Source organism: Triturus cristatus, chromosome 8 (genome assembly GCF_964204655.1).
Source record: "Triturus cristatus chromosome 8, aTriCri1.1, whole genome shotgun sequence".
Taxonomy (NCBI): domain Eukaryota; kingdom Metazoa; phylum Chordata; class Amphibia; order Caudata; family Salamandridae; genus Triturus; species Triturus cristatus.
Genome location: NC_140591.1, coordinates 424,106,286 through 425,259,718, shown reverse-complemented (window position 1 = coordinate 425,259,718; position 1,153,433 = coordinate 424,106,286). Strand labels below are relative to the sequence as shown.

At 45.0% G+C, this 1,153,433-nt stretch overlaps 2 protein-coding genes and 1 long non-coding RNA gene across 3 annotated transcripts; 2 read left to right on the top strand and 1 right to left on the bottom strand.

Annotated features, from left to right (window-relative positions):
* The first annotated feature begins 189,242 nt into the window (after positions 1-189,242).
* LOC146802243 (uncharacterized) lies at positions 189,243-339,328 on the top strand. The gene is made up of 8 exons (XR_014967371.1): positions 189,243-189,334; positions 189,888-189,939; positions 220,481-220,609; positions 221,032-221,094; positions 221,186-221,306; positions 310,965-311,051; positions 336,991-337,073; positions 337,701-339,328. It is a non-coding gene; the product is annotated as an uncharacterized LOC146802243 (long non-coding RNA).
* Positions 339,329-503,266: 163,938 nt separating this feature from the next.
* Positions 503,267-648,937, bottom strand: GPALPP1 (GPALPP motifs containing 1). The gene is made up of 8 exons (XM_085621823.1): positions 648,756-648,937; positions 601,296-601,434; positions 598,968-599,060; positions 573,564-573,663; positions 545,659-545,793; positions 537,471-537,635; positions 514,431-514,529; positions 503,267-503,869 (listed from the first exon to the last, which is right to left on the bottom strand). The coding sequence occupies exons 1-8, from the start codon at positions 648,919-648,921 to the stop codon at positions 503,651-503,653; spliced, it is 1,116 nt and encodes a 371-aa protein (XP_085477949.1). The 5' UTR covers positions 648,922-648,937; the 3' UTR covers positions 503,267-503,650.
* Positions 648,938-649,457: 520 nt separating this feature from the next.
* NUFIP1 (nuclear FMR1 interacting protein 1) lies at positions 649,458-983,429 on the top strand. The gene is made up of 10 exons (XM_085621822.1): positions 649,458-649,885; positions 698,136-698,227; positions 705,686-705,790; positions 808,385-808,447; positions 817,889-817,965; positions 869,210-869,302; positions 904,422-904,666; positions 932,860-932,988; positions 965,491-965,735; positions 979,688-983,429. Exons 1-10 carry the CDS (start codon positions 649,501-649,503, stop codon positions 980,018-980,020), a joined length of 1,767 nt encoding a protein of 588 aa, XP_085477948.1. The 5' UTR covers positions 649,458-649,500; the 3' UTR covers positions 980,021-983,429.
* Positions 983,430-1,153,433: the final 170,004 nt, after the last annotated feature.

Below are 1,153,433 nucleotides of genomic sequence, written 5' to 3'. Positions count from 1 at the left end.
ATGTTTATATATTTTTGAATTTAAAAAAAAAATATTTAGAAGTTTTATATTAAATTTAGAATTTTAAAATTAATTTTAGGAGTGGGATGTTGGGTTATAGGGGATAAGGGTGGGAAGTGTTTTAAAAATGTTTATATATTTTTGAATTTTTAAAATTAATTATTTAGAAATTTTACATTAAATTTAGAATTTTTAAAATAATTTTAGGAGCGGGATGTTGGGTTATAGGGGATAAGGGTGGGAAGTGTTTTAAAAATGTTTATATATTTTAGAATGTTTAAATAAATTAATGTAGAAAATTTAAATTTAATTTAGAAATTTACAATTAATTTTAGGAGCGGGATGTTGGGTTATAGGGGATAAGGGTGTGAAGTGTTTTAAAAATGTTTATATATTTTTGAATATTTTTTAAAAAAATGTATAATTTTAAATGTAATTTAGAATGTTATTTAAAATTTTTGGAGTGGGATGTTGAGTTACAGGGGATAAGGGTGGGAAGTGTTGAAAAAAATTGTTTTAATTTGGAATATTTAATTAATTTAATTTGAACTCTGGAATAAAAATATATTTTTTATATTATCTTTTAGGAGTGGGATGTTGGGTTATAGGGGATGAGGGTGGGGAGTGTTTTAAAAATTTTGATTTATGTAGGAATAATTTGTATACAAAATGTAGAACATTAGAATAAAAATTCGAATGTTATATTTAATTTTAGGAGTGGGATGTTGTGTTATGGGGATAAGGGTGTGGAGTTTGATAAAAATGTGTAAAATGTTGGTAATATTGTATACAAAGTATGTATAAATTTTGATTTTGATTGTACAATTTAAAAATTTTTGGGGTATTGGGATGTTGGCTTATAGGGGATAAGGGTGGGGAGTGTTTTAAAAATTTATTTTAAATTAGTAATATTGAGTAATTTATATTAAAAAAATATATATTATAATATAATATTTTGGGATACATTTTAGATTGGGGAGTTGGATTTGTAGAGGATAAGTGTGGGTATTGTTTTATGTAAATGTTTTAATAATGATTAAAATTTTTTTTTTTTAATATATTTATATTTATATATTTGTATTGCAATTACTGTAATTAAATACATATTGGAGTGGGAATATAAAATTAATTAAGATCAGTATACATGATCTAGTGTAATTAAATATATTTATGAGTGGGAATACTAAATTAATGAAGTTTAGTGTTTTGCACCTACCATAATTAAATATAGATTTGAGTGAGAATAGTAAATTAATTAAGTTCAGTGTCCAGCACTTATCTTAATTAAATATAGACTGGAGTGGGAATAGTAAATTAATTAAGTTCATTGTCCAGCACCTACTGTAATTTAATATAGGTTGGAGTGAGGATAGTAAATTAATTAAGTTCAGTGTCCAGCACTTATCTTAATTAAATATAGACTGGAGTGGGAATAGTAAATTAATTCAGTTCAGTGTCCAGCACATACTATAATTAAATATAGGTTGGAGTGAGAATAGTAAAGTTATTAAGTTCAGTGTCCAGCACTTCTCTTAATTTAATATAGACTGGAGTGGGAATAGTAAATTAATTTAGTTCAGTGTCCAGCACCTACCCTAATTTAATATAGGTTGGAGTGAGAATAGTAAATTAATTAAGTTCAGTGTCCAGCACTTATCTTAATTAAATATAGACTGGAGTGGGAATAGTACATTTATTAAGTTCAGAGTCCAGCACCTACTCTAATTTAATATAGGTTGGAGTGAGAATAGTAAATTAATTATGTTCAGTGTCCAGCACTTATCTTAATTAAATATAGACTGGAGTGGGAATAGTAAATTAATTAAGTTCAGTGTCCAGCACATACTCTAATTAAAGATAGATTGGAGTGAGAATAGTAAATTAATTAAGTTCAGTGTCCAGCACTTATCCTAATTAAATATAGAATGGAGTGGGAATAGTAAATTAATTAAGTTCAGTGTCCAGCACGTACTCTAATTTAATATAGGTTGGAGTGAGAATAGTAAATTAATTAAGTTCAGTGTCCAGCACTTATCATAATTAAATATAGACTGGAGTGGGAATAGTACATTAATTCAGTTCAGTGTCCAGCACATACTCTAATTAAATATAGGTTGGAGTGAGAATAGTAAATTTATTAAGTTCAGTGTCCAGCACTTATATTAATTTAATATAGACTGGAGTGGGACTAGTAAATTAATTAAGTTCAGTGTCCAGCAGCTACTCTAATTTAATATAGGTTGGAGTGGGAATAGTAAATTAATTAAGTTCAGTGTCCAGCACTTATCTTAATTAAATATAGACTGGAGTGGGAATAGTAAATTAATTCAGTTCAGTGTCCAGCACATACTATAAATAAATATAGGTTGGAGTGAGAATAGTAAATTAATTAAGTTCAGTGTCCAGCACTTATCTTAATTAAATATAGACTGGAGTGGGAATAGTAAATTAATTTAGTTCAGTGTCCAGCACCTACCCTAATTAAATATAGATTGGAGTGAGAATAGTAAATTAATTAGGTTCAGTGTCCAGCACTTATCTTAATTAAATATAGACTGGAGTGGGAATAGTAAATTAATTAAGTTCAGTGTCCAGCACATAACCTAATTAAATATAGGTTGGAGTGAGAATAGTAAATTAATTAAGTTCAGTGTCCAGCACTTATCTTAATTAAATATAGAGTGGAGTGGGAATAGTAAATTAATTCAGTTCAGTCTCCAGCACCTACTCTAATTTAATATAGGTTGGAGTGAGAATAGTAAATTAATTAAGTTCTGTGTCCAGCACTTATCTTAATTAAATATAGAGTGGAGTGGGAATAGTAAATTAATTTAGTTCAGTGTCCAGCACCTACCCTAATTAAATATAGATTGGAGTGAGAATAGTAAATTAATTAGGTTCAGTGTCCAGCACTTATCTTAATTAAATATAGACTGGAGTGGGAATAGTAAATTAATTAAGTTCAGTGTCCAGCACATAACCTAATTAAATATAGGTTGGAGTGAGAATAGTAAATTAATTAAGTTCAGTGTCCAGCACTTATCTTAATTAAATATAGAGTGGAGTGGGAATAGTAAATTAATTAAGTTCAGTGTCCAGCACCTACTCTAATTTAATATAGGTTGGAGTGAGAATAGTAAATTATTAAGTTCAGTGTCCAGCACTTATCTTAATTAAATATAGACTGGAGTGGGAATAGTAAATTAATTCAGTTCAGTGTCTAGCACCTATCCAAATTAAATATATTTTGGAGTGAGAATAGTAAATTAATTAAGTTCAGTCTGTAGTGGGAGTAGTATGTTAATTAAGTTTGGTAAATAGCAATTATTATAAATAAATATAGAGTTGAATAGGAACGGTTAAATTAATTTGTTTTAATTTACAATAAATCTGTAAATTTTAGTTTTGGTTGGATAAAAGATAGAAGTTATATCAGAATGCAAATTCTAAATTTTTGTATAAAATAGTAGAAAGGAAAATAAGATATGTTTTATAGTTGTTGGAATGTATATTAATTACAGAGAAAATATTGTTTATTATTACGCATATTATAATAATTAAATCATTGAAATAAACATGTAATAAAATAATTAATATTTAACATTTGTATTATTGTAATAATTTTTTTATAATGGATATATATTTGTTTAATGTATATTTTGGACATTAATATATGAACAGACAAAATATTAAAAAAAAAAAATTCTGATTTTTATAGCTGTTTAATATTTTTTAATTTATATTGTGTACTCCCAATATTTTTAGACTTTATTTGAATTTATAAGAAATTGTATGTTTTGAAATATATGATAAATATATTTTAATTATTAATATTTATATTAGATACTTAATATTGAAAATGTTTACATTTTAGAATAGTTCTTTTTATTTTTAGTTTTGGTATGTTGTAGATACAATATATTAATTATATCATGTTCATATATTTTTTTTGGTAATATATACAGTTTTGTTATTATATTAGTAAATATATTTTTGTATTATATTTATTTTTATAAGTTAAATAATTTTCACATATATAAAAAAAATAGGTATTCTTTTTGAGTATTTTATTGTCATGTTTTACTAATTTTTAAAGTAATGTGTAATGTTAAATAAATAGTTAGGGCATTTATTGGTATTTTTTTAGTTGTTATGTTTGTTTGGGTCTTTTATTTTGTAACCGCTCGCTGTTGTTTTGGGTTATTTTGGTAGAATCCAGGTCGCGGTCGGGAGCTGTTTCGCGTTTGAGAAGGTAAGAGTTATTTTCTTTATTATTAAATAGTTTTAAGTGTTTTGTGGAAGTAGTAATGTTGTAATAAGTGTGTATGGATTGATGTTTTAGAAGTTAGGGTGTTAGTAATAGTTTGTATACGGTTTTATAATTTACGTTGTGTTCCGTGTTTGTGGCTTTGTTAGTGTTTTGTTATTTAGGTGTGTTAAAGTTTTATAGTGTTTGAATAATGTTTGTAGTGATGTTTTTAGGTGCATTATGTGTGTTTGTGTGTGGGTGGGAATGTTTGTTTCTGTTTTGTGGGTTTTACGGAGAAGATATTTTCGTCTCTTTCAAACACCTTTTTTTTTTTTTAAAGGAAGTGTGTATTAGTTGTGTTTACTAATATTTATTTTACACTTCCTTTATTGTTCGGGTTTCCAGGAGCGGTTATTTACCTTTTTTGTATTTTTCGGGATTTTTATGGTTAATGGATTGTCTTTTTTTGGCGTAGACGTTTTTTTTCCAAAAACAGTTGTATTTTTCCATTTTATTTGGATTCATTTTTGATACCTATGGATTTTGAACTACCTAGATTTATTTGGAGGGAATGTTATTATCCCATTGGAGCAACTACACAGGTAAGTTCATTTAAATATTTTAATTGTGGGTGGGCAAATCTTATATATTTAATATTGTTGTTGTGTACTTGGTTTGTTTAATTATGTTGTCTAAATATATGTAGATATAAATTATTTATATATTTTAGACCACATAATTAAATATGTGATATAATAAAGTGGTTTCTTTATGTTGTGATAGTTGTTTTAGTAGAATTGTGGGTTAATATTTTGGAAAGGGTTTAGAAGAGAGTTTGAGCTATTATATTTAAGTACTCAAGTCCTCTTGTGGATGGGTATAGCTGTACCTGTTGTTGTAGGTAATTATACATTTGAGTAGTTTGTCTAGATTGTTTTGGTTTTAATTGTAGGACAGATTGTTGCATTCTTAATTATTGGAAACTTTGTTCCTTTTGTATGGCAATTAGTAGTTTTTGTAGTGTTGGAGTTGTTCTCCCAGTAAAAGTTAGGAATGCATTATGCCAGCCCTCGACGGCGTTGTTAGTTTTGGCTTGTTGGTTGAGTGTACTTACATATACATTCCACCAAGGTATTTGGAACTTGGGCTGACGTCTATGGCCTGATCTGTGTAGTCTCCCCACCCAGGTATCCTCAAAATAATCTAAGAGGGGAGATAACTTTAGTTCATTTTGTTTGTAGAATGGACTTTCTAATAAAAGATTGTAATGTTCTGCAACATCTGTGGTTGGTACATAAGCTAGGGCTGTTAGAAGTTTTATTTGATGTGCAAAAGTTATGTTTGTGGCATATTCTACACTTAGGTGCCAATTACGATCCGGTAAAAAAAATTCCCGTATGACTCGTATCCGGTCTTTTTACCGTACGAATCGTACAAGTGCCGTACAAACTGGCAATCACGATTCGCATGGTAAAAAGTCCATACGAACCGCCTTGGGAATTATTCCCCACACGTCCTCGGGTCGGAAAATGTGTCCGACATGTCCCCGGACGATTTACCGTACAAACGTGAAAAGCGAAGTCCGACTGGGGAATCACGATCCGTCCCGGGCGTCCGAATGTACAACCGTATGGTTAAAAGACCGTCCGCACCGAACTGCAATAGCAACCATGGAGACGTCCAAACAGGTACCCGGTACGCGCCGTACCCCCCCAGCCCCCGCATGTACGTGCTGTACCCCCCCAGCCCCCGCATGTACGTGCCGTACCCCCCCCAGCCCCCGCATGTACGCGCCGTACCCCCCCTGCCCCCGCATGTACGCGCCGTACCCCCCCCAGCCCCGGCATGTACGCGCCGTACCCTCCCAGCCCCCGCATGTACGCGCCGTACCCCCCCAGCCCCCGCATGTACGCGCCGTACCCAGCCCCCGCATGTACGCACCGTACCCCCCTCAGCCCCCGCATGTACGCGCCGTACCCCCCCAGCCCCCGCATGTACACGCCGTACCCCCCCCAGCCCCCGCATGTACGCGCCGTACCCCCCGTGTATGTACACCCGAGTACATGTCGAACCCCCGTGTATGTACACCCGAGTACGTGTTGAACCCCCCCGTGTATGTGCACCCGAGTACGTGTCGAACCCCCCTGTGTATGTACACCCGAGTACGTGTCGAACTGTACGTGTCGAACCCCCCCGTGTATGTACACCCGAGTACGTGTTGAACCCCCCCGTGTATGTACACCCGAGTACGTGTCGAACCCCCCCGTGTATGTACACCCGAGTACGTTCGAGTCGTACCCCCACCCGTGTATGTACGGTGCGTACCCCCAGTGCGTAGCGCTGGGGGTTCGACACGTTCGACACGTACTCGGGTGTACATACACGGGGGGGTACGGCGCGTACATGCGGGGGCTGGGGGGGTACGGCGCGTACATGCGGGGGCTGGGGGGGTATGGCACGTACATGCGGGGGCTGGGGGGGGGTACGGCGCGTACATGCAGGGGCTGGGGGGGTACGGCGCGTACATGTGGGGGCTGGGGGGGTACGACGCGTACATGCGGGGGCTGGGGGGGGGTACGGCGCTTACCGGGCCACCTACTCTGGTCGTTTCGCGCCGTACTTTGCTTTTCCGGCACTTTTTGGGTGCCGTAAAAATATTGCCGTCCGGACTGCTGTCGGTTCGAATCGTAATTCCTGGGTCGTGAAAGGCGGCCTGAGAGCGTCCCGACGTCACGTCGGCGTATTCCCCGGATCCCATTTGTATGTATCTTTTCGTCGGTCGGTGTTTTGTACGACTCGTACGGAAATGGTGTTTCCGTGCGAATCGTACTTGCATGTTTGTAAAGTTTTACGACCGGGTACGAGTCGGATGGAAAAAAGCCTCCGTCCGACGGTTCGTACCCGGTTTTTGCCGGATCGTAATCGGCACCCTAGTGAAGATTTTTGTAAATGTCTCCATATACATTGGTTTAGATGGAAGTAACATCCTTGGATAGCTGTATGGGGGTACAGTTTTAGAATGCTATTTATCATGGCTTGCTCAAAGTCTATGATAATTCTTTGAGGGTAAAAATCATTTGATTCTTGTTTTAGTTTTCCTAGCATTTCATTATATGTTGTGTTTTGTTTGTTAGGTAATAGTGCATAAATTAAAGGTATGGAAGTGTTGTGATATTGACCGTGTATTGTGTAAAGCTGGTAGAATGGTTTTGGGCATATTGTAAAGGTGCCATCCATCATCCACGTTTGGCATTGTTGGAGTTTAGTTATATTGTTTGCAGTAGCAAACATTATGATTCTTTTTTCTGTACTTTTGTTATCAAAAAAAATAAAAGGTTCATTATTGTGGGTGATAGTTAATTCTGGTGGAATGATGATATCTTGAAAAGTTTTTGGGGATGGTATTTTTGTCGTGGTTGATTTTTTGGTCCTAGCAATTGTTCTTTTTATAGAAGCAATTGATGGTAATTGGCCTCTTGCTTCTTTGGGCACTCTAGGTAATAGTTCTTTTAGGATTACACTTGTAGCAGTTTGTGAACCAGTGCTTAATTCTTTTATATTTTCAAGGGTTGATCTGACTTCTATTTCAGAGAGATTGGGTGGATGGTTATGCTCTCTTGTATATAGTACAGTTGTTTCTCTTGTTGTTGCTCGTCCGTAGCATTTGTTAGAATAATATTTAGAACACTTCCAGTTCACTTTTCGGTCCGTCTGCTTTTCTTGGGTGTATGTGTAACCCATGTAACACAATAGGAATTTTCCTTTCTGCGATGTTATAAATTGGGCTTCTTCTGTCATCGTAATGTGTTACAAATCTGGAAAAAATGTATATGAAAATATATGCAATAGTACTTTATATATTTCTATGAAAATAGGAAACAAAAAACGTTTTTATATATACTTACCAAGTGTTTTTGGTTGTATTTGAATGAAGATGTTCTTTGTAGACAAAATGCTGTTTACTTGATGTAGTCTCTGAAAGTTAAAGAACATATAGGTGCCGATCACGATCCGGTAAAAAATTCCCCCGTGCGACTCGTATCGGGTCTTTTTACCGTACGAATCGTACAAGTGCCGTACGAACTGGCAATCACGATTCGCATGGTAAAAAGTCCATACGAACCGCACCGGGAATCATTCCCCACACGTCCTCGGGTCGGAAAATGTGTCCGACACGTCCTCGGACGATTTACCTTACAAACGTAAAAATCCAAGTCCGACCGAGGAATCACGATCCATCCCGTGCGTCCGAGCCTACAACCGTATGGAAAAAACACCGTCCGCACCGAACACCAATAGCAACCATGGAGACATGTGCCCGCATACGCGCCCAACACTCCCCCCAGCCCCCGTACGTCCGACACGTACCCCCGTATATGTATACCCCCACCCGTCTATGTACACCCCAGTACGTTCCAGTCGTACCCCCACCCCAGTACGTGTCGTACCACCGTCAATGTACACCCCCCCACCCCTGTACGTGTCGTACCACCTTCTATGTACACCCCAGTACGTTCCAGTCGCACCCCCACCCCAGTACGTGTCGTACCCCCCGTGTACCTACACCCCAGTACGTTCGAGCCACACCCCCACCCCAGTACGTGTCATAGCCCCGTCTACCTACACCCCAGTACGTTCCAGTCGTACCCCCACCCCAGTACGTGTCGTACCACCGTCAATGTACACCCCCCCACCCCTGTACGTGTCGTACCACCGTCAATGTACACCCCCCCACCCCAGTACGTGTCGTACCACCGTCAATGTACACCCCCCCACCCCTGTACGTGTCGTACCACCGTCTATGTACACCCCAGTACGTTCCAGTCGCACCCCCACCCCAGTACGTGTCGTACCCCCCGTGTACCTACACCCCAGTACGTTCGAGCCACACCCCCACCCCAGTACGTGTCACAGCCCCGTCTACCTACACCCCAGTACGTTCCAGTCGTACCCCCACCCCAGTACGTGTCGTACCCCCCGTGTACCTACACCCCAGTACGTTCGAGCCACACCCCCACCCCAGTACGTGTCATAGCCCCGTCTACCTACACCCCAGTACGTTCCAGTCGTACCCCCACCCCAGTACGTGTCGTACCACCGTCAATGTACACCCCCCCACCCCTGTACGTGTCGTACCACCGTCAATGTACACCCCCCCACCCCTGTACGTGTCGTACCACCGTCAATGTACACCCCCCCACCCCTGTACGTGTCGTACCACCGTCTATGTACACCCCAGTACGTTCCAGTTGCACCCCCACCCCAGTACGTGTCGTACCCCCCGTGTACCTACACCCCAGTACATTCGAGCCACACCCCCACCCCAGTACGTGTCACAGCCCCGTCTACCTACACCCCAGTACGTTCCAGTCGTACCCCCACCCCAGTACGTGTCGTACCCCCCGTGTACCTACACCCCAGTACGTTCGAGCCACACCCCCACCCCAGTACGTGTCATAGCCCCGTCTACCTACACCCCAGTACGTTCCAGTCGTACCCCCACCCCAGTACGTGTCGTACCACTGTCAATGTACACCCCCCCACCCCTGTACGTGTCGTACCACCGTCTATGTACACCCCAGTACGTTCCAGTCGTACCCCCACCCCAGTACGTGTCGTACCACCGTCAATGTACACCCCCCACCCCTGTACGTGTCGTACCACCGTCAATGTACACCCCCCCACCCCTGTACATGTCGTACCACCGTCTATGTACACCCCAGTACGTTCCAGTCGCACCCCCACCCCAGTACGTGTCGTACCCCCCGTGTACCTACACCCCAGTACGTTCGAGCCACACCCCCACCCCAGTACGTGTCACAGCCCCGTCTACCTACACCCCAGTACGTTCCAGTCGTACCCCCACCCCAGTACGTGTCGTACCCCCCGTGTACCTACACCCCAGTACGTTCGAGCCACACCCCCACCCCAGTACGTGTCATAGCCCCGTCTACCTACACCCCAGTACGTTCCAGTCGTACCCCCACCCCAGTACGTGTCGTACCACCGTCAATGTACACCCCCCCACCCCTGTACGTGTCGTACCACCGTCAATGTACACCCCCCCACCCCTGTACGTGTCGTACCACCGTCTATGTACACCCCAGTACGTTCCAGTCGTACCCCCACCCCAGTACGTGTCGTACCACCGTCAATGTACACCCCCCACCCCTGTACGTGTCGTACCACCGTCAATGTACACCCCCCCACCCCTGTACGTGTCGTACCATCGTCAATGTACACCCCCCCACCCCTGTACGTGTCGTACCACCGTCTATGTACACCCCAGTACGTTCCAGTCGTACCCCCACCCCAGTACGTGTCGTACCACCGTCAATGTACACCCCCCCACCCCAGTACGTGTCGTACCACCGTCAATGTACACCCCCCACCCCTGTACGTGTCGTACCACCGTCTATGTACACCCCCCCACCCCTGTACGTGTCGTACCACCGTCTATGTACACCCCAGTACGTTCCAGTCGTACCCCCACCCCAGTACGTGTCGTACCACTGTCAATGTACACCCCCCCACCCCTGTACGTGTCGTACCATCGTCAATGTACACCCCCCCACCCCTGTACGTGTCGTACCACCGTCTATGTACACCCCAGTACGTTCCAGTCGTACCCCCACCCCAGTACGTGTCGTACCACCGTCAATGTACACCCCCCCACCCCAGTACGTGTCGTACCACCGTCAATGTACACCCCCCACCCCTGTACGTGTCGTACCACCGTCTATGTACACCCCCCCACCCCTGTACGTGTCGTACCACCGTCTATGTACACCCCAGTACGTTCCAGTCGTACCCCCACCCCAGTACGTGTCGTACCACCGTCAATGTACACCCCCCCACCCCTGTACGTGTCGTACCACCGTCTATGTACACCCCAGTACGTTCCAGTCATACCCCCACCCCAGTACGTTCCTGGCGCACCCCCAACACAACCTCCTAAGTACGGAGCGCACCCCATGCCCCAACATCACAACCGCATGTACGAGTCGTACAAAGCCACACACAAGGACCAAATCGTACAACCAAATGGCCCATGTACACACCGTACACACGCTCAAAACGCACGTACACAACAAGGACAAAACAAAACAACTCAACAATACACCATTCGAAAGGCACACAGCCACTAAACATGGCCAACAACCACTAAAATAACACAATCACTGACCTGCAACTGTCAAAAACAAACAGAGGCCCAATACACCACCACTCCTTATAACACACCCACCCAAAATTCAAACACTGCCACACCCACCCATGGACCAATAAAAAGGGCCCACACACACAAACCATGAGCCTTTGCAACAGACCCACTGCTGCCAGACACCACAGAACCAGACTACAAGCGACACCACATCTTACACTTGCACACCTTCACACGACCACCCTCACAAACACCCTCTCATCACATTCACACACACACACAACCATCCACACCCCCCCCAACATCCACACACCCCCCACACCCACACCATCCCCACCCACACCCCTCACCATGCCCACTACCAAGAATCCAAAGTTCAGTCACCGAGAGTTGGAGGTCCTTGTTGATCAAATCCTCAGAGTCGAGCCACAGATCTTTGGAACATTGGTCAGAAGCACCAGCCAGGCAGCCAAAACAGCCATGTGGCAGACCATCGTCGATGCTGTGAATGCTGTTGCGGACACCAGGAGGACCAAGCAGGATTGCCAGAACAGGTGGTACGATCTGCGGAGGAGGGTCAGAGCCAAGAGACAGGAGGAACACGACCAGGCCAACGCCACCGGAGGAGGGCCCTCCCGCAGACCCGTACAGTACCATCCCTGGGAGGAGAGGGTGATGGCCATACTGCCGGTGGAGGCAGTTGAAGGAGTAGAAGGACTCCGAGACCCGGGTGAGTACACAAACAACGCACCTCACATGGGGGGAACTGCAACCACAACCAAAATTAATAACAGGCACGCAACCACCACAAGCCATCGCATTACTCAACCACACTCCATGAGCAGGCACATGCCACTGCTGCCACCATGCCCCATGCACCCAGCTGGACAATGTCAAGTCACAGGCCACAGAAGACAACAACACATGACACGGTAACCCGGATGGCGGGAGGCTGGGCACCAAGAATCACATAGTGCGACTCCAAAGCAGACAACAATGCCCTCTGCCCATATGGCCTAGGTCACAGCCAGACAAACACTGTGTCCCAACACAGGAATGACTTGCCAGCAAATGGCGGATGCCTTGCATCAACACATGGGGGTGAAGGCACTGTTTTGCACATGCCAGCAGCTAATGAACAGCCAACAGTGTGAAAGAGTGGCAGCACACACCACCACAGCAGCAGCGCACAGACACACAGCAGACAAAATGGGTGCCTGGAGATCAGAAACAAACTCACATCAACAGGCCAAGGGCCACTCAAAGATCTGCTAACAGTGTGTGCCCAGGAAGCTGGGCCAAGGTGACAGAGGGTGACACACGGAGGGAGGGAGAGGGGGACACAGAGGGAGGGAGAGGGGGACTGAGAGGGAGGGAGACACAGGAAGATGGACAGAGGGAGGAGGCTGACACACAGAGGGAGGGAGAGGGGGACAGAGAGGGAGGGAGAGGGGGACAGAGAGGGAGGGAGACACAGGAAGATGGACAGAGGGAGGAGGCTGACACACAGAGGGAGGGAGAGGGGGACACAGAGGGAGGGAGAGGGGGACACAGAGGGAGGGAGAGGGGGACAGAGAGGGAGGGAGAGGGGGACAGAGAGGGAGGGAGAGGGGGACAGAGAAGGAGGGAGACACAGGGAGAGCAAATCAGTCCTGTGGTGTGTGGGAATGTCTGCTCGTCAGCAGGTGGACTGCGTGCATGTAGACAAGGGTGGCCAGTGCCAGAACCCCCCCTCTTCATCATGGCAAAACGCAGGGCCATGTCACAACCTGTACACGAGCACAAGGACAGCCACCTGCATCATATGAGTGTGTGGATCCACTCCATGTGCACATGTACAGTGCTACAAGGAAGGCGCAAATGCATAGCTCGGCACACATGCACACTCCACTGCTGACTGCAGTCACACTTGACGCAGCAAGTAAGACTGTGCCACACATAGTTAAAGGGGCCAAATTGGTGCCCAAGGGACACACACATGCACAAGTGCACTGTGAGTGGAATGCAAGACAGATCCTAATTCCAAGAGGAAATGTGCCAACTTTGTAACGGATGAAACATGGATGTTGCATGGATCAAAATTAACATTTTCTCTCTCACACACAGGTCAACGTCGTTCTGCACCCCCCAACACTGGGGGGGAACACTCACAGGACCCGGATCTGCAGGAGACCGATCCCACCGGCAGCGACCACTCTCACCACTCTGCGGACGACCCCGACCGACCTGGCCCCTCTGGTGTCCAACCACCTGCAGCACCTGCGTCAGGTACAACCGTGCCAACCACCACCCCCACTCCTGCCACATCCCAGGAGACACCCAGGATCCCTGCCCCAACACCACAATGCAGCCAGGCTCGCCAGGAGGGACACGGTGTCCCGGGCACCCAGGAGGAGGCAGGCGACAACGCCAATGCCACCCCTCAGGGGTCCCGGAGACCCGATGTGCCCACAAGTGCAGGCCAGACGCAAGTGGGCAGGGGTGGTGGGAGTGGAGGACGGCGGAGGCGCGAGCCTGACCAGTTGGCTGGGGATCCGGTATTTTCACATGTCCGTAACATCCTGGACTCATACCGGCAGGACACCACGGGCATGGCCCAGGTTGTGTCCGTCCTCGAGGGGATCAAGGTCCAGCAGGCCCAGCAACATGCGGAGCTAATAGCCTGTCTACAGCTACACCAACGGAGGATGGAGGACAGACAGGCTGAGCAAGTGACGGCGTCCCAGGGGATTCACGCTGAACTCCGTCGGATGGCCGACACCATGGCCGACCCTCCCTGTGCCAGAAGGCGGAGAACATCACCACCCACAGGGAGGGATCATGAGGAGGAGGAGGAAACATCCGACGGAGCATCCCAGACGTCGTCACGGCCTGCTGCTGAGGTTCCCCGCAGGAAGCCGGGTCGTCCACGGAAAGGACCGTGAGGGTGGCTGCTACATCACCATCTCCCAGGACACCTGGCCTGGCACCTGGCCCACTGGAGCAACAGCATCACAGCATCAAGAGACATTCTCTGCCACATGGCCCTGCTGGTCACTGGCTGACCAATGTTGACAAAGACTGTGGCATGGACTCTGAGGATTTCCAATGGCAAGGACACCAACTCCCCTACTGAACTTTGGATTCCCTAATCCCGGAAAGCCCCCCACTTTGTCCCCCCCCCCCCTAATAAATCACACTATTAAGAGTAGATGCCTGCTGGTAGCATTATTACCTAACATGTGTCTTGTACAGTCTAAACATGCCTGAGTCATCTGTTCACTTCAACCATCCACACCCTGGGGCCTGAGTCTGGCACAGGACACATGGGTCACAGTTTATTAGGCAAGACAGACATGGAGCACCATACACACCCGTGATGTGCAGAACCAGCTGAGGGGGTGGCCGAACAACCGTGCTGACAGACACATTGAGTACAGCAACAGTCATGCGCAGAGGTCAGGGAACCTGGCCCGTGTCCTGGGGGGCACCCAGGTACGTGTAGACAGGTGGCAGAACCATGTCCTGCAAGCTTGAGTCCGGTGGATGCAGAGAATGGGGGCCTGGACAACGTTGGATGCATGGGGATGGCACATGTCACACTACCCACACAGTCATGGACATCATGCCCAATACACAGTCTCAGCACACACACACAGCTTGCATCTTGCCACTCGACACATTGACACATAGCCACAATCTGGGAATACCATGCCAGACATGCAGGATGGCATAGGGACACCTTTAATAGTCATGTTTTTGGGATTGCAGAGGCAACTTGAAGTACACATGAACACATCATGTGGAGTAACATGTGGCTCAAACACTGGCACCCCCCTTCTGCAGCACAAATGCGTGATAGCCATGGTACTGGCACACAAGCGTCGGCTAACAGCTAAATACCCACAGCTGCACACGGAGAGCCTGCCATACACCATAGATCCGCTGATGTGGAAGTCCCACGCCATGTCAAGCCAATGTCAACCGTATGTGTCCGAGGGCAGTGTCACACACATTGATGCCATCATCACAATCCACCATCCCATCACTGATGACTGACAACCAGGCAGCCCATCTATTCTGGTGTACCCAGCTGCATGTCGTGTCCCATGGGGATGCAACATGACTGCAGAGGAACCAAACCCCGACCTGGGCAGTGTGCACACATCGTGAACAACTGCCACACACCAATACACCCCAGATGCATCCCTTACCCCATGGAGACTTCCAAACGTGTCCGTGCCTGTAACGCTGAGTCAGCCCACGATGCCATGTCCATGAGGAATAGCAGTGCCACAACAATGCAACCAGCAGATGGCATGCGCAGGTACCTGGGGAAGAGAGACACACAAGAAGTCAGCCACAAAAAGCACAGCCACTTGCATGTGCATTGACTCGACACATGTATGGATGACAACATGCTAGGTCACAATTATGACTGGGGAAATACTACCATCACTGCCACCATCACTCCAGTGACACACCCACACACACCTCTGACTCACGTGCCATACATGCAGGTGGACACACACATCACAACACATGCCACACGGGGACCAAGGCGTGCACACTCAGACACTGGTACTCACCACTAAGCAAAGAAGTCGCGTATGAGCCGAGTCCGGATGTCCTCTTGCGGCTCCACATCCTCCACATCACTAGCCCCATTGCCAAGCCCTTCGTCCTCCACGGGTGGATGGTCCTCGTCATGTTGATTCAGGATGAGTGGCACAGCTCTTTCAACTGCCATGTTGTGCAGCATGCAGCAGACCATGAAGATCTTGCAAACCTTTGCCGGGGCATATGGGAGTGCGCCGCCGGTCTTGTGGAGGCACCGGAATCGGCTCTTCAGCATGCCAAACGTCCTCTCTATCACTCACCTTGTCCGGCCATGGGCGGTGTTGTAGCGGAGCTGGGCCGGCGTGATGGGGTTGCGGAGAGGTGTCAGCAGCCAAGGCATGTTGGGATAGCCAGCGTCCCCTACATGGGAAGCACATGGACATCGTTAGAACTGGCGAAGCGGTAGTGCTGCTCGGCCAAACAGAATACAGGACAGACAGACTGTACCCACCAACAACACATGCTCGTTCGTTGCGCAGCTGCATCATCATATCAGGCATCCCGCTACGCCTCATGATGTAGGCATCGTGTGCTGATCCTGGGAAACGAGCACAGACATGTGAAATCACCATGTTGGACAGACACACCACAAGGGCATTGATGGAGTGGTAGTGCTTCCGATTGCGGTACGCCACCTCCCGTGCGTGTGGTGGTACCAAACCTACATGTGTCCCATCTATGGACCCAATGACATGGGGCATCCCTCCCAGGGCATAGAAACCACGCTTGACCTCAGTCATCTGTTCAGGGGTTGGGAACTTGGTGAAGTCATCCAGGTGAATCAACATGGCCTCCAAGAAATCATGCAGCAAACCGCTGAACATGCTCTGGGACATGCCACCAACATGAGCTATGGTATTTTGGAAGATACCCGTGGCAAGGAAATGTAGGGCAGCCATTACCTTCAGCTGGGGTGTCAGTGCCGTAGGATACCTGTGCTGCGGTTGCAGGTGTGGTGCCAGTCTCGCCGTCAGCTCCAGAATCAACGGTTGGGTGAAGCGGTAGAGCCGGATCCTGTCATTCTCCTGCATGGTGGCCAAGTCTGGAATTCTTCGGGCAACAGGAGGCGCTCTGCAGTAATTTGGAAGTGACAAGGAAGAGTGAGTGCACTACGAGAACAACTCATGTCTACTGAGCACATGTAAATCTGGCAATACACACATGCCACATAGGGAGTCAGGCATGTGCTACATGCCCAGGACACGTATGGATGCAAGGTGACACTCCTTCCAAGACCCAGCTACACACGGTGATTGAGAACCTCCCCATGCCACGCCATGGAAATAGCTGTGTCCCAGTGCAAGTGCACTGCCCGACGCAAGACAGGAGTGACATACACCCACACATCAGCAGAAGTGTGATGCCGATTGCAGAGACTGGCAGCGGAACACTTGAGCCACAGGTCACATGACATTACACTAGTCCAGCCCACACACCTTGCCATGAAGGTGCACATGTCATGACTCACCACACATTCCTTGTGAGTTTGCTGACATGGCCTTGTCACGCTACTCCGTGTCCCTTGCATACATGTGCACCTCACATCCGAGAACACATGTGGCATGGTGTTGGGAACAGTGTGCAATGACAATCTACACACAGCCACATGTTGGTTGCTGCAACGGCTGCAGCTTTTGAGGGTGCTACAACATCAACCTGATGTAAATCCCGGACACATATATGGCATAGTCACATTGTGCACTGTGGGTAGTGATAAGTCATGTGTCATGAACCCTGTACCTGGCATCATGGGACACTTCCGTGTGTTGGTGTCGGTGCCATGCCAGTGACGCTCACCCCAAGTGCGCAGTCCCACATGCACACATGTCAAAGGAGTCAAGGGCATGCCTGGCACACATTGCACCCTCACACAGTACACATGTACACATCTCATCATACATCTGGTGCCTTCTCCACTCAGGAGGCATGTTCCACATCACAGCCTGTGACACCTGTGCCCCACACATGTGGTAATGCACAGACGATGCCTTGATGTCCATTCCTGGACAAGTATGTCCATCCATGGACAAGTATGTCCGCCCTATTCCTACATGTGTGTCGCCTATCACCACAGTGATGTGTAAAATCCGCCGTACTGCTGCTGAGAGGGCCTGTGCATGTTCCCAAATCACTGTGGGAGTGCTGCCGTATGTGTACCCATCGTGATGGCGAGCGTAGATGCGAGTGTACGGTCCGTGTCACTACGGGTACGCATACGCGTGCAGACCCATAGTGATGGAGAGCGTAGATGCGAGTGTACGGCCCTATCACTATGGGTCTGCACGCGTATGCGTACCCGTAGTGGTACGGACCGTACACTCGCATCTACGCTCACTATCACTATGGGTCTGCACGCGTATGCGTACCCGTAGTGGTACGGACCGTACACTCGCATCTACGCTCACTATCACTATGGGTCTGCACGCGTATGCGTACCCGTAGTGGTACGGACCGTACACTCGCATCTACGCTCACTATCACTATGGGTCTGCACGCGTATGCGTACCCGTAGTGGTACGGACCGTACACTCGCATCTACGCTCACTATCACTATGGGTCTGCACGCGTATGCGTACCCGTAGTGGTACGGACCGTACACTCGCATCTACGCTCACTATCACTATGGGTCTGCACGCGTATGCGTACCCGTAGTGGTACGGACCGTACACTCGCATCTACGCTCACTATCACTACGAGTACGCATACGCGTGCAGACCCATAGTGATGGAGAACGTAGATGCGAGTGTACGGTCCGTACCACTACGGGTACGCATACGCGTGCAGACCCATAGTGATAGTGAGCGTAGATGCGAGTGTACGGTCCGTACCACTACGGGTACGCATACGCGTGCAGACCCATAGTGATGGAGAGGGTAGGCATGCATGTACGGGCCGTTGCCATGCATTTGGGGTGCCCTAGGGCCCCCACACGCACCGTACCTGTGTGTGATGCTCCAAATTACATAGGGGACAAGTATTAAGGCCTACATGCATGGTGGTTGTCATGGAGACCAAGTTCAAAATTCGAAATTGTTCTGGAAGGTGCACAGCAGAAGTCAGTTGGAATTTGTCTACTTTGTTGCAATGTGTTTGTGGGGCTGACATCATGCAGGAGAATGAAACCGATAGAGAACACACAGACTGCTAGGTTTGTAGGGATTGGTGGAAACATAGGATGCAAATGTGAGTGACCAATCTCTCTGTACTCCTGTGCATGAGACTGGGCAGAAGGGCACATATAAGGCAGCCAGGTCCCATGAGGGAGCACTTGCCTGCACATCTTTGCATTCGTCGACCCAGCTGCTGCTACTGATTCCCTGGAACCATGTCAAGGGCTGTGGAGAGGACACAGCCATTCACCCTGGAGGAGAACATGGCTCTGCTGGATGTGATCCTCCCACAGTACCCCATGCTGTATGGGCGACCAGGGTATCAGGTGAGTGCATAGGCCACTGCCACAGACTGTCCCTATGTTGTGACTGTGACTTCTGCCATTGCGTCCAGGTGTAACACACATGCCATGTACTGTCGGGGGGGTCCCAGGGGGGGGTGCCTGATGTCTCCCAGCAGTGCCCTGAGACAGGAGGGGTGGGGGCCTATCACTCACAGCAGTGCCCTGAGACAGGAGGGGTGGGTACAGTGTGCTCCCAGCAGTGCCCTGAGACAGGAGGGGTGTGTGCCTATCACTAACAGCAGTGCCCTGAGACAGGAGGGGTGGGTCCAGAGTGCTCCCAGCAGTGCCCTGAGACAGGAGGGGTGGGTACAGTGTGCTCCCAGCAGTGCCCTGAGACAGGAGGGGTGTGTGCCTATCACTAACAGCAGTGCCCTGAGACAGGAGGGGTGGGTCCAGAGTGCTCCCAGCAGTGCCCTGAGACAGGAGGGGTGGGTACAGTGTGCTCCCAGCAGTGCCCTGAGACAGGAGGGGTGTGTGCCTATCACTAACAGCAGTGCCCTGAGACAGGAGGGGTGGGTTCAGAGTGCTCCCAGCAGTGCCCTGAGACAGGAGGGGTGGGTACAGTGTGCTCCCAGCAGTGCCCTGAGACAGGAGGGGTGTGTGCCTATCACTAACAGCAGTGCCCTGAGACAGGAGGGGTGGGTCCAGAGTGCTCCCAGCAGTGCCCTGAGACAGGAGGGGTGGGTACAGTGTGCTCCCAGCAGTGCCCTGAGACAGGAGGGGTGGGTACAGTGTGCTCCCAGCAGTGCCCTGAGACAGGAGGGGTGTGTGCCTATCACTAACAGCAGTGCCCTGAGACAGGAGGGGTGGGTGTGATGCACAGTGTGAGCCTTGATCATTGATTGTGACATTGCCATCATTCCACCTGTGTACCCACTGTGGCACGTAGTGCTTTTTCCCCTCAACAGGGGATGATGTCCCTATGACAAAGGTGCAATGCGTTGGCTGCATGACATGCCTTGTTGTAACCAGCTAATTTGTACCCATATGTCTCTCTGTGACATGTGGCTGGTGTATTGATGTGGTGTCACTTGTTCTACCTCACAGGTAGGCGCCACTGCCAAGGAGCAGATCTGTCTGACCGCCGTCAGTGCCGTGAGGCGTGTGGATGGTCGGAGGCGGAGCCTTCCCCAGGTGAGGAAACGCTGGCAGGATATCCGGTGCTGGACGCGGAGGATTGCACGGCTCCTGCTGGGGGACTCACCTGAGAGCCACAAGAACCGCGGCCGCCGCCGTCTGAGCCACCTCCACAGGCGTGTGCTGCCGGTGGTCTTTCCAGACCTGGAGAGGCGCTTACAGGCGATGCAGCAGCCGGAAGGGGGTAGGTACATGTGTGTTTGTTGTGTGTCACCGGCATTTGTAAGGGCACAGTAGCATGAATTCACTGGCAGGGTTTAAAGGTGCTGTGCAGATCCTGTTTGCCCCAGTATAGCGCTGTGCCCCTGCCACCCTTCCCCTCCTTGCAATGTGTTCCCTGGTCTGTGTGTAGTCACTCCTCCACAGGGTAATGTAGGCTGGCGCTTTGTCCACGGGAACAATGTCTGTAGCATCATGTGTGGGGGTGGTGTGTAACAGGTTGTGGGACATTGCCTGTGCACTGTCAAGTTCACTGCATGTGGGTTCCATATCAGTTGGCACTGATGCTGACTCCAGACATGGGAGTTGGTCTCTCATGTGTCATGCCTTACAGCGCGCATGTCCCATGTAGTGGCCTGTGACATGATGTGCATGAGTGTGCGATACACATAGTGCAGGGATGGTGACGTGTGTTGCAGTCATTACCATTCAGTAGCATGTAGTTGCGTGCCCACTACTGTCCCCTGGGGCACCTTTTCCTCAGTGGTGTATGTGTCATCATAAACGTGGCCACTGTCAGTGTCTACAGCGTAAGTTGTGCTCTCTGCCATTGTCCCCTGTCACCATGTATATAGACGTGCTATTTTGTACAGGTGTCCACTGTGCAGCCTGACCTGATTGTCCTTCTTCATACTCACAGTTGCCAGTGCCTGTGTGTCTTGCTATACTCATCTGAGGATGGGCACTGGTACCACATTATTTGTACAGGCGCACCTTGGCTGTTTGGCGTTCAATCTCGCTTTTTGCCTGCCCCTGTGTGTATCACCCAGACTATGAGATGTTGGTGCCACCTGTGTCTCAACAATTTGCCTCGTGTAGGGTCTTGTTGGGGCGGGCAATGCCTATGTGTTAAATCCTGATTACCACTTGCTGGGTCTGGGCAGTGTGTGATGTGTCTGGACACACACGCAATGTGCAGTGACAGAGTCATGTTGTGCATGTTTTCAGCATTACCTATGCAGCATGTGTCTCAAGTTCATGGATATGGTCCCTGGTCATCGGTATTTTCGCCAACGCTGTGTGGTGCAGATGCAGTGCTGGATTGTCCCCAGGGCCTGGGTGCTATGTCAGACTCCTTTTCCTGTGTTTAGCTATTGTCTCATGCTCTCCATGGTATTTCAGTGGCATGGTGGCTCAACCAACTGTGTGTTTCATGCCCTACATCGGTACCCTGTTCAGTAGATGTTAGGGATCTTCCTTTTCAGGCCATGCAATGTTACCTATGTGGATTGGACTCATGTGACAGATGTGTACAGATGTCTGATTATTTCTGTCTCTCCACCCTGCCCACAGCATCGTCGGGGGACACAGAGGGAGACATGGACACAGACCAGGCGGAAGGACCGAGCACCAGTGCCAGCCGTGACATCGGGTCTGGCACATCGAGTGGTACAGAGGCGGAGGAGAGTGTGGCCGAGGACCTGTCGACTGGCACATCAGACTACGAAGCTGACAGGTCCGGGGACGATGTCTCCGAGTGGGCGGAGGCTGCACCAGCAGCTGACAGCGGAACAACACCTCGCACCGCCCCCTCAGTTTCCACCAGCCGCCTCCCACTTGCTCGTGTCCCTTCCCAGCGTGCCCGGTCACAGCATGTCTCCTTCCTGCCAGGCACCGCACCCCCTGCCCCTGTCTCCACTGCTGCCGTCAATGCAGAGTCTGTGGACATCCAGCGGCAACTGCAGGTTGGTCAGGCTGCGATCCTTAATGTCCTCCATGCCCACGGCAAAACCCTCACCAACATCGAGGCTTTCTTGGAGGGCATTCATTCATCGCAGGCTGACCAACGCAACTTGCTGAGGTCCATCGACTCCACACTGACTGCAGCAGTGGGTCTCCTGCAGCGCGACCTCCCCCCACCTACCCCTGCCCCATCCACACTTCCCGCTCCCATGCCTGTCACACGTACACCCAGACGTCGGCATGCACCCACATCAACGGACACGGGCACCACACCAGCAGGGAAGGTCCACCGCACTCCTCCTGACACGCACACACAGGGTGAGGTAGGCACACCCACTGGGTCGGGGGGCAAACGTGTGACACGCAGCCATAGTGGGAGTCCGCATTCCACCCAGTCCACTCCCTCCAAATCCCCTCCCCTCAGCTCTCCTGGCCACATCTCCCCCAAGGACACCTTCATGGCCGCTCTGTCCCTGAGCCCCACAGTTACACCACCACGCAAGCGGTCAAGGAGGTCCCCGGTCAGGGTGGTTGAGTCTCCCCCCCTGTCTCCACCCTCCCCCGGTGGCGCTGCGACCCATCCCTCTGACCCCCCCCCCTCCTTGGGGCCTGAGGTCCCTTCGGGTGCAGGGGACTCCCTGGAGGACCTTGCAAAGGTGTGTAGTGCCATCCTGGCCTCCGCCTTTGGCACTGACCCACCCCCTGTGGTGGAGTCCTCCATCCCTGCACCCACAACGCCGCCCCTTTGCCCTGATGTCCCTGCGGTGCCTGTTGCTTCCCCCCCCCCTGATGCCCTCACCAGTGTGGAAGACGATGCCATTTGACTGTGCAGGCAATGTAGGGGACACGCATCCCACTGTGTCCCCCATCCAGCTGAGAATCATTGACTGCCCTATGGGCTTTGTGAAGATTGAACTGCCTGCGATCCACGGACATTGTGCTCATGCTGAATAAAGCTTAATTTTGTTTTCATTATCACACTACTGCTATGCTGGTATTGGTGTTGGTGGGGCTGCTACATGGTTTTGGGTGGTGTGTAAGGGTTTGGGTGTGTGGGATGTGTAGTAGTGTACTGCTCATTGGTGGGACCCTGTGATCTGTGTGCCATCACAAGGTGTTGGCTAACTTTCTTTGTTCATGTAAGCAGTTACTGCATGGTGCACTTGTCCCAGGGTGTATTCCTTCCTCTGTGTACCCAGCTTTCTTCCCTGCAGGGTGTTCCCAATGTTTAGCGCAGAGCTGTGTCTACATGAGCTGTGTGTGTGACGGAGCCCTTCTACTTTGGCCATGCATGCAGGGCCATGTCTCCACCTGCGACAATCGTGGCATCCTTGGTGATCACTGTACTTGTGTGTGGAGTCTGTTGACATGAGTTCATGGGGACATGTTCCCTTGTAGCCAGTATGCATGTGGATAATTCTGGCCTCACACACATGTGTTACACCCCTCCTGTATCAGGGCACTGCTGGGAGTGATGGGCACCCACCCCTCCTGTCTCAGGGCACTGCTGGGAGGACTCCACACCCATCCCTCCTGTCTCAGGGCACTGCTGGGAGGACTCTGCACCCACCCCTCCTGTCTCAGGGCACTGCTGGGAGGACTCCACACCCACCCCGCCTGTCTCAGGGCACTGCTGGGAGGACTCCACACCCACCCCTCCTGTCTCAGGGCACTGCTGGGAGGACTCCACACCCACCCCTCCTGTCTCAGGGCACTGCTGGGAGGGCTCTGCACACACACCTCCTGTCTCTGGGCACTGCTGGGAGGACTCTGCACACACCCCTCCTGGGTCTGGACACTGCTGGGGGGACTCTGCACACACCCCTCCTGGGTCTGGACACTGCTGGGAGGACTCTGCACCCACCCCTCCTGTCTCAGGGCACTGCTGGGAGGACTCTGCACACACCCCTCCTGGGTCTGGACACTGCTGGGTGGACTCCACACCCACCCCTCCTGTCTCAGGGCACTGCTGGGAGGACTCTGCACCCACCCCTCCTGTCTCAGGGCACTGCTGGGAGGACTCCACACCCACCCCTCCTGTCTCTGGGCACTGCTGGGAGGACTCTGCACACACCCCTCCTGGGTCTGGACACTGCTGGGGGGACTCTGCACACACCCCTCCTGGGTCTGGACACTGCTGGGAGGACTCTGCACCCACCCCTCCTGTCTCAGGGCACTGCTGGGAGGACTCTGCACACACCCTCCTGTCTCTGGGCACTGCTGGGAGGACTCTGCACACACACCTCCAATTTCTGGATATGTACGCTTGGGACATACACGGTGTGGGTGCGCTCCATGCATTCGAGGTGAGGGTACGGGTCGTACTTACACTGTTGGGGTGGGGGGGTACGCTCCATGCATACGCGGGTGAGGGTTCGTGTCGTACTTACACTGTTGGCATGGGGGGTACGCTCCATGCATACGCGGGTGGGGGTACGGGTCGTACTTACACTGGTGGGGGTGGGGGTACGGTCCGTACGTCCGCGGGTGAGGGTTCGAGTCGTACTTACACTGTTGGGGTGGGGGTACGCTCCTTGCATACGCGGGTGGGGGTACGGGTCGTACTTACACTGGTGGGGGTGGGGGTACGGTCCGTACGTCCGCGGGTGAGGGTTCGAGTCGTACTTACACTGTTGGGGTGGGGGGTACGCTCCTTGCATACGCGGGTGGGGGTACGGCTCGTACTTACACTGGTGGGGGTGGGGGTATGGTCCGTACGTCCGCGGGTGAGGGTTCGAGTCGTACTTACACTGTTGGGGTGGGGGGCACGCTCCATGCATACGCGGGTGGGGGTACGGGTCGTACTTACACTGTTGGCATGGGGGTTACGCTCCATGCATACGCGGGTGAGGGTACGGGTCGTACTTACACTGTTGGCATGGGGGGTACGCTCCATGCATACGCGGGTGGGGGTACGGGTCGTACTTACACTGGTGGGGGTGGGGGTACGGTCCGTACGTCCGCGGGTGAGGGTTCGAGTCGTACTTACACTGTTGGGGTGGGGGGTACGCTCCATGCATACGCGGGTGGGGGTACGGGTCGTACTTACACTGTTGGCATGGGGGGTACGCTCCATGCATACGCGGGTGGGGGTACGGGTCGTACTTACACTGTTGGCATGGGGGGTACGCTCCATGCATACGCGGGTGGGGGTACGGGTCGTACTTCCACTGTTGGCATGGGGGGTACGGTCCGTACGTCCGCGGGTGAGGGTTCGAGTCGTACTTACACTGTTGGGGTGGGGGTACGCTCCATGCATACGCGGGTGGGGGTAGGGTCCGTACATATCCGTCCCCACGCTATGTGATGCTTGTGCGGGCCGTACCCAGGCCTTTGCCACGTGGGTACGATCCGTCCCGCCATTGTTGGGGTGACGTGTGTGTGGGCGTGGTACGACTCGTACCCACGCTCTTGAGGCGTGGGTACGGGACGTACCTGTCTGGTTGTGTTGCCGGTTCGCGTGGTGACGGACTTCCGTTGTGGCGGTCGCTGGCTTATCAGGACACACCCCCACCCCCTCGTGGTGACCAGGGCATGGGAGTCAGGTATGTCCAGGCCATGTGTGACTTATGTGGTTGTTTTGTGGTCTGCCCTGGTCGTGCCACCCCCACCCCACCCCACTTTCCCCCCTCCCTTAGTTATTCTGACCTTCTGCGGCGTCTGCGTCGGTGCCTGTAGAGCAGGTGGACTGCTATGAGGGCAGGGATGACTCGTAGGTTCGGGTCCATGTCTGTCCGTCGCGTACTGGTACTCCAATCGCGTCGTCCTGTCGCGTACGGGTCCTCCTTGGTGGCGTCGTCCTGTGTGTCCGTCACGTACTGGTCCTCCTTGTTCGCGTCGTCGTCTGTCCGTCGCGTACTGGTGGTCCTTGTTCGCGTCGTCCTGATTTCCCGGCAGTTTTTGGCTGCCGCAAAATATTCACCGTGCGGGGTGACGTCGGTGCGAATCGTGATTCCTGGGTCGTGAATGGCTGGCTGCGAGCGTCCCGACGTCAGGTCGGCACTTTCCCGGATCGCATTGGTAGGTGTTTTTTTGTTCGGTCGGACTTTTTTACGAATCGTACGGTCATGGTGTACCCGTGCGATTCGTAATTCCTTGTTTGTAGAAATTGACGACCGGGTACGCTTCGGACGGAGAATATGCTCCGTCCGACGGTTCGTACCCGGTTTTTACCGGATCGTGATCGGCACCATATTGTTTTGGTTGGTTTAGTTTTTTTAAGTGGGGTGGTATTGCTGTTTGGTATAGACTATATTTTTTTTGTTGAAACGTTTTTTATTGTTTTCCAAATCAACAACTCAACAAACATCCCCCCGCCTTCATCCGTACAGGAAGTACCACACATTTATCATCAAGACCAATTATTCAGGAGAAGGAACAACCTTCCCACCCAGTCCTCTCCCCCCCCTCCCCCACCCCATGTCAGTGTACCCCCGTCCCGTACCCATCTTCCGATGTGCCCCTCCTCCCTAATAAATAAGATTCAGGAGCCCAACCTCTCCCTAAGCAAATGGAACCTTCACTCATGCCGAGTGGTATAGACTATAGGTGTTAATCTATACAGGTTTTTAAAAACTTAACAAAGAGAACATGGATTTGTTTAGGGGTTTAGGATGTTTTGGGGTTTGAGTAGGATTTAATTAATATTTTAGAAAGTATTTTGATAGTATACTTACTTTTTTAGTGAGTCCTTTCTGGCAATGTTCAATATTTTCTTTAGCTGTTTTGAGTAATATCTTTAGTGGAAACATAAAGAGATGGAATATATAAGTTAGTTATTTATTGGAGTAAAGATAAATTAGTGTTTTAGTTTAATTTGGCAGTTTAGTTAGAAAAGATAATTTACTTACGTTTTTAGAATAGTAGTAGGATGTAGATTTCTTCTGTTTAGCAGAGTTTCTTCTTCGTTCAATGCTTTGGTTTAAGGCACAGTAGAAGACTTGTTTTAATTGGTTTATATAGTGGTTTTAAATTGTTTCTTGAATGTTATTGGTTGTTTTCTGTATGTGGCCTTTCTATTGGATGTTTTGAATTTTTTTAGTTAATTGGTTTCCTTTTATGGAAAATGCTAAGTAAGAGTATATTTTGTTTTAAAGGAGGAGAGTTTTAAATAATTAGATAGAAAATTATTGTTTATAATGTGTTTTAATTTTTTTAAATGTGTTCGAAATGCCTATGTGATAATTATTTCAGTGTTTTTTTATTATGTTGTTAAATATTTTTATCGTTATAAATGTTATGTTTATGTTTAAGTAGAATATAATTGGAAAATGTATGTTTTCGGAAAATATTGTATTTATGTTGTTTAAAGTATTGGTTTTATTAGTATTAGAATTGTCGATATATTTTAAAAAAACGATATTATTGATGTCTATATTTTGGTTATCGATTTTTGTTACATGTGTTATATTTATTTATTTATGTTGATATTTAGTATTTCGATATTGATGTGTGCGATTTTTGTGTGATCGATATAATTGTATTACGATATTGTAGTGTCGATATTAGTGTAGTTTTTTAATTAAGTATACAATGTCGATAATTTTGATGTCGATATTTTTGAAGCGATATTTGTGTAGTTCGATAATGTGTCTTTCGATAATATGTCAGAGATCCATTTCATCAATAGCTTCGATTTCAACTATTTCTTATTTTTCCAGTTGCAAAAGCTCTTGATTGAATGTAGATCACTCTTGCAGTGTAGGCATTAGGCAAACTATTGACTTCTTTTCTCCAATCTTCGGATACATTACTTCAGCCGCTGTGTTTTCACTTGTAAACAAGTTCCTTAGAAGCCGACTTTCTAAAGCTTGTTTACCATGTTTCGTCAAGACACCAATTCTTTTACCTTTAAGAATATTTCTATAATCTTCATCACTTGCTTTATGCATATTCTTTATAAGTTCTTAATATTCAAAATGTAACCAGATGTTCACATTTCCAATACTTCCCAAAGTTTTTCTAGTGTCATCATGCACAAGTGTTTTGAAAACTGGTTGTCCTTTTACAGGAGTTAGTTGTAGTAGATCTCCAAATACAATTAAGGTGCCGATTAGGATCCTGGAAAAAATTTCCCCAACCGAATGGAATCTGGACTTGTTTCCGTACAAATGGTAAAAGCGCCGTACAAACTGCCAAGTACGATTCGTATGGGAAAAAGTCCATACAAATCGCATTGGGAAAATTCCCCCACACGTCCTCGGGTCGGGAAAAGTCTCTGACACGTCCCCGGACATTTTTACGTACAAATGGGAAAACTGAAGTCCCAATGCGCAATTACGATCCGTCCCATCCGTCCGATTGTACAACTGTATGGAAAAAAGACCGTCCGGAGCGAACTCCCATAGCAACCATGGAGATGTCCAAACAAGTGCCTGGTACGCGCCGTACCCCCCCCGCCCCCCGTATGTTCATGCCGTACCCCCAGCCCACCCGCGGCTGGGCCCGCCGTACCCCCAGCCCCCCGTATGTATGGAGCATACCCCCCAGCCCCCCGTATGTACGGAGCGTACCCCCCAGCCCCCGTATGTACGGAGCGTACCCCTGTACCCCCAGCCCCCGTAGGTACGGAGCGTACCCCCGTACCCCCAGCCCCCCGTATGTACGGAGCGTACCCCCACCCCCATATGTATGGTGCGGACCCCCAGCGTGTACATACGGGGGTGGGGGTACGCTCCGTACATACGGGGGGCTGGGGGTACGGGGGTACGCTCCGTACATACGGGGGGCTGGGGGGTACGGGGGTACGCTCCGTACATACGGGGGCTGGGGGGTACGCTCCGTACATACGGGGGGCGGGGGGGTACGGGGGTACGCTCCGTACATACGGGGGTGGGGGTACGCTCCGTACATACGGGGGGCTGGGGGTACGGGGGTACGCTCCGTACATACGGGGGGCTGGGGGGTACGGGGGTACGCTCCGTACATACGGGGGCTGGGGGGTACGCTCCGTACATACGGGGGCGGGGGGGTACGGGGGTACGCTCCGTACATACAGGGGGCTGGGGGGTACGCTCCGTACATACGGGGCGGGGGGGTACGGGGGTACGCTCCGTACATACGGGGGGCGGGGGGGTACAGGGGTACGCTCCATACATACGGGGGGCAGGGGGGGGTACGGCGCGTACCGGGCCCCCTAATTAGCTCGCAGCGCAGCGTACTTTGGTGCCGATTACGATCCGGTAAAAACGGGTACGAACCGTCGGTCGGAGCGTTTTCCCCGTCCGACTCGTACCCGGTCGTAAAACTGTACCGACCGACGAAAATATACATACGAATGTGATCCGGGAATGCTGCGACGTGACATCGGTACGCTTTCAGGCAGCGTTTCAAGACCCAGGAATTACGATTCGAACCGACAGCAGTCCGGACGGCAATATTTTCACGGCACCCAAAAAGTGCCGGAAAAGCGAAGTACGGCGCGAATCGACCAGAGTAGGTGGCCCGGTACGCACCGTACCCCCCCCAGCCCCCGTACGTACGTGCCGACCCCCCCCAGCCCCCGTACGTACGCGCCGACCCCCCCCAGCCCCCGTACGTACGCGCCGACCCCCCCCAGCCCCCATACGTACGCGCCGATCCCCCCCAGCCCCCGTACGTACGCGCCGAACCCCCCTGTATGTACACCCGTGTACGTGTCGAACCCCCCCGTGTACGTTCGAGTCGTACCCCCACGTGTACGTTCGAGTCGTACCCCCACCCGTGTATGTACGGTGCGTACCCCCAGCGCGTAGCGCTGGGGGTACGCACCGTACATACACGGGTGGGGGTACGACTCGAACGTACACGGGGGTTCGACTCGAACGTACACGGGGGGGTTCGACTCGAACGTACACGGGGGTTCGACTCGAACGTACACGGGGGGTTCGACTCGAACGTACACGGGGGGTACGACTCGAACGTACACGGGGGGGTTCGACTCGAACGTACACGGGGGGTTCGACTCGAACGTACACGGGGGGTTCGACTCGAACGTACACGGGGGTTCGACTCGAACGTACACGGGGGGGTTCGACTCGAACGTACACGGGGGGTACGACTCGAACGTACACGGGGGGGTTCGACACGTACACGGGTGTACATACAGGGGGGTTCGGCGCGTACGTACGGGGGCTGGGGGTGGGTCGGCGCGCACGTATGGGGGCTGGGGGGGTCGGCGCGTACGTACAGGGGCTGGGGGGGGTCGGCGCATACGTACGGGGGCTGGGGGGGGTCGGCGCGTATGCGGGCACGTCTCCATGGTTGCTATGGGAGTTCGGTGCGGACGGTGTTTTTTCCATCCGGTTGTAACCTCGGACGCACGGGATGGATCGTGATTCCTCGGTCGGACTTCACCTTTCACATTTGTACGGTAAATCGTACGAGGACGTGTCGGACACATTTTCCGACCCGAGGACGTGTGGGGAATGATTCCCAATGCGATTCGTATGGAATTTTTACCATGCGAATCGTGATTGCCAGTTCGTACGGCACTTGTACGATTCGTACGGTAAAAAGACCGGATACGAGTCGCACGGGGAAATTTTTTACCGGATCGTAATCGGCACCTTAGCTTTTCCGGCACTTTTTAGGTGCCGTAAAAATGTTCCCATCCGGACTGCAGTCGGTGCGAATCGTAATTGCTGGTACGTAAAAACATGCCTAACTCCGTCTGGACGTCACGTCCGCGGTGTCCCGGATCACATTTGTATGTATTTTTCTGTCGGTTGGTCTTTTTTCCAAATCGTACGGGAATGGTGTTTCCGTACGAATCGTAATTGCATGTTTGTAAAGTTTTACAACCCGGTACGAGTCGGACGGAGAAAAAGCTCCGACCCACGGTTTGTACCGGGTTTTTCCAGGATCGTAATCGGCCCCTAAATGTTTTCCTCCAAACAGCACATCTTATTCAATTTTTAAAATATGTTGCATTCTCAAGTGTACAAAGGCAAGCATTAAGTCTGAGACCATGCTCACCTCATCGATGATTAAATGTTTAATTTTCTTCAGTACTCTTGACACTTCATAACAAGCTTCTCCAGACAGCTTCTGATATTCCGATGTATTATCATGTTCAACTGGTAGCATAAGTAATCTAAGTAAAGTAATCCCTTTAATGTTGTGTGCTGCTAATCCACTTGGAGCTGTTACAACACAAGATAAAAGTGAATCTGAAGTTTTCTGTAGATAACTGGTCAAAACTTTAATTAAAAAACTTTTTCCTGTTCCAGTTTGACCACTGATGTACATAAGAATAGTTTTAAATGATGAACATTGGCATTTTTTGTCATGCAACAAACAATGTTGTATCTGTTGTGTCACTTGTACATATATTGCTTTCTGTTCAATATTTAGTTGTTCTTCTAACTTTTCCAACAGAATAATGTCCTGTTGTGCTTGTTGCATTGCAGTTTTTACCTCATTCATGGCTATTGCTGCTTCATTTTCGATTAGTGGTTGTCTTAGTGGACCTGAACTTTGAATATCTTGAGAACTGTTTTTAGTTATTTCAGCTACAATAGTGTTTTCTTGTTCAATCTCATCATTTAACATTTGTAGGTATGTAGGAAAAATTGTGCATTGAATGCTATCTTTACATACATTAAAAGAATTTTCGTAACAGTCAAAATCTCCAAGTAATTCTGTTTCATTACGGCATGGCTTGAACAGTTGCAGAAGTGCTAAATAGAAAAATTCTCTCCTATCTGGAGTTTCATGACTGAGTTTTCTGTGGTTGATCAGATTTCCTTTGGCATGTTTTACTAAACATCTGTCACATCCAATTACCGCATATTTTCCTTGTTCTATATGTTCTGTAACATTCCTTTGAAAGCTGTAATGTTGAAGTATTTCATACATTTTCCAGATGTGGACTCCTTTTGGGATAGTATGTATCCAACATATTAGTTTTAAGAATTTCTGTACTTTCTGGTTCATTAAGTGCTAAGTATTACATTTCTTCTAATGTTTTCAATAGTCTATGTCTTGTGCAGGCAAGACCTAAACTTACCCAAATGATTCCTCTTGACTTTGAATATAAACTAGGAGAGCACAAGCCATCCGAACATTCATAGGATCCACTCTCTTGGTGGGAAAGCATTTTCAAGCTAAAGCTGTACAATATTTTGCTAAGACTCTTCTCTTGTGAAGTTTCTTGCCACTTTTCTTTCATGTCTGTTTTTTCTGATTTCGTTAGACATGATGTAACATACCGTGCAACGGCAATTGAATTAACAGCAACATATTGAATATCCATGATTGCATTCCACATTTTCAAAATAACTGGATTGTAGTCATTAATATACTTTGACTGTTCTGTTCTTTTTAAGTTGTATGTATTCTTGGGAAATTTCTGAGTTATTGTATGCCTTACTGCTGACAAAAAATAATTTACTCTTCCTTTAGAAATTATTGGACGTGGGAATCCAAAACAACACTTTGTATAAAATGTACCTTAAACTTGTATTTTTGTCGACTGTATTTTCCACAGAGGTGACTTTGAAAAGGTAAAACTTGTTGTCTCAAGCTCTTTTCTCCTCCCTCTTTTGGAATGGAATGTCACAGGTAACATAATCTTCGATGAAAGACAATACAGTTCCATCAGTATCAGTTCTGAATTTTGGAGCATTCTTTATCCACAACAGCATGTGTATATGAAGAGCACCTCTGGCTTGGTATTCTTTTCGCCCAAAAAAATCACTAACTTCTCCAAGAGGACATTTTTTTATATTGTAGATAAATTACATCATAGTTTGAAACCTATGGGTAAAATACCTGCACACATTCACAGGATCCAAAGAACAGATTTCACCAGGTGTCTTCATTTCAATATTTTTTATATTTCAATTTGCTGTTGAAGTACCTAAGTTTCTTAACATACATTTAAGTTCACTATGACGACTAAATCAATATTCATTGGTACCACATTGACATGCCATCAAATTAATTAACTGTGATTCTAAGTTTTCATCTCCTTGTTGGACTTTGTCCATGAATTTTTTTGCAGAAACATGTGATTGATGAACTCCTATTTTTAATATGTGTATCACTGCATGTGAAAGAGAAGACAAATCACTTTCAAACAGAAGATGAAATATATATATATATGGAATGCACTGTTGAAATCTAGGATCTTCAGAGTACAATCTTGTCGAGCGGTATTCTGAAGCTGGAATCCATACAAGTCACTCATCAAATCGTCTACCTTCTCCAGTGGGGAACAGCTGTGGAAAACAGCGAGCTTCTAAGCTTTTTTCCCATACACTCATTGGAGTTCCCTTTGCTTTTTTAATTTGAAATAATTCAATGCTGTTTCCTATCACTTCTTTTAAATGTAGAGGATGTATAATGTAATGTTCATAAATCTCTTCACTCCTGGACTTGTCCACTTTTTCTATTTGGCCACTTGAAGTTTCTGATTCATCTTTTAAACATATTACCTGTTCATCAACATTTACAGTTTTATAATACATATTGTTTTCTACAAGATATAATGTAGCCTTTTGGAGTTTATTAACATCTACAAACTCTTGCCATATTTTTCACCTCTTCGTTGGGACACAATTTACTAGAAGAACTACTGGCTCATTTTCCTCGCTCTCTCCACCAACAGTTTCAATATTTTTCTTAAAATCTAAAAGTAAGTACACAACTCTTCCTTTTAAACCTCTTTGTAAATCTGTTGGTGGCAGCGTACCTGTTTTAGGCTCCATATGAATTATGGCTTGAAATGGGTGTACAGATTGAATAAGAATCGACTCATATGCATTAAAATCTGCCAGTTCCTCTGGAATAGCTCCTAACTCTAGGTTGTGTACTACTCTAGCTGGAATTTTTTTCTCTTCTAATTTGTTGTAACAATATTTACAAATACGTTGATCAGAACCCACCTCAAAGCGACCTTCCACCAACAAGTAACCATCAAATTGCTGCCACTTATTATTGTTTTCTTTTTCACTTTTTAAATGTAAATTACCATTCCTAGTTTGACTTCTATATTGAGTACATCGACAACAAATACAAACATAGTTTGGTTTTTCAGAGGGCACTGTCTTAAACTTTAGAATTTCTTCTACAAACTCATCAATACTAATTTCTTTCCCGTGTTCTTCAACATCTGCACTTATTAAGCTCTCACTTTCTACACACTTTCTACACACTGCTGTTGTGAACCAAAAAAACAAAACTGCATATCATCACAAATGTTTTGTACATCTCATAAACAACTGTGTAAAAGAGCTATGTTCATTTCACTTAAACATAATGCAGGAGTTTTTACATAGTACACTTTCCTTACTAACTTCCACATTCCTGAGTGGTGTATTGCTAACATTTTTAAGTGATGAAAAGTAATTTTACACACTTTTATTAAAAGACAAGCCAGAGAATGCCCGTGAAACTTAGTATATTTTCTCACATTATATGGATCTAGTCCTTGTAACATCCTAATCTTCTGTTTAACACTTGTTTTTGCATACTCTCGTAAAAAAAGCTTTTGTACGCTTCCCTTGCACTTCTTCAGCTACTACTTCTTCCACACTCCTAACAACCATTTCTTCTTTTGGAATGGGACAACCATCTTTCATCTCATAGCAGCGACACTAGTATCAACTGAATACGCTAATGCGTTCTGTTGAAAGTAGCTTTCTTCATTAAAGAAAGGCTCAGTAGTAGAAGTGTGCTTCCATTCACCAATGAAATTTTACAAAAGTTACTTCTCTTAACAAGTCTTTTTCTTTTGCTTTTGTCTTTCATAACCTTCATTATTTTATCCAATGTTTTCATTCTCTTCAATATTAAAATAAATAATTTTTGTTTCAAATCAAAAGCAGTATCTTCTACACTTTCAATGTGTTGCTTCTTCTTATAAGCTGCTGATCTTCTTTTATACTTTTTCAATCTTTTAATTAATTTTGAATTACTCTACTTTGAAAGAGTCGACCGCGTATCTCTTTAAAATGTTTTTCTCTTTTTCTAACATGTCCTGTTTTTCTAAAAACGTATGATTTTCCACCATTTGAAATGTCGTTCTCCTTCTGCTTTGTTGTAAAACTCTTCTTTTTCCTTTCACTGCTATTATCTTTCTTAATTTCTCTGCAACTCTTTTAAGAAAGTGTTTACCAGAACAAATTTTATCCTTAGTAACATTTTCATCTTTTTGTGATGTAGTCTTTTTACTTTTCTTTAAGTAGATCTTTTTTTTTTGTTGTCTTCCCTTTTGTGTTTTCTTGCCCTCTTGAAATTGTGACCAAAACAAAATAATTTTCTGAAAAACAAAGAACAGTTTCAATAGTTTGTAACATAAAATAACTATTTTAAATTAATTACATATAAATACTGATAGTAACTAGTAAGCAATTAATTATAATTACATTGCTATTCTCTTTATTAAAAATAAAAAAACAAAAGTGTGAAACAAGCAAGAGAACTGCAGAAAGAGGAAAAATCATACCGAAAGAGAAAGAAAGGGACAGAAAGAAAAAAATGTTTAGAAACACCTAAAAGAAATACACAAACAACAAAACAGCTACTAAGAAATGTGAGAAATTCATAAAGAGGCAACAGAGCTGCACAAAGAGACAATAGCTGTGAACAAAGAAACAACAGAAGTGCACATACATGCAAGGGAATACATAAAGACGTAAGATTGATGCAGAAACAGGCAAGCCAACTCCAAAACAAAGAACACAGGTACAGAAATACGCAAGAGGGGTGCAAAAATAAGCAACACAGGTGCCGAAACAGGCTAACAAAGATGCTCAAAGAATCAACAAACATACTCAAAGAGAGAAAAGGTGTGTAGAACATACGACATGGGTGAAAAAAGAAGCAAGATGACAGCCAAAAGAACCAACAGAGGTGCAGATAGAGGCAAGACAAGTGCAGAAAAAAGAAACAGACAGGGTTAAAGTGGAAAGACAAGTGCATAAAGAATCAAGAGATCTGCAGAAAGAAAAGTGAGGTGCAGAAAAACGGAACAGAAGTGGAGAAACACGGAAGAGAGGTGTAGAAAGAGGCAAAAGAGCTGCAAAAACGGGAGAGGCTAGCAAAAAGAAGCAAAAAAGGTGCAGAAACAAAGAGAAGTACAAAAACAAGCAGCAGAGCTCCAGAAACAAACAAGAAATATGCAGAAAGAAACAAGACAAGTGGAGAAACAAGGAACTGACATGCAGAAACAGTCCAGACAAGTGTACAAACAAGCAAGAGAACTCCAGAAATTCAAAACAGCAATCTTTGCAATGTTACTATGGTAAATCTCACCATACTCTTCAAAGCATGCATGCATGTGTCTGTGCCTTTTGCTAGTGCCATCATACATCTATTTGTATGTATTTTTTCTGTATGATGCCACTAGCAAGTGGCACAGACATATGCATGCATGCGTTCATTATGGAGAGACTACAACAGTGATATGTGAAGGGTTGTCTTATTAATTCAATCTGTGCCTAGGTAGTACATTCCTGATTGCATGAGTGCATGAGTAGTGCCTGTGTGATTTGATGAATGTATGGGTGCTGCCTACATGGAACGATCCATGCAAGGGTAATGGCTGCGTCATTGGATAAGTGCATGAGTACTGCCTGAGTGAATGGATGAGTGCCTTAGTCGTACCTGAATGAATGCTTGAGTGCAAGAGAAGTGGCTAAGTGACTGCATGACTGTATAAGTAATTCCTCATTAATTCAATGTCTGTATAGATAATGCCTCTCTGATTACATGCCTGTATCGGTACTTCATAAGTGACTGGATGACTGCATAGGCTGAGTGCAAGAGCAGTACCTGACTGATTGCATGAGTCCATAGCTAGTGCCTATGTGATAGCATAAGTGCAGGGGCAGTGCCTGTGTTATTGCATGAATGCATAAGTTGTGCCTCAGTAACTTCATGAGGGCAACAGTATCATCTGAATGCTTAGATCTATGCATGCTTAGTGCCTCACAATCAGTGAGTGTAACAGTAATGGCTGGGTCATTGGATGAGTGCCACAATAGTGCCTGAGGGAATAGATAACTGCATAGGTAGTGCCTGAGTGAACAGTTGAGTGCAAAACTAGTGCCTTACTGATTGCATGAGTACATGCATAGTGCCTGGGTGATTGCATCAGTGCAAAGGTAGTGCCTGGGTGATTGTATGAATACATAGGAAATACCTGTGTGAAAGTATGAGTGCAAGGCTAATGTTTTCATCAGTGGATGAGTGCATCAATAGTGCTTCAGAAAAGGGATGAATGAATGGGTAGTGCCTGAGTGAATGGTTTAGTGCAACGTAGTGCCTGTATCATTTGGTGACTGCTTCAGTATTGCTTAACAGAATAGATGAGTGCATAGGTAGTGGCATACTGAATGGTTGAATACAAGACTACTGCCTCAGTCATTGCATGTTTGCGTAGTTAATATTTGACTGACTGGATGTGTGTATAGGTAGAATCTCTTTCGTTGCATGAGTGCATTGGTACTGCCTGGATGATTGCAAGACTCATACAAAGTAGCCTAATCACTAATCCCTCTGCCAGCATGTCTTAAACCTCAGTTTTCTCTTGTAGCTTCACTTTTCACCGACTACTCAGACTGTTTGACCTAGCCAAATATAATGCATCAACCCTTGACATGTCACAGTTGTAAGTCTCACCATATTACTGAAACCATGCTTGCATGTATCTCTGCCTTTTGCTGGTTCCATCATACTTAAAAGAAACATATAAATACTAGTATACCTGTGTTTCATAGGTATCGGATCTTCTGAGACATAACACGTGTTATAATACATATAGAAGTATAGACATGCCTCAGCAAAGTCGAATTGCTAAGACAGGCACTCGGGCAAAGTACAATGTGCATGTATGTGAGATGCAACTGTGTGCCGCTTTTTTGTGTAGCATGGAAGCCGATTGGGACTTTATCTCTGTTGTTCAGATGCCGCCAGCAGCACAGTGAGGATCTAACTGGTATTTTGTGACACAGATAAACCTCTGTTACCTTTCTTTTTACAAACGTTTGGGGAGGAAGCATTGGGGGGAGGAGCGGGGTGACTCGAGGGACACGTCATTCCCAGTCTGTCGATGTGCTGGCCCTGTAAAGTACGCAGATTCAGCATGTGCAGGGAGCCTGACAATTACCTTCCCTTATATTCAGGTGTGGTTCACCAGTGTGAACACATCTGTGCACTAAGTGTGCAGGCAACATTTGCATTTCTTTTTTATCTCCCTGAAGTTAATAAAACATGTCTCTTTTATACCCTCCCCCCCCCCAGTATTTTCCAACAAGTCACAATCTGCAAATGTGGGCAATTTCTTTTACATTTGCCGGGCCTATTTTGGATCCCAATTCAACCCTGTACCTCAGTCACAAGACTATGCACTCCTTTTAACATGACAGACTGCACTCCTCCTTTCACAAAGACACCTAATTATATACGGTGTACTTCAACTACACCTTCCATAGACTCATACTAAGTAACATAATCACTAATCCCTTTGCCAGCATGTCTTTAATCTCACTTTTGTCTTGCATCTTCACTACTCAGCAACTACTAAGAGTGTTGGGCCTAGCCAAATGTAAAGCAGCAACCCTTCACATATCACAGTTGTAAGTCTCACCATATTACTTAAAGCATGCATGCATCTGTCTGTGCCTTTTGCTAGTGGCATCATACATAAAAGAAACATACAAATAGATATATACCTGTATTTTATAGGTATCGGATCTTCCAATGCATACCACTTGTGAAAATACATGTAGAAGCATACACATACCTCAGCAAAGTCAGACTGCTAAGACAAACACACGGGCAATGTACAATGGGCCGGTATGTAAGTTGCAACTGTGTGCTGCTTTTTTGTTTAACATTGAAGCCGATTGGGACTTTATCTGTGCTGTTCAGATGCAGCCAGCAGCCCAGTTAGGATCTATGGGGTGTTTTTGGACGCAGATAGGCCTCTGTTACCTTCCTTTTACAAACGGGGGAGAGGAAGCTTTGGGGGGAGGAGGGGAGTCAAGGGACGTGTCATTTACAGTCTCTCGATCTGCCGGCCCTGTAATGTATGCAGAATCAGCACAGGCAGGGAGCCTGACAATTACCTTCACTTATATTCAGGTGTGGTTCACCAGTGTGAACAAATATGTGCACAAAGTGTGCAGGCAACATTTACATTTCTTTTTTATCTCCCTGAAGTTAATAAAACATGTATCTTGTAAATCCCCCCCACCCCCCAAGTTTTTCCGAGAAGGCACAATCTGCAAACGTGGGACATTTCTTTTACGTTGGCCGTGCCGATTTTGGATCACAAATCAACCCTGTACCTCAGTCACAAGACTATGTAGTCCTTTTAACATGACAGACTGACCTCAAGTCACGAAGATACCTAAATATATACAGCGTACTTCAACTATAGCTTTCCAGAGACTCATACCAAGTACCATAATCACTAATCCCTCTGCCAGCATGTCTTAAACCTCACTTTTCTCTTGTAGCTTGACTATTCAGCAACTACTCAGAGTCTTTGTAAATTTTGTAACATATGTCAAACAGCACACTTCTGTAATAATGTGTTATTTTTTTTAAAACAAAATTCTTTTCAAACCTAAAACCTAAAAATATCACTCCAAAGACTGACCACTACTACACAATACATAACATATCCAGGGCCGGACTGGGAACCAAAACTGGCCCTGGCAAAGTGTTCGGCCGCCCCTTCCCCCCCGGGGCTTGGGGGTGCCGCCGAGCTCTTTGCCAGGGCCGGTTTTCGGCCGATTTTGTTACAGGGCTGATTTTGCTGCTATGCTGAAAAAACGGCCCTGTAACAAAAACGGCCCCCACCCGTGCAGCGCACCGGGGGATTGCCCGGTGCCCGCTACGGCCAGTCCGGCCCTGAACATATCTTACAAATGTGTAACTCACCTCTGTAATAGTATTGCAGCCTATAAAAAATCACAAACGCACGAACCTTTTTCTTTCTCACACAATAAATATAATGCAGCACTCTCAACAAGGTAAAACCAGTAATGGCAAGCTTTCCCTCTCTTTCTGCACACACATACATGTAAGTAACAATTCAAATTTGTTCCTTCATTATTTCAAATTGTAAAACCCATTTCTATTGGTTACTCATATTACCCCTTTCTAACTCTCTTCTAAAAGTGCCCAAACTAGTTCTTTAATTTTGTGGAGTGGAGACTCCACCATGCAGTCGCTTCGCCATAGAGCCCCGAACCCTTACGAGAGTTCAACAACCTATTTCCAATAATACTACTGCTAATTTTGAACAACACACTTCTTTTAAACATACTACTGATTTAGAAAAACTAACTTTAAAAGCTTATCACTTGTATTGAAGTCTGCATTTCATATTTTGATACCACAGTTGTTTCAACCTTCCCCCTCTCTCCTTAATGCTAGTTTCCATAGAAACAGTTTCTGCAACATTCAACGGCAGGTGTAGGTCACAAGATCACCATATTTCATAGCAACAGTTTCTGCAACATTTAACCATAGGTGCAGGTCACAAGTTCACCATTTTTTTAAGTTCAGAACAGTTGCTTCCAAATCCAAATAGAAGGTGTGGTTGACTTCTGCAACATGTTATCGCATCCTATGTACTGTACCTCTCAAACATTTTTTATTAACCAATCAGAAACATGCTTCTGCACGAAAATAACATGCATCCTATTTTTCAGTGCACAATGTTGATCATCAGCCAATCAGTTATCGGTTTTCTTTTAAAAAGCTTGTTCTCCACCTTTTTACATATCTCTCATTCTACCAACGGACTACATCAGCTACAGACATCTTTTCTATTCCTTCCAGACATCCCTTCAAAATGCTTACAGTATGGATCGTAGTGCACAGCTATGTTTTCTGGTGCAAAAGGTATGTTGAACACAGACGTATTGACAAAGACCTAGGTTTGCAAGATGTAGACATTAAATGGTTTGCACAGAGAGGATTACATTGGAACCAATTTATGCCTTTGGTTAAAACATTTTTGCATCTCCAACCCCCTGACCTCATGATTTTGCCCTAGGCACCTTGACCGGGATTGGGCTTGAAATGCTAATGAAGACTACCTTTGAACAGTTGATGTTGCTTTTGCCTCAAACTCTCTTTGTATACTCTAATATCTGCCAAAGACAGAAATGGAAGTGGTCAAATCAATTCTGTCCTCAGATTGAGAAAGCTAGAAAGAATGTCAATAAAGCTGTTTCTGCTTACCTCAGAGATCATAGAATGGGATCCATCTATAACAACAATCTACTTTTTGATATGGATAACATCTACAGAACTGATGGAGTTAATTTCACAGATGAAGGAAACAGAGTTTTTCTCAACAACCTCAAGCTGTGCATCCGTACTTACATGTAGCCCCAACAAAGTCATATTGAAAACAAGGGCTCTTTTTAGAGCCATGCAATAACCCAGAACTCAGTCGGTTCATTTTAGGCCCCGGGGACCCCATACCCTGGGGCCGGGCCACAATGTTTAGGGACCGCGGGCGGAGTCCCAATGCCCCCAAGGTCCCTGTCGGCTCCCCGCCTCCTGCGGGACCCAGCATTGCTTTTGGGCTAAGTGAGCTGCTGACATGCAGCTCCCTTTTCCGAAAAGCAAATCTGCTTCGCCTAATGGAAGCGAGAGCAAATTTCCTCCTTTCGCTTCCATAAAGTGAAGCAGAAGTTTGCTTTGGCAGGGCGGGAACAGAGCTCCTACCCTGCCATAGCAAACTGCAAAGTCCCGGAGGTACACACCACAGGACATTGTTGAAATCGGGCCTCGGGGTGGCAGTCCCCAGGGCCATGGAAAACTCCTCAAGGGACACCGTGCAATCTTCCTCCATCAAATTTAAACGCCGGAAACATCGTGCTCCCCAGGCCCGGCAGTCCACAACGGCCCCCCACATTTTAATTGATGAATGCCCTGGGGAAGTAGTGGTCCCCGGGACTTGAGCCCCTCAACACTTAAATTTTACTTATAGCTCCGGGGAGGTGGTGCTCTTTGTGGCGGAGGGGTAGGCAGGGGGGCCACGTGCCCCCATATCATTATATTTGCCCCAGGGAGGTGATGGTCCCTGTGACAGAAGTAGCCCCTGCATCATAACTAAACATTGCTCCCGGGAACTGGCCCACCCGGGGGCTTAATTGAATGAAGCACGCAACACCGGGCTTTGTTTTTTTTGTCATCACTTATGACTCACACCGAAAATATTTTTTACAAAATGCTTTTTTTGATCTTAAGGGTCCCTGTGGCACCCCCTGAGAAGCTCTAGGGGGTCAGAGTGATCCTACTCTGCCCCTTTTCTTCTTTTTTACCCATTTTATTCTGACTTGGGTCCACCGAGTCACAAGATGACTGCCAACACTTCCTGGTTTGAAGTGTTGACAGCCAATCAGAAACAAGCTCGAGATCGGGAGGGTTCAGCCAATCAGATCTCACAATTCTCAAATATTGATATCTGTAAATGTTTAAATTTCTGAAAGACTACTCAACAGATTTGCACCATTTAAAGAAAAGAGTGCTTTCTGGCCCAAAAGCTATCTTTTGTCAAATTTGGTGTAATTCCGTTCAGCATTTCAGGCTGTAGCCATGTCTACAGTTTCCTATGGAAATCAGCACAGAGAAAACACATTTTGGGACCCCCTTTTTTCTCCGCCCGCTTGACGAATCACTCCGAAACTTTCAAGACAGGAGCTGACCGGAGCACCTCATTAGTTCTGAAAATTTAGCGGAAATTCGTCAAACAGTGCCAAAGCTATTGGCAAAAGAAAAAACGCTTTTTGAATAGAAACAAGGTCCTAACTATAACTACCTACTGGCGATCGCCAGTAGGTAATGATATATATATATATGTGTGTATATATATATATATGTGTATTGACAAACTTTCACTGCTGCAAGGAAGCCGATCACATCCACCCAGAAGCGTTGCTGCCGTAACAGGGCGCAGCACCCATATTCATATAAAGTCTACTCTTTCCAACAAAGAAGAAATGCAACAGCACTCCAAGTGTGCTGTTATAAAAAATCCACTGAATGGAATTAAATCCATACAAGTGATAACGCATTTCGGCGAAGGAACGCCTTTCTCAAACAGTGTGCCCCACCGCCTCACAAAACTAACTACAACTGATTCATGAAAAGTGAAGCAATACTATATATGGTTCTGTCGCTCACAAATATTTCAAAAGTGATGTGCACTTTAAAAAAAATAAACATATAATACATACAAATATATTGTATATCGATTAAACAAAATGCAAACTCATGGGGTTACAAAACCATAAAACAAATCAACAATCTGGAAAATCATAATAATGTATGTATCTCCAACATGCAAAACTATTTTTATGGCATCAGTGATGTCACTGACCATGTCATAAATGATGTAATATCTGACATCATCAGCAGTGCATTGCGGGGGCGCGAGTTATAGTTAGCTCAACTAAATATAGCGGCTGAATTTCTCTTGTTTTTTACGAGTGAATTTCTAAGGTATTTTAAATGCTAATTTCTAACTATAACGTCCCTGAAACCTATGGATTTTTCAGTGAATTTCTAAGGTTTTTTAAAAGCTCATTTCTAACTATGACGTCCCTGAAACCTATGGTTTTTTAGTGAATTTCTAAGGTTTTTTAAATGCTAATTTCTAACTAGAAAGTTCCTAAAACCTATGGTTTTTTAGTGAATTTCAAAGTTTTTTAAAGTGATATTTTGTAACTGTGATATCCCCAAAATATTATTTCTTAGATTTTTATTTGTTATAAAAATAATGTAATGTTTTTTATTTTCTAAAATATAAATATATATATATATATATTTTAAGTGGAGTCGCGTACCGATCATGTACCTGTCTCGGTGGGTGCGCGGATTCAAGCTGCCATATTGCTAAAGCCGTGTAGGATGCACGTTTGGTATGTGACTGGTGCATGGTGCCCGCCCCGGGTAACGTCACGTATGTATTTCCGGGGGTCGTGCCAGGTGCGCGACTCCCGGAAAATTTGTATGTTTCAAAAGAATATGCATATAACTTTAATATGTATATTAGAGCAAGAGATTATCTAAATTAATTATAAAAATCATATATTTGTAATTGCAACAAAGCTATATTATTCTTAAATATATTTTCATTGGTTTAGAAGGTTTTGATTCTAGAACTTGAAGGACCCCGCCCATTTTTTAAATTTCTTCAAGGCCATCAGAGGAGATACACCTGCTGTGTTTTCTCTGCTTTTTCTTGGTATTTATTTGGTGTTTTTAAAACAACAAAAAAAATAGCTTTTTCAGTTCCAGTTGTGGATTTACCATCTGATGAAGAAGATTTGGAGGAACCAGTGAAGAAACGAAAGGAGTGTGTTGTGTGGGCATTCTTCACCATACCAGATGGGGAAAAAAAGTCAACGCCCGGAAGGTGAGCTGCACACTCTGTCTGAGGGTGCTATCTCATGGCAGTGAAAAAAAATATTCTTGTGGTACTTCAAGTATGATGAAGCACCTCCAAACTATCCACCCACAACATCTGGCCCATGAGCAATATCGTCACGTGCAAGAACTCTCCCAGCAAGATGACCAGGTTGCTGGTCCAAGCACCTCTGCAGCTTCAAGTTCCTCATCTCGTGGACCTGACATTCATCCTGAAGTTGCCCAATTGGAACAGCACTGCCTCTGCATCAAATGTAAAACTGTTGTCTGCTACTGAGAACAGTCTGTCGATGCTGTGGTTTCTGCAGCAAGAAACCACAGCTGTTAATTGTTTTTTGTAGCAAGGCATGTTTTAATTGCAAAGTTTTGTTGTTCGTGCTGTTGTTTTTTCCATTTAAAAAAATAAATACATAAAATAGTTACAAAAACACAAAAATAATTTTTTTAAAAAGAGAAGAAAAAAACGGTTCTTGTTAGAACCATCTCTTTGGTTAAAAAAAGAAAAAAATTGTATGTGTTGCATGAAGAAGCGCATGGATAATATCTAGATGATTACATGGGTGTATGGGTAGTGTCTGGATGATTGGAAGACTACAAGGATACTGCCTGAGTGATTGGAAGAGAGCATGGGTAGTCCTTTAGTGTTTGCATGAGTGCATGGGTAATGCTTGAGTGATGGAAGAGTACATGGCTACCAGCTGGGTAATTGAAGTAGTGAATGAGTAGTGTCTGGGTGATTACAGAAGCTCATGGCTGGTGCTTGGGTGATAGGAAGAGTACAAAGGTAGTGCATGGTGCTTGGGTAGTGGCAGAGTGATTACATGTGTTTATAGGTGCTTGCTGAGTGATTGGAAGAGTACATGAGTAGTGAAGGAGTATTTGGAGGAGTACATGGGTAGTGAGTAGATGAGTGGAGTAGTGCACGGGTAGGCCTGGGTAATGGACGGACTGAATGAGTAGTGTCTAGCTGGTTAGAGGAGTGCATGGGTAGTGCATGGGTGATTGCATGAGTGCATGGGTAATGCCCGGATGATTGCATGAGTACATAGGTAGTGCCTGAGTGAATGGATGAGTGCAAAGGTAGTACATTGTGATTTTCAAAGTCCTTGGGTATTGGCAGAGTGATTGGATAAGTGCATGGCTACTGGCTGGGTGATTGGAAGAGTACATGGGTAGTGCATGGTTGATTTGAGCAGTACATGAGTAGTGCCTGGGTTATTGCATGAATGGATGAGTAGTGCCTGAGCGATCGGAGGAGTGCATGGGTAGTGCTTGGGTGATTTTGTAACTGCTTTGTTAATGCCTCGGTAATTGCACGAGTGTGGTTGTAATGTATGGAAGATTGGAAGTACATGAGTAATGCTTGACTGATTGCATTAGTTTATGGGCAATGTCTACATGATTGCATGAGTGCCTGGGTTGTGCCAAAGTGATTGCAAGAGTGGAAGAGTAGTGTGTGGTGATTTTATAAGTGCTTGGGTATTGGTGGAGTAATTGGATAAGTCTATGGTTAATAGCTGGTTGACTGCAGGAGTGCATGGGTATTGCATGGGGTATTGCAGCAGTGTATAGGTAATGCCTGCATAATTGTATCAGTGGATGAGTAGTGCCTGGGTGATTAGAGAAGTGCTTTTGTAATTCCTGGGTGATTTTGTAAGTGCATGGGTAATGGTTGGGTGATTGCATGGGTTTATAGGTAATACCCAGATAATTGCATTAGTATATGAGTAGTGCCTGTGTGATTGCATGAATACATGGGTAGTGTCTGGGTGATCGGAGGAATGCATGGGTGCCTGGGTGATTGTTGGAGTGCATGCGTAGTGCCTGGGTAATTGAAGGAGTGAGTAAGTAAGTAGTGTCTAGGTGATTAGAGGACTGCATGGGGTTGTGCATGGGTGATTGGAGCAGTGCATGGGTAGTACCTGTGTTATTGCATAAGTGCATGAGTAGTGCCTGGGTGATAGAAGGAGTTCATGTGTAGTGCCTGGATGATTTTGTAAGTGCATGGGTATTGCTTGGTTAAATTTACAAGTGCATGCTTAATGCCTGGGTAATTACATAAGTTTATAGGTAATGTCTGGATGATTGCTTGAATACATGGTTAGTGCCTGGGTCATTGCATGAGTACATGGGTACTGCCTGGGTGATTAGAGGACTGCAAGGATAGTGTGTGGTGATGTTATAAGTGCTTGGGTATTGGCAGGGTGATTGGGTAAGTGCATGGTACTGGCTGGGCGATTGTAGGAGTGCATGGGGTAGTGCACGGGTGATTGGAGCAGTGCATGGGTAGTGCCTGGTTTATTGCATGAGTGGATGAGTAGTGCCTGGGTGTTTGGAGGAGTGCAGAGATACCACATGGTGTTTTCATAAGTTCTTGGGTATTGGCGGAGTGATTGGGTAAGTATATGGTACTGGTTGGGTGATTGGAGGAGTGCATGGGTAGTGGATGGGTGATTAAAGGACTGCAAGGATAGTGCATGGTAATTTTATAAGTGGATGGGTATTGGATAAGTGCATGGGTACTAGCTGGGTGATGGGAGTAGTGCATGAGTAATGCCTGACTTATTGCATGAGTGGATGACTAGTACCTGGGTGATTGCAGGAGTACATGGGTTGTGCCTGGCTAATTTTGTAAGTGCACGGGTATTCCTTGGATGATTTTGTAAGTGCATGGGTAATGCCTGGGTAATTACATGAGTTTATAGTTAATACATGGATCATTGCAAGAGTGCATGGTTAGGGTCTGGATGATTGGAGGAGTGCAGAGATACTGCATGGTAATTTCATAAGTGCGTGGGTATTGGCAGAGTGATTGGGTAAGTACATGGTACTGGCTGGGTGATTGTAGGAGTACATGGGGTAGTGCACAGGTGATTGGAACAGTACATGGGTAGTGCCTGAGTTATTGCATAAGAGGATGAGTAGTGCCTGGATGATTGGAGGAGTACATGGGTAGTGTTAGGGTGATTTTTTAAGTGCACAATTATTGCTTGGATGATTGCGTGAATACATTGTTACTGCTCAGGTGATTGTATTAGTGGAGGAGAAATGTCTGGATGATTGAAGGACTGCATAGGTAATACTTGGGATATGGGAACATTGTAGAAGTAATGTGTGGGTGATTACAGAGCTGTGTAGGTACTGCCACAGTGAATAAAGCTGTATATTGGTAATGCATAGGTGATTTAGTAAGTACAGAGGTTATATTTCAGAGTTTGAAGAAGAGGATGCATTCTGGTAAATTGATTTGATGAGTGAGACAATTCAGTTTAAAAAAATGAATGGCTGCAATAAAAGTGACTGTAAATATTAATTCATAGCATTATGCTTATTACATTGCTTTATCTTACCTTCTTTATTGAAGTAGATATGAAACTCATTGAAACCATTTTGCAGTTGTTTTATTATAATCTAAATTTAAAACATTTTCAAACTTTAGAATTACTTTCTGTAAAAGAGAAGAAAAATCACTGTTATTGCATACAAAATTATAGTTTTAAGAACACAACTTTATTTTAGAATTACATAATATATTCATTTTGTAATTTTTGCTGTTTTCAGATTCTATTGATTTCACCATATACAGTGATTTCAATGTTCATCATCATGTAACAGCGGGCAAAAAAATACGATCAATAAGATTGTTAAAAAAAACAAATCTGTGTTCAAAATATTTACAACAAACTCAACTATCTGTTTACATTTTCTAAAATAAACACACTCATTAACATTGCAAAAAATACTGAGATCAAATATATGAACTGCTTCTTTCAAACACAATTTTCTAAATACAATATCAAAGAACAGAAACGATAATTCAAACAGTAATTGTTGACATCTTCCCAATAGGCCGAATGATGTTTCCGAAATCATCTGCATTGAAAATATCTAAAATAAACTCGTCAATTGATGTTTACATCTTCCCAATAGGCCGAATGATGTTTTCAAAACTTTGGTACCAAAAATATCAGATATGAATTCGGTGATTCATTAGGCAACCGACATTTGAATTCCAAATGGGCATCATTACAATGTGTCCATCCTTTATTGCACTTTAAATACACAGTACAGAGTATAGTGTCCAGATGTTGTAGAAGGTCCATCATGGAAAATAATAGCCACTGTTTATAAAGTTCTTTCTGAAATTGACAGCTGACTCACCACAGAAAAAATTATTTTGGTTTCCAATTTTTTTCCATCTGATCTACAACGTTGTAGCATTAAAATTACATATTGTCCAAATGTTTCTATAAATAATGTTGACAACATTTCAGATTTGCAGTGAGTACATTCCATATTTTTATTAGCTGATTTTACTAATTTGTTAAAAGACACTGTTTTGCAATAAGGTATTGTCAAATATATGAATCATTCAGGGGCCGATTCCGATCCTGGAAAAAATATCTCCGTACGAATCGTATCCGGATTTTTTTCCATCCGAATCGTCCAAGTACCGTACAAACTGGCAAGTACGATTCGCATGGGAAAAAATACATACGAATCGCATTGGGAAAATTCCCCCACACGTCCTCGGGTCGGAAAAAGTGTCCGACACGTCCCCGGACGATTTTACGTACGAATCGGAAAAATGAAGTCCGAGCGCGCAAGTACGATCCATCCCGTCCGTCTGATTGTACAACCGTATGGAAAAAACACCGCACGGAGCGAACCTCAATAGCAACCATGGAGACATGTGCCCGCATACGCGCCGTCCCCCCCAGCCCCCCGTATGTACGCGCCGTCCCCCCCAGAACCCACCCCCGCAGATGGATGCGTCGTACCCCCAGCCCCCCTCTGTGTATGTCCGGTGCAGACCCCCACCCCCGAATGTACGGGGCGGACCCCCACCCCCGTATGTATGGTGCGTACCCCCACCCCACCCCCCGAATGTACGGAGCGTACCCCCACCCCCGTATGTATGGTGCGTACCCCCACCCCACCCCCGAATGTACAGAGCGTACCCCCACCCCCGTATGTACGGTGCGTACCCCCACCCCACCCCCCGTATGTCCGGTGCATACCCCCACTCCCGTATGTACGGCGTGGACCCCCACCCCACCCCCCGAATGTACGGAGCGTACCCCCACCCCCGTATGTATGCTGCATAACCCCACCCCACCCCCCGAATGTACGGAGCATACCCCCACCCCCGTATGTACGGTGTGTACCCCCACCCCACCCCCCAAATGTACAGAGCGTACCCCCACCCCCATATGTACAGTGCGTACCCCCACCCCACCCCCGAATGTACGGAGCGTACCCCCACCCCCGTATGTATGGCGCGGACCCCCACCCCCCGAATGTACAGAGTGTACCCCCACCCCCGTATGTACGGTGCGTACCCCCACCCCACCCCCCAAATGTACGGAGCATACCCCCACCCCCATATGTACAGCTCGTACCCCCACCCCACCCCCAAATGTACGGAGCGTACCCCCACCCCGTATGGACGGCGTGGACCCCCAGCGCTATGCATACAGGGTGGGAGTATGCTCCGTACATTCGGGGGTGGGGGTCCGCGCCGTACATACGGGGGTGGGGGTACGCTCCGTACATTCGGGGGGTGGGGTGGGGGTCCACGCCGTACATTCGGGGGTGGGGGTCTGCACCGGACATACACGGAGGGGGGCTGGGGGTACGGCGCGTCCATCCGCGGGGGGGCTGGGGGGATGGCACGTACATACGGGGGGCTGGGGGGGATGGCGCATACATACGGGGGGCTGGGCGCGTACATACGGGGGGCTGGGGGGGACGGCGCATACATACGGGGCGCTGGGGGGGGTATGGCGCGTACCGGGCTCCCAATTCCGCTCGTATCGCGGTGTACTTCGCGTTTCCGGCTCTTTTTGGGTGCCGTAAAAATATTACCGTCCGGACTGCTGTCGGTTCGAATCGTACTTCCTGGTTCGTGAAACGCAGCCTGAATGCGTCCCGACGTCATCTCGGCGCTTTCCCGGATCACATTTGTATGTATATTTTCGTCGGTCGGTGTTTTTTACGATTCGTACAGAAATGGTGTTTCCGTGCGAATCGTACTTGCATGTTTGTAATGTTTTTTTCCCGGGTACGAGTCGGACGGAGAAAACGCTCCGACCGACGGTTCATACCCGGTTTTTCCAGGATCGGAATCGGCACCTCAGTGTCTATTTCAGTGGTAGAAGAAAATGAACAATCTTCACATTCATGATCCCATCTGTAACGAAGTTCAAACAGATTTTCAATTTGTATTCCTTCACCTACCAATACTGCAAGCATAAACATAAGAAATTCTTGAGAATCTTGTTGTACATTAAGGGGCTGATTCCGATCCTGTTCCCGCCCGACTCGTATCGGTAAATTTTTCCATACAAATCGTACAAGTCCCGTCCGACCCGTGAAGTACGATTCATACGGGAAAAATAAAACTTTTCCCGATCTGATTTGTACGGATCGGCCCGATCCTTACAAATCGGATCGGGAAAAGTTGTACCAGACGGACCCGGACACTTTTCCATACAAATTGTAAAAATGCAGTCCAACTGTACTAGTACGATCCGGACCGGCTTTCCGATTTACGATTTGTACAGAAAACGTCCCGTACACGGGGAATGCCATTACCCGCTACGAAGCAAACTTTGTATGACTCGTATCCTGGGAAAAGTTGTTCCCGGGGTGCGAGTCGTACAGGGGTACGAGTCGTACAGGCATACACCCCCGTGCATTGTGTATGTACGGTGCGTACCCCAATGTCGCGTATGTACAGTGCATACCCCCAACATCGCGTACCCCAACATCACGTACCCCAACATTGCATACCCCAACATCGCATACCCCAACATCGCATACCCCAACATCGCGTACCCCAACATTGCATACCCCAAAATCGTGTACCCCAACATCACATACCCCAACATCGCATACCCCAACATCGCGTACCCCAACATTGTGTATGTACGGTGCATACATATGTGATGTTGGGGTATGCGATGTTGGGGTATGCGATGTTGGGGTACGCGATGTTGGGGTACGCGATGTTGGGGGTATGCACAGTACATACGCGATGTTGGGGTACGCACCGTACATACACAACACACGGGGTGTATGCCTGTACGACTCGTACCCCTGGGGACTCTGCTTTTACAGCTGTTCTTGGCTCCCGTAAGAAAAGAGCTGTACGGAGTGCCGTAGGGACGAATCATACTTGCTGGGCTGGAAACCGCTGCTTAAATAGATACAGACATCGCGTGCAAGCTGTTCCGGATCAGAATCGTCGGTTTATTTTAGCTGTATGGTCTTTTGTACGATTTGTATGGAAAGAGGCTTTCGGTACGAATCGTACTTCCTAGGTTGTAAGAAAAGTTTACCGGGTACGAGTTGTATGGGAAAAACGCTCCATACAACGATTTGTACAGCCTTTTGCCAGGATTGGAATCGGCCCCTAAGTGTAAATTGTGAAGAATCAGAACATATATCTAAAAGATGCCGAATGCCAGAAGCAGTTTGGAGTTTAGTTTTATCAATTGTCAATTTTTCACAAATATAATGCAACAAAGAACAAAATCCTTTTTCTTGATTCTCCATAATTTGATGATGAAGAGTTTCTAGAAAAAATACGACGTTCACAATTACATTAGCAGTTGATACCTGAACTATTTTCTAACTGGTATCCTACAATATCATCAACAGTGTCCATTTTCATTTTCTTTGAAGCCTCAACATTCTCTTGAATTTTTTTCTTCTTTCCAACCTCACTAGAGTTTTTCTCATATGTTCGTTTTGGACATACGACACGCTTTTCATATATGGGAAATTCACATAAGTTGGGAGCATACAGTCTTTTTAACCGGTTACACTCTCTTACACAATTTGCATCTGCACTAATCTTTCTTTCATCACAATCAATCAAATACAATCCAGATAATGTTCTTACTCAAGACAATGCAACATATGCCATGCCCTCTTTAAACACTGTACTTCCAATGTTTACCAAAGCACTGTCTACACTTAAACCTTGAGATTTATGAATGGTCACTGCATATGCTAAAGAATAAGGAAACTTTTTTCTACGTACATACAAGTCTTTAAAAAGCAATAAACGAACAGCACAACGTCCAATCTGTTTTACCTCTTCAATCTGATGAAATTTAATCTTAAAGAATTCAATTCCATCTCTATTTGGATAATCAACAAAATCAACAACTTTTCCCATTGCTCCATTTACTAAACCTTTTTCTACATCCAAATTACGCCGTAACATTACCCGACAGTTTTCACATACATATGAATTATTTTCTAAACCAGCAATCTTAGATGTAGACTTTTCCAAAGAATCCAATTTTGATTTTAATTTTTTCTGACAGAATAATAGTAATTCCTTCATCGTCTATTTTATCAATGGCTTCCATTTTCATTATTTGTTGTTTTTCCAGCTTCAAAAGTTCTTGATTGAATACACCAATAGTTTCAATATTTTTCTTTAAATCTAAAGATAAATACACAACTCTTCCTTTTAATCCTCTTTGTAAATCTGATGGAGGCAATTTACCTGTTTTTGGCTCCATACGAACTATAGCCTGAAACGGGTGTACAGATTGAATTAGAATAGACTCATATGTATTTAAATTAAATCCACCAGTTCTGGAGGAACAGCTACCAACTCTAGGTTATTATGTACAGCTCTAGCTGGCATTTTGTTCTCTTCTAATTTGCTGTAACAATATTTACAAATATGGTGATCAATACCCAAAACACCTTCCACCAACAAATAAGCACCAAATTCCTCCCACTTATCATTGTTTTCCTTTTCACTTTTTAAATACAGATCAACATTCCTAGTTTGATTTCTATAGTGAGTACGTCGACACAATTACCTTAAACTTTGTAATTTCCTCTACATACTTCTCAGTAGTACTATCTTCCACCTCCTCTTCAACACCTACACTTATCAAACTCTCACTTTGTGTACACTCTTCTCCAGTACTAAAGAAACAAAACTCTATATCATCACAAACTTTTTTTTACATCCATTACTGACCCATGCAAAAGAGCAGTGTTTATTTCGCTTAAAAATAAAGCAGAACTTTTTACATATTACAATATTCTTACTAACTAACTTCCGCATTGCAGAGTGATGTACTGCTAACATTCTCAAATGATGAAAAACACTTTGACACACTTTTCTAGAAAGACAAGCAAGAGAATGTCCTTGCAGGACAGTATTTTTCTCACTTTACAAGGATCTAGTCCTGGCAACACCTTAATCTTTTGTTTAATTCTTTGCTTAGTATACTCTCGTAAGAAATTTTGTAAAATATCAATAGACTCATGTTGTATACTACAAATACTACTACAATCCCATGTATACACTGGAGCTTGTGTACATCTCCCTTGAACTTCTTCAGCTATCACTTCTTCCACATTTCATGGAACCATCTTTTCTTTTTCAATTGCACAACCATTCTTAACTTCATAAGCACGACCACTGGTATCAACTGCGTGAACTACTGTATTGTTTTGAAAATAGCTCTCTTCATTAAAAAAAGGTTCTGAACTAGAACTGTGCTTCCATTCACCCAAAGATTTTTTTACAAAAGTTAGTTCTGTTTATTAATCTTTTACTTTTACTTTTGTCCTTCATAGAATGCATTGGTTTATCCAAAGTTTGCATTCTTTTCAGAACTAATATAAACAATCCTCTTTTCAATTCAAAAGCCTTTTCGACTATACTTTCAATCTCTTGTTTCTTTTTATAAAATGCTGATTGTTTTTATATTCCTTGCAATCTTTCAATAAATGTTGTACTACTCTACTTTTATACATACGTTTTCTAGTATTGTGATATTCTTTCATCCTGTTTTCTCATTTCCTGAATTTCCATTAATTTGTCCTTTTTTCATTTCATTCTTCTTTGTTCTAAAAGTATTCTTTCTATTTTCAGCATTTTCAAAATCCTTTCCAGTCCTTAAAAGACTTTTAATAAATTATTTTGTTCTCTTACCGCAAGACTATTTCTTTTTTGCCACATGTTGTAGTTCATCTAATTTCTTTTGTCTCTTCTTTAAATAGTATTGTTTTTTTGTTGTTTTTTTCTTTTGCATTTTCTTTGTCATGGTAAATCTTTCTTAATAATAATGGAGAATATCTGAAAAAAAGAATTACATTTTTTTAAATAATATAAAAATAATTATATACAAATATTCTTATCTATTACCAAAGAAATACCTTCTATTTAAAAGCTACAAACAAATGCATATATGGTTTTCAGAATATGGTCACAATTACACATGAGCTGCAAAATAAGTGAAGAGGGTGCAGAAAAAAGAAATGCAGCAGTACTGTTTGAATGATTACAGCACTAAATATCTAGGGGCAGATTTATGAGCCCCTTGCGCCACTTTTGCGTCGCTTTTAACATGGGAAAAGTGACGCAAAAGTGGCGCAAGGGGCTCATAAATCTGCCCCCTAGTGCCTGCATCATTGGAAGACTGCATGGCGACCACTTTGCTGTTTTTATAACTGCATGAGAGGGGTGCAGAAATTTGCAAGAAAGGTGCAGAAAAAAGCAAGAGCAGTGCAAAAGAAGCAACAGAGGTGCAAAAAGAGGCAAATGAGGTACAGAAGGTGGCAAGAGAACTGCAAAAAGAGGCAATAGAGTTGCAGAAACAGACAATAGAGGTACAGAAAGAGGGAAGAAGGGAGCAGAAAAAGGGAATAGGGATGGATAAATTTAGAACCAAGATGCAGGAAGAAGACAGAACATTGCAGAAAGAAGCAACAGAGGTCGTGAAAGACACACGAAGGGTGCAGAAACAGACAAGACAGGTGAACAAACAAGGAACAGAGAAATAGAAAGAGGCAAAAGTGGTGCAGAAACAGGGAAGAGAGGTGTGGAAAGAGGCAAAAGAGTTCCACAAAGAGAGAACATGTTTGCTGAAAAAGTTAAAAGGGGTGCAGAAAGAAGCAAGTGGGGTGCAGAAAGAGGCAAGAGAGTTACATAAAGAGGCAAGTGAAGTGCAGAAGGAGACAGAAGAACTGCAGAAAGAGGCAATAGAGGTGCAGAAACAGGCAAGTGAGGTACAGAAAGTAGAAGAGGTTTGCAGAATGAGACAAGAGAAGTGCAGAAAAAGAAACAAACGTGCACAAAGAAGTAACAGAAATGCAGAAAGAGGCAACAGAGATGCAGAGGGAAGCATGAGTGGCTTGCACACCATTAGTACCAATTTAACACCCACATTTTGCAACAAGTAATAGATGACCATTCTCGGTTTGCAAAGGGCTATCCACCACACTGTAACACTTGTCACTGCATTTTTCTTAACGTTTGAGCCATTGCAGCTAGAAACAAGGCTTTTTTTGTTCAAATAGTCAGATTAGAATACAGATGATGAATTTTGTGCCTAATGCAGAAAATGTATAATTATGCAAAAGTCGGTGCAGCCAAACACTCGTAGATTTCCAGTGGCCCTGCTCATACCGCTGACTAGGTTCACAAGTGCTCCTCAGTGATTCTACCAATATTGTTAAAAGCACGCATACATATATCTCTATGTTTTCAAATCATCATGATATCTAAAACAAATATATATACAACATTTCTAAAATATAGTAAAACCAAGAAACTAACACGTACTAGATCTGCCTGAGTGATTCCAAAACTCTGTGGGTAGTGCTTGGGTGATTGCATGAGTGCAAGGGTAGTCACTGGATAATTGAAGGAGAAGATGGATTGTGACTAGCTAATTGCATGAGTGCAAACATACACATTGACTGCATGGATAAGTGTATAAATAGCACCTGAAGGGATCAATGAGTCATTGAGTACTGCCTAGGTGAATAGATGAATGCAACAGAAGGGCATGGGTGATGCTACGAATGCAAGAGTAGTGTGTAGGTTATTACATGACTGCATAGGTACAGCCTGCATGATTGCATGACTATAGGAAAAGTACACATCTTTGACCCTCGATGATTACATGCTTGCAAGGGTAATATCTGGTGGATCACTGAAGTATATAGCAAGTGAGTGGATGAATTTATAAGTTTATGAGTACCACCTGGGTGATTACTGAACTATTAAGATGCTGCCTGACTGATTACAGGAGTGCAAAGGTAGTGACTGGCTAATTTTAAAAGTACATGAGTACTGGTTGGGTGATTACATAAGTACAAGCAAAGTGGGTATGTGATTGAAAGAGTACACGGCGATTAAAGGATTACATGCGTAACACCTCAATGATTGCATGACGGCAGGGATATTGTCTGGGGATTTACATGACTACATAGCAAGTGACTGGGTGGTTTTATAAGTGCATGGGTACTTCTTGAGTAATTGCAGGGCTACTTAGGCAGAGCCCAAGTAAATAAAAGACTGTAAAAGTAGTGCCTGGGTGATTTCATAACAGCATGACTACTGGCTGAGTGATTACAAGAGTAGAAAGGTAGTGCCTCCATGATTGAAGGAGTGCAACAGTAGCGGCCTGGGTGATTATATAACTACATGAGTTATACCTTAGTGATTGCATAACTGCATAGATCGTGCCTAAATGATTGCATCAGTGTAACAGTAATGGCTGAGTGATTACAGCACTGCATATGTAGTGCCTGCATTATTGTAAGAGTGCATGACGGGTATTTTTGTGTTTTTATAACTGCATGAGAGTTGGGCCTAGCCAAATATAAAGCAGCAGACTATCACATGACTCATCTATAAGACTGTCCATAATCTGAAAAGCACACATACATATGTCTGTACCTTTTCAAATCATCATGATATCTAAAGGAAATATGTATACAATATTTCTGAAATATAGTAAAACCTAAAAATGAACACATGTACTAGATCTGCCTAAGTGATTCCAAAACTCCGTGGGTAGTGCCTGGGTGATTGAATGAGTGCAAGGGTAGTCACTGGATAATTGCAGGAGAAGATGGATAGTGACTAGCTAATTGCAAGAGTGCAAACATACACTTTGACTGCATGGATACATGTAGAAATAGCACCTGAAGGGAACGATGAGTCATTGAGTACTGCCTAGATGAATAGATGAATGCAACACAAGGGCATGGGGGATTCTATGACTGCTTGGGTAGTGTGTAGGTTATTACATGACTGCATAGGTACATCCTGAATGATTGCATGACTGTAGGGAAAGTACATGACTTGACCCTGGATGATTACATGCCTGCAAGAGTAATATCTGGTGGATTACTGAACTACATAGCAAGTGAGTAGGTGATTTATGAAGTTTATGAGTATCGCCTAGGTGATTACTGAACCAGTAACATACTGCATGAGTGGTTACAGGAGTGCAAAGGTAGTGACTGGATGATTTTAAAAGTACATCAGTACTGACTGAGTGATTACATAAGTACAAGAAAAGTGCATATGTGATTGAAAGAGTGCAAGGGGGCTAAAAGACTACATGGGTAACACCTTGGTGATTGCACGAATGCAGGAATTATGTCTGAGGATTTACATGACTGCATAGCAAGTGACTGGGGGATTTTATAATTGCATGTGTACTTCTTGGGTGATTGCAGGACTACTGAGGTAGAGCCTGAGTAAACTAAAGATTGTAAAAGTAGTGCCTTGGTGATTTCATAACAGCATGAATACTGGCTGAGTGATTACAAGAGTAGAAAGGTAGTGCCTCCACGATTCAAGGAGTGCAACAGTAGTGCCTGTATGATTTTATAACTACATCAGTTATACCTTAGTGATTGCATAACTGCTTAGATAGTGCCTAAATGATTGCATCAGTGCAGCAGTAATGCCTGAGTGAATACAGCACTGCATCTATAGTGCCTGCATCATTGTAAGAGTGCATGACGAGTACTTGGGTATTGGGCCTAGCCAAATATAAAGCAGCAGACTATTACATGACTCATCTATAAGTCTCTCTTTATTGTTAAATGCACGCATACATATGTCTCTATGTTTTGAAATCATCATGATATCTAAAACAAACATGTATACAATATTTCTGCAACATAGTGTAACCTAGAAATCGAGGCATATAATAGATCTGCTTGAGAGATTGCATAACTCCATGGGTAATGTGTGGGTGATTGTATGAGTGCAAAGGTAGTCACTGGATGATTGCAATAGAAGATGAAAAGTGATTGGCTACTTGCATAAGTGCAGACATAGATATTGAGTGCACGGAGAAGTGTATAAAGACCATCTGAAGGCATCAATGATTCAATACGTATTACCTAGGTGAATAGTTAAGTGCAACATGGCTGCAAGCGTAATAGCTGGTGAATTACTTTTGAGGTACATCTTCACCATTCTATCTAAATTTATGCGGCATCATTCAACTATACCTTCCTACAGACTTGAAAAAAGAAGCCTAATTAACAACACCTTGTTAGAAATGGGGGTCTCTAGTTGGCAATGGCTGGCCACTGTCCAAGTAGGGACCCTTCTTCCTAAGTCAGAGTAAGCGGGCTACACCCTTTGATAACCCCTGCTCAACCCTGTGGTAACGTAGCACGAGCAGCTAGGCTTATCTCAGAGGCAGTGTGTGAAGCATTTATGACCATACACAGTAACCCAGTGAGGAACACTACAAAGGGACACCACACAAGTAGTTATAAAAAATAAGTATCTTTATATATAGACTTAACACAAGACCAATAACAGTAAAAAGCCACAATACTAGAAAAATAGGGTTACTCTTGAAATGCTGCAAAAATAGTTCAATGTGTGCAAAGAGGAGTTCAGTTCAAAGCAGTGGTCTCTGCGACCCTTTTACTTACAAAGTACCTGGATTCTGTAGCAAAACAACCAAAATGTCGCTAAGGAGTTGTAGCGATGATTTTCCTCACGCGTGACCAGCGATGCGTTGAATCCTTGCCGCAAGGGAGGATGATGCGCTGATCTGTGTGCAGGACAAATCGACAAACTTCTCCACGCTAAGCCGGCGATGCATTGAAATCCTTGCCGCAAGGGAGGATGATGCGCCGAGCCTGTTGCGTGTGCGATCTTGTTGTGATGAAAAGAAATGGCACTCCGCGAGGGAGCGCCGATCCTGATGCGATGCAATGAAAATGCCGGATGCCCGGCGTCCGCGCTGCGATGTCGTGAAGCGATGAACTCGATGCGATGATCTTTGGTTAGCGAGCACTTGGAGGCCCGCAAACGTGCGATGCGATGATCTTCGGTTTAGCGAGCAGTTGGCAGCCCGCAACCGTGCGAGGCAATAATCTTGAGGTTAGCGTGCATTTGGTAGCCCGCAAACGTGTGAAGCGATGATCTGCGGTAGCGAGCACTCAGCGACAGCAGCGCGATGATTTTTCGTACGTGCTTCAGTTGCGGCAGCTCGCAAATGGGCGTTAGCGATGATTTTCAGCACTCTCTTCTCTGTATTAGAACTAGAGGCCCTGGAACTCACAGGAGCCTCACCTGCAGATAGAAATCCTCGCTGGGAGGAAACAGGAGGCTGGTGGTGAAGTCTGATGTGCCTGAGACTTCAACAGGAGGCTAGCTCTCTTCTAGCACTTGGGTGATTGCTGTAACAAGATAAATCAAAGTTCCTTCAAAGTCCTTTTCCTCTTCTTCCAAGTCCAGTAGTAACCACTGCAGGCCAATCCAAGAAACAGCACACAAGCACAAGGACAGTCACCTCCAGCAGATTCCTTCAATTACATGGACAGAGGTTCCTCTTGTTGTCCAGGAGCAATACAAAATTGTAGGGGTTTCAGCAGATATTTATACCCCAAAAGTCTTTGTTCTCAGAAGCTACAATTCACTGAACCCAGCCAGAACCAGTTCTGCCCAGCCCTGGAGCACTTTGTTTACCAGGCTGCATCCTTCCTTTCAGTAAGAGGGGGCCTGCCATCAGACGCACAGTGGGAGGTGGAGCCAGCATTTACCTTGCCAGGCACAGCCCTATTCAGGTCCAGGAGCTACCCCTCCCCATACTCCAATGCAGATCTCTCTATTCAACCCAGGTCTGACTCAGCCTGCCCTGTCCCTCCAAAACCAGACAGCCAATACACATAACAGCAGAGCACACTGGAAGGCTTAGGCAAGAAAATACCTACTTTCTAAAAGTGGTATTTTCAAACACAGAATATAAAAATAATCTTCACTAAAAGATGTATTTTAATATTCTGAGCTCAGGCATACTTAATTTGTTTTTCTACCATGTTCTGGGGGTCAATTAGGACTATAGAATGTAATAGCCCAACCTCCCGTTCTGGCCTATGGAGAACAGGTAGCCTTCCAGTAGTGAAAAACGAAATTGGGTGTAATTCACTACCAGGACATGCTACACACATCAGAGCATGTCCTAACTTACACATACAATGCACCCTACCATAGGGTTGGCTTACATGATGCCAAGGGAAGGTTCAGGGGCTGGGAAGTGGGTGCACTTCACAGCCAAGATGGCAGTTCTAGACTGCACACAGACACTGCAGTGGCAGGTCTGAGGTACACTTTACAAGCTGCTTCTGTGGGTGGCGCAAACCAGCGCTGCAGGCCCACCAGCAGCATTTGGGTTACCAGCCCTGGGCACACACAGGCCACGTTACTAGGGACTAACAGGTAAACCAAATAAGCCAATCATGGATATACCAATTCACATGTCATATTTTCACAGGGAGAGCATATGCACTTTAGCACTGATCAGCAGTGGTAAAGTGCCCAGAGTCATAAAGCCAACAAAAACAGGTTAGAAAAAATCCAGGAGGAAGGCAAAAAGCTTAGGGATGACCCTGCAAACAGGGCCATTTCCAACACACCTTATATGAGCATCTTTCAAACCTCATTTTTATTCTGCATCTTCACCTTTATATCTAAAATTATGCGGCATTATTCAACTATACCTTTTACAAACTAGAAAAAAGAAGCCTTATTAATAATACCAAATGTGAGCATCTTTCAAAGCACACTTTGTGCTGCATTTTCACCATTCTATCTAAAAATATGCGGCATCATTCAACTATACCTTTGTACAGACTAGTAAAAAGAACCCTAATTAATAACACCTTATATGAACATCTTTGAAACTACACATTTGTGCTGCATCTTCACCAATCTATCTAAAATTGTGCGGCATCATTCAACTATACCTTTGTACAGAGTAGAAAAAAGAAGCCTAATTCATAACACCTTATAGGAGCATCTTTCCAACCACACTTTTTTGCTGCATCTTCACCTTTCTATCTAAAAGTATGCACATCATTTAACTATACCTTTGTACAGACTAGAAAAAAGAACCCTAATTAATAAAACTGTATATAAACATCTTTGAAGTTACACATTTGAGCTGCATCTTCACCAATCTATCTAAAATTATGCGGCATCATTCAACTATAACTTTGAACCGACTAGAAAAAAGAAGATGAATTAATGACACCTTATATGAGCATCTTTGAAACTACACTTTTGTGCTGCATCTTCACCAACCTATCTAAAATTATGCGGCATCATTCAACTATACCTTTCTACAAGGTAGAAAAAAGAAGCCTACTTAATAACACCTTATGTAAGGAACTTTTAAACCACACTTTTGTGCTGCATCTTCACCGTTCTATCTAAAATTATGAGGCATCATTCAACTCTACCTTTCTACAGATTAGAAAAAAGAAGCGTAATTAATAACACCTTATATGAGCATCTTTGAAAACACACATTTGTGCTGCATCTTCACCATTCTATCTGGAAATATGCGACATCATTCAACAATACCTTTCTACAGACTACAAGAAAGAAGCCTAATAAATAATACCTTATGTGAGCATCTTTCAAACCGCACTTTTCTGCTGCATGTTCACCATTCTACTAGTACTTACACTCTTGACCCTACCACATCAAAAGCAACAACAACTCTTTGTTGTACATAATGCACCTTCAAATGTATAACACATATGAAAATACATTTTTCAAGTAGAAACATATTAGAGACAGAAGTCCATACACACCTTAAAACTTTTCACACTCCACCTCCATATTTAAACCAACAACTAAATTGATGCGGTATACTACAAATATACATATCCAGACACTAAAACAAAGTACCATAATCAGTAATCCATCTTGCAAAATACACATATTACTATACAGAACCTTTTATAAACAACATTTAAGTACAATAAAATAAACTACTATACACATCTCTACATTTAATAATATATTTCAAACAACACAGTTTTTGAATGATTTTAAAAGTTTAAAAATAAACCTCACAAATTTATAGCTCACCTTCCAAATAGATTTGTTGAATTTAAAATATCTCAAACTCTTACAGGATTTTCTTTTGCACACAATCAATATAATGCACCAGACTCAGCAAGGTAAAACCAGTAATGGCAAAGTTTCCCTCTCTTTCTCCACTCAAATACATGTAAGTAACAAATCACATTGCTTCCTAGATTATTTCAAATTGTAAAACAACGAGTCTGCAGTATCCACTGCTGCCGTGAGGAGAACGGCCACCTTTGCCCACCTCCACTTACCTGCTGCAGTGAGGGGAACGCCCATCCATTGCTTCAGTTCCATCGTCGTGAGGGGTACGGCTGACCGGGGGTCTACATCCCCCAGAATCCCCTGAGCACCGCGCATCCAGTGATGCCGTAACCACGCAAGGAGGCGTGTTAAGAGCCCAGCTGCACTTCCGTGGCACGGGACGTGCGCGGGCGTGCTCGGGCAAAGCCCGGGCCCAGGGCGGGACCATCCTTGCCCTTCATTGCCCTGAAGAGGCAGGTCAGGACCACCCCTCTTACATTTTTAAGGTCCCCGTGCTCCATTAGTGACGGCTGAGAGGTACTGTGAGTTTTCTTTTATTTTTTTCTCCTCTCTTTTGCCCTCGCATTCGCCACAATTGACTGGACATATTTTCCCCAACTTTCATCTAATACAGCGTGGCTTGAGTGAGCACCCCAGGACTTGTTATACATCTAAACAGGGTCGTTGTATCACGTACTTTAATGACAGTAATTGGCTCACACGCACTTTTTGGCTGTCAAAATAACTCCAAGCAATATACACTGTTGCCTTCTGGGCTAATGTATTTTCAGCCTTAGTAGCCAGCATATTCTGGTCTATGTTTACATGCCTTCCTTGCTGCTAATCATATTAAGCACGTTGCACTTTTGCCCCCTGGGCTAGTGTATTTTTAGCCTCAGTAGCCTGTACATTCTGCTCTATGTTTACATGCCCTCTTTGCTGCTAATCATATTAAGCACTTTGCACCTTTGCCCTTCTGGGTTAAAGCTTTTCAGCTTCACCACCTTGCACTTATTGGCCTATGTTTACATCCCCTTTTGACGTTTAAACCTTAAGCTGGTTACATTACATCTTTTACTAGGGTCAGGTTTTGTCTAGGACTGTGTCTATTCAATCTTCATTTCCTTTAGATATGGGTAAGCATGGCTGTGTACTAAAAAAAAATCCCCCAGTACTAATACCAGCCCCACTCCCCCAAACCTCCATTGACAGGATGCTCCAGAGAGCTATGGGGTAGTCTCGACCAAAATCGAGCTAACAGAAAGGCGGCTTTCTTTAACCCCAGATCTTTTCCCTAAACCCACTGAACCACCATTCTCTGTACAAACCAGTCCGGCATCGACCCCTAGTCCATTAAAATTCTTACCCGGACACAGCGAGTCTTTGATATCACCCCTACAACCTTCCCCAGTAAATCAAAAAACTTGTAAAGGTAGAACAAACACCACTTTAACCAAAGCTGCGAGGCAGAAAACGGGCAAAGGGAAAGGTCCAATCAAAAAGATTAGTTCAGAAATTAGCCCCAGTGAGGGCGAACCAGTTAGACCGGGACGAGTAGCAGAATCCCCCTCCAATCCCTATAAAAATCCTGACTGCCCCTCTTGGGTGAGGAATTTGGTAGTAGAACTAGAGGCACAGATGAGAGCCATTGTTAAAGAAGAATTAGTGCTCCATCTTGGGAATCGAACCACCAGCCCGATGCTTGCCCCGTGTGCATTAACTAATCCTCTGGCTAATACATTGTCGGCCCCAGTCGAGAAGAAAGACTGCAGCACACAGACGGTTAGAACAGAGCAATCCTTATTACCCAGAGGTGCACCCTTTCCCAGCCCATTATGCCCACCTTCTATGAATGTTGATAAGTCCGGGGCTCGCAATTCCAACATCAACTCCAACAACCAGATTGCGAGCTCCCATCCTGCCACAAACTATGGAGGCTCATGCAGAGACGAACCCGCACACTCTGTTCAGACGACAGTCAGGGCAGCGCCCATCCCAGCACAAAGCGAGGGCCCTGGCTCGGTTTCTCCGGCCATGCCAACAATCAATTTACCCCCAGCCTCACTCCCTTATGTTATAGTTTTGACTGGTGTACATGAAATAAAATCTGGACGGGAAGAAACACAGTTGGAATTAAGAAATAAGTGCCTTTTCTGGCTCACCAGGCATGGTCAATTCCCCTATGATAGGGCGGGTGAGATATTACTGGTTCGAAGAGTGAGTTGGGTTAGCAAGAATTCTAAGTCACTTAATGGTAACTGCATAGTGGTCAATTTTAGTAACCCACGGACAGTCCACTTTTTGGCTTACCAGTTTCCCAGCTTTCATGCACCACCCACAGGGATTGAATTACACACTTTGGATTTGTCTATACTTGTAACTACCCACCACCATGGACCCCAGGCACAAGAGCTCCAACACACTGGTTTCAACCCCATCCTACATCTGGCCAATCTTCTCGAATCCAGTATAATGTTGCAGTAGCTAATAGATTTGGGGCCCTTGAAGAGGTGGATTGACTCTCGATCTCATCTGATTACTCTCCTAGATTGGGACCAGGGGGATCCAATAGGGAGCCTAATCCGAACACTATTCGGTTACAGACCATAAATATTGCTGGTGTGACACACGATACATCAATGGCGCCCTAGCACGAATCTCACCTGGGACCACGAGGCCCCATTGATGTTCCCTTAGGAGCATTAAACAATCAAGTCTCCTACTCCTCTGAATTTATAACTACATCTATGGCTATGAATAGTTCTATACCGCAAGTGGGAACATCAGACTTTGAGTTTGAGCAGGAGCCCACGTTAGTCCCGAACACCTCAGGTCCTACTGTGCAAGACGCCATCGCGAGCCCAGACCTCCAGTTGAGGATGCTGTCGTGGAACATTGCCGGCATCAAAAACAAACTTCATAACCCTGACTGGATACAATTTGTACAAAATTATGATGTGTGCATGTTCCAGGAGACTTGGGCTAGAGACGTTACCGCCATGAGGGGCTCTTCACCTTTTGATGTGTTAGCTACCATTGGAGGTAGAGGTAGACCATCGGGAGGGCTAGGCACTTGGGTTGCCACACACTAGGACTGCACTCTTGAACTGCTGGACACTTCGTCGGATGATGTCCAGTGTACCCTCCTTACTTTTAGCGCTTTGATTAAGATTGCTTTCATCAATATCTATTCCCGTCCGGTCACCATTGCACAGGAATCCAAGACCATAGGCATGTTCTCTTCGAGCCACTAGCTTTTCCTACTGACTCTCTGCTCACCGCTGAGGACTCTCTTTGGTTAATTCCTGTCCCACAAATTCCTCCGGTCAGAGCATGGACCCCATTGGTTTTACAGATAAATGCAGTAACACTAACTCATGCACTGAGGCTTGTAATGGGCGCACCAAGTCAGATCAACCAGGAAATCACACCTTTAATAGAACGGCCAATCATCTCTACTTGACTACATTCTAGTAGAAGCAAGCATATGGCATTGGGTGATTGACTTCGCTGTTTTGCCAAGACACGACAGCGATCATAATGCTTTGGTACTTGACCTTAAGCTTCCAGAACTTCATGGTCCTCCCATTATTGGCTCTGTTTCTGATTCCAGCCTATCCTTAGAAAATAACAGAAGGAGAATTAGGTGGGGTACTCTGAGGAAGTCACCGGGCAAGGTTGCTGCCCTCTATTCCCTAATTATTCCCCCTTTGTCGGTAATGGAAATGGCCGCGCAGACTCTCAACACTCCTGAAACCATCACCCAAATTATGGCCGTCCATTCGGACTTGACCACCAGCCTAACTAATATTTTCAATCCTCTGATGCACCCTAAGGGTAAAAGGTTCCCGAAATCCACCTGGTTTAAGAACTGCTGCACGGCAAAGAGTGCCCTCATTGATGCCATAAAAACCAAAGACAGATCTCTAATAAAAACTAGGAGGGTCCTATATAGAAATAGTTTAAAGTCTGCCAAAGATGAGTGGGAGTCTGAAAGATGGGATGCGATTAAACAGGCCCTCACCAACAGAGACATGAGGGAGTTTTGGTCCTTGGGTAGAACAGCTAGTTCCTCAGGGAGTTCGCCTATTGAAATGCAAAAAGAGGGACAGAAGGGGCTATTTCCGCTCACAGGGGAGCGGGAGGTCCAGCAAGAAGAGATGCCCCAAGGATACACATTGCCAAAAAGGATATTCCTGCTGTTCCTCAATATATGAGAGAGAAGGAAGAAGATTCAAGGGAGAGGCTGGATCCAACTATATCCAATGTGTGTTTAAAGTTGGTAATCCATTGGATAATAATGCCCTCACACACCCTTTCAGGTGTCACGCTTCATCATATGGGATGCTCCTCGTCGGGCCGGCGGTGCAATGCCTAACGGGCTCCCTTAATAAGGGGCACTTTATCGGAGATCTTCAATCCAACTGCCGTATGGTGAAGTGCGGGTGTGGGGGCCTGGGTGATGTAGATGTGACTGAGTTATATAAAACAGGGTTGAGAGTGCCAGCTGGGAATTAATTTTATTCTGGGGGCCTCCTTCCCTGATTAAAAACGTGAAGGTGTAGCACTGAACAGAGTATAATGTCTCATGCGTGAGTGACTTATGTTATAATGGTCAACATGTTTCTCGCTTAATTGCGCATTTCTGAACACCGCAGCAGTTTTCGTTGCCACAAGAATAACACCAAAATATGTATGCACTTTCTTGCGAAGGGACATTCACCAGACTCAGTTAAATGGCTAATTTTAGAAGCCGTAAAAGAAACACAAGGGCACCCAAAGCAATAGGACAGGGACCTTGGGAAGTAACGTATTATAGGAGACACTGGTCCCTGAAAGCGAGGAATATTAACAAAAAACAATGAATATAGCCAAAATTGGTGCTATATTATAGCCTATGTCCAGCCGGACAAGGCAACTTTAATAAGAAACAATAGTTAACAGTGATCAAAGGGATGTAAGCAAAAATGTTGGTGGGACACAAGCCTGTATCCTGTGGCTTACATATCAAGAGGACATAATATTTCAGAAAAACATACAGGCAATTGCAGTGATGTTTCTATGTCAGAGAATAATAGGTAGTGAAACATCTTAGTATAAAACTTGCCACCTTCACAACATTTCATACACATAGATTGTTAATGTGTAAGGTGAACCACATAGTCGACGACGTTTCGATCCTTAACGGGGGGTTTTTAGGATCATCATCAGGACTAATTAGTATGAATTGCCAATTTAGAAATGCCTTGGGCAATGAAGGTACAATCGAGTCAACACGATGATGCGGTATCTCGATACAATGAAGGAGATGCGTTCAGTGGGGGTCTGCAGGACAGCGCGGTCGGACAATCCCGGATAGGCTCGACTATGTGGTTCACCTTACACATTAACAATCTATGTGTATGAAACATCACTGCAATTGCCTGTATTGTTTCTTATTAAAGTTGCCTTGTCCGGCTGGACATAGGCTATAATATAGCACCAATTTTGGCTATATTCATTGTTTTTTGTTAATATTCCTCGCTTTCAGGGACCAGTGTCTCCTATAATATATAATTTTAGAAGCCAACCCCCATCTCACTAAACTAAGTCTGTTCGTGAGAGAACAGAGGTGGATGCACCGTCTATCTACTGACGTTGGTGGGCTGAACGATGATATCCCCTGGGGATCAATTCAAACCTGAATTAAAACCTGAACCATTCTATATTTCAATGTTTGCCCCTGTTGCCATACGACATAGTAGACCTACTACTACACCCATATTGGATTGGCATTCTGTCCCACACCCTCTTGTACCATTTTCATTGCCCTCCCCTTGAGGGACTCCTACTATTATGAGAACCTTTTCCATAACGGGTAACGTTAGACTGGGCTTTGATTCACCACATGACTCTTTATGCTCCGTAAACCTAAACAGTCACGTATCAGCCCCTCTCTAAGATGACCGCCATAGTAATAGACACCACTGATCTATCGGTCTACCCCCCTTTCCCAACCCATGATGTCTGCCATTTCCATCTTAAACGCAAGCAGGCGCATGTACCGACCCCATCAGAGGTCACATGACAAACATCTTCAATTTAAGTCCTCCCTCGCTGTCAAACGAGTCACCTTCCGAACTCGGTGGTGAGGGTAGGTCTAATCGGAATACATGAGCTACGGAAAACGTGAGTATTCCCGCGCTCTTCCTGGAGTATTTTCTTGTTAGCTTCGGCCTTACATCCCATCAGCTATGTTCCCTCAGTTGATCTTTACATTTAGGGACACTCCTCACGTCATACCCCATACGGTCTTACTGTCACTGCATTGTGTTCTTTATTCACACGAGGGATCTATTACTAATCCTCCCTCCTTGACAGTTAACCCCTTTTTTCACAACGCCCTTTTGCATCCGCACGGTGCAAATCTTACATGATTATCAACCGATCTTTGCACACACCATCAGTGCCCATTGATGTGTATCTGTATCTAGTGAATAACTCCTTCTAATTCACATTGACTTTTTTGACGAGTTTAACATCGCATTTTCATGTGAGATTTACGTTTACGTTTACAGCAATTTACTCGCTATGAATTCGTGCTAACAGTTTTGATGCTCCTTTTTATTACAATCATGTCTTATCCATGTTTTACCCACTCCATTACTTGGTCCCGTGTACAGTCCTACTTTATGAGGAATTGTCGCTCATGTTGCACCCACCGGGTACTGTTGTGGTCTGGACTGATACTGAATAGGGTGAGTCTTCCGAGATTATTTCTTGCTGCATTTTAATGAATTCTACACAGGTGAATAGTCACTTTAGTTCACCGTGGGGATTCACCACCAATGAACATGTTCTGATGCGTTGCTAAGCAATAGAAGCCACCACCACTTGAGTTTTAGAACGATTGAAGAGTCACGTTTATGGCTGGTTCTTGAATCATCGTGTCTATTGTATTCCTTTTTAACTAGCATCACCTACCTTTTTCTTTTACAGGTAATACCAGACACCAACAGGTATTTTAATTAGTAGTTACTGACTCGCGTTATACCATTCAATTGAGAATATTATTAATATTACATTCTCTCCAGTTGTAGATAGTTTTTTTATAGGTCCTGAAGAATCGCGAGTATAACAACTCCAAGCGAGAAACATGTTGACCATTATAACATAAGTCACTCACGCATGAGACATTATACTCTGTTGAGTGCTACACCTTCACGTTTTTAATCAGGGAAGGAGGCCCCCAGAATAAAATTAATTCCCAGCTGGCACTCTCAACCCTGTTTTATATCACTCAGTCACATCTACATCACCCAGGCCCCCACACCCGCACTTCACCATACGGCAGTTGGATTGAAGATCTCCGATAAAGTGCCCCTTATTAAGGGAGCCCGTTAGGCATTGCACCGCCGGCCCGACGAGGAGCAGCCCATATGATGAAGCATGACACCTGAAAGGGTGTGTGAGGGCATTATTATCCAACAAATGGATTACCAACTTTAAACACACATTGGATATAGTTGGATCCAGCCTCTCCCTTGACTCTTCTTCCTTCTCTCTCATATATTGAGGATCAGCAGGAATATCCTTTTTGGCTGTTCGCCTATTGAGCCAAACATAGCTGCGGAAGCCTGGAAACTTCATTTCCAATCATTGTACTCCACTCAGGACATCATGGAGCCCACAGAGGGAACCCTGCCAATAGTCGTGGAGAACCCCCTTGAAGATAATGTTTGGTTCACTTTGACCAAGGTGTTGTGCGCTATTGGGAAGCTGCCCCTTGGAAAGGCCCCTGGACTGGACAAAATTCCTGGGGACTTATTTCGGGAAGAGTCCAACATCTGGGGCCCATATCTATGTGTAATATTTAATGCCATATTAAGCGGCATGAAAATCCCGGATACCTGGCTAGGGGCCAAAACGTTTCCAGTATACAAAAAGGGATCCCCCCTTCTGCCCACAAATTATAGGCCAATAAGCCTGATTGACGTAACTCAGAAGCTGTTTGCCAGGATTATTTTAGTGCGCCTCCAGTCCTGGATGAACGAGCGTGAGATTCTGAGTGCATACCAGGCAGGCCTCCGTAAAAACATCTCTGCTATTGATCAAATCTTCAGGCTCCAATTATTATATTGGAAGACGGTGACAATAGAGGGTGGGAGCCTCTATTTGATCTTTGTTGATCTTAAATCAGCCTTTTCGATTTGGTACCTCGTCATAAACTTTGGGTAGTTTTGGAGGAACTCGGCATTTCACCCTATTTGCTCTCCCTGATTAAGTGACTGCATACCGGAAATTTTGCCCAGGTTAGATACGGGAAACACGGGGAACTGACTTCTCGTTTCTGAGTGAATAGGGGTGTAAGGCAGGGGTGTGTCCTGGCCCCCACACTGTTCTGTCTCTATATTAATGCTCTGGTGGATCAACTAAACAAAGTCGCCAACATTGATGCCCCAAAGTTTGCCCTTGACAAGGTGCAAGCAATGATGTTTGCAGACGAAACCTTGTTACTCTCCAAATCGCCCATGGGTATCCAAAGGATTCTTGCACCTTTTCTTTATTCTGCAAAGATAGGGGGCTAGAGATTAATACATTAAAAAACAAGTATATGGTATTTAATCCTAGTAAAACATCTCGCCCTAACCCCACCCTAAATGGTACCCAGTTGGAGAGGGTGGTAGTCTTTGACTACCTGGGTTTTACGCTGACGGAAACCTTTGGGTGGGGCTCACATCAAGAAAAGGCAGGTATGAGGCTAGCACAGATGGACGGGGGCCTAGCAAAACTATATAGGAACTTAACATCTAGACAACCGGGCTCGTTGATGGAGATTTATAAAGTTCAAATCAGGAGCGCTGTTATGTATGGGGCAGTACTTTGGGGACACTGCCCCGTAGGTGCGCTGGTCAAATCCGAGAACAAGTTTATGAGACAGCTCCTAGGCCTACCACCAAGTGCTCCTCTCATCCCCCTACATATGGACCTTGGGCTCAGACCCATAAATGAGGAGATTGGGTTGTGACCTTTGATCTTTTGGCACCGATTATGGGCGACTCTCAAACTAGCAGCTTACCAATCAGAAGCGAAGGCGATCCTGGGGCTCCCAGGGGTGGGAAAATTATCCTGGTTCTCACATATAAAAGACCTGTGCTTTAGACTAGGCCGGCCAAACCGATGGACCCACCCTGAAGAAGCGTCCCCGACTATTTCACGCCTCGAGTTAGTTAAATCTTACAGATTTTTTTAGACTGGTTGATCTCCAAGGAGTACAAAATCTGGCTGTTTAACTTCTGATTTTTTCAATTTTAAAGATCAGTATTTATTTGCGGCCTTCCTTGATGACGTCTATCCGCACTTGGCAAGGAAACTCTATGCCCAGTTTAGGTGGGGCTGCCTGCCAGTCCATGCATTTATAAACAAATGGACAAAAGCCTCCCCAGCTGGCTGTCCTGCCTGTGAGAGTCAGGGTGAGACCCTAACACATGTTTTCTTCTTCTGCCCAGGTTGCAATGTACCCAGAAGGTATTGGCTCTTACTAATATGCAGGAACATGGGATTTAGACAGATACGGGAGGCCTTTAGAGTCATGAGAACCGCACGCACCCCCCGATTGTTTTTGCTGTGTCCCGTTTCCTTAACCCCATGTGGCTCAGGCGTCGAAGGTTTTTTAACTCCTCCAGCACATGCTAAATATATCTCTTCCATTTTCCATTGCTTTGATCTTCTTAAATCATGAATATACTGTTTTAAATGCTTTTTAAATTTTAATATTTTTTAATTTATCATGAAATTTGCACAATCAATTGTTAATGGTTATATTCTGTAATGTTTAAAAATCTCGTGATGTATGTATTTTATCTTTTGCTTTCATGGTCTACAATGATCGAAATAAAGCTTGGAAATGGTAAAACACATTTCTATTGGTAACACGTATTAACCCCTAGTAAACTGACTTCTAAAAGTGCCACCACTGTGTCTACATTTTTTTGGGAAGTCGCAACTCCATCGTGCACCACCGCGATGGAGTCGCAAATTCTTACGGGAGTTCAAAAAGATATAACAAACAAATTTAACACTATTTTTTAATAACACACCACTTCTAAAGATAGTACTGACTTGGGAAATCTTACTTTAATAAGATATCACTTATATATAAATTACAATTTCACATTTTAAGTCCACAGTTAGGTTTCAACCCTTCCCCATTCTGCTTAATGCCATTTTCCATAGTAACAGTTATTGGAACACTCAGCTTAACTGACAGGTCACAAGTTTACCATCATTTTAAGTTCACCACACAATGTTGCAAATGCAAACAGCAGGTGTGGTTGACTTAGCAAAATATGACCTTATCCATTTTATTGCACGTTTCAAATATTTTTAACTAACCAATAAGAAACATGCTTTTTTCAAAGTAAAATGCACCCTATTTTTGAATGTACAATGTTCTTAAACAGCCAATTAATTCTCTACTTTTTTTTAAAACAACATCTTGTCCACCATTTTACATACCTCTCATTCTACTAACTGACTACCTCAGCTACAGACAGCTTTTCATTACTTCCAGACATCCCTTCAAGATGCTTACAGTGTGGATTGTTGGACACAGCTATGTTTTCTGGTGCAAAAGGTATGCTGAACGCAGAGGTATTGACAAAGACCTAGCTTTACAAAATGTGTATATTAAATGGATTGCCCAGAGAGTATTAAAGTGGCACCAATTGATGCCTTTGGTTAAAACATTTTTGCATCTCCAACCACCTGACCTAATGATTGTGCACTGTGGTGGCAATGAGCTAGGCACATTGACTGGGGTAGGTCTGGAAATGCTAATGAAGGACACCTTTGCACAATTTATGTTGCTTTTACCTCAAACTGTCTTTGTATACTCTAACATATGCCAAACACAGAAATGGAAGTGATCAAATCAATTATGTCCACAGATTGAGAAAGCTAGAAAGAATGTCAATAAAGCTGTTTCTGCTTACCTCAGAGACCATAGGATGGGCTCCATATATAACAACAATCTACGTTTTGATATGGATGGCATCTACAGGAGTGATGGAGTACACTTCACAGATCAGGGAAACAGAGTCTTTCTCAATAACCTAAAGCTCTGCATCAGCAGTTACATGTAACTACAACACAGTCACAATGAAAACAAGGGCTCTTTTTAGAGCCACCCTATAACATAATACTGATTATAAATTTTTTTTTACACATACACATTTTTTTATTTTTGGGGGGAATTCACGCACAGAGTGTGAATTCACAAAACAAAAGCACAAAGTCAATGTACTACAACACAACACACTTTAAAACTTTAAATATTCATTTTTAGTTTTATATATTTTTAACAACTCTATCAATTGTAATCTTGGCATTAACTTCAAGCACAATACCTCTTTAAAACAACATCACAAACACAACAATGCCTTCTATAATATATACTACTTAATTATTTATTTAAGGTGAATTCGCAAATCCAGCGTGACGTTACACAGGGTGGCCGCGCTGAGCGCCGCGCTGGAGTTGCGACTCCAAACTTGATCGGAAAAAAACGATCCACTTCCATTATTTCGTATTCGCCTTGGAGACCCCATCCCCCGGGGCCTGCAATGATTTAGTTTCTTTTGAAAAAAACCCAAGGTCTTATATAGTCAGTCAAGCACCTAGTAAATCATCCATTCAGACACTTATACACCCACTCATTTTTCAATACATCTTGGCATATATATATATATATAACATATTTAAACTTTCCTTTCCAGATACACACAGTCACTGGATGATGTCATCAGTGATGTCATTTGAGATGTCATCAGTGATGTCACTGACCATGTCATGAATGATGTAATATGTGACGTCATCAGCAGTGCATTGCGGGGGCGTGAGTTATAGTTAGCTCAACTAACTGTAACGGCTGAAGTTCTCTGGTTTTGTATGAGTGAATTGTCCAACTTACTATAACGTCCCTGAAACCTGTGGTTTTTTTCAGTGAATTTCTAAGGTTTTTTAAATGCAAATTTCTAACTATAACGTCTCTGAAACCTATGTTTTTTTCAGTGAACTTCTAAGGTTTTTTAAATGCTAATTTCTAACTATGCCTACAGAGGTAGGACATGTGCAGAAAGAGGAAGAAAGGCACAGAAAGAAGCAAAAAAAATGCAGAAGGAGGCAACAGAAGTCCAGAAAGAGGCAGAAAGAAGCAAGAGATATGCAGAAAGAACCAACAGAGGTGCAGAAAGAGGCCTTGCTGCAAAGTCATCCTGTGCCCCAACTTTTTTGCTGACTGGTACTGGTGGAAACTGACTCTAACCAGTCAGCTAACCAGGCCTGGAGCCAGTGCTATGCTGAAAGACACTTAGAATACAGTGAAAACATCTACATACACTAGGGTACACTATGGGTTGGGATACCCCTGTGATTGGCATGGCCTCCCCTGTAAGGCCCAAGTACATAATAGGGCAGGGGGATTAAAACTACCTCTAAGTCAGAGGTGCAGAAAGAGGCAAGAGAAGTGCAGAAAGAAGCAACAGAGGTGCCGAAAGAGCCAAGGGAGATACAGAAACAGGCAAGAAAGGTGCAGAAAGAGGGAACAGGGGCGCAGAAAGAGGTAAGATGGATACAGAAATTTACAAGAGAGGTACAGAAAGAAGCAAGAGCAGTGCACAAAGAAGCAAGAGAAGTGCACAAAGAAGCAAGAGAGGTGGAGAAATAGGGATGAGGGTGCAGAAAGAGGCAAGAGGGATACAAAAATTTACAAAAGAGGTGCAGAAAGAAGCAAGAGCAGTGCAGAAAGAACTAACAGAGGTGCAAAAAGAGGCAAGAGGGGTGCAGAAAGAAGGAAGAGAAGTGCAGAAAGAAGCAACAGAGGTACAGAAAGAGGCAAGAGTGGTGCAGAAACAGGCAGGGAAAGTGCAAAAAGAGGGAAGAGGTATGCAGAAAGATGCAAAAGAGGTACAGAAAGAGAAATGAGGGATGCAGAAAGTGGCAAGAGGGGTACAGAAAGAAGCAAGTGAGGTACAGAAAGAGGCAACAGAGGTGCAGAAAGACACAAGAGAGGTGCAGAAACAAGCAAGAGCAGTGCACAAAGAGGCAAGAGAATTGCTGAAAGAAGCAAGAGAGGTGCAGAAAGAAACACAAGAAGTGTAAAAAGAAGCAACAGAGCTACAGAAAGAGGCAAGGGGAGTGCAGAATGAGGGAAGAGGGGTGCAGAAAGACGCACAAGGATTGCAGAAAGAAGGGACAGAGGTACAGAAAGTGGGATGAGGGTAGAAAAAGAGGCAAGAGAAGTGCAGAAAGAATCAACAGAAATGCAGAAAGAGGGAAGAGGGGTGGAGAAAGAGGCAAGACGAAAGCAGTGAGAAGCAAGAGAGGTGCAGAAAGAAACAAAAGAAGTGCAGAAACATTGAACAGATGTGCAAGAAGAGGCAAAAGGAGTGCAGAAAGAGAGAAGACGGGTGCAGAAAGAGGCACAAGGGGTGCAAAAAGAGGCACAAGGAATGCAGAAAGAAAGAAAAGAAGTGAAGAAAGAAGGAACAGAGGTGCAGAAAGAGGCAAGAGAGGTGCAGAAAGAAGCAAGTGGGATGCAGAAAGAGGCAAAAGAGGTGCAGAATGATGCAAGAGAAGTGCAGAAAGAAGCAACAGAGGTGCAGAAAGAGGTAAGAGGGGTACAGAAAGAGGCAAGAAAATGTGCTGAAAGAGGCAAGAGGAAAGCAGAAAGAGGCAAGACGGGTGCAGAAACAGGCATGAGGGGTGCAAAAAGAAGCAGGAGAGGCACAGAATGAAGCAACAGAGATGCAGAAAGGGGGAAGTGGGGTGGAGAAAGAGGCATGAGGGATACAGAAAGAAACAAGAGAGGTGCAGAAAGAAGGAACAGAGGTGCAGAAGGAGGCAGCAGGCTACAGAAAGAGGGAACAGGTGTGCAGAAAGAGGCAAGAGGAGTGCAGAATAAGGGAAGAGGGATGCAGAAAGAGGCAACAGAGGTGCAGAAAGAGTGATGAGGGGTTGGGAAAGAAACAAGGGAGGTACAGAAAGGCGCAACAGATGTGCAGAATGAGGGAAGAGAGACGGAGAAAGTGGCAAGGGGTGCAGAAAGCAGCAAGAGAGGTATAGAAAGTAACAAAAGAAGTTCAGAAAGAAGGAACAGAGGTGCAAAAAGAGGCAAGAGGAGTGCAGAAAGAGAAGAGGGGTGCAGAAATAGGCAGAAGGTGTGCAGAAAGAAGCAAGAGAGGTACAGAAAGATGCAAAATAAGTGCAGAAAGAAGCAACATAGATGCAGAAAAAGGGAAGAGGGGTGGAGAAAGAGGCAAGAGAAGTTCAGAAAGAGTCAATGGACATGCAGAAAGGGGGAAGAGGGGTGGAGAAAGAGGCAAGAGGAGTGCAAAAAGTAGAAGAGATTTGCAGAAAGGCAAGAGAAGTGCAGAAAAAGAAAGGGAATTACAGAAAGAAGCAACAGAAATGCAGAAAGAGGCAAGAGAGGCGCAGAAAGAAGCAAAAGTGGCTTGCACACCATTAGTACCAATTTAACACCCACATTTAGCAATAAGTAACAGGTGACCATACTAGGTTTACAAAGGACCTTCCGCCACACTGCAACACTTGTCGCTGCATTTTTGGTAACGTTTGATCCGATGAGCTAGAAACAAGGCTTTCTTTATACAAATCTGCAGATTAGGCAACAGATGATGAATTATGTGGCTAATGCGGTCAATGTATAATTGTTCAAAAGTTGGTGCAGCCAAACAGTCGCATAATTCCAGTGGCCCTGCTCATACCTCTGACTAGGTCCAGAAGTGCTCCTCAGTGATTCCTTCTTTTTTTGTCTCATTGCGTTCATAGTTTAGCTTCTATGGAAACGAGGAAGGCTAAACCTGACAGACTACCATACCACATATTTACTCTCCATAACACATAATCCCACTCTACATAATTCTTATATACTAAATACCACATACTTTCTATCCACATAATTTCACTGCACAACATACCACATAATTCCACTACGCACAACCTACATCCATTCCACTCAAAGAAACTTTAATAAAACACTTTTCGATTTACAAAGCCAATAGCTCTAACTCTCGCAAAAACGAGACCTATTTCATTACAAATGCTTCTTTAACTGGTAGTCGCGTTTGCAGAGTGGTGGAGAAAAGGTGCTGGGCCTCCGACCAGCGCTCAGGAATTGCACTCCGTAGGACTTACAGGAGGTACGAGGAGGGCTTCTTGGCCCCAAAAAGTAACTCAGGAGTAAAGTGGACTTCATCCCCCATCCCGTAGTCTGCCAGGAGGCACGTTTGCAGAGTGGTGGAGAAAGGTGAGCATGGCATCCGAAGACGTCTTAGCAATCCCACTGTGTGGGACTTACTAGAGGTAACAAGAGGGATAGTTGGCCCCCAAGGACATCCTTAGGGGCCAACTACCCCTCCTACTACTTCCAGTAAATCCCACACAGCAGGATTACTAAGTTCTCATGGCAGGAAATTCCCCCTTTTCCCACCACTCTGCAAACACGCTCCCTGGCGCGCTCTTGGATGGGGATTGAAGTCACCTTTGCTGCTGGAGGTCCTTTGGGGCCAACTAGCCTACCTCTAACCTCCAGTAAGCCCCACACAGTGGGATTGCTGAGAGGTGGACGCAGGCCATGCCCCCTTTTTCCACCACTCTGCAAACGCGCCTCCTGGCACGCTCTTTGTTGGGGGATGAAATTACCTTGCCTCCTGAGGGTCCCTGGTGGCCAACTAGCCCACCAGGTACCTCCAGTAAGCCCCACACAGCTGAATTGCTGAGAGTGGCCCGAGGCCATGCCCCTTTTAACACCACTCTGCAAACCTGCCTCCTGGTGCACTGCTGCTCAGGGGATGAAGTCCACTTTTGTCCTGAGGTCCTCAGGAAACAAGAGGAACTCACCACCCCACAAGTAGTGCGCCAAGAGGCACGTTTGCAGAGTGGTGTAAAAAGGGACGTTGCCTCAGACCACCTCTCAGCAATCCCACTCTGTGGGACTTACTGGAGGTGATAACTCACTAAACAGAGAAGTGCTATAATCAACAAACTGCTTAACCCGATAGAAGGAGCGGGAAGTTATATCCTTCACTAACCCTCCAATGGGTAGACTATACAATTAAACAAAAAAGGAGGCAACAAAGGGACGGGAAAAACATTACTTGTCTTAATACTGCCCTCACACACTTTGCAGTGTCATGCTTCATCATAGGGACGCATCAGACGTTCAGGCACAGACCAACACACTGGACGGAGCGCAATTTTTGTATATATGAAGACTAGTGGTGAGGGTAGAGAAACGTGAAGGAACAAAACACACAAGAGAAAACACAAAATATATAGAGGAAAGAATATTCTCTCAAGAAGGGACCAAATAGTGCAGATACATAAACTTAAAATTACCTAAGGGGAAACAACCGTCTCCCTTTATTCATTTAACCGCTTGGTAGGATTAAAACCTGAAAGGTGGGATATTCAGGGGAGGTAAAGGCCCCTATATCCCTACTGCAGATAGCAACATGTTTCTGCTAGTGCTGCGTGCCCAGCCGGGTCACTATGGCATTCGTCAGGGTATGGATCCCTAGTTTCTTGGTCTTCACTCCTACTCGGGTGTTTACCTCACTTAATAACGATGGAAAATTCCAATTTTCTCGCTCTCCGGTAATTTCCGAGAGGAATCCTTTTTAAGAGTTCACAAGTACTGCTCTGAATACCGGGACCTTTGTGGGATCGTGGTCTTGTAGTCACACGTACTCCAAAGCACCACCGATAGCCATTTCCGCACGCAGGTCCACCGCTGCTTACTGGAGGTACCTGGTGGGCGAACCCTAAGGAATGAAGGGGACTTAATCCCCCAATTTAGACCGCGCCACGGGGCGCGTTTGCAGAGTGGTGCAGGGAGGGGGCGGTGCCTCGGTAATATGCCGGCTTTTTAAAAATGTTGGGTTTTGGAAGGTGGTCTGTGCGCCCCCCCTTCTCTTTATTATTTTTGGGCCCTGGGGAACCCATCCCTCAGGGCCTGAGCATTTTTTTCATTTAAAAAACAAAATGGGTAGGGGCCCGCATGACCTACCTTACCTGGGCCACTATTGGCACCGGGGACTCCATCCTGGCCTCAAAATTGATTTTTCCCATGAGGGAGGCCACGTGGCCCCCCTCCCCTGGGCCACTTCTGGCCCTGGGGACTTCATCCCCCTGGGTCTGGCCAGCCTGCCTATCTGAGGAGAGGGGCATATGGCCCCCCCTCCTGAGGCCATTTATGGCCCCAGAAAACCCCCAACTCCCGGGGCCAGCCTTCCGTTTTTTGTTTTTTAAAGTTAAATTAAAGGGGAGGGCGCCAAGTGCCCCCCCCCCCTCCTGGGCCACTTATGGCCCCAGGACCCCATCCCTCGGGGCCTGGAATCTTTTTTTTAAAAAACAAATTAGGGTAGGGGGCAACGCGGCCCCCTCCCCTGGGTCACTATTGGCCCTGGAGACCCCATCCCCGGGGCCAAGCCTCTTTTAAAAAAAAAATAATTAGGACAGGGGGGCTGCGTGGCCTCCCTCCTGGGCCACTTCTGGCACCGGGACCCCATTCCCCGGGGACGACCCTTAACGTTGGGGACCGTGGGGGGAGCCCCAATGCCCTCATGATCCTAGCCGGCTCCCCGCCTCCTGCGGGAGCTGGCATTGCTTTTGGGTAAGGGGAGCTGCTAACATGCAGCTCCCCTTGCCCAAAAGCAATCTGCTTTGCTTCGTTGAAGCGAGAGCAGGTTTCCTGCCCTTGCTTCAATGAAGCAAAACAGTGTTTGCTATGGCAGGGTATGAGCAAACGGCAACATCCCGGGGGTGGGCTCCCCAGGACATTTCAGGAGCCGGCCCTGGGGGGTGGTGGTCCCCAGGGCCATAGAGGGCTCCAGGAGGGGGGGCCCGCGGCCCCCCTCCCAATGTATGCAAAGCCCCGGGGAGGTGGTAGTCCCCGGGGCCCTGGGGTCCACAACGGACCCCGGCATTTGAATAATTAGTGCCCTGGGGAGGTGGTGGTCCCCGGTCCCCGGGGTAGTGTGAGGGGGCAGGATTCCCCCTCACACCTAAGTTTTTTTAATTTAAGCCCCGGGGATGTGGCGGTCCCCGGGGCTTGGTTACTGAGTCACAAGATGGCTGCCAACACATTCTGGTTTAGCCAATCAAAGTGAAGCGCCTGCACAGGAGGGTTCGCAATTCCTCCTCGGTGCTCAGATATCGATATTTTTATTTTTTGAATTTCTCAGCAACTTCTGAATGGATTTACATCATGTTTTTAAAAAAGCACGCTTTCTAGGCCAAGACCTACCTTTTTTGCCAAATTTGGTTTAATTCCGTTCAGCAGTTCAGGCTGTAGCTTTGTCTAAAGTTTCCTACGTAAATTAACATGGAGAAAACACGTTTTGGGACCCCGCTTTTTTCTCGGTCCCCGCTTGACGAATCACCCCAGAACTTTTAAGACAGGAGCTGACTGATGCTGCCCCATCACTTTTGAAAATTGTGCGAAGATTCGTCAAACAGCGCCAAAGATATTGGCAAATCAAAAAACACTTTTCCTATGGAAACTAGGTAACTATAACCACCAACTGGCGATGGCCAACTACCCCTCCTGTTAACTCCAGCACCCCAATTCTGGTCTGGGGACCCCACCCCCCAGGGCCATGCCTTTATGTATGTTATCAAAAAAGGGGGGACCCGCGTGGCCCCCTCACCGGGCCGATTTTGCCCTGGGGACCCCTATTCCCCGGGACATGGCCAACTCGTTGGAGACCATGGGGGAAGCCTGAAGCCCCCGTTGTCCCTGCCTGCTCCCCACCTACTGCAGGAGCTAACATTGCTTTTGGACAGAGGGAGCTACTAACATGCAGCTCCCTCCATCCAAAAGCAATTCTGCTCTGCTTCACTCAAGCAAGAACATTTTAATGCTCTCGCTTCCACGAAGCAGAGCAGTGTATGGTATGGCTGCCAAGCCGTAGCACAATGCAATTTACCGGGGGTGGGAACCCCGGGATATTGCTGGAGCCGGCCCTGGGGGATGGCAGTCCCCAGGGCCATGTAGGGCTCCATGAGGGGGGGACGCTTGCCCCCCCTCCTTTGTTAAGTATGTCTCGGGGCTGCAAGTTCGCAACGGACCCCCTTCATTCTTGCATTTGTGCCCCGGAGAGGTGGCGTTCTCTGGGGCTGCATGGGGTGGCAGAGCTCCCACACAATATTATTTATTTTAGCCCCGGGGAGGTGGCAGTCCATGGGGCTGCTGGGGACGCCATAGGGCCTCCCCTGCATTCTTTATTAATTTATTTATTAATTAATGTATGTGACTCGGGGAGGTGGTGGTCTCCAGGGCAGCAGGGGGCCAAGTGGGCTCGCCTGCATTTGCATGCAACAGTGCCCCGGTGAGGTGGTGGTCCATAGGGCAGCGGGGGAGCCGCAAGGCTCCCCGCACATATTTGAGTTACTGCCCTGGGAAGGTGGCGGTCCACGGGGCTTCGAGAAGGCCATAGGGCCTCCCTTGAATTATTTTGTTATGAAATTCGTGCCCGGGGGCGTTGGCAGTCCCTGGGACAGTGGGGGAGCCAGAAGACTCCCCTGCATATAATTATATAACTGCCACGGGGAGGTGGCAGTCCCCGGGGCTTAGAATAGCCCAAGAAGACGTGTTGGAGCCGCACGTCATTTAGTTTTTTTTATTTTGCCACAGATCAAACCTCAAGTCTGTGGCAAAATAAAAAAAAATAGCTTTTATACCACGGCGGAGTCCCTGTGGAACACCCCATCACCATATCTGGGGCGTCAGAGTATTCCTACTATGCTGCTTTTCTTTATTTTTAAAGTTTTTTCTGGGACTCGGCTTCAAGCCGAGTATCAAGATGGCCGCCATCACTACCAGGTTGAAGTGTTGGCAGCCAATCAAATTTTGGTAGGATCCGCGAGTCCACCGCAAGGACTCGCATCCCCAGATATCTATATTTTTTTAAGTTCAAAATCTCAAAAACGACTGAGCGGATTTACACCAAATCACAAAAAGCACACTTTCGAGACCAACATTTAGCTTTCGGCCTAAATGTTCAGCAGTTTGGGCTGTAGTCGTGCTCAAAAAATGAAAATTCCCCATACACTTAACATGGGGAAAACACGTTTTCTGACCCCCTTTTTTCTTGGCCCCCGTTTGAGGGATCACCCTGAAACTTTCAACACAGCAGCTGAACCAAAAAGGTCAAGTTTTAGGAAACTTTTGTGGAGATTCGTCAAGCGGCGCAAAAGTTATTGGCAAAAGAACAAAATATTTTCTTATGGAAAATTTGGTCCTAACTAGAACTACCTTCTGGCTGTCGCCAGTAGGTAATATATATATTACCGCTACGTCCCTTGTGAGGTGGTATCCAATCACTGACAGGAAACAAAACAGGAAACACTTGCTAACTCCACCCACCCTCCTGTCAGTGACTATAATACAATAGCTGGAACACAGCACTTCCTATTTTGTTTCCTGTCGGTGATAGGACAGGGGACGCTCAGGTGGCTGCCTGTCTTTTACCTCCAATGCGTCATCTCAAGCCTCTTCTTCTGCTGGGCTCTGGGAGTGCCTGAGGACTGTTGAGGCAGCTGCTGGATGTTGGGACGCATTGTGTGGCCTCCTGGACTCTGTGAGTATAGTGTGGTGCTGTGAGACCTGCTTTCTGGGCTTGGTTGGGCTCCAGGTCAGCATTTCTTTGTGTTCACCATGGTGGTGCACTTGTGCACTTTGCATGATGTGGGATTGATCCTCCCCAACATTTCATATGTGCCAGGCAGCATTTGATTGCAGGTTATGTGGCTGACCTGTCAATCGCAAGCGGGGGCTGGTTGGATGTGGTTTTGTCTGCTTTTAGGGGTGATGTATTTATAGATGCACTCCTCTGATAGAGTCCTGTCATTCTGTTGGTGGGTCAGTATGGGGAAGCATACTGGTAAACATGGGCATTGTTCTACGCTTTCTTCGTCCTCCTCGAAGGATAGTTAGAATTCAGCCCCTACCTTGAAGAAAAGTAAAGGGAGTGATGATGGCCAGCTGAGGAGGCTTTTTTTCCGTGGCTAAGTCTTTTCAACAACCATTTTACCAGAAGAACCAGAAGGCCCCAGGAAGTGTTTCCAGGGAAAGTTTTAGAGGAAGCCTCATCCAGATCCTGAATTTTCCGTCTTCAAAGGTCCTGCTGGCATGCTACCAGAGGTTGGATGGAGATGCGCTAATTTCTGGCTGCAAGGAGACTCATGACGACGGACAATTGGGTACTGGGTGCCCTAGAAAAGGGTAAGCAGATCGAGTTCCTGTCCACCCCGCCCCACGTCTGGCATGGTTCGGACTCCGATTTGAAGGATGTTCTCTATTGGAGGGCTCTGTTGAAAGGGGTTCAGCTGTTTGTCATGAAGAAGGTAATTGCCCCTGTTTCACAGTCGGAAGGGTGTCAGGGCACTTATTCAATCATCTTTTTGGTCCATGAGGTTACAGGGAGTTTCCGAATTGTCATCAACCTCAGGCCCCTGAACAGGTTTGTCCAGAAGATCCCCTTCAAGATGGAGACCCTACCGCATTTTATCCCGTTGATTCAGGCCAGCTGTGTGATGACTACCTTGGATCTTCAGGATGCGTATCTCCATGTGCCTGTGGCATTGGGATTCCAGACGTTTCTGAGGTTCTCCCTGCAGGGTCATCATTGGCAGTTTTGTATCCTCCCTTTTGGCCTGCGTTCCTCACCCAAGGTCTTTATCAAGATGGTGGCTCCCCTGGAGGATCCCCTTCACCTCCAGGGGGTCTGCATGTTTTCCCACCTGGGGTTGGCTACTGCAGGTCCCCTCTACTCTGGTGATAAATCAACATCTGGCTTTGGCTATACGTATTCTAGAGAGCCACCGCTTCCTCCTGACGATGCCGAAGTGTAATATTCAGCCTGCCACCAGGAGGTCTTTTATAGGGGCGGAATTCAACTTTGTCCTGGGAAAAGTGTTTCTGCCTCACTCCCAGATCCTGCATCTGCAAACTTTGTCGAGGGCTCTGTTGTCTCAGTCCTCAGCTCTGCTACTTCATTGGATGGAGGTGCAGGAGAACATGACGGCTTCGGTATTCAAGGTACCATGGGCCAGGTTGCATCTTTGACCTTTGCTGTGGCATCTTCACTGGTTTGTTAGTTTGCCTCTTCAGGATTTGTCCTTTGAGATTCCGGTGTCTCTGGAAGTGTTGCGCAGCCTGCAGTGGTGGCTGGACTCTCCCAATCTCTCTCGGGGCATGTGGTTGTATCCCAAGCTTCCGGTGTTTCTGTCAACGGATGTCAGTGCGCTGGGTTGAAGTGTAGCTCTGGGTCAGTGGTCTGTACAGACTCAATGGCAGGGGTCAGAGAGCAGGCGCTCCTCCAACTGGAAGGAACTGTCGGTTGTGGAAAGGGCCCTTTGATACTTCCAGGGTCATCTGTTGAGTTGCTATGTACTGGTGCGGTCTGACAACACTTTAACTGTGGCTGACGTGAATCATCAGGACCATACTCACAGTCATTCTTTGAATTGTGTGGCCTGTGCTGTAGCAGGTTGGACGGGACAACATCTCCAGTCCATTTCGGCTCAACACATCATAGGCACGGACAATGTGGTGGTGGATACCCTGAGTCATAAGTTTCCTTTCTCTCAGGGTGTTCTGTTTGGTTTGCCAGAAGTTCGGAACTCCCAAGATAGACTTGTTTGCCTCAAGGACCAATGCTCTCCTGCCCCTCTTTTGTTGTGTGTGGGGTGTGGTGGCCTTGTCCCTCACTTGGCCTCCATCGTTGCTGTATGCCTTCCCTCCCTTTCCTCTCATTCCTGCATTTCTGTTGAAGATCCATAGGGTGGTGGCTGTGTTGCTGCACTGGCCCTGGAGGTCTTGGTTCCTGCTGTTGTTGAGTCTGGTGGTGGTTCCTCCATGGATCTTGCCGCAGAGTCCATCTCCTCTGAGTTTTCCATTCCTCACCTGCTGGTCTCTCTCACCTTAGCTGTCTGGAGGTTGAACGGAGAACACTAGGTGGGCAGGGTTTGCCGGACCACCTTATATCTGTGGTGCAAGGTTCTCGTACATTGGCCACTTTGTCTTCTTATTCTAAGCATTGGTCTGCTTTCGACAAGTGGATGATCTGTCCTTTACTTCTTGTTCTGTCTTTAACATTCTGCAGTTCCTTTCTACCTTGCACCTTCTTCTCCTAAGGAACACTTGTTGCAGACTCTAGATGTGAAGCATACTTTGTCTGTGTATGTGGACAGGTCTGCTGCATTTCATACTTCTGATAGTCTGTGACTTTTGGTCTGGAGGGCTGTGGGAAGGCTGCCTCTCGGCTGACCCTGGGTCGTTGGATCAAGGCCGCTATTTCTTTGGCGTATCAGGGCTCTGGTTAGCTGCATACTTCATGTGCCCAGGCCTGGCCACTAGAGGGGTCTCAGCATCCTGGGCCACTTTTAATGGGGTGGCTGTGGATGAAATCTGTTGTGCTGTAACTTGGGCTTCTAAGTTTACCTTTATTAGGCATTACAGGTTGAATTGCGCTCTGGGTGGCTGTTTGAATTTTGGGTGTGATGTTTTGCATGCTGTGGAGCTTGATGCTCCTCCTTGAGTTATTTTCATACCATTCAATTCACTGTTGTGTGTTTCTCACCTGTGTGATGTCTGTTGTTTTTCTAATGTTGTTCCAAAGGCCTTGACTTTGGGGAGTCTGCCATGGTGTGCTCACATGTAATGACTGGGTCGAGGACGAGGTATATAGGGGTAATGTCCTGATTACTTAATGGTAAGCCTCATTACTATTAGTCCTACCTGTCCTCAACCCAGTCAAACTTCACACCCACACTCCCTGTGTCAGGCCTTTGTTGTGCTTCAGAAAAGAAAGCAAGAAAGGTCAAGAAAGGGCACGGGGTGAAAATTTTTACTAGGGGGGGGTTGGTTTGGGTCCCAATACCGCCCTGGTGGTTGCACTTGCTGATGCTGAAATGCTCAGTCTCTAGATGTCATCAAAAATAGCGCTTTTTACGGGTGATAGTAACTGCCCATTGGATTGTACCATAACTGAAGATCAGTGGTTCACTCATTTTAAACACATATATGGTGACCAGGTTGATACGGGAACCTCAACTCCCTTGCTTTCAGCTGTGGTAAATTATACTTTAGTTTTTAAAGAAGAAGTAAGTGAGGCAATAACACAAATGAGATATAATAAAGCCCCCGGACCGTACGGTATCCTGGCTGATCTCTATAAGTTAAATGTGACATTATGGTCTAAAATACTGACACTTGTATTTAATCTGGCCTGTTTGCGTGGCTTGCAGAGGTCTTGGTCTCAATCTACTATATACCTGTTTTCAAGAAGGGGCAGAGAGAGGACCCAAGATGTTACAGACCCATATCGCTGATTGACTCAGCAGTGAAAGTAATGGGGAGAGTGACCCTTAAGAAACTAACAGATTGGCAAGATGAGCGTAAGGTATTGTCAAACTTACAATATGGGTTCAGTAAAGGTAGGGGTACAACAGACTGGTATTTAAATTTACAGCTGATAGTGGGGAAATATAATACCGCTAAGAAGGGTACATTACTTTTGGCCTTTATGGATCTATCCTCGGCTTTTGACCGAGTAAACAAAAACAAACTATGGCTATTATTAACTAACATAGGAATGGACCGGAATATTGTTAATTTTCTATCCAAACTCCATAAGGACTTCATTGCAATGGTGAGATATGATCAAAAAGGCAACCACACACAGCATATCCGCATAATAAGAGGAGTTAGACAGGGATGTATTCTAACTCCCCTATTGTTCACATTGTAAATTAATAACTTAGGCCCGTCTCTGTGTACAGCCTGTAAAGATATCCCTCGAGTGTGGGACTCCTATATGCGGATGACGTAGTTTTATTAGAATGAACAGCGGTTGGGCTTCAGTGTCTCCTAGATTCCTTTGCTGACATTATGAGATCACTGGATCTAAGTGTTAATTTCTCGAACTCCCACACAATGATCCTGGGCACAAGATCCAAAAGACTAAAAACTCATCTCTGTGAAGGAATTAAAATATCAAGGGTGACCACTTTTTCTTATTTAATGAAAGGGGAACATGGGCACCACGAAAGATAGAAAAAAGATATGCCATGGAGAGAGCGACAATAGCGGCCCTTGATTTCGCAAATAGGCTTGGGGCCAAACCTAATCAAGCCACGTTATATATACAGAGCCAAGTGTATCGCTATCGCTGATTACGGTTCTGTAATTTGGGGGTACAAGGAGGCTGAAGAACTCCAAATAGTGGAGAATACGTTTATTTTGTATCTGCTTTCTGTTCCACAATCAACACCCTCTTATATCATTCATCAGGAATTGGGTGTTGGTTTTGTATCAGATTAGATTGGGTCGGCTTCACTTTTGGGGTGGATTACGAACTGGACAAACCCAGAATTGGAGCTGAATCATAATTGCCTATCTCTAGATGGAGCAAGTAACATTCCCTGGCTAGGTTATATCAAGAGCTTAACAGAGAAATTAGGGCGGCCTGCCTTATTTGATTCCAACCAACAAGCTGGTGAAAGAGGACATGTTGTGGGTTAAAAAACATTTTGTGTGTGTGATGCAAATAGAAAGAGAGGCTAGAGAGCTCTTGAAACCCAGGGTACAAGCCTATTGAAAACATCCCCAGAGCAGAACAGTACCTAAATGAAATAACAAAGCCTTACCACCGCTTCCTTCTAACAGGATTCAGATTTAACCTGTTGTACTTTGTAGTGGCAGAACCTCAGGGGTGGTGTAAGGTGAAAGACTTGAGCCCTTGCTCTTGTGATAACTTCTCTACCCAAGATTATTTGCACTTGATAATGTCCTGGTACTACTATCCTCACATTCGCCAAAAAAATGTATTACCTATACCGAAAGGTAAATGCTCTATGCAGGTAAGGCCTGCATTAATATACTTACAGATGCTGAATAAACCATGGGAATGTTTTATTATTGCCAGTTTTTTTGTTGCAGCGGTTGGGGAAAGGAAAAAATGTTTTTTGTGATGTGGTACATACTTGACTTTTGCACTAATGATGGTAAATGATTTTATCTTGATGTATTGGCGCATAAGATCATGTTTTAAAAGAAATGTGTACATACTTGACTTTTACATTATAATGATGGTAAATTATTTTATCCTGATATTTTTGGTGTATAAGATCATGTTTTAAAAGAAATATGCATATGTTTTTAATGTTTTTCTCAGATTTTTTGTAGTGCACTTTTATGGTTTTAAAATTAGCTGAATAAAGGGATTTTGACTGACTGGTTCCACATTAAATTGCGGGCTACTGAAATCGGACTACAGCAGAGACATTTATCTAAGAAGAACAAAACCTTTACTGATGATTCAAGGTCATAAAAGCACTCTTTCATATCGGTGAGCGAGAAGTGTAGGCAAGATAAAGTTCAGGTTGGTGGTAACGTACGGGACAGATATTGTGTAATTACTTTTTTATAGCTCAGCTCTGCTAATGCGATGTGGCGAAAAAAGTAAATATACATTTCTTCTTTCTGTTTTCTTAAGTAGGCAAACAAACATCAAAGTAACAAATGATGAACTGCTACAGACCAAGAGAGTGTAGAACATCCATGAATTATGCAAATAAAAGTATCCAATGAAGTAGAGGCATTAAACGATGACTTGATATAAGCACCATGGCAACGCATGCCACCAAAGGAAGAGGCGCAGATGCTTACGGATGCCCTCCACCCACAGGCTAGTTTCTGCTGATAAGGAAAAATTGTTTCTAAAAATAGGTTCTAAAACGCGTTGGATAGGAAAGCCACTCTTTTCAGAGCACGGTCTACATCAAATTCCAAAATACTGAGATGGAACTAGTGCTTTAAATTAGCAGGTACTGTCTGGTACGGAGTGCCTGCACTTCTTTAATTTGAAAGAAAGAGTATCGAACTCAAACAGCCAATTCCATTCAGCAGTATTAAAATAATTAAATTAGTTAGTCAAAGAGAATGGCGCAGAATGAGGTAAAGGGACGCTGGAAATGGAACCAAAATAACATTAAACTTACAAAAAGCAAGATAGTACAAACCTAGAGGGACCATAGAGTCAGATCACATATCAACAATTTGAACTTGTATATGAATATTAATATTACAACACGTGCACGATATTACATTGAAAAATAAAAAAACAGAGAAGGGTTGGGGACATTAAATATAGTGAGTATGAAAAGCAGCCTAATGATTACAAGTAAATAAAATTAAAGAAAAGAAAAACAAAGAAATAAAGCTTCCATCGGTTGATTAAAAAGCAAATAAAATATTATAGCACAATTCTCATGATAGCATAAAGACAGAAAAGGCAACTAATGTCAAACCAGATAAATAAAGCTACATTGATTCGGTCTTCTGGCACTTACCCCTGCGAAACGAGGAAAATTGGTGTCTATCTCTCATACGGTACAGTTCCTTAACGATTTGCTGGATGCTCTTTTCATATACCTGGCAAATGTGGGCGGTTAAAAATGAATTAATTAATAATAGAATCTTTTTTCTCATTTCACCAGTCTTGTACAATGAGTTCTTGTGCCCTTGTTTCTGTTGCGCAGCGTTAAGGTCACTGGTGCGTCTGCAGTGGTTGGCTCACTCCATCCACCAGATTGTGATGGAGTGCCACCCTGCTCTTGATGGTGCCCTCTCAAGGGTTGGCTAGGTCTGCAGCTTACCCTCAATACTCACCCTGGCTTTAGGGACCCCATTATCCCTCAAGTCAGCATTGCCAAAAGTTCTCCTTTTTGAGTTGTGATGGTATCATTTTAGGTTCTGTGAGCCCTGTATCTACCTACACTGTAATTCACAGAGAGGTTACACCAGCCGCGGTCGGTAGTAGGAGTAACTGCAGGGCGGTGACGTGGGGAGGGGGAGGGGCAGGGTGGGGGGTAGTAAACTATGGATTACGGAGGTTTACAGGTAAGATAACATATAAATTAATAAAACGAATTTCGTTGCGTGCACTGCATCCCCAAATGCGATGCAGTGCAAGCAACGAAATTCGTTTTATTAATTTATATGTTATCTTACCTGTAAACCTCCGTAATCCATAGTTTACTACCCCCCCACCCTGACCCTCCCCTTCCCCACATCACCGCCCTGCAGTTACTCCTACCACCGACCGCGGCTGGGTTACACCCTCAGGAGAGTCAGGGGTGGACCTCACATGTTCTCACACATGTGAAATGCGTTGCTAGAGACAGAGCCTTGGGGTACTGCTGTGCTGTCAGTAGAGCACCATATCGCTATTCTGCCCCTTCAGCAATAGATAGTACATTATTGCCAATATACATTATGGGGCAGATTTATGACGTCTGGCGCATCTCTGCTGATTGCGACGCATCTGCCCACCCGTGCGCCACCATTGATGCGCCGCATTTACAATGGAAAGGCGGCGCATTGCTGGAGTTGCGTCGCAAGCGCGACGCAGCTCCAGCAAGGCTCGGGGGTGCCCTATCATTACAATGCTGCGTCAATCCTTACGCCTGCTTCAAGCAGGCGCAGGGTTTTGACGCAGCATGGGCTCAAAAGTGACTGAGTGAAATCTTGTAGATTTCACTCAGCCACTTTTAGGAGGCGTTCCTGCGACGGAACGCCCCCCCTGCACAGGTACGCCTACTGCTGGCGCAGGGCTTTACAACGTGACGCATCTCCCAGATGCGTCTCGTTGTAAATAGCCCGCAGCATGACGCAGGATTTGCGTCGCCGCTGCGTCACAAAAGTGACGCAACAGCGGCGTAAATGAGGCGCAAGGGGCTCATAAATCTGCCCCTATGTGTTTACGCTACCAACAATGTACGCTGACAATGTAATGAAGTTTCACACGTAGTAAAGGATGTGCAGTTACAGTGTGACCCAGCTTCACAGAGATAACCCTGGGAGCATGCAGAAGTTAAAATTCATACAAGCCGACATTCGCAAAAGCCACAGGTAGTTGTACGTTAGCGGATGTGTTTATACAAGACTGTGTTATTAAATCCCTAGGTGTGGTAGGAGTAGGGTACCTGGGGAAATGGCAGCCACAATGGGATGCTCTGTCTTTATTCCTTTCCATAATCTCAGAGCACTTTTTCTACCATCAAGGATGCAATGGGGTATTTTGCCGCCGCAGGTAGGAATAGTGCTTCAGTACAGGCAGCGACTGTAAATCTGTAAAACAGATAACCGTCTTCAATTCATGAATTCTTGGAAAACATGTCATTTCTGTCAGTAGAGATCGGCTTCAGTATTCCTCTTGACGCTTGTTTTGATGGCTCTGAAGATAGTTAGGTTGATAAATATTCAACGCGGCATAAATATCCAGCTATGTCCTCCGGGGACCCATGTGAGTTCGGATCCTGCACATTGTAACAACTCCCCGGATTTAAACAGGGTATGTTTGTGCAGATGTGCTAACATTTGTGAGAATGTGTGAACCAGTTGGAAAGCACACTCTGTAAGAACCTATACCTGTGTCTGTCCATAGGACTAGTTCACAACGGGTTTGTGGACATATGCAGAACACGCCCAAAATATCCCAGTCACAGATTTAGCATCATCACGTTCATTTGCATCCAGCCTTAATCATGGGACGCACATGTAGCACACATAAATCATAATCCTTTATGTAATACATGGGATTCTGTAATCCCTGTATCAATGCATGTCTCTAATTTCTCTATAGTTGACGACTAGTGACGCACTTAGTCGCCAATTATAAAGAAAAGATGTCAGAACTCAAATATTACAAGTTATTACAGTCCAGTTTTGACGTCACAATACTTGCTGCCAGCAGTCCAGGCGAAAGGCCGATCACTTCACAGAGCATAATGAAAGCAGCTGCTTAAAGCAACATACAGAATGGAGCTTTTCTTTTTTCTGCTCTATTTTAATAGCTTACGACAGTCAGAGACAATGGTGCCAATTACGATCCGGTAAAAAAAAGGCCCGTCCGACTCGTATCCGGTCTTTTTACCGTACGAATCGTACAAGTGCCGTACAAACTGCCAATTACGATTCGCATGGGAAAAAGACCATACGAATCGCATTGGGAACAACTCCCCACACGTCCTCGGGTCGGAAAACGTGTCCGACACGGCCACGGACGAATTACCATACAAATGTGAAAAGTGAAGTCCGACCGAGGAATCACGATCCATCCCGTGCGTCCGATGTTACAACCGTATGGTAAAAACACCGTCCGCACCGAACTCCCATAGCAACCATGGAGACATGTGCCCGCATACGCGCCCAACACTCCCCCCAGCCCCCGTACGTTCGAGTCGTACTCCCCGTGTATGTACACCCCCCGTGTATGTACACCCCTGTACGCGTCGTACCCCCTCGTGTATGTACACCCCTGTACGTGTCGAACCCCCACCCGTGTATGTACACCCCTGTACGTGTCGTACCCCCCGTGTATGTACACCCCTGTACGTGTCGTACCCGTGTATGTACACCCCTGTACGTGTCGTACCCCCGTGTATGTACACCCCTGTACGTGTCGTACCCCCCGTGTATCTACACCCCAGAACGTGTCGTACCCCTCGTGTATGTACACCCCTGTACGTGTCAAACCCCCACCCGTGTATGTACACCCCTGTATGTGTCGTACCCCGTGTATGTACACCCCTGTACGTGTTGTACCCCCGTGTATGTACACCCCTGTACGTGTCGTACCCCCGTGTATGTACACCCCTGTACGTGTCGTACCCCCTCGTGTATGTACACCCCTGTACGTGTCGAAGCCCCACCCGTGTATGTACACTCCTGTACGTGTCGAAGCCCCACCCGTGTATGTACACCCCTGTACGTGTCGTACCCCCGTGTATCTACACCCCAGTACGTGTCGTACCCCCTCGTGTATGTACACCCGTGCACGTGTCGAACCCCCACCCGTGTATGTACACCCCTGTACGTGTCGTACCCCCGTGTATGTACACCCCTGTACGTGTCGTACCCCCCGTGTATGTACACCCCAGTACGTGTCATACCCCCTCGTGTATGTACACCCCTGTACGTGTCGAACCCCCACCCGTGTATGTACACCCCTGTATGTGTCGTACCCCCCGTGTATGTACACCCCTGTACGTGTCGTACCCCCGGTGTATGTACACCCCTGTACGTGTCGTACCCCCGTGTATGTACACCCCTGTACGTGTCGTACCCCCTCGTGTATGTACACCCCTGTACGTGTCGAAGCCCCACCCGTGTATGTACACCCCTGTACGTGTCGAAGCCCCACCCGTGTATGTACACCCCTGTACGTGTCGTACCCCCCGTGTATCTACACCCCAGTACGTGTCGTACCCCTTCGTGTATGTACACCCGTGTACGTGTCGAACATCCACCCGTGTATGTACACCCCTGTACGTGTCGTACCCCGTGTATGTACACCCCTGTACATGTCGTACCCCCCGTGTATGTACACCCCAGTACGTGTCGTACCCCCTCGTGTATGTACACCCCTGTACGTGTCGAAGCCCCACCCGTGTATGTACACCCCTGTACGTGTCATACCCCCGTGTATGTACACCCCAGTACATGTCGTACCCCCGTGTATGTACACCCGTGTACGTGTCGTACCCCCCCGTGTATGTACACCCCTGTACGTGTCGTACCCCCGTGTATCTACACCCGTGTACGTCAGAGTCGTACCCCCACCCGCGTATGCATGGAGCGTACCCCCACCACAACATCCTAAGGACGGAGCGCACCCCAGGCCCCAACATCACAACCGCATGTACGAGTCGTACCAAGCCACACACAAGGACAGCACTGTACAACAAAATGGGCCATGTACACACCGTATACACGCTAAAAACACACGTACACAACCAGGACAAACCAAAACGACACAAGAATACACCATTCGAATGGCACAAATCCACAAAACATGTCCAACAACTACCAAAACAACACATTCACTGACCTGCAACTGCCAAAAACAAACAGAGGCCCAAAACACCACCACTCCTTATAACACACCCACCCAAAGTTCAAACACAGCCACACCCACCAATGGACCAATAAAAAGGGACCACACACACAAACCAGGAGCCTTTGCAACAGACTCACTGCTGCCAGACCACACAGACAACCCACAGCACCATACTAGAAGCTTCACCACACCTCACACTTGCACACCTTCACACACACACCTACACAAACACCCCCACATCACATTCACACACACACCCAAACAACCACACCCACACACCCACAACCATCCACACCACCCCCCTCCCACCATCCACACCCCTCACCATGCCCACCAACAAGAATCCAAAGTGCACTAGCCGAGAGTTGGAGGTCCTTGTCGATGAAATCCTCAGAGTTGAGCCACACCTCTTTGGAACATTGGTCAGACAGACCAGCATTTCAGAAAAAACAGCCATGTGGCAGACCATCGTCGATGCTGTGAATGCTGTTGCGGACACCAGAAGGACCAGGCATGAATGCCAAGCCAGGTGGTACGATCTGCGGAGGAGGGTCAGAGCCAAAATGACCGACGACCACAACCAGGCCAACGTCACTGGAGGAGGGCCGGCCCGAAGACCCGTACACTACCATCCCTGGGAGGAGAGGGTGATGGCCATACTGCCGGTGGTGGCAGTCGACGGATTAGAAGGACTCCGAGACCCGGGTGAGTACACAAACAACTCACCTCACATGGGGGGAACGTCATCCACAACCAAACTCACAAACAGGCACGCAACCACCCCAAGCTATCGCATGACTCAACCACACTCCATGAACACGCACATGCCACTGGCGCCACCATGCCCCATGCACCCAGCTGGACAATGTCAAGTCACAGGCCACAGAAAACACCAACACATGACACGGTAAGCCACATGGCGGGAGGGTGGGCCCAAAAAATCACATAGTGCAAATCAGAAGCAGACAACAATGCCCTCTGCCCATATGGCCTAGGTCAAAGCCAGACAAACAGTATGTCCCCACACAGGAAAGACTCGCCAGCAAATGTCGGACGCCTTGCATCAACACATGGGGGTGACGGCACCTTCTTGCACATGACAGCAGCCAATGAACAGCCAACACTGTGAAAGAGTGGCAGGCAGCACACACCACCACAGCAGCAGTGCAGACACACACACTACACCCAATGGGTGCCTGGAGATCACAAACAAACTCACATCAACAATCCAAGGCCCATTCAAAGATCTGCTAACAGTGTGTGCCCAGGAAGCTGGGCTCAGGTGACAGAGGGTGACACACAGAGGGAGGGAGAGGGGGACAGAGAGGGAGGGAGACAGAGGTGGACACAGGGAGACAGACAGAGGGAGGGAGGAGGGTGACAGAGGGAGGGAGAAAGGGAGACAGAGGGAGACGGACAGAGGGAGAAGGTTGACAGAGGGAGACGGACAGAGGGAGGAGGCTGACAGAGGGAGGGAGAAAGGGAGATGGACAGAGGGAGGAGGCTGACACAGGGAGGGAGGGAGAGGGGGACATAGAGGGAGGGAGACACAGGGAGATGGACAGAGGGAGGAGGCTGACACAGGGAGGGAGGGAGGGAGTGGGGGACAGAGAGGGAGGGAGACACAGGGAGACGGACACAGGGAGGAGGCGACACACAGAGGGAGGGAGAGGGGGACAGAGAGGGAGCGAGAAAGGGACACACAGGGAGAGCAAATCAGCCTTGTGGGGTGTGGGAATGTCTGCTAATCAGCAGGTAGACTGCGTGCATGTAGACAAGGGTGGCCAGTGCCGGAACCCCCCCTCCCCTCCATGGCAAAACACAGGGCCATGTCACAACCTGTGCACGAGCACAACGACAGCCACCTGCATTATCTAAGTGTGTGGAACCACTCCATGTGCCCACGTACACTGCAACACGGAAGGCGCCAATGCATGGCTCGCCACACCTGCCCACTCCACTGCTGACTGCAGTCACAATTGACGCAGCAACTAAGACTGTGCCACACATAGGTAAAGTCGCTAAAGCTGTGGCCAAGGGACCTACCCATGTACAAGTGCACTGTGAGTGGAATGCAAGACATATCCAAATTCACAGAGGAAATGTGCCAACTTAGAAACCAATGAAACATGGATGTTGCATGGAACAAAATTAACATTGTCTCTCTCACACACAGGTCAACGTTGTGGATCACCCCCTAACACTGGGGGGGAAGACTCACAGGACCCGGCTCGGCGGGATGACGGAGCCACCGCCAGCGACGACTCTCACCACTCTGTGGACGAACCTGCCCCCGACCAACCTGGCCCCTCTGGTGTCCAACGACCTCCAGCACCTGCGTCAGGTACAACGGGCCAACCACCACCCCCACTCCTGCCACATCCCAGGAGACACCCAGGATCCCTGCCCCACCACCACAAAGCAGCCAGTCTGTCCAGGAGGGACAAGGTTCTCCGGGCACCCAGGAGGAGGCAGGCAACACCGCAAATGCCATCCCTCAGGGGTCTCGGAGACCCGATGTGCCCACAACGGCAGGCCAGGCGCAAGTGGGCAGGGGTGGTGGGAGTGGAGGACGGCAGAGGCGCCAGCCTGACCAGTTGGCTGGGGAACCGGTATATGCCCATGTCCGAAACATCCTGGACACATACCGGCAGGACACCACGGGCATGGCCCAGGTTGTGTCCGTCCTCGAGGGGATCAAGACCTCTACTGCAACACCAACGGAGGATGGCGGACAGACAGGCTGAGCTCGTGACGGTGTTCACGGGAATTCACAGTACACTCCGTCGGATGGCCGACAACATGGGCAACCCTCCCTGTGCCAGAAGGCCTAGAACATCACCACCCACAGGGAGGGATCAGGAGGAGGAGGAGGAAACATCCGACGGAGCATCCCAAACATCGTCACGGCCTGCTTCTGAGGGTCCCCGCAGGAGGGCGGGTCGTCCACGGAAAAGACCGTGAGGGTCGGCGCAACAGCACCATCTCCCAGGACACCTGGCCTGGCACCTGGCCCACTGGAGCAACAGCATCACAGCATCAAAAGACATTCTCGGCCACATGGCCTTGCTGGTCACTGTCTGACCAATGTTGACAAAGACTGTGGCATGGACTCTGAGGATTTACAATGGCAAGGACACCAACTCCCCCAGTGAACTTTGGATTCCACACACCCGTAAAGCCCCTCATGTCAAACCCCCCCCACTAAAATAAAAAGTAACACCATGAAGAGAAGATGCCTGCTGGTTGCAATATTACCTTACATGTGTCTTGTAAAGTCTAACCATGCCTGAGTTCTCTTTTGACTTCAACCATCCACACCCTGGGGCCTGAGTCTGGCACAGGACACACATGGGTCACAGTGTATTAGGCAAGACAGACATGGAGCACCATACACACCCGTGATGGGCCCAACCAGCTGCGGGGGTGGCCGCACAACCGTGCCGACAGACATATTGAGTACAGCAACAGTCATGCGCAGAGGGCAGGGATCATGTAGAGTGTCCTAGGGGGCACCCAGGTATGTGTAGACAGGTGGCAGAACCATGTCCTGCAAGCTTGAGACCGGTGGATGCTGAGAATGGTGGCATGGCCAACGTTGGATGCATGGGGATGGCACATGTCACAATACCCACACACTCATGGACATCATGCACAATACACAGTCTAATCCCACACAAACAGCTTGCATCTTGCTACTCGACACATAGACACATAGCCACTATCACGGAAAACCATGCCAGACATGCCGGATGCACTGTGGCAACACACCAGCATTGACTGAGAAGAGGCACCTTGGAGGCATAGGGACACCTTTATTAGTCATGTATTCGGGATTGCAGAGGCAACTCGGAGCACACATGAACAGTTTATGTGGAGTAACATGTGGGTCCAACACTGGCACCCCCCTTCCGCAGCACAAATGCGTGATAGCCATGGAACTGGCACACAAGTGTCGTTTAACAGCTAAACACCCCCTGCTGCTCACGGAGAGCCTGCCACACACCATTGATCCGCTGATGTGGAAGTCCCACAGCATGTCAAGCCAATGCAAACCGTATGTGTCCGAGGGCAGTGTTACACACATTGATGCCATCATCACATTCCACAATCCCATCACTGATGACTGTCAACAAGTCTGACCATCTATTCAGGTGTACCCAGCTGCATGTAATGTGTCCCATGGTGATGCAACATGTCTGCAGAGGAACCAAACATCGACAGGGGCAGTGTGCATACATCGTGAACAACTGCCACACCCAATACACCCCTGATGCATCCCTTACCCTAAGGAGACTTCCAAACGTGTCCGTGCCTGTAACGCTGAGTCAGCACACGATGACGTGTCCATGAGGAATAGCAGTGCCACAACAATGCAACCAGCAGACGGCATGCGCAAGTACCTGGGGAAGAGAGACACACAAGAAGTCAGCCACAAAAAGCACAGCCACTTGCATGTGCATGTACTCGACACATGTAAGGATGACAACATGCTAGGTCACTATTATGACTGGGGAAATACACCCATCACTGGCACCATCACTCCAGTGACACACCCACACACACCTCTGACTCACATGCCATACATGCAGGTGGAGACACACATCGCAACACATGCCACACGGGGACCAATGCGTGCACACTCAGACACTGGTACTCACCACTAAGCAAAGAAGTCGCGTATGAGCCGAGTCCGGATGTCCTCTTGCGGCTCCACATCCTCCACATCACTAGCCCCATTGCCAAGCCCTTCATCCTCCACGGGTGGATGGTCCTGGTCATCTTGATCCAGGATGAGTGGCACAGCTTTCTCAACTGCCATGTTGTGCAGCATGCAGCAGACCATGAAGATTTTGCAGACCTTCACCGGGGCATATGGGAGGGCGCCGCCGGTTTTGTGGAGGCATCTGAATCGGCTCTTCAGGAGGCCAAACGTCCTCTCTATCACTCGCCTTGTCCGGCCATGGGCGGTGTTGTAGCGGAGCTGGGCCGGCGTGATGGGGTTGCGGAGAGGTGTGATCAGCCATGGCATGTTGGGATAGCCAGCGTCCCCTACATGGAAAGCACATGGACATAAGTAGGACAGGAGTAACGCTCGTGCTGGAAGTCTACGCAAAATACAGGGCAGACAGACTGTACCCACCAACAGCACATGCTCGTTCGTTGCGCAGCTGCGTCATCATTTCAGGCATCCTGCTATGCCTCATGATGTAGGCATCGTATGCTGATCCTGGAAAACGAGCACAGACATGTGAAATTACCATGTTGGACAGACACGCCACAAGGGCATTGATGGAGTGGTAGTGCTTGCGATTCCGGTACGCTACCTCCTGTGCGTGTGGTGGTACCAAAGCCACATGTGTCCCATCTATGGACCCAATGACATGGGGCATCCCTCCCAGGGCATAGAATCCACGCTTGACCCCAGTCAACATTGCAGGGGTAGGAAAATGGATGAAGTCATCAAGGTGAATCAACATGGCCTCTAAGAAATCATGCAGCACACAGCAGAACATGCTCTGGGACATGCCACCAACATGAGCTATGGTATTTTGAAAGGTACCCGTGGCTAGAAAATGTAGGGCTGCCATTACCTTCAGCTTGGGTGTCAGTGCCGTAGGATACCTGTGCTGCGGTTGCAGGTGTGGTGCCAGTCTCGCCGTCAACTCCAGAATCAACCGTTGGGGGAAGCGGTAGCACCGGATACTGTCATTCTGCCGCATGGCAGCCAAGTCCGGAATTGGTCGGGCAAGAGGTGGCGCTCTGCAGTAATTTGGAAGTGACAAGGAAGAGTGAGTGCACCACAACAACAATTGATTTGTACTGTGCACATGTTAATCTGTCAATACACATATGCCACATACAGAGTCAGGTATGTGCTACATGCCCTGGACACATATGGCTGCCAGGTGACACTCCTACCAAGACCCAGCTACACACAGAGATTGTGAACCTTCACATGCCATGGCATGGGAATAGCTGTGTCCCAGTGCTAGTGAACAGCCAGACGCAAGACAGGAGTGACATACATCCACACATCAGCAGAAGTAGGATGTCGATTGCAGAGACTGGTAGCGGAATACTAGAGACACAGGTCACATGACATTACACTAGGACAGCCCACACACCTTGCCATGAAGGTGTACATGTCATGACTCACCACACATTCATAGAGAGGATGCAGACATGTCCTTGTTACGCTACTCTGTGTCCCATGCATACATACGCACCTCACATCCGATACCACATGTGGCATGGTGTGCGGAACAGTGTGCCATGGCCATCTACACACAGACACATGTTGGTTGCTGCAACGGCTGCAGCTTTTGAGGGAGCTCAAACATCTACCTAATGGGAACCCCCCACACATACATGACATAGTCACATCGTGCACCGTGGGTAGTGACATGTCAGGTGTGGTAACCCCTGTACCGGGCCTCAGGGGACACTTCCGTGTGTTGGTGTCCGTGCCATGCCAGTGACACTCATGCCAAGTGTGCAGTACGACATGCACACATGTCAAAGGAGTCAAGGGCATGCCTGGCACACATTGCACCGTCACACATTACATATGTACACATCTCATCATACATCTGGTGCCTTCTCCACTCAGGAGTATTGTGCCACATCACAGCCTTTCACACCTGTGCCCCACACATGTAGTACTGCCCAGACAATGCCTTGATGTCCATCCATGGACAAGTATGTCAGCCCGATTCCTTCCTGTGTGCTGCCTGTCACCACTGTGATGTGTGAAAAACACCGTACTTCTGCTAAGAGGGCCTGTGTACCTTCCCGTATCACTATGGGAGTGCTGCCGTATGTGTACCCATCGTGATGGTGAGCGTACAGGCATGTGTACGGTCCGTACCACTACGAGTACGCATACGCAAGAACCATATCACTATGGGTGTCCTCGTGTATGCGTACACGTAGTGGTACGGCCCGTACACACGCCTGTACGCTCACTATCACTATGGGTGTCCTCGCGTATGCGTACACGTAGTGGTACGGCCCGTACACACGCCTGTACGCTCCCTATCACTATGGGTGTCCTTGCGTATGCGTACATGTAGTGGTACGGCCCGTACACACGCCTGTACGCTCCCTATCACTATGGGTGTCCTCGCGTGTGCGTACACGTAGTGGTACGGCCCGTACACACGCCTGTACGCTCCCTATCACTATGGGTGTCCTCGCGTATGCGTACACGTAGTGATAGTGAGCGTACAGGCGTGTGTACGGGCCGTACCACTACGAGTACGCATACGCGAGGACACCCATAGTGATAGGGAGCGTACAGGCGTGTGTACGGGCCGTACCACTACGAGTACGCATACGCAAGGACACCCATAGTGATAGTGAACGTACGCACGCGTGTACGGGCCGTTGCTATGCATTTGGGGTGCCCTAGGGCCCCGGAACGCACCGTACCTGTGTGTGAAGCGCAAAATTACATAGGGGACACATGAGGGACAAGTATTAAGGCCTACATGCATGCTGGTTGTCATGGAGACCAAGTTTAAAGTTTGAATTTGTTCTGGAAGGTGCACAGCAGAAGTTAGTTGGAATGAATCTACTTTGTTGCAATGTGTTTGTGGGGTTGACATCATGCTGAAGAAAAAAACATAATAAGAACCCACTGACTGCTAGGTTTGAAGGGATTGGAGGAAACATAGGATGCAAATGTGAGTGACCAATCACTCTGCACTCCTGTGCATGAAATGGGCCAGCAAGGCAGATATAAGGCAGCCAGGTCCCATGAGGGAGCACTTGCCTGCACATCTCTGTATTCCACGACCCAGCTGCTGCTACTGATTCCCTGGAACCATGTCAAGGGCTGTGGAGAGGTCACAGCCATTCACCCTGGAGGAGAACATGGCTTTGCTGGATGTGATCCTCCCACAGTACCCCATGCTGTATGGGCGACCAGGTTATCAGGTGAGTGCAGAGTCCTCCCAGCAGTGCCCAGACATGAGAGGGGTGGGTGCAGAGTCCTCCCAGCAGTGCCCAGAGACAGGAGGGGTGGGTGCAGAGTCCTCCCAGCAGTGCCCAGAGACAGGAGGGGTGGGTGCAGAGTCCTCCCAGCAGTGCCCAGACATGAGAGGGGTGGGTGCAGAGTCCTCCCAGCAGTGCCCAGAGACAGGAGGGGTGGGTGCAGAGTCCTCCCAGCAGTGCCCAGAGACAGGAGGGGTGGGTGCAGAGTCCTCCCAGCAGTGCCCAGACACAGGAGGGGTGGGTGCAGATTCCTTCTAGCAGTGCCCAGACACAGGAGGGGTGGGTGCAGAGTCCTCCCAGCAGTGCCCAGACATGAGAGGGGTGGGTGCAGAGTCCCCCCAGCAGTGCCCAGACATGAGAGGGGTGGGTGCAGAGTCCTCCCAGCAGTGCCCAGAGACAGGAGGGGTGGATGCAGAGTCCTCCCAGCAGTGCCCAGAGACAGGAGGGGTGGGTGCAGAGTCCTCCCAGCAGTGCCCAGAGACAGGAGGGGTGGGTGTGATGCACAGTGTGAGCCTGGATCATTGATTGTGTAGTTGCCCTCATTCCACCTGTGTCCTTTCAATGGCACGTACTGCTTTTGCCCTTCCCCAGAGGATCATGTCCCTATGACAAAGGTGCAATGCATTGGATGCATACTATGCCTTGTTGTAAACAGCAAATGTGTTCTAATCTGTGTCTCTGTAACATGTGCCAGGTGTATTGAGGTAGTGTCACTTGTTCATCCTCACAGGTAGACGCCTCTGCCAAGGAGCACATATGGCTGACCGCCGTCAGCGCCGTGAGGAGTGCGGATGGTCGGAGGCGGCGCCTGTCCCAGGTGAGGAAACGCTGGCAGGATATCCGGTGCTGGACGCGGAGGATCGCACGGGTCCTGCTGGGGGACTCACCTGAGAGCCATAAGAACCGCGGGCGCCGCCGACTTATCCACATCCACAAGCGTGTGCTGCCGGTGGTCTTTCCAGACTTGGAGAGGCGCTTACAGGAGATGCAGCAGCAGGAAGGGGGTAGGTACATGTGTGTTTGTTGTGTTTCACCAGCATTTGTAAGTGCACTGTTCCATGGATACACTGCCAGGATTTAATGGTGCTGTGCAGATCCTGTTACCCACAGTATTGCAGTGCTCTCCTGCCTCCCTTCCCCTCCTTGCAATGTGTTCCCTGGTCTGTGTGTAGTCAATCCGTCACAAGGTTATGTAGCCTGGCACCTTCTCCAAGTGTACTATGCCTGCAGCATCATGTGTGGGGGTGGTGTGTAACAGGTTTTGGGACCTTGCCTGTGCCCTGTCCAGTTCTGGACTTGTGGGTTCCATGTCAGTTGGCACTAATGCTGAGTCCAGACATGGGAGTTAATCTCTCAAGTGCGAGGCCTTCCAGCACGCATGTCCTATGTGGTGGCCTGTGACATGATGTGCATGACTGTGCGGTACGCATGGTGCAGGGATGGTAGCGTGTGTTGCAGTCATTCCCATTCAGGAGCATGGAGTTGTGTGGCCACTACTGTCCCCAGGGGCATCTTTTCCTAGGTATCATGTGTGTAATCCGAAAATGTCGACAATCTCTGTGTCTACAGCATAGGTTGTGCTCTGTGCCATTGACCCCTGGCATCATGTATATTGACGTGAAATGTAGTACAAGTGTCCACTGTCCAGCCTGACCTGATTTTCCTTGTTCATACTCACGGTGGCCATTGCCTGTGTGTCTTGTTACGATCATCTGATGATGCCCATTTGTACATGATTATTTGGACAGGCGCACCTTGGGTATTTTGTGTGCAATATTGAATTTTTGCATCCCATGTGTATTTCACCCAGACTAAGAGATGTAAGTGCTTCCTGTGTCTCCAAAGAATTGTCTCATGTAGGGGGTGGGTGGTGCGGGCATGGCCTACATGTCAACACCTGAGATCTCCTTGCTAGGACTGGCCAGTGTGTGATGTTTGTCTGGACATACACTCAAGGTGCAGTGAGCCAGTCAGGGTGGGCATGTTATCAGTATTACCTATGCTGCATGTGCCTCTAGTTCCTGGATATGGTCCCTGCTCATCCCTATTTCCTGCCACGCTGTGTGGTTCAGATGCAGTGCTGGATTGTCCCCAGGGCCTTGCTCCTCAGTCAAAATTCCATGTCATCTCATTTGCTATTGTGTCATGCTCTCCATAGTTTTTCAGTGGCATGGTGGGTCACACAACTGTCTCGCATGCCCTACATATGTACCTTGTTTTGTAGTTGTGACTCTTCTTTTGTTTCAGGCTATGCACTGTAACCTGAGTAGGTTGGATTCATGTGACATATGTATACAGGTGTATGATTAATTTCTGTCTCTTCACCCTGCCCACAGCATCGTCGGGGGACACGGAGGGAGACATGGGTACAGACGGAGCAGAGGGACCGAGCACCAGTGCCAGCGGTGACATCGTGGCTGGCACATCGAGTGGGACTGAGGCGGAGGAGAGTGAAGCCGGGGACCTGTCGACTGGCACAACAGAGTATGAAGCTGACGGGTCCGAGGATGATCTCTCCGAGTGGGCGGTGGCTGCACCACCATCTGACAGCAGCACTACATCTCGCCCCGCCCCCTCCATTGCCATCAGCCGCCTCCCACGTGCTCGTGTCCCTTCCCAGCGTGCCCAGTCACCGCATGTCTCCTTCATGCCAGGCACCGCACCCCCTGCCCCTGTCTCCACTGCTGCCGCCAATGCCGAGTCTGTGGACATCCAGCGGCAGTTGCAGATTGGTCAGGCTGCGATCCTTAATGTCCTCCATAGCCACAGCCAGGTCCTCAACAACATGGAGGCATACTTGGAGGGCATTCATTCATCGCAGGCTGACCAACGCAACTTGCTGAGGTCCATAGACTCTACACTGACTGCAGCAGTGGGTCTCCTGCAGCGCTACGTCCCACCCCCTACCCCTGACCCTTCCACACTTCCCACTCCCATGCCTGTCCCACGTACACCCAGACGTCAGCATGCACCCACCACAACAGACACAGGCACCACACCAGCAGGGACGTTCCGCCGCACACCTCCTGACACGCACACACAGGGTGAAGTAGGCACACCCACTGGGTCGGGGGGCAAACGTGTGACACGCAGCCAGAGTGGGAGTCCGTATTCCACCAAATCCACTCCCTCCAAATCCCCTCCCCTCAGCTCTCCTGGCCACATCTCCCCCAAAGACTCCTTCATGGCCGCTCTGTCCCTGAGCCCCACAGTGACACCACCCCGCAAGCGGTCAAGGAAGTCCCCGGTCAGGGTGGTTGGGTCCCCCCCCTGTCCACACCCTCCCCCAGTGGCGCTGCGACCCATCCCTCTGACCCCCCCCCCCTCCTTGGGGCCTGTGGTTCCTTCGGGTGCAGGGGAGTCCCTGGAGGACCTTGCTAAGGTGTGCAGCGAGCTCCTAGAATCCACCTTTGGCCCTGCCCCACCCCCTGTGGTGGAGTCCTCCATCCCTGCACCCACATCGCCTACCCTTCGCCCTCCTGTCCCTGCGGTGCCTGTTCCTTCCCCCCCACATGATGCCCTCACCCCTGTGGAAGACGACGGAATCTAACTGTGCAGGCAAGCTAGGGGACACGCATCCCACTGTGTCCCCCATCCAGCTGTGACTCATGGACTGCCCGATGGGCTTTGTAAATATTGAACTTTCTACTGACACACTATTTAAGATCGTGCTGATTAAAGCCATTTTTGTTTCCTTTGAACACTACTGCTTTTCTGATGTTGCTGTTGGTGGGGCTGCTACATGATTTTGGGTGGTAATCATGTGTGGGGTGTGTGGGAAATGTAGTAGTGTGCTGGTCATAGGGGGGACCCTGGTATCTGTGTGCCATCACACGGTGTTAGCTAGGTTTCTCTGTTCATGTAAGCAGTTACTGCATGGTGAAATTGTCCCAAGGTGTATTCCTTCCTCTGTGTACCCTGCCATCTTCCCTGCAGGGTGTTCCCAATATGTGGTGCTAAGCTGTGTCTACATCAGCTGGGTGTGTGATGGACTCCTTCAACTTTGCACATGCATGCTGAGCGATGTCTCCACCTGCATCATTCGTGGCATCCTTGGTATTCATTGTACTTGTGTATGTGGACTATTGACATGACTTCATGTGGACATGTTTTCTTTTCGGCGCTATGCATGCGTATACTCCCAGCCTCGCACACATGTGGTACATGTACTGCAGGGTCTTTGTGCACCTGACTGACATTTGTGGGCATGGTATCTGTGGCTACTCCACCCTTTGCGTTCCATGGGCACTGCTGGGAGTGTTAGGCACCCACCCCTCCTGTCTCTGGGCACTGCTGGGAGTGTTAGGCACACACCCCTCCTGTCTCTGGGCACTGCTGGGAGTGTTAGGCACACACCCCTCCTGTCTCTGGGCACTGCTGGGAGGACTCTGCACACACGCCTCTCATGTCTGGGCACTGCTAGGAGTGTTAGGCACACACCCCTCCTGCCTCTGGGCACTGCTGGGAGTGTTAGGCACCCACCCCTTCTGTGTCTGGGCACTGCTGGGAGGACTCTGCACACACCCCTCCTGTGTCTGGGCACTGCTGGGAGGACTCTGCACCCACCCCTCCTGTGTCTGGGCACTGCTGGGAGGACTCTGCACACACCCCTCCTGTCTCTGGGCACTGCTGGGAGTGTTAGGCACCCACCCCTCCTGTCTCTGGGCACTGCTGGGAGTGTTAGGCACCCACCCCTGCTGTGTCTGGGCACTGCTGGGAGTGTTAGGCACCCACCCCTCCTGTGTCTGGGCACTGCTGGGAGGACTCTGCACACACCCCTCCTGTCTCTGGGCACTGCTGGGAGTGTTAGGCACCCACCCCTCCTGTCTCTGGGCACTGCTGGGAGGACTCTGCACACACCCCTCCTATGTCTGGGCACTGCTGGGAGGACTCTGCACACACCCCTCCTGTCTCTGGGCACTGCTGGGAGTGTTAGGCACCCACCCCTCCTGTGTCTGGGCACTGCTGGGAGGACTCTGCACACACCCCTCCTATGTCTGGGCACTGCTGGGAGGACTCTGCACACACCCCTCCTGTCTCTGGGCACTGCTGGGAGTGTTAGGCACCCACCCCTCCTGTGTCTGGGCACTGCTGGGAGGACTCTGCACACACCCCTCTCATGTCTGGGCACTGCTGGGAGTGTTAGGCACCCACCCCTCCTGTCTCTGGGCACTGCTGGGAGGACTCTGCACACACCCCTCCTATGTCTGAGGACTGCTGGGAGGACTCTGCACACACCCCTCCTGTCTCTGGGCACTGCTGGGAGGACTCTGCACACACCCCTCCTGTCTCTGGGCACTGCTGGGCGGACTCTGCACAGACCCCTCTTAATTCACAATATGTACGCTTCGAACATACACGGGTGTGGGTTCGCTCCATGCATACGCGGGTGAGGGTACGGGTCGTACATACACGGTTGGGGTGGGGGTTCGCACCATGCATACGCGGGTGAGGGTACGGGTCGTACTTACACTGTTGGGGTGGGGGTTCGCGCCATGCATACGCGGGTGAGGGTACGGGTCGTACTTACACTGTTGGTGTGGGGGGTTCGCTCCATGCATACGCAGGTGAGGGTACGTGTCGTACTTACACTGTTGGGGTGGGGGGGACGCTCCATGCGTACGCGGGTGGGGTTACGTGTCGTACTTACACTGTTGGGGTGGGGGGTACGCTCCATGCGTACGCAGGTGGGGGTACGTGTCGTACTTACACTGTTGGGGTGGGGGGTACGCTCCATACGTACGCGGGTGGGGGTACGTGTCGTACTTACACTCTTGGGGTGGGGGGTACGCTCCATACGTACGTGGGTGGTGGTACATGTCGTACTTACACTGTTGGGGTGGGGGGTACGCTCCATGCGTACGCGGGTGGGGGTACATGTCGTACTTACACTGTTGGGGTGGGGGGTACGCTCCATGCGTACGTGGGTGGGGGTACGTGTCGCACTTACACTGTTGGGGTGGGGGTACGCTCCATACGTACGCGGGTGGGTTACGTGTCGTACTTACACTGTTGGGGTGGGGAGTACGCTCCATACGTACACGGGTGGGGGTACGTGTCGTACTTACACTGTTGGGGTGGGGGGTACGCTCCCTGCATACGCGGGTGGGGGTACGGTCCGTACATTGCCGTACCCATGCTGTGGAATGCTTGTGCGGGCCGTCCCCAGGCCTTTGCCACGTGGGTACGAGCCGTCCCGCCATTGTTGGGGTGACGTAGGTGTGGGCGTGGTACGACTCGTACCCACGCTCTTAAGGCGTGGGTACGGGACGTACCTGTATGGTTGTGTTGCCGGTTCGCGTCGTCAAGAACTTCCATTGTGGCGGTCGCTGGCTTGGCTGGACACGCCCCCACCCCCTCGTAGTGACCAGGGCCTGAGGGTCAGGTATGTCCAGGGCATGTGTGCTGTGTGACTTTGGTGTGGATTTTGTGGCCTGCCCTGGTCCTGCCACCCCCTCCCCTTTCCCCCCTCCCTTGGTTGTTCTGACCTTCTGCGGCGTCTGCGTCCGAACCTGTAGAGGAGGTCGATTGCTATGAGGGCCGGGATGACACGTAGGTTCGGGTCCATGTCTGTCCGTCGCGCACAGGTACTCCTTGTTCACGTCGTCTTGTCTGTCCGTCGCATACGGGTCCTCCTTGTTCGCGTCGTCCTGATTTCCCGGCAGTTTTTGGCAGCCGGAAAATATTCACCGTGCGGGATGACGTCAGTGCGAATCGTAATTCCTGGTTCGTGAATGGCAGGCTGCGTGCGTCCCGACGTCACGTCGGCGCTTTCCCGGATCGCATTTGTACGTTTATTTTCGTCGGTCGGGGTTTTGTACGATTCGTACGGGAAAGGTGTTTCCGTGCGAATCGTAATTCCATGTTTGTATATTTTGACGACCGGGTACGCGTCGGACGGGGAATATGCTCCGTCCGACGGTTCGTACCCGGTTTTTACAGGATCGTGATCGGCACCAATATGTTTATTTTGTTCACTCATTCTATAGGGAAAAGCTGAAACCTTTCTGCATGTTTCCACACATTCAAAGATACTGCAGCTTTTTTTTTTTTTTAGATCTGACTTATATTTAACTAATGTCTGTTTGCAACAAATATATAACAGGTTTAAGATGCGTTTAATTTTGCACTGGAGGTTTTATTTGTATTCTTCGTGTTTGCAAACACATCTCTTTTTCATAAGAAAAAGCTATGCACCATAGTTTTAAGTAGTTTGTGGGAAAGGATGGTGTGACCATGTATTCCATGGGATAAAGTACCCCATGGCTTACATGATAAGGATATTGCAAGTCGGAGTTCCATAACCTTATAAAGAAACTCGGCTTCAGCTTTGTTCCTCTGTATGTGTATGGATCCTCGGTGACTTGCAATATCCTTATAATGTAGGGCAGGGTGTTCTCTATTCCTTACAAGATACAAACAAAATTACCAACAAATTTAAACAAGGGCTTTATCACATCTTTGAGGTTCACGTGGCTCAATGGCTTCTATGTATGCCAAGTTGCAGAATAAAATACACATCAATTCAATGCAGAAACTGTTAGTACTAGCAGTGTTCATTCACATCATCATATGGGATGAACTAGTTTGCAAGGTTCTACCTTCAAATTCCACTGAATGTTTCCTCCATACTAAATCGGCGCCCCGCTAGGTAAGCTGCCCTTCAAAACCTCTAAAGCCATATCTTAAATCCTACTTGAGTGGTCACTGCCTTTTGCTCTTTTCTACTTTCCTATGCCCAGATCCAGATATGCTGGATTAGTACATACATTGGCTGGCATAAACAATTAAGACTTCATTACAATTTACAATGCAACGCTCTGTAAAAAGTGATAACAGTCTTGCAAGCCATGACTATTTAGTTAAAGGACATAACTACTGAAAATGCATGGTTTTGGCAATGCGATTTCTTTGCCACTCTTGGAATGGCCCATGTAATTTTCTCAGCCTCACCACTTTGCTGTATGAGTATTCAATTTATTCATAATTTAAATTTAGCAGGTAGCACAAGCAATGCATCTGGACAGGCTGATGATATATACAGTCCCAGGCCTTTAAATGAATTATTACTGAAATACCTTTGCAGACGAGACTCTTCATTGGATGACAGTATTCTCAAAGCATATATATCGTATGATGATTCTGTCAGGAAATAATTAGATCACATGAAATTTTACTGGAAAAGAGGCTAAAATTTGTCCTCTTAGTGCCTAATTAATGAGAAAAAATGAAAGAAAGGCACACAATTTTTAAGGTGGAAGCAACTTATTTTCATAAACAGAACATATCATATATCACATAAGATTGTTTCCAAGGGTGAGTTATGGCAGTTCAGTGTTCCTTAAGGTGATGTGCTATACTACAAATGTTAAATAGCAAGAAAAACACAAAAGCTTGTAAATAAATAATGCAAACTAACTGTCCAATGGCAAATAGGTAACTCAATGTGTTGCCCATTTGTGATCACAATAAATCAAACATTTGATCATGTAGACATTGACGTTTTGACACAGTTGGAGATGATTTGTGGTTGGATCAAACAAACAAAGGGGATTCATCCTAGGTAATCAAAAGAAAAGTGTGTTCAGTGATATGCCTATTGGTGCTCCACATAGGCAATTAATGTATGCTTGTTAAAGCTCTTACCTCCAAGTGTTGAGGTAAGTATTGGTGTCCTGTGCATGGTATGTGTTAGAATGGGGAACCCCTAGTTGGCACAGGTAGGTACTTGTGACAAGCAGTGGTCCCTTCTTCTATTCAGGGCGAGAGAGTTACCCCCTCAGAACAACCCCTGCTCACCCTATAGGTAGTGTGGCGCGAGCAGTCAGGGCTAAACTTCAGGGCGCTAGTCAGTTAAGCATTTATGATCACACACAGTAAACCACAATGATCCCCCACAAACGGACACCAGGCGTAAGTTGTATCAAAAATACGGATGCTTTATATAAAAGATTCTTTGTTACGCAGGCATGTACAAGACCATCAATAACGGTTGCGAAATGGAAGCCACAAGATGATAATTAGGCACTGTTATTGTCTTTGGTAACTTATTCGATCACGAGCGCTTCACAGGGCTCGGTTGAGTCGGTCCAGTCACGATGATGCGCAGTGCACCCAGGGTACAGTGATACGGGGAAATCAGAACGTTGCGGACCCCGAGTCCGATAGAGAGTTCACTGTACCTGGGAACGTGCGGTGTGCTTGGACGAGTCTTCAGGAGAGATGCAGGTTCTGCACCTCGTGGGTCTTCCGGATCAAGAATTCAGCGGGCGGCTTTCGGTAGACAGGTGCGGCCCAGGGCCTCCGGCACGGACTGTGCGGGAGGTCACTGCGGAGGGCGGCACGGTCAGACTCAGGCTGGGAGGTGAAGCGGGGCGGCCGGATACGTTACGACGTACGGGCGGCCGTCCGAGGCTGGATTTCACTTCCCCACTAGAAATCCGGCGGGAGGGCGGAAGGGCACCAAGCGCGCTCCAGTAGCAGGCAGGTGACAGGGAAGCGGGACGGCCAGACTCGTGGGTCCAGAGCGACTCAGGTAGAGCGGGGCTCTCGGCGAGTGGAGGCGGCCAGGCTTCTGGGTGTCACGGCCCGAGGAGGGATGCGAAGGTGCGCAGGGCACTCCGGCGGGAGAAAGCACACGGCTCGAATTCTCAGACGAGCGGAGACACGGTGAACCCACTGGTCCTGGGGTTCAGTTCAGGGGGCAAGCTCTTCTTCCAAGCCCTTGGAGATAGTTGAAGAACAAAGTGCAAAAGTCTCTTTCAGTCTTTTTCCTCTCCTTCCTTAGCAAGGCACCTACTGCAGGCCAGTCCCTTAGGTCAGGGAAAGTTACTCCTCCTTCAGCTTCTTCCAGGTCCTTCTAGTCAGGCAGAGTTCCTTCGTGGTTCAATCTGGATCTGATTTCTTAGGAGCCAGGCTCCTACTTTTATACAGGGATTCTTTTGTTCTTTAGCGCCAGGGGGCCTGGGCCTGGCTCAGTCCAGTTTTGGAGCACTCTGTGGTGGTGACTCGGCTTGTTCCTTTCAGCAGCAGGGCAGAGACATCAGCCGCTCCACAGGGGGCGGCGCCGGCTTTGTGGTGGCAGAGCACAGGTCTATTCAAGAGTCAGGGTGCACTCCTCCCACCCATCCTGGTGTAATCTCTCTACCCACCACCTGGCAGCCAACCTGTCTCCTGGAATCCCCCAGCCCTGCTCCTGTACTGTTGCTAGGCAGAACACACACACACAGCAGAGGCGGACTGAGATGGTTAGGCACGCAAAGGCTAACTTTCTAAAAGTAGCATTTGCAAACCCAGGATATTAAAATAACCTTTACTGAAAGATGTACTTTATTATCCCGAGTTCAGGCATACTAAACATGACCTTCTACCATGCTCTCTGAGTCCACTGGGGTCACAGCGTGTAGCGATCCCAGCAGCCCATTCTGGCCTTTGGAGAGCAGGTAGCCTTCAATAGTGAAAAACGAAAATGGCTGTAATTCACTATTAAGACATGCCACACACATCAGGGCATGTCCTACCTTATACCTACAATGCACCCTGCGTTCAGGCCTACCAGAGGGGTGACTAACATGTAGTTAAGGGAAGGTTTAGGGACTGGTAAGTGGGGACACTTGCTCAGTCAGCGCGACGGTACCAGACCGCGCGCAGGTTCTGCAGTGGCAGACCCTAGACACATTTTACCCCGCTGCTTCGGTGGGTGGAACAACCCGTGCTGCAAGCCCACTCGCAGCATTTGGATATACAAGCCCTTGGCACCCCTGGTGCACTCTACTAGGGGCTGATAGTAAACCAAATAAACCAAACGTGGAAGTCAATTCACATAATACATTTTACCATAGGGAGCACTTGCACTGTGGCACTGGATGGCAGTGGCACAGTGCCCTGAGCAGCTAACACCAACACAAAAACACATTGAGGCACAGACAAAAATGGAAGGGTGACCCACGCCAATGGTGCCAGGTCTAACAGTATGTCATCAGGTAAAATGGATCAGGTAAGTACCCTCTATTTCGTCAAGACCCAGTGGAATGAGATTCTACAAAATGTACAGAGACAGAACCAAAAATTTATAGTGCAGCATCCAATCTGTATCATCCATTACCAGTTGTAATTACTCACAAACTGCTATGTAAGTATCCGGGTACAAGGACCTCTATGAAACTCTGTAGGTGTAACAAAAATAGATCAACTTATGATGTCTAAATCGAAAATTAATGCTATATGGCAGCGGCACAGTGGCTGGATGAGTGCCCTAGACTACGTAAGCATGCATGAAGTGGAGTTTCAACATATCAATAAAAACTATTGGGCCCTCACCGTCAAGCACGTAAAACACAGAAATACTCTTGCAGTGCCTAATTCAAGGACTACCTTCAATTGAAAAAGTGCAAGTGTTCGAGGAAGGAAGATGGCGGACTAGTCCCGCCTCGTCTTGCAGCACCGTGAAGCTCCTGGCTGGCTGCCCCAGTACCTGTATTACTGCTAGCCGCTGAATAAGGGTTATGAGGTGTCCACATACCTGGATGGCGATACGCTAGAAGGCTTACTTTTTCTGTCTTCTCCCGCACTGTAGCTGACTCCATAGCGTGGATGCTTGGACCAAGGTGTAAATTTTAGCGGCTTTGGCGAACGGCAAAGCGAGTCTACTGGCTGTCCAGCCCCTGCAGATCGGGGCTCGGTTGGTCGTGCCTTTCTTTTTCCGAGCTGGAGATAAGGACCGACATGGCGCCACCGAAAAACACAGTGAAAGCAGCCCGCGTTACAAGGACTGCAGGCTTACAACTCCCCCCCGCTCAGTGAAGAAGGCTGGATGGCGCTGAACAACAAGAACAGAGCTAAAGCCGCCCCAGCTCCAGTGGACAGACCCGCACTCCGACTCCTAGAAGCAGGTAAAACCTCGGATTTAATTGCGGAGGGAGAGCTTCTCATACAAACTGCTGATGCAATAGCTATAGCATCTATATTGGGTAGCGCTGCGCAGAAAGATATACAGGAGCCAGCAGCTAACAACAGACTGTCTCCTGATGACCCAGTTGGGAGCTTAGAAGTGGAAACCAAATGTGACGATGCGGTGAACCACCCAGATTGTTGGACCATGGGGGGGCACTGAATTGGATGAGACTACGGCCATTCAGGAGGATGCCATTGTAGAAATGCCTAACGTGCCTAACATAGCAATGGTGGGCTCTGAGGATATTGTACTAGACGCTAACGGCGATAGCCCCAGTAGTACTCTCCAGAGCTGTAGTCTGTCTAGTCCCGAGGGGGAGCACTAAACATAAAAATAAGTGCTTAACTGCATCTGATGCTATGCCCGAGGTCATGATTGTAGGGAAGAACCGACGGGATCCACAAAAGACCCTTAACACTACTGGGAATCAAAATAAAAATAATAGCAAAAAGGATCTCAAGGTAGCCAAACCTTGTACAAGATCGATGGACCTGCAAGGGGCTAGCTGGCACAACAGCTCTGGAGGTTGCCGCAGTGGCGGTATGGAGAGCAGTCCATTAAGAAAGTGGGTCCAAGCAAAGGGAGAGGTCAAGGCTTTGATCTCTCGTCTGTCGGGCTCTGGTCCTGGCTGGTCAAGTGGCCAATGTGCGGAGAACTCTGTGAATTGTGAGAATACTGAAATCATTGGAGAACAAGAGATACCCTTAACTAACTCTGTGGACTACTGTAATGGGAACAGCTCTGAAAGCTCGCCCGGACCCAATGAAGAGCTAGGTAATGTGACCAAGCCAACCTCACCAGATTTGGTGCAAGAGACAGATGAGCTGCCTTCTTCTTCTTCTAGAATGTACAGTAGATTTGAAATTCACTAAGAGTGTCAGTAATACACAAATTAGTTTTCTTGATGTCTGGATCTTGGATAATGAAGGGAAATTGGAGGTGAGCCTCTATACAAAGCCAACTGACAGAAACACCTTATTAGATTTTTCATCAGGGCACCCAAGAAGTCTAAAAGAAATCCTGCCCTACGGACAGTTTCTAAGAATACGACGTAACTGTTCTAATAAGGATGATTACTTCGAAAATGCCAACAAATTACAAGGTAAATTGTGTGCTAGAGGATACCCAAAAAAACTAGTACGAGCTGCACTTAAAAGGGCGTGGTATACACCTAGGGAGAACTTATTAACACCAAAAGTGCATGAAAAGACCGAATGTATGACATGTGTATTGACATTAAATCCTAAAGCCAACAAAGTGAAAAATATAATTTTGGAAATTGGAGGTTGATTGATCATTTCAATATACCTAAACCCTTGTTTGCTTTCAAGAAAGGCAAAAATTTGCGACAGCACTTGGTAAGAGCCATGCGGGAACCAATGATGAAAAAGGACACAAGAACTTTACTTGGTTTACCTGCAGTAATAGGACATTACCGGTGTAACAATTGCGTCGCTTGTGCAAGCACGAGTGATACTAAAGTTCTGATGATTAATAATAAGGAACATGTGATGCAAGCATTTTCGAACTGTAACACCAAAAATGTGGTGTATGCCTTGATTTGCCCCTGTGGGAAAATGTATATTGGGCAGATCACGCAGATGGTGAAATTGCGGATTTTACAACACAAATCTCGCATTAGATGTAAAACACAGGGAGCCCCACTTGTACAACACTATGTTGAAGTTGGTCATAATGAGAATGACATGGAGTGGACAGTCCTCGGCGTAATTAAGGCGAATAACAAAGGAGAACTAGAGATGAGACTTAACCGTATAGAAGCTCGACTCATTGAAAGATACCACACAGCGATAGAGGGTTTAAATGAGAGAGATGAGCTATGGGCCTTGATCTAATACGTGTGCACTGAGAGGCCTTGTAAACCACCAGTTATTTCTTTACATATGGTGATGCCAATGTGGTCACTTGAGTGTATACAGAAATAATGATGTTGGATAATTTACCCTCATGCCTACACGGGATGAGCACTGTGTGAACTATATTATTTACACAGTGAGAACTTCGTGTGGTCCATGGTGTTGTTTGTACATTGTTTTTTCATTGTTTTTTCATTTTGTGTTTGCATTATTCCTGTGGCAAGTATGAAGTAGAAAGATGATACTCCAGAATACCGATGCTATTATGTAGGTTCCTTGTAGTTTTTTGTTTTGGTTTTTAGAGTGTAGATGGGACACGAAAGAAAATATGAGATATAGGAAGTGGTTCACCTATATAACTGACTATTGCTAGGGTATCACCCAGCTTTATTCAAAAAGAATTTCATTGACTTTTTGGAATTATATCGACCATGGAGATATACGTAATGAGGTTGTCTGGCGGCGTATAATACGTTTTTCAACGTTTAGCAAGATTGAAACCTAGAATGGTTTATAGAGAGTAGTCCTCTCTCAATAGCCAGAAGGAGAAAGCATGTGATGCAAATCGTCCGTGCGCGGGCGACTCTGGCGTGTATATCTATTTCCTGGAAGTCCAGCACACATATTGTAAGACAGAGAGTAGTCCTCTTTCTATTAACATTACTTGTATTACGTATTTACGCACGCAAGTGTTTATACGTGTTCCGGAAGTGCACGCATTTCATGCGGACTCGAGCGTTAGGAAGAAGCGTCGGAGCAATATACGGCACACCGCAACTTCAATTATGTAAGTGTTGATTATGCGACCCCATTAGATTGCCTTTACGAAGTTTGGGAGACTAGGTGGGGTGCACATACCCATACAGACCAACCTTCTATAGATAGATTTGTGTTTGTTTTATAGTGGAAGACGGTGCTGTGAGTTACAGGAGGAACATCAGGTGCCCCACAATTTAAGTAAGTACACATAGGTACTTGAGAAATATCGTTCTATCTATGATGGAATACTTGTTAGGATTTGGCCAGTAATCACTAATAATACAAATGTGTATTACTGTAGGGTATCGATATGGATGACTTGGACTAGAATTGACTTATAGCTGCTTTTGAAGAGGGACCCGCTTGGATTATCTACAGGTACTGGGTAGGCATATAAATGGGAGATAAATTGTAGCTATTTGGATTGGCTGGATCACAGTTGCAGCACTTCTGGATACGTGCATTTGGTTTGAATATATAGAATACGTCTATATTCGTCCTTGAGGAATCTCACATCCTTGGTGTGGCACCTGTGAAATTGTGTGGATTTCACCCGATAGTTTGTTAAGGTACATCCACTATACCAATCACTTCTTGCCGATTCACTTATATTTTAGATTCCTTCCGAGCACTGCATGGGCAAATAAGGGATAGAGTATAGAATATTAGAATATTTTATTTTTATATGATATTTATCATTATTGTAGATAGATTGTAATCCCCGTCCTGAGGAAGCCAAAAACTTGGAGGCTGAAACACGAATGCGTCGACATACAGATCAATGAGGAGTCCACAGATTGGGTTGACCAAAAATTAGTTATCTGGCGCATGCAATAAATCAAGATAGAGGATTGATACCTCTGACGCCAAGAGGACTACCTCTGAATGTATCACTGTGAATAAGAAGTGTACATATTTGTATTATCAGTTAGGGGAATGTATATGATATATATGTTGTATATATGAGATGTATATATGTTGTATGAATTTGTATATATGGGTTGTTGCTCAATGAATAATTTTGTGATTGTTTTGGACATGTCATGTTTAAATTACCCTGATGTTCACCAATAGCTATCTGCAACTGAAAAATAATTGTTGAATTTTTGATAAAAGAAAAAATAGATTGCTAAGATAATTTACAGTTTCTTGTGCTAAAATAAACAAGAGATTGATCCCTCTATTCCGATTCTTGTTTATATATTATTATTCTTCTAGAGAGCCATCTCTTGCGGTAATACTGCAGGCCTTACAAGAACAACGACGAGAGGCCCAGGATCATCATGCTCAGATTAGAGCGGACTACCTTAGTATAAAGGTATCATTGGATGAGGTGACAGGTACTGTGGCCAGAATTACAAGAGATATGGCTGAGTTACAAAACAGGGTAGCAGAGACAGAGGAGTCAGTTACGGCTATAACGAATACGGTGCAGTCTCACGACCTACAGCTCTTGGCCTGCCAAGCTAAAATTGAAGATTTAGAAAACCGGCAAAGGCGAAATAATTTAAGACTGTTTGGGGTTCCGGAGGGTAAGGAGTGCGCTGACCCCCGAGCAGTCGTGGTCCAACTTTTTCAAAAAGCCTTTCCGGATCTGACTGATTGGTATTGGGACTGCCAGGTGCAAAGAGCACATAGACTCCCTATTACTGCACAGAGGCTCAATGCTCGGTAGCCTCGGCCTATTCTAATTTTTGGGGGGAACTTTTTGTTAAGAAAGGCACTGTCTTTTAAAGCCCGCCCAAATGCGCCAGTAGGGGTTGACTCTTTATCGATTTTTTTTTTATCTGATCTGAGCCGCACTACAATGGAAAAAGATGGAAAATGAGACAACTCATCGATCCATATAAAGCGACCGGGCCTCAGGTCTTTTTGCAAGAACCTGCCAGATTGAAAGTTATCAAGGATCGGCAGTCACAATTTTTTGTTTCGGACATCGAGGCCAAGCAAGTATTAAGCAAATGGCAACGGCATGAATTTTCGGCACGACTGACCGATCCAACAGGAATTGATAAAGTAGACAATGTTTTTTGGGGGTTTTTTTTGTAGAGGAGACCGGGAGGCGTAGACTAAAAAAGTGTAGAGGGTGGGCTTGGGGCCTTTTGTTGCAGCCTCTGGGGTTGCTGGGGGTTTAGCTTGTTATATTTCCTTTTTTTTCTTGCAGCTTTGGGGGGCTAGTCGGGGCAGGCTCTGCGGTGCGCTGAGACGTTAGCTGCCATTTTCAGCAGCAGCTTTTTGGGGAGGGTGATTCCTTCTTTAGGAAACTGGGAGGGGGAGGGAAGGTTGTTTTTGAGGGGGGTGCAGATGGGCACTCCAGGGAGGGTTAAGGGTATAAGAAAGAAAAAGTCAAAAAGAAGGTTTACAGCTCTTTGTTTTGGTGGTGGGAAACTCTGGGATTATTATCTTTTTGCTTTGAGGTTTGGTAATTATATAAATGGCAAGGATTAGGTGCCTATCGTGGAATGTGTCTGGGTTGAATAGAGGATCTAAAAGACAATTAGTATGGGAAGAGCTCAGGGCCTATAAACCCCATATAGTACTTTTAACGGAAACGCACTTAGCGTATAAAGATCGTGGCTTTCTCAATCAATTGGGCTAACAGAATATAATATGCACATCACAAAATGTGTCAATCAGGGGGACTGCTATTTTGGAGTCTAAAACATTTGATTGTCAAATCCGCAAGGTATCAGCGGATCCAAGAGGGAGATGGGCCCTAGCTCAAATTGAGATTAATACTTTGAAATATGTGTTATGTGTTTTATACGGCCCTAATGTTGACGATCCAACATTATTTGACGATATTTGTCTAGATTTAATGGGATGGCAGGGTGTGCTTGTTGTAATCTGAGATTTTAATTGTGTTATTAACTATGGCACAGATTCTACTAGCCGGCCACTTAGTCCTAGAATGACTAAGGTGAGGGCTTCCATTTTAGAATTAGGTCGTTTGCACTCGCGCAAGATGTGTGGCGTTCTCTATTTCCAACTGCACCGGGGTACACGTACTATTCTATGCACATCGTCAGAACTCCAGGATTGATATGGCCTGGGTATCAGATACCATACTGGTGGGGTCAGACATGGAAATTTGTCCTAGGATCACATCTGATCACAACCCTATAATATTTTCCTTTTCGGCTAATTCTATTTCTAAAACGACCCGTTCCTTTTCTTTTCCACGGTATTTGGTTGCGGACTCTGAATATTTGGCTTTTATCTCTCAAAAAATTTCTGAATATCTTACAGATAATATAGGGTCTGCTTCACCATTTGTGGTATGGGATGCTATGAAAGCATTTATTCGATGAGTCATTCAACAGTTTGTTTGGCAACAAAATAGAGAGTGGGAGAAACTAACTAAGGAAGCTTATCAAAGGCTTGTTACTTGCGAGCTTCAACATGCCGAGGCTGTTTGAATGCGAAGAGCAGATCAAGACTCTCTGTATTTATCTCTTCTGGAGCATAGGGCAGCGATTAATAGGGTACTTAAAGAAAAGGTAGGTGCTTGTTATACTAAGCATAAGACACTGCAGTATGAGTATGGGGGTAGGATAGGGAAAGTCTTAGCACATCAGCTCATGGACAGCCGCCTTCAAACTAGGATTAAAGCTATTAAAGGCAAGGGCGGAATTGTATATAGGCGTCCCCAGGAGATTGCCGATCAGTTTTCCGTGTTCTATCAGCAACTATATTCTCCCGATTCAACACAAGATTTGACTGGTATGCAGAGTTAATTGCAAGCGAGTAATTTACCTACTTTGACAGAAGAGGATTCTCTTTTATTAGAGCAGGAGATTAAAGTGGAGGAAATTGTGGAAGCAATCGGTGGGCTCCCTCTAGGGAAGGCGGCTGGTGACGATGCTATTCCGGCAGAGTTTTATAAGTGCTGTAAGAGCGTCCTGGTGGTCCGAGATCTAATTGCCCAAGTGGGGGTTACTGGTTGGGTCCCAAATTCATAGGATATCGCCAACATATTTTTTTTTCTAAAAAAAAAGATGAAGTCCCAGAAGAACGGGCTTCGTATTGCCTAATCTATTTAATAATTGCAGATGCTAAGGTGTTTGCCAAGATATTAGCTACCGGGTTCGATCCAATGATGGCCAGTCTGGTTTCTCCCCAACAGCAAGGGTTTATTCATTGGAGAGACACCACTGCCTATGTCAATACGGCATTGGTAGCTTTTGATGCTGTGGGGAAGTTAAAAATCAACCTGGGCATGGTCTTATTGGATGCAGAAAAAGCATTTGACCGGGTGGCCTAGGAATATCTCTGGGCAACACTCACAGCATTTGGGGTTAGGGAAAAATTCTGGATGCTGGTTGGTTCTATGAATTACAACCCTATGGCCAGACTACATAATTTTAATATTCAGACTAAACTCCTTTTTCTATCCGCTGTGGCACAAGGCAGGGCTGTCCCCTTTCTCCCCTTCTTTCCGCTCTTTATATAGAGCCATTTATTACGACATTGCTGGCCAATAATACGATTTTTCCTTTGAATATTAGACAGCGCCCCCTGAAACTCACGGCATATGCAGACGATATTGCTATCTTCACGGAGGAGCCTAAGGAGGCTATAGAGAGCATTAATAGGGAGGCAATGAGGTTTGGCCTTTTTTCAGGCTATAAACTGAATAGTAATAAAACCCAAGTCCTTCTTAATTTTCAGCCAGAACTTCCGGTGGAAGGAATTTGCCAGACCGCTACCTACTTGGGGGTACGAATCTCACCTAAGATTGATCTTTTCACTCTTTAAATTATGATTTTCTATTAGCTGCTATTATTAAGCAACTGTAACTGTGGCACAAAGTTTCATTAAGTATCTTAGGGAGATGCAACATCATAAAGAAGAAGATACTCCCCAAGTTCTTGTATTTATTTAGGTTGATCCCGCTTAGGATTCCCAATTTGTTTTTTAATAAGTTGGATGGGGCCCTGAGCAGTTTCATCTGGGGTTATAAAAAATCAAGACGTGCCATCGGGTCTATGAAGCTCCCTTATAATCAGGGCGGTTTAGACCTCCCTGGCTGGTTCTTGGTTCTGAGAGCCAGATGTTTCTGTACCGAATCAATGCCCCAATTTTGTTAAACGTCTACGGTTTAAGACTATTCGAGACTGTGTTTATAATTGGCAGGGCATTAAAACCAGATCCTCCTTATCTCTCATACATGACAAACTTTCCCTCTAGGGAAACCCAATGCTACCTGAAGTATTTCATGATGCAGCAGCCCACCAATGGGCTAGGTATGGTGTGCATTGCCTTGGGCAATTACTCGATTGTAATGGCATTAATTCATTTGAGAATCTCCAGCTAATTTTCGATATTCCTCAACTGTTGTTTTTTAAATACATACAGGTTAGGAATTATTTTGGTAAAAACTTAGCTGCTCGGAGTGTTTCTGGTTCTGATATGTGGGAGTGTCTGTATTCCCAGAACCGTCGGGCTATTATTAGTAAGGCATATCAAATCCTTCATCAGCCTAGAGGAGAGGGCTGCGAGAAACTTGCTTCTAGCTGGAGCGAGATCTTGGGGTAAAATATTGCTACAGAAAAGGTGAAGATAGCCCTTGAGACTATTGCTCGCTCTGTACACTCAGTGAACTTACGATTGCAGCAATTCCGGGCACTTTGCTTACTTTATTACACCCCGGAGAGGATTGCCAGATGGTCTCAAGGGGCGGCTGGATTGGGAAGGGTCTATGATGGATTGCGCCTTAATTGTACAAAAATGTGGGCTATATGCGGTCGGTATTACGCATATGTTCGTTATGTGCTCTGCTCTAAGTCCTTTTTAGGATCAAATATCAGCAGTACTTAAAATTAGACTGGGGCGCAAATTTATATATACGACAGCCGCAAAGATGTTAGGACACAAGGAAGACTGTGGTCGGTATAGTTCTATAATGGCAATTATGTTGGTTGCTGCCCGGCAGGCAATAGCTAGAGTTTGGATCTCTCCCAAACCTCCTACAGTGATGGAATGGGGGTTAATTGTTAAAGAAACAGGGGAAAGGGAGAAGGCGCTAGCTAAAGCTAGGGGTATTCAGGCCTATAGGGCTATATGGGGCGGCTTGGAAGAATCACACGGCTAATAAGAGGGGGAATCCTAGCTGTTGATTTTTTGTGATTCCTTTGATATTTGCTTGCTTATATATATATTTTTTTTTCCTCAAATGCTTGTTGGAATTCTCACCTCCTATTCTATTTTGCCTTTTCTCTTTGCTTGTACCTCTTTTTGACAATAAATGTAAAAAAAAATTAAAAAAATGAAAAAGTGCAAGTGTTCACTAATTTAAATAAAGGTGGGTGTTTTAATCACGTCTGCCAACTTGTCTGAACACTCCATACTGACGTTCATGATATGTTATTTTTGATGTGGTGACTCACATATCAGTTGAATTAATTGAATCCTTATCCTCAAGAACATAGAAGCATTGAAATGCTAATTCAGTGTGTATTTTGAAGGTAGTCTTTATTTATTGGTCACTGATTTGTGAGATTCTGAGGGTTACTAGGTTTACCCTGTGTAAGTATAAATATTCTTAAAGCGGACTCGTACATTTTAGAGATGATAAGCATGCCACCAACTTGAGAAATAAACTCCTTCATTAGGGTGGCATGTACATAAGCAAGGTTAAAGCTAGGCTTGTCAACATATGTATGTTGTCTAGTTTTTTTTACCACATCCATTTCAAATTATTTTGGTGCCTTCAAAGGCTTACCTCAATTCAACACAGATGGAAGAGTTGTGCTGATGAGTAAGTATGGTACCTGCATTTCTCTTACAAATCTGCATATTCCTCTGAATGTGGAGATGGGTAATGAACAGCACTACTGGCCCAATGAGGCCAAAGAAGAGATCACATTGGACCAGTAAATATAATTTCTGCATCTGATTATCTTTCTGACACGATTATTATTATCAAAAGACATGTCACACAAAATAACCTCAATGCATCATTAAAATCAGTTGATTAATAGTGTGGTTAGATTCCCTTTTTACCTGTAAAAGGTATCAAGACACCTATTCATATTAAGGACTGTCCTTTATTGTTGGTGTGTTATTAACTATTACTTTTAACCTGGAAGGATGCTTGCAATATGTGTCATAGCCTCTGGACTTAATGTTAGAAATAAACTGTCTAAGTGCCAGGTGTTGTTGATGAGTGTGTTTAGAAATGTCTGGCCTGATATTTACTTCACGATTTTCCATATGTACTGGTCTTTAAGAGTTCTGAAGTTTTTACTACTGACTATAACAAGACGTTTAAAGGATCTTTCTAGGTTTTGAGGGGCCTTATTCAGATTCAGATGTTGGCTCACTATGAATCTATAAACTACAAGAAAGATACTGCAAACAAGGGAATAATTCACCAAACACAATTTTGAAGTATGTTAAGAATATAATTAAGACAACCCAATCGAGTATGGTCTGTAATTATTTTGCTATACAAAATGTATATAGGCCAGAAGAATCTGAGCCGACACACGCACCATATAAAAAGATAAGTAATTGCTTTATTTTTAAATCCAGTTAAACCGGCAGGCAACTGTACGTGGTCCAAAGCTCTTGGATCGGAGTGATTCAAGATACTGTTACAAATGAAAGAAAAGCTAGGTAGTCCAGAGATGCGGTCCAAGATCTTAGCTTTATTTCTCAAGCAGGATCCACAACAAGTTTAAGCTAGGCCTTGATTAATATCCAACAATGCCCCACCAGGAGCAGCCTCCCTGCTGCTCAGCCCATTTCACCAACTGATCTTTTCTTCCACTCAAACACACTCAACATTCCGATGACATCACACAGACTGAGCAGCAAGGCAAAGACAGTAGGAGAGAAGATGCATCATAAACTTCCTAGATCATAACACATCCCCCCTCATCAAATTAGTGAAAATAGGAACATGCAAAAACAATGTACTTTCGTGCAATTTGTGAAGCTAGGAAAATGCAATAACAATGTACTTTCATGCAAAATGTGAAGATAGTAAAATGCAAAAACAACGTACATTATGCAACAAGGCCAAATAAATAAACTATGCGAAGATAGAAAAACACACATCCCAAAAACCAATGAGCTTCAAGTAAAAGCTTGAAAAGGGTAACATTGCATCCCCTGACAGGCAAATCAAGATGATAAAAAGATAATAAGTTTCTACGCGTGCGCTCCCATGACGCACAGACCAACCCTTCTCACCAGGTAACCTAATAAAGTGTACAACCAGACATACGTCTGAGAAGGCTCACATTAGGAGTCTTCTAACGTGCATACTGATAACACGCAGACCAACACCTCACACGAGGTAACCACTAACCCAAAGGTAAAACCAGACAGTTAAGTTTGAGAAGCCTTGACAAAGGTCTTCTAATGTGCGCACCCACCACGCACAGGCCAACACTTCACACAAGTAACCAACACTCATGGGTAAAACCAGACAAGTAAGTCCGAGAAGCCTTAGTAAGGAACTTCTTACGTGCGCACCCATAACACACAGACCGACACCTCACACGAGGCAACCTCCAACTCATGGGTAAAACCAGACAGGTAAGTCTGAGAAGCCTTAAAACAAAGGTCTTCTTACGTGCGCATCCACAACGCACAGACCAACACCTCACTCGAGGTAACCACTAACTAAATGGTAAAACCAGACAGGTAAGTCTGAGAAGGCTCACATTAAGAGTCTTCTAACGTGCGTACTCATACACACAGACCAACACCTCGCACACGGCAAAGTTAATAAAACATACACTAACAAACCAAAGACACTATACTCACTCTCTCCCTCTTATTCAAACATACACAAAACAAGGACAACCCTTATAATCACCAGCTCACAGAACTGGGAAAACATAACACTTCCCCTACTTCACCCATTCATGCACTACAGTGCAGTAACATCTGCAGGACTTGGAAGGCAACACAAACACCCTCCTCTTCTGCAAAAGCCCAGGACTTAGGACATGCGTAATCCCTCACCTACACACACCAACACCATATACCGGTGAACATATATCAGACAACGTTCACTCATCACCTCAAATATTCTAGAAAAAGTATGGAATCAAAACGAAAGACAAGGATGGCCTTAAACATGACAGTACAAGCTGAGACAACACATTAAAGAAATATCCAAACAGTCACGTGACCGGTGAGCGACTTCTCACCCGAGGCTCACAGGTGCCTTTAGACAGCAATACCAAAAGAAATTCCTCACAGAGACATTTGCGCTCTCGCAAAAAAACTTTCCAGTTGGCTGTCTTCTTAGCTCTGGACTTGTAACATTCTTCTTTAAGACTAAGTCAGAAAAACGGCGATCAGAGTTCTACAACAGGAGTTTACCAAAGAAATCTTCCCCGCTGCTCCGTGTCTCGCCGCTCCATTTCATGCGATACTGCGTTACCCCGCTCCACTGCATACGCCACTGCTTTGCCCCTAGTAACCACGGGAAAGTCTCCTCTCCTTCAATTGGACCCTGAATCCAAAATGGTGGCACGTAGGCGACGACGCGTCGGGTGGCTCACGGCACGTCGTCGCATGCAGGCCATGGAACAAGCATCGACAACGCTCATGGAAGAGAAACCATGGCAACCTCACCGCTCACTGCGAACAGGTACTTCTGCGAGCGCTACTCAGGGCTCGAGCGTCGTTTTCAAATTTCAAATTAACTTCCAACAAGTGAATCAAAGCAACGCTCGAAATCAGGATAAAAACACTTTAAAAATGCCTCCTCTGTCCAGCTACAATCCCAGAGCAGTAGTAGATCCAACACTCCTCCGTTCTGACACACGCCGGTTCGTTGAATACATACTTGAGCCGCTCTTCAAAGCACGATGTGACACGAACACCGGGGCTTACATGTACTACACCCGGTATTCAGCTGGAAGCTGCTCATGTCAGCAAGTACAAAAAGCCGAGTAGAGCTCTTTAAATGAAATGTACCACGATAAGAACAGCTTCCAAAGACTTTAGGGAATCAGTCCTTCACAGCAACGTTAGAAAGAGTGTGGTACATCACAGCAGACCAATTTAGAAGAGAGTAGACAGGCAAACAGAAACTGGCACCATCACGTCGTGGGCGACCGTTGACAAGGTCACTGGTGGGGCATTAGGGGTGCCAGGTTTCTTTCAAATCCAGATGATTTCTTCACTTATAAAAGTCCAATCAGCATGCAGGTTCTTATAACTCGTCGCCAGTGTTACAAATGAAAGAAAAGCTAGGTAGTCCAGAGATGTGGTCCAAGATCTTAGCTTTATTTCTCAAGCAGGATCCACAACAAGTTTAAGCTAGGCCTTGATTAATATCCAACAATGCCCCACCAGGAGCAGCCTCCCTGCTGCTCAGCCCATTTCACCAACTGATCTTTTCTTCCACTCAAACACACTCAACATTCTGATGACATCACACAGACTGAGCAGCAAGGCAAAGACAGTAGGAGAGAAGATGCATCATAAACTTCCTAGATCATAACACATACCTACAGAAGATATTCAACGGGGTTGTCTTAATTATCTTCTTAGCATATGCTGATGATGGTCTCACTTATTAATTCATCAAAAGACCAAAACGTCAACGTGATTCGTCTTCTTCCTTCTTTGCAAAATTCAACTGCATTGTTCACGTTTATGTATCACATTACCCACTAATGAATTACAAGAGACTCTTTCTTTGCAAGACTGGGCCAGCATTTACTTGATCCACTTCTTAGAACTGTTTCATAAAACAGATTTCGGGTCATAGAAGTGCTGCATTCTCTTATATATGAACCCTTGATTATTAAAATGTTGGAAATTGACTGTCTACTATAATTTGAAAACAAAATTGCTATGAAAGAAGTTATGTTCTATCTTACATGTACGCTTCTCTTACATTTTTTTAAATATTTCGACTTGTTTTATTCTGAGCCTTTTACTCTTTCTATTCCAAAGTACTGCTGATTAACAAACAGTGTAGACATCATTTGACTATGTGATGAATGTTTAATTCTGTGGTAGAAATCACTGTTCAAAATTCTGTTTGGTGAATGATCCCCTTGTTTGCATTATCTTTATTCTTGTTTACTCAAATCCAAGCTCTCAATTGGTTATAGGGTTGCCTTAATCTCTTTTAGTGTCTTATTGAATCCGCTGCATCGCTGCATTTAGGTCAGTTGTGAAGTATAAACCCTGTGTGGTGTTAGAAAAAAACTGTGCCATGAATGATTTCAATTTTGTGTTAAATTCCACTGCATCAGGTACTCCTGTAATTCAGATTTAATTGTGACAGGAATAATTTTCTAGTCTTTCTATATTGAATTCCAGAACCTCATTCAGTTTCTTCGTTAATTTGAGTGTTCTTACCTTCTTCCTGGGCATCTTCATTTCTGCTATTTACTCTGCTTGCTGTTAAACTTGGTATTGATTTCGGCATGTTGTGAGTTAATTTATTTTTGCTAACTTTTTGCCTTTAAGGCTGCTTGGTCCACAGTATCTTTAATTGGCTGCAATGCTGACATCATCTCTGATAGTGATACTTCTCTTCTTGAAAGGTATCTAAATTACCAAGGAGAATGTCTTGTAGATCGCTAGTGACCTTATCAGGATCCATTGTCTAAATAACTTCCTTCCCTTTGGTTGTTCTTTAAGCTGGAATAGGTATATTGTTATGCTCCGATGGTTATTGTAGTGATGATACAGTTGCTTTAGCAACCACATTCTTATTTGCATTGAAATTGCCCAGGTTAGCAGTGGTTGAATACATTTTTGGCTCTGCGATTAATACTAGTGACCATCTCTTTTTAGACTTTTCATTTGGTTCAGTGTTCAAACCTAGGGTGTGAGTGTGGGTGTGGCTTGATATAGTCCCATAAAAAAATGTTGTCCACAGATTTTTATTTTTGATTTGTGTTTTAGTAGAGAACTAAATTAGCTTGTGTAGACATTGCTAATTCGGCCCAAATTTTTCTGGTCAACATTTTTAAAAATGGCAGATGTGTTGCAGTGATGATGTAATATTTGAGGAACCATGAGACCTATATTCTTCATTTTGGTGTCAAAACATAGGTTTTGGGGGTCAAGTAGTCTTATAGCGACAGAAAACTCTCCTACCATTTTCTAAAATGGCAGCTCTATAATGATGTGCTTTAGCCATCATATTGGTAATTCATTTTAATATTTTTTTGTTTCAGGTTTTCCGTCGATTTAAGTTTGAAAACATGAGCAAAGCAGGTGGTAGCAGAGGATCTTTACTTCCTGACAGAGTGTTGCTAACTACAAAATCTGAGGACTCCTTCAACAAAGAAAAAAGTGCCATATGCCAAAAATGCTAAAGAAAAGCTTACATCAACTGCTGCTGAACAGAAGAGAGTTCAAGATGCTGCAGAAATACGGCAAGACAAATTTCACATAAGATTGAAACTGATGGTTGAAGATGATCAAATATTTTACCATTGTAACAAAAGTGTACAAGTTGTATACAATAGAAAAAAGGCTGGAAAGGAAAGAATTAGTCACAAAATAGCAGAAACTAAAGGATGGCATGTTTCATCATCAGGCAGCTCCTCGTTGAGCCGGCACTGCAATGCCCAACTGGCCCCACGAGGGGGCTCCTGGCCGTAAATCTTTTACCTGTGATCTTGGCCGATGATGAAGACTGGGCTAAAAATAACTATGAGAACCCGCTGAACCAACTTTAATTAGCGGGTTCTATGTTATGATTAAAATAACCTTCAATGTTGCAAGAAAGGGATGTAATAATCTTATCGAGCATATGTTGAGTAAGGATGTGGGTCCGAGGATGAAGCATGACATCCTTCGGGGTGTGTGAGGACTCTTGCGCCTATTAACATCAACACAGGGTACTCTTGTGTAAGTAAAATTAAAAATTCAACCAAGCATCCATAGACTAGGTGTTGCATAACTCCAACAACTCCAAAAATGTGCCACTTGGCACTGAAATGTGACATGCAAGATGTCTATAAAATATTAGTGAGGTCGAACCATAAGAGTGATGTCTGGTAAGTAAATAGAGCGTCTGTCTGTAAGCTGATAAAGTCGACATGAACAACTGTGAGGATAAAACGGTGTCTCAGCACAATCTGCAAGGCATTAACCCTTGTATATAAAGTGTGGTAAAAGCGAAATGTACACATGCTGGTAAAATCATGTCACGGTACGTTCTATGAGTAAAGGACATACTCAAAAGCATTGTGGCGTTAGCCTGTGTATTAAAGGTGTGGGGAAAATAAAACGTATGCCGGCCAGTGAAACGTACAATCATGCTCATGTTGCCTCAATTGTGAGCTTAAAAGAGGAATAAATGCATAAACATTCTTACCGTGAAGCTGAATCACATCTTTCGAAAGTCCCGCAATGTTTGCCTATTCATTGGTTAGAGTTTCTTAAATGCCATACAGTTCACAACACCAACGCGCTTCAAGAACATGTGATCTGTCATTTTCAATGAAAACGGACTCCTTCCTATCAGCGGAGCTCTCCCCATATTGGAAAGTCTACAAGACATGAAATAAAGGTGAACACCAAGTGAGCCAAGGGAATAAAGGAATAGGAACCCATGTCTGACAGTTAAAAATCCTCATTAAGATTAATTAACTAAACACAATTATAAAAGACAACCTTAAAGTCCATCCCAAACAGAGTGTATGACTGAAATAAACATGAAATACAAACAATGTTTGGACTGTGCCTTTGACATGTGAAACTTAAAACTTAAACCGTTTGGTATCAAAGTGTCTAAACGTTTTATTTAACACATCACTCTCCGAAGCAAATTGTTGTTGTTACCAACAACTTCTCTGGTGGAAACCACTTATAATATAGTATGTCTCAGTTGGCTGATGTTGTGCCCTACTGTGTGAAAATGTGATGCCACTGTGGATCATTCATTTTTCATGAAAATGTGGCTTTTGTGTTCAATCAGTCTGGTTTTCATTTTTCTTTCTGTTTTACTGACATAAGTCAGGCCGCATGGGCCTTTCAAGATATATATCACATTCTTAGTGTTGCACGTGGCAATCGCATATATTCTGATCTTGGCGCCTTTTGAAGGAAGAGTATTGGTGGTATTTCTAATAATGTTATTGCAACTTCCGTAATTCAAACACTGTAAAGTCCCATTGTATGTGAGCCTGTTTATTGAGTCTCTTTTGTTTTCCAACAATTTCTTGAGATTTTTAGATCCTTGATAGGTAAACCACGGGGTAGGTCATAGGTTCCCTAAAGTTATTTTCAGTTTGGAAACTGATTGAGCATATTGAGACATCACTGAGATTGATGTTTGAATGTGGCATTTTTAGTCTAGTTCTCCTGGTGGAATATTTTGAAATATACACTAATCTAATGGTTTCTTTTGGGAATTTCTTAGATTTCAAAAGTTGGGACCTGTCTTTTGTGATGGCACGTGTTTCAGCCCCTTGAATTATACTTTCAGTATATCCACGTTGTGCAAATGCCTGAGTCTTGCTCGCACCTCACCTTCCCTTCTTTGTGTCACAGAGCCAGAAAAAATTACATTACACAAATATGAACATGGAAATCATTGTAGCCCCTCAGCAACCAGGTGCAATATCTCATTCTCCTATACTTTTATTAATAAAAGGCAATAGTGTTAGTCAGTGGAAAAGGTGAGTACCTAGAAGGCTAAGCCCCCCAAAAATATGTAGAGCAGAACAAAGTAGTGTGACTCCCAAGGTCCAGACCCAGACAGAATCCAAATCTGTTTATAAAATGATCCAAGAACTTCCTTTCCTCACCTCTCCTTCCTTATGCCAAACCTAAAATGTATTTGAAAAAATGTAAGCAGCCTTCTGCCAATGTCTCAAAAATATTGTAAATGAAAAGAAATTGCCTGCTTTCACAAATATAACGGATGAAGATATAGGAGAATAGAACATGGTTTCCGGTCCCTTCCACTGACATCTAACTCATAAATTGCCAGTCACAAGTTAAAGGAGGAGGTAGCTACAGCCTACTGCGATGTACGGTGTCAGCTGATCCCCATCATCACTATGAACTATTAGAAAAACTGAATTAGATATGCGAGGAATGAACTTTGTAGTCACTGTGTTTTGCCGGAATCATTATTTGGGCCCCTTTGTAGTTAAACATAGAAAGAATACAAATTTCAAAGATGTTGTTAAAAAGTAAGACAAATGCTTACTCTTCTCAGAAATGTATCATGCACTTGAGTATTTATCCCGTGAGATTTATCACAGGCATACTTTTATGACATACCAGACAAATATAGTTTTAAACGTGTGAAATTTGAGAAGTGTTCTGCAGAATTCTCTGGTTTTGTTAGTTTGTGCAGGTGAGAGAGTTGGATGGGATGTGTTCCCACCACCCACCATTCTGGGAGGGTTGCTTTGTTGTCTCATTGATGCATGTTGATGCAGTAGGTCACTGGGGTAATATCACAGCATCCATCCTGGGTCCTACAAGCAGGTATTTAAAGAGTCTATGGCAGTGGCCCTGCCTATTTGTGGCCTCTTTCTGGCATATTGTGAGGAAATGTGATATTAGGTGAGTCACACTGTAGCACAGCTATCTTTTTGCTTTGAAGTCTGGCAATGCATGTAGGTGGCCTCTCTTAACATGCAAGATTGAGAGGCTGCTGGATTTGGATGACCTAGTCAATGAGTAAGGATTTAGTCAGTAGGTCTATACGATCAAGGAGTGAAACCAGGTTCTGATCGGCCTGGGCTAGGTTCCTACTGCAGAAGAGTGTACAGTGGCATATTTTTACTGGTGAATGAGGAGACCAAACTAATTCCGCCAACCAATATCTTTAAATTCAATAATGATCGAAAATAAACCAAAGTATTGGGCAATCAATATTGACAATTGAAGCTTTAGAGATGGTACCCCTCGTCATATTAAAATAAAAAATCTGCAATGGAAGGAAATATAATTACCCATTTTCAGATGGTTTGAACCCTATCTGAATTTATTTTGTTATGGTGTCAAGTTATTTAGTAGTAAAGTGGAAAACGGTGATACCTTTATTAAAGGAGATGCATGGAGAGATGAGGATGCACAGTGCTAGGAAAAATGTACACTCTAGTAACTACTGAAGAATAATAATCCCTTGCAATAAAGAAACTATTTTCAATGCTTTAGAAATCCAGGAATTATTCTGTTTAAATCTCAGCCTTTATGAGAAGCGCGTATTCATTGTTATGTTATGTTATGTTATGTTAGTTAGGTATTTGTAGAGCGCGCGGCTACTCCCAGGAGTGTCCCGGCGCTAAAACGAACAAGAAACCGCATAACCACGAAAAGGTGACAGACACCGAACGGCAGATGCCAATAGAGCGAATTAGAGTTGGAAAAGCCATGTCTTGAGCATTTTCCTAAAAGTAAGTAGATCCTGAGCCTGTCGGAGGGTCAAAGGAAGGTTGTTCCATAGAAGGGAGGAAACCACCTGGAAAGAGCGACCTCCGACCCAAGCAAGTGCAACTTTCGGAACAGCAGTCAGGAGTTGAGTAGAGGACCTCAAAGTACGCTGAGGGATATAACGGGGGAATCTATGTCTGAGGTAAGGATCTCCAATCTGATTAAAAGCTTTAAACACAAGAATCAGAGCTTTAAAATGAATTCTTTTTTGAACAGGCAGCCAATGCAGGGAGGACAGAAGAAGGGATGTATGAGTCCTGGGGGCGACCAGAAAAATGGCCCTAGCCGCCGTATTTTGAATCACCTGCAAACGGGCAATTAAGTAGCTGGGAAGACCCAAGTACAAAGAGTTAGCATGATCCAATCGCGAGGTAACCAAAGCTTGGACAATGGTTCTTCTATGAGGGACAGAAAGCAGGGGCAGAAAGTTCTTCACCATTCTTAAAATCCCGAAACAGGTCCCTGCTGCAGATTGGATCTGGGATTTCGTAGAAAGCGAGGCGTCTAATCTAACTCCAAGATTCTTAACCACGGTCACAGACGACCCAGGGGGGGACATATCCTGCGGACACCAACTATGCCAGGTCTCACAGGGACGAAAATTATCTCGGACTTGTCAGGATTACATTTCATTTGATTATCCTTCAACCACGAAAAGACTTCTGAGAGACAAGTATTTATTACATGGCCATCAAACTCAACACCCTTTACACAAGTGAACAGCAGCTGAGTATCGTCTGCATACGATACAATCTTTGCCCCGTGTGGTTCAGCAAGACGAGCGATAGGGGCCATATATAGATTAAACAAGGTAGGGCTCAAAATAGAGCCCTGCGGAACCTGGACATTCATGGGTGGAATAACAGCTGAAAAAGGGGGGGATCATAAGGTTTGGAGACGGTTACTGAGAAAAGACCTGATCCAACTAAGGGCAGTGCCGCCTACACCACCCTCCACCAATCTTTGCACCAGTCTGTTGTGGGGCACGGTGTCAAAAGCCGCGGAGAGGTCCAATAGTACCAGGATCACGTTGCCTCCCCTGTCAAGTGTGGCTTTTGTAGACACTTCTAATAGGGCTGATTCAGTGCTGAAGTTAGCCCTAAAACCAGACTGACTAGGGTGCAAAAGATGATTAGTCTTGATATATTCAGTGAAAATAGAATTAACATATTTCTCCAAGACCTTTGCGAAAAAAGGAAGCAAAGATATAGGACGGTAGTTGCCAGCTTCCTCAGGATCAGCCGTGGATTTTTTTAACAAAGGAAGAATTCTGGCGTGTTTCCAGCAGAGAGGCATATGTCCTTCCCACATGGCGTTATTTAAGATCCGATTCACTATAGGATTAATTGCCTCAGCAATTACCAACAGCACCCTGGCAGGACAGGGGTCGGCGGGCGAGCCTGATTTCAAGGAATTCATGAGAGTTAGTGATTGGACCATAGAGATAGCAGGGAACTGCAAAAGGGAGAATTCAGAGCTTACAGCTAAACTAGAAAAATCTAGATCTGCTGTTGGATCCAACGGCTGTATTTCAAAGGAGTTCTGTATTTTTTTTATTTTATCATAAAAGAAAGAAGCCATCATATTAGTCTATTCACTGGATGGTACAAACGGGCATCTAATAATTGCGGGAGAAGAAAAGTTTTTAACAATGTTATAAAGTTCTCTACTTTTATTGCCAGCCTGGTCAATTTTTGTCGAGAAAAAAAGTTTCTTTCCCTCGCGAACTTTCCGGTAGTGGTCTCTTAAGGCTGCTTTAAAAATAAGTTTGTCGTGGGCCATGTAGTTTACTCGCCATATCCTTTCTAGATGTTTACATTGTTATCAACTAATAAACAGCACAATAAAAAGGCTCAACTTATGACTTAAGTGCCTATTTCCTTCTTGTTGTGTTTCATTAAACCATCATGTGGCTATCACATTTGTTCTATTCAACACACGAGATCGCCATGAGAGCAGAGTCTGAAATACCTGCTAGCCACCCTGCTTTGGTGTTCAAGGAGACAGATCTTCAGAAGTCCACCTGAGTTTGTCAGATAGCCGATGAATGCCTTTAGCTTGCTCCACTGGAAGGATTTTTTTTTCCACAGGGAAAAATTACCTTCAAGGTGTAGACAAAAGTAAAATGAATTTTTGGTTATCTGTGGTTTTCACATCAGCAAATTTGCTGACGCATATTTGCTTATGCAGAAATATAATCCATAGTAGAATATCTGGTGTACTCCTTGGAAATGCGCTAAAAAAAAAATTGTGATGAGTATTCTTGAAAACCTTTGATAATTCTGAATCTGTTGGAAATTTACTGCAGCCCCTGGAGTAAACCCATGGTTTTAAATGCCCTACTGAATTTTGAGAAGCAACACAGGAATCAAAGGGAAGGTTTTGAAAAGGGGGTAGAGGGTTAATAAGAAGGCAATGGTCCCAATTTAGAGTTTTGCTAAAAGAGGACTCCTTCACAAACATGACATAGTGTCCTGTCATCCAAACTCTTGGTCCCCCCGCCCGATTTAGAGTTGCGTGGACCATTGGCTTTCCATCGGCAGTGCCCCCGTTGGTTCTATCGATAGAAAGCTTACTCAAACGGCATCACAAAGTGCTGACCATCGGCATAAGGGCTTCACACTGCCCACCTTATTGAGGGCTGACGGTTTGATGTTCTTGGTGGTGAGGAACAGAACAATACAATTAATGATCACATCCCCTCACCCTCCCTCACACACAAACCGCAGGAAAACATTCCCTGAGCCAAGGAGTCATTAGTTTCTTGTTTTCCTACATTGGAAGTTTGTTTTTGAAAAATATAGTGAATGATCAGTCGCCAAAACAGACAGTGGCCGTCCACCAAACCTTTGTTACCTTTGGAGGAACCGGCGTAATGGCAGTTCCTCCGAAGATACAGAACTCACCGATGCTAATCTCTAAATATGGTGGGCCTCTGTCCTTAACGGTGGTGGACGTAATGCCCGATGCCACGCTAACAAACAGAGAACACAGTCCAATACTTTAAATCATGCCCTATTTTTTGTAAGTAATAAAGTGGGCCCAACTGAATGTGAAGAGGAAATTACAAGACAACTCACAGTTCCATGACCTCTAAAGGTAATTAGCCTTTAGCTGATCACTTAGCTCCTATAACAAAATGAAAGCAAATGATGAAAACCGCACAGATGGTGCACAGTGGCTAGTCAGTTCAATGTTATAAATCATTGAGCAGGTCTGACCTGGAATGTTTAGCCAGATTGAAAGGTTTATTGTTATCCTTGTCACTGATAAGAAAATATATTCTCATTAAGTTTAACAGAGGTTGCCGCCCAAACTGAATTCACAGATTAATCGACAGTGAAAACTTCATTAATGCTTTATACCTAATGGAATAATGAGGGAGAAAATGCACATTTACCACCCGAGTTGGTTCTGGTGCAATTCCATGTGCCACAAAGTAGAATGCCATAAAATAGTGATATCTGAGATGGGGCTTGGAAAAAACCAATTTCAATTATTAAAAGCTATGTTGATTAAAACTAAATGTAATCAACCAACTGCTAACAGCGAAATATAAAACCATATTGGATTGCCATGGATACCTACATCAAAGGAAACATCTTAAACTGAAAGGTATTTTGATTTATATTATTATTACGAGATCTGCAAGAGAAATTTTGAAAATCAATGCTGAATCGATTGATTTAAAAGTGTAAGGTGTTTTAGTCCCTTTCAAGTTCTGTTCAGCCCAGTTGAAACTTAAATCAAGTGTCCCACCTCAGGCCTTCATGTCCCCTAGCCGGTGACTATACTGGAAGTGGGTAGGTTACAAGCCCCAGGTTAAACTACGCTGCAACTTAACCATACCCGACAATGCAGTTGGTGGCCTGAATATGTGTGTTGGGGCAGGGAAGTACTTTGGATTTCCTTTGATTATGTGTCCTCAGAGTGTTTCCTCTCTGGTCTTGTTTTCTATTGTTTCTATTTCTATCTATTCTACGATGCTGTGCTTATTTATTAAGTTATTTATTCACGTGTTTATTTATGAGGGGTACTGATGTTTGGCTGAGGAGGAATGAGAGGCTCAAGTGGAAAACCATAGTAAATATGACATGTGGGTTTCCTATAACGGAGAGGCACTGGTCCTGGTAGGTGGCCTGATACCTACAAACGGTGAGGGACTGCCCAAAGAGCATTGCACTGGGATTGGGCCTATTCGCGGCGTGACCAGAGTTGCCCCCGCTGTGAACTGGTGCGCCATTATGGGTAAACCCAGAGCTAAGACGACAGGACTATGCCGGATCCTGAAGATAGTGCGAACGAGCAATTGCAGACGAGGCCAGAGGATCCAGTACAGCAGTAATTAAAACAAATACTTGACGCCATCGCTGACACCAAAGCCACCCTTCATCAGGACATCAGCACTGTGGCGGTTGGCTTGGGACTGCTGCATGAGGAGCACAAGAAACACTCTCAGAGATGGTTAAGGACACTGAGGCAAGTCTTGCAGGATTGATGCCGGCACAAAAGGACACGGACCGGCAGTTGGGTGCCCTTGAGGACAGGGTGAGTGTATTGGAGTGCCGAGCGGAGGATGCGGAAGGGCACAATCGGAGGAACAACGTTAGAGTGGTTGGACTGCCGGAGGGAACGGAAGGGAGTGACATGGTGTCCTAGCTAGAGAATTGGTTCAAGACTGTAGTGGCTCCGGAGGGGCTGTCCACCTTCTATACTCTGGAGCAGGCACATAGAGTGCCTGCTAGGCCGCTGGCCCCGGGAAGGCTTCCGAGACCGGTGGTGGCTCACCTGCACCACTTTCGAGACAGAGACTTACTACTGCAGAGAGCAAGGGCTGATGGCCCCTTCACTGTGGACAACAGTAGAGTCACCCTCTTCCCGCATTATACACTGGAGGTTCAGAGGAGGCGGGCCTCCTATGTGGAGGTTAAGAAGGCGCTGAGAGAAGAGGGCCTTCAGTACTCCCTGATGTTCCCGGCCCGACTGCGCATTGCTCTCGAGTGCACCACTCACTACTTTGACTCACCCACGGAAGCATGGGACTGGCTGGAAGTTTACAAGGGTGGGTTGACGAGCAGTGTGAACCGTGAGGGGGCGAGGCCGAAGACCACGATCTCCAGGGCACGTATGCCCCGCAGGTCACGGAGGAGGGTCCAGAGGAAACCTTCCCCATCTCAAGCTATGAAGGAACGAACCGCGGCGCTACAGGCAGTGGCGACACTGTCACAGAACCGGAGTCCACCTCCAACGGACGAAAAAGCTGGGTCTGCCAAAGAGTCGGCCGATAATGACTCGGACACGTCTCACAGTAGCAGGGTGAAGATGCCTGTGGTAACACCTCAGAGTGTAGATGACATTGTATGAACCGTAATGGTAGGCTAGAGTAACTATGGCAATCTGAGAGACACTGGTCTCACAATGTTTATGAGGACCCTGAGCTAGCTTTGTTCAAGTACGGCTGATGCACCGCGACCTGGGCATACACCCCAAGAAAGCTGCGCTCACTTGTACCTCTGAACTAGTCAGAGGTTTATCTGTAGTTTAATATAGTTTGGATGGGAGCTCGTTTGATAGTAACTGTCCTTGGGAGGGGGAGTTGGGGGTTTGGGGATGTTATATTGGAGCCTCGGCTTGTCACTTTAAGAAGTCAACTAAGATGCTGTACACAGCTTTGCTATGGGTTTGCTGCTTGAAATGAAATGCATATCGTGGAATGTAAGGGGCATGCATACTATGGAGCGCCTCCACAAGGTACATGCTTACTTAGTGCGCAGGCGGATCCAAATTGCCTTCCTTCAGGAGATGCATATCACAGGACGCGAGTGCCTCGCCCTGCAGCGTAGGTGGAGGGGCCAGATCTTCGACACAGATTGTACTGCCTTTGCGCGAGGTGTATTGAAATGGGCTAGGGCAGGGATGCCTTTCCAACTTGTGCAGCAGCTCACAGATCCAGAGGGGACGTATGTGATGGTTGTGGGCCAGCTGAATGGTAGGGATGTTGTGCTGGGCAGTATATATGCGCCCAACATGGACCAACCGACTTTTTTCACTCAACTGTCCGGGAAATTGGCGCAATTCCTGACTGGCCAAGTGATTGTGGGCGGGGAGTTTAATTCTATCTGTGATGTGTTCCTGGATAGGTCACACCCGCCTCTCCCCACTGTACCTATTCATAAGATCTCTAAGGCCAGAAGGGATTGGCAGATCCGATGGGGACTGGTCGATATGTGGCGAGCACATCGCCCAAGAGAGCGTGATTATTCCTTCTTCTCAGCGCTGCACGAAATCCATGTTCGACTAGATGCGATACTGTGCTCCCCAGACTTAAACGCTGCAGTCAAACACAGTGAATACCTTACCAGGACACTTTCAGATCATAACCTACTGCTCTTACGCATGCAATGGTCCCAGGCCCGCCCCTCAATCCCAACTTGGCGATTAAATCCAGAACTCTTAGAAGATCAGGTCTTTCGGGAGGCAGTGGGGGCTGGGATAACCCAATATTTTCTTGAAAACACGGGTACGGAGTCCTCCTCCGCTGTGGAGTGGGATGCTTTTAAGGTAGTGGTGAGGGGTCACTGTATTACCAACATGCTGGGGGTGCGTAAGACACTACTGCAGGATATGGAGGCTGCGAATCAGCGCTTACGAAAACGGGAATGCGACCCGCCTGGGCAGCCTCATAGACAGCGGGACCTGCAAGAGGCGAGGGAAGAGGTAGCCATGGGGGTTGAGAGACTGTGCTGCTTTGAGTATAAGAAATATATAGCGCGTGCTCATGCCGAGCGTGATAAATCTGGTGCGTTGTTGGCTTGGTTAGCCAACCCTGCTAAACGGGGGATGGTCATCTTAGAATTGTGTAGCCCAACAAGGGAAATTTGCTATACGCAGCAGGGGATTAATGATCAATTCCACACCTATTACACAGATCTTTATCAGAGCGAGGTGACATTGAATGGGGATGTTCTTGGGGTGTTCATGGCTGCAGCTGATCTTCCAGAGCTTGACGGGACGCAGGCAGAATTACTGATCCAAGATATTACAGTAGAAGTTAGAGGGGCGATTAAACATATGGCGCAGACAAAGACCCCCGGAGTAGATGTCCTGCTATCGAGTTATATCTGGCCTACATTGACCTTTTAGCTCCAAAATTAGTGACTCTTTATAATGAGGCAAAGAGCGCGGGACAACTGCCAGTCACAACTCGCAAAGCTATTATTATTCCATTGCTGAAGCCAGGGAAGTTGCCCTCAGATAGGACTGCTTATCGCCCAAGCTGTCCATGCTTACTACTGATTATAAGATTTTAAATCGGATCCTGGTGACCCGATTGCTCTCGCATATGCTCCACTTGGTACACAGAGATCAGGCGGGGTTCATCCCGACGCGAAACACTGCCATCAATGTGCGGCGTCTGCTTTGCATATTGGAAGCTGATACATATCCGAAGAGATCCGCTGCCATTTTTTCGGTCGATATCAAAAAAGCATTAGACAGCTTAGAATGGCCCTACTTGTTTCAGGTCATGCGCACTTTTGGCTTGGGCGATGCTTTTGTGGCTTGGATGGCATTGTTGTACAGGTATTCCACCGCTCGGGTTAAAATGGGTGGACTGATTTTGGATGCATGTGAGGTGAGCCACGGGACACGGCAGGCATGCCCGCTCTCCCCTCTGTTATTTGCCCTGGCCATGGAACCTCTAGCGGCCCAGGCCCGGAAGGGGCGGCGGTACTCGGGTCTTTGTGTGAGTGACCTCACTCACTACATCGTGCTATATGCCGATTATCTCCTCATGTTCTTAGCAAATACAAATGATGCCCTCGTCGGAACGAAGCGCTTTCTCCGAGATCTCAAGGTTGTTGTGGGACTCAAGGTGAATTGGACAAAGTCATGTCTGTTCCCCACTACCGAATTGGAGGGGGGCCCTTTAATTACTGATGGCGTGCAGTAGGAGTACCATTGCTTGACATACCTGGGGACCCGTATTTATCATACGCAGGCTGACCTGTTAGAGGGTAATGTGGGAAGAGCCATCCGGGGCCTTCTGGGCAGCATGGAGTTTTGGGGACCTTGCCGCTTTCGGTAGCTGGCCGGGTGGCCCTTCTTAAAATGGTAGTCCTCCCTAGGCTCCTGTATTATTTTCGGCCCCTTCCAGTCTGGATCCCTGCGTTGATTTTTAAACGGCTTCAAACGATGTCCATGGGTTTTCTCTGGGCTGCTGGCAGGCGACGGATGGCCCTGAGGACTTTCATGTGCCCGAGAGCTGATGGGGGTCTGACGGTTCCTGACTTTGAGACATACTATTTGGCGGCCCAGTTACAGTGGCTTACCTAGGCCGTGGCGCTGGAAATTCGGGGACCGGATGAGCGGGAGGGTGGGCAGATACCTGGGCAGATATTGTCTTGCATTATATTACAGCTGCCATTGCGGCTCAAGACACTCACTAATGAGCTACGGACGTTTCGGCTTTGTTGGAACAGGAGCCAGCGGAGAGCGCAGATCGCGTGTCCTTACGTGCCTGAGATCCCTCTGGCCATGTGCACAGCTCTACCACACGGGGGCAACTGGGTGGCACTGACTGACTGGGGGAAAGTGGTCTGACTACACTAGGGGACCTATATGAGGATAATGCCCTTTTGCCTTTCGATGCATTGCGGGATAGACATGACCTGCCTTGCAGGGACTATCTGCTCCATTCGGCCCTCGTATCGGGCATCCAAAAGCACTGGAGAGAAGGGCTATCTGAGCCGCAGACCTCCATGGCTTGCCAGTACGTAGTATTAGCGGCAGGAACCTTTAAGGCAGTTACCTGTCAATATCGACGAATGACGCGTGAGACGCTGACTCCATTGCTGGTGCTGAGGCAGAAGTGGGAGGAGGACTTAGGCGTTGAGATCCCTCAGAAGGTGTGGGCCGAGTTTGTTGAACGGGCGTGGAAAAGCACTAGCATTGCCTGTTTTCAGCTGGTGCATTTTTTAATATTGCATAGGGCGTATCTTACCCCGGCGAAGATGAACAAATATTTCAATACCGCCACAGCGCTCTGCCCGCGATGCGACACTGAGGGTGCGGATTTCCGCCACATGATTTGGGACGACCCCCAGTTTGGGACGTATTGGGAGGAGGTGGTGGCGCTGTTGTGCGACATTACCGAGAGAGAGATTGGGCCCGCTATATGCCCTTGCTTGCTGCACTGGTTCCCCCACACCTCCAAGAACAAGATCACTAGCAAGTTTTTGGATTTGGGCCTCCTATTGGCCAAAAGAGACATTACGGCACATTGGAAGTCTAAGCGGGGTCAAAGGGTTCGGAGGTGGAGAACTGTTTTTCTTAAATGGGCGGAATGTGAGAGCACTATTAGGTTGCAGATTGCTAGCCGTGCGCACAGCGAAAAAGCTTTGGAGGCTGCGAGGGCTTGGGAAGCATTGGTGTTATTGAAAGCTGCGGAGGCTGACTCGGAGGTGGAATCTTTGGCTGGCGATCCGGCTGTTTTGCCCTGATGACTGTATGTTCCATACCTGTCTAACTGAACCTATTGTATCCCCGACTGCAATTGCCTTTGTTGCTGCAGAACTTCCTGGTATGCAATGTATGATATGTGTATCGCGGACTGATGTGCTACACCCTTCTGTTGTTATTGCATCCTGCTCTGTGTGACACGCCAGGGTGTAGGGGGTAAGAGGGTGGGGAGTTATTTCTGTTTTATTTTCTCATAGCACGTGGCCCAGGGCCGGCTTTTGCATTGGTGGCGTCCGGTGCGACAGCCTTTGTTGGTACCCTCAGAACCTCCTCCACAGATTCTCTCACTGCCACCAAACAACAGTGACCCTCATTCTTCCTTAGCCTATCTTTTACATTTATTTGATCTTTAGCACCACTCTCATCGTAATGTAGGCTGTCAGTGTGCTTAACATTACACAAACTCTATGCAGAGATAGTGAATCATACAAGTGTGTAAACCAATGTATAGGAAATGTAACATTAGACAAAAAGGGCTACAAGGTGTGCCACCCTGCTGCTAGGTAGTATATTTTAAGAGTGCTTCTGGAGAAACACAAACTCAGGATCTAAAACATAATTCAGTGGCTGGTGCTATCTATACTAATGAGAATGTTTCACTACCCAAAGGAACCCTTATTAGCAACCTTAGAATAAAAAACGTTGGAGGAAAAAAGTTCTAATGCTTTGCCTTGCTGTTTGTCTGCAGTTCTTAAAAGGATTGTAATGCACGAACTGCAAGTAGCAAAAAAATATCCATGTCAAACGCAGTAACCCACTGAGCTTTCTGCATAGAATACACATTTCTGACCTTCGTGTTACACGTTGCGAAGGGTTTCGTTGTGTCTCCCCCAGTGTTCCTAAAATGTGCCTATCTGTCCCCAAAAACTCAAGCATTCCTGCTCATCACTTATTCTCGCTAAATTCTGAGCCTAATGGCTGCATGCTGGAAAATGTAGTTTTAGTTCACTTCCACCGACCAAACTGGATTAATGCACCATAAAATTCTGGTTTGTTGGACCATGGAGCGCGTTCCTGTTAAACACGTTGAGGCTCCGTGGCAGCCAATTGGTGGATGCTACAGTATGTTACAAGCACCCATAACAATGGCACAAATAGACAAAAAAACTATAATTTGCGAGAAAGTTTGGACATAAAAAAACACAAGAGTGTAGGGTAAAATGCTGGTTTGGGGAGGAGGTTACTTTTCTCACACAACAAATTAATTCTCAAGGAACAGTGATAGATGTTAAAAATAAGCTGCAGACCAATTAAGAACAAAACGTTATTCTTTTGCTCAGTGATGTCTAATTAACCCCTCCACCCTCTTTCATCTTCCGCTTTGGTGGCTGACCACTGATACTACTATTCATGCGCTGAGAAATCGGGAATCATGTAAATGCCATCGGTGCCAAGCAGGAGCCCACGCTTACCTGCGAGTTTAGAGGCTCCAGCAGCAGTTCTACTCTTAGGCAACCGGACAGAATTAATTACATTCCATGTACGAAGGTAGCACGGAAACCGACTCACCTGTGACCAGGGGCGGCTGGTGACATTTGAAAGTGGTGGGCGTAAAATGATTGGCATACTGCACCATTGCGAGAGGGGTGTTCGGTGGGGTTTTCCCCCCGAGAAAAGTTTGGAAAAACAGGAAAAATGGTGCATTTTCAAGCAAATTTGAGAAAGTAGGAAGGTTAATAAAGCAATTGTGAAAGTGCAGTTATTACATTAATAAAGAGATGTCATATAACATAGGTAGCTACTTATTCAGTATAACCACAGAGCTTCATAACAGACTTCGAGATACAATGCATTTCTGAGTACCTCACTCACAGATGTTTTTTATTTAACAAACAACTAAACTGGTTGCAAAGTAGCAGCATTCAACATAAAGTAGTACTTTATAAGCCCAAAATGGCTTTATTTTAGGTGTCTCCAGCCTAAAATCCCTAAAATGTCCTCCTCTTTAATGTAAGTCAAAAGCTCCCTCTCACCACGTTCAAAGTGTTGGCGGGCATGTGCCACGCCTTAGTCTCCAGGACACCTCAGAGCTCACGGGGCCTACAGCAGCTCCTCGGTTTTCACACACCCTAGGACACTGCCTACACGACCCCTCTCTTGTCAGCCCCACTAGGCCGCGTGACCCGCGTCTCTCCCTAGAGTCATCCCTGACTTGCTGCTCAGAGACCCTCTGGCGGCGGATGGCCTCCCGGGCCATTTACAGAGTGGAAGGGCCACAGGATATGATGCTGTCACGTGCCAGTGGCCCGTGCCCTTTCAGCATGCAGGCTGGGGCAACAAGAAGAAACCAGACCAGTCTGGGGTTGCGTTTGTGTGCTCAAAGGATGGCCACCATGAGGCCAGGAGTAGCTGTTGTCATGGGGTAGGCATGAGAGGAAGGGCGCATGCCGAGTGCCATTGACTTCGGGCCTGGACAGCAGCAGGTAGAGAATCTCGCGTGGCCGCAGGTGGCTGCTTCATCGCGAAGTACAGGTGCGTGTCAACCCAACTGAAGCTTCACCCACAGGACCCGGGTCAGACTAAAGCTGGAGCAACACCCGGGGCACGGCTACTACTCGGGGCACAGCAGGGGCAATGTGCGCTCGCATTACACAAGGTCAAGGTCCAGGGGCCGCACCCTACTCATCATCATTGTGGTGCCTTGATGCGAGGCAAGGGGGGCAAAAAGACACTGGACGCTTTGCTGACTTTATGGCTGACGCTAACTTCCACCTTGAAGCTTTTATTTCCCTCACCCACGTGATGCGGGCCATACCATGATCTGGCACCACTGTTGAGGTGAGCTCCTCAGAGCCACCTGGGCCAGCGGACTCACAGCATTACAGAATGAATGTACACTTCTACAGCACACTGGCGCATGGGATGCTGCAGTGGGCCTTCGGGAGCATATCGGCGATGGGACTGTCACTGCAGTGCCTGGACGTCAGCCCTTTCGGCGGCGACACACAAAGATGAGTTGTAAAGATGTAGGGGCCGGGCCTTTTGTGAGGTGAGGGCATGCCCTGTGCTCTTCACACCTGAGGGTGTCCGTGTCCGAAATGTGATCTCTGCGCCTGGCATCCTTTACAAAGCCGAGCGCTCCCCTCAGATGACGGTGAGTGATAAAAGCAGCCTTGATGCCAGTCCCACTCAGCAGTCCCCCTGAGGCCTGCTGCTGCAGTCTGCAGATCTCGCAACTGAGTCGCGAGACAAGCGTCGCACTGGGCCTGATTGGAGGGAAGGCCTGAGCTGGTGCCGCCAGTCACAGGTGGCACAACCAGGCAAGTGCCTTGTGGTACGCGTACTGGCACTGTGCCAGGTCTGCGACTACTCCTCCGACCTCCCGGTGTAGGAGCGCTCTCGCTCTCAGGGAAACAGTTCTGCGATGTTTAGGGCAAACTAGGCCTTCTCAGGGTTAATGTACTTATTTTAATTTTTAATAGTACGCAACCTGCCCTGACCCCGTCCCCGACTAGCCCTCAGCAGGAAGACAGCAGGCCTTCACTTTGCCCACGTTGTTTTCATAGTGTATATAGTACCAACCTGACTATGAGAGTGAAGATAAGGGCTGGGGGGGGGTAGGGCAGGCATTGACGGAGCAGGACAGGAGGAAGCCTCTGCAAAGTCTACATAATGAAATAACTCTAACACAACACAAATTAGGAGAAAATGTGGCCCGGGCCACCCGACTCTTACTTTTCTCAGGATCTGGTGAGTTCAGTCCACTAAAAGATGTGTCGGACAGTACTTAGTACCAGTGTACGTCACACGACGACATGAGCTGGCGAGCCACCAGCAGTCCAGAAAAGTTAGCAGACTGTCACGAGGTCTAGTGTGTGCAGTGTGGTGACGCGAGGGAGTCGGACTGCTGCGCTGCGACTGCGAGCCTGCGATGTCACCACGACAGCATCCCGAAATGGCCAATCACTACTGCATGGCTTCACATGAAGCCACAGTGATTGGCCATACAAATTGCGGCTGCTGCAGTGCCACCACCCACGCGCGGCACCCAATAATGAATTGCCTGCCCTTCTGCGCGGTGTCTCAGCCAATCCTGGCGCTGCTTGCAACGCCAGGATTGGCTAAGGGCACAGTTACTCTCCGCCCATTATGAGACCCGGGGGCTGCTGCCTGGCTGCTGTATGAAGCAGCACCCTTCCTTGGGTCCCTCGCCACCGCCAGTCGCTCAGTAAGGGGAAGGTAGTGTGCGCGCATGTTCGGGCTGGTCATAAAAATGACCAGCCCAAAAATGCACATGCACCCTACTGCCTCAGCTGAGTCTGCCACTCAAGCTGCCACAGCCCAGCCCCACCCCCTGGCTTCAGCGCAGTCTGATTGAGTTGGGCGTGTCCCGGTAGCGGCCGCGTATATTGCAAGGCAAGGCATTGGCAATTAAATTTATTTAGCGTGCTGCGTGACGGTCGACTAGTGAATGGGTCCATGTGGCTTAGTGGGGATACGCCCCAATGGACGCACCGCGCCTGCCAGTGACAACTCCGAAAGCCCCTTGGATGATAAAGCTGAGAGCAGCAGGGTCGCTCTGCACGCTGCACCATTTCCCAGCACGCAGTATGCAAGTTAACTTAAGGAACTGGGGAATTTTGGGCGCCAGTGAACGGTGGCCAGGAATTATGGGTAAACTGCGCTTCCCACAATTCCCTTGTTAGCTGCTTGCTACGCATGCCCTTGCACATCCCTGGACTGGCGGTTCACCCTAGCTGCAGTACCAGGCCAGTACTCACTGAATTTATAGTGGGCAGAGACGCCTTCGGGGGAGAGGGCAAGTATCAGCCCAAATTTGACAAACGAGCCAGAGGAGCTTTTTTAATGCACAAATAGGAAAATGCGTCCCATTTGAGTGGGAATAAGCAAAGCCCAATCAGACAACAATGTTCGTACACGCACTCTGAACTCCCAGAGGAGTGTGCTTGTAAAGTGCATGCACAAACGGCGCCCCAAGAATTTGGCGCTCAGTGCGGTGGCACCGCCAGCACCGCCCTAGAGCCGGCCCTGCAGGTACCACTCTTATGGCTCTCATTGCTCACTGCCCGTTATTATTGTGTTCATTTCTCAGCAGTCCGGGGGCCAGTATGGTGCTCTGACTTGTAGACCGGAGCACATAAATTGTAGACCACGGATATATAACTTGTATATGGGAGTGATCAGAACATGCTGTTGACAGATGGGCACCTGTTAAAATTTGTATCCTGAATCTGCCAGAATACTTTTGTTTTTAAACTAATAAAAATCTATTTAAAAAAAAGGGGGTTTCCTAGAATGCACCAGTATCAAAACATGCATATTATACATCGTACTGGCAGCTTCCAGTGAAAACTCTAGCATTGTACATGGTATCAGCAGAGTTCACATCCATACCATTTAACCGCACTCCAGATAAGATGTATTCCGCAAAGCGATACCCAGAAAATTACGGTGTATGAGGGTAGGTGTGAATTTGTTTGCATATACACACAGGCCTAATTAACCTGGGAATATACCTGGTGAAAGATTACTCTGGTGGGGACTTTTACCACCTCTTCTCTCGAAAACCAGGAAAATAAGCATCTTTTTCAATGAAAGAAAACATGCAGACATTTTAAGTCCCATGCCTAACTTGATTTCCCACCTACTTTGAACCTACCTGCACAAAAAAACATCTTATGAATTTAAAATTCCCATCCTGATTCTCTGAATTGGAATTGGTATATTTTATGTTTGTAAAGTGCACTTAAGAACGTGGAAATGTAGCCTGTATGACAACATTGCCAAATTCACAAATTTAGGGATAAGAAGGCATTCTGAACACCTCAAAATCGCTAATGTGTAGATATTTACATAACTCTTGCAAAGTCGCACCCCGGAAACACACACATACCTGCTTCTGTCAGGTACAGGACGTTTCTTGAATTGCAATGGGGAAGGAAGATTGCCATGCACTACATTATGGAGTAGGGGAAGAGTTTTTCTGATAGGTAAAAAAATCTTTCAAGGGAATACACAATTGGAATCTGAGTAAATGTTAACATTGCACTACTGCTGAAAATCTGTGATAGTCATATGTCCCAGAGAACTCCAATGGAATATTTTGTGAACCCATTAAAAGTAACGTACGAGTAATCCAGCCCTTAATGACTCAGACCCAAAACTGTTATGACAACAAGCCATCTACTGCTGAAAGTGTGAACATCAATGCAGATGTTTATAAAAAAGTGGACATCTTCGATTGAAAGAGTATTAGGGGCCTATTAGGATGGCGGGCAGACTTTCGTCCGCCCGCCACCCTAGCAGTGCTGGGACCGCCCGCCAGTGGTGCGGCGGTTCCGCACCGCCAATTAGGATGCCACCGCCACCGTGGCGGTTGCATCCTCTATTCCCACCATTGTGGCGGGCGGTGCTCACAGCACCACCCGCCACAATGCTGGGAATGCACGTTGTGCATTGTCATGCACAAGGTGACAGGCACCGCGCGGTGCCTGCCAACTTGTCTGTGACAATGTAGGGGGGTACCATAGGTACCCCCCATGTGCACCCCCCAAACCCCCAATACCCTGGGGGCCCGCAACGGGCCCCTGTAAGCAAAATCCACATGGCTTTCCATGGGGGGGGTCTCTGCCATGGAAAGCCCTGCACCACTGCCCATGCTAATATGGATGGCGGTGTCTAGCAGACACCGCCACCATATCTAGCCCCTTTTCCGCCCGGTTGACTGGTCGACCGGCGGAAAACCAGCGGACGGTCTTTCCGTCCGCCGGGGTCCCCCACCATACTAATATGGTGGGGGGAAATGGGTGGCAGGCGGGGTATGATGTAGGATGGATCGCCACCGCCATGCGGGCGGTGGCAAACCTCTCTACATCATAATAGACCCCTATGTGTTAGAAATGGGGGTCTCTAGTTAGCAATGGTTTGCACCTTTGTCCAATTAGGGACCCTTCCTCCTAGTCAGGGTAAGGGGGATACACTCCTAATATAACCCCATCTCACCTAGAGGCAGTATGTAAAGCATTTGTGGACTCATACAGTAATACAGTGAAAACACTACAAATGGACCCCACATCAGTTTAGAAAAATAAGAAATCTTTATTTAAAACAAACAAGTCCAAAATGACAAAAATCCAACATACGATAATCAAATATGACTTTTAGAAGATAAAAACAGTTCTGTCCATAACAAACTGTAGATGCGACACTTTCAACACAAAGTACCTTGGATGCGTCAAAATCATAAACAAAAAGAGGCGCAGGGAAGGTAATGCATCGGTTCCTTATGCCCACGGAAGATGATGCGTCGGTTCCTTACTCCAGGGGAGGTGATCCGTCTGTTCCTTACTGCCATGCAGGGGAGATGATGCAACCATTTCTTACTGAAGGGGAGTCGATGCGTCAGTTTCTTACTGTGTGGGAAGGTGATGCGTTGGTTTCTTACTGTGGGCCCGGCATTGATGTAGACTTGGTGCCCCGGTGCGATGCGTAGGGATCGGGATGTGTCAGTTCTCGATGTGGCGGCGGCGGCAGGCAACTGCACTGTATTGGCCTCTCCAGCCGTGGTCCCATGATGCATTGGCTCTTGCAACTGCATAGCAGGGCCTGCGTTGGAATCGGTGAAGTGATCTCGGACTTCGGAGATTGGTACACGGGATTCGGCATGTGCAGATTGCTCCAGCCACGGGCAGGCACAGCGTCTGTTTCTTCGGCGATACAGCAGAAACAGGTGCGGATGCGTCGTGCTTCTCGTAGTTGCATCTCTTTTCCAGCTCCTGACAGCAGTAACAACCTCCAGAGGCCCAATACAGTAACAGACACCTCTTGGCAGGTCCAAAATCCCAACAGGAAAGTTCAGGGGAGCTGGTGGTGAAGTCTTTGTGTCCATGAGACAAACGAACAGGAGGCAAGCTCTACTTCAAGCCCTTGGATATCTTCTTCAAGCAGGATACACAGCACACAGCAAAGTATTTGTCATCTCCTTGGCAGAAACAGCCATTGCAGGCCAACCCCAAACAGCACACAGCAAGGGGCAGTACTTCTCCTACAGCATTTTCCTTTGATCTCTGGTGGCAGAGAAGCTCTGTGCTCAGTCGAAACTAGTTCTGTCCTCTCTGGTCCAGCTTCCCGGCAGGAGGTGGAGACAGCATTGTGTAAGGCAGACCAGACCTTTTCAGGTGCAAGGAAATCTCCTCCTCCTACTCTAAATGCAGCCCAGGTCCATTCAGCCCAGCCCTGACTCATGCAGGAAAGGCAGGACACACCTCGACCCCCACAGTGGTTGTCTACAGTGAATGCACATCCCCAGCCCCTGTCACTCCAAAGCCAGACAGACAATCCACAAATCAGCAGAGGCACACAGGATGGCTAAGTGTTAGACATCAAGCCTCCTGTCTGCTTCACTGTAGTGTGAGATCAGTGTAGGTGTTTGCGCTTTAGAAATGCCGCATAATTCTGAGACGATCCCTGGTCTCTTATCAGGGGGGAGGAGTTTGTTGACGCTCCCTCACCTTCAAAACCACCCCAGCTGGAAAAGCCGTTGCTTGGCTTTTGTTTCCTGTCGAGTTTCCTTGCTCCCCTGCCTCTCTGAAATTATTCTGCTCCCTGTCTCATTTTCCTAGAGATTCCCTTTTCCAGATTCCCCACTTCCTGTATCCTGTTGCTACTGTGCTGGTTCGTGCAGTTGCATGTTAACTGCCCAAGTACGAAAGCATTTGCTTTCTTGTTGTTACGAGTTCGTCCGTTACGCCCTAGGTGCATAGCTCCCGGGCATTGTTGCCTTCCCGAGACCTGGGCTTCCCATTTTCCCTTACCTGTGAGAGTCAGTGAAATCCAGCCCGGGGCACGTTGGAATATTCCACACTCAGCGGTCCCAGAAGTAAGGGTTTCTGGTACTTGAAGTCCCGACGGACGTATGTTCATTTCCATGACCGCTTTTCTGAAAGCGGTGTTTATTGTGCACCGTGTTTGTGTCTTTGGTGAGGAACCGCGCTCTGTTTGTTTAAGACGCGGTCGAGTTTTGTTTTGGTTGAGTTTCATTCCAGAACGGGGTGTACGAGACTCCCTTGAGATACATTGTAGTGTTTATTGGCAATGAGAACGAGCTGGTGAGCTCTTATCTTGACTCCTTTGTTGTTTGGTGTTGCGGGCATTTCGCATATCCCCTAACGCCTCCATTTAGTAATCCAGGGGTTGCTACAGCGTGATATTACTTTCTTAGCTGCCCTTCCTTTCCTTTTATTTTCACGCATTCTGGGCCTGCTGCCCTTCAAGTCTACCGACATTGGAGATACACCCCACCTCGTTTGCATTCTTCAATTGGGTTTACAGAGATGTCCAGCCGGTGAGCATGGTTTTGTTTCTAAAGAGCAAACACTTTATATTGTTGTGAATATCGGTATTGTTAGACCACATCACTGATAGAACGCCTTTTTTAAATGATATGTTCTTCTCTCTATAGGTTGTCGTTTATTCCTGATTCACGAGCCCTACTCATAAACCGGCTGGGGGATTTAGAAGTGATACCACCAGAGTTCTAAATCCCCACATCTCTCAGAATCAAAGTATGTGTGTTGAGGCTGTTTAGTTGTCCACAGACGTGCCTTGGTTTGGGGAGAGTGGGGAATTTATCGTCGCTCCCGTGGATTGAGCCTCGTTGGACTTAAGGTTAGTGGCATCGGCAACAGAAAGCCAAGCCCAGGAATCAAGTCCACCCGGGCGACGATAAATCCCGAAGGGGCTTGCGCCATAATGGAGAACCCTGTCCATAGTCCCACAGTTGAAGAATTAGCCACGACATTACTAGAATTACAGGGGGAAGTGGGACGCCTCAGAGTAGAAAATCAGAGACTACATACTGAACTCGTGCAAGTACGACTGCAGCTGACCCCTAGGGTTAGCGAGAATGATACAAGGCCCAAGAGTAAACGTACCTATATTCAACCTGCACATTTCACCGTGCCTTCATCCACTCCCTCCTCTATAGGACAATTCACCGTGCCTTCATCCACTCCCTCCTCTATAGGACAAATAACACCCCCCAACCCTGACAATCCGCAAGCTGTCCATGTATCAGTACACACACATACTCCTGTTCCATTGGCGGTCCCTGAAAGATTCCATGGGGATAGTGCAAAATATAGCGTCTTCATAAATCAATGTCATTTACATTTTTTATGTAAGGCGTCTTCGTTTCCTGATGATGCCGCCAAATTGGCATTTGTGATTTCCTATCTGGGAGGTAATGCGGCCAGGTGGGCCGTTCCTTTGGTAGAAAATAATGACCCCCTTCTGTATAATTTCCAGTTGTTTAAAGACAAGTTACGAAGCTTATTCGCCAGACACACGTATGTGCAAGCCAGTGATAATGAGCTATTGAATTTAAAACAAGGCACTAAGGATCTTCTCACTTACCTCACTGAATTCAATAGATTAATTGTGGAAACCCAGTGGCCCGAGGACAAGAGAACTTCCTTGTTTTACAGAGGGTTAAATGACGATCTCAAAGATCTCCTTTCTCAAATAGTGGATCCTCCGGAGGACTGTCCAGCCTTTATAGACTTGGTTGTAAAATTAAATCATAGATTGAGTGAGAGAAAGGGAGAGAAATCACGTGGTAACCTGGCACGTTTCCTTGTGGTTAGAGGCGAAAAGAAAGAACTCAAAGAGCCTTGTGAACCTATGCAAATAGGAGGTATGAGATCTCCATTAACGATGGATGAAAAAGAACGGAGGAGAAAGAACAATCTTTGTCTGTATTGTGGGAAAGGAGGTCATTATGCCAGGGCATGTCCTGTCAAGGCCAACTCCGTTTCGAAAACGGCTGCAGCCACACAAGAATGCAATATCCTATCGGAAAACTAGATAACTTGGAGACGATAGAGACCTCTTCTTCAAGTTCTATGATTCCCATGGTCTCACATAAAGTAGCTAGTATTACCGCCCCTGTAGCTCGACATTTCACGTTAGCAGTCACAATAATAGTGTCTGCTCAACTAAGAAAAGCACTGTCCATCCTTCTCGATTCTGGGGCTACAGGTAATTTTCTAGACATTCAGCTGGCTCACTCATTAGGTATTCTCTTCGTGCCCAAAACAAAACCTGAACCAATCAGGGCTGTAGACAGAACTGAATTATCCTCAGGGTTGATAACCCTTCATACTCCAGCATTGACTGTGGTGTGTAGCAATGGACATATGGAATCAATAGTCTTTGATCTAATTGACACACCCAATTTTGGCGCCATATTGGGGATTCCCTGGTTGCAGGTACACAACCCCCATATTGATTGGAATGCCCGTCAGGTCACTTTGAAATCAGCATACTGCTTGTCGCACTGTTATAGAGAAGCCAGGGATTGGGGAACTTCTTTATGCTGTGCCTTGGAGCACAATCAAGAAAATCTTCCGCTCCTGTATAAGGAGTATAAAGAAGTATTTGATGAGGTGAAAGCCACCGTTCTACCACCACATAGGAGTTATGATTGCCGCATAGATCTAGTCCCAGGGGCTGAATTGCCAGTGAGTCGCATCTATGCGTTAACTGAACCTGAAACCGACTACTTACAACAGTATATTACAGACATGTTACAAAAGGGATTTATCAGACATTCCACCTCCCCTGTGTCTTCTCCCATTTTCTTTATTCCTAAGCGTGAAGGAGGGTTGAGGGCTTGTCTGGACTACCGTGCATTGAATAAGGTCACCATTAAGAACAAATACGCTCTTCCGCTTATATCAGTCCTTCTTGACCAAGTGAGAGGAGCAAAAATATTCACAAAATTGGATCTCCGCGGGGCCTATCACCTTATTAGAATCAAGGAGGGTGATGAATGGAAGACAGCCTTTCGGACCAAATTCGGATTATATGAATATTGCGTCATGCCATTCGGTTTGTGCAATGCCCCTGCGGCGTTCCAATTTTTTATCAATGAGGTATTACATGAATATCTTGATGTATTCGTGATTGTTTACATTGACGATATTTTGATTTTCTCTCAAACGGAACAGGAACATGTCGAGCATGTTCGAAAGATTTTGAAAAAATTACAGGATAACCAACTATTTGCCAAATTGGACAAAAGTACTTTTCATACTACTAAAGTGGACTTTTTGGGGTTTGTAATTTCCCCTGATGGTATTCACATGGACCCCAAAAAGATAGATGCCTTAGTAAAATGGCCCAGTCCTCGGAATGTTAAAGAAGTCCAGTCATTTCTTGGATTCGCCAATTTTTATAGGCGTTTTATCGATCATTTTTCTGATCTTATCACACCCATCACCAGATTACTCAGAAAGGGTTCTGTTTTTGTATGGTCAGCTGAAGCTGAACAGGCCTTTTTACAACTAAAAGACAGATTCACCTCTGCCCCCATTATTCGCCATCCTGATAACACTCAACCTTATTTTGTGGAGGCAGACGCCTCTCAATATGCTGTAGGAGGAGTATTGTCACAATGTAACCCTGCTAACGGTTGTCTGCATCCCGTTGCTTATTTTTCTAAAACGTTGCTGCCTTCGGAACAAAACTACACAATTGGGGAAAGAGAGCTTTTGGCCATAAAATTGGCTTTCCAGGAGTGGAGACACTATCTCCTTGGTTCTCCACACACTATTACCATTTATACGGATCATAGGAACTTACAATATATGTACCCTTAGTGGATTTGCAGCAACAAGTCATTAGATGGTGTCACAACACCTCTTTAACCGCTCACCCAGGTGGGAAAAAGACTATACAGACTTGTAAACGTTGTTTTTGGTGGAAATGCATCAATAAGGACATCATGGCCTATGTCGCGGCATGTCCAGTTTGTGCACGGCAGAAATCCTTACATATGGCTCCAGCTGGGTTACTACAACCTACACCCATTCCTTCGGTTCCGTGGCATTCAGTTAGTATGGATTTTATCACGGACCTTCCTAGAACTCAGGGTTACTCAACAATCTTAGTGGTGATAGATATGTTTACCAAAATGGCTCACTTTGTACCTATGAAGAAATTACCTTCTTCTCAAGAATTGGCAAATGTATTCATCACTAATATTGTCCGATTGCATGGCTTGCCCTCGGTAATAATTACAGACAGGGGAACTCAATTCATTTCCCGTTTTTGGCAAGGGCTATGTAATAGCCTAGGTATTGATCACCGATTGTCCACTGCGTATCATCCTCAAACAGATGGGCAAACGGAAAGAACAAATCAAACATTAGAACAATACCTCCGCTGTCTGTTATCAACGATCAATTCCGATTGGGTACAGGCTTTGCCTTTAGCGGAATTCGCTTACAATAACACCTCACATTCCGCCACAGGTATATCCCCTTTTTCTTTGCCAATGCCCATCATCCCAGAATTCTGCCCTTTCCTTTACCTCTCTCATTAGTGAACATCCCTGCTGTCCACACCCATCATGCTACTCTTTTGAAAGTCTGGGAAAATGCTAAGATTGAATTACACAAAGCAAAAGAGTCAATGAAGCAACAAGCTGACAAGCATCGCCTTCCAGCCCCCGAATATAAGATAGGGGATAAAGTATGGTTATCTCCCAAGAATCTACGCTTAGACGGACCCCGCAAGTTACAACCACGTTATCTAGGGCCCTACACAATCAGTAAAGTCATCACACCTGTTACTATGAAATTGGACCTGCCTGAGGAAATGCAGATCCATCCCGTGTTTCATACCGCTCTACTTAAGAAGTACGTCACTCCAACCGACCCCAAAACCCCACCCCCACCTATTCAAGTGAATGGAGAGTTGGAACATGAAGTCAGGAAGATCGTAGATTCTCGCAGATACAAAGGAAAGCTCCAATATCTAATTGACTGGGTGGGATACGGCCCAGAGGACAGGTCATGGAAACCAGTAGAAAACGTTCATGCCCCAGTTTTGATACATAGATTTCATGCCCTCTATCCCACTAAGCCCCGTCCGGTGAGACGACCTTTGGGTGGGAAAACTGTTAGACATCAAGCCTCCTGTCTGCTTCACTGTAGTGTGAGATCAGTGTAGGTGTTTGCTCTTTAGAAATGCCGCATAATTCTGAGACGATCCCTGGTTTCTTATCAGGGGGGAGGAGTTTGTTGACGCTCCCTCACCTTCAAAACCACCCCAGCTGGAAAAGCCGTTGCTTGGCTTTTGTTTCCTGTCGAGTTTCCTTGCTCCCCTGCCTCTCTGAAATTCTTCTGCTCCCTGTCTCATTTTCCTAGAGATTCCCTTTTCCAGATTCCCCGCTTCCCGTATCCTGTTGCTACTGTGCTGGTTCGTGCAGTTGCATGTTAACTGCCCAAGTACGAAAGCATTTGCTTTCTTGTTGTTACGAGTTCGTCCGTTACGCCCTAGGTGCATAGCTCCCGGGCATTGTTGCCTTCCCGAGACCTGGGCTTCCCATTTTCCCTTACCTGTGAGAGTCAGTGAAATCCAGCCCGGGGCACGTTGGAATATTCCACACTCAGCAGTCCCAGAGGTAAGGGTTTCTGGTACTTGAAGTCCCGACGGACGTATGTTCATTTCCGTGACCGCTTTTCTGAAAGCGGTGTTTATTGTGCACCGAGTTTGTGTCTTTGGTGAGGAACCGCGCTCTGTTTGTGTAAGACGCGGTCGAGTTTTGTTTTGGTTGAGTTTCATTCCAGAACGGGGTGTACGAGACTCCCTTGAGATACATTGTAGTGTTTATTGGCAATGAGAACGAGCTGGTGAGCTCTTATCTTGACTCCTTTGTTGTTTGGTGTTGCGGGCATTTCGCATATCCCCTAACGCCTCCATTTAGTAATCCAGGGGTTGCTACAGCGTGATATTACTTTCTTAGCTGCGCTTCCTTTCCTTTTATTTTCACGCATTCTGGGCCTGCTGCCCTTCAAGTCTACCGACATTGGAGATACACCCCACCTCGTTTGCATTCTTCAATTGCATTTACAGAGATGTCCAGCCGGTGAGCATGGTTTTGTTTCTAAAGAGCAAACACTTTATATTGTTGTGAATATCGGTATTGTTAGACCACATCACTGATAGAACGCCTTTGTTAAATGATATGTTCTTCTCTCTATAGGTTGTCGTTTATTCCTGATTCACGAGCCCTACTCATAAACCGGCTGGGGGATTTAGAAGTGATACCACCAGAGTTCTAAATCCCCACATCTCTCAGAATCAAAGTATGTGTGTTGAGGCTGTTTAGTTGTCCACAGACGTTCCTTGGTTTGGGGAGAGTGGGGAATTTATTGTCGCTCCCGTGGATTGAGCCTCGTTGGACTTAAGGTTAGTGGCATCGGCACCACTAAGCAAGAACATACCCACTTTCTAAAAGTGGTATTTTCAAACACACAATATAGAAATCATTTTACTAAAAGATGCATTTTTATATTTTGAGTTCAGGCATACTAAACTCAATATTTCTATCTTGTCCCAATGGGAAGTTCTACTCATGAGATTTTATAAATAAACTCCCATTCTATCCTATGGGACAGATAGCCTTTCAATAGTGAAAAATAATTTACACTGTATTTCACTATCAGGACGTGTCACAAACTTCAGTTCATGTACTATCTTTAACATACAGTACACCCTCCCCACAGGGGTACCTTGGGCCTACCTTAGGGGTGACTCACATGTAATAAAAGAGAAGGTTAGGGCCTGGCAATCAGTGCTGCAGGCCCACTAGCAGCCTTTGACTTACAGGCTCTGGGCACACGCAGTGTACATTACTAAGGACTTAGCAGTAAGTCAAACAAGCCAATCGTGGAAATACCAATCCATATACAATTTACACAGAGAGCATATGCACTTTAGCACTGATCAGCAGTGGTAAAGAGGCCAGAGTCTTAAAACCAACAAAAACAGGGTCAAAAACAGAAGGCCCAAAAGAAAAATGTCTGGGGATAAACCCGCTGGAAAAGCCAGGTCTAACATTTAGCAAATATTTCATACAGACAATCTGGGTGCTAATTTGCCCTGGGTTTGTCTTGAGGATTTGCAGAGATTACTTTCCTCTGTTAAGTCTGAGTATATTGAGTACTTTAAATGAAGGCGTGACGTCATTCCTGAGGTCCTGCAACTTCCTAAACAACTGATAAAGGTGTAGTCTAGGATTTACAAGCCTGCCTTCAATGGGATACAGCCAGAGAATTGTGGCCGCAGCCACACGTGTTCTGACATCACAAGCGTAACTACTCTGGCCTTAACCACGCATAAGCCATACCCACGCATATGTGTGGTTAAGGCAGTGCACGGTCTAGCTGCTGCAAGGACGGAAGCAGGAAGACCTTGCCAGAATGAGAGACAGAGGACACAGTGAGGTAAGGGGTGCAGTGCTGGGGCTAGGGGTAGTTTTTGTAGCTGTGCTGGGGGCGTGGGGTAGTTTTCTGGGATGTGCTGGGGTAGTGTTCAGGGCTAGGGGTAGTTTTCAGTGCTCAGGGAGGGTTGGGGGAGTTTTCAGGGCTAGCGGGGTGTTGGGGTAGTTTTCAGGGCTGGAGGTGGGGTTGGGGTAGTTTTTGGGGCTTAGTGAAGAGCTGAGTAGTTATTAGTGCTCGGGGGGTTGGGTCATTTTTAAAATTTGGGGTTAGGGCATTAGGCCTAAAGGCAGTGGAAGGGGTTGGGGTAGTTTAAGGGACAGTACAAAGTGTGGGTCTGGTAGTCTATGTTAAAGGGCAGGGCTTTAGGGCTCAGGGCTCAGGGCAGGATAATGGGTAGTTGGAGTAGCTTTTAGAGCTTAGGGGAGGGCAAGGTAGTTTTTAGGGCACAGTTGGGGCTCGGGTAGTTTTTTGAATGAGGGGTTAGAGTTTTAGGCCTAAGGGCAGTGGAAGAGGTTATGGTAGTTTTAGGTACAACGTGGGAGTGGGAGGGGTTTGGGTAGTGTATGTTAAGGGTTAGGGACAGCACGGGGGTTGGAGGGAGTCGGGGTAGTGTATGTTAAGGGGCAGGTAGGGTGTTTGTACATTGTACATTAGGGTGAGGAGGCGGTGGGGCTACTGTCAAGCTTAGTCATAAATACTCCTTTACCATTCATGCCTCTACCACGAAATTGCATGGTAATGGCATGTGTGGTAAAGGAATACGTGGTTAAGATGCATTCATGGCTCAGGCTGCGTGGTAGAGGCACGCGTGGTTCAGCCATGCATGCCTCTATGATACAACCCACCAATTTTCGCATACAAGAGCTCAAGAAATCTCAAACAAATACTTACTACTACAAAGGGTTCAACCAACACATACTATAAAGGAACCACCCCATGTCTCAACTGTGGAAACTGCAACTCTATTATAAAGGGGAATACCATCCAACATCCTAACAAAGGTACCAACATCAAACTAAAGGTCACGGCCACCTGCAACAGTCAAAATGTTATTTACATGCTGAAATGCCCCTGTGGATTAGCTTACATTGGCAAGACAGAACGCAAAATTCGCATCAGACTAAATGAACATAAAAGCAACATCCGAACAAAAAACGCGAAATCTCCCATCGCTAATCACTTCCAACTTTTAAATCACAACATTAGTCAACTGCGGTTTTTAGTACTTGAACAAGTACCCATTCTAAAAGGTCGGAACAACACCCAATACATGTTGCAAAGAGAAGTGTATTGGATAGACAAAATGGACTCCATTAGCCCAAAAGGACTTAATGAACGTTGCGATTTAAGTTGTTTCTTGTAAATAATGCCCCCGGCATTCAGTATTAAACTTTTGTATGTACATGTATTAATGTTTTAAGTTTTGTGTAAGGTCCCGCACATCGCTCGAATATTCATCATTCACCCTTTACCGTTTTTTATCTTTGTTCTAGGTCACACACATCACTCACCACTCACCTCCAACATCGTGTAATTCCATCTTGTACACCAAGTTCATGTAGACACACGTCGGATATTACCTACACATACCATTTACACCATAAAAGTCATTACACACTATACTACTGGTTACCCTTCACAGTCACCCGACCACGTCCACTTTTTGCACCGCTTACTACCACCATCTGAAGGCCGAACACCGCCATAGTACATTGGACGATACCAGGAGTATCACACACGAATCTTCCTCAAACCAACGTACCCATCTGTACCAATTCCGATTTATTTCTAACACTGTGGCATTTTTACAGCCACATTTACCTCAAACCATTATCTTCACCATTTTTTGAACGTTTTGCATCTTTCGCAATTCACATCTATTCGTCTAGCTACAGCAACATCACAACACAAGTCTTTCTTCCTCGGGAGAATATAAAGAGTTTTTTACAACCTCTTGTCCATATTTTATGGGCATTCACTCTTTGACTTTTTGACTTTGTTTATCTTCTTTCACATTTTACTTTTGATAAAACGGTTCTATAACACCCGTTAGAACAACTTACGGTAACCAAACTACAAGTCTTTTTACTTTGTAGTTCATTACGCGCTGGCCAGACGCAACGGCTTCACTTCCGGGTTTTACGGACATTTATATTCGGTTCCTGACAGCGTTACTGTCTACACACCATTTGGACCGTATTTATTAGGAGACATTACGCGCACCAAACGAAGGAAGCCGCCGTCATCTAAATATTCTTTGTTACAAACTCGCATCACTTTTGGTTGATACCTGACGAACCATTCTCTTTCACAGATACCGGTATATGTAGCATCTCGTCTTTCCGACGTGTTTTGTAAGTACGACACTATCACTTGTGTCTGTTTTAGTATGTTAGAATTAACCAACACTGGGTACTTTGTGTGGTGATAAAAATTTATAAAAATTGATGACTTTTACACCGTACGCCTCTACACCACGTAACCGAACCCCACGCTCTACGCACAAGAACTAATTCATTACAGTACCTTCACCCTCGGGCAAGTGACGATCACAATAACAACGATTCGAATCGCTATACGATTCAGCATTCTGTTTTCTTTTGAACCACTGTGTGCACCACACGCATCACTGACGCATGGGTTTATCATTAACACTCGCCTATTAATCCTAAAGTTTTGCATTCTGCTGATACCCTGTTCCCTCATTTACAGCATACTTCCCCTGATGAAGGGCTTGTAGGCCCGAAATGCATTGGGCACACAACACTTTGAATGAATACCAATTCAAAGGATCTTTACATGTGTATAAACAAAACTCATTGAAGATGAAAGTTTGAGAACAATAAAAAGATATCTAAACCGAAAAGCATTCTGAAAATTTGTTTACAGCCACAAAAACCTTGTGAAAGCAATTTTGGAGTGCAAAAGGGAGACACTCTTTGATGTTCATAGAGTGCGTTCACTCTATGATACAACCGCCATCAATGAGTGATTCTTAATACATCTATTAAAGTAGGATCTATACTAAAGATTATTTCATTTTAAGTATTGCCTTAAATTCCTTAATCATGTGGAAAAAAGGTTATGCTGAAAGGTTACATGAGAAACATGTCTTTTGATAGCAGGCTGTCATGCAAAGCCCGTTGAAGCACAAACATTTACTTACTAAAGGGAATCATCAGTCTTCAAATAATGAAATCATTATTTTACTGAGGGCTGGAATGAAGAACACGTACACATCTATCTTCTGATAGATTTTGTGGGAGAAAACTTTGAGTCATTACACTGGGGGGGGGGGGGGGTCCAAACTATCTGCAAGGAATACATAGTGTAAAAATGTTCATAAATAAGAGTGGCAACAGGTTTTATAAACAATACCTGATAAATGAAATAGTTGGATCTAGCCAGCTCTCTGAAGGTCATAGACTTGAGAAGCGAGAAAAATAAATCATAATTTGTTATTGTTACCTTACAACACATTAGACATATTCCAAGAAAATCAGACATCTAACTGCATTGTAAATATTGTCAAACCTCTGAGAGAGGGCCAATGTATAATGCATAGGCATTATAGAATCCCAGTGCCTGGATGATAGCTACTCTGGCTTGGGGAGATGATGCCAGCTCAAGCGATAATATCAATACTCATCAGGATGCAGTAAACTTGTGCATCTAATCCAGCGGGAATATTGCACTTTTACATTTCTCAGTGACTACATCCACAGGACTATGTGTGCCAGTGCTTGGAGTGGGGAAAAGAAAAGATCATATCTCTCTGGATTTGGTCCAAAATTGAATTATGTCTGATAGACCAGGGCTACACATTACCAAGCACTAGCAAAGTCAATAGATCTGGCAATGGCAAGCATGTAACCTTTTTTTGCAAATGTATGCAATATGTGAAATTTGCAAACAATTAAAATATATACAAAAAGAAGGCGCGCGTGGATGAGCGTGTCTGTGACGGACGTGCTGTGGTGGAAACCTTCATCTGTTGGCAAACGGTAGCATTTAAGGGTGAAGTCCTTCGTCTGTTTGTATAAACCTGGCCACCAATAGCGTTGCTGCAATAGTGAAATTGTAGCAGACACTCCCAAGTGAGCAGATACTGGACCCTCATGTGGTGCTAGGATTAACCCCAACCTGCAATCTGAATTTGGTATTACTCTATCCCTCACTCTGGGAATCTAAGCAAATGGTATGTTTTGCACACTTACCTGGAAGGAGTGTTTGGTTGGAAAGCCTTTCGGCAAGAGTGTGCCATAGCCTGCAGTGTTGACAGCCTTCATGATGCCTCCATCTATGCTCACACTAGAATGAGTAATTGCAGTGAATGCAGCAGTTTGCACTGTTGTTTTTGCGGCTTCGTCAGTCATGGAAATCCCTAAAACGTGTACTCCTGCATGCTGATGACTCAGTGTATGTAACACATTAGTCAGTGTCAAACATGCTTTTCATTTGGCCTATTGTCCCCAAAACAGCTTCTTATTTATTGTGTACCCTTTGAAATCTCTGAATCCCTTGTGACTTCAGTACAATGAGTGTAAGTACTCATTGTGATACTGGACATAATAATAGGAATCACACAGTATGAGTATGGAGAATCTGGGATCCTGATTCTCAGGTGGCAGAATTAGAGCTTTCAGTTCAGCCAGCTGAGCTGTACAATCACCTAGTGACTGTGTGTAGGTTTTATGAGGGTGGAATTCTCCACCCTGAATTTGACCCTTTACTGCTGCACATGTAGCAGAGAATTGGTGCTTTGTTCCTATGGCAGGCTGAGCAGAACCGTCACAATAGATGATGTAATCACACTGATCTACAGGCATGACTTAATTGGGCATAGGATATTCATGTTCATATTGCAGATATGCTTGTGTTTGTAGTGGAGAGTCAAATACGTAATCTACATCTGTAGCTGTGAGTGAGTTCGCCCATTGTATCCATTGTGGATGTAAAGTTTGCACATTTAGAAGGTTGGCCTTTGTAACAGCCTCTAAGGCCGGAACTGGAGTTACAACAATTATTCGTTTCCCCTGAATCAATGATTTTTCTTTCACTACAGCAGTCTGTACTGCCATCAGATTTTTTTCTGTCAGTGCAAAATCTATTTCTGCATTTATATATAAATGTGATTTATATTCAACAGGTACAGGGTCTACCTCATTGAATATGACAAAGATGTACCCTGATGCAACCGCAATTCATCATCAGGTTTGTGGTGTTAACACATGGGTGTAAATGTTTTGAAGCTAACATGTCAGCTTGTACTGAACATAGGATTTATGTTTGTTCAGATGTCCATCCAATGGGTACTTGAAAAGTCTGGACAAATCAAGTTGTGAAACAGTTTTACCCATTCAGCACAATACGGAATGTAAGTTCTGTCAAAATTTAGGACACCCACTATTGATTGGAGCTTTTTCAATGTGTTTTGTTTTTGTAACAGTGCGCACTTCTCTAAGAAATGTGTTGCAAGGCTTCTGCCTTCACTTGACAGCTCATATCCAAAAAACAAGACACCAAGGGCCCGATTGACAAAAGTAAACTGAGACTAAAGTCTAACTTTACGACTTTCGGTATTCACAAAGGGCATTTACAAGTAGTAAAGTTAGACTTTTGTCTCAGTTAACCTTAAGGTTTGGTCTTAAGTTTAACTGAGGCCAAAACTGAGACAAAAGTCTAACTTTACGACTGTGCCCTTTGTGAATACCGAAAGTCGGAAAGTTAGACTTTTGTCTCAGTTTACCTTTGTGTATCGGCCTCTAAGAAGGCAATTTTTGATTTTTTAAAATTCCATTTGAACAAATCCCTAAATGATGCTCTCTACTCTAGCCAAGTGAGTTGATAGGTCAACATCATTCAGCTATATGTCACTGACATAGGACAATGCCTGTTCATCAGAATCTTGTAAAAGTTCTGTTACTCTGGCTGAAAACAGCCCTGGGCTATTCTAATACCCCTGGGGCAATAGACAGAACTGTTTATGCGAACATAGGGCGTAGAATGCTTGTTGAAGTAAACCTAGGCTGTAGAATGAGTGTTCAAGTGCCTGTAATCTAATACTAAACGATATACTAAACAATATGAATGGTCTGGTTTCATTGCTGGAAACAAAGGATTAATCATAGGGGAGGTGCAACTTTCTATTACACCTTGGTATTCAAGTTCTGTGAGCATTTCTCTAACCTGTTTTTTAACCTCCTGTTTAAAGGGGTATTGTCTTTGTGGTTGTGGGGTGGACCTCACAGGTATGATTTGACAGACCAGTGATTGAAGAGGACTGACATAACCCCCTGTATTTATATAAATATGTATATTATTATTATGATTTTTCCAGAAAACATGAAGCTGGTGAGAAGCTAAATTTTTCACTAGGCCTGGACTAAAAATTTACACTTTTACTAGACTGATCTACGAGATTATGAACATAGTAGTGACTATTTAGCCGACCACCTGTTAAAAAGTGGCTTTTCTCTGCTGTTTACTTGGCAGCTAGCAAAAAGGTTGAAATTATTTATAGAGTAATGTTGCTATGTATCTGGTGCTGGCTAAATAATAGAAATTCTGCACTGTTTGGCTGGATGCTGTGCGAATAGCAGAAATACTTCACTATCAAGCAGGCAGCTCTCTAAATAGTAGATATTCTGCACTGTTTGGCCGGTAGCTATGCAGTTTCTGTGCTACTTGGCCAGCTGTCCAGCAGTCAACCAAAATATTTCACTCATCTCCTGGCTTCTGGCAAAATGGCAGAAATTATTTATAATTTGGCCAGCAGCTATGCAAATAAACCTAATTTTTACTGGCTGTTGGTTAAATAGCGGAAATGATAAACAATTTCACTGGTAGCCTGATAAATAGCAAAAACATTTCATTATTTACCCGGCTGATGACTAAATAGCAGAAATGGTGTAATGTTTGTCTCATGGCCTCGCAAATAGAAAAGAAGCTTCATTATTCACTTGGTGGCAGACAGAATTCACAACTTGGTAAGTAGTTTTGCAAATAGCAGAGAAAAGTTGCTATTTACCCGGCTGCTGTCTAAACAGCTTAAAATCTGGGTTATTATGCCATTTGTCGACTTCAACTGGTACTTACCTCCAGGAAGAACTTCAAACAAGGAGTAAATATAATTTGCTTTCATCGGCTTCTCAAAGTTAGGATCCTGATGTATTGTTATTTCATTTGCAAAATGTGATCACTAATTGCGCACATATTTTTTTGCAACTGAAATCTTATTATACAAACCAACTTATGCACTATTAGGTTGGTTCACAAAATACTGAATCGCAGGTGCTGCAGAATGACCTGCCTAATTAATATTCATTATGCAGGTGCCAATTCGCGACCCTCTGTTATTGGCTATTGGTTATAGCACACCACCATCCCTATAACTGCATTACAAAATGGAAAACGTTCTTTTTAAAGGAGCCCATGTTCCTTAAAGAAACCAGTGCTGCTCTATAAAAAAAGGTTTCTGTGTTGGAAAACTTCTCTCCCCTGAAGCTGCCAACATGATTCCCAAAGGGAAATGGGTCCAAAAGGGTTGTTGTTAGCTCATCAATGTTTGCAACAGCAATTGCAGTAGTAAACTATCAATAATTTCATTTCCAAATTGGAAAGGGGAAATACATTTCATTACCCCTCCTATTTGCAATTCAGAAACAACAACAAAATGTCCTTTTATGAATCTAGTGAAAAAGGTTTTGCACATAATGATAAGCACTTTTGTGGTCAAAAACCCTGTGATTTTGCGACATAAGGCCCTTAGTGCTAAATTTGGCTTAGAGTACTAACTTATACGTAAGCCTGGGCAAAGGTTTAATTGAGCCGGAGTAATCGAACTAATTTTAGTAATTCTGTATTACTCTTCTGATGCAAAATTACAGAAAATTATGCAATTATGCTTGCTTGTGTAATTAAGAATCATTTGGGGCAAACATCCTACTGCAGGAGCACAGAAACAACAAACTTAGCAAGTGCGAGGGGCTGCTGGCTATTGCTCTTTCTGGTCTGATGTATTTAGCACTATTGTCTGAGCGCATAATGCATCCTTGAGTCCATTATGGATTTAAGGATACATGTGCCCTAAGAAAATGTGTTTGAATGCTGGTTTTAGCTCCTTGTATAATCTTGCTGTAACTATGCATAATGTAGCTACTGCAAATTAACCAAGTTACGCAGACCCCGACTTATAGGTCTAAAGGTAAAAAAATTTGAATGTTTCCAAGTTATATCAACAGACATGGCGCAGAATGCCACTCCATTAGACCATGGGCCAAGTCACAACGACTTGGAAGGCACTATATGGAGCTGTCTCGGGCTTCACACATACTCCTACTACTTTAGGTTTACCTGAAGAAGTGGCTAATGAGAAAGATGATTAGAACTTATAGAAGACTGGCTGAAGCGGTTTACTCTTTGACTGCTATGCACTCACTTTTACTCACAAAGCTATGGGAATGTACCAGGATCATATATATGATTACCAAAAGGTTCAAAGTTGATCAGAACACCTCTGCAGCAAATCAGTGCATTCTGTAATTATTAATTCTGCTTCAGTTCAATGAAACAAATCAGATTAATAGTCCTGAAAATAATGATTTGTAAAAGCAAAAGTCAGAACTGGAAATGCTGTATCCCAGTGACATAAAATGTCATCTGATGTTTAGGGTGATCTTATCAAAATAGAAACAAATGCATGAAGTCATCAATGCAGTATAATTGAGAGGCTCCATTCCAGTCCCATGATGGAAGGAAGGAAAACTATGGGCCTGATTTTGAGTTTGGGAGACAGAGTTAACTCCGTTGGGATGGCAGAGGACAGTACCTACACCATCCCGAGGGACCTACGCCTGCAAAATTTAGAGTTGTCAGCCGTCCCAGTGGACAGCTTTCTACATTGACAGGAACTGTTATCATAGCAGTCTATGCAGGAAAGGTTTAATGGACAATATCAGTAAATCTACAGTCCATCAGGCGAACACAAGGGTTTAAACCGCTTGATCCTATCGGATTGTCTGGCATTGGAACATGGTAATAAAATCCCTTGGATATGATACTAAAGGAGTCCTTCCAGGTGATAGGAAGGCCAGGCATTTTCTTTGCACATTTGGGGACTTTAGAATCATTAAAGACCTACCTCATACATTTTTTACAGTGACTCTTGAAAACACTGAGCTTAGTAAACCCTCAGTGAGGGCCTATGTAATGTTAAAATCGGTTCCGGGTATCAAACCATACCTCTTGGCCCTAACTAGTGCTCATGACAGATTCCTAATCACACGTTTCTGATTCAATCAGCTTCTTCATTTTTTAGTATCCCCCGCTGGATTTCTTTCCGTCAGACCACCGAAGTCCCTGTGGCTGCTATCTTCGATCTCCTCAGGACATGTTACATTTTGTACTATTCTGCCAATTTTTTTCATTGCCCAGAAAATGTTTTCTCTGGCCCTTGTTAAAAAGTCTGAAGTTTAGGCAGGCTAAAGTGGCACTCCTGCACTTACAGCTGTTATCTAACCCCTTTACACTCAGTGCAGTGATACATTTTTTGCGGGACGCTTACAGATCTAGGCTCTCTAGAATTGACTGAATTTGTGCCGCCTGCATTGGTAAAGTTCTTCTAGTACGTGGGTGTGTACAGTCCTGTCCCCCAGAGTTTTATCAATTTGCATTGTTTTAAAATGTTATGATGTTTTAGCTGCATGGAATGCTTTCTTACATATTATGTGGTGTATTTTCTTTTTATTGCACAAATGTCTGACTGTATCTTTTATGGATGTGTTTGCACCCGATAAAAGAGAGATATATATATACTGTCCATCACATCATGCAAAACCAATCCCACTGGTCCATCCAATTAGAATCTGACCACAAACGGAGTCTTACTATTACACACTTGCTACATATCCACCGCACAGACACACACATGAAATGTCAACTTAAAGGTCTGGCTGTCACACAGACTACTCTACCGGTCTTGACACTTATTGCATTTTTGCTGACCTTCCGAACACTTCTATAAGATATGTATCTCCACCACTCTTCATCTAGCCATCAGAGTTTCACAGACCACTCATCTGGTGCTGAAGTTACCACCGCTGGCCATGTCTCTAAGTGCTATCACAGCCGGCAATCAGAGCCCTTTGTTACTCAGAAAACCTCTTTGGGCCATCTGATATGATCTATCTAAAGCCTCCCTTTGCCCCTATTCTGTTTGTCCGAGCAGTCTCATGATTCTGAGCTCCCCTTTGATTGGCCACATTTGATAGCCATCAAGCATAATGTCAGCTATCTGAGTTTCAAACCCTTTCTGTAATTCTCACAGACCACACTCCTTTTCACTCATCCACTTACAGACCCCTCTGCCAAGTTTCAGTCCCTCTGTCTTCAGATCTCCCCTTAGAAAAATGTGCCAGCATCAGACTTCATCTACCATCACTCAGAGGTCAGAGTGTAACAGTCCCGGCTTTTTATACACTTTGCATGTTCTGATTGTTCAGTAAACACTACCAGTCTATAAATAGGTTAAAATATGGTGGGGTGCCGTGGGTTGAAAGCATAATGAGTATGAATAAGTACTGTTTACAAAAATGATATCCTAATACATTTGGCGTAGAGTCACATAGATGACCTTCTGCTCCCATTCTTCATGTTTCTATGCCTTCTGGTGTTGGTTTTCCTCCTGGCCCAGTTCCAAGTCCTCCTTTTCCGTGTTGTTTTGGTCTGCCTGATCCTTATCCTGTTCCTGGTCCAACTAATGTTGGTCACCCTGGTACTGGGTTCCCGAATCCAGCGCTCTTGGTTCTAGTCCTTCCTGAATCTCTTCTTCCTGGCCCTGCTCCTTGCCCTGCCTCATCCTCCTGATCCTGGCACTACTGATTTTCATCCTGATCCTGCTGGTCTGATGGGTCCTTATCCACCTGACCTTGTTGTCCTGGTTCCCCTAGATCTGGCACTCATAGTCTTCCTGCTTGGTCACCCCAATTCTCCTTGCCCTGATCCCTGTCCTCGTGGTTCATGGGTCCTGGTTCTCCTTATTAGGTCCTCTTGGACAGAGCCTTTTCATTTTAGTCTTGTCTGATCCCATGGGTCCTTGCAGCTCTGGTTGCCTTGGCCTCCCTGATCCTCGCCAGCCTGGTCCTGATACCCAAGATTCTGGTCCCCCTTCCTTACTTGGTACTTCAGGTCCTGGTTCTTCCTGGTTGTGACCCCTCTGGACCTCCTAGCCCTGTCCACCTAATCCTCCTCAATCTGGTCCCTGCTCTTGATGGCCCTAGTCTATCTACTCCTGCCATGACTAGTATCATAAGCCACCTACCTAGATCCCAGGTGATTCCAATGGGGCGGCATGGCTAGTTCCCGAATCCTCCCGAGACTTGCCCTTGGTTTACAGGAGGAGACACTGCTCCGGTGGGAAATCCCTGGGGGAGGGGGTTGGGATGGAGAGAGCATGCAGGATCAAAGATGCTGTGGCTCGTCTACTCAACAGCAAGACTGCAGCAGGCATTCACACCAGTCTGATGATTGGTACTGGCAGATATGGTACCTATAAACAAACAAAAATAAGGCTTTAGTCTAGTATTAACTCTATCTCTTAAGGTATCACCTCACAAAATATTTTCAAATCTCAACCAGCCTTTAGTTTTGTTGTTGTTTTGTTTTCATTTAGATTGTCCATAGAGGCTCCTTTATCAACATTTTCAAAACTGTAGTGAGTATGATTTCAGCATCAAACCCACTAGCAAATTTGGACCGGGTTAGTTTCACCCAAATCCTCTCTGGCAGAGCCCTGTCAACAGTATGTACAAGCTGAACAAAAACACTGGTAACCTTTGTTTGCAGCACAATGTTGTGACTGAGCTCAGAGCGTATTAAAATCAAGTCTGTTAATGCATCTCTCCTTTTCTTCTTGTTCTTTTTTTCCATTCAGATGGGAGACTAATGAGGGACTTTCTTTGTGGTAAGGTTGAAGCAGGAGGATCAAGGGAGCTGGCAAGACAGAGTCCTAGAACACGGAAACTTGGAAGTGGCAGGCAAAGAGGCTCAGCGGAGTGGAGGAGTGTGGGTGGTCTTTAAATAAGACTGCTTTAGAACGTTCATAAAGGTCGTGCTTTAATTGCTTATACCAAGGAACAGGTGCAGATGATTAATTTGATGAGGGTGTCTTCTAAAAGGTGTTTTAGAATGTTCACAAAGGTTGTGTTCCAATTGCTGATAGCAAGGAACAGGTGTAGGGGATTAATTTCATGAGGGCTGTCTTCCGTAAGGTTAACGTCATCTATGCCGGTTGCTTGATGCTTATTCTGGTGGATTTTCTGGATGTTCTCTGGATGTTTCGGTGGCACCTGAAACCTGACCTTGTATATGCATGGTAAAACATTTGTAAAAGCTATTAAGCCTTTTCAAAGAAACCAGGGAGCACCAGCTGCAGCTAGCTATTACCAACAGTATGTAATATGGTCAAAAGTCAGGGTACAAGACACTTGTTCATTCATAAATGTTGGGAGGAATGATATGAGTCTTGCCTGTATATTGTGATAGTCAAGAGAGGTGGTCTGTGGCAGGAATTCTGACAAATAGTTCTCTTGGTCCCCTGACAACTTGTCTTGATACTCTTGGCCCTGGTCTTCCTTCTCCTTGTCATCCTGTTTCTGCACTAACTTGCTTACTTAACCTGATCCTCCTAGTTCATGTCATCCTGTGTCTAGCCACCTGGCATGGTCATCATGGCTCCTGTCATCATGGCCCTCCTTCTCTTATTCCTCCTTTTCGTCCTCATCCGGGCCCTCCTTGCCCAAGGTCCTGGTACTCAAGGACCTCTGTGAATTGATATTCCTTTTCCCCTTAGTTGTAGTCCCATTGGTCGTCCTTGCCTTGGTCTTCTTACCTCATGTCCTGATGGCTCTGGTTGCCTGGCCATCTTCTGATTCTCTAGGTCCTGTTCTCCTAGACTTACTCACTCTCAGTCTGGTTCACCTTGCACTGGTCTTCCTATTATTGGTCCTTCCAGTCTGCTTTCTATTTCTGGTTTTATGCCACCTATTCTTAGTCCTTTTGTTTCTGAACCTCTTTGTTTGGGTCTTTGTATTCCTAATCCTCTTGGTTATGCTACACTTGGCCATCCTGCTCCTTCCAGTTTCTTTTCTCCTTGCTCTTCATCTTCCTTCCTGATCCCCTAGTCCCTCGCCCCTTGACCTCATCCCCTTGATTATTCTGATCCTTTTCACCCTACTCACTTGATTCCTAGTACACCAGTGACTGGTCCTGATGGTCCCCTCTTACCTCCTATCCTCTCATGTTCTGGTCCTCTTAGGCTTGCCCTCTTAGGCCTTGTCTTCCTAGTTTGGATCATCTTTATCCTCCTGACCCTGTGACTTGTACTCATGATTCTTCTGGCACTGCACCCAATGGTCGGGGCTCTCTTGGTCCTGGTTTTCCTTGTCTGGTTCCTTCTGAGCTTCGTCATTTTGGTACTGGTCCTCCTGGACATTCAGGTACAATTTTACTCAGAATATCAGAATCCCTTAGTCTTCCTGACTTTGGTTGTTCTGGTTCTCCTGTTCTTCTTCACCATGGTCCTGCTCTTTCTGCTCCACATGGTACTCTGGGTCCTGGCCCTATAGTCATGGTCTTCCTGGCACTCCTAGGTCTATTCCTGGTCCTCTGATTGATGATCCTGCTAATCCTCCTTTCTCTGGTCCTGATTTCATTACAAGAACGGAGGCTACATTATGCATTATCCTTTAATGCAGTCTCCAAGCTGCCGCATTACATCACAGTAACAAGTATTCCAAAATAGAATATAACAAATACATAAAGGGCATGATCCGAGACCAATCTGCCTCTTTTAAATGCGGCTCTGAGCAGATAAGTGGTCTACTTTTAATACTTAAACTATTATAAAATATACTTAATTTGATATAATTATATTACTATGGGTTGATTCCCCCCCTCCTCTCTACCTCATGCCTCCACTGATTTCCAATTTATGGAAATTTCTCCCCTTATTTCATCAGCAATTTACTTGTGATTTCTATTTATATTTAAATATTGCTAACCTCTTTTTTCAACAGGCGGTAAGTATTCCTCATTTTAGGATCCTTTGTGAAATGTATACTTGCGTCGCTCGACTATGTTATTTACCCTCATTTCATTGTCAGATTACCTTGTCCTCCCACTTCTCTAGAAGCGAAATACGCAATGAAGTGATCTACTTTCTTTAAGGCATACATACTAATTTAATCGAAAAAGCTTGCCGTTACCGAGGCTCGCTCCGTGGCTCTTCACTCGAGCCGACGAGCGCTTTCAGCCCTTAGAGGAAGGACCCTTGGCAACAGCGACGTCGTGCACTCGCGTTGCCAAGGTACTTTCCTCATTATAGCTTCAGTTCTCCGCACTTGAAGCGCGTGTTGCCGTTCTCATGGCAACGTCTCGAAACAGCTGATCGGGAGTTTATTTTTCCAATGCTAACTGCTCGTTTGACTCCCGATCGGCTGCTTCTTCTTAGGCAAGTCAAAAAAGCATTAAAAAAAAGGGGGGATTTAGATATTACAAGCTTAAAGGCATTTTATAAGACCTTTTATCAAAAAAAAAAAAAGAAAAGAACAAGGGGCTACATTTTGAATCCTCTTTCTTTTATTAATACTACCCCCCTTTTCAATCATGTCTGATTCAGATTCAGACGATGGCTCCGCCCCTACTGGTAATTTTGACCATCAAACCTTCAAAAAGATTTTACATTCAGAAATGAAAATCTGTATGCTTGACACTATTAACTAGGTCATCTCCTCCAAAAGGTCTCTCCCCTACGAGGCACAAGAGATACATGAAATCATTACTGATTATACTAATTCTTTCAGGGGTAGAAGATTGAAGAAGGCAAAAAACATAGACAACTTAACCCCTAAGAGCACAATGGGAGGTCCTAGCACCTCAACTAATTTGGGAGGTCCTAGCACCTCACTTTCTAATGGAGGTCAACGCACCTCAAACTCCCAAGGTGTCCCTCACGGCACAACATATTCAGGTGTCCCAAGCGGCACAAAATATCTGGGTGTCCCTAGCGGCACAAAATATCTGAGTGCTCATGACTTAATGGGAGACAATGAATTTACTGATTTAAATGATGACAATGCCTCCGATACCCCCGATGAATACATTCTTGACTTAGATGAGGAAGATGATCAAGACCTTTTTAATCCCGAAGATGCCACATCATCTTCTAAGGATACTATTATTAATCCACTAGGTGAAGAAATGTTCTCACCTCGAAACCTTAAACACCCTAGAAGTTCTGAATGGTACCCTCAAGAACACGTGGCAAAATGTATTAATAAATGGCTGAGGTACCCACTTGAACCTCATACTCGCAATATCCTTAGAGCAGAGTGCTCTAGGCCATCTATTGAAAACAAAACATGCCAAACTCCAAACCTAGACCCAGAACTCATTAAATTTGTCTTTAAGCTTGGTCGGGATCCTAGAAAAGGAATGGAAAGATCCCTCAAAGGCTGCCAAGACCGGCTTCTTGACGTTCTAGGCCCTCTATCTAGAATCATTGATGCAGCAGAGGACAGCCATGTTAATGGCACCCCCCTCGACCTTGACTTAATCAGAGGCTGGAGCCAAAGGGCTTTAATTCTGCTTGGCAATGCTAATGCCAGCCTCAATGCTGAAAGACGGAGAGTTGTCTTAACCAAGATCAACCCTAAACTTTCCGATATGGCTGACAAAGAGACTTCTGAAAACCCAAATGGACTTCTCTTCGGGGAAGACCTTATTAAATCTTTGGGTAAATATGTCTCTACCTTTGCTGCCTTAGACAAGGCCCAACAAAACATGCGAAGGGTCTTCAATCCTAACCTTTTTGGCAGGGCCGGAGGAAGGGGCCTCTCTTCCGGCTGATTCAACCAAAGGCCCTTCACAAGATCACGTGGTGGCTTCGGAAGAGGCTTCCAACAATCCAACAATCCTCAGTTCTACCCCCAAAGAGGGAGAGGTATGCGCTCCAGAGGCTATAGATCATGTGGAAGCTCTTTCAACAACAACCCAAGTAAGTGGTTTTCACCTTACTACACCCCCTTCTTTCCCCCCAAAGGTAGGAGGGAGACTCAGATTCTTTCTTCAGAATTGGAAACTAATCACTCAAGATCCATGGGTTTTAAGTACTGTCAAGGGATTTACAATAGACTTCTCAGAAATACCCAGACAAAGTTCTCCCCCCTCAGTCATTCCACTTTCTCCAGAGCAACAAAAGATAATAGAAGAAGAAATCTCCTCTATGCTAGAGAAAGGAGCAATAATAGAAGTTCCCCTGGAAGAACTCAGATTCATAAGCACTCTCTTCCTCGTAAAGAAAAACGACAAGGGGTGGAGACCCATTATAAATCTAAGACAACTAAACAAGTTTTTGATTTACAGACACTTCAAGATGGAAGGAATCCATCTGCTCAGAGACCTTCTCTTACAAGGAGACTGGTTGGTAAAATTAGATCTAAAGGATGCCTATTTCACAATTGCTATGGCCAAGATCCATCCACCCTACCTTCAATTCCTCTCTAAAAATCGTCTATATCAATTCCAAGCACTTCCTTTCGGTCTTTCATCTGCCCCATGGTGCTTTACAAAAGTTATGAGGGCAATCACTTCCTATCTAAGAGAAAGAGGCATCCGTATGATCATTTACCTAGACGATATCCTCTTAATGTCTCAAGAGCTTTCTCAATTATATCAGGATCTCAATGGACCTATTAGAAAGGCTAGGTTTCATCATCAACAAAGAAAAATCGGTCCTGACTCCCTCCAGGTCTCTGGAGTTCCTAGGTTTCACAGTAGATACCTCCAAATGTCTTCTCTTACTCCCCTATAAAAAGATTACCAAAATCAGGAAGGAAATTCGTCATGTCTGGAAACAAAAAGACCTTCCTTTAAGAGATCTAGCGAGATTACTCGGTCTCCTCTCTTCTTTGATTCAAGCAATTTTCCCGGTATTTCTAAATTATCGAGCCCTCCAAAGGGTAAAAGCAAAAGCCCTAAGATCTGGCCTATGGTACGAAGATCGAATTTGCTTAGATCAGGAAGCTCAAATGGAACTGAAATGGTGGCTCGAGAACCTAGACGCTTGGAATGGCAAAGCGATCTTTGGTTCAGAACCAGAATTTGTGTTAGATTCGGATACGAGTCTCCATGGCTGGGGAGCTTGCCTTCTCAGTCAGAACACAGGCGGCCTCTGGTCCCAAGAAGAATCTTCTCATCATATAAACTATTTGGAACTGACTGCGGGTCTTTACGCTCTGATGAGTTTCAAATACTCTCTCCAGGGAAGCTCTGTCATTTTAAAGATGGACAACATCTCCGCAGTAGCCTACATAAACCATCTAGGCGGTACCAAATCCTCGGATCTATCCAATTTAACCAAGAAACTCTGGATGTTTTGTCTAGAACATAAAATCTCTTTGAAAGCAGAATACCTCCCCGGGAAGTCAAACATCTCTGCGTATTGGAACTCAAGGTTTCTCTTAGACCGCAGCGATTGGAAACTCAACCCCTTAGTGTTCAACTCGCTGAACAACATTTGGGGACCCTTAGAAATAGATCTTTTTGCGAGCAGACTAACCTTTCAACTCCCCAAGTATTTCAGCTGGATGCCTGATCTCGGTGCTCTAGCAGTAAACGCCTTCCTTCAACCTTGGAAAGGACTCAAAGCCTATGCCTTTCCCCCCTTCGCAATGATCCAAAGGGTTTTACAGAAGGTGAGACAGGATCAATACTCCATCGTCCTATTAACTCCATTTTGGACATCTCAAGCATGGTTCCCCACTGCTCTAGTACTATCCTACAGGATCACCTTCCTAATCCCTTTTCAAGACCATCTCCTAACAGACGTAGATGGCGGAAGTCACCCACTAATTCAGACAGGGAATTTGAACCTTCTTGCTTGGAAAGTGTCAGGAGATCTAACGAAATCTCAGGACTTTCGTCATCAGCTGCAAGTCTCCTTAAAGACTCATGGGCCCCAGGGACTCACTATCGATACAACAACATCTGGAGAGCATGGGTTCGTTGGTGCATGGAAAGGAACCTGGATTCCTTGGAAGCACCTATTGTAGACGTGGTAAACTTCCTCGCCGAACAATTCGATAGAGGCCTCAGCTATAGAACCATCAATTGCTATAGATCAGCTATCTCAGCTGGCCATACTCTAATCAATGGCAAATCAGTTGGTAAAAATGTTATTATCTGCAGGGTAATGAAATGCATCCGTCTTAAAAGACCCCCCAAACCCAAATACGAATCTCTATGGGACGTAAATTTAATACTACATCTTTTTAATAATTGGCCGGAGAATTCTCTCCTAAACAGAAAAAACCTCTCTATCAAACTTGCTACACTCTTATGTCTAATTTCCTGTAGAAGAGTTTCTGATGACAAGGCTTTAGATATTTCTAATAGATCCTATAACATGTTTGGTGTTAATTTTCAGATTTATAGAAGAACTAAAACAATGTCTGATTCTATATTTTCTCCACGCTTCAATTCATGTCCTAAACTTTGTGTAGTTGATTGTATGAGAGAGTATGATTACAGAATGTCTACTCTTCGTGCACCTAACGTTAAGCAACTACTCATTTCGTTTGTTAAACCCCATAAGGCTATAACATCGACCTCCATTGCTAGATGGGTTAAAACCGTCATGAGTATAGCTGGTATCGGTCTTAAAAAATATCAAGCTCATTCACTTAGAGGTGCTATGGCCAGTAAATCCCTGTGGTCTGGTGGTAAGTTAGATGACATCCTCAAAGCAGCAGACTGGTCTAACGCTAGCACTTTTGCTCGACACTACTGCAAGCCTATCGAACATGTGTCTGATGTAGTCTTACAAAGCTACCAACATGCATAATGTAGCCTCCGTTCTTGTAATGAAATTGCGATTCTCATATTAGCATAACTAGAGAATCTGGATTTCATTAAAGACATGGAGGCTGACATTATCCCTCCCATCCTTCCCTGGGATGAGTAATCTGATTTGATATATGTTAAATATTTATTTATCATATAATATTTTAAAGTGCTAATTTTTAATTCACTATGTATGTTGTTTTTTATCTCTTGTATTTCCTTTTTTCTTGGAATAGTCTTTTCACCTTCTCTCTCACTTTTCAGGTAATTCTTCATAACTTCGAAGCATTTGGATTCTTCTTCTTCTTCTTCTCTTCCTCTCTTCTCCAGACGTACACCTGAAGATCACTCTAAAGCTGTTTGGACATTTCATATTTACAGAGTAGTACGTCACTTTGTTTACGTTCCACGCGCGTCCCTCCCTCCTGCGCGTGGCGCCTCCCGGCTGGAATGTTGACAGCTGGAGATTCTGGTGACAGTTGACAGTTGGCATGTATGACAGTTTACTTTAACGTGTGGATGTACCAGTCGCACTCCGCCCCGGTTGAGTGTGTCGTTATTCTAAGTAATAAACTTACTTAAGTTAAATCCTTTGACGCTTCGTCTTTACAATTTGGCGACGAGTGATGGTGGACGACACACAGAAGAACCCACAAGTGAGAGATGGGAAAATAAGGTGAAAGAAGAAGAAAACGGGTCAGAAGTGCAACGGATGTGATGAAAATGAGATAAGTGAATTTTACAACAAGCAAAGAAAAAAAAAACCCCATGAAGGTGACGGAGAACTACTATTAAGTAGTATTATTTACGAAAAGAAAAGGAATTTCTATTGAAAAGACAAGTAAGAGAAGGAAATATTTGCCTACGGAACTACCTTTGAGATTACAGTGGACATTGACATAAAAGCAGTAATCCATTTGATGTTCAGCTGGATTAAAAGAATTTTCGTGACTGAACTATTCACGACGCTCCGAGAGAAAAAAAAAGAAAACGACGAAGGCGTGTGAGTAAAGACTTGTTACTTTGAAATGAAATTTTAGCAAGCTCACCGTAGCATTCTTCAAACGCATTTGGAGGTGCAAAAGGTCGAGTTGTAAGGAGTGAAGATTTTACCACAGACTTTGGGCGTTCAACATAGAACGTCGTGACGCCTTGACTAACGGAAGTGAGTATTCTGTTAGAACGTCGAGACACCGAAGCCAAAGGAAGTTAGCATTCTGCTAGCGGTCTAGTCCTGGGGGCAGTCACGCACAGGAAACCGACGTGCCGCCATTTTAAAAAGGAAGTGCAACGCCGGCAATAGGTTTTGAGGTTGTAATTGACTAAATAAACAATACGAGCAGCTGGAACTTTAGAATAAAAGCGTTTCTTTAAACGGAACTCCAGCAAAAGTGTACAAAACACACAAGTTTAAGTATTTTTGTGAAACAAAAAGGTTTACACGAACTTTGGATTGGTAAAATATTAAAATAAGGAAAAAAAAAGATATAAGGTAGTTACCATGGCATCTAACAATGTATACAATCTGCAGCCACCAGAAGCGTTTTTAAAAGGTACAGGTGTACCAAGTGTTAAATGGGAGAATTGGAAGGAGTATTTTAACAATTATATATCAACATTTGACAAGGAGGATGAACCACTTAAACAGGAAGAAAAGAAAAAAATCTTGTTACATTGTTTGGGTGCAGGTGGATTGACAGTATATAACAATATCACTAAGAAAACAAGAACGGATGGTGATAGAAAAGTGTACGATGAGGCTATGGAGGATTTAGATGGTTATTATAAACCAACAGTATGTGTTGCTGTACACAGGTACAAATTCTACAGAAGGAAACAAGGGAAAGATGAAAGCATCGATGACTATGTGTCTGCACTTAAGAACTTAGCACTTTCATGCAAATTTGAAAATATGCATGATGATTTAATAAGAGACCAGATTGTCATGTGCGCAGCAAATTCTAATATTCAAGATGCTCTGTGGGCTAAAGGTGAAAAACCACTCCTCCAAGTAATTGAAATAGTAAAGAAGGCTGAATTAACCGGAAGATGTGCAAAGGAAGTAATTAACGAAGGGAAGAATAAATTGGATGAAACTAGCGTTGTGGCAAAGATAAGCAGTAAAAAAACATATTCAAAGAATAAAATGAAGGACTTACCTAGATACAAAGGAAATGCAAGTCAGTTTGAACAATTGAGGTGTTACCGTTGTGGTAGCGGAAAACATCTGGCAAATGACTGGAAATGCCCAGCAAGGAACAATAAATGTACACAATGTGGAATCATTGGCCATTTCCAAAAATCATGCAAAAGGAAGGAAAAAGAGAAGGTGAAATTTGTAGAGGACGAAGATGAAGAAGAGTCAGAGCAAGAATCTTCTGACGAGTCTGTGTATAATTTGTGTGTAATGGAAATTTATGAGGAAACTAAAACAGAGGAGGATGAGAAGTACAAGAAAAAAAAACCAACCTGCTTGGTTGAAATTGGAGGCGTGAGTATTAATATTGTAGCGGATTCTGGGTCACCGTGTACAATAATTAACCGTAAAGTATGGAAAGAGAAGTTTAAGAGCAAGGTAGGAAAAGAGTTAAAGGAACCTGATATCAGCCTTAAGACATTCACAGGTGAACCTATAGAACTTATGGGGTTTAAGGAATTAAAATTTGCATTCAAAGAAAGAGAAACCAACAGCAAATTATATGTAGCAATAAATGGACCTTCTGTACTTGGGTGGAGAGATCAGGGTAAACTAGGAATAACTCTCAATCCGAATAGCGATGAACCTGTCTTGATAACGCTACAGGAGGACTGTGACTTAGTAGAAAAGTTTCCTAAGGTATTTAATGGAAAAATAGGGAAACTAAAAGGGTTCCAACATATAATAAGATTGAAAGAAGGAGCAGAACCTTGTCTACATAAAGTACGACAGATACCATTGTCTCTAAGACAAGAAGTTGAAACAGAAATAAATAAGCTATTAGAAGCTGAAATAATTGAGACTACAGAATCATCAGAGTGGGTCGCGCCATTGGTGGTCGCAAGAAGGGCCAACAAAAAATTAAGATTATGCATTGATTTGCGCGACCTAAACAAAAACATTCTGATAGACCAGTACCCTTTACCGAAAATAAACGAGATGTTGTCCCTTACTAAGGGCATGACTGTGTTTTCAACCATAGATTTGGCAGCTGCATACCACCAGGTACCTCTACATCCAGAGAGCAGACACCTCACGACGTTTATTACGCCTTTTGGGTGCTTTAGATTCAAAAGAGTTCCATTTGGTCTAGCATCCGCAGCTGCACTATTCCAAAGACTTATGCACGAATTGTTCAAGGGAATAAAGAACATACTCATTTTCCAGGACGATATACTCATAATGGGAAAAAACAAGAAAGACCATGACAAACTATTGGAACAAGTTCTGAAAATCATCGAGAATGGAGGATTAACGGCGGAATACAGGAAGTGTAAGTTTAGCAAAAACTCTGTGACATACTTAGGTCATGAAATCACCATGGATGGAGTCAAACCAAAGAAAGAATTGATTAAAGCCATCAAGGATGCACCTGTTCCACAGAATAAAGAGGAACTAAGAGCGTTCCTAGGTCTAGTGGAATACTATTCCAAATTTGTTAAAAATTTCTCGATGAAAACACACTGTATCAGAACCCTTCTAAAAAATAAAATGAAATTTGAGTGGTCGCAAGACTGTGAAAACAGTTTCAAAAACCTAAAAAAAGAAATTTGCGATGCTCCACCCCTTCAAGGTTTTGATAATGATTTACAATGTGTAGTCACCACAGATGCAAGCGGAAAGGGCATCGGAGCAGTATTATCCCAAGTGGAATCAGATGGTAAGGAGGTCACAATTGCCTTTGCATCCCGCTCTCTAACACAAACGGAAGAGAAGTATTCCGTAATTGAACGAGAAGCCCTGGCGTGTGCTTGGGGGCTGGACCATTACAGACAATACATATGGGGAAAAAGAATAGTTTTAAGGAGTGACCACAAACCCCTTACGAAGGTGCTCACTGTAAAGGGATTATTTAATGCATCTCCGAGATTAGCAAGATTGTCAATCAAATTGTTGGATTACAATTATGAAGTGCAATACCTGCCAGGATCAAAGAACGTCGTAGCGGATTTCCTAAGTCGTTTGCCTTTGAACAACGTAGGAAAAACAGAAGTGGAAGAAGAACTATGTGTTGCCAGTGTAAGTGAGGAATTCCCAAGTATAACCAGAGAAGCATGGAAAGAAGAATATGGAAAAGATGAAACATTAGAAGAGGTAAAGAAACGCATTGTGGAAGGATGGGCAAAGAAGAGAAACATGACGGAAGAAATGCGAGCCTATTGGGAACTAAGGAATGAGCTATCTATAGAAAACGAATTGGTATTAAGATAAGGCAAAGTGATACCCCCCACAACTTTAAGGAAAAGACTTATTGATTTATGCCATGAAGGACATCTCGGCATAAATAAAACTAAACAGAGAATAAAAAGCTGGTATTGGTGGCCAGGGTGTGACATACAGATTGAAAGAGCTGTGAGGAATTGTGTACCCTGCGAAAATTCGGACAAATCCCAACATGTCTTAAGGCCTACCTTACAACCGTTAGAATGCCCCAACATGGCTTGGGAGAGAGTTGGCGTAGATGTAATGGGTCCAGTAAGATGGCAAGATGAACAAATGTATGTTCTGGCCCTAATAGACCATTTCTCAAAATGGCCTGAAATTAAGGTCTGCAGGAAAGTGGATGCAACTGATATTGTCAAGTTCTTGGATAAAACATTCAGTAGGGAAGGCATACCTAAGGTAATTGTCAGTGACAATGGCAGTCAGTTCATGTCCGACGTTTTCAAAAAATTTGTAAACGGAAAAGGAATAAAGCACAAAACTACAAGCATTTACCATCCAGCAGGAAACGGAGCCATAGAGAGATTTAATAGGGTGATAAAAGGCATCATCCAGTTGGCCAACAATAATGGAAAATGCTGGAGAAAGGAATTGGAAAAAATGGTATGGAGCTACAGAATTACTCCTGGAGAAAAAACCAGGGTAAGCCCATTTGAAATGCTGAGAGGAAGAACCCCCATTTCGAAAGACAATATTGGTTGGTTACAAAACGCAAAGAAATCAGATTGGTCGGTAGAAAGTGTAAGGAAGAAGATGCAAGACTCAAAGGAACAGAGTAAAGGTCAATATGACAAAAAACACAACTGCAAAGAAATCAACCTGAAAGTAGGGGACTGGGTGAGAGTAAGGAAGAGCGGAAACGTGACCAAAGGACAAAATAGGTTCTCTAACCCATTGGAAGTGAAAGAAGTATTTTGCAATTCGGCACGACTTGGTGACGGAAAAGTATGGCATGCCTCTGCTATATCTGTTTGTAAAAGGGTGCATATGTCTACTAATGGAACAATAAGTAAAATGAACAGGGAAAAGGAAGGAAAAAGTGAAGAAATAGATATGTCTAGTCGAGTCGAATTGAATTTTACGGATTCAGAGGAAGAAGATGTTCACATGCAACAGCAACAAAAGGGACAAAACAGTATAGATGGACAGGGTAATGAAGCTGTGGAGACCATTGGGGCGAAATGTGATGCCACCACGAGAGAATCAGGAGCTTCTGTGAGTCACGGTAGTGACATTGAGTTGGAGAGTGGACTGGAAGCTATTGATACAAGTGGTGTAAGGTGCACTCCTGATGCCAGCACCCCTGGAAGTCTAACTGATCTAAATAGTACACTTGAAACCAATCTGGAACCAGGGTTGGAGACGATCAATACGGAAGAAGATGCGACCACAAGCAGATGTGGGCGCGTGGTGACTAAGCCTAGTAAATACAAAGACTTTGTGTGTGAATAGCTGGCTGTTATTCTCCACATCTAAGGTTTCCTTATATTCGTTTGTTTACTTATAACCCCTTTCCATGAGGGGGAGATGTGTTACGATGTTACAGAGTAGTACGTCACTTTGTTTACGTTCCACGCGCGTCCCTCCCTCCTGCGCGTGGTGCCTCCCGGCTGGAATGTTGACAGCTGGAGATTCTGGTGACAGTTGACAGTTGGCATGTATGACAGTTTACTTTAACGTGTGGATGTACCAGTCGCACTCCGCCCCGGTTGAGTGTGTCGTTATTCTAAGTAATAAACTTACTTAAGTTAAATCCTTTGACGCTTCGTCTTTACAGACATTTCATATTAATGTTTATTTCCTGTTCTTTTTATCTTATTTATCCGCATTTACAGAGGCAGATTGGTCTTGGCTCATGCCCTTTATGTATTTGTTATATTCTATTTTGGAATACTTGTTACTGTGATGTAATGCGGCTGCTTGGAGACTGCATTAAAGGATAATGCATAATGTCAGCCTCCGTGTCTTTAATGAAATCCAGATTCTCTAGTCATGCTAATATGAGAATCGCAATTCTCTTGGCATGGATTCTCTAGATATCTTTGCCTCTGGCACCACATCTTCCTTCCTTATTTTGGTCCCCTGATCATATTGGCCATAATCTTCATGCTCCTAACCTTTCTAGTCATCCAGGATCTGGTCCTGCTTCTCCTGCTCCTTCTCCTCGTGCTTCTCCACAACTCATTATGGTCCTCCTTTTTCTAGTTGTCCTGGCTATCCTGTTCATCATCTTCCTGGCCATTTTGTTCCTTGCCCTGGAACTCTAGAGTGTGGCCATTCCCACCCTGATGTCATTGATCCTGATTCTCCTGGTCCGAAGGCGCGCCTCAGGCAAGCCCGTCTGCGCCCGTCCGCGCTCAGGCCGGGCGCAGGGCCCGTCCCCCTGGTTGTTTTTCTACTAATAGACTGCATTATACAAGTAGGGAATTACACATGATTAATCAGGGTGATAAGTTTCCTCAATACCCCAGATTATTTCTGGACAACTGCCACAATAGCATCAAGGGCTCTATGTGTACCGGCTGTCAGCTACCTCTTCCGGTAGTGTTAAATTTACCAATTAACAGCCGGAGAACTACATTGGGCAATAAGATGGGCTACGGAAGCGGAGTTCCTTTGAAATGTATTCTATTTAATGACAGATCCCTGGTGAAACACTCTATGGAATGTGCCCTCTTACTTGAGGATAATAATGTAAAACTGGCATTCATCACGGAGACATGGTCAGATAGCTCCTCTGGTCCGGACTTGGTTAAGGCCACACCACCTGTTTTTCACTGTTATACACTTGACGGGACACAGAAAAAAGGTGGGGGGCTTGCGGTGATTTATCACGAGTCACTCACCCCAAATTTTGTTCCATTATCTAATCAGGTGTGTGAAGCTCTAACTTTTAATATATATTCAGCACTATATATACCTTTTAAAGGCATTTTAATTTATCGCCCACCCGGCTCGAAAAGTGGTTTTTTAGATTCTTTGAGTTTGTTGTTAGAAGAAGGGCTGTGTTTACAGTCCTTCACGATGTTGGGAGATTTCAACTTCCATTTGGAAAAACTCAGTGATCATGACACATCCAGACTAGAACAAATTATGGCTATAGGAGGTCTTAAACAATTGGTGATTCCTCCCACACACATGAAAGGTCATACTCTAGATGGTATATATTCTAATAATATTGATTTAGTTGATATTTCAGTGCTTCCAATTACGTGGTCAGATCACTCTGCGATCAAGTTTGAACTAAACAGTTCCCCTGCTCATTCCTCTGGCTCCAGACAGACCAAAGAGATTATTATTAGAGCCTGGGGCAAATTGGATGCCAAAAGTTTGGAATCTACCCTCACAAACTCAATGTATACGCCTCCGCTGGACATTGAAGAGGCAACAACTCTTTATAACAGATGGCTTGCCAAGGCATGTGATCAATTAGTTCCCCCTAAAAAATGGACCCCTAAATGAACCTCTCCCACTGTTCCTTGGTACTCAGGAGAGCTTAAGGCTAAGAAATTGATTTGTAAACAAGCTGAAAGGAAATGGCGTAAAAACTATGCAGAGTCTGACAAAACAGAGTTCAAAACCGCTATCTCCAACTACAAGCAATCTCTTGAGGCAGCCAAGAAAGAGTATTTTTCCTCACATATAACTAAGGCCGAATCCAACTCTAAAGAACTTTTTAAAACTGTTATTAAATTGTCCAGTCCTAATATGCCTAAAAATTATGATGCTCCTGATTTCTGCAATAAAATTGCTGAATTTTTTAAGTCTAAAATTGAAATGATATTTTCATCTCTGCCGGGATTGATTAAAAAAAAATCAGACCAATTTGAAATAAAAAAATTGGAAAGCCCCTGTCCTTCTGACATGACATTGGATCACTTTATCCCTTTGGAGAGGTTTGAGACTTTGAAATTGCTGAACTGCATCAAATCTGGTGCTCCGAGTGATCCTTGTCCAGCGTGGATTATATAGCAGATTCCTGATATTATCTGTACTGCACTTACTCCCCTGCTTAATGATGTATTCACATCTGGAATTTTTCCAAAATTATGGAAAAGAGCCTCTGTTCTTCCATTATTGAAGAAACAGCCTCTGAATCCCAGGGATCCTAACAACTATCGACCAATCTCTAGACTTCCCTTGCCAGCCAAATTGTTGGAAAAAGCAATGAACAGTCAACTCAGTGATTTTCTTCTTCTTAACAATTCTTTGGATCCTTCGCAATATGGGTTCAGAGCTTTTCATAGCACTGAGTTGGCGTTATTAAAATGGACCGAGGAAATCAGAGCGGCCGTGGATAGGGGAGGGAATGCGATGCTGATCCTATTAGACCTATCTGCGGCCTTTGATACGGTTCACCATAGGGTACTACTTAACCGGTTATCTGAAATAGGGATAAGTGGTTCGGCCTGGAAACTGTTAAAATCATTTTTGACAGATAGGTCACAAACGGTAGACCTAGATGGTAACATCTCTGAACCCTTCTCTTTGCCATGCGGGGTGCCACAGGGCTCAGCTCTTAGCCCCACGCTCTTTAACATCTATGTGGCACCCCTGGCTGGCATTATCAGGTCCTTTGGGTTCCATCTCACCTCCTACGCTGACGACACACAAATTGTGTTGTCGGTGATGGAGGGAGCAGAAAAGGAAGCAGGCGCACGTTTCCATGGTTGTATGGGATCCATCTCAACGTGGATGCCTGCCAACTGTTTAAAGCTTAACTCAGCTAAGACTGAGGTTTTGAGATTTGGCAACAATCCACGGGTGTGGACACCAGAATGGTGGCCTGAGAATCTGGGCCTGTGTCCCATACCATCTAGAAAAGCCAAGAATCTAGGTATTGTGGTAGACGATAAACTCACCATGAGGGACCATGTGAGCATGGTGACATCTGCATGCTTCATGGTTCTCAGAATAATTAAGAAAATTAGGTTCTTCCTGTCTGAAGGGAGTCTGAGGACTGTGGTGACGGCACTTATAATGTTGCATCTCGACTACTGCAACAGTTTATATCTTAATGTTCAAAAACAACATCTGAACAGGTTGCAAGTGGCCCAGAATGCGGCGGCCAGACTTCTGACCGGGACACCTAGGTTCGTCTCAGTTAAGGGAGAACTCAAGAAATTGCATTGGCTTCCAATCCCTCTGAGATCTCGCTTTAAGGCACTTTGTATTGTTTTTAAAGCTGTGAATGGAACAGGTCCTGAGTTCCTTAAATCCAAGTTTTCATGGTATATCCCAAACAGAACTTTAAGGTCTACAGGCTCCAAACAAGTGAAAACACCCTCTTTTAAGAAAACAAACTGGGGAGGCAGAAGCTTTGCGTATTGTGCCTCTAAAGCTTGGAATGAACTGCCTTTCCGACTGAGAAACGCTCCTGATCTCATCTCCTTTCGGAAAGGCTTGAAGACATGGTTCTTTTCCCATTTTTAGGCCTATGCTGCTCAGGTAATCAGTGCTCAGCGCCAGGACACCCTAGGGTAATCGAGCCCTCTATAAGCATAAATAACATAACATCCTCCCCCTGGCCCTTCTGGTCCTGGTACACAAAGTCCTGATTTCCCTGGTGCCCCTAGTCATTTGTATCTGGTCCTCTTAGAACTTTTCCTTCTGGGTCTGGTTGCCTCTATCCCTGATCTCACATCCCTGGCACTCCTGGCCATGGTTGTGCTCAGTGGCAGCTGATATTAAGGAGTTGAGGGGGCTTTGCCCTATCTACCAGCATGGGGGAAAAGGGAGAGAATGAATACCATGGAGCAGTTTTAAAAGAACTGAAAAGAGTGCTCACTGCTTGGCTCTCCCCCATGAAACAATGAAAAATCTATTTCATTTTGTGCTCGAAGTCTTCCTCGCCTTCAAGGCACAGGTGAGGAGGAGGGTGACATTAGCCTTGTGGGAGTGGCCGTATAAAGCGGCAGTGCATGGATTTCAAATGAGGCTCTTAGGAAGCGGCCCAGGGCGCGGTCAGTGGAGCATCATTCACAACAATGGGAAGGGGCAGGGCTGGTGCACAGTACAGGGGGGGGGGGGGTAACAATTGCAGCACTCCTATCGCCATCTGTGAATTAGGCTCCCTAATTGTGTAAGGCGAGCTTAGGGGAGTGGGCTATGCATGAGTTTAAGAGCTCTTATTTACGGGACACAGTTGTTGGAAAAAGAAAGGCGCCTGCAGCCATGGTATCAAACAAGCGTACATCAGGTTTGTTTTTTCAAGTTATCAAGAACTGTATTGGGGCTCGGGGGCTGCCATTAATTGTAACACGTGCAGAGTCTTCCTGCTTGCCTCCAATGGCAGATCCAAGCCTCAGCGTCCTCTGGAGCAGGTGAGGGCTAAAGGGTGACCAGATGGTTGTTATTTCGGACGAATACCCATTGCCTGTGATTATTTTTGATCACGGACAGCGTTTGCCCGTAATATTCAAGTTTGCCAGGCCTTTCTGCCATGGAGGTGCGCCTCTCTGTGCCTGTTTGTTTATTGCTTACATTTGATTTAGTATTCAGGTCAAAGGCCGGCTCTTCAAGAGTTTTCGGTCTGTTGAAGTGCTTTCACTTGCTGTTCAGCTATTCAGCGTGCTTGAGGCTCCCTGGGTACAGTCGCTATGACGCACACAGTACTGGCACATCTGTGGGGGTTGGAAGTACAAGCTTCACCTGTTTTAGTGTGCACTGACTTGCACTTCTGATGTCAGTGTACAAGATTAATTTTTAAGAGTTCTGGTCTCACGTCTGAATATATGGTGCTTACATTCTAGAGCTGAAGAACATGCTATACGGCAAGCAGTGCTGGAAATGCAGAGACTGACTGTGAGTTTACGCATTTTTGTTTTTACAAACTTTGCCCCTACTGACAAATGTACCAATAGAACTCGAAAGGTCGATTTCTAGTCCAATCCGTTTGCATCTGAATCTAGGCACCACCAGAAGATTCATATGCACGGATCTTAGAGTGCGCTGTGCAGAGTATCTCTGAATTCTAGAAAATATTCACTGAGGACAAATACCATGTATAGCTTTAAATAGTACACATCCAGTTTTAAACATGGAACGTTGCTCCACTGGGAGCCAGTTGAGTTCCTTTAGTATTAGCTTGTTGTGCATCGTCTGCCTTGTTGATTGATGATTCTGGCTGCTTGGTTTTGGATCAGCTGCAGACGATGTTTTTGGTTGCAGAGGAGGTCAAGATAAATGGCGTTAGCATAATCGATTTTAGATAAAACCAGGGCGATGATGATTTGGATGCATGCCTCTCTGCTGAAATACCTTCTGACTTTCTGCTATTTCCGAATTTGGAAAAAACAGGCCGAGGTAACTGAACCAATCTGCAGGTTCATGGAGAGGTCCGAGTCAATTTGGATGCCTAGACTCTTAATCAAGTTCTTAGGAATAGGTGCAGTACCAAATTCCAGTGGCCAGTAGGCTGGAGTCCAATGTGATAATTTGTTGTTCGGGATGATTTCAGTTTTTTCGGAGTTTAGTTTTAAATGGTGTTTGTTTATCCAGTATTTGATGAACAACATGGTGTTCCTCAGAAATTCCTTGGAGGTTGTGGAGTCATCAATAGAGAAGGTCAACTGCATGTTGTCAGCATAGCTGTATATCTTCACCCCTATCTGGCGGTGTGTCGATATGAGGGGGGGAATATATACATTAAAAAGATGCGGGGACAGAGAAGAGCCCTGCGGTACTCCGTAGTTCATGCTGACTATGCCGGATTTGTATGGTGCAAGCCACTGATTTTTTCCAGTCCTCTAAATAGGATTTAAACCAATTTAGGGCTGTGCCTCTAAGACCTGCTGCAGCAATACGTTCTATCAAGATGTCATGGTTGACGGTATTGAACGCTGCAGACAGGTCTAGGAGTATCAAGACCTGAGTGCGATCCTCATCCGCCTTACCTTTTAGGTCGTCAATGACTGATAGGATGATAGATTCAGTGGAGTGGGATGAGTGAAAACCTGCCTGGTGGGGGTCTAGAAAATGAGTGCCTTTCTATGAAGGTACTAAATAATTTGGCTACATGTAGCTCTAACAGTTTGGCCGGGAAGGGTAGAAGGGGTATAGGTCTATAATTTTTTCAGCCTCTGAGGGTCCAACCCTTGTTTTTTTTTTACGCGGGATAATCAACGCTTCTTTAAAGGCTGATGGAACCATCCCTTGAGTTAAGGAAAGATTCAGTAGGTTCAGGGAATTTGGAGAAGATAGATTTCTGTATATGGGGGGACAGGCATCTTTAGGGGAGCCTGATTTTACTTTATTTAGTAGTGCTTAGAGATGTTCTTTGTCTGGGCAGGAAAGTTATCTAGAAGAGCAGGGTTGGAATTTCCTGACACTGCCTCCAAATCCTTGTGGCTGGCATCAATGGATTCTTTTATCATGTATCAGGTCTTTTGGTGCTAGTTTCATTGACCTTAGTGTCTCTAGCCCTTTTGGTCCCCTGGTCTCCCTGCCCCAGTTCCACCCTAGTTATACCAGTCTTCCAGGTCTCTTGGTTTGCCTGTTTACTTGTTCTTTTCCATCTGACCTGGGATTCCTTATCATGTTCTGCAAGTAATGGTCCTCCAGAATCTGGTCATCCTCATCCCTCTGGCACTGGTCCTCCTAGTTGCAATGTTGTGGGTTGCCCTAGATCATGTGGTCCTTGTCACTCTGGTTTAAAATATCACTGAGTCTGAGCCTCATGGGCCTTCTGATCCTGGCCCCACTGACCATGGTTTTCCTGGTGTTTTATATCCCTCCTGCTCATTCTCATCAAAGGACTCAAGGTTCTGCTTGCCCTGGTCCTTTCTGGTTGTGGTTTTCAAGGTCCTGCTCCATTCACTTCTGGCCCTTGGGTCCTCCTTGATCTGATCTCTGTGGTTCTTGGTCCTTCTGTCTTTGGTGCTTCTTTACATTGGTCTCTTTGTACTAGTCCTCTTGGGTCTGTCTACCTGGGTCTGCTACACATGACCCTGGTCGTCCTCGCCTCTCTGGTCCTGTTTGGTAATCTCTGGCCCTCCTAGTTGTTATGGTTGAGGGCATTTTGTTCCTTCTGCCCTTGTCCTTTTGTTCCTCCAGGTACGTGTCCTCTTGGTCCAGATCCCCCTGTTCAACATCCTCCTGGTTCTCCTGAGTCTTCTGGTCCCGTACCCCAATACAGTTTTTCCTTGTCCTGTTCTTCATCATCTATTTGTTTCTAGTGCCCTCTGGCATTGGTAACCCTGGAACATATAGATGAGGTCTCCATGGGCCTGATTCTTATTGTCCCGGTCCTCGTGGCTCTGATCTTCCTAACCCCATTGGTGGTCCAACTCCTGGCCCTTATTCTCTACTTTGTTATCATCCTCTTCCTACTGGTCCTACTCCTTCCTTCCCCAGCTTCTACAATGGATCTAGTCAGCTACAGCCTCCACGCTTGGCCCTCAGAATTATTTATTTATTGCTGAGGTAGAACTGCTACGGACAGAAATGAGGCCTTAATAAAGACAGACACTGCTTAGCATGTTAAAAACAAAATTATCATTCCCAAGATACATTGTGCAGGTGACTTAAAATGTCAGTGTGCCTGAAGTGGTCGCAATTGACATAGAACCAATAAGCATCTATGCCTGAAATCCACTAATATTATGAAAAGGTGTGTTTCTTCACAGGCAGCTGAGTGAACTCCTCCTGTGAATTACACAGATGCATCAATTACCTGAGTGTTGCTTTCACTTTCCCATTCAACCGAAGCCCTATTGCTGTGTGGTTCGATCAATTTATATCCTGTAAGTGTCCCAAAGCACTGTGCCCCCAAACACCAATTCAATTGCCTACTGTACGTGTCCCTCCCCCTGGAACCCAGATACCACCTATCTTTCTTCATTCCCTGTTTGCTGATGCTGATATTCGACTGCTTCAGTTTTGTCAGGTCTGAAATACTAAGAAAGCCCAGGCCTCTGTGAAAGGAAGCCTAAAGCTAGCTCAAGCCCAGCCATCAAAAATCATCAAAAGGAGGTTACTGAACATTGAAAAAAACAATGTATTGTCATGAGTTAATAAAAAATATATGTAACATGCTTCAAAACCATGCTCATTATTGTTTGCAGATTAGAAAATACTCCTAAACTGCAGCACAAAATATATGTGTGTCATATCCTGAAGCTCCTCAAACTGGAGTTTGATTACTACAATTGTTTTAATATTAAAATGACATAAATGTTTTTATTCAAAATAGATTTTATTATGTTTTTATCTGTAAACTCTTAGCTTAATTCATGTACTTACCTTTGTACAAACTATTGTACATTTGTATTTGCACTTACTTTCTTTTTTGTGTTGAAATTTTTTATTAACATTTTATAAATATAATACAATACAAGCGTATACAATACAAAAACAGGGAGTACATTACAATAATAGTATGACTAGTTAAATATATTAATTCATAAAGATATATATATCAATAAATCAAATCTATCTTACTAGAAAACGAATAATACAATAATAAAATATAGGGGGAAAATAGAAATCTGATTGTGAGAAAAAACACTAAACATTCTGATGGAGAAACTCCAAATAAGGAATGATGAAGATAAATTTCATATAAAAGAAATGATTAAATTACAATCTATTATAGATTAAGAAAGGCAGTTAAAATGATTAAATAGGAATGCAATAACAATAAAAGAAAAATATCAATATAATATAGTATGAAACAACAGAACCTACAGTACGATACACTCTATGAAAGAAGTAGACAAGTACGAGATACAAGATACAAGATATGAGATGGGGAGGAATTCATCATACCTCTTCAGTGTTATTAATACCCAAGCCAGTAACAATTAAGTTGAGAGAGGGAAGAAAGCATAAAGATAATAGCAAGAAAAGAAGAAAAAAGAGAAATGAGAGAGAGAAGAAGGAGAAGCAAATTATGGTACTGTAATATCCACTATAGGGCGAGCAACATTGTCTATCACAGAATCGGTATTCATTTGTAAAAAGGGGGTCCATACTTAATTGAATAAGTCTGTCTGGCCATGCAAAGTATAAATGACTCTTTCATAGGAGGCAGTTTGAATCATAGTCACCAGCAAAGACTCTTGAGAGGGTGGAGTCAGAGATTTCCATTGTCTTAGAATACATGTTTTAGTTGTTGCTAGGGCAGTATGTAAAAGACGGCATTGTTGTTAGGAAAGGTGTGGTGAAGTTCGTAAATCATGCAAGAGGATGATAGCTGATGTTAACGGTAAAGGATTGAACCATTGGGCAGGCACATATAATGTGGATTATATCGCAGCCGGGAGCATCACATCCCCAACAATTGGTATGAGGGAGGAGTTCAGCTTTATTTAATTTTACTTGAGACCAATGCCAATCGTGTAAAATTTTGAACAAGCAAAACTTCAGTCGTGCTTCTCTAGCCCCTCTAGTTAGATTTTCCAGAAGGTCAATCCATTCATCATCATCATAAGTAACCGATGGATGTGTTTGCCATTTGAGACGAAGAGCACATGATAAGGGTTGGGAGAATAGTTGTAGTGTAAATAGTTTGTATAAACCAGATATAACCCCTTATTATGATATTATTGGTGAAGTTTGGAGTGTCCATGGATGTGATCCTAGAATTTTGTTAAGGCAGAGATGGAGTTGTGTATAATTCGTTGCTTGATGGAAAAGAAGACCAAATTCTTTGGTCAATTGTGCGAAAGATTTGAGTTCACCCTCATGCAAAGTTGATCTAAAGTAAAAATACCCATCTTATTCCATTGAGGCCAGGAGATAGTCTTTCCTTTAACTTGTATGGCTGTATTGATCCATAATGGGGCTTTGGCATGAATGCATGAATTAAAACCCAAAAGGCGGTGAGCTCTCTGCCACGTTTTGCGCATTGCAGCTAATAGGAGATTGTGAGAATCCAGACGGCTGGTACCTGTTCCATAAAAAGCTGAAAGACCAAGTTCAGCAGACAAGAGATGGTGTTCTTTATGTACCCCTTGTGGTGTGTGAGAATCATCTTGTAACATATATGTGATTTGAGATAACTGCAGTGCCAGATTGTAGTGTTCCATAGAGGGAAGACTCAAACCTCCATTGGAGTGATATGCTTTCAATTTATGTACAGCTAAACGAGGTTTGGTAGATCCCCAGATAAAAGATGTAATCTTAGAATCTATAAGGCGCTGCGCCGATAAAGGTATCTGAAGAGGGAGCATTCCAAGTATATAAAGGAAATGCGGAAGCGTGACCATTTTTACAGCTTGAACCCTGCCCCACATGGATAGTTCCAATATCCTCTATTTCTCAAAATCATGTTGCATCTGTGTAATTAAAGGACCAAGATTGTCCGCAACCATTCCAACCGTCCCCTTATTCACTAGAACACCCAGGTATTGTAAACGTGAGTATTGCCAGTGGAAGGGAAAGCCCTGAATAGCTGTTTTGGTGGTGCCATCAGATATGGGTGGCGCTTAACTCTTATCCCAGTTAATTTTGTAACTAGAAAAAGAGGAGAAGTCTTTTATGATTTTAAACAAAGAAGGCAGGGAACGAGGCAATTCAGTAATAGTGAGTAGTATGTCGTCAGCATATAGATACATTTTCGAGTCCCCCACCGGAAGAGGAATTCACACAATATTGCTTGATTGGCGAATTGCTGCTGCTAGAGGTTCTAGAACAAGGAGGAATAAAAGAGGGGAAAGGGAACAGCCTTAACGTGTTCCTCTAGAAATTGAAAAGGAGTCTGAGAGGAAACCTCTACAATTAACTTGAGCAGTTGGGTGTTGATATAGTAACTTTACTTTTCCTATAAATTGGGATCCCAAACCAAATTTCTCCAAGACATGAAAGAGATAACGCCACTCCACTCGGTCAAATGCCTTTTCAGCATCAAGTGATAATGCCAACGCATCATCCTGAAGAGATTTGGCGGAGCGGAGTGTACGCGACAAAGTACGCAGATGATTTCTCGAGGAACGCCCAGGCATGAAGCCCACTTGGGTGTGATGAATTAAAGAGGGCAAGACTTTACGAAGACGAGCGGCTAGGATGCTGGGTAAAATGTTGACATCAAAATTGAGAAGTGATATGGGCGATAGCTGCAACAGATTAATGGATCTTTTCCTGCTTTGGCCAGGACTGCAATTATTGCTTTATTAGATATGCAGCCTAAAAAGGCTTTACTATCTGCTTCCTGAAAAGCAGTATGCAAACTGTCAATTATTTGTTCACCTGACCAACGGTAAAATTCTGCTGGAAAGCCATCTTACCCTGGGCTTTATGATATGGGAGTTTAGCTATAGCTTGTGAGATCTCATCTTTACTAATATTTCCTTCAAGAAGTGCCCTGCCCTCCTCAGAAAGAGACGGTAGATCGACCTCTGAAAGGAAAGAGAGCATTTTGCTGTGATCTATCTGGGTCCCTGGGGTATATAATGATTGGTAGTAAGAAGTGAATTCATTAACAATATCTTGTGGACGTGTTAACATGATCCCCCAAGATGTTTTTATAGCTGGGATAGCCATTGCAACCTCTCGTTGTCATACCTGAGCCGCTAAAAGTCGGCTTGCCTTTTCCCCCTGTTCATAATGGCTCCCTTTCATTTTTTGCAAAGCATATTCAGCTTTAGAGGTAAAAAGGCTGTTCAGCGCCATACATGCTTGCTCTAGTAGTTTGCAATGGTGTAAAAGAGGTTGTTTAGTATAAAGTTGAGTAAATGTCTCAATATCGTGCTCTAATTCTTTTTGCTAAGCAGTATTTTGCCTATTGGACTGTGCAGCATCCTTCATAAGTTGACCCCGAATGGTAACCTTGGCTGCAGCCCACAAGATTCCACCTGAGTTCATGGATCTTTGATTAAGGGAAAGATAATTTTGAAGATGAGTTTTAAGCTGTAATTTACCCATAAGGGTTGTATGACATTGAATATTCATTCGCCAAGGTTTAGGCCCTGGTGCAGTCAGTCCTGTTTAAAGGGATAATAGAACTGGGGAGTGATCAGAAATTGACGCTTCCAAGATATGGGATTTGTGAACTAGCTGAACCACCCTTTGAGAGACTAAAAAGTAATCCAGCCTAGAGAGAGTTCCATGAGTGGGGGATATGAATGAATATTCAGTATCAGTCCGATGGAATAGGCGCCAATGGTCAATCAGGCCATGATCCTCAATGATGTCACCCATAAGAGCTCTATCCGCTACTTTATGCTTGTCAAAATGGCCTGTTTTATCCAGGATTAGGTCTCTAACTAGATTCCAATCTCGACCTATGAGATATTGGGAAGCACCTATCTCTGATAAAATACAATTTAATTGGAGAATAAATTATTTTTTCGCACCCGTCGGAGCACAGACTGATCCTACACAAAAATGTGTGTCTCCGATACGTAGTTTGACAAATACATACCTGCCATCTGGGTCTTCCCTAGTTTTTAATATTGCGACTGGTAAAGATTTACGGATAAGAATTGCCACACCACATTTACAAACGGGAGTAATGTCTGAGGGCTGTTCCGCATGAATACTACTGTGATATACCTTATCCACCCACTCTCTGCATAGTTTTTCAGATTCTGATGCTTCAAGATGAGTTTCCTGGAATAAAGCCACATCTACCTTTTTTGAGTGCAAATAAGAAAGATTTTTTTTCCGCTTGATATAGTGTGTTAAACCGTGATCATTCCATGTTATAACACGCAGAGAATGAGTGTTAGCCATGCCCCAAGTGGATACCGGTACTCTTTTAGAAATTAAGCAAATAAGAAACTGAGATAGAAAAGGGAGTGGATTAGAGAGCCGAAGCAAAATGTATTGATTAATTAAGCCAAAATGTGAGAAAAAGTAGGGGGAAAGAGATAGGAAGAGAATACCATTAAAATAACTTGTAGAGTAATAAGATTTAGTAGGAGGAAATTTCCAAAGACAATTATGTCAGAAATAAGAAACAAACAAAAGTGTAAAAATAAAACAAAAACTTTAACTTTAGCAGCGGGTCTGGGCTCACAAGAGCACCGCAGTGGGTAGGAACCCCGTCAGGAGGGTTGAGATTTAATGAGGACTATGTAGGAAGAAAGTAAGGATCTGAAGAGCCAAGTGTGTGTAAAGAGCATGTAAAGAGCCAAGCATGTATAAGAATGACTGCTGAAAGATGGAGACAAAGGTTTGTAAACACAAATGGGTCTGACCGTAGTTGGGATTCCTACAGGATTTCTAGAGATGCGTATCCAGTGGGGGCATCTCACAAAAAGTGAAGGACTGGCCTCACACACCACCTGGCGTCATGTTTCCTCATAGGCTTTCCTTGCCCTCTAAAAACTCTACTCAAAAACTTGATAGAGGGCGGGCATACACCTGAAGACAGGGATGCACTTCTAAACTAAGTGGTGGCCCGTGTGTTTGTGAAAAGTGATCTGAAAACCATTACAGTTGTCGATAAACTATTCTAATTAGAGGAACGACTGCGTGGTATTAAAAGAAATGGGAGGTGATTTTGGGACCTGATTATCCCATCACAGTGCTAAATATGGTCAACATGTTTCTGCTTTAAGGTCCCCGGAGGGTGCATAGCATTCGTCAGGACCAGGTGTTATTCAAGGGCTTTGCCTTTTTACACAACTAGTATAAAGGGTCAACCACTAAAAAGCCGGGGGTTGTAAGGATCAATCCCCCCGTTAGTGTAGTACTCACACGAAAAATCCTAGGTCACTATCCTACTTACTCGATGGGAGGTCGAGGGTGGAAGCGCAGACTGTGGCATTTGTCATCTTCAGCGCCTCCAGCCGTGTATCCTACAGTTGTCCGCTTCACCTCCCTGCCGGTGGAGACAAAGGTTTACCAGAATACATAAAAATATAAATGAGTCCAATATCATCTAAATATAAGGCAAAATATAAAGCAAATTACCAATTATTGACAACTGTGAATAAGATACATTGAGCAATAAATATGTTTATATTAAGAATAGTAAGATAAAATTAGATAAGAAGATATGTATAAATAGTAGCGAGGAGTGTGAGGGGAAACATCTATAAAAAAGGAAGAGGGCGAGAACTAATAGAATATAGAAATATATATTAAAAGATGTATACGTTCATTATCGCATAAGTATAGGCACACAATTACAGGTGACAGTTGCACGCCAGTGCATGCAGAGGATACACCGTATGTCGCCCGCGAGCCCCCCATATTCTCCCCGTCTTCCGCTGGTCGGATGGCCCCTGCGAGAACACTACTACACACCCAACATACTCTGCATCTGGACGGATTGCGGTGTTACCGAAGCTGAGGGTCTGTTCGAGGACGGCCAGCTCAAGCCCTTCCAACACCTAATGGAGGACCATGACTTTCCTGCCGGCCAATTCTTACTTCATCGTCAACTCCTTGCACACTACAGACAGTGCCATGACCTCTCGACAGGGGAACCGCCAACACATCCGGTCATACACACACTCTTGCACATGGGACCAGGACGCCACTTGGTCACATGGATCTACAGGGCTATCGGGGAACTCAGGCAAAAACCACTAGTGACCCTACGGACCACCTGGGAAGACGAACTAGGCCGCTCACTACATGAGAAGGAATGGGAGAAAGCTCTCGAACACCCCAAGTAGGTGTCTCGAAATGCGCGCTTCAAGAATATACAATTCTACATCCTCCATAGAGCATATTTGACGCCAGCACACCTCCAACGCTTCTACCCCGACACACAATTCTTGTGCCCTAGATGTCGCTCACAAGCGGCAGATTTTCAGCACATGTTATGGAGCTGCCCTACACTACACCCCTACTGGCACCTCATCCACAAGTCCCTCGGGGATCTCACTGGATTCGCGTATTTGAACACTTGGGAAGCCTGTGCATTGGGTATCTACCAGAAAAGAAAGCGGCACAAAGTACCCCTCAGATTTGCCTCGCTGGCCATTTTACTAGCCAAACGCAACATTGCTATGCATTGGCGGTCTCCCACAGGGCCCCCGGTTGCTGCTTGGGAGGGGGCGGTTCAAAAATGGGCATTAGCAGAAGAGGAGACGCTACGGGAAGAAGAGATAAAGGGGACACGCAAACACCCCATATCCCTAGATTGGGCTATCCTGCTGAACCACTTCACACAATCGCTGACCCGTACCGAGCCGGAAGGTGACTCTGACACACCGCATGACGCACAACTGCCGACACAGACGGCGATCACAGACACCAGTCCCTCCCACATGACGCATACAAGCAGCCGGTAGTTTCTCAGCAGTATGCTATACATCCCACTGAACGTTCGGACCTTGATGCCGGGCCAACCACGATCCCATCTGTGCCCTCCCGGCTGCCGGCCCCTAGAAGTACGTGGATCCACAGTCCGCCAGGACATGAATTATCCCGCGACCAACGACGACGCCAGTACCCAAAGACTCCATGGACTCCCCCCCTGTCCCTCCCCAGTTCGAATCCACCCCAGTTCCGTTCGGACATTTTACACAGGATCACATCCACGCAGGCAAAGCATTGGACTAATAACTGCACGACGAACAATGCATTTATTCTGAAGTTCAGGATATGTTTATGGGTACCATGTCGCATGTTGCAAAATGTCACAGTAAATACAAAATGTCAAAAAAAACATGTTAAAAAAAAAAGTATAGGCACACAATGTGTAACAATTGACTCATAGTTTACAACATTAAATAAGATACAGGAAGCAATAAATATGTTTTGGATTTAAAGTAGTAATATAGACTTAGATATGAATATAAATAGAGATATGAGCACAAAGAGTGAAGGAAAAGAACTGCCAAAAAGGAAAGAATGAAAGCTAATAGAATACATGGTTAGACACAAGATATGTGTAAATACAGTAACAGGGAAACATAAGCATAAAGTGAGGAGAAAAAAAAAAATAAACACACCTTGTATTAAAAATAATAGTATAAACTTAGATATGAATATAAATATAAATATAAATATTATTATATAAATAATGTTAAGGACAAAATGCAGCTATAAATAGAAATAATATCTAATATATAATAATAACATATTTAACATTAACTATTAAAAGGTAAGATCAAGGCTAAAACGACATAAAAGGATATAGTAAAATATCTATAATTCTAAAATATAGAGAAGATTAAGTAAATTACATGCTGAGAGTTAAACAATAATCCAGAGCACTTAATATCAAATATGGTAGATGTCATGCAAGGCAAAATCTGAAAGTACATTGCAATAAATGACAGATTATAAATAATTCTACTACCGTTCTAGGTAGAAAAACTATGGTGTGGATAAGTCAGAGTCCTCCCCCCGTATAGGAGGCAGACTCTGATGTGAGAAGCTTGAAAAGAATTGTAAAAAGGATATGAACTATCGATCATATATGTAGTGAAATATAAATAGTATTAAGGTCATTCTTTATCCAAAGCAGATTTTAGGGGAGATCTGGATTTGTCCCTACGCAGATCCTGTGTGAAGGTAGATACTGTCTGAAGGGCAGAGATTTTGTCTTCAAGAGTACGAATTGATCGTTCAATGTCTCTGCCACGATGACGGATTTCACTAGTGGTGCGGCGTCGATTATCTGATATCTGTGGAGGATGCTGAGAACCGTGGGAAGACTGTTCAATAAGGGTATGTTGTATGTCCATGTCCTGAATGTGTAGTGCGTCTATAAAGTGTTGCAGATCTTCAGGATTGTAAAAGTCTTTGGATTCGCCATTTTTGGTGATGCAAAAACGGGCAGGATCAAACAAACCATATTTGATGTCCATTTTCCGCAATTGTGGTCTCATACGGAGGGAAGCCTTCCTCCTTTCATTAGTTTCTCGTGCAAAGTCAGCAGCAATGCAGATTTCATGGCAAGCATAGATATACAAACCTTGTGTGCATGCTGCCATTAATATTTGTCGTTCTTGCTCATGTCTCAAGAAGCAAGCAATGAGGAGCCGCGGTCGAGAATCTGAGGCAGTACTCAGAGGACCGATAAGATGAGCACGCTGAATTTCAAGCGGTGGATTGAAGGTGATGTCAAGCAGCTTTGAAGAACGTTACATAAGAAGATTCTGGCATTCTGACCTTCAATCCTTTCAGAAAAGCCAAAAAAGCAGATACTGTCTCGCCAGCTGCGATCTTCCAGATCAACTAGCTTGCTGCGGTATAAGTGAGAGATCTTGATCTCTGTTTTGTATGGAATCGATCCTGTTTTCCACCACTGTTAATCGTTGGTCTAATCCGTCTGTTTTAGTGTTAAATTGGACACTATCTACTCTGATGGATTTGGCCTCTGTGGTGAGAGAAAAAATATTAATGTCCATGTCTGTCAAACGACAACTGATAGTTGATATTTCTTGTATGATACGATCCATAGTTTCTCCTGACATTGTAGAGGAGGTGGCCAAAGACGTATTAGACATTGACAAGGCTGAGCCTTTCGCAGTCACACTTTGTGATTGTTTGAGAACTTCTGCAAAGAGGGGTTGCTTGGAATTTTTGTTCTCGTCCTTATGATTAGGCATTTGGAGATCGTCTGCTTCACTTTGTACAGAACACTATCATAGTAGTGGCGTAGTTAATGCAAAAATTACATATCAGAATTAGTTTAGAGAAAACAACATGAGGAGACACTGTAATTATGACAAGGCACTAGATACTCAGGATGGAGAATGCGTCACAGATAAGTGTTCTTGTCAGTACATTGTAGAAGTTTTGCAAAATTAATAGGCGCAAATAGCCGGAAAAAATTCGCCTTAGGCCAAGAGCCAAAAGTATCAGAAATTAATAAATCACAACAGGAGGCACCAGGAGTAACGCTGTTAATAAATAATGCAGGAGGAGCTCCGACCACAATAAATTAAGGTTGAGGTGGCCTGAATATATCGTCGAATAATAGTGTTAATATGAGGAGCTGTAAGCGAGTTTGTGATAGCCTCAGAGAATAAAAGTCTCAGATATGCTGAATATAATGTTTTTAAATTCCCGAAAATAATGTATTTAATTAATGCGATCTATTAGGGTGCCAGAAAGGCATGCATGCTGAAGAGAATGCTCCATGTTCAAAAGTTGCTGGCAAGAAGTGATTTATTGAGGCTCCAGAGAGGCATGCAAGAGCTGGCCATAAGCAGCATTGTAATGTTCAAATAAGTCTGTGGAGAGGCCTTACCAGTATGCAAAGAGGAGAGGGAGCCAAAGAGAGTGCTGTTTTCCAGCTCTGCTCACGTTGAGAAGGGCCCCACATAAGGAGAAAGTGGCGCGCACCAGTCACGCAAGAGCCTGGGATTCACATGACAGGGAGAGGCCCGGCGCGCATCTTGTGAGAGAAAGACCACCGCTCTGAATATGGGCACTAGACGAATGCAGAGACTCATAAAAAATCAGCCAAGCCGCTGCTGCCACACTCCGCTGGTCAGAATTGTCGGCTCCGGGGTCCTAAGCACGTTGAGGAGAGCGTCGCCTTCGTCCGGAATTCCACCCGAAGCAGAGCTCGACGCTCAGGCGGCCATCTTCCTGGGTGGCCAGACCATGCCCCCCTATGCATGCTTCACACATGCTGCATCCCCATTTCAAGATGGCCACCACCCTGACATTGCCTGGAGTCTCTTTTTTCTCATGTGGGCTGACTAAAAACCACCTTTACACTATTCAGCTGCCGGCCCAATTATACGTCACCTCTACTATTTCACTGTGGCCAGCTAAACAGCAGAGATTATGTATTATTTTGCCGGCCATTGGGTAAATGTTGGCATACACATGGGGACCCAAGGGTAAATAGGGACCGTGGGTAGCTGTAGTTATATGGAACACAGGCCCCTAAAAAGAACAATATAAATTCAATACTCTGGGAAAAATAATAATGCCCAGGATACTTAATTGAATCAGTCAATTAAAATAATATATTTTTTAATATATTAAAAAACAAATTGTAGGGGTAAGACACCCTACGAGGCACAGAACAGTGTTTGTAGGAAGTGGCACAGGAGTAAATGCGTGGCACAGTTTTACAATATTCTAAAGTTACAATTACAAACACTTAGAAACTTCTGAACCCACAATAAATAATACATCATTCAAACAGGGGCAGGGGTTTTTTGTCAACGACATTTCAATCCACCTAAAATGGTAGGATTATCATCAGGACATTGTGAAGCAAGCCTGAAAGATTACAGAACACTGGCGATGAAGGAGAATCTATGAAAACAGGGAAGGAGAAGAAAAGAAAAAGAGTAAGTAAATAGGCTTGATGATAAGCTAAAAGACGTGAGCCGTGTGTAGATGGTGATAATCACATGCATATAATTGCTCCGTCGAAGGAATATCACATGCTATACCATGTATATGATATCAAAATCTAAGTCTTACGGTAAATAAGGACACTAGCCAATACAAGTGCAGAACCTATAGTGCAAGGAGTTTTCCTATATTCATCATACAGTGCATGTACAATAAAACACCTATCCTGAGAGATAATTACTCCATCTCAGAGTCAACATAAGCGGTCATAAACAGTAAGAGGGCAGACACTTCCCTAGAATTAGCAATAAGGCACACACAAATGTCACTCCAAGACTGAGAGCAAATGGCCAGAATCAGATCATCTGTGGGAATTGAAGCATGCACAAGTTAGGCCGAATACCGAATCCCTCTTTAGAATTCGACAACCTCATAACAAGGGTAATGGCATACCTTGGGTGTCTAAGCATACTATGGTGAAGAGGGCCAATGTCAAATCTACTATGGTGTGTCTGTGTCAAGGAACCGATCTCTGTTAGAAGGGAGACAAGGAAGTAAGCGGCATGAATTAAATAATACCCAGTGCAATCTCTGGGGAAAAGTACAGTGTACTAAGTATTGTCTATGCGCAATGATAACAGCGAAGCCGCCTACACCGTAAGGTGCAGTAAATAAAATTAATGTCCAGCCAAGGGCATAGACAGTGAACAGGGACTCATGCAAGTAGCCAATAGTGAGACAGAATGGCCACCATCCTGGAAGGGCGAAGAGCCATGAATACAGGCAAGATAGAACACGCCAGGCAGTGATGATATAGAAAATGAGGGTGAAAGCAAAAGCTCAGTAATCATATTGTATTGTACAGTTCATTACAAAAAACCTGTCAGGCAATAATCTGAAATCAAAAAGTATGACAAGTGTCCCCGATAGTGGAACAGAATGGCAGCCATATTGAGAAGGGCGAAGTGGCATTCAGGAGGATCGGATTAGTCAGAAATTATCAATATGCCAGAAAATAATATGGAATCAATACATGTTACGAGCATCCCCCTTAGAGGAACAGAATGACAGCCATATAGGAATAGTAAAGTGGCATGCACATATACAGGAGGAATAGAAGTAGTCAGGAATTGTCAATAAAGAGTTTGAGGGTGAACGCGAAGACAATACCTCAGTAATCCATACTATATTATATAATCCATTCACGAAAATATAATAAAATAGTAGTGGCAGACAATAATCTGATAGCAAAATATATTGAGAAGAATGTCTTGAAATGTACATTCTGCAACTTCTGAAGGGCTCATGATGGAATCATGATCTGCATATGATTCATTTGTAAACATATTTTATTCATTTATAACACATCCACCAATATCGTCATTAGGTGGAATCATTGCTCATACATCAATGAGTTACATCGCATCGTTTACATGCACTATTATATATTCCTGGGGGCAACTTCTCTGTTGATGTCTCCGCCTCCCACAGCGTTCCTATGACCATCCACCTGGACAGCAGTTCTAGGGTAGTCATGATCTATATTCCTACCTGGAGGATCAATTCCATAAGCATCTCTGCTAGGCCTCGCTCTGATCTATCTCAGCAGTTAATGGGTTAACAAAACACCCCCTACCCTCCCTCCTCCCTTTCAACTCCACCCACCCCCCTTCCACCGTCAGACATGTCGCTCCATCCGTCATCTCTCAGTGTTGTGAATTAGTCACACTTGTAGGACAACTGGTATCTCAGTGAAAGGGAGCAAAAGGGGGAAGCCACCATGTAGCACCCGCTGCCCATCGACCGACCCACCCGCTCAAGAAGGGCAATGCTGCAGTTCGTATGTGCAAGTCTCCTCACATAGGGGGTCAGTCATTGTTGTCTGTCGGGTGCTTGAGTAAGTCCACCATCGCCACCCATGCCCTAGCTGCGGTCAACATTTTGTCATTATTGGCTCTCTGGGCCATTTGCAGTCTAAAAATCCCCTCACAGTCAGCCCACTTTATGAATTCTCGCAGCCATCGTGTAGCGTTTGGTGCCGTGACGCCTTCCAATGGCCGGTAATTTCTCTCTTAGCAAGGACTAGCCCCAAATCTATGAATTTACTGGTAACTTTATTGCGGGCAGTGTGAGGGAACCAGTGTATTAGACAAAATCCCGGGGTCTGATCGATGTCTCTATCCGTTATTCCACCTAGTTTACTCGTTACCTCCCCCCGAAACCCGTTCAACAATGGACACTCCCAGAACATGTGTAAAAATTTAGCATTTTCTAGTTTACAACGCGGGCAGGCAGTTCAGGCCCCGAAAAATTAGTTAATTTTGTGTGGGGTGAGATACGCTCTGTGGAAGACATAAAACTGTATTAGTTGAAATCTCGCGTTTCTAGAGCATTTCCACGCCCATTCCATCAGCGCCTTCCACGGCTTCTCCTCTATAGGGATCCCAAGGTCCGCTTCCCATTTAATGCGTAGCCTCTCCAAAGGGGATCCTGAGCTCCTGAGTAATTCGCCTATATAGGCAGGTTACCGCTTTGATCGTCCCTGCCGCATATACCACATATTGACAGGGGAGAGAGGTCGGCGGTTCCACCATCCCCTTCTTCCAGTGCTTACGGATGGCTGCCGTCAATGCAGCATGTAAGAGAAAGTCATGGCGGGGCAGTTCATACCTTTCTAAACGGTCATGGAAGGGTAAGAGGACGCCGTCCTCATAGAGGTCTCCAGTAGCGGAGATCCCCACTTCTTCCCAATCTCGCAATCACTGCCAATCCCCCCCATGTGGCAATGCCTTGCAGACCCTCAGCGGGATCTCAGGGGCATACGGGGGTCCCACCTTGGCTCTTCTGTTGGCCTGATTCCAGCATTGCCGCACCACCCACAGCTCCCTCTGGATCTCTCGTTCACTTAAAGGGAGCCGGAGGAGTGCCCGAGAAAGCTGGTGCAGGTCCGGGCCCATGCCCCCTTGGTCTTCCCCCAGACGTAATCCCCTGGCCATCCACTTTGTGAACCATTGAAATTGGGCTGCGTGGTAATAGGCCTCAAAATCAGGGACTGCGAATCCCCCCTCCCGCCTGGGTCGCAGCATGGTACTGAGCGCCACTCTGGGCCTCCCAGAACCTCATAAAAATCCCGTAGTCATGGTGTTGAGTTGCGTGAAGTATTTTTGTGGTATCCATAGAGGAAGCGAGCCAAAGCAGTACAGTAGTCGTGGCAAGGTTACCCTCTTTAGCAATGCCACCCTCCCCGCTACTGAAATTGGAAGGGTCCCCCAGAATTCAAAATTCCTCCTGGTGGTTCGTAACGCTCTTCCAATATTACCTTGTAGCAGGTCAGAGGGTTTGTGATATATCCGGGCTCCTAGATAAGTCAGGCAGCTGCTTTTCCACCTCACGTCTAGCACATCGGGTGGTTCACCTCTACCACCCTGAACAGGGAAAAGGCACGTCTTATTCCAGTTGACTCCCGCCACACACCCCAACCCAGCCAGCAGTTCCTGAGCACCCCGTAACTCCTCAGCAGCATTGGCGAGGAACATTAGGAAATCGTCCGCGTACAGAGCAATGTAGTGGAACCGATCCACCCCGTCCAGACCCCTGTAATATTGCCCTGATCGTGCATGAACAGCCAGTGGCTCTATTGCCAGTGCAAACAGGAGGGGAGACAGCGGGCATCCCTGCCTCGTCCCCCTGCCCACGCTGCAGGCCTCCGAAATCACTCCCCCCGTGCGGACCCTGGCAGTCGAGAGGTTGTACAATATCCCCGTCCAAGCCACAAATCCCTCGCCCAGCCCAAAGGCTCGTAGGACTCTAAACAAATATGGCCACTCCAGGCTATCGAATGCGTTCTCAATGTCAATCGATAAGATGCACGCCTCTTCTCCTACATGCGCTGAATTGTGTAGCAGTTGACACAGTTGGCGTACATTCATAGCCGTATTCCGGGAAGGAATAAACCCGGCCTGATCTACGTGTACAAGTGCTGTCATATGGGTCATCAAACGGCCGGCTAGAATGCTACTCAATGTCTTGTAATCAAGATTAAGCATTGCGAGGGGGCGATAGGCGACGCGATCCCACGCCGGTTTATCCGGCTTGAGGAGTGGTACGATTATTGCTTCTCTAGTCGAGCGATGTAAGCAGCCATCCCGCCGCGACCTGTTGTAGAGGGCTAACAGGTGGAGAGCCAACAGATCCACATATGTGGCATAAAACTCTATTAGAAGCCCATCTGTGCCAGGAGTTTTGTTCCTGGCCATACGTTTTATTGCTCCCCTGATCTCCTCTAGTTCCACATCTTGACCCAAGATCTCTGCATCCTCTGCCTCAACCTGAGGGAGTTCTATATCCAGGAAACCCTCCTCCTCCAATACCCGAAGATCGAGTTGACTTTGATACAAGGTAGTATAATATTCCAGAAACTGTGTATTGATAGCTTGCTACCCGTAATACGTTGTTCCATCTCCGCCTTGCAGTTCTAAGATTGGTGTCCCTCTGCATGCCGGATTGGCCAGCCATGCCAGCAGTTCCCCAGATTTGTCTTTCTCAGCGTGTGCCCGCGCCACATATGCCCTGTAATCAAAACATCTCAGGCGTTCTACCTGGGTCGCCGATTCTTCTCTGGCCATCATAAGACCCTCCTGTCTATCCTCTCGTTCAGGTCTATCTCTTGCCACGTCTCTGAGCTGCTGTTCTGCCCTCTGTACCTCATTCAGCAAGGTTCTTCATACCCCAACCGCTTCCCCAATACAGTGACCCCTTATCACTACTGTGAAAGCATCCCACTCGTTGTGTATGCTAGTGGTCGTGTTAGTGCTGTTCTGGAAGTACTCCTCTATAGCAGTGCCTATTGTGGTTCTAAAGACATGGTCTTCCAATGTATCCGGGCGGAGGCGCCAACTGGGGATATTGGACCTAACTCGTAGCCACTTCATGGACACTAACAGGGGATTATGATCGGATATTGTCCTGGCTGAGTACTCACTCAGTGTGATCCCCCATGCACATCTGGGGAACAAAGAATAGAGTCCAGTCTAACATGTAGCTCATGTAAACCCAAGAAATAAGAGTAGTCCCGTTCCCTCGGATGATGGGCCATCCAAGTGCCCGTCAGTCCCCAGTGCCGTTGCCAGTCGCGTCGGGCTTCTGCTATTCTATGTGTGGGGGCGTCAGGGAGTGGTGGATGAGAACGGTCCAGGGCCACTTCAGTAATGCAATTAAAATCTCCCCCTTCAAAAGCACAGGTCCAGTCAGAACTGGCGCTAGTTTCTGAGATAGCTGTGCAAAGAAAACAGGCTGATCAACATTAGGAGCGTATATACTTCCTATAGTAATATCCCGGCCATCAAGCCGCCCCACCACCACCACGAATCTTCCCTCAGGGTCTATTATCTGTCGTAAACATTGAAAAGTATCCCCCGCTCGCACCCACACCAAGGTCCCTCGTGCAAAGGCCGAGTCCGTAGTGTGAAACACCTGTCCCCTCCATCAGCGCTGTAGCGCAGCCCTTTCTGTCTTTGTCAGGTGGGTTTCTTGAAGTAATGCAATTTGCACCCCTCTTCTCGTCAGGTAAGCATGTATTTTGTGCCACCGGCTCATAGTGTGCATCCCCCTAACGTTCTAGGTCATAATTTTGATGGCTACGGAGGTATCCATCATTCCGACTCTATACTCTGACAACAGAAATCTCCCTTAGGGACATGTCTGACCCCAGCCCGCTTGCCCCAAACTGTATACTCTAACCAACTCCCACACCCCAGGACAGGCACACAAGAACAGGTCCCCATCCAAACTAAGGCATTCATACAAAAAACAATAAAAAGGTGGAGGTGCGTGTTTCGCTTCCGTTGGTCTCAGGACTCCCCCCGACCCCCCCGCTATACCTAGTTCTCCCAGCAGGTCCCCACGATACATCCATGCCCATCCAACGTGCATCAGTTGGGTCTCTAGGGCCAGGAGTCACAGTGGGCATCCCACCGTCCTCTCCCCATACAACCGGCAGACCGATCATCCAAACACCTCATCTGCCGTCTGCGGAGTGATGTCTGGAAGTTCAGTATCGGAGAGCCCCTGGGCACTACTCGATCTCGAGCTCTCAGTTCTGTCCCTCTCGTGATCCGTGTCATTGCTAGTCGGGCTAACATCCCCATGGCTAATGGCTGCCACTGCTAGGACCGCTCTGTCTCATTCCTGTCGGCGACCAGCAGGAGAGATGGGCCTCTGTGGCGGCGAAGCGGGGGACAACCACTGTCGGGGTGGATTTGGATGTGGTGAGCATGATCCAGTGCCGCCTCGGGTTTCCAACCAGTCCCAAGCAGCCTGCGGGGTGAGAAAGAAGTGCGTCTCCGCCCCTGAAGTTACCCTAAGGTGGGCCGGGAACAGCATTGCGTAGGAAAGTCGGAGCTGGCGCAACTTACGCTTAACAGCCAGGAAGGAGGATCTTTGTCGCTGCACTTCCCTAGTATAGTCCGGAAATGTCATCACCTTGCTGTTCCTGATCTGTAGATTCTGTTTCTCACGGGCCCTTTGTAAAATGAAGTCCCGGTCCCGATAATGCAGTAGTCTCACCACTATTGGACGGAGTGGGGCACCAGGTTTAGGTGGGCGAGCCGGAACCCTATGAGCACGTTCCAGTGCATAGAAGGGGGAGAGACCCTCCGGGGCCACCTCCGTTTTGAACCAGGTTTCCAGGTACTGGACCGCATCAGCTCCTTTCTCCCATTCCGGAACGCCTACGATGCGGAGTTTATTCCTTCTCGAGTGCCCCTCGCTGTCCTCAGTTCTCAGCTCTAGCACCTTGACCCTGTTCACCACTTCTTGCAGGGAGTTTTGTAGGGTGGCGACTGCATCCGGTATGTCCTTCATGGTAGCCTCATTGGTCACTACCCTCTCTTTAAGTTTTCGGTGGTCCTCTTTCAAGAGGGTAAGATCTGACCCAATGGCGTCCATCCTCGCCTTCAGCACCTCCCGTGAGGATATAATAGGCTGCATGATGTCACCCAAGGTGGGGTCTCCGGGTTGCCCCACTCCACGCCTCCCAGCTGTGCTTTCATCATCATCTGTGTGCTGTTCCGGTTCGTCCATCCGCAGGACCTCGTATCTCTTGCTCCTGGACTCCCTTCCCATTTTGCGAGCCGTTGGCAGAAGTAATACGCTGCGTGAGTAAGGTCCTTGAGCCCCACCTTCACTGGTCAAGTGGGGTGCCGCCATCCTCCAGTGGGTGAAATGTCGCCAGACCCTCAGCTCTCGTGTGTCTTGCCTGGAAGTATGCGGACCAGGTGATTCCAATCTGTATGAGCCCCGGATAGTTGCCCCAGATGTCTCAGGAATGTGGGGGATGGCCCATCCAGGAACAAAGGTCTCGCCCCCGCAGTGGTTCAGGAAGTAGGAAGGCCTGCAGCGTTACCTCTGTGGCGCTCCGTTTCAGCAGGGTCTGGGCCCAGTATCCCTTAGTGCTGCGGTGGTGTGCGCTATGACCGGCTCAGGTATTGTAATGTTCATGCACTTCTAGGGAGGTTATACCTCACATCCCCCACAGTAAAGAGGCCCGTCTCACCGTACCTCCAAGTTCAGTGCAATCGTGCTTTGGGCAACTCTTTCGACCAAGCTGGTCCCCATGCTCTCCCTCAGCTCCGCTCTCTCGGTATGTCCCTATGACGAGGTGCGACTCAGTGTATGCGTGCAAAGTGCCCGCGAGCACTCATCAGTGGGAATCCGTGTGTGTGAACCGCCAAGCACTGGAACATCTGGCCGTGCTGGGTGCTTCCGAGCGCAGGTCGCTCGCGCCTCTGCCCGTCCTCCTCCCGCCTGGTCTCACCGCATTTCCTCCGTGAGTCCAGGACAGTCTTGGCGATCACTGGAACTTTCGCGCGCTTTGCTCCTCATCAGGCCGCATATCCCCTATGCGCTCAAACCTCGGCAGCTCCAGTTACGGGTACCTCTCAGCCAGCTATGAACCACAGAAAGGACCGTCCCTAGTTGTGTCTAAGAAATGCCCAATTTAGTGGGGGCAAATCACAAAAATTGACGGACTGGCATCACACACCACTAGGTGTCATGCTTCATCATCTGCCAGTCCTCGCCCTCTAAAAACCGCGTTTGATAGAGGGCGGGCATACACCTGAAGACAGGGATGCACTTCTAAACTAAGTGGGGGCCCAAACAAAAAAAGGAGTGAGTGAATTTAAAAACCATCATAGTATACCTGAACAATTTTTATTCTATGGGGTTACAATGTGGGATTAAAATATATAAGTGCGGTGAGTGGGGACCTTATCATCCCATCGCCGCTGTGAATCAGTGATTGTTAATAGGGGGTCAACATGTTTCTGCCTGTATTGTCCACTTGGGTACGTGGCATTCGTCAGGACCTTAAATATTGGGCTCCAATCTTACCACTGGGGGCGTAGGCCTATAGCCAGCTGCCACCTGTTTAGAGAAACCCTATTGGAAAAACCTATTTGCCCCATGGGAGGGGTAGGGGGGAAAACCTTGTGGCCACATTAGTTCAAGGCGTACTCCCCGCTAGAAAACCTAGTGCTGCATGCGTCCAGCCTCCTCCCCGGTGACCTCTCAGCCAGCCCCAGCACCAGTACAGTAGGGTGTCGCCCCAGCTTACAGCTTAGGCAGGGTAGGGCGCCAAACCATCACAGTATCCGTCTTGTGCAGGAGAGGCGGCCCGGAGTCGAACGATCTCACCGCAGCGCAGGCAGGGTCCTGCATTCTGCCATCTTAGGGTCAGGCAACATCGGTCGATGCGAGTCCGCTCTCGCCGCTCCTCAGTCTCACCAGTCAGAGGGTTCCCAGGTGAGTCAGGACCTCCAAGCAGTTTGTAATAGGCGTCCAGCAGGTGCTCCAGGGACACTCGTAGACCTTAACGGCTGGCGTCTCCTCCTGCGGTCACAGCCGCCATTTTGGTTCTTGTTCTGACGGGCTGAAACGGGCAGGGAAATCCCAATTTTCTCCCCTTTCCTGCACAATTACGCTCTGAAAGTCCGTCTAGGAGGGCACCCGGTATTCCGCATTAGTGTGAGGTATTAGGGGCCGCTTTAGCTTGTCAGGATGGTTTACGGCGGAAGGTAGCCACGGAGGAGCTCCGAGGTCCGCTGCTGACTACATCGGCGCCAAGCCACGCCCATCATCTGCATATGATTCATATGGTAATTTTGAAAATAGCCTACAAAAAGTATATGCATGAATAGAAGGCAATTAATATGAAGCATCTCCAATATATCCCTACATTGGAACAAGTATAGAAATTGTCCATAATAGGTTACCGGCAGAAATATAAATCAGTTCGAAGGGTTGTGAAATACATGAAATGTTATGAATTACATTTCCACAAAACACAGTACAAAAGCAACGAGTGAAGAAGAAAAGAAAAATTCAAATAAGTTAACAACAGAATTAAACAGTCTGTCACGTTCCACACTCACTCGCAGAACCAGATTCGGGTTCATATTAATGATGTCCAATCCATCCCCGCAGTCAATAGGAGGGTGGAGGAGGGCAATGGACCAGTGTATGGAGGCAGAAATAGCTGTGTTCCAGGTGCGAGGATGTCTGCAAAAACATAGGAAGATTTGGTCTCGTTGGGCAGTCTATAGGGGCATAGACTTACCTCCCTTAACATCCCCAGACCCTCCATAATCAGGCAGTATCTTCATTGACCGATGTACATTCATATAACGGGCAATCCCGGCAGTACATATGTTTAAATGACCACTTGCCATAATGGAGGTGCAATGTGTAGCCTGTGCCAATGTTGTTTTGTTGGTCTGTATATTCACAGACTTTTGCTGTTGTTCTGATACATACACTGTTAGTATTCTGTAACATATTGCACCCTGACTGTATGTAATCGGCTTCTGCCATAATTTACCAGAAATCCAATAAAATTTGTTTTAAAAAAATAAAAAAGATGTCCAATCCTCTAATTTGTTAAATCCGCTCTGGAAACAGTCAGTTCTCAGAATTAATTTCAGTTCTTCAATGTTGAGTATAGATGAGACATCGCCACCATGCTCAGGGACTTTCACGACGGTGACCACCTGCCATTTCAGGCAATTTTCGGTGTGGTTGAGTGCCTCGAAATGTTCCACCAGAGGTACGCTGGCATATCCTCACTCTGCTCTTTGGTGTCCTCTAACCAATATGAATCAGGTTACCAGGACAGGTGATAGCATAAATCACATTCATCTTGTTACAGTTAGAAAAGTGTTTTAATGCAGTTCTTACATTTTTGCAAAATGAACTCTCTAGACTCAACAGTAAATTCACATATACTGCAACGGCCACATTTATAATGGCCTGTCAAGGGAGTATGGCCCCAAAGATCACTCAATGTATGGTTAGTTTTTGGCAGGAGGGAGACTTGCCCAGACAAGTTGTTCTTTGATGCTTTTGTTCTTACGAAATGCACATTCAAGGGATAATTCACCTGCATTGAGCACATGCCAGTGGTGTAATATTACCACCTTTGTACTGTTTATCCGGCTGCCGGTCAAATTGTACATTGTCTCCACTATTTAGTCTGCGGCCAGCTAAACAGCAGAGGTAATGTATTATTTTGCCAGAGTATGTATTGTTATACTGGCGGCCAGGTAAATAGCCACTTCCTTAGAATTAACCTGCATGGGGGGGTGGCTGAGCCGGCGACCAACATGGCGGTCTGACTCTGTAGCTCCAGATCAATCGCCGATTGTTTTTTCCGCCACGCGATGTGAAGCAGCCGTAATCAAGCGCATTGTACTCAAACCGCAAGTTAGAGAAGTTGGCCACCCAGATGAGCCGTTTGCGATCCTAAACAAGACCTGCATCGCCGAAATCCTGTCAATCGCACTCCTGGGCCTGATGCGGCCCACAGAAGCTCAAAGACGATAGGGGTCTTGAGCGAGCTTGAGGGCGGGGCCCGGTGAGCACGAGGCAGGCCGAAACCAGCTGTCGGCTCTGGAGACCCAGCGCAATGGATGCACCATTCTAATTGAGGTGGGGACAATGTAGATACTTTCTTATGCGATGCTGCCGTTCAGGGAAGGTCTTCCTACTTTAATTGGCGAGGTGGGTGGGGCCATGCATCCAGGGCGGCCCGGCCTCCCCATAAATTTACAATGCTGCTTGAAACTGCAAGACTAGGACATAAATCCCTGGCTTGAATGCTCTCAGCGATCTCTCACTTTAACAGTGCATGGTTAACAATGGCCAATGTCCTGCATATGCAATGCGACCAGATCCACCACGTTCCTCCTTCTGGGGGTCTATGCTGATATGACCTCTACATTTCGCTGCCCGGCTTTACAGCTTTTCCGATGACGCACGCCTTATAAACATTACCTACATTTTTCACGGCGGACATCGGCCCGTAGACTGTTGAGACGTAGACCTTAGTGTTGGGGTGCCATCAGGGAATATTTCCTGTTAATTGAGGGAACGGTGTCCTCGCAATCCGTGCTTTGGGACGCCTTCAAGGCATATATATGTGGGGTCTGTCTTTCGAAACACGCTGGCATGCTGCGATCCATTTGGGGGAATTGGAAGTAGTTGAGAGGAAACTCAAAGATATAGACGCAGCGGCTCAAACTGTCTCGTCGCCTATACCGCTCCATGACCGTCCAACACTATTGTCCAAATTTACCAATTTAGCCGCCCCAGAGGTTAAATATCTCTGCAAGTACGCGATGGCTCAAGTGTATGGAGAGGGCAAGAGGCCAGGTAGGATGCTTGCCCAATTACTCCAGCCTCAATATCAATCTGCATACATTACACACCTCAACACCGACACTGATACTACCTTGACAAGGGGATCTGAAATCACTGCAGCTTTTCTATCTTATTACACTCACTTATATCCAACACGTAACCCCCTGTGGTGCAAGCCCTGGCCAACTACCTTCAAGAAATAGCCATGGTCTGGTTGGAACGGGGACAGCACGATTGTTATCCTCCCTGATAGATGCAGACTAAATTAGACAGGCGATTGGTGACCTGGCCAGTAGCGATGCCCTGGGCGCCGATGGCCTATTGGGAAAATTTTATAAAGCCTATCAACATGAACTAGCTCCCCATCTGTTGGGGGTATATGATGAGGCTCTACAAAGCGGATCTCTCTCCCTTACTATGCGTGACTCTTTAGTTACACTTCTGCTCAAACCTGGTAAATCACCTCACCAGTGTACGTCTTATAGACCGTTATCATTACTAAATCACGACTACAAGATCTTGTCCAAAATGTTGGCTACCCATTTATCACTGCTTGTGAATACCATATTATGCCCTTTCCAGGCGAGCTTTGTCCCGGGCAGGTCCACTGCGCTCAATCTACGTGCTATTTTCTCACCGATGAATCAAATTGACCCCACACTACCAGCTGCAGCTGTTCTCCTCGATGCCGAAAAGGGCTTTGATTCACTAGAATGGCCTTTTCTATACGCAGTACTGCAGAAACTTAGCATTCCAATCAGTTTTTTAAATCTGATACGCCTTTTATATTCCGACCCGGTTGCCCGTCTAAAACTAAATGGTGAAATTACAGCTCAATTTCCCTTGACACGTGACACCTTTATTATTTATTGTTGCCATGGATCCCTTGGCACGTCATATAAAAGAGCGACACCTTCATCGGGGCTTGCAGTTTCACTTGGGCCCTCTTGCCGCCTCGTTTTATGCCGACGATGTCATACTGTTCATATGAGAACCCGCAACAAATTTGTCCCCATTACTGCGTGAAGTGGTCCAATTTGGAGTATACTCCGGATTGGTCATTAATTGGACCAAATCGGAAATTTTTCCCTTGACAACAGCTACCATTCAAGAGGATTTTGAATACCCCCTGAAATGGTGTATTGACACCCCCAAATATCTCGGCATCTTCTTGCATTGCAACATATCTGAAGTGATCCGCCTCAACTACGGCCTGGCAATAGACCATCTCTCAGCTCAGGTCGAACCGTGGATTAAACTTCCCCTTTCCATGGCTGACAGGATCGCCATAATGAAAATGGTGGTCCTCCCGAGATTCTTATACCTATTCCTAAATATCCTCATCGCCCTCACCTCAATATTCTTTGAGACTCTCCGGACCTTACTCATTCGTCTTGTATGAGTGGTCAAACCACCTCGGATAGGCTGGAATACTCTACTTATGCTTTATGAACGGGGGGATTTGGAGCCCCGGATCTCTACTTATATTGTCTTGTTGCCCAGACTCATTTTACATACTACTGGTATCACCCTGATGCCGACTCCAGTATCTTAAGCCCGAACGTTCCCAAATACATCCTAATCTGCTATCTGCAGCATTACCGTAGGGCTTACCTCGCTGCACCTCAGAAATCCAGACGCTACCGACAGCATGCTGGGCATGGACGAAGCTGCGACGGTATTACAAATGGAATTTCCATGCTCGCCAAATATTCCATTGGCTGATAATCCATGGCTACCCCCCACTACTGAAGTCCTTACAAAATGTACATTGATCAAACATGGACTCCAGACGGTGGGCAACCTGTTCAGAGAGTCACACCCCTGCACCAGGACAGAACTCCTTTCACACAGAGATGCTACGTGTATGGACAGATTTCTTTTGCACAGGGTCCGTGGATCCCTGATTGTGGTGATCCCGGATGCTGTGTCGGAACTTGTGGATTTCCTCCCCTCTCGCTCTTTATAACCTCACCAGACAGTACCCACTTGGTTTTGCGCCTGTACCATCTCTCATTATCTCTTCATCCCGTGGTTGGCGTTAAGATGCGGGCTGCCTGGGAACGTGATATGGGCATATCCATAACTGACAATATATGGCACTACCGTTGTGCACAAACGCGTTACATTTCAAATAACCATCGCCATAAATTATTACATTTTAAATATTTACAGCGAGCTTACATAACCCCGAAAATATTGGCCAAGATAGGTCCCAACACCCCATATGAGTGCGCCCGGTGCTCAGCTTCGACTCCTGATTTCTCACATCTGGCATGGTACTGCGCACCAGTTGAGACATATTGGGGAGAGATTTTCTGCCATTTATCTCTTATGGTGGAGGAGCCCGTACAGCCTGCGCCCTTGGCGGCATTGCTTGGGTATGTTCAACCTTTGAAGAAGAGCATTAGAAGGTTCGCGGCTCTTGCATTACTCATCGTGAAGCGACAGATCTCTTTCCACTTGGGCAGAATGCAAACACCTACTGTATCTACGCTACCCTGCTTCCACCGCCTTCCCGCCCGAAGGATATTTGACAACCACTGAAGACTTACTTATTCACACACCCCCTCGACGGAGACTGAAATGCACAAAGTAGTTATGGGGGGCCGGAATGCGATACCTGGAGATAGTAATATGGCGCGGCTTACTGCTTGATAATGTTGAAGGTACAACATAGACAGTCTTTGATTCACTGTAAAATCTACGCAACCAATTGTATTTGATGTAGCCCACTTTTGCATGTTATTATAATCCTTTTTAGGTCTCGCTGAGCCCAGCGCATGCGGTGCCTCGGAGAGACATTTTGTATTTGGGATTTTCCAAGTGCTGCCTGTGGCCTAAAGCTTGCGTGCACGTGAGCGTGCACACGCGCAGCCGCCATGTGTCTTTCCTCCGCAGTGCTTGATCGTGATGCGATCACTTTCTCTTTCGCGGGCCGCGCGGCCGTGTCAGTTTCACGGCCGCGCGGCCAATGCTTGTTTTTATTTCCTTTTTGCGCGCGGACTTGTTTTCCTGTTTGATACACTCCCGTCGCATTTATTTCATACTCTCTTCTGTGTATTTACTCTTACTCTCGTTATTTCTCTTGTATTCCCTCTACCTTCCTTGCCTTTCCGTCTTCTTCATTTCTGTTTATCTGCTCCTTTCTTTGCCTCTTCTATTCATTTCCCTCCCCTTTTTTTCTCTTTTATTTCCTTTCGATTCCTCTATTTGTTCATTTTCTAATTCCTCTTCCATTCTGTGCATTTTCCCTCCTCTTCTTTTATTAGTTTCTCTTTCCTTCTGTTTTAATGACCCCTTTCTTTTCTACTTCCTTCTTCGATTCTGCTTATTTTTCCTTCCATTACAATTTGGCCCTTCTCTTCGTCTCTGTTCGTTTGCTCCCGTCTTTTTATCTCCTTTTTATTTGCATTATTTTCCCCAAGAAGATGCTTCCGTTGTTTAACCTCGGGAGGAGTCTAACTCTTTGTAAATCTCTTGAAATGCTGCTATTAAAGCTGAAGCCCTGTCTGTGCTGCAGTGTGCGCACCTGGCCCTGCTTACCCCCACCTGTGTGCGCTGTGAACAGACAGCACCGCGGACCCCACTTTGACATTCATTGCATATGGTTCAGTAGTAAAATTATCGTATTGGTGCACAAGCGTTCACACTCATTCTACCTGAATTGTGGTTTTTCAGCCGCGCCCCCATACTTTATTTAAACTACTCTAATGTTCAGTTATCGGATGTTACACCAAGTTGTGTTCAGGAATGAATCGTGATAAAGGGTGTTTCAGCAGAAAAACGGTGACCTTTGTGAACCCCCTTCCATGCCATGAGTCAGCATTGATATAAATAAATACTAACTTGCGCTTTACGCTTTCTTTAAAACCTTCAGCAGGTAATTCCAGATTATAATGCCACGATCTACCATCCGATATGTGCCCCGAAAACGCAAATTCGGCAAAGAAACTACTTGTGGGGTAATCTGTCCTTTTATGAAAATTCGGTGGGGTTTGGTTAATAGGACACACGGAGAAAGATTTCCACTGGACTATGTTAAGTGCTATCCAAACAGACCCCAGAGGTGGAAATATTGACACCAGGCTAATGCGTAAAGAAGCGTACTTGATTATGAATTTTAATTCGGTATCAAGAGGTCTGAAGAAGATGTCTGAAACAAACAGATTGTAGCCAACTCATTTCTGTAACCCTGCGTCCATACTCAGTCTTCTGTAGTTGTTTCAACAATGAAAATGTTAAGTTTTTCCATTCTAAAAACAAGGTAGTCAGCGCTTTGGCATGTGATCCATTTCAGGTTTTACGTTATCTTTTATATATCTTTTTTTTCAAAAAATCACTCATCTCATTTTTGCGTCGACTAATCGTAAACAACGTTGGATTGTTTGACAACCATCACCCTGAGGCTTTGTTTTAGTAAAAAGAACCATGAATTGTGCACCATTATCGAAGTTAAGTAACAATACACTACATCTCCCAGAATCCTTGAGCAGGACCGGTTGCTGTGGGACACACCCAATTTACAAAAGAAAGGTCAGACGAACACAACGCCATTATTCATGTGGCAGGAGGACGATGTGATCCAGAGGGAGCCTTAACAAGCTTTTGTGTAAGTGAAGACAAAGATTTGTTGTGTCACGTTTTAAAAGAGTTAAGCATTTTGCACTCCCAGGCAACCCTGGAGTCTTAACAGCTGTGATAATATGCATGTACCAAAAGCACATACTTTAAATACCATATGACTTGGTCTTGCACGCTTGTTTTCTGTGAATATGCACTCTGAAAAAACTGTTTATTCACACAGGGAAGGCAAATGCAACTTAATTACAATAGCAGCAATAGTGACCTTAATATAATGCAGCACAAATGGTTTGGCAGCAAGATGCTTCTCAAGTTTTCATTTAAAAAAAGCCGGAACAGCTAATCCCGATTGCAAGCATTCTCCACAAGGCTTGTCGAGTGTTTATAGTGTTTTTGAAGCACGCAGGCGAAAGCAAAGACTGAAACAGGTCTGTGGTTTTTTTTTTACAGAAAGGAATTACACTGGGCTCCAGAATCCACTTCTAAACAAATAAAAATGACAGAGACTCGCAGGTAATATAAGCTTTGTAAATTACCACGAACTCTGCGCTTCACTACCAATTTTAAAAGACCTTATTTATTTAAGTCCATACCTTCCTTTCAGAACAACATGAGCAATCCAGAAAAGCATGTCCTGCTCCTTTGATTTGGTGCACGAGTTCAAATCACTAATAACCTCGACAACTGATAAGCTCGAATCAAAACCTTTTGTCGTGCCCCCTAAGGTAAATTCATAACCATTGCGCCATATGAAAGTATATTGGAGTTTGCTGATCACTCAACTCAAAAGTATTTTTCCTTCACCCTTGCAGAATTCACCAAACCCTTGTCCTGAAGAGAACCCCCAAAGAAAGTGTGTGTTTAAAAAGCATAGGCCGGGATCGATAGGGGATCCTAGTTCAACCAGTATCAATATGGACGTATAAATTCATTTGTCTAAAGAAACTATTGGAAGCCCATATAAGATAGCTTTGGACCATTTATACGTTCCAGTACTAAGAACGCTTTCTGTGAATGTAATGCTCTGGACTTGTAAAATCTTGAATTGTTGAAGATGCAATTTTTGCCTAGTTCATGTATAAATTTTGCGCTATCACAATGTATATTTGATTTATCTTTCCATATTTCACACGTGTTTCGAATATTTTTCACTGTATATCCATCGAGTTGGATGTAGATTGTCCTTTCTTTTATTGCACCAAATGTGAAAGTTTAGAAAACGTTTGTGTTCAATCATTATTAAGACAAATTTGAGGTCATGATTATTGAGTAAAATGTACCTCATGCATAAGTAAAGATGTGTTTAAATTTCACAACCACCTGGTGCTGTTTTGTGTATACACTTTCTAAAAGTGGCATTTTCAAACTTACAATTCAAAAACGAACTTTACCGAAACATATATATATTTATTCATTTTTAGTCCAGAGACCCCAAAATCCAAATATGTATCTGCTCCCAATGGGAAATTACACTTAAAAGAAATGTCAAAGCAATCCACATGTTACCTTATGTGGCCTTGCAATAGTGAAAAACAACATTAGCTATATTTCAATATCAGGGCATGTAAAACACATCAGTACATGTCATACCTTTTGAATACACTGCACCCTGCCCATGGGGATGCCTTGGCCTACCTTAGGGGTGACTTACATATAGTAAAAGGGAAAGTTTGGGTCTTGCAAGAGGATGTACTTGCCAGGTCGAAATGACAGTTTAAAACTGTCCTTACAGACACTGCAATGGCAGGCCTGAGCCATGGTTAAAGGGCTACTGAGTGGGTGGCGCAAACATTGCTGCAGGCCCACTAGTAGCATTTGATTTACAGGCCCTGGGTACACCTGGTGCATTGTACTAAGCACTTACTGGTACATCAAACATGCCAATCATGGAAAAACTAATTACCAACATCTTTTAAACAGATGGCACTTGCATTTTGCACTTTAGCACTGATCAGCAGTGGTAAAGTACCCTTAGTCCTAACACCAGCAAAAAATGAAATTCAGCACATAATCAGAAACAGGAGGTCAGAAGCAAAAAAGACAGAGGAAAGCATGCCAATAGCTGAAAAGTTTAACATGTGTCCCCCCAGCTGAAAGTAGGGAGAACTACCCATACACATGGGAGTTCTCATCACTAAGGTGGAAGAAGCTCAACAGACCATCAGCAATGGCGTGTTCTGTTTTAGGGCGGTGTTCCACCATAAAGTCCATTTCCTATCAGGGAGATGGACTACCTCAACAGTTTAGGATTCTCACCCCTCATTTGCATTACCCATCTGAGGGGTCTGTGGTCTGTCTAAACCTGGGAGTGAGTCCCAAACAAGTAGGGTCTTAGCTTCTTTAGCACCCAGACCACAGCAAAAGCTTCCCTTTCTATTGTACTCCACCTCTGTTCCTTGGGAAGTAACCTCCTACTAACATAGGCTATAGGTTGATCTAGGCCCTCTTTGTTTAGCTGTGAAAGCACGGCTTCCACACCATGCTCTGAGGCAACAGTCTACACCACGAATTACTTGGAAAGGCGCGTTTGACAGAGAGCAGCACTGAGCACTTTACAGCACGGGACACATTTGCTGTACCGGCGGGACCAATAGGACCACAACACCCAGCAGCCCTAGAGCCGGGAGGCACCCACGCGCAATGGCCGAGCCGAGAGGCACACATTAGCGGCTGCGGGCTCCCACGGGGCGGTAGCGCTTGACATAGAGCAGCACTGAGCACTTTACAGCATGGAACACTTGCTGTACCGGCGGGACCAATGGGACCACAACACCCAGCAGCCTCAGCGCTGGGAGGCGCCCACGCTCATTGGCCGAGCCGAGAAGCACACATAAGCGGTAGCGGGCTCCCGCAGCATGGGACGCGCGCGGGCGTGCCCGGGCGTAGCCCAGCCCAAGGGCGGGCCCGTCTGCGCCCGTCAGAGGCCAAAGGAGGCCTGGCTGGGCCACATTATTGTCATCTTCCGATCTAGTGGACTCTTGTGGACCCTTGTTTGGACTATAACAGTAAGGTATGAGGGAATAACGTTGCCACTATAACAAGTACTAACATTAGTAAATGGCACAGAAAACAATGAGTAAACGTAAATCATTAACAGGCCAGGGTGTTGTGGGGACTTTGGATGCATTTTTATTGAGGGCAGAGTCAGTCCTTATTCATGAAATTGCACTCACTGAGGGCAGATTATCCTTAGAGCTACAACCCCCCCCCCCTAAATCAGCGTGTAACGTCTGGCCCTGTAGAGCTCATTAACTTCCAACTCAATTTCTCCCCGACTAATGAGTTGCATAATCTGGTATCCGATTCAGAGTCTACTGATGCACTTAAGATAAGCAACACCTCAACCAGGCCAAAAGTAACAACTAGGGGTCAAAAAGGCAAAATTAGCCAGGGGAGTAGCTCTGTACCCCAGTCTAAGAAAAGAAAGGGGCAGGGTTCTAATAGGCAATCTCACCCCCTCCCAAAGAGAGGCCGCAAAACCAAAATCGTGGAGGAGGAGAATTGTCCGGAACTTAACCTGGCTCATAAGGATTCTACTTCAATAATCCTAACCCCACCTCAGAATAATGACAACGGGGAGTTTTGGACAAAAATGGGTGCGGTTGTTTCAGCTTTATTGAACCCGTTGATACACAAGCTATCTCTACTGGAAGCAAGCATAGATACATTGGAAAAGCTTGCAGGTAATACCCTCCCTCATCTGACTAATACATGCCAATGTAGAATCAAGTCTGCCCTGTCTAACAGGAATGGGGCCCCACGATTACTCAGTCGAACATTCATGTCCCTGGAATTAGGAAAGCACCTGAAACTGTCTCATTGGACCCTTCACATAACTCCCACAACACGGCCGGTCCTGGAATACCGCATATAGGAGAAGCATCCTCTAGAATCAATCAAGTAGACATAGTACAGGGACCATCCACTATCCAAGAGCGGCTGTCGAATGTTCAAAAAGAATCCCTCCCCGGCAGGCATAATTATGCACGTAGAGAGGGAGCCCAGACACTAAATGCCACAAGACAGCAAAAACAGCCCCCGAGAGACTTGCCCAGCTCAAATACATTACAACTACGGAGTTTAAGATGGCACGGCGGATCGGTTGGATAGGAAGCTCTAAAATGCCTCTAGAGGGTGACTGTGGAGTATTAACATTTGGGTCACCAGACCTGGTTCGAACAATATTAGATAGGGTGGGCGACTGGCCAGTCAGATGTACAGGGATTAACATTCTACCACTTGGTTATTTCTACAAACCACATGGTCTCCCACAGTTCATACCAGGGGTGGATAGAGACTGGGGGTTGAGACAACCTAGGTATGATATTCCAGTTAACAACTATTTTGATGTCCTCAATACCTCAGAGGATAATGACTGACTGACACTATTAGACGGGGGTCTAAATCTTGATGTGGGACTTCCCAGGGGCCATGAGAATGTAGCACCACCTAATGACTGCATTGCAGTACAAGAGGCTGTAGTTCTCAGGTCGCCTTACGCGACAATTGTAAGGGAACCTATTGAAAGAGGTATCACGAGAAGTACTTTAGCCACCCACTTGGATCCATGTGAATTCCCAACCCTGGCCCTAGCTTTACCCTTTAGTGATAGCGCCCCGCTTCTGAGTTTGCCTCCCCCTTGTGGTGATTGTTCTCCATGCAAGGTCATTTCCTGGAACATTGCAGGGTTGCGTAATAAGATAAATAATCAAACATAGTGTAATTTCTTCTCTGACCAGGATATAGTATGTCTCCAGGAAACTTGGGTCAGAGAACCAATTCATATAAATGGATTCAAAACACACCATACACCTGCAGTAAAGGAACGAGGGGGTAGAGCAAAGAGCGTGCTTTGTACGTATATTTCAAATAAGCTTGCACTGGACAAAGTAGATCTAATTATGGGGAATAGCTACTATCAGCTAGCAAAATTACAACAAAATCGGACCCATTGTACTATCTTGGTTAACTATTACAATAACATTCCGCCAGACAACTTTGGCAATGTTGTATGAAAACTTGGTAGCGATGTCAAATCATTTATCAATGCCAGTGGTAAAGAGACTATGATAATCTTTGTGGGTGATTTTAATTGTGCTGTATGTCCAAATGAGGATAGCAGGATTTGTGGTAATATTGATGAAGAGGGCATATGTAGTACCCGTTTTTGTCACAACATGATGGGGGAGATGTTAAATGAGTTGATCGTGAGTACTGAGCTTGGCTTTGTGAATGATCTATTGGTGAGACCTTTTCCTATGCCTTATACATTTAACGGAAGAGGTCTATCCTCAACAATAGATTATATATTGGTCTCACTTAACCACGCACCCAGGCTTTCTTTTATGGTGGGTGATAATCCCATGAGTGACCAATTCCGTTATGCCTAGAGGTCAATCTGCCATCGCATAGGCTTGCCAGAGTTGATAATAATGCAGAGATGGCGGGAAAAGTAATACTTAATAGAACCAACGGGTACACCTTGTGGTGGACAAAGTTCGATCCTCATGCTGTTACAAAACAACTAGTAACAAAATGTAAAACAGCCATCAAAAACTGCCTGAGTGAATCAGCCCCACAAGATGGTATTCTACTGTCTTTCCAGCAAAGAGAGGCTGGGGTTAGGGAGCTATTATTTGTGCAACTCAGCAACAAGGTAAAAAAACAGGGGTGGTTCACCACAAAATGTACACGCGCTCTTACCAACCTAAAACAGGAGTTGCACAGGCAACCTAGAAACCTTATTAAGGTCAGACAGGCAAGACTAGACTATAGATTGGCCCTCAAGGAAAGAAGATGTGCCCAGAGAAGGGAAGTATTGGAATCCCTTCATAGTGCGGCACAATTGAAAGATAGTGCTGCCTTTTGGAGAGTGGTGAAAGCTCCGTTTTTACAAACCACGGGTGGCCCCACAATAGAAATTGCGATATCCAAGGAGCTATGGATTAAACACTTCTCAAAGGTGTATAATGGTCAGGTGAATCCATACCTCCTAGTTAGTGATACGTCAGTGGAGTCCACTGACTACGCAAATCTACAGTTCACCTTGGAGGAAGTAGAAAGAGCCCTATCAGCGAGCCAGAGCGGTAAGGCGCCTGGCCCGATGGAGTACCTGTGGATTTGTTTGTCAAACATCTACCTTTGGGGGCCCATTATTACACAAGTCATTAATGCTAGTTGCATGGCCCCTATGCCAAAAACATAGGCGCAATCCATCATAGTCCACATCTTTAAAAAAGGGGACCGAGACGATCCCAGGTGTTACAGGCCCGTTTCTTTAATGGATTCTGTGGTCAAGGTAGCGGGACGGGTTATCCTGGAACGTCTCCAAGCCTGGGAAGAGGAAAACTCGGTCCTATCGGATATACAATATGTATTTAGAGAACGTTTGGGGACGATTGAGCAGAGCTTAAACCTGGCCTTACTGGTGGGTAAATATACGAGAGTCAAGAATGGCCGTTTTTACCTGGCATTTGTTGACCTTACTGCGGCCTTTGATTCAGTAAGACATGATAGGCTGTGGGAGGTTCTTAGAGCCGTTGCGGTTGATCCTCATATACTCTTTTTAAGGCGTCTGTATAGTACTGCATCGGCAAGCGTGTGCTTTGGTTTGGCTGGCGAGCTCACACCTGCCTTTCCTGTTGAGAGGGGGGTGCGGCGAGGTTGTGTGCTGGCCCCTTTCCTTTTTAACCTGTATACAAATCGACTGTGCCAAGCCCTTCTCAGGAATAATCAAGATTACCCCTCTGTGAATGGACACCCCATACCTGATCTCCTTTACGTGGATGACGCAGTTTTACTGTCAAGAACTAAATTAGGTCTACAGAGGGTTTTAGATAGTTTTACTGTTTTTATGAAGGACCTTGGCCTTAACGTTTACATTTCTAAGACTTTTACAATGAGCTGCGGTCGTGGGTTTCAGAAAATGGAAAGTATGTTTCTGCACAGGCAAAAATTAGTTCAGATAAAGACCTTTTCCTACCTAGGTATTCTATTTAATCAAGGCGACTCGTGGGCACAAGCTATTCTTCCTAAAAAACAGGCATTCATCAAGACAACAGCTGCCTTGACGTCTTTTTCAAGAAGGCTAGGTAGGAAGCAGCCAGGTGAGCTTATTCAAATTTACAAGGCCAAATGCACCGCTAATGCAATGTATGGGGTGGGAATATGGGGTTTTGCCAACACCCTCCCCATACAAATTGTCAAACTCTTTTTTAAGATATATTTTATCGGTGCCAGCAAATTCCCCTTCTTATGCCTGTCATGACGAGCTAGGTCTTCCTTTTATCTCAGACCTTATTAAACTAGAACCAATTCTCCTGTGGCATAGGATCTGGTCAAAGGACCAGCCAAAGCTAAATAGGGACTGCCTAAAACTGCCTAAAACTGGAAGGGGCTTTAAAGGTAAAGTATGTCTGTGATTTCACAAAGGATATTGGGCACCCAGGATACTTTACAGACCCTGGGTCCTTACAGGCAATCTCCAGAAAGGCCCTAAGAAAGGAGTGCCTTGAGCTATTGGTTATAGCGAGAATGACAGGAGAAATTTTAAAACCCAGCGTAAGGCAACATCAGTTAATCATAACCACCTCTTATATGGAACCTTACCTTACATTTGTACCTATTTGGGAAAAAGGGGGTGGTGATGGACAGTTTCTGAATGATGCAGAATACTCTTACCAAGTCAAGAGATCATGGTTTTAATCCATCACCGTTTTTTAGCTCACTGCACCATCCCAGCTCAGAACCTGGCTACATGCAAATTAGTCTGTACCTGTCCCAGTGCATGATGGGAACAGGACAAACCAAACTACCAAGCCAATTCTTATACTGGGAAGGAAACAAGCTTCCGGGGACCGGTTTCTGGCATCACAGCCTTCATCGGCCCGGCTTGCCTGAATCCTGATGGTGCAATGAGCAAGGGACTCACGTCTGAGCATACCCTCCCACACTGAGTGTGGATAAAATCGATTTGGGAAAAAAGGGGGTGGTGATGGACAGAGTTTCTGAATGATGCAGAATACTCTTACCAAGTCAAGAGATCATGGTTTTAATCCATCACCGTTTTTTAGCTCACTGCACCATCCCAGCTCAGAACCTGGCTACATGCAAATTAGTCTGTACCTGTCCCAGTGCATGATGGGAACAGGACAAACCAAACTACCAAGCCAATTCTTATACTGGGAAGGAAACAAGCTTCCGGGGACCGGTTTCTGGCATCACAGCCTTCATCGGCCCGGCTTGCCTGAATCCTGATGGTGCAATGAGCAAGGGACTCACGTCTGAGCATACCCTCCCACACTTAGTGTGGATAAAATCGATTTGGGAAAAAGGGGGTGGTGATGGACAGAGTTTCTGAATGATGCAGAATACTCTTACCAAGTCAAGAGATCATGGTTTTAATCCATCACCGTTTTTGGGAAGGGTATGCTCAGACGTGAGTCCCTTGCTCTCCATGCCACTGGAATCAAGCTATCCTGGCTGACGAGGGCTGAAAGCCCGAAACCGGTCCTAGGATGCTTGTTTCCAGTCCAGGGAGGACCTGGCTTGGCAGTTCGGGCTGGACTGTTCCCATGGGGCACAGGGTCAAGACTGATTTGCATATGGCTGGGTTCAAACTGGAATGGCATGGTGAGCAAAAAAACGATGGATTTAGGCCCAGATCTCTGTACTGGGGTGAATGTATGACATTGTTCTGCATTCTGTCCATCAATTGTTGTTTTTGCATTTGTCACCCCGAGTGGGAAGGGTATGCTCAGACGTGAGTCCCTTGCTCTCCATGCCACTGGAATCAAGCTATCCTGGCTGACGAGGGCTGAAAGCCCGAAACCGGTCCTAGGATGCTTGTTTCCAGTCCAGGGAGGACCTGGCTTGGCAGTTCGGGCTGGACTGTTCCCATGGGGCACAGGGTCAAGACTGATTTGCATATGGCTGGGTTCAAACTGGAATGGCATGGTGAGCAAAAAAACGATGGATTTAGGCCCAGATCTCTGTACTGGGGTGAATGTATGACATTGTTCTGCATTCTGTCCATCAATTGTTTTTTTTACATTTGTACCTGGCAGCTTCGACAGACGGTTATTAACCTGGTTATTAACCTGGTTTAGACTTACTTTTGTGGGTTTTGCTTCCATGGCAGGCACTGGCAGTCACAGGCAGGCGTACGGCGGTGGGCAAAACTTTCAGAACGCATATATATATATATATATATATATATATATATATATATATATATATATATATATCAAAAATAAAAAATATACATATCTATATATAGTAAAAACAAAAAAATATAAAAAATAAGCTGTATTTTGTTTTAAAACATTGCCAATTAAACTTAAAAAGTAAAAAATAAAAAAATACCTTTAACTTAAAGGATCTTAAACAAAAACGTCTTAATATTAAATGCACAAACACATAATAATAAATATATATTTAAACAATATTAACACAAGTATTAGATTTCGGAAATTTTAAATATACTATTCCCACTCCAGGCAGTGCAGCAGTAGGGAAAGCGTTGAACTACGGAGGGGCAAAATTTACTATTTCCTCTCCAGTCTGTTTAAAAGTAGAGAAAGTAATTCACTTTCAAAAACATACCATATTTTAAAACATTTATAAAATGAACAAAAATGAAAACTATTAATATAAAAAGGTAATATTTAGATACATTTTAAAAACAATTAATGTACATAGTTATATTTTTTCATTAATTAATATCAAATATAAAATGCCATTGATTATTTAATTCAATTCCCACACTATACTCCCACATACCTAGCTGCCCAAGTTTAAAATATAATGAAAACACAAAATTATAACACAATTAACATATGAAGTATTAAATAAAAGAATTAGTAATACATGAACAATTAATTGTTAATTAATTATTACTTAAATATCTTCCCACCCTATCCCACTAAAAACACAACACACACCAAATTGATAACATAAAAATATATTTCCTGAATAATTTACATAATTATAAATAAATTACACATTTTAATTAAAATTATTAATTAATTAAAATGTAAAATTTACTTAATTATCTACCAACCCTATAAACAACCCACACATAAAATATAGCTTAAAAAATATACTTACACTATTTACATAATTATCAATTAAATAATTACAAATTAACTAATATTTAATAATTATTACTTAAATAACTTCCCATCCTATACAACTACAAACACAACCCGCACCTATAACATAACTTTAAAAATAATATGTAAACAATTTTCATAAATAGTTATCAATAATTAATTAATAATTAATGAATTATTACTTAATTACCTTTCCACCCTAATACCCTACAAACAACCCGAACCTAAAACATAACTTACATTTCTTTTACATAATTTACATAATTATCAAATATATAATTAATAATAAATCAATTATTACTTGATTAACTTGACACACTATACCCCTACAAACCCAACAACCCAAACCTAAAACTTAACTTTTAAAAAACAATGTTTACACCATTTACATAATTGATTATCAATTAAATAATTGATGTTAAATATATATAATTATGAATTCATTATACTTAATTTACTTCCTACCCTGTACCCCTATAACCTTCAAAATCCACTACAACACTATAAATTACTATAAAATATAAAAAATAAATTAAAATTATAAACAACTTAAAATTACAAACTATATTAAAAAACATTAACAACCATTATACAAACAATATGTAACAATTGCAATATTATTTAAAACACATAAAGATAATAAAAAAGAATATTTTTTACAACAATATTAACAACAATGATATTCCTGGAAACGATATAACTTACCTTAAAAATCGATATTTGTTTCAACGATATTCCTGCATCACAGTAATTCTGTGACACGATAATAAACACTCAGCGGCCTATTACGATGTCGGGCGGACGTCTCGGAAACGGGACTGACTGACCTCCGGTCCTGACCGACTGATTAGGCATTTCCCTATGGGAGCACGTGTTACAGACGTAAACCGGCCATATTACATGCTCCCATGGGGAAATGGGAGGTGGTGTCAATCCATGCACCCCATGGTAGGCACCTTAAGGTGCTTGCCACGGGGTGCAGGGATTAACTGGGAGGCACCATAGGTGCCCCCTCTGCCACCAACTGGAGGCCACCAAGGAAAGGGAGCCCTGCTAGGGGCCCCTCATACTTGCTCTGCGACAGGCTTTCTATGTCAGAAAGCCAGGCATGGAAAGCCTGCTGGAGACTGAGTATTGTAATCCCAAGGGCGCAAAGGCCGCCCTTTGGGATTACAGGCCGGCCTCCGACTGACCGACAAAGCCAGCTGGACTGACCGGTTTGTTTCAATGACGACCGGCTGATTCATAATCAGCCAGTCAGAATTGAAACCGATGATGGCGATCGGAAAGCCTCCAACCTTTGTTCGGAGGCTTTCCGTCCGCCATTGTAATAAGCCCCTCAATATTAGTGTCACTCGATATTTAGGACTCAATATTTTGTCCGAGTACCAACTAGATATTAAAGTCTTCCCATTAGAAAAACCTAGATTTTACATTGTGTGTTGATGATTCTTGTCTGAGGGATCCATATGGAGGATTGAGAGCTGCATATGCATGGTCTGTTTCAGAAACGTTAGATGCATCCTCCTTACCAAATGTAACTTCAGCACAAGTAGCAGAGTTGGTAGCTCTAACAAGAGCTTGCTGCTTGTCAGAGAATTGGGGGAGACTATACAGATAGCCAGTGTGGTTTTGGTGTTATGCATGACTATGGTCAGCTCTGGTCACAAAGAGGGTTCATGAAATCCTCAGGTGCTCCAATATTTGATGTGTTGGATGCAATTCCTAAATCAAAACAAGTGGCAGTCTTAAAGTGCCATGCCCATAAGGCTAGCAAGGATTTGGTCACATTAGGAAACAAGTATGCTGACCAAACGGTGAGGCATTGCGCCTTGCAGGAAGAGAAGGTCATTCAAGAAAATGATGATGAAAATTTTGCAAATTATGATGTTACACAGAGCTCAAATAATGCAAATTGTTATTTTATGTATTCATTGCAGATGTCTCTGACTGATCTGAGGGGCCTGCAGGAAGATACTCCTGATGATGAGAAAGTAAAATTAATAAGATTGGGTTGCAAAAATAATTATCAGGATTTGTATGTAAATAAAGATCAGAAGTATATTCTACCTATCTCGATAATGCAGCCCGTGGAAATATTTGCATAGTCAAGCTTTTGAAGGGAGAGATAGTCTAATCAGGTTTTTTTTAAACGTATTGGGAAAATACAGGTTTTCAACATGTTGCTGAAAAAGTATGTAACAGGAGTCAGGTTTGCCACCTAAACAATCAAGGGAAAAAGACTGTTACTGTAATGAATCACATTGGGAAAATCAAACGGCCCATTTATGAGACTGCAAGCAGACTTTATTGAGATGCCACTTTGGCTTAAAGAATATCTTGGTAGAAGTTTGTTTGTTCTCTAAATGGGTTAAGCTCTTTCCCTCTAGGAGAGTTGATAGCCTTACAGTGGCCAAATTGCTGTTGCAGGAGTTGATACCCAGATTTGTCCTCCCGTCATCTGTTGAGACTGATCGTCCCATACACTTAAAGAATGAAGTGCTACAGAGAATTTGTGCAGCTTTTGAGATCAAGCAAACATTCCACAGCACTTATCAACTTCAATCCTCTAGTGTGGTGGAAAGGACAATTGATACCCTCAAAACAAACTGGCTAATGTATGTGCCTCAACATGACTGAAATTACCTGATGCACTTTCCCTAGTGTTGATTAATATGAGAAGTATTCCAAACAGGAAGACAGGCATATCACCCAATGAATCATCGGGGGTAGAGAAATGAGACTGGCAGAGCAATGGGTAAGCAATGAGACTTGCCTTCAGCTACATTAGTTTCAATGACTGATGGAATCATTCTGAATTATTGCAAAAGTCTGGCTGATGTGGCAAAATCTGTCTTTTGCCAGGCGGATGCAGTCACAGAAGACTACAGATACACTCCCTGCTACAATCTTAAGCAGGGGACTGGATTCTCATTCATAAACATGTCTATTAAGGCTGTTTGAACTATTGGTTGAGTGGCCTTTACCAAGTTATCCTGACCACCAATAGCACAGTCAAGTGTGTGGGAGTGCCTCAATGGATCCACGCTGGTCACAGGAACATGAAAATCATTTGGAACCATGCAAGAGGCAGAAGCCGATAACCAAGATGCACAGAGTGCTGAACAAGGTAACTGTTCAAGTGACAGTTCAAGCCAGGTTTGCAGCATGTATCCAGGCATGGGTGGAGAATATTCTGGCAAAAAAATTTATTTTGTAACTGGTGGATATCACGTTGAAAACCATGCGGGAAATTCAAAGAAAAATCTAATACGACAGTTTCAAGTGATTGGGAGTTCAGATGAATAGATGGTTGTATGTCGGAACAACTAGTTCCTCTACAACGCCTACCTTTACAACGCAGTCTCTACAAGGACCACGTCTTAACCACAAACTGCTTTACCACACATTCCTTTACCACAACATTTCGTTGTAAAAGCATGCATGGTTATCTGTGGCTAATGTTACAACGCCCTCTCTCTCCCCCTGAGCCCTAAATACACCCCCAATCTCCTAAAAACTGTCCTGAAACCCCCTACCCTCTAAAAACGACCCCAATTCCCTCCCACCCCAAAAAAGTACCTTGAACACTAACCCCCTAAAAGCTAGCCCAAAGCCCCACCTCCTAAAAACTACCCCAAACCTATCCCCCTCTAAAATCTCCCCCAAACCCCCACCCCCTAAAAATTACTCCGGACCCCCGACCCCCTAAAAACTACCCTGAACCCCCACCCCCTATAAACGATTCCAAACCCCTCTTACCTGTCCTGTTCTTTTTCCAACGCTTCTATCTCCCCGCTAATCCCTAACACTAGACCGACTTTGCCTTAACCACGCACATGCGTGGTTGAGGCAAAGTCATTGTTTGGGCAAGTCGTTGTTCGGCTCCCCGAATTCGTGGCTCTAACCTCGTTGTTCTGGATGTTTCCCATTGCTTGGAACAACAAAAGTCCAGTAACAAATTGATCAGAGTGAAGGGCTGTTACCATGCAAAAGAGCAAAGCATGGGTGGCAGCAAGATGAAGTAGACTCTGATCAAAATTATAAGCTTCACAAATTGTAATTGAAAATCAGAGTTAAAAAGACCCCCTTTTGAAAGAAGAATATTTGCTGTAGAAAGAACATACAAAGGAGAGCTTGAACAAAGTATAAAACTATGGGGCTTATTACGATGTCAGGCGGACTTGCATCCTCCCAACACCATTAAGAAAACGGGACCAACCGACCTCCTGTCTGCGGTCCCAACTACCTAATTATGATGCGAAAGCACATGGTGCAGTTGCATACTGACATTTCCTAAGGGAGTATGTGCTACAGCCATGAACCGGACTTAGCACAAGCTCCTATAGGGAAATGGTAGGTTGTGTTCATCCCTGCACTGCATGGCAGGCGCCTCAGGGTACCTGCCACATGGTACAGGGATCAACAAGGGAGCACCATGCCCTCTTGGCCCCCAACTGGAGGCCACAAACAGAAGGGGGCCCTGTTAGGGGTCCCCAAACTCACTCTCCAATATGCTTTCCATGTCAGAAAGCCCGGCATGGTAAGCCTGCAGGAAACCGAGCATTGTAATCTGGACAGTGTAAAACACCGTCCACATGGACTATGGGCTGGTCTCCGACTGGTCCACCGGCTAGTTTCACTTCAGACTGCCTAAATTGCAACTAAGCGGTCGGAAGTGAAACCGACGATTTTGGTCAGAAAACCTCTGAGCTAAGGTTGGAGGCTTTCTGACCGAGATCGTAATTGGCCCCTAAGTGAACATCAACGTTTTGAGAGAAATCAAGAACTAAAGACTGTCACTGAATAAGTAGGGCTGAAGAAATTCCCAGGAAGAGAACTCGCAAACAGAAACACTGTAAGCCAGAGCCAAAGATAGAGAAACTATCAGCCCGGGAGACTGATCACAAGTATGCAGCACCAGAATGGATGTATCTAGCTACAGTGTTGGAAGATGATACTGATGAAGATAATATCTCCAACTGAATAAGTTCCATGACATCTTTTTAAAAGGCCAGATTTAGAGACAGATTTAGAAGAAGAACCACCTTGAGGGTGAAAAGAGTCTTTAAATAATGAATTTAGATGAAAATCATAACACTGATTACTTTATTTTACGCAAAGACTGAATAAAAGGAAGAACACATAGAGATTGTAAACTTTTTGATGAACTTGACTTTGACTTTATTATTTTCACGCTAACAAGAACTGAGATTGATCAAATAAAGAAAGAAGGAAGAATTTTTTGTGAATGGAGCTTGATATTTTTCCTGGTTTCTTTATGTTGATTCTATAAGAGAAGAAAATAAAGAACTTGATTTTTGCCACTATTTATTTTTTTTTTGTTCATGGTCTCTATAATGAGGATAGGAATCAACACTTACTGTAAATTTTTAGGGATAACATTATTAACGTTAATATTAATATTAGTTGGCCTATCAGTGTGATTATGAACTCCTATGGGAAATGTTTTGAATTGAATTGCGATTCTCCAAATGAAATGCAAAGTGAATTAAGAATTTATTAGAGACATTGAGGCCAACATTATGCATATCACTTTTAATGCCCCTCCACTGCAGCACCTTTAAAGAACACTCAACATAACAATCTAGACTTAGAACTCCACAGTCCATAAATAATCCTTGCATAGAAGACTCCTCCTCTTTAAATGCAGCCTTAAAATTCCTATGTCTCCCCTTCTTTCTTCTTATCTTCCTCCTTTTGACCTTCTCTCCTCTTTACAAAGACTCTACGGAGAACAATAAGGTGTCACTAACATAAAATATAGGACACTCCTCCATAAATATTTTGCAAAATACTCCAATTGCATTATATAGCCAAAAAAGTTCAACACTTACTAAAATCATATAGTCCTGTTACTTTCCGTAATGCACTGTACAAAAAGACTCCCTCTTACGTCCATTCCCTCATATAAATCACTTTTCTTTTTTTTTAAAGGGTCATGGTGGGAGGGATAATGTTAGCCTCCGTGTCTTTAATCGTTAATGAAATCTTGATTCTCTTTGCATTTCATTTGGAGAATCGCAATTTCATTTCAAGACCGGAGGCTACCATTATGCATGATGAAATCCCTTCAACACCACATTTTACACATGCGTTATTGGTCTGAAATATTGTCTTGCAAAAGTACCTGCATTTGACCAATCCGCCACCTTTGAACTCTTCCAAACATCCACCTGCCATGTACAACTTACTTGCCATCGCACCTCTCAAAGAATGCGCTTTATATCGATTAATATCAATTCCTGCTTCCTTCATAACATCCTGTACCCACCTTGCAATGGTCGCTGAACTCACCGCTTTGTGCGGTTTTAAATATGAAATTAATAACTGTTCTTCTCCATGCGCTCTATATTCCATCATCCTTTTCTCATACTCCATCAAACATTGACCACACACAACTTAGGATTTTCTGTAAACTGAGGATAAAAGACTGACTCAGACATGGTCTTAGTTCTCTTCCATATCTCAAAATGAACTCCCTCTGGACCATACAATCTACTACTTACCTTTAATGCTTTTACATCTGAACATCTCCTGCATGAAACCAAACATAAAAGAGTTTCTCTGTAATCATTTGACTATCTAAAAACCTATTCACCAGCCATTCTACAAATGTCTTCAATATTTTATTCACATCCCACAGCACATCATAACGTGCCCTGGGAGGTCTTCATAATCCCATACTTTTCAAAATCCTACAAACCAACACATTCCAACCTACTAATCTCCCATCTACCTGTGCATGACCTGCCAACACTGTAGAACTATAGCAACTTAAAGTTCTGTAACTTAAACCTTCTTCAAATTTTTCTACTCAAATATTCACTACCTCTACCACAGGAGCCTCCATGGAATCCAAACTCCTTTCCATGCACCAACTTGCCCATTTTCCTTTATATCTACTCCTTGTCCCTGGAGCCCAAGATTCCTCCAGGAGCTCTGAAGCCCCGCTCGAAAGTCCCTGCATACTTCTGTGTCTCCAGATAACTTCCAAACAAGAAGGTTCAGCACCTCACTCTGCACCAAAGGATGTTCTTCTCCATCCCCATTCTTTAAAAGTCCTTCCTCTGCTGGAATCAAAAGGGGTACCACACACACCAGTCCCAGCACTGCTGGATACCAAACTTGAGAAATCCGAAAAGGAGTCACCAACACTATTTGACATTTCTCCTCTCTCACTTTCAACAGTACTCTCTTCAACATGACAAAAGGAGGAAATGCATATGCTCTCCTCCCTTTCCAAACTTGCAGGACTGCATCCACAGCACTTGTTGTAACCAACTGTAGTAAGTTGCTCGTCGATTGGTCAATCTGCTTGCAAACAAATCCACCTCCAATGGACCCCAAATTTTGTTAATTCTCCCAATAATCTTGGGATCTAGCTTCCAATTGCTGTAATCCGTTAAATGCCTTGAATTCCAGTCTGCTGATACATTCATCTCTCCCGCCAAATACTCTGCCCTCACAGTAATCCTGTGCTCTAAATAAAACTCCCAAAAATCTGTTGCCAACTTCACCAATCCAAGAGACCTGCTCCCTCCCAGCCTGTTGATGTATGCCACTGCAGACACATTGTCCATCTTCATCACTTCTGTCTACCTTGCAATTCACTTCTTCAACACATACAACCCTGCTGTTAATTCCAGACAATTTATATACTTCACTCTTTCATCCTGTGTCCACACGCCCCCTGTTTCCGAAGCTCCCAAACGAGCTCCCCAGCCTTTCAAAATCTCATCCGTCTCTAAAACAAAATCGGGGCACAACCAAAAATAGCTCTTCCATTCTAAGCCTTCAATTGTGCAACCAGCATAACAACTCCTCTTTCGCCTCTAAATTCATTATTCTTCTGTCCTCATACCACAGACCTTTCCTCAGAGCCTCTCCTTTCATTCTCTGCAAAGCACGGCAATGCAAAAGACTTAGAAATATTGCCTGAATAGAAGAAGATGACAATCTTATCAAACGAGCCAAATGTCTCAATGTTAAATACTCTTTCTTTAACACTAAATTTATTTCCTTCCTTATCATCTTCACCTTCCTTTCTGGAAGCTGAAGAATTAACTATTCTGTGTTTACTAGAAAACCCAAGAATTCAAGTTCTCTGCTCGGTTCCAAGATTGATTTTTCTCTGTTTGTTATCAATCCTAACAACTCTAACATCCCAATCACATTTGACTCCTCCTTCAAATCAACCACACTCTGAGACATTACCAGAATGTCGTCCGAATATGCGATCATCTGTGCTCCTCTCTCTCAAAAATAAGCCATCAATACCCTCATGACCTTGGTAAAGCACCAAGGTGCTGAGAAGAGCCCAAAAGAAAGGCATTGAAATTGATACAATTGGCCCTTCCAGCGGAATTGTAAATACTTCTGACTCTCTATGTCCATGGGAATAGTAAAGTACGCATCCTTCAAATCTAACTTTACCATCCAATCGTTCTTCATCAACAAATCCCTCAGACAATGGATACCCTCCATTTTGAAATGCATGTACACCAAATATTTGTTCAGATCTCTGAGGTTGATCACTGGTCTCCATCCTTTCTCTTTCATTTTCACCCAAAAATAGTGCTTACAAAACATCTTTCTCTTTCTACTTGATGCCTCACTGCCCCTTTTTGTAACATGGAAACTATCTCTGCGTTCACAATTTTCTTTAATTCCTTGCTCACTGACAACTCTCTTGGTTCCTTCCTTTGAACCAGAGATTTTATGAACTCTATTACATAACCTTCTTTTGTCTGTAACACCCATGGATCCTGAGTTAACTTTCTCCATCCTTCCAGGAATTCTCTTGAATGACCCCATACTCTTCCTTGAGAAACACCAGAAATAGTCTCCATACGCACCTTGACCTCCATAAGTTGTTGAACTCTTGAAGTTGAAGTCCTCTGAATGATCTTACTCTACCAGATCTTCCTGTTCTTCCACGATTCGGATAAAAGGTATTTGACCTCTCAAATCCTCTTCCTCTGTAATGAGAGTAATATTGGGACCTCTGCATGCCCTAGCTAGCAGCGGGTCCTCTTCTACTAGCCCTTCCAAAAAAAACATTTCCAAACATATTCGCATATTTGATTGTGCCTCATCCAAGGCTGTGAATGTTGCCAACTACTTCCCTTCACTCTTTACAAGCCCTTCACCAAAGAGCAAACCCTTTGGATCCTCACTTGGCTCTTTTTGAGACATGTCCCCAAGCTTAGGACTTATCTTCATCAAAATTGCTTTCTTTCTCTTCGATAGCAAACCTGAGTTAGCATTACCTACTCACACTACTGCTCTCTGGTTCCAACCCCTGAGCAGTTCCATATGCAGAGGTGCATCATTTATATGTGCCTCCACCACCATATCCATAATCCTTGCTAAAGGTCCCATTACATCCAATAGTTTATCCTGGCAAATCCTTAGCAATCTTTCTAGCCCTTTTCTAGGATCTCTACCCAGCCTGAATAGAATACGTATTAGTTCTGGATCCAAATTGGGTGTCATGCATACCTTTTCCTCAATCACCGGTCTTGAGCGCTCTGCCTTTAACATCCCCGTCTCGCCTCTCTGTCTAATCGCTTCCCAATCCCCTCTTTAATGAACTTGCCCACATGCCCCAATGGCCACCAATCCCCACTTCAGGGGTGTCCTATTTTAAAAGGTGAGAACATCTCTTCACCTAGTGGATCCCTCAAAACCTCTGCTGAAGCAACTTCATTGAAACTTACAAATTAAATTTGGGCATTTATGTAGTGGTTTTATATATAATGTGTATACAAGAATGATCAGAGAATATGTTGAGCTCATGAAAATTGAAAACTGTTTTGTGTGCATTTTTCTTCCTAAGTCAGGTGGGGAAGAAGCAATGTATGAGCAACTGGACCTTTCTTACTTACTCTCCTGCAATGTTTGTTGCTATCTTTCATTATGACGAGTTTCTTTCTCCATATCTCACTGATTTTAATGTGACACTGGTGAACTTATTCATTAGTAAAAATGACAAAGAGATCAAATTTGGTAAATATTAAAAAGAGATTGTACAAATCAGAGCTGAAACTAATATGAATGCTTCTTATCTGTGTTTATTAAATAAGCAAGAGCGCAATTTTACTACAGAATACAATGAGAGAGGTATAACAGTGGTAAGAACACAAGACTGCTGTGGAAGAGATAATAATAATAATAAGTGATTTCTTAAGTGCCTGGATACACCATACGGTGTGTCTCCGTGCTAGGACCTGATCTACGTAAGCTGCAGAGCAGAAACAATCTAGATCAGATGAACACCATCTCAAGCTAAGGAGAACTAAATAGCCAAGTTTTAAGTTTGTTCTTGAGTGTCATTTCATGAGATTCTGCTTTCAACTGGGTGGGTAAGGAGTCCAGGCCTTGGCTGTTAGACAGGAGAAAGATCGGGCCCCTAATCTGGCCGCCCTAAAGACCCGGAGTAATAACACTAGGTTGGCCTTCAAGGATCTCAAATTGCGTGAGGAAGATAAGGTTGTATCATAGTGCACAGATATTTGAGACCCTTTGGGGAGAGGATTATGTGGCAGAAGCACATGGCTTTAAAATTAATTCTTTTCTCCAGTGCTAGCCAGAGGAGAGTTACGAGGGCCTCTGAGATTACGAGTTTACATCCAAGATTGAGAACGGAGCAAGAAAGGAAAGGTGAAATGTCTTTGATAAGGCTTAGTCCTATGGAAGGTGGTAAGGGATAATTTGTTGGTCAAAGCACATGTGATAAAACCTATGAAGTTAGTGGGGAGTTTCAGTTGGGAGTGAACCTATAACGAGGGGAAATCTAATATGTTTGTAGGGAAGACTGCCTATTTTAACCTGTCAAAGATTTTGGAGGGTGTGTGTTATTTAGCTTTAGTTTTTCCTAGAGTTTATCATGTGAAGGTATTGAATGAGGAATATTATTTAAGGAGAATGAGAAGAGGTTTTGGGCATATTGAGGGCTATTTTTCCTCCTATTCGAATAATAGAAAATGATGTAAATATTACACATTTATCTATAATTATGGATAGACTTGCCATGGATACAATAGAGTCTTTTAAGCTGGTGAATGTGGAGATGTTGGAAATTAAAGCAACGGTAAAGCAGAACCGTTTTGCCTTGGTTATTATTTTGGCAAAATAGGGCTGAGTCTGTAAGGTATTTGGGGCAAAGAAGTGTTGTACTTATGTCCATGATTGTAGTGGAGTGATTGACTCATACCTCTGGTACATAAAATTAGATTTTTAGAAGAGCCGGGTGTCTGGGAAACTGTAGAGTTCAGGATAAAAAAGATAAAGATGGTTTGGGAGAGTAGGTGAGTGGTTACATAGTGTTGGTGCTAAAGATATGCAAGTTGAATAATAATGTTAGTTTGTGCAATTTCTTTGTTGCTCTGAATAAAACAAATAAAGTGTACAGTGAAAATATATGGTAATAAGAGAGGAGAGGAAAAGGGTGATACAAATTATTGGAAAAGGAGGAAATCAGAGGACTATTTTGAGATTGATGAATACAGGGTTTGAGCGTTCCAACAGATGAGATGAATGGAGGATGATGTTCGGAAAAATAAAAAAGCTGAAAACTTCAATGACTAATGCTTAATTAATAAAGTTATTATTTGGGTTTTTAGTGATTAATAAAATTATTTAGAGGGGGAAACTGTTGTGGTGTTTTCAAAATGTGCAAATATTGTGTGAATATTATTTTAGATCATTTGTTATTTTAATGATTCATGGAGTCGTAACCGAAGAACAAATAATGTTGCACCTAAAGCGAGTTAACTAGGTCACTTAGATGTGTAAATAATGCCATGAATAGTTTTGCCACATTTTTGTGTACTACACAACTTATTAAAAAATGAATGCAGTTTCTGGTTTTCTGTTTAACTTGCTCCTGCTCATTCCCCCTCCTAATCGGTGTCCTACTGCAAAGCCATCTCTTCTCTTGTTTCCATGGAGCATCAAGTGAATGACATCAATGTATTTGCTATAAACAACATTGTTTGAAAACATGTATTGTGAATAGAGCTTCCATTGTGTACTCAGTGTATCATTTTCAAGGGCTTCTGCTGGAAGTATCAGGATAGTCGTGCTAAATTCTATGAGCCATTGTTTAAGAAATGTTTCATTTATGCGGTACATTTCCAGAGTGCAGTTGCTGAGCAAGCAAGTGCAAGATTTCTCTTACTTTAGGAATGGGTTAGTGCTATATTCTTGTGTGGTTTTTAATTATTATTTTGTTGTTTCTGATTTTCCATATGTGACTCTACCCATGGTCATACCATGTTGAATTTGCAGAATGGATTAATACCTTATATGATTTGTTATAAAACCTTTCGGTTTCTGTCTTTCGAGTGGATTCCCTTCTAATTTCATTATAGGTGACTTGTTGTTCTGTCAGTGCGCTTAATGAGCTTGACAATTAGAATTTTTAGTTAGATTTTACCTACCTAAGGATTATGTACTTTTATGATTTTACATTTACATGTACTTCTGTAATTGCGCCCTCGTGGCAATTCATACATTTCTCTCTGTACCACTTTTGAACTATTCTGTAATAAATCTACTTTTTGTTCTATTTATGATCTAGAACTCTAACCTTTATGCTTCCAATGTTTTCTTCTGTTAAATTCTGCTAAATTGTGTTTCCTGATGAAGAGTGTATTTTCCAACCACTAGATCAACTGGCGACATCGGGTCAAATTATTTTTACTTAAATGTTGAGGTGATCAGTTATTGGGGTTCAGCCCCCACACACAAATACACACACAGATGCCTGTATGTCTTATTCTAGACTTCATTGTCTTTAACAAGGATGCCCCGTCAAGTAGCAGCACAGTTTATGTCATCTATTAGCTACAGAAAGGTAAGGATGCCAAAACAATATAGCGCTATATATCAATGACAGGCCTAGATTTCTCAGTAGTAAGGGACATAGGTAACTCATATGGAATTCTAACATGTATCTCCACACTTAAAATTCACTCTACTAGCCCTATATCACTCTGAAATTATGCACTTGGTCATTGTTTACTCTGATTCGATTGTCCACTGGGCAATTTCTCACTCTACTCCCTGTGACTCCATCCTTAAAGAAATCTAAAGGACTTCTTCTCTTACCCTAGGAATGTGGAAAAGTCTTGCGGGCCTGATGACTAGCAATCTTCCTGGGTTCCTCATGGGTCTGTTGAAATTTGACTCAACATGAAAATTGGGCCCTAATTCCATGTTGTTTTGCAATTTTTGTAATGCAATTGGAATTACAAGTTGTGCAGGTTTTTCTTAGAGCACTTTTCAGTAGAACAATCTGGTGAAATTTCTATGAGTAAAATGGTTTGAAATAACAGGAAAGCATGCAGGAATTGTGAGTAAACACAGATTCCTGCGTCATTCCAAATTCCCCGCAAAAACTCAGAATGCGGTGCATTCTAGAATTACTGAACAACATGTTATTAGTAACTGCAGGCAAATAATTACTGATGCAGAGGTCTCACATAACTGGCATGGATGACTAATTCTCCAGGAAATGCTATCGATTGTACAGGTAGGGTAAATGTCTTCATCTGTTGCAGCGGAAGTTTATTTTTTCTGGCCCACAATACAAAATGTACTAGTTATGGTCACTTTATCTATCCTCCATAACATCTCATACCCATAGAGGCATCGGTCCTCCGATGGACCTTGCTCATCGAATTTAGGGGTGAGGAACTAGGGTGTCTCCTTCTGGCTACCCAATGAGGACCAGAATTTGAAACCAACTAACAGATTGGAAATCGAATTCAAATATATTACTCTCAAAAATCATACTATAAATGTATAGGATAACAATGGGATGCCCGAAAGAAGTTAAATAAGCCAAAATCATATGAACAAATAATGTTCCCATAGCAGTGCAAAATATTAGTGAAAAAATCTGATGTTCTGAGAATAATCTAGGGCTATCTCCGTTATGCATTAGAGTCAAAATTATTGTAGGCATGATCTCTGTGGAAAGAACATTCCAGAATTACGATTTAAAGAACACTCAGACAATAAAGATTGAATGTAGTTATTATATTAGACAGATTTAGAAGTCAAAGTAATAATCAGCATTTAGGCACTAAGTCATGAGTCTCAACAAGCATTTACAGAATGTAGTTTAAAACCACACATTAGCAGAGTTGAGACAAATAACAAACTTGCAGGACATTTTGGAATCTATTGTTCAGCCACAGAGTCCATAGAAGTTCGCTAAGCAAGGGGATCCCTACCACCAATAAGGCATAGAATTTGGTCAGAGTTTGGATGAGAAAAGGAAACAAAGCCTGGAGAACCAGTAGTGTCAGCGAGCCTCACTGACATGAGTTCCAAGGGTAGCAAGGGAGAGGGAAGTCAGCAGCAACAGCCTCAGCATTAAGAAAATGAGGATTGATATAACCTAAGGGTCTCTTCAGTGATATTTACTTGAAAGAGGTGGAGGTGATATCGATTGTCACCCTATTATGGTCCGTGACCATGTGATTATCATTCACACACAAGATGCAAAAGTAGATATTTAGAGAAATTTCCAAAGCGAGTCAAAGTAATCGATTGCCTGTTCTGGGCACACAGGTTAGTCCAAAAAGAACAATTCAGAATGTTGCTTTCCAAGTACTAGGGTCAACAGTTCAAGTCCCAAATTATAGTCTGTACCAAAGAATTGAAAAAGTATCCTTTAAACATCAGGAATGTCATGTGAAAATACAGAAAAGTTATATGAATGAGCAAACCAAATTATTTTCCATGGAGAAAAATGAAAACCTAAGTGAAATAGGGCCATATGTACCACGCATTTTTCCCGTTTGAAAACGGGCAGAATCTGCCCGTATGCGAATGGGAAAAAGCCTTTTGGGATGTATCGTCCCAGAAGGCCATCGCAAAATAGAGAATTGCAAAATTTGCGATTCTCTATTTTGCTAATGCAATTAAGGAATTGCAAATTGCGATTCCTTAAATGCAGTTCTGGAAGCACCAGAAATTTGCTATTTGGCCTTAAGGAATGGCAAATTAGCACCAACTTCAAGTTGGTGGTAATTTGCGATTTTCTGTAAAAAGCATTTTTTGTGATTTTTTAAAACTGCCATATGTAGCACATACATGCCCTTAAAGCATGTATGTGCACAAAATGTGCACACATGCATATTTCAGGGGTGCAACAGGGTGTCCTTTTGGCACCCTTGCAACCTTGAAATTGCATTCTCAATTTGAGATTCTCTAATTGGTAATCTCAAATTGAGAATGTCTTCTCATTCATTCCTATGGGCCTCCAAGCCCATAGGAATGAATGGAAAGGTATTCCTTATTTGCGAATCTCAATTTGCGATTCACAAATAAGGAATATGTAGGATTCGCAAAATGTTTAGCAAATCCTAAATACATTGCATTTTGCGATTCTTTAATCGCAATTTGTGAATCGCAAAACTCTTTTTGATACATATGGCCCAAAGTCACTTAATGCATATAAAGGCAAAGCAATTTTTAATAGATAAATGAATTTAGAATTAGATCCAATTAGATCCAAGCATAGGGAAATTGTACTCATTTCAAATAATCAAGTATTATATGCTGTCATAAGCGGGGGCATAGAAATGTTCAGTCTTAACTATGGCCTATTGCAATGAACTACAAAGTTCCTTCATGTAAAATATTTTTATAACACCTATAAATGTTATTGTTTTAAGACATCTAAGACTCAAAATAAAGTATCCACACAGCAAGTTTAATTTATGTGCGTAATGCACAAGGAATTTGCACCAGCCTTTCAATATCTATGGTGCAGTACAATGGAAGCAATAAAAAATGGCTTTGCATTCTTTATAAACACTTCACAATTATAATCGAGACTCATGTATGCAGGCATGCATGCATGACTTGTCATTTTAGTTTACATCAGTTCACATATTATCAGTGAATGTTTTATGGATTTTTCATTTTTACATTGTTAAGCAATTAGAAAAGATGATTACGAGACATGTTATACACATAGGGGCCGATTCCGATCCGTGTAAAATATTCCCCGTACGAATCTTATCCGGATTTGTTTACGTACGAATCATACAAGTCCCGTACAAACTGGCAAGTACTATTTGTATGTAAAAAACTCCATACGAATCGCATTGGGAAAATTCCCCTACACGTCCCCGGGTCTGAAAAAGTGTCCGACACATCCCCGGACAGTTTTACCTACGAATCGGGAAACCGAAGTCTGAACGTGCAAGTACGATCAGTCCCGTCCGTCCGATTGCACAACCGTATGGTAAAAACACCGTACGGAGCGAACCTCTATAGCAACCATGTAGACGTCCAAACATGTGCCCGCATACGCGCCGAACACCCCCCAGCCCCCCGGGGATGTACGCGCCGGACCCCCAGCCCCCCCGTGGATGTACGGCACGGACCCCCAGCCCCCCCGCGGACGGACACGCCGGAACCCCACCCCTGTATGTACGGCGCGGACCCCTACCCGCGGGGTCCGCACCGTACATACGGGGGTGGGGGTTCGCACCGTACATACGGGGGTGGGGGTCCGCACTGTACATTCGGGGGGTGGGGGTCCGCACCATACATACGGGGGTGGGGGTCCGCACCGTACATACGGGGGTGGGGGTCCGCACCGTACATACGCGTGGGGGCTGGAGGTCCGCACCGTACGTACACGGGGGGCCTGGGGGTCTGGCACGTACATCCGGGGGGGCTGGGGGTCCGGCGCGTCCGTCCACGGGGGGCTGGGCGACCGCGCCGTACATCCGCGGGGGGGCTGGGGGTCCGGCACGTACATCTGCAGGGGGGCTGGGGGTCTGGCGCGTACATCCGCGGGGGGGGCTGGGGTCCGGCGCGTCCGTCCGCAGGGGGGCTGGGGGTCCGGCGCGTACATACGGGGGTCTGGGGATGGTGTTCGGCCCGTACTGGGCCCCCTTTTCCTCATGCTTCGCAGCGTACTTGGCTTTTCCGGCACTTTTTGGGTGCCATAAAAATATTGCCGTCCGGAGTGCTGTCGGTACGAATCGTACTTGCTTGTACGTAAAAGGCTGCCTAACTCCGTCCGCATGTCGCGTATGCGCTGTCCCGGATCACATTCGGATGGATTTTTGTGTCGGTCGGTGTTTTGTACGATTCGTACGGAAATGGTGTTTCCGTACGAATCGTACTTGCATGTTTGTATGGTGTTTTTACCGGGTACGAGTCGGACGGAGAAAACGCTCCGTCCGACGATTCGTACCCGGTTTCTCCAGGATCGGAATCGGCCCCAAAATATGCGAATTTTTTCTATTTCTACAGCTCAAAGCACACTTTTACAGTGCTTATACTTTGTCTTTAAACAATATCATTATCATTCACTTGGTGTGGGCAAGATGCACATTTGCTTTCATGTGTGGTTTTGTTGTCATATCCAGTGTTTATTGTCATGAAACTAGTTGACAGTGCTTATACTGCAACAACCCTCCCTCTAATGGCGAATAAAGCCATCACAACAATTTACTTCATATGTCACAGATCACAGATTTGTTGTTTTCAACCTCTTATGTCTCAACTCTCCTAGAACTTTCATTTCATCCTAATATTTACATTGTTTGTCTTCTCGTTCAACTTCAGATCTTGATCTTTTCCCTCCCTGCCTATACCGCTTATGCCTACAAAATTTGATAGTCACCAACAACAGCATTATGCACAAAGAAATTCCCACTAAGAGTCTCAAGATTTTTATCACTAACCCACTTCCTAAGTTATCCAACCAGTTGCTAACAGTTGACAACCTCTTTACAATTTAATTCAATTCAATAGAAACTTTATTCGGCCACGTTATGGCCATAAAAGAACATTTCACATAAAAGAGCACATACATTTTGGGTTTAAAACTAGACCGCGGATGTAATTAAAAGCACAGATAACATTCATTTGTATTAAAAAACATATTCAAATAGGCCCAAACCATTGCTGTTATCAACCCATATTTTTTCTCTTACGAATTGCCCCTGATAAGAAGCTTGCAACCCCATAACAAATGAGTGGGGAAGAAAGCATTTGTAAATAAATCAGTGCTGGTCTTACTTGTGCAAAATAGCGATCTCTAAAGTAGTAGGATATGTTTAGCTCGCAACCACAGAAAATCATAAAGTGGTCAGAGAAATTATCGCATGCACATGGTTGCAGGGTTCCTAACTTTGAGAAACCTTTAGGTACAGTAAGGGACCAGTGGATACAATTAAATCTAAATCTGGATAAAAGAAAACGATGATGCAAATTATTAACAAAAGACCAAAAAGGTTGATTTAAAATTCCAGGATTTATAATCATAAAATGTCTGCATGTAGGTTTCTTAAGTTCATTTACTTCCCTATCCAGAGGTCTCCTCGTTAAAAATTGAGTTTTTATAGCTTTCACTTCTTCAGGATGCAGCTTTCTTGGTTCATTAAATAGCTCTGGTTGACATATATTAACCAGGGAATATCTGCAACTCTGTCTAACATCATGCAGGAATATAGTAAATTTTTTCGAATGCGTTTACAATGCATGCCATAACAACTTGTTTGTTACAATGACCGCGTTGTTATTTCGCATACCGTTACAACGCAAGTCAGAACAACGACTTGCTTTTATGGGGCGCTGAATGTTGGAATAGTATAACTTACTATTCCAACTTCAGTCTTTGCGGACACTAGGGAAGGTGTTGGATTTTAAATCCAACACCTTCTGCCCCCTAATGCAAGTCGTTGTTCCGACTTGCGTTGTAGCGGTATGCGAAATAGCAACGCGGTCGTTGTAGCAACCGCGTTGTTATGGCATGCGTTGTTTAGCATGCGAACTAAACACTGTTTACCTCATGCAGTCCTCTAAAATAATTTGGTTTAGGTTTGGCTTATCTCTAGACCAAATTTTTAGCCACCATATGAAGGGTGCTACAGAAATATTGTCTGTAATGTAGGCCTGCCTTAAATCCTCATGTACCATTAAAGCTGGAATGCTAGAAGGAGCAGCTAGGAGTTTACGTAGGTGTTTGATTTCAACTCCTTGAAGTTCATTGCATTCCTGGTAACCCCAAACCACACTACCATACACTGTCATAGCGACACATTTCTCATTATAGATCTTTAGCACTGGTGGTATGGGTTTACTCCCTAATCTTTTAGCGAAATCCAGTGAGGCTCCAGCTGCTCTTGCCAAAATGTTTTTCTTTAAAGCACGCTGCGCCACCTAGGTGCCATTTTCATCAAATAACACACCCAAATATGGGTATGTTGGTACATTGGTTAGCACTTCTCCTTTACATGGAAGGGATTTTTTCCCTCTTTTTAGATTACCATGTGACATTACATGAGATTTGGTAAAATTGACCGCAAGGTCAAGAGCTACCATAAAATCAGTTAAAGTATTAACTAAAGATTTCAAAGCAAACGGAGTCCTGGCAAGTAAAACTGCATCATATGCATATAAAAGTGCTGGAATTGATTTAGAACCTACTCTTGGGATGTCTAAACATGAGTTTGATAGCACTGCCCCCAACTTATTTATATAAAGTGTGAATAAAACCGGTGCAAGAATGCTCCCCTGCCTCACTCCTCTTTTTACCTTCCAGGCTTTAGGGAGCCATTCTCGTTATACCTTACAGAGGCAGTCAAATTAAGATGGGATCAGTGCAAGAAGCATACTAGATTCCTATCCACCCCTATTTCGAGCAGCAACTGCCATAGCTTAGACCTGTTTACCCTATCAAAAGCGGACGTTAAACCCATAAAAGCTAAAGACATACACCCTTTTTAGCTAGGGTACATTTGTTAGTGATCATGAGTAGGTTCACACATTGCTCCACTGTACCCCTGCCCTTGTGGAAACCAAATTGTAGTTCAGGCAATACTTCTTTTTCTTCCAGCCAAATCCTTAGACGATCTAAAATTACTTTGCCCATTATTTTTGCTGCAGAGTCCAACAGGGAAATCGGACGATAACAGGCAGGATCGTCCCTAGCACCTTTTTTATAAATTGGCTAAATCACTGCTGTTGACCATGAGTGGGGTTGACTTACCCTTGTGGCCGCATTGAACACCTCGGTTAAAATTTTCGCCCATGTACCAGAGTCTGATTTATAGAGGTCCACAGGTAGCCCATCAGGACCGGGGGCTTTCTGTGCAGACATAACCTCAATCGCTTTCTGTACCTCTATTACCTCAAACCTTAAAGCGAGTGGTACAGCACTGGGTAGCCAGGAGGAGCCTGTTTGTTTTGTAACCATCTCTGCATATATCTGTTCAAAGTGACAAACCCACCGGTCGGCTGGAATTACACACTCTATTCTTGCTGTGTTATTATCTTTAAATATGGGGCTATTTACTACCTTCCAGAATTTTCAGCTTGTGCACTCGCCTGTATTAGTTCCTCCCATGCCTGCTCCCTTAAAGCAGTCTTCCTTCGTTTTAAAGCCAAATCATATGCTTTCCTTTGACTTTTGATCAGCTCTGGATCTCTAGGTAAACTTTTTAATGTGACCATAAGGGCTTTGTAAGCTTTAGAGCGATCAGCATTCAAGCACGTAGCCTCCTTTGTACCTGTCAAGATCTTTTTATCTGTTAACTTTTTACCAATTAGCTTTGTTAGTTTGTCATAAGCCTCTAGTACTTCTGTGGGCTCGCTATGTACATTAAGGCATTACTCAATATCTTCTTTGCCCTCAGTTTATAACTCTGCTAAAAAGAGCTCAGGGACAATTTTCTCCCATCTTATTTTCCGATCCTGGTCCGTGGGCCAAAAATCCCCATTTGCGAAGGTTTTTAACTCCGCACCCCAGAAGACAATTAGACCATTGTTTTCAGCAATGATGGTATTATGATCACTAAAACCGGTTCGGGCCACCCTGACTTCCCGCATATGTTGGTATAGAGGGGTGATATTACAACATAATCTATAGTTGAACTGCTCCCTCTCCCAAAAAACGAAGGTATTACCTCTGCTTCCTCCCAGACTCTAGGCAATATAAATTATTACTTGCTAATAAGCTTTCTAGCCGGGCGCCTTGGATGGAATGTTCAAAATGGGCCACAGGTGGTAAATCTTCATAAATCTCCCCATCTAACAAACATTTCAATTGGCAACCGTGTACATTAAAGTCCCCCATTATAATTGTTTCGTAGGGAGTGTGTCTCTCATGTGCATGCTCCTCCATAAAACTTTTGTGATCATTTCAATGTTTACTATCATGATCCCTACAAAATGACTTATAACATTTACAATCACCAGAGGTACACTGCTTGGAAAGGTTAATTTTACTGCTAGCAGATGTGGAGAGGAGCTATGCAAACCCTTGACGGTGCATGACAATTTAAGCAAGATTAGGGTAAGTAAGCTACCCTTAGCTCTTCCTACGGCTGATGGGGATGCAGATTTAAAATATTGGGCAAAACTATCCATTACAAAGGAATCAGACGTATCCCAAGTTTCTTGGAGTGCAATAATATGACCTGACTTTATTATCTCTAACCACTGCTCATCGTCTTTTATTGCCTTCAGACCTGCAATGTTCCATGTCATGAAGGTGCATACGAAAGGATCTATCACTTTGTCACAGGGTGGTTGAAACAAACTAATCGGTTGCGCTATTAAAGGAGGGTTTGCACTAGCCACAATATCAAAATGGGTTGGCTGTCAATCCTCACTATCCAGATCCCTTAATGGTGCAAATCTATTAGTGAGAGGAATTATTAAATTCCTAGTAGTGTCCACTTCTTGTGTTTGGGATAACCTCCCTTGGGGCCGAGTATATCTGTTTCCATCACACCTAGGGTATAGTGGCCCTTCTGGATAGAAAAAAGAAAGTGGAAGAGCCTGTATTCCCATGGACGAATCTACTCTCGTCTCGCCTTGTATCATGGCTCTTACGTGTGAAGGATGAGTTACATTAACCACAATACAATCCCCACTCCTGTCTTTCCTTGTGGCTTTCCCCACCCAACCAACTCTTCTGGCCATGATAATATGGGGGGGCAAAAGATCGACCATGTGTTTGTGATTCTCCAGCCAGTGTATTATCTTGTGTATTAAATCCATTGTTGTCTCTTTCGAGTTCTCCTGTAAGGGAGGAACTCCTACTAAGACAGTCACAAGTGGGACTGATTCAGGGGCAGGTGTAAGACTTCAGTTCTCGGTCTCACCAGACTATTTGGTTTAAGGGATTTTGGGCCAGTGGGCTCATTCCCGTGAATCAATCGGGTTTCCTTAGGCACAGCCTCTAGTGATTCGCGCAGGGCTGTGTCTTGGGCAGTTCCTTGGGCCCTACCATTTTCGGGAAGACCGGTCATTCCTTGTGGGTCTGTCCTACCTAGGATCTGTATACTATCTCTCAGTAACTGCTGAGACTCCCGATGTGCCCTTGGGATACTTTTACTAGTTAGCGACCCCCTATTGTGTGAGTGACTCTTGATATCATTCCCCTCGGCCACTGAGGGACGAATCTGCCCCATCAGTTCTGACCCCATGATATCCGAGGTGCTGACAGTGAGACGTTAATTTATATGAAGTAGTAATAGTTCTAGTTTATCCAGCCTAGCAATAATAGGGCTTAGGTGTGATTTTACAATTTTTTCTACTTTTGAAGAGAGCCTGCTTAAAATTTGTACCAATCCCACATTAGTTTGATCTACAATGGGTGGTGCTGCTTGGTTTTTTGGCTGCTGAGCCGTTTTACTGCCTCCACCTCTTTACTTTTTTACTGGTGGCTCAAATAAGGAGGGGCCATCATCTTGGTTGACAGCAGCCTCATCCATTAAATGGGTGACAACCAGTGGCGACGGCACATGCTCGCTTTGCACTGTTTGGGGTAGGGTGTTCGATGGTACCGTGCTCAGGGGCAAACTATTCAATTCCAACGAGAGTCTCCGCATGGTTAAAGCAATTTCATTGAACAAAACATTAGCAGCCCTGGTCAGAAATGAGTCAATGGTTGTTACCGCCCCCCCCCCCCCCCTCTGGACCCTTTCATGGGCTGCTTCCTCTTGGCCATGTCTTCCCAAACAATCGACAAGCTAATTTTTCCAGGCCGTTCAGGATAAATACAACAAGATGCAACAGAATGTAGACAGATAGTACAAAAATACTGGACACTTATGCACAGGCTAAGGTTTTCTGTATATATCAAATCTGCCAGTTAAAGAGAATTCAGTACCCACGGTATTACACTCAGTTGCGTGCTCTATGTATAGTGCGATAGAACGGCATACCAGCGTTCGCTAAGTGAGGGCTACCGATAGAGGGAAATACACGGCTAGTAATCACCTGACTACAGAGGGTTCCAAAGGTGCTGTATTGTTCAGTTAGTTCTCTGGACACTCCGTGTAATTACCCGCACCCCTCAAATGTGTTGTCCTCACAATAAGAGACTCACTTAATTGAGGCTCTGCCAGGTTTCCTCCTGGCGCTTCGGGGGGACCTCTTTACAATTGTTTCCCAGGCACCATCAGTCTTTAATCCTTTCAGGTCTTTCTTTAAGTTAGTTATGTTTTCGATGTTACTTTTCAGGTCATTGGTTTTATCAGGAATGTAGGTGCAACATTGTTGGATCTTTAACAGCTGAAAGACTCCACCCTACTTCCCGAGAAGGATGTCTACGGCATTCTGCATCACCATATATCTTATAGAAATCATTTCTGTATCTACAACTGAAAATCCTCCAGCAGTACTAGTTGCTAGTCTATCCACTACATTAGAAAACTTTTTAATGTTATGAGAGATTAATACTACTCCTATATATGGAATTAAGGCACCAAAAATATCTCCCACTATCTTACTTGCACTTCCATCTCTCTTTTAGTTGACAGTGCTTATGCTGCAACAACCCTCCCTCTTATGGTGAATCAAGCCTTCACAACAATTTACTTTTCAACCTCTTACATCTGGACTCCTCTAGAACTTTAATTTCATCATTATATTTACATTGTTTGACTTCCAGTTCAACTTCAGATCTTGATCTTGTCACTCCTTGTCTATACCGCTTATGCCGTCAAAAAGTGATAGTCCCCACAACAGAATTACGCACAAAGAAATTGTCACTAAGGGTCTCAAGATTTTTTATCACTAACCCACTTCCTAAGTTAACCAACCAGTTGCTAACAGTTGACAATCTCTTTGCAATTGTTTCCCAGGTACCATCAGTCTTTCCCTTTCAGGTCTTTGTTTAAGTCAGCAATGTTGTTGATGTAACTTTTCAACTCATTGCTTTTATCAGGTATGTAGCTGCATCATTGTTGGATCTTTAACAGCTGACAGACTCCGTCCTACTTCATGAGAAGGATCTCTAGGGCAAGGGGTTCCCGCATCATCATAAATCTTATAGAAATCATTTCTGTATCTACAACTGAAAATCCTCCAGCAGTACTAGTCGCTAATCTATCCACTACAGTGGAAATCTTTCAAATTTTATGAGAGTTTAATACTACTCACAGAGAAGGTATTAAGGCACCAAAAATATCTCCCACTATCTCACTTGCACCTCTCTTCATTCTCCAAGGCTGCTCCTTCACCACTTCCTCAATCTGTCCCACATATATTTTTGGAAACACAACTCCCACACTACAAGCTCCATACCATCTTTTAGGCAACCTATAAAAAGCATTTTCTCACAAATATAATACACATCAGGGAATACAGGATCCACTCCTTCTAAATATTGTGCCCAGTTTTCATAAATTTCAAACGTATGTTTACATTCACCGATACATACAAAATTCGTGTTAGTAATAGATTTCTGTCTATATATACAACATTTTCCTTTATGTTGTCAATCTAAAACTAAATAAACCCATTTTTTCCACTACACTATGCTCTTCTTCTTGCAATATCCAATGGTTAAACTTTGATTGAGCAGTAGCTTTAATAGTTGCATGTCTACATTTATCTTCCACTAAATTTATACATTTCTTTTCTGCTTCTTCTAAAATGCAAGTTGAGTTATTTTTATGTGCATAATCCATGTTTAATGATTGAGTTGGTCTAAATAAAAAGCCCATTGTCTCAGCTAGGGAAGTTTTTAGGACGTGGATTTAAAAATGTCATCATAGGAATTTCTGAAAAGACCAGATCAGAGTTTGGATAATAATAATGAAATTGATCAGTACCATGAAACAAGCTAGTTAATAAACTGCACGAAAGACCATATGTTAAAGGAATACTATGGTATGTTATTCCCTCAGCTGCTGATGCAGGCAACTGCATACATGCGTAGCAATTACTAGCATCCATTGTATTGACATGCTCGTATAATAATCTAGTATATTCATTTAGGGAGTAGTCACCTTTGGAAGAATCTAAATGCGAAGTTTTGTCATCTAAAGCAGTAGCACTTGTAGTAGTGGATGAAGTTTTGAAAGGATTTGTTAGCTTAGGATCTTCAGCAGGCATATAATGATACTGTGAGCAGTTGGCCTGGTATATGCTGTCCACTAATTAAAGTGGGCACCCTGTACCAGTCCAAAAAACCCTTATGGGGGTTTAAGAGGTCAAAGATAACCTTAGAAAGCTATCCAAGTAGTAGCTGTGGAGAGCAGCCTTCAGCCTTAGTCTTGAAGGAATGTTAAGCAGATTGTTTTACCAGAATGCAACCTCATTTAATTGGTTAAATGAAAGGAGAACCACACAGTAGTTAAAAAAAGATGTGTTTATTATTATAACACTCTAAATACTTCACAATATCTGCTACACACAGATAAACACAAAGCACACAATACTGTAGCACAGAAACAATCATAAGTAGCACTAAGTAGCACTAATACACAGTGAGCTCCAGGGGGAGACCAAACCAAGTCAATACAGTGTCTAGAGGATGTAGAATCGCTGGGACCTCAGGAACCACCCATGGTGAGTATGTACGGACCACACGGAGGATGGGTGCAGTGTGGGAACACGACCACGGGCGCCATACAATTCTATGAGAGAGTCACGGTTGCAGTTTTACAGTTTAAGGACACTTCCCAGAGGATTACGAGGAAGCCCTTTGGATCATATGAGGTTGAAGAGCCACCCCACGCATGGATACCATAGTACCAGAGTTACCTATGCCAGGGAAGCCGGGTGCATAGGGCTGAAGTGGTGTCGGAAACCTCCGTCGATCTCAAAGGAGCACTTCAAGGAAATGCCACTGCGGGAAAGAAGAAAGGTGTCAGTTCGAATCCAAAGGTGGATTTTTGTTGAAGAGTACCTGCAAGCAGAGGGGACAGAGTCTGGGTCACTCAGGAGTGACCAGGGACTCGGTAGACGAATGCCCACAAATGACGGGTGCTTCAGGTGCGTTGAGGGGGTTCTTGACTCTGCAGCCACCGGGACCAGGAGATGTTGAGGACAACCAGGAGGGCGAATACGAGCTGTCCCACAAAGGATGTTGAGTGCTGAGGGGTCGGTGTCCGGCTGAAGCACCAACAAGCCTTGGCAGCGGCAACCCACGAAGATGGTCAAGAAAGGTTACGGTTTAGACCAGCAAGGTCTAGGAGACTCACCAAGCACAGGAGGGTCAGGCAAGCCTGGAGCAACCAGGGGAGCCCAAAAAAAGCAGTGTTGACCCTCAAGAGGACTCACAGGCCGGAGGCACAGGAGTCGCGAAGGGGCCTCAAGCAGAATTACCAAGCAACAGCCCATGGAGCACTCAGTGCAAAGAGACCAAAGTTCTTTGGTGGAAATGGTGCGATAGGTTGGGGCTACTCGGAGCCCAGTGCACTTGTTTTGGGAAGGCCAACAAGCTTATGCACTTGCAAAAGTACGCAGAACACAGGGGTATGGGTATTGCAGCCCCCACAAGGGATTACGACCTCAAACTTGGTGAGAGGACAGCTCGGACCTCGAGGGATGTAGAACTTACCTCCTGTGTTGCTGGACCCTTCGGAGTCTGCAGGAGCTCAGGATAAGCAGACTCGTCAGTTGCGTTCCGGTGTCTGAGGTTGCAGGGGAGTGACTCCTTCACTCCAACGGAGATATCTTCAGTTATCCTTGATGCTCCACAGGTCCTACATGAAGCCTGTAAGGTGCACGGGTACAGACAAAACTTCAGACTGAGAGGGAGATGAAGTCGAGCCAAACGAAGTCCAGTGAAGTCCAGAGTGTCCAGACGGTCGAAGTTCAGTGGTTTCTGGTTCAGAATCTTGTCCACATCGAATCTAGGGTCCTACAGCCAGGTAAGCCCTGTTGTACCCACGGGAGAGGGTTGGACATATTCTAGGGGACTCTCCCAGGGGAGGGCCTGGACAGTGGGGAGGTTACTCCCATGTCCTTTGTCCAGCTTACACCAGAGCAGGAGCCAACGGTTCCCAGGACTGGTTTGAACTGGACTATGACACGAAATGTGCCCCGTATGCAGACTTTCGGTCGTTGGCAAGCGCACCCACCCAGGCCTAATACACTAAATCCTGTCTGGGAGGTGCTCACACCTCCCTGTGACAGGATGCCTATTGTTCTGCCTTCCCTTGCTCCATTGGCTCAGCAGCAGGAGGGCATAAATGTGTCTCTGGTCGGTAGCAACCCTTCTGGGAGGCAGGGACTAGAAGGCTGGTACCGGAAACACCAGGGACCTCACAAAGCTCGTTTTTGAGGGGTGGAATCAAATCTCCTACACCGATTACCGGGGTGGGGTTATGATTCCACAATGTTTGACACCAAACACGATAGGGTTACTTTCAGCCATATCTGAGTTGGTCATAATGCCACTCTATTTGTCGTAAATAGCTGTAGCACTAAGAACCCGGGAGAATGGACTCCGTAGGCTGCAGGGGCGTCCTGTTCATGCAGTGACACCCTCTGACTTAGAACCAAGCACCCTGCCTTCAGGATTGTCAAGGCCTGCTATAGGGGTGACTTATAGGTTTTAAGTGTAGTGACCCTTCGACATAGTAAACCTATAGCTTAAGTAAGTGGGGCATGCACCAAATTACACAGGCTGCAATGGCAGGCCTGTAGATCCATTTTGCATGGCCTCTCATGGATGGCATAATACATGCTTCAGCCCATGGGAGGCCTCTGGGATACCTATGCCCTGGGTACATGGGTAACAGATACTAGGGACTGATAATGGTGAACCAGTATCCAATCTGGAGTGTACCAAAGTACACAACATTACAGTTGAGGGAGAAAGCAGATAGGCTGGGGTCCTGATTAGCAGGATCCCAGTCAGACTAGTCAAAAACAGTGTAACATGAAGCAAAAAGTGGGGGTAGCCATAAAGAAGCAGATCCTACTTTTTCACAGATACAAATTCAGAATTATAATAAGGCAACTAACATTAAGGTGACAAAAGCAAATACTCTTGCATGTACACATGCTTCTAAGAGAGATTACCATGGCAGGCTCCATACTTCTCGAGATTCAGACCATTTTAAAAGACTAGCAGCAATTGGTTTGAACAATTCAGCACAGTTTGACACAGACACCACATGTTCGATTTCAGGCAGAATGAATGCACAGATCAGATTCGGTGATGAGAATAATTAGAATAAATTGAGTCAGTCCATTCAAAGGCACACCAAGTTCAAACCTTAACTCCACAAAATACTTTGATTCAAGGTTCAAGTGGACTCAAATTGTCATAGCAAAAGGTATAAAATGTTCCTTCCCAGTCATTGGCTGCCTGATAAGTTCATTCAGGAGATGAGTACTTTTGGTTTGGTACTCTTGTTCTTTTTGATCTCCTTACAGTTGGGCGCTCATCATCACTGCCATTCAGGTCAGACTGTTAGGAACTTTCAGGAAGTGTTGGAGGCACTCGCACTTCTGTTAGATAACATCTCAGTATGTTTTGTCTTCTTGGGCAACAGTCTGTCGGCTACTGCTCTCTTTCTTACTGCACCAGGAACTTCATTAAGGTCAGTTTCTCACGCAGTCAACTCTACTGGCAGTGATCTTTCGGGACCTACAATAGTTGACTCTCTCTGACTTCCTTCAGGCTAAACATGTGCAGTCCCAGCTGTTGGCTGATCCCCAACAGCTTCACTAACCTGATCCCTCTGTCTCACTGTAACCACCAGCACATCAGGAACAGGTGTTGTTACATCATGAAGGGAACAAGAGACTCTGCGAGTGTTAGCAGTATGTGTCCAGTTTGAGAGACCTCCACACTTTACAGCAATAGTGGTAACCAAGGATCACCTGGTAAGGCCCATGCGAACGAGGTTCCAAGTGAAACTTCTGCATGTGCTTCTTCACCAGGAATATGGTCATGGCACTGCTCCTCTTGAGTCGCAGTAGCAGCCTCTCTGACCTGGTGAGACACAGAACCCACTACATCAGCCAAACATGTCCAACAATCCAGGATTAGGTAATCTGTGGTGTTCAGGAGAGCATTAGCAGGCACAGCTGGCAGTCTCATCACTCTGCCCATGATGATTCAATGGGATTCTGTTTTCTAGTCTGGAGTGCTTCTCAAACTCATCAACACCAAAGGCAATGCATCGGGCCACTTCAACTATGTTGAATTGCACACCTTCCCCAATCTGTATTCAAATGTGCCATTTATCTGTCCTACGAGTCCAGAAGCCTCTGGACGATAACTGCAATGTAGCTTCTGCTCAACCTGTAATGCTGTACACAACATTTTCATAGCTTTGTTGTTAAAATGGGTTCCATGGTCTGATTCCAGAGATGTTGGGAATGAAAACCTTGTAATCAACTCTCTCAATTTAGCTACTTTAAGACTGTCATTTCTTTTTGTCTGACAGGCCTCTACCCATTTTGAGAAAATGCAGACAATCACCAAAACCTATTTCAAACCGTTGCAAAGGGGCATTTCAATGAAGTCTATTTGCATCCGGTTAAACGGACCTGTAATTTACCATACATGACTCTTCCAGCATTTTGTTGTTGACACACTTTGCATTGGTGACACAAACTTTCAGCAATCATTCTGAATCGGGGAATAAACCACGCTTGTCTGAAGTGGTGCATCATTGCATCTCTCCCTGGATGCACGGGACCATGATAATGTCTAGCCATGGGGGTAACAAACTGTAGGTAAAACAGGTGTGCCATCAGTATATATCCACACATCATCAACCCTTTTCTTGGCACATCCTGCTCTAATCCAACCCTGATGTTCTGCTTCATTTACTTCTTCTTGTTATCTTTTAACTTCCTCCCAAGTATCAACAGCATTTAACAATAGGTTGCAATTTGTGACATCTGAAGTTTCATTTAGAAAATCCCTGTTAAATTTATGTGCATTCAAAGCACAGTATTTGGCAATCTCATCAGTATATTTATTGCCAACTGTCACATAAGCAGTACATTGCCTGTGGGCAATGCACTTAACTACTGTAATTTGGGAAGGCAATTGAAGGAACGGCAATAGGTTTCTCACACTCTCTGTTGCGGATAGGCAAACTAGAGGATGTCATAAACTCACGCTGTAACCACAAATCCAAAGCCGTACTGACTATCGGTGAAGATTGTTACCCCGAGTTGTTCTGATATTCTGGAAGCCCTAGTCAAGGTAATCAACTCTGTAACTTGCGCAGAATAGACTCCTTGCAACCATGAAGCTTCAACCACACCTGCAACAGTACAAACAGCCCAGACAGCTTTCAAATTTCCTTCATGATCTCACAAACAAGAGCAATCAACGAACAACACATTATCTGATATGGGCAATGGATCATCCTGTATATCAGGCCTCGGCTTCTCACATCAGGGCAATCATGCTCAACTTCATCATTCATAGTTCATTTCCCGGAAGAGGTAACAGAGTTGATGGGTACAGGATTGTGCAACTCTTAAGGGTAACATTCTCTGCACCCAAAAGAACCTGCTCATATTTTGTCAGTCCACTATTGGTAAGATACTGTGTTCGAGTACAAGTTAAAAGTACCTCAACAGAATGGGGTACAAACACAGTGAGAGTTTGACAAAAGACTATGCTTTCACAAAGCTTAAAACTCACTTATGTTGAAGCAACCGCCCTCAAACATTCAGGTAAGGCTGTGGGAACAGGGTACAGTGTAGCTGAAAAGTAGGCCACTGGCTAGCGCGCATTTCCATGCATTTGTATCAACACTGAAAGAGCACAGCCTTCTCTTTCACTGCAAAACAACACAAAGCATTTGCTGTTATCAGGCATTCACAGAGCTGGGGAACGTCAGAGACTTTCCCTCAACTCTGTGGAGGCACTCATACAACTGTCATCCTGTGGAAACTGATCAGACACATCTTTGTGTTTCAACCTCTGGGGAGCTTTAGCTGTCAGGGAAAAATTTGGAATCCATTGGCGATAGTAGCCCACCATTCCTAAAAACATGTGGACTTCGTTTTGTGCGATTGGCGGACTCCTGTTTAGAATCGTAGAGATTCTTTCTTGTGACACTTTCCTTCCTCATTTCTCATTGTGCTGTCCTAAGTACAGATTTTCAGATTGGCAAAATTGTATCTTTGTTGGTGACACTTTATGTCCATTTCTGGCTAGATGATTCAGCAATAAAATAGTATCATTTCTGCATGCTTCTCATGTATTCCACGCCACCAGTAGGTCATCGATGTAGTGCACTAAGACTGAATGGTAGGGCATTACCAGAGATTCAAGATTATTTTTAAGTATCTGAGTAAAGATTGAGGGACTTTCTGTATACCGTTGTGGGACTCGGCACCATGCTTAAACAGAATGCATACAGATACTGGCTATCCTCATGCAATAAGATAGAAAAACATGTCTAACAATGGATTCGGTACCACAGGACAACAAGGGACAACAATAGAGTTTATATTCCTCAAATCGTGCACAATACGATAATTGCCATTTGTCACCTGTAAGCCCATATTAGGAGAGTTACATGAACTTCCCGTTATCTCCTTCAAGATTCCTTGCTCAATCATTGAGTAAATCACAGGAGTAATTCCGGGAGCAGTATCTGGGGTCGAAATGTATTGCAGGATTCTCAGAAATTCAGCATTTGGTTTCACGGTAAAGCTAACTAGTTCTATACCCACGATTAGTCTGATGTCTTTACCTGTAAAATCCCAGACTTTAGGCACACAGTGCCTCTCAGTTTAATGGGCAAATCCTCTTTAGTCAAAAGAGCATGCATCCCCAGATCAGATCTTTATCTAGCAAGCTTAAAGACTAGATCCTCATAATTTGTGTGAAACTCAATAACATTTGGAGTACACTATATGGAACAATTTAGCTTTTACAATAAACCATGTCTAAGGAGATTCAATGAACTGTAATCATACACCACAAATTGATGCCGATCCTCAAAGGATCCTATTCTAACAGGTACTGCTTCAGAAATTGGGGTGGACATTTGTTTTTTTGTGACTCCTACATTTTGGCTTCTTTCTCCCAAGAGAGGTAGGTTAGGAACCTCTGCTGTTCTTACAGTGGAGCAGGTAGCACCAGTGTCAACGAGGAATAAGACGTGATTTCCATTTACCTCTCCATACACACAGGGACCGCTCTAGTCTTCCTCTAAAGCTGCGCCAAGCACACAGTCCTCCTCCTCCCCTTTTAGGCACCATCATGCAGACGGGCCTGGGTCAAAATCGTCTGTCTGAATCAAGTACTGTCGTGATGCACCCTGATTTGGGAAAGAATTTCTATTCAGTTGTTGAACCCCCGTGTTTAACATCAGTTTAAAGACCGGGAGCATTCCTGAATCCTGGAGGGGTAGCATTCTCCAACCGATTCACAAATCGGGGGCACGTTCAGACCCGAATATTTACAGGCTAATAGTTCTTATAGACGTTGAGGCCGAGATCTACGCATCCAATCTACTGGTAGATCTGGAGACTTGGGTCAGCAGCTCAACCCTGATTCCAAAAACACAGACTGGTTTCCGGGCCGGTGCTGGCACCTTAACAAATATATCAGTATTAACTCTTCTAGCTAAGAAAGCAATCGATAATTCAAACATCCTCTACGCGTGCTTTCTAGATCTTAAAGCAGCTTTTGATAAAGTGCCAAGAGCCAAGCTATGGGCCAAAATGAAAGCCTGGGGAGCTCCCCCTAACCTATTAAGAGCTATTATCGACCTTTACTCAAATACCTGGGTTCAAATAGAAAAAGGGGATGGCCAGAGCCTAACTAAGACATTTTTTACAACAAACGGGTTAAAGCAAGGATGCGTGCTGGCGCCCAGCCTATTCAACATCTACACCGCCAACCTAGAGAGCAACCTTTGCATCATTCAGGGCGATCCTCCAAAACTGGGAACAACACCAATAGTGAGTCAAACATAAAAAAATTGTTGTTTAGGAAATCCAAAGTATTTCAGTGCAAAGTATCTCCACAGCAAGTTTCATTCATCTACATTAATGCACAAGGAATTTGCACCAGCTTTTCAATAGCTATGGTGCAGTACAATGTAAGCAATAAAAAATGGATTTGCATTCATTATAAACGTTGCACATTTGTAATCGAGGCTCATGTATGCATCTGTATATGACTTCTAATTTTAGATTACATTAGTTCACATATTATCAGTGAATACTTTTGTATTGATTTTTCATGTCGACACTGTTAAGGCATCAGAAAAGGTGATTACTAGACATGTTAAGCACACAATGTGAATTCTTTCTATTTTTACAGCTCAAAGCACACTTTTACAGTACTTGTACTGTATCTTTAAACAATATCATTGTCATTAACTTAACATGTGCAAGATGCACATTCGCTTTCGTGTGTGGTTTTGTTGTCCTATCCAGTGTTTATTGTCATAAAACTAATTGACAGCATTTATGCTGCAACAATCAAACAGAATATTACAAAGTACATTTCTAGACAAAGGACTACACTGATTAGCAATAACTTTACAGGATGAAATACTAGTCTTCTTAGGCAACCGCAACAACATAGGAGTACATCTAAATTATGCAGTATTTGCTAAATAGTGATTACCCAATCAGTCTGATAGTCCAAACTTCTCAAAATCGTTCATGAATGTATGGACTTTCTTGTGTCAAGTGTGATTCTTTTACTAATGTCTCACTGTTAAAGTCTTCAGCAAAAGAAGAACATGCATAATTAGTAGTTCCCAACTGAATATCAAGATCATATTTAAATTTTCTTTAACTTCCTGTAGTGTTTTCTGTAAATAATCAGGATACAATGAAGGTTTCAATGAACTGAATTTATACTCCAAAATTCAATAGGCTCACAAGGAAGTGGAAAAACAGTGAAGTAATGTAATTAACAGCACTGCCATAATTCCCCCAAACATTCTACATCTCACCCTTTAAGTGCAGATTTAACATTCCAATGCCTTATGACATAGACGTTTTTCATTCGATATCTCCAATGACATAACTACATATACTTACCAATGCAAAACCTCCTTTTTACACAGGAAAACAAAACAATAAAAAATAAGAACTAACTACCTTAAGTTATACCCAACAACTAATGAAATAATGAAAAGGAGTATATAATCAAATATAATACATTTATAAATTATAAACAATCTCTTCTCAAGTCCATGCAGTTCACACGAAATTAAAGTGCAGTGCGTCTTTAAATCTTTTTTCTTCCATTAATCTTTATTTTCATTTTCAGTCAAATGCATAAAGCCCAGCCAACGTGTTTTGACCCAAAAATTCACTTCATCAGGGTTGAGGTTTAGGCGATGCAGATCACCGAAGCAATCAAGTAATGTGTAATCCTATATGTCGATGTTCATGTATCGTCGGTTAATTATTTCTATCCGAGTTGGGTATAGCTCATGAAGATCACCAAAGCAATTCAGTGATATATGTTAATGTGCATTGATATTCCAATAACACCAATTTCCTCTTGAATTTCTAAGGATTATTGCATTATATCCATGCCAGCATGATATCCGTTCGTGTCCAAAGTACCGTCTCTCTAGCCGTGGTCTAGATCTGCATCACCTAAATTTTAACCCTGATGAAGTCCATTTTTGGGACGGGCTTTATGCATCTGATTGAAAATGAAAATAAAGATTAATGGAAAAAAAAAGATTTCAAGACTCCCCACACTTTAATTTCGTGTGAACTGCATGGACTTGAGAAGAGATTGTTCATAATGTATAAATCTGATTATATACTCCTTTTCATTATTTCATTATTTGAAGAGAAGTTCCTTCTCACACAGTGTGACTTCTATAGCAGTTACGAAAAGTTGAGCATTACGATTTCAATATTCTTGGGAACTCATACACTGGTGCAGCCATCTAAGCCTGCACTGCTGTTCTTCTAAACTTAAGTATACCCAACAACTAATGATAATACTTCAATAACAAGTTACAAATGAAGCATTGCTTCTGTTCAATACAAACTTTTGTCACTCAATTTGGCAGGAATTACTATTTCCTTATTTCTCTAAAAGTGTTGTTTATAAACCCTTTATGAATCATCACTAACACTCTGCGTTTGATAATTTTTGTGAATGTCAGAATCATGCATCTCACAATTTTCATTTTCACAATCCTCTTCATTTTCAGTGTTTCTGTCTTCCAGCTGAATCTGTACTCTTACAATATCTCGAGCACTATGTTATATCTCGAGCAAAGAAGGGGTCTTTCGATTCCTTTAGTTCTATATATAGCCTCATTTAATAACAGGTTTACGCAGGCTAAAATTCTTACCTGTACATTTTTGGAGAACAAATAGAAAACGTACTGATCCTTTAGGTAAATATCCATCACTTCTTCAAACTCGCATGAAGCAGCAAAAATACGCAAACTCGCAATATACTCCTGAATAGTTTCAAGTTCTTGTTGTTTCCTCATATAAAAACGATGTATTTCTATCATCACAATTGGTGCTTCCTTAAAAGGTCTCTCCAACTTCTTTACTGCTTTTTCATATTCATTTTTTTCATTATTGAAGACCTCTTGGCCTGCATTTCCCAGTAAACCAAACATTAAAGCTTTCTTACTTTCAGGATTATACTTTTTACCTTCAATGCCTATCAAATCCCTTCCAAAAGATCACTGCCAATTCTTCCATTTCCTAACCGGTTTCACAGCGTTTGCAAAAATAATGTTGGCTGGCTAAAAACACTTGCATTGGCCATGTGGAACACTTAAAGTACGTATAAATATTTATGAACTAAATTACTGTTGTGAATGAAGTTACTGTTGAGTTAGCAATATTTATCCTTTAACTGAAAACATTTTCCTTCAATTCTTTTTACGTTACTGCTCTTCAACACACTTAGCTGTTCTTATTAATACTAAAGCCAAGAAAACATGCTCTAGGCGCTTCTGTTTTCATATATTTTTCACAAAATGACCCTTGTGTGACCTTTAAGTGAAAGCGTTCTGGTTACAAGGTCAACTTCCGCTAAAGTCTTACCATGGATAAACAATTGATTGCAGTGCACACTCTAGCTTAGTTCCTCACTTCTGCTGCACACTGAATACAAAGGAAGGACAATGGTTGCACAGGGCGGTGCGATCCAGGCCTCAGTGTTTGTTACTGCATACGTCTCAAAGCATACGTCAATAAGCAGACGGCCTCATGGAGCTGTACAAGCCACACATGTGCTGAGCGTCTCCTTGGATACTACCACCCTCCAATGCACTCTCATGCACGCAAGAGCAACATTAATTTCTTGAAAATGTACTATATTTTGACATTTTAGCCACATTTCACTCCGCATAATATGCTTATGCTGGTTGTTCACTCATCTATCCTGCTCTGAAACGCTTCTTCAAACTTATTCAAAGTACACATGTTTTTTGCTGGCTAACCGTTACTGGAATTTGCCCCTCTGAAATCCCACTCTGGTGTGCCGCATTTTTCCTCAGTGGGCCTATGGTGTAGTCTGTGTTCCTCAGCTCATCGCCAACATTGTAGTGTTGGTGTAAATAATCAGAATACAAAGAAGGTTTCAATTAACTGGAATATACTATAATATTCAGTAGGCCCACAAGGCAGCGATAAAACAGCGAAGTAATGTCATCAACAGCACAGTCATAATTCCCTCAAACATTCTACATCTCACTGTTTAAGTGCAGGTTTAACATTCCAATGCCTTATGACATAGACATATTTCATTCGACATCTCCAATTACATCACTACATATACTTACCAATGCAACACTTCCCAAAGAAACCACCTTTATAAACCAGCACATACTCTGACCTGTCAACAGAACCAGTAGATGCATTTATGATGCCACAGAACAGCTGATTGTGCTGCCTCAAAGCTTATCTTAAAGGCTCAGCACTGAGTTCAGCTTGTCGGATCTTGTTCATACCATTTTTCTGACCACAGATTTTTGGTAAGTTAAGAAATGACTTTCTTTTAAAAATAGGTAAATGAAAAAATATATATTAAATATTGTGTACTAGTGAAAGTCCCTTGACACTGACTGTCTAAGGAGAGGACATTTTGTCTCTCAGGTGGATTTAATTTCATTTCTTGGTACTGCACCAAAGTCTAGACTCTGCATTTTAACCAGCACATAGTCATTTCAGTAAAATCTGCATACATTTTAAATAAGAAAGGACCTTATTTTTGTGAATTGAATAAGGTCATGTTTTGGGTTAAGGTGGAGTTGGGTATGCTAATGAAGCTACTTGTAGGACTCCCTAATTTTTCTCATAATTCTACAGTATTCGAGCTTTTTATCGTAACTTAATAGTACGTATAATTTCAACGAATGAAACATTTGTGTTGTGATCTAATTTGGTTCCTCGAGGGGCTGTTGCCTTGTGAATGCCCCGAATGTTCGAAGGTCTTGTGTGACGCCATCAGTGTGGCGTTCTCTTCGCCGGCAGTTGCTTGCTGCTTGGCAGAGTAAGTACCATGTCAAGAGCTGTTCACCTGGTCAATCAATGAACTCCTTTGCTTGAAGTACATTCTACGTGTGAAGCATATTACTATAATTTTGGCAAAGATTGGACAAAGCAGCATATAAAATCCAGCTCTCATCTGACGTGGTGGCATTTGAACCCTGAATCGCGTTTAGGTTAGACGAAGTTGGGTCCAGCTTCAATGATCGACACAGGTCAGATCTTGTGCCTGAGCACAGGGCTGGTATTGTGGGCGGGTCTGTCCGATTTTCAGCATACTGCTTGGCTTCCTATGTCTTGGGGAAGGCCGTGTCCTCCGCTACAATAACTTTGCCTACCATACCACGCATGTGCAACTGAGTTTCTGTGGTAACAATGAAGTAGCTTCGCGGGGATCATTGCTGGTTACAGTACTACGCATGCATCAGGATTGCTTCCTTGGCAACGGTGACAGTGATTTCAGAGGTGGTTGCTAGGAAACGTCACCAACGCACCAATGCTTTCAAAGCGTTGTGACAACAATCTTCTGCCAGCAGGGAAGATCCTCCCTGATTTATCCAGAGTGTTGCGGGTTACCAGACAACGTCCACACGCGTTTATCTTCCCAGCACTGCCATAGTATTACAGCGTTGTTGTTCGAGTTGTCATTGCCTGCATCCAGTGACATACACACCATGAACTCGTGAATCGCAAGTGCATCCTGTTAAAGCCACAGTACCAAGGAGAATTATTTGTGACGACAACTGGCTAGTTAACCCTCATGAGATGGGTATCATCAACATAATCAACAAATTACAAACAACATAAACAAAGAAAAAAGTTATCTTTTTGGATATTCATCTGCATTATTTCTTTAGATTTTTTTTAACCATTGTAATTGGGTTTTTTCCAGGACACTATTCTCCATTGAGCATCAGGATTTTGTGTTAACTAATTTCTTTTTTCCATCCGTTTGTGGAGGTTACAGTGATAAATCCACCTCCAGTTTTTCTTGCTCAATCTGGAATTCCATTACTTGAGTGCGAAGAATGGATAGCTATTTTTTATAATTACCTGGAAGTATTAGATGAGTTGGAGTTCAATGCTGGTAGAAAAAAAGCGATTTTATTGTATGCATTGGGAAAAGAAGGCCAACATGTGTTCAAGTATTTACCCAAAGCTGCGAACCAGGCAGGGCATCCCATTGATGATGTGTATTCTGAGGCAAGAAAGAGATTGGAAACCAGGTTTAGCAAGAGTGTGAATGTTGTCATGAGAAAACACAAGTTTTACACAACCCCAAAGCATGGGGGAGTCGTGGATGAAGTCATCACACATTTAAGAGATTTATTGGTCAAGTGTAAGTTTGGGACCATGGCTGATGAGATAATCAGGGACTAGCTTATTGTGCAATGTAGGCGCAGGAGAGGTTGTAACAGATAGTTTTCCACGTCCTAATATCAGTGAATTCATTTTATTACTTAAAGGTGGAAAATAATTTTCCAAACTGGATCTTAAACATGTATACCACCAAATACCTCTCCACAAAGGTCCAAATCTCGAACAGCGTTCATCACCATGGAGGGCAGGCTAACTTCGGCCTTCAAGAATATAACTATGTCATTGAGTATATTCCTGCTTTGAAACATTTCCAGGCTTACTGCATTTCACGTTTGTCACTGGATTGGGAGATTGAGGATAGAGAAGTGGTCATGTGTACAGAGAGTGAAGGAGCTGTTGTAAGTTTTGAGGACCTTGTTAGTTGTTGTGGTGTGGTGGTGAGCTTGAATGGATGGAGGCGATGAAAGGTAATGAGGTACTTGTGAAAGTGATGCACATGATAAGAAATGGAAGTAAGAGGGAAAGTACCCTTCCATTGGCTCTGCAGCCCTACAGCAAAGGTCTTGACAAACTTTCTGTTAGTGGCGGTGCCATAGTTATGAGAGGGTACAGGATGGTCCCGCTTTCTGCGGTGCGAAAAAGGTTGCTTGATGGAGCTCATGAGGGGCATTTGGGAAAGACCATAACCAAGAAACATGTCAGGAAGGAGTTTTGGTGGACGGCTATGGATGGAGGCATAGTTGATTGAGTGGAAAGGTGTTGCAAATGTAAAGAGAGTGAAAAAGGGTTGAAGCTGAGTGCAAGTTCTGAAGGGGGTAGTATCACAGATCTGGATGTACTTGGCACAGTGTGCACTTAGACTTCATTGTCCCTATGTGTAGTCTTGGACGCGGCAGAAGATTTGCCATAGTTATGATTGATGTCATTCCAGTTGATTGGTGGTTAAATTCTTAGAAGAGATTACTACACATGCAACCATAGGAGCACTGCATGAAGTATTTAGAGGAGAGGGTTTCCCACTCCAACTCATCACTGACAATGAGACACAACTTACATCGCATGAGGTGATGGATTTTTTGTTGCTGTGTGGTGTGAGAAATTCACGTATAGCCCTTTACAATCCTCATGCCAATGGTATGGTAGAGAGGGTGAACTGTATGATAAAGGGAGCTTCGAAAATGTCAGAGTCAAATCATTTGGATGTAGAGAGTTTGATCTCTGAATTGGTGTGGTCTTACTGCACCACGTAAAATTCTGCCATTGGTGAAGTTCCTTTTTGTGTAATAAGAGGGAGGAATTTAGGTTCTAAGCTTTGTTCCCCCTGGATGCGTCAATTGATTGAGGGAAAAACAGCACAGGCATCAAAGTTTTTTGCACTGGTGGTAGCGGCAGTTCTAATATGGGGTCTGATGGGTCAGCGTCTAACTGTGTTAGTCAGGATGGCAGTGTGACCCCAAGGATTGCTCCTTGAGATTAAGTAAAAATAAAATCTGGAAGATGCAAAAGGGGTTCAACAGTTTCTTGGGGCCTTTTAAGGTCAAAGAGGTACACAGATGTCATGTTGTGCTGTTGAACTGTGAATGATGGAATTTGAGAAGATTAGCCAAGTCTGATGGTCAAAAGTGTCATGAAGAAGGGAAAGATGGTGAAGGATGCAGTGGTTTCATGTTCATGAAGAATGAATAAATACAATGAGTGGACAGTGAAGATTTGAAGCATGATCGTTCTAAGGAAATGAGTGCTGATGGTGATGGGGGTGTGCTTCTCCGCGAAAGTGGAATAACTGATACATGTGATAGGCGTTGGTGTGGAGCCAGTAGATTTCCCAGACCAAGAAGGCAACCAGCCTACCTGCTGGACTATATTCAGTGACTCATTGCACTTTATTTCCTATTGAAGTGTTTCTGTCACCCTATTGTATCTAGAGGTGCAATTTCACTTTAGCAGTGCACATGTTTGTTTTTCTTATTGTCATATGGTGTTTTCTTTCCCCATTTAGTTACATTTTAAGTTTATACAGTATTCTCTCTGCAGATTTACAGAACACTTATATTGTTTGTGCAGTGAAATTCTGTTTTCTTTAATGTTTAACGGAAGGGGATGTGCTGTGATCTACTATGGGGCCTCAAAGAGTTGTTGCCTTGTGAGTGCCCCGAATGTTCTAAGGTTATTGGTGTGGCGTTCTCCGGCCCACAGTTACTTGTTGCTTGGCAGAGGGAGCACCATGTCAAGAGATGTTCTCCTGGTTATTCAATAAACTCCTTTTCTTGAAGTACAGTCAACGTGTGAAGCATATTACTTCAATTACCATGGGACAAAATCCTGCTGCAGAGCCGTGACATTTCATTATTTTTAATGTTGCTATTAGCATAGAAATACAAACAAATTATTTTGTTATTCTATTTAAAAACAATGATTTCCTAGTTCTTAATACACTTAGCTATGTGGTATGGAAACGGTACAAAAGCATAAATGTGGATATGCTTGTCATACAGTCTATTTAAGATTGGGATGCGTGTATTGGTTTTTAAAAGCCACGCCACGGTTTATGAGTTATTGTTATAAAGCTCTCAATTGTTCGGGATGTTATCTCAAATCAATGGCGTGCCAAGGGTGGCATGGTCTCTAATACATACAATAAACGTGTGCCCCTCCCCCCCATTGCCTGGTTTAATAGTGAAAATCTCACACCTCTGGTCTAAGTGCCACTACACCTGCTGAACTACTGACAGCCAGAACTCTGTTTTAAATCACTTTTTAACACAATTTCCACGTAATCTCTGATTTAATTTTCACATTTTGTAGATTCTGGCCCACTCATGAGGCTACTCCAAATTCTTCACAAATGCTACAACATTTTTCGCAAGCACAACATATTGAGAAATTATCAAACAGTAAACTTAAAATAGACTCGCAAGATTGAAATGTAAAAGTGAAATCTGACGCATTAAAATAAGCATGAAAAATACTCAGGGATAGATCAGAAAACACTGGAGTGCATATTAAATAACACCTTGGGAGTTTTTTTAACAGCATCTGGAAGTGTTTTGCTTCATAATGGCAAGTACATATTATGTTGCTTATAAATTATCTGTAGTGTAAGTCTTGTACCCTACTTACCCTATATATAATGGACGGGAAACAGCCTTTACCACGAAGGCTTTTCTACGCGTTACGTTTACAACGGTACACTTACCTCGTAAACGTCTTCACAACAAGTATTGCATCACGGAACGTCTTCTTCCTCATCCGAAAAAATGCGTCAGTCCTTTTTTAGTGTCGGTGAAAACGTGAGAAAATGGCAAAAAAAGAAGAAAGGGGGCTTGGGGGGGTCTTACCCCCAAAAAAGAAAAAGCGGGGTAAAGGAAAAATCGAGGTAAAGGCAATGCGTAGAAAAAACATTCCGTTGTAACGCATGTGTGGTAAAGGCATGCGTTGCAACGGAATGCGTAGTAACGACATATATTCATAATGGACATCAATTCTCACACAGATTGTTCAAATATGAATTTTTGACTGAATGAAAATGAATTTGGATATTGTGTTTAGGAAATAATGCGTGTTAGTTGACTTGTACATAACACACAATGTAACATAAATAGCCTTTTGTTATATAGATTCCTGTCCCCATCGTTGGCCTTTTCCAATTGCCATACAACTGTTAATTCATGTGCTTTATCCTTTGTGTGTGTTTTCAGCCTGGTTTATCTTATTTCCTGGTTTGTAGCTTTGCTTAGTATCAGAATGCTTCCAATAATTAGGATACTGTTCATGAATTGTTCTTGTGCATTGATGCTTGGTTTTTAATCAGTCCTTACCGAGTTACTGACTTTGACAATGAATCTCAATAGAGTTTGTCATCTTCATTACATTCAGAAAGTACCTATGTTCCGTTCTGTTTGTTAAGCATTAGGGAACATTCTGGTTAGTATAATATTGCAATAACACACCTCTCCATCAAAACTTGAGCCATTTCCGGATACGTCATATTCGAATCAGTTGCCCCACTGTAAGTACGGTATTTGGTCAGAATATCGAAAACACAAATATCGTGGGACAAAATATTGTGTCAAGAATATCGAGGACAAAAATACTGTGAATGTAAGTTTCTATAGGTAAGTAAAGTTCTACTATATATAACTCTACAACTCCCCCGATAAGCAAGAACCTAACCTGAACTCGTAGTCTAGTATTCCACTACGCCCCTGGGTTATATTTTCGCAACCAAGGTACACCACAGTTGACTCAGTACTGTGAGGCATCAATCAGATCCAAGCTCAGTCCTTCCACATGCCATTTGGTACTCGCCATTGTCAGTAAAGAAGTTTTTTATGGGCCCAGATTTTATTGAGGACAAAGATGGAGTTGGTGGTTGCTCTTGAGTCTATAAAGCGCGGCAATGAATGGGGTGATCGGAAGTAACATGAACATGACCGGTATGTAAAGTATTCCTGATGGGATGTGAAGCATAGGCAGGTTGATGGATATCGAGGTACATGACTATCTTGGTACTGCAATATCCGAACCAACTAGTTTTCCTGTTCTCCAGAAGCAACTGTAGCTGCCTTAAGCTTACAGCTCAGATACATCTATTATTCAATTAACAAATTGGTTTCCCCTGCCTGTTGAAGCAGAAAAGGACCATAGCATTAAACCGTGAGATTCACTGAAATTATATTTGCTGTTTAAATTCGAAATATTGCTTTTTTTTAAAATATGTATAGAAATGTTTTCTACATGAACAATCGCTTTAAGAAGCACACAGTAAAGTCAAGTGCATTTTCTATAAAATCTTGTTTTATAAAGAAACGCTAATGGTCAACTCCCACAGGCGGAAAGGAGCAAGTGATGCCTCCAGCTCCATGCAGGCCTGGTTTAGCTGACAGCACAGATCAGCTGCAGTGTGAGCCGTTTCTGACAGCAGCTGCCCCTTAAAATGTGTAATGATCAGCCTGTCAGTGAGTGCACGTGATCCTACTCCGAGCGTCATGGCGGACATCAGAGGACATGCACGAAAAGAGGCTTGTTGACGAATACAGTTGTCTCCAAACAGATACACGTGTTTTCAACCTGGTTCGGATTTTTATCTTTTTCCTAAAACCTTAACTGCTGAAGTTATCCCTCTGCTGAGCCCTTTCTTAAATCTGGCGTTAGCAAAGATCCTTTGATTTTAGTAAAATTATTTGAATAATATACCTTTCAGACAGCCTTCTTCATCCATTGCATTGGTATTGTGTTATTCACATTTTTCTTCCACCCACTACAGCATGAGAAAGTGGGTCAACCAGTTGTGTAACACAACTTGAGGACCCCCGCAAAGTACATGGAGTGGGCCACCCCTCTGCGAAGTACATGGAGGGCCCCCCCCCAACTCTCTGGACCCAGTCAGGAGCTTTCAGGTAATTTGCCCGGTGCCGGTGAGGGGCCCCTGCAGCTCGAGCCGCCCCCCGCACCGCGGAGCCTGCAGGGGCTTTTGTTATGCCACTGGCGTCAACCCACTTCAGCCGTTGGTGTACTTCACTGTGAATGATGGCATTAGTCTGCCTTATCATAAGGAGCACACCCACATACAAAGTAGTTACCTTCAGTGACAGGGCACTCCAGGGGATCCGAAAGACTTTGGGGGGGGGGGGGGATTGGGTCTGATGGGTAGGATGCCAACGCCCGATTTTCTTTTTAAAACAAAAAAAAAATCTATGGTGCTTAGTGGGCTTTTTGGCCCACGGGTGGGAGGAAGATGTAAATGTAAATAAATGTGGATGTGCTTATATAGCGCCGAATCACCCCTAGGGGTATCTCAGCGCTGTACTCATACCGCTGAAGGAACCCTTCCTGGCTTTCCGTGTGATGTGTCCAATCCTGGGCACCCCCATGGTGAAGCCTGGCATCCCAGCGCTGTTGTGGAGATTAAGCAAGCTATTGCCCAGAGTTGCAGCGTGGGACCCATGATTAGAATAGGCACTGAGGCAAGAATATCCGGTCCGAGGAATTTATAGCCCGAGACCCTGCCGCGGCGGGAATCGAACCCTGGTCCCGGACCAGTGCTCTGCATCGAGATCTGCCGCTCTAACCATTGAGCCACACTTCTCTTGGAGTAAACCCCAATCTACTCCTTTGCAGGGCAGAAAGACAGTTATGATTGTTGTGATTGTTATGGTTGGGAGTCTGGACCTATGCCTAGGAGGCCGCCTAAGGAAATCATTTTGTTTCCCCTAGTATCCAGGGGGCCCCATTGCCCCCGGGGTGGCAGATTGGGGTAAACCGCCAAACACCCACACCAGACAGCAGAAAGACAGATTTAAACTTTTGGGTGGTGGCTCTTGTACATGCGGGGAGGGTGCTTCACCTCAAACAAAATCCCTGATGACTTGTATCCTTTTTGCCCCCACCAAGGAGAGAATTTTGAGAGAAGTACCCTCTAATCTGCCCCAAGGGCGGTGGGTCAGAAAGACTGTTCAAGAGGTAATGCCCCAATGTTAAAGTGGGCTGCCCAACCCCTTTTAAAAAAAATATTTTCCTTGCTGTCTAGTGGGCTCTCTGAACTAATAATGGGGCAGATTGGTGGTATACCCCCCCTCCTAATCTGCCCCCCTAGCCCTTCTGTTTTTTGAATAATTTTATCTATCGTCCAGAGTGCTTTCTGTCATTCTCAGGAGCAGATTGGGGTAAACACTTAATTGTCCCCCAGGAGAGCAGAAAGACATGCCCATGGGGGCTGGTCAACCCATCAAACATGGTCACCATCCCGTAGAGTCTGGTAGGTTGATCCAAACTTGGGGATCGCCCACCGGTGGTGGTCTCCAGAGGAAGTGAGTGGGGATGAGAGGAACTCTTATGAAACAACCACTCTTGCTTTCATTTTTTACTCAAGCTTGTGTGAGTGATCCCTGTCCTAGGAGGGACAGCCCCAGATGTTAGCACTATGATTAGGAGGACAAGACTTGGGGTAGATATGAGTTGCGTGATAACTATTGCACGCTCACAGTTTTAATCTGGTTCACTCAGCAAATATACAGAAATTTCTCTGGGGAAAAGGTCTGGCAGAAAGGCAAAACATTTGAAATTTGGATTGTTAAATAACTGTGCTGTGTGTTACACCTACTTCCAAGTTGACAAGAGCCACTTACCACATCTGACAAATAACTCACCCTTGGTAATGGCATTTAGTGGTATAATATGAACCTTCACCTATTCCACACACCTTGGAAACATGACCATAGCTTTCTAAGTTCATAAAGTTATCTGAGCAAGTACTAAGCTTCAATGAGGTGCTGTGGTATTCACTGGCATCAAATACTCAGTTTACTTATCTATTTTTTGTAGCGCAAACAAACCCCACTGGGTGTCTGGCCGCTTTACAAAATATTGCTACATAATTCATAAAGTGTTTACATTTGAACAGTTAAAAGAACATACTAAAGTTATAAACACATGAAAAAGGTTTCACGTAACAGTAGAACTTTAGAATAAAAACAGTGAAAATTACATTTTGTAACATTGATCATATATTTTGTCTATGCCTGACCACAAATTTAAATCATTGCATCATATGAACATAAACATTCGTTGACTAGCTGGGTGTTTTTTTCTATTCTATTTTCACATATATTTGTATCTGACTTTTTCAGAAATATCGTCTGTGACCATTTAGGACTTTGTGGACCTGAAGGCACTTTGACATTTTGTAGCTAATGGTGACAGCTGCCTGTGGCTTTGGGACACTGAACCTTGGGGGGTAATTTCCATTTCTATTCATTCCTGTCTGGTTTTATGGCTTGTGGGGGCTCCCCTGAGGTTTGGCATTCACCTATTGCGTCCAGTAAGTCGCTGCTGCTGCCCCGAAATGCAGTACTGTACATGTCCAGTGCCGAGACCGTCAGAAGACAGAGGAATGGAGGGGTGCAGCTCAGTAAACAGAGACTTTGCCTGCGCAAATCTTATAAAAACATTGTGTACATCTTTCAGAGGTTTAGCACACCTCTTATTGTAAGTGATGCAAACATATATATATTCACCGAAAAAACCACAGGTTTCAGGGACGTTATAGTTAGTTGGACTTTTCACTCATACAAAACCATTGAAATTCCCCCGTTATAGTTAGTTCAGCTAACTATAACTCGCACGCCCGCAATGTACTGCTGATGACGTCACATATTACATCACTCATGACATGGTCAGTGACATCACTCATGACATCACTATTGACATCTCAAATGACATCACTGATGACATCATCCAGTGAATGTGTGTTTTTCTGAAAATTACATATGTTTTATATATTTATATCTCAAGGTCGATGGAAGAATACATGGGTATATAAGTGTCTAAATGGATGATTTGTTTTTGAAAAATTGATTGTATAACTGAATGATTAAGTGTATCTTAGTGAATACATGGCTTAGTGAGTAATGTTTAAATATGTAAATATCTGTATCAGTCTCTCATTTTGTGTATAAGTGGTTGCATGGGTTGGTGAGTAGCTACATGAGTGTCTATATAGGTTATTAGTTGTATCAGTATGAGTGTCTGAGTGTCTGTGTGGTTCGGTGGGGGTATTACGTAGTGCATAGGTGCATGAATGAGTGACTCACTGTTTGCATGTGTTGAAGACAGCATGTGTGCAGGACTGTATGGGTGGATGAGTGTGTACATGGTGTGTTAGTGAGTGAATGTCTGTCTCAATAGTGTCTTTAACCCCTTGCATGCCCTTGACGGAACCACTTCGTCATGAGCCACGGGCGCCGTGTGCTCATGACGGAGTGGTTCCATCATGCTGCGGCCGTTGGCGGCCGCTCCTCCCACGCGGCGCTAATTCCCCGCCTGTGCGGGCGATTAGCGCAGTGGGTGGAGTCATGAAGGAACCACGCCGTCATGAGCACAGCTCGCCCGTGACTCATGACGGCGTGGTTCCGTCATGAGCATAGCGGCACCGCAAACCCCCCAAACCCCCCCAGCGCTGTGGCGGAATTCGCGCCGCAGCGAAGGGGTTAAGAGTAACTACATATGTTTTAATATATAAACAAAGTAGGTCGCACACTGCTCGTCATACCAGCAAATAGCCCCATAGAACTCTGGATAATGTAGTAGCAACGGTGAGTACGCCTATGCCACGAGTATGTCACTATAATGCCATCCCTGGACACGTGTTTCGAGGTAATTGCCTCTCGTCAGCAGGGAGCAGGTAGGTATGCGGGGTGCCAAGTAGACTGCCAAAATATTAAAGGTAATATACCTCTCACGGCGCGCAGGTGCGGAACCAAGGCTCATCAGCCCAAAAAGTATATGTGACTATTGGTGTATATAAGTGAGTATATGTGAGAGTGAGAGATTGAAAGAGTTCCTGTATGAATAAGTATGTGTTTCTATAAGTGATTGTTTAAAAGACTAAATATGTGTAAGTTTCTGTAGAAGTAAGTGTGGTAGTGGGTATATAACTGTATATGCAAATAAATGGATGTTTGATTCTTTATTAGCATGAGTGACTATGCGTGTGAGTAACTCTATGGATGAGAGGCATTGTGTAACAGGATGTATAGGTGTATGAGTACATATGATGAGTGAGTACATGTATGAGTGACTGTATAGGACTGTTGGTGAATGAGTGGATGTGTATGTGGATCTTAGAATTACTGAATAGGTTGTTGTAACTGATATTGGTATGTCCATTGTTTTGAAAATTTTAGTTTCTATTTTTGAATGTGTGTATCAAAGGTTATATTAGGGGGAGAGGAGGTCTGCCACTCTATCACAAGGATGATGTCATCAGTGATGTCATTTGAGATGTCATCAGTGATGTCATGAGTGATGTCACTGACCATGTCATGAGTGATGTAATATGTGACGTCATCAGCAGTGCATTGCGGGGGCGCGAGTTATAGTTAGCTGAACTAACTATAACGGGGGAATTTCAAAGGTTTTTTAAATGCTAATTTCTAACTATGCCTACAGAGATAGGACATGTGAAGAAAGAAGAAAAAACGCACAGAAAGAAAAAAAAGAGATGCAGAAAGAAGCAACAGAAGTCATCAAAGACGAAGAAAAGTGCAGGAAGAAGGATAACGTGCAGAAAGAACAAACAGAAGAGCAGAAAGAAGCCTTGTTGCAAAATCATCCTGTACCCTCAACTTTTTCAGATGGATACTGGTGGTAACTGAGTCTGACTAACCAGTCCTAGAGCCAGTGCTATGTTAAAAGACACTCAGAATACAGTGAAAACACCTACATACACTAGGGAACACTATGCGTTGGGGTCCCCCTGTGATCAGCATGACCTCCTCTGTAAGCCCCTAGTATATAATAGGGCAGGGTATTAAAACTACCTCTTAAAACGCGCCACAGGGCGTGTTTGCACACGTCACCTCAGGCCCCGTCCCCTCACTTCCCCGCTGTGTAAACACGCCCTGTGGCTGTTTTACGTTCGGAGATTAAGTCCCCTTGAATCCTGAGGGTCCAACTAGTCCACTAGGTACCTCCAGTAAGTGCCACAGAGCTGCGTTGCAGAGTGATGTAAAAAGGGGCACGGCCTGCACCACCTCTCTGCAACGCAGAGCAGTGGCGCTTACTGGAAGCACCTGGTGGGCTAGTTGGCCCCCAGGGTCCCTCAGGATTGAAAGGGAATTATTTCCCCAACTTAAAACGCGCCACAGGGCGTGTTTGCCCACGTCACCTCAGGCCCCGTCCCCTCACTTCACCACTGTGTAAACGCGCCCTTTGGCCGTTCTAAGTTGAGAGATTAAGTCCCCTTGAATCCTAAGGGTCCCTAGGGTCAAACTAGCCCACTAGGTACCTCCAGTAAGCGCCACAGAGCTTCGTTGCATAGAGGTGTAAAAAGGGGCGTGGCCTCAGAACACCTGTCTGCAACGCAGCTCCCTGACGCATACTGGAGATACCTGTTGGGCTAGTTGACCCTCAGGGACCCTCAATATTGAAGAGGAATTAATTCCCCAACTTACAACTGGCCAGGGGGCGCGTTTGCAGAGTGCTGCAAGGAGGGGGCGTGGCCTCCGGCGCGACGCCGGTCTTTTATTTATTTTATTCTTTTAAGACGGAGGGCTGTGTGGCCCCCCTTCTTTTTCTATTTTACTGGCCCTGGGGACCCCATCCCCCAGGGCCTGCACTGCACCCTAATTTTTTTTTGTTGAAAAAAATTAATTTGGCCCTCCCAAGGCCTTAATCGGCGCCGGGGACCCCAACCCCCGGGTCATGGCCTTTTTTTTTTTTAATTCTTTAGGAGGGGCTGCGTTGCCCCCCCCTCCTCAGGCCACTTATGGCCCCGGGGACACCATCCCCCGGGGCCGGCCTTTGTTTTTTATTATTTTAAAAAAATATATATTTATAGAAACACCTAGGACATGCTGGACAAACCGTATGTACCTATCACCATGACGATTTGCGTGATATTCATTAAAAGGCGACTATGCATAGAATGAATCCACATGGAATGTATTTACACTGCTAGTGAAGCTCTGACGTGTCTGACGCCCTACCGTGCCTAATCCCAGCGCCCCCGCCGGTGGGTACTCTCCAAGTAGACACCCTTGTCGTTTATTTATACAAACATGGGTAGCTATTGACGGGCACATTTCATATACACGCACACCAAGCCATTCAAAGGGGATTCGACAAAAATTCGACCAAACTATGCAAGAAACCCCCCTCACGGTTAATAAAACACACATCCACCGCCGGATGTGTAACACTTTTTATTTTACTCTCTGGAAAGGAGACGAACCTCACTTTAGAGTCACAATGTATTGCATATTATATTTCACGCCCGATTCATCTTATATCACACTTTTTGGTGCATAGTTTATACCATATACTATATCTAGTTTTCATTTTCAATTGTGCTCTCAGGGCTATGTTCTATATAACACTACATCCACCTACCCTTTTCACGGGCATTACATTTTGCGATGGGGGGTGGAGGGTCAGGGGGTGTTTCTGCCAAGTGAGCCCGGAGTCACAGTCACAAACGTCCTCTTCTTCCTGAATAAAAGTGAGATTATGCTGCATACTTGTTCATATTTTAAGTAGTTAGCACATTTTAAAAACAATAAAGTTCCTAATACCCACCTTCTCTGAACAGTTAGCTTGCTGCCCCATCCTCCTCCTCCCTATCCTCTGTTGTCTGAATCCATGGACTAGCCTCCTCCCTCCTGCCATGCATGGTCTGATGTGCTGCCACTGCCCTCCATTTAGCATGATGTACCAGTCCACTCCTCCTGCCCTCCATTGCCCAATTCTATGGCCCATCATTGACCTCCTGCTTAGCCTCTGTGCTTAGCTTGCTGCCCCTATTCTCCTTCCCCCTGCTCCATCCTTTTTGCCCACCATGTTCCATGGACCTGCCACTCCTATCTACTCTGAGTGTTCTGTTGAACTGCCACCCCCCTCCCACCTGCCTAGCATTGTCAGATGACTAACCTGTCCCTGCCACCTCCACCCTGCCTGTCCACATGCCATGCCCCTTTCCCCTTCATCCTGTCCTCCATGGTCCATTTTACTGCCACACCCTTCTGCCCTCCCTGGTCTGTTGAGTTGCAACTGCTCCTCCTGCCTGCCCCGCGCGGTCTGTTGTGAGGCCCCTTCCCCTGAACTCTCTTGTCTGTGCCCAGGTCCTGACCCTCCCTTCTATCCTCCATGGTCCTTTGTGCATGCCCCTGCACCCTCCTTCTTGTTCATCATAGCCATTGTGCTGCCACTAACCCTCCAGCTTGCCATGCATGGTCTTCTGTGCTTCCATGGCCCCTCCCACCTTCCCTGTGTGGTCAGCTAGCTGCCCCTGACCCCCTCCCACCTTCCCTCTATGGTCTGTGTGTATGCCATCATAGTCTCATTGTTGCTCTCCATGGTGTGTCTTGTTTCTAGTGCCCATCCTGCCTGACCTCCATGGTCATCTTGCTGCTCCTGCCCTGCCCCCTTGACCCCAGCCCTCTGTTTCCATGTGCAGACACCTATTCCCTCCCTCCTGGCTTGTCTGTTCCATTGTAATGCCCCTGATCCGTCCCTCCTGCCCTTTATGGTCTGTGATGCTGCAGCTTTCTCTCCTGTCTGTCCATTATGGTCAGCTAGCTACCATTGCCTCTTTCCCCTCTGTTCTCTGTTGTCCATGTGCATGGTCCTGTCCCCTCCCTATTGCTTTCTTTGGATTGTTGTGCTGCACTCCCGTCCCGCATGCGCTGTGTGGTGTATTGTGCTGCTGCAAACCCTGATGCCTGCCCTGTAGGGTCAGTTTGGTGCACCTCTCCATGTCCCTCCTGTCCTCTGTTATCCGAGTCCATGTCCCTACCCCAATTCCTCCTGCCTACCGTGATCCAATGTACCATACTTGCGAACATTTTGAACTTGGGAAGAGGGAGATTTTGAAAAAAACGGTGGTATTGATTTTCCCCTTTGAGTTACATTGAAAAAGAGGAGATTGTAGACAGGGGACAGATCAAATAAAGCCCATTTGAGCTTAAAAACATTGGACGTTTCCTGGCTGAAACGGGTCTGTTGGCATGTATGGTTGTACTACCACTGCCTCTTCCTTCTGCCCACAATGGTCTATTATATTGCCACAGCCTCTCTTGCCAGTCCTGTATTGTTGGTTTGTTGCCCCTGCCCCCCTTTCCACTGCCCTCCATAGTCTGTTGTGCTGCCACTGCCCTTCCTGCCTGCCCAGTGTGGTCAAATTGTTGCCGCTGCACTCTCCTACCTGCCTTCAATTTTCAGAGTCCGTGCCCCTGGCCTCTGCCTCTCAACAGTATCCCAATGAACAACTAGATTGCTAACATTCTATATTTATTACAAAAGTGTGTAACGCCTGACGTCATCTTGATGTAATCAAAACTGTAATACCTAGAATATTTCCTTTAGAAATTACATATATGAGAGGGTCTTATTTGCATCAAAATTATGGTTAGTGCTCTAAAAAACTAAAATGAGGACACATTTTCTGAGTTTTCAAATAGCGACAAAGAACTTTTAAATTATTTGTAATCTTTATGTTTTTTTATCCAGTTGACCACTTGATTAAATGTTGCACCTAGGGGAGAGGATGTGGTGTTACTTCCAGACCTGCAGACTTTGCAACTGAGGAACCAGGTTGGAGTTTCTGCTTCAGCTCAACATTCTGTGATTCTGGTCAAATCACTTAATCTCCCCATGTCTACAACCAAAATGAATTTGATCTTGTGTGATGTAACCAATGCTCATGTAAAGCACTCCAATACCTGACAAGTCTGCACTATATAAAACTGCAAATACACAAAAAATAAGTGTTTTGCACACTTCTGTCATTGGGCTACATGTGGGCTACATCTGGGTGATATTTGTGCTGCATTTGGGCTCTTTTGTCTCTGGTGGCCATCTTGGGAGATTTATTTGTTATGAAGTTTCCTAATTTCCTCATTTACTGCCGTCTCCTCAGTAGGAAATGCTTTCAGTTTTTTACTTTGATTCCATCAAGAAGGTATTCAGATATGTCACACATTTGCCACACATTCTGAATGTTAGCACTCTAGTTGCTCATTAGATCACTGTAGTAAAGCCACTGCTCACCACGGAAGTCTGCTGCTGGTATTCAAAGTGCATGTTTCAGTCTGCATGTCAGAATTTGTTTATGAAATAGAAGAGGATTTGAGAAGTCAAAATGTGCCCTAATTTTTCTTTCTGCAGAACTAATCATAGTTTTTAAGGCAAAATGAACCCCCTCATTTTGTTCCTTTGTAAATTAAATGTTTTAAGTGTTACCACTTTATTCCAATCAAGATGGCTTCAGGTGTGCCATACTTTTGTCATAAGTAAGACTGTTAGCGCTCTAGTTGCTCGTTAGAACACTCTGGGAAGCTGCAGTAGAACACAAAGGAATCAACTGACAGTCTCTGCCCTTGTTGGATGTACATGTTTTACTGAGAATGTCAGACTTCATTCTCACAAGACTGAGAAAGATAATGTGAATTTACAGAAAATATGCCCTCAGTTTAGCTTATAGATCACCTTCCAAACCTCTGTGGGAAAAGCATGAGAAAATAGTTTTCTCTCAAACATGATTCATGATATCACAGCAGAAGGCTTTTTCACATGGTAAAATCCCCTTAGAACACACCACAATTCCTAAAATGAGTATGGTACCATCAACAAATGATTTATAATGTAACAAGATGGCTGCCAACACTTCTTGGATGAAGTGCTGACAGCCAATCAGATCTCACGATGAGATGTGTGGTTAGGCTCCGCCCAGATATATATGTGATTTTTCTTTTGATTTTCTCAGGAACTACTGAACAGATTGACACCATATATGCAAAAGGCACATGCCTGACCTGAGGACTAACTTTTTGCCAAATTTCAAGTAATTCTGTTCAACCGTTCGGGCTGTACCTTCGACTAAAGGTCCTATGGGAAAATGCATGGGGGAAAATGCGTTTTGGGACGCCTCTTTATTCTCAGCCCCCGCTTGACGAATCACCCCGAGACTTTCAGGGTAGGAGCTGAGCGGAGCGCCCCATTAGTTTTGAAAATTTCCCGAAGATAAGTCAACCGGCGCCAAAGTTATTCAAAATAGAATTTTCAGATTTCCTATGGGAACTCGGTCCTAACTATAACTATCTACTGGCGACCGCCAGTAGATAATAAAAAAATATATATATATAATCTACTGGCGGTCGCCAGTAGATAGTTATAGTTAGGACCGTGTTTCCATAGGAAATCTGAAAATTCTAATTTGAATAACTTTGGCGCCGGTTGACGAATCTTCGCGAAATTTTCAAAACTAATGGGGCGCTTCGCTCAGCTCCTACCCTGAAAGTCTCGGGGGGATTCGTCAAGCGGGGGCCGAGAAAAAAGGGGGGTCCCAAAACGCGTTTTCCCCATGCATTTTCCCATAGGACCTTTAGTCGAAGGTACAGCCCAAACGGCTGAACAGAATTACTTGAAATTTGGCAGAGAGGTAGTCCTCAGGTCAGGGATGTGCCTTTTGCATATATGGAGTCAATCTGTTCAGTAGTTCCTGAGAAAATTGCAGTTAAAAGCACATACATATCTATAGCCGCGCACCGTGCGTGCACCGTGCGAGCACCCTAAAGTGCGCGTGCGTAATTCTGATTGGTGGTTACATGTTAGTCAACGTTCGAATCGGTCGAAATCAGGAAGTGTCGGCCGCCATTTTGTTTGTTTTCAGTGCGAGAGTGAAAAAGGAAGGTGGCGAACGTGAAAAGGGGGCAGGGTAGAGAGTTCCTGACCCCCTAGCCTTTGTCAGGGGGTCCCTGAAGGACCCCAAAGGCAGAACATTTTTTTTTTTTTAAAATGTAAAAAAATCGCGGGGGTGCGCACACCGTGCGCGCACGGTGCGCGCACCGTGAAAAACCAAAAAATAAAAAAATAAAACATTTTAATACGTAGTTTATTGTAAAATAAATATATAAAAAAAATAATAATACATACATAACTTAGCATTTAAAAAACCGTACAAATTCACTGAAAAAAACATAGGTTTCACACACGCTATAGTTAGGAATTAGCATTTAAAAAACCTTGCAAATTCACTTAAAAAACCATAGGTTTCACACATGTTATAGTTAGGTGGATATTTCACTCGTAAAAAACCAATGAAATTCCCCTGTTATAGTTAGTTCAGATAACTATAATTCGCGCGACCGCCACTCTATCACAAGGATGATGTCATCAGTGATGTCATGAGTGATGCCACTGACCATGTCATGAGTGATGTAATATGTGACGTCATGAGCAGGATTGCGGGCGCGCAAGTTATAGTTATCTGAACTAACTATAACGGGGGAATTTCATTGGTTTTTTACGAGTGAAATATCCACCTAACTATAACATGTGTGAAACCTATGGTTTTTTAAGTGAATATATATATATATAAATTTTGCTGGTTTTGTTTTATAAAGTGTAAATGTCACGCAGCGTGGCCACAGTACATTATAGCTCCCCACCTTGTCATCATCATCCATCTTTATTTTGCATTTAAATAAATGCATCGAATGTACGTAAAATCATTGAAATGTGATATGCATCATAAAAAACAGCAAACAGCTATGATGATATTAAAAAAAGGACGGTGTCAAATTAATAAAAACAGCTATAAGAATAAGTTTAAGAAATCAATAAAATCATATGCATGAACGCAGAGTGCACCCGCTAATGGGTGATAGTACAAATTTAAAAAATGTGCCCCATGCGGATTAAAATGCATTTTTCTGTTTTTAGGAAGGGCAATGCAAGCATGAAACATAGATACAGAGTTTCCAATGATCGGAAAGTTTCAAAGGCTTGTGAATGCAAGCGGATACAGAATCTTTTCAGCAATGGGATGAGGTATTTTTTCCTCTCTACCTTAGAGAATGGAGAAAAGAATAAAAGGGGTGAGATAGATTGGTGGGAGAGGTTGTCACAGGGGCACAAAGATAGTTGGTTTACCGAATATACTTCTGCCGGATAAGCTGCCATTAATAGTATATAATTCAGGCTGAATCTGGTGAGTACGAAGAGATGCCTGATGTTCGTGACAAATGAAATATAGGATGAATGGCCAGTGCTCGCGGTTGGTGATGCTAGGTATGTGGACACTGTGACTTTATTTTGATTTTTTGCCACCTATCTGAGTTGCATTTAGCGACAAAGAGTTCTTTCAGTCGCGATTTGGAAAAGGAGATGCACTCGGACGGTGAGTTAAATAAAAACTCCAGATCTAGTTCTCTGAGGGGCTGTTTCAAAAAACCTATCCAGCTGAAGGAGGAAGCACGATCCAAGGTTAAGATATCCTTTAATACTGAGTGGTTTAGGGGGACCGATTCCCTTTTCCAGACCGAGAGCCAGTCTAGAAGCTGGGCAATTTTTAGCGTGTCTGATAGGAAAGGAAAATCTAGTTCCTTATGGATTAAAATGCTTGGGCAAGAGGTTGGGATAGCTAATAGTCTCTTTAAGTATTTATCTTCTATTGCTTGTAGGGAATCAATATTTGCAATTCCCCCAAGCGACTGCACCTTATGACACTATAGATCTTGTTTGTGCGTGATAAATTTCTAACATTTCTTTTACTGGTTTGTTCCCTATTTTTGCTGCAATTTTCCAGATACCGGCTATACTTTTAGTCATCAAAAGGGCCCTGTTCCTTACCATGGTACAGCATTTTAGTCTTTTATCGAAGAAGATACCCAGATACATAAAGTTGGTTGCTCTATCCAGTCTTCTGCCGTTAATATGGAAGCCCGTTAGTTTCTGCTTCTTGTCCCTACCTATGGCAATCACATATGATTTTGTTTTGCTAACATGGAGGCCTAGCACCGCCATGTAGTTAGAGTACGTCTCAATCAAGAACTGTAAGGCCATTGGAGTTCTGGCTAATAGGGTGGCGTCATCTGCATAGAGCATAACAGGTAAGGGATGTGTGCCTACCGTTGGAACGTCCTGCCATTTTTTGGTCAAGACTTCAGAGAGTTTGTTTGTGTACAGGGACAAAAGGAAAGTGGCAAGTACGCAACCCTGCCTTACCCCTTTATCAATCCTGAAAGATTTTGTACACTCCCCTTGTTTTCCATTTCGGACTACTGCCTCTGCATTCCCGTAATAGTTCTCTGATAATGAGATTATAGGTGGGTACACTGCCAATGCCTCCATGATAAACCACAATTTATTGTGGCTCACGCAGTGAAAGGCCCCTGACAGGTCTATAAATGGCAAAAATAGCTGCCCCTGTTTCGCGACGGAGTATTTTGCGGCGATTAGGGCAAGGTTGAGACACTGGCCTATTGTGTCCCTCCCCTTCCTATAGCCGTATTGGGCTTTGGAGAGGATTCTGTTCTCAGATGCCCACCCCTTCATCCTATTTAGCAGCAGTCTGCCCATTAACTTTGCTGTGCTGTCCAATAACGAGATCGGGCGATAGTTAGCAGGATCTGCGCCACTCCCCTTCTTATGAATGGAGACTTTGATCGAATGTCTCCAAGACGGCAGAGGGCCTGCTTTGGCTATGGCGTTAAATGCTATTGTGAGGACCATTACCCAGAGAGGTTTATTAGTTGTAAAGACATCCAGTGAAACCCCATCAGGCCCGGGTGCCTTCAGCGCTGGTGATTGATTTAAAGCTAGTTCTACTTCAGCCATTGAGAACTCCAGTGCTGGTGGAGTCCTCGAATATGGCTCGGATAGCTCTAGCATTTTGGCTGTTTGTTCCTGGAATACTTTTTGGAAATTACTTATCCACGTGGCCTCATCTACGTGGAGGTCCAGTGATGGCCCACTCTCCTCCTGGAAAAGAGGACTATCAACTATTTCCCAGAAAGATTTGCTGTCTTTGGAAATGGAAGCTGATCTCAGGTTTTCCCAAGCTTCATTGGCTATGACCCTTTTTCTTCCCTTCCTTGTGGATTTAAAAGCAGACCTAAGGCTTCTGATAAGGTTTTGATCTCTGGGTTGCGATTTGAGTGCCTTATGAAGGTCCGCTAATGCTCGTGAGCAATTTTTCCCAAACCACTTTTTTTGGGAGGATGCTTTTTGGGATATTTGACGGATAAGGAGCTCCTTTATGGAAGTTAGAATACTGCTAAATGCTTACATGGTTTGGTTAACCTTGGAAGGTAAGTTCATGCATGAACAGATCTCCTTATAGGAGGAGAGGACTTTTTTTGGTAACAAATTTGTGGGTTCAATGTTCTCCCATTTAAGAGTGTAGCCGTTTTCCCCGACTAGTGTTGGTTTGGGAAAGCAATTAATGCCCAGCTTTTTAGGTGAGTGCCAGCTAAACGTGAGATGCAGAAAGGAGTGGTCACTGAATTCAGATGGTGTGACCTCAAAGCTCTTAACGTTTCTGCATGAGGACATAGGGAACAAAATGAAATAAATACTTGAGGACCCCCTGCCCGATGAAACGTTGCCGCCATTTGTCCCGTGATGGAACATTTTGGATTGACAATTTCCAAGTCCCATGCCATCAATATGCTATTTAGGGGGTTACCGTAGTTATGGTGCTTAAAATGAGTCAGGCGATGACCCTTTTCATTGATAACCCCACATACATTAGGGTTAATATGATTACAAGTGTGAGAATTAAAATCTGCGACCCATATAATAAATGGCTGCCTAGTATTGGTAGAAAGCAAGCCCCCCATTGTGTGTCCCAGAGGGAGACAGCCTTTACAACGCAGAAATGACACTCCGATACCTCGACAACATGGTGCCATTACAACGCAAGTCGTTACAACGACTTGCTCTAGATGGCGGTCTAGACTAAGGAATAGTATGATTTACTATTACAACACCTTCCCTACTGTTGCACACAATGGAGGTGGAATCATACTATTCCTAAGTCCAGCGTGCCTTCTAGAGCAAGTCATTGTAACAACTTGCATTGTAATGGTACTGCGTTGTAACAACGCAGTCATTGTAACGACCGCGTTGTAAAGGCATGCGATGTAATGACTCGCATAGTAAAGAGTCATATTCATCCCAGTTCTTTTACAACCTGCGCTGGGTTTATAAAGTTGTTATTGTAGAAATGTATTAGTACTAGGTCAGGATTTTTCCATCCCCTGGCTACTATGATGTGAAAATAATTTGAACTGTTAACAAATACTATTTTGTAAAACACAAGAGTGTTAGCAATGAGTGTTATTAGACCCCCTTTGGTTCTACCTGCAATAGAAGGTATGGCTGGCGTAAAAAAAAAGAGATAGTCATTTAGGAAAAAAGGTTTCTGTGCCCATGTCTCCTGCAAACAAAGTATGCTGATGTCACTCAGCTCTGGTTCCCACACCAAGGAGCGTTTTTCCTTTTTAGAACCAGCTATACTCCATGAGGTTAGTGAAATAGCTCCATCATCAGGTTGAAATGAAAGCTCCCCCCTAGGGGCAGTTGATGGTGGAGATAGTAGATCATGTAAGGCCTGTATAGTAGTAGGCAAGCCACCCGTCCTGGTGGATCCTCCTGTCACAAGTTGTATTCCCTCAGCCTCGGGCTCTGAAATGCTGGGTGGGGATATTGGATTAAGGAGGGGGCAGAGTCAATCGCAGCTGTCCAGATCCTCAAGTGCAGTATATCTGTTTCCAAACAGTGGGTTGTGCTCAGATAACTGGGGAGTGCAGGTCGGGTTATTAGCTGACGTTATTAGTCGTGATTTTGAGTTGAGGTAATGGTTTGTAGAAGAAACCCAGCGGGACTGTGACAATCTGGGATTGTGTGGTGGGAGCTGATGGTAATTGGCCTAGTAAGTACCTCACCAGACCGTGATTGTCGAAATTAAGAACAATGCAGTCGTTGTTAATACATTTTGGCCCGTGACCCACCCAAGGTATTCTCCTGGCCACTATCAGGTGGTTTTGAATTAGGTGGCCTATGTTAGCAGCATTAGATAACCAGTGTCTGTCCTTCGCCATCAACTTTGTAGTAGTTTCGATTTGGGAGGTTCTAAGTGGTGGAACATTTAGCATTGTGATCACGAAAGGACAAGCTGCGGGTTGTAGGTTGAGAGGTGGAGGGCCACTGCTGTGCGGTGTGGCAGGGAGGCGTGTGCTGAATATATTAGCATTAGAATTGGCGTTAGAGTTAGAGTTTGGGTCTGCGGGGAGTATGCATGCATTGAGATTAGTGGCCGCGAAATCCGCCCGGGGTGGGCCTCTGTTGGCCCCAGAAGGAGCTACAGCCGGCTGCATTGTAGCTCTGGTAGTCTCTATGTGGATGGTGTTTGCTGTGTTTGCTGTGACAGAGTCTTTTCTTGCTTGGCCCTGATGCGGATTACTGCTTATAGCATCCTGACTGAGAAGAACATGACCCGGTACACTTAATGACCCCACCCCAACATGTGATGCATGTTGTGTCCTCGAATCTCTTGCCGCTAAGTCAGCCAAAGTTCACTCAATGGTGCCTAGGCGGATGACAATCGGGTCTATGAGTTTTTTAAGGTGTACTTCAACCTCCAGCCAGCTGCAGGTTGGTGGAGTTTGTTCTGTGTGGAAACCGGGGTTCTTGTTTTGTCCTGGATGGGGTTACTCTGTCTTGGTTTTTTTAGATGTAAGAGTTTGGACAGCTTTAGATGGGCCTCTTTTCCTTTTGGCGGTAAGGACAGCTACCTCAGGAGCTAACTGGCCCCCATCAATGCAAACAGGAGTGGGTACCGAAGTGGGGAGGGGTTCGCATATAATGATCTCACTAGCTTTGAGAGGTGTGGCAGCTCGGCTAAGAGAGTGCAAAGGTTCAGTTAAGGGCCCCCTGACTCCCAACAACAGCCTTCTTTCCGCATTCACAATTTCTATGTCCAAAGCGCTGGTAGGGTTTGCAAGAACGGTATCAAGTGCAGTTCTAGTTACCTCTACCGCAGCTGTCTGGGTCATTTTCTTCTTCCCCCCTTCTCCTGGTATTCGTGAGGGGAGGACGTTAGAGGGGGGCCTGACGAGCGCGGGATAAACCCGCCCTTGGACAGGGCTTCGCGGGGATGCACAGTTGAATTTATGCGCCTCCGGGCGCCAGTCTGTCATCGCAGGGGACGGGGATGCTGTGAAATGTAGTCGTCCTCGGCCGACTCCCGATTCAGGAAATGCGAGGGCTGCTGCTGGGGCAAACTGCCGGTAGGTGGGGGGGCCACGCTGTTGAATTTATGCAACTCTAGGCGCCAAGCTGTCGTTTTGGTCTTATGACAAAATCCTAACTTAAGACAAATACTAACTTAAGACAAAATACTAATTTAAGATAAAATACTAACTTTACTACTACTAAATGCCTTCTGTGAATACCAAAAGTAGTACGTTTAGAATTTTGTCTCAGAGTAGTTCTGTGAATCGGCCCCTTTGATTTTAGTAAAATTATTTGAATAATATACCTTTCAGACAGCCTTCTTCATCCATTGCAGTGGTATTGCGCTATTCACATTTTTCTTCCACCAACTACAGCATGAGGAATTGGGTCAACCAGTTATGTAACAAAACTTGAGGACCCCCCGCAAAGTACATGGAGTGGGCCGCCCCTCTCTAAAGTACATGGAGGAGGGGCTCCCAACTCTCCGGACCCAGTCAGGAGCTTTCAGGCAAGTGGCCCCTTGCAGCTCGAGCTGCCCCCCTCACCGCGGGGCCTGCAGGGGCTTTTGTTATGCCACTGGCATCAACCCACTTCAGCCGTTGGTGTACTTCACTGTGAGTGATGGCATTAGTCTGCCTTATCACAAGGAGCGCACCCACATACAAAGTAGTTACCTTCAGTGACAGGGCGCTCCAGGGGATCTGAAAGACTTTGGGGGGGATTGGGTCTGATGGGTAGGATGCCAATGCCCGATTTTCTTTTTAAAACAATAAAAATCCATGGTGCTTAGTGGGCTTTTTAGGCCCACGGGTGGGAGGAAGAGATTGGAGTAAACCCCAATCTACTCCTTTGCAGAGCAGAAAAACAGTTATAATTGTTATGGTTGGGAGTCAGGACCTATGCCTAGGAGGCTGCCCAAGGTAATCATTTTGTTTCCCCTAGTATCCAGGGTCACCCTTGCCCCAGGGGTGGCAGATTAGGGTAAACACCCAAATGTGGTAAATTTAATTACCTAGACTTAATTTATGCGGTAAAATTCAATAAGAATAACTCAGTAAAATAAGAGGCAGAATCCGTGGTATTTGAGGTTTAAAATGGGTTTATTCCTTACAAAGGAATTGGTTCGAACCAGGCAATCGGGTTCCGTCACCACTAAGGTTCGGGAAGGGATAGAGGCAATGCTTTATTGACAGGTCGTCATGTATATAGTAAATGCATTACAGTGAAGACATATGCAGAAGGCGTGACAGCTGAGAAGAGAGATAAGAATACACATACGTAATGAAAAGGCGTTACAATAGGCGTGCATAAGGGCATGTACTAGAAACGTCATTATGATGATGACACAAGTGGGTGGATCCATAAGAGAATCCTGCAAAGTCAGCAGAAATACTAGGCAGAGATGCGCGCACAGTAGCATGACGTGTGATTGACGTGTAACTGGAGGGTGAAGGGGAAATGACATTTAGCCCTACATGACGAGACAGAAGTCTGGGATGTCAGAACAACCTAATCCCAAATCGTATCTAATATCTTGTGTTTAAGGAACTGTATTATCTGGAAGGAAAGGTCTCTCAGGCAGAGGCTATCCTATACTAACTACTCGTGCGTGTATAAGCGTCTACGTGTCTACATGGGATGCGAGGGGGGGCACGGGCCTACCATGGCAACAGAAACCATGAATTACTTGCACGGAGACAGTGAGGCCGGGCCCTTTGCTCTGTAGCTGGAAGGATGTTTACCTAAACTACTAGACAGGAATGCATTTCTCGAGGAGCGGAGCAGATAACTTGAAGGCTGAATACAGTCTTGGCAGGCAACAGGCCGGGCCAGGCACCGTTAGCCGCGCAGGAAGTAAGACAAAGGTCATGGATACAGATACAGGTCCAGGCTGGAGCATTCAGGGGCAGAAGGCAGGAAAAGCTCGATGGCAGAATTCAGGGCCTACCTTGCCAGAGCTGAAGAACGTGAAAAGTATACCATATAAAGACGGTGGCAAGGCATACTTAGGAACGGGATATTCGACCCATTCATGGCGGATCTGAAAGAGGACATGTTGACGTTGGACACATATGTATTTGCGTCTTCATAGCTTGAAGTGGAGGGAACATACATGTATTTGTAGCATGTACATGGAGCCGTTGGGGTCTAAGATAGGGGACACAATCGATCATAAAAATTCATATTTCCTCATTCCCTCCTTGTCCCCTACGGACCCTTCATGAGATATCGATCCTCAGGAATCCATCTATCTGTTCATGTAACATCATTTGCTCTTCTTTCTTCTTCCAGGATTTTGAATGAGAACTTGAACGTGGAATACACGATGTGGCACACAGGCCGCAAATCGCTGGTCCACATTGTAGACACAGGCAGCAACTGAATACTATGAGAAGGCCAATACCTAGGAAGGATAGGACTTTCCATCCCCAGGCTGACAACACGCTCCAGAACCAACCGGACCATGTCCAGGTGCCTGGATTCTGATGTATCTGGCTTGCAATCTTGTGAAGACGAGTTATGGCTTTATATACGGATGGCGCGTTTTCTGGAATGAAAACACAACAACTTGATCCGATGACTCTACAGGCTCCGCCCCTATCGGCCAGGATGACGTCAAGGACAAGACGATTTTGGAGAACAACAATCCGCATCGCAGACTGCTCCTCTGTTAAGTTGCCTAGGGCAGAGGTAGTTTCATTCACTACTGCTTCAAGGGTTCTGGTTAATCTGTGTATCAGTTTACTATTAGAGACAACACCTATGTAGGGAAAGAGACCTTTATTGAAGTCTGTGTATTGCTCCCATGCTGTTTCAGTGTAGTCGACAATCGGGAGATCTCTCTGGGGTCTATTGTGTACTAGATGGGTATTTCTATGGTAGTCAAGAGGGGCTAGGAAAACAGGTGGCAGAAGGAATGCAATGTAACAGGTACCATCCCAATCTAGAGGTAAACGTATATATGCGGTATGACCACAAATGAAGTAGGAATGACGGGAAGCTCTAAATGTAGACTTGCCTTTATCACTGAATTCGATCACAGTAGTACATTTACTATGACCCAGGTGTACTGAACCATTCTTTCTTACACATAATTCACCTTTGACTGGTAATACGGACATAGCAGGCAAGACTGATGCAGCTTCGGATTCAACATTCAGAATCATGAGGTTAAGTATAAAGTTACCTAATCCATATACTTCATTTTCTAGATCAGTTCCTGTCCTTTTGGGAAGTCCCTCCTTGTTGGGGTAGCAGGCTTTAAGCAAAACTAAGTTCAGGTTTCCCCATACCCATTTGCTCTGGTAAACTACGGTATTTGAATCTAAAGAATTAATCAAACTAAACCATGCGCCACAGGAACCATTATGTGTGAATGGATACGGAAAGAGAGGCAGAACTCCCTTGTATTTCTGATAGGGAGGGAGTCGGCCACATATCCAACAATTAGTAGCATTGCTGGCCTGATGGGAGTGATGTAACATACTAATGAATGTGTTGTTGCGCAGCGCAAGTCTATAAGGCAACTCATGTGAAGATAATTCGCTAAAAGAATGTTCGGTAGTAATATTGTAAGCAGAATGAGCACGCTTGAAAATAGGATAGTATATGTGCAACAGTATACTTGCAGCAATAATCAGAAGATTTAGAAAAAACATAATCAACAATGTCACGATACAGTGACTATGAAGTGATTTACAATATGCACGTTTCTTGAGCTGTTTCTGTCTATCTCTCTCTCGATTTCGGTCTAATGGATACATGTCAGAGACTAATTTAACCGATTCACCTAGGAGAGGACTTAAACAATCAAATTGTCTGACTTGCTAGACCTTAGTTTCAGTTTATAGTTTTGGGAAGCAGTTTTCTCGACCAAGGGGAGTTTTGAATCAGTCTGTGGAGGAGGGTAGGGCTGAGAGTTCAAATCAGAAGGCAGTCCATGAAATTTCTTGATGTGGCTCGAGTGTAGCCAACCCTTGCGACCCTCGATCTTCACTGCTGTCCTCGTGGTCAGAAGTACTAATTTCGGCGTTTGCCAGCGAGGCTCCAGCGGGCTCCTCCTGTCGAAATTTCTTATGAAAACAAAATCTCCGGGAACCACTTCATGGGGCTTCACCTCGGTGTTGTCGGGAAAGGCTGCAGCTACCTGTGAACGGCAAGATTGTAGTGCAGACATCAAGGAAGCAAGGTAATCTGTCAGCATATTACAATCAACATCAGTGATTTTACGAGGTATAGGCGTCCCCCACATATTTGTTGGCCTACCGAAGACCACCTCGTACGGGGATAGCCCTGTTCGAGAGTGTGCTATCATTCTCATGTAAAATAGTGCAACTGGTAAGGCTACTATCCAGTCGACGCCTTTCTCTCTACAGATTTTAGAAAGTCGAATTTTCAGAGTCTGGTTATGACGTTCCACGAGACCTGCTGCCTCGGGATGCCGGACACAGTGGAATTTCCATTGATAGCCTAACAGGAGTGAAATGTGTTTCATCAGCTCGGATGAGAACGGTTGGCCATTATCTGAGTACACGATACGGGGCAAACCATACCGTGGGAAGAATTCACGAACCAGCTGCTTGGCAGTGGTTGGGGCAGTGTAATCTGAGACTGGATATGCCTCTGTCCAACGGGAAAGAGCGCATACAACTACGAGGACATATTTGAATCCTCGACATCGTTCCATCTGGATATAATCCATCTGGAGGACTTCAAAAGGGTGATCAGGAGGTTGAAATCCACCTTGCTCTACAGGTACGCCTTTACCTGGGTTGAACTGACAACAAATCATGCAAGTACGGACTTTCTGTTTGGCTGCAGCTCGTAAGTGTTTATTAAACCAAATGTTTTGAATACTGTCTAACATAGCTTTCTCTCCTAGATGTGCTGGACTATGTATTGTGTTAATGATAACTTGAACCATTGAGTCGGGGAGAAACCATGTAGATTTTCCCTTTGTCATCCATCCCTGATCTGTTTGGATCCCTCCTAGTTCAGTCCATTTCTTGATTTCCTCTAGTGTAGCATGTGTCTGTATGTCAATTACATCAAGGGCGGGATCCCTAACTGTCATGCAGTGTGTCGGTGTCGGAACTATTGTCTTTGTCAAGTCAGTTACATGAATCCGATTCTGTGCTGTTTGCTTAGCTGTTCGGTCTGCTAGGTCGTTACCCTGGGAAATGATATCGGTGACTTTTGTATGGGCCTTGCACTTCATGATAGATATCGAAGTAGGCAGATGTATTGCATCTAACAGAGCTTGAATGAGGGGACCGTGTTGAATGTTGGCACCGTGAGAAGTCAAATAACCTCTCTCTCGCCAAAGGACTCCGAAGTCGTGTACAACTCCGAATGCATAACGTGAATCTGTGTATATGTTAACTCTCTTATTTTTGGCTTGAATACAGGCTTGTGTCAGAGCGATGAGCTCTGCTGCTTCAGCTGACAATGTGTCAGTACAATTCGTTTCAATAACTTCGGTGTCTGTCGTGACTGCATAAGCGGCCACTAATTCTCCTGTACTTGTTCTCATGCATGAACCATCCACATAAAGTGTCAGGTCTGGTAATGGAACATCTGTCAAGTCTTGTCTGGGTTTCGTCGTAATAGTAATGACTTCAATGCAATCATGTGCCAATGGGTCTGTTCCACTTAATGGCAAAAGTGTGGCAGGATTTAATGTACTACAGCGTCTGATTTCTATGTGTGGCTGAAACAATGTTAATTTGTAACCTGTCAGTCGTGCTATAGTCAAGTGCTGAGTCTGTGTTCGGTTTAAAAGAACTTCCACGGAGTGTGGAACTTGCACTGTCAACTGATGTCCTAATACTATGGAATCGCTTTGTCTGATCGCTAAAGCTGTCGCTGCGACTGATTTCAGACATGTAGGCAGAGCCTGAGCTACTGGATCTAATGTGCTAGAAAAGTAAGCACACGGCTTGTGTGAACCTGCTTGTTCCTGAGTGAGTACTGACAAGGCAGTACCTTCGCGTTCTGTAACGAAAAGTGTAAAAGGCTTACTGTAACATGGTGTCGCTAAAACAGGTGCTTGACATAAGGCTTTCTTTAAGTCTTCAAAAGCTTGTGTATGTGCCTGAGTCCAAGGGAGGACAGTCGAAGTCGCTGCCTCCTGGGTTGTCAACTGAATGAGTGGCTTTACTAAAAATGCATATTGGGGAATCCATTGTCTACAGTACGAAGTGAGACCTATGAAGGCCCGCACCTCCTTTTGTGTCTTGGGTGGTGGCATGTTTACAATTAACTGGATGCGGTCAGGTGTGAGCTGTCTTCTCCCCTTGGACAGCAAGTGCCCAAGGTACACAACTTGCTGAACACAGAATTGCAGCTTCGAAGGGGACACCTTGTGCCCCTTGTCGGCCAGAAAATGTAAAACCGTCAGTGATGCTTTTTCACATTCGGGTTCACTTCGGGCGGTGATCAGCAGATCATCGACATACTGAAGCAGTGCAGTGTTAACAGGCATGTGGATACTGTCAAGTTGTCTTTTCAGTGCTTGGCTGTAGATGCTGGGGCTTTCTGTAAATCCTTGAGGTGCGCGTGCAAATTTGAAGCTTCGTCCATTTAAACTAAATCCGAACAAATATTGGCTTTCCGGATCAATTGGGACGCTAAAGAAGGCGTTCTTGAGGTCAATTACAGTAAAGAACGTTGCTTCTGAATCAATAGCTGTCAATAATGAAGAGATATCTGGAACCACGGGATATTGTGGTATAATGCATTTATTCAATTCGCGCAGATCAATAATCAATCGATAAACTGGGGGTGCTTTTGGATCAGTTCGTTTAAGAACCGGAATTATAGGAGAATTACACACATTGGAGTCGGTTTCCACAACCACTCCTTGTGCAATGAGCTCGTCAATGATTCGCAGCAAAGCCACTACAGCATCTGGAGGTAACTTGTATTGTCGAATTCGTGGTAATACCACTCCTGCTTTGAGTGTGACTCGATATGGTGTAATGTGCATACAACCTACATCAGTAGGGCCTTGTGCCCATAAATGTGCAGGGACATTCTGTAACCTGTGATCCATGTCTCTAAATACATAGTGACCTTTGAAGTCACGCAAAAATAGTCGTACCCCCTCCGGGGAACAACATATTACAGCTCCTAGCGCTTTCAGTGTCTTTATACCTAACAAGTTTTCTGGGCATGATTTTGTAAGCAATAGATCTGTAGTCCGTGTCAATGGACCAACTGCAAGAGGCAGAGGTTGCGATACTTCATTAACAATAGGCTTTCCTGAAAATCCAAGGGAAATATTTTGTGAGCCTGAGAGGGGTGCCCCTGGAACCTCGTCGTGACTTATAGTTGTTCTGCTTGCCCCTGTATCAATTAAGAACTTTCTGTCTTTCCCTAATACTTGACTATGTACATAAGGACCCTCTTGATCTACGGGAACCTCAATAAGGGGTAAGCCAACTTCCCTCTCTAGGCTGTTTCATGTGTATCGCTGATAATCGGGATAGTCATTTTGTGCATACTGGTACATCTGTTGTGTCGTGTTTTGTGTTGCGGCAATAGGCTGTGACTGTGGTACCGCTACGGTCTGTTGTGCAGCTTGCATAGGCTGTACATTCTGAGGTACTTGTTGTTGGATCTGATCCTGTCTAGGCGGACGTGGCCTCTCCTTGGTTTTACCCGTAGAGATATTATGTTTCAGAACTGCACAATCGTTTATATAATGACCTGGCTGTTTACAATAGTTGCATGTCCCTTTAACAGGAACTGCTGAATTATTGGACTGTGTCGCACCCTTTTTATGACTGTCAGCTGGAACTGACTGGGCGACGAGCATTTTCATTTTCGTGTCTTTCATACGTCTTTGTTCGTGTTCTTGTTCTTCTCTAATTCTATTCTGGTGGTACTGTAACATTTGTAACATTTGTGACGGGGTATTAGCTTGCCAAGAGCTCTCTACTTTCAATACTCTGTTCTTAACCTGAGGCAAGGAATTCTCAACTAATTTTGTTACAAAAAGATGTGGATATGAATCGCTACTTGCTTTCAGGCCGCTATTAATACCAAAACATTTTTCAAATCGGGAATAAAAATCACTAGTGTCTTCATCGGGTTTCTGTTTGCAAGCTGAGATTGCTCCCCAGTCTTCCTTTTTCGTAGTTAATAAACGTGGCAATACTTGTACTAATAATCCTGGTAATGCTTTAGTTTTGTCCCCAAGCCCTACGCCTGCAGTTCGGGCATTTTCTTCGTTTTCTAATGCTGTCCAATCAATCTTTTGTTCTCCCACCTCCCACTCTTTTTCTTTGAGTTTCTCGTAAATACCGGCAGGCAATAATACTTTCAATATTTTCATAATGTCAGGATAGGTATAATCACCCATGAGTAACATGTCTTTTATTTCACGGTGGAAACCTGCTGGATCTCTGTCATGGCTGGGCACTAATTTTTTCATTTCCAATAGTTCTATTTTAGTTATAGGCGTGTACACGAACACGCGTCTAAAAGTATTATCATCATTTCTAACTGGGTGTACTTCGCGTAAGGGATTCTGTCTGTCTATGTAATACGTCTTTCTTTCCATGGAGGGAGCTGGATCATGCTCTGGACACAAAAAGGCACTATATCTGTGTCGATATTCTAGAATTACTTTAATTAGATCGGTACCTAGACCTCTCCATTTGTTCATGAGTAGTTCTATCAGTATATCAGGTAGGGGACCAGGATCGGAGTGTTGGCCTTTATATAATATAAGGAGATGTTGTATCATGTATATACCAGCTAAACGCTGTTCGTCTGGTGAAAGATTCAAAAACGTATGTACTAGGGCGTCATCACTATATTTATCAGAGCTGTCAGCCCATTGTACTGCTGACCTGGCTAATTCTTGTTCATCCATAGAATCGAGTACATGGTACCCCATTCGTTCTTGAAGTATTTTGTCAGTAGCCTGAAACAAATGTTCAGGGGTCCTTGGGTTTGCATAGCTACTTGAAAAATTCTCTTACTTTCTGGACGTATCGGACGTATTGGATTATTGAATGATCTTCCTTTTCCTACATAAGCTATCGTTTCTCTAGCTGGTAATTGTAATTGTCCTGTTGTCATTTCTAGTTGTTCCTCATGCCCTGAGGACTCGGTTTTATCTGCATCTGTTTCTCTTTCAGGCTGTTCTTTTTCACATATTTGTTCTACTTTTTTCCTGATCCTTCGGTACATACTTTCTATACTATTCTGTTTATCATGTTTTCCGTCTGCTATATTCTGGCCCCATTTGTTAAGGGCTCTCATTTCTTCCGCGTCTACACCTGGCCTATCTCTGTGTCTTATCAGGCAGTTTATGAAGAAGCGTAACAACAGTTTTTGCGTGTCCACTTTCTGGTATGCCATGGCTTCGCCAATACTTTCAGGACCTTGCCCTGTTTGGACAAAGTGATATATTTTGTCTAGATGTTCAATCATTCCTGGTAATATCATTAAATAGTTCGCAACTCGTCGTAGACGTACTGATGATAGCATCATTCTGTCGTCTTTACCTGGTACTGGATCATATCTACAATCTGTAAGAGGCTCTTTAAGTATGTCATAATTCGCTGTTTGAGGTGTACGTTGGTGTGCTAGATCCCTATAAGTCAATCGACGCACTGATGGCGGCGTATGAAAACTTCCTGTCGCACCTCCGGAGGTGCTAGGTCCAAAAGGATTCGTTGGGTGTAAGGTAGGAAGAATAGATGCAGGGAGAAGTGAAGGAACGGGCGGAAGGTTTGGAACAGGTACAGGAGTATGTTGCTGCAGAAGCGGGGGCGGATTATCTCGGGGTCGAGCACCATTAGCAGGTGGTGTACGTGGCGGCGGAGTATTAACATATTCGGGGGCTACATCATCTAAATAGGAAGAAAGGAAAATGTCCTTTGCGGTCTTGGGGTGCAATTTAGTCGGAAGCAATGGAGGTGGCAGATCTTTCGATACTTCCAGGGTGGCCTTAGGTAAACCCTCGGCCAGAAGAGGATACATACCATTCATAAGAGTGTTTCGTTGTCTGTCTACTTGTTCTGCTTTTACTCGGATACCTATCTCAATTAATACATTTTCTCGGGCTTTGTCTGAATCCTCCCTACTTTTCTCTTCTTTTCTGAGCGCTTTCTCTGTGCGTCTATGCGATTCTTTACGCCATAATTCAATGGCATCTTTCTGTGACTGTCTGGCTTTCTTTTTCCATAATGCTTCTTCTACTCTCATGATGCAATCTGCATCCCATGTCCCAGTAGTGGGCCATCTCTGATTCTCTGCTAAATCCTTGGTGTAGTCCACCCACAATTCGAGATATAATACGGCATCTAGGCCATGCTTATGGTACATAAAGTACCCTGGAGTGTCCCTAGGTGGAATGGGAACAGCTTCCTCGAGTATCCCTTTTCTAGTTTTTATCTGTCTTAATTTCGAGAATAACAGCATCTTGAACCTTGCTACTTGGTTCTTACTCGGACTTGAACATAATTAATACAATAGACACAGTAATGAAGATCGAACAATCACTCATACCACGACATTTAAAACATATTAAAACATTTTAGAACGAACAATAATAATTAGAATAAAACTAGTTAACTGCATAATACTAGATGTACTGCTAAACAGCACAGATACACTGCTGAAACAGTGCAGACCAGGTCTGTGTACCCAAACCCGTCTTGACCGGCACAAACCAATGCGCACGTCTAGATGCGTCCCCAGCAACGGTACTCACCGGGAAGCACGGAACGGAACAGAAGGCCTCGGAAGTCTGGACTGGACTAGACCAAACTGGACTGGACTCGACTCGTGACTTAGATACTTCGGAACTTCGGAATCTGGTGGGCCTCTGTATACCTCGGATCTTGCTCTCTCAGCTAGGCTCTGGTCGGGATTCTCCGCACTCCTCACCACCTCGTCTGGGTGTTGATCGCAGCCTCAGTCACCCCCGTTGGCCTGAGGGAGATACAGGAAATCCTGCGGGTACGCGTAGTTGTCCGTCCGGCTGTGGCAGGAGACCGGGTCTGCAACGCACCTCCGGCGCGTGGGGTGTGAGAGGAGTCCCTGTTCGGGCGCCAATTATGTGGTACATTTAATTACCTAGACTTAATTTATGCGGTAAAATTCAATAAGAATAACTCAGTAAAATAAGAGGCAGAATCCGTGGTATTTGAGGTTTAAAATGGGTTTATTCCTTACAAAGGAATTGGTTCGAACCAGGCAATCGGGTTCCGTCACCACTAAGGTTCGGGAAGGGATAGAGGCAATGCTTTATTGACAGGTCGTCATGTATATAGTAAATGCATTACAGTGAAGACATATGCAGAAGGCGTGACAGCTGAGAAGAGAGATAAGAATACACATACGTAATGAAAAGGCGTTACAATAGGCGTGCATAAGGGCATGTACTAGAAACGTCATTATGATGATGACACAAGTGGGTGGATCCATAAGAGAATCCTGCAAAGTCAGCAGAAATACTAGGCAGAGATGCGCGCACAGTAGCATGACGTGTGATTGACGTGTAACTGGAGGGTGAAGGGGACTTGACATTTAGCCCTACATGAGGAGACAGAAGTCTGGGATGTCAGAACAACCTAATCCCAAATCGTATCTAATATCTTGTGTTTAAGGAACTGTATTATCTGGAAGGAAAGGTCTCTCAGGCAGAGGCTATCCTATACTAACTACTCGTGCGTGTATAAGCGTCTACGTGTCTACATGGGATGCGAGGGGGGGCACGGGCCTACCATGGCAACAGAAACCATGAATTACTTGCACGGAGACAGTGAGGCCGGGCCCTTTGCTCTGTAGCTGGAAGGATGTTTACCTAAACTACTAGACAGGAATGCATTTCTCGAGGAGCGGAGCAGATAACTTGAAGGCTGAATACAGTCTTGGCAGGCAACAGGCCGGGCCAGGCACTGTTAGCCACGCAGGAAGTAAGACAAAGGTCATGGATACAGATACAGGTCCAGGCTGGAGCATTCAGGGGCAGAAGGCAGGAAAAGCTCGATGGCAGAATTCAGGGCCTACCTTGCCAGAGCTGAAGAACGTGAAAAGTATACCATATAAAGACGGTGGCAAGGCATACTTAGGAACGGGATATTCGACCCATTCATGGCGGATCTGAAAGAGGACATGTTGACGTTGGACACATACGTATTTGCGTCTTCAAAGCTTGAGGTGGAGGGAACATACATGTATTTGTAGCATGTACATGGAGCCGTTGGGGTCTAAGATAGGGGACACAATCGATCATAAAAATTCATATTTCCTCACAAACACCCACACCAGACAGCCGAAAGACAGATTTTAATTTTTTGGGGGGCAGCTCTTGTACATACGGGGAGGGTGCTTCACCTCAAACAAAATCCCTGGTGACTTGTCTCCTTTTTGCCCCCACCAAGGAGAGAATTTTGAGAGAAGTACCCTCTAATCTGCCCCAAGGGCGGTGGGTCAGAAAGACTATTCAAGAGGCAATTCCCTAATGTTAAAGTGGGCTGCCCAACCCCTTCTTTTTTTATTATTATTTTCCTTGCTGTCTAGTAGGCTCTCTGACCTAATAATGGGGCAGATTGGTGGTATACTAATCTGCCCCTAGCCCTTCTGTTTTTTTAATAATTGTATCTATCGTCCAGAGTGCTTTCTGTCATTCTCAGGAGCAGATTGGGGTAAACACTTAATTGTCGCCCAGGAGAGCAGAAAGACATGCCCATGGGGGCTGTTCAACCCATCAAATACAGTCACCATCCCATAGAGTCTGGTAGGTTGATCCAAACTTGGGGATCGGCCACCGGTGGTGGTCTCCAGAGGAAGTGAGTGGTGATGAGAGGAACTCTTATGTACCAACCACTCTTGCTTTCATTTTTGACACAAGCTTGTGTGAGTGATGCCTGTCCTAGGAGAGACAGCCCCGGATGTTAGCACTATGATTGGGAGGACAAGACTTGGGGGTAGTTGTGAGTTGCGTGATAACTATTGCACGCTCACAGTTTTAATCTGGTTCACTCAGCAAATATACAGAAATTTCTCTGGGGAAAAGGCCTGGAAGAAAGGCAAAACATTTGAAATTTGTATTTTTAAATAACTATGCTGTGTGTTACACCTACTTCCAAGTTGATAAGAGGCACTTACCACACCTGACAAATACTTCACCCCTTGGTAATGGCATTTAGTGGTATAATATGAACCTTCACCTATTCCACACACCTTGGAAACAGGACCATAGCTTTGTAAGTTCATACAGTGATCTCAGCAAGTACTAAGCTTCAATGAGGTGCTGTGGTATTCACTGGCATCAAATACTCAGTTTACTTTTCTATTTTTGTAGCGCAAACAAACCCCACTGGGTGTCTGGCCGCTTTACAAAATATTGCTACATACTTTATATAGTGTTTACACTTGAACAGTTAAAAGAACATACTAAAGTTTTAAACACATTAAAAATGTTTCAAGTAACAGTAGAACATTAGAATAAAAACAGTGAAAATTACAATTTGTAACATTGATCATATATTTTGTCTGTGCCTGACAACAAATTTAAATCACTGCATCATATGAACATAAAAATTCATGACAGTCGTTGACTAGCTGGGTGTTTTTTTCTATTCTATTTTCACATATATTTGTATCTGACTTTGCAGAAATATGGTCTGTGACCATTCAGGATTCTGTGGACCTGAAGACACTTTGACATTTTGTAGCTAATGGTGACAGCTGCCTGTGGCTTTGGGACACTGAACCTTGGGGTGTAATTTCCATTTCTATTCATTCCTGTCTGGTTTTATGGCTTGTGTGGCCTCCTCTGAGGTTTGGCATTCACCTATTGCGTCCAGTAAGTCGCTGCTGCTGCCCCGAAATGCAGTACTGTACATGTCCAGAGCCCAGACCGTCAGAAGACAGAGAGGAATGGAGGGGTGCAGCTCAGTAAACAGAGACTTTGCCTGCGCAAATCCTAGAGAAACATTATGTACATCTTTCAGAAGTTTAGCACACCTCTTATTGTAAGTGATGCAAACATATATATATATATTGCTGTTTTTTTTTATAAAGTGTCAAATGTCACCCAGTGTGACCCCATTACATTATAACCCCCTTTGTCATATGCGTATGGTAGTGCTCAACTGGTAACGTCCAACTTTACATACATTGGTAATATCTTTTTCATAGCCATTGGTATGGAGTGGAAGTGACTTGGCAAGACTAAATAAAGATTCAGTCCTATTACTAACTCAATTCACTGAAAAGCTTTGTGTAAGGAAAGTCATGGTTACCATTCCTCAGAAAAAATAAGCATTTTTTCAAAAGAACTTCATAACTTTCCGTCAAAAGCAACGGTTATAGCGATGGTATGGTTGTGATGCATATTCTAACGAATAATTTTATGGCCAATTTGTCTGGCCATGGTAAACAAGCAATTATTGTTTTGCAAACCTATGCAATACACAAACAAACTGGCAAACATATAAAATATTACAATAAAAAGGCGGCCCAATAAACCATGCACAACAGCCCTGGTACTGAACTACGCCCCTTTTCAGGTGCATGCACACTTGTGATTAGTCAAAATGGTGTTACCCCCACATGCACTGTAAAATGATTACAGGTTTGAAAAAACTACAGATTGCCCAAACCAGCATATGTAAGTAAACAAGTTGAACCCTTAAGACGACGGTGCACAGAGGAAGCTGACGTTTTGTACGACGGTGTACAGAGGAAGCTGCAGTTTCACTGAAACACAAACCCTTCCTTTACTAACTAATGAAGCTTTGTCCGTCCCTACAATAGAAACAAAATGCAGGCAAACACATTCTACATTTGAGGTTAAATTGGAATGAGATGTTAGGCTTAAAAATGAGATGGTGCTGAAAACTGTTCTCGAGGCCTAAAATCATGTCAATTTAAAAGTGCAAAGGGTTACAAATGCATGCTCATTTCTAAACACATAGCAAATGCAGTTTCTTAATGCATGAATACATTGCAAAAAGATTAGAGAAAATGTATAAACTTTTATTAATCACATTTCTATATATCACATTTGTAATTCTCATTATGGTTTGTGTGGAGTACTTTAAATATGCAATACCCCATCTTCTCTTAGTAACATTAATCACACTTCAAATGCAAAATGGAAAGAATGTATTGAGTCACTCAGTAAGTGAAACAGGGATGCACTGTCATCATATGCACCCCCAGTCCAGATAGTACGACCTAAGGGCTTGTGGCCTGTAAGGCTACTTTACTTTCTAGGATCCTCATGGAGCTGTTAAGCTCTACTATATGAAGTTTTACGTTTCTGTATTAACAATTCTGGAGGTAACATAACAGTGAGCAGAGACATGGTCCACAGTATTAGTATTAGTACATCAATCACCTGAAAACACCCACAGCAAAGACAAGCCATAAGCATAATCACCACCATGTTGTAAATATAAGATTGTTGTAGGCAGCCAGGAAAACAGCCTGTTTAGACAGAATAGTATTCTACGTGAAAGTCATAATGGTTATGTGGAGGGCTCCAGCTTCTTGCAATAATCGGGTCTGGATTGGCCATAAAAACTTGAGATGTATGCAGGTCTTGGTGGCAAACACCAGCACATTTTATTTGTTTGCAGAGATCTTTAAGTGTTTTAGGTTAATTTCCTGAGTTATTTTTTTGTGACAGATGAAGTTTATGTAAATGTTGTTTTACTTTGTTTCTGGGGATGTGCTGTACCACTTTCAATAAATATGGCATTTGGTGACCTAGAGTTTGCAAAGATACCAGCACAGCAAAGCTTCCTTCATCCAGAAAAGAATGTGCACCAGACAGGGCATGATGTTTGTAGTTGAGTTTCATCCACATACATTTGCCATTGAACTTGATGTTGTATGACCTCAGCCAGGGGTTACCTGTACATGCTCTACATCATGGCGAGGGAAGGTATACTTGTAGTGCTCCATGTGTCGTCTTTTTGATCCTGGCAGTCAATGTGTCTAAGCAGACCTGTTGGATCCTCCTTCTTAAGCAAGTATTTAATCTACTTGAGAGTCACACTGAAGTCCCCCATACTTTTGTAATTTATAAACTAGACCACTATTACCAGTAAATGGTCTTATCCAGTTATCTCTTAAGTAATGTTGCTATAATTCTTCCTATCTTATCACTTTCTTGGTGTTGCCAAGATAGCTGTCTATTTTAATAATGTCTTCCAGAAACCCCAGTAGGATTTTCACATTTCCTTATGTAGTCTTTCATCATTTTCATCTTTAATACGGAATGGCACACACCCAGGGGCGTAGCTTCAGAGGGGTGTTTGGGGTGTTACACCCCCTAATAAATGTATTTACTGGTAAATAGTTGGGTACAAGTGCTTTCAGTCGAGTGTGGTGATGTTTCGGTCGGATTTCACCAGGAACTTTGACATACACACAGACAAAAACGCACATACACACTCTCCCTCTATATGTTTGAAAGTCATTAAAAAATGTTGGTTAGTTTACAAAATATTGTGTTTTCCCTCACTTAGTACCCCTACCAACATCCATTCCTCTCCCTTTCCAATGCCCCTTAAGCCCCTCTCATGCACCCTGCTTGTCTTATAATGTATTTTAACATTATATGCCTGCGTATTTGTTGGAAAACCACAAGCTTATTCTCCCCCAATCTATGCCCCTGCACACACCAGGTTTCTTAAGGTGAAAAAAAGAAAAACACATTTCTGTTTTTAGCATCAAGCAAGATTGTGACCACCACAAAACTAATAGTGTGTCTACATTTTTAGAATGTGCATTATATAATAGCATTATAGTTTACTGCCAAGGGATAGTCTGTTAGTTAAAGGTCCTGTACAGAAGTTATACTTATTATCTGCAAATGAGGCCTTTATGGAGGGTAAGGGCCTTTGCAAATGGCATAACCTGAGGCAGAAAAGCAATAATCAGGGCCACTGGACTAATCTGATTTTCTGGCTGCTGCTTTTGTCTTTTTTGCATAATTCTGGAGTTGCCATATTTGCCTCATAATCCATAATCTTTTGCATACTCTGCAGATTTGAACAAAAAACAAATGTTTCTAGCTCAAACAGTTCAAAAGTTACTAAAAACACAGCAACGCATGTTGCAGGGCAGTGAATGGCTCTTTTCAAAGATTGACTGCTCACCTTTCTGTTGGTTATGGCTAAATTTGAGTGTTAAACTGCTACTAATAAGGTGCAACGTATGCTAAAACAACATTAACAACTGTAACAGCGGCAAAACAATAAAGTATCACAAAATGTGCCACATAATTTAGTCAACCCTGTCACATAATTTGGCATGCCCCTGCCTCATAATTCCAGTGGTCCTTCCTATAATGCAATTAGAACATTGCACTCATTCAGGGCAGAATGTACTATATGAAACAGGGAGAAACAAAGGTACAATTCAGGAAGTTTGTGCAAGACGTTTGTAAAAGCCCCTTTACTACTTGATTGTCTTAAGTGGAACCTTCTAGTATTTTAACGTTTTCCAAAACCCTTTCAACAGCATCACCTTCAAACAATTCTTTCAAGGAGTTGTCTGGAAGTGTAAAGGTTTAGCCTTAGTTTAACCAGTCAGCAAAAGAAACCCTGTGGGTCATATCTTTACCTCCTCAGCACCTTATTAATATTATATAAGCATCAAGAATGTATTTTATTAGCTGATACTTTATCAAACTGGATCCAGGGGTTGGTAAATGTTGTTCTACTGCTGCTTGTGGAAATTTGGGTAATACATTTTTTTAAAGCAAAATAAAACTAAAGCAAGCTGAGCTAAAGAGGCTCCTGGACAGTCATGTGTCCTTGCAGCTATCAGGTAACTCAGTACTATGTAACAAAGGAGAGTAAGCACTGATTTTTGCTCATCGTACCCAGCAGGAGCCATGTTCAGAGGAATAATCCGCCAATACCCGACTGTGGTAACCCTGATGAGCGTTTGAACAACCCACCGGGAGGAAGCACAGAGGGGAAAGGGGTGAAGAAAACAAGGTCCACCCCATGGTATGTGTTGCTTCGTGCAACGCTGTGTCATGACCCAGTGTGTTGAACTAGTACCCCTGGAGGTTCTAAGATCCTGGAAGAGAGATTACTATTAAAACTAACAACTCAACTGGCTGTGCTCTTCATGCTATGACTGTTTGCACTGTTTTGTTTTTAGCACCAGGTGTGGTGCGAGCAATGCAGTGTGCAAGATGCTCTATGGATCGTATTGGTTTGTGGTGCGCATTGCAGACGTGTTGTGGATAAGACCAAACTCAACTGGAGGTCAAGGGTAACTTGGAGGGTAGAAAGCTTTTATATTCAGATTGGAGAAAGGCCTATTATGTTTATGTTATGGTATTCTCACCCACGCCTCATTAACACTATTGGCTTTCATACTCACTCTGCTCACGCGTACAGTGGGTGTGTCACTCCACTGCTCATCGTACTGATTACCTGCTCAGTATTGTGTGGCATCTAGACTTACTATCGTTTCCTTCGATATTGAAGCCAACTCATGCAAGCATTCCATGTGGCCCTAATGATTTGCTTCTGTATTGTGGTAACAGGGGAACTCCCCACCAGTTCTAGCTTTGAGGTTTGAAGTCTCTTTATCTGTGCCTTCGATTCAAGAATTTGCTACAGTTTTTAAATAGCCCTGATTCACGCACGTGCTTCCTTAAATTGGTACTTAGCTTTCTCTTCTTTTCCTTATTTAAAGGTGGTTGCTGCAGGCCTTGGAACTGCCATCACTGAAGAATGGAGGCCAATCCTTGGGCTGCGCACGACTTGGAGGATGACGACTTAGGTAAGTGGGAGATGCTGTTTCTTCGGGTGCCAGATTGCCTAGCAAGGTGTGCATTGGGGTGTGGTCATTTCTAGTGTTAGAAATGAGGTCTCTAGTTGGCAATGGTTTGCACCCTGTCCAAGTAGGGATCCTCACTCTAGTCAGGGTAAGGGAGTCACACAGCTATGATAACTCCTGCTCATCCTCTTGGTAGTTTGGCACGAGCAGTCAGGCTTATCTCAGAGATAATGTGTAAAGCATTTGTACATACACATGCATTAACACAGTGAAAACACTACAAAATCGATCCACACCAGTTTAGAAAACTAGCCAATATCTATCTGAATAAAACAAGACCAAAACGACAAAAATCCAACATACACAAGTGAAGATATCACTTTTCAAAAAAGAAAATGTAGTCCATAGAAATCTATGGATTTGTCACTTTTAGTTCAAAGTACCTGGGATGCATCAAAGTTCAAAGGCGAAAACAGGCGCTGGGGTGTTGAGGAGCTGGAAAAACAGTGATGGGTCAGTTCCTTACTGCCAGGGAAACTGATTCGTCGGTCCTTACTGCTACACAGGGGAGGTGATGCGTCGGTTCCTTACTGTCAGGGGAGGTGATGCATTGATCCCTGGACACACAGCCTCGGTTCCTTACTGCTGGGCAACGTCAATGAGGAGACATCATTGAAGTATGATGCATCGGATTCCAGACGTGATGTGGCTGCAGAAAAGAAGGCCCTGTATCTAATTCACAGCCATTAAAAAGGTGATCCGTAGATTTTTCAGCAGCATGGCGGTGCTACTCGATAAAACAGGTGCAGAGTGTCGATGCGTGGATTTTCTCACCAGTTTGCACTTCCAAGGGCCCAGGAACTGGATTTGGCACCACTTGGCAAGTCAGGGCTCCCAGCAGAAGAGCCCAGGCATTAGTAGGTTAAGTCTTTGATGGCCCTGAGACTTCTTAAAAGGAGTAATGCATGCACAAGCCTGTGGAGAATCTTGGAAGCAGGATTCAGAAAGCAAAGTTCAGTCCTTTCACTTCCAGGACAGAGGAGGCAAGCAGCAGGCTGGCCCAACAAAGCAACATGCATAATTGCTGTCCCTCCTACAGCACCCAGCTCTTCTTTCCTGCAGAATGTCCTTAGTCCTTAAGTGTTCTGAAGTTATGGTGTCACAGCTCCAGTACTTATAATAGTTTCTGGCTTTAAAGTAGGAACACTTCAAAGGAAAGTCTTTGAAGTGCACAAGACCCTGCCTTTCCCTGGCTTAGCTCCAGGGAGATGGAGACAGCCCTGTGAAAGGACAGGCACAGCCCTATTCAGATGGCAGTGACAACTCCTCCCACCACTCTAGCTCAGGAAGGCCCATCAGCCTGGTGATGGCCCTTCAGGGTATGCAAGGCATACCTCAGCTCCCTTTGTGTGACTGTCTACAGTGTATGCACAAGAACCCAACTGTCATCCTCTCCCAGACATGGATTCTACAGATAGGCAGAGGCACAGAATGGATAAGCAAAAAAATGCCCACTTTCTAAAAGTTGCATTTTCAAACACACATTTTAAAAACAACAAACAGGTTTGTGGCCCAAGTTTGCCACCAAAACTTCAAAGTCTTGCGCGACCTTGGGACCACCATTTGGGTGGTTCCTCGTCGGGGAATGTGAGTTTCCCAGGCATGTGGCAGCAGTGTGAGTGGACATGACTGTAGTGTGCGTGTGTGTATGTAGTTCAATACATGGAAGTATGTGTGTCATGGCATGTGCTTGGTTCCTCCTTCTGGCTCCCACTGCCCTGGTCCACAAGAGCACATAAAAGGTTGAATGGGCAACAGGGCCAAGTTGGTCTTGACAGTGCCCCCTTGCAAGGTTTGCCATCTCTGTGATAGCTTAGGCTTGGTAGGGAGGTTATTGTGAAATTTAGCAACTAGTCGAGGAGCATGAAAAAGGTGTGAAGCGGGTTCCCATGAACGCTCTTCTGGGGCATACCCTTTCCAGTCTACTAAGAAATAGAGATGCCCTCCGGTAATCTTTGAGTCTAGGATTTGTGTTACTTCAAATTCAATTCACGGTCAATTATGACAGGGCTAGGAGGTGTCTGCACTCTCATATTGGGATAACATTTAAAAAATGAGACATGGAAGACAGGATGGATTTGCATGGTACAAGGTAGGTCTAACCTAACTGTGACTGGATTAAGAATCTTCGTTATTTTAAAAGGACCCACAAACCGTGATTTTACTTTACAGTTTCCCGGCAAAGTGAGGAAAAAAACTCCGCTCCACAAAGGGAAGCAGAGATTTTGGGAACTCCGCGATCTCCCTGTAACGCGGAGAACGGAAAACTCCACAAACTCCGTGAGCGGAGTTCACGCCCAGGGTTTGCTGCAATCCTAGACACCTAGAGATCGTGAGAGACCAAAGAGGTATGGCCAGCCAAACACAATATCAAGATGGTAAAGAGAACTCCCCACAGCTTTCTCCCTTTTATTTTAATTTGATTCATGTTCACAGTACTATGCAACAGCAGGGGAGCCTACTGATCGTGTTGGGGGTAGCTGCACCCCAGTTATTTGCACATTTTTTATTTGCCCACGGGTATTTGAGGATCTGGGAAACGCCCCACTCCCATGTGGCAGAGTAGTTAAAGAGCATTAGAGCGCGTACACGCAGCTTACTGGTTGGGTGTGGAAGCTGTTGAAACTGACCTGATCTCGCTGTCATCTTTCCTTTCCTTGTATGCACATGTGGTGCAACTCGGGAGGTGCAGGCTCCAGCGACAAGGGCGCCGTACTGAACTAACTTCCGTTTTTATTGATTTTATGCATTCAGCTTTCTCCATTTTATTTAAAATATTTATGTTCACAGCACTACGCGACCGCAGGGGAGCCTGCTGATCGCGTAGGGGATAGCTGCACCCCAGTTATTTGCACATTTCTTATTTGCCCACGGGTATTTGAGGATTTGGTACATGTCCCCCTCCCACATGGTAGATTATTTAAGAAGAACTAGAGCGCGTCTGCACCAGCTGTGCACCTAAGGCACGCCAAAGGCAAGCGTGTATGTGCCTGTCCACGCTTGTACCATGCTCTGCACCAGCCCCCCTGCCCGTTTTTCACAATTTCATCAGGAACGTATTCAGTACTCTGGAAGAGAATTATGGGCTCTTAATATTGGAGGTAAGAGAGCTTATATTTGACCGGTTATCGAGTTTGACGGAGGAAAAATGAGTCATTCATGCCCGGTTTGTCAGGCCACCTACCCTATACTGATCAGGCAAGGGTCTAGACATTTAGCCACAATCAAAGATACAGCCATGACCGCTGTAAAGGGGATAAGAGATAAAAATGTACGCTGTGCCTTGCTAAATACTAGATCACCGGTAAAGCACAGTCTAGAGTGGGCTGTGTTAATAGAGAGTCAGCAAAAAGACATAATATTTGTGACTGAGGCCTGGACAGATGCGACATCAGGACCTAGTCTGGTGGTCAGCAGTACTGTTTAAGATCACTCTAGCTGGGTGTATCCCCCTACCAGGAACGAGAATTGTGCATAGGTGGGCTAAAATCAATCAGCAGCAATTCCAAAATCATCTTACTGGTGCTCAACCAGTCTATTCAGAGGACGTAGAAAGGAATGAGGAAAACTTCAATCACTGGTTGGAAGCAACTGCTTCTTTATTAGCCCTATAAGCCATTATTAAATCTAGGCGTGGTCGTCTCTCTGCCCCATGGTACTAGGTCACATTGAAAAAAGGTAAGCTAGCCTGCAAAGACCAAGAACAAGAACGTCTCTGGAGATCAGCTTATGATTCAAAGGGAGAAGGTAAAGTATAAATTCGGTCTTAATAACTATCAAGTCATGGTAGCCAGGGTAAAGATAAAATATTTTACTCAGAAGATTGAAGGTGCCAAAAACTCTTCGAAAGAACTGTTTAATACAGTCCTGTCCCTTACCTCTCCATGCACCCCTGCTTTTGTGCACACACAGTTAATCTGTGATAAGATTGCTAAACACTTTCTGAATAAAGTGGAAACTATCTTTAATAATGTCTATCAATCCAGGGCCTTGGGGGAGGGAGACACTTCTTCCGTTGGCCAGAACCCTCTGATAGAACAAGAAGGTCCGGGCTTCTCCAAATTTGCCAGGCTCAATATCACACAAGTAGGAGACCTTATTGCTAAGGCCAAAACGGGATCACTGCTGGACCCTTGTCCAGTTACAGTTTTAAAATTGGTGCAGGATGCCATTGCCGACAATCTGACTAACATTTTTAACTCAGTTTTTAGTGCCAGCTGCTTTCCTAACTGGTGGAAAGTTGCCTTTATTTTACCGATCTTAATAATTTCCATACCATTTCCCGTCTCCCCTTGCCTGCAAAACTTCTTGAAAAGGCTATGAATACACAACTCTCAGAATATATTACCGAGCATAGTTGGCTAGATGATACACAACACAGCTTTAGTTCTGGTTATAGCACAGAATCTGCCCTGATTAAATCGGTGGAGAAAATCAGAGTAGCTTTGGATAATAGAGTTTTGGCTAGCCTTACACTATTGGATTTGACAGAAGCCTTGGACACTGGCCACCATGCTATCTTGGTGGATTGGTCAGCGGCAATTGGAGTGCAGGGATCTGCACTTATTCTGTTAAAATCTTTTTTGAAAGATAGGTTGGAATTTGTGGCCCTAGACCCGTTCAAGTCAGAACCTTTCTATCTCCCTTGTAGAGTACCACATGTTTATCTATCAGCCCAACCCTTTTTAATGTCTATATAGCAGCCCTGGTACCGATTATCAAACCTTTTGGCTTCGCTTTAACATCATACTCTGAGGACACCAAGATCGTTGTTGCAGTTACCAAGCAACCAAATTCTATTGGTAAGAACTTTCATGACTGCATGACAGCAGTTAGTTCCTGGATGAGCAGTAATTATTTAAAGCTCCACTCGAATAAAACAGAGGTGGTGCTTTTCTGCAACAATCCTTCTTAGTTTGGCCCCCAAGTTGGTGGCCAGAAGATCTGGGCTGCCATCCTAAGCCGGTTGATAAAGCCAAAAATGTGGGTGTCATCGTAGATAATAAGCTATCCTTTGCTAGCCAGATCAATGCACTGACATCGTCAATGTTTTTTATTCTTGTGAAGATTAAAAGGATCTTAGCTTTTATCCGCCCAAACTCTTAAAAATGGTCCTATCGGCCTTGGTGATGGCAAGGTTAGATCATTGTAATGGTCTATACCTGAATCTTCAGCAACAACACCTAAAACAATTGCAGGTTCAGCAAAACACAGCAGTTACAGTTCTCTCGCGTACTCCTAAATTTGCATCAGTGTGAGAGGTTATTCAAAAGCTTCATTGGTTGCCAGTGAAAGACAAGATAAAATTCAAGGTCCTTTGTATCACCTATAAGACGCTGCATAACCAGCGACCTTCCTACATGGCCCAGAAGGTCCGATGGTATACTCCTAATAGATCACTTAGATCGGCTAACTCTCAAACTCTGGGAGTACCAAGGTTCAAGAAAATGAATTGGGGCAGAAGAAGTTTTTTTACAGGAACAGTGAGGATCTGGAATGAAAAATCCCTCAGGGACACACTCAGGCCCTAATTTGCAGACATTTAGAAAGTTGTTGAAAACATGTTTTTTCAGCAATTAAGATCACAGTCAGTGCATAAGTTTCCACCAAGCCGAGATCAGTGAGCTAGCGCCCAGACACCTAGGGGTAACAGTGTGCTCTATAAATCTTATTAACATTAACCTTTAATAAAATGGTTTAAAAAACAAGCTATAAGTGTGCAATGTTAAAGGCAATTAGTTTGTTCCCCTCTCTGACTCACCTCACGTATTCTGTCTGCTCTCACCCCTCCACCCCCTCTAATGACAGAATTTATTGATTGGTTCCTTACATTGTTATATTAATGTTTTATGAGTAATGAGGGCCTGATGACCTAATATATTTTGTGGATGCAAAGCCTGCAATTCGAAAAAAATCACAAGGCTTTCCACTGCAAAATGTACTACACTCATTCTGCAATTTGAAAAGTTTATCTGAATTGCTACATGCAGATTCTGGCGCATACCAAATCGCAATTTGAAAGGGGTGTGTAAGGAGTGTTCCTTCCAGATTGCAAGTCGGTATTGTATTTCCAATGGTTTGCAACGTTAATTCAGTTTGCACACCATTGATCAATTACTTACTCCCAATTTGGGGTGGTAACTGATTAACTAACTACGAACATTGCCTGCTCTCACTGACGTTTTCCAAATCGGAAAACGTTTTTATTTTTAAAGTAGCCTCAGTTACTTCGAGGAACTCGGCTGCCTTTAAAAAAATATATGTTTTCTGTTTTGGAATGCAATCACAGGGATGGTGGTCAACCTTGCAGGCCACTGTCCCTGTAATTTCAGCCCATCACAGGGGGTTCCAATTGCAACCAGCCTAATGGATATAAATTAGGCAAGTCGTAATGTGACCACCTGCAATTTCTTATTTTACTGGTCGCAAAAAGTTGATGCACAATTTGTCAGTGGCGGCCGCGGCCTACCTAAAGTAGTAAAGCGGCCGCGGGTGGAGAGGGAAGCGGGTTGTGTGGGGGGGGAAATAAAATATAAAAAATATAAGTATATAAAAAAAAGACCTGCTTGTCCGCTCCAGTCCTGCTGACGCTTGCCTCGGACGGACGCCCAAACACACATGCGCACTTATGAGTCCTCTGTACTCCTCCCTAACATGACCGGCCCCGCCCCGTACTTTTTTATTGCAGGGCTCAAATAGCATAAATAAAATGATACTAACATTGCGTTATTATCATTTTATTTATCGTCTGCTAGCACGGGCTGTGGCGGGACAATCCTCCACCATTAAGGAGGAGCCGCGCATGCAATTTGTGACTGGTTTTTGGGACCAGTATGCCAGTACATCTGACCCCCAGTTGCCTAACAAACTATTTTATTAACATGGCGAGAAGATGTACACAAATTTGCAGTAGGGGTATTAATTGCGAATTTATGGAATGCAAATGAGGGTAAAAGTACTCTAGGGAAAGGCTTTGCCGATTCTACACATTTTGTGATTTTTTTGTATTTGTAAGTTACTACTTTTTAGTTGTAGAAAAAGATGTGAGACAAAAGCAGGCATCTTATGCATTTTGTAGAAGTGAGTTGATGTATAGGTCATTAGCTTTTTCCAAGAACTCTTTAAGAAACGTATTATAATATAATTAAGATATAAGCAGATGTGAATTTCTTTCATCACTCCAGTGGGGGCTATAAATCATGCAGCACCTCTTCAAGTCAAGACGAAATGCAGTTCAGTTTGCAACTCGTGCATTTGCATTTAGGAACACGTTTAAATTGACCTCATGCCAGTCTACTTGGTAAACTGTTTTAGCATCTAACGGATGCTGTAGCTGCAGTAATATTGTCAAAGTTGAGGAAAGAGAGGTTTATGCACTCTATAAATGTGCTTGTAAAGACAATGTAAGTTGCAATCCTGCCAACCTATTTGATGTGTAGTTTCCACCTTCAGCAAGAAGTGCTGTTATTGCAAGAAATGTCTGATATTTCTTGCCGGGGACATCTCATATTCATTTGTGAAAGGACATTGATTGAACTCACTTGTGAAGGTACTTTCTTTGCCTGCATGCTGACGAAGAAGACGATGACTCTGTCTCACTGAAGGGCAATTAAATTTGGAGAAGAAAGGGCGATTTATGGTTATTCACTTTCTCTGAAAATAAATTGCATTATCATTCTTTGAGGCACTGCAATACTCTTCAAGATGGTTCTCACAATAAAAAAAAAACAAAAAATGATTTTCTAAAGCTCTGACTACTTTTCTGAAATAAGACTAAAACAATGACACAATTTCGCATCTCAGCCGCTCTTTTACGTTTCAATTATTAAGTGTTGAGTTTAATTTTTCTGATTATCTCTCGCTATGATTTCCTGCTCCCGATGCTACATTTTTAAATCAGCTCTGCTGTGTTATGCGGTGAGCAGAGGGGAGATGTTCAATGGGCAGTGGCCTTTTAAAACGTTTTCTCTTTCTTGAGGCGATAAAATATCTTGAGATCTCACTTACAGACTGCTTGCTGTGCTTATGTAGTTTTTGAAGTCCTACCCTTTCCAGATTTCTTTAATTAATAGTGTTAAGAATCTCATCAACACCAAAATATGTACAGGACATAATGCTACACACATATAATGTGCATTTTGTAAAGCACACATTCCCCCAGAGAGGTGTTCTTGGCAGCATATAACATGATTATTGTTACCCAACTTTGGGGTCGATTACGATGGCGGAAGGACCGCAACTGCCAGCTATGCGGTGGCGGTCCTTTCGTATGCCGACCGTGAGATGCCCCCCGCCAAATTAGGATGGCGGGGGGAATCTCACCGCGACCGTGGCTGTCGTAAAGATCATCCGCCACAGGCAATCCTTAGGATTGCCTGGCGGAGCGGTCTTCACTGGTAAAATGGTGGTGGTGCCTAGCAGGCACCGTCTGCCAAATTACGATGATAGCTGGAAACAGCCTTTCCATGGTGGTGGAACGACCATGGAAAGGCAGGTGGGGATTAGGTTTGAGGGCCCGTTGAGGGCCCCCCTTGTGTTGGGGGAGGCGAGGGTGCACTTGGGGATAGCCATGGTACCCCCCTACATTTCACAGCACAACGTGGCAGGCACCATGTAGTGCTGTGAAATGCACAACATGGCATTTTAGCATTGCGGCAGGTGCTGCTGTCAGCAGCTACCGCCGCAATGTTAAGATACAGGATCCGACAGCCATGGAGGCGGTCGCATCTTGAGCCGGTGTGCGGGACCACCGCATGCATGGTGGACGGTCCCGGTTTACACCAGGATGGCGGATGGACTCATGTCCGCCCGCCATCCTAATGAGCCCCTAAGTGGCTGGCACTGAAATATGTGCTCCTGGGACACAGATCTTCGCTTTGGAAGCAGTGAGACGTCAGGCCTTTAACATTGCATTACCAGCGAGTAGTCTGGGCCTGGATTGTGACAACGGATGGTGGAGATTGTGAAAGAACTCGGAATCAGAGGGCGAATGGGACATGGCTGCATGGACGTTTCATGGGTGATGGCTTGGAAGAGTACACACACAGGGCGGGCTGTCCTAATTGGCGACCTTAAATGCAAAATGTTCCTAAAAGATCAGCACTGCAAGATAGTGCTACATCTAGAGTTGTTTGTATATATTTATATTTGACACCAATATTAAAAGGGACTGCTCTACTGACTCTTGGGGGCATTTGCGGACACTCTCCTGCTGTTTTCCCGGTCCTGGTATCGCTGTTGGTCTCCCTCCGCTGCCGCAGCTCCTCACTACCTCAACGCGGCCGCAGCGAGGGGGGACCACAAGTCCCGGGAGCCTTTGCAGCAGGAAGCCGCCACCGCCCATTTCGCGCCAGGAGATGCTTAAATTGGAGGAGAGCCCCGGTGGAGCGGGTGCTCTACTGACTTTTGGGGGCATTTGCGGACACTCTCCTGCTGTTTTCCCGGTCCTGGTATCGCTGTTGGTCTCCCTCCGCCGCCGCAGCTCCTCACTACCGCAGCACGGCCGCAGCGAGGGGGGACCACTAGTCCCGGGAGCCTTTGCGGCAGGAAGCCGCCACCGCCCATTTCGCGCCAGGAGGCGCTTAATTTGGAGGAGAGCCCCGGCGGAGTGGGTGCTCTACTGACTTTTGGGGGCATTTGCGGACACTCTCCTGCTGTTTTCCCGGTCCAGGTATCGCTGTTGGTCTCCCTCCGCCGCCGCAGCTCCTCACTACCGCAGCGCGGCCGCAGCGAGGGGGGGACCACAAGTCCCGGGAGCCTTTGCGGCAGGAAGCCGCCACCGCCTATTTCGCGCCAGGAGGCGCTCAAATTGGAGGAGAGCCCCGGTGGAACGGGTGCTCTACTGACTTTTGGGGGCATTTGCGGACACTCTCATGCTGTTTTCCCGGTCCTGGTATCGCTGTTGGTCTCCCTCCGCCGCCGCAGCTCCTCACTACCGCAGCGCAGCCGCAGCGAGGGGGGGACCACAAGTCCCGGGAGCCTTTGCGGCAGGAAGCTGCCACCGCCCATTTCGCGCCAGGAGGCGCTTAAATTGGAGGTGAGCCCCGGTGGAGCGGGTGCTCTACTGACTTTTGGGGGCATTTGCGGACACTCTCCTGCTGTTTTCCCGGTCCTGGTATCGCTGTTGGTCTCCCTCCCCCGCCGCAGCTCCTCACTACCGCAGTGCGGCCGCAGCGAGGGGGGGACCACAAGTCCCGGGAGCCTTTGCGGCAGGAAGCCGCCACCGCCCATTTCACACCAGGAGGCGCTTTAATTGGAGGAGAGCCCCGGTGGAGCGGGTGCTCTACTGACTTTTGGGGGCATTTGCGGACACTCTCCTGCTGTTTTCCCGGTCCTGGTATCGCTGTTGGTCTCCCACCGCCGCCGCAGCTCCTCACTACCGCAGCGCGGCCGCAGCGAGGGGGGGACCACAAGTCCCGGGAGCCTTTGCGGCAGGAAGCCGCCACTGTCCATTTTGCGCGAGGAGGTGCTTAAATTGGAGGAGAGCCCCCGCGTCGCGGGTACGCGCGTGGGCTGCTCCGGGCTAAGCCCGGGCAAAGGGCGGGCCGTCTGTGGCCGTCAGGGGCCAAAGGAGGCCGGGCTGGGCCACCCCTCTTGGGTAGCTCATCGGAATCACCGAATGGGCGCTACGCTTCAGGAAAGAAAGAGCCCAAGCTGTATCGGATTGAGTCTTGGATGATCGTAGACTGACCTGAAGCTTCTAAAAGGCATTGTTCTTTGCCCAACCGTTCCGACCCTTTTAATATTTGGCACCATACTGCTTGTAATTATAATTACTAAGCTTCTACAACACAGGTGGGGCAAAAGCGGGGCTGCACACGGTTGTGCTGCTCTCAGTACCGTTCACCGAATATGGCTAAGTCTAAAAACACCCCGACCAGGGTGGGGGGTGGAGTAAAGGGTACTCTGGATGCTTTTATCACAAGAGCGGAGTCCCTGTTAATACACAAGATACAGCGGACTGAGAAGAGACTGTCATTAGACACCCTTATAGCACAGAAACGATCATCGATGGGCAAAATAGCAAAGTGCTCCACGCCTCAAGCAGAAACCCCATCTGACCAGGGCAACCCAGCGCATACTATACTCTCCCGCTTCACCAAAGCACAAGTTCATGTTAACACTCTAGCACATGGGGTCACTGGGTTAGCTAATACAAACGGGTTGGTCGGCACCGACCAAAATTCCGACCAGCAATTTTTAAGCAGAGAGGAAGGGCATGCGGTTATTATGCCCGGAATTGTGGAGATGGGTGGATTGGGTGATGGGATCGCCCCTACAATAGAAGAGAGCGAAACACACCCCTCACGGGGGATGACTAGGGAAGTGGTCACACGCTCTAAAAAGTCCCTACTCGTTTCAATCACCCCCCCCCCCCACAGCCGTACCACTAGAAGTTAATAGGGTCATTGGGAATTCAGTTAAAAATGGGTTGCACACAACAAGACCCGCAACTAAACCCAAACGGAGAGGGGCCGATAAAACTAATAAAGTAGTAGGGGAGGGAGTCGAGAGCACAGCATGCCAAAACTGCCTAAGCTGTAGTGGGGCGGATTGGTCCCAGGGAATCGTCAAGGCGCTAGAGGTAAAGCTGGAGCTGCTCCTAACCAAATATTTGGGGCCGGTAATGGAAGAAATTAACAGACTTGAAGGGAAAATAAGCAGGTTATTAGAACAGGATAGGGGGCAGTTATCCGTGACCATACCACGGGTGGTGGAGGAGGGGACAGGGCCCGCACAATGCCCAGAATCAGCATGTGCCAATAAGGGGACAGAGGAAGGAAACTCTAGGGGCACTAAGCCCACAGACACGAAAGTGACAGTTAAAGAGGGACCAAGGGGCGCCATCAGGAGTCCAAGTAGTAAGGGTCCAAGCACTACTTCTGCCCCCGCTATTCTCATGGCACATATTGAAAGAAGAAAGGAGCTCGCTAATGCCCCTATCAGAAATTCTGCTGATCACGTACGTAGCACCCAGGGCCTGCAGACGCTGGATTTACCACCAGCATCTTGTCCCTATACGGTAGTATTAGTAGGGGTCCCAGCACTCAGTCCGGACCGAGAAGAAACAACAAGATCTCTGATTAATAAGGCCACACACTGGATGCATAATAACACGAATGTTAGTAGATTCCATCATAGACACATTCTCATGGCAAGGAGGGTGGCATGGATTGGAGACAGCAAGAAGAAGTTTGCAGGAGATTGCGTAATCGTTAACCTCAGGTACCCAGAGCTGGTAAGAGATTTGCTTGCCTCCCATTACTGGGGCCTAGAAAGCGGGACTTGTATAAAAATGCTGCCCTTGAACTTTTTCTATAGGGACAAAGTGAAAGAGGTAGGCTCTGATGACCACAGGCGGCTGGCGAACACCCAAGGCTGGGAGGATAGGCCCGGATCAGCAACCAACAGATTCGTTCCGCTCTCCAGCGCATCCATATTGAATGAACTGGACTGACTGGGCATGGGAGGGAGATTGGAGAACGCTACAACACATGAGAGCTGCTCCAAGACTGACGACAATGGCACGCCAGGAGTAATAGATTCTAGTAACGCAACCCACACGGTAGCCCAGCGGGAGAAGTGGGGGGAAGGTATGGAAATAGCTGTAAGCAGGTTACAGACGTCATCATCCCCAGGGAAGGACAGCACAGAGAGAAGTGCGGATGACCCAGCAACTAATGAGATTAGGGTGGTCTCTTGGAATATTGCAAGGATCTCAGCCAAAATACAAAACAAGGAATGGCTAGATTTCATCAGACAACACCATATTATCTGTCTCCAAGAAACCTGGGAAACTAACATTAGTGCCCCACATCTAGAGGGTTACAGAATGTTTTTTGCCCCGGCTAGTTAAACAACCATGGGCAGCGCTAAGAGCCCTGACAATTCAAGGGACCTGGGAGGATTTGGGATGGGGCTTGGACCGCATGCAGGCAATTAGGTATTGTCAGAAGGGCCTAAAACTCATTTTTATAAATTTTTATAATGCGGGACAATCCATGCAAAGGTTGTGCGAGCTAGATGATAGATTGGCTAGCATCCAAGATGCAGGGGACACAAGTTCCCAGCTGACATTAATGGGTGATTTTAATTGCAATCAGTGCCCTTACTTGAAATGGGGCAGGAGAAAATGGGCTTCATGTCCATCTACCAAGGATTGGCACCTAGAGCATTCCAGAGAGGGTAGGGAACTAAGTAAGATTCTGGACACATATGACCTAACACACACGATGGACCTGATCGGAAGCGGGAAGCAGAATACAATCAACCCATCTTTTAAGGGTAGGGGAAGAGACACGATCATTGACTTTATTTTTATCACAAACATGCTTAAATGTAGGGTCACAAATTTTTTGCATAGATGTCAGTGCTTTCAGTGACCATAACCCACTGGTATTGTCCTTGAGGGACGCCAACCTACCTACACAGCCTGGCAATAGGATCACCAGTGGCGTACTCAAAGCTACAGATCAGGGCAGGAGAATAAGATGGATTAACATAGACGGGGAAGCGTTTTATAGAACGCTTCTCGCTAACTCTGAAAGCCAGACTTGGAAGTGTTTAAATCCAACAGTGGAGGGGAGAGAACTGATTAGCGCATTGAGGGTACTGCACAACATATTGATAGACTATTGAGGGGCAAAAAGAAGAGGCAGGCTCCCCTATACCCCAGATGGTTTGACCATGATTGCTCGAGGGCACAGAGGGATTTGAAGCTAACACTCAAAATGGTCCCTAAGGATAGGAGTAAGGTTGCTGACTGTAGGGCTCAATATAAAATGGATACAAAACAGCAAAAAACCACCTTACAGAATCAGGCATGGGAGACATTGAGAGAGGCTGCCGAGCGTAGGGACACAAATAGCTTTTGGAGGGTAATTAATGACACTTGTTTTCAGGCACCGAATAATCCGAAGGTGGTTTGTCATATCCTGCCTGAATCCTGGGTGTCTCACTTTAAAAGCCTGTACAATCACGGTGGCTCGGTTGACCCACCAACCCCAGATACAGGAATTCTACTCAGCACGTGGACGTGCTTCTCGGTGGGCGAGATCAAGGCAGGAATAGACGGGCTGACAAGAAACAAGGCCCCAGGCCCCGATAGGATTCCACCAGACCTATTTAAAAGCCAGGTAGACCTATGGGCCCCCATACTCACAAGAATCCTCAACACAGCAGTGGAAGCAGGAATGCCCAGGTCATGATCCACGGCTATCATTGTACCATTGTTTAAAAAGGGAAATAGGAGCGACCCGCAATGTTACCGCCCGATATCATTAATAGACGTGACAGTGAAAGTCCTAGGGAGGGCCATCCTTAACCGTCTGATGGACTGGCCTGATGAACACGAAATTATTACAGATACCCAGTACGGGTTCAGAAATGGCCGCTCCACAACGGATCAGTGCCTTAATCTCTACCATCTGGTGGCCAAGTACACCATGGCAAGTGAGGGGACGGTGTACTTGGCCTTCATGGACCTGACAGCAGCATTCGACCGGGTCAATCGAAGGAAATTGTGGGAAACCTTAGGGCTCCTGGGTGTTGACCCAGGTCTGATAAACATCTTAAGAATGCTACACCAGAACACAACAGCACAGGTTAGATTTAGCGAAGAGGGGAATCTAACTGATCATTTCCCGTGCTCCATGGGGGTGAGGCAAGGATGCATCCTGGTGCCTTTTCTATTCACGCTATACATAAATGGTTTAGACAAGGCGCTCGGAGACTTGGGGGTAGACTGTCCACGCATTGGGAGGAGAAGTATACCCGTCCTCCTATATGCGGACGACGCAGTCCTCTTGTCCCGTACAGCAAGGGGTCTACAGTCTCTCATTGATGGCTTTGTTAGTTTTATGTCGGATTTAGATTTATCACCCAATCTCACCAAATCATATGTTATGGAAACAGGGAAAAGACCAACAAAGAACTTTATCTTTACAATTGGGGCTCACAAACTAGAAAAAGTAAAGGTTTTTAATTATCTAGGGATTTTATTTGACAAGCAGCTTAATTTTAAAACTCTGATCTTTGACCAATGCAGCCAACAAATCAGTTCGGTGGGTTCAATCATGAACTTTGCAAAAAGATTAGGTCGCTGGTCACCAAATGAAATTTTGCACTTGTACAGCTCAATATGTTGCGCTAAGACCCTGTGAGTGAGGTATGGGGCTTCAGAGATACGTCACTGATTCAAACTGAGGAAAATAAGTTCCTCAGAAGGGTCCTGCAAGTACCCCAAAGTACACCTTCCCACACTGTTCATGAGGAGCTAGGCCTCACCTATATCAGCGAAAGGTCAAGTCTTAAACCTATTACATGCTGGATAAAAATATGGACTAACCCGGAGGCAACTCTAAGCAGACAAATACTTGAGGACTGCATTGCCCGGGATAAAGGTCATCGGATACCCTGGCTCAAATATGTAAGGGATACCCTGAAAAGGTTGAGCTATGCCAACTATTTTGATGAGCCCACCACACTTACTACCAGAGACAAGGGCACTATAAAGACTGAATTCCTACGGCGTTTAGCATGCGAAAGGGAGGACAGAGAACTGATGAAAGTCTCAGTGAGAGCCCACCTGCTAACAAAATCAATGCCGGGAATGGAATTTTATCTGTCTAATATATACAACAAACATGACAGATTCTTAATGACCAGATTTAGATTGAATCTTTTGCATCACATTTTATCAGTTCCTGCAGGATTCACAGCAGACATTGAAACAAAGGGCCCTTGCGGCTGCGATCAGAGGTCTCCGCAAGATACTCTCCATTTTGTTTTACTTTGTCCCTTTTATGCATACCCAAGGTCAATGTTTTTAAAAACTATTTTAAGACAAACTAAATTTAGCCAGGCTAAGGTGGCACTTTTGTTCCTGAAACTTTCCTCAGACCCATTTACGCTGTTCAGCACCGTGAATTTTTTAAGACTAGCTGTAAAACTAAGGAACACTAGAAGTGAGGAGTAGCCACCCACGATTTTATGGGGTACAGATGTGTATGTTGCTTCAATATAGCCTAGGTTTCTCTTGTTTATTAGCTAATTTTATGATGAACGTTTTTTACTTCTTAATATGTCCCGGTAGCGGTCTTAATGTACACTTTCTGCTTCCTTTTTAATACTGCACCATCCATGGATCCGTTTAACATTAATAGTCAGACTAATAATAATAGGGAGTCTTACGTTGTTTACATTGGGCCGGGCTATGATAAAATATCCCGCCTCAACTTGACATATCCCTGCACTTTACCATAATATGCTGTTATATCCAGAGCCCCACTTCCTTAGTGGCCCTACCGAATTCACACGGCCATGATGATTTAGTGACGCTGTTTTGCATTATTGTAGAATCCGTGAAGTATTTATTGTTTTTAATTATGTGTATATTGATCTAAACATGCAATGTTTTTTATTCTTTGTCATGCTCTTTTATGGATATTTTTATATCCGAATAAAGATTAATTAAAGAAAAAAAAAAGGGACTTCCATTTTTTATGTTTAATGAGTTTATTAAACTTTTATCTTGAAATGAACATGAATATATGAATAATATTAATAGGCACAGTGATTATGTATATCTCAAAAAAACAAGTATAACACTTATTATATACTAAACAATAATATACGATGGGGGATGGAATGAGTGATAAATTAGACATGTTGGACAGCACATTCACAAAGAGATAAATTACGTAGAACATTAGAGTCAGGAGAAAAGAGAGGAATAAACGAGGGACAAAAAGGGGAGAAAGCAAGGGAAATATTAAATCATATACGCAAGTTTAAGATCATACATAAATAAGTAATTTTAAGTAAATGAATCATAAAGATATGAAATATAAATACATACCTACTAAAATAAAGTCCAACAATATATCCCATCATGTAGTACCAAGTACAGAATTTACAATATCACTAACCTTAAAACAAGACTCAAAGGACTTGAGACTCAAAAATCATACACTAATTTCATCAGTCAACTATTACAATTCACCGATCCCTAGCACATCTCAAACTCCCAATAACAATGAAATTCTTTTTTTCAGTTAGTAGCCCACTCCACTTTTGCGCATTTGGTTACATGAGTGATGTAGCTGAAAAGATTGTATGTAGCGAAGAATGGGAATTTATTCTGCAAGAGGGACTATGGCGTCCAAGGTATTTAAGGTTTGTATGTGCCTAGAAAATATCGTCAACAGATTAATCAGGAAAAGCATTTTGCTTGTTATTCCAAACCTGCCATGCTATTATTCCATTTATGCTACATCATTATGTTATTACATAATTGTGTCAACAGCTAAATGATGGATGGTGCTTCTTAATGTCCTTTACCTGAGATCTATCTGATTGTCTGTTTTTGAATAGGTGACGGTAAGAAGAAAGAGTAGTTGGTGAGGATGATGATATTCTTTTGATGCATAAAGGAGTGGTCACAAACAGTTGTATTGCATTGTATTTAAGGCTTCATTTTTTCTGTTTTTACTGATTTTTACAGATAAATACAGACAGAAAACAATGTTTGTATTTATTTTTAAAAGAAAAATACTGAAAATAGTGCTTCTTGTGAGAGACTCTCCATGCTGTCTTTCATGAATTCCAGACAACAGCTGAGCAGATAGACAGCATGGGAAGTTAAAAAATAGGATGAGATTTCATTAAATACAGGCATATGTTAACATATATTTGTAGTATAATGCTAATATGTACCTGTGAGTACAGTATTTTGTTATATGCGGCTGCGTAATCTGCTAAAATGTGACAGGCATCCATGTATAAGTGCACATCCAAGAGATAAATATACCATTTTACGAATCCAATAATTCTCAAAACACAAAACTAATATCGCTAAATACCAATAAAATGGGCACAAATTAAATATGGATAAATACAGATGTAAATGTGGAAAAAAAAATACCATAAAACTGGAAGCCCTAATTGTATTACAGCTTTTATATAGCACTTATTACCCATATGTGAGGCACTGAAGCACTTACAAGGGCAGCAAGCTGTGCCATGTAGCCTGTGTGGTTAGAAGGGCATTGTCTTATTTTTGTGATCCTATGTGGAAAGTGTCTCCATGTTGTGAGTTAGGACCAATGAGGTGCGGTTATCATGTCATGGGACGCAGTGCGTAGCAGTGGGGTAGATAATGAGTTGTAAGAGACAGACTCACAGTTTTATGGCTTTCAGGGTGCTGGCAGCTTTGAACAGCCCTGCAGGTCCCTTTATTGTATTTTTTATGATTACAGTCTGCTTAGATGGTTACTGCACTGGGTTGTCCAGTCTGAAATGATTTATATAGCTGTGGTCCTAAGCTGGCATGGTTGGAAGGGAGAAGAAGTGGAGGGACCTGCTCATATGTGAGTGTCATTGTGAGATGTGAAGAAGCTGTCACAGTGTATATATATTTCAAACCTACAGTGTTGGACTAGATTTAAGCCTCCTATTGTCCAGCAGTGTGTGACAGATTTTCTCAGTTATTCCATTCCTGTTAGTTTGGTGATGACTGGTGTATTCACTGTACAGTACTGGTGTTGGACAACCTTTGTAGCAGAATGTGAATGTAAACGATATAAGTTACAAGTCTGTACTGACCACTGAGTATTATAATTTTAGGATTATTCTGGACCAGAAATGTTTTATATGAAATTACATAACTGCATAATGCCATTCTTAGCATGCCTGCATATCAAAAATAGTTTGCTAGTTTGGTTGTTTCCAATCTGTGAGTTATAAGCTGAAAATTGAGATTGAGGGTGTGAATGTCTTTCTGAGTTCTGTTGCTGGAATTTGGAGTAGTGTAGTTATCTTAGAGATAGCCATGTTTTCAACTGTCTTCTGGAGTGTATATTCTCCTGGATGCTTTGAAAAGTGGCTGGTAGTGAGTTCCAGAGCTTTGCAACTTGTAGTGAGAAAGCAGTGCCTACTATGGATTTCCTATTGTGGGGTGGTATGGTGATAAGTGGTGCAATTCAATTCAATTTATTTATTATGTTTTGGCACTACAAAGAGGGCCACACAAACAAAATACACAAAATACATATACATATTCCATCATAAAAAGAAAAAATAAACAATTACAACATTCTCCATCAAAAAGGGCATACTATGACACAATCCTCCTCATTTCATCAATAAATATCTAAAAAAACCTTTAAAAAAGTTAAAAATATTGAAGCAAAACATTTCATTGGGAGGGGTATATAAAGCTTTTAAAAAGGAATTCGCATCAAGGATTCCTAATTGTAGACAAATTGATTTTAACCACCTTAAACGAAGTAAACGTAATGCAGGACAAATAAACAATACATGAGTACGATCCTGTGCTGACATATTACAGAGATTACATAGGGGGGAAGACCCATACCATTTAGCCAAGAGGGAATTAAGCGGCAATAAATCTTGTCTCAAAAGAAACCAAAATCTCCGAATACCATGTGTTAAATTCCAAAATACATAAGGTTGAACAAACTTCCTAGAGTAAGTATTACACAGTAGGGCACTTCGCTTCTTAGCTATCATGGATTCTTTATCCCTCCTGAAGCAAAGAGACCAGGAAGCCTGCTTCAAAAGAGATTTTAGTTGGGAAGAAGAAATAATAAAAATAGAACTCTCATCTAATTCAAGAAGTGCCACTGCCTTTCTGAAATTCTTAACAATTTGAGAGTGCTCTTTAAAACTTTCCAATAATTCTCTCTTGAGAAGGGATCTCAAAGTCCCCATTTCTCCTCTGGCAAGGCTGGCGACCCAACGTACTAATGCAGACAGGCCCTGTACCCAACTGCTACGCAGACCAAATTCTAGTCTAAGAGCAGCTGTAGAGAAAGCAGAATTCAGGGTGGTTAAAGACCTTAATAATTTTCCTTCAATCATATGAAGGAAGCCCCAGTGTTTTAAATCCATCAATTCTATTCCGTATAGGAGGGTTGAGGGGATTTTTGCCTTATAAACCTCTAATAAAAGAGCAAAATGTCTTCTCCCTGTAGCGGAATAAAGAGAACTCAAGCTTTTGCCTTGAGACAGGGCTTTACGAGAGTTGTTATCAATTTGTTGCCTCTCGCTCAGGTTTGCTGAAACAATTCTTCCTAAAAAGGTATATGATTTAACCACTTCTAATTTCTGCCCACCTACTGACCAACCATAATTCTCAGATTTGGATTTTTTCCTCCCTGTGATGCACATAATTTTACTTTTTGAGGCATTTATCTTCAAAAAGTGGGACTCAGCAAAATCATGTAAAGCCTGCAGACGATTAGCTAAGCCTTTAGGAGTTAAATCTAAAATTAAAATATCGTCAGCATATAAAAGGCAGGCTATAGTATAACCCCCCACTACCGAGGCTATACCAACACAAGATGCGAGCGAGTTTGGAAGATCAGCAATATACAGGGAGAACAACAGAGGAGCCAGAAGACAACCTTGTTTTAAACCATTAGTGGAGGGAATAGCACACGAGAGTCCCCTTTCTCCACCCTGTAACACTCGACACCAAGTGTCCGAATGTAGAGATCGTACTAGGTCTAATAGAAGAGGGGGCATACCTAATATAGCTAGCTTTCTCCACAGCAGAGGACGATCCACTTTGTCGAATGCTGTAGAGAAATCAATAAAAGCCGCATAGACTCCTCCACCCCGAACTCTTACGTATTTGTCCAGGATGACCTGCAGGGCTGTAAGGTTATCCAAAGTACTATGCCCTTTGCGGAAGCCCGTTTGTTCAAGAGGCAAAATCTGATTCGCCTCGACCCAATCAGTGATTAAAGCTAGAAGGCATTTGGAAAAGACTTTTCCAATAGCATCAAGGAGAGCTATCTGACGATAGTTCATTGGATTATTCCTATCGCCCTTCTTGAACAGGGGCACCAAAATGCTCCCCTTCCAAGAGGATGGCACAGTCTTACTTGAAAAGCAAGCACTAAATAAAGGAAAGAGGATTTTACTCCATAGAACAGGATCTAACTTTAGTATCGAAATGGGAAGTTCATCGGGCCCCATAGCTCCAGAGGAACGCATATCCTTAATAGCCATTTCAATGGTTTTCTCTGAAGGGGCGTCAATAGAAAGCTCAACATCTAAGTGGTGCAAGCCGGGAGCGCAGTGTCCTGTTTTGTTTGCATTGCTTGAATTTAACTTATAGGTATAGTGGTCCTTTTTCTTGGGAGACTCTGTGGACATTGCAGAGTGCCTTGAACATTGCCTTTCCAGCTATAGGTAGGTAGTGGAGTGATTGCAAGACTGGAGCCATGCAATATTTCGATTGAAGGTGTAGAAGTCATGCTGCAACATTTTTAATGAGTTGTAATTTGCATTTGATGAATGCAGGTGCGCCCAGGTATAGGCTGTTGACTTAGTCAAGCTTGAAAATTATTTGCTCTTGATTTGTGATCTTTGGGAACTGTAATGACTTCTTAATATTGACTCCAGAGGATCAAAGAGCAGTTCACCATGGATAAAAGCGGAGTTATTTATTTAAGGAACGTGGAAGATCCCTGATGTTTCTATGGAAGATACACTCTGACATGCAAGCTGTCGTTCATTCGAATCTTCAGTGATTGGATTGTGAATGTTATTTTTGGTGGCACACATTTCTTGTGCTTTCCCTACCTCACACACTTAATCCAAACTTGACAGACTGCCACTCTTCCCTCTGATTCTGAATTGCTGTACATTGCTCAACACTGATTTATGCAACATCAATATTATCCACTTTCCCTATTCACTACACCTGAAAAATGCAGTGCATGATTTAGGAGCTGTGCGGTAATGGACATCTGTCATAAATTGACAGATGTCTCATAGTCTCGTTCCCCCTTCCTCATTCAGAGGAGAGGCAGTGCTGTGTCTCCAGCAGCAAATCTACAGTTGCCTCCGTCACTGAACATATGCTGTTTGATGCACAAGCACCGATTGACATGGCATTAGAAAGTCTGCCCTGCCTAGCATGCACCTTTCAATGTGGCAGGCAGATAAATGGAGTTGGAACGGTCTTCTGTCTGTGCAATGGAAGTCTCCCCAGTTTCTGTACCTACACTTTTTACTTTTATACTCGCAATGAATTATACCTGCATTTCAGATTTATCTGGCCGTAGGGCAGACTGGGTTACTGGGCCTCGATCATGGTGGTTAAGCTTGTTTGTCACTGGTGTCTTGGGGTCCACCCTATAAAACTATAAACTAGGCCAAGTGCAAACTGTCTGCTCTTGACTCTCTGGGCAGCAAAGGCGAGCAGTCACCAGTTCTCAAGTAGGTAATGTGAAAGCATGATTCAGAGTTCAGCAATCGAGTAATACGCACAATAACTTTAATTACCGCCAAGTCCTTGTGTTTTGGAAAAATAAAGCAAAATTTGATGACTCAGCAGTACTCAGTACTACACATTTCAATCCAGCATAGAGGGCGGTATTCCTGATTATGATTGTCTTGTGGATACAACACCCCTCAGACACCTGTCTGTGCTGTCTCTCACCCAGCTGACCCTAGATGGATATGGCCTAATATGGCTCAAATGCAGTTTACATTTCCCCACATGCACTGTTTATTCAGGCTCTTACTCCAGGTATTATAGTGGGTAGGAAATCTGTCTTAAGTCCTTTATGCTCCCCTCGACACAAGCTCAGTGGTTCAGCCCACTGCAGGGAGCCCATGGTGATCACATGCAGCTTCAGCAACAGAAGCTAAAGGAGTCGGGCACAGGTACTGTCTTCTCCAAGCATGGCCACTTGGATAGCCTGACCTCACTCAGCGGGCCCAGGCAACACTGCGCAGGTGCGCTTGGTAGTCATAGGCTATTTCTCGGCTGACGTGAAGCCGTGATAAGCCCACGATATGGACAGTAATCCTCTGTCCACTCTAAGAGTATGGTTGGTGCTCCAGCAGGTCACAGGACAGGTCCTGGACCTCGCATTGTCAGGGTCAGGCCTACATATCTGTGCACACGTTAGATTAGCATGACGCCAGAGCCAAAAAAAAAAGCCATGACACCCGATCCATATGCAGTTGGGTGCTCAATGCAGAGTACATGCTCTTATACCAAACAGGGGACTGTTGTATATTGACGCATGTTGTCATAACAATGATTCAAGCAGTAAAGTGGAATAGAACATGGAATGTAGATGAGCCCAGGGTGACGGTACGCTGTGCCTGGATCCCGGGTTGGTTGTGTTTTATTTTGCTCAATTAAATAGATCTCACCATTTAAAGTTGAAATGTGTGCAGTGGGAACACCTGCAGGCACAGGGACATATTGGGTATTTTCACAAAGAGGCACATTATTCTTTTTTGGCTATGAGCTCATGTTTTAAGTCAGACAGATCTTTTCGTACTAGAAACTGGATGATTCTTCACACTGGCTATTATTACTTCTGATATAGTACTTTAACACTTCTCACTACAGTTGTTCTCTTCAATGAGTTATTGGTAAATGTAGATAGCTGCCCTCAGTGAGGTAGAGACATTTGCCCACCTCTACCATACATTATAGTTTAATTTGTGGCCAAAACCAGTGCTTAATTTGAGCCAGTGGTTTCCGGTGCTCGGCACCCGCACTTGATTGACAACACCGAATGTACCTCAAGATGAGGCTTTGGCAGTTATGAGACACAAGTTAGAACCTAGAGAAAGACCACATCAGGTTCCTACAGATTTTATAATATCATTAGCGACAATATGCCTGAAGAACAATTTCTTTAATTTTAAAGAGACTCTATACCTGCAAGTAATGGGAGTAAAAATACCACAACGATGAGGGTCCTAGACTTCTGCGCACAGAGAGTGACAATATCATCTTAAATTCCCTCTCAAAAAGTTCAACTACTGGTGCTCACTTCAAAATGGTCATCGTCCAACCATTCCTAAAATATAACTTATCCACATATGTAAGGAGCACCCAAGTTCAACACAGTATCTCAATACAAATATTTTGATTTGATCAAAAAGAATATTTATTCTAAGTTGTCATATTCTTTCCAACATGAAAAATGCCAAGTTGATTCAACACAAATGTACTTTTGATTTATTCATCCATGAGTTCCATGTGAATTTCTCTTTCAGCCTTATTTCATATAAATGTCTTTTTTCATTCCACAATTATTTCCTTTATGTCCATCAATCGTTAATTCCATCCATTTATGATCCAATAATTTTATCAGGGATGATAATTCCAATTCCTTATATCCAAATATACTCAACAGCCGACGCGTTTCGTCCCCTTCTGGGACATCATCAGGGCTGTGAAATAAACAAGAACTTACCAATCATAATCAGATCCCTCATGTGTAGTGATTCACATCCTAATATCATTTTAAACATTACCTGCCTATTTTACAAGCTCCATGTTTAGTCTGGATGTGACTATACAAAACATCCTAGTTTTCACTATTACATTCTAATATTAATCCGACCTTTGTTTAAATTCTACATTTTTTATATATGTATATTTCTTAAAACTGGACATCATAGTCAAATTCCATACTTAGTGCGTAGAAAACAATTCATAACTGCATCTATCCCCATGTTTATTTCTTCTTCACAACCTCCTCACTGTACTTAAAAAGGGATTTATTGCCCAGTGACTAATCCAACACACCCACCTCTTCTGTACTCTTCAGAAAGGCCCCTTTAATGTGTTCATATTTCCCTGTTCTTCCCCTTGTCTCAATGACTTCAACTAATGTAGGGGGATAGCGTACTATAGGGAGAACAGTTTATGAGATTGGACCTTTTTGGATAGGGTGACGGGCCATGCAGATGAATATGAACCGTTTCTCACTTGTTATTGCATGGACGAATCGTGTGGGTTAGCAGACCTGAACGGAATGAGGGTAGTGAGGTTGGATAATATTCACTGAGATGGGTGGCGGAGATCTGCTTTATAATTTGAATTGGATAGTAGCAGTGCGAAACACGGGATGGATCAGGCTTTATAAGAGACAGGGATGCCGGTAATCATTTAAATTTTGGGGTATTGAAGGATCATTTGGATACAATGACGACAGAGCGCCACAGATACGGCGGACCGATGAAGGTGAGGAGTGATGGGAGATTGTCAGCGAGACGTAAGAATGGGCCGTTTTTCATGCGTAACAACGTAGGGATCTTGAGCTGAAGAATAGGCGGAGATTTAGTAAAATAGTGGAGTGCGGGCAATATATCCATGTAGAAGACAGGTACTTATTGGTAAACACACGTATGATGTAGGTGGGATAGCGGACCAGGCAGGAACATGAAAGTAAACAAAGTTGACGCTCAGTCGGAGAAGGTTAGAAGAAAATTGGGACTGGGTGACGGGCCAATGTGGAAGACAGGTACCATTTCTCATTGGTCATTAGATTGACGAATCAGATGAAACGGCAGACACGAACACGAAGGCAAATAGAGCCGACGGACTGGTGGGGATTGGGAAAATTATTGTGATTGGATGATGTGACAATGTAGAAGATAGGAAGGAACTGGGGGTACTTGAAACGGCGCATGGTAATTGGAGGTGGTAACCGGGTAATTTGGATTGGGTGACTGTGTCTATGCGGAAGAACAGGACCGCTGCTTATCGGCAAGCCCATGCATCAGGTTAAATAGCAGACTGGAGAGGAAACACGATGGTAAATTAGTGGTTTAGAAATATTGCGTGGTGATTGGTTGCCGTGCCCTTTATAACCGGAGGGGCAGGGTGGGCGATTATGTGAAGCAAGAGTATCGGACAGACCGTGGGGAGATACATATCGGGAATTTGGACCGCTGCAATAATAACAGGTACTTGGTCAGAGATTATTGAAAGGGTGCTGGTGGTAAACGAGGTGATTGAGATCATTGTGATTGTTTGTTACATTGAAAATAAGACTTTTGAACGTTTTTCTCCTTGGTTTTATTTCTGATACAGAAAGAGGAATCTTGAGTTGAATCTGGTAACCTTGATGTGAAGAGATACGTTTGGAATACTCTGACCGAAATAATTGACGAAAGGTGAGATGATTGTGGGGTGTTTTGGCGATGGATATGAATAAGAATAGTAATGGCTCAAGGATGGCTTTAGAACTGTCGTCTGGGTGGTAATGAGTTTGTGGATATAGGGGACAATTGTGATAACTCAATAATAGTGGCTTGGGAAAAAGAATTTGAGATACAATTTTTGGTTTAGAAATACCCAGAGCATCAATCAATTGAGACAAGGGGAAGAACAGGGACATATGAACACATTAAAGGGGCCTTTTTGAAGAGTACAGAAGAGGTGGGTGTGTTGGATTAGTCACGGGGCAATCAATCCCTTTTTAAGTACAGTGAGGAGGTTGTGAAGAAGAAATAAACATGGGGATAGATGCAGTTATGAATTGTTTTCTACGCACTAAGTATGGAATTTGAATATGATGTCCAGTTTTAAGAAATATGCATATATAAAAAATGTAGAATTTAAACAAAGGTTGGATTAATATTAGAATGTAATGGTGAAAACTAGGATGTTTTGTATAGTCACATCCGGACTAAACATGGAGCTTGTAAAATAGGCAGGTAATGTTTAAAATGATATTAGGATGCGAATCACTATACATGAGGGATCTGATTATGATTGGTATGTTCTTGTTTATTTCACAGCCCTGATGATGTCCCAGAAGGGGACGAAACGCGTCGGCTGTTGAGTATATTTGGATATAAGGAATTGGAATTATCATCCCTGAAAAATTATTGGATCATAAATGGATGGAATTAACGATTGATGGACATAATTGTGGAATGAAAAAAGACATTCATATGAAATAAGGATGAAAGAGAAATTCACATGGCACTCAAGGATAAATAAATCAAATGGACATTTGTGTTGAATCAACTTGGCATTTTTCATGTTGGAAAGAATATGACAACTTAGAATAAATATTCGTATTGATCAAATCAAAATATTTGTATTGAGTTACTGTGTTGAACTTGGGTGCTCCTTACATGTGTGGATAAGTGATATTTTAGGAATGGTTGGACGATAACCATTTTGAAGTGAGCACCAGTAGTTGAACTTTTTGAGAGGGAATTTAAGACGATATTGTCACTCTCTGTGCGCACAAGTCTAGGACCCTCATCGTTGTGATATTTTGACTATTAAATAAGGGTCAAGCGGCACAGGAGTATATTAGAGATATTATACACACCAGACAGGATTGTACTCCAACATGGAGGATGATAGAGAAAAGTTAGCAGCTGAATTATTTCAATATAGTAAGACATCAGGCTCCATTGGGAGGAAGGATGTGCCGGATAGAAGCTTAAAGGAGAAGTTTTTGAAATTAGAGAAACTAAGTTGGAATGATCAAAGTGGTGGGATGGGATGACTTTAAAGAACTATCTAGACCAACAAAGGATACCTAGAGGTCTTAGAATATTAATTTTTCCCACTTTTAACGATTTAGATGATGACCATCTCAAAGAATGGGAGGAAAATCTGTACTCTTCTTCATTTACAAAGATGAATATTCTGATTAAGAATGCAGATAGGAAGGTTGAAAAATTGAAGAGTCAAATTGCAGATGTAGAGAAGGAAATAGCTGATAAGAATTTGAAAGAACTAACTGAGAAGAATTACAGTATTTTGAAGGAAGTGATCAACAGACATCAACTACAGATAAAAGATAAAAAGTTAAGTAAAATACGCAGAGATGAGAGAGACTATAATCAGGGAAGAGTTTTACTTTTGCAAAGGGTTTTGATGATATTTCGAAACCAAACCCCAAAGGGGGTCCTATTAATCAAGGGGAATTGAGTTCAGTAATGGACAGTAGTTTGAGTATCTCATCAGTTGATGAACCGACTACATCAGGAATAGGGGGAGGAATACCAGTAAAAAATTCATCTTTTTCTGACTAAATTTCCAGGATCAAAAGAGGCCGGAAGAAAATTTCCTTAGAACAAGAAGGGGTCGGAAACATAGGAAATACCAGGATGGGAACTCAAAGTCAGAACAGAAACAGGAATTAGATCAGGAAGGTGGATTGGTTGGGAAATCAGGATCAGAAGAATTAGAAGTAATCAATTTATCTGATCGAGAGTTAAATGTTCATGAGCTTTCGTTTTGAAAAAAGGATTATCCCTTTGTCCTAAGAATGAATGTAATTATACGGATTTAGAAATTGATCTGTTCAAATTCTCAAGAAAATTGAAATTGAAAAGCTTTTTTTCCATGGTGGAAAAACCTTTGAATGTACCTGCTGTTATTAAAGGATCAGATATGACTATTGCAGAGTTGCATAATGTGCATTTATTAATGTCATTTACAGAAGGAGAGAGGTTTGGAATGGATGATATCGCAGCTATGTTGGATGTCCCTACAGACTATAGTTGTACAAGTGGTTTAAGTGTCAAATCTAAATTTATACCCCAGGGGGCTCAATTTGCAGCTATTGATATTTTTGTGAAGAAAACCTTAGAGGAATTTCATAGATTGGATGACGCAGGGATCCAAGGGAGATGGAGGAATGATAACATCACGAGGGAGGAGAAAAAAGCATTAGAGAGTTTGAAGTCAGACAATAAGATAATCATTCGAGAAGCTGGCAAAGGTGGAAATATCGTCATAATGAATAAATCGAATTACGTTAAGGAAATATACAAGCAGTTGAATGACCCTAATTGTTATGTTAGGGTAAGAGGAAATCCAATGGGTCAAGTGACCAGGTTAATTTCAGGGCGATTATTCACCTGGAAAGAGGAAGGTTTAATTGATGACGCTGAATTTAAATATTTGAATGTGACCAATCCTACCTTCCCTTTCATTTATACTCTACCCAAAATTTATAAATCAAAAACAGACCCACCCGGTAGGCCCATAGTGTCCAGCATTGGGAGTGTCACGGAACATTTATCTAAATTTGTAGACAGTTTTCTAAAACCTTTGGTGGTAATCTTGCCATCATACATTAGGGACACTATGGATGTCTTAAATAAATTACAGGACTTCAAGTGGGAAGAAGGAATGACACTTGTGACTTTAGATGTGATTGGACTGTACACCTGTATTGAAAATGACAAAGGTGAACAAGCTTTAAAGCATTTTTTGAGTAGCCGTAGTGCAAGTTTACGTGCCCATTCGGAGATGTTGGTTCAAATGAGTTCTTTGATTTTGAGGAATAATTTCTTTCTTTTTGAGGACCAATGGTTCCGACAAGTTAAAGGTACAGCGATGGGTTCTAGGTTTGCTCCCTCTGACGCCCACCTTTTCATGGGATGGTTTGAGAGGGAGCATGCCTGGGGCCAAAGGGCAGCTAAATGGTTGGATTTAATTCTATTTTGGGTTCGGTTCATAGATGATGTGCTTATGATATGGAGGGGCAATTTGAGGGAATTATTTGAATACTTTGAGTTTCTAAATCGGAATGATTTTAATGTAAAGTTCACAATGAATCACAGTTCGAAGAGAACAGCATTTTTAGATGTTGAACTATTTGTGGAAAATGATCTGATTAAGAGCAAATTATTTAGAAAAACTACGGCTACTAACTCTATCTTATGTGCGGACAGCTTTTATCCAAAATCAGTTATTAAAGGGATCCCTTTCGGGGAGATGATAAGATTAAGGAGAAACTGTAGCACTGAGCAGGATTTCACATAAGAATTGGATGATTTGCAAAGCAGATTATTGAGTAGAGGTTATAAAATGACTGATTTGCTAGATGCCAAGGAAAGAGTGATGAGAGTACAGAGGAGCACTACTCTTGTGCAAAAGAAGAGAAGACATTTTAAGGAAAGATTAGCATTTGTGACCACGCATTGCACTAAAAAAAAAAATATTTATAAAGCTCTAAAGAAAATTGGAGCTCATTACTAAGTGTACCAGGATTAGTGAGTGTAATAGGCGACAAGCCAGGAGTAATCTACAGGAAATGTTCAACTATAAAACATATAGTGACTAGGAACTATGTCCCATCAGACGTAGTTGAGGGTTTGAATTGGCTACCCAAGCAGCCAAAAGGTTTTTATGTGTGTGGAACCTGTAATATTTGGGAATTGGGAATAAACAAAATCAAAGATTTTATGTACAGTACGAATAAACGATATGTTATAAAAGAATTCCTAAACTGCAACAGCATAGGAGTAGTGTATGTAATTATATGTTCTTGTAAAAGGATCTATATTGGCAGCACGAAAAGGACTTTGAAAATAAGGATTCAGGAACATAGACGTGCAATACTTAATCGGGACGTAAGATCACCTTTGTACGTACATATCAAAGAATGCCATAATTCCCAACAGGATTTTAGATTTCATGGTATACAGAGAATCTTGCCCAGCAATAGAGGTGGGGATTGGGAATTACGAATCAGACAGGAAGAGGCTAGATGGATCAGCAAATGTAGAGCAGTGGCAACAGGTTTAAACAGTGATTCAGAGCTTCATTATTTTTTAGTCTGAGAGATGGATGGTAGAATACATCTTTCCTGGCTTGATACATAGCGAGTAGAGATTGCTGTGGTTGATGATTATGATGAAGCAGGTAATGAGGCTTTATGAAGGTAATCTGACGGGTACTCTGTTTATTGGAGTGGGCGCTGATATTACAAATGGAGCAATGGACTGGAATACAGGATATTAGGATCAATAAGGGATAGGGATTTAGGGCATCATTGAATCGGGAAGGGTATTATATCTATTTCTGAATTAATTGACTGGTGACACCTTGTAAATATTTTGAATGAGGCCTGCTGGGAATGAAGGCGAATAGCAATGGAACATCAGGAGGAGGGCGCAATAGTGAGCCCCTTTTTTTTTTTTTTTTGTTTTTTGCAATGACTTCAACTAATGTAGGGGGATAGCGTACTGGAGGGAGAACAGTTTATGAGATTGGACCTTTTTGGATAGGGTGACGGGGCCATGCAGATGAATATGAACCGTTTCTCACTTGTTATTGCATGGACGAATCGTGTGGGTTAGCAGACCTGAACGGAATGAGGGTAGTGAGGTTGGATAATATTCACTGAGATGGGTGGCGGAGATCTGCTTTATAATTTGAATTGGATAGTAGCAGTGCGAAACACGGGATGGATCAGGCTTTATAAGAGACAGGGATGCCGGTAATCATTTAAATTTTGGGGTATTGAAGGATCATTTGGATACAATGACGACAGAGCGCCACAGATACGGCAGACCGATGAAGGTGAGGAGTGATGGGAGATTGTCAGCGAGACGTAAGAATGGGCCGTTTTTCATGCGTAACAACGTAGGGATCTTGAGCTGAAGAATAGGCGGAGATTTAGTAAAATAATGGAGTGCGGGCGATATATCCATGTAGAAGACAGGTACTTATTGGTAAACACACGTATGATGTAGGTGGGATAGCGGACCAGGCAGGAACATGAAAGTAAACAAAGTTGATGCTCAGTCGGAGAAGGTTAGAAGAAAATTGGGATTGGGTGACGGGCCAATGTGGAAGACAGGAACCATTTCTCATTGGTCATTAGATTGACGAATCAGATGAAACAGCAGACACGAACACGAAGGCAAATAGAGCCGACGGACTGGTGGGGATTGGAAAAACTATTGTGATTGGATGATGTGACAATGTAGAAGATAGGAAGGAACTGGGGGGACTTGAAACGGCGCATGGTAATTGGAGGTGGTAACCGGGTAATTTGGATTGGGTGACAGTGTCTATGCGGAAGAACAGGACCGCTGCTTATCGGCAAGCCCATGCATCAGGTTAAATAGCGGACTGGAGAGGAAACACGATAGTAAATTAGTGGCTTAGAAATATTGCGTGGTGATTGGTTGCCGTGCCCTTTATAACCGGAGGGGCAGGGTGGGCGATTATGTGAAGCGAGAGTATCGGACAGGTCGTGGGGAGATACATATCGGGAATTTGGACCGCTGCAATAATAACAGGTAGTTGGTCAGAGATTATTGAAAGGGTGCTGGTGGTAAACGAGGGGATTGAGTTAATTGTGATTGTTTGTTACATTGAAAATAAGACTTTAGAACGTTTTTCTCCTTGGTTTTATTTCTGATACAGAAAGAGGAATCTTGAGTTGAATCTGGTAACCTTGATGTGAAAAGATACGTTCGGGATACTTTCACCGAAATAATTGACAAAAGGTGAGATGATTGTGGGGTGTTTCGGTGATGGATATGAATAAGAACAGTAATGGCTCAAGGATGGCTTTAGAACTGTCGTCTGGGTGGTAATGAGTTTGTGGATATAGGGGACAATTGTGATAACTCAATAATAGTGGCTTGGGAAAAATAATTTGAGATACAATTTTTGGTTTAGAAATACCCAGAGCATCAATCAATTGAGACAAGGGGAAGAACAGGGGCATATGAACACATTAAAGGGGCCTTTTTGAAGAGTACAGAAGAGGTGGGTGTGTTGGATTAGTCACGGGGCAATAAATCCCTTTTTAAGTACAGTGAGGAGGTTGTGAAGAAGAAATAAACATGGGGATAGATGCAGTTATGAATTGTTTTCTACGCACTAAGTATGGAATTTGACTATGATGTCCAGTTTTAAGAAATATACATATATAAAAAATGTTGAATTTAAACAAAGGTCGGATTAATATTAGAATGTAATGGTGAAAACTAGGATGTTTTGTATAGTCACATCCGGACTAAACATGGAGCTTGTAAAATAGGCAGGTAATGTTTAAAATGATATTAGGATGTGAATCACTATACATGAGGGATCTGATTATGATTGGTAAGTTCTTGTTTATTTCACAGCCCTGATGATGTCCCAGAAGGGGACGAAACGCGTCGGCTGTTGAGTATATTTGGATATAAGGAATTGGAATTATCATCCCTGATAAAATGATTGGACCATAAATGGATGGAATTAACGATTGATGGACATAAAGGAAATAATTGTGGAATGAAAAAAGACATTCATATGAAATAAGGATGAAAGAGAAATTCACATGGAACTCATGGATGAATAAATCAAAAGAACATTTGTGTTGAATCAACTTGGCATTTTTCATGTTGGAAAGAATATGACAACTTAGAATAAATATTTGTATTGAGATACTGTGTTGAACTTGGGTGCTCCTTACATGTGTGGATAAGTAATGGGAGTAGCAATGGGCTGTAGCTTCTCTCCTGAAATAGCCAATTTTGTCATGAACGAATTTGAAAAAAGGTGGCTATATAGCGACACCAACCCATTTAAAACCCAGGTATGTTTTTGGTGTCGCTATATTTATGACATATTTATGATTTGGGAAGGAGTTGAAGCCAAATTATTGGAATTTCACAATGGGCTTAATACAAGAACACTTGAACTAAAATGTAGTTTCTAAACACAGTGAAAAGATTAATTTTTTAGATGTCTTTATCCAGCATCAAAATGGTCACTCGGTAGTCAGTTTATATACTAAACCTACTGACCGTAATACTTTATTACATTTTACCAGCGGTCATCCACGCACGTTGAAAGAAAATCTTCCATATGGGCAATTCCTCCGTATCAGGAGGAATTGTTCCAATAAGGAAGACTATTTCTCTAATGCAGAAATTTTAAAGAACAAATTGATCATGCTTGGACATCCTAACAAACTGATAAAAACGGCATTGAAAAGAGCGTGGTACACGCCGAGAGAGGAACTACTCACTCCTAAACAGCATAAAGACAAGTCACCCTTGACATGTGTTCTTACATATGGGCCGAAAGCAAATGAGATCAAGAAAATCATCCAATCTAATTGGAAACTCATTGACACTTTAGATATTCCAAAACGATTATTTGCGTTTAAAAAAGGCAAAAATATTCGACAGCAATTGGTGAGAGCAGCAAGAACAGACCCCCCTAAAAAAGATCTAAGGAACCTATTGAGTTTACCACCTGTAACAGGCCATTATAGATGTCAAAATTGTGTGGCATGTAAATTGACAGTGGATTCGAAACAAATAGTCATTAATGGGTATATACATGAACAAAGAGTTTTTTCAAATTGCAAATCCAGCACTATCACATACTGTCTAAAATGTCCATGCAATAAGTTTTATATTGGTCAAACTACTCAGATAGTTAAGAAACTGATTTTGCAACATAAATCAAGAATCAAGTGCAGGACACAGGGAGCGCCCTTAGTCCAACACTTTCAGAACAATAACCACACAGAGAATGACTTACACTGGTCTTTATTGATGGTGCTTCAAGATGTTAGGAAAGATGTCCTTCAAATAAAACTAAACAGACTAGAAGTGAGGTTGATTGAAAAATACCACACAGCAACACATGGTCTAAATGACCGGGATGAAGTGGGGTCATTATTACAGTAGCTTGGAATGCTTGGTTAGCTTTATAAATACATCTGAAGCCCACATTGTGTGGTAAATAAATAATATGAAGCAGATGTGACCTGTACTGATTTTGCGACATACTAGTAATATGTACGGAGTGGCAGAGTAACTATGGTACACAAGGTGTAGTGTATTCTTATTTACATTATTATTAATTTTGACTAATCCTTTGTTATTATTTTCATTAGTGCCTTATTGTTTATTTTATTAACCCCTGATCGATTCATATCCTATGATTGCCGGCAGTCTTTCTTCACAGTCCATTGCACGTTTCACGTTGGATGAGTCCTTTTTCCCTTTTATTCATTTCGACACCGCTCCGGTCACGTAATTGCTTTCACAGACCCGGAACTTAGTTGAGAGGCGGATGAGTTAACGTGCACCTCGTATGGAGTATACAGTAAGATTTATCGCTTACCTGATAAGGGACGGTTTAAATTTTAAATACAATATTAGACCGCACTTTACTAGAGAGTATTGGCTGGGTAGTCATTATATATTTTTGTTGGGCGCACATTTTTAGAACGAGCAAGAAGTCAGAAATTAAGCCCTGGTATACGATCCTCGAGGCGCCAATAAGACGTGGCACCCCTACCTCAGTAAATTGGTAAGAACCTTTGTGCATTTAATCTTGGGCCAGGTCTATTTACTTGTTTAACGTTATGTCGTTTTGACCATTAGTATATATGTTACATGGAGATATGTGTTTTGTGCCTTGATGTCCACAGTACTAGTGAGATTCCACTGATTGTCCGGTAGAGATTCATTCCTGGGTGGTCTATGCTGTTCTACAGGGATTACTCGACTAGACTGGTAACCGTTCAGCGTTTGGAAATATGGCCTTTTACTTCAGACACGATATTGTTTGTTTTAGCTTTGTGGCACTTCTTTAGTACTTGACTCTTATTAGTTGAACTCGTTCCCCTAAATAGTTTTTTAGTTTTTTAATTTTAGTTTGGTTTTTGGGTAATTTTCGGCACGGGTGATTTGATCTTCTAGGTGACGAGGTACCTATCTTTTTGCACTTACTGCACCTGATTCAAAACATTTTATTCAGTTTTGGTATGCCACCTCAAGAGAGGAGTTTCTCGTAAATACATAGGTCTACACCTGTGTTCCTGTGCAATTGGCTATTTGTATATATGGTGTATATATATGTAAATAGATGTAAATATGTTATATATTTGTAAGTAAAACCAGATATTTGTATGTTAGGTGTCTTTAGGGAGAGATATCCTTATATACCCTAGTCCCGATGAGGGCATCCATACCCACTAATAAGGGAATAAGGAATATAGGATAAATTCCTTGTTCATCTGTATTCCCTTCCCTTGCGACTTTGACAAAGATAGCGAAACTTAATCCAGCATCCTTTCAAAACAATAATCAATTGCAGGCTCCGTAAATCTTGTCCTTTGTTTATATGTAGGAGTGCACTAGAGCTGCTCCATTATATGTTCTGTTGAATCATTCTTAGTGTCACCAGGAACTTCTGGTATTCTTGTGTGGAAATTCTCCATTGAATTGTCTCTCACAATCCCTTCGTTGGTCACCTTGAATGCATACTCCATACTGCAATTATAGCTCTGTGCATTAGACACGGTAGCTGTGTATTAACTAGGGCTCTTACAAAAGATGTGTCTTTTGCAAGGCTTTTATAGTGTTCCAGCTTAAGCAGTTCAAGGAGATCCTTCCTGCACAACGTCCCCAAGAAAGAAGAGAGGGCAAAAAAGGTATAGTGCGTGGAATGGGGAAGCAGGTGGGAGGTCACCTTTCAATGCCAGGCTGAACGTTGATGTTAAAAGTGAAAATGCAGCAAAAGCCAGAACAGTGGTCGAATTCTCCCTAATTAAGCGGTACTGTTACCTAACTCAGTGATAGTCTTCTTTTTAATTTTTTTTTATTAGCAATGAGCACCAAGCCTGCTCCATTTATATCTAAACTAGTTTTCCAAATCTGTCACCATCTTAAATGTGGGTGCTCACCACACAAAGAGGCATATGTACAAAGAAGTGGTGGAGTGAGGCGTTAGACGTAATGGCTTCACGCCTCACTCCGCCACTTCAGAAATGCAAGGCTGCACCATAGTTACAAGTATATGGTGCAGCCTTGTGTTTCTCCCTGCACTGGCGCTACACTTAGCTGCCTAGCGCCAACGCAGGCACCCTTGCACCATAGTGCAAGGGTGTCTACGTGCAGGGGAAGACTGTTTATGTGTAGGAAGATGTCCCTTCCTGCACATAAACAATCTTTAAATGCTGTTTTGTCACTTCTATGTGTGCTGCACGGAAGTAACAAAATGCCATTTTTTCTAAAAGACTGTTTATGTGCAGGAAAGGACACCTTCCTATACATTAACAATCCAAGGCGTTTTGCTTTTTCCGTGTGTGCTGCACAAGGCAGCACACTTGGAAAAAGCAAAAACGAGGAGATATAAAGCATTTCTCCTCGTTTCACCAAGTTAAGACCAGGTTTTCCCTGGTCTTAATTTTGGGGCTGCCTCCTATTTAAGCCATCCTTGTAAATAGGTGGCAGCGTCAAAATAATGGGTGTTGCAACGCTCACCGCAACACCCACTGCCCACCCCTTTCACGCTAAGCATAGCGTGAAAAGGTGCAATATTTACAAGGCAGCGTTAAGCTACGTTAAGTGGCTTAACGCTGGCTTGTAAATAAGGCAAAGCCCCTATCGCCACAAGAACGTCGAAAATGGAATGTACATATGCCACTAAGGTGTCTTCTAGAGCAAAAAAGAAAGCCGCTGAGCTGGGGCACGTTATAAGTCATTCAGTCAAACAAAAAGCTGCATATAAACAAAAGGAATACAAGGTCTCTGAGAGAAAGAAAGGGAGGGAGGGAAGGAAGGAAGGAAGGAAGGAAGGAAGGAAGGAAGGAAGGAAGGAAGGAAGGAAGGACTGTATTTAATGAACAAACAGAAAACCACTCAGATAGAGGATGACTTGTAGGCATGTCTTCTTGCTGTGCTAAATACTACTTTATAATAAAAAAAATAAAGCCATCTAATGGAGATGAGGCATACTGTAATCATACAGTCGCTGCATTACATTTACAGGAAGAATCATAAAATACCTGCTGTTAGGAAGGGGGTGGGAGGTAATTATATGGTGGCAGGCACAATATTAAGGAAAGAGTTTAAATTACAATGCGTGCCACAAAGTGATTTGATTTTCGTTCAAAAAGATGTTACACTTAGCTAACTATGTGGGCGTTCAACACCCTGCGATATAGTACCGCCGAGAGATGCAAGCATGGCTCTCAAGTGGCTCCATGTCAAGTATAACATGCTTAGAAAGCCCAGGCTGTAACTCTGCATTCATTGTTTGGAATTCCATAAAATGTAACTTCTAGGGGTGGATGCTACATTTCACAACTTCCAATATTTTCCCCTCCACTGAATCCATGGCACACTGAGATAAAAACATACCTGAAGCAGTGGGATGTTCATGCTCTTTTTATGGTTCAAATCGTTGTATTATGCTGCAGCAAAGTCATACAGCATGGATCAACATTAGTATAAGTAGAAAAGCCTGATGGAGGTGCTGCAGATTACATACAAAAAAGAAAACAACCCAATCTCCAAACAGTGGCTCACCCCACTCTTTCCCGGGTACTCACGCCACAAAAAACAGAAAGAGCAAATATTGCATCTGAGCAATCTACGTGTCCCTGTCAGCGGTGCTCTGGTCACTCTCACCTCCCCCGCTGCTGCATCAAGCGCAGTAGTCGAAACTATGGGGGCAGGTCAAGTCATTAAATTCAGTTGAGAGTAGTGGTGGATATGGGTGCCAGAGCTCCTTCTAAGGGTCTTGCTGAAGTGTCAGTGCAAGGGACAATTGTTCCATCCCCACGAGAAGCCACCGCCTATGTAGCCCTGTGGTGTGTGTTGGGAGTTCCTCTGTACCCCAAAAGAATAGAATAGCCTTGAGCGCTTCCCCAGGGCCAGTCCAATATGGTGTGCTTTGCGAGAAGTAAGCGGGAACTTCAATGCATTAGGGAGTCCTAAAATAGCATAATGGGGAAGCTGCACGTCAAAATATCGGTCTATGTCAGTTAGGATGGGTCTCAGTATCGCATGAGCTTAAGACAGTCCCAGAGCAGGTGAAGCCGGGTTGCGGAGGATCCACAGTCTCTCCAAGAGTCCCTACTGCAGATGGGATTCCCTCTGTGAAGTCTCTCCAGTGTATGTGGCAGATTAGTGTCTGGTTCAATGCCAGCAGTGTTGCATGCGGTGTGCAATGCTCTATGATAGATCTCCTCCCATTCCTAAAGGGACAGAGTCTGCCCCGACTCATGTTCCCATCCCCTTTATGCCAGGGTTTTAGCCACTGGCCGGTGCTGCAACAACAGAGCATATAATTCGGAGATACGGCGCCGATTATCCTTTTTGAATAAGAGAACTTTCTCAAAAGGTGTAAGCGGTTGGTGAACCCTTTCCGGATGTCCGGGTTGGTGAACCAGTGGCACACCTAGGGGTTGCACATCTGCTCTTGTTCTGGTAGCCCAAAATCTGCTTTGAACTACTCGAAGGAAAGAGGGCCCATGGCGTCAAACATATGCACAACCAATTGGCATCCAGCTGCCTGCCAAGCCGCAAAGTCAGCGCAATGTAAACCTAGGGTAAACTGTTTTGTTCAAGATAGGGGTTAGTAGGGACGGAAATGTTGTCAAAGATTTTCAGATAGCCACTCAGTCCCACACTCCAAGGACAGCCCTAGTGACAGGGAATGAATACAGACCCTGGGATCTCTGCGATCTCTTCAAGAAGGGAACTCTCCAGAGGTGGTCGCCTACAATAGCCCTAGCCATGAAACAACAATGTTTCTCAAACTCCTTACGTGTCCATTCCACCAAGAAGCAGAGTTGCACCAGTTGGTAATAAAGCAAAAGGTTAGGGACCCCCAAGTCCTCCTCTATGGCCGGTCGGTAAAGCAGGTCTTGGCTCATGTGGAGTCCCCCCCTGCCCAGGGCAAGCGGTTTAGCTGCCCTGTATGGATTGAAGTGCACCTACTGGGTCCTCCAAGGGAAGGTCGTGACACAAGAACAGAGCCTGTGGGAGAATGTTCTTTTTCAGCACCGCTCCAATTCCAAGCCAAGAGAGTCGATAGTGTTTCCAATGAGCAAGATACACCTGACCTTGCCGGAGCAAGGCTTTGTAGTTAAGGTCTGCAGTCTTGACCACCGTAGAGGCGAGCTGGACACCCAAATATGGTACAGCAGAGGTCTTCAACTGCATGGGGTATTGGGCTGCCAACTTCGATAGCATATTGGGGACAACCAAACGGTTGAGAGACTGCAGTGTTTTAATATTGATGTGGCAGCCTGCCACTACCCCGAATCTCTCTAGCTCCTCCAGAAAAGCCGTCAGGGCCTGCAGTAGGTCCTCGAGGGTAAACATGACTTGTCTAAATACAATCTGACAGTATGTTCCTCTTCTCTGAAATACACTCCAGTAATGCGTGGGGCATCCCTCACTCGCTGTGTGATGGGCTCCATGTAAACAGCAAATAAAAGCAGGGACAGTGGGCATTCCTGCCTTGTCCCCCTACTGATGTGAAATGAGGTTGATGCCAGGCCATTCACCCTCACTGTGGCCCGACTCCTGCTCACCCCAGACTAACAGTCACCTTGGGGCCCAGGCTCTGGCCTGAAGCCTGCTCACTCCAGACCGACAGTCATCTTGGGTCCCAGGCTCTAGCCTGAAGCCTGCTCACCCCAGACTGACAGTCACCTTGGGGCCCAGGCTCTGAAGCCTACTCACTCCAGACTGACAGTCACCTCACTCCAGACCGACAGTCACCTTGGGTCCCAGGCTCTGGCCTGAAGCCTGCTCACCCCAGACTGACAGTCACCTCACTGCAGACCGACAGTCACCTTGGGGCCCAGGCTCTGAAGTCTGCTCATCCCAGACTGACAGTCTATTTGGGGCCCAGGCTCTGTTGTTAAGCCTGCTCATGCCAGACTGACAGTCACTTTGGGGCCCAGGCTCTGAAGCCTGCTCATGCCAGACTTACAGTGCCTCAAGCCTGCCCATCCCAGACCTGCAGTAACATTGCTTTAAAAGATGTTATTGACATTTTCATGTAAAACGTGTACAATCCCACATCATAAATAGCACAAGTAAGGGAGATCTAACAGCTGGACACCGCTGCTTCCATAATATACTTTTTCCAATGGATAGCTGTCTGCTTAAACAGACTCCGAAAGGCACTGAAATTTCCAAAATACTAACTAAACTCCTCTTAATAATAATAATAAAAATCCTGCTAATTCAATAAAATACAATACTGTACGCCTTGCTAGCTCTCTATTCCTACTTGTATAGCTATTATTCAAATTTGCATCCGTGTGCTGCACAAATCACGTTACACTTGATATAGTGCAAATATCTAGATAGGATTATGCCTTTTAACTTAGAGTCCCATTTGCACGGTCTACGAGAAAAACAAACCTTACTTATCTACCTGGGCCTCTATTGGCTACCTAATAATTTGATTATAGCTATACACTACTTAAAGTGGAACATCAAATTAAATCAATTGTGTCGACATGGAATTAATTGAGTGGTAGGCATTCATCTTTGCAAGTTGAGAAGACCGAGGTCTGCGTTTACGATGGTTCAAATCACAAAGTATAGACCGATATATGCACCTTCTATGCATTGTGCCCCAAGTAGAGTGAGCCAGACACTCCCTTGTGCTACAGTCTCGCCAGCACCCTGCACTCTCACCTCACATTTCATCATCTCCCACTCTCTCCTTCAGAATTAAGGCCCTGGAATTCTGTAATTAGGTGGCCTTAGCATTTTCTGAATAATTATGCAATGTACCGCATTTGCTACATAATCCCCCATCTGCTACAAAACATGTGCATTTCAATTTAAAAAAACATTCTAGATCAAATGGATCAAAAGTTACTCAAATAAAGCGCCACATTGTTGCTGCAAAGCGGCAGAACCATTGCAAAGGTTAACAGGTAACCATTTAGTTGCTGATTGCTGTACTCACGTTTTACATTGACGCTATTTAGGTGCAACTTTTTCACCAATTGTATTGATGTGTATTCAAGTGACAAAATAGTAAAATAATAATGTCACAGATTGTGCTGCATTGCTCTACCTATATTGTCTCTTCTTGCTGCATAATTGAGTGAACCCTGCCGAATAATTTGGCCCTCCATTGCCACATTATTCCAGTGAGCCATGCTCATGTCCCACGATATGGTGATCAAACACCCTACAATCTGCTTATCAAGCCCACATTATCGATAATACCACTGCCGCTTTGCTGCAACATAGAAAACAATAATGAAAGCCAGATCTTAGAAGGTAGGGCACAGTGTGGGGTAAGGGAGCCTTCTTAAGTTAGTGGCACAGTAACGTTCCCACCTCTGGAGATAAAGCTGCGAAAACCCATGGACTGAGATCGGAAATCCTCGGCTTGAATCTCATCTGGTTTAGTCTTCTGGGTTTGACCACCGCCTGGGAGATCTGTTCTATCATAACATGTATTGGATATTGGCACTATTCCCATTGAATTAAGTGGTGTTTCAATGGTGGATTATAACATGTTTTCTATTTTTACAAATGTGGTGATCCCCTTGGCAATCCCAGTAGGTCTGCCTTATTGATAATGACACCCCCTTATATTGTGATATTGAATTTAGTAGAGGTGGGGGTATTGTAGTCATAGGTTCAGGACCCAGTAGGGGTTTATTGTGCCATGAGGGTGTCACCAAAATAATTCTATCTACCTGATTGTACATTTTTTTAATTTAATGTATAGTATTTAGTAGTGTGTGTTTAATAAAAGTGTCATTACTTTTTATAAGAAAGAGCACTAATTGGACAGTGATTTATTGAATTTTGTTGTTGCGTACCAGCGAGCTGGGTTTATTAGCACACACCAACTCCTCTGAGTAGACTAAAGTGCTCTGGTTCGCTACCCTAGGAGAGTCACGTGCTGCAATGGGATAAAAAAGGCTGCTGACATTACTTTTGAAGGAATGACCTCTCTTGCACTAATAACCCATTTTCTTACAAGTATTAATTTGAAACCAGTAACAAAAAGAAAAAATAAACTTGGTCATTGATATGATTCAGACGGATGCATGTGGTCAACCAGCTGTGTAGCATACCAGAGTATAAAATCCAGTCTGAGTATGGTAAGGACAACTACAAAATACTTCACAGGAACCATCAGGCTGAAAGTACAGTTGTTGGTTAATTTAGTGAAAAAGAAACAGGTAGATCATGAGTGGTTTGAGAGTCAAAATCCCGTCCAGCCAACATTAAAGAATGGTGCAAACGATTGATGGAACTATCCTGGTCTAATTCAGTTACGTTATGTGTCCCCCTTTCTTGGCATAAGGGCAACGCAAATCCTTATTAAATATGAGCTTAAGTATCATATTACAATAATTTTGGGTTCGTGCAATGCCTGGTAGGGATGTCTTCAAAGTGCTGACACTTTTGCTGTACGGCATATAAAAGTACACAAGGATTGCCTAAAAGTAAACATGCAGAGTTTACTAACATCTATATTCAGGTGCTATTTCGCTTGAAAAGGAAAGCGCAGAACAGCACCATAGATGCACTGTTTTCCTCTCTCCCTGCAATGGCACACTTTAGGCTGCCATGCCCAAACAAACATACCATTGCGCCATAGTGCAAGAATGCGTGTGTTCTGTAAGGAATAGGTTTTGTACTAGAAGGGGACCCTTCCAGATCAAAAACTATCCTTTCACACTTTTCCTGCTTTGTATGTGTGCTGTAGGGAAAATGAGGAGAAATGAAAACATCTCTCCTTGTTATCCCTGCCTCAAGGAGGGGTAAAGCTGGGGAGAGGATGTGGTCCGTCGACTTAAACTTCCGACTTTGGTGCAGGAAACCAGGGTTCGAGCCTCGAGGTCGCGTCCACATCCTGTGATTCTGGGCAAATCACTTAATCTCCCCGTGCCTGAATATGTAATGTAAATACGGTGCCCATGTACAGCGCTCCAATACCTTCGGGTCGAGTTCGCGCTATATAAAAGATGCAAAAAAAAAAAAAAGCTTAGGCACCTATCCCTGTGTACAAATGTTTGTAGATAGGGATCTGTGTCAAAAGCCATGGGTGGTTGCATGGGAACTCTCATGTAGCACCCAAGGAATGTCCTCTTAATGCAAAGTAATGCAAACCAGCACATCGCACAACTTTGCGTTACTTTGGGAAACTAACCAACTCAAATCCTGATTTGCATGGGATATTAAATCCCAGCATAACACTTTGGGCCATATGTAGGAAGCCCAATACCGGTCGGTAACGGCCAATTTTCGGTAAAAATCCCGTTACCGACCGGTATTCAGGCTTTTGGTATGTAGGGGGCACATTTCAGGATTCGGTAATTTACCGAATCGGTAATTTTACCGATTCGGTAAATACCGAATCCTGAAATGAGATGTAGGGGGAGTGTGTGGGTGTTGTGTGGATTCGTTATTTACCACCAACTAAAAGTTGGTGGTAAATGACGAATGGCTTTGAAAAAGCATTTTTTTGCACTTAGAAGTGTGCAATGTGGCAGACATACATGCCCTTAGGGCATGTATGTGTGCCACATGTGCACACATGCAGGAATCAGGGGTGCAACAGAGTGTCACTGTGACACCCTGCCACCCTTGATTGTGCTCCCCCCATTACCGAATTGGTATTTACCGATTCGGTAATGGTAACTGGCTTCCCATTGATTCCTATGGTCCTCCTGGCCCATAGGAATCAATGGGAAGCCAGTTACCATTAACGAATCGGTAAATACCGATTCTAAAATACCGACCCATTCCGAATCGGTAAATATTACCGATGGATTACCTACATAGCATTTACCACTTCATAAATACCGAATCGGTAAAATTCGGTATTTATGAAGTGGTAAATGTTAGGCCACCTACATATGGCCCTTTGTGTTGTGTTTGCATTACAAAAGTAACACAAACCTAGTGCAAAGTTTTAGTAAATCTGGTCCTGATTGTGCCATAAGTAGTAGCTCACTTCACTTAAAATAGGGTCCTGGCCTTAAGATATTTAAGAATAGCTTCTGTTCTAGGCAGATTCCCTTATCTCTTGGTTGCCAAAGAAGAACTAACTTAACGATCAAGTAGTGCTCATACTCGAAGATTCCTATCTACCTGAGCAGTGGGTCTCTTCACTGCGGACAAAAGCGATTTGGGCACTTGGGTAAAGGGTGGACACTGGGGCTTTCACCTTCATCTGCAGCTTGATGAATATTGCCCTTACTTATCAGCACACACCCGACGCGGATTCCTTTGAATTCAACAAAGACTGGTTCATATGAAAATAATGGGGCAAATCAACAAAGATTTTGCTGTTATTTACTCATGTAGTACACTTGGATTACTCTTGAATTCCAGGAGTACTCTTGGCTCACTGAATTTAAGGAGGGGGATGGGGTCCTATAAGAGTAGGCCACGCCTACTCATTATACAACAGTTATGAATGGGGCCCTTCCTATTTTTTCAGACCAAAATGATAAAGTGCCCCATTCAAAGCCACATTTCTATTAGCGGTTCTGTCCCAATTTTTAAACCTTTTCCAGAAGAGAATATATTGAAAACAAATTCCCTTTTAATTCATTCAAGTACATCTGTGTGAGAACGAGAATCATTCATTGCTTTCAGTAGTTATTTAAGTATTGGCTGTAGCCCTGAAAAATCTGAACATTTCATTTAAATCATCATCAAGCATAAATTCCCACTACAACCAGTTATGCAGGGAATACATCTCATTACTTGGGAGTGCAATCACTCATCTGCTATGCTAGAGTTGTGTTTTCCGAACACATTGATAAATTGAATTGAACTGTACTGCTCTAGCTGACTGTAGGAGAGGCCACACTGTAACCTGACAACATTGAATCCTCTCTTACATGAATGCAGAGCTTTCCCTCTGGGCATAAACCGTGTTACCTTAGGGCATCAGCATCCTACTGTCTCTGCAACGACTACCGGTCCTCCATTGATTACATGTTACCATAAAGTTACCACTGGACCCACAAAAACCAACCAGGTGAATGTGCCAATCCTTTCCTAGAGTGTGGCCATTTAAGAAAGTAGTATTAGAGCATACACACAAGGGTTTGTTTCTCTGCTCTCTTGCTTTCCAAAAATCCAGACCTTAATTACTTCCCATCCATTAGCAGCCTAACTCAGGAGTAGTCTGCACGAGTGGATTACTTTGGAACATCTTCTGTTTCTGAAAGTGGGAGCCAAATGCCACCCTCAATAGCCATGATGAGAAGAACAGGCAGGACAGAAAGCAGTCTAATCCTCTTTGATGTCCAAGGGCATATTTCTTGCAAGTAGTCCCTGATTCACTTCACCAACACAAGCTAAGAGGAGCTGGGGCCCAGCTGGCAGGACAAGTGCAGTGCGGCCTGGCCCTCCATGCATAGTACAGCCGCAGACATGCTCACATCGGCCAAGTTTTCAGATTTCTTATCTGTGACATTTCTATGTTTTCAGTGCATTCATCAGTGATATTCAACTGTCAAATGTGTGACACTTAGGGGCTGATCACGAGTTTGGTTGTGAGGCGCCAGGACCACCCCGCCGCTGCACTGCCAAACCCGTGTGATAACCGCCCTCCGTATTATGACTTTTTTAGTCAGTGGTGTGTGGTTCTTTGGCATTCCCACAGCGATGCCTGTATGAAATGGTAACGTCAAAAGAAGTTGCAGCACGGCATGGACTGTGAAGTCCATGCCGTGCTGGAACTGTGGGTGCATGCACAAAGGGGGCGCATGTTGTGCCCCCCTTGTGTATTCACATGGAGTGAGGCACACCGCCTTCCACACCGCCACAGTTTAAATGGAGGAAAGACCTCCATGAAATTAGTGGCGGTGAGGAAAGTCATAATATGCTTGGCGGGACAGCGGTGGTCCTGCCAAGCATAATCCTGCCTCAGGACCACCGCGCCACTGCCAGGGAATGGGCGATAGGGGTCCCAGGCCGGCCCGACTTCCAGGGTCGTAATGTGGTGGGCAAAAGACCTCCACTGTCACCTCACCATGAGTCTGGCGATCCAAGGGCCACCAGGCTCATAATTAGGCCCTTAGAGTGACACTTTCTTGCGAGTAAAACCAAGCAATGAAGTTCATTGAAACAGATAAATATCCGATATTGCTACTTTTGAGCAATGAGAAGCTATAAAAGTATCTTGAAACTGCTGAAAAATTCCCAAAATGGAAGGTCACTAACCTACAGTCTCTTTCTAAGCTGATCACACTGTAAAGCAATTGTGGCCCGATCATTTAGCACACTGTCATTTAGTACACTATCATGTTAGAATTACATTTAAAGACACACCATGAGGAAGTGCGCAGGAAATGAAAGGAACATTTACAGAGCGCCTGGCTACCCGAAGGCATCCCAGCGCTAGTAGTGGCAAGCAGCAAAAGGAGCCACCCTGAACCCTAAGGAGCCCTATTGAGGCATATACTCAGCCTGACAAGACATGACTCATGGATCCACGCTGTATAATAGGCACCGAGTAAGTTTTAGAGACCAGTGCATTTGAAAATATAATGAAATTAAATGAATTAAAAACATGCTTTTGGCTGTCAGCACAATATAACTGAGACTAGAAGGGCTACTTAGAAGGTTGATGCACATGTTGCTGATGAGTGAACTTCAGTGCAGAGAAAGTGCATGACTCATCTGATTAGACCGTGCCACCAGAAGAGCATGGGTACAATGCCTGCCAGGCTGAGTGCTTGCCTTCAGCATCTTCCATGTTCTTAAGCTGGATGGGAAAGGGGCCAACTCGGCTGCACCAGCAGGCAGCGCGGATCCACATAGATCCTGTTCTGAGCTGTTAAAGAGCTCACCTGTGTCTGACTTTAACGGCTGACCAGTGTTGGCACTTTTGACAGTGCGCTTGGTCAGATCATGTCAAACAAACCTTAAGGAAGCACTTCCCCCGCACCTACCAGATACACGTACATGCTGGCAAAATCTGAGAGGGTGCTGGGGGCCAGGAGAGAGATTGTGGAGCCATGTGATTTTTGCCCCAGCATTGGCAAACGACCTGTGCCACGCTCTCTGCCCACTCCGACCACCAGTGAGTCCTGTGTCTACACAGGGGTCGCGTAGGCTGCGCGGTGCACTTGTCTGGAAGGCAGGACACAGAAAGAACAAACATTTGCAATGCAATCAGTCTCGCATTTGTGAAAGTTGGCGCTATTGGCGTTGTAAATTATATTGTTTTTACTTATTTTTTTTGTTTGTAGTGGAATTATGTGGTTTGAATTGGAATTGTTAGTTGTTGAACTCTGTGGGGTCCAATAGTGTGGTGTGTAGTGTATTTGTGTAGTGGAATTATTTGGTATGGTGAATAGTTAGGTGTTAGAATAGATAGAAAGTAAGATTGGGAGGGATAGGTAACTTTTGTGTGAAGTGGTGAATGACCTGCAGATAGAGTAGTTTGGCAAGCGCTCCATCCCTGGTGACCAACCTCTCTAGGTCTCCCCTAGAAACGAGTAGGCTCCCTCCATCTGTCCAAAACAATCGTTGACTGCACTTCAGTGCAAAATTTATTGACACAAAATAAACCTTAAAATGAACCGCGACTAATATTGTTAAATCCTAGAAGTATTCCATTCAACTGAATTGTATGTCCGTAATTTGCACGCACCCATGACTACTAGTTTTCAAAAGGAAAACCCATTTTATAGCACTTACGCCTAGCGGTACTGCTTTCCGCCATCTCACAAATCCCACAAGCCACTGTGATTAAGAGTTGGGGAGATGATGTAGCCATGCGGCTAGAGCGGTCGACCTCAGGTCTGCGGAACCAGGTTCGAGCCTTGGCAACCACGCTCAACATTCTGTGATTCTGGGCAAATCACTTAATCTCCCCGTGCCTACCAAAAATGAATGTGTTCATCTGCAACGAAACTGGTGCTCATGTAAAGCACTCGATGTCTCGAGTCTAGTTTGCGCTATATAAAACTCTTTAAAAAAACAAAAACAAGGAACTTGTGCAAGGGTGCGCTGCTGAAAAGTTGAGGTATTGGTACACTTGTTTATGCTAATAAATGATGCCTGAAAATGGATTTGTGTCAGTTCTCTTACTTTTTCCACACATTTTTTCAGTCACAACGTGTAAGGTATGTGCCACATATCTGACATATAATATGATCTGTGAAATGATTGTACTTTCGTCTGTGGCATGCCATGAGTTACTTTCATACAACCTATAGTTCGCATTCATGCCAGCCAATGACCTGATCGGTGAACGTTGAAATATTGAGCTGTGAGACTCACACAGCTTGAGGACATTAACCATGGAAAGGAAATCCATCACCAGAGAATGTTGAAATGTTAAACTCTGAGACTGGTGCCTCATGATGAGCTCGGAATTTTTAACCAAGGAAAAGAAGTCCATCATCAGAGAATGTTGAAATGTTTAGCTCCAAGGCTCACATAGCATGGGCTCATGGAGACTAACATGGAAAATAAGTCCATCATCAGAGAATGTTGAAAGGTTGAGCTGTGACACTCACAAAGCAGTGACTAGCAGGGTCAACCGGGGCTGAGGAAAGGTAGGCCTGCACTAGAGAATATTGAAATGTTGAGCTCTGTTCCTCACAATGTGGGAGAAGTGAGACTTCAATCAGGATTCCAATTTGGAGCAGTGTGTGTTACTGTATAGGCTTGGGACTTCAAACCTATCTGGGTGGAGAAGGGCCTCCTGTGAATATTGAAATGCAAGACCATGAGCCTAGCACACACATAGTCTTCCAAACACCTGGGGGCTTATTTACACGCCTCTTGCGCCGCCGGTGCATCACTTTTGCCCATTTTAAAAGTGACGCACTGGTGACGCAAGGGGCTTGTAAATAAGTCCAGAGCTTTAAGTGGGCCGGAAATCCTTTAAAGAGAATCATTTTTTCTCTGTATTTCCTTTCTCTTTTTGAAACTCAGGAGCAGCAACATTGTCGTGGTGTCACCAGGGCTTTAAGTGGAAGTTTTTTCAATATTATATATAACAAGCCATAGTTGCTGCTTATTCATCTTATGCAACTAACAACCATTGACAAAGCCAATAGTCCTGATTTGTTGAAGGTATGATGTTACTTAATGTTTCATATATCTGGATGCAATGACAGAAACAGCCAAATATAAGTCAGGCGGCACACTATGTTAAGCACAGATTTTTAGCTTACATGTTTTAAGCCACACCCTTAATTATATTGGCCACACCCCTTTTAGAGACCCCCCCCCAGTTTTTTCACCCCAGTTAAAGCCCTGAATAAGTCCCCTAGTTTTCTTCCAAGTACAATTTCAAAGTTAAGCAATGGTGCCAGACTAAACACGGGTTGCCATATTCATGAGACACAATTTACAAAAAAATTAAAAAAAGAAGACAAACTATGGTCTTGTTGTACAGGGTCTACCTAATGCATTTAAATACTGTTAACAAGGCAGGCTTTTCAGTGCTTTATACTGACCTGAAGCATGTGGTAACAAGCAATGCATCTCAGAGAGATGGCATGTGCCCTGCACACCAAAGGCAGTCTGCACCTATGTGAGAGAGCATGTGCCTTTACTAAGAAGAAGGTCTGCGCATCAGAGAAGGAGTTTCCGCCCTGCACCTTAGGGAGGGAGCCGGAGCCCTACACCTCACAGAGGGAGCCTGCAACCAGAACCTCAGCGAGGAGCTTATACCTCAGAAAGTTTGCCCCTTTATGGCACCTCAGAAAGGGAACCTGCATCTTGGGCCTCGAATTAGGGGAGTGCATCCTGCTAGGTATAAACAAAGTGTCTGCCCTGAGGCTCAGAGATATGTCACAATTTAGAGAGAGAACAAGTGCTCTGTACTTCAGAGATCAAGAGACCATGTTCTAGAACGTGGGAGACTGAACCCTGTACCTCAGAAATTAACTCTGCTCCTTAGAGGCAGGAAGACCTTGCCTTAAAAGACAGTAGCGTGTGTTCAGCACCTCAGAGAGAGCCAGCATTCCAGAGAGATAAGAGAGGGAGCCTGTGGCCTGCACCTCAGAGAGGAAGGGAGCATGCGCTCTGCCTTAACTGAATATAACGTGGGGGGGTGTGGTTAGCGCCCAAGGAAGATGGCGGCACTCCCGTGACTCGCCAGAGAAAGCGGGGCAGTCCGAGGGATTTTCCTACTCTACGCACGACATGGAATGCAACAAAATGAATAAACAGAGGTCGGAACCTACATGCTAAAAGGTGAAGCGAATTCCGACGTAACTCTGATGCGCATTCCCTTTTTATCACCCATTGCGCTTCTGACCGGCATAACGGCAACCACCATTTCAGGGCTGCTCGCGCGCTGAGGAAAACTGCTATTATATCTAGAGACTGCCTTGATTAATTGACGTACCTCACAGGAATTTATTCAAGAAGAGGCGGTCCTCTTCCAAAACGCTCATTTTGCAGCCCTCCTTTCGTGCTGCTTACTCCATGCAAAGGCTGCTCATTTCAGTGGCATAACGAGTTCTCCTCTCCCCTCATGTGTCCTCCAGCTGCTTTTTGTCTTTTGTCCAGGCTTTTGGCTGTGTCGTTTGGCCTCAATCTTCTATAATACTCGCTATATTGCTGGAAAATTCATGTTAATGACTGGAGAGAAATAAGACAAATTACTAAAGTGCTTTTGGCTATTTCTTTCTTTTTCTTTTTTTAGCAATAAGGAATTACTTATTTTTCATACATATACTATACTTTTCATTAAAGCCTAAAAATACCAACTGCATATTTCATCCTATGTTTTTATGCTGATTTGAGTCATAACAGCACGACACGTACCTAAATACGCACAATTTCAAATATAGCATATCTTATATACGAATATTAGTGGAATTGCTCATTTAAGTGACATCTTGCAGGTCTATGCAATCTCGTGAGCACAGACTTTGGTTCTTCTATCTTATATGGGCAAACTGAAGAAGGTATTTCCATTGCAAGCGTCCTTAAATTGCACGTTTATTGTCCACTCAAAGTTACGTGCCCATTTCGCCCAAATGGAGGACTCCTTGGTCTCATCACCTAAAACAGCTGCTTCTTCATCTACTGCTAATGTTTCATCTGCAGTCAACAAAGCATCAACTAAACGTCTGGAAAAGGACTTTCCTTCTCAAGCAAAGCAATCTACATCTGTCTCCATGGATTGTCAAAGAGACAAATTCCAAAATACAAATCCTAAACGGACAGCTGGGAAAAATTGGAAGAAAGAGTCACTAAAGTTCTACATAACATTGAAACACTAAGTGCATCTTACATTAAAGTTGAAGCTCTTCATTCCCATATCACATCACTACAAAAACTAGTCGAAAGCCTTGAAAACAGAAACGGAAGAAATAACCTTCGTATATATGGCTTATCGGAGGGCACAGAGGAGCCTGAGCCTATTTCTTTCTTTAAACATTTTTTGCCAACAATACTGAACTTACCTGAGGACACGACTCTCAATATTCAATGTGGTCATAGATTGGGCCCACCACATCCAACATCCTCAGGCATGAAAAGACCGAGAGGAGTCATATTTTATTTTCTGGAGTACACAGATCTTCTCAAAGTATTATAAGCAGTTAGGGTCTTGAAACGTATTTCATTCTCAGGAAACCAATAGTTTTTTTCACAAGACTATGCTAAATCCACGGCGGACAGACGCAAAGAGTTCTTTGCTATGCGACCAGCGCTACGTTCTATTGGAGCACAGTTTGGTTTATTTCACCCCTGCTTGTTCAAGGTCACTCTTAACAACAATACCATGACCTACGAAAATCCAACAAAGCTGAAGAGTTTTCTCAACACACAATGCCCAGAACGGATGGACACTTCCAGTATGCGCTTCAAATAGCTCTTTTGTTTTGTCCACTTATATAAGTTCCAATTATTAAGTGTGTTGCTTTAATTGCAGGAGTATAGTTTAGACTCTGTCGCAGTAAATTGGATTGTATGTTTTCATTCACTTTTCTATTTCAAGTTGTAATTTTATAACGTTTGCTCTCAGAATATGAAATGTCATACTATATCTTGATTGTACTAAAGTATTCTTTTTTTTACACAGGGTCTAACCTCGTATCCTTGACCTGCTCGTCTTGTATGTTGTTTACATCCCGAAGTCTCCCCTGCCTTACCTCCTGGAGTCTGGGCACGTCATCATTCCATGTGTCTCTTCCCCCCAACCCTTCATTGTTTTGACTTTTATATAGGTATGGTCTTTTTTATTCTAATATCCTCTACAATCTTTACTTGCTCTTCTCTACTCCCTCTTCCTTCTTTCTATCATGCATTCTTCTATCATACAATTATTTTTCCATTCTCGTATCTCTATTTTCCTTATCCTTTCTATTTTCTCAAAATGGTTGCAAATTCTTGCCTTCATACTTATTATAAAGTTTACTCAAATGGTTTTTACTGCTCATATCTTAGTGTTCATTACATGGTGTATATTGCATAACATGCAAAGTATTACTGGTTCATTTCATATTTCATTACCTTTACTTCCTTGATGTTTTTGAAAATTGTCACTTGGAATGTTAGAGGCTTAAATTCCCCTATTAAGAGACAGAGAGTTTTGTCCCATCTTTCCAAGCTAGATGCTAGTATCGCCTTATTACAAGAATCACATCTTACAGAGAGTGAATCACTTAAACTTAAAAGGAGTTGGGTTGGTGAAATCTTCTTTTCCCCGGGAGATGGTAAGCGTAATGGTGTTATAACTTTGTGTCATAAAGCATTGAACGCCAAACTCACCTCTCAAGAGTCTGACACAGAGGGTAGATGGCTTTCCACCAACCTATTGTTGGGGAAAACTCTATTATCCCTGCTCAACATATATGCCCCTACCAGTGGAGATGTTTCATTTTGGAATCGTATCTCTCAATTACTCCTAAAATATCCATCAGATAATTCCCGTCTCGCCGGAGACTGTAATCAAGTGATGGATCCTTTTATTGACCGAAATTCTAAGTCTCCCTTTATCCCAAACACAACACACAAAGCTTTTTTCCGTACTATTAAACAAAGGAATTTATTGGATGCCTGGCGACTTTGTAATCCGTTGCTGAGAGAATATTCCTTTTTCTCTCCCCCGCATAAAACACAATCCAGAATAGATCATATTTTCATCTCACACAATTTATCCCAATCCCTACGTTCAGCTGACATAGGCCCTATTCTTATCTCTGATCACGCTCCTGTTTTGATTCAACTGGACACTTTACATCAACCAACACATCCTAAAAGGTGGTGTTTTAATAATTCTCTGCTTCTTGACCCTAAGTTCGCCGCCTCCTTTATTCCCTTCTTCCATGATTATCTAACCAATGATATTCCCTTTCATACAATCTGGGATACTTTGGAGGCTACTGCTCAAGATTTTGTTATCAGAATTGTATCAAGCAAGCGTAAAATGTCACGCACTCTACATACTGCACTCCTCACTAGGATTAAAAAACTTGAACACTCTTTTTACACATCTAGGTCAAAGGATTGTCTCAAAGATCTTATCAACGCAAAGATTGCTTTTAATGAAACTTCCACTGAACATGCATCCCTATATTTATTAAAGACTACGGCAAAATACTATGGTGGCCAAAACAAATCAAGCAAATTACTGGCCAACTATCTTAAGATTAAGCAAAGAAGCTTCACATTGATTCTATTATTGATGATAACCAAAACCCAACTTAAGGATCCTGAAATACTCCATGAATGTGTACATTTTTATACCTCTCTTTACACACCAGAATACATACCTTCAGACATGGATCTTTCACCATATTTCTCCACAATTCACAAACAAACTAGCTCCCAAACAAATTTAGACCTTTTAGAAACTGACATTACATGGGTAGAATTGCTAAATGCATTAAAGACTCTTAAAAGAGATAAAGCTCCAGGCCCAGATGGCTGTACAGTTGAATTTTATTTATACTTTGCCCAATTGCTTCTTCCTCACTTGCATACTCCTTTTCTCCTCTTTCATAGCTTCCTGTCACTCCTCGGGCTCCTTTTCAGAGGCCTTGATATACCTAATATCCCTAGTGAATGTGGATTACAAAAACTTTTCAAAAGCATTAGCCCTTGACTTGAACCACATCTTCCACTGTTGCTTGGCAAAGAACAATCGGGCTTTGTCAAAGGTCGTAACATCATGGACAATACACGTTTATTTTTTGACATCCTGTCCAAGTCGACACACTACTCAGACCCATTAGCTGAAATTGCCCTCGATGCAGAAAAAGCCTTTCATAGGGTATATTGGCCATTTATCTTTCATGTCCTTAAATGGTTCGGATTTGGTCCGAAAATTACCTCCTTAATTGCTCTACTCTATTCTGAACCCAAAGCTGCTATCTCTACTAATGGTCTCACATCTCCCTACTTCAGTCTTAAAAGAGGAGTGAGACAGGGTTGTCCCCTATCCCCTTTTCTCTTTAACTTGGCATTGGAACCTATTCTGTCCAGAATCCGCCGAAACCACTCTATAGTAGGGTTTGCGTCGGGTTCTCAGCAGATTAAGTTGGCAGTTTACGCTGATGACATCTTAGTGTTTCTTTCTCAGCCCCAATCCTCACTTAAAGTATTTTTAAATGAGGTGGAAGCATACAGATTGGTGTCTGGTTATAAATTGAATAGTGGGAAATGCGAGATATTACCTTTAACCAAATACACTTTCAGGACGATTTTAAGATTTCTAATTTCACTTGGAATTCTAAAAATATAAAATACCTTGGTCTATTGTTCTCTACTTCTGTGAAGACATCCATCTCCCTTAACTTGGATAAATGTATAGACCAACTCAAAGCACTTACTGCAAAATGGCATCCCCTTCATCTTTCTTGGTGGGGTCGCTTAGACACAATTAAAATGATGCTTACCCCCGTAGTACTATACATGATAGCTAATATACCAATATCCATTCCAGCTAAATCTTTCTATAAGATTATTTCTGTCTTGACATCTTTTTTTATGGAATACTAAACAATCAAGAATGGCACTACAGAAATTTCAAAGACCAAAATCAGAAGGTGGTGTGAACTTTCCCCATTTCTCTAAATATCATAAAGCTTTTCAGTTAAGGCAATTATCGAATTGGATTTCGGACCACTCAACAGATAAGCCACTATGGGTAGATTTGGAATCCTCATTTATATCCCCGTTTTCATTTCAGGAATATCTTTCATTTACCCGTAAACCACAAAGAACTTCTACCCCAATAATGAAAAAGTCTTGTAAGTTATTAGATGCTACCCTTAGTCTAGTCCCGCATGATTTCGATACTTTTCTCAAGTCCACAATCTGGCATAACAAACTTATTCTTATTAACAATAAAACTGTATACTGGAAGGTATGGAGAAATAAGGGTTTACTCTGGGTACATAAGCTATATGACCATGGCGCACCTATCCAATTCACACAGTTGCAGGTCCTTTATCACTTACCTTCTTCTTTTCAAAATAAATTTTCCATCTTACAGGATTCAATATTTAGAGCCTCTGCCAAATTTACAACTATGCCTCCCTCCCTCCCAATCCGAACATACATGGCACAATCTTCTACGCGTACATCCCAAAGCTTCTATCATTTACTCTCGCTTAGTGAACCCTCTCACGAATCGGGACCAAACCAAAACTGAACTTTCCTGGGAAAATGATTTACAAATAGTCTGGTCTATTTCTCTTTGGAACAAAATTTGGTTAAAATCTGGAAATCATCTAGAGTGGCAAACACAACACAAACAATTTTTTTCATGGATAACAGACTGTTGTTTACACCCGCACATAAGCACAGGATACACAATACAAATCTCACCACTTGTTGGACATGCTCTCAAGATAATGCCGATTTGAAACATATGCTTTTTACATGCCCACATGTATTTAAATTTTGGGGACAGGTTTGGTCCCAAATTAATATCATCTTTCACACTAAAGCTCCCCTCTCTTTCATGAACCTTTTTTTAGGAAGCCTATCTACAGACTGGGGTAGCAGACATCCACAGACAAAACTATTAGATCTATTATTAGCAGTTGCCTTTCAGCAGATAACAAAAAACTGGAAGGATGCTTCTAAACTATCTTATCTAGCTTGGAGGTATGCTGTTTGTCATAATCATCGACTAGACACAACTCTGGTACTTCCCCTATCTCCTGCTAAAAAGAGAATACAATTATGGAGTCCTATTACGCATTTTTTAGATGACAAGCCAAAGACATCCTCTACATCTACCCCCTTCATACAAGAAGTTACTAAGCCTGCTAGACTTCCTACATTCTCTCCATGACATAGTTTATTTTACTATTTCAGCAACATGCATAGAATTGGGGTTTTTTCACGAATATTCTTATGTTATAACTTTTATGAACCAGATCTCTGTACTTTGACCGTATTTATATTCCTTATAATATTCTTTTTACCATTTCAATTGTAATTGTATATCATCAATATTTTTTCATCTCTTTTTTCTTTGTATCAATGCAACATTTTATGGTTACTTATACGAAGCAATGTTACTATTATCTTATTAAATTTCTTAAATAAACCTTTTCTTGAAGCTTAAAAACAAAGAGATAATATAACGTGGCTCATAGAGGGGTCATGGGCCCTGGAGAAAAAGAATGGGCTTTTGACGGACAGAAACATGGAGAGGATGGGGCATAACGGTCAGAGGTACCAACTTTGGAACTGGGGAACCATGTTTGAGTTGTGGCATCGGCTCAACATCCTGTGATTCTGGGCAATTCACTTAATCACCCCGTGCCTGCCACAAATGAATGTGATTTTGTGTAAAGTTACTGGTGCTCATGTAAAGCGCTCCAATACCTTTCGCTGGAGTTCACGCTATATATGAAAAGCTGCAAAAAAAAAAAAAACTTGGAAGAGAGAGAAACAAGTGCATGTATATGAGAGGGAGAGAAAGAAACTGGGGGTGCAGTCTGTACCCAATGAGTGATAGAGAGGAAGAGAGCGCAAGTATGTGTGTGTGAGAGAGGGACAAGTGTGTGAGATAAAGTGGAGAGAGATAATGGAACGTGTTTGTGAGATAAAAATAAAAGTGAGCATGTGCAAGAGAGGCAGAAAAAGAGCCCCAGTGAGAGACCTTCTACTACATACCTCAGAGAGGGAAGGTGCTGGAGTAAACAGGAGTTTGGAGTCAGTTAGTCTTCCAAGAGCACTTAAATGCCGCTGCACAGACCTGTCTTGTGCCAAATGGTAGCGCCACCTTTCGCCTAAGAGGTTTTTTATTTGTCATTTTAATAAGATACCAAGAGGAGAAAAACAGGGAAACGTCTCCGCTCAAGCGTTCGACCCAAAACATACCATCTTGCCAAATATGTTGTCCATGTGAGGAATTGTTGTGCAATTTATATCTAACATCCATGAGAAAGTTCCAGAATTTAGCCTGTATTCAAAGCCTGTGTTAACATCTTTACCGCTTTAGCAATAGTGAAAAAGACAGCAGATTATCGCTGTTGCACTCCGGACCCATTTACCCCCAACTGTGCATGTCTGAAGTCATGAATACTAACACTTGTGTAGTGCCATGACCAGAACACCTACCGTAACTTACTTCCCCTTAAAATCAGAAGCGGAATGTAGCAGGGTAGGTAAAGTGCCCCGTTCAAATTGTGGCCACACACCGGTGCATCGCACTAGCGCATAGAAGCCAGGGCTCTCTTTTAAAACACACACGAGTGCTTAAAATAATGATCTTCGACACAGGAATTGCCAGTGTAGACAACATGTAGCTGCCACTATGTGATTAATGTAGGTGAAATCCCCTTCCCCACATAAATCCGAATGGGGCAAGCATCCTGGTGGCATAAAAGCTGCCCAATGAGCAGTACTGGATTTTCTGAATAATTTAGGGTTATTGAAAGCTCATCCAGGCATTATCATCTGGTCCTGACCATTATGAATGTTCCGGGCATTTACGGCTGCACTGCCTCAGCTGGAATGACAGAAAACCTCACCCGATGTAACACATCCTGCGACGGGGCAATGACTTCACCCCCGCCCATATGCTCATCACGCATCACGTCAATCACCCTTGCATCTTCAAGCAAGGCTGCTGCTTGTTACAGCAAAGACTGACTCCCACACACAACTGTTGATTTTATGCAGCAAGCATTTACAACAAGTGAGCGGTCTGAAAGGATGAGGCATAACATACAGGAGGGAGATGCTAAAGGCAACATTGACAACGTGGGTAATTAACAACAAAGGAGGGAACGGCCACATTGGCCTTAATCTAAGCTGCTTCCTGGGATCCCAGCGCCTGCCCCAAATATAATGAGTTGATGTGGAGAGAGAACAGAGTTTGGGGGTAAGCAGATAAGGTACTCTCTGGGTTTTTTGGGTGACCTATTTCAGCCACTGGCATGTCCCTTTGCCCCCACCCTTCCCCGTGTGCTGACAATTATAAAATTGGGACTGTATAATTTTTAAAAAACGGTGTATGGAAAGGAGCAGAGCTTGCAACAGGAGCAGAGAACGTGAACAGGCCTGTTTTCAGTCATGCAGGGGGAGCAGCTGGGTGACCAGAGAGACTTCCCATACAGCCTGAAGAAACAAAAGAAAAAAGTTGTGCGCAGCAGCAGTCTAAATGCACACAAGTGAAAAGCTATAAGTCCTGGGGGAATTCTCTGTGGGAGGGAAAAAACAAGGAAAGGTGAGACCAATGTGAACAAATACCCACCTGAAAGCAAAGATTTTTAAAGGACACTGAACCAAACCAATGAGAAGCAGTGGGCGGGCTTTAAGCCCACCAATTGAATACAGCATATCTGTAAGAGACAACGCAAACGCTGTCTAGGCTGGACCTAAAAAAACAATACAATGACATTAGAGCTGCTGCTTGGTTGCACCAATATTCAGCAGCCAAACAACAGGTGTGGTGCTGGATCCACGTTTGGCACTTGCTGTTTGTTTATGTTGTTTTGAGTCCCTCTCTGTCACTGAATGATGCTGTCGCACCCTCTACCAGATCCACACGTGTGTGTCCCGGAGAGGCCAGGCCTTTGTCAGGTTTTTGTCAAAGCTGTGCTCCAATGTGTAATTATTATGTGTCATGAAGACACAAGAGTCTGAAGTCTGGTCCTTATAGCAACAAGTGAGTCCACAGCAGTAGGGCAATGGCTAAGCTATAGATTGCCTGGGTGGTCAGGCAATTTGGCAGTGAACAGCAAGAACCCAAGTGCCCCAGGGCTGCTTTTATTTATTTCTGTAACAGGGCTTTTGGCCGCATAAGTGTCAAGGAGCTGTAAATGCATGACTAATGCTTTTTAGTGTGGTAATGCCGACCCTAGCACTAAGATGTGTTAGTCTAACCCCTGATGTGTGGTACTGGACAGGGCTGGTGTACATTGTCTCCCCTGTGGGGGCAAAATAGACTGTGTTTTTTGACCTGCCACCTGTCAGACAGCGCACAACCTGCACTTGAGTGGTGCATGGGTCATGTATGCACTGACCGGCGAGGGAGCGGTACCGCGCTCCATGACCTCATAGGTCCCCACCGTTCCCTGTTTCAGCATATTAAAGGCCCTTAACTCAAGGCTTGTTCTCCCAGCTTCCGTTGATGGCTCCACTGGTGGCAGAGATCATGCGCAAAACATTGTGTGATGATTTACTTACGCGTGATTTAACCTCAATGTTGGATGCAGCCCCTTTAAACGCTGGGTCCTGCATAGAAGGCGCACTTGGCTTCAAGCTTATATGGGAGACCCTGATCTCATATTCTTGGTTTATTTTGGGTATTCTGCTACTTCGCTCCCCGCATCCAATATTATTGGGTCAGTCTGGTTCCTGGATTCTCAATAATAGCCTTCCACTCACTCCTTGTCTCCAGCCCCCTGTTTCCCACTCCCCCTAATCTCCATCCTGGAAACATCTTATTGCATCATTCATTTTCCCACTTACCTGCACATCGGATGGCTCCTGCCCTCTCCATTTGGACACCTTTGGATCTCTGCAGTACGTCTCTGGATCTCGGCATCAGCTACAGAAGAAAGAAAGAAGCAGCCATTACTATTCAGGTTGGTGCACTGAGCCTGCTGCTCCAACTATTCACGTCTAGCCAAAGGAAAGACATTTGCAAGACATTGAGTGTTATGAATAAAATGACACTTTCAAGAAGGGTCTAAGAGCTGTGCACAGACCATGGACTATCATCCCAGGAGTGGGAGTTATTTAGCACAAACTTCCCTACCCTACTTTGATTTTGCTAGTGCCTTCTACTTGTGGTGCGAAATTCTTGCTTGAGCTACCTACTTTTAATCTTTAGGTGAGTTTTGTCAGCGTAATAGGGGATATTAGGTTAATTAGAATATTTCCACTGTCACATCTAATGGTGTTCTTGCATTCCCTTTTTTAAAGCGCCAGTCGTAGAGAGATTGGGACTACTGGCTGAAATGTGTGTCTGCTGCGTTTCAAACCTGGGAGTGCATCTTTTCTTCCCCTTCACCATTCCCATTTCCTTAACCCCCTGTTCCACTTGGACACAACCATCAGCACTTATTGTATTATATGCTAAGGATTGTTTCTTGGTGGTATTGGCAAGAATATCTTTGCTCTTCCGCTTTAAAGTTTTCAGGTGAGTGGAGTCTTGACACCACCCTTATGGTTTACTAAGCATGTTATACTTTCTTTCACAAACAAATGTTGTGCATGACTGGCTTGCCCGTGTAACGTAATCTTCACTGCATTTTGTATAGTATATTTACTCTTCATTACCCATCTGCACAAATACATATTTGGAAAGAACCCTTGCAAATTTGGCCACATATGTTTATATGTTTATTTCTGATGAAACACCTATAAAATCTGTGAAGGAAAAATATTTCTGTGCATGGCATTTCAGCACTCCTGCCCCTTCACACCATGAACAGCTCCCTAGACTCAATAATCCTACAACTATGTCTAGAAGTTTAGAGCTTGCTTTTTTCCATATAAATGAATGAAATCTTAATAGTTCCGCCACTGTTAGAGTCTCTCATCCAATGTAACATTTTAAACACTGGGGCCCATTTACAAATACATTTCCATCCATAAACCCCTGCCAGGAACTCATAAGCGCAGTCATGGGAGGTATAAATGCATTTACTACTGTGGATTTCTCCACCACTGGATGCAAAGTAACCTGCAGTCGAAAATCCCTCTTAAGGGGTGGAAAGGAGGTGCTCAGATCATAGAGGCTGATTATGATGATGGTTGGATGAACGTCCGACCGCCATCGTTGCAGGAATAGGACCGGTCCCCCAAGGTCTATAGCAGTGGTCCACGGGGACAGGGGCCTTGCCAGGAGCCCAAAAAAGCCTTTCTGCCAGCCTTTTCACATCCGAAGAACCAACGTGAACTGGCTGGTGGAAAGGTGTATCGTAATCCCCACAGCAGTGCCTGCTAAGGCACTGCCTCCATTGTGTGGATTGTGATCCAACCGACCGCCCAATGGTCTCCTTGAGCCTGTCGGAAGCTGTCAGTCGGTCGGTCCCTGGGGCAATGCGGTCCGACCGACCGACCGTATTGTAATGTGGCAGTCTGATCGCGGTTGCAGATGTTGGTGGGACTGACAGCACGTAGGTGTCAGTCCTACCGACATCGTAAGCGGCCCCATAGATTGCCTTAGATGCCACAAACATGTATATCTGTGGGCATTCCCAACACCACTCCGACCCCTTTCCACCCTGGAAATGGTAGATTTACTTAATCTAAAGGGCGGGAGTTATTTCCATTGCGACTCATATTTGCTGGGGGTGATAGAGAATCTGTACCCATGGAATTTAATGTGCCCCCCTTCCCCTGCCCTGGAGAAAGAAAAGGTAATTTGTATAAGGGGCCCCATTTTGTGTATGGAGAAATCTACCCTACCCAGAATTTTGCATAGCAGGAATAAACCCCGTGCGAGTTGTTGGCATTCTAAGTAGTGTGCCTGGAAACCTGCTCCTGATGCAGCGTTCCAGGGGTAATAATGAGAATATCGGACAATTTAAAAAAAAGTATTTCAGGCGGAGATGTAAATGCCCGCTCGTACTTTTACGCTCTGATTGGTGAATCAAGCCCATCCTCTTTATACATACACTTTGATACAGGTGTTCCTAAAGAAATTCAATACAAATTTCACAAATAAAACAGATTTGTGACTTTGTCATGTTTGCAGTACGTCGGTATGAAATTGTTCCAACCCGGATGTCGGAAGTGCTTTGGTCGCGAGGCCCATTGATATGCGCGCTTCATTATCATTTGCAATGCATTGGGACCCAGTGACCTTTTCTGTTAGTGAAAAGCTCTGCTTCGCGTTCGTCCTTCCTTGTGAGGCGCCTCTTACGTCTTTCCACTCATTATTATTTCATTTTTCATTTTTCAATATCACAGAGGGCAGGAGATATAATCCCTGCAATCGTGCAACAATGGTCTCTTTGGAAACAGCCGATTCCTCCCACTCTCTCGCGAGACTCGATTTATTTATTCAGATGGGAGAGAGCTGCAGTGCGGTCCCGTCAAGGCCAGCTCTAGCCTGCAAACCCCTTGTCTACACAAGAGTCAGAAAGGCAGAAGTGTAATTGAGTAGTGAGGCAAATCCTTGATTTTAGATACAGCTTCACCTGTTCTACTGTTTTAACCAGCGATTGTCGTGGTTCAGAAATTAATCCATTAAACAAAATACAACTCATTTTGATGAACATGGTTTAGCTTCGTATATAGAATCAAATAAAACAAGAAATGTTTACCTTCAAAACAGTAGCACTCTGTTCACACAAAGTTTGTGTGCTTTTATCATGCGGGGGCGTTTTACTTTAGTACATCAATCAGTGGCGGCTCCTCCGCTGAGGCGGAGGAGCGTTGCCCTACTGCTTTTTAGCAGTGTAAATAAAGGAAAAATAAAGTGATAATAACTGGTTGTTATTATCATTTTATGTTTCCCTCCTACGGCAGCGCTAAGTGCGGGCGGGGCTGCTCTGCTCTCAGAGCAGGTCAGGGGAAGAGTGGTTTGCCCACTCCAAGTGCGCATGAATTCTTCACGGGCCGGCCAAACATTCATGCGCACCTTGCATGTTCTCCATGCAGGCTACATTACAGCCTGGGTGGAGAACATGCCCAGGCCCCAAGTCCCTGGCTGAGCACTGAACCGCAGTGCTCAGACCAATCACAATGCTGCATTGCAGCGTTGTGATTGGCTATGGGGAGCCTGGGAGCTGGGTGCTTCCTGTTTCCCTGTTCCGGCCTAAAGAGACGATGGAGGAGAGACGATCCGTGTCGGCTGGCACTGATATCACTATATTGAGAGACATTTAATAAAACTGTTAGTAAATGCCTCTGTAAACTGGTGTACTAAACTCTCCCACATGTTAAAGGCACACAAGAGACTAGAGCACCGTTAAAAATGTGAGTCCAGGATGTGAGCATCCTGAACTGACATATTTAAAGGTGCTCTAGTCTCCTGTATGCTTTTAAAATGCAGGAGTGTTTCACTGTAGAGCATCAGTTCATATTACTATATTGAGTTGCGTTTATTAACAGTTTTAATAAATGACTTTCAATATAGCGATATTGTTAGACCTGGCCCTTTTGACAGGTTTATCCCCAAACTTTTTGCCTTTTGACTCCTATTTTTCTGACCCTGTTTTTGCTGGCTATAGGATTCTGGGCACTTTACCACTGCTTACCATCGCTAAAGTGCATATGCTCTCTGTATAAATTGTGACAATGATTGGTTATCCATGATTGGCATATTTGATTTACCGGTAAGTCCCTAGTAAAGAGCACAGTGTGTGCCAGGGCCTGTAAATCAAATGCTACAAGTGGGCTTGCAGCACTGGTTGTGCCAGCCACATGAGTAGCCCTGTAAATATATCTCAGACCTACAACTACCTGCGTGCGCAGTTGTGAACTGCCATGTTGTCCTTGCAAGTGCACCCACTTGCCAGGCCCAAACCTTTCCTTTCCTTACATGTAAGGCACCCCTAAGGTAGGCCCAAGGTACTCCCAGGGGCCGGGGCTGTGTATGTGAAAGGTAGGACATGTACTAGTGTGTGTGACATGTCCTAATAGTGAAATATTGTGTATTTCCTTTTTCACTGTTGAAAGGCTATCTGTCCCATAGGCTTATTGGGTTTGCACTGTAACATTTTTACATGTGTAACTTGCAATAAGGACAAGATGGGAAAATGAAGTTTAGACTCTCTGAATTTAGATTTTAATACCGCACCTTTTGGTAATGGTGCTTTTTAAATCCTGTGTTTGAAAATGCCTTTCTTAGAAAGCGGGCATTTTCTTACTTTACCATTTCTGTGTGTGCCTCTCGCTGTTTGTGTATTCCGCGTTTGGTGTGTGAGTGACAGGAGCGGAGATGGGCATTCACTCTAGACAGTCACTAGGGGGGGGGCGGGTTGAGGTGTGCCCTGCCTTGCCTCGGTGACTTATCGCAGGGCTGAATAGACCTGGTCTGCATTTAGAGTGGTGGGAGGAGTTGTACTTACACCTGAATAGGCTGTCTCCTTTTGCACAATGCTGTCTCCGCCCCCTGTGGTCATGCTGCACCAGAGAGGACAGTACTGGTTTGGACTGGGTTCAGGGACCTTTGCCACAAAGAGAACAATGACATCTTGGGGTAGAAGTATTACACCTACAACCCCAGGACTTTATATTACTTCAAGGAACAAGAGGACTCTGCCAAGGAGAACAGATGGAGATCTGTAAGGAGGAGTACTGCCCCTTAACTGTGTGCTGTGTGGGGTTGGCCTGCAGCTGCTGCTTCTGTCTATTTTTGACTCTTTTTGCCCTGCTGTGGTATCCTGCTTGTGGAGAATCTCGAAAGGCTTGTGTGTGCTTGCCTCCTGTTCTGGAAGACTCAGAGACATCAAAGTCTTCCTTGTGCTAGTGGAAATTCCTGGTGTTATTGGGAGTTTCTTGAGCTTTCACTTTATTTTGGAAATACCTGATGCTTCTCTGTCTTCTGGGATTTATGGTGGCTTCATCTTACTTAAATCCTTCATGCCATCTGGAACTCCCCTGCGCTGAGGGGGAGTTCCTACATCCACCTTAAGAAGCACTGGATGCTTTGTTTGCCAAAGGAAGATCCGCCCCATGCTAGCCTGGTTGGGAAGCTCTGTGTTCACCACCGCTGAACTGCCACATTGTGCAGAAGAGCTCTTCAGTGCATCAAGGGACATGATCAGCCGGCAGTAGCCTCTCCGCAGTAGCCGGAGCAAGGGAGCCACCAAAGGAGGAGGATATCCCAGGCAGGAGTCCCCCCTCCTGCGTGGCTTTACAACTTCTACATCACAGAGGGCGTGCCCTTGCTGGAGACCAGAAGAGAAGGAGGAAGTCAACGAAGACTTTGCTCCATGACCCACCAGAGAAGGAGAGGTGCACACCATGTGCCCCTTCACATCTGCCTCACAGGGCCAAGGAACAGTGCGGAGTCCCAATGGATGGCAGTGCAACACCTTACCCTTTCCCTCTGCCGGTTGGGAGGCGCGGTCTTAATCATTGGTGTCCGAGGGCACTTATATTCTCTGAGGACACGGGTGTTCGCCGGTGACAATCCCAGGGGCGATCCTCGATGGGGGCCTCTCGGGTACACAAGTTGCCGTCCCTCATGAATCTGCTGCAACTTACCTAAGCCCTTGCAGTAGGAGCACCGGTGTTACAGCGGCCTAAGTTCTATGTCTGCCTGCGTGGCAGTAAATTGTACGGTAACGAGCCCAACAGAGGCCTAGGTGCACCTTCATGGAAGAAGTGAAGGGGATTTTACACAGACACCTGTTACGTGAGGGATGTGTTGAGGTAATTGCTGTAGCTTCAATGGCTGCTTGGAGAATGACTAGGCCTGGCAATACTCAGAAGGGATTTAGGAGGAACAGTGCTTCCAGACTTTTAGTGTGGGGGCAACATTGCTCTCCTCTTTGTCCATGTCCTCCTCTTCGACCAGCTCCTGCTCATCCCTCCTCCACATTGCCTTCTTAAGCAGCGCTGCTCCCAGATATTATTGCTTGGAAGAGGATCAGATTCTTTCATGAGAATCCTTGTGTCCTCTACTTGTAGGTGGTTCAGGATAAATGTTCGGCTGAATGTCCCCATCACTTTAATAAATATATCCCTGCAAAGCAAAATTAAAGTTATTAACATGTTAGGCTAAGACAAGTTTGTCATTTTATAAAGGGTTGAATCAATGGATGATATTATTAAAACTTTACAAAGTGAACTCATCAGCTCCAGCCACAGAGATGAGTGTTTTGTAAACGCCCCATAATGTCAGCTGCTGAACCTGGGTCCTTGTAGCAGTATTTGACAAGGAAGTTCTCGCTCTAGCAGCAAGAAAGAGAAGATGCGTGTTCTTTTGATATTGTTATTCTTAATACTACTTCATGAACACAAAAGCAGATATATTAAAGAAACATTTACAGGTGCTTAGACACAACCATGAAATGCACTTAGACATTTTTCATATACCTTCTTCTAAGAGAACAAAGGGTTGGTGATTGTCTAAATTATTAGATGTAGAAGTTAAGATCACAGGTTTCCAGACTTACCTGAAGGGCGGATGGTAGAATGCCTAATTGCTATAGCCAAGATGTCCCCTGATGCCCTAGTTGATGTTTTCTTCATTGTTGACACCAGGGGCTATTTCATGATTGAAGCTGACAGGAGAGAGAGACATACAGAGTGGAATAGGTCATTATAATTCAAACAAGAAGATGCTAGGTGCATGCTTTCAGTACTCCTTTTGAGAGACATAAAATACTGTTAAACTACACCAAACAAGGAATAATACAACGTATGCTTCTACACTTGCAAAAAATTACAATTGAATATAAATGTGTTGTTAGACCTGGCGATTTCTGGTTGGCTAAGGCTTGCGCCAAAGTCAGGCAGAAACCACCACTCTAGTCAGGGCAAGGAAGTTACACGCCAAAGATAACCCCTGCTCACCCCCTTGGTAGCTTGGCACGAGCAGTCAGGCTTATCTCTGAGGCAAGGTGTAAAGCGTTTGCGCGCGCACCCAGCTACAACACCCAAGGCCCACCACAAAGGAAACTCCACACAAGGTATTCTATAAAAATAGCCTTTGTATTATACACAACACATTAGATAAAAACACACACTTTACACTGTGCCAACAGGCACGGGCAGAATTTACAGGGGATTATATACAAGACAGGGCCACCTGGACCACTGTCAGGAATTAGCACTTTTTAGAACGTAGCACAAAAACATATAAGATCACTGTAGCACAAAAATAATATGTATAGCACACAACCAGTACTTACTGGTATCAGGTAAGTACCACCTACGCGACCCTTGCTACCTTAGGAAGCGGTCACGCAGGGAACTAGAACCTCACTAGCACCACCTGTACTAGGAGAAAGCAAACAACCACCTAAGTATCACAATACCTGTAGGGGTAATAGAACGTTACACATGATGCATCACATTCAGAGGTGTAGGGAAGGAAAACACATGATGCATAACAACATTCAGAGGTGTAAAACAAGGCACATGACGCATAAAAACACATTCAGAGGTGCAAGGAAAGGAGCCATTGCGCAAGAACTCATATGCCACCACCTGTGGCAGTCCCTAGGCCAACTGGCCTTGTCCAGGCTAGGACGCTCTGTGTCCAGAAAAGTCAGGGCACGGCTGCGCAAGCTGCGCAAGCCAAAACACAGAGGCCACCACCTAAACGTTGCAGCTGCCCACTAAGTGCTGGGCAGCTGTAGAACTGAGCATGGGCACCACCAATGTGCCCTGGGACACGTAGGAGCGGCCCGCTGCCTTCCGGGGCCGCTCTTCTCACTACGAAATGCCCCCTAGAACCTCCGGGGCTCTGCTCCACTCTGTGGGGCAAGGTGGGAGTGGCCCACTGCCATCTGGGGCCACTCAGTCATTGCAGAAATGCCCCCTGAGCCTCGCAGGCTCTAAACAATAATGCGCCCTGAGCCTCACAGGCTCTACCACCAATATGCTCCCTGCTCGCGTTGGAGCCTCAACCGGCTCTTAACCCAGCAATGCGCCCCTGTATGTTGGAGCTCCACTCGCGCTCGTAAATGACAATGCACCGCGTCGGAGCGGGCCCCTCGAGGAGTCGGTTGGTCCGGGACCGGCACCCCCAGGCACACGCACGGAGTCCCCCAGCCCTCCTCTACTCACCGGGCTGTTCTCCGGGGACTCCGCTCTTCTCCTGCCGGTCCGCCTGAGCCCGCAGCTTCTTCTTGGGCTGCGCGGCGTTGAAGACCGGGAATGGAGCGTACAGCGCTTCGACCGGCCTCACTTCCGGGTCGCCCTCTCCTCGCGTCTGGGATGACGTGGGTCGGCCGAGTCCCGGTTGCTATGGGACGCCTCCCGCGGCATCCAATCACCGCGCGGCGCTCTCCTGCGCTAGGGGGAAGTAATCATGGTACTTGCACGGCTCCCGGGCCAGTCAGCGGTGATTTTCTCGTGGTGATGCGGGGTGGGCACCCGCTAAGGGGGTGAAACTTAAAGCGGCAAGGTCCCCGGCAGGGTGGGCACCCGCTGGGGGTATTAAGTTTCCGATAAAGCGGGGTAGGCTCCCGCTCGATCCGGCACACGAGGGGGGGAATCCCTATGCCGGGGATTCCCTCATGTGCACCGAGGTCACACAGGAGCGCGCTAGAAGCGCCAGGGCACCAAATAAAGCGCTCCTAGCGCTATACAGCAAATCCAAGCGCTCCCAGGCGCTGCCAGCAAAAATCCAGCAACCAAAAAGTCTGCAAAAGGCAGGGGGGCAAAGACTGGGCCCAGGGGCCAGCTCACAGGGCCCTCCAGCAGGGAGGCAGTCCCCAGTGGCGGTCTCTCCTGGCGCCCAGCAGCAGCAGGCCCCCCTCAAGTTGATCCTGGAAGAGAACACCCACTTTAAGGGGACACAGCCCCTTTTTATACAGTAAATTCTTTGTCTAAAGGTGCAGGGAAGGGGCGAACCAGTTCCAACAGGTTCCTGAGCACTTTGTTTTGCTCAGCCCCTCTCCCTATTCACTGGCAGGGCTAGGGTCATTAGACGCACCACAGGGGCCGGCGCCAGCATTGTGTGGGGAAAGCCCTGTCCTATTCAGGACTCAGGTACACTCCTCCCCAGCCATCAACATGCTAACTCCCCATTCACCACTGGGTGACTCCTCCTGACTCTGGGGATTTCCCTAGTCCGTCACATGACCTCACCAGCCAATCGCCAGACAAGCCACACATTTCATACTGCACACTGAAGTGCCCACTTCTAGAAGTGGCACTTCCACACTAGGTACATGCACGCCGCACACATCAACGCGCAGCATTCACTCACACGAGTCCGCACATACCAAACACGGGCCTGCACACCCCACGCATCAGGAACTACCGGGGCACAGACATTCCCCCATGCATTCCTATGGGAGGGCAGGCCAACCTCACAACACGCACGCACTTTACCCTGGGACACAGCGGTAAAGTGCGCAGAAGTCAATAAAATCACTAAACCAAGTCACAATATTAAGCAAAAAGTTTCGGGGTGAACCGGCCAGAAGGGCCAAGTCCAACACAACCCCCTTCCAGCCAAAACGCAGGGTAGACCAATCACCACCGTGATGGACTTCCCTGCTTGGGGCGATAGAACACGGACGCGGGCCCGCAACTGCCGGGACACCCTCCTGTTCTACGCCACGGTGAACCCATGGGGTTTCTTCTCAAACCACTCTCCGGACCAACTGGGCTACCCCACTGGTACTCCCAAGCTGTCCGCGGCCAAGACCAGGCCCTAGGCCACCCAGGTGCCACTGGTCCTTGCCTAACCACAGAGTGGGGGGTAGTAACCCCTGGCACATAGCAGCCATTCTCCACTCTACCCCTCATCAGGGCAGTTCTAAACTGCCACTGATCTTCCAGCCTAGGGTCTGTACCCTCAAGCTGACCAAACGTCACGGGTGAGGCTCTCCTCCCCCTACCTCTTCTTCTAGGGTTCCGTCCTCTCCTCCTCTGAGAGGCACCCTCGTAACCTAACTCACCAACCAGCTCAGGACCCCTCCCTGAGAACTGGTTTCCTAACCTAGGGTTTAACCCCTCAGGTTGCACCGGGGTCAGAGGTGGGCTCTCCCACCCTCTGCACCCCCTTCCAGAGTCCTGCTCCCTACCAACTGGGGCGGTACCTCTGGAAGAAGAACCGGTCAGGACACTTGTTACAGTAGTCCCACCCTTCAGGTCAGGCTGCTCCTGAACCTGGCCTCCCAACCTCTGGTCTAAAACCTTCGGTGGAATACTTGCCTGGCACTCCAGGACTTCTGGGGACTTACACACCATCCCCCTGAGGTTGACACATGACCCATGTGTCGTGTGACTGTCTGTCTGGCGCAGATCTCCCGTCCCCTGTCCACCTGACAGTGCGCGAAGATCCCCCAGAACAGAAGTGGCGCCACCCGGGTCCCCCCAAGAAGATCTAGCCCAACTGGCTAGTCCCTGGTCCACTGGTGTATCCACGGGGAAACTCATCCCCCAACCACTCCTCACGCTGGACTCCTGTACCCTCCCTACCGGAGCGGTACTGCCAGACTCTAGAACCACAGGAGCCCTGCTTACAGGCGCTCCAGGTCCTCTACTCACTAGGTGATCCTCCTCAAATGGGCTAACAGGACAGCCTAGGTCCCCAACTTGGTGTTCCCTCATGAAACCATCCAAGTCCTGAGGCAGGGTTTCGTACATCTGGGGACCCTCGGTCACCCACTTACTCCCGCTCCACTGAGCCAGGCCGTAAGGCCCTACACCCTCCTCGCTATCCTGGGACCTAGCTGGGCTACACGGAGCCTCTTCCACCACGCTGGACTGGGAGCTACTTGAGTCACTAGTGTGGGAAGAACTATCCCATTCCTCATCATAACTGGGGGCCCCTTCCCATCGGTCTGCTTCCTTTGCAAGTTTCCATGGATCAGTGCACCCCCATGCTAACAGGTGTTGGCACAACTCGGGATAAAAACTACTGGATAGCTGCTCTTTTATAACCAGATCATACAGCTCGTAATAATCCTCTTTCGTGCGAACCATTACCCAATCAAACAGTGCATCATCGCATTCCTCCACAAACTTCTCCCAAGACTGGTGAGGCAGCTTCTTCCTGCCCCTGAATTTCAACCTACATTCCTCCTCTTGGGAAACAGGTACCAGACTGGGGGAACTGGGAATGGGACTCTCTGCACTGGTCTCTCTATTGCTGCCACCACTGGACTTAACCCTCCCTGGGGAGCCCAGAAAACTACCATTGCGCTCTGGGGACAACTTACCCTCCAGAGCTAATCTCTCCCTGGCGAAGGCCCTCTCAGCCTCCGCCATCCTCTCCTGCGCTAAGACCCTCTCGGTCTCCAGCTTTTTCTCTTCTATAGTCAGCTGCGCCATCCCCCAGGCATGCTCTAACCTGAGCTTCTCCATGGCCAGCTGATGCTCCCTCTCTTCCCTCCTATCTACCCACTCCTCTGGGGACAGGGAAAGGGATGGGGTGCTGCTCCTGACACTGGACCCAGCAAGGGACTCCCTATCTATGGGGTCTCCACTCTCTACTGGCGTCCCTGTCAGGTAATCCTCCTCCTCTTCAGATTCCTCAGGGCTCCCCTCAGACCCACCACCCTCTCGGCGTGCGGCCCGGGCCCTATCTTCCTCACTGCGCTCTCGCTCCCACTCATCCTTTTGCCATAGGATCAGGTTGTCCCTCAGTTTGGACTGGGTATCTGACTCACCCACCTCTATGTCCCTCTCCTCACAGAACCCTACCAGCTCCAACCTACTGTACCTAAACAGACTACAGAAGTTAAAAGCAGGCTCCATTTTGGCGGACGTTCCTGAGAAGAGTTTAACACAAGGAACCTGGGGGTCGGAGCTACACAGGAGTACACAATTCACAAAAGGTTTCAGTGAGCTCTCTATCCTGGAGAACTCACACTCACTGTCTAGTGCCACACACACCATCCACACACAACCCTCCCCTCGGACTGGTAAGGCAGTTTCTACCACCCCTGATCCCTCAACCTGACCACCACGTGACACAGGTACCAACTCTGGGCGCAGGGCGGGGGACACATGTACTGGACACAATTACACAATGATACCTTCAGGAGAAGAAATAAAGGAACTTCAAAAACAATAATCCCCAAAAATGTGATTTATCTAATGCAGAGTTTTGTAGTGTAGCCAGTCGCTGCTGCGGTACAGCGCAAACGCAAGTCCAAATCCCACCGCTGATCACCAATGTTAGACCTGGCGATTTCTGGTTGGCTAGGGATTGCGCCAAAGCCAGGCAGAAACCACCACTCTAGTCAGGGCAAGGAAGTTACACGCCAAAGATAACCCCTGCTCACCCCCTTGGTAGCTTGGCACGAGCAGTCAGGCTTATCTCTGAGGCAAGGTGTAAAGCGTTTGCGCGCGCACCCAGCTACAACACCCAAGGCCCACCACAAAGGAAACTCCACACAAGGTATTCTATAAAAATAGCCTTTGTATTATACACAACACATTAGATAAAAACACACACTTTACACTGTGCCAACAGGCACGGGCAGAATTTACAGGGGATTATATACAAGACAGGGCCACCTGGACCACTGTCAGGAATTAGCACTTTTTAGAACGTAGCACAAAAACATATAAGATCACTGTAGCACAAAAATAATATGTATAGCACACAACCAGTACTTACTGGTATCAGGTAAGTACCACCTACGCGACCCTAGCTACCTTAGGAAGCGGTCACGCAGGGAACTAGAACCTCACTAGCACCACCTGTACTAGGAGAAAGCAAACAACCACCTAAGTATCACAATACCTGTAGGGGTAATAGAACGTTACACATGATGCATCACATTCAGAGGTGTAGGGAAGGAAAACACATGATGCATAACAACATTCAGAGGTGTAAAACAAGGCACATGACGCATAAAAACACATTCAGAGGTGCAAGGAAAGGAGCCATTGCGCAAGAACTCATATGCCACCACCTGTGGCAGTCCCTAGGCCAACTGGCCTTGTCCAGGCTAGGACGCTCTGTGTCCAGAAAAGTCAGGGCACGGCTGCGCAAGCTGCGCAAGCCAAAACACAGAGGCCACCACCTAAACGTTGCAGCTGCCCACTAAGTGCTGGGCAGCTGTAGAACTGAGCATGGGCACCACCAATGTGCCCTGGGACACGTAGGAGCGGCCCGCTGCCTTCCGGGGCCGCTCTTCTCACTACGAAATGCCCCCTAGAACCTCCGGGGCTCTGCTCCACTCTGTGGGGCAAGGTGGGAGTGGCCCACTGCCATCTGGGGCCACTCAGTCATTGCAGAAATGCCCCCTGAGCCTCGCAGGCTCTAAACAATAATGCGCCCTGAGCCTCACAGGCTCTACCACCAATATGCTCCCTGCTCGCGTTGGAGCCTCAACCGGCTCTTAACCCAGCAATGCGCCCCTGTATGTTGGAGCTCCACTCGCGCTCGTAAATGACAATGCACCGCGTCGGAGCGGGCCCCTCGAGGAGTCGGTTGGTCCGGGACCGGCACCCCCAGGCACACGCACGGAGTCCCCCAGCCCTCCTCTACTCACCGGGCTGTTCTCCGGGGACTCCGCTCTTCTCCTGCCGGTCCGCCTGAGCCCGCAGCTTCTTCTTGGGCTGCGCGGCGTTGAAGACCGGGAATGGAGCGTACAGCGCTTCGACCAGCCTCACTTCCGGGTCGCCCTCTCCTCGCGTCTGGGATGACGTGGGTCGGCCGAGTCCCGGTTGCTATGGGACGCCTCCCGCGGCATCCAATCACCGTGCGGCGCTCTCCTGCGCTAGGGGGAAGTAATCATGGTACTTGCACGGCTCCCGGGCCAGTCGGCGGTGATTTTCTCGTGGTGATGCGGGGTGGGCACCCGCTAAGGGGGTGAAACTTAAAGCGGCAAGGTCCCCGGCGGGGTGGGCACCCGCTGGGGGTATTAAGTTTCCAATAAAGCGGGGTAGGCTCCCGCTCGATCCGGCACACGAGGGGGGGAATCCCTATGCCGGGGATTCCCTCGTGTGCACCGAGGTCACACAGGAGCGCGCTAGAAGCGCCAGGGCACCAAATAAAGCGCTCCTAGCGCTATACAGCAAATCCAAGCGCTCCCAGGCGCTGCCAGCAAAAATCCAGCAACCAAAAAGTCTGCAAAAGGCAGGGGGGCAAAGACTGGGCCCAGGGGCCAGCTCACAGAGCCCTCCAGCAGGGAGGCAGTCCCCTGTGGCGGTCTCTCCTGGCGCCCAGCAGCAGCAGGCCCCCCTCAAGTTGATCCTGGAAGAGAACACCCACTGTAAGGGGACACAGCCCCTTTTTATACAGTAAATTCTTTGTCTAAAGGTGCAGGGAAGGGGCGAACCAGTTCCAACAGGTTCCTGAGCACTTTGTTTTGCTCAGCCCCTCTCCCTATTCACTGGCAGGGCTAGGGTCATTAGACGCACCACAGGGGCCGGCGCCAGCATTGTGTGGGGAAAGCCCTGTCCTATTCAGGACTCAGGTACACTCCTCCCCAGCCATCAACATGCTAACTCCCCATTCACCACTGGGTGACTCCTCCTGACTCTGGGGATTTCCCTAGTCCGTCACATGACCTCACCAGCCAATCGCCAGACAAGCCACACATTTCATACTGCACACTGAAGTGCCCACTTCTAGAAGTGGCACTTCCACACTAGGTACATGCACGCCGCACACATCAACGCGCAGCATTCACTCACACGAGTTCGCACATACCAAACACGGGCCTGCACACCCCACGCATCAGGAACTACCAGGGCACAGACATTCCCCCATGCATTCCTATGGGAGGGCAGGCCAACCTCACAACACGCACGCACTTTACCCTGGGACACAGCGGTAAAGTGCGCAGAAGTCAATAAAATCACTAAACCAAGTCACAATATTAAGCAAAATGTTTCGGGGTGAACCGGCCAGAAGGGCCAAGTCCAACATATGTGAAACAATATTCTGGCATATTGAGAATGTTGACAACAGGGATGTGTGATAAAAGACATACAGCTGCCCTGTCAGAAATAAGGACAAGACATTAGAGCCTTATGAAAGAGCTGAAATAGATCTTGCTAGTGTCTACCATCCATCTGCTGCGTGGTGCCAGTCCTGGTGTGAGAGCACTGCTAAGAGCAGAAATCACTCTTGGGGAAAATGGTGGATGGTGGAGGGACACCAACATAAATTAAACAAATAAACGTTTGCATATATTAATGTCCCAGTATACACGCCAAGGTTAGTTTTTACTCCACTGTAAAGACATATCTAAACACACATTAACATTTCTGTGTCAATATATGTTTGACGTATCTTGTTACATATCAGTCTTTGTTGGTGTTGTGTGCAGCATTACCTGCATTGTGTGTGCCCTGCTTCAGTTACGGACTTCTACTCCATCATATGATGTTCAAGAAGCAATGCAGGTATGAGGTAAACACAGAGATGGATGGGTGCTTCTAAGTTTAGTCCTAGAGAGATTGAGTCACAGATGGCACATTATCAAGGCCCATGCATGACTAGTTAGGCCATTCCCTGTTTTTTACTTAGAATTCCGGGACTTGTAATGTTATTTAAACATATTTAAAATCAGTACTACAAGTCACATTATTCCAAGTGTAAAACATGAACTGGTTACCCTTTCAAACTTAAAGCAGAGAAAGATTGAAGTTAGGGAGAATATGAGGTGTGCGGGGTAAAATCTTACGTAGAACCACATTAGTGCTTTAAAGGCAGCCCATATAGCAGGTGGTGTACATGGTGGAGAGGCTGTCCTTCAGTGGAGGGTGACACAGAGACAGGCTCCAGATGAACCTCCTCTTGGGCGCAGGAAATCGGGATGCGGGGCTTGCTGCAGCAGCCCCAAAATAACCATCCTGGTGTTCAGACGGTGAATGAGCAATAAAAATGCCTTTAAATTGTGTTTTTACCTTGGTGCATTTGCTGTGAGTTCAGCGGAAGAGGACAACAGTCATGCTATGTCTTCTGACAAATTGCTGAGTATTTTAATGTGGCATTAGTGTTTACTTTACTTTCTCTAAAGGCAAATTGAGAGGATTTCTTTTTAAAGAGAACTGTGCTCCAACCTTGCTGGTGCACAGGGAGTTTAAATTAAAAAGCTGTAGTAAGTTAATTTGATCCAATGCACAAAATGCTAAATACTATAAATGAACTGTACAAATATACCAACATTTAAAAAAGCACAAATGCTGCACATTTTTCTTGTAATTCTGAGGAGTGATGTACATAAAGGTTTTAAAGGGATTAACACTAATCTAGACACTATTGTTGTAAATTGACTGTTGTAAATTGAAACCACGATGTGATTAAGCATTTACTAAAGACATGAATTCTCCTCCCTTAGACATGTCTCTTTCGTTATGTTGACTGAAGTTTGGACTCCATTTTGTATTGTCATGTCTCCACGTGCTCAACACGAGAAGAGTCCTATCTCCGTGTTAGTTGCTCTTGTAATCTGCCTAGTAACAGTCTATAAATAGTTCCTTTGTCCGCCTGGCGCATGCCCAGCCTTGACCACATCTGTTATCAGTTAGTCCTTGCTTGACCATGTTTTCGCGGGCTCAAGGAGTATGTCAGCTCCACCCACATATTGATCTTGTATCGAAAATGTCCATAAAAGGTAACATTCCTTGCCTCATGTTGTATCCTCCCACTTATGAGCCCCTCTGTTGTGTATAAAAGGGGACCGTGTACGCAAGTTCTTTGTGCTACTCTATGCAATACTGAAGGGTATTGTATGGATTGTAGGACCACCCTTAAGGGTTAATAAACTTTGTCTTTGTACTTTGCAGTTTCCGTGCCAACTTCCTTATAGATTCCATTACAGGAGAGCGAACCCTTGTGTCCTGCGGGCCTAGCTGAGGCCTGTATTCATCAATTGGCGCCCGTCACGTGGGGCTCATCGGCGACTCGGATGCTCGAAGGATTGGTCGCGACGAAGGTGAGGAATTTGGCCGGGGATGTGATCACTGCCAGAGGCACTTTAGTCCTGGCATCCCGAGGTTTTTCTTCCTTCCCTTCCGACCTGACCATCTGGGTGGCGCCGGTCCTCGACTGAGACCTCTTCTGTCGGTCCTGCCGTGACAGCCGTTTGGGCGAATTTTGGGAGCTTGGCAGTTGGAATCTGGACTCTTGATTGGTAAGAACCGTTGTACGGTACTTGCTCCGAGTTTTTGAAGCCTGGTTTGGCTATTTGAGTTTGATTTGTGATGACCGGTCATATCTTGTATTGATTATTGTGAGAATATATGCGTTGCAACACATATAGGCAGATAATGTGGAGATATTTCTCCGGAACTGTGTAACTTTGAACGGCACAACGTTTAAGTGCCATTTTTTTGATAATACTGCATATTCTGCATTATTTTTGAGCATGCCTGCTTTTAGCGCACTCCGTAAGTGGTGCTGCTGCTTTGGAAACCGGTTAAACCTCGAGGAATCTGCTCCAGCTCCCCCAGAGGGGACTCCTAATAGGGATATGTATGTGAAGCATGGTCTTTCTTCCATAATGTACAGCACAGTATGGAGGAAATATACCAGAAAGGATCCTGAGTTACGGTGGCCGTTGTATGGGTCGTTTGATATGCGTAAGATTGAGTATGTGGAACAGTGTATGTGTAAGCGGCGTGCTCGTCAAGACATGTTTGAATGTGTGCGATTATGGGTGAAGGAAGTGCGTGAGCGAGAGAAGCGTGAGAAAGCGCTGTTTGATAAAGAGCAACGGAAGAATGATCATGTGAGAGCACAGGAAGCAAAGCGTCGGGAGGAAAGAGAACAGACGGAGAGGCAAGAGAAAGAGCGTAGGTTACAAGTCTCGGGTCAATATGCTGTTCGTCAGTCACTTTATCCTGTCCTTGATAATCATGACGATGATTTTTATTTATTAGATCGTTCTCCGCCCCCTTATGTCGGCGCGTCTGCCCCGAGGCCACAAGATTCTGGATCGAATTCGGGTAAGGTGGACACGCGGTCCATGTTATCGGCTGACCGAATGGGTGAGCTTCGGCAAGTTTCCTATCGTGCACTCAAGGGCAAGTTATCCCTTGCTGAGTTGTTGAATTCTTGGGAGTTGTGGCAGGATAGAGAAAAGTTGTATTTTCTGGGCCACTTTTCTGAGGAAGTGATTGCTGCTTTCCGGAAATATTCCAGTGTCTTTGAACCTGACGATGTGGTATTAGATGCTAAAGCATTGCGTAATGGTGTTTTCTCTCCCTCTAAGGCGCCTGATGCGGTTCGGCGACTGTTTGCGTTGCGGGATGCGGCGAGGGACCTTAAAGAGAAAGCACGCCAACAAGCTGAGGAGGAGAAGAGGTCGGACTCGCGTACCGGAGATGGCCATTCATCCACCTCTCAGTCAGATAAGAGCGACCTAGTGCATGCTAAACCAATGCGAGAGGCGGCGCCCTTGTATGTTCCTCCTAAAGGAGCGGGGACTCGCTCGGATATTACCTCCGCCGATGCTAAGGGATATTTTGTGTATAATTGGGTTTATACTCCCTGGCACAGGGCTGACGTCATGGCGTTAAAGAATGCGTTGCCTGATCCCCGCAAGAATCCAGCGGCCTTTTACGAAGAAGTCGAGGGGGCCTTGAATTCTTGTACTATGACCTTAGCAGATATAGATTTGTTCTTTGGGCTTATTTTACCACCAGATATGTGGCGATCTGTGCGGAAGGTGGATGATGTTGCCGCTTTTAAGGCTCGGTGGTCTGAGCTTGAGGATGAGGATAGGGAGAGGAAGCCCGCGCAGAAACCACCTCAGGTTATCTTAGATCTCCCTGCTGCTATTCTGGCTAAGTTGAAGACAATCATTCCCCCTAAAAAGATTGACTGGAATATGCTAGCCTCGTGCAAGCAGAAAGTCGATGAATCAGTTGCAGATTTCTTTACGCGCTTTGAGGAGACGTTTCATGATTTTAGTGGTCAGTCACTTACGGATGATACGGGTCGACACCTCTTTGCTGATAAATATGTGGCGAATTTATTACCGGCGATCGCAGCCCGCCTAAAAGCGAGTGAAAGTTCTTGGTCCACTGCGACCCCGACAGCCCTCCTGACTATAGCTCAGTACTATGAGCGCCAGGAGCAAGAAGCGAAGGGGCAGGAGGAGAAGAAATCGAAGGATTTAAAAACGAAGGTGATGTTAGCACAAGTATATGGTCCGCCCCGACGGGGTGTAAATAGAGGTAGGGGAGGATTTTATGGCCCTCCCTCGGGCCGATCTGATTTGAACAGGAATCAATGTGCGTATTGTAAGCAATCGGGACACTGGGCCAGAGATTGCCCGGCGTTGCATGCTTCGCGTCAGGGACACAATCAGGGTGGCCCGAGAGGTAGAGGGGGTTTCTCGAATTTTAGAGGGAATTCTAACGATCACGCTCGTTTTGACCCTGCCGGGCAGCAACGTGATAGGCCTAATGTTTTCGATCGACAAAACCAGTATCAAGTGTCGGGGATTGACCGTTCTGGGTACCATGATTCTCAGCATGCATAGGAATGCGTTGGATGGGGGTTAGAATCAGTTGAGGTGCCGGTTGATCAGAAGGGTCCTTACGTATCAGCTGAGGTTTTGGGTTCTACTGATCAGTTCCTAGTGGATACAGGAGCGACTCGTAGTGCGCTGTCTAAACAATTGGTTCCGAGGGCTCCCCCATCTGGCTTAATGGTTACATCGGTAGGGTTTGATGGTACACTCTCCCGAAGCCCTCTTTCACGGCCCCTCACATTTCAGGTTGATTCTTTTTCTGCACCCTGTCCGTTTCTGCTTGCCCCGAACACGCCGGACAATATTATGGACCTTGATATGTTGAAGCACTTCAGAGCTACGATCCGCTGCTCCCCTGCTGGAGTGCGGGTGATATTAAATGACAATTACCCCCTGTCTGAACGGATGTGTGTGGTTGCAGAAGATGCTGTGTTAGCTACCCTCCCTTGTGCTCTGTGGGCCACCTCGGATACTGATGTGGGACAGATGGTGATTCCGCCTGTTCACATTAGTGTCCAGGAGGGGGCGGTGTTACCACGCCTTCCACAGTATCGTATTTCGCAGGAGGGGGAAGAGGCTCTTATACAGATAGTGCAGGATTTGATTAAGGTGGGAGTAGTGGAAGAAGTTCCCTATAACGTCTGTAATAGCCCGATTTTACCCATTTTGAAAAAGGATACGGATGCCAAAGTCTATCGGTTTATAATTGACTTGAGAGAAGTGAACAAGATCGTGATACCTCAGTACCCAGTGGTTTCTGATATCACGACGTTGCTTACTTTGGTCCCGCCTACGGCGACCACGTTTTCAGTTATTGATTTGAAAAATGCCTTCTTTTCAATTCCTATTCATCCTGATAGTCGATACCTTTTTGGTTTTACTCTAAATAATAGGTCTTAACGATTTTGTAGAATCCCTCAGGGCTACACGGAAAGCCCTAGCATTTACAGTCAAGCTTTGAAAAGACAATTGGACTCCTTTGTTCTGCCCGAGGGTGTCGCCCTCATTCAATATGTCGATGACATCTTGCTGGCGGCTGACACTCCGGTGTTGTGTGAAACGAGTACGTTGTCTTTGCTTTCCTTTTTGGCATCCCATAATCACAAAGTATCTCGGAAAAAGTTACAGTTCTGTAGACCAAAGGTGACTTATCTGGGTCACCTTTTGTCTAAGGAGGGGCGTGCACTCACACCAGATCGTGTCCAAGTAATTCTGGACACGCCGACGCCGTCCACGCAGAAGGATGTGCGTGCATTTTTGGGTCTTGTTTCGTTTTGTAGGCAATGGATACTAGGGTTTTCACACATAGCTAAGCCATTGTTAGCCCTTTTGACAAAAGACACACCTATTCCGCTTCCTTGGACGAATGAGTGTGACACTGCCTTTCAGAAATTGCGACAGGCCCTCTGTTCAGCACCAGTGTTAGGGACTCCTGATTATACCAAACCTTTTTCGCTGTATGTGCATGAGAAAGATGGATGTGCATTATCAGTTTTAGTGCAGATGCACGGCGACAAGCAGCGCCCTTGTGCATATTTTTCGGCTGTACTTGATCCTGTTGCCCGAGCATTGCCTGGTTGTTTTCGCTCGGTTGCGGCGACAGCTGTGTCAATACGCCAAAGCGAGGGAATTGTGTTACTTCATAAGCTGTTGGTATTAGTTACCCATGCTGTTGATGCCCTGCTTAATCAGACAAAGACGCAGCATTTGACCAGTGCCCGTTTAACGGGATATGAGCTGACGCTTTTGGCTCCTCATATTACGTTAAAGAGGTGCGTGACGTTAAATCCGGCCACATTATTGCCATACCCCGAGACTCAGTCTGAAGCACGGAAAGCACATGATTGTATTCTTGTGACTGAGGAACAAACAAAGGGTCGTATTGATCTCCAGGATACGCCCTTTCCAGATGTAGATGGAGAACTGTGGGTGGACGGGTCATGCCTGAAGCTACCAGATGGTACGACTTCAGCAGCGTATGCAATTACCACATTGCAAACAATAGTGGAGGCAGCACGCATACCACAGAAATCAGCTCAAGCAGCGGAACTGATAGCATTAACACGAGCATGTGAGCTCAGTACAGGATTGTGTGTGAATGTTTATACAGATAGCCGGTATGCCTTCGGAGTAGCGCACGATTTCGGCCTGCTCTGGAAGGAGAGAGGGTTTTTAACGTCACATGGAGTACAAATAATGCATGGGGAGTTAGTTCATAATCTTTTAACTGCATTGACATATCCGAAGAAAATTGCCATCGTTAAATGTAGCGCGCATAGGAAAGTAGTCGATAAAGTTGGAGAAGGGAATGCGTTAGCAGACCGGGTGGCACGGGAGACTGCGATGCAGCCTGGTGCTACTGCCATGTATGTAGTGAAGTCGCAAGTAGAAAGATGGCATGATGCGAAGGAAGAAGTGCGAGAAATACAGAGGACCGTTTCTGATAAAGAGCGGGAGCAATGGTCCAGTGAGGGAGAATTGGATGATGAGGGTTGCTGGAGAAATAAGCAGATGGATAGATGGAAACTACCCACGGCTTTTGTACAACCTATGGTTCAGATGGCACATGGGCTAGCACATGTTGGAGCTTCCGCAATTGTAAAATTACTTACCCAAGTCTGGGAGCATCCAGAGATTGCTAGCACGGCAAAGAGGGTGGTGCAGACCTGTATGATCTGCTTGAGGTACAACCCAGGAAAGGGTACTCGAACTCCAGCAGGAGGATTTGTAACACCTACTGCACCCTTTGAGGTTTTGCAGATGGATTACATCCAGCTTGAGCGCTGTAACAATTTGAAGTATGTTCTAGTAGTGGTTTGTGCCTTTAGCAAATGGGTTGAGGCATACCCTACGAAAGACAATACTGCAATGACTACCGCCAAGATGCTGTTGAAGGAGTTCTTCCCTCGATATGGCGTTTGTAGACTTCTGTGGAGTGATAACGGGCCCCACTTTATAGCGGATGTTATAAAGTATGTTTTGAAGGGTCTGGGCATCACCCAGAAGTTCCACGCAGTATTTCACCCTCAATCTGCAGGACTAGTCGAGAAGTATAATGGTACACTGAAGCTCAAGATCGCTAAAATCCAAGCTTCGACGTCTTTGACTTGGCCAGATGCTTTACCGCTGGCGTTATTGTCAATTAGGTCGGTACCGCACTCTCGAACCGGTCTTACACCGTACGAGATTGTCTTTGGACGTCCAATGAATATTTGGGGTCCACCAAAACCTAAGACTGTGTATGATGTACCTTGTGTAATGATGAATGATTATCTGGCACAGTTAACGGATAACTTGGTTTCTATTCATCAACAGGTCCGGGAGGCGCTCCCTGATCGGTCCACCGGTGAAGGACATAGTCTCCGGCCTGGCGACTATGTCATGATAAAAATCTTTGACAGGACGAACAGCTTGGAGCCGAGATGGGTGGGTCCTGAGCAAGTCCTACTTGCAACGAGGACGGCTGTGCGAGTTTCCAACAGAAAGAATTGGATCCATTCCCTGCACTGCCGCAAAGTACCGCCCGGATTGGTGGAGCCTGCTGTATTGACCGATCAACGAGAGATTCTGACCACAGAGAAAGGCCGTGCTGTGGAATGGAACGAGGCTGAGGAGCTCTTTCCGGACCACGCGACTCCTGGAGGAAAGCGATATCATCTGAGGCCAAGAAAGTGAATCCTTCAGTATCGGGACATGTTGTCAGAACGGCCCTTGGGTTAGTGAAACGGAGAGCCAATGAGGCAAGGGGGGGGGATCAGCCCTGCATTAGTGTAGTGACACCCGTCTTGGCCCGTTGGTGAAGAAATCGACCGCTGCCTAAGGGGAAGAGTTCTGACAAACCTTTTAGTTTCAGGAAGATATTGATTCCTTATCTTGACATGGAGAAAAAGAAGATCCTTTGTGCAACAGGTTTTATGCTCACAGTAGCTATTGTTGGGATAACCACATGGTTTGTGGAGGATGTGACTCCTGCTCGAGAGTTACTTGTGTTGACCACTCCAGTGCCTGAGGAGCACTACTTCTATACCCTTCCGTATCAAGAATTGAAGCATCGTCAGTCTTATTTGAATAACACTTTCATCCAGATGTTGCATCATACCCACGTTGCCACGAATGCTACGAACTGTTGGATATGTGGTATGATGCCAGCTCATCAGAAGAAAGGAGGAACGCCATTCATACCTCTTCCTTTCTCTCATAATGGCTCTTGTAGAGCATGGTACACTTTGCTTTTTGCCACCCGGAAACCCACAGTGGGACGATTACTCTTCAGACTCAATAAAGAATGTCATCAGGATAAAGATGGATATCCGCAAGCGAATGGGACAATTTGGGAATGGGAAGAGTATCGACCAGACAATTAATCGATTCCTTATATTTTCACGAACACCAGAGACACTGTGGGAAAAGACAAATTTGTGATTCAAGTGGCACAAGCTCAAGCGGACCTGTGTGTCCAGAGTGTGGGTTATATTCCTGTTGGTGTTAGTGATTGTATTACCATATTAAACATCGACGGGTTGAATAACAGTACCTTCTTAGCATCCCATAATACATACTTCGTATGCGGAAATAAAGGTTATTACCGTTTGCCAGCCGGTTGGTCCGGAGTATGTTATGTAGCATTTCTATTGCCTCCTGTATTTTTGGCACCTGCATCCTATCATAAGGATTTGAAGTTGTTAAATAATGTAACTGTAAATAGGTATAAACGTACTCTATCAATCGATGATGTGGATCAGACTGACACCAGTCTGCAGCAGTACATTGATTTTAATTTAGGATTGTTTTTCTTCGTTGGAGCTGCCCTAAATAGTAGGAAAGTTCGAAGATTAACAAGAGTGGTAGAGGCTGTGACAAACCAAACCGCTGCTGCTCTTGGGAATCTTACGGAAGAATTGCAGATTACCAGAATTGTTGCATTGCAGAATCGTATGGTATTAGATGTTATGTTAGCTGATCGAGGTGGAGCTTGTAAAATTATCGGGAGTAGTTGCTGTGTGTTTATCCCTGACCACACACCGTCAGTCTATAATGCAATCAACAGGTTGCATAAAATTGCAGCTGAAATCCATACAGAAAACGGCACTTGGTCCTTTTCTGGATGGTTTTGGGCATTGATCACTGCTTGTATAATTATAGCAGTTCTGTTTTCTTGCTGCATCTGTGTCCAATGTGGTCCTTTGCTCTGTTCCTTATGTGTATCATTCTGTATTCCCGATAAAAAAGCTATTGCCAATGTCACTTATCAGAAACGTTTAGCTAAGGAAGTAGAAGGAATGATGATAATTGACATATACGATGATTATCCTAACAAACCGGATGTCTTCAGTAAATGCTGAAAGGGTCGTCTGTTGTAAATTGAAACCATGATGTGATTAAGCATTTACTAAAGACATGAATTCTCCTCCCTTAGACATGTCTCTTTCGTTATGTTGACTGAAGTTTGGACTCCATTTTGTATTGTCATGTCTCCACGTGCTCAACACGAGAAGAGTCCTATCTCCGTGTTAGTTGCTCTTGTAATCTGCCTAGTAACAGTCTATAAATAGTTCCTTTGTCCGCCTGGCGCATGCCCAGGCTTGACCACATCTGTTATCAGTTAGTCCTTGCTTGACCATGTTTTCGCGGGCTCAAGGAGTATGTCAGCTCCACCCACATATTGATCTTGTATCGAAAATGTCCATAAAAGGTAACATTCCTTGCCTCATGTTGTATCCTCCCACTTATGAGCCCCTCTGTTGTGTATAAAAGGGGACTGTGTACGCAAGTTCTTTGTGCTACTCTATGCAATACTGAAGGGTATTGTATGGATTGTAGGACCACCCTTAAGGGTTAATAAACTTTGTCTTTGTACTTTGCAGTTTCCGTGCCAACTTCCTTATAGATTCCATTACAGGAGAGCGAACCCTTGTATCCTGCGGGCCTAGCTGAGGCCTGTATTCATCACTATGGGGCCGATTCCGATTTCGGCCGGAAGGACTCCGAACGATGGTCGGAGCCCTTCCGACCGAATCGGAGCATGTCGGCCGGATTCCTTTCCGACCGATCCATTCCAATGGGCTCGGTCGGAAAGGAATCCGACTCGGATTTCCGGATGGCTGACGACAGGCTTGCAGAGTCCGTCCGCCGTCCGGAAATCGCTCAGTACTCCCCCAGCCGCCTCTTTACAACCAAGGGAGTACGATGGTAGTTTTTCAAAGTCTTTTTGAGCCGGTCTTTCCGGCACGAAAAGGCAGTCGAAACAGTCTTTGGGGGCCCCCAGTAGGCCCCCATGGATGCGAGGCTGCAGAATGGTGGCCTGGGGGCACCTATGGTGCCCCTCTGTGGATCCCTGCACCCGGTGACAGGCACCTTGGGGTGCCGGCCACAGGGTGCAGGGATGAACTGCACCCCTGCTTTTCACAATGCAAGCATGCATTCCGCTCGGAATGCATGCTTGCATTGTGAAGTATACGAGTGCGACCGAACCCTGTTCGGTCGCATCGTACTTGCAGGGCCGTAACCGACGACAGCAGGTCGGTCGGTTACGGCTCCTGACCGATGTCGGACGGACGTGAGTCCGTCCGAAATCGGAATCGGCCCCTTAGTGATGTGCAAATGATAAATATTTACTGAAACCTGATTTCTGCACATTACCCGTTGTGCCCTACTTAGTTTATCAGTAAATCTCCATGTCTGTGCAAATTCAGTGGCAATTTTAATGGAGAATGTATCTGTAAATGGCAGTGTGCTACCACACCATGATTCAGTAATATATTTGCAGCTGTCCTCCAAAATGCACCACCGGCTGTATGCCACAAGCACATCACGCTCCTGCTGAATGGGTGCGGCTTATTTGCTACACTTTGTGTCATGCTTGGATTTTCACAGTCCTTATGATGTCAGTGATGTAACATTGATGGCAGCTCTTCCACTCTGATAATTGTTCAAGTACCACTAGTCCTCGCAGAAGAAACTTCGCAAGCTCTATCGTGGAGACCTTTTTACCTGCCTCCTTTCATCCTGACATTTTTTCTTTATGTCTCCCTTCTCACCCAATGTGTTTAGCGCATCAGTCACCTTCTGGGCTTCACTCAAAGCAGAATGGATACAGTCCATGTAGCTGTTTTTAGTTTTTCACCACAAATGAACCTACAAGGGCTGTCTCCTCCTTAGTGATATTTCTCTTCCTCCTCAGCACAGGCAGCAAGCATCTTTGTTGAGTAAGTGTACAAAACCGAGCTGCAGAATTAGGAGCAGGAAGCAGTTGCTGAAGAGGAAAGAAACAGATCCTCGGTTGTGGGCAGTATACATGTGGTTGTAAATGAAAGTGTGTCAGGAATGCCTGATTTCTTTCACATGTAAATAATTTTCCTACTCAGTACCATGCGGAGTTCTCCTTGTGCAGAGATTCTGCCCCATGAGTAGAGCTTTCCTATTCACTACTATACAGTCTCCAGCACGATTGCATTGTCCACAAGACATAAAATATGGATTCTTATGTAAAACATACATTTTCAGTACAGATATTTCAGCAATGGCAGCATTGTGAGATGCAATACAAAAGAATTAGAACATAAAATATATAAGAGATCGCTTCATCAAACGTTTTATGAAAGCAAGACTGTACGTCTGTGCACTGTCAAATATAAACATATAAGTAAATACATAGGGGCTGATTACGATGTAGGGCGGATCGCCACTGCCCGCATGGCGGTGGCGATCCACCCTACTTTTCCCTTCGCCCGCCACCCATTTCCCCCCGCCATATTAGTATGGTGGGGGGGACCCCGGCGGACGGAAAGACCGTCCGCCGGTTTTCCGCCAGTCGACCGGGCGTATAAGGGGCTAGATATATTGTGGCGGTATCTGCTAGACACCGCCATCCATTTTGGATGGGTGCGGGAAGCAACCTTTCCGTGGCAGCGATACCGCCATGGAAAGGCATGCGGAATTTGCTGTCGGGGGCCCCTTACGGGCCCCTAGGGTTTTGGGGGGGTGGGGGGTGCACATGGTACCCCCCTACATTGTCATGGACAAGGTGGCAGGCACCGCGTGGTGCCTGTCACCTTGGGCATGACAATGCACCCAGTGCATTCCCAGCATTGTGGCGGGCGGTGCTGTGAGCACCGCCCACCACAATGCTGGGAATAGAGGATGCCACCGCCACAGTGGCATCCTAATTGCCGGTGCGGGACCGCTGCACCACTGGCACAGCCCCTTAATGTCATGTCGAAGGCTTATGGGTGTTAAAATAGGTGTCCCAGTGAGATGAAGGATTGTTTGTGTTTCTACCTTGCTTGAATGATGCTTGGGATCTAGCACTTCCTAATTCATGGTTTACTGGTCCTGTGGTCCTGTGATCCTGGGGCCACGCTGCAGTTTACTGGCTCTGAAAAACAGAGAGCTGTTTGATTCTAACCTGTCATTCACTGGTGATGTTGTTTTCATTTAGATTGGGGTTTTACAGAACGAATACAAAGAATAAAAGAAAAACAGGCATGTACATTTTATCAAGGGTAGTGTTTTCTCAAAGACTTTTCTCAATAATATTATATTTTCTAAATCATCATAGTTGCCTCTATTGCAGATACATTTCCAAAACCCCTTCCATTATACAGTCTCTCCCAGCCTGTCACGTTTAGGTTGGACGTGGAGCAAGCCAAGCATAAGTAAGCCTGCAATCATATCTGGACATTGTTAAATGTAAGCGCATGTTCAAATACTTTTTTGTGCCTTAGATTAATGGTTGCTAAAATAGCTCTCTCATTGAGAAGCAGCAATGCTTTTGTTTTGATCTCGTTTCAATGATACTTGATATCTAGCACTTTCTACTTCTTTCTTGGTTATTCGTCCTGCGATCTGTGGACCATTCTGCATTTTACTGGCTTTGAGAATCTGAGAGCTATTTTATTCCAACCTGTTACATGCTGGTGATTTTGTGTTTAGCTTTTATTAGGTTTTTGTAGAACTTTTATAAAGAATAAACGGAAAACAAGCATACAAATGCTACCAATGGTACTGTTTTCTTAAAGATCGTTCTCAAGAATATATCATTTTCTAAATCATCATTACTATCTCTTCTGCAGGTAAATCAGTCCTTTGTGTGTGGACAGGATACTACATATTGAAGTGTAAGTGTCCGCCCCTTCCATTCCTCCCTGCCTCGGAAGACCCATCAGAATGCAGATGAGTGCTCAGAATGCAGATGAACCTCACCTTCCTGGGTATATGGTATACCACTTTACAAGGGACTTACAGTACAACAAATATGCCAATCGGTTACACACCAATGTCATCATGTTTAAGGGAGAAGCACATGCACTTTAGCACTGGTTAGCTGTGGTAAAGGGGTCAGAGCCATATGGCCAACATAAAGAATCAGCAAAAACGAGAGGCAAAAGGCAAAAATCCTAGGAAAAGACTTCCCTAAGGATGACAGGTCAACAGTCATTGAAAAAGCAGTCCATGTTTAACTCTAAGATCAAATCAATGATAATCATCTCCTGAACTACTACCCATCTGGCTTCAGATCAGGCTGCACCACGGAGAACGCTACCTTATACATTGTAGACTTTTCTTAACCGAAGATGAAGATGACCCCCGCCGCTTGATTACTTGACCTCTTAGCTGTCTTTGACAGTCAACCACTCCACCCTCATATGCACCCTGGAGTTTTGAATGGAATTCAGCGGCAATCCCCCTCACTACAATCAATGCCAGTTTGTTCCCCTGAGCACCTCTAGGTCACAAAAGATTCCAATCACCTGTGGAGTCCATCCAGGGTTCCATACTGTCTCCTGTTATCCTACACCTTTATATAGAGATATATGGCACATAGCAGCATCAAGATTCAACAATATGCTGTTGATACACAATGCTACTTGAAAGTCTCAGCTGCTTCAGACTTCTAATGCCTTAAACACTGCTGGCATTTCATGCAGACCTGAATGCCATATGCATATCCGAAGCTCAATACAACCAAGACAGAATTCCTGTTACGTGCAAGAAAACAAACAAGATACAGTAGGGAAGATGATGTTTCTTAACAGCCAGGGCGGTTGACTTTGAAGCTGAGGAACTGGGTTCAAGTCTCAGCAAGGAGGTTTAACTTCCTGTGATTCTAGGTAAATCACTCAAGCTCACCGTGCTTAACAAAAATGAATGTCCAACTGGAGCTCATGCAAAGCACTCTGATACCTTCAGGTCTAGTTTGCGCTATATAAAACTCCCACCAACCTTGGTGGCTTTCCACCCCAAATTTCACTGAATGACAAGTCACTTGGATTCACCCTGGACACCAGCCTCACTCTCAAGGAACACATTGCCAAAAAAACAAAGAATGCCTGGTGGAATCTATCACTTCTAAATAAAGTCAAACTGTTTCTTCCAGAAAGCGACTTCAGAACAACTGTTCAACACCTCATATTCTTGAATCTGAATGGTGGTAATACCCTATTTAATGGCCTCACAGTCTCCTCATTGGCACCCCTTAGGGACATCCTAAATGGAGCAGCACATCTCATCCAGGGCCTGAAGAAATATGATCAAATCACCCCTACCTGATGGAACTCCATTGGCTCCGCTTGCTGGCCCACACCATCTTCAAAACCAGCTGCATCATTTACAATGCTATCACAGCCATCACCCCTGTTTATCCGGCTGACATGCTCACAATCCCTGGTGGTCCTTGAGAACCCCCCAGTCAGGACACCCTTAGGCTGCAGACTAAGAAGTGCAAAAGAAACACAACACAGCAGGCATTTTCCATCTATGCACCCTGGATCTGGAACAGCATCCTCACATATATCCATACAGCACCAACATTGCTCCAATTTAGGAAAGAGTGAAAAATTCTATTAAGGACTCGGAGGCGAGGATTATGCCATTCTCTCTTCCCTTTATTAATAGCAGCCAAAACAACATATAACAACTACGTTTCCCATGAAACCTTGGGAAACAGGTAGTGAGAAACAATTGTCCAATCAGCCGCCGACATTGGTCCTCCAATCAGGGGCGATGCAGACCAACATATTCTGGCTCCACTGGCTTCCCATCCTCTTTCGAAGCACGAGGACAGCCGGTAGCTCACATTCATGAATCCTGTTTGTTTGATTCAGAACCTACAAGAAAAACAAGGGAAATTTTCATTTATCCGAACCAGGAAATGCTAAAAACCTGTGAATACAACTAGTGAGACATAATAATCACATAAAGCTTTTTGTCTCAACAATACAGATTGAAAACAGTTTTACTTACACACATACGGGTAGGGAAAGTTCATTTGAAAAACCCTTGGGCGGGATAATCCTCGCCTCCGAGTCCTTAATAGAATTGAAACTTTCCGTTACAATAGCTAGGAAATTTTTCATTCTATGTCAGGACTGTAGGTGAGTATTATGCTAGTTCAAAGCTTGCTCACCACGAGGTGAGCCATATCCAAGACAGGTTTAAAGTAAAAACTTTTAACGGTGGAGTCCGAAGACCAGTCTGCCGTGTTGAGGATGTCCTCCAAACAGACCCCTAAACCAAAAGCCTTTGAGGCCATTGTTCCTCGAGTTGAGAGAGCTCCAAAATCCTTGAGGTTAATGCCTGCAACTTGCATAACCCATCTAACCCATCTGGCTATTGTAGGTGAAGATACTGCCTTAAAAGGTTTGCATAATGCAATAAGGAGCTGTCCTCCCCTGGGGGATGGAATTCCTCTGTTGCTTCCTCATACACTTTCAAACAGCGAACCACACACAGTTTCAGGGACTCCGAGAATTCCGGATAGCTGATGACTCTTTTGTGGCACTTTGTTCGTCTGTGAAGGGTGAAAGTAACCCCATTTGGTGTCAACATCCTGCCCATGATATCCAATGCCCTCACATCTGAGCCGTGGCGACGAAATGAGACAGAGCAGCATGGCTAGTTTAGCCGACAACTCTTTCCGCGAGAGGAACCAATTAGGTTGTCAAGACAAAAACAGATTAAGAACTTGATTCACGTCCCAAAGGGCTGAGTACTGGGGTTCCAGAGGAAGGGACAATCTGATGCCTCGTAGGAGCTTGCAAACAAGAGGGTGTTCACCAACGGCCGCGTTGTCAGCGGTATATGGCTAGACAAAATGGATGAATGAAAGGTATTAACTGACCTGTAGGCACGTTCCTTAGAGGCTAAATGGGCTAGAAAATTCAGAATATGAACTACCCCTGCAGCCACGGGATTGAGACCCCGTCGCATACACCATCTGGACCATTTGCCCCATGCAGATCTGTACCATTTGACAGTACTGTATGCCCACGCCTTGGACATGAACTTTTAAGCTTTATCCGAAAGGCCTGGGACTTCCCAACGTTTCCTGTAATCCGTCATGCCATGAGCCACAACGAGTTCGCCAGAATCAGAGGATGATGAGCTTGCTTGGGACTCAGGAGGAGAGACAGAAACCAGGGGAGTAGGATTGGAGAATCCCAAGAAAGTTCCAGAAGAACTGGAAACCAAACTTGCGATCTCCACAAGGGAGTGATCAGCACCATCGTCGCCCGTTTCCTCCTGATCTGGGCCGTCGCCCTCGTTATCATTGCGAAAGGAGGGAACGCATATTCTTGTTCCAGACTCCAATCTTGGAGAAATTCATCCGTGGCCACTGCCAACGGACCCGGTCTCCAACTGAAGAACTGTGGAAGTTGATTGTCTAATCTTGAGGCAAAAAGGTCTATTGAAAACAGACGCCAACGGTCGTTCAAGGACTGGAAGACTTCTCGGTCGAGCTTCCAGAGGCTGGAGTCCCTGAAGTTGCGGGATTCGGAATCCGCAACCAGCTTCTCCCGAACGGAGAGATACTCCGCCGTGATCAACACCTGATGGTCCAGGCAGTACTGCCAAAAGCTGGCGGCCAAACCAGAGAGGGCCATGGATGTCATGCCCCCTGAATGATTGATATATTGGACGGCCGAAATATTGTCCATCTTTAAAAGGACTGAGGGTTGGACCGAGTCCCTCGTCCAGCAGCGAACGGCGAAAAGAGCCCGCTAGAAGCTCTAAGCAATTGATATGAAACCTCCGTTCTTGAGGACACCACAAACCTCCTGAGGAAAACTCGACGTATCTGGTGCCCCAGCCTTGTCTGCTGGCTTCTGATTCTATCACAAGGTCACGAGGTCTGGGGTGGAACCAAATATCGCTCGTCCGTTCCAGGCCTCCATATGTTCTAACCACCATGTGATTTCTTCCCGGGCTTCCTCTGACAGGGGAACCTTGAAAGAGTAGGGACGTCCCCTCCGTAAGTGACTCGCTTTGAGGCGCTGGAGTGCTCAATAGTGTAGAGGACCCGGGAAGATGGCCTGGATGGAGGTGGATGGAAGAACCACGATCCGGGCTATTTGTCGTAGGGATATCTGAGGCTTGGTGAGCGAACGTCTTAGTTTTTGACGAATCTTTTAAATCTTTCTGGATGGAAGACTGAGAGTAGAGGAAACGGAGACTACCATGAAACCTAGAAAGGTGAGGGTCTGAGAGGGCGTTAGGACAGATTTTGACTCGTTGACCACAAAACCCAGACGCTGCAGAAGATCCACGGCTGTTTGGAGGTGGCGTGAGTGTTGGCGAGGACATGCGTCCATGAGGAGGATGTGTCCAGGTAGACAATCATTCGGATCCCCCGCACCCTCAAGAACTCCACTGCTGGTCTGAGGAGCTTGGTGAAGCACCAAAGGGCCGAGGAAAGACCGATGGGAAGGGTAGTAAACTCGTAAGTCTGGTCGTGCCAAACAAATTGGATGAAGCGACGATGAGGTGGAAAAATTGGGATCACCAGGTAGGCGTCTTTTAAATCCAGCCATACCATCCAGTCTAGAGGTCTCAGGACATCCCTGAGGAGATGAGTCCCCTCGATTTTGAAGTGGAGGTAGACCAACCACTCGTTGAACTCGCTGAGATTGATAACTGGACGCTTGCCTCCATCTGTTTTGTCTACTAGAAAGATGTTGCTGATGAACCCACGTGGGTGAGGGGTTGCTCGGGCGATAGCACCTTTGGCTAGAAGGAAAGAAACTTCTGAGTCCACAAGACTGGACTCTTGGAGGGAGAACTGAATGGGGCATGGTCTTAGCTCCTGACGGGGTTCGCCTATATTGTCTGTATGGAAACCCTGAACTGTTTGAAGTACCCAGGAGTCCCCCCCCTACCCTTAAGTGGAAAGAAGGGATTCCACTCACTGGGACTAGTGCATGATGCTGCTCCACGATATCCACGGCCCTTGCCTCGCCGATCTCTGGTGGGATAGAATTTCCCAAATCTTATCTGGTCCTGGTATTGCTGTTGTCCAGGGCCTTGTCCCCTTGGAGGGAGATGGTTTGAAGAGCGGCCGGTCGAGTGGCCCCTACCTCGACCGGCCCCGTGGAAAACCCGGGGAAACACCTTTTTGATCATTGTCTGAGCTTTGTCAAGGGAGCTGAAAGTGTTTACAAACTTCCCCAACTCCTTTACAGAGGGCTCACCAAAGAATCCCCCCTGGGCCAACGCCCCTGCCTCCGAATCAGCAAGAACCCCTAACTTGGGGTCGACTTTGATACGGAGGGATCGTCGATGCTCGGTCGAAAGAGCACAGTTGGCATTGACTAAAAACACTATGGCTCTTTGCGTCCAACCTAAGAGTGCCTCCGGGGAAATTATGGACCTTGACACTTTAGCCTCTTCACCCACATCTAGGATTTTTGTGAGGGGGCCTAGAATGTCCAATAACTTGTCCTGGCAAGCCCGTTAGGACCTGTCAATGCCCTTTTTTTGGGTCTCTCATAGATTTTTGGAGGAAAGTGGCCATTCTTCGATCGATCTCAGGAATGAGAGCCACTTTGCCCTCAAGAGAGGGTCTGGGGCACTCTGCCCTCAAGAAGTTGCGCTTGTCCTTCCCCAGTGGTTTACAAATACGCAAAGCCACATAATTGGCAACTTTATCCACCGGGGCCCATTCCGAGGAGCGGAGATGAATAATGTCCACGGGGTCCAACATGTCAGAATTGTCCTGGGATGGCCGGGAGGGAAGCCATGGTCTGAAAGGGCCTGGATCAGCGTCGGGATCACCTGCATCATCAGGGGCAGCGTGATCTGGGGTCACTGGGTTCTCCGTTAGTGGCAGGGATGGTTGCCTTGGTTGGCTAGACAGAAAGGCTTGTTTGAGCCTGTCAAACGCAGACAGGTCTACCCCTGCATCTCGGGGTCATTGGGGTGGAGTTGGGATAGGGTCACTTGGGGGAGTAGTGTGTAGAGGTCAGTTCAGGAGGGGCAGGTGATGTGGGTAAGGCAGCTAGTCGGGCTAGGGCCTGATCAATCTTCTTGGACAGTCTGTCCTCAAGGGGTGTCATAGCTTCCCCCACTGCCCTGTAGATTGATGCCTCTACCGCATCATAAAAATCATCATCCCAAGGGAGGTCTGCCAGGCTGTTATACCCCTTGGGAATCATCCTCGTAATCTATTTCCATCCTGAAATGTGACTGACTGAGGAGGTAAAATGTTAAAGTCTGGGTGGCAGACCTGCAGCCCATGTAGGTTGCTCAACACTGGCTGGGTGTCAGACAATTGATATGGGGTGAGGAAATCCTCACAGATTTCTAGGTCACTGCCCTGGGGAGGTAGCCTTGACCAGAGAAAGATATATGAAGTGAAACACCTGTGGCATGGGTAACTCCCCACAAGCGCAGCACGCTAATTACAGACCCTGACAAGTTTAGGGCTTGTGACATGAAATATAGACTCGGCTCCTGAGCAACATGTCTAACAATAGGCAGCAGAGTGTAGTGTTTGTAGAAAGGGATCGACCGTTAGCAGCAGCAGCACGATCCTAGACCTTATCGGCGTCTCCCTCAGGCCACACACTGCTCTGGGAAACTACGGCACCCCGTTCAATCCCCTCGGGGATTCGAACGCGCGCGCCATGTCCCGCATGGCCTCCAGGCCCCCTGGCGGCGGGTGGTCAGTGCAGAGCCGAAAGTCCCGGCAGGAGCGAAAACACTCCAGCGGTCAGTGAAAATCAGAAAGAAAATACTCTGAGTTCAATGTAGCGAACGGCAAGTAAGCATGACACGCGAAGCGCCGTAAACGCCGAATCAATGATAAAAAGCACAGAGTAAGGCAATAAATATGACACGTGAAGCGCCGCGATCAACAGAAACACAAAGCGGAATAGCTTAAAGACAGCAATAACGTCACTCTGACAGTTAGCACAACATAAACTTAGCAAGAGAAAAACACTTTATCTCGGCTGTGCAGCAACGAAGAAAGACGGAGGGAAGCCAGTGAAGCCAGAATATGTTGGTCTGCATCGACCCTGATTGGAGGACCCATGGCTGATTGGACAATTTTTCTCATTACCTGTTTCCCAAGGTTTCATGGGAAACGTAGTTGTTATATGTTGTTTTGGCTGCTATTAATAAAGTGAATAGAGAACGGCATAATCCTCGCCTCCAGCCCTGACATAGAATTGAAGATTCTTCTCTAAAGAACACTGCATCACATTGCATTAATCGTCCACAAACCAGCTTCTCCTTCTGTAAATCGTTTTCTCCTCTGCCTTTTAGGAAGATTTGTGCTATAGAAATACCATATACATACATAAATACATGAATACAATCTGCTCAAATGGCAAATAAATGGCACTGTTTTCAAAAATGCTATTCTTGTTTTCTTATAGCCTGCAGTTCAACGTTTTCAGGAGATAGAAGATTTTCAAGGTACAATTCACACTGTCAAATTGTACACTGACATGCTCTGGAACATATGCTAATTACTGACTTCCTGTTGACACTAGAGGTAATTTATTTTTATTATAACAGTAAGAGATAGATACACTTCAATTCTCCATCACTGACTCCTTTCACTTACACACAATCCCATTAAAGAGCTGGCAAGACTCATCAGTGAGCTAAGCACTCACCATGGACAGGGCACAGGCTAAAGCTGTGAGAGGGCTATTTCAGTCTTTCATTCTTTTGAGGGTGATACAATGTGTGTAATTGCTAACAGTGCTATTTACAGCATTGTGAAATCACAGAAATCCTGTTTACAACCACAATATGAAAGATAAGTAAATACTATAAGACTCACAGACAAGTTACTGAAGTATTACTACCCACAACTGAGTGATTTTTATTGAATTTGATAAGACACCTCTCATTCACAGCAGTACAGAATGGCAAACTAGCTGTAGCAATGAAAAAGGTAAGCATAAACAGTAGTGTTATTATTACCACAAATCTATCCGTCCTGCCCTCCTAGAAATTGCAACAAAGGGATTCATGCACGGTTCGAACAACGCACCGCACTGTTTTCTCCAGCAAACTCCACACAGATGTAACTCAACATCTGGGAGCCCAAGGCTGGCACCAATTGGTACGACAGGCAGTGCGCTTCATGCCTGTCTGCATTCCGTTCCGCCAGTACATTTCAGTCTTGCCATTTTGCTATTCTGATCATAGCCTCAAAGTCTATAGAAATGGTTGACTATTCCTGTCAGATTAGCAAAAAAAGATCAAAAAAAGGTCTGGAGGAATGTTCGGGACCTAGGCTGTCTCATGGATTGCATTTTTGTTATACCGGGCAGGGAGCAATGTGCCGCAGCATATTTACAAATATATTTATACTTGACAAGGGGAAACCCGTGAGGTAGGAAGGACCTAGGGTACTTACTAATTTGAAAAACAATGGGTCCTTCAAAAGCAATTCAACATGGGAGAAATATAGACCAGAATCGGCTCTATATAATTATGCAATGCCCAGCGGGACATTGAAGTTTAATGATCAAGAAAAACAGATAATTTAGACATACGTGTGTATATTGAGTGGGACACAGTCCTGCGTCCTTCAACACTTAACACAATTACAAACAGTCACACATATAAGACATTTATCAGGCTGAAGAGAGAAGCTTATGGCCGATAAGGGATTCAAGGGCAAGCTTTCAAGGTGGTACAATGTCATGCACAATTTTAACATATGCGTTTAACATGCATGTTTGTACATAGGGTCAACAACGTTTCGATCTATTCACACAATACATAGATCATCATCAGGACTAGTGAATAAACAAGCCTGAGAGTACAATTCCTGTGAAAAGATGAAGGGGGAGGGATAGAAGGAGAAGGAGACATTCATTAAAACAACCTATAGATACTGAGAGTACTCAATAATGACAATGGTCATGCACGACACTTCCTTAGTGAATTAAGAGCCAAAGGAGGCTGTTGCAAGTGCGAAGGAACTAGTTCTACATTCCAAGTAAGGAAAAGAATATCGGAAGAGGGTTGCAAAAGTACATAACCCTCAATTACAAGGTGAGAGAGGCGGTACGTAACCAAGGTGTGAAGAACCGGTAGCAAAATGAACCCAGTCTGTAGACCGTGAGTATGCGGTACGCGATCATCAGCGTGCAAATTGACTGGTAAATTGTTAACCGCAGTTAAGAGTGTGAAAATAACCGCAGTAATAAGGAGATGTGAACTATATGTGTGGTGACCTATTGCGAGAAGGAGGATGGCGACAATAACGCAACAAAATCGGCGACGTGAGGTAATCAGGTGGGGAAGGAGACAATTAACGTGACCCGATCGGCGTCGTGAAGAAAAGGGGTGGGATAGGAGGCATAATAAGCATGGTGACTAACCCAGAATGGAGGCGAACAAATCCTTGTTACCAATAGGAAGGAACCGAATTACGGTTGTTGTTCGGAGGTCCAGCGGCCATGAGGAGGATCTCAGAATGGGGCAATCGCTGGAACTGAGGGGAGGGATATTTACAAGGCCACACAAAGCCACTTTGTGGGGCCTTTCATGGCCTTGTAAATATGTGCCCCTTTCAGGCAGAACATTGCGTAAAGGGGCATTCCACTGGTGTTACTCTGGGTGTTCCCATGCAACACCCATGGAATCTGAAACATTCCCAGATTTAGAAGGAATAGTAAACCTGGGAATGCGTAATATTGTAACACCACCCTAGGGGTGGCATTAGGGAGGCACAACGAGGGTAAATATGCCTATTTCTCCTCTTTTTTCCTCTGTGTGCTGCAGAACGCAGCACACATAGAGGAAAAAAGAGGAAAAATACCTCTTGTGATTGTTTTTGTGCAGGAAGGTGTCCCTTCCTGCACAAAAACAATCACCTCTACATCGCAGACATCCTTGCACCATGGCGCAAGGGTGCCTGCATTGGTGCATGGCAGCCCATTGTGTGCCAGCCCAGGGGAAAAGGACAGGAATGCATTGTATCTCAGATACTGCTTATTTTGACCCTTTACCTTTAATGCAGGGCAGCACCGCAAGATTCCTTGCGGCGCTGTCCTGCGTTAAAACCTTGAAAATCAGGCCAATTATTTATAGTCACGCAACGCAGGGCACAAGTTGCGCTGCGTGACAGGGAAAGGGCAGGCAAATGCCGCATTTAAAAGAATACAGAGCATTCCTGCCTTTGTCCCTGTGCTGACACCATTTTGGCAGCCTAGCACCAACCCAAGCACGTTTGCACGATGGTACAATGGTGCCTGTGTGTTGTATGAAGGACTGCTTTTGTGCAGGATGGGGCACATTCCTGCACAAAAATAATCCCCTCAGACGTTTTCCTCTTTCTATTTGTGCTGTAGAATGCAGCACACATCTAAAGAGGAAGTAACAAGGAGAACTAAAGATATTTCTCCTCACTATGCCTCACCTGGGAAGGCACAGCATTTTGGCGCATTCCAAGGTTCCCATCTGGGAATGTGTCAAAATCCATGGATGTTGTGTGGGAACACCCATTGAACGCATCCCTGGTGCAGAGTACCACAAAGCAGAGATTTGCCCCGCATTGCTCTGGATTTGTAAGTCCACTCAGCGCAACGCAAGCTGGCCTTGCTTGGCTTCATAAATTGCGTTTTGGGCTTACGGCACGCATGCACCACGTTGCATGGTGAAAGCATGATGCAACCCCTCTCATAAACATGCCTCTAAGTAATTTCTGTTTGAAGCCTAAATTCAACCACACTGCTTCATCGAGTGAAAGTATCTTGCATTACAAAATTTGGCATCTTCCATAGATTCAAATACTTTTGTATTTTTCCATCCCTCAGGCTGGGATTCATCTGTAAATTGAACCCAGCAATATTAAAGGCATGCACTTCATAATTGATTTATTCATTGTATTTATACAGCGCTGCAAGCAGCTGGTACCCAAATCAAAGAGCATTTCTTGGGAGGACACAAAACGCCAAACACAAGAAGAAATTCTGGGAAATAAGACAGATAAACGCAGATTGAATCTCATGACGGTAGGAAAGCACTTTAGAAATGTCAGTATAATTCAAACAATGGAGGGCTCCAAGCAACCACAGCAAACACAAAGGTAAGGGCTTGCGAAAACGGATTTACACCGGTTTAGGATAGGCTTAAGAGAGGTTTGCTTTTAGACATCTGCGCCCTATCCCTCTAATTATCTAAATTGGACAATCAGATAGTTAGGCTTAAAGTCTGTCAGACCTATAATGCCAGCAATTGTGCAGTATATTTCTACGGTCTTAAATAGATTTTGCTATCTAAGCTTTATGTGGTCGGACAAAGGTAGTCTGCTTGGAAAAGGAAAGAGTGACTGAGACAACGTCTCCATGGGCTTTGATGTCGTCTCGCGTGCACGATGATGCTAAGGGGCCTGCCTAACGTGGTCTGTTAAAGTTGGTCAATTTTAGATGTATCTGGAGAAGTTGGACAGATATATTCTGTTGACTGGAACGTGGAAAAGGCTGTTAGGAGCCAGGTGGTAGCCACCAAGATGACACATCTGAATTCTGGAGGATGTATGTGGTAAGATCTGTCTACAAGGCTGTGTTAAATGTTTCAGTGTTGCTTACCGTGGAGGGAAGTGGCCATGGTGGTCACGTGATAGCTGCCATGTGATGCATCTGAGCTCCATTGGGTGTGCTGAATAATCTGCTGGAATGAAGCAAACAGTAGGAAAAGGTGGTCCATTTAATAGATTGATGCTTCAAGCAAACTGATTATATTGTTGATCCATTGCCACAGCACATCAGATGCAATGAGAGACATTACTTATCATATTTGATCTCACACAAGGGCACATTTCCAATATCTGGATTGACTGGGAAGCAGAGAGGAGGGTTTTTCCTGGGGCGGGGGGCATGTGTTCTATTGTTGCATTTATTAACAAGGTTCTTGTAAATACGCTCTTTTAGATATTGGTGTGTGGCATTTCTCAGCTGCTAGAACTGTTTTGAAGCACATGACAGTCAACAATACACTGTACTTTGCCATATTGGATTTATGAGCAATGATTTTTCTAATGAGTTGCGCCGGATGTTTGAGGGTGGTGTATCTTGGTTGTGAGTGCCCCTAGTAGCCACATGAAAGGTAACCAATGTACACATCTGATCAGACATACCTGTGCTGTCTTGGATGCATGTGAAATGCTCTCTCTAATGTGTTCTGTTAGGGCGGAAAAGTCCCTTAACTGTGAGTGGCATGCACCCCAGCCCTGAGTGTCCCTTCTGCAATGACCTGAATCTCTGGTACTGATGTTTGGTCATGGAAGAAGAGTGGTCATGAATGTGTGCCATGACCAAGGCCGTCTCACGGATTACATCCTTTTAGACAGGGTGGGGCGCCAAAGTGCTACCCTCTAATGGTAAAGGGCTACTGCCCTTACCAGGATTTAAGTATTGTGAGCACAGTGGTGATGGCATACTGTCTTTTAGTAATGATGAGCAATAAAGTGAACAGGCCTTTTTACCTGTGTCACTGGAGTAGGGCCTAACGGCTCACTCATGTAAAGTTCTGCTGCAGTGTGCCTAATTCACCCTTGGCCTACATCATGTTAGCATGCAATGCTGTGCAGCGAACATGTGTTAGTGAGTCTGCTGTAATGTATGTGTGCCTGTAAGTGGCACAATACATGGAGGCCTATGGGTCCATATTGAAAGCCCAGGGCACATGTAAAGGTGGAGAAACCCCCAGGCAGCTGGGTGGGACACACACTGGAAAAAGGGAGAGACAGGCATACCCCACGCCACGCTTAATACCTAGAGATTGAGAAGAGTGACTCTAACTAAGTGGCCCTGAAGAAATCCCATCACCTCATAGGAGGGTTAGAGATAGCAGAAACATGTTGACCTCTCAAAAACACTGGGTTGAAGTTTAACTGACTTTTTCTTTAATCTATCCTGTGGGACATTATAACAGTAATTACTAGCCTACTAGGAGGTAGTTTTAGCTCAGATATATTTGCTTTCACACTCTGCAACTATCAACCACAGCTTTTGTCTCACACTAGGTTCCTAATTATGAAACTCCACAAAAAGCTCCTTCCATTCCAAGGAGGAACCCGATCATGAAGCATGCCAACCATGGGTAAGTGATGGTTTTCATCATTTAAACACCAAGGTAGTCAACATCTCAGAGACTGAGAGAGGTTCCGCACTCGGGGCGGAATTTCCACACTCGGGTGGAATCTCCACACTAATTCCGCCACGAGCGTGGAGATTCTGCCTGTTGTGTTTCGGTTTAGATACCCCTATATAGGTTTCCCTGAATCATGTTCTTACATAGGCAAAACTCACTTTGCCCTTATTTAGGCGTAGAATCCCAGTCCTTATTTAGGCATTAGCCATGCTAATTAAATACAGGCATGGTCACCTACATCCGTCCATCCCACGTCACAATGAGTTCTTAGAAACCAGACCCTTAAGCCGAACTGGACTTTTCCTAACTAGGAATTTTTGATTTCTCCAAGAACTCATCTATTATGCATGAACTACTATTCCTTAGGGGTTCATCCATGACGTCTTCCTCTGCCCGACTTTACCTCAATGCTAGCACCATCCAGGTATAAATATACCTTCCCTTACCATGGCAAACCATGGCACGACTCAGCACGACTTGACTGCACGGTTCGCCACGGCAAGTTCGGAAGAGACCATATCCCGGCCTGACGCACTAACCAGACGCTGTCATCCCTGCTCACAGAGAATCCAGCTTCCAGTGTTCTGACTCCCTTCGCAGGGTGTTAGAGTTTGAGACCCGGATAGAGATTCCCACCTCTCTCATTCTAAAGGTATGGAACTGACTAGAACCTAGAGGGACTCTTGGCATACTAAACTTAGTATATACCATACTATAGTAAAAAAACAGCCCCTACTTCTTACCTCGTACTACACTTAGGTGAGGTACACTGGGGTAGAACTATTTAGAAGCATCAGACGAGTATTCACTTTTTAGCCTGTGTTATTTATGTATGTATATATGATTATATGTCATAGCTAAAAGACAATGCTATTGCAGTATTATTTCTTCTTACTGCCTACGCTCTGCATATTATATCTTGCTTACTGTCTAACGATTGTAACAGCTCATATCTCTTACATGAGAAACAAGACTGTTCAATAAACCTCCTTTATTGAAACGCCCGTCTATCTATTTCTGTGTAACTCTGGAGAAACTAAGCATGCCCGATTGACTGAGTGAAACTGTTATCTATTGTTTCCACGATTCTGAGATGTGTTCCGATTATAAGGGAAACAAAGTTGTCATGTTTATGCGGTTGTCAGAAACTAATCCCTTCTTGTTCATTCGAGAAGTTTCTAGTGACCTCTGTGTTAGCTGGCACACACAAGTAATTAAGTTTAATGTACTCGATAGGAGCATACTGACCTTAGTCCTATGCAAAAACTATAGTGTATATTATTCCAATGCGCAGAGCCTATAAGGAAAATAGGAACTACACTATATGGCGCCCAACGTTTAGGTAAGGCACTAATTTAACGCTAGATACTGAAGCAACTCAGTTGTGCTTTTCTCAGAGACCCCTACTCATAATACTCCATAAGACGTCTGGAGTGGGTAGGGATAATATCCGCCATAGCTGAGTAGGACGAAAATCCTATGTATTAGCTGTTTGGTTTGTTCAACGTTGAAGGATACAGTGTTCCAAAATATTGTGCACCTTATCTTTGTTTCCTTGAAACTTGTTCTACATTTTTTATTAAACAAAAATGTCTGATACAGAGGCTCCGGCTGACCAAGTCGCAACAGGTTTTAATACTACAGGTTTAAATGAAACCGATGAGGGTGTTATAAACATCCATCCAAATTTAAGGAGAGCCATCACTCTAAAACGTATAAAACATGGCCTGACACCAAGAGGTGGTAGAGCAGTTTTTGTGATAGAGGCACATGAATCTTTTCAGACAGAGGTATTCTATTCATGGATTACATTCCCAGAATCAAATCCAGTAACAAAAATGTTTCACTTCTTCAAAGAAGATGAACCACCTGAGGAATACATTCCCTTCGAGGATGTTGAAATTCCACTCACATACCAGGAGCATCAGCTCTGGTTTAAAGGCGCCCTAAAACATTACAATCACATTACCAGGCTCGGTCCACTAGGTAGACCAGGAGCAACATGGCCGATTTTAGCCGGCTACACACCATATCCCGACATTGAAGGAATGTCAGACGATGAATTACTCACTCAACTCAAAGAGTTGATAAAAATTTACAGACAGTTAGTACAATATGTCATGCGGACTTTAACAGTCCAACCACTAATAACCATTCCAAATCAAACCTCTCATCAGGAGAATACACAAAAAATTATGCAGTCATGGTTAAAATGCCCACAAAACGTGAACAAATTCCATTCTGGATAGCTCAAAAAATCTAAGCAGTATTTCCTAATACTAGCACTTATGAGAAACACAGAATCCTAACAATCTGTTTACCAATGGGCATCACACCACATCTGGAAGACTGTACCACCTGGGGCACAGTCTTTGCTTCCATCTATACTAAAACACATGGTGTTCCGTCTATTGCGGTAATACCTGAGTCCTGAAACAAATTCAAAATGAATACAGAGAAGAGTATGAAATTACTGAAAAACTTCGACTAGGTCTCAACAATAATATTATCTATTATTAAAGGGGAGGCAGCATCAGTGGCGATCTGCCAGAAATTAAGGGAATTTGATGTAACAGAACATCAACATGAACTACCCAGAATAATAGAAAAATCCTATGAAGAATTAGGCAGTTTAGGTGGGAAACCGGTTAAAACACAACTGTCTGAGGGTCCTGAAAAAGACTCTATTAAACACAATCCTACATCTTCTAAATAGAAGTGGGAAAACAAAAAACAACATTCAAAAGAGAAAAGTTCTCAATCCCGAGGTAGGTGTCCTCAAAAGGAGCTCTCTGATAGGAGGTATAACCTCAAGAATAGGGATAATTTGAAAAAACCTGACAGGTATCAAGATACTGGTACACGTTCCTCTCGTACCTTTCAGACATCTTCACAGACATCCGAAAGAAGAGGAGGGTCAGATCACAAAGAAGAACGCGTGAAGTCCAGAGACGATGAACAAGTTCAGAAAAACAAAACAAAACTTCCAATTCAACAAGAAAAAGGTAGCAGGTCTGAAGATCAGACATGCCGAAAATCCTGAGAACACAACTCAAGAACATAGAATGGGCTCAGATAATGCTGGACAGGGCAGCAGAAGTAACAATAGCTCTCCAGAACCTGAAGGAACTTCTGGAGACAGTGGACTTGAATGAGTACATAACAGTTGAAACTGTAGACACCAGGGTTAGTTCTCCACAAAAGTTATATGAGATAACACTCCGGATGGAGGGAGACATACCAAGAAAAGTGAAAGCACTCGTTTGGGAAAAACTTTCAAGGGTTATAACATTCTTCTAGCAGAAAAAGACTGGCCAGCCTTCTCCAACCATGTTCCTATACATTTAAAATATACTTATGCCAGGAAATGGGCAGTAGCCCAGGCCCCAGCATTATACAAAAATCATGTAGGATGGGATGAGGACTCACCTCACCATAAAATCCAATTAAAATGTCAACCTACTGCACAAAGGCAGTACCCAATTCAGCAAGAAGCTTAAAAACAGGTCAGGGAGATCTTAGATCAACTTGAATACCAAGGGGTGATTGAAACAGGCACCTCATCAATGAACAATCCTTTGTATCCTGTTTCCAAACCAGACAACACATATCATCTAGTTTTGGATTACAGACACCTGAACACTTGTTTTAAAACTTTTGCACTACAAAATGCACACAGTACAGCATTAATGAATAACAGTGTGCGTAAAAAATATAAAACCCCATTGGATATTTCAAATGGTTTCTTTTGTCAAAACATAGCACCTGAAAGTAGGTACTTGACAGCTTTCTCAGTAATGTGGACTCAGCGTCACTTCTGTCGACTCCCACAAGAGTTCAAGAACAGCCCGGGGTTATTGTCAGCAAGAGTAACAGAGTTACTACAAATTTATGATGACGAGGCATTGTCATATGTTGATGATATCTATATGACAGACGATGACCTGGATAGGCACTTGAACAGGATGAACACCATTATACTGGGCTTCGCCTCTGAGGGCTATAAATTCAACTTTAAGAAATCAAGAATGCCCATCTTGATGTCCTTTTCCTAGGATATGAATTTTTTTTTCAAATGAAGACAAAAGCCTGGCAGCGAACTTTTTAGAAAAAAGTGCGCTGCTCCAACATCCAAAAACGCGGAAAAGCATTCCTGCAAAACAAACACGAATGTCCTCTGCCTATTGAGATTCTCCCTCTTGACCAGTATGAATTCATAATTTATACTGACAGATCAGCACAACCCACTACGGAAAGTAAGCAAGCTTACAGTGCAGCCTGCGCGATCGTTAACGTTCGTATGCGTAATGGTAAATTCCGACCGATGGTTGCTAAAACACAATCTCTAGGATATTTTACAGCTCAGCGAGCTGAATTGCAAGCATTCAAATTGGCACTAGAAAATACGAATCACGAATTCCCCACACTTATAGTGTGCGATTCTGTTTACTGTGTACAATCATACAATGAATATTTACAGAATTGGCTTCAAAATGGTTTCAAAGATGCAAAAGGTTTCACAATCAAGCATAAAACGCTTTGGGAACAAGTAGTTCAGTTGCAAAATGGACTACAAAACACTCACGTGATACACACGCTGAGTCATCAACGTGATGGCGTTCACGTTGCAGATAATTCATTGAAGCCACGAAGGGGGCTGTGCAAACGGCTTCCGTAGCTGCAATCACTCGTTCAAAAATGAAAATAGACAGTGAGATATTGTTGGCTGCCAATGCTTCAAGCAAAGGCAGTGGTGCAGCGTTACCTAAAAAGTTTCCACTCAAATACTCGTATATAATTGATGCGACCAGCGTTCCAATTGCTCAAATCCCTGGAGTGGGGGATAGGGTACTTCCAAACATGGAATGTAGAGCAGCTTTGATTTATGAAGCACATCTGGGAGAGGGTCTGTCACATCAGGGGATCTCTAAAACAATGTTTACATTAAAAGAGATGTACTGGTGGCCTGGAATGAATACACTTATTCACATCTTCATCAATAACTGCATAGACTGCAATAGAGATCGCAGGGCAGAGGGCCACCAGATACCAGGCTGCGAAGTAGCCTGCCCAGCACAGACACCATTGTTAGACAGCATTAGACTATCTACATTCAGGCGTCCTCTTGGACGAATGCAATCCCACAAACACTAAGTCAAGGTTCCTATGGATGTGGCCTCAGTGCTCGGCTGACACTAGAACTGTTATAGGAGATTTGCGAGTCTTTATCGGCACATACACAATTGGCAAACTACATTTTGACCAGGGCCCTGCGTTTAGCACTCGAGCTTACAAAGAAGCTGTCATGCTCCTTCACATACCGAGCCATAGACAGGGACGCAATTATCGCGTACTCCTTTCCCGAGTGAAAGAGTGCATGTATGAAAGGACAGGCGACCTCCTACACTACAAATCCCCGAAGGCCGTGGGCCGCTTCCGGGTGACGACTCGGTGTCCAAGCCAGCTTCCTGCTACAAAAGCGCTTCCGGGGCAGGAGGGAGGCACTTGACAATCCCTTCTGGACGAAAGCGATGTGCGGACGCTTTCCTTCCCGCGGATCGGAATCAGCCGATCAACTGCCTTGGACCTTACCAGTGTTGCGTGTTCCAGAGAGGACTTCAAAAGAAATTCAGACGCCCGCAAAAACATATACCACCATCCTTCCCCTCACGCAGAGCGAATTTCCAAGACCGGCGACAGCGGAGCGGCGAGAGAATCTGGAGCGCTCCTCCGGTGTTCCTTTTTTCCTTTGAGCGGCGCTTCCCGTTTTCCGTCTGGGAACGGACAGGTACTGAGCTACCCCCTCCCCCGAGGCGCATGTAGTATTCTCCCTCTTATTTACTTATAGGGTGTGTTCCTTTCCCCGTATCCTGCGTGTTTGCCTGGCTACACTCAGAGACCTGAATCTCGGTGAGTGCTGGAACCAGGAAGAGATGCTTTACACTAGATGCTGTGCTATTCAAACAGTATCCAAGAACCTGTTAAGAGTGCTATCCTGCCTGCTATGAGGAAACAGCGGAGGAGTGTCACGTTTTCTGCCTATCTGGGAACTGCAGACTAAAAAACGTGACTATCAGGAGCAGAAATGCTATGATAAACCCACAAGGCCACGTAACTATCAGGTACTTGTGACTGACTACAAGGAGAAAGGGGAAGTCGGGGGAGGGTGACGTTGATGGTTGAGGCTTGATGTTTGATGCGTGTGTTGTGTGTCTCTGTGTCTCATGCAGGTAGCCTATGCACACACCTAGACCAGACCCCAGACGCAAGATCCTCACCATTGTTTTTGCTTTATCCCTGTCCCTTTTCCCCGGGGTGCGCTTCCCCATAGCTGTGTTACGTCACACTGTGGGGAGAGGCAGTGTCCTGTGGAGGAGGGAATATTTTCTGCACGACATCGTCTCTGCTGGCTGCTACGCAGAGGTTAGTGATTCCTGACTCCTTCTTGCGCTGCTGACACCTGACAGAAGCCATGGCCAGTTTGGGCCTTGCATTGCGGTACTCCTCTCCATTCCATCCTGAGGGAAATTCGGTTGTGGAAAGGAAAAACCGGGACATAAAGCGGTCTATAACAGCTAGGGTATTAGGGTCGGGTGATGGGTGGGTTAAACATCTTTATGGGGTCCAACGCTCATTAAACAATTTGCCAAGAAGTTCTCTAGGAGGGGTCACTCCATATGAGGTCCTATTTGGGACAAGAATGTGAGTTCCTGATCTTGAATGTAAAGGCACAGTGGTGGAAAATAAACCATTGATATCAAAGATCGTTTGGCTGTTTTACAGGACTTAAATGAACTAAGATCGAAACAAAGCAACGTGTTCCTCAAGCCATCCACCACTGGGGATAATCCAGCCGCCCCAGCAAGGCAAGTCTGGATACCAAAGCTCGGGGATCTAGTCAGAGAGAAGGTAAAAAGGAGAAAAGATTTGTGTCCATCGCCTCATCAAACCACACTATGTGGCCAATGCTAAGCAGTAGGCCATGTGGACTCCGACCAAGTAGCAGACGCACTCCTCTAGCTATTGTTCAAACTGAAAGACTCATCACTATTGAGAATCCAACAGTAAGAAATGAAGGACTGAGGAACAATTCAATGGAACTCATTCCTCTTGAAACCCAAATAACAGTTCGTCCTGATACACCTGTCTACACCAACGTAACAAGTGATCCACTGGTTCCAGAGATTGCAACGAATCCTGATGCAATTTCAACCATTGACTGAACTGCTTCTGACTATTTCATTAACTTTGATATGTTTTCTGAGGATCCCAGCGAGCCTGAAACGACGCCAGTGAAAAGAACTTTCAAAGAACAAGCACAAGACTTCTTTCATCACGTGAAAAAGACTTATCTGGTTTGAACTATGGATTATTTCTGGAATATTTTTCTTTCTGCTTTGGCTAGCTTTAGTAATAACTCTGAGCATGTTGATAGATGGAAGATATATTCATTTGGACACAGGAAGTAAAAATGTGAATTTATTTTTGAAACCACACAAATCATCCCATCGTGAAGCAAGAGACTTGTCAGCAGTGAATATCTCTGCCGTTCCTATACAAAATGGTACAGTTTGGGACAAAACGGGTTACGTTATGTTTGGTCCGTCTGAACTTTTGAAGATTCCACACTTATTCAAGATATCATTAAGTGACTTTATTACCTCCAGTACCTATTCTGATGATTGGGACTTTGAGACTGTTAATAACAGGATGTCTGATCTAGAAAGATCTGCTGCATTCTCTAACCATGAATACTTAGAGGGTTCAACAGACTATGAACAGCTTTTTTGTTACAACCACTATGGTCATCATTTCTTGCATAAATCTGCAACACCTAGAAATGTATTTATGTATAACCAATGGGAACATTGTCCTACACCACTAAGGGGTAGCTCAAAAACATTTGAAGTGATGCTTCCATATTTTTCAGGGTACAATATATCCAATCCAGAAATGTTTTACTTTAAAAATTTGAACATAACAGGAACGAAAAATATGTTAACCAATACGAAACAGATTTATTCTGCAGCCTTTATTGCCCAACTGTCTAGACAGGGTTTTGACTTTTGGAGAAACACAATTGACACAAAATCTGTCTGGGGTACAAAAGATTGTCAAGTGCAGGGGATAGAACCTATGTTTAGAGCCTGCATCATCCCACAGCAGATAATGTTTTTGAATGACACTGTCCAACAAACGTCTTGCCTTGGGTTAGCCAAGATCAAAACATGAACAAACCATCCATACCTACACCTGCAAGTAATAGCACTACACAGTGGGGTGGTCGACGTACATACTATCTTACAAAACAACAGATCAGATTCCAAACTGAAAACATGGTTGTTCTGGCCCATAGACAAAAACATCTGTCAAGAAAGATTCCTGAGGGGGCGTGGCTTGGACGCCGTTCAAGATGGCCGCCTGAGTCCGGGGCTCCGCCGCATCGGGATGCCTTCTTCCGCCTCGCGTTGATTTACGCGATGTTGCTACATGCTACTTGCCGGTTCCTGTAATCGGAACATGTCCTGCACATGGTGAGCCTAAAATGAGCGCGCAGGGACTCCTCAATGCTGCGTTTTCATGCCGTTTTGTTAGCGCCTCATAGCGGCCGCCATTTTGTATTTCGGCGCGATGACTCCTACGCAGCTACATTTCTCACGAACATGGACTCTTGGATTGCGACCATGGTAGACACTGTATAACACCTTATTTTTTTTTTTTCTCTTCTTTTTCTTTTTATTTGTAATCCTTTATGGTCAACCTTCAAGGATGTATAGTTCTTATCCTTTCCTTGGCCTGACTGCGGCTTGAGGATTATGGTCAGACGCTGTTCTCAGTGACTTTATTTTTTCTGCGTCAACTCCTTCGGATGCCTTGGTTCTTCTGCGTGGCAGGTGGAGGTGGCTGTGGGGCCTTTGAGTGGATCGTTGTGACCCGTTAATGTGCCTTTTAATACTCTGTTGACGGCGTTGCACGCTCCCCTGAAGTGCGATACTTGTGGAGATTTGTTTGGAGCGCACCTATGGGCAAACTTCGCAATCCGAAGTTTGTTTTCATACCTTCAAAGGGTTCTTCGGCGGCTCATCCTTCCTCCTCCTCATCAGTTGATCCTTCTTCCACTTCTATAGATCCAATGGCGGCAACGTCGTCCAGTCGTCCTCCCTTGACACAATCAACCTCCAGCAAATCCTCTTCTTCTACTGCGTCATCCAAGCGTCTAAAACAGGACTCTCCTCCTCCGGATCCACCGTCACCCCCTATCTCCATGGAGTTAATTCTTGAAGAAATACGGGCTTTACGTCCGTTCATTGAGGAAACCAATAGCAAGATGCAACTTTTTGAAGAGAGATGGTCAACTATCGAGAGCAGAGTGTCGGTGGTGGAACTTCAGACTTCGGAGATTCAATCTCACTCTCAACGTATCACCTCATTGGAGAAATCTGTTCTTGCTTTGCAGCAGCATACCGAGGATTTAGAAAACCGGAATAGGAGGAACAACCTGCGCATTTATGGTTTGCCAGAATCCTTGGAGAGCGATGACCCCGTCTCGTTCTTCTCTACTTTCCTTCCGAAACTTCTGGACATGCCTCCTACCACCTCTCTCACCATTCAGAGGGCTCACAGGCTTGGTCCTCGCCTATCAACTGCAACTAAACCTCGAGGTGTTATCATTCTCTTTCTGAAGTTCACTGACCTGCTCCTTGTCCTCTCCGCAGCTAGAGCCAAGCGCCAAGTTTCCTGGTTGGGCCAGAGAGTTTTCCTTGCTCAGGATGTTTCTAATGCTACCGCAGCAAGAAGGAAGGAATTTTTGAGCCTGCGTACACCCTTGCGTGCTCTTGGTGCCAGATTTGGTCTTTTCCATCCTTGTACCTTCAAGGTCACTCATCAGAATAAGACTTGGACTTTTCAAGATCCTGCGGAGCTTAAAAACTTTATTCACATACAGTCCAACGTTGGCATGGATACTTCCACCTCTACTAGTGGCTGAACGCTCCTCTGCTTTTTTCTTACAGGGTGTTCCTGATAATGTTTCTGCATTGCCATGGCTTGTTATGATGTTGGTTTTTCTTATTCTGTTTTATTCTTAAGAGCTTTTTGTTATGTTCTTTCATGGTCCCCGATTAACCCTTCTGGTTGCTCTCTTTTGCGTAACCTTTGTTTTTTCCACTCTTATTATTGCCCACATTTTTGGGCTGTCTACATTCCATTGTTTATTGTTTATATTTCTATTTACGTGCCCTTGTTCTCATCAGTGCTTTTTATTCATTTATGCTTGTGTTTGTTTTCCCTGCCCAGATCGACTAAGGTATTTCCCTCTTCCCTCATGTGAGTCGTGTTTTCCATTTCGTCCTGGTGCGGTCGGATTGTCCTCCTGGTTTCGGGAGGTCATGCTTGTATTGTTGCGTCATCCACTGCCCCGGTATCCTCTTCGTGTTCCCCTCAGGTATGTTATTTTCAGTCGTCCTTTATGGATTTGTACTGTCTCTTCTTGTATTTTCTTCTCCTCACCTTTCCCCTCTCTTCCCTTCTTTATTCTTACTTTTTTTTTTTACTCTTCATTTCCCTTACCTTGCTTGAGCTTTCTTTTCTTGTATCTATTCTTTTCTATATCTATCTTTTCCAAATGTTTCACTTCTTGCCCATTGCTGTAGATATTGTTCCTGATAATGTTATTCACTGTTTAAGTTCAGAGTAATTTCCTGGAATGTGAAAGGTTTTATTAACCCTATCAAACGCCAGAGAATTCTTTCCCACCTTGCTACTTACAATCCTGACATAGTTCTCTTACAAGAGACGCACCTTTCGGAGACTGAGTCCCTCAAATTAAAACGTGGGTGGGTGGGTACGGTTCTATTTTCCCCTTCTACCAACAAGAAGAATGGTGTGGTTATTCTATGTCATAAAAAATTAGTATGTAAAGTCTTAACACAAGAGTCGGATTCTGATGGTAGATGGATTTTAGCTAAATTGTCAATTAATTCTATCCCTTTAACTGTGTTTAATGTTTATGGCCCTACGCAACCTGATTTACTTTTTTGGCCTTTAATTACTAGCAAATGTTTTCAATATAAAGATGACCTCTTCATTCTAGGTGGCGATTGCAACCAGATCATGGACCCCTTTATTGATCGTAAGTCAAGTGTTCGTTTCATACCCCACAAACCCCACAAACAATTTCTCGACACCATTTCTCAAACATCTCTCATTGACTCTTGGAGGCTTTCGCACCCGGACACTCTTGATTATTCCTTTTTCTCTCCCCCTCACTCCTCTTTCTCTCGTCTCGATTATATTTTTCTTTCTCTTTCCTTGTCGCAAAATTTGTTGTCTTCCTCTATTGAACCTATACTTATTTCTGATCATGCTCCTATTGTAACAGATCTTGACCTTCTCCCCCCTCCTCCCAGATCCTCTCGTTGGCGCTTTAACAACTCTTTACTTACTGATCCCCTTTTCTCCTCTTCCTTCCGCTCCTTTGCTACTGATTTCTTTCTATTAAATGATGTTTCTAATATTTCCCCCCATCTTCTCTGGGACTCCTTTAAGGCCACTGCGCGCGGATTTGTCATTGATTTTGTTTCCAAGAAAAAGAAACGCTTTCTTCAGAAGCGGAGAGATACATTAGCTCATATTAAGTCTCTGGAACGCCAGTTCTATTCTTCCTCTAAGAATTCCGTTCCTCCGGAACTTATTCGTGCCAAACTAGATTTTAACAAATCAACTACCGATAATGCCTCGTCAATGCTTCTTCGGAGTTCTGCCCGGTTTTATGGTGGTCGCAACAAAGCTGGGAAGCTTTTAGCCAATTATCTCAAATCACGCAAAGAACGTTCATTCATTGATTCCATTTACTCCTCTGATAATACTTTATTGCATAAAGCTCAGGATATTCTTGAACAATTTCAATTATTTTATCGTACCCTTTATACACCTGAGTCTTCTCCCTCTCCCTCTCTTGTCCAAGCCTACCTAGATAAACTTCCTAAGCACTTGACGTCTCATCTTCATCTCCCGGATCTGGAAGTTGACCTTTCTTTGCATGAGCTCTCCACGGCGTTGGCTATTCATACCAAGGGCAAAACTCCAGGTCCTGATGGTTTTTCAGTTGAATTTTATTTACATTTTTCTGATCTGTTACTTCCTAAACTCCTGTCTCTTTTTCAATCGTTTCATTCATCGGGGAGAGCGGAAGGTACCTTTCAAGAAGCTACCATCTGCCTTATCCCTAAAGACGGTCGCGACCCTAAATACTGTAAGAATTACCGTCCGATTTCTTTAGTGAATGTTGATTATAAGCTGTTTGCCAAAGTATTGGCTCTACGCCTAGATCCCTTAATGCCCCATCTCATCGGTAAGGAGCAGTGTGGCTTTGTGAAGGGTCGGTTGACATCTGATAACTCTCGTCTCTTCCTTAATGTACTAAATAAAGTTCCATCTCTTTCTATTCCCTTAGCGGCAATCTCGGTTGACGCAGAGAAAGCCTTTGATAGAGTTGACTGGTCTTTCCTATTTGCTTCATTGCGCTGGCATGGCTTTGGTCCTCGCTTCATCTCTCTTATTTCTTTGTTATACTCTGCCCCTAAGGCTTCAGTTCTGGTCAATGGTCAAGTTTCTTCGTATTTCCCTCTTCAGCGAGGGGTTCGTCAAGGTTGCCCTTTATCTCCCTTGCTTTTTGTTCTTGCCCTTGAGCCCTTTTTGTCGTCTATCCGTAACAATCATGCCATCACTGGTTTTCCTTACGGTGACAAGCAACTGAAACTATCTGCATACGCAGATGATATTCTTCTTTTCATCTCCGCTCCAGAAACATCTATTCCCCCATTGCTTTCCGAATTCGACTCTTTCTCACAGGTTTCTGGTTATAAAATCAATTCGGATAAAACTGAAATTCTTCCCCTTACGAAATTTTGCACTCCTCATGCCTTTGCCCCCACGGGCTTTGCTTGGAATGGCTCTAAAATTAAATATTTAGGAGTATGGTTTTCTAACTCTATTTCTTCTTCAATTGCTCTTAATATGTCAGCGGTTTTGTCCCGCATTGAACGTTTATTTTCTTCTTGGAATCCTCTTTTCCTTTCTTGGTGGGGGAGATTAGACTCCATCAAAATGATGATCGCCCCCATTTTAATTTACGTTCTCTCTATGCTACCTGTTCACATCCCTGCAATTTTCTTTAAACGTATAGATTCTTGTTTGTCTCGCTTCCTTTGGAACAAGAAAAGATCTAGAATCTCTTTGGCGTCACTCCGTAAATCAAAGACCAATGGTGGGGTCAACTTTCCAGATTTCCGCCTGTATCATAAATCTTTTTCCCTTCGCCAGGCATCTAGATGGCTTGCTTCTGCCCCTTCTACTTTTGCCCCTCTTTGGCTTTCCATCGAGCATATATTATTACTTCCCTTTTCTTTTGGGGAGGTTATTCGCTTCTCTGCTAGGGTTCCACACTTGGCTCTTCCTTTATTTAAGCATACTTCTTCTCTTCTAAAGCCACTCTTCAACCCTACACCTATTACTCGTGAGTCCTTCTTGAACTCCACTGTCTGGCATAACTCCCTTATTCTTATAAGGAATAGACCCATCTTCTGGAGGTCTTGGAGATCGCTGGGCATCATTTGGGTGAACCAGTTTTTTGACGGAGCATCCCCTTGTTCTTTTCCCCAGTTTCAGATGACCTTTCGTTGTCCGCGCTCCTTCTTGCAGAAGTTTGTTGCCTTGATGACGCTTATCCTGGATGTTTTTTACTCTCTTCCCCCCTCCCCTTCTTCACTCTCCCAAGCACCTCTTCTTAAAATTCTCTTAACCTTACCCAAGGCGTCTTTCATTTACAAATTCTTTTCATCCCCTAATCCAGAGCGCCTTAAAACTAAGGTAGAACTTGCTTGGGAGGAAGACCTTGGTTGTGCTTGGTCCGTCGCCTTGTGGGACAAACTCTGGTCTAGGTCTTTAAAAATTTCTCGTTCGGCCTCTCTTACTCAATCTTTATTCTACTTATACCACAGACTATATCTCTCTCCACTCTCTCTAGCCCGTTTTTCTTCCTCTTCTGATTCTAGTTGTTGGACTTGTTCTGCCCCCAATGCTAATCTTTTTCACCTCTTGTTTTTATGTCCCTCTGTCTCTCAATTCTGGAACTCTGTCTGGCTCTATATCTCTCGTATTTTCACTCTCCCTTCTCCATACTCAATTTCTACTCTCTTTTTAGGCAGCTTATCTGATTCTTTAAATCTCCCTCTATGTTCTCATGGTCTTTTTGACCTCATGCTTGCTCTTGCCTTTCAACACATTTCCTCTAACTGGAAAACCCTGTCTAACCTTTCCATCCGTCACTGGTGGAATTCCTTGTGTCACTTTCACAGACTAGATACTGCCTTTGCTTCCCTCTGTAATCCTACACATAATAGGGATCTTTTTTGGCTACCTCTTACCACATACTTAGATCGGATGGTCCCGAGGAATGTTCCCGCCATCACTTCGGAAAACTTCAAACCACCTTGAGGGAGTTACTCCTCCTTCTCCTACTTTAATAATATCTGACTGGTTTATGACACTATTGGGTTTGCTATGTAGCATTTTGATTGTTGTATTGCCTACAGCTTTCATTCCTTCCTTACAGCAAGGTTTTAGGATCTTTTATTATATAATATGTTTTTGCAGTTTCCCTTTTTCCCCTTTTGATTTTCCTGATCCTCCTTCCCCTTCTTCCCTTCCCATTTTTCCTTAAAACTCTATAAAATGCTTTGGTCTATCTTTTAATGACATCAGCTTGTTCAATGTAATTTATTCCATTTATCTTTCTCTTATTTTGTGGCTGATGCCTATGTATTTATTCCTTCTTGAATAAAGCTTTTCAAACATAAAAAAGAAAGATTCCTGAACAAAATACAAGGTTTAACAATCAATAGGCCAGACCCACGCTATGTTCAAAGACAGCATCCAGGGGTAGTAACAACATACAGTGTAGGAAAATTATGCCTTGATTGGCTACAGACATCAACACTAGAGGATGTGAAATAACACTTATCTTTACTTAAAGAAGACGCAGACCTTAGGGAATTCTTGCTAGGTACAAGAAAACCGCGTCAAAAACGTTTCATATATGCCGGCATCTATGCTGCTTATAATGAAATATGGCAGGTTACCCAAGCAGACGCTGCAGAAAGAATACGAGAAATTGATCGTATTAATTTAGAGAAATCTCTTGCTGTGGTCAACAATGGGTTAACGACTCTGTCATCCAGGATATATTCTTTGGGCAACATTGAATCCTCTGCTATAGACATTGTGGAACAAGATTTGGTCCTGCTGCGTCTAGGCCAGTCTCAATTACGTTCTATTCTGTCATTAGGCTGGACGCTACAAAACTTGCATGCAGGCTATGTGCCTTGGCGTTTCATGAACACGTCTTCTCTGTTTTCTGATTACAATCTCACTGATAAACAGATCGAGCTGGCACAAAGGGGAGCGAAGTATACAGTGCTGAGCATTGAAAAACTAGAAAAATTGCCATTTACGGTCGCAAAAAAACCAGCTACAGAATGGATCATACCTGGCAAAATAACTCGGCCTGTTACAACTTTCCATTTTCAGTATTGCCTTAAACACATGCCAGTAGGAAAATATGAAAGGTTGGGTAAAGAATACATCTGGACATCCTGGGATTTACCTTACATACACAGATGTTGGAGTGGGGGGCGTGAAGTGTTTATTAGAGGTACACACTGTGAAAATGCACTCATTTGTGAGGATATTAGTTTACACGGGGCTTGTAGCGGTTCCACTGCAAATTTATCCTGCCACCTGCAAGGTTCACCAGCCGCTGTGATTAATCCAACGTTTGGACAACTTTAAAATGGGAGTTACCTCATGTTGAATGATCAGAGCTGTTGTGGCATGTTGCCAGGTATCACATATCTAGTAATGGTTACTTCCAGTGTCACTTGCTGTATGCAAGTCTTGTTCCCCCAAATAGACACAGTCAGGGAGTCGCCTTTATGGCCTTCACTGAACATCTCTTCTATATGAATTGATACTTTAAGCAGAATAAAAGCCATTCTTTTACAACAAACCATGCCTTTGACCTCGGCCAAAGAAACCTATGATCTACAAGTCGCAAGGACTTCGACTGATACAGGCTCTGTTAAGGACAAATTGCCCTACACATTTCACAGAAATGTTGGGATGTATCTTAAACATGTCTGATACAAGCGGTATTGTGCATGTATTTAAGACCATATGTTCGGGACTGTTAACACCTTTTAAAGCAGTACTAGGAATCATTCCAAACTTCATGCACTCGGTGTTTGGTGGTCTGCAGCTAATTCTAGGTGTCGTTGCAGGAATCCTGTTTTTATTCCTTCTGCTACGCTATGGCAAGCCAATCCACCAGCGTCACTCCCAGCACCTTGGAGAATGCTCTCCTGGAAAGGAAGTGTCATGAGCACATAGAGAAACTATTGGGTTTACCTCGTCTACGAGAACTAAATACCACATGGTTTCTGTCGTTCAGACCAATCTGGCAAGATTGCATCTTACCTGTTCTATGCTGCCTGCTTTGCAGTGAAGAATGCGTGCTAGACATCTGTCTAACACTCCCATCAGTCGTGCCAATGGATATCGATAATCTGCTGGACCTGATAATGACCCATGCTCTGTGTTGTCCCCAGAGGCTACCAATCCTGATGAAGGCATTCATTGAGCTCTCACAGATGCAACATGCTACTGCTGAGGTACGAGATGGATCAACAGGCACACAGGTATCAACGAACACTGCTACTGACAATGCATCACATCTATGTGCAGTTAGTCTTCTAAACGAGGTAATCGACCTATCACCGACAACAATAGATTACTTTTTGTCTACAGGATTAGAGGATTTCATGTTTTCCCCAGCATCTTCAAATTCATAGATTATATGGTACATTGTGATTTGGCTCACAATGTACCATATAATCTATGAATATGGCCTTCATTTTACAAAACAAAAAGACTCAATTTGGAACTTTCCTAAGATCGCACTTTTGTGAATATTGACTTTTTTTTTCTTTTATGGCTAAAAGCTCTGCTTACAGTAGAATTATTCATAGAGAATAGACTTCTTTGAAACACTTCCAGGGACACATTGTCACCTTTTTCCACATTTATGTAATCATGTTGTGAAATGGCTCTGTAATGGGTTTTTTTTCTCCTTTCTGTAAAACTGGTCCATTTCATTACATATGTGTATACATATTTCTGTTCATTCTCTTAGCATTCACTGTAAATATAGGCTTAGAATGCAACATTGCTTTAATATGTAAAGCACCTTTGCATTTCATGTGTAGCAAACTTTTAACAACGACTTCTTTTAGTATGCTTTTACAAATGTTTTTAGTGAACATGTGATACTCAATTTGATGTGTTTAGCATGTTTAGCATTTAGTAATATCGATCATTCGTCAATGGAGTGGGTGTTGTGTTTCGATTTAGATACCTGTATATAGGTTTCCCTGAATCATGTCCTTATATAGGCACAACTTGCTTTGCCCTTATTTAGGCATAGAATCCCAGTCCTTATTTAGGCATTAGCCATGCTAACCAAATACAGGCATGGTCACCTACATCCATCCATCCCATGTCACAACGAGTTCTTAGAAACCAGACCTTTAAGCCAAACTGGACTTTCCCTAGCTAGGATTATTGATTTCGCCAAGAACTCATCTATTATGCATGAACTACTATTCCTTAGGGGTTCATCCATGACGTCTTCCTCTGCCCGACTTTACGTGAATGTTAGCATTCCTAAGCACCTTTCAGGTATAAATATACCGTCCCTTACTATGACAACCCACGGCAGGACTCAGCACGACTTGACTGCACGGTTCGCCACGGCAAGTTCGGAAGAGACCATATTCCGGCCTGACGCACTGACCAGACGCTGTCATCCCTGCTCGCAGAGAATCCAGCTTCCAGTGTTCTGACTCCCTTCGCAGGGTGTTAGAGTTTGAGACCCGGATAGAGATTCCCACCTCTCTCATTCTAAAGGTATGGAGCTGACTAGAACCTAGAGGGACTCTTGACATACTAAATTTATTATATACCTTACTATAGAAAACAGCACCTACTTCTTACCTCGTACTACACTTAGATTAGGAACACTGGGGTAGAACTATTTAGAAGCATCAGACGAGTATTCACTTTTTAGCCTGTGTAATTTATGTATGTATATATGATTATATGTCATAGCTAAAAGACAATGCTATTGCAGTATTATTTCTTCTTACTGCTTACGCTGTGCGTATTATATCTTGCTTACTGTCTAACGATTGTAACAGCTCATATCTCTTACACGAGAAACAAGACTGTTCAATAAACCTCTTTTATTGAAAAGCCCATCTATCTATTTCTGTGTAACTCTGGAGAAACTAAGCATGCACGATTGACTGAGTGAAACTGTTATCTATTGTTCCCACGATTCTGAGACGCGTTCCGATTCTAAGGGAAACAAAGTTGTCATGTTTATGCGGTTGTCAGAAACTTATCCCTTCTTGTTCATTCGAGAAGTTTCTAGTGACCTCTGAGTTAGCTGGCACACACAAGTAATTAAGTTTACTGTACTCGATAGGAGCATACTGACCTTATTCCCATGCAAAAACTATAGTGTATATTATTCCAATGCGCAGAGCCTGTAAGGGAAATAAGAACTACTCTACATGCCCTTAGTGCAGAACCTCCACCTCGAGCGTGGAACCTCCACAGTCGTAAGGATACTACTCGTAAATTACCTTTGTGAATACCGAAAAGTTGTAAAGTTAGACTTTTGTAGATTTTTGGTCTAACTTTACCTTTGTGAATTGGTCCCCTAGTGTGCATTTCTCGCAGTTGCTTATTATCGCAACACAAAAGCTGAACATGGTCTCAACACATCACAACTCTTGGCTGGGTGTGGGATCAGTAGTCAGTATCTCAGATGTTGACAACCTTCTTGTTTGAAGCATGAAAACCCTCACCCACCCATGGGTGGCATGCTTCATCATCAGGCTCCTCCTTGGAATGGAAGGAGCCCTTAGTAAAGTTAGACTTTTGGTCTAACTACACCTTTGTGAATGGGGTCGTAGGTCTTTAAATTCTCCCTTTGACCCCCATAAGTGGATAACGTTTCTTACTGAAAGCCCAGGGTCTTAAGCAAGGCATGTGGAGGTGGAGGAACGGCCCCACTTGCTGGATTGCTACATTTGTGAGCACTAAGTGAAACACATACTGGAGGAAGGTAGAGCCAGGCTTTCCTGTGCACTTCAAGATGGTTCCTTGATTATGAAAAGGTCACTGGTCAGTGGTGTATGGGCACATCCCAGGAAGGAGATAGAGCTAATAAGAGGATCATAAATAGTCGGGCTAGGGGCCTGGTAACCCATATCTGTGAGGCTGATATTCAGGTGTGATCCACTTGTAACTTCCATGGTCTCCATTGTAGGGCTTTCCAGGTTGGAGTCGCTTCAGCTGTGACAGACTGCTTCCTGGGCAAAGGATAGGACAAAAGAGTGGGCACTTCAAAGGAGGAACCCCCCCTCAACACGACCTTCAAAGCATGAGACACTAAATCTCATCCGTATCTGTAAATGGATTATAAAAAAGAGAGAGCTTGAGTCTACCACATGGTCAACCATCTAGCAGTCAACCTCAACGTGGAGAAGCTCAGAAAAACTTCTACCCTATGTGACATGGACTGTGGATCAGGGTCTGCCGATCTGCTAGTCTCCCAGCCGAGTCAGGGGAAATCACACAGGGAAATCTAGACCACCTGTCAATCTGCCTGCCTGCTGAGACCAGAGGACCTTGTGCGGAAGAGAGTGTCTTAAGGGAGCGAGATCCAGTTGGAGATCCTGCCAAGTGAAGCCCAAAAGCGAGATGTGAGATAGTTTCTGCACTGATCAGGCCATTCCCTTGTGCTGAACAAAGTCTGCAACTCCTTATGCCAGGTGGGCCCACCGTGAAGATATAACTGCTGCTGCACCATTAGGGCTGGCCACCAGCGTGCTGATCGAATTTAGTGACCCCATATGCAAGAGGGCCGTTGTGAAGATACTTGCTGTTGCAACGATTGGCCCATATCCCGTGTGTGACCAAAGTCGGTGAACCCATATACCAAAGGTGGCTGCCATTAAAGTATTTGCTGCTGTACTGATAGGGCTAGCCGTGAATGTGCTGCCCAAAAGTTGGCAACCATGTATGTCAGAGGGGACCACTGTGAGGAACAAGGGACTCTGCTTGATGCACTGTATGCCAAGAGGGAGGGCCGTTACTGTGTACAGTATGTGACCAAGAAGAGCAGCAGGTGCTGACCCGTGTTCCCAGAGCCCGTACTGAAGCATCACATTTGGTCAGAGGTGCTGGCAGCTCTGCAAGACATGACGGAGACCTCAATACCCAAGACACCACTGGTTGCCCTCATCGGATACGCCAAAGACCTACCCAAGGGCAATTGGAAATTGATAGCGCTTGGCATTCTAATAGCTAAAAGAAGACTAGCTATGAGATGGATGAATGGCCCAATAACCACATTCACTGAGTGGTGCACAGACCTGTCCTTAAGTAATACAAAATCAGATAATTATAATGCTCTAATATCTACATGCTGCAGATCAAAGAATATTTGGTGGCCATACCAGGCATACCTCACTTGCAGAGCTGCAGAGGAAGAGGAGAAGGAAGGACATGACAAAACAGGGATATGTTAGATATACATGGTACTATTGGGCTAGTATGAGATGGTACGCTGCCACAGAAATGTAAGGGGCTTTAAGTACACAACAAATGGGTGCTCTGAAGTAGTAATTAAATTATGGATTATGGAACCACACTAATGGATAAGTCAAAGGGAACTGCTCAAAATGTAATTACTGTGTAACCTAATCAGATCTACACCGTGACAGAGTCACATTGTATATATGTAATGCTGCATACTCTAGTTGGAAAAAGATTGTACACAAGAATGGATACTGTTATGATGTATGTATACAGAAAACATGAAAAATAAAGTTTAAAAAAAGAAAAAAGTGATGCATCTAGGCAGATGCGACAGTTTCTAAAGCCCTGCGCTACATTAAACCTGAGTCAGACATAATGTATGCAGGGTGGGCGTTCTCACGTACAAAAGCTTTGTAGGAGTGGCGCAGTGAAGTCTATGAGATTTCACTGCACCACTCCTACAACTTGAGTTGCATCGCTAAGGCACGCTTTAACCTAAGAGGAAAAAGAAAGCGCAGTACAGGTGATAAACTAGCCGGGAATGCTACACGGACTCTGCTGAAAATTGCTAAGCACAGTACAGTTGCAGGAGAGACAAGCTAAACTTTCTAACATAAAGATTTTGCTTGGGGATGCAGTCCATAGATGTAGCCCCAGAACACTCTGAAACATTCTAGCCAAAACAGTAAAGGCTAAATGGGGAAACCGGTTAAAACACAGACAAATTTACAATTTGAACAGTGCAAATCCACACGATTAAGGGATGACGATACAGAAGCAGAGACTGAGGAGCGAGGTGCCTCAGGGTCGGAATTGGGTGGGGACCTACGGAAAATACTAGAAACAATACAGCAAAGCCTCACTACAATAGATTGGAAAATAGACTCACTTTCATATAGTATGGAGTGCATGTCAGAGCGCCTAGATAAGCATGCTAAGAGAATGGACATGGTGGAATGCAGAGTATCAGAGTCGGAAGATCGACAAGCAGAAACCACGCAAGCCCAGAAACAAATGAGGATAGTATTAGATACATTACAAACCAAAACTGAAGACCTCTAAACGAGATCAAGGCGCAACAATCTACGCATAGTGGGCCTGCCGGAAACCACCTTGACCGGTAATATGGAATTGTTCATGGAAAAACTACTCACGGCGATTCTGAGGCGAGACACATTTTTACCGATCTTCATCGTGGAGAGGGCACATCAGTCGATAGCTCCTAAGCCTCCACCAGGGGCTCCCCCTTGTCCCCTCATAGTCCGAATACTGAACTACAGGGATAGAAACGCAGCCCTGCGCAAAGCAAGAGAGTTACAGTTACTTCGCTATGAGGGCTCCAACGTATACCTATATCCTGATTTCACACCTAAGGTTCAAGATTGAAGGTCACAATCGACGGCAAGACAAAGATTTATTCGGACCTGAGCAATTTAAAGCAAACTCTTCAAAGCTACACCAAAGCCAAGACCAACAGGCAAGCACCGGGTGTCAACGAGGAGGACGACCCCAGCTCCAGTCCACTGGATCATCAGGATGATAATTAGGTGGCATTAATCGTAGGTATGGTGTCCTGTAACAAAGACAGTTAGCAGGTAACAGACAGGTTGTATGATTAACTGTGCTATTCTGCATCTAAAACCATAGAGTGGACAGATAAATACAGTAGGATACAAGTACATTGAACTACATGTAGGGTAGAACTGTATGCACTTGCATGGGATGGCTGTCCACATAGCATAGAAAAATGTTGTTCAATATAGAGCATTCAGTGCCCTGATCAACTATGTGGAATTTTGTATGTGGAAATATAGACAATGGATAAACTAGATAGGATGGAGTCACGGGCATGATGTAACCAGTGCTCAAGCAGGCTGTTAGGCATTCACCGCCTTCATGAATAATACACACCGTTACAAGGGTAATTGTTGGGATGAACTAATTGTGAATGTAAGGGTGGGATTGATAAAGACATGTCAAAAGTTGGGGAACATGGCATCGGAGGAGGAGGGGGATACAACACACTTGGAAGTAAGCAGCAGAAGTAGTCCGATTGGAATTACTAAGAGCACCATGATATGCAGCATAGCCACGAAAAAGATTAGATGCATAGTATGGACAGGAGTGCAGAACGTTACCTGATTTCGACACAAAGTGGAACTCCAATAAATTTTATAACATGGAATGTCAGAGGTCTCAATGACAAACGTAAAATTCACATAGTGGTATTGTACCTACAAAGGCACCAAATAGATATAGCATACTGCAGGAAACACATTTAGCGCACCACACAGGACTGCTAACACAGAGAAGAATGAAAGGGTTCTGCGTGGCAGCCGGGTTCACATTGCATGCGCGAGGGGTCCCAACATGGGTCGGACAGGAGGCAGATATAAAAAATAAACACACTAGACATCAACTCCGAGGATAGATATGTAATAGCACACTGCCGCAAGGACAGATTTGATGTACACACTGTGGGAATATATGGTCTTAACTATGATGACCCCCAATTATATCACACATTACATAATAAACTTGCTAAATACACCTCTATGCCCACCCTTTGGGGAGGCGATCTTAATTGTGTGCAATCCCTGGAACGAAATAGATCTCAAGGCCTTCCAAACAGGCCCTCCTCAGCCACCAAAGCTATTGCTGCCATAGCTGAGACAAACGGGCTAATAGATGTTTGGCGGCACCGTTCTCCACAAGTGAAGGATTATACACACTACTTCTCAGTATACGAAATATACACACATATAGCCTACTGGTATGCCTCAAAAGACTTAATACCCTTCATAACGGAATGCGTACATTTGCCGCACACATATTCGGACCACTCCCCAGGAAAGTTACAACTTAAATTAGAAAATATACTACTTAGGGCACACGTGTGGCTTTTTCAACAGTATTCACTTTTGGATACAGTATTCAAAGAAGAACTTTCACAAGAGATAGACAACTACTTCAACAGTAATCTAGGTAGTGTCCCCAAAATGGCCACTATTTGGGAAGCCTTTAAAGGCTTAAGGCTTACATCCGGGGGTGACTATATCCAAACATGCTGGGGTACTACGTTGCATTAAGGGTAGATTACAAAAACTGGAAATTGAGCTGGCAGAGCTAGAACGTATGTCACCACAAAGCTATACCCCCGAGGTGTTAGCCTTGATTAGGGAAAACATAGACAAATACAATGAAGTAACTCAAACTGAGGTGACACATTTGGGGAAATATGCCACTGCTCAAGTGTACGGGGAAGGGGAAAGACCAAGCACCACGCTTGCTGCGCTTACTAGGCCAGGTAGAGGCACGAATGAGGTAATGGAAATACAAGATGAGGATGGCACGATGATAAGTAATGCAACACTAATAGCAGATAGATTTTGTAAATACTACACAGAACTCTACACTTTCTGCCCCACAAGCACGGAGGAAACAGCAGAAAACTATTTAGCACACATTAAAATGAGCTGGCTGACCAATGCCCACAGAAAGCGGCATATGGCACCCTTACGCCCTACTGAAATCAGTGCCGCACTAAAGGACATGCCCAATGACAAGGCCTCCGGTTCAGATGGCTTAAGAGTAGCCTTCTATGAAGCCTATCAAGATCAATTAATACCCCATCTGGTAAACCTTTTTGAAGAAATGGCCAAAGACGGCATTATGCCCCTCACAATTAGAGAAGCCATCCTAATTGAACTGCTAAAGCCTGGTAAGCCAGTGGAGCACTGTTCTTCATACCGACCACTGTCATTACTCAACATGGACACAAAGCTGTTTGCCAAGATTATTGCGAATAGATTAGCCCCCTTACTCCCGAAATAATCTGGATTCGTACCCAGCCGATCCTTCACCAGTAACTTATGCACACTGTCCTGCACCATTACACGACTAGCTCCGTCCGTACGTTACGCAGCGTTATTCTTGGATGCCAAGAAGGCGTTAGATTTGGCGAAATGGCAGTTATTGATGGCAGTGCTCCGTTGAATCAGGGTGGGGAAGGTGTTCATTAAGTTAGTCGAAGTACTTTGCACAGAACCCATGGCACACGTGCGAGTGAATTAATTACTTTGCACCCCCATAAAGATCACTAGAGGCTCCAGACAAGGATGCCCACTCTCTCCTCTGTTAAATGCCTTAACAGCGGAGCCATTGGCTTGCACACTGAGAGAGTACTATAGTCAACGTGGAATAAGATTTCCACAGTACAATCTAATAATAACTGCGTATGCTGCTGACACCTTACTGTACGTTCGAGACCCAGTACAGAACCTGACTCCAAATTTAAGAGAGGTAGAACAATGTGGTTGCCACTCAGGTCTCAGAATAAATTGGAGAAAGTCACTTATATTTCCACTAACCACAAGCACTATTCCGCACCAGAGATAGAGACTATCCACTAACATGGACCACAGACCCAATAAGCTACCTTGGGGTACAAATCCATACCGATCCAGCTGTAGTAGTCCGAGATCATTATGGCCGGGCAACACAGAAGCTTACAAAGATGATTGAGAGGTGGATCCAATTTCCATTGTCATTGCTAGGGAGTATACCGCTCATGAAAGTGATTGTACCGCCACGTTTCCTATTTTATTTTGTGAACATCCCTGTCCAATTACCAAAAACATTTTTCCACATGCTACGCTCCCTCATGATTTGACTCGTTCGGACAGGGAAGAAACTGAGGATACAATGGTAGACATTGACCGAACCATATTTAGCAGGTGGACTAAATGCTCCGGACCTCAAAATATACTACTGCGCAGAACAACAAATGCATGCACTACACTAGATACATGGGCCCCAGGATACCCCACATTTATATAAAGAGAGAGATTAAGTTCACCCATTAACCTTGCCACAATACCTACTACGTAAATCGCAGAGGAGATATCATGTCTTAGACTCAGTAGGGACCACAAGACATCAATTGCGTAGGGCTGCTGACCTACAAAAGATCACACATCTTTATTCTGCGAAACTGCCTACAGAATGGTGCGAGGAACTCTGCATATATATATAACTGAAGAGTAATGGTTATACTGCTGCTCAAGCACAAAAGCGATTTTGCAGAATGGTAAACACCATCCAATTCATTTTAAATTCTTGCACAGAGTATACTGCACACCGGTTAAATGGCAGAAATATGGATTGAGAGAAAATAGTAATTGTACCAGATGCTGAGCTACAGTAGCCACCTTCACACATTTAGCATGGGACTGCCCATGGATTCATATATTTGGTCAGAGGTGCTGGCAGCTCTGCAAGACATGACGGAGACCTCAATACCCAAGACACCACTGGTTGCCCTCATCGGATACGCCAAAGACCTACCCAAGGGCAATTGGAAATTGATAGCGCTTGGCATTCTAATAGCTAAAAGAAGACTAGCTATGAGATGGATGAATGGCCCAATAACCACATTCACTGAGTGGTGCACAGACCTGTCCTTAAGTAATACACAATCAGATAATTATAATGCTCTAATATCTACATGCTGCAGATCAAAGAATATTTGGTGGCCATACCAGGCATACCTCACTTGCAGAGCTGCAGAGGAAGAGGAGAAGGAAGGACATGACAAAACAGGGATATGTTAGATATACATGGTACTATTGGGCTAGTATGAGATGGTACGCTGCCACAGAAATGTAAGGGGCTTTAAGTACACAACAAATGGGTGCTCTGAAGTAGTAATTAAATTATGGATTATGGAACCACACTAATGGATAAGTCAAAGGGAACTGCTCAAAATGTAATTACTGTGTAACCTAATCAGATCTACACCGTGACAGAGTCACATTGTATATATGTAATGCTGCATACTCTAGTTGGAAAAAGATTGTACACAAGAATGGATACTGTTATGATGTATGTATACAGAAAACATGAAAAATAAAGTTTAAAAAAAGAAAAAAGTGATGCATCTAGGCAGATGCGACAGTTTCTAAAGCCCTGCGCTACATTAAACCTGAGTCAGACATAATGTATGCAGGGTGGGCGTTCTCACGTACAAAAGCTTTGTTGGAGTGGCGCAGTGAAGTCTATGAGATTTCACTGCACCACTCCTACAACTTGACTCCATCACAATCCTTACTCCTGCTTCAAGCGTCAAGGAGTGATGCAGGGCCTTTTACATGGGATTCGCCCTGATAGAGCATGATGGTGCTCTAAAATTGTAGGGGTGTGTCATAATCACAGATAGTCCGCACCCGTATATCTATCTATATATATATATATATGTGTATATATATATATGTATATATATATATATATATATATATATATATATATCAACCACCAATCCTGCTTCCTCTTCAGAAACAGGTCCGACGCAGCTGGGGTCTCATATCAGCAGGGCTTTATTTTCACCATACAGCATAAAATTACAGCATGTAGAGCATGAGTCTTGCGCCTGGGACGCGTTTCGGCGATTGCCTTCTTCCTGCCAGTACTGCGCTCGACTGTCATTGTTTGCAAAATTCGCAGGGGTTTACATATATCCTTCACGAGGGAGTCTCATTGGAGCAGCGTTGTAGGCATAGAAAGAGGACTTGAAAGTTCATGAGGTGAGTACCTTCCCTCTTTCTCTCCTTCGTTGGGCCCCCATATATGCCAATCCTGCCAGTCAAAGTTCGCCGACACCAAACATATGTGGGCTAAGTAAATAACTCGCCCAAGCCTCTGATAAAGCTGCGACATCGTCGTCTCTGTGAAGTGCCAGCTCATTTCTCCCATGCAGGATTCTTGGTGAAAATATCTTGCTGTTAGCTGGCCCCTTTAGCGGTAATCCGCTGCTCTCTCCCCAATGTCCAAGAAAGTTCAGGCCGGGGGGGCGTCGCGTTATGCTTACCAGCATCACTCCAACAGTTTGTCGGCAAACACGGAGCTCCTAATCGAGAGGCGTGTCGGAAATGCTGAGCCGACCTCCGCACTACACATCAACCACCAATCCTGCTTCCTCTTCAGAAACAGGTCCGACACAGCTGGGGTCTCATATCAGCAGGGCTTTATTTTCACCATACAGCATAAAATTACAGCATGTAGAGCATGAGTCTTGCGCCTAGGACGCGTTTCGGCGATTGCCTTCTTCCTGCCAGTACTGCGCTCGACTGTCATTGTTTGCAAAATTCGCGGGGTTTACATATATCCTTCACGAGGGAGTCTCATTGGAGCAGCGTTGTAGGCATAGAAAGAGGACTTGAAAGTTCATGAGGTGAGTACCTTCCCTCTTTCTCTCCTTCGTTGGGCCCCCATATATGCCGATCCTGCCAGTCAAAGTTCGCCGATACCAAACATATGTGGGCTAAGTAAATACCTCGCCCAAGCCTCTGATAAAGCTGCGACATCGTCGTCTCTGTGAAGTTCCGGCTCATTTCTCCCATGCAGGATTCTTGGTGAAAATATCTTGCTGTTAGCTGGCCCCTTTAGCGGTAATCCGCTGCTCTCTCCCCAATGTCCAAGAAAGTTCAGGCCGGGGGGGCGCCGCGTTATGCTTACCAGCATCACTCCAACAGTTTGTCGGCAAACACGGAGCTCCTAATCAAGAGGCGTGTCGGAAATGCGGAGCCGACCACCGTACTACACATCAACCACCAATCCTGCTTCCTCTTCAGAAACAGGTCCAACACAGCTGGTGTCTCATATCAGCAGGGCTTTATTTTCACCATACAGCATAAAATTATGGTTTGGTTGGATATATATATATATATATATATATATATATATATATATATTGTTTTTTTTTTAAGACATATTGATGTTTCGGTCCTGCCTTTTATCAGATTTTTTACCGGTTTTATTGATTAATTTTATTGATTAATTTTACCAGTACTCTATTTGGCATTTGCACGATAAGATACCTTGATTGGTGTTGTTTTTTCTAGGTCTGAAAAACAATTTCTGAAGATTTTTCTGTCATCTCATTTGTTTGATATTTGATAAATGATATACTGTGGACCTTGTATGAATCGCTGAAGATGTCTCATTTTTCAATTCTTATATTTGCATACAAAGCACATTGTATTGACTCCTTTAATCGCAGACACCTCAAGTTGCAGGCTTCATCACCACATCACAGCAAATTAAATCCAAGTACGCCCTACGCGTTTCAGACAGCGTGTGTCCTTGTTCACGGGCACGGAAGAACAGAAGCAGGGGCAGTCATGCGAAGGAACACCTGATAATTATACACAGTCCCGCCCCAGTGGGCGTGTGCTTACTTGCATCTTGGTCCATGTAGTTCCTTGGCGTTTCACCCAGTGGTTGCTGCGCCTGCCCCAGATCATAGTTCACATAATTACCCCAGTGGGATGATGGCGAACAGAAGAAACTGCCACATGTTCATATCTAGTCTTGCGACATGGACCTCACCGTTCCCAAGGCGAAATGAAGTACAAATCGCCGGACGGGCACGGAAGAACAGAAGCAGGGGCAGTCATGGGATGATGGAGATCAGAAGAAACTGCCACATGTTCATATTGACTCCTTTGGATTTAATTTGCTGTGCTGTGGTGATGAAGCCTGCAACTTGAGGTGTCTGCGATTAAAGGAGTCAATACTCACCTGTGTGTGGCGTTTTCTTGCTGGGCAAATTTGGTTGGAGATATATATATATATATATATATATATATATATATATATATATATATATTTTGTGTTGTATTAATTTCGTAAAGTAGAATTGTGTTGTATTTACAAAAATGTGTAAGTGAAGTATAAGAAAATGATTTTGTGTTATGCAAGGAAGAAACGAAAAGCTGTTTATTTTTTATGTTGTAATCCTTAGTATGTCGCAGCTGTCTAATGAAAAGCTTATGTGTGATGAAATGCATTTTGATTTAAACGTGCACCATGATGAAGATTGCACGAAGAAATAATAAGCTATGCTTAACATGTAATAATATTAGACGTTTGTAACAAAAGCATTATTAATGTGTGTAAATCCTGATGTGTAAAGGCCTAAAAGAATGTTCACGTTTTGCTATGAAAGGCCTGTTCAGTTATTCTTATGTTGGCTGAATTGCGTAGGCCTGAAATGTAATTTCCCTGGTAGGCTCTCATTTTGGAAGTAGTCAGCAAATTTCATGTGCACGCAAAGATGTTCGATTCTCACGTTTCAGTTGCAGGTGTAAGAAGCTGCCTTTGTTAGTTAGAACTAACGCCTTTTGCTTTAGGAGTTAGGCATTGAGGAGAGATGAAACATTGTATAAGGAATGCCGATAATTGGGAGCCGATGTTGTTTCTCACTGAGGAGGCCTGGCAACCAAGGTCAATGGACTGTACATGGAGAAGACGGTGGAAAATTACCTAGGAGAGTTTTCCGTTAGCATGAGGTGATCTCTGGGCGTGTTTACGTTATGTAATTTTGTATTAGGGAAAGAGCCCCAAGGGAGGAGAGTAGAAGGAGCGTTAGAGAGAGAAGGAGACAGGATGATGTTAGGAGAAGAGGTCAGAGGATTGATCTGGGAAAAGTATCTTAGAACAAACTCTGTAGCTTTAATCATCTGACTTACACTGTAAATGGGCTTCTTAGGAAGACTTCACAAGCTGACACCTTTTGATTGGTTTTGTCTAGGAAATGCTAAGTAGGAATGTCATCTTAGCGATAGTGTAGGGACAGTCTAACATTTTTCTTTTTCCCCGCAAAGGAGATCCGACTTGAATGTGGGAGCTCTTCTTGCTTGCATACTATTTTTGGAATTGTTTATTCTCTTCATGATTCACAGGGGCCGCTTGATTCGTAGATTTGGATTTGGATTAGTTCCCATGTATTTCTACAACCTCTTTTTGAGGTGCTTGTATATCCAGTTGTTCTTGGCTTTGTAATAAATCCCCTAAACTGAATTTGGAGTCTGTCATCTCTGAGTCCTGGTTATTATCGGATATCCGAAAAGTCTAGAATGAATTGCTTATCCCCATTACACTTTTCAGCAGGTAAAAAAAAGACATCGACCCATGGTTCCATGTTGAGATCTTAGTACGGAACCCAACTTCATCAGTTGGTAGCGAGAGGACAGTTACCTCTATAGTAAGGGTAGAAGTTAGGGAAAGGTTAAGGAAAGCCCCATAGAGCCCAAGAGATGGTTACCCCGAAGATCGAGAGAGGAGAACGACGGTGTTTGGCGGAGACCAGCGGAGAGTGACGGTGCGGCGAAAGCAGCAGTTCACGGAGGAGTGAATATGAATAGGGATGTTGTTAGATTGCAGTGATGATTTGATTGTGTGATGTCTTGCAGAGTTGGAATGAGAGTTGAGTTGTTATAGTTTTGGACTGTGAGCGCGCGAGCTCCATGTGATTTTGATGTCAGGCTCGATGAGTAGCCTAAGTTCCCGGGATAGATAGAGTGTGGTGTAAAAGACACCCAGAGCTGTAATTGTCGACCATTGATTGTGTGAGTCGTGAGACGTTATCGACAACCTCACCCGAGATAGGGATCGAGAGAGCGAGTGTTTGAGTGACCAACACAGGTCGTGGATTACTAAGGGGCCGATTCACAGAACTAATCTGAGACAAAATCCTAAATTTACTACTATTGGTATTCACAGAAGGCATTTAGTAGTACTAAAGTTAGTATTTTGCCTTAAGTTAATATTTTGTCTTAAGTTATTATTTTGTCTTAAGTTAGGATTTTGTCCTAAATTAGGATTTTATCTTAAGTTTTGCTCTTAAGACAAAATCCTAATTTAAGACAAAATACTAACCTAAGACAAAATACTAATTTAAGAGAAAATCCTAATCTAAGACAAAATACTATTTTAAGACAAAATCCTTACTTAAGACAAAATACTAACCTAAGACAAAATACTAATTTAAGACAAAATACTCATTATTTAAGACAAAAACTAATTTAAGACAAAATACTAATTTAAGACAAAATACTAATTTAAGAAAAAATACTAACTTTACTACTACTAAATGTCTTCTTTGAATACCAAAAGTAGTACGTTTAGGATTTTGTCTCATATTAGTTCTGTGAATCGGCCTCTGTGTGAGTAAAATTGAGTGAGTGGATCCTATCACCTATTTATGTGACCGTCCGGCCGTTTGTGGGCAGATGGTTGAGGGCAGTTGTCTGGTCGTTTTGCGGACAGACAATTGACAGATTGAGGTAGACAATTACGAGTGACTGGTCGTTTGGTAGTCAAACAGTCGATCAGGTGATTGTCCGGACGTATGGTTGATAGACAGTTACCTGTTGTATGAGTCAGATGTGCGAGAGTGTTTGAGACGAACTGTGAAGGAGTGGAACTGCTGAGTGAGGAGGAAGAGTGACGTTGAAGTGTGCCGCGCTGTGATAGGTCGGTTAGTGTAAAGTCGCTCTGGTATTGGTGGATTGACATCAGGAAGCAAAATGAAAACACTGTGTGGAAAAGAAAGTTGATTTCATCATGAAATGTTTTAAGGTATTGTGAGATCTTTGTAGGGGAGATAGAGGAGTGGTAACTCGAGTGGGGAAAGAAGCACCGCCCGAGGATACCCCAGCCCTTTACATGGCTATGAACGTAGGGCTTCATACTATACTTTGGCTTCAGAATTGGCAAAAGATGACTGAAAAAGAGGAAGAGGCTTTCCCACGTTATGGTTCATTTAGACTTGATGTGTTGTATCAATTGAGAGCAGTGATGAATGCGTTGTGACCTCTACCCAGACCAACACAGTTTGAAGCATTATATGCATGGATAAGAATAGCGTTTGCGAGGAGAAGAGAAGAGAACGAAGTCAGGAAATAATGAAAAGGTCGCTTAGGGCGTTCCAAGATGCACTGACGAAAAGATGGAGGGTAGACACCATCGTAGGAGATAGATTGTTTCCTTTGTTAGTGAAAGTGGGAGATGCACAGCAGAGGAAAGAAGAGGCAGACAACAGTGATACAGATGACAGCTTATTAGAGAGGTTGTTGGCAGAGCATCCGCCTCCATATAATCCAAGTTCGGAAGAGGGAATGAGAGAGCTTACAGAGGAGCTTGGAGAGCCACAGACAAACCCCAGTGTGGGAGTGAGAGGGAGGATTTCAGCGGGAAAAGAGAGAATAGGGATGCAACCGTTAAGGGGAATGGAAACAAATCTAACTAACGCTGTTACCAGACTACCGGAAGCTCTTACAGTACCAGTTACCATTGGCCCCATACTGTCAATATATGATCCAGATCAGGCAGGAAGTGGAAGTCTAGTACGGTCAATGATGGGAGAAAGTACTGGTTTCGGAGGGGAAGGCACAGCGAGTGGAAGTGGTCACCCTTCGAGACCTGTAGAATCAAGCACGCCATTGCCAGCCATAGCAGTTTCCTCGAGGGGACAGGTGGAACAGAGAGCAGTGAGGACAGGGTCATTGGCTGATTTGCGCTCTGACCGGAGGATGTGGGAACCCCCAGTGAGAGGCACTCATGGAGGGATGATGGAAAGCGCTAATAGTCAGGGAGTTTCAGGGAATTCATCGGTTCCATGGAACTTAATAGAAGAAAATCAGCGGGAAGACAAAAGCAGTGAGAGTGGAGAGTCAAATAGTGGGTCAAGTCGAGGGACAATTAAAGCAGATTTGAGGGTCAAGGTGTTGGATGTGGTGAGATTAAAGGCAGAAGTGGAGGAGATAATCAGTGGGAATTTGCCTTTTGAAAGGATCGAACTCTATGAGCCAAATGAATTGCTGTTTGTGGCGAAGGATGTGACTCGCAAGGCGAGGAGAGCACACAAGAAATTAACAGATTTGGCACAGAGATATGATGTGGATTTGACCAAGACGAAAATGTTGCAGGGAAATCACAGATTAAACTACAGTGATCAGGAATTGGAAGAGAAGAGAGTCATAGGATTGAAAACGCACATTCGAGAACTGATCATAGGGATACATGCATGGAGCATGCTTGACAAGTGGGAGGAAAGGTGGTCAAAGAAGAAGAGTGCTAGAAAGTGCATAAGGGAATTACCACCTCCGGGAGGAGGAACAGTGAGAGTAGAGGCCTTTCCATTTTGAGAGGTACCGAGTGGGGGTATGTGCATGTGCCTTGGAGTAGAGGTGATTTGGAAGCATTTACCAATGATTTACCTCGGCTGAGGGAAAAGCCTGTTGAGTGGTACAAACAAGTTGATCAATTTGTAAAAATGTCAAAAGTGCTGTGGATTGATTTGAATACATGGTTTGATATTGTAGTCCCAAGCGATTTGTGGTCAGCTTGTAAAATCGCTGTTGATTGGCCGTCTTCAGAACACATGGTCCTTCACCTATGGTTATGAAAAAGTACGAGCAGGTAATCACGTGGCTGCAATCTAAGATCTCGCCACAAGATATTGATTGGGTAAAGATAGACAGAACTGTTCAGGAGCCAAAGGAGACGGTACATGCCTACTATGAGAGGCTTGTGCAGGCTTTCAAACAGTACAGTGGGTTGGACACCCTCGACCCAAAGGATATGGGACAGTTCGTCTCCAAATTCATGTTAGGATTGAGACCAGATGTTAGCTTTATGATTCAGAAACATTTGATTTACTGGCAGAATAAGTCTGTGGACGAAATCCAACGGTAGGCCAGATACTGCAGTGACGAAGTAGACGCAAAGCATAAGAAGCTTAAGGATAAGCTGATGTTGGTCCAAATGCAGAATGCAGAAAAGGAATAACAAACACAGTCAGATGGAGGGACTTTAGGAAGAAGACAAGGAAATAATCAAGGAGGGACTCAGAATAGGCCTGGGCGGCAAATTCCGTTCCGTTCGCGGAATTTGCGGAATTTGGGTAATTTCGCGTTCCGCGGAGAACGCGAAATTGCCCAAAAATCTGCGTTCCGCGACTTCGCGAAATTTGTGGCTTGTTCGCATTCTCAATATGCGTGTTCGCGAGATATTTCACCCCGAGCACGCAAACAGCGATCGCGAACAGGAAAAAAGTATCGCGAACAAGCAATTCCGCGTGTTCGCGGAATTTCTGCGTGTTCGCGGAGATTTTTTACCGTTTCGCGGAGATTTGCGTAACGCGATTACGCAAATTCCGCCCACCCCTAACTCAGAATACATCAAGACAAGGAAAGGTGAAACCTATTGATCATGAGACAGGAATAGACGTTGCTACCCGAAAGAAGACCCCAGCATGTCATAATTGTCACAAGATCGGGCATTGGAAACTCGAGTGTAGATCGAATCCAGCTAATCAGATTCAGCAGGAGGAAGTGGTGCAGACACCTGAGATCGTCAATCCAGTGATGAGACCCAGATCTGTACATGGGGGGACAATAGCTCCGCAGGTACAAGTTCCCCAGCCACCGAGAATCCCACAGGGAAACAAAACATACCAGCAGATGCCTTTGATCGAGACCTTTGATGAAATTGATTCAGACCTAGGGCAACGACAGTACCTGAGGGGGAGGGACTGTACTCTTGGAGCAGTCTTGCAGGTGGACTAGAGAGGACCGTATGTAGGGGCAGACGTTGACGGTCACCCAACCACCTTTTTGGTTGACACGGGTGCTACCCGTTCTACTGTGAGATCTGCAGTAGTTCCGAACTTGCCCCTTTCGGGACAATCGATTCAAGTCGTAGGAGTAGCCAACAAGAGAATGAACAACCCATTGACTGAACCGATACCAGTGAGAATAGGAACCTTTTAGGATAGACACCAATTTGTGGTATGTGACTTGAGTCCAGTCTGTTTGTTGGGTCGTGATCTTTTGTGTAAACTGAATTGCACCATCTATTGCACCCCCAAGGGAGTGGAGTTACAGACCAATGACGATGACGCTGCGTTCAAGGTGGTGAATCAGAATTTATATGTGGAGGAATATCCTCTGTTGACAGTCTAAGAACTTCCCCTCGACCTGAGGGACTCTGTCTCTCTGGATGTATGGGATTTCACAGGAGAAGAGATAGGACTGATCAAAGGAGTTGAGCCAGTTAAGATCCAAGTTAAACCCAATGCTGAGTTTCCGAGAATACCCCAATATAATCTGTCACCTGAGACTATTGCAGGAATCAAGTCTGTGATTGAATCTATGATCGAACAGGGAATTCTGAAGGAAATAATGGGAAGTCCATGTAACTCGCCAATCATGGTATTGCAGAAACCAAGTGGGAAGTAAAGGATTGTGCAAGTCCTGCGCAAGGTCAATACGATTGTGGTTCCATGTTGTCCAGAGGTACCGAATCCATCAGTGATACTGTTTCAGATCCCATGTGAAGCTGAATGGTTCACAGTGATTGATTTGTGTAAAGCATTTTTTTCAGTACCCTTAAATGAGAAGAGCCAGTTTTTGTTTGCCTTCCGGCTGGAAGACCGTGTGTTAACGTGGTGTTGTATTCCTCAAGGGTATACCGAGAGTCCATCGATTTTTAATCAGATTTTGAAGAAGAATCTTGTAGTCTCGTATTGCCACAGAATTCTGTTCTTGTGCAGTACATCGACGCCCTCTTAATTGCGTCCGAGACAGAGGATGCTTGCAGGATCGATACTGTAGCGTTACTGAACCATCTAGCGGAGAATGGACACAAGGTGTCACCGAGCAAGTTACAGTATTGCTTGAATGAGGTTCAGTATTTGGGTAATCGAATTGAGAAAGGCAAAAGGAAAGTGTTACCAGACCGAATTGAGGCAATCATGAACATGAATGTGCCCACCACACAAAAAGAAGTCAGAATGTTCTTGGGTATGGTTGGGTACTGTCGCCAATGGATCCACAATTTCTCCTTGAAGGCGAAGCCCCTGCAGAGGCTGAAGCACAAGGATGTGAGTGATCCAGTGCCTTGGAATCATGAGTGTCTTGTTGAATTTCTGGAGCTGAGAGACAGCCTATGTCGTGATCCAGCTCTGGGGATGCCAGACCATAACAAGTCCTTTTCACTGTTCTGTTATGAGCGAGAAGGCTGTGCTTTGTCAGTCCTAGTTCAGAGTCATGGAGGAGTCCGTAGACCAGTTGCTTACTTAGATCCAGTAGCTTCAGCGTTGCCCGGATGTCTCAAATCCGTTGCCGCAACCGATGTCAGCATTGAGAGATGTGAAAGTATTGTTATGGGTTATCCACTTACGGTTTATGGTCCACATTCAGTAGAGCTCCTGATGACAAGAACCAAGACAAAGCAAATGACAAATAATAGACTCACCTGTTATGAGCAGATTAAAATTGCCTCAGAGAATGTGACTTTGAAATGATGTACTGTTTTGAATCCTGCTACTTTAATGCCTGTGTCAAATATTGCTGATGAAGAATGTGAGGACCATGACGGTCTCAATGTGACTGAATTTTGCACCAAACCGAAGCCTGACATTGTTGACGAACCTCTATCTGAGCCTGATGAAATCTTTTTCGTAGATGGTTTGTGCTTAAGAGACAATGTGGGTCATTTGACAGGAGAATTTGCTGTGTGTACCATTTCTGGAGTTGTGGAAGCTGCTTGTTTACAGGGAGTCTACTCCGCACAGTTAGCTGAAATCATTGCTCTGACACGCGCCTGTTTGGCTGCTGACCGAATTCGAATCACCGTTTACACCGATAGTCAGTACGGGTTCGGTGTGGTTCATGACTTCGAACAGCTATGGTCACAGAGAGGGTTCCTAACGTCATCAGGATCTCCTATTAGAAATGGAGAATACGTGAGACAATTGTTGGAAGCTTTACAGCATCCAAAGGAAATTGCTGTGGTAAAATGTGCAGCCCATGGGAGGGGAAATGACTTTGTTTCTCTTGGAAATAGGTATGCAGACTAAGTTGCACGTTTTTACGCTGAACAAGGGTGCATTTTTACTGGTGATTATACAGGAGAGAGCCCAGAAAAAACCAAGCTCAGCATGATGTTAGCCGTGGCAGATACTTGGGATGAGCTCAAGCGTCTGCAGGGAGAGGTTTCAGATGAGTAAAAAGCTGTGTGGATTAGAGCAGGATGTGATGAAGGAGATGAAGGGATTTGGATTTCAAATGATGGTCGAGCAGTGTTAACAGATGATTTATTAAGTCCTATGGTGAGACAGATTCATGGAGCAGTGCATCTTGGAAGGGATGCTATGGTGCGAGTGTTCAGACAGACGTGGTATAACCCACGGTTTTGTGCATTTGCTGAAGCAGTGTGTCATCGGTGTGTTACGTGTCAGCAAATGAATGCTGGAAAGAAGACTGTGGTTGCATTGAGTCATATTGGGAGGTCTGGAGGGCCTTTCAATAGGATACAGCTTGATTTTATCAAGATGCCCAGATGCAATGGTTTGAGATATGTTTTGGTTGTGGTGTGTGTTTTCTCAAGTTGGGTGGAAGCATACCGACAAGAAGGTGTGATAGCCTTACAGTGGCAAAGCTGCTACGTAGGGAATTAATCCCAAGGTTCGGTTTTCCAACTTCATTGGAGTCGGATAGAGGAACACATTTCCACAGTGAAATCATGAAACTACTTTGTGCTGCTTTAAATGTTGACCAGAGACTGCATTGTAGCTATCGGCCAGAGCAGGGGTCTCCAACCTTTTCTGTAGTGAGAGCTACTTCCGATCAGTGAAAATCTTCGTGAGCTACTAAAGGCCAAGCAACTCGCGCATTTTTTGGAGACACCTCCCACGCCCTGCTTAATTGTCTTTAAGCCTAATTTCTTTATGGCCCATACTGTGGTATGAACAAAATACAACTATAGAGCTGATCAAAGCTGTCAGCAGACTGAAAATCATTAAATAGTAAACTGTATATCTGTCTCACACCTCATTCGCCACACTGCTATGCAATGCGTCACATAACATGATAACAATAACTGCACCTTGGTGTTTATCAGGCAAGACAAGAAAGCACTTCCAACATAGGATCAAAAACCAAAGAAAACACTTCGAACCAACCACCCTACACATGCCATAGCTTGCTAACCATGTAGGTAAGTGCTCCGGTGCCACAATTAGTAAGCGCTATTAAACTGCTGCAATAGAAGGCTTCCCCTTTCTTCATTATCAAAAACAAAGGGAGAAAGGTTATGTTACAAATGAATACATATGATTTTCATTCATGTCCGGGCCTTTGCAGACTATTGGAACAACAAATGGCCGACATTTGGAAAGGTGGTAGCCTTGCTTTCCTTATAAAGCACTTCACTCAGTTCTATAACACATGCTTTAAGTCTGCAAAGTCCATTTTCAGAAAATGCATAGTTCTGCAATGTTCAGCAACAGACTGTCTACTAAGCCTTGCACTCACTGCACAGTCCTCTTCGACTTCCAGTAATAATATATAGTAGCATGAAACATAGGTCAATGTCCCTCAGCGCATACCTCAATAAACAGAAAGCTCCATAGCCTGATCAATAACAGGTTCTAGCCAGGAACAACCCTTTGTAATCCATTAAAAAAGGAATACAATACATTCATCTAGTCCAGCCTTATCACACTTCTGTTGAGTAGGACTCGCCTACAAACAATACGAACACATGCAAAAAAAGATAGTTGGATTATTTTCATATAACCATAACTTTCTGAAAATGAGCATGAAAAATAAATAGCACACTGGTAGTTCGCCTTTTTCTCATGGTATTTCAAATGGGCTCTCATCACCCGCCCAGACCGTGGGGAAAGCTGATATTTCTCAGACATTTCTGTGACTATGCATAAAGAGGGCTGCATTATAGCGCCTATTTGCTTTAATTGAAAATGTCATTATTGAAGCAGAAGGCCCCTTGTGTAACCTTACATATTATTGAAATAAGAAATAAAGCAAACTTATACATTAACTAATCTAATATACAGATCAAATTAATTCAAACTCCTACACATCATGAAATACTGAAAAGGCTCAGACAAGCAAGCATGAATTTGTTCCTTAAAAACATGCCAAATCTGATCACACCTCGTGCATGCTCACACACTCCAGTTGTCTATTGCACTCACCAGCCTGCTTTCCTCCTACATAGGCCATGAGTTTCTAAATCAGTACAATGGAGTCCTTCATTCAACATTCTTCTGAGTAACACCTCAAGAACCATGCTAAATAAAGACATTACAACAATGGGATCAAAGTGCATGGGTAAAAGGGCTAATGAGCCTTGCTTAGAAAAATCCCACGCAAGAAGAAATTACATCATCTTAGCCCAGCCACTAAAATTGTAAACTGCCGCTAATAAATGCATAGCAGTAGATTAGTAGAAGTACTTAACAAATCAATTTGTTTTGCGTAGCTGTGGTGCAGCAAAACACAGCTCTGTGTCACACAAGCAGAGCTGCCTATGCACAAAGGAAGAGTGTGGGAGACAGAGACTGGGAGTGATGGGACAGAGAGGTGAAGGGCCTGCTTTGGGAGGATCGGGTCAGTACATGTAAAGCGCTTTGATTTCAACTTCGGCTGACACCACGCTTTAAAATTGAAAGAATATATAATAAAGCACATTAGCAGCCAATGTTAAAATCAAAGGGTCTTGCATGCACTGAGCCGCTTTCATTGACTACCACACAAAGGCAAATTTATAGCGTGCTGTAGTAGTAAGTGAAAGCAGTTTGTGCAGACAAGAATCTTTGATTTTAACATTTCCTGCCACCCCAGTTCCTGCCCAGTACCTGCAAGGACCTTGGACTTTAACCTCTGCTGCCACCGTGCTTTGTTACTGAAGTCCGATAGAAAGCACGGTGGCAGCCGATCTTAAAATCAAAGGGCCTTGCATGCACTAAGTCACAACGTCCTTGCCTGCCCTGAACTGCTTTCACTGACTTCCACACGAAGGCAAATTTAAAGCGTGTTGAAGTCAGTGAAAGCAGTTCAGGGCAGGCAAGGACTTTTGATTTTTAACATTGGCCTCCGCCGTGGTAGCAGCTCATTGCCTGCAGAATCTTGGATTTTAAGGTCGGCTGACACCGCACTTTATATCGAAGGCAAATGTAAAGAGCGGAAGCATCCGACCTTAAAATCAAAGGGCCTTGCATTCACTTAGCAGCTTTCACTGTCTACCACGCAAAGGCAAATTTAAAGCGTGCTGTAGTCAGTGAAAGCAGTTCATGCAGGCAAGGACTTTGGATATTTAAATCTGCTGCGACCGCGGTAGCTGCTCAGTGCCTGCAAGCACCTTGGATTTTAATATCGGCTGCCACCGCGCTTTGTTACTTAAGGCAGATGTAAAGCGCGGTGGCTGCTGATGTTAAAATCAAAGGTCTTACAATGCACTTAACTGGTTTTACAAACTATGCTGCTAATAATCAGGGGGGAACACTTACCAGTCCTGCGCAGCTTCCCAGGAGGATGAGATGGCAATTATGAAGTGTGGTGCCTGCCTGGAAAAGGCAGGTGGCGCGTGACTGCAGGAAGAACGTCACGTTCTTTGGCCCGCCCCACCCCAGCTAAGCTCACTTCAGCTAATCAGAGCAGCTGGTTTGTGTGAGGGCGGGCAAGGTCTTAGAGCTGGCAAAGACAATGATGGGATACAAAATAAAATGCTTAAATGACGTCTCTATAATTAGAAAGTAGCGCGAGCTACTCCCAGAGGGTCGGCGAGCTACCAGTAGCTCGCGATCGACCGGTTGGAGACCCCTGGGCCAGAGACTTCTGGTATGGTGGAGCAGATCAATGGGACATTGAAAATTAGGATGACAAAGGTTTGTTCTTCTACGTCTCTGAAGTGGCCGGATGCATTGCCACTGGTGTTGATGATTATTCGTAGTACCCCTGATAGACAGACTGGTCTTTCACCCCATGAGATTCTGATGGGTTGAGCTATGAGATTACCAGCAGTGCCATCCACAGCCTTGATAAATATCACAGATGATTTGATCCTTGACTATTGCAAAGGACAGGCTGATGTGGTCCGTTCTGTGTCTCACCAGGTGTAGGCTGCAACTGCCCCGACCTCGAGAGATCTTTGCCATGACCTGTGTCCAGGTGACTGGGTGCTAGTCCGCAAGCACGTGAGGAAAATTGCCTTGATGCCCATTGGAGAGGTCCTCATCAGGTGAATCTGGTGACGAAACAGCAGTGAAGTGTGGAGGATTGCCGACTTGGATACACGCCTCCCATACTCGCAGAGTTCCAGAGCCCCTGGAAGAAGCGGCCCCGCTTGGAGATGAAAATCCAGCTGAGGCAGCAGAGCCACTAGAGAGAGCAAGCCAAGCTGTGGGGGTTGCTGACGAAGTTGGTTCACCAGATCAAGCTGAGGAAGGTTACGCTACACAAGATCCAGGTTTTGACACTGAGGGAGGAGGTAAAGTTGCGAATGGTATAGAGTTAGACTCAGCTGAAGTGACTGGTGTGCAAGGTGGTCGGGGGCAGAGGAGTCGTGGCCTGGAAGACAAAGAAGGCTGAATCTGAGACTAGCTCCTGAGAGAGATCTTGCCCCTGTGTCGGAGACTTCTGAATTCGAGTAGAGTGAAGTAGAGCAAGCTCAGGAAGGTCCAAGAAGGTCAAGAAGAGTAAGTGTGCCTTGTCAGAAGTACGCTGCCCCAGAGTGGACTTACTTGGTAACAGATGCCGTGAGTAGTGGGGACCGGGAGACTGAGGTCTTCGCGAATGATCAGCAGAACACCCAAGCTGAAAATCGAGGTGGGACTGATAGTTCCTGGATTGGAGATAGAGGGAGTGCTGACAATCACTGTCCCGAGACCTCCAGTATTGAGCAAGGTGCGAATTCTCATCCTTCAGGAATTGTCCTTTCCGACTTTTGGGTATCAGCCACCAGCCCAAGAGATCAAAGTGGTTCGCCATGAAATTTTGCAGCTTTTGGATTGTGTAAATAAATTAGAGGAACTGAACTGTGGAACGAATTTCCAGAATTTCAAGGAACCGTGTTTGATCTGTTTGAACAAGCAATCTGAAGAGGAAGAAAGAGATTCTTGTGTATCCTCTCGTTGAGCTGAATCAACAAGTTAAAGATGGAGTCTGAAAATTCGAAACGTAGGTCTAAGTTTGTAATAGGTACATTTATTGTAGGAGCGATAGTAGCAATTGTAATAGTAGTTATATCTGTAATTCTTTCACATGATGCAGAAGTTCGGAAAGTGGAGGTACAAGGGACGTCCACACCTATCACTTCTATCCCAAAAGAGGGTATCGTATGTGCTGAAAAGGCTATGCTAGATTAGGCTAGTCGCATGTTGCATGTAGATTTGTCTAAAGGTGATTACTCGCTTAACGCATATGTAAAGCTGCTATACGAGTACGTTAATACAATGGATGTGAGAGACTGTTATGTGTGTATGCAGTTACCATCATCTTCGTTTGACATATCGTATTACTTGTAGTTTGTTACTTAGTATGTTTTATGACAAGGGTCATTATGAGTATTATTTTTCTAATTATGATGTAGTGCTTTCAGAAGTTCCAACTTATAAGCATTTGAATAAGTATGATTATTACAAGTAGGAAGACAGAGTAGGAAAATATTTCATACCTACTGTAACCCTAGATACAGCTTATGTGCACCGACACAACTTAACATGTTCACTAACAAATGTCGAAAATAAATTTATAGACCAAGTAGAAGATAGATATAGACAACTAATTGGAAACAATTACAACAAGGGAGCTAAAGTTGAGTGTACCAAGGAGGAGTTAGCTCACAAGGCTAAAGGGAGTAGTAGTCCAATTGCATTAGATTTCCCACAAAGAGGAAAGTTGTGTGTGAGACAAGTACAAACTTACTATGATAAGGTCTTTGTGGGAGAAAGTGTATGCAATCATATTTTCACCATTGAGGCATCAGCAAAGAAATGTTTGCAAGATGCGATACAAGTGGTGTTGTATGTGGGAAGAATGCCTATATGCGATTACCTTTAAATTGGGATGGTACGTGTTATGTGGTAGTGGTTTTTCCCAAGATTTATCATGTAGAGGATTTGAAGCATTTGGAAAGTGGATTACATACTAGAAGCAAGAGAGGTATGAGTGCAGGAGAAATAGTAGGAGATGTTTTTGGAGCAATAATACCCAGTCTGGGAGAGGCATTGAATGATGTCAAGATTAGGAAGTTGTCAACCATAGTGGACAAGTTATCAACTAATACAGCTCAGTCGTTGTTGCTTGTATAGATGGAGGGATGGTGTCAATAAGGGCTATGGTGATACAAAATCGTCTTGCTTTAGATGTTTTATTGGCAAAAGAGGACGGAGTCTGTAAAATGTTGAAAGTCCAAGAGTGTTTTACTTATACACCTGATAACAGTAAAGATCTGAAGAGGTATATAAGCAACATTACTGAGATACACCACGAGGTGCATGATTTGGCCACTGAAGGAATTTGGGATACGGTTGGAAAAGGATTTGGTAAGGTAGGGAGTACAGGGAACTCTTGGATACATCTTGAAACCTATCATTATAGTAGTTGTTTTCATGATTCTGTTGTGGGGATTAGTGAGACTCTATAAGCGGCATAGGGCAAACAGAGTTGAGAGATCCCTTAAAGATCAAGAGAGAAGGATGGAAAGACTGCAGGGCAGTCATTACGAAAATATCAAGAGCCTAGAGAAGTTCTGACAGGGAAGAATGGCTACAAGCTCTGTTTAGGTCGGTTCTTTCTCCAGGGAGTGTGATTTCTTGTGAGGATACTAGGAATCAGAGGGGGGAACTGATAGAGCGTGATGGTGCTTTAAAATTGTAGGGGTGCATCATAATCCCAGATAGTCCGCACCCGTATATATATATTTTGTGTTGTATTTATTTCGATCAGTAGAATTGTGTTGTATTTACAAAAATGTATAAGTGAAGTATTAGAAAATTATTTCGTGTTATGCACAGAAGAAACGGAAAGCTGTTTATTTTTGATGTTGTAATCCTTATTATGTCGCAGCTGTCTAATGAAAAGCTTATGTGTGATGAAATGCACTTTGATTTAAACGTGCACCATGATGAAGATTGCACGAAGAAATAATGAGCTATGCTTAACATGTAATAATATTAGACGTTTGTAGCAAAAGCATTATTAGTGTGTGTAAATCCTGATGTGTAAAGGCCTAAATGAATGTTCATGTTTTGCTATGAAAGGCCTGTTTGTTTATTCTTATGTTAGCTGAATTGTGTAGGCCTGAAATGTATTTTCCCGGGTAGGCTCGCATTTTGGAAGTAGTCAGTGAATTTCATGTGCACGTAAAGATGTTCGATTCTCACGTTTCAGTTGCAGGTGTAAGAAGCTTCCTTTCTTAGTTAGAACTAACGCCTTTTGTTTTAGGAGTTAGGCATGGATGAGAGATGAAACATTGTATAAGGAATGCCGATAATTGGGAGCCGATGTTCTTTCTCACTGAGGAGGCCTGGGAGCCAAGGTCAACGGACTGTACATGTAGAAGACAGTGGAAAATTACCTAGGAGAGTTGTCCGTTAGCATGAGGGGATATGTGGGCGTGTTTACGTTTTTTGATTTTGTATTAGGGAAAGAGCCCCGAGGGAGGAGAGTAGAAGGAGTGTTAGAGAGAGAAGGAGACAGGATGAGTGAGGAGAAGGGGTCAGAGGATTAATTTGGGAAGAGTATCTTAGAGCGAATTCTGTAGCTTTCCCCTAAACTGAAGTTGGAGTCTGTCATCTCTGAGTCCTGGTTATTATCGGATATCCGAAAAGTCTAGAATGAATTGTTTCTCCCCTTTACACTTTTCAGCAGGTAAAAAAAGAGACATCGACCCAGGGTTCCATGTTGAGATCTTAATAAGGAACCCGGCTTTATTAGCCCAATGTGTAATGACACATTGCTGGAATTTCATCCGTTTAACGACACACTCCAGCAATGCGTCATTACTGCCCCACGAGATACCACAGGATTCTTGACAGATCTGTGCAATTCTTGCGAAATGGAGAGCCGTAGTGTAAATAAGGGGCATCCGAGGTGTCGTAAGGATGGTCACTATGAAAAGTTTTGCATCGCTGTTTTTTGCCAGCGATGCAACACTTTCATAAATGAGGCTCTAACAGGTTTACTTTCACCTTATCATCCTGTATAGACATTTTGATGTGTGAGTATTTCTTCAGCTAGTGACCATTCCAGGGTGTCCCTCACCCATAATGTGATACTGGAATGTCGTTTACCCAACCAGCTGATGGCAGTACGTCTCTTAGACAACAGTAAGGCCAATAGTAGGAACTTACATTGCATTTTTTTCTGTTGTGGTCAATCAACTAGACCCAACAAAAAGTGTCAGGGGAGAAGTGGCAGAGCAATTCCCGTTACCCCTTGTATCACGCGCCCCCCTTAACCCAATTGACTGACGGGCAGGTTCAGGCCATATGCAGAAAGGATCTACTTCTCGGGTAGTTTGGCGATCTGGTTGGAGATATCTTTCTCAATGTGCGTGGGATTAAGCAGGCAAGATGCAATTAATTAAAGTGAATTATTTTAAAGTGTATGTTCCTCGAGACCTTCCTGACCAATTCACATGTCGCTGCTCAGTCCCTGTCAGTGAGCGGGCCATCCAGGCCTCCCAAGCACACCTAGCCTTATATGTAGGTCTAGTGTGATCTGATTTCATTGACCTATACATTAGTGTGATTAGGTGCCGTCCCATGTCAAGTTGCAGGATACTGTCTAGAGTATGCGTCATTGGTGGCGCATTGAGAAAATCTGTCCGCAGTTTCCTCACCATTCCAGCTGGTTTAGCATATTGTAAGAATTGACCGGGGCCAATCCCAAAGGACCCCTGTGCTTCCTGGAAGGTGATGAATGTTTTCTCGGGATATAGGACACCAAGAGATCAGCATCCACCCTCTCTCCATCTAGCAATCGCCATATTGCCACTGTTGCGACAGAAGGGCTGCACATCCCGGATGTTTAACCCTCTGGCGAAGGGTGAACACCTGACACCCCTCTTAACAGTCCACTCCAACATGTTGGGTGTCAGGCATACAACATATGGGAAAGCAGGACCCTGGCCACCCCCTCTGATGGCCAAAACAGACAAAGGCTCAATGTCTTAGGTGACCTGCAGCAATCGTTTCTCCCAATTGTCTCTATCTGAAAGCCACTTCGCTGCATGTTATATGTGGGCTGCATGATAATATAGTTCTAGATTCGGTAGTCCCAAGTCCCCCCAACTCCCGATCCTGAAATAGGACCTCCAATGCAACCCTGCTGCATCTACGAACCCACTCAAAAAACACCAGAATGTTGTTTAACTGCTTAAAAACTTAAGTCCCAGGGGACACAGTGTATTTTGAAGGTGATACAAGCAACATGCCAATAGGACCAGGGCCGGACTAGGAAGCGAAACCGGCCCTGGAAAACTGCTAGGCAGACCCCCAGGAGGGAGGAGAGGGAGGTGCGGCTGAGCTGTTAGTGCCGGTTTCGGACGATTTTGTTACAGGGGAGCGATATTGTCGGCCCCCGGTAAGAAAAACTGCCCCCCAGGGCCCAAAACTGGCTCCCACCATGGCTGCCCACTGGGGAAACGCCCGGTACCCACTACAACCAGTCCGGCCCTGAATAGGACCATATTAGCCACCGAAACCCATCCCATGATGGAAAGGGGGAGTGTACTCCAGAATCACATTCATGCGCGTATAATTTAAATTATTCTTCCCATGTTGTATGCATTTTGTCTGTCAGCTCTCTGACTCCATCCCACCTAAACAAACCAGCTAATTGGACCCAGCCACAAAAAACAGGCTTAAAGCCCACCTCCCGAAACATTTCCACTAGATAAGATCAACTCAGTGTCAAATGCCTTATCTATGTCAATTGCAACCAGAGAGTGCTCCTCAACATAGTTTGAAACAGAATACACCACATATGTATTGTCTCTAATGTTCATAGCTGTACTGCAACCCAGTATGAAACCACACTTATTTCCATGTACCAGCTGTCCAACTATAAGTTGCAATCGATTAGCCAAAACCTTGCAAAGGACTTTGGAGTCTGACTTGAGCATTGTCAGCAGTCTATAGGACGCCGGACCTGTTGGTGCTCCACCCGTGCTTGGGAATCATACATATTATGCTCTTCCTCATAGTCAGCAGAATGGTGCCCACTTGCTGGGCCTCGTTGAGAACTTCCAGGAGTTTCTCAGGTTAGATAGTTGGGACAAAAAGGTCACGGTCCGCACTACGTCTTGCCCTTGGACATCGAATGTAAAGTTTCTCTAAGTTCCTCTAGAGCAAGGTCAGCCTCACGTCCTTCTATTAGGACCCCTTGAACCTTAAGGAGACCAATGCTAACCAAATAGCTTTGAACAGACTTAGGAGTGCTGCAGTGTCCCCTCAGATAACCGCTTCTAAGATGTGCAATAAAAGGCATCATTTATGACTCTTTGTGTAAATGCAGTTGTACCATCCGGGTGCTCCAAACAACACACTAGTGGATTCTCCACCTCCCCCTTTAGCAGCCAGGCAAGTAGGCAGCCGACTTGTACCCCTCCTTGTGCAATCCCTGGTAATAAGATTTGAGCGTGAATTTGTCCACCTTATCCCACATGTCCCCAATAATGCGCTTTAAGTCCAACACCTTCAACTGGGCCTCTGGGGATGCTGTTTCTCTCCGCTGTGCATCAATCAGCTTACCTTCCTGCCTCCCAATCATGTGCTCTCGTGGCTGTAGCGCTCCAATTAGCACTCATATAGCCATCTAAAGCAGCAGAGACACAGTTCATCCTTCAAGACATCTGGTGGCAGTCTTCAAGTCGAGAGAGGAACCCGTGCCTACTTCCATGTATATTCCATTAGTATTGGGGAATGATCTGAGAGAAACCTACCCAGACATCCAGCAGATGCCAATTTATGCATGCCCAAATCGGCTACTGAAATACGATCCAGTCGGCTGTATGTGTTATGAAACAGTGATTGACAGGAATATTCCTTGGATTGCCCACCAAACATCCACAAAGCCAGTGCTTGTCATAAAATCAGTCACAGCATCCATCATGCCCGGTTTATTGTGCTGTTTCGAATGCATTCTATCCATTATACCATCCAAGACACAACTGAAATCTCAAGTCCAAGGAGCAGGTATCCCATATACTCTTGTCAGTAAAGACTGCACTTTATACTAAAAACCTACATCATCGTTGTTCGGTATTAAGGGGCAGATTTACAAGCCCCCTGCTACACTTTTGCTCTGCCGTTGTGTCACTTTGACGCAACGGCGGCGTATTAAATGCGGCAAATTTACGTGACGCATTCCCACGCAGTAAAGCCTCGTAAAAGTGATGCAGTGAAATTTACAAGATTTCACTCCGTGACTTTTAGAACGCCACTGCGTCAAAACATTACGCCTGCTTCAAGCAGGCGTAAGGAGTGACGCAGTGTATTGGGAATAGGCCGCAACACGCATTGCTGGAGTTGAGTCGTGCTTGTGACACGACTCCAGCAATGCGCGACTTTTCCGCCAACAGAAGCGCCAGAATTTCTGAGGCATCTGTCAATCCTTGGGCCATAGTGCGCCGTATTGTAAATACGGCACATCTATGGTGGCGCAAGGGTTTTTCACGCAGGCACAGGTTGTAAATCTGCCCCTAAGTATGCAGACTTTCACTCCATCCATTGCACTAAAAAGCAGTACGTATCTATGTCTGATTCAGAGTAGTTAAGCCTAAAAGGTATCTCTGGAGCAACTGACACACCTCTGGTTTACCCAGACTGGGTCTCCAACCGGTCGATCGCGAGCTACTGGTAGCTCGCCGACCCTCTGGGAGTAGCTCGCGCTACTTTCTAATTATAGAGACGTCATTTAAGCATTTTATTTTGTATCCCATCATTGTCTTTGCCAGCTCTAAGACCTTGCCCGCCCTCACACAAACCAGCTGCTCTGATTAGCTGAAGTGAGCTTAGCTGGGGTGGGGCGGGCCAAAGAACGTGACGTTCTTCCTGCAGTCACGCGCCACCTGCCTTTTCCAGGCAGGCACCACACTTCATAATTGCCATCTCATCCTCCTGGGAAGCTGCGCAGGACTGGTAAGTGTTCCCCCCTGATTATTAGCAGCATAGTTTGTAAAACCGGTTAAGTGCATTGTAAGACCTTTGATTTTAACATCAGCAGCCACCGCGCTTTACATCTGCCTTAAGTAACAAAGCGCGGTGGCAGCCGATATTAAAATCCAAGGTGCTTGCAGGCACTGAGCAGCTACCGCGGTCGCAGCAGATTTAAATATCCAAAGTCCTTGCCTGCATGAACTGCTTTCACTGACTACAGCACGCTTTAAATTTGCCTTTGCGTGGTAGACAGTGAAAGCTGCTAAGTGAATGCAAGGCCCTTTGATTTTAAGGTCGGATGCTTCCGCTCTTTACATTTGCCTTCGATATAAAGTGCGGTGTCAGCCGACCTTAAAATCCAAGATTCTGCAGGCAATGAGCTGCTACCACGGCGGAGGCCAATGTTAAAAATCAAAAGTCCTTGCCTGCCCTGAACTGCTTTCACTGACTTCAACACGCTTTAAATTTGCCTTCGTGTGGAAGTCAGTGAAAGCAGTTCAGGGCAGGCAAGGACGTTGTGACTTAGTGCATGCAAGGCCCTTTGATTTTAAGATCGGCTGCCACCGTGCTTTCTATCGGACTTCAGTAACAAAGCACGGTGGCAGCAGAGGTTAAAGTCCAAGGTCCTTGCAGGTACTGGGCAGGAACTGGGGTGGCAGGAAATGTTAAAATCAAAGATTCTTGTCTGCACAAACTGCTTTCACTTACTACTACAGCACGCTATAAATTTGCCTTTGTGTGGTAGTCAATGAAAGCGGCTCAGTGCATGCAAGACCCTTTGATTTTAACATTGGCTGCTAATGTGCTTCATTATATATTCTTTCAATTTTAAAGCGTGGTGTCAGCCGAAGTTGAAATCAAAGCGCTTTACATGTACTGACCCGATCCTCCCAAAGCAGGCCCTTCACCTCTCTGTCCCATCACTCCCAGTCTCTGTCTCCCACACTCTTCCTTTGTGCATAGGCAGCTCTGCTTGTGTGACACAGAGCTGTGTTTTGCTGCACCACAGCTACGCAAAACAAATTGATTTGTTAAGTACTTCTACTAATCTACTGCTATGCATTTATTAGCGGCAGTTTACAATTTTAGTGGCTGGGCTAAGATGATGTAATTTCTTCTTGCGTGGGATTTTTCTAAGCAAGGCTCATTAGCCCTTTTACCCATGCACTTTGATCCCATTGTTGTAATGTCTTTATTTAGCATGGTTCTTGAGGTGTTACTCAGAAGAATGTTGAATGAAGGACTCGACTCCATTGTACTGATTTAGAAACTCATGGCCTATGTAGGAGGAAAGCAGGCTGGTGAGTGCAATAGACAACTGGAGTGTGTGAGCATGCACGAGGTGTGATCAGATTTGGCATGTTTTTAAGGAACAAATTCATGCTCGCTTGTCTGAGCATTTTCAGTATTTCATGATGTGTAGGAGTTTGAATTAATTTGATCTGTATATTAGATTAGTTAATGTATAAGTTTGCTTTATTTCTTATTTCAATAATATGTAAGGTTACACAAGGGGCCTTCTGCTTCAATAATGACATTTTCAATTAAAGCAAATAGGCGCTATAATGCAGCCCTCTTTATGCATAGTCACAGAAATGTCTGAGAAATATCAGCTTTCCCCACGGTCTGGGCGGGTGATGAGAGCCCATTTGAAATACCATGAGAAAAAGGCGAACTACCAGTGTGCTATTTATTTTTCATGCTCATTTTCAGAAAGTTATGGTTATATGAAAATAATCCAACTATCTTTTTTTGCATGTGTTCGTATTGTTTGTAGGCGAGTCCTACTCAACAGAAGTGTGATAAGGCTGGACTAGATGAATGTATTGTATTCCTTTTTTAATGGATTACAAAGGGTTGTTCCTGGCTAGAACCTGTTATTGATCAGGCTATGGAGCTTTCTGTTTATTGAGGTATGCGCTGAGGGACATTGACCTATGTTTCATGCTACTATATATTATTACTGGAAGTCGAAGAGGACTGTGCAGTGAGTGCAAGGCTTAGTAGACAGTCTGTTGCTGAACATTGCAGAACTATGCATTTTCTGAAAATGGACTTTGCAGACTTAAAGCATGTGTTATAGAACTGAGTGAAGTGCTTTATAAGGAAAGCAAGGCTACCACCTTTCCAAATGTCGGCCATTTGTTGTTCCAATAGTCTGCAAAGGCCCGGACATGAATGAAAATCATATGTATTCATTTGTAACATAACCCTTCTCCCTTTGTTTTTGATAATGAAGAAAGGGGAAGCCTTCTATTGCAGCAGTTTAATAGCGCTTACTAATTGTGGCACCGGAGCACTTACCTACATGGTTAGCAAGCTATGGCATGTGTAGGGTGGTTGGTTCGAAGTGTTTTCTTTGGTTTTTGATCCTATGTTGGAAGTGCTTTCTTGTCTTGCCTGATAAACACCAAGGTGCAGTTATTGTTATCATGTTATGTGACGCATTGCATAGCAGTGTGGCGAATGAGGTGTGAGACAGATATACAGTTTACTATTTAATGATTTTCAATCTGCTGACAGCTTTGATCAGCTCTATAGTTGTATTTTGTTCATACCACAGTATGGGCCATAAAGAAATTAGGCTTAAAGACAATTAAGCAGGGCGTGGGAGGTGTCTCCAAAAAATGCGCGAGTTGCTTGGCCTTTAGTAGCTCACGAAGATTTTCACTGATCGGAAGTAGCTCTCACTACAGAAAAGGTTGGAGACCTCTGCAGAGCATGTGGCCGAGTACAACAGCCCCCTCAACATTTTTGCAAGCTTATGGATTTCCTCCTCTGTGAGATGGGTCTCTTGCAAGCTCACAACAGCAACCTTATTCCGTTCCAGGAAGGTGAGTACCTTGTATCGCTACGTGCACCCACTAAGACTGTGGATGGGCTAACCTTACTGTTACCTACGTAAATGAGGAATAACCACTGCCAATAGGCTGGGAATTGCTACTCAGGACCCTCCTCGGACAACACTTGAGTGCCAGCCTTAGGAGGGCTGTATATATTGTCTGTGTGTGTCGTATTTGACAGTGTTCATATATAACTACTAGGTTTGTCATAAAAGCAAGCATCTGACTGCATATTCATTTATTGTGGTTGCTGAACATATTTTGAGCCTGTGTTTACCTTGCATCTACCTTCCCTCTGACAACCCTTAGACTGCGGAGCAAGGAACAGACATTTAAGGGCAGAGTGTTGAAGAAAATTGAGGAAAGTGGGGAAGAAATTCGACAGGAAGCACGGCCAGAAGAGCGGGACTTAGGCAAACACAGACGGCAACTGAAACAAATGAAGACAAGCATTGGCATAGCCAATAGGTCTCGCCTTTGGGACCTTATAAGTGTTTAGCCATGAAACACTTGATGTTGGTGCACCAAGGATATTGTGCTGGATAACTAAACACTTATAAGGTCCCAAAGGAGACCTATTGGCTATGCCAATTCTTTTTTTTGGTGTCCCGGGGCCGAATTTTGATCCCAATCCAACCCTGCAGGTGAATATGCATCTACAAGTGCAGGCCTCTCCACCACAAGTGAACAGAAATTTGCACTTGAAACCCCAACTGAAGGACGAGGAGAATGGTGTTCTAATGCATGGTACGTCTTAGAAGGTTGGGAACACCCAAAAAAAATGTACATTATTGGACATTTCCAAACTTCGATCTGACCCTTTTAAACCCTGGCAATAGTAACATATTTACTCCAGCACAGTTCCGGTGTAACTTCTCTTCAAGGGTAGGTAGGACAACACATCACACCCACATTTGGCGAGTATGAGGATGATGTATGATCACTTCCAATTCACAACAGCAGCACAATAAGGCCAGCTTATTAGCACAGTCTGCACAGTGAATAATGAAAAACACAGGTTTGGGAGGGACCTCAGCACCATATCTGTAGATCAGATGAAGAATCTATATAGAGACAGTGTGAAGGGCAGGGTTTTAAGTGGGCCGGGTCTCACTGGTGCTGAGCACCGGCAGTTTTTTAAAGTGGGCCTCGAAACGGGTTTCTATTGGGCTCTGTGTTGTGCCCTGGCACAGGCTGTCTGTTTTTTTCCAGACTGCAGTGACAGCAGGCACATCATGTGCGCGTGCTCACACTGCTCACTTCTCACTAGTGGAGAAGTTACGGCATGACGTCATGCCAGGTGAGCGTTGTAGGGGAAGGGAAATCCTTTAAAGAGTCATTTTCTTTCTGGATTTCCCTTCTCTTTTTGAAACTCAGGAGCAGCAACATTGTCGTGGGGTCACCAGAGCTTTAAGTGGAAGCCTTTTCAGTATTATATACAAGCCATAGTTGCTGCTTATTTATCTTATGCAACTAACAACCATTTACAAAGCCAATAGTCCTGACTTGTAGGTATGATGTTACTTTTTGTATCGTATATCAGGATGCAATGACAGAAACAGCAAAATACAAGTTGGGCGGCTCACTATGCTTAGCACAGATTTTTCGCTTATGTGTTTTTAAGCCACACCCTTAATTACATTGGCCACGCCCATTAGAGAGACCCCCAGTTTTTTCATCCCACTTAAGCCCTGGTGGAGGGCTCTCAGAAGTAGGGAAGGAATATGCTACTTACCAGTATGCATCTGTTCTTGGCATGTAGAGCTGCAGATCTACACACTTGTGCATAGATCGCCATATGGTGTTGGGCCCGGATGTTTGCAGTTTGTTTTTCCTCTTGGAAAGTGTTTGGAAGTCACGAGGTAGGTGACTCCTCCCTTGGATCGTATTGTGCATGGGCTTCGGCTCCATCCTCAGATTGTTTTTCGCCAGTAGGGAAAGATGGAGCGTAGTAATAACAGTGAAGAGGCCCATGTGTGTGTTATCTAAATAAGTTAAACTGGAACAGATACAGGTAGCCGAGGAGGCGGGTGGGCGTGTGTAGATCTGCAGCTCTACATGCCAAGAACAGATGCATACTGGTAAGTAGCATATTCCGTTCGAGGCATATGAGCTGCAGATTACACACTTGTGCATAGATTATATAGCAGTACCCATCCTTAGCGGCGACCACCGGTATCTGTTGCAGTGATTTGAAATAATGTTTTGAGTACAGCCTGGCCCACACTAGCTTGTTGCTTAGTTTGCACATCTACACAATAGTGTTTAGTGAAAGTGTGCGGTGTTGACCATGTAGCTGCTTTGCAGATATCATCTAATGGGATGTTTCCTAAAAAAGCCATTGAAGCCCCTATTATACGTGTAGAATGGGCTTTAGGGGGAACGGATAGCGTTCGTTTTGCTTTGTGGTAGCAAATTTGAATGCATTTGACAATCCACCTAGCTATCCCTGATTTGGAGATGGGGTTGCCTTTGTGTGGTGGAGAGAAAGAGACAAACAGTTGTTTGGTCTTACGGAAAGGTTGTGTCTTTCGATGTAGTAGAGTAAGGCTCGTTTGACATCTAGTGTGTGAAGAACTCTTTCTGCAACGGTCTGTGGTTGCGAGACAAATACTGGTAGTTCTACAGATTGGTTTAGGTGAAATGGAGAAATGACTTTGGGGAGGAATTTTGGGTTGGTACGGAGAACCACCTTATTATGGTGCATTTGTAGAAAAGGTTCTTGAATAGTAAGTGCTTGTATCTCACTGACCCTTCTGAGAGAAGTGATGGCTACAAGAAAAGCGGTTTTCCATGTTAAGAATTGAAGTTCACATTTGTGTAGTGGTTCAAAAGGAGGTCCCATTAGTCTGGTGAGAACGATATTTAGGTTCCACACAGGTGAGGGTGGTACTCTAGGGGGAATTATTCTTTTAAGGCCTTCCATGAAGGCTTTAATGGCAGGTACCCTAAAGAGTGAGAGATGTTGCCTGTTTTGTAGGTAAGCTGCTATGGCTGCGAGGTGTAGTCGAATGGACGTATAGGCTAGATTGCACCTTTGTAGGTGGAGTAAGTAGCCTATGATGTGTTGAATGGACACATCTAGGGGATCGATGGTGTTGTTATGACAATAGACAACAAAACGTTTCCACTTGGCGGCGTAGCACGCTCTAGTGGTAGGGCGCCTAGCTTCTTTGATGACGTTCATACAGTCAGGGGGAAGATTTAGGTACCCGAATTCTAGGATTTCAGGAGCCAGATCAGGTTGAGCTGAGCTGGGTCTGGGTGTTTGATCTCTCCATGGTTCTGGGTTAAGAGGTGTGGAGAGAGGTGTAATTTTTGATGCGGTACTACCGATAGTTCCAGCAGTGTGGTGTACCACGGTTGTCTGGCCCAAGTTGGCGCTACTAATATTAGTATAAGGGAGTGCTGTTGTAGTTTGCGCACCACTAGTGGAATGAGTGGGAGAGGCGGAAAAGCGTATGCAAATCTGCCTGACCAGTTCATCCATATCGCATTGCCTTTGGACAATGGGTGTGGGTATCTGGCGGCGAAACTTGGGCATTTTGTGTTTTCGTGGGTGGCGAAGAGGTCTATCTGTGGATGCCCCCACATTTGAAAGTACGGGTGAAGAACTTGCGGGTGAAGTTCCCACTCGTGGAGTTGTTGTGTTTGTCTGCTGAGTAGATCTGCCATAGTGTTTTGGACTCCTGGGACATGTTGGGCTAGGAGAAAGATTTTCTGGGGTATGGCCCATCTCCATATGCTCTGTGCTCATTGAGAGAGCTGTGGAGAGTGTGTGCCGCCATGTTTTTGAATATAATACATGGCTGTCATGTTGTCTGTGCGGATTAGGACTGCCTTGCCTGAAATCTGTGTTTGAAAAGATTTTAGGGCTAGGAAGATTGCTAGTAATTCCAGATGGTTGATATGGAGTAGCTTCTGTTGAGGTGTCCATTTGCCTTGCATGGTGAGATGTAATAGATGAGCTCCCCAGCCGGAGAGCGATGCGTCTGTTGTTAGTACTATCTGGGGAACCGGGTCCAGGAACGGTCGACCTTTGGAAAGGTTTGTGGTGGTCCACCACTGCAGAGAGCAATGGGTACGACCGTCTACCAACACCAAATCTGTTAATTGACCCTGGGCCTGGTTCCATTGGTGCGCTAAGCACTCTTGGAGAGGACGCATCTGGAGTCTTGCGTGAGGTACTATGAAGATGCAAGAGGTCATCATCCCTATTAGTTGCAAGAACACCCGAGCTGGAAGGGAGTGTTGTGCTATGAATTTTGCGCGTAGAGCCTGAATGCTTGGCAGGATTGGGGTAGGTGAGCGCTTTTGCGGTGTCTATAGTGGCACCTAGATATTGTTTTATGTGGGATGGTTGTAGATGGGACTTTTCGTGGTTTACCGTGAAGCCTAGCTGGTGAAGTAGCTGGATCGTGGTGTGTGTGTGTTGTACACACTGATTGTATGAACTGGCTTTTATCAACCAGTCATCTAGGTATGGGAAGACATGAATGTGTGGTCTTCGCAGATGTGCTGCCACCACTGCTAGGCACTTGGTAAATACTCGTCGTGTGGTTGTGACTCCGAACGGGAGCACTTTGAATTGGTAGTGTTGGCCGTCCACCACAAATCTGAGGTACTTCCTGTGAGCATTGTGTACTGGAATGTGGAAATAAGCCTCTTTTAGGTCCAAAGTCGTGAGGAAGTCGTTTTGGGAAAGCAGCGGAAGTACCTGCTGAAGCGTCACAATATGAAAATGGTCTGAGTGTATGAATGTGTTTAGGGGCCGAAGGTCTAGGATGGGCCGTAGAGTCTCGTCCCTTTTTGGTATGAGAAAATATAGGGAGTAGACCCCCATATTTTGTTGGTTGGTAGGAACGTGTTCTATTGCCTTTTTGTCTAGGAGGGAGATTACCTCCTGCTTGAGTAGCAGTAGATGTTCTGGTGACATTGGGCGTTGTCTGGTTGGAATGTTTGGGGCGGGTAGATATTAGTTCTAGGCAGTAGCCTGACCGAATTATTTGTGTTACCCATTTGTCTGAGGTGATGGTAGTCCAGACCGGAGGGAAATGCTGGAGTCTGCCCCGACCGGAGCGGGATGGTCTGGGGAAGTGGAGGGAAGTCATTGGGTAGGTGCGGTGGCAGAGCAGGCGGTGTTTGCTTTGCCTCTGCCTTGCTTATTGTTGTCCCTGTAGCCGCCTCTTTGGTAACCCCTTGTAAAGGTGGACTGAGTAGGGGATTTGTATGAAGTGGAAGCGGTGTCTGAGGAGTAGCCTCTGGATGTGCTCCGAAAGGAAGAGCGGCGAAAGGAGCGTCTGGGAGGGTGGGATTGTAAGGCTCCCATGGATTTCGCCGTGTCAGTGTCCTTTTTCATTTTCTCTAGGGCGTCATCCCCTTTTGGGCCAAACAAATGTTCCTGGTCAAAGGGATGGTTGAGGATGAAGGCTTGTACCTCCGGTTTAAAACCTGATATCCTTAGCCAGGCATGGCGACGGAGGAGGACACTAGTATTGATGGCCCTAGAGGCTGTGTCTGCTGCATCTAAGGCACAACGTATGGAGGTATTGGTAATTGTTTTGCCCTCCTGAATTAGCTCATTGGCCCTAGCTTTGTATTTATCAGGGAGATGGTGCATTATGGCTTCTAACTCGGCATAATGGGCCCTGTCATACCTCGCTAGTAGTGCTTGTGTATTGGCGATACGCCATATATTGGCCGCTTGAGATGCAGTACGCTTGCCTGATGCGTCCAAGAGTTTAGACTCTTTGTCAGGTGGTGGTGCGTCGCCTGGGAGTTGGCCCTTTTCCGTGCTGTGGATACTACCAGGGAATCTAGTGGCGCTGGCCCTCTGATGTAGGAGGGATCTGTTGGGGCGGCTTTATATTTCTTTTCAATGCGCGGGTTAATGACCCTGGCCCTGACTGGGTCCTTAAAGATCTCCGGCGCATGTTTTATAACACCTTTAAGCATAGGCAATATGGAGGTGGTCCTATGTGTGGTGTCAAATGTATCTAGGAGGAAATCCTCCTCCACTGGGTCGGTATGTAAATCTACCCCGTGGTAGTGTGCCGCCCTTTGCAGTAAATGGTTGAACCCCAAGGAGTCTTCTGGCGGAGAAGGTCTGGAAGGGTAAAGATCGTCTTGTGAGACGTTAGGGATACCAGGGATATTATAATCGTCCCATGGGTCTGGGGATCCTGTGGGAGTGGGGTCTCCTGTAGGTATATCTTGGGGCACATCCCCTATGTCATCATATGGATCCCCTTGATCATCATCATCCGGGGATGGGGTCGGGGAATGATGAGGTGGGGGTGGAGAAGGTGGAGGAGGGGAAGGTGGAGGAGGTGGTGGAGGTGGGGAAGGTAGTCTGAAAGGGGAGGTAGCAGAGTCCTTCCTTTTTGGAGGCGGAGGTGGAGCGGAGGTGGAGCAGGTTTCTCTAACTGTCTCTTTTTGATAGAGAGCATCAAATGTCCAGTTTTGGGATCCTTAGTTAGTGTTTTTTGTAAGGGATCCGGTGCGAATAGTTCTGGAGAGGTTGGTTGGTCAGTCGGCACCGAAGGCGTCAGGCCGTTGGTTTCTTAGGTTTATCGGTGTTGGTTCGTTGTTTGGAACCATGCTTGGAAAGCTCCGATTGTTTAGTAAGCGCCGAGATGGATTTCGGCTTTGAAGTGTCGGTGCCGGTGGCCTTGTGTGCTTTTGTCGGTACCGAAGATGGGGTCGGTGCCGTCGAGCTGGATCTCGACCGCGAGTGTTTCGGTGTGGGGCTCGGTGTCGAGATGGAGGCCGGTTTCTTTTTCGGTGCCGAAGAGTGTTTATCGGCTCAAACGGTGGGCTGGCTCGAGCCCGACCTGCCCGAAGGCTTAATTGGCTTCTTTACCGGTCCAGAAGGTGCGGTGTGGGAAGCAGTGTCTTTGGTCTTGCTTAGGCCCGAAGGCGTGACCGAAGCCTTTTTTGGTGCCGGTGAGGGTGTGGGTAGATTAGTACTCACGACCCTCTGCCGGAGTGATGTCCTCCACATCTGAATCGTCGGCTTCGGAGGTGCTGACGAGTCCCTCGTCGACGCCTTCCCCGAAGATGTCGTCTGGGATCACCGTCGAGGAGTGTGCCATGGTTCTTCTGGCTCTTCGGTCCTGAATAGTTTTCTTGGACCGGAAGGATTTACACGCCGGACAGTCACGAACCTCGTGTTCAGGGGAGAGGCAGAGATTGTATACCTCGTGGAGATCGGTGTGGGGGAATTTGGACGCCTTCCCCGAAGATGTCGTCCGGGATCGCCGTCGAGGAGTGTGCCATGGTTCTTCTGGCTCTTCGGTCCCGAATAGTTTTCTTGGACCGGAAGGATTTACAGGCCGGATAGTCTCGAGCCTCGTGTTCAGGGGAGAGGCAGAGATTGTATACCTCGTGGCGATCGGTGTGGGGGAATTTGGACCCACATCGAGGGCACTTTTTAAATGGAGTCCTTTCCATTAGCCAGGACCGGAGCTTGGGTAGGCCCGAAGGCCGCCGTAGACGACTGGAACCGAAGGTCTTGGCGATAAGAGGCGCGTCGAGTGGGGAGTTCGCGATCGAAACAATACCGCGAAATGGGGTGAGGATTGTACGTCGATCGTCGAACTGGAAGCTGTTCGGAACCGGAGCGCGAAGATTACATCCGAGCCCGATGGCAGAAAAAAACAATCTGAGGATGGAGCCGAAGCCCATGCACAATACGATCCAAGGGAGGAGTCACCTACCTCGTGACTTCCAAAGACTTTCCAAGAGGAAAAACAAACTGCAAACATCCGGGCCCAACACCAGATGGCAATCTATGCACAAGTGTGTAATCTGCAGCTCATATGCCTCGAACAGAAGGTTCTTGATGATTTCAATAGGGACCAGTCTGAGAAACTGGGTGAAAGGGAGAAGGTTGCAGTGGGCTCAGGGAAGGAACTATGAAAAGAACCCACCAAGGGAGCAATTTTGCGTCAGGCTCTAGAATCTTCTTATCACAGATCCATCCCAGATACACGACAAGTCTGACCCCTAAAGTTCTCCAATGGGAAAAATGTCTTCCCAGGAGGTAAAAAATAGTACATTTGCACAGGTGGCTCCATTTCCCCTGTTTAAGGGTCTCTGCTATGGAGACATCAACACAATAGGGAAGGATCCTTCACAAAAAGTCAAATGACATTCTCAAAATTTCGTCTACGCAGTTTTCCAGACATACTTCTGCAAACGTTTGTGAATACAAAAAAACTGAAAAGTATGCTCAGATGGAGGGCTATAGCTCTTCGACTCTACTTTTCTCTTTTTAGAATAGGGCTCTAAATGTGTTTTGAAGCAAAGTTCTAGCTACTAAAAATGGTACATTGGTCTTTGTGTAAAAAATTAACTCCTCCTTGAAGCATGCATTAACTCTGACAAAAGATGCATTTTCTAAATACATTTCCCACTTTGCAGGTATGCTGCTCTATATGGAACACATACAAAGTTAGAAAAGTGTTAAACCATGCTGATCATAGTATGTTGTGCTAGAAAGATACCCTTCCAGTACAAAATCTATGCTTGACATCATGTACACACCCTTCCATTATGTTTTTGCTGAGTGAAACTTAGCATATCTGCAATCTCAATTTGCATCTTTCCCTGGTGTAACTTTACATATTGGGAATGTACACTTTTATATATGCCCTTTGTGATTACTGGTGTGAGCCATAAAATTAAACAGCAGCCCTCACGTGGGGCGGGGCCACTCTCAAGATTGGTGGTTTTGCCTGTCAAGAACAGGACACACATAAAATTCCTGTCCTGTAGTATTTTTTCTAATCATTTCGGCAAAAGTCATTCATTGAAAGTGACATCATTATAATGAATGATTTACAAGCAACTCAGAAAGCAGCCAATTGGATCAGAGTGTATTATGTGACTGGTGGCTGCAGTGGCCTATCCTAAGCACTCTGTGGGGTGATGGATGGAGGGAGGAGGGGAGAAGAGATCCACGTAATGGAACTCTCCAAGCCACCGAGCCTGTTCACTCCTGGCGCGTTCCCGCCTCACAGAGGCATGGGAACCCTTGTGCTGACTGCACGTACACATTGCCCTTCAGTGGGATGTTCCGAAGATTTATCCGAGGACCAGAGCGTCCTTTCTGACAGCAGAGACCACACTATTCGAATGTTGAAATAACTGCCTTTGAATGCTTTTAAAGTGCCGCTCATAAAAAACACACAATCTAATAATGCCTCAAATGACTAGCAAAACGCACCTGCCTCAACTTCCAATGTACCCTGACAAAAAACCTCTCTACACAGCACTCCCAGCCACCAGGTCACCAAACCTAAAATGGTGGCTGGGAAAGCGCGAACACTAACTAAATACCCATTTGGGCTAAACTGCCAAAATTGGGCTACAATTGGGCTAGTCCAAATGCAGCCCAAAAACCTCAAAATGGACGCTCGCCGGCCAGCCCCTCCCCTCGCAATCTGCCCGGGAGGCAGACCTCGCCGTGCTCGGCTGCCCACCAAACCCCCCTTGTCACATTTCGTGAAGTGTTTCAAAATTATTTACAGCTAGTCTAAACCTAAGTGTTGGTGGACTCATTTCCTTTGGGAAACAAAGAAACACGTTTTCCGAATTCCCACACCTGGCCATATGTGTCCAAAGTCAATCGTGTGAACTGCGCCTGTAAAAAGCCAGCCTGCCTTTGAAAGAAGCACATGTGTGCGGCTGTTTACATAGGTGTGTCTGGGATTCCAAACACAGGCAACCCGGAGAAGAAAAGGTGGTAAGATTGAGCGAGCCACGGGCACCCCTGGAACAAAGGAGATGCGTCTCACTCTTGGGAAGGAGGGGTGGGGGAGAATGGGTGAGGAGCGACGAACATGATGTACCACTATATGTGTGAATGGAGCCACCTGCGAAGCATGGCATTTGGGCATGGATGGCTTAAGTCCTTTCTATGTCTGTGAGGTGGTCAGAGATTTCACTGTCCGGTGTTGGTACTTGCACTGTGAGTAACAGGAACGCACCAGTCACCTCCAAAACCTGAAAGGGACGTCCAACCGAGCTATGTCTTGGCCTCAAGCAGTGACGGCCGTCAGGGGCCAGTGCCCACTGCGCACTTGAGCAGAGGGGAGATGTTTAATTCACAGAAAGGTGTCCGGACTGTCAGTGTTTACCTATATCCATCGAGAGTTATGATTAGTCGATGATTAGCTGTGGGCCCAACCTAATGAATGAATAATGTAACCGTTTCATTTTTGAGGCGCTTTTTACTGTACATTCACGAGAGCGCGTGGGTATCAATGAGATAATACTTCAAACACCAAACTTGTGGCGAAATAGAAAACACATTTCAGCACACGAAAAGCTCTGAGTGTGACCCACAACCCCTTCATACCCAGAAGAGCTGGCACCTTGGGGTGCTAGGAGCACCCCACAGCTCATGGTCATTAACCTGTTGTGATTTCTGGTTTCGTTTAAGGTATTATTTGGCATTTCGCCCCCCCACTCAAGAAAATGTCCCAGCACAGGTCGCTGATGCATGTGGTTAGAGCTTTAAATTTCAAGAAAAAGACGGAGAAACAAATTGACCGTGATTTGAGGTGTGCCAGTCCAGATGGACGAACGTTCCTGTGGGGTGTATTTATCTATGACTCCGTTCCATGTTCGACCCACCCTTACTGAACTCGATACCTTTATGCTTAGGAGCAAAGTAAGCTTAAAAAAAGAAGACCGCGCGGCAGCGAGGGGAGAGAGGAGGGGGGCCTGCGCGATTCCCTTGGGGGAGCGAGCAGCAAGGCGCGATAATTGATAACATATGGCAACAGATGCTCGTTCCCGCAAGGGAATCGCCAAACGTGCACGCATTGCCATTGAAGGCAATGGAACGCGTGCACGTTTTCGGCAAAAAAGGGAACCGATGGCTTAAGATCTCTTTCCTATGCAGCGCATGCGTGCTGCTAGGCGAGTCCTAAAAAAGCCTTACAAGGATGTAGGCATCTGAGGGTCAAACAGAATGGTAAAAAAGTGTGCATGGAGGACAAATCAGGGAGAATCCTGCAAGGAAAAAAACACAAGTGATACAGGAATAGCACATGGAAATGTAACGGAGCAGAAAGGCCACTTTAGTGGCTCTCGGGATCCCAGTGTCATACCATTAATTACTTGAAATGGCAAAAAACAAAACGGGATAACAGCTGTCTCGGGATTCAATCACAGGAGCTGGCCACTTGCGGCAAAGTGCAAGACCTGGCAAGAAAGCTGGGTAGCTCCTGGAGTTCAGCATGCACTAGGAATCCATCCACGGCAAGAAAGAGAATGTTTAATTCAGTTGAACAACATTGCATAGTATGCAAAGCTGCTGATGCATAACGTCATTGCCTGATGGCACAACATTTTATTGCAGCCTGAAGAGAGGACTGGTACTTAGTGTTAACAGTAGGAATGGGTTTAGTATGCATTAAGTTAATCATTAATGTATCGCATACCACGGAACGCTGTCACACAGCTGGTTTTAGTTCATGCATGTCAGAAAGTTCCAGGAAAGCCCATGGTTTTGATGGTAGTCCATTTCCCGTCAGGCCCAGGAGCCACGCCTTCTTCGAGAGATCCTAGGGAGCCAGGGATGTTTTCAAAGTGCAAACGTGCAGACTAAAGACTTATCAGGCTGTCTCGTAGATCATGCCGTGCAAGCCTGCAGGTTAAAGTCTAAACTAGCTGTCTAGTATCGTGAAGGCGCACGGCAGTTAGGTGCATGCGCATTGCTTTTTCAGTGGGTTCTAGGGTGGGAGGGTAGCACATGGTTTTGATGTAGTGTCCATTACCTCATCATCCCTCCCTCGCTTCCCTTCATTACATACATGAGGCATTCCAGCCTCACCAGACACCCATACCACGCGAGTCTCGTTCACCTATAAAAATCCCCCTCCATTGTCCTGTTTTTAGGTCGAGCCTAGCGCAGCGTGCATGCACGGCTCTATGGGAGGTTTCTTGTAAACTTCCCCAAAACTTCTCCTTATGGGTCTGACTCCTTCCACACATTGGATTGGCCTTTGCGTATGTCTTTCAACAATGAAAGCATGCAAATGTCCAAAGGCAGGTGCATGTCCCACCTCTTCTCCAAAGGTTCGCTCCCACGGCGTTTTGCTCTCGGGAGCGAGCAGTGGCACGCAGGGTGACAGCTCTGAGGAATTCTGGCAGGACGTGACTTGGGAGGATTGAAAGCCCTCCTCGCTAGGATCTCCAATGGGAGGCGGTAGATGGGGAACGGTTAGAGGAGGAGCATTAGGAGTGGCGCCAAATTCAGTTTCGCCCTGGGAGCTGTCTGAAGAAAGGCCGGCCATGGATATCAGCTATTTCACTCTTACGTGGCTCAGAGCATTTGTTGGGCCACTAAGGAGCAGGGCATAGCACAACTACCTGTACTCACACTTCACAAATGTGAGCAGAGCAGGTGACCCATTCAGCTGTGACAAGCAAACTGCTGTTGGTCACAGAAGAGTGGAGCAGCTCACAGATGCCACTTCACAGTTGCGAACAAGATGAAGGGGCAACTAACATCAGCAGCGGTTTCTTCGTGAGGGGGCATCACCCCCCTGCCCACTGCGGCGCTATACGTGAAAAATAAAAAGGCAATGAAATGATTTCATTGCCATTTAATTTTTCATGTTTAGCAGCGCAGCAGCCTGCATTAGTGGGGGGCGTGTCCTCCTCGGCTGCCGATTGGCAGAATTAGAGGACTGGAGGAGCAGGTTGTACCCTCCAAAGTGTGCATGTCACTTTGGCAGGCTCTCTTGAGCTGGCAAAAGTGACATGCGCATTTGCAGCTCTCCACTAATCTGTCTTCGACAGCTGGGAGGAGACCAAGCACAGGCCTAAAGGCGCGTCCAGCCAGGATGCTCCATATAATCCTGGCGCTGCTCTCATGCTGGTGAGAGTACACCAGGATTGGTTAGTGGAACTTCCTGGAGCCCGCAGAGCAGACGGTTCAAGGACCAAAGAGGACTTTGGACGTGTAGCAGGCAAGGTAAGTGACTTTATTTTGTATTATTTGCCACTTGCCTTGCCTGCCTGCACGCACACCCACCCACCCTTTAGTTACCCGCTCGCACCACCGGTGCACATACGTGCCAGCAGCCCATGGCAAACCTGGTGCTCCCTGGCTTCCAAATATGCTATAGAAGAGCAAGATATCTATATAACAGTTGTCCTAGCATAGGAGAAGGGCAGTTTACAGCTTTGCCAGTGTTCTGTTCACAAAAAAAAGAATAAAGTGCCAGGACAATCGTAGGAGCAGTCCCACTCTGAAGTGGCCCACAGAAATTAGCACATCTGCCCCATCTTTTTTTATGATTCCCTCTACACTTGACCAAGAAGGGCAGGGTGGCACACATCACCCAGGTGATTGGATAATAAAAAAAAACACAGCTCTTACGAGGAGAGTAGAGGAGGGAGTCAGGCGTAGGACACACACTACCTCATTACTGGTCAAGGCATGTGTAGATAAACAACGTCTATCCTTAGTCAATCTTTTTCAGACTTCTAGTTAAAGCAGAGAGGCATAAATGCATACCCTCCACTAAGGAGGGGCATTGTGCACCTAATGCGCACCTCCCCTTGGCCAAGGCAGGAGCAGAGGGCAGCTGGGTTAAGGGCATTCCAACAAATGGTAATGTTTTGGTAGTGTCAAGCCCCCTCCCATGCCGATGGTCATGAAAGATGAGAATGCAGATGTAACTTAACTTTTGAATTTTGGTCTTATTAGTACTTGCTGCTTAGCTACTCTCAGTGTATTAGTAACTTCCCATTCATTTTATTTAATTGGGTAATTTATGTAATTTTTAGGCATGGGGTATGATAAAAGGTAGCGTGACAGATCAATGCAGTCTCATCTGCCTGCTTCCTTACCCTCCACAAGATCGTCAAGTGGCTTCCCATTGACACCAGATGCACCATCACACAAGACCTAGTCACCAGCCGACTGGACTACGGAAACTCACTCTATGCTGGAATCACAGTGCACCTCCTCAAGAGACTGCAGATGATACAGAATGCATCGGCCAGACTCATCCTAGACCTCCCCAAGCAGACTCACACTACCCTCCACCTCAAGAAGTTTTACTGGCTCCACATCCAGAACAAATGCCAGTTCAAGATCTTGATCCACACCTTCAAAGCCCTTCACAACCATGGACCAGCATACATCAACCACCAACTCTACTTCCATCTTTCCTCAAGACACCTGTGCTCTGCCTCACCCACATCCCCCTCATCTGCCGCAGCATCAGTGGAGGACGCTCCGTCTCCTACCTCGTCGCGAAGTCTTGGAACGACCTCCCAGGTCCCCTACGGATCACATCCTCTCTGTTGCAATTCAGAAAAGGACTCAAGTCCTGGTTGTTCGACTGAGCCCTGTCAGCAGTATTCTCAGAGAATGGACACTTTCACGGGTGAATAGCCCTGCTTTAAAAATTTAGTTTGATTGATTGTATTCTTTTATATATTGTACATACTTCTATAATGTTAACTGCAGGATCAACATAGCAGCTGCTCAGCATTTTTTTCTTAGAGCAGCGGGAGGGTGAAAACATACTTGGTACACTTAGATCAGTGGTTCTTAACCTTTTGTTTTCTGTGGACCCCCAATGAATCACTACTGAGAGCAGGTGACCCCCTCGCCTAAGCAATTCCTATGATATGACCCACAAAACAATACACAACAATTTAGAAACGTATAAATAAAACAAATGCACAAATTCTGAAATATTGTATTTAATTCATGAACAAAAAGAATTTGAAAATAAAAAATTACCAACTCAGAGGGCCCTCGACTGCTTAGAAAAATAAATAATATTACCAAATTAATAAAGTGTACAATTAAAAGCAAAATGTACAATTAAAAATGTTCAAACGGGAGGAGCCTAGCGCGCAACCAAGATGGCCGCGTAGGTGCGAGGCTCCCGAGGACCTCCGCAACCTCCTACGATTATCCTGAAATTATCCTGCCCTGGATGAGGGGACTATGTTGGTGAACCTGAGCTGAGGTGGCACCCGTTTCCCGCTTCCGAATCGGACCTCGGACACCGGAGTGAGCACCGATTGAGGTTTGCGGCCTTCCCCTCGCCGGACCCCGGATTTGCGCTGTGGGGTGATCCAGTGACAAAGTGAACAACAGCGGCAGGCAGGGCCTGGCGACTCGCGTACCCCGCACTTTCGCTTTCACACCCCCTTGCCGTCTCTGCGAGGTTGGGTCGCGGAGCCCTTGGTGTTGGTGTGGCCTTGCTGGGAGACCCTGCCTGCCTGCAGGCTGTGATCCACCCCGCTGCTCTGAGGTGGCCCCCCCCGGAGCTCATGGCCCTGCTTTCCTGCCCTACACGACGTGGCTGGTGCGACTGGGAGACTGGTGGCCATGGCCACGAAACAAGATGGAGACCGGGCAAAGGCCAAATCGACCCGGCGTGGCGCCGTCCATTAGGCCAACAGTATGGACCGCTATACCCTCCAGAAGGGATCTCCCGATGGACCGCGCAAGTCCCCTGAGAGCCCTCCTGATGCCCCAGACCTGCCCGCAGATCTGACTCTGCGAGATGTCATGGGCGCCATTGCCGAGATGAAGGCCTCGGTGGGCCAGCGGTTCGATACACTGGCGCAGAAGATCGACTCGGTCCTCGTGGATGTTGGCCTGGTGAGGGACGATCTTTCCAAAACCAACGACCGAGTAGATTCTTTGGCCCACACCGCATCGGGCCTAACGACAGATGTGGCGGCCTTACAAACAGAGGTGCGCCGGCTTAGTCAGGCGAGTGCGCTAATGGATCGACGCCTGGAGGACTCCGAGAGTCGGGCACGGAGGAACAACATTCGCATCATCGGGGTGCCCGAGGGAAGCGAGGAGGCGGCGGCGGATCTCTTTGTGGAGGACCTAATTGCTACCCATCTCCAGCCACGGGGGCTGAGTAAACTCTTCGCTGTGGAGAGGGCCCGCAGGGTTCCCGGGGGAAGGCCGAAGGTCGGAGCCCCTCCGAGACCTCTCATTGCCCGGATTTTCAATTTTCGGGACAGAGACGCTATCCTGCAAACCTCCAGATTGCATGGACCGGTCAAGTTTGACAATATGGAGGTAAATTTTTACCCTGATTTCACCCCAGCGGTCCAGAAGCAGAAACTGAGCTTCCTAGGTGTCAAACGCCGTCTTCGGGACCTAAACCTCAAATACGCCATGCTTTTCCCAGCCAAGCTGCGAGTGGAGGCGGACGGTCGCACGCACTTCTTTGATCGTCCCGAAGCGGCCGGGGACTGGCTGGATACTCTGCCCGGGGATCGTGATCGGGGGGGCGGGAGGGGGGGGCGGCGGGGGGAGACGGCACGCTGGATCGGGACTGAGGGTTTAATATTGGGCCTCACTCTGGACGAAAATGATGCCACTTTCGATTCTGCGTCAGTCTTTGTAAGTTCCCCTCCTATGGAGGTTGTGTTGGGTCTATTGGGGGTTCTCCCTCCTCCTCTAGGGGGTCTAGTTAGTTTAACTATATATGGGGCGACAGGCACACTGCACGTTGGGGGGGCTGTTCGGGCTCATGCAGGGGTGCAGGGAGGGGGGAGTTCTGTTGGGGTGGGTGGGTAGGGATGGGGTGTTGTTCGTTTTTATCACAAGGCAAACGTATTTTTGTGTTAGTTCTAAAGTGCTCTCCGGGGGACGAATGATGGCTTCTGTATATGATGGGGGGTAGGGAATTAACTTTGTTGTCTTGGAATGTGAATGGACTGGGGGACAGGATCAAACGAGGTGTGGTCCTGCAGTTTTTGAAGCGAATCTCGCCCGATGTAGTCTTTCTGCAGGAGACACACCTCATTGGCAACTCCTTCTGCGCCATGAATCGGCGTGGCTATCGCCTAGTGGCTCACTCGGGCTTCACGTCTGGCTCAAGGGGTGCGGGCATCATGGTGAAGAACTCGCTCCCGTTGGAGATTGATGAGGTGCTCCACGATGACAGGGGACGTTACACGGTCTTGGTGGGAAGACTGGAGGGCAAAGTGGTTGTCTTTGTGTCAGTATACATCCCACCGGGGCTGCAGTCGACCACCTTTGCAGACCTGGGGCGCCTTCTCCTTGGCCTTCCGGGGGGGCTTTTAGTTGTGGGGGGGGGGGGGATTTCAATGCGGTGGTATCTGGGACTGTGGATCGTCACCCCCCCAGGGACCTCCCCCGGGCACAGGCGTGGCTACCCGGCCTCTTGGATACATTTGGATTAGTGGACTGCTGGCGTTTAAAACACCCCACGCAGCTGCAGTACACTTTCCACTCGGGAGCCCATGGTAGTCTCTCACGACTAGACTATGTCCTTGTCCTGGTGGCCTATGTTGGGAGGGTGGGAGAGGTGCGCCATTTGCCACGGGGTATTTCGGACCACTCCCCGCTCCTACTGCACTTTGATGTCTTTCCGAGGGGTGAGGGTAGGGTGGTCCCAATCAATCCTTGGTACCTGCGCGACCCCACCATTCGCGCTGAATTGATTAAATCCCTTCAGCGATATTTTGATGAGAATGTGGGGTCCGTGCCTTCGGCTGTACCGCTGTGGGAGGCCTTCAAGACAGTACTCCGAGGGGAGGCCCTATCCCTTATTTCCCACGCCCGGAGGCGCGAGCGGGAGGAGGTGACCCGGATGGAGGCTGAAATAGCCGAGTTGGAGGGTAATCTAGAAGGTGGGGTGACGGATGCCGCATTACATGTCCTCCAACTCAAGCAAGCTGCCTATAGGGCCCTCGTCACGGAGGCGGCCAGGGGCCTCAGTAGAGAGCAACAGGGGCGACTGTATGATGTGGGTGATAAGGCTGGTAAACTTGTAGCGTGGTTGGACAAAAAAGAGAGAGCGAATCGTGTGGTCCCGCTGATTGAGAAAACGGATGGTGTGTGTGTGTAACTGAGCCAGAAGAAATCGTCTCCTGTTTCGCGGATTATTTCCGTGGGGTGTATTCCCCGGTGTCTCCCTGCTCGGAAGAGGATTCCCGTGCCCTGCTCAGTGATATAGCGCTGCCGTCCCTTTCCGGGGATGACAGGGTGTCGCTGGACGCCGCTCCCACCTCCGACGAAATCGCCCTCGCCATACGCTCGGTCGCTTCCGGCAAGGCCATGGGTCCGAATGGTCTCCCTATCGAGTTGTACAAGTTGCGACCGGATACGCTGGCACCCCACCTCCGGGCTATGTTCCTGGCGGCAAACTCGGTGGGCTCCCTCCCACTGGACCAGCGTCTGGCTACAATCGTGGTCATCCACAAGGAGGGGAGACCTCGGGACCGGGTTACATCCTATCGGCCCATTTCGCTACTGAATGCGGAGCCCAAGATTCTCGCCAAGGTACTGGCCAATCGGCTGGTCGGCGTGGTGGGCGATTTGGTTCATCAGGACCAGTCCGGCTTTATTCCCCATCGCAACACAGCCCTTAATCTGCGGCGTTTGCACGGTGTGCTTGCACGTGTCCCGTTCATACGGGAGCCGGCCATTTTGGCGTCCTTAGACGCCACCATGGCGTTTGACACGCTTGAATGGCCATATATCTGGGCGATGCTTGCGAAGTTTGGATTTGGCCCAGGGTTCATCAGTTGGGTCAAATTGCTGTATTCGGGCCCATTGGCGCAGGTGGTGGTGAACGGAAGAGTATCGGCTCCGTTCGAGCTGGGCCGGGGCACACGGCAGGGCTGCCCCTTATCGCCGCTCCTCTTTGCACTTGCCTTGGAGCCCCTGGCGGAGTGGCTGCGGTGGGAGCCTTCCATCCGTGGTCTCCGCTGGACCCCTGAGTATGAGGACCGCGTATCCCTATACGCTGATGACATCCTCTTGTACCTAGCTTCCCCACGTAAATCACTCATAGTACTGGTTGATGTTTTGCATTCATTCGGTCGTAACTCCGGTCTGGTCATCAACTGGGCTAAATCGTGTGTGTATGTTCTCTCCGGGGAGGCTCCTATCCTCCCGCGGGGCTGTCCGATCCAGGTCGCCCCGCAGGGATTTAGGTACCTGGGTGTCTTCATTACTCTGGACCCGGAGGCTCGGTATGATCGGAACTTGCTTCCCCCCCTCCAGCGTCTGAAAGAGGATGTTGCGCGCTGGCGGCGTTTGCCGCTTTCGCCGCTCGGTCGGGCGGCATTGTTTAAAATGATGTCGCTGCCGCGTTTCCTGTACGCGTTGCAGAACACTATGGACCTCGTCCCAGCGCGCTACTTCCGCGAAGTGGAGAGTTTGCAGCGCCGCCTGTTCTGGGACGGGAGGCCACGTATTGCCCTGGCGAAGCTGACGCTCCCATGGTATGACGGGGGGATTGCCCTCCCGGATATTAAACGGTACTATTGGGCCTCCCAGCTAGCTGCGACTAATCAGGGCCTATATGGGCCCGCCTTAAACCCGGCGTTTGAAATGGATAGGATGCTACTTCCAGGTGGTGACCATAATCGAGCGCTCTACTCTAGCGCGCCCGACGCTCGCCTAACGGGCCCCACGCGTGTCATGGTGCGAGTGTGGCACGCGGACAATGCAGCTATGGGGTGGAGGACCGTTTGACCCGGGCGTCACCACTATACGCGTCTGAGCGGTTGGGCTCCTTGTGGACCTCGAAGGGCTTTGAGAAGTGGGACATAATAGGCATTAGCAAAGTGGGGGATCTCTGGACGAGGGGAGGATTTAAAACGTTCGAGATGCTGCAGACGGAATTTCAGTTGCAGGGCAGCGAGTACTTTCGGTATTTGCAGGTCCGTCATGCGCTGGGCTCCGTCTTTCCGGACGTTGCCTCCATCCCGGAGTGTTCCCCCCTGGAGGATAGAGTGCTGGATGGACACGTCCCTGACAGCACGATCTCACTGATCTACAAAAAACTGATCAACGACCGCTCAGACTTGTTGACTGCCCTTCGTGAGGCTTGGGTAGCCGATGGGCTGGAGCTGGACGGCGAGGACTGGATCTCCGCGGTGGCCTCCCCGAAAGAGGTGGCCATACCGGCTCGCCTTCGCTTCGTCCAGCTCAAGATACTCCACAGGGTCTACATGACGGGGCCAAAGCTCCTGCGTATGGGCTATGCTGAGGACGGTTTGTGTAAGCGTGGGTGTGGTGCGTTGGGGACTTTTCTGCATATCTTGTGGGAGTGCCCGGAGGTGGAGGGGTTCTGGCGTGGTGTGCATGAGGTGCTGCGAGTGGTTACGCATGTGGCGCTGTTGCCCGAAGCGAGGAGATGCCTGTTGAATGTGTGGGAGCCTACCGATTACTCGGTGCCGCAGACGTGGTGGGTGACTCTGGGGTATATGGTTGCCAAGCGTGATATTGCCCAACTGTGGGGATCCCAGAGGCCCCCGACGGTCTCGGCCTGGAAGGAACATATGGATTGGTGCATGTTTCGGGAAAAGGTGGTGTATGTGGCGAGAGGTAAGCCTGGGACATGGGTGAAAGTATGGGGCCCCTGGAACGCCTACCGCGGGGGAATCTGTGCTCCGCCGTTATTGCCTGATCCGTCGCCGGCCCCGTCCCCTTAGCCAACTCAGCCCCCCGGTACCTGGGTATTGGGTTTACCCAGCCCTAGTTCTGATCTCTCCCCCCTCTTGAGATTCCTATGGATGGCTAGGATCCCCCCTCTAGGGGAGCACGTGTTGCTATTTCTGATTGAGGATTGCCTTGTGGGTTTGTTTGTATTTGTTGTTCTTTAAGTTTAAAATGGAACCGTATATTGGGGTCTGGATAGTGTGGCTTGCAACGATGTTAACTCCTGTGCATGCTCAGCCGCAGCACCATGTGTTTTATAAATGTATATCGTATGCTCCTTTCATTGCTAGCGGCCGGCCGGAAGGTTGTAGGCCCATATTTGTATATTTTTGAGTCTTGTAATAAACGGTTTAAAAAAAAAAAAAAATGTTCAAACGTTCTGTAAATGTGAAGAAATTTGAAATTGTATGATAAACTTAGTATCCTCAGATTGATTTGTGGGAGCAGTAAAGTGCATTCAACAAAATATAGTATGGATGATGAGTGGTCTCAATTGCATTAAGAAAAGCCCCACCCTTCATATTAACTTTGTTATTTTGTTTAGATCGGTTTGTGAATTAAATAAAATATTTCATCATTTGGGTATTTGTTTGATGAATGCTTGTTTCTGTATTTTTTGTGTATTCTTTTGAGGTTCAAATCATTAGCTTCCACTAATGACTGTGGGGGTCCTCGGATTCCACTAATGATTCAGCATGGGTCCCTAGGTTCTAGTAATGTTCAAGTAGGGTCCACAGAAGTCAAATGGTTAATAACCACTGTCTAGCATATTATTGTATCTTTTGTACTCCCAACACATGTTCTCTTTTTGTCAGCACATACCCAGTGCTGCACTGCTCCAACAAATCATGGATATCAGCTTAATTTTTAGCATCCAATTTTAACTTCCTTTTTCTGTACAGAGTTTTAAAACTTTCAATTCTGCTTTATGCATATACATATATTTTTAGGTCTTGGTTAGCATAGGCTGCGCAGACATGCGCAGTCTCGCTGGCGAGATTTTATGTTTTTGGGTAGCTTTCACTAGCGGGGTTTAAGCCCCGCCCCTCTTTTCCATTGGCTGGCGACACCGTTTATGCTAAACGATGGCCAGCCATTGGAAAAGAGCTTCCAGTGACGTACACTTTTCTCTTTTAGAGCCGTCCCAGTTGGACTGGCTTGTCTGACTTCCTGCTGGCGTAAAAGGTTTATTATCTTTATGGGGCCAAACACATGGCCCCATAAAGATAAGAAACCTTTTAGCAAGCGAAGCTTTCAAACTTTCAAAGGCAGCGACTTTCCGCAGTGTGTAATTTCATTTTGCTTTCTCCATTCCCATTCTTATTTACTGCATAATGGATAGCCGCATACAAACATGTCGACGGGTGACACATGCGTTGTGTGCACGTATTGGAGCGATCTGCATATTGTGAACACATCATTAAAGAAAAAGAATGTTCGCGTCCCTCTGTGCGGACCCTCACAATGTCTCCTCTCTGAAGAAACGCGCAGAGAGCTCCGAGTGGTAACTTTCCCGAGAAAGTTGCAAAGGGTGCACCCCAAGAGAGATGTACTTATTGTATATACAGTGCAATAAGCTTTATACGATACACCCCAGGCGAGACACGCCTTTTGTTTAACTCGAAATCTGTAGTGTGTGTGTGTGGGGGGTCAAAAATAAGTCTCTTGTAAATTTTGCACTTCCACACACACAGTTTACCCGCCAGGAGAGGCGTGCATATGATGCGGCCAAGGAGAGCTGTACTTCCATCACACACACCCGCGTGTCATGTACCCTCGCAGCACACGTGTATATATTACATGCGAGATGTGCGCCTCTGGTAGAGAGCAGCAGGTTGTGTGCCCCCGGGCGATTTCTGTTTTTGAGCATAATCTATGAACGTGTATTTGCGTGCCACAGGGGAGGCAGGTATGTATTTCTTGCCCCAACTCCCCCGGAGCGAGATGCACCCCCTGCTGAAGCTGCCAGTTTGCAAGGCTGGGCCGGGGTACAGCTTGCCCTGACACAAGATGGCTTCTGGAGTGGGACTGGCATGTGGGACTCATTCACAATAAGCGTCAGGGAAGGGGCGGCCTCCGAGGGCTGCATTAGGGACGCCACTGCACAGCGCTACACTGGAGTCTAGGCGGCGCAGAGCTACACTGGAGTCCAGGCGGCGCAGCGCTACAGTGGAGTCCAGGCGGCGCAGCGCTACACTAGAGTCTAGGCGGATCAGCACTACCTGGGGCCCAGGGCGCCTACGTGTGTCTTGGACTAAAGGGGGCTGGATTTAATTCGGGGCACCGAACTGCGGGGCTGGGAACACTGGCTTTGAGCACATGGAATTGCACTGCATTTCGGGGAAAGTTGGCGGGTTTAGGTTGTATGGGGGGGGGGGGTTGGGCGTAGAACACCCGGGATTGTAGGGTTCTTTACTCCAGCCTGTGGTGTAATAACTGCAGAGATCCCGGAGCACCCGATAATGCTTGCACAAAAAAAGTACACTGCACTTTAGTGAGTACACAGCACCCCCAGTGCATTAGTAGATTTAGAGCTTTCAATGCACTGCATTGGGGTAAATGGTGGGGTGGGGGATGTTAAGGTTCATGGGGAGCTGAGCGTGATCCCTAATGCTGGGTGTGTCTCTCACTAGTAGGGGCCTGACACTGGACGTGGCCTCACTATGAGATAGATTTGATCCTCTATAATTATATTTATATAGCGCTTACTTTCCTGAGTCATTGATGCGCTTTAATGTGGCACGGGATGTTATCTTTACAGTATACCGCCGAGGATGTGACCCTTGACCTGGGTCTCGCTCGGACTAAGCGAGACGGCGTGACCCGACGCCTGACACTGGTCTCACTGACACCCTGTGAGATGCACTTTGTTTCCAAGAGACTGTCTGTGTATCTCTCTGGACGAGCCTTGCTTCGGGACAGCCAGCGAGTCTGTGTGGCCGCTCTCACCGGTGGGGGGGGGGGGGGGGGGGGGGGGGTCGGAAGGTCAGGTGGGGGCACTTAGTTATGTCTCAAAGTCGAAGCTGCAGTCAGCGTCCTGCTCTGCACGCATGACTGCGCCTGGACCCCTTGGGTAAGCTGTGTTTGGCCTGCTGTGCCCCCCCCTGTGCAGAGGTGTGCTGGGCTATGAGGGGGGCATAATCGAGCAGCTGTTCTTTCAGCACCTGGGTATCTGCGGTGGGCTACGGGGCAGGGGTTCATTCAGTGCAGTGTGAGCAGAACCCAGTTGTACCTACGGCCTTTAGGATGCACAGTTGCTGCTCGGCTGCTTGTGACGCCTTCCACACGAGGACCGGCCTTATTCAGCTGCGCATGCCTTTCACACTGCGGTGGCGAACTTCTGGGGCAGAAAAAACAAAAAAAGTTGTTAATGTGTTGTTTTAATACTACTTATTTTTTTAAACGCCGCGAGGGGGATTGCAAAGTGGTTTGGGGTTGTCTGTCTTCATAGGGGAACAAGAACCCTGGGCGTGTTTTGGCTTTCTTGGACCTCACCAATGAAGACAGCTTGAGTTCTCAAAGCACAGCTAGCTACAGTGCCAACTTCCTGGCACGTGGCCCAGGCTGGCTTACCGAGAGAGAGAGAATGCTCAAATTATATTGAATCACTGGTAGGTTCAGCGTAGCATTTCCCTCCATCATTCTTTTGCTCATCTGTGCCATTGTAGATCAGGAGAAGTCATTCTTAAAGCAGCCATTCCCCCTGTGGGGTGACCAACTGGCATGGGTGCAGATTCAGGTTGGTGAGTGTAAAATTCAGGACAAAGGGTCAAAATTCAGGACAAAATCAGGACAAGAGGTCAAAATTCAGGACAAAAGGTTGGCATTAAAAATGCAATAGGTCTCGCCTTTCTATAGTTAAAGCCATTTGCTTTGCTATACAATACCATTAGCAAAGCAAATGGCTTTAACTTAATCAAAGGCGAGACCTATTGCATTTTCAATGCTTGTTTTTATATGCTAATCAGACCACAGTTTAAAACCTGTCATTAGCATTTGATGTTTTGTGAATTTTATACTTTGACAGATTTTTCCAGATTTGAGAAAACCCTAGGCTTTTGTGCCACTTAAAAGGCGAACTGCATATTGGCTGTATTCTTAGCCAAAAAGTGTTTGTGCAATATGGATCATTTACCTTCTGAGCTATTTTAGAAAAGAGAGCAAATACCTCAAAGCCTTTTGTTATATTCCTCATATATTTTCTAATGTTATGATGTTTTTTGTGCTCGCTCCAGAGTTCCTGTCTCCATGGTGATGCCGCCTGTGAAGACAGTTGAGGAGGAACACTGGAGGAGCAGCTGGTCGATGTTGGTGGTGCTCTGTACGAATAAACTACCTTTGGACTAAACAGAACCAGTGTTCGTCTAATTTAACACTGGCGACGACGGGAAGACTTTTAATGAAGAGTTAATGCACCACCAACCCGTGTTGAACCCAAGGAGAGTTCGCTACGAGTCAAGTGGAAGCTGTGTTGAAACGAATTTCACGGATTGACTAAGCGGCTGACCTAGCGCTTCCACACAGATTGTGAGTGATTTTGTCAATTGGATGCGCAGTGCCTGGGAACGTTACCCTTTTGATTCTGTTGCCGCGCATGTACAGTGTGACTGTTCGACAGCTACAGTGTTCGACGTGCTGCTTATTCACCGTATTCTTTTTTTTTTTTTTGGTTTGTTGTTCTTTGCATGGCACGCAAGCAGCGTCGGTATTTCCCCGCAACTTCGTCCTAACTTGTGTGACTGTCGCTTACTTGCGCGATCATCATTTAGATTTAAACCTGAGGCTTACCAGCTACAAACGACAATTCTTCTTCCTCGCGCAAGCTGAGCTCTTGCGCTTTACCCCGCATGCGCACGAAGAACCTACACAGCATCCGGAGATCGTCGGAACCAACGTTATACATCAGCATGTCTGACGTTGACGTGCCTCCATTTTGTTTATCTCGTTCCCTTGGAAACAGCCGGTGCTCGCTACAACGAACAATACAGCTCAGTTTTATTCTTTTTACCATATTTTCTCAACAGCTACATTTTCTTATTTTTACAGTTATTTTCTAACTAAATTGTGACACATTTAGGCATCTTATTAATTCTGTCTTGCCTTTCAAGTATGTCTTCAACTGCCATGAGCCAACGTCCTGCCTTCCTGTGTGAAAAAGGTGAGCCATTACTTCCTTGGAAGCGATGGAGAAATCTTTTTGGTTCTTATCTAGTGGCAATTGGTGGAGAAAGATTTTCAGCAATAAGGAAACAAGCCATTCTTCTGCATAATTTGGGTGTTGAGGGTAGAAATATTTATGATAGTATTGATGAACTTCCGATTGGTGATGGGTCTGGCGAACCGTCTGACGTCTTTGAAATGTCAATGAAAATGGTTGAAAATTACTTTGGGCCTCGTATAAATGTTGTTCTTGAATGCCATAAATTTTTCATGCGAATACAAGAACCTAATGAGAAAGTTGGGAACTATGTAGCATCCCTAAAAACTTTAGCTCGTACTTGTGAGTTTGGCGAACTAACAATCGTTAATCCGCGACCAATTAGTCAGGTGCACAAATAGTCCCAGAGTCCAAGAGAAGCTTTTATCTAAAAACCCATCTCTAAGAGAAGCCATTTCTATTGTGGAAGGTATGGAAAATACATCAGGATGGGTAAAGGAAATGAAGGAACACAAAACCTCTACAGACTGCACTCCTACCCCTAGCAGCATCCACGAAGTTGCCACAGATGTTCAACAAACTTCCGCAGGAGACAATATTTGCAAAGTCACTCAGACTCCTAAAGCAAAATTCCACATTGAGCGTAATAAAATCAAGTGTTATCGATGTGGAAGTCCTAATCCTGCCTCAAACTTTCCTAACTGCTTTGCAAAATCTGCCACCTGCCTAAAGTGTGGCATAAAAGGTCACTATGCCAGTTTGTAGATCCTCTGGCAAAGTTCACTGTCTTGAGAATGTCGAATCTGTATCAGTGAACCCGAAAATGATTGTTTCTAATGTAAGAAGCGATGGTATTGTTGATGCTGATCCCATATCAATGCCTGAATGTAATATTGATGGCAAAAGTTTTGTTGTATTAGCGGACTCGGGTTCTCCTTTCACAATGATTGGAAGCGAAGTATGGAACAAAACTTTTCCTAATATCCATTTACTTGCTCCGGATATTAATCCGGTCAGCTATGGGGGGTCTCGAATTGATGTGTCTGGTTACACGGTCACGAGAATACATTTCAAAGGTCGCAAAACTATTGGCAATATTTATGTGGCACACGGGGGGATAATCTCCTAGGGTGGAGGCATCAGAGAGATTTAGGTATAATCTTGAATCCCAATGCTCTCAAGCCTTCTGATCAAGTCATGCTCATTGATCATAATTCTAACTCCAACAGGTTCTTCAATGAGTTTCCCCAAGTTTTTACGGATAAACTTGGACTGTTAAGGGACTTTGAACATCGCATCATTCTGAAGCATAATGCGGTACCATGTGTGCATAGAGTCCGGAAAGTTCCAAACATGACGATATCTTCTCTCAAAGTGGAATCAGATAGGTTAATTGGTCTGAATGTAATAGAGGAAATTGAGTCATCAGAATGGTTGGCCCCAGTGGTTTTAGCCCCCAAAGATGGTGGAAAAAGCATTTGCATGTGTGTGGATCTCAGAGATCTAAATAAATGGATATGGGTGGACCGCCAACCTCTTCCCAATGTTAATGAGTCAATAACTATGCTTAATGGTGCTAAACTTTTTTCAGTTCTCGACTTGTCTTCGGCATACCATCAAGTGCCTCTTCATCATGATTCTAAACATCCGACGTCTTTTGTAACGCCGTTGGGGGCATTCAGATTTGTCAGGATGCCCTTCGGGTTGGCATCAGCCGCAGCATGTTTTCAACGCATTATGAATATGGTCATTGGTGATATGCCGAATGTCATTTTCTTTCAGGACGATATTCTTGTTTACGGTAAAGATGACAATGAACACGACACTATGCTGAGGATGGTTCTGGAGAGGTTAGCTAGCAAGAGTCTCACGGTCAACAAACAGAAGTGCAAAATTGGTGTATCCTTAGTTACTTATCTTGGACATGTAATTTCTGGCGAAGGCATTCAGCCTAAGCTTGAATTAGCTAAAAGTATCATTGATGCTCCAACCCCTAATGACAAGGAACAAGTTAGATCTTTCCTTGGGTTAGCTGAATTCTACGCAAAATTTATAAAGGGATTCGCATCAGTTGTTGAACCAATCAGGAATCTACTAAAGAAAGGTACTCAATTTGAATGGAATGAAGCATGTAATGTTGCTTTTGAAATTGTCAAACGATCCTTCAGTCAACTTCCCAGCCTAGGCCATTTTGATACTATGAAAAAAACGATACTCACCACTGATGCTAGTTTGTCTGGTCTGGGTGCAGTACTTTCCCAAGTTGATGATGGTGTAGATAAAGTTGTTGCTTTTGCGTCACGTGCTTTAAAAAAGGCTGAGCAACAATATTCTTGCATTGAGAGGGAGGCACTTGCGATAGTTTGGGCAATTAAGCACTTCAAATTTTATCTCTGGGGAATTCCTTTTATTGTGAGATCTGACCATCGTCCTCTCGTACAAGTCTTCTCTTGTATGGAGAATGACAGATTAACTCCTAGGTTGAAACGTTGGAATGAGGGTTTGGAAGAATTCAATTTCCAGGTACAGTATCTGCCTGGATCTTCCAATGTGACTGCTGATTGTCTCTCCAGATTACCTCTACAGGTACTTGATGATTATGCAGATGTTGAGCCCGTCAGTGTCTCTTGGGTTAGAGAATCCTCTGTTTCCCAAGAAGAATGGGCAGATACTACATCTGATTATCCCTTATTCTTAATCATCAAGGATTTTATCATTAAGGGATGGCCTGCCCGTTGTAAAGATATTGATCATGACCTTTTACCTTTTTGGTCTATTAGGAATGAACTAACTATTTTACATGATGACCTTATGCGTGGTGGAAGATTTATCCCTCCTCTAAATTTGAGATCTAAATTGATCAATCTTGCTTATGAGGGACACCTGGGGAGGAGTCTCACAAAATCACTACTACGTGAAAGATATTGGTGGCCCAATATGGATCATCAAGTGGAGAAAGTAGTTAAAGATTGTTATCAATGTTCGTCTAATGATAAGTCTAAAGTTGTAAATACTGCTCCCCTGTCTCCGGTTGAAGTCCCCAGTCAACCATGGACGAAACTGGGCCTAGACTTGATGGGCCCCTTTGATTTGCTTGCGCCTTCAGAATGATTTGTCATCCTTCTTGTAGATTACACTTCTAAATGGGTATCTACGAAGTGTGTGAGCAATGTCAACACTAAAGTTATCCTTGATTTTTTAAAGGATGAATTTGCCTGCGAGGGCATTCCTAAATATCTTATTACGGGCAATGGGGTGCAATTTGTTTCCTCTGACATGGGAAATTTTTGGGATGATTTTGGAATTATTCACCTTAAGACAGCCCTTTACTCGCCTCAGGCCAATGGTCTTGCGGAGCGTATGAACCGTGTGGTCAAAGGTTGTGTACAAACAGCTCTAAATACAAAGTCCCCTCTTAAAGATGTTTTACGTGACACTTGGTGGGCTCACCGCACCACAGTTAATCACATCATGCATAACTCGCCTTTCCTACTTTTGTGTGGTAGGCATGCCTGGTCTAATTTGAATCCTTGTTGGCTTCCTTCTCAAAATATTATTCCTTTGAATGAGGAGGTGGAAACCAGAATTCATTCTTATCAAAAAAAGTACAAAAACCGTTTTGATTCCAGGAATGCTGCTATGTTTAAATTGTGGAGCATTGGTGAGTGGGTATTGGTCAAGAGACTCAGATTTCACAAAAAAGGTGTTTCGGAATTTATGGGTCCCTTCATGACCACTTCAATTCATAGGAATGTTGTTATGATGCAAAATGGTTGCAAGTGGAACATGTCAAGACTTGTAAAATTCACTGGGCCTAGTTCTTCCTCTGCTCCAAGTTTTGACAATACTCCACATACCCCACAGCCTAGTTCTTCCTCTCCTCCAAGTCTTGGCAATACTCCACTTACCCCACATCCACGTGATTCTGGTCATGTCGTTTAGGAGGTTCCCTCAAAGATCACATTGTGCCCCTGAAAGGTTTAATGATTTTTATTTAAATGATTCCTAATAGTTATTATTTTGTTTTGATTCTTTTACTTTTTCTTGTTTCTTTACTTTGTTTTCTTGCCTTCTTATGTATAGGGGATGTGTTATATTCCTCATATATTTTCTAATGTTATGATGTAGTTTGTGCTCGCTCCAGAGTTCCTGTCTCCATGGTGATGCCGCCTGTGAAGACAGTTGAGGAGGAACACTGGAGGAGCAGCTGGTCGATGTTGATGGTGTTCTGTACGAATAAACTACCTTTGGACTAAACAGAACCAGTGTTCGTCTAATTTAACACCTTTCCAGAGAGGACATGACAATCCAGACATTATTGGGTAGGGAGTGTTTATTTTCTATCATGAAAGCCAACCATTTGACTCTTCCTGCTCATCGCCCTCTTTTTTAGCTCAAGCCTAGGCAGCATTTACGCTATCTTTGAGACATGTTGTATGCACTTGTGGGCCCTTGGTTGTCATTTATTTCCTGGTCCGTGTCCCAACCCCCCTCCCTCAACGCTGCGTGCCCCCTCCTATGACACATATTTTGCACTATCCACATTTTTCATTGCCCCTTCAGTTTAAGTGATAGTGCGCCACCAAAAAATGAGAAATCCTCCACGCTCTGAAGATCTGAGGCGTAAATGCATTGTGAGTCCGTCTTTTGTGTCCAACAACCTTGTATGCAAATGACCAGAGGCTTCTTAAAGCGAACTGGCCCACCTCTACTCCTTGCGTGCCCCAGCCACTATCTGCACCACGCTGCCTCTGTTCCGTTTACTGCACCAGCTTCAGCTTGTCAGATAAACTGCCCTTCAAAGTCTGTGAGTTTATCGCTGCTTGTTGTGTTTTTTTAACACAGTGGGGCACGTCATTGCCCCTCTGTGGAATTACGCTGCTCAATTGGTTGTTTACTGTAATTGGTGTGCCTTTTCATCGCTTTAGTTCTCTTTACACACTTCCCACTTTTCTTCCAGTGCCCTGTTTTTCATAAGCTGTCTGGCAATGCCCCCCTCACATAGAGCAGAGCCCCCTCCCTGGCTGCGCTCTACCAGCAGACAGGGGGCAGAGATACAGACGCTGTCCGCTGGTGCCACTGTCTTTGGAGCCCCTCCTGTCACAGTCAGTAGTGTCCCCTGGCATCGTGCCATGTCTCTCCTCTTACACAAGGCACGCTCCGGTCTTCTGCACCACCCCCTCTGCCACTCCTCGGCCAATCGCCAAACAGTTACTCGCCAGGAGACAGTGCTGGACTGTCACCTTTAGACAGGATAGTGCTTGGAAAAGTTACCCTGTGTAAGAAGCTCAAATATTTGGAAAGCATCATCCTTTCATTGCCTGATCTACTCAAGAGCCAACCTAGATTACTGCCATACTTTAAAAAAAAAAAATGCCTACACCAGCACGGTAGTGCACACCATTCAACTGGGCTCTTACAACACACTGCACATTCCCCATGAACAGGCGGCTGCTGGCATGCGAGGTGGTATTGGAGGCAGCCATGACCCTACAGCTACACTCTGGCCAGGTAACCTATGTTAGCGGTTTGTGGTTATACACTATCATAGCTGATGGTTAAAAACCCTGCCTGTGCGTTTAAGTAAAAGGCAACAAATCAAAAAATTATAATATAAAAGAATTGTGAAAGGCCGTGTCAATTTTTTTTAAATCAATAAATCCGACTTCGGAAGACGATTGGGTGAAATATTTTATTACTAACTTTATTCATATGATGAGTCTTTGTTTCTTGTGATTACACAATGTGTTTAAAGTCAACATTTCAATCTAGTTATAAATTTGGCCACGTAATTATCAGAACTTAGCCGCATACTGCCCTAGCAAACCCCAGTCACAGAGCCCTGCAGCAGACCGCTACTGGAGGCACCAGATTCACACTTCCGAGTAGCCATCCAGATACAGCTGGGTAATGCCAGACTTCTGTTCTAGCGGAGGCACTTCCCTCGAGCACGACTGTGTTACATCAAAGTGCTGACGTCACCCACCCCTACTACCTAAAGCTTACATAATTAGGGAGAGGGAACAAGAGATAGCATACTACTTTCTAATATTATGCATATCCGCAAAATGAATTCAGCTGATCTACATATGGACATTCCACTGAGTCAATGCCTAAAGCCATATGGCTCAGTCCAGAAAACCGCCGAAGAAGTCTAATCCAAAGCCTCTATTTAGGTCAGGCATAGGCAGCGCTTGTGCGGTCTCTTTGAGACATGTTGTATACACTTTGTGGGCTTAAAGCCCGCCAATTACTTTATATTTGTGAGTTTGAGTGTCCTTTAAAAACGCTTGCTTGCTAGTGGTTAATCTTTACTCTTTGTCCCTCCTTGTTGTAATTTGTTTCCTCCCAAGGAGCAGCACCTTATAACCCTGGCGACCCAGCACCAAGGATAACGTGCTGTATGGCTACACACTTATAAGGTCCAATAGGTGAATACTATTGGCTACGCCCATGCTTGTTTGTCAAGTAATCTCTTCTGTGCAGTGTAGGAAGAATAGGAACAGGTTAATCTGGTTTGCAAGGTCTGAAGGTTCCAGGTGCGTTGAGAATCTCATAAGCATTGCATACAGTCAAGTTTCTACCTGAGAAGGCAGTAACGGTGGCGATAATGAAAGTAGCAGAGCAAGCGACATGAACTGCGGGTGTAAGCAGGTGCATGGGGCTCCATGTAGGATGGAGCCATTCTTCTGTGAATTGAATACATCTTGTATTGAAATGAGTTCAAGAATCCATGGAGTTCTGTGCCATACACCTTTGTGAAAGCCTCGGTTGTCTTTCCTCTACTGGTGAAATCCAGTCATCACCATATTCATTGCAGTTTCCCACTGAGATTTCATGATTATCTACTTCACTTTCAGTGTCTTCGTTTAAATACCAGTTACTTACCTTCCATACGTTCTAAAAGATAGAATCTCTTCCTGCAAAATCCTAAAATGAACCATAAAACCATAATCAGACCAGATCCAGACAATTTTTACAGCAATGTTCATTTACCCCTGCCGGTTTGCATTGTCCAACTCCGGCATAGAACTGGGAGTTGCCCAGTGGAAGTGAAGGAAGCCGATCTATACAGGCCACAGATGCCACTCACATCAGTTAAAAAAAAAAAAAAATCACCCCCTCACTTCAGACTCAAAACAGAGAAAAAGACATTGTTAAAGGGAAAAAAATACAAGAAAAGTGCTAATAATTCACACCCTGATAAAAGGAGAGGCAAGCAGAAGTTGAGGAATCTGCATGAAGATTATCAGTCAGAAAGATAGTTATTTGTCTTGTGGCTTATTTGTCTATATTTGTCAGATAAACTACTCCTAATCAGTATCACATAAGGAGGTGTAGCCAAGAATTGGAGTGTCATTAAACTGCAGCTTTGGAGAATCAGCCTGCTAAACAATTACTCACATTAGATTCAAGTCAGTAAAGCTTTTTGAAAAAAAATAGAGGACCAAATGAAAGCTCTATGAATTGCAGTTACTCTATTGTGCGAGTGAGGTCAGGTACACTATGAATCATCTTTATTAGCCAGATTCTTGTGTACAGATGGTGGCCACCCGGAAGCTGTCTAGGCATCACATGAACTCCAAAGCTTCCATTGTGTTCCTGATTGCAGCAGTAAAAGATGCTGAACCAAAAGGATTTTGGAATCTGGTGTATCCCTTTTTTTATCCTTAGTACTTATTTTTTTCCATTATGGTCTCCAACTCTCTTCTTTGCTTGTTTCAGAATAAGCTTGGATGCTGGCAGTCCTGAGGCACCAGGGTATGTGGTGCACTATATAGCAGCTTTGTCACTCCTAATGGGTGCAGAATACCACCCGGCACCACTAAGCTAACATAGTTAAATTATCCAGATGCAGTCCAAATCTTTGCAATGTGATGTAGCCTTATGGGGGAGGAAAAATAGTTTGTAATGTTTTACAAGAGCAGAGCTTTTCCAACACATTCTACATTAATGTGAAGAGGATGTGTATAATAAAAAAGACTAACAAGGTCTCCCAGCAAGGCTTCTTTTAGATAAAAAAAAAAACTTAAAATAGAGAAGGTTTGTTTTCCTATCTCTGCCCTGGTGCTTGATGTCATAAACAAGGCAAACACAAGGCACAAGGAGATGATGGACGGAGCGCTGAAACTTTTCAGACACTCACCCCCAGTCACAGTTCTGGGTTGAATCCATCATCGATCTTTAGCTATATGCAAATCAGTCTTGACACTGTGCCTCATGGGAACAGCCCAGCCTGAACTGCCAAGCCCGGTCTTCTCTGGACCGGAAACAAGCATCCTGGGACCGGTTTTGGGGTAACATCCCTCATCAGCCAGGCTAGCTTGAAGCCAGTGGCAAAGTGAGCAAGGGACCCACGTCCGGGCATAACCTGCCAACTCAGGGCAAACAAAGCAAACACAAGGAGATGATGGACAGAGCGCTGAAACTTTTCAAACACTCACCCCCAGTCACAGATCTGGGTTGAATCAATCATCGTTCTTTAGCTCACTTCGCCACCCCAGTTCAGACACAGCTATATGCGTGTTACCCCGAAACCAGTCCCAGGATGCTTGTTTCCGGTCCAGTAAGGAACTGGCCTGGCAGTTCGGGCTGGACTGTTCACATGAGGCACAGGGTCAATACTGATTTGCATATGGCTGGGTCCAAACTGGGGTGGCGAAGAGAGCTAAAGAACGATGATGGATTCAACCAAGATCTGAGACTGGGGGTGAGTGTCTGAAAAGTTTCAGCACTCTGCCCATCATCTCTTTGTGTTTGTGATGTCATAAACAGGCATCAGTACCAAAGGAGTGTACGCTGTAAATAATTACTATCGACTTCCAGCAAAGGAGAAGGCTAAGAGACTAAAACCTATATAAAGGCTGCACCCCCAGAGTAAATTGACCCATGATAGACAAAAATCCTGAAAACAAGTGACTTATCAATATCTGTTGCTGAGATGATGATGCAGCAGGTTTCCAACCAAAGTCCTCTAAATATTCTCTAACCCACAGTGTAGAGAAGAAAATCAGAAAAAGACCTCCAGAGAATATAGATTAACCTATCCTTCATATTGGACTTGTTAAAAGGCTCGCATTAGACCCGTCAGCCTTAGAGAGGTCTCCCAACCCCCCCCCCCCCCAAATGATTTTCCCATCACTCCTCCTGTTTTGCTGAACTTGTTTTCGAAGGCCTGTGCACACTTTACCACTGCTAACCAGTGCTTGTCCTCCCTCCTCTAAACATGGGGAAATTGCCATACAACAAATTGCCACTTTTAATTTACTTTTAAGTCCCTAGTAAAGTGATACTACAGGTACCCAGGGTCTGTATATTAAATGCTAATGGTGGGTCTGCAGCACTGATTGTGCCACCCACTTAGGTAGCCTTTCAAACATGTCCCAGGCTTGCCAATGCAGACTGTGTGAGCAGTTTTAAACTGCCATTTCAACCAGGCAAAATGATTTTTTACCAGGCATAAACCTTCCTTTTAAATGCACTGAAGTGACTCAGGGCACGGTGCATTGTATTTAAAACGGAGATACACTTTAAAGTTTGACATGTCCTGATAGTGAAAAACTCTCAAATTTGTTTTTCACTATTGCAAGGCCTACATATACCATAGGATAATATTGATTTAATTTATCATATTTAATAAGTGATAACTTTTGATTGGGAGCAGCTAGGAGAGTCATGTTGGTGTCTGAAGAATTCTAACTTAATACCCCCCCAACCCAACCCCACACCCCCCTACCCCCAGGGAGGCAGGAATTTCCAGTCACATCTGTAGGGGGGGGGGGGGGACTTCAGAGGCTACTCCCACTTCAAAGTTGGCACTAGGTATAAATATTGGACCCTCAGACCCAACTCTTCAGTACCCTCCTGGACCTGTGTAAACTACAGAAGGACACCCTGTTCAAATCAAGATCTTGTTGGCCATGCCGATCGCCAAAGCAAAGCACCAGTGAGCCAGACTCTTCGCGCTACAGCGACCGCCAGTGTATACCGGCAACATAAGATCTGCACTTTACCAAACAACAGGAATCTCCAGAAACTACTATCGACGATGCCATGCCTGCGGTTTGTGCTACAGCGATGACACTCTGCGATGTACTCATTGCGTCAGACTTCGAGAAGATAACTTTTTCAATGGCTTACCTGGTCCCTGTATCCAGCCAGAGATCCATCACTGTTGGCCTGAACTTGTGACTTTCAGCTGATCTTGCATGACCAGATAACCACAAATGTTTTAGGCACTATAGTTGTCTTAAATCTTTGAAATGGCACATCTCCGGTTGGACTGATTGGATTTCTGCAGTTTTGGTTTCAAACAGTTTAATACATTGTACTCTACTTTTCTAAATTGGTGAGGGATTTTTCTAGTGTTGTGTTTTAACTTTAATACTGTTTGGGTGCTGCATATATACTTTACACATTGCCTCGAAATTAAGCCGGACTGCTTTTGTGTCAAGCTACCAGAGGCTAATTGGGATCTGTGCGTGTTTCAACCTGACCAGGATTGTGGTTGTTGCTTGAATAGGGTTTCACCCAGGTCAGCCAATAACCCAATTTCTCACAGCACAAATTTAGAGAGTAGGACATAGAACATAATATTAAATATGTATTTAATACTTTCCATGATTAGAATATCAAAGACTCCCACCCCTATTTTTGTCAATGTTCCCTATAATTACTTCTAAAATGTATTTCTTATGGCTTTGGTGGCTATTATTGCAGTACAAATTCTACAACACTATTTCTATACCAAGGCTTCCATATAATTTGTCTGGCTTGGAAAGCCAATAACGATATAAAAAGAAACCCATTACATTATTTCTCATAGATACTTTTCATTGTTTGATGGTGGATGACTTGTCCCTTGACACAGTGGAGCTTATTAAAAAAAGATCAGCTGCACGGAGGGGCCCACCAAATACAAATCTAGGTTTCTTACTATAAATGTAACAAGCAGTATCCAATAAAATAGAAATAGGACACTTCAATAATGTGTGTTCTGTCTTGAGCAAATCTTTTTGAGACAAAATAAGTAACCAGCTTTTTTTTTTAAATGAAATCCAGATTTGAAGTAGTACTGCTAAGTCCCTTGTTTTGAATTAATAGCCACAAAAATCAAACTGCTACTATATCTAAGGGTTGAGTAACAAACTGTTACTAGAACCCCAACTCTGCACTCAACCTTGTATTTTTTTTAAGTAAGAGTGAAATCTGCATTGTAGGTATGACGCTTTTATTTATCAAAATGAAACTGTGGGTGAGGATATATTTCTGGGGTGTAGTGATTCACATGTAGAAAGGTACACTGGGCATGACCGGCTCCCGTCCAAATCTATTGGCCTTTCTAGCTACTGTGTGATATACGATTGATTTGACCCTAATCCAGCTAGTGTTTCAGAGGTGACACTAACATGTGAGTGACTGGTCACAGCTCTATTAATTTTTAAATGACATGTTACTTAACCTAAACCAGTCCTACTGGCCTTTCAGAAGCAATCTTGTCACATTACTAACCATTAGGAGCACCTACCGGTCATTTACAGCTAATACTGGCATTTGACTAACATTTCCTCAAGCCAATGGTTTTGCCAACAAGTGATTAACGTTCATTCAAATCAGAGAAGATCCCGGCATGTCACTTTGGTACTGCCAAGTTGCCCCATCCACTGTTGGACACCTTCAGAATCTACCAGCTTTTTGTAACCAGTACCACACTACCTTCTGGGGTTTGCAGGTATGGATGTTCCACATATGAGTCCTGACTCTCAATTTCATCATCTCAAGTGCTGTTGCTAATAAGTGGGAGAAGGCTGCAGATTTTGCACTGGACATGAAGTAGGTGACTATATTACTGACATCGCCCCCCATTCCTCAATCCCCAACCCTACCAACTTTGTAGAGGCAGTCTAAACAGTAATATATTGTTACAAAAAAACAGTAAAAGCAGACACATTCAGTTTATTGTGGTGATAAAAGCCAAAGCTAAAATCATTGATGCTGATCACAAATAAAAAAACAAATGTATTCTTACAAGTAAGATTTATGTTCTGTGTTGTATTTAAATAGGCCATGACTCAACAAAAGCTCAGAAAACAATGGTCGTTTGAGACTATAATTCTTAAAAATAAAACATCAAACATCCATCCAAGATTTGGTTGGAAAAGCACAAGCTAACAAACTTACCAAGACTAGTTTCTGCCCTCCCCCATTTTAACAAATAAATATTTTGTTTCATAAAAAAATCAGAGTTCGGTAACATATATTGCCACTTCTTAAATGTATAAAAATAACCCTCCGCACCACCAGCTGTCTTGCAGTAGTACTATAAAAACATGTTACTTTTCCCATGTGAAAACCTGGTGTTTAACTCCCTGGATTTTCTCACTAGAGCTTTCTTCTGAGCGTCATCAAATTTATTCACTTGGAGATCTTGGTCACGATCAAACGGCCTTCTCTGTTGAGGCTTATTTTTTTCTTCCTTCGCTTTCTGCTTTAACTTCTTATTATGAATATCCATCAGAGATTCTGATCTTTTTGAATCCTAAAAGAAAAACACTCTTCAGTTTTCTCAAGCAGCATTATTACAGTTAATATACATCAGAATGTATTATGTCCCCTCTGCAATGGAAATAAGGATTCACAAGTGGCCCTACCAATGAAGCAATGGTGCCATTTGAAATTAAGCATTTGAAAGCCAAAACAAAGAATGTATTCAAAGTCCCTCTCACCATAATCCAACCACCCTACCTGGTTCCATTAGAGAACCACAAATGAAATCGCCATTTACATCTCAAATGTATACAATCCAAAGCATCAATATCTACCACTGATGAGAAGTTAAGATGCTTTTTTTCTGAGACCTGGAGAAGCCAAAGTAGAAGGACCCACTGGTACAGTCACATTCGGACCAAAATTCACCATTCCAAAAATCTGGAGATCCATGGGAGCTGTAAACTGCATGCTATAGGAAACTCCTCCGTTCGCTGAAATCAAAATCTATCCTAATGGCGCTATCATGATCAATGCAAGCAACAGGAACTGGAGTTCATTTGAAGATACTTTCTGTACCTTGTTCAAGATTAAAGATACGATTCTGGACCTACCTCTCTTCAGGGAATAAAACCTGAACAATTCTTATTTACTGTCAACCCTTTCCCTGCATTACCCAAAACCGAATTAAAACCTAACACTCTCCTTAAACTACATCTCATTAACACACGCTCCGTCAACAAACATTCATGAATCACAGAGCATTTCTTAATTGAATGTAGATGCCACACACTTATGATGATGCAATTTTGGTCACTCTTCAATCCCCCTCCTAACCAATCCCGGGTATTAACCACCTTTCACAAGCCCAGAAACAATGTTGTTCCCAATAAGGTCATTAAACAACACAAGTGAAGGTGATGTCAACACTCTTTGTAAAGCAGCAGACAAAAACTCGCCTATCTGCTTCAACCTAAAGTCTTTGCTCACCCTTTCTTCATGAAAACATATCGTGCATTCTGGACAAGTTAGCACCTCATCTACTCCTTTTTTTTTTAAATCAATCAATCAGTCGCTTGTTAAGCGCGACTACTCACCCGTAAGGGTCTGAAGGCGCGGGGAAGGGGGGGGGGGGAGTTAGCAGGCTCCAGCCATCAAGGGGGACGGGGGGGGGGGGGGGGGTCTGTCGAAGAGCCAGGATTTGAGGTTTCTTGCGAAGATGGGGAGCGATGTTGTCTGTCTGATGTGGAGCGGAAGGGCGTTCCAGGCTCGGGCCACGAGGAAGGAGAAGGAGCGGCCTCCCGATCTGGTCTTTCTGGTGCGGGAAACCACGGCGTAGGAGAGCTGGGCTGACCGTAGGGTCCTCTGGGGTGCGTGGAATTTGAGTCGGCTGTTCAGGTATGCTGGTCCGGTGTCGTGGAGGGCCTTGTGAGCATGGGTGAGCATCTTGAAGGGGACTCTAGCTTCGATGGGGAGCCAGTGGAGTGTGCGCAAGTACTGGGAGATGTGGCAGTGTCTTGGGAGGTCGAGGACCAGTCTTGCGGCGGCGTTCTGGATGTTCTGTAGATTGCGGGTGAGGTTTTTGTTTATTCCGGCGTAGAGTGTGTTGCCTTAGTCGAGTCTGCTGGTGACACGGGCGTGAGTGACGGTCTTTCTGTGTTCGAGGGGGATCCATTTGAAGGTCTTACGTAGGAGGTGGAGGGTGTGGAAGCAGGAGGACGAGACGGAGTTGATCTGGCGGTCCATTTTGAGCTCGGAGTCCAGGACGATTCCCAGGTTGCGTGCGTGGTTCGTGGGGATGGGCGGGCTTCCGAGGGCAGGGGGGCCACCAGGTGTCATTCCAGGCATTGGGGTTTGGGCCCATGATGAGTACTTCTGTTTTGTTGGTGTTTAGTGTTAGGCAGCTGTTTTTCATCCATTTGGCGACGGCTTCCATGCCTTCTCAAAAATTGTGTCTGGCGGTATTGGGTTCATTGGATAGGGAGAGGATGAGTTGGGTGTCGTCTGCGTATGATACAATGTTGAGTCCACAGGTTCTGACGATGGGGGCGAGCGGTGCCATGTAGACGTTGAAGAGTGTAGGGCTGAGGGAGGACCCCTGGGGGACTCCGCAGGTGGTAGGTGTAGAGTCCGAGAGGAAAGGGGGGGGACCAGTTGAGGGCCTGGTCTTGGATCCCTGCGTCGTGGAGTCTGCATATTAGGGTGCGATGAGAGACTGTGTCGAACGCCGCTGAGAGGTCGAGGAGGAGGAGGGCTGCTGTTTCTCCTTTGTCCAGTAGGGTGCGGATATCGTCTGTTGCAGCGAGGTGGGCGTTTTCCGCACTGTGTTTTTTCTGAAGCCGGATTGGTAGGAGTCGAGTATGTTGTACTCTTCGATGAATGTGGCGAGGTGGCTGTTGATGGCTTTCTCGATTACTTTTGCTGGGAACGGGAGCAGAGAGATGGGTCTGTAGTTTTTGAGGTCGATGGGGGTCCGCCGAGGGTTTCTTCAGGAGGGGGTTGACCTCTGCATATTTCCAGTCATCGGGGAATGTGGCGGTTGCCAGGTAGCGGTTGATGGTGTGGCAGGGCATGGGTGCGATGGTGTCAGCGGCTCTGTTGAAAGTGTGGTGAGGGCAGGGGTCCGTGGGGGCCCCGGAGTGGATTGACTTTATCGTCTTCAGTGTGTCTTCGTGGTAAGGGCTGTCCAGTTGTCGATCGATGGCTTCAGGGTGGTTGGGGTGGTTGGTGAGGGTTCAGTGTGTTGGTTGTCTCCGTCAAAGTTGTCGTAGATGCTCTGGATTTTGTGGTGAAAAAAGGTGCTGAGGTTTTCTCAGAGGTCTTATGAGGGAGGCACGTCGGTGGACTCACTGGTGGGTTGGACGAACTCCTTGATGATGTTGAAGAGTTCCTTGCTGCTGTGTGTGTGAGTGGAGATGGTCATCAATCGCTTTTTCCCTCGTTTTTCTGATGAGTTGGTGGTGGGCATTGGTGGCGGCTCTGAAGTTGTTGTGGGCTTCTGTGGATTTGGTGTTTCTCCAGGTCTTTTCGAGGCGGCGACAGGTGCGTCTGGACTCTCGAAGTTCGGTGGTAAACCAACTGGCTTTCTTGGCGTGGGTGTTGTTGTTTTTCTTGAGGGGGGCTATGGTGTTGGCGCTGTCAGAGATCCATCTGTGCAGTTTGGGCTGCGGTGTTGGGGTCGTCGTTTTCCACGATGGTTAGGGTGGAGCTGCTGAGTGATAAGGTTAGCTGGTCGTCGGTGATTCTGGTCCAGTTTCTTCATGGGAGCAGGTGCAGGTGTCTGTGGATGGTGGGAGTTCTGAAGGTGAAGTGGACGCATCGATGGTCAGTCCATGGGAGTTCGGTGGTGTGGCTGAATGTGATGGAGTTACCTGTTGTGAAGAGGGGGCTGAGGGTGTGTCCTGCTGAGTGTGTGGGTTCGGTCACGATCTGGCGGAGTCCAATGTTGTGGAGGTTGTCCAGGAAGGATGTGGTGCTGGGGTCCAGTTGGTTGTCGATCTGGAAGTTGAGGCCTCCCAGTAGGTTGTAGTTGGTGGACGCAGTAGCATGCGGGGGAGATGATGTCCATGATGGAGTTAGCGAAAGGTCCGCGGGGGCCAGGGGGTTTGTAGATGAGGGTTCCTCGGAGGGTGGTGGTAGGGCTGGCCAGTATCTTGAAGTGAAGGTGTTCCATCAGGTCTGTGGGCTCGTCAGCGAGTGTGGTCAGGTGGAGGGTGGATTTGTGGACAACGGCGATTCCTCCTCCCGGGCGGGTGGGGCGGTGCTTCCTGGAGATCTTGTATCCTTGGGGAATGGCGATGGCCATGTCCGGTCCAGAGGAGGTGTTGGTCCATATTTCGGTGAAGAACGCTACGTCCGGGGTGGTGCTGTCGAGGAGGTCCCATATTTCGGTGGCGTGTTTGTGGGATCGGACGTTGAGGAGAATGCATTGCAGGGTCTTCGGTCCGGTTGTGGTCTTGCGGGCGGGTTGCGCCGGGTCATGGTCTTGGCAGTACTGCAGGTGTGCCGGCAGAGGTGACAGCTGAAGGGTCCGTGGGTGTCGGCTGTTGATGCTAGCTTGCAGTTGTTGCGTCCTGGGTTGAGAGCGTGGAGTGCCGCCGGGTCGTAGCGTTGGAGAGGTCCAGGGTTCCTGGCACTGGTCGCGGTCGGGGACCAGTGCAGATGAGCTTGCCTTTGGCGCGCTCAAGTCCGCTGTGCGGACGCACAGCGGCCACCATTAAGTAGGGGTCGGGGAGAGCTGGACAGCTGGGGGGCGGTAGCGGGGAGGGGAGCTGGATTGGGCGGGTCACGTTGGATGTGCTGGGGGGGGAGGGGCCGCGGGAGCAGCAGGGGAAAAACAGGCAGAAAAAGGCAAAAAGAGAGGGAAGATTGGAAATGAGGCAGTGAAAGGTGCAAGAAAAGTGGGGGAAAGACACAGAAGGAGAGTGAGAGGGGGCGATTAAATCAGTGAAAAACGAGTGAAAACGGAGGAAAGACAGGGGGGAGTGAAAGAGGGAGATTGAAATCAGTAAAAAAAACTAGTGAAAATGGAGGAAAGACACAGAAGGAGAGTAAAAGGGGGTGATTGAAATTAGTGAAAAACCAGTGAAAATGGAGAGAAAGAGCGGAGCGAGAGAAAGGAGACAGAGGTCCACTGGACCACCAGGGATGAGGCGCAGGTAAAACCTACGGGTGGAGTAGGGCCTCGAACACCAGCACTCAAGAGTGCAGAGGCTCGGGGGAAGGCCTGACTTGATGGTGGAGCTGCAAGGGGGGAGAGCAATTTCACTGACAATGAGTCAGTGGTCTTGCTCGCCTGTCCCCGCAGCGGCCGCTATTAAGTAGGGGTCGGGGAGGGCTGGACAGCTGGGAGACGGGAGTGGGGAGGGGAGCTGGGCTGGGCCGATCGTGTTGGTAGTGCTGGGGGGGGGGGGGGGGGGGGGGGGGGAAGGGCTTGCAGGGGTAGCAGCGGCAGGGAAAAACAGGCAGAAAATGGCAAAAAGAGAGGTTAGAGTGGAAATGAGGCAGTAAAAGGTGCAAGAAAAGTGGGGGAAAGAAGGAAGGAGAGGGGGAGATTAAATCAGTGAAAAACGAGTGAAAACGGAGAGAAAGAGCGGAGCGAGAGAAAGGAGACAGAGGTCCACTGGACCACCAGGGAAGAGGCGCAGGTAAAACCTGCAGGTGGAGGAGGGCCCCGAACACCAGCACTCAAGAGTGCAGGGGCTCGGGGGAAGGCCTCACTTGATGGTGGAGCTGCGAGGGGGGGGGGGGGGGGGCAATATCACTGTCAATGAGTGGGTGTAAAATCTAATCTATTAACCAATGACTGGACTGAAATGAAACCAGAATGATGGAATTAAGACCACAAATGGCATACCTCACTGTAAGGAACAGAAACTCATCTGCAGTATTCACCGGCGGGGATGACACAAGGTAGTAAGGTGTGCGTAAGGACCCACCTTCGCAAAGGCTTCAATAAAGCCTTACACCTGAGAAACAATCGGTAACATCTTCAAGCAAATTCCAATTCGGAAGTGCTGAAAAAACCACCACCTAGAAACATTTTAAAGCCCTGGTAAACTTCTTTAATGCCGAGATCTCTAATGTAAGTGCAGCGATCCCTAATAATACAGCAGTCATTTCATTAACTGCTTAAACCATCCACACTACAACTGTGTCTCCCACCTTCTTTCTCTTACTTTAAAACTTTCTAGGAACTCAGATTACTTGCCTGGACAAAAAACAAACAAAATCTTTTACATCCCAGTCACACCAACCCCAGGTACTTTCTTGAAGAAAGATTTCATTTACCTGGTAACTTAAGACACAAACATATTAAACACTTCTCTCTCTCTCAGACTTTTAGGTGCACACAATCAACACCCTCCTCCATAAAAAGTGTATTGCAGACAATGTCACACATTCCTCTCACACGCAAAGTTTTTGATGGTTAAGTCACATGACAACTGCAAGTGTATGTGTAGCAGAAACTAAACATGAACAATCACGAATTTGGATTCAGATGATTTCAAGTAACAATCAGTGCGGGCAAAAACGTAAGACCTCCTAATCACCCTTGATCATGGCTAGCAAACAACCTTGATCCTCCTTGATAGTTCAGCTGTCGACAACACAGTTTACCACACTATCCTGCAGGTTTAAAGAATAGGCAGGGAATCTAGAGGACAGCTCATGAAAGAATTGGCTTGTTTCTTTCCTCATACATTGAGTAAACAAATATGTAGCAGATCGTCTGGCTCATCACTGTAAAAAGGTCTTCCCTCTCCACACTACCTTGCCATATCTATTTGCATAAGTTAACTCAAGTACTAGACTTTCAGTGGGTACAATTCGAGCTACTTAGACAAATTTCCCATTGAGAATAATATACAAGTCAACTTAGGCACTCTTATGTCTCAAGCTACACAGCCTTTCAACTGGCATCCAAAATAACGCATTTGTCGTGAACGAGTACCAAACCAGATTGTAAAAAAATACATAGGATTTTAATAGTACAAGTCTCTATCATATAAAAATTATGATCAATTGTTTTCCTCTCTATATTCAACATTAAGGTTACATTAAACAGTTAAAAACATAGTCCATTCCAAACGAATATAAACAATTTTGCACAAACATAAATCACATTCTTTTTCAAAAACAAAACAGCACAACAATACAAGGTAGAATAATTAAGACAAATCAATTTGTCTATTGAGCAGCTGCACGTCTGCTATTACTATCAACAGGGATCACTGATTACATCAATTTATCATGCAGAGTTTCCCAATGTGCAGCAGATTCTGAAATTATATACGCTGACTTGCATATTGTTCTCAAGGGAAAGATTTTCCAAGTTACTGTTTAGTGGCAACCATTCCCCTTGTAGTGTGGTGTTCCTCGCGTTATAGAAAGTGTACGATTCCAGCTAAACACAGAATATACCCAGATTCTCATGCACTTAGAGAATCGGGCAGAGCAGCAAGCTAGCACTGGGGAGTGCGAAGGAAACCAACGTTTCGTAGAGTGGCACAGAGTGGAGAAGAGTGATGTGGAGTGGCATAGAGTGGAGTGTCAGAGTGGAGTAGAGCTTAATGGAGTAGAGCATAACAGAGTGGAGTATTGTGTCGTGCATTATCGTAGAGTGAAGTGGCATAAATCACAGTGGTGCAGAGTAGACTGGCGGAGAGTGCAATGATTTAGAGTAGAGTGGCGTAGAACAGAGTGGAGGGGTGCTGCGTAGAGTGGAGCTGCATAGACTGCAGTGGCGTAGAGTGCAATGGTGTAGAGTGGGGGAACAGTGTGGAGTAGAGTGGACTGTGGAGGATAGAGTGCAGAGGTGTAGAGTGGCATAGAGTGTAGTGGTGCAGAGCAAATTAAAGTGCAGTGGCATAGAGTGAAGTGATGCAGAGTAAAGTGGCATAGAGTGCAGCAGGGTCGAGTGGAGGAGAGCGCAGTGGTGTAGAGTAGCAGAGTTCAGTGGTACAGAATGCAGTCTTGCAGAGTAGTGTTGTAGAGTGCAGTGGCGTATAGTAGAGTGCTGCAGAAAGTAGTGGTGTACAGTACAGTGCTGCAGAACAGTCTCGCATAAAATGCAGTGACGGAGAGCACAATGGCGTTGAGTGCAGTGGCATTGAGTACAGTGGTGCAGAGTGCAGTGACAGAGTAGAGTGCTGCAGAGTAGAGTGGCGTAGAATAGAGTGGACTGGTATAGAGTGTAATATTGCAGAGTATAGTTATGTAGAGTGCAACGGCATAGAATTTAGCAGCGTTCAGTACGGTGTAGTAGAATGCAATGGGATATTTTAGAGTAGTTCACAGTAGAGTGGAGTGGTGCACAGCAGAGTGAAGTGGAGTGACCTAGACCGGCGTGATGTAGACCACAGTGGCGAAGAGTGAAGTGGTGCATAGTAGAGAAGAGAGCATTGGCACAGAGTATAGGGTGTAGAGTAGAGAGGTGTAGAGTGAAGTAGCGTAGAGTGCAGTAATTCACAGTACATTAGAGTGTAGTGGTGTAGAGTGCATTGGCATAGAGTGCAGTAGAATGGCGTAGAATAGAATGGTGCAGAGTAAAGTGCAGTTGCACAGAGTAGAGTAGTGTAGAGTTCAGCGGAAGAGAGTGCAGTGTTGTAGAGTAGGGTGTCAGAGTGTAGTGGCGTAGATTGGTGCAAAGTAAAGAGCAGTGGAGTAGAGTGGTGCAGTGTTCATTGGCAGAGAGTGCAATGGTGTAGAGCAGAGTGACAGAGTGCAGTGGTGTAGAATGCAGTGGCGTAGAGTATAGTGGTGTAAAGCGCAGTGATGTAGAGTGTATTGGTTTTGAGTAAAGTGGTATGGAGTAGTGCTGGGTAGATTACAGTGGCGTGGAGTGACAGAGTGGAATGGCGCAGAGTGGAATAGAGTGCAATGGCATAGAGTAGATGGTTTCAGAGTAGAGTGTAGTGGTGCAGAGTGCAGTGTCAGAGTGGCGCAGAATAGAGTGGGACAGAGTAGAACAGAGTGGCGTAGAGTGCAATGTCAGAGTACAATGGTGTAGAGAGCAGTGGCGTAGAGTGTTGCAGAGTAGATTACAGTGCTGTAGGGTGCAGTGGTGCAGAGTAGATTGCCATAGAGTCCAGTAGTGTAGAGTGCATTCGTTTTGAGTAAAATGGTGTTGAGTCCATTGGCATAAGAGTGCAGTGGTAAGAATAGAATGCAGTGGAGAGTGATACAGAGTAGAGTGGAATGATGCAGCGTAGATTGCAATGGCATAGAGTACAGTGGTGTAGAATAAAGTGTAGTGGCGTAGACTGCAATGGCACAGAGTAGGTTGTTTCAGGATAGAGTAAAGGGGCGCAGAATCGATTGGTGCATGGTAGAGTGGAGTGGTGCAGGGTAGAGTACAGTGGCATAGGGTGCAGTGGTGCAGAGTAGAATAGACTGCACTTTGTAGAGTGCAGTGGCGTAGAGTAGAGAGGCGTAGAGTACAGTGTCGCACAGGCACATACTAGAATGATGCGGAGTAGAGTGGTGCAGCGTAGAGTGCAGTGGCATAGAGTGCAGCATTGCAGAGTAGAGTGGCACAGAGTGGAGTGGCACAGAGGCACATAGTAGAATGATGTGGAGTAGAGTGGAGAGCCGTATAATTAAGTAGAGTGGAGTGGTGCAGAGTAGAGTGCAGTGGCATGGAGTGGTGCAGAGAGGGGTGGGGTAAGTGGAGTTTACAAGGTGTGGTAGTGCACTGCCATTATAGACAACACATCCTTTACTGAAATGACCATTACATTAGCACAGACATACAGTTTTACTGATGAAAGTATACAGAGCACAAACGATAATGTCTGGAAACGTCATCACCTAGTGCATTGATTTGTTTTGATCATATTAAAATATTTGCCTCCATCACACTTCAGAATTAACAAAAAATGAAAATTTGCTTCATTTCTAGCAAACCAAGAGTAGCAAGCATGATCGCCACAAAAATTCTCACCTCAAGTCTGAGGTAGAAAAGTAAGCACCAAGCTCTCTGGAAGACTGAGCCTGACATTAGACCTTTGCCTTTGAATGCACAGCTAATGTGACCCAATAAGAGCAAGATTTTAAGGGCCGATTTACAGAAAGGGAGCACTCAGAAGGAAAAAGTGAAAATGGTATATGCCCCGGAAGGGACAAACTCAAGCTGGACAGCCAATATAGCCAGCAAATAGAAAACAAGCAAATGTGATTTACAAACCACAACGCCAATGTTAAGCAATGGTAAGAATGCATTCCCAGAAAATCTTTCCGAATGTTCCCAAGATGTTGTTAGCAGTCAAAGAGCTGCACTGTCTGGTAGGCTTTGACCTAAAAAGCAATAGGTCTGGAAAGTTTTGTGGAGATTCGTCAAACAGGGGCAAAGTTATCAGTGAGCAAAAATCAGAGGAATCGCTATACCTGGGAATCCTAACTACTGAGAGGAGATATAAGTATTGATATATATTTTTTTCCTAGGCAGAAAGAGAAGGCAAATGATGCTTAGATCTCTGTTTTACCAAGGAGTATTTCCCATAATACTACAGACCGTTCTAATAACATACATGAAGGGTAGGCTTTTTTAAAATTTAAATCTGATTTATAATAGAACACCAGCACACTGTTATGTGTTGGTGCACAGCATTTATTTTCGCTTATCGGAGTGATTAATTTCCACACCAGTCTGCATGCACTTGATATTTCTTCGGTATCAGCAATTCTCGCTCGCAGTTCCCCCACTCACATTAATCATTATCCAATAGTATGAAGGCTGAGTAGGACCTGCATCTGGAAACCACATGTACCTAGTGAGTGCAAATTATTTGCCTCCACGTGTAAAACTGTCAGTGGAGTACACAAATACTTAAAAATCTGGCATCAAAACCTAGCGCCACAACGAGTCAGTAAAATTAAGATTTGATTTGAATTTCTTAAGCGGGACAGTTGTACAAAGGTCTTCCAGCGCTAATGTCCCTGTAGTGATCCAAGTGCATCCAAAACCAAAGAGAATCATATGGTGAAGAGCCCTGTCTTTAACAGTTTCTGAAACAGTTTCGAAGAGGACAGTAGGTTATTACTTCATTTGAGTCCCATCAAGAATTTTTTCCACAGAATATGGAGCGTGCAAATGTGCATTTCATACTTACATTGTATGTTGACACCTTCTCAGCCAATCGTTTGTCTCTTTGCGAAATTGGCAATTCCTCTTCAACTTTAGTGATTGGGGTCTTTCCTTCTTGTTTCTCCTTTACAAAACAAAAGATTACATTAATTGAAGGTCAGGCTGAATATAGTCAGATGGTGCCATGCAATATAATATACAAGGAGATCAACGTCTAAATCCTGGAATTGCAGTTAAAATGGATAGCGATAATACATTTAAAGTAAAAATTTCCTAAATCATGGAACATTCTCCCAATGGCCACTTGTAAAATTACCATTCTTTCCCAATCAACCACATGTATCATTGCTTTGCTGTCGGTTTAATTGATTTAAGTGGATCATCATTCCTTCCACTGAATGAGTGTGCTTACTCATGCGATAATTAGTTTCCAGTCAACACTGAATGGGAAAAAAAAAAAAACATTTGCAATGCAATAGGTCTCGCCTTTGCGAAAGTTTGAGCTATTGGCATTGTAAATGACAATGCCTTTTATTTATGTGTTTTGAAAACCTGCAAGCGGTGCGTAAACACGCACTTTTTACTTCTAGTCGTTGCTTACGAGAAGCAAGGCTGGCAGTAACTGCGCCTCTTTTACTGCCAACCTTGCTTCTCATAAGCAAAGACTACAAGTGCAAAGTGTCAAAACAAGGAGGAGTGGCGCGTGAACCAGCCACTGCCGGACCAGGCAGTTTCCAAGACCCTTTATTTAAAGGCCTTGCTCTTTAGAGCCGCGCGCCCCTGGAGGCCTGTTCAGTTCTAGCCAACTGTGATGCCTTGGGCCAAAATCCGATTACTGTACAGCTGGTTGCCAACCTTCCTTGTGTCTTGGCACGAACCTCTCCATGCCTGTCGGGGCACGCCTATGGTTCTGCACGTGTGAGAAGGGAATATGGCAACATAAAATGTGTGTAGTAAGAAGTCTGCCGTTAGCCCTCGAGCCACCACTCCTAATGGAAGAAACCAAGCGGTGGAATGTTGCTACCTGCAGCCACCGCGCTGCTACAAGGCGGCGTGTTCTTGTGCGTGAAACAAACACTGCGTGCACACGCCCCTGAGCCTCTGCAGACAGCATGATGCCAGCCACTGGTGAAGCAGTTACCCGAACATCGATTTCCTACTCCTGCACGGTAATGGTCACCTATGCTGCCGATGCCTACTGGATCAGAGCAGGGGAAAAGTGGCAAGCAAGCTCACGCCAGATTCAAGGAGATTAAAGCAGAAGCTTGCAATTGCCCATCTCTAAACTACACGTCACCAACATGTTTAACAACACAGAAGCATTTAAATAGTATACTCGCAATATAAGCATTTAAATAGTAACCTCGCTAAGGGAGGCGGACGGAGCGTCTTAGGAGGAGTGTTCTGTATAGCCCCTCTGTGGGCGGGACTTACTCGCCAGCACGCAGCAGGACTCCGCCTTCTCATGGTGAGGTACTTGTACATACTCACTTATGCAAATGGAAATAAATGCAAAACAATTCACAAGCGATGCCTTCCACCCCTCCGAGCCCTGCCGCCTGCTGCACTCAAGGCAACTTAAAATGAGATCTCCCGAGAGTCTGTAGTGCTGATACTTTTAGTTAGTGAGTAGTAGAGAGTGAGTAGTAGAGAGTAGTAGAGAGTGAGTAGTAGAGAGTGAGTAGTAGAGAGTAGTAGAGAGTGAGTAGTAGAGAGTAGTAGAGAGTGAGTAGAGTAGTAGAGAGTAGTAGAGAATGAGTAGAGAGTGAGTAGTAGAGAGTGAGTAGAGTAGTAGAGAGTGAGTAGTAGAGAGTAGTAGAGAGTGAGTAGTAGAGAGTGAGTAGAGTAGTAGAGAGTAGTAGAGAATGAGTAGAGAGTGAGTAGTAGAGAGTGAGTAGAGTAGTAGAGAGTGAGTAGTAGAGAGTGAGTAGTAGAGAGTGAGTAGTAGAGTGAGTAGTAGAGTGAGTAGTAGAGAGTGAGTAGTAGAGAGTGAGTAGTAGAGAGTGAGTAGTAGAGAGTGAGTAGTAGAGAGTGAGTAGTAGAGAGTGAGTAGTAGAGAGTGAGTAGTAGAGAGTGTAGTAGAGGGTGTAGTAGAGGGTGTAGTAGAGGGTGTAGTAGAGGGTGTAGTAGAGGGTGTAGTAGAGGGTGTAGTAGAGTGTAGTAGAGTGTAGTAGAGTGTAGTAGAGTGTAGTAGAGTGTAGTAGAGTGTAGTAGAGTAGTAGAGTGATTAGTAGAGAGCGAATAGTAGAGAGTGAATAGTAGAGAGTAGTAGTGAGTGAGTAGTACAGAGTAGTAGAGAGCTAGTAGTAGAAAGCTAGTAGAGAGCGAGTAGTAGAGAGCGAGTAGTAGAGAGCGAGTAGTAGAGAGCGAGTAGTAGAGAGCGAGTAGAGTGAGTAGAGAGTGAATAGAGTGAGTAGAGTAGTAGAGAGTAGTAGAGAGTGAGTAGTAGAGAGTAGTAGAGAGTGAGTAGTAGAGAGTAGTAGAGCGTAGGGAGGGAGGGTTGATTGTGAATATGTAAAAGATATCAATGTTGGAGAACTAGAGTTACAGGTAATTAACTAATTTCTTCTCCAACATTGGATCTTTTATATATTTACATGCTGGAATCAGAATAGCAAGCGGGATACATCAGAAAATATAGGTGGTAAGCAGACTCACCTTTATTTGTCCCCGGGAGAAACACCTCCCAGAATACGTCGGCTCTTCCAGGTCCAGGATGGGGTGCGGGGCAGGTTGCCACGTGCGGCGTGCCTTGTACTGGATCTTGAGAAGGCGTTCAACACCCTGGCGTGGCAATACATCTTTGAGGTGCTCCGAAGGGTGGGCGTAGGGCCTCAATTTATAGCGTACAACCGGCTATTATACACCGACCTTACCACCAGAGTTCGATAGGCCGCTATGTGTCCCCCCCCATCCCGATCATGCGCAGCACCCGTCAGGGGTGCCCCTGTGCCCCGTCATATTTGCCATCGCCATGGAGCTGCTGGTGGCACGACTGCGGGAGGTGGGCGAGCACTGAGGCATCCCATTGGGAGGTCACACTCATTGTATCGCCCTATATGCGGATGATCTCCTCATCTATGTTAGAGACATCACAGCAGACCTCACCCCTCTATGGTCCACGCTCACAGAATTCGAAAGGGCTGCAGGGTTATGGGTGAATTGGGGGAAATCCTCTATCTATCCCCTGCACCCAAATACCCCACACAGGGAAATTAGTCTGGGAGATGCCTCACTGGCATGGAAGGGCGACGCCCGCGCTATTTAGGTGTCAGACTCTACCATGAGCCCCGTGACCTCCTGGAAGGCAACCACTACTGGGCCCTCCGAGGACTTAAAAGTCAAATCCATTTTTGGCAGACCCTACCTTTGGCTCCCATCGGGAGGGTAGTCTTATCCAAAATGATCATGGTGCCCTGGCTTCTTTACTACTTTACTAAAATCCCAGTTATCACGCGGTGGACCTTCTTCCAAGAGCTCAATTCATTACCAATCTCCCTGATCTGGGGGAGGGGCCGCTGCAGAGTGGCCCTGTCGGACAAGGGAGGGATGAGTTCCCCGTCAATCGAAGCCTATTTTTTAGCGGCATAGCTACAGTGGCTATCACGCTGGATAGCGCACCGCAACCTCGGGGAAACGGTAGCACAGGACGGACAGATGACAGTCCCGGAGCTGACCCGAATGCTCCTTCCGGGTACCAAACCCAACCCGGCTCATCCATTATTGGTCAAAGCGGCCAGAACCTGTACCATGCGAATTCACCGCACGTCCAAGGGGACTCCGTTATATTCCCCATTACTGCTACTGGCAGGACTCCCTAAAGGACATGAATTCTACACTGCGGGAGAGCTTAGGATTTGAACCGAACACCAGCTCACCGAAACTGAAGCCCTATTCTCCGACGGCCAGCTGCTCTCGTTCGCAGACTTGGCCGAAGAAAGCGTGCTTCCGACTGGCCAATTACTACTACACCGGCAGCTGGTGGTGAACTGCGCACGGACCTGGGACCTAGGGGACGGGGAACCCACGACTCACCCGGTGTTGCACACACTACTACATATGGGGGCTGGCAGACACCACATCACATGGATCTATAAATCCATCATGAAACTCACACACGTACCACTGACACGATTACGGCTCCGCTGGGAGGAGGACTTTGGCCGCAACCTCCATGATAGAGTGGCTGACAGCCCTAGAACACCACAAAAATGTGCCCCGCAACCAAAGATTTAAAAATGTCCAGTTTAACGTGTTACACCGAGCGTATCTCACGCCGGCGCGGCTTAAGCGCTTGTACCCGACATCCCACTTTGAATGCCCCCGCTGCCACACTCCGGACGGCCCGTTTATTCACATGCTTTGGACATGCCCCGTGATCCAAACCTGCTGGACCACAGTACACACCACACTACACACAGTCACAGGCCTAACAGATTTCCACACATGGGAGGCATGCGTTCTAGGCATCTTTTTTTTTTTTTTTTTTTAAACCGTTTATTACAAAATTCAAAAAATATACAAAGATGGGCCTACAACCTTCAGGCCGGCCGCTAGCAAGCAAAAGGAGCATGTGATACAAACAATAGCGCGCATGCCGCGGCAAAGGGAAATGCACAGGAGGTAGAAGCGGTGGTAGCCACGCCATCCGGACCCCACATAACGGTTTCATTTTAATATAAATAACAACAAAAAACAAATCCACAAGGCAACCCATAATCGGAAACAGCAGCATGTGCTCCCCTAGAGGGGGGACCCTACCAATCCCTAGGAGTATCAAGGGGGGGAAAAGGTCAAGACGGGGATTAGGTGGACTCAGTGCCCGGAACCGGGGAGATAAACTGGCTAAGGGGACGGGGCCGGTGACGGATCGGGCAATAACGGCGGGGTACAGATTCCCCCGCGGTAGGCGTTCCAGGGGCCCCATACGTTCAGCCATGTCCCAGGCTTACCTCTCGCAACATACACCACCTTTTCCCGAAACATGCACCAATCCATGTTATCCTTCCATGCCGAGACAGTCGGCGACCTCTGGGAACCCCACAGTTGAGCAATGTCGCGTTTGGCCACCATATATCCCAGAGTCACCCACCGCGTCTGCGGCACCGAGTAGTCGGTTGGCTCCCACACGTTCAGAAGGCACCTCCTCGCTTCGGGCAGCAGCGACACACGCGTAACCACCCGCAGGACCTCATGCACACCACGCCAGAATCGCTCCACCTCCGGGCACTCCCACAAAATATGGAGAAAGGTCCCCAACGAACCACACCCACGCTTACACAACCCGTCCACAGCATAGCCCATACGCAGTAGCCTTGGCCCTGTGACATAGACCCTATGGAATATCTTGAGCTGGACGAAGCGAAGGCGGGCCGGTATGGCCACCTCTTTCGGGGAGGCCACCGCAGATACCCAGTCCTCGTCATCCAGCTCCAATCCATCGGCCACCCATGCCTCACGAAGGTTAGTCAGCAGTCCCGAGCGGTCATTGATAAGTTTTTTTATAGATTAATGAAATCGTGCTGTCCGGTACATGTCCATCGAGCACTCTATCCTCCAGAGGGGAATACTCCGGGATGGAGGCAACGTCCGGGAATACGGAGCATAGCGCATGACGGATCTGCATATACCGAAAGTACTCCCTGTCCTGCAACTGGAATTCTGTCTGTAGCATCTCGAACGTTTTGAATCCCCCCCTCGTCCAGAGATCACCCACCCTGCTGATGCCTATCATGTCCCACTTCTCAAAGCCCTTCGAGGTCCACAGGGAGCCCAACTGCTCAGATGCGTATAGTGGCGACGCCCGGGTCAAACGATCTTTCCACCCCATCGCCACATTAGCCGTGTGCCACACTCGTACCATGACACGCGTGGGGCCCGTCAGACGTGCGTCAAGCGAGCTGGAGTAAAGCGCTCGGTTATAATCACCACCCGGCAGTAACATCTTATCCATTTCAAAGGCCGGGTTTAGAGCGGGCCCGTACAGGCCGCGATTAATCGCAGCCAGCTGAGAGGCCCAATAATACCGTTTGATATCCGGGAGGGCAATCCCCCCGTCATACCACGGGAGCGTCAGCTTCGCCAGGGCGATACGCGGTCTACCTTCCCAGAACAGTCGGCGCTGCAAACTCTCCACCTCGCGAAAGTAGCGCGCCGGGACGACGTCCATTGTGTTCTGCAGAGCGTACAGGAAACGCGGCAGCGACATCATCTTAAACAATGCCGCCCGGCCGAGCGGCGAGAGCGGCAAGCGCCTCCAACGCGCGACATCCTCCTTCAGGCGCTGGAGGGGGGGAAGCAAGTTCTGACTATATCGGGCCTCCGCGTCCAGGGTAATGAAGACACCCAGGTACCGAAATCCCCGCGGGGCGATCTGGATAGGACAGCCCCGCGGAAGGATAGGATCCTCCCCAGAGAGAACATAGACGCATGATTTAGCCCAGTTGATGACAAGGCCGGAGTTAAGACCAAATGAATGCAATACATCAACCAGTACTATCAGCGATTTACGTGGGGAAGCCAGGTACGGGAGAATATCGTCAGCATATAGAGATACGCGGTCCTCATACTCGGGGGTCCAGCGGAGACCACGAATAGAAGGTTCCCACCGCAGCCACTCCGCTAGGGGCTCCAAGGCGAGCGCGAAAAGGAGCGGCGATAACGGGCAGCCCTGCCGCGTGCCCCTGCCCAGCTCGAACGGAGCCGACACTCTACCGTTCACAACCACCTGCGCCAGCGGGCCAGAGTACAACAATTTTACCCAACTGATGAATCCTGGGCCAAACCCAAACTTCGCGAGCGTCGCCCAAATATAAGGCCATTCAAGCGTGTCAAACGCCATAGTGGCGTCCAAGGACGCCAAAATGGCCGGCTCTCGTATGAACGGGACACGAGCGAGCACCCCATGCAAACGCCGCAGGTTAAGCGCTGTATTGCGATGAGGGATAAAGCCGGACTGATCCTGGTGAATCAAGTCACACACTACGCCGACCAGCCGATTGGCCAACACCTTGGCGAGGATTTTGGGCTCCGCATTCAATAGTGAAATAGGCCGATAGGATGTGACCCGGTCCCGTGGCCTCCCCTCCTTATGGATAACCACGATAGTAGCTAGACGCTGGTCTAGCGGGAGGGAACCCGCCGAGTGGGCCGCGAGGAACATAGCACGGAGATGCGGCGCCAGCGTATCCGGTCGCAGTTTATACAACTCGATGGGAAGACCATTAGGACCCATGGCCTTGCCGGAAGCGACCGAACGTATGGCGAGGGCAATTTCTTCGGAAGTTGGAGCGGCGTCCAACGACACTCTGTCCTCCCCCGAGAGGGAAGGCAGCGCGATATCCCTGAGCAGGGCATGGGAATCCTCTTCAGAGCGGGAGGACACCGGGGAATATACCCCACGGAAATAGTCTGCAAAGCAGGAGACAATTTCTTCTGGTTCAGTGACACACACACCATTCTGTTTCTCAATCAACGGGACAACTCTACTCGCTCTCTCCTTTTTGTCCAGCCACGCAATCAATTTACCAGCCTTATCACCCACATCATACAGTCTCCCCTGTTGCTGTCTACTGAGGCCCCTGGCCGCCTCCGTGACGAGGGCCTTATAGGCCGCTTGCTTGAGTCGGAGAACATGTAATTTGTCATCCGTCACCCCACATTCTAGAGCACCCTCCAACTCGGTTATCTCAGCTTCAACACGGGTCACCTCCTCCCGCTCGCGCCTCCGGGAATGGGAAATAAGGGACAAGGCCTCTCCCCGGAGTACCGTCTTGAACGCCTCCCACAATGAGACCGCCGATGACACAGACCCCACATTCTCGTCAAAGTAGCACTTAAGGGATTTAACCAGCTCTGCGCGAATGGTGGGGTCACGCAGGTACCAGGGATTAATCGGGACCACCCTACCCTCTCCCCTCGGAAGAATATCAAAGTGCAACAAGAGCGGGGAGTGGTCCGAAATACCCCGTGCCAAATGGCACACCTCCCCTATCCTCCCCACATGCGCCGCCAGAACCAGGACATAATCTAGCCGTGAGAGACTACCATGAGCCCCTGAATGGAAGGTGTACTGTAGCTGCGTGGGATGTTTCAAACGCCAACAATCCACCAGCCCCAAGGTATCCAAGAGGCCAGACAACCACGCCTGGGCATGGGGGAGATCCCTAGGGGGGGTGACGATCCACAGTTCCGGAAACCACAGCATTAAAATCCCCCCCCACCACTAGAATCCCCTCCGGAAGGCCAAGGAGGAGGCGCCCCAGATCCGCAAAGGTGGTCGTCTGCAGCCCCGGCGGGATATAAACAGACACAAAGACGACCACTCTGCCCTCCATTCTACCCACCAAAACCGTGTAACGTCCCCTGTCGTCATGGAGCACTTCATCAATCTCCAACGGGAGCGAGTTCTTAACCATAATGCCCACACCCCTTGAACCAGACGTGAAGCCCGAATGGGCCACAAGGCGGTAGCCCCGTCGATTCATAGCACAAAAGGAGTTGCCAATGAGGTGCGTCTCCTGCAGAAAAACTATATCGGGCGAAATTCGCTTCAAGAACTGCAGGACCACACCTCGTTTTATCCTGTCCCCCAATCCATTAACATTCCAGGATAACAGACTCAGTCCCCTACCCCCCATCATAAACAGAAGCCATCACTCGTCCCCCAGAGAGCACTTTAGAAATAACACAACGATACTTTTGCCTTGTGGTATAAACGAACAACACCCCACCCCAACCCACCCACCCCAACAAAACTCCCCCCTCCCTTCACCCCTGCATGAGCCCAGACAGCCCCCCCCCAACTTGCAGTGTGCCTGTCGCCCCTATATAATGAAACTAGCTAAACCCCCTAGAGGAGGAAAGAGTATCCCTTCTAGACCCCACACAACCTCCAAGGGAGGGGAAAGAACAGAGACAGAAGCTTGGTCGAAAGTGGCATCATAGTCGTCCAGAGTGAGGCCCAATATCAACCCCTCAGTCCCGATCCTGTGGGCCGTCTCCTCCCGCCGCCCCCCCCCACCATCTCGATCACTACCCCCAGACAGAGTTTCCAGCCAGTCCCCGGCCGCTTCGGGACGATCAAAAAAGTGCGTGCGACCATCCACCTCTACCCGCAGCTTGGCCGGGAAGAGCATGGCGTATTTTAAGTTCATGTCCCGGAGATGGCGCTTGACACCCAGGAAACTCAGTCTCTGCTTCTGGACCGCTTGGGTAAAATCGGGATACAAGTTCACCTCCATATTTTCCAGCTTAAGCGGCCCTTGCAGTCTGGAGGCTTGCAAGATCGCATCCCTGTCCCGAAAGTTAAAAATCCGGGCAATGAGAGGCCGCGGAGGGGCTCCGACCTTCGGCCTTCCCCCGGGAACTCTGTGGGCCCTCTCCACGGCAAAGAATTTACTCAGTCCCCGAGGCTGGAGATAGGTAGCGATCAGGTCCTCTACAAAAAGATCCGCCGCCGCCTCCTCCCGTCCCTCGGGTACTCCGATGATGCGGATATTATTCCTCCGGGCCCGACTCTCGGAATCCTCCAGGCGCCGATCCATAAGCGCACTCGCCTGACGAAGTCGGTGCACCTCCGTTTGGAGGGCCGCCACCTCAGTCGTGAGGCCCGACGTGGTTCGGGCTAAAGAATCAACCCGGTCGTTGGTCTTGGAGAGATCAGCCCTCACCAGGCCGACATCCACGAGGACCGCGTCGATCTTATGCGCCAAGGTGTCGAACCGCTGGCCCACCGAGGCCTTCATCTCAGCAATGGCGCCCATGACGTCTTGCAAAGTCAGATCCGTGGGCAAATCCGGGGCATCAGGGGGGCCCTCAGAGGACTTGTGCGGCCCGCCGGGAGATCCCTTCTGGAGGGTATAGCGGTCCATAATATTGGCCTGATGTACGGCGCCACGCCGGGTCGATTTGGTCTTCGACCGATCTCCGTCTTGTTTCGTGGCCATCGCCACGGGTCACACACCCGCACCAGCTACGCCGTAGAGGGCAGGCAATCAAGGCCACGAGCTCCGGGGGGCCACCCCAGGTCGGCAGGGTGGGTCACAGCCGGCAGGCAGGCAGGGTCTCCCAGCGAGGCCACACCAACACAAAGAGTTCCGCGATCTCACCTGCAGAGACGGCAAGGGGGTGCGAAAGTGAAAGCGAAAGTGCGGGGTACGCGACTCGCCAGGCCCATCCCGCCGTTGTTGTTCACTTTGCCACTGGGTCACCCCTCAGCGCAAATCCGGGGTCCGGCGAGAAGTAGGCCGCAAACTTCAATCGGTGCTCACTCCGGTACCCGAAGTCCGATTCAAGAACGGGGAACGGGTACCACCTCGGCTCAGGCTCACCGACACAGTCCCCTCAACCAAGGCAGGATGAAGACAGGATAAACGTAGGAGGTTGCGGAGGTCCTCGGGAGCCTCGCACCTACGCGGCCATCTTGGTTGCGCGCTAGGCTCCTCCCGTTCTAGGCATCTTTAAGCGCAATAAACAAAAGAAGGTAGAGACCAAATTCGCTCTGCTGGCCGTACTTCTAGCGAAACGTAGGGTGGCAATGCACTGGCGCGCAACAGAGGGTCCCTCAATAGCAGCGTGGTGGGGGGCGGTGAAGAAATGGGCCGCAGCTGAAGAAGACCTCATCCGTCAGGAGGAAGCTTGTGGCATACAACAACATCCCATTTCATTAGAATGGGCAATGCTCCTGCATGACTTTAAGCAAACACATGCTAGTGGCGCAGAGCCCCCGCTAGACACCCAAGTGGCACCTGAACCAGGCACATACTAATCCGCCCACACACTCCCCCTCCCCCTGCTACGCCAGCTCATCCACCTGACCACCCTCCGGGAAACACGACATTGAACAGGATAGGGAAAAGTGCCTACAGGTAATTGAATAACATGGAGCTCCACTACACTTGCCCCCGCCTTATGCGACCCCTCCCCCTACCCCCCGACCCGTCACTCCGAGTTACGAATCCCCACGTTCAGTTTAGATCCTGGATTACCATTTGCCGACACCCCTTGCGGGGGACTATGAGCTAGAGACTGTTATACAGGTTGGAGGAACGCGTTAACCTTGCCAATGACCGCTCCCTCGTTGCCTCCCGGCATCTCAAGGCGGAGGTTTTCGGGAGGCCCCCCCTCCATTGATCGACAAATTGATTACTTGATTAATTGCCTCGCTGCTCGTTGTCACGACAATGTTAATGTTGATTGGAATACTGCAGCAGACAAGTATGAAGTGTGATTAATGTATGACGTATAAATATGAAATCCAATAAAAAGGTCACAATAAAAATAATCTGTTGCAACGTGGATAAGAAAGTCATTGGCACTTGGACCATCTCTGGCTGTTAATAATATCTATGTGGTTTCTGCCTCATATCAATTAGAGTAATCTCAGACTTGTACTGCTGGTAAACATATTTGTTGTAGGACTCGTCGTCATGCATTGCTTCTTCTCCAAAATCTGAAACATATCTCACATCTAATTGTATTGAACAATAAGCTGGCAGAGAGGCATAATTGCAAGCCTCTTTTTCCTAATCTTCGTGCAATAACTGAACTGGAGATAAATCGGTCACCCTTAATTGTGAAAAAACATTTCCTCCCATGTTTTACATTGACTGTGTGGTCCTCAACGGTATGGTCATCGTCGACGGTATGGTTGAAGGTTCCTTTGTCGTTGATGGGATGCTCACCGTCAACGACATACTAGTCGTTGACAGCGGAGTTTTGTGTCCACCCACTACATCATACAGCATGGGGCACTGGGTCAGCCTACTTCAGCCATGTGAGTAATGGCATTCTGTGTTTTTAAGTGTCAAGTTCTACTATGGTGATGTGTGGTCGCTTTTAGTCAATATTTCTTTTTTTAGATTTGCGAAGACCCAGCAGATTCGTCAGCATTAATGATTAACAAATATAAAACAAGCATTGGCAAATCTAAAAGTCTGACAGGAATCACTAGATCTATAGAGTTTGCCAATGCTTGCAAACATGTGCAGGCCAGCTTAGATGGAGGCCTTTTTAATTTCGATCATGTTCACTTTTTATGTCTATTGCATAGGTTTGTAAGAAAATAAAAACAACATCAGAGGCTTTCAAGGATGGATTTGTTGGCATAAGAATGCTTTCTTTTCATTTTCTAATTAAAATAGACTAGACCTGAATATCGGTCTCAGATGTTCACATTATCGGTCTGATTCTTTAGTCACCAACTTATGCATCTCCACAATTCCTCAAATGTCAATCATTTTCGATTGCTGCCAAAATATGTGTGATTTTACTGTTGGATATTTGGCTATTATTTCCAAGACATTTATTGCAAACAACTTCTCTGGGAAGGCACGCAAGGTTTAAGAATTAATGTTAGAAAACCAGGAACGATCTAATGAAGCTTTTTGAACCCCTGCAACAGATTCTTTATCTGAAGCTTAAAATACTAAGATATTAAAAGTTAATATGTAGGCCTACTGTCAGGCTGAAGCCAAAGCTAAATGGAATTCTAATGAAAAACAATTTTATATTTGAGTCTGTTTAATGACGGACTCCAGTAGATTTTCGTCTTCAGTCAAGCTCTAGTTCCTTTGTACGGTCACGTGTGTAACTTGACAATATGATCTCATGCTCATTGACCTGCCACAATTATATTGTTTCAATGTACAGCAATTCATCTGGGATTATAGATATAGCAATGAGTTGGATGGGGAGAACTACTGAGACTTAAAACTGAAGCTAAATCATCTAGGGCTCCAGGACCCAATGAAATACGTACTGCACTGATTAAATAGAAGCAGTCCTTTTGGAGGCAGGATTTCTGCATCTTATTTCACAAAGGTACAACTGATCCCTACTGTCCGAACTGGGTTTAGAACAGGACACCACAGCAGCCGAGAGCTCCTATCTTGATGACTGCACTGGCATCATCTACCTGACAAAGACTGCACCATTTTGTGGAAAGCTGAGGGACCTTCGATCAGGTAGACAGGGAAATGCTTTGCAGCAAACTGTACAAAATGGGGACACATTCCTCTTTGTAGAAACTAATTTGAGCCTTGCATACTGACACTTGAGTGCTGCTCCAGACTGGCTACAAAGGGACTTTACCAAATGGGAACCCAAATGGCTTCACAGAGGGCCGCATTTAGGTCCCAGGTCTATTTATTCTCTTCTTTTCTGATCTTCCATATCTATGACCAGCTCACTGCTTTCTTTGGTTCAGCACATCACCCTACTAGCCTACGTACACAAGTTTGTTCCTATTGACCAGACTCCCACTGGTTGCACAGTGAAACAAATATTTTGATCATGAACGGCAAACTGACAAAAGGTTTTGAACTTTGGAAAAGCTTGCTGTCTGTATTCTGGATTTGCAGACAGGGTGAAGTAGTGTCCAAGTATAAGTATCTTAGTGTCATCTTTCATAGTAAAGAAGCTGGAAAGCACATATTAATGGCTGGTTCATTCATATAAGGAGGATCTGTTTGTTTGAGAATACTCTCAGTTTAACACTTGTTGTGGATAGTCTGGGTCTATTTTAACATGCATTTGAATCATCCTTGTCAATCTTGCAATCACCCTGCAAAAGTGCTTGATAGAATCAAGTGCGATATTTTACATAATTTTTGAGTGACAATAATTCCTCCTAATCCTCAATGCATGATGAGACATATTGGGTGTCCCTGCAGTATCTATATTTTCTGACACAGCACAAACAGAAAACTTGGCTCAAGCCCACTCCTTACTCATGCTGTTTTGATCTGGAATAAACTTTGATCCACTAAAATGCCATCAAAAAAAGCTTTTTGTACTTACTTTATCCACTCAGATATTTGGGGTTTTGATGTTATGCACACATAAAGCTGAAGAAGATAATCTACTAAGAAATGTTAACACAGAGCTACAATGAAGTTCTAGAGTACTTTGAACAACTTAAGACCGGCTGTTTTGTAAGAGAGCATTATAGCTCAGTTACCTTTCAACCATGTAGGTTTGCTAGTGTTTTTCTTTTTTAAACTTTATTTTTCGATTTTACCCAGTTACAACAATTCAGTATTGTTCAGTCACTGCCAATCCCAATGATAAATTGCAAAAGCAAAATTGTATACACAAATATTGTACGTAAATCATTGGGAGCTTCAAGATGCCTGCAATACGATATTCAAAATTCGGTCCCATTAGCCTCTTCTAATGTTCCTTTTCGATTATCATCAATACAGTCACCTCAGAGTGTCCCTGCCCAACTCCAGAAAAACAAAGCCCCAACCGTCCTTATTGCAATTACCCCAATAAAGGGCACAAGTGGAGTGACCTAGTGAGTTCGATACATTTTGGTAGTTACCCCACGCCCTCCGGGACCAGTCCCTTCTCCAACTGAGAGAGTGAGTTCTGTCGCATCGTCTCCACATATGCCCGATATGGGCCCCATACGTCCTTAGGATGAGATGAACTCTGCATCATGCTAGCATACACTTCACTATTGACGTTGCAATAGGCTAGGCTGCGTAGCCATCCCTTCAGATTAGTGGCAGCTCTACGGCCCCAGTGTAATAACACTTCTCTTTTAGCAAGTAATAAGCCCAGAGATGCAAATCGCCTGACCATTTGGTGAAAATTAACTGTGTACCCCAGCAGTGCTACATCGGTGTGGGGATAAGAGTCAGGTTAGTCATGCCTCCCAGTGCGCTGTGGACTTGCTCCCAATAGGTCGTCAGTTTGGGACAGGTCCATGTGAGGTGTGCGAAATCTGCATATTGGGCATGACATTTCTGACAATTATGGGATCTTGACGGATCCAGTCTGTGAGAATGTGCAGGGGTAAAATAAGTACGGCGTAGGAAGTAAAAGTGGAGACGTTTGTGCCTGCTGTTAAGTGAAACGTCTTTCGTGACTGTAAAGCACTTCTCCCATTGTTCGTCAGTGATAGCGCGGCCCAAGTCCTTCTCCCATGCAGCACGTATTCTGTCATCATTTACCGGTCTCAGTTTGGCAACTTCTTTATAAAGTTTAGATGCGAGGTGGGCACCAGTCTCGTTTTCTATGAGCAATGTCAGGGGCTTGAAAGCGTCAGGCTCTAAAGGGTAGGTAGGCAGAGCGACGAGCAGTGCGGAACGAAGTCGCCCCAATATGAAGTTGTCCATAAAGGGTATGTCTTGGAAATGAGTATCTTCAGATATCGAAAAGATATGTCCCTCCGGGTATACACCACCCTTCTTGGAGATGTCAAATTTGACCAAAGTGAGTTGCACTAATTTCTCTCCAGTTATGTACAGCCAAGGAGGATTGGGGAGAAGCAGGGCAGATGAATACAATGTGGTGGCCCCGGAGAGCCGACACAGCTTATCCCATGCCCAGCAGGTGGTGGAGACAGTCTGTAGATCAGACGGGTCCCGGGGGACACCTTTTGGCAACACAGTGGCCAACTTATCGGGTAGGACGAAGTCTGCCTCTGGGCGTAAGTATGGGATTCTGGCGTCTGGGTGGAACCAGGCATAGGCGTAGCAGCATTGAGCCACTAAATAATATATTTGGAGGTCCGGGACGCCATAACCGCCTCTATCATAAGGAAGGGTGAGCACCCACCATCCAACGCGTGCACGCCCCCCCCCCCCCACACCAATCGGATTAGGTGCTTGTGTAGCTTTAAAAAGAAACCGTTCGTAAGGGGTATGGGAATATTGTTAAAGAGGTATATAAATTTGGGGGAGTACCACCATTTTATGTATAGCGACTCTGCCCGCTATAGACTGTGCTCTCCATGCCACTGGAATCAAGCTATTCTGGCTGAAGAGGGGTGAAACCCCGAAACCAGTCCTAGGAAGCTTGCTTCCAGTCCAGGGAGGACCTGGCTTGGCAGTTCGGGCTGGACTGTTCCCATGAGGCACAGGGTCAAGACTGATTTGCATATGGCTGGGTTCAAACTGGAACGGCATGGTGAGCAAAACAACTATGGATTTAGGCCCAGATCTCTGTACTGGGGTGAATGTATGACATTGTTCTGCATTCTGTCCATCAACTGTTGTTTTTGTTTCAGCCAACGTTCCACCCGAGTTTCCAAGGCGCACACCGCTCGTCTATAATTCAAGCTGATGATCTGTGAAGTATCCAGGTGAATGTGTATGCCTAAGTACTTCACCGAGTCTGCGCACCACTCGAGGGGAAACTCGCACTCATGAAATAGTACAGCTGGTCAAGGGAAATATCACCGATTTATGCCAGTTGATGCCTAATCCCAAAAAACGGCCAAATCTGAGTATTTCTCTAACTAACAGATCTAAATTATTCTGGGGATCTCTAACATAGAGGATCGTGTCGTCAGCATACAGCGAGACAAGTAGGGGGCCTGTGTTGAGCGGTAAGCCTCTATGGCGATGCCTTTCCTGGAACTGACTGATCAAGGGATCCATAGCCAGGATGAACAAAAGGGGAAATAATGGGCAACCTTGTCGCGTGCCGCGGGATAATGAGAAGGGCCGGGATAATGTACCGTTTAGGCGGAGTCTCGCAGTGGGCTTGTGGTATAGAAACGCAGTAGTAGATATAAACCCCATTGGCATGCCCATTCGTTGCAAAACCGAAAGAAAAAAGCGCCATGCAAGAGAATCGAAGGCCTTCTCTGCATCAAGGAGGATGGCCGCAGCGGGAACGCGGAGATCGATTCTGTGGAGTACTGAGAACAGCGTCCTGAGGTTTAATGAAGTAGTGCGATGGGGGATGAAACTGGACTGGGCCGGCGATATGATATATTCCATAAACTGGGAGAGACGGTTGGCGATAATTTTAGCTAATATTTTATAGTCCAAGTTTAGCAGTGATAAGGGTCTGTAGGAGCTACAGAGAGACACGTCTTTGGCTGGTTTAGGAAGTAGGTTAATGACAGCTTCACGGAGTGTGGGGGGGAAGAATCTGCTTCTCCAGCACTTCGGCATACACTTCAATCAATTGCGGCGCCAGTATGTCCTTGTAGGCCTTATAAAAATCTCCAGTGAAGCCATCTAACCCAGGGGCTGAGGAGCCACGAAGAGCATCAATGGCGCCCAGGACATCTGCCTCTGAAATGGGCACAGCCAAGAAGTCATGCATTTACTTCTCCAGGCACACCAGTGCAATTTCGGAGAGGTAGGATTCCTGTGCCATGAGATCACTCCCCAGTTTAGGTTTATACAGGGACGAGAAAAAATCCAAAAATGCATCATGTATTCCCGTGGCGGTGTGTGTCTGAGCATCGGATGAGTGTAGTTCGGAAATGTACGCTCTACCATAAGGGGGCCAGAGCATTTGCGCCAAAACTCTGCCAGGCCTCTCATTCTCCCCATATCAACGAGCAAAAATAGTACCTCACGATCCGCAGTCTCGCGGAACTCAACAAGAAGGGCCAATAGTTGTTCTTCCATATCCGGCCATATTGCGTGGAGTGTTGTGGAATCTAAGGCCGTGAGCTCTTGTTCTATACGCACTAGTGTGTTGCGGAGGTCCTTAAGTACTCCTGCATAGTTGGAAATGCATACACCCCGGATATACGCCTTAAAACCCTCCCAGAGTACCGCCCAAGTGTCTACTGAGCCTGTGTTGATGGAGAAATAGTCCTCAATTGCTACCCGTACCTCTGTGTTAATGGGACCGTCGAGAAGGGCTCGACTGAGGAATCGCAATTGTCGCTCATACCCCTCTGGACGAGGCACCCCAAGGAGCAGCTGTACCGGAGAATGGTCAGAATAGGTTCTTAATAGCGTCGTTAGAGACCAGAACCATCCTGCCACGCCAGGGGAAATGAGCCAAAAGTCTATCCTGGTCCAGGTATTGTATTGGCCAGAATAATGGGTATAGTCAGTTTGTGTTGGGTTACGGTGTCGCCAAATATCTAGTAGTAAGTGCTGCTCGCAGAGCTCTAGCAGAGCCCATCGTGCTCTAGGTTTGGTGACTGGAGAAGTGGCCGTACTGTCCAGGCCAGGGTTGAGCAGTAAATTGAAGTCTCCTCCAAACAAGAGGAAGCATGGTTCTAATCTCGTCAATTGAGCAGACCGTGTATGGAAAAAGTCAGGGGTGTCTGTATTCGGGCCATATACACACACCACTGCCATGTAGTGTCCCATGATCGTGCCTGTGATAAGGTATCTACCTTCATCGTCCCCCACCATTGAGCCGAATCGGAAAGGGATGCTTTTGTGGATGAGAATGGCTGTGCCTCTGGCGTAACTGCTGTAGTTGGCGAAATATCTATGTGTCCCCTAACAAGCCGCAAAGCGGGCTGTATCGGATTTGGGTAGGTGTGTTTCCTGCAAAAATGCAATGTCCACCTTGTGTCTCAATAACTAATGAACCACCCGCCTTTGTTTGCGATGATCATTCAGACCACGAATATTCTAGGACATTAAGGACAAGGCTGAGGGACCTTCAATGTTTCCTGGCTGGGCTAATTTATGCGTATGATACGATGTAAACAAGGAACAGTGCAAAATACGAAACTGCGACAGTGACCATATTCCATAAACTACTTGAAACATGCAACCAACAAGATATACCCCTCCCCCACCCCCACTCAGCCTTGCTGCACCCAAAGTGAGGCAAAACCAGAACGAAAATCAGACCGTGGAGTACCAATGTACAGTACAATTAATTGATGGACCCCGATAAGGGTACATCCTAAATAACAGATACAAACCCCAGGTGTACACCTTGAGGGGTGGCAACGCTACGTGTCGACCAGCAAAAAAATATATAACAGATGGATCAAGTATATTATCCCCAGCTTATCGCACAAAGGTTAGATTTGACCATCACTGCAAAGCTATCCAGTACCAGGATTTGAAAAGACTTTGACACTGGCATCTGAGCCGAGGCGAAGGACCTTCCCCCCCCACCCCCGGCCCTGATCTATTCTTGTTTTGTTTATAAGCATGACAGAATTCTTGCCCCTCTGTAGGAGTGTCGAATATGCGGGCCCAACTGCCCACATCTATCCGCAGCCTGGCAGAGTACAGCATGCCATTCTTTAGGCCCAGGTTTCTGAGAGTAGCCTTCACTCCATTGTACTATCGGCAGGCATCCTGCACCATCACGGTGAAGTCTGGATAGAGAGACAGTTTAGAACCCTGCCAGATGGTGTCGCCACGCTCCCTGGCGAGGCGAAAAGCGTTGTCCCGGTCCCTAAAGTTCCTCACACAGGCAATGATGGGTCTGGGAGAGCATCCTGGATTGGGCCGAGGACCTAGGGATTTGTGTGCCTGTTCTATCACAAACCCCGGGGTGAAGGCTTCCTTCCCAAACAGATCAAACAATAGGGTCTCGACAAATACATCTAGATCGCCAGTGGCAGTGGACTCAGGGACTCCTAATATACAAATGTTATTGCGCCTACTGTGCACCTCCAGGTCCACATTCTTTACAGCTACCTCTTTTAGTATGCGCTCAATGCGTTCCAGATGTTTCGAGGACTGCGCGATTCTATCCTCAATGTCTGAGATGTGAGCCTCAGCCACATCGAGTCGCCGGTCATGGACCTGAATCTTGACACCCATGTCCGCCAGGCTCCTGTCCAATACATCGAACCACCCATCCAGGGCCTTGAAGCCAGCCCTCATCTCCTGGAGCATGGCCGCAGACAATGCCGGGAGCGTGTCTGCGTGTTCTGTGCCTTGCGCGCTGTCCGACATGCCCGTGTCGTCCTCAGTGGCCTTGTCGGTAATCTTCTCAAAAGGCAGGGCCTTTTGTTTGGAGTCTTTGCGGCCCATGCCACGGGCCGCAGTGCAGGCAACCCGCTGAAAGGGTTAGCACCAACAGGTAGTGTGTGAGTACCAGGCCGGGCTCCAGGGGGCAAGCCAGAAAGTCACAGTGGGATGCAGCAGCCCGTGCCACATTAGGCATGATTAGTGATGACAAAGTGAGTAGGCAAAGGCCAGGCTACAGGGGAGACGCAGCCAGAGACTAGCACCAGGAGATGACCCTGCGGGAACTTTTCAGCATCTCCATAAGAAGTTGTGAACTCGTCTTTAGCTGGGGGAGGTGGAGCCAGAAAGCAAAAGTCTCAGTACCCAGTCTGAGACACCACCTTTGAAGATGGTAGGCCCCGTCTCCTGGGGTCGGGGAGCTCTCCGACGTAGCGTTGTGCTGTGCAGAAATGCGCCCTTGCTGATGAGGAGCAGGAGACCAACCACATTGGGTGAGAAGGGAGTAACCAAAGAAGGGAGAGGCCCAGCAGGAATATGGCACTTAACCGCAGCTGGAGATGACCGGGAGCAGCTGCTGACGTTCTCGGGCCTCAAACGCACAAGGAGCAGGTGGACGCTCCGGAGCTCGTTGGCACATCAAACACTGTTGGGAGGAGGGGCCGGGCCGCAGGGAGACCAGTTACAGCGCACAGAGGATCTCTAGCGGCCGGCTCCTCCCTGTCGTTTACATCGAGCTACCGTCCGTTAGGCAGCCTGTAGGCACCTCGCGGGCCCTGTCCCCGCATGGCCTCGGAAATGGTGGGTGGACGCTTGTGGGGCCCAGGCAAGACCAGATGTGTCCATACACAGAACCCTCTTGTGGTGTAGCGGGGGGGATCACTGCCGCAGCCCCGCAATCCGCCTCTCCGCCCCCGCGACGCGCACAACTCACCACCTGCTCCCGCTGCGCGCCTCATCGAATCTCGGCTCTGTCCAGTCCAAGGCGCACCAGAATGATGTTCTCCGCCCCTCAGCTTGCCTGCGCTGGATTTCAGCTCCGGAGGTACCTCTCAGCCCCGGAGTCGGCGCTTTGCACTCCGGGCTGTGTCAGCCCTCCAGCGCCGTCAGATCTGGGGCATCTGCAGCGCTCATTACTGGGGATAATGCTGACTAGCTGGATCGAGCGACGCAGCTTCAACAACAAGTGGCCATGTTGGTCGCTAGCGTGGCCACGCTCCCATATGTTTGCTAGTTTTGAATCCTCGTAGACGGGATTTGAAAAATCTTTCAGTAGATTGTGCCTGTGCCTATGTGAACCGTAAGTGTGGGCTTTAGTCACTTGACAGAGAAACTTAATCCAATATTATCACAATATACCCAGTACACCTGCAATTGAGAAAACGTTATCTATTCTTGTGGTTTAAAGAAAAAAAGAACCCACAACTGCCTTGAAGCATTGCAAGTGTGTTTGGAAGATTCCTCCAAGATTGCTGTCTACAGAGTGATGTGTATATACGGGGTATACCCAAATCACCCTCCTATATCCGGGGTATGGGACATAATCAAATATAAAACAGAAATGGTACGGAGGAATTAATATATGGTTTTTAATTCTGAGTAGAGTACATTCAATTACCCTCTCTTCAGTTTCTGTTTTTTACAAACATATTTTCCAATTAATAAAGACACACATATACAATAGCGCCGATCAATGGACAAAGTACATACAAAATGACATGTGAAAAAAAGCATATACAAAACTATACACTTAAACTAAACGTTGCCAATACCCAGAAAGAATGATACTAGTGTTCACACATTTATTCTGGGTGATACACTCAGAGGTAATCAAAGTGACCCCTTTAGGCAGGAGGACTTATTTTCCTATAGCTCTATTGTGTCACAAAAGGAGTTCTTAAACCATTCTTTGTAAGTTAAAAAATGACTCCTCCTTAATAAATGTCGACGCGGTCGCATTTCAGCCTTAGATGATCTTCTTGGCCTCTTCAGGACAAGGGCAATGGAACAAGAATCAATTCTTTTACGGGTCACTTGTATTACAGATCCTGGTCTGTTATGCCGTAACAAGCGCCTCAAACACGAGGAGAAACCACCTAAAGACTTAGCCCTCAGCTCTTCCACCGCGATCGTCACCGTGGGCTCACGCTGAGGATCGCAATGGAAGATTGTGAAAGCATTCAATGGAAGATTGTGAAAGCATTTCTACGATCACAGAGGGCTGACCAGGAGACAGTGATTCTGACTTGCCCATAGAGAAGCCATGGCACACATTTATGGATGGTTTCCCTTTTGAGAAAGAGAGTCTTTAGGTGGTTTCACCTTGCCAAGAAGATCATCTAAGGCTAAAACGCGTCCACGTTGACATTTATTAAGGAGGAGTCATTTTTGAAATTACAAAGAATGGTTTAAAAACTCTTTTTGTGACACAATAGAGCTATAGGAAATTAAGTCCTCCTGCCTAAAGGGGTCACTTTGACTACCTCTGAGTGTATCACCCAGAATAAATGTGTGAACACTAGTATCATTTTTTCTGGGTATTGGCAACGTTTAGTTTAAGTGTATAGTTTTGTATATACTTTTTTTCACATGTCATTTTGTATGTACTTTGTCCCTTGATCGGCGCCATTGTATATGTGCCTTTATTAATTGGAAAATATGTTTGTAAAAAACAATCTGAAGAGAGGGTAATTGAATGTACTCTACTCAGAATTAAAAATCATATATTAATTCCCCCGTACCATTTCAATCTACAGAGTGATAACAAATTTGTCACAGAAGCTATTAAAATTCTTGAGAAAAATAAGTTGCAGGAGAGGTATGTCAAACTAGAATGGTGACTAACTTAAAATTTTAGTTTCTGTATTTGGTGGCCAGCATTTTGGAATATAGAGACTAGGGATTATATGAGAATGATGAATTTTAATGTGAAAGTTTAACTTATGTTCCGATTGGCTATCTGCAATATTAAGCATCAAGTATGCATTTTAGATATATTATATGATTTTCTATTTATATTTTATGACTTTTCAAGTATAAGGTTAAATTGTAATCTTGATTTCTAATAAAAATACCTTTAACTTGAACGTAACAGCTTGTTCTCTAACTGAAGGCCCGATTGAATAAAATCTAATGGCGCGGAAACCACAATTTCTTAATCTCTTTGGTGTAAGACATGTTCCAGTTCTCTAGCCTGAACCCTCGACACCCTTATAGTCTGGTAAATGTGACGACAAGAACACAAACGTGTTCAAAGATTTCACAGAAAAAAAGGAAAAAAAAAAAAGAGTTTGGGGAGTGGGATAACATAGTAGAATTAATGCATACATTATTAACATAAAAACATTTATTAATAATTTAATAATCTCAACTTGTAACTTCACTAACACTAGAAAGCTGCTGGGTACAATACTCACTTTAGCTTTTTTCTCCCTCTCTGCTGGAGTATCTGTCCAAATAGATCGGTCCCCTGACTTTTCGTTAGTCCGTCTCTTGAATGTTCTTGGGCCAAGCCCAAAGTTTGTTAGTTCTGGGGGCAGCTCTGTCATCCAGGACTCTCTTTTAACTTGCTGGGATTCATCCTTCAGGAAAAAACGGAACATGGAATACGTGCTTTCATATGCTTGTTACATTTTCATGGAAAAACACACAAAAGGCAACATGAGCTCTACAAGAACTGATTCAGGTCATGTACAAATAAAGAATAAATTGAGATGGTGAGTCTGACCCAAACGCACATGCTGGCAGATGCTCTGTGAATAATTATTTTCACAAACTAGCTATTCTGTGTTCTCATAACAATGGCAGGTGGCATGGCCAGAAAGAACTTTCAAAGACAATCTGCGACTAGAAATTCAGATATATTAGGAAATTCATACATATAGATTTATATGGCTGCATTTTATGTATACATTACCTTCATATACTTGAGGAGATCTATATCTATATCATGGCTGTAGGCTCTCTCCCACTCCCAACTTGTGCGAACTGGGGGCATGTAAAGGGGGCAAAGACATATGTTTGGGAAGAGGTGTGGAGGGGACAAGTGTGTGAGAGAGAGATAGCAAATGACTGCTTTTTAGGTCTCGTCTCGAAGGCTGCGCTTGCGCAGTCTCGATCCGAGATTTAATGACTTGGAGAGGAGGGGCTTGAACCCGCCCCTCTTCTCCCCTGTTCCCCATTGGCTGGCCTCTTGAATGCTGGCCAGCCATTGGAGAAGAGGTCCGTCATTCCGATTAGGCCCCGTCCTTTTCGGATCGGGGGGGCGTGTTTTTTGCAAGAAGTTTAATTATCGCCGGCTGGCCCCTTTTTCCGCTGGTGGGCGTGTTTTTTTTTGTTTTGTTTTCACTCTTTCTATGGTCATTTCATGTCTGTTGCTGTGAGGCGAAGGATTCCTGGAGTTGGCTGGTAAGCGATCTTTTTTTTTTTATTAATGTATGTTTGTTTTCTTGCTTTGGATTTAACTTTGTCTTTGTTACAGGGCTTCCCCGTTGTTTCCCTGGTTTGTTTCTCTCACTTTCGACGTCACCGCTCTTCCTCTGACCGCAGTGCAGTCTGGGAGTGTAAGCTTACGTGGGGCCATTTTGTGGCTCCTTGCTGGTGGCTGCGTCTTGTCTGCTCTGTGTTTGCCCCTTTTCTGCAGTACTCGGTCCTCGGCGCGTGGACGACATGGGGCGGAAGAAGAAGAAGCAGCTCAAGCCTTGGTGCTGGTATCCTTTGTTCGGTGCACGCGGCAGTAAAGGATGACGCAGGGTCGGTCGCGTTTGGGGACGCATATTGGGCAGGGAATTTACTTGTGTGTGAGGGGCAGGGTTGCGGAATGGAGGCACAGTGTTTGATGAGGGAAGGTCTCTTTGTTTTAAGGTTAAGAAGGGTCGCCGCGTTTAGCAGACTGCTCAGTGTAAGCTGGGTGTACTTCCCGGTAGCAGCAAGTATGGAACTTGGAGTATGACTGTTTAGGGTCTTCGTGGTTGCAGGAACATTGTGGGTGTTAAGGAGGTGATAGCTTAAGGTGTGACCTGGTGAAAGGAGCAGAAACTGTGTAAGAATGCTGCGGGTGTTGTAAGTTGTGGTCTCGCGGTGCTTTGTAGATTGGGAACCTTGTTATGTTGGGATTGGTTTGCTGGGTGGAAGGTGTTGGTCTCGAGATAGTTCGTTTTACCATATGTTCTCCAAACACCCTTTATTTTGCTGTTCTCGGACAATTTAAGCGTATCTGTGAAATACGCGAACTCCACCCATGTTAATATTGTTCACTTTCTTGGTACTCCAACACTGCCATGTTCTCTTCAGGGTACTCTTGACAAGCCCTTCGCCCTTGCTGGTGTTAAGAATTCCCCTTACGCTGCCCAATCCTTGGTGGCTTTCTCCGACTACTTTAATTTCACCGACTTCTGGGCAGAACCCTTCCTAGCATCGGAAATTTATAATCTGTTATGCACACCCAATTTTGTACAGTATGTCCCCGTACCCAGCCCTAAAAGGATAATGTGTGTTAGTTGGATGCAAGAAAAGGACTTGGTATATGTGTAAGAAACTAAAAGGTTCTAGAGCAGGCTGCGGGCTTTGTGTGTTTTATGTGGTTCTTGGATGTAAGGTACGGGAAGTCTCGCAGGGGGCAAGAAGCGGGATTAGATTCGGGTGTTTGACAGAGGAAAGTGCTTTCCTGTGCGAGTAGTGCATGTGGCGCTGCTGTAGCTTAGTAATTGTTGAAATTTGGGCCTGCTGTGTTGTGCGCCCCTTAGGTTCGAGATGCGAGAATGTATTTACCTAAAAATGGCAGCGCACGTCACGTAGTTAACATTACATTTGAGACAGTTAATGGTCCCAATTAATACCGTAGTGCTGTTGGTGCAAGATGGTACCTGCAAGGACACTTGACTTATGCAACAGTAAAGGAGCCAATTATGTTGCAGGATTGACTAAATTAAGGAGCACAGGGCGGCACATTATGCTGCATAATTCGGTGCATTTTGTGATGGTATTGCTTCATTAGTTTGTCATTTTTACATGTTAATACTGCATGGACAAAGGTTTTACACCACTAGTACCAGTTTAAAACGTGAGTACAGCCATAAGCAACAGAGACCAGTCAACGTTTGAAAAGGGCCATCCAATGTGCAGCAACAGTTGCCACAGCTTTTTTTTCTAGTAACTTTTGACCTGTTTCAGCTAGAACCTACATTCCTGCTGAACTCTGCAGATTGTGCAACAGATGATGCGTTATGTGGCATAGGAGGTAAACACATAATTGTGCAGGAAACTGCACTGCCGCAGATTCGTATAATTAGTGGCCCTGGGTACCAGCCCTTTCAACCAATATTTGCATTGACATTGTGGAGCAAACATATATGGGATACATCTTTTGATATTTGTCACATGTATAACTAGGGTTTCCATTTTTATGGTATTTTTTTTCCATTTCTACATATTTGTTTTTGCTAATGGTATATATATATTTATCCATATTTGGGTTTTGTGAAGAAATGATGTTGAAACTAGTATATTTCCACATTTATGTAACCAATAAATGTGCCTTCATGCTTGAACTCCAGGTGAGTTTTAATATGTCCACCCACAGATGATACATCAATGCACATATGAAAACATGAAAATGTTAGTATCAAGGTTGTGCATATCTACTAAAAATTACTTTTTTAACCCCTTACCTGTCAATCTGCACAGCTAATGGCCAAGCAGTCATGATGGACGGTAGTTGGAATCACTCAAAATAATCAGTTTTCTGTTTTTATCCTCATTTAAAAATGGTTTTCTGTCTGTAGCTGCAAAAATTCGAAATTAGGGAGCCTTGGGTATAAAGTAACAGGAGATCAGGGACCCCTTTTCCTGAGGTTAGATAAACAGTGAATAGAGCAGGGGTTAAAGTAATTTTTGCTCAGCAATATTTGTTTCTAGATCGTCTGCTGAACTGGTTTTGTACTTATTTTGTTACTTGGAGTCTTTGTAATTTGTCAGTCTTGTCTAGTGTCCCAGAGAATTTAATTTTTGCTGTAAAAAAATCACTTTAGCCTAATCTACATTGCATGTCCTTTAGTATAGAAAATAGTCAGGTGTAATATATATACTGGTGACGTTTCTGTAGCCTGTATGGGGATTCAGTCTTGGTTAAGGTGTCGGATTATAAGTCTATTGTTAGAATGCATGTTGTGTGATGACCTGAGCTTTTGCCTAAAAAGTGATACCTAGTGTCTCTTCTGCCTCCACACTTTGTGCCTTCACTCCTTAAATTCAGCTACGCTGATAGCTGGTGAGTACTGCATCAGCAAGGCCTGCAATTCTATTAAACTCGAACTGTGGCTGCCTAACTAGGCAGAGATATGTTGGCTACCCATAGTGTCCTGCCTACCTCTGGTTTGTGAAGGCCAAAGAGGCAGATAAGCTGGCAGAACATCAGGTACCATTCGATTGCTTGCTCTGGGTCTTTTAAGATCTGTGACGCATGGGGGAACTGTGAAAGCAAGAGCTTTCTTTAGTGATATAACAGTAGTGGACTAACGGTTGGCGTAGACCTGTGACTAAGTGGGAGTGAGGGCACATGTTTTCACTTGATCTGTTCACTGATCTTCACCATGTAGAGAAACTGCATTGTTATTTACAATGTCAATAGCTGAATCAGTGTGTGTGTAGGTGGCTCTGTGTGTGGGTGCAAATGCAATAGGTCTCGCATTTGAGAGTGATTAAGCTATTGACATTGTAAATAACAATGCCGTTCCTTTAAATATTTTAAAAACAAAAAACAAACAAAAATAATGTCATGAGCAATGCCAATAGCTCTAACTTTACCAATGCCGAGACCATTGCATTGTAAATGCTTGTTAAATAGTGAAGTGCCACACTTTCAGACTAGTAATGTGGTCGGTTTAGTGCACAGCAGAGGAAAAGGTAGGTGGCTTTTCGAAATAATAAACATCCATCAGACTAGGGGTAAGATAGTCAAACTACAGGTTTTTTATCTCTTCTCAAATGTCTTGGCTCATTCCCATTCTCAGGCAATGCTTACTATGGTTGGTTGGGTGTATTTATAGTTGTGTGTATGAATGTATGTGTGCATACTCTTGCCAGAAACTGCTTTAAATTGTATTTTCTTGAATTAGCTGGTAGCAGAGGGGTAGGCAGGGAGCTGTTGGGTATCTGAGACATCCACAAGATTAAGAGTAACACAACCATAAGGGTGCTTGACTCTACCCAAACATCCATGAGCAAAGGAAAGACCACATCGAGCTGCTAATGGTTTAAGCAAAGGAAGTCCTTAAGGCCTTGTGGCTAAATTGTGTACTGCCAGGTGAGAAAGCATCCATAGTAGTGTAATGCTCACACAATGTATTTAGTCTGGTAAATGTGACCACCTTGTATATTTCTGAAAGGAACAATTCTACAACATATTCTACTTGCCATTTTGGCTTTGGTGGGACGCGCATAGATGTTCAATAGAACTAACATCCCTTGTAATGAATGACAAGAGTGATGTGGGGCCCATCACCATCAAGTAAATGTTAAGATGTGTCATAAAGGCATCTGTGTTGGCCCACACAATACACACCAACAACAATTGCGCTATGGCATACCGTGTCTGCGGCACTGGGGTGGAGAGATAAGATAACTATGGCTACTCCACTCTGGGAGTCAGTGCGCCTTGGACTTCTAGCAAAACAACCTGGTTTTGAAAAATGGGACCTCATCGGTCTATGCAAGGTTGGTGACTTATGGGTGCGAGGGAAGACAATACCCTTTAGAGACCTTCAAAGGGACTATGGATTTGACTCAGGAGATATGTTTCGATATCTCCAGGTACGAAGCGCATTGCAATGGGCCATCCCTAGTGGCACATAGCTCCCGGCCTCCTCGCCCCTAGAAGATAGGCTCATGGATGAATATGTAAAAGAGAAAACAATATCACTAACATATAGGAAGATACTAAACAATGCACCTGACACCCTAGGGAAAATACGTACCAAATGGGTGGCTGACATAGGAGACATGAGCAACGAGGAGTGGCAGGAGGCGCTGGCGTCCACTCAGGAGGTGGTCATACGCTCTTGATTTAGATTAATACAATTAAAGATCTTACATAGAGTACAACACTAGTTAAAATGGGCATCTCCAGCTCGCCACTGTGCCCCAGGATGTGTGGTCAGGTGGGAGCTTTTATACATCAATGGTGAGACTGCCCAATAATCCGGAAATCTTGGGACAAAATAATATCAACAATGCTAACACTGTGTGGGAAGGAAGTAGTGGCCTCGCCCCAATGGTGTCTCCTAAATATCTGGGAGAAAAGGACCTCACGGCTAGAAAAATAACCTGGGTCACCCTAGGTTTAATGGTTGTAAAACGCAACATCTCGAGGACATGGAAGGAGGTGAATGGGCCTAGATATCGAGACTTGAAGGCCGATATGGACTGGTGTATGCAGGCGGAAAGGGTGGTTTATGAAGGAAGAGGCTGTTCCCAAAAGTGGTCAAAGATCTGGGGGGGATAAAACAAAAGCGGGGGATGATATGCAAGCCGCTCGATGGATTTTCCCCACATGGGGAGCAACAGGGGCAGAGAAGCACCAGATATACAATCAATAAATGTGGTAATAATAAAACTGATGCCCGTCTTGCAATGTGTAAGAATCGAAACTGTTAACATGTACTGAATCAAAGGTTGTTTATTGTATTCGCTTTGCGACCAATTTTCAATAAAAATAATTTTTTTAAAAGGAGAAAGATTCCTGCAACTGATAGGAAGATGCAGCATATCAAGCATCAGGAATCGTGTATAAAGCTCAGCATGGTGGAACATCCCAATGAAGGATCCTTACAGCCACAGAAGCTGCTAGAACAAACACTTTCATGGAGCTGTGCTCTCTTAAATGATTCATGGCGTCTTGATGGATGATACCCTTTCTTGGGAAGGAAGGCTCCTGCCAGACCCATGTCTACAACAACACCTCTGTGACCCAATTCCTTCTTGGTTGCATGACAGACTATTTTGGGATGTTCACAGTGGATCCAAGATTGAACAGAGCAGAGGCCAGTGCGGAAGTCCCACCACCATAAGGCAGCTGCTCAGGTATATACTTGCTGCAGTTACTGAAAGCATGCTACTGTAACCAGGGGTTTTATGAAAACTCAGGGAGCAGTGTTAAGTCAAATTGGAGCATTTTTAACTGGTGTTGCTGCTACCCATTCCTCTGAACACCAAACAGTAGAACGTATCAATTTAGTGTAGTTCCTGCAGACAGCCATATGAAATTAAGCTCTACAATAATGTGGATCACATAACATATTCCTGCAGATTTAGGAAGAGCACAGTCCCTAAGCACATAAGAAAAGGAACCTTTCAATCTTATACAAAACAAAAACAAAGGCAGAGACCCTAATAGATAGGAGATGTAAGAACAGCAGAGCACAGCAGATGTGAAGACCGAGGTCACAAAGGAATTGTTGGTGATCGAAATCAAGTAACAGTAGTGGCAGAAAAGGTACCTCCTCCATCGTAGTGGGCAACTGTGACTTGTCACCTTTCAGTAGATGTTGTATGTGGAGAGAGAAAGCTATGATCACATAAACCTTTGTCCATGTAAGCATCCATTGTTTTCTTGTGACAATACGTTTCTGAACTCAGCATCCTTCCTGCACTCAACTACACATTCAGAGGGTGAGGCGGGGAAACTTGAATGTTAAAAAGTATGAAAAACTAGCGACTGATGTGTATCTGCATGGGGACTAGTAGAATGCGTTAAGGGGTGGGGAGTGGTGTGGCAGTGTATACAGATGCAAAGATTTATCTGAACAGTTTTAGTCCAATCACTAAGTTGCAGGCTACCAGTTCAAGATACGATGCATCCTGAGCCTTGAACATTTTTCAGCATTCACACAAATGACCAATACATATTACTACCTTTAACAAGGTTTATCTGGTATTACTCCTCTATACCACTCTAACAACGATAAAGTTAATTTGTGTTCCTTTTTTAGCTACCAATGATCAACTACAACATTCAATTAGTAGTGTAAAAACACTAATGCCCATTCTATAAAACATGTCATAGTAATGATATGTTCACTGGATCTTAAAAACTGGTTTAATATTTCAACTCAATGGCGCCCTCACTTTCTAGACTTCAATGGTATAAACTGCTGAAGTGCCCCTACCAAGAGTAGAATCGGTCATCTTGTAAATATCTCTAATCTTTCGCAGAAGAGGATCAATCCTCTGAGCAACATTACTGGCATTTATAAGAGTATTGATTTTGTTCTATGAATTTATAAAAAAACTCACAAATTGAACAGAAACAAAAACCAGGCCAATGGGCATTTTCTCTATTTCACTCGTGCCCAATGTAGCTGGCATCCAAATGCTCTTAAAGAGGTCTGCATCTCTCAACAATGGCTCCCATAGAAAGTGGAAATTTGGTGAGCACAAAAAAAAGACTGCGAGGTGGCCCACTTAAAGGGCAAAGTTTTTCAACAGTAACTCATGTGCATCGAAAAATCTAAAAGCTCACTCTTGTTATGGAAATAATGTTTAATCTATCATACTCCTTAATACACTTGCAAACACTGCTTGATGAAACCAAGCCTGCAAGGTACTTACATCGTCACCTGAAGTAAGCTTTTTTTTCATCTTCTGTGCTCTGCGTATAAAATCCTCAACCACAGAATGATCAACTGGACCTTCTGCTGGAGAAGGGCCGATGCCTCCACTTTCCTCCCCACTGCTGTCCTCCGTCTAAAGAAAAACACACGTAAACAGTTTATAGTAGACAAGGACTTTGTAAATCAAGTAACAATCTTTTTTTAAACAATTCTTTATTCAGTTTTCAAAGCTTTACAGTCATTAACAGCCAACATCCCATGAAGTGTACATACCGTAAAAAAGAATACCATAGACACCATGGTCAGAAAAAGCAGCAGAACAATTAGGCAAAAAACTAATCCACAGACATAAGTAGAGGAGCATTTACCGCAGCAAAAGGAGGGGGACCATACCCCATCCAAACAGGGTGCCTCACCAGACAGCCTGCCAACCTCTTAAGAATGACCACCCCGTCACACTGGTACCACCACCACACCTAAATGCCAACCTCTCAATCCTATGCTTCCGTAACCACTTTCCGAAACACCCCTCCATTAGGACCAAGTGGCAGCCCACCGCAGGTGAGCCCCTCCACGGCACAGGTAGATGGAGGGCAAGGGGCCCTGGCCCCTGCAAAATGGGCAGGAGACCCCGCACACCCATAAGCTGGGATTAGGGCTCACTCAGCCGCAGGAAGGGAAGGGGGGGCGACCTCTCCTCAAAGGTAGGGATTCTTGAAGTTTTTACACCAGCCTCTCATACTTGGGCAGTCGGTACAGCTCTGCGGATCATTCCTGCTATGTGGGCACCTGAGGAGAGCACCACTATCGAAGGTTACATATATTGGTCATCATGAGAGCTGTGAATAGCATGGAGGCCACCTGGGAAAGATGGTGCGCAAGGCAGTATAGGCGCATGTCCAGTAAACTTAGGCCACCGGCCCTAGTGTCAGAATGCAACTTAGCAGGCTTAAGTCGAAATGTCCTGCCTGTCCACACGAACAGCTGATAAGTCTGTTAATGGTAGAGAAAGGAGTTGGGTTCGTGCCATAGTAAGAACAAGTAAGGTAGTTTCCTGGGGGGGGAACATGGCGGCCGCTAATCAGCAACGGTCGCGAGCTCTCCTACTTTGATGGTGGACGCAGATTGCTAGGAGCGGCAGTTTGTGCTTACCGTGGCGGATTTTGCGAGGTGATTCTGTCGTGAGGAGGTTGCAGGGTCAAATCTTTCCGTGCTTCAGCGTTTTTCTGGCGTTTGGTTCTACTTTCCTTGCCACGCTAACCCCGGCGTTTTTGGTTGTGCTACGCGGCGGAGAAGAATCGTTGATGAGACGCTGGGAGGAGTGTGGGCACAGGCAGCAGCGCGGCTCAGGAGTCGCCGCTACGCTGCAGTAAGGACCGGTTTCCCAAGAAGTAGCACCAACGGGCCGGGAACACTCAGCGTTACCCGGGTCATAAGGGAGAAATGCCTCGGGAAGTGTGTATTTGAAAATCCCACTTCGACTTTCAATCTAAAGGTGCAGGAGCTGAGAAATGCAAGCGGAACAACAACGCTGATGACCCCGGTAAGGAGGCGGGGGCAGGTTTCACCAGAGGAGGATGTTTCTGGAAAGGGGGCTGAAAATCCTGGCAAAACCACAGTAAAAACAGGGAACAAGGAAAAAAAGGAGGAAAAGGACAAGAGAGGGGAATTTAAGGTAACAGCAAGCAATAGTAACACTATAAATAGGTATACTCCAAGGAGCAGAGGGGTTTGGGGTAAGGAGGATCTTACATTAAGCATTGCAAATGCAAAATCGAAAATACAGGAGATCTCTCCAACCACGCGACCCGAATCTCGTCTAGACGACCCAGCTGCGCTTGTTTCTGCACCGGACGTGAGTAAAGGGGTTGTAGGGAATCAAGGGCGCAATATTCCTAAACAAATAAAGAAGGGGAAGCCCAAGAAAATTAAAATCACCCCCTCTCTGCGTTCGTATTTCAAGGTACAAACGCAGGAGCCAATAACCAAAACAAAAGACCACCTCAGCCCGCCCTCACAACAATCCCATAAGGCTACATTAAAAAGTCAGAAACTGGAGGAGAGTATGGCTACTGCTACAGGCTCCAAGAAAGTATCCACATTCCAAATAACAACAAAAAACAGCTCTGACCCACTAGTAGGCCTAGAAGCTGCTTCAGACTTGTGTTTGGACATCATAATTTCTAGGACTGAACAGAGTCTGATCACTTCACAATCCCCCCTAGAACGTCCGGATAGGATAGGAGAATCAGAATCATCAGAATCATTGCCAGCTCAGCCGAACTTCCCCTATTTAGAGAACTTAATGACGACAATGTTATCCTAAATAAGAGAGGTTCGTTATCTCTGAAAGTAACCAACAAAAAATTCAAGGGCATTGTGAATCAATGGAAGAAAAAAATCAATAGTTTAGTGGAACGAGTTGGAGACATGGAACTCGCACATGAGCAGCTCTCAACGAAGGTGGCGGATAATCAAGAGGAGATTCTGAAATTAAAGAAAAACTAACAAGCATTGAGAGACAAGTTAGAAGCCCTTGAAAATAATACAAGACGCAACAATATCAGAATTCTGAATGTTCCTTAGGACTCGGAAGGGGGAGGGGGGGGGGGGGGGATATCAAGGCCTTTGTAGTGTCCCCAATATTGGAGCACAATAAGCATCTCGATCAAGCTTCACTGGAGGAAGATCTACAGAGAGTTCCATCAGGATCCTTTTGTAATGCGTACAGGTAGAAAGGCAGCGAGAAGGATCCTGGTAAATTTCAAAACATATTCACCGAGGGAAAGTATCCTTACAGGAGTTTTACAAGAGGGATCATATAAGAAAAAGGATTGGTCGTTCCGGATACGGTCTGACATATCCTGTACAACACTGGATAGACAATGGGAGCTTGGCAAATATATTCAGGAATTAAGAGACCTTGGCGCCACTGCGAATATCCGATTCCCAGCATCCCTAAGAGTCATGAGGAATAATAAGATGCACAATTTCCGTGATCCAAATGATGTGAGAACCTTTATAGAACAGATTAAAGCACAAGTGGTATAGTAAGTGATATGAATAAGTCCATCAGGAGGTAGGAGAGCTCAAAAAGGAGGGGTCACTAGCATACCTCAAGTTGTTAGGGAGGGATCCCCAGGGAGGGTGGGGTGGGTCACGGGCATAGAATCAAAATTTAGGAAAAAGCAAAAAAATAAGTTTCACAAGGGGTGGGGGAGGGGGGGGGGTATGCATGTAGGAAAAAACTAAACAAAAAAAAAACAAGTCCTCAAATGTCAATTATTAATTTTCTAGTTAGTCTAGATGTGTTACGGCTGTCTTCATTGTTTGAATTTCTGGAGTTACTCAACAATTATAGGAACATTACTCATCTGAATGGCAGATCTTACTAAGTCTAGATGTCTGACATGGAATGTCAATGGGTTGAAGGTCATACCAAGAAGGAGAAGGATATTAGAGTACTTGAAGCTGTGTGATTCAGATATTATTTTTATTCAAGAGCCGCATCTCTTAAAAGAAGAATGGTCATAAATTTTAAAAAGTCATCCATGGATTGACCACTGCATTTGTACCACTCAAACGGAGTTGCAATCGTGTTTAAAAAAGCCTCCCAATGTCTTCTAGGCGAAACTTGGGTTGATCCATTAGGTAGATGGGTAATAGCAATGGCAAAGATCCAGGGTATTTGGCTTGCACTCGTTGGTTACTATGGACCAAACCTCGACGACCCGACTTCTCTAAAAACATTATTTTTACGTTTAATCGAGATTAATGAGCCCATTATTATTGGGGGGGGGGGGGGGGGAGGAGAGGGATTTTAATGTACCTCTTAATCTTGCGCAGGATACAGCGTCTTAGAGGGCGGCTGTCACTGCACCAAAAATGAGAGCGAGCCTAATGAAAATAATCCAAGACTTAGGTCTTTTTGATAGTTGGTCTTTAAAAAAACGTAAAGGCAGGGTCAGAAAAGGGAAAATATACTTTTCATAACAAAAAAACACGGACACCGATCGAGGATAGATTTTTTCATGGTAGCAGCCGCTATTAGTGATCATATTAAGAGTGTGGTACATATTCCGGAGCATCTATCCGACCATTCGGCAGTTTCACTACAATTTTTGATGAAAGAAAAGACAGCCGAAAGGCGCTGGACTTTGAAGCCGAAAGGCGCTGGACTTTGAATCGATCGCTACTTTTAGATACTGCAATAATTGACAAATTGAAATACTCTACGAACGAGTTTTTTCTTTTTTAACCTGGACTCAGCCCCCTTAAATAAGGTATGGGATACATATAAAGCTTACATCAGAGGCATATTAGTTGGTATTAATACAACACACAATAAAAAGGTTAAGAAGGAGATCAAAATATTAGAAGATACAATCAAAGTAATACAGGGGAATATAGGGCGTCGTTCAAATCCAACTAATGGCTTGGGTCTTGAAACAGAACTAACAAAAGCGAAAAATAATCTAACCGACTATCTGGAGATTAAGATAAAGCAAAAATGGAAAGCAAGTAAACTTGCACACTATGAGTATGGGGAAGGATGTGGCAAACTCTTGGCATGGAAGGCGAGAGCAGACCAAGCTAGAAATACGATAAAAGAAGTAAAATGTCAAACTACTGCGAACAGAATCACTGAAGATGGGGGGGGGGATTGAACAGGCTTTTGTCCAATTTTTTCAAGATGTCTACACAGAAGATACAAACCCAGACAGGGATTGAATAGCAGCTTTTTTTCAAGATATCAATCTCCCGCTCCTCAGTGATGAACTTGGAGAAGAATTATCTGCCCCCTTCACAATAGAGGAAATCTATAGCGCAATAAAAAGCCTAAAGAAAGGCAAGGCTGCAGGACCTGATGCTCTTCCAAACGAAATTTATTCCCATCTGAAAGAATTGGCTCCCATTTTGCTTGATCTTTTTAATTCGGTGTATATCTTAAAACAAGAACTCCCCCCATCCTGGGATTTAGCCACAATAATTATCTTGTTAAAACCTATTAAAGACCCAAGGTTATGTGAATCATCTAGGCCAATCTCCCTTCTCAACAGCGATTATAAATTGTATATTCAAATAATTACTAAAAGGTTGGATCGGATGGTCGGCCTTCTGATTCATAATGATCAGAAGGGTTTTATAAAGGGCAGGCATTTGCTTGACTTAACCAACGAGTTGACAGGCACAATTGATTTAGCAATGGATAGTGCTGAGCCCATAACGGTGATGACATGCAAAGCAGCTAAAGCGTTTGATAGGGTTAATTGTCCTTTCCTCCAAGAGGTAATTCAGCGTTTTAACTTGGGTCACAATTTCGTTTCTGCAATTAAAACTCTATAAAAATACATTAGCTCAAGTCTTAGTAAATGGCACTCTATCTACGCAGGTTACAATAGGTAGGGGCACCAGGCAGGGGTGCCCACTTTCACCTCTACTGTTTAATTAGTATATAGAGCCACTCGCCATTAAACTAAGGGCATGTAAGAACATCATTCCATTCTCCTGGAATGGGTGGGTTAAGAACATTGGCCTTTACGCAGATGACCTGATGATATTTACTGGTCACTTACAGGACTCAATAGTAGCTCTTTAGGAAACAATGGAGAGTTTGGGGGAAATATCTGGGTATGCTGTTAATCCAGCCAAGACAGAGTTCATGCAATGAAACACAAACTATAGGTGTGACCAAGTCCGACATAGCATTAGGTATTTGGGGATCGAGGTGGTTCAGAAACTCAATTCATTAGCAAAAACAAATTTTGATAAAGTTACTTCTAAGGTCAGGAAACAATTTCAACAGTGGGAATCGTTACTTCTATCCTCCCTAGGCAAGTCTAATTTCCTGAAAATGGCAATTGTACCTAAATACACCTTTTTATTTAATTCTATTCCATTAGAGTTTAAGAAGGACTGGATAATTAAAGTACAAGGCCTTTTCTCTAGTTTTATATGGGGCAAGAAAAGACCGAGAAAAGCCTGGCGGAAGTTCAGGGAAAAAAAGGAAAATGGTGGAGTAGCCAGGACAGACCTCCTTCAATATCAGAGCATTTCATCTAAAAAAATTCAGGCAACTATTAAGAGACACCGCTGACTTTTCACCACTTTTTCAAGCTCTTACTTTCGGCCCTCCGGCCCAATCCAGTTTTTTCCTTTTTAAATTTGAAAACCCGAAATTCATTAAAAAGGTGAGACTCAAAATTCTCCAAGCAGCATGTAAGGTATGGTCTCAAACGAGGGGGATATTGCAAATGCTGTATTACAGCAAGTACGCCCCAAACGGGAAATCGCCTGAAACACCAGTTTGTTTACAAGACTCTCTTGCGGTTCCAATTAAAGAAAAGGGAATTGACAGATGGGGCCAACTGTTAGAGGGTTCAGAACTAATTTCGTGGCAGAAAATACAGGACATTGCAGAAGGTTCTGTCTCCAAATTCAAATATTACCAGTTACTAAGCTGGGCTAAAACGTTGACAAAATGTGGAAAGGGAAATGACTTCTTTGAGTCAAAATTAGCTCTGTCTCCACTGGGTCGAAAGGAAATTTCTACTTGGTATTGTATGTTGATACAGTCTCATGAAGATTCACAGCCTTGGTTTAAAGCAACTTGGAGGAAGGAGCTGCCGAACTACGATCATGACATTTTATGGCAAGTATGTCTATCTTTTTTATGGCAGTGTTAAGTCTGCACCTCTAAGAAAAAATCACTTATTTACTATTCACAAGGCATATTGGACTCCGCGAAGGCTATCCACAATGGGTTTACAAGTCGTGAAGAAGTGCCTAAAGTGCGGTGAAATAAATGCAGACGAAGCACATATGTTTTGGCAATGTCCTTCCATCCAAGCCTTCTGGGAAAAAGTAGGTGCAACGATTTCCAGTATTGTGGGGCATGAAATCAAATTGAGTCTAGCGCTGGTCATTTTTGGAGTAATTCCATATGCAGACTCTATAATTAATATATCTAAACAATATAAAACCCTTATCTTTTTGTTAATTTTATTGGCGCGCAGAAAACTGTGCATTAAATGGATCTTACTTGTTTCACCCTTAGAGTGTGAATGGCTTAACTCAATACACAGAATTGCAAAATTAGACAGGGCAACATATAACACGAAAAAAACACATTTTTGGAATTTATGGGATAATTGATGTAAGAATACGCCTCCGTACGAGGAATTTCTATCCTTTTCTTATTTTTCCCTTTTCTTTTTTTTTGGTAGAAATTTGTCTTCTATGTTTTTTTCATTTTTTAAATGTCCTATGCTTAAGTAGAAGTAACACTGTTTGACAGGGATTGTCCAAGATGGATTGGTAGCCCTGGAGGGGTAATTTCGTTGTACTTGTGGTAATGGAGAAAAAAAAAAAAAGAAAAAAGGATAAGCGGCTAGGCCAATAGAGGGTTCGAGATGTCACACAGCCCCTCCGTAAAGGAGAGATCGGACTCCTCATACATTGTGTGCCCGTAAAAAAAGGCGAAAAGCCAATTTTTAATCTCCAATATTTAACTGCTTATGACAAATGAGGACATAATAAAATAAAATAATGTAGTGAATGAGCCACTTTTGTGGTCTGACACCATATGATGACCCTCAACCACCACCATGTTGACTAATTTTAAGTGTGTTATGTTACCCTAGCCTTAATGTAGGATGGGTTTGCATATGCCTGCTTCTCTTAGGTCCAGTAATCTTGCTGTCTTTTAGTAGAATAGTCTTGCCAAGAATAGAAGGTATGGGATGTTGAGGTGCAGTGTTGTGGGTGATGGTGCACACATGTGCTCCATGTTGGATACTGAGGGATTAAGTGTATAATGTCATTTGCGTTAGGTGAATTATGACTTTGACCTATTGGCTTTGACGTGGTCTAATGTCATTCTGTTTTCTGACTTCACCTTGCTTTATGGCAGTGCTGACTTTTGCCTTTGACATGTTCTCATGTCATCTTGCTTTTCAATTTCATCTTGCTTTGGGCCTTTCTGTGTGCATGGCTTAACTAACTCCATTTTCATGCTGAAGCCATTTTCTGTGCCTGCACGAAGAAGAGGGCATGTTTTGCTTTCCTCCTGTTTTTCACACTGTACTGACTAGAGAGAGAACTGGTTCTTATCAGAGGAATGTACATGGTCTGTCTCGGAGCCATAGTAAAGGCCTGATCAACCGCTGCAGTGGCCTTGGAGCAGGCTGGTACGGGCTCTCATGAGAACGAGGGGGCGAGGCTTGCTAGAAGCTTCGTTGTGTTTGAATTTGTATTAAAAAGGGGAGCCTACACTGGCCTGGTGGGAGTTCACGCCGTGGAGCAGACGTGCTGTCACGGAAGAGTGGAGGCTGGTGTCACCTCTGAGCTTTCACCCGGTTCAAGCAATGGACTCCCCTTGACAAAGTGGGGTGAAATTATGAAGCAGTAGGTGAGGTGTCTCTGCTACTAACTGTCTCTTGATTCTTTACTGATTCTCTCCTTTCCTTCTTATTTTCTGATTCTTATATCCATATATATATATTTCTACATATATGTTTGCCTTGATTGTGTTTCAATCATACTATTGATATGTTCTGCTATGATAGGTGCATTTGGCTTACCATGTGGTGCTATTTACTAATAAATACATCCCAGATATACCAATTCGTCTTTTCCTTGTAGCAGGAGGCGTGGACTCTTCTTGGCCAAGTATTCTGTTGTAGAAGGATGGGTGAATTCCCTTCTAGCAGGTAATTGTGTTATAGGAAGTTGTTCTACTCCTGGCAAGTGATGTGCAAAGTATGTTTCTGTGTATATATTGTTTTCTTGCCTTGCCTTTGGGGGGGGGGGGGGGGGGGTTGAAAGTTTGCCCACCTTAGGAAGTGCTGTGTATATGTTATATTCCATAAGTTTGGAACTGATATTCTCTCCCTGGGAAAGTGACGGTACATACCTTGGTCCAGGGGAGATCTGAGCATTACAAATAAAAAGTCTGTTAATGGTGCAGAGCCAAGATCAGGAAGGTCTGCATGCAAAAAACATAATTGAACCATAGGGTTATAACCTTCTTCACCATGTGGACTCTCCCCCATAGGGATACCTGCAGGGCAGACCACTGAGTGAAGTCCTGCTCTATGCGAGCCACATCCTGTAGCATATTAGAAAAGCCCCTGTTGATCAGCAGGCCCAAATATTTCAAACCCTTAGGTCTTCAGGTGAAGCCAAAAGCTGTCAAGGGGGTTGGGGTTCACAGGGTCTCGGCGGAAAGCGCCTCACTCTTGGTCCAATTAATCTTGTACCCTGATAAGACCGAAAACTTGCCAATCACAGAAATAAGATGGGGAACGGAAGCCCTTGGGTCACTCAAGGATAGCAAAATGTCATCTGCTTATGGCAGAATCTTGTATTCACCTGCAGAAATATCAATAGTCCTGATGATGGCCAAATGTTGGATGGTGGCTGCCAAGGCTTCCAGTTGCAAGGAAGTCAAGGGAGGGGACAACGGACATCCCTGCCTCATCCCCCATAAGATAGAAAAAGTTAAAGAAATCAACCTGTGCGGTGGGGGTGGAGTAAATCCATTTGACCTTGCCCCAAAAAACGGGAACTAGCTCAGTCATGTCCAGAGTGTGGAATAATTACCCCCACTTGACCCTATCAAAAGCCTTCTTAGTGTCTATAGTCTATAGATTATCCTTTATCGTCACAGACATGCCAGAGGGCCATCTAATCAGTGGTTTACTGAAACCTCAGGGAAAGCAAAAAAGGTCTGTAAGCAATTGGAGCGAACCTGGAGGCGTGCTTATGAGTCAGAAGCAAAAAATAACTATCGCGCCGCTATTAAGTCATATCCTAGGTTGATTAGGAAAGCAAGAGCTAATTATATTGCTGACAAAATTTTGGAAAGTAAAAACCCACCCAAAATGATTTTCTCCCTTCTTAGACAAATGCAACATTCTAATATGAAAACGGATCCCCCTGTCTTGTCTAATGCTCATTGCGATAAACTTGCTGATTTCTTTGTGCAAAAGGTGGAGACTATTTATAATAATCTTCCAACTGTCAGCCCTCACGTACTGAGTAGTAACATTGCATCTGTACCTGAATGGGAGGATTGGTTGGTCGCCCCTGCATCTACACTGTTTATTTTTCCTCCTCTTACATTAGCTGAGACGGAATCTTTTTGCCATAAGATCAAATCAGGTTCCCCAGTCGATCCTTTGAGACCCGACCAACTGAGCTTGGTCTTTCCCTCCGTGCTCCCAATGGTCAGGGATTTTATTAATTTATCGTTGTCTTCGGCTTCTTTGGAAGCATGCAAAGGTGATTACTTTATTAAAAAAAGCATCTTTGGAGCCCTCCGATCCTGGAAATTTTCGGCCCATTTCTCAACTTCCTTTTTTAGCCAAAGTCATCGAATCCTATTTCAATTCTGCTTTGGCGGAATTTGTGGCGGAGAATAAAATCCTTGACCCCTCGCAAAATGGTTTCCGGCCCCGCCACAGTACCGAGTCGGCTCTGTTGGCCGTGATTGAGGATATCCGTGGTAACCTGGATGTCGGGAACTCGGTGGCCTTGATTCTATTGGATTTAAGTGCCACTTTTGACACTGTTTGGCATGACATCCTTTTGGGTAGACTACGTGATATTGGGGTCAGGGGTTCGGCGCTTTCCTGGTTCGGTTCTTTCTTGGGAAATAGGACCTTTCAAGTGGTTGTTCCTCCATAACATTCGCAGGTGCATGCTATTAAGTACGGGGTTCCACAGCTGAGCCCAGCATTGTTTAACATCTATGTTCAGCCCCTTGCAGTGGTTGCTAAAAGTAGAGGGTTGTCGTTGGTATCTTATGCCGATGACACCCAGTTAGTCATTGATTTTTCTAAAAATTGTAGAAACAACCATCTCAAATTCAAAGAGGATTATTAGCTATCTCAGATTGGATGACAACCAATTGCTTGCAGCTAAATGCCGCAAAATCAGAAATTCTTGTGCTAGGGAAAGACAGTGCTTTATGGTCAGAACAGTGGTGGCCGGATCAACTTAAGCCAGCGCCACTGCCTAAAGAGGCGGTCAAGAATTTAGGCTTCTGGATAGACAGGGACCTTTCCTTCGATACACAGTCCAAAGTCCTTGCAGGGGTCTGTTTTGGACTCCTGAGGGGGTTGAAGCCCCTGCTTGGATACTTTGATCCAGAGATCCGCCAAACTATTCTCCAGGCCACAATTCTGTCCAGGTTGGACTATGGCAATTCCATTTATCTGGGGGCCAATAAATCGTGTAAATCATGTCTCTCTCGCCTTCAACGCATTCAAAATGCGGCTGCTCGGGCGTTGTTTGCGCTTCCTAAATTTTGCTCGGTGCCTAATCTTTTACCCAAACTGCACTGGTTGCCTATAGCCAAAATAATTCAGTTTAAGTCCTTGTGTATGGCTCATAAAATCCTGGTGAAACAAGGCCCTCCTATCCTGGATGACATGCTTGTCCAGTATATCCCGAATCGCCCCCTTCGCTCCGCTAACTCGGGCCTTGTCTGTACTCCTCGTTTTCAAAGAGTTAGAGCTGGTGGACATTTTTTCAAAGTCCAGGTAGCCCTTTTGTGGAATTCCCTTCCGACTTCCATTAGAGGTTTGCAGAATCATATGCCATTTCGTAAGGCCGTGAAGACCTGGCTTTTCCCTGCGTAATTCTAGTCTGTGTTAATTGGAGTAGTCTCTGCACTTGTTCTTCTGGGTAGCGCTGGGACGCCCCATCACTAGGGCAGCTATGCGCTGTATAAATCCCTTAATAATATAATAATAATAGGGCATTCACCAGGAGGCCCATAACTGCAGGAGAACTGGCCTGTTATGAATCCATTCGAGAGTCCTGGATAAAATTCGGGATCACCCACTTGGGACAAGTCGCCAGAATCTTCGCATGCACCTTCATTTCCACATTGAGAAGCAAAATGGGGCAGTAGTTTGCAAAACTAGTTGGATCCATATTGGGTTTCAAAATGAGACTAAGGAGAGCTTTTTTTACATTCAGGGCGGAGGGTGTCGAGGCCTTCCAGCTCTTTAAAGAATTTGTAAAGCAGGGGGGACCACCAAGTCCTTATTAATCTTATAGAACTCTATCGGGAACCCGTTGTCTTTCTGGCCATAGTGCCAATGACATTCGCAATTTCATCCTCTGCGATAATGCCCTTTAGGAGCGGACAGTCCGCTTCCGACAAGGCGGGGGCAAGGTTTGGGCATCAGGAGCCTCCAACCGATAAACCGCTTCACGAAAGTGGGCAAACACCTCTGTGATCTCCACCAGATGCATCAGAAGTTCCCCAGTCTCCCCACGGATAGCCTCTAGTTGGTGCAGCTGAGCGACCAGCAGTCTACCCGCCTTCCACACCTGTTCAAAGTGCCGCCAATTCTGACAAAGTAGGAAGTATTCCGCCTGGGAGGTGAAATGGGTATTCAACTCAAATTTGGCGTGCTCTAGTTGCCCCAGGGAGGGGTGCCTTGTATAAGCCTCCGATAGGGACTGATTGTCACTCTCCAACTAGGCCTGCTCTTCCCGGGCCACTGGCTTGCAGAGCGCTAAGTCTCTCACCAAAGCCCTACACACAGTGGCCTCGCACGCAGCCCAGAGAAGCTGCCCAGAAGACGCAGAATGTTTGTTATCACCAAGATAGCTGCAAAAGTGCTCCCACAGCTGTCTTTTGCCCCCCAGCATCCGATAGTGCGAGAAGTTCAAACTCCATCGCTTGAAGGGAGGGGAGACATGGCCAGGGTTGAGCTCCAGTAGGACCAGGGCATCATCCGAGATCCCCCACAACTATATAGTGCAGGCCCTCATCAAGGGCAAGGTAGAACAGGTGAGGAGGAAGAAGTTAAACCAAGAACATGTCCCATGTACACATGACAGAAAGGTGCACCTTCAATGTGCAGACCAACGAGCTGCTACAGGGTCCTCTTCTGAACGTTTGTGCCCCTGCCCCCATGATTGGCAAGCACATGTGCAGGTGATGGCGACGCTCTCCACCTGCTGTCTACCCTGGCTGTAGAGGAGCGCCCGGGGTTGGATTGGGGGTGCACTGCTGTTATTACCGCTGGGACTGATCGAATGCTTGTTGGTGGTGCAGTGACCGGCATCCCTGACAGTAAACACGGGGAGTGTGAAGCCAGCGCATGGATCGGACTAAAGACCCGTGACCTGCGCGACTCGTGTTTGAAGGCATAGTTTGTGTGCGCCAAGGACCGGAGCCTACCGGTGTGTATAAAACTGCAAGGTGTGGTGCCCTGGTGGCCCCCAAGTGACCATCCTGTAGCTGAGAAGGACGAGCGGACGCCATGGCACGATGGGACGCACCAAAAACAAACAAGCGGATGCGTCGGCGGATGGCGAAATGCAGCTCACATTCGGCAGTGACCCCTCCAATGCTTCGGACAATGATGTGATACCTCCCACTGGAACAGATCCCCACGATGCTAAACTGGACTTAATCCTGAAAGAAATACGGGACTCACGAACGGCACTGGAGGCGCTCATGGTTACGATGTCCACCAATCTCTGCCTCCTGCAGGCGGACCACAAAAAGCTCGCCGACAAGGTCACATCGAATAAACTGGCACTGGATGATCTCATACTCCAGCAGATCATGAACTCCACTCAGCTGGAACAATTTCAACGTCAACTGAAGGGCTTGCAGGACAGAGTGGACGATGCGGAAGGGAGGTCCCGCCGCAATAGCGTTCGCATACTTGGTATAGCGGAGCGCAGCGAGGGATCCAACCCCACACAGTTTGTAGAGGACTGGCTGAGAGACCATGTGGCGACAGAGGGCATCTTTGTACAGTGTGGAGAGGGCGCACCGAGTGCCTCCCAGACCTCCTCAGCCGGGTGCACCTCCCCGCCCGCTAATAGCACGCATACTACATTACAAGGACCGCGACACGATCCTACGAGCCGCCAAACAGAATGCTCCCATACGTTTTGAGAACAGGACGATTTCTCTTTACCCGGATTTTACCCCAGCAGTCCAGAAAGCTAGAGCTACTTTTTTAGGAGTCAAGAAGAACCTACGGGAACATAACTTGAAATATGCACTGCTTTTCCCAGCTCGATTGAAAGTTGTCTACGGACAAAAATCATATTTTTTTGAAAACCCAGAGGCAGCAGCGGACTGGCTTGAAATAACTTTTACACCGGACACCTCAGACTTCACTGCCGTCGGGACAACTATGTCGTGCCTCTCCGATACGAACGACTGGACTACCCCGATCGGGATGTGGCAGTAATATAAACACTATGGACACTGGCCCAACATCGGAAAAGATCCCGAACAGTCAGAAAGATGCACTCCTGACGGTGGCAGCGTTGGCTGCTCACGATGCCCAGGCTGCAGCAACTTCGGAGCACTCGATGTTGTCAGTGCGCTCTGACTCTGAAACTAGCATAACGCTGTTCCCCTCGATTACATCTCAGGTTGCCAGAGACTTCTAATGTTGTGTTCCGGGATGTCCGGGAACGGTAAAGTATACAGAGGTTATGCAATATATGTACTACTGTTGGTGACTGCTTTAGTAGGTCTAATGTAACTAAGCTGTATAGGGAAGTGTGCTAATGTAACCAGGACATTTTCGAATGGGCAATACGTTGTTTCTACCAACTGTCGCAGTTCTGGCCTTCACCCCCCAGGCGATAAGGCATTTATTGTTTAGAATCCATGTTGGACTTCTGTTTCAAGTTTGGTCCTCTGAAGTTTTATGGGGGAACCTAGTATTGGGGAATTTATATGTTAACGCATGCTTGGCTCATAGGCAGTTTATGTTTACAGGGATTCGGTTTCCACATGTCACATGGCAACTACGCTTTCTGCACCACGATGGAATTACATAATATATACACCTACTACACCTGGAACATGAGGGGCATGGGTTCCATCCATAAAAGACACCGTGTCCTGGCGCAACTTAATAGAAGGAAGGTTGCTATAGCTTATCTGCAAGAAACTCACCTTAATGCTGACAAGGCAGCCAAGTTACTGAGAAAGTGGAGCGGGCAACTGTTCGCTACCACATACTCAGCTTTCTCCAGGGGGGCGGCGGTGTGGGTGCGAAATACTGTTCCTTTGAGGCTTCTGGAGCAGAAAATAGACATCAACGGAAGGTATGTGTTACTCCATGGTTTATTGGACGGGGCTCATGTGGTTATGGGCTGTATATATGCACCGAACATTGAACAGGATAAATATCTAGCTACACTGGGTGCAGCCTTGACAGACTGGGCCGAATACCCTTGGATGATAGGGGGCGACTTTAATGCGGTATTAGACGTTGACTTAGACAAGTCTCACCCCCCATTACACGCCACAGAAAGCAAAAAACAAGCAGAGGCACTTAAAGGGTGGACGGAGGGATGGGAACTCCACGACGCATGGCGGGCAATACATCCAGGGTACAGGGAGTATTCCTTTTATTCACACAGACAGCACACTCGGATAGATCGGTTCCTATGTTCCGGCACCCTGATGGGGTCCATTACTTCTGTGCTCCACAAGGGAAAAACCCTATTGGACCATAACCCGGTGGAATTAACTCTGCAGTGGGGCAAGGTTCCAACTCCGATACCGACTTGGAAACTACAGCCCACGATGCTGGAAGATCCGGTCTTCCGCAATGCCCTCTCGGAGGCGATTGCCCATTATTTTTCAGAGAATGCGGGGTCTGCTAGCACTCGCCAGATGGAATGGGATGCCTTTAAAACAGTCATTAGGGGAGTGGCAATTAGCACTAAGACAGGAGTTTGACTCGCTCTAATAGAACGACTTACGGAGCTAGAGGGTAATTTGGCTGCGCTGGAAGGGGAGGCTACAGGGACAAATGAACAATTGACACAACTACGGGAGGCTAACATTCAATACGCAAAACTACTTGAGGAGCTACGTGTTGTCGATGACCGGCTATACACACAGAAACAACACACACAAGCTGACAGGTCAAGGCCGTTGCTAGCACGGTTGGTTCGTGACGCCCCTTTGCCCGCACCCATATTGGAAATCCGGAACAGTATGAATGTTGTGGTGAACACGCAATTAGACATCAATACTACGTTTAGGGACTACTACGAGCACCTTTACGGTCCACTACCTGGACTTGCTGACACTGATTTCGAACCCTTCTTCGACAGATTATGCTTACCACAACTCACACAACAACAACGTGACGAATTAACACGACCAATAACAGGGGCGGAAATCCGGCAGGCGATTAAGGCTCTACCGCGTAATAAAACCCCAGGGAATGATGGCCTACCAGTTTAATTTTACGCGGTATATGCCGACTTGTTGATTCCTCGTTTGCAATGCATATATCACGAGTCGTTGGAAGAAGGCGGGCTCCCCGCTTCTACATTGCAAGCGTTAGTGGTTTCTTTATTAAAACCTGAGAGGGATGGTTTGCTCATTTCGAGCTACAGACCCTTATCGCTCCTCGATACGGACTATAAAATACTGAGTAAGTCGTTGGCCACTCGCCTTGGTCAGTTCATCCCCACACTAGTACACACTGATCAATGTGGGTTTGTACCTGGTAGGAACACGGCACTTAACATCAGACGCCTACACCTAGTCATGTTGGGCACACTTGACACAGGAACTAAGGAAGGCTGCATATCACTTGATTTGAGGCAGGCATTCGACTCCTTGCATTGGGACTATATGTTCTATGCTTTTGCACTGTTTCGTATACCTGATGAATATATAGTGTGGGTGCGCTTACTATACACGAACCCCACCGCGCGGGTGGGTCAGCATATTTCAGGGCAATATACGGTGGCTCGGTAAACCAGGCAGGGCTGCCCCTTGTCACCGTTGTTTTTTATCCTAGCACTGGAGCCGCTTCTACACAGACTCGTGCATTTGCAGCCTGTAAGGGAATAATGCGAGGTCGTGCATCCCATACTGTCTCAGCATACGCAGATGATCTCATTCTTTAGATCAAAGACATGGACGCAGACCCGCACCCAATCCCCTTCATCTTCGAGTCCTTCCAAGACCTGGCTATTAATGCTGCCAAGTCGTATGCATGTTTCTTTGATAGCTCTGTGAGGAGCGGTCCCTTCACATTCGGTCCCTGGACCTTCCACATAGCGCCTGATACTTTTAAATATCTCGGAATACAGATTTATCGCAATGCCATGGACCTCCTAGATGGTAACCTGGCACGCGCGATCGCTGCTCTCAAATCCAATTCTGGGTTTCACTGCCCCTATCGGTGGCGGGCAGAGTAGCCATCACAAAAATGGTACTGCTGCCGCGGCTACTTTATTATTTCACCAATTTACCGATACTTGTCCCCTCAAGGAGCTTTAAAGTATTGGACTCTCTGGTATTAGACCTAATATGGGGTACAAGGTGCAGACGTATCAGCCCAGCGAAAATACAATTAACCACAAAGCAAGGGGGGATGGGAGTGCCGGATTTGCGTGCATATTGCTACGCTAGCCAATTGCAGTGGTTAGCATATTGGCTTGCCGGACGTAATTTGCAAGAGTTGGATATGACACCACGGGACAGGGACAAGGGGGTCTTCCACAGGCCCCCCTACCGACACCGACACCCCATTTATTGAAGTTAGCAATTACTTACTGGAGGAGTGCAGTGAGATACACTGGACAGACGACACCGTATGCCCCCCACTATTCCGCTACTGGGCATCCCTACACGATCGGGACTGACCACTAACCGTGATCTACAAGCATGGACTGGAGTGGGCATCACCATGATAGGGGAGTACTTTTCAGAGGGTGTCTTAATGACACATGAAACATTTGTGCGCGTACATGGTGCCCCCGATACGCTGTTCCTACTACACGCACATATATCCAGATATATACGCACTACATGATCACCAGAGGACACTGAACCGACCACAAATACACTACTTACCATGCAATACCTAATGGAAAATGGGGCACGCATGACAAAATGGCTAACTCACGGGATTCGGACTGAGACGGAGATCTCATTACGACCGTTACACGACAGGTGGGAAGGGGACGTAGGCCGTGAATTTACAGTCATCTAATGGGACACTATATTGGGATACCCCAAGAGGTTTTCTTGTAATCCTAAATTTAAATGTATTCAATTGATGTTGCTACACAGAGCTTATTTAACCCCACGCGGACTGAGCACTATGTTTCCGGGGGCAAGCGATGCCTTCCCGCGCTGCCACGCATCCAATGCGGGGTTGATACACATGGTATGGGATTGTCCTCGTCTGGGACACTACTGGGCGACGGTATGCAAAATACTGGTGGATATAGCCCCGGTGCGCCAGAACACCACCTTGGAATACTGCATACTGGGACTAGGGCAAAGTGAAAAGAAGGGTAATCCCGCCTCTCGATTTGCCAATCTTGCGCTCCTTCTAGCTATAAGAGCCATAACCACACGATGGAAAGCCACTAGGGCCCCGTCCCTACACGACTGGCATACTGAAGTGGTGAGATGGGGCAAGGCAGAGGAGGCTGAACTACAAAGGGAGGAATATAGAGGCTTAAGGAAAACACCGATTTTGTTGAGCTGGAATGCAATGATGGAAGAATATGCTGCGATAGATATTTTATCCACCTAAGGCGTAATGTGACTATCGATTGGGGGCTTGGACCACGGTTATGGGACACATGGACTCCTTACAATATCTGTGGGCTATATTATGTAAGTTAGCAGGGCTGTACAGTTCGTCTAAGACAGACTATGGAACCAAGATACACACAAATTCAGATATGGAAAATGTGCAAATGCTAATATTAGATACTTATTACCGAGCATGCGGGGAGGGGAGGGAAGGTTGGGTAAGTTTTTGTTAGGTTGATATAAATGTAATGGGTCCTGATAGATTGGACTAATCATGATATGATTTGCTGGACTCCTGGTGTAGGCGAGAATGCAGAGAATTATCCGTACTAGCTTGCCGTTAGAGACTCATTTCACGATTTCAGACCTCTATGCAATGAAGTACAGGGACTCTCATGGATCTTTGGCACTATCAATGTGTATTATTCTAAACTGGTTGTAAACATTTGTAGCTATGCCATGTACCCATATGATCATGTATCGCTCTACGTCTGGCTAACTGTTGTGTAAAATCAATAAAAACATTTTAAATTAAAAAAAAGTAGTCTGCCAGTTTTCCATCTGAAGAGGTAACAGCATGGTCATACATCTGAATATGTCTCAGCAATACTGTGATGAAAATGAATTAAGCAGAAAAGGTAAAACAGTATCGATATATGTAAATTTAACATTTAATCTGTGGGGTCTCTTAACACTATTGATAGATAATACTGCTACCCAACTCAGATAGCAGCCTCAAAAAGGAGCAGGTGACCCATGGGAATTCATGCTCTGGTTACTGCGATTTTCCTTTAATGCAAGGAACAGGCTATCTTAGCCGTCATGTATTCCCCAATATACTTGAAGTACCCTAAAACGTCATGTGATGTATTCTTGAAATACTACCTTGTGACCAGTGTTATTGCCCAGATTTACATAAAAATGTAGGATGGTAGGTGGAGGTAAGGGATAGGGGATCTTCGCCTAGTGCGCAGTGCTGCATGAAAGCTTTAATTCCTGCATACGTTGCAGCCATCTTATATAGCTAGATTGGTCTATGTAGATTGTAACAAAAAAATAGAGAGGAGAACCGTGGTTCATGGAAGAGCAAATCTGCATAAAGTGAAGAGAAAAAAAGGGACCAAATGTAGCTACATGTTTCTTTACACTTCAACATTTAATTTAGTACAATTCCACCTGTGTCTTAAAAAGCCACAGCAGAAGCATCTGCAGCAAACCCTGCCCAAAACACCATTAGAAAAGCAGGTCTCACAAGAAGATGGCTGAACACTAAATTTGCAGCCAACATGTAAGCAGAACAACAGTAGCCCCCAAATCGTGGTAGCAAGGGTTAAAGTCTTAGCTTTTATGGGATCACACTGAAGACCATAATATGGAGGACCTCGATATGGAACAGTACATCATGCGGGCAGCATACCATGGAGAGGGCGCACCTGCCACCTTTTTCTTTTAGCAATTGAAGAAGGTTAAGAATTATCAGCAAGACATGCAAAAATGCAAAGATGAGACCCAATTTAGAGTGTTGTTTTATTCAAAAAGAGCAAAGCCCATTACAGAGCAAGTGACACGTTAACTCAGCCTCATCTGGCTCTGTTGCAAGGCTAAAGAAAGACAGGGACACTCAAGGAATACTGAACAGTGGAGCCTTGACACGACAATAGAGTGGAGAGGGGCCATGGGGCTACATAGTTGCTAAGTGGCCCCACGTGTGTCACCTCTAGCCAGTCCTGGCTAATTAAGTGCACATTCCATTCTGGGGCTCCTAGTTATGATAAATATAAGCACTAGCAATTGTGAATTCTTGAATGGTTTTATAATGAGTTTTTGAAACTTTTATTGTTAAGAAAACTGCTGGGTATCTTCAATCAAACAAAAGAGGGAAAAAGAAAACAGTGTCTAATATAAAAATAAAAAATTGGGTCTCAAAAGCACCCATTGCCATAGTAGTTCCTGGCACTATAGCAAACTACTTGGTGCGTGGATGTGCTCCTTTTGAATAGGCAGAATGCCTCCACTCACAGTGAAGTTGGCAAATAGCTGAAGGAAACAGACTCATTCTCCCATGATCCAAACCTATCGAATAACAGGTCAGAGGTGGGGTCTCTCTGAACCCAAAGACAAACTAGCGCCCAGGGAAAACTCTGATCGATCCCACAGATAGTCGCACCACAAACAGGTCTGAGGCAATTATTCCTAATAAAACATGTTTGACCAAAGGCATGTGTCCCCCAAAAATACCACAAAGCTAGATACCACATGTAGATAGAAACACTCAGGCAATCGGGACACGACATGCACACCACACGTAGTGATCATGCACTCCTCATGCTGGACATCTGGACACATACACACTGGCCCACACTTCCAGACAGTACTGGACTTCAGACGGAAACCTCACCCATCTCCCGTCACTGGTCCAAAAGGCTATCAGTGAGTGAACAGCAGATTGGTAGGAACAGTTCAACCAACAACCAGTGGCCTGTATCTGGGTTTAAACCATCCAAAGCAATGCTCTGGAGGATCGGTGCTCCTCAGTAGTCTCTAGCAAACATATGCTAACTTCTCATAAGAAATACAAGATTTGATTGTGTTATCTATACTTGTGCACTGCTGTAAGATTTTAAAATATACACCGTCTACCTTGGGCTTCAAAAAGCACCCCAAAAAGGCCTCTGGCAGATGAAGGGTGAAGCCCATTCATACAAAAAGGGTAAGACCAGTGTAGGAATTAAAATTCAATCTAATATAGATTAGTATCTAAACTGAGGAGGGAAATCCGGATTTAGAAGGTAGCGAATAAGAACTCTATTCACTACTATTATTCCATGTTTGCATTGGGTGATATCCCCCTTTACCTTAGGTTAGAACTAACCCAATGGGAGAGGTCTCTCTTATTTAGATTAAGGTCGGGAATGGTTTGACGTTCAGCATGCTTCTATGAAATGGAAGGTGTATGGGGCAAGGACCCCCCCCCCCCCCACCACCCTCCTTGTAACGGCAAGGCAGAACAATCCCCGGTACACTTAGTTTTTTGTTGTTTTTATCCTAAACATTTTCAGTAACGTCTTAAACCCTTATTGAGAGAATTAGCTTTTCAGGGCGACATTACTCCACCTTCAAATGTTAAACAGCGCAGATATCAGTTTTTCTTTATGTGGTTTACTATATTCGCAGTAGAAAACCAATAGGAGGAGGCTATAGGGCTCTTTGGCTGCTGTTGGTCCTGTATTATATTCGATAAACGGTTGTATTTTAAATGGTTTTATCTACTGTATTGAACTAAGACTGGCATTTTGTGACAATGAGTGTACGGTTTTACCTCATGCTTTTGTGATATTTTTAAGATTGAACAAAAATATACTGAATTCAATTAATTGTGTTATCTACATCTGTGCACTATTGTGGCTAATGCGAGCCTTTTTAAAGATTGGGATACACTTTTGCTCACATGTTCGTTTGGGAGCCACTCATCTCATAGCCTCAACAAGAGCGTGTCCAGAAAACAAGAGTTTATTTTACTGATCACATTCAAACATAATGTCTGTATGGAGGGAATCAGACTGGACCATGAAGGTCTCCAAGAGCCTGCATGGAGCAGTCCGAAGGAATAAATATTCAGCCCAACATGGAAGATGGATTGATGATATATCTGCAGACTTTCTCTTCACACCATTTCTCTACCAACAGTGGAGAGCTGGGTCTTCAAAAAAGTCCTGATCCTGCCCCGGTTTTCTCGCTTCACATCTGCTTTTGTTTTTTTAATCCACAACAAATTTTATTGGGTTTTTGCCAACAATGTGGCCCAGCCCGGTTATATACATATACATTATGCCAGAGGATTAAGTGCAGTTCTTCATTCCAAGAGAAAACCAAGGTAAACATGTAAACACAAACACATGCACAGTCAGCCCCTTGCACCACCCCTCCGATGTAGCTACCAAAGTCTTAGGCAATTGCGGTCTGAGAGTTCCTCACAACGTCATGTGTGCCCTGGCCATATTATCTGAATTCGGCATCTAATTGTTGTTCGGTAGTGCACACCGGCTCTAGAAACAAGACCCCAATAATCCGCCCACCTCTGCTAAATCTTAGGATGTTTTGGGGGCAATCCCCTTGTCTGGAATACCGCACCTCAAGTCCCATATAAACAGTCCATCCTCTGCTTCTAAGTACTCAGATGCGGAGGTGCAACCGCCTTCAATTGTCGTGCAATGTCCCTTTTCGCCAATGTGAGGCCAAGAAATAATAGGTCGAACAGCAAAACAAACGAGATGATGGACGGAATGCTGCACATTGGCAAGAACATTCACCCCCAGTCACAGATCTGGGTTTAATTCATTGTTATTTTGCTCACCACGCCACCCCAGTTAAGACATGGCCATGTGCAAATCAGTCTTGACCCTGTGCCTCATGGGAACGGTCCAGCCCGAACTGCCAAGCCATGTCTTCCCTGGACCGGAAACAAGCATCCTAGGACTGGTTTCTGGGTTTCACCCCTCCTCAGCCAGGATAGCTTGACTCCAGTGGCGTAGTGAGCACAGGACCCACGTCTGGGCATACCCTTCCTACATAGGGCGAACAGCAAAACACACAAGATGATGGACGGAATGTTGCACATTGGCAATACATTCACCCCCAGTCTGGCCATGTCTAAACTGGGGTGGTGTGGTGCGCAAAATAACCATGGATTAAACCCAGATCTGTGACTGGGGTGAATGTTTTGCCATTGTGCAACATTACGTCCATCATCTTGTGTGTTTTGCAAGAAATAATAGGTGGCATTTGTAGCAGTTTCCGCCTATGCCCTCGTTACTATGGAGAAGAAGAATTTTCGGGGCAAACAGAACATTCCATGCAAGTACCTCAGCTAAACAGGACACCATATCCCTCCAGAAGCCAATCAGAACACTCCAGTCCCACAACATGTGCAAGAATGTACCCTTCTTAGCCCCACACTGCAAACATGAAGGAGATCCTATAAGGCCCATGCACCACAGGTGGTGTGTCAAAGAATGCTCGATGGAGGTTTTAGAATTGAATTAACCACAAACAGGAAGATATTTCCACAGTGTGGGGAGAGTCCAGAGCTTCCACCCAGTCATCGTCATTTATGTCACCTAGATCGGTTTGCCACGCCACCTGGAGGGTTGATAGCGCAGTGGAGCCATTTGTAAACAGAGTCCTGTAGATTTTGGAGGTCTCATGGACTAAGTGACCCATCAGGAGCTTACCCTCGAGCGGATTACAGTCCGGGTTGTTCACGAGGGCACAAATAGACGTGGACAACGCATGATGCAGCTGCAAATACTAATTGACTACAGTGCATTAGGAATTCAGATTATAGCTCTTTAAAGGATTTGAGTACAAGGCCTGCATGACGTCATCCAATGTAGAGATGCCTATATGATACCCTCTGAAAGCCCCTCCACTTGCATAATGAGAGTACCTTGCCATAGCGGCATCACTCGAGTCAGGTGCCTCCACCAACCCATCCTGCAAAGGGATTGCCTCCACACCTGCACCACCACTCAACTTGCGGGGGAAGGAGGGGGGGGGGGGGGGGGGGGGAGGCACCATCGTCCGATCCACTATGCGGTAAGTCCAGTAGTCCATTACCCACCGCTCCACTGCATTGGTCGGTTCGTCATGCGAACTGTACCACCAGTCATTAAGAACCTACAGGTGAGAAGCAGCATCGTATGATTGAATATCAGCAGCGGTAATGAATCCACCTTAAGTAGATCGTAAGCCGGTTCGAAGGGCCACACAGGAAGCGCCCTAGCCCACAAGAACTGACCCAGTAATGCATTTATCTGTCTGAACCATGCAGGGGGAACGGCTAATTCTGCAGCTGGTACAAAAGACGGGGCAATGAGATCATCCTAAAAATGGCAATTCGCCCATATAGGAAGAGAGGCAGTGGGGGACTCAAATTTGACCTCGGTCCTAATCCGCCCAAGCAATGGGGCCAGATTACGATCCCATGAGACAGCCGGGACATGCAAGAAGAACATCCCAGGATATTGAAATTCGTCAACCACCAGGGACAACCCCTTCGCCGGATCCACGTTCCAGACGACCCTCCAAAAGGCAATAGCATGGACTTGCCAACATTCATGTATAGCCCAGAGGTTTTGCCAAATACCTGTATAATTTTCAAGATACGAGGTCCCGAAACTGCATGGTCTGTCATGAAGAACAAGACATCATCAGCATATGGTTCTTTTCAGTCCGATACTCCCAAAGATCTTTCAAATCCCCGCTCCTGGGTGTCCACAGTAACCAATGGCTCCTGGCCAGAGCGAAAAATAAATGACACAATAGGCAGCCTTTTCTTCTGCCACGTCGAATGGGGAACAAGGCAGAGAACGTACCCATCACGCTAAGTGAGGCAGTCAAATCTGTGTATAATAACCAGACATATGATAGGAATCTGGGTCTCAAATGAAGGCACCGAAGGAGCGCAAGCAGATATTTCCAACTCACGGAATCGAAAGCTTTGTCGACATCTGCCAATAATAGCACTGCGGTCCACCCAAATGATCTGCTAAGGCCTTGGAATTACGGGCGCGTCGTATGTTATGGTGAGTGGCACGGTGGAGCATAAAACTGGGCTGGGCTGAATTAATTAGATCCGGTATGTAGGGCATCAGTCTATTAGCCAGGGTCTTCGCAAGGAGTTTGACCTTGATGTTTAGGAGAGATATAGGGCGATAAGAAGATTGGCCCTCAGGCAGACACCCCGGATTTGGAAACACAACAATAATGGCGTGCCTCCAGTCTGGGGGCATATGCAGCTCCTAAAGTGCAACCTGAAACGCCCCCAACAAATGCATCCCTACTTGCTGCATATAGGCTCTTTGAAATTCACTAGGGAACCCATTGGGGCAGGAGCTATCAAGGGGCGCAGCTCCACGATGGCCGCGGTTAATTCCTCCACAGGTAGTGGCTTGTCAAGTTGTGCCCTGGCAGATAAAGATTTCGGAGGCAGGGTAGCTATGAAGTCATCAAATTGAGCTACTGTCACAACCCCCCCCTTTCAGAATATAGGGCCTCATAATACCGCGCAAAACTTCTAGCCGTCTCGTCAGACAACAGACCAGCCGGTCCATCAAGAAGAGTTGGGACTGTTGGTATCGCAAGGGACGCCTGGCAGAGCCTGTGTAGCATTTTACTAGCTTTGTCGCCCCCTTGGTAGATACAACTCTGGGAAGCCCGCCATGCACACTCGGCTTCCTCTAAAAGCACCCGCTGATAATTGTTGGGCCAAGTCTAACAGCCTTCTCGCTGCTCCACCACACTCACTACTACCACGCTCCTCGAGATCCAAGATCTGCGCCTCCAGCTGCGACAACTCCTCAGCAAAAACTGATTCATTTCTTCCACAGAACGATTTGGGGATGAGGCGGTCTCAAGGTTGAGGGAGAAGGACTTTACTACGGCGCAATGCATGTGATCCCTGTATAGAGAGTCTCTCATGTGCCAAGATGAAAGTCACTATCGAAAGGGGGGGCACTGCGGACCTACATGGAGCCACGGTGCTACGAGGGAATCATCCAACAGCCGTCTAAGCAGAATATCTACCTCAGATACTCTGTGTGTAAGGGCAGCCGGCACCAACAGGTGGTCCAGTCGGGAGAAGGAACCATGACCCGCATAACAATAAGTATATCCTGCCTCTACGAGATGATAGGCCGCCATGCGTCCGCCTATTCCACCTCCTCCACCAAAGAATGCAACCTGGACCCACGTGCATGTACCATCTCCTCGCCATCTATACCTCTCTGGGGAAATTAAATCATTCCAATATCTGCCAACAACAGTCAAGCCACCCATCAATTCACCCCAGAGGCCTAAGAAGTGGTCTACAAAAGACTGTCCATGAGGCAGGGGGGAGCATAGACACTACCAATGACCAGGGATTTCCCATACACCATACTAGCCATGAACACATATCTGTCCTGTATATAGACTCGTGATTTAAGGGAGTGAAAGGACTCTGCAGTAAATAAGAATGGCCACGCCCCGTTATTCCCTCACAAAACCGGAATAGATCCCAACTCGAGCCAGGTACTGGACCTTAGACCCAAGAAGATAAGTCTCCTGCAGGAGAATGTCAGCCTGTAGCCGTTTGGCCTTTCGGAGTACTGCCCCATGGTCTACCTTGTCCACAACACCGCGGACATTCCATGTTATGAAAAGGAGCCGCCCTGTATGAATGGTAAGGTCAGCATCAGCCATCTGCAATTGAATTAGTCAATCTAACTGCTGGCTCGTCCAACGGATCCAGATCCCCATATCCCACCAACAACTGGAGAGCCTTAGTCTGAGGCCAACCAGAGGTGCAGCCTGTAGTAATAAAGATTAATCGCAGACACATGTGAAAGTATGCTTAAGCTACCATCAGGTGCAGTGGCGGCCACGGAACCGGACCCTCATGCTACAGAGATCCCGTAACGTTTGTCTTGATGCTTTGATCGCCATGATGAGTGGGACCTGTTCCGGCGTTTCTCTTTAGGTTTTGCCTGCTGCAAAGGACGATCGCTTGAAGACTAAACAGAGTCCAGGCGTGACAGAGTGTGAGGCTTAATTGTAACGTCTCAGCCATCCACACAAAGATTTCCTTAGGGGTATAAAAGAAGAGGTTTTGGGCGTTAAACACCACTCGCATTGGGCATGGAAAAGACGCATATAAGAATTGAAGATAACGAAGGCGTTTCTTTGCTGTAACAAAGGATTGGTGCAGTTGCTGGCCCATTATCGTATAGTCTGGGAATATCATGATGCCGTGGGACTCGAAAAGCAGTACTTCTTGACTCCGTGCAAATTTTGGGATAGCGTCCCTGCCATGGCAGTGGAAATAGTGTGAGCAATCATCTGGTCACAGCCGCAGCCTTCTTGTCAGCCCTGGGGTGCAGCCACAAGACCAGCACCCAGGATCGCGATGTTGCGCCCCCATCACACAGTCCTCCTATACACTCCCACCTCCGGAGTGCAAATGGGAAAATCTGAGGTTAAAGTCGGGCAGGAAAGTGAAGGATATTGGCAGCGGCTGCTGGAGCGTGCCTAAAGCGCATCAGTCATGTTGGGCTGCTAGGTATTCACCTCTGCTGTCGATTCATTTTTCATGAAGGCAAGTAAAATAATGCTTCAAGTATTGCCTTAGATTTTCAGAATAGCTATGAAAGTCCAGTGCTGGTTAATGACATTATCACCTATAACGCAAATATTTACTGATTCAACATTAGTTTGTACACATCTTAACACTTTAACTGGAGAACAAAATTCAGCTTGGATTATAATTCCAATAGAACTCTTTTACTTACCTCAGAAGTGCTTTCCGAGAGGTCATCATCATCATCCTCACCATCACTATCCTGATTTTGTTTTATAAATCCTGGTGGTAAGGCTGGACCAATCACAACTCTGCATGAAAAACATACCGGTGATTAATAGTGTTACAAAAAAAAAAAAAAAAGTAAGCAAAACATCATTGCAATACACGTTTACAAGTATTTTTAGAAGCAGAAATCATCAGCGTATGAAGTGTTATACACACCATCAGCTTTCTTCGCTCTTCTTGTTAATTTGAGCTCTCTGAGGACTGCGGATCTACAAGTGCAGGGGCCTCGAACATCACAAAGAAAAAATACTATTCATCTAAAAAATACCGACTAGGTGAAGAGCGGCAATTGTATTGACAACCGAGTTATTAAACTCATCATGAAGGAACATGAATTTAGTAGGAGTGGGTGTAACTTGCGTAATTCTGTTTAGCGCATTCATGCGGAATTATAAAAGAATTTCGCAAGATTGGGATTTAATTATGCAAGAAGAAGAATTCTGCGTTTAGCGCTATTCCTTAGCGCAAATATGCCACCTCAAGTCCGAAATGGACATAAGGAAGCATTTTTACCTAAGTATTAGAACTAGATACAACAGAACATGAAAAGCGAGCATGAGCAGCTGCTAGCTAAGTGTGCCCTTGCGGTAGGATTCCCCCACCCCCGAAATGACTCTGAATTACGCATGGAGCAGTAATCACATAATCATCATTAATACTGCGTCAAAGAGTAACGCAGAGTTACAGAAATTTCTCAGATTAGTTCAGCGTAATATAATTTCTGCCCAGGCCAAGTAATTAGGGCAGCTGCTTACCCTGGTGCAGGAAACCAGGGTTCGAGCCTCGAGGTCACGTCCACATCCTGCGATTCTGGGCAAATCACTTAATCTCCTCGTGCCTGAATGTGTAATGTAAATACGGTGCTATGTAAAGCGCTCCAATACCTTCGGGTCGAGTTCGCGCTATATAAATATGCAGAAAAAAATAAAAAATGTTATACTGAGAGAGTGGGTTTAGGAGGGTAGAAAGGGCAGTCAGTGGACGGGTTTCATCTGTCAAAAAAGCTGGCAAAGGATCACATCAGTTTAAGCTAATTGCAATGTCAATTTGTATGTGGAGCAAAGTCTTATAACTAAAATAGTACATTCTGTATCGGATTCAACATTCCAATCTGGCAAGTAAATAGATCTGTGCAGTCTGCAGTTGGATGAACTCTTGCTGAGGAATAATGTCATTCAGATATATAATGCTCCTATCTGTGGCACCACCTTTCTCAGAGGATTCCAGAAAACTGGTTCTGCTGCAGTTTAAAAAAAAATCTATCTATCTATCTATCTATCTATCTATCTATCTATATATATATATATACTGAGCATTCCGTCGAGACTGGTGTGAACAGCTTTCAATGTAGCAGAAGAAAGCAGAGCTTATCAAAATTTGAATGAAAGAATAGCAGTTCAGCATCTGAAGATAACAAGTGTTGCGGGCGCGGGACAGGCGAAGCTTTCAATTCAATGCTGCTACAGCACCAATCTAATTATTCAGCACATCTGATGTGATCCTGATGGGTGCGGACAAGCAAATATTTCATCTGCAAAACCTTTGTGTACAAAGGAAGTGATCGACAGGAGGTGGGGATAAAGAAAAGGTACCAGACTAAACATTTAATTTTAGCTGCAGAGCTCTATCTTTATCTGTTAAATTCCTTCCAAGGGAACACTTTTCAGATGGATGTCGCAAAAGTGCTGGTGCGCCCAGTGGGGGATGGAAAAAGGAATAATCAATTTGCAGTCATTGACTTTTCCAGTTAAGTGACGGAAAAAGACAAGTATTTAGTTGCCCAGCCTGCGTCTTCCTAGACTAGTACTGGAGTTGTAGCCGGCGCTCCTAGTTGCCGTTATGGTAACCCTTGCATATCAGAGCTCTCTGTAATGTATGCATTTAGCTTGTGCTGTAGAGTGCGCCACACAGACACATTACAGCAGTTAATTTAAGTGTCAGAGTTTGTGGTAGAGGCTACAAAGACTCTTAAGTGGATTTGCCTTGAATGAACCATGAGAAAGTGTGCAACACCCATAGGGCTACAAGGTTCTTTAACTGGGTGAGAGAAAAGGTTGGATCCAGAACAAGTAAAAACTTTTTGGCTTGTGATGTCGATAATCGTTGAACCATTTCTGTCTTCACGCTTTGTACCCTTAATTCCTATAGGAAATTTGGTAGTAAATCAATGGTGGTCAGTAAAGTCTTCATTATGAATGGTATTGTATGTAAGCCGGTATCTATTGAAATTACTGGGTCTGCAAATTTTGGACCTAGTACCCAGGTCTATAAACTCTAGACCTTATCATTCTGAGCATGGAGACACCAGTAATTAAACGGTTTGATAGCTCTGTGGAATTCTGCATTTGTATAATTTTGTACTCACTGAATATGACTTTGTACGACATACACCTCACCATGGATAAGTCTTAAATACATTTAAAGTGTTTTTGTCTCCTAGGGCTGATACATTTTTTACCATTTTTAATGGACACGAGCAAAATATAGTGTGTGCATGTCAAGAGTAAATAAATTGGGTGTAACAGTTTGGAGCTGATACTGTGTGAATTAGCTCACGGATGGACAGTGCTAAAAAACAGAAAATAAATATTGTTTGAACTGTGAAATAGTTTGTCATTGTTCATTAAACTTCACTTATGTGAGAACACGTGTGTCCCAGAAAGCTATTACAATTTGGAGAACTTTAGTTAAAATTTCAATAAATATAACAATTACTCAATTTTAATGTACAAGTGTGTGTATATTGCGCAAGTGAAAAAAAAAGAGTCACTGAGCATTATGATTAAACAATGCCACAATGTGGTTCAGGTAGAGTGAATATCAATCATACATCCTTCATTAAGGAGTCCCTCAAATGTAATTTCTTCCACTTTTGAATGGGCCAATGTTTTTCTTCATTTATCTTTTTAAAGACTTTATTGTGTTTCTCAACAAAAGACCCAGGAGGGTCACAGATGAACATAGGACTCTGTAGGATGGAACTTACAGCCATAGGAAACAGAAGCATATGCACATAAGCCCTGAAAAAGCCCCCACCCACCCCAGAAGGACATCAAGCATCAAATACAACAATGCTGCTCTATTTCTACATTCTATCATATACATTCTGCCCCTTCTGTTGAATTTAATCATCCAGTAATTGACCAGCCAAGTGGAAGGGCTTGAATACAATGTCTCGATGGGTTGCCCTTTGTTGACAGATTTATTTATTTAAATATATTTTTATTGAGTATTTCAAAGACATTACAACCAGGCGAATAGTTGAACAAGACAGTGACCCATAATGGCAAAGCCAGCAGTCAACAACATGTTGAATAGAGACGTCCTTTGTTGACAGATCTTGAAGTGTTTCTGGGTTTATTACATTCTTTAATAGTCTATTGATATGCTGGCTATAACCCACCCAACCGCAACTCAAAATATTTTGACCAGATCATAAGATAATGTCTCCGCCTGCTAATGTTGAAAATACAATGTTCATGGTCGTTTTCAACATTAATTGTAGCAATACTACATTCAAATTATTAATTTCCGTAAAGAACCTTGTAAACATCAACAATCTTGACCAGCACTCGTTCCATTCTTCTTATTTCACCTACAATATAAAAGGACTCTGGAACTTATTATTGTAGACTCAGAGGGTTAAATGTGTGCTCCTCTTAGTATCAATAAATAACATAAGTGGAATGCTCACCCCTCTTAACAACTCTGGGTCAGATTATTTACTTTTTCCAATGTGCATCACATTATATCTCTTTGAGCCCCAAAAAAGAAACATTAGATTTTGCTCCATGAACCTAGTGACAATTTCATCTGTATAGACTCTCCTCCTGTCTAACTCCCAACACATCAGCATATCAACAACCAAACGATCGACGTAAGACCACGTGGCTCAAAAATGAAGATACAAATAGAAACCACTGCACCCAACGCTAAAATTTGCCATCATCACTAAAGTCATATGATTGGTGCATATCCCAAGAATCAGAGTGTAATAACCTACAGCTGCATTGTAGGGCCTAAGAACAAGAGATTGAGAAAGAAAAACAGAGAATAAAAACGATAAGACACAGAGTACTGGGGAGTATAAAGAAAGGAGGTGTAAAGAGGTAGACTTGTAGATGGTTAATAAACATTGTGGCAACAAAGCATAGTCAGATAACAGCTACCAGAGGGAGAAAAGGGAATTAGAGGGAGGCAGACTCAATGAACATAGAGAAATTCATAGTGATTGAATGAGGTGGGCTGAGGGAAGGCTTTGAGCGTATAGCTTAAGAAAGAAGAAGTTTGTTTCTTGTTGTCAAGTGTAGGCATTCCGAAAATAACCATCCCACATTACCTAGCCACATTTGGCCTGTGCTGCATAATGTAAGAATACTGTAAAACCTAATGTGCGATATTATATTAGCCATATGTTTTATGATATTGTATATATTTGGGATGAATACGAACTAATGTTCTTATAACATGTATGTTATCTGTATGTGTACAGTGCACTATCACACAAGGTTATCCTGGTGCTTAGAAGGTGTGTGGAGAGCAGAGGCGTCTGGGTGGTTGGTGTAAAGTGTTATCACTGTTCAAGTAGATGAGGCCTAAGTTGGATAGTGCTTTGAATGGGTGTATGAGGAGTTATGTTAGGTGTGAAAAAGGAATAACACATTGCTCTCATTGGTGCTCTCTATGAAAATCCTCCTCCTCCTAATGTCTTGCAAATCCATTCTCATGCATATAATGGGAATAGAGATCTTGTTGAACACATTATTTTCACCCAGTGTGATTTACCACAAAATGCTGCATTATTCTGCTAATGATTAGAGAGAACCATCTTGATAGAGGGAGCCAATCCAAAGAACTTTCTTTCTGATTATAGGCAGCTCATGGATACCTGTGTATAGGTCCAAGAGAGGCTGTCCTCAGCCTGTACAATGTTTGTTTTTTTCTAATGTTTGCTTGTTGTAATGATGTAACTATACTTGCCATCAAGATTATTATATATATATATATATATATATATATATATATATATATATATATATATATATATATATATATATATATATATATATATATATATATATATATATATATATATATATATATATATATATATATATATATATATATATATATATATATATATATATATATATATATACAAGAAAGAAGTGACTCAAACAGATAGATTCACCAAAGAACAAAAATATATTTCCACTACAACGTTTCAGCTTCCGCCTTCCTCAGGTAGTACAAGATGGTTTGCTCTGTGGCTGCACAGATGACAGCTGAATTTTCAAAAAGCATCATGAGTGAAGATTCCATTTGGAATGTGGAATCAATGCAGTCCAGAGAGCTCTTGAGATATGCAGTAATCAGGTTGTGTTGTCAGTAATGTTCAGTCCATCTGGATGCAGTGATTTTAAACGGTACATCCAGAAGTTTTCCCTGGAGTCCAGTAGTTCTTCCTTTGAAACATGTTCCACGGGGAAAATCTTCAAATCTGATAGTGAATGATCCACAAGGTTAAAATGATTGGCTACAGGCTGGTCAATTTTCTTATTAATTATTGCAGATTTGTGGTTCCTGAATCGTGTACGGAGGTCATTCACTGTTTGGCCTACATATTGCTTTTTACAGCTTTGCCGTTGGCACTGAATCACATAAATAATGCATGTTGAGCGACATGTAAGATGCTGCCTTATTGCATAGGTCCTTCTCGTAACAGAACTAGTTGCAGATGATGTTTGTAAAAGATATTCACACGTGATGCACCTTTTAGAGTCACAGCAATGAACCCCTGCATTTGTTACAGCTTGCTTGAGTTCAGCTCTCACAATAAGAGATCGTAAATTTGGAGCTCTGCGGTAAGCAATGACTGGTGGTTTTGGAAAAACCTTTTGCAATTTTTCACAAGTGGACAGTAAGGGAAATGTTTTTTGCATTATATTTCTGTAGTTAGGAGCTGATGGATGATAGTCCACTACAAATGGAGTTCTGTCACTTTTGTTTCTGCCGTTGGTATTCGAAATAAGTGCTTCTCTGGGTATCTGCAAAGACTTGTCAATTTGTTGCTGTATGATATGCAGAGGATAGCCTCGCCTTTTAAATAATGTAGCAAGCTCCTGTAGATGGTCTTTACAGGTTTCCTCATTGCTGCAGATGCGTCTTATTCTGAGTGCTTGGCTGTAGATGATGCTCAGTTTAGTGTGGTGTGGGTGACATGAAGTCCAGTTTAGATACAAATGAGCATCTGTAGGCTTGTGGTACAGATCAGTTGTAATTTTGTGTTCATGAATGGTGAGTAGCACATCCAGAAAAGGGAGATGAGGATTCTGTTTAGTATTGCTGCTGGTAAATTTGATGGTAGGATGGATATTGTTGATATAAGCTGTAAATTGTTCCAATGTTCTACTTCCTGAATTCCATATTATAAATATGTCATCAATGTATCGTAGCCATACCAGTGGTTTGATGCTAGAAGTAGCAAGTATACAGTTCTCTAGTTTGCCCATGAAGATATTTGCATAGGATGGAGCCATCCGAGTACCCATGGAAGTCCCTTGTATCTGCAGATAGTGTTTTCCATTGAATGTAAAATTGTTGGATTTAAGGATAACTCTTGCAAAGTTGGTAAGCACATTTGTTGATGGCTTTTTCACAGTTCTTTTATTAAGAGCTTCAGATAATGCCATAAGCCATCTCTTACTGTCCACTTGTGAAAAATTGCAAAAGGTTTTTCCAAAACCACCAGTCATTGCTTACCGCAGAGCTCCAAATTTACGATCTCTTATTGTGAGAGCTGAACTCAAGCAAGCTGTAACAAATGCAGGGGTTCATTGCTGTGACTCTAAAAGGTGCATCACGTGTGAATATCTTTTACAAACATCATCTGCAACTAGTTCTGTTACGAGAAGGACCTATGCAATAAGGCAGCATCTTACATGTCGCTCAACATGCATTATTTATGTGATTCAGTGCCAACGGCAAAGCTGTAAAAAGCAATATGTAGGCCAAACAGTGAATGACCTCCGTACACGATTCAGGAACCACAAATCTGCAATAATTAATAAGAAAATTGACCAGCCTGTAGCCAATCATTTTAACCTTGTGGATCATTCACTATCAGATTTGAAGATTTTCCCCGTGGAACATGTTTCAAAGGAAGAACTACTGGACTCCAGGGAAAACTTCTGGATGTACCGTTTAAAATCACTGCATCCAGATGGACTGAACATTACTGACAACACAACCTGATTACTGCATATCTCAAGAGCTCTCTGGACTGCATTGATTCCACATTCCAAATGGAATCTTCACTCATGATGCTTTTTGAAAATTCAGCTGTCATCTGTGCAGCCACAGAGCAAACCATCTTGTACTACCTGAGGAAGGCGGAAGCTGAAACGTTGTAGTGGAAATATATTTTTGTTCTTTGGTGAATCTATCTGTTTGAGTCACTTCTTTCTTGGATATTTTATTTCTTTGTGACTCATTGTATCCTTTGGGATCCAGATTTTTGCCCTGGCTGGCTGTTGTTTTCTTGTGATCCTTCATCTTCAAGTGTATATATGTATATATGTAATATATGTATATATGTGTATATGTGTATGTATATATATATATATATATATATATATATATATATATATATATATATATATATATATATATATATATATATATATATATATATATATATATATATATATATTTTTTTTTTTTTTGAAGATGATCAGCCAGGGCACAAATCTGGATCCCAAAGGATACAATGAGTCACAAAGAAATAAAATATCCAAGAAAGAAGTGACTCAAACAGATCGATTCACCAAAGAACAAAAATATATTTCCACTACAACGTTTCAGCTTCCGCCTTCCTCAGGTAGTACAAGATGGTTTGCTCTGTGGCTGCACAGATGACAGCTGAATTTTCAAAAAGCATCATGAGTGAAGATTCCATTTGGAATGTGGAATCAATGCAGTCCTGAGAGCTCTTAAGATATGCAGTAATCAGGTTGTGTTGTCAGTAATGTTCAGTCCATCTGGATGCAGTGATTTTAAACGGTACATCCAGAAGTTTTCCCTGAGTCCAGTAGTTCTTCCTTTGAAACATGTTCCACGGGGAAAATCTTCAAATCTGATAGTGAATGATCCACAAGGTTAAAATGATTGGCTACAGGCTGGTCAATTTTCTTATTAATTATTGCAGATTTGTGGTTCCTGAATCGTGTACTGAGGTCATTCACTGTTTGGCCTACATATTGCTTTTTACAGCTTTGCCGTTGGCACTGAATCACATAAATAATGCATGTTGAGCGACATGTAATATGCTGCCTTATTGCATAGGTCCTTCTCAAAACAGAACTAATTACAGATGATGTTTGTAAAAGATATTCACACGTGATGCACCTTTTAGAGTCACAGCAATGAACCCCTGCATTTGTTACAGCTTGCTTGAGTTCAGCTCTCACAATAAGAGATCGTAAATTTGGAGCTGGTATGGCTACGATACATTGATGACCTATTTATAATATGGAATTCAGGAAGTAGAACATTGGAACAATTTACAGCTTATATCAACAATATCCATCCTACCATCAAATTTACCAGCAGCAATACTAAACAGAATCCACATCTCCCTTTTCTGGATGTGCTACTCACCATTCATGAACACAAAATTACAACTGATCTGTACCACAAGCCTACAGATGCTCATTTGTATCTAAACTGGACTTCATGTCACCCACACCACACTAAACTGAGCATCATCTACAGCCAAGCACTCAGAATAAGGCGCATCTGCAGCAATGAGGAAACCTGTAAAGACCATTTACAGGAGCTTGCTACATTATTTAAAAGGCGAGGCTATCCTCTGCATATCATACAGCAACAAATTGACAAGTCTTTGCAGTTACCCAGAGAAGCACTTATTTGGAATACCAACGGCAGAAACAAAAGTGACAGAACTCCATTTGTAGTTGACTATCATCCATCAGCTCCTAACTACAGAAATATAATGCAAAAAACATTTCCCTTACTGTCTACTTGTGAAAAATTGCAAAAGGTTTTTCCAAAACCACCAGTCATTGCTTACCGCAGAGCTCCAAATTTACGATCTCTTATTGTGAGAGCTGAACTCAAGCAAGCTGTAACAAATGCAGGGGTTCATTGCTGTGACTCTAAAAGGTGCATCACGTGTGAATATCTTTTACAAACATCATCTGTAACTAGTTCTGTTATGAGAAGGACCTATGCAATAAGGCAGCATCTTACATGTCGCTCAACATGCATTATTTATGTGATTCAGTGCCAACGGCAAAGCTGTAAAAAGCAATATGTAAGCCAAACAGTGAATGACCTCCGTACACGATTCAGGAACCACAAATCTGCAATAATTAATAAGAAAATTGACCAGCCTGTAGCCAATCATTTTAACCTTGTGGATCATTCACTATCAGATTTGAAGATTTTCCCCGTGGAACATGTTTCAAAGGAAGAACTACTGGACTCCAGGGAAAACTTCTGGATGTACCGTTTAAAATCACTGCATCCAGATGGACTGAACATTACTGACAACACAACCTGATTACTGCATATCTCAAGAGCTCTCAGGACTGCATTGATTCCACATTCCAAATGGAATCTTCACTCATGATGCTTTTTGAAAATTCAGCTGTCATCTGTGCAGCCACAGAGCAAACCATCTTGTACTACCTGAGGAAGGCGGAAGCTGAAACGTTGTAGTGGAAATATATTTTTGTTCTTTGGTGAATCTATCTGTATGAGTCACTTCTTTCTTGGAGATATAGATATATATATATATATATATATATATATCTATATCTATACATCTATATATTGATTAAGCATGTGCACTGATTTGGTGGCGTAGGGAAGTGGAAGCCACCTACAATTAGCCTGATGAAAGTTTGATAGGTTCACATGCATGCTCAATACGGACCTTACCAGTGACATAGCTCATGGGGAATTTTGTGACTCCGACTCCCCAGGTTATTTGCTCTGCTCTGCTGGGTCAATGGGCTGTTACCACTGACTCCAGGAGAAAAAGCCATCGTCAGGGTGTGATCAAATCCTTGGAAAACATCAAAGTTATCTTGGAATAAAGGCTTCTGATGGGCAATAGTATAAACTTTGGATGGGATTCCTACGTTAACATTGCATTCTACAGAAAAAGGTGTGGTCAGTCAGCAAGCGTTTTTCTTTGAATTAGATTATAGCCCGGTAGATCGGGTTAACTCAAAGAGAAATTGTTTACCTAGCCAATACTCTATGATAAAGAAGAAAACAATAGTTTGTGCACAATGGATTGGAAGGCTTCAAAGCTATGTTCAATAAGCTTCAAAGCTGCATTCCACAATGCTTAGTGGTAAAATTGAGGAATATATTTACCATCATTTTAATTTCAAAGACTGGCAAAGTGAGTCTAGGCCACTGATGTAAAATAGATGTAGTCAACAATCTCCCAAAGACATGAGTAAAACTTTAGGTGGTCTAGAATGGGACTTTAATAAGATATGAAAGGCTTTAAAGAGGAGTAATTACAATGCAGTGTGATTAATGGGCCAAATTGACATGCTTCGTTCCCTAGCAATATCATGCTGGGGCCAGCCATAAATAAATACATTTAAAAAACATGCCCATCTATTTTTCATGATGTATAAGTGTGCATGTGCTCATATAGAAGGCAAAAGCAAAAGGAGCAAATGATGGACGGAATGCTGAAAAATGTAAACATTCATCCCCAGTCACAAGGATCTTTGTATAATCCAGCGTTCTTTTACTCACCACACCACCCCAGTTTGGATCCAGCCATATGCAAATGAGTCTTGACCCTGTACTTCATGGGAACAGTTCAGCCAGGACTGCCAAGCCAGTCCCTTTGGACTGGAAAAAAGCATCCTGGGACAGGTGTCGGGGCATCACACCTCATCAGCCACGCTAGCTTGAATCCAGTGGAGCAGTGAACACGGGTCCCAAGTCTGGGCATACCCTTCCCACTTAGGGCGACAAAAGCAAAAGGAACAAATGATGAATGGAATGCTGAACAATGCAACATTCACCCCCAGTCACAGGGATCGGAGTTTAATCCATTGTTCTTTTGCTCACCAAGCCACCCCAATTTTTTGCTCTAAGTAGGATGGGTATGCCCAGACGTGGGTCCCTTGGAAGCTGTGCCACTGGATTCAAGCTAGCCTGGCTGATGAGGGGTGTTACCCCGAAACCAGCCCCAGGTTGCTGGTTTCCAGTCCAGGGAGGACCCAGCTTGGTAGATCAGGCTGGACTGTTCCCATGAGGAACAGGTTCAAGACTGATTTGCATATGGCTGGGCCCAAACTGGAGTGGGTAGTGAGCAAAATAACAATGGATTTAACCCAGATCTCTTGACTGGCGGTGACTGTTTGATTCATTCAGCACTCCATCCATCATTTGTTGCCACAGCACATACAGCAGGCAAGCCATAATTATTTCAGTTTTTGCCAATGCTTTTTTGATCCTTACCAATGCTGAACAGCATCTCAACAAGTATTCAAAGATGAGACCTATTGGCTTTGCCAGTGCTGCTTCTGCGTTTATCAATCTGTGATAACAGATATTTTACCAGTATTTTATGGAGCATAATAAATAATAAATTATTTTTCATAGGGTGAGGGAAAGGGGTGTGTTATCAAGATGGCTGATAGAATGGATGTTTCTTCAGCTCCTCTGCCTTAGCCTGCGAAAAAATGCACCAGGCCAGAGACTGACCCTTTCAGCAAAGGATTCCTGAATCTCCGGAGCGGTTTTATTCCTTGAAGGGCACCGATGAATGACGGGGGACCCTTATGATTTGGAGAGACCCCACAGCATGGCTTCCTAAGATGGCAGCTTCCATCTTCTCTTACAAGAACCTGCAGAGACACTGAATCGGTCATGGTAATTGGAGCAGATGGTCACCCCGCATACGTCAAAACGTATTGTCATGCGACTTGTGTCACAGAGCCAGAAGACCTGCAGCAAGCCGTCCTATTTGCTGAAAGAGCAGAGATGTGCAGCACCCCTAGCAGTGAAGCATCTGAGAAAGGCAGCGACAGGTGAGCGTGGGTATATAATGGAGTCACTCACGCAGGAAGGTGCTTTGTAGAAGGAAATCACACACCACAGCAGCCCAGAGACCTAAATTAACTATCCGCTGTTGTTTACCAAGTCTGACTCCCACAGCCTTTCAGCACTGCAACATCCAAGTCTGAAAGGAGAGCAGATTCCAAAGCAGAACCTGCATGCCTTTCAAGTCCTATGGGCTTAACTGACCAATGAATCACTGAGCAAGGGAAAAATACCCAACTCCAACAAGGAGGTAGAATTAAGTCATCATATTTGCCAATTGGAGGGACAAAGTAGAACAAGGTGTAAAAACTCAGCTAGCTGAAAATAAAGTCCATTTTGACTGGTCTATGGAGACTTTGGTAAGCTGTAAATTGCGGGAATTAAGCTAACCACAGGAAACGTGATTGCAATAGTGGCCAGCCACTGGTACTACAAAGCTCTATACTCTTATGAGGTGTGGCTGGTCAGATGTGGCTGGGGCCATATCTAAAAGTGAACAATCATTGAAATATATGTTCCAGAAGTAATCTACCTGCTAACAACCTAACCACAAAGGAGACAAGTGGAAGGAGCCCCCAAAGACATCCACAAAAAACACTGACACTTCAGACAGAGATGGCACAATAACAATTTCTGCTGGACTTAGACTTGGTTAGCCTCATTTCACACAAAACTCAAAGAGAATTTAAATAAAGTAAAGCAAATGAACTGACGACTCTGGGTAAAGGGTCCTGTTGTTAAAAGAAGCGAGAGACTCACAAGAAGAAGAAAGGGAATGTGCCAGAAGCTTCTCACTGGGCAAGCTCAACACATTTCTTTCCAAACTCATCTAGAAGAACTTGAAAACAGGTCACATAGAAATAATTTACATCTTCGGGATAGCAAAGAACGCAGTGACTTCTACGCATACACAGAGGACCTCTTTATAGCACTTTTCAAAGCTCTTAAAGCATAAGATACCTTACTTGTCAGGACCCACCACGCTGCCCCCATAAAGATATCAACCACATGCCCTTCTGACATCTTGATGAGGGTACACTTCTTCCACCAGAAAAAAGACGTACTGTTTGCTGCAAGAGAATACCACAACTTCACTTTGGATGTCAATATAATTCTGTTTTTCCAGGACCTATCCGTCATCACCCTACAAAAGAGAGATGTTTTTCGACGATAGTTGAATATTTATCAAAAACTACTTACAGATTGTACCTCCTCTTTCTACTGATAGTTAGATGGGCAGAGAGAACTGTCTAGATGTTCTTGATAAATAAAGGCAGCCTAATATTGCAACTACCTGAAAAGGCGAACTATTCCAAGACAAAACACTCAGACACTTGCTTGAGTACCATGACCTCGTAATCAGAAAGTGCAGGGACGATTGTCAAAAGGAAAAAGAGCAACAAGAAGCAGTCTGCATCCATCACTGAAAGAGAGAAGAAATAAGCAATAGAACAAAGTAGAAAGGTGATATCACTCCAGTATTCTATGAAGAACTGCAAGTGTTTCCGAAAGGGATGGTGGTGATTCATAAAGACGTCAAAGATAACGCCAGAGGAGGACTGTTCATGTCAGATGAAGAAGTGCCTGGCGGAGGGGGTTGGTGAGGGGTCATGTACTACTCTTTCTTCAAACTACATAGCAATGATCACTCTCCACTTAGGATAAATCAGGTCACTGGGACGGTATGTTTTCTGCTTAGTGCTTTGTTTATCCTGTCAGTTAGAGTTACATTTCTACTGGGGAATTTATAAGAATGGGTAGGTTATTGATCCCGAGAACTCACTACATAAAACAAAAAAGCCCAACACACTACCAGCAGATAATCATTAAACTTCTTCAACAGCTAAACCAAGTGGAAGTGGCCCACCAATGCAACATTAATTTGATTTACTGCCATAGGGCTAAATTGCCCGACCAATTGAGACACTACACTCAATACGCTTAGGCACATGCAAAGAGATTAAATCTTCCTTCAAGAAACACACACTCCTCGAAGACACAATGATAATACAATCAAAATCCTTTCTGAGACAACATTTAGTTTCAGCAAAATAAAAAAAAAAGGGAGTAGGTATCCTCTTCAGTAACAGAACAGATTTTGCACTACAATCACCCTTAGTTAAAAAGAAGGAAGATGGTTCTTAGTAAAAGGCATTGTACAGGGGAATCCAATATCCTTAGAAGATATTTATGAACCAAACAAGGGACAAGAAGCATTCATGAAGGACAAGATGAAAACAGTCCTAGATCTGGCACAATACCCACCAGTCATGGGAGGGGGCTTGAACCTTATTGTGGAAGGACAATTTAATAAAAATAAACCCACTCAGCAGTGCAATGGTGATGCCCTCAAGGGAGGAGAGCCATTGACTCTCCGAATTGTGATTAAAGGAGATATGGCGATTTTGTCACCATGATGGTAGAGATTATTCGCATGACTCAGCTTCACACTGATCTTACTTCAGGATTGATATGATTTTCCTAGATGGAGAGTTCTGCTTAGATATAAATGAAGCTGACCAGTGTGCAATCTCTTTATCTGACCATGCTCCCATAAAACGCGTACTAGAATGGGAGAGTAGGGAACAATGAAAGAACCAAGTGTGGCATCTAGACATGGTTCATTACTAATGGACCTGGTGGCTTGGCAGAAAATGATTACACAAATAAAAGAATAATAGCTCGTCATGGAAAGGGGGATTGTCAACTATCTGCAGCATGGAATGCACTAAGGCAGTAATACAAGGCACCCTAATTGTAGAGGCAAGCAAATTAGCAGAATATAAACTAGCCTATATTAAGCAGGGGAAGGCCATAAGGCAGGCAGCATGCTTGGAGTGAAATGAAGCTGCACACACACACAGAACACTCTATATGCAATACAGGACAGGCAAGGGAACCTGAAAATAAAAAAGTCCACAAAATCCTCAAGGTATTTTGAGGCGATCATCAAAATCTATGCAAGGCTGAGACGCAAAGTGCACTTCCATAACAGGCATCTTAAACAAGCATTTGCAATGCAATAGGTCTCGCATTTACGCGAGTTTGAGCACTTGACATTGCAAATAACAATACCTTTTATTTTTATTTTTAAAACATAAATAATATGCATTGTTATTTACAATGCCAATAGCTTAAACTCGCATAAATGCGAGACCTATTGCATTGCAAATGGTTGTTTATTTTTCTGTGGATATTATATGCAATACACAAAGTCCTTTTTATTCCCCTTTTTTAAGAGGTGATTTCATGTAGATTATAGAGAAGCATAGGACCCTTCTTGAACTGGGCCATGAGTTAATTATCTGTGTGGGGGCTTGTTTGAAAACTGCTGTTCGAGCTCGTAACTTGAATACTTTATGATTGTATTTTAATAGTCCTGTAAAGTACTGTATATTTTAATCTGCTTTCTTTTTTAACTTGCGCTGTTTTGTATGTTTTATAGATGTATAATATTTTTTCTTTTGTGGACATGTTTTTATCTCAATAAAGCTATGAAAATGGAAATGCTCCGGTCAGGCAAGCAAAGCAATGCTTTAGCCTATTGAAAGGGAATCGGGGCAGATTTTGCAAATACCGAGTACATGGTTTCTCATATCAGGTTGAGCAGTACAGCAAAGATTCTGCCTGAATTTCCAGGGCAAGAGTGTTCAGGTGAAACAGGATAGGAAATGGGAAATGCATAGATTCTGACTTAGTATGGTAAGACATATATTTGGTTTTAGATTACAGCATAACAGAATGGATTTACCTTCTGTGTTGAATAGCTATGAGACAGTCAGAAGCTTTAGATTGCAGATCAGGGTAAACGTTGAGAAGGAGTAAAATGTTTGAGCATCACTGGCAAAAAGATGCCAGGCAAAACCAAAGTTTGAAATGATGTCTCCAAGACATACAATGTAACAACAGAAACACAGGGGCCTAACCAAGCCTAGAGGATTCCCAACAGACAGGTAGGAAAAACTTGAGCTGAAAACACTGAGGCGGCGATACATTAATCAGAGGGAAAACAGGAAAACCCACTTAGTGATTAGTAGAGATGACTACAGTATTGAGTGTAGAAATAATAGTACTAAGGTCCACAGTATGAAAAGTGAGCGAAAGGTCAATACGTAACACACACACTAAAACACATCTCATGAAATGTTGAAATTATGCCATTGAAATGCCAATAGGCTAAGCAACCTTAATTGACTACTTTTTCAAAGTACCCACCCTCTACATAGGTCTACCTTTAGCTACTACCTTTTGAATTTACTAAAATTATAGAAGACGGGCTAAAAACCACTATATATCTGTATACTGTGCGGGGTGGAAGTAATATGTAAATGTCATGGCAGCAGACCTGCAGATGAAGAGGACTGGCTAAAAGATATAGCCAGTCCTCTTCATCCACAAGTTTACTGTCATGCCATTCACATATTACTTCCACCAAGCAAAGAAAAGGGCAGTGGGTGAGCCCACTTCAGTCATAGGCTAACTTCCCTGAGTGAGGCATCCTGCTCTTTTTCGTAAAGTGCATACCCGTCCACAAAGAAGTTCCCTTCATACTTTTGCTTTTATCCAATCCTTTTTGTTAGGTCTCGCCTAGCAACGCAGTGCATGCGCGCTACTCGCCTTGGCGAGATCTATTGTTGTCGGTTTCTTGGCCGAAGGGGGACAGGACATGTGCACGCCTGGACAGGCGATGTGCACGCGCATGTCGCCTCGCCGCGTCTCTTCCTCCAGCCAAATGCAAATCATTTAGCCTTTACATTGTCCATAAAAAGGGTAGTCCAAAACTTTACACTGTGTCTGAAACATGTTCAGTGCAGCTCGTGTTCTTAGGGTGTAGCCCCAGTGAAGATTTGCATGTGTTTGTTTGCACCTGATCCCGGTACGCTGAGTTTTCCAACATATTTCACGTGGACTCTCCCCCTTGCATATTTTGCAAAGTAATACTTTCGAAGATTTACACTGGGAACTCGTGCGGAATTGAGATGGGGACTCAAAACAAGTGCGCTGCCCCCCCATTCCGAGCTTAACAAGTGCAACAAACGCACCTCCGTGAAAAAAAAATGTTGGTCCAGTAGCGTGTTAAAATATTATTTCTCCCTAAAAACTGCAGTTTTAGAATGAGAGCTTGATTTCGGAGGTTATTTGTGTCCTTCTTTTAATCTCCAGTTTGCGTTCAATATTATGGCGAATCCCCTTTGTTTATTCATTGCAGAGGTGAGGTAGTCCGCAGGGCCGTGGTTCTGGCGCCAGACTTTAGGCATTGCAGTGCTGTTGTCACGACTTGCTCCTCACTGAGGGAGAATTATTAGCTCCATTGTAAGGCGTTTCGTTACTTGAACCTAGGTTTATTGTGGGCTCTCAATCTAAACCCCCTCCTTTGCTGCACTCCCATTATGTTTCCCCGAGTCATCATCCCGATCTCTACTTTACTTCGCGTCAATAGCTCGATCTCACCCATCCCTTTCAGTTCCTCCCTCACCATCTCGCTTTTCCTCACTTCCCCTCCGTTCTCCTCCCAAACAAACCCTTTTCTCTCGCATTTACCTCCCGTCTCCATTCTACCACCTCGTTTCTCATCCTACAAAACCCCGTCTTTGCCTTTTCCTTTTATTATCCCCCTCATTAAAGTGCCCTGCATCAGACTCGTCCCTATTTCCGCTTCACGGTCTCCGAGCAGCAGTCTTCTTCCTCCCTGTTCTCACGTTCCCTCCACCCCTATTCCAAGTGCCCTCTTTTCGCCCCAACCAGTGCCTTCTATATCGCTGTCCTTTTCCCACTTTCTTACTTCCTCTGTACCTCATTTCTAACGTTCTCCTTTCCAGAGTCACTAATAGAATATAGACTACATTTGTTTCCATTCCTTTCCTTCGCCCCGTTACCACTTCTCTCTTGTCTGCCTGTGCTCTCCCCCTTGGGCCCCAACGGCAAGTCTCCAACTCCTCTTCCTGAAACAGCAAAACAACAATCATTTGCAATGCAATAGGTCTCGCTTTTGTGAGAGTTTAAGCTATTAACAGTAAATGACAATGCCTTTTATTTATGTTTAAAAACCAAAACATAAATAAAAGGCATTGTCATTTACAATGCCAATAGCTCAAACTCGCGTAAATGCGAGACCTATTGCATTGTAAATGCTTGTCTTATAGGTCAGGGGTACCGTAACTCCCCCAACATTAAAGTTTTACAAAAGCCACGGCAAAAAAAAACGTAGGCAAAGACAAAACAAGAACAGCAAAAGTCTGCCCTATTGGTTTCATACATGCCAATAGTCCCGATTCAGATGGGAGACTCGCGATTCTTTAAGCCAAAAAATGCCTTTATTAAGGCTGTCTCCCGTCTGAGATTGCCTCTGCTTCAATAGAAGTCAATGGGGGAAATACACCCCCCCCCCCCCCCCCCAAAAAAACATGTAATCTCCCACTTCGCTCTTCTAAAATGTAGGCATGTATGTGGTTTTTGCCAAGCCTCGTTTTAAAATGTTCGCTATATGAAACCCATTCATTTAAAAATATTTTCAACAATCAACAAGTAAGTCAAAAATATGTAGAACTGTTCAAAATGTCTTTGAATCAGTGCTTCGAAAAATGCATGTCTGTATTTTTCTATTGAATTTAAACACAAACCTTACATCTACAAGCCTATTCTAAAATATCTTCTCAAAATGATGCATTATTAACTACGAAGGTGGCCACTTATATATTGAAAGTACTTCTATTAGCTGCCCCCCTCAAGCCTATAAAATACAAGTTAACCAGAATATTTTCACAATTTAAAAACAAAAAAGGTACACCTAAAGGCAAATCCCTAACAAATAAAAACGTATGAGTCAACATAGCTGAATTGAATTCAGAGCCAACGCAGATCAAAACTGCAGTTTCTTGAAAAATATGGTGGAAACGTAAAAACAGTTTCATTAACTCGGTTGGATGCTTGATAACCCTTAAGTGCCACCTTCAGAATTATTGTATTCAGCAGAAGTGCACACACTAATGTACACAAAATAGCATTAGATTACAAATGTTCCCTTCACAGCCCCAACACAGTTATCATATGACCTGACATCACGTGTGACACCATCTGCCGGTCTTGGCTTTTTAACCAATACCATGCTGCTTGCTACACGGCCCTAGTACTTTCGCTTTTAACATTGGCGAGTGACTATGGGCTCAAAAATCTCAGAATGCATAGTGCTTTAACAAAAGTTTAACAAGCATTTACAATGCAATAGGTCTCGCATTTTAGAAATGTTGACCTATTGGTATCGTAAATGACAATGCCTTTTATTATTGTAGGTGTTTTCTAAACACTTATAAATGGCATTGTCATTTACAATGTCAATAGGTCAAAATCTCGCAATTGAGACCTATTGCTTTGCAAATGCTTGTTTTTCCAAGAGCCTATGTGCGGGAAAGGAGAAAGAAGAAAGCTGACATGAAACAACGCCTTGGCTTTTGAAGGGGAAGGGCGGAGAGAGAACAGGAGCAGGCTGCTAACTTTCAGTATGCTTGTAGTGCATAAACACCCTGAGATGGTAATGCGGTATATTAGTGCTATATAAAACACTTGAACAATTATCGAGACTGAATGAAAAGAGTCACAAACAGCAGGAAGCCTGCTGCACACAAACTGGGAGAGGCCTACAGACTGCGACATACTGCACACAAACTACCTGCCGCACTTAGACGTCCTGCTATATACAGACTCAATCTGAGATATGGTCCTGCTGCACACTCGCAAGATCTTCGGATGCAAATGAGTGAGGGCTTCTGCACAGTGAATGAGCCTCTGGTGTAATGCAAACAGAAACCTTTGGGTGTTCTGTACTCAGTGTGATATGTGTTCAAACAGCACAAAGACAGTTCCAAACGTACTGTATCTTAAGCCTGCTCCTAGACAGCAAATGATGTATGTTATATAAATAGAAGCCGAGACCTGACACTATTGCCCCTTTAGGTGCATAGTTAAAGGTTTACCCTACTGGATGAACCGATAAGTATACAAATAACAAAATGCAGTGGTTCAGCCAGTTATTAATTTGAGAAATGAGTCACTAAGTCTGGGATACAAAAATGATTATGTGTATCTGGTGCACACCTAATGTGTTTTTTATTTGTATTTATTCGGATTTAGACAAAGTTCATAAAAATGTGCATATGAGTATTTGCCTAGCAAATAATTCCCCAAAAACGGATTTAAAGAGTAAACTGGTTCTCTTTATTTCGGAGTTGATTATTTTGATGATTTTAAATTCTACAAGACAATTTATAGAAACACCGATTTTTTTTTTTTTTTTGTGAGTAGCAGCTCAAGGCTAAAAATAATGCTTTTGTCAGAAGGAGATATAATGGTGTGTAGGGTTTTTAAGTTATCACAACTGTGGTAAAAACAGGTATTTTGAATGTAAAGAATAAGCAAGGCAGGGGATATAGCCTAGTTTCTGCAGCCCGACAACAAAATCAATAAGCCTCAAAACAAAATACAAATTACTGCCATATTTACAGGGATATTGCAAAGGAATTACCAAAGCTGCTCCAAGTGACAGTTAAAGCACGAGCACCCCTACACATTGAGTTCAATCAGAGAAAGGCAGTTAGAGTCCACAAAGTGGCCCAGCCCAGCACCTCCTCGAGGGAGCTTAGCTTAAGGGAAGACCCACCCATTCACAAAATGTTATTAATAAATGGACTCAAGTGAGCAACCAGTCAGTCCATTCCCAGAACCAGAAGTTCAGAAAACGAAGGTAGCTACCTGCTTTACAAAAAAAATAACTTCAGCTGAACCCCAAGGACCCACCACCCTTTATTATCATACGTTTCATCAGTAGAGTTACAGGTTCAGCTAAGTACAGCGGCAGCATCTGTAGGTAGCCAAGTACCAAATACGCTAGGCCACTACCTCAGAGCGAGTAGTCAAAATGACAAAACCTCCTAACACAGTAGTCCGCAGCCTGTTTGGTCGGGTTGCGTTCGCATCAAAACAAGGTTGGTAAACACTCAAGTAAAGACTTTGGTAAGAGAACTGGTCAATGAAGCAAAGCAATGAAAAACTTCAAACAGGACACTAAAGTTAAACAAGGCCATTAATCCCTAAGTGACCTTTGACTTAGAAGAAGAAGGCATAAACAGTGACAGACCCGGTGAGGAAGTTATATGTACTGGTTTTCAAATGCATTACACTTAGCTTAGCTTATAAAAATCGATGGATGGCAATGTGTCCGTGAGACTAGCCCTGTGGTGGGGGAGGGACAGTTGTGAGAGCCGCCATGAGGAAACAATCTCTCGGCATGCTGTGGCGGGGGCGGGGGAGCGCATTCCAGGCGGGGGAGCGGACCCTTTGAAGTATGATGCCGAGGCTGTGGCTAGACGTGCACGCGCCAGTGGGCTGAAGCGCTTCCCCAAACGGATTGCATGGCGGCATGATGCACGTTATTGTGCGCGTGCTCGCCATGCAATCCACTTTTGGGAGCACTTTGAAATGCCCCTCTTACTAGAGTCTCGCATAGCGATTGCGTAAACTCAATATCTAGGCGAGACCTAAAAAGGGAGTGAGGGGCTGGCTGTTGCTTTTATTCACACACGAAACGCGTTATGCTCTTATTTTATAAAAAAGTTAATACAAACAGAACCATCACGGCGTGTATCATAAAATGTCACATCAAAATGCCAACGAGCAGAAAAATACATGAATATGGTCACAGAGGTTAGTTTGCCCTCCACAACAGAAACAAAATACCCGCCAAGAGAAAATACAACTTCAAGGTATACCAGTCAATTTAATTTCCACATAATTTCAGTTACATATTTCTACATAATTTAAGATAACATTCAGCCGAGACAGAGCAGCACCTCTTTGGTGGTGAATGGGGAAGAGTGCTCTTAAACGTCCGTCGGTGATTCGGACAGTAACTGTGCTGAGATAATACACGTGTTTAATATTTTTTTCCCTTAAAGGCGACATAATATTTCTACCAAAAAAAGTGAACTGAAGTAACGGACTCCAACATTTCACTGCTTTTGCTTAACGACCCAATCCTTTGGTATCTGCCGTAAAATTGCATGTTTCCGTGTTTCTTCGTCCCTATCCTTTCATGTTTTTTTTTTATGCTCCGTCTTCGACAAAATAACCTCCACCCCACGACCACCAGGCAGCTCGGCGCAACCACTGCTATTTCTCGTGCACCAGTTAAAATCAGATTGACTTTTGCTCGTCCACAAAAAAAAAAAACCATAAGCAAACTTATGCTTCTTGGGTTTTCGTTTTACTCACCGCAGAAAGTGGGAGTTGGGCCTATTCTCTGGCAACTCGAGCATAGTTTAATCCCTTTCGCCCCTCTCAGCATGGGGGACTCGGGCTCTTAGGTTTTCCTTCTTAACAACAATCAGCTGGTGCTGCGCATCAATGGGGCGGTGCAGCCCTGTTGTCTAGGGGTGCTGCGGAGCATCTGCACCGGCCATTGGACTGGGGGCGGAAGTCCATGCAGACCCGGGGTGGCGGAGGAGCATCTCCACGGGGCATTATATCGGAGGATGCCACTGTTGGTGCAAAGGGGGCGTGGCACTGCTTGGGCCATTAAAGGTGGGTATACACCTGGGGGAAATCTAACGCAAACCAAGGGATACTGCTGACCACACGCGGGTTGTATAACAGGGCTCCACAAGGCATCACAGTGGACAGCTAGCTAGTGCGCCTATCGCTGCCCATTGCCACATTTGTGCTGTCCTCAGTGACTAGTTTAGCGCCTCGAGAACTCAATGATGTCATAGTCGTGTCAGGTGCTACAGTGCTGTGCACATGTGGCCTTTGCTGTGGGTGACCAGCTACCCCCGCAAATTTTCACCCTCGCCACGCAGCACATGCCGCCCGTGTGCTGGAGGCGCCGCTCCACTGAGGCGCAGTGGAGCTCTGTGGTGACGCCGGTTAGTGCACTGGGGCGATGCGATTAAAAGCCTCCTCGTTAAGGTGTTCTTGTGTATCCAGTTAGTGTTACTCGCTCTGCAGACCTCAGGCATGTCGGAGGCTAAGCAGCTCTTGGTACCGGTGCACACAGCACAGTCAGCTCGGAACGTGAAAGCGCGCCATGCGTGTTGTGCCTGCCTGCAGCCCTTCCTCCTTTTGGGACGGCCCATCTAGACTGGATCCTTTGCTCCACGGCTTGTATACATAACACGCCTACTTTAGATAAGAAATTGCTTCACGACAGCCGTGAAGCAAACGATACAGTCCGGATGGGCCATTCCAAAAGGCGAAAGGGAGGTAACAAAAAAGCCTCATTTTCAATGAGAGTCCACCGTTTACCATAAACAATGACGCCTTCCAATGAAAATGAGGGGCGGGGCTTTAAGCCCCGTTCTGAAATGTACTCTCTCACAATATCTCTAGCCAGCGAGCAGCGCATGTGCTGCAGCGTTAGGCGAGACCTAAAATCTACCACCAAATCCAATCACCTCTGAATGGCAAGAAGCCCTACAACAACCGATAGCACTGAAGAGGTAATTTCAGCATTGCCTCAGTTCTGGGACCTGACTTGCTTCCCCATCCTTTTATAGAGAATGTTGTCCAAGCTTGCTACACTTATACACCAGGGTCCTCAAGTATACAGCTGATGCAGGAACCATGACCCCTCCATGACAGAACCAGTAATCTCAGTTATGCTTAAGCCGTTAAACAGTTTGATCCAACCGCTCTTACTCAGTCCTCAATGTGGATGCAAAATTTACACCAAAACATTTCTAATCGATTATAATCTCCAATGCCACATTTCACTTACCCATTACAAGTGGGCTTTACTTTTAACAAGGCAAATGACAGAGCACACCAAATAAAAAATAAAAAACCACACACACTTGAAATGATCAATATGGCCCATAAACTAGGGAGGTCAGTATTGTTGATCTCCTCCTCCCTTTATGCGGAAAAGCCTTAAATGTGGTTGTTTGCCACTTTCTCTGAGAAACAATACAGGGGACTAAGAGCTCAAGTTACAATTAGGGTACTTGCACAATACATCAACCAGATGGCACATATAGGACTCAACGGATAGATTTGGTGAAAATTGACACTGATTGAGTAATGAGACAGGGATGCCCATGTTCTTCCCTCCTCTTTGCACTTTATCAAAAAACCGTAAGTGCAAAGAGTTTATTGAGAAAACCAACTGAGAGGAGCATGTTTTGGACTATATGAATTAAAAACCTCTCTATTCACTGATAACATTCTAGTTTATCAAAAAGAGTCCATGACAGATCAGCTCTCAATACTGCAAAGCTGTAGTAACATATCTGGCTTTAAGATTAACTCCAATATATTAGAAACATTATTGAGCAATATTCCTGCAGAAACATAATCATGGTTGGAAACAAAATACCTATTTACAAAGTGTTCCAAAAACCAAAAAATACTTGGGGATAAAAAGAGCAACTTAATTGTCAAGTTCCCCATAATGTTGAGAAATATCACTGCTGATCCACAAAAATGGGACATGTTGGTCCTCTCCCGGCTGGGTAGATTTTGCAATTAAGATCACAATCCTATCCAAAATATTACTTTTATGTCAAACAATTCCCCTAGTGATACCCCGACAGCTCCTAAAACAGATACCAAGCCTATGTGCTAACTTTGTGGGAGGAGAAAATACATTTTGCATTTCTAGAAAAAAGGTGGCTAGCTTCCCATTAAGCAGGGACAACTTGGGATCCCGAATATCAAGTGGTACCAACAGGTAAAACGTCTACAGTATTTCTTGGAATGGTCTAAATCAGAAACAGAAAAGCACTGGTGTTTTAGCTACCATAATTTAGCATGTAGACCACTCTGGGAGATAGCATGGCTCCACCTCAGGAACAGATGCAAATCTGGGAGGCGTTAATGTTTTTCTGGCCTTGGTTGTCTAGTCTAATTGTTTAATTTCTAATAAACATATCAAAACTGGAATCTGAGCCTATCTGTAAAGAAATCTAAGGGTAAACAACTTTAGAAGCAGATATTTATGGTTGCTATACTTCAAATAATCTAGCAACAACACGCTGATCAATGATGTGAGGCACATTAGCTAGTACACTACTATTTTAGAAGTATACTCAACTAAAAGGTAATTTCATTATTTATAAGGACTTAGTTTTGTTCGAAATAAAACTTTTTATGTTAATTATAATAATCACAAACACATATGATTAGCATTAATAACCCTAAATGAGGACACTTGACATCCCTAGGTAAATCCTTGACATACCTTTCTGGGGACTCTGCGTGCGTTTTAAATCCAGGTGGAAGGGATGGTCCAAAAAAGTCATCGTCATTCTCTTCATTGGTTATCTCCTGCTTCCTTAAAAAAAAAAAAAAGTGTACAACTCATTATACAATTATTAATTTAAATATTAAATGTAATTTTCTCCCCTTATTGAAAACTACAAATGTTGATATGGGAAGTGGCGATTGTACATTGCTAATCAGAATGATGGATTAAACCCAGATCTTTGTGACTGGGGGTGACTGTTTCCATTGTTTAGCAAAATAAACAAATTATGGATGGAATCCTGATCTATTATCAAGGGTACTCCGTTTTAATTTTGCATAAGCCATCACCAACTTAACTATTATTTTTGAGGCCACGCTTTTTATTCAATTCAAAACATAATATATCCAAGTGAGAAAGAAACTCTATAAAGAATGGGATTATCTGGATCTGTTCTAAATTGGTTCACCTCTTTCCTTCAAAATAGATCACAAAGATTCAAGGTTAATCAATCCTTATCCAAGCCCGTCCCAGTCACTTTAGGAGTTCCTCAAGGATCATCCCTCTCGCCTACACTTTTCAACCTTTTCATGGAACCGCTCACCACACTTCTCAGCTCCTCTAATGTCCATTATCACATGTACGCAGATGACACACAACTCTACATAAAGATCCACTCACTAGAGGACATCAAATCTCTCAACTCAACGCTTCAAAAAACGCAGATCTGGCTGGCCGAAAATCATTTGAAACTAAACACCCTCAAAACGAAATTCCTCCTAATCGCTCCAATTGACAATCATTCTTGACTGGATGAATCACCTAACAGCACTCAACTGCCAACCTCTTATTATCGACTCAGCAAAGTCGCTGGGAGTAACTCTGGACAGAAATCTAACATGCAGAAACACATCAGCGCCTATACGGAAGGAGCAAATTTCCAGATGAACACCTTGAGAAGACTAAAACCCTTCCTTCCAGCAAATGACTTCAAACTGGCAGTTCATGCACTAGTAATCCCTAGAGTGGAATATGGGATTGTCTCTCTTTGCGGTCTTCCCAGATCCATGACGGCCTCACTAAGAACTTCAATCAACGCAGCTGCTAGACTAATAACAGGCTCCAAAAGAAACCGTCACATCTCCCCTGACCTTAGAGCCCTCAACTAGCTACCGTTCGAGGCCAGAATTCAACAACAAAAAAAATTGCATGTATTACGCACAAGGCCATACAGCACAATACTCCGTTATCTAGCTCAGAAACTGGTGCTTTCTTGTGGTAACAGAGCCTCCAGCAGCGCCAGTAATCTTCTACTGAAACCACAACGATTTGCCAAGAAGAAAACATACAACTGGACCTGCTCAGGGATGGCTCCCAGGATTTGGAATTCACTGCCCCCAAAAATTAGGCAGAATCCTTCTACTACATCTTTAAAAAAAGAAGTGAAATCTATTCTCTTGGCGAAATTTGCATGATCTATGTATATAACTTGTAATAGGATTGCCAGTTTGTATTAGATGCTAGTTCGTTTTAAACACACCTATATTTTTCTATGTTTGTTTCTGTATCTTACATCTGCCCTGTAAAGCGCTCTGATATCCACAAGTGTCTTGTTCGCGCTATACAAAACCTTCAAAATTAATAAAATAAATAAACAAACAACGTACGTAATCACCAGATTAATCCAACAAGACTGTTGACAACCTTGGAGATACAGAGAAAACATAACATGACCAAAAACCAATAAAAAAATTGAGCTCAGTACTGCTGAGAAACATTCATTTTTATTAGGTGGTAAAATACATTTTTCTTATGACACTTTGTACTTTTCTCTGCCTTCACAGTCTCAAAATACTTAGCAAGGTTTATAGCAATCATTATGCAGTTCTCATCTTTTTATGTGTAAGATATTACGATCAAATGAGTTCAGTTCCTTTTAGTAGAATTCTGCTTTTGAAATATTTTAGAGGTGTTCTTTTATTTGTTTATATATCACAGAATGCATTCAGTGGCAACAGCCATGTAGTGTGAGGATTGATGTGGTTGAGAATTTTCAACAAACTAATTTAACGCATCTATGCTCTGGACTCTCGATAAGGCATCTGTGACTCACATGAAACATTCAGACAGAACTGGATGTAGTCATTCCGTTTAAAAGACAAGGCACTCCATTTCCAAACTTTTTATTTTTTTGCTTCAAGGCACCAGAATGACAATTTTCATTTTTTTTTATTACTCGTTCCACAACTGAGTCGGATGATACAAACTAAATTTATGTACTAAATTACATTTTTAATCACAACCTTTTGTCATGAATTGACTAACCTGCGTTTCAGACAAGGGCCATTTTCACCATCAGAGTTTTGACTACCTTCTTCACGTAGAGGAGAATCTTCCCCATTATCATCTGATGTTCCTGAGCTGCGACTGGGTTTAAAGCCAGGAGGCAATGCAGGCCCTGAAACTGCACAATTTTTAAAGTTAAGACACATACATCCTTTTAAAGACGATGGTTAAAGGCATATTATAATTTTGCAAAGATCATGAAAATTGTCCCCATATGCAGCAGTTAGGTTTGCTGGTCCCCTTTGTCAATCTCAATTTCCAGTTACAGTTGTAAAGAGGGAATTACCTACTACTTATACTTTAAAAACTCTCACAAACAACCTATCTTGATCATTATGCAATTGTTTAGTGGAAAGCTTTAGCTTGTGCCGTTATTTAATTCCATGAAGAATTTACACATTTCAAAAGTTTCAAAAAGGTTAAAAATCAAATGTTAAAAACCCTGCAGCAAGTAATTGAGATGGTGTCGCCTACTCAAACATTGACATACAGAATATGTGGTAACACCCTGCGTGTCCACCTGTTAGGTGAGGGGTGGGTGGGGGAAGTTTTCGGATTTATTGTTTGAGGTGTTTCCATGATGTCATGCAAGTAAATCCGTACTGTGCATCTTTCACTGTTGGAATACTAATACAATTTCACTGAACCCAAAAAAACCTGCAGCGCCCACTGACTGAATCTACCTCATACGCAAAATGACTACTTGATAAAAAGTTAAAATGTGCAAATTAACAAGCATTAATCTTAAATAGCTCTTCTTTTGCACAGTAGGAAAAGGGCAAAAGGAATGCAACTTGAACCAGATCATGGAAGCATGCCTGCCTAAAATCTTATCCACAATCCGCAGTCCAGCTTGAATTTAAAATGTAGAAAAAAAGAAGAACACATCGTATTATCATACAGTTTGAAGACGTCAAAACGTGCATACTATTCAGTGATATCCAATACAGTCACTGATGTCAGCACTGTTAATGATGACGCAAGAGCATAGAATTTGGCCAATACAGGTATAGCTATAGGACAGGCACAGTCATGCAAGTTATAGGTTAAAAAAAAGAATTGTTGTAAAGACTACACACGATTTCCAGAGTCACCATGCCTGGGCCCAAAGGGGCAGGCGGTTCCCGAAAATGTGAGAAAGAAACACCTAGGAGCCGAGAACTTACTGGAGATTAAGGTGTCTGTGAACATCTCCTCAGGAGCCACCCTGCAGCTCCCAACCCTAGAAGCTGGTGGCCCAGTGATGGTGTAAGGTAGGCAAGCAGCCACATTTAGATTAACATGTTGGACTCTGTGCGCATAGAGCTGTGTGTGGGGGAAATGGCTCAAGGGGCATACTTGTGTAAACATAAACAGATCACCATATTTCTTCCACTTTTAAAATTTCTAAAATGCAAGAATGCTGCGAGGAAAAGAGCGCTGAGTTTCAAAGATTTCAAATCACCCACCATGCTAAGTGTGAGTAGCGAACCCAGTGCTGTGTTTGCCTTTTGCATTCTGCTGCTTGCAGTTTTACATGCACTATTATAAAAGCCTGACTTAGTCTAGATCTGAAATAACTTGCTCTATGTCGATCTTGGCTTTTTTAAGTTGTACATATGTCAAGCATGCTGCACCAAAACTAACTGGGTGTCAGTTCCATCCGCTGTGCTATGTTAACAAGAACAGCATGGCTGAACATTTTCTGGATCCTGCAGAACAAAGCCTGTGAATAGGCTTGCTAGACCCCTGGCACTAAGGACTTGGTCAACGCGCCTACACGAGACAGAAGACAGTTTGACTGTAACCTCCTCCCCCCATGCAACCCATTGAGCTGAGCCCCATACAACCCATTGAGCTGAACTTGAGTAATATGTGCTTCAGGTAACAATCAATTATTTAAAAAAAATCACAGGGATAATTAGTGCAATCCAAATCCTCTTTCATACTAGAAAGCCACACAAGAACAGCAGGAAACATTGGTTATATTTTAAAATCAAAATGCTATTGTAGTGCACACAATATGTGTAATAACCACCATAAAAACAAATAGAATAGTTGTTGCAGCATTTAAAAATGTAATGTGAACACCAGAAAATATTGCACTATACTGGTCATTTAACTTAATATCAACCTCATCATCATATAATTGGCTTACTAAGCTAAACTCCGCAACAAAATGAAAAGACTAATTCGAGTTTCGAAGATGGTTCATGCTCTCACACCAGCTTCAAACTATAAGCCTACTGTCAGTATAATAGCATAGCCATAGTCTACTATGCTCTTCTTCACTAGAAGGCAGGTTGATAAGCACAGCAAAGGAAGGCGAATTGCCCCTCTTGGTAGGTTTCAGCATGTTTGGCCTGTCTTGTCTCAGTCATCAATCACACATGTCCCCCCTCTAGCTTTAGACAATCTGTTCCCAACTAATATAACGTTATCTGGACATTTTTGAAACTTTTGGAATGAATAATCAACAGAACAGGCCTGAAACCCTTTAACTTAGTTTTGATTAAGTGAAACCATACCCTTTATATAGGAAAGTGCAATTTTTTGCATGGTTACCCCCTAAAGTTTTGCCAGATACAGGGTGCCAACTTGACTGACTGTGCCCTGGGCCCCTGCCAATCAGGCTCCCAGGGCCTGTGTTCTTTCCCAACACTGGACCTTTGTCTCCACAATTGGCACACCTCTGGGCCACATGTAAATCCCTTGTAAAAGGTACCCCTGGTACTCAAGGCCTTGTGCCCAGAGAGGGCCTGTGAGGGCAGCAGCATGTATTGTGTTGCCCTCAGAGACCCCTCACCTTAACACCCACACACTGTGTGTTTTGGTGCAGGTCAAACTGAAGAGTCGACATGGCACACATCCCTGTGTGCCATTCCCACCAACGCTGCCTGTGGGATGGGTAAGTAACCCTTCTAGCACGCCTTATAGCCCTAAAGGCAGGGTGCACCACGCCACAGATGCAGGCATAGCTGCATGAGCAATATGCCCCTACAGTCTCTGTTCCATTCGCAGACATTGTAAGTGCAGTGGAGCCATTTTGAGTGCATGGGCTGGGAGTTTGTCAACACGAACTCCACAGCTCCGTGATGGCTTTACTGAAGACTGGAAAGTTGGTACCAAACTTCTAAGCTCATTCAACCCCCGATGCCAGTTCTTGGATTTAATGCAAAATGCACTCAGACGGCATCTTAGACATGCCCCCTGAAAAACGACCCGCTCTGGTGTGGTTCCTGACAGGCTACCAGCCATCTGCCACCACCAGACAGGTTTCCTGGACCCCTAGGTAGACAGCCCTCCGCTCTCAGGGTCCTGAAACAAAGCACATCCTGGGCAGAGATGTCATGCCTCCTTCCCCAGGATGGGCAGGGTCCACGAAGGGGAAGCTTCAAATGCTTGCCATCTGTATTAGATATCCCCCAGCCTCTGCTGCTATCAGCAGCTGGCTCCCACCGGTTTTGACCCCTACTTTGGGCTGTAGAATCGGCAGGAAAACATAGGAAGAAAGGGAGGTGTGCCCACTTTGGACTACCCTCCCATATCTCAGTCTACTCAATCTTGAAGATGAGAGGACTCCTCCAATCAGGATGAGGCTTATGCCCCCTCCCACTGGTGGGTGGCATAAGGAGGGGCATAGACACTCCAGGGAAGAGACCCATTGTCCTGACCTGCACTCCCCTGTAACACCCCTACATTTGGTATTTAGGAGCACCCCTGAACCTTGCTCCTTAGATTAGATGACCTAGGAAGAAGGACCAAAGAGCCAAGCAGCAGTGGAGAAGACGACAATGACTGACTTGGCCCCAGCCCTACCGGCCTGTCTCCTCCTCAAGCAACCCGTCTTTAAGAAACCGGTATGGCCTGCAGCCAGCATCCTCAAGAACCCTGGAGGACATGTGCTTTGTTTGACAGAGACACCAGTCTCCTGTGGACACCGGATTTGTCCAGCAAAGAAACCAACACCAGTCTTTTGATCCAGGCGGATCCGTAACACTGAACCCCTTTGCACTAGACGCCCACTGCCCAAGTTCAAGAGACTCACCTTTCCTGTGAAGTCTCCCTGGCGATCCGGACCTAGTTAGCATCGGTGGCTGACCTCTCCAGGACCCCCTGCAAAGCCTACAGCCTCTGTTCGAAGAGTATTCCCCCCGACCGTGACTGGAACCAGCTGAGACCTCCATTGGAAAGCATTGGGCACCCAATGCCGATTTGCACAATGCACCAGTCCGTCCATGTGCCGCTGGTATTGTAGCTTTGGTGCCCCACCTGCTCACTTCAACCCCCTGGGCATTTGTCTTAAGAGTGCAAATACCTCTAGCAAACCGTGCCTCTTTGAGGTACTGCCCAGCTCCATTGGAGAACATTGGGCGCAGTGACCTCTGCACCCGGCCGACCCAGTGCCACTGGTGGTGCAGTACATACCTGATCTTGAACCTTGCCCTGTGTTGTCCTAAACCCCCAAAGCCTGGGGAAGTAAGTCAAGTACTTACCTGCAAATTGTTTAACATTGTTTTCCTCTATAGGATTGCATAGTAAGTAAGTCTATCTGTTGCATTGAACTGTCTAACTGTATTACTGCCAAAGCCTACCACTGTACTTGATTGACATTTGCAGAAAGCATTCCTAATATTGTAAAGTATATAACTGCATTTACAAAACATTACTGCATTCTTGAACAGTATTACTACTTTTTAAGCACTGTGAAACCTACCTGCACTAAGTGATTCTTGGTTCTAGTAATAAAACAACAAAAGTAACCACTTTTTATACAAACCAATTGGTCTGGATTCAGTCTTGGAGTGTGTGACATCATTTCAAACCTGAGTGGGTATAATACATGCTTAACACTACCCTCTGATAAGCCTAACTGCTCAGTCCAGCTACCACTAAATTAAGAAGAGTAAGGTATTATCTACTTTAACAACTGCCATAACTTTGGGAACCAACTGGACTCTCTGCACACTAAACATCTTTTGGGTATAGTATATACAGAACACTTTAAATAATAATTGTAAACAAGAAATGCAATTATCACTTTCCATGAAACTTTGCCATAACTCATTAAGTATTTTAGAACAGAAAAAGGCAATTCAGGGTGTGTGTGGCTTACGCGCACAAGATGGCGGCGGACCGATAGGCTCCATTTCCTCACGGAGCTTTCAAATCATTTTCCGCCCGCTGCCGCATGCCCAGTGCTCCCCAAGCTGTTCTCATGCTGTTTGTGCAGCATTTCTGTGGGCAGAGGGGAGCATCTAGTGTCTCGTCCTTTCACTGCTGCAGCCATGACAAAGATTTCTCTTCACACACGAGCGTCCGCCATTTTGACAGCATGCCGCTCGTTTCAATCTTCTAAGCTCCAGTAATGTTCACAACGCTTGGGTGAGCCTGCTTTTACTTCACTCATCAATATTTCTACATCTTTGGCCATTTATGCTCTTGTACTGGAAACCCTGAACCAATACTGGTTCTGCTGGCTTTATGATATGTCCTTTTTTTTCAGGACTTCTGCATTATGGGGCTTCATGTCTAACCTGCTTTGAGCCTAATCCCCCTAGCTCGCATATTATGATGCACTGTTGTTAAGCCTAATGACATTGTGATATTGGTGCACGGGCTCTTTGTGTGTCTGAGCCAGAAAACATGTAGATGTGATTACATAAGCTGTGGGGAGTTCTCTCAGGAGGTCTTCTGCTCCCAGTTTCCTTGCTTGTTTGCAGGCCAGGGGAAATTATCATAACCTCTCTGCTCCACAACCTGCTATGTAGACTTGTCCCTGCCACATATAATCAGTCGCCTTTTTCCGCATTGTAGAGTGTGAATTCCTGCACAGATATACTGAACTTCCTTTTACCAGTCACATATTAGTGGGTAGGCTATCTACTTCTAAAAAGCTCTCTCATCGACCAATGCACGTCATTAAGATGGCCAGAGACCCTCTCAATCTTACTAAAGCATCGTCCTCTGGTACTAAAACCAAAAGAGACAAAAATGATCCTCCATCTTAGATACAGTCATCTTCTAATTCGGTCTCGGATACCATTATAGACGAAGTACGTGCCCTTCAACTGTTCATGAACACTACCAATGAAAAACTGCAACAAATTGAAGACCGCTGGATCACTATGGAAAGCAAAATGCTCAAAATAGAACAGCGCGTGGGTCACTTTTAGGACATGGCTACTAAAATACCCATGCTGGAACAAGAAATTCAAAAGCTCAAGCTCCACACTGAAGACCTTGAAATTTGCAATAGAAGGAATAATATTCGTCTCTATGGTCTCCCAGAGAATGTTGAAGAAATGTTTACCTGATCTTCTCAATCTACAGTCTTCAGCTCCTCTTAATATTCAGCGGGCACATCGCTTAAGGCGTCTTCAATCGCAATCTACCAGACATCGTGGTATTATAATGCTCTTCTTGGAATTCACCGATCTCATGCGTGTCTTAAAATCTGCCAGAGAAAAATGTCGCCTTGTTTGGTCGGGTCATAACATTTTAATTTCTTAGGATAATTCCACTGCAACCAATGCTGGGCGTAAAGAGTTCCTAGCTCTTCGACCTCAACTGAGATCTCTGAACATCCGCTACGGCATACTACATCTCTGTCTCTGCAAAATTACATACAAAGGTGTCTCTCGCTCGTTTGAAGATCCGACTAAACAAAAATTTTCTGCAAACCTTCACCAAGCTACCTATGGACACAGATACGCAATGTCCTTAAACTGTTATATTGATAATATTGCATGGTTTCTGGTTTCCTGTTATTCTCTTTAATTCTGTTCTTCAATATGGTTTATGTGGCCTGTATTTCTCTACTCTATTTCTATTTTTACCTCCGTTGTTGTTCTTGCTTCTGGGTGCTGACATGCATGGTTCTTATTTCTTTCTCTCTTTATTTCAGATCTGGCTTTATGTCCTGGATCTGTTCTTATGTCTCGTCATCTCCTTTACTCTTCTCTTACTCTCTATTTCTCTCTATTCTCCTTTCCTTTCTTTTTTCCCTTCCTTTTTCTGCTTCTATAATTGCATGAGTGTATATTTGTTTTTCTTATGTATTTTTCTGACAGTACCTTCATGTTATTCATTTTTTGACAAATGGGGTCTTTCATTGTTGCTTTTGCAGTTCGTCATCATTGTTCCTATACCCCCGTCTATATTCATCAACATGTTTAATGTTGTCTCATGGAACGTTCATGGTCTGGGTCATCCTGTTAAACGTCATACGGTACTTTCACATTAATCAAAACTTAATTGTCAGATTGCTCTTTAACAGGAAACTCATTGTAACAATGTTAAGTCACTTAAACTTAAGCGTCAATGGGTGGGTCAGGTCGTTTTTCTCCTGCTGTTAACCGAAAGGGTGGGTTTGCCATTTTATGTCACAAATCTTTAAAAAGTCAAATTCTATCAACTGAATGTGATACAAGTGGATGATGGGTATTACTTAACGCCACTATCTATAATAAACAGGTAACTTTTTTCAATATTTATGGGCTGGTTTAGTCTGATCTGGATTTTTGGCATAGAATTAAACTAAACCTATCCTCCATTACCAATCCTCGTATTATTGTTACTAGCGATTTCAATGACTGGCTAGACCTTTTTTTCTGACAGTAAATTTAAATGTAAATTTAAACAAGACAAATCGCCTAAAGCATTTCAATCTGCTATTACCACTCATCCACTCTATGATGTAAGGAAAACTAGTAATCCTAACACCAATGAGTATACATTCTATTCAAACGTTCATCAAACTATGTCGCGAACTGATTATATTTTGATCTCAAAATCTTTACTCCCTTCCATCCAGTCTTCTGAGATTGGCTCAATTTTTGTTTCTGATTCTTCAGATTTTTCCCTTACTACTCCCTACACATGCTCAATGGAGATTTAACCACTCCTTACTATCTGACCAAAATTTTATTTTAGAAGCGGTCTCCTTCATTTAAGAATGTTTTCTATTTAACAAACCTAATGATACTTCACAACAACTGGGATGCTTTTAAAGCCTTTACCATTGCTTACACTGCTAGAAAGAAACTGTTGTTGAGTTCCCAATACCTTACCACCCTCAAACATATTAAGACTCTTAAACAGACTTATTTTACTTCTAAATCTCCTTCTCACCTTCGAGACCTTATTAAAGCTAAATTCAATCTGAACAAGCTGGCCACCAGTGATGCTTGCAATATACTTCTTAAAATAAAAAACAAGTATCATGGGGGTCAAAATAAAGCTGGTGAAATGTTGACTAATTATTTAAAAGTCAAATCGGAAAAGAAAACTACCTGATCTATTTGAAATGGCCTTACTAATAACTTATTAAATTCTGATTCAGTCATTGTTAATGCTTTTCAGTCTTATTATAATTCATTATATATGGAAGATACCCATCCCTCAGAACACCATACCTAATCATTCTTTTACGCTCTCTCTTCTCCTCCCCAGTTGCCGGATGCTATGGCTCTCCTTGAAAAAGATACAACACTTCAGTAGATTTTGGATGCCATCAAATTTCTGAAGAGATCAAAAGGCCCTGGACCTGATGGTTTTTCTACAGGACTTATTTCTTCTTTTTAATTTACTTACGCACCACATTTACTTGAGCTGTTCCCCTCCTTCCTATTAAAATCTAAACCCAAATGTTCCTTTTTAGATGTGCTCACTGTAATCCTTCCTAAACCTGGTAAATATCTCACTTTGTGTCAACATTACCGCCCTATCTCTTTAATTAACTACGATTGCAAAAGGTTTGCAAAAATTCTTGCCTCTAGATTAGATGAAGTTATACCTCTTATTAAACCTGACCAGTCTGGTTTCATTAAAGGGTAGCTTACCTCAGATAATGCTAGGATGTTCTCCAATATCCTTACATTAGGGAGAAGATATCCCGATCCTCTCGCTGCACTATCCCTTGATGCTGAAAAAGCATTTGACAGTATAAATTGGCAATTTATGTTTAAAACTCTTCATTGGTTCGGTTTTGTCCCCAAATTCATTTAGTTTATCAACCTATCATACTCCGAACCACATGCTTGTGTTTCTGTCAATGGATTTCTATTCCCTTATTTTAACTTACATAGAGGTACTAGACAAGGTTGTCCCTTTCTCCTCTTTTATTTCTTCTCTGTCTCGAACCTTTTCTTGAACGCATTTGCCATAAACCTTTGATAACAGGTTTCAAACATAATTCCTATGAAACTAAATTATCTGCTTATGCAGATAATATTCTGGTATACCAATCAGATCTCGTAACTTCCACGCCTCCCTTTTTGCAGACGATTGATTAAATATTCTAAAATATCTGGCTATAAATTGAATTTTTCTAAAACTGAGATTTTACCTTTAAACTCCTTATGATATAAATTTTATGTGGTGCCCATCTAAGATTAAATACCTAGGTGCCTGGTTTTCACCTACCATCGCTCAAACTCTTGTCCACAATTTTAGTGCAGTAAAACTTAAGATTCAAAACTTGCTTTCCTCTTGGTCTCCTCTCTACTTATCCTGGTGGAGTAGATTGGATACTGGTAAAATGAGGATTGTACCTCTTATTTTTTTTCTTTTGCTTTCTATGTTACCCTCTACAATTCCCAATTACGATTCTAGCCATATTAATTCTCTCTGTACTAAATTTCTCTGGAACAATAAACTCGCCAGTATTGTCTTATCCAAATGAATTAAACCAAAAATGAAGGGGGTGTACGCTTTCCTAATTTTAAGCTATGTCACACTGCTTTTTTAATTAGACAAATTTATGGTTTAGATACACAATATCAAGACTCCCCCATACCCAGCTGGATCAATTTTGAACGCTCTCTATTAAATTAATTGTCTTTTATGATATTAGCTTTATGTCCAACTGTACTTTTATATCTAAACACCCTATCTTAAAACATTTCCAACATCTATTACATTCACTGTTCACTTCTGGCTCCAACTTCTATCAAGCTTTTCTTGCCTCCTCTATTTGGTACAATAAATGTATTAAGTCTCGCTATAAATGATTTCATTTCAAGCATAGGAAAGAAAAGGATATTCCATATGTTCACCAACTAATCTCCCCAGATTCTGTTGTACCCTTCACTACATTGCAAGAACGCTATGAGCTATCTTCTTATTGCTTACCCCAATACTCCCAATTACCACAGGTACTTCAATCGTTTTTATTAGCCAAAAACTTTCCTCCTGACTCTCCTCCGTTTTATCCCTTAACTCCTCTGTACAATCTCTCTTCTGACTCCAATCCTAAAGCCTCTTTCATATATAAATTTTTATCTCCTCCTATTTCCGATAGACTAAAATCCTCAATTGAAACAGCATAGGAACAAGACCTCTCGATGCCCCTCTCAACTCAACAATGCAGTAAATTAGGGCATAAAATTTCTAGTACCTCCAAAGCTGCGAGTATCACTCAATTCCTATTTTTCTAATATAATAGAGTGTTCCGTACACCCATTTTTAGGTCTCGCAGACCTAGCACTGGAGCGCGCATGCGCTCCTGCCTCTGCAAGGCTTATTGTGATCAATACACTTCAGAAGGGCACTTGAAGCCCCGCTCATCTTTTTGATTCGCTGGCGTCATCCTCCATGCTAAACGCTGGCTCACATTTGAAAAGGAGGCATCTTAGTCCCTCCTTGTTAATGCCCCGTTCACTTTTGGCCCCGCCCACCCAGACTGGATCTTTCACTTGCGGCGTTACACTAGCCGGGCGCTATATTTTTTTCACAATGCCAACAGCTCGTTCTAATTAGCTTTCACTTTCGTGCTTTTCATTTCCTGGCCGCGTTTGTTAAAGCCTCCTCCCCTACCCCTTCCTTCCCTCCCCTGGCTCCTTTGTGGTGCCTCTTCCAGGAGCCGGCACGGGAGGAGGCGCACAACTTAAACCTTCAGTTCCTCACTGGTTCGGTATTTAACCTCGCTTGGTTCCGTGTTTTGTTCTACAATGCAAAGGAAGTGCCTGACCTTGGGCAGCGTGTGTTTTGACAACATCAGAGCGAGATGGCAGTGCTGGCTCTGGGACATTCCTTGGGAGCACTGTACACACACACACGGTGTGATGCCTCCAAACAGCCCCCGGCGATGGAGAAGAGCAAAGGTCAAGCTGCCAGCAATGAATCCGCAGCGCTTGGAAGCAGCGTGCAGCTCTTGGAATACTTTTTTTAAAGATACACTGGCAAATCTCAGCCACCGGCTGGGGATAATTCTTTTAACATTGTAATAACATGTTTTTCCCTGTTCCGAACTGCAAAACTCGGATATTGTATTTTTCACTTCTGCCCCCTTGTACCAAAGGGAGAATCCCTCCTGAAGGACACTAGGGCCTTCGTTACCAGTGTCTCGTTAAAATCCCAACTATTCCCATGTCCCAGTAATTCAGAGGTGGGAAATTAGTAGGAACTACATCATTTTGGGGATGTGTGGAAATCAGTGCACGTGTGGTGAGCTCCACGGGTGGGGTTGTGGGGGCAGAAGGGGTGGACTTGGAGGGAACGCGTGGAAAGTGTTGGTGTCAGAGTTGTGCGCCACCGTGCCTTCTGTTCACAATCTTACTGCACTTAAAGTAATTTTTTTTTGGTTGTGTGTTGAGTTCACTTCTGACGCAAATCATCATTGGCCCTATAAATTAACATAACTAGCGCAGGCGGATAAGAAGTCCATGCGCTGCATTCACGTAATACGACGGGGATGCCACGTACTGACAAGCCATAAACCCATATGCGTCACTCAGTGTATCCTTCAAAATGGATTGTGCCTCGCTTAAAAAACACACATACCGCCTAACATTCAGCATGTGACACAGTTCTATACATCATAAAATACTATACTATGCTCAAACGCATTACACAGTATGGGAATCAAATATGGCGAATGAGGGCTCATTGGAACGTGGTTGTGAAATCCAGCTCTTCCTGTGACAGGGCAGAAGCTTGGAATCAAGAGCTATGGACCTTATGCCAAAATCAAATTAATGCCGCCATTAATAGATGTCCTCCCTTACCGCTTGCAAAGTGCCCCTTTGGTTGCAGAGACATCAATATTATCAGGGCCGATTTGAGTGACGGGGCATTTGTCCAGAAAACTGAGATGCTGTCCCATATCCGAAAGGAAATATGTTCTGTATTTACATATCGACATATAATACTGGAGAATCCCTCCTGAAGGACAACTGGGCCTTTGTTATCAGTGTCTCGTTAAAATCCCAACTATTCCCATGTCGCAGTAATTCGGAGGTGGGAAATTAGTGGGAACTACATCATTTTGGGGATGTGTGGAAATCAGTGTTTCTGCAACAATTCCCGCATATTTTACACTGGAGTTTTACAGCAGTCGAAATCTTAGGGTGACCCACACACTCAATGCATAATTCCGATGGGCACGGTGCAAGACCCAGGGGAACTTGATGACGTTTTTAAGGGCCTTGTTCCTTAAAAAGCTCTTGGATTTTTCACTACCCTAGTTCTTCAGTGAGCTGATGCCCCTGACCAGCACCACCGACTCTCACATCGTTCGAGCACTACTGCCATGACGGGAGACTCCACACCATTTCCCTACTCTTTCCATAGTTTCCCACCATTTCACATCTCATTTGTATCATTCACTGCACTCAGTTTGTAAATGTACTTTTAATATTTGTATTTAGCCACGTACCTCCAAATCAGCGCTTCTCTAAAAAACATATTCCTTCCTCTACGGGCCCTGGGTTCATCCTCACCCCCTCCGCACTGGATTCTACTAATTTTGCTACCGTGTTTCTTTCAGTGGTCACTGCCACACACTGCACTCGTCTGTATACACTGTAGTTTTAGGCCCTCAGTGCAAGTGGACGGATCCGAGAGCTTGTAATATCGATGACAAAAGCCAGAACATCTGGTGGTGCTCTCTCCCTAAGGTCCAGAGGGTGCAAGCTCATGGGGCACGATCCTGCCCCACGAAGGAAAACCTACAAACAGTTGTCACTATGAAATGTACAAATAAAGTCAGAGTGCAAAATACCTTTAGTTAGTAGCTAACCCTGGGTACTCTGTCAGGTTCTGGAACACTTGGCTGCCTGTGTCTCCCAAACATTTGTGTGGTACCCAGTTTCACTGCTTTAAGGGCATCATTCTGTGGGAACAAAGTATAACAAGCATTTCCAATGCAATAGGTCTCGCATTTATATGAGTTTAAGCTATTGGCATTGTAAATAACAATGCCTTTTATCTATGCTTTAAAAACAAACAAAAAAGGCATTGTTATTTGCAATGTCAATAGCTCAAACTCGCGTAAATGCGAGACCTATTGCATTGCAAATGCTTGCTATCCATAAAATCAATCCTTCCAGCTCACCTCTTTGCTGGTCATGTCTTTCATCTAATGGCACACTACTGCACTTGATATATTATTGCCCTAATGTTCTTAACTTTTGGAAATCTGTTTGGTCTAAATGTTCTAAGATATCTCAATGTTGTATTCCATTATCAATTCAAATTGTGTTTCTTGGATCCCAGTCTGTTGGTTTCCAGGATACTTACTCGAAGTCAAGGTTATTTGATCTTTTTATTGTTCTTGTTTTTAAAGTTATCCTTACTTGTTGGAATGATAATTCTAAAATATTTACGTTAACATTTTGGAATTTTATGTGTGATGAGCATAGTATTTCTACTGTTTCATCTTCATTATTATCGGTGAAAATTAAATCCGATTTACTCTGGTAACCCTTTACTACTATTTTTTTTTCTTCACACTCATCGTTACCCTAATTTCTATTCGCCCTTTTCCCTCTCTCTTTTCTTCCCCTATTACTTTCTTCCCCCCCCCTTTCTTTGCTATTTCTATCTCTCAAAATATAAACATGACTAATGTTAGATAGGTAATCTATTCTCTTTTTTAATTTACTTTACAACATAAGATAGTATTTTACAGCTTTTTAACGTGACAGTACCATAATTATCACATTATCTTTAAGATATGTGTTTTTACTATATTATCTTTCCTCCCTATGCTGCTTGTAATCTTGGTACTCTTTTTAATCCTAATAAGAATTATTAAAAAAGAAAAAAAAAGGCAATTCAGATGAAATACTACTTATTATCATGATTCAATGAAAAAATGACAGTTAACAAATGTCTTCTATATTTGTCACTCAAAAATGGGAGTAATAATGTATGTATGTGTTTTTTTTTTTTTTTGTAAAGCGCACTGCTGCCAAGGCGTCGTGGCGCTGTAGACCGCTGGGGAACCCGTCCGGCTGTCCCTGTGAGATGGTCCCTCATAGGTATCTCCAAGGTGAAACCAGGCATCCCCGGCGAATGTGGGGGGCCGTTGTGGAGATGAGGCAAGCTAATGCCCAGAGTTGCGGAGTGCGATCCCTGGTTAGAGTAGGCACCGAGGCGAGAATTATCGAGTCCGCTGGCCCTGGTCCAAGACCCTGCCGCGTCGGGAATTGAACCCTGGTCCCGGGCCGTCCTCTGCTTCCGGGTCTGCTGCCTCTAACCAGTGAGCCACACCACTCCACTCCACTCCACATAATGGATTCTGGTGCAGAGTCCTGCCTGGTGTAAACCATTTCAACTCCTTGTCAGGGACAGTAAGAGTTATATGATTGCAATTTCAACAGAATATAATTAACTTGCAGTACCTAGTCTATGCCCTGGTAATAGAAATAACAGAAATAAGATGCTTTAGTCTTACGGCAGACTCTCTAATAATATGAATTGTCAGGAAAGAATGTGTTATACCATGAAGGTGTAACTTGTATGGGGCGTTAACAATTTATCCCTTCTACACTCGAGGGATTCATCTGGCTCCTACCAGAACAAGGTCCAAAACCTTTTCTTGGAGATGCCTCTGTAGCTTTTAGGGAGGGTTCTGACAATCATTACTCCTTTCTGCCAAAACAAATACACTGCTTGATAAAAAAGACTAGTTAGAGATAGTGGTATTAATCATAGGTGTACTAGGCGCTCGAAGGGAAATTCACTTTTGTAAATTCTCAAACACTTAATCTGACGGTGCTGTAAGGTATAGAGAAACCACTCACTCTACATAGAAGAGCAAAAGCTCTACGTAACAGTTCAACAAATCCCCAGCACTCGTATTAATCAAAATTTCAAAACAGTTAAGACGTGTACGTCAAAAACAACAGTGGCAATAAAGGTCTTGTGCGAGGTTTAGTTTTCCTTGTTCTTTATTTTCAAGGCGACATCCTAGTCACAGCCAACACGTGTTTCGTCGTGTAGGGACATTTAACCCACGACTTCCTCAAGGCTGTGTGAATTGAAAGACAATACATACCATAAGGTATTATCCACTTCTAAAAGACAGATTCTATAGAGTGGCATTGTGCATCACCTCTTAAGTTGTTACACAGAGGATTCCCATGCAGTGAACCAGTTATACATCATTACAAGCACAGGAATCTATTATCAAATTCGAAGTGAATAGACGCAAAGTTAGATACATACAGTTAAACATATGGAAAGCAGTGTACTAAAGTAAAGAGATCTGAAAATTATTTAAAATAGGGTATCCAATAGATCTGGCGACCAAAAGAAGATGGAGAGAAACGGAAGGGCGTGCAGGAAACGTCGTGATCAGGTCTCGTCTAAAATAAAATCGTTTACTATGGTGCTGATCGGGTCTCACGTGAAAGTGACTATGTAAAATTGCAATTGATGTGTTGACATAAAACGTGATGCGGTCCCGGCTTGTGAGAAAGAATCAATTGCTCGGGTGCTAATTGCGATTTCCGTGAAAGTGACGGGGTGTTAATTAACACCGCATGCTCTTAATAGTGAGTCCACTTCTGACGGGGACATAAGTCAAGAATAGTTACCTATTTTCTATTCAAATGGTACCTCTAGTGTAGGGAAACATAATCAGAGCGCAAGTACATTAGTATTCTAGTATACGAGCTATACAATATTATCATAAGTATGTGTTCATAATTAGAACCTACTTATTATGTGGTTAAAATTCCAGACCACATAGGGGTCAAATCCACGACTGGAATATTCAAATTTCCTTCGTTCCTTAGTCAGTAAAGCGTTAGTATTGCGCTGAGCTGTAAGAAGTAAATTGTAAATTCGCCGATCAGTACTGCTTGGCTAAGGGTGTATAATCAAATATATCTTTACACCTAATATTTGTTAATTCTTTTTTATATACCAAAGATAATCCAGTGAGCTTGACTATCTATTCTCAACTGTTGGCTAAAGTCACCCGATCTCAAAAGGATTCAGCGTATTCTATACGTTATATACTCTGTATTCTGAACTTGTACGGCTTCTTGATCTCTGTCAAGTTTTTACCTGATTCAGTATTTGCCAAATTAGACTCAAAGTCTCCAATCCCTGACATTATCTGTAAATGAAGTCTCTCAAAATGAAACGAGGTCTCTGTTCTCCAAACTATATCTGCCAACACAGCCTTTCAAATTGGTGTAAACTCACCCAAATATTCAGTCGGTATTATGTTGTATATTTCAATTCCCGTCTACAGGTATCCGGCGAGCCGAGTGCAGCTGTCCGTGGCTCTCGATTTCTCCGAGATAGCAAGTGAACCCTGGTACATATACTTCCGGGTCACGTAGAACGTCGCGCGTCATAATAGTCAAAATAGAAACAAGACTTTGCCGAGTTTAACGGGCCAAATGTCTGTATCCGCGTTAGTGCTTAAAACCGGAATGTATGCGATCCTCACGTGTTAGAATTCTTTCGATTAGACTCATAATCATTTAGCCTGAACAATCCCATTATTCTGCAATTTAAGAGAGAGCTATAATATCACGCCCCGTTTTCTATTACCAACGCAGGTTCCAATTAAAATCAAGCCAAATGCAATATCTCCGAATCAAGTGTGCGTGCAAGTGTATCATGGCCAATTTATATACAGTGTATAAAGGACAGCATGCTTTTTGTCCTTTATAAATGTCCGTAGTGCATAGAACCGGCGCTGTGTATGAAATTCTCGGGTCAGTTTTACATATAAGTGAAATTTACTAATTCGAGCCATTACAGTATCTATTGTGTCTCCCAAGAAAAAGATGAGGACAAGATACGTTTGATCACAAGTTTTAACAATTGGTCAGGGATCCTCAAGAAAAGCCTTAACAAACACTGGCATCTACTGAGGGCAGATAAAACCTTAGATGAAGTAATTGCTAACAGACCGGATATCACCTACAGACGAGGCTTTACACTAAGAAATATCCTGAGCCCCAGTTACCCAACACCTAAACAAGTTGACAACTGGCTGTCACAACACTCAATTGGTTTCTACAGCTGCGGCCGTTGCATGGCGTGCAAATGGGCGCTTCCAAGGTTGACTGAATTTCAGGGACCGGGTGGGAAGATATTCAAAATCAGACACAATATCACATGTCTGACCAAATTTGTGATCTATGGCATTGAATGTAAATGTGGGAAGAGATATATTGGGAGCACTATCAGACCTTTAAGAAACAGAATTGGGGAACACATACGAGCAGTAAAGAGTGGTGACATGAGATATCCCATAGCGGCACACACATCCATCTGCTCAGAACAAACATTGAATAAGAGTTTTGAATTTTATGGCATTGACCATATACCCAAACACCCGAGGGGTGGGAACCGAGAACTAACATTGAGACGTAAGGAAGCATTTTGGATTTTAAAATTGAGGAGCATAGAATATGGCTTGAATATTGACCATGAGCTTCATTACTTTCTGGGCAGGTGATATGCATATTCTCTCAAGAAAATTTTCCCCATGTTTCATATTTAGACACGTAGTTTCAGCATTTAGGACGAAATTATGACAGTAACAATGTATATTGTATATTGATGGATGTAATGATCAAGATTTGGTTCAATATTAGATGAAGCAAACGTAACAATCGCTTTCAATTTGTTTCAAAATGTCTATGTCTTAAGGAATGTACAACCGTTCGAATTACAACTGGTTTCAATTTCGAAACATTTCACCTTGTTGTAAGACCTTAACTAATGGAGAGAATGAGGGAGACACAATAGATACTGTAATGGCACGAATTAGTAAATTTCACTTATATGTAAAACTGACCCGAGAATTTCATACACAGCGCCGGTTCTATGCACTACGGACATTTATAAAGGACAAAAAGCATGCTGTCCTTTATACACTGTATATAAATTGGCCATGATACACTTGCACGCACACTTGATTCGGAGATATTGCATTTGGCTTGATTTTAATTGGAACCTGCGTTGGTAATAGAAAACGGGGCGTGATATTATAGCTCTCTCTTAAATTGCAGAATAATGGGATTGTTCAGGCTAAATGATTATGAGTCTAATCGAAAGAATTCTAACACGTGAGGATCGCATACATTCCGGTTTTAAGCACTAACGCGGATACAGACATTTGGCCCGTTAAACTCGGCAAAGTCTTGTTTCTATTTTGACTATTATGACGCGCGACGTTCTACGTGACCCGGAAGTATATGTACCAGGGTTCACTTGCTATCTCGGAGAAATCGAGAGCCACGGACAGCTGCACTCGGCTCGCCGGATACCTGTAGACGGGAATTGAAATATACAACATAATACCGACTGAATATTTGGGTGAGTTTACACCAATTTGAAAGGCTGTGTTGGCAGATATAGTTTGGAGAACAGAGACCTCGTTTCATTTTGAGAGACTTCATTTACAGATAATGTCAGGGATTGGAGACTTTGAGTCTAATTTGGCAAATACTGAATCAGGTAAAAACTTGACAGAGATCAAGAAGCCGTACAAGTTCAGAATACAGAGTATATAACGTATAGAATACGCTGAATCCTTTTGAGATCGGGTGACTTTAGCCAACAGTTGAGAATAGATAGTCAAGCTCACTGGATTATCTTTGGTATATAAAAAAGAATTAACAAATATTAGGTGTAAAGATATATTTGATTATACACCCTTAGCCAAGCAGTACTGATCGGCGAATTTACAATTTACTTCTTACAGCTCAGCGCAATACTAACGCTTTACTGACTAAGGAACGAAGGAAATTTGAATATTCCAGTCGTAGATTTGACCCCTATGTGGTCTGGAATTTTAACCACATAATAAGTAGGTTCTAATTATGAACACATACTTATGATAATATTGTATAGCTCGTATACTAGAATACTAATGTACTTGCGCTCTGATTATGTTTCCCTACACTAGAGGTACCATTTGAATAGAAAATAGGTAACTATTCTTGACTTATGTCCCCGTCAGAAGTGGACTCACTATTAAGAGCATGCGGTGTTAATTAACACCCCGTCACTTTCACGGAAATCGCAATTAGCACCCGAGCAATTGATTCTTTCTCACAAGCCGGGACCGCATCACGTTTTATGTCAACACATCAATTGCAATTTTACATAGTCACTTTCACGTGAGACCCGATCAGCACCATAGTAAACGATTTTATTTTAGACGAGACCTGATCACGACGTTTCCTGCACGCCCTTCCGTTTCTCTCCATCTTCTTTTGGTCGCCAGATCTATTGGATACCCTATTTTAAATAATTTTCAGATCTCTTTACTTTAGTACACTGCTTTCCATATGTTTAACTGTATGTATCTAACTTTGCGTCTATTCACTTCGAATTTGATAATAGATTCCTGTGCTTGTAATGATGTATAACTGGTTCACTGCATGGGAATCCTCTGTGTAACAACTTAAGAGGTGATGCACAATGCCACTCTATAGAATCTGTCTTTTAGAAGTGGATAATACCTTATGGTATGTATTGTCTTTCAATTCACACAGCCTTGAGGAAGTCGTGGGTTAAATGTCCCTACACGACGAAACACGTGTTGGCTGTGACTAGGATGTCGCCTTGAAAATAAAGAACAAGGAAAACTAAACCTCGCACAAGACCTTTATTGCCACTGTTGTTTTTGACGTACACGTCTTAACTGTTTTGAAATTTTGATTAATACGAGTGCTGGGGATTTCTTGATAAAAAAGACATTTGCACTATTCATAATAACGTGTTAAAATGAAACCTACAGAAAACAAAAACACTCCTTAAAGAAAACGATACATGCCATGGATAGACACTTAATGTTGAAAGAACATATGTTAGGTATTTCCACTTGAAAATATGTTATCCCGAAGAAAGCCCATACCTTCTCATTGTACAAACAGTCTAGCACTCTCCCACGGGCTATGAATCACTTTGGAAAAAGAATTCCAGCACTTTCAGAAATTCAAGGCACCCATATCAATTTGACAATGTTAAAAGGCACGAGGTTACAAAAGCACACTGAAGAACACTGCAGCCCTCCTCTGGCTGAGCCTACGGAAGCAGTTATGTTTATTTCTTTCCATAACAGATGTATTTTGTGATATCAATGTGTGCAATTATTATCGTAGGGCTACATGACTCTGCAACAGATAGTGAGATCTTTAGAACACGGACAGCCACCTCGTTATTGCAAAATCCTGGCAGGAAAACTCATTCATTATAACCAATACAATGAGGAGGATTTAAAGTAACTGCAGTTCATACATACCCATTCAACCGAAAGCCCTTCAGTAAGAGATTTAAACAGTCTCGCTCTGCCTGGGACACCAACTTCCAACACCTCTTATAGCAACGTGAGACTGCCTGCCCTTTGTAAACTACAGTGCGTATCAACAGTATTGACCATGTTAGCAGGAAGTTAGTATTCTCTAACATCCGGGGTCGAGGAGCATGTCCGGTGACGTTTATGACTCATCTCTTAGGAGAAAACCTACACTTCTTTGATTTTGTGAGTATTGCCTATATATCACTATGGGGAAAAACAGAATTCACAAACCACTATTTACAACCATTTTCTCAGCCTACTTCATTCTTACTAACCATCTCTGCTTGTTCTTGTGGTATTCTCATGTCATCTGGACTCTGGTTACAGAGCACACACGGAAGTTTTCTCTCTGGCCAGTAAACTCCAACTTCACCTGCGCCCCTCCCCGAAGCTAATAAGCCCAAGCTTCGACCCTATTTGCCAGTTAGAGGGAAGATCCTCATAATAAAACAGTCTTCTTCATCAGCCAGCAGGGGCACTTCTGCCTCATAAATCAACCATTTCACACCTCTTCCGCCAGTGCCCCATGCCAATGTAACATTCTTGATGCCAACCTTAAGACACATGATTGTACTAGTCCGAAGAACACAATCCAACTCCAACCTTAGAGACTGCTTCACTGAATCTGCCAGTGTTACCAAAAGTCTTTTTAAACAGAGGTTTTTGAGAAGTTCCCAATTTACTCTTGCATTGAGGGCCTGGAATTCTGCTCCTTATAGCTGGAGGTATTAGTTTCCATATAATGGCTGTTTTTAATGATTCTACCAAGAGACCACCAAATGAAGTGTCAAACCCTTTAAGGGTGTTAGTTGTGGAACGAGAGGGTATTTTAATGTGGTAAATGTTTGTAGCAGCGCAAATTATCAGCAAAATTAACAACATGGTATTTATAGGCACTGAGCTGTTTGAGCAAAACATCATTAAGGAACCAGACAAATTTATTTTCCCCCTTTGAAATGATCAAATGTTTAGCCTTCTTTATGTTAATAGTTAATCAATTGATATCTCCATATTTACTAACTGCGCTGATTTATTGTGTAAGCCCACTGGTGTTTAGTTTACTAGGACTAAATAGTCTGCTTACAAAAGACACACCTTGTTTGGAGGAGGATGAATTCGTCTTCGATAAAAAAAGCTAGGTAGATCGGAAATAAAAAGAATGAAAAGTAGGGATGCTAGGACATAATCCTGCCATAAGCTATTTGGTAGAGGATTGTTTCAGATACAAATTCCATTCCCATCAAATCAATTTGCACCCAGTTTATAGTCAGTAACTGCTGAATCATAAATTTCATGCATTGAGGAATATTCTAATGCTAAAGCTTATTCCACAATATAACATGGCTGACCAGGTCAAAAGAAGGCTGGAAATCCACAAAGCAGCATCATCGTTTTCCAACTTTTGCAATGGATCTCCTGGGCACTGACCTAAGTACTATAAAGTGATCAACTATGGAATAATTTCACTAAAAACTACATTGTTCTCTTGGTATAATGCCAGAGCTAAACCACTAATTCTCAAGAAATTTTAAGAAGGTTTTTGCATAGATCTTGGATATGGTATCAAGTAAATAGCTCATTCTATTATTAGATGCCCCCTATTATTGGATGCCCCCCACCCTCCCACTCCTTCACACACTACCTTTCTTATGAATCAACTTGATGATAGCACCACGCCAAGAGTCGGGATCCCCCCCCCAAAAGATGGAAATCATTAAAAAAGGGCTTACTATGCCATCCCACCTAAGATGATCAGTTATAAATAAAGTTGCTGGAAAACAGTCCGGTTACCAGACAGTAAAGGTTTAATAGACTTAATTATCCCGAAAATAATACCTTCTTACTACATTTGTTTTTAAACATTCTTTATTGGTTACATCAAGAAAAAGAAAACGACAAGGAGTCATCAAGAAACAAATGCCATCCGAAATCTATTCACTGGGAGGTACGGTACTAAATCCACAAAACAATTCACAAATATGCAATACACCTCAAGTAACAGCCGTTCATATGCACCCAAGAGAAAGCAATATAGTGTGGATGCGGTGTCGTAGTGTCAGTTTCCCCTCTTCTTAATCAGATGTTGATATAGAGGTGTTACCAGACTCGTCTCCCGAGTCCAGGCCTGTGCCAGAGGAGTCTAAGAAGGCAGTCAACAGTCCGTCTCAAACATCGAGATCCTCCCAGTATGTCATCAGTTCTGCATTTTTTCCAATCTTAATTCCTCCACTAACCACCATTTGGCCACATCATGCTCCCAACATCTCAAGTCAGCGCTCGCTATGCCTAGCCAGCTAAGCGCAAAGTGCTGTATAGCAAAGATGAGGAGCAAACATAAAAGCCATTTTCTTACCTTTTTGCGGCAAATGTCCCCCAAAATGCATGTAATTGGGTCCGCCAGACAGGGAATTGCCACCACCGCCGTCGCCCTCTCGACCCCCCCTTGCCCAAAAGGCATGCACCATCAAGCAGTGCCAAGTAAGGTGTAGAAAGGATGCCATCGGATTACGACAACTGGGGCATTGCTCGAGCCTGGAAGGGACTATTCTGTGCAGCATGGGTGGAGTTATTTATGTCCGATGTACAAAGTGAAAGTGTGTGAGTTTGAATCTGGCATTGCTAGAGATAGACTGCACCAGACCACACATTTGTGTCCAACATGCGTCTTCAAGATGTTGCCCAAGTTCTCCATCCCAGGTGGCTCCAGCAGGGGTGGAACCTGCCTTCACTCTATTGACAAGGCGTTGTACAAGTGCGTGACTAGGTGTCGCCTTCCTCCCAGCCCCAGCAGGGTCTGGAAGGTAGGTGAAGTAAATAGGGTTGCTAAGAAAGAGTGCCAGATGTCTCTACCAATAGCAGAGAGGCTGGCCTGTTAAAGGAGGTGCCACATTCCTAAATTAAAAGCATATTGAGCGGCTTCAAAGGATATGAATCCCTCATTAGGAAACGGATCCCCTAAGGCTTCGCACCCTCTGTCTCCCATGGGGTCATGAACACTGAACTCATGAGTGCCCTAAACTCCCTGGCATAGGGGACCTTCTTCAATATCAATTTTACTGTGCGTTCCTGCAGTTTTGCTGTGTGTTTTGGCATGGAATAGCACAAACCCTCCCCCCTACCATCAGGATCGGAGGTAATAAGAAGGCACTGGAGGTGTCCAGCAGCAATTTCTTCTCTCAATTATCCCCCTTCGTGAGCCAGTGCACTGCATGTTGTAATTCACTGCAACAACATTAAATGGGAATCCACAGGGTATTGAACCTTACAATGGTTTTACTTTGCAAGTAAGAAGTTCTAAATAAATTGGATATATACCCAACCCATTGTCTTCAAGCCTCCTAATTTTCGGGGGAACTCTGTATTTTCCAGAGGCCAGAACTTGTTTGAGTTACCCTGCAGTATTGCTTCCTGCATTATAGAGAAATTATGTGCACATAGAACCTTCTTTTTTTTTGGCACACGCAAGGCATGGTATTTTTGAAAGAAGGCAAAGCTCCCTCCTCGACATCACCCTTTTTTAAAATTCAGTTTGATTCACATTCTTTCTCAGAGTAAAATCCTCTTGGTTGAACCACCCCAGAGAGAACCTTGTTCTATTTACCATAGAAGGGTTTCAGAATTAGAATCTGCTTTCAAACAGAGAAAACTTTTTACAAATGGATTATACCATTTTACGTCACAAGAACCAAAGGGACTTATCAATTGCTTTTCAATTTGGATCTTAGAAATATTTTTTTAAGATCATCTTCAGAGTTTGTGACTTGAATTCTGTGACTATAAATCAGGTTTAACTGTAAAGGTGGCTTCATTTTTGTATATTTTCCCCTTAAAGTTAACTCCATTGCCAGGGGATTACTGGATCCACGATCGACCACTTTAATTAGATTAAACTGCTCTAATGAGTAGTCTATAGGGGCTAGTTGCTTTCCATGTCTAAATGTCGCTACAGCTGGACTATCACTAAACACTGGACCATTAAAATTGATTAGAATATGCTGAATTAAGGTCAACATTCCTGGTTGCTTCTACCAGATATATTTCCTACAGCTGAAGCAGAGTTTGGTATTCAGTACATTAGCAGTTGGTCTTGTATTGCTTCATCAAAATGACAAAGTGGCCTTTTTAAACTAAAATAGCCGGTCATAAGAAATACCGATCTTGAAAAACGACATTGTAAAAATAACAAATCACAATCACGTTTCTTCAGTTCATCTTCAAAAGTTGAAGTATTCGGAGGTACAGAAATATTCAAACAAACAATATTAAGTGGAAGTCACTGCAGGAATTTTGGACCACAACAGAACATGCTGACAACCAATTACAAGGTGCTTCTAGCATTAGAACATTCTTTGAAAACATTAATTATACCATCTGTCTGCCTGAAACAAGACTGTTATTATGTGCTTTTTTTTAAATTATTATATTTTATTTTCGTATTATTGCAGACCCCATAACTTTTGGAAACAAGCATTTACAATGCAATGGTCTCGGAATTGTTAAAGTTAGAGCTATTGGCATTGCTCATGACATTATTTTTGTTTGTTTCTGTTTTTAAAACATTTAAAGAAACATCATTGTTGTTTACAATGTCAATAGCTTAATCTCTCTCAAATGCGAGACCTATTGCATTTGCACCCACACACAGAGCCACACACACAAAGCCGCCCACCCACACAGAGCCACCTATATACACACACACACACACACACACACACACACACACACACACACACACACACACACACACACACACACACACACCCACACACAGAGCCACCCACAAAAAAAAAAAGCCAGCTAGACAAGCCAGCTGGAGAGGACAGGGGGAGGAGACCAGAGCAGCAGTCGGACACAGGAGCACCGAGGGAGCCGAGAGCAGGGGGAGGGGACGAGCACCAGCTGGGCCGTGTACGGGGTACCATGGTGGACGGGGATGACGCCATGAACACCACCATCTTTCTCCGAGGTCAAGCAGAAATGCTTCAGAGAAACGCAGCGTCATTTTCGGATTCGGGGGCGTGTTTTTCTTTCTCTCCTCTTCCCATTGGCTGGAATGTTTACATTCCAGAGGAGAGAAAGAAACTAAAAAAACACGCCCCCGAATCTGAAAAAGACGGGGCTTAAATGGACAGATGCCCCTCTCCTCCTTTTGTACCGCTTTGTTTGCCATAAGTTGGCAGGGTATGCTCAGACGTGAGTCCCTTGCTCACTTTGCCACTGGATTCAAGCAAGCCTGGCTGAAGACGGCTGAAATGCCAGAAACCGGTCCTAGGAAGCTTATTTCCGGTCCAGGGAAGGCATGGCTTGGCAGTTAGGGCTGGACTGTTCCCATGAGGCACAGGGTCAGACTGATTTGCATATGGCCATGTCTGAACTGGGGTGGCAGAGTGGGCTAAAGAACGGTGATAGATCAAACCCAGATCTGTTGACTGGGTGTGAGTGTTTGATTGGTTCTGATGCTCCGTCCATCACCACCCCCTTTTGTACCGCTTTGTTCGCCTTAAGTTGGCAGGGTATGCTCAGACGCGAGTCCCTTGCTCACTTTGCCACTGGATTCAAGCAAGCCTGGCTGAAGACGGCTGAAATGCCAGAAACCGGTCCTAGGAAGCTAGTTTCCGGTCCAGGAAAGGCATGGCTTGGCAGTTCGGGCTGGACTGTTCCCATGAGGCACAGGGTCAGACTGATTTGCATATGGCCATGTCTGAACTGGGGTGGCAGAGTGGGCTAAAGAACGGTGATGGATCAAACCCAGATCTGTTGACTGGGTGTGAGTGTTTGATTGGTTCTGATGCTCCGTCCATCACCACCCCCTTTTGTACCCCTCTGCTCCAATGGCTGGCCTCCGTTTAGGAAGCCAGCCAATGGAGAAGAGGGGCGGGTTCAAGCCCCACTACTAGAAAACGTTAAATCTCGCAAGCGAGACTGCGCAAGCACAGCCTTCGCTAGCCGAGACCTAAAAAGGGGCTCTCCTGCAACCACATCTCCTGAAAAAACAGGACGGAATATTTCTGTAGATTTATTTCTTGAGATTTGAACATTAATGTGTTATAACCATGAATATTCCATATCAGGATGCTTGTGATTACAGATTGTACATTCACCTAAGAGTAATCATGCAGTCGACCTATACCACTTGAACTACTATAACACCAAGTGTTGAACCTGGAAAAAGTATGATGAGTTTTCAAAAACGTTATTCCATATAAATTACTTAATACTGGAACTTTTATTCTGGATGGGACTACCCATCCAAGTGCTTCCATCTTATTCTTCCAAAGCTGAATTTAGGAGAAGTCACACAGTTAAACTTGAGTACAAGCCAAGGCACTCTGTTTAGTTAGAAGCAATAGCGCTCGAACTAAACTAACACATTTTATTTTCTGTCCCTTGAGGACCTTCACATAGCTCTATACCTATGGAGGACAACTTTCCAGTGCTTCCTGAATTACAGACCCCACTAATTTAGAACGGAATTCCACTCTTGCAACTTGATGACCTTTGACGACAGTAAAGCCCACCAAGGTCTAATCTCTAGAACTAATTACTTTCAAGGCCCTAGTGGCTTAAAGATTTGCTAAAGATTTAGTGCAGCTCAAAGGTTGGGGTTTATATTTGTGCTTACCCTTCTTCTATGGCTTAAATTAGAGGAAGTCTGTACTCTTCAGAGCAAAAGGAGCGAGTATTACTGAGGAGGCTGAGCATTCCTCAGTCTTTGAGTACGATTTGTTATACACTCCACAAACCCTTATGAACCAGCATTTTTTCTTTTTTTTTTTTTTTTATTGGCATTTGTAATTGTGTACAATCAAACAACAACCATAACAGTGCGGTCACAGCACAACAGCATCCTTCATCCAAGTTGCCTGATCGTTTCCTAATCAGAGGCCTTCTATACCCACCACCCTTTCATTTATATGCTAATCACTTAGTGATTCTGTTGAAGCAGTTTGCAGATAGTTCGTTAGGTATGCCCAGTAGTCTCTGGGTTTTGACCCAGCAGGGAGTTCTTCTTCGTAAGTCCTCAGGGTATCTCTACAGTACGTTAAGTTCGTGAGCCAGTCCTTCGGCTTTAGGATCCGCCTTCCATACCAACATAGTGAAACCCTCCTTTTGGCCATTAGCAACGCAATCACACAGAATCTGCGCTTTAGAGCCCGGAACTCAGGCAGCAGTCCCAGCAAGCAGGTTTTGGCCTCGCAGCGCACCTCACCGCCCACCATGGCCCCCAGTATTTGCGTCACCTGTTCCCAGTATTCCCCCACTGCCCCGCACGCCCATGCCAGATGAATGAAATCTGCACTTTCAGCCCCACAACGTTCGCATTTAGTATCCCCACGCAGCCCATAGCGGTGCAGCCTAGCCGGTGTGTAGTACGTCTGGTGTAGGTATTTGAAGTGTAGTATACGGAGGTTACCATTAGGTGTCAGCATTCCCGTCAGGGTACAGGCAGTAGCCCACTCCTCTTCTGTTAATTGAGTGTCCAGACAGCTGTTCCACTTCTCCATGGAAGCGTGTGTGTTCGCCGCTATGTCTCCCTGCATTTTCGTATATAGTGTAGATACCAAGTGTCTGCTCGCAGGTGTGGTGATCAGCCATTGCAACGCGGTCAATTCCGGCGGCTCCGACGGGTATGTTGGGTACAGTCGCTTCACAGCTCTTTGCAATCTATGATAATTGAAGCGAAATAGTGCCGACATGTTACTAATGAATGTTAGGTGTTCTAGTGTTTTAAAAGTCCCATCTTCGTACAGGTCCCCCACGGTGTCGATGCCTACTTGGCGCAGCAAGTCTAACCCCACTTTTTCTTGCGTTACCGAGATATCCGGATGCCATTGGAGCCGGAGCGCCGGGGCATACAGCGGCAGTTTATTGGCCATTCTGCCCATGGTATGCCATGCTTTGTTCGTGGCATCTATGGTGTTTATGTCTTGCATGTGCAAGGGGGGCCTACGATGGGTGATAATCGCCTCAAGTGGAATTGGCATAGCATCCCCCTCCTCAATCGCAGTGTGGGTGAGAAAAGGGACTTTGTGGTACCAAAAATGTGCGTATTGTGCCTGTGCACAGAGATAGTATAGATAAAGGTCTGGGACCCCGAACCCTCCTCGACTGTACGGTAACGTGAGCGTCCGCAACTCCACCCTAGCCGTCTTTCCCGCCCAGATAAGCCGGAGGACCATCGATTTAATCCTGCGGAACACCTCCATTGGGGGGTGTATAGGGATGTTAGTGAACAGATAGAGTAACTTTGGCAATATCACCATTTTAACGATAGCAATACGATCAGCCAGCGATAAAGGCAGCTGAATCCATCTCCCCACTCTTTCCTCTAGTGTGTCAATCACCGTCCCATAGTTAGTCCGGATCACAATTTCCGGGTCCCTGTGATACCACACCCCCAGGTATTTTATCGGGTCTGTTTTCCACTCCAGAGGATAATCCATGGAGTGCGGGTGCGTGCTGTCAGTCAAGGGAATAATCAGGGATTTGGCCCAATTTATAGTAACACCGGATTGACGCGCGAACTTTATATATTCCCTCAACAGGGGATTCAGATTGGCCTGTGGGTCCCTCACGTAAAGCAGCATATCATCTGCGTACAGTGAGATGTGCAACGGTCGCTGTGGAAACTGCAGGGCCGAATAGTGATGCCCCTGTCTTATTTTGCATGCTAGGGGCTCCAATGCTATTGCAAACAAGAGAGGGGACAGCGGGCATCATGAACCAGCATTTTAATACTGACTTTTCTTTTTAGGTGTCGCGTGGCGTTGCAGTGCATGCGATGGTCGCGAGATTTATTGTGAACAAGGAGTTTTAGAAAAGGGCTTTAAGCCCCGCCCCTCATTTCCATTGGCTGGCGTCACCGTTTATGCTAAACGGTGGCCTGCCATTGGAAATGAGGGGTTTTGGTGCACGCCCTTTCCCCTGCGAGCCGGACTGGCTCATCTGCTTTGCTGCTGTCGCAAAGCACTTTATCATCTTTATGGGGCCATGTGTTTATAATTTAGAAACACATGGCCCCAGAAAGACAAGAGATCCCCATGCTCCGGCTGCAACGCGGTCCTCTTTCACTTTCGGGACCGCACTTGTTATCTCAGAGAGACTGGTGACATTTTGGTTTTGCTATTAAAGTGTTCACTGTGTCCTTAAATGCTTCTTCCCACTTTACAGTACTCTTTCTGTTCCCCGATGCGCCTAGAGTCTTCCCAACTTTCTGTACTTTAACACCCATTCTATTTCCCTCAAAAGCGGCATCGTGTTGTGGTTGAAAGAGTCAGCAGAGAGGCTGTTGCTTGAATGAGCATGGAGATCATGTTCCTCTCACCCACCTTGGCACGGTTTATGCATGCTGATGGACCATGCAAGCAGCTGGCACATAACTGTGGCGGTCTCTCCTCGGCGCCATTTATACAATGAAATTACAACCCCAATACCTCTAAAAGTGCCTAGAGGTGAATAGTCTTTCAATGTCCGCTACACAACTAAAAGTATCGACAACCTAAATGACTTCTCTGGAAAAGAGCCGTTATGGCACAGAGATGTAAAGTTGTGTGGTGTCAGGTGTAAACATAGCCTTCTGCCTTTGTTTATAATGTGCTTGCCTTCTAGTGTTCATGAAGTTTTGCTTTTCTGAATATAAAAGTAACAGAATGCTAAAAACCAAAACCATCACCAAATGAAGCTACTCAAACCCTGCTGTGGTATCCTGAATCTGCAGACACTACTGGGAGGGGGGGGGGGGGGGCAGCACTCTCCCCACCCTCCTTCACACAAACACACACACCTAGCAGACACACTATCCATTCAGGGTGATTCGCATTCTTCTCGGGCCCCTATGAAAAGTCTCAAGTACACGCAATCAGGCGCTTCCTTTCTTGGGTAGAGAAAAAGAAGGGGGTGTGTTAAATCTCATCAGGGCTCTCCCCCAATCCCTCATCCGCCCAACCCCAGCCCCTTTCCCGTTTTATGGGGTTTCGTGGCGTTTTAAGGGATGGCGTTAAAGTCAGTGCACCACAATAGAACACAAGACAACATCATCTAAAATACAATGCACGCATACAATCCACGAAACACATCACATGCACGAACTACACTCGTTATTATGCAAAACTCTACTTTCAATGCTATATTATGTGCAGTACACATTCCTCGTGACAGGACGTGTTACAGTGCATAGAATACAAGCAGGTAGTGCACACTCAGTGTGCGCACACTGCCGAGCACAGTATAACAGCTTAGAATGCTGCACTATAACACAGCACGTGTTACACATTACACACAACACTGAGTTCAAGGCTGGGACCGTGGAGGTCGGGCGCTTCTGTTAGTGCTCGGCAGCGGGAGGGGCCTGGGCTGATCCGTGCTTCAGTACCCTCAGTAAAAGGCACATTGTATTGTAATTGCATTTATATAGCGCTTACTACCCCTGACTAGGAGTCAAAGCACTTTTTCGGCGAGTAGCACGCTACACTGGGACTCATAGAGGAGTTGTCTTTTCTCAATGCTACTGACATGTTAAAGTGAGGGTTTAAGTGGAAAGCTCTGGGTAGGAAACGCTCTGGCGGTTACTACGGAGAGGCGGGTAATCCTATGTAGACCGGACGGACTCACTTGTGATCGTGGCCAGTCCAGATAATCTGTGCAGTTTAAAGCGTCTGCAGCCACAGCCCGGCTGCCAGCAGCCTCCCGGGTCGGTCCCATCTGAGACGGCTGCAGTCAGACCAGAGCTTGGGACACCCCAGCTGTCTCAGGCCTGAGCTACAAGCCCCCAGTTTACTAGTCCCCGCAGCATCACTGCTCGTTGCCTCGAGCTTGCTTCTCCTGGTTTTTCAGCCCAAAGAGCGAAGAATGCTGATACTTGTAGTTTTAAACCTTCTCCCCACTATAAACTGTGTATGGGCGGGGCACAGACAGCAAGGATATCATGAGTCGGGGCGGGCCTCGAAAGAAACAAGCGCCTTGAGGGGGTGCCGACATTAAGTACTGTAGCGTGCTAGACAACAGGAACCATACATAAGCACAAATCCAAATCCGGGAATGATTTCTGTTGGTAGTTTAATTTCACCAGTAAAATAATACAAAGAGCTCACGGCAGAGGAAAGACAGCCTCCGTAAACCCAGGCAACTGTACGAATAACAACAGACCTCGAATCCTAGAATACAGGGACAATAGAACGATGGCACAGTACAATTCCAATCTAAAGGATAACACATTTAAAGGGACAGATACAGCATACTACATACCCCCCCCCCCCCCATTATAACAAAACAAACAAATAAATAAATAAATAAGTAAAACACACCCCTACAGTTGTACTAGATTAAATAACACTAAGTAAACAGCAACACAATTAATATAAAATATAATCTTTCAACTTGACAGGTGGTCCACAAACACGATGGTTACGTGCATTCTCATCAGGTGCAGGAGAGACAACATCTGGCATAGGTGAAGAATTCACACATGTAGGATTTACACTAGAAGAAACATTTTCAAAATCAGGACCAAAAGTGAAATCTGAGCTATCCTCAACACTCCTGTTAGCACACACTCTGTTAAAAATGTTAACTTGAGGTTCAGAAATTTTGACCACACTGTTCTTGCTCCACCACCCTCCATTCCCCAATAACAGTGACGGTTTACTAACTTTGATGATTCTAACTGGCAAAGAAAATCTGGACTGGCCTTTGCAAACTCTAAACGGTTTTTTGATTAGAACCCAATCGCCGGGTTTAAAATCAACTTGAGACCTGAGATTTTTATCATAACACTCTTTTTGCACTAGTTGATTTTTAGCCACAGTTTCTCTAGTTACGTGATGGTCTGCTGGCATGTTCCTTCTCTTTCCCAACTGAGAACCAGAAGCCAAATTATTAAACCAATTAGGCATCAATTTTGACTTAGCTTCTCTGCCTCTGAGAGCTTTAAACGGGGTAACATTAGTGGTGGAATGGGGTGTGTTGAGATATGCCCAAACCTTGTTTTGTATGAAAACACCCACATCTACATTAGAGGCTAAGGCAGTTTGCACACCTTCTTTTATGAAGCGGTTCGCCCTCTCCACTAAGCCATTCGAAGCTGGGCAATACAAAGCAACTTTGAGATGTTGGATGTCATTGCTATTTAAGAATTCAGTAACCTGATTTGACAAAAAATGTTGACCATTGTCCGTGACAACATAATTGGGATTGCCTTCAATCTTAAAAATATTCTTTAAAAACAATATGACAGAAGCTGAATTTTGAGCATCTACAAAAGAATAATAAATCCATTTGGAGTAGTAATCAATAGCAACGATACAGTATCTTTTCTCCGCAGGAAGTAAAGAAAAGGGCCTGAAAAATCAATGGCAATTTTATCCCACGGAAGATCTGGGAATGGAACTGGGTATAGAGGTTTACTGTGCATTTTCCAATGTTTGTCCGAAACAACACAAGCTGGACAGTTCTCTATGAATGATCTTACTTGCTTGTCTAAACTAGGCCACCAATAAATGCTCCTGAGTTTTTTACACGTTGCTGAGATGACGAAATGGCCCTCATGAGCAAAATTTATGAGTTTATCCCGTAAATCCGTTGGAGGAATGAAAAGGCCATTTCTAAGACAAACTCCATTATCAAATGAAAGCTCTTCACTAACTTGTGCATAGGACCTAAGCTCATTATCTAGGTTTTTTGGATTAGGCCATCTAGTTTTAATGAAAACTCCAACTTTCCCCAATGATTTATCCTTAGACATAGCAGATGTCCATTCATCTTGTGAGATTTTGTTGGAGCATGTGGCAACGGCATCAACTAGACCAACCACACAATCTTTGGAAAAATCGTTCTCACCTTCGCTCGAATCAGGAAGGGGAATACGAGATAGACAGTCTGCTCGTACATTTTTCCCTCCTTGAATATATTTCACATTGAGGTTATACTCTTGTAGCTTGGAAAGTAGTCTAACTAATCTGGCAGATGACTTACCTAAACCATTCCCAGATAGTAAAGAAACCAATGGTTTGCGGTCTGTAAATATTTCACACGGGATGCCCCAAATATAGGTTTTGAATTTTTCAGTGGCCCATACTATGGCCAGTGCTTCCCGTTCAATAGTGCTATAGTTACACTCGGTAGATGTTAAAGCTCGGGATGCAAAGGCAATAGTACTCTCCTTACCATCCACCCACTGGCCGAAAACTGCCCCAAGACCTTTTTGACTAGCATCTACACACATGAAAGGTTTGGCACTTGGGACAAAAGGGTGTAATGCTGGTGCATTAATAACCAGAAGTTTAACTCGATTAAAACATTCCTGAAGCATGTCATCCCATGTGAACTTGGAACCTTTCTTGAGTAAGGACCTCAGTGGCTGAACAATTTGTGCATAACCAGGGACGAACCTAGCATAATATTCACAAAGGCCAAGGAAAGAACGCAACGCGTCTTTGTCTGTTGGAGGAGGAGCATTACGTATGGCTTCAGCATTGCAAAATTTTGGTTTGATGCCTTCGTTGGAAATAAGATGACCCAAATATTCAACTTCATGAACTAGTAGCTTGCATTTACTAGCTTTGACAGTCATGCCTTTGTCTTGCAATATGGTGAAAACCTTATTAAGAATGAGTGTGTGTTCTTCCTCAGTCTCTGTGTGGACCAAAATGTCGTCTTGAAATGCCTGGACCTGTCGAAGGTCACCAAATAGGTTATCCATGAGTTTTTGAAACACACTTGCGGCTGATGCTAGATAAAACGGTAATTTCAAGTATTTAAATGCACCGAATGGTGTCACAAAAGCAGTAAGTGGTTGCGAAGTGGATGATAGATGGATCTAATGGTATGCAGAATGCAAATCGATCGTAGAAAAGAATTTAGATTTACCAATGTTTGCGAGCATTTCATGAATGTGTGGTAACGGGTGGCAGTCTACCAGGATGTTCTGGTTAAGGGATCTAAGGTCAACACACAGCCTGAGGTCGCCAGACTTTTTCTTCCGTAAAACTACCGGAGAAACCCATTCAGAAGCATCTATTGGGGCAATGATACCCTCCGTTTGCAAGTTGGATAGAAGAGTTTTCAAATCCTCTCTGATGCTAATAGGGATTGGTCTTACTTTGTGTACAACTGGCGTGGCATGCTTTTTAAGGACAATAGTATGTTCAAACCCCTTGACAGTACCAACACAATTCTTAAATACATTCGGAAATAGTTGTGCAAACGTGTCAATAATAGGAGTTTGGTTAGCAATAGACAAAATATCGGATGGTACATCTCCTAAAACAATAGGGGGATCTTGACCCGGACGTAAAATGATACCTAATAAGGCGAGATCCTTCCAACCAACGATGTCTCTGCCTTTGATAGCTACATAAATTTTGGTTTTGATTGATCTGCCCAAACAAATCAGTGTATCCCAGAAATAACCTATTAAATCAATATCTTGTTCTCCGAATGCTTTTGGGTTAATGTCAGGAGGAAGCAAAGGAAACTTGTTAGGCCATAATCTATAAAATGTAACATCAGCTAAAATGGTAACAAGTGCACCTGAATCTGCCATAGCTAGAACAACTTTGTTATCAATACAGATATCTGTGAATGGCCCTTTAATGGGTTTGTCAGAATACTCAGGAATATCAATGGTAACCACTATATTGGAAAACTGGGAAGTGCAATCTTGAATTTCAGGAGGGTCGACAGTATTATTAGAAATTCTAATTCTGTTAGGGTTACTGTTGGTATTGTATGATGTGTAATTTGACCTTTTGTTGCAAACACTTTGAAGATGTCTAAATATTTGACATTTACCACATTTTTTCCCTAAAGCTGGGCAGGAAGGGTTATTACCAATGTGGTTTCTTGATCCACAACGGAAACAAATTAATTGTGTTATAGGGTTTTGATTTCTCATGAACCTTCTATCGGGGTATTGTTTCGGATTAATGGCACAAACAGTGTTCTCTTCAGAGATAAAATTCGTGGTTTGAGGTAAAGCTTGTTGGGAACCACCTTGTGTAAGTAACTGCATGGGTTGAACACTAGATAAGACTTTGGACGTAACAATTGACCTCTCAATGCTTTTTGCGATATCAATTGTTTCGGTCAAAGTGGGATTGCAAGAGGTGAGTAATCGTTCTTGTATTTTCTTGGAAAAGCAATGGAACACGAATTGATCCCTTATATACGTGTCAACATTTGCACCAAAATCACATTTTTCAGCCAGTACTCTCAAGTTCGCAATGTAATCCTCTATTAAGTCATCTGATGTCTGTTTACACATCGCAAAGTTAAATCTTTCAAGAAGAACGCTTGTTGAATCAGGGTATTGTTTCCCCATACGTAGTTTGGCTTCCACAAAAACATTCCAAATAGTGTCTTCGGACGTAGGTGCTGGGTAATGTGGAACGTTCTCAAAGACTCTACGTCCGGCAGCGCCTAAATGGTTGAGCAGTAATGCTAACTTCCTGGTAGGAGCATAAGCATCCGTACCAATAGCAGTTAGGTAGTTCTCAAAATCTTTTAACCACTCTGTCCACTTCAGTTCGGGTTTACCTGGTTTTAAAAGAAAAGTAGTAGGCTGGATGACTCCTTGAGCAGTTGCCATAACAAATGAAGCTGTGAAATAAAATAAGAAAACACAAAAATAAAATACAAAACCAGGGAAGCAAAAAGTTAATTGAGGCAAGCAGCGTGTGGGTTTTGAAGGACGACACTCAATTATTGAGTTGCACCGAGATTTGTGCATTAACGGGTGTGAAACCACAGAAATCGAGTGTTTGTATGAAACTTGCTTCAAAACTTTCCCAAGATGGCCGCCGACGTGTGACGTCAGTACGCTCCCATGAGGCTTTGCTGTCTTCCTATCGAGGCAGACATGGAATGCCAGAAGGATGAACCGCCAGGTGGAACGTCTCCGTAATGAAGGCTCTGAGCGCTCTCTCGGAGCTCGAGATGAGTGGCGCGAGCAACCAGTGACGTGCAAGGTAATGCCCCGTCTATTCAAATTTTAACTGCTGTGATTATTAAAGTCCCGAAAGCGCTTCCTTAAATCTGTTTGCGCAAGCGCCTGACCCACCTCAATGATCCGCACTGTTCCGGTGGGTGGCAGCGTGAAGATAGGGACGGCCGGGGAGCTCTGAGTTCCGTTGGTCAGTATGCCAACTGACGATCTTCAAACCCCACTCCTGGTACCAAGAAATGTAAAGTGCTAGACAACAGGAACCATACATAAGCACGAATCCAAATCCGGGAATGATTTCTGTTCATAGTTTAATTTCACCAGTAAAATAATACAAAGAGCTCACGGCAGAGGAAAGACAGCCTCCGTAAACCCAGGCAACTGTACGAATAACAACAGACCTCGAATCCTAGAATACAGGGACAATAGAACGATGGCACAGTACAAATCCAATCTAAAGGATAACACATTTAAAGGGACAGATACAGCATACTACAAGTACCCGTCTGTACCAGGCCCCGTACCCTGGTATTACTGTGGGAAGCCCGTGACAGGGAGCGCACCAAGGTGGCCTTCAGTGCGCTTTGCAAGTTCCTGTTTTTACGGAATGTAGCGCCTGGTGATGTAAGGGCTCGGACTACTCCGCGAGCAGCTATGAAGGGAGTCAAGGAAAGGCTACAGGAAAGATAGCGCTGACAAACGAGTCATCTGTGTGTGAGCTGCGGTCCCATGGCCGAGGCGAGGGCTGGGCTTTAAATCCAGCGCCCAAGAGCGGGCCTCTAGGAGCAGGGTCTATTGACAAACCCCACATTTCCACCCCCCCCTACATTGGCCACAGCACTGTGGACAGGCAGCATGAGGCGCCTGCCCACCTGATAACTCACTCCCGGACGGTAGGAGAGTCAGGTACCACCCACGCCTTGAAGAACCGGCCCGCCTTCTGGAGGCGCATTTATACCTCCGGGGACCGAGCCGGGCCTGCCAGAGGGCTCAAGGGGGCGTGAGCGGAGGGCTGCAACGCCTGATGCTCGGTGGGGCTGGGGCAGAGGCAGTGCAGGGGCAGGAGTGTCTGTCCCAACAGGCACGGGAGGGCTGGGGTACAGTCAGTGCGGGGCAGGACTGTTTGCCCGACATAACGGAAACGGGAGGGCTGGGGCAAAGTCACTTCGGGAGGCCAGACTGTCTGCCCAACATGACGGGCACAGGAGGGCTGGGGCAGAGTAGATGCGGGGAGCAGGACTGTCTGCCTGACACGACGGGCACGGAAGGGCTGGGGCAGAGTCAGTGCGGGGACCAGGACTGTGTGCCCCAACATGATGGGCATGGGAGGGCTGGGCGTCATCCCTCACATGCCAGTGTTTGCACCCGAGAGGTGAACCGGCTGAGAGACAAACGGAGTTTGATTTTCATAGGTGAGGTGTTAGGGCAGGGTCAGTCACATGTCTCTGAGAAGTGTAGTGGCAAGGGAAAGAGTACATATGTCTTTCCCTCTGAAAGGTAATAGGTCTGGGATGGAGTCAGTCATGTTATTCTTTGCACCTGAGAGGGGGTAATGCCGGGGCAGAGCTGCCAGGTATCCCAGGTCCACGTGTGACTAGTTGGTCCAGCCCTAATTTTTCTTAGAATTCTGGGACATGTAGTCCTGGTTTTATGCTGGGTCAAATAAAACCACAAGTCCCACACTTCCAAAAAAAAAAAACCTGGCCTTGATAAAGCAGTCACATATGGACCTGTGAAACTTGGCAGCTATGTGCCAGTCTCTGCTTCTGAGAGGTGAAAGGGCTGGGGGAAGAGTCATATTCTTTCCCTTAGAAAGGTAACAGGCCAAAGGTAGAGTCGATCACATCCGTGTTTGTACCCTAGAGATGATAGTGCTGGGGCAGTGTCAATCATGTTAGTCTTTGGAATTACTTGAGCCAGTCACATTGTATTATAATTGCATTTATATAGAGCTTACTACCCGATACGAGGCGTCAAAGCATTTTTTCGGCGAGTAGCATACTACACCGGGACCCATGGAGGATTACTGTTGAATTAGTATAGTGAAATATGAAAGTAATTTTACGTGGTGGATAGGTTAGTCAGTCATTTGGATTCAGAAGGATAGAAGAAGAAACAAGCAATTGCAATGCAATAGGTCTAGCAGTTACGCGAGTTCAAGCTATTGGCATTGTAAATAATTCCTTTTATTTAGGTTTTTAAAAAGAAAACAAAAATAAAAGGCATTGTTATTTGCAATGTCAATAGCTCAAACTCGCGTAAATGCGAGACCTATTGCGTTGCAAATACTTGTTTTTGTCTCAACTGGTTGGTCTTTACTAAAAAACGGTCTAAGTGATGAAAAACACATGATCTGGTTGTGGGATGCTGGAACATTTCCACTCCTACACGGATGAAGTATAAGAATGTGTTTTTGAGCTTCAGATACACTCTTTATCAGCTAACTGAGGTTAGAGTCTGGTGCAGGCTTTATACAGAATTATTTTTTTCTCCCTTTTCTATAGCATTGGCTTAAAAGGTTAAACCTAGACAACACCCCGTTTTGCCATATCTTTCCCTCCATTCATACACTAGAGCTGGGAAACAGCAAACAATGATGTTTTAGGATTCCGTTGATTGTTTGTCATTTGGACCCAGTTTATGATTGTCAGGTGTCGAACTCTTCTTGGTATGGAGATTTGCTCGTTGGTCTAACCCAACTCTCAAGTAGATCGATTAGTTTCGCCTGCTGAGTATTTGCTAAGACCAAAGCTTTCAACGTGCCTTGAAATTTAGACTGAATCAAAGACAAGTTAAGCATACAAACTTCTAGCACTACCCCTACACCGTGAAAGGCCAGGAAAGAGCCAGCAGCTTGCATACATTTCGAGAATACGGATTTATCACCTTCACAAAATAGACTTCTGATAAGGTCAAATGTTATTCTTTATTTGAACAAAATGATCACAAAATCCAAGATTTAAGCATGGAGAGGAAAAGGGGCACATGCTTGGAGAGAAACTCTGTAGTAATTTAAAAAACTGCATTAAAAACATAATTGGCTGTTTGTCCCAGACCAATGGATGAAAAGGTAGGATTCCATTTCAGCATTTGACACAGACAAACAACTTAAAGTGTGTTGATACAAAGTATTGTACGGAGGTCGACATTGGTGGGCAGTTCTCCTATTGGAGGAAATGTGAGAGTTCAGACAGAACAGAGTCAGCTACTTTTTCGATACAGGCTTTAAACTTAGAATTATTAGGTTTCTAGCGGACATTATGAGAGAGCTACGACAACTAATTTGGTTCAGTTCTGTTGGCTGTAGAGACAAGCATTGGCATAGCCAATAGGTCTCGCCTTTGGGACCTTATAAGTGTTTAGCCAGAGCTATTGGCACATGTGGAGGATGGTTACACTTGAGGCAAAAGCGTAGGTAAAGCATCAGGCACGGGAAGCTGGGTACTTGTGGAGCAGTGGTACACGTGTGGAAGAGTTACAAGTGACGCACGGAGTCAAGAGAAGCAATGCACATGTAGGGACATATGCAATATTATAGGTAAATCAGGGGCATGGAAGCAGAGTAAGCATGAGGGATGGGTGCCGGCTGCGGAAGATCACACGTGAAGCATGCGGACACTGAAAGCAAAGGTTTACCAGCAGCAGGTGCATGTAAAAAGCACGCAGTGACGGCCGAAGCTTACCCTTGAAGGCAGAGAATCATATCCGACCAGGACCAGGGGAAAAGCGTGAGAGCTACGAAGGCACGGGTGGGTCGCTCCTCAAGCAGCGAAGGCTGCTCCTCCGTCTTCTATGCCGGGCGTCGGCTTCAGATCCCCCACGATACTCTCAGGACCGCCGTGACTCCAAGTCCACGAAGCGACATATGGCCCAGACAAGCCAGTTACAAAAGCAAGTGCCCTCTGCAAAAACACGGCAACTTGGCGCCAAGAGTCTGCTGCCAAATTGGACACACAGGAATTTCAGGGGGAACTCGCGTAACTTCAAAGACAAAAAAAAAATCAATCCTGAAAATGAAAATAAAAACCTTTGCGAAGCGAGAAGTCATATATGTGAAGAGAAGGAAAATAGACAACAATCCCCACACAGTATTAAAAGTAAGCATAGAATGCTGACGTGGGCTGTTTGTGCTCACTGCAGACCCAAAACTGGGAGTTATTTGTAACAAGGAAAAAGCGCACGCAAAAAAAAAGCGCTCGCCAGTCAGCCACTGTTTATTTTTGCATTGCGCTGTCACTTTAAGCGCGATGCAAAAATAAACATGCGGCCTGCTTTCCTTCTGCCATGAAAGGTTTCTTGTCTTTATGGGGCCATGTGTTTGAAACACATGGCCCCATAAAGATAAGAAAGATTTTACCACAAACGTAAACCAAGCGAGCCAGTCCAACCGGGACGGCTCTAAAAGAGAAAACTGTACGTCACTGGAAGCTCTTTACCAATGGCTGGCCACCGTTTAACATAAACGGTGACGCCAGCCAATGGAAAAGAGGGGCGGGGCTTAAACCCCGCTAGTGAAATCTACCATAACTCGTTAAATCTCGCCAGCGAGACTGCGCTTGTCTGCGCAGCCTACGCCAGGCGAGACCTAATAAAATCTAGATGGAGATACTAATAACACCACCTCAACCTGCAATATGGCGGTATGCTCTCCTATAATCTTTCCGGTATCTTTGTAGGTTTATGTTCAAAAACATGTTATTGTAATAAAAGCCACATAATGCACGAAACTGAAACATTTGCAAATATTTGAAAAGGCAGACTTCTGTTGTTATTTACATCAATAGACTTTACTTAGCCTGTTTTGCATATTAGGTTTTAAAACCAAGAGTTGCAGGTTTTTTCTCCCTTCGAATTGGCTCCCTTGCTCACTTCCACAGGACAAGTGGTGGCACATTTTTAATTTCGGCAGTGAAGTCATCTTTGGTAATATTTAGCCCAGAGAGGGCCATCACTAGAAGAATGCTATGCTAATTGCACAGATAAGAGAATACTCTGTACTGACATATTTTACTCAATGTTCTGAAACGCTAATTGCTTAAGAACGAGAAATAACCATGAACAAAAGTCAATATGGCAACAAAGAAGTCTTTAACATTTAGAAGACTATAAATATTGAGGAGAGATTTGTTTGGCTGTGCACTCAAAAAGTGAATCCTTGACTCAATTATAAGATGATCCAGGTGATGCCATTAGTCACTCATTTGTTTATATGTGCTCAGCGAAGCTGAAATTCAGACAGTGGTGCTCAAGAGAGAGGTATGATAAATCAATAGTAAAACCAGTCTGACTCCCAGCCTAACTTAAGAAAAAACAGGCATTTTTCGTATTGTGTATCACTCAGACATGTCCATTTCTATTACCTACTTACTGTGATTGATACCCTGTCACATCAAGCAGTAGGTGTGTGTGGGGTAACGTTTCTTGTAAATACTGAAGATGTAATAAGATGGCTTTGAGAGAGAATCAAGAGTCGCAAAAATTACCACAAACGTTTATGACGTTCATTAAAAAAAATCCATAAAAGGGTAGGTTTGCTGCAAGCATGTTTGTTTTTTAAGATAATTACAGAAGAGTTAAATCAACAAGTGGAATTGCATTGCAAGGAGTCTAATGTAAATAAAAGAGCTTAAAATTAAACATGATCCTTTTCTCACGAAATAAAAAAAAAAGTTGCTTGAGGTGACCTTCCTTGTAGGCGAGATATATATATCTATATCTCCATATGTATTTTCATGAACTCAAGGCATCAGACTTGAGGATTTAAAATAGGTGATGCCGAAAACTACTGGAGATTCAAGACCTAGAACATCGCACAGGTTGCAATCCCAGATACGAGTGAGCCTCCTAATGCAGAAGGAGCAACTTGTAGGAAAACATCAACAAGAAAAAGTTACAATGATACCACTGTCATTCTTGAGCAAAGTGAAAGTAAAGGCACTGAAGACGACATGGCCTTGAATAGAATGGGATTTACAGCAGATGCAACAATACAGAGTGGGTGCAGATCTACATTAAAATTCTGCCCTCAACTACCACCTGGCAATAAGATAGATCTATTTTACGAATTGGTAGTGGATGAGTTGAATGGATTGAGTAAGAAGGGGTGCAAGGTCGAGGAACATCAAGGAATTACTCGCCGGTAAAACGACTGAATAGAAAGGATATCACTGGAATGCATAAATGTCAGAATTGCATACATTGCAATAACGTTATCAAGGGTAACAAGATCTCTCATCCACACACATGGGAAAGAATTAAGTTATTTTTTAAGGGAGATTGCAATACCAACACTGTGATTTACTCTATTAAGTGCCCATCTGTATATCGGCAAGACCGAAAGGAAACGTAAGATTTGGATTTCCGACACAAAAGCCGTATTCGCAACATGAGTGCCACATTGCGTTTAGCTACACATTGGACGGATAATCGCCGCACCATAGCATGGATCAAGTTTCAGATCTTAGAAACAGTAGCAGAACAAACATGATTAGACATCAACAAATGCTTACTGCAAAGGGAGATTTTTTGGATAAAGCAGTTGGGCACATTGAAACCGCGGGGGCTCCATATTCGACTGGAGATGAGTGGTTTTCTTTAAAATATATACAAGTAACTTAGTGTCACTTACGTTGATCCCTTTGTCATATATTCTTTCAAATACATGCACATTTAGGATCTTTGGATTTAAAGGGTAACACAGAATGGTTCTTAGCTTGGGAGAAGGATTATACATTGCATTATTGAATGAAGTATACAGATGGCTTATAAATCGGCAGGAATGTACATTTACATAACTATGTTACTTTGTTTTACAGAGACGCACCTGAAGAAGTGACGGCAGCAGTCCCGAAATGCATTGGGCTTTTGTCTTTAAATTATGTTTTGTTGCAATGATGTTGAATTAGTATTGTTACTTTTTTTTAAGTGACTGTAATAACATTACAGCATTCGCATGTATCGTTCAGCACAATAAGGAATTTATTGATTAAAACTTTGTAAGACCAAAGATTATCAAAATGCGTTCGGTTCAAAAAGATTGAATTCATGATTATAAGTATGATAGTTTGTACATCATTTTAGGTTGTGCGCACCTGGATCCAGCAGGCTATTTGCCTTCAGGCCCCCCTTCTTTTCTTGTATGACTTGGTGTGTTAGGTACACACCATCAGGCGTAGCAAACTGATCATCAAAAAGTTTTGAAAAATTCTTTGGTTTACAAAGTAAATGCAAGGAGTGTGTAGCCAACACCACTGTTCAGTGTAATTATGTGGGACAGTGGTATTAAGTGGAGTGTATTTATGTTGCATTGAATAGTGTGTAAATGTGACGTGTAATTATGTGGTACTGAGTGGTATTATGTGGAGTGTATGTTGTATTGAGTAGAGTGTAATTATGTGGCGTGTAATTATGTGGCACTGAGTGGTATTATGTGGAGTGTATTTATGTTGCATTGAGTAGAGAGTAATTATGTGGCTTGTAATTATGTGGTACTGAGTGGTATGTGGGGTGTATTTATGTTGCATTGATTAGTGTGTAATTATGTGACACTGAGTCGCATCATGTGGAGTGCTTTGTGTTGCATTGAGTAAAGTGTAATGATGTGGCGCGTAAATATGTAGCACTGAGTGGTATTATGTGGAGCGTTTTTATGTTGCATTGAGTAGAGTGTAAATGTGGCTGTGATTGTGTGGCACTGAGTGGTATTATGTGAAAACGCTATAAGAGGATGGGGAATAAGATCTATCCATGGTGCCTCCTGCCTGCGTTGAACGCCTCATGGCTGAGCTTTAACAAAATGAGACTGTGAAAGTTAATCCTAAGTAAACATAAAAGAAATATGTGAAGAACCATCGCACAACCTACTGTGCTCACATGCAACTCAAATTATAAGGAGTTTTGTAAAATTACAACACGTTTTTCCTCACCTGGTTTGTGTCGAGTGGTGGCAGAAAGTAAAAACAAACACAAAACAAGCGCTGATGCGAAAGTGATGCGACCGTGCTATAAATTAGTAACCTGATCCACGACCATCTGCCAGCCTGCGCGCCGCTGCTCGCTCCCGAGACCCAAAGGCCATGGGAGTGAACGTTTAGAGGAAAGGCGGGACATGCACCCGTCTTTGGCCATTTGCGTGCTTTCATTATTGAAAGCCACACGCAAAGGCCAATGGAATGTGTGGGAGGAGTCCGACCCACACTAAGAAGTCTCTGGGAAGTCTGGAGTGATTCCAAGAGGCCCTCTCCTAGTGCAGCGCATGCGCGCTGCTCTAGGCTCGACATAAAAAGGCTACAGCCACAAACTTAATTCTCAATGCTAATAGTGGCCACCCTGCTGTTTTAAAATGGAGCATTCTATATGGCCAAATTTGAGGGTGAAAAGAATTTGCTCAACGAAGGACTATGAAAATGAAATACCCAAAATGAATGGAAGATTCACCATTAAGGTTACCCATCCAATGCCCTAAAGGAAGCTAAGGAGAGGGTTGATTAAAAAAAAAAACAAGAGAAAAATTTCTATACCAATAGAACACTGAACTAACTAGGAAAGATGGTAAGGTAAAAGGCTCTTTCTCCAATTCGATCCAGCTCAGTCCAGCATCAAGAAAATCCTACCAAAAAGTTGGCATATATTGGAAAAGGATGAATATCTCAAGGGAGTCACTGGCATGGGTCCCCTAATAACATCTAAAAAAACACAAGATCATTGGGGGACATTCGTACACAAAGGTTTTATGATGCCGGAAAAGAAAGGAATTTGCCAAACAAAAATGAATGGTTCTATAAAATGCACTTCCTGAAAAGCCTGCCAATATCGACTAAACCAAAAAACACATCAGACATATGAGGGTCGCATTGTTACAATTCAGGACCGAATAATATGTGACACTGACTTTGTATTATATGTTTTGAAGTGTGACTGCAACAAACTATACATTGGAAGCACAATCAACAGACTGAGGATCAGGATATTGCAACACATGCGAGCCATAAAGATTGGGGACCGGAGTTACCACGTGGCCTGTCATTTTGAAAAACACCAAGATCAATCATTGGCAGGCTTCAAAGTGAATAAAATAAAGCATGTAAAGATGAACGCACGAAGAAGTGATCGAAAAAAGGAATTGAGAAAGAGGAATCCAGGCTATTTGTGACACTGGGCATAGAGACCACTTGGGGACACAACACTGATGCAGAATAGCATGTGCATTTATAATCCTGCATTAATTTGTTGTTTCTAGACCCACTATTTCTCTACACTCATCGATGCAGCATTCTTTAACTGTGTCAGTAAGAGTCATGGCTACAGTGATTTATTGAATTTTTGATCATGTCACCTTATGGTTGGTCTGTTTACCCTTATGAATTTAGAGAGTATTCTGCTGATGTTGCGAACATTCGCTTAATCAGGTATGCTTGGTGTACTATTACAATTGGTTCAGCACAGGTGTTGATATGTAGCACTTTAGCCCTTATATGAAACTCCCTCAGCAGCTCCAAAACGAGACTTTCATAATGAATGGTTATATAAATACCCTGTAATATGGCTCTGTGAAAATGATACACTGTCCCACTTAAATCCACTTCAAGCCAGTGATGAGGGGTATACATATGCCCAATTGATCCTGGATATCGTCCCATATACACTTTGGGTAGTTCCATATTAACATAAATGTCTGCACAAGGAGTGAGACATACCCAGAGTTATTGACCAAGGTTTTATTTATGTGATTTATTGATCATGGAACCCTGCCCTCATACACTTGGCCATTGACATTACTGTTCTTGATAGCTGGACATGGAATTGTCTGGGACATCAAAATAACCATAATCATAAGACTGGAAGTTTGTTGCAGGATCAACACATTATTTATTTCTTCCACCATTGATGCCTGATTAATGCCATAATAGCATTAGTTTAACGTATCTGAAACCCTACGCAGTCGTCAATAACATGCTGAGTTACTTCAAGCGTCTGAGGATGCACTCCTCATTCTCGCTCTTCACTTTAATGCTCAACCTGCACTCACAGCACACAAGGCACTCACACTGATCACCATGCACTCACACAATTCACCTGCTCATCCTGCACTCACAGTGATCACTCTCACAATGCACTTGTGCTGTTCACCCTGTAGCTCACCCTGCAGTCTACTATGCACATCACAGAACTGTGAGTAAACTATAAGTAGCGATATAAAAAAATGAAATATTTGCTAGAAAAGTGCTATATAAAGAGTTGAGGTGCACTGTTGGTGAGTGGTAGTGAGGAAATTCACGGAGAAGGAGGAAATGGAAGAGGGGCGCCAAAAAAAGACTGTTGCACTGTGTTCGACTAGGGCCAACCCTGTCTGGGAGTTTTAGCCCCCCTCATCCCCCCCTCCCGAAGTTCTGGTACAGTTGCGCCCTTGGATGCTATTATCTTTTTCCAGATCCTCATACGAAAATATGAGTTCATCCCCTTAATATTCTTGTCCCTTTCAGCACAGAACAAGATCTATCAGAGGACTGTTGTGGTGTGGTTATCATTCTTGTGCACAAGATGGACGCATGCAGTCTTCCATGGAGGGTCTTGCATGTGATCCTCGTGAACAAACTTGTTACACTCAACTGTGTTCCACGCTCTATGTCCGTTTGTTGTTAGTGGACTTTCAAGCAACGTTCCTTTTCGTGCTTGAATCCGCAGCAGCTGGACGCCGTGGTCGTGGGAATATGTTACTTGCGAATAAACACCCTTTCAATCATGTACTTCTCACCGCTTCTTATTCAATAAGGACTTAAGAGGAACAGGAAATTGTAGCTGAGGTTATTCTGGGGAAATGTATTCAGTAGTAAAAAGTAGTCTACGCTACAACAGCTCTAAGCGTTTGCGCTGCCCACGAAAGGAAAAACTAACAGGTAACGTTGGGTGCTGAGCACCGCCCGCGGTCCCCACCACCCATCACCACTAGCTTGCCTCTTACCCTGGTTCGCTTCATCCGGATCCCTGTCACGAGTCCTAAAACCTGGGGGCAAAGCGGGACCGATAAGCTCTCGAGCCATTGTCAATTCGCGGAAATCACGGATGTCATAAACATCAAACGCATGCGTACTCCAGTAACAACAGAATGTGCGACAGGCCACGCCCATTCACTGGAAAGCCCTCGTGCCCTCGCACCAATACAAGTCCAATACAAGTCTACGGCGCGCCACGGTATCGAAATAGATAACAGACAACTACGCCGGGTTGTCAGTTGACTATAGACAACCTCTGGGCCATTTTTGTACACTCAAATTGTATCTTTCATTTCATGAATAAACATGGTTACTCACCTAAATATTTATTAGCCATGCGGCTTTTAATATATGCATTTAAGAATTTTGAAAACTATCTTAATAGCGATTTCTCAAAGCTGTAAAATTCATTTATAGATAAAAAAAAGTTTAAAGTACGGAGAAGAGAAATTACACTTCTCATTCGGTTTCTAACGACGTATTTGATTACTGTGTAGTTTATTTTAAATAATTTTCTTTAAAAATGTTGAGGATTCACTTCTTCCTCGAGTTGGTCTCATTTACTCAACTCGAAGGCTGTCGTGTTAGTTCCTTCTCTATGTTGGCAGCTCCACATGTTTTGTTGCAGTGACGCGAGTTTCCTGCGCCTGTCCATGTGTTCAACAAGCTGTAGAAAGGACTTTGCAGGACTTAGTAGATACCAATACCGTTACCATGGAACCCTTCATGCTGTATCCACCCCCCGATTTTAGCTCTCCTCCTCCCGGTTTTCTCCCTCCACCCCCTAGTTTCAGCTCCCCGCTTCCCGGCTTCTGTTCCCCACCCCCACCACCACCTCCACCCCCACCTCCTCCTCCTCCTCCTGACCCCCCTTCGGTGCTGCGTCCTCCTACCTTTCTACCCCAAGCATCCCTTTGGGGGTTAGGAGAGTGCGGTTTCTCCAATGCCTCAGGTGAAGACTGGTACAAAAGCCACCAGGCTTCATCGGCGAATCTGCAGAATTGGCACAACCAGCAACTGCTTAACCAGCAAAACCAGCACCACTGGCAGCAACACAACAGGCGCGACAAGAACCAGCAGACGCAGGGCCAGTCTCCAGGTTAGTACACTTAAACTGACAGCCCACCTCATTAGGTCTATTAATGAAAGGGTCGTTGTGAGAAAATGTGGTTTATTATATGGTGGGGTTATGAGACATCCCTGTGTTATAAACTCACAACCCTGTCTTGGGTTCAGTCAAAAACGTTCGTCAAACCTTAGTTCAACCCTGGCTACTGTAGCTTTGAGCAGTCAACTTAAAAGCATTTAAGCTGAGCCAAAACAACTAAATAAAGAAACCCGACTCTCAAGAAATCCAACACCAATTTGTTACAATAGACTGTATTTTTTTTAATGATTTTATATAAATACTTAAACAGTAAGTCACTACTTTTCACTCAACTGTGAACAAGTGCTGGCAAATTCAACAAATATGTCACGTAGGAATTTTTTTCACGAAAACTTTTGTCAAAGTTTAATGCGGTCACTTCCTGTTACTTTGGTTGACAAACTCCGGCAGGGTGCAGGTCAGTGGAGCTAACAAAGTCCCACAGAACAGTTACCTCAAAGAGGAAGTAGTCTCCAGCGATAATAGCAATGTACCATTGGCTTCTATGGAAGGCAATGGCATGTGGTCCTGATGCAAGGGATATAGGATGCGGAGGATGCCATGCGGTCGATTGGGGGGGAAGGGGCTACTATTCAGACCATGGTAGTTGTGGGCGACTTTGATTACCAGATTCAACGTCTCTCGAAGTCCTCTTTGATCCAGCAAAAGTCCAGTTGCCACTGAGCTACTAGTCTCCAGTCACAGTAAAACCAGTGGTTCCCCATATCTGCTAATAACGCTCCATCTGGGTGACCAAAGTGCATTCCAACGACTCTCCCGGGCCCTGCAGACTCGGGCGCAACATTTGAATGTCAGGACTCTGTCTCCTTGTCTGCACTGCTGCGGTGAGCGCTGATCAGGGTTACCAACACGCACAGGCAGGCTTCTCCAGCTTTTGTGGCCCTGGTTCTGGAAGTCAGCCAAATTACTCTGGAGGTCTCTGCTTCTGTTTGGGCTCGGGAACGACATATCCATGAGCTGGACACCACAGGCACAGTCCTTTCTTTGCTAGCCCAAGGAGCAGCAGGTGCAGTCCAACTTCAGTGCAGCCTTTCTTTGCCAAGTCCAAGGTCAACAGGGCAAAAATAGTTTTGCAGGCAGTTAAGTAGGGATAGGCATCCTGATGCTAAGCCTCTTCTCCAGTACAGTTGAAAAGGTCAATGTATATCTACTTTATGCTCAGACAGTGCCCTCAGGGGATGTCGCGGTCACTATCGAATGAGCTACTTGGAGCCCCCCTTTGTGATGACAACATCCTGTAAAGTGTAGCATTCAACTATCCCAGAGTGCTCTATTCTGCTCACTTCAAAGTTGGCTAAACCCTTCTCTGGGTGTGTGGCGCTTGGTAGCCCACCATAGAGGTCTTGGTATTTAGAGCTAGGTGCCCACAGAAAAACTAATTTGACCAAGGTTTTCCCTCACTGTACCCAACACTCTTCTGTCTACCTAAACAAAGGAGTGGCTCTTCTTGGTGTGTGCTCACCATTTTCACTTCTAAAGTGGCTTCCCCTTTGAAGCTCGCCTTTTGGGCTCACACCTTGTGTGGCTTTTCCTGCCATGTGGATATAATACTTCCTGCCCTCGCAGGCTCTTTGTAAACTTGCCTGAGAGTCGTTAACACTGTTCCCCCGGAGGCTAGAAGGCTGTCTGGAGGATGTGCAGCCTTAAACGGGATCTTGAAAACCTTTGGCAGAATAGTGGCAACTTACTAAAGTTGCGCTTAGCCCTCAAGTGATGTTAAATTGGATTTATCAATTTAATCAGATTTAATACACTGATTCTTTTGATACCTTGAAGTAGCAACTCTAGTAGTACATTCACAAGTAATCAGGGCTTGTAACTGAACTCTCCAATGGGGCTACTTGCCTTTCAACAGTCAAAATGACAGTGTTGGTTTTTACTGTTAGGGCCTTAAAAACAAGAAACTAAAGGTCTACCCTAATAATATAATGTACCCTGCTTTTAGGGCTCAGTAAGCCTGCCTTAGGGGTGACTTACAAATATTTAAACAAGCATTGCCAATGCAATAGGTCTTGCATTTGCAAGAGTTTAAGCGATTACCATTGTAAATGACAATACCTTTTATTTGTGTTTTTAAAAGCAGCACACACATAAAAGGCATTGTTATTTTTAATGCCACCAGCTCAAACTCTCGCAAATCCGAGACCACTTTAATGGTGGCCGCGCCCCCCCCCTTTCTTTAGACACTGCTCACCATATTCAGGTTACAGTGAGCAGCGTCTAAAGAAAGGGGCGCGGCGAACCTTAAAGTGAAAGCTTTTTAGGTCGAGGACCGTCCGGTCTGCCGAAGGCAGAACCGGAAGTCGGAGATTTAATGACTTGGAGAAGAGGGGCTTGAACCCGCCCCTCTTCTCCCCTATTCTCCATTGGCTGGCCTGTTGAATGCTGGCCAGCCATTGGAGAAGAGGTCCGTCACTCCGAACAGGCCCGTCCTTTTCGGATTTGGGGGCGTGTTTGTTTCAACTTTTCTGATTATCTCCTCCAGCCAATGGCAAGAGGAGAGAAAAGAAAAACTCGCCCCCGAATCGGAAACCACCGCTGCCTTTCTCCGAGGCATTTCTGCTTCGCCTCGGAGAAAGGCAGTGGTGTGCTGGACCGCGCTTGCCTTTTGCTCTGCCTTGTTTAATATTACTCCGGTCACCCTAGACCTTTGCATAGTGGGATACCTAACTAGGCTCTTACAATGTTGGAGGCAAAATTAAAACCGCCACTGCTGTTCATTTGAAAGCTACATTCTATGTATACAAAGGTGTTACCATAATCATACGGCGAACCCGAATCTTCTTGTGCCACCCACCAGGATTACAACCAATCACGTACGAGTAAACATATTCTATTAGTGGCTGGAACCTGTAGAAATCATGGATTGGTTGGAGATTGTTTCTGGCAGGATTGGTTAAATGTTTTTGGTCGCGTTATTCATTGGTTGAAGTGGCTCGGAGACTGTACTCTAGTTTTGGATTGGATGAGAAAACCCTGCTAACTGCTTCTCAAGAATGCTTCTTGAGTGTACGTGATCGCGCACGTCACGGGCACCGGATTAAATTGCAGTCCAGCCGTTCGAGCTCTTGGCCTCCTCCGACTCAGCTAACTCTAAGCCAGGTAGGAAGAATGTATCTGGTTTCCAGGAATCATAGGCTCTTGTTTTTATTTTGAGCAATTAAAATTTTGACGGGCAGGAATGGTAGCTTCCTCAGCCCCAAACTCCGTTGGTTTCTGTGTCCCCTCCTCCCCCCATCACCGCAGGAACTGTACTTAAAACGGAAGGCGCATATTATTTTGCACCCTTCCCGTGGATGCAGAAACGGGTGACTAGTTTAGTCATGTCACTCGCCTTCCCTTTCTTTGAAAAGGACAGTATTCTAATTATTTTTGTGTATACCTACGTTTTGTTCCTTGTGATCCTTTCACTTGCTTCGAGCACAGTAAACAGCGTTACGGAGGTCCTCTGGAGAATTTATTACAGCTAATGTGCCGTGTTTGCAGTACAGTGTGTACAGGAGATGAGAACAGTGTGCTTAAATATTTTTTCTGGCATAGCAGAGCGCCCTGCAAAATGTATAACGGTTTCCAATGGAGTGAAATCAGTGACCTAGAGTTACCCTAGTAGTAGGGTACCTGTTTGCCACTTACAATTCCTGCTGCTATTCGATTAAATGTATTGCGCAATTGCGGAGTGGTGTAGGTACGCTAAATTAGGAAATACATTAGTGCAGATACTCAGTACATCTCTGTTAAAAGCGTTAAAGAGCAGCTCTGCCCAGGTACTGCAACGGCAGACTAGGTGCAAGCGGCGATGGTCCAGGATCACTGGCTTCTCTGGCTGTCCCAAAGGGTGCTGTGTACCCGGCTGGCTCGTGAACTGATTAGATAAGCCCTACATCAAAAGCAGCACAGAGAAATCTATACCTGTGCTCGGGGCTTTAAGCATACATGCCAACATTTCAGAAGAGCAAAGTGGGAGATTTAAAAAAAAAAAAACATCGGGAGAATAGGGCTTGAATCGGGTTACTGTCATGTATGGGCCTTGGAAGTGTGCTGCTGCAGGATTGGACATTTGAAACGCAAATGCACGTTTTTTTCTTACCTTTCAGAAGCATGGAGCACAATGGCAGGCAGAGAGAGGGTGATGCAAGTGTTGTGCACTAGCCTGGCAGGTTGCTGGCAGTGCATACCCCTCGCCCCCCCTTCACCCCCCCCATATGTGGGGCTGCCCCCTAGTACTTCATAAGTCTTTTAAAGACCATTCACTTGTTAATGAGGCTTTGTTGGTTTTTCACCCCTTCTAGAGACCCTGCATCGACACTCTAAGTATTGCTGGAAGAATTAGCACGTTACATAATACTAAGCCCTGTCAGCTGAAAGTGAAACCCTCAAGGAATCAGGTTTTTGCTTGCAGGAATCGGGAGGCGGGTGACTAGCCTTGAAATTGGTAGTCTCCCGCCTGAATCGGGAGGGTTGGCATGCCTGCTTTAAGTGGGATTAAAAAACTGAGGGGTCTCTGATAGAGTGCTGTAGTTGGAGGGCGTGGCTTAAAACACAAAAGCTAAACAACTGCGCTTAGTATAGTGTGCCGTCCAATTGGTATTTTGGTGCTTCTGTCCATTCATCCATATGTATAACACAACAAGTATCATTACACCTACAACAAGCCAGGGCTATTGGCAAGCCAGGGCTATTGGCTTTGTCGATGGTTGTAAGTTGCATAAGATAAATCAGCAACAACTGTCACTTCGTTGTATATAATATTGAAAATGCTACTTGCGGGCAAGGTTGTGGCGTAAGGCTAGAGAAGCTGACCTGCGAGCTGAGAAAGCAGGTTCAAGCCTCATGTTGGCTCAATCAACATCCTGTGATTTAAAAAGTGAATATGCCTTTGTATAATGTAACCAGTGCTCATGAAAAGCGCTTTAAGTTTGCACTTTATAAAACTGAAAAACGATTTTCTTGGAAATTACATCAAAGGCAGTGCCGGGTAGTACAATTGCAGAGTTAAGGGTTTTTTTTTTCCCACCCTTAAAAGAACATAATAGCTGTCTTAGGCCTTATATAAAAAGTTTCATAATGTCAAATAAAATGCTTGCAAAGCATTAATTTAATTCCCCAGAATCCCAAACTGGAAAAAAATATCCGAACATTTGGAGCTCTGCAGCAGCTCAGGAATTCGATTTATGGGCCTCTATGAAAAATAGAACTCTCCTTTCAGTCCTGCTAAATACACTAAATACAAAGACACTCAACAGATGCTGGATGAAGTCGACTGTAGCATAGAAGAGAGAACAATACATCTGAAGGGGGCATGCTTTATCGTCTGTGTGAATTATAGGGAGTGTGTATTCCAGTTCCTAGGTGATTTCTGATGTGCTCGAGTTTGAAGTGGAATTTGTTACAGTTTCTAGGTGTTTTCTGATCCTTCTGAGTACTATGGGGAGAGTGTCCAGTTTCTACAAGTTTTTGTACCTACCCGCCTTCTAAGTGGAGTGCATTCTAATTTCACAGTGCTTTCTGGTCTGTCTGATTTCTAATGGAACTGTGTTCCAGTTTCTAGGTGGTTTCTTATCTGCCTCAGTTTTGCAGAGAAGTATATTTGTTTCTAGGTGCTTTCTGATCTTCCCAAGTTTAAAGTGCAGGTTCTTCCAGTTTCTAGGTGCTTTCAGATGGGCCGGGGTACTAAGGGGGGATGTGTTCCAGCTTCCAGGTGCTCTCTGATCTGTCTGAAATCTAAGGGGAGTGTCTGACATGTTCCAGATGTTTTTCTCCTCTTGTGGATGGTAAACAAAATAATGTCATGAGCAATGCCAATAGCTCTAACTTTAACAATGCCGAGACCATTGCATTGTAAATGCTTGTTGTATATGTAGGGGTAAATGGTCCCAATGCCTTACTCGCCGTTTTAGTTGAGCACAATATACTGGGTGCACTTGTCCATGACAAAGGGGGAGACCCCTATCCCCCTAGGAGCAAGAGAATTCTGAAAAGACGTCTGGACAAGTAAGGATTGTTTGTGCGGATAAAAATATACCAGTACACGGTTTGCACTTGGTGAATTTTATATTTGACTCTTTTGATTCATCGAGTCAGTACAAGAGAGACAGCCAACACATGTTTCGCCCCATAAACATGGCCATCCAGCCTGGGGCTTCCTCAGGGCGTGAAAAGGGTATTAGTGCAGGACTGGGCTGTCCTGAATTTCAATCTTGTAGTCAATCTCAAATTTTGCGGGCTAGATTCCCAATTTCGGTCAATCTGTTCAGTCTGTACAGTCGACTGGATGGCCATGTTTATGGGGCGAAACACGTGTTGGCTGTCTCCTTTGTACTGACTTGATGAATCAAAAGAGTCAGATAATATAAAATTCACCAAGTACAAACCGTGTACTGGTATATTTTTATCCGCACAAACCACAATCCTTACTTGTTCAGACGTCTTTTCAGAATTCTTAAAGTGAAAGCGCGGTATGGGGCGCTTTCACCCAAAAAGAAATAAAGAAAGGTTCTGTAGCACGACCGCTAAACTGAAAGCAGACCGCGCAGTAAATTAAATAAATAATAGTGGTCGCTATAGTTAAAGCGGACCGTGCTGTAAATTAAATAAACACAGCCGCTATAGTTTAGGCGGACCACGCTGTAAATTAAATAAATACACTACTACAAAAAATCTAAAAGCAGCGGTGTGCTGCCTTGTAGGGAAGCATGTTGTGGGTGGAATAGTGTTAGATCATTAAAGAAAATAGTGCTCACAGCTTCGATAAAGCAGACTGTGTAACACCACAAGTAAAAGGTCCAGTCCTCATGGGAGGTTACGAATGTAGACTAGGCGGTACCAAGGAGGAACTACTAAGCCTATTTATCTGTCAAGAGAAACGATTTCGAGAGGACAGTAACAGGAGCCAATTGAAAAGATTGGTGGGAAATGGGCGTAGCTTGTATTCCATACCTGAATACAGCATGCTTCACAGAGCAGCGCATGCGCTGCTAAGGCTCGACCTAAAAAGGGTAATCGGGTTTGCAGAGATGGGCAGTGACCTTAATAACAGCCCTCCGTTTAGATGTTCAACATTGGGCCTGGCTTTCGGTCACAGGCCACAGTGATACTTTAGCCATGCAGAGGTGGTGGACTGGAAAGGAGCAGGCGAGGAAGCGGGCCTGCCGGCAGGTAGAGACATAGCAGCGGTAAATGTGATGAGAGGATTCTTCTGCATTAGTGATGACTGAGGCAAGATGCCAAGTGGGCAGCCGGTCTGATCAGTGCCCTAGGGGCGCTAGGCTAGTCCACACTTAAGAAGTGTTGAGAGCATCCCAGCGAAGATAGAGAGCCAGGTCAAAAGGAGCCAGTAGTCTTCAATCATGTGGCAAGTAGAATGACGAGACAGAGACCGGTTCAACTGAAGAGAGGCTGCATTTTTAATTGGGCGCTTAGGAAGGACCTGCTGCCCTCTGTGTGCAATAGATGGAGCGTTGTTATCATGAAAGATCGAAAGGCACAGAAGAAGCTTAACCTAGACTTTTTCAACTCCAGCAACAATCTGCTGGGGCAGAGTTGGCCAATGAGGAGCTTGGGATTGTTGAACTGGCCACGGCCAAGAGAAAAGGACGGGAGCCGTGGATGCCAGCTTAAAAGGCTGGAAGACAACTGTCAACCTCTGCGAATGAGGCTTGTTTGGAAAAAATGGAACCGTGGATTACTCAGAAGCCAGCAGTTGCAAAAAAAAAAAATCATCACAATCTCAGATTGCCTAGATTGGCCGGCAAATCTATAGGGATAGAATATCTGTCAATGCAACACAGTCTTTAAAGATAAGGCGGTGAATGCAATTATTATGATGAGCAGTAAACTGACAATATTGAAAAAAAAATGTATGGTGAGCGAAGCTGGAAAATCTGTCCTTGAAGTAATGCATTAATTTTTCTGCAACAGGTTGGGTCTTCCAGAAGGAAATTTTGGGACCAGATCCTTTTGAGCTCCTTTAACACCTTAAGTGACATCAGAGACTCGCCCCCTCAGAGGTGGTACGATAATAGTGGTGCTCCGAAGTCCAGGTATTAAAGACTCTGAGCTAAGAGTAATAGACTCATTCCAGGTAGAGGGTGCCCATGTTCCCTTGCCTATTCGAGCAAATGCAGCATAGGCGTTAGCAACTCCAGGCCGTAGGGAAGGAACTTAAATATATGGGATAAAGGAATGGTGTGAAGCTCAGCATCCTGCGATTACGGCACAACAGTAGACATACACCATAAAATGCGGAAGCAGTGGAATCCTTCCTCCGTGTACTCAAGTCGGTATACTAATTTGGAGAACAGTATACGGACGCCTTCCTGACCGGTTCTAAACTTGGTGTTCACATTTTGCACCCCCTGATTTTGTGGGACAATGTGACTTGAGGAGCTTCTTTTTTTTTTTTTGTGGCGTGTTGGAAATGATTGACTAGGTCTCTTCCCCATCTTCCTGCATTCCCCCTCCCCCACTTCTCCCCTTCCTTTTTTTTATTTTTAACTTTGCCCTCCTTTTCCATTCAAACCTACTAGCCATTTACAGTGTGTATACGTTTTGAAAGACTAGAGCGGTTCCTATTCGATTGAAATGGGTACTTGACAATTCTTTGTGGAATGCTTTAAGCCAGGGTGTTGGGGAGAAATAGTTGAGGATTTAAGATGCGATTCGTACAGCATGATGTGTATTTACTATTAAAACAATATTTACACATAATAACGTGTAATCTGCATTTAAGCTGTCGAGTCACAGAAGTTAGGCTCGTATCCCAGGTCTAAGCCAGAGAGATCTCAGTAGGTCAGTCCGGATTAATTTGAAGCAGAAGCAGAGTCAACATAAGAATTCTCAAGTTTATATTCGGCGTCATTTCTTAATAATGAAATCTCCTTTTTGTTAAACTACAGAAGTGTATAGTTTTATAGAAAATGTGAAAGATTCGTTTTCTTAAAGTGTAACCAGCTCCGCATCCTTTTTGATCAAAACAAAAATTATATAAAGGAAGACAATATTTGAACAATGGGTTTTGTAATCGGAAATTAGTAAATAACCCAATTCACTTGTTTTTGGTTTTGTTTTTAATAAAAATTACAGAACTGATCAATTCTTAGACAGTCCGACATTAATTGAATTTATTATTAAAAAAATAATTTATAATAGCTTGTGTTCAGTGCTTTTTTCTGATCTTAAGTGGTCTCATTGACGATAATCCTGGAACAGAACGTATCATAAAATAGTTTAGAACGAGGAACCTATACCAATTAGGCACTCAAGAAAAAAGTTTGCGTCATATTTCCAAGTTCAGTGCAAAAAAAAACGGTATTTCGCTAATGCTTTTGGAAATAGTGTGACTTTAATAAAATAATTAGAATGCCATGCAGATAGTTTCTTTAATAAAGAGGAATTTCATTTACAGCCACACAGGATAGTGTGGGGTGTCCAATGGCGGGAGAAAGCCGGAAGCGGCTGTCCTATCACAGATCCCTCACACACTCACTATCAACCCGGGCATTAATATTCAAGGCAACGCTTTTCCTCTGAAAGAGCCCAGTGCGGCCTTTCATGAGCCTGTTCCTAAGAAAAGGCCAGCCTAGGGTGCGAGCAGCACTGCAATGCAGAGCTACGGCCGGACCAAGCACCAAAGTGATTATACTGTGATTCTGGGCAAATTGCTTAATCTCCCCGTGCCTATTAAATAATAAATGTGTCCTTAAATAGTGACCTTCGGTTCCGGTTCGCGCCATATAAAACTACAAAACAGATGGGAGGGGGGGGAGAGAGGCCATCACACGCTGCACTATGTGATGGCTGACCAAAATGCTCTCTGAGTGAAATCGCCGGAAAGAGAGCTAAACACACAAAGGAGGGACTTTAACAGAAGTTCCCCACTAGGAAACCAGCTAACAGCCAATAGCAATGGGTGGGTTTGCCAAAGCCACACAGAGGGATAGTACAGGTCATCGCTGATGCTCGACCTAAACAGGAAGGCTTGGGCTTTGCCATGGCTTGAAAAGTCAAGTTAGCAATGGAAAACTGCTCTGCCAGCCAGCAGCAGGAGGCATTCAAGTAATCCTTATGCCTTGTCAAACTCATTGTGTCACAACTAGTCCTGCAGTGCACAAGCAACACTTTAATTTACAGTCCCATATACTAAGGACTTACAAGTAAACCAAATGATGTCAATTGAGGATAAGCCAATTCGACATGTACCTTTTCAGGTTGAGAGCACATGCGCTGAGTCCGGATTAGCAGTGATCAGGACATTTTAGTCATTACACCAGTGCCTAGTAGTAGTCCACATGGGGGCGAAAGGTGGGGGAGGGATGAACCTGGAAGAACTAGGTTTCTTCAGTCGTCTCTCTTTTAGGGGACCCTTTTTCACTGACTACAAGATTTTGTTTATTAAATATTTTCAGACATGCTGTATGTGTTTCAAGGTGTTGGTCATCAGTAGCCCATGCAATAATGAGCACGTTATAGTGTGTCATCCCTGCTTTGGAGTGAACCCATCTAATATTCTGCTTCTTCACTAATGTCTTTAATTTTATATTTCTTTATCAACAGTGATCAGGCCCTGAAGCATTTATCTGTTTTATGTTAAACAACCATACATTGCTGTTTGCTTAAGACATTGACCTTTAAAGTCCAATGTATTATTCACAAAGGCATAAACAGAAAAAATCCAGCATTCATACAAACGAAAATCAAAAAGTACAGAAAACAATGCTGCACTCCAGGCCAACATACAAAAGACATTGGTGGCATTTTCTTCTCAGTCCAAGCACAGAAGACATGAAGCTCACGCCCAGTGATATCAAAGGTCACCTACAATATAGGAAGTTGGTTAATATGTTGTCGGTGGAGGGTGGGGTCATTATACAAGAGTCTAGAGCTACTCAGATTGGAGTTATGTTCTCTATTTCATGTTAGTCCCTTAGGTTATAGCTACATCCTGATGGCTCCTATTCTGACTCCATCCAATGGTAAACAACTCCAAGCCTACATACAGATAACAGTCTACGCGTCTTCTCATAGTATCTGTACTCAACATTCTACAGTGTGCCCTCTCAGCCCCTTTGAACACAGACGTGTCACATCACTACATCATCCCCTTTCCCTCCATACAGGACAAACCAGACATTGCAGGTCCATATATTCTCTTTCCTTCCACTCAGGACAAACGTCAAATTAATGCAATAGTGATACAGAGACAAAAAGACAAACTCGTACACTTCGCAACACACACGTCCACCAAGATAATACACTCCATCACATTCACTCACTATCACATACACAAAATTGCATCCTAGCACTTCAGCATGCCCAACATCCAGTCATACTTGTTGACAAAAAACAACTAGACCACTTACGAATGGAAGGAAATACCTACATTTTTATCAGAATCTCGCCTTCTAGCAACTGCATAAACATCAGCGAAATGTCTCTCACACAGTGCTGACAGCCTGCAGTACATGCAGATTAAAACTTCTGAAAACGTATCATTCAAACACCGGTGTATTCTGTTAGTATCATCCCATCACCAATCCACAACGGTACATGCCAGGATAGGGGAGCACCCAGACTGATCCCCATTTGACTCAACTGAAAAACAATAGCATATTTTAATGATAACCTGCGGACTGACATATTTGACCTACAAGATCAACCATCCCAAACCGTTGTTAATTGTTGGACACGACTGAAACCCATGTGAAGCAAACCAAATAACCACGCACATTTCTTCTTATAAAAATGCTCTCTAGCTAGTCACCAGTACTAAGTATAAACCAATACTAATACTATCCCCAATTTACTAACCACTCATAATTACCAACATTAAGGGGAAAAAAACTTAAATACTCCTGTTTTAATTCTATCAACGTAAATATACACCAAACACCTATTGTTTTCTCTTTAACATTATCGTTGAATAAGATAACTAAACAGTAAATTCTAGCCATACTACTGTAATTATGTACACAGATTCCAAACACTAACACTGTGTCTCCCTTTTATTAATACTCACTGAAAAAACTAAACACCAAATACTATCACATTTCCCCAATAACGTTGCATGCTACCGTTCTGAAAAGAGCTTCGGTGCCAGGTCAGGGGTTATAAGTAGAGGTTCCAATTCGCTGCCTTCTGTGCATCCAGGGGCTTCGAGCCAAATGCCAGGAAATCCAAATTCATGGTAATTAAACCCCATCTTTGTTTTAGGGGCAAGATGATGGTGGAAGGCATACGCATTGAACAAGTAAATAGCTTTGACTACTTGGGCATCCGACTCACTGACAATCTATCATGGGCTCTGCAGATAGAGAAATGTAGGGCTATACTGCAACACTGGGAGGCTGCTGTTGTAAGAAAATTAAAAGACACTTCCAATAGAACAGTTTCGCCAGTTTTAGAAGTCTTTTTGGCAAAAGTCGGTCCCCGGGGTAACTTGCGTAGAAGAGCTATGGAGCAGCGCTGGCATTACTTCCTTCGTCACAGTAGAATGCAAATTCATTAAAATACTGGGTACGGTTATGGACAACAGTGGAACTGGCTCCTTATCGTCAGGCTCTGATCGGACTTATTGAGCTAGACAAAAGTGTAGCCACTCCCGGACTCTGTGCGATCAAACACCTCTGTGCATTTATTAAAAGGAACTATGGCAGACTCCAGCGACCATGGGAAAAGCCACATCCACTAGGGGGAATAACATCTACTGGGACTACATGTTATACAAGTTATGGAACGATCAAAGAGATGAGGACCTTACTGCAAAATTCTTCTTCAAAAATGAATGCCCAGTTTTGAGCCATATGTGGACAGAATCAGGCCCAGTCATGTAAACAATCCGTCCAAAGATTTAGAACTGGTAACCTACTTCTTAAAATATTCACAGCTAGATGGGTTAAGGATACCATCTTGTTGGCCTATTGTCCCTTCTGTACTGGAGACAGAAGAGCATTTCTTACTTTTCTACCCGGCTATCTGACTCTGAGAAGAAGGTGGATTGCTCCCATAAGCAGACTGCTAGGTATTCAACATTTCTGGGAGGCACAAAGGCTCTTGAGATAATACAACGGAGAAAGTTGTCTTTGCTACATCTAGGTACTCAAACTGGCCATGGTGAGTGAGATCTAGGTAACTTGATAAGAGGTAAGCTAACTAGTCGGGGTTGAATTAACACACTTGTCGTTCCCTTTCCTTAAACATGCTTTACACCGGCTTATACCACATTTATTAGACTCAGAATTTCTAGTAAAATGCTTTACAACAGTGCCCCAACTTCATCATTGATTTGCACAGCGGACCCCAGTGCGAGATTTTTGTAAAACATTTTTAGAGGAGGGAGTACCCATATCACAAATATGTAATCCTAGGATTGGTGCCAGCTAGGTAAAACTTTAATCTTTGCTACATCTGCTCAAGCTTATAGCTAGTGCGAAAAAGTGTGTAAATAACCCGCCTCAAGTTGGTAGGCATCGTACTGTGTTAGCTTCGAAGATATGCTCCGGTTTTAAAAACATCAGAAATTCCTATTATATGTATTCTATGCCTCATTAATGTGCTCCAGCGGAAAAGGGCAAATTTACATATCCTCCCTATGCCACAGACTCGTCACCACATTACTCATTCATACATTCATTCATTGGTGGGGCCCATAACACCAACACTCCTACGTCTCACTCGAATCTGCACACAGGAGGAAAAGAAGCGCTGGACATGTGGGGGGGGTGCCTTGTTACCTATCGTGAGTAATTCCTTTACATTATATACATCTGCACCTGTAGAATCCTAACTTTAACATCAAGGCACTCCACCACTTGGTCGATGGACCAATTAGTTGGACTGGTTGATGGTGATTTAGAGCCAACTAAAACGAATTTAAAGCTGCGGAACCTTTCAATTAGCTTTTCAATACCATATTAAAGAATCACAAACTTGTTTCTTATTAATCAAAGTTTAGTTTATCTAATTAATCAATCAATCAAGGAAATTGTAAAGCGCACTACTTACCCGTGAGGGTCTCAAGGCGCTGAAGGGAGGGGGGAACAGCTACTGCTCGAAGAGCCAGGTCTTGAGATGTCTTCTGAAGGTGAGCAGGTCCTGGGTTTGCTGTAGGTGGGTGGGGAGGGTGTTCCAGGTCTTGGCGGCGAGGTAGGAGAATGATCTGCCGCCGGTGGTCTTTCGTTGGATGCGGGGGACGGCCGTGAGGGCGAGGTTTGCTGAGCGGAGCTGGCGAGTGGGGGTGTAGAAGTTGTCTGTCGTTCAGGTAGGCTGGTCCAGAGTTGTGGAGTGCTTTGTGTGCGTGAGTGAGGAGTGTGAAGGTGATCGTCTTGTCGACGGGGAGCCAGTGCAGGTCTTTCAGGTGGGGGGGTGATGTGGCTGCGTCGGGGTACGTCGAGGATCAGACATGCAGAGGCGTTTTGGATGCGTTGTAGTCGATGCAGGTGTTTGGCTGGGATTCCTGCGTAGAGTGCATTGCCGTAGTCCAGCCTGCTGCTGACGAGGGCCTGTGTAACAGTTCTCCTTGTTTCGGACGGGATCCACTTGTAGATCCTGCGGAGCATGCGGAGGGTGTTGTAGCAGGAAGAGGAGACGGCGTTCATCTGCTTCGACATGGAGAGGGAGGAGTCGAGGACGAATCCGAGGTTGCGTGCGTGGTCGGAAGGTGTGGGTGCCATTCCCAGCGTTGTAGGCCACCACGAGTTGTCCCAGGCCGAGGGGGTGGATCCGAGGATGAGGACCTCCGTCCTGTCCGAGTTCAGTTTCAGACGGCTGCTCTGCATTCATTCGGCGACGGCCTTCATTCCCTCGTGGAGGTTCGTTTTGGCGGTGTGCGGGTCCTTGGTGAGGGAGAGGATGAGCTGGGTGTCGTCGGCGTAGGAGATGATGTTGAGGTTGTGCTGACGGGCTACTTGTGCGAGGGGGGCCATGTAGATGTTGAACAGCGTCGGGCTGAGTGATGATCCCTGGGGTACGCCGCAGATGATGTCGGTGACTTCTGATGGGAAGGGTGGGAGTGAGACTCTCTGGGTTTTGCCGGAGAGGAAGGATGTGGTCCAGCTGAGGGCTTTCTCATGGATCCCGGCTTCTTGAAGGCGTGTTTTTAGGGTGCGATGGCAGACCGTGTCGAAGGCGGCCGAAAGGTCCAGGAGGATGAGGGCTGAAGTTTCGCCGTTGTCGAGTTGTCGCCTGATGTCATCTGTGGCGGCGATGAGGGCTGTTTCCGTGCTGTGGTTTCGTCTGAACCCGGACTGGGACGGGTCCAGGATGTTGTTGTCTTCGAGGTGGCGGGTTAGTTGCGCGTTGACGATTTTCTCGATGACCTTTGTCGGGAACGGGAGGAGGGAGATGGGTCGGAAGTTCTTGAGGTCCTTGGGGTCCGCCTTGGGCTTCTTGAGGAGGGCGTTGATTTCGGCGTGCTTCTAGCTGTCCGGGAATGTGGCTGTCTCGAAGGAGGCGTTGATGACCTTCCGTAGTTGGGGTGCGATGGTTGCGTCTGCTTTGTTGAACACGTGGTGAGGGCAAGGGTCTGACGGTGATCCAGAGTGGATGGAGTTCCTGACCATGCGTGTTTCTTCGTCGTTGACGTTGGTCCAGGAGGTCAGGTGGTTGGTCCAGGTGGTGTTCGCGGGGGAGGAGTCTGGCGCGGTCGGGATGATTGGGATGTTGAAGCTGTTGTGGATGTCTGCTATCTTCTGGTGGAAGAAGGTTGCCAGAGCGTTGCACAGTTCTTGTGAAGGTGGGACGTCGTTGGCATTGGGGTTGGAGAGTTCCTTCACGATGCTGAAGAGCTCTTTGCTGTCGTGTGCGTTGTTGTCCAGTCTGTTTTTGAAGGAGGATCTTTTGGCCGTTCTGATGAGGTGGTGGTGTCTACGAGTGGCGTCCTTGTGGGCTGCGTGGCTGTCAGGTGTGCGATCGTGGAGCCATTTCTTCTCCAGTTTCCGGCAGGTGCGTTTGGAGGTCTGTAGCTCGTCGGTGAACCAGGTGGCTTTCTTGCTGGCGTGGTTGATGGGGGGGGTTTCCTGAGTGGTGCGAGGGTGTTGGCACAGTCTTCAATCCACTGTCTGAGGTTGCGGGCTGCTGTGTCTGGGTTGGTGGAGGCCGCAGGGGGGTTCTGGGCGAGGGTGGAGGTCAGTTGGTCTTTGGTGACTTTGCTCCAGCAGCGACGTGGGAGTTGTTGGGTGCGGTGGTGCATGGTTGGCTTCTTGAAGGTGAAGTGGATGCAGCGGTGGTCGGTCCAGTGGAGTTTAGTGGTGTGGTCGAAGGCGACGTGGGTGCCTGTGGAGAAGATGGGGTCCAGCGTGTGGCCGGCAGCGTGGGTGGGTGTGGTGACGAGCTGTCTGAGGCCGAGGTTTGGCAGGTTGTCGATCAGGGTGGTAGAGTTGACATCGTTGTTGTTCTCGAGGTGGAAGTTCAGGTCCCCGAGGAGGATGTAGTCCGTGGAGGCGAGTGCGTGGGTGCTGCGAGGTCGGCGATGGAGTCGCTGAGCGGCGCCCTGGGTCCCGGGGGTCTGTAGATGAGCGTTCCTCTGAGGGTGGTGTTGGGGTTGGTGTGGATTTGGAAGTGCAGGTGTTCGGCGGTCTTGAGGGTGTCCTCTGCGTGGGTGGAGACCTTGAGGGTGGACTTGTGGACGATGGCTATTCCTCCTCCGATTCCGTTGGTGCGGTCTCTGCGGGTGGTCTTGTAGCCGTCAGGGATGGCTATTGCGATGTCGGGCGCCGAGGAGTCGTTCCACCAGGTCTCAGTCAGGAAGGCCACGTCAGGGGCGGTGGTGTCGAGCAGGTCCCAGAGCTTGACGGCGTGTCTGCGTGCGGAGCGGGTGTTGAGGAGTATGCAGCGGAGGTGGTTGGGTCTGGTCTTTGGAGGTTTGCTGGCTCTGTCGCAGGTGAAGCTGCAGCTGCGGCAGGAGAAAGGTCCGTGGGTGCGCTTCGAGGTGGCCTGGAAGCAGCTGTGGTTTCGGCCGGTACTGAGTGCGTGGAGGGCGGCGGCAGTGGCGTAGCGGTGTCTGGCGTAGTGGTGTTCGTGGGGTCCAGGGGTTCTGGCGCTGTGCGCGGGCCAGGCGTGGATGGGCGCAGACCGGCTCGCCTGTGGCACGCCTCCGGCGCACCAGCGTAGCACCTGCTGCGTGGCCGCGCAGCGGCCTGTATTATGAGGGGGGACGAGGGAGGGAGGAGTAGTTGGGAGGGGGGAGCGGGATGAATCGGGACACAGGGGGGGCGGGGCCGCAGAGGTGGCAGCGGCGGGAAACGCGGGGCGGCAGGAGGGGGTGTGGAGGAACAAGCCGACGGGTCACTCTGTGTTGGCATATTCAGGATTAAAGTTCAACAATTTCTCTATCTTTGAATTCAACATAAATTGACATGACATGTATATTTACCTAAATTTGGATATTGCGACCACTTCCAGACAAACCCGTCAACCCACAGCAATAATCAAAATCCCTTCAGATGGAATCGTCCTTTTATAATCAAAGAAAACCCAGGTAAGTCCAGAAAATCTCCTTTAGCACGACGCAGTCCCCACGATTTAGCCAAGGGACCAGGTAATCGCACCAACAATCCAGCAAATCGACTCTCCACACCAACAGCGATAATGATAATACCCCTACCCTCTTCTAAATCCCCCCCCCTTTTATACTCTTTTTCTCCTTACTTTTAGGACAATGTTCAACAATTTAGCGGTAGAAAGTGTTCTGATTGGCTAAACCCTTTAAAAATTGTAAGTCTTGTCAATATTCCCATGTTTGCCTGTTTCCCATGAGACCGGGCATGACATCTTCTTAATTGTATTCTATTTTCGTAGTTTCACAGGCGAAAGTTCCGAAGTAACAACATGTAAGCCTTCTTGTACAGGTCGTTCATTGTCCCCTCAGTCATTCACACTAGTCTTGGTCTTGGCAGTCATCCAAGTTCCTATCCTTGACAAGGAACACTTTGTTTCTCACCGGAGGTCGCTTGGAGATCTTCAGAGCCATCCGGGTCTGCGCAGTAGACATCGCGCTCACATGACGGTGGCCACTTCCGAACTCCATTTTATGTACTGCGGCTAGTAGGCCTGAATGCCAACTTAAGCAAAAACAAACATAACAGTAATTAATATATAGAAATGAAGATTCTAATGTTTAAGCCCGCACTAATCCCAATATCTATTAGTATTTTCCTAGCTTGTAGCAACACTTAAAGCAATAATACTCACCATTTTGCAGCACTGGAAGCACAAACCATCACAAGCAACATGAATCATGCAATTCTCTATGTCAACACATCCTAAAGTTAGTTTGCGTACCACAGTTAATCATTTAATTAATCATTTAATTATTAGCCATGCAATTAGCATTTTAGTCCCACGTGTATCTCGTGTTTATTAAGGTTCAATTGTTGGTTAATCATGCCACTCTACACAAATTAGTACAAGTTAATATTTATAATGATTACATAATTAAATTTCATGCAAGATAGAGGAGGTATACAAAATGTTGCTTTACCTGCTCCATCAATCCCCCCTTTGGTGATTTTTAACATCACCACAAATCCCACTAAATGTCAAAAGTTTTGCGGAAATGATTACTCCATTCCGCTTGGTTACGTTGCATCATAGTATCTCCCATCTCATCTTCTCTTGTTTTCTTGTACATGTTCTCTTTCCGTTCTTCTAGTTCTATATCTCCTACTTCTCTTTCTCTTATTTCCTTTTCCCTTCTTTTCGCAATTTCTCTTTTTATTTTTATTTTGTAATTTTCTACTTTTTATACATACACATCCTAATCTTAAGATCAGTATTAGTATTACCACACAAGGCACTGGTATTAGTATTTTACCTACAAATGAACTGCATAATCTTGTTAATAAACCCTTTATAGTAGAAACACTTTTACCAAGTTTCTCCCAAACACTTTCAACCTCCAATGGAACAATTTCCTCATGCAAATTGGTTATATTCTTAATGTATTTCTTTAAATTTTGCCTCTCGTCAGGAATATAAGTACAGCAATGTTGTACCTTCAGCATTCCACAGACTCCTCCCTCTTTGGCTAATATAATATCAAGGGCAAGTCGATTTTGCATAATCATGGCTCTCATGGCAACCATTTTGGTATTTACCATTAAGAACCCTCAAGCTGTGCTTGTCGATAAGCGATCCACATCTGTAGACAATTTTCTAATTTTATGTGCATTCAGAGATATTCCAACGGCTGGTATCAGTGCTTCAAAAATATCCCCTACAATTTCTGACCAACTCTCCCTCCTTCTACGTGTTAGTTGTCTACCTATTGCGTGCACACCGTCCTCTTCCCTTCCCACATGAAATCTTTTTGGGAAGACCAGGCCTAGGTAGCATGTACCATACCAGTGGTCCGGTAACCTATAATAAGCCTTTTTTTTGTCCACAGATGTAATATATTCCAGGGAATACCGGATCATTTCCTCCTTTGAATCCCCATCCTCCCATGATCTTATATACATCATGGTATTCACTTGCACCTACAAAATAATTATCATAAACAGTGTTATCTCTACTAATGCACAATTTCCCTCTCTGAGGCCAATCCAAAGCAATTGCAGGATTTATTTCTCCCTTTAAATGGTTTTCCTTTTCAGCATCCCAAAATGTTGTTTCTATCTTTTCCCCAGACACCTTTCTTTGCATCTTAATTATCCTCTCCTCTACCATGTTCAGGAATGTTTTTTCTTCTTCCCTCAGACAACAAGTAAGATTATTCTTAAACACTTATTCTAAAGTTAATTCTCTAGTTTCTAAGAAGAATTTGCCTAAAAACCTACCAGGAATCACCTTGTTTAATCCAGGTACTACAGGTATTTGTGAGAAAACATTATCTACATCAGTATAATAATATTCTAATTTTCCTGTTCTATAACAAGCTTGCTAATACACTATAGGTTATTCCATATGTCAAAGGAAGGTGATGATAGGTGACACCCTCTGACACCGATGCAGGTAACTGCATACAAACGTAACAATCTCTAACTTCCATAGTCTTTACATATTCATACTTTCAACTTTGAAAAACATTATTAGAAAAATTAGTTATAGACCTATCCTTATGGAAATCTGTTCTATCTACCAGTTTAGTAGCATAAGTATCATAAACCTCTTCTCTATTAGTCCTGTTCTCAGTGTAGTTTTCTACCCTTTCAAATGTCACCTTAAATGAAATCGTTATTGCTAATATGATCCATAGAAGCATTAGTAGTCCTGTATAACAACAACACATTTTGCACCATCTTCGGAGAAACCCACATGTAGGTTTTCTACCTTCTGTGTTTGCCATTTCGGAAATGATCAGTATCTTTTGACTTCGCCTCTGTTATTCACAACTTAATTTTGTCTAAACCTAAGGCTCTGAATGCCTATTTGGTTCTTTCGGTTACGTGTCTTGTCCAGTGTTTTATATTCTCTGCGTCTTCCTTTGTCACTTCAACCCGGGCATTGATCGTCGTTGTCTCGGTTTTCACAATCTTGGTTCATAACTTCCTGATCATCCGTCTCTTCTCTGATATCAGATAAGATAACTCTCAGGATTTCCGAATCTTCTTCTTCTTCAACCACTTCCTGTACAGTCACTCCTAGACTTCCTTGGCTGTCTGCCTCCTCTTGTATATCAGTAAGTGCCACATACGTCCACTCCGGTGACTTGTACTTCTGGTTGGGTTTCTTTATTCTCTTTTCTCTTTTAAAGTGTGCCTGATCAGTGTCTTCTGATTTCTCTTGACTAGACACCTCATTCACTTGTTCTGCGTTAGAAGATTTTACTCTTGTTAGTCGATATCTCAATCTTATAAGCCAGATTTCCTCTTTTGACGGTCTCTTCAACCTTTTCCCCTTCTCACCTCGCTCTGTTTTCCAAGCTCTTTTCCTCAAGATTTGTCCTCCTTGGCCTTCTCCTTCACTTTCTTTAGATTCTGTATCAGTTTGATTTTTACTTTCTTTGGATTTTACTCTCAGGACCTCAGGTTCACTATCTACGGTTTTCCCTCCTCGTGTTTCTTCCACGCAATCTTCCTGCTGTCTAACTGTCCCTTCTTCTACCTGGATGTGGGTTGTCCCTACACCTCCTCGGGGGTCTTCCGCAACAATCTTACCCTCGCTCTCTGTATCTAATTCCTCACCTTCTAATTCTATGATTTCAGGCGGAATTTCTCTCGTGCTTGCACTTGGTTCTTCTTTATCAAGAATGTCTTGTTCAGTTTCTTCAATGTTTTCTTTTATCCTTTCTTGGATTCCCACCTGTTTAGTCTCTGATTCGGAGCTAGTATCGGAAATTTCCAGTCGTCTCCTCAATGGTATATTCTCTGGCTCCGCAACTTGGCTCAAATCTACTTCTCCCACTCTTGAGTTTTGTCTTGTTCTTGTTTCTTCTGATTCTGATTCAGAACTGGTATCAGACTCTTCCAAATACTCTTCCTCAGGTCTATTTATGGGACTAGGGATTCGAAGAGTATGACTAGCATGAATCCAATTCTTTACTCTGGCACACTTCACAGCAGTCGTCGTGGTCAGAATCACTTGATGTGGTTTCCCCCAGCATGGGACCAGACAATTTCTCCTTCTATGCACTTTGATTCGCACCCTGTCTCCAGGACTCAAATCATTAGCTGGCTTCTTTTCAATGGTGGTTGCATCCGGTCCAACCTGATGAAACACAGAATGAACGGTATCAGCCAACCCCTTCCAATAATCCAAAACGAAGTCATCAGATATAGGCAGTAGTTTGTTGACAGGAATGAAAACATGTCTCATTGCTCTACCCATAATAATTTCATGGGGGCTCAGGCCAGTGTTCCTATCAGGAATCGACCTAATAGTCATGAGTACCAGAGGCAAGACATCTGGCCATTTTAGGCCTGTGTCCAAACACATTTTTCCCAATCTGTTTTTAATGGTGCCATTCATTTGTGCCACTACTCCAGAAGCTTCTGGGCGATAGGCACAATGTAGTTTCTGTTGTAAATTTAATGCTTCACAAATCAATTTTATAATTTCGTTCTGAAAATGCTTTCCTCTATCTGATTCAATCGTTACTGGGAAACCAAATCTAGGAATGAACTCTCTCAATCGGGGTTTCGCTACAGTAACTCCATCACTTCTCCTAGTCGGGTAAGCTTCCACCCAACGTGAAAACAGGCAGGCAACTACTGGGACATATCTTAGCCGATTACATGGGGGCATTTCAATGAAATCAATCTGCATTCTGGTGAAAGGACCTCCCTTCCGTCCTATGGTTCCGAAACTCACCACTGTTTTTCTTCCCGGATTATATTGCTGACATATAAGGCATCTTTGACACAGGCTCTCAGCTACAAGCCGGAATTTGGCGTTATACCAGGTCTGTTTGAAAAGTCTTATCATGGCATCCCTACCTATATGTGCATGTCCATGGTACATCCATGCCATGGTAGAGCTCATGCTATCGGGCATTACTGGTCTTCCATCAAGATAAACCCAAACCTTGTCTACCTCGCGTGGTGCACATCCTGATTTTATCCACTGTTTCTTTTCCTCCTCTCCTGCCTCTTCCTGTAACTGCCTCACATGTTCCCAAGTCCCACAGGGTTAGTAAAAAGCAAGGGACATGAGTTCATTTCCTTTTCCCGATTCCGATTCAAGGAGTATTGGTTCTGCGCACAATACTGCGCTATGTCATTTGCAAATCCGTTGCCTGCTGACACATAGTCAGTACCCTTGGAATGGGCTGCACATTTTACAACTTCTATTTGCTTAGGCAGCTGTATCGCCTCAAGCAATTTTCTAACCACTTCAGCATTTCTGATCGGAGTTCCACTCGACGTCAAGAACCCTCTTTGAGACCAAATTTGTCCAAAATCATGCACCACTCCAAACCCATACTGACTATCGGTAACCACAGTGACTCGTAGGTTCTTTCCCAACTTGCATGCTCTGGTCAGAGAAAACAATTCAGCAAACTGAGCTGATTTTACTCCTTTCAGGCAAGGCGCATCCAACACAGCCGCTACAGTACATACTGCATACGCAGCACTCAGAATCCCTTCTTCAGTTCTCGGACATGACCCATCCACAAACATCACATAGTCACTTTCTTTCAGAGGCACATCTCTGATGTCAGGACGTGGCTTAGTGCAAAAATCAAGTACTTCCAAACAGTCATGATCCACATCATCCTTTACTTCCACATTCACAGCATCAGGTAGCAATGTTGATGGATTTACATTAAGGCACCTTACAAGGCTCACATTTGAGCACCCAGAATGACCTTTTCATATTAAGTCAGCCGACTATGCGTCATAAATTGTGTACGGCTTCTTGTCAAAAGAATTGCAACATCATGGGGTACAAACACTCTCACAGGATATCCCATCACAATTCATTCACTCTGCTCCAGACTCTTACAGGTAGCAGCTACTGCTTTCAAGCAACCAGGTAAAGCTTCAGCTACAGGATCTAGTACAGCTGAAAAGTAGGCAACCGGTCGTCTTAATTTTCCTTGCCTTTGTACTAACACAGAGAGTGCACATCCATCTCTTTCACTGCAATAGAGCTCAAATTCCTTTTTGTAATCAGGCATTCCAAGAGCTGTTGCTTCACACAAGCTGTCTCTCAGTTGTCTAAAGGCCTTCATCTCTTCTTTATTTAATTCAAGGGGATCTTTCACATGACTTTTTGTCAAGCGTACCAAAGGTTTTGCAATCAGCGAAAAGTTGCTGATCCACTGGCGACAGTATCCCACCATTCCAAGAAACATTCTCATTTCTCTCTGAGTCATTGGTGCTCTCATTCCTTTTATTATTCAGATCCTGTCTGCAGTCCCTTTCCTCAGGCCTTTCTCAATCTTGTAACCTAAGTATTGTACTTCCTTTTTACAAAATTGTAATTTCAATGGGGATACCTTAAGTCCTCCATCCGCCAAATGATTTAACAATGCAATTGTGTCCATCACACATACCTCTCGTGTCTTCGATGCCACCAATAGGTCATCGATGTATTGCACGAGTACTGAACTTTCGTGCATTTTCAAATCTTCTAAGGACTTCTTTAGAATCGGATTAAATATCGATGGACTTTCTGTATACCCCTGTGGGATACAGCACCATGCCAAAGTACGTTCGCCTAACCGGAAAGCAAACATTTTTTGGCTATCGGGGTGCAATGGGATAGAAAAGAAAGCATGACACAGGTCGATGACTGTGTACCATTCCGCATCATGGGGAATCTGATATAGGATTACCGAAGGGTTTGGTACAATGGGGCAGCAGGGCACAACAATTGTATTCACTTTTTTCAAATCTTGCACTATCCTGAAAGTTCTGTTAGGCTTCTTTAAACCCATGATCGGTGAATTACATGGACTACTCATTATTTCTCTCAAAATTCCCTGTTCAATCATCTTGTCTATTACAGGCGTCACTCCTGCAATTATTTCTGGTGTCAATTTATACTGGGGAACATTCGGATAGCATACTCCTTCTTTTACAGTTATTTTCACCGGATCTACTCTTTTCATCAATCCCATATCTTCTCCTGTGAAATCCCACACCTCGGGTTTCACTGTTTTCTGCAATTCCTAAGGCAATTCCTCCGGATCAAATACAACAAATGCCTCAGTAGTTTCAGGTTCCAAATGTGCCATTGTCATTCTATACAGTACATCCTCATCAAGAGTTTCAAAAGCTTTGCCATCAGGGGTACAGAAGATCGTGCAATTCATTTTGTGCAACAAATCTCTCCCTAACAAATTCACAGGGCTAGTGTCACACATGACAAATCGATGCATGTCGGTAAATTTCCCTATTTTAATTTTAACAGGATCAGTAAGATAAGTTTTTATCTGTCTATTTGAGACTCCAACTACTTGGATTGTGTCACCAGAGAGAGGAAGATTTTTAACGTCAGCTGATCTAACAGTTGAACGAGTAGCACCAGTATCTACTAGGAAATTAATATTTTCATCATTTACCTTTCCATCCACAAAGGGTCCTGTCTGGTCTACCTCTAGAGTTGCGCCAAGTACGCACTCCTCTTCCTCTCCTAGGCACCGTCAATAATTCTCTTCTGACTCACTCTCCTTGCGCTGCAGCCAATACTGCGAAACAGCACTAGCGCGCGGTAGCTTCGTTACCTGTTCCTCGGTGTAGAACCCTGTCTCATTACTGTATCTATGAGGATTTACGCTCTGTGGAAAAGATGGCTTTGGCACCTGACACTGTTGGGTAACAACCTGCTGCTGTCGCGGCGGTTGACAACTCACCTCATTCTGCACCTATGGATTCAATGATGCATTAGCACTCGGGGGCAATTTACACTCGGATTTCCAGTGCCCTAATTTTCCGCAGTTATGACGTGGCCATTTCTTTTTTGCTTCCTCTAAGTCGATTTGTCCCTTTCCTTTTACAATATTAGGTTTTTTTCTAACTTGGCCCATGCCATTAGCCTGCTCAATCAACTGGGCTTCTTGCCTCTCCGCTACCTTAACTTGTGCCCATATTGCCTTCTCTTTCAGTTTGTGTTGTTTGGCTTCGATTTCATCACTAAAATATTTTGCATGTCGTAACACTTCATCTATCTTTTTATTTTGCCAATCCACTGTATAATGTTTGATCGTTTCGCTTACCTCAGATCTTAAACCGTAAACAAATCGATATACAAAATGACTTAAATCCTTCTCGCTCAATTTCTCATCCCCACTGTATTGCTTAAAAGCTACCAGTAACCTTTCATAATAGGCGTGAACAGATTCTTTAACCGCTTGGTGAGTTCTATCAATTTTTACCCAATCGGTTTCCTTTGGCGGCACTTTATTTTTCAAAAAAGTAATTACCTGTTCATATTTTCTCATTACCTCCGGATCAGGGGTCCCGTCTTAGGATCCCTAGGGTACTCTTGAGTTGGCCAACCTATTGTAATTTTACATTCTGCCCATAAATCTGCAGGTACAATTAGATCAAAAAGACCATTCAAATCTATCCACAACACTTTCGATAATTTAACAAACCTTTCCACCTGTCGATACCACTCAACTGGTTTTTCTCTCAACCTTGGGAAATCATTTGTAAATGACAAAATGTCCTGCCTAGTCCAGGGAACATGCACATACCCCCCTCCTGGGATCTCCCTCATGGGACATTCAGTTACTACTGGCTCCTTTTCTCTTACCGGAAATGCCGAAAAGGTCTTATCTGTCGTATCCTCTTTCTTTCGAAACCACCTACTTTTCCGCCTATCTACATCACCCCATTTCCTTAACAAGGCAATCAGTTCTTTAATTTGAGTCAATCTCCCTGCAGTATTCAGATTTTCAATATCTTTATCAGAAAAATCTACTCTATATGGTTTCTGTAATGATCCTATTTTCTCAAAGTCAATACCCATTTCACTCGCTGTCTCTTCAAGGTTCTCATGCAAACCTCTCGCTCTCCAAGTTATACCTTTGCAGAGAAACATTAGCTCCTCGTCCTGATATGCTTTTCATTTTTCAGTTGGAATGGTCCCTACTATTAATTCTTCCAAGGTTACTTTTAGTTATGCCACATCTAAAGGTTGAGGTTCTGTATCTTTCCGCTGTAAACTCCCTAACCAATCGCTTAATTCCTCAGAAGTGGGTCCTACAGGGATTGTCTCACTTTCTATTCTATCTGTATTTCTCTCTGGGGTTTCTGGTGCCGATTCTGTTGTCATCAGCGTCTTACTTGCTGGACTTTGATTTATAGTCAGATTTTTAGGAGTACTTAAACCTGATGTTCCTGCCATTTTTTCCCCATGCATTTCCTCCAGATCCACTTCTTTCTGTCTCGATTCGTTTATTACTATTGTAGGGAACTGTTAAACAATGCTCACTATCTTTCTGTTTATCAAAGACAGGCATCACTGGCCCTATAGTCACAGGTACAGTTACGCTTTCCATATTTTTGGTTAATTCTCTAATTTTCTCAGTTAATTCCAGAGTAGTTCTAGGTAGTTCAGCCAAATTTTCATTTCCAGTCCTAACAGGTTGTGCCATTTCAGAGTCTCTAAATGGATTATTTTTACCTAAATCAGGTGGCATTTGCTCAAGATTTTTATTTAGCATGATTTCTTTAACCGGCGCACTCGGCGTCACCAATGTAGAATTTGGTTGATACGGGGGAGGATTTTTATAAAACGTCCTCTAGCACTTCATCCTCCGATTCATTCACACCATACTTATAACCTTCTGACCCTGTATAGTTTCTCTTTTCTGTACACTTTCTGCCACTTGTCTCTTCAGTATTTCTCAAAGGAAACATACCATCCTTCATGTTTGTATTCCGCCATCTTCTCATTCGGTCCTCATGACTTTCCTGCCCACACTGTCTACCAAACATGTAGTTGTACCTTCTTCCACGCCGATGCCGTTTCCTTTCATACATCTCTTCTTCCCTATCCGTCAAAGCCTCGAACTGAGTAGGTCTAGGTCTCGGTTCTAACCTCATCATTCTTTCTCTTAAGTTTCTTAATACAGCTAAACTAAACAAACCACTTTCTGGAAACGCTAGAAGTCCATCTTCTTTTGTATACTTCGCCCAATTCTCTAGCCAAATACATGTATGGTACCCATATTTCGCTACCATAAAAGATGCAGGAGATTTCGGTGGAGGAAATATCTGTCCTTCCCTAGTCACAATCGGCTTATCCCTTATAAATAGACTTTTCATTTTTCCAAACCATGATTTTTTCTCCTCCTCAGGTGGATCGTAGTACATCATTTTTTATTTCCCTAGTTCTGAATCACTAGTCTTTTCAAATCACTTCTCTTGCGACTACTCTGTACTCTCTCCAATCCCAGCGCGACTCTCACTAACGCACCAACCCTGTGCGTCTACATTACTCCTGAAATTCTCCAATCCCAGTGCGACTCACACTAACGCACCAATCCGTGGCGTCTACGTCACACTGGCAAATTCTCCACTCCTAGCGCGGCTCACACCAACTCACCAATCCGTGAAAGCTTCGTCTTTCTACGGCTGGCCAATCCCAGCATGGTCTTTCTGATGTCAGCGTTTCTTGCTACTCCTGCTTCAGCTGACCCCTCCTTTACAAATTGTATCGACAAACTATTGTTACGTTGTCTTTAATCAAATCTGTTAGTAACGACATAAAAACACCACTATTGCCTGTTTCGGTAAACCAAAGAGATAGTTTTATTCATTTACTCAAGAATTCTGTATTTCCAGTAGGCAGCGCTTACCTCTACCCTACCACAGAATTATTCTGTTTCGCCGATAAAGTAGAACTTTCCTCTACTTTACCCTTCTAACAAGTAAAAAGGCTAACCGTTTCTCTGAGGATAAAACACCTGTGGAGACTACACTGCTCCTGAGAATTAAGGCCAGAGTTTCACGAGAGAACCTTGTTGCATTCCCAAGTTCTTTTATATCTATGATAATTGTCCCTTTAAGGCATGCGACATGTATTTATATTCATGTGAGCTTTGGGGTTCCATTTGGAGCCTTTGGAGCAAGGTGTTCTAATGGGGTCAGTTTCCATCTGGATCCTGACTACTTGGGATTGTATGCCGTGCTGACAATAAATTCATCTTGAGAAATACTTTAATCTGGATTACTTTCCAATATTTTGGCGACGAGCGGACTAAGAAACAACTCCTGCCTATCTTCAGCACGGGAGCGGAGTATATTCACCCACGTTACTGTTGAAATTTTATTGATTTCATGACATTGCCAACCTTTTGAAGTTGCATCAACAACGATCGAACGAACACCTTACGAGTGTTATCAGGACCTGCTTTGAATTGATTGGGACAAGCGTCCGGAAATCTACTTCTAAAACTAACGGACCATGGCGATACTGGAGTATTGTGAGTAGTACTGTATTTGTTGGCTTCGCTGGTGCAACAGACCAATGTGGTGAGGAATTGTTTTCCAGTTTGCTGGCGAAGTTGTTTGTCTGCTTGCTAGCGAGGTCGCGAGCGCTGTTCAATATTGGGATTCAGCAGGTCTCAGTGAAGAACCGTGGGCCGAGTTACAGTTTGAAGCACACATCATTGAAAACGGGTGCTCACCTTAGCAGCGCGTCACGCCTCGCTCCGGCGTTAGCTTCCGACCATTGTTCCTTCTCTTCCTGCTCCGGCATCCGTAATTGACTACGCGTGCGTCATCACTCGCACGTTGCCGGCACGCACGGGGGCCATTTTGGAAGTTACCTAGCAACGGTAACCACAACAAAAAAAAAAAAAAAAGGAAAAGGGAAGATTTTACGATCGGATTTCAGCGAGGACCACGGAAATAAAAGCCCGTAATTAGTACAAACTTCAGCAACATGCCAATAGACAAATGTTATGATAAAGCATCTTATTTTCTACCCTTCAAGTTGATGTGCCACAATTATACAATTAATTATATGTCTTTGGTTGTTCCTGGTCACGTACACTAATCTTGAAGGATTTCACATGTGGGTTAGCAGAGTTACAAGCTTTTGTACTGTTAAGAGTGATATTTATTCTGATTGTTTTGTTCATTTTAACACTACATATTATTTCTTATATTTACGTTGGTTACATATGGCAACGAGTTTATTATAGCGGAGTAATTCGTTTTTCCTTGACAACATGCAATTCGAAGCTCCTTCAAAATTTCTCCAAAGCTCCTGTCGATATTCTCTGTATTCAGGAGACCCACATAGCTGGATGTGATAAAAATCTATTAAAAATCCCCGGATTCAATTTGATAGCAGCAACATCTCAAACGTCTAAAACACGGGGGGTCGCCATTCTGGCAAAACCTAGTTTGGGTAGTCCTAGACGCCGCCTTGTCGATAAAAATGGTAGGTGGGCTGTCGTTCAATTAGAGTCGGATATAACCATTTGCTCACTCTACGGCTCCAACCTGGACGACCCACAACTCTTTATCGAACTTGAATTAGAACTGGCTTCTTGGGCCGGTCCACTTATCTTGTGTGGGGATTTTAACATAAATATTGAAAAACTAGTGAACAACAGACTCCCACAGAAGTATAGTGGTCGGAAACCTAAAGTTTATAGGGCTATATCCCATTTGATGGATAGTCATGATTTAAGGGATACTTGGGACAGTTTAAGACAGAAGGATAATGGCTTCACCTATTATTCTTATCCCCACAATAAGTATATACGACTAGACTACATTATGACATCAATACACAGGACAGCTTTAATAGATATAATTAAATCCCCCAAAACCATCTCTGATCACAACGCACTTACGTTAACTTTTGAACTGGATAACTTTAATAGACCTAACATTCAATGGTCGTTTGACCGAAAACTTTTTTCTAATCCAGATTATATTAACTATATTACATCATGTGCTCAATCTTTCTTTGATAGTAATCAATATAGTGCACCCAGATTCAGCGTATGGGACTGTTTTAAGGCAATAATTAGAGGAGAGACTATAGCCTTTGTAGCTAACCGTAAGAAAACTCAGGATAGCATTAATAAACAACTTAATGCGGAACTTATTAATCTGGAAATAACGCATGCTAAACAAATTCAGCAAGGAATATCAACCTCTGATACATTGCAAAAATTACTGATCTTAAAAACAGAAATTAATAGCTCGCTAACACAAAAAGCAGCGGAAATTTATCAAGCCAATAGAGACAGAATTTATGAAGCAGGGGAAAAAGCAGGGAGGCAATTAGCTCTTAAAACTAGACAAAAAGAAACATACAAAAAGATAAAGAATATTGAATACGAGGGTCAACAGTACACCTTCCCTCAAGACATTGTGGAAGTCTTTCGTAAATACTACCTAAAACTATACCAAAACGATAATGAACATCTATCCGCAAGAGACATTAAAACTTTTCTCAGTGAGTGGCTACCGGAACCAGAGGTATCTAGAATACTGGATCAAGGAGATAGAGAAGAATTGGAGAAAGAAATTACAATGGTAGAACTAGAGACTGCACTATCGGACCTAGCTAACGGGAAGGCGGCTGGCCCTGATATGATCCCCCTAGAGCTATATAAGGTATTGGGCAAAAAGATACTACCCTATCTATTAGATCTGTTTCTTGGAATACAACATCACTCAGCTACACCAGAGTCCTGGAAACACACTAATATAGCGATATTCCCAAAAAAGGGGAAACCCCCCCAGCTTCCATCTTCATACAGACCTATATCACTTATAAACTCTGACTCAAAGCTATACTCCAAGATACTTGCAAACCGAGTGAGGGGGGTCATTGAACATCTGGTATCCCCTTGGCAGCATGGCTTCATCCCCGGGAGAGGAACAACTGACCATACCCGTAGAGCCATTGCCTTATTCGACATCATGGCCGCCAGGGGGGGAGAAATGTCGATGGTCCTACTCGATGCCGAAAAGGCATTTGATCGAGTGTCTTGGCGGTTTTTATGGGAAATTATGGAATTTAACAATTTTGGCCCAGGCTTCGTCAAAGCCTTAAAAGCCCTTTACATCAGCCCAAGGGCTGAACTATCCATTGAAGGCTTTGAGTCAGAGTTTGTAGAGGTACAGAGGGGCACTAGGCAGGGCTGTCCTTGTTCCCCAATATTATTTGCCCTAGTAATTAATCCTTTAATTTTAAAGCTCCTTAACTCCCCTCAAATACAACCAGTTAAGGTGGGCTCATATTCTACTAAAATATTGGCATACGCCGACGACATTGCTGTGCTTACAACCAAACCGGCTGACGCAGTGGCAGAAGTAGAACAAATAACCCAGGTTTTTGGATTTTATTCTGGCTACTCACTTAATAGAGACAAAACCATGGTTTTATGTACTAACAACACTATATATGACCGTCCCTATAAAGTCAAAAATGCTACCTATCTTGGTGTGATTATTTCTCCTGAGGTAAAAGAGATAAACTGGCTTAATTATGATCCCTTGATTAAAGCAGTAAAAACAGATCTTAAGAGGGTAGATAACTTACATCTATCAATAATAGGGAGAGCGAACTACATCAAAATGAGTATATTTCCTAGAATACTCTATCTATTCCGGGCTATCCCATTGATGGCCGACGGTAGTATTGTTAAAATCTTTGACTCCACAATATCTAAATTCATATGGAACTATGGTAAAATAAGGAGAGCATTACCACTATTAACCTTCCCCCTACATAGAGGCGGCCTTGGTATCCCGAACTTGACGTTCTATCTCTGGGCGACATTACTTCAACAAATGGGCCTGCTCTTTAGAGTAAAATCGTCTAATTTACCCAACACAGACTCCTATATTCCTTCTATTTTTGAACTTGGACTAGGTGATAAATGTCAAGGGCTATTTCTGAAACAACTCGAAACGTCCTAGTACAAAAAGACTAAGTTTAAGGTGATGGGAGATGCATGGAAAATCTGGAAACTTGCCTCCAAACAACTAGGAATACCTAAAATAACAAGATACACCTCTCTTTGGCACAGTAAGATTATTTCAGCATCTCTGATAGATAATGTCTCTAAGAGATGGGAGAATAAGGGCATATATACACTCGGTCATTTTTTTGGACAGAATATTACTCCATCTTTTGAGGGGTTACAACAGAGATTTGATATTCCATCTACAGATTATCTAAAATATTTTCAAGTCTTTACCAACATCCGTAATTCTAAACTTAATATTAATTTAGATAGTTTCAATTTTTTCTCTATTATTGAGGAACGAGCAACTAGGATAGGTACCCTATATGATATTTTTTCCTCAATCCTCTAATGATGACCTAGATCGTGTTGAGAGATCCTGGGCACAAAAACTCAGAAATCCGGATGTAGATATTGATTATTCCCTAACCCTTTATACAACATTATTTCTAGCATCTAACCTTAAAGCACAATACTTTAAAACTATTTACGACCTTTATTTTACTCCGGCCAAACTCTTTACTTGGAGACTACGAGTAGATGATTGTTGCCCTAGATGTAGACAAGGACAGGCAAATTTAATTCACATGTTTGCCGATTGTCCAAAATTAGACAATTTACAAACACTGATTGGAGGATTCTGGACTCAAGTATTTGGGCGGAATTTTAGATCTTCCGCTACCCTATATCTTTTATGTTACGTTGAATCCTTAGGGTACAGTCTGGAGGAACAGAGGATTGTTTTCTTGGGCACTGCCGTCTTCCGTATTATTCTGGCGGCTTCCTGGAAAGACACCAATATACCCACCTTTCAGATGTGGCTCAGTCGATTCCTCGCCATATACAAGCAGGAGACAGCTATATATAGTACAAGAGGTAGGAAAGCTAGAGCCCGGGGTACTCAGATTTGGGCCCCAATCTCCAACTGGTACTCGAAAGTAAGATCTTCCCCCTGATAAGAAAAGGATTGACACTTTTATTTTATATTTCTTATCTCCCACTTCAGCTGTTCATATGCACTGGGCTGTAATGATTCTGTTCTCTTCTTTGATATATTTTCTTTTTTGTTGTTTTATTAAGAATCTATCATGTTTCTAAAGAAATTGTTTGAATGAATGTTACAGATCATATTCAATAAAAAAAATAAATAAAAAAAAAATAAAAATTCTCCAAAGCAAAGGTGACCCACTCATATCTTGGCCAAGATGGAAGGATGAATTTTTCAATTATATGAAGGCCATTGATGGGGAACGCATGGGTGCTGAAAGAAAAAAAAGCATTTTACTTCACTGCCTAGGTTCTGAGGGCCAAGAAGTTTTCAGATCGTTACCCCAAATACTTCCTCAAGTTGGACAAGGAGACAATGTAAATGTATATACAGAAGCCTTATCTAGGTTAGAAAAAAGATTCAAACCACCGCCAAACATCGCTTTAAACAGATTTCAATTTTATACCAGGGCACAGAAGGATGATGAATCTTTTGATGCCTTTTTGACTGCATTAAGATCTTTAAGCCTACATTGTAATTTTGGTAACATTACCGATGAAATGATCCGAGATCAAATCATAGTGCATGTTAAAAATAAGAAAATACAAGAAAAACTATGGGTCATGGGAGATCCCAAACTTGAGGAAGCTATAGCCATAGCAAAGTCAACGGAATTGTCAGAAAAATGGATGGATGTAGTCAGTCAAAAATCAAACCGATCTTCCACTGAGGATGAAATATGTGTAGTTAAATCAGAAGGAGATATTAAAAATCCAAATAATACACAAGTAAAATTCAAACCCAACTACAATAATTTCTCAAGCAGAAAACAAGACCACACCAGTAGTTCATTTGTTTGTTATAGATGTGGGAGCAGATCACACATCGCCTCATTTCAAGGATGTCCTGCAGTGAACAAAGAGTGTAGAGTATGTGGTAGGACAGGACATTTCAGTAATGTCTGCAGAGATAGACGCTTCAACAATCAAACACGTAATACTACAACTGTGGTTTCTGATACCATCAAAATTACTACTGTTAATGAAATCCAAGACTCTGACAAAGGTTTTGTTGTTTCTATCATACACACTGGTTCTGAGAAGGAAAAATGTATGAAGTCTCCCAAATGCTCATTTGATGTTTTAGGCTCGGATTTGGAGCTAATGGTGGATTCGGGTTCACCGTGGACAATTATTAGCAAGGAGTACTTTGAGGAAAAACTACGTGACCTGTGCAATATTAAGGATATACAGCAATCTGACGTCCATGCGGAAAGTTTTGATGGGTCAAAAATTGATATGGAAGGGTTCTTTACAGTTCCTTTAAGTTTTACATTTGTACATTGCTACCAAAGGTGTAAACGTGTTAGGTTGGCGAGTTCAGTGGGAATTGGGTATTATTCTCAACCCACATTCCAATGACCCCATTTCCTTAAGCAGTGAACAAGACGTGCATGGCCACCACAGTAGATCAAATAGTGGAATACACAAGGGGTACGTCACTTATAACACACAAATATAATAAAGTTTTCTGCGATAACTTAGGAAAACTAAAACAATTTTCACATAAAATTGTACTAAAAGATAATGCCTTCCCAGTCAAACAAATTAAGAGGGGTACCAATCAATGTCAGGAGTGAATTAAAAGACATGCTACACGAACTGTTGAAGGATAATATCATTGAACCCATTGAATCTGCTGAATGGGTTTCTCCCATTGTTCTAGTACGTAAGCCTGATCATAAATTGCGCGTGTGTGTTGATTTAAGAGCTCTCAACTCAAATATCATCATAGATTGTCACCCACTCCCTAATATAAATGAACTTGTTTCATTGTTTGATGGTGCTCAGATTTTTTCAACTCTTGATCTAAGATCTGCGTACCATCAAATTGAGCTCACAGAAGAGTCAAAAAAAATATACAGCGTTTATAACACCTTTTGGTCTTTTCCAATACACCAGGATGCCATTTGGGCTTGCATCAGCAGCCTCTGTATTTCAGAGAGTTATGTTTCAAATTTTTAGAGACATTCAGAGTTATGTCAAATGTTTCCAGGATGATGTCCCCAAATTGCCCACAGATTGTTTTATTGTTTTATCTTTTTAGTACACTTGATCCATTTTATCTAATGTACTATGGTAATATGATCTATGAATTTTTATTAATGTGCAATATGTACCATATCTTTGTGCTTTTATGGTTTTTAACCGAAATAAAGCTTTATGAATTGAATTGAATTGATATTTTAGTTTTCTCCAAGAATGAAGCCGAACATGAATTACATTTAAATGAAGTTCGTAAGAGGCTAGAAATGTCTGGCCTTACCCTCAAAGCACACAAATGTAAATTGTTCAAGAGTTCCGTAGAATATTTAGGTCATACTCTGTCTGGAGATGGTCTGATTCCTAAGAAGTCCAATGTTGAGGCCATCCTAAATGCACCAGCCCCGTCGAACAAAGAACAGTTGTTATACTTTTCTGGTATGTGTGAATATTACAGCAAATTTGTTGAAAATTTTGCAACCAAGATGGAACCTCTAAGAAGGTTATTGAGACAAAAAGCTGTATTTGAGTGGGGTGATGAACAAAACAAAGCTTTCTTGGTTATCAAAAGTGACATTGTCAATGCTCCCACACTTAATCCGTTTAAAATGAAAAAAATATGCATCATTACTGTTGATGCCAGCCTATATGGTTTGGGCAGTGTGTTATCACAAAGAGATGAAGGGAAAGAATGGAATGTAGCCTTTTCCCCCAGAACCCTTAATGATGCAGAACGCAAATATGTAGTTATTGAAAGGGAATTGCTTGCTTGTGTTTGGGCGGTGGAACATTATAGAATGTATGTGTGGGGAAGCAGATTTGTCCTCAGAACGGACCACAAACCGTTAGTTCACATTTTGTCGGCAGGTGGTGGCTGGAATTCTACAGCTAGAATAGCTTGTTTAACATCTAGACTACAAGAATACAATTTTACAGTTGAATACATACCAGGGAAAAAGAATGTAACAGCAGATTGTTTATCACGACTTCCATGTGAGAACAGCAAATGTAAGGTTACTGTTGTTAATGAGGCAGATTTTGTGTTAAGCATTGCTGATATTTTTCCTGCACAATACAATGAAATCACAGAAGAAATTTGGAAGGAAAGCCAAGATAAGGATGATAAATGGGGTTTTCTTAAAAAGTGTGTAATGATAGGTTGTCCTAGGAAGGATCATATAGAGTCAGAACTATTGCCGTTTTTCATGGTAGCTGATGAATTGTTTTGTGATGGAGATTTTATTTTTAGAGCAGGAAAATGTATTCCTCCACAGTACATTCAAGGGTTAATACTCAAATTAGCACACAAGACACATCCTGGTATTTCTGCTATGAAACGTCTCTTAAGATCGTATTTTTGGTGGCCGGGTATGGACAGGTTTATTGACCACACTGTGAGGGAGTGCAATGATTGTTGTTCCAATGATAAGATGTTGAAAGTCAATATTCCTCCTTTAAAGACAGTTAAATGGCCAAAGGAACCATGGAGGAAGGTTGCATTTGATATTTCTGGTCCATTTTAAATGTTACCAGAAAATTCACGTTTTGCTTTGGTCATGATTGACTACCATTCTAAATGGCCTGAAGTCAAGTTTGTTTCAAAAGCAACCACTAGTGCGGTTATTTTCACGTGAAGGGTATCCCTCTACTCTGGTTTCAGATAATGGAGTACAGCTAGTTTCTGATGAAATGGAGAGTTTCCTCAAAAGTTGTTCAATTCAACACATTTGCACTTCTCTCTATGAACCTCACGAGAATGGTCAGGTTGAACGGTTCAACCGTGTTCTTAAAAATTTTGTGATGGAATCATTAAAACAAAAGGGAAATTGGTTGAGTGCCTTCAGAGAAAGACTCTGGGTATATCGTATTACTCCACATTCAACTACTGAAATAAGTCCGTTCAGGTTATTGAAAGGTAGAGACCCAGCTTCGGAAGTTTGTCCTTGGTGGTTTAAAGTGAAATGTAAGAAAGTGTTGGAGCACAAAGATGACATACACAAGATTGCTAACAGAATTGAATACAAGCAAGAAAAGACCAAAGTGTGGTATGACAACAAGTGGAAAACAAAAGTACATAATTGGAGGGTGGGTGATTGGGTTAGGATTTTAAGACCCACATTGAATAATAAAGGTGTTAGTAAATTTGGCAGACCAATACAAGTAAAAAAAGTGTTTAAGAACAGTGTAATCACCCAAGATGGTAGAGTTTGGAACTCCAGGAGGGTGGCCAAGTGTCCGATGCAATATGACAGGAATGTAAATAGGTACACTAATGATATTGCTGATGACAACAATTTACATAGAGCACAAATAGATGGATCTGTTGCTTCGAGAGTTAAAAGTGATGTGCGTATTAGAACTGCGCCCAGATCGCTTAGTGATTATGTTTAATGTAGTTTCATATTTGATATCTGTTTTATTAATAAGGGGGATGTGTTGCATTCCCAAGTTCTTTTATATCTATGATAATTGTCCCCTTAAGGCATGCAACATGTATTTATTTTCATGTGAGCTTTGGGGTTCCATTTGGAGCCTTTGGAGCAAGGAGTTCTAATGGGGTCAGTTTCCATCTGGATCCTGACTGCTTGGGATTGTATGCCGTGCTGACAATAAATTCATCTTGACAAATACTTTCATCTGGATTACTTTCCAATAAACCTGTTGCTATTTCACTCACGCACGTTCACACAGAAAATGTCCCTACCGATAACACTCGACGAGGTCATCAACTCGAAACCAGACAATGCGTTGTGTGACTTCACTTGCCACACATTTTCCCCGTGTACCTACAGGGCAACCAGACAATACTCTGTGCGACATCACTTGTCACACGTTTCCCCGTCTACATACAGGGCAACCAACTTCCTACATCCCGGAAGTCTTCAAACCAATTGACAACATAAAACGCAACACGACTCAACATTAAGTGTTAGAACATTAATCAATAATCACCAAACCAATGCAATAAACCCATTACAAATCACCAAACTATCCAAAAATAACCATAACTCTGCTACCAGAAAACTGCTCCAGCTGAAAAGGGCAAATTTACATATCCACCCGATGCCACAGACTCGTCACCACATTACTCATTCATACATTCATTCATTGGTGGGGCCCATAACACCAACACTCCTACGTCTCACTCGAATCTGCACACAGGAGGAAAAGAAGCGCTGGACATGTGGGGGGGTGCCTTGTTACCTATCGCGAGTAATTCCTTTACATTATATACATTATATATATCTGCACCTGTAGAATCCTAACTTTAACATCAAGGCACTCCACCACTTGGTCGATGGACCAATTAGTTGGAATGGTTGATGGTGATTTAGAACCAGCTAAAACACATTTAAAGCTGCGGAACCTTTCAATACCTTATTAAAGAATCACCAACTTGTTTCTTATTAATCAAAGTTTAGTTTATCTAATTAAGTCACTCTGTGTGGCATATTCAGGATTACAGTTCAACAATTTCTCTATTGAGCGATTTCCAATCTTTGATATTCAACATAAATTGACATGACATGTATATTTACCTAAATTTGGATATTAGCGACCACTTCCAGACGAACCCGTCAACCCACAGCAATAATCAAAATCCCTTCAGATGGAATCGTCCTTTTATAATCAAAGAAAACCCAGGTAAGTCCAGAAAATCTCCTTCAGCACGACGCAGTCCCCACGATTTAGCCAAGGGACAAGGCAATCGCACCAACGAACCAAAAATCCAGCAAATCGACTCTTCACACCAACAGCGATAATGATAATACCCCTACCCTCTTCTAAATCCCCCCCCCCCCCCTTTATACTCTTTTTCTCCTTACTTTTAGGACAATGTGCAACAGTTTAGGGGTAGAAAGTGTTCTGATTGGCTAAACCCTCTGAAAATTGTAAGTCTTTTCAATATTCCCATGTTTGCCTGTTTCCCATGAGACCGGGCATGACATCTTCTCAATTGTATTCTTTTTTAGTCGTTTCACAGGCGAAAGTTCAGAAGTAACAACATGTAAGCCTTCTTGTACAGGTTGTTCATTGTCCCCTCAGTCATTCACACTAGTCTTGGTCTTGGCAGTTCTCCAAGTTCCTATCCTTGACAAGGAACATTTTGTTTCTCACCGGAGGTCGCTTGGAGATCTTCCGAATCTGCGCAGTAGACATCGCGCTCAAATGACGGTGGCCACTTCTGCACTCCATTATATGTACTGCGGCCTAGTAGGCCCGAATGCCAACTTAAGCAAAAACAAACATAACAGTAATTAATATATAGAAATGAAGATTCTAATGTTTAAGCCCGCACTAATCCCAATATATATTAGTATTTTCCTAGCTTGTAGCAACACTTAAAGCAATAATACTCACCATTCTGCAGCACTGGAAACACAAACCATCACAAAAGCAACATGAATCATGCAATTCTCTATTTCAACACATCCTAATGTTAGTTTGCGTACCACAGTTAATCATTTAATTATTAGCCATGCAATTAGCATTTTAGTCCCACGTGTATCTCGTGTTTATTAAGGTGCACTTGTTGGTTAATCATACCACTCTACACAAATGAGTACAAATTAATATTTAGAATGATTAAATAATTAAATTTCATGCAAAATAGAGGAGGTATACAAAATTTCGCTTTACCTGCTCCATCAGATGCGTGTGCACTTCAAAGACCTTACTATTTGTGCCTTGTAATTTAGAAATATATTAAGTACACACAATCAACAGCTGATTGTTCTCCATTGCGATGATTTACCATGGTTTGTATTGTAAATAGAGATGCATGTTTTGCTTTTTTTTTGTTTTACTTGTATTTTTATTGTATAAGCTACTGGTTCTCGCACAATTTTATTGTACATTTTATCATTATTTATTTGTGCTGTACTTTGATGGTTTCTTTTATTAACCGAAATAAATACTTCTACCTGAAAAAAAATTGTATATGCAAGTGGTATTTGCTTAATGAAACCCTGTGCTGAGCGCAATAAAAAAAAGAAAACCTCTGTCGAAAGTAAGATTCAAAATACTGCTTCGATGTTCGCTATCTGGTGGACAGTTTGTGAAGCAAGGCATTTTATGATATGTCAATTTGAGTATAGTGTTGGTCAGACACACGAATATTCGGGCATCTGGTACCAGTATTTCTTTTTCCTGCACAGATAACATTGACAGTTATGTCTCTCTCTCAGGTGGAAACTATAAACTGATCTTAATTCATTTTATTTTCAAAGATTTACAAACATTGTACTATTATTTGCGACCTTTTAAAAGAGGAAACTATATACTATGAGCAATTGCTTTGTATGGGTGTCATAGCTAACACAAAATTGTATCGGGGAAATTTTTCACCTTGGGGTTCACAATAGCGTTGCAAACTGTTTTCCCTTTTGTCTGTAGTGTCCCTCTAATCTAGAGATGAACGTTTTCATTGTTGATTGGTTCTCTACAATTATGTTTAAGTTTGCTTTCCTATTGTTCATACCCATCACTGAACCTTTTCTTCTTGAGTCCACCAACAGAGTCTAGCAACAGCTTGATGCATCAAAGAAGGCATGGCTGGTTACACAACTGTGGATTCACGCTTTGAATAGCAAAGATGATATTGCTTTGTAACCGAAAAGTCGTTTTAGGCTTCTACAGGAAGCTTTTATACAAACATTTATTGTGAAGGCCAGTCACTCAATGCAATAACATCAGAACAATGGAAAACTGGGCTCTTAACCCTGTGCTCTATTGTATCTTCCTCATTCCATTGAGTCTCCATAAACCCCAGGGATATGTCAACTACCACATACTCTATAAGCACAGGTCTTCAGGAGAGCCGAGAACATAGCTTCAGGTGGTGAGGGAAGCTATAGTTCACAGGACACCAGGTATGTTTTTTTATAAATATTGTTTAGAGGAGGTACTTACAAACTGTGGTATTGGAGGATATAAGGATTGCAGATAAAAATAAAAAATGAGATGGGGTAGTAGGCGAAATGTATTGGGTTAGCCGGGGTGGGCCGCAGATTGCTAGTTTTTTTTGTTGCACATCTGGGTGAAGTGAGGAGACTGTTAAGAGTGTTTGGGAACAGTGATAGGATGCCATTTTTTTTGTTAAATATTTGGACAACGCAGGGTGGGAAGATAGAGGGATGTGGGTGAAAGTATATAAGGTATATACAGATATGGGAAGTTGTACCTCGAACACTGGGTAGTGTCTGGTGGTTTATTAAACAGAAGTGAAACCTCACACTACAGTCCTGCCAGGCACAACTGGCCAGATCACCCCATAGAACCAGCCTAGATAAGACTACCCAAGTACATTACAACACATCTCACTACCTTATACAATACATGGACATATCACAAAACACAAATCTAAGATGTACGTTGAATATCATGACTGTACAATATACATAGCACACACACAACAGACACACATATAAAATGCATTTCTAAAGAATAAAGAAAATCTCTTTGAACACAACTAAACTGATTACTAACTTATGCACAGCAAAACAAGTGGGTTTTCTCACAGACATAATCACCCAAATAACCTGGCGGCCTTCTTCTCCTAACCTCCCTCCTGGTGTGTGCTACGTCCGTTGTCTTATCTCCTCTTCTCATCAATCACTCATCTCTTCTCTCCAGTAGGCTAGGAGCTTCCTGAAAGCTGCTACTACTTTGTTCACTTGTGAAATCCCTGTCATACATCACTAACCACGGTGAACATGGGCCACATAGACCGCCCCTCTCCATTGAATTTTCTTCCACACTTGCTTGTTTCTGGTACAGAGCCACACACCTGAGATACCATGTTTGACCATTTTATAACTTGACCTAATTTCCTCCAACAGCCTTCTCTCTGAAGGGCCCCCTTAATTTGGTCAAACACTTTGCACTGCCACCATCACCCAATCTCCCACATCAATAAACCGTTTTTCCCCATTTGCCTCAGCACACCCAATTGTGGGACCCTTAAATGACACCTCACGCATCCAAGAGGGTACCAGCTTTCTCCCAAGTTGTCTGCCTCACATCATTTCAAAAGGAGTTCTTCCCGTGTTGGTATTGACAGTGGTGCGATAAACCCACAACATGTCCTTAACCACATCCTTCACTAACAAGCCTGCACTACATGCTAATTGCATTGTGCCCTTCACCAGTCTATTAATCCTTTCAAATAACAAATTCCCTTGTGGGTTATGCAAAGAGGAAAATGTGTCTTACACCTAGAGTGTCCAAGAAATATTTAATCTCTAGTGAAGTAAGTTGGGTGCCATTATCTGTCAGCAGTACAGAGAGAATCCCCTCCCACCTAAACACTTCACCTAGCAAGTAGATAGTGGAAGCTGTGATGACCCTATTCATAAACACAACCTCGAACCCACTTTGATTTGGCATCCACCAAAACTTCCACTAATTTTGCTTGTTCTCGAAGAAAATCAAACGGTCCAATGAAATCCAGGCATACCTTCTCCCAGACCTCCCTTGCCTCCGGAGCTTGTTCTTCCCGTAAAGTCCCTAAACCCACTCTAAGGCGTTTGTCAGAATCTTTGCAAACTTCACACCTCTCTACTCACTCCTTAACTTGGCTGTCCATGAGAGACCACCGATATCTCTTCCTCAATCATTTGATGGTCGATGTCTGACCCAAGTGTCCATCATGTGCCAAATTAATCAACCTAGGTCTAAGTGCAGTATTTTAAAACATGTTGTCCTTCTTTACCGAAAGATCCCACCAGCAACGGTTTATTTTTACTGCTGTAAACCTGGACCCATCTAGTGCCAGCAGTGAATTCAGTCCTCCCATTCAATAGGGGGCTGTCCTGGCAACATTAGACAAGCATTGGCATAGCCAATAGGTCTCGCCTTTGGGACCTTATAAGTATTTAGTTATGCAGCACCATATCCTTGGTGCAACAACATCAACTGTTGCATGGCTAAACACTAATAAGGTCCCAAAGGCAAGAACTATTGGCTATGCCAATGCTTGTTTGGATTGTAAGGGCGCAGGGCACCATTTACTGGCACTTGTGAGTTCCACAGACAGAAGGGTGTGAGTTAGCAGTGCAGATATTGAGAGGATCTCAATTCCCTAAAATTCATAAGGGCCAACATCAAGAAGCATGCAGGGGCACACTGCACAGTTTTAAGATTTTTGCAGGTAACTGTTCACTAGGGGGGGTTCACAGTAGAAAGGGTGCAATGGCATAGTGCCTAAATTCACCTTGGAGCAGGGCACAGTTCACTAAAACGTACGACTTTCCACTATCAGACGAGTGTGGGGCACTGTGCACAGCTTGAAAGGGATGTAGGCACTTCTCACCATCAAGGCATCGGCTTCCACACTCAAAAAGGTACAGGGGCACAGTGGGCGTAATCCCAAGGGTGCAGGCCGCTGTTCAGTAAGTGCCCGAGTTTCCACAGCCAGAAGGGTGCCAGGGCACAACACACAGACGGCATTTCTTTAGTATTGCTGTTCGGAACGGTGCTGGTTCACAAATGCACTATTTAACTTGAATAAAAAACTTAATGCCGATTTTTAACAGTACCACCCCGTAAGAACTAATCCGACATCATCCCCAAAGAATGGCACCGGTCCTCGTTTTGTGGATGCAGTCTCTGCCTTATCTCCTTTCTGACAAAGCATTCATCATTGTGTCTTTCTTAAATTTTTTTGTATTTCAAATGATATTGCAAATATGTCACAAAAAAAATCACAACTGGACTCAAACCTTTCTTCTAAACTGTTTTCAAAGTGGCAATTGCACTGTGCTTATCAGTGTCTGGTACAGTGCAGTCAGCATAATGGAATTCCTTCCTTCCTGGCAACTTGCTCGCTCACCACCACAACCTCCACTGTAGCAGTAAGTTTCTTTTTCTGTGCAACATTATCTTTTATTGGCTACGCACTCCATTTCCCATACTTTTTCCCACATAACTTCCTTGGCAAAACGACAACTTTGGCAGAGCGCAGAAAAGGTACAGGATTTTATAAGGATTGTTTCTGCACACTTTCTCGCCATTCAAACATGATATGTATCCTACTGGTGGGCAGCGTGGGAAACTCACAGTGGGAAAAAAAATTCAGCTATCAGTGATCTAAATGATGCCCTTCCACTGGCACCAAATGGCCATCCTAAAATCATCCACACAGTTAGAAGGATGTTCAATTTGCATAGCTCTAACAAACAAACAAGGGAGGGCGAGGGTGAGACAGGCAGGGGAGAGAGAGAGAGAGAGTAGTGCAATGTCAACAAGCGCGCGTGGCCATGCTAATTGAAAACAGATGGCCCCTGCGCGCCGCTGCTCACTCCCGCAAGGTGGATGCCACCACAAGCACGAGAGCTTGAAAAGGGCAGACCGATTTCTAAAGGTCATCTAGAGCAGCACTGTGCTAGGCTCGACCTAAAAAAGGAGGTGGTTACAGTTGCTGTACTCCAATCCATTTTGACAGATCTGCATTACTTGTAAACACCACTAGATTGTGGTGTTGTCCAAGGATAACCACAGCAGGATCACAGACTCATTGAAAAGTATGTAACTTGTGGTGACCAATTAAAATGAAGAATGCAAACAGATATTGAAAATGGCTCCTGCTGACCAATAAGTGACTTAGTATTATGTAACATCCAATCGCCAGTTGATCAGTTCTTACAGTGCAAATTGGTGATTGATATCATGGCTGCACATGAGTTCCAGTAACAAAACGTTGGCAAAGCATGACAGAGATGGTATTCCCCTTTGTTTTTTTGCTGTTCTCTTTTTTAGGTCTCGCCTGAGCCAGTGCTTTAGCGCTGCTCTCGCGAGAGCTTTTGTAAAACGGGGATTTGGAAGTGCAAACCAGTGCTTTCAGGCCGCCAACTACAGTGCATGTGCGCCGGGCGCGGGCACCATTTGGCAGCCTGCGTGATCATTTTGCGGCCGCTTTGATGTTCTCAGTGAGCCGCGCGGCCACTGAGAACATCAAAGCGGCCGCGAAAGTGCACACCATTTGCCACCCCCTCCCTTATCCCACTTCCTGCTTGTTAAAGTACACTTTCCCTCTAAGCCCAGTCTTCATCAGCATGTACCTACACCATGCTGGCTCAAGAGAAGTAAACTGCACGTTTAAAAAAAGACACATATGCATCAGTTTGTAATAACGACACCGTTTGGGCAGCATGCAGGGGTTGAAAACATTGGCACACAGCATGCAGTGAGACTAACACAGCAAGCAGAACATACATGAAGGAAGACTGCAGCATGGTACAACATGTACTGGGCCACCACCTTCAACAAGAAGTCTTTGCAAAATCTGAGGAGAATCAATTCCCATGGGACAGAAAGGGGCCAACCACTTACTTGCAACAGGGCAGGTTTCTTCGTGTGAGTGCGATTTTTGCAGACTACTTAAGTGTTTTTCCCTTCCTACTATTAATATTCACGAAGCATACATGTCGTAATGGGCAAGCCTGCTCTCTCCTTAGAATACCAAACTTACTGCAATAGATTACCAGACAAATCGGAATAGAGGAACGCTGATCTCCTGTGCCTTACAAGTGCATACAGAAGCACTAGGTCACCGACACAGAAACGAGGCTGGCATATATCTTCTCCGTATTCATACATTACCTTACTTTTCACTTCAGTTAACTGAATCCTTGTGGAGCACGGAGCTTATTTGTTTCCGACTATCTGCAGCTGGGACTTGCATTCTGTGATAACTACTATGTGGTTACGATTACATTGTAATTACCACTGCTGTAATAATCATTTTGGCACGGTGACAAATCTGCACATAGAGGGAGAAAGGTTAAAAAAAAACTTATACTTTTTTTTTCTTTTAAGTCCCTTAGGAATAACTGTTGTATACATGCAACAGCAAAACAAAACAAGCATTTGCAATACAATAGGTCTCGTATTTACGCGAGTTTGAGCTATTGGCATTGCAAATAACAATACCTATTATTTTGGTTTTCGTTTTTAAAACTTAAATAAAGGGCTTTGTCATTTACAATGCCAATAGCTTAAACTCGCATTAATGCGAGACCTATTGCATTGCAAATGCTTATTACTAAATCTCCCTTTGCTATGGAGTGTGTAGTGACGGCTGTCTAAATTGCCGGTGTCTTGATACTAGACACCCGTTCATAGAGTTATTGTTTGTCTCATTCAGTACATGAGCTGAACCAGTTCAACTTTTAACTTGCTTGCGCTCTATGCCTAGCGTGGTCTGGGCCCCCAATTAGCTGCATGTAATGCAGCGTGTCTTCAGCCCTTTCGCCCGAATTTCAGTTGTACGTCTTGCACATCACAGTCAGTGCACGCACTTCACCAGCTGCATGTAACCCAGCGCGTCTTCAGTCCTTTCGGCCCGAATTCCCATTACGGTCAAAGGCACTTAACCCACAGGCTTGCGTACGAGCTCACGCGCTGTCATGGCGACTTGGTCAGCTGCCTAGCGCACAGGCTGACGTGCGGTCTCTTGGCCTAAATCAGCTACTTCACATACCGGCTGTCACGCTGGCACTCTTTCTTTCCCACCTATTTTTCAGTCACTGCCACGATGAGAACGCCGCATAAGTAATAATATGGATCTGACCTGTCACTGTCATAAATCCTCAAAGATCCACTAAATATCCACTGGCCTTGCTGCTTGCTTGGGTTCATGGTTGAGGTTTCCTTCACCTCTGGAACCTGACCTCTTGATGCCTGGCCTGATCCTCGCCAAAAATTTACTAATCAAAGATACCTCAAACTGCGTAGTGTATGATGATTTATTAAACAGAGGTAATACTGTAAAAACCCACATCGCAGTCCTGCCAGGCACAGCTGGTGAGCCAACTGCCAGATCCCCCATAGAACCCTCCTATGTAATAATTGAATGTATAGGTGTCAGTGAGCTGCAACCCTAGCCTAGCTGAGACTGCCTACGTACATTACAACAGAAGTGTTGTGAGTGGCTCCTTGTTAACTTAGTATACAGATCTGATCCATAGGATCAGTTGAGCAGATGAGGTTAATTTGTGGAAGGAGGCATACACAACATGAAATTATACATGGGCTGCTGTCAGTCACATGCCGTTTTCAACTCCAGGATTTCAAATGCTATCAGAGACAGCTGAAGCTTCTCTCTAGATTCTTTAATGTCAGTTGGAATACTTAATTATTGACAGCTGGTTATCTGTAGTTCTGTTTATTATTTTAGATATGGCAGAACCTTTTTGGCTTTATTTTTAGCTCTGCCTAGTTAAAAGGTAATGAAGGAATGTCCTACAGCGGCCATCCAAGTTTTTGTTTGCAGTGCACATGTTGTTTTAAAAAAGGCAATGTCTTTCTATTAGAACAGGGATGTCTGACATAGCTTTAAGTGCCGTGTATCAATGCAAGATTGTAAGCCAGTCCACATGAGCTATACATACATCAAACTCCTCTACATAGTCGTCTGTGATTCTGTAATTTGCTGTGTGGGAATCTCTTAAATCTTTCATTGGACAGCCCTTTGATAGGCTTTTATCATTTTGCCTTGTGTACATGCACACTGAGGGTTGAACAACCAGATGTAAAATACGAGAATATCCCAGTTTCATTATTTGGATTCAATCTTGTCTAATAGTTCTACCAACAGAGTCTTGGAGTGAAAGTGTGAGGATTAACAATATGTTCATAATATGTTTAGACCACTTCTCATTTTGGCACTTAAATGATTTCTCGTTACTATGACAACAGCTTGATGTCTCACATTGTACTCTGCCGAGAGGGCACAGAGATATCTCCGCATGCGGCAGAATTTGAGGTTGTCAGTTAGTTGATTAAAAAAAGTTTACGCCTTTTTATTATTATAATTTTTTTTAGTTGACCAAGGATATTTTGCCCAAGGAGGACAGACAGATGATGCAACACACGCTTTCTCCAATACTGATCAAGGTTGGACAAGGAAGAAAAAGGTATTATCCCTTACTACCATACAAAACACCATGTTTTGATTGCCTGCTGGTTGTTTTTGAAAATTGTGTAAGTCTCTGGTGATTACTCTTAAGTATGGTCCTTCATGACATTATTCATAAACTTCGCCCTTTTTGTATGGCAATAATTATACCAGACATTGTCAAATCCAGAAGCTCTTTTTTCTAGGTTGAAGTATTCCTTTGATTGGCGAATTTCTCATCATCTCTAAAGAAAATGTATGATTCTCTCTTATCATGAGGCTCCTCTCGTTGTGTGGGGCATGATGGGCCTTGTGATATGCTTGAATCTGTGGGCTAGGGAATGTGACAATGCACCTTTTCCGTATCTAAAAAGAAAATATGCATCTGTTGCTTATCCTGTGGCTGATGTTGACAGAAGTGGGCTTAGAAGTGTGGGTCTATGGTTGTGGTGCCTTGTATGAATAGTCACAGGGATACATTTGCTGTGCAAAGCTTGAGGGATAACAATACTTTATTTCTTCCTAAATACTCTGCATCTAGGCCACAAACATTTTGCTCCTTGGCTTTAAATGTATGTTCGGGGCATGTGAGTTGTAGATCGTATACTTTTGCATAGATCGCCATCTGGTGTTGGGCTTGGATGTTTGCACTTTGTTATTGTAGAAGTCTTTGTAGTCACAAGATAGGTGACTCCTCCTTTGGTTAGGAGTGCGCATGGGCATCGACTCCATCTCCAAAATTGTTTTTTTCTGCCATCGGGTTCGGATGTGATTTGCTGCGCTCCGGTTCGGTGTCTTATTCGATCCCCCTTCGACGCGCAAATCTCTCACCGTTCGATGGTATTGTTTCGATCGCGATCTTCTTCAACGCGTATCCCAAGAACCAACAAAATCTTCGAGTCCAGCCGATCGACGCCATCAAAACCAGCATATGGAAAGGGCTGCATTCAAATAATGCAAGTGTGGTGCCAATTTCCACACACAGATCTTCACGAGGTCTGCAACCTTTGCCTCTCTCCAGAACACGCGAGTCAACACTGCCAGGCCTGTGATTCCTTCAGGTCCAAGAAAACCATACGTGATCGCCGGGCTCGACGTCACGAAATGTCTAGATCAACCGTCTCTGCGCCGGACAACATCTTTGATGCAGGCCCCGATGATCCAGAACCAGAGATAGGAGATGAACAAGCCAGCGTCTCCAAAGCCGATAAATCGAACTCAGAAGACTAGACAATTACTCCAGGTCAACGGAGCGTGCGTACTGAGATCGATGCCCCTGCCCTGAAAAACACAAGGCTCTGGTAACACCTTCACCTTCGAGTCTGGGTCGACACCGTGACAATACTTCAGAAGCCCTGCCCCGAAGTTCACAAAGCCTTCAGGCATCTCTGGATCGAGCCAGCTACACCACGGTGCCGAGAAACCCAAGGTACTGTCGACACCAGACTCTTCAGCACCGAAACATGGTCAACCCAAGGCTTTGGATCCCAAAAAATATCTTAAACCTTCAGAGCCAAAGAAAATGTGGGAGTCGAAAACTCCACCTAAGCAGAAGGAGACTAAGACCCCTCCTAAAGCTAAAGACGACAAACCAAAGCACCACTCGGAGCCTAAGTCCTCGGTGCCAAAAAAAGACAGTGGATCAAAAGAACTGTTTCATCCGGATCCACCGGATCCTAAACAAAAAACTCTCCATATCGACTCTGTTACCGGTCAGGTCACATCTATACCATCTAAAAAGAGAAAATTAGACTCCTCAGAGACACCTGAGATACCGTTGAAGAAAAAAAGACTCCGCCACTTCACATATGAGGCCTTTCTCTCCACCTCCAAAGTTTCCAAACATAATACTCTCTCCAGCACACTCTCCAGTGCCTCCTCTTTCACCTGCATCACAAGATAATGATGAGGATATAGGGGATGGGGATGAGGACATAGACCCACCACATGATAATGATGATACTAATGAGGACACCCAAAGTATCCCACCTCATGACTTTTGGGATGATAATGTCCCAGATGTACCTCTGATCGCTCTAGGCCATCCATTCCCGATGACAACATAGAGTTTGCGCAACTTCTAAATAGAGCTGCACAATATCATGGGGTGCAACTCCACTCAGACCCTTTGGAGGAAGATTTTTTTATTGGAGACCTTCTCGCAGCCTCAAAAATCAACAAATACTCTCCCTATGCTAAAAGGGATAATTAAACATGCCCTTGTAGTTTTTAAAGATCCTGTCAGGGCTAGAGTGCTCAATCCTAGAATTGAAAAGAAATATAAATCCGCTCCAAGCGATCCAGCTTACATTAAGGGTCAACTCCCTCTGTATGCACTAGTAGTTGCAAATGTCCGTAAATGGGCAAATTCTCAAACCACAGGTGATGCCCCTCTGCCAGACAAAGAGTATAAATTATTGGACGCATCTGGTAAAAGGGTTGCGTCACAGGTGGCAAGTTTTTGGCATACTGCTAACTCACAGGCTTTACTAGCAAGGTATGACCGGGCTCATGATGAGCTTGAAAAGCTCATGTAACATCTTCTAGACCAATATAAAAGCAAGGCAAATGATCTCAAACAAGAGGGAAAGTTGATCACAAATACCTCTAATAAATGTACCCTTGATGCAACGGATTCTGCATCTCGCACAATTAATACAAGTGTGTTACTACGCAGACATGCATGGTTAAGCATATCTGGATTTAAACAGGAGGTTCAGTCTACCATCCTCAATCAACCTTTGGATCAGGAACACTTATTTGGACCTACTGTGGACACATCTTTGGAAAAGATGAAAAAGGACACAGAAACAGCCAAGTCTATGGGAGCTCTACAGGCAACAACTAGTATAGGTTCCTTTCATCGCTCCTCTTATAGGGGCGCCTCCAAAACCATTGGCACAGAAAACACCTCTTCCACCTATAAAAGCCCCACTCAAACTTCCTTAACAAAAGATATTTTAGAGGGACTTACAGAGGCAATAACAACAGAGGGAGAGGGCATGTTCTAACACCCGCAACTCCCCTACCACAAAACAGTGACTTCCCTCCACTCCCCCCAGACCATTCCACTCCGGTCAGAGCAAGACTACCACAGTTCCCACCTGCCTGGAATTCCATCACCACAGACAGGTGGCTGAGACAAATTATCCAGTATGGTTACTCCCTGGAACTCACTCCGACCCTCCCCCCACATACCTTACAGACAACGTTCGTAGTGGACGGTCAACATTGCCAGTTCAAACACCTTCCATTGGGAGTGACAACAGCACCCAGAGTCTTCACAAAATGTCTCGCAGTGGTAGCAGCCCACTTGAGAAGACAACACATTCATGTGTTTCCTTACCTGGACGACTGACCCATAAAAGCCAAGTCATGCAGCGACTGTGTACAACACACACACCATTCAGCTGCTGCACAACTTGAGATTCACAATAAACCTCACCAAGTCACATCTCCAACCGTCCCACACCCAACAGTATCTAGGTGCAACACTAGATACTTCCAAAGCCCCTACATACCCCAATCTGACCAGGATAGCCAGTATGCAAGCTCTCATAACAACATTTCAACCACAACACTCACTACCAGCTCGAGTGTTCATGCAGCTAATAGGGATGATGGCCTCTTGCATCTTAATTGTTCCTTATGCAAGACTCCAGATGCGTCCATTACAGGAATGTCTAGCACATCAGTGGAACCAAGCTCAAGGTCAACTTACAGATCTGGTGTTGGTGGACAGCCGCACACATCGCTCTCTGCAATGGTGGAACACACAAAATCTTTCCAAAGGCTGGCCGTTCTTAGACCCAGTTCCACAAATAGTGCTAACAGTGGACGCATCGCTCACCGGCTTGGGAACTCGTCTCTTAAACCATACCATTCAGGGTATGTGGACCCCTCAACAAAAACTCCTCCACATCAATCGCCTGGAGTTACTGGCCATATTTCTCGCTCTAAAATCATTTCAGATACACCTCGTAAGCAAAACTGTCCTCATCTGGACGGACATGACAGCAATGTACTATGTTCAAAAACGGGGGGGGGACACACTCTCTGCAGCTTTCACGCATAGCACAAAGCATATGGAGATGAACCATTCCTCAAAAAATATACCTCTTAGTTTGACATCTACCTGGGATACACAATCACATTGCGGATCTGCTCAGTCGCCAACAACAGCAGATTCACAAATGGGAACTTCATCTGCAAGTTCTTCATCCGTTTTTTCAAAAGTGGGGCCACCCAGACATTGATCTGTTTGCCACACATTTAAACACAAAATGCCTAAGCTTCCCCTCCAGGTATCCACACCCACTGTCCAAAGGCAATGCGATATGGATGAACTGGTCAGGCAGATTTGTGTACGCTTTTCCGCCTCTCCCGCTCATTCCGTTACTGGTGCGCAAGCTCAAAAATAGTCTCTCACAATGATCCTGATTGCTCCAACATGGGCCCTACAACCATGGTTCACAACACTGCTGGAACTCTCAGTAGTTCCACACCAAAGTTGCACCTTTCCCCAAAACTTCTCAGACAGAACCATGGAGAGATGAGACATCCAGATCCAGCTCAACTGAACCTAGTGATCTGGCTCCTGAAGTCTTAAGAGTTTGGTTACCTCAATCTCCCACCAGACTGCATGAACGCCATTAAAGAGACTAGACGTCCTAGCACTAGAGCATGCTATGCAGCTAAATGGAAAGATTTGTGATTTACTGCAATAACAACACAATCAATCCACTAGATGCTTCAATTCAAAACATTATTTGTTATCTCCTGCATCTACAAAGATGTAATCTGGCATACACATCCATATGATTACATCTTGCTGCTATAGCAGCTTACCTACAAAACAGACAACAGTTGTCATTGTTTAGGGTACCTGCCATCAAAGCATTCATGGATGGCCTTAAAAGGATAATTCCTCCCAAGAGTTCCACCCTCTCCAGTATGGAATGTAAACATTGTCCTTACTAGGCTCATGGGTCCCCCGTTTGAACCTTTACATAAATGTGAGTTCCTCACATGGAAAGTAGCTTTCCTTGTGGCGATCACATCTCTTAGAAGAGTGGGTGAACTCCAGGCATTAACCATACAAGAACCATTTTTGCAAATACATCACAACAAAGTGGTTCTTAGGACAAACCCTAAATTCTTACTTAAAGTAGTTTCAGCCTTTCACCTTAACCAGTCTGTTGAGCTCCCACCCCTTTTTCCTCAACCAGACTCAGTAGCAGAACGGTCTCTTCATACGCTTGACGTCAAAAGAGCTATTCTTTACTACATTGAAAGGAAAAAAACTTTCAGGAAAACTAAACAACTTTTTGTACCTTTCTCACCACCACACAAGGGCAATCCTATATCAAAAGCTGGAATTGCCAGGTGGATCGTTAAATGCATCCAAATATGCTACCAAAAAGCAAAGCGTACATTATCCGTTCTCCCTAGAGCGCATTCCACACGCAAGCTTGGGGCATCCATGGCATTCTTAGGAAACATCCCCGTGGATGACATTTGCAAAGCCGCAACATGGTCTACACCGCAAACTTTCACAAAACACTACTGTGTAGATGTGCATGCAAAACAACAAGCTAGTGTGGGCCAGGCTGTACTAAGAATACTTTTTCAAACTACTGCAACACATACAGGTTGCCACCGCTAAAACAGGACTGCTGTATAGTCTATACAAAAGCACCTAGTACATTGTTTGAGCCACCATTTACATTGCTTTGTATTTTTTATTGTACTGTGTGCTGTTCTTTGATTACTTTCTCTATACCATTACAAAGGGAACATTGCACCCCACATACTCCACGCGTTTCAGGGTTTAGTTTTGTGTATGCCAGGCCTCCTCTGTCTCCCTCCATCTGTGGAAAAGAAAACAGGCAGCCTGTTCGTTAATTTGAGCCAGTAGGTCCGACCATCACTTCTTTGTGGGGACTGAAAACATGTAGTCGCTCACGTGGGCGGAGGCCCCTTACAAAACTTTCTCACCCCATCTCCGCTGACATTAAATGGGGATCGCCAAGTGTAGAACTTTTACGTCTGAATAATTGGTTGCAATCACTACGAGGTTACTTGCTATATCTGACGAGCGGTCAATCACATTTAAGGGAGAGGGCATTGTTATTGGCATGATGGGGCTGAAACATGCACTTGATTGTAAGAGGTTGATGAACTGAGTATTAGGGTATAGAGGGTTTGGAGAGAGATTTTGTAGTTGCTAACACAGTAGGCCTTAAAACATGCATGACCAATGAGCACACGTTTCTTTCTCTGTAACATAGAAAAATATTGTGCATTAGTTTAAACTTAATAGCTTGCTGATCTGTTTTGTATTTCCATGGCTTACAAGATATAATAAAATGATAGATAGGGTGTTGAAACTTTTCAAACACTCATCCGAGTCACGGATCTGGGTTTAATCTATCATGATTTTGCTTGCCACGTCACCCCAGTTTGGACCCAGCCATGTGCAAATCAGTCTTGACCCTGCTCGCCATGGGAACAGTCCAGACCGAACTGCTAGGCCATGTCCTCCATGGGCCAGAAATCACCATCCTGGGACCAGTTTCAGGGTATCCTCCCTCATCGGTCCGGGTAGCTTGAATACAGTGGTGCAGTGAGCATACCGTTTTTGATGGAGACACCTCGGTCTTTTCGTGCTGAGCACTTTGTTGCTCAATCCAATAATTTGGTTATTTGATTATGCTCTTTTAATTTGGCTTGCACATGGTTTCTTTAGGCAGTTTTAAGTGCCAGAAGCACACTATTTTACTGTTTATTGGTACTAATTTTACTGGACACATTACCACAGTAATGTTAATTTACCAAATAAATCTAATAGTATGAAAATACCAAGTGAGTGCCTTTGGTGAAACTCTTTGCAGCTATGTTTCTGAGTCCACTTTGCCTCCTACTGATCCTGCAGATAGACTCTTGGTAGAACAGAATCACTGACAAAAGCATTAAGAGAGAAAATCAGGGCAGAGGCATGGATAGAGAGAGGAGGAGTAGAAAGGAGACACAGTGGTAGGGGTAGGAAAGAGAGGTAAGTCAAAGAGGTAGATGGGATCACTAGGTGAGTATAGCACAAAACAACATGGGCATGTTTGTTATCTGTGGTGGAAGACGACCCAGACTATCAACTACCTCAAGCACCTGCCATTGCACTTTATGAAAAACACATGTATAAGAAAGCACAACGTATTTCTAACAATTCACTTCCCCTCTATATTCCTTCCTATGATGTATGTGGATGTGTTTTTTTAGAAAAATACAATTATCGCCTAATTTTTAGCAACTTTGCATTTCAGTAATCTTCAGCAAAAAACAGTACTGTTGTCTTTGTTTTCTTTAATGCACTCATCTTTTTTTTTTTTTCTCTTTCTTCATCATGTGAAAGTAGTATTTTTTTTATAATTCAACACCCTTTGAAAATTGCTCTTAAACATGTGTATTGTTTGTTTGACAGAATAAAAAGAGGAAAGAACCCAATTATTCTCATTTTTGTGATACTTGCGACCGTGGCTTTAAAAACCAGGAAGCATATGATGAACACATCTCACAGCATACCAAGGTAAGGCAGCATGTGACGACGTGTCTAGTCTTTTTGTATGATTCTGCTTGCTTGTTTTATTTTCCTCCTTCATGTTACTGGGCACTGGAAAAAATTGAAGGAGCGACAGTCACAGTCTAGGTTTTTAAAGTGATATAGGGAAAGTGTTACAGCTTCCCAATAAGTAAACAGAGATTTCAATGATTTGCGTGCACACTGTATTCCAGTCAGTTACCCAGTCACCTTTGTCTGTCCTTCATTTCCTATGCCACTTTTCCACTCCACCTGGTTTATAGATGTTTATTTCTGCTTTGAGAGGAAATGCATGTTTAAAAAAGAATATTTTGCTCTGTACTTAAGTTTGAGAAACATGTTTGTTCAGTTGTAATTAATGTATGTGCTATTCTTAAATAAGCTATAGTTCGAAAGAAAATATCATAAAAAACCTATAATGACTTGGGCATTTAAGAAATGAATTTAAGTTTTAAGTACGTTTACGGTGTCATAAGCATACATCTGTTTAGGTCTCGCGTAGACAGCGCTTGCGCTGTCTCTCAGACATGATGTGTTCAGAGTGTGAGTGTTTGTTCACTCTTTTAATCTGCGTTAAGCGTGAACTATTTTACCATAGTAGGGGATTTCAACTTCTATTTAGAAGACGGGTCGGATAACGACACAGCAGCCCTTTTAGACACACTGGGGACCATAGGATTGGCACAAATGGTGCTTAAACCTACACATGATGTTACAACAAACAAATGATGGACGGAATGCTGACAATGCATACATTCTCCCCCAGTCAAGAGATCTGGGTTAAATCCATCGTTCTCTTGCCCACTACGCCACCCCAGTTTAGACATGGCCATATGCAAATCAGTCTTGACCCTGTGCCTCATGGGAACAGTCCAGCCCGAACTGCCAAGCCATGTCTTCCCTGGACCGGAATCAAGCATCCTAGGACCGGTTTCTGGCTATCAGCCGTCATCAGCCAGGATAGCTGGACTCCAGTGGCGTAGTGAGCATGGGTCCCACGTCTGGGAATACCCATCCCACTTAGGGCGAAAAGCGTTACAACAAACAAATGATGGACGGAATGCTGACAATGCATACATTCTCCCCCAGTCAAGAGATCTGGGTTAAATCCATCGTTCTCTTGCCCACTACGCCACCCCAGTTTAGACATGGCCATATGCAAATCAGTCTTGACCCTGTGCCTCATGGGAACAGTCCAGCCCGAACTGCCAAGCCATGTCTTCCCTGGACCGGAATCAAGCATCCTAGGACCGGTTTCTGGCTATCAGCCGTCATCAGCCAGGATAGCTGGACTCCAGTGGCGTAGTGAGCATGGGTCCCACGTCTGGGAATACCCATCCCACTTAGGGCGAAAAGCGTTACAACAAACAAATGATGGACGGAATGCTGACAATGCATACATTCTCCCCCAGTCAAGAGATCTGGGTTAAATCCATCGTTCTCTTGCCCACTACGCCATCCCAGTTTAGACATGGCCATATGCAAATCAGTCTTGACCCTGTGCCTCATGGGAACAGTCCAGCCCGAACTGCCAAGCCATGTCTTCCCTGGACCGGAATCAAGCATCCTAGGACCGGTTTCTGGCTATCAGCCGTCATCAGCCAGGATAGCTGGACTCCAGTGGCGTAGTGAGCATGGGTCCCACGTCTGGGAATACCCATCCCACTTAGGGCGAAAAGCGTTACAACAAACAAATGATGGACGGAATGCTGACAATGCATACATTCTCCCCCAGTCAAGAGATCTGGGTTAAATCCATCGTTCTCTTGCCCACTACGCCACCCCAGTTTAGACATGGCCATATGCAAATCAGTCTTGACCCTGTGCCTCATGGGAACAGTCCAGCCCGAACTGCCAAGCCATGTCTTCCCTGGACCGGAATCAAGCATCCTAGGACCGGTTTCTGGCTATCAGCCGTCATCAGCCAGGATAGCTGGACTCCAGTGGCGTAGTGAGCATGGGTCCCACGTCTGGGAATACCCATCCCACTTAGGGCGAAAAGCGTTACAACAAACAAATGATGGACGGAATGCTGACAATGCATACATTCTCCCCCAGTCAAGAGATCTGGGTTAAATCCATCGTTCTCTTGCCCACTACGCCACCCCAGTTTAGACATGGCCATATGCAAATCAGTCTTGACCCTGTGCCTCATGGGAACAGTCCAGCCCGAACTGCCAAGCCATGTCTTCCCTGGACCGGAATCAAGCATCCTAGGACCGGTTTCTGGCTATCAGCCGTCATCAGCCAGGATAGCTGGACTCCAGTGGCGTAGTGAGCATGGGTCCCACGTCTGGGAATACCCATCCCACTTAGGGCGAAAAGCGTTACAACAAACAAATGATGGACGGAATGCTGACAATGCATACATTCTCCCCCAGTCAAGAGATCTGGGTTAAATCCATCGTTCTCTTGCCCACTACGCCACCCCAGTTTAGACATGGCCATATGCAAATCAGTCTTGACCCTGTGCCTCATGGGAACAGTCCAGCCCGAACTGCCAAGCCATGTCTTCCCTGGACCGGAATCAAGCATCCTAGGACCGGTTTCTGGCTATCAGCCGTCATCAGCCAGGATAGCTGGACTCCAGTGGCGTAGTGAGCATGGGTCCCACGTCTGGGAATACCCATCCCACTTAGGGCGAAAAGCGTTACAACAAACAAATGATGGACGGAATGCTGACAATGCATACATTCTCCCCCAGTCAAGAGATCTGGGTTAAATCCATCGTTCTCTTGCCCACTACGCCACCCCAGTTTAGACATGGCCATATGCAAATCAGTCTTGACCCTGTGCCTCATGGGAACAGTCCAGCCCGAACTGCCAAGCCATGTCTTCCCTGGACCGGAATCAAGCATCCTAGGACCGGTTTCTGGCTATCAGCCGTCATCAGCCAGGATAGCTGGACTCCAGTGGCGTAGTGAGCATGGGTCCCACGTCTGGGAATACCCATCCCACTTAGGGCGAAAAGCGTTACAACAAACAAATGATGGACGGAATGCTGACAATGCATACATTCTCCCCCAGTCAAGAGATCTGGGTTAAATCCATCGTTCTCTTGCCCACTACGCCACCCCAGTTTAGACATGGCCATATGCAAATCAGTCTTGACCCTGTGCCTCATGGGAACAGTCCAGCCCGAACTGCCAAGCCATGTCTTCCCTGGACCGGAATCAAGCATCCTAGGACCGGTTTCTGGCTATCAGCCGTCATCAGCCAGGATAGCTGGACTCCAGTGGCGTAGTGAGCATGGGTCCCACGTCTGGGAATACCCATCCCACTTAGGGCGAAAAGCGTTACAACAAACAAATGATGGACGGAATGCTGACAATGCATACATTCTCCCCCAGTCAAGAGATCTGGGTTAAATCCATCGTTCTCTTGCCCACTACGCCACCCCAGTTTAGACATGGCCATATGCAAATCAGTCTTGACCCTGTGCCTCATGGGAACAGTCCAGCCCGAACTGCCAAGCCATGTCTTCCCTGGACCGGAATCAAGCATCCTAGGACCGGTTTCTGGCTATCAGCCGTCATCAGCCAGGATAGCTGGACTCCAGTGGCGTAGTGAGCATGGGTCCCACGTCTGGGAATACCCATCCCACTTAGGGCGAAAAGCGTTACAACAAACAAATGATGGACGGAATGCTGACAATGCATACATTCTCCCCCAGTCAAGAGATCTGGGTTAAATCCATCGTTCTCTTGCCCACTACGCCACCCCAGTTTAGACATGGCCATATGCAAATCAGTCTTGACCCTGTGCCTCATGGGAACAGTCCAGCCCGAACTGCCAAGCCATGTCTTCCCTGGACCGGAATCAAGCATCCTAGGACCGGTTTCTGGCTATCAGCCGTCATCAGCCAGGATAGCTGGACTCCAGTGGCGTAGTGAGCATGGGTCCCACGTCTGGGAATACCCATCCCACTTAGGGCGAAAAGCGTTACAACAAACAAATGATGGACGGAATGCTGACAATGCATACATTCTCCCCCAGTCAAGAGATCTGGGTTAAATCCATCGTTCTCTTGCCCACTACGCCACCCCAGTTTAGACATGGCCATATGCAAATCAGTCTTGACCCTGTGCCTCATGGGAACAGTCCAGCCCGAACTGCCAAGCCATGTCTTCCCTGGACCGGAATCAAGCATCCTAGGACCGGTTTCTGGCTATCAGCCGTCATCAGCCAGGATAGCTGGACTCCAGTGGCGTAGTGAGCATGGGTCCCACGTCTGGGAATACCCATCCCACTTAGGGCGAAAAGCGTTACAACAAACAAATGATGGACGGAATGCTGACAATGCATACATTCTCCCCCAGTCAAGAGATCTGGGTTAAATCCATCGTTCTCTTGCCCACTACGCCACCCCAGTTTAGACATGGCCATATGCAAATCAGTCTTGACCCTGTGCCTCATGGGAACAGTCCAGCCCGAACTGCCAAGCCATGTCTTCCCTGGACCGGAATCAAGCATCCTAGGACCGGTTTCTGGCTATCAGCCGTCATCAGCCAGGATAGCTGGACTCCAGTGGCGTAGTGAGCATGGGTCCCACGTCTGGGAATACCCATCCCACTTAGGGCGAAAAGCGTTACAACAAACAAATGATGGACGGAATGCTGACAATGCATACATTCTCCCCCAGTCAAGAGATCTGGGTTAAATCCATCGTTCTCTTGCCCACTACGCCACCCCAGTTTAGACATGGCCATATGCAAATCAGTCTTGACCCTGTGCCTCATGGGAACAGTCCAGCCCGAACTGCCAAGCCATGTCTTCCCTGGACCGGAATCAAGCATCCTAGGACCGGTTTCTGGCTATCAGCCGTCATCAGCCAGGATAGCTGGACTCCAGTGGCGTAGTGAGCATGGGTCCCACGTCTGGGAATACCCATCCCACTTAGGGCGAAAAGCGTTACAACAAACAAATGATGGACGGAATGCTGACAATGCATACATTCTCCCCCAGTCAAGAGATCTGGGTTAAATCCATCGTTCTCTTGCCCACTACGCCACCCCAGTTTAGACATGGCCATATGCAAATCAGTCTTGACCCTGTGCCTCATGGGAACAGTCCAGCCCGAACTGCCAAGCCATGTCTTCCCTGGACCGGAATCAAGCATCCTAGGACCGGTTTCTGGCTATCAGCCGTCATCAGCCAGGATAGCTGGACTCCAGTGGCGTAGTGAGCATGGGTCCCACGTCTGGGAATACCCATCCCACTTAGGGCGAAAAGCGTTACAACAAACAAATGATGGACGGAATGCTGACAATGCATACATTCTCCCCCAGTCAAGAGATCTGGGTTAAATCCATCGTTCTCTTGCCCACTACGCCACCCCAGTTTAGACATGGCCATATGCAAATCAGTCTTGACCCTGTGCCTCATGGGAACAGTCCAGCCCGAACTGCCAAGCCATGTCTTCCCTGGACCGGAATCAAGCATCCTAGGACCGGTTTCTGGCTATCAGCCGTCATCAGCCAGGATAGCTGGACTCCAGTGGCGTAGTGAGCATGGGTCCCACGTCTGGGAATACCCATCCCACTTAGGGCGAAAAGCGTTACAACAAACAAATGATGGACGGAATGCTGACAATGCATACATTCTCCCCCAGTCAAGAGATCTGGGTTAAATCCATCGTTCTCTTGCCCACTACGCCACCCCAGTTTAGACATGGCCATATGCAAATCAGTCTTGACCCTGTGCCTCATGGGAACAGTCCAGCCCGAACTGCCAAGCCATGTCTTCCCTGGACCGGAATCAAGCATCCTAGGACCGGTTTCTGGCTATCAGCCGTCATCAGCCAGGATAGCTGGACTCCAGTGGCGTAGTGAGCATGGGTCCCACGTCTGGGAATACCCATCCCACTTAGGGCGAAAAGCGTTACAACAAACAAATGATGGACGGAATGCTGACAATGCATACATTCTCCCCCAGTCAAGAGATCTGGGTTAAATCCATCGTTCTCTTGCCCACTACGCCACCCCAGTTTAGACATGGCCATATGCAAATCAGTCTTGACCCTGTGCCTCATGGGAACAGTCCAGCCCGAACTGCCAAGCCATGTCTTCCCTGGACCGGAATCAAGCATCCTAGGACCGGTTTCTGGCTATCAGCCGTCATCAGCCAGGATAGCTGGACTCCAGTGGCGTAGTGAGCATGGGTCCCACGTCTGGGAATACCCATCCCACTTAGGGCGAAAAGCGTTACAACAAACAAATGATGGACGGAATGCTGACAATGCATACATTCTCCCCCAGTCAAGAGATCTGGGTTAAATCCATCGTTCTCTTGCCCACTACGCCACCCCAGTTTAGACATGGCCATATGCAAATCAGTCTTGACCCTGTGCCTCATGGGAACAGTCCAGCCCGAACTGCCAAGCCATGTCTTCCCTGGACCGGAATCAAGCATCCTAGGACCGGTTTCTGGCTATCAGCCGTCATCAGCCAGGATAGCTGGACTCCAGTGGCGTAGTGAGCATGGGTCCCACGTCTGGGAATACCCATCCCACTTAGGGCGAAAAGCGTTACAACAAACAAATGATGGACGGAATGCTGACAATGCATACATTCTCCCCCAGTCAAGAGATCTGGGTTAAATCCATCGTTCTCTTGCCCACTACGCCACCCCAGTTTAGACATGGCCATATGCAAATCAGTCTTGACCCTGTGCCTCATGGGAACAGTCCAGCCCGAACTGCCAAGCCATGTCTTCCCTGGACCGGAATCAAGCATCCTAGGACCGGTTTCTGGCTATCAGCCGTCATCAGCCAGGATAGCTGGACTCCAGTGGCGTAGTGAGCATGGGTCCCACGTCTGGGAATACCCATCCCACTTAGGGCGAAAAGCGTTACAACAAACAAATGATGGACGGAATGCTGACAATGCATACATTCTCCCCCAGTCAAGAGATCTGGGTTAAATCCATCGTTCTCTTGCCCACTACGCCACCCCAGTTTAGACATGGCCATATGCAAATCAGTCTTGACCCTGTGCCTCATGGGAACAGTCCAGCCCGAACTGCCAAGCCATGTCTTCCCTGGACCGGAATCAAGCATCCTAGGACCGGTTTCTGGCTATCAGCCGTCATCAGCCAGGATAGCTGGACTCCAGTGGCGTAGTGAGCATGGGTCCCACGTCTGGGAATACCCATCCCACTTAGGGCGAAAAGCGTTACAACAAACAAATGATGGACGGAATGCTGACAATGCATACATTCTCCCCCAGTCAAGAGATCTGGGTTAAATCCATCGTTCTCTTGCCCACTACGCCACCCCAGTTTAGACATGGCCATATGCAAATCAGTCTTGACCCTGTGCCTCATGGGAACAGTCCAGCCCGAACTGCCAAGCCATGTCTTCCCTGGACCGGAATCAAGCATCCTAGGACCGGTTTCTGGCTATCAGCCGTCATCAGCCAGGATAGCTGGACTCCAGTGGCGTAGTGAGCATGGGTCCCACGTCTGGGAATACCCATCCCACTTAGGGCGAAAAGCGTTACAACAAACAAATGATGGACGGAATGCTGACAATGCATACATTCTCCCCCAGTCAAGAGATCTGGGTTAAATCCATCGTTCTCTTGCCCACTACGCCACCCCAGTTTAGACATGGCCATATGCAAATCAGTCTTGACCCTGTGCCTCATGGGAACAGTCCAGCCCGAACTGCCAAGCCATGTCTTCCCTGGACCGGAATCAAGCATCCTAGGACCGGTTTCTGGCTATCAGCCGTCATCAGCCAGGATAGCTGGACTCCAGTGGCGTAGTGAGCATGGGTCCCACGTCTGGGAATACCCATCCCACTTAGGGCGAAAAGCGTTACAACAAACAAATGATGGACGGAATGCTGACAATGCATACATTCTCCCCCAGTCAAGAGATCTGGGTTAAATCCATCGTTCTCTTGCCCACTACGCCACCCCAGTTTAGACATGGCCATATGCAAATCAGTCTTGACCCTGTGCCTCATGGGAACAGTCCAGCCCGAACTGCCAAGCCATGTCTTCCCTGGACCGGAATCAAGCATCCTAGGACCGGTTTCTGGCTATCAGCCGTCATCAGCCAGGATAGCTGGACTCCAGTGGCGTAGTGAGCATGGGTCCCACGTCTGGGAATACCCATCCCACTTAGGGCGAAAAGCGTTACAACAAACAAATGATGGACGGAATGCTGACAATGCATACATTCTCCCCCAGTCAAGAGATCTGGGTTAAATCCATCGTTCTCTTGCCCACTACGCCACCCCAGTTTAGACATGGCCATATGCAAATCAGTCTTGACCCTGTGCCTCATGGGAACAGTCCAGCCCGAACTGCCAAGCCATGTCTTCCCTGGACCGGAATCAAGCATCCTAGGACCGGTTTCTGGCTATCAGCCGTCATCAGCCAGGATAGCTGGACTCCAGTGGCGTAGTGAGCATGGGTCCCACGTCTGGGAATACCCATCCCACTTAGGGCGAAAAGCGTTACAACAAATGATGGACGGAATGCTGACAATGCATACATTCTCCCCCAGTCAAGAGATCTGGGTTAAATCCATCGTTCTCTTGCCCACTACGCCACCCCAGTTTAGACATGGCCATATGCAAATCAGTCTTGACCCTGTGCCTCATGGGAACAGTCCAGCCCGAACTGCCAAGCCATGTCTTCCCTGGACCGGAATCAAGTATCCTAGGACCGGTTTCTGGCTATCAGCCGTCATCAGCCAGGATAGCTGGACTCCAGTGGCGTAGTGAGCATGGGTCCCACGTCTGGGAATACCCATCCCACTTAGGGCGAAAAGCGTTACAACAAACAAATGATGGACGGAATGCTGACAATGCATACATTCTCCCCCAGTCAAGAGATCTGGGTTAAATCCATCGTTCTCTTGCCCACTACGCCACCCCAGTTTAGACATGGCCATATGCAAATCAGTCTTGACCCTGTGCCTCATGGGAACAGTCCAGCCCGAACTGCCAAGTTGTCAGCATTCCGTCCATCATTTGTTTGTTGTAACGCTTTTCGCCCTAAGTGGGATGGGTATTCCCAGACGTGGGACCCGTGCTCACTACGCCACTGGAGTCAAGCTATCCTGGCTGATGACGGCTGATAGCCAGAAACCGGTCCTAGGATGCTTGATTCCGGTCCAGGGAAGACATGGCTTGGCAGTTTGGGCTGGACTGTTCCCATGAGGCACAGGGTCAAGACTGTTTTGCATATGGCCATGTCTGAACTGGGGTGGTGTAGTGGGCAAAAGAACGATGGATTTAACCCAGATCTCTTGACTGGGGGAGAATGTATGCATTGTCAGCATTCCGTCCATCATTTGTTTGTTGTAACGCTTTTCGCCCTAAGTGGGATGGGTATTCCCAGACGTGGGACCCGTGCTCACTACGCCACTGGAGTCAAGCTATCCTGGCTGATGACGGCTGATAGCCAGAAACCGGTCCTAGGATGCTTGATTCCGGTCCAGGGAAGACATGGCTTGGCAGTTTGGGCTGGACTGTTCCCATGAGGCACAGGGTCAAGACTGTTTTGCATATGGCCATGTCTGAACTGGGGTGGTGTAGTGGGCAAAAGAACGATGGATTTAACCCAGATCTCTTGACTGGGGGAGAATGTATGCATTGTCAGCATTCCGTCCATCATTTGTTTGTTGTAACGCTTTTCGCCCTAAGTGGGATGGGTATTCCCAGACGTGGGACCCGTGCTCACTACGCCACTGGAGTCAAGCTATCCTGGCTGATGACGGCTGATAGCCAGAAACCGGTCCTAGGATGCTTGATTCCGGTCCAGGGAAGACATGGCTTGGCAGTTTGGGCTGGACTGTTCCCATGAGGCACAGGGTCAAGACTGTTTTGCATATGGCCATGTCTGAACTGGGGTGGTGTAGTGGGCAAAAGAACGATGGATTTAACCCAGATCTCTTGACTGGGGGAGAATGTATGCATTGTCAGCATTCCGTCCATCATTTGCTTGTTGTAACGCTTTTCGCCCTAAGTGGGATGGGTATTCCCAGACGTGGGACCCGTGCTCACTACGCCACTGGAGTCAAGCTATCCTGGCTGATGACGGCTGATAGCCAGAAACCGGTCCTAGGATGCTTGATTCCGGTCCAGGGAAGACATGGCTTGGCAGTTTGGGCTGGACTGTTCCCATGAGGCACAGGGTCAAGACTGTTTTGCATATGGCCATGTCTGAACTGGGGTGGTGTAGTGGGCAAAAGAACGATGGATTTAACCCAGATCTCTTGACTGGGGGAGAATGTATGCATTGTCAGCATTCCGTCCATCATTTGTTTGTTGTAACGCTTTTCGCCCTAAGTGGGATGGGTATTCCCAGATGTGGGACCCGTGCTCACTACGCCACTGGAGTCAAGCTATCCTGGCTGATGACGGCTGATAGCCAGAAACCGGTCCTAGGATGCTTGATTCCGGTCCAGGGAAGACATGGCTTGGCAGTTTGGGCTGGACTGTTCCCATGAGGCACAGGGTCAAGACTGTTTTGCATATGGCCATGTCTGAACTGGGGTGGTGTAGTGGGCAAAAGAACGATGGATTTAACCCAGATCTCTTGACTGGGGGAGAATGTATGCATTGTCAGCATTCCGTCCATCATTTGTTTGTTGTAACGCTTTTCGCCCTAAGTGGGATGGGTATTCCCAGACGTGGGACCCGTGCTCACTACGCCACTGGAGTCAAGCTATCCTGGCTGATGACGGCTGATAGCCAGAAACCGGTCCTAGGATGCTTGATTCCGGTCCAGGGAAGACATGGCTTGGCAGTTTGGGCTGGACTGTTCCCATGAGGCACAGGGTCAAGACTGTTTTGCATATGGCCATGTCTGAACTGGGGTGGTGTAGTGGGCAAAAGAACGATGGATTTAACCCAGATCTCTTGACTGGGGGAGAATGTATGCATTGTCAGCATTCCGTCCATCATTTGTTTGTTGTAACGCTTTTCGCCCTAAGTGGGATGGGTATTCCCAGACGTGGGACCCGTGCTCACTACGCCACTGGAGTCAAGCTATCCTGGCTGATGACGGCTGATAGCCAGAAACCGGTCCTAGGATGCTTGATTCCGGTCCAGGGAAGACATGGCTTGGCAGTTTGGGCTGGACTGTTCCCATGAGGCACAGGGTCAAGACTGTTTTGCATATGGCCATGTCTGAACTGGGGTGGTGTAGTGGGCAAAAGAACGATGGATTTAACCCAGATCTCTTGACTGGGGGAGAATGTATGCATTGTCAGCATTCCGTCCATCATTTGTTTGTTGTAACGCTTTTCGCCCTAAGTGGGATGGGTATTCCCAGACGTGGGACCCGTGCTCACTACGCCACTGGAGTCAAGCTATCCTGGCTGATGACGGCTGATAGCCAGAAACCGGTCCTAGGATGCTTGATTCCGGTCCAGGGAAGACATGGCTTGGCAGTTTGGGCTGGACTGTTCCCATGAGGCACAGGGTCAAGACTGTTTTGCATATGGCCATGTCTGAACTGGGGTGGTGTAGTGGGCAAAAGAACGATGGATTTAACCCAGATCTCTTGACTGGGGGAGAATGTATGCATTGTCAGCATTCCGTCCATCATTTGTTTGTTGTAACGCTTTTCGCCCTAAGTGGGATGGGTATTCCCAGACGTGGGACCCGTGCTCACTACGCCACTGGAGTCAAGCTATCCTGGCTGATGACGGCTGATAGCCAGAAACCGGTCCTAGGATGCTTGATTCCGGTCCAGGGAAGACATGGCTTGGCAGTTTGGGCTGGACTGTTCCCATGAGGCACAGGGTCAAGACTGTTTTGCATATGGCCATGTCTGAACTGGGGTGGTGTAGTGGGCAAAAGAACGATGGATTTAACCCAGATCTCTTGACTGGGGGAGAATGTATGCATTGTCAGCATTCCGTCCATCATTTGTTTGTTGTAACGCTTTTCGCCCTAAGTGGGATGGGTATTCCCAGACGTGGGACCCGTGCTCACTACGCCACTGGAGTCAAGCTATCCTGGCTGATGACGGCTGATAGCCAGAAACCGGTCCTAGGATGCTTGATTCCGGTCCAGGGAAGACATGGCTTGGCAGTTTGGGCTGGACTGTTCCCATGAGGCACAGGGTCAAGACTGTTTTGCATATGGCCATGTCTGAACTGGGGTGGTGTAGTGGGCAAAAGAACGATGGATTTAACCCAGATCTCTTGACTGGGGGAGAATGTATGCATTGTCAGCATTCCGTCCATCATTTGTTTGTTGTAACGCTTTTCGCCCTAAGTGGGATGGGTATTCCCAGACGTGGGACCCGTGCTCACTACGCCACTGGAGTCAAGCTATCCTGGCTGATGACGGCTGATAGCCAGAAACCGGTCCTAGGATGCTTGATTCCGGTCCAGGGAAGACATGGCTTGGCAGTTTGGGCTGGACTGTTCCCATGAGGCACAGGGTCAAGACTGTTTTGCATATGGCCATGTCTGAACTGGGGTGGTGTAGTGGGCAAAAGAACGATGGATTTAACCCAGATCTCTTGACTGGGGGAGAATGTATGCATTGTCAGCATTCCGTCCATCATTTGTTTGTTGTAACGCTTTTCGCCCTAAGTGGGATGGGTATTCCCAGACGTGGGACCCGTGCTCACTACGCCACTGGAGTCAAGCTATCCTGGCTGATGACGGCTGATAGCCAGAAACCGGTCCTAGGATGCTTGATTCCGGTCCAGGGAAGACATGGCTTGGCAGTTTGGGCTGGACTGTTCCCATGAGGCACAGGGTCAAGACTGTTTTGCATATGGCCATGTCTGAACTGGGGTGGTGTAGTGGGCAAAAGAACGATGGATTTAACCCAGATCTCTTGACTGGGGGAGAATGTATGCATTGTCAGCACTCCGTCCATCATTTGTTTGTTGTAACGCTTTTCGCCCTAAGTGGGATGGGTATTCCCAGACGTGGGACCCGTGCTCACTACGCCACTGGAGTCAAGCTATCCTGGCTGATGATGGCTGATAGCCAGAAACCGGTCCTAGGATGCTTGATTCCGGTCCAGGGAAGACATGGCTTGGCAGTTTGGGCTGGACTGTTCCCATGAGGCACAGGGTCAAGACTGTTTTGCATATGGCCATGTCTGAACTGGGGTGGTGTAGTGGGCAAAAGAACGATGGATTTAACCCAGATCTCTTGACTGGGGGAGAATGTATGCATTGTCAGCATTCCGTCCATCATTTGTTTGTTGTAACGCTTTTCGCCCTAAGTGGGATGGGTATTCCCAGACGTGGGACCCGTGCTCACTACGCCACTGGAGTCAAGCTATCCTGGCTGATGACGGCTGATAGCCAGAAACCGGTCCTAGGATGCTTGATTCCGGTCCAGGGAAGACATGGCTTGGCAGTTTGGGCTGGACTGTTCCCATGAGGCACAGGGTCAAGACTGTTTTGCATATGGCCATGTCTGAACTGGGGTGGTGTAGTGGGCAAAAGAACGATGGATTTAACCCAGATCTCTTGACTGGGGGAGAATGTATGCATTGTCAGCATTCCGTCCATCATTTGTTTGTTGTAACGCTTTTCGCCCTAAGTGGGATGGGTATTCCCAGACGTGGGACCCGTGCTCACTACGCCACTGGAGTCAAGCTATCCTGGCTGATGACGGCTGATAGCCAGAAACCGGTCCTAGGATGCTTGATTCCGGTCCAGGGAAGACATGGCTTGGCAGTTTGGGCTGGACTGTTCCCATGAGGCACAGGGTCAAGACTGTTTTGCATATGGCCATGTCTGAACTGGGGTGGTGTAGTGGGCAAAAGAACGATGGATTTAACCCAGATCTCTTGACTGGGGGAGAATGTATGCATTGTCAGCATTCCGTCCATCATTTGTTTGTTGTAACGCTTTTCGCCCTAAGTGGGATGGGTATTCCCAGACGTGGGACCCGTGCTCACTACGCCACTGGAGTCAAGCTATCCTGGCTGATGACGGCTGATAGCCAGAAACCGGTCCTAGGATGCTTGATTCCGGTCCAGGGAAGACATGGCTTGGCAGTTTGGGCTGGACTGTTCCCATGAGGCACAGGGTCAAGACTGTTTTGCATATGGCCATGTCTGAACTGGGGTGGTGTAGTGGGCAAAAGAACGATGGATTTAACCCAGATCTCTTGACTGGGGGAGAATGTATGCATTGTCAGCATTCCGTCCATCATTTGTTTGTTGTAAACCTACACATGAGGCAGGACATACCCTAGATGGAATTTTCACATCTGACCCAACCATCATAGTTAAAGAAGTCCTACCATTAGCTTGGACGGACCACTCTGTTTGTTTTAAAAACGCCAGAAGTTTCCCCAGTGGTAACTCCTAAGCCACATCAGACCGCTTTCAGAGCATGGAATACAATTGATTCAGTAAATCTCCTGATGCAGCTTAGCAACTTCCAACCCAACCTCAACTCAAACCCAGAGCTGGCAGCTATAAAATATACAGAGTGGCCCCATTCTTCCTTCCATGAGGCAGTCCCTACTTCAAAGTGATCAGGTAATCGGAAAACGCCTTCTGCGCCCTGGTTCTCGGAGACTTTGAGGCTAAGAAAACAAAACTGTAGGAGACTAAAAAGACGCTGGAGAGCGCAATATAACGATCTGGAAAAAGAAAACTATAAATGAGCTTTATCGTAATACAAAACCTTGCTAATAAATGAGAAAGTGGCGTTCTATTCTAATAAAATAGAAAATGCCAAATATTCTTCTAAAGAATTGTTTCAGGTAGTTAACAAGCTTGCCACTTTGCCCAGTAAGACTATTGAAGTGAGCAGTCAAGTTTTCTGTGACAATTTCGCATATACTTTTAGGGATAAAGTTAACATATATGCACAATTTGAGACCACCACTTGTAACGAGCTAAGTGAGGAATCTTCCAGTATCATTTTAGGACAAAATTTGTTTTCATGCTTTAATCCTGTATCAAGTGCTCAGGTAGAAAAGATCATTTCGGCAGCTAAATCCGGATCCACATCGGTGGAGAACCATAGCAAGTAAAGTAGGTACCATTCTCACAGAAATGTTTAAAATTATGTTTAAATCTGGAGTTTTCCCTACTTTATGGAAGGATGCATCTATCCTCCCCTTGCTAAAAAACAAACAAATGTGGATGCAGTAGTATGTGGATGTAGTGATGGACAAAGCTGGCGCTGCCGCCCTAGTTCTCCTCGATTTGTCAGCAGTGTTCGATACTGTAGACCATACCCTGCTGAAATTGTGCCTAAAAAAACTGGGCATAAAGGATTCTGCTATCTTCTTTTCTGACAGATAGAACTCAATCAGTTGCACTTGACTATTTTAAATTGGTGCCTCATGTGCTGCCTTGTGGTGGTCAGTAGGGTTCCTCTCTTAGTCCGTCACTTGTTAACATCTATGTGTCAGAACTAGCTCCCCTGATTCAATAATTTGGGTTTAGATTTACATCTTACGCGGACGATACACAAATTGTGGTCGCTGCCTTTAACAAGCATTTACAATGCAATGGTCTCGGCATTGTCAAAGTTAGAGCTATTGGTATTGCTCATGACATTGGCCTACAGCTCTCTCCTCTAAAATGTCAGTGCTTGGAGATATGTTCCCAAAGTGGCAGCTTTGATTAAGGGCAGAGGTGGTAACCTAGTGTGGACCTTTCCTGCTATACTTCAAATTGAAACACGCAGTTCAATCTAAATATAACCATGTTTATGAATCTTTCACAAGAAAGTATTTCCCCCCAAACAGGCTATGACAGCAGATACTAGGTGCACACGTCATTTCTAAAACGAACAAAAAACAACAACAAAGAAAGAAAGAAATGAGAGAAATAGCCAAGTCGAGAATATCCTTCTTACTCTGTCGCTATACCTTATTGGGAGACGGACATAGACTGAACTAACAAATGAGTAAAAAACATTTTCTTCTGTAATCGATCTAAATCGCTACACTTTAAAATTTGAACACTCAATGGTACACTCCATTCCAAGGGGCGCAGCAGGGAGCCGCCTGACTTAATGTCATGCAAACAGCAGCTCATCCATCCCAATTGGTCTCAATCGGGTGTCATTGAAGACTTTGTAATCAGCCCTTAATCTACCGTGTGGTAATTATTAGCACCCCATCAATCCCCTGCCCTTCTCCCATCTTCCTCACACCTCTTGCCCTCACACAGAAATGACCCTCACCCCGATAGCAAACACCAAATGTCCTTTCCACCCAGGGCGCTGTCCCAGTCAATCCCATTTAGTGCCGGACCTAATGGCTCTCCTAGATCAAAAGTCCTAGAGCCGGGCCTGCTCTAGACGAGAACACAAGCAAACCCACACTAGTTATATTAATTTGTATAGCACTAATCACCTGAGAGTGTATCCAGACGTAAGTGAGGCGCTGGTTAAGCCGTGTTGCACAGTGAGAGCAAGGGACCCATATCAGCAGTGCTTTAAGCGGTCCGGGTCCTGCCAGTGCTCAGCACCAGCAGTTCTACAAAGTAGATGCTGAGATGGGTCCCTGTCGGGCTCTCCATTTTTACCCTCACCCTTAGGGTGGACAAAAAAATCTTAACTCTGCAGCAGTGCCACCCTTCATTACCTTTGATGTAACTTCAAAGAGAATCACTATAGGTCTTTCACACTCTCATCAACTCAGAACTGAAGCATTTTCAATGTTATTTACAACGGAGCCATAGTTATTGCTTTTTAAAAATCTTTTTGCAACTACCAACCGTTGACAAAGCCAATAGTCCTGGCTTGTTATAGGTGTAATGTTACCTGTATATAATATCTGGATGCCCTGACAGACGCAGCAAAATACCAGTCGGACGACACGCTATGCTAAGCACAGATTTTTAGCTTGAGTGTTGAGCCATGCCCTTAACAACATCGGCCACACCCCTTTGATGAATTCCCCCCCCCCCCTCCCAGTTTATTAATCCCACTTAAAGCCCTGTATATCAGTGCACAGCAGTTGCACTGAAGCTGCACTTTGCTAAGGCTAAAAAAGGCCAAAACTGGTCTGGAGCTGTTTGTGTTAACATCTAGAGGGAACCTGTCCTGGCAGTTCAGATCAGACAGTTCCTGTTGGAGCACGACCAAGTTTGATATGGTTGGCCTCTGCCCCGAGTGGCTTAGCAGGCACAAAAAAACCTGACTAGAAGGCGGACCACTGAGATTCATACAAGCATTCCAACCAAACCAGTTTTCTACATAGTCTCATACAAAAAAATTAGCTAAATCATTGAAATTGTGCAACATAAAGATAGCGTAGTGGTTACTTTGGGCCCTGCAGAAATATGTTTGCGATGCATAAGACACAGCTTTGAACCCTGGTACCCAGGCACAGCCTTTCCTCCTTCTGAGGTGAGAAACATAAGTGCCACTGTAATGGGCAATTATAAAATGAAGCTGAATGAAGCTACTGGGATAGTAATAAAGACAGCTATGTTAACGAAGTCTGGTAAAGTCTTTACTCAGTCAGGTTTGGTTCACGGTGCAAACAAACACGTCTCATTCGGGGCCATGCATTTCAAAAGAACATGAAAGTAGCCTCGACATGTTATTATCATAAAGCTCTGAGGAGTAGAGTTTAGTCACATAAGGATATATTTGCAATCACCAGAGAGAGCGGCCATCAAACGCCGCCAGCAGAGTGCCCTGCGGGTCTCTCTGAATATCAAGCGGTTTCTGGGTAGAACACACAACTTTGACAGGAAAGCTCTTCCCTGAAGGTCTAGCGGTGTAAGGGGTGTCTCAATGTTTTCTAAGGTCTAGCGGTGTAAGGGGTGTCCCAATGTTTTCTCCAGGCTGACACACGCGTGGGTGAGGCTAAGAGGAAACTTCTTCCCGACACACGGTGTACATAAACCCTTTCTCCCCCCGCGGTCCTGCCTTCCTGCTGCTGGAACGATGCCCCTCCGTCCATTGTTCGCAACCTGCCCACAGTGCGCGCGGTTGCCAGCGGTACTTACCCCGACCTGGGCAGGGAGCCTCCCGTACGCCGCGCAGTAGCCTTGGATACCCTGGACGCATCCGCTTGTTGCTGGCTCTGGGGAGGGGTTTGGCTTCCAGCCTAAAGTTGAGCGAATAGGTGACACAGCCAATTCCATGCTCCGGGGTGTGGCTCGGCCCCGGGAGCACCGCGCATGCGCCGCCTCTTCCGGCATCTGCATGAAGAATAGATAAAACAGCTGTAAACCACTGCTTCCCCGCGACCAGCACTCAACCCCCAACTTTCAGAAAAAAAACAATTACAGCTTTGCAACTGTGTAGGCTCCAATATTCATCGAGTCCAGTGCATTTCGGTGTGGAGTTAAACTTTAAAGAACATAACACACCTCCGTGACAGCTTACATGTTTTTTTAATATTGAGCGAATGTGTTGGAGCGCTTCACGTGAGCACCAGTTACATTACAAAGGACACATTCATGCACTCAAATTGATACCTGTCTGACAGATGGCGCGCGGCTGCCTCCGCACCAGAGATCTTCCCACGGTGCTAATTAAATCTCTGTGGAACATCGCGTGCAGGCACTCGGGCCCATTAGAGCCACGCTCTTGGGCTGTAAACCTTTGCAGCGGGATGTGTCAGAGCAGAGAGGCAGGCATCGCTTTGAAGGAGCAATGGCGGGGAGGAAAGGGAGATAGTGACGTCTTTCTCCGAGGTCAAGCAGAAATGCCTCGGAGAAACGCAGCGTCCTGTTCGGATTCGGGGGCGTGTTTTTCTTTCTCTCCTCTTCCCATTGGCTGGAATGTTTACATTCCAGAGGAGAGAAAGAAAGTAAAAAACACGCCCCGAATCCGAAAAAGACGGGGCTTAAATGGACAGACGCCCCTCTGCTCCAATGGCTGGCCTACGTTTAGGAAGCCAGCCAATGGAGAAGAGGGGCAAGTTCAAGCCCCGTACTAGAAAACGTTAAATCTCGCGAGCGAGACTGCGCAAGCGCAGCCTTCGCTAGCCGAGACTTAAAAATAAACCCTCTTCCTGATTTCGGTTTCAACAGTGCATCTGAAAAATTAACATCTGGATGAGCAAGCATTGTTTAAAGCTCACTTCAGATAAGACCGAGATATTGATCTTTAGCAACCTTCAACCAACATGGGATGCCTCGTGGTGCTCTGTGGAACCAGGGTAATCTCCCAAACCTGTTTCAAAAGCCAAAACCTTAGGAGTTGTTCTCGATAATAAACTGTCTTACTTGTATCATATAAACGCCACCGTAGCTTCTTTTTTTTCTCAATTAAGAAAACGAAGAAAATCCTTCCTTACCTGCCGACCAATTCTAGGAGGACGGTTGTGACTGCATTTGTATTATCTAAATTGGATTACTGCAACGGTCTGAGTCAAAATATCCAAAATCAACACCTAAAAAATTTGCAGATGATACAAATTGCAGCCGTATGAGTCCGAATCTGCCCAAATATCAATCTGGCTCCAAAGAAATTCGGAAGCTGCATTGCCTTCTGGTGGCAAGTCACATTAAGTTTAAGACCTTGTGCTTCGTATGTAAAGCATTGAATAACACAGGACCCATTTTTTAAAGAAATCTTTTCAAGTGGTACAACCCCGGTAGACTGCTTCGGTCTACCGAAGCTAGGTTCATGACTGTACCCAGGGTCCGTACTTCCAATTGGAGTGGTCGAAGCTTTAGTTATGGAACTGCAAAACATTTGGATTCTCTTCTGTTGTACATTAGATTGGCAAACTCTTTATCATCGTTTAGAAAGAGTCCTTAAACCTGGCTTTTGCAGAGTTAGACCATGATTCAGTTGTGTTTGCTTTTAGCTTTAGTGCCACGACACCCCAGTGTATTTGCAAGCTTAATAAGTCTTGATAACATAACATAACGAGAATATTGGCTTTAACCCCATAACAGCTGGGCCTTCCTTTTTTGGCTATTTGGGGGAGTTTGCGCTTGGCCCCTGTAACGTTTTGTCCACATAAGGAATCCACGTGAAATGTGCGTTCTTTTCTTCCAACATCGTGAGAATTCTAAAGGTAACCAGGGTTTGTGGAATTTTCTGTAGGGGGCCCAGAAATTAGCCAAAATACAGCAACATTTTGGGGTTTTGTTGAAAAATTGAGAAAAAAGTCCTGAAGAAGAAAGCGTCTGTTTTTTCAAAATGGTATCAACAAAGTATTTGCTGTGATAAAATCTCCATCTTCCCAGCTTTCAGGAACAGGCATACTTTTGTTTGAAAACCAACATTTTCTTCACAGTTTTGGCATTTTAGTGGGACATAACCTATTTTTTGTGCTTTGAACTTCCTTTCTGTTAGTGCTAGAAATTGATGTAAAACCAATAATGTATCCCAGAAAGCTATAGCAAGGGGTCTTTAGGGTAGATCCTTCAAGGTTTTCCTATAGAAACTTACAGTTGAAAACTAGTTGAAAAAAAACAGACATTTGTGCCTGAATTTGCACCTGGAGTTTAGAAACAGTGGTTATTTGCACAACTTGGTATATGTGGGTACCTATACTAGCATGTGAATTAGAGGGCATTTTTGACAAGGAATTCTTTTTTACACAGTCTTACATTTGGAAGGGAGAAATGCTTGGAAAGGTAATTGGCAATAACACTTGTTCTACTATTCTGTGTTTCCGTAAGTCTCCTGATAAAAATGGTACCTCACTTGTGTTGGTGGGCCAAGTGCCCTTGTCAGGGAAGGGCCCAGAACGTATTGTGGAGACAACAAAATGACCTATCACAAAACGACCTGGTTTTGCAATGGGGGGCACCTAGGTTTTTGGTCCCAGGCTCGGCAGCCATGTAGGGGAACGCTGTATGGTAGGACATTTGTGCCGGCACGGTGATCCCACAAAGAAATATGTGGAAAATATGATGGGTAACTTTGATGTCTCCACGATATGTTGTGAGCCTTTGCCTGTTGCAGGTACTTGGCTCACCCACACGAGGTACCATTTTTATCGGTAGACCTGGGGGAACGCTGGGTGGTAGGAAATTTGTGTCAGCCCAGTGATCCCACAACTTTCCCACACAGAAATGTAAGAAAAATGTGATTGCTTTTTTCAGCAAAATTTGAGGTTTGCATGGGATTCTTGGTAGGAAAACATTGGGGGGGGGTCCAGGCAAGCCATACCTCCCTAGACTCCCCCGGGTGTCTGTTTTTCAGAAATGTCTGGGTTTGGTAGATTTCCCTAGATAGCCGCCAAGCCCAGGACCAGAAACGAAGGTGTCCATCTTGCAAAACCAGGTCGTTTTCTGATAGATAATTCTGATGTCTCAGCAATATGTTTTGAACCCTTGCCTGTCGCTGGTATATGGCCCACCCACACAAGTGAGGTCCAATTATCGGTAGACCTGGCGGAACGCTGGGTGGTAGGAAATTTGTGTCAGCCCAGTGATCCCACAACTTTCCCACACAGAAATGTGAGAAAACGTTTTTTTTTTTCCGGCTAAATTTGAGGTTTGCAGGTGATTCTGGGTAAGAAAACATTGGGGATCCATGTAAGTCACACGTCCCTAGACTCCTCAGGCTGTCTAGTTTTCATAAATGTCTCGGTTTGGTAGGTTACCCTAGATAGCCGCTGAGCCCGGGACTAAATGCGCAGGTGCCCCCTTGCAAAACCAGGTTGTTTTGTGATAGGTAATTTTGATGTCTTCCCTTGACTATCGCGGGTACTTAGCCCACTCATACAAGTGAGGTACCATTTTTATCAGGACACCTGGGGGAACTCTGGGTGGTAGGACATTTATGTCAGCCTGTTGATCCCACAACTTTCCCCCTCAGAAATATGACAAAAATAAGATTTGTCCGCTAAATTTGAGGTTTGCAGGGGATTCTGGGTAGGAAAACGTTAGGGGATCCATGCATGCACAACCTCCTTGACTCCTCAAGCTGTCTAGTTTTCAGAAATGTCTGGTTTTGGTAGGTTACCCTTGGTGACCACCCAGTCCGGGTCAAATAACGCAGGTGACTCCCTCGGAAAACCAAGTCTTTTTGTGATCGATAATTTTGAAGTCTCCATAGTATGTTCTGGGACATTCCTTGTCGCGTGCACAAGGCCTAACTACACAAGTGAGGTACCATTTTTTTAGGGAGACTTGGGGAAATGCTGGGTGGATGTACGTTTGTGGCTCCCCATAGATTCCATACCTTACCATTACAGAAATGTGAGGAAAATGTGTTTTTTTTAACAAAGTTTGAGGTTTGCAAGGTATTCTGGGTAACAGAACCTGGTGAGAGCCACAGAAGTCACCCCAAAATCCTTATTTTTTTTTTCTTCATAATGTCTTGCTACAGGGTACTGTTGGTATTCATTCACAATTGCTCACAAATGTTGCAAAACTCTTTTTTTGTCCTTGTGTATTGTGCTGCCAAAATAGAAAAGTGAGCAGGGACATTTCAAACCATATACAAAAAAGTCTGAGTTACATGTTAAATGTTTGGTTATAGTGAAAGCTTTTCTCTTATTTGAGATTTTGACAATTTTACAACTACTACTATTCTTACAAGCTTTGCACTCTCCACATACATAGAACCCTTGGATGGTACTTTTTTTGTTTTGTTTCTGGCATAGTATTTTTACATAACATGTCCTTCAACGAATTACATCTTTTAAAGGTGACTTGAGCATGATCGCCTAATGCATTTTTAAAATTGTCATCTGTTTTCAGAACATTCCACAATTTGTTTAGACTTTTCTTTATTTTTCCAGCCTGAGTATTGAACTCTGTTAAAAATCTAACTGGTTGTTCCTTCTCTGGTTTTGTTTTCGGTATTAATAAATATGCTCTCCGTGTCATTTTGGCTGTGTTGCATACTTGTTCAATTATCCTTGGTGATTGCCCTCTCTCTAGAAACCTCATTCCCATTTCTATCATTTCTTTTGCAAAACCGTCCTCTGAACTGCAATTTCTTCCTGCTCTGAGCAGTTCTCTGTTAAGTATACACTCCATTAGGTTATTAGGATGACAGCTTCTTGCATGGGGTATTCTATTCCCCACCGTTTTTTGCGGAAGAGTTCACTCTCTAATTTATTACATACCTTTATTTTAATATCGAGGAACTCAATTTCTTGAGTATCTGTATGTCTTGTAAATTTCAAGTTCAAATCATTATCATTCAGCAGATTGACCAGTTCTGTAGCTTCCTCTTTGGTTCGCTTCCAAATGCAAAAATATCATCATTGTACTTTACCCAGAGGACTGTGTGGTCCTCAAAGTCTGATGTTACTGACTATTTGTTCCTCCCAGTAGCCTAGGCATATAAAATGCTGGTAGCTTAGGAAAATCACAATTCAAATTCATTGTCATCAATCAAAAATTCTTCTCGCCATTCTTTTAACTGATTTTTATATTACTCAATATTTCTGTCATGCCTTATTCTAGTTTAATCATTAAGCTGTATCCTTCCTTCTGCCAGATTAATCTAATTGGCCACACCACCACATTCCCTCCCTTATCTGTTTTTTTTTTTTTTTCTAATCACAAAGGATCTGTTGTACTTTAACTCTTGTAAAGCATTAATTTGTCTCCCACTCAAGTTACCTTGTGTAAATTTCCTTTTGATAGCAATCTTTTTAAGTTCATATATCAAACTCCAATCCTTATATACAAACACTTCACCAACGAAGTAGGCACGGACTCCTTCAAGGTGTGATAGTGTCTTTATTTTCTTAATCCATTATATTGATACTTGCCAGTGCATAGTCCATGACGCATTTCGACTGCAACCATACGGCCTTGATCACATTAAGTGCGGCCAATATAGGAAACACTGTTACAATTGCCTAATGTTAAAAACCTCGATAAAGTGGAGTGTGCCAATAAAATGCAAAAATGTGCAAAAGTGCAGACAACGGGAAGCCTAGCAGCAACGTGATTCATACTTCTTTTTTTTTATTTTTTTTATTTGTTTTAACGAGCAAAATTCATACAGCATAATATTTCAGACAATACATAGTAAGAAAATACAATAACAAATCTGAAATAAGAATTCAAATCAGGATTTACATAAATATAAAGCCCAGCAGAGGGGACTAACATTTGATTAATTTTTAGAAGCCAAAGAAACATAGAGCTTAAGAAGCGGACAGCTCGTTTAGTTCAAAAGAGGTATATCATTGGACCTATGTTTTAGATACCACTTAGAAATAGGAGCCCAAATCTGAGCCCCAAAAAGCCGGGTTTTTTTACCTCTAGAACTATAAATTAATAGCTCCTGTTTATATGTTGCTAAAAACCGGCTAAGCCACATCTGAAAAGTAGGTGATTCAGAATCTTTCCACCGTGCAGCTAAAATAATACGAAAAATAGCAGTACCCAAAAAAAGTATCCTTTGTTCTTCCGTGTTATGGCCGAGCGATTCATCATGTCCCAATAAATAAAGAGTTAATGAATCTTGAATATGATGACCAAATAGCCGGTTCCAAAAGCTCATAAACGAAGCCTTTAATAAATCTAATTTGGGACAGCTTGCAAACATATGTACTAAATTCGCTTGGGGTTGGGTACATCTCGGACAACAATCATCAGCCCGTAGACCCCAAGAAAATAACTTTGCGGGCGTAAAATAAAGGTTATAAAGAACTCTATAATATTGGGCTTTAAGATTCGAAGGAATAAAAAGCTCAGATGAAAGGACCAAGCAAAGATCAACATCAACATTTGGATTAGCTAACCTTGTGGCCCAGGCCTGTTCAACCCGTTCTAAATCATCTGGAGTATTTTGGTTCAGCAATTGATAAATAGTACCGATCTTAGTAGAATGTTTCCCAATAATAGAAAACAGATTAATGTTGTCCAATTTAATTCTGGGAATACAGTCACGAATGCTTGTAAACACCTGAAGGTATTTCAGAAAGTCAGTAGATGGAATATTAAATTTCTGTTGCAACCGTCCAAATGACAAAGTAATATCCTGGCCTAAAAAATCATCCACTGTATTAATATCTAAAAGTTCCCACCTACGGGTGGTAGAGTCATTAAGACTAATAGGTATAATAGCGCTACGCCATAAGGGGGTGTATTTCGAGAATTTTGGAATTGATAAGTATTTAGATACAGATTTCCAGACCTTCCAAGCATCCGTGACTACCTTTAGCTTAATTTTTTTATAATATAGTTGCTCAACCTGCCTTAAAAATAAACCTTGACATTTATTTCCAAGACTCAGCTCATAAATGGAAGGGATATAATATTCCATACTAAGCGAGATGGTAGTTTTATAACTAAATAATGGGGCCATTTGTTGAAGAAATGTTGCCCATAAGTATAATGTCAAACTGGGAATACCGAGCCCACCTCTCCTCTGGGGCAAAGTTAAAAAGGATAGGGCTCTTCTGATCTTTCCAAAGCTCCAAATAAACTTAGACATGAAGGAGTCAATGATCTTAATAAAACTATCTCCGGGTAGAAGCGGGATTGCTCGAAACAGGTAGAGTATTCTTGGGAAAATATTCATTTTTAAATAATTTGCCCTGCCTATTATAGATAGATGTAAATTATCTACTCTCCTAAGGTCAACCTTTATTTTATTAATCAAAGGAGTATAGTTGAGATGATCAATTTCCTTTACATCAGAAGAGAGACATACACCTAAATAGGTGGCTTGCTTCACTCTTAAAGGGCTATCAAAAACCGTATTATTTATACACAATTTATCCTTATTGAGGGAATAACCTGAAAAGAAGCCAAAGGACTGAGTGATTAATTCAATTTCCTGTACGGCATCAGCAGGATTTGTCGTTAAAATGGCCACATCATCGGCATAGGCCAGGACTTTCGTCGATGACACACCAATATCAATAGGCCGAATAACGGGTGAGGAAAGCAATTTAACAATTAATGGGTTAATATAAAGAGAGAATAATATAGGAGAGCAGGGACATCCTTGCCTCGTGCCTCTCTGTATATCAACAAACTCCGACTCAACACCGCAGATGGAGACTTTTGCTTTAGGATCGATATATAGAGATTTTATAGCTCTAATGAACTTGTTCCCAAAGTTGTTAAATTCCAGGATGTTCCATAGAAAGCTCCATGATACGCGATCAAATGCCTTCTCGGCGTCGAGAAGGATCATCGACATCTCACCCCCCGTGCTGCCCATGATGTCAAAAAGGGTGATGGCTCTCCGCGTATGGTCCGTAGTACCCCTACCTGGGATAAAGCCATGTTGCCATGGGGAGACAAGATGTTCGATGTTCCCACTCAGCCGGTTAGCTAGAATCTTAGCATATAATTTTGAGTCAGAGTTTATCAAAGATATAGGTCTGTAAGAGGATGGATTATGTGGGGGTTTGCCTTTTTTCAGGAAAATGGCTATATTGGTATGTTTCCATGATTCAGGTGGAAGTGAATGATACTGAACCCCCAGAAACAAGTCCAGTAAATAGGGTAGAATTTGTTTACCTAACACCTTATAAAGATCAAGTGGAATTTTGTCCGGTCCGGCTGCCTTGCCATTTGCTAGATCATAAAGTGCAATCTCCAGCTCCGACATTGAAATTTCTCTTTCGAGATCTTCTTTAACTAAATCATCAACCACCGGATTGAGATCCTGATCCGATAGCCAATTTTTAAGAAAAGTTTTTAAGGCGTTATCAGAGTGTGAGTTATCGCTGTGATAAAGTTTTTGGTAATATTTTCTAAATGCCTCCACAATCTCACATGAAGAGGCGTATTCCTGACCCTCATACTCAATCTTCTGAATCTTGTTTTGAGATTGTTTTTGACGTGTTCGGAGGGCTAGATATCTGCCTACATTCTCTCCGGATTCATATAATCTGCTTTTATTGGCTTCATATGTTTCTACTGCTTTCCTAGTTAAGGTACCGTTAATTTCAGCTTTTAATTCCAGTATTTTTTGAAGAGTATCAAGAGTTGGGACTCCCTGTTGTATCTGGGTAGCATGATGTGTCTCGAGTTTGGACAATTCTCGCATTAAGGTCAGATTGATATTATCTTCTATCTTTTTGCGTTTAGCAACAAACGCAATAGTCTCCCCCCTTAATGCAGCTTTAAAACAGTCCCATACGATCAGTCTCGGGGCACTAAACTGATTGCAGTCGAAAAATTCCTGGGCCCAGGATGTGATATGGGCTATATATTGATAATTAACAAGTAACTTTCTATCAAAGGACCATTGCGTTTTCGGCTTCAGATTGTTTGGGGAATCAAATATAAGGGTAAGTGCGTTATGATCTGAGATCGTTTTCTGGGATTTAATTATATCTAACAAAAACGGGAGCTCTAATGATGACATAATATAATCAATTCGGACATACTTGTTGTGTGGATATGAAAAATAAGTAAATCCGTCATCATTTTTCTTCTTTAGTCCCCATATATCCTGTAAATTATGACTATCCATCAATTGACGCAAGGCCCTATATACCCTAGGTTTACGTCCTTTGTAATTTGTGATATTTTGATTATGAAAATGACTCCCTGTAGCAATGTTTAGATCCCCACATAGAATAAGAGGTCCAGACCAAGAGGCTAATTCCAACTCTAGATCTCTAAAGAGTAGGAGATCGTCCAGATTGCACAAATTACGAGACCAGATTTTAATTGGGCTATAGCCCATCTGCTGTGATTATCGGCCAGTGTTCGAATAGGATCACCAATTAAGGGCTTTACAAGAATAGCAACCCCGCGTGTTTTAGATGTTTGTGATGTTGCTATAATAACATTGTATCCTGGAATGTTCAGCAGTTCTTTATCTGATTCTGAAATGTGCGTCTCTTGTAGACATAAAATATCGACCGGATCCTGCCGCAAGAGTTGAAATAATTGTGCCCTTTTATTTCTATCATTTAGACCCGCAATATTCCAACTACAGAGTTTTACTCTCCCCATCTATAGAAACAAGAAAAATTCCCGGACCTATACACCAGAAAGACAAAAGGCTGTATAAAAAACAAAACATAAATCTTAGTCTGGTCCCCTCTAATTACTAGAATATATTCAATGTACAAAAACCTGAAAGTTGCCTTATTTGCATGAAATTGCTCATTTTTATATTTTTTTATTTCCCTCCCTCCCCCTCCCCCAACCCCCCCCCCCCCCCCCCAAATGACGGCCAATAGGGCATTAAGACTCCAAAGGAGTCTATGGCGATGGAGAGATATGCCCTAACCAGCATATAAAGAATAAACATCAGGAGTGAAAAGCCAATAAGGCCAAAAGGGTGCAACCGTGGTAAAAAAAAGAGCAAAAAGGTAAAGAGAAGAAAATAGAAAAGAAAGAACAAAAAAAAGGGGTAGAAAAGCTAAACAACCCAGCCCATTTCCTAAGTCAGTGCTACTAGTGCTACTAGTATATATAATATATATGGTATAAACAAGAGAGTTTAAAGTTTAAAGGTTCAGGGTAGGCTATCCAAAAACTCCTTGGCTCTAATTTCTGAAGAAAAAAATTTAGCCTGACCATTGTGAATAACTTTAAGCTTAGCAGGGTTGTTAAGATACACCTGCACTTTTTTTTCCTGAAAGGGTTTGATCAGTTGGCGGAGACGCCATCTCCTCTCAACAGTAGTGTGACAAAAATCAGGCCTCACAAAATAGGAGATAGCGCCTCTGCTACGCCGAGCTTCAGGTCTTGCTTTCTCCGCGATAGCCTGGCGTAGTAGAAAATTTCCAAAAAAGACCAGAATAGCACGGGGGTACTCCCCTTGTAGTGAGATCTTTAAAGTAATTGGGACTCTATGAGCACGTTGAATTTCTTAGTCCCAGTTCCAGGATGCCAGCTCGGGGAGTGTGTCCTTGAAGAGCTGGATTATAAATGAGCGTACATCATCGCCCTCAATTTTCTCTGGTACTCCAAGTACACGAAGGTTATTGCGTCGAAGGCGATTTTCCATTTCCTCCAATTTCCACCTGACGTCTTTCAAATCATCTTCATGAGCCTCCACTTTTTTCTGAATTGTAGTGGTTTCGGTTTCATTGGTAACTATACGATCTTCAATCTCCGTCAGTCTCGTGTTGAAGGTTGTAACTGTTTTAGAGAGTTTCCGGACCACACCTTGAACTTTATGAAGAGCTACTTGCGCCCTGCGACCATCCCTAGAAGTCTGTTCCCGATGGGAAGCGATAGCCTGGAGTACTGTATCCATAACAGCGGATAATGTAGTGCTTTGCGGCTCAATGGCGGGCAACTCGGGATGAGACACAGAGGCATGGTCCTGTGAGTTTGATAACACCGTTGGGGAATAATCCCGTGCTGACCCCGATGCTCCATGAAGGCTCCTTCTCTTCCGCAGCACGGACCGCCTGCTCTCCCTAGACTCTCCATGAGCAGGGTCATAATCACTTTCAGTTGGTGCAGTATCAGGACCAGTGTTGATTTCGGAATCTGAGTCCGAATCTGACTCTTGAGACCATCTAAGCTCTTCCAAACCTTCAGATATAGAATAAAAATCCGACGGATCTTTATCAGTATCAAAAGAGTCAGAAGCATAAGCCTTGGACGCCTTCCCACTGGGGACCAGGGCGCGATGCACAATATTTTTAGAGGGATTTGATAGATTTGATACAGCACAAGACGTAGGGAGGCCAATGACACCCCCTTGTTGAGAGGAGGAAGACACAAGCGGTTGTAGAATGGCAGTTGCAGCAGTGTCTATGAGTGAAGTAGAATCGACAGACACGGGAGGAGCATTAGAAACCACTGTGACTAGTGAAGAGGAACAAGTAACTTTAGCACCCCTACCTTCAAAGTCTTCGACCCTTTGCACTTGCACTTGCACTTCGGAGGGTGGTGGTTGAATGCTCCCTTCTCCCCCTTCTCCCCCTTCTCCCTCTGGATTGCCCGGTATACTGCTTACCAATCCAGTATCAGTTAAACTTGCCGTAACTTTCTCTTGCTGGGTGTGCTCGAGAGTGCCACCTCCAGGCGGCTCATTCTGGGTCAGCGAGATCACCTCCGTGATGGTAGATACGGGAGCGGGGGAGGGAATCCCAGGCATTTTTTGAAGAAGCTCCATTACCGAGGGGCCGGGTCCCGGAGTAAGCGCCAGTTGCTTTGTTGTTTTACACAATCTCACAGAGGCTACGTCCGGGCAGCTAGTTTTATCCGAGTCGGAAAGCTCCCCGCGTTTGATTGCCAGCTCGCGATCTCTGAGCGCCTGCTTCGCTGCTCGGGTTTTGGAAGCTGCCGCAGCTGCGGCGTTCTTTGGAGCCATTGAACTGCCTCGGCCCAGGCCTGCCGTGCCCAGAGCGGTGGAGGTATTTTGTGTACTTTGTGGACTTTGTACGGTCGCTGTGTCGTTCCCCCGAACAGTGGCAGCAAGGGCTTCAGTGCAAGTTCCAATCAGCCGTGAGCGTCCGACTGCCCGCAACACTACGAAACCGATCAAAGAAGCCAGGACCCGCAGGTGAGAGTGATTAGAGACTGGGATCGCCGAGTTTTCCTCCAACTCCATTAGGCTCGCAGAAGCCTGCAGCGTCAAATCCTTTCAAAATTAATCTCAAAACCTTAGCATAGTTTAAAGAAGTAATAAGTTTGCATATTTTCTTCCGATATTGAAAGGCACCCGTTTAGTCCATAAGTCAGAGCCGATGCCGGTCAGAGAGGATCTCACAGCGGTCTAGGACACCGCCGCCATCTTGCCCCATCGTCAACGTGATTCATACTTCAATGTATTTTCTGTATAGAGATACCCTCGTATCCCCGCCTCCCTTGACTGAAATCCAGATGCTGTACCAAATGTGAAACATGCAGAATGTCAAAAGGCGTTGTCTCAATTTTCAGGATCTCTTTTTATATATTGTTGTACCTCATTGACTCTATTTTAGCTTTACTCCCCTCACATTATAGCATTAATGCATCTTTTTAATTGGGGACCTTCCATATAACCGCCTTAGATGACTCAAATGCTATGCAAAGTAACACTTACAAAATTCTTAACACTCAATATGCTGTATTCAAGGATCTAATGTATATATGTACATAAGCATCAGTCATAGATCCATTGTTGTTGTCCTGGGTAAAGTCGTATAGTCAGTAGGGGGAGGAAGAAGCTATGATCCATTCAGCTTCCTGTTGAAGGTAAATAATCAAAGGGGGAATGGATCACTTGTACCTGTAATACCAGAGTCAGGTGTGGTAACCAACTTAAAAAGCCTCATTCACGTACAGGAGCGTAACAGCGGTGTATCTTGATTCTCCCCTTCTCTATGAACGTGAAAGCATCATCATCGGGTCTTTTTGATAATATGCTTTCCTCCACCTGGAGGTTGAGCCACTGGTTTTAGCAGTAGTGATAAGGAATGAGGTAAACAAAAACTGAGGTGAACAAAAATTAACAAAAGTGAGCTAAAATTGCTTCGCTCTCCCTACTAAACACACTTTATTCAGAAGGAGAGGTGGCAAGGTTAAAAAATATTTGGTGGTGCATATATAGAAATGTAACTGCTCTTTAGCACTGTGTAGTTCATGTGAAAGGTCAAAGGTCGACATGTTTTATCCTCTTGAATTGCCCAGGAAGGGTCAGGGGTCTTTCTTCAGGACCGAAGTGAAAGTGCTGGGTTGCTAATTTTGTAAGCACCCTAATAGGGTAGTTACTTAACTCACCCTTCTTCTCAGTCACAGGTCAATGGTGTAACCTGAACTGAACCTGAACTCCCTCTGAGGCGGAAGCCGGAGGTTTGACACTTAACTACGCACTGTTTTGTTGATTTTTTGCTTTTAAAAATACTGTTACCTGATTTTAAAATTTGACTGTCACGATCTCACCCCTTGAAGCGCTGCCTCTCAGCGCCAGCCAGACCCCCAGAGCGAGCTAGAAAACGCCCTCTCCGCCAGCGCGGCAAAGGCGTAGCCACGCCCCCTGCGAGGCCACGCCCACCTAGGAAAACCAGTATAAGAACGCTAGTAAGCGCAACGATTCCACATAACCTGAACTCCCTCTGAGGCGGAAGCCGGAGGTTTAACACTTAACTACGCACTGTTTTGTTGATTTTTTGCTTTTAAAAAAACTGTTACCTGATTTTAAAATTTGACTGTCACGATCTCACCCCTTGAAGCGCTGCCTCTCAGCGCCAGCCAGACCCCCAGAGCGAGCTAGAAAACGCCCTCTCCGCCAGCGCGGCAAAGGCGTAGCCACGCCCCCTGCGAGGCCACGCCCTCTACCATTCACTACAAATGTGCCGCCCCCACCAGCGCAGCGGGAGCGCCGTTTGCGCGCCGAAGGCGCGCCTAAGGCAAGCCCGTCTGCGCCCGTCCGCGCACGACCGGGCCTAGGGCCAGAACCCCTGCCCGAATCCCTTCACCCTACTATAACGTACTCCCGCAGAGATCTATTGAGCCTCAGACCTCCCCCACCCTCCTGTGATTACATCCATAATCTCAAGGGACCTTTCACTCGTTGCTCCTTATGCAAACCAGTGCAGCTCACGCTACCCACTAAACCCAGCAAACCCGCCACCCTTAACTTTGCCTCTCTGAATTGCCGTTCACTTCCTAAACATGCGACTCAGATTGCCGACATCATAGAAGATCATGGAATTGATATATTTTTCCTCACGGAAACATGGCTCGGCCCTCATTCACAATCAGACATGGTCCTAGCAACACCACAGGGCTACTGTATTCAATCCTTACCCCGTCCTCTAGGCAGAGGAGGCGGGGTAGCCATCATCCATCGAGAACACCTCCACTGCAAAACCTACGACGCACAGATTACCGACGCAGAAAGTCTGCATTTTACCGTCACACTCAACCCAACCACCTCTCTTACAGGACTCCTCATTTACCGCCCTCCCGGCATCCCGGGTCCCTTCACCTGTTCGCTTCTGGACTTAGTCACAACTCAGGCCCACTCCTTATCAAACTATATGATAGTTGGAGACCTGAACATCCACCTAGAAGACCCGGCCAACTCGGTAGCCTATGACCTGATTCAAGATCTAGCGGCTTTCGATATCCGTCTATTAAACTCCGGAGCCACCCACACCAAGGGCCACCTTTTAGACCCCGTGTTCACCAACTCGTCCTCAATGTTAGCAAAGGAGGGCTTTCCCCTCCCTTGGACAGACCACTTTCTGGTCCCTTTCCAATTACCTGGAACCTTCACGAAAAACCGTACTCCCCTTTCCTTCAGTAAGGATAGGACCTGGCCCAGACTCTCCACGGACGAATGGGCTCAGACCCTGGAAAAAAACATCCCTGCTCAGGCCGAAGACCCAAATACGGCAGACAGAAGACTCAGAGACTGGATTACCGTTTCCCTAGACCTTGTACTCCCTCTCAGAAATAGGGAAAATAAAAACGGCAAACATGGATCAGCACCATGGTTCTCCGCAGAACTAAGAACACTGCGCAAAAATTGCAAAAAGGCCGAACGACTCTGGAGAAAGACTTTGCAACATGCCAACAAAGAAGCCTACCAGTCTGCGGTCAAACTCTACAAAGAGGCTATCAAATCAGCCAAAGCTTCTTACTACAACACACGAATACAAGAAGCATCCAATTCAGCCCGAGAATCTTTTTTGATCGTCAAAGAGCTGACCAAGGTCCCCACCACCTCCTCCTCCAACACCCCCAAAGTTGACAGAAGTAATGAGCTAGCCAACTTCTTCAACGAGAAAATCACCCGCATCCTGGCCTCCCTCCCTCCCCCAGCCTCACGGAAGGTAGCACTTCCCTCGAACCGACTGAAAGCATCTGTCGTCCATCGCTTCAGACTTTCCGACCTGTCACCCCCGCAGAGGTTGAACGAACCCTAGTAAAAATGAAAAGTGGATCCCCTTTGGACCCAGCCCCTATCAGGTTCCTCAAGACCGTAGCCTCAGTAATTGTCCCTACCATTACGGACCTTATCAACTGTTCGTTTTCCCATGGAACCGTCCCCGACAGCTGGAAGAGTGCTGTGGTCAAAGCACTCTTAAAAAAACCCCAGCTAGATCCATCGGACCTGTCCAACTATAGGCCAATATCCCTACTCCCTGGCATTAGTAAAGTCACCGAGAAATTGGTAAACATCCAGCTATCCCAGTTCCTCGAAACAAATAAACTGCTCCGACAATCCCAAACCGGATTTCGCCCAGGCCACGGAACGGACACCGCACTCCTTGCAGTGATCGAAGAGGCAAGGGGCTTACTAGATTCAGGAGGATCAGTGGCAGTGATCCTCCTGGATCTAAGTGCAGCCTTTGACACGGTCAACCACCGTGTCCTTCTGAGTAGACTGGCTAATGCAGGACTTACCGGGACAGCTATCAAATGGATCGAATCCTATCTTACAGGACGCACTTTTCAAGTGTGGGATGACAGCCATCACTCATCCACCCTCCCACTCACTAGCGGCGTCCCCCAGGGCTCTTCCCTAAGCCCGACGCTTTTTAATGTCTATATGGCCCCCCTCGAGGATGTGGTAACACCATTTAACATCAAAATGGTGAGTTACGCTGACGACACCCAACTAGTCGTCTCCCTGTCCCAGCTGATTGACCATCCTGAAAATCTGACTAACTGCCTCACTAATATCCACAACTGGATGAACGAATCATCATTGAAATTGAATGGGACTAAGACAGAGGTAATGTTACTCGGCAAACAATGGACAACCATCCCTCCCACAATATGGCCCGATGTGTTCGGAGAAATTCCCCCCCCTAAATCTGAAATCAAGACACTCGGGGTGTGGCTAGAGCCACAGCTTACGATGAAAACCCAGGCAACCAAAACCTCGGGCACATGTTTTGGGCTCATGCGTACGACCCGTAAAATCCTGCCCTTACTCCCACCTATGTCCAGAAAGCTCCTTATCCAGGGCCTGGTGTTGTCCCGTTTGGACTACAGCAATCTGGTCTACTTGGGAGCCCCCGAGGCTACCATTACGAAACTCCAGCGGACACAGAACGCGGCAGCACGCATGATTACCAACACCCCCCCCAGAATATCCGCCAAGCCAGCCCTTAAAACCCTGCATTGGCTCCCCGTGCGCCAAAGGGTGCACTTTAAAGCAATGTGTACTACACACAAGCTTTACAACGGATCTGGTCCAGCGATCCTTAGTAAAATGATCACACCTTATACAGCACCCAGATCGCTACGATCTCAAAATGAGAATCTAGTCCGCATCCCCAGATTCAAAAAAGCCCGCACAGGAGGCCGACAATTCTCCGTTCAGGCGGCCAAGGGCTGGAACGCACTCCCTCGCGCCCTCAGACTGGAATCCAACTTCCTTGCTTTCCGCAAAAAACTAAAGACCCATCTGTTTCCCAACTAACACCCTTCGGTTTCCTCCCCTCTCAATAAGATTCAAGTTACATAGCGCGGGGATGCCCTTGGGTCACCAGGCGCTTTAGAAATCGCTAAAATAAATAAATAAATAAATAAAACTGAAGTAAAAAAAGGTTACACAAATGTTCATAAAAACATGTTACACAGTAAGACAATTGAAAGGGAAAGTAGTGTGACCCCAGGTGGGTAGTCAAACTTAATTGGCCTTGACCCACTAATGAATTAATCTAGGTAGAAAAGATGTAGAAAAGATGTAGTGCCAATTCAGTCACAAAGACGACGAAAATATAACTGATTGATGAGTCTCAAATGCAATGGTATCGCATGGTAGGTAATGCTGACTGCTGACAGGAAGAATCACAAGCGTATTTGATTAATATTGTGCAGGTAAATGCGCCTGTTTATCACACATAGAAGGGGGTTATAAACAAATTAAATTGCGTAATGATCGTTGCCGTGTTGTTAAACGTGCTTACAAGAACGCCGTGATGGACCCTGAGAGGCAGTAATTTAATGCAAGTGCCCGTGGTTCCTCCAGGCATCTAACGTTTAAAATGTTTAAATTCAGTGAAGCGCAGCGCTTGCATACCTTGTTAAAAGCCAGTGTTTAGCCTCCTGGGGGGGGGGGGGACCCGTAGGCACAGTGACCTATATGCCGAGGGAGATATAGATTGTAGTCACGGAGACCATGATGCTGCGTCTTGCGAGACGTGTAGCGTGGGTAGCGCTTACCTGATTCTGCAGGCCTTCACGCTTGTGCTCGCTCCTTTGACAGTGCCAAAAAGTTGCGAACTTCAGTTGCTACTGTCACTATATAGTCTATACGGGACAAGCTGTCATGGGCCCCAGAGTGGAATATATATTGTAGCGTTGGTGGATTGAGGGGGCGCTAGACATCCACCAAGCCCAGTGCGTTGAGAAAGTCAGACAAGAATGTATTATCTTGGGTGTGCGTTCGAGCGGGCGGTCGATCCATTTGGTCATGTAGTGTCATGTTCAGATCTTCTCCCAGCACTAGGGTTCTGAGTGATAGTTCCAGAATGAGCTTACTAAGATCAGTGAGGGCTGTTTTGTGGCACGATGGGGGGACATAGGCGGATATTAAGGTTACAGTTTTCTTCCTATGTTACCTCTACTACAGCAAATCTACCCTGCGAGTCGGCCCATGACTTATGTATTATGGGAGGTTTTTACGAAAAAGCCACTCATTTTTTTTTTTTTTTTTTTTTTTTTTTTTTTTGAAAAAGTTTTATTAAGCAATAATTCGGTTACAAGTACGGGCCTACAACCACTCGGGCCGGCCGCTAGGTACAGAAGGAAATATACACATATCAAAGCTACAATCAGTTCCCAGGGCACTGCCCTGCAGTGGCTCCAGATAGTTCTCGAGGAACAGGAAGCGTAAGTCCAACAATCACAAAAACAAAAAAAAAAACAAACAATACACAACATAAGGCGAGTTATGAGGGAAACCAGTGCGGGTCAGGCTCCCCCCGGGAAACTCCAGTCAGGACAATTGAGCAAACCGCTAAAGAAAGGAGTACCGGGAGGCCGGGGACGGAGGGGGGGGGGGGGGTGGGGGGGGAGGGGGTCAAGGAAGATGAACGTCCATATGTAGTTGTTCCAAAAGGCGCCAGGAGCCATCAAGGGTCAGGGGGACATGGCGATATCAGTATCTACCAGGGGGGGCGTACAGATGCCTCCGCGATACGCGTTCCATTGCCCCCAAATTCTACCCCATGCCCCCGGCTTGCCACGGGCCACATACACAGTCTTCTCCCTAAACATACACCAGTCCATATTCTCCTTCCATACTGACACGGTGGGCGGCCGTTGAGCGCCCCAAAGTTGCGCTATGTCCCTCTTGGCAATCATGTTCCCTAGGGCCGCCCACCGAGTCTGAGCCGCGCTATAGTCATTGGGCTCCCACACATTCAGGACACAGCGACGCACCTCCGGCAGCAGCACAACCCCGGTGACCTGTCCCATTACCGTGTGGACCCGGCGCCAGTAGTCCGCCACCTCGCGGCACTCCCAAAGGATATGAAGAAAGGTGGCGCTGAGCCCACAGCCTCGCCTACAGAGCCCGTCGCCGGAAAATCCCATCGAGACCAAGCGCGGACCCGTCACATACACCCGGTGGAGAATCTTGAGCTGTACCAACCGAAGACGAGCCGGAATGGCAACCTCCTTGGGGGACGACAGTGCAGACTGCCAATCTTCGTCGTCCAATTCCACCCCGTCCCCAGTCCAAGCCTCCCGAAGGCGAACAAGAAGGTCCGCCCGGTGATTGATTAATTTTTTATAAATTAAAGAAATAGTACTATCAGGGACATGTCCATCAAGTATGCGGTCCTCGAGGGGCGATGAAACAGGGATCATGGTCCCCTCCCCGAAGACCGAGAGCAGGGCGTGCCGAACCTGGGCGTAGCGGAAGAACTCCCTGTCGGTCAGCTCGTATTCGGCCTGGAGCACCGCGAAAGTCTTTACCGCGCCCTTGTGCCACAGGTCTCCCACTTTGCTGATACCAATCGTGTCCCACTGGTCAAACCCCTTCGTGGTCCACAAGCTTCCCAGGCGGTCGGAAGCAAACAAGGGAGTAGCACATGTTAATCGCTCACTCCAGCCCATGGCCGCAGTGGCAGCCCTCCAGGTCCGCACCGCAATCTTAGTAGGACCCGTAAGGGTCCGGCCAGCCAGGCGGGAATAAAGTGCCCTGTTGTAGTTCCCGCCGGGAAGCAGGAACTTGTCCATCTCATACGCCGGATTCAAGCCGGGCGCATACGTGGCGTGGTTAATGGCAGATAGCTGCGAGGCCCAATAGTACCTGCGAATGTCAGGAAGCGCGATGCCCCCGTCATACCAGGGGAGAGTGAGCTTGGCAAGAGCAATACGCGCCCGCCCGTCCCACACCAGTCTCCTCTGCAGGCTCTCCACCTCCCGAAAGTAGGCCACTGGGATAACATCGAAGGAGTTCTGGAGTGCATAGAGGAACCTGGGAAGGGACATCATCTTAAACAGCGCGGCCCGACCCAGCGGGGACAGGGGGAGCCTGCACCACCGGGCCGTGTCCTCCCGCAGCCGCCGAAGTGGACGCAGGAGATTCTGCTCATAGCGAGCCACCGGGTCCAGCGAAACGTATATCCCCAGGTACTTAAAGCCGCTCAGAGATATCTGAATCGGGAGCCGAGGCGGCAGGAGAGGAGGACCACCAGAGATGGGATAAACGCAGGATTTAGACCAATTGATCGTGAGACCCGAATTGTTCCCAAAGGAGGTCAGAACGTCAAAAAGGACGTTGAGTGACTGCCGCGGTGAGGTGAGATACAGGAGAATGTCGTCCGCATACAGCGAGACCCGATCTTCGAAGCCCGGGCCCCACCGGATCCCTCTAAGCGAGGGCTCCCAACGGAGCCAGGCAGCGAGTGGCTCCAGGGCGAGAGCAAAAAGCAACGGGGACAACGGGCACCCCTGCCTCGTGCCCCTGCCGAGGGCAAAGGGCCGAGAGACCCGCCCATTCACCACCACTTGAGCCATGGGTCCCGTGTAAAGGAGCCTCACCCAGCCAATAAATCCCTCTCCAAAGCCGAATTTATCCAAGACGGCCCAGAGGAAGGGCCACTCAATAGTATCAAAGGCCATCGTGGCATCCAAAGAAACCAGCACGGCCGGTTCGGAGAGGAACTCCGCCCTGGCAAGGGCACCGTGAAGACGCCGCAAGTTAAGAGCGGTGTTGCGGTGCGGGATAAAGCCGCATTGGTCCGGATGAATAAGGTCGCACACGACACTCAACAATCGATTGGCCAGGACTTTCGCCAGGATTTTGGGCTCCGCATTGAGCAGTGAAATGGGCCGGTAAGAAGTACAGCGGTCTCGCGGCTTGCCCTCCTTGGGGATAACGACTATAGTGGCCAAGCGCTGGTCGGCCGGAAGGGAACCCGCCGCGAGAGAGTCGCGGAACATGCGGCTGAGGAAGGGCGCAAGCTTATCAGGACGCAATTTGTATAGTTCAATGGGCAGACCGTTAGGACCCATAGCCTTGCCCGAGCGAAGGGAACGGATCGCGGTCGCTATTTCATCCGACGACAAGGGAGCGTCCAGCCGCTCCCGGTCCTCAACGGACAGGCCGGGCAGAGCAATATCTCTCAGTAGGAGGCGAGAGTCCTCCTCATCCCTGTCAGTCACCGGGGAGTACACCGCCCGGAGGTGGTCAGCGAAACATTCCACAATCTCATCCGGCTCAGTCACACACACACCGTCAGCAGCACGCAACTCGGGGACCACACGATTCACTCTCTCCTTTTTGTCCAGCCACGCGATCAACTTTCCCGCCTTGTCCCCCGCGTCATACAATCGGCCCTGCTGCTCCCTATACATAGTTTTGGCCGCGTCAGTGACCATGGACCTATATTCGAACTGTTTCAGGCTAAGGGCATGTAGCCCGTCCGGAGTAACATTCGCCTCCAGGGCCGACTCCAACCCCGAGATGTCAGTCTCCAGCTTCACCACCGCCTCGCTCCTAACCTTCTTGGCCACCACTATCTGGGCGAGGGCGTGTCCGCGTATCACAGTTTTAAAGGCTTCCCAAAGGGACAACGCAGACGACACCGACCCCTCGTTTTCACTGAAGTATTGGTCCATGGCCCTAACCAGGCTGTCACGAGTCGCAGGGTCCCGCAGGTACCAAGGGTTAATAGGAGCTACCCGCCCTGCAGACCGCGACCCGGTGTCAAAGAGAAGCCACAGCGGAGAATGGTCGGAGATACCACGCGCCAAGTGTCTGACCTCTCGAATCCGACCAGTCTGCGCCGCGGGCATAAGGAAGTAGTCCAGCCTAGAGAGACTCCCATGCGCCCCCGAATGAAAGGTAAACTGACACTGGGTCGGATGCATTAGTCTCCAACTATCCACCAAGCCGAAGGTCTCCAACATCCCACCCAGCCATGACTGGGCAGCGGGGAGGGTCCTCGGTGGGTGACGATCCAGTTCACCCGAAACCACAGAGTTAAAGTCCCCGCCCATGAGCAGGAGGCCGTCCGGAAGGTCAAGCAGCATTCGACCCAAGTCAGTAAAGGTGGAGTTCTGGAGACCCGGGGGAACGTAGACTGAAACCAGGGTAAGGGGCTGCCCCTCCCACCTCCCAATCAAACACACATAGCGCCCTCTGTCATCCGAGACTATCCTCGTGATCTCCACCGGAAGGGAGGTTCGCAGGAGAATGCCCACCCCCCTGGAGCCCGTTGTGAAACCAGAATGAGCTACGAGGCGGTATCCCCCCCTGTTCATCGCATGGCAGACATTGCCGACCAAGTGCGTCTCCTGGAGAAACACCACATCAGGAGTCACACGACGCAAATATTGCAGTACAACACCCCGCTTAATACGATCCCCCAACCCACTGACGTTCCACGACATAAGCCTCAACCCGTCTCCCCCCATCCCCTCCAATAGATCAAGAGGCCCCCAGCCCGCAGCACGGTTCCCAAATATGGACAAAAATCAATACCTCGCCCTGTAAACAAAAAACACACAACAAAACAACCCCCCTTCCCCCCCAACCCCCCCCCCAAGTCCAACTCCCCCCACCCTGCACCCCTGCGGGCCAATGACCCCCCCCAACTTGCAGTGTGCCTGTCGCCCCCCTAACCCCATTCTACAAAAAGACCCCGGAGGAGGAAAGGGACCCGAACCCGCCCGCGCCCCTCACGGGTCCTGGTAAGACACAGTATGCAAAAGAAGTAAGACCCAACTGCACAGTGCAAAACCGCAAAAGCAAGGACCAAATGTCAGTCTAAGGGGACCCGTCACCTGCGGTGCCCCCAGAGGGCCCGGGCCGGCCACCCCCGTCCGGCAGCGAGTCCAGCCAGTCACTTGCGGCCACAGGAGAGTCAAAAAAGGCTGTCCGCTCTCCATGCTCCACTCGGAGTTTCGCCGGGTAGATCATCGAATACTTCAGGCCCCGCTCGCGGAGACGGCGCTTCACCCCTTGGAATCCCATCCGCTGTTTCTGGACCAGTTGCGTGAAGTCCGGATAAAAATTGATGGTCGAGTTCTCGTAGCGGACCGGGCCACGGGTCCGTGAAGCCTGCAGAATAGCGTCGCGGTCCCTGTAGTGGAACAGTTTAGCCACGATAGGCCTCGGGGGGGCCCCCGGCCGCGGCCGGCCGCCCGGAACTCGATGGGCCCGCTCCACGGCGAAGAATTTACTTAGGCCAGCCGGGGACAGCTGTTGCAGGATAAGTTCCTCGACCACGAGGTCCACCGGGCGGCCGTCTGAGGACTCCGGTACACCAATGATGCGGATGTTGTTGCGTCGGGCCCGTCCCTCGAAGTCCTCAAGCCGCCGGGCCATATGGTCGTTGACCACTCTAATGTCCCCAAGCGCGGCCCGCAGATCCGACACCTCCGCACCCAGGGTGGAGGTCCGTGTATCAAGGGCCTGGACCTTCTCGTTGGTTTTGGAGAGGTCGGCCCGAATCAGGGTGACATCGATTGCGACAGTGTCGATCTTACGGGCCAGGGCCTCATATTGCGTCGCGATGGTTTCCCTGATGCCCTCGATGGCGCCCATAATGTCCTGCAGGGAAAGTTCCGCAGAGACGGTCGTGCCTCCCCCCGCAGCATCCGGGGAGAGGCCAGTAGCGCCAGGGGGCCCCCTGCCCTGGGTGTAGCGGTCCATGTTGTTGCTCTGGACCGCTCCCCCGCGCAGAGAAGCCTTGGTCTTGCGCCCCTCCGGACCCCCTTTGCCCGCCATGCGAGCGCAGTCTCTCAATGGGACCTCCGATCAAAAGGTGTGCGGGCGCCAGCCAAAGGACCACAAACTGCCGATGTGGGGGTCGGAGGCGTCAGGCCCACCAGTAGCAGATGGAAGCAAGCCTCGGGCAGAGGCCCAGGAGGCACCTCGCCACCTGGAGCACGCACGCCAGCCGATCTCCTGAAGGCCAAAATCGAAACCGAAAGCGCTGACTCGGCAACTGGCACCGCGCTGAGGCCGCTGTTGTTCAATTGCAGCCCGGCCCCACGGGTCACCTTCACCCCGGCCACCTCCGCCGGGTGGGTCCCAAAAGTTCCGACGACGACAACTCAGGATTCCCAGGTCCGATTAGAGTTTTAAAAAGAGATATATGATCAGCTGGTCTTCATCTCCCAGATTCCATAAACCAAATCAGGATAATCTCAGGATATAGTCCGAGGAGCAGAAAGGGTCCGGGGAGCCCTGTGCTCACGCGACCATCTTAGATGCGCGCTAGGCTCCTCCTCCCACTCATTTTTTAATGTTACATTCCATAGCATGAAAAAGAATGATGCCATCAATCTTATTGATGGCGATAGTTTTAACCCTTGAGTATTAGCAACCTGATAACATGTGGACATGTACACCAGTCCTGTGATTAAACGCAAATAAAGGGTCCTCCTAGAGAAGCAGCCCACATAAGTAACATCCGTCTGTGAACTTGGCTGGTGCTGCTGCCCATTGGAGGGATTCCTTGGACTTTCATCCCAGCTTTCTTGAAATCAACACCGCGCCTCGCGGCCCCCGCTTCGCGGGAGCCGCTCGAGGGACCGGGACTCTGCTGCTGTCACTTGGGGCATTGTTGGTGTGCTGACCCTGCAAGAACCGGCGTATTCAGGACTGCGAGGACCAGGGTGCTGTGCACGAAGCAGATCAGCCGCACCTGGTCCTCTTCCTGACTCCTCCCCCAACACCTTAAACAGGCGGTGTAGCCCCCCATCGTGGGCTCCGTCTCTGAACTTGGCTGGTGCTGCTGCCCATTGGAGGGATTCCTTGGACTTTCATCCCAGCTTTCTTGAAATCAACACCGCGCCTCGCGGCCCCCGCTTCGCGGGAGCCGCTCGAGGGACCGGGACTCTGCTGCTGTCACTTGGGGCATTGTTGGTGTGCTGACCCTGCAAGAACCGGCGTATTCAGGACTGCGAGGACCAGGGTGCTGTGCACGAAGCAGATCAGCCGCACCTGGTCCTCTTCCTGACTCCTCCCCCAACACCGTTGCCCTCCATTATATGTACGTCTCCCTGCCTACACGCGCTAGCGGGACGCGCGCGGGTCTCAGCACGGGGCAAAGACCGGGCAAAGACCGGGCAAAGACCGGGCAAAGACCGGGCAAAGACCGGGCAAAGACCGGGCAAAGACCGGGCAAAGACCGGGCAAAGACCGGGCAAAGACCGGGCAAAGACCGGGCAAAGACCGGGCCGTTTGAGGCCGTTCGAGGACGGACGAGGACGGACGAGGAAGGCGAGGGACCACGATCAATCGCCGATCCCTATTGATACGCTCCCTACACCCGAGAGACTGAGGATGTCATCAAGGACAACTAGGAGCAAATCCTCGGCGGCCAAGGGGGCCCCCTCAGGTACTCTGGACACATATTTTGTGAAAGCGGGATCCCTTCTCATAGATGAAATCTCAATATTAGAAAGGCGAATTTCCCAAGAGTTAGAGTGGGCTAGAAGATCCTCTTTGGGCCCTCTTCAACATGTAACATCTCCGGCCCCTCTTGCCAGGGCCACAACGTTGGATGAGGGGGGGGGCAACAGAAATAGCGACTAAGACAGTTGAAGATTCGTTACTTGTTACTCTAAATGACTCTTTAACAACTCATGATTTTTCCATCCATTCTGATCCCAGTCTACTATCCCTCCCACTACCTAGTTCGTCCATAATTCCTACCATTATCGAACCTAGTCTTTCTGACAGAGTACCAACTCCAATCTCCACAGACCAGCATAAATTAACTACCGCTTACGAGAGGGAAGGGGCAATCCCTAAGACAAAAAAGGGGCACAAAGCATAAGAGGAGTTAAAACTAAGAATTTCAAACATATCCCTCCTCGAGGCAACAATACTGCTAGTATAGCCAGAAAAGCCACGACGAAACCCCTAAAGCAAGCCAACTCATCCTCCGGCGCTCAGCCTAAAAATAAACTAATTACGTTTGATGCCGCGGGAGATGAGGGCTTAACACTATCGAATATAGGTACACTTCTGAGGGATTTACTTAACCCCATCTTAAACTGTCTAGTTAAGATAGAAAAGGCCTTAGTGCAGTGTAAGATGGATTTTACCCGTGTCGACGAGGGCTCTGGCACAATAAACCAGATCCCACAAAATAAATCCACACATCCCATCAACATCTCTACATCTGACACCAAAGGGGCGCTGGGTAGCTCGACCTTACATCCCAGCCAATTGCAGCAGCTTTCCAACGTCCCTGCAGTGCCCCCAAATTATAGCCCCATAACTAAAGCCCTCTGCTCAAGTGGCCCACTGAAGAAAGACACACCTTCTATGGGCACTAATGGCATTGATCATAACTATAGAACTATCGATCTACCACCAGAAGCAATGCCTTATACTGTAATTTTAGCTGGCATCCCCAAATTAAATTCCTCTACTAGAGAGCCGGCGGAGGCACTGAAGAATAAGGTAATCCACTGGCTCTCGAGGAATAGGCCGTTGCCAGAAGAAATATTTAGCGAGATTTTGATGGTAAGACGAATCCCCTGGATAGGACATACCAGGAAGTCAATCCAGGGAGATTGTGCACTGATTAATTTTAGAGATCCTCTTACTGTCTCGCACATTTGCAGTTGGCCCTATCAGCCCCAAGGATCACAGATTCATTCCCTCCCTCTATCCTTTTTTTATCCAACCGTTGATCCTGAACGGGGAGAAGATTGTTGGGAACTTGTGTCCAGAAGGTCTAGAAATCAGGCCCCCTCAGTTTTTAGAGCAATTCCACACCCCAAGCCTCCACGCTTTGACTGCTTATTAACTCATAATAGATTTAGCAGTCTTGATATGGTCGATTGACCAATAAAGTCGAAAGGGGCGGTAACAACAGGGCCCAATGACATTATTAACAAACCGCTTAGGCCAACTACTCCTTCTGAAAATATAAAAATACTTGGAGTACATCAAGTTAGGGATAAAAACATGGGTTCTTTTCTCCCAACGTGTTGCCCACATGAGGTATCTGCACCCCAACTGGCGAAATCACGGGCTTTGGAATTCCCAGGCCAGGATAGGGGGGAGAACGATGACTCTGCAATTATTGCTCCGGAAATATCTAACCGTCCCTCCCTCAAGATCCTGTCCTGGAATGTGGCAGGTTTGGTAAATAAAGCCAACTGCCCAGAATGGAGAGAATTTATCCAGGCCCAAGACATTTGCCTCTTTCAGGAAACCTGGGCGAGAGAACATCTCACCCAAACAGGCTTCGCTGCATTTTCTGTGCAGGCAACATGGGCCGGCATTGGACGCCCCTCAGGTGGTCTGGCTACCTGGGTAGCCACCGATCTGGGCTGTAAGGCTATTGTATATCCACAAAATTCGCCGAACATTCTTATGGTTCGGCTTGACTGGCCGAACGCAAACAGCCTTCTGCTAATTAATGTATACTCCAGGCCAACCATGATTTCCCAGACTTCAAGTACGATAGAGGAGCTCTCAGGAGTTTTAGATGACATTCCACAGGGCACTCACTTCTTGATAGGAGGAGATCTTAACTCCCATTATGAGCCCCTTCCGGGATTACTGTTGGATTTAGCAATGGAGGAGGACATGGAGTGGTCCATACCCCCCCTGCGAGCAACAGCCCCCAGAGCTTGGACCCCCCTAGCTACACAAGTTACCGCCTTAACCTTAAAATTTGGTCTGAGGGCATGTAACGGCAGGTCTACCTCAGATAACCCAGCTAGCTTCACTTTTAACAGCAAGGGTAGGGAGTCAAGACTGGACTATATACTGGCCCCACTACCAATGTGGTCAAGTATCATTGACTTCTGGGTATTGCCTAGGGATGACAGTGACCATAATGCACTGAAACTAGAATTTGCTCATCCTGGTATAGATTCTAGGCTGGAATTGAGGGATTCCCGGGATACCGGTCTTGGCCTGACTCAAAATAAACGAAGAGTAAAGTGGGAGATATTCATCTCTAACCCAGAGAGGATACCCATACTCTATCAAAGGGTTGTCCCTATACTCGAAAAAGTTCAGGAAATCATGGTTAATGATATAAACCAGAGTAACCATGAACAAGTAGGGCAGTGCCATAGAACCCTCTCTGAGACAGTATCTGCAACACTTACTCGTACCCCAAGGAGGCCAACTGCCTGTGCAGCTGGCCCAATTTGGTATAATAGGACCTGTCGTACTGCAAAATCAAGCCTCTTGACCTCTATCAAAGCAGGTCTGGGAAGCGAGATAATTAGAGCCAAGAGATCCGCTTACAAAACTTTAATCTGTAATGCGAAAAGAGAATGGGAACACCAGAAATGGGAATCCCTTTCTGTATCATTAGCCAGGGGGGACTCACGAACATTTTGGCGAACAGTGAACACTGGCTCACTGGAATTGGCCCCTGCACTGGAGCCGAACATTTCACCTAGTGCATGGTCTGATAATTTTAAATCGCTATACCAACTACTAGATGGGGAGCAGGCTGCTTTCTACCCTTTATGCACTGAGGATCCTAAAGAAATCTCCCTGTTTACATTCAAGGAGGTTAGAGCGGCTATAGCTGGATTAGCTTCAGGCAAGGCCCCAGGGTTGGATGGTATCCCAGGTGACCTTTTTAAGCAGGAGGTGGATGTCTGGACTCCATATCTAGTTTTATTATTTAACTACATTCTGCGAGGCATGGAGATTCCTGCTACTTGGCTGGGCGCAGAGATTGTTCCCATTTTTAAGAAGGGCTCTCCTCTGCTCCCAGCCAATTACAGACCCATAAGCCTCATAGATGTCTCACAAAAGATCTTTGGTAGAGTGATTATGAACCGGCTTCAGGACTGGATCGATGACAATAACATCTTGAGTCCCTTTCAGGCAGGTTTCAGAAGGGGGGTTTCGACGGTGGACCAGATCTTCCGTTTGAATCTTCTCTACTGGAAAACAGTAACAATCGAGGGGGGCAGTCTATACACAATATTCGTCGACCTGCGGGCGGCGTTTGATTTAGTCCCTAGGGACAAACTCTGGGCAGTTTTGGCAGCTACAGGGGTTCCTGCTGATCTACTCTTTATTCTGGAAAAACTACATCAGGGCAACTACGCAAGGGTAAGATGTGGCAGAGGAGGTACCCTTTCAGATCCTTTTCCCGTTGACAGGGGGGGTTAGACAGGGTTGTGTGCTTGCACCCACCCTTTTTTGCCTCTTTGTCAACGGGATCTTTAACCATCTTGACGGGATTAGTAACATCGACGCCCCAAGGTTGGCGGGCAACAGGGTACCGGCAATTATGTTTGCTGATGATACCCTGTTGCTCTCCAAATCACCTATGGGTATACAAAGGGTCCTTGACGGCTTTGTCGACTTCTGCAAGTCGCATGGTTTGGAGATCAACACTACAAAAACAAAATATATGATCTTCAACCCACCTGCCTCTACCCGATCTAGCCCGCGGATAGGGACTTCCAGTCTTGAGAGGGTGTACACCTTTGAATACTTGGGGGTTATCTTTAATCCCCTAATGAGGTGGGATTCACATCAGACAAAAGTGAATCTGAAGCTAACCCAGATGACGGGCGCCATTTCCAGGATGCTGAGTGGGCTGAGCTACAAACCATTAGGCCCACGCCTTCACATTTACAAAACCCAGGCTAGGGCGGCTGGGCTATATGGGGGCGAAATCTGGGGACATGTACCTATCCAGAAAATACAGGTTGTAGAGAACAACTTCTTGAGGCAGCTGACAGCTCTACCATCAAGCACCCCACTATTACCCTTAAGATTGGACTTGGGCTTAAAACCCATTGCGGTGGAACTAGGCCTCAAACCTCTAATTTTCTGGCATAAATTATGGCGTTCCCAAGAGCTTGAGAATTACAGAAAAGAGCTACAAGATATTCTGCGCCTTATAAGAATTGATCAAGTACCATGGCTTGCTTATATTAAACATTCCTGTGAATTAATAGGAAGATCTGATCTGTGGACTGACCCAGTTAATACATGCCCAATGTCTTCCCGCAAAACTATCTCCTCAGCTTACTATGAGCACAACTTACGTGCCCTAGTTATGAAGGCTAGGGCTGGGTCCCTTACTGAACAGTTCCTGGCATTTAAAGATGCATACACCCGGGAACCAGTCCTAGATGATATTGAACCAACATTAACCAGGAAGCTTTACCTACAATGGCGCTACGGTACTTTGCCTCTTGGAGCCCATACTGTCAGCTGGTCACCTAACTCAACAACTCTATGCCCAGCGTGTGGCCACCCATCAGAGTCTGACTTGCATATAATTTTCTTCTGCCAAGCCTACCACAGACCACGGAGATACTGGCTTCTTCCACTTTTAAAAAACCTGGGTTTTAAGCATTACATTTCAGCTTATAGGATTTTAAAAACTGACTTATCACCACCAATAGTATTTGCGGTAGCGAAATTTTTAACAGCTATGTGGATCAGCCGCAATCGTTATGTAAAGCCCAAAAATTGAGGATGGACTGATCTGAATGTTGCTTTGCTGCTAACTCTAAATGAGTATTTTAATGTGGTGCATAACATGTTATTTATTGTATGTTTATCTCTTTTATTCTTTTATGGCCCAAGTGGCCGAAATAAAGTTGAAATGATGATGAACATCCTATTAGGATTATTTAACAATGCACCCCTTAATACCTGGTTAACTAGCCATTACAAAACTGCATATCCTAATGCACATTGAAAATGTTATAAGTATTTCGGCAAGGGTTCTGCAAGCAGGTTTGGTTTGTTCAATTTGTCTATCATTTTAAATAAACGTTGGAATAGACAGGTGCATTGGTAACCATAGCTAGTGACTATGACATATATTGAATCTCTTTTATATGAGTATGGTGTTGGAATATTTCCTGAAAACCGACGTAGGAGTTGCAGGGACGGTAGCCAATTTTAGTCTGTCTTTTTCCAAGCATGAACAGAAGGGATCATATCATATGTGAAGGAATATGTATAGCCGTTTTGCAGAAAGAAGAAAGTTGGCTGTCTTTCTGTGGTGAGCGCTGCACATAAATTAACATGCAGAGTTAGTGTGATAGTGCATAGGCTGCCCACAGCATGATTTTCTTGAAAAATGACAGCCCACTTACTTATTACATGTATGCACATATGATCACAACCCCTGATGTCCATTTTTAGGTTGAGCTTTAGCGGCAGCGCGCATGCTCTGCTTTCTCTGCAAGGCATGCAGTAGTAGAGTATGGGGAGCCCTCACTCTCTCGCCCAAAGTTTTCATTGGCTACTGTCTTTGTTCTTCATAAATTCTGTCTTGTGATTGATTATGAGGCTTGTTCCTCCCGCCTTATTATGGCCATGGCGTAATTTGTACCCTCCCTTGGCTAATGATCCCTTTACTTCGAGTGTACGGTACGTGTTATTTAGAGCACTATTTCCCTCCCTTCCCTCGCCCCCACTCCCATTGTCCTTACTTTCTCGCCCATCGCCCACCCACCCGCACTCCCGTTTGCAATGCAATAGGTCTTGCGTAAATGCGATCCTATTGCATTGCAAATGCTTGTTGTTACTGTAGAAATGTGTTCTGATCCGGCAGCTTTGCAGTTACTTTGTAATTAGACCCTGGCGTGTTCCATAAACAAAGTAGTCTAGCTCTTAAACAAGATAGCGAGTGTCCCCAAAACTCTCGCATGGCGGTGTAGGTTTCAGCCCTGAAGCCGGACATCGGCTCTGTGCGTGCCCTGCATGTGGAGGAGACCGTGCAGCGCACTGCAGAACGGAGCGAAGGCATGTGACGTCACAGCATGGAAAACAGAGTGAGGTACATAACAGAGACTGATAATATGTTCACCCATACAAAACACTCCCTTGTAGTAATTGCAAACAATAACTATATTTTTCAAAGCGCTCTGCTGTGAAGCCTGTATAAGCTGAAGCACCGTATTTTTTGTTTGTTTTGTTTTTGTGGAACGTGGCAGGCGAAAGTGAGCTGAAAGGAAAACCGGGAAAAGGCAACTGTTCGGAGCTCATCTTGCAGTCGCAATAGGTCTTGCATTTACGCGAGTTTAAGCTATTGGCATTGTAAATGACCATGCCTTTCATTTATGTTTTTAAAAACAAAAATAATAGTCATTGTCATTTATAATGCCAATAGCCTAAACTCGCGTAAATGCGGGACCTAATGCATTAGAAATGCTTGTTTTTAAAGTCCTCTCTCACGATTTAACTTTCATTTGAGATGTGTATTGAAAACAGACAACTAGGTATTATTATTTTTGCAATACACTATTTTTAAACACAAGGTTATAATTTGTGCTTTATTTCCGAATCTGCTAGTCTTATACAAGTTTTTGTATATAACATGACAAAACTACCTGTAAAGTAAACTGAACTCTCTGCGTATGAACACCTTGATTTCAGCATGTGTGGGTACCTGGCTTCACTCGCTGTCAACAGACTCCGACTCATTCACCTGCCACTTGGCCAAAAGTCCCTGGTACAGTGTTCATGTGACCTCCTCCTCTTCATTTTATCATCCAACCAGACCTAGTATATTTTCTTTTGCAGGAAACCCATATCATGAGTCTCCTAAGAAGTACTCTACATATCTGTGATCTATGGGGTACATACAAAATGGTATCGCTTTTAATATGGGCTGTTAATGGTTGGCATTTTCTTCCTTTGGTTTGTATATTGCACACCAGCGTTGAGACCTCCTAACAACTATAACTATCCCTGGTGAATCTGTGTAATGTCATGGCTGGGATTTATGATCCCCTGGTTATATGTAGTGTTCATGAGAGTGTCAATGATACTCCTAAAGTAATGCATTTAAAAAGGAAAATGAAACTTTTCAGTTTCATTTTTTAAGCGCAGGGAGTGGTCTCTGGGACCACTGCCTGCTCTTAAAAAATATTTTCCAACATACTCACAAAGGGGAAGGGGTCCCTTTGCGAGTGGTTTACCACCTACTTAAAGTAGGTGGTAAACTGAGAATGTTTTGTGGCCACAAATGCGGTCACATAACACTAGTACATAGCATGTTGACTCGCTATTAGGAAGGAACGCCCCTTCCTCATATCAAAAGTCGCAAATGCTATTTTGCGAGTCGGGGACATTGAACCTCTCGTTTGCGGCCGCAAAAAATTGTCATTCATCTGGCCCATAATGTCTTTGTGCAACGATGTGTGTGAATATAAACCAAATTCTAAATGTAAAGCCCATCGTAAGAAAATTAATAGCTATTATTCTTTAAAATGTGCTAATCTTTTTAATACATTGACGCTGTAGATTAGGTTTAACAAGACATCGCAAGAGAGAAAATAAAGTGAAATGTGGTGTAGGGTAGCTTTTTGCTGACAGGGCTCTTGTTTACTATCTTTATTTTCACTCACTGGGGAGGATTCATTGGTAGATGCATGTATCAAGGATGGGCCTGCAGGGGTGCGCTTGTCAGCTGTGGTAATTACTGTCATGAGAGCAGCAGTCTGTGTGTTTTTGCCATCACTGAAAGACCCAATGCTGTGTTTAACTGTCCTATTAGTTCAGGAAATTAAATATTCTGCAAATGAATTCATCACCGTGAATTAATGGAAATATTTAAGAGTAAGACCTCTTTTCCAGTGGCAAACATTCAAGAAGGTGGCTTATCCATGTGAAGAGATATTGTACCGTGCATGGATCTTAAGAGGATACCTGTGATGGTGAACTAGGATTAACGCTTAGTAAACTTTCCTTATGGCTGGTATGGAATTCAGCCTGTTTTCTTTAATGGAGGCCAGTTAGAACTGAAGTGAATGGTGAAAGAATTGGTGATCAAGACGCTATTGAAGAGATGGGGAGTTAGAGAAAGGGGCCGGAAACTAAACTCACAATGTCACAGATCTCCTGAGTTCTGTTAATCCGAGGGGCTGTGTGTAATAGACTCTGTCACTATACCTTGCCAGTCGAAGGTAATTTTGTGGATGGAAGTTAATTTGGCCTTTTTCGCTTCATTCTAAACAGCATCTCATGTCATAGTCAAAACGCTAGCATTGGTGAACACAAAGTAAACGTGACTTTCGTCGACCAATGATGTTTCCCCACAGCCCATAAAACCGCCTGGTATCACCGCCTTAACCTCTTTCATTTGCTGCTGGGCAGCTCATATTGGTGGGTTGCTGTGTCACAAGCAGGGAGCATGCTCAGTGGGTGCTCATCTATTAGAATGTTACTCAAATAATATGTAGGCTGAACTACTCCATTCCAGCACGAAAGGTGTTTGTACTGATGGGGTTCTGCCAAATTTCATGTTGACAAACAAATGCTTTTTATTAGGTTTCGCCTGAGCCAACGCATGCGTTGCTCTGGCGAGACTTTTAGTAAGTGGGCTTTAAAAAGCTCACCACACGCTTTTGCTTGTGGCCTAAAGCTTGCGGTTACGCGCACAGTTACGCGCAGAGGCGTCATCTGGCTTTCCTCTCTCGTCATGGCTCATTAAGCGCATCGCTCGCCACTCGTCAGACGTGCCTCCTTTTTTTTGTTGTTGTTTTTTTTACTTTTAGGGCGATGCGCGCGCATGCACGCACCACTCGCGCGCTTGTTTTCTTTTTGTCCACTCTCCCGCTTTCCTTTCCTTCCTCTTGTTTTGGACTTGTGCCCTGCTTACTATTATTCTAATGCGGGTTTACAGTGTAGACACTGACGCCCGCCGTGCACCATTTAATCTGCACGGCGATCGCCCTTCCACTCATGTGCTGCTCCCCCACAAATAAATCAATGACTTTCCCCGCTACCGAAGATGCCAAGATGGCGCCCAGGTATCTAGCTGTGGGATCACTCCCTGGACCGAGAATAATGCTTTCTGATGCCGCTGACCTCTGGTTCTGTCCTTCTGAGAAGGCCCCCTACCCTCAGCCTGCATCCCGATTTACCGGCCAACCCCCCTGGGGTGCTCGCTGAGCATAACTCTACTCACTTCCCCTCATTACCCCTGAGTTACGGTTGCGGCGGGAGAGGGAGTGACACTCTCGCCCCCTTTTAAAACACGCAAATACGGGCCCTGTACTCTTGCCGCACCACTGCATAGATCACACCCCCTTTGCATTCTGTGTTTTTGAGATTATTGGGGACCGTCTGATTTTATACATCAAGGACACAATCCCGGTATCTGACCTCAAGATGGCTGCCTCAGTGGGTTACTCCATGATGCTCTACTACTCCTGGACAGTATAACTGGCCTTCGACCATGTTCTTGATCACAGCCCTCACCTGACCTTGATCCTGCTCACTCTTCTGGACTTTTACTTTGGGGTCTTTCCCGCGACTGTGGAGACTTAGCTATTTGACCGATGCCCGGTGGAGCTGCCAGATAGCTAAGGAGGAGATGGGCTGGGGACTCCCCCCCTCGGTCGTCACCTACCCAGCCGGACTTTGGTCAGACTTTCCTTAGTCTCTCCGTCGTACCCCCCTCCCACCCCTTCACCCCTCCCCCTTCTCCCTCTATGCTCCTTTCTTCTCGTCTTCTTTAATATTTTTCCATGGATACTTAACTATTTGGCTGATGCCCAGTGGAGCTACCTGATAGCTATTGAGGAGATGGGCTATGGACTTCCCCCTCGGCCGTCACCTACCCAGCCGGACCTTGGACAGACTTTCCCTTCGTCTCTCCGACGTATCTCCCCCTACTCCTTTTCCCTACCCCCTTAACTTTCTTCACTCCATGAACCTCGTCCTCTGTGCTACTTAAATGTTTTTACTGGTATATTATGTAACTTGTAACGGATGTAATTTTGCTACTTTGTGGAACCTTATGTAAAGCGCTCTGATACCTTCGGGTCTAGCCAGCGCTATATAAATCTCTTTAAATAAATAAATAAATAAATAAATGTACCCTCTGGGCTGGTGTCCCTCGGTTTAAAAATTGTGCTGCTAATATTTCTTTCAGCGAGTTAAGTTTTGGGAATGCTTCCTTCCTGAGTGGTCACGTAGTGTATTGCTATAGAGGCTATTCTGAGGTATTGATTTACACTGGGTTCCAGTAGGTTTGTGGATCTGTAATCAATTGCTGTGGCATTAGGTTTCGTTTGGCAATAGACAATCAGGCCTCTGTAACGCAGTTTGTTTGCCAGCATTCCAAGTGATGCCCTGGACGGTGGCTGAAAGTAAATTGTCACTAAAACTCACACCCATGTCTGAGGAGAGTAAAGAGGATGTTTTGCCATAGCCATAGACATTGGTATATGCACTTGTCAGTTCTCCATAAAATACAGATATGAATCCTCTTACTTTGTGAGGGTATTTAGCCACACAGTTCTGCGACACTAGAGCCATAGCAAAAGGGCTCTGGGCTGCTGAAAGGTTTATCCTTTTGTAAGGAGATCTGATTGGCAAACAGAAGAGACCTAGATGATTGAGAAACCCTGAAACATTATAAACCAGATTTAAAGCCCTGTCAGTAAATCAGTGAATCTGACGGCGGTGCCAAACAATTTGCTGCCTATGTTTTTTAGGTCTCGCCTGACCCTGCGCTTGCGCTGGACTGTCAAGCCTTTAAGTAAAAGCTTCAAAAAATTCGACCGCTGGCTACAGCTTGCAGTGCATGTGTTCGGACGCACGCTTGAGCAGAGGCGCCATATGGCATTCCTCATGCTTATTAAGCGCATCGCTCGCCGCGAGCTTGATCGCAAACGCGATCACTTTCACGTCGCGCGACGGCCGCGCGCGCACCACTCCCATTATACTCTCTCTTGTTGCTTTATGTCTGTGCTCGATGTTAGGGAACTATTTTTCTCTTTTTCTGTTTGCACATAGAGTGCATATGTTTTCGAGTAGCCTCCCCCATGAACTTCCCTTTCCTCTCGTGCTCCCTGCTGTTTGTCCCCATGTGTTTCTCTCTACCACCTCATGTGCACTCGCCCATGTGCATCACCTGTGCAGCTGTCTCCCCGTCCTTTCCTGTGTTGCTTCTGTACCCCCGGCCTTCACACGTGCTGCTTCCGTGTATTACGTGCTCTGCTTTAAACTTCCCTGTCCCCTTCCCTCCCCTTGTTTCTTCTGTGTCCCCCGCCCTCTCTGTGATGCTTCTGTGTCTTCCTATGTCGTACTGAATAAAAGAGAAGATGCCTCTATCTAAACCAAAGAATCGGATGCTAAAAGATCTAGCGGTGTTCATTGCCCACTATGTGACTCTATCAAAGAGAAACTTTATAGAACTTTATAAAGACCTACTAATTACAGTAACACAGTACAGCATATGTTTGCATGAAATAACTCATTCAATATGCTCATGAGTATATTCCAAAAACAATTTTATTCCGAAAAAAAGAGATATTGCATATTTAATCAAAAATCAATGGTAGTCTTCCTCCCAATATAGGTTACAATCTGAGCATATCGAAAGCCTAAGAACATTAAAAATCCAAAATCTTAAAAACATTAAAAGTCGACGCAGCGTTTCAGGATCAGTGAATTCAACGAATGAGGCAAAGATTATAAATATCTACGCTAATGGTTCTGTTACAATATAGGTTTTCCCATATAAAGAAATCTATGTTAATAATATATTCCACCTTATACAACACGGTGGCTTTAACGGATACAAGAAAAGGATCCATACATCTATAGAGGCTTTCCTAGTGAGGTCCTAGCGGTGGCGAGCTATATTTCTACTTCCACAGATGATGTAATTGACCAAACATAATCCATCGCAACATCCAGATTTGAAAGTTTTATTGTCCTGAAGAAGGTGAAAATTTCGAACAAACACCGAAACGCTGCGTCGACTTTTAATGTTTTTAAGATTTTGGATTTGTTACTGTGATTAGTAGGTCTTTATAAAGTTCTATAAAGTTTCTCTTTGATAGAGGCACACAGTGGGCAATGAACACCGCTAGATCTTTTAGCATCTGATTCTTTGGTTTAGATAGAGGCATCTTCTCTTTTATTTATTACGACATAGGGACTTTCTGTTCTTCAGCTCATTAATACACCTCGTCCCTAATATAAATATATAGGGGTACCTCCCGTTCTTGTTTAACAGCTTCTGTGTCTTCCCCACTGTCCCCCATGTTCCTTCCACTGCACTGTTACTAGCGTCCCTCATTACTTCCGCTCTCCCTGCCACCTTTAAAAAAAAAAAGTGTTTTTTCTTTTTAGTTGCAGATCCGACTCAGACTGGTAACTAACGACTACACAAAACAAGCATTGGCATAGCCAATAGGTCTCGCCTTTGGGACCTTTTAAGTGTTTAGCCATGCAACAGTTGTTGTTGCACCAAGAATATTGTGCTGCGTAACTAAATACTTAAACGGTCCCAAAATCTAGACCTATTGGCTGTGCCAATGCTTGTTTAATTTGGAGATTGGTTTTTACAAACACCCCACTTTGTAGCCACCAAAAGAAAAGTAAAGTGAATTATTTGACAATCTTACTTGGGAGTGTAAAGGGAAAAGCTGTAGGATGTCATTTTTGTGTAACTCCCAACATAAAGTAATTACTTGTAAATTAACTGTACACATTCAGTAGTTAGGAAATCAAAAAGTAAGCTAATTTTTTGTCATTCTGAAGTGCGATGTGGAAATGTGCTTTTTAATGAGCACACAGTTGCAGGGTTCATCCTTATCTTTGTCCACAGGTCCTTAGACCAACAAAATAGAGATTGGCACTGAAGCTGGAATTCAAATAACAAGTTTATTAATCACTCATGAGTGGGACTACGTCCACACAGCACTTTCAAGTGCTGCCTGAGGTAGTACATCGAATACAGAGATCATGGTGCTTATATACACCCTTTGTTGCAGAGTAAGCATGTAGTTACAAATTGAAGGTACAAGAATACACAGGAATAACTACCGACAAATGTGGGCAGATGGAAGATCACTTAGTCAGCAAAGTGGGAGGGGGGAGCAGAACTGCTTACAGCAGCCAAACAACAGCTGACAGTTACATTTTTAGCCAGGTGCATTCTAGCAGCTACAGGCCTTTAGCACATACATTGCTTTGGCTCAGTACAGAAGAAGTTAACTAAAATAGATGACACAAGCAGAAATGGAAGAGCAAGCAGCAGTGAAGACGGAAGAATTACATATCTAACAAAATGGATGCCACAAACAAGATGGCTTCAGCTTATGCTAACAGAAATTATTTTCTATTTACACAGACAACCCTTTTAGCATTGGCTGAAGACATCTCTGATTTGGAAGTAGCATGGAAGATATCATGTACATCTATTCTCATTAGTTCATTAATTTCCTGGTCCATTGCTAGGCGGGCATTTACATTCTTGACATTTTTTTTAGCTGGTATACATGAGGTACAGGTAGAAATACATAGGGAACAAAGCATTGGGCCGCATTTAATACATAGGCAAGAAGTGAAAAGAATAGCATCAAATATACATAGGGCTGACAGTAGTTTCCAGCCCCAAATATCAAACATATTCCATAGCCATCCAGTCAAAGTCCATGTCCCTGAATCATGATGGATTTCAGTGGCTATTTTGTGCATTTTGGAGATTGCTTTAAAAACTGAAGGGGCGTGGTCAGGAATGTACATACAACAGCTGCTCCCAATGATGCGGCATGCTCCACCACAGTCGGCCAGGATGACGTTGTTTTTTTTCACTGAGATTGAGACAAGTAGTCACTAAAAGGTTACCCCTCTTTGTAACTCAGGCTTTCACTACCCAGGACAGTGGCTCAAACAGTCTTTTTCAGCAACGAAGTGTCTTTCTTCCTGGGTTGCAGCTGATATCGAGATGTACCAGGGATCGTATGGTCTGGGAAGACTTCCTTGGGTCCTTAAGGTGTCGTAGCTTGTCCTTTCTCAGTGTCCAGGACATTGCGGTGATCAGACAACACAACTGGGCTCACTAGGTCTTGCGACACCTTTCGGCAGTGTGTCGTGTGGACCCAGTTCTTCTGGTTGGTCACTCAAACCGCAGTCCTGGTAGCCAATAGCACCTGCTCAGGGCTACGCCATCTCGGTACTAGGGAACTGGTTCTCTGGAAAGACTTGACTACAATGTAGTCTCCAGGGTGCAAGCAGTGGCCCTCACCTTGCGACCTGTCTAGAAGCGTCTCCCGAACCTGTTGATAAATAGAAGACAAACTGTCAGTCAACTGAGACAAATAGTCGTTCATCAATACCTAGGGTACATCATGTATTTGGCATGGCTTAGGAATCCCATAAATATTCATTGGCCTTCCAAAAACCACCTCATTTGGTGTGAGGCCAGATCGTGTATGTGGTATCGATCTAATAGATAAAAATCCTAAGGGCAGTGCATCAGGCCATTTCAAAGATGTGGAAGCCAGCTTCAATTTTAGGGTAGAATTGTAACATTCCACTAGCCTTGCTGATTGTGGGTGAAAAGCAGCATGAAACTTCTGCGTAATTTCCAACCCTTCCATCAGGAAATCAACTTGCCCAATGAAATGGGATCCGTTGTCACTCCACAAAACTCGACAAATGCCAAATCGGGGAAAGAAATCCTTTAGGAGCACCTTTGCTGTCGTGAGAGCTGTATTATCCTTTGTAACGTATGCCTCCACCCATTTACTGAAGGCACAAACCACTACCAAGAACATACTTCAGATTATTACAGCGTTCAAGCTGGATCTAATCCATTTGCAGGACCTCAAAAGGTGCAGTAGGTATTGCAAACCTTCCTGTTGGAGTTTGTGTTCCCTTTCCAGGATTATACTGGAGACAGATCAGACAGGACTGGAATAGTTTCTTAGCCATACCGACAATCTCTGTATGATCCCAAACTTGCACAAGTTGCTTTGCTATTGAGGATGCTCCAACCTGTGCCGGCCCATGTGCCATGTGAATCATAGGATGTAAATAGCCTGTGGGTAACTTCCATTTTGTCATTTCTTTATTCCTCCAACAGCCCTCCTCATCCAATGTTCCCTCCTTAGACCATTGGTCTAATTCATCAACAGAAGCAGATCATTGCATGTCCAGCACCTCTTGCCTGGCATCATGCCAACGTTCAGCCTGTGACTTGACTACATACATAGATGTGGTACTTCGCTGCATTACGGTCTCTCAAGCTGTGCGATCCGCAAAGGCATTGCCTGCCCCTATTTTATCGGTCACTTTCTTGTGTGCGCTACACTTAACAATTTCTACTTTCTTAGGATATGTCAAGGCAGTAAGAAGATTATGTACTAATTCTCCATGCATTATTTGTGTCCCATGTGAAGTAAGAATCCTCTTTCCTTCCAAAGTTGCCCAAAATCATTAGCCACTCCGAAAGCGTATTGGCAGTCATTGTAAATGTTAACGAGCAAATCTGAACTAAGCTCACATGCTCTTGTCAGTGCTATCAACTCAGCTGCTTGAGCTGACTCCTGTGGTATGCGAGCCGTCTCAACTACTGTCTGAAGTGTTGTAATTGCATAAGCAGCAGATGTAGTACCATCAGGCAACTTCAGGCAGGACCCATCAACCCACAATTCCCCATCAACCCTAGAAAGGGGTGTATCTTGTAGATCAACACGACCCTTTGTTTGTTCTTCAGTAAGGGATATACATTAATGTAACTCTTGTGACTGAGACTGAGTAGCTGGAAGTGGCAATAATGTAGCAGGATTCAGAGTCCAACATCTTTTCAACGTGATATGAGGGGCCAAAAGTGTCATTTCATATCCTGTCAAACGGGCACTAGTCAGATGCTGTGTTTTTGTTTGATTTAGCAAGCCATCGACTGAATGAGGTACTGACACAAACAATCTATGTGACAAGACTATTCCCTCGCTCTGATGTATGGACACAGCTGCTGCCACCAGCGCTCGAAAACAACCAGGCAGCGCGCGGGCAACTGGATCAAGGACTGCTGAGAAATATACACAAGGTCGTTTATCACTGTGTGTCTCTGTTAAAACCGAGAGGGCACAACCTTCCCTCTCGTGTACATAGTGTGAAAGTCTTAGTGTAGTCTGGAGTTCCTAATACTGGTGCAGAAGAAAGAGCTTGACGTAGCTGTTGGAAAGCATTCTGGCATTCAGTAGTCCATGGGAGAGGCATCGGAGTGTCTTTAGTCAAAAGTGCCAACAAGGGTTTAATAATGTACGAGAAACTAGGGATCCACTGCCTACAGAAGTAAGGCCAATCAATGCACGGACGTCCTTCTGAGTACGGGGCACAGGAGTATCTAAAATGATCTGAATGCGGTCTGGTGTGAGTGCACGTCCCTCCTTAGACAGGAGGTGACCTAAATAGGTAACCTGCTGTCTACAAAATTGCAACTTCTTCCGAGAGACTTTGTGATGATGAGAGGCAAGGAATGACCATAAGGACAGCGTTCCTTCTTTACACTGTTCAGGGGTATCGGCAACCAGCAAGATGTCATCGACATATTGAATAAGAGCCACCCCTTTCGGGACAGGAAAGGAATCTAGCTGCCTTTTCAATGCCTGACTATAAATGCTAGGACTTTCTGTATACCCCTGTGGAGCTCTACAGAATCTGAATGATCTATTATTCAAAGTGAAGCCGAACAAATAACGGCTGTCCGGATGAAAAGGTATTGAAAAAAATAAATTTTTCAAATCAATTACACTAAATGTAGTGGCAGTAGGAGGAACCATAGTAAGATGTGTCGTGATGTCGGAGACTACCGGATATTGGGGCACTACGATTTTGTTAACCTCATGTAAATCAATAAGGAAGCTGTAAATTTTAGTATCAGTGTCTCTTTTCAAAATAGGAAGAAGTGGGCTATTACAGATGTTATAAGGGACTTCTTCCATAACCCCCACCTTGATCAAATCCTGAACAATGTGCGTCAGTGCTTCTTCGCCTTCCCGAGATATTTTATATTGGGGAAGTCGAGGCAATGAATCGCCTTCCTTCACTTGAATATGTACTGGTGGAATAACCATTTGTCACACATCAGTATCTGATGTAGCCCATAAAGTACTAGGTAATGATGCCAGGACGATATCCTCTTTAATGAGACAAGACCTCCCAACCATTGGATAGTTATCATTTAAAATAACACGCACACTTTCTGGGAAACAAAGTATTGTAGTACGAAAATGTTTGAGCAAATCGATACCCACAATGTTATCTGGCGTGGTACGGGAAAGCAAATATGGACATGCTGCATTGAATTTGTCAAGAGTAATGCAAGTGGCTGTGACAGTGGGCTAGATGTAGGTGTCCCATCGAAATCTATCGATGTTATCATTGCGCCAGACAGGGAAGCCCTAGGAACCAATTTTTTAGACAGAGCACTTCGAGTAGCTCCTGTATCAACCAGAAACTGATCAGTAGAGCCCAAGACATTGGCATCAACATACGGACCTTTCTGATCTACTGGGACCTCAACCAGTTTCTTACCCTATCCTAGGTATTCCTATGCATAATCAGAATCCCGAAGACCATCAGCCGAATAATCTGACATTTGATATTGATCCCGTCTGTCAAAAGTTTTAGAATAATTTGGCCCGTGCTCAACTGCCTCAAACCTGGGACTATTTCCTATTTCCTGAATTCCCTGGGCGTTCTCTCATATTTCCTCTACCCCGTTGCTGGCCTCGCAAAAGGGGGCACTCAGAACGCCAATGTCCAATCTATTTAAAGTAAGCACACTGATCAGAAGACAAAGTTGCTTGAGGAAAAGGGGGTACACCAGGGTGATACATCGCATGTCCACCTCTTCCACTACCTCTAAATGGTGGACCATAGACTTGAGCCAACATAACTTTTGTTTTTAAATCCTTAACCTTCTTATCCTCCTTGTCTTTTGCTTCCAATTCCTGACGCTCATAATACTGGGCCATAGTCAAAAGGAGACAGGGAGGACGTGGTCCATGAACTCTTGCTGGCCTTTAGGCGACTAGCTATTTCTGGCAACATGTTAGCGACAAATTTGTCGGTGAACAGATGCTTACCCGTGTCATCTGTTAATGACTGCCCACTAAGTCATGGAATGTCTCTTCAAATCGTGTAAAGAAATCAGAAACTGTTTCATCCGCTTTCTATTTTCCAGAAGCTAACGTTGTCCAATCTATTTTTTTTAAGGGGGTATGTGAGTTTTTAACTTAGTCACTATAGCTTTGGGAAGATCTAATATCTCCTGTTGTGGTTTCTGCGCAGGCTCTCCTGCCGCATCTTTTTCTTCTAAATGCACCCAAGTATCACCATATGCTACATTATCATCTACCTTCCGAATTGATCTCCACATATCAGGGGGGAAAATAAGTCCAAAAAACACATCGATATCTGGCAAAGTCATAGTGCAAAAGCTAATGGCTCCTTCCACTTCTTAATAAAAAGCGGCAGGATTTTTCCCCGGGTCGGGCAAAGCAGCCTTAAGAACCATAATGTCTGCTCTACTCCAAGTACTATAAACCCAATTATAAACAAAATATCCTTTTGCATCATCTGAATCTTTATCGGCACTTGTTCCCGCACCCTTCGGAGGAACATACAAAGGTGCAGCTTCACGCATTGGTTTCACAGTAACTATAGTTTCAATAGGATCTTTATCTGCCCCTGTAACTTCTTTTTACACTGGGGTCTGAACTGTTTGTGCGGTTTTAACTTTACTAGCTGATTTTTGCTACGCTTTTAAACATTGTGTATCATGTCGTAATTTAACCACTCGCCTAATTAAAATCAGGTATATCTAAAAAAAGGAAAGTTCCATCACTTAATTGTTTATAATCAGAATTTATATCAGTGGGCTCTAGATTTTCTGAAATGTTTCTAAAATTAAGTATTACTTCCCAAGTGAACTTCTCTGCAAAATATAACTGCTCTAAATCCTTCCACTGCTGAACTATCGCTACAAGATCTGAGGCAGAAGTAATCTCAAGAGCTTCTTTGGGAGCAGCGGATCTGATAGTGGCTTTTTTGTCAACAGTCAAAGTAGAGTCAGTCTGTCGCCCATCTTGCTTACCTATGTCTTTATCATCCGAAGAAAGATGTTGTTCTTCAGAAAGATCATCCTCGGGGGCAGAAGGAAACTTATACGGGACGGAGGTCGATCTAACAAGATGGAATCATCCTGAGGTTTATTAAGTATGGGATAAATGGGGCGCCTAATAGGGTACTGGCCAGTTACCTCTAAACGACGCTCCCTTTCCTCTTGTTCTTTTATTGCTTTCATCTCTTTATTTTTCAATACTAACGCTTTTGATATATCGTTTTACGCTGTTCATTTTCTGCTATAGCTTCTTCTTTCCTCACTCTCTCTTGCACTTCTTTCTCCCACATTCGTACACAATCAAACATATCTTGTCTACTCTTATGTTTAAACAAACACTGCTTTACATACTGATTTTTTTTCTTTAATCAAATGACCCATTCACTGGCCATCGTAAATCAGGATCCTTTTTCGTATATTTGTTCCACAGTGTACTATACATTATGGAAGAAATATCGTATTTAATGTACATATGCCTATTAAGTGTCCCCTCTGGGGGAGCCGGCTGACTTCTTTCTAAATCTATTTTGGTACCACCAAGACAGCAACACAACCTATGGAATGTGTTAGGAGCAGGCATGCTTCCAATTTTTTGTCAAATATTATGTTTCCAAGATATTTCAAAGTAGAGAAAAATCTCCACATTACCTGCCTTTATCTTTTGCAAAGGATAAATCAAACAAACAAAACAAGAATCTTGGCCAAGCAAATCAAGAGTGCCGCTTCAGCGACCTTACCAAACAAAAGTCTCCAACTTCCAACTGCCAAGCTCTTGGTCGACCTAATGGTCACTGCAAACAAAAGAACGCCGAAGGATACCTCAGTCGGGACCGGCCAACACCTGGCGGGTCAAATCGAGAAAACCGGAAAAATCACTTCAGCTGCAAAGACAAGGGTCTCCTCATGCAGGACGTCTCCTAAGCAAAATTCCACTCTCCCGTCAAGACCACTCCTTTGGACGGCCGCGTCTCCGATGAGGACCCACGTGTCGGGCGCCAACTGTGGAAATGTGTTTTCTAATGAGCACACTGGTGCAGGGTTCCCCCTTATCTTTGTCCACGGGTCATTAGACCAACAAGATAGAGATTGGCACTGAAGCTGGAATTCAAATAACAAGTTTATTAATCACTCATGAGTGGAACTACGTCCACACAGCACTCTCATGTGCTGCCTGAGGTAGTACTTAGAATACAGAGACCATGGTGCTTATATACACCCTTTGTTGCAGAGTAAGCATGTAGTTACAAATAGAAGGTGCAAGCATACACAGGAATAACTACCGACAAACATGGGCAGATGGAAGATCACTTAGTCAGCAAAGTGGGAGGGGGAGCAGAACTGCTTACAGCAGCCAAACAACAGCTGCCAGTTACATTTTTAGCCAGGTGCATTCTAGCAGCTACAGGCCTTTAGCACATACATTGCTTTGGCTCAGTACAGAAGGAGTTAACTAAAATAGATGACGCAAGCAGAAATGGAAGAGCAAGCAGCAGTGAAGACGGAAGAATAACATAGCTAACAAAATGGATGCCACAAACAAGATGGCTTCAGCTTATGCTAACAGAAATTATTTTCGATTTCCACAATGTAAACAAAGATTTTAATAGGATCTAAACAAATCAAGACTCTTTACTTGGTGATGCACAAATGCTGAATATTCACTGAAACTGTTACTTACAATAGTTCCACCACTCTAACTACATACATCTAGCCACTATAAGGGACAGGTGGAACGCTTTCCACTTTTCCAGTAAATTCCCACATTTGGGCCAAACCAGATCATAAAGAAAATAAATGCAATAAATAAATACCACAGGAGTAGGCTGACATTAAGTTAAAACAATACATTTAATTTAATGATAAAGATAAAAACTGTACTATCTGTACCCTAGGCCAATGCTTCCCAAACATTTTTCTAACCACTACCCAATTTTTAGACCAACAATCTTCCGCAGCCCACCTTGCTTTAATGGACATGAGGTTGGTATGTTCATTTTAAATTGAGATGGCCACTAAATTTGCACAGACATCCAGTTTTTTTTGTTTTTTTTTTTTTGTTTTTTTTGAAACCGTTTATTGCAATCTCAAGAATATACAAGTATGGGCCTACAACCTTCCGGCCGGCCGCTAGAATGACAGGAGCATATGACATACGTTCAAAAACACTTGGCGTTGCAGAGAAGCAAAATCAGGAGGTATCAACGTCGTGGGCCACATCACTCTGACCCCACAATACGGTTTCATTTTATACAAACAACACGAAAAACCACACCCGCAAGGCAACCCGCAATCGAAAGTAACAGCACGTGCTCCTCGAATGGGGACCCCAGCCAGCCACAGGAGTCTAAAGAGGGGAAGGGGAACAGATCGAGGACTGGGGGACCTCTGTGCCCGGGGCTAAGGAAAGGAGTCAACTAAGGGGACGGGGCTGGTGAGGCAGCAGGCAGCAGTGGTGGCGCGCAGATACCCCCGCGGTAGGCGTTCCAGGGGCCCCATACTTTCACCCATGCCCCAGGCTTACCCCTCGCCACATACACCACCTTTTCTCGGAACATGCACCAATCCATGTGTTCTTTCCAGGCCGACACCGCCGGGGGCCTCTGGGATCCCCACAGTTGAGCAATGTCACGCTTAGCTATCATATATCCCAGAGTCACCCATCGCGTCTGCGGAACCGAGTAGTCAGTTGGTTCCCACACATTCAGCAGGCATCTCCTCGCTTCAGGCAGCAGCGCGACATGCGTAACCACTCGCAGGACCTCATGCACACCACGCCAGAATCGCTCCACCTTCGGGCATTCCCACAAAATATGCAAAAAAGTCGCCAAAGCACCACATCCACGCTTACACAACCCATCCTCAGCATAGCCCATACGCAGAAGCCTTGGCCCCGTCAGGTAAACCCGGTGGAGTATCTTAAGCTGGACGAAGCGAAGGCGAGCCGGTATGGCCACCTCCTTCGGAGAGGCCACCGCGGAAATCCAGTCCTCGTCGTCCAACTCCAGCCCATCGGCAACCCAAGCTTCGCGGAGGCCAGTCAGCAAGCCCGAGCGGTCATTAATCAAAGGGAGATCGTGCTGTCCGGAACGTGGCCATCCAGCACTCTATCCTCCAGGGGGGAAGACTCCGGGATGGAGGCGACGTCTGGGAAGACGGAGCCCAGTGCGTGACGGACCTGCAAGTACCGAAAGTATTCACTGCCCTGCAGCTGAAACTCCGTCTGCAGCGTCTCGAATGTTTTAAAGCCCCCCCTCGTCCAGAGATCCCCCACTTTACTGATGCCTATCGTGTCCCACTTCTCGAAGCCCTTCGAGGTCCACAGGGAGCCCAATCTCTCAGACACGTACAACGGTGATGCCCGGGTCAAACGGTCCTTCCACCCCATAGCTGCATTAGCCGTGTGCCATACTCGCACCATGACACGCGTAGGTCCCGTCAGGCGGGGGTCGGGCGCGCCAGAGTAGAGCGCTCGATTATAGTCGCCACCAGGCAGGAGCATCTTGTCCATTTCAAATGCCGGGTTTAAGGCGGGCCCGTAAAGGCCATGATTAATTGCAGCTAGCTGGGAGGCCCAGTAATACCGTTTAATATCCGGGAGGGCAATCCCCCCCCCGTCGTACCATGGGAGCGTCAACTTCGCCAGGGCAATACGCGGCCTCCCGTCCCAGAACAGGCGGCGCTGTAGACTCTCCACCTCACGGAAGTAGCGCGCCGGGACTAAATCCATAGTGTTCTGGAGAGCGTACAGGAAGCGTGGCAACGACATCATCTTAAACAATGCCGCCCGGCCGAGCGGCGAAAGCGGCAGGCGCCGCCAGCGCGCGACGTCCTCCTTCAAGCGCTGGAGGGGGGGAAGCAAATTCCGCTCGTAGCGGGCCTCCGGGTCCAGGGTAATATAAACACCCAGGTACCGAAACCCCTGAGAGGCAATCTGGATCGGGCAGTCCCGCGGGAGGACGGGAGCCTCCCCGGAAAACACATACACACATGATTTAGCCCAGTTGATGACAAGGCCTGAGTTGCGGCCGAATGAGCGCAAAACATCAACCAGGACAATCAGTGATTTACGCGGGGAGGCTAGGTACAAAAGGATATCGTCAGCGTATAGGGACACGCGGTCCTCATACTCGGGGGTCCAACGGAGACCACGGATGGAAGGGTGCCACCGCAGCCACTCCGCCAGGGGTTCCAAGGCCAGCGCGAACAGGAGCGGCGACAAGGGGCAGCCCTGTCGCGTGCCCCGTCCCAGCTCGAATGGGACCGATACTCTTCCATTCACCACCACCTGCGCCAATGGGCCCGAATACAACAATTTGACCCAGCTGATGAACCCCGGGCCAAATCCAAACTTCGCCAGCATCGTCCAGATGTATGGCCACTCGAGCGTGTCAAACGCCATGGTGGCGTCTAAGGACGCCAATATGGCCGGCTCCCGCACAAACGGGACACGCGCGAGCACCCCGTGCAAGCGCCGCAGATTAAGGGCCGTGTTGCGATGGGGAATAAAGCCGGACTGGTCTTGGTGGACCAGATCGCCCACCACGCCGACCAGCCGGTTGGCTAGCACCTTGGCGAGGATTTTGGGCTCCGCATTCAAGAGCGAGATAGGCCGATAGGATGTAACCCGGTCTCGGGGTCTCCCTTCCTTGTGGATCACCACGATTGTGGCCAGACGCTGGTCCTGCGGGAGGGAGCCCAGCGAGTGGGCCGCCAGAAACATCGCGCGGAGGTGGGGTGCCAGTACATCCGGTCGCAGCTTATACAACTCGATAGGGATGCCGTTCGGGCCCATGGCCTTGCCGGATGCGACCGAGCGTATGGCGAGGGCAATTTCGTCGGAGGTAGGAGCGGCATCTAACGACACCCTGTCCTCCACCGAAAGGGAAGGCAGCGCGATATCCCTAAGCAGGGCATGGGAATCCTCCTCCGAGCAGGGCGAAACCGGGGAATACACCTCGCGGAAATAATCCGCGAAACAAGAGACAATGTCTTCTGGCTCGGTGACACGCACACCATCCATCCTCTCAATCAGCGGGACCACACGACTCGCTCTCTCCTTTTTATCCAACCACGCAAGCAGTTGACCAGCCTTGTCACCCACATCATACAGTCGCCCCTGTTGCTCTCTACAGAGGCCCCTGGCCGCCTCCGTGACGAGGGCCCTGTAGGCCGCCTGCTTAAGTTGTAGGACATGTAGTGCAGCATCCGTCACCCCACCCTCCAGATCACCCTCCAATTCAGCAATTTCGGCCTCCACCCGGGTCACCTCCTCCTGCTCGCGCCTCCGGGCATGGGAGATAAAGGAGAGGGCCTCCCCTCTAAGAACTGTCTTGAAGGCTTCCCACAGGGAGATAGCCGAAGGGACGGACCCCACATTCTCATCGAAATACCGCTGCAAGGATTTAATCAAATCAGCGCGAATGGTGGGGTCGCGCAGGTACCAGGCATTGATTGGAGCTACCCTGCCCTCCCCCCTCGGGAAGGCATCAACGTGCAACAGGAGCGGGGAGTGATCTGAAATACCCCGCGCCAAATGGCGCACCTCTCCTACCCTCCCAACATAGGCCGCAGGGACAAGGACATAATCAAGCCGTGAGAGGCTACCATGGGCACCCGAGTGGAAAGTGTACTGCAGCTGCGTGGGATGTTTTAAGCGCCAGCAGTCCACCAATCCCAGTGTATCTAAGAAGCCGGACAGCCACGCCTGCGCCCGGGGGAGGTCCCTAGGGGGGTGACGATCCACGGTCCCAGAAACCACCGCATTGAAGTCCCCCCCCAACCACCAGAAGCCCCCCCGGGAGGTCAAGGAGGAGGCGCCCCAGGTCTGCAAAAGTGGTAGACTGTAACCCCGGTGGGACGTACACTGATACAAAGACAACTACTTTGCCCTCCATTCTCCCCACAAAGACAGTGTAGCGTCCCCTCTCATCATGGCGCACCTCGTCTATTTCCAACGGGAGCGAGTTCTTCACCATGATGCCCACCCCCCGTGAGCCCGTCGTGAAGCCCGAGTGGGCCACCAAGCGATAGCCACGCCGATTCATGGCACAAAAGGAATTACCAATAAGGTGTGTCTCCTGCAGAAAGACCACATCTGGCGAGTCGTTTCAAATACTGCAGGACCACACCTCGCTTGATCCTATCCCCCAGTCCATTAACGTTCCAGGACAATAAAGTCAGGTCCCTACCCCCCATCACATACAGAAGCCATCATTCGTCCCCCCGAGAGCACCTTAAAAACACCAATACAATAAAGGGTTTGCCTTGCGGTAAAAACGAACAACACCCCACCCCAACCCACCCATCCCAACAGAACTCCCCCCTCCCTGCACCCCTGCATGAGCCCAAACAGCCCCCCCAAAGTGCAGTGTGCCTGTCGCCCCATGAATGACGAAACTAACTAGTCCCCCAGAGGAGGAGGGAGAGCCCCCAAGAGACCCCGTACTACCTCCACAGGAGGGGAACTTACACGAACAGTCAAAAGTGACGATAATGTTGTCCAGAGCGAGGCCTACTATTAGTCCCTCAGTCCTGATCCGGCGAGCCCTCCCCTCCAACCGCGCCCCCCCCACCCCCCCGGCCCCGATCCCCGGGCAAAGAGTCCAACCAGTCCCCGGCCGCTTCGGGACGATCAAAAAAGTGCGTGCGGCCATCCACCTCCACTCGCAACTTAGCTGGAAAAAGCATCGCATACTTGAGGTTCAGGTCCCGTAGGCGACGTTTGACTCCGAGAAAGCTCAGTCTCTGCTTCTGGACCGCTGGGGTGAAGTCAGGATAGAAGTTTACATCCATATTGTCAAGTCTGACCGGTCCTTGTAGCCTAGAAGTCTGCAGGATAGCGTCTCTGTCCCGAAAGTTGAGAATCCGGGCAATGAGAGGCCTCGGAGGGGCTCCGGCCTTAGGTCTTCCTCCGGGAACCCTGTGGGCACGTTCCACCGCAAAGAATTTACTCAGCCCCCGGGGCTGGAGATGGGTGAGAATCAGGTCCTCCACAAACAGGTCCGCCGCCGCCTCCTCACGTCCCTCCGGCACCCCGACTATGCGGACATTGTTCCTCCGGGCCCGACCCTCGGAATCCTCCAGTCGACGATCCATCAGGGCGCTCGCCTGGCCAAGCCGGCGCACCTCCTTTTGGAGGGCCGCCACGTCCGTTGTGAGGCCCGAGGTGGTGTGGGCCAAAGAATCGACCCGGTCATTGGTCTTGGATAAGTCGGCCCTCACCAGGCCAACATCCACGTGGACCGAGTCAATCTTCTGCGCCAGTGTGTCAAAGCGCTGGTCCACCGAGGCCTTCATCTCGGCGATAGCGCCCATGACATCCCGCAGGGTCAGATCCGCGGGCAGAGCAGGAGCATCAGTCGGGCCCTCAGGGGACCTACGCGGCACCTCGGGAGATCCCTTCTGGAGGGTGTAGCGGTCCATGCTGTTGGACTGATGGGCTGCGCCACGGCGGGTCGATTTCACCTTTGCCCGGTCGCCATCTTGCTTTGTGGACATGGTTTCAGTCCCCAAATCGTGCCAATCACCTCGGAAAAGGCCGACAAACCAGTTCACGGGCTCCGGGGGGGGGGGCAACCACAGGTCCGCAGGACGGATCACAGCCGGCGGGCCAGCAGGGCACCCCAACGAGGCCCCACCTCCGCACACCGCCCCGCAACCCAACCTCGCCTACGCAGCAAGGAGGGTGCAAAAGCGAAAGTGAAAGTGCGGGGTACGCGAGTCGCCCAGCCCTGCCCGCCGCTGTTGATCACTTTGTCTCCGGATCGCCCCGCAACTCCAATCCGGGGGGCCGGCGTGGAGAAGGCCGCAAACCTCAATCGGTGCTCCCGCCGGTGTCCGAGGTCCAATTTGGAAGCGGAAAACGGGTGACACCTCAGCTCGGGCTCACCAACACAGTCCCCTCATCTAGGACAGGATATTGTCAGGATTTATGTAGGAGGTCACGGAGGTCCTCGGGAGCCTCGCACCTACGCGGCCATCTTGGTTGCGCGCTAGGCTCCTCCCCCCAGACATCCAGTTTTAATGCTAACACTGTATTGCACACAAATGATCATGAAACATTTCTTCAAATAATAAATGTTTTTAGGATTTACTCTTCTGAAAAGCTCCTTTATGCTGAGTTGGTATTGTATGCATAAAATCATGTTGACTTAGTCTTGGGGAATGAAGAGAGTGCGTCACCTGCTGATAAATATCCATAGTGCCATATACTTACGGAAGCAAGTTTGTAGCCGGTAGATATACTTGTAAGTAGTGTGCCCAAATTAAATATGATCAGTGCTGTGACAAAATCTTGTTACTGCCAAATGAGCTCCGAAGCAGGTTTTGTACATATTCACGGACCTCCCTAAAGTTTTGATAATGAATGCTTTTGTGTTAACCAGAATTGGTTGCAGGTGTGCGAATTAAAAAAAACAGAGTTCTCTTGAAATATAGCTGTCCGTGATTGAGAGGATTAAATTTAAATCTTTGTCTTGTTCAATCTTGCTTGATTGGGTTGTTGTCTTCGTTCAAGTTCTCCACACTTTATCCATTGTAACCCAGCATTGCCAACATTTTTTTGGGAGTTTCTGTTTGCCGTAATGCCAACAGATGAAAGTTATGCTTCTCAAAAAACGCAATACAAATATGGTTTTGGAATAAAAAAACAAGAGATGTTGGATAAAAGTAACACTAAAATGATGGCATTGGAGGGGCCACAAAGAACTGCTACTTGCAGGACTTCCTGCAGGTAGGAAATCAGGACTGTTCAGGGGCAGTGCGCCTAGCTCCAGCAAAAGGTGTGTTTTGTGTGAACAAGAGAGGAAGGCATCCCCTGCTAAAGTTTGGTAAAGTTGGGGTGGGGGAGAAAGTTTCCGGAAATGGGATCAAGAAGTGGCTCCCACAATAGAAGAGGAAAGGTGTTTGAGGGTCAAAGTTTGGGGAGAGGATTCCAGAGGTCAAAAAAGGTTGGGAGGGATGGGTGGGGGGGGGGGAGGGTTGCGCTGAACACTACCAAATAAAATATGCACAGCAACAAAAATGACATCATTTTAAAGTCTACATTAGGGGGCGTGGTCTGGCCACGCAGGAAGATGGCCGCCTGACGAGTGAGCTCCGCCGCGGGATGGGCTCTTAACAGAAATATCTTTCTCCTTACCTGCTTTGGAGCCCTCTTCACGTGCCCTGTGCTTGCTGGAAGGTGGGGGGCACGACTTGAGCGTGTTCCAGGGATGTGACAGCGCAGTCTTCTTGGTGTTGCTCATCTTGACGAGATTGTGCGGCGCTGCTCACCTGACTCACCCGCCTGACGTGCTTCCTTCGGCTGCCTCATCCTCCCCTCAGAAGCCGCGCCTCTGCTACTCATGGAGTGCGCCTGCCCCCTCAAGAGGCCGCGCCTTTGTTGCTATTGAGGAGCATCCGCTTCCTTATGAGGCTGGGCTCCTGTGGATGTCGTGCGCCCGCCTCCTCATGAGGCCGCGCCTTCGCTGCTGCTGTCAGGCGCCTTCCTCATGAAGTCCCGCCTTTGCTCTTACTGCTGAATACCTGCCTCCTCATGTAGCCGCGCCTCCTTCAGTTTGCCTGTTTTATTCTCCTCAGCAATATTACCTCACAGGAGTCATGGTTCTTGTCGTGCCGCTGGACTGCTGCTGGTAGGATTAACTCCTTTTATAACTTTATTGTGGCGCCTTGTCATTTACCTCAGTCAGTCATTTTGCGCCACACTCTCTGCAAATTAATGTTTTTCTTGCAAGAACAAGCTACGACTGTCACCCACAACTGAACTTTTCGAATTTTTTTTCCATCCTCTTATGACTGGCCTCATAGTTTCGCCCCTCCGACTGGGGGCGTCTGGAAATGACTCTTTTAATGCAACATGGGTGACGTATATAATGGCATGTCTTAACTTAATGTTATCATAGTGCTTATGTCAACTTTTTCAGTCAGGTTGTGTACTCTTTGCTTTGATGTGGCTCACGACCTCCATGTTCATTCTGCAAATTCAATTGTGATTTATATGCTGTTTCACTCTATTTATGCGTCTTTGAGCATGCCGACAGCTACACTTTTTTCATCAATGCTTTCAACCTTTGCTTGTGGTTTTGGGGATAACTAAGCAGGGGGTTTTCCCCTTCATGTGATGTACTCTTACCTTTTAGTGTCTGGAATGGTTGTAATTTTATGTTTATATGCAAGAACTGTTTACCAGCAAGACGCCCTCACGCATTTTCAAAGTTTCTGTCAAATATTTTCCTCAAATGCCTGCCCCTAGGCAAGGAAATAAGTCTTCTAAACCACTTCTCTTTGCTGAAGCTCTTAAGCAGACCATTAACATGCCAACGAAAGGTACTGCCTCCTCTCCTCCCGCTTTATCCTCGGCTTCGACCTCTAATGGGGGACAGACATCGGCGGTAACTCTGCAGCGTATTTTACACGAAATATCTGAGGTCAGTCGCCGACTAGACGACATGAAACTCACAATTACATCATTAGCTGAGGAGACCAAATCAATTAAAGCAGAATTCACCAGCTTTAATGCGAGGATTGACTCTCTTGACTCCAGAGTTCAGGTGGTGGAGAACCACTTGGACTCCCTTCCCAACAAAGACCGAGACCTCCTATTCTTCCGCAGCAAACTTATTGATTTGGAAGACAGAAGCAGGAGGGATAATGTTCGTTTCTTTGGTTTTCCGGAGCGTATTGAAGGGCAGAGTTCCAGTGCATTTCTGAGTCGCATACTTCCTCAGATGACTGGTATCTCTTTTACCCCACCTCTGGAGATTCAACGGGCCCATAGAATTGGTCCTCCTCGTGATGATCCTGCCGCGCGTCCTCGGCCGATCATTGCTTGCTTTCTCCGACATGACCAAACAAGACAACTACTGTCTGCTGCTCGACTTCGAGGTTCCTTCTCTTTTGAAGGCCATCGCATTCATATGGCAGCTGATTTCTCAAAGGAAACCAATGAACGGCGGAAGGCCTTTCTCTCCATGCGACCTCAGTTACGTCAATTAGATATCAAATATGGCCTGTTTGAACCTGCACGTTTTCGTGTCACCAAAGATGGAGTCTCCAAGGACTTTTTTGATCCAGAACATCTTCAGCAATTTTTGGACTGCCTTCAACCCCAAGATATGGAGGTTCTCGCTGCATCCTCACAGCCAATTCCGTCCCAATCACTCCTTAAATCTTCTACTTTAACGTCAGAACGTAACAGGCGCCCTCCTAGTAGCCCTAGATCTCGAGGCAGGGACCTCGAACGACTTCATCGCTCACAAGAAGATAGGAAGTCAGCAATACAGTCGGTCTCAGCAGCCACATTCCCACAAGACTTACAAAGGGACAAGTCCCGCTCTCCTCTTAAAACCCCTTCGGATGCGGACTGAATAATACTTCCTCATGTGGGGAAAAATCACCTCTTGACCTATTGGCAGCTTATCGTAGACTTTCGGTCCTTGCGGGCCTTGTTTATATTGTTAAATTATTATTATATTTTTGGCATTTTTCGCTGTTATAATATCTGATTGCCTTTTCTTTTTCACCTCTTTTCTCACTAGCTTCTTATCTTACCTCTTTTCCTTTTCACTTTGCCCTCTGCTATATCTCTGCCTTATAATGCTATTCTTTTTTCTCCCTGTATTTTTTACTTTTCATGTTACAATTTTATTGCATATTCTCAACTGGTTTTGCAGTTACTCGGGTGCACTGGCGCCTAATTGTTTGAGTATAGTTGTATCACCTTATTTGCTCGTATGCATATTGGTATAGATTTTTGATATATGTGTATGATATGTTTTATACGCTTAGGTTACCTCACATTTAATTACTGTAAGATTTCTCCTCTTATGTAGTGTTGCTTCTCAACCTCTATTTGGCTTTCTCTACCTTCTTCTGTTCTTTTATATTGCTTTTTTGGGCTCCCCTTCTATATTATTAATGCCTTCTTAATTGCTTCTCTCTTTCTGTGGGGTCTTTTCCCGCGGCGGCGCTCTAGTGCGCCCAGACCCGCGGGTAACAGTTTTACGGTTTCTTGTTCTTTACTCGCTATTATTCTATAGTTTCTTTATTACTGTACTATTTTCTAAATTTTACCTCCTTTCGTCTTTATCTTTTTATTGTTTTCTTTATGCATTTCACCTAGATTACAAGTACTACTTCCACTTATATTCTTTCTGTTTCCTCTTTCTTTTGTCATTTCTCTTCCTTTTCTTTTTGTCCGATTCACCACGTTGTTTTGTGCTTTATATTATTTTCTTCCTCCTGATTTTTGCTCTATTCTACCATGTCACAGGCACATTCTCTGAATGCGATCACTTGGAATGTACATGGCCTCACCCATTACATAAAGCGGAAGAAAGTACTCTCCTATCTCCAGACCAAACATGTAGATGTGGCCTTGCTTCAGGAGACCCATTTGGATGCTCTGGAGTCGGATAAACTTGGCAGAGACTGGGTGGGCAAGGTTATCCATAGTAGTGTTCAACAAGACGATTCCTCAGACACAGGCCCTCTCCGCAAATGTGGAGTAGCAATCCTCCTTCGCAAATCCCTCCCGGTCACTGTCTCTAAAACATGGTCAGATGTAAATGGCCGTTATGTATTTGCCAAACTTAAAATTGGAGAGTCTCACATTTGTGTAGGGTCTGTCTATGCCCCTACGGGTACCAAAAAAACATTCTTTCTTCAACTTTCCCGTTTGCTGCTTGAAATTAATGCATCACAATATTTGATTGGCGGAGACTGGAATGTGACGCAAGATACCATTCTAGACAAAACTGGCCCATTAGATAGGGGTAATGCGTCAGACAGAGCCTTGTTGGGGGACATCATATCAGATATTGGACTGGTTGACCATTGGCGTTTTAGCCATCCAACAGATAAGGAATATACTTTCTTTTCTTCGGCCCATGGTACATTTTCTCGTCTTGATTACTTCCTTATTTCTCATAACACAGTTCAATTCGTTACTGACTCCTGCATCCTGGAAGCGGCCTTGTCTGATCACTCTCCGGTTCTCCTTTCCCTTGATCTGGGTCTCTCTCGGCCTGGACGTAAACCATGGCGAATGAGCATCCAACGCCACAGGACTCCTGCTGGTAAGGCCCAACTGCAATCACACCTTCAAAATTATCTTTCTACTAATCAGGGGTCTGTCACCTCCAGCAGGACTCTTTGGGCCGCGGCGAAGGCTACTTTGAGGGGGCAATTAATGCGTGATGCAGCAATTGCTAATAAACAAATTGCAAGGAGACAAAGTGAGCTCGAATCTGATATACAAACTTATTCTCGCTTATACACCACATCTCCGTCTCTACAAAACCGCAAATTATTAGAGCAAGCTCGAATGGCCTTAAATAGCCTTTTTACATCTAAAGCAGAATACGCTTTACAGAAAATGAAAGGCCGGCATTACGAGCAAGGGGAAAAGGCGGGAAGGTTATTGGCCGCGCAGCTGCGTCAGAGGGAGGCGTCCATGGCCATTCCGGCCATTAGATCTACGCAAGGTCACCTGTGCACGAAACCTCAAGACATCGTTAATGAGTTCGCCTCTTTTTACGAATCTCTTTACACCTCCGATAGTAGAATGGACTCGGATAAAATGACAGCATTTCTTGCAAAAGTACATCTTCCTTCTCTTTCGGCGGAGGGCAGAGCCATCCTAGAGGGTGAAATAACCAGAGATGAGGTCTCTAGTGCGATTACTGCCCTGCCCTATCACAAGGCCCCTGGTGAGGATGGATTTCCCCCTGAGTTCTATCGCTGGGCAGGTCACAATATTATTGATACCCTGCATGCCGCATTCCAGGAGGCGGATAGTTCATCTTCACTAGGACCTCTTTCTAACAAAGCTATTATTGTTGTGCTTCCAAAGCCAGGTAAGGACCCCCAGCTCTGCAGTAGCTATCGCCCCATCTCTTTATTGAACACTGATATTAAAATCCTGGCCAGCATTCTTGCTTCGCGTTTGCGTAAGGTCTTGCCTTCCTTGATACACCATTCTCAAGTAGGCTTTGTACCGGGTCGATCCTCTCGGAACCATCTGCGTTCTCTGGCCCATGCATTATGGTCGGCTCAACATCTTAAGGATGATGCGTTAGCCCTTTCACTTGACGCAGAAAAGGCGTTCGACCGCATTGAATGGAATTATCTTTTCAAAGTCATGGATAGATTTGGTTTAGGCACAAAATTTATTGATAAGGTACGCTTATTATACGACCAGCCTTCTGCTCAGGTAAATTGTGGTGGGTTTCTATCAGACACCTTTACCATTAAGAGAGGGACACGTCAAGGATGTCCACTATCCCCTCTTTTGTTTCTTCTGGCTATGGAGCCCTTGGCCGCCTCCATTCGTCAATCGGATGAGGTCTCTGGTGTCCCCCTTCCAATTGGACATTCTAAAATATACTTATATGCTGATGATATCCTACTCACTCTTACTCGTCTTCCCCGGTCGATTCCTTCTCTTCTTCACATTATTAATGATTTCTCCTCTTTTTCAGGTTATAAGATTAATTGGGACAAGAGTGAGGCTTTGCCTATCTCTAACGGTACCACCAAAGCAGCCATTTTTGGATTTCCTTTTCATTGGCAGCCTTCACGCCTTAAATACTTGGGTGTCCTTGTTAATAAAGGATTGCAAGACATGGTTGCAGATAATTTATCTCCTCTTATATCCCAAATGCAACGGGATTTTGACAAATGGAAGGCTTTGGGCCTTTCTCTTTGGGGCAGAACTCAGGCGGTTAAAATGGTTACCCTTCCGAGATTTATATACATTCTAGGTATGCTTCCTTTGCAGATCCCTCTATCCTTACTTCGATCAATAGATGCCCAGATTAAAACTTTCATCTGGGGTACTATGAAGCCGCGACTTGCTATCACTAAGTTGAAGGCTCACCAATTATCTGGCGGAATCGGTCTTCCTTCTATTGAACACTACTCTTTGGCGTTACATATTTCCCAAATCTCATATTTTTTACCTGGCATCAAAGATCTACCACAATGGGTTCCAATAGAAAGACATCTTCTATCCTCGGAATCAAACCTTTCTCCCTTGTATGGTACTGGCTCTAGTCGTTCTGACCCAAAAAACCCGATACTATCTGCCATGCATAAATCCTGGCAGAGAAGTCATAGATTGTTAGGCTCAAACTCCAGAATACATGCTAAAGCTCCCTTGTGGAACAATTCGGGGATCCGTATTAATGGCCGTATGTTATCCTGGCCTGAATGGCGAGCTGCAGGTATTCTCTATCCGGATCAACTCCTACATGATGGGGACTTTAAGTCATTCTCTCAGCTCAGGGTAGAATTTGATCTTCCCCTTCATCATTCTTCCAAATATCTTCAACTCCAACAATGTTTAAAGACCCATATGGGAACATCACCATGGCTCCTGCAGGATTCCCCTATATTATCCTATTTGCACATTTGGGGGAAATTTAAGGGTGTTACTTCTGGTATATACAAAATTTTTTCATCTCATCTTTTTTCTAAATCTCTTTCACATGACCTCCAGCGTAAATGGCAATCTCGTCTCTCCATTTCCTTTTCCGATGCTGAGTGGGATTTGATTCTAGAGAATTTAAATAAGGGAGCTCGTGAATCAAGGCTTAAATTTTGTCTTTTTAAAATTCTGCATGATTGGCACTGGTCTCCTGTCAAATTACACCAAGCTGGTCTTCTCTCTCATTCTAACTGCTGGAGATGCTTCAATTCAGGTTGTGATATTACTCATATCATTTGTGAATGTCCTAGTATTCAACCCTATTGGACTTTTATCGGTGCTACCTTGAAATCCACTATGCCCCTAAAATTGCCACTTACATCTACTACCATTCTCCTACATGACTTACGTCATTCCCCAAAGCTCACGAAGCCACAACTCCGTCTTTTTCATACTTCAATTGCTACTGCCAAAATATGTATACTGCGTCATTGGAAATCAACTTTGCCTCCCTCACAGGAGGACTGGTTGGTGGCAATGATGCAAACTGCTTCCCATGAACGTACAATCTATAATCTTCAAGATCAAAACGACACCTTTCTTCGAATATGGTCTCCATTTCTTAACTCAAATGCTGCTGATTCTCCGGCCTCCACTTCTACTCAAACACGCTAATCAACTCTCACTTTTCTGTCCTTTGTTTTTTCTCTTCTCTCTGTTCCCTCACAATCCTTTGCTTCCTCCGTTGTGGTATTCTTCTGCTTTTATTTAATTATTTTTCCTTTTATTCTATTTCTTTATATTTCCAGCACTCTTTATTCTACTATGTTTTTCTTCTCTCTTTTTTCCCTATTGCTCACTCTTATTACATGCTATTCTGGGTTTTGATATCTTTGTTGCATTAATTTGTATTTATCTATTTAAACGCATATTTATATCGTATTTATTTATCAATTTCTTATTCCATGATTCCTTCTAACATGTAATTATTCTCATTTATTTACTATTGCATATGCTCTAATGTATTTGTCTTATAAAATTCAATAAAAAATTTCAACACAAAAAAAAATAAAGTCTACATTAGTGAAATTGTCTTTGGTAACTATGATGGGCAAAATCATATTACCTCGACAATTCCAGGTCAACTTTACTGTAGTCCACAATTCAACACTAGACTCTAATATGTACATTTGAGTGCGATATAGGATTTTGTGGTAGTCTGTGCTGCTGCCTCTTCCTCCTGCATGCCTATGACTGTGCTGCTTTCCTGATACACCTCTCCCTGCTGAATTTTTCCTTCGAATTCACACTTAGTGAATTGGAGCAAGAATGACTTCTTGTGCTCATTGATCCTGCACCATGCCAGTTCCAGCAGGTATGCCTGTTGCCTGAAAAGAGCAGCACCAGAACAATGAGTTGGGCCAAAAGCATGGGCAGGACTGCACAACTTACTAAATAGATGGCATTACCTGCCTATCCCTGTATCCAATTCCAATAGAGAGAAGACGGCTATGTCTACACATGATTGGACAAAGGTAGCTTGGAAGTCCGTTCACATATATAAGTGACAATGATTTAGACCCCCGCCTTCCTCTCCTGTTTCTTTGGTAAATAACGGGCAATACTTTAATCATAAGAGCGTGGGTTGAGAAGGTCCCTTTTTCTGCTTTTTCTACATTATCTCTTGAGAAAAAGCTATGGATTTCTTACAGTACACTGTCGGAAAGCAGTTCTCCAGGCCATAATCTTCTGTCCACTGGATCTTTGCAATGTTCTTAACTTGTGCTTCCCAAAAGGTCAATTATATCCATTGCTGCTGGTTTAATACCTTGCAGATATTGTAATATTTAGCTTACCCAGACACACACACATCTCTCCTGTCCTGGCAGATCTCCACTGGTTTCCCATAAGTCAAATATTTCTGTTCCAGGACCTCTGCATCGCCCATCATGCAGTCATAATCTTTGGCCAACTTATGACCTAGCAACATTTCAATGTTTTATGCTTTATGTACCATCCCCGCTGTAACAAGGCAACATCTAGTTATCATTTTTTTTCTGTCTGTAATGCTAAGGAATAGATTGCCTTGCCTCTACATTTAAAGTTGCATTTAAATCATCTGGCCTTCAGGAAATCCCAAAAGACCTAACTCTTTACCAGACCACAGTCTTATGTTTGATATTGCCTTGTTTTCGCTCTATACAGGTTTCCGTACCAAGACACCTCCGGGGTAGCAGATGTCCATTATAAAATTAACGTAACCGTTTCCCTGAAGCTAGTTGCCATGAAAGTCTGGCTTACCAGAAAGGAAAATACATTTTGTTATACTTCATTTCTTTAGAAGATTAGGGGCTACCTTACAGTCTGAGCAGACCATTAGTCAGAGTACAGTTGCCACAGTACTGGCTATAGGCTGATTCTTTTAATTCAAGGAGCTCTCCATACCTGTGTAGAGTCCAGCTTCGACCAGGTGAACAATTTTTTAATGTCTCCATTTGAATGTTAACGACTATACACGGAAGCGACACGCTTCTTCTCCTTGCGTCGATCTTCCAGCTCCCAGCGACAGTCTCTAGAGGTCCTAAACAGCAGCAGGCACCTCTTTGCAGGTTACAATTCCCAGCAAGGAAATTCAGGGGAGCTGGTGGTGAAGTCTTTGTGTCCCTGAGACTTCAGACAGGAGGCAAGCTCAGTTTCAAGCCCTTGGAGATCTTTTTCTTAAAGCAGGTGACAAAGCAATTAGCAAAGTCCTTCTTCTCCTTTCCTTGGCAGCAAGCAGCCACTGCAGGCCAACCCAGACAGCAAACTGCACAGGGGCAGTATTCCTCCTCAGCTTATCCTGCTCTTCTCCTTGGCAAAGGTTTCCTCTTGAGCTCCCAGAAGTGATCTTAAGTTCTGGGGTCTGGGTCTCCCTTTTTACACACATACATTATTCGTTCTCTGAAGGCAGAGAGTGTCTGTACCCAGCCAAAACCAGTTCTGTCCTCACTGGTGCATCTTCCTGGCATTCAACATTCAAAATTGTTGAAAGCAGACCTGGCCTAGGGAGGTGAAAGAAAATCTCCTCCCCCTACTCTAAATTCAACCCAGGTCCTATTAAGCCCAGCCCTGACTGATCACACAGCCGGAGCCGCTGCCCTCTCCTAGCTCCTGTCACTCACAAGCCAGACATGCAATACACAAACCTAGCAGAGGCATACTGGATGGTTAGGGAAGAAAATATCCACTTTCTAAAAGTGGTATTTTTAAACACAGAATGTAAAAATCACCCTCACTAAAAGATGCACTTTAACATTCTGAGTTTAGACATACAAAATTTTATTTCCCTATCTTGTTCCTAGGGCCAACTTATGTTTATAAGATGTTATAAACTAACTGCCCATTCTGGCCTATGGGAACAGATAGCCTTGCAATAGTGAAAAACAAAATTGGCAGTATTTCATTATGAGGACATGCCACACATATCAGGGCACGTCCTACCTTTAACATACAATGCACCCTGCCCACAGGGGTACCTTGGGCTTACCTTAGGGGTGACTAACATGTAGAAATGGACTGGCAAGTGTGTGGACTGGCTAAGTCGACATGGCAGTCCCAGACTGCACACAGGCTCTCCAATGGCAGGCCTGAGTCACATTTTACAGGACGCTTCTGTGGGTGGCACAATCAGTGCTGCAAGCCCACTAGCAGCATTTGATTTACAGGCCCTGGGCACACATGGCACACTGTACTAGGGTCTGACAAGTAAATCAAATAACCAATCATGGAGTCACTAATCCATTACAACAATTTACAAAAGGGAGCACTTGCACTTTGAACAGCAGTGGCAAAGTGCCCAAAGCATCTAGACCAGCAAAAACGGATGAGGCAACAGCAAAAAACATGGAAGGGAGACTGTAAGAAACTGGCTCTATATATACTGCACCAAAGTGAGGTACAGTGCATATAGAGTCCAAGAGTCCCCACAGGTAGGCAGAGGTTAAAGTTAGATAGAACCTTACTCTCTAAAGTGGTAGCTTGGTACGGCAGTAAGGCAGAAACAGAGGACAGTGTTAAGCATTTGATGTACACACTCAGCAAATGAATTCACACACTCAAGAACTGAACTCTAGGCCAATTGTTTTTTGTATAAAAATATATTGTTTATTTTTAGAACCAAGCAAGCCTGGTACAGGTAAGCATGAAATACTATTCAGTAATAAGTTACTGGATATAGTACAGTTGAAAAATGCAATAGGCATTGTACTTTGATTTACAGGGAAGCAGTAGTGTGCAACACTTAGCAAATGCAGTACATTGAAATTAATAGGCTTTTTCAACAAATTGCAGGTAAGTTACTTCTACGTTACTTTTTCTAACTCAGTGCTGGATGACTAGATTCAGCACTGGGACATTTCCTGAAAACAGTGGAGAAAATGCGTTTTGGTTATTGTTTCGATTTATAAGGAATATTTCAAGTTTTCAAAATTCCACACTCGTTTTTTCGAATGAAAATTGTCAGTGTTATTCTATGGAAGAAAAACAGATTATCGCTTTGCAGGTAGGTAAACGACTGTGGGAGTTAAGGTTCTGGGGTTAGACTCAGGGGTCCCCCAGGGTCAATGATGCACTGAGATTGCACCCTCAGCGGCACTAGGGAGGCCGGGTGCAGAGTGTTGAGGCCCAATGTTATCCTATGGAGGATAGGGGGCTTTCGGTTGGTAGCTGCTGGCTAGCCGGCCACACAGCTGTGGGAGCAAAGCTCCTAGGGTTTACCTCAGGGCAAGTTGGGAAACAAAGTAGCACCAATGGTGCACCCTCGGCGGCACTAGGGCACCGGGTGCCGGGGGGTTGTTTTGAGGTCGGTGCCCTGTTGTTTCCAATGGAGAACCTCCAGGACAAAGAAACACTGCAGGCTCGGGGACGAGGATCTTCTGGGTGCGACCACCACTTCGAGGGGTAAGTTGGGATGTTGTGGGTTGGTTAGGCACCGTTGGTTTGGGCACACAAGGCCGTGGGGCATCGGGTGCAGGGGTGCCTTGGGACGTCAGATTTTCTTACCCGCTCTGGTCGCGGTAGGTGGGGTCCTCTGGATTGAGGCTGCAGGCGTCGTCTGGAGGCTTACGGCTTGAGGCATGCCAGTGGTCGCCAGATCTCGGGTCAGGATTGCCGGGAGGACCTCCTCGTGGTGTTGGTTTACTCTAGCTCGGACCGAGGTCGGCGGGTGCAGAGTGTGCTGGATTTGCGGTCTCTGGCTGGCATCAGAAGCTGCAGTTTAAACACGTCCGGTGTTCTCGGGAGATAGAGTCCTTGAAGTGAAGGCAGGCAGATCCTCTGGGGTTTGTGAGGTCGCTGGCTGCAGGACATGCCGGGATTTCTTAGAAGCAGGTTCGAGGGGAGGCAGGCCTCTAGGGCTGGGGCCAAGTCAATGGGCGTCGTCCTCTTGTTAGCTCTGCACGGCTCATCAGTCTTTCTTCTTATCTTCTTTTCTTGTGGTTTCTAATCTTTGGAAGCAAGGTCCAGGGTGCCCCCTAAATACTAAATTTAGGGGCGTTACTGGTAGGTAAAGGGCAGTGACCAATGGGCCCCGTCCCTGGGGTGGGTACACCCCCTATTCTGACACTCTCCTGTAGGAGGGGGGCAGGAGCCTGTCTCTGGTTGGCTGGGTCCCCCCCATCCTCAAGATGGCGGGGACTAGAGGTTGTGCTTCACCTCACCTCCTGCACCTGAGGGGTGGAGGTGGGCACACCTCCCTTCCTCACTTGTTTTTTCTGCTGGTTCTCAAAGTTGGGAGTAGAACAGTGGGGACCAGATGCTGAAAGCAGCAAATGGTCTGGAGAGGCTCACAAAGGCGGCATGCCTTTGAAGCTTCTACTTCGTGAACCCAGCCCATCCTGCGGGAGGAGGCTTGGCACCTCGTCCCAGGATGTGCATTTTTTCAGGCCCCCTGAGAACAGCAGGCTCTCGACCCAGGGGTCCAGAAACATGTCTGGTTGTGGCAGCCTACGCAGCCACTCAGTCAGGTCACTAGTAGTCGGTCGAATTTCAGGGGTCATCTCTAAGATGCTCTTTGTCGTGCATTTTACATTAAATCCCACACTAGCATCAGTGATAAGATTCTCATACTACTTTGTCCAGAGAGTGCACGGATGTGAAGAATAATTACTTGCAAACACATTTCTCATTGTCTTTGTTTACCCTTGAGCCCTTGCAGATTGACGAGGGTATTATCTAAATAACTACTCTGGAAGTCTTACGGAGTTCAGTGCACTTTATCGCAGGTTTCAAAATCTCACCATGGGATGAAGCTTATCTTTGAATTTGGGCTGTTTTCCTTTAACCCACCATTCCTCCTTCTAATTGCAAATGCAACCAACTTGGGGATTAAAGGCACTTGATGTCCGGAAGACACCTTGGTGGAATTTATAACAGATATATTCTAAATACCTATTTGTTTAAAGAGTAAATGTTTGGGCAACAAGCTCCTAAAGATGATGTAATATCTTGTATGTCCCAATTTCCTGTACGTCAGAGCTGGTGTCTGGAATGCTGAGTGAATGACGTAAGAGAATGTTAGTGTGTGATGCGGAGTGAATGCTAGGAGATGGGGAAGGTTGGAGCCCACTGTTGCTGTAGACTGATGGCCTAATATGAGGTAAAGAACATACCTCCTGTATAAAGACACTGCTTTTCAACTTCAGCATTTTGACGACTCGTTAACGATCTGTGTAAACATGGAGCCAGACTGTGATGGCAGTTTGGAGCCATTTCTGGCAGAAGAGAAAGAACATGGCCCTGTGACTATGGCGGATTAGTTTAGGGCTGCTCATCCAAAGATCAACAGGCAGTTGGGGAAAGTGCTGGCTGCTCGACAAGAGGAGTCCAGTGAAGAGGGTGGACAAGGAGCAGCTGAGGAGAGATATAAACTGATGGGATTTTTCCTAATGTATTGTTCTAATATTAAGGACATTGATACGGAGACAGTGTTCTAAGGACAGTGCTGTGGAGGTGGTGCTTGGACACAGTGGAGGAGGCAAGAAATCTCCTTCACTGAAAGCATTACTCTAAAGTGACCGAAGGAGCTTCAGGCAGTAGTATCTTCAACGGTGACATAAGGAGATGCATGTTGGTGAGTGTGCAGTATGACTTCTCTATTAAGGTGACTGGCACAGGCTCGTCGAGGCTTTCAAGGGTAATTTGTGCTCACTTGGTGTTAGTGTTCTGCGACGGTTGCATGTTGCTCAATATTTGTTCAGAAATCAATTATGTGTGCTGTACTCATACGTCACTCATGAGCATGCCCACTTCTCTGTTCAGTGGCAAAAGCTTTGTCAACATCACTAGAGGGATGCACAAAAACCCTGGAGAGTGCATGCTGCCTGTAAGAGCACTGGTTAAATGCACTCTGCATATTTTATGGCATGCAGCGCTGAGTGACTTAAGAAGATGGCTTGACTCCTGCTAATACTGTGGTCACGCGATGGCCACCAGGTAAATGGAAACTTTCTTTCTGGCAGGAGTCAGTTGGTGCTGGATGAGAGTGTGGTTGTTAGGGGCATAGCACCACATGTTTCTCTTGACTGAAACTCACCAATGTCTTGAGTTCCAGACCTTGCTGGCTATATAGTCTTGGACATTATGATGGAGGATACTTAGTGTTGGACCTAAAGACATATGGTAGCTTGGCTCAGGTGGAAAGGCCTCATTCCAGAGGACATGTCGTGCTTGCATCCCACTCACCTCGGCACTCCAGTGTATCACCACTAAAAATGACACTACACCGAGGAGTTAGAAAAGCGTTATCTTTCTTTTTATCCGTTTTTTCTTTTCTTTCAGAGGAAACCAATCAGTTTTCATTTACATCTCATTAGGGTCATAGACATAGCCCTGCACATAGTAATTTCATTGCACTTGAAATCATGTCATTAGATATAGCACTGCACGTAGCCATTACAATGCGCTTGAAATCAGGTCATTAAATATAACGCTTCACATAGCCATTACAATGCACTTGAAATCAGGTAATTAACTATAGCGCTTCACATAGCCATTACAATGCGCTTGAAATCAGGTCATTAAATATAGCGCTTCACATAGCCATTACAATGCGCTTGAAATCAGGTCATCAAATATAGCGCTTCACATAGCCATTACAATGCGCTTCAGAGCTGGGAGTACTTTGTTGCCTGAACTCTGGCCTCGCATCAGCTCCTTACTCGTGGTTAGTTGTGGCAGCCCTATCGGGTTAGTCCCAGAAGAGCTGAATATATGGTCCCTGAGCACGGCTCTGCACAGTTCCCCCCAGCGCGTCTCAGCTCCAACTTGGTCTGGGGATCCCGGTGCGAGGGGTAGAGGGGACTCTCAGCAGACTTGACAACGGGATTCCCCCGGGGGAGAGGCGAGCTTCGGGCCTCCCGCCCTCCTCCCCTGGGGGTTACCTTACTCTGTGGCTCAACGTTGGCCCTGGCGAGGGCTCTCCGGCCTCCCGGCGATCTGCGGGTCGAAAGCCTCCTCCTTCCGCGATACCATCGAGTTGGTGGGGGATCGGAGGCGCGCCCGTGGCTGCCGTTGTCAGCGCAGCCTGCGGGGGCACGGCATCTACGGCTTCAGGAGTCCGCGGGGGCGGCGTCAGGCAGCCCGCCCCCGTCACGTGATGCGGGAGGCTGGCTTCCAAGCCTAACGCGGTCTTCTTCGAATTCCGGCGGCCCTCTCACAAGATGTGCTGCGTTACTGAGGCTGCGACGGCAGCGGCGGGGCCCCGGTCCTCTTCGCGGGCCCCAGTGACCATGAGGGTGACCTTTCCGGCCCCGGGCCGCAGTGGTGAGCTATTCTTTGGGGGCAGCCCCGGCGATGGTGATACAAATTAAGGGGTGGCCTGCAGTTCGGGGGTGGCTATGTGCTCGGCACCTAGCGTCCCTTTTTGCCTCACAGCGACGCCCTGGCTCAGGGCAGGTTGATTGGAAGGCGGCAGGCCACACGCCTGTGGCGGAACAAGACAGGGGGAACCCAGGCACAGTCAGGAAAACGGTGGACAAGGTTGGAGATGACCACTCTCTCCTTCAGTTCCCCTCAGGGGTCCTGTCTAGGCGGGAAGCACAACCAGTTAATGTGATCCCAGGTCAGAGGTTGAAGGCAAGGCTAGGTCACGAGGTAGGGGGTAGTGTCAACCAAGGGGGGGAAAAAGAAGGCCCTAAGAACAGTCAGTTTCCCCCCTTCTGCGCTCCCACCTCCCCACTCAGGTGCCTTACTCCTGACTACCTCACTTCACACCTTCTACAAAATGGCCGACGCACCTCACCTCTATATATAGCCTGGGCCCTGACTGGCCAGAGTGGCCCAGAAGGTTCTGGAACCCCTCATGACAGCCTATGGCCCAGGTTCTGAGGTGACAGTTTAGGCCACCATTTTGTGGAGGAGCTTTCTCCCTCCGTCCATTTTAGGGAAGCACCTTGCGCCACACCATCAATTAGTGATAATGGGGCACCCAGAGCCTCTAAATCAACACCAAAAAAAACTAGTGGACAGAAAAATTAGAGGGTAAAGGAAGAAAAAAATAAGGAGGGGACAGCCAAAGGGCTGGCAGGTCTAACACGCGTCGCCCCCCCCCCCCCCCCCCCAGCTGAAAGTGGGGCGAGCTACCCAATCCCTTGGGAGTTCCCTTCACTAAGGCGGAAATACTTGGAGAGACCGTCAGCATTGGCGTGGTCCACTCCTGGGCGATGTTCCACCCTAAAGTCCATTCCCTGTAGGGAGATGGACCACCTCAACAACTTAGGATTCTCGCCCCTCATGTGCATCAGCCACCTGAGGGGCCAGTAGTCGGTCTGAACCAGGAAGTGCGAGCCAAACCGGTATGGACGCAACTTCTTCAGAGCCCACACCACCGCAAAAGCCTCCCTCTCAATCGCACTCCACCTCTGTTCCCGGGGGAGTAGTCTCCTAGCTAGGAAGACCACAGGTTGGTCCAGACCCTCTTCATTGAGCTGCGACAGCACTGCCCCGATGCCATGCTCCGACGCATCCGTTTGGACGATGAACTCTTTGGAGAAGTCAGGGGCCCTGCACACATTGCTTGTTTCAAGGTGTCAAAGGCTCGTTGACACACCTCAGTCCAGATTACCCGTCGAGGGTGCTTCTTTGATGTAAGCTCAGTCAAGGGAGCCACGATAGTACCATACCCCTTGAAAAGCGTCTGTAGTAACCGGTGAGGCCCAGAAAGGCTCGGACCTCCGTCTGAGCCTTGGGGGGTTCCCAGGCCATGATGGTTTCGATCTTGGCCTGGAGGGGTTGCACCTTGCCCCGACCCACCAAGTGACCGAGGTACACTACCGACCCCTGCCCGATCTGGCACTTGCTGGCCTTGATCGTCAGACCTGCCTGCTGCAGGGCCTGAAGGACAGCCTGAAGGTGACCCAAATGATCCTCCCAACTGCTGCTGAAGACAGCGATGTCATCCAGGTAAGCAGCCGAGAAAGCCTCCATCCCGGAGAGGACCTGGTTGACCAGCCGCTGAAAAGTGGCAGGGGCGTTCTTGAGCCCAAAGGGCATCGCGCAGAACTGGTATTGACCCTCCGGTGTGGAGAAGGCTGACCTTTCCTTTGCTCCATCTGTTAGGGAGATCTGCCAGTACCCGGAGTTAAGGTCAAAGGTACTTGGGTATTGGGCAGCTCCCAACTGGTCAATGAGCTCATCCGCCCTCGCGATAGGATGAGCATCAGTCTTAGTCACAGAGTTCAGTCCCCTGTAATCCACATAGAACCTAAGTTCTGGGGTAGTGCCCGGCGGGGCAGCTTTAGGTACCAGTACCACCGGACTGGACCAGGAACTGCTTGAAGGTTCAATCACTCCCAGCTCCAGCATCTTGGTGATTTCACCATGAATGCTAGCCTTCACCTTATCCGACAAGCGGTAGGACTTGGACTTCACAGGTGGGCTGTCTCCTGTGTCCACAAAATGGGTACACAGATGAGTCCTTCCTGGGATAAGTGAGAACAGTGAAGCATACTGCCCCAGGACCTGGCGGCAGTCTCTCCGCTGTTCGGGAGTTAGAGATGGTGAGAGGATCACTCCCTCTACCGACCCATCCTTCTCTTGGGACGCGAAAAGATCAGGGAGAGGTTCACTTTCCTCTTCCTCTGACCCATCAGTCACCATCATCAAGGTGACCTCTGATCTCTCTTGGTGGGGCTGGAGGCGGTTGACATGGAGCACCCGATGGGGCTGCCTGGGGGTCTTAAGATCCACCACATAGGTGACCTTGCCCTTCTTCGCAATCACCTCAAAGGGGCCTGACCAGCGATCCTGGAGGGCGCTAAGCTCTCCAGGCTCCATGACCCACACCTTCTGGCCAGGCTCCAGCTCCACCGGGTGAGCATTTTGGTCATATCATTCCTTTGCGACCGTCTGGCTGGCTTCTAGGTTTTCGGAAGCTTGCTTCCACAACCTAGCCATTTGGCTACGGAAGGCCAGCATGTAGCTCACCACATCCGGGGGAAGTTTTCTGGGAGTCTTTTCCCATCCATCCTTCACCTGGCTGAGGGGTCCCAGAACATGGTACCCATACAACAGCTCGAAGGGGCTGAAGCCTACTCCCTTCTGCGGTACCTCCCTGTAGGAGAACAGCAAGCAAGGCAGGAGGACGTCCCATTTCCTCTGCAGGCTCTCGGGCAGACTCCTGATCATGCCCTTCAAGGTTTTGTTAAACCTCTCCACCAGACCATTGGTCTGGGGGTGATAAGGGGTGGAGAACCGGTAAGTGACTCCACACTCCTTCCACATAGCCCGCATGTATTCCGACATGAAGTTGGGGCCTCTGTCCGACACAACTTCCTTGGGGAACCCCATGCGGGTGAAAATTCCCATCAGGGCCCGTGCCACCGCAGGTGCGGTAATGGTCCTCAGAGGAATAGCCTCTGGGTACCGGGTGGCATGATCCACCAGAACCAGGATAAACCTGTGACCGGCAGACGTTGGTGGATCCAATGGCCCAACAATGTCGATGCCCACCCTCTCAAAGGGGATGCCAACGACAGGCAGTGGTTCCAGGGGAGCCTTCAGCTTCACCCCTGTTTTCCCACTAGCTTGGCAGGTGACACACGTCCTACAAAAAGAGACGTAATCCTCATCTGAGGCCAATAGAAGTGAGGGACAAGCCGAGCAAAGGTCTTGTCCTGTCCTAAGTGTCCTGCCAAGGGTATCTCGTGAGCCAATTCCAAAAGGAAGGCTCGGTAACGCTGGGGAACCACCAAGGCCTGGGAGGATCCATGCACCGGAGCCTTGGGTTCGCTATAGTGGAGACCATCTTCCCAATATATGTGGAAGTTCCCCGAATCGTTACCCGCTGCCTGGGCTTCGGCCTGTCGCCGTAAGCCCTCAAGGGTGGGGCACTTCTTCTGGGCCCGACAAAACTCCTCCCTGGTAGGTCCTCCCTCCACCTGCCATTCTGCAGGGGTAGGTAAGCCCTCCAGGGAAGTCACATCCCCCTCTGTGGACTCCGGGACCACCTCAGTTGCCCCATCCATCTTATGAGGTGCAGATGCCGGGGCAGGCTTCCCCTGTCCCCGTTTACCCTTTTTGGCAGCTGGTTGGGCCTTTGTCCCAGGCTCCAACCTCTGTGAACTCCCCCTCCGGGCAGTCACGGACCGCGTGTTGGCACAAGTCCACTCAGGCGACCCCAACATCTCCATATGAGCCTTGAACTCGACCTCCTTCCAGGCCGTATGTTCAAGGTAATTTCCCAACAGACAGTCGACCGGCATGGCAGGGCTTACCACAACTCGAAGAGGACCCGCAACCCCTCCCCACTCAAAGGGAATCTGAGCCACCGGATAGTGACCCTCTCGGTTGTCAGCCATCACAACCGGGTGGACTACGTTGGGAATCACCTGCTCTGAGGACACCAGCTGATTCCTTACCATAGTCATGCTGGCTCCTGTGTCCCTCAGAGCCTCCACCCTCTGGGCATTGATGGTGACCCATTGCCTGTACTTGGTAGTATTCGAGGGCACATGGGTCTTAGGAACCATCTCGCAATCTCCCAGGGACACTAATGTTAGCCCTAACCACTCACCTCCCTTATCTAAGGGCAACTCCTCCCCGAGCACTGCACTCACCACCCCAGGGGTCTTTCCTCCAGTGGGAGGGTGTGGTCTCTTGGGACACTTGGTATCCCCCTTTTAGTGCCCAATCTCGCCACACTCATAACAACGGACAGGATAAGGGGGTTTGTGGGGGCCAACCTTAGGAGGGAATCCTGGTCCCTTTCCCTGCGAACTCTTTTGGGGGCCTTTAGGGAACTCCTTCTTTTTGTCTCTCCCCTCTTTCTTCTGGGGAGCGCCCTGACCAGTCCCTTGGAAATTCCCCCCAGTTCCTTTTAGAGACACCCGGGTACTAGCCCAGATGTCCGCCTCCTCTGCAAGCTTCCTAGGATTAGTCAGCTTGCTGTCCACCAGGTGTTGACGCAGCTCCGGAAAACTTTTCTCGAGGAGGTGCTCCCTCAAAAACAACCCCTCGTAGTCCTTTACCTCACTGACCTGCACCCAGCCCTCCAAAGCTTTTTTTGCGTAGTCCAGGAAGTCCACCCAATTCTGGGCAGCCAGCTTTTGGCTACCCCGGAATCTCTGCCTGTACTTCTCAGGGGTCAGCCCAAATTTCCCAATCAAGGCGACCCTCATGGTGGGGTAATTGGTCTGCTCCAGTTGTTCTAGGGCTAAAAGGGCATCCCTCCCCACCGGAGGCATGTACCTCTACAGACCACCCCCCCACTGAGCTTCCGGGATCCCATGGGCTCGTAAGGAGACCTCATAGGCAGCCAACCTCTTGGCTATGTCGTCCCCAACACCGTAGCTGGCAACTACGTCCTTTGGGAAGTGGGGTCTAGGTTCCCTGGGAACTTCTTTCTGTACGCTGCCACCAACAGGACTACTGGGGGTCCCTAACTGAAGGGCCTTGAGTTCTAATTCTTTTAAATGGAGCTCATGAAGGAACCTCCGCTCTTCCCTCTCCTTCTCCAAGCGGGCTAATTCCATCCTGAATTGCCTCTCCTCCCTCCTGTCGGCTAAGTTGGCCGAAGACAGGCTTCCCCCCGAAGTGCTACAACCGGCGCTTGAAGGCGCCCTGAGTCCTGCAACCATATTGCTGCTCTCAGTGGAAAGAAGTGTCTCTGCTCCTTCCGTGGTGTCCGGTCCCTCCTCCTCCCGTCCCCCGCTAGGGTGGGCCATCACCCAGGCTCTCAAGCTAGTCTGGAGCTCCTCTTTTTTTGCTCCCCGCTTGAAAAATACCCCCCTCTCCTGACAGAATTCCTTTAACTGGGTTACAGTGTACTCTTCTAGATTACCCAGCTCAAACTCCATCCTGCCAGGAACGGCCCTAAACACTGCGGAAAAGAACTCTCAAAGTAAGAAGAAACTTCTTTCAAAAGGAAGCCACACCACGGGACCGAGATAATTTCAAAAATTCCAATCAGGGAGACAACCTGGAGAAAACAACAATAAAAACAAAAACAAAAATCAGGTGTAGGGTGCATGGCGCACACTGAATTGCTGATGAGTGGACGCAAGCACAAGCTCAGGATCCCACCGCTGAACACCAATTTGTTGGACCTAAAGACCTATGGTAGCTTGGCTCAGGTGGAAAGGCCTCATTCCAGAGGACATGTCGTGCTTGCATCCCACTCACCTCGGCACTCCAGTGTATCGCCACTAAAAACGACACTACACCAAGGAGTTAGAAAAGTTAGAAAAGCTTATCTTTCTTTTTATCCGGTTTTTCTTTTCTTTCAGAGGAAACCAGTCAGTTTTCATTTACATCTCATTAGGGTCATAGACATAGCCCTGCTCATAGTAATTTCATTGCACTTGAAATCAGGTCATTAGATATAGCACTGCACGTAGCCATTACAATGCGCTTGAAATCAGTTCATTAAATATAGCGCTTCACATAGCCATTACAATGCACTTGAAATCAGGTCATTAACTATAGCGCTTCACATAGCCATTACAATGCGCTTGAAATCAGGTCATTAAATATAGCGCTTCACATAGCCATTACAATGCGCTTGAAATCAGGTCATCAAATATAGCGCTTCACATAGCCATTACAATGCGCTTCAGAGCTGGGAGTACTTTGTTGCCTGAACCCTGGCCTCACATCAGCTCCTTACTCGTGGTTAGTTGTGGCAGCCCTATCGGGTTAGTCCCAGAAGAGCTGAACATACGGTCCCTGAGCGTGGCTCCGCACAGTTCCCCCCAGCGCGTCTCAGCGCCAACTTGGTCTGGGGATCCCGGTGCGAAGGGTAGGGGGGACTCTCAGCAGACTTGACAACGGGCTTCCCCCGGGGGAGGGGCGTGCTTCGGGCCTCCCGCCCTCCTCCCCTGGGGGTTACCTTACTCTGTGGCTCAACGTTGGCCCTGGCGAGGGCTCTCCGGCCTCCCGGCGATCTCCGGGTCGAGGGCCTCCACCTTCCGCGATACCATCGAGTTGGTGGGGGATCGGAGGCGCGCCCGTGGCTGCCGTTGTCAGCGCAGCCTGCGGGGGCGCGGCCTCTACGGCTTCAGGAGTCGGCGGGGGCGGCGTCAGGCAGCCCGCCCCCGTCAAGTGATGCGGGAGGCTGGCTTCCAAGCCTAACGCGGTCTTCTTCGAATTCCGGCGGCCCTCTCACAAGATGTGCTGCGTTACTGAGGCTGCGACGGCAGCGGCGGGGCCCCGGTCCTCTTCGCGGGCCCCAGTGACCATGAGGGTGACCTTTCCGGCCCGGGGCCACAGCGGTGAGCTATTCTTTGGGGGCAGCCCCGGCGATGGTGATACAAATTAAGGGGTGGCCTGCAGTTCGGGGGTGGCGATGTGCTCGGCGCCTAGCGCCCCTTTTTCCCTCACAGCGACGCCCTGGCTCAGGGCGGGTTAGTTGGAAGGCGGCAGGGCACACGCCAGTGGCGGAACAAGACAGGGGGAACCCAGGCACAGTCAGGAAAACGGTGGACAAGGTTGGAGATGACCACTCTCTCCCTCAGTTCCCCTCAGGGGTCCTGTCTAGGCGGGAAGCACAACCAGTTAATGTGATCCCAGGTCAGAGGTTGAAGGCAAGGCTAGGTCACGAGGTAGGGGTAGTGTCAACCAAGGGGGGGAAAAAGCAGGCGCTAAGAACAGTCAGTTTCCCCCCTTCTGCGCTCCCACCTCCCCACTCAGGTGCCTTACTCCTGACTACCTCACTTCACACCTTCTACAAAAATGGGCGACGCACCTCACCCCTATATATAGCCTGGGCCCTGACTGGCCAGAGTGGCCCAGAAGGTTCTGGAACCCCTCATGACAGCCTATGGCCCAGGTTCTGAGGTGACAGTTTAGGCCACCATTTTGTGGAGGAGCTTTCTCCCTCCCTCCATTTTAGGGAAGCACCTTACGCCACACCATCAATTAGTGATAATGGGGCACCCAGAGCCTCTAAATCAACACCAAAAAAAACTAGTGGACAGAAAAATTAAAGGGTAAAGGAAGAAAAAAATAAGGAGGGAACAGCCAAAGGGCTGGCAGGTCTAACACTTATCTTATGTTTGATTGTGACAGGCCTGGAGACATTGAAGAAAGACTACCCAAGATCTGGTTAGTTTGGAAATAGAAGTAGAACTATCTCGAAGTAAATTGGAGCTAGAATTGAGATTCTGTTCAAGGGTATACTGTGGGCAGTAGTTATGGGCAGTGTTGCCTCTAATTATTTTGTCTCCGTGCAGCAGTGAATATTATGTGTGCGCACATTTTTTGTTTGTGTTTGCAACCGAGTGATGCTGGAAAAAATTATACTACTCTCTAGTGACACTAGAAAGGAAACCTCCCCAAACATTTTAAAAGTTAAACGGTTAATTGAAAGTACATTTCCCTGCTAAATTGTCTAACAGCACTGGCAATGCCAATAAGTCTGGCTTTAATTGGGTGTATGCTGCACTTACACAAGCACACCCCTCACCCTACATTTACATAGACACAGTACTTATCATGCACTAACAATGCACTCAGGCACATACCCTGCACTCACAGCATACCACTCACCAGGGCGGACTGGCTGTACTGGGTATCGGACATTTCCCTAGGAGGCTGGAAGGGTGGGGGCTTGTTTTGAAGCAGTGGGGCCGCTTTTGTTACTTAGGGCCGATTTTGCAGTGGTGCTGCAATATTGGCCCCCAGTAACAAAAGCAGCAGTGCTTCACCCTTGTATCCCCCTCCCTGAGGAGGCTGGTCTGACAAAATTACAATGTAATAAGGAATCCCTTCGCAACCCAGTGGTTTTGTAGCAGTAACTTAATAAAGGCCATGTAACAGTCTCGCACAGACAGACTGTGGGTTAATCAGTGTAAAGAAATAAGGACCCCCCTGATATGAAATTAAGGCTCTAAGGGCAAGGAACAAATCTGCAATGTAATAAGGAACCCCTTGGCAAGCCAGTGGTTTAGTAGTAGTTACTTAATGAAGGCCATGGACAAAATTGCCAGACTGCTTTGAGTTCCCAGTCCTGCCCTGCCACTCACGCCACTCACGCTACGCTTAGCTTACAAAGACACACTGCTTACCCTACACTCACACAGACTCATTGTTCACCCTAAATTCAGGCACTTTGTCTACTCCGCATTCAGATGCACTCATAAACACACTGAAACTCTGCATTCAAGCACATTATTCACTGTACGCACATTCTGACACGCCACTCATTCTACAATCACACAGACACATGATTCTCCTTGCACTCACACAAGCACACGCAGCAAGCAGTTCCAGTCCCTTCACCCTGAACTCCCTATGCACACAATTTAACTCAGCTCTCACATTACTCCCACGGCACTCATTCAGGCCAACTGCTCATTGTATAGTCACAAAAGTAAACCCCAACCCTGCACTTACAATGTTCACTATTCAACCTGCACTCAAAATACACTTTGCTCATTGAGCACATATTGTACTCTTCTCATTCTCACAAAGGCAAGCTGCTGACCCTACACTCCCACTGCTATCCCTGCACTTATACAGTTGCTTCACCATGCATTCCCTTCTCTTATGGAGGACACCACCACCTGTCCTTCCCTCCCTGCACACCCATTAAAGAAACATCTTGAACAACCATTGGCATAGCCAATAGGTCTTGCTTTTGGGACCTTATAAGTATTTTGTTATGCAGCACAATATCCTTTGGTGCAACAACATCAACTGTTGCATGGCTAAACACTTATAAGGTCCCAAAGGCGAGACCTATTGGCTATGCAAATGCTTGTTCAGTGTGACGCCATAAGTGGTACGGACGTGCCCAGATGTGGATCCCATGCACACTGTCCCACTGGAGCCAAACTATACCTGTCTGATGAACGCTAATAAAGGTGAAACCGGTCTTGGGGTGCTTGTGTTTCAATTCAGGGTAGACAAATTAAAGAAATGGTGTGTGGCACACTCCAATTTGGCAAGTGTAACTTTGTGTGATTGAATTAATCACTTTATGCTTTTGGGTGCTGATGGGTATCTCCCTCTGACCTTCGGGAGTTGGGTTCTGTATCGACAAAAATTAGCACTATTAAATTAATAATAGTGTGCCCAATGAGCACTCCTCAGAGACGTGGTCTCCTTTCAAGTGTTGATCCGTTTCATGTAATGAAAACAGTAAACTCTATTCATATCCCAATTCAATGGTCATTTTTATTACGTCATCTTCTTCATTGTTATATCACAGTTGGTTCATTTGATGTACATTGCATCACTTTCTAAGAAGTTGTACTTCACTTCCTGAATTGACTTCATTCAATGCTGTAGATCCCCACAGTTGGTTCATTTGATGTACATTGCATCACTTTCTAAGAAAGTGTACTTCACTTCCTGAATTGACTTCATTCAATGCTGTAGATCCCTATGCATTTCGGGACTAATCCCTTCTTCAGGGGAAATTCAAGTAATCTGAAAAAATGCACAAAATACTACGCTATAATCCATGGATGTCTAATATCCCACAATCAAACACAAAGTCAAGGGTGATAGGCTGTGAGCTCAGGAGTATTGTGGTGGTGAAGTCAGTAAACGTGATGAAATCGTGTTGTCAGAAAACTGTGATTTCGGTTAATCCATGCTCTCACAAAAATACTAGGTGAATAAGTAAATAAAATAAATTAAACAAGTGTAAACTGCGAGAGTTAAAAACTTGTTAACCGAGGAAAAACATACAAATAACCGAACAGTGCTAGTTAGAGAAGGATCATTCTCAAACTGTATAATTGAGTGATGAAGTTGTGACCTCGCGTTATCGATAAAGTGGTTGATCGCCGAGTGTAGTTGCACGTTGGTAAAAGTAAGCGTTGCATGTGCTGGAGTTTATTTAAACGGAAAAATTCCTAACACAGTGACCGCGTCCCTAGTGTATCTGTAGTTAAATCACGGGATTCAAAATCATCTAAGTCTTACCGGGTAACCAAACGCTGGACTGTTCTATGCTCGTAAACTTCTGTGGAACGGTAACAAATGTTGCCGATATGCATGTAGGTGTATAAATGACATCACACGTAAAGCGCTGAACATTCATTGGATCCCGAATGGAAACCGACGGTGGACATAAATCTGTCGGCCATCTTATAGTGTATGTGTTTCAGTTAAAATCTCTTGTGTTTAAATCTACTGAGACGGTGTGTAGTGTAATGCGAATCATGTTAAGTGGAAAAAACACTAATCTACTCGTGTTTTGAAATTATGGATATTGTAATGAAGTTGTAGGTTCGTTATGGCATTTACTATCAAGTAGGATAGATGGAAGGAATATAATCAACATAAAAGTGAGTGACCAAATCATCATGATTTACCTTGAGTGAGGTGAAGGAAAAATTTTTTTTTTTTTTTGTTTGAAACCGTTTATTGCAATCTCAAATATATACAAGTATGGGCCTACAACCTTCCGGCCGGCCGCTAGAGTGACAGGAGCATATGACATACATACAAAAAAGGGCTCTTGGCGTTGCAGAGAGGTAAATCAGGAGGTATCAACGACGTGGGCCACATGACTCCGAGCCCGCAATACGGTTTCATTTTATAAGAACACAACAACACAAAAAAAAAAACCACACCCGCAAGGCAACCCGCAATCCGAAGTGACAGCACGTGCTCCTTAAGTGGGGGACCCCAACCATCCACAAGAATCTAAAGAGGGGAACGGGAAGAGAACAGGGACTGGGGGACCCTGTGCCCGGGGCCGGGGGAGGGGGTCAACTAGGGGGACGGAGCTGGCGAGGCAGCCGGCAGAGGTGAAGGAAAATTTAACTCGAAAATCGAAATCACTGTCCTGGAATTACTAGAATCATAAACAAGGAACAAAAACAAGGTTACATTGTATATGTGTATGTATACACATTAAAGCATGCTCATTCATTAAAATGTGTTCACAGGAAGCAACTGTATCACATACGTTCATTATGCCCCTTCGGGTGGCAGGAGTCCAGTTTTTTTAATCCAATACATTTCGCGTTGTAAAAGTCTTTTTTTGTTGTCCAATCCCCGTCTCACAGGGACAACCTCCAATACCAAAAATCTTAGCTGACTTATGTTGTGTTTATGACTGGTAAAATGTGCCGTCACTGGTGCTTTCATGACTTGATTCCTTATGGTACTCTTATGTTCAGTTATGCGAACCTTCATTTTTCTTTCCGTCTTCCCTACTTATGGGAGACCGCAGGGGCATTTTAATAAGTATACGACATTCTTTGTGTCACAGGTTGTGTTAGTGGATAATCTAATGGTTTTACCAGATGTAGGATCGTTCATAATGTTGCCTCGGATGATATTGTTGCAGTGACTGCAGTTAAGGCACGGTTTAGTTCCTGTGTATGTGGCACATTTTTGTTGCGGTCTTGTCTCCAATAAGTCTTTGATATTTCTAGAACGTTGGTATGCAAATAGTGGTGTGAAGTTAAAGATGCCATTAAAATCAGGTTCATTTTTGATCATAGGCCAGTTTTTTAATATAATTTTTTTCACTTGATGGCTTTTGGTCGAAAATTTTGACACGAAAACTGGTCTACTACTGGACCTTTCTGTTTTGTGAGGGGTTAACAACTCTTTCCGATTGATGGCTTCTGCCCTTTCCTTTGCTGCATTCAAAATCATATCTGGGTATTTTCTGTCTTTGAATCTCTCAAGTATTCTGTCTTGGTTATTTGCGTATGTACTGGGTTGAGAAGATATCCTTTTCGCTCTTAATAATTGTGAGTATGGTAGATGTCTTTTCAAAGACATTGGGTGGCAACCTTCAAAGTGCAAAGAGTTATTCCTGTCGGTAATTTTGGTGTAGACATCTGTTTCAATTATGTTCTTATTGCGGGTTACCAGAACATCAAGGTATGCGATGCGTTCCATACTAGTAGAATATGTAAATTGTATGTGATCATCTATGGTGTTTATGAATGTAATGAATTATTTTATCTCGTCTGGAGAGGCCATCCATATTAAGAAGATGTCATCAATGTAGCGCCAAAACGTAAGAATTTTTCCAGGACAGTGATTTCGATTCACTCAAGGTAAATCATGATGATTTGGTCACTCACTTTTATGTTGATTATATTCCTTCTATCTATCCTTCTTGATAGTAAATCTCATAACGAACCTACAACTTCATTACAATATCCATAATTTCAATACACGCGTAGATTCGTGTTTTTTCACTTTACGTGTGATGTCATTTATACACCTACATGCATATCTGCAACATTTGTTACCGTTCCACAGAAGTTTACGAGCATAGAACAGTCCAGCGTTTAGTTACGCGGTAGGACTTAGATGATTTTTAATCCCGTGATTTAACTACAGATACACTTGGGGACGCGGTCACTGTGTTAGGAATTTTTCCGTTTAAACAAACTCCGGCGCATGCAACGCTTACTTTTACTAACGTGCAACTACACTCGGCGAACACCCATTTTATCGATAACGCGAGGTCACAACTTCATCACTCAATTATACAGTTTGAGAATGATCCTTCTCTAATGAGCACTGTTCAGTTTATTTGTTTGTTTTTCCTCGGTTAACAAGTTTTTAACCCTCGCGGTTTCGACACGTTTAATGTATTTACTTATTTACCTAGTATTTTTGAGAGCATGGATTAACTGAAACCACAGTTTTCTGACAACACGATTTCATCACGTTTACTGACTTCACCACCACAATACTCCTGAGCTCACAGCCTATCACCCTTGACTTTGTGTTTGATTGTGGGATATTAGACATCCATGGATTATAGCGTAGTATTTTGTGCATTTTTTTCAGATTACTTGCATTACCCCTGAAGAAGGGCTCAGTCCAGAAATGCATAGGGATCTACATCATTGAATGAAGTTAATTCAGGAAGTGAAGTACAATTTCTTAGAAAGTGATGCAATGTACATCAAATGAACCAACTGTGATATAACAATGAAGAAGATGACGTAATAAAAATGACCATTGAATTGGGATATGAATAGAGTTTACTGTTTTCATTACATGAAACGGATCTACACTTGAAAGGAGACCACGTCTCTCAGGAGTGCTCAATGGGCACACTATTATTAATGTAATAGTGCTAATTTTTGTCAATTCAGGGTAGACCTGACCTGGAAGTTATAGCAGAGGTTTTCCCTTTGGAGCACGGACAAAACTGATTTGCATATGCCTGGGTCCAAACTGAGGTGGCACAGTGTGCCAAATAAGGACGGTCTGGGATGCAGCCTCAAGTAAATACCAGTGGCGGAGATTAATTTAAGCATTGCATCCATCACTTTATCGTTTACTTTGCTGCTGAAACGGCATAGCAGCCGAGGCACCAGACCCACTAGGCTTTTCCCATGCACAGTCACACCTTCAAGTAGGGAGAGCCATTGACTTGTCTTCCATTTTAGATTTGTTCCTCAGTGGATCAGGCAGGTGATCTCTTTCCCGCTGAATTATTCAGTAATGTGGAACCAAGAGGTGGGTCTGGTATTGGCATGGCTGTATTGAGATTTAGTTTAGAAACCCAGCCCAAACATATAGTAGCTCTCGGGTGAACCCATAGTAGGTGGTAACCTATACCTAGTCATTCATGATTTTTTACTCCTATACTTTTTTTTTTCTGTCAGGAAGGTTGGACCTCAAATACTCTATGCCAACGGAAAACCGGATTAAACAAACTACTGACACCAGACATGAAATCAGTTTCGGCATAAATGAGGGATGCTCCTAATTTGAAATGAATGGCAATATGGAATCATTTTATTGATATCTCTGTTGTAGTATGCAAACCTACTAGAGGATCAGCATAGTGCTGTGCATTGCGGATTGTGTTTGAGACGCAGCAGGTATGTCAAGTGAAGAAAACCGAATGATTGGGGGGCGGCAGCGGAGGTGCTAGTGGGCAGAACCAGCAGTAGACGCTGCGACCTCCTAAAACAATTTTTTGCCTAAACACTCACAAATCAAGCAGCAGTCTATCTTCCTTGTAGGTCATCGCCTTAAGATTGATTGTAAGATGACACTAATTAGGAATGGTTATATTTTGCTCACAGCAAGCGAAAAATGCTACTCATTTTCCTTTTGATAATCTGTGTTCCACTCATATCTGCCTAGCTTGACTTGCTTATACTATTTTTTTCTTCATTATCCTTGTGCTTTAGACTGTTGTTAAATTTTAGTACAAATAGTCCTGTTTGCTTTACTTTGAGATAACCTTCTAGCACGTAAAAAATATGCTGTTGAATGTTTGTTTCTGTACACAAATAGTGTTTTACCTAGGCTCTTGGAAAATGCGATTTTAAAACTGAAAAGTGACCATCATTGAAATATGAGAAATGTTCAATGGTTTTATGTGAAAAAAATAAAATATACCAGCGAATGGCAATTTCCGCACATCTTTCCCCTCCTTCCTTTCCTCTTATTATTTGCCACTTCACTTACATGTGTTTAATTTTATCTAATGACTCTATTGTGAGAGAGAAAAATAAAGGACCTCGTTTTGAGGACTGCTTGAGCTCAGTTGTTACCTGGGCCTATTCCAGCTCTCTACTGAAGCCTTAAACACAGGAGTGAACACCTGGTGAAGGTGCTGACTTCTAGTTCATGCCGAACTTCTGAATGAAAGACAGCACAACAACTGCTCTGTATTTGTTTCTGTTTTTCAGTGTCGTGTGGATGGTTGCTTGTTCAGCGCACATGTGAAGCTTGTTGAAATTCACTGGAAAAACGTAAGTAATTCTAAGTATTTCCATGGCCCTATCTTTTTTAGTTATAGCCTCCAAACATACATGTAACTGGATGATTCTAGGGAACTTCTTTTAAGAAAGGCTTTTAAGAGGATGGCACTTTTTTGAATGCTTACTGCAAGAGTCTGTAAATCTTGATATCCCATAGTTTATAAATCTCCTAATGGGGATTTATTGTATTTGTAAGTACCACTACTTTTAATAGACAAGGGAATAAAATAAGGTGTCCAAATATTGAATCTGAATTGGATGATAAAATAGATTTCCTACACATGAAATGTATTTTCCAAAACTCTTTACGATTACCTCAACCTCCATAAGCGTGTAGCCCAATTTTAACATTACATTCTGTGGCACAAAAAAGAAAATTTTACAAATGTTTCTTTAATACGAGATAGCGGTTTAATAAGTTAGCTTTATTTTAGGTCACTAAAACAAGTTTTAAAAATCATGTAAGATCTTTAAAATCTGCGATAATGTGCCTTTAAATTTGAAAAAAACGAATTCAAAAGAATGTTCACATTGTTAATTTTTCAAATAAAGATTTCTTAGAAATACTGTGTGATTGAAAGGATGTCTGTGCCGCTGGCAGATGAACTCGTAGGAGTAGGTGGGTATGAGCCATCCCGAAAGTAAGAATGACATAATATTTTGAAGACATCTCTCCAGCGACTGATTTTAAAATATTTATTGGCATCCAACCAATTGCTCCGAAAGGGTTCAAAACACCGGTACGGAGTACAATCACAAGCCGTAATATGCCACTCTGGCTGGGGAGCTGAAGAGAGCCTAGGGACTACATGCTCTGCAATCTGAAATTGACCTGCGTGCCTTCATCTTCCTCTTCATGAGTCATTACTGCCCAGAAGTACCTACATAACCGATTGCATATTAAAAGCAAGCTAATACCTGCTCACAGATCAGTGTGGAGGGAAGGGGCAGAGGGTCTGCATACAAGGTTAGTTGCTGTAGTGCAGGGCAATAGTTAAATAATTATTCTTCTCGTCATGTAATCCAGTAGAGCTGTGAAGAAGTCATACATATTGTTGGAACTCACCTTTTTTTGCAAGGTAATTCCCAAACATTTTCCCTTCTCCCTCCTATGTTTTCTGATCTGTTTTTGTTTTAGGACTCTGGGCACTTTACCACTGCTAACGTTCATATCTTCTCTTTCTGAATTATATTGGTGACTGATTAGCATATTTTATTTATTAGTAAGTCTCTAGTAAAGTGCACCAGGTGTGACCAGAGCTTATAAATCAAATGCTACTAGTTGGCCTGCAGCACTAGCTATGCCACCCACATGAGTAGCCCTGTAAACATGTCTCAGACCTGCAACTGCCATGTCTGTGAGTTCAGTTTTAAAAATTTCGACCTGGCAAGTGCACTCACTTGCCTGGCCCAAACTTTCCCTTTTATTACATGTAAGGCACCCATGAGGTAGGTCCTGGGCAGCCCCATGGGCAGGGTGTGGTGTATTAACAAGGTGGGGCATGTACTGGTGTGTTTTACATGTCTTGGTAGTGAAATACTGCTCATTTAGTCTTTTCACGATTGCAAGACTCATCTCTCCCAAAGGGTAACATGAGGGTTGCCTTGAAATATCTTTTAAGTGTAATTTCCCATTGAGAGCAGATATAGATTTGGAGTTTGGGGTCTCTGGACTCCCAATTTAAAAATACATATTTTGGTGAATTTGATTTTTAAATTGCGTGTTTGTAAATGCCACTCTAGGAAGTGGGTATCTTTTTGCTTAACCATTCTGTGCCTCTGCCTGTCTGTAGAGTACACATCTGGATTGACTGACTACCAGTTGGGCTCTTGTGCATTCAGCCTAGACAGCCACACAAAGGGAGCTGAGGTGTACCCTGCATATGCTGATGCCCATCACCAAGTTGCTGGGCCTTCCTAAGCTAGAGTGGTGGGAGGAGCTGTCCTTGAGCCCTGAATAGGGCTGTATCTGCCCTCACACAAAGCTGTCTCCAACCTCCTGCAGTGTTTCTGGAGCCAGATCAGGAAAAAGGCAGGGTCTTGTGCACCACAAAGACTTTCCTTTAAAGTTTGCCTACTTCAAAGGCAGAAAGGGGTGCAAGTATTGGACCTCGGACACCTCAAATTTAGAACACTTCTGAACTGGGGACATTCTGCCAGGAAGAAGAGCTGGATGCTGTAGGAGGGACTTCCACTGTGCCTGTTGCTTTGTTGTACTGGCTTGCTGCTTCTGTCCTAGAAGTGAAATTACTGGACTTTGCTTTCTACATCCTGATTTCAAGTTTCTCCAAGGGCTTGTGCGTGCTTGCCTCCTGTTAAGAAGTCTCAGGGCCATCAACAACTTCACCTACCAGTGTCTGGGCTCTTCTGCGAGAGTCCTGACTTGCCAAGTGGTGCCAAATCCATTTCCTGGGCCTTTGGAAGTAGAATCTGGTGACCTTAAGGAGAAAATCCACACATTGACTCCCAGCACCTGTTTTCTCGATGCATCACTGCAAAAGATTGATGCATCGCTGCTGCCTGCCCCGAAGCGAGGTTCCTGATTGGTGCCTCAACCATGGCTTTTACCACAGGCCCCAGCTTGAGGTTACAATGCCCAGAAAAATCGATGCAGCATGAGTCTCGAGCACCGTGTCACCGACGTCCATGGCACCCGCACAGACTCCCACACAACACCTGCGTATGGCTGAAGAATTAATGTAGCACCTGCTTCGAGGCTGTTAAATCGAAGCAGCGTCTGCATCGCTGCTGTCACAACGATGCAGAGCGTCTGGATTTCCACCGCATTCCCCCTCGACGCCGACTCTTTGACAACCAATAAGGAACCAAGACCATGTGTCCGGAAACCGAGGCATCACCTCCCTTACAGTAAGGAACCAACGCATCACTTCCCCTGCCATTAAGGAACCAATGAATCCCTCCCCTGTTTAGTAAGGAATCGGCGCATCGCTTTGCTTTTCTGGCACGTCATCTTCCCAGCGCCTTACACCAGCTTTAATTTTTGATGCATGCAATGTGCTTTGTGCTAATACAAATGCATCCATTGATTTCTGTGGACTAAACTTGCGTAATCTATTTAAAGTTATATTTTGAATTGTGTATGTTGGATTTTTGTTATTTGGATCTTGTTTTATTTAGCTAAATATTGGCTGTTTTTCTAAACTGGTGTGGACTCCTTTTGTAGTGTTTTTACTTTGTGTGTATATGTATAAATGCTTTACACATTGCTTCTGAGATGAGCCTGACTGCTCATGCCAAGCTACCAAGGGGGTGAGCAGGGGTTATCTTAGCTGTGTGACTCCCTTACCCTGACTAGAGTTAGGGTCTCTACTTGGATAGGGTACAAACCACTGCCAACTAGAGAGCCCATTTCTAACATATGTACTCCTCCACTAACGTATCCCACTACCCTGCGTTCAGTATCTCAGCCTAATCCAGAAACCTGTTCACCATCGGCATTTTGCTCCACTGCCAGCGTTCATATCCAAGGTTGCCCTTGTACTTGTGCCCTGTTTAGGCAGATGGATGACGTATGGTACAATTGATGATCTCCCAGCAAATTCAACAAGGGCAGTTAAAACCCTGCTTTATTTTCGTGTGCCGCCCTAAGTGGCATGGGTATTCCCCTACGTGGTTCCAGTGCTCACTGTGTCACTAGAACCAAGCTGTATCTGGCTGATGAGCCCATAATTAGGGCGAAACCGGTCTAGGTTGCTTGTTTTTTGATTTGGGGAGAGCCTGGCAGTTCGGATTAGACTGTTCCCATGAGGAGCCGGGTCAGGACTAAGTTGGATATGGCTGGACTCAAATTGAAGTGGCATTGTGAGCAAAATAACGATGGGTTGGCATGCTACCTGAGCGATTGCCAGCGATTAGACAAATTGCAAGGCAGGCTGTGAATCCTAGTATCAATGTCAGTATCTTGTCACGTACACTGATCTTTTAAAATTTTGTCTTGCAAAGTACACCATTTTTTGGTCATTAACCTGCTAATTAAGAAGCCTGGAATGGCTCTGCCCTTCTGAAAACATCTGATCATTCTCCTACTGGACCTTTGATAGGCAATACACCATCTTGCAAATAATGTCATTAGTCAGGAGGCTCATTGACTTAGCTTCATGTTTTTTCAGCTCGAGCATGACTTATTTGGGTTAGTGAGTGCGACTCAGGGTGAGCTGAGGGCCACTTGTGGTAATACTATAAGCTGAGTTACTTTTGCTAGCTCTGCCTGCAGCTTTTGATATGTTGACTCATGCTGTGTTGAATGACCGTCTTCGTGCAGTAGTGTTTCTGGCCTGACCATTGAGTGGTTTCTAGTTGGGCTCAAGTGGTTCCTCAGTCTCTGCAGATCTGTAAATGTTTAGTGGCTTGGTGCCCCAAAGCTCAGCTCTCTTCTCCCATTCAGTTTAACCTGGGCACGGCAACCCGGACTGAGAAGTCCAATTTACGGAATGTGTCACACTTCAAGATGGCTACACAACCCCTCAAAGGAGACCAGCAGATCAAGGAGACAGCGACCAATGAAGTGTTCGTCAATCCTGTCTGTGAGACTGCCATCCCTAAGAACATGACCCAATCTGGCTGTCCGGTGATGCGGTCCAGGCGACTCATCGAGGAGATGTACGTTTTATGGACACTGAAACGTATATTTAAACAGGGGGGCTGTCTAAACACAGGCTAACAGTAATGACATTTGGGGCATTTCCAGCATGAAGATCAGTTAAATCTGCCATATTTCAGCTAACCTATTAACAATAGGTATAAGTCAGAATGTCCAAGTTTGCGTTTCATGGCAAAATCAGGTTTGTCATATGAAGGTTAAAGCTGTGGAACCAGCTAACACTACATTAGGCCGTACCATTGCTGCCTTTTTCTGAAAGGCCTCAGAAAAACCCCTTATCGTGATTTTCTGACCATTCTCTTAAATCTTTGTGTATATCTGTTCTGTCCATCGTAAGTTGGAATGCATTGAAAAACAATTTAATTAATATTGTATGTTGTATAAATCATGCTGATTAATCTAATCTGTTTTTAATAATTGTGGCATGGGATTTATATTATTATTCATAGTCTTGTGATTTGCTGTACTTTCCTGTGTCTCTAGCGAGATGAGGCTTTGGTAATTCAATGTTGTGCAAATAATTGTAGCACAAATTAAATGCTGTTTATCAAAATGTGCTGCTTTGAAGATGCTATTATACAGCTCTAAATGTAAATCTTTGAATATACTGAAAAACAAGCTTCTACTTTATCCATGGTTTACGAAAGGAAAATCAACTTTGGAACACGTGTTATGGAGGAAGATATTACATTATTCAGAAGTTCAAATCAAAGTAGTGTGTTCCTTTAAATGAAATTGATAAATAGTTGACCAGACAATTAATCTTACTGGTATAAATCAATACTTTTCCCCTCCAGAATAATATTTTTTATGGACATTACCAAGAGATCGATGGAAATTGAATGTTTAATTTTGCTGCAGACATCTGTGCAGGCCATGTAGTTACTGGCTGGGTGTGGAAGAGAGATGAAAAAAATTCTAAAGGGGACGTTAATTCAACAATTTTAATTCATATTGAATTTGGAGATGGATAATTAAGCTAATGGCTGCTAAAAATATACTGTTACTAAGGGAGTAGGATGAGATAGTTGAGTCAGAAGGTTACCACAAATACAAAGTACAAAAGCCACTAGTCTGGAACTAATGGACATCAGGGCAGCAAATCAGACTAGCACAAATGGTTTAGTGCCGCACTGAAGTATAACTAATTGAACACTTACCTATTTACTGATTATTACCCAGGGTATTTTCCTTTTTGAATTCTATACGTTTCCTGGCTATCGTTGTGCTCTGGAACTGCGACCGGCAGAGCCTCTCCTTCCTAAAAGCTCATATAAAAGGCTCCCTCTCAAATTCACTATGCAAGAGTGAAACCCACATTGCTTTTCCTCATAACCCTAAAGGTCATCCTCTCATGATTGCAGCACTAATGGGGCTTTGCCCGCCCATGAATTTCATCCCCCTTCACTGTCAGTCGGGGTTTTGTATGCAGTTTTCCATTCTCATTCTGCATACATGCTCTCTCAAAAAGCCTCCACAATATTACTAAAAACATGCATGAACAAGCATTTACAATGCAATAGGTCTCGCCTTTAGGAAAGTTAGAGCTATCGGCGTTGTAAATGAATATGTCGTTTTCCCCATGTGTTTTGGTTTGGAGTGGAGTGTAAATATGTGGTTTGGAGTGAAATTATGTGGTTTGAATTTGAATTGTTAATTGTGTGGGATGGAATCGTGTGGTGCGTAGTGGAATTATGTGGCATGGTGATTAGATATGGTGAGAGGTGTACAGAATTGATAGAAAGGGAGATAAAGAGGGATAGGTAGTTTGTGCATGTAGTGGTGAATGAACTCCGTACAGGGTAGCAGAAAGAGTGTGTGAGAAAAAGAGATAGATGGGGAGAGCAAGCCACAGACGCATAAAGGGTGCGCCTGTGTACACAGAAGACACCCTAAAAAAAGGAGGAGAGCATGGGTTTGAGGGACGGAAATATTGAAAAGGCACAGGAAGTAAACTGTGCCTGAAGATCTGAAGTGAACCAATATGTAAGAGTGCAAGAGAGGTGTGAGAGGTATGAGAGACTACGAGAGAAGAGAGACGGATGTGTGGGAGGGGGCAGCAAGAGGGGGAGGCGAAAGGTGGACCAGTGACCAGTATGAGGTGGTACAGAAGGTAGCATGTGTGTACGTAAAAGCCAGCCTCTCCGTGGGTGTATTGCACATTTGTAAGTGCTGCTGAATCAGAGAACTGAGGAATGTCTTAATTTTACAGCCCCTTTAATCTCGGGGTAGGAGCTGTTGGAAGCCAAAAAACAAAAAGACGTGTGCAGTTGAACGGCCCTATTAAAACAAAAATAATAATATTCTTTTAAAGTTCCTTAGTACTGAACTGTAATATTGTTATACTTTAAGAGGGAGGAAATTAATGTGCATAAGGATAAAGGGGAACCCATTTCTCAAAAAGCATTTAGAGGCGAAATTGCAAAGAGACAGCATTGAGTATAGAATCACATACACGTGAAATGGAAACAGAGCTTTCTCCTGCTTGATTCAATGCAGGTTGTTGCCTGAAACGAGATCCTGAGTAAATGAAATGAAAGGAGTAACGAGACTCACCTGTGAAAAACAGAGTGTGAAACTCCGAGTACTAAAGGCTATGAAAAATTGTTATTAACTGCCAACTGGTGAAAGGACGTACAACGCCAGGAACAGCTTATAAGGTTTCATACACAAAGAATAAAGTTGAAAGTGCCCCCTGCCGTTTACTGAATGCTTTAAATATGAAAATGGAGCATGCAAGTTGCTGAACAAACATGTGCCCAAGGCCGACCAAACACAACCTAATGCCACTTGAACAGCCAAGTATAAAAAACTCTCCAAACTCTGCCACAAAAGAGGATTTTATCTGATCCTGAGCTCCATTGTGGAAGGAAACCTTGGATGATTTCGCGGTTGGTCGTCCAACAGTGTAATTAGGCCAGAGTGTTGTAAGTAAACTAGAATGAAATACAATAATAAAACCTTAAGACAGTGCTTGAAGTATTCGAATTCACCATGCGAACGTTACTGAATAATCTTGACCCTGCATGTTCGTGTTCTCAAGATGTCAGAACTGTTACTAGCACTTTATAACCCCTTCCACCCCCCCCAAGATGAAGTGTATAAAGACACACCATATATTAAGACCTTGTTTTTTTTTTGTTTTTCTTCAACATATGGATCTTTGAGTGTCCATGGCGGTGACATTCCTGTGGGTGGGGTTGAATTTTACCTTTTTCTTTAAATATGCAGCCCAGGTCTGGGGCTCCAAGCGAGCACCGCAGGAAAAACTAAAAGCCTGCACAGGAAGCTGCCTGTTGTCCGAGCAAACACACAGCACGGAGGGGGGGAGGAGACGTAAAAAGGGGCAAGCTGGAGTCGATGCCTTGGAGCAGGCATGTAAGTGCTAAGAGAGAGGGAGTGTGTGCACAGGGAGAGGGGCGAGACGGGGCCAGAAAAATCGGTGTTCGTGAATATTACAGCTGAGTCCCGAATTGATCATTTTGCCAGGTGAGGTCCCCGTGAAAGCTCAGCTGCTCAGGCAGCTGCACATTATTGTATTAACACAGGACTCCCTCTGGCCATGCATCCCGCTCCTCTGGGTGGTATGGACACTCAGCTGATTACCTGCTGGTTAAAGTCAGCGGCCGTCTGCAGCTACAAGAGAGGGAAAGCGGCCTGCCACCCGCAGTCGTCGGTCAGATACACCACGTGGGGACTGAGCAGGCAGCCCCCGGCAGAGTTCCCAGGTAGGCAGGCAGCGCTTCCCGACCCGTACGCGAGCACATCTCTTGTCCTCCTTCCGCGCAGACAGGGAGGGAGAGAGCGAGCGAGCAGGAGTTGTGCTAACGCCCGAGCCGTACGCGTGCACATCTCCGGTCTTCCTTACGCGCACATCTGCTGTCTCTTGTGCTAACGCAAGCAAAAGTGACGCGCGTGCACATCTCCTGTCCCCCTTCCGCCGACAAACCGACGACAATAGATCTCGCCAAGGTGAGAGGAGCATGCGCTGCGTCGCTAGGCTAGACCTAAAAACTGACATTGACTTTAAACACCTGGCTGTTGCCCCAACTTTTTTGTTTTTTAAAAATGACTCACTTCTTACCTTCCATCTTTGTATGCCACCTTTCTCCGCGTACTGCCCACTCTGTCAGGTACAGGTTTGCCTTAATCCCTGTTATTGTATTCATGCAAATTGTCCACACCTTATTTCAAGATCACGTCGTCATACCCCCTAAAAACTAACCGTATCTAGTCTACTCTAGCTCATCTATTATCCCTGACAAGGCCTGCATAAACTCTCATACCCCCACTAATTATCACACTTAACTACTTCTAACTACATAAAATAACTGGAGTATATGCATGCAGTGGTGTCTGTGAGAGCACAAGATTAATCCCAATAACCAACATGAAACAGTGGATTCCACTATTCTGAGTTTCCAGGGTAGCGTGCTGGCTGGCATAAAACGCTTCAGTGCCTTGTCAGTGGTAGTAAGTTCAATATAAATGTAATTACAATGCTTGTTAAAAATCAGCAAATCAGTTAAGTACATTGTAGAGCGAGAATTGTGTTGAACTCTTTTATCAACGATCCCATTAAAGCATTTTGTCCTAATGCTGGTAGTGAAGTTGTAAGTCTGCTGTAGATAGAGGTCTCATTTGCACCAATGAGGATGTATATATTTCCTCTACATTTAGGCTATAGCTGCATATCTTAGGGAATTATGTCTCCTCAAAGGAAAGATTGATTTGGAGGTAGGCAGGTAGGAGAGAAAATTGTGCTTTATGTGATTTTAGTGATTAGGTAAACAATATTTTGTTATTTCTAGACACATGCACCAGGTACCAAGAGGATCAAGCTGGATACTCCTGAAGACATTGCAAAATGGAGGGAAGAAAGAAAAAAGTAAGTCACTAATTGTCCACAGTGTCTTACTTGATTGGTAGACAAAACCTTACTGTATCCTGCTTATCCTTACCACAGTAATTCCTGTATATCATTATGAAAACGATTGCAAGTATATAGCTATAGTCCCTTCATATTCATGAGTGAGTACAGTATTAAGCTAGCAGTTTGTGAAGCAAAATGAGAGGCACGGGACTGTTGTAAATTGGTCACATTACAAAACAATGGGGCAACCCAGTGGGCTGTAGGACCTGGCTAATACTTGGTACAGAAAACAGTTGGTCCAAACTAGAATTATTCAAGTCAAGTATCACATAGTACCAGATATCACAAATTACAAAACTCTTTATAAGACTTGAGTATCAAATTTGTTAAAATAGGATATTCATTGATCACTTCTAGACACATTAATTCATGAGACGCAGATCCTCCACAGTGAGTGGAAATTCAGTGTAGATAAGAGTGCTTGTGAATGGATAAGAAGGGGATAAAAATTACAAGTGAGAATATATACTGTGTAAGCAATGATTTCAGGTAAAGACCGGCTTAGGATACTTTTTCTAATTGAATTAACCAGAAGTCATTAGATACACCATATGAACTCAAGCAGTTCAGGAAGGACCGCCTTACCTGGATGTTAAACCAATAGGTACAGGCAGCTTGATCCCACTGTGCCTCGAGACCCTCACGGGTAAAGCAGCCGCGCTTTACATATCCTCATTGATTGTAAACTGGGATGCTCTCCTATGTTTTTTTTTTTTTATGTTGGAACCTTTTATTTCTTCAATCAGAAATACTTTGGATATCTCTGCATCCCTGTTTTTTTTGTATGATGATATACAAAGATATTTGTATACACTGATGATATTCTTTTATGTCTTTCCAATCTGGACAAATCTATACATGCTTTTCTAGCAGAGGTTCAATTTTTGAAATTTTTAGGGTACAAACTAATTTCAGATAAATCTGAAATACTACCCTTTAAGTACTGTACTAAAGAATCCCTCAGATGTTTTAAAAGTCAATTTAAATAAAATTAAATATTTGGGTTTATGGTTTCTAATTCAATACAAAATACCATTAACATTAATTTTTAGACTGTCAGAGAAATTTAAAAATGAATGTTTAAATTGGAAACCTATGTTTTTATCCTGGAGGGGTAGACTTAGTTCCATTAAAATGATTCCTTCTCATTTCGTGGAGTATTTAATTTCTATAATTCCAGTTCAGATACCAAAGATTGATTCTAAACATATTGGAACAGTTTTATTGCATTTTTTATGGAAGAACAAGAAACCTAGATTTGCTTTCTCACGTTTAAACGTAGGTAAACAGAAAGAAGGTGTTTATTTCCTGAAATCTTGCACTACTTTTTGTCTGAAACAGATTGCACATTAAATTACTTTTGATGAAGCGTTGCTCAAGTCTATATGTCTTAATGTGGAAAGTTTGTTCACCTCTCCCTTTTCTTGAGAAGAATTGTTATCATTTTCGACCAGACATGCTGCAGCTTCCTCACCCATTAACTATTTTTTGTATTGGTTGTTGAAACCTAAGCATATGCACAAGACAGATTCTAATAATTCCTCATTTCGGTACAATATTGGTATTACATTTCATGATAGAATTGTTTTTTGGGAATCCTGGAAAGAATGGGGCTTACATTGGGTTAGCCAAATATTCAATGGTGATGTTGTATTACCCTTTCATGAAATGTGTTCTCTCTTTAATCTGCCTTGTCCCTTTATTACTAAATATACTCTATTATCAGATAAGATTCCAAGTATGTTTTTGCAGTCAGATAATGACAATACGTCCTGTCTCAGCTAAAACAGAATGATATCTTTGTTCAGACTCCATTCTAAAGCTGCATCATTATATAGTTCTTTCTCGCATTTTAATGATATTAGACTTAAATCTGTTATTGAATGGCAATGGAGACAGATTCAAATGTCATACGGTCTGTCACCAAGTGGAAAAAAAAATGTTCTAAATTCATACGTCATCTAGAGGAGTTAATACTACGCAAAAAAAGTTTCTTTATAACCGCAAGCTTGTTACACCTGTCTCACTAATGAAATGGAAATTAGTGTCCCAGGACAAATGTTAGGCCTGTGATGCATACCATGCTGACTTAATGCAAATGGTTTTTACTTGTCCGCATATAGAACATTTTTCACTTTTCCTTATAGCATATCACATATATTTCTAGGACGTGTTTCCTTGGTTTTGGACTTTTTACCTCGTATGGTTAAATCAATAGATCTTTTAATCGTTTTAACATTTAATCAAATTAGTTCTAACTGAAAACATTTGTGATAATGTTTCCTTTAGAGCCTGGTAGAATGCGGTCTGTCTTCATCATACATTAGATAGAGCATATGTCACTCCTGTTGCCTATTTAAAAAAAGAGCACAGGTGTGCTTCCCTTTAACAATTTTTCCTTAGCAAAGCTAGCATTCATAGTAAAGGTATAGAAAGCTCTGCTGACGAAATGATGAAGCCTCAATTATTTACTTGGAATATCTATTTTATATTGTTTATATATAATGTTGTCATATTACCTATATTTGCCTGCAACATAAGGTAAAGGTTTTATTCTCTGAATTTTCTCTTTCTTTAATTAATTCAATTCTTTCCATTTTTAAATAATTTGTATATATGCCCTTTTTCTTCTTTCTTTTCTTTTTTTTTTGCAGAGTTTTATATATCGTGAGCTTGACCCGAATCCAATCGGGTATCAGACCGCTTTACATAGCACCAGTTACGTTACATGAGGACACACATTCCTTTTTTGTTAGGCACGGGGAGATTAAGTGATTTGCCCAGAATCACAGGATGTTCAGCGTCATTACCGAGACTCGAACCCAGGTCCGAAGTCGAGCGCCCTAGCCGTTAGGGCAACTCATCTCTCTTTCTTATTACTTTACAGTATGCGTTATTAAATTAGCTCCTTTTTAGGTCTCGCCTGGCGTAAGACTGCGCAGACATGCGCAGTCTCGCTGGTGAGATTTAATGTTTTAGGGTAGATTTCTCTAGTGGGCTTTGAACCCCGCCCCTCGTTTCCATTGGCTGGCATCACCGTTTATGCTAAACGGTGGCCAGCCATTGGAAAAGAGCATCTAGTGACGTACACTTCTCTGTTTTAGAGCCGTCCCAGTTGGACTGGCTGCCCCGACTTACTGCTGGCGTAAAAGGTTTTGTTATCTTTATGGGGCTAAATACATGGCCCCATAAAGATGAGAAACCAGTCATTTGAGCCAGTCCAATTGGGACGGCTCGCGAGCCAGTCCAACTGGGACGGCTCTAAAAGAGTGAAGCAGTGAAGTCGTGTTTGCCCGTTTGTCGCTCGACAGAGTGAAGTCGTGTTTGCTCGTGCCTGTTTGTCGCTGGACATGGAGAGTCAGGTAGTTTCTCGATGGAGTTGAACTGCTTGTATCTGACAAAGTAAGGATGTCTCTGTTTCTGGGAGAAGGTGAGCGGTACCTGTCTGGTGCTGGGTGGAGGGAAGCATGCTTGTATCTGACAGAGTGAGGCGGTCTCTGATTCAGGCAGGAGGCGCGCGGTACCTGTTTGTTTTTGGGTGGAGGGAAGCGGTACCTGTCTGTTGCTAGGTGGAGGGGAGCTGCTGCTGTAGCTCTGGTCGTTGCTGTCCGAGTCTTGTGGCATGCCTCTCAAAGGAGCTGTTGCGTTTCAATGGCTGGAAAAACGGAATTGTAACCGCCGTTTTAGTACGGTCACATTCCCAGATCTACGCAGCAGTCCCTTTTTTGTTTTAATGACAGATGCCTGTAACGGTAGGCAAAGCCGGCAAACGAAAGCAGAGGACGGTACGGAGCGCCTAGTGGCCCAGAAAGGTTTGAGGGCGTTTACTTTCCCTCGCCGGTACCAAAGTCAGTGTGCCGGTGCCCACGTTTCGCGCTTCTTGCCACGGACCCACGTGCCGGGCTGCCTGACTACAGCGGTGTCTCTGTCCGCAGCACTCCGACCACGTCTCTTTCAGCAGGCAGCGGTCTCTCCACCACGACAGACTACCCTCTGCCTCTGCTCTTGCCCCTAATCACCCCTGCCGGTCTCCGCACACCGCCGTCTCTCCCTGGACTCTCCGTGAGCCGTCGTGGTCTTCTCAACCCTGCTAACTCTACCCTTCTCTGCTCTCTGACTCCCCGGTGCCTCCTTCTACACCTGTCTAGCTCTGCCCTTTTTAGACCCCTTAATCTCCCACTCTGTCTTTGGACTGACTGTCCCTCTGGCTTTTTCTTACCCTCCCTGACTCTGTCCTTCTCTGTCCCCGCTCTGCCAGCGGTCGTCTAATTACCCCCTGCCTCCTTCTACCTCTCTCTGACTCTGTCCTTCTGTCCTCTTACTCTCCCCGCTCTGTCTGTGGTTCTCAACTGCCCCTCTTTCTCTGCCCTGCGCTCTTACTCACGCTGCTCTCTCTCTGCCCTCTCTGCCCTCTCACTCTCCCAGCTCTGTCTCTGGGCTGACTGCCCCTCTCCCTCCTCCTGCCACTCTGACTCTGCCCCGCTGCTCTCTCTGCCTCCCAGGCTCTCTGCGTGCTTACTCTCGCTGCTCTGACTGCCCCTCTGTCTCTGCCCTTCTCTGCCCTCTCACTCTTCTAGCTCTGTCTCTGGTCCGACTGCCCCTCTCCCTCCTCCTACCACTCTCTGACTCTTCCCCGCAGTTCTCACTGCCTCCCAGGCTCTCCCTATCTGCCGTCGATATCTCACTTTGTTTTGGTGACATCTTTCGCTATGCTTGGGGGCCGCTGTGGTTTCTGGTAAAGCGGCGCCGAGAACCATGAAACTGGAAGTCACGTGGGTTGGAAACTTTCCGCACTGAAAGAAAACAAGCATTGAAAATGCAATAGGCCTCGCCTTTTATTAAGTTAAAGCCATTTGCTTTGCTATATAATACCATTAGCAAAGCAAATGGCTTTAACTTAATAAAAGGCGAGGCCTATTGCATTTTCAATGCTTGTTCATATAGATATCATTCCTTCTATCAAATTACCTTATACTTTTTTCTGATTGGTTTGTCACTTGAAAATATTTTATTATATGAACTATAACTGTCATAGTTATTAGTGTAGCTTTGTTACACCCCATATTACATTTGTAAGCGCTTTATTTATTCCATGTTATTGTTCAAAAAAGCATCTTTAAAACTCAATGAGTGGGGCCCCATCAGCCAGGTTTGAGCTGAAGATCCTCTCTCCCTTAGACTACAGGAGGACAGTATCCACCACAGCATTGTGTCTGATACTGGGTGTTTCTTAGCTCAAGAAGGTACAGTAATGTAACATATTTCCTTCCCTGCTAAACACCCCCTCTGCAAGGATATTGGAAAGGAGTTGAAGACTCACAATTTACAGAACATTTTCATATCATTAGGCACCAACCCTTAATCTGTCTGCCTCGCTTTACCATTTTTAAGGACATGCCTTGGGCTTGCATACCTCTATCAGCACTCTTGCTATCTAGTTTAGTCAATGCTCAATATATGCCCCTAGTTGCATGCATACCTTATTGATGAGCTTGGATTGGTGAAGAGATACTAAATGAGCTAAATACAAATGCTAGTCAAGGTGGCATCAGACTGTTAAGAGAGAATGACATGGGCATATTGTGGTATAGAACACGAATAGTAAAGAAATGATAGGCATGGTGGTGCCAGTGGAAATAGGCTGCTGTTATGTGGTGACATAGGACTAGTTGTTGTTTGCTCACAACACTAATCTTAACTGTACAAAGACATGAGCGGCATATGTTTTACAAGCCAGTACTCTGCTGTGCTAATTATTTGACTTTTTTTTTTAATCAAAATTGTTCACAGCTGTTATTCTCTCATATTATTCTTTCTTCAAAAATGATGTTTGCAATCTCAAATTGAATAGTCAGGCAGGCTGTGCAGGAATATCATGACCCCCACCAACTTGCTTCTTGTGATAACTGAAAAGAAATAGGCCAAAGCATTGACCCTGAGTCATGTCAAGGAGACTGCTGTCACGCTAAAGAACATCGTGCTACACAACAACTTACAGAGCAACACTGGATGTTTTCCATGGCAACACAAGGACAATACATTAAACATAATGGATGTAGTACAATGATAAAGCCTTTCAGCATATCTCTCAGCCTTTGATAAATATGTTTTAGATTAACCTTATTGCGTTAACACTTCTGCTTCAGCGTATACAAGAGATTCACCAGACATAGCAGCAGACACTTAGTAAATAGAAATAAAAAATCCAAATGGTCCATTTTGATTTAAAGCATGCCACTTGTTAGTTTCTTCTTTGGCTCAGACAAATGCTGTTACATGCCGAAATACAAAAATCATACCATTGTGAGAAAAATACTGCTCAAGGCTGCTCCACTTGAATAAAATATCTTTTTGCGAGATTGACTTTCATTTGGCTGAGACCATCTACACTTTATCTACCTACCACCCATGGAGCATCAGTACAGACTAGTGGCTATGAGTCAGGTTTGTGTCACAAAATCTTTGTATGGAGCAAACCAGCTTGGGTATATGGGATTCTCTAATGGAGCAGAATGAGCACAAAACTAACCGACCTTGCATGCAGGGAGATGAGATCAGGGATGCTTTTTGCAAGGCAGCAGCACCACTGTTTCTGCAATCTTCTAAACAAAGAACGCTTATGCATTCAAAGCGTTCCTGGTCTAAATTGCTGTTGGTAGTTATATATGCCCGGCTTAGCATCCTTAGCGCACCCCAAACAGATTTTGGTGCACAAAGTGAGCCTGCATGGCTGCAAGGGCAACTGCACACAAGGACTTCGATTCACCAAATCGCCAGTGGCAGCAAAACTGATATCAAGACCCCTCTGTGACATCAGAGGGTAGTCCACCTCTAGACCACCACCAGCCTCTTAGTTGCTGCAGAGGATCCATGAGAGAAAGCAGTATGAACAGCAGAAAGATTCACAGGGCTATTACAACCCTTTTACTTTCTTTTACTGCTTCTGCCTTGATCAACTCAAACCGGACTAGCAATAGCATAACTAGGGCACAATCAAATTCCCAAAGGAATAAATAATTAAAGGACAAACCAGGCAACTGGCTTTTGCATTTCTTTTAGCTAATGGCATGCCTCAAGATACATGCACATGAATGGTCGGCAATCTTGTAATCTGTGTTTATTTAACTTAAAAAATCCACAATAGCTGCCAATGTGCGTGCATGCATTATCATGAATGTGTCTTGTCCCGAGAAGGCCAGCTTTAATTCAGCGTTCTAAATGGGCATATGGCAAGGTTAGAACAATAAATGAGTCATTAAAAAAATGAAAACAAAAAAATGCGAAGAGCAAATAAGGAAGAGAGTAGTCCTGCAGCACTTTTCTGCTGCCAGGCCCTTGTAAAAAACAAATATATCTATATATATCTCATCATACCAACTTTCACCTCGATCTCAGAGGGTGGGACGTAATTTCTGCTACACGTCTACAAAGCAATTGGAGCACTCGCGAGGTTCATGAAAGCTCTTTTATTGCCAGCAGACGCGTTTTGGTGTGTATCCCCTTTCTCAATGCCGATAAAGCTTACTTCAGGGTACGCCATGTTTGGTTGGATACTTATTCTATGTCCGCCTTTGCCATTGGTGTATTCTTGGGCAATAGAATTGCTGTTTTTGTTCAGACTGCTTATTTTCTTTTTAGTGGTCCACATGCCATTACAACATCGTATCACCATACAGGATTTAAAATCGTTGTGGACATCAATTGTCCCATATGTTGATCCCTTCCTCAATGGACAAACAATGGGGATACGATGCCTCACAGTCTTTACTGGTGATTGCCACGCAGTTTTTCCCATTCCACATGTTTAACAACCAAGCAATAATGTGCCAATGCATCCCTCGCCATAGCCGTCGGATTTCACACACAGTTCCTCCTGCAGGCATCGGCTCAATAGCCAAACGTCCCTGAGTTTGAGTAACACAACTCCTCTGTGGTGGATGGGAGAGTCGTGTCGGGCGCGTTTCAGGAGATCGAATTAACATCACCATACCAACTCCCACCTCGATCTCTGAAATCCGGATGGGTGCTTTATCCATGGGATGAGGGTGGGACCTCATTTCTGCTACACAGTGTCTTAGTGTGGAGCACATGCAGGATTCATGAAAGCTCTTTTCCATTCCCACCAAACGATTTTCGCGTGTATTGCCTTTCTCAAAACTGAAAAAGCTTATTTCAAGGTACGCCACGTTTGGTTGGATACTTATTCTATTCCTGCCTTTGGCATTGGTGTATTTTTGGCCAATAGGATTGCTGTTATTGTCCAGACTGCTTAATTCCTTTTTGCTGCTGATATGCTGTTACAACATCGCATCACCATACAGGTTTTAAAATCATTGTTGGCAACAATTAATTGTATCTATCTATCTATCTATCTATCTATCTATCTATCTATCTATCTATCTATCTATCTATCTATCTATCTATCTATCTATCTATCTATCTATCTATCTATCTATCTATCTTCAATTTATGAGAACTCCCTTCCTTCCGACCACTTCCACAAGGCGGGGTCGGTGCCGACAGGCGGGCGCTGGACCCGCTATTACATTTGCACATCCTTACGTCTCTCGTCCATAAGGCAAAGTCGCACTCAGGATTTAGTTGGAAAATAAAGTTTTATTGACTGATGCATTTCAACCCAACGGTCTTTGTCAAAGTCACTCCGTAACCCCGAAGTGGCTGTGTTTAAATCCATTCTCAGGGTCAAAAAAGACATAGAAAACATATGCAAGTGTTGGGGTCTTCATACGTGTGAGAATAGACTCCGGTCATGTGAAAACCATTTTACATCTCTCTCAATGCTTAATTCAACGACTCTAAAAAATAAGTATAAAACAATAGTGCATATTAAATGTCATTTTCAGGGGTGCCACAACAACACATGAAGTGGTTACCAGCCTGACCTCGCGCTGCCATCACGAGTCAGCAAAATGAAACAAAAGTGCTAAATCACACTACCAGCCCCGCATCCCGTTGTCACTGCGTGAGCAAAATTACATTTAAATGTAACTTTAATTCAAAAAATTGAAAGCTAGTGCTTCTGAAAAGCTGCCCTTGTTATCTATAACGCATGTATGTTGCACATGACTGAGCTGAAGGCAATGGCTGCTATCTTATGCGATAGAAGGTTAGTGCCTATGTATTGAAGATGCGCCCCCGCCCCCTGCTAGCTATGACAGCCTGCCCTGTGGCGCTATTCTTGTAGGGTGTATTTTGCCCTGTGGCACTGTGCTCCTACCGGCCATTGTGCACTCGTCTAGTGACCCCTTCCAATATAAAGAAGGAGAAACCTCACATATAAACAAATGGAGAATGCACTTACAAAAACCACACTAAAATAAACCAACCCTAGGTGCTATAAAAAGAGAGGTGTGTGAATTTAAAGCACTCTTTGTCAAAGCAGCCGCTTAGAGGGAGTGAGATCCAAATTTGTAAGTAACGGAGCAGATACAGGTGGAGCATCTAAAAAGAAAGGAAAGTAATAGAAAAAGAAACTGAGTAAAGTCCCTGAAACATATATGTATATACAGTGTCCAAAATTCATGGAAGGGCACCAAAGGTATATGATATCTTCTCTACCCTAGATGCACATGGAGGTCCTCCTAATGGTTGAGGTCTCCCAGGATCTTGCTCTGTAGGCGGATAATATACTCAGATTCCAGTCGTCGCAGGCTGCGTTCCTGATCTCTTCCTCGGGCTTGGGTTGGGATCCTGTCAATACCAAAATAACACATCTTAGAACTGATCTCAGTAATATTCCTGTGCTCCAAATCGCAGTGGTTGGCCACTGTGTAAGTCAGGTTCCTATTTCTAATGGCACGCAGGTGTTACAAAATTTGTTTCTTCACTGGGAAGATTGTGCTTCCAACGTAGCGCAAACCACACATGCAGGTCAAGACATAAACAACAAAGACTGTGTTACAGTTGATAAAGTTACGTATTTTTTCACTTTTACCTGTTGGCAGATTGTATTTCTTAACATTACAGCTCTGCTACAGGCCTTGCATCGGCCACACTTGTGGAAACCCGGGAGGTCCCTCAACCAAGTTCCCTGGGTTCTGCTACCCCGTGTCAGGTGACTGTGTACAAGTGTGTCCTGCAGTGAATCACATTTCTGATATGTGATATGTGGTCTCGGGCTGACCAGCTTGCCTATTTCCACATCATTCCTGACTAGATGCCAGTGTCTGCGTACTATTCTTTGAAATGCCTGTGAAGCGTTATTGAAGGTAGTTATCAGTCTCACCTCTTGTTTAGTCTTATCCTTTGTCTTAGGGACCAGGAGGCTATTCCTATCCCTTGCTGACGCCTTCTCTACTGCTATTCTGATTTGTTTTGCCCGTGTAGACCTGTCTTGAACCGACCCAGCATGTTCTTCTGTTCCTTAACATAAGCCTCCATGGAACTACAATTCCGCTTTGCCCTGAGGAGCTCACCATAAGGGATGCTCTCCTTCAATCCATCTTGGTGGTGACTCCGCGCATGCAGTAAGCTGTTCCCCGCAGTTACCTTTCTGAACAAACTTGTCTGTAAAACGTCATCATTAACCTCAACCAGGACGTCAAGGAATTCAATCTTGAAGCGTGAATCTTACTGGTGAACCTGAGATTTAAAGTGTTGTCAGATAAACCTGTGATAAAATCGTGTAGCAAATCCTGTGGACCATCCCATATCAGAAAAATATCGTCAATGTAGCGGGTCCACAGGATAAGGTTATCCATGTAAGGTTCGTTGTCCCTGGGCCATAGGTGCTCCACCTCCCACCACCCCATAAATATACAGGCGTAGCTGGGAGCAAAGCAACTTCCCATCGTGGTCCCTGTGTATTACTTATACCATTTATCCTCAAAAAGGAAACCGTTATTGTGTACACAGAATTGTAGCATGTCTAACAATAACATAGTGTGATCATACATAGAGAGGGGCCTATCTCGGAAGAAATATTTGCACACCTCTAGTACCAGACTGTGTTCAATACAAGTATACAGGGACACTACATTCACTTTAGCCAGAATATAGGATTCCCTTTATTTTTTAAAGGAAATCCATGGTGTCTCTGCAAAAAGAGGGCATATTGGCACAGGTGGTAATCCAAGTAAATGGAGGAGTTCTCCAAAAGGCTCTGGTTGGCCGAAATTATAGGTCTGCCCGGCAGTTCTGTTGCATGTGTGTGTACCTTTTGGGAGCATATAAAATACCGGGATGACAGGTTTCTTCACCAGAAGAAAGAGAAACTCATTTTGACTCAAAATGCTCTGCCCATGCCATACATCCAGCAATTTGTGGTACTCCAATATGGTCTTGTTATACTCCATTCAGCGAGACCTCTGATAGTTCCCTGAGTACTCTGACATCTGGCCTCCATCCTGTATTTGTTAATATCCCAAAGGACGACATTGCCCCCTTGTCCAAGGCCTTTATTACAAAAGTGCCTGCTTTTCGGAGGGACTGTAGCCTCACCCTTTGTGCTTGTGTCAAGTTTGTCGCAAACTGTTACTCTGCTTCTTCTGCAGTTCCATCAGATCGAGCAGTACTGTCTCGTGGTATGCGTCAAAACAATCATGTAAGGTTACAGGGTTAAACTTGGGTCTGGGCTTGAAATCATTCCCAGACCTACGATCTGTTATAATATCCATGCTAGCCAGTAGTTCCCGGTCCGTCACCCAGTCCCTCGTGCTCAACTCTTATCTCTCTGAGTGTGGCAAGTGTCTCAATGTCACCAATGGAAAGTGGTTCTGCTGTAGGGTCTGCAGAAGTAGCTGGTTGGGTCTCAGGGGGAACGCCCCTGCTCGGTTTGAGAGTGTGTACTTTCAACAGCTTTAGCTTCCTGATAAACAGGAAAATGTCAATGCGAGCTCTGGGATAGTCAAAATTCGCAGTGGGGCAGAAAGATAACCCTAGTTCCAAGACTGAGCGTTCATCAGAGGTAATGTTAAGAGAGGAAAGGTTAATAATAGAAAAGTTATGTTGCTCACCCATTACTTGTTTAGCTTAGATCGCCGTGTGCCTCTCCCATGCGGCGTCCCGTTGTCTCTCGCTTTCACCTCCTCTCCTGAACTTTCTCTTTCTGGTTCGCTGCCTCCTCCTTTTCCTCTTCCCCGGGGTGTTTTCTTTTTCCCACTCAGGCTCTGCTATAAAAAACGGTACTCCATGAGCGTCGTGAATGGTCCCCGATCCGACCCAGATGCCCCTTGATGTTCATCCAGGTCTGAAGGTTTATCAGAGCTTGACTCCGAGGTTTCAGACTCATGTATGCGCACTCTCTCAGTTCTTATAAAATCCTTTCTAGCTCAGTCGTACTTTCGGCAGAATGTGAGAATCCAGCCCTGCGCATAGTCATTCCTGTCTCTGATGAACTTCCAGCGTTTCTTCGATTTGATGCCTTCTTCGTATTTCGTCAGTCTTACATCCATTTCCTTTAGGAAGTTTGTCACCTCATCCTGGGATGCATGCTTCTCCAGGGTCTCTCGTAATGTTTTGAATTTCCTCTCCAGCCTATTCTAATTCAAGTGCCGCATACTTGGACAACAGACCCAACATCTGTTTGCAAGTGGCCGCCATCAGCAATGACCATTCCTCTAGAAGCCTGGGACTTGGGTTCTGGTAGGTCGGGGTTATTAAAATTGGTAGCCCCCTTGGGACGCGCCCTTCCGCGATATACTTGTTGAGGGAGATTACCTCCCAGCTCCTATTGATTTCGTTTTTATACAGCTTTTCCAGCCTGTATAAATCAGGGATATGGTTCCCCCGCCTTCTGCAGAGCCTCCTCCCATCGCATTACGGTTAACTTCACCGCCTGCTTCAGTGAAAAGCGTTTTGGCTACGTCCAGCCTTTTATGAATCGCCTCACACATGGTTATCACTCCTCAGTTTGGTACGCTACTGCAGTGCTGAAGACCACACACCTAATCATTCTTTCCTATACAAATCCTCCTCCTCTGCACTCGCACCCAAACACCGCTGTGCTGGGTAGAGGTGAGAGCACCCCTGCCGTTCTTGGTTATTCAATGAGACTCGCTGGTCGCTGTGAGACTCGCTCCGGGATAGAAAGCCCAGCAGCAGTCAGCACCGTTAGGAGCTAACTCCTGCCAGCCGCCCCTGAATCCCTTTCTTGACGTTACCAGACAACTGTCCCAATTCTGTAGGTCACCTGGAAATTCCTCAAGCAGTGGCAGGAGTCGGGAAAGTAGAAACTCAATTTACGAGAACTCCCAGCCTTCCAGCAGGTGGGGTTGGTGCCGACTGGCGGGCGCTGCACCCGCTATTACATTTGCAGATCTTTATGTCTCTCGTCCATAAGGCAAAGTCGCACTCAGGATTTAGCAGGAAAATAAAGTTTTATTGACTGACGCGTTTCAACCCAATGGTCTTTGTCAATGTCCCTCTGTAACCCGGAAGTGGCTGTGTTAAAATGCATTCTCAGGATCAAAATAGACATAGAAAACATATGCAAGTGTTGGAGTCTTGATACGTGTGAGAATTGACTCCGGTTATGTGAAAGACATTTTACATTTTTCTCAATGCTTAATTCAACGACTCTCAAAAATAAGTATAAAACAATAATGCATATTAAATGTCATTTTCAGGGATGCCACAATAACGCTTCAAGTGGTTACCAGTTTGACCTCTTGACTCAAAATGCCCTGCCCATGGCATACATCCAGCAATTTGTGGTACTCCAATATGGTCTTGTTATACGCCATTAAGCTAGACCTCAGATAGCTTCCTGAGTTCTCTAACTGACGTCTGGCCTCCGTCCTGTATTTGTTAATATCCCAAAGGACGACATTGCCCCCCTTGTCCGAGGGCTTTATTACAAAACTGTCTGCTTTTCGGAGGGACTGTAGTCCCACCCTTTGTGCTTGTGTCAAGTTTGTCGCAAACTGATTACTCTGCTTCTTCCACAGTTCCATCAGATCGAGCAGTACTGTCTCGTGGTATGTGTCAATACCATCATGTAAGTTTAAAGGGTTAAACTTGGATCTGGACTATGACAGCCTGCCCTGTGGCGCTATGTTTGTAGCTTGTATTTTGCACTGTGCTCCTACCGACCGGTTGTGCCATAGCTAGCAGGGTGCAAGAGGCACATCTTACATACATAGGCACTTGCCTTCTATAGCATACGATAGCAGCCATTGCCTTCAGCTCAGTCATGTCTAACATACATGCGTTATAGATAACAAGGGCAGCTTTTCAGAAGCACTAGCTTTCAATTTTTTGAATTAAAGTTAAATTTAAATTTAATTTTGCTCACACGCAGTGGCAGCGCGATGCGGTGCTGGTAGCGTGAATTAGCACTTGCGTTTCATTCTGCTGACTCGTGGTGGCAGCGCGAGGTCAAGCTGGTAACCACATGGTGTGTTATTGTGGCACCCCTGAAAATGACATTTAATATATTGTTTTATACTTATTTTTGAGTGTCGTTGAATTAAGCATTGAGAAAAATGTAAAATTATTTTCACATGACCGGAGTCTATTCTCACACGTATGAAGACTCCAAAACTTGCATATGTTTTCTATGTCTATTTTGACCCTGAGAATGCATTTAAACACAGCCACTTCCGGGTTACGGAGTGACTTTGAGAAAGACCTTTGGGTTGAAACGCGTCGGTCAATAAAACTTTATTTTCCTACTAAATCCTGAGTGCGACTTTGCCTTATGGATGAGAGACGTAAGGATGCGCAAATTTGTGTGTGTGTGTATGTATGTATATATATATATATATATATATATATATATATATATATGTGTATATATATATATCTTTTAGGGAGTGGGGACTGAGAACATTAGTGTCTGGTGGATGAGCAGTGAAAACAGGACACGAGGAGGCAGAGGAAAATGCGGGGTGTGGTTGTGAGGTCAAGGAAACCCATGCCCTGATGAATATAAAAAATAACCTAGCCCCATTAGATAAGCAGTGTGGGAAACCAGATCATTTACTCAAATTACCCTGGGCAGAACAAACATGAGAATAGGGAGGAAAACTATTGAATCGGGAGGTAGGTAGCAAAGCTATTCAGTCATGAACAAGCGGCTAACCTAAAGCCCACTTTAAGTGTGTGTTATGTAGAGGAAAAATAGATCTGTCTACACACAGCTAAGTCTGCAATAGAAACTTAAAAAGTTAAAGTGTGGTCCCCTTGGGAATCTTTGAGAGATGTGAATGTGCCCTCGTACTCAACAGAGTGTTTGTCCTTCTTGTGTTACCAGATCTCTCTTAATAACAATTAGAACATCGGAAATGTGAGCACTCCTTTGAAGACAATGGAGTGCTCCAAACTTCTAAAGGCTGGCAAAAGGAAATACCCAAGCAAAGTTGTCAGGCTTTACCACCACTCAACACCATTTATCATACTCTGGTTCACTGAAATCATTGCCTTGCAGTTCAAGAAGCTAGGTCACAAAAATGCAAGTGATGTGATGCCCCCTCTAGCATAATGTAGCTCCTGCAGCCCAACAACTCTAGCTTCTGGGAAGAAAAGCAAGCCCTACTTTGTGAAGAAGCAGTAATAGATGAACTGTAGATCCGGCTTAGAAATTTACTGTAACTTCTCCCAGTTGATCATAAATATCTGTCAGATTACTGCATATATAAAAATTATCTCCATTCCTTAGTATACAACTTCTGTGCTGGGGCCTGCTTAAACAAGAAGCTTAAGTATGAAAAGAGGTACAATGCCACCTTGTGCAAGGAAGCCACCAATAGCTGGCATCTCTGTGGGGACTGTGGGCACTACCTTCAAGCCAAATAGAACAGAGAACTGGGAGTGTACATCCTTTACTGAAAATAACAGGAACAATTAAAGTTCTGTAATAATAGGAATGGAGCTATATACATCCATAGGTTGGTACAGGAGGAGAGCTTTTTGAGTCGTCAATTTGAATATCAATACGCCTACATAATTGTTTTAGTTCTTAAGGTTCAGAAACACCATTTCTCTTCCTGTCACCTTCTTATCACAAAATAAAATTTGTAGCTAAAAACAAATCGTAGGTATCCTCCAACTGGTGTAGCCATACCGCATTGTGTATAATGTCACAAGGAGAACCCTCTGTGCCGGGACCAGGGTGAGTATACGTTATATGAACAGAGTCCACTGTGGGGCTCTTTGTGTCAAGCTGGAATCCCCTTATGTAATTCAGACGAAACCCACACTCAATGTATTAATTAGCAGCCTGATGGTAAGTTTAATTTGTTTGCATAAAACAGACAATGAAACTGAAATAATTTCTGTTGCTGGTGTGTGTTGCAAAGGACAGTGTGACTCATAAAAAGAGCATCAACATTCCAGTGTTTTTCCTTTTGCAGCTGTTGCTGTGAACAGAGGCCTCACAGAGCTGGGGGTGGGGGGAGGGGGTTTCAACCCCTCGGGCTCTGTGAGGTGTTTGTTTTACTGATTAGAACATTTTGCCCTTTACGGACAGAATGTTCTGATAGTGTTATAGCCTGCCCTAGCGGGGCTATACCGGCCGTTAAAGGCCCGCTCCCTTATTGAGCGGGCCTTAAATGAACGCTATAAGGCTATATGAGAGGTTCAACCTACCTGCTGTACAAAGAGGAAATACCTTTTCTGTGTCCAACCCTTCAATGGAATTCCACTTAGTCAAAGGTCTAAACATTTTGACTGTGAACCCTGACACTGTTTCTATCAGGCTTCCACAAAACTGTGGTCAGGAGTGACTTAGCTGCAATCCCCCCCCCCCCCCCGTGTTCGGGGGAAAGCGGAGAGATTGAGGGATGCCTGACAACTGCAAGTCTGTAGCGGCATGTCCTAACACGATGGGCTACTTTTTCATAGCCTTGTTTCGTAACCAAGTCCCACTGGGCAGTAGAGAGGATTTGTCTCCATTTTCCTCAGGATGTCAAACAAGGGCCCCAAGAAGAGGATCATGGTATCTGGGCACAATTTACAAACCAAAGTGTTAATTTACTCCAGTTGAATTCTCAAATATCCCAGGAGTACTCTTCGAATGCTGTACAAATGGTAGATTTACAGGATTACTCACACTCTTAAGCATTTACACACAAATCTTCAAAGTGTATGTAACGCATGTGCAAACACTGTGACAATGCTGAAATTTGGCTTTTTATATCTACACCAGGGACTGTATCATAAGGGCAAATTTTTCCTGTTTAAGTCACAGCGCACCTTCAAACAGATGCTCTGTACGCAAACAGGGAACGTGCGCCCTATTATGTGGACTGTGCTGCTCTCTGGGCACCCGCTAATTCGTACTGCCCTGGGGGTAGCACAGTCGAGTGAAATCAGAGCTGCTGCTTCAAAGCTGCTCCATATTTCACATTGCAGGCAGCACTTGCCTTCACTTTCAAGAGGGAGTAGAGATCTCCTTGCAGGCAGGTGCAGTGAGTGACTGCAACAGCCTGCAAGGGGATGTCTGTGGGGTTCATGGGACCCCCTTTCATCCCTCGAGAGGGTTGTCCTCAGGGGGTACACTGACATTGTGGCACCTTTTGTGGTGCACTTTCAGTGCGCCTCCTAACTGCTTCTTTGCCTTTTAGCCTGCGTCCATAATATGTCACGGGCACAGAGGCAAAGAGATTCCCTCATTGGTATGGTATGCCTTCCCCATGCAAACAAAGGAATGCCCTCTTGAGATAGCGCTAGCGCTACATGTGCACCAGACCTATCAGTATTACAGAAGGGGTCACACTGTCTAGATAGAGATTTATACCTGCCTTTGGCAAGAATGCATCTCCATTCATTTTCAGGGTCGGAGTGGACTACGAATAAGTGTGTTAATATACAAAAGGTAAAGTTCACAAATTTGTTGGTGCTCACCAAACCTTCCGTGGTATTTCTACCATGGAACACCCACTGCCCCGCCCCTGAAAGTAGATTTACTCACATGTAAAATTGCACCATACCAGCATAATTTTCCATGTAATCAATGTGCGAGTGGAAATTGGCATTTTGTGAGTTCCAAACATGTTATGTGTACCTCTCGTGCACATAAGGTAAGTAGCACTTTAATTAGGAAAAAGAGAACCACACAGGCAGTTCAGTGTGTAATACACATTTCTGTGGACCCTCTCACTGATGGAAACTTGTATTCTGAAGACAAATGTGTTAAAAAGTGGTGACCATTACCCGTGGGATGTTCTTGCCTCAGATTATGTAAAGACCAAAGCATAGAAGACCAGCATTTGCATTGCAATAGGTCCCGCAATTGTGAGATTTTGAGCTATTGGCATTGTAAATGGCAATGCCTTTTCTAACAATAAAAGACATTGTCATTTGCAATACCAATAGGTCAAAGTTTGGCAAAAGCAAGACCTATTGTATTGCAGAGTGCGGTGTCCTTGAAATGGGCGCTGCGCTCACCAATAAAGTAAACAAAAAAAAAAAAATTCAATTAAACAGAGCGCTGTGTTGAACACCATAAGTGTCTGCCATTGTCCTGTGAGTACTGTGGGGGTAGGGGACAGCCAGTTTTAAAGTTAGAGCAGCATAGCGCTACATACTAGAAGTGACTGCCATCTGCACACTGACCGGCGGGACCAGAAGGGGGACTTCAAGCCCCAGGGTGCCTTGCCCTTGCGCCTGGAGGCGCCGACTACATCGTTGCTGTGCGCCCAGGGGGCGTACTTAAGACCTCGCGGCACCCGCTTCGCCGTCTGCACACTGATCGACGGGACCAGAAGGGGGACTTCAAGCCCCAGAGAGCCTTGCCCTTGCGCCTGGAGGCGCCAACTACGCAGTTGCTGTGCGCCCAGGAGACGTACATAAAACCTCGGAGCACCCGCTCCGCAGGACGCGTGCGGGCGCGTGCCGGGCCAAGGGCGGGCCCGTCTGAGCCCGTCAGAGTCCGGAGGAGACCGGGCTGGGCCACCCCTCTAACTTCAGCTATGGGTAAGCGCAAGCATCTTTGCAGTCAAGATCAGGGGGGCTTAAAAGCAAAAATCCCAAGAAAGTCTACATCCATCATTTCTTATTTGACCTCGGCGGTGGGAGCTTTAAACAAGGAGATAGCTAATGCAGAACAGGAACTGGGCTTGGGTACGAGCCAAAATTCTAGAGAGGTGAATTTTGCATCTGAATCTTTGACTAAACTTCCTCTTCCTTTGGACTAACAGTGTTGATAAATAGTCCAACGGCAGGGAGAGATGCATCGAAATATGCCGTTGCTCTGACTGGAGACTTGGATGCCGCAATCAATGAAAGTCCGCCGGACTTGGAAAGGGTACCAAATGGGCCGGCCTTGGGGCCTACTGGGAAAAGAGGGCCAGTAGAAAAGCCAATAAATGGGATAAAGGCTCAAAAAAGCAGGTGCACGCGGTGGATGAGAACATTCAATTGACACTGCGAAACCTGGTGGAGGACATATTTAGCACGCGGTTTGAATCTATACTTACTGATATTGCTAAAGATATTATTGACACTTTGAACACCTGTATTGCGGGCATCTTGAATAAATGTGAGAGAAATGATTCCTATCTTAGGGAACCAAGAATTCGACCAGGCTCCCCCAGTCTAAGTATGTTACCTAAGGCACAATCGGAGATCAGGCCTCATACCGAAGAGAATTATCTTGGTCATCAACCCCTATCACAGTCACGGGCTAGGTCAAAAAGCAGCTCTGTAGATGGACCCGAGGTAGCCCAAGTTCACCATGGGGGGGGGCGACACCTACTTATGTAGATCTGACCTCTTCAAATCCTAAATCTAATGGCATTACTGTGGCAACTAGAGGGTTTTCAGCCCTACAAGAGAGGAATACAAGACCAAACTACTGTAGACTTAATCTCCCCCCAGAAGCTACCCCTTTGGTAGCTGTTCTAGTAGGGGTGCCTCCACTTGGTGCCCATGACAATGAACCTACACCGGTTCTGATACGAAAAACCCAAAATTGGTGTGACCAACAATGCACAGGTAACCCCGAGATTTCATCTAACATCATAATGGCTAGACGGGTGGAGTGGGTTGGTAATGGTCCCAAACAGGTTAACGGCGACTGTATTATTGTTCATTTTAATAAACTGGACATAGCCGACAGGCTGTCCTGGGATGCCTCTGATCTAGAGAAGGGGGCTATCGGGGCTTTGCCGCTGGGCTTTTTCTATCCTCCAGCAAGGAGACCATCCGTATTTGATGGACCTTACACCGATGCTCACTTGAAGAGGACATACCAGACCCCTCTTGTAATAAAGTTCCTGAGCCCCGTCCAGAAAGGCCCTGATGGAGAGATGTGACAGCCCCACAACTGCTATCCTTGCCATTAGGGCTTGAAGGAGACAGCCTAGCTCTAACAAACAGATTTCTCCCTCTGTCCCAGTGGGATATGAACGATTGACTGGAGGTGCTGGACGATTGCTCACCTGTATCTATCTAGCCATAACGATCGGGTCAGAGTTGTAGAAATTCCCCCAAATGTAAAATTATCAGCTGGAATATTGCGGGTCTCGGAACTAAAAGAGTCGATCCAAGTTGGGTGAACTTTATAAAACAATATGATATAATCGCCCTCCAGAAAACGTGGGACAGGGGGGATAATTTCTAGTTGGATGGTTTTATATCTTACTATTTACCCGCACGCCCTGTCCCGGCAGGTAGAGCAAAGGGGGGTCTAATGTTCCTTTTTTCCTTAAAGCTAAATATGTCACCAAAGAGGTTGGAGGCGGGCTCCCATAACTGTCTGATGATAGAATTAACCACCCCTAATTATCCCAAAATATTATTTGTTAATTTATATAATTCTGGGGAATGTGATGTTATGAAGCAACATCTATGTTTCTTGGAATGTTTTTTTAGAAGATTACATGTCAAAGCAATCCACTTTTTATCATAGTGTACTTATGGGCGATTTTAATATTAATTTATGTGATTTGAATTATGTTGATGATCATCTAAGGCATGCTCATTCAGTTACTCCCCATTTCGAGAATACGTATCAGGGGGAGGCTGTAGGAAAGTGGTTCTGTATATACTGTTCCCAACACAGCCCCCAGAGGTTTGGCAGAAGCTAAAGTTAGATATAACCTTACTCTCTAAAGCAGTGGTTCCCAAACTTTTGACTCCTGAGGACCCCCATTGAGTCACCACTGGAAGCCGGGGACCCCCAAGCAATTTGTAGGATTTAAATTTCAAACATTAAAACAGTAATTCGAAAAAAATAAACAAACGTGTGCACTCAAAACAAATACTCAAATTACTAAGGGCATATTTACAAGTCCCTATCGCCATGGGAACGTCACTTTTTGCGATGTTCCTGTGGCAATAGGGGCTTAGCCTTATTTACAAGGCAGCGTTAAGCCACTTATTGTGGCTTAACGCTGCCTTGTAAATAAGGCCCCCTTTCACGCAATGCTTAGCGTGAAAAAGGTGGGCAGTGGGAGTTGCAGTGGGCGTTTCACTCCAACACCCATTGATTTTGACGCTGCCCTCTATTTACAAGTTCAGCTTAAATAGGAGACAGTACCCAACTTAAGACCATGAAAAACCTGGTCTTAACTTGGCGAAAAGAGGAGAAATGCCTTATTTCTCCTCGTTTTTGCTTTTTCCAACAGAAAAAGCAAAACACCTTTGATTGTTTATGTTCAGGATGGTGACCCTTCCTGCACATAAACAATCTTTAATAAAAATGACGTTTTGTAACTTCCATGTGTGCTGCATTAGGCAGCACACATAGAAGGGACAAAAAGGCATTACAAAATTGTTCATGTGCAGGAAGTGGGAACATAGCAGCATCAGGATAATGATAGACTGGGAATAAACATATGTTGCTAACTTTTACCATGCAGTTTGCAAGCAGCTCTTTGACAGTTTATAGGACACTGCTAGATTACAATTGTCCCTTATGAATTGCACAGTGACAAAAGAATCTCTGTGACATAATCAGTAGCCCACTGACCTATGCACATAAAATACTGTTTTTAAAATGCATTGTACACGTTCTTTGCAGTAGGCATATTAACCCTCTGTGTCACATTAGATAAGTCAAAACTGCCACTAGACAAAACTTTCCTCTCTCTCCAGCAGGTACATTAATCACTGGCATTTTCATGACACTTTTCTAGTTGCTCGAAAACTGCTAATTTTACAAGGAACTTTGCAGTGCTTTTAAAACTGCTGCCTGAGGACCCCCTGGGAATGTGCCACGGACCCCTGGGGGTCCTCGGACCCCAGTTTGGGAAACACTGCTCTAAAGTGGTAGCTTGGTCGAGCAGTAAGGCAGTATCAGAGGACAGTGTAAAGCATTTGTTGTACACACTCAGTCAGCAAATGGTCTCACACACTCAAGAACTGAACTCTAGGCTAATAGTTTGTATATAAAAATATATGGTTGTTTTATTTTAGAACCAACAACAGGTATCAAAATAAACTTTCTCAGAATGAGATGCTTTAGTTGAATACTTTGCAATAGGCAATTGACTTTTGAATGTAATAGTTACAGTTTGCTGCAATAGGCAACACAATTTCAAACACAATAATACATTGAGCTCAATGGGAATTTTAAGTTATATGCAATTGATTACTTTCAGGATTACTTTTCTAACTCCAGGACTGGATCCTAGATTCAGTCCTGGGACAGTTCTTGGAAACAAATGAGTAAATAAGTGTTCGAGGCATATGAGCTGCAGATTGTACACTTAGCATAGATCGCCATCTGGTGTTGGGCCCGGATGTTTGCAGTTTGTTTTTGTTCTTTGGACAGTCTTTGGAAGTCACGAGTTCAGTGACTCCTCCTTAAGGTCCGTACTGCGCATGGGCTTCGGCTCCATCCTCCGATTGTTTTTTTCCGCCATCGGGCTCGGATGTGATACTTCGTGCTCCGGCTTCGAACTTCTACGGTTCCAGCCTCGACGGAAAATCCTCGTTTCTTCGAGTTTCTTCATCATCATCTTCATCTCTCGAAGCGGCACTTTTCTCCATCCCGTACATCGGCACCGGCCTTCGGGCCCTCTTCGACTCCGGTCCCAGCCGATGGAAAGGACTCCGTTCAAAAAGTGCCCAAAATGTGGGTCTAAATTTCCCCACACCGACCTCCATCAGGTGTGTAACCTTTGCCTCTCTCCAGAACACGAGGCTAGAGACTGCCCCGCCTGTAAGTCTTTTCGATCAAAGAAGACCATCCGGGATCGAAGAGCTCGACGCACCATGGCGCACTCATCGTCCGCAGCTCCACCGGACATCTTCGGAGACGACGACGAAGCTTCGGGGCAACTACACACCGAGCAGGAGGACGTCGTCGTCGGCGCTTCCGAGGCCGACGACTCCGACGTGGAGGACATCACACCGGCGCAGCGGGTCGTGAGTACTGTACCCCCTCCCACCCCCGCGCCCAAAACCAAAGAGACTCCGGTTACACCCTCGCCTGCAGGCCTGGGCAAAACCAAGCACACAGCTTCTATCACCCCACCTTCGGGCCCGGTGTCGAAGCCTCAGAAGTCTCACGGCAGCTCGGGCTCGAGCCAACCGATGCCTGGTGCCGAAAAACACCATCCGGCACCGAAGAAAGTGATACCCAGCTCGACTCCGAAGCCACCGGTGCCGAAGCCTGGACTCGGTGCCGACAAAACACAAACACAAATCTGTCGGCACCGACGCTCCGGCGCCGAAAACTCCTTCGACCACGAAAAAACCGGAGGTTCCAAAAAAGCATGGCGCACAGAAACCATCGAAACCCTCGGCTCCGAAAACATCGGCGCCAGCGGACGATTCGGCGCCACTGGATCTCTTTACACCAGACCCTTTGCAAAAGACTCTATTTAAAGATCCAAAGACTGGGCTATTGACTTTAGTTGTCAAGAAAAGACGACTTGACACCCCAGCTCCTCCTCCACCGCCCAAGCGGAAGGACTCTGCTACTTCTCCTCTCAGAGTGCCCTCCCCACTACCTCCTCCTCCACCTCCTCCACCCCCTCCACCCCCTCCCCCTCCCAGGTCTCCGCCACCCTTACCTTATCACTCCCCGACCCCGTCCCCAGATCCGGATTTCGGGGATCCACATTATGACCCAGCGGACGCCCCAATGGACCCCACTCCACCGGGGACCCCAGACCCATGGGAAGACTACCATAACCCTGACATACCTGATATGCCTCAGGACGACCTATACCCATCCAGGCCGTCTCCTCCAGAGGACTCCTTAGGTTTTCACCACTTACTGCAGAGAGCAGCACACTACCATGGGGTGCAAATGCATAGTGAACCAGTGGAAGACGACTTCCTACTGGACACATTTGACATTCAGGACAAGTCCACGTCTATCTTGCCCATGCTTAAAGGCGTCACCAAGCATGCTGCAGAGGTGTTCAAAGACCCTGTCAGGGCCAGGGTATTGAACCCTAGAATAGAAAAAAAGTACAAGGCGGCACCCACAGACCCTGCATACATCAAGGGCCCTGCTCCCTTAGATTCCCTAGTTGTGTCCACAGCTAGAAAGCGGGCTAACTCCCAGTCCTCAGGAGAAGCCCCACCGCCAGATAAAGAATCCAAACTTCTAGACGCGTCTGGCAAACGCACCGCCTCCCAAGCTGCAAACATGTGGCGCATTGCAAATACACAAGCGCTACTTGCGCGCTATGACAGAGCACACTACGACGAGCTTCTAAATGCATACATACATTCAGACCATTTCCACATGGTCACCCTACAACAAGTCCTCCCGCTCCTTTGTCAGGGAGACTTTCTTACTACCTTGGATCTGAAAGACGCATACTTTCACATTCCAATACACCCTTCTCACAGAAAGTACCTCAGGTTTGTGGTGGACGGTCAACATTACCAGTTCACAGTTCTCCCCTTCGGGGTCACCACCGCACCACGGGTGTTTACCAAATGCCTAGCAGTTGTAGCAGCACACCTCAGACGTCAACATATTCACGTCTTCCCTTACTTAGACGACTGGCTCATAAAAGCCGCGTCCTACAACCTATGTGTGCAACATACCAACAGCACCATTCAACTGCTCCACCAGCTAGGCTTCACGGTGAACTACCAAAAGTCCCACCTCCTACCATCTCACACAAAGCAATATCTCGGGGCCACTATAGACACCTCCAAAGGTATTGTCTATCCAAACTCAGCCAGAATCGCAAGCATGCAAGCCTTGCGCAAAACATTCCTTCCTCAACACTCTCTTCCAGCAAGAGTGTTTATGACGCTCATAGGAATGATGGCGTCCTGCATTTTTATAGTGCCCCATGCAAGACTCCACATGCGTCCACTTCAAGAGTGCCTAGCACGACAGTGGAACCAGGCCCAGGGTCAGCTGACGGATCTGGTGTTGGTGGACGGCCGCACCCATCACTCTCTGCAGTGGTGGAACACCACAAACCTTTCCAAAGGACGGCCGTTCCTGGACCCGGTTCCTCAGGTGATTCTAACAGCGGACGCATCGCTCTCCGGCTGGGGAGCGCACCTCTTACACCTCACAATGCAAGGTCTATGGACGCCACAGCAAAAATCGCTCCACATCAACCATCTGGAGCTCTTGGCGATCTTTCTAGCCCTAAAATCTTTTCAAAAACAGATTTCGGGCAAAGCAGTCCTCATTCGCACAGACAACATGACTGCAATGTATTATATCTAAAAACAGGGGGGGACACACACTCCCCAGCTCTCCCGCTTAGCCCAGAGCATATGGAGATGGGCAATTCCCCAAAACATCTTTCTCCTGGCGCAGCACGTTCCAGGCGTACAAAACACCATGGCAGATCTGCTCAGCAGACAAACGCAACAACTACACGAATGGGAACTGCATCCACAAGTTCTTCACCCATTCTTCCAAATGTGGGGTCATCCTCAGATAGACCTCTTCGCCACCCACGAAAACAAAAAATGCCCAAGCTTCGCCGCCAGATACCCACACCCATTGTCCAAAGGCAATGCGATATGGATGAACTGGTCAGGCAGATTTGCATACGCCTTTCCACCTCTCCCACTAATTCCATTAGTGGTAAGGAAGCTACAGCAGCACTCCCTCACACTCATTCTGGTAGCCCCAACATGGGCCAGGCAACCGTGGTACACCACACTACTACAGCTATCAGTGGTACCACATCAAAAACTGCACCTGTCCCCATGCCTCCTAACCCAGAACCATGGAGAAATCAGGCACCCGGACCCAGCTCAGCTCAACCTTGCGATCTGGCTCCTGAAATCTTAGAATTTGGTTTCCTTAACCTTCCCCCTGATTGTATGAACATTATCATGGAAGCCAGACGTCCTACCACTAGAGCATGCTATGCCGCAAAGTGGAAAAGATTTGTAATTTACTGCCGTAACAATACAATCAACCCTTTAGATGCATCCATACAGCACATCATATGCTATCTGCTCCATCTTCACTGGTGTAACCTGGCATATTCATCCATACGCCTACACCTGGCAGCGATTGCTGCTTATCTACAAAACAGACAGCATTTATCACTCTTCAGAGTGCCCGCTATTAAGGCCTTTATGGAAGGCCTTAAACGAGTAATTCCTCCCAGGGCACCACCTTCCCCTGTATGGAATCTAAATGTAGTTCTTACACGGCTAATGGGTCCACCCTTTGAACCAATGCATAAATGTGAGCTACAGTTCCTCACCTGGAAAACAGCTTTCCTCGTAGCTATCACTTCCCTTAGAAGGGTTGGTGAAATACAAGCGTTCACTATACAAGAACCCTTCCTACAAATACACCACAGCAAGGCCATACTTCGCACAAATCCGAAGTTTCTACCCAAGGTCATTTCCCCCTTCCATCTCAATCAATCGGTGGAATTACCTGTCTTTTTCTCGCAACCTCAATCTGTTGCAGAGAGGGCCTTACACACACTCGATTTTAAAAGGGCTTTGCTGTACTACATACAAAGAACGCAACCCTTCAGGAAGACTAAACAATTGTTCGTTTCCTTCTCTCCACCACATAAAGGCAACCCCATCTCTAAATCAGGGATAGCTAGGTGGATTGTAAAGTGTATACAAATTTGCTATCAAAAGGCAAAAAGAACATTATCTGTTCCACCTAAAGCCCACTCTACTAGAAAGTTAGGGGCTTCTATGGCTTTTCTAGGGAACATACCCTTAGATGACATCTGCAAAGCAGCCACATGGTCAACACCGCACACCTTCACAAAACATTACTGTGTAGATGTGCATTCCAAGCAGCAAGCTAGTGTGGGCCAGGCTGTACTAAAGACACTTTTTAAAACCACTGCAACGGATACCGGTGGTCGCCGCTAAGGTTGGGTACTGCTATATAATCTATGCTAAGTGTACAATCTGCAGCTCATATGCCTCGAACGGAATATGCTACTTACCAGTATGCATCTGTTCTTGGCATGTAGAGCTGCAGAGTTGTACACGCCCACCCGCCTCCCCGGCTACCTGTATCCGTTCCAGTCCATCTTATTTAGATACAACAACACATGGGTTTCTCACTGTTATTACTACGCTCCATCATTTCCCTGTTGGCGAAAAACAATCTGAGGATGGAGCCGAAGCCCATGCGCAGTACGGACCGAAGGAGGAGTCACCGAACTCGTGACTTCCAAAGACTGTCCAAAGAACAAAAACAAACTGCAAACATCCGGGCCCAACACCAGATGGCGATCTATGCTAAGTGTACAACTCTGCAGCTCTACATGCCAAGAACAGATGCATACTGGTAAGTAGCATATTCCTTTAGTTACTTTTGTGATTTTTAAGCAATATTTTGCTATTTTAAAAGTTGTAATCAAAGTACCAATGTTCTCCTATGGGAGGAAATTCACTTAGCAGGTAAGTGGGGTTGTGGTTACTTTTTCTAGGTCAGTGTTGGATCCTGGATCCAGCACTAGTGTACCACCTGTAAGCAGTTGAGAAACTGCGTTTAAGTTATACAGGCGATCTTTAACGAATATTTATAAGTTTGCAAAATCGATACTTAAAAGAAATTTCACAGAAAAACAGTCAATGGTTTCCTACGGAAGAAAATTGAGTTTGTGGTAAATACGGTTGTAAGTACTTTTCAGGGTCAGTGCTGGGCACCAAGATCCAGCACTGGGATCTCTCCTAATAGCAGATGAGTATTTCCGTTTTCGTTACTCGGTTGATTTTTGGTGAATATTTTAGAGTTTAGAAACTCCAACACTTAGAAGAAATTTCAAGTGAAACCGGTCAATGTTACCCTATGAAAGAAAAGTGAGTTATCGGCTTTTGGGTAAGTACTTGACTGGCAGAGTTAAGGTTCTGGACATAGACTCGGGGGTCTCCCAGGGTCAGGTAAGTACAGTTGTTGCACCCTCAGCGGCACAGGGGCAGCCGGGTGCAGAGTGAGTTAGGCCCAATGTTATCTTATGGAAGGCAGGGGGCCCTTGGTTAGTGGCTGCTGACTAGCACGCCCGCAGCTGTGGGAGCTGGGCTCCTGGTCACTTGTTCAGGGCAAATGGGGAAGTAGGTAGGAGTAGAAGTTGCACTGCCAGGGCCACTCGTGCGGCTCGTTGCAGGGTGCTTTTGAGCGGTCGGGTGCTCAATGGAAAAGCTCAAGGACGAACAAAGGCCGCAAGCTCGGGGACGGAGATTCTTCAGGTGTGACGACCACTTTGAGAGGTAAGTTGGGTAGTTGGAGGATAGGTAGGTACCCAGGAGTTGGATACAGGGGGCCGCAGGGCGCCGGGTGCAGGGGTGCCTTTTGATGTCGGGAAATCTTACCCTCTGTTGATTGCGGTTGGGGGGGTCCCTAGTTCTGAGGCTGCAGGCATCGTCAGGAGCATCGAGGTGGGTCCTTGGGTGCCGGATTCGGGGTAACAGTCGCCGGGGGACATCCTCGGGGTCTTTGTCCACTCCAGCACAGGCGAGGCTTGGCGGGTGCAGAGTGTGCAGGGTTCGCGGTTCCTGGCTGGTGCCAGGGGTCAGTTACTTGCATTGAGCAGTGCCACTGCTCGTGGGAGGCCCAGATGCTCAGAGTCACAAGGTAGCCAGGTCCTCCGGGGTTTGTGAGGTTGCTGGCCACGGGAGGTGCCGGGATTTAGCAAGAGCAGGTTCGAGGGTCAACAGGCCGGTAGGGCTGGAGCCAAAGCAGTTGGTGTCTTCCTCTTGTTAGCAACTGCACGGCAGGTCTTCTTTCTTCTTGATCTTCTTTGCTGTTTCGGAATCTGGAATCTAAGGAAGGAAGGTTCAGGGTGCCCCTAAATACTAAATTTAGGGGCGTTACAGGTAGGTAAAGGGCAGGGACCACTGGGTCCCTGCCCTGGGGTGGGTACACCCCCCATCCTGCCACTCTCCTGTGGGAGGGGGGCAGTGGCCTAGTCCTAATTGGGCAGGGCTCCCCATCTTCAAGATGGCAAAAGCCCGGGATGTGCCTCACCTCTCCTTCCCCACCTGAGGGGTGGGGTTGGCAGAGGCTGGTACACCCCCTGTCCTTCCTTGGGGTTTCCGGCCAGTCTTCCCGCCATAGAGGTGGTTTAGAACCGGTAGGGGCCAGTTGCTGGGTACAGCATGTGGCCTGGAAAAACTCACAAAGGCGGCATGCCTTTGAAGCTTCCCCTGCCCATCCTGGGAAGGAGATCTAGCACCTCGCCCAGGATGTGCATTGTTGCAGGCCCAGGAGAGCGGATGGCTCTCTACCCAGGGGTCCAGCAACACGTCTGCTGTGTGGCAGCCTAGGCAGCCCCTCAGACCAGACGTGGATTGTAGGTCAGGTTCCGGGGGCATCTCTAAGATGCCCTCTGTTGTGCAGTGTACATTAAATCCTGCACTGGCATCTGTGCAGGTTTAATGTGCTGAGAAGTTTGATACCAAACTTCTCAGTCTTCAGTGAAGCCATCATGGAGCTGTGGAGTTCGTGTTGACGATCTCCCAGCACCATATACTCTTAAATGGCAGCACTGCACTCACAGTGCCCAGGAATGGACCTGGGTACTGTAGGGGCACAGGGCTCAGGCTCCTGTACCCACACGCCTGGCATAGGGCACCCAGCTAGAGGGGTGGCTGATGTCTGTGCAGTGTATGCTGTGGGCATGGCACACAGGGATGTGTGCCATGTCGACTCTCTGTTTTGTTCTATACCCAGACACTCGTCCTGCAAGGGCAGTGTGTTTGTGTCAGGGTACAGGGCCTCTAAGGGTGGCACAATAAGTGCCGCAGCCCTTAGGGGCCTTCCCTGGTCACAAGGCCCTGGGTACCTAGTGTACCATTTACCAGGGGCTGACATATGGCCAGGGTTTGCCAATTGGGGTTTTTAGGTTTCAGCATAGTTTTTAGGGAAGGAACATAGGCCTTGGGCACCTGATTGGCAGGAGCCCAGGGCACACTCAGTCAAAGTACATTCAGCAATTCAGCAAAAAGTGGGGACATACCATGCAAGAAAGCTGGCACTTTCTCACAGAGGCCTTGGAGGACCTCCTGGCTGGAGCTGATCTTTTTAAACCTAGTTTTAATGATCGAACTGACCGGATTCCTACGTTTAAAGCCATGGATAGGGACACCATCATTGACTATATATTTTTGTCCCCCTCGATGCTAGCTAAGGTAGTGTTCTATAACGCTAGGTTGTCCCCCTTTAGTGATCACAATCCTGTAATTTTAGAGTTAGATAAAGATTTTGGTCTTCTGGGATCAGCGGGAAAGCAAGTGGTCGCTAACTCTGTGGCAATAAGCGAACAGGGTAGGAGGCTTAAATGGTCCAAAGTAATCCCCGATTCCTTTATTACAGATCTTTGTATGAAGGCCGAAAAAAACATTGTAAAATGTGCTGATCATACCACCCCAAGGGTTGAGGTTCTTAGAGCCTTTGAAGGTATTTGTGGCCAGATAGCATCTAACCTGACAGTTACAACCAAACCCACACTAAACCAGCATTTACAATGCAATGGTCTCGGCATTGTTAAAGTTAGAGCTATTGGCATTGCTCATGACATTTTTGTTTTATGTTTTTGTTTTTAAAACATTTAAAGAAACGGCATTGTTATTTACAATGTCAATAGCTTAATCTCTCTCAAATGCGAGACCTATTGCATTTGCACCCACACACAGAGCCACACACACAAAGCCACACACACACACACACACATCCACCCACACACACAGAGCCACCTAAACAGAGCTATTCACATAGAGCAACCCACACACAAATAGAGACACCCACACAGAGCCACCTACACACACAGAGTTACTCACACACAGACAGAGCCACCCACGCATAGAGCCACCTACAAAAAAAGCCACCCACACAGAGCCCCACACACAGAGGCACACACATACGCACACACATAGAGCCTCCCACACACATGCAGAGCCACACACACAAAGCCACAGATACCAACACCAGAGACTCCCGAACCTCACCTGCTCCACTGTGACAGGTTCCCTTGTGAAGGCCATCCAGTACAACACAGGCCAGTACACGTAAGGGGACAAACAATGATAAGTCATGGTCCACGTATATTAACTCCTAACCCTCACCTGCTCCACGGTAACGGATCACTTGTGAAGGTTATCCAGTACCACACAGAGCACTACGTGTAAGGAGACATGACATATCCACCTATGATACCCCTGCCCCCCAGCGAACCCCCCCTCCCCACCCCTCAACGAGCCTCATCAGCTCCACGGTGACGGACTCCCCGTGTAGGCTATCCTATACCACACAGACCATTACATGTAAGGGGGCAAGCTGACACGTCCACCTATAATACCCCGAGCCTCACCTGCTCCAAGGTCACAGATCAATCAGTTGTGTAGGCTATCCAATACCACACAGACCAGTCCATGTAACGGGACATAAACAGTGACCCGTCCACCTCCAATAACCCCCGAGCCTCACTTGCTCCACGGTGACTGATCCCCTGTGAAGGCTATCCAGGACCACACAGACCAGTACATGTAAGGGGGTAAACGATGACACGTCCACCTACAATAACCCCCGAGCCTCACCTGATCCTCGGTGGCCGGGTCCATGGCCTCCACTCGGGCCGCCGCCGTCTCGTACTCATCCTCGCTGTTGTAGCCGGCGCCCCCCTCCTCTTCGTGCTGCTGGAGGCTGGCTCCTCCAGCACCAACCCCTTGCTGCCGCCGTTGCCTCTTTGTGTTTCCGGGTCCGGAGCAGCAGCGCCACTGACTCCGTCTCCCTGGCCGGAACCGCCAGCGCCCCCGACCGAAGATCCTCCGCGAGGTCTGCTGCCCAACTGTGACCGGCCCCCACCCGGACAGGAGCCCGAGGAGAGGGAGCGAGCGCCAGGGGGAGGAGATTGAACAGCGCCACCCAGAGAAACAGGGGGAGGAGACCAGAGCAGCAGCCGGGCAAGGGAGCGAGCGCCAGGGGGAGGAGATTGAACAGCGCCACCCAGAGAAACAGGGGGAGGAGACCAGAGCAGCAGCCGGGCAAAGGACCCTGGCTGTCCCGCCCATCGGACTCACGGTCGAGGCTGCCTGTTCCCTTCGGCAGACGGCATGGGCTGAAAGTGCATGTCACCGACTACTATTTCATCAGGTTGATAAAATCGAAGCGGATAACAGAAGTAGAAAAATAGAGCACTTGGTCACAAAGTGTCTTTAGGCAACTAACGCATTGATGCCCTCCCTCTCCTTCAATGCGCATCAGCGCTGAGGACATGAGCCAAAGGTGCCCGCGGAGAAAGCGGGTCACTGTTCCGGCATATCCACCTATGTCACCCCTCTCAATAGGCCACTACTTTTAACTTTTGCCAACACGACCTCAGGGGGGGCTGGAGAGCCTGATACGCCATGAACACCGTCTTTCTCCGAGGCAAGTTCAAGCAGAAATGCCTCGGAGAAACGCAGCGTCATGTTCGGATTGGGGGGCGTGTTTTTCTTTCTCTCCTCTTGCCATTGGCTGGAGGAGAGAAAAACACGCCCTGCGAAAAGCAACGAAAAAACACGCCCCCCGATCCGAAAAGGACGGGGCTTCAACGGAGTGACTGGACCTCTTCTCCAGTGGCTGGCCAGCATTTAAGAGGCCAGCCAATGGAGAACAGGAGAGAAGAGGGGCGGGTGCAAGCCCCTCTTCTCAAAGTCACTCAAACTCATTAAATCTCGGAGCGAGACTGCGCAAGCGCAGCCTTCGCAGCCGAGACCTAAAAAGGGAGAAAGGTGGTTTGATAACAACTGTTCACGGGCCCATCGTATCCTACTTCAGAATCTGAAAAATACACCCGGAGATAGGGATTTGATATCCAGTCTAAGGAAGCAATACAAGTCAGCAGTGCTCATACGGAAAAATTAGATTAAAGAAGAGGCTTGGAATGCACTTTTATCGGTTGAAGTCTTAAAGGATCGCTCGAGATTTTGGGCAATCGTTAACACTCCCTTTTTCACTGGCCTAGAAAATGACGCCCTGGAAAGTAACATCGCAGAGGCACAGTGCTTTTCTCATTTTGAGGGAATCTATGGGTCTAATGTGGTTCTGGACCCTTGTCTTAGCTCAGTACCTCAGAGGGCTTCATTTCCGTTTGTTTTTATGGAGGAGGACATTGATAGGGCGATAATGGAGATTTCTAGTAATAAAGCACCTGGTCCCGACTGTGTCCCAGCGGACTTGTATAAAAGCCACCCTAAATTTTGGACGAAGATACTAACGTTTTTAATGCCTTGGGTGCAGTGGGGTTTCCTGCATCTTGGTCCCTGTTGACAATTATACCAGTTTTTAAAAAGGGTCAGAGAGGGGATCCACGGTGCTATAGACCAATATCATTGATTGATTCCGCTGTCAAAATACTAGGCAAAGCGATCTTAGCTAAAGTCCTGGTTTGGATGAAGGACAATGAAGTTTTGTCCAACCTACAATATGGCTTTAGACAAGGCAGAAGCACTATGAGCCAGTGCCTTAATCTATATTTATTAGTAGGCAAATACACTATGGCTAAAGAAGGTTCACTACAGATGGCCTTTATGGACCTTTCCTCAGCGTTCGATCTGGTTAACAGATCGAAGCTGTGGACCATTTTGCTTGATATGGGCATTGATCCTTGCATTGTTTACTTTTTGGCTGATTTACACCGGGATCTTTCAGCATCAGTTAGGGTCACTCAGGAAGGCAAATGCACAAGGCACTTTAAGTCGGGCAGGGGTGTCCGCCAGGGGTGTATACTGGTGCCACTGCTTTTTACCCTTTATATTAATGCGCTAGATAAATCTTTGGCTGTGGCAACCCTGGACGTTCCGCGTGTAGGAGAAAGGACCATTCCAGTTCTTCTATACGCGGACAACGCCGTGTTACTAGCACGTACTGCTGTAGGCCTTCAGAAGCTCTTGGATGCCTTTGGGGCCTACATGCAGTCCCTGGACCTGATAGGGAACATCTCGAAATCACATGTTATGACAATGGGCCGAGGAAACAGAAAAGCTAAATCCTTTTTAGGTCTCGCCTGAGCCAGCGCTTTAGCGCTGCTCTCGCGAGAGCTTTTGTAAACGGGGGATTTGAAAGTGCAAACTAGTGCTTTCAGGCCGCCAACTACAGTGCATGTGCGCGGGGCGCTCGCACCATTTGGCAGCCTGCGTGATCATTTTGCGGCCGCTTTGATCTCAGTGAGCCGCGCCGCCACTGAGAACATCAAAGCGGCCGCGAAAGTGCACACCATTTGCCACCCCCTCCCTTATCCCACTTCCTGCTTGCGTTTTTATTATTACTTCTCATTTGGGAATGAAGCAATGCTTCCTTCTTATGGAAAAGCATTGCTCTCACACGACCTCATTGGGACCGATGCTTTGCCTTTACTTCTTTAGTCTTAGGAATCCCAAAATGTTTTTGGTACTTTCCTATTCCAATTTAGGCATCAGACGTTCTAGCCAGCCAAGTTAGTCGACCTCCATAGACTGGACATGATACCTTGCATGACGAATTAAGACTTTAGCCTCCAGGTGCCGCAATATGCTTGTTTTGCGCCATTCATACATTTATTTCATTAGGTCACTGTGTGAAATTACTCCACATTTGCGGCAAAATAATAGCACGGGTATGACGCCTATGACCAGAACACGAACAGACATTTTTTCCTGGTACTTTTTTTTTTTCCAATCGATTTTTGAAGCACTAAATTGCTCACGCTTTCAAAATAGATGCCAGGAAGCGTTAAATATCGGATTCGCATTTCGCTTTGCCTTTACTTCTTTAGTCTTGGGAATCCCAAAATGTTTTTTTGTACTTTCCTTTATATGAACAACATTTACTTTACACAGGACGGAGCTTTTTATGAGTGACAGGGAGAATCAGTGAGTTAATGAAGATCACACGATGGACAAACTGCTGCCACTGGCCACGGCAGTCCAACACTCATACAGAGTGCTTCCACATTGGATGTAAATTCGTGAGCTGGGTTAAAGGAAGCAATTTTCGCTCACACACAGGGCATTATTATGCACATCAGCAGGCATTGAAAGCGCAGGAAAATGTTGAGTTCCTTAGAGATTAATAAGGTTACATGGTGTCATCCAAAACGCCACCTTTCTTAGAGGGCCTGCTCTAATGGGAGTCAAGCAAGGCCTGCTTTTGTCTGTACGAAACTTGCCACTCTGACAATTATACATAAATGGCAATGCAATAGTTCTCGCTTTTGCTAAATTTTAAGATATTGCCATTGTTCATGACAATGCCTTTTTAATCTATTTTATAAAACAAACACATAAAGTCATGCCATTATCATTACAATGCCAATAGCTAGTATTGCATTATTAATAGCAATGCCAACTGCTCACACTTTCCTAATGCGAGACCTATTGCATTGCAAATGCTTGTTCTGTAATGGAGCAGAGGTGACCAGGGTGACGTCTTTTACTTATTTGGGGGTACTATTTGATGAAAGATGCTCTTGTGTCCCCCAACAGAAAGTAAAAAAAAAAAAATGCAGTAGTCGGATCCACTTCAGCTTTATTAGGGTTTGCACAGTTTGGGGGCTAGGCCACTAGAGGCCATGCTTAACATCTATAGATCCAATTGTTTGGCTATTGCTATGTATGGTTCATCTATTTGGGGCTATAAACAGCAGGAAGGGGTACAGATAGCAGAAAACAGATTTTTACGTGCCCTCCTGTCTGTACCACAATCATCCCCAACCTTTGCTATTCACCAGGAACTGGGGCTGGGTTATGTGTCAGACTTGCTGAGACTAGCCCTGTTGGTCTGCTGGCTTAAAACCTGGCTTAATCCAGACATAACACTGAATCATCAGATCTTGCGGGATTGTGTTAACCTGGATAAAGCCAGTAGCATCCCGTGGCTGTCTTACGTTAAGCTTATGTTTTTTAATGTTCCTGAAGGGATTAAAAAAGAAGATGTGAAATTAGTTAAATCTCAGTATTTGAATATATTGGTGATGGAACGTGAGGAGCAGGAGTTACAGAAACCTCAGGTTAGGGCTCACTATTTGATAAAATCCTCCTTGTTAATTGAGCCCTATCTGAGAAATGTGACTAAGTGTTTCCATCGATGGCTCCTGATCAGGTTTTATTTTAATTTAATTCACTTCTCGCTGGGTAATTTGCCAGGGTGGTGTAAACCAGAGGATGCAGCCCCGTGCCAGTGTGATAATCATTCACCACAGGACACACTGCATTTCATGATGTTTTGTAGTTATTATAATGAAATTTGCAGGACGTTTTTTGTCCCTTTATTGAAGGGCAAAGGCTTTTTACAGGTTAGACCAGCATTGCTTTACCTTCAAATGCTTAGTAACACCTGGGATATTTTTAATATTGCCTGTTTTCTTGTCGCTGCCATATGTCTTAGGAAAAGGAGATACCCTATGATAAACTACGTATAAATCGCCTATTTTAGACCTCAAGGAAATGTTATTCAATTTGATATATCATGTTTTAATTCTGATGAATTATATTAATGTTATTGTTTTTATTTTTATTTTAATATCGTTCACATTTAATATTATAGTGTTTACTGTATTTTGTGTCTTGTACATTATGGCCTTGAAAAATGTTATTAAAAAACTGGGTAAAAAACCAATAAAGGAAATTCTAACAATATATAAGGCTACTTGTATTTCGGTAGCCACATATGGGTCGGCCCTCTGGGGGTATTCCAATATTGACTTAATTCAAAAAGTTGAGAATAGGTTCTTGAGGTATATTGCGACAGTCCCCCAAAGCGTTGCGACATATATATGCCACACTGAATTGGGTTTACCCTATATCTCTGATATTATTAGAATTCAACCCTTACTCCTGTGGCATAGGGTTTGGACTATAAGGGAGTGCGTCATGAACCGGGCTATCCTACGGGATGTTTTAACTCTGGACAATGTTGGCAGAGCTGATTGGTTGAATTATGTTAAAAATTTTATGGTTAATATTGGATGCCAACATTTCTATGAAGACCCACTCTCAATGGTCAATATCTCTAGAAAACTATTGTCTAAGTTATGTATGGAATACCTCGAGGATAAAAGAAGACAAGAGGAAGAGAAGAAAAACTCAGTTACTCTTCACCTCAGCGTCTCAACCCATTTTAAAGTACAGCCTTATCTAACCTTGCCGATGTCCAATCATGACCAATTTCTTTTGACTCGCTTTAGGTTGAATATTTTGTTTAGACTCCTGACTTTCCCAGAAATGAATTTATGGTCGCGTAATCTCCCCCTTGTCCGTGTGATGAATTCTCACTCCAGTCTGATATTCATATTTGATTTTTCTGTAAATTTTACTCTTTACCTCGTAGGCAGTTGATTATACCATTACTTAAAGAAATGAATTTAATCCAATGTTGTCCAGCTTTTCTAGAATTTCAACGAATGGAAACTGTTCTAACTGTCACCGCGCTTTTAAGCTTTTTTAAAATTGTTTTTAAACTACGGAAAACGATTGGGCTGGGATGAATTATAATATGTCCCGTCGTTTTTCTATTTTTAATATCATCCTTGTGTAAATTTGTATCTGATGTTGTAACTTTCATGGTTTTTGTTTTTAAACCGAATAAAGTTTTTCTTGACCTTGTGTCTTGTACTTTCATGATTTTAAATAATCGATTAAAGTGGATTGACTGACTGACTACCATTGTCCCATGTGGGCGCCCTGCAAATACAAGAAGCAGCCGCCATTGTGCCCATTATTCAATAAACAAAATAGTGCTCACGAATCATAACGCAGACTGTGTAACAAGCCAAGTAAAAGGTCCCAGTCGTTATGGGAGGTTAACAAATGCAGACAAGGCGGCACTAAGAAGGGAGTAGCAAGCCTAATAATGAATCGGAAGCCAGCTTTTACGAAGGACAAGGACACAAGTCAATTAAAAATATGGGCAGAGTGGGTGGTGCTTCAAGTCCATACTCAAATACTGAGGGTAGGCATGCCGCGGCGTGTGTCTCTGAGCAGCAGGAGGACCCTGAGAGGCCTCGTGTACCATCCCTCATTACAGGTTGCTAATGCATCCCATTGCTATGTAAACATGGTATTTTTGGCCTGCACTTCTGGGCAGGCTTCAGGGCAGGAATTGTAAAAGCACTCCTTGAAGTTCTTGTGTGATGACTGCATGCTAGAATGAATTTAAAGACCATAATGGCCTGCTGTCAGCCGAACCCCGTAACCCTGCATCCCGCGACCCCACCCTGCCAGTGGGGTACCTCATCGATGTGGGATGTGCAACAAAAACAAGAGACGTACAAACGGGCGCCCTGCTGAAACATGAGGCTCGGCACCCGTGTGAAAAAAAGAAACCAACGATTTCCCAGAAACACAACGACTTCTCTTTTCCTTGTTTTCTTCTCTCGTAAAGTACACACTGTGTTTAGATGAAGGTTGAATGACTATTTGTAGACCAAGAGACATAGAAGAGTACATTGAAACGGGTGCCCTGCTGGAACATGAAGCACACAGCCTGTGTAAAGAAAAGTTATGCACACATGAGAATAAAAGAAGTAGTCCCCTAAGGAATATATGTACACCTACAGCACAACAAACTGTAGTTGGCCGGTGCTCCTGAGAGGAACTGGGAAATGATGTTACGGGAGTGCCAACCAATAAGGAGCCAACAAAGAAGAGTGATGGAAGAGTAAACCAATGGCAAGCAGCAGGTGGGATTACACTCGCTGTAATGTTTACAGCAGGTCTTGCAGACAGTGCATGCTTGCTGATGCTCGACCTAAACAAAATGTAGCAGTAAAATTTATTAGTAGAGTAAAAAAGGTATGTGACCCCCCACTGTGTGTCAGGACCCAGCCGTCTTAATTTTTTATGTCTTGTGGGCCACAGAAGCGTTTAAATTACACACATCCTCGTACTGCATCCCATGTTTACTTGGAGTGTGGTTTATTGCCTAGCATACACACATTTAGGCTTTTGTGAGACTTAGGTGGTCAATTTAGCCTTGGTGGAAGGTACCCACCGGTGCCAGTTTCTTCAGCTCACTAACAATGCCAGATTCTCATGCTGCCCACAAATTCACATTTTCACACTTCTCATCTGTGTCCGTTTCTCCTGTCCATCCAGCAGTTTAAACTAAATGTTAATCAAAATTGCCTTCTCCTCATGCTGCCCACTAATGACTACTTGACACACTGCGCATCAGTGGCAGGTTAAACCACTAGCAGCGTGCTTGTCTCTCAATGATCATCAGTGAGAACAGTTGACATTACACATCAATGCCAGCTATTCACACTGACCACCTTTGCCAGATTCAAACGCATTTCACATCACTGCCAACCTCCTGCTCTAGCAGTGAGGCCATTTCACTCAGCTCAAGCTGTAACTTGTCCACAAATTGACGAAAGCAAGCATATTAGCCTCCCAGTGCAAAATATGTTCCACGATCGCATTATCTTCGTGTTTCTACATATGAATCATTTTCCAAAACCGGTAATCCGTAGTAAATGTGTGTGACATTTGCTGAATTTCCTTTTGCGTAATTAATGTGAAGTTAAAAAAAAAATTATGAAAAAGCCTCCAGTCTTATTTTCGTTCCTTGCCTTTTCTTATTTTATAACTTTATCCTGATTCGCTAAAATGCTTTGTATTTCAACAGCTTGCACAGCTAGTCGTAGTCATAGGATTTTATTGAGCTCATATCACCCGTGGGTCTCAAAGTGCTGGCAAAAACCTTGAGGCGGGAAAGAAAGAGGAATAGAGAAGAAAGAGAAGAAAACTAGAAGGAAGAAGAGAGATCAGAACAGCCAGGTTTTTAGATTTCTCTGAAACGGTCTGTGGTCCTTTTCCATACGTCGCTGCAGAGGGACCGAATACCACAGAGTAGGCGCGAGGTGTGAGAAGGATCTGCCGCCATTTCTGGCGGTGCAAATCTTACAAGGGGTGAGAAGATATTTGGTTGAGGACCTAAGGATTCTGGTATGTTGATAACAGGTGAGTTTCTTAGCAAGATAACATGGCCCATTCCTATGGATATTTTTGTGGACCAGGCAATTGATCTTTAAATGGATGCGTTTCCTGATGGGAAGCCAGGGGAGAGCTCACAGACAAGGTGCCGACGGGGACCTCGAGGGTAGGTTTGATACGAGTCTAGCAGCTGTATTTTGTAGCACCTGGAGTTTGGTGAGAAGCTCTTCATTGATGGAGGCCATCAGGGCATTTCCGTAATCAAGCCGACTGATGATTAGTCCTTGGACCAGCGGCATCCAGATACAACTGGTATCCATTGGAAGATCTTGCGAAGACTTCAAATTAGTCCATAACAAATACCAGTCACATGATTGACATGGTCTTTCACGGACAAGTTATTATCGATCATCAAATAATGGTCCGACCAGAGTACAGGGATGGGGGGGCTCCACTTTAATATGAGCGGTATTGGTAAACAGGAGGTCATGGTTATGACCTGCTGAGTGGGTGGGGCCAGCTACAAACTGACGAAGACCAAGGGTATTTAGACTGTAAATCAATAGATTGGTGTTGGTGTCAGATGGAAGTTCGGCATGAAAATTGAAGTCACCGATTATAAGAAAATTGTCGGCTGCTAATACGTGAGGTGCAATAGTCTCTATCAGATGGTTGGTAAAGTTAGTTTTAGCGCCAGGTGGCAGGTAGACTAAGGCACCTCTCCAGGTTCCATTGGCAGAGTTCTCTATTCTAAAATAAACAGAGTTCTCCCCATTCCAAGAGGAAGGATTCCAATATGCTGATGTTAAGACAAGCCCTGAATGCGATTGCTCGGCCACCCCCTCTCTTGTTGTTCCTATCGCGTCTGATCAGCTGATTGGGGGGGGGGGGATACAATTGCAATATCAGGAACGGCAGACTCATGGAGCCAGATTTTGGTGACGAAAAAGAGATCGGGTTTCTCAGAGTCTAACAGGCTCCAGATTTTAGGTAGAAGTGGGGATAAGCAAGTGAGGAGAGGATGGTGCAGGAGGGGAAGGAGACGGCGAGGAAAATGGACAGAGGGTCCGGCGGCAGCCAGGTGCGGATGGGCGCAGACGGACTTGCCTGGGCGATTCCGCTACGCGCGTCCGCGCAGAATCCTGGCTTTATGAGGGGAAGGAAGAGTATCGGCAGTGACTAGATCACTGACCGTATTATGCACTCCCTTCCGGTGGAAGTAAGAGGAATTTGTGAGGCCAGTCCCTCCTCAAAAGCGGACAAGCTGTGGCAGAACGGGGACAGCTCACAGAGCCGAGAAGAGAGAAAATAAAAGGTGAGGACGACACAAGTTTAAAATCTTTTTTTTTTTTTTTAAATTAAAAATCAAGAACGTACTGTGAGTAGAAGTGGGCACGTTATAGATGCGGCCGAGGTGCCTCTTACTTTCCTTGCCGGGTTTATGCTGCGCGTCAGAGTCAAATCCTGGCTTTAGGAGGGAAAGGAGGGAGGGGGGAAGAGAAGTTTCAGCGACTACAACGCTGTCTGTACTATGCACTCCCTTCCGGTGGTACTAAGAGCAATTTGTGAGCCCGCGCCCTCTGCTCTTTATAAGATCAAGAACGTACTGTGAGTAGAAGAAGTGGGCACGTTATAGATATGGCCGAGGTGCCTCTGACTTTCCTTGCCGGGTTGCTGACGTTGGGAATACAAAGTACCAATTTGCAATGCACAAAACTGCATTGTAATGTGCAGTTGCCATTGTGATTACTGGACACATATTGCAAACACTTGCTAGTTGGAACTGAAAGGGACATCAAAGGAATGCCATAGCGTTAAATGGTCACCGACTTTCAAGAGTAGGCTGAATACATTTGAAAAGCATAACCGTAACTTTAAAATTTCCAACAGCTCATACTCTGCATTTGAAGGCGGTAGGCAATGAATGGAAGAGAAAATGGTTACCCAGATCCCCTAACATTCAGTTGAGGAGGTGCCTTGGTTTGATCCATTGTGCCCTTATCCCTTCCACGAACAGATTTCTCAGTGCTCACACCTTGTGAATTGGAATGCTCAATGCTGAGACTGAGAACTGCTGTGGCCTGTAGGCCTCTGCCCCAGCATTCACTACTGTGGGCAATTATGTGCAAAGCTTAATGTCGCCCCATTAAGACTAATAAAATGGGCATTGAGCCCACACTGTGCACACTCCCTTTGCACAATGATGAATTAGGGAATCTGTTATGTTTAGATGGGCTGGCTCCTGGAGTTTGTGACAACAGCATCCTTGTCTGTGCAAAGTCCGAAGCTGATCGTGAATCAAGCCCTTTTATTTTTTAAACGTACATCCATGTCTCATAGAAATGTCCATGGCCATTCAGTCCCTGTGAAAAAAAGATTTAAAAACCTGATTTTCCCAAACCCTTTATTCTGCTTCCTGGGTTACTTTAGTTTTCTCTTTTGTAGTCTTCAGCGGCCTATTTTTAGGCCTCAAATGGGACAAATTGTTCAAGCTGGTAATGAGCTCTGAAGCAGCTCTTGCTGGGCTGGGCTGTGCAGCCTGGACTCCTCCGCAGTGAGGCACCCTTCTCCATTAAAGATGCATGCATTCATCTTTTACTAGGTCTCCTGTTGATTTACGTATCTTAATTTTACCTTGGTGGCCAGCTGTTCTTATTAGCACAGTGTACATATCTGGCCTTCTCAGCAGCTGGGCGCAGGAAGCCACAATTCTGCTTGAGCCGACAAGCATAAAAAATGTGAAAGGACCAGAAAATCTAAAAGCACTTTTTTCTGCCTGCAGTGAAAATGGACTGCCAAGCTTCAGTAAGCTTCTGACTCTGTCCACACTGATAAGAGTTCAGTTTGTCCCTTCCTTCTGTGAATTTTGTTGTCAAGAGAAAGTGTGTGCAGAACCGTGAAATGTGACAAATATCTCTGGCTCTGATGCTGTGAATCGTAAAGTGTTTGGCAGTGTTTCTGTACTGTTGGATTTTAATAACATATGTAGTTAGACGCTAGTGGTGGCCTGAAGAGCGGTCTATACAGCCCTCTCATTTTCTGATACCTAGGCATAGCAGTCATGATTTTTTGGAAATGCTAATGCGATGTCACTTGCTTTGGACTTTTCTAAATTGCATTTGCAGTATTTTTGTAGTTTTTTTTCACTTAAATAGTGGGAAAGTTTGTTTTTTCAGAAAAGATAAAGTGGTCTCCAAGGTCCCATTCCTATGAGAGTTAGTCAAATGAAACTCGTCTCGTGTAATATCCTATTTCAAACATTCAAGAATGGCTGCACTCTAAAACCGTATTTATTGCCCGAGCATGTTTTCATTATGTTCACAAAATGTTTTGTCATGGGTGCAAGCATTTGCTGTCGCCTGCTCAAAGAAAAACATATTATATGCGGTCTGATAATAACCATCCTTATCCTGTTAATACCTTGAAATATTCTTTCACTCGTCCTGTTCCTATTTACTCATCGATTTCGCCATTATTTAATTTTTATGTTTCATCACTGCTTTCATCTGGACATTTGTAATAAACCTTGCCATTGACGCGAATGATTCTTGGCTGTAATGATGTGTGGGGTTGTTCTGTTGTCCTGCTGTCGCTGCTTCTCGCCGATTGAGAATTGCCTGCATGCAACAGCAAAACTTGAAAGCTTATATAAAAGAATACTATCCCGTCCATCTCTTTGAATTTGATGTCTTTTGTGTGCCTTGAGCAAGTGCCCCATTGCATGTGATGTCCACCTATACATTGCCAACTATTTCAGCCCAGTTACTGTTTTTTCCACCCATCCGGTGTGCCTCAATACTTTGCTTTTCTAGCACTGCCCTCTTTAGATTTTTAGATATGTTTGTTCATTCTCCTCCATAAAGGGTAGACTGTTCTTTTCTTTTTTTGGCCAACCAAAAATAAACGTCATGTCCCTGTGCCACAAATGAATTCAAGATGGCTTCAAACAGTGCATTAAGTTATCTAAGTAGTTATCAGCAGCTGACCCACATAAATCCATGCTTGTGGACTGGGTTCTGTGCTGAAAGTCATCATATGTCACAGATAAGCCTTTTATCTGAACAAAGCAATGTCATTTAGCAAAGATATGAATTCTGTACTGTCCCAGTTACCTTGTTGTTAATCCTAGTCTCTACTGGTGAGAAATTGCCTCTAACTTGCTGGAGTTCTGACACCCAGTCAGTTGTGCCAACCTCCAGCTACACCTTTGCGAATAACTTTGAGAAGGAAAGCACTGGTTGCAAGACTTTGGATCCTATATTCCCGGATAATGATTTCACCATTAGTGCAGATCCTGCATTAGAACCACACCAGCCTTGGAGACTGCTGTAGATTGATAAAAATTCCTTAAGATGGGTAATAGATAATTCAACAAATTTCTTCTTTAGGGGGTTGTGCCAGAGTCCATTCAAGGGTACAATACTGCTTCGTCTGTACTAGTCATTCTTCCGATAGGTTCAGCTGCTCCAATGACCTTGAGAAAGATATTTAAAACCGGCATGAAGGTATGCAGTCGTTCCCTGTTTCCCCGAATTAACCATAATTTGCAAAAATTCAGAAAACCCCAAAATTCCACGATGAGATTGATTTTCCTTTTTACCTCACTAATTCTGATGCTTCTAACTCCTACTCCTCTTGCAGAGCAGCCCATGATTCCTTACGTTCCTGATCTCCAGCCAAGCATGAATATTTGGTTATCATCTCCAGTGCCTTTGCTGAACTTGAATGCCTGGTTCTACAAACTCTTTGGATAACATTGCCTGCATAGGTGCTGCAAAGAGAAAAATCGTTCAGAAAACAGCACAAGAGCAGATGGCTTAAATTTCTGCTACTGTGTCTGGAAGTGGTCTTCTATGCAATAATTGATTTTTCAAACATTTTCTGTCCGGCATTTATTGCGGCTTACCTGAATTCTTTCAATTACACCTTTTTCTTGAAAATTAAAGCTCTGCTGTGGAATAATAATTCTCTATCCCATTACAACTGCCATATCATATATCTGGTACTTCAGAGGCAGCCACCGTCTAAATCATAAACCATTGAGACATATTACTTTTTGTTTTTTTTTCTAAATAACCTTACCTAGTGGTCCATAAAAACATTGCTGTTCTCCAGATGGTTCCATCCTTCGGTCCTAAGATCATTATTGAATTTCGTTTGAATCAGAAAATGAATCTGCCTATTTTTAGCCACAATTCCATGTTTCCTCGTAAGATGAAACATTACACAACTTTGATGTTCAGAGAACTCTATATCTCCTTTCAGAGTTTCTGAATATTTTTTTAAAGCTTTTGATGGATATTCCCTCTGGTAACAATGAGGTAAAGCCACTATTGCAAGGAGCATAGTCTGTTGCATAAGAATATAGTGTTGCAGTAGACAAGTGCAGGTTCTTTACCTCCGACTCATTCGATCTAAGCAAAGGCATATTCGTGGCCTTTCAGACACCAAAGCACATGGCAAACTTTTGAAAGTTTGAGACGTGAGGCCTTTCTGCAAACACGAAACAGATTGTTACAGCCAGAAAAGAGTTCTGTGAAATATATTTCATTCAAGCGGAACCGGATCTGGTTATGCACGAGTGGGGGCTGTGTATTGTAAGGGGAACACCATACAAAAGAACTTAAAGCAGCAGCATTTATTAGAGAGGTTTTCTATTCCTGCCTATAACCAGGTAACTATGAAACAGTTGTGAAGGTGGGGGAGATGGAACAAAGATTATTAATTCAGGAAATCTCCCATGATAATCTAATCTATTTTCAGCTTCTCTTCAAGCAGTAAACCGATGGATATTTACTAACGTTTCCATCACTGTAGTAGTAACAACGTGATAGTTTCTCTTTCAAATCTAGAAAATATAGTTTTTTCCCCGTTTATTTTTCTTTTAGTCCTCTTAAACCTATGCGGTGACTGTCATGATGGGCTCATGCTTGGAACATCCTAAAAGGCCATACCTTGGTGTCCTGGGGAATTAGGAAGTGGCAACTTGTGCAGAATAGAGGAATAGAATAGGTTGGTCATTTATTCTGAGCAGAACATGTTAACCAACTCTAAAAGTTTACACATTGGCTTTATTCAGGGATTTGGTGTTACCTTCCATTTGAAGGGGCTTGATTTCTGATGGAAAAATTCAGATATCATGTACCAGTACAACCACTGTGTTCTATAGATGCCATACACCTGTTGATTTCAATGGGTAGATATATCCAACTAGAGGGAACCTCTTAAGAACAGCTATGGGACCTCACCTGGAACAATTGATGACGCTCCCATAAAAAAACAGGCCTAGCCTCTAACCTGGCCTTTTTACATTTTTGACTTTAAGTTTATTACGTTAGTGCCAAGAAGAAAGCCATTCTCTTATTTGCATATTAAAAATATTCCTTAACATCTTGTTGTTATTCTAATTCAGTTCTCTCTGCTGCATTTGGCTCATGTTTGGAGATCTCCACTACAGAGCATTTTCTGCTGGTTTTAATTCTGCCAGTGTAGTCTGAAGGTGGCTAGACAGTATAATTGATTCTCTCTGTCTATGCTTTTTTTATCTTGCTATTGAAGGCAGAGCATATGTCCTTTATGACCAAACTAATGCAGGCAAAAGATTTAACTTTGTAATGTTGCCTTTAACTCCAATAATCAGAATTCGCATTTGCTAATTAACCTCATCAGTGAAGCTCCATTTCATTGCCGGATGGGTTTAACAGTAAGCAGTGTACTAAGCAGTTACCCTGTTTGTCCCTGTGCTTCTTCATTATTTGTTGGCATTATTGTTTGTGGCCTAATTGAAAGGTAGTAGTATGCTCTGTTACGTGAGGCATTAAGTGGACCATACAATAACAATACAATATTTACAAATTTTCAACCACAAAGACATTATATTACATGACAAACTACACCAAATTTACCAAATCTGAGCACGCTCAAATTCCCTCAAAACTAAGAAAAGAAAAAGGAGAAAGAATGAATGAATGAATGAATGAATGAAAGAACCCAAGGGAAAGGTTTAAAGAAACACCACAATTAAAATATAAAATACAACACTATCCCAGGGGGAATGTTGGCCAAACAGTATGGTATTCAGGTCGTACGACCTAAAGTTCACTTAGTTATACATTTTTGTCAACTTGATACTCCACATTTAATATCAGTATTATTTGGACACAACAAAAAGGTCTACGCGTTTCAAACCCAATCTTAATTTACGGGTTATCCTCAGGACCTGGAAGATGAGCTGCAAAAAAAAAAAAAAGTGCATGTGTTACACAATTCAACCTTGCAAGCACTCCCATACACCTCTATTAGTTATTTAAACAAATCAAACTCTACCTTATACGTTCTCTGTGAAAGCACGCATTGTGCCCCACAGTGTTTTTTTGCCACCAACGTCAGTTGTACTAAAACCAAAGAAGTCGAAAAACTATTTTTTTTAGTTGGCCATACTTCATTACCACAACTCCCGGCGAATTATCAACAGCTAAAACAACGCTTCATTTACCTTTGAAAATTAACGTATTGGTCCAATTACGATTTTACAAAAACGACAACAGGCGGGTCAAATGCTGGCACACAACTGCAAAAAGTAAACAAAGGAATAACTCCATCAGGGTAAGGTCAAATAACTTAGGGCAACACCTCCACTTATATGAACAAACATTTGCATACCTAGATTGTTGCCATCTCGGCATGTCTCGTGTGAGGTCCTTTACACAATGACTAATCCACAATCAATCTGCGAAGGGAGAAACAAACGAAACACTTCATCCTAATGCACCCTTGCACCAATTGCGAGATGGAGTTTTACAATATTTTTCATAAACGAGGAATCATTCTGTACCTTTCGCGTCTTCATTTTGGCTGCTGCTGATTGCCTTTCTCTGGTGGAAGCCGACATGTTTGTCATGAATACGGGCGCCTTTATTAGCCGCCACTGTAACACTCGCGTCATGTGACGCCATCAGTGGAAGCCCCGTGTCATGAGACTTGTTTTTGGATTGGACAAGCTTTATTGTGCCGTTACACAAAACATTGCCAGTTGTTCTGCATGTTTTAAGTATTTAAAGTTATACGTGGGCCAACATTGGTACCTATCAGTAACAAGGCTCCAAAAAGGACATTTTCTGTATATTTAATTGCTGTCCTGTTGTATTATGTTGCGTACAGCTTGTCTCTATTATATATTATAGCAGGAATTTTAAAAAAATAGTAGTGCTTTCCAAAATAGTAATATCAAAAGTATCCAGTCCAACGTGCAGTATAATTCTATTTTCAATCAGAAAACTCAAGTGTCCATAAATCATAACACAGGTCCACAGTCAAACTTGTGTGGGCGCATCATGTGCTGACCTAAGCTGGGAAGCAGATAATGGTCTATTATTACAAATTGTAAATCTTGGACAGTTCGTTAAGTCCATCGACGGCAGTGTTGTAGTATACAATCAGCATTGCTTCTCTTTGCAACAATGTCCTTTCCATATCACCTCCTCAAGAGTTTATCTCAATTTTAGACAGAATGGTCCATTTCAAATCGTTTGTATTGTGATGGTGTTTCCACTTAATGTCCTTAATGATTAGCAAGAACAAGTTCCACATTTATGATGTCCTATGATTGGAGGTAGACTCAGTTGTGTTCTCAGAGTGTGTCTATTGAGTGGCTTTTGTGCTGCTGCACGCACAATAAAGATTCCCACACTTTTGTCTTTTTTTTAAAGCAAACGGAGGTTTACTCCATGAAGTGTGTATCTTTTGCACTGAGTCTACCTCCAATTATAAGACATCATAAATATGGAACTTGTTCTTGCTGCTCACAAACTGTGGAAGGTGCCCTTTTTGAGTTTAAGGACATTAAGTGGAAACCCGATCTGTTCACAAATTGCAAAAGCAAGAATGTAGTTTATGGCATTGTAAGCCCATGTCCAAAACTCTACATCGGCAAAACCAATCAAGAAGCCTGACAGCGAATTACCCAGCATATGTCCAGAATTTGAAGGAAAGTGGCTAATGCGCCCTTGGTGAACCATTGGCTGTCAAAACATCACAATACAAACGATTTGAAATGGACCATTCTGTCTAGAATTGAGATAAACTTTCGAGGAGGTGATATGGAAAGGACATTGTTGCAAAGAGAAGCAATGCTGATTGTAAAATACAACACTGCCGTCGATGGACTTAACGAACTGTCCGAGATTTACAATTTGTAATAATAGACAAATATTTGCTTCCCTAACAGTTTAGGTCATCACACGATGCGCCCACACAAGTTGGACTATGGACCTGTGTTATGATTTATGGAGGCTTGAGTATTCTGATTGAAAATAGAAGTATAATGCACGTTGGACTGAATACTTTCGATATTACTATTTTGGAAAGCACTACTATTTTTTTGAAATTCCTACTATAATCTATAATAGAGAGCAGCTGTACGCAACCTAATACCCAGGACAGCAATGAAATATACAGAAAATGTCCTTTTTGGAGCCTTGTTACTGATAGGTGCCAATGTTGGCCCACGTATAACTTTCAATACTTAAAACATGCAGAACAACTGGCAATGTTTTGTGTAACAGCACAATAAAGTTCGTCCAATCCAAAAACAAGTCTCATGACACGGGGCCCCCACTGATGACGTCACATGACGCGAGCGTTACAGTGACGGCTAATAAAGGCGCCCGTATACATGACAAACATGTCGGCTTCCACGAGAGAAAGGCGTTCGGCGGCAGCCAAAAAGAAGACGCGAAAGGTACAGAATGATTACTCGTTTATGAAAAATATTGTAGAACTCCATCTCGCAATTGGTGCAAGGGTGCGTTACGATTAAGTGTTTCGTTTGTTTCTCCCTTCGATCGTAGATCTTTTTGTTGTGTCCAAATAAGTACTGATATTAAATGTGCAGTATCAGGTTGACAAAAATGTATAACTAATTGAACTTTAGGTCGCACGACCTGAATACAGTACTGTTTGGCCAACATTCCCCTTGGGATAGTGTTGTATTTTATATTTTAACTGTGGTGTTTCTTTAAACCTTTCCCTTGGGTTCTTTCATTCATTCATTCTTTCTCCTTTTTCTTTTCTTAGTTTCAAGGGAATTTGAGCGTGCTCAGATTTGGTAAATTTGGTGTAGTTCGTCATGTAATGTCTTTGTTGTTGAAAATTTGTAAATATTGTGTTATTGTATAGTCCACTTAATGTTCATAATGTTTATTGAAACAATATTATGAATTAACGTACTTTTGAAAAAAATAATTGAATATAAAAATAAAATATTTATTAATTAACTTTTTTTCAATCACTATGAGTGTCATGTGTGATTGTTGGAATTGATTGAGTGAATTTCTATCAGTACTGGCATTGTTTGTGGCGTATAGATTATATATTGGCCTAGACTTACTGATTAAGGGCCAGAACCCTTTACCGATTGCAACTGTTACGTGAGGCAGCATCTTTACAGGGGAGGGCATTATTGATTTCTTCTATAGGACGCTTTCCGTTTCAGTTTCACTTTTGACAGAAAATTATAGTTCGTTAAATATTTCATAGAGGCAACTACTGGCACCATGGTTAAACTTTATAAAGTAAATTATTGCATTTATTAACATTGGCACCAGCAACTGACGAAGTACTCTACTGTGATACATATACTTTGAACTTGATTGAAATTATGTAACGGTATCTTGTATTTTGTTTACTGTCACAGTCTTGAGGGAGAATGAGTGCATCACAGGACCAGTTATACATGTACTTGTTGGTTTCCTTAGAAATATATTATCCTATTGATATATTACCTATGATGAAGGTAGGCTATTAACCATAGTTAACGTGATACAAAAAAAAGTAGTTTACAATCTTAAGGAAGACATGCAGGGTGTATATGAGATAAAAGCAGAAAGCTAATACAGTGGGAAAATGTATGGCAATAAAACATGCAACTAAAAGTTGAATAGATTGTCTAAGAATTAAAATGCATCTCTTTATACTTCAGGAACTATCCAACATTAGCCAACGTTGAAAAGAAGAGAGCACTAGCAAGAGAAAGAAATGAGAGGGGAGAAGTTCTCACAACGGCTCAATTTGGGTATGTACTGTTAGACATGTACTATTGCCTTGCATATATATATAAATTATATTTCGTTTTGTTACTTGCCCATCATCCCACTCTATTTCACCCACTTTAGAAGCATTGCTAGTGGAACTCTGTTTTAGTAACTTTTGTGCGTGCTACCGGTCCAGTCATAGGACTTAGGCGGAAGATCACATTACTTTTTTTTGGTTATAAATGTTTCTACTTTGTATTTGAGAAGACTATCAAGTAGTCCATAAACTTTTTGACCCCTTTTTGGATGCTTGAGTAGGGACGAGCTGATCTAGCCATATGTAAAATATTAATTTTGAAATGTATGCAGAAGATTTACAGCTCAACATTTGACTGGGTAACCAATAACAATAGTTCAACAACATCAATTTTTTCATGAACACGTGGCTAGTGGATAAACAAAAGCCATAACTAGTACAAACCCCACTTGACAACAGGAACCTGGATGGATTAAACAGCCCTGCCAAGTGCCACGCATTAGGCGTTAGCGTAACGCGTTGTAGTGGGTGTCCTTCATCACCGCACTAAAATGTGTTGTCACGCATATTTAGCTCCTCTGCAGCACTGCCTAAGGCGCTTTTCTCTCCTACAGGAGGTGCACTCAACTTCTCTCGAGAGACAGTGCGAGCTGGGCCCAGAGACGTTACTATTGTTGACATGTAAACCTGCTGTTGTGCCCGGCATGTTACACTGTATTAAACAGTGTCTTGATACATAGCCGGCCGGCATTCAGTACTGATGGGGGAAACGTAATATAAAAATTAATTATTTCCGGTCTGGGGGCTGGTGGAAACTGGCAATGGCTCGTGTATATCAACTTTCTCCTTTTTTGTTTGCTATGTGATGAAGAGATTTTGTCACTCATAGTCATAGAAATGTCACTCATAATGAAACTGAAATTATGAAAATGTGGCACATAGCAATCTGAAACCTTGGCAGCTATGATTAAAATGCCAACTTCTGACAAATCCCAAGTCATTCGATCTCACCCTTAATAGCAACCTCTCCCTCAAGGAACAGATCACAGAGAATACCAAATTGTCATGGTACCATCTCTGTCTATTAAACAAAGTGAAAACATCCCCCCCCCCCACTGAAAGCAATTTCAGAACTGCTGTTCATGCCCTCATACTTTCACAGCTCAGTAGTTAGACGCCATGAGCCACTGCCTCTTCAAAGTATCCTAGACCGCACAGTTCGCCTCATCAAAACCCTAAAGAAATATGGCCACATCAACCACAGACCAATGTATGGGCTTCCAAAAGGTCAATTGCAGCTACTGGTGGGTAGCTTGTAGGCCGTCTTTGAGTAGCTGGCACACAATTGCTGTCAGCGGATTTGACAAAATAGAGCTAAGGCAGCATTTTAAAATACTTTGCAGGACATGCCGTGTGCTGTCTTCTGAAAAAATCTTTCTTTCTTTTTTTTTCTCCTGTCTTTCTCTCTTCTGCTTCCTTATCCATGTTTCTTTTTTCCTTGCTTTCATATTTCTCAATTTCTTTTCTCCACTCTTTCTTCCTTTCTCTCTCTTCCTATAATTCTCTATCCTACTTTCATTTTTCCCTGCTCCTGTCTTGTGTACATTTTCTATTTTTCTCCTTTCTTCCCATCTTTTATTCTGTCTTTCTCTTGATATTTGTGTCTACTTTTTCTCTACTGTCTTCCTTTCCTCGTTCTTTCTAGTTCGTTCTCTTTTTTCTTTCTATCTTGCTTTTTCTTCTTTGTGTTTCTACTTCTTGTTTGTGTTCTCCTTTCACTATTTATTTCTTTATTCTTCCTTTTTAAAATGTATTTCTTCCTTAATCTCATTTTTCTTTTTCTGTTCTCTCTCTCCCTGTCTTTGCTTCTTTCTGTCTAATTGTTTCTTTCTCACCTGCCCTTTTCTCTCCTTCTGTCATTCTCTCCTTTGTCGGTCTTTCTCTCTTCCTTTCCTTACTTCGCCCACTTTTTTCTATTTTATTTCCTCTTTTATGCTTTCTCTCTCTCTTACTTTGTCTCGAGAGCAAATGGACAAAATTGATCCTCTGACTCCAATATAAACCTTATGAGATACAACTCTTGTGGCATTAATGCTTTATGCTCACTGGAGCAGGACTGTCCTCCGGGGCAGTGTTTAAGTTATTTGGCCTTAGTGGATCCATATCAGATCCATATATTTGCCAGTAGCTCAGGCTGGTTTTCAGTGATCAGAAGTAGCTCTTGCTGCAGGAAAGGTTGGAGACCCCTGGAACTCCTGGCTCCCATTGCCAGCCCCTTCAAAGCAGGCTGCCTCATCTACAAAGCCATCACGGACGGTTGACCCTCCTCTTCTCACTTACAAGCTCGCAGTCACTACTGGCGCACGTACAGTCAGGAAACACACAAGTACAAAAAACGAAACCACGTTGTTGCAGGTCTCCACCTGTACACCCAGTGGAACGAAATGTAAGCATCAATCAGGACAACTTCTTACCCTTCTTCAGTTTATAGAAGAGCCGAAGTTCTACCTGTAGAAAAGAAAAATCACGACACGCTAAATAGTCCACTTCCTCTCTGAATCCTGCACTGATGTAGAGTCACTCTGTATTCTGCGTTGACCCTCTACAACAATCTGCTGGCTTTCAGCAAAGTTCTTGCTATATAAATATCACATGCATACACGAAGGAGGACGATGCATGCCTGAATTGGCTACAAGGCTGAAATACCTAATGAAAGAGGTCTTTCAGGCAAGCAGTGGCAATGCCAATAGCTCTGGCTTTAAAGGAATGTTGTATGGTTATGTGAAGCATTAAAATAAATAGCATGGGAATGGATAGGTATTTGTGTGGAAGCAAAGAATTGTAGTATATAATTGGTGGAGGTTAAAAGGTTATGTGACAGTTGCACTGTCATCATCATCAATATACTTTATTCGATTTTAGAAATATAATCGTAAGTCATACACAGTGTTCTACAGTACATACATGATGACATCAACATGAATCACAGTTTAACTTGCTTTAAAACACCAGAAAGATACCATGATAAAAAATAACATACTGTGGGGGTAGTTAAGAACTGTAAAAACAATAACACAGGTCTCACTTGATTGAAATTCATGGACATCAAAAATTGACCATATGAATTTATAGCGCAAATTATTATACCTAGGGCAAATCATAACTGTGCGCAAGGTATCGCTAATAGAGACATTGTCGCATTCGCAATGAGGCAGCATGGAATCCTTATAACAAGCGTGATTAAAGGACAAAAGTCGCAGGAATAAATTAAGCCTAAAAAAGGTCAATAGTCTTAAATGGTAGCTAGACATGTCTTGGGTAAGATAAGGTTCCAGACAACTCAGTTTCTACTAACATCGCATGGCGTACTGAATGCTTGTTCAGGGCTAGTGCCTCATTTTCTGCTACCATCTTGTCTCTAAGCATTTGTTTAACCCACATGTAATCAGTTTTAACAATGCAACGTGGGTCAGTATAAAGCTCAAGTCTCCCTAAAGTTTTCATATGGGTGAAGACATAATGCAGCCAGGTAATTTGCAATACGTTGTTCAAATCCATGAAATCTTGCACGATCAGGCTAAGTCCCAACTCTCCCTTCGTCCAAATCTAGAGCCAAAGCAAAAAAGGGTAAAGACAAATAAAATATATAACCTAGCCCATGCCCAACTCTTCATGGACTGCCTCAGAAGTTGTAGATTGTGGAACCCCATAGAGCCCCCTTAGGAACTTCTTTTCAGCTATTTGAATTGTAGCAACAGACCCATAGCCCAAAATCCCACAACCATAACTGACTATCGGGCGATATTTAGCCTTAAAAATATCCAAAACTGTCTGTATGTGGGTGCGCCCTAACCGACGGGAAAAATCTACTATACTATGCATAAAAGCCAATAAATTGTAATTTATTAATGGGTGCCAATTAAGGCAAGAGTCCAATTGGACGCTCCAATATCGAAAATTATCAACCTGGCCAATGTGGTGACCCTCTACCACAAATGTCATAGTTTTAGTCTTAGACGGGCCAAGCATCATCACTTGTGATTTGGAGAAATTGATGGACAAATCAAGACTAGTCATAAAATCAATAAAAAAGATCTAAAAGTCGCTGTAACCCCCTGGCAGTCCATGCAATTAAAACAGTGCTGTCTGTATAAAGCAGACCGGGGATTGGTCAACCTCCAACCCTAGGAATATCCAGGGGGAATTCTGTCAAGCCAGACCTAAACATCCATGTGGTATGACTGCCCTCCCATCTGTGGTGATGCCAGGGAAAAAACACCATAAATTATCTAGTTTTCTAAGACAGTTCAGTAGCTTTACAATGTCTTGATTGTGTCCCAGAAAGTTCGAGCTCAGGAGGTGGATGTAGGGAGCTGGCTTTGTATATACTATACCAAAATGAGGTATAGTGTGCACAGAGTCCAGTGGAACCCCAAAGGTAGGCAGAGGTAAATTTGTGGTAGTATGGGCAAGCAGTAAGGCTTTATCAGAGGGTAGTGTTGTGCACACTCAATCAGCATGTCACACACTCAAAGTCTGAACTCAAACCAGTTTTGTTTGTAGAAAAATATTAAGTTATTTTATTTCTAGAACCAAGCCAGCCTGGCACAGGTAAGTGAAAGAAATGCTTTGCAAAATCTTATGCAATGTTTTACAAGTGAATGCAGGTTCAAATACAATTGACTGAATTACAGGTAAGTTTAAAATGTCGAAATTACTTTTCAGATTACTTTTCAGTTACTTTTCGGAGTACTTTTAAGTTGCCTTTTCTACTCAGTGTGATAAGCCTAAATATCACACTGGGACATTTCCTAGAGAAAAGATAAGTAAAATCAGTTTTGCACAGTTTGGTTTTCAAGTTTCCATACAATTCAACTCCACACTTAAATTTTTTTTCAAGGGAAAGCAGTCAATGTATTCCTATGGAGAGAAATGAAGGAATTGGTTAACAGGTAAGTACTCCGTCTTTGGGGTTGAGTTTCTAGGGTTAGAACAAGGATTCCCCCAAGGTCAAGGATGCACTCTCAAAGCACCCTCAGCTCACTCTGCACCCGGCACTAGGGTGGCCGGGTGCAGAGTGCTGAGGCTCATGTTATCCAATGGGGGACAGGGGGCCGGCCTCCTGTTGGTGGCTGCCCACGGGCAGGCAACAGGGTTGTGGGAGCAAAGCTCCTGGTGTTAGGCTCAGGGCAAAGGGGATCCTAGTTATCACCCAAAGTACACCTGCAGCGACGCAGGGGCGGTTGGGTGCAGGGTGCTGGCTTGGTGCCGAGTGCCCTGTTGGTTTCAATGGGGATTCTCCGGTTTTGACAAAGACTGCAGGCTCGGGGATGAAGATCTTCTGGAGGTGACCACCGATTGGAGAGGTAAGTTGGGATGCCTGGTGATGCTGGGACACCGTTGGTTGGGCCACCCAAGGCCATGGGACTTCAGGTGCAGGTGTGTCTTTAGGTGCCGGGTTTTCATACCACCACTGGTCGCAGTCGGGGGATCCTCCAGAAAGAGACTGCAGGCGTCATGGAGAGGGTCGAGGTAGATCAGAGATCACCAGATCTCCTGCGCTGGGAAACCCTTTTTGGGTAGCGGTGTGCATTATAAAATCAGTTTAACATAACATGTCAGAATCACCGGGGGGGGGGGGGGGACCTCCTCGTGGTGTTGGGCCACTCGAACTTGGGCCGTGGTTGTCGGGTGCAGAGTGTTGCAGACTCGTCGATGTGGCCAGAGTCTGTAGGTGAACAAATAAGGTGTTCACGGGAGGCAAAGTCTTTGGGGTGGAAGGCAGGGCAGGTACATTGGGTTCTTGAGGCTGCTGGTTGCTGGACACACCGGGATTTCGCTTTTGCAGGTTTGATGTGGGGGCAGGCCGGTAGGGCTGGGGCCAAGTCAGTGGGCGTCCTCCTCTTCTTAGCTTTAGCACGGCTTCTTCGGTCCTTCTTCTTAGTCGGTTCTTGTCTGAGGAGGCAAGGTTCAGGGGTGCCCCTCAATACTAGATTTAGGGGCATTACAGGTAAGTAAAGGTTGGGACCAATGGGACCCTTCCTTGGGGTGAGTACTCCCCCTATTATGCCACCCTCCAGTGGGAAGGGAACATATGCCTCACCCTGGATGGTTTCTTTCCCCCATCTGCAAGATGGCGGGGACTGAGAGTTGTGCTTCACCTTGCCTTCCCCACCTGAGGGGTGGGATTGGCAAAGGTAGGCACACCTTCCTTCCTCATTTGATTTTCCCACCCAAAGCAGGGGTCAGAACCGGTGGGAGCCAGTTGCTGAAAGCAGCAAAAGGCCTGGGGAAGCTCATAAAGGCGGCAAGCCTTTGATGCTTCCCACTTCGTGGACCCTACCCATCTTGGGGAAGGAGGCTTGGTACCTCGTCCCAGGATGTGCATTGTTTCAGACCCCGAGAGCAGCATGCTCTCGACCCAGGGGTCCAGAAAGATGTTTGGTGGTGGCAGCTGGTGAGCAGCCACTCATCTCTCTGTGTGCATTTTTCATTAAATCCCACACTGGCATCAGTGTGGCTTTAATGTGCTTAGAGGTTTGATACCAAACTTCCCAGTGTTCAGTAAAGCCATTATGGTACTGTGGAGTTCGTAATGACAAACTCCCAGCACCATATACTCCTAATGGCATTACTGCACTTACAATGTCTAAGAATTGACTTAGACACTACAGGGGTAAAGAACTCGTGCACCTTTACCCTCACCACTGGTATAGTGCACCCAGCTAGAGGGGTGGCTGATCTATGCCAGGGCAGTGGGTTGTAGGCATGACACACAGGGATGTGGGCTATGTCGACTCTTCACTTTGTTCTGCACCAAAACACTCAGCCTGCAAAGGCAGTGTATGTGTGTAAAGGTACAGGGCCTCTAAGGGTGGCAAAATAAGTGCTGCAGCCATTAGACGGCTTCCCTGGCCACAGTGCCCTTGGTACCTGTGGTGACATTTACAAGGGGCTGATCTGTGGGAAGAGATTGCCAATTGGGTTTTGTTTTCTGTGCAGTTTTAGGGAAAGAACATAGGCCCTGGGTACCTGTTTGGCAGGAGCCCAGGGCACACTCAGTCAAAGTACATCAGCAGTTTAGCAATAAGTAGGGGCACCCATGCAAAAAGAGGGCACTTTCTTACAGTGGATAAATAAACAAAAGCAGGTTTTTGGGGAAGCACACAGCTTCTGCCCAATCAAAACATGTACTCCTGGCTCTCAACATGTGGGCGGAACCAAAGTTCCTCTATTGTGATACTGCGCTGTCCAGCCAGACCATAAAAACTGCATGCCAATCACCCGGCCTTTAGAGCTAGGAGCCATCTCATCACCTACACAGGTAGTAAGTAAGCAGTCTAGTAATATGGCTCAAAGAAAGTCTAACTTTCAGTCACCAAATCTCAGCCATGGTTGAAACACTTATTTCAACATCTGCTAATGGGCAAAGTCAAATTCCGTTGGTCTATTTAACTTATCATATTGAATTCACCCGGTGGTCAGTCAGACCAGCTTTTCCCGCAAGAAGCAGTGTATGGAATTCACTGCTACCTAATTTCTTGAATCTTCGATTCTGCCATTGTTCAAGAAAAAAATGAAAACTTCCCTATTCAACAAGACATTCCCATCATACATTGACTCTTCTGTGATTAATGTCCCCTTACAGTGATGCGGCACACCTTGAGTGCAGTCCCATCTCATATAAAGGCAGATCCTGACTAACCACTATAAGATTCTTGACCTACAAAAGAGACTTTCATTGGGGAGCGAAATGATTTTTAGTGTTGAACTGCCTCAACAAATGCAAGAGTTCTATGTCACAAGCCAGTTGTATACAAATTATGTAATGACATGAATATATCCCTCTCCAAAAAAGTCATCTAAAAAAAACATAAAAAAGAACGGTTCTACTAGTGCGTTTCCATATGATACTTTTGCCTGCTAAATCAGCCAAGTTATAGAACAAGAAACCTGCTGTGTTTAGCCTATGAAATTGTGTTATGTAACTCGCAGGACAACTGGGGCATAATTTGAAGGATAACAGTGACACCTTTGCTAGCCAAGAAGTGTTTAATATTTAAAATGATATACCTTATGGTCCACAAGCTTCTGTTGAGTTTTTGTTGGCTATTCATTTCCTCAGATTCATCAAAGGGGATGTCATAGGACTTGAAATATTGCAGGCATGATTACTCCAGCAAGTGTTTTATGGAGAAGACCACCTTGCAGGACCAAAATAAATCTCCCTTCTAATTTCTCTTGAGGTCTAAATGGTGTTGCAAAGTTTTCATCGGAGCAGAGCTCCTTCAGACAGTTAGTTGCCACGAAACAGATCTTGCATTTGGCAACAATAACGCCTAATAAATAGGAACAGTAACTATCTTGATGGAGACGTACAGAACAAATTTGCACACTATCTGTCGTTACTGGGTTAGTAGTGCAGGAGGAGAGTACAGAGACCTTCAGATAGTTACCCATGAGGTCAGATGTGTGCTTTCCACAGTCTTTATTGGTGTATATATCTGGCAGATGTTTATGCGTATATCTGTTATGAGCATGTAATTCTCTGATCTTCGAGTACTGTCCTTCTATATTCCTTAGTGACCCTAGCAGGGCATTGCAGCTGTCCCTGGATCAAGAACTATTACTTTCCAATTATTAGAAATTGAACTTTTCCCTCTATATAATTGCTGAATCTGAAAACATATGGAAGGAGATCTATGGTACAACTGTACCGGCTCCCCTTTCATTGACGAGACTGAAGTGTTGTTAATGTAATGAGATTTGAGGTGTCAATATAGGGCCTGAATGATGGTCAGCATTGTGTATAATTTAGATGTTGTGCTCAATCTGTAACTGTATGCTCTCCACCCATTTCCTTTTGACATGTAACATATGAAGTGAGACTGCGAATGGTGGTGGTGCGATACATGTAGTGGGGATGGTCTAAGGGCTACAGCCAAATTTTTTTTGACAATTTTCATTCTGTTAATGTTTTTAAAGAGGAATGTTTAAAATGTTCTAATCTTAATAAGGATTTTTTTTTTAAAGACCCTGATTGAAGTCCATGCTAATACTCGTCAAAGGGTGAATGTTTTTCCTTCCCAAGTTGGGAGAGGAAGTAAAGAACCCCAAGTATAAGCCACCAGGGGTTCACCATCTTTCCAGTGAACACCAGCAGTTTGCAATCAGCCACACAAGGAAGGTGGTGCTGCCCCAGTGCTTTTAGTCAAAAATTGGAATGACCAGCCTTCCTACCTTGATTAAGGATAAAATAATAATTTTCCATGCCATAATTGACCACATATGGTTCAATCTAGAAAAGGCTCAATCCCCAAAGATTTTGTAGATGGAGGTTATTGTCTTCGCAAATGTAAAGTATACATTAAGCGAACCACCCAGAAGTTTAAACTGACTCCATTTTTGCCAAAACCTACTGGAGACTAGCATTTACAATCATGTTTCCATGACCGCACCTGCTAAAAAACGACCACACTGCAAACATGCATTCAAAAACAAGATAAAGTACTCTAGCACTTCAGGCATATCCTAAACAGGTAGACTGCAACACCTGCAAATTTTAAAACGCACAAATAGCATGGGTGTACTTCCATCAACAACAAAAAACATAATACCCGTATGATTTAAAATAAAATTGTATACCACATTTAGTAACAAGGTGCTTATATTCTGAATAGAGCCCTACTGAATGCAGAGGTGTTCCACAAATGTGTATTGCAAAATAGACAGGGTGCAAATCAGAGGGGACAGGACATACATATATTGGAGTCACTGATCACATTGCCATTGGTACACCCCAGCCATGGGATCTCATTCTTCTCGGAAACACTAACATGGTGTAGCTTGAAATGCATATTAATACCATCAATCTCCCACACCAAGAACTAATTAATGAAATGCCACTTCATGGACAACATTGATGCAGAGGACCTGCAAGAAAAGCTTCATATTGCATACCGTTTTGCCATATTTGATTTATATTTGTTATTTACCCTATTTTCTCTATTTGTTATTTTTTGTGTTAAAAATAAATTAAGAATGTTTTATGTTTGAGGCTCCAAAAGCCAAATTGCCTTTTAAATAAAACTGAAGAACATAAAAGGTTTTACCCATAGGAATTGTCCTATCTACTGTCACATACTGTCGCATCTACACCTCCTACCACTGGCCCTGTGCTGCCACTGACTGTGCAACACTGCAGCTGTCAAAGACATGGGAGATGTGGAAATAGCAGATACAATGGTATGATCTGACATACAGGTACATACACATCACTGTATTCAGGGAGACAGAGAGGAGATTCCTGAAGTTGATATAGCCTGCACCTATGGGACAGAAGTATCAAGGATACCCACAGCCAGCACAAGGAAATAGCACAAATCTCGAGAGGAGTTTCACAGAACAGATGTAGAGCAACATGACAATGAGCTGATATCTAGTACTCTCACTTTTAATACACAGGAAGCCAGCCTGCAGACAAGCTGTCTAGCCCATGCACCCCTCCCAAGTCGCCAGACCCAAACGTTGTAGTGTGCATTTGAAAAGTGATATCCTACCTCCTCCTTCCCTGAAAGCTATTTCTACGGCCAGTGCCTTCCTAACCCCATAAGGCAAGATCCTAGAATTCGTTCTGTTCTCGTGCATGGAAAGTCCCTGTTTTCCCTTAATGTCACATGGTCTTTGGGAATGCATCTATCGGACCTTCTGTCAATGGCAAGGTTGAGTCTTACCCCTTGTTAGATATTGAGCCATCATAGATGAAGAATGATAATGTGTGATGCACTTTGGCTGATTGTTAGAGGATCATGGTGCACATGCTGTTGACAAGGGGTGGTAGTGATTAAGGAAATGCTCTGAAACATGAGCAGTTAGTGTCTGGTACTTCTATACAGGTACATGGTACTGGAACGACAGAAACACATGCGCATTTACACACCTCTTCTTCATGGATGTGAGAGGGGCCAGTACTTAAGGATTGTAACGCCTAGGCACCCAGAGCAGGGACGAACGTTGCAGATATTTTTCTAGACTTCTACACTAGAGAAGGGGGAAAGCAGAAAATGTCCACTCCAAGCTGTGAGATGGCACAGGCCTGACATCCCAAGTTGCTAGATTTAGGTTTTTATCGTATTTTTACTTTTCATTTGTTCTGTGATCTCAGATCTTGTGATTACTCCGATTGTGCTTTAGCTCTTGGGGCCAAAACAGACCCCTGGCACAACCCGCTCTATGAAGTTTCTTACCCACCTTTATATCAGAGTGCAAAACCTGCATGGCAATGAATTATCTTGTAATATTAAGATTGTCTTCCTTCAAAGCATTAAGTTACTTAATGAGTCTGTGTTCTATTGTTTTGGGGGATGGTGAAATTGGTCGCAAAAGCAGTAAAAGCAGAATCTATTCAGTGCCCAGACAATTGCTGAGTACTTCACACTTGTAGGCCCATTTTCAATTCTTTGTGAAACAAATGATGAAGTCGGCACGATCTACATTTGTCTTCAAGTTAAGCCAAGCCAACACAGCTCCAACTTCGTTGTCAGCAGTGTCTCTTTCCATGTTCAGGAGTTCACTGATGTTTTCCACAGGGCCAGTTTCAGCTTCTTACATGCCTCCAAGCACTTAAATGTATAAATTATCTTTTTTGTCGCCTTCTTTCAGCCCATTGGGCCAACTATCACCATCAAGCTCCTGTAGTGACCTGTGAATCTCAACAATGCTCTCACTTTGGAAGCAAAAACCTCTGAATCCCACATAGCCTGAATCTCTGGTTGAAGATGGTGCACATCTCCATAGGAGATTTATCTAAAATGCATTTTACCCTGAAAAGATTTGAACAAAGAAAGGGAAAGTTTTCTCTCTGTTTGACAGATCAGTTGCTTGACATCTTAGGATGAACCAAATGGTTGAATGTCATGCTGATGAGATTATATCCAACAGCTTCTATTTGAGTACTTATTGCTGTCAAAATTATTTCACAACCTTCCAACTTAGGGACGCTGAACTAAGACCGTTTTGACTTGATTTTGGAACTTATCATGGCATGTTGAATATTCTTGCTGAATTGGATGGCAGCAACATCTAGGCAATTTTCAGTCACGATACACCAGTTCCTACAGGCTTTATATGTTTGTATGATGTAAAGGCTCCAAGTAGTTTGATGGTTGGACATACTATGCTCTGTCTGGAGGACTATTCTTGTGGTCTGAATTTCTGTTTAAGCATCCACGAAAGATCTATATACCAATGGTTCATATGTCTAGAAGTACTTCAGACTTATACTCTATCTTGAATTACTTCAAGCTTTGAAAAAGTCTCTTTATAGTCAAAACATGTGCTGGCTGTCTGCGGTGGGATCTGCAGTTGTGAAGTACATATTTCAGTCAAGAATTTCCACAGTACTTGAAGTGGTGAAAAAAATTGAACCATAAAACTTATGGACTATCTTTCAGAATATCAATAGGGGCTTGCCCAGGATTCTGACATCAGTTTCTTTCATTTGGCCCCCTTCATCATGGATCTTGAGCCCCACTCGCTATCTGTCCAACCTTCCAACGACTCTTGAGAACAATTCTCAGACCATGTGCTAGGAAAGATGTTTCCCACAAAACGACAAGTTCCAAACCATGCCGTAACTGCAGGGACGCAGTTGTGACCCTAATGACTTGTTTCTGGTGCTGTGGCTCTAGTTACGACACTACGTTGTGTGAAAATGTGCTGTCATGCACCCAAAGGCAATCAGGTTGTGGAAAGTGAAGTTCTACATTGCTGAACATAAGAAGAGGTTGAATTTGAAGCAGTTTTCCTGTTCTTGCTCTCTGTAAAAAGGTCGGTCCCATTTCCGTTTGAAGTCTTCAGGTAAGTCAAAGTATAATACATTTGATCCCTTATTGCCTCTCAAAACCAGACAAGAAATCCCAAAGATGACACACCAAGATCTGACTCCACAGCTGGATTCAGCACGCCTTGAGTTCCCTAGCCGTTGACTCCACAGCTGGGTGAACCCTTTAAGTAGGACAGCGAGCAGATTTTCACAGCTCTAGTAGCTCCCTATGAAGTGCCTTCATACCCATGGAGCCGCAAGGGTCTCCACTCGGTCTCCTGTCAGGGTTCCCTCCCAGTCACGGACTACCCCCTCCGGATCTGTTTCTGGGCTCATAATGATGTTGGTCCAGACATCCACTCCAGTTGCAGCAGTGTCGGGACTGGAACTATTTCCAGTTCCATCCTCGCTCCTCGAGCTGACTCGGATTGCGAAATTCCTATATGACGCTGTGAAATTACCAAAACGCAGATAGTGATTTAATCAGACCCTTGGCCTCTCCACTGGAGTCTTTTTTTTGTCAAATATTTATTGGCATTTAGATATAAGCACAATTCCAAACATTCTGGGCTAGTAGCCCTCTCAACATTCCGATAGCTAATCATATCTAATTCTAATACAGTGTCTTACCATTTTGGAATGATTGACCAGTGCAGCTCATCAGTAGCCCTTAATGCCGAGGCAATTATCAAGAAAAAATACAACGAACTAACAACCCTAACTCCGAACCCCCCCTCCCCTTACCCCTCCCAGTGGTGGAGAAGCAGAACCACCCCTCCCCTGCTACTACGTAAATCTGACCAGTGGAATACATTGTGTTCGTGGGATGTCGCATGAGTGACAGTCCGTTAATCATCAAAGGTTATCTGCTGAATCCCATTATCAAGCCTAAAATTGGAACAGGTGAATCTCCCTCAGTGTAGGTGGACAGACTGCTAACGGGAGCCTTTTTGTGAGGTATGACACCAGTGGCCCCCACTCATACTCAAAATTCTTATATTCGTTCCTAAAAATGTCCGCTATGCACTCCATTGTATTTTCCGTAAGCGAGAGTGCCACTGGGCCAGTATGGGTGCCTCTTTTTTCTTCCAATTAGCTGCTATCGCCTTTTTAGCCGCTCCCAAACATGCCCACATAATTGCCTTGTCTGCCTTCGTTTGATGTTCTAGTGCGATATCTCTAAGGCCCCGTACGATCGTCTCTACAGAGTTCGGGACCGGGTATCCTAACATATCTTTCATTTGGGCCAGGATTGCTTCCCAGAATGGTCTGATTTTCGGGCAGTCCCACCAAATATAGCGGAAATCCCCAAGGACCCCCCACCCTCTCCAGCGCAGATCTGAAGTGAGTGGGAAAATATGCCTAAGTTTGGCAGGTACTAGGTACCAATCGAATAAGATTTTGTAATGTGCCTGTCTCAAATCGAGGGAGTGGTTGAATTTAGTCTGACCATAAGTGTTTCCATTCCCCTTCAGTAGTCTCCCGTCCTAGGGTCTGTTCCCATGTTGATTTGTATCGAGGCTGTGGTGCGATCGTAGTAGAAACCAGTAGCTTGTATAAAAAGGAGATTGTGCCCTTGGTCGAACTCGCTTTCCGCACTAGGTTTTCTATCGGGGTCAGGTCTCTAGTTGCTGCTTTTCTAACCTGTGGGTGTAGTGCCCAATGTTTAAGTTGCAGGTAGTGAAAGTGCTCTGAGGACGGTACCCCCAAAAGCCCATTGGCAATTCTCAAAAGAGAGAATATCATGGTTGTGAAATAAATCGGAAATCACCTCACAACCTCCCTCTCGCCATGCGTCAAATGGCCCTTCTTTGAGCGCCGGGGGAAGTCCGGATTAAAGTGTATAGGGATATAGGGAGATGGAAAAGAGGTCCAGCGCCTGCTCCTATTTACCTCGTCCCAAGTGTGGTCCTGGTAGGGGTGCTAAGGTATGCATTAGCCAGCCTGTCCTTTTTGGCTTTCCACAGCACATTCCAAATTGTCCTGCCCACAGTGGCCCGATCCATGTGGAGCCAGTGCTTGTCCGATTCCCGCATGGAACATTCTGTGATAACCCTTAACTGTGCTGTCTTATAATAGAACTCAATGTCTGGGAGAGCTATCCCTCCCTCATCTCTCGGTCTCCTTAACACGTGGAAGGGTAACCGCACCCTACCATCCTTCCGGATGTAGCTGAGAATCGGAGACCGAATTCCTGTTCCGAGCTCCGGGGGCCTCTTGGCTCGTCGGGTCCTCTGGATCCGCCTCCTCTCTCGTCTCTGGGTCGTCTCCCGGTATTCCCCCAGAAGAAAAGAATAAGGGACGGTATTGGGTTTGCTATAGAGGCGAGCTGCGCCTATCACCAGGGCCAGGGAGTGAGGATTCACCTTTAGTGTAACACAAAAACGTTTACTCGAGTGTCTAGAAAAAGGTGAGGGTTTAACTAAGGAAAAACAGCAAGGGGATGTACACAAGAAGCGGTCGGTTTAGCGCGGCCACTCCCTCCTCCCTATCCAACCCGCTACCCGGTCCCGTACCTGTCCAAGCCACGCTCCTCCCCTGGGAACGTGGCTGGGCGCTTGGCCGTATCCGTAGCCGGGTGCTTCGCCGTATCCGTAGCCGATGGTCCTCTCGTCTCTCGTTCCTCTTTTCTCCTCCTGCTCTCGCCTTCTGGTCTCGTCCGAATCTTCGTCTCTCTCCTCTCTCTACTCGTCTCCGTCTCTCCTCCTGGAATCGCCGTCCGTCGACTTCCTGGTTCCTCCCCTTTTTGGTGACCCGTGCTCCGTGACGTCATCTAAGGGCGGTCCTTGGGGTTGCGGAGCTTCCCAGTTAAAGGGCACTGCCGGGGCTAATAGGAGGTGATCTTCGATCTCCGATGCCCACTCGTCCTGTTGAGAGGGGAAAAGGTTAGAAGCCCGTGACACGGGAGTCCACCAGTCAGTGCTTTCCGGTGCCCCTTGAGCCGCCCTTAGTGTCCCGTCACATAGTTCTATTGGGAGTGCCTGGAACAGGTAGAGTAGTTTTGGGAGAAGGGTCATTTTGACTGCATGGATCCTGTCCAGCCACGAAATGAACAGGGGTTTCCATCGCTGTAGTTCCTGTTTTACCTATCAAAGTAGGGGAGGGAAGTTCGCCTGGAATAGTCCCACTATACATGGGGTGATATGAATTCCTAAGTAAGTTAAGCTGTGCTTAGCCCATGCAAATGGAGATTCCTCCTGTATTAGTAGCCTCTCCCCTCTGATAGTGTTAAGTATCAAAGATTTAGAAAAGTTGAACCAGAAGCCTGCCACTCCCTCAAATGTTGTTCAAACCAGTTGTAATGCTCGGAGGGACATTCTAGGAGCCGGGAGGGTTAACAGCATGTCGTTCGCAAATAGTGTCACCTTATGTTAATCACCCACAAACCTAAGCCCTTGAATGTCCGGATTCGCCCCAAGTCTGGCCACCAGCGGCTTGATACTCAGAGCGAACAGCAATGTGGACAAAGGGCACCCCCACCTCGTTCCTCGTCCCAGCTCAAAGAAGGCCAATCTCACCCCATTAACCTGAACTCTAGAGCATGGGCTTAAATAATTGGCTCGTACCATTCGTAGAAACCTATCCCCAAAGCCAAACCTCTCCAGGGTAAGAAACAGAAAATGCCAATCCACCCTGTCAAAGGCTTTTTCCGCGTCCAAACCCAGCACTATCGCTGGAATCTTGAACTTGTTGGCTTTTTCGATAAGATGGAGTGTCCTGCGGATGTTTTCATGTGTCTATCTCCGTTTTATAAAACTGGACTGGTCCGGATGGATAATGTCAGGGAGAAGATTTTCTAAACGGGTCTCTAAAATGGCAGAGTAAAGCTTAGCGTTGAGGTTTAAGAGAGCTATCGGTCTAGATGGGGTGCAATGATGCAGGTTCTTCCCCGGCTTTGGGATTACAGTGATGAGTGCCTCTGCCATGGTGGGGGCTACCGCCTGTCTCGTAGCTATGTCATTAAATAGGGCTGTCAGATGGGGCAATAGTTCGGAAGTGTGCGTCTTGTAAAAGAGGGCTGTTAGGCCGTCCGTCCCTGGGGACTTATGAGGTTTAAGCGCTCCGATTGAGAGTCGCACTTCCTCTTCAGAGATTGGAGCGTCCAGCTGGTCTCCCCAGGTTTCTGAGATCGTAGGGAGAGCGGGTGAGTCTAAATATTCTATCTGTGCCATAAGGTCGGGGGGCGTTGCTTTATAGAGATCTTGGTAAAAGGCGCCGAACAGAGCGGCTTTACCCCTGTCATCTAATTCTAACCTCCCCCCTCTTTGTGAATTCCTCCAATAAACTCCCTCGTCCTTTTTTCCCTAAGCTGCCTTGCCAGATGCATGCTCACCTTATTCTCCTGTGTGTAGGCACTCCGGTGAAGACGGAGCAGGGTGAATTCAGCTCTGTTTGTGTAGATTGCCCCTAGTTTCCCTTTGAGGGAGCCCAGCTGGCACTTAAGGCTGAGTGTGGAGTTCTTTTGTATTCCCTTTCTACTTGGGATAGTGCCGCCCCCAGGTCCTCCCGCTCCTTTGCTCTTTCCTTATTTTAATGCTGATACCATTGCTATACACTTCCCTCGAATGACCACCTTAAAAGCGTCCCAATTGTTCTGGGGAGATGTCACCTTGGTCATTTGTATGAAAAAGTCTTTATTTGCTAGCCCTAGTTCGTCGCGGTGCACCTTGTTTCGCGTCAGTGAGGCGGGGAAATACCATTTCGTGAATCCCTGCGTCTTGCCACCCCAATCCAGGCCCGCTGTCACGGGACTATGGTCAGAAAGAGAGATAGGAAGGATCTTAGTGCCCTGGAGGGTGCCTTGTAGGTCTTGCGACTTAAAGATGTAGTTGATTCTGGCGTAAGTGTGATGAGCATGTGAGTAGTATGTGTAATCTTTGACGGAGGAATTGAGAAATCTTCATGCGTCAAAGAACCCCAGGTTCAAAAAGGCTTGATTTAGGGAAACTGCCTCCCGTGGACCTGTGAGAGCTATCGTCTGTAGGATGCCAAGTAAGGTTAAAGTCCCCCATTACAATTATGAGACTGTCGGCAAATCCACTCACCATGTTCAGTAGTGACTTGACAAATGTCGCTTGTCCTGAATTAGGGACATAGGCCGAAACAAATTTCACTGATCGACCCATGAGCTTTCCATTACCACCTGTCCGTCTTTGTCCATCTGGATGCCTTCCGTCTGAAATTTAACGTGGGTGTGAAACATTAATGCTACCCCATTGTGCATTGTTTCAGTGGATGACTTGTATATAAGTGAATAATTTTTGTGTCTAAGCCTCAACTCTTCCGACCTTTTAAGATGCGTCTCTTGGAGCGCCACCACATCGAATTGATGGTCCTCCAGGTACTTCCAAATTCTTTGCCGCTTGGTCGGCGAGTTCAGGCCCTTCACATTCCACGTAGTGACGGATATCATCTTATGAGGCATCCCTGCGCCCAGTGCCCCCCTGGAAATTCCATTGTTCCCTTCCCTGCCCGTAACTCATCACCAATGTCCTTACTCCTTCAGCATTATAGATCGCCATGTGACGTAGGAGTGACTCTCCCCCCCTCCATCTGCTTCTCCACCAACCCCCCCTCCACCCGAATCCTCCCTTTAAATGTAAAAATATAACCAAAACAATTAAAAATGTTCGTCCCCAGGACCCTCACGTGTCCTGCTGGTGCGACCGGTCTCGCGAGAATCGGCAGGCCGGGGTTCCGGCCCTCGCCCGTCCCTCCTGCTGTCTCAGTAGCTCTGTCCAACGTAACCTAATGCCGTTGAGGCGGGAGTTCTTGTTGTACGCTTCTCGATCACTCCTGGGATATGTGGGGTATATTATACCCTTTCCCAGCTCCCTTGCTCTCTCGTCTGCTGTGGTCTATGGGTCGCCTCTTGTCCATCGGCCTCAAAGGTTTGTGCGTTCCTGAGTTCTGTGTTACAAAGAGGTCGACCACTTCTCGTCGTCGTGTGGGCCCCCATAGGCATTGTTCAGTCCAAACACGTGCTCGGTCTTTGTTAATAGCATTCGTATTGTAGGCCGACATGGGTTAAAGTTTGCTCAAAATGTAGTCCTCCTGCCCTTTGATCAACACATGTGCTGTGGGTCCTTTCCATCCCATTTACCAGTATCTGGCCTCCTCGTGAATATCTATTTCCAGGCAAACCTTCCTTCCCCACCGCTGTCCGTGAATCAGGATGAACGCCCTTTAGGAACTGTTTCCCATTTTGTGGAATTGGACCGAGAGGGGACATTTCTACTGGACTGTGAGCTCAACGCCTCATCGTCCGGCATTGGAATCGCGAGGAGCTCCAAACCGTCTTTGAGCTCTGTAACGTACTGCTGTCTGTTTTTATATTCGAATGCTAGCCTGAAGGGATAAGTCCACCTATATCTTATTTGGACCTGTCGGAGCTTCTCCGTGAGAGGCCTGAAGAATTGATATCTTTGCAGGGTCGCCTGCGCCAAGTCTTGAAATAGGACACATCGCAAGCCTCAAAAGGTGATGGAGTCTTTCTTTCTGGATTCTTGGAGGATAGCTTCTTTGACCTTGTAAGAATGGAGCTTGACATGGACATCTCCAGTGTGACGTCTCTCACCCAGCAGAGCCGACCCCACCCTGTGTGCCCTGTCGATTTTAATTTTTAGACGTTTAGGCCCAAGTATCTCTGCGAACAGGCCTTCCACGAACCTCTTTGAACCTTCTGTTCCCTCCTCCAGGTCCCTAATGCTTATATTTTCGCATCTTGATCTGTTTTCCAGGTCCTCATTCCTCATTCTTCAACAGGGCCAGTTGGAGTTGCGAATGTAAGCATTCTACCTTGTCTTCCGTGGTCATCATTCTCTTGTCGAGCTCCTGGGTTTGGGACTCCGTGTCCAACAGCCTCGTACCAATGGAGTCCACATCCCGTTTTAGAGAGGTAATTTTTTCGGAGAGATCAGCTTTCAATTGAGCCATGGAGGCCTGCAGGTCTCCTTTTAATTCAGTGCGAAGTTCTGCTTTAAAGTCCTTCAGGGAGCTGAGCAGATCTTCCTTGGTCAGTGCCATGACTGGATCGGGGGTCTCTTTCTCCTGGGCTTGAGTCTCCTTCGCAAGCGCAAAGTAGCTAGACACCTTAGAGGTCACCTTCTTAGGTGGCATAGATGCGGTATCTAATAGGAACCGGCTCTTCCACAGACTCTTCTTCTGGTTGCTTCTCTCATGCCGCTGTGATCATTCTCTATAAGGGCCCAATGGCCCCATATACAAATGCTTGATCCCACCTCCCCGAAGGGGGGAGAGCGTGCTAATGAGGAAGACCAATCTGCGGCAGTCATCTTAGGGTCAGGCACTCCCTGCTTTCCCCTGGTGCCCAGCAGGAGGCGTACTCTCCCCCGACCTCCAGTACCGTTACGCGTCTGTGCCTGCACTGGTGCCAAGTGAAGTTCAGGCGTGCATCAGTGGCGTGGGCATGATAAAATCTCTTAGCGGGCCTGAATCCGCCATGTTAGAGTCAGGCAATATTAGCTACATTGCTGCTGCCTCAAGGGCCCCTCGTGGCCACCAGTTGCCTCCCGCGGGTGATTCAGGCGTGTAATCAGGAGCCCCTGCCTACCTCCAGTGATGTTAGGGGCCTCTCATCTGCAATGGGTCTGTGCAATACACATCGCCGCTGCTCTCAGTGCTGAGCCTCCCAGCGGCAAGTGGAACTGCGGGCGTCTACTTGTCGGCATCTTCTCCGCTAGTGCAGGCGGGGGGTTGGGTAGCAGCGCGGTCCTCGCGGCGCTGTCCTTACTCTCGATGAGCAGCCTTGGATCAGGGTATACGGCTGCACGCCGCCATCTTGGGCTTCGCCGCATATCTCCGTTGCCCGTGTTCAGCTGTGGCCACGGCCGATTTTCTGACGATTCCGCTGAGAGCCCTTTTTCCCCCGCAGCGAAGAACACCGGCTGAACTGTGATTCGGCTACATTGGGGCTGCATGTTGCCCACGACAGCCTTGGGGCGACGGAGCCGATATGGATCACGTCCGATCAGCCATCTTGCGTGGCCACTCCCCTGGGCGCTAGAGGCTTTTTGACTCCAACTCTGATATAGTCCAGGATCTGCAAACTAATACCCAAGGTACTGGTAATGACTTACAATATGCTCCCCCTTCACTATAAAGATAAAAGACTTGACTTGGACTTGAACTTGAAAAATGCGAGTGGTTGGGACACCTCCTTAAAACTAAACTGAATTCATAACCTGGACCACAAATTGAAGAAAGCGCATCTTTGTCAATTGTTGTGTTCAGAGCAGCAGAGGTCTTAGTTTTGCAACTGTCTACTGTTGCCTCTAAATGTAACTTAACTACTTAAATACTCAAACCGGGACTAGCTTCCACAAGCTCCTGTTTGCCGTTAAGGAAGCACTCTAAGAAACCCTCATGGCAACATGGTCAAAATTTTGCTCAGCCCCTTTCGTCAGTCAGCTGGCGGCCATGCAACAAGGACCTGCACCCGCCAATCCTGATACCGTATGCGTGAAAGCCATGTACTACAGGTGTCGACGACCTAGGAGCATCACAATGCTTTTTCTCCTTATCCCCCAGTAAGAGAATCCCAGGGTATACACGTTTTTGGTAAGAAGATTTTGTTCTCCGCCTGCCTTGTCCTGTGCTCCTTGAACATTGAACCAAGCTGCACCCTACTGAATGCATAACAAAGCTGCACCCTACTGAAGAGGCTCACATAGTCCGAAACCAGTCTGTGGTTGTTGTGTTCCAGTTGAAAGAGGGCCTGGCAGTTCATGCTACAATTTTCGTATTGGGGCAGGACCATGACTTATTTAGATATGACCTGTTCCTGTCTAAGGAGGCATGGAGGGCAAAGGAACGATTGGACTGGGATGCAGGTTGTGTAATTGACAGTAGCTGTGATTAATTCAAGCATTCCACCCATCGCGTGTTGGTTTTCATCGGTGTATCATCTGGACTGGTACATACAATAATTGTGGGAAATGACCAGTCATATGGCTTTCCTGGATGATCTCAGGGGGTCACTAGCCCAAATGATTAAATATGGTCTGCATGCAACAAAATGTATACTGTATACACCACTGATTGCATATATTGGGCTATCAGCTCCAGCGTAGTGCTGAGGTGGCATGCTTACATACAGGAAACCAAATTCGCTGGGGATGTCCAGACGTCCCTCATGGACAACTAGCATTGTGTAAAGAAAGTCCCACTGTAGCACGATCTGTGATTATTGAGGACAGCCCACCATTGCATCAAAAATGTAGATACTTTAGGCCCAAATGTTGTTGCAGAGGGCCTGGTGGTGGTAGAAAACATTTACATCAGCATAGGCAGCAGTCGTTTCGTTTAACTCTGTTTTTTATTTAGTAATGCCAGCAATTGTAATATTCGACAACTGGCAGGTTCACATTATTCCTTTGCCAGAACTGCATTTACAGATCACTGCCATCCGCGTCATGTATCTTTGTATAATACATAGCATATACAAAGTGATCAGTGTCACAAAGACAGAATCAGATATTTTATCCCAGGTAAACAATAATTGGGTATCATCCGCATAGGCCATCACCTTAGCCGCAAGCTCCTCTGCCAGATATATCAATGGCGTAACATAAATGTTAAAGAGGAAAGGGCTAAGGGAGGAACCCTGCAGGACTCCAGTGTTAACCAGTTGAGGAGAAAGGGAGGAGCCAAATCTGCTAAGCCCGCTCCTCCAGGAAAGACCTAAGCCAACCCCAGACAGCTCCCGACACACCAATCTCTGCAAGTTGGGTCAAAAGAAGAGCATGTGGGACCGTATCGAATGCCGCCGAGAGGTCCAGCAAAATTAATGTCGCCCTCCCACCGGCATCGAGGCACTCCCGGATGGCCTCCACCACCTCAACCAGGACAGTCTCAGTGCTGTGAGAGGCTCGAAACCCTGATTGAGCTGGATGCAGATATACCTCAGTCTCCACAAATTCTGTAAGTTGCTTATTGACCACCTTCTCACAGACCTTGGCAATAGCCGGAAGGAGGGAGATGGGCCGATAGTTACCTGGGTTAAGGGGATCCAGAGAGGGTTTTTTAAGAAGCGGCAGAATCTTCGCCTGCTTCCACCCCTGAGGAACAGCCGCTGTCTGAAGAGACAGATTGATGATAAAATTCACCTCTATATGTACACACTCTGCCACAGCTGCCAGAAGCCTGGCCGGGCAAGCGTCCGCAGGAGAACCGGATTTGAGTCCCCTGAGGATTTTAAGAGATTCCAGGGGGTCGACTGCTCTAAAAGCTGACAGCGAGCACGTAGGAGCTGCAAACTGTACCGCCAAAGGCCCCTCAGGGCAACCATTACCAGAGGGAAATGTAGCCTGAATGGCCTGAATTTTATCTCTGAAGCAGCCTGAAAGAGTGTTACACCAGGCGAGAGAGGAAGGAATCACACTTGCTTGAGCCAGCGGCGACATAAAACTCTACACAATGACAAAGATTTCTTTGGCGTTGTTCCTGGCAGCATCGATGCGACCTGCAAAAAATTGCCCTTTGGCTGTGGCAATAGCAGCATAATAGATTTTGATGTCCATGGGACATGTATGACACAGATCATCTGTAGACAATCATCCTGACCTATACCTCGTTGTCCTTCCCCCCCTGAAGATGCACCCTCTTATCAGGAGGTCTTAGCAAGGGCAGCAGCCTTCTACAATGTGGAGTTGTACAGTGATCCATTGGAGGATGATTTCCTTTTTGACATTCTGTCCACAACACACAGGGCCACACAATATCTGCCTATGTTAAAAAGTATGATGCAACATACTGAAGAGATTTTTAATGACCCTATTAGGGCTAGGGTATTAACACCAAGAGTGGACAAAAAATATGAGCCTGCACCAGCTGACCCTATCTTCATCAGAAGTCAGCTGCCACCAGACTCCAGTTGCCACGACCGCATATAAAAGAGCCAACTACCAATCCACTGGCAACACACCACCTCCAGATAAGAGCAAACAGGTAGACGCTGTGGATAAAATGGTTGCAGCACAGGCTATTGCCAATTCTCAAGCTCTTTTGGTGTGTTACTATGGATGAGATGGAGGAGTTACTTCAGTATCTCCCAGAGGATCATAAAAATTGGTGTCAGCAGTTGGAAGCGGAGTGACAAACCATAACAAACACCTCCATACTGTGTGTGCTAGATGTGGCAGACGTGGCGGGCAGGGGAATAAACACCAATATTCTCCTAAGGCATGACACCTGGCTCAGGATTTCTAGATTCAAACGTACAGTTCAATAGGCTGTCTTGAATATGCCTTTTGATAAAGAGCATTTGTTCGGTCCACAGGTAGATTCTACTTTAGAGAAGATTAAAAAAAAGATACAGAGACCGCTAAGGCCATGGATCGTTACAAACACCTACTCCCGGGGGAAATTTCGTCACCCCTATCACACCACACCTGTTGGGGCCAGGCTACATCATAGATAAATGGGTATTAGCCATTCTTCCAAATCCTTTAAAAAGCCTGGTCCTTAAGGCCAATCTTGGATCTCAGGCCTTTAAACAAATACATCCTGTCAGAGCACATGCATATAGTCACCTTACAGGACGTCATTCCACTTCTGCAACAGGGCGACTTTATGGCTACACTAGACTTGAAGGACACCTATTTTAACATACCAATACACCCAGCTTATGGCAAATACTCAAGGATTGTCATAGCAGGCAAACATTACCAATTAAAAGTTCTCCCATTCGGGGTAACCACTGCATACTGAGTGGTTCACCAAATTGTAGCAGCTCACCTACGCGGACAAAATATCCACGTATTCCCCTATCTGGACAACTGGCTTATCAAAGACAGCACTCCTCATCAGCGCCAACAACACACTCTGATGACAATAGATCTCCACAATTCAGGGTTTACTATCAACATTTCCAAGTGTCACCTGCAACCATTACAAGTTCAACCATACTTAGGGCCATCCTAAACACAGAAATAGGATGAACCTACCCCAATCTCACAAGTATTAAAAACTTAAAGGCAATATTGCCCCAGTTTCAAATGAACCAACATCTCACAGTGCGGATGGTCATGCGTCTGTTAGTAATGATTGCTCCTGCATTGCCATATTTCCCCACGTAAGATTACACATGCTTCCATTACAAGAATGTCTAGCTCGTCAGTGGTCTCTGTCACGGGGTCAGTTGACAGATCTAGTGTTGATAGACTACCACATTCTCTGCAGTGGTGGACCACCACCAACCTGTTGAAGGTGCGCCTTTTCTCGACCCTGTTCTCCACATCACTCTCACCACAGACGCATCACAGACGGGATGGGGTACTCACCTACAAGACCTCACAGTGCAGGGCGTATGGCGTGTTGAGCACCAGTCTCTCCACATCAACTACCCAGAGCTTCAAGCTATTCACCTGGCATTGAAAGCATTCCTACCGCACCTGACTCACTAGGGTGTCCTAGTCCAGACGGACTGTATGATAGCCATGTATTACCTATGAAAACAAGGAGGGGCGTGGTCTCCACAACTCCCGCAGCTGTCTCAGACCATCTGGAACTGGGCTCTACATCAGCACATTCACTTGTTAGCAGAGTACCTTCCGGCAACAGACAACAACTTTGCAGACCTGCTCAGCAGGATGCAGCAACAAGTCCACGAATGGGAACTCTACCCACAAGTCCTCCCACCATACTTCCAAAAGTGAGGGTTCCCTCAAATAGACCTTTCAGCCACAGCAGATAATGCAAAATGCCCAAACTTCGCCTCCAGGTTCCCAAACCCACTATCCAAGGGCAATGCACTATGGATGAGTTGGTCAGGAATAGTTGCCTACGCTTTTCCGCCTCTCCTTCTCCTTCCATTTCTGGTTCGGAAGCTCAGGCAGACTTCTCTAACAATTATCCTAATAGCTTCCAACTGATCTTGCCAGCCTTGGTTCACAACATTACTAGACCTTTTTGTAGTTCCACACGAGAAGCTCCTCAACAGACAGTGCCTTCTCACTCAAAATCACGGACAAATCAGACATCCAGATCCCAAAACTCTCAACCTAGGAATCTGGTTTCTGAGGTTGTAGAGTTTGGTTATCTTAAAATACCAGCAGAATGCATGAACATTCTTAAGGAAGAACGTAAACCTACCACTAAGGCATGTTACGCAGCAAAATGGAAACGTTTTGTGTGCCACTGCGACTCAAAACAAATTAACCCTTTCACAGCCACAGTATAGTTATCTGCTATCTACTTCACTTACAAAAGGCTGATTTAGCATTCCCTTCTATACGCTTACATCTTGCTGCTATGGCTGCCTATCTACAAAATAGACAACACCTCTCTCTCTTCAAAATTCCAGCCATCGAAGACTTTATGAAAAGACCAACACGTTATTCCTCCTGCACCTTCATGGAACCTCAATGTAGTACTCGCAAGACTCCTGGATCCCCCATTTGAACCCCTACACTCTGGCCCTCTTCAATTCAAATCATGGAAGGTGGCATTTTTAGCTGCCATAACGTCACTCAGACATGCTAGTATGCTCCAGACTCTAACCTTAGAAGGACTGAGTGGTTCTCCGCACCAACCCTGAATTCCTACCAGAGGTAGTCACTCAATTTCACCTCAACCAATCCATTGAATTGCCAGTCTTTTTTTTTTCTCAACCTGATTCTGTTGTGGAAAGAGCTCTTCATGCATTAGATTTCAGAAGAGCGCTCGGGTTCTAAATTGGTAGAACTAAATGTTTCAGAAAGTCTAATCAACATTGTTTCGCCTTTTTCTCACCATACAAAGCCAACCCTATATCCCAATCAGGCATAACCAAATGGCTAGTAAAATGCATTCAAACGTGCAATGCTAAGGCCAAAAGACCTTTACCTGTTCCTCCCAGAGCACACTCTACTTGCAAAAAGGGAGCAGCCATGGCCTTTTTAGAAAATATTCCCACAGCTGACATATATAAGGCAGCTAAATGGTCTGAACCACACACTTTAACCAAACATTAATTATTGTGTGGATCTTTTAGCACACCAGCAAGCTAATGTACGTGCCTTTTTTCAAACCTCTACAACACCCACAGGTTACGCACCACTTCAAAGGAGGGACTGCTTTAGTGTACACAGAGCATGTGTATGATCAGCCACCCATGCCATAAAACAGAAAATGTTACTTACCCTGTAAACTTCTGTTTGTGGTATGTAGTGCTGTAGATTCACATGTGCCCACTCTCCTCCCTGGACACTTGTGGGCGTTACACTTCATTACATTTACTAGTTTTAAACAATTTATATACATTTAGCATGGTCATCGCATTACTTACACATACTTTACACTCTTTTCTCATCCGCTTGCTGGAAAGCAATCGAACAATGGAGTTGATGCCCATGCTCGATACCACTGGGTGGAGTCACTCAACCTTGTGACTCGAAAGACTTCTTTAAGGAAAAACAACTTGCACAACTTCGGACCCAACACTAGATGGCAGGAGTATGCAGAGCATGTGAATCTGCAGCACTACATGCCACAAACCGATGCTTACAGGGCAAGTAACATATTCCTTCTGGTCGATACTTTATCTAGACGCAGATTGCTCATCATTGTTTCACCTCCCTTTTCTGTGGAGTGGACTTCTGCAAATCGTAAAAAGGTCCCAAATAAAGGGAAGTAAATGAAGAAACTGAATTCAGCACTCGGGGATGGCGCCTATATGTGGCTCCCTCTATTACTTCTGGGCTGGTGCAAGCTCGTTGCGGAGTCCCACTGGACTACCTTGATGTGCGCTGAACACATTGCTTGCGATAATCTCCGGATGCAGCCTTGCATCTGGTATATTCTAAAGGTGAGTATTCTGTGGTTAGAGTATTTACCAGAAAGAACATTACCAAAGGTAAGTAACTGATTAATTTTGAAAACGACCAGTACTGAAAATGGCACCATGATACGGCCCACTGTAAACATAAAATTTTAAGTACACGACTGCTCAAATTATAAAACAACCATGTTGCTAGATATTCGTGCAAAGGTGTACCTTAAGCTTATTCTACATAGACTACAAGTTGGAGAAAAAGCTAATGACCTGTCTTCATCATTCCGACAAGGTTTTGTCAGGGTAAATTACCCTTGAATCATTGCTTACCTTTGTCATGGCTGGTAATGTGTGAGTAGGCAGTGTTATGCTTGCCATGATTTTTGGTCTGTTTTCAAACTGCTCTTGGCTGGTCAGAGTTAAGTGCCAGATTGTATGGATATGCTTAGTATGATAATTCTCTTACTTGCAACTAGTTAAAACACATAGTGAACTTCGACATTTTTGTATATTGGCTTCCCTTTTTGTCAGACTTATTTTTTGGATTTCCTGTTGATAGTCATACTCCTAAGATAAAGATACCCTCTGAATATACCTCATGTAATATGCAAATAACCCATTATTACTTGATTGAACCCTTCAAGTTCATCAGAATTAGTTCAGTATCCTAATTATTTCTGTGAGCGGACATTAATTTAAGCTTGTAATTAAATCAAGATTATGAACTTTGGGAACACAAGGGTGATTCTACAGTGGATATTGATTCAAAGTGTGAGGAATGTTATAATCACTTATACATATCTTGGGTTACTGGCGCTTGTCCCAACAATAAAAAAGATTGTCTCAGTAAATTAAACATAGAAACAAAATTTATCTTACTCTCTTGTTGCTTCTTAAAAATGTTGTATTGTGTAAGTTTCATTAGTGGAATACTTTACCTGTGTGTCCCACTTTTCCAAGTGCTGTGTGCTAATTCTCAGAATTGTTAACATTCACAAACCTGGAGGTTTTCACAAAGTTTGTCTGACCATGGCTGTGCAATTGCTCCTCTTCTGAAGTAGCTTGCTTGGACTTATTAGGAGTGCCTGCTGACTGTCGCAGCTATACTGCAATAGGCTGTTGCAAATTGGTATATGTTCTCGGAAGTCACTTCATGGAGAAGTGTGAAATTTTCATGAAGCACTAGAATGGATGTGTTGAAGTTGTTTAGTACTAGATACTGCTTTTATAATAGTGCCCTTCAGCTAGTGGACCAAGAAAGAATAAAAGACAAAAAGTAAAGCAGATGTCAAGATATCCAAACTGCATTGATTAAGAGTTATGCAGAGCTTGACCAGAAAGCCAGGTCATCCCACTCCAGAAAATGTATAGTTGTGTAAGACTCGCAAGTATTAGGGATAGTAGAGCGTGCATACTTGTTAAGCTCTATTCCCTTTTGCTTTAACACTTAAAGTGTGTGTGTGTGTGTGGCTTCCAAATGACCGAACATCAGTCTGTCTTGATTCTTTTCTGAATGTCTTCAGGTTTTTGATAAATAGCTTAGCATAGTAAACTGTATATGACACAACAAAGGGACTGATTGAGAGTGTGGAAGAGAGGGTACTCCATTGCACCTGCAATGGAGTGCCCTCTCCACCAAACCCAGTCTGTTTACCTGATTTACAATGGGTGGGCCTTAGGTATGTTGAAGACGCAGTGAGCGTACTCTGACTCAGTCTCAGAAATCTGCTCCTCCTACGGCCCAACAGAGTACGAGCCATCTGAAGCTAGCCATCCAACTGGCATTATCATATCATATATTGTATTTCTAAAGTGCACAGATACTCCAAAGAGTGTACCAGCGCTTAGAGAGCGGATCTCCATAATACCTCTAAATGAAAGACTAGAAAAAACCCTACTGAGTAGGCTGCTCCGAAAAGTCAGGTTTTGAAAGTCTCTCATAACTGATGCTCATTTTCTGCCTTATGAAGCAGCAGATGGAGACAATTCAAAGCAGGAGCTGCCAAGAAAGAAGTGGAGGAAGGAACCCCTGCCCCCCTTCTTGTGCTTAATTTTTGGGATAAGAAGCAGCCCTGCATCACTTGAACAAAGGGCCCTAGCACAACAGTAGAGACTAAGTCTGTTGGAGAGAAAGAAAGGGCCAGTGCCATAAAATAATAATAAGGGTCCTCTCGTAATCTGCAACCAGTGAAGCTCCTTCACAGAAGGACAGATCGAAGTCTGCCGCGGGATACATAGTAGTAGCTGCTGAATTCTGTCCCGCCTGCGGCCTCTTGATCAGGCAACAAGATAGGCCCAGCTACAAAGCATTTGCTTAGTAAAGACAAGATGTAATTAACACATTAATTACTTTTTTTCCGTGGGTGAGCAGGCTGCAGAAACAAACATTTTTCAAGGGAATGCGCCTGGGCAAAACACAAGCCTACCTCTGCCGCAACCTGCAGTGCAAAGGTGAATTGCAGATTCGAACTACAGTAGCCAATATGCATAAAACTGGGCCAACGCACACTCCCTCCCCCATTGAAAATAATCCCTAGCAGTGAGGTCATCCAACTGGTGTGCACAGGACAGGATTATTGCTATATCAATTCAGTGTTATTAATCCAATTAATCACGCTCAATCTTCTGTAGCCCACCGCTGCAGGACCACCTCCAATGAAAAATACCACAATGAAGAGAGCGCCATATTCAGTAATCAGTATTTACAAATGCAAATTTGTTCCCAACTGATTCAATCAAAAAGACTGATTTCCTTGAATCCACAATTTATTGCACGTCACTTTAGGATAGTGTTTCCACAACGATTATGACCGTTCATTAATATTAATTGACAAGCTTGTAGCTGTTCATCAACAGAAGTTCCTAATAAATTCAGCCAATTCGTTTCGTCCAACGTAGGACGTCATCAGGGCTATAGCTCAGTGTTCTTTCTGTGTAACTTCTACCTATCACGCAAAAGGTTCTGATTTTTATTTTTCTTCTAAAATAATGGTTTCCAAAATGTCATGATCACCATATTTCCTTAGGTCATCTTTGCCTACTAAATTCCCAATCAGCAGTTTTTACATATATCTGCAGTCCAACAGGATTTATCGGGCCGGCTGCGAGGAATGAGGTCGTCTTAGCTGAATGGGGCTTTCATTGAAGGGATTGGACTGCAAATAAGTAAGATGCTTTTACAAGACCACCGTAATAGCTGTTTACCGGGAAATCGTTGTTGAATTTGGATGCGGATATATGTAAGAACTGCTGATTGGGAATTTAGTAGTTTGGAGTGAAAAAAACTCATAGCAATTTTAAAGATTGCACGTGGGCTGTTGACAGCTCCGGAAATATCTCATCTAAATATGCAGGCTGTGCCATTTTATTTGTTGCATTATATTTCCTCCTCAGGGCCTCTTTATACCTGCGTTTATCGTTCATGGAATAGTGCCTCCTTCATAGTCTCGTCAATTTCTTGCATTGCCTTTCCTCTTCCACCAAAGCAGTGGAGAAACAGGGTGCAGAAGGGCTACATCTCTGGTTGGCAAACATTTTTAATGGGGCCACTTTATTGTTTATATCCTGTAGCCATTTATCATTTGCTTCTACATCTTTCACAATTTCTCCACAGAGCACGGGGACTGAGTTGTGCAATAAGTTCTCTGTCTCAGACTACTTAACTTTAGCACAATAGGAAACCGATTTAGCAGGAGGCTCCCTCCTCTTCATGACATTATCCAAACCCCATGAGAAAGGGACAGTAGATTGGTCAGATCAGATGACGGCCATAGAATCCTTTATCAATAGAGTTCTGTAAGAGAAAATAAGGTCAAGGATATGTCCTGCCTGATGAGTTGAGGATGGTGACACATTGAAGCAGATTAAATTAGGCCATCTTCTCCAATAAAGCTAATGCTTGATAGTCCAATTGTTTTGTCAATATGAAGATTAAAACCTCTTAAGAGAAGAATATTAGAAAACTGGAGGATAAACTGGGCTATGGCCACCTCTAGGGAGTTGGGAAAATCGCTGGCATAGCCACGGGGGTGATAGATCAAAGCCTTTGACACACGTAACCGTGCTGAAATAGCTATACAAAATCCCACGGATTCAGCTCCTTTGAGATAAGGTAACACAAAATTAGAGCACCTGGAACTATTCTTAAAAACAATGGCAACTCCCCTACCTCCTATTCTATCAATAGAATAGCCCTGTGGGAGAGCAAGCACAACATCTGGGGCAGACGACACACTCAACCATGTTTCTGTTAAAAATAGGATATCAAGCTGCTCCTTGCTGAGCAAATTATGTAAATGAAGCATATTCCTATGCAGAGACAACCTGTAGACCTTTTGGAACACCCCATGGGACTAACAGGATCAGCCCTTAACTGGTTCACCTCCTACCTCCACAACAGGGGGTCAGAATCAAGGTTAATCACTCTCTATCACAGACTACTAAAGTCACATTAGGGGTCCCACAGGGCTCCTCACTTTTGCCCACTGTCTTCAACCTGCTCATGGAGCCTGTAACAGAAATTCAGAGTTCATCCAACACCTAACATCCACTACCACATGTACACTGACGATACCCAACTATACTTACGTCTCCTCCCCAGAAGACATCAGTTTGATCAACGCAACTCTACTGAAAACTCAAAATTGGCTAGCATACAATACTGAAAACTAAATACTCAAAAAACCGAATTCCTCCTAATCACCCCACCCAACCAGTCACCTGACATTGAAGAATGGTTGAAACATCTAACAGCCCTCAACTGCATTCCAAAAGTCATTGACTCAGCAAGATCACTGGGATCAACTCCCGACTAGAACCTCAACATGTAGAAGCAAATCAGTGCTGCCACCAAAGGAGCAAATCACTATTTGAACATTCTAAGAAAATTAACCCCCCATCCCCTCCAACGACTTCAAGCATGCAGTGCAAGCCGTAGTAATTCCCAGGTTGGCCTATGGAAGTGCAAGCTTCTCTGGACTGGCTAGATCCAAAGTGGCTCCTCTAAGGGTCTCGCTCAGCTCTGATGCAAGACTCATCACCGGTTCAAAAAGAAACCGCTACATTACCCCCAATCTGAAATCCCTCAACTGGCTACCTTATGAAGCAAGAATCAAGCTAAAATTGCCTGCATGACACACACAGACTCCCACTTCAAAACCCCTAGGTATCTCGCTCAGTAGCTCGAACTGTCTGGTGGCTCCAGATCATCTAGAAGCTCCAACAATTTACTTCTAAAACCACAGAGATCCCACAAGAAGAAAACATACAACTGATCTTTCTCTGGGATTGCCCCGAGAATTTGGAACACCTTGGCCCCTGAAGTCCGAAGGAATCCCTCAACTGTATCCTTCAGGAAAGAAGTCAAAGTACTCCTTATGAAAAAATGTCTTCCCTTAGTCCTAAGATACCCATCCCGATCCCTCTTTCACACTCACGACTACTTCTCACCGGCTACTTTAGTGTTTTTGACTTATCAAACCTGACATTACCCTCTCTTTTCTTGACACTGCTTGAACATGCAGTTTTCTTGACTATGATATTTTTGTTTTTATTGTTTTATCTCCTCTGCTCTCTGAAAATTGTAAAGCGTATCCTCCCTTTTCTGGGTACTACCTTATCCTGTATTTTTTCTCAAATATGAAATTGTTTTAATTGCTCTGCTCTCTGTAAATTTGTAAAGTGCTCTGATACCCGCAAGGGGCATGTCCGCGCTATAAAAACAATCAAAAACAAAAGAGAGCGAGAATGTGTGTTAAGCAGTGTGGCTCAGGTGTGGGGGTGGCCGGCCTTTGGCCGGCCTTTGGATTGATCTCATGGCTGGCCTTCAAATTGATCTCATGACCTGGCTCACTTCTGCCTTTTCCCAGACTGGAAAGGGCCCTAGCAGACTGGAAAAGATACACAACACCCACCACATACCTGGGTACCCATGTAACATTCCAATGAAAGCTTATGACTGCAATCCTCTGAGGGCACATAAATGAGCAGTGTGGATGGTGCTGGACTCAGGCAGGCTTGCCTGTGGCTCACCAGCTGCATGTCTGTATCGCCGCCCTGGTTATATGGGGAGTATTCTTTACCCTCCCTGGATCAACTAAAATGCAGCTGTCACAAAATGGCGCAATCTGAAACTGAGTCTCTCTTCCGCCAGAGCAGAGCAGGCAAAATAAAAATACCAGCAGAGCAGGCAAAATAAAAAATACCAGCACCCACAAATAATGATATAAAAACTGTAGAATATAAACCGAACCCAATTCATTAACACCTTCTACACAAGAACAATGAGGGTAAAGTGGGTAACTGTCATTCCGAGGCGCGTCCACACCACGGCCATGTTTGTCATTACCCTCTCTAGATAAACTAGAGCGCTGCTGTCATAAAATGGTACCTCTGCTTGCCCCAATCAAGGGGAAAAAATGGCTTCCTAAAACAGAATCTGTCGGCGGCCACATTAGTGCAGGGAAGGTAAAATAAAAGTGCCAGCCTCCAAGTATCCATATAAAAACAAAGCCCAATTCATTAACAGCTTGTAAACAAAAACAGTATAAACAAAAACAATGAGGGTTACCATCTTGGTCACTGTCTGTCCACCCAGTTTAGAATGGGCTGTAGGATGCCTTTTTTTCTTTTTTTGCTATCTATCACCGGCAGGTAAAGCCTGGCAGTGTGGGACACTAAAAAATAAAAATACTAAAAGACTCCTACTCAAAGCTAGAAAGTCACATGGGTGGGGGGGGGGCATTGACTTTTTTCAAAAACAAACTCCCACTGCAAGGGTTTGTTTTTGACAAAAGAAAACTATGTAAAAATGTGACGGACAGCCTTCCTGTTTGACGGAGCCATCTGTAAAGTTTTTACAACATTGCCAGGCACTGCCAATGTTAAGAGATGTCCATAGGTTCAGGGGACATCTCTAGATTTGGAGGACGGTGTGTCAATTAAGGTAACGGAGATATTTTGTCTGTTACCCTGACAGATATTCAACCGTTCTCCATACTCTAAATCAGCCCTCCTCACCCTTCAAATGTAGAAGTTAGCTGATTTGGGGGAACAGGGCACATGCTAGCCCAATGCCTTTGACAGGACTCTTGTTACACTCACTCAGAATGATGGAATAATCTGACTGGACAACTCCAGACTTTCACAGAATTAAGTACATTTTTTGTTTTCAAATGCATTATTCTTTGCGCTCCTCCCTCTCTTTTTTCTCTCTCACTCTATTTCTTTGTAGCTCCTTATTCTGAAAGCTTTGGGGGATGGCTGGGATGTCCGTCAGGGTGATAGCGATTTACTCCATCGCCATGACAGACGAACAATCGTCCTCTAAACGCTAAATCACTCCCAAAGTCAACAGTTGGGCCCTATTGGTAATATCAATACACTCTGTACATATTTGCCCCAAAATCCTCATCATTGTTCAAAATAACATTGGACTTCAATTGCTGTTGTTTTATGTGCTTTTTTGAAAGAAGTCTTAAGCATTTCAGCTGTTATCATTATCTAAGCCCTAGATTTTTTACTTACAGCAAGATGAAAGGGATGCAGAATGGTCCTCGTAGTCAAGCTAATGACCATAAACAGGAAGGAAGATTTCACAAGAAAAATCGAGGTGGCTTCAGGAAAAGGTTCAAAAACAATGAGAACTTGCTCAAAGACAACCATGCAGCTACCTTTAAAGAAAATATAAATCTGGAACAAACGCAACCACCAAAGAGAGACCCAATGGCACTTGATATGGACCCACTAAGTATTTTGGTTGGCAACGATGCTGGTAAATCATTCATGGTTTCATTTCTTATATATTTATTTGTTTATCACAGTTTGTAACTATCCTGTTTTTATACAACCATAATTTGTTAAAACCTACATTGCAATAGACAAGATGATCTCCTATACAGCGCTGCTCAGAATGTACTGTTGACAAGGTCATCTTGTCTTACCAGCTAGGGTTCGGAAACCCAGAGAGCTTCCCTTTAGTGGCCTTCACCTCTGTTTGCTTTGGAAGAGCATCGCTGCCATTCCAAGCTTTTTTTTTGGGGGGGGGGGGCAGGATTACCATCCACACCCGTGGTGAAACCAGCCAGAATTCTTTTTCTTCCACTGCTTTCTCTGTAATCTGTGCTTATGGGCACAGCTCAGCTCTGCAATCACCAATCTGCACAGAGGAGGTACCATTTGTACGGGGTGATTCTCCCTTTCCTCTACTGAGTGATTTCCTGATTAGTAATCACCTCCGTATGTAGGAATCCACTCCAGTAGACCTTCAGAACTGTAGGATGGGGGCTCCTCTTCCTGACCACATGGGCTATCGAGTCCCCCACCACACAGTCTTTTTAGGAGATTTGGAGATTTCCCTCCAGTCTCCCACTCCAGGGGGCAGAAATCCCATCTTGATACTGGGCCTTCCACACCCACTGCTTAGTCTTTCTCCAAACTCCCTCCCACTCCTGCTCTCTGTGGTGGGTAGATTGGGAGGTTTACCGTGGTGGTCAGTCCTACATGAGACCACATCACTCACCACAGGAGGGCAAAACAGGCTTTCTTCCCGCTGAGGGATTAGCCCTCAGATTATCCACCTGGGGGGGGGGGGGGGGGGGGTGCAGAAAGCCCACTATACTGCTTTCTACTTTAAATATAGAAATTAAAACTCAATGCCCACATAGTCTTTCCGCACCTCTTGGGGGCAGATTTTCTCCATTCTGCCACTCCAGCTTCACAGAAAGCCCACTAGACTGCAGAGAGAATGGTTAAACAGAAAATGGGGTTGTGTGGGGCAGTTGGTCCTACATCAGGCCTCAGCAAATACTACTTTGATTCAATTTTGATTTCTTATGCTACCAGTTTCGGCCCATTTCTATTCATTATGTTAAGCCCATCAACACGTGGGGTACACTTTTTATCACGACAAGTGTAGGAACCCAGGCTGGGAGAATTTTCTACTGTCAGGAAGTTTTTAAGTTTTCTGTTACATACATTTGAGGAAAAATAGTTTCTTCACCCACAATTTGAAATGTGCAGGGCAGTCTGTGTTGAAAAAAGGGATGGGATCCATACAATTTACATCATCTCATTGGTCTCTAGTTTTCAGATATTCCCAGTTTTTTAGGTCTCGCTTAGCAGCGCGCATGCGCTGCTCTTCGAGACTTACTGTAAGGGCTTCAAAAAGTTAACCACACGCTTGTGCGTGTGTAGCCTATTGCTTGCGGTTACCCGCATGGGCGCCATATGTTTTGAATTATTGCGCCCAGACACTGGCGCGATAATTCAAAACATATGGCCTGGTGCTCGCGGTCGTGCGCACCACTCGCAAGCAGTAGGGGCCTATTCTCTGCGTGCCCGGGAATACCTGCACTAAACTACTAATTGTATTGGAACTCTTCAGCCTGTATGAGAGTCCACTCGGGCTTTAATGGCGTTGAAATTACAATAACGCCAATTAAATACCCACAGATCCAGGATAGATTAAAGATCTGATTAGGGACTAATGACGGTAAACATCCCCATCTTTGACCCGTCATATAAACGCCGCAGCGTGACCTCTGACTCCCTCTTGTAGGAAATATGCCTACGAATGAAAGGGGGCAGTCAAAAGCAATATGGTTAAATGATGCAGTTAATGAGGCGTCGAGGGGAGGAGGCAGGGTGCGAGCCCCACTGCTAGATGGGACATGTATGGGCGGTATCCTGAGGTGCATGCATACTCCCAGACGGGCAGCTTTCACCATTTTCTCTGTAACTATGAGTGGTCGCTGGGAGGGAGGCGCATTACCCCCCCCCCCCCCCCCCATCTCCTCCGCGCCCCTGGCCAACGGAAGATGGTGGATGAGTAACTGGCGGGTGCATGCTGTGTTTTATTGGTATCCCTACCAGAGACAGAATCCAGTCAGGAAGCGTGCTGGCCATCTGCTGCCATTCCGCCCTCATCTGCTCGTCGCAATTACAAGTGAGGAGACAGTGGGCCGTGTCCCGAACAGACGAGCTAAGAACGGCTTGCTCCTTTAGCGCACACGTGCCCATCTATGACTCGATATTAAATAAAATGTACTGTTTAAATTCTCTCTGCCACAGTATGTGGCCTAGGGGCCAGAGCTGCTGACTTAGGAGCTCCCAAACAAGGTTCGAGTCTCTGATTCTGGGCAAATCACTTAATCTCCCCATGCATACCAAACAAGCATTAAAAAAACGCAATAGGTCTCGCCTTTGATTAAGTTAAAGCCATTTGCTTTGCTATTGGTATTGTATAGCAAAGCAAATGGCTTTAACTTAATGAAAGGGGAGACCTATTGCATTTCTAATGCTTGTTTTAGGATACCTTCTTTGTTGACCTTAAGCCCAAATACTGCATCTGTCCCCCTGAGGAAGTTTATTAAACCGACTTTGATATTTGGAGGTCTTTCTGGGAGGGAAAAGGTGTTGTGTGATACATGCAACTGACACCACCCCCGATTTCTAATTTTCTCTGGTTCTTAAAAATGCCCCCAGCTGCTAGGATTTCCAGAGTACTTGTGGACACTGAGGAAAAATACTGCAGTCATAGCCCTTGGAAATTAAGACATACTATTATCTTAAAACCAAAGTCTGATGTTTGCAGGGATTTTCTGGGTAAGAAAAAGTGGTAAGAAACATGTGGGCTGCACCACACTGGACTTGCCCGGGTGTGTAATTTTGAGAAATGTCAGAGGTTGGTAGGATTTCCTGGCCGCCTGTCAGTACCAGGTCAAACACAACAGAATTCCATATCCCAAAGGTGCTTTTGAAGCTATTCTAAGGTCACATTGTTGAGCCTTTCCTGACTTATGTGTTAGGCTTATAATTACATTTGGGGTATTGTTTTTATTGGGACTGCTTGATGGTGTTTTACTGTTCTTCTGAATTTCTGAACTTTCCATCATAGATATGGGAAGGAATTTTATTGTTTTTGACAAACTTTGGCATTTTAGGGGTGGTTGGTTTTCTTAGGTTCCAGACAACTCTGAGAATTTCTGAAAAATAGAGGCCAATGGGTATGTAGGGTGATGTGGCTTCTTATCTAGACGTCTCTTCAAACATCAAAGGAAAGCCTACAAATACGATTTCCTCTCGGATTCCGTTTTGGAATTTGGTTGGCCTACACCTAGGGAACCCTAGCAACCCCAGGCATGTTTGAAAACTGGAATCCCATTGGAGTCCAATTTGTTATGGATTGTGTGGCTCCAAAACAGTTTTCTTACCCAGAATGCCAAGCACAAGTGGAAATTAGGATAAAGCTAAAGATGTTTTCTCAATTTTTATGAGCGATGCGTGTAGTAAGTGTGGGAACTCTAGCTGGGATACCCTTGGTCGATTTCTGCAGAACTTTACCTTTCAGAAATGTGATTTTTTTTTTTCTTTTAACCCTTAAGTTGACATTTGCACGGTATTATGGGTCACAAAAACTAACTGTGCCCACACAAGCCGCGCCACCCTGAGCTCCCTGGGTATCTTATTTTCAAAATTGTCTTTGATTGGTAGGTTCCCATGGGTGTCTGCTGAATCTGGGTCCAAATAATTCAGCATCCCACAATCCTAGATTGATTGAAATTCTAAACATGAATCCGCAGTCCACTATAGGGCTTTTCCTGTGAGGGGCCTTGGGCCTACACTTAGAAACCGTACCGCCTTTATTGTGAGATCTGTGGGATGGCTGGGTGATGGTACTTTTATCAATTCCTGCCCATTCAAGGATGTTCGCTCACAAAATTGTGAGGAAAGTCTACATTTTTAGCTCAAGTTTGACTTTTACAGGATATATGTATATTCCATGTCTGTAATGCAGATATTGTTGGACTGCGTGCGTTTTTTAATTTGTCTGCTTAAGATTCTCTTCCGGATTTGCTAACATGACCTGTATGTTTGTTGTTCATGAAAAATCAATTAACTACAGTTAAAAAAAAAGAAGTTCGGTTTTTACAGGGTATTTTTGGTAAGAAAAAGTAGTGGTATCCACATAATCTCTACCACCCTTTAGTCCCACGAGTGCCTAGTTTTCATAAATGTCTGTGAGTTAGGAGGTTATGCTAGGTGCCAGCTGACCCGATACAAACATCCTCTGAATGATTGAAATTCCGAGCAAAAACACGTGATGTTTCCACGTTGCATTTTCAGATTTTCCTTTTCCAAATAATAAGCTCAGACACATATGTGGGTTCCATTTTTATAGGGAGGAGTGTGGAATGCATGGTGGAAGAACTTTTGTCAATCCCAGCAAATTCTGTAACTTTTCCTCACAGTAATGCGTGGATAGTTTGTTTGTATTTAACCTAAGGTTGACATTTGCAAGGTATTATGGGTCTTCCCATGTGTATAGGTCTCCGAAATGTCTATGGTCGATAGGTTTCCCTGGTTTCTGGACGACCATGAGCCCACCTTCCCACGTCCCCAAAATAATTGAAACTCCAAGCAACAAAATCTTTTGTTTCCTTATTGCATTTTGGGGTCTTTTGTGGGTCAGAGGCTCACCCACACAAGCGTGGGATTACTGGATTGTAGGATTTTTTTTCGGTCCCTTTCAGATTCCTGATTTTTTCCACATTGTGTTTTGGGGCCTTGTCTGTCCCAAACAAGAGACCAACCCGTACATGTCAGGTACCACTTTGGTCTGGAGAAGTGTGGCGATAAAGGATAATCGGATATTTCCTGTAACAGGAAATATCCTTCTATCTGAGGAATATGTCTAAGTTTCTGACTTCCTGTTGTTAGAGAGTATCCGCAAGAAACACATTTTAAGTGCCCTCAGAATCAACTGGCGTTATGTTACAGCAAAATTCGGAGAGATGAAAGCGACCAACTGAGTTTTGTATGTACATTGAAAAAATGTATAGCTGTCCTTCATTCCACTTTGAATTCATAGATTATTAATTATCGAGTGATGCATAGTCAGTACAGAATGAAAATTCATCATAAGCCTTGCCTTGGTTATTGGCTGTGGGTATTGTGAGTCTTTGGTAAATCTCTAAACTGTAAATCTCCATAACCGAAAGGCTTTTATGTGTACAAAACAGTAAACGACTTTGTAGATCTGCCTTTAGTGTGCAACGTAATAGGTTAAAAACTTGTAGACAATTACACTTTTACTGACTTGCCTCCACTATTTTCTTATTTTAACAGTCAAATTCTTGAGGAGAAACTTGAGCGATCTATACAAACACCTCTTGCTGGATTTTTAAAATGTCTACTTTTCAAAATTGTATAGCTCTCTGGGTTCAGCTATGGTTTTTTTCACCTTTTCCTTAGATTTTTTTGCGGATTTGTAGAAACTGCCAAATTAGGTAATGTAGGCCAATACGTCAAAAACTGCAAAAAACAACCGCGTAAACATGATTTCCCCTCTGCATCTGTTTCTGAAAGCTAAGAGAGTGATCTTAGTTAGCACTGCGAACATTTTGTTGGTGCCATTTTTTGAAAAGCACAATTTTCAGGGCACTTTTTCAATATATAAAAAAAATGCCTAATTGCTCATTTCTCAAGACCCTCGGGGGGAGAGGCGGGGGCTTCGAGGGGCAGTTATAAAGGCTTAAGCGAGAACTGCATCGAATGTCAAAATATTGCTTTAGCATTCTAGGAGTATGAAGGTTAACAGCACAGTGGTGAATAATATTAGTGAAACAGATACTGCTAACGCAAACCAAACATCTGTTATACAGACAGTAAATGATATTGTAGTGCTACAGAAACATCAAAATGAATGTTTTTTGATAGCATCAAGGCAGCTTGTGACAACACCTCTTATGCCCTGGCAGTGAACAGGCTCCTTGCTTGCCACTACAGACCGTCTCCAGGATATCCCACTTTTCTGTCTTCCCATCCCTCACCACTTTGTGGTGCAGGCCTGATCATGCCCTAAGCAGAATCCCCCTGGAAGCGAGTCCAAAAAGCTGGAGGCTGTTAGTAAAATAGTTTTCCATACTGACAGTTATGGGCCTTCGTTCCATGAATAGACACATGCCTACTTGCTAGGTACACCCACGCCTTGTGAAAAATGGAGAACCAGATGGTGCCTAGCTTTTCAGACCTCTTAAAAGAGCACTTTTCAGAGACGGTACGCAATGCCTGTTTGCGTTCTGCCTGTTCATTCTAACAATGGCAACCCCTGTCTTCACAAATGTGATGGCAGTGGTTGCAGCACCTCTGCGTAGGCCAGGGATCTTAGTGTTCCCATACTATGATGCTTGGCTGCACCTGGTAGATTGGCCGCAACTAGTGTCAGATCTCTTGAAGGTCAAAGCATCTCTGCTATTCAACCTGGTATTTTCCATCAATCTGCCTAAGTCTCACTTAGAGGCTTCTCAGCACCTCCTGTTCACAGGGGCAATATTGAATATAACATCTTCAAAAGCCTTCACTCCTCCACAGACATTCAGGATGTGATTCTGATATTGCGTGTGGTAGCTTGTGTTCATTTCCTTACAGTTCTACACCTGATAGGTCTGCTTGCTTCCTGCATTCTACTGGTCACAAACTCATGTTAACACTGATGACTTTTTATCGGTGCCTCTGTCTGCAGTGGTTCTGTCATGGGGCGATCGGTTGAACAGTATTGGAGTCTCCCAGAACACTGCAAGGGACTTGCTGTGGTTGTGGGTAGGGGAGAATTTGATGCAAGGGATTTCAATTTTGCAGTCCACGAACAGTGATGGACACATCCACCTGGGGTTGTGGTAGGCATCTAGAGGAACTGAAGATTATAGGCCTGTAAAGTCCAGGAGAGCAGATTCAATACATCAATCTTCTTCTGCAGTGGGCAATTTGGTCCAGAGGTTCTTCCTGCCCTCCCTTTATGGCTATTCTGTCCAGATCTTGACAGACAACTCACCCGCAATGTGGTATGTCAACAAGTGGGATCTCATCTTCTCTGCCAAGAAGCCTTGAGACTCTGCACGAGTCTGTACCATCTTGCTGACCACAAGTGGCAGGTCCACTCAGAGGTAATTCTGGACATCTTTGCCCTGTGGGTTACCCCTCAGATGGACCTCTTCACCACTCGCAAGAATGAGCCCTGCCCCCAGCTCTGGGCTGTCCAGTTTCCATTACAGGGAACCTTGTTGGCTCCATTTCGGTTGATGTGGAATTTTCAGCCTTACTATGCATTTTCCAATACCCTTAACTCCTCAGGTATTAAGGAAGCAGTGCCTTGACTGGACCCAAGTCATTCTGATCGCCCCAAACTTGCAGAGGAATGTGGTATGCAGACCTCCTGCGACTCTCCCTGTGTCCTCTGCTCTGACTATTTCTCAAAGCAGACCCCTCTTCCAATCAGAGGGCAAGGTTCTGCACCCCTTCCTCTATAGCCTCCATCTTCATGGCTTGAGATTGTGTGGGGACACATGAGCTACTTCTATCTGCTGCTGGAGGTGGTGGATCAGTAGTCTCTGCTCGATATTCTATTGCTGGCCTTTTGGCTTTCATTTGCACTCCTAATCGGCATATTCCTGCTATATGATGGCCGATTTGGATGAGTGATGGTGAATTGAGTGTAATATGAGGTGGAAGAAACTTAATGTCCTGATATCTGTTTAGGACGAGGCAGCGCAATAGTTTGAGCTCCTGTTGCTGATCTTTTTGTAACTTTGCGGGTCACATAATGTCGAAAGGGCCTACTCCACCTTTCATCCTTTTGAGATCCGGAAAAGGAGGACTATTGATGATAGGTTTCCAGAGGAACCCATCTTAACAGAAAATGGATGGCTTCATCCTGAGCATTTATTTAATAATAAAACGGACTATGTGGGTTAATCTTGAATCTATTTAATGAATGTGGTTAGCTACGCAGCCCTTTATGTTCATTAGTCCTAAAGTGTTTTTTGTGCGCGCGCGCCCATGACTCAGCTGGCTAATCATCTTGTATTTTGTTTGACTGATATAATTTGAGATTTTTATCTCATTACATGAACAGACCTGCCTTATTTCAATTGTGAAAAAAGTGTCAATGTCACAGAAAACGCAGTGAACTGTCACACACATGCACACTGAAAACCTGAAAATGTTGCAATTAAGCAAACTGGAAACTTGTCACCTCTGTTTCAGCCTTTACATTATTTAACACAAAGCAGCATCTTTCTGATCTCTTTTTGGACCGATTTCATCCAGCCCCCTCCCCGCACCCTGTCTTATCTTTTATGATGCAACAAATGGTACTTGACACCCTCCATATTTAGGTGGGCGGTTTCAAAAGCATAAGTTTGGAAATCTTGTGAAGGATTTTCTCAACATTGATTTGTGCAGGTAATCCCTTCCTACTGCTCGTACTTGTATTAAAAGAAGAATGGCTTCTTTCTTTCATTACATCATGTACGCTATGGGCAGTGAGCGTAACATGTGGCAGACTTTGGAGTTTCATTTCACAAAGAATTGGTTTTGGTCTCGCCTATCATACAGCGTAAACTGTCTGGTTGCGAAAGGCCTATTGTGAAGAGAGAGTCTGGAGCCTGTCCATTGCTTACCCTGGTTGGCTTTATTTTCACCCTTATTGCTTAGCTTGCTGCTTATTCAGTGGATTTTCTTGTCCCATCATATACATCTTGTGTTTGCCCCTTCTCTAGAGCATGGCCTTTATAACATCCTTTTCCTTGGCTGACTTGTTTTGTTCTACTGCTCACTTTCAATTAACACCTTTTTTAGGTCTCACATAGCAGCGCGCATGCGCTGCATATGAAAAGACTTTTAGCCATCGCTTCATCTTTGCTGCCCAAAATGTGCACGCATTCCATTGCTTTGGATAGCAACGCGTGCACGTTTGGCGATTCCCTTTCGGGAGCGAGCTTTGAAACCATCTGTTAGTAATTAACAGATGGTTCCTGCTCGCTCCCGTAAGGGAAACAGGAGCAGGTCCCCTCCTCTCTCCCCTCCCCCTGCTGCCAGTGCGGGGCCCGCACGCTTGTTAGTCATGTATTTACCTTTTAGTGTTTCGTGTCCGTAGGCTTCTCAAAAGATCGGGGATGTTGAGGCGCAGGGAGAGCAGACCGAGATCTGCATAAGATCACACTGCTGTTTGAGGTCAGCACCACCGAGGCTTCAATGGAGGGCCCTGACATGTATTTGTGGCCTTTATCCGTCAGATCTTGGCACGCCAGAGTGCCCAGGCCCTGTTCAGGATAAGACGTAAGTAACATTACATCGCACCAAAAATAGAGCCGTCAGTGCTAATGGGACTGCAGGATTTATGAGGTCTTTAAAAACCTCAATCCTGCAGCTAGGTGCACCACGGCGGCTCATTGTGTTTACAGGAGATTTAAATCATGGTGGGGGGAAGGGGGCGGCCATAATGGGTTAGAACCAACACAATGCGGAGTGCTGGCAGCGAGCTACCACAAATCATGGACACGAAGGAGCGATCTCCGTGTTTTCAATCAAATCCGCCAAAAAGGAAAGTCGATGAAAAATTGTGATCATTTGCAAATTTTGTAAATAAAATGTTTTACAGCTATATGTAAAAAAACCAACCTTTCAAGTGAGATTTTGGATGCCCCTAAACCTTTTCCAACCAAAACCGTCATCGTCGGGCTTTTAAATGGCAAACACGTGCATGTAATTCGACATTGTGGCGGGTGTGACCTTCTTCTAACGTTGTGTGTAAACGTCCCAGTTCTAGACATTGGCCGGGCGTTATTGCCTTTCGTCAGGCCTTAATGACCATGAGTGACACTTTCTTGCAAACAAAATCAAGCAATGAAGACGAGGGAAACCTAGAAATTACACCCATTTGAGCAACGAAAAACTCTAAGAAGATCTTAAAACTTCTGCAAAGCACCAGAAATGGAAGGGAACGAACTTCGCAGAAGGGCCTTGTAGTTATAAATGAACGCCAAACTGCTGGTAATATTTAACCGGTTTATCAAAGTAAAAGAGCTTGTGAAGAAGCGCACCCCAGATGCAGACCACATGCCTGAGATATGCCACTTTGTTTTAACTTTAGCAAAGCTAATGGATGCAAACTGAATTCCTGCAGTGAACATTCCCTGTATCAGTAAAACCTTTTATAGTGAAAATTCTTGTCTGGTCAAAGGAGTGCTTAGCAGTCCCTATTTTCAGCGCATCACCCGCATCACCTTTAATACCTGTGTGCATCTGACTGCTCCTTGAGGCTTCAGTCAGCCCCACTGTTCCTGCCATATGACGCAAACCTGGGGGTATACTTCATTCACTGTAAGGCGGGAAAGAAAGCACTACCGCGTTTATAGCGGAAGTGACACCACTTCTGTCTTGTGGTGAGAGGGTTTTCACAACATAAGACAAGGGTTATATGGCGCAGGAGTCACCTATCGTTTATACTTGTAGACATGATATGTTGAGTGTACGGGCGAGAGAAATATCCAAATATAAGGCAGTGATTGTGGTTGTCTGTACTAAAAACATTGTGTTAACACCCAAAGGAGCTCTTCTGTGCAAACTTACAAACATCATAAGGGTCTAAACCTTTGACTTAGTGTGCAGGCAGGTCCTTGGTGCCGGTAAATAGATAACTGCGCAATATTCGAAGGATTGAAATTTATGAACTGGAAGTAACAAAAGAATCTGTGTCCAAAGCTGTAGCCCACTTACTTGCCGACATAAAATGCAAATCTGTGATCTGTGTGTTACACAAGGTATTTTGCAGCAGGCACATCAACCCCCGATGCTACTTTGAGTCAAAACCGAGACTAAGCAAACCCAGATCTCTTCTGGAAGTGCATTAACCACCAGACTTTTTTTTATTTATCAAAAAGGATTCCTTTCTGTGTATTACTCTTTTAGTTGGTGACCATGAGGCCTACACATTTAGATCAATAACCTTTGATTTTTGACTGTGACACTGGACAAATATTATTACTCCAGACTAGAATATACTTTTTGTTACTCTCAAAATTTATTTTTCATAGGAAAACACTTATGTTCAATAAAATCATATTTTAACCCCTTCGCTGCCGCGGACATTCCGCTGCAGCGCTGGGGGGGGGCAGGGGGGCAGCGCGGTGGGCCTGTGCTCATGACGGAGCCGCTCCGTCATGAGCCACAGTTGAGCTGTGCTCATGACGGAACGGTTCCGTCATGACTCCGCCCATTTGCGTTGTCGCCCCGCACAGGCGGGGAAACAGCGCCGCGCAGGCGGAGCGGCCGCCAACAGGATTGTCATGACGGAACCGTTCCGTCATGAGCACACGGCAACCGTGGCTCATGACGGAACGGTTCCGTCATGAGCGGGGAAGGGGTTAAAATTGCATTCAATATATACTCTGATTGGGTGCTCTGGTACAGTCTTATATATGCTATCTAACAATTCCGTATTACGGTATCTATCTCAGAGTCACACACAGTTCAAATCATGTACTTTCAAAATTGCAAATTAAATACTACACAAATACATTTCATATGAAAACATATGAAATGTATTTGTGTAGTATTTAATTTGCAATTTTGAAAGTACATGATTTGAACTGTGTGTGACTCTGAGATAGATACCGTAATACGGAATTGTTAGATAGCATATATAAGACTGTACCAGAGCACCCAATCAGAGTATATATTGAATGCAATTTTAAAATATGATTTTATTGAACATAAGTGTTTTCCTATGAAAAATAAATTTTGAGAGTAACAAAAAGTATATTCTAGTCTGGAGTAATAATATTTGTTCAGTGTCACAGTCAAAAATCAAAGGTTATTGATCTAAATGTGTAGGCCTCATGGTCACCAACTAAAAGAGTAATACACAGAAAGGAATCCTTTTTGATAAATATCTGACACCCAGTCCTTTCTGGTCCCTGGGAAACTCTCTTTTTTGGAGATTAACCACCAGACTTACCTTACCATTATTATTATCCCCTGAAATGTGCTGGGCACGCAAAGATTTCTACAGCGGATGCTTTAAGCCATAAGATATTTTGAAAAGCAGCCTCTGTAACCAATTAATTAAGCAGAACACATTTACTGGCACATTTGTCCTTGTTGACAATTTCTTTGCCAGAGTTGGAAAAAAAAAGTATAAGTTGCCTGTCAGACTTCATGACTAGGGGTGGGCGGAATTTGCGGAATTAACCTTCGCAAATTATCGCGAGAATGTTTAAAATTATCGCAAACAAGCAGAAATATCGCGAAGATGCGGAAGTTTTTTTCCGGCACGTTCGCGAGATTTTCTGCATGGTTGCGGGTCGCCAACTTACCCATGTGGTTGCTTGCGGGCGCGGCCATCTTGTTTTGAGTTGTTCTCGCGGTGCATGATCGCGAGAAGAAAGACGTGATCGCGCGACGCATGACGTCACTGCGGGCGCGAACTGTCGCGAGACAGCGCAAATGGCTAAAAACAATACAACATCTCATGGAGAACGCGACCGGATCAAGAAAACTTGTCGGCGAACGCAGGGATTCAGGTAAGGCGATCGCGCGCGCGCGAGAATGTATCATTTTACAGCGCGAGCAAGAAACAAATTATCGCCAAGCTGCGGAAACCGGAATTTTTGACATTTTCGCGCTCTCCGCGGAACGCAAAAATGTCAAATTATCGCAATTTCCGCGAACGAAATTTTTGCCCAGGCCTATTCATGACTCTGTTCCTCATGACTCCGCCCCTTTTCATTGCCACACCTTGACATCCTCTTTATGGTTTCTCCGAGTCATTTTTTTCTAATTCCAGCACTGATGAGTGGGAGGAAACCCTCAAATATGAGTCCATTAGACCACAAATGAATGCAACAAAAGGGATTGTGTGGTTTTTGTGACAAGGAGTATGTGGTTATGTTTTATCTGTGCAGTCATTTGAACGCTACGACTCTTCGTAAAGGAAATTAAATCTTCCTTAAAGTTGGATTTTAGATTCCAGTCTTTGTTTTGACTATCGAACCATCACTCTGTTGGCAGAAGTTCATTTTGGGCCGAGCTGTACTTGTGTAACGTAGCACCCAGTTATGCCTTAAGGTCCTGTTAGCAAAGTGTATTGTATAGATGTTTGTTAAACCTTATAACTGCACTTACAGAACGATTAATAACCTTTAAAAACAGAGTGGTATGGAAAAATGAACGTGTACCAGGTACACCAGACAGTTCTGTTGCAAATAAAAACATGCATTTGAATACAATGTTTAACAAGCATTGACAAAGCCAGTAGGTCTTGCCTTTGGGAACTGTTGGCAATTGATTTTAGCAATATCCTACTGTGTGTATATATTGCATATTTTAAGTAATTAAAGATTTTGAATTTCTTGACATTTGCAAACCATCTTTCCTTCAATGTAATTTTGTATTGGAATTGTAATTGACTTTATGAAATATTGGCATAGCCAAGAGGCCTCAGCTCTAAAAGACTGAGCTACTTGGCTTTCCAAAGCTTGAATGGTACTTGTGAGGAGTGGAGTCGGCATGTTAAGTGTCTGGGTTAATTTGGGTTTTGGGAGGTTGTTCATAACGGGGCGCTCTGTAGCTGAGGCTGAAGATGGTGTGAGTCAGTGGGCCATTACAGTGTTCAGATTACCTGCTCATTCAATCTTTGGCCTTTCTACTGAACACATAGTGATGGTCACACATGCACCATTTGTAATTCCCTTTTCCTGATTATTTACAACAAAATCATTGTTTTTACTTATTTATATCAAACTGCTAGAAAGTACTTACAAAGCCAACAAGTATGGCTTGGTTTATGCATAAGTTTGTTGTGTGAAATGTCTGGATGTAATAGCAGCAAACTCACAGAGGCACCTAAATGCCGATCAGGCAGCATGTTGTATGAAGCACGGTATTGCAAGCCACGTTTTTTGTCATGCCTCTAATTAGTTAGGCCACACCCCTATTAGATACCCCCTACACTTTTTTTATCTCCTTAAATCACTGTGGTGCACTATAAGCACATGGGAAAGAGCGCAACACAGAGCGCAGAGGTGGAAAAAGGTGCACACTAGAGGAGACAGCTGGAAAACACTTGCACTCCCATGGAGTGCTTAAACAAAAATAAAGTAATTCCTGAAATATTAGCAGTGGAAGGACACAGGTAATGCATCTGTGCTCCAGGGGAACAGGAAGGAAAAAGAGAGAGGTAAGCTCATACATGCTAACAAAGAATCACGCAAATGAGAGTGAAAATAAAGCCTACCAGTGGTAAGCTAACAATATGTCTTGCAACGTGTCCGCGCTCTCTAGTAGGCTAGACCTAAAAAGTGCCCCATTACATTACCCTGGTGTTTAAGGCACTGGTGTTCTCACCAGGCCTGTGTATTACTATTTGCACTTGAGCAGCCACACCCCACTGCTAGAAACTCTTGTGAATGATTGAGGCTGTTTTATGTATTGCCAGTGTGTTTTGTTTATATTGTGTGCCGCTGGTGAATTTATCCTGCTGGTTGGTCATCCTTACCTGTTGAAGGAGGTAGTGTGCCATTACTTGCTTTTAAAAGGTACTATTATGCTTGTTGGTTTGTACCTTGCCTCCTCCTTGATTTGGTTTGAGATGGCTTGTGTTGATATTTTATTCATTGTATCACACGGCAGAAGATGTCATTTCACTACTAGACCTCAATCTTGTGAAATATCCATTTCAATGGAATTCTTAGATTCAGTCCGAGTCCTTCCTTCCAGCACTCTGATCTCTAGGCATGACAGTCCATGTAGATAATGTGTACACTAATTCACTCTACAGAGCTCTGCCATTGCCCATTGTTTAATTAGGCAAATCTCACCTTGTAAGATATGACCCACATCGACATTCTAAGTGCAGTCGAGGTCCATCATGATCTCAGCATTGTAAGAGCAGCTTCAAAGATCTCCGAGTATATATAACCTTTCCCCATTGGTTAATTAACAGTCTGTCCATGAATTTTTTTTAAAAACCCTGAGTATTCCAATTGCAATCATGCACAGAGTTAGCTGACAGTCCTCCCAGACACTATACTGTTTCCTATACAGTTTTTGAATTGTATAATTTTCAGTGATAAAAATATTTAGCATTACAAGCTGTATCTTCCTGGCAACAGCTAAAAATAATTCAGATGTTAATGTGCTTTTTCTTCAAAGTTAAGCATGTTTGTTTCTTAAGCCCAGTATTTTTAACCCTCATAAATAAACAGCATATCAATCGGGATAAGCCAGTATTTTACTTGCTGCTTTCAGTAAATATATTCTGTTTGAAAATCAGCACAGTTTTCATGCTAATTAGAACAGAAAAAGCATGTTAAAGAAACGTGCATAGCAGGTAATCTGTATTATTGTCCTATGTTGCTGTCTCTGGGGACATTTACAAAGCACTGCGCCTTCAGCCTAAGGGTTTATGATGATGTCACCAGAATCCTCAATTGCAATATTGGGCCATACGACTCGAGTACCTGTATTCTAGCTTCTGTTTGTTAATTAATTAAATATTATGTGTTTTTAATAAATATATCAGTGAGATTTTTCTTATTTTGTTTTGAGCCTTGAAGCTGATGCTCCTTTAGTTAGGGGTATGTGAAATTTGCACAATTTGCTTTCACGAAATTACATGGAATTAGGCAAAATGCAAACCTGTCATTTCAGGGTATATTTCAGCATGAAATGTTTAAACATATTTAACAAAAGCACTGCAAACATCAACTGCTCTTGTTCGCAGGAAATTTTAACCACCAACAGTGTGTGTTTTTGTGGTAAATTTTTACATCAAATTGTGCTTAAATACCCAAAGTGGAGTAATGGCGTAATTTGAGGAAATTTGGTTAACAATCATAATGCGAAACTCCCCAAATAATGCAAATTATGTTGGCATAATACAAATTTCGACCAGACCTTCTTTTAGTATCGTTTTGCCCTTTACAAAAAAAGGAAACAGTCCAAAATATCCGAGTGACTCTGTAGCAGAGCTGATCTAGAAGTAACGCAAGGCACTCCTTTCTTTTGTGTAAATACCTGCTGCAAATCCTTCTCAGTACCAGACCAAAACTCCTTAAAACCCATCCTTCACCTTGCTTGGAAATTCTCTTGCCTGAAGAGTTCTACCTTCTAGCGCTACAAGTCTGTTACATAGTTCAGTGCTTTGAGTGCCATAATGCAAAGTGTTTGATGCTGGCCATCTCAGCCATTCATCCTTTTGAGGTCGATAAGTAGATTACGATCTATTTGAATGACACACCCGTTTTGTAGCCTGACTCCGTTCTGCATTCATGTGCTGTGTACTATTTTGCCATCCAGTAGTTGGGTACAGAAAATGTCTTCTATATAGGTTTTTTCTCTCTTTCGGCTTCACAGAGATGGAGTCATGCCGACTTCTTTTAATGTCGAACATAAGCCCATAGTTTCCCCCACCCCCCTCAGTTCCTTCAGACCATCACAGATGAGTAGCCATGCTTTACAACCCCCTGATTGATTGATTGATTGATTGACAACCAGACGAAGTATCTTTTTAATACACCAGCAATTAAGAGGTTCCTGGTTGTAGCATAGCTCACGAGGCATCCTTTATAACCAATACACACAGCAGAGCTCAAATACCTTGCATGAAAAACAACCTTTTCAATTACAGTCACCTTTTTGGTGAATTTTAGGCTCTAATTATCTAGGAACCCTAGCTAAAGATACATAGGCATTAGATCTGAAAACAAACCCACATTTCTTTCCTAAGACTATATAGCATTTCCTTGATGGGTCTTCTCACATCTACTGTGTTTAGTGCTATTATCGGCTGCTTTTTTGGATGTTGGAAAAAAAAGTAGCTGATTACCCGCTTTGTTGCAGCATCTAAACAAGCATTGGCATAGCCAATAGGTCTCGCCTTTGGGACCTTATAAGTGTTTAGACATGCAACAGTTGATGTTGTTGCACCAAGGATATTGTACTGCATATCTAAATACTTATAAGGTTCCAAAGGCGAGACCTATTGGCTATGCCAATGCTTGTTCTTCTTCTTTGGTTAAGCACTCCATGAGAGTGCATGTGTTTTCCAGCTCTGTTGCCCATGTTTATCCCCCTTGCTTCTGTTCTCCATGTTGCTCTCTCCCTCGTGTGATTCCCCCACCCCAGGATCAGTGTTGCTCTCTCACTTTTGTGCTTCTCCTCTGCAAACACCTCCTGCACCCCTTGTTGCTCTCCCTTGGGTACGCTTCTGCTACAAACGTCTATGCTGCGGTGCTATCCATTGTGTGGTTCCCTTCCTCTGTATTGCCTTCCCCCCTTGTGTTAAAAACCCTCATGGCTCTGTGTTGAGCTCCCTTTTATGTACGTCTCACCTCAAAAACCACACCACCCCTGTGTTCAGAGTTGCTCTTTCTTTTGTGTGCTTCTCCTGCTTCATGTTGTTATCTTCTTAGTGTCCTTTGCCCCCTCATTCCCTGGAGGGGGCCCCCCTGTGCTCAATGTTCTTCTCTCCCCCATATGCTTTTCCCCAACTCCCACCACCCCCAAGCCTCCCACCCCCAGAAAACACTAGGTTCTGTGTTGTGTTCCCCCCCATGTGCGTCTCCATCCTGCAGATTCCACCCACCCCAGTGCTCTATACATCTTTCTCTTGTTTTTCTCCTCCTGTCAATACCCCCACGCTCTGTGTTGCTCTCGCATGTTTTCCTCACGCTGCGTTTCGCTTTTTCTGCTGTGCTTCCCTCCCTACAACTCCCCTCACCCTCTGCGATCCATGTTGCTCTCTCGATTATCAGCCCACCTCCAAGAACAGTCCCATGCTTTGTGTTGCTCTCTCCATCATGTGCTTTCACGCACACAATCCCCACCCCGCCAGTTAAACAGCATTGGCAAAGACAGTAGGTTACACAAGCTAGACTTGTTGACTTGGTGCTTGCGCTAGTTGAAAGTGCATCCTGAAAGCAGCGTTAGACCGATTTTGCAGGACGATGATCCTACTCCTCTTCCTCCACCCCTTCTTAATACATGTATGAATGCATGTATGCTGTATTTATAGAGAGCGAATGTTGTTGAAATTCTGTGGCCTACTGTACAGGGTCCTGGGCAAAAACGCAGTCAGTATGTGATTGGAAGAGTACCTGATTTCTAGGAGCAAAGCTGGACTGTAACTGCATCATGGTTTAGTGTTCTTTAAAGAAGTGCATCTTCATTTCTTTCTTAACTTGGAGCAGGGTTGTGATAGTAAACATCTGCCTTTTGTTGAATGCAATCTCTCCTATTCCTCTTACCATTTTAAAGGTAATATTTATTACTGCCTCAAAAGGCGATATCCTTTTAGGTGAAGTCATGCATACATTAGCTTCTTGAATAAAACATGCATTTAACGAGGCATGGAGATATTTTTGAGCCGGTGTTTTTTCGTTTGAAAAAAAAGGCACATTACCTAGTCCTCCTGAGACTTTAGAATAGCCCACTCTCTGCTGAGTGTGTTTTTGTAGTAAGGCATCCAAGGTTGGTAGTGTGATTATGTAGAGAAGACAGGCTCATTGACTTGTATTTTTACCTCCTTTGCTGGTCATCTTTAATTGAGCCTGCGATGTTACATGATCCATTTTGTTGTGTTGAATGGTTCATTGTTTTGTTTATTGTATAAGCTTTTTCTTATGAAGCTTGAAATTAACATACAATTTACACTGCAAAGGAGGCGTGATTTAAAATGCTTCAGAAAGGGCACCTTACTACAAGACATGCATATCTAGCCTGCTGGTGAAAAGAAGCATTGAGGTTTAAAAATAAACATAATCACTGATAAACTGAGATTGTGACCGGTGGCTGATAGTCATGCCATAAAAGTAACAGTTTAGTCGCCACTATATATATATATATATATAGATATCTCTGTCTCGCGCTCTCTCTCTCTCTCTCTCTCTCTCTCTCTCTCGCACATGTTTGAAAGCAAATTGGCAGGCACATTTGTGGCAGTGGCGAAATGGGCCTAATCCAACCTCCCTGCAGAGCTGTTGAACCTGCGGGTGTGTCACACCACACCTAGATCAAGAGGCTTCACCACATAGAAATTCAAGGAGACGCCCTCAAATGAATCGCCTCCTTCCTCTCCGGAAGAACCCAGAGAACTTGCTTTCCTCCCTTCACTTTGGAACCCAAGAACACCATCTGCGGCATCCCTCAGGGTTTTCCCTCAGCCCCACCCTGTTCGGCACCTACATGACTCCCTTGGCCAACATCGTCAGATCACATGGACTGAACATCATATTCTACTCCGACGATACCCAGCTCATCCCTTCACTATCAGAAGACCGCTCCACTACCCTTTCCGCAGATGCATGAAGAGCATCGCCCATTGGAAAGAGAAACGACTGCCTAGTACTCACCACAGTCAAGACAGAGGTGCTGATCATTGGGAAGAACACCTCCCCGTCGAACGACGCATGGTGGCCCTCCGAACTAAGACCCTCACCCACTCCGACCAACCACACCCGCAACCTTGGCATCCTGGAAAGTAAGCCTACCATGAAAATACAGTTCAATGGAGTATCATCCGCCTGTTTCCTTACCCTTCGCATGCTCCGCAAGATCTTCAAGTGGCTCCCCATCGACACCAGACAGAGCATCACATAAGCCCCTGTCACCAGCTGACTGGACTACAGAAACTTACTCTACGTAGTAATCACCTCACACTTCCTCAAGAGACTGCAAACCATACAGAACTCAGCGGACAGACTCACCCTATACCTCCCGAAGCAGACCCACATCACCCCCATCTCAAGAGCTCCACTGGCTCCCCAAGCTGAAGAGATGCCAGTCTCAAGATGTTTACCAACACCTTCAGACCCCTCCACAACCAGGGGCCAGCATGCATCAGACACCGCTTTAACTTCCACCTTCCCTTCAGACACCTGCTCTCTGCCTCCTTTACATCCCCCACATCCGCAGCAGCAACAGTAGTGAATGCTTTTTCTCCTACCTCGCTGCTAAGTCCTGAAACGACCTCCAACTTCACCTCCGAACCTCATCCTCTGTGCTGGCATTCAGAAGAGGACTCAAGATCTGGCTGTCCTATTGAGCCTTCCTGCAGCAGTACTCTTAGCGCCTGGATACCCTCACAGGTGTTTAGCCGCACTGTACAAATCTTGTTTGGTTGATTGGTTGACCAGTCCTGAGGCGTGATACAAGTAGTGATTGGTGGCGGAGAGACCTTAAGGAATAATGAGGCAGTGACCCGAGAGTAGTTTGCTGATACTGATCCATTAGCTGGGTAGTGAAACTAAAGTGGGTGAAGCAGAAGAGCAGGAATCCATTCCTAGTCACTCAGTAGGTCTGCTGATGCCCTAATTTGTTATGATACGGAGGTGGGTAAGTCACAAGCACTGATGTAGGGCACATGATATAGTCTACAGACGGAAAAGGGGTGATCAGGATCTTGGGAGTGTCGGCATTAACTAAGACAAGCCTTGCACACACACACACAGTTGGTACAGGGTGTTGGGTCAGTGTCTTAAAAAAACCACTAAGAATAGCAGCACTCCTTTTCTTAAGACCATTAATGGAAAGTGTCATAGAACTGTTTCAAAGATAGACGAGGGACTTAAAAAAATGAGATATACACCCCTGTAAAAAATATCAATACATGCATACCAGTGCACATCAATAACTGTAATTGATAAGCTAATTAAAAGTCAAGTAAAGGACAACATAAAGAAGGTGTGAAAACGGCATTCTTGGACCTAATGCTAATTGGGGGGAAAGTAGAGAAACTAGCTGCCATTATTGTTTGGGGTGCTTCGATTATTTAGAGGTGTTTAGGTTTCAAACATTTCACAAAAATGGTTTCTCATGCTTTCTGAAATCCCAGCTGGGTATGTTGGCTTAGAAGTTGTTTGGACATTAAAGGAAAACATTACAGCTAAGTTTGACATAAAGAATGACCGAACACCTGGTACTCCCAATGTCCAAGAAAAAGGAAATGCCATACCTGGATTATCTTCCAGAACAATAATGTAAGTCTGATCATGGACTCCTGAAAAACATTCATCCAAATTAAAATTGTGTTTGTGGAAGCAGAAGACAAGCACTGCTAGTTTCCAACAAAGCCTTAATTCACTATAAAAAGTCAACACAACTTTTTGTAATATTAAAGTCCACAAGAACGTACTCAGTGTGTGGGTAAAATTGTGGAAACACCTAGATCAGTCGCAAAATGATGAAATACTCTTGTTGAGAGCACGCAGACATAACCAGGACGCCCTGCCCCCTGAAGGAAATTGCTAGTGAGATTTTGGAGTACACACATTTTCAGTTTTTTTCCAAAAAACAAGATGGATAGTAACAAGAGCCCTGGATTATAGAAAGGTTCGAGTGCATATAAATGTATGAGCTTTTTTTTTTGTGGATCTGTAAGAAATCTGCAGAAGGAGAACACAAGGACCTGTGTGACAAGTAGGAGAACAGATGCTACTAACGGTACATAGGCTTCTTATTTGTAAAATACGTGTTGACACATGCAGAGGGCTTAAATATAGGGTCTTTTGCAGACCGTAACCAATTTTGAACTGACAGACAGGAAGACAACCAGAGAACATGTTGGAATGCCCAGAATTAAGCGAGCCACAGCATTTTTGATGATTTTTAGTCACTGAACAAGCCAGAAGGAAGCCCTAAATAAAGTGAGTTACAGTTGTCAATACCAGGCAAAATTATGGCTTGAGCCAATTTACAGAAAGAAGATGGGCTATCTTGCTTGGGATGTGTACGTTGAAAAAGCAGACCAAAGAATCCAGGCTAACTTGATGTGAAAATGGAAGCATGTTTGTTTTGATATACAAAGCAACAGCAGCCATTCACGCCAAACCTATATTGAGCGTTACCCAGAACAGACGTCCTGTGAGCATTAAATGAGTGTTTGCCTGTTCTCTTAAGTCTGCTTACCCATGTTCCCCAATATGACATCCTAAGAGTGAGAGGGCCCCATGGTGGGTCCCATGCTCACTGTGCCACTGGACTCATGCTGTACCTTATTGATAAGGCAAAATTATCCCAAAACTAGTCTGGGTTTGCTTGTGTTCCAGTTGAGGAAATCTGGCCTCGCAGGACAAGCATTACTGTTGCAATTGGAGCTGGGCTAAGACTGACTTGCATATCGCTGGTCTCGCTCGGAAGTGGCATAGTGGGTGAAAAATGGACTAGAATGCAACCCGAGATATTACCAGTGGATGATATCCCTGATATTGCCCTTATTTTGCAGGGGCTTGAGAGGATCCTATCCTATTGTAGTGTAGTTCCTATATCCCTGATAGGCACTGCGCATTGGAATAATATACACTATAGTTTTGAGATAGGACTGAGGTCAGTATGTCTCCATAGAGTACATTAAACTTAATTACTTGTGTGTGCGAGCTAACTCAGAGGTCACTAGAAAACTTCTCGAATAAACAAGAAGGGATTAGTTTCTGACAATCGCATAAACATGACAACTTTGTTTCCCTTCGAATCGGAACAATCTCTGAATCTTGGAAACAATAGATAACAGTTTCACTCAGTCAATCGTGCATGCTTCGTTTCTACAGAGTTACACAGAAATAGATAGATGGGCGTTTCAATAAAATGGGTTTATTCAACAGTCTTAATTCTCGTGCAAGAGATATGAACTGCTACACTCGTAAGACAGAGTGCGAAGTATAATATGTACAGTGTTAGCAGTAAGATAAAATAATACTGCATAGCATGGTTTGTAGCTATGACAGATATTCATAAAAATACATACATAAATAACACAGGTTAAAATGTTAATACTCATCTGATGCCTCTAGCTAGTTCTACGCCAGTGTACCTTACCTAAGTGTAGTACGAGGTAAGAAGTAGGTGCTCTTTGTCTATAGTCTAGTTTAGCTATAGTTGCCAAGATTTTCCAAAAGTCCCACTAGGTTATTGTCTGCTCCATACCAGAATGAGTGAGGTTGGAATCTCTTTCCGAGTCTCGATCTCTAACACCCCGCAAGGGGAGTCAAAAAACACTGGAGCTGGATTCTCTGCGAGAAGGATGACAGCATCTGGTCAGTGCGTCAGGCGACGTGACTTCCTTCCGAACTTGCCGTGGCGAGCCGCGTCGTGCAAGTAGGCAGCCGAACCGTGATTTGCCATGGTAAGTGAAGGTATATTTATACCTTGAAGGTGTTTAGGAATGCCAGTATTGACGTAAAAGTCGGTCAGAAGAATGTCATGAATGAACCCCTAAGGAATAGATGTTCATGCATAATAAATGAGTTCTTGGAGAAATCAATATCCAAGCAAGGGGAAGTCATAAAGGCTTAAGAGTCTGGTTTTCCAAGAACTCGTTGTGACATAGATAAACGGATGTAGTTGGCCATGCCTGTATTTGGTTAGCATGGATAATCCCTAAATAAGGGTAGGATTTCTATGCCTAAATATGGGCAATGCGAATTGTGCCTAAATAAGGACATAAATCGGGAAACCTATATACAGTATCTAAATCGACACACAACACTATAACTGGGGGTATTCTTCCATATCAATGACACCTGGGAAGTGTGTGCTGCGAGGATGTTCCAGAGTTGGTCCTCCTCAATTTCTCAAATGATATTTGATCAGTTCCAACCGAAACCTCTCCCAATTTTCTGATCCCTTTGAAGTTCCAATTGTCATTGATAAGTCCAGTCATTGAGGATGCGCTTTGGCTATTCACAACACAGTGATAAATGGTATGCATTTTGTAAGGCTACATTGCCTACGTGTGTATATGTGCCTGTTGCTGTTTTAATACTGAATTAGGTACCCTGTTTACTGCAGGCCCTGCAAAGTATGTTTTAGAGGCTTGGGAGACCACTTAAAAATGTATGTCCTCCAGCAAAGTAAGCCAATGCAGGAGCTAATGTATGTGATCGGACTTCTGAAGATTGCAGTGCAGTGATCCTGGGTGCTGGCTAAAAGGCAGCTTTGCAGGGCCTCTGCCCTGCCATGTCCAACGTGAGTGAAAGGGACCTGACGTCATCCTGAATGGAGGCAGAACTCTGAAAGGCCCCAGCCTGACAGGAAAAACTCAGCTCTATGAGGACCTAGGACTTTGGCAGACCAGTACTAGGCCTAGTCTAGCCGCTGGTATGCGGATTCCCCGAGGCTTTTCATTTTATTCAACCCATCTTCACCCAGAATGCTTAATTAGAAGATGGAGAGAATTTGCTGGACCTTGGACTCTCAGCTCTTGGCGGAAATAAAGTGGCCGACATTGAGGGAGGCTCCACCAATGGCTACCAACCACATGGGCGAGTTGTTGGGCTCCAAGAGTGCACATACTTAACATTTCCTTCCCACACAGACTTTGGCCCACAGCCGTTGCCACACACTGTAGCTTTGCTAGCGTGGGGTCTTTGACATGAGCCCGACACTTATGCGTGCCCGAGAGGGTAATGGATGAAAATACTCTTGCAGGTGCTGGAATAACAAGTTGTGCTTCACAGTTTACCATTTACTGGTCAAAGTAGTTTAGGTGGTAATACGAATGCCACTTAAGGAAGAATGCCCCAGCCAATGTGGGGGCGGAAGGACAATTGATGTTGCTCTAGTGCAAGTGAACCACTAGACCTGTAAGAGTGAGTACTAGTAACGCTGAGTGCAACTACCCTGTGTGAATGTATGCATCCTGGTTTCTGGAGAGGGACACCTCGCCATCTTATATGCCTCATTTTTTAGATACTGTTAGAACCGGCGGTCTCTAGTTGGCAGAGGTATACACTTCTGACAAATAGGGACCCACCAACTCTAGTCAGGGCAAGGGGATTACACACTCAGATAACCCCTGCTACCCCCTTGGTAGCTTGGCAGAGCAGACAGGCTTATCTCAGAGGTAGTGTGTTAAGCATTTATGACCACCTACAGTAATAAAGTGAATACACTACAAATGGACACAACACAGGAGTTATTATAAAAATAGTATTTTTATATAAGGCTTAGCACAAGACCAAATAACGACAAAAATATACCACAGTCTTAATAATACTCTTTGGAAGGAAAAATAATAGTTCAAGTAAAGGTTCTTCTCAGGAAATAGTTCTTTAGCAACAAAAGTACGTATTCTTCTTAAAACACAGTTCTTGGCAACAATGTGACCCCCACAGGAGTCACACGACGTCGAGTTTACGATATTCCCAAGGTTCGGCGTCGACCGCGAGGAGCGCTACGTCGAGCCTGGAGTTGCAACAGAACCCACAAACACAGTACCTTTGGAAATGAAGAAAACGATGATCCACGGCGTCGAGATGTCGGCGTCGAGGTCGGCGTCGATCGTGCCTCGGAGTCGGGTCAATCCGCAGCGGCGTCGAGGGATGTCGGGCCGGAGCAGCGCTCACGGCGTCGAGGAGGGCGTCGAGTCGATGCGATCAGCAGCGGCGTCGAGACGGGGTCGCTTAGAGCTGGAGCCGATACTCACTACTCAGCGGCGTCGATACCGGCGTCAAGACGGGGTCACTTGGAGCTGGAGCCGATACTCACTACTCCTGGCGTTGCTGCTGGCGTCGATCGGGCCCGGCGGCCGGCGTCGAAGGCTCGGAACACTGGAGCCGTTACTCACGATGTCGAGCTGGATTCGGCGGCGTCGGCGGCGTCGAGACTGCAGATTTTCCCCTGTGTACTGGAAATAGCACTTTCCAGCAACCAGCAATTCAGTAGAGGGTGAAGTCCTTTGGCCCTGTGACTTCAACAGGAGGCTAGCACTCTTCCAGCCCATGGAGATTTGGAGATACACACCAAGTTCCTCTCTCCTTGTTCCTTGGCAAAAATAAAGAAGCAGCTTCAGGTTCCCCCCAGCAAACAGCACACTGGCAGAAGGGGGAGGCAAGTCCTTAGATCAGCAGGCTTCTTGACCTTGGTAGAGGTTTCCTTGTCAGAAGTGATCTGAGTTCTTGGTTCAGGGGTCCTTCTCTTATACCCCATTTCTCCTTTGTTCCCTTTGTCCAAGCAGGGAAATTCCCCCCATCCTGGGTTTGTTGTGGGTATTGCCAGGCAGAGGCACCTGGCCTATTCACTGAGCAGGGCAGGGTCCTCAGCCGCCCAGCAGGAGGCGGAGCCAGTATTGTCACTGGCAGGAGCAGGGCTATCAGTCGCCCAGCAGGAGGTGGAGCCAGCATTGTGTCAGGCAGGGCAGGCTATCAGGGACTACTCTTCCCCCACTCTAAGTGTAGATGCCTCATTCACCCCACACTGACTCATTCAGACCTCTGGAGCCACCCAGCCCCTGACACACACCCCAAACCAGCAGCGACCGGTGGATAGTTGGACAAGAAAATAGCCACTTTCTAAAAGGGCTATTTTCAAACACAGAATTTAAAAACCATCCATCCTAAAGGGTGTGTTATTAAATTCTGAGTTCAGGGATACTAAACTCGATCTGCTACCATGCTCCCTGAGTCAGTTAGATTATAATGGAGTTAATGATCAGTCTGCCCAGTCTGGCCTATTGGAGGCAGGTAGCCCTTCAATAGTGAAAAACGAAAATGGCTGTAATTCACTATTAGGTCATGCCACACACATCAGGGCATGACCTACCTTTTACCCACAATGCACCCAGCCCTAGGGCCTACCATAGAGGTGTCTGAAATGTGGCAAAGTGAAGGTTTTAGAGACTGGCAAGTAGGTTTCCTTGCCAAGTCGACATGGCAGTCAGGGACTGCACACAGGCTCTGCGATGGCAGGCCTGAGACACATTTTACACGCTGCTTCTGTGGGAGGCACAACCAGTGCTGCAAGCCCACCAGCAGCAGTTAACTTACACGCCCTTGGCACACGCAGTGCACTAGACTAGGGTCTGAACAGTAAGTCAACCAAGCCAATCCTGGTAACACCAATCAATGTAACAATTTAACATAGGGAGCACTTGCACTGTGGCACTGATCAGCAGTGGCACAGTGCCCAAAGCAATAATCCAGCAAAAACATTGTAAACAGAGGAGGCAAACAGAAAAAAATGGAGGAGAGACTCATGCCAATGATGCCAGGTCTAACAGATACCGTACAATTGTTGGGTGTGATGGTTCCTTGACCCACAAATTAGAACAGAGGGACTTGAAATTTGACGGTATCATCTTATATCCCTGTGGTATGTAGAAAACACAGAACGGTTTTGTACAAACATAGAGTGCACCACCCATTTGAGACAGTGCACTTAGTGGGGTAAACAGGTTGTGTTTAACCCCCTACACTGTGAAGAAGAAGAAAAGATCTCAAATGCGAAATGTTAAGATTTTTTCATTTGTTTTCTTTCAGTTAACATGTTTCTTACTTCGGTCAATGTCATCTTTTAAATATTAAAATGTAACAAAAGCATCCATGTAAAACAATCCAGTGCAGAATCTACAGCATCACCCATACATTTGTTAAATCTTTCGTTATTTTTACAATTGATTGACATTTTGCCGAAACAGTTCTGGCACCTGTATGATCGTAATAAACATACCTACCCATAGGATTGTGATAAACGTGTCTCTTTTTGATGAAGTTGTGAAACATATTGTGTGATCTTTCCTGTATGATGCAACACTATGGATTACACATCCTCTGTAGTCTACTTGAGCTATACAGCTTCTGAAATTAAACATGAAGTCCTTTCCTCAAATCGATGATTAAAATATTCTCTTGCTTTTTTCTTATTGTTACAGCAACCAATCTATTTATCCTTAGTTCTGTGTATCATCTAAAACTTCAAATTTCACTGCATTTTGATTAGAGGGTGCATGTAGTTTTAGGGCATGCCGCTCTCAAAATGGCTCACTGCAGAAGGGGCCTGTTTGGGACCCAGACCACCTCTGCCCACACTCCTCTCCTTTTTTCCTTCCCACTGTGTCTTGAGGGGGGCTGGTGGCAGTGGTAATATCCCTGATTGTTGCCTATGATGGTTTAACTACAAGGAAATTAGGCCAATGTTCAGAAGACTGGTTGCTTTTGCGGTTGGGGAGAGTGGGAGGATGTCTGCTGTCTGTACTTAATGTTTCCAACCCACACACACAGGTTTGATTTTATTATTTGGTTAAAGCCCTGTATTATGTTCTCATGTAGTTTGTGGTTTTTATGAGATTGTATTTGTGAAATGTGAGGTTATTAGAGGCAAATACGGGTACCTTGACAATTTTTCTTCTCTTAACAGACTCTGATAAGGATGAAAAGCAGAAGGTCAGTGGGAATGTAGGGCTCATTGTCATACCAAAACAGGTGACTTCAGGCTTGGCGTGTCTGGTGGCAAGTTACGGCAGTACATCTGAGAGCGAACCAGAGGGTGAGTCCTGAATTCTGAGGTTTCAAATATTTTATTAGTAAATCAAGCTAATCATAGCCAAGTAACAGAGGGATTAAGAGTCCAAAATAAGTGATTGCCTTACGACCAAAGAGCAAACTGTATTTTTCACTTGCTTTGCTTTCTAGTAGTTAACCAATTGTTGCTTAGGCATGGACAGAGGTATAGGTCTCTGGAGGCAGGCAGGTACACATGCAAAAATATTTATTGCTAGACATATCAATTCAGCAGCTAGGTAATCAGATATGTGAATCAGTTACCTCAGTCCCTGGGTAGATTCCAAGGGTTCTGACTGACAGACCTAGAATACTGAATAACCATTGCGGATCCATGCTTGACTCAATTGTACCCATCAACCTAGCTCAGAAACCGACCCCTTTCCTGGCTTTGACCCGTCCGCTCCGGCCCTGGCGCCGCCCCCAAATCCAAAATTGCCTGTATGTTCCATTCCAGCGTCAGCGCCATGACTGATAATGTAGATACTGACACAGAAGTCATCGGAAATGGAGCTGATAGTTTAATTAAACTCTGAGACACCTCCTCCAACCAGACCTAGGCATTATACCTAATGTGAGCCAGACTATGCACCATACTATAATATTAGGAACAATGACCATGATTACCAACATAATGACAGCAAATTTTTTGACGACCTCCAGGATGCCAGTGGCCTGAATACCTCGTAAGACATTGGCCTTTCTTTTCTTCATCCCACAATGGTTACTGAGGAGTCCGCCTCCTTTGCAACAATAATTTGGAGTGTGGCTGGCCTTACACTACCTATTCAAGAGCTAATATCTAATAGGCTTACAGTGGTCTTCAACCCAGCAAAATCCAACGAGGAACCTCCGCTCCCCTTTAATAAAGCTGACTGATGTCCTGATACGCACTTGGACAAAACCACAAAGTTGCCCCTCCCCCCCGTCAAAATACAAGTGTCAAGGCGGCACAGGTCGGCTCCTGGAGACCTGGACTTTCTTCTGTAGTACCCCAATTTTTCCGTACTACTGCAGCTGATAGGGAATCCAAATGGATAGAGACATTTGTGAAAGAAATATTCTCCTCCACAAGCCTCGCCCTTCGCTCTGTCAATAGAACATGCTTCCTGGGCAGGCATTTGAATGAGTTATGGGCTGAAGTGGAGGACATCTTGCAACCTCTCCAAGAGGAGGAGCTCCATTCCACCTTACAAAGGCTCGTTTTGGACGACAGCATGCAGCCTAATATGCCATAAGATCCAGTCTGGCCACTGTCAATTTTGGGTAGGGTAGTGTGTACCAGCATAGTGCTTAGGCACTATGCCTGGATTTGAAGACATCAGTAAGAACCAATTTTTACCACCAAGTCACCCACGTCCCTCCGGGGGTTAGACGTCGAGCCCATAATCGGTGACACAGCCTTCCAGGCCGCCACTGCATCCCAGACATCGCTGCTACTTCCCTAAGGTTTCAGAGGTTTCTAAGCCTGGCGCGAACCAGCCACTCAAGACCTGGCCCACCTCGATGCAGACAGCTCTCTCGATGACTTCTGGGGTCTCGATGCTGGCACCGACAACAATTGGGAGCTGAAACAGCGGTTGAAGTCTACCTCTAAACCGAAGCATCCTTCGGTGCCCAGTCAGCCATCTATGGCATACTCCAGGGATTAGGCAACTAGGGTAGACCTTTAGAACTGATTTATAGGTAAAACATCAGGTAGTTTAAGACTTTGCAAATACTTTTAATACCAAAGTAGAATTTGGACATAGTTTTATTTTAAAAGCAGGGCTGCCTTTAAAATGACAGCAGGCACCATAGTTTTACTTTAAAAGCAGCCTGCCAAGCAGAGTTGCCTTTAAAATGACAGCAGGCACCACAGCAATGCACACTTACGTTTATTAAACCGACTGGGCCTCTAAACGTGCATGCCTTACCATATACTAGGGACTTACAGGTAGGTGTTCAGTACCAATTGTAATTTCACCTCATTACCATATACCTTTTACACAGAGCACTGGCCCTCTGCCTGGCAAGCAGAGCCCAGGTCACAGTAAGGAAACACCGGCAACATTCACACATGGGGGTAAAAAGTGGGAGATACCTGCAAAAGCTCTGTTTTCTTACATGAACATTTCCTCCATGTCTTTTCCCATTCAAGAATTCACCTGGTTTGCTATTCTGTACAACACCTGATCTGTTATACTGAAGTAATTCTGAAGAGTCAGGAAGACCAGCTTGATGAAAGGGGAAGCTGACATTTAGCTAAACTTGAGAAAAAACGAATTAAGGACAAATTTCCACCCGACCTTGTACTGAATGCTGAGTTTGCACAATTGCAGGAGGGGGAGTCATGTAGGCGATAGTAGGGGGGGCGTGGCTTGGCTGGCTGCACTCTAAGTGGGCTCTGCCGGCCAAGCTAAATATCCACTGAAAATCCTGCAGATGACACACACATCGTGACCTGGCTCCCTGCTCCTATAGCTTACCCGACCCTGGAGCGCTGATCGATCCGATCCCGGCTGCTCTACATTCCCGCTGTGATGAGATCCGAGGCTCGCATAGCTCGGCCTCGACCTTCTGGAGATCAGGCTCTACATCCTGCTCGAAATAACCACAGTCCCGACGTGGTTGCTGGCGAGTACCGCGGCTGTGGGAGCGCTGCACGGTGGGATTGGGAGCGCGCTTGTCACACGGCCTGGCCTGGTTACGCGCGGGCACCTTGCTCATGACCCCGGCGCCCGCCGACTAGGCCTTCTCACTCTCTGGCCTCGTGACGAAGGCAGCACATACCCCCTGGCTCCCCGCTGTGTGCTCCCCCCTCCCGCTGCAGCTCAGCGGCCCCTTGAAGGGATTGCCTGTGGCCGCCGAGCCGGCCTCCCACTCTTCACTGCCCTATCTGGCTGGGGGCCTGCTTGCTGTGAGGTGTAGCCCTCCGAGGACTCCAGGACCTGCGACTGTCTTGCCCCTGGGCTTACCTGCAGGCAGATGGACTCTGCTGCCGGCGTGCTGCGGCCACTGACATTGGCGCCTGCCTGCCCTCCCTGCTGGGCTTCCACCTTCCTCCCCACACCTGCTGTGGCCTGATATCACGGCCTGGGGTGAGTGCAGACACTCCGGGGTCCGTTGCGGCTCTCTGGGGGCGCACGTGCATACCACGGGGCCTCCGCTTCCTATTATCGGCACTGCTCCGTTTCTCAGCCTGGTGGTTTTCTTGGCCCTGTGGGGGTGGTCCGTGCACCCTCCGTGCATCCCAGCTGCGTTCTCCCCATCGACTGCACTCCCCCTTACAGCCGCCCCGGGCGCGGGTGCGAGATCCTGCTGAGCACCCACCCTTACAGACCGCTTTGCTGGCGCGGAGGCACACATTCCCTGACGGTCTCCCCTTCTTGGCTCAGGGGCCCCTGCTGGTGCTCTTCAGGACGTGTGGGCGTCTGACACGACTCCAGGTACTCTCCTTGGGCCCCTGGCGTCCCTCCCCCCCACGCTGCTCCCCTCCGCTCCTTCTTCCTTCTACCTGGCCGCTCTTCAATTGGTCACCACCACCCTGCCGCCCAGCTGGATACCCCCGGAGCGCTGCCCCTTTTTGGTGATCAGCATGGGCAAAGCAGACCCCAAACAACCGCGGATCACATTTGACCAGCGCAGACAGACGCACCAGCGGGGCGCAGCCATCGATGGGGGTGACTCCACATTCTCCGCTGAGATGGCCGCCGCTCGGGAAGATGACCTCAAGTCCATCATGCTGGAGGTCAAATCGGCCGTCTCTGGCATTGCCACTCAGCTGGAGCAGCTGTCTTCTTGCCTCGACGTGGTCAAGTTCCGGGTGGACTCCCACGACAACAGTTTGCTGCATGTCGAATCGAGGGTCTCAGACGCTGAGGACGCCGCCACTCAAGACCGTCAAAAACTCCTCCAAATGGATAAAATCCTGAATTTAATCTGCTTCAAGAACGAGGATTTGGAGGCACGCTCCCGTAGGAGCAATCTCCGCATCACAGGAGTTCTGGAATCCACCAATATATCACGGATGGAAGACTTTGTGGAGCAACTGGTGCGTGAACTGTTTGGTTATGTGCTCTCCCTGGTCTTTATTGTGGAAAGAGCGCACCACTCACTCTGTCCTCGCCCGACCCCCGGGCTGCCTGCTCGCCCAATCATCGTGAAAATCCTGAACTTCCGCGATCGCGATGCCATCCTCCGAGCGGCCAGGGAAAAAGGTGAAATCCGCCACCAAGGTAACTCATTGTCATTCTACCCAGACGACACCTTGGCGGTGCAGGCTGCCTGCCTTGAGTTTCTGCCTGCAAAGCGTCTTCTACAAAAACATGACATTCCGTACTCCCTTGCCTATCCGCCATGCTGCGAGTCAAGCAAGGCTCCAAGACACTGATCTTTCTGGATCCTAAGGATGCACTTGTCTTTGCCAAGAAACTTGATCGCACTCACCATTCCACCCCAGCCATCTCTCAGGTCTCGGATTCTGCCCGTCTCAGCGACAATTACTAATTCGACCCACTTTGCTTGGCTCGGGGTTGCTCTGTCCACCCATTAAAACTCTCCAGAGCTTATCATCACTGTATGTTTGTAAGACTTTAGCTCTCCTGCTGTCTGCCACTACAGTTTGCTTGGCCACCCTGCTTTGCTGGCAGGGGTGTACGATGAGCTTCGCCATGCCCCCGTGGGATAATTCCCACTTCAGAAACTGATTTTTCCCTTCCCAGTTGGGGTTCCCTGGGGTGGCTGTGGGTGGTTTCGCAACCTGTTTGGGGGGTTGGTGTGGGTGGGTGATTCTTTGGGGTTTGTTGCCTCCTTCTGAGGCGTGTTTGTTTTTGCCATTATGTATTGTTTTGTCATTCAGTCTGCCGTGCGACACCATTCTTCACTTGCTCTGCTATGCTACACCATATTGCTATGTGCACCACTCCAAGATTCTGTTACTGGGCACGACACTCAACGACATCCTACCCCCTGTGTTTGACGCTTGTGGTTTCCCCTCGCAGCTCGGCTGTCGATTGGGACAACATCTAGATAGTTCTTTCTTAGTTCCTATGTTGTTGCACTGCTCTTTATCTCCACCGTCGGATCGCGCAGTTACACGCACCTGCACGTGGGCCCTTGCCTGCTTCACCACACTCCACATGGTTATCCCTAACAATATGATGGCATGACAGACATTATTCTCGGGCCATGGAACACTCGTGACCTCAATAATCATCGCAGTGCCCGACTGGTTGGGTGGGGGGCTCTGGGGATTTGCCCCCTCCTTCTAAGGTATGTTGGTTTTGGTTATTCTGTACTGCTTGGTCCTTCAGCTTGCCTTGCGATGCCTTTCTATATTGGCTCTGCTATGCCATGCTGTGTTGCTTTGCGCACTTCCCCATGATCCTGCTTCTGGGCTCGTCACTCCTCCGCATCCTCCTTTTGTGGTTTACAGCTTGCAGTTCTCCCTTGCTGCCCCGCTACCTGTCGTGACGGGCTCTCGGCTGTCCTTGTTTCTCCCCTTCGCTGCAGCACCATTCGTCGCTTTCCCAGCTAGTTGACACCACCCTATGCCCCTGCACGAAGACCCGGGCCATATTTACCACACTCCGTATGATCACTCTCCACGGTATGACTGACATTACTCGTTGGACATGGAACATTCGAGGTCTCAACGACCACCGCAAGGCCCGCCTTGTCCATGCCCATCTGGTCCGGCACAAGGTAGACGTCTGCCTGCTACAGGAGACCCACCTGCTTCCTGCATCTGACGCCAGACTGCACTCCCAGCACTGGGGAGAATCACCCTCCTCTTTCTATTCCAACTATTCTCGGGAGTCTCTATTCTCATACGTAGGGGCCTCCCTTGGCAAACCTCCCACGCTATAACCGACCCCGAAGGGCACTTTGTTATTCTGCATGGCTCCCTTCAGGCCCAACATTTCACAATAGTGCAGTCTAGGGCCCTAATAATGATGACCCAGATTTTTTCGCGCAGGTATGGCACCACATTTCATTCTTTGGCCCCACTGCGCTCCTCTGGGGTGGGGACTTTAATGTTACGTTATCCACCATCCTGGATCGCTCTGGCCCTCATGCCTCCCACCCACGTGCTGCGGCATTCCTAAACTCCACCCTCACCAAAAACTCCCTGCATGACACTTTGCGCCACACGCACACCGATGCCCGTGAGGGCACTTGTGTCACCGGCACACGCGGTTGTTGGTCCCGGCTGGACCTCTGGAGCTCCTCCCCTGATGTGCTTTCCTGGCTTACTTCTGTTGATCACATGGCGCGAACTCTTTCCGAGCACGCGCCAGTTCAGCTCGGGCTCCTTCTACCTCTGTCCCCCCCTGACGCGCTTTCTCCTGGCAGTTACCATCTAACGCTCTGCGTGATTCCGTCTTTTGTGACGAGGTCCAGACCGCGATCACCAACTACTTTGAGCTCAATGAGGTTTCGCGGCGTATGCATCTCTAAACAGTCCGGGGTCTTATGTTCTATCCGCAACACTCTTAATAAGCTGGAATCCGAAATCAAATGCTTACTCCTCTCAAGCTCTTGACCCTAGCCCCGATCGCCCGCCTTCGCGAGAAACATACTGAATTCACCGAAGAGGCCAACAGAGAGCTTTCGTTCCTTGGCAGGGAGGACCGGGCACACCGCTTCGGCAAGAGCGATCGACCAGGTAAAACCTTGGCCAACCTTCTTCGTCTGGCCCGTGCTGCATCTTGCATCATAGCGCTCTAGGACGGTCGTCCAGTTCGTACCACCTCTCCCGAGGAGATCAAGGCGCGTTTCACTGATTTTTATACGCAACTGTACACAGCAGGTTCCGCCCCCTCACGTGAACGTATCCGCACATCCGACCGGATGCTGCAAAGTAAGATTTCTCCTTGGTCGATCCGAGTCATCAGTGGGGTCATTCACAAAGGTGACATTCATCAGGATGAGATGAAGCCGCGATTAGTGCATCGAAGAAGGATGAAAAATCCATAGTAGAGTTTCTGACCTACGGGCATCCTCTTCCTAATCTCTCGAATTAACATTATAGCTTTTATTTGCTAAATGTAGCGAATGTTTTCTGTCTTCTAAAAGGAACGGTTTGTGCACACAAAAAATGTGCGGGAGAGGCTGTGATGTGTGGGTCTGGGAATGCAGTGCATGTTTGTATCTGAGGCGTGGCTTGCATAGGTTTGAGAATGTTTCAGTGCCGGCGATTTCAAAGATAATGGCAGTGCTGGTCTACTTGCCATCCACTCCATCAACCTTCTGCCTCTTTCCATTCACCATACTGATTGTCATAAGTAACAGATCCAGACAGGATTCTGTTGTAATTGCCCACTATATGTATCCGCGGAATACGTTTTGACTACATAAAAACAGCGCGAATGTCACTTGATTGGAGCTATCGGTCTGTCGGGCTCGTATGGGGATATTTATTAGGAAGCAGCACCCTCCAGTGGTAAGACAAGGCTGCTGCATTTCGGCGATAGTTGAATCAGAGTAACAATCAGAAAACTTCTGAACATCGTACGGATCATTTTTGTGCTCTTAAGAAATCCCCCTTGACCATCTGCGCACATGTGCAGGGGGCGCTTGCATCACTCTTAAAAAAACTCTAAAATAAATCGGTTCTCCAATGAGCGAGTAAAAAAAATGATAGTTCAACCTGAAGGTTTATAAATGTGTCTGGAAAAATGGTTTGCTTCCATTTTAAGTTTGTTTCTAGGGATATTTAAATTATCTGCTGTTACAGTGCAGTCAAAGTCTAAGTTTATTTTAAATTTTTATTTCCTTTTTTAAATTTATTTCCTGCATAGATATATAGATACATTTTAAATAACACTAATTTCTTCGCATGTGTTACTTTCATAATCCATTTCAGCTTTTGAAACTCCACACTTCAGCATGGTCTACTGTTACAGCACTTGACTTATAAGGTAGAGAACTGTAACTTATGGCCAAAAGGAGTAGTGGACTTACAATAGCACTTCATGTGTTTAATTGAATGTAAGCTGCTGCCCAGATCACTCTTCCAGTACTTCCAAAGCACATCTGCATTATTTTCTCCCTCTGGTTCACCGCCCATTTGACTTTCTGAATAATGCGCTAATAGCTACAACTTGTGCACCAGCATCACAGAAGTATGACATCTAAATGTATTGAAGAACACTGGTTGATGACGCCATCGTTATGGCACTGTTCTTTTTCATATTTTTTCCTCAAAATAAACTTTTTTCTTCTTCATACTGTTGCTTGTCTAGCTGACAGACTTGGATGGTCCTCATCCCAGCACTATTTAAGTTGATACTGATTTTTCTTTTAGAAAAGTGTCTACAGCTTTAGTGAAGTTTATGTAGACCACGCCCACTACACTGCCTTCAGCCGATTTCCTCGTCGCCCAGTCCACGGATTAAATCACAAGTGATTCTGTTGATTTCACAATAATAATTCCAGCCCACTAACCTCCAGTTATCAGCCTCTTTGGTCTCCCAATGTACATAAACAGTCTTTTTCTAGTGCTCCAGGGCTGTAGGCAATATATCAAATCGCACATAAGTGCATGCCAGTCACACAGTTTGGTTCTTTCATCATCATCACCCAGGAAAAGAGAAACATTTATAAAATGAATTAGTGTTATGGGCCTGCTCGTGTTCTGATAAATAATTTCTTTTTACAGTCCAGCGCAAACCTGGAGGTGAACAACAGGGAAAGAATATCGAGCTAAAGGGTGTAGCAGTAGAGCAATTTCATTTTTATACATATATTTTTAGAGTTGATTACAAACATCAACAGGTAAAGATATTACCATACAATATCTTTACCTGTTGATTTATGTTTGTAATCAACTTAAAAAAAATATATATAGAAATGAAATAGCTCTACTAAAACTTGTGTGGGTGTAGTTTATATACTCGTATTGTGTATGTTAAGGAATTGTGTATTTTGAGGAATTGTTGTTCAGGGTCTGTTTTTACAGCTGAACTGTATTAATTACCAGTGGTTAACCATTCTAGCAACCCTCAGATCATATATCATTTCGCATTGCTTGTTCTTTCCAAAGCTAGTCAAGGACTAAACTTTTTTATATTGCATTGTACCCAGGTCCTGTATCGCTATTTGGGTTACCCCATTAATTTGTAATAGTGAGCTGGGTAGGAGCAATTGATGCCTCTAGCATGGAATTCTCACGACTGCAAATACATACCTCACAGGTGAGACGACGGCGGAGGAAAACAGATTCTAGCACATCGTGAGGTGAACAGTGCCACTACTGTACTAATCTTGAAGTAACTTCTTCTGTTCTTATTTTACTAAGAAGATCACACAGTAGGTGGGCGGCTCATTGTGGACGGTGGCAGCGTCTACATAGGCTGCTGAAAGCGACTGGAGACGTAAGCAATTCTGGGAACACTCGCTGTTTTAATGTGTGAATGTTACATTTTAAAAAGCAAATTCTAACTACACTATTCCTCTAACGGTGTTAGGGCGGTGAAATACCCTCAATCCCCCCCCCCCCCCCCCTTACCTGTTGCGACGTCAGTAGTTTTGGGTCAGCTCACAGCCTGCACGCCTCGGTCCGACTCGGTGGCTATCACCGTTGAGCGGAGGGCGGACAGGCAGACCCTGCTACTTCCGGGTTAGGGGTGGTTAGCGCTCCAGCCTCGTCCTCGCAAGACGATAAAGGGAGCGAGGAACGACAGACTTTGGCGGCTCATTGTGGACGGTGGCAGCGTCTACATAGGCTGCTGAAAGCGACTGGAGACGTAAGCAATTCTGGGAACACTCGCTGTTTTAATGTGTGAATGTTACATTTTAAAAAGCAAATTCTAACTACACTATTCCTCTAACGGTGTTAGGGCGGTGAAATACCCTCAATCCCCCCCCCCCCCTTACCTGTTGCGACGTCAGTAGTTTTGGGTCAGCTCACAGCCTGCACGCCTCGGTCCGACTCGGTGGCTATCACCGTTGAGCGGAGGGCGGACAGGCAGACCCTGCTACTTCCGGGTTAGGGGTGGTTAGCGCTCCAGCCTCGTCCTCGCAAGACGATAAAGGGAGCGAGGAACGACAGACTTTGGCGGCTCATTGTGGACGGTGGCAGCGTCTACATAGGCTGCTGAAAGCGACTGGAGACGTAAGCAATTCTGGGAACACTCGCTGTTTTAATGTGTGAATGTTACATTTTAAAAAGCAAATTCTAACTACACTATTCCTCTAACGGTGTTAGGGCGGTGAAATACCCTCAATCCCCCCCCCCCCCCTTACCTGTTGCGACGTCAGTAGTTTTGGGTCAGCTCACAGCCTGCACGCCTCGGTCCGACTCGGTGGCTATCACCGTTGAGCGGAGGGCGGACAGGCAGACCCTGCTACTTCCGGGTTAGGGGTGGTTAGCGCTCCAGCCTCGTCCTCGCAAGACGATAAAGGGTGCTCGTCACTCCAAGCGCGCAGCGGTTGCGCGCAGGGTTGTGCCTAATAACGCCTAAGACAAGCCAAAGAGAAGCCCGTCTGCGCCCGTCCGCGCTGAGGACGAGCTGCAGGACGGGCTGTCCCTCTTATATCATGCCTCTCAACAATCAGACACAGGGTGGTCGTAAGTTCATCTACTCTTCCACGACATTATTGTCTTTTCGACCTTGTACCCCCATATCTTGCTCCTTGTGCATTCTGCCTTGCCATTATTTTACATGTGCTAGCTGTGGCTTCACTACTGGTAAAATGCAGCTCTCCAAGACACAGCAGAGCGTCAAGCACTACAGGGGAAAAAGAAAGCTCACCAAGGGCCCTATCACCTCACCGTCCCCTCTTCATTTCTGGAGCCTAAATTGTAGATCGCTCCCTAGGAATAAATTAAACATCTTCGATTTTATCACTGAGGAATCACCTGACGCTCTGTTCCTGACCGAGACGTGGATTCAGGCCAGTTCCGGTCCGGACATTGCTGCAGCCGTTCCTCCTAACTATGTTATGCTGCACCAGGACAGACCTGTAGGTATAGGTGGTGGAATCGCTATCATCTATAAATCCATCTACCAATGCAAATTGGAACCCCTACATCTCCAAGGTAGTGAGGCTGCACTTTTCAAATTTACGATTAATCCTCGAATGACGCTCTCCGGTCTGTTAATCTATCGACCGCCCGGAAATGCCGCACCTTGGATTCCCTCACTTATTGATTGCTTATCAGCAACACTATTAAAATCTAATAATTTCACCATTCTTGGTGATTTAAATATACACTTCGATGATGCTAATAACCCTATCAATAAAGTCCTTCTTTCTGACCTTGAGGTTTTTAACCTCAAACTCTGTAACTCTGGAGCCACTCATAATGCTGGTCATCTTTTGGATCCAATCATCTCTACTCTCTCATTTGACTGTGCTCATTCTGCCCGCCCGCTTGTCTGGTCTGATCACTATGCAGTTCACTTTGCACTACCTCCTGCTTTATACTCTGCCAGGGTCCATGTGGATGAAATTAAATCATCGTATCGCTGGGACAAGCTCAATATAGTCGATTTTAATCTGCGCCTAACTGAGTCTATTCCATCTTCTATCAACACTGTCCAGAATCTGAATGTTTCCATCTCTGACTGGCTGACAGATGCAGTATCGACTCTTGCCCCCTTATCCAGGAGCAAACATAGATCCTTACGCCCACCAGCACCCTGGTATTCAGAGGAGCTGAAAATCCAACGCTCTAAATGCAAAGCCCTGGAGAGGAAATGGAGGGTGTCCTATTCAGCTTCCTCTAAAGTAACTTACAAAGAAGAACTAAAACTTTATCATGCAAACTGCAAACGTGCTAAGGCCTCCTACACTATTTCCGCAATTACTTCAGTGCAAAACTGTCCCCGTACTCTTTTTGCCACAGTTAAAAAACTCACTGGAGCTGACACTATCCCCGCATTGCCGGCTCTAGATGCCATACAGTGTAATGCCATAGCAGACTTTTTTGTATCTAAGGTTGAAGGCATCCATCAATCTCTTGCTTCCCCTCCCTCTCCAACTGATTCCTCTCTACACGGTCTGTCCTGTAATACCCCCACCTCCCCCACTGAGTTCATCTACAACTGGACACCATTTGATGATGCTTCCTTCCTATCCTGCCTAAAAAGCATCAGGTCTGGATCTCCGCGGGACCCAGTCCCCGTGAAGATACTTAAACAACTTGACCTCGAACCACGAAGGTTCCTAATGAGGCTATTAAACGTCTCGCTCATCCAATCTCGTGTGGAACAGGATTGGAAACATGCCATGGTCGTCCCTCTGCCTAAAAAATCTGGTGCTGACATCACAAATCTTGCCAACTTCAGGCCTATATCCCTGCTGCCAGTCTGTTCTAAAATCCTAGAACGCCATGTTAACACCCAGCTTAATGAGTTTGTTGAAAACCTGGGATATCTCCATCCGTCCCAATCAGGCTTTCGCGCTAATTATTCCACCGAATCCGCACTCCTAGGAGTAACTGAGCGACTCCGACACGGTATAGATGGCGGTGAGACCTTTGCGCTGATTCTTCTTGACTTAAGCGCTGCTTTCGATACCGTGTCCCATTCCATCCTACTGGAGTCTCTCGGATCCCTCGGTGTTGCTGGATCAGCGCTTGCCTGGGTGTCCTCATTTCTTAATGAGCGCACCTTTCAGGTTTTCTCAAACAAAGCGGAATCTGCGATTCATTCCTCTGCCTACGGCGTCCCCCAAGGGTCTATATTGAGCCCTCTGTTGTTCAATATCTACATCCGACCACTTGCTACCATCGTAGAGGACGCCGGTCTGTCTATTTACTCATACGCAGACGATACGCAGATTGTGTTCTCTCTGTCCAGCAGCAGGGCTCAGGACACCTCCGCCCTCAAAATCGGCCTCTCTCGCGTTGCAGCCTGGATGCAAATGCATCTGTTAAAGCTCAACGGAGATAAGACCGAGGTGATTATACTAGGCAAACAAAAAGATCTCTGGGGTTCACGACATTGGCCCAGTGACATGGGTCCTCTGCCTACCCCCGTGCCTGTTGCTCGCAACCTCGGTGTCCTAATCGACGACAAACTCTCGATGAGGCAGCAGGCAACTAGGGTCGCTGCGATCTGCTTTAACACCCTTCGCTGGTTGCAAAAGATCATATGGATGCTGCCTGAGTCCACTCGTAGAACTGTCGTACAGGCCCTTGTGATGTCCCATATCGACTATGGCAATGTGCTTTATCTAGGAGCAGATAAAGCTACAATCAATAAACTCCAGGTCGTACAAAACTCAGCCGCCCGCCTGCTGCGTAATGTCCCTAGGAGAATGTCCGCAATGCAGGCACTACGTGACCTCCACTGGTTAAAAATCTCGGATCGAGTGGCCTTCAAAACTCTGTGCATCCTCTTTAAAATTCGTCAAGGCTCCGCTCCAGCCTACCTGCATAATCTTGCACAGCCATATCAGCCTGGCCGCCTCTTGAGGTCATCCAACAGTGGCAATCTTGTGATTCCCAGAATCCGATTGGCAAAAATGGGAGGCCGTTCATTCGCATATCTAGGCCCCAAGATGTGGAATGCTCTCCCATTGGCGCTTAAAACAGAACCCAGTCTTCTGGCCTTCCGCAAAAAACTGAAGACCCTTCTGTTCTAGTCCCAGATTCCTCCGGTCTAATTGTCTCCCTCTTGCAATCGCTTGTCTTCTGATTTCTTCTCCAATCTATCCCTGGCGCCGGGAAACCCACTGCGGGTAGCTGCGCGCAATACAAGTTCAATAAAATAAAAATAAATAAAATAGGTGGTCCAGTAAGATTGAACTTGGGGGGAAGGTCCTATTCGAATCTTGTGCTTAGAGTGCTTTGTAAAGTTGCCGGTGAATGTAATTACGGCATGTTTACACCAAGCATCCCTAATAAGATATTAGGGAGGTCACTTGTTGGCATGATCTTTACAGCCGAATCTAGAACATTCCATGATATTATCTGTTGGCAGAAAAAAACTAAATTTACTGAATTTAAATTTACTGAATTTAAAAGTCCTTGCGTTTTATACACCATTTATCAACCTTCGTCTTTGTGGCGAAGATCTCAGTTAAGGATTATAGATTGAGTTTGTGCATTCAGGTGTTTAGGGATTATACATTTGTGCAGTCATATGATTTGATGGACGCCATTGGATAGATAGTGAGTGAGGAGACACAAAATAGCAGTACAGGAAGTGTTAAAAATTATAGATTTACAGGTAGTGTGGTGTGGGTATGATTTAGAGTAAGATCATGAGGCTATGATGTTAAATTTCGAATTTGATCTGAGAAACTTTCACTGCAGTCATAAACTGAGGAAGGGCTGGGGTTATGTGCAGCTCAACATGAGGTGCTGTTCCGGAATAGAGTAATCTGAAGAATTAACACAAGAGGAAGTTAGATTTAGGCACCATAAGAAAATGGTGGTCGATTGATCTTAGAGTTTGTGGGATGGGGTGTTGTGGGTGAGGCTTTTTGAGAATTCTTGACAGATGTGCCGGTGGTGGACATGCCTACCAGTGTCCGAAATCTACATTTAGCTATGTTTGTTACTAATAGTCAAATAGAATTAAAGATTAAACGTTATCACTTGGCGTAAGGGAAAAGTACATTTCTTGGGGAAGGCTGGTCAGGGAACTGCTGCAGAAGTCACGTTTTGCAGCGTAAATCTTTCTGGATTCACTATGCTGTGCATTATTCCGCCATCTAGTGGTTGGATCCGGAATCGTAGTATTTTCTCTCTCTTCTTTTTTTTTTTTTTTTCTTTTTCTTTTTTCATGGCCCAGGTGGGCATCGACTTCCTTCCATGTGGTGTCCCTTGTGATGTTGACGCGCTTCCTGCAGAAGCTCCCACCTTTGGTCGCCATCTTCAGATTCTTTTTTCCACTGTTGGGTATGGATCGTTACCGAAGAGTCCCAGAGTTTTTGGAAGAGGATTCAACAGAAAGGAGAAAATCGACGAAAATCAAAGTTTTCAGACACACCAGACTATAGGTCAGGTAACTGAGACGACTAGGGAAAAGGTTTCGACCAAGATCTCGACGTTCAACGGAGAATGCGCTCGCAGGGGGCTCCCTGAGCGCTGGGATGGACAAAACACCCTTCAAGTTTTGCACCAATTGCCACCACAAATACGCCCAGAAGGACTAGCATCCAGTCTGCAACCTCTGCCTGCCGCTCGACCACAGCAGCGAGAACTGCAACGTGTGCTCGGCGTTCACACCCAAGACACTCCGGGTAAGAGAGAGACAGAGAAGGGTGAACCACACCATGCAAGGGAGGTGGAGAGGAAGACAACATAGCCGAAGACTGCACGGTCATCAAGGTCCAAAAGAAAACGTCGAAGGAGGTAAGGGAGTAATCGCCCCCAGACATTCGAGCGACACTCGAAAGGGTGAAGCTAAAGCCCTGAGCGACACTCGTAGGAGTGAAGCTAAGTCCTCGAAGGGAGCATTGCCCCCAAAACACTCGGCGAAGGCAACAGCAACCAAGGACAAACAACCCAGCGGATCCTTCGAAAAGGGCTCCCAGACGGCAAAACCCCACGAAAGATCTATGTCGTCGAAGGATACCCCTGGAAAGGACACCTCGGCGCCGAGAAAGGAAGGGCCAACAGCTACCTCGACGACCTCGAAGCAGAGCGCTCCATCCCTCGACACCGAACAGGCTGCCGAGATGGAAAGAAGAAGAGGAGGCTCGAGGCAGAAATGGCGAGCATCCTGCAGCGGAAAAGGGACTTCGACGAAAGGATGCACCAGTACACCATCCCGCCGAAACAGGCGCTCGAAGACTAAAGACGACGAGGACGTAGAACCTCCTAATACGCCTGAACCGGTCGAGGAACAGGAGTAAGAAGCCCTGTTTTATTACGAGGACAGAGAATACAAGGATCAGCAGACCTAGCGGGACTCGACGCCCTCGGAGGCACAAGACTTGGAGTGGCATGACCTCGACGCCGAATCGGTAGACACATACCCTTCGAGGCCTTCACCGCCAGACGACATAGGGATCTACAATATGGTCGTCCAAAAGGCTGCACAGACTTTTGGGGTGAAAATGGAGGAGGAAAAGCCTTAGGCATGTTTTCTCCTGGAAGCTCTACTGCCTCAACAAACTAGAAGCCACTTCCTGCCCATGCTCCCTAGTGTGCTGGACCAAGGAAGGGAGGCCTTTAAAGAACCAGCAGTATGCAAAGCAGTGACTCCAAGGACGGAAAAGAAGTATAAGCATTCTTCAAAGGACCTTGCATACATCCAGGTGTCCGTGCCAGCAGATTCCATAATTACAGCTACGGCTAGGAAAAGGGCCAATGTACCCACAAATGCCGGACCACCTCCAGACAAGGAGAGTAGAAGGATGGACCTCACGGGGAGAAAGGTGGAGCGAAATGCGGCAATCCATTGGCACATCGCAAACTCCAACACCCTGATCAACAGGCACGCTTACCAGCACTGGGAGGAAGTGGGGCAGCTCCTTAAGCATCTACCAGACAGTACCAACAAAGAGCGGCTCACCTGGTAGAAGAGGGCAAAAGCATGGCAAATACATGTTTAAAATCGGCCTTGGATGCTTCAGAGACATCCAGCAGACTAATGATGATGGAAGTGACCGAGAGAAGTCACGCATGGCTTAGAATTTCAGGATTCAAGCCAGAGGTACAAAGCAACATTCTGAACACGCCTTTTAACGGAGAGCAACCAGTTGACAACAAGTTAACCCAGCTCAAAAAGGACAACGAGACAGCAAGGTCCATGGGAGCGCTTCAGTTCAGAGGGATGAGAAGGGGTACACCCGCAGAAGGCCCGGTGGTAGGGGAGGCAATGTGCCTACCACATCGCACCAAATGTTCCAACAAGGCCATCAAGGGAACAACCAAGGCCAGCAGCAGCAGAACAGGCAATACCAGCCACGGGGCTAGTCAATTCAATTCAATAGAGACTTTATTCGGTTATATTTCACACCATAAAAGTGCACATATATACAATACGATTAAAAACATTATTCATACTATTACAATAATTCATAGTCACATACAAGAATCATATTACACATAGCCCATTACCAATAACTTGATCCAAATACATGGTAAAATGCAGATAGTAAGTACAACATCATTGGTCTAGGCAATTCCTTAGTTTGACGGTTAATTTTAAAAATTCTTTAACCTGTAAGACACTATCGCTGTACAAAAGCTGCAAATAGAAAAAGGCAGGTTTGATTTGGTTAAAATTAAGTTTCCTTAAGAGTGCAACAAGATAACGTTTGCGGGGATATTCATAAAATCTACATAAAAACATAAAATGCAGCATATCCTGAGGAGACTTCCCGTCGCAGCCACAGGGTGCTGTAACCTTATTAAAAATGTCTGACTTCGGTCGCATTAGAAGATGATGGAAGAAGTCAAATCTAAACCTAGTCAACAAAAATTTCTCATGAGAGGTGAAATTACTCAATAAATATGGCTCCATGCTTTCACAAGTTTTTAGCATCACACATTTCCTAATTCTTGGTTTAATAAACTCCTCACTTTCCCTTTGAGCCAACTTGTCCTTATAGAAGGCTTGTTTGATTGCTGTTATATCCCCCTTTACAATTCCGCTAGGATTTTCAAACAAATTCAGGCGGCCTAGCCTGGAAAAGCAGGTTTTCAAATATTTTAACCAGGGGACACACATGTGTTTGTCCTGAGATACAAGTTCTCTTAAAATCAAATGGGTAAGAGGTATGTCCTGATTTATCCATAATTTCACCCAACAAGTCAGAGGCCTTAAGGAAAAAATATCACTTAGATACTGGATTCCTAGTTCTTCATGTACTGACAGGTTGGGTGTACTGGTGGGGACACAGAGTAGACGTTTTAGGAAATTGTTTTCGGCAACCTGCAACTGTTCTCCAGCCACATATCCCCAAAGTTCGCTACCATATGCAGCTGTAGCAACAGATTTAGCATTGTAAAGCTTCATCATTGCGTTAGTTGGCTTCTTACCCAGTTTTGTCGCAAAGTTAAAAACAGAAGCATTAGCCCTTGTCAGTTCGCCTTTCTTTTTGGCCAAGTGTGGACCCCAGTTAAGCTTGGTATCAAACAGGACACCAAGATATGAGAATGTTTCTCTGACAGGTATTGGGACATCATCCAATTTAAAAATAAAATTCTTTTTGGGTTTATAGCCAATATGCATTATGTATGATTTGGAGTTGTTGACCAATAAATTTCGGTCAGACATAAAAATGTTAAAAGCATTTAAAAGCGCCTGGAGGCCCCTCTCCGTTCTTGAGATTAAACCCGCATCATCTGCGTATAAAAGAACTGGAATACCCCGCCTGCCGACTCTAGGACAGTCTGCCTGTACATTCTGTAAATAATCATCTAAATCATTAATATACAAATTAAAAAGGAAGGGGGCAAGAATACAACCCTGACGCACTCCCTTCTTTATGTCAAAATTACCAGTGGTGTCCCCGTTTACAGAATATCTGACATTAGCACTGGTATTACTGTGCATATCCACCAGAAAGTCGACTATCCCTGGATCCACACCTTTCTCCCTCATGGACCTCCACAGCCCCCCCCTGTTAACACAGTCGAAGGCTGAAGAAAGGTCCATGAAGGCAAGATGGACAGTTCCCCTCTGTACAATGGTATATTTGCTCAATACAAGGAAGAGGTTAAGGCACTGGGTTATGGTGGAGCGCCCCCCACAGAAACCATACTGAGAAATCGACATGATATTATTCTCAGTCGCCCAGCATGTTATTCTCTGAAGTAGAATTCTCCCCATAATTTTGACCATGAAGTCAATTAATGAGATTGGCCGGTAGCAATGAGGACTGCCCTTATCTCCTTTTTTAAAAACGGGCACAATCGTAGATAGTCCCCAGGAGATAGGACAGCCCACTTTGGCAGCTGCATTAAATACTGCAGCCAGGATGGGCGCCCAAAAGTGTGGATCAGACTTATACAAGTCTGGGGGGATCCCATCAGGCCCTGGGGCTTTTCTAGCAGTAAGTCCTTAAATGGCCACCATAACTTCACCATTAGTAAACCTAATAGCACCTCCCCTAGCATCAAGCAATTTCTCAGTTGTAACAGGTAACCCAGATGAGTATAATAGTTTGAAGTGAAATTCCCACTCTTCCTTGGTAATACAACAGTCCAGACCATTACCCGGGTCTTCTACCAGGAATGGTTTTTTAATTATTGTCCAAAATCTGGTACTGGATTTTAAGGTAGAGGGATCAAGTAACTCATTCCACGCTTCTACTCTTACCGACTCCTTATGGGATTTGAGAATGGACTTATATTCTCTACGGCACAGTTTGACATTTTCCTGCACTCTCGGTATAGCTGCCAGTGCTAGTCTGAGGTTACGAGCAGCTTTGGAGCAATCATGATTGAACCATCTTGGCCCACATTTTTCCACACTCATCTTTGCTGGAACCAACATCAGTTCTGACACCTTCTCCGACAGATTTTGATAAGCAGTAAGAACCCGTTGTGGGTCTGCCCCCACCTGAGTGCAGTTCACAATATCCTCAGTACATGTGTCTACAATATTTTTATACAGTAAATCTGGAGTCACCATTGACCATTTAAGTCGCCGCCTCCCATCTATAGTGCCCAGCCTCCCGGAGTTACATAACTGTCTTTCCTTAAAAAACCAGGGTCCCTTCAGACGAATTGTTAAAGGATTATGGTCACTGAATTCGCTTGGGACAATATCAAACGAATCTAAAAAAGGCAGCAATGTCGCTGACAACAGCATGTGATCAATAAAGGTGCCCCTCCCATGCCCCTTAAAGGTGGGAGTATCAAAACATTTAAATGGATCCCTGAGTGTCATGGCCAGGGAAAGATCCAGGTTATCAAGGAGAGCATTGCAAAGTTCCCCAGCCATTGTGTGATCCAGGTGGAGTCCCTCCATACGCTCACAACTTAAATCATTTATGCATTTGTGCAGAGGGTCTCCACACAAGTGGACATTGAGATCCCCCACAATCATAAGGTTGTGATTGAAATCCTTTAAAGAGGAAGTAAGAAAAGCATGCAGGACAGATACGGAGTTAGATACTGAAGTGACATTGGCAGCATTATAAAAATTCACTAAACATACTCGGCAGTGTTCCCTGTTTAAAACCAAACCCATCATACCAGTATCATTTGCATCAATTCTACTGATTTTACAGGTAACAAGGATAGAAACAAAAATCACCAGTACACCCTTAGGTCTGCCTCTTAATGATGGTGTGGCCGGGACATAGAAGGCCTTGTACCCTTCTAGAAAGAGATCACATTCAACCAGCCATGTCTCTTGTAAGCAGATAACTTTAAATTGCTTAATATAGTTGACCCAATTTGTGTCTGCCATTTTTGCAGCCAACCCCGCAATGTTCCACGAGACAACATTGCTACCACAATTTTGGTCCTGTGAGTTCAGAATAGGTACCAATTTATCTGGGATTGAGATGCCCTGACCCACAGGGATCTCATGTCAGTCACACATGTCCAGGCCAGATAGAAGGTCGTACCTGTTCTGTGTGTTGATGTTAAACCCAGAAATGGGTTGGGCCAAAGAATTAGGTCTGTACTGTGTGTTGGTAACGTTTCCAGAGCCCCTCGGGTTAACAATATTATACTGAAAGCGGGTGTCCATGACCTGGGTCTGAGTTTCAGCCACTGGACTAAACAACCTATGTTGGGGGGAGTTATGACAAAGATGAGCATAGAAGTACCCCAGAGGTCGGACACATATGCTGCTCTCATTATATATCAGTGACGAAGCTCTTAAGAGAGCGGTGGCCACATGTTGGGGATGTTTGAAGTTCACAACAATGCAGTCTCTGCTTCCCATTTTTTTCGATGGGCCCACCCAGTTCACCCGCCTGACTGCCACTATCTGATCAAAATATGCAATTGGGAAATCGCAGTTTTTATTAAGCTATGACACCGTTTTGTTTTTAAGTGAGGCATGAGACTCGTCATAGGGTGAGGCAGGATGAGTACCGCAGGGTGGGACATTCGTTAGGACTACCACAAATGGCGCACAGTCAGGCGGTAGGTTATGTTATGTTATGTTATGTTATGTTATTAAAAAATTTATAAAGCGCACGATATAAGATAGCGTTTACTCCTGTGCGACCTGCTATCTGTTCCCTGTCTTGAAACAGGGTTAGATTGAATCTGTGGATCCATTGTTACTTGGGTGGCTGGTGTAGTTGCTTTTGTTGGTGCCCCACTCGCGGTGGTGGGTACTGCCATCGTATTAATGGAGTTTGACTGAATTTTTCCCCGCACCGTCCCTGCCTGTCTGCCTTCCCCAGGATTATCCCTTAGTCCAGTAACTGCAGCCTGGTACGAAGCTACCAGGCCACCAAGCCTGGACACCTCAGCTGTTAGAGTGTCTATCTTGGTGGTTAAAGGTCTGATAGCCTCCTCTACCTTAGATTCCAATTTAGACTCGAAGTTTTTTATGAGGGCAGTCAGTTGTGCAGTATTAGCATTTAAGTTATTCTCCTTGTTCCCAGTAAACACAAAGGGATTTTTAAGTGGGATATTAACAATAGCAGAATCTACAGCAGTAGTTTTTTTTCTTCTGTTTCCCACCCCCTTTTATCTGTGTTCGCCTACAATTGCATACCGGCCTTATAGCTAGCGGAACATCCTCCAAATCCTCACTGGATATATCTTGGTGCTCTAAATGGACCTCAGCCCTTACCACAATCGGCGTGACCGGGTTTTCTCTAGCAGTACCATTGACGCTGGCCTCCCCCTCAACAACCATCGCTATTAGAGGCGGCGTCTCAACCAGTGTTGTTGCAGGTGGCCCTTTCCCTAGAGATGCCCGACGTTCACTGTTGATCTGAGTGACTTTTTTTTACCATGTAATTGTCAATAGTACTGAGGCCCGTTACAATTTTATCATTTTTAGCCTTAGACATCCTAAATAGAAACAATACGTGTTTAGGTTGCAATGCGACTATACATAACTGTTAAAAAGAATTAAGGTTTCATTTGTTACTTTAAATAAGAAGAGTCAGTTCAAGAAACCAAGGTCTCGGGCCCAGTCCAGTCTCCTCAGGCCTCTGAGGGCCACAGAGGGCCCGCCCTTTGCCCGGGCTTAGCCCGGCGCCGCGCGCGTCCCGCGACGCTGAGGAGGCTTCGGCTTTTCAAGCGCCTCCGGGCGCGCTGGTGGCGGAAGTGGGATGAGGAGCAGGGGCTCAAGGGAAATGTAGTCTCCCCTCGCGGCTGCGATGTCTGGCGGCGAGCGAGGGAGACACTCAGCACAGGCACCACCGGTCGACAATCCCTCTCTGGCAGGACTGGTAGCACCAAAGTGTGTCCTTCACGCTGCAATAATGCCCCCCCGCTCCCCCGAGGAGGCTTCGGCTTTTCAAGCGCCTCCGGGCGCGCTGGAGGCGGAAGTGGGATGAGGAGCAGGGGCTCAAGGGAAATGTCTCCCCTCGCGGCTGCGATGTCCGGCGGCGAGCGAGGAAGACACTCAGCACAGGCACTACCGGTCGACAATCCCTCTCTGGCAGGTCTGGTAGCACCAAAGTGTGTCCTTCACGCTGCAATAATGCTAGTCCTTTCGAGGGCGCGGAAACGGATGAGGACAGACACAAAGAGGAGGCCAACAACCTTCCTCCAAGTGACTTCACCATGAAGCAAGCACCCACCCTAGCAACACCTCGGGGCAGGCGCAAAGACAAAGAGAAAAGCCGAAACCTAACGTTCCACAAAAGACAGTCCCACGAACATACAACATCAGTAGGAGGCAGGATAAAGAACTTCCTCAAGGAGTTGAGGAAGGTCACTACAGACAAATGGATACTAAACATCATACAATACGGATACTGCATAGAGCTAGAAAAACAACCTCCAAACAGAAAACCAAGAAACAAGGCTCACTCAGCAAAGGAACTTTCGCTCTTGCAACTAGAAGCAAAGGAACTGCTCAGCAAGGGGGCGATAGAGGTAGTACCGCACAACCAAAGGAACAAGGGGGTTTACTCAACTTACTTCCTCGTGCGAAAAGTGGACGAAACGCGAAGTCCTATCCTGAATCTGAGATTCTTGAACAAATTCATAAGAACTCAAAGATTCAAGATGACTTCCCTACAGGAGGTAATACCACAAATACAACAAGGGGATTACATGGCAACTATAGATTTAAATGACGCGTACTTACGCAGCCCCGTCAACCACAAGCACAAACGTCTACTAAGGTTTGTGATCAACCAAACTCACTACCAGTTCACAGTACTGGCATTCGAACTCAAATCCGCATCAAGGGTGTTTACAAAATACCTAGCGGCGGTAGCAGCACACCCACAAAGGCAGGGAATACACGTATATCCCTACCTCGATGACTGGCTCGTAAAAGCAAGTTCATACAGCCACTGCAAAGAACATATCCAGCAGGTCGTTCAAACACTGAGCCAACTGGGTATCTCAATCCATTGGGAAAAATCTACCGTGCCGGAGCAGATCAAAATATTCTTGGGGGCAGAAATCAACACCATACAGGTCAAAGTGTTCCCCAGCAGGAAGAGAACATTGGCAATACTGAAGGAAACACGTCTTTACCGCAACGGGCAAGTTCTTATAGTGAGGACAGTGAGCAAGCTGATGGGGATGATGGCGTCATCCATCCACCTAGTCCCAAATATTCAACTCCACATGAGACCATTCCAGGAATGGATAAAGCAGCAATGGTCACAGGCAACAGCGAGTTGGGAAGATCTAGTGGTTATCAAACATGCAGTGCATCAGGAAATAGCGTTGTGGAACGAGGAAAACATATCACAGGGGAAACAATTCACACAACCAACTCCTTTAGTGACCATCACAACGGGCGCCTCCCAGCTGGGGTGAGGCACGCACATGAACAAACTCAAGGTGAGGGGACTGTGGTCGCAGCAAGAAGCGGTCAGACACATCAACTACCTAGAACTAAAAACTGTGTTCCTAGCCTTAAAAGCCTTTCAGAAGCAATTGTACGGAAACAGGGTGTTGATCCAAACAGACAACACAACTACCATGTTCTACATCAACAAACAAGGTGGAACACAATCAGTAGCACTGTCAGGGCTAGCACAGGAAATATGGGCATGGGCTTTTCCACTAAGAATAGACCTACTAGCAATACATCTCCCAGGGAAAGACAATGTGGAAGCAGACGGACTCAGAAGGCAGACGTGAGCATCCCACGAATGGGAGATCAACCAGCAGGGAATAGAAAAGATATTCCAAAGGTGGGGGACACCGCAAATAGACCTATTTGCAATACACCAGAATGCAAAATGGCAACACTTCGCATCCAGATAACCAGACCATTGGTCACAAGGGAATGCGCTATGGATAAGTTGGTCAAAGACATTTGCATACGCTTTTCCCCAGATACCACTGATACACAGGGTACTCAACAAATGCAGAATCAGCAACTTGACCCTAATACTGATAGCACCTCAGCGGGCCAGACAGTCCTGGTTCTCACAGATAGTGGAAATGGCACAAGAACCAGCACACCGGTTCCCAAGAAGAAGGGACCTGTTAATGTAGAACGGAGAGGTGCTACACCCAGAGCCAGAGAGCCTCAGCCTAGCAGCATGGCTCCTGAAGACCTAGAATTCGCACTCCTCAAACTACCAGCAAGTACTATGGCAGTACTCTGGGAGGCAAGGAGGCCTACCACAAGGAAGTGCTACGTAGCAAAATGGAAAAGGTTATCTCAATGGTGAATCAAGGAGAAACTACAATGCATGATCACAAGGGAATCAACAGTGCTAAGATACTTAACGCACCTGCTACAAAGCAACCTAAGCTACACATCAATAAGGGCACACTTAGCTGCGATAGTGGCCTACACAAGAGGAGAAACAGGGAAAAGTTTCTTCACCTCCCAAGATGTGAAAAGATTTCTGGAAGGAGCGAAAAGACTCGCACCCCCAAAGAGGATGCCAGTACCAGCATGGAACCTCAACGTAGTGCTAACTCAATTGATGAAGTCACCCTTTGAAGCTGTTCACAAGGCTACACTGCACATGTTCACACTAAAGACAGCCTTCTTAGTGGCTATCACGTCGCTACGAAGAGTAAGCGAGTTGCAAGCGCTAACACTCCAGGAACCCTACTTACAAATACACAAGGACAGGATTGTAATGAGAACGGACCCACACTTCATACCAAAGGTGGTATCTCGGTTCCACATTAACCAAACAATCCAAATACCAAGTTTTTTCCCAAAACTGACCACAAGAACAGAAAGGGCGCTACACACACTAGACGCCAGAAGGGCTGTAATGCATTATATAGAGAGAGGACAAAGGAGTGCAGAAAAACAAAACAGTTCTTTGTCTCCTTTGCTAGCAGTTTTCTGGGACGACCAGTCACCAAAAATACGATTGCACGATGGATTGCACAGACAATTCAACTCTGCCACAAGCAGGCAGGACAACAGTTACAAGGAGCAGTTCAAGCTCACTCAACAAGGAAGAAAGGAGCAACAATTGCGTTTCTAGCAAACACACCTATCCAAGACATTTGCCAGGCTGCAACATGGTCTTCAGTGCATACTAAGTACTACTGTGTGGATATTCAAATGAACAAGGAAGCGCAAGTGGGACAGAAGGTCTTACAGCACATTTTCAGTAACCAATGCTCCTCTTCCACCCAGCCACCACAGTAAGGACAAACCACTACTAAGTCTATGCACAGCATGGTGAATCCAGAAAGATTCACGCTGCAAAACTTATAGTTTCTTACCTGTCTGTGTAGTTTTGCTGCTTGAAGACTTTCTGGATTCACTAGCGATCCCACCCTCCTCCGCCAGAAAGATGAGATGGGAGGACAAGGGGGGTGAAACGGCACACATAGCTAAATGGATCTGCAAAGGAGATAACACAAGACAAGAAAAAAGAATCCGAAGATGGCAACCAAAGGTCTGCTCTGTGTTTTTTCTTTTCTCTCTGTGCCCATTAGTCTGTATTTCATTGCTTCTCTGTGCCCCTTCAGCTCTGTAATTCACTGGTTTTCCTTTTGTGCATTTTTCCCTGTACCCCGCTAGTCTGTAATTCACAGTTTTTATCGTTCGTGCATTTTTCCTTCCCGCCGCTGCTCCCCTGCGGCCCCGCCCCCCTCTCCGTCCATTCGCCGCCCCGCTCCTGCCTCCCAGCTGCTCCTCCCTCCCCGCCTCAAATGGCGGCCGCGCTAGCGGCGCGCCAGAGGCAAACCCGCCTTCGCCTGTCCGCGCCAGGACCGCGCCCAGCGGCAGACCCCCTGGACCCCGCAACCACCACGATGCCAGACGCTGCTACGACGCCAGCACCCTCCACACACTCAACTCCGGCCGAGACTACAGCTGCTTCGAGGCTGCCCCGAAACGCACCCACGGACCCTTCTCCTGCCGCACCTGCAGCTTCACCTGCGACAGATCCACCAAACCTCCAAAGGCAGGACCCAACCTCCGCCGCTGCATACTCCTGAACACACGCTCCACACGCAAACACGCCGTTGAGCTCTGGGACCTGCTCGACACCTCCGCCCCAGACGTTGCCTTCCTGACCGAGACCTGGTGGAACGACTCCTCGATGCCCGACATCGCCGTCCCGGACGGTTACAAGATCACCCGCAGGGACCGCTCCAACGGAATCGGAGGAGGTATAGCCATCGTCCACAAGTCCACCCTCAAGGTCTCCACCCACTCAGATAACACCCTCCGCACCGCCGAACACCTGCACTTCCGGATCCACACCGACCCCAACACCATCCTCAGAGGAACACTCGTCTACAGACCCCCCGGACCCCGGGCATAGTTCAGCGACTCCATCGCCGACCTCGCCAGCACCGACGCACTCACCTCCACGGACTACATCCTCCTCGGGGACCTGAACTTCGACCTCAAGAACAACAACGATGCCAATTCCGCCACCCTGATCGACAATCTCGCCAACCTCGGCCTCAAACAACTCGTCGCAGCACCCACCCACACCGCCGGCCACACGCTTGACCCCATCTTCTCCACAAGCACCCACGTCGCCTTCAGCCACACCACCGAACCCCACTGGACCGACCCCCGCTGCGTTCATTTCACCTTCAAGAAACCCACCACCGCACCCAACAGCTGCCCCGCCGCTGCTGGAGTAGAGTCACCGAAGACCAGCTGACCACCACGCTCGCCCAGAACCCACCCACTGACCCAGATGCCGCCGCCCGCAACTTCAGACAATGGATCAACGACTGCGCCAACACCCTCGCCCTGCTCAAGAAACCCTCCCAACAGCTGCACAAGCAAGAAAGCCACCTGGTTCACCAAAGAGCTCCAGACCTCCAAACGAGCATGCCGGAAACTAGAGAAGAAATGGCTCCTGGAACGAACACCGGACGGCCACGCAGCCCACCAGGACGCCACCCACAGACACCACCACCTCATCAGATTAGCCAATAGATCTTCCTTCAAAACCCACCTGGACAACAACGCACACGACAGCAAAGAACTCAGCATCGTGAAGGAACTCTTTAACCCAAGCGCCAACGCCAACGACATCCCGCCCTCACAAGAACTGTGCGACTCGCTGGCCACCTTCTTCCACCGCAAGATCACAGACATCCACAACAGCTTCAACACCCCGACCACCCCGACAACGCCAGCTCCCACCCGCTCGACGAAAACCACCCGCCCGACGAACCCCACCCGCACCAACGGCCTGACCACCTGGTCCAACGTCAACGACGTAGAGACACGCAAGGTCATGAACTCCATCCACTCAGGAGCACCGTCAGACCCCTGCCCACACCGCGTATTCAACAAAGCAGACGCAGCCATCGCACCCCAACTTCGGAAGGTCATCAACATCTTCTTCTAGACAGCTACTTTCCCGGAAAGCTGGAGGCACGCCGAGATCAACGCCCTTCTCAAGAAGCCCAAGGCAGACCCCAAGGACCTCAAGAACTTCCGGCCCATCTCCCTGCTCCCGTTCCCGGCGAAGGTTATCGAGAAAATCGTCAACATGCAACTGACCCGCCATCTCGAGGACAACAACATCCTAGACCCGTCCCAGTCTGGATTCAGAAGAAACCACAGCACCGAGACAGCCCTCATCGCCGCCACAGACGACATCAGGCGCCAACTAGACAACGGCGAAACATCAGCCCTCATCCTCCTGGACCTGTCAGCCGCCTTCGACACGGTATGTCACCGCACACTAAAAACACACCTCCAAGAAGCCGGAATCCAAGAGAAGGCCCTCGACTGGACCACGTCCTTCCTCTCCGGCAGAACCCAGAGCGTCCGCCTCCCAGCCTTCCGATCCGAAGCCACTGACATCATCTGCGGCGCACCCCAGGGCTCATCCCTCAGCCCGATGCTGTTCAACGTCTACATGGCCTCCCTCGCACAAGTGGCCCACCAGCATGAGCTCAACATCATCTCCTACGCCGACGACACCCAGCTCATCCTCTCCCTCCACAAGGGTATGAAGGCCGTCGCCGAATGGATGAGGAGCAGCCGACTAAAACTGAACTCGGACAAGATAGAGGTCCTCATCCTCGGATGGACCCCCTCAGCCTGGGACGACTCCTGGTGGCCGACCGTGCTGGGAACAGCACCGACACCCACTGACCACGCACGCAACCTAGGAATCATCCTCGACTCCTCCGTCTCCATGTCAACGCAGTCTCCTCCTCCTGCTACAACACCCTCCGCATGCTCCGCAGGATCTACAAGTGGATCCCTACCGAAACAAGAAGAACGGTGACACAGGCCCTCGTCAGCAGCAGGCTGGACTACGGCAACGCACTCTATGCAGGAATCCCGGCCTAACACCTGCAACGACTGCAATTCATCCAACACGCCTCCGTCCGACTGATCCTCAACGTCCCTTGCCGCAACCACATCACCCCGCACCTGAGAGACCTTCACTGGCTCCCCATCGACAAGAGGATCACCTTCAAGCTCTTCACCCACGCACACAAAGCACTCCACAACACCGAACCAGCCTACCTTAACAACAGACTCTGCTTCTACACCCCCACCCGCCAGCTCCGCTCCGCCAGCCTCGCCCTCGCCGCGGTCCCCCGCTTCCAACGAACGACCTCCGGAGGCAGATCCTTCTCCTTCCTCGCCGCCAAGACCTGGAACACCCTCCCTACCCACCTTCGGCAGACCCAAGACCTGCTCACCTTCAGAAGACTCCTCAAGACCAGGCTCTTCGAGCAGTAGCGGCACCCCCCTCCCCTCAGCGCCTTGAGACCCTCACGGGTAGGTAGTGCGCTCTACAAATAACTGATTGATTGATTGATTGAAAGGTGGGAGCTTCCGCAGGAAGCGCTTCGACGTCACGAAGTACACCAAATGGTGGGATTTCGGCACCCACCTGGGCCACAAAAACAAAAAAAAGAAGAAAGAGAGAAAATACGACGATTCCGGACCCAACCACTAGATGACGGGATAATGCACAGCATAGTGAATCCAGAAAGTATTCGAGCTGCAAAACTACACCGACAGGTAAGAAACTATACGCTTTCTCCTAATCTAGGTGAAAGCCACATGCCTGAGTTGAGCTACATACCAAGGTTTGTCACTGGTTTAGGCAGGAGAGTAGATGAGTTCACTGTTACTGATTGCAAAAGAGCTCATTTACAGACGCCTGTCAGGCAGTTTTATATAAGAGTGTAGAATTTAGTGCTGGAATTTAAAGAAATGTGTCATCCTCATAGGATAATCAAACTTGCTTTCATGAAACCAAGATAATGTGGCTCTCATTTTAATGTATTTTTGCTAGTTTAAGTTGTGTGGTTTTTAGGGCTTTGCAGACAATGACCGTTTTCTCCTCCAAGGTGTTCCAGTACTATTCAATAAGTTGCCTTGTCTGAAGCACGTGAGTCTGGGATCTAGTTATTTTCTAGTTACTTTATTGAAAGTTCTTTTGGCCAGATCATCCCTAAAGCATTTGGGTCCCTTCATAACCTTTGACTTTAGAAATAGACAGTTAAAGCTGCCTTTGTTTTGAGATGACACTAATGCCAGGACATTCTCAACAACTGTCTTTAAATCTGGTATTCTCCATGTGGGTTCCTGCTGTACCACTAGAGTTTACTTAATACCTATATTCCCTGTATAAAAACTTGTCTCTTATTTCCTTGTTGCAGGCGACGCATATAGTTACCTGTAATAAAGAAATGATGCAGTTGCTCAACTGTAATTAGTTATTACCGTTGAGTTCTGACGTCCCAATGCCTGCCACCAGATCCAGCAACCAGGAGGGAACGTCAGTTGGCAGAGCACAATTAAAGCTGCAGTTTACCAAACGAAAGCAAGAGCTGGATTTTCCTTCATCTGCTCTGTGTTTTTTTTACAAAAACTGTGATACACAGAAATAAGATATTTATGACAAATTATTTGTTTTGCAAGCTTTAGGTAATTATAAGGAAAAAATAGAATGTCTCTGCATGTTTCTTCCACATGTTCTGCACTATAGCGATTTTTTTAAAATCTGAGTTGTATTAAATGGATACTTATATATTTGTGCAACTAATATCTGACTGTTGGTTGATTTGTTTACTTTTACACTAGAAATTCGACTTGTATTCACGTTTGCAAAAATCCCTCTTTAAATCAAAGAGCAACACACCAAGGATTTAATTAGTTTGTGGAAAGGGTGATTAAGGATATTATAAGTCACATCGGTGTTCCATGACCTTGGTCCTTGTTCCTTTATATGGTGCTGAAACTATTTGGTTACTTACAATGTCCTTATAATGTACAGCTGGGGATACTTTATTCCGTATATCTTATCTTTGAAATTGATTACAGTATTCGTGTTCAAATTGAGTGGGCCATGTTTGTACCAGTAACAATCTGATCGTTAGTCTCCATTATCTGGCAATTCTCACTCTGAATTTTGTGAAGGCTCAAATATACTCAAAAGGATGCCTTCCATCATCAGCTACCGACATGTACTGTGGTCTCTTAGAAATGTTGTCTCAAATAATTTGCTCTCTTTTCATTTTATGGCCTATTCTTCCTCTTCTGATATGTTCACGATTATTCCTTGGAGATCTCAGCCAGAACCAGTGACCCATTTAGAATAAAGGTGATCCCTGTTCTTACCCAAGTGGAGCAGGGAGTAGAAAGGGGAGACGGTTTAATGATGGCCTTTCTTCTGCACCCATCATAACTTAGGATTTTGCAGAACAGCATCAATCAATCCGGTATTTGTGTAAAGCGCGATCTACTTACTCTTACGGGTCTCAAGGCGCTGGGAGCCATTGTGGAAATTAAGTGAGCTATTGCCCAGAGTCACATGGTGCTGAGCTGATCCGGAGCCGGGGATCGAACCGTGAGCCCTGTGGTCCGAAGTCAGCTGCCCTGGCCGCTGCACCACACCTCTCCACTAAGCTAAGCATGATGGTTTCCAACTTCTCAGAAAAGTTTCTCTTCCAGAGTTACAAAAGGGATGTAAAAAACTGTTTAGTGTTGGTCAGACTGAGGTGGAACAGTGCACTGCCTGATTGGAATCGCTGCATTGTCAGTTGGGCTAACCTCATGCACTTTTTTGCTGTTGAAACCTAATGCTTCTGGCTTGGGCCCTGCTTTTATCGCATGTAAGTAGTATCAGAAGAATGAGGAGGTATGCAAGTTTCTTAGCACTATAACTTACAGATGAATACCAAGTAATTCCCTCAGCCTCGGCCTGAAACAAAGATATAATTATTATTACTGAATATGTGATTATTATTTTTGGAGTTTGGGAGCAGCAGATATTTTATTATTGTAAATAGAGTTAACGGCTGAGTGGGGTCAGCTACTCTGGCCAGGCCCCTCTCTTAATAGTAGTTGAAAACCCAGGCAACACACACTTTTGTTTTCAATTGCATCCTTTCCAAAGCATATGTCTATGTAGGGAGGGTTCAGTGACTAGAACTGCCTGGATCTGTGCATTACCGCTCCCATTTCTCATCACTCTAGAGCTGGGCCCTCTTCATGAACGGTCAGTCCATGCCAAGTACTGGACAAACCTAACCGAAGCAAACATTTGTTTGCTTCAGTTGATGAAAACTCCTTCTTTTTCTAATTTTCTGATGAATTTTATTTATTTTCACTGGCAGTGGTGAATACTAATACAATACTTGTGGATCGATTTTCATTAATTGCCAAACTCTATGCCAAACAAGTATCTAGGTCTTTGTTTTGTCTAACTTGGAAAGATGAGATTAGACCAAATACTATTAATCCTGAGCCGCAGTACTTATGGATGTGCCCCTATCTTTGCATTATGGTGATAAGTCATATTATTCATGTACCTGGTCCTTTTGTTCCCGTGCTTTATGTTACATTTTGCTTCGTCACTTGAATAATTCACCAGGTTGCTGATTAGCTTTCTCCTGGTAATCTCTTTCACCTTTTTCTTGTAAATTGCACTTCGCAAATCCAGAGCTTTGTTCGTTGTGTGAAAATGTAACAATAGGAACATTTGTAATTGTATTTTAAAAATCTTTCTTTGTTTCAGTGTTATAACAATACAGATTTTTCTTTTCTCCTATTAGAACTTCCGGCAAAGGTGGTTAGAAAACCTACAGAGGAGAATCATGCTGTTGTTGAAGACATTCCAAAGATTCCGGACAATAAAGTTCTTGTGGAAAACAGAAAGAATGAATCAGATGAGAGGGAACAACATTGGGGCAGGAACAGGGGCCATAGCCACAACTCGACATCCAGAAACTCTTTTAAAAACGAACGCAGACAACGGCACCTGGCACAACAGAAACGTCGCCCAACTCTGCTAGAAATGGCAAGTGCATCCTCCTTTTCTATTTTTGCTTCCCTCTTCAAACTATTCATAACTATTAATCTGAGTGACTTTCTTGTTGAGTTTTTTTAATGGTATAACCTACCATGGTGTAGCATAGCTTTACTAAGAGACGCGTTTGTTAGGTGATGAGTAGACAACCGATCACTGAGAACCCAGCTAAAAGCAGGCAGAAACTGTTTTGATCTGCACGCGTTTGTAGGAATCGCAAGTGATTTATCCTGCAGCTCTGAAGAGCTTCTGCAGATTTCACTGTTCTGGTGTATTCTATTTTACTTTATTTATGTATCGCTTACTACCCCTGACGAGGCGTTGAAGCACTTTGTAGCGAGAACCAAAGGTTAGCGTTTAATTCAGTGGTTATTGGTATTAGTCATGTGCAGTCAATAAAGATTGCATGCATTTACTCCAGTTACTTTGTGATACAGGATATTAATACTAGTTAGGTGTGAAAACATTTGTGGGGCTATATGGTTCAGGTGAGTTATTGGTGAGAAAGTCTGGAGGAGATTAGGCAATGTTAGATCTGATTGATCAATTGGTGCTTGAAGATTCAGAAGTGATTTCATGCTGCAGAATAATTCCCTTAGCTTGTTTCAGTTACCCAACTTCAGTTGCTCAGTGTGCTTTGCTCTGAGGTCTGTGCAGCTTTCTGTTGTGTGTCCTGTTAAGCACCAAACCTGCACAAGGCAAATGCCTAGAACTTAGTTTGTTGACGTTTAAAAACACAATCTTCACAACACAAATACATTACTGGGTTTATTAATTGGTTTGGGATGGGACAGCCCACAATAGTTTTTATGACACCTAGAATTTCTGCCCAGAAGGGTCTATTTATTGGGCAATCTTATAATGGTGTTTGAAATCTCCCATTGAAGCACAAACTCACTAAGCAAGCGTGTGTTTGGGAAATACCTGTGAGCTTACAGGGGTATAAATACTAGCTGTTAACCAATTTATAATAGGCTTCTCTCTCCATTATACTAGTCTTGTTCTGTGTAATATACTGTCGTAGGTATTTCCATTGAACATTTCCCTGCTGCTGTCCCAGGACTACATTTTAAAATTATTTGCATGAGTGCATTTCAGGGGTTTGGGCTTCTAAGAGAATATTATGTGGATGAGTGATCAGACCCTTTGAGTCCCCCACTATCTTAACACATTTCTCAATTGGGATTAGAATTCAGGTGGTAGCTTCTCTGTTGGGTGAATGCATTACCCAGTGTCTTAGTTGAACATAGTGGTAAGGTTCTGACTCCTCTAGGTTACATTTCTTTTTAGGTTTTTGAAGGAGAGAATGTTGAGACCATGAAACATATCCAAGATAGTTAGGTACTGGCCTTGCCTTTATCCATCAAACAGACCCTGCTCAAGTACTGGACAGAATAGGAGGATATAAAGTAGGGAGAGGAAGTTGTCAGATTTTATCCTCTTGTGAGTGTGTCCCATACTGCTAGTATTGTATTCATGGGTGTTCCAATGCAAGGATTTGGACACTTAAATTGTTTTGACTTCTCGACGTGGTCCCTGATGGTTTTCTTCTCATCACAGTTCTATCCAATGTGTCTCAGTTCCCTGTAGGGACCCTTCTGCGAGTTCTCACATTTGCTCTGATCTGTAATATGTTAGGAAATTGGGGAGAAACTAGCCATTTTGCTTGTTTAGGTACTCTAAGGATCTTTTTGGCCAGACTGGTCCCTTTTCCCTGCCATACCAAATGCAGGGTTAGCTTATTGAGCTCTGAGAAAAATCTCTGGAGACTCATACTGGAAGGGCCTGGAAGAAGTACAAGGCTCTGGGCAAAATATTAATCTTTACTTTTATTGATTATACCTAGCTAGGAAAGATTGGGGCCCATCAGCAATAGTCATTGCTTACTTATGTAAGCAGTTGTGGTTAGTTAGCTTTATATTGTTCAACTGGGTTAGACATAATATTGGGTCCCAAATATTTGATGGTTTGGTTAGCCTACCTGAAACTAGTTATAGCACTTATGATGTTTACTTGTCCCTGGGTGGATGTTAAGTTGAGAATGTTTTATTTGATAGATTCACCTTAAACCCTGAGGCTTCTTCGTATTGTCGGGTATACCTGTAATTACCTCAGTGATGATTCAGAGTATGTCATAGTTTAACAGGATATCATCAGCAAATAGTGTCATTTTATGGACATCAGAACTAAAAGGGATGGCCCCTGATACCCCATCAGCTCCAACTCGCCTAGCAAAATATTCTGTGCTAAGTGCAGTGGGGAAAGGGGACGCCCTCTAAGTGTCCCTTGTCCCATTGCAAATGGTCACAGAAGTTTCCCATTAAGAGTAATTTGTAGGATCCAGAGATTGATAGCTTTCCATTATCGTGTCCATAAAAGTTCAGCCATCCTTTCCAAAAACACCCATTCCATACAGTTGAATGCAATTTCTGCACCAAGTGATAGTACAATAACTGAAATGTTCTTCTTTTTGACCAGGTGGATTATTTTGTGGATGTACCTACCACCCCTGATAACTCTGGATTGAGCGGAAGGGATGTGACCAGGGAACAATATTTCTAATCTTATCATTAGTATTCTGGTATATAATTTAGAGTCCATGTTAAGAAATATAATAGGTCTCTATGAGCCGCGCTGATTGACATCGTTCCTGCCTTTAGAATTACCGTAATGCAGACCTCCTAGACTTAGTAACCTTGTTAAATTCATTAGCTGTGGGGCTGATGTTGATGTAAACGCCTTATAAAAATTCCTAGTAAGGCCATCTGGGTCTGGTGCTTTATGCTCAAACTTCTTCTGTTTTGATGGGTTCCTCTCGGACCTCTTTCTGTAATTGTGTAATTTTATTCAATTATATAGATGCCAAGTATTTCCTTTGGCTCTTCTATTTGCTTGGGGTCTGCAGTATAAGGTGAGGTATAAATATCCGGAAAAGCCTCTAATTTCTCCTCTGCAGATGTGATTAACTGACCTGTCTCATTGAGTATGTCTCGTCTATATCTCATTTACATTTTATATCTTGGCAGCCTTTAAAAAAGTGTGCCCACTCTTTCACCCTGGTCATATGTATTTTCCTTAAGGCACACTAGTGCAAAATTGTGAGCGCAGCCTGGATAGTGGCTATTGTATTTAGTTTACCTCGAATCTATCCTAATTGCCATTTGGGATTTGCTTTGTGGATTTTTTTTTCAACTCTTCTGCAAGTTCTTCTAAAAGAGTGAAATCATTGTGTTTCATTGTTTTTGAGTTGGCTCATGCCTCAATACATCTTTTACAAATTACAACTTTAAACGCGTTCCAGAGGCATGTAAGGATGGTATCTTGTGGGGGATTTCATTGGAAGTACTCTGCTATATGTATATGTAGCTCTTCTTTTAACCTCAGGGTCCCTAGGAAATGCTGGGATAAATACCCATGTTAGTGAGGTTATAACACTCTGATGTCTCATGCTTGGGCAAGTTACAGTAGAGCATTGTCGGAGAGTTTTATTGAGTGTATTTTCATATCCTGCACCAGGGGCATCAGGGCATTGTTCACTAGAGTATAATCTAAACGGAAGTAAGTCATATGGTAGTAAAATGTGTAATCCCTTATGAACGCATTTATGTCCTCTCCAGTACCCTCAAGTTTGTCCTAAGCCTTGTAGCGTTTCTTTTACCCCCCTAGAAAAAAGTTAGAATAAGATGTAGTGTGTCCTGGTCTGTCCAGTATTGTATTCATCTTTAATTTAAGTTTGGAAGTTACCCACAGCATATTAAAATGGTGTATCTAAAAAGATGAACTGGATTTTATCCTGGCCTGAGTTTGGAGCATACACTGTGGCTACTGTTACTAATTTACCCGCAACATGACTGGCTATCATTTCTTATTTGCCTTTTTCGTCAATATTCTGGCTTGCAGGAGTAAAGTCCAGTGGCTGGTAGACAAAAAGTGTTACACCTCTAAATTTAGTTTTGGCTGAGGATCGGAGTCAATGGGTAGAGTTTTTATGCTTAAGACAATATTGATCTTGTTTTCTCATGCATTCTTGGATTTGCTATTATGTGTCTTTCCCTTCTTTGAAGAATTTCCATATTTTTGTCCTTTCATTGGGAGATTTAAGACCCTTCGTATTCAGTAATAATAATGTAATCTTCATGTGTCCATGGGTTTATTGTATAAATGCAATTTGTATGTTGCTGTAGTTTACCTGAAGCTTTATGTCCCTCTCCCCGCTGCTAAGCTCTGTTAGGATTTTGTTGCCATCTTCATTCTTGTTTACCTCCCTTCCCAGTCTATAAACAATATATCAAACTTTTTCGAAACTACGGCGGGCTCACGCGAGTTACGGTGATCGCTACGTTATCACTGCAACACGGGGTAATGCCTTGATACTTTGTTTCAAAGTATATATTATGGTGCATATGGTGACTATTATATCACCATTTGACTTCTCCATACTGAATACTGCAATACAGTGACAGCGTTCGCTTCAACTCATAAGCTGACTGACGATTACTGGGCGGACATACTTACTCAATCCAGGACTACAAGGTTATAAATATCTACTCTGTTCGCTTTTTGGAAAATTTAAAATGCCCTGAAGAAGTTCTCAGTAGAGAACGAAACGCGTTGGCTGTTTGCCTCTGTTTTATATCAAGAGTGAGAAGATTATGAATCGCCAATAAAGATGAACACCAATCAGTATCTGGATTTAATATGAACTATTCTGATATATTAACAAAAGTGGTGCAATCACGATATTAGTTTGTTTAATATATCAAACTGTTTAGCCTTTGAATTGGATTCCTTAACCAGTGCATTGCAAGCCCCTCCCCTTCCCCGGTGGGGGAGGACGACAGTGGACCCACTTCTTATGATTCATGTTACTGCCATTTGTGGGAGGTTATTGGCATGGCTCCCTCCATGGCACTTTTCATTCTTTTAGAAATATGCTCCTTGCAGCACCTCCCTTTCTAATCTAGGGTATACTCAGATATGTGGAATTAAGGATTTTATCCTCCAACAATGTGGATTTAATTTCCTTATTACCGTATTTTTTGTTTTTCAACCGCTTACTGAGCGTTCGTTATTTTAATTTAAGCATTTCCTTTTAGGGTCACTGAGCTACTTTAAAGGTGAACCTCTCTTTGTCTTTCGGAACTATCCAGGCCCTCATCTGGTAGCTTGCGTCCTTATCATTGGGTTTGTTTGAAGTGCATGGTTCGTCATCATTATCCTCTTGCAAGAGAGTCCCCAGCAGCTGGCCAGCTTAGCCTTTTTCCATGAAGTGGTGGGTTTTATCCTGGATTTCAAAGGTTATGCTGAAAGGATAAAACCATTTGCATTTGATGCGCTCCTGTGTCAGCTTTTCTGTAATTCTGCAAAATTGTCAACTAAGAAGTGAATTTGGAACCAAGGCGCACTCATAATCCTGGATGAAAATCGTATCCTTGTTTTTCACTAATTTTATGACCTTCTCTTTTTCTTTATAACTGTAAAATGTTGCGAGTAGGTCTCTAGTTTTTTTTTCCTTCATTGGGTTAGTTGGGCCCAATTCTTTGAACTCTTTCAAAGTGAACTTCCGGGTGATCATCACCTAGAATTGAAGAAAAGAGCTCAGTCTGAAATAATTCTAGGTTTATTCCTTCTGCTCCTTCTTCCAGGCATCTAATTTACACATTGACCCTCCTTGATCTATTCATTATTGCTGCTTCAGTTTGTGTCTTTAAGGTGATTTCCATTGTTAAAGATCATTTTTGCTGCTGCTGTTCAATTTTGGCTTGCACCCCCACCACTCTTGTCCTGGTGGAAACATCTGTGCGTAGAGCGGTTACCTTCATGTTGAGGTCTGCTTTTAATTCTTCTAGGCCTTTAGACATATCTTTTTTTCATTTCTTCTCTGAGCTCGGTTTTTAAGGGCCATTATTGTGTACTATATGACCGTTAAGCTAGAGATAACCTGGAAAAGTGTTCTCTGTGCAGCGTCGTTCAAATAGTTTTTATGGCATTATGTGGGGGCAAGGGGATTTACTTTAGATCAGTTCGGAAAGTTGAAATGGTTGTCTGTTTGTGTATATTGAATTCCAGCCCAACCCCGAAGTGAGGGCCTCCCTTCCTCACCACCTAGGTAATCAGCGTTGTCATGCAAGTATTTGCGGGTGACTCTGTTTCATTAGATCTATTTCATAGGCTGTTGCAAGGGCTCAAATTCCTCAGGCATTCACCGAGGGCCACCTCAACACAACCGCTGCAGTGTCACAAGCACTGTTCCGCCGTTGCCACCACCCTATCTGTCAACGGCAGCATTGTCAAGGGACCTCTCTGTTCTCTCTAAAGTAGTCTTGTTCTGCTTCTCAAGTTACCAGCGTTGAGCCCCACGTGCTTCTGTGGGGCCACCACCACTCCAGCCCCCTTACTTGGTTAGCACCACTCCTCCCCCCCCTGCTTGATTAGCATCACTCCAGCCCCCCCTGCTTGGTTAGCATCACTCCAGCCCCCCCCTGCTTGTTTAGCACCACTCCAGCCCTGCTGCTTGGTTAGCACCACTCTAGCCCCGCGGTGTGGTTAGCACCACTCCGGCCCCCACTGCTTGGTTAGCTTCACTCATGCTGTGGCGTTCTACAGCCACTTTTCTTGCTCACAGCCCCTTGTACGTAGGCAGAGGAGGGCATCGATCTCTGCATACCTTTTTCTCAGTCCACAAGGAGCAGGGCTTCTGGAGTTCCTCTGCCCTTTTCTGTCTTCCTTCTGGCAGCTCCATATTGTTTCACAGGCCTACCACTAGATTGTTCCACCCTCGTACATTTCATGCTCAATGTGGATGGGCACTTTCCAAGTTTAATGTTTCGGGTGGCTGCAGGTTTGGTGCACATTTTTCACATGGCCATTTTAAGCAAAGACTTGCAGTTGATGTGGTCGAGGCCACAAAGGAGCCTCAGAGGTCTGTGTCTAGTCGGCCATTTTTCCAGCCACACCCCACCAGCGTATAATTTAGTAAATATCTTAGGTTGGCTTAGTAAGCATTAGTCACTCGTGACTCTAACTGCAAACCCAAATATCACTAGCCTAACAAACTCGGTAGGTAACTGGGCAATAAAGGCATCTGCAGCATAATAAGGGTAGATAGACAGGAAATTAACATGAGCAACTAGGATTTCATCTATTTCTTTAAAATTGTCACATTTCATGTATCTTTTTCTCAAGCGTTTGCACAAAAATGTCCTATTTGTCAGCATTGTGCTAGCTTCCTGTTTAAGTGCCATGAATATCAAATTATATTGTTTGCAGGTCATTGTTGTAACAAACTCATCTGAGCCGATCGGTGGAGTTTGTGCTTTGTAAGGCAAGATAGAAATGAATAAATAGAGTTGCTCACTGGCCTTGGATACTCGGATTTCTGTTGTCCTGGAAATGCCTTTGTCTCAAGTACATGGCACCTCCCTGTGTACAGTTTACTGTTTTCACTTGTTTCTAAGTAATACCTATTGTAGTTCTGGAAATTTGCAACAGCCACGTCAGATCTGAAATATTAACGAACATGTGCTAGTCATTGGGGCTCTGAACAAAGAGTATCTCTTCAGGTTTACACTAAAATTTGAGTGGTACTCTAGAGTGAAGAAGCAAGATGACAGACGTTTCTGTGTGAATTTTTCAAAAGCTCTTTTTTATTCACGTTTGAGTAGCCTTGTCAAACGTATGCAAGTAACTGTTTCGAATTTAAATAGTATTTCACTCCACTGGAACTTCCAGTCCTACGGGCTTCCTATAAAATCCTATCTCAATCCGTTCTGTAATGATGCATGCTCATTTGGGTAAGAAAACTCCTCTGAAGAAAGTGTTAGTATCCCACCATAATAGAAGAGACCCTGCAATCCTTGTATAATAATCCTGTCTCTAATTTCCTACTACAGTCTAGTTGTGACATCACTAGTCACCTGTGATAAAAACTAGTTGAAAAGCTGCTTAATTGTAATGGGTTAATGCAGTTGAGGTCTGCCTTCACAGTGCCTCCTGCCAGAGCCAGGCGACAGTGTGAAAGGCAGGCCTCGGGGCAGAATTGCAAATGCTGTGTAAACAATGAAAACGAGAACTAGCTTCTCAACTTTTTTGAACTGGAAATGAACAGTCATTTGCAGAATTGGGCCTCTTACAGCAGCCTGTTTGTTTTTTGTACAGCTACAATTAATTACATGAAAGGAGGGATCACTCTGTATGTTACCATTTATAAACTAGAGCTATTTTTGAAAGGGTTGTACATTTAGCTGCACATAATGTGTTTCGAAAAATTGCTGTATGTTGGGGAGTATAAATCAGCACTACGATTCTACATGCATGTAGTTACAACCATATGCATTGACTTGAAGGAGTAAGAGACTATAGGCTTAAGCTTTTTAGGGGTCTTGTAACAATGAGACTACGTATTATAAGGAATAAAATATCCTCTGTCATACGTTAAAAGAATTCTTCAAGTCTCTGAGTTCCATGATCTTACATAGGAACTCTGCTTTTGGTTTTGTTCCTCTGTATGGTTACAGAACTTCAGTGACTTACAGTATCCCTATAACGTACTAGAGAGGATATCTTATCCCATACCCAATAGCATTTGTGTTTGTCAGTGATGCCTCGCGTTTCTGCCCTGAAATAAAACTTGAAAGTGTTAAAATCTTGTTCAAAGAAAATATTTCTCATGAGTTGTGCTTATTTTTCCTCTGTCGCCAATAGATGTTGTGTGCAAAAAAGCATATTTGAATGTGCTTAATGTAGATCAATTATTATTCTAGTATACACATGCTGCTAGTTGAATGGGCTTATAGTGTGTCTCGGTATACTTTGTCAATTACTTTAACTCCTTTCCTTATTTACTAATGTACTCTGAACTAATGCTTAGTGCCTTAGGCTTATATGCCCATTTCATATGGGACCATAAATATTTGTAGCAGTTAAGAATGGCTGCAGCAGAATGATTAGCAGATTTTATTGAATCATATGAAATGAAATGACATTTCTATGGAATTGGTGTCTTCTGTGTATCTTCATAATTAGTTTCTTGGACTTTGAATTTCAAAGTGATTGCACATGTATTACCCAAGTCATGCCCGCTAGCAGATGCCATGATGTTACGACCAACCTCTATGTTTCCATGAACTCAATTTTTTTCCATGCACATAAATTGTGCCCATTCCTAAATTGTTCTTCTGATTGACATCTTTATTTTTTTTTTTTTTTTTTTTTTTTTATTATCAGCTTGGAAACACAGGCAATTTATATAATCTTTTAGAGTAACATTAGCATCTGTTACATCTATTACAGTCATGCATTCCCCTATGTTTAACAATTCTTAGAAAACAAAAAGACAAGCCATTGATTATTACATTAACAATATTAAGAATAGAACAAAGTCAAATTGGGTTAATATGACCCAGTTGTATAACACTTAACTTTCCAGCCATTGTGTAAATGGGGCCCATATTTGTGTGCCCCTTTCCCGTCTTCTCCTGCCCCCCCCCTTAAAAACACAGCTGACTCCATACTATGGAGGGCTAAGATCCTTGCTCTCCAATTCGTAAAGGTTGGGGCGGCAGAATTTATCCATTCCGATGTAATACATAATCTTATTTGCGACATTGCAATATATATTAAAGCAGTGATATGACTCGTTCTATTCATTGATATATCAGCTTCACAACCCATTATAACTAATTCAGCTGATAAAACCAAGGGAATTTTAAGGCTAGCAATAATAAATGTTTGAACATCTTGAATGAATTGGGCCAATTTAGGACAGGAAAAGAACATGTGGAGATCATCAGCCGCTATTATGCCGCATCTAGGACAGCTGTGGCCACCCCTACCGCCCCATTTATATATTTTGGCTGGGGTGTAATAGAGGTCATACAGGGCCATATAACTTTGGGAGCGCAAGCTCCCGGAAATTAGAACCTTACCAGAGAGTTCTAAGGCCTGAACTATATCGATATCCGACTTACAGAATTTGGCTTCCAATTTGGCTTTAAATTTCAATATGTCATCAGGGAAAACTGAAAGTAAATTTCTGTAAATTGGTCCAATTCGTGAGTTTTTAAAAATTAAATCCATAAGTGTGTTCCTACAAAATAACGTTGGAGTATTAAGTAGAAGTTTGGAAAGGCAACTACAGACCTGCAAATATTTAAAAAAGTCATGGGTATCTAATGTAAACTTTTCTTTTAAAAAAAGAAAAGTGGCCATATTCTCTTCATATGCCAAATCCCCTACTATCTTAATACCTTGGAACTGCCATCTTATTGTGACGTTATCTTGGAAAATTGAAGGAAGCAGTCTGGCTGCTGACAAGGGGGTATAAAAGTTAATACTGGCAATTGGCCATCTACGTCGAACCTTCCTCCATATTGAGTACATGGAGATAATAACTTTAAACTTGGTCTTTTTATAGTAGCTGGGTTCGAGTATTGACGTTAGTGTCCCCTTGGCAGCATGTCCTAGCCCTATCTCAAAAATAGATGGTGACCTGCATGGTGGAAGATTTGCTCTATCTCCAAACAGTGGAAGAGCAAGATATTGAATAAACGCTGACCAACTGTATAGGAGCAAATTGGGAACAGACCACCCCCCTCTTTCCAATGGGAGCTGCATCCATTTTGCAGCCCTACGTGGCTGGCGATCGCCCCATAAAAACCTGTTGCAACATCTCTCTGCGCGAATAAGGCTGGACTGAGCAAATTCCAAAGGAATAGTCCTAAATACATAGAGAAATTTCGGGAGTATCAGCATCTTTAAGACATTGCGCCTTCCAAACAGAGACAAATGCAGCTTATCTAATCTACATAACGTAAGATTAACTTTGTCAATAATGGGTGAGATGTTCATATCGGGCAGACTATCGATTGCGGCTGTTATTTCTATCCCTAAGTAACGAGCACTATGAACCACCGGTGCAATAGAGGGACCCATTGCCGCCGTTTGAACTACCTGGGTTTTCTGAGCGTTAAGTTTATAGCCGGAGTACTGGCCATAGTGTTTAGCTGCCACTTTTATTGCTGAGAATGAGGTAGAAACATCTGAAGTAATCACTATAATGTCATCTACATATACTAGAACTTTAAAATCGACTGTATTGTTCTTAACAGAAGCTATGTTTGGGCAGAGTTCAAGTTTACTCAAAAATGGATCTATATATAGGGCAAACAGGAGGAGGGAGCACGGACAACCTTGTCGAGTACCCCTACTGATTGCAAAAGAACTTGAACCCTTTCCAGATATAGATATAGTTGCTCGAGGTGTTCTATATAAAGACTGCAAAGCATGAATAAAGTTGGGACAGACCCCCTTCCAATGTAGGACCCGCCAGAGAAACCCACAGGCAACCCTGTCGAACGCCTTTTCGGCGTCCAGCAAGATTGCCCCAAGAGGGGAGCCCGAGGCCTGGGCCCAGTCTAAGAGTGCAATAACACGGCGGACATGGTCCGTCGTGTCCCTACCGGGGATAAATTCATGTTGCCGGATGGAAACTAATGGAGTTATCACCCGTGCAAGCCTCGTTGCCAAAATTTTTGCAAATATTTTATTGTCAGTGTTGATTAATGATATCGGACGAAACGAAGCGGGATCCAGCTCTGGTTTGTCCTTCTTCTTAAAAAGAATTATAGTTGTGTTGCACCAAGAATCTGGTATATGACCTAGTTGTGCCTCTCTTAGTATTTTCAAGAAATCCTCACGGATCTCCAGCCGGAATATTTTATAAAATTCCAGCGGAATCCCGTCCGGTCCTGCGGCTTTGCCGTTTGCCAATGAATTCAATGCAGTTTCCACCTCAACCCATTCTATGGGTGCCGCCAGAACAATGTTCTCTTGATCTGTAACTCTAAGAGTGTTGAGATCTGATAGAAAGGTGATGATGTCATGATCTATGTCTCGGTCCTTAATTTCTTCCGTATGTAAAGATTTATAAAACTCAAGAAAAACCGATAAGACAGATTCTGGAGTATCCTGAATATTTCCATGAATATCCTGTATCTTAGTAATACGGTTGGCCGTAGCTCGTTGCTGTAGTCGTTTAGCCAGGACCTTCCCGACTGTTCACCAAACTCGAACATCATCGATGTAAGGACCGAGACATAGAACATCATCGAACGATACTGAAAGTATTTAGCTGCAAGGTCCTGTCCAAAGAACTCAAGCAAAGAAGCTCTAATAATGGCTACCTGGGTTTGACTATAGGATAGATCACGACCTTCCCTGATCGCATTGACAAGCTGAATTTCTGCAGAGCATAGAGCTTCTATCCTGATCTTAATCTGGTCTTGAGCTTTTTTTTGATGAAAAAATGAAAAGCTCTTAGTTTCGCCACGAATTGCTGCTTTCAATGTGTCCCAGACAATTTTACTAGTGATTGACATCTTTAGAGTAATTGCCTCCTAAACCTGCTAATCACCACCTGATCTAAACCCATCGACTGACACAAACAATTTGCCACCTCTCTGTTCAAGGCATCCATTTTGGGATTCAGGCCTAAGTGTAGAGGGTTAAAGGCTGCTTCTTGTGATGTCTTGTGCCAAGAGCCAAAACGTCTGCTTATTTCTTTGTCCTGCTTCTTCCTGGGTGTCTCCAGTGGGCTGGTCCTCTATCGCTTCTAAGTGGACTCCATATAGCACTCCTTTAGAACTTAGCAGTGCCCAGTGAGTGGGAACTGTACCTTTACCAAAGTTGGTGAACACCTGCATGTATGAGCGTCTACTCTCATGCTATTCACTAAACCCCATGCTTGTGCACAACACCATGAGCCCCATTGTGTTTCCACTGTGACGTTTTAAACCTATAATACCTCAGCATGCATGTTCTATAGGCCGTACTATAACCAAAATCTTTTCAAACATGCGCGCTCTAGGGTGTCAAAGAACTAGACACAAACAAGAGCACCCTAAGACCTCACTTCGGTTATGATGTATTATATAAATGATACAATCTGGTCACCTAGAGAGTGCATTGCAGGGGGTACTGAAAGCACTAAGTAAATTCCAGCACAATACTAAGATAAACTCCTGCCCTGGAATATGTGTATGGATTTCCTGCTATTTAAATTAATAGTAATGAAGTCAATAGGCCTTTGAGTGCTGCAAAAATGTAATCCAAGTCCAAATTCTCCAACAGCAAATTAAGTGCCTCCTCATTGATTGTGTTCAGTGGTGTTGGTTTTCAGTGTCTTAATCTACTATTCCTCGTATATACTTCCTCGTGTTTTTGTTTACCTATTTTGCTTGCATTTTCCTATACTGTGAGACAGAAAAGAAGTATTTTAACCAGACCTGATAAGTATGCAGCAGTTAAGCAGCATAATGCCACGGTTAACAGCTAACCTGCTGTCCACGACCCATTTTGTTAGAGCTTAGTCTCTGGAGTTGATATTTTGTAACCCTGAATACATGTCACAACTGTTCCTCAAAATTCTAAACATACTTGATCGAAAGAAGTACCCATCTTCAAATATTAAGGCCTTTCAGTATTCTATCCTCAAATAATCTTTCACCTCTTCAGTTACTCGTTGTTTATTTTTTTCTATTTGATGCATGTTCTATCTCATATTGCCTTTTCACAATGTTATCTTACTTTATTTATGCTTGTTAAAATCTGTATTCTCAGTATGACTTTATAAAAGAATGTTAGTGCTGTTGCTTGGAAGCACTGTCGTGAGATTCTAGATTTTGAATACTGGTAGGGCAGTTTACTGTGAGCTGTTTTCCTGTCCGGTCTGCTGTCTCTGCTGTGTAGCCACTTTCAATAAACAACTACTTCAAGTTACTGCCGTCTGGTTTATCACTACAATGCATCAACTTCACATTTGCTCAAGGATCGTAGCATGTTCCTCAAGTTGTGCAGTCTTAAAAATAACTAATTTGCATGTTGTGCACAGTAAATCTGAATAGTGTGGGTTTCTGAACAACATTGTGTTTTGTTTCTTCCTTTAGTTGTTGGCGAACGACATAAGACATGAGCGCAACGTTGTTTTGCAGTGCATACGATACATTCTGCGAAATAACTTCTTTGGACTTCATGGAAGGGCAGAGTCGCTCAAGCCTGCTCAAGATGGGAGCACAGTGGCATCTGCAGCAGAGGTGTTAACAGACAGGACTGCACATTGCACAAGTACTCTCAGAGCTGACCTACAGTCAGCAGGAGGACATCGCGACTTATTAAAGGAAAACAACGAGGCAGAGACAGTCGTTCTGAAGATAGACTTTGCCGAGGACGAGATTTGGGAAACACCTGGTCCGATTGCTGAAGAGATCGCTGAAGGATAATGCTGTGAAAGGCATGCAGGACTTTGATCGATGTAGATGCAATTCTTGTAAAAGAAACATGTTCATACTCTTCCAATATTATTGTCAGTCGCAGACGACCTCTGTCACCTTGTCACTGCACCTACGAGGCTGCCAGTGACGGGAAGCATACTGAGTTGGAACTGAAAAACAGGACAATTGGTTCTATCAAGGACAATGTCGATATACCACTCATACTTTTTTTTGTTAATATATAAAGGAGTTCACAGTGGTGGGACTCCACTTGATGTAGCTACAAGCATGTTGGAGCCAAGACATGTGTTTGCATTATTGGAGTTTTCAAACTTTTTATGTTATAGTTTTTATCCCCGCTAGATGCTGACAATCCTGTCTTTAACATCGGTCTCGTAAAATTGTTTTTTTACTTGCCTTGATGAGCTGAGTCTTGCAAATATATCCTCACCCCTTTCATGGGGCAAGTATTGGTGACAAAGTATAGGTGCCCTCTTTCTCCAGTGACCTAATTTTTAAGCCTTCTACTAGTATCAAGTAATCAAATATATCCTCCTTCAAAACTGCTCCTTGTTGACTCTGATGGCACAAAATAAACATTGTTGAGTACGTTGGATGGATAGATGCTTAGGGCTACCCTTCTTTTTTCCCATATTCTGAATGAATATTTTGACTATTTCGAACTCCTCTCTACAATAGTAATAGTATTTACTGAGGTAAGTACAATACTGACTGAAGTAATTGCAGTAGAATTTTGTTTAATATCTATAAACAAAGCTAAAAATAATCTGAAAGTAACATTTAAACCATTAGGATTTTTTGTTCTTTCATAAAAAGTTGATGATTTTGAATGACCCTTAGAGGTGGCAGTAGCAGCCCCAATGAACAATTGCTTCAAAATTATTAATTCTTTAATTGTTGGGCTATCAGGTCACCCAGCTCTTTTATTATTCTTACTTCTTGTCTACCCACTTCGACAAAAAGGTTTTTCTGAAATTTAAACAGGACCGTGGGCGAAATGCTTCATTAGCCATATAGGCAATGGGAATTTCACTCTGGTTTCCACCTGGTTAATTTGATGTCTATAAAGCATATGACTTCAGCTCACATCACCTGTTGGTGAGTAAAGTTAAATTCATGGTCATTTTCCGTTTGCATTGCCCTAATCTTGCTAATTCCATTGCACATAATTTTCTTGTCCTATTGAATAGTAACATGATGTGGCATTGAAGGAGACCGTAAGTAATAAAGTGGCCCCGGCGTTGTCCTTATTGAGCTAGAGGAGCTGAGCTTCTAGTACAGATCCTTCTGCTTTATTGAGAAAATGCAGCCCCTCCTTATTTAATTGTAACCCAGTAACAGTATGTGGCACTGCAAGCTTCTGTTACTCACTCCTGAAACTCCTACTAACAGACTGTGGTGTGGCAGGCTTGTGAGGCTTTCTCTCTGGGCATCTAGTAATAGCCTGTAGTAGACCTCTAATGTTGGCAAAGCAATAGTCTAGTTGTATTATTGCTAACACGGACAAACAGCAGTTTTGAGTGCATTTATGTACGTGTGTTATTACTTTAAAACAAAGCTGCTGGCTTTGCCAATACCTTGTCGATATATGGGTACACATCGCAACACTTGTTGAAAGCGTCATTTGCTGCTGTTTTTTCCACCACAGTTATGCATCACGTAATGTTTAATTAGAAAAACGTTGAAATTTACATGGAAGGAAAGGTTTATTAGTACAGTGTTATGGGATAACATATAACTACATGGGTCTTTAGACGTTACTTCGTACACAGCTTTTGATCCTTTTCTTAACTGTGAAAATATACTGGAAGCTCCATTCAGAAAACCTGCCTGAGTGGGTGCATTCATAAAATAGGTTTTCTTGTGTAATGCTAACGGACATTTTTCTGGATGCGAGAAAACCTGCATTGTACCGGACAAGTCCTCAATATCTGATCAGAAGTACTTCTTCGTAAGTCTACCTCAGCTTTCCATAGTTAATTGTCGGAATGGGCAAGAAGGTATCTGTAGCTAAAAAATTGATGGGGGAAAGAAATATCCCTTCAAGCTTAAACCTCAGGCCTTCCTATATTTGTCTGTTTTCTTACAGAGATGTATTTATTTTTTATTCATTCACATGCACACTCTATTGATCACACATCATTAGCCTAAGTAGAGTAAAGCTTTTTTTGCATCTCTGCTAGGATCACAGATCACTCTTCCGATTAGTTCTTTAATGGGGTCTATAAATGATTATCTCAAGTATCGAACCATGAAGTTTGTTTCAGGATGTATATTTTTGGTTCTAAGACACAAAGGCTTCCCTCCTGCTGGACAAGAATCAACTTCTCCTAAGAGTCTGCTTTTGTTAATCCTGAAAGCTTCATTTTGGTAATGGAGAATCAGTGTGCCTTTACACAACATTTGTGAAGTAGTGTGCAGTCCACATTGTCATTTAGGGCATTTTATTACTTCACTGTTGCTGTTTAATAATTTTGCACTTTGATGAACATGGTTGTTAAGACTGATATTCCCCGGAGAGGCAATCTTTGCATTTTTTATGCATCCTAAAGTGAACAAAACGCTTGGTTCAACAGTTTCTCTTTATTTTCTCTTTCTTTTGTCTCCAACTTTCTCTAATAGACTTACAAAAAGCACCTTACACTCCATTAAAAGGCCCCTTAAATGTGAGTGATCATGCCTGCTGTATCCAGTTAATGGTTTGAATGTCTACATATGACTTTTTAAGTTAATTTTTGAAAGAGTGCCTTATTACTTTGTTCCTTAGATGGCGCATTTCGTTCTTAGTGTTCACTGAACGTCACTTCAAATGTTCTAATGTGGCAATCCCGGTCTGTGAAAGCATTTTTACTATTGCATCAGTACATTTGTGGATGTATCGGTTTTGTAAATGAAGTTTTCCATTTGGGCAAATCTGCTTTCTTATTCCAAAGGTTATTTGCTTACTCCCTACTAATCATGACATTGTATTTCCTTCAATTTTGCCATAACTATAATATTCAAAAAAATCAGCCCATGTACTAAGCAGTTGATTTGGCAAGCTTTTGCATTCTTTGACTCGGAGAGAGGTACATTGGACAATGGTATGTGGTTTAATTGTACGATCTCAAACGTTCAATGAAGCCTTCTAAAATCTATTGTCATTTTGTCCATGTAGTCATTTTTTATGTCGCTAAAGTAAGTGAAAGTCATCCTCTTCAGGTCTTATGATTAGTATTCCCTCTGAGGGTGCTTCTATGTGCGGACAGTCTCAGATGAAAATTGTGTGTTCATTGTGAACAAGGCAAAACAAATTTCACCTACAAAATGTGTATAATTCTGTCATTTATTTTTTGTTTTCTATACGTGTAAATTAAAATTACAAACTTGACAGACAATCTTGTCTGTCCATTTTCAAGAGTTCCGTTATCTGCTTTTGCCTGTGCTTGTGATTTAATATTTTATCAGTCAAATTTTTTACAAATCATAGGGTGTCATTTCTTACATTTCCTGAGTCATTTTAAACGCATTAAACAGGAAGTGTCAATACGCTTCGCTGAACTTCATCATGTTTTTTTGTAAACAGAATTTAATTATATCACAGTAGGACAAATAAACCAGCCCACAGGGCGTCATGGCGAAACATAATGTCCATCTCGACATTCAATACTTTTGAACACTGGGAATACATGATGAACCATCAGAATCTGTTGGCAGTCCACCTGGAAATAGGGGTCTGCAGACCCGAGCCCTGTGCCCACCCCATCTCTGTATACTGCAGTGTCCACCAGTGAACTCCGTCAGCCCTAAATCCCACCTAATAACCCTGAGCAAATAACACCCAACAAACCCACTCCCACCCTCCCCACTCCCTCCACCCCCCCGGCATGCCGCTGATTCATTAAAACATCTGCACTTGAGCATTGGTCGATCCAACAATGCATTGTTGAATCTATGCCTCTGATCTCCAGCTAGTGATGCAATGGGGGGAAATGTTTATCATGGCAACCTTTCCCAGCAAGGGGACTCCCTCAGAGCAACAATGTGAATCCCAAGTTCATTCTCCTGCTAGAGGGAGCCCCTCCTCTTGGTTGTCAACGGTCGGGTTTTTCAACTTATCCACCAGTGCCACCCATGCCTTTGCCATCTCCATTGATTTTTCGTTCCCAGTGCGGAGGGCCAGCTGCAATCGAAAGGCCCCCTCGCAGTCTGCCCATTTCACTAGTTCTCTTGTCCACCGTGTCACACTTGGGCCGTTTTTCGCTTTCCAATGAGTAGTGAGTTCCCTTTTAGCCAGCACCAAACCCAGATCTATGACCTTACTACTGACTTTATTCTTGGCATTGTGAGGAAACCAGTGCAGCAAACAACAACCCGGTGTCAACGCTATGTCCCTCTCCGTCGTGGTCGCCAATCCAGTCGTCACCCCCCTCCAGAACTCTCCCAGACATGGACAGTCCCACAACATGTAGAGAAACCCTGCACCTTCTGAATTACATCTCGAGCACCCAGTCTGGGCCCCAAAGTACTCATTAATCTTGGGTGGGGTGAGGTACGCCCTATGCAACACATAAAAGTGAATTAACTGGAAGCGAGCATTCCTAGAGCTCTTCCAGGCCCTTTCCACAAGGTTCTCCCAGGGTTTCTCATCTATAACGTCACCCAGGTCCTTCTCCCATTTAAGCCGTAAGTTCTCCGAGGGCCGTCAAGTTCCCTGGGTGATACACCTGTAGAGGCAAGTGACTGCCTTGAGGGTACCCGCTGCCATGACCACATATTGACATGCCAGGGAGGTCTGGTGTTCCACCATCCCCTCCCGCCAATGCTTTCAGATGGCTGCCGTCAGAGCGGCGTACAGCAGGAAATCATCTCTTGGGAGGTCATGTTTCTCCAGCAGATCATTGAAAGGAAGCAAAGTAGCGTCTTCAAGCAAATCCCCTATAGTAGAGATCCCAGCCTCACTCCATAATCGCAACCTGCTCCAATCTTCACCATGTGGTAAAGCCTCACAAACAATCAACGGGATCTCAGGCTCATATGGGGTCCGCACTTGCGCATGGGTAGACGCAGTAACACCCGGGATAGAGGGCCCAGCTTTGGGTTCAGACCACCAAAGTCCTCTGTATTTTTGAGCCTATGTGCCATCCATTTCGTGTACCACTGTAGCTGTGCGGTACAAAAGGGGGTGGTGATGGACGGAGCATCAGAACCAATCAAGCACTCACACCCAGTCAACAGATCCGGGTTTGATCCATCACCGTTCTTTAGCCCACTCTGCCACCCCAGATCAGACATGGCCATATGCAAATCAGTCTGACCCTGTGCCTCATGGGAACAGTCCAGCCCGAACTGCCAAGCCATGCCTTCCCTGGACCGGAAACAAGCTTCCTAGGGCCGGTTTCTGGCATTTCAGCCGTCTTCAGCCAGGCTTGCTTGAATCCAGTGGCAAAGTGAGCAAGGGACTCGCGTCTGAGCATACCCTGCCAACTTATGGCGAACAAAGCGGTACAAAAGGGGGTGGTGATGGACGGAGCATCAGAACCAATCAAGCACTCACACCCAGTCAACAGATCCGGGTTTGATCCATCACCGTTCTTTAGCCCACTCTGCCACCCCAGATCAGACATGGCCATATGCAAATCAGTCTGACCCTGTGCCTCATGGGAACAGTCCAGCCCGAACTGCCAAGCCATGCCGCTGTGCAGCATGATATTAGGCTTCAAACTCCGGCACTGCGAAACCCCCCTCCGCCCTGGGTCTCACCATAGTTGTAAGTGCTACTCTGCGCCTCCCAGTGCCCCACAAGAACCCCGCGAGCATTGTATTGAGTTGAGCAAAGATCTTAGGTGGGATCCAGATTGGGAGCGTCCCAAAGAAATAGAGGAGTCTGGGTAACGTAACCATTTTCACCAATGCCACCCTTCCCGCCACAGATAATGGAAGGGTCCCCCAGAATTCAAAGTTACTTTTAGTACTGCGCACAGCGCGTCCTATATTACCCTCTAACAGATCTGCAGGGTCATGATATATCCGAGTGCCCAAATAGGGCAAACACCTGGTTTCCCAAGGCACGCCCTCTGCTTCCCGTAAGCTGTCTCTGCCCGAGCATACAGGAAAAAGGCATAATTTGGCCAATTTACTCTGAGCCCCGCAACTCTCCCCAAGAGATCCAGTATTTATTTGGCTCCCCGTAAGGCCCCCTCCGAATTGGCTAGGAACAGTAGGAGGTCATCTGCGTATAAGGCTATATGCTGTAGTTGTCCCTCCACCAGTAGCCCCTGGTAGTAGCGGCCCGACCTGGAGTATACAGCCATGGGTTCCATCGCCAGCGCGAACAACAAGGCTGACAATGGGCAACCCTGTCTCGTACCTCTACATACCATGCAGGCCTCCGAAATCAACCCCCCCGTCCGAACTCTGGCAGTGGAATTTTTATGCAGTATCGCCGTCCACTCCACGAAGCGATCCCCCCAAGCCAAATGCTCTCATTACCTTGAATAGATACGACCACTCTAGGCTGTCAAAAACCTTCTCAATATCGACCATGAAAATACACGCTTCGTCCCTGCAGTAAGTGTCCGCTCCCAATATGCGCAAGAGTCTACGGACATTCATCGCCGTGTTCCTGGCTGGAATAAATCCTGCCTGGTCCTCGTGAATAAGTGTTTGCATATGGGCCAACAGCCGAATGGCCAAAATACAGCTGAAAATGTTGTAGTCCAAGTTGAGCATGGCGAGGGGCCGATATGCAGTCCGATCCTCCGCCGGTTTCCCGGGTTTTAAGAGTGGGACGATTACCGCTTCTCTTGTTGAAGCAGGAAGACAGCCCTCCTGCTTCGCTCTATTATACAGTGCCACTAGCTGTGGGGCCAAGGCATCAATGTATGTGGAGTAAAACTCCACTGGGAGCCCATCTGTCCCTGGGGTCTTATTCCTAGCCATATGCTTGATTGCGCGATGTACTTCCCCAACCTCAAAGTCCTCCGCCACCTTAGCATCAACTGTGGGAAGCTCCAGATCGGCCAGGAACCACACCTCGTCTTCAGCTCAAGGGTCGAACCTGCTCCGGTAGAGAGAAGCGTAGTACTCCAAAAACTGACCGTTGATGCCCTGTTGAGCATAATATACTTCGTCCCACTGTCCCCTCAGCTCCAGAATCGTCCTCCCTCTATGCGCTGGATTGGCCAGCCAGGCTAACAACGCCCCCGATTTATCCTGTTCCGCATGGGCCCGATTAATGTATGCCTTATAGTTGAAGCAGCACATCTTTTCTACCTGCGTCGCTAGGCTTTCTCGAGCTGCGAGGAGGTCAGCCTGCTTATCTATTCGCTCTGGCCTCTCCTCCGATTCCCGAAGCCTGCGTTCCGCAGTTTGCACGTCCCGCAGCAGCACCCTTCACACTCCAACCATTTCTCCAATGCAGCGTCCCCTGACAACAGTTTTAAAGGCATCCCACTCAATAAGTGGACTCGACACAGACCTGTTGTTAACCAAAAAATAATCATCAATAACAGAGCCTATTGTGGCCCGAAACACTGGATCTTCCAGTGCCTCCGGTCGCAAGCGCCAACTAGGTCCGGTAGATCTAACCCTTAGCCAATCTAAGGACACCAGGAGCGGGTTATGATCCGATATCGTTCTAGCTAAATATTCGCTGAGTGTGACCCCACCCTGCTCATCTGGGGAACATAAAATCGAGTCCAACCGAACGTGGAGTTTGTGTAAATCTGAAAAATAGGAGTAATCCCTCTCGTCTGGGTAGTGGGCCCTCCAAGAGTCCGTCAGCCCCCAGTGTTGTTGCCAGTCTCGCCTGATTGCTGCCAGTCTGTGTATGGGAGTGGGGGGTGGGAACGGTCCAGGTCTGTCAGTAATACAATTAAAGTCCCCCCCAACAGTACCGACCCAGTTAACATGGTCGCCAGCGACCTCGAAAGGTGTGCAAAGAATGCAGGCTGATCGAAGTTTGGACATAAAGGCTCCCTATCACTATGTCCCTGCCATCTAACCTCCCTGAGATCACCACATACAGGCCATCTGGGTCAATCAATTGTCTGATACTGTGAAAAGAGACTCCCGCCCGCACCCAGATCAATGTGCCCCTGGCATAAGCCGAATATATAGTGCAAAACACCTGTCCCCTCCATCGTTTCTGCAGTGCGACCTCTTCCTTCTGTGTTAAATGAAGTTTCCTGTAACAGGGCAATCTACTCCTCTCCTGACTAGGTATGCATGGATTTTATGACGACGCATCATAGTGTGCATCCTCCTAACATTCCAGGAGATGCATTTGATCCCTATGGGGGGGTCCCATTGCACAGACCGTGTCAGTCCTCCTTCCCATCTCCCCGCAGCGACATGCCTGGCCCCGAACCTAAACCCCTCAACAACCAAACCCCCCCAGCTCCCCCTCCCCAGGACAGGTACAAACCAACTAGTCCCCATCCAAACTAGCAATATGAACTACAAGACACGAAAAGTAGTGAGGCTTAGGCTGGCCCTGTCGAACCCTGAACCCCCCCCCCCGGCTATCCCCCCCACCCTGGAACCTGAGTGGTAGTCCCATCAGTTGACCTGGTGCCAACAGTCCACTGCCACACCACGGTGGCTCCTTCAGTGTTCAGTTCCCGCCGGCATAGCCGCTACTCCCCATGCATCTTGGCATGCCATCTTCATATGATACCATCCGCTCTTTGGGGTGTGACGTCGGGCAAGTCAGCCTCAGAGTCTCCATTCATGCTACTAGGACGCGAGCTTTCAGATCTGCCCTTGTCATGGTCGCTGTAAGTTGAGTTCGGACTAGTCGCTCTGTGGCAAATCTCCGCGATGGCCTGCACGGCCCTGTGTCTTTCCAATTGGCGCCCCGTTGGTGTAGGAGTCCTTGGAGACCGCGGGGGTGACCGATGTCCGCCCTGTGCTGCCCGTCAGTGAAGTGCCCGCGACTGCTGCGTCTCCAGCCAGTGCAAAGCTTCCAGTGGAGCAGTAAAGAAGTGAGTTTCGGCTCCATCAACCACCCAGAGGCGTGCCGGGAACAACATGGCATAAGTAATTTGCAACTGGTGCAGCCTCTGCTTAAGAGTCAGTAAAGAAGCACGTTACCTTAATACCTCCCTGGTGAAGTCCGGAAAGATCATCACCATGGCATTCCCAATCTGTAGATTCCGCTTCTCCCGGGCTTGTTGCAGAAGTTGGTCTCTATCCCGGTAGTGAAGTAGCCGCACCACTATCGGCCACGGGAGAGCCCCAGGTTTGGGCGGTCTAGTCGGGACCCTATGAGCGCGCTCAAGTGCGTAAAAGGAGGAGAGGCCCTCTGGGGCCACCTCCGTTCGAAGCCAATTTTCAATGAAATGCACTGCATCGTCCCCTTCTACTCATTCCAGGACCCCCACGATGCGCAGATTGTTCCTGTGGGATCGCCCTTCGCTGTCTTATGCTCTCATTTCCAACACCTTGACCTTGGCTTCCACTACCTTCAGAGAGCACTGTAGAGTGGTGACTGCCTCTAGAACCTCCTCCATGGCTTTCTCATTGTTTTACCCGTTCCTTGAGTTTGTGATGGTCGTCCTTCAGAAGGTTGAGATCCGCCCCTATGGAATCCATCTTTGTCTCCAGGGCTTCTCTTGAAGAAGTGATGGCCTGCATGATATCCGGGGCGCCATCTTTTCCCCATACCTCCACCTCGTCTTCATCATCTGTGTGCTGACCCGTCTCCTCCACGCGTAATTCAGCGAAACCCTTCTTTCTGGACACCCTCCCCATGGTGAATGGGTGCGTAGGGTCGTAGGGGCCTCCGGTGTGGCAGCAACAATGCTCTCCGGCGGCAAGAGCGATGATATGGCTGGCCAGCCCACACCCCCAGATCACTAGCCCTGGGCTCGGAGCCCTCCTCCGCTTCTACGGGCCCCTGACGCGGGACCTCAGTGCGGGGAAAGCCTCCCCTCATCGATCGCCACCTACCCGGGGCAGTCTCAGGAGAGCGTCCAACAGGGCAGCACCTTCCCTCAGTATCAATGCCCTCCGTACCTTGCTCAATCAGCTCACAAGCAGATCCAGTTACCTCTCGCCCCCTTGTCATCTGCCGCTCTCCGTCCTGCAACACTCTGTCAGGGTCCCTCGGGGCACAGGCCCAGCACACCTCTGCCCAGCTCCTCTCCAGCACCCTCAGCACAGCATTTAGGGGGGTCACCCCAGCACGCCTCAGAACTGAAGGCAAAAGCGGGTCAATTAGAGCTGCCACCTCTGCTCCATGTACAGGTTTCCTCTCAGTACTCCAGCCGTCGGAGCCCTGCAGCGTCATCCACGGCCGCCATTTTGTGAAGGCACCGTGCCTCCAAGTCCCAAGGAGAGCGCCCTGTTCTCAGCAAGCGTCTGGGCTTCGCTCCCGCCAGCACCAGCCCCCAGCCTGCAAGTGTCACAGCCTCTAAGCGGTATTCACTGGGAGCTGCAAGTCACCTCAGCGTTGCGTGGCGAAGGACATCTCATCAGAGCTCCGCCGCCATTTTAGACTCTTCTCACCCAGAGCCTGCAGACCCTCCCGGAGAGCTATCTGCATTTTTGGAGCCGCCAGCGCACCGCCGCCCCTCCAGAGCTGTTCAGCGCTGGCACCAGTGGTTCCGCCCCCAGCTTTGAGCTAAGGGACCCCACTAGATGATCAGGATCGTTGCGGGCGGGGGGAAGCTACGGACAGAGCCCCGGAGTCCGCTTCACCTCACATTGGCCCCTAGCCACGCCCCTTCTTAGCTGAACTTTATCATGTGATGCCATTTAGGTCTTTCATGAGACAGGCCATTCTAAGACTTGAGAGGTAGATCCTTTAACTGGAAATTTAGAAAATTGCCTCTCATGTACACTACAAAAGCAGTTTTTGTACAGGTCGAAAAGAGCTTGAAACCAAAATACAAACGCTGACATAATTACGGCGAGAGATCTTTTTCTAGCAAGCCCAAGTAGGTTCAACAACAGTTTTTGTACTGTGCTACTTTTATTGTGTATGACAATCCAAAAATAAAAGGGCTACTGCAATATTTTCTTTGTTCTAGCCACCCAATTAGCTGTAACAATGCAGTTCAGGAGTAACAGCATGGACATTGATGATATGTTCATGATTTGATGATTGGTTTGTACATGGTAGCTTTTTGGTTGTGAGTTTTAATGCATCATGTTGCCTTTCTTTTTCAGAATTATTTGTATTTTGCTAACAATAACTGATTGTATTAAGATCTTCAATTAAATGTATCATATTGTTGAAGATGAAAGTCTCTGGCTAGTTATGGTAAGAGTTTAAGCACCTAATTGTCAGGAAAAGTGTTTGAGGTAGTATCTTAATAGCACAGCAGTAATTAACATTTCTGTCAACATCTGGTTTCCAATAACCATGAAATATTGCAAATGTCTAACCACTACATTCTGTTGTAGTGTTGGTGTCGCAGTGCATTACTGTGCCTTTTTAGGAATGAGAATCAAATGGTATCTTCCCAAAAGGTAGCCGTATCCATTCCCTGTCCTTCATGGCCGCACCAACGCATGTAGATAACTCTTGACTTATGTTCTAGACAATGCTTGTTGGTAAGTATTTCCTTACTATTGCGTCACCATTATTTTCTGTTTTCTTTTGCAATTGTATTTTGTACTTAAGTTCTCAGCTCGTTCTTGTGTGCACCAATTTACATTCTTATACAGAGGAAGATTTATGAAGACCCAGTGTTAAATAGTTGTGGGTAAAAGGCAGCTACATACTGTATATATGAATGCGGCATGAATTGCCCACCAAAAAGCTTTGTTACGGAAAATACTTCTATATAATTCAACACATTTCAGAGCCACAATGTAGGTTTCTTTGTTAATAGCAAACTATTTTATTATAAAGCTAGTTTTGAACCATTTGATGTTTCACTATTTCATATAATTATGAGGGTTTACCATAGCTGAATTGGAAAATATCAGTTTTTTTAATGTACAAACGTGTTGTGTGCTGGTCTGTGCTGAAATATATGCCTCATTTGTTTTTCTGTATGTTACAATGTTGATCTATTGCACCTTTTTTATGAAAGCTGAACTCTAAATTAAAGGCAAGATGTTGTGCAGTACTTGTGTTGTCCTTTCTTCATGTACTGTGTTTACATTGCTTGTTTCCCTTGCTCTGTGTTTAACCCCTTCGCTGCTAGGCCTTTTGCCCCCCTGTGCTAAGACTTTTTTTTGTCTATTTGGGGTAGTTCGCGCTTAGGCCCCTGTAACTTTTTGACCACATAAGGTATCCATGCCAAATTTGCGTCCTTTTTTCCAACATCATGAGGATTCTAAAGGTACCCAGGGTTTGTGGATTCCCCTGCAGGGGACCCAGAAATTAGCCAAAATACAGCTAAACTCTTTTTTGGGGGGAATGGGAAAAAAGGGCTACAGATGAAAGCGTCTGTTTTTTTTCCCTGCAAATGGCAACAAAAAAGGAGTTGTGGTGCTGAAATCACCATCTTCCCAGCTTTCAGGGACAAGCAGACTTTTGTCAGAAAACTAAAATATTTTACACAGTTATGGCATTTTTCTGGGACATATCCTATTTTTGCAATTTTTTGTGCTTTCAACCTCTTTCCAGTTAATGGTAAAAATGGGTATGAAAGCAATAATGGATCCTGGAAAGCTATATATTTTAGAAAAGTAGACAAAATTCTGAATTCAGCAAGGTCATTTGTGTAGATCCTTCAAGGTTTCTTTTTAGAAACTAACCGTTGAATATAGGAAAAATTGAAAATTAGTATAAAAAAAATAAATAAAAAGGGCCATCTGTGTCAACGTTTTTATCTGTAACTTCTTCTAATTATGACAGCTGTTTGAAAGCAATATACCGTTACATCCGCTGGACCTTTCTGGTTGTGGGGATAAATAGGACTTGTAGGTTCACCAAGAGCCCGACGAACGCAGAGCCAATAACTGAGAAGCGACTTGCAATGGTTTTCTATTATGTACCTGGTATATAGCAATTATTCTGGGAAAATGTATACATGGAAAAATCGGTATGAAAGACACCTATGTATTTCTGAAATGGGAAGAAAATATAGAGTTTAGAAACAGTAGATATTTGCAAATTTCCGAAATTGGGAATACCCATACTAGCATGAGAATTATAGGTCATTTTTCAAAATGACATTTTTTACACATTGTCTTTCATTTGGAAGGCAGAAATGCATCGAAAATCAATAGGTAATAACAGTTGCTCAACAATTCTGTGTTACCCTAAGTCTCCCGATAAAAATGGTACCTCACTTGTGTGGGTAGGCCTAGTGTTGCACGACAGGAAACGGCTCAAAATGCAACGTGGGCACAACAAATTTTCACAAGGAAAAATTACCCTTTTTTTGCAAAGTGCCTAGCTGTAGTTTTTGAACCCTAGCTCTGCCAACACCTAGGGAAACCTAGAAAACCTATACATTTTTTAAAACTAGACACCCAGGGGAATTAAGGATGGGGTGACTGAACTCGCGGTCACCAGGTTCTGTTACCCAGAATCCCTTGCAAACCTCAATTGTCCTAAAAAACATATTTTCCTCACATTTCTGTGGTGGAAAGTTCTGGAATCTGCGTGGATCCACAAAATTCCACACACTCCATGTTCCCCAAAGTCTTCCGAGAGAAATGGTACCTCACTTGTGTGGGTAGGGCTAGTGCCCGCGATAGGAAACGGCACAAAACGCAACGTGGATACACCACATTTTCACAGTGAAAAATTACCCTTTTTTTGCAAAGTGCCTAGCTGTCGTTGTTGAACCCTAGCTCTGCCGGCACCTAAGAAAACCTAGCAAACCTATACATTTGTGAAAACTAGATACTCGGGGGAATCCGGGATGGGGTGACTTGACTGGCTCTCACCAGGTTCTGTTACCCAGAATCCCTTGCAAACCTAAAAAAAAGTGTCAAAAAAAATATTTCCTCAAATTTCTGTGGTGGAAATTTCTGGAATCTGCGTGGATCCACAAAATTTCACCCACCCAGCGTTCCCCAAAGTCTTCCGAGAACAATGGTACCTCACTTGTGTGGGTAGGCCTAGTGCCCGCGACAAGAAACAGCGCAAAATGCAACGTGGACACACCACATTTTCGCAGTGAAAAATGACCCTTTTTTTGCAAAGTGCCTAGCTCAAGTTTTTGAACTCTAGCTCTGCCGGCACCTAGCGAAACCTAGCTATCTGCGTGGATCCACAAATTTCCTCCCACCCAACGTTCCCTCAGGTCTCCCGATAAAAATGGTACCTCACTCGTGTGGGTAGGCATAGTGGCTGCAACAGGAAATGGCCCAAATTGTACTGTTGAGACTTCAAAATTACCTATAACAAATCTACCTGTTTTTTGGGGGTGGGGGGGGGGGGTGGGGGGGGGGATTAGGGTCACCTGGGGTTTCGGCCCCGGGCTCGCCGCCATCTAGGGAAACCCTACCCAGAATTCCCTGCAAACCTCAAATTTAGCTGAAAAAAACACTTTGTTCGAGGCATATGAGCTGCAGATTACACACTTTTGCATAGATCGCCATCTGGTGTTGGGTCCGGATGTTTGCACTTGTTTTTGTCCTGGAAAGTCTTTGGAAGTCACGAAGTATGTGACTCCTCCTTAGGATCATAGTGCGCATAAGCATCGGCTCCATCCTCAGATTGTTTTTTTCCGCCATCGGGTTCGGATGTGTTTCTCGCGCTCCAGTTCGGAACCGTTACCGATTCCAGTTTCAACGCGCAATCCTTCACCTTTTCGATGGTATTGTCTCGAACGCGACCCCTAATCGGCGCGCATCTCTACCAATCTTCCATTCCGGTCGTCGAAGCAGGCCTTCGGGCCGACCCGAGCCTTGGCATCTGGCTCATGGAAAGGACGCCATTTAAGAAGTGTCCTCGATGTGGGTCGAAGTTTCCCCACACCGATCTGCATGAGGTATGTAACGCCTGCCTCTCTCCTGAGCACAAAGCCAGAGACTGTCCCGCTTGTGCCTCCTTCTGCTCGAAGAAGACCATCTGGGTTTGACGAGCTCGAAGGACCATGGCTCGCTCGTCTAGTTCGATCCCTGACGACATCTTCCACGAGGGTGTCTGTGCCAGAGGAGCGGGTCGAAGAAGAGCTCATCAGCGTCTCCGAAGCCGATGACTCCGACATCGAAGAAGTGACTCCAGCTCAACGGGTCGTAAGTACAGACGTCGACCCCGACCCACTCCCTACAACAAAGGCTTCGGTCACACCTTCTCCTTCGGGCTCAGGTGCACACCGACACACTGCTTCCCATGTCCCGCCCTCGGGCCCAGCAAAGAAGCCTACCAAGCCTTCCGGCGACTCGGGCTCGAGTATGCCTGTTACCGGTGCCCAAACCCAATCATCGGCACCGAAAAAGAAGCCACACCCATCCTCGGGGCCGACTGCTACTTCAACCCCGAAGCATTCAGGACCGAAAACTCCAACTAGTGACTCCCCGGCATCGAAAAAACACTCGGAGCCGACAAAGAAGCCACTCCCCAAAAGTTCGGACTCGCATTCTTCGGAGCCGAAAAAGGCATCGACACCGAAAAAACACACACAAACCGACAAATCGCATGGCTCCAAGCCCAAAACAGCTCTGCAGCCAGCGCCGAAAAAGCCCTTGATGCCGACACCGTCGACACCGATCACCCAAACTTCTTTGGAGGAGCTTTTTCAACCATACCCTCAACAAAAAACTTCTCCGTTCCAGAAAAAGACCACTGAACATGCCTGCACCAGCTCCACCACCTAAAAGAAGGGATATAGCCACATCACCTCTTAGGGTACCCTCTCCACCTCCACCATCACCTCCTCCACCTCCTCCTACACCCCTCCTACCTAGGTCTCCTACGCCATCCCCTCCACCAGTAGATGACGACTACACATATGATGACACGGGGGACGGTGACAACAACATGCCAGTAGATGACCCCAGTCCTCCAGACTCCCCTGACCCATGGGATGACTATAATACGCCTGATGTCCCTAATATACCACAAGAAGACATCTATCCCTCTAGGCCTTCAACACCAGAAGATACCATGGGGTTTAATCAGCTAATACACCGAGCTGCCCAGTACCACAGTGTCGACCTCCATACAGATCCAGTCAAAGATGATTTTTTAATGGACACTTTCGACACCACCCAAAGGTCCACATCCACTTTGCCCATGCTTAAAGGGGTAATGAAGTATTTAAAGACCCTGTCAGGACAAGAATCATCAACCCTAGACTTGAGAAGGGGATACACCTCCACCCGACAAAGAGTCTAAACTCATGGACGCCTCTGGCAAAAGAACAGCGTCCCAGACAGCTAATATTTGGCGCATCGCAAATACTTGTGCCCTGTTAGCCAGATGCAATAGGGCTCACTATGATAAGTTAGAGTCCCTGCTCCAACACCTCCCGGACAAATACAAACATAAGGCCAATTACCTAATACAAGAGGGTAAAGTTATCACCAACACCTCTATCCGGTGTGCTCTTGATGTAGCAGATACTGCGTCCAGAGCAGTGAACACAAGCGTCCTTCTTCGCAGGCACGCGTGGCTACGCATTTCGGGGTTTAAACCTGAGGTGCAAAGCTCTATACTAAATCAACCATTCGACCAGCAACACCTCTTTGGTCCTAATGTTGTTGCGTCCCTTGAGAAGATGAAAAAGGACACAGATACAGCCAAATCAATGGGAGCCTTGCAATCGCAAGCTCCCAGATGTTCTTTTCGTCTCTCATCCAGCAAGGGCAACTCCAGGGGATACTCATCTGACACCCCATCCACCTCCTACAAGTCTCCCACCCAATCCACCTTCACCAGAGGTTACCACAGAGGAGGATACCGAGGTAACAATAACAAAGGCAGGGGCAAGACCAACAACACCCGCTCTGCCTCCACCCCTTCCTAATGACTTCCCTCCGCTTCCTCCGAACCATTCCACTCCTGTCGGGGGAAGACTACAGCAGTTCCTTCCTGTCTGGACCAACATCACCACAGACAGGTGGGTGCGACAAATAGTGCAATCAGGTTACTGTCTCGAACTTACCTCTACCCCCCCAAACATTCCACCCAAACAGCGTCCAATGTCAGCAGACCATTTGTCACTCCTCAAACAGGAGGTAGTTTCCTTACTACAAAAAAGTGCAATAGAACCAGTTCCCCTGCACCAACAAAACGAGGGAGTTTACTCCCTATATTTTCTCATACCAAAGAAGGATGGCTCTCTGAGACCTATTCTAGACCTCAGACCACTAAACAGGTACGTACAATCAGACCACTTCCACATGGTCACACTTCAGCAAGTCCTCCCTCTACTTTCACAGGGCAACTTCCTGGCCATCTTTGATCTCAAGGGCGCCTATTTCCATATTCCTATACACCCTGCTCACAGAAAATATCTCAGCTTTGTAGTGGACGGGCAGCACTATCAATTCAAAGTACTCCCTTTCGGAGCCGCACAGCACCAAGGGTATTCACTAAGTGCCTAGCAGTAGTCGCAGCCCATCTAAGAATACAACACATTCACGTCTTCCCATACCTCGACAACTGGCTCATAAAAGCCAGCTCGTACAACCAGTGTGTCCGTCACACTCACGCGACTATCCAATTACTCCACAACCTGGGGTTCACAGTGAACCACACCAAGTCTCATCTGCAACCCTCTCACACACAACAATACCTTGGCGCCACAATAAACGACTCAAAAGCGTTAGCCTATTCCAGTCCAGCAAGGATAGCAGGCATCCTCGCTCTCCTACCCAAATTTCAGCCGCATCACTCTCTCCCAGCTCGAGTGTTCATGCAGCTCATACGGATGATGGCCTCTTGCATTTTCATAGTGCCTCATGCAAGACTCCAGATGCGTCCCATACAAGAGTGCTTAGCACGACAATGGAACCAGGCTCAAGGACAGCTAACAGATCTGGTGTTGGTAGACGGTCGCACTCACCGCTCTCTGCAGTGGTGGAACACCAAAATCCTTTCCAAAGGGCGACCGTTCCTAGAGCCAGTTCCACAGATTGTCATGACAATGGACGCATCGCTCTCCGGCTGGGGAGCTCACCTATTACATCACACCATACAAAGCAAGTGGACACCTCAACAAAAGTTATTCCACATCAATTACCTGGAATTACTGGCCATATTCCTAGCCTTCAAAGCATTCCAAAAACAAATATCGGGCAAGGCTGTCTTAGTCCACATGGACAACATGACAGCCATGTACTACATCCAAAAACAAGGCGGGACACACTCTCTGCAGCTCTCCCAGCTAGCACAAAACATATGGAGGTGGGCTACCTCAGAATATATTTCTCCTAGCCCAACACGTCCCAGGAGTCCAAAACACCATAGCAGATCTGTTAAGTCGTTAAACACAACAGATTCACGAGTGGGAACTCCATCCACAAGTTCTCCAACCATACTTTCAGATATGGGGGCAACCACAGATAGACCTTTTCGCCACCCACGAAAACGCCAAATGCCCAAGCTTTGCCGCCAGATACCCACACCCATTATTCAAAGGCAATGCGATATGGATGAACTGGTCAGGCAGATTTGCGTATGTTTTTTCGCCTCTCCCACTCATACCACTGGTGGTGCGCAAACTACAGCAACACTCGCTAACTCTAATTCTAGTTGCTCCAACTTGGTCCAGACAACCGTGGTACACCACATTGTTGGAACTGTCAATAGTCCCGCACCAAAGATTACACCTCTCACCATGCCTCTTAACCCAGAACCGTGGAGAGATCAGACACCCAGACCCAGCTCAGCTGAACCTTGCAATCTGGCTCCTGAAATCTTAGAGTTCAGTTACCTTAACCTTCCTCCTGACTGTATGAACGTCATTAAAGAGGCTAGACGCCCTACCACTAGAGCTGCTATGCAGCCAAGTGGAAACAGTTTGTGATATATTGCCATTACAATACCATCAATCCCCTAGATGTGTCTATCCAACACATCATAACCTACCTACTACACCTACAAAGGTGCAACTTAGCCTACACGTCTATTCGGCTACACCTTGCTGCTACAGCAGCATACCTACAAAATAGACAACATTTATCGCTATTTAGAGTGCCCGCCATCAAAGCCTTTATGGAAGGCTTCAAAAGGATAATTTCTCCCAGAGTACCACCCTCACCTGTGTGGAATTTAAATATCGTGCTCACACGACTGATGGGGCCTCCGTTTGAACCTCTACATAAATGTGAGCTACAATTCTTAACATGGAAAGTTGCTTCCCTAGTGGCCATAACTTCTCTAAGAAGTGTTAGTGAACTACAAGCCCTAACTATTCAGTAACCATTCTTACAAATGCATCATAATAAGGTGGTTCTCCGCACTAATCCTTAATTCTTCCCTAAAGTCATTTCCTCCTTCCACCTTAATCTGTGGAGTTGCCCGTTTTCTTCTCGCAACCACACACAGTCGCAGAAAGAGCTCTTCATACTTTAGACGTTAAAAGAGCATTACTCTATTACATTAAAAGAACACAACCTTTTCGGAAAACTAAACAACTTTTTGTTTCTTTCTCACCACCACACAAAGGCAATCCCATATCTAAGTCCGGGATAGCCAGATGGATTGTTAAATGCATACAAATTTGCTACCACAAAGCAAAACGGATTTTAACTGTTCCTCCTAGAGCCCACTCTACAAGAAAAATAGGGGCTTCTATGGCATTCTTAGGCAAAATTCCATTAGATGATATCTGCAAAGCAGCTACATGGTCTACACCACATACGTTCACTAAACACTACTGTGTAGATGTGCAAACGAAACAACAAGCCAGTGTGGGCCAAGCTGTACTCAAAACCCTTTTCCAGACTACTGCAACAGATAATGGTGGCCGCCGCTAGACGTGGGACTGCTATACAATCTATGCAAAAGTGTGTAATCTGCAGCTCATATGCCTCGAACGGAATATGCTACTTACCAGTATGCATCTGTTCTTGGCATGTAGAGCTGCAGATCTACACACGCCCACCCGCCTCCCCGGCTTCCTTTATCTGTTCCAGTATTATCTTATTTAGATACACTATACAAGGGCATCTTCCTGTTTATTACAAAGCTCCATCATTTCCCTGATGGCGAAAAACAATCTGAGGATGGAGCAGATGCCCATGCGCACTATGATCCTAAGGAGGAGACACATACCTCGTGACTTCCAATGACTTTCCAGGACAAAAACAAGTGCAAACATCCGGACCCAACACCAGATGGCGATCTATGCAAAAGTGTGTAGATCTGCAGCTCTACATGCCAAGAACAGATGCTTACTGGTAAGTAGCATATTCCTTCCACATATTTTTGCGTGGAATCACCATGGCGGCACAAATGTCCTACCCCACAGCGTTCTCCTTAGTGTCCCGAGTAAAATGATACCTTTCTTGTGTGGGTGTCCAATGCAGAATTGGCTAAATACTTTTTTTTTTTTCTCAAATGTAGCGCTTAGAATTATCGGTGCTATATCCTTATTCCCTATGTTTGGGCTCTTCCCAGTCACAGGCCCTTGCCCCACCCAGACAAGTGAGGTATTATTTTACTCGGGAGACTGAGGGGAACGCTGTGGGGTAGGACATTCATGGTTTCTAGTGGGCTTTCTGCCCCCCCGGGGGTAGATTGGGGGCTACTGCCCCCGTCTGCCCCCTGGGGGGGGGGGGCAGAAAGACAGACATTTCTCTGGAGGGGGTGGGGGCATTGTCATGCCCTTTGTGGGCAGCCCCTGCCCCCAACATCAATACAAAAAAATCCCTGGTTTCTAGTGGGCTTTCTGACCCCCGGGGGGCGGATTGGGGGCTACTGCCCCAGACTTGACATTTTTCTGGTGGGGGGAACATTGGCATGCCCTCCTTGGGCAGCCCCCACCCAATGTCAATAAAAAAAAATCCCTGTTTTTTAGTGAGCTTTCTGCCCCCCCCCCCCCCGGGGGAGCAGATTGGGGGCTACTGCCCCGTCTAACCCCTGGGGGGGCAGAAACACAGACATTTCCCTGGGGGGGGGGGGGGGCAGAAAGACTTTTGCCCAAAAGAAAATGGGGGGAGCAGAGGACCTTGCCCAAGGGGCCGCTCCCCCCTCCCTGGTGCTAGTGGGTGGATCCCTGCTTGGGGCTCACCGGAACTGAGAAACTGAAACTAAGTTTCAGTTTCGATTTCATTTTAATGACGATCAATGCAAAAAACAGCCTGAGGAGGTTGGGGAAGCTCTTCCCCACCTCCCCAGGCCAAAAGAAAAAAGGAAAATCCCTCTGCTGTCTGCAGCAGAGGGATTTCCTGAGCATGTGCTCACGAGGGAATGGTTCCGTCATGATCACACTAGAACTTGTGCTCATGACGGAACCATTCCGTCATAAGCACTGAAAGGGTTAAGATCTAGTTGGTTTTATTAGTCTGTCAAGCCATAGAAAATGGTAATTACAATTAATCTCATTATTTCCCGCTTAATAATTACCTTAAAATATTCATTATCATGTCTTATAGAGCTGAAAAGGTGTTATGGCAATCTATTCTTGTTTACAAACACAGGTGATTTATTGCCTTTCCTTTGTACAACATTTGACTCTGTAAAGCTCAAAATTATAATAATAATAATACTGCATTTTATAAAGCGCGAACAGCTACCTCGCAATGGAGGTGTCCCGGCGCTAGAGGAGTACAATTGACCTAGAGGCAGAAGGAAAGAGGCTAGCGGGGATGAATGAAGAGCCACGTTTTCAGTAATTTCTTGAAGCAAGGCTCAGAAGGTGCCTGTTGAATTTCTTGAGGTAGGGTGTTCCAAAGAGAGGTGACGTTTGCCGAGAAGGTCTGGCCGCCTAGTCGAGCCTTTCTCGATTGTGGAACAACCAGCTGAACACGGCAGTTGGACCGAAGTGCACGTGTTTGGGCATACCTTGGAAGGCGTTTTTTCAGATATTCTGGGCAGGATCCATGCAGAGATCTAAATGCTAGCGTGAGTGCTTTGAATTTTATTCTGCTGGTCACTGGCAGCTAGTGCAGAGAGCGAAGATGCGGAGAGACTGACTGTCTGAGAGGAATTCGCAGTAACAGTCTTGCAGCCGCATTTTGGACTACCTGGAGTTTTTGCGTCAGGTATTTAGGTTGGCCAAGGTAAAGTCCATTGGCGTAGTCCAGCCGAGATGTGACAGTGGCGTGGATAACCGTTTTCCGGCAACTCTCCGGGAGGAATCTCAAGATTTTCCGGAGATTTCTAAGTTTGCTGAAGCAGCACCCGGCAACTTGTTGGATGTGGGCGGTGAAGGCCATACTATCGTCCCATCTAACTCCAAGGTTTTTTGCCGAGCGGCTGGGCGAGGGGGCTGGGCCCATCTCCGTTGGCCACCAAAAATCTGAGGCGGGGGTGGGGCCTCTGCCGAAGAAGATCACTTCGGTCTTATTGGCATTCAGTTTTAATTTATTCGTGTTCATCCAGTGGGAGATATCTTGGAGGCATCCTTTGAAGTTCGAAAAGGACTCCTGCGTCAACTCTGAGTATGGAAATACCAACTGGGTGTCATCGGCATAAGAAATTGCCTTGACACCCCAGTTGGCAATCAACGTAAAGAGAGGCGCAAGGTATATATTAAATAAAAGGGGGCTGAGGGCCGACCCTTGTGGGACTCCACAGCTAAGGGCCTTAGGGGCTGAGGAAATCGTCCCTAGTGCCACCTTTTGTGTCCTCTCGGACAGATAGGAGTGAATCCATCCCAGCGCCTTGTCCTGGATGCCTATCTCGGCCAGCCGGCTGAGTAGTCTGGCATGGTCCACCGTGTCGAAGGCGGCCGACAGATCCAGGAGTACCAGCATTGCTGAGTTGCCTGCGTCCATCGACCACCTTATTGATTCAGCTACCTCGATGAGCGCAGTCTCCGTACTAAAGCCTGGACGGAAGCCTGACTGTGTCTCATGTAGTACATTATTTGTTTCTACAAATTTGCTAAGTTGGCGCTGTAGGATTTTCTCTAGCATTTTCCCGGGGGCGGCTAAGAGTGATATAGGGCGGAGATTAGTAAGGTCTTCTGGATCACCATTGGGTTTTTTTTTTAATGGGAGGAGAGTGGCATGTTTCCAAACATCTGGAAATGTACCCGAGGAGATGGATGAATTCCAGATGTGTTGTAGTGTAGGTGCTACAAACTCCGCAATGGAGCTCCATAGTTTTGCTGGGCAGGGGTCGTCAGGGGAGCCGGATTTGCATCGAGTGAGTTCTTCTCTCGCCTCGCTCAGAGGAATAGTCATAAACTGGGTGAGGGTCACGTTAGGTGCGTCTTTAAACACGAGGTCCTGTTTTAGCGTGTTTATTTCAGGTCCAAAGGATTCATACACCTTTTTGATCTTTTGATCAAAGAACTCGGAAATGTGCTTGCAGAGAGTAGCTGTCGGTGCGACCTCCCTCTCAATGCACTTAGGCTTAAAAAACGATTGTACTACTTTAAAAATCTGTTTGCCTGACTGCTCTGCCTGAGAAATAGAGTCCGCATAGTATTGTTTTTTACCTTTCCTAATGGCTTTCCGCAGTTTTTTGGAGGCCTCCTTATATATCGTTCTTTCTTCCTGGCTGTAGTTTGCTCTCCATAACCTTTCCAGCTTTTTGCAAGCTGCTTTCTCTTTCCTTAGGTCCTGCGAAAACCAGGGCGCTGAGGGGGATTCTCTCTTTGATAATGCTCGTGTAGCCGGAGCAATGGCAGAGAACATCTTTCCGATCCACTCATTAAGAAGCTGGGCGTCTGTATTAGCATTATTGGTCAAAGAAGGGGTGGTTTGTGCTAGGACAGGGCCCATAGTGTCAGGGGTCAGCCTTTTCCATTGTCTCTTCAAGAAGTAACATTTGCTTGAAGCAGAAGTGTCATAGACCATGTTTAGTGTAAAAGGGACCAGAGAGTGGTCTGACCATGTCAGAGGGAGTGGTGCTTCAGGCAACACGTTCTTCATATTAGAGAAAATGAGGTCAATCGTGTGGCCCCCTGAATGTGTAGGGCCCTCATTTATCAGTCTAAGACTGGCAGTATTTAGTGTTGCTCTGAGCATCTCTGCCATGGCACAGTCGGACTTATCCATATGGATGTTGAAGTCTCCTACCACAAGGAAATGGGGGTGGAGGAGGGAGCTCTGAACAATCGTATCCAGTAAATTGTAAAGGTTGGCATCTGTGCTGCCAGGGGGGCGATATATCACCAGTCCTGCGAGTGACAGCTGAGGGCTAACCTGGAAGCAAAAGTGGAGGCCTTCAATTCCCTGGATAGTAGTCGGGGCCGAGGATGTTAGCCTTAGTTGTTCTCTGAAAATAATAGCTACGCCACCGCCTCTTTTTGTCCCAGGTCGGTTGGCGAGACATATTTTGAATCCCAGAGGTACAGCTAATGCAATCGAGGTCATATTGTCCTCCTTCATCCAGGTTTCAGTTAAAAATAGGATATCCCATTCCTGCTCTTCTAGTAATAGCCAAACATCATCTGCATGTTTGGCAAAGGATCTACAATTCAATAGGCCAGCTCTAAGGCTTGTGCGGGTTGGTAGTTTACGGTAAGGGGGCCCTACAAAGTCATTTCTACCTAGAACTATTTCACAGTTGCCACAGGTCTGCGGAGGGTTGAAGGTCAGAGGGTCTAAAGTGTGAGAGCACCGATTGGATGGGGGGGCAAATGCTCTTAGTTCCTCACCTGACCACACTATCCTCTCACCTTGAGTTCTGTGACCGGCAGCATAACTGGCCTTGGCCGCGGTCTGGTCGCGGACGGGCGCAGACGGGCTTGCCTTAGGCGCGCCTTCGGCGCGCAAACGGCGCTCCCGCTGTGCTCGTCCGCTGCGCTTCCGGGGGAAGCACATGATAAATAGGGAATGGGTAGAGGGCGTGGCCTGGCGGTTAGTGGGCGTGTCCTGGGAGTCCCGGGGGGAGCGTCAATACCAGGAAGTATCCCGCCGCAGCGATGCCAGCAGCTGCGCGGTGGTGCCCAGAGGGGAGGGGTGGGTTTATGTAGTAAAATCACACAAAAACACACTCAAATCTTAAAACAGTTTAAAATCACTGCCAGATACAAGTTTTTAAAAAGCGAGGATCGCCTCTCCCGGCTTCCGCCTCAGGAGGTCGACGTAGTCCAACTCGCGCTGTTCGTGGCGCGCTATTTAACAGTATGTTTGGGGGCGTGGCCTGGCGGTTAGTGGGCGTGTCCTGGGAGTCCCGGGGGGAGCGTCAATACCAGGAAGTATCCCGCCGCAGCGATGCCAGCAGCTGCGCGGTGGTGCCCAGAGGGGAGGGGTGGGTTTATGTAGTAAAATCACACAAAAACACACTCAAATCTTAAACAGTTTAAAATCACTGCCAGATACAAGTTTTTAAAAAGCGAGGATCGCCTCTCCCGGCTTCCGCCTCAGGAGGTCGACGTAGTCCAACTCGCGCTGTTCGTGGCGCGCTATTTAACAGTATGTTTGGGGGCGTGCCCTGGCGGTTAGTGGGCGTGTCCTGGGAGTCCCGGGGGGAGCGTCAATACCAGGAAGTATCCCGCCGCAGCGATGCCAGCAGCTGCGCGGTGGTGCCCAGAGGGGAGGGGTGGGTTTATGTAGTAAAATCACACAAAAACACACTCAAATCTTAAAACAGTTTAAAATCACTGCCAGATACAAGTTTTTAAAAAGCGAGGATCGCCTCTCCCGGCTTCCGCCTCAGGAGGTCGACGTAGTCCAACTCGCGCTGTTCGTGGCGCGCTATTTAACAGTATGTTTGGGGGCGTGGCCTGGCGGTTAGTGGGCGTGTCCTGGGAGTCCCGGGGGGAGCGTCAATACCAGGAAGTATCCCGCCGCAGCGATGCCAGCAGCTGCGCGGTGGTGCCCAGAGGGGAGGGGTGGGTTTATGTAGTAAAATCACACAAAAACACACTCAAATCTTAAAACAGTTTAAAATCACTGCCAGATACAAGTTTTTAAAAAGCGAGGATCGCCTCTCCCGGCTTCCGCCTCAGGAGGTCGACGTAGTCCAACTCGCGCTGTTCGTGGCGCGCTATTTAACAGTATGTTTGGGGGCGTGGCCTGGCGGTTAGTGGGCGTGTCCTGGGAGTCCCGGGGGGAGCGTCAATACCAGGAAGTATCCCGCCGCAGCGATGCCAGCAGCTGCGCGGTGGTGCCCAGAGGGGAGGGGTGGGTTTATGTAGTAAAATCACACAAAAACACACTCAAATCTTAAAACAGTTTAAAAATCACTGCCAGATACAAGTTTTTAAAAAGCGAGGATCGCCTCTCCCGGCTTCCGCCTCAGGAGGTCGAGCAGTTGAGTGCAAGAGCCAGAAAGAGGAATGGTTTGAGATCATCTACATATTGGGGTGGGAAACTACATCACAAGGAACAAGCAGAACCTGTGATGAGATGCATCTTTCAGGGATGGCCCTGTCCTGGGATTTGTCTCTGTGGGTTTCTACATCGTCACAGTTTTCACCTTGTTCTTCGAGGTATGCCTCCTTTATCCTTTGCTATTTTTTGCGGTCACCCTACTGTTGAATCCATAGATCATAACCTAATGTTGCAGGAGTGAATGTTAAATGTCTCGTGCTCCATGACCAAAAAATTACCAAAAAAGGTATCAGTTTTTTACAATTGGCTTGAGTAGTTCTGCTGATGCCTCGATCTTCAGAGAACATTTTCTTTAATTTGAAAAAACTGGACCCTCTTTCGGATACCTAGATTTAATGCTCAGGACACACCACCTGTCGTGTATGATCTTTTCTTACTCTGGCAGCTCACTTGTATTATTAAAAAGGGCTTTAACTCTGCACTCGAAATAAACCTTTTCATTGTTCTCAGAACACCACCTAACCTAATGTTGTTGCATTGAGAGTAGTTTTCTTGCTTTTCAGGCTGTCTTTAAGGACATGCATTGTACCTTTTCTAGCTCTCTCATTCTTTTTAATTTTCAGTGCCTGGTCATTAGTTTACTATAGGTTTTTTCTACTTTTTACTTTTGGTGGTTCTACAGCAAATCAGTATGAGTTGACTGTTTTTGTTTTTTATTATTTATTTGTGTCCATGTCTTTCATTGTACTTCTTCTTGATTGGCTTGTCAGAATTTGAGTAAATTATGCTTTACACATGATTGTGTGATATTAGATGTGTTTTTTTCCAATAGTGCTGTTCTTCTACCTAGAATATATTGCCTTGAAGAAGCAGTGCCCATAACTGGTGCAACCTGTTATCACGAGAATTTAGTACATAGATTTTCTTCACAAAGTGAATCCGTATTGTTAAACTAGTCATTCATTCGTTTTATTTGGTGTCAAATTACCAAGCATCTATTGCAAAACTTTAGAAGTAAAATTTGAGAATTCTATGAATTGTGACTTGTGCAGAAGGCATTGCTATGTATGCTTAAGTATAATACAAAAAGCAAAAAAAGTATATAGGGAGGTGCTGGAGGTCCTGGTCTGGATGATGTGTGGTCAGTGTTTGAGGCGTTGGATATCCGATGCAGATTGTGATAGATAACAATAACAAACAGTTGCGTTTGGACTAAAAGAAACTGTGAATATATATTGATTTTGAATGAAAAATAAGAAAAACAGTAATCATGTTATAAATGGGTCACAGACAGACTCTTTAAGGAGCGGTCCTAGAATCCTTGAAGTTGAAGGGTGAGCTCTTTTTTACCCTGTTGTTTGGGTGAAAGAGAGCTCGGCCATCTCCCTTTTCTTGTCAGAGTATGACAAAAGGTATGGTGATCCTGCAAGCTGCTAATTCCTTCAAGTGGAACCCAGTGCAAAACCGCATCTCCTCTATGCAAGATGCAACTGACAGACACCTGGTGTGGCTGCCTCATGCTTATGCTATGCCCATTGTCCAGCTCAAATCTCTTCAGCCCACTGATGAGACCCAGCTCTTGCAGTGCCTTTAGGAGTCCTTGAAGCCACATCGGCAATCTTTTACCTGTACATCTGTCCTTGTCTACTCACTTCCTTTAGGGTTCACTACTATGTCATGTGCCTCCACAGCTCCCCCTTCATCTCAGGTTAGAGTGGCTCTTGGGTGTTTTTTCTGTAAAATCACAAAAGGACTAGGACTTCACCAGGTTTATTTTCCTGACCTAGGTCTCTTCACACCCACAAATGCCTGCTGTGACTAGAGGAGCACGGCAGCACCGTGATGGGGCCCCCGGGCTGCTTACTTTGGATGTCTGGTCATCATACAAGCTAGCACATAGTGGTTATATGTGGAATTCTGCTATGCAACAACCCTCACAAGTTTTAGCCGTAGTTAAATATTTACACCTGTAAAAGTTATAAAAAGCTCTTCAACCCTTGTGGCCCACATTTCAACACCCACTTAGAATGACATCACTGAAGCACCCAGTTCTGCTATCACTGAAAAAAGGAACATATCGTTGTCAGTGAACTGCTTCCCTTCCCACACAGCTCTACCTAGGTAGCTGCTGCCCCTGACCCTTGCTGGTCTGAGTTTGAGGCCCTCCTCCACCCGCAGGTACCTGCCTGTACCTCATCCCTGGTGGTCCAGTGGGGAGCACTGCTGCTCTGCCCTCTGTCTCTCTGCTTTCTGCCTTTCTGATCTTTTTCCTTCCTTTCATCTTTCTTTGCCTTTTTCACTTTTTCTGTCCCTTTACTTTCACTCTTGCCTCTTTTAACTTTTTGCACCTTTTTCCTCGGTGTCACTGCTGCTTCTCACTCCCGTGGCCCTTCTCCCCTCCAGTGCCGCTTTCTAGCTTTTCCACTTTCCTGCCTCCCAGCTGTCCAGCTCACCCCCTCACACTACTTATTGGCGGCTGTGCCATTGCGTGCCAAAGGTAAGCTTGTCTGCGGCCAGCGACACAGACCCTGGTTCTTCGACCATCCACCGCTATGACTCCAGCACCCTCCATGCCCTGAACACCGATGCCACATTGCCTGCTGCCTGTCGTCACCGAATGACACACAGGGCCCTTTTTCCTGCCAGAACAGCAGCTGCACCTTGGCCTGCCACCGCACTCCAGCCCCACTCACCGCACGACCGGAAAATATCAGATCCGATCGCCTCAGCTGCATCCTGCTCAACACACGCTCCCTCCACAAGCACGCCCTAGAAGTCTGGGACCTGCTCAACTCCGTCAAACCCAGCATCACCTTCCTCACCGAAACCTGGGTCAACTCCACCCCGGACCTCACCACCACCATCCCGGATGGCTACAAGATCGTTCACAAGGACCGCATCAACAAACCGGTTGGAGGCAATGCCATTGTACACAAAAGCACCCTCCGCTTCATTACCCACTCAGATGACCACTTGGCCAACATGGAGCACCTCCACTTCCATTTATAGACCAACCTGAACACCACCTTCCGCGGCACTCTCATTCATTTATTTATTTATTTTTGAGATGTATACAGCGCGTACAATTGCCCGTAGGCGTCTCGGCGCTAGAAACTTTGAATGTATTCCCGAGGTTAAGCCGGTAACTATTCTTGATCAAACAGCCAGGTCTTTATCTTTCTGCGGAAATGCATCAGAGATGGGCTGTCTTTGATGGATGCTGGCAGGGAGTTCCATAACCTGGGAGCTGCCACAAGGAAGCGTCCATCGCCCCAGTTAACTGTTTTTGTTCATGGTATTTGAAGGATTTTAAGGTTGTTAGATCGGAGCGATCTTATGGAGGACTGGTATCAGGAAATGTGGACCACAGTTGTGCAATGCTTTGTAGAGTATGCACAGCGCTTTAAACTTGATCCGGTTTCGAATCTTGAGCCAATGCAAGTCCCTTATAGTCTCAGAGATTGGTGAGAACTTAGGGATTCCAGACAGGAGGCGGGCTGCAGCATTCTGGATGGTCTGCATTTTGTTGGTCACTCTTGCTTGGGCGTTGATGAATAAGCCGTTACAATAGTCAAGAGATGACAGCACGAGGGCGCTTACCAGCGTACCCCCTGTACCCCGTTCACCTCCACAGACTACATCCTCCTCGGCGACCTCAACTTTCACCTAGACAACTCCAACGACAAGAACACCTCGTCCCTGCTGGAGAACCTCCCCACCGTCGGACTCAAACAACTGGTCATCTTCCCAAACCACTCAGCAGGACACACGCTCGACCCCATCTTCTCCACCAGCGACATCACCTTCAGCCCCACCTCTGAGTTCCTGTGGATCGACCACCACTGCGTCCAGTTCTCGTTCTCCAAACCCACCGTACACCATCACGCCCCCGCTACCCTCTCAGAAGTTGGAACAAGGTAACCGAAGAACAGCTCACCACCTCCCTCAGCAAAACCCCTCCATCGACAGCCACAGGCGCTAATACCTCAGTATGCAACCTCCACAGATGGATCTTCAACTGGCTCCCCTGAAGAAAACCCAAGGCAAGCAATACTCCAAGAAAGCCGGCTGTTTCGCTCCCGTCCTTCATGAATCCAGATTCAACTGTATACAGCTTAGTAAGAGTTGGAGACCACTAAGCCTTCAAAACCGCTGTCACCGCACACCACCACCTTATTAGAACAACAAAGAAAGCAGCCCTACAGAAAAGGATCAACGCCAACGCACTCAACAGCTAATATTTTTTGCCGTTGTCAAAGAATTCGCCAAACCCTGCACAGAGACAGACATCCTGCCCTCCCAAGACCTATACAACAACCTCAGAACCTCCTTCCACCACATGATTAAGGACTATACGACAGCTCCGGTAACCTCGATACCAAAGATCTTATAACTCCACTCGCAACCACTACACCCAGTGACACCGGACCCCAACAGACCCTACGCAGCTGGACTCCCCTCACCGCTGAAGTCACACTCAAGATCATGAACACCTGCCCGCACCACAACAGAGCCGGCACCTCCATCGCCCCCAAACTCTGCCATACCATCAACTGCACCATCAACTCCGCCATCTTCACAGATGGAAACACTCAGAGATCAACCCCTTGCTGAAGAAACCCTCTGCTGACCCGAGGGACCTCAAGAACTTCAGACCCATCTCTCTGCTCCCCTCCCAGCCAAGGTCGTCGAGAAGGCCATCAATGGCCAACTTTCCGAGTTCATCGAAGTGAATCACATCCTAGACCTCTCTCGATCCGGCTTCCGAAGCGACCAAGGCACCGAGACTGCCCTCCTCGCTGCCACAGATGACGTCCTCACCCTCTCCGACCAAGGCGAAAGTGTAGCTCTCATCCTCCTGGACCTCTCAGCCACCTTCAATACATCTCTGACCGCACCTTATGCACAAGAATCCCAGACGACAGCATCTGCGACGAAGCCCTGGAATGGATCTGCTCCTTCCTGACCGGCCGAACACAGAGTCAGACTACCACCGTTTCACTCTGAACCCACAGAGATCAGCTACAGAGTGCCCCAGGGCTCCATCCTGAGCCCCACTCTGTTCAACATCTACATGTTCACCTTCGCAGCCATCTTGCGTAACCACAAACTCAATTAAGTCTCCTACACTGACGACACCCAGCTGATTCTCTCCCTCACCAACGAACCCACAGTCGCCAAGAACAACTTCCACGAAGGGATGAAGGCTGTTATCACCTGGATAAATAACAGCTGTCTAAACTCAGTGAATACTAAAGTCCTCATCCTGGGCTCCTCCACCTCCGCCTGGGACAACTCCAGGTGGCCTGCTGCTCTTGGAACCAGACCACGCATGAAACCTCAGCATCATCATGAACTCCTCGCTCCCCATGAACCACCAGATCAACGCCGTCTCATCATCCTGCTTACACACGCAACACCTGCGCTGTAAGATTTTTAAGTGGATCCCCACCGAGTCCTGAAAGATGGTCACCCAGGCACTCATCAGCATCAGAATCTACTACGGCAATGCACTCTGTGCTGGAGTCACCCAGAAACTTGAGAAAATGGAGAACATTCAGAACGCCTCTGCCAGACTCGTCCTCAACATCCCCCACCGCAGCCACATCACCGGCCACCTGAGAGCCCTCACTGGCTCCCAGTCAACAAAAGAATCAACTTCAAGCTCCTCACACATGCCTACAAAGCCTTACACAGTGCGGGACCTGTGTACTTTAACCACAGCCTCAAATTCCACACACCAATCAGAGACCTCCGTTCCACCCAATTGGCCCTGGCTACTGTCCCCCGTATACCCAAGACCACGGCCAGAGCAAGATCTTTCTCCTACCTCGCGGCAAATATCTGGAACACTCTGCCTCAACACCTTTGGCAATCACCGTCACTACCTCAATTTAGGAAGGACATCAAGCAATCTCAAGCAACACTCTTAAGAAAGCCAGCTGGCTCACTACCACCCTTCACAAGTCCAGACACACCTGCAGACGACTAGTGAAGTGATGGGTGAACAACAAAACCCAGAAACTCATGCAATCCTCAAAATCGCTATTAACACACACCACCTCCACCTCAAAAACCACAAAGAAAAATGCCCTCCAAGACAGAATCCAACGCGAACGCACACAACAGCAAAGAGTTCTTCGCCATCGTCAAGGAGTTAGCCAGGCCCAACGGCGAGACCACAGACATCCCACACTCCCAAGACCGCTGCAACAAACTCAGCACCTTCTTCTACCACAAGATCAGGCAAATCTACAGCAGCTTTGTCACCCAAGACCCTGCCACAGCGCCTGTCACCACTGCACGCACCCTAACAGCCTCTGCCCAACTGGACTCCGCTTACCACAGACAACACACTCAAGACCATGAAGAGCATCAACTCTGGAGCCCCATTGGGTCCATGCCCGTATCACATCTTCCACAGGGCTGCCACATCCATCGTCCCAGAGCTTCCCCGCACCATCAACTGCTCCTTCAAAACCGCTACCACCCCTGATGACTGGAAACATGCTGAGATCAACCTCCTGCTGAAGAAGCCATCCGCCGACCCGACAGACCTCAAGAACTTCAGACCATTCTCCCTCCTCCCTTTTCCAGCAAAGGTCATTGAGAAGGCATCAATGCCCAACTCTCTGAGTTCATAAAAGAGAACCACTTCCTGGACATCGCTCAGTCTGGTTTCCAAAGTAACCACAGCACTGAAACCGCACTCCTCGCCGCCACCAATGACATCCGCTCCCTCCTCGACAGTTGGAAAACTGCCGCCCTCATCCTACTGGACCTCTCTGCCGCCTTTGATACCGTTTCTCACCACACCCTAATCACGAGACTCAATTAAGCCGGCATCCACAACAAGGCTCTGGACGGGATGCACTCCTTCCTTACCGGCCAAACACAGCGAGTCAGACTTCCTCTGTTCCTCTCAGAACCTACAGAGATCAGCTGGGGAGTGCCACAGGGTCCCACCCTGAGCCCCACCCTCTTCAACGTCTACATGGTCCTCCTCGTGGCCATCGCCAGGAATCACGGACTCAACATTGTATCCTATGCCCACGACACCTAGCTCATCCTCTCCCTCAACAACGAACCCACAGCCGCCAGAATCAACTTTCACAGCGGGATGAAGGCCATTGTCACGAGGATGAAAGATAGCTGCCTCAAGCTCAACATGGACAAAACCGAAGTACTCATCCTGGGACCTGCCCCCTCAGCCTGGGATGACTCCTGGTGGCCCGTCACACTGGGAACTCCCCCACCCCCACAGACCATGCACGCAACCTCGGTATCATACTGGACTCCTCAATCACAATGAACAGCCAGATCAACGCCGTGTCCTCATCCTGCTTCCACACGCTCCGCCTGCTTCGTAAGATATTCAGATGGATCCCCACAGAATCCAAAAGAAGGTCACCCACGCAGTCATCATCATCAGCAGACTCGACTACAGTAACACTCTACGCCACCGTCACCCAGAAACAGCTCGGAAACTATAGAATGTTCAAAATGCCCCAGACAAACTTGTCCTCAACATCCCCCGCCACAGTCCCTTAATTCAAAATCTCCGACAACTCCGCTGGCTCCCGGTCAACAAGAGAATCACCTTCAAGCTCCACACCCATGACTACAATGCTCTCCAGGACAGAGGACAAGCATATCTGAACCACCGCCTCCCATTCCACATATCCATCAGGTATCTGGCGCTTTGACTGAACCCTGATGCCCAGACGAATCAGCTGCCTTTGAGATCCTGACTGATGAGTAGTTGCACTTTACAACCTCTTGATTGATTGAAGACCTGGCTATTCGACTGAACCACAGTACCTCGAAGGGTCAGCAGTCCCATCCCCCCCTGTGCCATGAGACCCTTACGGGTGAGTAGTCGCGCTTTACAAGACACTTGATTGAATGATATCTGTAGTGCCACCCCAGTCTGATACCCTGTTACTGCACTCCCCTCTACACCACTCTACTGCCCTCCACACCACTCTACTGCCCTCCACACCACTCCTCTCCTCCTTACCACTCCATGACACTCCACGTCACTCCCCGACACGACACTCCACTCCGTGTCACTCCCCGACACTGCATGACACTCCACTCTGCTACTCTCTTCTTAACGACACTTCTCCACTCTACATCACCCCACGACACTCTCCTCTACACCGCTAACTTATAGCCATGCTGAACGGAAGTCCCGCTGATGTTCAATATTGCTAAAAAACACATTGGCAAAGCCAATAGCTCTTGGACAGGTGAGACCTACAGACTTTGCCAATGCTTGTTTTTTGTATGGCTTCTCTCTAGGATTTTCCTGGATCTGACACCTGCAACATCAAGGTAACAAAGTTAATATTATCAGTGGTTATCCTCTTAGCACCTCATAGTTGCCCTTCCCTGTAAGCCATAATTCCATAATTGAGAGCTCAAAAAATCAGAGAATAAATGGAAAGGCAGCAAGTAAAAATAAAAAAATCTCCCTTTATTGGGTGAGACAGTGCACGACATTCACAATCAGCAGTCTTAGCCAGTTCACACACCGCTAGAGAGATATATTACTAGGGGACACAGATGTGAAAAGCCACATATAAGGAGGGGTCACATCACAAGTCAGAGGCCGTGGGACCTGGTGACCTTGAAGCCATATGGTTCAATATACTGTAATCAGATGGCGAGTAAATGGAGAACAATAGTATTCTTGCAACGACTACTAAAGACATTCCCAGAAAACTGAAAAATATACAAAATAACTAAGTCACCTTTACTACACCCCCCCAAAAAAGAATAGACCAAATCAGCATAGCAGTGGCAGGCCGCGGGATGGACTACCAGCAAACGGAGGGACTGTCCTCATGGACATATTAAGGCTTATGACCATATCAACTACGTCGGAGACCTTTTCAACCAAGCACAATCATGTAATAATGCACGTATAAACACCTCTCACCAACCCAGGAGGACAACACAGAGACACTGAAACCTAGTTCATCAAGACATTACAGCAAAGGACAACACACCCAACACAACATTAAAACAAAACATAACAATATCACAATGTCCCACAAGACAACACAGTAACACAAAAAAATCAACCTTGTACATCAACATAGGAACACGAAATAACACAGCAAAACAACATTGCAGCACAATTTGACCAATACAACAAACACATCAAAACTGCAGTGTTTTTTTGGCACTTTGTTTTATGTTGTCTTATTTTGTTATGTCGGGCTGTTGTTGTGGTGTGTTGTGTTGCATTGTGCTGTTGTGGTGAGTGGGTATGTTTCTGTGTTATGCTTTGTTTGTGTTTTGTGTTGTAGTATTGTGTTTTTTTATATTATGTTGTTGCATTTCGAGATCGTGTTCCAGTGGTCTGTTTTTTAATGTATTTTCCTTTAGGAATTCCCAACAGATGTTGTGACATTTCCATCCAAAAGTAACACTCCTCGATGGAGAGGACCACTGTCGAGGTTTCGAAAACATTGTCATTCTAGCTCCATGGCTCCAAATTATACCAGTCAGCTTAAAATCCTGCCTTTAAATTGCCCTTCTAAACTCTGTTTAGGTGATCCCGCCGTCTGTGGTAAAAAGGTCAAATCTGCCTATTGTGTGCTATGTACAATGAAAAATGAATTTATAAAGCGCGTTAAATACGAGGGTATCTCAGCGTTCAGAGCTCCTGAGCACAGAAAATCAAGCCTATGATGAGAAAAGCCATGTTTTCAACGATTTCTTGAAAGAGACAAAGGAGTCTAGTGTAGCGATGTGAACAGGCAGAGAATCCCAAAACTTGGCAGCAGCCCCGGAGATGGACAGACGCCCCATCTGATTATCCGGAGCCTGGGCATGGAGACCTTCCTAGCTGAAGAGTATCTGAGTGACCTTCCTGGAGTGTACCAGCTAAAGAGGGCTGAGCTTTCTCTTCACTGGAAGGTAAATAGTGTTAGGAGACGCACAGCATCTTGCTTTTGCTCTCTTCCTACCTCCTCCAGTACAATAGTAGCTGACACATTAGGCAGAAGAAAGATTCTAAAAGCACCGGCTGGAAGTTAGACCAGACTTAAACTAATGATCCCATTTGACTTTGAATCCTTATGCAAATCACGCTTATGTCGACTGGTGGGAACGTGAATTGTTTTTTTTGTAAATGAAGCTTCTTTGGAAAGCAGAGGTGTCTCTTAGATAACACATCAATTATGAGGTCTTCTGCAGTTGTGTAGTCTAACCTGTGTGAACACAACCTTCACTGCAGCAACACCAACAAGCATTTGCAATGCAAAAGGTCTCGCAGTTGTGAGAGTCTGAGCTATTGGCATTGTAAATGTCAATGCCTTTTATTTACGTGTTGGTTTCCAAAACATAAATAAAAGGCATTGTCATTTACAATGCCAATAGCTTACACTCTTGCAAATGCGAGCCCTATTGCATTGCAAATGCTTGTTACATTTGTCACAAGTAGGCCTGTATGCAAGCACGTGTGTTTTGGTGCCTTCTCCTCGGAAATGGCCAGTGGAAAGGACACCCTCCCATCACCAGGAGACGCGGACCCGTTGGCAGCCAGTATCTGTAAGTCTCGGCATCACACTTTCTTGTTTAAGCACTTGAATGGCCACCATAACTTTGTCTGTCTTTTGTCGTGTGCATTGTGAAATACATTATTAAAGGAAAAACAATGTGTTTTCAAATGCAAGAGATCAGTGCGCACGTGCAATGAGCCTGCGGTGTGAGTCAGGACATCAGATGTGAAACCACTTTCTGTGCTGTACCACCTGCTCACCTCAATTCACCCGGTGCATAAAGGCCCTGGGAGGTAATGGGGGATGGGTGTGTTCGAGGCCAGGGACATATTAAGGATTTTGGGGGCCCTGGGCCAAACATCTTTTGGGGGCCCCTGTTAGGAACGGCTTTGGATTTATGGTCCAATTTCACCTCTTTTATGCCCTCTTTGGCTATGTCACTGACAGTGCACAGGCACATTGTTCCGAATTCTAAATGTGTTTACATCTAATATTTAGGGACTGTGACGGGTTTTTAATAAGGTAACACAGCAGCAGCTCACTAATATTATTGCAGATAATATTAGAGACACCTCCTATGAGCGGGCCAGTTTTTGTTCTAAAATAAACTTTTTATGGATGTTGCTCGAAACATCAACACAACATTTCTCTGCAGACTGTCTGGAATAGAGTCCCACATATCACACACATTGAAAATAAATTAAAGGAAAATGGTATTTAAAATATTTTGTTGAATAATTATCCACAGTCATTGGGGCAAGACTCTGCAGAACAGAGCTGGCTGTATCAGGGGCCCCCATGAAAGGCTGGGGCCCTGGGCCAGAGCCCACTTTGCCTATGCCTTAAAACGTCTCTGTTCGAGGCCGCTTTAAGTTAGTTTTACCGGCACAGAACAGCAGGCAGGTGTACAATATAATAAACGTGGGCGATATTCAAAGTGCAGAGCAAATTATACGGCCTGCCAAAAAGGAGCCTAAAATGTACGGTCATCAGAGGCTTGGCGAAGTTGGTGGCCCTCTGTAACAAGACCTACAAATGGCAAAGCCATTAGGCACATCCATCCATACACGTAACACATTACAAAATCTTGAGCAGGGGAAAAAAATGTTTACTTTCTCATTAACCAAAAAACAAACCATGACTAAACTACACATTTCTCTGCTCCCCATACAAAACCAAAAGGCAATTCACAGTGGAATAATGGAAAAAACAGAACCAGGCGAAAAGGCACACAGATCAAGAAAGCTCTGAAATGCAACCATAGTATAATGCACTACAGAAATACTGACAGTGTAACATACCAAAAGAAACAAAAATGACAACATGGAGACTTACTACCAGACTCTGTTGCTGCAGGTTTTTTTTTCACGAGCACAAAATAGAGTGGAAATCCCAAATAGAAGCCATTGTATTGTGCCTCTGGTGTGGTGAGGTGTGGCTCTCACAAACAGTACACAGTAGAAACGGGAATAGGACGCATAAATTGACAAAGCTTGGTCGGGCTTTAGAAATAAGTGAAAACGATCCTACAAAGTTTGGAAGGTTTCCAAAAGAGAAATCCAGATTCGTGTCTGGTATCGTTTTTGAAAAGAAAACTATAAAGAGATGAAATTGCTTCTATATGAAAAAAGAAATGAACTAATGGACCACGTGATGACAGAAATACGTGAAGAAATGATGTATTTTAGAGAAAGGTTTATTTGTCAAAATCAATTTAAACTACGCAGATAGTAAAGAGCAGGGCCTCCAAACGTCTGCAGAATAAAGAGAGAAAATGTATTTCTTTGACTGACATGGCTGTAAGAATAAAAATAATCCCACTATTGAAATCGACCGACGAAAATTTTTCTTTCGACTTTAATTCCACTCATCAAGCAGCACAGGTTGTGATGACAGCTACCAGAGCAGAACAAAAACTAATATACGGTAAAACGAACCCACAGGCATACGTGTTGGGAGGAGGAAGGAGCTGGCATCACTACTGCCCTCGACAATGGTGCTTCGTGAGAGAACACAAAGCAGTACTAGTGAGAAGTGTTTTGCTAGAGGTGTTTCGAAGTTTGGTTAGAGATGGATTTTAGCATAAAGGGATATGAAAAAAGAAACCAGGAAGTGTGATGGAGGGAGGTAGGGAGAAGCAAAGGGATGAGAGTGAGATAAAGAAAAAGCAGATGGCGAGAAGAAGCGAGTAGGGCATAAATATAAAATGGGGTTGGTAAATATAAAAAAACATTTAAGTGGTCGCAAACCCCTTTATAGATGAGGAAAAGGGAAGGGAGAGGATCGATGTGGGGTTATATCAGAGCTGCTGACTTTGGTACTGGGGAACCAGGGACGAATCTCGGCGTCAGCTCAAAAGCCTGTGATTCTGGGCAAATCCCTTAATATCCCAATGCCTAAAAATAACAAGCATTGGCATAGCCAATAGGTCTCACCTTTGGGATCTTATAAGAGATCAATCGCTGCCAATGTGGGTGTAATAAGGACGGCAATCCAAATACAATGACAGCAAAAACGTGTAACTTGGACTCAACTCAGATAAGCTTTATTTGTTTATGCATGTCATAAAACTCTTAAAAAGTCTCTCAAAAGTTTTAATCAACAACCGATCATATAATTAAGCAAATATGTTTAAAGATAAAATACGTTGAGACATTTGCTGAGGTGAATTTACATTATTAAGTGAACCTACTGTAGACTATCATATCAGCTTATTTGATAGGCGAGGGGTGCGTTTTTTGGGGGGAGTGCACGTGTCGTTTTCAGTATTCCAATGAAAAATGTATGAGACTGAACGGCCTTCCTGTAACCGGAGAACTGAGGTGTGTGGTGTGTAGTTGGATGGGTAGAATACTTGTTGACATATTGACAAAACCACTAAGTTTGTGCTAACATATGAAGTCTTGTATAGTCGCAAAACGTATCTTTATTGTAATTAAGCCAGGTATGCATAAGTTGTTTCGTTAGTAAACCTATTGCCCACTCTTATTTTGACCATTTGATTCAAACATTGGTAGCCCATAGCCTTTAAACCTTTCTAAAATATGCGTGAAATCATTCTTGTTTGGAGTGTAGGTAGGTGCGATCCTCGACACTTTTGGGCGGTAAAGCATTACTCGTTTTCCTGACAATTGTTTTGTTTCGTTTTTGTTTCCCTCATATTTAAGATATGCGTTGGGGCTAGAATGTAAGTGCCGCGAGGGCCAGCATCGAGGCGATGAACATGACAGTTCAGGCTCGTGGGTGCCAAGGAACATTACTCCGGTTCTATGCATGCTGATAAGCCGGATGGCGCAGCCCAGATATAGTGTCCCGAATTCACCCACAATAACTGGAATACACTTTGTTTTATTAAATGGCAATCATTGAGCTACAAATATAGGCCCCTATGGCGGGTGCGCGTTTGTGCAGGGCACAGATGTGCGTTTTTTTAGGTGAATTTATTGCGACTTTTAAGCTGGGGATCAGGTTGGAGTCTGGCGGGAGGCTCAATCATCCTATGATTCTGGCGATCTACAAAACATGTAAACAACGCATTTTGAGCATATGTGTCCTTACAAGAAGTAGCACATTCATTCCGTTGTCTTCGTGAGATGGCATGTGTTGTCCTGGAGGGTTCATACTGTGTCTGACGGGAGACAATGGCGACTGGATATAGCAACATTGCAGAGCAGAGTTTATATCGGATTCCGCTGCTTTGACGGCGTTTCTCATGAAAACTTCCTACTTTGATCAGCAGAGGGTGGAGACAAAATCTTCTTTAAGTCACAGGGTTGCATCTCTTTTGTTTACTGTGCACTTGGCTGCAGTCCACGCCCTCTTCTGGAAGAAGCAATAGGGATAGGAGCATTTTGCACCTTCACCTGTCTAGACGGGAGAGCGTAATTGTAAGGAGGTAAACAGCAAGGGCGAGGGACTAACACACCCCCATCAGCAGAGACCAGCTAGAGGACTCTTAGCCCAGGGTGTCACAGTAAGAAGTCCAAGGCAATGGTAGGCCTTCAGGATTTCAGCGTGCAGAGTGAGGCCCATCCTGATGCATAAAGAGTAAAAAAACAATTAAAAAACGAAGAAAATAAGAAAGGGCACCTGCCCTGTACCAGACCCAATCACACAATGCAAGGACTGTGCGAAGAAAGGAGGACAAAGGGGTGAAATGTACTGATGTATTTATATGCCCCGGGTTTGATACAGGGGAGGTACTATTTCAAGCATACTTGCAACCAACCCATTACCCAGAAACAGCAGCTGCTGATATTTCGGTCCAATTACCGCTAGAACTTTGAAGGTATTAATGTAAATATTGAACTGTGTTCTGTTTGGTCACAGCAGCCTTTGCATTCTTTGCTGTCAGTGTGATGTGTGAGGATGATGTCTTTGGGTGGACACATTGCTCTGGGTGCTTGGTCTGCAGTGTCAGTATCTCTCTTCAATGCTCAGGTGCAGCCAATCGTCCAGTCCTGATAATTCTCTTTCCATGCGATGAGGAAGCAGAAGCAGCTGGGAGGTCTTTCTCAGCAGCGCGAGGTGATAACTGATAACAGTCCTTCCTCTATTCTTTTCTTTCTGTCTCGGCTCCATTTCTGAGGTGTTAGCACTGGCAGGTGCCAGCAGACTCTAGCTCGGGCACCAAAGGGTAGGCTGACGTTTAACCGGGAACTGGGATGGAATATTCCTCGCAGCTGAACAGCGCGACCCCCTGCGCGGCAGCACGGAAATCAAACAAGGGGCCTGATAGAAGGACCGGTCAGTTTTAGGAACAGGAATCCGTATTACAACCTGAATCTCTGCAAGGAAAGCTAGAAGAAACACTTCCTTTGAATACACAGTTAGCTCTCTATAAATTGGGACGCATATTTCTTGAGTAACATTTACACAACTAAAGTGCACACACAGTAAGTAAAGGTCGTCTCTTTGCTCGTCACTTCAAGACCTACCAAGGTGTTCATAGGAAAGTAGGGTGACCAACTGGCATTGGTGCAAATTCAGGACGGTGAGTGTAAAAATTCAGGACAAAGGGTCAAAATTCAGGACACAAATTCAGGACAGGAGGTCAAAATTCAGGACAAAACTTCAGGACAATAGGTAAGTTTTACAGGCACATCAGAGGAGGTCGCGCAATAGTATTTAAGTAAGCCCAGCCATATCCAAATATATTCAACCGTTTACAAACCTATCCATCATGTATCCTTCCATCTATCATTTCACTCATCCATCCATTATCCATCCACCCTTTCACCCTATCCATCTGTACACTCATCCATCCACTCTTCTACCCATCCATCCATTCACTCATCCATCCAGCCATTTACCCTTTCACCCATCCAGCCATCTTTTCACTTACTTATCCATCCACCCAGTCACTCATCCTTCCACCCATCCACCCTTTGTCATCCATCCATCCTCCTTTTCTCTCTCCATCGACCCTTTCACTTAGCCATCCTTCCTTCCATCCATCCACCCATCCATCTACTCATCCACTCATGAATCCATCCATTGACCCTACCACTCATCCATCCTTTCTCTCATCCATTTAGCCTTTCACTCCTTCACTCATCTATTCATCCTTTTGTCTACCTACCCTCCTTTTCACTCACTCATCCATCCTTACATCCACCCTTTCACTCATCCGTCCATCCATTCACCCTTGCACTTATCAATTCATCAATCCATCCATCATTTCACTCATCCATCCACCCACTCACTCACTCATCATGCACCTTTTCACTCATCCATCCTTTGACTCATCCATCCACCGTTTTACCCATCCAGCTACCCTTCCACCCATACATCCATCTATTTACCTTTTCTCTCATCCATCCTTCCACTCACTCAATCCATCCATCCTCTCTCATTATCCATTTATTCAATCTTTCATTCATCCATTCACCCTTTCACTAATTCATCCAGCCATCCACCCATCCCTTCACTTACTCACTCGCTCACCTTTTCATATTAATTTTGAGCTGAGCCTTTTTGAGAAGAGGCCCATCAAGAACTTCACCCTAACTGCAGGAGCCATTCCAGGACTGGGACAGAAGCCACCCGGGGCGGAGACAGGATCCACCACGGGGGGCGGGGGGTCAGGAGCCATCACAAGCGGAGGGGGGGACAGGAGCCACCACATGGGGGGAGAGGAGCCATCACGGGGGGGGGGGTACAGGCTCCACCAGGGTGGGCACAGGGGTGGGCATGCAGTATTCTAGTATCCTCTTGGTCTCTTCCAGGGTGGGGTAGGGCTCCTCACCTCCTCCTGGACAAGACGAGACGACAGGCTCTCTTTCTAAAATGTTCGTTTTGCCACCCCCCACTGTGATGTACAGTACTTAAAGGAGATACTCCAAGAGAACTGATTTAACTGATTGTCCTCCATACTTTGTTAATCAGTTTGGGTGCGATTGTGCTATTTCTTTATTTTATTACATTATAGACTGCATGTTTGAAGAACCGAGGTTTGCTTACAATTTAGTAACAGCAATTGTAATCAGGGCCGGTTCTACGATTTTTGGGGCCCTGGGCAGGAAGGGAATGTGTGAGGCCCCTCTAAATTGCAGAGACATGACACATTCAGGGCTATTAGCATCTGAATAGATGCCCCTGTGCCTGAAGCTACAGCCCCTCCCTCTCAGTCACCTTCGAGCCCCTCTTAGCAGCTCATCAAGGGCGGAAGGTGTGAGGGTTGCCGTCCCGCTGTGCCTCTCCAATGCTGCTGGGGATCTGAGCTCTGGTGCTGCATCGGAGTCTGTTACACCCACCTCAGCAGCATCGGAGTCAAGCAGGGAGGTGGGTGGAAGCTGTGCCGGCTTTCGGGTGGGGCGACCGGTGCCCGGTTAAAATTACGGACAAATGGCGTCCGTTAAAGAATCCTTCACGGACAACGGACAGATGGCCGAAATTACGGACTGTCCGTGAAATTTACGGACGGTTGGTCACCCTATAGGAAAGACGCCCTGTTCACCATTAATATCAACCCTGGCAAAGGCGCTCTTTGTATAAAAAATTAATCGGATGAACGGGAAAAAGCCAAAATAATAATACAATTGTTTTCGATCAGTACAAACGTGTGCCCGCATTTACATGCAGCCGGTTTTTAAAATCTTTGGCATAACAGAAGTGACACCACATGCCCTTTAATCCCCAGCGGCATCACGACTTTTGACTCGCCTGAAGATGAGAAGGAGTATAAATTTTATTAAACAGCTTTTATCGCACACTAGAGACACCGTGTGTTGAATGAAAGCAGCTGATAACACACCCGCACGTGAGCCAATGAGGCGCTATGAATGCTGCATGTGAAGATTCAACCAGGAACACACAGCACATGGTGACAAACACGCAGATTCAGATTCAACAAGCGGCCGTGCGGCCGCGAAAGTGATCGCGATCGCGAAAGTGAAAGTAATCGCGGTAAAGCGTGGCGCGCGCGCCCGCGCACATGAACTGAGCCTCTAGGCTGGCCTGGTAGCACTTTTTGGAGCCCTCTCAATAAGTCTCGCCAGACCAGCGCATGCGCTGGGTCAGGCGAGACCTAAAAATCACATATGAACTGCTAGGGCAAGTGTTTATCTATGGTGTCTGCAGTGCGTTTCATGCTCCAGGCTGGAGCTCTGTCTGCAGCACGTGCACTGCAATTGGAAGCGCTGAAGAAATCTGTTAATTTTCTTTTGCACAGAATAGATATTTCTCGGTTACCACCTGCACCAGTGCAAGCTTACTTGACACCCCATGATGTGTATGTCAAGAAAGCTTGCAGATATCTGCTCTTTTATTTGCATTATCTTCTGCAGCAGTTATAGTGTGTTAAGGGGGGGCTAGGTGCAAGCTTCCCCAATTCGCAGAACTGCATGTTAAACAGTAGTCATATGATAACAGAGAGAAGGGGCATGGGCACGTAACAGGCTCCCTCTTTTCAATAACTTTACTATTCACCAACCAGCACAACAACTACAGTCCAGTAATCTAGAGAAATGAGGAGACTCAATCAGTAGATTTCAATCAATTAGTAGAGTGCAACTTGTCACACATGAGGGTATCCAGGCGGACAGCATGATGGCAAGGATGATGCTCAGTTACCTCCTGCCTTAGGTGATGAATGTTCAGTGTCTGATAACGGCTAGCAGCATGGATTGGAGGATGCCCTATCACCCTCATCCTACTGCATAAGAAAGGGTGACACAAAATACCTCTCTTTAAATCCCTCATACAAGCACCAACACGCTTAGAAACAAGACATCAGCAGACTGGGAGTACCATGTTTGTTTAACTCAAGTCAGTAATTATTATTTTATTAGAGTTGGTAGAAAAGTGTGCATAAATTACAACTTCCTAACTCATTCCCAATATGTCTTGGGTACCATAATCTAGAGTTAAAGCCAAGGCATAAATTATTCTGGTGTCTGTAAAAATACAATGACACTAATCGCACAACCATACCGCATTTCAGGTAGTTTACATAAAGAACATAAATAAAGTGCAAGTGAAAAAAGCCCTAGAATAAAGTGCCTATAATGAACATCCACATCCTGGTAATAAAAGCAGTAAACAAAATATTACAATGAAGTGCAGCATGCATTAAATCAGATGAAGCACAAAAAATGCATTTTGAAATTCATCGAGCACCCAGCTGCTCAATAACTATGAAATGCAGATTTCTAACGTGCAATACATGCAGACAAAATACCACCACAATGTAAGACCCTCAGCAAGAATTTATAGTAGGACAGAGCAGACCCTGTTAAATAAAAAAATAAAATGGAAAAAAATAAAATGCAAGTGCAAACAAACGCTGCCAAAAGAAATGCAGATAATAGACATTAACCATGCTCCTTATAAAAACAGCGAGATCAGTTGCAGCTAAGTGCATTAAGTTATATAAATTAGAAAAAGTACGCTTGGAAATCCTTAGAGTGCCCATCTGCTTTATAATTAGAACTTTCAGAGCAGCGTGAACACAATGCAAATGTGAAGTGCAATATGCTAAAGTGCAATGTACGTGCAAACAGAATAAAACAACAGTAACAAGAATCGTCAATGCAATAGGTCTCGCATTTACTCGAGTTAGAGCTATTGGCATTGTAATTGATAATGCCTTTGATTTATGTTTTGGTTTTTAAAACATAAATAAAAGGCATTGTCATTTACAATTACCTATTGCATTCCAAATGCTTGAAGGCATCGCTGAGTTGCCCCCTCCTGTCTCCCGTGGCCCCTGAAGAGCTCCCCGTTTGCTAAGAGTTAAATAAACAAGCTGGTGGTAACAACTGCCCACAAGAGACCCTCCTGCAGTAGGAGAAACTCATTAAAGAAAATAGTGCTTAGAGCTAAAGAAGACTTCTATGTAACATTCAAAGTAAAAGGGCTAATTCTCATGGGAGGTTGCAAGTGAAGACAAGGCGGGACCAAAGAGAGACTAACAAGCCTAATAACGAGTCAGAAGCCAGCATTTACAAAGGACAATGACACAAGCCAATGACAAATATGGGAAGAGTGGGCGGGGCTTCAAGTACATACTCCAATATAGCATGGCTCGCAGAGCAGCGCATGCACTGCCAAGGCTCAACTTAAAAAGCACCTAGCAGGAATTCATATTGGGACAGATCAGACCTTGGTTAGTTTCAAGAGGCTCAGAATAATGCCAGATAACTGTGAACCTCTTGATGGTGCCGACACGTTTTGCGAATGCTTCTTCAAACTTTTATGTCCTCCGCATTTTTTCCCCACCATCCCTGCAATGTTGTTAGCTGCGGTGTCCTCCAATTTTGTAGAATCATTGAGCGAGCTATTCGTGCAATTGAAATAAACAACTGCCTTGCTTTATTGATTCTCCGGATCTCCTTAGAAACCCCAAATAACACTAAGCTTGCATCAGGGGTTATCATAGTCTGTATGCCCTTACTTCTAGCAGAGAAGAGCCCCTCCCAAAAATGATCCAATTTGGCGATCTATTGAGCCAATAACCCATACCTTCCTGTTGGCAGCAAAAGCATTGGTCGCGAACCTCTGGGCAAATTTTATGGAGAACATTTGGTGTGTAGTATGCTTGCCATCAAGACAAAAAGGACATGCTTTTAAAATTCACCGCTCTCAAAGACTTATCGCCCATCTCTGAAATAGCCTGCTAGTTGCCTTCAGTTAATCTGCATTGAGTGTTCTAAAATATCTTCTCCTGAAAACCGGGGATAGCATCTGGAGTCAAATGGCTGTGCAGCAACCTATACCAGTTCCCGATACCCAATAGCCTTCTGTTAACTAGTGAGCGCAGGACCTGCTGGGGTTCCTGACCACCTGGGCAGCAGCCTAAGCTTGCTGAGTAGCTCCCAAGCAACCCTGAGCCCTCCTGTCACACCTTCCCAGGCCCCTCAAGGATTTGTTGGGTGAACCCCAAAACATTCACCTCCATTTTGTGAGCTACAGTTTCCCTGTGCCCAAGATTGCAGTGAACCAATGACCAGGAGGTGGTAAGAAGGCAGACTTGTGCTGTTTCTTTCCTGAAATCTTTAAAAGAGATTTTCCTCTACCCGTGATTGCATGATTGTCACCTGTTTTGCTTGTGGTTGTTACAGTTTACAAATTGAAGTTTTTACCTGCCCGTGATTGCATCATTATTTACCTGTTTTGTTTAGAAATGTGAGGCTTTTACTTGCCCGTTACTGTTTCATTTTACCTGTTGAACGGTGGGCTTTGCAGTCCAAAATATATTCTTTTTTCACATTTCCTGTGACTACCTGATTTTTCCTCCTAGTTTCTCCCTGGATCTGTGCTCAGACCTGTGCGTTAAGCAATCCACCCCCAGCTCCCATTTTGTTTTAGCAAGTGAGTGAAACCAGATTACCCCCGTCCCCCATTAGCAACAGAGATATTATACATCAGAGACTGAACAGAGGGCGCTCTGAGTCAACAGTAATCTGCTGTTATCTGTTGTAAGGTGTTTTATTTAGATATTGTACACTTGTTTTTTGGCTAGGAGATTAAGTAAAGTTTTGTAAAATTAGTATTGTTAGAGGGCAAAGTTTGTTAGGCCCTTACCAGCTGAACTCCGAAGTGTGGATTGAGCCTGTCTGTCTCCTAGGAGATTCTAAATTGTGGAGCAGCTTCCATCCCACTGGCCAGCAAACATTTCCTGAGGTCGCAGGGCCCTTATATAAGTTGCTATTGGACGCTACATTGGTGCACTGATTGGTGGTTGCATCTGGTGTTTCTATTGGATTAGGGTTAGTGTTCTCATTGGTTGTGTATTTGAGGGCACTGATTGATTCCTGGGGCTGGTCTTTTTATTGGATGTAGGGCTAATGATCTGATTGGTGGATGGGTTTAGGGTTTCAGATTGGTTCCTGGGGCTGGTTTTTTTATTGGACGTAGGGCTTAGTGTTTCCTGTATGATTGGCTCCTTGGACTAGGGTTGGGACTAGGGTTGGGGTTAGGCATTCTATTGGATGTAGTGCTTAGGTTTTCGTGCCTGATTGGATTCTGGGATTAGGACTGTGATTGGCCGTAAGAGGCTTGTCTCCTATTGGTCCTAGGGCTTAGGGCTAGTGTTGATTGGTTAGGGCTAGGATTCCCAGTGGCCGAAGAGGGTCATCTGATTACTAGGGCTATTAAGCTGAGCGCTCAAGGCCTCTTACCCCAGGCATCGAGGCAAAGGGCAGAGAGGACAAGGGCAATTACCTGTTTGATCCTGGTCGGGACTAGGGCCAGAAATGCTGCCCAATTTCATATACACCAGCACCCACCCTACCCCATCCACAAACAAAGTAACACTCACAGCCCATGTGCTCTACTCATTTAACTACAAACTAACCCAAGACAAAGTTCAATGTCTCAGCACCCACTACAAAACTCCAGAAATCAACCTTTTACACCCTTCTATCTCAGCTGCCACACATTTAACAGACCCCTTTCTGATGGATACAGCTGCCTGTGGATTCCTCACCTTTTGAATTACCCTGGTGCTAGCATTCGGTGGAAATTCTTTTCCTAGCTCTCCCACGTCGGCGAGGACGTCATAATAGCACTGCTCCGTTCGTGACTCCATATGACATCATCGGAGCCATAAGAAGACCTCGTCGGCGTGCTGACGTCAGTTCCCTTTTTTCCGCACCATCGACGCGTAACGTTTTTTTCTGAGACTCTCCATTTTCAACTAGATTACTTTTTTTCTTCAAGTCTTCTTCGTTTTTCTGTAGAAATGCCTACTTGGAAGAAGTCAGGTTTCAAGCCCTGCAGGGAGTCTGGGGGCCATATGTCTATTACAGACCCTCTCGATGACTGTCTTTGGTGTCTTTCTTCGGACTACGACGTCAAAGGGTGTTCGTGTTGTCGAAAAATGAATCCTAAGGCGTTGAAGGAGCGTGAAGTGAAACACTTCATAGCGAAGGCGAAGAAAGAAAAGAGGGGTCGAAGTCGTCGACCCCCCCATTCTTCTAAGTCTAAGAAGCATAAGAAGTCAAAGAGGAGACACGTTTCTCGACGCCGCACTTCGAAGGGCAAGGCTTCGAGGTCAGCTTCACCTGTTCAGTGACGCCGGGAAAGGACTTTGTTCTCCGTCGCCTTCTTTTCGGGAGGTGACTCCGATCCACTTGCCGACTTCGAGGGGTTCGCCGGCGTCAAGAGGCTCTGCGATGCCCAGATGGTCTCTGGTGCCCAGAGGTTCTCCGGCGCCCAGAGAGTCACCGGCAGCCTCCAGTTCGGCCTCGGATGGATCAAGACCAAGGAGGCCCGGATCCTTACCCTCCTTTTCCAGGACCAGGAGCAGATCCCTCAAATTTCCTGAATGCGATGTTTGCCAGGGCACCCTTCCCATCCGGTGCACCTTCTGGCCCCATGGGTGTGCTTGCCTGTAACTTGGGTGTTCCCCAGCAGAGTGCCCAGGCGCCTTTTGTGTCTTTTATGGCGACGGCTCCATCTTGGCAGTTTCTGGCACCGAGGTTTTCGATTTCGAATCCTCAAACTCCGTCTGGTGTCGAATCGGCGCCGTCTCGGATTCGCTCGGCACCCCTGCCTGATTCTGAAGGTCCTCCTTAGACGCCGGCACCATTGTCACCGGCGCCACAGCTCGCGTCGCCGACGCTGATCCTGAAGCAGCGTTCCAGGAGGGAAGTACAAAGGCTACTAGAAGAGTATGAGTACCGGCAGGAGAAAGGAGAGATACTGTCAGGATCCATCAGACTGCCCACCACCTTCCGCACTCCAGCAGTAGTGGGGGAACTATTCAGGGTGAACCCCAGGGCGCTAGGTGCATTTCACTCACTTACATCCTACCTAGGAAGACTGCATGTTGGGTGGGGGCTTCTAGCAGGTTCTCAACACATGCCTCTCGCCCTCGGCTCATCCCCTCTTTTACTCCCTGTGTTCCCGGAGGAAGAAAAGCTGACATTTCTTTAATTCCCTGCTACGGTACGTGGTGGTGTTTCCTTATCTTTGTTTCCTGGCCATGCCAGAGTTCGACTTAGCAACCTCCATGGATCAGCAGCCTCCGTGACTCAGCAACCCCCATGACTCCGCAGCCTCCATGATACCACAGCCTCCATGACTCCACAGCCGCCGTGACTCCGCAGCCTCCGTGACTCCGCAGCCTCCGTAACTCCGCAGCCTCCATGACTCAGTAGCCTCCATGACTCATGACCGGCAATTACGCTAGTCGTTGTATTTCACAGATTTCTCCATCCTGATCACATTTCGACCCGGGTGAAAGAACGGAAAGGCTGACGCTCTTTCCCGACCCACTCTAGAGGTGGAACAACCAAATGAACCTCTTTTTTTTATTGGATAAAATAAACTTTGTGAACAACATCAACATCACAGATGTTTCATGGTTGGAACAAATACAACAAGCCTCTGCTCAGTTCGATCAAGAAAAATGGATTTTACCTTTGGCTAGAGGTGTACCTGTTGTTGATATTTGTAAGGCAGCAACTTGGGCCTCCCTCCACACCTTTGCGAAGCATTACTCCTTGGACTCTGAGGTTAGGAGGGACGGCCATTTTGCATGTTCTGTTCTGCAATTTTTTTTGGTATAGTCAGGTGGACACCCTCCTCCGGGAGAGGTACGGCTTGGGGATTCAATTCAGAATGTGAGGAATCCACAGGCAGATGTATCCATCAAAAGAACAAGCTTCTGGATGATACAGTATCTGCCTGTGGATTCCTCACTGACCCACCCGCCTCCCCATTATCCTCCTGTTTCTACCAAAAAAGTTATAACTGTTTGACATGGATGTTTTTAATATGTCATTTTCATGCTTACAGTTTGCTGCTAGGAAGTGCTTTGTTTATTGACTCTTTCCATTCTGTTGATGTATACACTATGTGTATTTGTGTGTATGTATATATATATGTATATATATATATATATATATATATATTCACTGAAAAAACCATAGGTTTCACACACGTTATAGTTAGCTGGACATTTTACTCATAAAAAACCAATGAAATTCCCCCGTTATAGTTAGTGCAGGCAACTATAACTCACGCAATCCTCTGCTGATGCTAATACTGTATTTAGACACTTATTTGCCCATGTCTTCTTCCATTAAATTTTAGATATACATATATTACAAATATTTTTTTTTCATAAAGACATCATCAGCAGAGGATTGCGGTCGCGTGAGTTATAGTTGCCTGCACTAACTATAACGGGGGAATTTCATTGGTTTTTTATGAGTAAAATGTCCAGCTAACTACAACATGTGTGAAACCTATGGTTTTTTCAGTGAATTTGCAAGGTTTTTTAAATGCTAATTCCTAACTATAACGTGTGTGAAACCTATGTTTTTTCAGTGAATTTGTACGGTTTTTTAAATGCTAAGTTACTTTACGCCGTTCGTGGCGTGCGCGCCCACTTAACGCAGTTCGTTCCGTGCGCGCACGGTGCGCTTCGTGCACCGTGCGCGCACAGTGAGCACGCGGTGCGCTTCGCGCACCGCGCGCCCACTTTACGCAGTTAGTGCCATGCACGCACGGTGGGCACGCGGTGCGCTACGCGCACCGCGTGCCCACGTTACGCTGGATGGGCAATGTACGCACGATGCGCTTCGCGCACCGTCCGCACACGGAGGATATATTAGGCGCTTCGTTGTGAAAGGTAAACTATTAAATGTTGTAAAATGATCGATATGCCATGCACAAAAGGTGCCCTGCGGGCATCTTTTGAACACGGGGGGGGGGAATGTGGATCATTTTTTTTTAATAATTAATTTTTACCTTTCGCGTACGGTAAGCGTAATCGCCGTTTTTCCGAAAAAATATAAAATAGAATTTTTGGCCTTGGGGGTACTTTTGGGACACCTTAATCTAGGCTAGGTGGTTAGGAGCTGTCTAACCTGCCCCTTTACATGTTTTCTACCTTTATTTGTCCTCCCCCCCTCAGAGTGCGAGAGAGAAAATGGCGGCCGTCGCTTCCTGGTTTCGACCGATTCGAATGTTTACTAAGATCTAACAGCCAATCAGAATCGCGCTCGTGCACGTCACCGTACGCGTACGGTAAGCTTACCTTAAGCGCACGGTAAGCACACCGTAAGCTGCCACAGATATATATATTGACTTAAATGCTATTTTCTCAGGAACTACTGAACAGATTTAAACCAGACCTACAAAAGGCACTTCCTTGACCTGTAGACTACCTCTCTGCCAAATTTCAAGTAACTCTGTTCAGCCGTTCGGGCTGTAGCTGTGTCTAAAGGTCCTATGGAAAAATGCATGGGAAAAACGCGTTTTGGGACCCCCCTTTTTTCTCAGCCCCCGCTTGACGAATCCCCCCGAGACTTTCAGGGTAGGAGCGGAGCGTAGCGCCCCATTAGTTTTGAAAATTTCGCGAGGATTCGTCGACCGGCGCCAAAGTTATTCCAAATAGAATGTTGCGGTTTTCCTATGGAAACAGGGTCCTAACTATAACTACCTACTGGCGACCGCCAGTAGGTAATATATATACTGTGTATACTTCTGGAAATGTTGTCGGTCCGCCCGTTTGCCTCGAGGGCACGGTAAAATGGGTAGAACTGACGTCGGCACGCCGACGAGGTTGGCTTATGACTCCGATGACGTCATATGGAGTCGCAAGCGGAGCCGTGCTATTATGATGTCCTCGTCGACGTGGGAGAGCTAGGAAAATAATTTCCACGGAATGCTGGTGCAGGGGTAATTCAAAAGGTGAGGAATCCACAGGCAGATACTGTATCCACCAGAAAAAGCGTTACCAAAGGTAAGTAACTTGTTCTTTTGTCACTAACAAACCTATACTCAGCCTTCCATCACTTCTCCAACCAACAACCACCTCTTCTTTCTACCACAATAACATAACCACACTACACTCACATTCCACTGCACCACACTTATTACTCTTTCAGCAATCTAGTCTAAGACAAACACTTTTAATTCTACTTCATCCCCTATTGCACACAACGTACACTCTACCATCATACACATCGCTACCCCCTTTACCTTACAACTTCCACTCACAAACAATACTATACAAACAATTGCATTTCATAAAACAAATACATCAGCACCTCGTTTCACTACCCCTCCAAAACAAAACATGCACATCAGCACAACAAAATCTATCAAGCGCAACACCTCGTAATACTTTCCATCACAAACTACAAACATACATCTACCTTTCAGACTATACAAATGAACAAACTCCAATGCCAATTTTTCTCTTTTCCACCCCACCTAACACACATAAAGCAACACAGCATTCTCTTTTAACTGCCTCTCATCCATTGGACAATTGAGAACCTTACTACATGACCCACATGCTGCACCACCACCCCTAACTCATACATCTTCCGCCCTAAACAGACGCAAACAAAATAAGCAACGTGCCACACCTCACAACTTTGCTTCTTCTTGTCTACTGCACAACAAGGTTACTCTACAAAAACAACACAGCACACCTCCTCACTCTCAACCACCCTCTCCACCACCTACACACGCAGACCCATCAAAATGCCTTATTAGCCTGCTGGACGAGGAACACAATGCAGAACAGCTACACGATTGCTATCCTCATGCAGCTAGTACCAACACCGAGGACACACCTGCTGCAAGTCCAAAAATACTGCTCACTCTTCTACAAAACAAAATCACACTATTACCAAAGCCCATTCTCTAAGCTGTCTGCTAATAAATGCTTGATCGCTCTCTAAAAACAAACATCACATCTACAACCTTCCCAGTGACACCAAACCTGACATACTATTCTTAACTGAATCATGGTTGGGAGATGATATGGATCCAGTCCTGCGTGAAGCCATTCATCTAGGCTATCAAACTATCACCCAAAATCGTACAGGCAAAAAAGAAGGTGGCCTAGCTGTTGTGTTCAGACAAATATTACATATCACCAGAGCTGACAATGTATCCATAAAAGATTGTGAGGCCCTTTTCACCTGATGCAATCCTACTCCGTCTTCCTCAAGTAACTTCCTGCTCCTTTACAGACCTCCACCTAGCAACGCAACATTCCCAGACACACTTCTAGACAGTTTCGAACCTGATAATACTGCACTCCAACCTATGTTTTGTGGGTGACCTCAACATTTGGTTTGACAAATCCAATATGCCACATCCAAAACAATCATAGCTGGCCTAGAGGCACTGAACCTGCATCAGATCATCCACAAACCCACACACATCGCTGGCCACATCCTAGATGTCATTTTTGCAAATACAGAACTAGTTGCCTTTCAAACAAAGACTTAGGTCACATGGTCAGACCACCGTTTGTTTGCTTTCCAACATAAAACAACACTAAGCGACGCACCTAAAACCATTTTACGTGCATCCACCTATCGACTGTGGAACAAACTCAATTTGGAACACTTAGAAATACAACTAACATCCAGTTCAGAAGTAGACACAAATTCTGTTCAAAAACTAAATGAGTGACTGCAGGAAGCTTTTGATGTCCTGATACCACTAAAAACCACACAACCGAACAAAAGAAAACAAGCACCTTGGAGAAATACAGAGATAAAAGAGATTAAACATCAAATTAGAAAGCTGCAACGTGCCTGGCTCAAAACAAACACCAATCAACACAAAGTTTGCCTATGGAAAATCAACAGATTATACAAGTCAGCTATCAAAAAATCTAAGAAAATATACTATTCAGATAGACTTCAAAATGCTAAATGTGCAAGTAAAGAATTCTATAAAAGTCTCAATGAGTTTCGTAAACCAAATTGCCTAGAAGGAGCTCATCCTGTTACTCAAGATTTCACAGACAAACGGGCAAATCATTATACAGCCAAAGCCGACACATTGGACTCATACTTAAAACAAAGACAAAGCCCCAGCACTGACCCTTTTCCAAAACAACAATCCAAGAATACTCTAGCCCAGCCTCTCTGTTCTTTCCAACACATTTCACAAAATGAATTTATGGACCTGGTCAAAGCAAGCAGTCCTGCTGGCAGCCCTTCTGACCTGTGTCCACCACAAACCTTCAAGACTATTCTTCTAACAACCTCTGCTGCCACTCCAGTAAGAAGACTCATCAACAATTCCTTAACTACCAGAATATTTCCATAAGAACTCAAAGTCATACATACGCCCATTAATGAAGAAAACAAACTTGGACCCGCTAAACCCTGACAACTACATACCGATTATAAATGGACATTTCCTGGGCAAATTGATAGAAAGAGCAGCATTCGCCCTGATGTCACAATTCATTGAAGATAATGCCATACATTCAGACTTCCAAACAGGATTCTGTCCAGGAAGAGGCACACAATCTGCCCACCTTGCCATCTGGGATGTCCTGAAAAACACAGTTGACCGCAACACGGTTGCTGCGCTACTTCTGTTGGACCTCTCGGCTGCCTTTGACACAGATGACCATGACTCTCGGGTACAAAGACTCTACGAAGCCGGCATAGAGGGGATTGCTCTAGACTGGATCACAGCCTACCTTCGCAACAGAACTAATGTCATCCATACCCCCCCTTTCTCATCCAAACCGTAGTTCACCAAAGCAGGGGTCCTCAAGGCCCTATCATCTCACCCATGCTTTTCAACATCTACATGAAGTCGTTACCGGCACTGATCAATTTTACCTGACGTGCTATAGCTATGCAGATGACATGCATTTACTCCTTCAACTGGAATGCCCCAAAGACATTGGAAACTCGCCAATTTTCAGTTGTCTCAGAGCCGTGGACAAATGGATGACGTGGCTCCATCTCAAATTGAATGCTTCCAAAATTGAAATACGTGTGGCGATTAGAATCATTATGACACGCTTACTGCATGGCCTGATGATCTGGGGACACTGCCTAAAGAATCGAAGGAAGTAAGAAACCTCAGAATGATCATGACTCCAAACTATCAATGAATGCCCAAGTAGACAAACTAGAAAGATCAAGCTTTGCTACTATAAAAATTCTTTGATGAATCTTCCCCATTTGGGATTTCCACAAGTTCCAGCTATCATCTCCCTTGTTCCGTCCAAACTTGATTATGCCAATAGCCTCTACCACGGATCACCTTTAACGACCATGAAAAAACGACAACAGATTCAGAACTCAGCTACCAGACTACTCTTACATATAAAACCGCAAGACCACATCTCCCCTGCCTTGAAACCCTGCATTGGTTACCTGTTGCCAGAAGAGCCACGTTCAAGCTGCTTTATATCATCCACAAAGCGATACATGGAACCGGATCACTCTTCATCAGGAATAAAATCTGCGTTCTAGAGTGGCACCATGCCTCAAAATCCCAACGTACAACAAAAAAACCATGGGTGGCACATTAGTCTCTGTTTAAGCAGCCAAACTATGGAACTCTTTACCCCCAACATAAGATCCACGGATAACCACCTTATCTTCAGAAAACTACTGAAGAATTGGCTCTTTCCCACATAACTACCATACGCAAACAGAAATATACAGCATTATCCCTCTGTATATAAGCATTTATTTGTACTATAGATATGTACCTATATATGTGTATTGCTTTGAATAAACATGTAGAATATATATTTTTTTTTTTATACAGATATTCAATAATTCTACTTAACAAATGCACATATAACTGATAGTTACATTATTCTATTTTTTGGTAATTAAATAAAGTACAATAACACTTGAATTCCAGAGTCTTTTTTAATGCATCTTTAATCTACATATACTTCCTCACTTTATGCATCTATATACCTTCCTTGTACTTGTGGATCTATGTATTTATTACTTTTTTTCTAATTCAGCATATCCAATGCATCACCCTATTTCTCACCCTAAACCGCTCTCAATATATCCTCTACCTCAACTTTCTGACTCATCTTAAACCTCTTTCTACTACTCTTTCCAATGCACTACCCTATTTCTCACCCTACACCTCTCCTCTATCAATATATCCTCTACCTCTATTCTCTCATTCATCCAAAACCCCATAGCACTACTATGATCTCCCAAATAACTCTTTCTAGACTCTTCCCTACTCTACCCCTCCTTGCATCATCTCATACCTCTTTTACTATTCCGATCTCCCAAAACAATCCTTTGCAAACCCTTCCCTCTGACTCTTCCCCCTCCACCTTCCTTTTACTCATCCCAAGCCTCATCCTACTGCTGTGAGCCACATCACCAAGCACTCGAAAGCCCTCCACTGGTTCCCCATCCAGAAAAGATGCCAATTCAAGCTTCTGACCCTCGCCTACAAGGCCCTCCACCATGAACCACTGCCTGAATTTCCACTGACCTCCCAGGAACTTCTGCTCCATTTACAACGCCCTTGCAAAGACACCACGCAGCCCACGCTGCCGTTCCAGAGGATGCTGACGCTCCAGAGGATGCTTCTTCGCCCACCTCGCCGCCATGTCCTGGAAAACCATTCCCCTCCACCTCTGTACTTCACCCTCGTTGACCCACTTCATGAAGGGACTCAAGAACTGGCTTTTCTGACACCCGCAGCACAGAGCCTGGTAACCCTTTGGGGTGATAAGCTGCGCTATACAAGTAGCACTTGATTGATTGAAGGAAGAAGGGACCAATGTTGTATCGTTCCTAAAAATACATAGGATCTGCACGTTTAGACAACATAAACTAAGGGATTGGTGTCTGGACTGATTCCAGACACCCCCAATGGATATGTTACCCTTTAGACCAGCTAGCTCATAGTTCCACCATAAGCCCCCTAACCTTACCAAGGAGCGAATAGTTTCTGGAAACTATCAAACATGACAACCCTTGATCCTTCAGGGACCGTGGAAACAGTACAGTACTTTTTGCTCAGTCAATCATACTCACTTAGTCTCAGAGAGATACAGAGAGTAAACAATGGGGACGTTTTCAATAAGCATTTATTGAACCATTGTCATTCTAGTTTAAAACATGTTTGCTGCGACAACCATTAGATAGAAGCAAATGTAAAAGATTACAAGCACCAACAGAGTAAATAAAAGTTAGAATTCTACCATGGTGCTAAACAGTAAATATATGCAGGCATATAAATATGACAGTAATCAAGCCTACTCCTGCGATGCAACCCTACCTAAGTGGACCTAGCATGTATGTGGGTGTAAAGCCAAGAATCCCCTAGGAAAGAGCCAACCCCATTACCTGATGGGAGAGAAGGAATGACCCTGTCTTGGTCTTGAGTTGGACACTCCCCAAGGGATGTCAGACCGCTGCATGTTGTAGCTTCTACAGGCCCGGACCTCCGTGTCTTGCTTGTGTCAGTGTGGAAGCTTTTCCTCTGTCTATCTATTGAAGGTATGGTTCTTTATACCATAAAGATAGCTTTGGGGTTCCTAACACAATCAATATATTGTGAGTACGATTATGTGAATGAGCCTAAATCAATACCTGCAATTATGCAAAGTAGTTCTTTCGCCCTAGGATGAAAATGACCATAACTTTTATACAAATACCTATAGGGGTTAAGCCCAACGGACCGGGCCAGGTAGGGCTATTCAAAATTCAGAACACAAAACAATGAACCCGGCTCCGTACTACCATACACTCCTACTACTCATGGAGTAACGAACAGTCAACTCTTTTATCTGTCCGAATGGAATTTTTATTAGACCGTTCCTGTTTCATATCAATTTTCAAAACAATTTTTTGGACTGAAAAAGAAACACAGATGAATATAGATGCATAAAGTGAGGAAGTATATGTAGATTAAAGATGCATTAAAAAGGACTCTGGAATTCACACATGAATTTACACGTATATACAATTCGCATTAACATACACTTAAAGACAAAAATGGACTTAGACACTGTGAAAAAATTATTGGCAACAGCTTGCAACATGACAAAAGCAGCAAATGAATTCATACATTAATCTGATGCAAAACACATTTTTAGGAAAATTTACATCATATACAAAACTAAATGCCTCCCAAAATGCCAACACGTTTCAAGACCCAGGCGAATAGTACTGGGACTATCATCAGGGCTTCATATAAATGGACCGGATATTCTACAAAAAACAAAATAAATAAATGATGCAAAAACAGCGTCAACCCGAACTAACTCTCTCTCTTGTACATGTAACTAACTTAGTGAGTACCTGTTTTCTAGAGATGGAGCAGCCGCTCCAGCTTGTTTGCTCCAAGAGTTTTTGGCTTTTCTGCCACTGGACTCGTTTATGTTACTGTCTACGAGGCTCCCGTAACACTTTGCCAGTATGAATTTCTGAAATGAAAGAACCAAAGTATTGAATATATCTACTGCTACTCTCGACTTACAACCCCAGAGGGAAGCACCAAAAAGATATGTACCTTTACTGCAGAGTATGGGCAGGACTGAGTTCCTTGAAGACTCTTTATTCTACAAATGAAAAAACGATATTGTCCTCATTTAACAATGTATCCAAACAGGCAAAATGCATGAAGCACTTTAAAACACTATTAACTGGCGGACTTACTTTACCGCATCTTCACCAATTCAAAACTCTGAATGTAATGGACTTTCCTTTTGCTCAAATACGGGCGTGCTTTCCCTCACGGGCATTATCTATAAGAAGTACAAACGTAAGCGCATTTAAGCATACGGTCGTATGTTTTTTAGTATTGTAATTTTTAACCAAACAAACACAGGGGCAAAACAGTGACTTACTTTTCACTCAAAAACGAGAAGGAATATTCAACTCGTGCACCATGCTGGTTGTAACTCAACTCGGCATCTCAAACCAGAGCACTTCCTGTTTGGAGAGCTATGATTCATGGGAAAAGGAAATTTGCCCAATCAAAACGCTCTAAAGTCCCTCTTTTTGCAAATGCTCATGAATTGCATTATGGGATTTGTAGTATACACACTACACTCTAGATAATTCAGTCATACCATTCAATCCAGTGGAAGCACTGTCAAATTTTAAAATAAGATAAGCTTCCTTTCTCAATAATGCGGCATCAATATCAAAATCGCGTTTGGTTGTTTCAAAGCTTAACAAAGCCGTCCATTTAAAATCCTTCTCAGTATGGGAATTGTCAATAAAGTGTTGCACCATAGGGGCAGTCAACACTTTCTTTTTAATCCTAGAACGGTGCTGCGTGATCCTTTGATTTATTTGTTTATTTGTTTTGCCAATATATAATAAGGCACACGGGCAGACAATTGCATACACTATGTTTTTTGATTTGCAATTAGTGAATTCTGAATGGCGCCATTTGGTACCATTATGGGAAAATTCAACACCTTCAATGGTTGAATCGCAAGCTGCACACGTTCCACATTTATGATGGCCCTCAACCGGTTTCAATTGCCATTGCTGTTTATTTAGAATGGGAAAGATGTCTGCTCGTACTAGTTGTTGACCAATTCTCTTGTTATTTATCATTGCGAACAGGGGTTTTGGAAAACTGCATTCTAATTTTTCAAGCAAGTGCCAATTTTTCATTATAACTTGCCTGAATCTGTTCGTATCCGGACCAAAAGTGGTCGCACAAATTATATGTTCCAATGGTGGTTTCTCCTTCTTTTGTAGAAGATCTTCCCGAGGCGTGTATCACGCTCTCTTTATTGAATGCTTCAAGAGCTTTTTTGGGTACCCACGAAGGATCATCTGTTCTTTAAATAACGCCGCATGATTTTCAAAATCTGATTTTGATGAACAATTGCGACGTATTCTTAATAGTTGTCCATACAGAAGATTTTCTTTCAAGCTCCTAGGATGAGCACTTGTATGGTGAAGGATGGTATTTTTATCAGTTGCCTTTCTATGCAAAGTAGTTGTTAACTTTTTATAATTGGACGCTACTTCAACATCCAAAAAAGGCAACTTTGTCCTGCTCATGGTCAATGTAAATTTGATATCCTGATGGCGGGTGTTTAGCCAACCATAGAAACTTTCCAACTCTTCCTTAGACCCATTCCACAAGCACCAGATGTCATCTATTTAGTGCAACCATTGCGCTATATGGTCTTTAAATGGATTGTTGTTAAAAATAAATCTACCTCATATTTGGCCATAAAGAGGATCGCCATTTCTGGAGCAAACGGACAGCCCATAGCTGAACCTTTGATCTGAATAAAAAAGGAATTATCAAATCTGAAATAATTTTTCTTTAAGGCAACCTCTGCTAGTTGAAGAATAAACTGTGAGGATGCCCTATGAGGACGAGGTCTTTCTTCCAAGTAGGCCTCAATCACTTGAAGTGCCTCATCTTGGGGTACCTGCGTGTATAATGAGGTGACATCAAATGACACCATCCATTGGGTCAACTCATCAAATTCATGGCCTTCAATCTTATTGATAAAATCAGCCGTGTCACGCACATAAGAAGGTACCTCGGTCAAGAAGGGTTTAAGGAAAAAATCCACGTATTTGGAAATGGGCTCTAATAGAGAATCACTCCCGGACACTATTGGCCTGCCCGGGGGATTATTCAACCTCTTATGTACTTTGGGTAAAAAATATAAGACTGGGATCCTTGGGAACTTTTTGGACAAATATTCAAACTCTTTCGGACCCAAGAATCCTCCGTCGAACCCTGTTCTCAATTTTCCAAAAATAACCTCTTGAGTAGACTTAGTTGGATCATCCTTGACCTTGCGGTACCACTCCTGGTTGTTCACCTGCTGCCTTCCTTCAGACACATACATTTCCTTAGGCCAGATGACTACGGCACCGCCTTTATCGGCTTGTTTTATCACCACCGATGTGTCCTGTTTCAAACTCTCAATGGCCAATTGCTGCTGTCTCGTGATATTACGTTTAATGAAGACTTTGTTTCTAATTGGCTGATGCCTGATAATACCGTTTGTTCATAAGCCAAAATTTATTTGGGTACTGTATGTGGGAATGGGACAAATTTCGATTTATTAGAAAGAGCAGAAACCTCATTCATTTTAGTATATACTTTTCCATGGAAAAATGCCTTCAGGTGAATTTTTCGGCAAAACTCGAACCCTCCAATTTCATTTTGGTAAAATCAGTAATTCTATTGGGGACAAATTTAAGGCTCAGTTCTAATACGGAAGATTCCTCTTTTGTCAATTGTCTCTGTGATAGATTAATAATATAAGAGGGTTTCACAACTTGTAGTATTGTCGTCGAGTCCTCATCTCCCACGGCTGGGGTTTGAATCTTCCTCTCTGCCTCGCTTCGCCTTTGTCTAAAAAAGCAACCTGCTTACGTGAAGGACCAGCCCTCGAGTCTGAATTACTGGAGGTTTCTGAAGATAATGTTTCCGAAAAAGTGAGAAAACAATTTCTTGAGCGTCCCTGAAAGTTTGATAAAGCCCTAGGTGACTCAACCGATGTGTAGAACTCGTCTTTAAGGAAAGGATATACTTGATCTATATTGAATGATTTTGTGTCTCTTTCAAATTTAGCAGTCTTAAGGCTAATGGTATTATCTTTAAATGACAAGATTTATTTTTCTATTTTCTCTAATAAATTTTTAACTTCCACCACAGAGTGATTATCCTTAATCGCTTGTGTTAATTTGTCTAGCTCTTCCACTTCTTTCAAGCACAATCTTTGCCCAGTTTCAATGGTATGAACCATTAAATCACGGCTACACTTGGTGTTTATGTAGCTGAACCCTTTTCTGTATTCCAAATCCTCAGTTAATACAACTGGTATGTTCTTCACTTGAAGACCCCAAGAGATAGTACCAGCTCGCAAGTGCTCTAGTAGGAAATGACCGTGGAGCTCAGTTCGGATATGCTTTTTATGCAATCGAGTCAATATTTCAGCCTTGTTATGTTGTTGGGCTGAAGTACTTAACGTCACTGAAGAGAAAGGAGAAGGGGTTGACATCAAATTTTGAATATGTGCCTCCGAAAAAGACAGAGTTTCTTTCAGACATAATATTGCAGGGAGCCTGCCTTGATTCAATCAATCAGGTAATAAGAGGGCGCTATCGCCCTAATGTCCAAACCCTCGCGAGTAAAAACCCGCTCTAAATTGAAAAAACCTATAGGGGTTAAGCCCAACGGACCGGGGAAAGGTAGGGCTATTCAAAATTCAGAACACAAAACAATGAACCCGGCTCCGTACTACCATACACTCCTACTACTCATGGAGTAACGAACAGTCAACTTTTATTAAACCATTCCTGTTTCTTATTAATTTTAAAATTGATCAAAACTATTTTTTGGTCTGAAAAAGAAACACAGACTTATTAAATTCACACATGAACTTACACATATATACAATTCACATTAACATACACTTAAAGACAAAAATGGACTTAGACACTGTGAAAAAATTATTGGCAACAGCTTGCAACATGACAAAAGCAGCAAATGAATTCATACATTAATCTGATGCAAAACACATTTTTAGGAAAATTTACATCATATACAAAATTTAGTAATAAACATGAAAATATCCAATGTTATGAACCACATGTGTTATTCGAGGTACTCACTAAGTTAGTTACATGTACAAGAGAGAGTTAGTTTGGGTTGACGCTGTTTTTGCATCATTTATTTATTTTGTTTTTTGTAGAATATCCGGTCCATTTATATAAAGCTCTGATGATAGTCCCAGTACTATTCGCCAGGGTCTTGAAACTCGTTGGCATTTTGGGAGGCATTTAGTTCATTCTGAATGCGGCGAGAGTTGAAGGAAATTATTGGATAAAGGATTGATAGACTATTCAGACACTCTTTTGACGCTGGAGTTGGAATAACACATGGGGTTCATAACATTGGATATTTTCATGTTTATTACTAAATTTTGTATATGATGTAAATTTTCCTAAAAATGTGTTTTGCATCAGATTAATGTATGAATTCATTTGCTGCTTTTGTCATGTTGCAAGCTGTTGCCAATCATTTTTTCACAGTGTCTACGTCCATTTTTGTCTTTAAGTGTATGTTAATGTGAATTGTATATACTGTGTTTCTTTTTCAGTCCAAAAAATTGTTTTGATCAATTTTTTTAAATTAATAAGAAACAGGAATGGTCTAATAAAAATTCCATTCGGACAGATAAGAGTTGACTGTTCGTTACTCTATGAGTAGTAGGAGTGTACGGCAGTACGGAGCCGGGTTCATTGTTTTGTGTTCTGCATAACTTTTATACAGCATATGTTAATCCTGTTATGTACGTCATGTGCAGGGGACTTTTCTAAGAATCCTCATGTATAATAAATTAGGCTTCTTTCAAGGAAACCCAACGACATTTATTCAGTACATAACTGTGTAAAAGGTCAGTGCTAGAACTGTTATGCAGAGCAAGGTATTACTAATGTAGGTGAAAGGTTGTTTACTACTTAGGCCTAGTTTGGGGTACATAACACCATCTATCCAGTGTCTCTTGAACCTTCCTCAACGTAGCGGTATAATTTAACTGGAATAACTGGGAATGTTTATCTTAGCCTATATTCCTAAATACCTGATTGGACTTTGAACTTTGACCTGTTGAACGGAGACAGGTAAATCTTCAACCAAAGTAAGACTCAAGTATTGCTCTTTAATGCATCGGTTGACCTTGTACCCCTGATACCTGTAAATTCCTCTTATAAATTGAGAGCCCCCTGTACATTTGTTTTATCTGGCTTATGCTACAGAATCATGTTGTCTGCAAACCGCTTCAATTTGGACATCCCCTCCACAGATGCACTTACCCCCTCTGTGCTACGAAATGTTGCTGCTAGTGGTTCTATAAAAAAGGTAATCAATTTTAGAGATGGGACATCCCTGTCGAATGTCCCTGTTAATAGATACCTTATACACAATACTGGAATTGACAATTATCATAGCCTGTACTCCCTGATAGGGGTTCTTAAGCATAGTGACAACGGAAACCTGAATTTAAGCAGACAGAAAAATAAGGCTTCCCAGTTAACCAGGTCAAATACCTTCTCAGCATCAACCATTACTGCTGCTGCGGGCATTCGATTAGACGAAAAATAATCTATTGCATGAATTAAAAAGTTTGTGTTTGCAGCCATGAGACGACTGGAAACAAATCCGCTCTGGTCTCTGTCGACTAATAATTGACTAGCTGAAAATATCAGAGTAGCCCATATTTTAGTCAGAAATGTATAATCTACATTAGGCAGGCTAATGGGTCGATAAAAACTCACATTTATTGGGGATTTATCTTTTTTGACAAAGCTCACTATAGTGGACTACTTAAAGGAGAGGGGAACTTCCCCACCTTCCTTTATGAAATTGAATAGATCAGTTAGAAAGGGTACCAATTCTTTCGCAAATAATTTATAAAATTCCACGGGGTAGGTATCATTTCTAAACGCTTTTGCATTAGGCATTTTACCCAGTACTTCAAGGACCTCAGCCTCTATTATCTTCCCCGACACTGCTGTAGCAGAAGAATTGGGAAGTTGAGTCAAACATAAGGAGCTAATATACTGCTCAATACAAGATGAGGGTACCCGGTTCTTAGCTTCATGTTACTGGCTATAGTGTTGTTGAAGACTAAAGCGACCTTGTCCTTCTCAGATACAAATGTATGAGTGGACAGATTCTCAATTTTTTTGACAACCGATTGATCATGCTTGATCCGCGTACACCAAGCCAAAAATGTACACTTTTTCTGGCTCTCTTTTTTAAAGTTGTTGCTGATAAGCTTTAGAATTATTGATCTTTTCTAGTATAAAGAAGTCTCTCAAATTTTGTTTAGCCCTTTCTAAACCGTTCTTTGAGGTCCCACTTCCTGCTAACCTAATAACAGCACTCATAGCATTGTTCACTGCTAATTGTAATTCCTGTATTTGTCTGGCATGTTCTTTACTTTGATGAGCTTTATAAGCGATAATACACCCATGTGCAAGAGCCTTAAAAGCTTCCCATACAGCAAAAAGAGAGGCCGAATTACTATTAATAAAAAAAAACTCCAATATAAATGCACGCATGTCTTCCAGCCATTCCTGATCAGTTAATAAAGCCCCATTGAACTGCCACCTGGCCCTTCTCTGACAGGAATAGCCAATTTTGTTGTGATTGATACCGCTGAATGATTCCCCCAACTATCTGACCCAACCCTTTTAAGTGACTAAGAAACCAAAAACAAAATCAAGGCGGACGCAGTTTTAAAGCGGTAAGAAAAACATGTATATTGTGCTGTGCCAGGATGATCAGTACGCCAGGGATCTATTGAATTGAAATCATGTTTCATTACGGTAATCACATACTGATTCTTGGGCTTTAGCTGTTCTTCAGCCGTATTTGATGTATCCAAGGATAAATTCTGAATAAAATTAAAATTCCCTGCCACCAAGGATCATCGGGCCCTCTGCCCCCATAGCTATATTATGGATGCGTAATAAAGAGTCTATCTCGTCACTAATGGGACTATAGTAGTTCACCAAATTAAAAGGGGAACCAGGAGTTAAAACTTTTAGCCACAACCATTTGCCTCGAGGGTCCATAATTACTTCCCTTACCCCCCAGTCACACAATAGATTGCTACACCTCTTACCGCCATAACCCCTGTAACGAAATACACCTTCGAATACTTCTTGGGGATAAAAATCGTTGGAGCACTTCTCTTCAAATATGCCTCCTGCAAAAAAATTACTTCGGGAGAAAAAGATATCAACCACCGTATCAATCCCCATATTTATGCTTGTTCAGGATACCGTTAACATTGCAGGAAATTAACCTTACTGTTTGCATTGCTAAAACCCTATACTCTGCTGCTGTCTGCCCTCTTCCAAAATTGTAATGCTCTTTTGAAACTAATTACTTAGATCAAGCTCACCCTCCTGAATGAACCCTGTGTCCCTCTCTACTCCCTTACCGAGAGGAGGAATTGCCCGCACAACCCCTCTCCAAACCCTCCAGAAAAAGGGAGCCATGGTACTGCACTCTACTGCACTCATGCCACAAGGGAAGCTTACCCTGAACCCCTGGAAGCACACAACACTTTGCATAATACAATCTCTACAAGAAAAAAAAGGGGGCCCAATAGAAAAGACCAAAGTTCAAAGTCTAAAAACGAGTTTGATATTTTCTGGAGAAGCTCTGGTGCCTCCCCAGTAGTCAAGAAAAGATGAAAATTTCCTTTCACCAACACTTTAAGCTTGGACTGTTCCACAATGGATGCCTGAACCCCCTGGGATCTGAAAGAATCAATCCTCCTGACAAACGCTCTCTATCGCCAAGCCACAGATGCAGACCTGTTCGAACAAAAATGCAACTGGGGCTCTTCCATGGTTAAAAAACTCTTCTTCTCCATGGCCTTTGACAAAATGTAGGCCAATATAGTGCATGGGTACTTAGAGCTGGAGTAACGATGAGCCTCGATGAGCCCTAGTGATAGTAAAATCCCCCACGAGTTCAGGTGTTACTTTTTTTAACACTGAGTCCACGAACTGGGATACTTGCTGTCCTTAGCACCTCTCCGGTACCCCTACAATATGGAGATTTGACCACCTATTGTAGTTCTCAGGTCATCAACCTTATTTTCCTGGAGGCTTCCACTTCTTGCTGCATGGATATCACCTTGCCCTCTAAATCAGAGATTCTAGTTTCAGCCTCCTTCAATCTCACAGGAAAATGAGAAAAGCAATCTCATGCACCTGAGATGCATTCAAATCTCTTATCTTTAGCAAAATAATGTTTAAGAAGCTTTTAATGAGCTTATCCTTTTCCTTGCCACTGCCCCTGTTCCTGTTGCAGGTCTTGAATTCTTAGGCTAGCTCCATATATCGAAGAGGACTGTGCCTGAATGTTGCTGAATTATGCGTTTGACCCGGAAATCATTGGTGGGGACTCCTGCAGGGGCTCTCGCTAAGACTCCTGCTGGGAGAAGAGAGACTACTCCCCTTCTCCCTCCGCTACTTTGGGCCTTACCTGTGTATCCACCTGTACCCCGGACGGCGCCGTCAAAGTTGCTGGCAAGTCCACTTTTTCACTTAAACCATTACCGCCCCCATAGTAGATTTTGTCAGTTTGAAAAACAGTGGATATTCTTTGGTCTTCACTTGACTTGAGGCTTTCCCCCCTGTTATCTGCTACCTGCTTGATATTATTGTCCATTTGCTCCAGCACCAAAGGAGACCTTCCTGAATCGTTCATCGTGGGGTCTCTAATTTAGACACCTTCTCGCTCCCACCCTGACTACTAGAACTGCCTGCATCAACCAGTTATCTGTCCTTGGCCTCCATCCTCAACTGCGCATTAAGACTCCACCCTTGCGTCCACGGATTTAGCTTGAATCACCTGTCGTTTTGACCTCTGGGCATGAGTAGACTGAATATTTGCAGCACCAGAGACATTTGCTGTCTTAAAGTGTTGTTTTCGCAGACTGTGCCAGTTACTTTCCCTGAATAAGAGGCAAAAGTCAAGAGCCAAGAACTCATCCCTTCTTTGATGCTAGCTTTTCTACTTGCCCCGCTACTCCCCTCTTGCTCCGGATGCACTTATTCTAATTCTTACTTCAAATGTGCCTTGAGATCACTCAGGTGCCATCTCAGTCTTTAAACTCTCTTCAACTCTCCAAAATGCAGCCGCTATGCAAAGTCCTAGACCTTAACACGGCCAAGCAGCAAGAAGCAACGAGGGAGTAAAGAGGAGCAGCCCCTCCACTGGATAAGAAGCCTTAATCAAGTCTCAGTCAAGCCCTAAAACGAAGTGTAGGGCCAGTCACGAGCCATGTCTTTAGCAGCCGTGGCCGCTGCAGGTAGAGCGGTGGGGCGAGGGGAAGTGGGATTTCGAGAGACAACCACGAGGGGAAATTATTTATTTATTTAATTTTCCCTCATTGTTGTCTCTGGAAATACCCCCTCACCTGGCCCCACCGCTCTTACCTGCAGCGGCCGCGGCTGGTTTAGTAATTCTCTCCTTTATTCACCGCATGCTTTGGGTACTTTAAATGCCCCAGATGCCCCGGCCTGACGTAGCCATGTACCTCTGAGTGCAGCAACCCCACAACAGTGAGCCTCCGTCTCCTCGCGACCGGCCATGCTCACCTCTGCACGCCGATTTCCGGCATGAAAACTCCAAATGCAAATTCAAATTCCAGAGCCGGCTGTAAGTGAATGTATCTATGGGAAAACCCAGATGAGGTGAAGGAAATAAACGTCCTTCAAAATTATTATTTTTTGTTTATTTTTTTGAACTTTGGTTTTTTTGTTTATATTGTTTTTATAAGCATTTTTATATACTGTATACAATCGTCAAAATATTAATGGCCGGTGCTGTTTACAGCAACTCGCTCTAATGGGGGTAAGTCGGCATGACATAAGAACATTAGCTTGTTGTGCACGCGGACGTGACCCAACCTTGCTACTAGAGAGTTTCTAAGTTGATGAGTCAGTATTAAATGATGGGAGTATGACAGGCTGGTGGCAGTCAGTGATTCCAGTACTTTTCTCAAGCATTATGTGAGGCTCTGCCTGACAGCATCTACATAAATCTGCCACCACGACCAGTTTGTAGGGTAGGAAAAGAGCTGTGTTACATATATTGTGAATGCGGGAGGTAGCTTCCAAATGTCATGTGTGAGGATTTACAGCTTCTTTCAGACTTTGAAGGGAGAAATTTGAAATGGAGAGTAGAATCCACCGGCTGAACTTCCTCTTACATATTGATGTTATTGTGGAGGAAATTATTTGTGTGGAATCTACTCCGTAATAATTTACTCCTTCAAAACTCCAAATTAGGTCCCTATGTGTCATGTCATCAGGATAGTCATGGGACATTGTGAGAATCGACTGTGCTCCTGCGCCTGTCTGGCCTGCACTCATTTATTAGGACACACAATCACAGTGCAGTGCTTCACTTTAGGGCGGTTTTGCTGGGGCATCTCTTTTAAGTCTTCCCAAACAGCTTTTAGCTGTGTGGCAGGCAGTGCGGGAAGTGAGGGGCAGACAACAGGTATTATTGAGCCGGGTCCGTGCTCGCCTCAGGAAAACATGCTTTCCAGGTGTAATTTTCAGCTCCCACACATGGTCTGCTTTCCGTTTGGAGAAGCAACCTGAAGGCAGCATGGGGCTTTTTTCTTTTCACTTCCAAAACAAAGGCCTTATTTGAAGTGACATAAGCCCTCCTTCTCTTCCAGTATCTTCCTGGTTGAGAGCTACCTGGAATGAACACCTACTTGCAAAAGCAATGGAGGGAAACAAAGACCCACAGCTTGTTCTCACTTCACAAGTACTTCAGAGAAACTATGATTTGGCAGCAGGTATTTTACACTGTTCAATTCTTGTATATAATGATATGCATGCACTATAAGAATGTCAGATGTATCTCTCTGTATGAGTATTAGCACTTAACCATTTAAATAGCACATAAGAATTTATTGATTTCATTTCTTTTACAGCGCTACTCATCCCAGGGGAGGGTGTCAGACTGCTTTCTCATGCTTTCACATACATAATATATAGAGGCAATAAACCAGTATACAGGAAATGTTATATAAGACAATGCGGGATACAAAGTATATGAGTCGCATATTGTCATTACTGGTAGGCATTATAGGTTAAGTGTGCCTGTCAGAAGAAACCCAGTCAGGATTTAAAGTGTAATCCGGTGGCTGGGATTGTCTGTACTAATAAAACTTTATTGAGACCCAAAGGAACCCTTTTACTAACCTTAGAATAAGGAAAGGTTGGTAAAAGTATGATTCTAAGCCCATGCTTTGCAGTTTGTATGCGTGACAGAAACAGTGGTTCCTCTGGAAAAGTACTTATCAATATTGGTAATATTGTGCGCAATCGCAATAGTTATGGGTTACTTAGATGTCAGACGGAAAGGAGACCAAGAACACTTCCGTTTGTGTATACAACACATTTTTATATATTTTTTGAAAGGTATATAAATATGTACATGAACTTTTCCACAGGAACCACTGTTTCTATCACACATAATTTACCCTGGTTCCCAGTGAGTAGGGTGTCCCTTGTCCTTGTTTGTTGCAGTTTGTATGCGGCATCTTAATGCCATTTCTTAGCTTGTTGTGCTATATTAGAAGAATTGAACATTATGAACTGAAAGTTACAAAAAGATCTCTATGACAAACGCAGTAACCCACTAAGACATCAGTGTAAAATAGAAATCCGTAATCAGTTTATTACATTTGCAGCAGGCACATTAATCCCCATTAGACATCTCCCGCAAGTGCATTAACCACCAAAGTTATCTTACTGTTATTATCCACTGAAAAGTGTGGGGTGCATAACGACCTCTGCAGCAGGTGCCTTACTTAACCCCATAACATATTTTAAAATGCAGACCCTTTGTGTCAATTTAAGTAGCCCGAACAGATCTACTGTGTAATTTGTCATAGTTTCCCGTTTTTTTGCAGCAGGCGTTTAAAAAAAATAGTAGTTTGACTGCCACTCTGCTTTTCAGTATTCCTCCCCTCGTTACTCACCCCCACCCCTCCGCTGCCACGCCTTGACCTTCTCTTTACAGGTTCCCGGAGTCATTTTTTTCCATTTCCTTCACTAGTGGCAGAGGCAGTTAATTCTCTTGCTCATGGTGTCACAAGGAACAACAGGACACATATGAGACACTGCATCACTGTGTACTGCATGCATTGCTGCGAAAAGTAGTAAACTCTGCTGAATTAATGGGGCCATTCAACTCTACATCATTGGTTCCTGCTATGTTTACATTTAATGATTGCTGGCCCTACTCCACAGACATCAATGATAGGTTTTCCTCCTTCTGCTACCCCATGCTTTCATTAGCCACTCATGCTGTCTTTCTTCTCCTATTGCTCCCTGGCATGCTTCCCATCGGAAACCCTTTGAGCTGGACGTTTGTAAGATAGTAGGAATGTGCATATAATTCTCCCAACTCCAGCCCTTCCTTTGTTGAATTTGAAAAAAATAAATCTTGCTTTCCTCAGAACTTGATGCTGCTTAAAAAAATTATGTTTTTACCTGCTACAAACTCTGAAAAGTCTGCTGCCAGTAGTGCAGTTATCACTTTGCCTTGGAGACATTTGCTCAGTATTAGCCAGGTAAAATAACATCTGTTTAGGTAAACATAGCTTCTTTTTCCCCGAACCCTCTATTATTCATTTGACCAAAAGTTTATGTGTTTTGTCTGATTTCTTCCATGCAGTAATGGCTTTTTATGATGGCCTCCGTGATGGCCTCCGTGATGCTCACCTGAATTCATTAAAGGGGCTTCGGTTTTTTGTCTTTTTAATTTCTATATACTTCCTGGTTAGTGTTATCGAATGCATTGTGTTCTCACGAGGTATTACCCCTAAAACCCTAAACATCTTAAATGCCCCAACATCGCTTTTTTACCTTAAGTAATGCTAAATGAATTAGTGATTTCAATACAAAATGTCATTTTACTAATAAGCTACCATTTTTTTCTTGTAATGTAACTAGTCTTAAAGCGTCAGTGAAAAAGATGTACCAACATGCACTATAACAGCAGGTGTTGAAAAGACAAATGCTTAAAAAAACACAGCTGTCTTAAATTAAAAAGAGCCAATGAAGGTGATATAGTTGCAGGTTTTTTTAATACGCTTGGATCGTAACTGCTAGCAATAAAGTGCGAAACAAACCGTACAAAATAGCACAAATAATACACAAAGTGTATGCGAATATGTGATCCTAAAAAATTGGCAGTGTGAGATCTCCACCAGAGACATCTTCAGCTAGCGCTAGATCATCTATGTACGGATGCACATGGGCACCACACTAAATCGCTCAGCTGCAACGCGTTCAACCTAAAAACACATGACGCAAAGCTATAACTAGGGTGCTCATCAAAGAGCATAGCGATCAACACCAACTTAGAACCCCCCTCCCCCAAGATAAGTGAAGAGTGCTGGCCAGAAAAAAGTCAAAACAGGAGAGTAAGGAGAGTATAGAGACTACAGAGGTCGTTGTGAGTCTGTAAGATGCTTTACGCTGTATCATGGTCGATGGTATAAGAAGCCATTGAGAGTTCCCGGAGCATGAAAAGTCAGATACTCTGAGACCAGCTTACCTCACCCACCGTCTCCAACTGGTTCAGAACCAGGCGGCCAGACTGATTCTTCAGGAAAATATCCGCCAACACGTATCTCCCCTCCTGAAGAAACTACACTGGCTCCCTATATCCCAGAGATGCGCCTACAAGATGGGATGCATTATCTTTAAATCTCTGAATGGCAGAAACCCCAAATTTATCAATAGCTTGATCCACAGATACAATCCGACCTGCAACCTGAGATCCACCCATATGCATCTCCTGATAACAGCCTCCTTGAAACAGAAATGATTTGGCAGATCCAGGTTTTCCACACTAGGCCCCAGATACTAGAACTCCATGCCCCTAGAGATCAGATCCTGCACAGATCTCATGATCTTCCGCAAACTTTAAAAAACATGGCTATTTAGACAGGCATTTGAATAACATATCACTCTTACACCTTCCTGAGTAGCGCCGTGAAACCAATCCGGTGTACGTGCGCTATACAAATTAGGTATAACATAACATAACAGACCAACATGCTGTATTCATCAGCAGGGTAGATGTCACCGTGCTGCAGATAAGTTGGAAGCTAAATTGGCAGCGCTGGACTGGAAGCCAAAAGCAGCCCTCATACCAGCTGCAGCTTCCCCTTTGGGACTGAGGGGCCACTACCCTCCACCTTTTGCCCCTCACGAACAGTGTCTGTCAGGCTGAACAAAGGTTAGCCTGACAGACACTGTTCATTTTCAGGTCAGGCAGCGAGGAGCCCTGGCTGCCTGAGCTGAACTTTGCTGGGCCGAGGAAGTCACAGCTCCTGAAGGCATGATGTCCTCAGCTCAGCAAAGGTACCAAAGGCCCTCCCCTCAGTGACGAGGGGTAGCGTCACTGATTGTTTCGCACCTGTGAGCTTCAGTTTTAAGCCCTCAAGCACCCAGGGTCGAGTGTCAATCAGTGATACTTCATCACAGGGATGGGGGGTGAGGTCAACAGTCTCACTGACCCCATCCCACTCCGTGATGACGTTGGGACTGCTGCCTTCCCTCATTGGCTGACCTTTAGGGAAGGCAGCAGTCCCAAGCCTCCTGGAACCTCCGAGGCAGAGCTGGCTGCAGGTAAGTGTGTGTTTTTCTTTTAAATTAATGTTTGATGCATGCATGATTGCATGTATGTATGAATGTTTGGTGAAGAGTGTTGTGAATGGATGTGTTTGTGTGTGTGTGTGTGTACGTGTGTGTGAATGCATTGCTGTGAGTGTTATCTGTATGTGTGTGTGTCAGTGTGTCACGTCTGCCCCCACCCACCAAACTTACCGGCCACCACTGCCTCATACTGTGTGAAGGCTCAGCTACTGCAAGGTTAGTTTGTGTAGAATTCTCCAGCCTAGCAATATTTGGAAAAATGTGGAAATTGACCTTTCTACAAACACATTTCTGTCACTCATGCATTGTAGGTCATCCAGTATGTACTTTGCCTGTACATATGCTTTTTGAAGCTTGTAGTAGCGTTTTCTCGGTTTATATTTTCGTGGAAAAATAATGGTGAATAATGGTTTTTTATGTGGTTTCTAATATGCAAATGCTGAATTGATAAGATTGCAGATGAAACAAGTGTAATACTACATATAGAAGTGTGTTTATTAACATGGTTTAGTTGTGCCACATTGGTGCGTGAATCTCCAACTGGGTTAAGATGGATGCTATTCTGATGCTGATTTCTTTCCTGTATTCACCCTCTTCCATCTCCTCCCCTTGCACATCTTCTCTGCCCACCACTTTGCAGAATGAAGATAAGTTGTTATAATGTTCCTGTTTTTCTCTGAATTAACTTTCTAATGTTCATAACTACAACATTCAGCTGTGGTTCAGTTGCTGAGCCTAGTTCTATTCATCAGTGTAAAGTTTTATTGTCTGAAGGTTTCATATTAGTTTGAACATCTTGTTAGCAATAACATGGAAGATGCTGGATGCTTACTTAAGTGTGGGATAGTGCCTATAAACTTAGATAGTGATGTCATCTTTTCAGATTTGCAGAGAGAGTAGAGGTGGGCGAGCCACTGAAGGTACTGTTGTAATCTTGAGGCGATAAATAGCCAAGCTTTCATGTGGCTTCTGCTTCTCTTCCTCTACCAGGGATGTGGTGTTACGGCCAGAGCTGCCGACTATGGAATTCTAGAACCAGGTTTGAGTTTCATGTTGGCTCAACATCATGTGAATCTGGGCAAATCACTTAATCTTCCCATGTCTATAAACAATGCATTTGTGTAATGTAAGTGCTTCTCATGTAAAGCGATGCAATACTTTTGGGTCGAGTTGTTGCTATATTTTAAAAACTGCAGTAGAATGCACAAAGAGGTAAAAACAAAGACGTAACATAAGGAAAACCAAATAGATACCCATTTACTGACTGATTTTGTCAGAGCTTGTTACAGTTTTAGGTCATCATCCACAAGGTCCAAGATCAACTGTTGCAGGAGCAGCATGCACCATCTCTCCCCTACATCCAAGACACCACCACTGGTAGAAGAAGAACGCAATAGTGTCAGGATGAACACAAGGGAAAGGGGTTTGGGAACAAACTAAAATAGAAAGCTAAAATAAAAGGCTAAAACAATTTACCAAAATAACAAACGTGTTGATCTACTATCCTCCAGAGGTCCCACTTGGACCTACAGAACAAGTAATCATAAGGAAAATGTTAGTAAAGATAGCAGGACAGTTATATCACCCAAAACGGAATCTGCCAAATGCTACCTAAAGCGAATTTGGTTGTGTTCCAAGGGGGAGACAAGATACTGGGCCTACTAATCAAGCACACTGGATGAGGGGCAGCACACTATTACCTCACGATGATGTACACAAACAAGAATATCACAGGTGTACATACATTACTTGTCACAGCTCAACATTATATATCACAACACATAACTTGCGTAGAATATGAACCTTCGTACGTAGTAGATGCATGATCTCCACGAATACACTGACAAAGTGTACACGGATGTTTAGTGTTTCTCCTCACAGAATAGCATACCAGATTGTACAAACATAGAGTTCTTAGGGAGGTTGAAAGAGAACACAATATACACAATAAACAACAAACTTAGCTGCGCAGCTAAATAACCCTAGTGTAGCTGTTTTGAGAAAGTTCGGCAGCTTGAATGCAGAGGTTTCGCTGGCCGTGAGAGGTACCAAGCTTTACTTTATCCAGGTTCATAGCCAGAGGTCAAAGGAAGGCAAGAAAATCCCTAGCAATGAGTGCAGCGGCCGCAGACTAATATCAAAGTGGGAGAGCTCTAAATTGGGTGCTTATCAGATCCAGAGGGAGAAGTGTGATCCGAATTCAGAGGCTGGGCAAAAGATGGGTCAAGTCTAGATTCCTTGATGCAAAGCATTAAATGTTCAGGACCCAGGCTACTCATAGTTCAGGGCTTTAAAAATTACCACCAAGACTTTAAGGTCTTGCAAGATCTTGGCTGGCTGTCTCATACTGTTGTGAATGACTTGGCAGCTGAGTATGAATCACATTTGTTGTGGGTGACTAGTCAGCGGAGGATGACACCCCAGTATTCAGCCCCCTGTCTCATGTTGTGAATGACTCGCCAACTGAAGATGACTCACCAGTATTCATACCCCCATCCAAGGCAACATTTGGGAAAGAAGTCAATTAAAGCATAAACCACTATGCACGTAGGTAGACAGATCCCCCAATGTTCTGCCAAAAAGCTGACCTAAAGTGTTGAGCTCTATACCCTACATACCCTAGACTATGATGAACTGAAAGTGTGAGCAGAAGGCCACATGGATGCAAGCACTTAAGGTGTGGATGAGAGTGCAGAATGCAAAAGAATGTGCCAAGAAAACTGCAGGTTTGTAGGCAAAGGCCACCAGCGCGATTCCCCGGCAGCAAGGATGGTGGCTACCTGTGAATCCCTGACAGATTTGTACAGAGTGAAACCAGAAACCCTGGATAAATCGTGGCTTTCCTGCTCAAATTGTGTTATCTTAGGCAAATATTTTATTTCTGTTTTCTTCATTAGCATATATGAAAGCACTTTAGAATGTGTGAGTTAACCTTACCAGTTGTACAAATGATTCCTTTTAATAAGTACATCTCAGTGCAGTGCTATAATGTAAGCTATTAATATCAAAGCTTCCACATGTTAAAGAAATACACTTATTTGAACTTTGAAGAGACATTATCATATTTTATGTGGTTTGTTGGATAATTTGCGTAAAACATATTTCCAGGGCTTTGCTCTTGCATGGGGTTTAAGATCTGAGCCAGACCTCTGGCTCCGCACTCCCTGGTGATTTGTTGGCTCGCCCACCTCTAAGAGAGAGTTGTTACTTGCTCTAATGCCACAGTGAGTTTGCCGTTTTACTAATTTAATATACAAGCAATGTGCTGCCAGACACCAGAACTGGTGGGAGGCTTGTGACAGCCGCCCCTCCTCCCCAGCTCTCCTGACACTATGGGATCCCCTTTGGTCAAATCAAGATGTGGGAGAAAGAAGAAGAACACAGCTACCTGGCCGTCCAATTGTGTCCGACATTGGCGTCATTTTGGACTCTCTCTCACAATTCATCAACTATTTCCTTAGACCGCTAGTCCAGAAAACTATAACCTCCTTGAAGGACACACACAACCTCTTTAACAACCTCAAAGGACTTACATATGATCAAAGTACCAGCATAATGGTGGGTTTAGACATCGAAAGCCTTTATACTAGTCTATCACAAGAGGCAACATAGCAAACTATAGAAGAAATTCTTATGAAAGAAAACTGTTCTTTTAACCCTCCCAGACACTTTGTCTTGTAATGCTGTCGGATAGCATTCTCAGAGAATTTTTTCAAGTTTGAAGACACGCTATACCTTCAAACCCACGGAACATCCATTGGAAGCACATTTGCTCCAAGCACAGCCAGACCTGACATAAGCGCCTTTGAAGAAAAACACATCCTACACTGCTCTAACCCTTTCAGGACCCAGATCTTATTTTGGAAAATATTCGTAGATGATATTCTCTTGAATGGGAAGAGGCCCACTGCTTCTATTCTGGACTTTCTCAAATGGATAAATACTTGTGATTAATATCTCAAATTCACACACACAACGCATCCTACCACCATTGATTTTCTAGATGTTACTATCTATGCCGATGGAACAAGTCTGAAAACAAGAACTTTCTATAAACCTACAACAAAAAACACCCAAGACTACTCAGAGAAAACTTACCTTGCAGTCAATTTTTAATAATCCGCTGAAACTGCAGTGAAACACAGGATTATAAAAGACAGGCTACAGATTTAACAAAAAAACTACAAAACTGAAACTATCCTCTTAATATCATCAATAAATGCCAAAAAAGAGCAAAGAACCAACATTGAGAAATCTTTTTAGAAGCAACAAAAAAGCCAAGGGAATGATGTCCTTACGCGTGCCACAACAAACAGCACAGCTTCCAACATGATAAAAAAAACAATCAATAAACACTGGAGTTTAATTACATCAGGCAAACTATAGTAGCCAAAATCCAGGTTTGCCCATAAAAGAACCAGTAACCTTCGCGCAAGTTGGTCCACACACGACCACTCAGTCAACCCAAAGAAAACACTGTCCTCATCGCATGGGGTCTATAACCAGTGGCCGGACACTTCCCATGTGGAACATGTGCAGGATGTCATTTAACCAAAGCTGCAAAAGTTTTACACCTCACAGAGAATCTAGAATTGACATAGAGACGTCACACCAATTGCAATACTACACACGCAATCTATATGATCACCTTCCCATGCCAATTAAGATACATTGGCTTGACCTGCACAAAAGTGAAAACCTGGAAAGGAGAGCACTGGAGCATTATAAGGTGCAATAAAATCACCACGCAAATGAGTAACATTTCTTATCTATGCAGCATACTGCTAATGACTGGGAGTGGGTGAGTTCAGAGACCTTGAAAAACACAAGTGATACAGAACAAATTCTGTTTACAAAAGAGCAAAGATGGGTATACTATCTTAAAATGTTTGATAAGGAATTAAATGACACTATCCCCTGGCTAGCACTTAACACACATTACCAAAAAAGCATGGTACAGTGTACCGTTCCAACCTGAGACCTTTATGATCAGAATCACAGTGAATGTTTAATAGTAACTCTTAGCTCAACGATAACAAACACACTACCATTTCATAAAGACAAGCAACCTCTTCTATCGAGCACAACACTGCACAAGAGACCAGTCAGTGTCCTTATTTTTACGACCCTCTTGACGGCAGTAAGAGGCAGAAAATTTACATCAACCATTCCTATCCTAGAAATTTCATCCCGTAAAATAAGACCTCCAAGTTCGAATACATCAAATGGAAGTCTTTTATCTATGTTGTTTTTATAAGATTACATGTTCTATTAAGAATAGCATATATTCTTTCTTCTCATTGAATTGAGATAAAAATATTAGTCTTCTCAAAATTAATCATTAATTCCCACATCTTGTAACATTTTTCAGAAATCTCCCAAACGACATAGGCTAACGTCATGAACGCCCCACATCATTTTGTAAAATTAGGGCAATATGGCATTGACGCCGAATCCACGTACAACTAATCAACGCAGCAGCTGGCCCGGTGAGTCCAAACTTCTCAACCTCGCAGTTCACCGAGACTTAATTCCTCTTTTACTCCCTTTTAAATATTGCAATTGAATGACATAAGCTGCGCTCATTTGTCTTTCCCATTTGGTCATTTTTTCAGAGCCAGCACAAAATTGCACCGAGCGCTCCCCACCCATGTCCAGGGAGCTATACCAATTCTCCTAACAGGTACACCTCTTCCCTACTTTTTTAACATTAAATAGCAACAGACCTTTCCTAAGAATAACAAGATTTTTAACCGGCACAGTTCTTCATATTTTAAAGAGGAGCTCAGGCGCACAATAGTCACATTATGGAATCAGAACACAATAACAATTTTTATATATGTTAAATGGTCACACTGGGTTCTTAAGGAATTACTACCAAACCTCAGAAGTCACAAATGTTGTATTGAATGTCTGTCTTCTTTTGTTATCCCCTTTCAGTTATAGTTCCAATGTAGAAGCAGTAACTGTTTCGTACTCAGAACATATTGTGTCCCAAGAAGAAGATGGGTGAGTGACCAAACTTGCTCACACTTTTGCATGCTTTTGAAGCACCCTAAAATGTAGGCCTTCAACGATAATGTTCCTGATGAAAGCCACAAGACCTGTTAGGCTTATGTTGGCAGAATCATGTCGACCTGATTACTAGGTGTTTTGAAATAATAAATTGCCCATGCCAACACAGCACAGTTTTTAACCTTATCCTTATCCAGATTTTTTTATTTAAACCATTTCACTGAACAAGAGATAATTTTAAGCACATGCCACTGTCAGTATACAGACAGTCTCCCTCCTGGTGAAGGATGTAGTATCAATTGGAGAATGGGAAACTCAAGTGATAAAGACTTGATGATGACGCTATCCACCAGATCAGGCAAGCAGAGATAAACACACACTTGCAGTGCTTAAGGCACTCCCATATATTGAAACCACGTGAGAACCTTTGACTACCATTATTTGAATTGACTTTTGGTGTTTTACTTTACCCTAGCTTGAATGTACGACATCATTTTCCCTGCATGTGCACGTTTCCGCAAAGATTTCTTTTGTGTCTCTTTGTAGTTTTAGTGTAGGAGCGCTTTCACAGAGTAGAACAGCCTTGAAAAAAGAACAGAACGAGTGGGATGTGCATTTGAAAGCATGAGAGAGAGAGGGAAAAGAGTGAAGTGTTATATGCAATGGTGCTAAAATGTGCACTATGCTGTACATTGGGAGATGAAGTGTATGATGCTATAGGCAGTGGTGCACACATGTGCATTGTGTTGTACATTGGGAAGTATTATGAAGTTCTTACTATTGGCTTTGACATGCCCTCATGCCATCTTGAATTCTGACTCTGTCTAGCTTGAGCTTTTGCGCACACAGGCAGTCCCCCAGTTTACTCAGTTTTACTGCAAGTGTTTTTAATGTGCTCTAATGATGATGTCTGGAAAAATCCTTCTCTAGTCTATAGGAAGGGCAGTGTTAAAAAAATTGTAAAATACCCCTCACACACTGAAATCTGATTCAGTGTCATGCTTCATCATTGGGGTCTTTCTGCCCCTCTACGGTACGGGGCGTGCTGCTACCTACGTAGACGCGGCAGTACTTAATTTAGTGATTAGTGTGTATGTGTAGTGCGTGGGATCGTGAAAATATATATATATATATATATGTGATGATTTTAAAAATTCCCTGGCTAGTGGAAAAAAAGTACACATTATTGGTTTCCCTAGCTGAGAATAGTAAAAGTGGGGAGGTGTAGATAGTGTACTTTGATGGGTCACTTTCTACAGGGTCGACATGTTTCAAAAGCCATCTGAATATACACTTATACACATATATATCTATGTAGATAATGGAAGAATCCCTTTGTTGAATTACGATATCACGAGGAGGACGATTCTACTTTTTCCCTCTTTACTCCCCCCTTTGATTTTTTTTTTTTTTTGTTGAAACCGTTTATTGCAATCTCAAATATATACAAGTATGGGCCTACAACCTTCCGGCCGGCCGCTAAAGTGACAGAAGCAAATGACATACATACAATAAGGCACCTGACTTTGCAGAGACGATAAAGCAGGAGGTATCAACAACGTGGGCCACATGACTCTGAGCCCACAATACGGTTTCGTTTTATACAACACAACAACATAAAACCACACCCGCAAGGCAACCCGCGATCGAAAATGACGACACGTGCTCCTCCAGTGGGGGACCCCAACCATCCAAAGAAATCCAGAGAGGGGAAGGGAAACAGATCCGGGACTGGGAGAACAATGTGCCCGGGGCTGAGGGGGGGGGGTCAACTAGGGGGATGGAGCTGGTGAAGTGGGAGGCAACAACGGCGGCTCGCAAATACCCCCGCGGTAGGCGTTCCAGGGGCCCCATATCTTCACCCATGCCCCAGGCTTACCCCGCGCCACATACACCACCTTTTCTCGGAACATGCACCAATCCATGTGTTCTTTCCAGGCTGACACCGCCGGGGGCCTCTGGGATCCCCACAGTTGAGCAATGTCACGTTTAGCTATCATATATCCCAGAGTCACCCATCGCGTCTGCGGAACCGAGTAATCGGTCGGTTCCCACACATTCAGCAAGCATCTCCTCGCTTCAGGCAACAGCGCGACATGCGTAACCGCTCGCAGGACCTCATGCACACCACGCCAGAATCGCTCCACCCTCGGACATTCCCACAGAATGTGCAAAAAAGTCGCCAAAGCACCACACCCACGCTTACACAATCCATCCTCGGCATAGCCCATACGCAGAAGCCTTGGCCCCGTCATATACACCCGGTGGAGTATCTTAAGCTGGACGAAGCGAAGGCGAGCCGGGATGGCCACCTCCTTCGGAGAGGCCACCGCGGAAATCCAGTCCTCGTTGTCCAACTCCAGCCCATCGGCAACCCAAGCCTCGCGGAGGCCAGTCAGTAAGCCCGAGCGGTCATTTATCAATTTCTTGTAAATGAGGGAGATCGTGCTGTCCGGAACGTGGCCATCTAGCACTCTATCCTCCAGGGGGGAGGACTCCGGGATGGAGGCCACGTCTGGGAAGACGGAACCCAGTGCGTGACGGATCTGCAGGTAGCGAAAGTATTCACTGCCCTGCAGCTGAAACTCCGCCTGCAGCGTCTCGAATGTTTTGAATCCTCCCCTCGTCCAGAGATCTCCCACTGTACTGATGCCTATCATGTCCCACCTCTCGAAGCCCTTCGAGGTCCACAAAGAGCCCAGCCTCTCCGACGCATACAACGGTGACGCTCGGGTCAAACGGTCCTTCCATCCCATAGCTGCATTAGCCGCGTGCCATACTCGCACCATGACACGCGTGGGTCCCGTCAAGCGGGAATCGGGCACGCTAGTGTAGAGCGCTCGATTGTAGTCGCCACCGGGCAGGAGCATTTTGTCCATTTCAAATGCCGGGTTTAGGGCGGGCCCATAGAAACCGTGATTAATTGCAGCTAACTGGGAGGCCCAGTAATACCGCTTAATATCCGGGAGGGCAATCCCTCCGTCGTACCACGGGAGCGTCAATTTTGCCAGAGCTATACGCGGCCTCCCGTCCCAAAACAGACGGCGCTGCAAGCTTTCCACCTCACGGAAGTAGCGCGCCGGGACCAAGTCCATAGTGTTCTGGAGAGCGTACAGAAAGCGCGGCAATGACATCATCTTGAACAATGCCGCCCGGCCAAGCGGCGAGAGCGGCAAGCGCCGCCAGCGCGCGACGTCCTCCTTCAAGCGCTGGAGGGGGGGAAGCAAATTTCGCTCGTAGCGGGCCACCGGGTCCAGCGTAATATAGACCCCCAGGTATCGAAATCCCTGCGAGGCAATCTGGATCGGACAACCCCGAGGGAGGACAGGAGCCTCCCCGGAAAGCACATAGACACAGGATTTAGCCCAGTTGATGACAAGGCCTGAATTACGGCCAAAGGAGCGCAAAACATCGACCAGGACAATCAGTGACTTGCGCGGGGAGGCTAAGTACAAAAGGATATCGTCCGCGTAGAGGGACACGCGGTCCTCATACTCGGGGGTCCAACGGAGACCACGGATAGAAGGGTGCCACCGCAGCCACTCCGCCAGGGGTTCCAAGGCCAATGCAAAAAGGAGCGGCGACAGGGGACAACCCTGTCGCGTGCCCCGTCCCAGCACGAATGGGGCCGAGACTCGACCATTCACCACCACCTGTGCCAATGGGTCCGAGTACAACAATTTGACCCAACTGATGAATCCCGGGCCAAATCCAAATTTCGCCAGCATCGCCCAGATGTAGGGCCATTCGAGCGTGTCGAACGCCATGGTGGCGTCCAAGGACGCCAAGATGGCCGGCTCCCGCACGAACGGAACACGCGCGAGCACCCCGTGCAAGCGCCGCAGATTAAGGGCCGTATTGCGATGGGGAATAAAGCCGGACTGGTCTTGGTGGACCAAATCGCCCACCACGCCGACCAGCCGGTTGGCGAGCACCTTGGCTAGGATTTTAGGCTCCGCGTTCAAGAGCGAGATAGGCCGGTAGGATGTGACCCGGTCTCGCGGTCTCCCCTCCTTGTGGATAACAACGATGGTAGCCAGACGCTGGTCCGGCGGGAGGGAGCCCCGCGAGTGGGCCGCAAGGAACATTGCGCGGAGATGGGGTGCCAGTACATCCGGTCGCAGTTTATACAGCTCGATAGGAATGCCGTTCGGGCCCATGGCCTTGCCAGAAGCGACCGAGCGGATGGCGAGGGCAATTTCGTCCGAGGTGGGGGCGGCATCCATCAACTCCCTGTCCTCCATTGAGAGGGAGGGCAGCGCGATGTCACGCAGCAGGGCCTGGGAATCCTCCTCCGGGCAGGGAGAAACCGGGGAATATACCTCGCGGAAATAATCTGCGAAGCAAGAGACAATGCCTTCCGGCTCAGTAACACGTACACCATCCATTCTCTCAATCAGCGGGACCACACGACTAGCTCTCTCCTTCTTATCCAACCACGCAATCAACTTGCCAGCCTTATCACCCACATCATACAATCGCCCCTGTTGCTCTCTGCTGAGGCCCCTGGCCGCCTCCGTGACGAGGGACCTATAGGCCGCCTGCTTAAGGTGTAGAACGTGCAGCGCAGCGTCAGTCACCCCACTCCCCAGATCACCCTCCAGTTCAGTAATTTCGGCCTCCACCCGGGTCACCTCCTCCTGTGCGCGCCTCCGGGCATGGGAAATAAAGGAGAGGGCCTCCCCTCTAAGCACTGTCTTGAAAGCCTCCCACAGGGAGATGGCCGACGAGACAGACCCCACATTCTCCTCGAAATACCGTTGCAAGGATTTAATCAAGTCCGCACGAATAGTGGGGTCGCGCAGGTACCAGGCGTTGATTGGAGCTACCCTACCCTCCCCCCTCGGGAAGACATCAAAGTGCAACAGGAGTGGGGAATGATCTGAAATACCCCGCGCCAAATGGCGCACCTCCCCCACTCTCCCGGCATAGGCCGCAGGGACAAGGACATGATCAAGCCGCGAAAGGCTACCATGGGCCCCCGAGTGGAAGGTGTATTGCAGCTGAGTGGGATGCTTTAGACGCCAACAGTCCACCAATCCCAGTGTGTCCAAAAGGCCAGACAGCCACGCTTGTGCCCGGGGGAGGTCCCTAGGGGGATAGCGATCCATAGTCCCAGAGGCCACCGCATTGAAGTCCCCCCCAACCACCAGAAGCCCCCCCGGAAGGTCAAGCAGGAGGTGTCCCAGGTCCGCAAAGGTGGTGGACTGTAACCCCGGTGGGACGTACACTGAGACAAAGACGACTACTTTGCCCTCCATTCTCCCCACCAAGACAGTGTAGCGTCCCCTCTCATCATGGCGCACCTCGTCTATTTCTAGCGGGAGCGAGGTCTTGACCATAATGCCCACCCCTCGTGAGCCTGATGTGAAGCCCGAGTGGGCCACCAAACGATAGCCACGCCGATTCATGGCACAAAAGGTGTTACCAATGAGGTGCGTCTCCTGCAAAAAGACCACATCAGGCGAAATCCGTTTCAGATATTGCAGGACCACACCCCGCTTAATCCTATCACCCAGTCCGTTAACGTTCCAGGACAACAAAGTCAGGTCCCTACCCCCCATCACATACAGAAGCCATCATTTGTCCCCCCGAGAGCATCTCAAAAACACCAATACAATGAAGGGTTTGCCTTGCGGTAGAAACGAACCACACCCCACCCCAACCCACCCATCCCAACAGAACTCCCCCCACCCTGCACCCCTGCATGAGCCCAAACAGCCCCCCCAAAGTGCAGTGTGCCTGTCGCCCCATAGAAAGAAAACTAACTAGTCCCCCAGAGGAGGAGGGAGATCCCCCAAGAGACCCCACACGACCTCCACAGGAGGGGAACTTACCCTAACAGTCAATGGTGACAATAACACAGTCCAGAGCAAGGCCTACCATTAGTCCCTCAGTCCTGATCCGGCGGGCCCTCCCCACCAACCGCTCAAAGCCTCACCCCCCCGGCCCCGATCTCCGGGCAAAGTGTCCAGCCAGTCCCCGGCCGCTTCGGGACGATCAAAAAAGTGCGTGCGGCCATCCACCTCCACCCTCAGCTTAGCCGGAAAAAGCATCGCATATTTGAGATTCAGGTCCCGTAGGCGACGTTTGACACCGAGAAAGCTCAGTCTCTGCTTTTGGACCGCCGGAGTAAAGTCAGGATAGAAATTTATATCCATATTATCAAGTCTGACCGGCCCTTGTAGCCTGGAAGTCTGCAGGATAGCGTCCCTGTCCCGAAAATTGAAAATCCGGGCGATGAGAGGCCTCGGAGGGGCTCCGGCCTTAGGCCTACCCCCGGGGACCCTGTGGGCACGTTCCACTGCAAAGAATTTACTCAGCCCCCGAGGCTGGAGATGGGTGAGGACCAAGTCCTCCACAAACAGATCCGCTGCCTCTGCCTCGCGTCCTTCCGGCACCCCGATAATGCGGACATTGTTTCTCCGGGCCCGACCCTCGGAATCCTCCAGTCGACGGTGCATCAGGGCGCTCGCCTGGCCAAGCCTGCGCACCTCCTGTTGGAGGGCCGCCACGTCAGATGTGAGGCCCGAGGTAGAGTGGGCCAAAGAATCGACCCGGTCATTTGTTTTTGACAGATCGGCTCTCACGAGGCCCACGTCCACGAGGGCCGAGTCGATCTTCTGCGCCAGAGTGTCAAAGCGCTGGTCCACCGAGGCCTTCATCTCGGCGATGGCGCCCATGACGTCTCGGAGGGTCAGGTCCGTGGGCAGAGCAGGAGCATCAGTCGGGCCCGTAGGGGACCTACGCAGCGCCTCTGGAGACCCCTTCTGGAGGGTGTAGCGATCCATGTTGTTGGATTGATGGGCCGCGCCACGACGGGTCGACTTCACCTTAGCCCGGTCGCCATCTTGTTTTGTGGCCATGGTCGCGGTCCCCAAATCGAGCCAATCTCCTCAAAAAGGGGGTAGACAATCCCGTTCAAGGGCTCTGGGGGGGGGCGACCACCGCTCCGCAGGACGGACCGCAGCCGGCGGGCCGGCAGGGCACCCCAACGAGGCCACACCACCGCACACCGCTTCGCGACCCTACCTCGCCTGGCAGCAAGGAGGGCGCAAAAGCGAAAGTGAAAGTGCGGGGTGCGCGAGTCGCCCGGCCTTGCCCGCCGCTGTTATTCACTTTGTCGCCGGATCGCCCCACAACTCCAGTACGGGGGGCCGGTGTGGAGAAGGCCGCAAACCTTGATCGGTGCTCCCGCCGGTGTCCGAAGTCCGAATTGAAAACGGGAAACGGGCGTCACCTCAGTTCGGGTTCACAAACACAGTCCCCTCATCTAGGACAGGATTCGGTCAGGATTTATGCAGGAGGTCGCGGAGGTCCTCGGGAGCCTCGCACCTACGCGGCCATCTTGGGTGCGCGCTAGGCTCCTCCCCCCCTTTGATTTTTTGATCTGTCCCCCAGATTACTCAAGTTGTTTAGGCTAGTCACGCTCAAGGTTGTTTGGTTTTTGGAGATTGTTTTCTGGTCTTTCGTAAGCTTCCTTTAGATAAGGGCTGGAACATATGAGAGTGCAGAAGAAACGTGAGAACTCTTTTGCCTTTGGAATGATAGCATGGAAAGTGGCCAACTCCAGTAAGTTTCCTCGGAAACTTCTATTGTACTTTGAGATTATAAAGCTGTGGTTTGTTCACTTGGAAACCAGAATTTGGGCCTGAAAAGTGGACGCGTTTTCAGTGCAGGAACCTGGCTTGCTGAGGCTCTTAACCTAGGCTGTGAATCATCCCCGGCAGGAGTGGGCTAAGAGGCAGTGTTTGCAGCCGGTGAGATGTTTTCTTTGAGTATTGACTTTGTGATGTGCGAGTGTGTCTGTGCACATTCAAGTCTTCAGTGGTTGCAATCATCTGATGTTTTTAGTGTATATATATCTTTCTGATTCCTTGCAGTGGACGTCCATTATATTATTATCTGCTTGTAAATCATTTCATGTATTTTTTATTCCATGCATTTAACAGTTGCTTTTGCCTACTTATAAGTGTGATATTATTGCTTGCATATATATATATATATCCATACACATTTGAATGTTGTTCATTTGACATTGCTTCGCTGTGTTTGTGCCTCTGTGTGGGAGGGTGGTATTTTCTATTATTTAGGAGAGCGAAGCAATACAACACTGTAGGTCGTGACAGCATGGTTGAGGCTCTTAAGATTACTCTTTCCAGAGACTCTGGCAAAAAAGACACAAGTGGTTCATTCCCCATCCATCATGATTTTTGGACTATGGGATCCCCCTCATGGGATGGCCTACTGATACAAACAAGACCCCTTTCCTGGTGCTCGCTCTGGGAACCATCCAGGCCCTGGGACTGGATGTTGGGCAATATGAGCATCTGCCCCCCACCTCTACCCTGAGAAGGAACATGGGACACTCTACCCATCCCACTCCACTGGGACCTACCTGGGCTTTTGCACAACTTCCCCACTTCCTCTGTCGGGGAAAGTCTAAGCCACTCCCTTCAGGATCACTCCCAAAAGCCTCTTCAGACCCTCTGGCATCCACCAAAAGGTCTGCCTCCAGTGCAAGCTCCCTTGGGTCAAAGAACTCACACTCCACCAGGTGTTGGCATAGCTCTGGAAAACCGTGACTGAACATATGTTCTCCAGTAATCAAATTGTCCAGCCGCTCCCATGTGTTAACCATACTACCCTTCACTCCACCATCCAGTGCCTTGAAAAAGTACCCCATATCACCCTCGTGAAACTGGTGAGACAGTATCTGACTGTCCCTGAAACTCAATCTACAGTCTTTTGGGGTGTCTCCCTTTCACCCTGTTCTAGAGTCAGTGAAGTGTCCCTCCCACCACTAGGAACATGTCTCCAGGTGTCAGTTCCTCAATCCACCTCAGGAACCCTATGCACCTCTGGAGCTACCTCATAAACCTGAACCCCCTGGTATTTGTCATCCCCCTCCTTGAAGTCAGCACCAAGTCTCTGGGTATGAGAACCTTTTCTGAAGTACAGGATATTATATTTTCGCTGCAACCATCTGTACTGGACTCAGCCCTCTTGGCTTTCAACTACAGCTCCAACTCTCTCATTCTCAGGTCATGAGCAAAAGTATTTCTCTCTCCTCCATGGCTAATTTCTCTTTCTCCACCTCCCATTCCTGATCCAACCTCAGCTTTACAAGCTCCAACTCAAGCTTCCTGGCTATTCGCCTGTTCTCCAGCTCCTCTGCAGACAGACCTGGAGAGAAAACCCTGCTGCCAGCAGTAGATTCAGCAGGGGATTTCCTATCGGTGGGATCCCCTTTCTCCCCTGGTGCCTCTGCAAAATAATTTTTCTTCTCATCGGCTTCCATCTTAGAGCCACTGCCCTCTTGGGACTCTGACTAGGGATCCTCTCCCTCAGATTCCTCCTCCTCAGATTCTTCCTTAGAGTCATCTGATAGTGTTGCTACCCAGCGTGCATCCTCATGACAAAACAGGGCTGCCTCAAGATCCTTGGGGATCTCCTCTTCACAGCCAGCTCCCTCTGCTTTCAGACGCCCTTCAGCTCCTTCATCGTATAGATATCTAGGTGCCGGAAAAACAAAACTAAAATGACAAAAATCCAACACACACAAGTAAAGATATCATTTTTAAAAGATTCAAAACAGTTCAATACATAGGAAACTATTGATGTGTCACTTTTATGACAAAGTACCTGGGATGTGCCAAAATGAAAAACAAAAACAGGCACAGGGGAGCTGAAGCGCCAGGCAACAAATTGATGCGTTGATTCCTTACTCGCAGGGAAGGTGATATATTGATTCCTTAGTGCCTGGAGAGATGATGCATTGAATACTTACTGCCGCGCAGGAGAGGTGATGCATCGATTCCTTACTGACAGGGGAGCTGATGCTTCGGGTTTCCCGACATGCAGCCTTGGTTTCATACTGCTGGGCTACACCGATGAAGTACATGGCACACAGATGCGATGCGCTAAAAAAACGGATGTGCTGAGGTCATTGCAACGTCATCGAAACGGGCGCTGTGTCGATTTTCCAGTCACGAGCAGGTAATGTGTAATTTTTCAGCCGCACAGCAGGGTCTGCATCAGAGTCAGAGTGGGTGCCTTGGACGTCGGAGATACAGTGCTCAGGACTCGGGCTGTGGCGATCTTTTCAGCTGCATGGCAGGCGCTACGTCGATTCTTCAGCCGCACCTTGGCAATGCTTTGGTTTTTCAACAGTATGGCAAGAATGCGGCAGGAAAAACGGGTGCTGAAGGTCAATGCGTGGAGTTTTGATTTTCTTTGCAGCCAGACCACCTCCAAATGCCTGGTACTGGAATTGGTACACCTTGGCAGGTCAGAACTCCCAGCAGAGGTGTTCAGGGGTTTCAGGTGAAGTTTTTGATGGCCTGGAGACTTTTTAACAGGAGGCAAGCCAACATAGGCCCCTGGAGAACCTTGGCAAGTAGGATGAAGGAAGCAAAAGTCAAGTTCTTTAACTGCCCAAGACAGAAACAGCAAGCAGCAGGCCAGCCCGACACAGCAACAAGCAGAGTGGCAGTTTCCTTCCTACAGCTTCTCCAGATTTTCTTCTTGACAGAATCTCCTCTTAGTCCAGAAGTGTTCTGAAGTTATGGTACCACAGCTCCAGTACTTATACCAGTTTCTGCCTTTGAAGTAGGCAGACTTCAAAGGAAAGTCTTTGTAGTGCACAAGACCCTGCCTTTCCCTGACCTAGCAACAGACACACTAGAGGGGGGTAGAAACAGCTTTGTGTGAGTAAAGGCAGAGTCTTATTCAGGTGTCAGTGACAACTTCTCCCACCACTCTGGCTCAGGAAGAACCATCAGCCTGGTGATGTGCCATCAGGATATGCAGGGCACACCTCAGGTCCTTTTATGTGACTGTCTAGAGTGAATGCACAAACATCCCAACTGTCAGTCTAAACCAGACCTAAATTCCACAGGCAGGCAGAGACACAGAATAGTAAAGCAAGAAAATTCCCCCTTTCTAAAAGTGGCATTTTCAAACAAGCAATATAACAACCAACTTTACTAAAAGATGTATTTTTTAATTTGCGAGTTCAGAGACCCGAAACTCCAAATCTCTATCTCTTCCCAATTGTAAGTTACACTTGTAAGAGGTTACAAGACAGCTCCAATGATAACCTATGAGAGAGAGTTGTTGCAAAAGTGGAAAATGAAATTGGCAGTATTTCACCATCAGGACATGTAAAGTACACCAGTTCATGTCCTACCTTTCACATACACTGCACCCTGCCCGTGGGGTTACCTTGGGCCTACCTTAGTAGTGCCTTATATGTAATAAAAGGGAAGGTTTGAGCCTGGCAAGTTGTAGTACTTGCCAGGTCGACATGGCAGTTTAAAACTGCACCCGCAAACACTGCAGTGGCTAATCCCGGCCCCTGATATAACTCCATAAACAAATTGTTGTCCAGTGATTTTCATTTTTGATTTGAGTTTTTGGATTATTAGAGAAGTAATTTAGCTTGGGTAGACATTGCTGATCCGGGCTGAATTTTTCTGGACAACATTTATAAAAAATGGCAGATATGTTGCAGTGATGATGTAATAGTTCAGTAACTATGTGACCTAAATACTTCATTTTGGTATCAAAACATAGGTTTTGGGGGTCAAGTAGTCTCATAAGACCGAAAATAACTTCCCAAAGCAACCCTTCTGCCATTTTCCAAAATGGCGGCTATAATAGAGGAAGAAGAGACATGTATAGAAATGAAACAAATAATAATGATTTTTAATCCTTTTATGTGTACACCTAACCATGTTTATGATCTGACTATGATTTTGTTTTATCACTCCTTTTTTAAACACATTTTCATAGTTCACTTTATTTGTTTGTTTCAGCAATCGCTTGTGGTACATTTGCAGAATGTTGAACATTTGAGAAGCGCATATTGACAGGGACATCTTTTTGTAGCACAGGTTTTGCAAGTACATGTACGTGTAAGTTCTGTGGGTAGAGGCTTTTGAAATTTCTTAGGTTTTAGCACCCCATTAATATCTTTTTAACCAAATTCACACCGATCTTCCTCTACATATGCATGGTCCAAAACATGTTCACATCTTCTGATCAAGTAGAACGCTCTTTTAATGTGTCCAAGCATAGAATATGATGTCGATGGATGGTTACTTAGTTGGACTGATCTCTTGAACTCACTCTATTGAAGATCGTCAAATGTGTGACTCATTTTCCACACATGCACAAAGTATTTTCTACGTCTTTAAAGTCACATTCTTCTTCTGTCTCAGCAAATCCATTTAGAAACTCCACAGGTTCAGCAGTTAAAGCTCCAAGCTTTGTTCCAATTTTGCTCATAGTGCCATCACCCATAAGAATATCTTCCTGGTTAACAACACTGGGCATCTCTGGGTCAGGCTACTTGTACAGAATATGACGCGGGATTAAGTGTCTTTTCTCACCTGCTCCATAAAGTATCCATAACTCTGACGATCCTCGACTTATAAGCATTGCAACAAATCTAAGTAGCACAATAAGAACATCTGTGCCATTTGACATTACAATGACTCGATTGGAACTATTTTGAACAACCCACTCAACATTTGGCACAACACTAAGGACAGCTTCCTCCAATTTGCTGTTAAGTTCTTGAGCAAAATGGCCCGTATCTTTTGAATATATCTCTGCAGGCACTAATTCCTCATTGACAATCATTTCACTTGCAATAATTGGAAATTCAGTGTTCACTGAAGCATTAGCAATGTTTTGGTAAGTTAACATCTCCAAGTTCATCTTGTTTGATGTTGATGACCAGAATTGATCAATTTGCACATATATAGGTTTTACATTTTTAATGCAGGCAAGGTCAAATGTTCCACCTTTTTGAATTGAAATTCTTCAGGTGAAAGTTTTTTTTCGAGCTCTTGTATGAGTTTGTGCTTCACTGATTTGGTTGCAACATCTCCATCAAATAATGTGTTTATTGGAAGAAGATCAGGCGACAGAATGTCCTTGATAAATTCCCCCTTTTCTTTTGCTACATCCATCTCCTAGTGTGCTTGTGAAAGTTGTTTTTTTGTAACCTCTTTTGTAGTGGCTGGTTGGACGAAACTCTTACCATGACAATTAAAGTGTGGAAATTTAGCTTTAGTGATAATGTCAAACAGCTTTTTCTCTTTCAATACAAATCTATCCTGCTTCAGTTCTGCATATAGTTTCGATCCATTTTCAAGGACATGTAGTAGACATGTCTTTATATCGTTATCTACATATTGTTTGGCAACAACGTTTTGTAGTCACACAGGCTCAGTCATTTCAAAGGGGTTTTCTTGCTGCTGCATGAAATGAAGAAGGCTGTCAAAATGTTTATTAAAATGTTACCCTCTCTTTCCCACAAGTTTGTGGTGAGAAACAGTTTTACGATGGTCCATTCGTTTTGAATTTGTCTTCTCTCTGAAAACATTGCAAATAGAAAGGATTCATGGTAAATTAGCTGATGTTGAGCAACATATTTACTTTTATGTCCCTGACCAACAATTCCCTTTGAGCTTTTCTGTGATCTCGGGATCATCTGATCCAGTTTCATATCTGGAGCCACAGCATTGAAACTTCCCTCTCTGCCTTTCACCACAAAACGGGTTTGGATTAATTTTCTGTAGAGGTATGGGTTTTCCACCTCTAGCTCTTCACTCTTTCCAAATACCAGGAACCCATATCTCAGGTAGTTTATGCAATCAAATTCGCGAAACACAGTAATCAGTGACTCCACAGTCTTCATGTGCAGCTCTCAATCACCTTACCAATCAGCATGTACCAAGTTTTTAGCTAGGGTTCTTGCCTTGCCACGGACTGCTGTTTGCCGCCTGGTTTACGGGATAGCGCTGCTCTCCCCAAGTGCTGCTTTGCCGCCGGAGCCCTTAGCCCACCTCCCGCGGACTCGCTGGAACCACCACCTTGCTGGCGAGGTTGTTGAGTGGAGTGAGGGCGGAGGACTTCATCTCCCAGCTGCCCCTGCGGCTACACGCATCATTCTGCAGCGCCAGGAGGCGCTTAAAAACGTTGTAAGCCCCTGCTGAGTGGGGTTCTTGCCTTGCCACGGACTGCTGTTTGCCGCCTGGTTTACGGGATAGCGCTGCTCTCCCCAAGTGCTGCTTTGCTACCGGAGCCCTTAGCCCACCTCCCGCCGACTCGCAGGAACCACCACCTTGCTGGCGAGGTTGTCGAGTGGAGTGAGGGCGGAGGACTTCATCTCCCAGCTGCCCCTGCGGCTACACACATCATTCTGTAGCGCCAGGAGGCGCTTAAAAACGTTGTAAGCCCCTGCTGAGTGGGGTTCTTGCCTTGCCACGGACTGCTGTTTGCCGCCTGGTTTACGGGATAGCGTTGCTCTCCCCAAGTGCTGCTTTGCCGCCGGAGCCCTTAGCCCACCTCCCGCCGACTCGCTGGAACCACCACCTTGCTGGCGAGGTTGTCGAGTGGTGTGAGGGCGGAGGACTTCATCTCCCAGCTGCCCCTGCGGCTACACGCATCATTCTGCAGCGCCAGGAGGCGCTTAAAAACGTTGTAAGCCCCTGCTGAGTGGGGTTCTTGCCTTGCCACGGACTGCTGTTTGACGCCTGGTTTACCGGATAGCGCTGCTCTCCCCAAGTGCTGCTTTGCCGCCGGAGCGCTTAGCCCACCTCCCAACGACTCGCTGGAACCACCACCTTGCTGGCGAGGTTGTCGAGTGGAGTGAGGGCGGAGGACTTCATCTCCCAGCTGCCCCTGCGGCTACACGCATCATTCTGCAGCGCCAGGAGGCGCTTAAAAACGTTGTAAGCCCCTGCTGAGTGGGGTTCTTGCCTTGCCACGGACTGCTGTTTGCCGCCTGGTTTACGGGATAGCGCTGCTCTCCCCAAGTGCTGCTTTGCCGCCGGAGCCCTTAGCCCACCTCCCGCCGACTCGCTGGAACCACCACCTTGCTGGCGAGGTTGTCGAGTGGAGTGAGGGCGGAGGACTTCATCTCCCAGCTGCCCCTGCGGCTACACGCATCATTCTGCAGTGCCAGGAGGCACTTAAAAACGTTGTAAGCCCCGCCTCGCGGGACGCCAGGCTAAGCCCGGGCAAAGGGCAGGCCCTCTTAGGCCCTCAGAGGCCGAGTGAGGCCGGGCAGGGCCCATTCATTTTCATCCTGTTTTCATCTGTATTCCTTGATATTATTGTTTGTCATGGCCCAGAGTCCCGACAAAGTCATCCTTGAAAAGCTGGGGGGGTTGATAAATGGCTCTCTTGATAAATACTTTACAAGGGTCCTCCCGGACGAAGACAGGGAAAACATTCTGGCAGAGCGCAGGGCAGAGCGTCGACGCTCAGTTGAAAGTTTGAAATACAGGGCTCCCATAGATCTCACACTCCACGCCCTTTCCCATGATGGAGGTAGCCCTAGTGGTAAAGAAAACTTTCTTTCTCAGGAGAGTGTCCCACCTTTGCTGCGAGATTATACTCCCATACCTTGTGTTCCCATTGACCAGGACATAAGTGACACTCCTCTTCCCAGTTCTATCAATACAGCTGTCGACCTGACCACCCAGACCCCTATCCGTGGCAAACCGGCTAGGAAGAAGCCGAAGAAACCAGTGACGGTTAAGATTCATGGTCCACCACCAAGTAAAAGAAGACGAAAGGAGGGGGGGGGGGTCTGGTTAAACCCAAGATCAGTCATTTCGACTTTGGTAAGCACACAAAGCCTGTTGCTAGAACTGTTCCGGCGACAGCGGCCGTACCAGCAATTTTGCCAAATTTGGCACTCCCCCCATCATCTGCACACCTTGAAACAGATGCTAACATCACTGAGTCATCCCCTATCCTTGTTGAATCGACTGCTTCACAAGATAATATGGGACATCTAATTAGGTCTTTCATTCTGCCCATTATTGAGAGTTTGAAGAGGGTGGAGAAAAGACTTGCGGACATAGAGTCCGTTATAAGCAGCAAGGTTGATTCGGTCAGGGCTCAGGTGAGTGTGGCTGTGCCACTCACTCCCATGGCCACACTACCTATCAATAATGCCCCTAAAGTCACATCCCAATCTACCAAAGCTACATTACAGCCTTCTAGTCAGGCAGATTCTAACCAACAAAGGTTACTGCCCCATAAGCATGTAAATAAACCGGCTGGTAATCCTGCTAGTGAAGTCTCGAGGGGAAGGGCAAAGGCACCCACAGGGAACACGCGGGAAGAGTGGGGAAGTAATAGACACACCAGGGCTTTAGCGAATAAAGGGCCACAAGTAGAACTACCCCCAGAAGCTGTGCCCTTTGTGGTTGTTCTGACGGGGGTGCCCACATTGGCAGACAACAAGAGGGAAGGGTTCGCCCAGTTGAAAAATAAAATCATGCACTGGCTCAGTATATACAGACCAATCATAAAGAACATCAATGGTGAGATAGTGCACGTTAGGCGACTCCCTTGGCTGGGTGGCAGATGCAAAGATATCGAGGGAGGCTTAGTTGTAGTTAATTTCAGAGATCCTCGCGCGGCTGACTATATACTAAACTGGCCTACGGGAAATGGTAATAACTGCATCATCCCCCGTGCCTTGACATATTTTTATCCTAGATCCCTGGTGTTCCCCCTAACCCATACAAGTGGACAGGCTCCCACTCATACAAACCTCTTAATATCATACAACACTAGGCAACCGGCACATGGACAATACACAGCACCTGCCGTTGATCCCTTTGGGTGGAACATCGTACCTCCTAGATTTAACAGAAATACCAACAGGAGAATGGATCATTTGAGACCCTCTACACCCCTGGAGACAGTGAACAGGTTTGATGTGTTCACTGGTATGGATGATTGCGACTGAAGATTACAGTCTACGCTGGGCATGTGGGGCCGATTATGCGCCGCTAGCCCAGTGGGCAGTGATTATGAGGTCCTTATGGAGGCCATCAGCCCCGATAATGGGAAAGTGGCTCCTATAGCAGCCAATAGTTCTGATAATAGTGGGACCACAACCACCACACAATTATTGTTATTGGGGTGCAATGGTGACAGTAGTTTATCCCCAAAATCAATAGGCCCATTAGAAGTTACCATCGAGCCTATCCCATGTGTGCAGGGTGGGAATAAGGGGGTTATCCCTGACTTGTCCGCCACAGGTTATAAGGTTATCCATTTGGTATCTTGGAATGTGGCTGGGTTGCAAAAAAAGATGGCTTTTCCAGAATGGAATGCGTTTATCGAGAAGTTCGATGTATGCATGTTCCAAGAAACCTGGAGTTTGCTCCCAGTGCACAAATCCGGTTATGCAACCTTTTTCTTGCCCGCACTAAGTTGTGGGAAGGGCAGACCAGCAGGAGGCCTACATGTCTGGGTAAAAATTGAACTGAATTGGGATGTTACCACCCACGAATCAGCGAGTAGGGATATCCAACACCTTTCATTCGCAGGGCAAAACAAGGGCAGTAGGATAGATTTATTCAATATCTATTCTAGAGGGACCCCGGGGGATTCAACCTCATGTACATTAGTGACCTTAGAACAGGCACTAGCCAACTGGCCCCCAACCTCTAAAATTATTGTGGGAGGGGACTTTAACTGTACATTCGAACCCCTTAGTGGGGATGATCCCCTGGGCATAGAGGAGGAGGATTCTAGATGGTCCATTCCAGCCCTGTCATTAGCCCCAATCAGAAAATGGTCAGCAAAGGCAATACAGATCAATGCCCTTACCGTGGAATTCAACTTAAGAGCGCTAAATGGCAGGACACCCTCTGACCGTGCTGGAGCGATGACCTTTAATAGGCTTAATGGCCCGTCTAGAATTGATTATATCTTATTGGATGTCACATTGTGGTGTGATCTAATAGATATGGAGGTGGTACCTTCGCAGGATAGCGACCACAACCCCTTATGTATGAAGCTAAGGTGGGGTAAACTAAAAGGATGTGTGAATAATGTCCCTTTGAGGTCAACCAACGAGGTCGTCCCTTATAATGGTAATAGTAGGCTGAAATGGGATAAGGTTCAATCCCAGGAGGGTAATCTTGCGAGGATCAGGGCGCACGTAGCAGATCTGACTGTAGAGCTGGCGGATCTTGAACTGGGAAAAGGTAGTGCCCAGGGGCCGTCCTTCGCCTTGGCTTATAAAAACGTAATAGAGGAAGTAGGACAATACTTTTTAATCCAGGGTAAAAGTGGTAGAGTGAATAATAAACTGCCCAAAGCCAGTAACCCTTGGTACTCGGACCAGTGTAAGGTAAAAAGGAAGGAGCTAACAGTTGCCCTGCTTAAAAAGAATCCCTCACTAGTTAGAGTGGCTAGGAAAGATTATGCGAGGGTAATGGTGTTGGCCAAACGAGAGTGGGAGGAACAACACGGGCAGGATCTCAAATCTGCAGCTAACAAGAAAAATGCAACGCTGTTCTGGGAACTGATTAACAAGGCTAGGCAGCGAAGCATGTCACCAATAGCTAACCACATAACAAATAAACAATGGTATTCCCACTTCTCTGCACTGTACGGCGGGATAGATGCGACACGTTCATCTCCTTCTGATCCAGATAGTAGGGCCCTATCTCCACTGGTGTTTGAGGAGCCATTTCTGGCCTCTGAGGTAGCACTGGCCATTAGACACCTGACCCCGAGGAAGGCTGCTGGCCCTGATTGGATACCAGGGGACCTCCTTTTGGAAGAACCTGTAGCCTGGGCTAAACTTATTGCCCTAATAATGAATTTGATTTCCAAGGGACACCCTGTGCCAGACTCGTGGAAGGGAGCAGAGGTGGTAACTGTGTATAAAAAGGGTGCCAGAGATGACCCTGCCAATTACAGACCTATCAGTCTGATCGACGTGATCCAGAAGGTGGTTGGCAGGGTCATTATCTCGAGGGTGGGTGTCTGGATGGAAGAGGAGCATGTCCTTTCTCATTTCCAAGCAGGGCTTCGACAAAAGGTGTGCACGATGGACCAGGTCTTCCGCTTCTTTGCGATCTATTGGAAGTCTGTGACCATCAATAAAGGTAGCCTCTACCTGGCTTTCATAGATCTCAAGACGGCGTTCGACCTGGTCCCCCGTGCAAGGCTGTGGGATATCTTAGAGAAGATGGGCTTCCCAGGGCCACTTTTGGGTTTTATGGTGAAGCTCCACGAGGGGAATTATGCGAGGATTAGATGGGGCACCCAGGGACAACTGACAGAGAGGGTGCCGTGAGGAGTGGAGTCCGCCAGGGATGTGTTATGGCGCCGACCCTGTTCTCCCTCTTTGTGAATGGAGTGGTGGACCACCTGAGAGAGGAATCGGCAGACGCGCCATCCCTGGCAGGGGAAAAAACACCTACCCTACTCCTGGCGGACGACACCATTTTGATCTCTAAAACCCCCGCAGGCCTCCAAAAGCTCTTGCACCGTTTTAGTGCGTTTTGTACCGATAGAGGTCTTACCATCAACACCTCTAAAACAAAGCTTATGGCCCTATCACCCTCCAAGAGATTTAGGAACAATCTCTCGCTTAATGGTGCACCCCTGGAGTTGGTAGATTCCTTTGACTATTTGGGTGTTAGGGTAAATAGCCGGATGAGTTGGAAAGATCACTTGGCCAAAATGTTATTAAACCATAAAAGAGTCTCAGGGGTGGTCTTGAGAGAACAGCGGGAGTCGACGAGTAAACCTGTGGCACCGACTCTCGCAATTTATGAGGGCCAAGTATTACCGGCTGCCCTATACGGATCCGAGTTGTGGGGGTTTGAGAATACATCGGAGTTAGTTACATCTGAAAACAAGTTCATGAGAGATCTGGTAGCCCTTCCAGTTTCCACCCCGCTAATCCCACTACGGTTAGATTTGGGTAGGTGCCCCCTTAAAGACTTAGTGCGCCTGCGCCCACTACTTTTTTGGGTTCGATTGAGAAGGACTCGGGAGCTTCATAACTATGCAGCAGCTCTAGATGAACTTATTCTGCTTAATACAGGTAATAAGATCAAGTGGTTGTGCAATCTGAGGCAGATGGTTGTGCAATTGGGATTGAGTGAATCATGGATGAGCCAAACACCGCCCCCCAAGTTAGTGATCAATAAGTTGTATTGGGACTGGGTCCAGGAGGAGGCCACATGTAGAGGTGTAGGGGGTCCTCTCACTGAGCGGTTCCTGGAGTTTAAATGGACAAGGAAACTTGAACCTTTCCTTGCCTTCATAGGGAAACCCCTGGATAGATCACTCTACCTAAAAGTTAGACTCGGGACTCTTCCGGTGAACGACTTCACCTCCGGGTGGAACAACCTGGGTGGTCCAATGAAAGCTTGCCCTGGTTGTGCAGCCCCTAACGAGTCTGTGGCGCATTTCCTCTTTGCCTGTCCAGCATACAGGGTTGCCAGGAAGATATGGTTAATGCCATTATGCAAGGGGCTGGGTCTCAGATGTCACAAAATGGCCCTGCGGGTTCTTTGCACCGACACGACCTCTACTGCTATGGTGTGTGGAGTAGCTAAATACTTGGGTAGTGCATGGCAGACACGCATGAGGAGGGCCAAGTCCCTCCCCCACTCCACCTAATTGCTAGAGGGTTTCCTGGTAGGATGTTCCCATGGTTCCTGGTATCTGTTTTTATTGTATATTTTATCAAATTAGAATTTGTGTAGTATGTGTGGTTGTATGTATTTAAGGATTGGCGGGTTCTTGTTTTTATCCTTTTTGTACTGTATAAATTGCATACTTTTATGATGAAATTTTTTTATCGAATAAAGTATATCAAGCAAGCTAGAGCTATCATATGTAAAACATTTCCCCAGTACTTGCAAAGTTCTGATTTTTCTTCACATTCTTTGACAAACTCTACAAACTTGGTATTCAAGTTTTCTGATTTTGAACTGTGTGTAATGAACATTGCCTGGCTTTGCATTATGTCATTTCAATGAACTGCACCCTGTGCCTTGTTCCCTTCTGAGATACGATATGCGAAACCACATTTGTCATTCTTCTTCCAGAAAGCATGCCAAAACAATGTTTCTATAGTCTCAGATATGCTGAACACACTGAGTTCTGCTCAATACTGACTAGACAGTTTTGCTTCTGAAGAGTTCAGCCTCAATAAATGCATCGTCTGTGCCATATCCACTGAGATAAATACCTGCACACCGCAATGTAACTTTTGTCATGTGGAAAACACCCATTATTGGTAAATTCTACTGAATTGGTCATAAAAATGTCAGCTACAATACAGAAAGCACCTTCATCTCAGAAAACTGACACGCTAGGCTGGCCTTTAAGCTGTGGAATTTTTTAGAGTTGTTTATACTGTTGCGTAGTTTGTGACTGGAGATGGTATTGCTAGTAAAAACCCAACCTGCTTCAGTGGGATGGTATTCAGGGAGATCAGAGCATGAATTCCAGCCCATGGAGGAACTGGCTTTTCATCATCCTTCGGTCCGCACCGAATAAGCAATATGATAAATTCAGTTAAATCAGCTTTGCGGACCACAGCATCAGGTAGAAGAAGATCCATGTCCTCAGCCACTTTGAAACTTTCTGGTACACTGGGATGTGTTGATGATGTGTAGGGATTTAGCACATGTTGGCAAGGCAGTTAGGTTAAAAGTTTGGAGCTTCCTTTGTTAATGCTGACAGCTGACATGTCTTGTTTTGCAGCAGCTACTTCATTGTACACTCTTGAAAAACCACCATGGCAGTATCAGGTGTTAGAGGTTCCAGACAAAAAAGACCTGTCTTCAAAAATCAAAATTATGAAGAGCAGCAATTATAAATCCTTTCCTGGTAAAGTGGAAGTGGTGTGCTGTCATATTCACAAGATTTTACCGCATGAGCTGCTAACAAGTTCCTGCTCCGTACTATGCAATTATAAATTGTTGATACACCAATTCATTGAAGTGAGTAGCACTCTAATTTTGCACTTAGATTGCATGGACAGTCATGATGAGTTTTCTTTTTGCTGTAATATAATTAATAAAACATGATTTGTAAAAGCCAGTACATTTACACAGCATAAGCCTGTTGGTTCATTGAATTGTCTTCCACTTCTTCACTTATATCTTCAAAGTCATCATCAATGTTGTCAACTTCTGTTCCGAACTCAAGAAATTTAGTTTGTAACCATTTTGCTTTGCTGATATTAAACAATGATGTACAAAATGTTAAGACAACATCAGACATTTTTGTTGACTCCCATGATTTGCAGAGCTCTGGGAAACCTGCATGTCCTGGGCTACCCCAAGTCCTATCAAGGTCGGAGAGAGAAAGCAGTCAACTTCTAAAGCCTCCTTAAAGAAACTGGTAATCTCTTGTTTTAGTTTACTAAGAGCATCACAGGAGGCAAAGATATAAAAGAGATCTGCCTGATATAATGCGCACCGGGGGCAGACAGTTCCTCTCCCCGTCCCCCATTTAGCGATCCTTTTCAGGGTGTAATATAGAGAGAAGCATGATTTATAGTATTGAGACTGGAGTCGGGCCGGGATTAAAATATTCTGTGCTAATTTGACTAAGTGAAAGAACAGATTTTCCGGGATTCCAGTCTCCGCTTTCCACTTTAACGCCCGATCTTCCATGTCATCAATCATTAGTGAATTAAAAAAATTATAAACGACTCCAATAGATAGACATCTGTTCTTTCGTAATTTATCTATTATATCATTATTAGCAAAACCTATTGGACCCCCCCTTTCCTATTTAGGAAATCCCTAATTTGCAGATATTTATAAAAATCCCTCCGATCTAGCTTATACCATTCTTTAAGATTTTCAAAAGAGGCCAGTCCTGTTGGAGAAAAAAAGGCTCCAAGCTTAGTCAGGCTCCCATCGCCATGTCTTTTAATGATTGGGCCTTTAAAAATTTCAGGTAAATTGGGGTTATTGCAAAGTTATTGCAAAGTGGTGTGTAGTAATTCAGACAACCCAAACCGATCAGTTTCCGGACTGATTTCACAATTCTATTCCCCACTTGCAGCATTTTAAAGTGAACTTTCTTATAGTGGTTGTCGTTTAAATATCACCAGCCCCAGGCTTCTACCCCCATTACGAGTTCTAGCGGGGTCGATACTTCTTCTGTCGCGCTATCTCTTGGCTCATCTTGTACAAGAACTAGGTTATATAGTAGTGTAGTGGCCCAGTAATAAAGTCTAATATTTGGTGGGGCCAGTCCTCCCCTCTCCTTAGGTAAAGAGAGATATTTATGTGCCCTTCTTGGCTTGGCATATCCCCAGATAAATCGGGAAAATAAATCCTCAATTTCTTTTAGACAATTAGTGGTAAATTCCAGTGGGATTGCGCGTAGCAGATATAAAAACGTAGGAAAAAATAAAATTTTGATAATATTATATCTGCCGATAATGAATAAGTGTAAATTATGTTATCTCACCAGGTCCGTTTTCGTTTTAGCGATTAGTGGCTCATTATTATCTTTAACAATGTTGTCGATGGTTGCAGAGATATCGACGCCGAGATATGTTGCATTTTTAACTGCTCGAACGTCATTAATCATTAAGTTCTAATTACAGATGATTTGTGTTTTGCTACGATTAAGGGAGTACCCTGAGAGTGTCCCAAATCTCGCCGCTTCTACTTCGATTTCAACTATAGCCTTTTCAGGATTGGGAGTCACAAGAGCAATATCATCGGCGTATGCCAAAACTTTGGTTTCCCAACCATGGGTCATGATAGGCCTAATAACCCTAATATTTTTCAATTGGCGTACGGGTCTATATAAATTGCAAATAGCAGCTGCGAGCTTGGGCATCCCAGCCGGGTACCCCTCGTTATTTTGAAAGTGTCTGTAAGTGCTCCATTAACAACAAGCATTTGCAATGTAATAGGTCTCGCATTTACACAAGTTTAAGCTATTGGCATTGTAAATGACAATGCCTGGACAATGCCTTTTAGTTATGTTTTAAAAACGAAAACAAAAATAAAAGTCATTGTCATTTGCAATGTCAATAGCTCAAACTCGCGTAAATGCGAGACCTATTGCATTGCAAATGCTTGTTCTAGCTTGTATTGTTCACACATCTGGACCGCAGAGTCACGTAGCTTTCAAACGAAACACAATCCTGCCTTGTTTATTTTGGAACTTGTATTCTTTGCCCTAATAGAAGGGGGCGTGATAATTATACTTTGTTTTGGGATACAGAAACGCGCAATCTGTTGATTATCCATCGGAAGCAAACACAAGCCGTCGAAAGAATTACATTATTTATTTAACTTGACACCCCGAGCCATGAGACGAATGCACTGCAAGTACTCCGATCCCCTCCTCACATTCGGGGCTGTGAGCATACTTCTACGCTGTGTATAACCGTGTTGTGTCCTCGATGACCTTCCTCACCCCGAGAAAGAGTCCTGAGACGCTGCCAGCCCACTGCCCGTTGGCAGCATAGCCTTGTTCTAAGGACGCCTTGGCCATTTCATGAGCTGTGATGACGTGATGAAGTGGACAATGAGGAAGAGGCTGGCTTTAGCACCTTAGAGTTTTGTCCCTCTACTTCCCATGCAAATAAAAAACACGAGCACCTAAAAGGGGGAGGATTTTTCAGTGGCACCTTTCAGTAAATACAGAAGGAGGAAGAGCAGAGGCAAAAATTTGACCCCTGGGGCCGGACAGAAGGACATCGGTGTATTTACACCATGCTTGGAGGATAGCGCCTGACTGGGAGGGAGGGACGAGAGGGCAGCTGGAAGGCTTGTTTACCTTCTTCGTTTACCCTCCTCCCCCTGGGGACTCAGCTTGGCATCTGCAGTGTAACGCCACAAGTGAAAGATCCAGTGCGGTTGGGCGGGGCCAAAAGGAGACAGGGCGGTAACAAGGAGGGACTAAGAAGCCTCAACGTACTTACCTGTCCATGGGTTATTATTAGGCAATCGGTGGACAGTCGGCGCTTCCTTCACCACAAATCAACACAACACAAAGATGCACAGCGACATGAAAGCAGCAGAGCAAGATTTGAACACGCAGCGTATTGCCCCGAACGTTCTAACCTGTCTGTGGCTCCCTGTCACACTGGCGTGTACTGGCGCATATCACTCACACTTACTGCCTCTGTGTTACGAGACACCCACCTGAACTCCAGTTGTTCCTTCCTTGATGCTGGCTGTTCCCAAACCCTCCTGAACCTACCGGACCGACAAGGAAATTCACACTAGTCGCTCCGATAGTTCCCAGGGGGAAGGGGGATGGGAGCGAGAGAAAAAAGAGACAAGAAAACTTTGTCTATGTTGCTGGCGTCTCTATTTCTCAAGGTGATTCACTGGTTGGAGGGATGAAAGGGCGTTCTCCTTTTGCAGAGAAATTGTGACTGGCGCAGTGGTTGATCTACAAGAGAAGATGTAACCTCCGATTAACAGGAACCTCTATTATTTAGACACAATTATTCCATAAACATATACTTATTAAGGCTGCCTACCAGTTTCTTTAATTAAACTCTCACTAGTGGGTTTTGGCTCATGAGTCCTCTTTTAAACTCTATTTCAAAAGGCGGACTTCAGCAAAATACAGACTTCAGCAAAATATCTGAAATGCAATAGCAACAAATACAAAGAGCTAAGTACCTTCTCATACGCTAATTTGTATATAATAACAATTGTAATTAAACAACATGGTCATACCTGTTGTTGTCTTGAGAAGCGCCTCCCTGTAATGTGAAAACTAAAACAAACACACAAAAAAAGCAGAATTTCCAGTACAGTGCCCTTTTATCAATGTACATCAAAGACTTAATTGTGCATTTGAATTATTCTTTTCTGAACAGTTCTGATCACAGAATAAAGTCACTCAAGTCTCTTGTACTGCCTTTTCTTTTAGAGTTTCCTGCTCGGAATTATTCCACAAATCAGTGTCACTTAATCATTTGGTAATTAATGTCTTACCACTTTTTCTCTATTCAAGATATTTCGTTACAAAACGTAGCTTTCATTGTGTTGTACAAAGGTTGATTCTATTACAGGACCGGAGGCTTCGTATTATGCTTCTCTTTCTTATTTATTGCTACTCACAGCAGCCAATGAAAACTTTTCTTATGCAAAACAAACTACATTTCCCATGATGCATGCACCACATCACTTCCTGCAGAGCCCCATAAGAGCCAGTAATACCGGAACCAGTCCTCTTTCTTTGCTGCTCACGCAGACAGATAAGTTGAGCTCTCGATTATTAACATGTTAAATGTTTGCTTTTAACGTTTGATGCGCTATTTGCTGCAGCAGCGCTTTTTTATTGTTAAAGGCTTCACTAACGCCACTTTGCCACTCTGAATTAACGGCCCGATTTGCGGGACGTGTTGGATTTCGCGCCTTGGGCGCTATGAAGCTCCCGCTGGGAGCGGTGACATTTCAGGGCTTAGCGGAGTTCCCGGTGTACGGCGTTTGATGCGTGGGGGCATCGCGCCGATCTGAGGCATTTTGGCAAGCGCGTCTTGCAGACCTCATATCAGCGTGTTGAGCGCTTCAATATTAAAACAGCACGGTACCGCCCCGCCTTCGGTGGGTGTAGATCATTGTTGAACATAGCGCGAAGGCTCCCCTAATAAGCCGGTGCGCTGGGAGCCAGTCACTTTCGCTTTTTGTTTATGTTTCCACGTGCGTAGCCCAATTGGGCTATTTTGGTAGGATTTGGGTTACGCACGTCGTAACTGCCCGTTTTTTGTCGTTTTTCTTTCGTTTTTGGCCATCCCAGGCTGACTTCCATACAGAGAGCACCCATTACGCCTGGCTGGCTGCAAAAACGACCTGGGCCTGGAGGGAGCACACCTCCTTGGACTTTTCTTGCTCTTTTGGCTCCACTACGCCCTGTGGGCTGTAACAATTGAAATACAGCTTTGGCTGAGGAGCTAGGTACCGGTGCTGTTGTGCTGTGGGTTGGCTCCCCCCCCTGTCCCTCCTCCGGACTGCTGCCTTATGAGCAAGCACGTGTATAAATTCGGCTCCACCATGGAAAATTGGGTGCATTATGAGGAGGATGACACCTTGTACGAGGAGGAGGTGGGTACACCTTCCATCGAGGAAAATATTGTTGAGGCCCTGGACGCTTCCGTGCAGGAGTCAGTCAACAAGGCCCTGGAGTAGGCAGTTTCGGGAAGTGTGCAGCAGGCATTGGCAACTGCATTGAAGCCTATTACTAGGCAATTGGAGACGTTCGCGAAGCATCATGGCTTCACTACCCCAGATGAAGCTCCGGCAGAGGAGCCACGACCTAAGCCCTGGCCTCATTCTGTTTCTTACTCGTCACTCCCGCGCCCTGCTACGGAGAGGGAGAGGGTTCAGGATACTGACTCGGAACCTGGTTCCACCTCATCGGACACCCCTGATGATTCCCCTCCCAAGAAGAAATCTCGGAAGGTTAAGAATGTGGAGACTCCACAGACGGCTACTACGCCTTTCACCTTCAACCCCTCGGATATTGTTCATCCTAGATCCTCGGATTGGTTGCCTGCCCCGGAGGTGGCAGCGTACCCACATGAGAATTTGCGCAAGAGCTTTGACAAGGAAGTGCGCAACAGACTGCGGTCTGAATGTCCCCGACCGGATCTTTCGGACAAGGTGGCGGAAACGCCAGAAATTGACTCTAGCCTACTAACTTTCCTTAAGAAGTTTGCCAAGGACCCCAAGAAGGGTATCGACCGCGCCTGGCGAGGGTGCCAGGACAAGCTTCTTGATGTGGTCGGTCCCCTAGCCAAGATATTGGAGATGGCTCTAGAGGCGCAGGAATCGGGAACCGCTATTGATTCCCATGTATTGGCGGGCTGGACCCAGCGGGCTATCTGCCTTTTAGGTAATGCCAACTGCGCAATCTCCACGGAGCGCAGGAAGTCCATCCTGATGCGTATGGACTCTAACCTTACGGAGTTGGCGGCGGCGGAGCCTGGCCCGTTGGCGGACGGAAACCTCTTCGGCGACCGTTTCGTCAAAGATGTGGCGAAATACGTGGGCACCTTCACGACCCTGGACAAAGCTCAGGCAGGAATCAAACAGTTATTCCAGGCAGGGGTTTTCAACAGGGCCGGACGAGGCCGGGCACGCTCGTTTGGCCATCAATTCTCCCAAGGTCCTCAGAGTGGAGATTTCGGACGTGGCAGGGAGAGTGGGACTCTACCCGCGGTGGCACCTTCTACCCCACCAGGCAGCGCTTCAACGAGCGACGCTTTAACAAGGGATCCTATCGGGGAGGATTCCAGAACACCGAATCTTCAGGTGAGCGCTCCAGACTTATTTCCTTTTCCATTGGGGGGACGTTTTCAGTAGTTTTATCACAATTGGGTTCAACTATCACAAGACGCCTGGGTTTTGCAGACAGTTCAGGGGTTCCATCTAGAGTTCTTTCAGACACCTTGTCAGGTTCATCGGCCCAGACAGCTTTCTTTTTCCCAACTAGAGTGCGATTTCATAGATTCAGAAGTAGAAGGATTGCTGCAGAAACGCGCGATAGCTCCTTGCGACGAGGGCCCTCGCGGTTTCTGCAGCAATATTTTTTTGGTGCAGAAGAAAGGCGGTGGTTACAGGTTGGTACTCAATTTGAAGGATTTCCACCACTATCTGACTTACAAGCACTTCAAGATGGAGGGCATCCATCTGCTGGCAGACCTATTGAAGCAAGGGGACTGGTTGGTCCGTCTGGACCTGAAGGACGCCTACTTGTCCGTTCCCATATATCGTCCCCATCGCAGATTCCTTCAATTTCAATGGCGGAACCGATGGTACGAATATTTGGTCCTTCCTTTCGGACTTTCCTCAGCACCGTGGTGCTTCACCAAGGTTCTGAAACCTGTCGTAGCCTACCTCAGGGAACAAGGGGTTCGCATGGTTGTCTACCTAGACGACATGCTCATCATGGCGCAGTCTCAGACGTTGGCGATTCAGCACTTGCGCATGACCATTCGTATCTTGCAGAACCTGGATTTCGTGATCAACAAACCAAAATCGGTTCTGTGTCCCACGCAGACGATAGCTTTTCTGGGGTTCGTCATAAACTCTCAGACGGCCCAGCTCAGTCTTCCAAATTCCAAACTTCGGGATATCAAGAAGGAGCTTCGCTCCTTCCTGACCAAAACATAGGGTTTCCCTCAGGGGGATTGCCCGGATAGTGGGACTTCTTGCGTCATCCATTCAAGCAATATTTCCGGGACCCCTACACTACAGGGCCCTTCAACCACTCAAAGTTCAACATCTGCAGAAGGGTCTTTCATACACGGATGTAGTCCCTCTCTCCCAGGAAGTGAGGGAGGAGATGCAGTGGTGGTTGGCACGGCAGAGCGATTTTCGGCTCTCTACCGGAGGTAGTCATAGAATCCGACGCCAGTCGTTGGGGTTGGGGAGCGAGCTGCGGAAATATTTCCACAGGGGGACGTGGGTCCCTAGAAGAGTTAAATCTTCACATAAATTGTCTAGAGCTCCTCGCAGGATCATTTGCGATCCGGACTCTATCTCCCAGGCAGGTCTCATGTTGCATCCTTCTTCGGATGGACAACATATCGGCGGTCAGGTACATCAACAAATTGGGGGGCATGAGGTCCTCAATGCTGATAGAGATAGCGAAGGCCTTCTCGCATTATTGCCTGAGTCATCAGATTTCAGTCATAGCAGAATACATTCCGGGTCAGTCCAATGTGGTGGCGGATTGGAATTCACGTCACCTCAAGGACTACAGCGACTGGCAACTCCTCCCACGGGTGGTCCAGTGGTTGCAGGAGATATGGGGGTTTTGCGAGATCGACCTGTTTGCCTCCAGGCTGAACCGTCAAATGACAAAGTTTTTCAGCTGGAGGCCTGACCCATTGGCTCTGGCGACGGATGCCTTTGCACAGGAGTGGACTCAGAAGTTGAATTATGCGTTTCCACCCTTCATTCTCCTTCCGCGCGTGTTCACTCAGGTGATGCGCCAGAAAGCGGAAGTGATATTAGTGACTCCCTTGTGGAAGTCGCAGCCTTGGTTCCCGTTGTTGCTGGAGGTGAGTTGCGACTTTCCCAGGAGGATCCCATGGTCCTCGACAATGCTCCAGGGCCCTCACGGAGAGATGCACCCGATGGTTCTATCGGGGCATCTGTCTCTGATGGCCTGGAGACTTTCAGGCAACGTTGGCAAATGCCAGGGTTTTCGGAACAAGCTTCAGGCTTCATCAACCAAGCGTGGGCCCCCTCGACCAGGAAGCAATATTCTTCAGCCTGGGGTTGCTGGGTTTGTTGGTGCATGGGACGGCATGTGGATCCCGTGGGGACAGAATTACCCTTTATTGTAAACTTCCTGTCAGAGAAAGCGTCGGAAGGTGTAGCGTATCGCTCAGTTAATAACTTCCGTTCCGCCATATCGGCGGGCCACTCTCAGATAGAGGGCAAACCTGTCGGAATGCATCCTTTAATATGTAAACTACTAAAGGGTATCAGAGTAGCTAATCCGCCAAAACCAAAGTATTCTTCCTTGTGGGATGTTTCGCTGGTTCTTTCGCTTTTTAATAGATGGCCCGACAATAATATGTTGTCCAGGAAACAATTATCGGCCAAACTGGCCATGTTGCTATGTCTAGCGGCTTGTAGACGTTCTTCGGATGTTAAGGCTCTTGATATTACAGGTAGAGTATTTACTCCAGAGGGAGTTTCGTTTAATATTACGTCTAGAACTAAAACTATGTCACGCAGTGTGGAATATCATGCTTTTCCCGACAATGCTAAACTTTGTGTGGTCCAATACCTTAAGGCGTATGAAGAATGTACCAGGCCTATCAGGCCTGATGGTGTGGTACAATTGTTGATTGCTCTGCAGAAACCGTACAAACCTGTGACTGCGGCTACTATAGCCAGATGGCTAAAAAATGTTATGCAAGAGGCGGGTGTAGATACTCAGGTCTTTGGTGCACATTCTGTTCGAGGCGCTATGGCCTCTAAGACCTTCATGTTGGGTTCTGCTGTACAGGATATCATGCATTCTGCAGATTGGTCATCTGAGTCAACATTTAAACAGTTTTATTATAAACCGGTGGGTGACATATCCTCTGTTGTTTTTAATCAGTGTTAAACTAGCATAATACGAAGGCTCCGGTCCTGTAATAGAATAAAAAATTAGCTAGCATTCGCGCCAAGAAATTCTATTAAGGACACGGAGGCGAGGATTATCCCACCCGGTTAAATTACAGTATTGTAATTATTGCCCACCCGTTTTGCATATATACTCTGATTATACAGAAGTTACGGGTTGTTCTATCTCTGTTTTTTTTCAGGATCCGAGAAGAAGATGGATTAGTCGTTATCCTGCTTGAAGTTGATGTTTTTCCCAGCTGGTCTGGTTTTCTTCCACGTTGGAAGCTGTTGTTGAACTTTGTTATAATTATTTGACTTATTGTTCGGAGCAAAGAAAGAGGTCCGGTTCCGGTATTACTGGCTCTTATGGGGCTCTGCAGGAAGTGATGTGGTGCATGCATCATGGGAAATGTAGTTTGTTTTGCATAAGAAAAGTTTTCATTGGCTGCTGTGAGTAGCAATAAATAAGAAAGAGAAGCATAATCCTCGCCTCCGTGTCCTTAATAGAATTGAAAATTCTTGGCGCGAATGCTAGCTAATTTTTTATTCTCAGGTCTCTTTTCTGTCTTTTTTCTTTCGCAGGGAACCGGAAGGTGAGCTGGGGAGCCAGAATGTAGAAAGAATCTGGAGCCGGAAGAAGCGCTGAGGGCCCGAAGACTGGGAAGCACAGGGTCAGGATTTGTCTCTGGAGCACTTCGGGAGACAGGAACTGCGCTGGAGTCGGGTGAGTACTGAGCAACTTTAAAGCGAAGCGTGAATGCAAGGGCGAGCGTTGTTTAAATAGTCTTCGTGCCCCGATTCCACCTTTGCGTAAACGTGTGCTTTGAAAGACTGTTTACACATGCGCACGTTGCTTGGGTGAAAAGCACGTTTGGATAAATAAATGGGGATTTACATAATCTCAGCATGTGGAACGCACCGAATAGGAAATCGCACATGGCATAACAACGTGGGTACAAGCCTCCTTCCAATATTACAGACTATGCTTAAATAAACAGTAATGTCAAAACGTCACATCATGAACCACAAAACTGTGTACAATAGAAAACAATGTTTGGGGCCTAGATACTATTCAAGAGAAATAACTAAAGGCATTTTCGGGGAATGAATCACAGAGCTTGACTTCTTTAACCCACTATTGTCCATGGGATCTTCAGGATACTGCTGCTGAGTTCAGTCCACCCATAACACTCTGTGTCTCTCTCGCTCTATCTCCCTGTGAGCCTCTACCTCCCTTTTTGTTCATGGCTTGCCCCATTCTAGTTAACACGCAGCGTATTGCCCCGAACGTACTAACTTGTCTGTGGCTTATTAATAAAACAAGCAGTGGACAGTCGGTGCTTCCTTCACCACAAATCAACACAACACAAACATGCACAGTGACGTGAAAGCAGAAGAGCAAAAATTGAACACGCAGCGTATTGCCCCGAACGTACTACACTCTCTCGTGAAAGCAGAAGAGCAACAATTGGACATGCAGCGTATTGCCCCGAATTAACTAACCTCTCCGTGGCTTATTATTAGACAATCGGAGGACATTCAGCGCTTCCTTTGCCACGCATCAACACAACACGAACACGTGAAAGCTCTCACTGCCTCTGTGTCTATCTCGCTCTGTCTCCCCGTGTGCCTCTACCTCTCTCTTTGTCTCATGGCTTGCCCCGTTCTAGTTAACACGCAGCATATTGCCTTGAACGTACTAACTTGTCTGTGGCTTATTATTAAACAATCGGTGGACAGTTGGCGCTTCCTTCGCCACAAATCAACACAACACAAACATGCACAGTGACGTGACAGCAGAAGAGCAAAAATTGAACATGCAGCGTAGTGCCCCGAACGTACTAACCTCTCCCGTGAAAGCAGAAAAGCAACAATTGGACATGCAGCGTATTGCCCCGAACGAACTAACCTCTCCGTGGCTTATTATTAGACAATCGGAGGACATTCAGCGCTTCCTTTGCCACGTATCAACACAACACGAACACGCGAAAGCTCTTACTGCCTCTGTGTCTATCTCGCTCTGTCTCCCTGTGTGCCTCTACCTCCCTCTTTGTCTCATGGCTTGCCCCGTTCTAGTTAACATGCAGCATATTGCCTTGAACTTACTAACTTGTCTGTGGCTTATTATTAAACAATCGGTGGACAGTTGGCGCTTCCTTCGCCACAAATCAACACAACACAAACATGCACAGTGACGTGAAAGCAGAAAAGCAAAAACTGAACACGCAGCATATTGCCCCGAACGTACTAACCTCTCCGTGGCTTATTATTAGACAATCGGAGGACATTTGGCGCTTCCTTCGCCACGCATCAACACAACACGGGCATGTTAAAGCAGCTTCACTTAAATGTAAAATTGCCTACAACCAATAATAATAGTAAAGAAAACAGTGTAATGCCGCAAATATGTATGCTATGCATAGTCGTGAAAGCAGATTTACATTAATGCAAAAAATGCCTACACCAACTAATAAAATCAATAGTGTACCGCCGCAAGTACACCGTGCAGTCCGGATGGGCGGGGTTAAAATTCGAAAGGGCGGTAACAGGGAGGAACTAAGAAGCCTTCTGTACAATCCAAAACCAGCGTTTAGCATGTATGATGACTCAAGCCAATGAAATGCAGGGACGGGGCTTAAAGAACCACTTCTGAAATCTTACCGATTACAATAAGCCTCGCAGAGCGAGGAGCGCATGCGCGCTCCAGCGCTAGGTCTGCAAGACCAAAAAAGTCTTGTAGTAGGGCAAAAGTAAAGCATTTTGAAGGCCTGTAGGAGTCCTTTTCTAATTGCGACCCTTGACAGGGTCCCCCATAAGAAAAGCCAGGAGACCCTGTCAAAGGCCTTTTCTGTATCTAGCAAAATGTCTGCAATTGGGTCTCTAGAGATGTTTCCGGTATCCAGAAGTGAGATAACTCTTCAAATATGGTCCGTCGTCCCCCGCCCAGGTATAAACCCATGTTGCCTGATAGAAATAACCTTATAAATTACATAGGCCAGACGAGTAGCAAGATTTTTTTAATAAATCTTACTGTCACTATTGATTAATGTTATAGGGCGGTATGAGCTGGGTTCTGATGGTGTTTTATGTTTTTTAAGAAAGACTACGATTTTGGCCTGTGCCCAGGATTCCGGTGGTCTTGCACCCTTAAATACGTGTATGAATAGCTGTGTCATGCACTCTTTCAGTTGTGCCGAAAATATCTTATAGAACTCAAGGGGTATGCTATCTAAACCAGTGGCCTTGCCGTTAGAGAGACTGTTGATGCATAATAATATCTCTATCCATTGCGGGAGTTCCTCCAGCTGTAGCTGACCCTCCTGATAAAACTGTTCTGTTGGAATCAGATTAAGATATGCCGCCACATCTTCCACATTTCCTGATGTATCCTCTTGATACAACTCTTAGTAGGATGAGTAAAATACATTTTGGATTCCCTCTGGGTCTGTGATCATCCCTCTCATGGGATCTTTAATTTCTACTATTATATTCTGAGTTGCTTTTTGTCTAGCTCTGGTTGCTAGGTAATGCCCAACCTGCTCACTACACTCATATGCTTCCTCCCGCCATACAGCTAGTTTGTCCACGGCGTCTTTAGCTATTATCTCCATAATTGCTGACTTAGCAACTATCACTTTTGCCTGTGCTTCTGCAGGGTCGCCCCCAGTCTGGAGCGCACTGATCAATTCCTCTTCAGCAACGGGCAATCTGCCTTGCATATCATTTAACGCAAAGTGCTTTTTTTTGTTCAGGGGTAGTGAGAATCTGAGTGTTTCCTCCCCGTACTCCTGCTTTCAGTGTATCCCAAACAACCTGTGATTCCTGCACTCCCTATATTCTCTTTAAGAAATTGGGGAATCCGCTCCCTCATATGATCACAGTATTCTCATTGACAAGGAGAGCACGTTCAAAGCTCCATGTGAAAGCACCCCGCCTTTTGGCCCTTTTCCTTTAAGCTACAATTAGGGGGTTGTGATCAGCCAGTATGCATGGGGTTTTCTCCATCGAGCATTCCTGCAGAAGAGTGTGAGATACTAATATAAAATCTAATATTGCATGTTTGTTGTGTGGGTATGAAAAATAAGTAAAGCCAGGGTCTGTAGGATTCTCCCAATTCCAAAGATCGGTAAGCGCTGTACGATCCTGTCCGAAGACGGGTACTACTCAGGATTCGTGCGACGCAATAGGGGTTCCATCCCTTGACATCCCCAACTCCTACAATAACTGCACAGAGTATTAGGGCGATCAAGTGAGCGAAGGGAAAGGAAGGGAACAGCAGGGAGAAGAATCTGTAATACAAAGAACAGTACGATGAAAATACAAGTGCATGCAACACTACACTCAATTGATCTCACTAGGTCATCCAGTGCCTGACATGTTTCACAACTCTGGCTGCCTTCTTCCTATACTCCAAAGTACGGTATTCATTCATACCCAGTACTGTACTACATAGGGAGTCTCTGACAGTGATATACCGGTAGATAGAATAAGTGAGGCTACCAGTACACAGCAAACAGTCTTGGTGCCAAAATTACCCTAAGAGGTGACCACTCGTTATCATTCACGAGTGATTTCCTATCCCTTTCCCAAGTTTTCAGTAAATACAATAAATCATGCTCCTACGTCGGAGCTCTTTCCGGGAAACACAAAAGTAACCAAGTCTTGCAATCCTGGTGTGTGAAAGGTGAGGCAGGTGTAGCGCGTCCCTCCGTGGCGCACCAAAGAATAGACAAACATAAGGGATCTCACCCAGCTGAGAGAATTAGCAGAATACAATACCTCCTTACTCCCGGCAGTCCGCTGTTGTCCACTCTTACCTCAGAGCGCGGTGGGGGTTATTACAGCGACGAGTTCTCACCCATGCAGGCAACCCCGTGAATGAACGGAAGGCCTTCCTCTGTTTCCGGGGCGATAATGAAGCACCGAGCGCCCGCTATGGCTCTTCCCCCGCCTTCCAATGTGTGGGCTGGAAAATGCTCACCGAGGCCGAGGTAGCTGCCAAAATCCGTGAAAGGAAATAAGGTCCATAAAATAGACGCGACCGCGCGTCTGCTTCTCTTCGATATCCGGGTCTGAAATGCAACAGGCTCGCATCCAGTATAACGCACGCCTACCAGGCGTGGTGCGTCCTATTTAAGGACATGGCTCCACCCCCCACATAGCAGGGCTTTCTGGGATATGTAATCCAAGGCAGGCGCAACGTTTGCCGTTCCTGACAAGCGCATGTTCTAGACATAATGTCCTTAATGCCCGATACAGCTTTGGTTTCCGGCCACTATATACCCAGCCAGTTTCTAAGCTTATATTCTTGTCGGTGTGTGAAAGGTGAGGCAGGTGTAGCGCGTCCCTCCGTGGCGCACCAAAGAACAGACAAACATAAGGGATCTCACCCAGCTGAGGGAATTAGCAGAATACAATACCTCCATACTCACGGCAGACCGCTGTTGTCCGCTCTTACCTCAGAGCACGGTGGGGGTTATTACAGCGACGAGTTCTCACCCATGCAGGCAACCCCGTGAATGAACGGAAGGCCTTCCTCTGTTTCCGGGGCGATAATGAAGCACCGAGCGCCCGCTATAGCTCTTCCCCCGCCTTGCAATGTGTGGGCTGGAAAATGCTCACCGAGGCCGAGGTAGCTGCCAAAATCCGTGAAAGGAAATAAGGTCCATGAAATAGACTCGACCGCGCGTCTGCTTCTCTTCGATATCGGGGTCTGAAATGCAACAGGCTCGCATCCAGTATAACGCACGCCTACCAGGCGTGGTGCGTCCTATTTAAGGACATGGCTCCACCCCCCACATAGCAGGGCTTTCTGGGATATGTAGTCCAAGGCAGGCGCAACGTTTGCCGTTCCTGACAAGCGCATGTTCTAGACATAATGTCCTTAATGCCCGATACAGCTTTGGTTTCCGGCCACTATATACCCAGCCAGTTTCTAAGCTTATATTCTTGTTGGCAGGCAAGTTTATTTTGAATTCCCAGCAAATAATTATAGGGAGTGGCCAGGCAGCTAATTCATTATTAATATGAAGAAACACTGTTGGGTTGTCTAAGGTACAGCCATAAATTGAGCATATGGTGAGTAGGTCTCCATTATTCTTGCGGCATTCAGTGATTACCCACCTCCCAAGCTGGTCTACTAATGTGTCTCTGAATTGTAGGGAACGATAAGATGTCAGAATTGCAACCCCACGTGTCCGTGAGTTATGTGTCATGGCCCCCACCAATGTTTACCCGAGTGTTTCCAATAAGTGTATCTGAGCGCTTTCGATACCCGTTTCCTGCATACCGATTACATCGGCCTTCAATAACCAAAGTCCGGATGCCGTATTCTGCCTTTTTCTTGGATCAGTGAGACGACAGATATCGATTGTAGCTATGCGTAGTTTACTCATTTATGATAGGTAAGAGACTACGACTACAGAAAAACAAAGAGCTGCAAATCTTCTTCCTGTTGTGCCAACCCCTTCCCACTCCATGCGCATCCACACCACTCACCCTTCCCCTCCCCTCCCACCACCTATAGCTGAGCTTACCTGGCAAAGGCCCAAGCCAGGATAATGGCATCTGAGTAATCAGAACCCCGCTTCCCCGCCGGTCTTCCCCCCTCCTCATTTGAGACACCCTCAGTGAAAATAAAAAATAAAGAAGAAATTTTACCTATTCTGACTCAAGCCTTTTGCCAGCCATTAATAATGCCCAAGATTAATCATTACCATCTGTTGCAAGAATCGTAAGCTAGCATGCGCCTTTAGAGAAAAAGGAAAGGAGAGATCAGAAGAGCAGAAGATACAGGATAATAACTTTGCGGGAGTGAGACTTCATAAAGACAAAGTTTTTGAGGCTATTGACCGCTACATTTTGTCCTCCTTTCGGCCAGTGATCTTTTGTAAGTATGCCTGGGCCTGAATTTCAGAAATAAAACTGCGCATAGTCCCCTAATATACAACCTTTAGCCATGCTGGGTCCTGTAAGTACACATCGGCCTCGAGTTGTTGAAAGGGGGCAAAGAGCTGTCTCAGCCTCAATCTACGCTTGACAGTGGCATGAGGAAAGTCAGTCCTTGTAAAGAAAGTGATTCAGTTGAACTCCTTCTTGGTTGTTGGTCTAGCCAAATTGTAGAGTAATTGGCAAAGGAGGAAATTTACAACGTATAAGAGCATTGCACGAGGGACGTTTTGATGGTGTTAGAGGAAATCTATGTGCTTGCTGGATCTCTTTGTCCCAGTACCACGTGTGAAGTTCCGGGAAGGCCCCCTTGAGGACCGTGATGATGAAGTTCCTGGGATCGTTCCCTTACGCTCCTTCCGGAATGCCAAGAATGCGGAGGTTACTGCGCTGTTGTCTATTCTCCTGTTCCTCCAATTTCCACATTAGGTCCTTGACTATACCCTCATGTTCATCTCCTTGTGCCTTCAAAGTGACCAAATTCTTCTCAAGACTTTCGGTCTGTACTTCTACAGAGGCCATTCTATCTGCGATTTCAGCACACGTTCTGCCCACCTTCCTCACGGCCCATTGTAGTTTTTTGGCGGCTAGGCGTGATCTTCAATTGTCTAGTTTGACCTCCTCTTGGAAACTCTTGATTAACTGTAGCACCACTGCCAGAGCAGGCTTATTCTTGGCCCCTAACCCTCTATCTTCAGTGCTGCCTATAATTGTGCAATTGTCCCCTGAGCATCCTGTTAGGTCGCACATATTTGAAAGTTGTGAAGCCGAATAGTCCCATCTAAGGACCCCAGCGCTTCCTCGATCGGGGGTCTCACATCTCTTTCTCCGGTTTCCCTTTTTCATTTGGCGTTTTTTCTGACCATGACTTTTGTAGGCAGATCTGAATCCGAGCTGCTATTCCAATTATGCCTCTCCTTCACTGGAAGCTGATATGCTCAAGTCTGAGATTTCTAATTCGTCAGTTAAGGAGTAAAACTTCTCCAGGTTGGCAGGTGTCTTGGGCAAGGGGCGAGGAGATTTATCAGTTTCTTCCCCCATTTCTATTCCAGAAACTTTATTGATAGAAGAGAGTTCATTGCCGGTTGCGCCTAGCTTCCCCCCTTTATTTTTATTATGCTTTTGTAGGTCCTCTAGGGGCCCAGGGCTGGGAGTTTTCACTGCTAATCACTTTCATAGTCGATTCCCAGGCTGGGAGTTGGGGTGGATTGAAAGTCAGGGCATACTGTTACCAGCCCCGCTGCGATGGGGGCAGCTGCAGCGTTAACAGCACCAGTTTCTCATTTAGCCCCTCTTCACCTTTCTTTCTCTCCTCCGGAGCCCTGTGTCCTTTTCACTCGCTTGGACCAAGATCGGTTGGTCATTAGCTGTTGGCAGTTGCAAGAGTCCCTGGGGGTTTTCATCTGCATTTTTTTCAGAATATCTGTTCTGTCCATGTTTCCTGAGTTCTCACCTTTCTCGCCTTTCCCACTTTTCTTTCCCACCTTCCTCTTGGCCCCACGCGTATCTAGGCATTTTTGCTGATTTTCGACAGTTGCGGTGCTGGGCTGTGATACTACACTCATTGCTAGGGTAGAGAGTTGCATATTTTTTACTTTCAGTGATTTCCCCCTGATGGAGCAAGGTTTCGTATTAAAGAAACTTGCTTGTATGCAATCCTCTCAAATAACATGTAGCCACGTAACCAACGCGTTTTGTAAATACTAATATTGCATTATACACGATATACCGCATCTAGGGGAAGCTTTCCTATGTGTATTACTAACAAGTAACCGAGTGTCTTAAAATGGCCGCCAAAATGTGGGATTTCTATTGCGCATGCGTCTACTGCATCTACGTAGTATAAGTATTCTGTCGCTTGGTGGGAAAACTTTGCAGCTGCGCAAAAGCACTAAATATGGCCGCTTGAAACTCACATGTTAACGCATATGCTACTGCTTGAACTAAAACGTGTAAGTTTTATTAAACACTAGTGTAAAAGATTAAAATAAGTAAATGGGGATAGAGATAAGTGGTATACAGTGAAATCATTTATTGTCATATTCTAACGTGTCTTTTTCTGACTTTATTATTAGTTCACGTTTGGGCCTTGGAGGGTGGCTGAAATTCTTACCTCACAAGATCTGCGCGAGTGCGCATAAGAAACTTGCCGGAAACTGGGATAACACACTTGAATCACAGCCAAGGCCACATTAGGCGAAGACGCCTGGGAAAGTAAACCTCTAAACCGGACGAAAGCAACAATTTGGAATTAAATGTATAACTTGTAATGATCATAATGAGAAATGTGGGTGGGAATAAAGCTATGGGAAAGTAAATTAAGGGGCGGAAACATACAACAATAGTCCACAGTAAAATTATTACTTTTAATATGGTGTGATAAACTCACCTCCTCGCCCTGACCAATCAGAATAGGGGAATACACAAATATTGCAATTTTGGGGGGAGGTACACGAATACAGAGTAGTATAATTGAGGTAAGTTAACTAGAAATGTTGTCAGACTTGTCAGATCCGTCATTCCGACTCGTCACCGACCCAACGCGTATGCTGCTACAGACTCTGTCCGAGACGTGGTCTCAGACCCTGCTGCTGCCAGAAACTCTGCTTGAGAAATTGAGATACCGATCGCTAATCTAATCATCTAGAAGGGGATTTCAGAAGAGGGACACCCGAGGAGAGTAGTATCAGAGAGGGGTGCAACGCTGGTGTTGCACTTTGACGAGGTCACCTTCCCAGATCCGAATCTGTCCAATCTTCTGTGTGCATCCTGTTCTGGCAGATTCTATCTGGCCTATCTTTAAAGAGTTGAGTTCATCTATCACCTTAGGTAAATATAATTCTGTGAAAACTGTCATTGTACCTACTCTCTCTTTTTCCTTTCTCCAGGTACCGTCTTCATTGATCATTATTATGACTTTGTTTTATTTGATTTTAATTTGCCTCTTGAAACAATGTGTTTAAGCTGTAATTGATTCTGACTCACAAAATTATTGATTTAGATAAAGTTCTTAAAACTTTTTGAGTTTGTGGTTATTTCAAGTTTAAGTTAAATGTAATTTTCTAACTTAAACTATCTCAGAAACCTGATTCATCGAGAAAGGAATTATTAAAGAGATCAAATTGGTAAGACTTGGTAAAGGTGAAATTAAATTGCAGGTAAAACTCAAAAATTGATATCAGCGGGGTTTGCTAGCTCATTTGTGTGAATGGTTTGTGCCCAGGTCAGTATTTAGGTATATGTGTGTTTAACCCGAGCTGGTGACCCACGCTCTATCACCCCCCGTTCTGCCATCCTTACTTGTCTGTGTCCAAATCCTTTGCTGCAACAATGTATCCAGTGAGCGTTGGAAGCTGTTGGGACACCAGCGTGCCGTTCAGGTAGGTTGTGTGCGAGAGGAGCTTCCTTAGGGGCCGGCAGGGCTCTGTAGATTGCCGATAGTATCTTCCTGAGTGACAGCATAGCGGGAGAATCCTGCCGCAGGGCTGGGAACGTCAGATATGCCGGATCCAGGTAAACTGCATCAGGAGTTGACGGCAGAAAAGGTTGCTTCCACACCTCGCCAATTCCAGGTTGCTTGTGTTGGTCGGCAAAAGTGATCAGGATTTAGAGGTATTGAAACTGCTTCATTTGTCGCACCCTTCAAATGTGTTTTGATGTGATTTTGAGGTTATACTGGGGATTTGTTACAGCTTCTTGGAGTCTAACCGCTGGAGCATTGCGTATGGGACGTTACTCAGATGCCATCTTGCCTCCTTAAGACCTCCTAAAATGGTTTCTGCTGATTTTACTACATCTTATGATCTTATTTTGGCAGCAAGAACTTCAGGAGTCAAATCAGCTGAGAACACCATAAGTGGCTCATTCGTTTTGTAACACTGGCAAAAACAAATGTCATTGTACATTCTCACCCAAAAAATGTTAATTTTATTATTATGGATCAATAAAGTTTCATCAATGTTGACCATTATTTCTCTGATCTCACTGAGTGTGAACCCTTAGCCAGCACTCAAGAGTGACTTTAAAATTGCATTTGCTTGTTCAAAGAGTGCAAAGTTAAATGAAGTCTGGTGGTTACATTGCTGCTGGAAGCTCATTGTACATTCATATTTTCAAATTAATGCATGCAATTCGGGTGGGCATACAAATCCGCTACAAATACATTCACCTCGCTAATTAGGTCAGCTACTCGGCTGAAAACTTCCTCTTGAAAGAAACTAGCTGCAGATAAAAACATGTTTGCCCTTTGAGACTCACATACTCTGTACTTTGTACTTTCATAAATCTGCTTGGCCCTTGTTGTGGCTAAACAGCAGATAACACATTGAAGATCCTCTGCTTTCTGATCAGTTGTTGGAGGTAGACGAGGGGTAGCCTTCGATCGTCTAAGTGGATGAGCACTGGGCTTGGTTGGCGTAACTTTTCTCAGAAGACTCAGATTCTTGTTGTGATTCACTGGTTTCTGCTATTTTTTGATAAGTTTTTTCCAGGCTCTTCCATTATATACGACTTTTAGCACTTGTTATTACAATGATAAAATATGTGATCCTCTTCACCCATCAGTTTCAAATTTTTGTAAACTTTGTCTTGCCGTATTTCTGCAGCATCTCGAACTTTCTTATGTCCAGCCGCAGTTGATGTCAGCTTTATTTTCAGATTAGTTTGGCATATGACACATTTTTCTTTGTTGAGTCCTCAGAGTTTGTAGTTAGCAACACTTTGTCAGGAGGTAAAGATCCTCTGCTATCACTAGCTTCGCTCATGTTTACAAATTTGAATCAATGGAAAAGCTGAAACAAAATCAATATTAAATAATTTACCAATATGATTGCTAAAACACATCATTATAGCGTCACCATTTTGAAAACTGGCAGAAGGGTTGCTCCTGGGACTTATTTTCTGTCTCTATAAGGCTATTTGTCCCCCAAAACCTATGTTTTGACACCAAAATTCCGTATATAGGTTTTATGGTTACTGAAATATTACATCCTCACTGATTCACATCTGCTATTTTTAAAAATGTTGTTCAGAACGATTCGACCCGGATTAGCAATGTCTGCCAAAGCTAAATTACTTCTCTAAAGATACAAAAATGCAAATCCAAAACGAAAGTGTCTGGACAACAATTCTTTTATGGAGGTATATCAAGGGGCCAGGACTAGGCAGGTCTGAGATATGTTTGCAGTACTACTCGTGGGTGGCACAATAAGTGCTGTAGGCTCTCTAGTACATTAGTTTTACAGGCCCTGGGTACACACAGTGCACTTTCTCAGGGACTTATCAGTAAATCACATATGCCAATCATGGATAAACCAATCACTGTTACAATTTAGCACTGATCGGCAGTGGTAAAGCGTCCAGAGTCCTAAAGCCAACAAAAACATGTCAGAAAAATGGGAAGAAGAAGGCAAAAGGTTTGGGGATAATCCTGCAAAAAGGGACGGGTTCAACAGGTAAAAACAAATAATATTTTTCAACTACAGAAAGGCGCGATAGGACACTGGTCCTTGATTTCTATGACGTTTGTTAATTTTTTCTTTAACCTGTAAGTCCTAGGAAGACTCTTAGATCCAGCGTAGTTTATTGAAATGTTTTTGCCTTTATAGCAGTTGTTTTCTCTCCCTGAAGTCCTTTGTGCTCTTGTCCAAGTAAGTACCACAAATACCTAACTTTGGTGTCAACTAAGTTATATTTATTATTATGATTTATATGTAACCATGACTTAAAGGTATAAAAAAAAACTTGTGGATGTGTGTCATCCAGATTTTCCTATATAATATGTCTCCTAGTTAAGCAGATGCATAACCTTGATGAAGGGCTAATAATGACTTCATCCATCTTTTGAATTTGGTAGGGGTGCTGTATAATCCAAAACTTGGATTAGAATTGTAAAAGGCCATCATGAGTGGAAAAATCTGTTTGCTGTATCAGAGGGATTCAGTGGGTTCTGCCAGTAGCCGTTTCTTTGATCTAAAGTTGATATATACCCAGCAACTCACAATTATTCATCTATTTCTTCTATCCATGGATAAGTATTGAATTTATATATCTGATTCACTTTTCTGAATCTATCCAAAACTGTACGGATCAGTCAAGCTTAGGTACTAATACTTTTGGCTAAATCCACTCACTTTCAAAGGTTCTATTACGCTCTCAAGTGTAGCATCGTTTTCTCTTTTATGGCCTCTCTATAGGCTTATGATATTTAATGGGACCTTTGACGCATTAATTTTCCCGGTTTGATGATATTATATCAAGTATATTTTTCCTGGATCTGGGGAAAACAATATCGGGTTGTAATCAGTCAAATAAGTTAGCTCACGTCCAAAGGAAATGCAGTGAGCACTGGCTCAGCTTGCATCCCTGACAGAGGTTCCAGTTTAAGAACGTTTGCACATGTTCTCTCATTTAAAAAAAATTGAAGCTACTTATAATATTCCCAGATTGCTCCCTGGTTATGTGCAAATGCATGCAGAAGCATCATAGCAAGATTGAGGATTGCTAGCATAATAAAATATACACAGAAAACTGCAATATGAAATACGGTTTTGCTAAATTTTTGTGCAAATATAAATACCATTTATCTGAGACATCGTTTTGTGAAATGTGTCTGATGCATGCCAATTTTATTTTTTAAAAGAAAGGCTCCTAAATGTTGCTGCAGGTATATATCCTGACACTAGTGTAGATTAACAACTTTCAGGAATTCCTAATATTTTATAAACGTTGGCTTGAAAACCGTACTCTGAGACACGTAGTGTCGATATTCTGCCACTTCGATATTTCCAACTCCATATTCTGGCACTTTGATATTCCAAACTCGATATTATGTCTGTGCACCGTTCAAATCTACTCACAATACTTGTGAAATATTCACAAATTGATCAACCTGAGTACACCACTCCCCTGGCATATCTCTCAGTTTGGGGAAATCATTCGTGAATGACACAAGATCACTTCTACTCCGTGGTAAATTACTTGCTCAGGCAAACATTTGCTGAGCGACTGCAAATTCACTTTTCCTACATCCCCTCAATCCTACCATGAAAAACGTTTCACTCATGCCTTTGATAGGAGTATATAGCCAACTTTTTCAATTGTGGAAGGAGATTGGAGAGGAATTGGTGAATACCTTTAAACATGTAAATTTGTGGGTGTGCACAGACTCGCAGGGCATTCCAACCCTGGAATCACTTCTTGTCTACTCCCAACCCCATAAATGGCCCTGATTCAGAGTTGCATGGTGTTAGAAGGTTGGTAACACCTCATCAGTACTTTGCAATTATAGGTTGTTTCCATGGAATGGGAACATTCATGCAGATCTGGTTTTACCATGCAGAATTATTCCTGGTATCCTTTTTCTGTGGGTATTATTGCTCAAATTTACATCTTCTCTGGGCAAGGGTAAACAAGAGCGAGGGGGCTGCTTTGGAATGAAGCAGAGGACTCAGGGTGGTTGGGAGAGTGGGTTAAGGTTACAGAGACTGTAGTCTAGTCCCCGTGTGCCATGGTTGAGGGTTGGACAGGGTCACAGAAATGGGTCTAGGCTGCAATGCAGCCCATACCAAAAGCTGTTTTATTGACCACATTTTCCAACGAGTAAAATTAGGCCCGTTGTTTTTGCACTTTGTAAATTTGAGTGCAGAACAACTGCAGAATCATGATTCAGCAGAGTGGATTTCATACCAGATTTCAGCTCCACTCAACTCGTCATCGGGCTTGTATAGATTTACAGAAATCAAGCAATCAATCAATCAATCAGGGATTTTAAAAGTGCACTACTCACCTGTTAGGGTCTCAATGTGCTAAAAGGAGAGTGTGAGCAGCTCCATTGGGTCATTCAAAGAACCAGGTCTTAAGGTCTTTGCTGAATTGGTTCAGTGTTGTGCTTCACCAAAGAAGAAGGGGGAGATGGTGCCAGATCTTGGCTGTGCGGTAGGAGAAGGACCTTCCACTTGCTCTGGTCCTCTAGAAGCGAGGATCGTTGGCTGGGGAGAGGTCGGCTGAGCAGAGGTTTCTCTTGGGGGCATTGAAGGAGAGGCGGTCGATGAGGTATCGGGGTCCGATGTTGTGGAGGGCCTTGTAGGCATGTATGAGCAATTGAAAGTGATTCTTCTTTCGACGGGGTGAGGAACTTCGATTTTCGATCACGATCGAATCGACCCGCCATTTTGTGGCCCGCCGCCATTTTGTGTTGCCATCACTCAGGCAGCACGGCGAACAAAGTCTATTTCTGCCTTTTCTGTAGCCTGGTGTCGAAATACACCTTTGGCCTCTATTTGCGAAGCTGGTGTTAGAACTAGCCGAGTACACTAATCTGTCTGGCTCTTCTAATCAGCGTCTCAACTATCTGTTGGCTCACACTATTCATTCCTGACCTTATCTTATCGCCTGGCCTTCACTGTCTCCTGCTAGCATTCTTTCGTTTCACAACTGTCCTCCCACACACACAAACGTATCTCGCCACCTGCAAGTTAGTTATGAATCTGTTAATCAATTAGCTTGAGGGAGGGGTGACAAACATAGTTGGAGGAGAGGTCTTCCCGAGTTATCCGACACTTCTGTTTTCAAATCTTTCTTATTGGTTCCACCTTGTTTTCCAACTTTCCTTATTGGCTCCTTCCTGTATGCTCTGGGAGTACCTTTTATTAATGATTATAACATTGTATGGTATTTAACCTGATGCGCCACAGAGTGAAGTGGCAGTCTCCTGAGAACCTACTTTGTGTACTTCTAGGATAACTGTACTGGCTGCAGCTAAATAAATCTGATCTTCTAACGCCGACAGCGTCCCGTGTCTCTGTGTAGCTAAGCAGGAGAACTCAGGAGACTAGGGCGTGCCCTGCGCCGCCAGACCCAAAAGGTTCTGGTTCTTCAACTGGCGCCCAATGTGGGGCGGCTTCAGTGGTACCGGTTCTGCCTGAAGGTCGTGAGGAACCCCGCAAGAAAATTCCGGAGGGTTCGCGAGCCACATTAAGCGACCCCTGTATGTCGAAAGTGGTCCGAAGGTCTTTTGCAGCGTGGTTACTCCTTCCTGACGGCTACTGACGACCGCTGCCCTGACTGCCGCCCTGCTTTGGCCCTTCCTTTGATGATGTATGGTAAGGCGAGACGATAGACGGGCTTTTGTTGGTGTGAGAAGACGTCCTTAGTTAAGTATCTTCGTGGGTCGCGCCCACAATTTTTGTCCTTTGTTTTCTTAGTATTTGTAGACCGTAGTCTTTGACTGTTGCAACAGCCAAAACCGAGGGTAAGTGCATTTGTGCTGCGTAAACTGAGTTTTATTCCCTGGAAGTTTGTGAACAGACAGGAAATATCGTGAGATGCCTGGTCTGACTAAGTTTGGAAGAATTTGTTGCTTTGGTTGTAATAGGGATTCCCGACTTGAGGACTCTTGTCCGATTCCTTCGGTTGGAACTCCTACAGATGAGCTCTATTCAAAACATGGTATGGGCCCCATTGCCTTTAACGAGACATGGACCCGATACACGAAGAAAGATGGTGTTCTAAAATGGCCAGAAAATGGTAGCTTTGATCCTGATGTATTAGATAATTTAGAAGCAGTTTTATTTAAGAGAAAAGCCCGGCCGGCAATGTTTGACTCTTTCCGCCTTTGGCGAAAGGAAGCCAAACAGAAGAAATTAAACAAGCAAAACGAGATAGGAAGGCACAGGGTATGACAATTATACAGGCTGCCCAACAGTTCAAAGACGATGAAATTGATAATGCGACTGAGATTTCAGAAAGACAGCATCATATGGCGATAGATAAATGCTATCCGGTGTTGCCTGTTTCTCCTTCTGGTAATAAGAAAGATATAGAAGAAGATCCCCTAATGTCCCATTTATTAAGATTGCCTCCGCCTTATGTGCAAAATGCCAATGTACCTCAGCAGTTACAGCCTGTTCCGACTCCTCTGCATTTGCCTCCTCCAGTATTACCCCCTTTGCCGGTTTCACCGTTAGTCTCAACTTCTTTACCCTCATCTCCTGATCCTAGATCTCCTTTGCCTTCAGCTCCTCCTGCAACTATCGATTCTTCCTCTGTCAGTTTCCCTAATACTTTATCCCCAATTCTTATGTCTCATTCTCCGTCTGTGCGTAAGCGTCTCACAGACACTGTCACTGGTATTCTATCTCCTTTCTTTGGAGCTTTAAGTGTGTCTCCGGCTTTTGCTCGAAGACAGTCTCGTAGTCAGTTCCCAGATTTTGAGGAACGAGAGAAGTTAGACTCTTTGGCACGAAAATGGATTAAGAAGGGTCCACAATACAGTGTGCTTGATATTATGCCTACCTTTTTGCAATGGAATGCGCCTACGCAAAGATATGCTTTCAATGTAATGTGCAACATTCTTATTAAAGAATGGGAAGATGTGAGTTTGAGACCGATTCCACAATATCTGTTAAATGTTCAGATTGATTTTGAAAAAGGTCTTCCAAGTTTGAGGAAGCTATAAGGACGCTTATCTCTTATAGATCCTTACGGTTTTCTCAAATTTCGATCCGTCGATTAAACTGACGTCGAAGAATTATCCTATGAGAGAGGTTCCTCCCATATGGAAAGAAGAGGTTGCGGCAGCAGGTGCTAATCCACTTATTCCTGCTCATTTTCAGCGTATATGGGTACATGTCCCTTGGAAAAGATCTGAAGTTTTGGCCCTTAAGCAAACTCTACCGGATCCCCGTAAGAACCCTGCAGGTTATTATAAAGAACTAACGCAGACAGTTGACGCCTGCATCATGAATCTAGCAGATATTGATATGCTAATGGGAAATGTAGTCCCACAGACAATATGGGCTAAAATTCGAAGAGAGGATCATGCACAGGAACTAGGTGCTACTTGGAATGTTATAACTGATACAGATAGAGACCAAGTGGGTGGCGCAAAGCCTGACGTTCTGATTTCGGAACTCCCTGGTAGGATCATTACGTTAATGAAAACTATGATGCCTGCACTGAGAGTTAATTGGGATAAATTAGCAGCATGCAAGCAAAAGAAAGATGAAAGTGTTTCTGATTTCTTTACTCGTTTTGAAGAGATCTTTATCGACCACAGTGGTCAAGACATGGCTACAGAGGGTCGACAGCGATTATTTGTGGACAAATTCGTATTCAATTTGCTTCCCGAGCTGTCACACAAATTAAAAGATTCTGAAAGTTCATGGGCTGTTTCTTCTTCGGCCCAGATATTGGCTACTGCGCAATATTATGAGAATAGAGATAAGGAAGAGAAAGAAAAGCAAGAGAAAAAGACGAAAGAATTAAAAACGAAGGTTCTCTTGCAACAAGCCTATCCGCCACGTTATGTTCAGCCTCATATTCAGCAGCCCCCACAGTTTCATAGGTTATATCAAAAACCTGAGCCATACATTCCGCGACCTTTGTTAGGTCCTAATCAATGTGCCTATTGTAGAGAGGAAGGTCATTTTAAGAATAGTTGTCCGGTTTTATTGCAGCGCAATGGAGCGTTAACTGCTCCACGAGGTCGTGCTGGCCTCCAGTCAGCAAACAGAGGTAGAGGTCGAGGTGTGTTGACTCAAGAACAGCGTGCCCTTCCTTCTCCCAATTCCGTGAACTGTTTTGATCAACAGAATGTTAGGTCTACGCAATATTATAATGAAGATTATTATGTTGAAAATGGAAATGAGAGTCTTCATGCCAACTAGGACAGCCATGGACAAAGTAAGGGAGTTGTGCCAATCCCAGTAGATCAAAATAGACCTTATGTTAACGTCACTACGATGGGTGTTTCAGAGCCATTTCTCTTAGATACTGGGGCAATGAGAAGTTCTATCATTCATTCTAAACTCCCTGGGGCACCTTTGTCTGGCTTAACGAATGTTTCCGTAGGATTTTCTGGCGCCCCTGTCCGCAATCCAACTTCTTGTCCTTTGCCCATTTCAGTTGGTCCCTATGATTTAGAAGCTCCACTTCTGTTAACGAATGGTTGCGGTGAGAATCTGTTGGGTCTAGATCTATTGAAAAGAATGCATGCTACGATATATTGTTCTCCTTCTGGTGTACATCTTACTTTGGGACAGAAATTGGTCTCCCCAATGTATTTGTCTAAAGATCAATTTCCACCTGAATTACTTTCTCTTCCAACAGCGCTTTGGGCCACGGGTCCGAATGATGTGGGTTGTCTTGAGATTCCGCCTTATGTTGTCACTCTCAAGCCTAATGTTGAATTACCGCGCATCCCACAATATAGAATTTCTGCTGAAGGTGAGAAAGCGCTTTTGGAAATAATACATGACTTGATTCGGAAGGGTGTGGTTGAAGAAACAAGAGGTAATACATGCAATAGTCCTATTCTTCCTGTTCTCAAACGCACCGAACCTTCTCAGCCTCCTGTGTACCGTTTTGTAATTGATCTGCGGGAGGTAAACAAAATTGTTATCCCACAATTTCCTGTTGTTCCAGATATCACTGCTTTGTAGACAATGATACCTTCCACAGCGACCTGGTTCTCTGTTATTGATCTGAAGAATGCCTTCTTTAGCATCCCCATTGCAGAAGAGAGTAGGGATATTTTTGGCTTTTCTCTTGGAGGCCGAAGCTTCCGGTTTAAGCGCGCACCCCAAGGCTATTGTGAAAGTCCCTCTATTTACAGCCAAGCTCTAAAATGTCATCTTGATCCTTTTCATTTGCCGTCTGGTGCTGCTCTCATCCAGTATATGGATGACCTGTTGGTAGCCGCTGATTCAGAAGAGATTTGTAAAAATGTCACTGTTGCATTGTTACACCACTTGTTTAAACTGAAATACAAGGTTTCACCTTCCAAACTACAGTATGTCTGTCGAGAGGTTACCTATTTGGGTCATCTCCTATCAAAGGAGGGACGACGATTGACACCAGAACGAATTCAGGCGATTGTGCGAATGACTGTACCATCCACACAAAGGGAAGTACGTGCCTTTCTGGGTATCACTTCTTATTGTAGACAGTGGATCCCCAACTTCTCTCTAATTGCCAAACCTTTGTTGGCACTCACTCAAAAGGAATACGCCTCAGCCCCTTCCATGGACTGATGAGTGCCAAAAGAGTTTCACTGACTTACGTACCGCACTGTGTTCTGCTCCTGTATTGGGTACACCCGATTACACTAAACCTTTTATGCTCTATGTTCATGAGAGAGAAGGTTGTGCATTGTCAGTTCTAACACAGCAATTTGGAGACAAACAGCAGCCATGTGCTTATTTTTCGGCTACGTTAGATCCTGTAGCTAAAGCATTGCCCAGTTGTCTCAAAGCGACAGCCGCAGCAGCAATTTCTATCCGACAATCTGCTGGAGTAGTGTTGGATAACACTCATATTGTCATGGTGCCACATGCAGTGGATACCTTACTAAACAGAACTAAAACACAGCATCTTACGAGTGCACGTTTAACGGGATACGAGCTGACGCTGTTGGCTAGTCACATACACATTAAACGATGCAATACTCTAAATCCAGCTACTTTGTTGCCCCTTCCAAATGAGGAAAGTGTTCAGGACCAGCATGACTGTTTCTTCCGTACTGAGGAAGAGACAAAAAAAGAATTGACTTGAGAGACACACCGCTAGAGAATCCGGATGGAACTCTATGGGTAGACGGTTCTTGTTTTAAAATGCCTAATGGAGATACAGTTTCAGCCTATGCTGTGACTACTTTACACACAATTGTGGAAACCGCACATATTAGACATAATTCAGCACAAGCAGCAGAACTGATAGCTTTAACAAGAGCCTGTGTATTGTCAAAAGGGAAGAGAGTGAATGTGTACACTGACAGCCAATATGCTTTCGGTGTAGCGTTCAACTTTGGGCGTCTCTGGAGGGAAAGGGGTTTTCTCACCTCACATGGCACCAAAATACAACATGGTCAGTTAGTGACTGATCTCCTCGAATCACTTGCGTTACCCACCCAAATAGCGATCGTGAAGTGTAGTACGCACAAAAAGATTACGGATGATGTTGGTCGAGGAAATGCGTTTGCAGACGAAATAGCAAAGAAAACAGCGAGAGATTCAACAAGTCGAATGTATGTGGCAGGTCCTGCGAGTTTGGTTAAAGAAAGAGGAATATACGAGAATACAATAGAAAGCGTGAAAGAGATTCAGAAAGAGGCTTCAGAGAGGGAGATGAGCAAGTGGAAAGAAAGTACGGGAATGCTAGATGAGATGGATTGTTGGGTTGAATTATCCGAACATCAACGTTGGCTGTTACCAGATGCCTATGTTCTCCCAGTGGTTACTATGGCACATGGTCCAGCCCACTTAAGTGCAAAAGGCATCTGTAAACTTCTGACTCCAGTATGGCAGAATGAGAATATCCCAAAATGTGCAGACAATGTAGTGAAGCACTGTCTTGTTTGTTTAATGTACAACCCGGGAAAGGGAACCCCAACTCTGGCAGGTCATTTTGCTCCTCCGACATATCCATTTGAGGTGTTGCAAATCGATTACATTCATATGGAACGATGCAACAACCTCAAATATGTTCTGGTGGTAGTATGCGCCTTTTCAAGATGGATAGAAGCATACCCTCTAAAGGATAATACAACCCTATCCACAGCTAAAATCCTTCTGAAAGAATTCTTCCCTAGGTTTGGCTTGCCGCGCATTGTCTGGAGTGACAATGGGAGCGGATTTGTTGGCCAAGTTATGCAGAAAGTTTGTGCAGGTCTTGGTATCAAGCAAAAGTTCCATGCGGCAAATCACCCACAGTAAGCAGGTTTAGTAGAATGCTACAATGGAACTTTGAAATTGAAATTAGCAAAGGTTCAAGCAAGTACAGGACTCAATTGGCCCGATGCTTTGCCATTAGCTCTGCTATCCACCAGAACTGCTGTACACTCTCGTTTGGGAATTAGCCCATACAAAGTGGTGTTTGGCCGTCCGGCTAACATATGGGGAATCCCTCGTCCTAAGAAATACTCAGACTTGCCATATCCAATGTTGATTGACTATCTACATGACCTTACGACTAAATTGCGTGTTCTTCATCAACAGGTTCAGAGTACTCTGCCAGAGGCTTCCACAGATCCAGGTCACTCCATCCGTCCAGGTGACTGGGTCTGCGTGAAGAATTTCCAGAGGTCCAGCAATTTGGAACCCAGATGGCGGGAGCCCCGGATGGTCCTATTGACCACGAGGACAGCAGTTAAGGTCGAAGGGAAGAAGAATTGGATTCATGGTGTGCATTGTAAGAAAGTGCCTTTGCCTTTGCCATACGATCAATGGGTACGCAGAGGTGTTGGTGTCTGTGAAAGCGAAAGAGTTCCACGATTTGTACCCTTCAGCGATGCACACCTGAGTGGGACACTGTCTGAGAAAGAGGACGACGACATTTTACAGGAAGCCATTCCATCGCATCGTCGCTTGGATACGACTGAACCACGAACATTGTTCCAAGACCAGAATGTTCCAAGGAAAGAACATTATTACTTAAGACCTAGATCAAAGAACATTTAAACTCTTTTCTCTTGTGTAGTATTCTGTCCCGGTTGCAGGGTCATGGTAGGAGTCTGAGTCACGACCTGAGTAAGTGGCAATAGGCCTGCAGGATCTTCAGTGTCATAGGACGTTAGTACATCGTGACTTAAGTGATTGAGGAAGATTGCCGTGAGCATCCTTTAGTAAGATGGAAACTACACTAGGTAATAAAGAAAGAAAAGATGAAATGAAGAAAGCATCCTGTAAAATAATGTACAGTTGTTTCAGCATAACTTTATGTGTTACTATATTATTCTGTATTATTTTGGCGTTTGTTAGTTGGATAATTTATGCTTTGCAACCAAAAGATGTCTCCCCTTCTTCCTCTTTGCCTTCTTCTACTGTCTCTCCACACCTCTTCCATACTCTTCCTTCACATGAACTTGTTAGAAGAACTGAGTATTATAACAATTCCTTTATCCGACTATTATATCAGCACCAATTAGTGGTTAATACAACTGATTGTTGGGTGTGTGGACTTATGCCACACACCATAGAGAAAGGAATGCCATATTTAGTTATCCCTTTTTCTTATGAGGGTTCTGCTTGGGCTTACTTTGTTATTTTCTCTAATGCTTATCAAAGCAAATTCAGACGATCTGTTAGTTCACATTTCAATTATCCGGATTTTAGTCATAGTTCTTTGATTAAAGGTATGGTAGTTATGGCTAAAATCATGGAAAATAGTAAAATCGCCATTGATGAAAGAAAGGCATACACTAACTGGAATGTCACCCAATATATGTCCAGTCTTAGTGATAAAGTTAAGAAAGGAAAGTCCTCGCCGATTTGGACCATACCACATCAGGGTAACTTCTGCTTACAAATAAATGATCACTCTCATGACACTACACCAAGGAATAACTGCTCCTACACGTACGTTTATTCCTCTCAGAACTCGCCTCCTCTAGTTCCGTCTCAAGGCATCTATTTCATCTGCTATAATAGAGCTTATACCTGGTTACCCACGGGTTTCTCTGGTACTTGTTACATAGCCTTCCTTCTTCCCCCTACTTACACCGCCTCCCCAAGTTATCACCGAACCAGATACGGCAGAGGGATTATCGACTCAAAGGACACCGCAGGACAAGAGGGAGGAGATTTCCTTAAGGGATTTCTTCCCTTCTGGGGTCCAATGTCTAACAGCAGAAATATAAGGCAATTGGTCCAGTCGTAGAGACTACGATAGACATCACTATAGGAGCCTTGAGTAACATCACGGCAGAACTACAGGCGGATCGTCTTATGACATTACAAAATCGAGTTGCCTTAGACTTTGTTCTTGCCGACCGTGGTGGAGTATGCAAATTGATCGGGTCAAGTTGCTGTATTTTCATGCCTAATGACGCTCCGACAGTATACCAAGCTATCTCCAAGTTGCACAGAATCTCTAAGTCTATTCATCAGGACGAAGGAGATTGGTCTTTAACGGAATGGTTTTGGGGACTACTGTCTAAATGGGGTTGGAAAGCATTGACGTTTCTTGGTATAATCTTGACCATTATTTTCTCCTGTTGCCTTTGTATGCACTGTGGTCCCGCTATCTGTGATCTCTGTGCTACTATGTGCATCCCAAAACCCAAACCACAAGTAACCGAGAACATCCGAATGATGTTACAGCAACAGCTCGATGACCTCATGGCTATTGACGTGGACTCAGATTAGCATGAGTCTATCTTGCCTGAGTTCTGGCAAAAGGAGGGCTGAGGAACTTCGATTTTCGATCACGATTGAATCGACCTGCAATTTTGTGGCCCGCCGCCATTTTGAGTTGCCATCACTCAGGCAGCACGGCGAACAAAGTCTATTTCTGCCTTTTCTGTAGCCTGGTGTCGAAATACACCTTCGGCCTCTATTTGCGAAGCTGGTGTTAGAACTAGCCGAGTACACTAATCCCTGTCTGGCTCTTCTAATCCGCGTCTCAACTATCTGTTGGCTCACACTATTCTTTCCTGACCTTATCTTATCAACTGACCTTCACTGTCTCCTGCTAGCATTCTCTCGTTTCACAACTGTCCTCCCACACACACAAACGTATCTCGCCACCTGCAAGTTAGTTATGAATCTGTTAATCAATTAGCTTGAGGGAGGGGTGACAAACATAGTTGGAGGAGAGGTCTTCCCGAGTTATCCGACACTTCTGTTTTCAAATCTTTCTTATTGGTTCCACCTTGTTTTCCAACTTTCCTTATTGGCTCCTTCCTGTATGCTCTGGGAGTACCTTTTATTAATGATTATAACATTGTATGGTATTTTACCTGATGCACCACAGAGTGAAGTGGCAGTCTCCTGAGAACCTACTTTGTGTACTTCTAGGATAACTGTACCGGCTGCAGCTAAATAAATCTGATCTTCTAACGCCGACAGAGCGTCCCGTGTCTCTGTGTAGCTAAGCAGGAGAACTCAGGAGACTAGGGCGTGCCCTGCGCTGCCAGACCCAAAAGGTTCTGGTTCTTCAGGGGAGCCAGTGATGGTCGCAGAGGTGTTGGGGTGATGTGGATATGCCATGGGATATCAAGGATTAGTCTGGCTGCGGCATTCAGGACGGTCTGGAGTTTGTAGAGGAGTTTTTTGTTGATTCTGGCGTAGAGGGCGTTGACGTAGTCCAGTCTGCTGGTGATGAGGGCATGAGTGACTGTTTTCCTGGAGGGGATCCACTTGAATGCTTTACGTAGTATGCAGAGGGTGTTGAAGCATGCAGAGGAGACTGCATTGATCTGGCGATTCATGGTGAGCGATGAGTCCAGGATGATGCTGAGGTTGCGTGTGTGGTCTGTTTGGGTGGGTGGGTTTCTGAGTGCGGGCAGCCACCAGGTGTAGTCCCATGCGGAGGGGGTGGATCCGAGGATGAGGACTTCTGCTTTCTCTGAATTGAATTTCAGGTAGCTGTTCTTCACCCAGGTAGCAAAGGCTTGTATCCCTTCTTGGAAGTTGTGCCTGGTGATGTCAGGTTCCTTGGTGTGGGATAGGATGAGCTGGGTGTTATCGCAAAAACAACGGGGTTTACCCAAATTACCCTCCTATACCTGGGTAAGAGACAACGTGCTATGCAAAAACAAATGGCATGGAGGAATCAATATCTCTATTTTATTTAATCTTAGGGAACAGTTAATTAGCCTATCAATATTCCAAAGTACTAAAGCAATATGTCACAAAGGTTTTTGGGACACATGTAGAGATATTGATTCCTCCATGCCATTTGAATTTGTATATCATGAGCTGGGTGTTATCGGGCCCTCCAGCCAGGCATGGGTGGGCGCGGTGCTCAAGTGGGGTGCAGCAGAGGAGGAGCTACTGCGAGAAGAGGAGGCGAACGGCGCCCGCAAACACCCGATATCTATGGAGTGGGCTCAGCTCCTCATCCTTTTTAAGCAAACAGGAGCAACGGGGGAAACCCCAGACCTAACACATTCCGCCCCCCACGTCCCAGTGGCCCCCCCCCGACGGCCCCGATGCGACAAGAGACACAGGCGACCCATAAGGCAGACAACATGCCTAGACGCGAGGGCACGTATGAACCCGACCCCCCCGCCTAATGTCAAGTAGCGGACCCGCCGCCCCCCCACCCAGGGATACCCGGGGCACGCCACACACACCTACCACCAGTCCATACCCAATCTACCACGAGATTCTCTGCCGACCCCGCACTCCCTCTTCCCCCCATGCTTCCCCCATCACCTCCCTCCCTCCCCTACTCTACCCAGTTACGAGACCCCTCCCCTACTCAAGGGCCCTGTTCAAGCCGCCCCGTAGGCAGCAAGAGCCCCAGTTAGCGGTTTCAACACCGTTGTTTGTAGTTACATGACATGACAGGGAATCCAGGAAGGAGGGGACCGCAGCTCGGACCTCGATAGGAAGGGGCAACCGTCCCCCGACCGAGGCCGAAAATGTAGGCACGACCAGGACGACATACATAGGGGCCAGATGGAGCCGACCACTGGGAAGACGAGTCTCTCAAGACACCACGGGAGATCTTAGCCACTGACGGACTACAGCACACACACACGCTAACTTCCTTATAGATCCCTAATGTTATGTTGTGCCGTAGTACAATAACTTACGATAATACTGATGATTATTACTTGTAATGCATTACATGAAAAAACCCTAATAAAAACATGTCAATTAAAAAATGAGCTGGGTGTTATCGACATAGGAGACGATGTTGAACCCGTGGTTTCTAGCGAAGGTTGCGAGGGAGGCCATGTAGTTGTTGAAGAGGGTGGGGCTAAGGGAGGAGCCTTGGGATACTCTGCATCTGATCTCCGTCAGTTCTGAGAGGAAGGGCAGGAGTCTTATTCTCTGTGTTCTGCCCGTGATGAATGAGCGTAACCAGTCTAGGGCCTTTCCTCGGATGCCGGTGTTGTGGAGTCTGGTGGCTAGTGTGTGTTGGGAAAACTGTGTCAAAGGCTGCTGATAGGTCCAGGAGGATGAGGAGCTGCCATTTCTCCTTGGTCGAGGAGAGTGCTAATGTCGTCTGTGGAGGCAAAGAGGGCGGTCTTGGTGCTGTGGTTGCTGCGGAATCCGGATTGAGAGGTGTCTAGGATGATATTGGTCTCGATTAAGTGTGCTAGTTGGGTGTTGACAGCCTTTTCGATGATCTTGGCTGTGAAAGGAGGCAGTGAGATGGACCTTAAGTTCTTGAGGACCGTCGGGTCTGCGGAGAGTTTCTTAGGAGGGTGTTGACTTTGGCGCGCTTCCAGTTGTCGGGGAATGTGATGGTCTCGAGGGAGCAGTTGATGGTTCGCTGTAGCTTGGGTGGGATGGCTGTGGCAGCCCTGTGGAAGATGTGCGGTGGGCAGGGGAGTGAAGGTGATCCAAAGTGTATGCTCTTCATGGTCTTAAGGGTGTCTTCGTCGTGAGAGGGGTAAGTAGGGTCTGTTGGGTGGCATCACTGGGGGTGGGGGTTTGGGGTGATGCAGAGGTCTTGGTCATCGAAGTTGTCGTAGAGCGTCCTGCTCTTGAGGTGGAAGAAGGAGCCGAGTCTGTTGCAGAGGTCTTAGGAGGCAGGGACGTCAGATGTCTCGCTGTTGGGTTCAGGGCCGGACTGGGAACTGAAATCAGCCCTGGCAAAATTTGGCAGACCAGCCCCCGTCAAATTTGGCAGACCAGCCCCCGTCCAGCGCGTAGCAAGCGAGCGTAGCGAGCGAGCCCGACCGCTATTAGGGGGGTTTGGGGGGGTTCTCCCCCCAAGAAAATTTTGAAAGACAACCTACCAAAATTGTGAATTTTACAGCACATTTTTCATTACATATTCAATTGTATCAACTTTCAAACCACAGTAAATAGTAGATGATGACCTTCAAGAGCACCAGGTTACGCACCCAGTCATATGTACCCATAGACATTCTTTCAGAGAGCACCAAAAATAGGCACAAGTAGTAAATCAGAGAGAAGTAAAAGTGAGACCAGCCCCCACATGGTGTGTATCGAGCAAGCACAGTGAGCAACCATTACTAGGGGGTACTATGGTGAAAATGGACCTGCTCCTAAAGGGCAAAATGGATCCTTTATCAAGCTTATGAGTGAACAGGACGTCTTTCTCGTTATCTCCTCCAAGTTTCTCCCCCCAAATTTCCATTATCCCCCCCTTTCCTTTCCCTCCTCTCCAGCATTTCCTGGCTTTAATTGCATCACTGGGGGATTTCAAAATATGACACTGGCCTTGTAACCATAACATACAATTATCTCCTTTATCAGTACAATTTAGTGATCTTGTGCCATTGGGGGGGGGGGGGGGTCACAGTGGTGGACATTTAGTGTGGTATGGTAAATCTGGTCCCATTCTCAACAGATCAGTATTACAATTATTCAGAGATAGCAACGAGATTGTTGAGCAGGCAATGCAATGCAAACTGTAATGGGAATGTTTTGTAAAGTTAGGTAGAAACTTCAATGCGGAAGGCCGGTGTTATTTCTACGAGACTGCGTGATTTCTACTACTGTACGGTACCCCTGCCAATCAATGCCTCTTAAGTGATGAATGTGATCTGGCCTCAGGCTCTCCTCCTTACTGCAGCATGATGTTCTATTTATATAATTTTGTAGTGGCAGGCCACATGAAGTGAATCAGTGTAAAATTGCTATAGATTTCGCATATTTGTGTGATTACATATTTGATTGCCGGCCTCAGCGAGGTAACAGTACTTGTGAGATAAAGAACACAGCGCGGAAATAGAAGCCACTGTTTTGGGGGAGGTCGGAGATTATCTTGTTGAATCAATGCGCTGCTTCAGAATGTACAACCGCATAAAAAGCTGCACCGTATAGAAGTGCGCGATCCCGGCTACTTGGAGAAGTGTCCAATAGCAATTGGTTTCATCATGACAAAGAAGTAATACCTTTCCTGGAAAGGTATTACTTCTTTCCACCCCTTCAACACTGAAGCGACCAATTTCGGCATTAACTTGCTGGTATAGTCACGCCCTGCCCCCCCCAAACCTCCCTCACTGCACCCACCAGCACGTCACCGCCTCCCTGAGTGTGTGTCTGTTTATGTGCGCCAGGGTCAGGAGGGAGAGTGTTGTTTGGCACATGGCTGCCAAGTGCTAACTCGCTAGCCAAGCGGAACTGATTGGGGCCGTTTCGGTTTCCTCACACAGCAAAAGAGCAGGCCCTAGCAGCAGGAGGCGACTTTCAAAAGAGACACTAGCACTGAACACGCAAGTGCGCATTTTACCAGCGCAAACTCCTCTCTTGTGAAATCCGGCCTGAAATCCGGAAAATTAAACAAAATATAGGTCATGATTCATGAAGCAACTGAGCCAGCGCATAGGGAACGCACCGAGGGCGACCTTCAACAGATGGAACTGATACAAGGGTACAAAGACCCATTAGAGGTCAAAAGTTACATTGAAGAAGATGGTAGCAGCGCTAAGCCCTTTACTCTATAACCTGCACCATAAGATGTTAAATTACAATCCTATATCAGAATCGCGAATGATCCTGGAGCCCATAAGACACTTCTTGTAGGCTAGCTTCAAATTCTGTTCGCATTAGTTGGTGAAAACTTTATTAATAAGAACGTGCACGAGGGGCACACTTTGGAGTGCTTTAATAAAATGCTGCTCTCCCGAGAGATGTGATTTGTCTAGTACTGTTTTTATTTAATGTATCCCCATAATGGTAGCGAGAGGAGAATGTTGCTGCAAGGGTGTGGCCCTAAAATAAACACCTTCTTTAAAGAAAAGCAGCTGCCACCTTTGACTTGCCTATGTCTGTGTTTCAATGCAAGGCCCTCTTCTATGTTGAGGTCACTCGCCGATATTGTCGATGCGATGCTGAAATTACTGAGATAAGTAAAGGCATGTAAATATTGTGCGCAGCTCATCATCTTGTCGCTGTGTGCCTTGAATACGAAGCACACTTCCTACAGCGAATACAAAATCAGGCACCGTGTTAGCAGCCGGTTAAGATGCGCTGTCTCTCAGCACACTACATCGGTTATTTAGCGTGAATACTGACTGTACATTGGTTATTTAGCGTGAATACTGACTGCACAATCACAATGACATCTAGATACAAGAAAAATCCATGTGCACCACACAATAATTTGACACCGAATTGAAACATCTAACCTAATTCAGGAAACAATGCGGACTACACTACAACAACCACCCTCATGTAAGGATTGAACGCGGCGCCGACCAGGCTGACTGCCACGTGTTGGCAGTATGTTCTGTTAAACTCGGTAATCCACATGGCTCGGACTCCTTCCCAAAAAACAGACTTATCTTTCATGTTCAGGACAAAGCCTTTGTCCTGAACATGAGCTAAAAAAGGCCCCCCACGTTAGCCTAAGCGGCGCAAGTGCCAGAGCCCAGTGGCAACACCAGGCAGTGGCCAGTGGAAAACAAAACAAAAGGACTCAGTCGTGTTAAAAAATAAATTTACATAAATAAACTCTAGAAAGCCCTGTTGTCTGCTTCAAATATATTTTTCAGCACAAGCCCCAAGTTGGGACTTTTGGTGAAAAATATATTTTAAGCAGACTTTCTAACCCCAACCTTCGCCCCAGTTACAGCCCCCCAAGAGTCAAGCAGCACAACAGCGCCACCAATGGGAGCACAGTCACACATATCCACAGTGCTGCACTAGCATAGCCAGACTCTCGCAGGCACAGGCAGGCACAGGCAGGCAGCCACCCACCCACCACCACCACCTCGCTCCGGCAGCAGTGGACTCCGCCGGTGGAAGGAGGAACCAAAGGGTTGCCTGCAAAAGGGGGGTGTAGGTAGCAGGCCCGGCTCCAGGAATTTTTGTTTGGGTGGGCCACTGCTGGCCCGATTTATCGCTTATATATCTAGCCAGGCCTGCTTCTGGGCCCTACTTTTATCTCTCCTTAGTCTTACAAGGTACAGTAAAACACACTCTTTCTAAATGTTATCACTCTAAAAAAGTGCTTTTCTTCCATGTAATGTCCCTTTGATGGGAAGAGGAGGTTTCTAAGGTGGGAGTATCTAGCAAGTGACTCTACTCGGGCTCCCTCTGTGCGAGCCTGCAGGGAGAAACCCTCTTCATTACTACCTCCACCTGACCCATGACTGTGCAGCGCACTCCCTTACAGACTTGATTATCCACTTTTCTACCACCCCTCTCCATTGCACCTTATATCACAGCTGACCTTGGGACCCAGCCCCATATCAGGCACCATCGGGCTCCACTTTCATTATTCCCAGTAAAAAACAAAAGTAAAATCACCTTCAAACTTGAAACATTGAATATAGCAGTAAATGTAATCAGCCTGCATGTTAAAGTATGCTCAACAGTTGTACTAATCACCTGACTGTTAATTAAATGAACACAAACAGAAAGGCCATGACAGGGCCGGCTTTAGTGCTGGTACAAAAGTCTTTTTAACCTCTTTTTTGACCTCTTTCTCTGTAGATAACTTACCAACCACCCTCCAACAGTGCTCTTCATCTCTCCGTAGTCACTCCCCCTCATGGCCTCTTCCTCACACCCTAACTACCACCCTCCAACAGTACCTCTCATCTCTCTGTAGCTCCCACACCCCATGACCTCCTCCTCAGATTCCCTCACTGCTCCCTCCACCAGCGCCCCTCATCTGTCCATAGTTCCCCCCACGCCCCACCCCATGACCTCCTCCTCGGCTTTCCTCGCTGCCACTCTCCACTAGTGCCCCTCAGCTCTCTGTAGTTCCCCCCACCCCGTGACCTCCTCCTCTGACTCCCTCACTGCCACCCACACCCTTCATCTCCCCGTAGCTCCCCCCCACCCCATGACCTCTTCCTGGTATTCCCTCACTGCCACCCTCCACTAGTGCCCCTCATGTCTCCGTTGCCCCTCTCTCATATCCATTCCATTTGTTGTATTGCACTACTCATATGAGTGTAGGGTATGGTGTCACAGTACTTTACATAGCACACATTATACAGAGACAATAAATCGGTTTACACGAAATGTCACAAACTAATGAGGATTACAAGGTGTAGAAATCAATTCATCCATTCTGGTGGGTAATATATTTTATGGGGGTTTGGTCGGGAGAAGCACAAACTCAGGATTTAAAGAGTACTCCAGTGGTCAGGGTTGGCTTTACTAATAAAAATGTATAACTGCCCAAACTCTTTTTAGTAACATTAGAATAATGAAAGAATGGAGAAGTTCTAACTACATCACAACACAAAAAAGCGAAGTTTGCACGCAGTTCTTTGATGACCGTTCATAGGTCACTGTCTTATGTTATGATAGCAACTTCTGAACTGCAAGTAACACAAGGATATCTGTGACAAAGGCGTAACCTACTGAGATATTCCCATACAATTCAGTTTATCTGCATTTAAAAACTACCAACAACAGACAAATGGTTGCTCTGCAGCAGCCAGCAGGATCGTAAAGACAAAACAAGAACCGTCCTGGTAGGTAGTCAGGGGCCGCCCAGGGCGCTAGTGCTGCCGCTGCGCAGAATCGGCCGGGCCGGGGGAAAGGCCTATACCCTTTGTTAATCCCGGCGGGATTAACAAAGGGTATAGGCCTTTCCCCCGGCCCGGCCGGTTCTGCGCAGCGATTCCTGCCCGGCCCCTCGGCCCGGCCCACAAAAGTGACAATTTTGCATGTTTGGTGATAATAAATAATTCAATTGCCTAAAGAGTGACACACTGACTCACCTCTGCTTGCGGCTGCCGGCGGGCGACGAGTCGACGACGGATGGACAGTCCCGGACTCTCGGTACTAGAAATAAATTATGGGGTGCCTGTACGTTCCCTGTCTTTTTAGTGGCTCAGCTGGCTGTTGTTCTGGAATGCTCGGGTCGGGGTCACGAGTCACGCGCACCTTTTGTTGGAACCCCAATGCGCATGTCACCACAAGGTGGGTGAACTGAGACCGCGCACACGCGGGGGCTGGCGCCGACGGAGATTTCTGCGACTGCGCAAAGCGCGCGAGCGCGACCCGACGACCCACCCCCCAATATTAATGCAGGTGATTAATAAATGATTGAATTTGCAGGTGAATGCGGCGGCGCTGCCCAGGCAGAGAAGAGAGCCTGAGAGTGTGTGTGAACAGTGATGTGTGCGACAAACGCCGTCATCGCGTCCGCGCGTCGGACCTACAAATCGGCCCCCTACCTAAAAACCGGCCCCCTGCCAAAAAACCGGCCCCCACCCCTGGCAGCCTACCGGGGGATTGCCCGGTGCCCGACATTGCCAGTCCGGGCCTGGTTGGGTTTGGCAAATTCCTGGAGGATGGTGAAAAGTTCCTTGGAGTTGTGGGCATTGGAGAGGATTCTGTCTTGGAGGAAATTTTTCTTTGTGGATTTGATGAGGTGGTGGTGTTCCGTGGTGGCTGTTTTGTATACGAAGCGTGCTTCTGGATCTTTGCTGATTCTCTGTGGTGAACCAATTTGCTTCCCTGTTGTGTTGTCTAGTGGGGTTCCGGAGAGGGGGGCAAGTATGTTAGCATAGTTGGCGATCCATTAGTGGATGTTGCTTGCTGTGGTGTTGGTGTCCGTCGTAGTTGGGGGTAAAGCAGATGTGAGGGTGGAGGCAAGGTGTTCTTCGGATCTTTGTTCCAGATTCTGCATGGGAGGTGGCACGCGTGCTTGTGTGCGGTGAGTAAACGAGAAATGGATGTAGTGGCGGTCAGTCCAGAGCAGTTCTGTGGTATGGCTGAAGAAGATGCTGTTTCCTCCTGCGAAGATGGGGTTGAGTGTGTGTCCCACTGTGTGGGTGGTGGCGGAGACGAATTGCTTCAGTCCAAAGGTGTTGAGGTTCTCAAGGAGGGCGGTGGTGTTGGGGTCGTCATTGTCCAAGTGGATGTTCAGGTCTCTGAGTAGTATGTAGTCTGTGGAGGCGAGGGCATGGGGTACGATGAGGGCGGCAATGACGTTGGGGAGTGGGGGCCAGGTGGTCTGTAAGAGAGAAAGGTGGCAAAGTAAGAATCTTGATGGAATCTGAACTCTGACATGGCATGAACTCTGGGATAATCAGAAAAGATATTAGCAGAGCTTTTATATAATGAGAATGCAGCCACGATTAGTCACCTCTGTGCATTGCAGCAAAAGGGACAAGTGGATGTTTTTAGAGGGCAAGTAGAATTCAGAAGCATCCCATTCCTTGGCCAAGTACATATTTTATAAAATTCCACACCCATGTGTGAGCAGGAACTGTAATATAAACGTTAACATTCGTTGCAGCTCAGGCTGCTTCAATTTTACCTGGCACTACCAAAAAATGGAGACGGGCAATCCAGATATTTTCATATATTTTTAGGCACCTTAGCTTAAATTTTCCCAAAAAATGAATGTGAAAACAAAACCTAGACATTTGTGCCCTAGGCAAGGGAGATAATGAGACTCTGGAAGGTGACCCTTGGAAACCATCAAACACATGCAGAGCAGAAAATCTCCTGAGCCAGTGAAATTCTTGAGAATTTCTATAAGAGGCTCTCCTCCCTGATAGGGCTACACCTCTTACACATGTGTAAAGATGCCCAGGAACACCTCAAGATTTTAGACACATAATCGTAAAATGTTACATACAGCTCGGAAATATACCCAATATCATTCTTAAATGTAGTAACCAACATTCTAGTTATGATATTGATGACAAGACTACAGGGAATTATAACCTTACTTATTCATAAAGACCAGATAGGATGTATGCCTAAAGTTTCAACAAGGCTCAAACTCCGTAGTCTACACAATTGGATAGAAAATCAGAAACACAAGGCAGCCCCTTGCAATAATATCACTGGATGCCGAAAAGGCTTTCGACTACACACACTGGTCCAATCTGTTTCTGGTACTGATGCGATATGGGTTTGGAACGAGTTTCTGCAGATGGTTAGCTCTCCTGTATCATACCCCGACAGCAGTTGTCAAGTTAATGGTGTAATATCTTCTCCATTCCGGTTGGAAAGCGGGACTAGGCAAATGTGCCAACTCTCAACACTTCTTGTGTATTGGACCTCTAGCGTGCTGGGTGAGGTTGATTGAGAATATGAAAGTTTTATTGCATGAGTTTATGTGCCTGGGCAGAAAATCTTGCTTAATTTGGATGATGGGTGGCCTTCTGTATGCAGCAAATGCTAACATAACTCTACCAGCAAAATTCTATCTGCTTGAAGCAAATAGTAGCAATGTTGGTTAAAAAATAAATTTGGGCCAATTCAGTAATTTACAAGATTCATAATTGGGATATAGAATGGAAATATCCTCATGGTATTAAAATTACGTAAGAAGGGTTCAAATAATTGGTGATTGGCACAAACAGACATGTTCTTGGAAAGGAACACTGAGATGTTACAGAATGAGTGTCGAAGGGATGTAACTAGGTGGTGAACCCTGCCACTAACAATATTGGGAAGGGTGGCAATTTTTAAAATGATCAACTTATCCAGGTTTTTACATGTGATGCAAAACATTCCATTCCTGATACTGGAAACGGTTTTCCTCGGACTTGATAGGGATTTATGCACCTTGCTTTGGAATGGAAGTGTGTGTTCCCCCCACATCCTAGACAGCACTGAAAAGACTGAACCACATACAATGGTGGAATAGCACTACCAAACATGGGAGTGTATCACTGGCTTCCCTGCTTCGACCAATCATTGACTGTTTTACGCCTTGCGAAACAACAGGTTTTTACATATGATGCAAAACATGCCATTCCTGATACTGGAAATGGTTTCCCTCAGACTTGATATGGATTTACTCACCTTGCTTTGGAATGGAAGTTCTCCCCTCCCCCGACTCTCCCGCCCCAGGGACAGCGCTGAAAAAACTGTGTAGAACCACTTTTAATGGTGAAATAGCACTTCAACCAATGATTGATTGTTTTACGCCTTGAGAAACAACCTGCAGTGAGATTGGAGAGGTATTTTATGGAAGCACCAACCTGGCTGCACTCTATTTCCGGGTACATGGGAAGGAAAGGTTTACTAACCTCAACACAAACAACTTGGTGGTCTGGGAGACAATGAAGACACCACTATGGTAAGGGAACATGTTGAATGAGGTACTCAAGCTAAGGGTCTCCAAGCACTGAGATCTTGATGACAGGTCTAAAATAGGTGATCTGGTGGAAAAAGGAAAGCATTACAATCTTCTCATGTTTGCGGGAAGAATGCAAGATGCCACATGTCCCAGTATACAAACACACACAGCTCAGACCGATGACACAGTTGATCGGTCTGAACTACTTGAATATATGCCGCTAGAGAAGCGGGTCATATTGGGGAAACTGGGAAAAGGAGCAGGGTCGTTCATACATAAAACTGTTATACTTGGGCATGTGGGTTACAGGACCTACTATTGGTTTTTATAGTAGTTACGTACACTAGGGTTTTGTGAATATGCAAAAAGAAGTAAACGGATTCAAAGTGTAAATTGCTCAGAAGTGTGAATCGGTGCCTGGCTCTTTTTTGCACCCCATGCCCCTCTTCCCTCCATCATAACACACAACAGGACAGACAAGGTTCCTCTTTCTGTACTCCAACCCAAACTGTTAGGAACTCTCCCTTTATATTGGAAAAGAGAAATACAATTCCCTTTTCATACACAACTTTAGTGACAATTTCCCTCTCCAGTTTGTGGATAAATCATTTTCCTTCTCATCACCAGCTATGGTTAAGGGCAAAGTGTCAGTCAGACAGTGTAGAGCATCTGACGTGAAGGCGCCCACTGGTCAGAACCTCCGATTTCTGAACTGTTGAGTCAGTTTCGAGTCCTAGCAGCGGCTTAACATCCTGTGATTCTGGGAATAACACTATCCAAAAAAGAAAATTAATCTCACCTTGTTTAATGTAATCTGCTGCTCACAATAAAGCGCTCTAATGCGCCTGGGCCAAGTGCGTTTCATGCCAACCAGCAAAATAAATATGGAGAGATTGATTAGCTTTGATTTGCTATCTGTATAGTGCTTCCCGAACCCCTTGGAAGGCCCAAGGCGCTCTCCAGAGTTGTCGTTTGGATTAATTATGTAAAGCACTTCAGATCTCTGTTGAGTGATTACTATCAGGTTCCCAGCGTCTTTCGGGGTGAGCGCTTGAAATGGTGTTGTTTGCGTTTTGCCCCATAAGGGACCTATTATGAGGGTGGTTTGATAGCATGGTGGGTGCACAGTGCTCTCAGCGTCGCTCTGCATAAACAGGTGCATTGCAGAGACTTTTAGAACAGACGCAGTTGTGCGTGCAGGCAGTTGGGTACTAGTGAATTGCAAATGCTAGACAGTTGCACAGAGGGGCGGGAGCATGAATCACACGGTTTTGTTACTTCATCCAAATACATATTTTATTACTGATCGAGCTATACTACCGTGATGTGGTTTGAACTGGCTAAGGCTCCATGTAAATGGAAACAAGCATTGGCATAGCCAATAGGTCTCGCCTTTGGGACCTTATAAGTGTTTAGACATGCAACAGTTGCAAAACTAAAAACTTATAAGGTCCCAAAAGCGAGACCTATTGGCTATGCAAAGAGGCCGTGCGGCCACGAAAGTGATCGGGATCAAACATCAAAGCCGCCGTGTGGCCGCGAAAGTGAAAGTAATCGCGGTAAAAGCAGCGCGCGCGCCCACGCACATGCACTGTAGCTCTAGGCTGGCCTGGTAGCACTTTTTGGAGCCCTCTCAATAAGTCTCGCCAGACCAGCGCATGCGCTGGGTCAGGCGAGACCTAAAAATGCATTTTTGTTGCATCTGGAAAACATTTGCTCCGGGTTGTTTAAGGTAATGAATGAGTGGAGATTTAGCCACTGTCCCAAAGTACCATCTTAATGACACTGATGGTTTAGAGAAGGAAGCACGCACACGAGATTATGTTTTCTTAATGAAAACCATTTCAGAAGATGCATCTGGCAGAAGCCCTGTCTCCATGGTTTTGGTTTGTTTCTTCACAGACTGCTCACAATAATAACTTTCCATCTCGTTTCAGACAGCATTTCTCGACATGGGCAATTTGTCATAGCAGAAAAAAACAGATGTCCTAAACCAACATTAAGAATTCCAATCGTTTTTTCAGTTGAATGTTATTGGGTCCCCTGACTTCGGAATAGATGTATGTGTGGAGAAATCATGTTCTCCAATGCACAGTGACTCAGCAAGCATTCTGAGCCCGACTAATGAAAAAAGAAACATACTTTTATATCCGTGGACATTCTACTACTGACCTGTCTAACCTAACATGCCTTTTGAGAATTCACACATCCCCAATAGTACACTTGGGAATCTGTTCCCGTCACAGCACGCCGGCGCACTGCTGGGATTTCATATCACTTGGCTGTTTCTCCAGAGTGGGGTTAGACTCCGGGTATAACTCCATAAGAGATAGGCGGAGATGAAAATGCACGTTTTTCTCTCTATGATGAAAACATTTTTTCAATCGTGAAATCTTTTTTTCTCATATCGCCTCGAAGTTTGGGAGTGTTCCTTTTCTCTAACTTTAGCCTTTCAATGAAGTCATTTTCTGACGGGAAGGGTTGGTGCAGAGTCTTTGAATGCATACAAACTATGCCTTGAAACACGCATTCCTCGTCCCTTATGTGGTATTTACTACTGTGTACAATTGTGTAAATAGTAATCCCTACTATCTAAGCATGACACATACCCATTTGTGTATAGATGTTAGGCAAAAATTGAGCAATTGCTATCCATAATTGCATGTTTAAGGTTTGTGAATCGAGCTCTAATTCAGTATATGTAGTTAGCAACGGACAACAAAGTGAGAGAATGAATGCTTGAATTAATCTCTACCACTGTGGATTGCTCAAATGTTTCCAAAGTAACAAGCATTGACAAATGCATTAGGTTTCGCCTATGTGATTAATAATAAGCCGTTTTTTCCAGTAAGTTGTAGCTTGCTGAGTAGATGTACAATATAAGTTACTTAAAGTCTGTTAAACCCTTTGCTGCTAGGTCTTTTTGCCCCTGTACTAAGCCTTTTTTGGCTCTTTGGGGTAGTTCGAGCTTAGGCCCCTGTAACTTTTTGACCACATAAGGTATCCATGTCAAATTTGCATCCTTTTCTTCCAACATCATGGGGATTTTAAAGGTACCCAGGATTTGTTGATTCCCCTGGAGGGGACCCAACAATTAGCCAAAATACAGCTACATGCTTTTTTGGGGGGGGGGGAATGGGAAAATAGGGCTACAGAGGAAAGGGTCTGTTTTTTCCCTACAAATAGTATCAACAAAGGGGTTGTGGTGCTGAAGTCACCATCTTCCCAGCTTTCAGTGACAAGCAGACCTTTGTCAGAAAACCACATTTTTTTTCACAGTTTTGGCATTTTTCTGAGACAGCCTATTTTTGCTATTTTTTATGCTTTCAACCTCCTTCCAGTTAATGGTAAAAATAGGGATGAAAGCAATGAAGGATCATAGAAAGCTATACATTTCTTAAAAGTAGACAACATTTTAAATTCAGCAAGCAGTCATTTGTCTAGATCCTTCAAGGTTTTCATATAGAAACTAACAGTTGAAAATAGAAAAAATTGAAAATGAGTTAAACGAAACAGCCATTTGTGCCAACGTTTTCACCTGTAACTTCTACTAAGTATGACAGATGTTTGAAAGCAATATACTGTTACATCGGCTGGACCCTTCTGGTTGTGGGAATATATAGGACTTGTAGGTTCACCAAGAATCCAAGGAACCCAGAGCCAATACCTGAGCAGCGGCATGCAATGTTTTTTTATTGTGTACTGAATATATTGCAATTCATTTGGAGAAATATAAACAGGGAAAAATCGGTATGAAAGTCACATATGTATTTCTGAAATGGGAACAAAATATAGAGTTTAGAAACAGTAGGTATTTGCACATCTCCGAAATTGTGGGTACCCATACCAGCATGTGAATTATAGGTCATTTTTCAAAGTGACTTCTTTTTTTACACATTGTCTTACATTTGGAAGGCAGAAATGCATTGAAAGTCAATTGGTAATAACAGTTGCTCTACAATTTTGAGTTCCCCTAAGTCTCCCCATAAAAATGATACCTCACTTGTGTGGATAGGTGTAGTGGTCGCGACAGCAAAAACGGCCCAAAACGCAGCGTGGACGCACCACATTTTCACAGTGAAAACTGACCCTTTTTTTGCAAAGTGACTAGCTGTATATTTTGAACCCTACCTATGCCGGCACATAGGGAAACCTGGCAAACCTATACATTTTTGAAAACTAGACACCCAGTGAAATTTAGGATGGGGTTACTTGTCTGGTTCTCACCAGGTTCTGTTCTCCAGAATCCCTTGCAAACCTCAATATTTGTCAAAAAAACTAATTTTCCTCACATTTCTGTGGTGGAAAGTTCTGGAATCTGCATGGATCCACAAAATTACACCCACCTCACATTCCCCAAAGTCTTCCCGAGAAAAATGGTACCTCACTTGTGTGGGTAGGCCTAGTCCCCGTGACAGGAAATGGCTCACACCGCAACGTAGACACACCACATTTTCACAGTGAAAACGGACTCTTTTTTTGCAAAGTGACTAGCTGTATATTTTGAACCATACCTCTGCCGGCACCTAAGGAAACCTAGCAAACCTATACATTTTCGAAAATTAGACACCCAGGGGAATCCAGGATGGGGGGACTTGTCTGGCTTTCACCAGGTTATTTTACCCAGAATCCCTTGCAAACCTTTAATTTGTAAAACAAAAACACATTTTCCTCACATTTCTGTGATGGAAAGTCCTGGAATCTGCTTAGATCCACAAAATTACACCCACCACACATTCCCCAAAGTCTTTCGAGAAAAATGGTACCTCACTTGTGTGGGTAGGTCTAGTGCCAGCGACAGGAAACGACCCAAAACGCAACTTTGACACACCACATTTTCACAGTGAAATCTGGCCCTTTTTTTTGCAAAGTGCCTAGCTATAGATTTTGAACCCTAGCTGTGCCGATACCTAGGAAAACCTAGCAAACCTATATATTTTTGAAAACTAGACACCCAGGGGAATCCAGGATGGGGTGACTTATCCGGCTCTCACCAGGTTCTGTAACCCAGAATCCATTGCAAACATCAAAATATGTAAAAAAAACCACATTTTCCTCACATTTCTGTGGTGGAAAGTTCTGGAATCTGCGTGGATCCACAAAATTCCACCCACCCCGCATTCGCCGAAGTCTTCCAAGAAAAATGGTACCTTACTTGTGTGGGTAGGCCTAGTGCCCACAACAGGAAATTGCCCAAAACACAACGTGGACACACCACATTTTCGCAGTGAAAACGGACCCTTTTTTTGCAAAGTGACTAGCTGTATATTTTGAACCCTACCTATGCCGGCACATAGGGAAACCTGGCAAACCTATACATTTTTGAAAACTAGACACCCAGTGAAATTTAGGATGGGGTTACTTGTCTGGTTCTCACCAGGTTCTGTTCTCCAGAATCCCTTGCAAACCTCAATATTTGTCAAAAAAACTAATTTTCCTCACATTTCTGTGGTGGAAAGTTCTGGAATCTGCATGGATCCACAAAATTACACCCACCTCACATTCCCCAAAGTCTTCCCGAGAAAAATGGTACCTCACTTGTGTGGGTAGGCCTAGTCCCCGTGACAGGAAATGGCTCACACCGCAACGTAGACACACCACATTTTCACAGTGAAAACGGACTCTTTTTTTGCAAAGTGACTAGCTGTATATTTTGAACCCTACCTCTGCCGGCACCTAAGGAAACCTAGAAAACCTATACATTTTCGAAAATTAGACACCCAGGGGAATCCAGGATGGGGGGACTTGTCTGGCTTTCACCAGGTTATTTTACCCAGAATCCCTTGCAAACCTTTAATTTGTAAAACAAAAACACATTTTCCTCACATTTCTGTGATGGAAAGTCCTGGAATCTGCTTAGATCCACAAAATTACACCCACCACACATTCCCCAAAGTCTTTCGAGAAAAATGGTACCTCACTTGTGTGGGTAGGTCTAGTGCCAGCGACAGGAAACGACCCAAAACGCAACTTTGACACACCACATTTTCACAGTGAAATCTGGCCCTTTTTTTTGCAAAGTGCCTAGCTATAGATTTTGAACCCTAGCTGTGCCGATACCTAGGAAAACCTAGCAAACCTATATATTTTTGAAAACTAGACACCCAGGGGAATCCAGGATGGGGTGACTTATCCGGCTCTCACCAGGTTCTGTAACCCAGAATCCATTGCAAACATCAAAATATGTAAAAAAAAACACATTTTCCTCACATTTCTGTGGTGGAAAGTTCTGGAATCTGCGTGGATCCACAAAATTCCACCCACCCCGCATTCGCCGAAGTCTTCCAAGAAAAATGGTACCTTACTTGTGTGGGTAGGCCTAGTGCCCACAACAGGAAATTGCCCAAAACACAACGTGGACACACCACATTTTCGCAGTGAAAACGGACCCTTTTTTTGCAAAGTGACTAGCTGTAGATTTTGAACCCTAGCTCTGCCTGCACCTAGGAAAACCTAGCACACCTATACATTTTTGAAAACTAGACACCCAGGGGAGTCCAGGATGGGGGTGACTTGTCTGGGTCTAACCAAGTTCTGTTACCCAAAATCCTTCGCAAACCTCAAAATTTGTCCCCCAAAAAACACATTTTCCTCACATTACTGTGGTGGAAAGTTCTGGAATCTGCGTGGATCCACAACATTCCACCCACCCGCATTCCCCAAAGTCTTCAGAGAAAAATTGTACATCACTTGTGTGGGTAGGCCTAGTGCCTGCGACAGGAAACGTCCCACAACGTAACGGGGACACACCACATTTTCACAGTGAAAACGGACCCTTTTTTGCAAAGTGCCTAGCTGTAGATTTTGAACCTTAGCTCTGCCGGCACCTAGAGAAACCTAGCAAACCTATGCATTTCTGAAAACTAGACACCCAGGAAATCCAGGATGGGGTGACTTGTCTGGCTCTCACCAGGTTATGTTACACAGAATCCCAATCAAACCTCAAAATTTGTTTTAAAAAAGCACATTTTCCTCACATTTCTGTGGTGGAAAGTTCTGGAATCTGCGTGGATCCACAAATTTCCACCCACCCAGCGTTGCCCTAGATCTCCCGATAAAATTGGTACCTCACTCGCTTGGGTGGGTCAAGTATCCACGACAGGCAAGGACCCAAAACGTATTGAGGAGACATCAAAATTACCTATCACAAAACAACCTGGTTTTGCAAGGGGCTCACCTGGGTTTTTGGCCCCGGGCTTGTCGGCCACCTTGGGAATCAACCAAACCCACACATGTCTGAAAACAAGACACCCGGGGGAGTCCAGCGAGGTATGGCTTCTGTGGATCCCCAAACGTTTTCCTAACCAGAATCCCCTGCAAACCTAAAATTTAGCTGAAAAAAACATATTTTCCACATCTGTTTGTGTGGAATCACCGTGCCGGCACAAATGTCCTATCCCGCAGCATTCCCCTCAGTCTCCCGAGTGAAATGATACCTCACTTGTATGGGGTTTTTATAATTTTAAAAAAACATCCCTGGTATCTAGTGGGCTTTCTGGGGGGGGGGCAGAAAGACTGTGATTTTGCCGCGGGAGGGTAGGGGAATTGGCATGCCCATATTGGGCAGCCTCCACCCCTATTTCAAAGTAAAATAAAATCCCTGGTATCTAGTGGGCTTTCTGCCCGCCGGGGGGCAGAAAGACTGAATTTGGCCCAAAACATATGTGGGGAGCAAAGGCCCTTGCCCAAGGGGCCGCTCCCCTCTCCCTGGTGCCTAGTGGGTGGATCCCTGCTTGGGGATCACCCTCCTAGGGCTATCCCCAAGCACGGATCCACTTGGAGATTCTCCCCTTTCCAACGATACCTCTCCTGACTTTCTAGGTGCTCACTGGGCTGAGCTAGCCCTCTGAGCACATACAAAGTGAAACTGAAGTGAGCCTCTTGGCTCATTTCAGTTTTGGTTTCACTGAAATTACGTCAGTGCGACGTGCGCGCCGATCGTCATTTCAGGGAAACAAAGCAGGCAGCCTCAGGAGCTGGGGAAGCTCTTCTTCAGCTGCCGAGGCTGTTGGGTGATAAAGGCAATCCCTCTTGTGCTCGCACCAGAGGCAATGCCGTGCCATGTGCGAGGACGGCCGGGGGCCGTCCGACGCACATGAGCACTGGTGCGTCGGATGGCCCCCGGCCGTCCAATGCACCGAAGCGGTTAAAGTGTTATGACTTGTTTATGTACAAAAAGGAAATATATATTGTGTTGTTACCATTGGTATAGTGCAGGTAAACAATAGCAACATTTTGAAAATGATAGAAGGAAATAATACAATTAATGGATTTAACAGCAATATTATGTGTTTAGAGGAGTTCTGACAACTTTTAGGCCCAGAGCCACTGCCCTTGCTTTACTATTCAGAACATGCCCCTAGTGCCAGCTAGATAACTGCATTTGTGACTCACTGTATAGTAGTAAAATATAGCAATATTTGTTGTTTAGATTAGCTATGACAACTTTTGGCCCCGGTGCCACTGCACTTGCTGCACCATTCAAATCATGACCCTATTGCCTGTAAGGTAACTAACTGTATTTGTGGCTGCCTGTTTACTAGTAAAATATTGCAATATTGGATGTTTAGAGGGGTTCCTGGAGCTTTGGGCGCAGTGTCACTGTACCTCAGGCACCATTGCAATCATGACCCTAGTGCTTGCAAGGTAACTGCACTTGTGACTGCTTATTTAGTAGTTAAATGTAGCAATATTTGGTGTTTACAAGAGTTCTGACAGCTTGGGGCCCCGGTGCCATGGCACCTGCTGCACCATTGAAATCATGGCTCTCGTGCCAGCTACATAACTGCACCTGTGACTGCCTGTTTAGCAGTTAAATCTAGCAATATTCTGCATTTAGTGGGGTCCCGAGAGCTTTTGGCCCCAGTGCCACTACACCTGCTGCACCAATCAAATCATGCCCCTGTTGTCTGCAAGGTGACTGCCTGTTTAGTAGTAAAATATAGCCATATTAGGTGTTTAGTGGAGTGCCTAGAGCTTTTGGTGTTGGTTCCACTGCACCTGCTGCACCATTCAAGACATAAGCCTATTGCTTGCTAGATCAATGCACGTGTGACTACCTGTTTATTAGTAAAATTTAACATTAATCTGGATTTAGTGGGTCCCTAGAGCTTTCGGCCCCTGTGTCACTGCACCTGCTGCACCATTCAAATCAAGTCCATTCTAACTGCAAGGTAACCTCAATTGTGACTGCCCGTTTAGTAGTCAATTATAGCAATATTATGTGTTTAGAGGAGTTCGGACAACTTTTGGGCCCAGTGCTACTGCACCTGCTGCACCATTCAAATCATGACCCTGTTGTTTGCAAGGTAACTGCACTTGTGTTTTCCTGTTTACAAATAAAATATAGCGTTATTAGGTGCTTAGTGGGGTGACTGGAGCTTTTGGTCCTGGTGCCGCTGCACCTGCTGCACTATTCAAATAATGACTCTGTTGCCTGCAAGATAACTGCACGTCTGACTGCCTGTTTAGTAGTAAAATATAGCAATATTTGTTGTTTAGTGGAGTTATGACACCTTTTGGCCCCGGTGCCACTGCACCTGCTGCACCATTTAAATCAAGCCACTTTCAACTGCAATGTAACGGCAATTGTGACTGCCTCTATGGTATAAAATATAGCAATATTAGGTGTCTAGAGGAGTTCTGACAACCTTTGGGTCCGGTGCCACTACACCTGCTGCACCATTCAAATCATGACCCTGTTGCTTGTAAGGTAACTGTATTTGTGACTGCCCGTTTACTAGTAAAATATTGTAATATTTGATGTTTAGAGGGGTTCCTAAAGCTTTGGGCCGTAGTGTCACTGTACCTTCTGAACCATTGAAATTATGACCCTAGTGCCTGCAAGATAACTACACTTGTGACTGGCTGTTTAATCCAACATTTTAACAATAATCTGGGTTCAGTAGGGTCCCTAGAGCTTTTCGCCCCAGTGCCACTACTGCTACTGCGCCATTTAAATCAAGTCCCTTTTAACTGCATGGTAACTGCAATTGTGACTCCCTGTGGTGTTTGCAAGGTAACTGCATGTGTGTCTGCCTGTTAAGTAGTAAGATATACCATAGTTCTTGCATATGAACTTTATTTTTAATGTGCAATGTTGATTACAACCTTTAGAATTTGATCATAATGACCAAATAGATTAAGTTGGAAAAAAAAACAAGCATTTGCAATGCAATAGGTCTCGCATTTAAGCAAGCTTAAGATATTGGCATTATACATGACAATGCCTTTTCTTTGTTTTAGAAACCAAAACCAAAATGAAAGGCATAATTATTTGCAATGTCAATAGCTCAAATATCAAGGCTGGACAATAGGGAAGGCCCCCAAATAGAAGTTAGTCTTTACCTAAAAAGGTGTCCTTCTTCCTTCTGCAAGTTCCATATGTTTTAATACAGACTCTGAATGGAATCTCTACTTCTACAAGAGTTCTAGAATAGTTTTCAAATAAGAAAACAAACGATTTGCTGGCACTTTGTGCACGGGGACAGAGAGGGGTTTACATGCATTCTATGCTCAATGGGCACCATGGGCACCATCCAAGAGTACAATGTGCCAGTGCTTAATTTGTGCAGTTTTTGCCGGTGCTCTGCACTGGCACTTATTTCGTGGCACCTTTACCTATTTATGAAGGTCCACCACAAGGTGGAGCAGTCATACTATTTTTTAAGAAGCACATAAGCAAAGTGTTCAAAAATACAATAAAAAATAATAACACTACCAAGGTGCTCATGCCATTTTTATAGCTTTGGGTCACACAGAATAGTCTAACTTGTCACAGTTGTGGGAATTTAATGGAAAATACGGATGACTGGTACTGGTGTTTTGCACGGCTTGCATGGACATTAAGTGGTGAAAGTTGCAGTGGTCTCCTGAGAAACATCTTGGGCCCTGGCACTTCTTATTTAAAAAATAGATGACTGCAATGAGCTGAGCACTGCCGGCATTGCTGGCCTCATGCAATAACAACAGTTGATGGACAGAATGCAGAGCAATGTCATACATTCACCCCAGTACAGAGATATGGGCCTAAATCCATCGGTTTTTTTGTTCACCATGCCATTCCAGTTTGAACCCAGCCTCAGCACAGCACCTGACAAGAGCAGCATTGAAGGCTTCAGGGAAGCTGCGGCTTCTCCTTGCCCTCTCTTCACCTTACTTCCTAGCAAGATTTCTTCACTTTTGGACAGGTTGTCTCCCTGAAGGTGAAATCTCCCAATGATTTCCTTAATCAGAAGGAAGCGGCTGAGATCCGCCCTGGCCCGCTGTTGATGTCTCGTCTGTTTCAGCAGCCGCAGTACTAGAACAGAAGGTAAAGCAGCCGGCGCAAAGGCGGTGACAGTGCCACTTGCAAAAAGAGTATCCTTTTTTAAACCAATTTCCTGGATGCCTTTGATCCTTTTCATAACACCCACATTCAGTGATCGTCTTATGTTTGCAGAAGGTGCCAGACTGGCAGCGTGCAAAGTTTTCATCAACATGTAGCATAATGGCCAGAGCTCCCGACTTGGCAACTGGGGAACCAGGTTCGAGCCCCGGCATAGGCTCAACATCATGTAATCCTGGACAAATCACTTAATCTCCCTGTGCCTAAAATAATGAAAAATGAATATGACCTTGTGTAATATAACTGATGCCAATGCACAGCGCTCTCCAATGCCCATGGGCCACATTCACACTGTATAAAGTTGAAAACAAAAACATGTCTAAGTATATGGCACAGTGCACGTACAGGTGGTACATCAACCACACAAAAGATGATGAGAGGAATACTCGCAACAAGTCTAACCACTGGCAACCGCTTGGTGTAGCATTCTGACATATTGTTCCTTTGCCCATCATACCATATCAGAAAACCAAACAAGCATTGGCATAGCCAATAGGTCTCGCCTTTGGGACGTTATAAGTGTTTAGTTATCCAGCAGAATATCCTTGGTGCAACAACATCAACTGTTGCATGGCTAAACACTTATAAGGTCCCAAAGGCGAGACCTATTGGCTATGCCAATGCTTGTTTTAGACTTGCTACACACTTAATCAATGGCTGGACACACAGGAGCATTCCCTAAATGGTTTCTACCCCCACAATGATAGCATTCAAGCAGATTTCACTTTTCTTCAAATAAGGATGCCTTCTTTTTTTCTCTTTCCTTAGTCTCATTCTGAGACTGCACCACATGTACTTGAAAGTTTGGAGTTGTTTGTTCCATACATTTAACAGTGGATCCAATACCACTCGCAATTTCCATGGCTTTGTCCATAATGAGATTATCAACAGCTAACAACTTTTCTAGCACTTTCTTACTGTTGGATTTCTCTACAACCTGGTCATGAATCACTTCCTTTTCAAATGCTTTAAAATCACATGTAGAGCCCAACATTCTCAGTTCACTTACAAAATTTTCCACAGATTCCACAATAACATTTCTTTTCTTCTTAAATCGTAAATCTAAAGCTTTCAATACTTACTGTCCTACCCTCAGTACCCAAGGAGTGGCGTAATAAAGCACACTTCTTCCTTTGAGTGAACACCTCGTGTTCTATGGCTTCTATATGCGCCTCGGAGCCTTTTCTCCCTTCTTCCCCCATCCGCAGGAGGCAAGACAAGCAATGCTAAAAATGGAACTTGCATCTGTATTATAATTAACACTTTCTTAATACATGCACCTCAATATTAATTCATTAGGGTGTGCTTATCACCGATGTAATGCTGAACAATAAAGTGATCCATGTAGAAAGGTGAGTGAATCACCATTATATGCCACACGGATAACGAGGTGAACAGTGACTCCCACAGGTGTGCGAATCACCGTTGATGATGTAGTGATGAACTGCACTAAAGTGTTTGTTGAGCAGTGAAGAGAATGCTGAGTAGTGATTCCCACTGTACAGTTGTGCGAATCACCGTTACAAAGATATAGTAAATCCCACTATATTGGTTTACGAATCACCGTTTGAAGCGAGACCGAATAAATAAAATGTTACCTCACTGCAGAAGTTGACAGATGAGTCCGGATCTGTCAATAGACGTCCAGGGAAGACTTGTTGATTTTCATATTGAGAGACGCGCTGTTTCTGCACGTCTTCAGAGTCGCCAGGCTGTATTCTATTTGTGTTTATATTGTATTTCTTTACCCCGAACCCCAGCATCACCTAAAAGAAGTCATATGTTGTAGTAAGCTTGGCACTCGCTACGCCATACTGCTTTCCTGTACTTGGCAATGAATGTTGTGCACTTGGTAATTAATGTCGTCTTCAGGGCTACTGGACCCTGTTCTCTTCTGGGGGTGCTTGCTGTTAGTTCTGTCACTGTCTCTTGTTTCGTGGGGGCATGCAGTTCTGGGGCTATTCACTCACTGTGTTCAAGTTAGGGGGGCTCTTAGTACTCACTGTGCTGTAGAACTCAAGCTATACTCTACTGATGGGGTCTAAATAGGCTGAAACTGGTCTGGGAATGCTTGTTCTCTAGTCTGTTCTGGAGAGCGCCTCACCTGGCAGTTCAGGAAAGCCTGTTCCCATGAAGAAACGGGCCAGTACTGAGTTGCATAAGGTGGGACTCTGTCTCCAATGACATGGTGGGCATGCAGCTCTGACAATTGCCAATGGCTGAGATTAATTGAACCATTCCATCCGTCGCCTTGTTTTTTTCTTCTGTTACAGTTGCACAACATAATTTCGAGAAGTCTGCTTGTATGTGGGTCCCATGCTCACTGTGCCACAGGACTGAAGCTGCACCTGAGTAACGAGGTCCAAATGGGCGAAACTGGCCTGGGGTCTTCTGAAGGTGACCACCTTCCCTGGTTGTTCAGGATAGACCGATTCAATGAGGAACAGGTGCACCTCTGTCTAAAGAAGCATCGTAGAAGAAAAACGATTGCCTAGAATGTGGTTGCAAAAGATCGCCTATGGTTGAGATTCATTCAAACATTCTATACATCACCTTGTCAGTTGTTACAGTTGATGCCCGAAGTGCGATGGGTATGCCCGGACATTGGTCCTGTGCTCACTGTACCACAGGACTCTGACTGACGAGGCGCAAATAGGTGAATCCAGTCCGGGATAGCTTGTGCTCCCTTCTGGAGGGGGCCTTGCCTGGCAGTTCGGGACAGACTATTCCCATCAGGAGCAGGGTCAATCCTGATGTGTATAAGGTGTGCCTCTGTCTAGAGTAGCATGGTGGGCACGAAGGGATGGACTGTCATTTGGCTAGAATGATCGTCAGAGAGTGAGGTTAATTAAACCATTACATCGATCACCATGTCTATTTGTTGTTGATGCCCTAAGTGTGACGGGTCCCTAAATGCGACAGGTATGACCAGATGTGCTTCCCATGCTCAATGTTCAATAAAACTCGAGCTGCACCAACTGACGAGGCGAAAGCCAGTCTGGAGTTGTTTCTGCTTCCTTTTGTGGGGCCTCGTCTGGCAGTTCACTATGGACTGTTCCCAAAATTCCCAGGATCTGTACTGATTTGCATAAGGCAGGCCTCTTTCAAACAATGGACTGAAACACTGCTGCCAGCTACCGCCAGCGACGCAGATTAATTCAAGCTTTCCCTATATCACTTTGGTGCTGTTGCTGCTGATTTTGTCAACCACAGGATTACATTTCACCTGTATCGGGCCACACCTCTTGTAGAGATTTCATTGATATTCTGCTTAGGCCACACCCATTTTAGGAACTACCCCCTCTTTCACTCAAAGCTCGAGGCAGAAGGATATCACGTGTGGTGCTTATGATCAGCAGATAGTAGCAGAAAGAAGCGACGACGGCATAAGGTATATATACTGGCAGGAGTACAACAGGCTGGGTGCCAGCAGACAGATGGGAGGTGCTGGCTCAGAGAGATCTCTCTGCGAGTCTTCAGTTGTAGCGACAGTGTGAGATAGTTCTGAGTAATGAGCCCAACTTCTCAAGCAGCTTGTAAGGGGTTGGTGCAGTCTGGAAAAAACAGCTGCATACATAGAAATGCACTTTTCAGGGGTATCACTCTACAAATTCCTCATTAAAAAAAGTTCTGGAATAGACAGGATAATATGTAGTAAAATAGGGTGCCGTATCATTTCCAAGGTCACATGATGCAAACTGGTAATAGTCTTGTTTAATTCGCTATAAAACTGGGAATACAAAACGCTTTAAAAACGGTCCAGGTAAGGATTCCCGAAGTGTAAAGTAAGGCGCATGAACTTACCCTTGACAGCCTCACCTATAGTGAGGATTACCTGAACTTCCTGGGGCCTCTTCGACTGGGGTTAAAAAGGTTGCTTATTCGATCATATAACATCTGGCACAGAAACTGACAAATGACTATCCGAGGAATTCTGAAGCAGTAAAAATACAAACAAAATGAGAAGAACTGTACTAATTTCTAAAAGAAAGAAAAAAAGTCGAGGGTTGCAAACGGAAATTAATCTATCCCTTTCGAAACACTAAAGTAAATAAATGCACAAGTACTCACGAGCTCAAACAACGAACCTTACCACAACTAATTCACAAATATTGACATAGCCAATAGGTCTCGCTTTTGGGACCTTATAAGTGTTTAGCCATGCAACAGTTGCATAACTAAATACTTATAAGGTCCCAAAAGCGAGACCTATTGGCTATGCCAAGCGTCCCTGCGGCAGCGAAAGTAATCGCGGTAAAAGCGCGGCGCGCGCACCCGCGCACATGCACTGTAGCTCTAGGCTGGCCTGGTAGCACTTTTTGTAGCCCTCTCAATAAGTCTCGCCAGACCAGCGCATGCGCTGGGTCAGGCGAGACCTAAAAACAAGCAATCCAAGACTGGTTTTGCTCTCATTCGGGCTCATCAGTCAGGTGTATCTTAGTTCCAGTGGCACAGTGAGCAAGGGGCCCATGTTTGGGCATGCCACTGGAACCAAGTTCCACTGATGAGCCCCAATTAGTGTGAAACCGGTCTTTGGTTGTTTGTGTTCTGGTTTCGGGGGAGACTTGCCTGGCAGTTCGAGCTGGACTGTTAATATTAGAGCAGGGTCAAGGCTTATTTGGATATGGCTGGATTCAATGTGAGGTGGCATGGTAAGCTAAACAACGATGGATTGGACGTCTAACTGGAGCGATTGCCAATGGTTCACTTGTTACAAGCATCCCTCCCATCACCTTTTGTATGTTTCATGTATAGGCAGTACCAGCTTCGGTCTTGACTGATATCTGATGGAAGTTGTCTGTTTCCCATTCCACAGGATCACTGCCTCATTTGCTTGGTTCTCATTGGCTGCTATTTAGCAGTTAAATTGAATTTGATGCACTCCATGCAGGCTTAAGCTGGAGATGGAATTAAAGCTGTTCCTACAGACACAGTATGGTGAAAGGATTTATACCCATCTTATCTGAATAGATCAAAGGAGGCCCAGTCTAGGGAAGGATTTAGTTTCTGGTGCAAAAGTTGCTTGCCATTTCGTGCTTCACAGTACCTTTGCATCGGTGACACAGAAAGATGATGTTTAAACTGAACTATTTCAATCACTCATTACCCGCAAATGCCCATATTTCATGTAAATTCATTATAAAGCATACATTACTGGCCATTACTACTTCCCCTGGAGGCAAGTTAGGATAGTGAGACACTGGCGAAGGAAGTGATGTGCCCACAACGATACAATGCTATTAAGCATGTGAGCTGGGATTGAAAATGTAGTCTGCGTCTTCCCCGTTTTTGCAGTTCACACGCTACAGCTCATCTCAATCCTGTTTATAGCACTTATGTTAAAAAAAAACGCGTGTTAAGCTTTTGGGACACTGGGTTGCAATCTCACGGCACCTCTGCAGGACTGGGGCAGTGCATAGCTCCAGAGCACAGACCGGGCAGAATGCACATTTCCAGAATCACCTCACATCTACGGAGATGAGCGCCTACTTGAAATGCAATAATGTAATCTATCAAAGAAAAAATAACTAGCGGAAGTGATCGCGATCAAACATCAAAGCGGGCGCGAAAGTGAAAGCAATTGCGGTCAAGCGCGGCGCGTGCGCGCGCACATGCACTGTAGCCCTAGGCTGGCCTGGTAGCACTTTTTGGAGCCCTCTCAATAAGTCTCGCGAGACCAGTGCATGCGCTGGGTCAGACGAGACCTAAAAATCCAATAATGCCTACAAAGTCCAAAGAAAGTTACTGAGGCATGAATAGGTAATTGCACAAATGTTCTAAGGCTAAAGCATCTGCTTTACACAGCTAGGTAATAAAAAGCAAGCATTTCAGCATACTGTTAGGAGTTGTCTGCCTTTTCCTTGGGAAGAGATTTTATCTTGACAGTGAATGGGGCTTAACAATGTAAACAGCTTCAGTAGGAGCATCGTAAATGTGTGCAGAAGGGGTCGTTAATAAAAAAAAAGTTTAACACAAAAGCGAATTAATACGGGCTTTGGGGACTGATAACAGCCCCTCTTTATGATATATTAAATACAAGAGATTTCACAAGCACAGTGTAAGCACTGTGCAGGCGGAACCTAAAAATGATCCATTACAAAATAAATTCAACAGCCATGGAATGAAACAGGGATTTACTGGGTAGACAAGCAAATAGATTATATATATATATATATATCTATAGAGAGAGAGAGAGAGAGAGAGAGGTGTGTGTAAGTGTAATCCAATTTAAACAGGAAGAATGTAGAATGCACATTTCGGCATCGGTGCATGCCAAAGAGGGCCTGTCTAGCCAAAGTGCAGATTTAACAAAAAGTCAAAATAACTCAAGATGCCACTCTAAGAGCTAAAGCCAGAAATGTCAGTTTTTGTGGCAGTTGAACAGAGCTACACTTGTCATCTCTCGTCTTTTTCACATCCCAGTTTGTCTCCATTTTACTGATGCCATTTTATATATCCACATGTATACAAACAGTGAAAATACTTATGCATCGGTTCCTCATAGGCGTAAAAGAAATTACTGCTCCAGAGGGCTGTATTCCTAGAGGCCAGCCCCACTTTCATCAGGGCAGAGTCATTATACCTTTACCAAAAATATATGAACTCCGACAATGCAAGGATACTTATTATGTGGCTACTATCTGCTTTCCACTACCCAATACAGCCCTAGTGGGCAAAAATTGTTTATAAAGTGCACAGTCCCTGTTGTCTTTTGCTTACTAGGGTTGTATTGGGTAGTGGCAAGCAAATGGTAGCCACTTAATAAGTTAACTCAGTGTCTGGTGGTGACCCAGGGGTCTTCTTGTAGGTCAGACAATGTGTCTATATTTCAGTTAAAAACCACGTTCAATTGGTTCAGATGCATAGGGTTAGAATAGAGCCTGGCAACAGGCCAGACTGAGTATCTAGAGTCTGTTGCACACTGTCAAAGGCTATGCACAGCTCGGGGGCTAAAGTACTCTATTCTTCAGGAGCGTTCTTACAGATTCTCCCAAACTGGAGGGCACTTCTCTGAACAGTGCTGCTTCTCTGATTATACAAAGTCAGCAAAAGAGGAAATGGCACAATTTCTCGGTTCGATGTTCTGTCTGCAACAAGTATATGCTATGTTATGTGTATTAGGAAGGCTTGCATCTCAAACATGTGGGTATCCTGGCACCTAAATGAGGATGATGTGTCCTTAGCTGGCTCCTATTGCAAAAGCTAGCTTTTCAGTTTCCTGGAAAATTCAAGGACGTAGCTGGCAGCTCTGGTGTGCAGAGGAAAGTTGGGGCCAGGTACGAACATTTGTGGCTATCGCTCTTCGGATGCTGGTAAGATTGGAGAGCAGGAGGCCTGCCGAGTGGAGGTTTCTGGTCAGAGTATGGAATCTGATGCAGCTGTTAAGGTAGGTGTGGCTTTGATTGTGCTGGGATTTACACGTTGTTGAGGAGTTTGAAGAGTGTGTGTTTATGAACTGGGAGTCAGTGGAGGTCTTTGAAGTGTGTGGAGATATGAGTGCGGGATGTGAATTTGAGGTTAAGTCTGGCTGCAATGTATTGAATGACCTGGTGTCTTTTGTTGAAATATGCAGTGATATCAACATAGAATGTGTTCAATAGTCCATTTTGCTAAAGAACAGGGTCCATGTGATGGTTCTTTAGATGACCCCTGCTCAACACCTGAAGATTTCTCTGAGGCGGGTGAGGAAGCAGGAGGAGGCAACAATTGTGATCTGGCTGGTCACTGAGAGTTGGTTGTCCACCACTATTCGGAGATTCCAGGCTCGATTAGATGGGTTGGGTGTCAGTGCTTGTTTGGCTGGCCACTAGGGTGGGACCAACAGCAAGGTGTCTTTTCCTGAGAGTACCACTTATGTCTTATCAGAGTTCAGCTTTAGACAGTTGGTCTTTATCCAGTTGGCGACTTTGGACATGCAAGTGGTGAACCTTTTCCTCGTGTTGGGGGTGTCACTGAGAGGGAGAGAATGAGCTGGGTGTCATCTGCATATGAGAATATGCTCATTCTGTGAGCTCAAGTGATGTTGGTGAGCGGTGGACTGTAGACAATAAACAATATGGGGCTGAGCAAGAATCCTTGGAGGGCTCCGCAGATCAGGTTGGTGACAGTAGAGAGGTGTATGGTATCAGCCTGCCAGACTAGATGCACCCAGGGAGCAGGTCCTTGTGCCAGCTCCCACTCTCAGCCTCTCAGGGCTCCCTGAAGCAACTGTTGGGATGCCCGAGTACCCCAGTCCCTGCTGTTCATATCCTCGCTCACCACCGTGCACCACTCCCACCATAATAGTTTATTTGCCCACCTTGTCTATGTCATTATTAGATTATCTGTGCCCAGCCCATCTTTCTTCCTCTGTTTCCACTGATTAATATGCCAGTTAGCCGTTCCTGTCCTGTTTAGTTAGACACTAGCCGCATTTACCTGTTTTACATTTTCCATTGTGCAGTATCCTTGTAATTGTTGTACTTGTTGTTTTCTTCCTGCAGCGAACCGGCCATCTTGCTTCTCTCTTTACAGCTGTTTTCGCTGTTTGTGCTTCTCTCGACTTCCTCTGCCCCTCCTTACCTACCTAATGGAGGCTAGCACACCAAAGGCAAGCCCATCTTCACCAGTCTGTGCCTGGAACGCCCCTGGACCATGCCCAGCGCAAGTAAGCCTGGTCCTCCATCTGCCCATTGTGATCGTCATCACAGAGACCTGGCTCAACCTCCTCCTTAACTCAGACATCGCCAGTGAAATTCCCTTCGGCATCAAGATCATACACCGGGACCGCACCAACAAACACAGAGGAGGCATCACCATTCTCCACAAGGAAACCATCTAATGAACCACCACCGAAAGCAACATCACACCGATTATGAAAATTCCAACTTCAAACTGATGCCGAGATAACCATCAAAGGGACCCTCCCCTACAGACCCCCAGGACCTCGCCCCCGCCTCTGCGATGCCATCTCCGAATTCATTGTCCCGCTAGCCATTGACTCCAAGCACTACATCTTCCACGGGGACCTCAACTTCCACCTCGAGGACCCCAAAGACGCCAACTCCACCAACCTCCTGGAAAGCATGAGCAACATCGGCCTCACCCAACTAGTCACTAACCCAACTCACAGCACAGGACACATGTTGGACCCGATACTCACTGCCTGCGACAGAGTCAAGATCAACTACATCACAAACTCATCTGGACCGACCATGCCATTGCCCACTTCACAATCACAGGCTCCCCGTGCACCAGCACCAGGCCCTCGAGCTTCCTCACCACAATTGGAACAAAGTGACAGAGACCCAATGGATGGACACCCTCAACACCACCCAGCCCAACACCGCAACCAACTTGGAATAGGCCGTCCAGAACTTCTTCGCCTGGATCACCGACTGAGCTGACAGTTGCCCCCATTAAGCCAGACAAAACCAGCAGATCCACTAAACAAGCCAGTTGGTATACATCAGAACTCTGGACCCTTAAACGCAACTGTAAGTAACTAGAAAGACAATGGCCTCCCAAGCAAAGACCCCACAGACCGATCTACCTTCAGCTCAGCCCTTAAAAAATACCACCAACGCCTCAAGGGCACAAAAAGAGACAGCTTGATGGACCGCATCGAAGCAAGTGCCAACCACACTAAGGAACACTTCAGCATTGTCAGAGAGTTTTCCTGCCCTTCAGCCAAGGAGAACATGGTCAGCCCTTCCCAAGAACACTGCGACACACTGTCAAACTACTTCCATGACAAGATATCCACCATCTACAGCAACTACGATCCTCAAGCCACCGACATCAACAACCTCCTCACATCAACGGACACCATCCACAGCCCCCAACTTACTGCCTGTAATCTACTCACTGCACAGAACACCATGGCCATCATCACCTCCGTCCACTCCTGAGCACCCATGGACCCCTGCCCCCACCACTTCTTCCACCTCGGACACAAAGGAATCAGCGATTAACTCACTTCCATTCTTAATGCATCCATCACCACAGCTGCCTTCCTCAATGGATGGAAATATGCAGAGGTCAGACAGCTCCTAAAGAAAGCCTCTGACAGCCCCAGCAAACTCATAAACTACCGTCCCATCTCGCTACTCCTGTTTCAGGCCAAAGTCCTCGAGAAGGCCATCAACTACCAGCTCACCGAACACCTAAAAAGAAACAACATGCTCGATGCCTCACAATCCAGCTTTCACATCAACCATAACATCGAGACAGCCCTTATCGCTTCCACTGATGACATCAGAACCCTCCTCAAATGGGACGAAACAGCAATCCTGATCCTCTTTGACCCCTCAGCGGTTTTCAGCACTGTATCTCACCACACCCACATTAGAAGATACACCATGTCAGTGTCCAGAGCGATGCCCTCATATGGTTTGCCTCCTTCCTCACAGGATGCACCCAGAGGATACACCTTTCACCCTTCACCTCGGAGCCCAAGAGCATCATCTATGGTATTCCCAAAGGCTCATCCCTGAGCACCACCCTGTTCAACACTTACATGACGACCCTGGCCAACTTCATCAGAACCCATGGACTCAACATCTGGGTAAGGACCTACTGCCTGAAGCTCAACAAGTACAAGACGAACGTGATGATCTTCTGGAAAAACACCTCTTCCTGGGTTGACACCTGTTGGCCACCCAAATTCGGACCCACTCCCACCCTTAATGACCACGTCTGCAACCTCGGCATCATCCTGGACAGTAAACTCACCATGAAGATTCTGACACATGCGTACAAGGCCCTACATGACCAGGGACCATCATGCATTAACCACAGCCTGAAATTCCATTAACCCACCAGACAAATGCGCTCCGCCTTCCTCACGCACACTCCTCACATTTGCCGAAGGTACAGTGGAGGTTGTTCCTTCTCCTACCTTGCCGCCAAGTCATGAAACAACTTTCCCCTCTACCTGCGAATATCACCATCTCTTGCAGGTTTCAGAAAGGGACTCAAGGCCTGGCTTTTAAACAGACCAGTGAGACCGCAGCACCTAGATACTCTTAGGGGTGAATAGCAGCGCTCAATAAGAACTGATTGATTGAGTGAGGAAGGAGCTGATCCATCGGAAAATGGATCCTCGTATTCCAGTTTTGTGGAGGTGCTGGATGGGATGGGAGACAGTGTTGAATGCAGCTGAGGGGTCGAGCAGGCGGCTGTGTCTCCTCTGTCCATGATCAGGAGGCTATTGTAGGTGGGGGTCCTGAGGGCGGTGTTGGTGCTGTGATTGCACCTAAAATCAGATTGAGAGTGGCCCAAGAGGTGTTTGTCATTGAGGTGGTCGGACAGTTGTTTGTTTACAAGATTGTCCAGTACTTTAGCTGGTTAGGGAAGCAAGGAGAACAGTATGCAGTTTGCTAGAATCTTCTGGTCTATTGAGAGTTTCTTCATGGCATGGCATGTTTCGAGGTGTCTGTGAAAGCGGCTTTGGTAAGGGAATCATTAAGTTTCGGGGTAAGTGTGGCACAGATTGGGTCGAGTTCTTCGGTGAAGATGAAGTGTGGGAATAGATCAGATGGGTCTCCTGAGTGGATGGCGTGCATTATGGTTCTGTGAATCTGTGATGGGAGGTTGATCTTGGAGCTGGCGGTGGAGGAGATGAAGTCTTTCACTATGGCAAAATATTCTTTGGCGTTGTTGGAGCTGTTCACATTTTGTTCAATCAATGCGGAGCGTTTGTTAGAACTAAGTTGCTGGTGGTAGAACCAGAGGGCAGATCTGTAGCTGTTTATCATTTTCATTGTGTGTACCCACTGATGTTCTAGTTGTGTTGGTGTTTGGAGAGTCACAGTTCTTCCGTGTACCAGTTAGTTTGAGGTCTGTTTCTAGGGGTGGTAATGGTCTTCAGTGCAGTAAGGGAGTCTGTGCATGAGGTGATCCAAGCATTGAAGTTGGTGATGGATAAGGAGAGGTAGTCTTGATGTGGTGGTTTTGGAACTCTGTGGCCTGTGTTTGCTTGGGGATCCTGTTCCAGCTGCGTCAGGTGGCTTTGGAGCGCACGGTTCTACATCAGTGGGGGAGAAGCATGTGGAATCACAATATGTAGTGGTTGGTCCATGTGAGGGGGCTTGGCTTGTCCACTGTGATACCGGTGAAGTTGGCAAAGAAAGGGTTGAGGAGATGTCCAGTGTGTAGGGTCCTTCAATCATAGTATGAGTCTTAATTTGTTCAGGTTCCAGAAGGGTGTTGGTGTTCAGGTCACTGTTGTTTTCCAGGTGGTAATTGAGGTATCTGAAGAGAATGAAGCAACTGTAGTTTAACCACAGTAGTACAATGAAGTCTGTGATGGTGTTTCCCAAGTTGAATCTTGGACAGGCATGCCAACACAGTGGGACCCCTCCCAGGGTGGTGTTTCTGGAGATCTGGAGCTTTAAGGCAAGGTGTTCCAGGAGTTTGCAGAAATGATGGCACAGTGGATGTTTTCTTTGTAGGTGATGACTAATCCTCCTCCAGGTTTGCAGATTCTGCCCTGTCTTTTGATCTTTAAGCCCGGGAGGGGGGAAGGTTAGCTTCTGCGATGTCAGGGGCGGAGGTTGGGGTGAACCAGGTTACAGTCAGGAAAATAAGGTCTGGGGAGACGAGAGAGCGAGTGCTGAGTAGAAGTCAAGTTGGGTAGGGTATGTGTTATGCATAAGGTGTTCTGCAGAGTGTGGTTGTGATCAAGAGGTGAGGAGGGTGAAGTTATGGGTGGGGAGGTACGTAGAAGAAACAGCAGGTGATGCAGGAGAATACACCTTCAACGTTGGAGTGGGAGGTGCAGTAACAGCGAGCTGAAGGCCGTCTGGTGTTCAGGGTGCAGAGATCAGTGCGTAAGTAGCATCTGGGAATGCTGTGGTTGGCAGCAGATTCAAAGGTCATGGTGCTGGGCACGAGTGGGGCACAGACGGACCTGCCTTTGGGCATTCCTTCAGCGCTTCTGCACTGGAGTCACCATTTAGTAGGTCCGGGAGGGGACAGGATATTCAGGGGGTGATGGGTGGTGCTAGGTGGGGCCATAGTGAGTGGCAATAAAAAGGAGGTAGTGCGCAGAGAAAATAGCAGGAAGGCCACAGGGGTGTCAGGGCACAAAATGAGGCAAAAATGGAAAAGGGAAGGCTACAGAGAATCAGGAGTAGCGTGTGGAAAGAGGAAAAGGGTGGGAGAGTTGAAACAGTCAAAGACCTAAGGAAACTGATGAGAAAGGATGCAAGAGATGGCAAAATATGAGTTAACGGGCAAAAAGAGGTAAAATAGTGGTGTGGAAAAAAGAGAGAAAGGCAAAGAGTTGAACGGAATGCAAGATTGACAGTGCAAGGGTGATCTGCATTGAACACAGATTGAAAAGCCAAGAAGCTGACAAAGCATTCAAGAGTGATAGTGCAAGAGTGCTATGGAAAAAGAAACTGAAAGGCAAAAAGGCCAAAAGATGCAAGAGCAGAGAGAGCAAAGCAGGAGTCAGAGTGGCGGGAGATGGAAAAGACAGAGGTGAGAAGCTCGAGAGTGAGGCTAGGAGCCTCAGTCTGGAGTCACGACAGACCAGCGTCCAAAATGACAGGGTTTGGACAGAAGATCAGGCACACGTAAGTGTGACAAGGAGGGTTAGTGGACCCAGTAGGACTGCATATTTACGTCATTGTGGAACTTTGTTCTGTGTGTCACTAAGCAGTTTAAGGATGTTACTTTGTCCATGATCCCCCTTTGTTGTGTTGCCCTTTACATTTTTAGCACAACTCCTAGACCCTCCCATGAGCCAACCTCCTGGTTTAAAAATAAACAAAATAATGAAAATTGCATAAATCTCCTTTTTTATGTGTTTATAAATATTAAACCCACTGTTCTTTTTTCAAATGTTTGCAGACATCAGTAAACCAAAAACCTTCAAATAATTAAAAAATATTCCTATTTAGACAAAAAGATGGCCTTGAAATAGCTTTGAAAGAAGAAAATTAATACATGTTGTAATTATGCACACTAGGGCCCACTTCAATATTAAATCCACTGTTTCTCAAATGTTTGCAAACATCAATAAACAAAGAAACTCCAAATAATTAAAAGCTTTTCGTAAATGGACAATACGGTGGCTCTTGAAAGAGCTTTGAATTATGCAAATGAATAGATGTAATTATGCAACACTAGGGGCACAACAATTTGAAAACTGCTTACAAATTTGGCAGTGCCTAGGAATATTAAGGGCCTCATTTATGGGTTTTTTGCCATAGGGCAGCGTAGTAGCCTTGCTGCTGCGCTGCCCTACTGCAAACGAAAAGGGCAGGAATGCGCTGTATCTATTTGATACAACACATTCCTGTTCTTTTCCCCTGCGCCGGCGCCAACGGGCTGCCGTGCGCCAACGCAGGCACATTTGCACCATGGTGCAAGGGTGCCTGTGTTGAGGCCATGATTATTTTTGTGCAGGAAGGGAAACCTTTCTCCACAAAAACAATCACACAAGGCTTTTTCCTCTTTCTATATGTGCTCTACAATGCCTCCCTTAAGCTTCCCCTGGGGAGGTGTAAGTTGTTGGCACTGCTTCAGACTTATGATTTCTTGTAAATCTGGGGCAGTGTCAAAATGCTATGGATGTTGCTGGAAACGCCCCCAGCGTAAAAGGGGAACATATTTATTAGGCCATAAAAAGCCACGTAACCTGGCTTTACGTGCCTTATAAATATGCTGTAGCACATTGTGCCACCGGAACGTCAAAAAAGAGGCCCTAAATGGTTAAATGAACACAGCCACTTCGGAAGCGGTGTGTTGTGTTAAAATGACGGCTATCATGGTAGATAATGCCGAAAGTGACGTTGCTAATGCACCAATTGTAGTGTAGTTCTCTTTTGGCTAAGATTGCTCAATCTTACAGCTGTGTTTGGTGTTGAACATCTTCTTCTGTTAATGCCCGATGCGGCTGTGTGCAACTGTTAGTAAACAGAAAGAGTGCACAGTGTGCATTCCAGATGTTAATCCCAGATCTTCCACAAATGTAAACCCAGTCAGTGGTCGAACACTAACCTGGCATTGCATAAG

Bases quoted from the DNA above. Each gene is read 5' to 3' on its own strand.
- GPALPP1 (XM_085621823.1), bottom strand. From the start codon at position 648,921: ATGGGCGTGGCCTGTCGCACATTCTGTTGTTACTGGAGTACGCATGCG. The intron at 601,435-648,755 runs GTAAGAGGCAAG...AAAATTGTGCAG, and splicing joins TCCGGATGAAGCGAACCAGG to TTTCAGGGCCTGCATTGCCT. The intron at 503,870-514,430 runs GTAAGTATGAAA...TTTTTCTTTTAG, and splicing joins AGAAGGTGTCAACATACAAT to GATTCAAAAAGATCAGAATC.
- NUFIP1 (XM_085621822.1), top strand. From the start codon at position 649,501: ATGGAACCCTTCATGCTGTATCCACCCCCCGATTTTAGCTCTCCTCCT. The intron at 649,886-698,135 runs GTTAGTACACTT...AATTTTTTTTAG, and splicing joins GACGCAGGGCCAGTCTCCAG to TTGACCAAGGATATTTTGCC. The intron at 869,303-904,421 runs GTATGTACTGTT...TTTTACTTACAG, and splicing joins CTCACAACGGCTCAATTTGG to CAAGATGAAAGGGATGCAGA.